The sequence below is a fragment of the Natrix helvetica genome (genome assembly GCF_964273705.1).
Source record: "Natrix helvetica genome assembly, chromosome: 1".
Taxonomy (NCBI): domain Eukaryota; kingdom Metazoa; phylum Chordata; class Lepidosauria; order Squamata; family Natricidae; genus Natrix; species Natrix helvetica.
In genome coordinates, this window is record NC_138548.1 from 144,810,411 (window position 1) to 145,963,843 (window position 1,153,433).

General features: G+C 38.0%; 1 protein-coding gene across 1 annotated transcript; it reads right to left on the reverse strand.

The window, feature by feature from the left end:
* Positions 1-41,524: 41,524 nt before the first annotated feature.
* On the reverse strand, positions 41,525-739,637 carry LRP1B (LDL receptor related protein 1B; the record flags this gene model as incomplete). The annotated part of the gene is made up of 92 exons (XM_081955361.1): positions 41,525-43,180; positions 47,248-47,346; positions 49,002-49,140; positions 50,092-50,182; positions 51,492-51,568; positions 61,885-61,998; positions 63,188-63,292; positions 66,756-66,930; positions 70,662-70,823; positions 73,803-73,967; positions 75,132-75,257; positions 76,464-76,637; positions 80,447-80,563; positions 83,367-83,473; positions 84,669-84,892; positions 88,734-88,975; positions 91,099-91,218; positions 92,233-92,367; positions 94,857-94,994; positions 96,206-96,328; positions 96,766-96,888; positions 99,161-99,293; positions 100,761-100,867; positions 103,260-103,389; positions 107,578-107,684; positions 110,523-110,639; positions 111,456-111,575; positions 114,820-114,939; positions 120,615-120,731; positions 125,169-125,262; positions 125,604-125,752; positions 126,728-126,916; positions 128,517-128,716; positions 130,902-131,083; positions 134,079-134,201; positions 140,528-140,613; positions 142,051-142,234; positions 144,519-144,706; positions 145,652-145,792; positions 152,670-152,792; positions 153,790-153,918; positions 154,528-154,647; positions 155,297-155,419; positions 155,547-155,696; positions 156,022-156,135; positions 156,593-156,712; positions 156,881-157,009; positions 161,429-161,554; positions 166,544-166,736; positions 168,339-168,543; positions 170,779-170,968; positions 184,781-185,152; positions 191,623-191,747; positions 192,052-192,203; positions 192,336-192,462; positions 196,822-196,951; positions 197,706-197,840; positions 198,192-198,323; positions 203,278-203,403; positions 204,703-204,843; positions 230,795-230,944; positions 235,299-235,393; positions 241,133-241,307; positions 242,817-243,044; positions 246,441-246,572; positions 250,844-251,088; positions 253,501-253,665; positions 258,190-258,394; positions 262,526-262,723; positions 265,130-265,375; positions 266,478-266,678; positions 269,766-269,948; positions 273,979-274,143; positions 278,314-278,394; positions 295,240-295,356; positions 301,644-301,769; positions 305,508-305,648; positions 309,145-309,267; positions 315,276-315,465; positions 318,177-318,396; positions 324,722-324,902; positions 329,090-329,326; positions 330,884-331,027; positions 346,399-346,570; positions 348,149-348,371; positions 431,413-431,575; positions 460,393-460,650; positions 469,137-469,265; positions 471,414-471,533; positions 580,076-580,213; positions 739,300-739,413; positions 739,496-739,637. 92 exons carry the CDS (start codon positions 739,635-739,637, stop codon positions 43,040-43,042), a joined length of 13,953 nt encoding a protein of 4,650 aa, XP_081811487.1. The 3' UTR covers positions 41,525-43,039.
* Between the last annotated feature and the right edge of the window lie 413,796 nt (positions 739,638-1,153,433).

The window sequence follows — 1,153,433 nt, forward strand, 5'->3', positions numbered from 1 at the left end:
CTGCCATGGCTCAGTGGTTAAAATGCAGTATTGCAAGCTACTTCTGCTGACTGCCAGCTACCAGCAATTCAGCAGTTTGAATCCCACCAGGCTAAAGGTAGACTCAGCCATCCATCCTTCTGAGGTGGGTAAAATGAGGACCCAGATTGTTGGGGAAAATAGGCTGACTCTGTAAAACTGCTTAGAGAAGGCTGTAAAGCACTGTGAAGTGGTATATAAGTCAAAGTGCTATTGTATGTTTCAACAGTTTTAAAATGGCATGTTTTATGCCGTTAGAGGGCCATGGTGCAACGACATGTGGAATTCTGTAGATACCTGGAATAAGATACTGTGCAAGTGCCAAAAATACAAAAAAATGAAATTACTCATTGCGGGTTTTTTTTCCCACTATAAGGAAACATTATGCAGGATGCTAAGAAGATAGGAATGACATTGTCAGAAAATTCTAGGTCAAGAATGTGGCAAAGATAAGCCCACCTTAGCCTTGTTTCCAAAAGATCATTATTGAAGCAAGACAGTGCCTGAAATGTAAGTATTATCTTGTTTCCACACTAATGCTTAGTCAGTATTCTGAGTAACGTATTGCGGCTTTGCGGCTTGGTTAGTTCAAAAAATTGATTTTCCCCCCCCCCCAGAATATCCAAGAGGTGAGTCCATTCAGCTTACTTTGTAAAACACTGTGTGCTTAGTCAATTTTTGTTATTGATTGCACTATGTTTAGTTTAATGTGTCAGGCTTTTGAGTATTACAACTTACTTCACGGTTCATTCTTTGTGCCTGTGGAAAACCTTCTTTTTTTAATTACAAAACATTTTTTTAAAAACCTGCTTTATAGAACAGCATGAATAGAGGTGGATACTAGCTACAAACGGGGGATACAAATCTGAATTTATACTCCAATGCAATTCTTATAAATTCAGTGATGCCTCAAATAGGTAGAGGTTGAGTCTGTTTGTATGCGTAATATTTTGTCACGGTTTTTGAAAGAGTGCAAAAATGTTGTTAACGATCCTTTGCAAAGATACAGTTGTCTGTCTACTGGAATTAATGTAATAAAAATAGGTTGAATGCCTTGTGCGCAGTTACTATTGGATTTTGACTTATTACAGTAAGGTAAAGGTTCCCCTCACACATAAGTGCTAATCGTTCCCGGCTCTAATGGGTGGTTCTCATCTCCGTTTCTAAGCCAAAGAGCCAGCGCTGTCCAAAGTCATCTCTATGGTCATGTGGCCGGCATGACTAAATTCTGAAGGCGCATAGAGTGCTGTTACTTTCCCAACGAAGATGGTCCCTATTTTTCTACTTGCACTTTTTACGTGCTTTCAAACTGCTAGGTTGACGGAAGCTGGGACAAGTAACGGGAGCTCACTCCATTACATGGTGCTAGGGATTCGAACCACTGAACCGCTGACCTTTCTGATCAACAAGCTCAGCGTCTTAGCCACTGAGCCACCATGTCCCTTGTTACAGTAGCCAAACTCTAATAAAACATTTTTTTTAAATTTGCAATTGTAACACTTTATTTCGAGCAGTAGTCCTCAATCCCTGATCCGTGGACTGGCACCAGGCTGCAGAATGCCAGAAACCATGCTGCACAAGCAAGTGAAGCCCTATCTGTGGGATGCAGGCAGCACATGAAACCATGCCCCCACCATTCTGTGGAAAAGCCACTCTCCACAGAATTGTTCCTGGTGCCCAAAAGGTTGGGGGCCACTGATCTAGACTATACTCAGGGTGGGTTTCCATTTTTTTTACTACTGATTTGCTCGTGCACGCTCACATACATGTGTGATGCTTCTGTGCATGCACAGAAGTGTCTGGGTGGGTGGGTGGAGCCTCCTGCCACCACCACTACCTGTTCACCTGATCCAGGTTGAACCCGGAGCAATCCACCTCTGACTACACTATATACATTTTTTTTTTATTTGCTTGTTAATATTACTGGTAAAGAAATTCATAACTTGAAGTCGGATTTGAATTCTAGCCACAGTTTCTCTGGCCTTTGTCTTAAAGAAGATCCTTATGAGTTAGTTCTGATTCAGTGTGGAAAATATTTTTAATTTGAAATGTTTGAAGCTCAAAACATGCCATTGTTTCAGGTTTGAAATAGGTTGCTCTGGCTGTTCTGGAAGTATTTTGAAGCTGACAACAGAGCTTGAATTGTTTGGAAATCATCCAGTGATGTTCCATGGGTAAGTGAAGATTTGAATTTGGGTTGGTCTCTTTAGTCCTAGCCCGATATCTCAACCCCCCCCCCCCCAGTTATGCTGTCAAAGAAAATGCAATCTACCAAAAGGTATGTCAGTATGCTAACCATGCTAAGGTACAATTAATACATTCAAGTGGTGGAATTCAGGGGTAATGAAGTGTTTACTTAGGAGCTTAATATCTGATCAAATTACTGTTCAAAATTTGGTTAACATCTCTTCGATGTACTGTTAGTATAATCTCTTCAAAGTACTGTTAGTATAATCTCTTCTAAGTACTCTTAATATAATCTGTATGGCACCTTTCCACGGCTGTCAAACCCAGTGATTTTCCTGGCTGAAGTGCATTTTGTCACCTCACTATATCCAGTACAGACTTCTTCTTCCTTTTAAAGTACTTCATAACCTCTTTCATCATTGTTTTGTCATATATCTCTGCCCATGACCAGTTGCATCAATTCCTGATCCCTGGAAATCATAAAGAAATCTGCTTTTTTGCTTTTGCTACACTAGTGTTATTTCATAGAACATGATTCTTCTCACTGTTTCTTCAGATTCGTTCCCTCAAATCTACCACTTCTAGAAAGCTTTTGTGGGTGAAATCTTTATCTCCTATTGTCAGGACTTCCATCCTTTCACTCCAGCTTTGCTTTTCTAGATGCCAGTCTACCATGAACTATGAAGGGACGGAGCTGGGGGATAGGGGGAAACTGAACCAAGCACTGTGACATCCTGAGATGTCAGCCCACCCCTCCAAGACCACAGGCTGGGAAATTGAATGTAATGACTCGTGATCTAGCCCGCCTTTGCAGGGACAATTAGCAAAACACCTTCTTCAAATATAAGTGGACAATTAGCAAAACACCTTCAAATATAAGTGGACAATTGGGAGATAACAGGGGGAAGGAATGAAGGGGAAAGTTAACTGGGAAATTTTCATGCATAAAACCTCACTTCTGGCTTTGGTTTACTGTAACCATTTCGCTTTTTAGTAAAAGAATTATTTTCATTACACATGGAGTCGAGAGTATTTCTTTCCTAGAAGACCAAGCTGGGGCAGGCCTGACACTTATCCCCACTTCTGAAATTAAGCTGGAAAGAAACTGAGTGGAGTATTTATGACTCTCTATTACTCTCACAGTTATTTCTTACCTGAATTTGCATTTTGCAATTGTATTTCTACAGAGTAAATATTTTGTGGTTGATACAGTCCTTAACTTGCTAATAGGTTGCAAATTTAGAAGAGGTTTCAAATGAAGGACTGCAATTTATTTATTGAAAACATTATTTTATCCCACCCAATAACAACAAAAAAAGACTTAGGAAGTCCAAAACAAAGTTAAGCTTTGAGACCATCCAATGGTAATAGGGCTGCTGTTACCTCCTGCTTTGTCTGCGTTCTTTTTAATCCTACATTGCTTTACATTCCTTTGAATGGCCTCAGTGCTGCTTTCCTTTTAACTGGAAGAGTAACTATTCCATCCTCCAGCTGTTAAGCAATAAACACTAAGGGTATAAAATACAGTCTCTGAGGACTTCTAAGTGAGTGGATTTGCAGGCTCTGCCAAAATAGATTCTCCCATTGCACAAATGGAGTCTGGTAACAGAACGCAGTCACTAATATCTCTCTTTTTACACTAAGAAATGAGTATGAATGCAGAAAGGTCTATGACACAGCTACTTGAAAAATAATGTATACTTTAGGTGAAAAATGAATCTATCTCTGCACTGAAAAAAGTGTACAATAAAACAGGTTTTGCTTTATTTCTTTGTTGTTTTTAAAAGCTTATCTTAAGTCGAACATTGTCTTAAAACACCTGCATTGAGAAAAAAAGGCATTGGAGAAATTAGCAGGGCAAACCTATATAAATGAAATGTGCATTAGACATTTTCTTTAATTATTAAGGCAAAATTGTACCTCAAAAGATTCATCCAGACATTGATTTATTATTTATTTATTATTATTTACTATCAAGGTGGTATTAACTTTTAGCAATTGCATAGATGGAACTTTTCCAGATGAATGTAGGACTTCCAACGTGATAGTTTTCTTGTGACACATTCAAAATATGCAAGGTTTTGTCTATTTATTGAATTTATATGCCACTTGTCTTGCTTTTCAGAGCAACTCTGTGTGACGTACAATGCTTACTTGCCTTATAGGAGTATCAGTTTTTATTGTTTCCAAGACTTATGGATTGATAGTTCTTAAGTCCATCAGACTTTAAATAACCATCTTCTAATCAATAATTTAAAGCCGCCCCCACCCCCCATAAAACCAGCAACATCCTTTCTCTTATTTGACTTCACAGCCATACTGAAAGCCAAGTCTGGCTGTAGGTTCTGCCTCAGTTTACCTTCCCAATAAACAACTGAGTTGGTAGATCATTTAAAAGCAGTTTATTAGGGCACCCTGCTAAAGTGGAATCTCTCTATGAAAAAGGAGAGAGAGAACCCCATGTTTCACTCCTTTTTATAATTATAACTATAGTTATATTGTTATATATATCTAGTTTTTATAGTTAATACCAGTGGTGGGTTCCTACCAGTTCGGACCGGTTTGGCTGAACCAGTAGTGGTTTGGTGGCCTGGTTTGAGAGAACCGGCAGTGACCTAGGCCTGCCACACCCCCAAACCAGTTCTCCAGGCAGTGCCTACAGCGGCGCCATCTTGTTTTTTTGCTTCTAACAATTTTCATTGCACTGCACATGTGCGTGCAGCACGCATCAAGGGCACGGGCTCTGTACTCATCAAGGGCAGAGACTCTGCACTCTGCATGGCATGGCCAGGAGTGAACCGGTAGTAGCGACTGCTGGAACCCACCCCTGGTTAACACAACAAAGAAAATTCAAATTCATGAAAGTTGGAGAGGATAAAAGCAAGCTCCCCCTTTGCCTAGGCAATCAATTGCATGTAGTCAAACATGTTACATATTTGCATCCCATAATATCACACATGTTCATTAAAATGAGGTTCGACATCAGAAGGGGCTTAATTGTAAGGAAAAAAAGAGATAAACCAGACCCCAATTTGTACTAACAAACTTTTTCTTATCTGGAGCATTTCCAGCTTCTTTATCAGTTGAGGAATGTTAAAAGCTAATAATCCTGAACATCATTTTAGAAGAGAGAAAATAAATCAAATTAAAATACAAAGTAACAATGTTAGTTGACAAATTACAAAAGCCATGTTATTTTCCCCTCAATACATTACTACTATTTTTTAAAAAGTTGTGTGACTATTCTGATCTTGCTATTGATTATTGAATTCAAATTCTTCCTGATTTGGATTTGTGATTGCCTTCTTCTCGTGGATTGATCTTGTCTTTACTTCTTAAGTACACCATTCATGTTTATATTTTCTTGAGCCCTGAAAAACAAAACTATCTAGCAAATTTTTTCTCTTCAACTGTGCCTCCTGGCTGACATTATTTTTTTCTTAATATATAGAATTAACCTGAATGTTTTTATTATCCATTTTTATTTACATAATGTGCTTTTTTAAGCCCAGCCAACGAAGTGGCATCAGCACAACTCAAAATTCTTCGTGTTTTGATACCCAATTTTTATTCCAGCTGTCATCTCTTCCAATCATGCTGTTTCTATAATACATTCATTATACTGTACATGTTAGAAATATATGGGGCAAGATGCATCCCCATTTTAGTTTGAACACTTTATTTCTCCAGATTCAGTTGTTACTAAACTTTGTCATTGTAAAGACAAAGACAATACCTTAGAGGCATATTCATATGTTTTGGCATGCAAACTAACTTTAGACATTTATTTATCAATTTTTATTTTATTTGTTTATTGGTCAAATTTAGACACAGTCCATCTCACTATCCAAGTGACTCTGGATAGTTTCACATTCTGACATGTTCTACATAATTAAATGCCTATAAAAAAAAGGCTGTGTTTTCATTCAGTAAGGCACAGATTACCATTCTTTCTTTTTCTTTTCTTTTTCTTTCGTCTTACGTTTTTCCTCTTATTCTCTTTATTCTTATTCTCTTTACATTAGCTATCCAATATCTTGTTTCTATTTTTTTCTGGAAACTTGCCTGCTCATTAGCATTAACATTTCTCTCTTCATGTATAGATCTATTCTTTGTATGCCCTTAAGCAATTTTTTCCTTACATTAAAATTAATATAACAGTTCAGCAATTTGCAGGTTCTCTTGTATCTTCCTTTTCCTATCTCTAGGGACAGTCTTCTTCCTAGGGACTGTGACATATCACTCTTAGCATTTTAACTGCCTCTTCTCCTATAGTTTAATATTTTTTTCCCTGTTCCGAGTGCTTGAACCGCTAATATACTGTCTTTTATAATTAATTTTCTAAAAGAATCCCGGATTTATTCTAAGTCTGCAAATTATTCTGTCACTCTATATTTCCACTTGTAAAGTATATTCATGAAGATTTTTTCATTTTCTTTAAATGTTATTACCTTCTAGTAGCCTTGTATCAAGGCTTGTTGTTTATCTCTTGGAAAATATATTCAATGGTTACACTTGAATAATCCAACTTGGACTATAAATTTTCTTGTTATTTTTCTTCAGAAATATTTTTTTATTTTTTTATTTTATTTTCATGTATATGTTGACATCTTTGATTAAGATCTTTCCGTATCTTTTCTTCCTTGAAATTGAAAGTCTCCATTCATTCCTTATATTCTGTTGTTACTGTTGTTGAAAATTCTGTCCTTCTTTAAATTATCATCATTATCATCCTGCCCTTCCTTATCTTATTCTATCCTTCCTTATCCAAAGTTTGTTCTTCTTTAAATTATCATTATCCTTCTGTCCTTTCTTAAATTATCATGTTCTTGAATATTTGGTTCTTTTATTGTTTCATATCTGAGGGGTCCTTATTGTTCTCTGAGCTTGCTTGTTTTCTTGCAGACATTTCATTACCCAAACTAGGTAACATCATCAGTGCCAATTTGGGTAATTAAACATCTGCAAGAAAACAAGCAAGCTCAGAGAGCACCAAGGACCCCTCATGTCATCCCTGAGCTACAAATATTCTCCTGTGTTTCGTAACTCTACCAGAGGTGGGTTTCAAATCCCAGTGCTACTGGTTTGCTCATGCTCACGTGCGCCTGCGCGATGCAGAAGTGTCTGGGCGGGTGGGTGGAGCCTCCCGCCGCCACCACTACCAGTTCGGCTGATCCAGGCCGAACCTGGAGCCAGCTATCTCTGATCTCTACATAACTGCTCGTGTCTCTTTGACATAAGTTACCTCTTAACTTATCTTGACTTAAGTTACGATAAATCTATTATCTGTTCATTATTATCTGTTCAGTCCAAACTATGCTGGCAAATTCTATTTTCTTTGACTATTTAAATTTAAATTTTGTGCTTAAATTTAAGTCTAAAAATGTCCTGAATGACTTGCTTATTAATATCCATTTTTCTGTTATGTAATTAGTATATAACAGTATTGCCCACAGAATCCTTTCCTAGTTTAAAATATGTGTTTATGTTGCATGAAGCAAGCTCCTTTCTCCCATCTCCTTCATTAGTGCATTTATTTAATTCAATGTTTATGTAATTTCCTTATTTTTCCAACTTGTGTCTCCTAATGATTTGCTTCATTTCTAAATGTTGCATTTAGCATCTCTTGCAATTTGCCTTAAAATTCCTCAGTATTTTCCATCACACACTTGTAGTGCTTCAGAGATCATCATTGTATATCCATTAATTTTAGTAGAGAGGAGCCTGTTATTAATTAGATTATAGATAAAAACACACTCGGTAATTTATTTTCTGATTATCACTTCCACTCCAGTTCAGTATGTAGTCTCATGTAAACATCTGATTTAAAATGACCCACTACACACCATCCAAGTTTACTTCAGCACACTTCATTTCTTCTCTGACAATTTCGAGTTTCTCAGCATCAGTCATGCTTTGCACGCTTCATGTTCCTATTAGATCTATTAGATTCTATTTCTACCACTGGTGCTATCATTAACCAGACCTCCTAACCCTGGTTTAACCAAATCACCATAGAGCAGTAGTGTCAAACTCGATTTCATTGAGGGTTGCATCAGGGTTGTGTTTTACCTGGGGGTGGGGGACAGGGGGTATGGCCAACATGATGTCACTCGTGTCGGACGGGGTGCCTGTGGTGGCCCAAGCGCTCTGCCAGTGAAAACGGGCTCCCAAGCTTCGTTTTCGGCTGTGACTGTACCCTGCAACCCTCTATCAGTGAAAACAGAACTCAGGAGGATCATGCACGACCCTCACAAACTCTGTTTTTACTGGCAGAGGCACTGCGGGCCAGTCCTTTGCTGTTTCCAGGGTGGCCCCATGGGCCAGATCTAAGCACCCCGTGGGCTGAATCTGGCCTCCGGGCCTTGAGTTTGACACCCCTGCCATAGATGTATGAAAGAAAGCTTAATATTCTTCCACAGTTCTGACCTGAGGATCTTTTCATCTAGCATCCAATGTCATCTAAACATTCCAGCTTTAACCATACAGGTTATTTTGGCAACAACACAAAGATGATTTGCTATAATTTTCTTCTGGATTTGACTTTGGGCTACCTTTTCCTAGCTAAGACAGCTTTCTTCACAGATGCAAAGTCCTACCTGCTTTCATCCCCTCTGTGAATAGCTTTTATCTTCATTTCCCCATTTTTAGCTTTATTGGACAAGATGACCCTACCACTAACTCAAATGTCTGCCAGCATGATTCTTGAAGTAATTGAAGTTACTGTGCTCTTCCATTATGTCAAAAAGGCAATTTGCTAGGAGAGCCTGTGCACTTAGCATATTCTAATAAGCATATTTTAATAGGAATATTTTTAAAAATTCTTCTTCTGTAACTACAACTGTATAAATAGGTATCAACCCCTTACCATTGTGTCCCCATCTGTTGTAAGAGTAATTTACCTGTAGGAATACCCTACTTGCAACCTGTTCTTTATACTTTGTTGATTTCTTAATTTATAAACCAATCAGTCCTACACATATCCCCAGGAGGACCCAGAGTTGTCAGAATATATTTTAACAGTCTAAATTAGATTAGTAATATAGTCAGTAATAACAATCATGGCTCGGGTCATTTACCAAGGATTAATGACCAGCTGGGGGAAACTGATAGGGCCAGAAATTAAAGCAGAAGGGCACTTATCATTTTATTAGAGATTTGTTTGTTTGTTATTAATTACTGACAGAATATATGGCGCTTTGATACCTTGCAACATGGCTGTTATCTCAAAAAGAAATGGTCCCATTGCAGAACCAGAATGTTTCTGTATGCAGTTGTAGAACGGATGGTTTTTCAAGACTTATATGCTTGATTTAATGATAATGACACTTTCTTCCAGGTGACGGTACAGAAAATTGCAATCTAGAGAAAACCAAAGGGTCTTAAAACTGCATGACATGAGTGAATCAGTTGTCTCTTTCCAGTGACCTTATCTACAATTTCTTATTTTTCCTTTCCTTTCAACAACACGCCAACTTTAAACATTTACTGTCATATTCTTTTCTCCAACAAATTAGCCACATTATGCAAACCATCTAAAATGCAAATACGTGTATCTAGATATTTTAATCTATGCATAGATTTTTTAAAAAAGTATGCACGTAGAATAATATGTCTTGGGATATTTTTTTTAAGATTAAAGGTTGTATTTAGCTTGGAGAGGATGTTTCCTAAAAAAAAAATTCTAAAAAATCAGTACTAAAATTACAGCATTTGTACCGAGTCTTTGTTAACATATGCATACTCTGAATAATTCTGTGTTATCAGGGACAGTCCCTAGTTTCTAGAAGGAGTTAAAGGAAGACTACTGTCTTTGCATTCATTATTGCAGTTCTTCTTGTTATGTATCAGCTGTGTGAAACTAGTTTAACTGATAGGGCCCAGATTATGACGAACAGGAGGGGTCTACTGTACAAATTTGGCTTTGCAAGGAAAGGTGTCTTCCTTCCATTCTTATTTTGTGGGCTTCATCCCCAATTATGAATGAGCACTGCCTGAATCTCAGCTCCATGATTATATGAATCAGAGGTGGGTTGCCAATTTCTTTACTACCTGTTCGGGCACGCTCCCGCGTGTGACCCTTCTGCGGATGTACAGAAGCATCCAGGTGGGTGGGCGGAGCCTCCCTCTGCCACTACTAATGGTTTGGCTGGTCAGGGCTGAACTGGCAGCAGCCCATCTCTGATATGAAGGCAGGATCTTATATATCTTTAAATGTATCTTTTGAAAAATCTAAAAGCTCCACTTTCCTATCTCATGACTATAACCATTCACAGGGTCACATTTATACAGAAGACTGTATATAACAGTAAGGTTAGGGTAAAGATTCCCATCACATATATGTGCTAGTCATTCCCGACTCTAGCGGATGGTGCTCATCTCCGTTTCAAATCTGAAGAGCCAACGCTGTCAGAAGACATCTCCATGGCCATGTGGCTGGCATGACTAAATGCCGAAGGCACATGGAACACTGTTACCTTCTCGCCAAAGGTGGTTCCTATTTTTCTATTTGCATTCTTACATGCTTTTGAACTGCTAGGTTGGTAGAAGCTGGGACAAGTAACAGGAGCTCACTCCATTATGCGGTGCTAGGGATTTGAACTGCCAAACTGCTGTCCTTTCTGATTGACAAGCTCAGCGTCTTAGCCACTGAGCCACTACATCCCTTATATATAACAGTAGCCCTTGCTAAAGATGCCCAGCCATATTTTACAGACAAGATAAGATAACTTGAAGTATATCCAGCCAATGAAAAAGCACAAACTGATCATATTTTTTTAAAGAGGTAGAGTTATTTTTTAGACCAAAGATACTCTGTTCTTGACACACAAACCATATTACTACTGCAGAATTCTGATGACAACAGAATTGTGATGTGCCCAATGAATTGGGCTTGCTTTGTAAAAATCCACTATTGTGTCTCTTAAACATGAGACAGCAGCCCAAAGAAAGATACTCTGTTAGAAGGAGAGAGAAATGACTTTTGAGCTGGTTGGTATTATTTTCTGTCTTATCTATTGACATTATTTCTGTCTTATCAGATCAAGCTGCATAGGTTAGAAACATTGCATCTGAACATTTTTTCCCAAGCATTTTTATCTGTGAACCGATGTTAGTTGCTTCCTGGAACAGAACATGAGCAGCATGAGGTCCAAACTTTCTCAATAGATGACTGCTACTTCTGCTGTAAGTGTTTTTCTTACCAGCCATTTCTTGTTTGACTTGAATGGGGAACTGTGAAAATAGAAACTCTGTAATTATTATTGAACAGCAGACCTTCTGCCTCTCAAAAGCTCTCTTGCAACTGCTATTTTACTCATCATTGCCTTGAAATCCAAGCATTGGCTAGACAATTGGTAAGCTATGAGTTAGCTGAGAGAGGGGAGAGAAGATGGAAAGGGATTATAGAAGCCTTTGTATAGGAAATTGAATAATGGCATGAAATAATGCTCCAAATACAATGAAATGTGCACCATACTGTAATTTTTTTCAGGTATCTGTACCCAGTTACTGATGCACATGAGACTCCCACCAAATAACAATTCTCAGGCAGGTCCCAAGAGAGAATGGTGGTTGTTTTTTCCTGCAGGGTTTTTAACTGAGCTAGAGGACAAGTTTGTTCAGTTGAACTCAAAGCAGATGTAGCTATAAATACACCAGAGCAAAAGAAAGAGCACTTCTGGAAAAAAATCTGTAAGCCAAACCTAAATAAAGCATCTGTCCATCCATCCCTCTCTTAACCTTACTGAAATCCCATGCCAACATCTATATCCATTTTAAATTGTTTTTCCTGTTTTCATGACTTAACATTCTCTGTCTCTCTTTCTTTCAGTCTCCGTCTCTGTCTCTCTCTGTCTGTGTTTGTGTGTGTGTTTGTGTGTGTGTGTGTGTGTGTGTGTTTCTCTCTCTCTCTCTCTCTCTCTCTCTCTCTCTCTCCCTCTCCCTCTCCCTCTCCCTCTCCCTCTCCCTCTCTCCCTCCCTCCCTCCCTCCCTCTCTCCTTTCAATCATATTTGAATCTTGGAGACTGCCTGGACACATCCCTGCAGTTTTGTTTCCAAGATTTTATAGAAGTGGTTTGCTATTGCTTACTTCCTTGAGCTGAAAATGATCAGTGGGTTGAACTAGAAGACCTCCAAGGTCCCTTCCAACTCTTGTAATAGCTTTGTGCCAAAGATGGGATTAAAATCTTGTTTCTAGCCTGATGTTTGCTATTGCTTACTTCCTTGAGCTGAAAATGATCAGTGGGTTGAACTAGAAGACCTCCAAGGTCCCTTCCAACTCTTGTAATAGCTTTGTGCCAAAGATGGGATTAAAATCTTGTTTCTAGCCTGATGTTTGCTATTGCTTACTTCCTTGAGCTGAAAATGATCAGCCCAAGGTGTCCCAATTAGCTAAATAATTTGATGGCATTTTACTAGCAGGAAATGTAGGTTTGTCCCAAGTTTAAAGTGTCTCTTAGCAGGGCACTTTCAGACAAGGTATTCCAGTAGTGGTGGCAGCAGAAAGAGATCCTCTAAAAAGCTTTCATTTTAATGCTCCATCTATGTCTCCATTACAGAGGGGATTAAAGACACAGATCGCAAAACTCTTTTGCCTGGGTTAGGGGCACCAAAGCAGACATCTCTGAGGATTTCTGGGGACACTCTGGCATCTGTTTCATAGTGCTGGCTGCCAACGGTGGTCTATGAAGAAAAGAAGCTTCACACCTGAAATGTAATGAAAAAGAGGACTAGGGATAGCAGTGTTCCAATATCTCAGGGGCTGCACAAAGAAGAGGGGGCCAATCTATTCTCCAAGGCACCTGAAGGTGGAAGAAGAAGCAATGGATGGAAACTTGTCAAAGAGAGATCCAACCTACAACTAAGGAAAAATTTCCTGAGAGTTAAAACAATTCATCAATGGAACAACTTGCCTGCAGAAGTTGCTGCAGAAGTTCATCCACCACTGAAGGTTTTTAAGGAGAGATTTGACAGCAATTTGTTTGAGCAGTGGGTTGAACTAGAAGACCTCCAAGGTCCCTTCCAACTCTTGTAATAGCTTTGTGCCAAAGATGTGATTAAAATCTAGAACTCACATTCTCCTTGTTTCTAGCCTGATGTTTTAACCACTACACTAAATTGACTCTCCTATATACAATATGTACAGTATGTATGCATCTACATATATGTATGTATGTACATATACTACATGTACTTTCTAAGCCTGAATGCTTTTTCCTGTTATTCCAATGTTGACTTGAAAGAGACTTTCTTTGACCCCAAAACATTAACATGCACAATGTATAATTCCACTTTTAAATGAGAATGCAAAGTGCCTTAGAAGAAATGTAACAGAAAGCAGGAGGGATGGGGTTAAAAAAGAGAGTGAGGGTGATTTTGTGAGGCCATAATTACCTTCTGCCTTGTTTTTGAAGTTCCTAGACTGACATTGTCACTCAGCCTAACCTTCTCAGGGTTTGTGGTTGTGGGAAAGAAATGGGGAGAAGGACAGCTGTGCCTGCTGGCCTGAGTTCCTAAAAGGAAAAGTGAAATATACATCAAACAGTTAACTAAAGAAATAAATACTAAAAAAAAACATGGATTTTGTGTTTGTACGAGTCAGAAAACATCCCAAGAGTTAGTTCTCTAAATCATCTGCAATTTTTCACAGTCCCATCAAACTGGAGATAATATGGACATTTCTAAAGAAGAGAACTGTAAATTGGCAAGTAACTATCTGCCTGAGTGATGTCTTATAAAAATCCAATGTGCTACATGTGAGTGAGGCCAATTAAATCCAACTAAGTTCTTAAAGAAATTGTGTCAGAATTCAATTACTGGTAGAGATAGTTGCATTAATGAATTCAGGATCTTTCAGTTGGAAACTTAAAAAAAGAAAAGTAATTTCTCACATTTTTTTCCCCTCAAGACTAAACCTCCAAAGCAGAAGCATTTGAACAGATTTTTATGGAGAGCAAGGAAAAGTAACAAGTCTTAGCTGTCATTCTGAGAATCAGTGCTACAATGCCAATCATTTTCGATTCACCACAAAGCAGTTCTTTCATCTGAAAAACAGTTTTCCTATTTCACCTTGGACTCACCTAATATGCTTCTTTATCCGGTCCCAATATCAAATCCCAAAGACATTGCATACCTTTGGGTGTCATCTTCTAATTACACACTACATGCTTCCACAAAATTATATAATGAGTACAAAAATTTCCAGCCTTGTTCTGAAGCTAGCTCTATATAAATCATTGAGTGAAAAGTTATTGTGTTTTCTCACCTTGAATGTAACAGTAGCTAAGCAACATAATATGATGTCCAATCTCGAGGTTTCCAGATGAAGCTTATTCACATCTCTCAAATTAACTTCATGTACTTGAATTCTGAGCATCTTTGTTACACTCCACAAGAAGACATTTAAATATTCAGGAAGGGTTGGATACAGAAATACAGACTATTTAACACAGATTCACTGGCTAGACAAAGTTAGACAAGTCCATTAAGCATATTTTGAATGCAAACTATAGGGGAAGATAGGTCCTTACGGATAACACCATAGTCCTAGATTACATATAGTGGTACTTGAAGTAGTTCCAAAAATGGGATGTTCTGAGGATAGAAGCAAACTCTGATCTTCTTTATGCAAGCATTCAACTGGTTCCACCTTTATACACCAAAAGGGAAATGGTTACTAGTGTCCCAAACTATTAGGCCATGCAAAAAATATTAATCTGTTGGCACTTCTGAAATTTTGTTTCGTTTTCTAGTTGCATTTCCCCCTTTTTCCTTCTTTCATTCTTCCCTCCCTTCCTCCCTCCCTTCTTCCCTTATTGAGCTTCTGAAAACTAGGAATTTTTTATTGCTTTAGTTTACTGAACCTTTTTGGTTGGTTCTCTCATGCTGAGCTCCATTAAAAGTTAGAAAGAACTACCACCTTAAAATCAATAGTCAAAGGAATGCTTTTTGTTGTTGATGATGCTAATGTGAAGCAAATCACATTCTGGGTTACTTTTGCTGAATGTCTATGGCTCTTTGTGGAAGGAAGCTAGAATCATTAAAGTATGAATTTCTTACTTTATTCCTGTTTCATTTTTCCCTTTTATTCACTAGTTACCTGTAGGTTGGGTGTAGGTAGCAGCAGGGGTAGGCTGCTACAGTTTCACCTGGGTTTGGGAGAACCCATAGCTAATGTTATGGCTGGTTTGGAGAACCTCCAAATCCCACTCTGCTGCTCCCACCCCACCCCTCCCAGAAGTCTCCAGGCAGCCCGTTTTGGATGGAGGTAATTCCAGGGCCTGTATGGAGGCTTAGGGAGGGGGAAAATAGGCCTCCTGGAAGGCCTTTGGAGCCAGGGGGAGGCAGTTTTTGCCTTCCCAGAGGCCTGAGGAAAGCCTCTGGAACCTGGGGAAGGTGAAAACGACTCCCCCGCCACGGTGCAGGAGGCTGACTAGGCCATGCCCACCCAGCACTGAGCAGAGAACCCATTGCTAATTTTTTTGAAGCCCACCCCTGGGTTGCAATCAGCATGAACCACTATTCAGCAACTTTTGTAGCTCTGCAGAATAGACTACCCTCTCCTTTATTTTTGTAGTGAAAAATTTGAGAACAAAGCTAAAATACATGGAATGATGGAATTTGGTGCCGTGCAGAATATAGATTATTCAGATGCTCTTAGTTTTGGGAGTGTTTGGTAGACTATTCTGAGTAAGGCTGTTGTATTTGGCTTAAATCCCTTGCTGGGAGAGGGGGCGGTCTAAAAATCTAAGAAATAAATAAATAAAACAAAACACGTTTGAACCATTTTTCATTCATTTTAGTCGAGGTTTACAGTGGAATTCAATGTATTGGTAGCATATTTCTACTAACACAATCTAAAAGTACTTTTTTCCTTATCTCCTCTCTTTGCAGATCATCGTGCTACTTCAACTTCTACTAAAAGAGGAGACCGGATTTGGGAATTGCATGAGAGAAATGGTAGCATATGGTTGAATTCCATACCTATAATTTTTGGGCTAAAGGACCAAAAAAATCATCTACCTGAATTCCTCAACGATTCTATCAGAAAAATTGAGAAAGTAAAGAAAATGGAGGGTGGGAGGAAGAATCACAAACAATGTAGTTAACGACGAAATTTACCTGCCAATTTTGATAATATGAACAGAAAAAGGGTCCAAGGATGCAGGAGACTTTCAAAACAGCTCCGAATGGCATAGGTGCCATGAGTTCTCATGAAACACCCATAAGATAGATACACAAAAGTCAATACAATTTTAATCATGACCAATTGAGTTTCAAAAGAAAATTCTGAGGCCAATCTAATAATGGGTGGAATTATTTTTCTAGTGCTTTTGTGGCAGAAATTTGTACTGGTTGCCTTGATACCTAGTTCGTTGCTCAAGAATTGTTTTGCCTGGTTTGTCTGGTGTTTGCAAGTGCAGTTGCCTAAAAAAGATATGCATAGGGCACCTGCAAAAGGTACCAAGTGATCATAGATCTGATTTAGGATAGTAAGCAACACAGGCAGATCTGTTAACAGGCAGTTCAATCAGAATGGAGCTGGAAGGGACCTTGGAGGTTTTCTATTCCAGTCCCCTGCTCAAACAGGAGATCCTATACCATTTCAGTCAAGTGGCTGTCCAATCACTTTTTGAAAACCTCAAGTGATGAAGCACCTACAACTTCTGAAGGCAAGTTATTCCACTGGTTAATTCCCTTCACTGTTAGGATTTTTCTCCTTAATTCCAGGTTGTTTCTCTCCTTGATTAGCTTCCATCCATTGTTCCTTGTATTGTCTTCTGGCGCTTTGGAAAATAAGTTGACCCCCCCTCCTCTCTTCATTAGATATAAAGGTAACAATTTTATATTTTTGGACTTACTACTTTACAGAGAGAGAGGGAGGGAGGGAGGGGGAGAGAGAGGGAGAGAGAGAGAGGGAGAGACAGACAGACAGACACACACACACACACACAGATAGACAGACAGACAGACAACTCCATGAATGAGAACTAGACACGAGTTACTCAATATCTTTTGACTAGTAGTGGTAGGAAGCTCTCTAGCTTAATTTAATTAGAATCAGATGGTGAAGACTAGACCTTTTGGGGGTGAGGGGATCCCTATTGGGAAAGCAAGCCAATCATCTTCTAACTATTGATTTTCTGAAGCACAAAGTATCTTACCTCAGCATTTCTCACCTGCTAAACTAGCCCCTTTTGTGGTGCAAGCTTTGTGAATTTTGGCACCTCCATTTCCCATTAAATTCTCGACCTTAGAACTTCACTTTGAGAAATGCACCTTCTCTAAGTTCCTTTGCAATGACCTTTGACTCCGATGTCACTTAAAATGAAACCGTGATGGATATTATACAGTCCCTATAAAATCCCTTGCAATTACTACAGAAATTGTCCTGAGGGATAGATTAGATGAGGCTACAGAAATCACAGTTTGAGAAGCACAGGGGGAGAGAAATACTACAGAGGACAGAGATTCTGTTATTTCTCCAGACATTTTGCTCACAGGACTGTTGCCCAAGCTCAAAATGAAATAATTGGTTTCAAAGGTCGGGTCACACAAATGACTCTGCACATTTCTCTGAGGGATACTGAAATCAGTCACCGGTCAGAATCTGGCATCTTTCTACGGTCACTGTTCTCAAAACAACAGCAGAATTTAAGATTCTGTTTCACCCCAAATCCTCCTGTTTTTGTGACCATATGGGAAATATTTTAAAATAGCAGTTTAGCATTTAAAAAAAATCAGGAAGCAGGAGGAATGAAATCATCTGTACCCCATTTTTCATGTTTGGTCTAACCACTGTAAAACAAGTGAAGGGGAAAGTCAGATTTGAATATATTTTTATCTAGCCTATACATAAAGGTTCCCCTCTCACATATGTACTAGTTGTTCCTGACTCTAGGGGGTGGTGCTCATCTCTGTTTCAAAGCCGAAGAGCCAGCGCTGTCGGAAGACATCTCCGTGGCCATGACTAAATGCCGAAGATGCACGGAACATTGTTACCTTTCCACCAAAGGTGGTTTCTGGTTTTCTACTTGCATTTTTACGTGCTTTCGAACTGCTAGGTTGGCAGAAGCTGGGACAAGTAATGGAAGCTCACTCTGTTATGCAGCTCTAGGGATTTGAACCACCGAACTGCTGAGCTTTCTGATCGGCAAGCTCAGCATCTTAGCCACTGAGCTACCACATCCCTTATATAGCCTATAGGTCATATAATAAAAACAAAAGGATATATCTATTCCTAATTCCTTAAAATTTCCAGGTCTCATTTTTCAAAACGTAAAATGCTTTTATTTTAGTAGGAAAGCATTAAGTTAATGTTGTTAAAGTACATGTTGTTAAGCATGGAACTTATTTCTCATACTAGGCCCTAAAATGGACCTTTCATTTCATTATTTCATCTCACCTGTTTGTTTATTTATATCCCACCTTTATTGTTTTACAAATAACTCAAGGTGGGGAGCATATCCAGCACACATTCCTCCTATCCCCCCCCCCACAAAAACAAACCTGTGAGGTGAGTTGGGCTGGGAAAGAATAACTTGACAGTGTTTTGTTTTCTTCATTGCTCTCTTCACTCTTGATCGTATTCCTGTGCAACATTTTGTTTGGCATATTACAATATCTTCTTCTTCTTCTTCTTGGGCCACATCCATCATTGGACATCGACGATCATGTTGGCAATCCTATTTTTATTAACAGCCACATGAAGAAGTGCTGCTGAGTTTTGTCCAAACCAGTCCCTTAGATTTTGACACCATGGTGTTCTTCTTATGCCTAGACCTCATTTGCCTTCAATCTTTCCCTGGAGGATTAAGTGAAGTATGGTGTATTTTTCCGGGTGTCGCATCACTGGTCCGAAATATTCTTACTTTCACTTTTTAATGGTTTTGATGATCTCCCTTGGCTTTCCCAGGTGGAATCAGGGCCGGATTTAGATGAAAAGAGGCCCTAGGCTATTCCACTTATGGGGCCCTTTCACCTCCCATTTTTAAGTTTGTAAATTACATGAGAGATAATAAAATACATAATTACTGTGATATATATATATATATATCAATATATTAAATGAAACATGTTGTAATTGGTACTAACCTTTATAAAAAATGTGGCACGGATAAATAAAAGGCCCCTCTTGATCTTGAGGCCCTAGGCTGAAGCCTAGTTAGCCTATAGGAAAATCTGGCCCTGGGTGGAATGTTACCATATAGAGTGAACCAGAAACAGTGACCATTGTGATATTTACAATGGTTAATAGGATCTATAGTGTTGCATGAATATTCCACATAGCCTAATCCTGGTTTACAAAGCTATGAATCCAGTAAAAGAGAAGCAATGTGAATTCTGCAAAAGAGACACAATTTATCCCTCATGCTAAGCATCTAATCTCATATGGAATGTCTATGGAGAATCTCAGTCATCCAGGTCATGGTTGTCCCAAATATGCTTTTTCCAGAGACAACTGGACTTTCTTTGTTTTACCTTGAAGATGTTTCTCTTCTCACCCAAGAAGCTTCTTCAATTAATTTTCATATGGAATGTTTTTAATGGTACAACATTTAGAGAGAACTTTTCACACTAGAATCCTTTTGCAGCCCAATACATTTCACAGCATGAAAACTGCCTCAGCCGTCAATAGCTACAGTGAGTTTTGCATCTGTATATCATTTGCTCTTAACTTTTCACAATACGTTTTCACTATTAATTAGAAAGATCTAATTAATGTTTCCTGTTCCAGGCTTTCTTAACACAAATATTTATGTATCTTAGGAATTTCATAAAGGTTAGAGATGAACTGACTCGATGGACTCTCTCTTGAGATCAACCTATGAGGAAGAGGCTTTTGAAGGAAAACTACCTCCCCACATTGCCCCCAACAATTATTCACTGGGAACTAGGTGGCATATAAATTTAATCATTATGGTCAGTTGCATGCTCAGTCAAATGTTTAGACAGGGTTTGGCATTTTTGTCCACCTACCATATCCTTTGCAAGGACCTGGAATAGGCAGAAGTTGCTGTTTCATGCTGTTAAAGGTATTGTTGCAGGATGTAAGTTGTTCCAAATAAAGCTGCTTTTTGCAATGGACTGATGGCGATTTGTCAGTGCTGATGGTGTTCAAGTGGTACTCTAGATGCTTTGGGATTGCACCCAAGGTGCCCATTACTATTGGCACTATTTTTACTTTCTTTCGCCACAGTTGTTCTCTTTCTATTGCAGATCTTTGAATTGGATGATTTTCCTCATTCTTTCTCTTCTGTTCTGCTGTCTCCATATATTGCCACATCCACTCTCCAGACCTTTTAGTCTCTCTTATCAACAGTTGTTAAGTCTGGAGTGTTATGTCGCAGATGGGTTTGTCTGAATTCTAAAACCCCAGAGCAATTTAACTTCTTCATCTTCCATTACTTTGTCTATTTTGTGGTCCCACCAGTTCTTATTTGCAGGCACCTAGTATTTCTTGCAGATATTCCAGTGCACCATTGTTACTATTTTGTCATGCTATTGTTTGTAGCCAGTCTATATGATTCTTTTGCAGTAGGTAGCTAAAGTATTTTTCAGGGTATAAGACACACCTTCTCCCCCCTAAAAGTGTGTGGAAATGTTGGTGCATTTTATACACCGAATACAGCCATTTTTGGTCTCCTGAAAACCCCATACCGACATCCCATTTTTGTAAAAAATGGACCATTTTCCACCAAAACGGGACTGTTTTGGCCTTCCCCCACCCCCAGAAGCACTCTGCAGGCTTCAGAAGGACTGGGGGAAGGCAAAAATGCCCCCCATTTTGGTGAAAAACGGGGGGCGTTTTGCCTTACCACAGCCCTGCTAAAGCTTGCAGAGTGTTTCTGGGGGCCAGGAAAGTCAAAAACTTTTTTTATTACTTACCTGTTCGAAATCTTGGTGCGTCTTATACACTGGTGCATCTTATAGTCCGAAAAATATGGTAGGTGGTCCATTGTTTCTTTAGCTTCTTTCCAGCATCTGCTGTTGTTGCTGTCTTCCCAATTCTGGCTCTGTATGTATTTCTTCTTAAGATTTGGACTTGTGTTACCAGAATTAGCCTCTCTGTTTCTTTCTTCAATTATCCTGGTCTTAGCCATTACAAGATCTTGTTATCTGCTTTTCCTGCTATTTTTTATGTACTGGCCATGTGTTACTTAGCCTTACCATGCTTGTTTCTATACTTCATTTAGTCATTCTTGTAGGTCCTTTTGGTTTCTCTAGTATTTAATAAGCCTTCCTGAATAGGTTCAGTGCATCTTCTTTACTGTCCTTCAGATATTCTTCAATGTCCCTTTTCTTCTTCAGTGTCTGGTGTACTTGCAACATCCATGCTGTCCTGGACTCCTTGGTAAGTAAAGTCTGTCAATATTGCTTGGTGAATGAAGACTATGATTCATTGTCATTATTTTTCTGGTTTTCCTATCCAAGGCTTTTTGTTCTGCTTGAGTTCAGTCCATTATCCAGCTAGTTATCTAACATCTGGAATTGACTAAGTGTAAATTTCCTTGATGGCATTTCCTCCTCTAAATCTTTAAGAATGTTTTCACTCATGATATATTAATTTCTAAACTGATTTTTTACTTCAGTGTAATTGACGTTATTAGCTTGAAGGATGCCCAGGTAGCGATCTTCATCCAGCATCTTAATGTTTTCCCCCTAAAGGCTATCTTCAGTTTTCACTATTTTTCCCCTGTTGATGGTAAGGGTAGCACATTTGTCCACCAGATGTTTATTCCATTGCAACTTCTTGACTGTATATGTTGAGCGTTGATAAGTGATTCTTTTTCAGATGGTGTTTTTCATATAGCTTCAGATTGTCCATGTACTGCATCAGCTACAACATTAATTAGCAATTTAAAAGTTGTTGGTAAGGAGGTAATTGTCCTGTTGTTGCCTGGCGCTGCCCCTTTTGTTTAATCTTTCATTATGAGGCAGGTTTTGCCAGATGTTAGCTACTCTTCAATTTTATACCCATGCAATATGCTTTTAATCTACTTAGCTGCTTAGTGGATATAGACCAGTCAGATGTTTTAATCAAAAAGTATGTAATGCATCTTCACTCGGTGCTGACCAATTCTTGATCTTCCTTGTTATTTTCTCCAACATTTGTGCTGTTATTGCAAGTTTGTTCATTTCAGCTTCTTTTTTAATTCATATCCACCTTTTTCCAAACTGCATTCTTGTATTTTCTTTAGGTTGTCCCATACCTGTGACCAGAAGTGCATTGTTTCTTCTTTGTCAAATGTTGACTGATTCATTACAGTCTCTGTAGTAGAAATGTTTCTGATTTGATTGAAATTGAGGCTTTGGTCTGTAGTGTAGATTCAAGTTTCATATATGCTTATCTTCTTGGCTTTAGTTATTATTTGCAGCTTTATTTGTAGTGTTTCTTGATCTTCCTTGTTTCTAGATCATATATCTTAATCATGTATTCTTTGATCTTCTTCCTTTTATTTTTTCCAGCTTGCTTCCATCTGATCTTAGCATGCTCTTATTTTCCAATCTAATCTTACATTTTGGTGGTGCGCTATTTGGCTCTTTTTCTTCTTTGTTGATTTTGCATCCCAGATTTTTAGTTATAACTGCAGCTGTGCTATACATTAGTTGGTTTGTTTCCTGCAGTGAGGTGGCGCTTATATTTGATATCACAGTATTGGTGTCTTTTAATGCTTGTGCTAGCTGTTTCTTTGGAAAAAGTTTAAGCACAGGCAACCTTAATTTGTTGTTTTTATGCTGTTCTAAATATTCAGTAATTATTTGTTTCAATTCCTATTGCTAGTTGTTAGGATCTTGTTCTTTCTGAGGAAAAGGCAGAGAAGAGGGTGCCTGATTGGGGAATGAAAATAATTCAATAGCTAAGCTGGCTTCCTCTACTATCAAATCCTCCTTGTTTGCCTCTATACCCGGAGCTACTTCTAGCAAGACTTCATTTTTTTTTTTTGCCCTGGATAGACTTTTGAAGTTCTTCCAGTTCTGTTAATACTTTATTTTATATTATAAATCAGCACTGACCTGCCAGTCTTTGTTATGTTATTTCTGATTGTGGACATTGCTCTTTCCATAATTGGTGCGTTCTTTTTAGTTTTCTTCTTCTTGTTGAATTTCATTTGCAATAACAGGTCATTATTCTTTTGTTTACCATCTTCATTTATTTCTGACTTTTCCTCCAGTAGTTCTGCAGCTGCTTTCACCTAAAGTTCAGGAATTCCAACATCTAACACAATCCTTGTTGACCCAGATAGTTGAACGTCTGGCATAGCTCTCATACTCCTTGGAGCATGAAAACCCCACAACGTTGTCAAGGTAGTACCTAATTGAAGGATATGTTATGATTATGATGATGATTAGTGTAATTTTCAAATAGCCATAACAATCATGCTTTATTCTCTTTGCTGTGCCTACCTATGCGTGATGTATACACAAGACCATGTGTCAGTCACCTTCTATCTAATTAACAAATGTGAATAAATAATACTTATTTTAAGTTGATTTGATTTCATTTAAGTAAATAGGGCTTTGGAACTTAACATTTTGTCCCCCAGCTTTGTGATTACACCTTAAAAGTGTGACGTTTTATAACTTGTTAATTTGCAGATTTTTAGCATTCTTGCAACATGAAATATTGCTATAAACAACAATTATTAATATGCTGTTAAATTGCACTTTCAGCATCTGAGGATTACTTTTTTTAATGGACATGTTCATGAAGGTGATTTAAAGGTTCTGTCACATCATTCAGATATGACAGGTGCTCATTAATATCAATCTCTGCATCTACCTTTATTTCAGTAAATATGAGTGTATTACTGGAAACGAGCTTCTTTTTTCCCCTCAAATGTTCTTTGTCTTCTTGTTTTTTGTCTCACAATTCGCATGTTGTAATCTCAGTGACTCAATAATATCAAGGTAAGATGAAGGCCAAAATAGCACATGAATGCTTCTTTGTTTTCTTGACAGTGACTCACTTTTTAAACATCATCTAAGTCCTTTGCTTAAGAAGATTGTTTCATATTTTTTCCAGTTGAAAAATAAGTCATAATACCAAACTTCTTTTACCAAAAAAAAAAAATACAGACCCAGAGAGAAAATTAAGCTAGGGATATTTGAAGTCCTACACTTTTAATATATGCATTCAATATAGTTGTGCAACACAACTGTTATCTTGACTTTCACACACACACAACATACACACACACATGCACACAACACGCACACACTGCACACCCTACACCATGAATCCTATTGATTAGTAGCATACACTTGGTTATCAGAAATGGTTTCTGGAGTGATTATATCTTTCTTCTTGAAAATAAATAATCTCTCTGAGGAAAATAATGGGCCTAAAAGAGCTTGCTGCATGATATTGTGTTGTTATGCAATGTTATGCCACAATCTCTACAGATTTGGAACATGCATATCATATTGCAACACATGCAGGAAAGGGATATTCCTCATATCAGTCTCATTCCCCACATAGATGCTGTTGTAATGTTCATTTTAAAGTATAATATGTGACCTTTTAAGAATTCAGAAATTACATTTCTAAATAGTTTAACCCATTTCTTCCAGAAATCCAGATGTTATTCTGATTCATTATTATTTGAAAATTGTAAAGAGTCCTGCATCAGCTCTCTGTCCTCTCTTTCAAGACCTCAAACTTAAGGGAACATCCGAACAGGCCTTTAAAGCTTCCAAGATAAGAATATTCATTCATTCATTCATTCATTCATTCATTCATTCATTCATTCAGTCAGTCAGTCAGTCAGTCAGTCATCCATCCATCCATCCATCTTATCTATCCATCTATCCATCTGTCCATCTGTCCATCTATCCATCTATCCATCTATCCATCTATCCATCTATCCATCAATCCATCAATCCATCAATCCATCAATCTATCAATCTATCAATCTATCAATCTATCAATCTATCTATCATCTATCAGTCTTCTATCTACCATCTATCTATTCATTTGTTTTTTCTTTCCTGTTTGCCCTACTCTAACACCTTCTTCTCTCTCTTTTGTCAGAGAAAAAAATGACAATGAGCTGATCTCCCTTTTCTTGCTGCTCTGCTCCAATTAACTGAAGGAGCCACTTCCACCAGCTTCTAGATATTGACATTATTCCAGGCATTATCCCTCTCTGAGCCCACTGACTATGTTCCATTGGGAAAGCAATTGAACAGTAATGTCCAGGAATCCTCTTTCTCTAGTAGAGCAAGCCCTCAGGGGATCATTCCTCATGACAGAGCCCAAAGAAGAAAGAGAGAAGACAAAGTAACAAACCACAGTAAAGCCCCATGCAATAGTTAAAGGGCAGTACAAATTCTTGGTGCAAAATGGTGGAATGATGTACAAAGCTTCCATATCTTTGTAAAAAGGTTATTTCAGAGAGGCTCATGAAATGGGGAAGTTGATTTCCTTTGCAAATCTGGGAGGACTTGTCAGCAATGAAAGCAGGCAGAATGCAATTTGGCTCTTTTGATTTGGGAAGAGATTTAATACGAGGATCAATGAGGAAACCCACCACGGCAATATGTATTTTAATACATTACCATAGTTCATGTTTGTAAAAAATCAATTTCAATTATAGACTGGTTTACAAAGAGTGGTATACATTTGGAGAAGCCTATGGCCATCAAAGCTTCAATCAAAGCCCCACAAAGCCTCTCATAAAAAAGTGAACAGCCATGAGCCAATGGGTTATTGTCACTTTAATGTTAGTTGAATACCTATAATTCTTACCATGTCAGCCTTTATCATCAGCTTCTGATTACTTCCTCCCCTTGCAAACAGCTCATGCAGAAATAATCTGAGGGAATATTTTAAACTTCCAGGTTGGACTGGAAATCATGCAGAGAGAAGTTCCCATCTTTGAGAAAAGAAAAATATTGCCTCTTTTTAAAAATGATTCAGCTCTTGAACCATTTCTCCAAGCAAATATCCTACACCCTCCCAGAAGGCTCCTCCTCACCACAATAGAAGTAGTAGTTCCTGCTCTGGAAAGCGGAGAATTAAAAAATAAATAAATTACAGATTGTATCAATGAACCTGACCCTATACATTCAGAAAAATTGGGAAATGCATTCCTGTAGCAAACAGCTTCAGTGTCAACTCTGAAGTGAACCTGGCTGAAGCCATCTTGTGCTGCCTCAAAGTTGCCACAAAGCCTGAGAGAGGAGGGAAGTGGGGGAAGTAGATAGCTCAACTTACAGTCAAAATTAAAAGTTTTCCTGTGGGAACCAAGGTCATCATTATAGGTGGCTGGTGGAGGAGGGGAGAAGTTTTCCAGCTATATTCATTGGACCATGTGATTGATGACACTGGGAATGGGGGGGGTAGGTTTCATTCTTTTAATTAGATTAAAAACTGTGGGAACTTTCAAAATTGGTTTTCACCAGTTGTGCCGATAAGATGTAGCCAATAAACATATCCCTTCAGGAATCTTCCTGCCTCGGAGTTATGCTTTCAATGGGTGCATTACTTGGAATGCTGACTTTAGCTCACTCACTTGCAAAATAGGTTATCGTTGCTGCTAATCAATACACCTGAAAATTAAATGAGAAAATATATGTGATAATAGATATAGATGATAGTTAATGTTTAGGCGATGTTCCTTTGTTAGTCTGTGTGAAAACACCTGCCAGAAATGCATGCAGGAAAACACATGCCAGATCATCAGTTTAAAATCTTTGTGTTGGTACCTCTGAATTCTCGGGGGGGGGGGCTTCCCCACAGTAGTTTTTATTATGATGTGGAAAGAGGGGTTTCAACTTAAATGATGTATGACAGAAGGATGCTATTAATAAAAGTTCTATAATTCTGTAAGCTCTGGGCAATACATCAACAAATTTGATTGGTGATTAAAAGATTCAAAGGGAACCTTTTCATTAATGAAAGAAGACAACTTGAAGAGGACCCGTTATGGATTAAAACACTATGGATCACAGGTTCTGATCAGAGAAGGAAAAACAGACATTCGGGAATTGAATCAGTTGTCAGTTGAAAGAACTGAAAAGCAAAATGTGTAATTGAAACAGATGGTACTCCAACATCTAAAAGAAAAGAAAAGAAAGGTTTAAAGTATGAGAGACTGAAGCATGAGCAAAGATAAAACCAGAGCTTATCTACCCATAGCCCACTACATTGCAAAAGCAAGGAAAAGGAAAAGGCAGACATAATGGAAATTGCAGTGTGACACTGGAATGTTTTTGATAAACACATTTTGCTGACCTTCTTATTTATCCTTTCCTCATAGGTCAGCAGAGCAGAGCAGCTGAGATGCAGTCAGTGAATAGCAACTCTTTGGCCTACTGGACCACAACATCTGACTGAATTTTTCTCATTACCAGTCAGGGTTGATTCAGCTTGTTGTGAACATTTTCTTAAAAGGGTGCTCTAAGCAGTTCATGTTTGTGTGTGTGCATCAGGAGGGGGGGTGTCTCATAGGTAGTGATGCATCTCACGTGTATATGGAGAGGTACATTTTATCTCTACTACATTTATGCTAGAAAAAAAACTAATTACAGAATTCATACCATGTTTTACTGCAGAATTCACTGGGCATTTTTAAATTTGATTTTCTGGAATGGGGGAGCATGTATACAACACTGACATACATTTGTTTTATGGTGATTTATGCATTTCAAGCATGGAATTTTTCAACGGACCCTACATTTTCAAAACTTGAATCTAAGCAGCACTTTTGATGACGTGATGAAAATAGTTTGACAACCACTTTTGGTGGGGACTTGGGACTTGCCAAAAAGTCCTACATCCTAAACCCAAAAAGGGCAGAATCTACAGGATTGTTTTTAAGAAAAGCCAATATTGGCTAGATGCAGGATACAGCAGATGATGGCATAACCTAGCAAGCTAGAAAAATGCCTAACAGGTGTGTTACCAGGGAAAATATTTTTAAAGAAGATTCAGTCCAACAACACAATGGTATTCTGTCAGAATTGTTAAAGTAATGTCTGAAAAGCAATTTCCTCAAAAGTTGTTTCCCTGCAAAGGAGGCATCTTTTCTTTTGATACCGTCCTCAGAGTGTATTAGAATCTCAATCAGGGATGTTGTGAACTCGAATTATTTTTGCAAAGCGGCAGGGCATATTAAATTCTGCTCTGAGTCTCCTGTTCCATCAATCTTTGGCTAAGTTGTTGCCTGCTTGTGAAATTCTCATTTTTACAGCATTTCCCATCTCATCCTAGAAAATTAGCTTGGTGTGCAGAGGTTAAGGAACAAGGGAAGAAACTAGGAGATTAGGAGTTCTATTCCTGCTTTAGGCATGAAGCTAGCTCAGTGACCTTGAGCCAGTCACTCACTCTCAGTCCTAGAAAGCAAGCAGTGGTAACACTTCTGAAGCCTTGCCAAGAAAACTGCAGGGACCTGTCTAGGAAATCAGCAGGGTTCAATTTGGACTTGAAAGATAGATAGATGATAGGTAGGTAGGTAGGTACATAGATGTTGATGATAGATAGATGATAGCCAGCAATAGCAATAGCACTTAGACTTATATACTGCTTTACAGTGCTTTACAGCCCTCCCTAAGCATTTTACAGAGTCAGCCTATTGCCCCCAACAATCTGGGACCTCATTTTACCCACCTTGGAAGGATGGAAGGCTGAGTCAACCTGGAGTCTGGTGAGATTTGAACTGCCAAATTGCAGGCAGCTGGCAGTCAGCAGAAGTAGCCTGCAGTACTGCATTCTAACCACTGTGCCACTGCAGCTCAATAGATGATGATAGATAGATAGATAGATAGATAGATAGATAGATAGATAGATAGATAGATAGATAGATAGATAGATAGATAGATAGATGGATGATGGATGGATGGATTGATAGGCAAGCAGGCAGATGGATAATGATAGAGATAGAAAGATAGGAGAGGGAGGGAGGGAGGGAGGGAGGGAGGGAGGGAGAGAGAGAGAGAGAGAGAGAGAGAGAGAGAGAGAGAGAGAGAGAGAGAATGGCCCAGACCCATCAAATGTGTCTCATTATGCTATCCCAGAAACACCAGGATAGCTAAGCTTCCTATAGCTTAGCTATAGCACCTGGATAGCTAAGTTATAGGAAGATGCTCCGGGAAGCGATATCTGAGTATAATGATTCTGCTGGCCTTGACTCCTTTACCTGTTTCATAAAGTGGATGTTGCATAATTTAGATTGCCACTCTATTTCCTCATCTGAAAAAGTCCCAATGGAAAAGTTTCTTCTTGGCCTGTTCCTTAGAGATTTAATTGACATGAAAGAAGCCCAGGATACTGCAGGTAGATCAGAAAATCATTATACCACGGAAGTTAGTGATTCATATATTTTTTTCCGAAATGATGGCCGGCATCAAAATTTCCCACACTAGCCATGAGAATTTATTTAGAATGTATAAATTCCTTTCAGGAAAAAAAAATCAATTATCAGCTTTTCTTGACAAATTGAATACAAATGTGAACAAAACAAAATTTTCAGCAGTAGTTTAAAAAATGCACTTTCATCTGAGTAAGTATTTAAAAAGCAAATGAGTTCATTTCAAAGTTGTTATTCAGGGATAAACAATTCTAGTCCCCCATCTTGTCCCCCATCAGGATTTAGTTAACAATTACAGCCATTTTACATAATTAAATAGGATATGTCCAATTGACTCTTCATGTATTTGCAGAGTCAATGTTCATGAACCTGGGATTAGATTGACACTTCCTCTCTAGTCGCTGATCTGTGGCATTTTAAGCTTAAATTTTCATGAAAGTCATATAATGTTATAATAAGCAATTTGATATTTTCAAAAGATCCTCTATATACTTATAATTGATCATGTGATTGTCGATGAGATTGAAATGTGATTTTTTTTCACCTCTTAGTATGATTGCACCTGATTTTGCTGATAATGATTATAACCTTTTCCCACAGCTGTCAGATTAAGGCAGATTTACTGGTTACATCCCATTGTTAGGCTAGGTCTCTCCTATCAAGAAAAATGATGATTAAAATAAGGACAATTCTTTGAAATTGCATAAAGGTTTCCTCTGGCACCAGTCAATAGAAGTCCAAAAGGTGTCCAAGAGATGTATAGGGTAAATTGTGGCTCTGCAATGTTTACAAAGCTCTTGATCTTGAGTGTAGACCTCGACTCACAACCCTTAGGATGACAAGTTGTAATGGTCATTAAATGAAGAGGGGGCTGAAGCATCTTTGCAGGTGATCATAAGGATGAATGACTACAAGCGTGTTTTGATCTAAGCTTCCGCCAAACCATGAAGCAGACTCCTTGTCCCGACAAAAACCCCTTTTTGTTAAATTACTGTGAATTCCTCTCATTCATATCCAGCAAAGTCTTTCAATGGTGAGTTTGCAGTCACAGACCTTATCTGGCTTGGAGAGCTGCCAGGCTGATATCTTCAAAACTTGGCAAGAAGTCTTGGAGACTCACAAACCAATTAAGCAAACTAATTGTCTCATGCAAACTCCACTCCCCTTTCACTCCTCTTTTATTCCTTATGGGAGGGGCCATTCATTGTCCGCCTGTGACCTTAGTCCCAAGTCAACCCTTGTTCCTTAGCTGTCATCTGGCAACTCTGTGCATGCATACACTGAGAACAGGCTCCAGCTCTTTGTCTGCCTCACTGATGTCTGACTCCGAAGGCAGCCAATAACTGTCAGAAGGCCCTGGCCCCATCTCAGCCTCCAATGCAGAGCCCTCATTAGAACCTTCCCCAGACTCCAGGACTGGCCCATTTTCCTCCCCAACCTCCTCACTATCTGAATATGCTGCCAACTCTGTTGGCCATTAACGGGCCACAACAAAGGGTTCTTCATCAGCAGTAACTTTGAAACTGGGTTGTAAGTAGCTATTTTGGGGGGGGGGGGGCGGCAATCTGCCAAAACTTCAAATGGTTGCTAAGTGACTACTCAAAAGTTAAGGCTTACCTTTATTCTCAAATTGTTAGTATATTCAATCATGTTCCCAGTGGAATAGAGGTGCATTAATTATCTCCCACTGCAACCAGTTATAAAAAGAGAACAGATGCTCAATTGGGGCAGTATGGAATAAAACAAACCTTTCTTCTGCTTTCCTCTGGATACGGCCCTAAATCTACCTGCCCACTATCCAATACACTGAATATATGGTTGCTCTCTTAGAAGGACTGGCTTTGCTAGCATAGAAGGGATCTGTACACCTTGCAAAGGCCTAACAAGGAAGAATAGTAGCTAAGCTACCTTGATTAACTTATCTGGGCAACAATGGTCTCTTCAATTTCAACAGTAACTTGAATGATGGTGAGATCCAGAGGAAAAAAGAGTTACTGAACAGTGTAAGAACATAACTTAGGAACATCACTCCCTTCAGATACTTCCTTTTGACCCCACCAAAAGGCATCTGCATTTTCCCACATCATTATTCCAACATAAAGACTTCAATGTAAATGACAGCCCTGAAGAATCTTATATGGATTTAGGTCATTTTTTAAAAGGATTTAAGTTTCATTAGATAAGTATCTTGAAATAGCTATAATCCTCGTCTCATGCTTCAAAGGCCTCATAGGAACAGCCTACCCATTCCAAGAGGCTGACATTTCTACAGATAAGCAGTGCACTGCTAATCAGTGTGGGCTGCAATGCATAAAGCATACTGGCATATTGAAATTTCAGAGGCCAAGGAGAAGGAAAATGGATTTAGTTTTTAAACTTTTTTTTTATAAAGCTGAATAAGATTTGCTAGTATGAAATGTAAGTGCTAAAATTGAAAGCACCATGAAGCTTCACAAACACCATCAATTCAAAACATTACCCTTAAATGACATCTCCATTTATTAATCCAGCTGAACATGGTGAGCTCACAAGCTGGGCTATTTCTAAATAATTTATGGCAAAAACGAATAGACACATGAACGCAAAGTTTATATGTTTAGAACAGAACCAGAAATCCTGTTGGTTAATTGCATATAGAATGCAATGTTGCCTAACAGGAAGCTACACATGTTCTAGATTTGTTCTCCATGTCCTTTGCCTTGAAGCTAATCCACACAAAATCACATTTTACTTCAGAGAATTCAAGGAAATACGAGAGCAAATTTTGAGGGTTTATGTAGGGTTAGCCATACCGTTGGAGTTATGGTTATCTTTAGGTAAGACTTCCCTGATGGCATAGCCAAAATCCACATTAACATGGATCAGGTTGAGTTCATCAAGTTCCTGGGTGGAAAGGACAGTGAAAGCTTACAAGCACCAACTGATTCAAATGTTCTGTAATTGGCCTGATTTCCTTTGGGTGTGGTGTGCAGTGACTCAGTAGGACAGGATGGATGGGTGAGGGTAGTGTAGTGGCCCTTCAGTCAGCCATAAGGGTAAGTCTGCTACACCGTAATTTTGTAATCAAGTGATAAATAGCTTTTTTTGGGGGGGGGGTTATTATTTGAATGGTCACTAAGCTGAGGGCTATTTCTATCTATCCAAACCTGGTCTGAGCACTTCAACCATTTGAAACAAGTAATGAATAAATTGCAGGAGGCTGTGTTGATGGTAAGCCTTACAATTCCCCCACTTTTGAGTTCCAGATCTTAAAATATGCATCATTCCCCATTGACCTAGCAACAAATATTGCATATTTCTATCAAAAGCATCTTGCTTACTTTCTACACAAAATGTGCATTTTGAAGTAACTGTACATTTCAGCAGACAGGCTGATCAGCTTTTGCCATTGGAAATCCCAAGAAAACATTTGAAATTTCCTTTCCTCACTTTTAGGAACATAAAATCCAATTGTTAATATCCATATTCTTGCATCCTGTAGGAGCTAAACAGATGTCTCAGCCAGTAGAAAACCAGATCAAATCAAGTAGGCAGGGTCTGAGGTAGGAAGATTACAGTTCATGTAAGCTTTTGTACTGGGCTTATACTTAAACTAGTTTTGAAAAGGGGTTAGTATGCTTGGAGATTTGGTGTACTGACATTTGTATCTCCTAATCTTTTTTGAGTCCTCAGAATACTTTGTGACCTGCTGAACCTAATATTGCAGATCAAGCGGGACTATGGAAGCTTTTATAGGTGTCTCAAGTCAAAAGAAAACTTCCTTGACCTTCTCCGCTGTTCTCCTGATCTTCTCCTGATCTTCCTCCATGCATGTTGTTAATTTTGCTTGGAACAGTCAGAGTCAAAAGATAGCAGCTCTTTTGAGCTTTTGCCCTTATGAGCTATTTATCTTGGAACAAATTTAGAGTGACTAAATTTAGAGTGACTAAACACTTAGGGCTGGAATTTGAGAAAGATTTTGACCAAGTTTGTCACCAAATCTTGGTAGCTATGGCTTGAGAGGACAGGTACTCTTACAAAAAGTAATTGGCTAAAGAATTGGAAACCCAGAATAGGAACAGGATATTGCTTTTAGAAATAGGAGAATTATTGTGCTGATAGATTTGTTCTTTTGTTTTTGGGGTTGAAACAGGCAATTGCTTTCTAGAAGAGTTGAGGACCAAAAACAAGGGAAATAGCACTTCAAAAATAATTTTCCTCCCTCCCTCCCTCCCTCTCCCAAGGAAAGTGAGTTTCTATCTAAATACAAAGAATAGATTGTTTTAAAAATAAAAGTATTACGTATTCAGGGTACTCAATATGTTTCTTCTAAAAAGATCATAAGCTTTAATTCAAATTTTGAGCATTTCATTTTGAATAAACAGTTTTAACATCTGTAGGAATCCATCCACGAGCCATGGTGGCGCATTGGTTAGAATGTAGTACTGCAGGCTACTTCTGCTGACTGCTGCCTGCCCGCAGTTCAGCAGTTCAATTCTTACAGATTCAAGGTTGACTCAGCTTCCCATCCTTCCGAGGTCAATAAAATGAGGAACCAGATTGTTGGGGGCAATAGGCTGACTCTGTAAACCACTCATAGAGGGCTGTCAAGTACTGTGAAGTGGTACATAAGTCTAAGGCAGGGATCAGCAACCTGCAGCTCTGGAACCGCATGTGGTGCTTTCATCCCTCTGCTGCAGCTCCCTGTTGTCGGTCAGTTCCACATTGATAGGGCTTTCGGTTAGGACAGGTAGAGGAAAAAGGATGACGCACTAGAAGGAGATTCTATGGTGGGGGAACCGGACTTCCAGTTGGCTCCAAAATTGAATGGGGGGTTCCAGTTAGGACTTTTGTGGCTCTTTGAGTGTCTAATGTTGCCACCCCCTGGTCCAAGAGCTATTGCTATCTGCAGCTTTAACCTAGAACAGCATGCAGCAGAAAGGCTTTTAATCTGTGGTTGTACCCGCTAATTCCTTAAACTAATCTTGCTATGTAGATATCTAAAGAGGTGTGACACTTTTAATCTTCTGAGTTTTGGGATTCATGCTGAAACCTGTCCTTAGGAGTCAGAAAACTCAGAAGAGTAAACCTCTGGTCCCAGTGACCAACCCAGATTGGATCTTGCAATATTATCCTGGGATACATATATTTGCCTTTATCCATGAAGTGACACTGCCTGTATTTATTACCATGTAAATATGTAATTTCAGAGGTTTATCAACAAACACACTTCAGCCTCCTGACTTGCCAATGCTGTAATGCAGAAGCACTTGAAATTAACTATGCAAAAACTATGGTATTAGTTTTTGCTAAGTGCCCCAAAATTCATTCCTGGAAACTTAATTGAACTGAATTAAGATCTTCAATATTTATAGGATAGTGATTCACGCATTTGGTAAACACTAGGGGTTTAGGGACTACGTGGTCCAAAATGCACAGAAGCCAGCAATAGCCCTATAGTCCTTTTACTATACTTGAAGTATTTTATACCTGTTACATTGAAAATATTTTCATTTTAAGTATGGGGACAACATTTTTCTATAGTCCAGTTGGGAGCATGTAACACTTTCTTTATAGGGGGGATGCAATCTAAATGGTTAAGGAAAATACTTCAAGTACCATAATGTGTTCCTAATATGGTCTCACATTTGAAGCCTAATGCAACTGTCTTGTCTTGCCAATGGCACTAGAATCCAAAGCTCTATTTCTTAGCCTATTCTTTTTTTCTTGAAAACCGCCAGCAATGGAGTACCTGTAACTCCAGAAGGCAAGTTGTTCCGTTGATTAATTGTTCCCATTGACAGGAAATTCCTCCTTAGTTCCAGCTTGGATCTTTCCACAACAAGCTTTTACCCATTGCTTCTTGTCCTACCCTCGGATGCTTTGGAGAATTATGTTGCTGATAGCTTCATATAAAGCCTATCAATGAATCTATAATGGGGACTGTATGTATGAAAGAAATAAAAGTTAGACAGCATGACAATGCAGCTTTCCTTTGATGATTATACGACATCAGGACACACTTTATGGCTGGTCTAGTTACGTGGGGAATGTGATGCTTTGCAAATGCTTCTGTAAGCAGAGCTATACCTTCCAGATCACCATACAGATTGGAACCTATCCACAGACATCTATATTTCTTATTGTTCACCCTTCTTGACTTCTCCCATGATTAAAAAGAAGAAGAAGAAGCTTGCACTCACATTATGCCTCACATATACGTACATTCTGATGATTTGAAGACTTGTTGGTGACCTATGTACCAGTGTGGTTGATCTAATATGGGCCAAGATCAATTCATTTTTTCCAGGTATTAATTGTTGAGAGCATAATATTATGTAAAGATCCACCTGCCTGTTAATCATCTTGGTTCCATTGCAAAATCAAAAGTGAAAATGCAGAAAATTGAATTGATTCCAGTAAAACAAACACCTAATTATGCTGAAGGAATTTGGTTTTCTGGAGATTAAAGAAGGCAAGATAACTTTCTTTTTCTTTAAGGTAACTATGAAATACATTGGAGATCTATAGTCAGCCTTTTCCCGCTTGCCATAGAGGAATTAAAATTGAATTTCCTTTCTCTGTAGCAGCTTGTCAATTGAGCCTATTGGCAACCTGGGGGTGGGTAGGGACAACTTATAAAAGATGGAGCCACCCTGATTACAAAAGGGAGAAAAGCCCACTTTCCCCCCACAACCTGTTCAATTTAGCCGGCCTGGCCTAATTCAATTCAACCTGTTCAATTTAGCCGGCCTGGCCTAATTCCCAATTTTAGTCCCTCAAGCCTGCATTTTAGTCCCTCAAGCCTACATTTTTAAGTTTTTTAGGGGTATGCTTTTTAGTTGCTCTTAATTTTTACTTTTCTGTACAGCTGTATTATGTTTAATTTGTTTTTAAGGGTATAGGATATTTATCTTTTGTATTCGTTTTAATGAGACACCTGTATACCGCCCCGAGTCCCTTCGGGGAGAGGGGGCGGTCTATAAATCCTGAAAAATAAATACAAAAATAAATAAATAAAATAACCTGCATAGAACCCAAATAGTGGACAGTTAGGGCAATAAATTGGTCATCAAAGCTAATTAGTCTATGGCAGCCCATCTTCTCTTGATACACATTTGTTATCGTCATTCTTCACAGCAGTGCAAAGGTGACAGCAGCTGTAGTGATTTATTGATTTATTTATTTGTTCAGGCTTAATAAAGAGACAGAATGAAAAGGATGCAAGGAGCCCCATAAAAATGTTTCTTTGTGTATGTAGGGTCATTAGTGCCCAGAAACGTTGCTTTCATGATTTAAATTTTGGAAATGAAGATACGGTTCAGAAAGGACAGAAACACAATCGAGGTACAACTATTGTCTGTAAAAACAGGTTTTTTTTTTCCCTGGCAGATTTTACATTACCTTATACATAAAGCAACATTTCAAAAACGTGAGTACTCTGATGGCTTTCTACACATTTGGTCTAAAATAAAACTTTCTGCAATTTGGACATGGTTCAAATCTCTATATATCTGTGATTAAACTCAGAGATATTCCCCATCATCTGAATCAAATGAAATTTTGGAAATGATGGTGATGGTTTGGATGTGAGCTGATAAACCTCTGCCAAGGCTGAGATCTAGTGGTTGGATGGCTCTTAATACAGTATATTCAGACAAAGAAACTGGTATACCCAGAAGCTGGGTGTTTCTTTGACTTTTGATTTTTATCCTTAAACTTATTCTGTAGAGCAAAATACATCTCCTTGCCAAGTATGGTTAACTGACCTACAATGAATCAGTAAAAAAAAAAAGTTTGTGAATTAATAGGAAAACAGGGGGTTTGCTATGTTTTTCATCTGCCAATATTGTCTCATTAATTATTCCGGTATGGGTAAACATGAAAGACTAGTTGAAAAACTTTAATTAGTTCAAAATATATCTGCAACAACTTTAATGGATACAGCTTATTCAGAACACTCAACTAGTTCTGTACTGAGTGTGTAGCCCAACTCGAAGTACCAAAGAAATTGGAATTTATATTTCTACAGGAAATCCTACTACTTTCTACCTCCATGTTTCTGCCTCTTCAAAAGTAAGGCTTGTTTCTCATCCAAGCATTTTGAGCACTGCCCAATGACTCATGTGGCAGCAGATCCTCTCATAATCCATTCTGAAAATTATGCATTGGTGGAAATTAGTTGAAGGACCAACAATAGTTCTGTATTTGGAAAAAAATAACCCTAGCAGAATTGGAGGGTGAAAAAGATTGATTCGGGTCCAAAGGTAGCCCAGTTGTAGCTTCAAAGTAAATATGAATTTCACCTTTTCAGGTGCCTGAAATATGTATCACAATAATTAAAACTTAGCTTGAAGGTTATTTGACAATTATTAATTTTAATGAAAATATGTGGATTTACTACTAATTTTGAAGTAGGTTTGCCTTTAATTTAGCATTGACTCAGCACATATTCCATGTTAAAACAAGCAAAAAGGCTAGTCAATTACTGTTTCCAACAGTCCTTCACATTTAATATGGGGAAACCATGAACTATAATTTGTATTTCTCAGGCTATTCTTTCCAAAACATGGTAATACTTTTGAAGTGCCACTGAGTAACTCGGGCTCTGCTTCTGGCTCAGTTCTCATTGCGTTCTAATGACCTTGCATACTTAATCATAATTGAGAGTCAAGTGACTTTTATGAGACACGAATTTTAATTAGAGTTCACATTAGCAGGGAAAGTACTTTGTCTAGAATTCCTCCAATTGTGATAATTAATTGGCTGTGTGACTAAGCCTCCTGTCTTACTGAGTCTGTTGTGCAATGCCTTTTCAAACATTTATTAAGATATTTTAAAATATCTTTTGGAGAATCTACGTTGTTTTTAACCATAGATATCCGACTACTTCCTATTAGGATAAACACACAGTTTAATGGACTATATGGGAGAGGGGACTTTGTTAAAGAAGAATGCCATTAAATTATATATTGATAGTACACATATTTATGCATTATACATGTAAATACAATGGGATTTTATGCATGCATAATTTATATATTTCTTGCATGTATAATATGATAAATTGGATTTTAGGCATGTGCTGCACAAATAGGCAGATTTGGTCTGATGTTATCCAAAGGCTTTTAAATCAAGGAATCATTTAATTGAATAAATCTGAGAGAAGGCAAGACCAAATTTAGTAAATCCAAGTTTAATTACTTATGTAGTATTTCTCAATGCATTATGATTGTGGGGGTTTGTATCTCTTCTTCTTACAGTGCAAAATGTAGATTAAAATAATTTTATGTTTTTAGTAATAAAGAGAAAAGTGCTTGTTGCATCTGGGGAGGTAATTTATCCTTTGGCTACCAGATCTGGAGTGCAAAATTACTGTTTTGTATATTTCTTCCATCTAATGGCCTTGCAGATTTTGGCATCCCAGATCTTGTAAGCCTTTGTATCTAATGCTTATGTACTAATGAGAACTGATAGCACTGTCAAACATTTATTGAATAAGGTACCATGATGAAAATCTCCGAAAAAAAGTTTCACTTAAAAAATAAAACCAGGATTGCAGTGTTAAATATTGGATCTGTTCACCTTATGCAGAACTGCTGGGCAATGCATGGGTGCAAGTATTTTCTAGATCATTAAAGCAACCTTTCATTTCTACAGGGACATGAAACTGCTTTGGAAGTTGCCCCTGCTGTGTCCACACATCTGTGGATGAACAGCTACTTTAGTACATGGAGGGAAAACATGAAGCTAAGTTAGTGGAAACAGCCAATTGAAGCTTCTAAAGTAGAGGTGTCAAACTCAAGGCCCTCGGGCCAGATCCAGCCCACAGAATGCTCTGGCCCGTGGGACCACCCTGGAAACAGCAAATCACCAGCTCAAGGTGCCTTTGCCAGTGAAAACAGAGCTGGGGAGGGCCGCATATAGCCCTTCTGAGCTCCGTTTTCACTGGCAGAGCATTCGGGCTTCCACAGGTGAGGTGCTCCTGACACAAGTGACTTCGAGCTTTGAGACCATGCCCACTCCAGCCATCTGAGGTAAAACATAACCCTGATGTGGCCCTCAATGAAATCAAGTTCAACCCTGTTCTAAAGCACCAATGTGAGGCTGGGAAAAGAGGCAGCTACTGTAATAATTCACAGAAGGCTTATTTGAAACTGTTCATCTATGTTGGGGAGCACCTGTTTTGAAGAATTTGCACAGCTGTATTGTTACATTAATCTGAACGTGTTGGGAAATCACATTTGTACAAAACCATAAACTGCCAAAACCATAAGGCAATAATTTCCAGTCCACTCCAGTTCTCTCAAAACAATGTGAAGCTAATGCAGTGCTCATGAACTTCATGGCTGCCAACTACAAAATGCTGTGCAAGAAGAACACAACTTTTTGTCAACCCTCCCCAATTTTCATGGCTTGTTGTGGGCTGGTAATTCTGTGAAACAAAAAGGTGCAATTGTTATTTTTTTTTTGTGGGGGGGAGATAAAAAGATATTAAAACACCAATCCTTTGTTATATTGAAAAGCATCTTGTCAAGATGAAGGAGGAAAAGATAGCTTTTAGGGACAGAAGAGAGGTTATCCCTGAGCCAAGGGCCTATGTGAAGTGAGACCTTTTACTAATGAAAAGCTCTTGCACTCACAAGCTCTCTTGAGCTGCAGTGCATTAAAAGGAAAATCACTCCAAGAATCCTTTCCAATACAATAAAGACTAATTGGAAATATATTACCACGGAAGTCTATTGCTGGCTTTAAGATTTCACTTGCATGAACGCCAAGTCTACAAGCACATCCGGAGTATAGACTATGATTGAACAGGATTGGTATATTTAAAAGTAACCTCAAATCTCCCTAGCATGTCTCTGGTGTGAATGTTGAAAGAAAGATTATGACCTTTTATTTTCTATATCCAGAAAATATAATTCAGCCTTTAAATAATTAATGGTATAATTAGCAGTGGAAAGTTCAAGGCAAGATTAGAAAGGCTAAAATCACCTTAAGGTGTTTGAAATTATTTCAAAGCCAAACAGGAAATGATTAGATCCTAGGTATAGCAAATGGAAAGGACAAGTCGAAGTGACTTGCAGCATCGTTAAATAGGAGCATCAAAATCCATAAATATTAACGCAAATTAATAATATTTCCCAGGTAAGAATAAAAAGGAAGGAACCTGCATGTTGGCAAAGAAAGATAAAGCAGAAGAGGTTGAGAATCAATAAAGATAAAACATACCTCTTTTGGGTAAAGGGGCCTAACAGGATCTGCTTTTGAACATTGGCTGTTATGTTACATGTATGCAGATGTAATCCTCTCTTTTTGAGCCACATATTTATTTTCCATCAAGAATTCCATAACAAACTCAAGCAAATGTGTTAAAAATTAATCCCCCACCTCCACACACACAGTACTTTTAGGGAACAGCAACACTTCTGTTTAATAGACCACTTGTGGCCAGAGAGTTCCCCATCCCCCTATAGCAGAGATGTCAAACTGGCAGCCCTTGGGTCAGAATTATCATGCGTAGGCCACACCCACCCCTGTTCTGCAAAGGCAAAAAATGTCATGATACGCGATCAAGTTTGATACCCGTGTACTACAGTGTCATCAGGCAAACTATATCGTTTTCATTATTTCCTTCATTTGATGTCAAAATGTTGAATATACAACAGGAATTGCACTTGTTTCACTCAAAGTCTATAGCAAGAAGATCCACTAAACCGACATCCCACTGTAATGTGATTTTAGAATAATGCTCTTCATTTCATTTTTTATTTGTTTATAGTTTATGTTGCTTATGTAATATCTTTGTGTATTTAAAGTGTTCAGTCCAATAATGAAATGTATCATTTAATTAAAGGAAGCCAATGTTTTTATAGATATATAACATCTAGAAATATAGGGAGCATGACTCTTTTAACCAAATAAAATGAAATTAAGAATCAGTTAGTTTTAAACTGAAAAACTGAAAAGTTTTGCAAAATATGCATAATATTGCTCAAGCAAAACTGCACTTGTATTTACTTGAATCAAGTTTTTTTTAATAAAGGCCTCAACATGGCAAAGTTTAGAAATAGGTAGTATGCATGCACAGAATACAACAAAAATTCTCTTATAAAACAGCTGTTATTTTTGCAATGTTTTACAAAGGGAATAGAGCCACCACAAACGTATTTAATCTGTAAGATTAATAGATCATGACAGCTAAAATCAGCAACATGTAGCCGAGGAACGAAAAGCCCTCCAGTTCTCTGAATACCAGTGTGAGAAATATTTTGTGCCTTAAAGTGTTTGGAAAGATTCCATGGGTGGTTATCTTTTAACATCCTAAACAAATTGCATGATAGTTTTCTGCCATAATTAAAAAAAGGCAAATATTGTATTCATTTTGGTTTTTTTTTCCTTTTTATTCTTCATAACAACATAAAATAAGCTAATACCAGAGAAAGTGCTGGAAACTGATTACATTTTTACACTCTCCATAATTGAGAATGTGAGCTTGAGGTTTGTTGAAGAAGTTTTAAAATTTATCCACACTTGCTTTTAAATAAATGTGTTGAATGATACAAAAGAATGAAGATTTGTTTGCTGTAATGTTTCTGTGAAAGGGTTGAGTTTCCTCCCTCCTTCTAAGAATCTGGTTCTCCGTGTGTGTGCTTATGGCTTTTTGCTCTCCTGACAACATAGGAAAACTCATCATACACAAAGTGTGTCTGTGACTGATTAAAGAAACACATAAAGTTGTGTGCAGGCTTGACAACGCCTTCTTAGGATCCAAGTGTTCAGGACTGCAGAAGAGGCCTTCTCACACATGTTAAGGTCTCGCCACGTGCAAGTGGTATATCACTAAGTTCACTAAGATTTTACTAAATATGAAGAATTTTTACATGGTATATATGTTTAGTATAGCTTGGACAATCACTGAATCTCCAAAACGGAATAATCTGTGCTCATGCAGGCCATTAGATGTTTTCTATAGTACTCATAGCTTCTTTGCAACCTAAAGCTAATTGGAAAAGCAAGTTATGTTTGATTGTGAAATTAGCTCCTCTATAGTTTTAAGGTTCTGAAGTGAATTTCTAAAGAGCACGAAGAGAGTAAACAACCCAATCATACTTCCACTATCTGAAACAAAAACAAATTCACACACTGTACTACAGTCTTCAGACCATATAATGGAAAAGTGCAGATATTGTCTTCAGTAGATTAAGTAAAACCAAAGGAAAAAATTCATACAAAATAGATTGCCCATATTCACACTACAAAGGATTTCTTCAAATTTTTAACAAATTCAGTGTGTGTTATATCAGCAGCATTGTTGCAAATTGTACGGTAGTGCAGTTTTTTTTTTCTTCTTCATAAAAATACCATACAAATGGTCAGTCAAGTCATCAGCAAAAGAAAGACCCAGATAACCACCAACCAAATTGAAAAAAATATCCAGAGGTAATGCTGATGCCAAAACAATTATAATACTGTTGGTACATAGAAAAGTAATCCTTATATTTTATACATTTATACAGTATACAAAAGATTACAGTGGATTATGCCACAGTCTCCCTTATGCCAATATCTATTTTCTTTGGAAGAAGTTCTTTCCTTTCATCCATGCTTGCTAAGGAGTTTCGGCAATTCTGTCCATCCATGTACAACTTTGCATATACTGGATTCGAATAGTTTGTTGGCTGAAAATAGACAAACATATTAATTGTTATTTAGATTGCTGTAATCCCCTGAGTGAATGCTAATCAGAAAAGGAATATGACATGCATATATTTATCTAAATTTCATAAATAAATAAAAGTACATCACAAGACACTAAGGGAAGATTTTTAATCCACGGAATAGAGGCATAATATTTCATCTGAGACTCTTTGTACATCGATGATGACATACAACAAGGGAGAACTTAAATTTATCTGGAACAGAGGAGGGGGACATATTAAATGTCCCAGCTATTTATTTGCTTTGTTCCTTTATGGATCATGAATGACTGTTTATCCTTGACAAGTCCCAAAGAATTCTCATCTGGAATTTCATCTGGAAATTGATTAAAGAGGTTTATTCTATTACCTAGCAGAGATATTAATGAAACACCAGCTATGTAAAAATTAATAAAAGGGGAGGGATCTAGATGGGTTCCCTTCCCTGATCTAGATGTTGATTGAAGCTTTAAACAAGTTATTAAAACATAAATGACAATGTTTAATCTTTACCAAGCTGAAATAGTGATGATTTAACTTCCAATATACTTCCAATGGTTCATTTTAGACCCAAGTTCTGTTTTTAGCTAAATCTGGAATTAGCAATTATATCACCAAGCTACTGTTAAATAAAATAGAGAGACAGGAGCAAGTAACATCAACAGACATGTTCTGGCTATCTTTGGACTATTGTGTATATTTGTATCCATACATATTATGTGCAAAGTTTAAACTTAATACATTTAGACTTACAAGGGCACATAAAAAGGATGTTCAAATGGAGTTTTTCCCTTACAAGAGGGCTATTGTTAGAAGTATAGCAGAAAGGCAGTATCCAAGGCAATGTGCATGAAAGGGCCAAGTAGTGATGCAAAGAGCAGATGGAAAAGCTATTTTTATTTGAATTATGTTGGTAAAATCCAATATTGTGCAAAGAGCTTGAATAATTAAACTTTCTCCTTGCCTATATCTCCCTTCGGCTTGAGTACCACTAAAAATTTCTGTTTGGGGAATCAATAGAACTTATAGACTGTGCAACTATACTGCAGTGAGAAGGGAAACTGTAAATTCAAGAGTTTAATGTGACTGCTACAGCATTTCTCTGCGTAGTATGAAGTAATTTACCTTGTTTATTGCACCTTTGAAACTTATAACTTCAGCCTTCTCAAATAGATTTTCAGGAGAAACAAAGGGATTCATGGGGAAGAACATGAAAGATGTGAATTTATGTTTAATTTATGAAATGTTGCATTTTGTTCTAAATGTTTGTTTCTATGGACAATAATTTTATGAAGCATACGTAAGTATTGGTTCTGATAGCTACAGTTCCCCTACAGATACAGAGGCAATATAGCTCCTAATACAAGCTGATGGGGGAAAAAAAACTATATTCATGTTCTAATTTAGATTTCTTGTGTGATAAAATTGGCAACCAGAAACAAAATGGAAGAAATGATGGCTTTTGGCCTGGCCAGTTTAGCTATTTGTCTGCCCTTATTTTATTGTCTGATGGTCTAAGTGTACTGTTCAAAAGGATCTAGCTACAGGCATCGTTGAAATGATTCTGTTGTATGCTTTAGAATACAATATCTGATACCAGAAAAATTAAGATCTATTGAAATTGCACCTGGCCAAGTAAATGAATTGGCTTCTGAAAAGCATTTTGCTGATGTTCTCTTTTTTTCAGTTATAAACCTAGCCAGAATTTCAGACTACATGTCTGCCACAAATTGCTTCATATTCTCTATTGTGCTTAAATGATTTCACTTTTCTGGTGATCTTAAGAGAGAGAGAGAAAGCATGACTCAAGCACTGAGATAAACAAAGGTCATCCTGCTTTTAAGCCTACTGAGAACTATATTGGAAAGATACATAGCATGAATTCATGATTGATTTTTTTTAATAAATAGTTTTTATTAAACATTTTTACCTTTAAAGACTGAAAGAAAAACACAGCAAAAAAACAAGATAAACATAACAATATAAAGTAGTTAAACAGCCTTCTGTATCAGCATTCATGTTTAGCCTTTGTAGTTCTCCAGTCTACATTGCCTTCCTATCAATTTTAAAAGATGCATAGCATGAATTCATGATTGAAGTCATATTTTCAAACCCAATTATTGTCATTATTGCCATATGTAACCAGTCCTACTTTTCCATGCATCCATAATAAAGAATAAATATTATTAAATATGCACAGAATTAAGATGCATTCTTAATGGGTCTCATGCAGTATAAAATTGGATGGACTACAATAATTCATGATAAGAGAAGCTTAGCATAAAACCATAACAAAGTCCCTTACATTATTCCAATCACCCAATCTTTATTTTGTAAAAAAATTCCAGCATTTTTTTATGAAAAAGAGTCATTTTGCAGAATTGAATAAATAAAAAAATAATTTTCAGTTACAGAAATCATGTAACACACTAGAAAAACGAAGTATATAAATACATGCATCTTTGCCAATGAAGATGATTATTAACAATGCCACTCGTATTTAAAACAGTTCAAAGATTTTCAACATATTATTTAGAGATGATGGATGCAAATGAGTAAACTGAGAAATTAATGTTTCATTGCCTTATTTTAAAACATATTTTAATGTGATTTCAGTGCATCTATCTGTTTATAATTGGATATATTGTGCGCATGAAATTATTTCAAAACTAAGCACATATTTATGAAGATGTAAGGTTCAAATGCTTTCTCCCAGAGATGCCATCATATCATCTCTGGGACAACATCCAAGAAGTTCAAAGACTTTTCATATTTATTTCCCTGAAAGTAAAATGGAAGATAATCCTGCCAATGCAATATGTGTTCTTGCACCTGAAGTCTTTGGGAAAATTGAACCAGTAGTTCCCTAGTATTAGACAGAGTTAGAATCCAAAAAGGGTATTCGGGAGAATTGTCCATTAATCAAAAAACTGGGAGTTCTATGGCAACTATGGAGCCAACATTGTTTATTGTTCAGATGGGAAAATGGGTAGAGATGGAAAACCTGAAGAAGAAAGAGTTCTGCTCTTTTCTTCTTTTCATCTTACACAGTCTGATATCTTTTCAGAACTAAGTTTTGACATTGTTTGCCCTGAAGGAAGAATCTTTCTGTTAAGAAATGAAAAAGAAAAAAACTATATGAAACTAAATTCAGCACACCCTTCCAACACAGTATAATTTGTATTTATTCACTTTGGGTGAAAATCACTTCTAAAGCCACATAGCAAAATATCACCAAACTATAAACTGGTGTGCCATGGCATATTCTTGTTGCCTTTTGAGGAACAAAGTAGATGTGATGTTAATTATGGGAATACAATTAATGTGTAAGTTGAGTATGTTTGTGTTATGTAAAACAATAGGGGTATCATATCTGGGCTGCAAAAAATTGGGATGGCCTCTAGACTTTAGCAGAAATCTAGAGGCCGTCCCAATTTTTTTCCCAATCCAGATATGATATACTTATTATTTTACATAAAACAAACATACACAACTTACACTTAATTATATTCCTATAAATAATATTACTGTTACTGTGTTAATTGGTTTGCTAGCTGTGTTGAGATTTATTGTGCATGTCACAGTTCTTATCTGCAATGATTTACTGTGCAGGTCACACATTCTTTCTTAACTTTCACTTCTGATCTTTTGTTCGCCTGCCAAGGGAGGGAGGTACAGAACTCTGCCAAGATGTAATTAATTCAGTTAGCAAGTTTGTATTTTTACTTTCTTTTATTTTAAAATGTTTTTTATTAGATCATATCTCGGTTTTATTTTTGCTTATTCAAGAAGTATACTTCAAGGAGAAGCCACAATCCATCATCATTAATTGCAAAGGGTTTAAATTATATCCTTGTCAATCACAACTACTTTGTTCCTCAAAAGGCATCAAGAAAATGCTGCTTAAATTTGGTAAATCTAGTTAATAGGAAAAATTCATTATTCAGTCAATATTTCTGACATATATGTGAGAAAGCATAGAAACATTTGTAACTGTTGGAAGAGCACGGGGATAGAATGAAGATGGAAAATAAATGACTGTTTCTCACCCCTGCTGTTAGAGGTCCTTTCAGATCAGAGTTTAGGTAGATGGGTGGTGCTGTGTGGGGGAGCTTGAAGACTGTGGGACCTCCTCCTATGTATCTGCCCTGCATTGAATAAAACATGTTTCAAAGTTTATTTTCCAATTTTAAAATAATATATCACCCCCCTCCCCTCATTCCGAAATGTAAGTGAGCAAATAGTGTATGAAGACACATGTTGTAATCCCCCCCCCCTTACAGAAACAAATAAAATAAAAATGCTTTTTCTTAGATTATTTAGATCACATTCAGGAAGATATTCATACTGGAAACTAATTTTCATTTTGTGAAGGATGTAAGGAAGACCACAAAGTACAGTATATTGTCCATACCTGACTGATTAAAAAATACCATCATATCTAAGCCATTACTCAGCTACTGTTTTGGAATGGGATAACATAGCTTTATATTAGTGAAGGCCTATCTTTCAGGAATTCATACCGGTGATTATTATTTGGAAAAGTGGGAAGTCTTCTCTCTGCTTCCCCATCCCCCTGAAGCAGCACCACCAGTAGGATTTAAGGGTTTCCTTTTGCCTGTATATGTCTTGCTCTTGTCCAGCCATGTATGGAACCATGGAACACCTTGCCTACAGATGTTGTGGGTGCTTCATCACTGGAGGCTCTTAAAAAGAGACTGGACAGCCATTTGTCTGAAATGGTATGGGGGTCTCCTGCTTAATAAGGGGGTTGGACTAGAAGACCTCCAAGGTATGTTCCAACTCTGTTATTTTGATTACTTGTTTCCCTCAGTTTAGGAAAAAAAAAGTTTCTTTGATATTACACACACACAAAAAAGGAGGGATGGCAGGGAGGAAATTTCCAGCAATTGTGTCTGTCATCATCTTTCCCAGAGTTCTTTATTAAATGGAGACCCATAGAACCTATGGGACACCACATGCTTCCCATGATCAGGCCCTAATGATACAATTTCCCTTATCTGTAAGGATTATTTTATTAGAAAACAAAGTACTATTTTTTTAAAATAAGCATAGTTACAATACAGTGCTTATATATACCTGAAAATATATCACCTATGCAAATAGATTTTATTTTTATTGCTTTTAAAATAATAGAAAAAGAAAAGAAACATGGCACAATGATACATACAGCAGAAAAATATACTTCATACCACATGTGCAAAGGCAATTGCAGTAGTACCATTCAGATCACTGCATCAGAAAAATGGATACATTACAGAGAAGAAATGAACACAAGATCACCACATCTGCCACTGTTTCTGTTTTATAAGTGTACTGCCTACTTAGTTTAGAAAACCAAGCAATTATGGTATATTATGACATTTATAAGAAACCTTTTATTCTTTTGCATGCATAATAACAGAGGCAGGATTGCCCTTCCTATTTCGTAGACCCTGATTGTTGTCATTGAAGTATCTCTTTTTTTAGTGGATACTGTGAAACAAAATAACTTTCACTCATTGTTTGTGAATTTCCTACAGGGAACTCCGGGATTATGAAGTTAAATGCTGGACCATTATTAAATCTGGTCCAGGAAAGTAATGATAACACTGTACTACTACTTGTATCCTACCACTTCATATCCATTCTTACGTTTATATATTATGGTTCTGCCTACTTGCTGCCTTGCAACTATACTTGTGCTGTCATTGAAGAATCAATTGAGGATGGTATTCTGCTGTCCCTGTAAGTGGAGAACTAGAAGTATAATCCAGAGCAAAGTAACAGATATTTTATTTACCTTTTCTCGATTTAATGTGAACTCTGAAATATTCCTCTCACTGTGATTATGCCCCACTTCATACATGTTGTATGATGGGTTTCCAATTTCTACATTGATTCCTCCATTTATTATTGGTTGTCGTCGAATGGTTTTTGTCCTACAATATATAAGAGGAAAATAGGGAATAAAGCTGTATAAAATAACACATGTTAAAATGTTCTCCTAAATGCTCGCAAACTATGTCTGAAAGACTATACTGTGGGGGGAAATGCAAATATTTACATGCTACTTATACAAATGCTCATTCAATGATAATATGGCAGAAAATTGTCCCTTGGCATTCCCTTTCTCCATGGCAGTTCCTTGGAGTTTGGTTTTTAAGAACTTTTTTTTTTCCTATTTCACAAGTCTCCCTGAGTAACATCATTCCATTTCATAGATTTCATAACTCCCTTCATAATGATGATTCTGTTTTCAACTGCCTGTTTAATGTATTGATTAGATGTCTAACTGCCATATCAAACTGAAAGTTAACAAAATACTTTTCTTTTCTTTTTTAAAAAAAAACAAAACACCCTCTTTTTAATCTCTGTCCATAACCTTTTGCCAATATAATATTTTTCCTTACAGACAAGCTGTGCTTTATGTTCCCATTGCCTGAAAGATCTACTGTATAAAGGGAAGATAATTTTTCCAGATAGTCATATAAATTAAAATACATTTTCCTTTCAGTTGAGCATTATATCAATCAATCTGCCCACTGACCCACCCATCCTTCATATTTATATTGTTGCCCATCTCACAAAAATATAACTCTGGTTGGCATACAATAAAAAAAACCCTGTAAAACAGCAATATAAAAACTGTTAACACTAATATATATGTATAGTTCAGCAACTCGCAATTCCTTTGAGATTTCCAGTCCTGATGATAGAATCAAATTTTGGGGGAGTTACAGAAAATTAAGAGGGATGGAGACAATCTCACTTCAGGGAGAATGACTTCCATAAGGCAGGTGCCGATTTTTGGAAACTTCGTTGCCATATCTATGAAGGGATTTTTGCCAAAAACTTACCAAAGGCTTCATAATAAGAAGACAGATGCTTACCTTCGTTTTCTTTTACAGAGGAGCAAACCTATTGCCAAAGTAGTAATCAAAGTCACCAAAAGAACCAAAGGGACAATGATTGCAATGCTTCCTACAAGAGATAATAAAAACATCTCTGAGGCTCCGAAGCTAAAACTGGGAAGGCTAACTTTGAAAAATACATCATCAAACATACATTTGTATAGATCGCTTCATGTTTTAACAAACAGATGAGTTTATAGCATTACATACTGCACAATATCTGAAGAGTTGTATGACATATCAGGTTTCAATATATTAAATTATTTTACGGTATTGTTGGCACAGTTTGCCTGCCTACTATTTCTAAACACCACCTCAAGGCCCCTTCTTAATAAAACAAGTACTGAATACATAAAATGCATTGTGCTTATATCTGACAACCTTCTCGTCAACCTATCTCTGTGAATAAATCTGTCCATGAATCTTCTGTTTCATTAGTTTGTCATAGCAGGGCACAAGATTCCTGATTAGAGGAGAGTGGCCACGACGCTATATCAGTTTTAACACAGCATAAACAGAGAATAAAATATCCCATCTGTCAAGCATAAGATGTATTTTGATTTATAATCTAAAATAATTCTTAATTGGCTCTTGAAAGTTAATAAACCAGGCAATGCAGCACTTGGAATGTAAAGGCAAAAAGGTGCTTCAGAGGATACAGGGGCCCTCACATAAAGTCTATTTCCAATTACTTACATCAAATCATACCTTCCTAATAAGCAGCACTATGCCAGGAAAAGATGTATCTGTTTAGGAAACTGTAGAATACACTACTGTACATGAGCCCTCCCGTGCATTTGAATTCATGTTTTTGCTTTGATACATGAAATTATACAAAAGACGTATTTGACCATTGAAAATACTCTACATATCATACTGCCTTTGTGTGTGTGTTTGAAGGTTGCTTAATTGAGGCCATCAGACTCATTCCTTACTGATCCAAAAAGTATCTATGGAGCTAATTCAAATTGCCCAAGTTTGTATTACAGATGGTTGAACTCTGAAGTCAGAAGGATGATTTAGTCATAATTTAACTCATATTTATTAAAAGGGCAAATTCAAGTAATTAGATATAGATTTAGCCCATCTTAATTCTTTCATATAACCACAATATCCCTGATCCTCATATCCTCATTTTCAATTATATTCAAGTTGTCATCTTTGCTTCTCCAAATCTACAGCTATCATTCTTGTTTTCCTTATTATTAAATAATTATATTGCATAGTGAGCCTTTATTCCTTTTCTATCTCCAACACCCCCCCCCCGTTCTTCATAAGTGTACAAATTATAAAGACAGTGAGAGCTCAGCAATTTAAAATATATATTGCCTACAAGAAAAAAATGGTTTAAATGCTGGTATTAATTAAACACAACTTACTTGTACTGATATTATCAGATTTGCTACTCTTAGGAGCTGGCCTTTCACACTGTGTACCTGACCAGTTTGTAGGGCATCTAAAATAAATAAAAATAACACATTAATTCAGAGCAACAGTTTTCAGCATGAATTACTGTGTTTCGGAGTATCAGCTATTACATTAACTTTTTGATAGATAGACATAGATAAACATTTATTTTAATAATAAACATTTTGATTAATTATCATAAAATTAGAACAAAATCTAAGTACAAGCCATGATAAAGGTCTTTGTTAGTAGATGGTTCATATTTCAAAACCGAAGTAATCAGAGTTACCTAAATAATAATAGCTGGGTTTTACAATGTGTTCAAACTTAAAATGAATTTACTTTCAGTTAATAGCTGATCAAAATAGATTGTATTTATAGTCTGGATTATAATACCTTGTTTCCCCGAAAATAAGACAAGGTCTTTTTTTTTTAACCCCCGAAATAAGTTCTTGGGCTTATTTTTGAGGTGCAGGAGGCAGCGAGCATGGTCAACTCATGGCTGATGCTGTGTTGCAATATTTTCAAAGAGGGCTTATTTTTGAGGGAGGGCTTATTTTAGCGCATGCGCTCAAAAGTCCAATTGGGCTTATTATCCAGGGAGGTCTTCTTTTGGGGAAAACAGGGTAGTAACAATTACTTCTTGTTTGTAAATTAAAAATTAAAATTAAAAAGCCTTATTAAATGACAATTTTTGGATCATACTATCCTGAAATGAACATCTCGTTGTTTCACTTAACATACCCTAGTGCCATGATGGAGAATCTATGGCACACATGCCACAGGTGGCACACAGGACTCTCTCTGCAGGAAAACCAGCTGTCACCCCAGCCCAGCTCCATGGCGCATGTGCATGTGCCTCCCACTGACCAGCTGGTCTTCAGGTCTCTGCTGTGCATGCACTGGGGATGGGGCGCATGCAGGGGATATGCACATTGCATTTTGGGGGCTTGTGCAACCCCCCCTGCCCCATTTTAGCTTACAGATTGGTGCAGGAGGCTTTCCAGGCCCAAAATGTGCTACGGGGGCCCCACATGTGTGCGCCACCCTGTGCCCCGCTTTGAGCCTAGAAAGATTCCTGCACCAACCTGGAAGCAAAAAAAATGGGTGATGGGGGGCACATGGACATGTGGTCACTTTCATCTTTTATTTTCACTTTTGGCACACGGTGACAAAAAGGTTAGCCATCACTCCCTAGTGCTAGGTTTTAATTGATTAAATACTTTTATAAAGGCTTTGATTGAAAATTTATTTTATTGTTGAATTTACACTCAGTTCTTCTTTAGATTCTATCATTCAAGAGGCTTACAGTGATTAAAAATATAGTACAAAACATTAAAAATGCAGCTAAGCTAATGCTAAAAATCAATTATTAACATAGTTAACAATTACAGATTTGGCCACAGAGGTAATGATATCATTTCCCTAAACACTTAGAGAAAAAGAGACAGATCTCTTGATCTGCAGATGACACTGCATTCCAAATGCTGGGAGCCACACAGAAGCAAGTTATTTCTTGTTGTCAGCCCTTCAAGTTAAGCCAGGTCAGTAAATAGATTCCATCAGTTTGATGGGAACTATACTTTATTTACTGTTCAAAGACTATGGTAACAAAATCCTGAAAGCCTGGTTGCATTTTGTCTTCCTTCCTTATACATGTCTAAATTAGAATACTGCCACTTTTTCTTTTTCCTGGGCTTGTAGCATGCTTTTGGATTTGTAATTATTTCAGCATAGTTCCGATTACCATTACCCCAAATCATGTCTGTGGCTCTCTTGGTACCCAATAAGCCAAGTTTCCATCTTGCTGATATAGGTAAATATCAGAAGTCTACAAGACTGGGCGAGTTATCATTTAGTTTTAATATATTCATTTATTAAAAGCTGTAAAGCAGCACCTACTTACACTCTGCATTTGCTGCTTGCTCTTTTAAAATAATGCTTACTGAGAAACACATCTATCACTATGATTAAGTGACTTTTTCTTCAAATCTTTTCGTTTGTCTTCACTCACATTAATTATAACCCATACATATAATGGTCTGGAATGTTTTCAGTTAATTGAGTGGCAAACTATTTTCTTTGCATGCATTGTTTAACACTGTCAAAGGGATTAGGTCATCAAGAGTGAGGAATAATCACCAATAGTTGGACTGGTTGAAAGCAATTTCCTATGTTCTTAATGAGAGGATAGAAGTGCTATGCTGGTATGTCACAACCCTTCAGTTTCATTTTAAAACTTCAAATGCAATCGAATTCCTTTAAACTTAATGTAAAGCCTTTGAGATAAAATTTGATTGCTATTGCTGTTTTTATTAAATTTTCAAATAGGTGACAATTGATATGTAAGAAAAAAGATATAAAATAATTAGTGATACACATTTTCTCACTTTTATGGAAAAAAAATATGGTTCCTAAGAGTTGATACCTATTGGATGGCACACAATCAATTTTCATTTAAAATATGCATGAAACACCACAATTTTGAACATTAATGCTTAAAAGAACATTATGCAACTCTAGAAAAATATTGTCCGTTCTAACAATTATGTATCTAAAGGAGAACAAACTTCACAGAATCTTGCTTGTTTAAATTCCTATGTAATTAAAAACTTTCTTTAACCAGATTTTCTTCTAAGGTTTTTATATAGCATGACATGTAATAAGTAACCATTAAGTAGAAGGTTCATTATATGAAAAACAAAACAACAATAACACAATAATGTCCTGGAAGAATTTTGTTTAATAACAGTCTTATTTTCAATGACAAGAGAATATCACAAATTATTTCATAGGAAAAAAAAATCTGCCTTAATGGCAGAAAATGGAAAGCAAAACAAACAGTGTGTGTGGGAGGGAAGGAAAGAATTTACAGGCTATGAAACAACTATCAGAAATCATTAGAAAAATATGCTTAAAGTGACTGTTTACATTTTGATGACAACTTTGGGGCTTTTATTTGTCAAAAGTATATTTTCATAAGAAATGTCATATTAAGGATTTTTTCTAATTTCTGGACTATAGGAACATTTGTTATGTCGTGTGTGTGTGTGTGTGTGTGTGTGTGTGTGTGTGATGGATACAGAAAGAAAGAGACATTCACAAGATAATAAGTACATTGGCAGGTGTGACTAATAAATATATGGAAATGCTTTTATTACAAAAATAAGGTGGTATTAATTTCACAGTATGGAAGAACAGACCTATTGCTATTAGACAAGCTTGCCATCTGCTTGCTATATTTTATATACCTTATGAAATAGACTGAAATAATCTGTCCTTGCAGAATGAAAATAATCAAATGATTATAACTTACGAAATGGACAGGTTCACATAAAGTGAGAAATTATGTTTAAAACTACAATGTATAAACCTGTCCTAAATACAAATGGATAAATTCATCATTTATGAATTACATAAAATATTGTTTACGAATTATATAAATAATTATGTAAGTGTTAAATTCAATCACACTATCTGTTGAATGGTTTTAGTATAACTCTGTGTGATCGCAACCCTTCACAACTTTCCATTACTTGGGTGGATCCAATGGTTCTTTAGATCGTACTGCCTTGCAACTCTTAGTATACCTCATCATAGCCATGTTCAATACAGTTGCTGGGCCTTTTAATTCTGGATAGCTGCAATCCCAGATACAGTGCAGTTATTTTGTCATACTTATAGATAGTGTTATTCCTGCATTTCTACTAGAAGGGGGAAGAAATTGTTCAAAAAGGAGGGACTGCCATTACCTAATTTTGTACTATTACTCTGTGTGTGTGTGTGTGTGTGTGTGTGTGTGAGAGAGAGAGAGAGAGAGAGAGAGAGAGAGAGAGAGAGAGAGAGAGAGATGGAGAGAGAGAGAGATGGAGAGAAAGAGAGAGAGAAAGAGAGAGGGAGAGAGAGAGACAGAGAGAGAGACAGAGAGAATGACAATCCACTGAACTAACTCATCAATCATTTGATTAGGGTTGTAGCCTAGAAGAAGCATACCACTCAGAAAGCTACTTCATGAGCCTTTACCAATATGAAAGGAGACTAAATAGCTACAGAAGGAAACTGGAATAGAAACAATGATGCATGTCAATCCTTTAATAAATATTAATTCTTCCTATGTATGCATTTATCATATATAAAAAAGAGATATTCTTTTTGCAATGACCAGGCTATATTTTCAAAGATAAGTTACTTTATCTTAATAACATAAATAAAAGTCGATCAATGTGTAGCTTTTTGTAGAAATAGTCATTGCAAATTACTATTTAGTATGATTGTATCGATCTGTGGCTTTTATCATCATTAACATATTCATTTTATTCCTTGTTCAGTTTATGAAGGAAAACAAAATCTGCAACAGTCATTACTTTTCTTCTAATACAATTAAATTTACTTTTACTCTAATATAATTAAATGTACTAATTGTTTAATGCATTTTCTCAAGGTAACATGTTTTAGTTGTAATGAGGCATTATAAAATGTAATGTTCTAGGCAACTAGCCCTTTCTTAGCTTACTGTAAACCATGCCAATCAATTAAACATTAAAAGCATGTTAAGAACATGATCTGGTTTTTGTTTGTTCAAAAAGTTATCTCTAACATAATAAATTAAGTTTATCTTATAAACAGATAAATAAATAAAATCCAACAATCTCAACATATCTAAACCGCAAAGTCTCTATTTCAGTTATATTATATCCGTTGGCAATACTCAGCTAACCTGAGTGATCTTGAAAATATGAAGTGGGATCAGGCTTGATTACTACTTTTATGGGAGGCAACTAGAAAATCCCCAAATGGGGACATTGAAAACAACAATAACAAAAAGGTAATAGGAACAGACAGTAACAGAAGATGGTAACAGCTGACCTATTTCTTTATTGCTACTAGGAAAGCAGCATGGACATTCCATGTAATGATTAGGAATTGGGATTAACCCAAGGGTTAATAGTCTGTCTGCCTGCCTGCCTGCCTGCCTGTCTGCCTGCCTGTCTATCTGTCTGTCTATCTCATATTGTTTTAAAGATACAAATTATTATTGAAAGATAATATTAAAAATAAACTATAAATTATATTGCTACATATGATTATTGAACAAAACCACCTATAGTTCTCACTAGAGATATAAATGACTACACTCAAATTATCCTACATTATGCGAAGACCTGGCTCTCTGGAGAATGTTCTAAAGCTAGGGGAAGTAGAAGGAAAGAGAAGATGATGACAACCAGCAAAGTGAATGGATTCAGTTACAGTGGCAATGAATGCACTTTTGGAAAACCTGAAAGACCAGGTTGGGAGCTGTCATGGAGAAATTCTATTTATGTGGCTACTAAGAGTTGACAATAACTTGATGACACATAATCAATCAATCAATCAAGTTACTTAATTATAAAATATTTATTACTAACTTGGTAAGAGCATGAGAAGATAACTAATCTACAAAATACTGACGTTTTGTTCCCCATATTACAATACTTATAGAGTGATGACTAACAAGTGTTTTAAAGAAAACCAAAATCTATTCTTGAGAATCCATCATACATTAAATAAGGCAACAACAAGAGATTGTTTCTTAAGGTGAACTGAAGGACACCCAAAATTGCATGTGCCACTGCATCCTGGACCAGTTGCACCTTCTGGATGGTCTTCAAGAACAGCCCCATGCAGAACACAGTAGAGGTATTTGAGAAGGCATTACAAGCCACATATTGTAGCTCTCAACCACATTTGGTAGGAAAACTAGATCTAAGTTACTCACAAATATAAAGATTGTGAATAATTGTTTAATAAATTCCAGCACATAATTAAAATACATCTCTATATATTACAGAATTAGTATATCTCAGTACTATCTTAAATCTTATCTTTATGTTTACACAAAATCTTGTCTACATGTTTAAATGTAAGCTTTTGAGTCTCATTGTAGTGGCAGTTGTATATTTAATCGATTAATTAATGTAAAATTACAATGAGAGCTAATTTACTATTCTAATAAATGATGCAATAAATCAGACACATGCAGTGGAGCTGGCAGAAGCAAATTTCCCATTCTGCCTTTCACACAGTAGTTCTACCCAATAAACACACTATACAATATTTTGGTTGAAATGCAAACTGCATCATAAAATTAGGGAAAACATAAGGATTCGGCATATAACTACATTTGTATTCTTGCACAGATATGAACTAGTTAAGCTTTCATTAAAATGTAAATTAAAACTTGAATCTTGCCTCTACATTCCTGGGTTACAGAATAATTAGGATTAGGTGGCTATTTCCGTCATAGAGGAATCAGTGTATTGGTGACCTCTGGTGTATACAAGAAATGTTGTGGACACTAGTTTACCATTAATGTACTGATTATCCCAGAAATGATGATTCAAGGAATGGTTTTCTTTCCATTGAAAACAATGAATTTATTAAAGGCATAATGTATAGGTACATTACTCACGAATAAGCTGCATTGTTATATAGGCTTATATGAAAATAAACTGTATTAAATTCATTGGGATAATTTACAAATTGACATATATAGGAATGTGTGCTAAAATACATTATGTAGTTTTATATTGATTAAACATTACTTGCTTTTCCTTATCTTTTTTAACATTAGTTGTTTGATTACTTTAGCATGAAATGGCATAGGACTTAATGAAATGAGCTGGGTGATTATGATGATCATGTTATACAGGAAAAGAGAAAGAGAGAAATATTAAGTTTTTGTATTTACTGAACTATCTTGGGCATTCAGATATCCAGATGAAGTCAAACTCTGAAAGTATACAGTTTTACTTAATAGTGAATGTAACTAGCAATTACTATTCTACATATCCTATAAAGAAAAGAAACACAGAAAAAATGAGACACAGTAATAAACTCATTTAATCATATTAAGTGAGAATAGAGTTGTTTCAAAAATGATACAATTCTATTAATCTATATTTAGCCGCATGCTCCTAGAATGTAAACTAATAAATTCCCCTTATGGCATCTATGTACTCAGCCATGGCCTCTCATTGGCTCTGTGTATATAGGTAGTATTCACTTAATTACCATAGTTGGGACCAAAATCTTAGTCATTGACCCTGTTATTGCATTATTCAAGGATTGCAATTCTAGAATTTCCTGTTTGCAGTTGTTAAGTGATCTCTCAGATCATTAGGCAGAAAGAGTACAAGTGCTTCCTGCTGAAATCCTCCAGCAAGCAGACCTTTCACATTTAAATGTTCCTGCAGCCTACCAAAGGATTTGTACTATGCGTGGAGAGGACATTCTGCATGGCACTGCAGGAATAGAAATTGTCAGGATTTCACCTCTATTCCTATATGTCAATGGAGATTCTCAGTCATCCAGATCATGGTTGCCCCAAAAGTGCTTTACAAAAGGTAACTGAACTTTTTTTGCCTTTTCTTGAAGATGATTAACTTTTCATCCAAGAAACATCCTCACTTCTGACTGAATGCTGGGGAATGGAAGGATTTATATTCCTTGCAATCATCTGGTTGTTAGCACTTTGAGAGTGGGTCATTAGCTCTCTGAGAGTCATTGAAGTCCCTTGGGCACAGACAAACCAGAAAGGAAAGGAAAGAAAGGAAAGGAGACAGAGAAAGACAAAGGAGGATTTTTAGAGAAATATAGAAAGACTGTAGGAATTTTTTTGGGAGTGGGGATGACTGGCAACTTAAACGGCTAATATGGAACTGTTAGTTTGGTTAAAGATCTTAAAAGGCTTAGTTTATGAATTGTCCGAAGTTCATAAAGCACTTAAAATGTGATTCAAGGGAAGAGTACTGAAGAAGAGGACAGGAGCGAGATGTTATTTACCGATCGCAGCAACCACTCAAAGAGGTTGAAGACAAGTCAAAGGATTACTAGTTAGAACAAGACCACCTGTCACTTTATCTGATTTAACTAGAAAAGCAGAAACTCTTGTAACTAGTATCTGCAAACCTGTAAAAGTATGAATGATAGGTAAAGATAAAAAAATTGCATATACCCGCATGCTTGGAGTTGGATGTTCTCAGTTGTATTTATAAAACCATGTCTTACCAAAAGGGAGAAAAGCCTTGTTTGTATTTATATACAGTCAGAAGCAGCAAATTATAACTGTAAGCTTGAACCTGAAGAAACTAAATTATTTCTGATATGTATTTTATCAATACAGTAATTTAATGGTTTACATTCTTAAACAAGAATTGTGTAAAATCTCACTCTGGTTGCATTTTAAGTATTTTGCATTACCTCAGAACAGTGATGAAATTCAATTTTTTTTACTACCAGTTCTATGGGCATGGCTTGGTGAGTGTGGCTTGGTGGGCATGGCTTGGTGGGCATGGTGGGAGAAGAATACTGCAAAATCTCCATTCCTCCCCACTCCAGGGGAAGGATACTGCAAACTCTCCATTCCCACCCCACTCTGGGGCCAACCAGAGGCGGTATTTGCTGGTTCTGCGAACTACTCAACATTTCCACTACCGGTTCTCCAGAACCTGTCAAAACCTGCTGCATTTCACCCCTGCCTCAGAACATAAAAAATTATCTATATGCTAGAAATCCTAACTATAAAATATAAATAAAATTATTAACTATTGTAATCTTATATTGCAAATATATAAAATTACAATTCAATTATAAGTTTCACAGTATCAGTCACAAATATATTTTATCAAACCTTGAGTGATACCATATTTCCAACTTTACTGACTACATACTTAAATGTATTTCTTAAAATTGTTTTTAAATTATATTTTATCTCATTTTAAATTGTTTTAATGGTAGAAAAGTTATATAACAATATATAAGTAAATAAATTATGCAAAAGAGAGAAAGGGTACAAGTCTTATACTATTATTTGTAGGCATATGGAAATATAATAATGGATATAGTGGATATTATAGTGGATATAATAATGGAAATTATATATCCATTATAATGGAAAGGGTTATTTTTTGTGCTCTTTTCTGGCTTTCATCCAGACACAAAAAATAAGATAGAACACATATGCACTGAAAAAAATCTGATTTACATTTTGGTATGCATATAATGATGGATTACATTCATAGCAATTATAACAGATTTGTCAGATGGGTCATATTTTATTATTATTATATGAATAATATTTGTATTAAATGAACTACAGCTTGCATTATAGTTTGCATTGCTCACCCAGACCCTAAAAGATACTTTGAATAATTTCAACTTTAAATCTAAAATATATATTCTTCCATTTTTTTTCATTAATTGACTATGCGAAGTTAAAAAGAAGAACAATAGAATAGTTAAGAATAGAGAATAGAAAAGTTAGGAAATATAGAAGGATGGCAAGAAAAAGTGAACATATCTAAGACTGACTGGTGCTAGAAGTAATGATGTATTTGAAAACTGATAATGGATCAATTCACATTACATGGGATATGATTCTGTGCTGCAGTTTTTTCATATAGTATCTGCCACATTTTAAAATAGCAAGAAGATGAATTGGCGTAAACAGATGTAAATTTTTATGCTGATAGCAAGGAGAAAACTTAACAATCTGAATGGAGGTCAGCTTTTAGTTAGACAGCCAGTCTAGAACCCAATACAGGAATAATTCTGATGCCATGAACTTGGAATTTCTGAGTTATATTTATTAGCCAAAAGCTAATATATAGTTAAGTAAGTTTAAACTTAACAGAATGTGAATTCTCTATGAGACTATGCTCTGTCAGAAATAAACTAAGTATGAATTTTATTCATCTAACCTGAAGCTATAATTTATAAAAACGGAAAATTAATCAAGACAAATGTAGTTTATTTCTTGAGGAACATTGATAAAGGAAACCTGTTTCTTTCTTAAACAAAATGCAATGGTAAATAAATTATAGATAGTGAAAAGATTATGATAGCTCTGCTAAGTTGCTGTTATTGTAGTAATTGCTTTTTAAAATTATTTTCTTATTACTTTCACAAAGATATTTATCACTTCAACAGCTGACAAATTGTCTACTTGTTTTATTAACTAGCACATACTAGAATTAGGGTGTCAGGTTTTAGAATAGCATGTGATGAATTTGTGTATAATTTGCCTTTTTAAAATAAACATTGTTCTATTTAAAGGGTTATTTTCTAAATGTCCTGATGTCATATTTCTTTCATTGTATAGTAGCATAAAGTTTGACTTAATAATAAGGCAATGTTACATCCAACGTTGTACATTTTAATATAGTCATTAGCAAGACTTCAAACAACTACATTAAATTACACAAATGAAGCCTGAGATTAAGAAAAAGTTGCGAGATGATATGGATGTACATGATCTGAACCAATGAACTGTGGCCTGAAATGATGTAACAAAATGGGCAGCATTAAGTGGAAGGTTAAACCTACTTGCATCTCGGTTCATTAAACGCAGTTAAAGTGCAAATTCCCTCATTCTGACAGTAGTAATCACAAGGGTTCACTTTCTGGTCACAGCGCTGATTTTTAAACCCCACAGAGCATCTGCAGAATTTCAGTAAAATACAGCTAAATAAATAAATATTCTCCCTTTGTTTTTTGCTGAATATCTTTTAAATGCAAATACATAGCTGATAAAATGAACAATAAGCAAATATGCTCCACCTGATCATGGTAAGTCCAAACTATTAGTGTTCATTAAATCTTACTGATAGCTTGGAAAACCAAGCTAATGTGGGTGCAATTCTCTCAAACACAGGACAGAATCAACAGAATCAAGTTGATCCCTCTTCTATTGTGGCAGACAGCAAGCAAGCACTTTGTAGTGCCTGATAGTCTATCTCTAACCTTAAAGACATATGTATCCCTGGCTGAATGTTGCCTAAATTCTGAATTAAGTTTCGGACCAATTGAGTACACTGACATTCCATATGTAATAGTGCCCCAATTTATCAGGTTATTATCCAAGACAAAGGACGGAAGCTAATAATTCCATATGCTGTCACTGCACCCATATTAGAATTATGATCCTGCCCGAGGAAGGCAAATATAATCTGTTCTCATGGAAGCATGTGTTACATTCCTTAGTTTTTGAATAATTTGTAATAAATAAACACATTTGTTTATCACCCAGCAATGATGCATTCAGAAGAATATCATTACATCCAAATATCTGACAATCTTTTCTTATAACAAAACAATTATGGATTCTTTTAATGAGCATTCTAAGGGCAATGACATTGACATGTTTCACATACATTAAAATTAGGATACTTAGTTTAGACTTATTTCATACAGAACCATTTACAAGAGTGAAATGTACTTTTATAATTACCATAACACAATTGCAATATATGTTTAAAGACTACATATCAAAAGGTCACATCATTTGGATAACTGTGATTTAAGAATTAATTTAAAATTTGAGTTTTAAAGGCTTCCTTAGTACAATACTATTTCTGCAACATTGCAAGTGTTATTCATAAATATGTTGATAAAAATATATTTATCTTTGAACAATGCAATCTATATAATAATTAAACATAGAAATAGTATCATGTAGTTAGGTGTGCCATTCTCCTATCCTTACCATTGACAATTGTCAAAACCAAAGCCAAACCTGCAGCAAAATTTCATTATCACAGCATCACTCTGAAAGAAGAAATTATATTGGCAAAGTGGCATTAGGAATCATGTGGATATAAAGATGCCCAAATTATTTCATAATACTCACAGACAGACAGGTATATTTGTCTCTATATCCAACTGGCAAGTTGCACCATTGTAGCAATAGCCATCACATAATTGGCAGCTGGATGCAATTTTTCCATTTGTGCAGCTATGATTTGTGGGAGGAAAACATGTCACTGTTAACAATGCCATTGCTGATGAATGGGGTGCTTCATTCTATTTTTTTTAATAACATGTTAAATTACTTTCCTTGGTTAATGAAGAAAGCTATTACAGGCTGCTCATCTTAGCATGGTTACTCAATCAATTATATTTGCCATGTTCAACAAACTATGCAGCAAGATCAGAGGTCTTAGCTTGGGGAGTAGTTGTTATAATAGATGTTGACAATTTCGTTGTTTAGTACTAGATGAGTGATTCTAGTGACCAGAAACAATAACTTTACTTGCTTTTAATATCTTGATAACTTAAAGGCATATATATTTACATTTTATCTCACTAATAATTATTATCAAGGGAATAGAAGTATGAATGATTTCCATATCGGTTTCCAGTGATAGTTTAATAATGCAGAAGTAATGAAAATAATTGATTGTGCAAAACCCACCACAGAATATTGAGTATGTTGTGAGGAAGATTAAAATATTTGGATAAATGGTGGACTTAAAAATAAATAGATGACAATATTTACCAAGAATATGAACGTGGAAGATCAGAAGAAATTTGAAATTAAAACTGGTCCTAAAGTTGTGAAAAAGGTACAGTACTTGGGGCTGATTCTTACTGATAAAATTTCTAAGCTATATAAAAATAATTATGTTAAAATATGGAAGGAGATAAAATCAGATAGGAAAATATTCTCATCAATGACAATAGATTTGTCATTGATGAGAAGAATTCCAGTAATTAAAATTAATGTACTTCCTAGAATGTTGCTTCTATTCCAGAACTATACCGATATTGATTAAATATTTTTCTTTTAAACAGTGGCAGAAAGATATTATATATCAGGGATGTAAAACTGGCGGCTTGTGAGTTGGATGTATCATGCACAGACCAGGCCCACTCCAGCTCCACGAAGGGAAAAACGTCACAAAACATCATGTGATTGCAACATGACACCGTGAGTTTGACACCGGTGATGTATATCTAAATTTATTTGAAAAAAAAAGACTTAAATATTAGCTTTTACAGGATGCTAAAGTAAGAGGAAGTCTGGGTTAAATTATATTATGATGCTTGTTGTTTGGTATGTTTAAAAGATTGGATAATGTTGAAAAACGTAAGGTTGTTAAAAATTGAAGATTCTGATTTGAGATTTGGATGGTATGCTTACTTGTGATATGACAAAGTAAATGTTAACCTTGGTTTTAAGAATCATATCATTAGGCAATCAATTGGCCATGCACGGTGGAACTATAAAAGATTGGCTGACAAAGTGCCACTTTGAATATCACTCCATGAAGCATTACATAGAAAAGAGATGTTATTGGAATGTAAATGGATGATGTATCAGGATTTATTGGTATTTGAAAAAGGGGGACTTAAGATAACCAGAAAACAACTAGTAGATGAAGATTTGTTTGTGATTTGTGTAATTATTATATAATTTTTGAAAGATTTAAGCTTGATAAAAAGTTTTGTTTTTGAAGGAATTAAATCTGAATTAGATATCATGTTCTGGAGATGACCACTTGATTGCTAAAGCATATAAAAGTTACTTAAGATGAATTTGGAAGAATAATATGTCAAAGATTGTATGGTAAAATGGCCGATTTTTTTTACGTATAACATAACACTAGATAATGGGGAAACGTATGGACCAATGATTTAAAATTTACTTGGAATTAGAGTTTGAAACAAATTTTTTATTAAATGTTTCATTGGTATTTGACCCTAGAGAGAGGAGCAAAAATGTATAGAGGGATTTCTAACAAGTGTTGGAAATGTAATCAAAATCCAGGTACATTTTATCATATGTGATGGTCTTGTAAACATGTTAAAAAATACTAGATAAACATAGTAATGATAATAAAGAAAACATTGAAAATATAAATATGAATTAAATCCAAAGCTTTTCTTTTAGGTATTATTATCAAAAAACAGTTTGGGACACTTTTTTTACATGGTGACTGCTGTTAGGATTGCACTTGTGATTGTACATGGAATTGGAAATGAAAAGATATGCTAATTGTTGAGAGTTGGGAGGGGGTGGGGTGGAGATTCGGAGGGAGAAAAGGAATGGTTTTGTGTGCACGTGCACTTTCACAAATGCAGCTTTGCACATGTGTGCACATGCATGTGCTCACCTACCACTTCCCCGGCCTGGTTCTGAATGGATTGTAGCCTGGCACTGGGCCATGGATTGGGGGGTTGGGGACCCCTGGACTAGATAACTTTATAAGAGAAGACTGGAAGCCATGTGTGGACTTTCTATATGTTAAATATAATAACAGATGGTGAACAGAGAGATTTGATGATTGGTGTAATAGTTGGGCTAATCTGTTGACTTTTTTTTCTTTTTTTACATATATGTTATGATTAGATGTTGGATAGACTTGATTATTGGACAGAGACTTCCTCAACTGGAATATTTATTTAATAAAGTAGTTTTGTTAAAAAAAAGAGTAGGAAAGGTTACAACTATTTGTAGACACATTATATAAGGAGAGGAGAACCTATCAGGTTTTTTAAAATGTACTTTTCAGCATCTAGCCGGGGTGGATTTTTTAAAATCCAAATATTTTTTTTAAAATATTTAATGTTTTTATATTTATGTTTAATGATAATGTTTCTGTTTAATGATAATATTTGACATTTAAGGTTTTCTTTCTTTTTTGTACACAATAATATTTTTTTCTTAGTGTTGGATGTTCCTTTTTCTACTTTTCTGTTTTGTATTTTATTCTTGTTGATAAAAGAAAATAACTTTTTAAAAAAGGAAAAAATAATGAAAAATGTACTATCCAGGTATGTGATCTTCATATATTCTACAATAGCTAGTAGGGGCCAATAATTCTTCTAAAATTGGAAGTAATATTTGGTTTTTCAGTTTTATGGACACAAATCTGATATTAGCATGAATTTCCAAAAATGACATTAAATTAAATTTTAAATTCCTGGTAGATTTCTTAACAAATTCAAGAAGCAAAGTGCACTACATTTTAAATAATGCTCTTGTATAGATGTGTGTTTGGAATTATCATTTTGATTTTCTCTATCCTTTTAGTTTTCCATTCAGTTAAAACTGTCATATGCAGTATATATTTAATTAATTTTTCATGAAAGGCAAAACATAAATATTTTAATCTGCAAATTAATTACTATGGGACATTTACAATATGGAAAATGTATAATTAAAATATTTTCCCACAATAATAAGTCTATGCACATATTTTTTTATAACAGAGCAGATGGTTACTGAAAATTGTACATTAAGGTACACTATTCAGAGAACACCCAAAATTCCCTATCTAATTTCATTAAATCTACTGAATTAATTATCAATACTGAATGTAATAGATTTTTGATTACTTTTTTTTTTGCTGCAGTAAAAAAATATATACATTTCCAGCTATTCAATTACATGATTTATCACAGCTTTAACTTACTTGCACATTATGTCATCATTGTTCTTGTCTATGATGCATTGACCTCCATGACATTTTACACATTTGTCTATTTCACATTTTACACCTTCGTATTGTAGAGGACAGAAACATTCTATGCTGCCATCATCAGCAATGATGCAAGAGTCAGAATTAACACAATAATGGTGGCAAATATCTGCAATGAATACACACATATACATGCATAAGACATCACAATTATCTTATAAGCATACTATAAGCATATTAATAAATTGATTGAATCAATAACTATTTTAATAAGTTATCAAAGATTTTCTTTATAGGACACATATATAGCTGAACATATACACATATACACATCTATATTTATTCATTTCAAAGGCATAATCTAATAGATTATTTAAAAATATTCAAAATGAGACAAAAATTTGTCAACATTTTTTTAAAGACACTTTTCTTAAATCATAAGAATGTTCCTTTATGGATTTTTTTTTTGAACATTTGCCATCATTTTTCCCCTTCCCCAACCATCGAAGAATGATTTCAGATCTAAAGCAAGTGGATGCTAACACAATTCTTGTTCACAATTACAAAATAAAACAAAAAGGAAACAAACAAAAACAAACAATAGGTGCTGCAATTTATTTAGAAGGCTGAAGAAGGCAGGCAAGTGTAAACTATATTCTACAATCTCAGTTTCACTAAAGAGAGCGATTGAATTTCCACTTCCTGAATGATCTAAGTACCACCAAGTTTTCTGTGAAAGAAAAAGCTAAGCCTTTTATTTCTGTGATATAACATTTGCCTGAGGCTCATTTATTGTAGGTACAGTATGTCTATGTAAACCTTGGTGCTTTGTGCATGCATTCAGATATTCATGTATACATATACAAATGTGGATATGTAAGAACACTGCCTACTCCCCAAACTGTATTAATGAAGATGGAACTATAACATATTAAATATAAATAGGAGAGGAAGGAAAAGACGGGCAAAATATGGTTCAGTGAAAATAAGATTGGCAAGAAGAATGCTAAGGGATTTAAAGAACAAAATGCAATGTAGTAAGGGCAGTGTAAGTAAATATGTTTTGAAAGTACAGAAATATATGTAGTTTTTCTTATTTCCTGACATTATCTTCTCCTTACTTCTTTTTAAGGTTTTCTTGTACTTTGCATGATGTTGTTTACTTTGAAAGGCGATGGGATGATGAGGAAATGAATGTAGGCAGGTTTTTCTGGATGGACTGGACTTGCTACTTTTTCATTATGACACCAACTTATTCTTTGAACTGCATTCCAGGTGTGCTGTGTACCCTAATGCAGAATTAATGAGAATACACACATGGGCACACATGCACGCACCCACCCACACCCTTGTGTTTGGAAACTTTTATTATTCTCCGGACAATATATTATTAATATGTATTCACTTTTGAAAATTGGCAAAAACATGGCTGATGCATTTGTTCTTCCTAGTGGTTTGTTTTAAGTGCCTATTTTCGCATTTGGTATTTAAATCACCAGAGTTTGCAATATATATATCTACATACACACAAACATACATATATTCCAGAAGCTGACAATCTCCTTGTAATCCTGTTTTATGGTTTTTATTTAGAGCAGACACTATTGCAGTTAATGTTGCAACTATCTTGTATTTTATGAGATAGACATTATTGTGTGTAATAATGGCCAATAAGAAGGTTAGAGTTTGCTTCCCTCCTCCAAATATTTGTCTTTGTAAAAGAGAAGATAGGTTTGCAGACAAAAGGAAAGCTGCAGATATACTATACAAGAACTGGTTCTAAAATGTTTGGACCATTTTAGCCATTTAATGTTTTCTTATTCCTTTTTGTTAAAGAATGTTTTTTCCATACAGGTTTCAGGAGTTCTAGGGGTTCAAAATAAAAGCAATTTTTATACACAGAGAGAGAGATGGGCTGCCAGCGGTTCTCCTAAACCGGATGTTAATTTTCGGAGCAGTTCGGAGAACCGATTGTTGGAAGAAATCTTTTCCCACTTTACAGGGCTAATCCTACAAGGGAGGCAGGAAGGAAACATTCTGGTATTCCTGTATTTCTAGCCTAATCCTTATCTTAATTGCCCTGCTGCTTTCAGTGTTTTCAGAAACTGCCTCTAGGTTAAGCTTATTATGTTGTAAGCCTTAGCAGCCTTTCTATCTGTAGACCGAGCTTCTCTGGAGTCACTCCCGCCAGGAGTTTTTTTGTGATACTCTTATTCCTGGGGATTGACTTTCTTAAAGATTGTTAAAGGGTTGTTTTAAGCTTTTTGGAGTATGCTTCCAACACAGCTGAAACAGCTATTTAGAGAAGGGTTGGCATAGTCATAGAAGAAATGGCTGAGATGCAAACTTGGCATTTTGTCTAATTTTTTTACTGCCTTTGTGGGGGCATGTGATCTTTCCTTAAATCTGGATGATTACCTAAGGATATCTTGTGAGGTGAGTGAGAGCACTCTGGTATCTGTAAGTGGTGCAAATGGATCTAAGGATTGTTTGTCCTGGGTGGGAATAGGAAACTGTGCTTTGTCAGTTCACTGAGCACAGGAATCTCTTGTCTATGGGGATTCTTCAGTTATTCAGGTCATGGTTGTCCCAAAGGTGCTTTTTCCAAGTGGCAACTGGCCTTTCTTGGTTTCCAGAAAGTTCAGTTGCCTCTTGAAAAAGTACTTTTGGGACAGAAGTCTCTTGCATTGCTTCGGAGTGGGCAAGGCAGATGATTGCTCACTGATAATAAGTGGATCCTCCTTCCAATTTCTTTTAGTTTTCTCTCATGATAATATGGCATAGCAACATGGAACCAATTGTAGAAAGTTATCACCCACCCATCTCCGAGAAGAATGAAATATTTTAAGAAATATTAAAAAGGAAGAATATATTTCCATGAATGAGAAATGGAGAAACATGTTTTCTTAGAGGCAGAAAACAGCTCCCACCTTCCTTAATAGCCCACAGAAGATGTCAGCACTTAAGAGATAAAGAGATAGATAGCTATATTCATAGGCAAAACTTCCCTGCAGCAAGGTCTGAACAAAGACAGAATGGGATTAGCCCTCACTCAAGATCTTAATTTGTTAATTTGTCTCTTTAGCTCATTTTGTAGCCCAAATATGGCCACCCACTTTCTGGAGAGCTTAAATGACCTCTCTGCTAAAAGGTTTCATTTTATGAGCAATGGTAACTTGGCTGCTGATAGTTATCCTTGTATTTTAACTATTTTAATTCCTCAATCTGCTCTGGCAACCTGCCTGATTTGTAACTCCAGATTGCAGGTATTGCTGAGGAAAAAGAAGGTATTCAGACAGAATGGTTTAGGTTTCCATGACGGCTGTGACTAATTGATCTTCAGTGAGTATTCCCCCATTTTTAATCTAATGACTAGTATTTAGGGCAGCTTTTTGCAAGCAAAGAATCTTTTTGCAGTTTTTTACAGGTAATCCTTGACTTACAACAGTTAATTTAGTGACCATTCAAAGTTACAATCGCACTGAAAAAAGTGGCTTATGACTGTTGTTCAAACTTACAACTGTTGCAGCATCCCTACGGTCATGAGAGGGCGGGCAATGCGAAGTGCCCTTAGGCGTAAGTGACATCGAATTGGCCATGACCATCCAACCATGCCCACTCAGCCATTATGGCAGAGAACCAGTTGTTAAAAAATTTGCAGCCCACCACTGCACACACACAAACATTATTAAAGCATTATGATAAAAAAAAAATAATATGTCATGTCTGTTTTGTTATTATATTTGTCTGAGAAAAGGAACTTTTCTTGTGATTTTGCTCTTAATTATACAGTTTTGTTCTGGATGCACAGTATTTTGTCAAATGATTGCTTTTAAAAACTGAAAAATAGCAAGTCTGTTCTGATTTTTGCTAATTATACTCCAGTTATTTTGTACTTACAATCTTGACATCTGTTCCCTGTATGTTCAGGTTGACATTGACAGTGGGGCTGATTTCCAGCAGTGACACTGCAAGTTCCTCCATTCTGACAAAAGTGATCACAGACTGTTTTATTGCAATTTGGACCTGTAAACCCCAGTGTACAAATGCATGCAGGTCTTCCTAAAAGAAAAAATGAAATATCTGATAGGATAGCTCTAATTATGTACACCTTTCTTATTCATACTGATAATATGAATACTACAATTTAGAAAAATCAATCAGCATCATATGACATCTATAAATATATACATCTATAAATATTTTTAACACATATACTGGTAGTCCTTATTTAGTTACCATAATTTGGACTGGCAAATCGGTTGTTAAGCAAAGCAATTATTTCAATTTTCCTTTGTGTTAGAGATCTGTGAAGGTCATAATTGCAAGGATTGGTCATAAACTTACTTTTCCATCATCATCATACTGCAATTGGTTATTACATGAGGTAGCTGCTGAATGAGGACAATCTATAAATCAAAGCCCTTGATTATGCTTTTTATTTCTTTAAAATCCATTACAATAACTTATTTAGTTTGAAAATAGCTCAAATTATTTTGAGTTTTAATTACATTTTCCATATGTATGTTTTAATTAATTGATGACATTTCTTTGTTCAGATATTATTTTACTAAATCTGAAAAAATGCACACATTTTAATTAAAGCTATCCATATGATCCACACTAAAATATCCCAATACCATAAATTATAAGAAAACAATGATTAAATCTACAGTTTGCAGTGGAATTTATTCAACTAATTAATATTTGTGTAGACAATAATCTAAAAGTTAAAGTTTTTTTTATCTCCTTATGCAGCAAATAATGACTTACAGTGAATTTATTTTTTTCCTAAAAAAATAATTAGAAATACCAATACTAATAATATAATAGTATATTTATAGACCAATTTCCAACTTACAGAAAAATAAAGCACAGTGCAACTTAATTTAAGAAGAATATCATCCAATAAAATGTAAGCATTGAAAATGTATCAAGGCTGTAACATAAATGTACTAATTAAACAGATTTAACATTTGAACTTGTTCAGAAACAGGGCATAATAAAATTAAACAACATTTATTGTAATGATTGAGGATTGTACCACTAATAATTAGTTGAAATAATCATTCTGCAATTTAATTTACATTTAATTGGGAAAGTTATTAGTAGGAAAATAAGTAAATAGGCCATAAAATAAAAATTATCATTATCGGAATTATGTTTTTCAGCTATTTAGCTGTTTGGTATCTTAATCTAATCATTATTACTAGTCCCTGCCCCTTCCTTCTTAATCCCCATCCATTATCCAATTCAAAATGGGAAGATTTAGCGTATTGTAACTGGGTAGGAACTTAAAGCTGATATCCTTTTCTTTAAACTGATAATGGCTACCAAGAATACTTATGGATATAAAGCTGTAAAATAATTATATAAAACTCAATTATTTGAACTACAATTCAAATAATCTACAATCAAAAACATTTTGTGAAAACACAGGAGCAGCATTGGAATGTTTTAACTGAAGCTCTTGTATATTTTCTTCCAACATATTTACTTGATAAATTATAATAATTTACTTGATAAATTACTTGATAAACTGCTGTGGAGTAAGAAAAATATTAAGGCCTAAGCACCTATACCTGTAGCACCTACTATCAACAGTAGATGAAAAAGTATAGCTGTCAATGGATTGCATGTAATACTATCAGTACTTAAAGTTGGAAAATTCTTCAATATTGGAATAATGCCTCTTAACATGCCCAACTCAGTACAGCTTTAAATACAAATATTATACCCAAATCCTCCTTCAACCTTTATTGGCCAGCCAATACAGTTACAGGTTATTAATGAAAAATTGCTTTTGCAATCATTTAGTAAATGAAGGGGAAAACTCACTAGGATGACATGCATTTCAGCTCTCTTTTAAGATGATCTAAGGGTATAACCCAGTACATAAAACTACTGATGCAGGAATATTTTAGCTGTCAACTTTTGTCCTGTTCTACAAGCAGTGACTAGTAACTTTGGCAGTATGTTCTCTACCTAAAAGATTAAAAGTTACACCAAATGTGGATGGAACTTACAGTTTTTCACATCTCAACCATTTTTGAGGATCTTCATCCTATCTAAGAGACACTAATTCTTTGTTACAATTCTTTCCCAAAGCACTAATCTGATGTGAAGAACAATCTTTTCTATTTCTGTTATGAGAGGCTACAGAGCTGCCTTTGTTTTTTTCTTAATTAATGTTCACATCTCCTGACATAGATATCTGAATCCTGAAGTCAACTGTACATTAAAAAGAGCTGCAGCCTCGTGTTGTTTTAATGATTGTCTGAGCACATTCAGTTTATTATACAATCTCATTCTGGTTTTTTTGTCTGCACTGAGTTATTGAATATGCCAAATTAATCAGCTTCTAAGAAATCATTTCATGTGTCTTTAATATTATGAGACACTTCTGAAGAGAGGTAGAAACACCATATTGTTCTTCAAGTTCAATACCTCATTTTGTTACCTTACACAAGAATTCCTTTTAAATTATACTGGCCCCTCATGACCCATTTGGCATTAAAGCAGGCTAACATTTTCATCATGGAACACAGGACTATTAAATCAAATAAAAGTCTTTCTTACAGTCATTGACCACTGTAAAACAATGTAAAATTATCTAACTTATAACTTATGGAACAGGTAGCTAGATTGTAAAGATCTAATGATCAGAACTATGCATTTTTTAAAGGAATAACTGTAAATCTTTGGAAATTTCTCAGTATGCATATGGTTGGTAAGAGGAAAAATGGGTGCCTGAATTGAATTGCCTCTTCCAAACCTGCCATATAACCCTTAACACTAGATGTGGTTTCCACACTCTCACATTGCAAGGAAAACAAGGAAGCCATTCCTAGTAAATTTTCTACATATATCAGTATCATTTTTTTTAGAAGAAAACCAAAAATCAAATGGCTTTTAATGCTTTATACTTTAGTCGTAACAATCCCATGAAATTTTATGACTAATAGTAATAATTAACTATAGAATAACTGTTTTCCATTGTCTACAATAAATAAAGAAAATTAAATATATATATATATTTACCGAGAACCGAAGCTATGCATGTTCCTCCATTCTGACAATAATTGTTACAATGGTTAATTTCACATCTGTCCCCTGAATAACTTGGCCAACAATAACATCTTTGATCACCTTTTTCATTTATAACACATCTACCTCCATTTTCACAAGCCAGGTTGCAAGTCTCATCTGTAGGTAAGATATAAACACAAAGGTCATGACAGGAAATGATTATCATTATCATTGTTCATCCAGGAAATGAAAATAAAGAGCCAGAATAAACAAACTGTTAACACAGAAGAACATTAATGAATACAAAATCAGTTGCAGCCATTCAGTCCTGTTTGTTGCTCAGAATTCATATGAACAACATGTTTGACTGAATCATCTCAAGGCCTTGCTACTAGTAGAGTTCTGCAAAGCACTCAACTGAGTAAGTCATGCAGCACATTGGTATAAGCAAAACATCATTGTTGAAACACTGAAGTAGCACTAACCTTCAATAGCCTTGACATAGTTCATTTGAAGTCTCTCCTAAGTATTCTGAATTAACATTTTTCCTATACAGATAACACTTCAATTGGAATCAGTGGTAACGAGAATGATTATGGGGAACTGGCATGCTGAGCTGTGAAAGTCACCAAGTTTTGTAGAGGACCCTGATGTATTAAAGCTATGAATATAAGTGCCAGCTTCCTTTGTGAATTATTTTCGCAAATTTAATCTTAATGCAATTGGTACAGCAGATTTGTACACTGATGTTGAATTAGAATATTGTACCAGCATCATAACAAAAGTAGATATTTTTTTGCAAAATTGATAATGTCCAGATATATTAGATATGCAACTCTCAAATGTCATATTAGTAAACTGCAATCTTTATTTCTTTGCTAACTTTGTGTCTTTATATTTATATGTGGCAACTGATATGATTATTGTTATCATTGTTGTGATTCATTTGATTGGTTTTAACCTTGCTATGGATGTTTTGTTTATGTATCCTGTAAGCTGCTTTGAGGTTTTTCATTGTAGAACAGCAGAAGTATAGTATATAAATGACTAACAACATTGAGAGGTGCTGATGTCTTTTAAATTATGTAAATTTAGTGGGAGGGAATTTTAGATATTAGAATACAACTTTTAGGTAGATTTAACTTTAAAAGCCAAGGTTTTATAAGTCAAATACTAATCAAAATTAATACCATTCTGCATTTTTTTTAAAATATTCAAATGGATTCCTTTACTTAAATTTCTGATATTGAAAGAAATATAAAAATTGAAAATTTAGCATTATTCACTCACCCACAATTACTTCATGGAAAATTAAGTTCTTAAATAAATGTCAATACCCACCTAACATGTTCAAATCACTGCATTTTCCATTAAATATTGTCTTTCCTTCTGGACATATGCAAGCTGCACCTGAAGGGTTGAGTAAACACAGGAACTCACAGGTTAACTGCAGACAAGGATTGAGTGCTATTTGGAAGGAGAAGAGAAAGAAGCATAATATGAATTATTTTTCAAATAAATAATGAAATAAGAAACAAGGCCCTTATAGTATAGACATTAAGATTTAGCCCTGAGCCTGCCCCCCCAAGCCCATTAATACAAGAAAAAGGAACAACTTTAGACAAATCCTGATCCTCTGTTTTCAAGGGATCGCGTCCTGCCCCATACATCCCTACGACCAATTCGCTCGCACAGAGAGGGACTTCTCCAGGTGCCGTCCACCAAACAGTGTCGGAGGGCGGCGCCTAGGAGCAGAGCCTTCTCTGTGGCGGGCCCAGCCCTGTGGAATGACCTCCCCCCTGATATCAGGATTACCTCTGATCTCCGCTCCTTCCGTGTAAAGCTCAAGACCCACCTCTTCCAATTAGCTGGCCTGGCTCAACCATAGTTTTATCCTATTGCTCCTGACGGGTTTTTTAAATTTTGTAATTTTAACTGAGGGTGTTTTAAATAGTTATTTAATTTTATTTTTATATATATTTTATGAGTGTTACCTCCTCCAGGTACATGTATGTGTATGTGTTTATTTGTATTTGTATATGTATTGTATATATCTGTATATTGTATGTGTTTTATTGTACGCCGCCCCGAGTCCTTTCGGAGAGGGTGCGGCTAACAAATTAAATTTCATTTCATTTCATTTCATTTCATTTCAAGGACATGAGCAGATTCTCAGATAAGAAGTGGTAAGCAATTTGAGCAATAAACTCAAATACAAGAAACAGTTTCATGTAGTGGTTAAGACATCCGGTTAGAAACTGGGAAAATTATGAAGTCAGATTAGTGATCCTGCTTTCATTTTATTTATTTGTTTTTTATACCTATTTATCTGAGGTCTACTCCATAAATCATGATGAAAAAGAAAATATACCACATTTTGTGTCATTATCTACTTCATGATTTCTTTCCCAACAATTTGTCTCCAGCCTTCAGCAGTAAAGGTTCTACTACAAAATATTTTATTATTAAGCCCAGTAATTGATCTTTCTATAGTTTTTATTTTATTCCTAATACTATCCCAAGTTCCCCAAAATAGCTCATTTACTAAGTCCCTGAAGTCTAATGTATAATGCATGGGAAGGCGTGAATAAGTTATATATATATATTAGTATGCTATTTTGAATATTGAAATATTTTAAATTTTCCCGCCTGAAAGTAATAAAATGTACTCACAGTGTATTTGTTTGTAGCGATGTGAAATCAAGGCACTTTTTGTTTTATCAGTCTCCAAGTTCAAATATTCTACGGCACCATGGCCAAATTTTTGCACTCTAAATGCACCATTTTTAGGTCCAGCTCCATATATATAGTTTTCAAAAATATCAATTCTATGAGGATGTAGTAAGCCTTAAGTAAAAAGAAATACAAGGACATGAGCAGATTCTCAGATAAGAAGTGGTAAGCAATTTGAGCAATAAACTCAAATTTACATTTGGATGTGACATTTCTGTACCAACATATACTGTAAATTAATGTTGGTATTTTTGTAGTGATATTTTGGTTTTATGAACAGTATCTGGAGTTGATAAAGTTGACAAGAAAAATAAGGAATCCAGTGTGACTTCTCCACTGGAAATAAGTATCCTTCCTATCCAGCAAAAGTTTCAGATGAAGTTCCTTCAACTGATAATTATACTATAGAATTCATCATACACTATTTTAGGGTTCAACACAACGAAAAGGGCAACTCTTTTATATCTCTATTCATATTTATTTTCTTTCTTCTGAACAGGGAGTTCTTATCAGCATAATGCATGGAAAATCTGAATTAGCTTTTAACATTACAGAAAGTTTCCTCAGCTAAAATAATTTAAATAAAGAAGTTGTTAATTATTATCATTTTCTAATACATTTGCAGAAGTATCAAAAGCTGCCAAAGTACTTTATCATATAAACCCTAAAACATACTTTGTCGATTAGTTCACAGACTTCAAATTGGTTTCAATTTGGAAAAAATTAAAAAAACTCTAGGAGAAAATCAGATCTTGGGGATATGAATAGTATGCACATGCACGCGCGCGCGCACACACAAACACACACACACACACACACACACACATGCAGTGTATATAAAAACTCTACACACTTATTAAAATGCCAGGCATTTGAGATGTAAAGAAACCAGACCAAAATAACTCACTTCTGATTTTATTCCAGCTTTAGTACAACATATAAACTGTACAATTCAACTGAAAATGATCACACCTTACCAGTAGGGGTCCTTAGGCAAAGACTCCCTAGCTCTTCACCTGCCTACTTCAGATATGAGAGTCATAAACTAGGAGAATCATAATAGTTCAGATGATGCCTAGAAGCATCACAAGATCTGTATCACATGTTGTCAGGACAATCTGACAATAAATAGGCTATGGGAATAAACCATGCATAAACAAAACAAAAGAACCTGGAATTGACGGAATGCTACCAGAACAGCAGACGTAATGAGACATGATATATGAAGCATAAGAGGATTCTACACCCACACTAACTGAGAAACAGCCAATGACCCAATGTTTCAGCATAGTGAAGCGAAAGCTGCTCTCACAACCAGATAGGCTATTTATACATTACATCCTGGACTCAAGAAAACCCAGAAGAGCACGTAGATGTGCAGCCAACACCTGAAGTGGAATGAAATTGCCACTCCATACATTAAAAACACAGAAGTTTATATGAGGTATAAGATCGTGGATAAACTAACAGAATACCAGAGTTGGAAGAGACCTTGGAGGTCTTCTAGTCCAATCCCCTGCTCAGGCAAGAGCCCCTATGCCATTCTGGACAAAAAGCTGTCCAATCTCTCCTTAAAAATCTCTAGTGATTTTACTTTAATTTGTTTATTTGTAATTATTAAATTTGTAAACTAGCTAAACAGTCAACCCTCACGATCAATGCTCAATGTCAACCAATGCTTGGTGCAGAAGTATATATTCAGATAGTATATTAGAAGATGCTAATAGAGCCCTCACAGGAATCCTTACAAACACAAACCAATAAACTGAATACATTTACAGCCTCTGTAATCCTGGAGGTGGTTGATTACACAATCAAGATGAAAAGCAATACATATCTCCCCTCACTCCCACCGCCCCGGAAAATGAGGTTAGACGATAAGATCAAGGCAATTTGGAGAGAAGTTAATAAGCTGGTGGAACTACTTGGCCACTGAAAAAAAAAATCCAGCTGCTGTTTCCATGTAAAGCCCTAGAGACTGTTAATAGGGTCTCAGAGCACTGGCTACTAGGATAAGGAGATATATTAGAAAAGCAGAGATCAAGAAGTAAATGCCCTATTCTCCAAAGAACCAACTAAAGTATAATCCCAACTGCAATGCAACAATACAGTAACAGCAGAATCACACACAGTAGAAACTGAACAAAACTAGAAGAACATATAGGAAAAAGAGAAGATACATAATGCAAAGTGTCTGCTTTGAGAGCAGACCACAGTAAGATTCCAGAAAAAGAATTAGTCACTATCACACTACTAGACATCCAGTATTGAATCAAGAACATGAATTGCTGGACAGCATCTGTCCTGGGCCTTGTTCACACCTTCTGTCAAAAATACATGAACGCTTAGCAGCACAGAGGAAACACCTGCTAGGAGCAGACTCCTACCCAGACTGCTGAACACAAGGAAAGATGCTGGTTATGAAACAGCCTCATATCTCACTAGTGAACAATAACAACAACATGGAAAGTCCTATCAGGTACCAAAGCCACCAAGCTATAGGACCCATATGAGCCAGTATATGAGCACATCTCAGAATTGAGAACAATACCAGAGGCTCAAAACACCAGTTGCTCATAGATATGCCCAAGACCTAAAGCCTAGACAATCTGAAAATAATTGGAATTAACTACAGGAAATCCTATGACTCAAAGTCACAAACATGGATCTGTGGATACTGGCACTATACTGAGTCAACACAGCACTGGTTGCCATGTGACTGTGGGATACCAAGGTACTTATAGCTGGTCTGTAGAACTACCAGTAGGTCACATACCAGACATACAGACGAGCTATGAATACCTGGTATCCCACAGGCATAAGGCAACCAGAAAGACAAGGCAAGGAAGATAGCAACTTCTAAATATCATCAAAAGATAGAGACCTGAAGACCCAGCTCAATGAAAAGAGTAAGATCCACACCATCAACACGTATGCACTATACCTTGCTGGTATAGTGAATTGGCCCAAGAAGGACACGAAGGCTGCCAATGTGAAGACCTGGAAGTTTCTCATAATGTACGAAGACTTCCACCTTAAATCCAAAATCCAGAAATTGTATACCAGCCTGAAAATGGCCAGATGGAATCTGAGGAGTGTCAAAGCCACTGTCCTGAACAAACGTCAGGGTGTCCACATCAGTAACATGGCACCCATTGATATGCTGCTGAGAGAATGCCTCAGGCAGCAGCAGATGTGGAAGGAAGTTTAGACAAAGAAAGTACTACAGCAAGACAAGATCCTGCATTGGATGTACCATCAACAGATAATGGAAGATAATGATAAGCACTGAAGCACTGATCATAGCAGTACTAGAACAGACACTAAGTAGCTTTAGAGAGGCCTCTGAGACAGTTTTCAGAGACACATGGTGGCAGGATGTAAGATCCAGAAAGGAACAGCATATACTGAACAGCCCAAGCAAGTAACTGGCATTGTGTACAGGAACATCTGCATAATGTATGGACTAGACCCTCTCAAGTCCAAATGGGATATTCCACAGAAGGTCTGAGAATAACAGAGCTAAGAACCTGTGGGACTTCCAGATCCAGATGGACAGGTAGGTACTGGCCAATCAATACTATGACAGATATTGTGATAGTAGACAAGACAGAAAATAGTGATGGTCATAGATGTAGTGGTGCCAAGTGACAGCAAAATCAGCAAAAGGAGTTGGAGAAGTTGGAGAAGTACTAAGGACTTAGGTAGGATTTTGAAAAGCAAACGCCAAACTGGCTCAGTGGTGGTACAAGCACTCGGAGCTGTGACTGCTATGCTGAAGGAGGGTTTCCAAAAGATCCTGGGAATATTAGAGCTCTCTGTCCAGAAGAGTGCAATGCTGGGAACAGCTAAGATACTGAGCAGAACCCTCAAACACACACACACACACACACACACACACACACACACAAATATATACTTACCTTGCTTGCTGCTAACACATATAACTGAATCAGAGCCATCAAAACGAATACTGCCAATTACTGATAATTCAAAATCAGCCCAAAACAAGCGTTGACTGAAGTTATCAACCACTAGACCTGTAAATATATTAGTTAAGAATTTGAATGTAAATCACTGCATAAGAAAATAATCTCGCAGTCCTAGATTGTTTTTTACAGAACTGTACAAAATAATAGGTGGCATGTAATTTTAGAAGTGTGCTTCTAGAGTTGGATTTCTCCATAGGACACTGTAGTTAGTCCCAATCTACAAACAGTTATGTAACATCTGACATAATTAAAGCCATCCTTTCAAAAAGATGCACAAGAACAGTGGCTGCAACATTTGAGCATGCAGATGTTATACCTAACAATTGCTTGATGCAAAAGTCTCTGAAAGAGAATGCTGGTATAAATCAGGAACTGCCTGTATAGTAGTTTGCATTTGGATGTTACGATATTAATGGAATAAAAGAGGACCAAAATTAGGGGTAAAGTTAAATTTGAAGGAAACCCTGCAATCCTTCATACATCCTAGACTACATATGCAAACCAAAAGTCATGTTTCTAGACTTGATGCAGTTTCCAGTTGCAAAAAATACATCTATTAGAGAAAGGTATGCAGAAATACATGCCACTTTAGGAAAAAACTGCTTTCTGTCACATTAAGTATGAAAAGAAGGTAGAAAAATCAGATATTAATATAAAATGAATACAAAAAAATTAAGAGATGGTGGGTAGAAAATGCATCCTAAAAATTAAGCAAATTAAAATGTATGCTAAAAAGAACAAAACAAAAATGTAAATATTTTTAAATCATAAATATACAGTAAAAGACAAAAGAGATAAAAGTAGCATAAGGAAGAAAAATGTGTAATGAGAAAAATCAAACTTGTCACATTCACCTATTTAACTAAACTGGCTACAAATTTATATTATAAGGTTTCATAAAACCACTACAAGGTCTAAGCAACTAAATGAAGATATAGCCAGGATCAATGAATTGATCATAATAAATAAGTACTTCACTTTGCAATATTGATTTCATATTCAGCATTAATTATGGTGGAATCAATGTACATTTTCCAAAGTAAAAATTTGCTTATAATGAGTATTACTGAATTCTAATGCAGACTAAGATTGGCTACGCTTGACATCTTATTTTCACTTCAGAACAATTATAAACATTACAGTTATCTACTGTACTTTAAATTAACTCCAACTTTTCCCAAGATCAGTGCAGACATTTAATTTAGACTTTGTTCAATTTTTGACAAAAGGACATTTAAAAAACTCAGTAATACAGAGTTGTGTTCAGAGTTTGTAATCTGCCACTGTTTTGTTAACATTTTAAAGTACACTTGATTCATACACTCTAAATGATAGGTAAAACTTTTATGTCAATACTGAGAACACTTATGTATGCAAATAAGAATAATAATTGTTTCTAACAACTCTAGTACATAAGAACAAAAACAGAAATGATACAATATTGTATTAATCCTTCTTGATTCTTAGAAGGATTCAAAACATAATCTTCTTTAATTTCTTGCTCTCTATTTTTTCCTGATTCCCAAGATTTCATTCTATATTAAGAAAATGTATGTCTGTATAATATTCTATAGTAAAAATATCAGCTATATGTAGGATGCATAGATGTCTAATGTTACAATTCCTTGTAATGTATGTATAAACGTACTTAACAAAAAGCTGTAATTTGTTTCATGTTGTCACTTTTTCACTTTCTTAAACTTTATGTTTATATTCCTTGCATAACTTTTATACATTACATATAGATTTCTAAGATCAATATACAGATTGTTATGTCAACTCTGTTACACTGTTAAAAAATAAGGTTTCCTAGTAAAATTCCAGTTTAAGGAATGCTTTGATGGCTACATGCTTTATAAAAGTTAGGATTATATCTCCACTGAAGGACATTGTTTACTGTACAAATAAGAATGATGTCAATGCATTCTTTCCCACATTGTTCTTCAGTTTTCTTCTTTGTCATATGTGGACATAACATTATCAATGATTGAACAAAATATTAATATTAATTTTTCTGTACAACAAACTTTAACAATGTGGATATTATTGATTTATTTGTATGCTACTCATTGTAAAAGTCAGAAAGCAGCAATTGTGCAATCTGTCTTACAACCTGTAAGGTTAGTAAAAATATCGGACAAATTGGTTTGCTTACCATATTTATTTGAAAAGCTGTAGATAATAAATTATTTGAAATTTTAAAAAGATGTAATGGTCAAATTCAGCTGTAACTATTTGTCATTGTGTATGGAAACTTTTAAAATTGCTTCTTTTGCAATCACAACAGTCAGGTACAAATCACAATGATGGAAACAGGCTGAACTGCACATTGCCCAACCACTTATACTGGATCCCAACAGTGAAGAGTATGCAAGTCATGTACTATGTGTCACAACATTGTGGTGCATATTTCGTATCATATTGATTTAAAAGATTGATATAGCTACTTATCTTAAAATGCTAACTCTGGGTTGTTCATTATGTAATTTACTTAATCCCTCTTACAGATACCTATGACTGAATTAATAAATATAAAAAACAAGTACTACGTACATAGTTCTATATATTGTATATTGTCTATATATTGCAAGGATATGCTATCCTTAAAGTACAATCTGGATGTGACATTTGAACAACATAAAAATGATTCTCTGGAAAGTACATCCTTGCAACTTCAAGGGAGGAAAAAATAGAAAAAAGTCATTTTTGCAGGATATAGAAAACTATTGAACAATACAAAAACCACTGAATCAGGATTATTACTGAGTTGCAATATAGTGCAGAATAACATTTCAGAATAGCTGAAATGGAGTTCATTAATAAATAACATATTGTTAAATTTTAACTGTACCTGTTGGTCTTTGTAAATTTTTTTGTACTATTATCCTCCTCAAAGTACCATCCATCGCTGCTTCTTCTATATGAGAACGATCTCCAATTACAGTCCAATACATCATGCTGGAAATCCCAAACACAAATCACATAGTACTGTTCCATTATACTTAACACAAAGAGCCTGCTACTATATGTCAGTTTATTCATGTTCTTCTGATAATTCACAAAACTACCTATCTTTTACTTTGAAACTGAAGAAACTCTATTCCATGAACCCAAATGAAAAACTAATGAGAATAATGCCCAGACATAAACTCTAGACTATGTACATGGTACCTTGTCATGAGATATTTTAATATCTCTGGTTAATTGTGGATGGGCTGTAATGTTCTTACAAACATTCATTCTATGGTAACATCTGAAGATTATGACTTCCCATAGGCCCTGGTCAGACATATTCATATAGGACTGAGACGTGAAGTCAGGAATAATAAGCCTGGCTAGTTAGCATTGCTAGGGATGCAGGATAATAATCCAGTGCCATTCTTTCTCCATGTCACTTTGTAATATACTCTAAATAAAGGCCAAGGATTCCTTCTTCTAAAATTGTCAGTGAGTGGTGTACAGTATAGCACAGATTTATTTTTGTCTTGTTCCCTGAATTTAAACATTTATCTGCGAAATCTCACATATTTTCCCAAGGCATAGGGGACAATTTTATTGAGCTATGGTTTATTTTGTTTCTAAATAGCAGCTGCTAGCCATTGTCTGAACTGTAATAAGAAGTGGAAGTTCAAGGCAGTATAGATGTAATCAGGCTCAAGTGAAACGAGTACTGAAAACAGATATATATGAGAAAATATCAGTTTTGTGACAAAGCCAAATGCAGCTATTGCAGGCTCTGCAGTGGTCTTGACTCTGACTTTGATCACTGCCCTTTCAGAAAAGAGCTATGACTCTGGCCCCCAAGCAACTTTTCCTGCTCTTCTGCATGTTATTTTCTGCATTAAATATGTTTGTTTCAGTCCTCTACATATTCATATTTTTGCCCTTTACCAGGATCCTTCGGATTATTCAACTGGCTATTATTTAAATGAAAATATTAAAGTCATTCTTACTGATCTCATAGGGAATTTGCATTTTGAGTAATTTTTAATGAGAATTTGCTGACAAGTGAAGAAGCTGGCAAGAAAGGAGTAATTTTCTTCTCTGTGAAGAATAGGGCCAAGCAACATAGAAGCTATGTCATTCCAGAGGCACTTGCACTATACAATGGCTCACATAATGCCTATCATAAAAGTTCTTGTTAACAACGTACCCTTTAAGAGGATTCACAGCAATTGCATACGGTTCTCCTGCCATATTTGTAAGGAGTCTTGTGCAGTTTGGTCCATTTATTTGTCCCACATTGATGGAGTATCTTAAACTTGTCCAATGAGTTGTATAATAACTAAACCAATGCATTCTGGAATGATCAGTCCAGTAAATGTTTCCAGCTATCCAGTCAACTGCAATGTCTCTAGGGCGTTTGAATTCAGGACACTAGAAAGAAAGAAAAAAATAGATGTTTAAAATTGCTCTGCTATATACTTATTTGACCTGATTGGTCTATAAAGAAACCTACTATTTTAACATTGAGCTTGAAAGAACATTTTAAGTATAAACATCTGCATATTTTAATACCTTTTGTTGACTTCAAATTTATATTTCTCCAAAAATACTTAGATATCATTCTACTTTATGCTTCATAGATTGCTACAATTGCTTTGTGTATTATAGTTTTGCCTTTCATATAGCTTTTAAGCCATTAAGATTTTGCAATTGGCGTTTCATAATTTCTTCATGGGTATATATAAGAAAGGATAGCTCTAAAGGGACCATATAGTAGCAATGGTACTTTTCACTCAGAATTCAGGCTGGGATATGGGATTGATATAGCACTTGATGTCACTCTTGGATGACCTCTAGCAGAAGCAGTGTGTGTGTGTGTGGGGGGTAGTGCATCCATCCTTTCTCTTCTTGAACTCTCAGCAGCCTACTTTAGCATTTATCATGGTTTCCTTCTGGATCAGCTTGCGAATTGGGATTTGGCAGCACAATGTTGTGCCGCTTCTTCCCCTTCCTTTGCAGTTAGTTCCAGTTGGTTTTGATAGGAGGTCCAGCCCAGGCCACCCCACTTGAAATTTCAACAGTGCTAGACAAAGGGACTTACAACCAGTGCCTAACCTTCAGGTGTTGTTGAGCTCCATGGTCATGTAATTGCAATTTGGGCACTTGACAACCTGCTTGCACCAGTGATGGGTTGCCAAACACCCTGAAATCATGTGATTGCCATCTGCAATCTTTCCTTCTGGCTACCCCACAAAGTCAACAGGAAATTCAGCAGGGAACATAGCAGGCTGCAGTTGCCTGGTTGATACTTGGGAGTCGGTGAAAACAGTCCATCCTGAAATCCAAGCTTGGTTTTCTGCTTGAGTTTCAGGATGGGTCTTTTTCAGCCATTTTTGATAGCAAAAATACTGCATGGTTGATTTAGTCCCATACTGGGTTGAATCTCCTTTTTGTTGTCAATAAGGCTGGTTGAAAATGAACTCCAGTGAATCTCTCCATTAAGTAGCATTTTTTTGCTGTCAAAGAGTGGACTTTTTCACTCTGAGAACAAAAGCACTGCCTAACAGATTTATTTTGCCTTGCATTGGGCAGAGTGTCTCTCCAACAGAAGGAGGGGAAGGAAGGTCTGGCCTGGACAAAAGAAGCTTGGCTCATGCATAGAGAGGAGCTGTCTATCCCCCTTCAGCAAGCTGTTTTTTCTTTACTTTTTTCACTTTAATGGCTGTGCCTGGCAAAGCCAGGATGCAATCCTAAAATCAAATCAGAATACATGGTGACATTCTTTATAATTGCCATGACTTACAACCATGGTTTGAGCTCAATTATGGTCTTATATCAAGGATACCTATAGAGATACCCCAACTCCTGCAAAGAGTCTTCACTGTCTACAGAAATGCCAACGTGGAACAGAAGGAAGTCATCTGGGGCTTATCTGACTTAAATACTTTTAAACAGCAGAATATCTTTCTCCAGTTTTAAAATACAAATATGTACCATTCTTTATTTTTCTATTTTTAAATTTAAATGATTAGGAATACGGTATTTTTCGGAGTATGAGACGCACCCTTTTCCCTCAAAAACGACACTGAAAATCTGGGTGCATCTTATAGACTGAATACAGCATTTTTTTTGCCTCCCAAAAACCCGACCTCTTCACCAAAATAGCTGTGCAGAGCCTTTAGGAGGCTTTCAGAGTGCTCCTGGGGGGCTGGGAAGGACAGAAATGAGGGGAAAACAAGCCATGTTTTGCTCAATTGTGCCCCCCCCCAGCCCCAAGGAGCATTCTATAAAGTTCCTAAGGGCTATGCATGCCCTCTTTTTGACCAAAAGCAGGCCCGTTTTCGTGAAAAACTGGCCATTTTTTACTTGTTTTTGACCCCCACCCCCAGGAGCACTCTGCAAGCCTCCTAAAGGCTATTCATGCCCCCCCTTTTAAAGAAGAATGAGCCAATTTTCGTGAAAAACGGGCCATTTTTGGGAGGTCTACAGAGTGCAAAAACTTTTTTTTAATTTGCCTCTTCAAAATCTTGGTGCGTCTTATACTCCGAAAAGTATGGTATATGCACTGATAGACAAATAATGTATAAGAATGACTTTTGCTTCAATGTCTACCATTACTTTTTTGACTTTTGAAATTACAATTTAATTTATAAATATGCACCATAAATACAATATAGGATACATATTTCAAAACTGATGTTTTACTAGCTTCAGTTACATTCACTTAATATATTCTAGATTGCCCTAAATAGCAAACCTTATTAATTTGAACAATAATTTCTGTATGAATATTTATGAGTGTACATATGTTTACACATGTATTGTTTTTATTAATAACCATCAATAAATTAAAATAAAGTACAAAATATTTAAGCAATAAAATGTTAAATAATTATGCTATTCCAAAACATTAGTTTATTTTTAATATTATCAGAATCTATTTGAAACGAAAACAAAACAGAAAGTAAAGTGAAAAATACCAAATTTCAGAAAAATCCCTATAGGATAAAGAGAAAATAGGTTCATGCTTACCTTCTTAATTATACAAATATCTGAGAAAGTTCTGTGCGCGTGCACGCACGCGCGCGCGCACACACACACACACACACTGCATACACAGAACTTTCTCAGACAAGAACTCAGAATGCTCAAAAGATACCTACACTGTTGTGAGCATCAAAATAATTCTTCTAATATTTGAAAAAAAATGGTGCAACATAGACTAAGTGGCCTATCTACCACAGTTGTACCAATGACCCTTCCCTTAAAGGGAATGCATTCCAACAATCATTCTTTGTCATATATTCAGGACATGGATAATTGGCCAAATCAGGATATTGATAATTAGAAATAACATAATAAACCACATCAAAGTTGAGAAGTCTACTGTATTGCTTGTTGCAGCTTATATAGAAGATATTTTGATATACAAAGAAAGAAAAACATTGCTATTAAATACAGTTTTTGGCACACTCTGAGCTTGGTTGTTTGCTCTTGATTAGATAGCAATAGCAATTCCACTTTACACCCCTCTCTAAGTGTTTTACAGAGTCAGCATATTGCCCCCAACAATCTGGGTCCTCATTTTACCGACCTTGGAAGAATGGAAGGCTGAGTCAACCTTGAGTCTGTTGAGATTCGAACTGCCAAATTGCAGGCAGCCAACAGGCAGCCAAAGTAGCCTGTGGTACTGCACTCTAACCACTGCGCTACTGCAGCTCTACCTGTAGATAGGTAATGGCTTCAGCGCCACCACTGAACACCTTCATTTAGTACTGAGTGTTACCTAGTTGGGTAATGTAGTCTAGTCTGCAAGAAAACAACCAAGCTCAGAGAACATCAAGGACTCCGTAGTTCAATCCTGAGTTACATATATTCTCTTCTAATAGTATCTTTCTATTATAGCAACAAAGAAGTCTTCCCAGGATGGCACATTTTACAGATGCTAATTATATCTTTTATTTGTTCATCTATCAAATTCTAACAAGTGCAAATATTTTTTATTCTTAAAGTGACTATAATTACGAACTGGTTCACCATAAAGAAGACATTTTTTAAAAAAAATCATAGTAAAAATAAGTTCCAGGAACAAAACAACATATGCCTTTATATTTCTGTTAATATACACTGAGTTACTGTGGTTCACAAGGATAAAGAATTGGAATGCTAAGTTATCTGGAACTTTTTTTATTTATTTGGAAACTGTCACATTTAAGTGAAAAAACAATTCCAAAATAAAAACATGCAAAATATCTCAGCATTGTTGACTTACTATCACACCACTATTGCTCTGTCTTCTTTCTTCCCCATTGACCTTTTTATAGAAAATGCCTCCTGGATTAAATTGAGTACTCCAAATAATAATTTCCCCTTGATAATATAGATCCATTCCAGTTATTCTTGAGTTATGTTCAATGTGTGTAATCTGTTGATGAACATCACTGTAGTTGAATGGATATACAAAACCCAGGATATCAGTGTCATTAGAAATGTAGAGAACTTGATCTTCAGAGCCTGGAAATTATTGTAATGAAATACAAAAATAAAGTAAATTTCAACTATTAAAAAGGAGAGAAATTCATTTTTTTAATGTTGTATACTGATATGGGTTGCTTTTCTGTTGATTTCTATTGCGATCGACATCCTACTTATCTTCAAATATTTTTAAGTTTGACTGAATTCAAGTTCAAAGAGTTAAGTAACGTGTGAAAGGAAGACTTAGGATAATTTCTTATTTAACAGAATTTACTTAACTAACATATACATTGCTATTCTCATTTAAATAATAATATTATACTGCAATACATTATTTCCCTCTGTTTTAAATTATTCGTTCCTCTACCTGTTTTTGAAAGTACAGGACAAAGTTTCATTATTTTTCCTATTTTCAAATTTTCTTGAAATATTAGACTTATTATTAAAGTAGAAAGCCTTTGGTCTTGGTTCTTACAGCAAGTTTTGATATAGAAAGTTGTCTTGGCATGAGGTCTATAGGACTGCCTCTTGTCATTTATGCTTTTTGGCTAAATACAAAGCTATTTTATGATATTACTGGGAATTCTGAATGGAATTCAGGAATTTTATTTCACTCTATAATAGGAAGTTTGTTATTAAATTGATTAACTTGGATAATAGTCAATAAATTGAAGCTCAGCTAGTAAGCTTATGAATTTAAATGTTGTTGCTTCTTTGAGAGACAGACAATATACTGTTATCCATGCTTTGATAATTTCTGGTAACCATGTAATCAAAGTTTTCTTTGGAAATTTTCAGGAAACATAAATGAATAAAATTATAGTTATCAGGGCACCATATTTGCATCATTTTTTGCAAATTTAAAAGGAATTTTTAGATTTTTTTCTATATTTTTGAATAAATTATACGTATTAGTGTTCATTTTCAAATAGGACTACATCTTTCATTCTTCACTTCTTTTCAGAGAAGCATCTAGAAGAAAACAGTTTAATTTCAGATGACCTGCAAGGTTTTCCTAAGATGTTCATTTGATGCCAACATTTTTTTTTTCATATACCAGTCATTATATGTTACTTTTAGGCATATTTTTTAAAAGGTCAGTAGCTTTAAGTAAATAGCTGCTTGTTTTGTACCTTAAAGTTCCACTATTTCATTTGTATAAATTGCTGTGGAATATTTCATGATGAAAGGTGCTGCAAAATATTTTAAGAATAAATAATGGAAAGTACATGGAGGTTGTATAGTTTTATTCTATAAAATTGCAAGTCTTATGTGTAAACATTAGTAATCCAATGAAGTTTCCATTACCATCTAAATCTATGTGAAAGCAGAAATAAAAGGAAACTTGTTGATTCCTCACCAGGGGATATATTTGAGTGATTTTAAAGAATTTCAGTAATATTAGCAATATTTCAAATAGGCTTTATATGTCTCTGGAATCAGATATTAATGTATTTAAGGAAAGGATTGGGATTCTGATTTACTGTTCTGAGAAATGGCTATTTCTATTCACAGAAAATAGTCTAATATAATCGATGGAGACTCCCACTGACAGAGAAGGTAAGACAATTTTCCAAGCAGATCATATGGTATGAATTAAGAACTAAAAACAAATTACTTTTTAATTTATTGCTTTCAATAATGAAATGAATGTAATAAATACAAGATTTAATGTACATTAACAAAAATCAGATGCATGAACAATTATTCCCCTTAAAACAGAAACAGCATAATTACATTATATGTCTTTAAGGCTTGTACTCGCAAATAGAAACCTGAGGAAAAACTTTCTGTGTGCTTCTCTTTTGAGCAGAAGATGCACAGTGCATACTGATAAAATTTCATAATGCTTCATTTCCCCTCCTCAGTACCAGACAAGTATACTATGCAGTGAAACAAGGCATTAGCATGGTCTAAAAATGGTAGATCTGTTCATATTTTCCATCATATGCAGGATTGTGAAAAATTTCAAATCAGATTATAAATGAAATGGCTTGTAATCAAAATTACTATATTGCGTTGTGTCCAATCAAGGGGTAGGGACAGAAGAAAAAAAATACTTTTTCATTGTGTCCTGTTGTATCTTATTTACAGTACCATTGTGCATGAAAGGCTCATGACTGCCATGTGCACCAGCATCATGAATTATTTTGTCAGCTTACCTTTTGCAATGCAGCTACTGTTTCTCTCTTTATAGTTCTTTTCACAAGTACATTTATACGATCCTTTTACGTTGATACAGAGCTGGGAGCAGATGCCAAATATTAGACATTCATTGATATCTAGAAAAGAAAATTATTTATGATTTATTTCAAGTCACATGCAAGCTGTTGCAAAAAGATGGGTCAGATGGAAACCAATTTAACATTGTTCAACACAATTCGTAAACAATATTTTAATAGTATAAATCAGTAATAGAACAAGTACATCCAAAGAACCATTTCTGTAAAGCAGTTTTAAACATTGAAGTCCTGACCTAAATTTTGGGGAAGGCTATGGCCCTGGAGCTGTTCACTTCTAGAATGCAGTCCTTTTCATATATTACAAAGCCTAGGATGCCCTCTATCTAATATAAACTGTGGAAGCCTGGGGTAAAGTGTCATAGCCACAGGTATCCATAGGAACCAATGCATTTTTCAAAATGCTGAAAACAGTGTTGCATGTCATGATGCAAGCTCCATAGGTTTTCTACATTTTGCCTGTGTGACAGCATACACCACTGGTACTGCTTTTCCCCCTTTTAATACTCCATTTATGTGAAATGAATCCAAAGAACTCACAACATTTTCATACTTCAAAGTACAGTACATATCAAAAAGAGCAGTGTATATTTGGAAAAAACAGTTCTCCTTTTCCCAGACTTCTATGATTTAAGGAGCTATTGCATTATAATTAATAAAACTCTTAAAGCAGCCATACTTTTATTCAGAGTCCTATTTCTACTGATTTAAGAGGAACATTATTCCAAAATGTAAAAATATACATCATTATAATGAAGTAATATTAAATAATATTTAAATAGAATATATATTTAAATATGTCTCCAGGTTTTTCCTTAAATGAAGAAATAACCAAACCAAGTAAATTCTTAGTTTTACTGCTATTTAAAAAATGTTCATTATGTTTTGACTCCTTAACTTTCAGATTTTTTTTAAAAAAGAAAAGGATGCTTCCAATTGCCACAAATTAAATGACTTCTTTTATACTTTAACAATTATTAAAATCAAACTTCTAACCTCACCAAGTAATATCATGAAACATTTTTTGAATGGTTCAAAGCAGTGCTTCAGAAATACCTTCACATTGCCAGTTTCTCCTGTTCCTCTGAAATCCAGGCTTACATTGGCAGAAAATTGATGTTTTGGTTTTATTACAATATGCATCATCACCACAAGGATTCACATTATTTTCACAGTTGTGTTCAGTCAAACCTAAGAACAAAAATAAATATAAACGTTTGCAAAATAAAATTATTTAACATTTTTATCCTAACTATGCACAATCATAATTCTTTCTGCAAGCAAAATTTACACAAAGACATAATATTTCAAATTTGTTTTTCACAGAAGCTTTTTTTTTCCCTTAAGAAAAAAAACAGAGTATCACAGAAGTTATTTTTCACTGAAACAAGCTTGGAAATATTTCAGGTCTAACTCCATTTGTATGTTTCAACAGTTTGGAAAATCAACATGTATCATGAATCTCCTCCCAATTATTCCAAATTCATCTTAGAAATTTCTGAATGACTCATTGAATGCAACATGTTAAGTCGGTAAACATAGGTGATGGTGCAGTACTTTAACCTCAATTTGTAACAATAGCTTCTAAAAGATTAGCCCATTTTCACCATGATCCATTATCCCGTCCATATATAGACTAATGCCTAATTTATGATTAAGTAATTATCACTATTTCAGGTAAACAAGAAGGTGCTCCTGCAGTATCCCTACTGTTCCTGTTTTGTTTTTCAGCTCTCTGGGGGGAATTGGTTGATAAAACAAAGAAGCTGGGAAAGGATTAATCTTCTCTCAGTTTCTATTCACTGGCTCCAGTCCTCAGGTTTTTGAGTTTCTAAACAAAAACAGCAAAGGTTGTTTGGGGGTTCTGGGTAAAAGGAAATCAGTCTTTCAAAATAGGGGTGTTTGTGATTTCATTGCCTCTGGAAAGGACTTTACTGGATGAATTTCTTAACTATGTCTGACATTAAATCTGTTAAACTGGGATAGAGAGTAAAGAAGATGACCTCAATGGAGATATGCCAGAATTTACCTAAAAGACTGCTGTTAATCTAATAACCTTTTTTCTTATCCTTTCTACATTTTTCAAAATGTGTAAGAGTTAGTGTTTTGGTTTTTTAAGTTTTTTAAAATGTGTATCTCTCTGTGTGTGCATTTCTATAGATATGATTAGAAATAATTAAAATAAATTAAGAGAGGAGTACATGGAATATCTACAAGGAATCTAGTTTTAAATATGATTCAGCCCAAATTTGTATGTGAAGACCTGAGTACAAATCCAAAGAGGTCTGAACCAAAATAAATTGGATATTGGAAATAAACTCTAAAAATTCAAACATACACATTTTTATTAGATGGTTGGACTTTCCATGTATCAGATGGAATAATTTAAATTTAATATAATAATTTCTGTCTCACCTATATATCAAAGTGTCTAAAACATATATAGGAGATTCCAGCAAAATCTCTAGTATAATGTCTTTGCATGTTTTATTGGAACCTTAAACAGAGATCAACTCTGAACATAAATTAGTTAATTGAAATGCCTAGAGCAACTTGAGCAGTTTTTCCTGGAGAATATCAGCAGCTTCTTTTTCCTGTTTCTCTATTATCAGGATCCTATTATTTCTTCCTCCCCCATTAATTCTTATCAGGGTAAAGAGAACAAAATATCTAGGAAATAAGTCATTGGTGATAGTTGGTGGTAGTTCCTTATTTCCTACCATATTTTATTTTTTAAAAAAAGTATGATGAATTTTTTAAAATATATTGAGGTGACAATTTGGAAACATTCCCATAGACATTTGAGAAAGTTAATGATCTCTAAAAGTTCTATCATCCCTTTTTTCATTCATTCTTGTTGGGGAGAATACCCAAAGAAGCTACAATTATATTACTTTTTATTATAGCCTAGGAAAACTATCTTCTCGAATCATAAATAAATTCAAATTGAATAGTATTTCTCACTAGTCTTATATTTTAATTAAATAATACCCTGTTCAATTGCTGATCCCAATACTCTGCTCTATTTCACGGTCTTCATTTTCTTCTCCCTTTAAGGATTAACATTCTCTTTTGTCCCTTTTTCTTACCATTTTTCTCCATGTGACTACATGATTAGTGTATTTTTTCATTTTTTAGTGTTCAGGACTGAAGTAATAAAAAGTTTAAATAAAAAAGGCTCTTTTATATGCATTGAAAACTATTTCCGTCCTCTTGGTTCAAGAAATAGAGGACATTTGAGGCAAATGTTTGTAATGTACTGCATTCAGGTATTATAAACTATATAAATATTAATAGACAATTGTGACTTTTTAGCACAATATCATTTTTTTCAACTTCAAAGGAAGGTGTGAAAAATCCATTATACAACTAACACTGCAAGATGGAAACCGTGCCAAATGCAACAAAATAACTGTTTACATTATTGAAAGAGGACAAACAATGAGGTATCTAACATAATGATTGAAGCATTTTGATTCTGTAAACGAATCGATCCCATGAACATATATGTAAAATACCAGTAACTATAATATGGATTCCACTGGTCAGGTCTATCATAAAATAACTGTTGATAATTTTTATATTGTTGATATTAAGATCAATTAGATTATGCAGATTCTGTTCTGTATTTTTTTCTGTCCTTGAGCATGGAAATTTGGCCATCCCTTAATCAAACTTACTTGTTTTACAGCCTTGTTCATCTGAACCATCTCCACAGTCATCAAACTGATCACATTCTAGTGCCATAGGTATGCACTTCTTATTATTACAAGCAAACTCATCCTTTTTACAAGGTCTGGCTTTATATGTAGTTTTGTCTGCAAAAAGATACACAGGGGTAGTCAATTATTTTGAGCCTTTGATATTATTCATAAAATAAATGCAAACGGCTTTACAGAATGCTGATTCCTGGACGTAGGTGCCTGCCCTGTCAAAAGCATAAAATAATAAATATTTTTCTATTGCTTTTGGGGCAGAGAATATGAGACCCCAAATCTCAATATTGCAATTGCTTGAAGGAGAAATACATGACTCACAGAGTGATGTCTGCTCTATTCATAAATTCAAGACAGTAACAAATCAACACAGGCTGAATACACATTGAGGGGTAGAGAGCAGGATCACATTTATAGTTGCTTTTCACATACTGTAAAGGCAATGCCTATCTGAAGTGGAGTTCTGACACCATGTCAGCCTAAAGCAACTGAATGTCAAATGAAAGAGATGTTTAAAAAAAAGGAGGAGGAATGTGTTTTCTTTATCATGGAGAAAAATTACCTACCTGGCCACTAGGAACTGAAAACAACTTAATGACACATAATCAATGAAACAAAGTTATTTCTAACCTCTTGACATGCAGAAAAAGAATAAGTTTGAGATGGCTAGACATATGAATGTCCATGGGGGATGAATTAGAAAATGTGCTGTTGACATCATCAGGCAAATGTCAGAATTTACCTACTTACTGTTGACATCAGTATGTTCTTACGCAATAGCAACATTTACCCGATGGCATCATGATGTCTGTTTAGTCATTTTGGAGCTATTGAGATCTGCTGGTCAAACTGATTTTATACAATGTTTCACTGGCCTCAACATGACCAATAGATAAGTCTGTATCTTCTATAATGAATAGTTAGGAGTTCACGGTATTGAGCAAAAGCTTTCAATCCAACATTAACATTAATGCTAATCAATAAAGAAAAATCTTTCCACAAAATTAAGCAAGCTCAGAAGCACAATATTGAACTGATACCCAAGTTTCTGAAGAGCCATTTGGATACCACTTACTGCTGAGAATACCAATATGATTCTATACTAGAAATACAAATGACCACTATTACTCTACACCTACAGTATGATGAATTTATTACAATTATTGTACCACCATTAGGCTGGAATAAATTCTGCCCCACAAGCCACCTTTAGACATCTGTGAGTTATAGTCTTAGTTATTAAGACAAGCAAAGACCCCCCCCCCCAAAAAAAGACTGTTTCTTTCTTGTTTGTAAAACTAAGATTTATTTACCACAGTGATCTTCATCTGAATCATCACCACAGTCATCAATCCCATTACATATTTGCTCATGTCTCAAACAAACGTGATTATTTCTGCATCGGTATGGCCTGGTTGAAGGGCACGGAAAATTTACTGTGAAAAAATCCAAAGTGTGTATTATTTGGTTCTGCAGAGAATATGTCTTTTACATATTTATTTGCTTTCATCAAACAGGGAAAATGAAATTATACTGTTAGGTATACTTCTCCTTAATATCACTTTTAATTGAATGTAAATAATTTCTACTAGATAAGAGAAAATATGCTGGAAAGCTTTCAATTATGTTCCTCATGAGTCATAAAGAGAAACTTTCTGAACATATTGAGGATCTTCACAAAATGTTACCTGCTTCAAATATAATGCATACAACATGTACATAATCTCCAGACATAAATTTTCTTCTCATACAAATCAAAGACAAAAGAAAACAAGAGCAGCACTGAAGAAGAAGAAAAAGAGCTACAGAGACTTTGTCATTAATTGAATATATCATTGCTAATGCTTTTGTGGGCTGTAGTCCACAAACTTACAACATATTTCTGGAAATTCATCTGAGTTATCTCCACAATCATCTTCTCCATCACAAACCCAAAAATAGAGTTTACAGAGTGAATTGTTGCAAAGGAATTCATCAGCTCTACATATGTTCCTCCCTAAAAATACAAAATAGTAAAACTAAAATATGTACATCTTATAAATATTTATTTTTAAGTTTATATACGTTGGGATATCACAATATGCCACGTAGATTTCCATGATTTTATATCTTGCCTCAAATAACTGCTAGAGAGAAAATTTAAGACTGATAATGAAGAATAGTAGTAGACTCTGCTCCAGTGGAAAACAGATGTTTATGGGAAAATAAGAAGCTAACAATCAGGACACGTATGCTCATGTACTCTTTCAACTGAATTCACCAGCAACTAATATCAAACAGTCTTTTATCCCTGCAGCCTGAATACTTCCAATTTTTTTCTAATAATAGAGAAAATTGTTTTGAGAACTTTCATTGGGAAAATAATACTGGGACAGACAGGTCAATCCTTCCTCCACCATGACATAGAGGTTCTTTCTATTATCAGAAAATAGATATTTATTAAATTTGATGAATCTATAAATTTGATTGTGCATTCCAAAACTCTTAGCTATCTACGCTCTCCTAAAACAAGATATCTTATCTATTTCCTTTTTACCTTTTCATTGCCATCTGCTATAAGCAATATAAATTTTATATGACTTGACATGAAAGGAAATTTGATCAAAGTAAAATTTAGCTGTTTTTCTCCCTAAACCTCCTGATACAACTAACTTCTTGTAGATATGTAAATTTACCAAGAAAACATTGCTAAGGGGGAAAATATAATCAAATACATGAAATTAGTCATTGATCCACAGTTGCTGTCAGCATGCTGCTAGTGGTTGTAGTTGAATTGTAAAACTTGGTGCATTTTTTTTAAGTCTCACAAATATAGACACTGACCTTATTGCATTTTAAAACACATTTTGAATTAAAAGAAACCAGAATAACATTTATTTGTTCACTGCTCCCAAATTCTTGCCTAATTTCTTGCAGTGGAAGTAATTACCATTAAAAGAAATAAAGTTAGGAAATGGCAAGCATTCCTATAATAGATACTAGAAGGTAAGCTATTGGGCAGATAATACACATTAAGAACAATTCTTTGCCTGTTTCTACTTTAAACAATATCTTTTTTCTTAAAAGTTACAACTACCAAGGATCCTTTAAATCAGTGGCCCCCAACCTTTTGAGCACCAAGGACCAGTTCTGTGGAGAAAAGTTTTTTCATGGATTGGACGGGGCTTAGTTTAGCATATTACTTGCATCCCAAGAACGGGGCTTCATTTGTTTGTGTGGACTAGTTTTTGGCATGCTGCGGACCAGTGCCAGTCCACAGATCAGGTGTTGGGAACCCCTGCTCTAAATATATAAGGGTTAATAAATAGAAGGCATCATATGATCTGTACTTATGAATTATTGTTAAGCAATGGGTTGTAGCCAAGCTAACATTTATTAGCAAAACTGCAACTGCAAAGTGAGTCCTTTTCTTCTTACCTTCCCTTTCTATTATACCTCTATCTTCTGCAAAAAAAAACCCAACAACAACAACATCAAAGCAGAAGTTTCCATTTTTTTTATTTATGCAATTCAGGCATAATTGAAGGTTTAGCAAGGTGGTACACATCTCTTCCTTTGAAGATGTTGATGGCATAGAACTAAATAACAGGGGTTATTTAATTTATCTCATCTTTATTAGTTTTATAAGTAACTCAATATATCCAACACATCTTCTTCCTCCTATTCTTCCTATAATAATAACTTTGTGAGGTGGGTTTGGGCTGAGAGAAAGTGACTGGCCCAAAGTCTCCCAGTCAGCTTTTATGTCTAATGCGGGACTAGAACTCATAGTTTCCTCGTTTCTAACCCAGTGCCTTAACCACTTGACCAAATTGGCTCTCCATACATTAAAAAGTAGTGGGCAGAGTTTCATGAAATTACCAATGTTTTATTATTTACAGCCCCATGCTAATACATGTTAATGTTCCATTGCAAAATTCTACAACATTTTGAACAAAACTATTGAAATGTAGAAGATTATCTATTTAACTTAGTAGAATAGCTGATCTGTATAGACTTGCAAAAGAACATATGTTTTATCCTGACAGAATAATGTAATGTAATGCTTAATATGTTGGATTTGGGCTAGAGAAAAACAAGTGTATCAGCAGCTATAGAAAATTTTGCCGGGTAGCTTTATGCCAGTTACTTTTTCACAGAGTTGTAGGAGAAAAAAATGATGGGAAATCCCCATCTAACCTGGGTTAGACAAAAGATGAGATACACATTCAGCAAATAACTAACTATAAATATAGCCGTGAAAAGAGAAGAGGGGGGGGGAACCTTACCTCTGTCACAATTTACTTCATCACTGTTATCCACACAATCTTGAATTCCATCACAAAGCCATCTGATAGGTATACAGGATGCTTTATTTTTACATTGAAATTGGTCTTCTTTACATTCTGTTATACAGTGCATCTGTGTAAACATATATTCATATATAGCAGTGATTATTACCAATCAAGTAACAGAAGTATAACTGGAGCAAACAGAATTCAGCAAAACAAATTTAATAATTTAATCATTGGTATTTTTATTGATAAGACGTCATCACATTCACAATTTTTAACTGGAAATAATAATCAATTTTCAAAAGCTCCTTGGAAATAAACATACCTTATTCTTTTCCTTTCATCCACATCTCCATATACTCTTAATAAATACATTTTGAAGGTTTGGTATCTTTAAGGAAAATCCAGGGGATTATAATTAAACTTACCATATTTTTCGGAGTATAAAATGCATCTCCCCCCCCCTAAAAGAGGGTAAAATTTGGGTGGGTCTTATACACCCAATATAGCTCCACCCACCCACCTGCTCCCACCCTTTGGCCTCTGCCTCCCAGCAATTTACCTCCTTGCAGCAAATGGAGAAAATGGGTCTTGCGGAGGGGGCAATAGGCTATGGCAATCCCTGCAGCCTGAAACAGCTGATCATCGGGAGCCCCATGCTTAAACTGAAATTGAAAGTGAAACCTGTGTTTGCTGCAACAAGGAAAATTGCTGGGTGGCAGAGGCAGATTTTTTTTAAAAAAATTAATCAGGCTAAATGGAAACAGGCTGTTTGCTGCAAGGAGGTAAGTCAATAACTATAAATGCCTATAGAATGTTCAAATTATTAGACTTTATTTTTTAAAGACTGCTTTATTATTGTTCTAGACAACTTAACAAAATGAAGAAGCTTTTTAAAATAAATGTTTTATCTGACGAGGCCCAGTGCTATTGTATCTTCTTTTAAACAGCAGAGAATAATGTATGTTTTCAGAAAGCCACATCAATTTTAACAGCATCTGTACAAGTATAGTCTGAAATGTAACACCACAAACAGTGTATATATTCTATACTGTTTGCTGTTTGGGGCAAGGAGGCAAGTTTTTCCCTCCCCAAAAGGTGGGTGCATCTTATACTTCAGAGCATCTTATACTCCAAAAATATATATATGGTATATAGTGGTGCAATTCTCCTGCACCTCTGAGATAATGCCCACTAATTCTTATTCACAAAACAATCAGCCACACAGTTCTAAAAACTGTTCTTTATTTATTTATTAATGCATTATTTTGGGGAAACAAAATCATAACTGAAAACAACAATGAAAAATGAAATTATTTCAGTATAAAGATTTTTTTAAAAAGTAATAAAAACAAGAAAGGATTTATATACAGTTATAATAAAAATTAAATTTGCAACCCAGCCAACTAATTTTTATTGTAAACATTAATACTCATTAGTTTACTAACTGCAGAATTTTACTAACTATTGAATTTATGTTTTCTGGATAAATAGCTGAATCAACAGTTATTCTACAGGATTGTTTTTTTTTAATTCAAGTTTATAAACTTGTAAAAGAAAGCATTAGATCAGATTAAAATATTTAATGTCTTACTTCATCGGAACCATCAGGACAATCATATTCTCCATTGCATCTGAAAGATGCTGAGATACAGCCTCCATTGGCACAGACATATTCACTTGAAGAGCAGGTTGGAGATTCTTTTTAAGACATAAGATTGAGAACAGGCAGATGAAATAACATAATTTCATATAATAGATACCATATTTGGGTTTACTTTATCTTCAAAAACCTAGAATGCAATGGACCTTGACGTACAGAATGTGGTGAAGAATTTGGGTGAGTGATAATATGTTTATCTTTGTCCTCATACCATCACTCAACACTTTAACAATAGAATGGTAAAAATGTAGTCACAAATACTATTTGTGAATTATTTCTGTCATTGTGTACATTTGTAAGTGGTTTTAGGGCAATCAATGCTTCAGAAGACATCAAATTTATATCATTTTATACAGATTTATTTAACTTTGAAAACTGCATTCAGTGCAAATCTCATTCTTTGAACACTGAAGAAAGATAAAGCATATTGCTCAGATAGTATGTTGAACTGTTTTCATCTGTGGTCAATACATTATTATAATACTTTTTCTTCAAATTATTGTCTTGCATAATTATTGAACTTCTTAATTCCAAGTTGGCTTACCCCTTTGCACAAGCTTACTGACATGATGGGAAAGGTAGCCCAATGTATCAGAAAATCACTAGGTTAGGGAAGTATACTATAGAATCATCAAAAGTATATGAATTGCTAGTGTTTTTAAGATTTGTCAGTAACAATTTAAAAAGTAATTACAGGTCAGTTCATGTTTCAACACAACACATTTCTCTTCTCCTGAATGGAATAATATCCAAAACCCAACACTCTAATTTTAAAAAAAAACACTCAAAAGAGTATTAATTTTGAGGTCCCAAAATATATTGTACCTATTTTGATTTCCAAAAACTAATGCTACAATTCTATGAGAGCGTATTGTGCCATGTTTCCATATTAAGGCTGTATTTTATACAAAAACAATTTCTGAGAACTTTAGAACTCACACAGCTTCACATGCAAGATTTTAACTCACTAAAGTTAATGCAACACTTAAAGCAGTTATACTATTTTTTTTTTATTTTCACATGGAAATCTGAAAAAAAAATGGTCAAACTGCTTTCATGAGTAGAAGAATCATTGGAAGCTGAGCTGAATTCAAGAAAGACCTCAGCTTTTAATATATTTAATTTTTCCAGTGTTCTTGACTACTTCTTTGTCTTGGTCCACCGACTTTTAAGAAGGAATTAAAAGAAAAGTGTGATCCCCACCCTAGAAAAAGTTGTGCATTTATATGCACAAAAAGAAAATTATCATTTTTGGTAACTGTGGCTGTCTCAAAAATATTCAGCACATGATGAGAATACTTGGTTCTGTTATGATTAGGCAGGATGATCTGTGAAAGATCAAATAGACATGGCAGTCATATATATGTATATAGTCATATGCATGTAAGAAATATATTGATAAGGATCTCTGGTATAATTTTAAAAGTGCTCATGACAGAATAAACTGCAACATTAAGATGAAATTATGAAGAAAACATACATGGTATTATAGTAGTCCAGGTACCAAACTAGCACTAGATAAACTTAGATTCCCTATCAGCAATGGAGGCTTACACTTTCTTAATCCAAACTTCTTCATTTTTTTGTGACCATGGATAAATACTGGAAGAATGGGATATAAATCCAGCAAACAATTAAGTGACTAAAATTGCAATCATGAGGACTATATATGCCACCCAAATTATACAGGGATGCCCCAGTTGAGAAGGGCAGCACTGCCCAGTGTAGCACTACCAGCAGCAAAATTTCCAAGGGCTTTGCTTGCAATGGCATACATATCAAAAGAAGTGATGCAGTATTTTTTTTTAAATTACCAAAGCATATTAGTTTTTTAATGGCAGCAGTAGGCTTTAATGTAGGCTTGGAAGAGAATCACAAGTTAATGTATGGATTGGTTGGCTGTGTTTAAAGCAAGAAAGCCAACATTCCACACACTCCCACCTATATTTATAGAAAAATGGCAGCTCCGATTATGCTTTGCTCGCACAAGCACAAAGCCAAAGGCGCCAGCCTGAAGATGACGAGTGTGACCTCGTCGAAACGTCACCAAGATACTGTCAATCTTAGATGGGAAAAGACCCAAATACGCCAAGACCTGCATACCTATACCCGTGAAAATCTATGAAAACACACACACACACACACACACACACACACACACACACACTGTATATATATATATGAGAGAGAGAGAGAGAGAGAGAGAGAGAGAGAGAGAGAGAGAGAGAGAGAGAGAGAGGGGGAGAGAGATACTAGATTTGTACACCACTTAATAACCAAACAGAGACATTCCCCCATTATTTAAAGTTTCCAGAGAGTTTCCTAAATTTATGGTCATTTAATTTTGGATGTATATTCAGAAAGTTATATAATATTATTTTTCACATTATATGCTAAGTGTTCCTATCATTAAAATGGGTAAACATTTACCTGAATCACAATTCTTCTCATCCTCTCCCAGTATGCAGTCATCATATCCATCACATTTCCACTTTGCTGCTATGCAATGACCATTGGAGCACTGAAACTGGTCTTTTAAGCAGTCAGAGTCACAATATCTCTGATATAAAAACAGGACAACTAATTTAATTAATATAATACCAATCAAATGTATTTCAAGTAAAACCAGTCCTTAATCTATTTGAGAATTCTTTGATTTTATAACTAACAACTGCAATAGGAAGTCTCACAAGGGTCAATAGTTTAACTGTTATAAAAATAACTGTATTCATCTGTTAAAATAGACTGACATAAATAACATTTATTTTGCTCTTTATTTAAAAAAAAACATTCTGCCTTTTCTCCAGGCAGAGAGCAACAAGAGCAAAATAAGATATTCTATTATGTGTAACATTTTGAGTAGTGGAAATACATTTACCCTCAATTTCTATAGAGTTTCGACTGAATCGTATCTGTTAGTACTTTTCTTACAAAATTCACTAATTGATCACAACATGTCTTCTACTTTTCCAAAGCAGCCAGTGTGGGAGGTGGATCTATTTCTTGTTGTTTAGAATTACTAGAAAAGACATGTGAACATGACACAAATGTGACACAAATAAGAAATAGATAGATCCACCTCCTACATTGTTCAGAATATATACTGAAAATTCTGAAACGTATTATTCATGGGTCAAGTTCTGGAACTGCTGACATTTTCCAGCAATTAGGCTAAGGAAGGAATTTTTTTTTCTGTTAAAGGGTTGTCATAGCTAACAAACATTATTCCTCCTCCTTCTTCCTCCTCTCCCCCTGCCCCCCCTGTTATTTGGGCAAGATCAAATTTATTTGATCACAAATATACATATATTTAATTATAAACTGCTAAGAGTTATTTGGGTGAGATTAGCAGTGAAGAAATTTAATAAACAAAATAACAATAAATTGCCTACATTTTCTAAAATATTTTAGGCTAAAAAGTATTCCTTAAGGTTTTGCTGCCACAAAATGATTTTGCTGCCACAAAATGATTACACAGCATTTGTAGTGTGAAGTTGTATCTTCTCATTCTGATTCTATTTCTTAGCAATGAAGTGTCCTAGAGACCATTATAGCCCATTACTTTCTCACTGGATCAATCACTTATACATAAAAACAAAACAAAAAACCCATTTATTTAATTAATTGTTTAAACAGATATTATAGTTTCTTTTGAAAAGTGACAAATATTGTGCAGAGATACAGAATTACAGCATACTTTTGACCTTAATCAATGAAGAAGAAAAATAACAGCTCCCAAAAGAAACCAGCATGGCTGCATAAAGAATTCTCTGACAAATTGAAAGACAAAAAAGATAAATACAAAAAGTGGAAAGGGGGGGGGACATAACTAAGGCAGAATATCAGCAAATAGCCCGAGCATGTAAAGATGAAGTGAGGAAAGCTAAGGCTCACAATGAAGAAAGGCTTGCCACAAAAGTAAAAAATAACATAAAAAGCTTCTTCCAACATGTTAAAAACAAGAAAAGAGTTAAGGAAATAATTGGTCCATTGCTGGGAGAAAGTGGCAAGAAGGTGACAAGCAACAGGGAGAAAGCAGAACTATTTAACTCATGTTTTGCATCTGTCTTTACACAAAGGGATAAAACAGTCCAACCTATCAAAAACAGCACCACAAAAATCAGATTAGGAACACAAGTTGAAATAGGGAAGAAAGGGAGCATCTGTCTACCCTAGATGAGTTCAAATCATCAGGACCGGACAGATTATACCCCAGGGTTCTGAAGGAACTGGAAGACGAGATCTCAGAATCACTGAACTATATCTTTCAGAGATCCTGGAGTGCCGGGGAACTACCAGAGGACTAGAAAAGAGGTGATGTGGTTCCCATCTTCAAAAAAGGAAAAAAAAAACAGATCCAGGAAACTACAGACCTATCAGCCTGACCTCAATACCAGGAAAGATTCTGGAAAAGATAATCAAGCAACGAATTAGCGAACACCTAGAAGCAAACAAAGTAATAGCCAAAAGCCAATTTGGGTTTGTCAAAAACAGATCATGCCAGAGTAATCTTATTGCATTCTTTGACAAAGTGACAAAATTAGTGGACCAGAGGAATGCCATCGATATAGTTTACTTGGACTTCAGTAAGGCATTTGACAAGGTAGACCATAACCTACTACTAGATAAATTGGAAGAATGTGAGTTTTACAGCATCACCACTAGATGGATTCGTAACTGGCTGACCAACCACACTCAACATGTAGTCCTCAATGGAATTGCGTCTACTTGGAGGGAGGTATGCAGTGGAGTACTCCAAGGCTCTGTTTTGGGCCCAGTACTCTTCAACATCTTCATCAATGATTTGGATGAGGAATAAATGGGGAACTCATCAAACTTGCAGATGACACCAAGCTGGCAGGAATAGCCAACACTCCAGAAGATAGGCTAAAGATACAGAAGGATCTTGACAAACTTGAACATTGGGCACTATCTAACAAAACGAAATTCAATGGTGAAAAGAGTAAGGTACTACATTTAGGCAACAAAAACAAAATGCACAGGTACAGTATAGGTGGTACTTTGCTCAACAGTAGTAACTGTGAAAGGGATCTTGGAGTCCTAGTGGACAACCATTTAAATATGAGCCAGCAGTGTGCAGCAGCTGCCAAAAAAGCCAACACAGTTCTAGGCTGCATAAATAGAGGGATAGAATCAAGATCACGTGAAGTGTTAATACCACTTTATAATGCCTTGGTAAGGCCACACTTGGAATACTGCATTCAGTTTTGGTCACCATGGTGTAGAAAAGATGTGGAGACTCTAGAAAGAGTGCAGAGAAGAGCAACAAAGATGATTAGGGGACTGGAGACTAAAACGTATGAAGAACGGTTGCAGGAACTGGGTATGTCGAGTTTAATAGAAAGAAGGACTAGGGGAGACATGATAGCAGTGTTCCAATATCCCAGGGGTTGCCACAAAGACGAGGGAGTCAAACTATTTTCCAAGGCACCTGAGGGTAGAACAAGAATCAATGGTGGAAACTAATCAAGGAGAGAAGCAACTTAGAACTGAGGAGAAACTTCCTGACAGTTAGAACAATTAATCATTGGAACAACTTGCCTCCAGAAGTTGTGAATGCCCCAACACTGGAAGTCTTTAAGAAGATGTTGGATAGCCATTTGTCTGAAACGGTATAATATAGGCCTATAACGGCCTAGGCAGGGGGTTGGACTAGAAGACCTCCAAGGTCCCTTCCAACTCTGCCATTGTATGTATGTAATAATCCACCATTGTTTTCTTGTTATTTATATCCATTTTCTTTACTTTTTTCTCTATCACTTACTCATTCTCAATTATCACACACTCCACATTTTTTTCTCCCTAGTACACTTATAGGGAAGTATGCTACTGAAATACAGATAATCTCTCCTTTCATCATACAGTATTTCTCTTATTCATTTGGAAATAAAGCTACCTATCCTGTTTCCTTGAAAATAAGACCTCTCCGGATAATAAGCCTAATCAGGCTTTTGAGCGCATGTGCTAAAATAAACCCTCCCCTGAAAATAAGCCCTCCTCAAAAATATTGCAACACTGCAGCAGCCATGAGGTGACTATGGTCACTGTCTCCTGCACCTCAAAAATAATAAGACCTTCCTGAAAATAAGGCCAAGAGCTTATTTTGGGGATCAAAAGAAAATAAGACCCTATCTTATTTTCAGGGAAACACAGTATTTTTGTGCTTGGACAGAGTACAGAAAAGGAGAGGTATACTTCCTATTTTTCTTTTTTCTCAATTATTCATTTTTGTCTCTTAAAATGCAGCCTTTTCCTCCTCCAAGCATAAAAAAATCAAAATGCAGTCTCTTCACTTGCTGCCACAAGGCCATTCACACTACTCATGCATTATCCAGGTATCACGATGGAGCATGTCATCAAAGGCAACCTTTTCTCCACAGTTATTGTATGGAATGGATGTCAGTTTTTGATTTACTATCTATTGGCCATTATTTTCTCTGCTCCAAGAATAAGAAATAATTTTATTCAGGAATCATCCTTCTCAATTAATTGCCAATTTATAATAACTGATTTTTAAAGTTCAAAAACTTGTTATTGCGATTTCCCTAAATGAACTGCTCAAAATAAATGTATATTGTAGTCTTTTATACGTTGGTAGATGGTATTTTCCAGGTGGCCTATAGTCTTCCCTCTTGATTTCTTGCACTGTTATGACTACCTGATTCCTCATGATTTACCTTCAGTAAGTAACAAAATAGATGATTTGAAAAACTAAATGCTACTTTACCTCATCTGAACCATCTGGACAGTCATAATCACCATCGCACCAGAATCTTGCAGACATGCAGTCTCCATTTGAGCAGTGAAAATCCTTCTGAGTGCATGTTTGTGGTTCTGAAAAAAGAAAAAAAAATCTAAAGTCTAATCCTTTCAACTGCTTGTTTCTCTCAGTTCTTAAACAGGAAGATACTATGTGCTTGTTACTGAAATACAAACGATGAAAGGAGAAATAGGAAGCTGGTGTACTATGCAGGCTGCTTTGAACTTCTGATTGAACAGTTGGATATAAATAAAATATAGCAATAAATACTCTGCTTCCACTCTTGTTCCTCTACAACTGATATTTGCTGCTTAATGTTCCCAACTCAGATATCTCAATATTCAAAACTGATAGTCTTTGATAAATTTGTTTTCCCTTAATTATCCTATCACCTGTTAAAGCCAAGAAATTAATGGCCATCATCACATTTTATGATTAAATTCTACAGGTTACATATGGATTCTAGGCAAATAATTGCTTTCTTTTGCCTGCTTTAAATATGTCTCTAATCAGATTCACTTGATAGCTCCTGATCCGAGTGTTTTAAAAGAGGAACACTTTCTACTGTCACTTTCTACAGGTCATAGATGCCGTACTTCAGGGCTCTCAAACTCACAGCCCATGGGCCGGATGCATCACGTGCTGGCCAATCCCATGCCCAGTTTAGTGAAGGGGAAAAAAGTCCCGATGTGTCATGTGATGCTGCCGTGACGACATGTGTTTGACACTCCTGCCATATTTTAAAGTGAAGTGAACTAAAATTCTTACTTCTTAACAGCAGAAAGAAAAGGGGCTGAACACAATTCTTAGAGAATCATGGGTTTTCTACTAATTCCTCCCTGCTACTCCATGTGAGGTGAATTAGTCTGAAAGATGTTTACTTCAAGTTACCCCCTGAAATTTATAGTCAAGTGGGAACATCTGAATCACTGGTATCTAAGTTGAACACTTTAGCTATTATGTTCCTCTTCATATAATTATAATTAGGAAAAGAAAAACTGGAATTTATCCCCTGTAAAGCCGAAATAAAAAAAATGACTTGGGATGCCAAAAGCAGGAAAAAAATGCCTTAAAGCATTCTAATAATCTGCTGAAATCAAGAGACCTCGGTTATTTTTTATTATTTCATTTCTTTCTGTAATAAAATCCTGTTTTACAAAAAATTAAAATGTTATAAAACCACAATAATAAACACTATCCAATTATTAAAGTTGGATAGTGGATTACCTTAACCATAGTTTTATATAAGGGCATTGCAATGTTGGATTTAAAAAAAAAACTTCAGCCCAATTCCTATTGGTCTCTACTGTGAAATTTTCCTTGTTCCCAATTGCTACACAATGTTGTGTCATTTTCATTGAACAATTAACTATGATCCAATTGTGACATAAACTTTAGGTACTTTAAACCACATCAATTGATATTTGAATTAGCCCACCTCATCTTCCAATGTACATGTATTTATACTTCTTTAAACAATATTGCATTTGCCATTTGGTTCACCATTCACCCAATTTGAAGAGCTCCTTCTGGACTTTTTCACAACCATTTTTGTTGGTTGAATTGTTTGATATCCTCTACAAAGATCACTGTTTACTCCTAAATCAGGATAATTGATCAAAGTTCCTGAAGTTCCGGTTTGCCTGTAGGACCAGTTTTTTGCACTCCAGAGGCTTCAGGGAAGCTCCTGAAGCCTCTAAAGGTCCTCCGGGGCCCGGGGGAGACTGTTTTCGCCCTCCCCAGGCTCCTATAAAGCCTCTGGAGCCTGGGGAGGGCGAAAAATGGCCTCAAAAAAAGGCTGAAGTCAGTTGGCCAGCAGGCACATGCGTGTTGGCCAGCTGCCAGGGCAACGGATCACGTGCCCTGACAAATGGCTATGCGTCCCACTGTGGCACGCGTACCATAGGTTCACCATCCCGGTGATATGGGAAAAGATATTATATTGGACATACAAATGAAACAGTTTATGTGTATATAATTAAAAGGGACATCGAAGTAGCAAACCAGAAGAGTGAATTGGATACCTTTTATATACTGGATTTACAAAAGCAAATAAGAAATAAATTATTGGCTATTATTTGAAGGGTTTTAAACCCAAGATTGCTAAAATTACAGGTAAGGAATATAAAGATGATCATTCGCCCATTTATTACTCTTTAAGTTATTCAAGGTGGCAAACACACATAATATTCCTTCCTTCTCATATTTTCCCAATGAGCTGTGAGGTATGTTCAAGTGAGAGAAAGTAACTGGACCAAAGTCACCCAGCCTGTTTTCCATGCCTAAAGCAGGACTAAAATTCACTCTCCTGTTTTCTATGTTTCTACCTTGACCACTATACTAACAAAAAATTAGGCACAAAAAAACTGAAGTTGGTTTATTTCATCAAGGTTAAGATAGATATGCAGTTTTATCTGGTAACCTTTAATGGACTTTTGCTAGGATTGAATAATGTGGTTTTAATATTTTGTTTATAAGGAGATGAGATATGGGAAGAAGAGGTAATTTATTGTATTTTCAAAGAAGGTGATAAGTTATTAAAATTGTTTACTCTTGTGATGGGGGAAATTTTATACATATCTCTTCGGCACTTTCCAATTTTTTAATTTTTATTCTTACATCTTTTTCATTTATATTAGTTTTTAGGTTTTCAATTGTAATCTTTCATGAAATTATTATAAGATTGGGAATTATTTAAGCCCTCATAATATTTTAATAAGGCTAGAACCTTTTAAGAAAAAATAAATTATTAAAATAGAAAAGTTAATCAGCAGATCTGATCTTTAATATTATTAATCATTTATCTGAAGTATTAAGGTAACATAAATGTCTTTTAAAAATAGCAGAAATAGAGACTAAAGCAGTGTTTTTCTCTTTTTTGTAGAATGATTTACAAATATGACATTACTTACTGCAGTTTTCTTCATCAGAATTGTCACCACAATCATTTTGACTGTCACATCGCCAGTGATCTGGAATGCAGTTACTATTCTTGCATTGGTATTCATGGGGGCCACATGTCTTTTTATCTGTCACAAAAGTTTATACTATTTTTGTTAACATACTACTAGATATGCATGACTAGGAATAAGAAAAATGCATTGCAAATTACCAGTTATCACATTTTTAAACCACATTTCAATAGTAGAAGCAATAAAGTATTAAATAAAGAACCAGATTACAATGCAAACTTTATAAGGGGAAGGGGAGAGAAAGAAAGAGAAAAATTTTTTTTTGGATTGAATCTTTTGCTAAATAAACTAAATTTCTGGCTTGCATCAATATAAATTAGGTAAATTTTGGAATAAGCCAGTTTTGGTCCATTAAAACCCCTAGATAAAACAAACTCTGTTATTTTGGCATTGGAACGCACTAAGAAATAATACAGCAAAATGTGTCATCCTCAATCTTTCATGGAATTTATAAATCTACCTGACAGAATGTAAATAACGGAATGTTTAATGTATTAACATCATTATGGTATTACATTATAATCTGATATTCTACTGTTAGCAAAAGTAAGGAGAAGAAAGAACAGCAAGGTGCATGAATTCAGTTACAGTGGCAATGAGTGCACAGTTGGAAAATCTGAAGTTAGGGACAAATCATTAAGGGCAAAATCAGACTAGAAGTCCTCCAAGGTTCCTTTCAATCTGTTATTTTGCTATTCTGGTAAGAATCAATCTATGGGGTCATAATCAATCAACAAACAATCAATCTTCTGATTGATGGGTGGCTATATAAATTCTTCAGGTTGATAGCCAGTAATGTTACTTTTCCAAATATACTAATTTTGAATAAATAAGAAAAAACATAGGGAAACTGAAATTGTTTACAGAACTCACCACAATTTGCTTCATCAGACCCATCAGCACAGTCTGGATCCTCATCGCATACCCACAGTTTAGAAATACAGTGCTTTGTAGTTTTACACTGAAAATGGTCAGGAGAACAGCTGTTTTCCGCTTTAAAACAAAAGAAGCAAGGCATGTATTTATAAAATGAATTAAGATGATCAGTCAATATCAACAAGAGTTTTTAAATTCTATACATCTTTTTGAATGCCTTTTAATGCGGCTATTGGAAATAAACTATTACTTCAAAATAATTTATCAGGGTATATTCAGCAATATACTTTATTACAAGGTACAGTACTTTGAAGAAATATATTACATTTGATTAATATAAGAAAACACTAATACATCCTTTTCCAGTGAATTTGAATCTATTATTAACTGACTTTTTTTTCTGCCTGTCAGTCAGTTTTTGATTTAGGGTGACTGACCGGGACTAGTCCCTGCTGTTTTCACAGCAAGGTTTTTCTTCTTTGAAATTGCCATTCTAGTTTTCCTAGGGCAGAAACAAAGTTATTGGCCCAAGCTGGCTTTGTGCCTAAGGCAGGGCTAGGACTTACAGCCTCTTGGTTTCTCGCCTAATACCTTAACCACTATCCTAAACTTACTCTTATACATGTTTACTCAAAAGTAAATCAAATTGGATGGGTTTGTTGCCATGATATAGGATACTACATTACTTTAGAATAATTTAGTAATTTAATCTATTTTTAGAACTTGATTTTGATTAGACATGTGGAAAATAGCATTTATAGAATAAACTATATAAAACTTATTTTTCTCGAAAAACATTATTTTGAATGTTTCCTGCCATTGACATCAGTATTAGCTAGCATACTGCATAGACTTTTGTAAAATCCAGAAGTATTTGTCCAATATCTGCATTTTAACAGATTATGCCATATTTTGTTTCTTACCATAGATGATCCCATATAGTCAGCTGGATATTATTCCCTCTGTGCTAAATAAAACCATTATATTAAAAAAAAATATGTGTAAAGCTGTTGTTTGTTCCACACAACAGCCATTAAAATCCTTGCTTACTAGTATCTTTTACTATCTACTTATTTACATGAATTTAGAGACTAAAGTTCTCTAATTTAAAAGTATAATTGCATACAAAGAAGACTGATGATGCCAAACCCTGAATCAATAAATAACCTGACCTGGAAGTTTCATATAAAAGTTGGAAAAAAACAACAACAACAAAGAGGGCAAGTTCATTGGGATCCCATAGATAAAAGGATCTCAACCCCTCCATCAATATTGACTAGAACTGACTATAGAGAAAGGAAAGTAGCATCCAGAAATATACTCTTAATCCAAAACTGCTAAATTCAGATTTCATTGAGGCATACTGCCTTCTTGAGGAAGGGGCATAGTGTCACTTCCTTTATAAGCTGATACTACCACATGAAACCAGTGATGTGCGGTGAGGTTTATGACTGGTGAGGCACTGACACAGTGCTGGGTTTCAAATATTTTTAGACTTGTGGACTTCAACTCCCAGAATTCCACAGCCAGGCATGCTCAGTTCCAATTTAAAGCGACAGCATTTGTTTTTCTCCTTTGCTCCTTCTCTTTTTTTTTTCTTCTCCTTCCCCTCCTTCCTCCCTCTCTCCCTTCCTCCCCCCCTCTCTTTCTCTCACACACACACACACATGTTGGATTGGACTATCTCTCCTACCCCTTCCCTCTCTCACTCACTCTCAAACAAACCCCCCCACACACAAAAGTTGGATTGGATATCTTTTCCAGTGGCTTGAAAGCAGCTCCTCTGCCATCCCCCCCCCCCATTCCCCTGCTGCCTTTCCCAAACACCTCCACCATTGCAAATGCAGCCTGCTGTCTGGGTGGGAAATGCCTGGAACACAATAAAGCCCACCCACCACCTCCTGCTGGCAGGCTGGGGTGAGAGGAGAGGCAGAGAAGCCAGAGGGGAGCCGAGCCGAGCCTTCCAAAAGAAAGAGGCTGGGGGGAAGTGTGTGTACTACAGCATGGCTCTTTGCCTGGCTTCCTGCCTCCTCCTGTGGTCTCCTCAGTGCTCGCTTGTGCTCTCCCTCCCCAAGTGTAGTTTGATTGCAGGTGGAGCCACGTTGCCTTTTCAAACTGGCTTCCTGCCTCCTCCTGTGGTCTCCTCAGTGCTCGCTTGTGCTCTCCCTCCCCAAGTGTAGTTTGATTGCAGGTGGAGCCACGTTGCCTTTTCAAACTTGTAATCAGTGAAGCTGGGCTAGATTTTTATATAGTTTTATCCAGCTGTGTGTGTGAGAGAGACAAATGAATGGGGGCCTGGGGAGGAAGTCACTACACTTGGGGAGGGAGAACACCAGTGAGGTCATCCACGGTGAGGCAGCAACTAGCTCAGCTTTTTCCTTTTACATTTTTTTTCATGATGAGAGTGGTGAGGCTGTGCCTCACTTGCCTCACCTGACTGCACGTCACTGCATGAAACCAATTAGAGGTCACTTTGTGGATAGCTTTAGGATACAGGGGACCTGAGTTTAATAAACGGGTGATTAAAAGACTGGTTCTAATAAACAGAGGGCTGAGCTCAGAGTGTGAAATGTCCTGCTCACTTCATCAGGAGCAGGTAAATCCCATAATAACAAGCCTAGGCACCTGAACTGAACTTGCCTAGCAAGCTGAAAGCCAATCAGAGAGGGATTTAACCATGGTAATGGACTGATGTAAATATCCTTTATTAGCAAAAAAAAAAAAAAACATCACAGCTGCCCTAACTGCAAACACTAGTATGCATTGGTTGCTTGATGACTTGGCACAGGTTTGTAGCTGCTATACAGGCCATGAATTCTGATCTACCCCCTGGTTCAATGACATTTGGTAGCAAAATGAAATCCTCAAGGATTAACTAGTCATGGGGTCTCCTTATCCATCCTGGCAAAAGAATGTAAAAAAAATTAGATAGTATAGAGAATCAGGGAGATGATGGGAATCAGATGACAGTCATAGGTGGCTGCTTAGGTAACAAAGACTCTAAATTCAGAAGTCCCACACAGAGATTTCAATAGGCCAGTGCCCAGGGGTCAACATAAATGGCAGCTAGCTGAAGCCATTGGAAACATCCAAATAATTTAGGTAGGGCCTAGAAAAATCATCCGCCATCATTCTTTAATCACTCCAGCTCCCTCCTCCCCTACTACATGGCAATCCCTCAAATTTTCCTCTCCCTGGCAAAAAACCATCCTATGGGTCTGTATATATTTGTGCAAAATATATATGTTTCCTGGAATCATCTTTAGCTTTCTGTTTTATAAGCAATATGTTTTCTTAGGTGCCATGACTGTTATGTTTGACAAGATTTCTGAATTTTTACATACTAAAAAGAATGACTTACGACAATCTTGTTCATCTTCTTCATCACCACAGTTATCTTGTCCATTACACATGAGATTTATTGGGATACATTTCTGATTCTTGGTGCACTTAAATTGACCTGGTAGGCAAACATGAGTATCTGGAAGTTGGGGTGGGGAAAGGAAGAAAAGAAGGTAACTACATTAAACACAGGCACACAAATAATCCTCATATATTGTTTTTTCTTAATTAAGAATTACGTTTTTAATTTTATTAATCATTAATCAAGTTATCATAATTTAATCATTAACATTAAATTTTAACAAATTTAATAAAAAGGCAAATTTTGATAGAATATTTCTAATACAGCATTGTGCTAACCCTATTTTAAAAAGTACAAGATGGATTTGTTGCTATAACTTGTACAAGTACTAGTCAAATAATTAGTACAGGATCTAAATAGTAATGAATTATGAAAGCATTTGCAAAATGGTTGTACAAGTAGAATAAATAGAATAACATAGAATAACAGCATTGGAAGAGACCTTGGATGTCTTCTAGTTCAACCCCATGCTCAAACAGAGACCCTATACCCGTGATGGCGAACCTATGGCATGTGTGCCACAGGTGGCATGCAGAGCCCTCTCTGTGGGTACATGAGCCATGGCCCTAGGTCAGCTCCACCGTGCATGTGCGCCTCTCACCAGCCAGCTGGTTTTTGGGTCTCTGCCGTGAATGCGTGGGGCAGGGCACATGCGGGAGACACACATGCAGGCAGCGGGCAGGGGGAAAGGCGTGCATGCGTGGGGGTGGGGGCCATGGGGGAGAGGTAACGTGTTGTGTGCACAAATGCACACTTTCGGCATTCTTTGCTGAAAAGGTTAGCCATCACTGCCCTATACCATTCTGGACATACAGTTGTCCAATCTCTTCTTAAAAACTTCCAGTGATGGTGCACCCATAACTACTGGAGGCAAACTGTTCCACTAATTAATTGTTCTCACTGCCAGGAAATTGTTCCTTAGTTCTAGGTTGGATCACTTTTTCATGATCTTCCACCAATTACTTTTTGTCCTGCCTGACCCCCTCTTATCTTTGACAGGCCCTCTAGTACTTGAAGACTGCTAATATGTAACCCCTACTATCCCTCTGTTGGGGGTCCTGCCTTTCAATAGACTAGATATAGACTAGCTATTAGTAGTTCCCACAACTGATCATTGTATGGTTTAGTCTTGTCTTCTTTGTTGTTCTTCTCTGCACACTTTCAACAGAATAAGCATAATTTTTGTATCGTTGTAACTGAACTGGACATACTGTAGCATTCCAAGTGTGGTCTTACCAGTGGAATATAAACCGGTACTATCATTTCATGTGATTTTGATATTATCCCTCTGTTGAGGGATTAACTTTTTTGATAGCTGTACACACTGCTGGCTTATACTTAAGAGGTTGTCCATTAAGACATTTAACTCTGTCTCATAGTCACTACTGTTAAGCCAGGTACCATCTATTCTAAACCTGTACACTTGGCTTTTCTTTTCTTGCCTAAGTGTAATACCTTACTTTTCTCACCACTGAATTGCATTTTGTTAGATAGGGCTCATCTAAATCATTTGTGAAACTTTTTATTATTACTTTTGGCATTTGTTTCAAGTTTTAGTTCATTCTAACTCTTAGCTTTCCTGACTTTGTCCTTAGCTTTCCTGACTTTGTCCTTTGTATTTGTTGACATTCTTTTTGAAGTTATATATTTCTTTTTCCATTGGTTTACATATCCTTTTGTCTCCCAATGTACTAGAAAATTCTTTATGCAACCTTGCTAGTTTCATTTGGTGTGTGTGTATGTGGAGGTGTCTCTTGCTTTTCTTCTCTGTGGTATTGTGTTAGACTGGGCTTTTATAGTCTCATTTTTCAGAGCATCTTGTTTTTCTCTTTAGGATTTCTACCCATGAAATTCTTCCTAAATAAATTTGCAGAAATTGGCTTTCTGGATATCTAAGACACTACATTGTTGAATTATTTGTGCCTGCATTTGGTCAAATTCCAGTGTGACAAAGTCGTTCTCCCCCAAAGTTCAACCCCCTCTATCATTTCATTGTTGTTAGTAATGAAATGTTAAGTCTAGTATAGCTAACCCTCTAATTCATCTACCTTTTGGGTGACAAAGTTGTCTGTTAGATTCTTCAGCAACCTGTTTGACATCCCACTTGGTGCAGAGATTGTCTCCCAGATCATGTCAGGGTAGTTAAGGTCCCACCATTAGTACTGTGATGTTTTTTCCCAACACATTAGCTAAGTGATTAGCAAAAAGTTCATCTACTCCTTCTGCTTGGTTGGGTGGTTTGTGGTATACTCCTATAGCAATGTCATTCCTTTTTCCTTTTATATTAATCTAAATCCATTCAAGAAAGTTTTCAGCCACAATGCACAGGTTTTGTACATTTCTGTAGAAGTATAGTTATTTGCTGCAAATAATGCAACTCTACTTCCTCTTTTGTTAACTCTGTTTCTTTTGAATAATTTAAAGTCTTCTAGCAGTATATTCCAGTCTTGGGTTTCATCTCACCAAGATTTTATAATGGCAACAACGTTGAACCTGCCCTCATATACCAGCATCAAGTTTGCCCTGTTTGTTCCTTAGAGCATTAGTGTATAGATGTCTGAAATCCTCTTGACTGAATCTGCATTTTGCTTCCTACTTCTTTTGTTTTATATCAGAGTTCTCCTTCCTTTTCACCACTCCTTACCTGTTTGATTGGATTTCTTGAGGTTTGTGCTTGGAATTTGGTCCTAAAAATTGGTCTCCTGCCCATTCCAGTTTAAAACATTTCAGAAAAGCTGAACATGTTTCCTTGTTCTTGTGAGGTATAGCCCATTTCCTGCCAGAAGCCCTTCATGTAGGTAATGTAAACCATGGGCTAGAAATCCAAAGTTCTCTTAATGGCACAATTATTTAAGTCAGTCGTTTACTCCTAAAATCCTTTGTTCCCTAATTAGATGTTGACCTTCCATTGGAAATACCGATGAAAGCACCACCTCCTTTCTCTTTGGCTTTCATGCCAGTTGCTCATAGTATCTTAATATTGTTTTCAGGCTTTGTTGTATCATTCACCCCCACATGAAAGAGGAAAAAGGGACAATCTTTGGGCTTAATTATTTTAGTAAACCGCCCAAACACATCTTTGATCTTTGCTCCTGGAAGACCGCATATCTCCCTTGATAGATTATCTGGTCTGCAGATTGCTCATTCCATTCCTCTGAGAAATGAGTCTCCTATCACCAATTTACATCATTTTTTCCTTGGGTGAAAAAGCCTTTTCTTCTTGTCAGTAGTATGCTTGATGATGTTCCTTCACCAAATATCTGCACACTATCTTTTAGGAGGAGGAGATGAAATTGATTTCTAGGCTAGACTGCAGGGACATTGGTTACATTTTTTTTCTATGAGTGCCATTTTGCCATCAATCTATCTCTAAAGTTTCATTTTTCTGACAGTTGTTTGTTCTTTATAGTCTTCCTTTAGCTGGAGTTTCTCATGTTGATGTTTGAATCTCAGAGTAGCTAGACTTACCTCTAGATCCTTTACTTTTTCCTTGAGTAATTCATTTGGTTTATGTCTGGTAGAGATATACCGTGTTTTCCCCAAAATAAGACAGGGTCTTATTTTCTTTTGATCCCTGAAATAAGCACTTGGCCTTGTTTTCGGGGAGGTCTTATTATTTTTGAGGTGCAGGAAGCGGTAAGCGTGGTCACCTCATGGCTGCTGCTGTGTTGCAATATTTTTCGGGGAGGGCTTATTTTCAGGGAAGGGCTTATTTTACCACATGGGCTCAAAAGCCCAATTGTGCTTATTATACTGCGAGGTCTTATTTTCAGGGAAACAGGGTAATTTGTGTCTCCTATTGGCAAGAATACATACATGGCACATATTTTGAAAATCACATTGTTTTTTTTTTTTTTATGAATATGTGTTTTTCCATGACTGTTATTTTTCTTGCAAATGGTCCCAATAGTTCCAATGTCTTATTTCTTTTAAAATTTGGTTTATGTAGGGTTTTTAATTTTTTAAACATTTTTTTCCATATCCCTTTTGGTTTTTTTTTTTTAATTGGTCATTGCTTCCTCTTGTGGTTAATGTTGAAATAACACTTCAATGTTAGTCTTTTGCTCCCTCTTCTGGCTAGTGTTGAAGTAAACTTTAAAGCTAACACATCAAAGACAAATCAGATCACCTTCAAAATATAGTTTGTAATCTACAGATCACCTTCAGGATATAGTTTGTAATCCAGAGAAGGAATAAGCAAAAAGAATAAAGGGGAAAATAAGGCTCTTAGCTTGCAATTATTGTAAAAGTGTATAGAAAAATAGTGAATTCTTGCTCGCAGTAGTTACAAGTCAATGTCTTTTTTAAGCAGTATTTCTAATTTTGCCTAATTTGTCTTATTTAATAGTGTTTGGGTATCTTCTTTTTAATTTTAAAAATCTTAAAGATGTAGAATTAAAAAAATAATTAAAATAGTTTTATGAATTTAATTTTGACAATAAATTGTTCTAATTTTTAATCATTGTGTTCTTTTCTTTAATTTCTTTAAAAATTCAAAAAATTCAAAAACTGAAAAATTTTGCAATATTTAAAAATTGCATTAATTTTTTAAAAAATTGTATGCAGGGTTTTTAATTTTTTTTTAACAATCACTCTTGAGGTTAATGCTGAAATTATACTTAAAAGTGAATACTCTGCTCCCTCTTGTGGATAGTGTTTAATTTCCTCTTATGGCTAGTGTTGGAATAAAACATTTTGTTAATGTAAAAGTGTAAATTGTCCCTCTATTCCTCCTTCTTTTACTTCTGTGCAAAGCTTGGTGGTCGCTATTTTGACATGTTGCATTGCTGTTTCATATTTCATTGCACCAATGTGGTCACTGCTATTCTCAGCCATCATGCTGTATGTCACAATTATGTTTTGATACCATTTCTTCTTCTTTTGCTCCTCTTGCTCCTTTAACTTTCGTTTAACTTTGCTTTTCCTTTTTCTTCTCCTCCTTCTCTACACTAAGCACCTTCAGTTGTACATGCTGCCACTGCTGTTGCCTCTGCCAGTTGTGTCTGTGGGCTTTGCTACTGCTCAAGTGCAACTGACAGTTGTGTGGCTGCTGCTGCCACCACTGCCACTTGTTGCGCCCACCACCAATGCCACCGCTGCCACCTTTCCCCATCTTCCTATTTCCTTCTCTTGTTTTCCTTCTCCTTCCTTTCCGTCTTTAAGTTTTTAACTTTGTTTTAACTTTACTTCTTTTAAATGATTTAAATTATTAAATTATGTAGACCAAACTTTTCTAACACATATTGGCAGCCATTCCTATACTGGGAAAGGGGCATTCTGTCTTGACATTTACATAAATAATGTTTTGATTATTTGCCTTCTTGTGTAAGAGATTGAGAACTTTCAAATACAATTCTTTTCCAACTGTTAAATTTCTTAATAGACACTAGTAGTGGCAGTAACAAATAATTCAAGATTTTAGTTAATCAGAGTCAAAACTCCAAATGAGCCTTACTTAAAAAAAAATCAGATATTTTATTCTTGTTGAACCATTAGATAATATCATATCTGAGTAATACAATTCTTAAAATGTTATGCTGATATATTGTAGGACTGTATACATCTCAAATATTTCTGATCAAAATTTCTTCCACGCAAGCACAATTTTCCTGAAGGTTAAATTGTCGCTTGCATATTACATAAAGGGATGTTTTCAGCACATATACAGGAGAACAGTGAACAATATTTTCTCAGTTGTCCAAGATTTTTTCTCTCATATCAATCATACTCACCACAATTAAGTTCATCTGAGCTATCTCCACAATCATTTTCCCCATCACATATAAAAGCTGGTAAAACACAGAGACCAGTCCCACACTGAAAACGCCCTGGTTGACATTTAAATTCAGCTGAAAAAAAGGGGAGGCTTTGAATACTACATATGTTGGTAATAAAGTGCAATAGGGGCTTTTCTAACATTTGCAGAAAATTTATGCAATGAAGAAAGGCAATTAAATCATATATGGTAAGAATTGATAGAGATTCAAAAGTATCACTTTCCTCACCCTAATTAATCATAATGTTCTCTTCTAAGACACAGTCATTTTTAATCATATAGAAATACAGTATTAAAAAACATAGTGTAATATATTTACAATGTTGTATTTCTAGAAATTTTAATCAATCATCTCCTTACTATACTGAATAAAATGACTTTATCCATATTGTCCCTGATTATAAGTTACATTTACTGTATACCTTTTCCACCTGGCTGACGTTTGCTAATCTTAAAAAAAAACTAAGCTTGAACAAATTACTTTCCAAGGAAACAAGTATGAAATCCTAGAGGTATAAATTGAAGGGGAAATACAAAAAAAAAGCATAAATAAATGAATAAATTCCTAGGAGGGAAAAAAAAAACATAGCATAGTTTCCATACATGATTAGGAGGTGAGCATGACTCAAAAATATTTAATTTTTAAACACAATAAACTAAATCCAAATCATATCAAAAGCTCTATTTCTCATCCATAGCACATACGCTTTCTTTCATTTGATTTGCTATAAAGACTGTATGTAAAATGTATCAACAATCATAATTTCTACAGGTAGTCATTGACTAATAGTCATTTGCTTAATGAAGGCCTTGAAAAGGATGCTTCATAAAACACTTTTGATCATTGTGAAATATCACACATCCCACACCATCATGATCTGGGTAACTATGTACTATTCATAGTTACAGCTAGTTTCCAAGCACCTCATAAACCTGTGACTGCCATTTGGAATTTTCTCTGCCAACGAGATAGGTGCTGTCCTATCTCTCTCTCCCTTGTTTGAGAGAGGGCTGTTCAATTTCAACATAAATGGCCTTTTTGACTCTTCTTTCAATCCAATGGTCCTCTCTGTCCAGAATGTTCACATTTTGGTTTGAACCTGTCCCCTGTCTACAACATACTCCATTCAACAGCCTCAAGAAGGTTTCACACCCATTTGCACTCTGATTCAGATGACCTTGAGGGTACAGATAAATTTCCAAAGGATCTCATTGACTCTCAGAGTGCTAATGGCCACAAATAATATAAATCTTTCCATTCCCCCCATTCATAACCAAAGAAGTGAAACATTTTCAAAGAAAAAAAATCAAGAAAGTTCAGTTCCCTTTTGAAAAGCACTGGTGGGACTGGACTTTTAGCACTAGAACGGAGAGGCAGTATAGTAAGGTAAAGGGTATGGGGTGCCTTAGTGGGATGGGACTGGCTTTGGGAGGTCTAGTGCAGGATGTGCTCAAGTCTCTCTCCTTTCAGGGGCTGAAAATCTTGCTTGGATTTTATCAGGGCTTATTTTTAACTCCTAAGAAGAGAGACACTCATGTATGGTCTGCACTAAGCTTCCCGGAGTCTCACCTCCATACCCCCATGCTCCTTAGTTGGAATTATCTGCTTTACAACCCAGGTTGCTTAACAACTACAACCAGGTACCTCAGTCATGGAGCAAAGCAATCGTGTAATATCTCACTCAATGATCACTTTGTTCAATGATTGTGTTTGGGATCCCAATTATAGTAGAAAGTTGAGCACTATGTGCATATTTATTGATGTTTCTCCTCAGTAAAGTGCTTATAAGTCTATTGAATATAATTACACTGTACTACAGTTTTTACCTCTATGTGTATAATAATCAATATTTCAAAGAGCCACCTTTTGGGCTTATTATCCTTATTAGAGGATATAATCATATGCTTATTTACCCTGAAATTTTACTACTATGAACAAACGTTTCTAATATGTTTTAATATCATATAAAATCTAGGAATTCTGATTTATACTGAATTATTTTGAACTGTTAACAATTCCAAAACCACATAACATAAATAAACAATTTATAATTTATATACTAAAATTATACAGAATTTTTATTGCCATTTGTTATTGTTTTCCTGCAGAATGGATCTGTAGATCTTTTTCTAAACCAACTTAAGTTTATAAGTAGTCTCATAATAGTAATCTCATGACTAATATTTCTATCTAATTAAGAAGCATTCATTTATCATGACTTGAAACAGTTTTCCTTTTCAATACTTCTGAAGCATTAATTGCAAAAGGTAATTAAGAGCACCTAGTTTCTCCCTAGGCAATCTAGATTTGAATGAAGGAGACCACCTCTTACTTTGAATATAAATTATAGTAAAGAAGATGAATATTGAGATGCATTTTGTATCCGTTGCCTAAAAATACATTTTTCCTCTCTCGAGGATTGGTGTAATACACTTAGCTATATCTTAGAGTATAGTTTATTTTAGCAGGGGGAATTCCAATCCTCTTCAGTATCCTACCCACTTTACTGTTTTCAGGAAATAGGGAATGGGAGATCAGTAGAGTTGCTTAGTAATTGCCTAATTTGAAAAAGGATGTGACCTGAGACTATTGACTTTTTGCTGAGCAATATAAGACAGCTAGGTCTCAGGGAATGAGGGTATTGAATAAGTGAACAGGAAGAGCTAAGATGGACCTTCCAAGAGAGTGAAAAAACAACCTTAAGTAGTGTGTTCTAAATAGCTGCTTGCTCAACTGTGAGAGCTATAAAGTCAATGTCCTGTATAGTTCATAATTGCAGCAGGTACAATATATCTTGAAAGTTGCTGATTGTCCAATGTACTATATGTGGGGTAGTTGAAAGACTGCTTTGTGTCAAGAAAGTGTAAACTTTGAAAGGAATATAAGGCAGGCACGTTTGAGGAACTGAACAAATGTATATGGAGAATGAAAGATTTTAGGGGATATCTTTCTTAGTCAAGAGTTGGAAAAGAGAACAAGATAAGAAAAAGTATTTCTACTGATGTATTCTAAAAGGTAAAAAAGAAGAGGAATTAATAGGAGTCGGAGATGTGCAATGTTTATAGAATGTTTGTCTTTCTGCCTGAAAAGAACTTGCAAACCTGGTACAGTCCTGAAAACCCCCCAGAGAATTAGCCTACACTCAATGGCCACACTTCAACTGGTAAGAAAGGAGAAGGATTTATCAGTTCAAAGAAAGGAAGCATTACAATAGAACCTGATAGTGACAGAAACTCTCCATAAGGAAGACTATCAAATGGAGGAGTAAGCCCAAAGGATGAGAGTAAAGATCAAAAATAAGAGACGTAAATCATGTTCTGCCTCACTGGAACTCAGAAATAGTTTTCAGGTCCTTTCAAAAAAATGGGCTTTGAGTGTTCAAAAAAAAAGGGGGGGGGGAAGAAGCACTGTAAGAGAGTAAATCCCTAGCAGCATACATAATGCAACTGTTACTGTATAAGAAGACAAAGAGAAAAGTCAATGTAGCTGATAGCTAAACCTTTTTTTTTTATTATTTTTCCCAAAACATTTCTGCAATAAAATATAAAATAAAAGGTATCCTTGTTTTGGGTTCCTATTTTTTTGAGAACATTTTTACTTGCTTCAAAATAATCCATGAAATTCATCTATCTGGTGACAAAATGTAATCTCAATATATTTATTTATTTGGCTAATGTGCTGGACGATTCTGTTGAATAAGGGTGACTTACAGTCCTAGCAAATCTTCCTAATACAGTTAGTACAGCCTAATACTGCTTGAGCAGAACTAAAGATAGAAAATCTGAATTAAATTGTGATGCAATTGTTATATCTGGGGCTGATTTTGGACCTGTTAAACTGAAGAAGCTTCTTGGATGAGAAGCAAAATATCTTCAAGTCCAGTTGCCTTTTGGAAAAAGCATCTTTGGGAAAACTATGACCTGAATGACTGAGAATCTCCATAGACAGACATGTTAAGACCTGTCTTATGTTGTTGCTGTGTGAAAAAGTTTGGATGACAATATATCATTTTAGATGTAAATGAAACATCAATGTACAAATAAATAAAAATTATGAGAAACGTTACTTGTTGCTTTCTGACAGCATCATTTACTTCACACTTTCTGAATGCTGAAAGAATATTGTGAAATTATCAAATGGTCAGCTGATTTAATCATATTTCTACCACACTACAGAAGATGGATAGCAACCATCCATTGTACAAGTGATTGGCAAAAGCCTAATAAATCTGTTTTATATTATTAATCGCAGAATTGATACATATTAAGGGGTAGTAACAAATCTACTTTCTGAAGTTCAATTGAAACTCCTACACTTAGAAAAAAAGTATGATCATTGTAAGAATTAAGGTACTGCATTGTTTTATTATGCAGTAATATTCTTCATTTTCAAATGTAATATATAGCATGAAAAAATGATTTTCAGCACTTCTATCTTTATCACTTTTACAATATGATTGATAAGTCTGAAGAATAGTATTCCTAAATTATTATATTCATTTATACTTACGACATTCTTCAGGTTCATCTGATCCATCTCCACAATCATCAACAGTGTCACATTTCCACCAAAATGGAATACATTTGTCAGTCCTGCAGCGGAACTAAAAGAGAAAAGTGTAATTTAAAAAGTTTTAAAATAGATATACAAAGATCTGTGTGTCTGTCTATATATATTATAAGTAGAATAAAAAGTCAGTAACTGGAATCTGATATACTTTGAAATGTGATTTTAATTATTATAAGAAACTTTTAAAAGTCTCATTTTTTCATACATATAAATCTATTGTATTTACTACAATAATATACTTCAGAGAATTAAATATGTAGTATACTGTTACAATTTTTTTAGAAGTGACATATATCTCAAAAATATGTAAATATACTTAAAATGAAATAATTAAAGTATTTTTTTTAAATCTTCCATGCCAAACAATATACATACTTGACTGGCTGTGCAATTTGATAAGCAGGTCTTATTATCTGCTGCGAGGTAAAAATTGGTAGGACAGGCACAAGTGTGAGTTTTGTTTGGAGCAAGAAGGCACAGATGACTACAGCCACCATTATTTAATGTACATGTATGTTTAGCCACTAGAAATACAAATAAATAAAAATTAAAACATGCCCATAAAACTCAAGTGAAGACTAATTCTAAAGCTGTAATATTTTCCAGTTTAAAGATTCATCTAACATGTTTGATACATACATTTTAGAAATACTGTTTTAAAAGATAAGTAAGAATAATAAATTATGAAAATTGAATTGTTACTACTTTCCTATAAATATAGTTTTATGACATAAATTCATTTTATATTCTATAAAACTAATTCAGACAATTGACCAATAATAACAGCTGTGTTCAGATATAGTATCTTCCCACATAAACACAAAAAAGGAGCTAAGTGCACACTCTACTCGAATAAAGTAGAGTGTGTACACAGCTCCTCATTTGTGTTTATGTCCCACTGAAACATCCATGGAAATACTGAGAATTTCTACAGTGCAGACATTGTTACGTGTAAGCTTCCATCTCCCATGGAAGCTTATACACTGCATGCAAAGTCTCCCTGCTCTAGAAAATCTACTTTGAAGATTGGCTTTGCAATATTATTATTGGTATAATAAAAAGGGAAAGATAAAATTCATTACTCATGTTGAATTCTGCACAGAATATATTCTATAAATAGAGCTAAAGAAAGTTCTAAATTTGAGTTAAGGTGAATTCTAGTCCTCAGTCCACAGTAAAAGTGATTTAATGGAAGATGTTTCTGACCCAGGAAGAATCTGATCCTTACACCAATATTAAAAATGCTGTATTCATTTCTATCCACAAGAACCAGGGAGAATGGAAGAAGCTCACTAAGTTATTAAAAGCTATATCTGTGATTTATCCTGTTCAATTATAATAGGTATTTTGAAGAATAGCCAGTTGTCTAGTATCTATTTTACTTCTCTAACAATCTTAAACACTCTAAATAGTTTGTGGTTATTGCTAAGCAGAATTGGTAACAGAGGAAGAGGCATTTGCTTGAATTAATATGTGATTTTTAAAAAATCAGTTCTTACCTTTAGGTTGCCGTAATGAATGATAAACTTGAATATCAGTTATGGCATGCCATGAGTTAATCAGGGCTACTTTATCTGCTCCAGAGATTTTGTGGGCACGATTGACAGTTTTTGTTTTTCCATCTGTCCAGTATATATAGTCTTCAAATAATGTTAGAGCAATCACCCCTAGAACATGTTGATTAGGGACTGCAATAGAATATAGTAACATTAATATTGAGTTTTGAGAAAGACTTATAATTAAAATATTTTTATTGCAAAACCTACCCTAAAAGTATCTTCTTTGGAGGCCTGGCTGTTATGCCTGAAGTTGCTTCACAATCACTATTTATCTTGTTTAACAGGTTATATGTCTTTTAGTCTCTGCTTTCTATTGGAAAGCCTTTTAACAGTTGTTTCTCTTTCAGTTTTCTCTTCATCAAATACTTTGTGATATTTTCTCCATTTGCTGAATTATCATTCTAACCTAGTCAATCATCCTGCCTGCATTTCTTCTCTATATATTTTCAATCCATATATCCTTCTGCAATTCCTAAATTTCCTCTAAGTATCTTCTGAGGATAAAGAATTAGGCAAAATCTGACAATACTTTAAAACAGACACTCAAGTGATGTAATCTAAGAATAACTCTCACTAAGCTACTACAAAACCACAGGGCAAATATAAAAAGTCAAATTCAGCAAAATCTGTGGAGGATATATTTTAAAACAAGAGAGACAGAACAAAAATGGCAGAAATCAAAGCAGACAATCCTTGCAGCCAGGGGATAACAGCTACTCTATTGTGTTATTTTATGAATTGAATAATTTTTGTTGAAAATGCCCCCAATTTTAGATATCCCCATGAAAACAATAATCCCTCCAGTTTCCTAGACCAAGCAATTTAAAACTTTAAAAATCATTATCAAATTCAAACTCTGTCTAAAATTAAAGGCATTTTTTTCATAAGGATTTATGTTATGAATATACACACGTAAACAGGAGAGATTTTTTTTCCAGAAAAAATGAAATCAGTTGTTAAACCAGACAGCTGTCAACAGCTCATAAAACTTAGTAGTACAAGTACTCAGGATAAGATATTTGTAAACACAGAGGTGGAATTAATGTTAAAACTAAAGATTTATCTCATAAGATCATACCATGCGATTGGGACAACCGATGGTAATATGAATTGTAGGATGACCAGTCAATCACTGAATCCAATATTCCCCTTCATCCCACAGATCTCTATTACATAAATAATAAAAGCTTCCCACTCTTTCCCTTGTCCTTAACCTCAAAAGTTTAGACATTAATGGCTGTGTGTTGCATTATTTTGAGGGGACAGCACATTTACACTGTTATACAAGCTGTATACTCACTACTTTACATTGTAGCCAAGTGTCATTTCTTCAGTGTTGTCACATGAAAAGATATACAAATATTTACAAAATGTGAGGAGGTGTACTCACTTCTGTGATATACTGTATATATTGTCCTTAGCTTCTTCATATATAGTGTGTATCAAAAGTCAAGCCTCATAGGCCAAACACAATATGTGTTATTATTTTTCACACAAGATATTCATGTACGGGAATGTCCAAAAATCAAATAAGTAAGGAAGTGTTTAGAAGAAAATAACAAACAATTTGATATTTTAATATAATTTATGGAGTAAATTGTCTATGGGACCTGACTTTAGGTATTTATATTTTTTTAGAAAAATGTAGGTTATAAAAGAATACTTTTCTAATACAACAAATTTGGCAAAAAACAGGCTGTAATAGTTTGTTTCTTGGAATGTAACTAACCTTTATTTCTGCGGGTGCCATCCATATTAGCAAATTCAATATGATTTTCATCAGCCCAGTATAATCTTCTGTTGACATAGTCTATTGTAAGAGCCATGGGTCTAGATATCTGTGTTTCTATCACAACTGTCTGATTAGAGCCATCCATGCCAACTCGACCAATATGAGGATATTCACAGCAATCAATCCAATACAAATAACTAGGAAACAAAATTCATAAATATGGTGCTACTATGTAAATAATTATGCCATCAGTATAATTGGAAATGTTACATTTTACAAAGTTGTATGTATCACAATGTGATACTTTGTTTTTAGGTATCACATTGTTCATTATCGATGAATTAAATTGATAAATTCTGCTAATTCAGAACTCACGGACTCTATTCTATCTCAAAAGAATTGATAATTTATTTAATGTTGGTCAAAACATTAAGGTCTGTTATGTTTCTTTTACTGAATTGACTTCACATATTCTCCCATAAAGCAAGAGATATGATCTTACAATGGCAAAAAAGTGTACAATGGATTGAATTGTTTAAAATGTTCCATTTTCTCCTGTATCTTTTCTTATGAAAGTTCATGAAATCAAAATCTTTCTCTGTACAAATTAATTTACAATGTTCAGCACTGAATGGAAAAAAATATTTGGAGCTAAAAAAAATGGCATAGAATCTGCAATCCATAAGCCAATATATCCCTCATCCGTCATTTTTTTTTTCAATGAGCAAAACATTCTCAAATAATCCTACCCAGACCATTTTCTGTTGTGGCTCAATAATTAGTCATGCTTTGCCCTTTAAATATTAAATTTAAAGGTATGCCAACTTTCTACAATTCTTATAACATATATTAATTTCTCCCTACCCAAGAAAATGTTTTTATATTTATCATTATGTATATATTTGTATGTTTTGTTACATTGTAAGCCTTTCAGAATCACTTCAAATTGTGATATTGAGGGCATATAAATTTAATAAAATAAATATTTTTTTAAAAAAATGGTCACACACTTTCATTGTGTTCTGTGATATTGAAAATATTCTGCATCCTTTGGGGGCTACCCTAGGTTTAAGAGAAAAGAAGGTATAGGTGGAAATAGAAAATGTGATCTAATTCTCCCACATATTTTATTTATGTTAATATATATATTGTGTGTGTGTGTGTGTGTGTGTGTGTGTGTGTGTGTGTGTATGCTGGTCTTGTTGTATTCAGGTCTTTTCCCGTGTAAGATTGAGATTGCCTTGGCAACGTTTCAGCGAGGTCTCACTCACCATCTTCAGGCTGGGTTTTGAGCCCAAAATACCCCCCCACCCCACCCCCCAACATATAGGTTGAATTAATAGGGAGAGAAGATACAATTTCGTCTCTCTCCTTTGTCAACCTGGAGTTAGTCTGTTTCACTATGTTCTGTCCATACTGTGCTCCTGACTTGTATATAAATTTCTCATGAGTACTATTAGATGTTCCTGGGTTGCCAATTTTCTATGCACTTTCAATAATAGAATATTATGTATAGTTTCTGATTGCTATTAAGATATTAATAAAGTAATATTGGTCAGAAAAAAGGCATTCAACATGATTAAGAGATCACATGAACAAAATTATATTGGTCACAGGGCTTCAGTATATAACTGAGGGTCCAAAACAAAAGGATGTTCATTAAGGTTTTGCTGGTTCTTCCTCATCAAACATCTGGGGAGGGATCAAATGAATGAGGAACATTGATCAAGAATGTGTCTTGAGTTTAGATTTCAATCTTATGAAAGATGAATTCAATAAATATTTATAAGAACCACTTCTTTGAGGTGACTATTCTTGCATTCTCAAATTTCCAGGCTTTTCCCTGACATACTTCTATGGAACAGCTTATAAAATAATGGGTATCTAAAGGGCAAGGGATATCATATGCATCTTGGCATTATCAATATGAATTACGTACATATCATTTTGCATTACAATTATATTGTATATAATTTATGCCATTTGTATGATGTCATATAAATAGCATTATTTGACATGATTTCCATTGGATTCCTATATATAATCCAGTGACATGGAACCTCAGTGGAGATGTGTAGTAGTTAATGGCTTTTAAATAATATTTAAAAATCCATTCATCTGAATTAATTCACCTGTTATAAGTTGTTAGACATTATTGCTCAAATTTATACTGGACAAATTTGTCATTATATTATTATTAACCTGAAATTTTCAAATATTAAATATAACAATTATTTCCATTTTCTTTCATTTTAGCTACATTAACTCCAAAAATGTTTCCATTTAAATATTACTCTTGTTGAAAAGGATATACTTCCTTATAAACATTCTCCAAACGAGAAACAACCAATTGCACTAATAATTTGTATGATAACTCCATACCCAATTTGAGGATCTAAAGAGAGATCTCTAGGGAACTTCACCCTTTTGCTCACAAGAACAGTGGGATACAAGCCATTGATTTTCGAAACTTCAATCATCCTTTTTTCTGTGTCAGACCAATAGAGATTCTTTCCAACCCAGTCAACTGCTAATGCATTAGGAACAGCTGTGTTATGAACTACCTAGAGAAATAAAAACTGTATAAGTATCAGAACATACATAAAAATTGTGGAAAATCCAGTTTTGTTTCCCTGAGATGAGAGTAAATAATTATACTACACTGGCAAATACAATTATGTAATTGGAAGGTTCTTGATATTGAAAAAAATATTTAAGAGAAAATGTATTGATTCTTATAGCATACTACAATTAGCCAACAACATCAGAAGGCATTATATGGTAATTTTATTGCTGTTCCCCGCCCCCCAACCCCTGCACTTTCATTAAAAGTCCCTGCAAGTTTTCTTGATAACATTTTTCATTACCTCCTTCTCAGGGCTGAGAGAAAGTGACTGGCTCCAGGTCATCCAGCTGGCTTTGTGCCTAAGGCAGTATAAGATCTTAGAATTCCCTGGTTTCAGAACTTATGCCTTAACCACTACACCAAATTGTTTCTCACCACATAATTACTAAGGTGACCAACTTTTTTACAATGAAAAGGAGGACAAAGCACGTTCTATTGTCCAAAATGCTAAGGTGCCCAACTTTTTTACAATGAAAAGGAGGACAAATTCTTTCAACTGCTGCATTAGTTCCAGGGCAGCACAACGTAAATTGAACAAGTATAAATAAATGTTCACATGGAATATGTTCATTTTTGAAATGGCTGAAAATATCCACCCATCTTTTATTAATTTCAACATGTTGATTTTCCCATTGTATTAATTTTTCAGAATTTAAATATATATTCAGTCTTCTAATTTCTTCAAAGAGACAATTGTCGTCTATTTTAATGTCTAGCATTTCTTTAGATAAAAATTCAACACAAGATTCAATATCTGTTCAATATACTTGCGATGAAGTAAAAAAACCACCATTAAAACTGTTTAATAAAATATGTCACATAACGCGCAACAGATTAGCCTTCAAATATCAAAAAGGAGGACATGTAGGAGGACACTTTTCAAGGGAGGACAGAACTTACAAAAGAAGGACTGTCCTCCCTAAAGGAGGACGGTTGGTCACCTTAATAATTACTGCACTCTAAAGATTTACTTTAGGTATGTCTCAATGAGTTTTTTTCTCTGATGTGCAGAATCCCATCCCATCTCATATTCTTAGAGGTTTCCTCACATTCAAATGCACAACAATATATTTTCCTGTTTTTCTTCAACACATAACAGGAGTCAGCAATATGATTTACTAAGTGACACTGTCAAAGATAACTATTGGAAACTTCCAAGATTTACTTTTATAAACAGGAAAGAAATGGGTTGAGGTAGTGGTAACAAAAACTATCAGCCAAAGCAAGTGACAATTGCATCCAGGTGGCACTGGTGGTACTGTTTCTTCCATCTTTACCACCTTCAGTTACTAAAGGTTAAGGTGGGCAGCTCCATTTCAATCTATCAGTATGAAACTATTATGGACAGTTTTGTCAAGCAAATCACCTCATTGGCTACTGTTATAACTACAAATTCAACATATTCTTTGTGCATGGAAAAGTAGTCGTATAATCCTTCAGATGATAGGAAATATAAGAAAAAAATGAACCTGGATTAAGTATTTATCCGTCCATTCATCTAAATTATGGTCAATTATCTATTCTGAGATATTAAAAGTTCACTGTTCCCTAGGCAACATTGTCTATTATCAATGTTATTTATACGTACGGTAATCAGCTAACAAAAATGTTTCCATCATCATCTCTTGGAAAAGCCATGACAGACTAACAGTTTAGTGAATAAAACTAAAACTATTGTGCAAAAATAAGAAAATGGGTTTGGTATAGTTCCAAAATAAGAAAAGTATAGTTATGAATAGACACATAATGCTGATCTCAATTCTGGCATCCACTGAGAAACCTTGGCATGAGTTAGGTTTGCTGAGAACTCTCATCAACAAGTCTAACTTTGAGTAGGATGGGAGATCTGTAAAAACAACACAAATGGTTTTGAATGAAAAGTTGCATAAATATGAAGTATAAAAAGAAAATCCTGCATAAACAAATGAAATATGGTTGTTCTGTCCCATATTAGATATGGGAGTATTCCTCATTCATTCATTTATTTGTTGTTGTTGTTGTTTTCACTGTAATCACTATATTCTTCATTTAACTCAATCTGTCTGATACTTTAAATCAGAAAATAGATAGGTTTTGTATTTCATTTCAATTTCCACAATATGGTATTAATGTATATCCCTTTATTGTACATATAGGCACTAATTAAATCATAGTTCAAAAAGAATTATTTCAAATATGAATATATGAAATAGATATAAGTTTCTACTGTGACTAAAAAAAAAGCAAACTTCATATGTCAAACAATCAAAAAACTAAGTCCAGAAATAAAAAGCAAAAAAAAAAAAAAAAAAACTAGAAAATCATTACCAAGAATTCTTATATAAGGTAGAAGTTCAATTGGATCAAATTTAGCAGATATTATGCAATATCCTACATAAGCTATATGTTTTATAATCCTATCTATCAATTGTTTCATGTTTGATTATGAACATTAAAGAAAATATATATTGACTAAGCTAACCACACATGTATCTATAAAACCTGTTCAGTTGCCTCGAACTACGAGATACATAGCATATAAATTTAATAAATAGTGTAAGCAGCTGAAAATTCTTAAAGATTTACACTAGCACAAATACAACTAATATATATGCTTTTTAAGTAGTATTTGAACCTTAAGTATTTATCACCCAAGAAAAACAACTGCAGTTGTGCAACTCAATATCAATTGACCTGTCAAATAGGAAAAAAAACCAGTTTCATCTAGACTTAATTATACTCTATATAAATTGAGTTAAATTAATCATGGTTAATCTGCTCCATAGTTTCAATGTATGTATTCACAATAAAGCTAAGTCATGATCAGAATCGATTTTGCATGGGTAATAATTTTACTGGCTTAAGCTGTGCCAGTATCCAAATATCTTTCTACATAATGACATTAGCTTCTGATCCAAATAAGATTTATAAATCCATGATTACTTCCAAATCACCTTGACATCATTCCCATTCAGATTCATTCTGTTAATCCTACTTCCATTTGGTCTGCTGGAATCAATCCAATAGATGAACTCTTCTTTGTAATCAAAATCTACTGCAATCACATTATTTAGGCCCTGAAAGGGAAAAAATAACCTCAGCAGTTACCGTAAACAAATTAATAAAGTTAAGATAACTATTCCTATAAGATTAATTATTAAGTATTACAATATACAATAGCAATAGCAGAGTTGGAAGGGACCTTGGAGGTCTTCTAGTCCAACCCCCTGCCCAGGCAGGAAACCCTATACCGTTTCAGACAAATGGCTATCCAACATCTTCTTAAAGACTTCCAGTGTTGGGGCATTCACAACTTCTGGAGGCAAGCTGTTCCACTGATTCATTGTTCTAACTATCAGGAAATTTCTCCTCAGTTCTAAGTTGCTTCTCTCCTTGATTAGTTTCTACCCATTGCTTCTTGTTCTACACTCAGGTGCATTGGAGAATAGTTTGACTCCCTCTTCTTTGTGGAAACCCCTGAGATATTGGAACACTGCTATCATGTCTCCCCTAGTCCTTCTTTTCATTAAACTAGACATACCCAGTTCCTGCAACCGTTCTTCATATGTTTTAGTCTCCAGTCCCCTAATCATCTTTGTTGCTCTTCTCTGCACTCTTTCTAGAATCTCCACATCTTTTTTATATTGTGGCAACCAAAGCTGAATACAGTATTCCAAGTGTGGCCTTACCTAGGCATTATAAAGTGGTATTAACACTTCACGTGATCTTGATTCTATCCCTCTATTTATGTAGCCTACAATTGTGTTGGCTTTTTTGGCAGCTGCTGCACACTGCTGGCCCATAGTTAAATGGTTGTCCACTAGGACTCCAAGACCCTCTCACAGTTACTACTATTGAGCAAGGTACCACCTATATTGTACCTATGCATTTCATTTTTCTTGCCTAAATGTAGAACCTTATTCTTTTCACCATTGAATTTCATTTTATTAGATAGTGCCCAATGTTCAAGTTTGTCAAGATCCTTCTGTATCTTAAGCCTGTCTTCTGGAGTGTTGGCTATTCCTGCCAGCTTGGTGTCATCTGCAAATTTGATGAGTTCCCCATTTATTCCTCATCCAAATTATTGATGAAGATGTTGAAGAGTACTGGGCCCAAAACAGAGCCTTGGGGTACTCCACTGCATACTTCCCTCCATGTAGATGCAGTTCCATTGAGGACTACACATTGCATGTGGTTGGTCAGCCAGTATTAATTAAGGGAGATACTTAAAAGGGGGGATATATCTATTTTCCCCAAATTTTCATGTTTAATTTTTATCATTTAACAGAACTTGAAGGAGGAACACAGAAACAACTTGGGGTTAACCAACAAAAAATGCTGTCCCCTTCAAATATACTGTCAAATTTCTAATACCAGTTAATGGGAGAATATATAAGCAGATGTAAGTACTATTATCTATTATCCAACCACCTCAATTTTTGATAGGTAGGAGAAGACAGTCTGTAGGAGAATATTATTTAATGAGGAGTTAAAAACTGAAGGTCCTCTGGCTTCCATGAGGATGAGCTTCCCCTGTAGATCCCATTGTACATGGACTTTAGTTTCTTATATATGAGCCCTGGTAGTACAGTGGTTAGAATGCAGTATTACAGGCTAACTTTGCCCACAATCTATAATTCAATCCTTACGGTCTTGAGGTTAACTCAGCCTTTCATCCTTCCAAGGTCGGAAGTCAAGAGTGTTTCTCTTCTATAAATTTTTGATTAAATCTTACTTCTATTTTTAAGGTCTAGCTTTCAGGACAACCAGTCCACATGGATCAAGGCTGTTGAATTTAACCTTTTAAATCTAAATTACACTTTCCCTTCAGTTCTCAAGATGAAATACCATTAGGTGAAACAAACCCTGAAGCAAAGGAAAAAGGATACAGAGCAGCAGACAGATCTAGGGAAGGCCCTAGCTTTTTTTTATCATCAGTACAAAATGCAGTAGATATAATGTCACTGCAGCCAGCTGCCTTATACAGGTATAAATACCGACCCATTTGAAAGCTTTCTCTCTTGACTGATATAATGCTGTCCCTTCTGCAGTATTGGATGGGAAATTATATAAAAGTACCATTGGCTGAAAGGCTCTGCCCCTGTGATTCCAGAGAGGTATTAACTACAGAATATGTTCTTTCTTGCTCTTTTTATGGAGACATCCAAACCAAAATCATCGTACCTCTGATAATATCCTAGCAGTGGTGGGATTCAATTTTTTTTTACTATTGATTCTGTGGGCTTGGTGGGCATGGTGTGGCTTGATGGGCGTGGCAGGGGAAGGATACTGTAAAATCTCCATTCCCTCCCCACTCCAGGGAAAGGTTACTGCAAAATCTCCATTCCCTCTCGATCAGCTAGGACTTGGGAGACAGAGAATAGATGGGGGTGAGGCCAGTCAGAGATGGTATTTACCCGTTCTCCGAACTAGTCAAAATTTCCAACACCGGTTCTCCAGAACTGGTCAGAACCTGCTGAATTCCACCTCTGTATCCTAGGTACTCAGATTAAGCTATAACCAAATGATGATTTTACAGTGCATGTAGCTAGATTTTATGCATCAGCATGGAAGATCTGTGGTGGGCCAATTTTCCATCAGTCAAATTCTATTAATTGTAATGGTAGATATTATCACATTTTTGTAATTTTGGATGTTAGTGTACTTAATGTAATATTACTGTCTATATTATAATTTAATATAGGCTGCATTCTGAACCTCATTTATAAATATAAGCTTGGTTTAAAAATGTATTTTAACTTTGTCTTACACTTTATTATATTTATTATCTATTTAGATTCACAGAGTACTCTGCTCATACTGGTCTATCGCTTGGTCTAAACTGGTCTATGGTGAATTGAATATGCATAGATGAGGGATGTTCTTCCAAAAGGCACTATTTATTACCTTTAATTTAATTACTACATATGGCAGACTAAATATGGCTGACTTTTGAAAACATAAAACAGTAATTCTCAAGAGATAAAACCTTAGAAAAATGAATAAGGAGAGAGTAAGGGGCTATGAAAGCTAAACATGCTCAGAGATAAAAGAAAAATAAATCTAAAAATTCAGTGGAGTAAAACTAAAATTAATAGCTACTTTAAAATATATATCAAGCTTGCTTTAGCTATGATTTCATGAGTTCTGCTGTCTAATATGAAGAGGCTCCTGAAAATTATAAGTTCCTATTGTTGGAGTGAAAGTACTGCAGAGAACTTTATAGGACAATATAAATCCCCAGATTTAATATGACATTACAGTGCCTTCTTGTTCCACAATCTTCCTGGCTCACTCATGAAGTATCAAGATTTGAGGCCTTCTGACATATTTGTTTGTTTGTTTGTTTATTAGAATTTGTGAAACAAAAATGAGAACAAGAATACAAGAATAAAAATACAGTGACAGGGATGATAGGCATGTTAGTGCACTTATGCATGCCCCCTCTACTAACCACTTAAGTATGATGTAAGGTCCACGGAAGTCAATTTGTGATGGAAACTGTGAAAATTTGTAGCTGAATCAGGTAGAGCATTCCAGATTTTGACAATGCCATTACAGAAATCATATTTTTTACAGTCAAGTTTAGAATGATTTATATTAAGTTTATATAGTCATCTTCCATCTTCTACTGTTTTTCTCCTTCCCCCAAAAGAATTTTGAAAAGTATTCCTTGATTAATTGGTAGTACTCGGAAGCATTCCAAAATTGTAGGAAGGAAATATTGCTCAATTATTACTTCAATTTTATTTTTAAGGGTAAGTTAAAAGTTACAATATGATCTAAAATGCCTGCAAGTCATTTAATCCTAAAGCAATGTTGGTTTAGCTGACCTTAATTGAAATGATTTTAGATCACAAATATTTTTGACAGTGCAAATCTGTATTTCCTCACTACAGAAGATTGTCCAGCCTTAAATACAAAACATGCTATTGCTAAAATGATAGATTGCAGTAATTTGCTCACTCCATCCTTCCTGCCAAATTACTATATTATTCATTTTCAGGGGTGGGGGGGATTAAAAACTGTTTTTGTAGATAACACTACAAACTGCTAACTTATAAAAAAAAACCTTCTTGAGTATCATTGGATATAGATATCCTGAGCTGTGTTGAGATACTGATCTTCAAGTCAGGATGGAGCATCGACTCCAGCTGTTTTCAATATGATAAGGAGTCTTTAAAGGTCCATTCATGCTGTTTTTAATTCCCTGCAAAGTAGGCTACTATGGGGTTGGTAGATTGTGGCGATTCTGCATGAAATATACTCAGGGAGGAGTCATTTGTGGTCTTTGAGGAGTATATTAGTAATATATATTTATGATCCAACACATTTAATTTTGCAAGGATACAGTATACTTTAATGCTTGAACTATGGCCATATTAGGTGGGCTGTATAAAGTAACTGTATTTGCTTTAGAATTCTTCAATTTTCTGGAGGTAACATTAGGTACAAACAGCTCAAGCTGGGATCATTTCAAAACTGGCTTTCAGCAGTAATAGAGAGTACATGCATTTTTTTTTTTTACAATTGCACCCATTTTTTTTCACATTTTATATGATTTGAATAAAATTTCACCATCATTGTTCCAAATGATGGCTTAGCTACTGTGTAACAGTTTTAAAGAAAATAATAGTTTATGAGAGGCACTTGAATAATGAGAAATCATGAAAATAGTTTTTCTTGCTCCAAAGTATTACTACTGGACTCACAAAAGTCAGTATGATATTTTGTGGGAGGACACGAATAAGGATAAATAATGAAACATATTTTGTATTATGATGCAAATTCTTCTCTTTTGGTCTTTGCACTATGTTAGTCCTTCAAGGTAGACAAGGTTAGGAAACAAAGAAATACTTGGCCTCTATTTTACTAATATAGACTAAAATAAAGGATATTGAAAGCTTCTAAGAGTTTCTATTTCTTTTCCTTTTGTACCCAAGAAAATCAAAGTGAACCAATCTTCTTCATCCTTCCCTGTTGGCCCAGGCAAATAGATGTTTTTATTACATTTGCCATTTATTTTTGTCAAAACCATCTCCACACTCTTGTCCACATAATAACATGATGTGGAAGAGACAGAGCTTTGTTGAAACAACATGACATATATTTTGTCATTTTGAAGAAAAAAAAATCTCATCTTTCTGTGGATGTTTCTGAATGCAAATTCCATAAGAATTTTTTTATCAATTTGGAACAGTATTAGACTATAACCAAGCACATTATTTACTGCATGCTATGGTAGAAAGATTTGTAATGGAATCATCTTCTTTTAACGATCCCATAATCCCTTGCTGGGTGGAGTCTGGGCAACTGAATGGAGCTGTGTGTATACTGGCCAGATGCCCCTCCTGTCACCAATGTGGAGTTATATTCAGCAGATACATTTTTATCCTGCCTAGAGAGAGAAATATCTGCCTCTATCTAGGATCAAACTCATAGCCTCTTGATTTGTAATGGAAGACTTGTAACGAAATATTTGTTCTTTATTTAGGAAATACTTGGAGAAAAAGTCAGCTTTCCTCCATGAAATGTTGATACTTGGTCATGCAAAATTAATAATTAATTACAATAGAAGTTAGTTATAGTTGAGTATAGGGACTTAAGTGGTTAAATGTTCATTATTTCTGTTCTTCTCAATCTCTAAAACACAGTTGAGAATTAACAATACATTTCTGCATATAACTTTGATTAGATGATAAGATGCCCACCTAATCTAGTCTAGTTGCATATGTTACTTAAAATAGATTGATAGCATTTTCTTCACAAGAATGTGTTCAGAAACAATAACAGAGGAACCAATGATTTGAAACTCAAAATACTAATAAAAAACACTGAAGAGAACAGGTAGGTAAAGCAAAAGTAAATAAACACAGATCTGTTCAGTAAAAGAGAGTAAATGAGTATCGTGTTCTTGGTCAATATCATTATGTTATTTACTCAAAAATCCTTTCTCTTTAGTTCTGTATTAATTTAATCTTTAAAAAACCTGCAAAAAATTGCATTTAAATATTTATGTAAATATGTTTCAAAACCACAAATCACTAATTGCTTTATTTCCCTACATTCATAACACTTCTGCTTAGTAGAATAATATTTGTATATTAAAAACAGCATAATCATTTAAAGAAACTCCTATAAAGTTATACAAGCAACTAATTTTGTTGTAATATACATGAAGAATTGATTTCAGTGGTATATTCCATGTACATTCATCTGGTAAATATATAACCTTTGGGGGGAAAAGTTAATTCTGTTGCCCATCTAAAATGTTTTTATTCACTTCTGCATTGACATTTCCTTATGATGATGCTGTACTGTTTATGGCCACTGTACCTTTTAAAAAAGATTTATGATTTCTGTACACTGTCTAAGGATCCTTTATGTGACACTTAGAGTATACCTGTTTCATTGAAGTATAGTTGGATCCATCAGTACTAATTTTTCGTATTTCATGATGATCAGCTAGAATTAAGAATGGCTCTTCATCTATATGAAAAAAATAATAATGGTAGCTTTTTATTTAATTTATGAAACTTTGGAATATAAATATAAATAGTGAAAAATTAAATGCTGTATGCTTTGAACATTGGTATGGATTAAAAAAACATTAAAAGCATAATTTCAAACAAGATCAAATATTAGTCATAAGCTGAACAAGAGATTTAATTAGCACCTTTTAAAAGTACTTTAATATAGCCTTTGAAACACAAGAGAAGAATTAACACACTCTATTAAGTTTTACTTCCAAAATGAATTTATAAACACAGCTTGGTTTTCAAGGAACGAATAGATAATACGTAACGGTTGACATAAAAAAGTTAGAATCATTTGGTTCAAAATTAATGCATATTTTAATTTCCAACCATTAGTGAGCTCTATAATGGTACTGAAAAGAAAATATCAATTTTTAATGTTAATACACTTTGGAATGTATATGTAACAACTAGTTCTACCAGCTGTGTTCACCTTACTTTGTTCCTGTTCTTAGCTTCCCAAAGGGATGAATTAGAGATGGACAAAGACATAAATTGAAATTAGAAATAAATACATAAATAATGCAAATTTCTTTAATTTATTAATCTGCTTTATAATAAAAGAAAAAAAAACAAAAAGAAACATTCCCCTTCTCCATCTGTATCAGTAAACATAAGGGTAAATAAAGTAATAATATTATTGGAATTAGTCTTTATGCCTAATATTTATTTAGCAAACCAATGCTTTCATAAACAATTCAACGGAAACTAATGAATTTGTATCTAAAATTAATGTCACAACTTTTGCTGGATCAGGAACTTCTGAAATAATTGTTATACAATTTTGAGGAACTAACTTATTTTTTAATGATTTTAGACAAGATAGAGAGCAGGTGTGCAAATTAGTTAAGTAGTACCAACTCCTTAAAGAAGGACAAAGAATGTTACTTTATTTACAGTTGCTTATACTCCATTGCCTGAGACACGTTTTTACAGAACTTTGCTTTCAAATAAGCCAACAGCTTATTTGGATGGAAGATATAGAGGCTTACAGTACTTACTGTACTCTGGTTATGCATATGCAATAATGTACAGGTGGAATATCTGACCCATTACCTACTATATTGCAAACTCTATCAAGAACCTAGAACTAATTTATTATATCTTTGTCAATCCAATAGAACAAAAAAAAGTGTTGTCTAATGAAGACAAACATGCATTGAAACAATTGCATTGTTTGCCATGGTGGCAAGGGACATTCAAAAACATATCCTGACAATACTGTTAATATAAGAGGGGATGTACTGATTTCATTGCTGCATTTTATATACATGTATTTTGCTAAAACCTATAGTTGCAAATAAATGTTTTAATACTTTAAAAATTAAGTCCTATTCTTTATGCTTGATTTGACTGTGACTTTACTAGGTTTGTAGCTGAAAAGATTTACCTGAAAGGGATTTACATCCTTGCTGAGGATTAGGTTGCATTTGATAGCCATCCATACACAAGCATTTGTAGGTCCCATATGTATTGATGCATTGCTGACTGCACGGAAAGCCAGATAAACATTCATCAATATCTACACATGTTTTGCCATCTTCCTTCATATGGAAACCAGGCCAGCATTTACACTAAAAAGAAAAACAAAGCACACTGTGTGTTAATCATTTAAAGGCCAGGGCTATTTCCACCTCCTTATCTGCCTTGGTTAATGCAATATCAATTTTGTTGAAATTGCTTTTAAAACATATTATCCAAATCTCAGGATTCAAAGAAAAACCCATGGTTCATTTTGAGCTTTTTCACACACAAACATAGGCAATATTTCACAATTTTATAATTTGTCTAATTGTTTGGATTTTTGGAATATTTCATAGCAAAAAAGATCTATGTGTATATAAAAAAGTTGAAATGGGTTCTATTTCTCTTTTATAAAGTTGGACAGGAAAGTATGGTTTGTAGCATAGTTTTTAAGAAAAAATGCAGATGAAAAGAGAGCATTGAATCTTTTCCTCAGCTTGAATTTTTTTGTTTGTTCCATTTTTTTCTTAATCAGTTGTCCTTCTCTCTGGATTCATATATACATTTTGCCTAGTTCCATAAAGCTGCTTTTTTTTTAAAAAAACCTGTCCTTATTGTTTTCTAAAAGAGAAGAGGAAGAAAGGATTTAAAGTTGCACCTAATATCAGATAAATTTGTAGCTGCATTTCTTTTGCTGACATACAGTAACAGCTCTAGCCCAGGGGATAGTGTTTTAGAAGAAGAGGTTCTGCCTCATTAATAGTCCTAAAGATAGTAATATAAGTTGAGTTCTACCAAAAAAAAAAAAAGCAACAAGATTTAAACTCTTGAAGTGTTTTTCAAATTTCTCTTTAATGTGTTATTCTAAATGTTATTGTCTGAGATTACTTTGACTATAAATACATTAAATTAATATAAAATAGAATGTGCATGTTTCCGCAATGCAACAGTAATTACAAAAGGTCCTGGGGGAGAGGACTTACAGTGAACTTTTTGACATCTTCAAAGTTAAAGTTAGAAGACAGGGAGAATTAATAGAACATGATAAACTTATGAAACAGCAACAAAAATAGACAGATGAAATTCATTCATCTTTAATTTACCAGGTCAAGTTTTTTTAATCCTATTCAAAATGTTGTCATGCTAGAAAGGCACACCATTTAGTCAAAATTAGATAGACACTAAGTTAGCATTTATTCAAGGCTCTTAAAAGTCCAATAGCTTTGGGGTACAGTTACATTAGGCAGGTGATAGGAAAGCTACAGGTTATTTTGTGGAAATTTCTAAAAAAAACTGTATTGTTTTTACTGAATCAAAGAGAGGTAGGCATTACTTTTTTTTGTTTGTTTGTTTGTATCTTCACCTCCCGGTGTGAGAAGTGGAAAAGTTACAAGCATTAGAACATGAGGATTAATGGTGAGAAAGAAAATTAATGGGACAATAACCTCAACATTTGGAATTTCTTGTCATAAACCCAAATTAGCAAGTTGAATGTTTACTAGACATTCAATTAGAAGAATATTAAAATATTTATGTTATATTTGCTGGGGTATTTTTAATGCCTCAACTACTGACTGATTTGTGAATTTGTGTATATTATTTTGGATGTTTTCAATTTTTTATTGTTTTAAAATGGTTATAGTTTTAGTGTATTATATGTTTTGAATTGTAAGTCACCCACAATCATTGTCTGACATGAGCTGCTATAGAAATTGAATAAATAAATATATTTATTGTACATAATATCTTATTTCAGTAGTTCAACTGTAAAAATCCATCAAGTCTTTTGTTGTGAGATTAACATAAAAGAATACAGTAATGAACACATATTTTTAAATTATATATTAGACACATAAATTGGCATAGACACATACTTTAAAGCTACTTGTTATTTTCTCAATACCTCCAATTGATTACATTAGATTTTAAAACTAAACAGAAGTTTGCATGTTCTCCGGACTTGCATTAAGAATAGAGTAGAGTAGAGTAGAGTAGAGTAGAGTAGAGTAGAGTAGAGTAGAGTAGAGTAGAGTAGAGTAGAGTAGAGTAGAACGGAACAGAACAGAACAGAACAGAATTCTTTATTGGCCAAGTGTGATTGGACATACAAGGAATTCGTCTCCAGTGCATAAGATCTCAGTGTACCTCGGTTCTCTTTAAAAAAAAAAAAAATCTCTGCCTACAATTTTCAATTGATTTTTGTTCCACAAAACTATTTCCTTTTCCTAAGACACATAGAAAGTAAAATGAAGTATGGGCTATAAAGTTTTGCTACTTGTATTACTATTAACAAAATATACAAATACAAGCATCAAATAATTAGCATTTCTATGTCAGTTGGGGATTTCAAAGTCTTTTTTATAGTGTATTATTTTAAACTTCTAAACTACCAACCTTATATCCAACAGGAAGATCTTGACAGTCTTGAGAACAGCCACTAACTTTCTTACTCAAACATTCATTTATATGGCAATTTCTCTCATCAGACCCATCACCACAATCCTGTTTGGCATCACAGACGTCTTCTTGGGGGATGCACTTGCCGTTTTTACACATAAAAAATGAATTGTTGCATGACTGTTCTAAAAAAAAGAAATGAATGGGTAAAAGGAAACAGAATGCAAAAAGTATGGTCATCAGGGTTATAATCTATAGTTTCCTTTACAAACAAATTATACATTTGCATATACTGATACAGGTTATATATATATATATACATACATACACAATATGTATAAATTTTATATTTGTAAATTATTATAGCTTTTATAAATCAATAAACAGTACAATCTAGAAATATTAATGGTTATGGTACATAGGGCACTAATTTCAATAAACAATTGTTTTGGCAACTTTCTATATGTTTGCTAAATGCTTGATTATTTTAAATACAAAATTTTGTTTATGATGGATCTTTCTTCCTGTTGACTTAGGGCTGGCCTTAAAGTAGACCAGACCAGGGAATCAAATCCACAGAAGGAAAGAGTAAAAGAGAAGGAGTGGAGAAATACTTTCTATCTTGCAAGATTCTGTTAATGTAACCTTACAATAAAGATAAAGTTAGTATTCCTTGGTTTTTCTTATCTGAATTATCTTAAAGGACTAGCAACAGGTATCAATGCAGGAGATTATCAAGCTGAACCTGAGGTGGAGTCAAATGCATCATCAGTCTAGAGTCCCTACACTCCTGAAGGAGACCTAACTTTAGTTCTGTTGAGTCTGAATATTTTTCTATCTTTCAATCTTTCTTCCTTTGCACATGCCTTGGATCAAAGCATGCCAGTTTTCAAGTGATGAATTGAGGGAAAGAGAGAAGTCTCAAACACCATCTGGATTAAGAGATCTGCAGTATGGTGCTACAGAAAGGACATGTCAAATAATAATAAGAGGCAATTGATGAATTACCCAATCAGCATGCTTTGTCGGTAGTCTGCAAGTAGAAATACTTATTTTAGTAACACTGCCTAATTCTAGAAAATTATTTTGGATTTAAAAGCAAGATTGCACAAATATTTAAAAAGCTGAACCTGCACTTCTGCATTTTATATTAATAGGATCTTCATCTGAATGATCTGGACAATCAAAATCTCCATCACATTGCCACTGAGAATTTAAGAGGCATCTTCCATCAGCACAGCTGAATTCTCCAGGATTACAATGGCGATAGCCTAAAACCAGAGTGATTAAAAATTTTATTATAGTATCTCAAATGTTTAGAAATATATATTTCAATATATCTTTTAGATATTTATACCATTTATAGCCTTACAATTTATCTTTGCATGCAGGGTATCATCCACAAGGTAAGACAAGAAGATACTTTGCCTTTTTACTGATCCTAGCTAAAATGAAATTTCAAATTCTTTATTATCTCACCCATAAATTTGCCTGTTTGGGTAATGCCTGTGCATAATCAACAAATTCCAGTATAGGATTATAGCCCCATCAGACTCTTCCATGACAAAGAGATATTGCAATTAAATTGAATGGCAAAAAAAAAAAAAAAAAAAGATTTCAGCCAAGAAATATGACACAGTTTCTAACTATTAAAATCTAATTTCAGTGAAAAAATTTAGTGGGAAATTACAAAAGCAATAGCAGCAACAATTTTCTGGAACTCAAGGAATAGTGTATGTGCAATTGAGACCTGTCTCCAAAACACAGTAAATGTTGTACATTGGAACGTAAATTACTGGATTTCTATACTTCAGTAGACAGAAGAGGTTTCATAGAATATATCAAAACAGACTTCTGATTTTGCAACTCTTGTGTATTCTACTTTTGATTAAATTGAGGGACAATTATCAAATCCAAAACATGCAGCAAGCATTGTGGCTCATTGCATATCTGATCCTGAGCACTCTAATAATGTAGAATTGCTTGTTTACTACATAAGCCTTTCTCTATACATCTGTGATGCCTTGACTATATATTTCAAATATTATGGGTAAGGAAATATATGTTTTTTCACAATAAACTGCTAAAATAAATAATATAAATTACTTCACTGTTAACCATTAAAATTTTGTGGCCTAAATTCCGTTACAATGAACATGCTACATTATTAAAATCTAATTTCATCTGGTGGGAAATTACAAAAGGGATCAAAGAAATCAGTCTGTGGTATTGACAAATGTACAAGTAATTACATTTACTTTGAAAAAGTAGAAATATTACTGATATAAAAATATTAGGAGCTCAATTTAGACTTAGGAGAAATGTAAATTTCTTACTGTTAACTTACTGTTAACAGTAAATTCAGTTCCTTACTTTTACTGTTAACGTACTGTATGCAGTAAACTTTAAGTATATTCTTCTCTGCTAGAATATGAGGCAGAGAATCTCAATTTCGATGCAAAGACAGGTGTCTATGTCTAAAAGTAATGCTTACACTTATTTGAAATAAATTAATATATTAAAGCTTGAAACATACACACACACACACATACACACGCACACGCACACATACACATAATAAAAAAAATCCCAGAAGTAAAGCAAAATTAGAAAATTATGTTATGTAATTTTCTATAATCAGATTTTCTGGAAAAGAGAAGCTCACTACAGAACCCAAACACAGCAAAATAATAAATTTCTCTTTGTATAATTCTTGCATAATCTGGCATTTTTGTATAATCCAGTTATACGGAAGAGTTTCAGGATACTTAGATCCTGCTGAAGTCACTGTTGGATGTGCTAGTGGACTTGAACAGCATATAAGATCCAACAATTAAGTAAATAAAAAGATTGAGATAACAGTATGCAATAGTACACAGAGGAATTCATAAGGTTCATTATTTAATAATGAATTTCTGTCTCCTATCAAATTTAGTTTAGTTTAGTTTAGTTAGCTTATATACCGCCCCCTCTCCCCGAAGGGACTCGGGGCGGTGCACAGACAATAAATATACAAAATGAATAACAAAGCAACACACAAAACCAGACAAAACCGACTTAAACACACAGTCCGTACAAAACCAAACTATTTTACAATAATTAAAATAGTACCAATTAAAACCAATTTAAAACCCCAAAATTTAAAAATTTAAAATGCCATCCAGGAAGGTCAGGATTCAATTATACTATATTTCTGCTTTCGATTACAATTGAGCCAGGCCAGCTAATTTGAACAAGTGGGCCTTGAGTTTCTTACGGAAGGAGCGGAGATCAACAGTAGTTCTAATATCAGGGGGGGAGGTCGTTCCAGAGGGTTGAGCCCATCACAGAGAAGGCCCTACTCCTGGGCACCGCCCGCCCGCATTGCTTAGCGGAAGGTACCCGGAGGAGTCCCTCTCTGTGAGAGCGGATTGGCCGTAGGGATGTGTGGGGTAGGATGCGATCCCGCAGATAACTAGGTCCTGAGCCATGGAGCGCTTTAAAGATGATAATCAACACCTTGAAACGCACCCGAAAAGCCACAGGCAGCCAGTGCAGCTCGCGCAGGAGCGGTGTTACATGGGAGTACCTAGTACTCCCCATTATTGTCCGCGCGGCTGCATTCTGGACCAGCTGTAGCCTTCGGGTGCATCTCAAGGAGAGCCCCATGTAGAGAGCATTGCAGTAATCAAGGCGGGAAGTCACCAGGGCATGAGTGACTGTGCGTATTTAATTACAATACAATACAATAGCAGAGTTGGAAGGGACCTTTCTAGTCCAACCCCCTGCCTAGGCAGGAAACCCTGTACCGTTCCAGACAAATGGCTATCCAACATCTTCTTAGACTTCCAATGTTGGTGCATTCACAATTTCTGGAGGCAAGCTGTTCCACTGATTCATTGTTCTAACTGTTAGGAAATTTCTCCTCAGTTCTAAGTTGCTTCTCTCCTTGATTAGTTTCCACACATTGCTTCTTGTTCTACACTCAGGTGCCTTGGAAAATAGTTTGACTCCCTCTTCTTTGTGGAAACCCCTGAGATATTGGAACACTGCTATCATGTCTTCCCTGGTCCTTCTTTTCATTAAACTAGACATAACCAGTTCCTGCACCCGTTCTTCATATGTTTTAGTCTCCAGTCCCCTAATCATCTTTGTTGCTCTTCTCTGCACTCTTTCTAGAGTCTCCACATCTTTTCTACATTGTGGCGACCAAAACTGAATGCAGTATTCCAAGTGTGGCTTGCGAAGGCATTATAAAGTGGTATTAACACTTCACGTGATCTTGATTCTATCCCTCTATTTATGTAGCCTAGAACTGTGTTGGCTTTTTTGGCAGCTGCTGCACACTGCTGGCTCATATTTAAATGGTTGTCCACTAGGACACCAAGATCCCTCTCACAGTTACTACTATTGAGCAAGGTACCACTTATACTGTACCTGTGCATTTCATTTTTCTTGCCTAAATGTAGAACCTTACTCTTTTCACCACTGAATTTCATTTTATTAGATAGTGCCCAATATTCAAGTTTGGCAAGATCCTTCTATATCTTAAGCCTGTCTTCTGGAAGGTTGGCTAGTCTTGCCAGCTTGGTGTCATCTGCAAATTTGATGAGTTCCCCATTTATTCCCTCATCCAAATCATTGATGAAGTTGTTGAAGAATACTGGGCCTAAAACAGAGCCTTGGAGTACTCCACTGCATACTTCCCTCCATGTAGATGCAGTTCCATTGAGGACTACACACTGAGTACGGTTGGTCAGCCAGTTACGAATCCATCTGGTGGTGATGCTGTCCAACTCACATTCTTCTACTTTATCTAGTAGTAGGTTATGGTCTACCTTTTCAAATGCCTTACTGAAGTCCAAGTAAACTACATCGATGGCATTCCTCTGGTCCACTAATTTTGTCACTTTGTCAAAGAATGCAATAAGATTAGTCTGGCACGATCTGTTTTTGACAAACACATATTGGCTTTTGGCTATTACTTTGTTTACTTCTAGGTGTTCACTAATTCATTGCTTGATTATCTTTTTCAGAATCTTCCCTGGTATTGAGGTCAGGCTGATAGGTCTGTAGTTTCCTGGATCTATTTTTATTTTCCTTTTTTGAAGATTGGAACCACATCAGCTCTTTTCCAGTCCTCTGGTAGTTCCCTGGTGCTCCAGGATGTCTGGCAGATATAGTTCAGTAGTTCTGAGATCTCATGTGCCAGTTCCTTCAGAACCCTGGGGTGCAATCCGTCTGATCCTGGTGATTTGAACTCATCTAGGGTAGACAGGTGCTCACTTACCATTTTCTTCCCTATTTCAATTTGTGTTCATAATCTGATTTTTGTGGTGCTGTTTTTGATAGGTTGGACTGTTTTATCCCTTTGTGTAAAGACAGATGCAAAAAAAGAGTTAAATAGTTCTGCTTTCTCCCTGTTGCTTGTCACCTTCTTGCTACTTTCTCCAAGCAATGGATCAATTGTTCCCTTAACATTTTTCTTGTTTTTAACATGTTGGAAGAAGCTTTTTTTTTTGTTATTTTTTTATTTTTGTGGCAAGCATTTCTTCATTGTGAGCCTTAGCTTTCCTTATTTCATCTTTATAGGCTCGGGCTATTTGTTGATATTCTGCCTTAGTTATGTCCCCCTCTTTCCACCTTTTTATACTTAACTTTTTTGTCTTTCATTTTGTCATAAAGTTCTTTATGCAGCCATGCTGGTTTCTTTTGGGAGCTGTTATTTTTGTCCTTCATTGGTATTGTACTAGACTGGGCTTTTGTAATCTCATTTTTCAAAATTTCCCAAGCTTCTTGAGTTGTTTTCCCCTGGAGGATTCTCATCCATGGAATTCTTCCCAGCTCTCTCTAAGTTTTTTGAAATTAGCTCTCTTAAAATTCAAGACTCTAGTTTGACTTTGTTCTATTACTTGTGTTTGCATAATGTTGAATTCCAATATTGCATGGCCACTTGCCCCCAGGGTTCCTATGGCTTCAACACCTTCTATCATTTCCTCTCTGTTAGTGAGAATTAAGTCTAATATGGCCGATCTCCTTGTTCCCTTCTCTACTTTTGGGGAAACAAAGTTGTCTGCTAGGTTCATTAGGAACCTGTTGGATCTTCCACTTGGTGCAGAGTTTGTTTCCAAGCTGATGTCAGGGTAGTTAAAATCCCCCATTGCTATTGTGGTGTGCTTCCTACATACCTTAGTTAGCTGACTAGCAAAAAGTTCATCTACTTCCTCTGCTTGGTTGGTTGGTTGGCCTGTAGTATATACCTATGGCAATGTCATTCCCCCCCCCCCAACTTTTAATATTGACCCAAATGCATTCAGGATAGTTCTCATAATTGTTCTGCTCTATTTCTATAGAGATGTAGTTATTTCTTATATATAGTGCAACTCCACCTCCTCTTTTATTTGGTCTATTTCTTTTAAATAATTTAAATCCTTCAAGCTGTATGTTCCATTTGTGGGTTCTAGCTGTATGTTCCATTTGTGGGTTTCATCCCACCAAGTTTCTGTAATGGCAACAATATTGCATCTGCCCTCATTTACTTGAATTTCTAATTCGCCCTGTTTATTTCTCATACTCCGTGCATTGGTGTATAGACAATTGAGTCAATTTTGATTGATCCTGTGTTTACTGTCTACATAACCTGTGTTATGCCTGACTGCCCCTATTTTCTTGCCACTTGTATGATTTACCCAGACTTGCAGATTTACCCAGACCCATATAGATGATATAATTATGAAAGGTTGAGTTGATACACATCTTTTAACATATTAAACAAAGGTTAAATTCTGTCACTTTAACATATTGCTAATACAGAACTTGATATCCAGCAAATGAAAACAGAGTTTGAGAGAATGTCCTTTTATCTTAGATTTCAAAATGTTATAGAAGCAGATGGGGAAAATATAAGGGACATTATGACTAACATCTTGGCTGAATACATCCGCAAAGAAAAACAACAGATGGAATGGGAGATAGATCTGGTTTATAGAGTGAACTCTGCTTATGCCAGAACACACAATGTACCCAGGGAGGTCCATATTAAATTCCTTAGAAAAAGCACAAGAGATGAAATTCTGGGTGTACAAAGGGGGCAGGCACTAACATACCACGACAGGGAGATAACCATCCTGAAGCAGATCCCCAAGAAAATTAGGGAAAAAAGGAAAAGTTATTCGCAATTGGCGAATAAATTATACCAGAAGGGGGTGTGGTTTAGATGGTTGATGCCTGAAGGTATGCTGATATTCTGGGAGGAGACAAGAATTAGAATTAACACACCCATAGAGGCACAGGCCTTTATGGAAAAAAACAAAACAAACCTAGAAAAAACAGAAGATCCCACAACGGACATGCAGGACATGGGAGGGGCCGGAGCTCTGCCAGCGGGGGGAGAAGGGGCAATACCAAGAAAGCTCAGATCACAAAAATAAACAAGAAAATTTCATATCATAAACTGACCAAAAGTAGTAATGGAATTATGTGTGGAATATATACTACAATGTGTAAACTGATTGAAAATATTAATAGAACTAACATGCTGATTATATATGATTATGTATCAATGTTTTATACTTAGATGTATTCTATGAGTTTGGAGGGGGGGAGCGCCTGCCACACTTTGCAACTGCCAAAATTTGTATACCTTTCCATTTACCTTTTCCCTTATAAATGTTAAAAAAACCAATAAAATTCTTTTCAAAAAAAAAAAACATATTGCTAATACTGAAACAGCATAATTCAAGATGAATCTTGCTAGCCTGCTGTGGATTAATATGCTAGTTACACTGAATTCATACTTGAACAGATGAAAAAAAAATCCTTTATTAAATAAACGGAAAATAAATTATTCAATCATAAGTATTTTGTATCATATCCAGGATGGATCAAGGCACCTTATTGATTAAGTCTGCCAGGAGAAATATGTCCAGTCGAGAGTTAAATAATTCTTTAATTTAACGTTCAGGATTTCAACCATAGCTGGATTTTTTTCATTCAAACACATAGCTATTTTTCTTTAAAGCTTACAGTAAAAATAAGAAAAGTATAAAAATAGAGTAACAATTTTACCTTATTGAATTGTTTTATTCTTTTATAATTTACCTTCTTTTTACAAAATCTAGATAAAATTTAAGAACTCTTTTGTAGTGAATAATTGTCAAAGATACTTGCCACATTCTAGAGATTCGTCTGATCCATCCTCACAGTCATCATCGTGGTCACATACAAACAGTTTAGAAATGCAGACTTTATTGTGGCATGTGAAAGTGTTTTCATCACAAGTATTACTGGGTGCTAAGAAAAATCATAAAAGGGGAAGAATGAAGTTCCCTTAGCAAAAGGAAACATAACAATACTTTCCATATTGGACAATATTCAATCTTACAAAGAAAAAAAAAACTCAGATATTGGAATCCTTTAACTCCTCCCACCAAGCTTCCCTCAGAGGAACAGAAGAAAAAGTAAGCTGAAGTTAATACAACTTGGGCAAATATTTTAATTACACTCTTTAAAGGTTGTCTGCATAGAATATTTCATATGCTTCCTGAGTCCCATGTGGATTTTCATTGTATGATACAGGACTTTTGAAGTCTGATAATATGGTAGAAAAGGAGGAAAAGGAAAGGTAAATTAGGTCATGTTTGTACACACTTTCTGTAATGGGACAGATTGAACAAATGATTTAAGAAAGAGCTGTGCTATTAACTCCAGTTGCAATGGAACAGGGGGGAAAAGAGAACAGTCAACCAAAAAAAGTCGTGGAGATTTGAGTTATCTTCATTATTTGTATATAGCAAAGTGGTCAAATATTTTCTTTTCCCTTTATTTCACACTTTAAAAAAAGTCTCACCAGCCAATTATCACAACCAGTAACACTTATTTTACACTTAAAAGGCATAAACCACACTTCTGCCAGATGATAAAATTAAGAGGATTTATCACATTGTTGTCATTTTAATATAAATATTCTAATATTTTTTTCCCTTTCAATGGGTCATCTTACATTCAGAATCATCTTTCACTTGAACACATGATTGGAAGCAAGATTTTATTTCATACATGTGCCTTTCAACTTCTATTGATCACTATTGTAGGCAATTCCCTCTATTCTTTGGGTGCTTAAAAACCTACAGGTGGATTCATTGCAGATATTGAGAATCAGATCAATTTCTTTAGGTCTATTAAACCACAGTATTTTTGCCTTGCCAAAAACAAACAACAAACATTAACATGTCTCATTAGTCAAAACTGAATTGGAAAATGTTTTGTATATCTTGCAAAATGGCTTTACCACATCCCGCTGTAGCAAGTTCATCACTTCCATTTGGACAGTCTCTTTCACCATCACAAAGCCAGTGTAGAGGAACACAGGCATATGAATCTAAACAGCTGAACATGTCTGGAGCACAAGTTACTGAGCCTGTGAAACACATACAAAAGAATAGAAAACAAATAAGCTCCTGATGTTATGCTTCACACAATATATATTTTCAAATATTCTTTTAAAATAATCCAACTGATGAACATGGTGTACTACCAGAAATAAATCACTTTCACCTGGGCACAACACCTAAGGTGAAGTTTAGCCGTTTAGTCTAGTGGTTAAGACACCAGTCTAGAGAGTGAGAGACCATGAGTTCAAGTCCTGAACTCATGGTCTCTTTGACTTTGGGCCAGTCATTCTCTTTCAGCCCAAATCATCTCACAAGGTTGTACTTTCAAACAGTGCATCACTAATATCTGAAGACACTGAATTACACTAAAGTTTGGAACAGGCTATGTCAGATTTATTTATTGATTTGTCTGTTTAATTTGTATAGCTGCCCATTTCTCATATATGACTTTGGGCAGCTCATACAATTAAAAAAAACATACAAATACAAATAAGCCATAAACTCCTATCTTCTGAAAGGTATAACTATTTCACAGGCTCCATGCCATTGCCAAATCCAACAGTTTTCCCCTGATATGCTAATACATCTCTAGACAGTTTTGGAAATTTTAAAATTAGCATCATTACACAACTTACCACAAATAGCTTTACTTTCATCCAAACCATTTCCACAATCATCTTCCCCATCACAAGTCCATTGTTTGGAGATGCATTTTTGTTCAGAACAAGCAAACTGATTCCATGAACAGGAGGAATCTAAAATATGTAAATTGTAATGCATCAAATGGCAGCATTGTGAAAATATATATTTATGCTCTTTAAACTGGAGTGCTAAATATGAACAAAATATTTTCTGAACACAGAGTTTGGCTCATTTTTACATGCAATTTAATTTGATTTTTTTTAAAGTTTATGAATGTTTAAGCAGTTTTATAACTATTTGTGCTATAATGAAATCACATCTCTGAACAGAAAACTGAAAGTCTGCATGTAATATATGGGAATATTTTATCATTCAGTTTTATGGGATCCAGTTTTCATTAAAAAAATTGTTCTGAAGACAGAACAGTTGCATCCTTTTGGGTGGACACCATCATAAGACATATAATAAAAAGACAAAGATTCCATTGTGATGCCACAATGCTGCTTGTATCAGTTGGAACATTCTTCACTCCCAACTCATGGTCACCATTAAACTGTTCTCCTTGCCTGTGTCAGAAGAATTCAGATATGCTTACTTTCAACATTATTTTTGCTTTATTAACCCATATAAAATTGTCAGAATGTCATGATGTTAATTTAGCCTTTGATTTTAAAAATTAATTGTCCTGTAATGTGCTCTGAAAACTCGTTATCAACAGCTCTTTTGCAAGAAATGTTTATGGATTAATGATAAAATACTCACCACAGAGTAATTCGTCACTTCCATCTTCACAATCTTTCTGACCATCGCATACCCAGGAAATCAGTATACATTTACCACTAGGACAGCCAAAATAATTCTCTTCACATGTATGCTTATTTCGAACTTCAGTAAAATAAAAGAAACAATGTATTTCTAGTTATCATGGTATCTTGAATATAAATTGTTAAAACAAAATGGCAGTAATCAATAGCATTCATTATTATGAAGAAAAATATTTTCCCCCAATTACCTGGGCATTTTAATTCATCTGAATAATCTCCACAATCATTAGATCCATCACACAGCCATTCTGGTAGTATACAAAGTGAAGTAAAGTTACAGCTAATAAATCCTGAAGATCTCACTCCAAGTTTATAGAAATTATTGCAATCTGTGTTATCTGAGAACATAAAATGCAATTACCATACATTATAATATATTTTTTAAAGTTTGATGTCATTACTGGAATTTATCTTATGTTGTTCAATTTATTTCCCATAAACATTATATTGCCTGTCATTGATCAAACACAGGATGTATTCTTATCATGTTCAATGTACTCAAGTTCCACTGAGCTTATTGTTTGTGTAAACTCTGAGGTATTATATAAAACACAAATTAATTATACATGAATTACATATTGGTCTGAAGAGAGAAAAAGCAACAACAAAGTATTATAAAAATTGAATAAATAAATAAATAAATTAAAAAGCAGAATTCCTTACTACAGTTTTTCTCATCCAAAGCATCTAAACAATCCACAATCTGATTGCATTGAGCTGATTTCGGAATGCAGGTTCCATCTAAACAGCGGAATTCCATGGAAGAACATCCAGAAACTATAAAGAGGATATTTTTAGAGGTGGGAGAAAAGGGAAATACATTAAAAAAAAAAAAAAAAACCATCTTTGCACTGATGAGGATAGATAGATGATAGATAAAGAGACACTTCATCCCAATGTGTGTGTGTTTGTAGGTATGTACGCATGTTTCTAGACATCAAATGATTGCCGATCCCAACATTTTGTATTATGATAACCTTCTCAGATTACTAACTGGCCCTAAAGTGATAGTTACTGATCCAACATTATTTCATCCCATAAAGGTGAAGTTAATTATGTTTTTTTTTAAAAAAATATTTGACCAGATTTTTCATGTACGATAACTGCATTGAGTAAATAGTGAATTACAGTCCTTGGTTTCATCAAACACCCCATTCCAATGAACATTTTAATGATACTTAATTTTAAATTTGCATCAATATTCAAAGTATTATTCTGCAAAAAAAAAAAGTACCTTCACAGCCTCTTTCATCAGAATGGTCACCGCAATCATTGTTGCCATCACAAATTTGATTACTAGATATACAGCGCCGATTTAAGCAAGACTTAAATCCTTTCCGACAGTTTCTGTTTTCTTATAAATTAAAACAGAGAAATAGCTTTTGTCATTTACACAACATCATTATAGTTGAAATATTTAGGCATGCAGACATGAATCAGTAGCTAAAAGCATTACATAAAAACAAGATATGGCAAGAGAATCAAATTGGAAAAAAATTGGACACTTAGTGGACTGACTTACCACAATACAATAATTTCTCATCAGACTTGTCCTTACAGTGAGCTATGCCATCACAGGAAAGTTGGTAATCAATGCACTCACCATTTCCACATTCAAATTCAGAGTAGAAATTGCATGACATATTTTTAGCTAAAAAGAAGAAAAGGTATTCACTTCAAAGTTAATAGCATAAAAGCCAATTGCAGTCTTAAAAATTTAGCCTTCTGAAGTAGGAGATATGGTTGAACAAGAGGAGATATTCTTGTGCAAGAAACTGATGAGGCAGGAAAACCAGATGGTATCAATTTCACAAAGAAATTGAACTTTCCCTCTACCAACATGGGACCCAAAAATGAAGGAGAACTTGTGCTGATATAACAACTTAAATACATTGTAGCTATGTATTTGAATCATTTCACATTCTATTTATTTAAGACAGTCATTTGGGAACGTTATATGTGGAGATTTATGAACATAACGTTGTATGGAAAAAATACAACAGGTGGAATGTGGGAAGGATTTTGTTTTTAAAAAGTTAAAATGCTTTCATGATTACTTTGAGAAGAAAAAAGACATTACTTTTGCATCCAAAAAATGAATATGCAAAAATACTGTATTTGTCTTGAAATGTGTAAGTTCATGCATTTTAGTTAATTGTCTACGTATGCTTTCAGTTCGTTAGCTGAGCTAAATGATAGGTAAAATTTTCAACAAACATAATTCCTTGATTTTATGATAAAAGCATACTTCAAGTTAATCTGTGGCCCTATTCAGTGTCTTGGATACTCAACTCTGTATTTTGTGTAAATCAAGCTTTCTCATAGCAGCACAACTGTAGGCTAGATGGCACTGTGATTTGTGAGGGTAACATCATGCTATACACCAAACACCTATTGTATTGATCGCTACTCATGCTGGTTTTATTTTATCCATACTGATTTTACACAATACTGAAATGACTTTTTTTTTCAATAAGTGATCCATGAACAGGGTCCCATTTAAGCTGCATCTAAGTAATCTGACCATTTGAATTGTTGCCAGGGAATTAAAACTCTGGGCTTTTCATACACATACCAATTATATTTTTACTGGAATCGCCTAACAAAGGATTTATTCAAGAAAATCCAGTAGAATCAAAACTTGTGGTTTTCAGGATAGAGAAAAAAAACACAAAGTCGGTTACAGAAGAAGCAGAATCTAATGGTGGTATATTCTCTATTGAACAAATGCAGGGAATTGCTCCCAAAGAATTACAGATTTGTACAAATACTTACCCATTTCCAAATCATTGCCTAGCCAGCTAACTAATTTCCCAAATATCTTGGAGACAAAATGTCCCAATTCTTAAATGTTGCCAATACAGGATAGATCAGCTAACTATATAATGTTGTGCATAACAGGATCCACACTACTTCAATAGTATTTCTTTTCTGATTATTCAGATAGGTTTAATTCAGTCTAGCAGTTGGCTTCTTCCTCTTTGAAAGCGCTTTCATTTCTGAGAAATAATCTACTGATTCCTTTGTTAACAATCAATTGAATTGCTTTTATTCCAATTTAGATTGCTTTTATTCCAAAACCTATTATTATATTTTAGCATTGACAATGTTCATCTTTGCTTAGGCACCAAGAAATCTTATGGATATCAGCTTAACATGAAATTCAGTCTAAGATGAGCTTGACTTACAAAGCTTCATAATGCTTTCTAGGATGACCTCCCAATCTTTTATGTTGCCAGGATCACATTTACAGGATCAAAATCCTATTCTATGTGTCTCTTAAATTCTTTAGTTGCCATATTTTGCTATACAACTTTGAAACACCAGGAAGTATCTGATACTTGCACATTTTTTTGTTCAAAACTTGCTTTCTTTCTTAAAGTGATTTGTGCCCAATGAATTTCTGGTACTAGTTTTCCATTGAATGGTGGTGTTGAGCAAAGAACTGGGAACTGTGGGACCAATTATGAGTCAGTTCAAAGTACTCTATATTTAAATTATATTTTCTCCAACACTGACTACATCTCATTCTATTTTTTTAAACTTGCTATTACACTGTATCTGAGTGCAAAAGAATATATCATTCAAGTTACAGTTTTTATACCATAATATTTAGAAAGCCTTAACAAGCTTCTTTTGTCCCATTTTAAAATTCGTAACTATAAGCCATGAACCCACAGAAAAATTATGCCACAAGGTTTTCTACAAGTAACTTTAATCTATCAAAAAGTGAACACCTTTGTATTTTCCTTGCTCTGGAACAAGAAAAGGGCCTTGACACTCCATTATTAGTTTCCTTCCCTCCTCCAAATTATTAACACTCTGCTAATGTCACTAGAACTTGAATTTCCCAGTATAGGTATTTCCACAGCTTCTTCTCACACGTTTATTTTGCAAGTGTTATATTCCTGCCTCAATTATCTTCATGTAGTATGCTGCACAACTGTACATTCCATTTGTGTATGAAATGCTTTGGTATGATTCTATTAGCAGTGTTTCTATTAGCAAAAGCTGTTATGGTATACAATGGGAAACTGTCTCTCACTCTTCACAGGTTTACATTTCAGCCAGTCAAAGAGTACATTCAGAGTAGATTCAAAGGACATGCAGGAATTGTAGACCAAAACAGCCATTCCATTAATGGGCTTTGATTTATGCAAAGTTGGATTTTACTTAATAATTTTGGATTGCAATGATTGTTCAAGCAATTTCTTCCCATTTTTGAACTATCTGTTTTTCATCTTATGTTCAGAACATAAGTCTCTATAAACCATATTTCTATATAGATGCATCCCTTCTTTGGAAATAAGAATGCAATCATGCTCACTATGCAAAACACATCATGGGCTCTGTCCATACTAATGTCATATCAACACACACACACACACACACACACACACACACACAAATTGGTCAGTTAGCATTCAGTTAGCATTCAAGAGCCAATCTGAACATTGTACAATTAAATCAGACCTGGAAACTAAATGGATACTAATCTGATGAATCAATAGAGCAACATTTGTTTTCTAATTCCTTTCTTCACATAGACAATCAAATGCATGATTTGAAAACTTATATAATACAGGAATGTATATTTGTTTCCTAACAACCAGTATGTAAGAAATTTATGTCAAATAAGCATTTGAGTACCCTTGGGAAATATTAATGCCTGGCTATATTGCCAAGTTAATTACAGTTTTGAACTTGTAGCAAATCAACTACACAGGATTCTCTGCAGTGTGTTATTGGTCTAAGTGTGACAGTTTTAAGATTATATTTAAATAAAATGTTATTGTGAGATACTGATATTTTAATTAGATTCACTTGGAACTTGGAAATCAGGTATCTGTCCATACAAGATCAATTGATCTCTAAGGGTATAATTTTCACAGCCATTTTAAGACTCCACTGCACTACAACAATGTCTACAGCCTTAATTAACATGTTTCTTATCAGTATAAATCATCAGTATGTCTCATTCACTTTTAATTAATATTGCCAGAGAGGTGCATCTTTGTCATAAAAAACTGCAAATTATAGTATAGTGATTGTAAATTAATTTATTGATGAAAAGTTGCTTTAGAACAATTTACTACTCAAATATCAGGGTTTATAGCATTTAATTCCCAAAATCTTACTGTCGTAAAATAGATAAAGGCACTATGCACAATTGCTACAATAATTTATTAGAAGACGGGAACAAGAAATTGGAGGAACATAACTGGGAGGGAGATGAGAAGCAAAATATTTTCTTCTTCTTCAAGGGAAAAAAATGTTCTTTTTATGGATTGGGTTTTTTCTCGTGTATGTGTGTGATTTTGTACACTTCCCAAAGTCCATTAGAGTTGGGTGAATAATAAATTTAAATAAAAATAAGAACAATATGGAACAGTCACCCTATTGGGAAGATATGGAGGTATGCAACATATAAATTTAAAAAATGAATGAGTGAATAAATAAATGGAATACTGGATGTGATAAGCCTTTGGTCCTCTTCCAGTAACAGGCTTCTCATGTTTTTAATAATCGTCACTATTTACATTACTTCTTCCTTAACTAAATAAAAATTCAGTTTCATTCATAACTCAATAGTTATGACAACAATCATTCTGGATGTCCATATTTTTTATTGGGTTAGTAGATAAAACAGGTAGTATCATGCAAACTGGAATACAATCATTATTTTGCTGAAAATGTGTAAGTTGTATATCAAAATGCATATTAAAGAAAATATATGCAAACATGAGTACAAGTTTGTATTGATCTTTCCCTCCCCAAGTAAGCTTATAAGAAATGAAATATAACAAAACTTTTGTCTTTTAATTCTGTTTATGAATAAATTTGAATTTTGAAAACTTAAGAACACTTTAAAAATCTATTCCTACATAGGTGACCCTATCAGAGTTGTTTTCCCTATTATTTTTTAAAAAACTCACTTTAATTCTTTCTATTCTATTCATGAAGTAACCTGTGAAATTTTGGTTAGCTTGATTTTTGTTTTAGTCATCATTAATGCTAAAAGAAAGAGGGAGAGAGAGAGAGCGGATGGATCGATTACAATTGTACTTACACATACATCTGTTACCATCTGTAAGTATGCGGTCACCCCTACATGAACAATTAACATGCCCATCAGGTGTCAGGAGACACAAATCATGACAGCCTCCATTCATTTGGGCACAAGGGGATAATTCACCTGGTGAGGAAAAAAGATTGTATAACTAAAAACAAGTAATCAATTTGCATTGGAACAGCTTGTTTCAATATGTATGATCTTTTAACATAGCAAGGCCAATACATTACATGGTATGAATGCATTTTGGAAAAGTTGCAGTTTCCAGATAGTCTTCATGGATTATATATGTACAACACATTACACTAATTCACTCAGAAGTGAGCGATCATCAATAGTGGCTCCTGATCCAGGAATGGTGCAATTGTTACACAAAATGAAGTTTTGCAAAAGCTCTCTTGGTCACAGCCACAATCTACAAGTAGTCCTCAACTTAAACCAGTCGCTTAGTGACCATTCAAAGTTAAAATGGACATGTAAAAGGGCACTTGTGATCCCGATTGGAAGTTCTGATTATTTCCTCCTCTCCGTAGTCACATGAATGCAATTTGGATGCTCAGCAACATTGCTGCATTTCACTTAAGACTGTGGTGTTTATTTTACAACTGCTGTTTGCTTAACCACCATAAAAAGGTCATAAAATCAGGTCAATCACATGACTTTTATGACATATAACTGCAACGGGCAGGATCCATTATAGTTATAACTTGAGGACTATCTGTATTCTTTGAATAGGAGCCATGAATCCAGAAGAATACTCAGAATGTACACTGGTATTGTTTGTTACCATATTCAGAAGCAATGATGGACTAAACTGCATAGCTACTTAAACTTGCCAAGTTTAAATTGAAGCTTGTTCTTCCTTATCCACTTAGACTACTCCCACCAAGACAAAATTTCTACAGTAGCCCTTGGTCAGCCTTGTGAGGAGATATAGAGCTGTTTATTCTGATCATATTCATGATACTTCACCCCATGCTGGCAGATGATTTCACCTAGTGGCTTCATTAAGATATTAAATAAGAGATCATTGAACCTGGAGCCTCACCCCCCCCCCCCCAAAAAAAAAGGACTGTATGCTAGATATCTGTTTTTCTATAATTACAAACTAGAACTTGTCTTGGGGAAAGCAGAAGAACCAGTGCAAAATTGTGAGCTCCCCCTAATCTTTGGAGTGGTCCAGAAGGATAGGGTGACAGAAGCATTAAAAGCTACCAAGAATTAAGGAAAGCCAAGATGGATACAACATCCCCATCCCACTTCCATTAGAGGTAATCCATATATATATGATTAATGCAGGGGTGGGTTGCTGCTGGCATTACTGTCAGTTCAGTGCAGACACAGTTGCCCATAAATAGGTCTGTGCATGCACAGAACATTAAAAAATGGAGGGGAAAAAACCATGCCGCACCGACTGGGGAACAGGTTCGGAGATGTGGCAGTCCTGGGTCACTGCCGGTCCGGTGACCCAGGCCAGCAAAGCACTACCAGTTCAGCCAAACCAGTCCAAACTGGGAGGAACCCACCACTGGATCAATGCCATTTTGGTTCTGTGCCCAATCTCAAACCTGACTAAAAAGGGTCCAGATAATCAATTTTCTCCTGGATTCTTTGAAGCTGCAGTTGAACCACCTTCTCAACAGCCTGTTTGGAAGCCGTCGGGGTCTGGATGGGGGACAACAGACTCAAGCTCAACCCTCCAAGACTGAGTGGCTGTGGCTACTGGCACCCCGGTTCAGTCAGTTGATTCCATCACTGACCATAGGGGGCGAGCAATTGCCCCCTGTGGAACGGGCGCGCAATTTGGGCGTCCTCCTAGATGCCCGGCTGTCAATGGATGACCATGTGGCAGCCGTGGCAAGGGGGGCGTTCCACCAGGTTCGCCTGGTGCGCCAATTGCGCCCCCTACTGGACCGGGATGCCCTACGCACGGTCACTCATGCACTGGTGACGTCTCGGCTGGACTACTGCAATGCCCTCTACATGGGGCTTCCCTTGGGACGCGCTCGAAGACTGCAGCTAGTCCAGAACGCAGCCGCGGGGGCTATTATGGGGAGTACTAGGTACTCCCACGTAACACCGCTCCTGCACGAGCTGCACTGGCTGCCTGTGGTCTTTCGAGTGCGTTTCAAGGTGTTAATTACTATCTTTAAAGTGCTCCATGGCTCAGGACCTAGGTACTTGCGGGATCGCATCCTACCACACACTTCCCTGCGACCGATTCGCTCTCACAGGGAAGGACTCCTCCGGGTGCCGTCCACTAAGCAATGCCAACGGGCGGTGCCTAGGAGTAGAGCCTTCTCTGTGATGGGCCCAACCCTCTGGAATGACCTCCCCCCCGATATCAGAACCACCACTGACTTCCGCTCCTTTCGACAAAAACTGAAGACTCACCTGTTCCGTTTAGCCGGCCTGGCCCATTTATAGTTTTATTCTACCTCCTGGCAGATATTTTAATTGGGTATTTTTAGGGTATTTAAATATTGCTTTTAATTACTTTACTTCAGATATGTACAGTTTCTTATTGCCTCCTCTTTGTGTTTGTATTTTCTATTTATTGATGTATTTTTATTTGACTGTACACCGCCCCGAGTCCCTTTGGGGAGAGGGGGCGGTATAAAAATCTAAATAAAAGTAAAGTAAAGTAAAAGCCTACCCTATGAAAGAAAGAATGGAGTTGTTGTTCAAACAACAACTTCATAAAGACAGGGTAAATCACAGCCTCTTTAAACAGTAGTGGGAACTCCCCTCCCCCCAATCTTTCAAAATGAATTCACCACTGCAAAGAACATCAATGTCATTTCTTGGAAAACATTTACTAACCAGAAGGGCCATGAGTCCAACACACAAATGGCTGAGTTAACAATTCCAAGAATCCTGTCCACGTCATTAAAATCAACAACCTCGAGCTAAACCCAGATAACCAAATCAGCCTCGATGGGATCAGCATCAAAGGCAGAGTCAAGCTTGAAGCAGACCCAAGTGACTTTAGTTGACAAATATCAAAAATATTTTTCATAGTAGCCCTGAAGGAAAGTCTCCAATTCAACTTTTCTCAGGCAGAACTGTGTCACTTTAACTGGATCACTAAGCAGCTATGTGTGGATACAATAAGGAAGAGAAATACTCATGTTTTACTGCCTTACAGCTACAAGGTAGTCCCTAACAGCAACTCTAAGTTGTATTTGGTCAGGTTCACTCATTATTGACCTCCAAAAATGCTTCAAGTATTGTTCCAGAGTTTCTTGCACTTCATTTCCCCTAGTTCCTTTATAAAGCAAGGAACTAAAAATTTGAGATCCATTAGAAGAGGCCACATTGTGATGATTTGATCCAAAGTCCTAGCAGCCTCTTCATTCCAAGTAGTCGCTCAGAATGTGCAGAACAATCAAAAACTCACTCTGAAAACCAATGGGATCCATGAGTCACTTGGGACAGACCAGGTGAATAGGTTTAACCTCTCTCTAATTGGAGCAACAGCAGGGGATTCTAGGGCAAAGAGAATGTGTTCTAACTATGACATAGCCAAATAATAACCATTATATGTCAGTTCCACTGCCATCAGGGTGGGCATAAACTTCTGAACTATCTCAGACTTCACACGCCTAGACAAGGCAACTTGAAGTCTTCCAAGATCATAAGCTTAGCGAACGTGATTGTCAACTAAGCCACAGAATCAAGGAGCTTAAGCAGGGAGATAACAATGAAGCAGAAGTTTAGTAAGGAGCAATAATCATCTATCAGAAGAATAACTCTGAAAATAAAACACAAGGGAACGAGTTTGGTAAGATGAGGATAGATAGATAGATAGATAGATAGATAGATAGATAGATAGATAGATAGATAGATAGATAGATAGATAGATAGATAGATGATAGATAGATAGATAGATGATAGATAGATAGATAGATAGATAGATAGATAGATAGATAGATAGATAGATAGATAGATAGATAGATAGATAGATAGATAGATATTTTTGTATACCCATTTTTAGGTATGTTGATCCCTCAAATAATATGCTGATCAACATAAAATACCAATGTATTTCTGCATTACTATATACAAAATGAAAAAACCCACAAATGATATCTGAAGCAAAACTAGATTGCATTCTAAACAACAACTTACTATTCTGGTAACAAAGAAATAACCGACAGGCAACTGAACACTGTTTAGAGACTGAAGAGACAAAATATTATCTGTATCAAAGAGTAAATATCAGGAAATACTCCTTTTTTTTTCATCAGTGTAACCATGGTAATCTAAAGCTCTCTGTGAAATCTGCTAACTTCCACTACTGTAAAAATAAGGAGGCTTCTAATGTTAAGAGTATAGATTGTAATTATTTTAGCAGAATTCTCATCAATAAACAAATATGAAATAGATAGAAATTATATTGCAAATAAGAAGACATGGTTAAGTTCCAAACTTGAAACAGGGATGAAAGAATGATGAATTTATGTGATTTGCATGGTAACTGGATTTTTATATAACAACAACATTCACTAATTTAGAAAGGGGATTTGAATATGCGATGAAATGTCAGTTCATTAAGTGAAATGATTGATTAACTTGGACCATAGTTGGAAATAATGAAAGCATACCTAGTGAAAAATATGAAAAAAAAACATCTTAAATAATCTGATAAATGCTAATTATGGAAACAGTAAAGAAATCAGGTAACTTCAACCAGGTGGCAATTTTTAATTAAACACTTGCCCTTGTTACTATTATAACATGCTGAACACAGGGATAGAAATTATCTTGTTAGCCTTCTTGAGAGATAGGTAGAGGGGCTTTTCTCTTGGATTGCAACAGCACCAGCCAATGGATGGGTTTTTCAAATAGTTTTCATAAAATTTCCCACAGATTTCATATTTCAAGCAAGGGACAATTGTGAATATTTTTTCAAGAGAACTTGCTTTCTCATCCGGAAAAATAACAATTTGAAAACTGTTTCAAATTAAGATTGTTATTTCTGTGATAATTATCTTTTCTCTAGAATAAAAGCTATACATCTAAAAGAGAACAGCAAAAATAATACTTTTACTATTTTTTTAAAATATATCTACCATTAAAGAAATACTGATGTTGTACTCAGTAACTTACAGCTGTTAGTGTCATTAGCAACAGCTATGATGCCCATAGGTTGATGTGGGATATCAGATCTAAGAATTTTTGTATCTCCACCTGTATATTTATTGGATCGCAGTATAGCTCTTCTCACCCAGTCTGTCCAGAAGATCCAAGCATCGTATACAGCTAGACTGAGAAAAGTGCCAGGTCCAGATCTGACTATTACCTGATTAGAAAAATAAAGGGATTAATTAAATGTAAAATTATCTATTTTTCAGTATTTCTGTTTTATTTTTTAATTACCGTATTTTTCGGAGTATAAGACGCACTGGAGTATAAGACACACCAAACTCTTTCCCAAGTAGCTGACAGGAGCATGTGATTCATAGCGTTTGGAATATTTCAGCTTGGGGATGGCTTTGGCGGTCTCTTTTTGGCCTCCCCCACCCCTTTGAATGGGGCAAACTTGTTTGGGGAATGAAAATCTGGAGTGACTCCCCACTTCAAGGTCAAGGTTGAGGTCTGATCTTCTCCCATTAGGAGAGAGCCAAAGCCATCCCCGTTTTTGGTGCCAGGAGGCTTCACAGGGAGGCTTGCTAGCACCAAAACAAGGGTCGCACGTGTATGCCCGGGGGTGGGTTGGGATGGGGAAGCACCAAAAACTGGGCATGGGGGAGCTGTGCTGCACCCCCCCCAAATGCACGCTCTCCCCCCCACACGTGCACCTGCAACCTCCTCCTACTCACCACACATTCACATGTGTCTCCTGCCGACACCAGAAACCCAAAACATCAGCTGGCTGGCAGAAGGCACGGGCATGCGCAGTGGATCTGAGCTGGGCGACTGCTTGCGTGCCAGCAAATAGAGCTGTGCATGCCACCTGTGGCACGCGTGCCATAGGTTCACCATCATGGTCTAGAAAGTAGCACTTCTTTTGAGACTGTAGTGGGCTCTGTTTTTTTTAAGAAGGATCCATTTGTTTATGGAGTTTGGGGAGTCTCCTTAAAAAACAGAGCCCCGTATAGTCTCACAAGAAGTACTACTTGCTAGTAGAATAACATGAAGTTATCAAAAGGCTGGCAGCCTCCATAAAAAACTTGAGCTTCGTATTGCATGGCATTGAGAGTACGCTACAGCTTGGTGGAATCGTGAGAGGCATAGAGAGGTCTTGGTAGGCCCATCCAAGACCGGGAAGGATGAAAGATGGTGTGTGTGTGTCTGTGTGTGTCTGTGTGTGTGTGTGATCTGATGTATCCCTGCAGTTGGTTACTGCACGGGTGAAACATGGTAGGGAATTGCAGTGGCCATAACCATATCTTTGAATGGTTGCTAAGTGACCAGTTGTAGGTCAAAGGTCAAAGACTACCTGTGCCTGTTTTCTAGGATCACCTAGAAAGCATTACGGTACATACAGTTAATACAGTATGGCGTATACACAACTTTTGGATACATAAGAATGAAATTACATTGCGGTTTGTATGTTAAAATTCACAATAAAATTGTATTTCACATATTATATTTCTTTTTACACAGTCGCTCAACCTCAATTTGTAAGTCCCGGTATTTTGTGATTTTTTCTTGCTGTTTATCTTCAATTCGTGCATCACCAGGTATTGCAATGTCAATGAACAACAACAACAACAACAACAACAATAATAATAATAATAACAACAACAACAACAACAACAACTACTACTACTACTACTACTACTACTACTACTATTATTATTATTATTATTATTATTATTATTATGCAAAAATTAAATATTACAGTTATTTATTTATAGAAATATCAATACATTACTAAAAGTTAGTTTTATGATCTTACATTTCTGTGTGATCCATCATATTCACATCTTTCTATTTTTCCCAAACTACCATCGGAAAAATACAGTTTCTCAGCCCTGTGATCAATGGCAAGTCCATTTGGTGTTAAGATGTCATTGCTGATTACAACTTGTGCATTTTTGCCATTCAATGTAGCTCTCATGATGCTTGGATGCTGCTCATTCCAATTAGTCCAAAACATTAAACTAAAAGCAAAACATAATTTCCACATTAAAAATACATTTCACTTATAAATAGCGTAACATAATGTATATATAAATCACAGCTAACAATACATCAATAGGATGCAAACTAGTGTTTCATGGAGTAATACTAGTAAAAAATAAAAGTACCCTGGAAGACCATATTCTGTAATATTCATATGTTCTATAGAGCATCGATTGGCAAATACAAGGGAAAATTTGAGAGTGCATAAATTTGGTAAGTTTAAAGAAAAATAATTATTATGTTACATTAAAATGCTCAGTAATGATTTAACAGCTACTTTTGTGTGTGTGTGTGTGTGTGTGTGTGTGTGTGTGTGTAAAAAAAATAATGTCCAACTTTCAAGCACTATAGCAGGGGTGGCGAACAAGTTCGACAAAAAGAGCCAAAATTTTAAACTGTGAGAGTCAGAGAGCCACACCACGCAGTGACCTGCCAAAACAGACCCGGAAGCAATGTTCCGTCTAATTTTTTTCCGATGTGAGCAGAAAAGTATAGTGTTTGAGCGGCACATTTTCATGCCTGAGCACCCGAATTTTTTTCACAGATGTCACCTAAGACAACAACGAAATCAGTATTATTTGAAACTCAAAGTTATGTTTCTTCAAGGTACCCGCTTAATTCAAAGTGTTATATAATATCAGTATCACTTAACAACGCTCCTGCTTAGCAACCAAAATGTTGGCTCAGAAACTCTGGCATTTGAAGCACGCAACTCTTAAAGCTGTCAAGTTACAAGACCCTTGCACCCCTAACCCTTTAGGGAAAAAAAAAACCCCAGGGGTCTTCAAACCTGACAGCTTTAAGATTTGTGGACTTCAACTCCCAGAATTTCTCCTCCAGTCCTGTTGGCTCAGGAACTCTGGCATTTAAAGCATGGAAGTCTTAAAGCTGTCAAGTTACAAGACCCTTCCACCCCTAGAAAAAAAATGCAGAGGTCTTCAAACCTGACAACTTTAACACTTGTGGACTTCAACTCCCAGAATTCCTCCTCCAGTCATGTTGCAGCGACGTCATCTGCGTGGATCTGCTCCATCTTTGCTTTCTTCATTGTGGGCAGGGCTTCTGCTGAAGATGCCGACGAGTACGAGTTGCCACCAGAATAACTGCTGCTACCTCCTCCTCCTCCTCCTCCAACAGAATCACCAGATTTGCTCCTGAGCTCAGCGCTGGGTTACCTCTGCCCCCTCCCCCTCCTCCGTGCCATGAGGCTTTTTTTCCCCTGCTCCCCCCCCCGCCTTCCTACTGGCTCCTGCAGCCTCATGGCTCCTCAAAAGCACGGCGGAGGAGGAGGAGGGGGCAGGGGTAACCCAGCGCTGACTGAGCTCAGCTGCTCCGAGCGGAGGGGAGGCACTGCTGCCACGCGCGGAGATGCCGGCTGGAGCTTTGGTGGCTTCATCTCAGCCGCAGCGCCGGGCGGCAAATCCGGCAGTGCTGCCTGTTAGAGGAGGAGGAGGAGGAGGAGGTGGCAGCAGTTCTTCCGGTGGCGGTGGGGGCTTTGGGGCTTCACAACTAGCCTCAGTCACTCCGTGCTCCTCAAAGCAAGTCTGGGGAAGTCCTTTGCAGGCGCGGCCCGTTCTAGCTGCCTGCAAAGGACCTCCCCAGCTTCCGAAAGGGAGCGCGCGATCCGAGCCACAGTATACTAAATAATGATAAGAGGCAAAGAGCCTCATTTATTTTGGCCGGGAGCCGCATGCGGCTCGCGAGCCGCGTGTTCACCACCCCTGCACTATAGCAAACTGTAAGGTCTGCAGTTGCCATCACTCTTTGGAGAACTTTTGGGAATACAAAACCTTAGTGGATTGATCACACTGTACACAACACTTCAGTAAGAATTTAATTTTCACCTAGCATGATAATAGAATGAGATGAATGAATAAATAAAAAAATAAGACAAAAATGAAGTCAAAGCATGCTTAAGCATCATACATTAATGGACAACTCATTCCCTGACCAACATGATTGAATATTTTTATATGAAACAAACACTAATGAAACCAATAGAAAACTCCTGTTCTAATTATCAACAGAATGAAAGAAAACATTTTGACTATAATCCCAAGAGGTAAAGTATATCTTTTTATCTTATACTCTTGAATATAGTGGCTCAAGAAAGAAGAAAATAAGTCATTTGTTCACAATGCAATAACTGTGAACAAAATTATATTAGGAGGGAGGTATATAACCAGTAAAAAATGTAGGAACATGGTACCTACTTTTGACATTCATCAAGGGCTAATACATGTGGGTGATCGTCCTCAGACATCGTTATTACAGCTTCTCTGTTGAAAGCACCTCTTCGTTTCTGATCAACTGTGTGCCTTGTAATAGAAGATGTAGTAGAGCTGGTCCAGTACAAAGTATCCCAAGCCCTATGATATGCTAGACCCTCCACAGATCCAACATCTGTCACAGCAGATCATTAAATACATGTTTTAATTAAGAAAAATGTATGAATGGCACAATAAAAGTATAACTTTTAATATTTAGATGCATATTTTATACAATATAATGAAAATTTTATCCTAGAAATTGTTGGATAACATCATCTGACTATAGTGATACCTTGGTACTCAACTGCTTTGAAACTCATTGAATTTAGTACTGAACCTATTTTGACATGAACATGGTACTCATTGTTTGTTTGGTACTCAATGAACAAACTAGAACTAAGTGTTGGCTGCCTTAACACTCACTGTATTATTCCTTATGGGGAAAAATTGTTGGTACTCATCATTTTTGTTACTCATTGCATCTCCTGGAACCAATTAACAAGGAGTACCACTTTCACTGCATACTATTAGAATAAATGTGCTACATCTTAAAAAATCTGTGATTTATACCAATTAATACATGGAATAATAATTATAAATTTAGGTCTCAGAATGGCAATATTTATTCTTGGTACATAAAACAGAAAGAGGCAAGTGAGATATGCCATCAAGTTTTAGAGTCTCTGAGAAATCAATTTTGTAGGGTAACTATTTCCATCTAGGATCTGTGAACCTATTGTCATTGCTTTTCTTAACAGTGATGATGGAATTGTAATTTTATACAAAGTATTATGGGGATTTGGACTGGAGGGAGGAGAATGTTCTCTTGCAGAATATGTATACTAAATGCTGACTAAGGACAAAAGAGAAGTGTGGGAGAAAAATTAACACAAACCAAGAAATCTTCTAAATGCCATTAAATTAGAAACCTGCATGTGCACAAACACTCTTGGGTCAGAAGCAAAATCAAAACACTGAGGGCAATCACTCCATGCACACAACACTCTGCATATGCATTAGATCTTGTTCATGAAGCAATAGGATTTTCAATTTTCAAGTGACTAACATATTTAAATGAAATATGCACTAATAAAATATAATATACAAACACATTATTTGTCTCTTGCTTGACAATCTGAATTTAATCAGTAATACAGCATGTAACTGATTAAGTGTCTGCCCAACAGAAAGCAACAGCTTCTGATTTACAGAACTGGTGATAGAGTGATCGCATCATACATTGCCAAATGTCATATATCACTTATATTGAATTTAATGAAGATGGATTACATTGCACTAATAAGACACACCCTATAAACACTATGGTGATAGTCTTCAGTTGACTTCCCTGGAGAACAAAACAGTAAGACAAAAATCAATAGCTGGAGAAATCACATAGAAAAAAAATCATATGCTGCATACTGCAATATAAAATAACAGATGAATTCAAGTCAAGGCAACAGACCCTTTGACAGCTGGTTTATTTTTAGTGTTTCTTCTTTTTAAAGTTTCATCAAGATTTTTGGACTAAAAATTTAATTTTTTTCTCACTCTTTAACATTTGACATAACGTTATTTTATTATTTCATTAAATGATTAAGTAAAATTCATTACTATTGGAAAAATCACATACGTTTCAACTGAGTCATGGTGGTTTAAATGTTTATTGACCTTATCTTATTTAGGGGCTGGCTAAACCAGCTTAGGTTCAGAAAATCTATATATCCGAGTCAATTCCATTGCTTCAGTTTCAGCCATGAATTTTTGAAGAAAGGAGGGGAAATGACTTCACAATATTGCAGTACGAGCTTTACTTTTATACTTCGATCATGACATCTTACAGAATTATTAAGAATCAGACCTGGTTTCATATTAGTACAATGCACAAATTATCATATAAAGTTTTGCCAATGCACCTGCCTCTAGTACAAATATTTTTACAGGGCAATTTTGTTTTATGTTCCCAATTGTGGTGGGGAAGATGTGACATTATCAAACAAACATGTGTACAATAATATGTAGAATATTTGCTAATACTGAATATTAAATCTACTGGATTTAATGGATTAATAGAATATGTAATAGAATATGAAGCATACAGTGTACTGAATGGCGTGCCATCTATTTTTGAAAATGTTGCATCTTTGTTGAACACATACTTGATGTTCTGTTTACTGGGTTCATTCTCCATAGTTATCAAATTTATAATTTTACAATATGTCAAGTATTTTATTTGGCAGGACTCTGGAAATGAGGTTCTTTTCTAACAATCTATTTATATAAAATATGTGTAGCAGTTAACAGGTGGCAATTATTGGTAACTGGGATGCAAATGTTTTGAAAACTACAATCCACCTAAGGGTAAGTTTTAATAGCTCACTTATATTATAAATGGTACAATGAGGCCCTGATTAATTTTTAAAAAAACTTTTTCACAGAGTTCCTAAGGAAGAAGCATATCATTATTGACTAAGGAATATAACTGAATAAAACTGAATTATATTAGCTACCAAGTAGCTAACTTTTCATAAATCAAATTGCAGGTAGTTCTCATGTTATGACCACAATGGAGCCCATAATTTCAGCCATAAGTAACTATTCAATGAGTGGTTTTTTTGTCACTTTCTGTTGGAAAATAGCAACAAATGTTTCAAATTCTAATTACATGACTGCAGGCTGCTGCAACCTATCATGAATGTCATCTAGTTGCCAAGTTTATGAAATGTGTGATTAAATTATCACAAGGTGTGTGTGTGTGTGTGTGTGTGTGTGTGTGTGGTTGTGAGGCAGAGATTATTTCAAGAATGACTCATAAGTATATTTTTTGAAGTCCATTATAACTTCAGACAATTGTTTTGTGATTGGTTGTAACTTGAGGAGTTCCGCAGTTGCTTTTGCCTGTATCCCTGGATATAGGGGTTTAATTAAGCATCTTAATTTTTGTCCTCTACTTCACGAAGCACTTAACCAACTTGTTATTCATCTTATATTATAGAATCAATTTACCTGCTTTTCTTTTTAAAACTACCGGTATTAATCCATCACCTATCATATTTCAATTCCTTTTCTCCTTAACCCCCCCCCCCCTAATTAAATTTATTAGGTTTATCACCTAATACTCACCTCACTCTCTGTCTTTTTTCCCTTTACTTTTCCCCCTCTCCCTTTTGGAAAACCTTTTTGATTAACCTGTTAAGTTGTTGTTTCATTTAAGACCTTATATTATTTAAAGACAAAAAAAAACTTGTATGAAATATTTTCCTTTTAATTGGCCAATTCAGCTTCATTAACTTGCTGCCAAAAATGAAGGCCAAGCATAGAAAGGAGTTTTTCATTTTACTGGTGCATGTTCAAGCAGCTCAAAGTTCCCTAAGGTACAGGTTTTAAACCTCACAATCATAATATATCTGTAACTGCTGTGAAATCTAGAATACGGTTTGGGATTTTGCATTTTACATTTATTTTTTGTGGATTTTTGAAGAGTGTTTTAATGCTATAAATTGACCTAATTGCTTAATAGGAATAAAAAAAAATCCCATAAATTAAATTAAATAACAAATAGGTAAATAACTCTTCCTTGGTCTTCACTGTTTTCATCTCACATTCATCTTGTAGAAGTATTGAAAAGTGAAAGGTTCTTGAACAGGGGTTTGTGAATGTAATGATAATTATAAATATCCATAATAAAAATCCATAACATAAATCATTTAACTAAAAACATGATTATAAACAGTCTTCAATAAGTGTAGAGTTATGTTGAATGCCACTCTGTGTTAAGGATATAGTCCTGGTGGCACAGTGGTTAGAATGCAGTAATGCCGGCAAACTCTGCCCATAACCTGAAGTTCGATCCTGACAGGGTCAGGGTTATCTAAGCCTTCCATCCTTCCAAGGTCAGTAATATGAGGACTCAGATTGTTAAGGGCAATATCCTGATATTTTAAACTGCTCAGAGAGTACTATAAAAATCTATGGAGCAGCATAGAAGTGCTATACTTGCTATATATTTTTTTCCAATGTAGCTTTTATTTTTTTACATACAAGTAATATACTTTGACCACCAACAAAAGTAAACAAATAAAAGTAATGTGGAATATTTTTTTGTAGGTGGAAAAATGAAAAAAAAATATTCTCTTTTCCTTGTTGAAAATATTTTTCCCCCTTTGGATCACATTTCTTTAAAATTCTACATTTACTTCATGAATAATCATGAAGATGGCTTGGAAAGCAGAGTTAGCACACAAATGTTGCAGCCAGAGTATTAAGTGGAATTGTTAAAGAATAACAGTGATCCTTGAAGGCTTCATTAACTGCTTATGTTAACATTAATGTGTAAAGCCTTCAACAGCCACAGGAGTTAAGGGCTTCCGGTGAGGTGATTAGGGAAAAGATATTCAGATTATATCTATATTACCGTATAACATTCTTTATCAAGAGAAATACATCTGATCCTCAAAGTTCTGAATAACAAGGGTTCTAAGACTGCCTTTCAAATTAATTTTGCCTCAACTGTATGGATCTGAGTCTGAGTTAGGATGGGAGTTCCTCTTCTTTAGTACAATGAAATGGCTCCTCAAGGTATCCAGTTGGGGCAAACTGACTTGACCAGCTATTTATTTTGCAAAGCGAAACTTCTGGCCATATTGCTGATTCAAAATGGCTCCTTCATTTCAGTGAAATACTCTTTTAAAGATCTACAGGGGTCTGTAGATAACATTATATTTATATATTTTTTCATGCTTGCTGAATTACAAACTTTTTTTTATTATTTTAGTACACCATTCAGCAGTAGATGTGTGCATATCACCTAGATGTAATTCACATCAAATAATTAATCTGATCTGATTCAGTGACTCAAAAATTGTTTCAGTGCTTTAACTCAAAGTAGCCAAACTGATTGATTGAATCTGATTTTTATTTGGAAAAATAGATCTTGTACATCTACAGAAAGGCCTGGAAGCCATCTTTTGCATTGGGCCTTTAGGCCTGCCACATTTAATGCTGTGGGAAAATGGGAGGGGGGGTTATATGGAGTATGGGAGATATATAATCATAATGACATTCCTTTCTCATAGAGTCAAGGACATCTTGCCCTGCACCTGGAGGGATATGGCTGGGAGGCATCTCCAGTTGGGACAGTTCCTGATTGGGCCATGTGATGGACATGTGGGTGCTGGGCAGGGGTTTGGACTTTCATGTGGATGGGGAAAACCTGGAAGCCTTCAGATTCGGGTTTTCCAAGATGTGCCAATATGACATCTCTAATAAAATGGAACTTTGAGGAACTTCAAGCCTTGGAGTCTTCTTTCATTGGGGGTGCTACTTGGAACCCTGACAAAAGCCTTCTGAATCACTGGATTGATCTGATTCAAAATGATTCAATTTGAAGAGTTAATTTGATATAAACATTAAATATAATTAACCTTCATATAGTTTTATTTATCAGTACAAAAATAAATAATGACATAAACAACGATAGCAATAATGCCAATCATTGTGACAATAAATATCGCATATACGATACTTTGATCCACAAAGAACATAAATACATAAAGGAAAAGAATAGAAAAAATAAAACAAAATATTATACCTGATAAGCAGACAATAGACCATTAATGAATGGTCATTGTCTGCTTATCAGGTATAACATTTTAAATCAGGGATAAGTAAAAACAACTGAAAATTGAAAATTGTACGACTGTAATCATGAGTAAAATAATTTTAGAGTAGTGACGTGGTCTTACAAAATTATCAAGGCATAATTTACATATTTTACCCGAAATGTAGGATTCAGAACTCTACTTGCAAAATAGTCTTTTTTTTTTAAGTCTCTAGAACAGTAGCATACTTTTTTGACATTTTTAACTTTTTGTCTTATTTGGCCATTTCAGAAAATTACTGAAGCATAGAAATACAACATGTCAATAATTTCTGATGATAAAAATATCCAAAATAAATGAAAGACCACCATTTCCCCAAATATATAAGCCATGAAAAAAATGAACAGTATTATTTAACTATAAACTGTTATGTTCTAAAAATATTATGGATCAATATTAAGATTATATGGTTGTTAATATTTCATGGTCAAAATATATAAATAAATAAACCTTGTTCATTACTGAGTGATCTCACACTAATAATATACTGTTGCATTTAACTATAAAAGTGAACAGAGCATAAATCATATTTAATTATAAATGTGATAACTGTATATATGTATACAGTTATCCTTTTCCAGCACCTTAAAGCTACAGGACATAAAATTAATTTTGAAGGAACCAGGTTAATCTCCAAAACTGAACACTTCAACAAGAGAATAATTATGGAAGCTATCGAAATACAGAGCACCCCCACAACATGAATAAACGTGACGATACCTCCCACCTACCAGACATCTGGAAACCAGCCCTAAGCAACAAACAAGCCCCACCCACCACCCAGGCCATTACAACACGAAACAACAATAGACACACAGCCAGCACCAATCAGCACCAATCAGCACCAATCTACCAATCATGATACAACCACACAACCAATCATTCAACTTACTGAAACAAAGCCAGCACTCCACACACACACACCAAGATTTATAGAAAGACGGCAGCTCCGACCATGCTTTAAGCCCAAAACCCAGCCTGAAGATGGCGAGTGAGACCTTGCTGAAACGTTGCCAAAACAAACTCAATCTTACATGGGAAAAGACCCAAATACAACAACACCAGCATACCTATACCCGTGAAAATCTACGCGTGTGTGTGTGTGTGTGTGTGTGTGTGTGTGTGTGTGTGTATGTGTATATGTATGTGTATATATATATATATATATATATATATATATATATATATATATATATATATATATATATATATATATATATATAATGTTGTATTTGTACTGATATAAATAAAGGGAGGCTAGTATAGATCTATTTCGAGCTAATTAGCTCTCATCTGCTAGCCATACACTTACTGGGATTCGAACCTGAGAGGAGTCCCTCTCTGTGAGAGCGAATTGGTAGCAGGGATGTATAGGGCAGGATATCAAGACAGCCTTCACCACTGACCCAAAAATAGCCAACATCTTAAGAAACCCCAAAGACAAAATCCAGCTACAAAACCAAGGAATCTACGAAATACCATGCAAAATCTGCCCGGCAACATATATAGGACAAACAAACAGGAGAATAAATGCACGGATCACAGAACACAAGAACTCAGTAAGAAAAAAGAAAAAACTTCCTCCCTTGTCCAGCACCTTAAAGCTACAGGACATAAAATCAATTTTGGGATTCTCCAAAACTGAACACTTCAACAAGAGAATAATTATGGAAGCCATTGAAATAGAGAAACACCCCCACAATATGAATAAATGTGACGATACCTCCCGCCTACCAAACATCTGGAAACCAGCCCTAGTCAACAAATGAACCCCACCCACCACCCAGGCCGTTACAATACAAAACAATAATGCACACACAGCCAGCACAATTCAGCACCAATCTACCAATCATGATACAACCACACAACCAATCATTCCACTTACTGAAACAAAGCCAGCACTCCATCCCCTCCCACCAAGATTTACAAAAAGACAACAGCTCTGTTCGCACTTTAAGCCAAAAACAACAGCGTGAAGATGGCGAGTGAGACCTTGCTGAAACGTTGCCAAGAGAATCTCAATCTTACACAGGAAAAGACCTGAATACAACAAATATATATATGCTGGTTTTGTTGTATTCGGGTCTTTTCCCATGTAGGATTGAGATTGTCTTGGCAACATTTCGGCAAGATCTCACTTGCCATCTTGGCTTGGGCTTAATTTTTATTATTTTTTCTTAAAAATGTATATTTATGTGTGTGTGTGTGTGTGTGTGTGTGTGTGTGTGTATACATATTAGATAATACGTTGTTTATATATTGTAAATCTACTTTCAGTGAGTTGGAAGAAAATTTGTTGGATAATGGGTTGTTTATGAGTTACAAATCTGTTCAGTGAACTGAAAATTTGTCAGATAACGAATTGTTTATGAATTCTAAATCAATATTCAATGAATTGGAACTATGTTTGATAATATTTTGTATATTAGTAGTACATCTATTTCCATTGAACTAGAAACATGCTAGATAATGGGTTATTTCTAAGTAGTAAATCTGTGTCCAGTGAACTAAAACATGTTAAGCAGTGTGATGCTTGTGAGGTATAAATCTGTTCACTGAAGTGAAAAAACTGTTTAGCAAAAGGAAGCTTATTTGTCTCTAGGATCCCATACATCATATGTGCGATTAGATATATGCTTTAGATAAACATGTTTTGATCGTTATGTGGATTGTATGATTTTTTTTCCCTATGTGGTAAATGTCCAAATGAAATAGAAAGGTAGATAGATAGTATTCTATTTATCATTGATGGTAATTGCTTAGTTAGTGAGGATTTCAGTGAAGCTACTCATATGTTGTACTTCTTTCCCATGCTGCTTCCTGAAGTTGACTTTAAACATTGCACTCTGGACTGTAAGAGTCTGGCACCAAGGCAGATCTGAATTCACTCTGGATAATGGTCATTACAGGCTCTGACTGACTGTTTCCTTATGTTACATACTGACAGACAGTATGGTAGTTTCCACCAAGGTTCTGATCCGGTGGGAAAATACTCAAAGGTGATTGGTAAAGACGTCTGACAGCTCCCTATAAAAGGGCTGCCACCAGACAGTCTGGATTGTACATAATGTTCATTAATAAAGAACTGTTGTTACTTTAGCCTGAGTCTGCCTCTTCCATTCACCCGATCCAACACTGGCGACAAAGGTGGGATTGGAATGCAATTAGGCACAAAAAGAGCTGACTGACAATCCAGCAAACAATGCAGCCCGGAGATCAGTGCAGTAGCGAGCAGCCATCTTTAGCGGCAAATTCAAATCTGCCTTGACTGAACAAAATGACAATGCATGCCCCATCTACTCCATCCCACCCAACCACCGAGCACTGGGACTCATATGTGATGAGGTTCAAATACTACCTGGAAGCCAACAACCTCCTGGGCCTGTCTGAAGGCTGGAAAAAAGCTATTTTCCTGAGCTATTATAGGCCAGAGGTATTCAACACCGCCAAGGACCTATCTGAGCAAATGTTTGTACAGTCAGTCATTTGGTCAGTGCTTCAGCAGATGTTGAGGACACACTACACTCCCAAACCATCTAAATATATGCGGAGGCACGAATTCAACCACCGTAACCAAAGGGAAAGCTAAACGATCAACCAATACGTTGCCATGCTTCATAAGGCTGCAGCATATTGCAAGTTTCATGACTAAGATGAACTGTTGTTCGACAGAATCATTTGTGGTGTTCAAGGCATCAACCGGCAGTGAAGGTTGTTGGCAAAAACCAATCTCACACTCCAAATCGCATTAGATGAGGCCAGAATAATGGAGTCCTCGACCAAGTTGAAAGAAATGCTGCAGAGGCAGAACAGCCCCAAGAGCACACACAGAGCAGCCGAGGTGCATCGCGAGACTATGGAGCGAAACCTCTCTGACATTGAGGATGAGGTTTGCCGCATGCCAGAGAGAAGTGGAAAACAGTGCAAGAATTTGAACCCAGTTTCCCACCTTGCGCCAGTTGTGGAGACAACCACCAGCGATCTGCCTGCCATTTCCAAGATGCAATTTGCCAACACTGTGATCGCAAGAGGCACATCGCAAGAGTCTGTAGGAGCGAGTTTTTCCAGCCACAACACCACTGAAACCTCAAGCTTCACAGACTGCAAGACTACGTCCACCCCGGCGAGTGCAATGGAAGCCATGGCAGAGGGCAGAAAAAACAGATGCCAACCGCACGTTCCAGACAACCATTGGGCAAGCAAACATCCCGTGGAACAAAATACTGCAGATCTCCATCCTCCTTGAAGGGTCTCCATGCAGCATGGAGATAGATACTGATTCATCACTGACCATCATGTCCTGGGCCACATTGAAAAACGCCATCCCAAAATTGAGGAAGCACAAGCTGAGGGTTCCAGATCTATGCCTAAGTGACTACCAGGGGAACTGAATCCCCGTTTTGGGTCAATGCACCTTCCGGGTGCAATTTAAAAACTTTGATAGCTTGCTTCCTGTAACAGTGGTCGGCGGAACCCTGCAGAGTCTCCTAGGGTTAGACTGGTTTGAATCCCTGGGCTTGGGAGTGACCAGTATCAACGCCGTTCATGTAGCAATACCAAAAAACTGATGAGAGAGTTTGAGGATGTCTTCGGCACCAATCTAGGCAAGTATGTGGGGACTCCAATCACCTTTAATTTGGACACCAATGTTGCCCCCATTAGATTAAAGCCCCAGAGGGTCCCTTTCGTCCTCCGACCAAAGATTGACCTTGAATTGGACAAATTAATTGGCCAGGGGATTCTGGAGCCAATTGATCACACAAACTGGGAGACCCCTATAGTGACCCCAGTCAAGCATGATGAGTCTGTCCGCATCTGCATGGACTACAAGTGCACCATCAATAAAGCCCTACAACAGAGCATTTATCTGGTGCCCATTGTCCATCATTTACTTCATTCCCTTGGCCCGGGAAAAGTATTTGCTAAATTAAATATGGCACAGGCATACCAGCAATTGCCTGTAGACGGCACCACAGCAGAGGCCCAAACCATTGTGATGCATGGGGGGTGCATTTAAGTGTACCCGGCTACAATTCGGAGTTAGTATCGTCCCTGGATTGTTCCAGTGTCATGGAAAGGTTTTTGCAGGGGATACAAGGAATCATCCCCTATTTCAATGACGTCTTGATATCGGCTGCAAATAAGGAGCAACTTTTTAAAATATTATGAACCGTTTTGAGCAGAATTAGTGAAAAGGGTCTTGTTAAAAAGAGAAAAATATCAAATTAATGTACCAAGGGTGGAATTCCTGGGGTATTTGATTGACAGCTCTGGAATTCACCCAACAAATTAAAAAATTTAAGCAATCCAGGAAGCCCACACACCTCACAATCAGACCGAGCTGCAGACGTTCCTCGCACTTCTCAATTTTTATAGTGTGTTTCTCAAGCAGAAAACTACTATCGCTGAGCCTTTGCATCGGCTCCTTGGCAAGAACACCAGATGGACCTGGGGAAAAGCTGAAGCCACCACTTTTGCCATGGTTAAAAGACTGCTGTCAGCAGACACATTCCTGATACAATGTAACCAGACTTTGCCCCTTGTCCTGACTTGTGATGCCTCTCCTTTCATCATCAGTGTGGTCCTCAACCACTGCATGCCCAATGGAACTGAAGCCCCCATTACTGATTACTTGATGACCCTGTCAGCTGCCAAGCGCAACTACAGCCAACTGGACCATGAGGTATGAGGCTTTGGCTGGGGTTGCTGGGGTCAAGAGGTTCCATGAGTACTTGCGTGACTTTGAGGTCATTACAGACCATAAACCATTGCTGGGGCTCTTGGCTGGGGACCAATTATCTGTATTGCGGGTTGTCTTCTGTGGTGGGACCAGGTCGTTGTTCCACCCAAACTGCGAGTTGCAGTATTAGAGGTCTTGCACGTAGGGCATCTGGGTATTGTCTGGATGAAATCTTTGGCAAGGAGTTACATGTGGTGGCCTAAAATGGATGGGAAGATAGAAGAGTGGGTGGCTACCTGCACACCGTGCCAGGAGTTCAGATGAGCTCCCCCAGAGGAATGGGAAAGGCCTCAGTCACCCTGGTCGAGGGTGCACATTGACTTTGCTGGCCCGGTTCATGGCCAGGTTTTTATGGTAGTTGTGGATACCTACTTGAAGTGGTGAGATGACTGCTACCACAGCAGAGGCAGTCATCAAGGCACTAAGGATACTTTTCTTCACTCACAGCTTGCCTGACATCCTAGTTTCGGACAACGAGCCCCAATTCATGGCCATGCAATTTGAGACTTATTTAGCTACTCAGGGAATTAGACATGCCCTGGTTGCCCCCTTCCACCCGGCCAGTAATGGACAGGCAGAAAGAATGGTGCGGTCTGCAAAAGAAGCCCTATCCAGGATGGGGCTGGGAGATTGGCAAACATGGGTAGACCAATTACACCTTTACCAGCACATCACTCCATGTATATGTATATGTATATGTGTATGTGTATGTGTATGTGTATGTATATGTATATGTATATGTATATGGAGTGATGTGCTGGTAAAGGTGTAATTGGTCTACCCATGTTTGCCAATCTCCCAGCCCCATCCTGGATAGGGCTTCTTTTGCAGACCGCACCATTCATTCACTCTTTGTACTTTGGAATAGATTTAATAAATATTTATTAATCATTTATTTGTTAATAAAGTAGTAAGAGTCTGATTTTTCCCCTTATCACCTATTAATAGAACATAAAGTGCAATTACTATCAACCTATAGATTCATATTTCCTGCATGTCTAATATTTAGACAATACCATTTTATACTTTCTAACATTATTTTTATTTTTATTTTATTCATAGTTAACCTCAGAACTTCATTTCCTTGCATGAATTCATCATCTATCTGCCATACATTCAGATCATTTTCAGGGGGGAAAAAGTGACATCCTTTCACTTTCTATTAGTTTCAGTAACACAAATCATATTATTTTTCTTGCTTTCTTTAGCTTCATTCAATATTGCCTTTGCTGTTCATTCCAACTACATTTCAAATTGACATCTTTGATATGCCAAAGTCATCACCAGTGGCATTCAGAGCAAATTGCAGTTATGCCAACATGACAATATATACACTGTAATGTAACCATGTAAATGCTGTGATCAGGTATTTGTATTCTAATGTCTGATGCAAGTATGGAATAATGGAATTTGTATGATTGTTACATGATTTTATCATTTGCCTCTTTGTCCCCTGAAGTTATGCATGTTACCACTCAAAGGACTAACCAATATCTACCTCCACTCCTTATTATGGCTTTGGTCAACAAAGACTTTCACAGGATGCTTTCTAGTAAGATAAGGAAGTGCAGACTAAAGTATTAGCCTTAGTTATATCAGTATTTCTTTTTCTTCCTTTTTCCGTTTCTGCTATAATTTTGCACCAGTGAGGTTAAAATCAATTGTGTTGTATTTAAGTGCAATGACAATAAAGATTATACTTATTCCATGCAGACATCTGTCTTGAGGATGGAAATAGTATCACATAGCTTTCAAATATTTTAGCTGAAATACCAAGTTTTACCCCAAGTATTTGAAAAGATAAAAAGAGGCAGTTAAGAAAGATGATATAGTATTGAATGACAGATTGCATGAGGAAGAAAACAAAAGTAAAAGTGAGAATTAAAAATAACATAAAGTGTAAAAACAGTATGCAAAGGAGAGGATGGCCATTGTTTCACATGGTATTTCAACATTCTTAACATCAGATTTTCAAAACTGAAAATTCTTAAGCAAAATAACTAAACATATAATTTTATTTTTAATTTTTTCAAAAGAAAATTCTGGTAGATGCTGGATACAAAATATGTCCTGATGCCTATATATGGCATTTTTAAGCTAACTGATAGCCACAATTAATGGTACCAATAACTTATGACTGTTGCAAATCTTGAATTGCAAATCTATCAATAAATCAATTTATTATTACTACAATGTTTCAGTTAATTTTTGTGATCACTGATGTCTACCCAGTTCTAGAAGTTTTGTTTTCAGAACTTCCTCCCTCCTTCCCCTCCAATTCCCCTTATTCAGCAAAAACATTTCTAAAAGTTTTCATTTAAGGAAAAGAATAGGGAACTCATGATCTGCCAGCATGTTTACAAATGTTTATTTCTTTATCCAGGATATTTAGTTCAATGAAATAGAATAAATTTAATAAGCCTATATCTTCTTTTTAAATAAAAACTTATACGCCACCCAGAGTTGCAACCACTAGGCAATACACAATTGTTAGTAAGTAAATAAATATAAAGAAATGAACTTCATTGTTAGAAGGTATACTTACTTTCAAGTATAATTTTTCTACCCGTCCAATTATCTTTAATAAGTTGTATGTTTCCAAAATGTGCATCACTAAAGAAGATTCGATTAGTTTCTCTTCCTTTCTGTCTATAGTCAAAAGTCAATGCTATTACATTTTTGAAATATTCTTGATTTTCATAAGGTTGCACTGGTGAATTTAAGTTTGTCTCATCTGAAAGATGTATAGTTTTTAGTATTGTTCTTCCTGAATAAAGCAAGTAGCCATCATGTCTTAAGCATGTCACACCATCCTCTGCTAAATAACCATGTGCACAAGCACAAGTTCTCTGTGCATTTCCCCAATAGAGACAAAGTTGCTGACACCCACCATTGTTTTTGGCACAAACGTTGGTTCCTACAGGGAAAATAATAATAATAATAATAATAATAATAATAATAATAATAATAATAATAATAATAATAATAGTAGTAGTAGTAGTATATACATATACATATGCAGTATAAAAATAAAACACATTAACATAGTGTATTCATTTGTGGCATGCTTAATTTTCATGTTTAATTCAATTCATATGTCAAAAAAGAAAGCCAATTTAGTCTAGTAATTAAGGCACTAAGTTAGAAACCAGGAGACAGAGTTCTAATCCTGCGGTAGTCAAGAAAGCCAGCTGAATGAGTTTGGGTGAGTCACTCTCTCTCAGTCCAAATTACTTTAGAGTAGACCAGCACTGGTCTGCTGCATGCCAACAGCTGGTCCACACATTGGCACAAACTAGTGAAGCCCCATCTGCAGGATGCAGGCAACACACAAAATCATCTCCTTCCAGTCCACGGAGAAACCTTCTCCATGGAACCGGTTCCTGGTGCTTAAAAGATTTGGAACTGCTGCTTTAGAAGCCTATTGTTGTGAGGAACATAGGAAACTAAAGGAGTATTCGCTATGTTTGCACTTCTTTGAATGAAAATAATATAGGCAGGATTAAAAAAAAATCTAAATTTAAATCTAAAATGTTATTAAACTTACATCGATAGGAATAAGCTAATTTTAAGCATATTAAAGTACTGAATAGTTTTTTTAAAAATTTAGAACTAGATCAGCTTCTGTTCCCTGAATGATTTTTTTGTCAGCAGAAGCAGAAAGATAACTTTCTTAATATCCTGTTCCTGTATGTACATCTACTGTTCATAAATCTATTCTTTGAGAAAGTGGGAAGTCCAAGGAGGGAATGTGAGTGAAATACTAAAATTTCTCCCCATACTTTCTGCCAGCTTGTTCACTTGTTGGATCTAAATATTTGTGTGTGAAGGAACCCTGCTTTTCTGTATGTAAGAAGTAAAAGAACACACACACACACACACACACACACACACACTCATTGATAAAATTACAATTGAACAGCACAGATCATTTTGGCACTGATGATATTTGGTATGTGTTATATGGTGTACTGTTCAATACAGTTGCTTAATCTTCAACATTTTAAAAAAGCATGCAGGTTCATCGAAACAATTACCATTCAGTGAAAACAAAATGAACAAATTAGTTGTTGTTATTTGTGCTGTGGGATGGGAATATTTTAAAGGGGAGGAATTATAAACACATTTTTTGGGAAAACTCAAAACTGCAGTTTTTATTCCAGTGTTTGAAGGGAGCCAAGCAACAGCAGATTCCACACTAGTTTTAAACAGATATTAAGCCAATGCACTGTTGCCAAATGATTTTTGGTTTTTTGCCAAAATGAATTTCTTATGCATTTCAATTATGCAGAAATTAGCAGGTTAAAGTCTTTCATGACTTAAATTCATGGCTTACTGCTGCAAATTAGACAGTTGATAAAACAAAACTCTAATACCATTTCATGGCCATGGTGTGGTGTGACAGTGGTGTGTTTCTGATTCAGGGATTTTTCAATAACTTTATCACTAGTCTTTTAGTCAAGAATGGGAGAATTATATAATTTTGAAAGACCCAGAAAACACCTAACGAAGCATTGGACAAATTATGTCACTCATTTCAAAGGTGTACTATGTGGCAATGGGCAAGGCATAAAGCAACTGAGGAGGCCTTCATTTGGCAGTGAGTTGATTTAGACTGAAAATGGTGAACGACTGAATGAAAATATTAAGCATAAATAACCTTCTGAAGAATAAGCCAGCTATTTAAAATGTTTTAAATATCTCTAATACACTAATATTCTTATTTTATAAGAGCCTTTTACTGCCAAAATATAAACTGATGAAATCTGGCAACTATAAATAATAGTCTCAATATAAGAAAACAACTTGAGTTCAAAATAGAGTACAGATTTGACACAGAAGTAAAAAAGAATATTCTCATTTATATTTGCCCTGACAATTACGGTTGCATGAAGCTTCAAATAGGTGCTTTGTATCTGACAAAGTTTCAAAGAACTAATTTTGAAAAACCATATTAAGCTGCTTTGTACAGTCAACATAATCCCATGGTTTCTAGTAGTCTTAGTGATAATTTGCTTCGATTTTGTATGTTTCAGAGCCCCTCTTACCTTTCTGCAGAATCCTAACCCTAATCTTAACCCTAACCCTGCAGAATATATCCTATGAGAAAAAGATGATTCTTTATAAAGTGCAACAGAAGAAGGGTGAGAGAAATCTTATCTTACAACACCAGCCGGGATCATCCAGGTTGGGTACTGTGGTGATTGTGGTGATTGCTCATTGTGGGAAAATCCAAAAAGTTGAGAGAACGTTTCATGTACTAGTTATGCCTCTCAACCACTTTCTAGTGATGGGAGGAGGAAAACAGCAGGTATAGAGGGCTAATGCTGTAAACTGTGAAACGCAAAGCTAAATCTGGGAATCACATAGAAAAATATTTTCGTAACAATAACCACCATGCAGAACCTTATAAAACACAATCTTCATCACAACACAACTTTTTGTGAGCTGCTTATCTACTTGGGGGGAGGGGGTTCTGTGTTTATATCTTTATTGCCTCCCAATGTACACATTCTTATCTTCATTTCTTCCTTTTCCTCCTCAAACTATGCTTACTTTTTTCCTATCCATAAGAATGTTAAAAAATGCAATTCACTAGTTTATTAAAGATTCATGGATTCTATACTATATGCAATCAAAGTGATTTATTTTTAATTTAAAACTTTGACAGGTAGAAGAGGAATTGGTGCTAATTTTCAAATTTGGGGCAAGACTTTTGTGTGACATTAGCAACATTCTAGGCTTCAAAAGGGTAGTAGCTACACTAAATTGGTGTTTTCTTTTTTATATATATATAATAGTAAAAATATGTCATAAAATGATGCTCTGCAGGATATTCTGTCCTGGAAGTTTAGCAAACCTTTTGTTATATTCCCTTTTAGCCACTTGGAAAACTTTTGAAGACACTACTGCTACTTTTAAACATCTTTTAAACATTTTCAGATTTGTTCACCCCTCCTGAAAAAATGATTGAAAAGAGGAAACTTTTTACAAATCATATCTTCAATTAAACCAAATGTATACATTAATATGGAAATCTTATTATGACTTGTTTCCTGATAATTGACTATTTTAAGTGCTGTTGCAGGAATGTTCCACTCCTTTCTTAACAGCTTTTCATCACTCGTCTTAATAACAAATACTCAAGACAAATTTCAACTTTCTTTAACTGGATAAAAGATTGTTCATTATTCCTATATAGACTAACCTCAGAGTAAGTGTCACTGACTCTATTTCAGAATAAATATGCATAGATTATTGGCCAAAAACAATGCAGCATATTTTTATCAATATATTTTTCTGTCATGCTTGCAAGAAAGTTCATATTGTGAGTGTGCACATCAAGCATATCAGACACATACACATACACATACACACACACAGATACACGCATTTTATTAGATTGGGACTTTTCTTGCAAAATAGCCACACATTAATACTGACCAGTGGGAGTATAGTTTGAAAACTTTTTTTTTTTTTAAAAAATAAGGTTTTTCCCATTGATAGTAATCTTAGTTATAATGTACTATGGTTGTGATGAGGGTGAGGTTTAGTTAACACTAACCTTATCAATAAGTGTCTGTAATTTTCATGTACCACAGAGATCTCACAGGAAGGAACTGTAGAGGTTCTGTTGTTTAACACCCTTCCCAGGAATACTCAGATCATCTCAAAGAGCTGCCCAATCCTTGCTTGACAATTTCCAATAATGGCATACCCATAACTCTAGTAGACAGGCTTAATAGCCCTCAAAGTCAAAAAATATCTCCTTATTCCAGTTTTGAATCTCTCACAGTAAAGCTTCCACCCAATGGTTTTTGTTCTGTCTCCTGAGCACTATGGAAAATAAATCCACATCCTCTTCCTTCTAACAGTCATTTAAGTATTGGAAAACTACTGTGATATCTCCTCTTTTTCCTCTCTTATTTAGGCTCAGGATATTTAGTTCTTTTAACTATTATTTGTTAGATATAGCCTTCAGGCATACCATCATGTTTCATTCTTCATTGCACTCTTTCAAAATTCTCAATATCCTTTTCTATTGTAGAGGCAAAAAGGCATAATGTTCCAGTTGTGGTCCAACCAATGCAATAAAAGTACAGCTATGGGAAAAAGTCCTGCACACTTTATAGTTTATGACATTTTTTGGATAGGTCATTTATTTTATGATATTTTATGCTAACTGCTATGCAAATATTGTTATATTTAAATAAATACTGGTGGTTTTTAAGTGAAATGCATACGCTTTTTGCAATTTGGTGCTGTTTGGATGGGGATTGTGAACTTTCTTGCATGCTCACAATGCATGCTTACAATGACTATGAAAACAGATTAACTGATGCATACCCAGTGGCATGCATGTTGCAATTACTAAGGCCGATGCTAGTGTTTTGTTAACATTTTTATTGTTTGTGGCCCTGAAAAGGACCATTTAGGTAACCAAACATGGTTACTAATATGAAATTGGTCAGCCCTTATTGCTTATCACCAGGCAGCATCGCTTCTGCAGACACTGTATAAGCCTTTGCACATGATCTTTGGTGATAAGGTGGTGCCAGGCTGATAATGGATTCAATCAGCTCCTGCTTAGTCTTTGGATACTTCTTGCTTATTTTGTAACCAATCTTGGCCCACAAGTTCTCAGTTGGGTTCAAATCTGGGCTCTGAGCTGGCCAATCCAGGAGTTGAACACCATGCTTCTTCATCCACTGCTGGACGGACTTGGCTCGATGACAAGGAGTGTTGTCATCCTGAAAGTAAAAGTCCTTCCCTACAAGTTGCTGAGCTGAAGGAAGCATGGTCTTTTCCAGGACTTCAACATACTGCTTGGAATTCATGATTCCCTGCATGATTTGTATCCAAACAATACCAGAAGCAGCGATAGAGCCCCAGATCATCACATGCAATGGATGTTTCACAGATAGATTCAGGCAGTGTGGCCTAAATTCTTCAGCTGGAAATCTTTGGGCTTACTTATTGCACTGATTCCCAGTCAAGTAGAAATTGCTCTCGTCACTGAAGATGACCTTGGCCCACTGTTTGTTGGTCCATTTGGCATACTTCTTGGCCCATGCACGTCGACAAGAGTGGTGAATGTCTGTGAGCAAAGGTTTACTTTGAGCCCTGCAGCCTTTGAGGCCCCTGGCAAGCAGTCTGTGATGCACTGTGCTTGTGCACACTTTTACATCACATGTTTCACCCCAAATTCTTGTAACCTGAGATGAGGTGAGCTTCCTGTCAGCCATTGAAATGCATTGCAGAGCCCGATCTTGCTGTTTTGTCGACTTTCTTGGTCTTCCAGAAAGGAGCCTGTCATCAACTGAACCAATTATTTGGTATTTTTCAACCACTCTGCTCACTGTGGTGTGATGACATTTCACTCTCTTGGCTATTTCTGTACAGGAGTAACCCTCTTCATGAATCACAATGATGTGATGCCATTCCTCAGTACTGGTGAAAGCAAAGGCCTTCATCCTTGCCCACAGCCAGAGGTAAATTAAATTTTTCGATGCTTTTCATGCCTATTTATAGTCAGAGAGTATGACAACATTGATTAGCTCATAGATTTAGCCTCTGTGCATTTTGATTGGTCAGCCAAAGCTCTCTGCTGATTGGCTATTTTTGATCCTAACATTCTCAAAAATTCAAGTTGTGTTTGTTGTCGCACATAAACTCATTCAAAACCTTAAAAAGACTTTGGTTATATTAATAAAAATTATGCATCTCAATCCGACTACAGAAATTTTCATCAAAGTACTAATTTTGCATGATTTCTATGAGTGAAAAGTTGATTAAACATGTAAATACAGGTTATAACTGAAAGTGTGCAGGACTTTTTCACACAGCTGTAGAAAGATTACTTTCTGTGATCTCAGCATTATATCTACGTTGATGCAGCGCAAGATTACATTGTGTATTTTGATAACTACAGTGTACTGCTGATTCATGTTTAAACTATGGTCTAGTAGGACACCAAGATCCTTCTATTTCACAAGTACTACTGCTGAGCCTTGTTCTACCTATATCTGTGCATCTGATTTTTGTTTCCTACTAGTGCAAAACTGTACATTTCTTACAGTTGAATTTCATTTTGTTGGGAAAATCCTGTGTTTAAGATCCTTTTGAAACCTCCTCCTGTCTTCTGAGGTGTTGAGCAATCTCCTACAGCTTTGAGTCATTTTAAGTTTCTGTGTGTATTGTTTCAAATGTTTTGTTCCTAAAGGAATGGAACTCATCTGGATGTTTTATAAGCTAATGCCAATATCCACCATGGAAAATTTAAATCATTCATTTATTTCAGAATTCATTGTGGTAAATAATAGCATCATCACCACCACACTATCTTCACGTGTACAATCAAGCAGTTAAGTCTCCAATAAGAGTTACCTTTTTCACGATCTCTGTTGAAAACTTTTACTTCCTTCAAGTTTATGCCTAAGCCTGTCCTCATGGATACTGTCTCTGTGGCGTCAATTTTTTTGCTTCGTCTGATAGATCCATTTGCATGAGCTCTGCCAAAAAATGTTGAAGGTATCTGACCCATAGTTCTCAACTAATTAAAAGTGAAAGAGACATTAATATGCAAGGAACATATGGCCTAACAGAAAATGAAGAAACGTAGGTGTTTTGTTTTTAGTTTGCAATGTTGATATAGTTTAGCTATGTTGAATATTAAACTGCCTTTTAAAAAATCCCTATCACTATGTGAGATCCTTTTTGGTGATATTACTGAAGAATAGCTATTTCTATAGGGGTGAAATATCTGGCACAGAAGTAACATTTTGAAACACAAATACTTATAGAAAAATAAATTACCTGTCAGACCAGTAGATGTAAGCCCCAAAGACTGTGACTGAAAACACATCCACATTACTTCCTGACAGCACAATCTCCCGATTTCTTCCACTCTCAAGGTCAATTCTTTCTATCTTGTCCATTCGAGCATCACACCAATATAATTTATTTTCCTAAGAATCAATCAAAAAGTAAACTCCAAATATTGTATCCTATTTTTAATTAAGGCAATAAAATATATTGTGATATTCATATCTTAGCATAATGTAGCATGAATTATATGTAGAAAAAATAGAAAAATTCACCTCAAGATCAACAGAAACTCCATTAGGCCACATGGCACCAGTACCAACAAGAATAGTCTTCTCTGATCCATCTAAACGAGCCTTGCCTATACATGGTGCCTGTCCCCATTCTGTCCAGAATAAATAACTAGAACATGAAAAATATTATGATCAAAAATAAGTTTATTGAAACTAATGGGTTGGAATAGAAGAAAATTTGTGGAAGTTTCCTTCATCACCACCTTTCGCAGTGCAGTCCTTTTCCTTATATAGCTACTCAGAGATATAAGAAACTTCCTGAAATGGCTTAAAAGAGGAGAAATAATCCTATACAAAAATTTAAATAAGTGAAGTTCTAGAAGAGAAATCCTATAGTAAACATTACAACTTTATAAAGGTAGCAATTTTCAGAGATAAATAGGTAGACCTACAAAATATTTCCATTTTTTAAAAAAGAAAAATTGATGATGTCTATTCATTTTAGTTATTGGACTTTTTTCCTTCTTATATGTTAAGACATGCTTCCATATCTGCAAATATACTTTGTGATATTTTTTGTGGTTAAGCTAAAATGTGAAGTTCAGCTTGTAAGTTGTAAAACTTTCATACTCATGTATCCCTGGTCAATTCTAGATAATGTGGTTTTGAACCCTCATCTACTCCTGACAATTTATTAAAGAGGAAAGGCAGAGACATATCTGACATCAGGTTGCATTTCTGACAACCTAAAAAAAAGTTTTCTGTTTCTTCCATTCCTCCAATTAAGTATCATTTCATGTCCAACATCATTTTTCCTGATACCAGAACTGTAACCTGACTATGTTCAAAATTATGGAGACACTGTTGTTTCACCATCATTCCATTCCTCTCCAAGGGGGGAAATTTCCACTAGAGGTGGACATTCACCCTCTTGGACCACTCAATGGATTGGCCAAGAACTAATCATAATGGAATAGCCCTGATTTCTAGAGATGGGCATAGAAATTACCTTAGAGAGGATAGCCAGAAAGCATTAGAAAAATAACAGGTGCAGAAGAAACAAGTATAAGCTCAGATGTAAGAAAAAGAATGAGAGAGAGAGACTCAGACTGACTCCCACAACCTCTTTGGATATATGAGGAAGGGAAGGAAAAAACACAAACTTGAAAGATTGTTTTATTGCCACCTATCTCAAATAAAGTATAGTTCTAATTTTTCTGTGGTCAGTTTCTTGATCTGGTTTACCTCATAGGGTTGACAGTTTTCTGGATATTCTAGGATGAAAGAAAGTGGATGACTCCCTGCCTTTCTAGATTACTTTGTACTTATAGTCTAATTCTAGAGCAGGAAATCTGGTGCCAGGAGGAATTGACTCTAGGATTTTGTTGTACATTCCCTCAAAGCTACAACAGAAGATTCCAGACATTATATCTGAGGAAGCTTTTATGTGTGGATCTCACACAACCTTGATATCACAAACATCTAGCCTGCAACTTGTGAGAATGTAGCCTTAAATAGCAATAATTAATTTGTGTAGTCTATTTCACCCCTTGAAGGCTGGTTTCCTTGACTACTGCCCAATGGGATAAACTGGAAAATTACCTTTCAAAACCAACTTGGGATCATCCAAATGCAGCAATAATAATAGCAGTTTTCTTTCCCATTTTGACAGCTATTTTCCTATTCAAAAGGATATCCTTAAACAACATAAATCCAGGTTTCAATATAGCAGGCTATTACTACAACTACCAAGACTTTTCAGCTCTCTTTGCAGGCCCTTGAAATAGGACAGGGCACAAAATGAACATATTAATATTTTCCCAGCATATTTGCCTGTATTCCTGGAAACCATGATTTGAACAGCATGATATGTTTATTAGGGTAGGACTAAGGAAATATTTAAAATTTATAGATGGAACAATTAACAATGTGCCAGAAAATTAGTCAATTGCCCAGCAAAAAAAATAATAATGAAAGGGAGGGGGGATCCAAGCAGGAGTGACTTTTTCATGATCTGGAAGTTGAGAATACCTATTTAGGACACTAGTTACATGCTCATTACATGATGGCAAACGGTGCTTGGAGGCTAGATTCTAACAGCTAGATAGTAAGAGTTTTATAGTATACAATATAGATTTCCCTTTTCTATTCTCCAGTCTTCATTTGAGATGACACATAGCATTCCTCCTTAGCTCTTAGTTTTCCACTCAGAGATTCCTAAACTAATGAAATTAAAGAACTGAGACTTAATGTGATTATGAAGAGAAGTGCCAGTTGGCAGTCTTGTCTTGGTGCCACACTGTAACAATTCATTACAGATTTCTGGTGATTGGATGCAATCTATATGATTTTATATCTTTTTATATATATATTTGTACTGTATTTTGGTGGGGTTATTTGTGTTGATTTTGTTGTAAGCTTCCCTGAGTTGACTGGTAAGCCTCCCTAATTGATACAAGCATTAAAATAATGGGGGGGGGGAAACCCCACAAACATTTCCCATCTCTGAGAATGACAACAGCATAAACTTTTACATTACTATGTGGTTTGCGATTAAGCATATCTTGTAAAAATGTATTTTATTGGATTGGCTGGACCAGGAAAAAATTCTAGTTGAAGAGCAAGCAGGATTATAGAGATCAGATTTACAATAAATCAGTAGATCATCTTATACTTTTTTATAGAGAAATATTAATATTGGCAAAAACACTCCCTATATTTTGCTTTTGTTGAGTTAAAATCAGTTTTCAGTTCTATTCCAAGCAATAACTTTGGTGGAAAGAATTTTTCATATCTATTGATTGGTGGCTACTTTTCCTAATTTCAACCTGTATAAAAACATAGTAATTCAAGTCAGATGTGAAAGAGTTGGCCATCATTCAAGCCAGAGGTGGGGAACAATGGCCCTTTTATGACTTGTAGACTTCAACTCCGAGAATTCCTGAGCCAATCATACTGGTTCAGGAATTCTGGGAGTTGAAGTCCACACATCATAAGGGAGCCATTGTTCCTCACCCCTGATCCAAGTCATCAACTAGCGAAACAGAGTTGTATTCTAAGTCCTCTGCTGTTTAACCTCTATGTGAATTGTATGCTGTGTGCCTTCAACAAAAAGAACTCCATCCTCACAAACTTAGTAACAGACATTTGGCACTGTATGCCAGTGATGCAGCAATTTTTAAATTTACATTGGGGGGATTCAGAAAGAGTCCTTAGTGGAATTTTATAAGGGAAAAGTATTTGCAGTCATTCACTCTAAGATTCTAACGATGTTTTTTTTTTTTTTTTTAGAATGATCTAGTTACTCCTAATATTGATGACAAATTGGAAATAACACTGAACAAGCTCCTTTTTTTTCTCCCTCCTCCCCACCACTATTTAATCATATCTAATTCTGGGAGATGGCCCTGTAGTTTTCTTAGCAAGGTTTTTCAGATGTGATTTGCCCTAGTCTTCTTCCTAGGGCTGAGAGAAAGCAACTGACCCAATATCACCCAGCTGGCTTTGTGGCCCATGCAGGACTAGAACTCCCAATCTCCTAGTTTCTAGCCTGATACTTTAAGCACTACATCAAATTGACTCTCTAATTTTCAAATACCATGGCACAATTTTTTAAGCTTTTCAAGCTGGGAGACAAAAAAAAAAAGACTTATTTCTGCTTGAAGCTAACAATAGCACCAAAGCAATTGACCTCCCCCCCCCCAATTCAAATGGAGGTAAATGCATACATGTCACCATAAAGATTTTTTTAAACTTAAACTGTATCTAAAATGTATAGAGCAAAACACAGGTTTTACCAACACACTTGCATATCCCAACTAATTTTCAAACATTTTTAAAGTGGTATTTAAATGGAAACTGGTATGATTCCCTTGGAGGTGGAAATCCATGCTAACTGTTTTACTCTTTTCCAGGGGTGCACTGGTTCCGTTTATGGCTTTAAAAAAGGTAAGGAGATAAGTAGATTATCATAATCAAAAATGTCTCTAATACTCCCAGTGGCAAGCTTCTTTAAAAAAAAACATACTTATATCCTATTCTGTCTGTTCACATTATAGTATAGTATGTTATATTATATTATATTATATTATACATAATTAAAGTTTAAATGTTCATTATCAACTTATTGAGTACATGAAGCACAGGTCTACCTAATCATTTGAAAATGCTGAAATAAATCTAGGTGAAAAAATTCATTTCAGTATTAACTGTACTTCCTTTTTAACATAATCTTGTAATTGAAGATGCAACAAAATATACTATTTAAATTTATTTTTTCGTGAGTGCTAAAAGAAATTTGCATATATAAACAGCCCATAAAACAGCATGCTAAATTAGATCAACATGATTCCGTTTATGCTATTGTTGCAGCAGTATTTTAAAGCTTTAGTGGCTTGTAGACTAGTATTAAATTTACATTGTAGCTTCCTAGATCCATTTTACACACTATTCCTCATCAGCTTTTCAGTGTTTTAAGATGCTTTTTAAGAAATGTATTCACTTGCATGCATATCAATTATCAAATTACCCTTTTCCGGGGTGCACTGCTATAGACCTTGGCTGATCCAGACCTTGAGATATGACAACATAGCGAAAAGAGCCATTAAGCCTAGAAACTTCAATAAAATTGAAGCCATGATCTGTCCAATATATATTACCTGGAAGTAATAAGAAAATGCAATTATGGAGTTATAAAACTATCATTAAACATATCAGTTATGACTACAAACAAAATAAATAAATATTAATATCATTTTTTTGCAAATTAAATTACTAAAAAGCAAAATCATTGGGCATATTTATACTATTCTATTCAAATAATTTTTCTTCCTGCAATCTTCCTTATGTTAAAAATACATCTACAATATAGTGGAACAATTCATGGTCGGCCAAATCACATGACCCCTTTTTGTCAACCTAAAACCCAATTTTGTCAGAAGCATCTTCTCCCCTTATATTTAACTTGTTAAAATGTCAATCACCATTTTTGACAGTGCATTTTTTCATATTTGTGGGGACACAGGGTAAAAGTGATTAATCCATTGCAGCTTCAATGTACCTATTTTGAGTAAAAAAAAAAAAATATTCGTCCCACCATCACCATGCGATTGGCTATGTGTTTCATTTGTATTTCTTGGAGAATTTAAAATAGAGTACAATAAAATAAAAAGTACAGTTGTCAGAGGAAAAGCAACCCACATGCTATAGAGAGAAAAAAAGTGTCTGCTTTTTTTTTAAAGGATGTTTTTTTAAACTACTGAATAAAATTGTTGTTTTCTTATTTTATTTGTTAATTCTAGATGTAAAATAAATACATTTACTGTTGTAAAGAAAGCTGAAAGAATTGCTTGGTTATAAATCAGAAAGATAAAGTAAAATAATTATAAATAATAAAATAACAAGAAAACCTACCCGCTATCCAATCCACTGCAATGCCTTCCACTCTTCCCAAACCATTTGTAATGATATCTTCTTTCCATGTCTGATCTCTGCTAGCTCTGCTTATTTTATTGAATCCCATGTCAGTCCAGTAGATTGTATCATTTCCTATAGAATAAATATTAGGCAAATTCCTTGTGTGTCCAATCACACTTGGCCAATAAAGAATTATATTCTATTCTATTTTATTTATTGGGCATGCTCAGATCTTTTACTTTGAAGTACTTCTATGACATTTTTTTCTGCAATTCACCTTTGCTCTTTCCATTTGTAAATGTTTGGGTACAATACTTACTGAAAATCAGTATACATGTCGTATGCATTTCTCCCCCCTTTTACATTTCTGCACCTGTTTTTCTTAACGTAGATCTACGTAACTGAGAACGAAGAGTAGTGATCCTGTGTAACTTTGAGACTTCCAAAATTACAGGGCTTTTATAAGGTAAAACATTTATTTACCTGCATGAAAGTCTATACCAACAGCAAAAGATGTCCCTGTTATAGGCATTAGTGCATCTGTTTTATCATTTGGATCAAGAGGGATTCCCCTTATTCCTTCATGAATAGAATACAAGAGAAATGACTCTATACCTAAAGAAAAATAATATTATTTCAAAAATATTAACCATGATTATGACAATAAGCAGTTATAAAATTAGTCAGATATCTGAAGCCAAAAGACAAACTTAGTCAGTTATATTATATGAGGTGGGAGGAATCATCAAGAAAGAAAATAAAAAAAAATCAATGTAGAATAACCAGATTCTCATTAAAGGCTGGTACAGGTAGTCCTCAACTTATGACAACAACTGAGCCCAAAATTTCCACTGCTAAGCAAGGCCATTGTTAGGTTTTTGCCCCATTTTACAATATTTTTTCCCCATAGTTGTTAAGCCAGCCACATGGCCATTAAGAGAAACCAACTTCTCCCATTGACTTTAGTTGTCAGAAACCAGCTGTGAAGATTACAAATGATGATCACATGATTCACATGACACTTTATTACATCTTTTTGGAACTGTAACCTACATCTGTCTAAAGATGCTCTTAAGAAGCTTGATTCTACTGTCACATACATCTATTAAATTTGGACTTCAGTGAATGATCTGAGATTTTAAGCTTCTAACCATGATCACATCAACATTCTTTGCAAGTAGTCTGAAAGTTAATGTTCAAGTCATCAAGTTAAATTTAATTAAGAATTTGTCCTAGAGGAGATCACTTCCGGTTTCCGAAGGGGACGGACGTTGGTCTGCTCTTTGCTTCTCCGGTGGGCTCCTTTTAGGAGCACAGGCAGTCTTGGAGGGACCACCTGTTGTAGGGCGTCTTGCTGGAACCCCCCCGGATAGGCGGCAGCCATGGGGGGGTCTCCAGTTTCGCCTTAGGAGCCGGGGAGCGTAGAGGGTGCATAACAGCACCTTCGCTGAATGGATTCCGGAAGGAAAGAGTTAACTACATGCAGCGGCTGAAGTGCTGGAGGTGAGAAATTTGCTCCAATCTCCTTAATTGGTTTTAACTGACGAGTAGCGGCTTTTTTTACAAGTTGTGGATTCAATCTGTTTGAAGTAGGAAGATTGGAGGGGGGTTGCTTTTTTTCTTCTACCCCTCTCAGGCAAAGCGGCATTTGGACTGTCTCTCAATCTCAGAATGGAGATAGAGAGCAAAAAATTGAATTAGCCACTTGAACTAACTATGTGAAAAGATTTATATCATAACTGCAAGAGCTGATTGCTGAGTTGTTTTGAAAGCTTTATGAAAGTTTTTAATGTTCTGCTCCTGATCCCGAGGAGGACCCAAGATGGTCTGCTTCATTCTTCTTCTTCACACTTATAAATGAAGTCTGCCTTTTGAAGAAAGTCCTTTGACCTTTGAAGAAAGTCTGGTTTTATATTATCCCCCCTGAAGGACTCTTGGAGCCTCTCCTATTACATGGTCTTTCTGGATTTGGACTATTTGATTTATTTTCTTCTTTTTTTTGAGTGACTTCTTGGCTTGGAACTGTGACAGAGGGTTAATTTTCACTTTTGGATTTGCCTGTCTTCTCGGACTCGCTCGGCTGTGTGCTTCACAGACACCATTTCTTTTGCAAAAGATTTATACTCTTTCTGAACTTAGACAATGGGGCCCAGAAAACAACCTACAGGCAAAGCAGCCTCAGCACCGACTTCTACTGGATCCAGTCCAACGATTCAACAGACAAAAAATTAATCATTTTTACAAGAAAAGACTGGAGAGAGTTCAAAAGATTTATCTGTTACTCAAATGTTTCAAGCTATTATGCAGGGACAAAATGAGTTGAAAAAGGAGGTAGCAGATTTTAGAAATGAGCTTAAAAGCAACAAATAACAGAAAATAAACAGAGAATTGGTGTACTGGAGGAGGGTACGGCTGGGGTGGGGGAGGTGGTTAAGGCAGTCCAGAAGGGGAATATAGAATTGGAAAATTTTATGGCAAAGATAGAACTTGAAAGAATGTCCTTCTTTCTCAGATTCCAGAACCTACCGGAGACAGAACATGAAGATCTTAAGGATATTATGAGTACAATTTTAGCAGAATATATTAAAACAGATAAAGAACATTTGTGGTGGGATATGGATCTGGTTTATAGGATTACCGTATATACTTGAGTATAAGCCGACTCGAGTATAAGCCGAGAGCCCTAATTTTACCCCAAAAAACTGGAAAAAGTTATTGACTCGACTATAAGCCGAGGCTGGGAAATGCAGCAGCTCACGGTAAATTTCAAAAATAAAAATACAGGTAGATAACAATAAAATTGCTTTAATTGAGGCATGTGGAAAAGAGGCTCACTCACTATTCATGCATCCTCTCGTAATACAGATCATCAAATAAAAAGCTCTTCTCTCTTGAAGGGAGAAAGGCGGCGTGTTGAGGGATAACGAGAGGGAGACTACATTTCCCAGAACGCTTTGCCTAGGAGCTTGCTTTTGGATTGGCCGCCGCCCGGCCCAATTCGGGCCGGGAAAGTGGCGTGGATAACGGCCGCTAGCAGGTAGACGGGAGGTATTGAAGGGCGCTGTTGGGAAGCCAATGCATCGCTACGGCTCTTAAGGCTGCACCTGTCTGCGGGGAGCTGCCTCCTCTTCCTCCTTTGTTTCCAGTTCGGGGGAAGCCAGAAGAAGAAGGAGGTAGATCCCTCTTCACCTGCCCCATCTTTCCTTCTTCCCCGGGAGCACCGATAAGACCGGGCAGTTGTGTCCCCCACCCTTCCCTCCACGCTGCTGGCGCCCTTGCTTTATTTGAGTGCATCGCTGCTGCTTTCCTTTCTCGTCCCCACTTATGCCATTCTGAGTCCTCGCTTTCCTTACCCTGTGCGCGTTTTGTATTTTACGCCCGCCATTGCAACGCCACCGCGTCCTCCCGCTCCGCCTGGAGCTCCCCGGGAAGCCGGCGGCGCTGCGCTCCGTCTGCCCACAGCTGCAACGCCATCGCGTCCTCCCGCTCTGCCTGGAGCGCCCCGGGAAGCCGGCGGTGCTGCGCTCCGTCTGCCCACCGCTGCAACGCCACCGCGTCCTCCCGCTCCGCCTGGAGTGCCCCAGGAAGCCGGCGCCTTCCCGAAGCCCCCGGTGCGCCTCCCACCCCCGCGGCACCTGCTTCCCTTCAGTCGAGCCTTTTCCCGCTGCCCTTCGAGCTCCTCCTCGGGAGGAAGGCAGGAGGCCAGCATGGAGAGGGAAAAGGACCAGGCGGAGCGGGAGGACGCGGTGGCGTTGCAGCAGCGGGCAGACGGAGCGCAGCGCCGCCGGCTTCCCGGGGCGCTCCAGGCGGAGTGGGAGGACGCGGTGGCGTTGCAGCGGCAGGCAGACGGAGCACAGCGCCGCCGGCTTCCCGGGGCGCTCCAGGCGGAGCAGGACGACGCGGTGGCATTGCAGCGGCAGGCGTAAAATACAAAACGCGCACAGGGCAAGGAAAGCGAGGACTCAGAATGGCATAAGTGGGGACGAGAAAGGAAAGCAGCAGCGATGCACTCAAATAAAGCAAGGGCGCCAGCAGCGTGGAGGGAAGGGTGTGTTACCCCTGCCCCCTCCTTCTTCGCCGTGCTTTTGAGGAGCCATGAGGCCGTGGGAGCCAGTAGGAAGGTGGCGGAGGGGGTGGGAGCGATCCCGGAAACACCGAAGCCTCGGTGTTCTTTTTTTTTTTTTTTGTTCACTGGAGTATAAGCCAAAGTGGATTTTTCAGCCCAAAAAGTGGGCTGAAAAATTCGGCTTATACTCAAGTATATACGGTAATTCAGCATACGCCAGAACACATAATGTTCCAAGGGAAGTACATGTTAAATTTCTTAGGATGACCACCAGGCAGGGATGAGATTCTAGGGGCTCAGAGGGGGGGACCACTAAAATATAAAGATAAATAAATTGCCATTCTTAAGCAAATTCCGAAAAAAATAAGAGATAAGAGGAGGAGGTATTCCTCCTTATCAAAGAAATTATATAATAAGGGAATTTGGTTTAGATGGTTATTGCCAAAAGGAATGCTGATCTTCTGGGAGGGAAACAGAATTAGAATTAACGCAGTTATGGAGGCAGAGGCCTTCATTAAAAAACATAGTGCCCTCCTAGAGGACGGAAATATAAGAAGTAGTGAAAAAAGCGACAACACATGAAGGAGGGAGGGGCTGCGGCTCCACCTGGGGACAAGGGGGAGGGAACAATAATGGAAAGACTCAGGCCCAAAAATAAATATATCTGGAATATCATTCTAATTGTTGATATATTAGAAAGTGGCAAAAGAGATGATTGAACACATGGTTGATACAATGTATAATAAGATGCTGTTTCTGCTTATCTTTTATCTTTATTTTATTTTTTTCTGTAAAAAGTTGTGAGAATTGGAGAGATTCCTACCTCTAGCATGATGGAGCTGCCAAAATATTTTTTTTTGTATATCCACCTACCCTTTTCCCTAATTTTTTTTAAAAACCAATAAAATTCTTTTTTAAAAAAGAATTTGTCCTAGAAATATAATTTGAAAAATTGATTAATTTTTTATTTATTTTATCATCAATAAACTGAAATCAATGAATTGATTTTGCAACTATTTTAAATAATAATTTTAGCACCCACCAATGATTGTGCAAATACCCTGCTTTTACTTCTGTCAATATATCTCTGAATAAAATACAACACAGATAAACAAAATGTGTGTATGTGTTAAAGACACTTGTTTATCCCTATTTATGATGCTCAGAATGTTCACATTTGGTAAACATTTAGAGAATGTATAAATTACTAACTGTAGAATTATACAACCAAAGATTATATATATTTATTATATAAATTCAGCAACAAAATTAGTGAAGAATTGAATCTATTTTTTTAAAAAAAACCAACCAACCAACCAACCAACCAACCAACCAACCAACCAACCAACCAAACCCTAACCCACCCTCAGAAAACACAATCACAAAGACCCAAAGCATGATAATCCTTTTTTTTGCTACCGATAATAAAATTGACTTTGGGATTATTAAATTTGTATTTTAATTTGCTTTACTTAGTCCTTGAAAATAAATAAATGATTATACCTTGACATGTCATACGATTTTTCTGAAGATTATAACCTACAGTACACAAGCATGTTCGAGTGGATTCTGAAGTTGGTAAGCAAAGTTGGGAACATCCTCCATTATTGATCTGACAAGAATTGCTACCTATTAAAAATACAACAACAATGAAGTTTTACAAAATTGTATTGAAGATTATATTTATATCTTAGTAGGTAGAAGCAACTGATGAACCTTGTCTGGCCTTGAAAGCTAAGCAGGATTGTTATGATCAGTATTTGTGTGGAAGACCTCCATGGCATAGTTTAGCTGTAAGTATAGTTACGCAGTGAGCAGAAATCAAACTCAGTTTGAAGTTACCGTACTAATTAGTTTCATACTGCATTAATTAAAAAAAAGTCATCTGCCCTGTAACATAGAGTATGCCTGACATACCTTTCTGTTTTGAAGTAAAAATAGCAAATTACCACTAGCAAATTACCACTTGACCACTATTAGGAATTCAGAATTTGCTTTAAGTAATTGTCCAATAATAAAGTTAGCTCAAAAAAGTCTTGGTTTTTTTAAATGGGAAAAGAAAGTACGCATTTTGATTAACACGTTGAGCTAAAGCCTCCTAGGATCACTGTGTGAGATAGGCAGCTAAATAGATGAAATAACAAACAAAAATACTTGTCACTAGTTATTGAGTACTTACGAGTTTGCCTAATTGATTTTAGGCTCAACTTGTCAGCTGAAGCCTGAATGCAATTGCATTCAAGGTTTTAAGTTTTGATAATATGGAGAGATTTTAAAGCCTGCCTGATTCACTCATACAAAGTTTGGATGATGATGTAGACTCAATTTTTTCTTACCAATCAACATATAAAGCCATGAATAAATTAATATTATTTATAAGTTCAGTGCAAGAAGTTCTGACCTTATCAGGAAAACTGAGCAACAGGATTAAGTTATAAAGAATATATTACAAAGAATATATATTGAAGATAATTTAAGGTAGATAATAAACTAAGCAATGATGTCTTTGGTTTTAATTAAGACACTGGAAGTAACATCAACCAACATCATTCTACAAAGCAATATTAATAAAACACACTGTATCCATTTTCAGTTGCTCCAAAGCAAAATGTTCATGGATGCATAAAGAACTTTTATCAACAGAAACCCACAAGCTATAAAGATAATTATTATAGAAAGGTAGGCCATTATTTTGTTTTGTTTTGTTTTATCTTCCAGTAGTTCTCTGTCATTGCCACTTAATGTCTTAGGGTTTTCCAATAATTTGGAAATTTCGGGGAGGGCACAGATAACTATGGAAAAAGAAGGAAGTAGTAAAAAAAATCACTTTAGTTCATAGGAGGTAAAGTATATTATTCCATAAAGAGATTTTTTAAGGATTTCTGGATTTATGTATTTTATTATTCAAAATCTTAACGTATGATTTACCTTTCTGTCCTGCTTTGTCATACACTTTCATATGTACAACTCCTGAAGTTTTGTTTCGCAAAACTGTAGGATTCCTTCCATCTTTTTTATTGCAGGTGCCCAGTTGGCCTAAATTATGGTCTGCCCACCATAACTTTTTATCTGTAAAAATAAAGCATTTCCATTTAAAAATTAATAAACATACTATATACATACATACATACATACATACACACACATACACACACACACACATACATACATACATACAAAACAAGTTTGTAAAACTAGAAAAAAAAGCTAAAAAATGCAGTAATCTAATCAGCAGATGATTTAAGTCATAAATCATGACGCTATGTTGTCTTAGTCTATTATGGGCCTCCATGCTACAATGCCAACTATTCCCCTTACAACTTTGAATCAAGAACAAGTCTCAAACACAAATCTATTGGTTTGAAGAGTGTGCAATTTCAGTTACAAAAGTCTGTTCTTCTAATTCTCATGCTGAGAGCTACCTAAACACAGCATCACCATCTTATCTGTATTCAGTTTCAGTTTATTAGCTTTCCTTTAGTCCAGGGGTGTCAAATGATGACATAAGGACATGAGTTTGACACCCCTGCTTTTGTCCATTACTACTTCCATTTAACTATCAAATTCCTTAATTATGGGTCCTGATACAGATGGAAAGATGAAATAAAGTTACATGTTATGAGCACATTAATATAATTGAATTCCAAATCACTGAATGACTATTTCCAGGAATATCATGTAATTATTGAACACAAAGGAGAAAAAGAATAAAATAACCCATGGAATTAAAAATATAAACAACCTAAGGATCTCAGGCTTTTTCCCTAATAGTGACCTTGAGACAGTGTAGGACTGTGAATCCAATTCTCAATCATTAATATACTCTTAGCAATATTCTATGATTACCAAAATTCACTGAGAAATCCATAAAAAGTGACCAATGTCTTCTAAAAATATTTTTTAAAGGCAATTTATTATTTTAACCCATTTATTGTAAGTTGCTTTGGAGAATCTTCAGAGATACTATGTAAGGATAAGGCACAATTCTATTAAAGTGCTGCTGACAAGTAGTATGAAAGCATCCAGGTAGTATCTTGAAGCATTTTTCTTGTCTTAGTCTGAACACATGCATGTCCATATGTTGAATATGCATTGCACTAAGCCAAGCTTTGCTGTCACAGGAGGATGGGGTGGAATAGTAATTTGCTGTGATTCTACCTTTATTCACAGAAGGATGAGACATAAGGTCTGGAGGATTTGGTAGTGAGATTCAGGCACAGACATAATATTTTGCATCCGTGTACAAATCTGGAAACAGAAGGAACTACTGAGCTGATATTTGCTACAGCTGCAGTAATACCATTGCAGATAATGTAGCAAACTGTGATGCACCATGCACATATGCGGAAGCGCCAGAAGCTTTAAAACATGGTAAGGAGCTCAGGCGAGCGGGCGGGCCCTCCGGAGCACCGTACCGGAATGGTATCCTGTGCTCTGGGCAGGCTCCGGTATGGCCATACCAGGGCGTACTGCCTGCAACCCACCACTGATGTATATGTATATGTATATGTGGTATACTGCTGGTTCGCCCCGGTTCAGGTAAACCAGTGGTGGTGGCAGTGGGAGGCTCCTCCCACCTGCCCAGACATCATCACAGATGCTTGGCACATGTGCAGAAGGTTCTTCGCATGCCAGAAGTGCCACATACGAGCGCTCCCGGTTCCAAACCAGTAGCAAAGCTAAGAGGATTTCATGCCAGATATGTATATGTACACATGACAAAATCACACAAATGCCACATGACATACTTGCATTATTTATATGTCAGCTACATATTGTAGCATTTATGTGATGATGATGTCATGCATATGTTTCTATTTGATCTCTGTGTTCCTTTTGAGGACACATAACTGTGTGGTATTCCATGGAGTTCTTCATCAACTCACATTCCAATCTGCATCATAATGATGCAATACATCACAATCACTTTATCACTTTATGCAAATATGAAATCAGAGAAAGCCTGTTGGATTTCCTGTTGAAGTTTTATATATCTACTGGGGCATTTATATTGTTAGATGTCAATGTTGAATCAATCATTCAATATCTCAATATTTCCTTCATTGTTTTATGAAGACTGTATAGCACTAATATTAAAATCTGACAGAAAGAATCTAGAAGATATGGATGCTATAGACCAACATCTGTATGCTAAAGTATCTATATGCTATAGTATAGCAAGATCTATGCTAAAATATTAACTGCAACATGAGCAACAGAAAATAATACTACCTTCAAAGCATCTAGGTTAACTGGATTCAGAAAAAAATAAAATATTTTTAATAACAACTTTATTAAAATGTACAAATGCAAAGATAAAAGACTGATACAAACTAAGGGTAATATAACTTACTTTATTGGATTTGTCAACCGCTCCCTCTCCCCAAGGGGACTCGGGGCGGTGTACAGACAGAATAAAAACATTATATACAACAATTACAAAACCCCATAAAACAAATTAAAAACAAGTCTGTACAATAGTGCAAGAATTAATTAGTGATTAAAACCAGATTAAAATACCCCAATTTAAAATAACCGGCCAGGAAAGTCAAGGGATTAGATCATGATTGTGATTGGGCCTGGCCAGCTAATTGGAACAGGTGGGTCTTGAGTTTCTTACGGAAGGAGCGGAGAAAAAGAAAAAGAAAAGTCCAAAGAGACAGGGAAAAAGATATATGAAAGATAATTTCCTGCATCCTTCAGAGAAGTATAAACAGTTTCAACAACTGAACACCTTCTCTAACATTTCAATTTCAGAAAATCATCTTTTCTTCCTACACCTTATCTCTTATCAATTATCAAATTGTAAAAACTCATCATTTAATTCTAATTGGAAAAAGCCTATTCAGAGCTACTAGAAATAGTAACACACACACACACACACACACACACACACAGGCACACAAATACATATTTGCATTAGCTCAGGGGTGTCAAACTCAAGGCCCGGGAGCCAGATCCAGTCCACATGGTATTTAGATCTGCCCCATGGGGCCACCCTAGAAACAGTGAAGGACCGGCTCGGTCCTTCTGCCAGCTAAAATGAGCTCCTGAACTCCATTTTTGGCTGCCACGGCCTCCTGCAATCCTCTGCCGGTGAAAATGGAGCTTGGAATGAAACACACGAGCTCCATTTTCACTGGCAGAGGGTTGCAGGCTGTGGCAGCTGAAAACAGCTCGGGAGCCCTTCTTTCGCTGGCAGAATGCTTGGGCCACCACAGGTGCCCCCAACAGGAGTGACGTCAACCTGGCCACACCCACCCTGGCCACCCAAGATCAAACACAATGCTGATGCGGCCCTCAATGAAATCAAGTTTGACACCCAGCATTAGCCTTACTAAAAGAAAATCAGTTTCGTAATTCAACTATTCACTTTATCTAAGAAATAAAGCAAAAGAAATCTCTGCCCACTTACAAACAGATCTGCATCATTCTGTCCTGGTCAAAAAGAGACGTCTGAGCCTCAAGAAATCTCAGTATGTATATTTTAACACTGATTGAATAAGTTCACTTTGCAGACTTTCTGTCTGCTTTTAAAAAGTTTGATCTTTTTAAAATTAAATAATGTCCCACAAGATGATTTTTTAATCATTTTATCTTTGTCTTCTCTCAGAAACAATTTTGTTGGTTTCATAAATTCCTTTTGTAAATCCAAAATAGGAAGCTTTTCTGTATCACTCTTTTTGGTTTATTATTTGTATGTCCCCTTTAATTATCAAGAAATCTGTTTTCATTTGTAATTTTATTTTGGCATCTTTTTCCATATCACTTATGAACTGCCATTTTTAAATCAATTTTCTGATTCACATCATTTTTTTGCATATCCCTTTTGTAATCCAGCAGTTTTTTAAACTCCAAATCCACATTTAGAATAGTTGGCTTTATACAATAAAATCTGGTGTTCTTCTATATGTTCTATTATAGTTTCAAACAATCTTGTACTTTCTGAGTACATTGTTTTTAAACAGGCTTAACTTCTTTTGTAGTCAAATATTGTTCCATTATATTGAGGGGTCTCTTCTTATTAGAATAATGAAATATTTTTTCTTCTCTGAGCCATGTTCATTCTGCCATTGCTGCTCCCAGAAGTCAAAAAAACGATAAATTTTTACAAAATGTACCAGGTGGTTGATATTATTATGGATATAGCTGCAGATAAATTAGTATCACTTGCTCATGTTTGTTGGATGTAGAAAAGGTCTTTGAAATGGAACAGATTCAATTTACAAAGTGTATTTTCAGATAATCGCATATATATATATATATATATATATATATATATATATATATATATATATATGTGTGTGTGTGTGTGTGTGTGTGTGTGTGTGTGTGTGTGTGTATGTATGTATGTATGTATGTATGTATGTATGTATGTATGTATGTCTTTGGTTGTTCGGGTTTTCTCCCGCGTAGAATTGGAAGTATCTTCACGACGTTTCAATGAAGTCTCATTCATCATCTTCAGGCTGGTGCTTCCGGCTTGGTGCTTCCAGGAGCAATGTGAGATCTCAGCCGGTTCCTCCTTTTAACTGCCAGTGGGGGTTAAAACCTCAGAAAACATATACATATATAAAGAGGGAATAGTGACCTTCCTCCCATATTTAGTCATACCAGGGGTTGTAACATAAATACATACCTATTTCCCTGGCTCAACTGATAAGGAAGAGAACCCGTGGCTGAGTGGTTAAGACTCCTGCCTAAGATATATACAGCCCGGGTTCTAATCCCAGTAAGGGTATGGCTAGCTGATGAGAGCTAATTAGCTCGAAATAGATCTATCCTAGTCTCCCTTTATTTATTTATCAGTACAATTACAACACAAATATAAAAAAAAAAAGGCAACAGTAAAAATAAAAATATGGTTTTCTGCCTGCATGGTCTTTGTGATAAGCCGAGGAGCAGAAAGAGGGAGTAGTGACCTTCCTCCCATATTTAGTCATACCAGGGGTTGTAACATAAATACATACCTATTTCCCTGGCTCAACTGATAAGGAAGAGAACCCGTGGCTGAGTGGTTAAGACTCCTGCCTAAGATATATACAGCCCGGGTTCTAATCCCAGTAAGGGTATGGCTAGCTGATGAGAGCTAATTAGCTCGAAATAGATCTATCCTAGTCTCCCTTTATTTATTTATCAGTACAATTACAACACAAATATAAAAAAAAAAAGGCAACAGTAAAAATAAAAATATGGTTTTCTGCCTGCATGGTCTTTGTGATAAGCCGAGGAGCAGAAAGAGGGAGTAGTGACCTTCCTCCCATATTTAGTCATACCAGGGGTTGTAACATAAATACATACCTATTTCCCTGGCTCAACTGATAAGGAAGAGAACCCGTGGCTGAGTGGTTAAGACTCCTGCCTAAGATATATACAGCCCGGGTTCTAATCCCAGTAAGGGTATGGCTAGCTGATGAGAGCTAATTAGCTCGAAATAGATCTATCCTAGTCTCCCTTTATTTATTTATCAGTACAATTACAACACAAATATAAAAAAAAAAGGCAACAGTAAAAATAAAAATATGGTTTTCTGCCTGCATGGTCTTTGTGATAAGCCGAGGAGCAGAAAGAGGGAGTAGTGACCTTCCTCCCATATTTAGTCATACCAGGGGTTGTAACATAAATACATACCTATTTCCCTGGCTCAACTGATAAGGAAGAGAACCCGTGGCTGAGTGGTTAAGACTCCTGCCTAAGATATATAAAGCCCGGGTTCTAATCCCAGTAAGGGTATGGCTAGCTGATGAGAGCTAATTAGCTCGACATAGATCTATCCTAGTCTCCCTTTATTTATTTATCAAAGACCCGAATACAACAAAACCAGCATACCTACACCCGTGAAAATCTACGAAAACAAATATATATACATCTCACATCTCAACAGTCTACACCCCAAAATACAATTCACCATGGAAATAGAAGCAAACAACCAACTTCCCTTTCTGGATGTCCTAATCTACAAAAAACCTAATGGCTCCCTAGGACACACCATCTACCAGAAAAAAACACACCAACCGCTACTTAAATGCACAATCCCATCACCACCCTGCACAGATCAACTCTGTAGCCAAGACCCTCATCTCTAGAACCAAATGCCTAGCCGACAAAGACCACCTGAAAACTGAATTACACAAACTCACAAATGTATTAATCTCCAATGGATTCCAAAGAAAAACAATCACCAACCTAATCCAAAAAGCGACTCCCCCAAAAAACCAAGACACAGAACAGGACAATGGCATCGCCCTCCTCCCTTATATCAAAGGCACCACAGATAAAATCAGCAAAATTCTCCACAAGCACAATATCAGGACAGCCTTCACCACTGACCAAAAAATAGCCAACATCTTAAGAAACCCCAAAGACAAAATCCAACTAGAAAACCAAGGAGTCTACAAAATACCATGCAAAATCTGCCCAGCAATATACATAGGACAAACAAACAGAAGGATAAATGCACGCATCACAGAACACAAGAACGCAGTAAGAAAAAAAGAAAAAACTTCCTCCCTTTTCCAGCACCTTAAAGCTACAGGACATGAAATCAACTTTGAAGGAGCCAGGTTAATCTCCAAAACAGAACACCTCCACAAGAGAATAATCATGGAAGCTCCGTTCCCATTTTAAGCCCACATTGCTTGAAGATGGCAGGTGAGATCCTGCCGAAACGTTGCAAAGACAATCTCAACCTTACACGGGAAAAGACCCGAATACAACAAAACCAGCATATATATATATATATATATATATATATATATATATATATATATATATATATATATATATATATATATATATATATATATATATATATATATATATATATATATATGTAGATTATCTGAAAATACACTTTATATCCCTTTATTTATTTATCAGCACAAATACAACATATATATATATATATATATATATATGTGTGTGTGTGTGTGTGTGTGTGTGTGTGTGTGTGTGTACCTACACCCGTGAAAATCTACGAAAACACACACACACACACACATATATATGTTGTATTTGTACTGATAAATAAATAAAGGGAGACTAGTATAGATCTATTTCGAGCTAATTAGCTCTCATCAGCTAGCTATACCCTTACTGGGATTCTTACTTACTTACATACCCTTACTGGGATTCTTACTGGGCTAGCTGATGAGAGCTAATTAGCTCGAAATAGATCTATACTAGTCTCCCTTTATTTATTTATCAGTAGAAATACAACACGAATATAAAAAGGCAACATTAAAAAAAAAAATGGTTTTCTGCCTGCATGGTCTTCTGTGATAAGCCGAAGGACAGAAAGAGGGAGTAGTGACCTTCCTCCCATATTTAGGCATACCAGGGGTTGTAACACAAATTTTATTATTCATGCTTCTAGATATATATATATGTTTTGTAGATTTCCACGGGTGTAATTTAGGTCTTTTCCCAGATTGTCTTGCCATCTTTCTATAAATCTTGGTGGTGTTAGGGGGTTAGTCAACAAATGTGCCCCATCCACCACCCAGGCTGTTACAACACAAAACAACAACGGACACACAGTCAGCATCAATCGGCACCAATCGGCACCAATCTCCCAATCATGATACAACCACACAACCAATCATTCCACTTACTGAAACAAAGCCACCACTCCACCCCCACCCCCACCAAGGTTTGTAGAGGGATGGCAGTTCTGATCACGCTTTAAGCCCAAAACACCAGCCTCATCAAAGATGGCGAGTGAGACCTCGCTGAAACATTGGCAAGACAATCTCAATCTTACACGGAAAAAGACCCGAATACAAGACCAGGATACCTACACCCATGAAAATCTACGAAAACATGTATATATATTTCTTGTATGCCAATGACATTAAATATATTCTTGATAATTATAGAATGTTGTTAGCAAAGCTTATTCAAATTTTATAAATATGGTGTATATTTATATTCTGGTTATACTATTAACTGGGAGATATCTAATTTCTTGACTTTTGGATCAATGATATCTATTGATTTCTGTAAGAGATTAGGTTTTACCATTTGTACAGACTCCATAATGTCTGGGATGGGGTAGAATGAGGGTTATCCATGATAGAATACACCAGTGGTGGGTTTCAAATTTTTTAGAACCTCTTCTGTAGGTGTGGCCTGCTTTGTGGGAGTTGCTTGCCGGCCATGTGACCAGGTGGGAGTGGCTTTCCAGACATGTGACTGAGTGGGAGTGGCTTGGCAGTCATGTGACTGGGTGGGCATGGCCAACTTGTAAAATGTGAAACTCACCTAACAACGCTCTTGCTTAATAACCAAAATGTTGGCTCAGAAATTCTGGCATTTGAAGCACGCAAGTCTTAAAGCTGTCAAGTTACAAGACCCTTGCACTCCTAAACCTTAAAAAAAAAACCAGGGGTGTTCAAACGTGACAGCTTTAAGACTTGTGGACTTCAACTTCCAGAATTCCTCCTCCAGTCATGTGGCTCAGGAACTCTGGCATTGAAGTGTGCAAGTCTTAAAGCTGTCAAGTTACAACACCTTTGTACCCCTAACCCTTTAGGGAAAAAAAACAGGGATGTTCAAACTTGACAGCTTTAAGACTTTAAGGTTTAGATAGGATGCTTAGAGGTGGGCAGGGTGATTGGTGAGCCAGCCAATCAGTGAGTGATCGGCAGGGCAAGCGTGGTGCATACGACGGGGGGGGGGGGGGAGAGATTTATTTATTAAATTTAGAACCGGTTCTAAATGGCATGGTAGATTTGTGGAACCTCTTCTATACAAGAGGTTAGAACTGGCAGGAACTCACGCCTGGAATATACTGAACTTTTGCTGGCTCCATTGGTATGTCTTCTGGGAATATTCTATAACCTAAATAGTCCAGTTAAGTCAGATCAAAAATGAATTTTTCTAATATACCAAAAGCTCATAATTTTGTCTCATAATTTTTGCAATACATTTATGACATGGGTTACATGCAAGGTGGAAACTTCAAAACAAACCAAGTTGTCACAAAAATAGAATAACATATTTATCTAAAATGTCTGCAAATACATTCATAAATCTAGAAAAACAGTTTTACAATTACTAAGCCAAGGGTTGTATCCCACACATTTTCAACCGTTCCTCTGCCACCCTGACCCCTTTTAGTGGAAATAAATACATCAGATATAGTGATAGGACTAGGAAGATGAGTTGATTTACTTCCATGTGCATTGTATTCAAGAGCATTGTACCAAGCAGAGAGAAATTATGCTATTGGTAGCAAAAAATGCCTTACAACAATGGAGACGCTTGCTGGAAGGAGCAGTCCACCCATTCACTTACCATATACAAATCCACTCTGACCATAAACATTTACCCTGGCAAATCAGCTGCACATAATTTTATTTTATGTTTATATTTTATATATTGCAGGCTCCCAGGTTTTCACTCTCTAATGCAAGCCAGAGTATGAGATTTCCCAATCATGCCCCCCACCCATAGCATCGATATTGCAGCCAAACAACTTTCAATCCCACAGTAAGGCAGATTAACACAAAAGGCTGAAAGCAGAAAGCCAGGTAGATGTTCTTTTTTATTAGATTAAGGCATTGCAGAAGGAGGATGTATATGGCAGGATCTAGATGAATAAATTCAAGACTGACCCACAAGATAGTGTTAGACCTTTAATAAGGTGGGAAGGTGGGTGCTTTGTAGAATGGATGTATTAGTGGTGGGTTCCGGATCCCGTCGCAACCGGTACGCTGCAACAGGACTGGGAGTCCACCACTCTGCAATGCTTCAGCTGCTCGGCGGAGGTTGTGCAGGTGCCATACGCTGTGTGTGCATACGCAAATGGCCCAGTTGGCTTAAATACAGGTAAGAACACGGGTGGGCAGGTGGGCCCTCCAAAACACTGTTCTGGTTCTCTGGCTGCTGCTCCCAGCTGCCACCGGTACACCCCTACTGGGGCATACCTCCCGGAACCCACCACTGGGATGTGTACATGTGCCTCTTCTCCTAAGGGAGGAAGGAGTACAGCTGTGCCATGACAACAGACAGTAGGACACATGAGAATCATTAAAAGTCAATATAGACTTCTAAGAGAAGTCTTAGAAAAATCCCGCAGAGAGATATAGGAGTATAGTTTCTTCTAGCCATGTCTGTTAGAGAGCAAAATCAATTCCCGGTAAGCCGTTTGGCATGTTGCAACCACTAAAACACACACACACACACACACACACACACACATAGCCTTGACCCTGGGATGGTATTTTGCTAGATTTCATCACTCATTGTTATTACTACCATATGGTAGTAATGGATTTATTTACCAAATTGACCTATTTCATTCTTTTCAGGGGATCTTCCAACAGCTCAAGAATGCTTTTTTTTTTTTTTAATTTCATGTCTTTAGATATAGAGAGTTGGTCAATCATGTAATAAAAGACAGAGAAGTGGATGTTCTTCCAAAGTTTGGAGGACTCTTACAACTATTAAAAATTAAAATAGATGTGTCATTTGGTTATCATCTCCAATGGAGGTTAATCAACTACCGCAGCAATATTTAAGATGGTATATTTTTTACCAGCAAAACAATTGGACTTATTTCATACCTCTAGCTGAATTTGTTTACAGCAATGTGCACACTGTTCTCATGATATGTCTCCATTCTAAGCAACATATAGTTCCACCCATGGATCTTACCAACAATCAGATTAATGCTATTCCTGGTACCACAGATTTTCTCCATATGAAAACACAACTATTTTCCTGGGCTTTGGAGTAGCTTTGAGCCTCTGAATTAGTTTTGTTGGAATATTTATATTGCATCTATATTGGTTAAAATAAATTAGGGTGTGGGTTGTCCATTTATTTTGTATCTTTGGTTATGACTTTGCTTGCTTAATAATTAATGCTGCTCATTATGTAGAGTCACTTTATATTAAGCTTTATAGTTTCTAATCTTAGTTTGGCTCTTGATTATCCTCCTCTCTCCCACCTCCCCCAACAAAATGCCAAGCCATGCTTGTTAGATTTTTGGAAATTTTGGAACATCTCTACTGGGATTCATCATAAACTATTCATGACTCTTGCAATTTGCAAGCTGTTTATCTAAAATCAACATAACAAAACAAAGATTTTAGTTATACTCAGTGAAAAGTACTATTCTTTTTTTAAATTGCATAAAAGAAGCAGATAAGCCAAAAAAAAAAAAGTATGAAAAATGCCTACAAACTAATTTCCACTTGAATGACAATTTTCAATAATAATTTCAAGTTTTATTTCAAATTAAACCTGAAAGCTAGTTTGACCATGATCGGCATTTTTAAGAAATACGATTTTTATTCTAAAATAAAGTTAATTGAACCTTTGATTGACTGTTACCCCTGCCCTTCCAACCACCATATAATTCATTGCTCTGTTTTGCTAATTAACTTGACAATTCAAGTATTGATGACAAGAAAACTGAAACTCCCAGAACAAGAAGAAGGTAAAATCACTCCAATGATTTTTCCCACAGTGATATTGTTTCAGCATCTTGATATAGATGTGGGTGACATCACTGCTTGCAAAACATTATATTTATTTACTGCCATGTAATGGTTGCACTATACCCTGAAACTGGCTGCAGCACTTACAAAAGCCAACTTCCACCCTCAGCTTAGTGTTATCTATAGAGGAACTTAGACCTCAAGTTCCTCTATAGATAACACTGGACATGAAACAATTCACAATATTTTTGTATAAGACTGAAGGTTTCATTGACACAACACCCCCACCCCCCAATTTTTGCAGGCTTGAGAGTAGTCATATTTCTTCCTAGACACTATTTTACACCATGGAAAAAACTCAAAGGCCACAGTATTCTAAAAAGTCTAGAGTGTTCTGAATGAGAGGTAACCCTCCCAAATGTTTGTCTTTAAGTAATTCTTATATTAATTCATATTTTAAACTTGAAAAATCAACAATTTCATAATGTAATCGTGATTTTAAAAATCATAGAAAATAAAACATGTACGTATTTAATATTTAGTATACTTGTAAATAATATCAGTGAAATCTGAGTTTTGGGAGGAGAAAATAGCTGATCATTGGGAGGCCCAGTTCTGAAACTGAAATTGAAAGTGAAACGGGCTGTTTACTGTGTGCTGCAAAGAGGCAAATTTCTGGGAGGCAGAGGAAGATATTTTTTCTTCTATTAATCAATCTAAACTGAAACTGAACTAAACTATAAATGCCTATAGAATGTTCAAATTATTAGACTTGTTTTTTTTTAAAGACTGCTTTATTATTGTTCTAGACAACTTAACAAAATGAAGAAGGTTTTTTAAAATAAATGCTTGAACTGAAGAGGCACAGTGTATTGTATCTTCTTTTAAATAGCAGAGAATAACTATACTTCCAGAAAGCCACATCAATTTTAACAGCATCTGTACAAGTATAGTCTTAAATGAACAACACAGTGTATATCTTCTGTACTGTTTTCTGTTTGCTGTAAGGAGGCAAATTGCTGGAAAGCAGAGGCAGATTTTTTGCCCCTTGTTTTCCTCCCCAAAAGCTAGGTGTGTCTTATACTTCGGAGCGTCTCATACTCTGAAAAATATGGTACTAATTATTATTACTAATATATTTTCTCTCCCGTTAAGACATTTCACAAGGAATTTAATATACTGAATGCAAAAGTAATGTTTTCCATTCTAAAAATTAATAGTGGTAGCTTGTAATCCAATGATTCTGTGAAAAGATTTTTTTCCAGATATATGTAAATGCTTTTGAAGAGATAAGATATAATCTATATTTTACATTGACATGTTTATAAAACAAGGTAATAATAGCAATTTAGAAGAAAGTAAATCATCCTTAGAGGAAGCTTCTTTAATTGTAAATAAGTATTTTAGGGGCTGAATGCTTTAATTATGAATTAAGTTTTCAAATCAGCTATATTAAATGGATTCAGAAAATCAAAGATATAAAACACTTGCAAAAATAAATTCAAAGATTTTTATTTTATTTTTGCTTTGTAAAACTAATTCAGAATAAATTCACTAAATCAAAATAACTATGACAAATTTTATGTTTTGGTTTTGTCTACATTTGAAATATTAAAGATGATTAATTTTGTAAATCACACACTACTTATATATATACGCACACCTTTTTACATCACTTGACACTTGAAAAATAAGAGTGATAATCCATGCAACCAGAAATGGTTTGTCTGTCTGTCAATCTGAGGAATGCTATATATTGTTCTATATATTACTCATACATTCATTTTTCTAGCAAAAAGAAAACGAAAGCAATGAAAGTTAGAATGAAAACTAAAGGAAAGTAGGAGTCAAAATATAGAGCCAGAAACTAATGATCAGCCATGGCCCTGTCTCGTCAGGAGTGTGCAGTTACAGATTTCTCAAATAAATAAATCTCCCAATCTAGAAGTATTAAAACAATGTTCCTGATATAATCAGGAAATGGAATTTACCAAACACTGTTAACCTAGTACTTCTAAGAGACATACTAATGAACTTTCAAATGGAAAGGAAAATTCCATATGGTTCTGAATAACATGGCTTCTGCAATTGATCACACCCCAATGGAACATATAATGGTAAGAGTAATCTGCCTACTGTGCTACTAAAGATAGTTGCTGTTTGTATAAATAGTAAATAGTCTCTAGACCACCTACCTCTCCTGCTAATTCCAATCATGTAAATAGACAATCCTGTTATCTTTGTTCTCAGATCACAGAATCATTTTTCACAACAGATATTAGAATTAGAAGACAATTCAGCACAGGATAATATCATCACTAGCCCTTAGAGTATTGGCCTTCTTTGCTGTCTCCTGCACCTATACAATTGAAAAAATTCAAAAAATCAAAACAGAATTCTGAAAAATAGCCACATGCTGTTATCTTGTTTCAGTTCTGCATTGACAATGACCGAACTCTCAGACTTCTTATAATCCACTAAAATCCAGCTGTGTGCAGAATTGTACCCAAAGACATTTTCCTTTTGGAATGAATGAGTGAATGAATGAATGAAATCAATTTAAAAATTAATCTAGCCTTAGCAACAAAATTTATAATAATGACAGCTAGATAATTCACTACAATCAGCAAATTGGGAAACCTGACCCTTTAGTGTTTCCATTTAAGTAAAGAAATCGTTTAGTTATTCAAATTGACCTTTTTTTTATCAGCTTCATATAGCCTTAAGGTCAAGAACAGCATTTTTGTTGAATTAGGAAATTCATCAGAATATGGTTTAATCACCAAGTCAACTTTTCCAACATTGGTAATTAACTAAGTTGTATCTGGGAGTATTATTAGGTTTCCTGCATTTATGCCTAAGAGTTTACCTTTTCTTTTTTTGTACTATGGATTTAAATCTAAATAGTTTATTAGCTACAAAATATTAAACTTTATTGCTAAAAAACTCATAGCATAAAAAGAATAAAAATAGCTTCTTCTAGTATAAAAGTACTTAACATTATTTTAGTATTTAAGTAGTATTCAGCTTTTAAAAATAGCTAATCACTGTGTTGTGATAAGTAATTTTTTTATAATTATTATATATAACTTTAGTAAGTAATCAAGCATATAAATGCTTTTTATGCATATTATTCAGCAACAAAAATATAATATTGTTAAACAGAGATGGAAAATGTTCAAGCAGGGAGCTAAATATAATTTTTGATTGCCCATTATTTTCCATTATTGATAATTCACATATGAAAATATATCTTAAACTTAGAATTGAATGAATGTGACTAAATGTATAAATATTATAATAAATATAATTAAAATAATATGTCAAATAGACAATCTGTGATAGAAAAGTTTAATAGATATAATCAATAATTATTTAAGTAAATATTTACTTTTAATATATTCATGAGTTAAGATTTTTCAATTTGTAATACTTTGTACTGAAAATTAATTTTATATATACTTAACTTGCATAATTTATCTTTGAAATGTAACATTTTTTCTCTTTTCCCCATTCATGCATTATATCAAGAGGAAAAGAGGTGCTTAGATATCCAAAGCATTTATTATTTATTTACCTTAGATATATTGATATTTTAGCTCACAATTAACAGTGAATTAATTCAGTAGTTTCAGCTTCAGAAATATTGTTTATAAAACCATAAATCTCCTTATGTACATTTTATTAACACAATTTCCTGGGATATAAGTAAAAAATAGTTCCTTTTTATTATAAACCAAAATACCTTGAGTTGCATAAAAATCAAGCCTGAAAAATTGGGAAGAAAACTGGTATCAAAATGATGGCTTAAATCTTCAGTAAATCAGCCATGGTGTTCAATTATTTTGAATGGGATTACATTATCTAAGTGTGTCAAGTGTTTATTTATCACCAGTAAATATTAGAATGTTTCACTACTACAAATACATTAAAAAATCTAACATTCATGTTAATATTATATTTCATTAGTACTGAAAGGGCAATTGTTCACCAGTGACCTATTTCTATTTTAGAATCGCAATCAGCTACCTATCAATCACTTTCATGTTGATCCAAGTACTTAGAATGATGTTGCTGTAAGCAACCGAGCAACAAAAGCCTGAGTAGCAAATGCTCTACATGACATACTTCTTTCTCTTTGTTCTATAGTAGCAATATATATAAGGTATATATCACATTTTCTGAGAAGCATTTTGAACAAAAAATCACTCATATTTCCCCAGAACCTGATGCCTGTTGGTGGAGCCCAAAGAGTTGACTTGAGGGATGTCTTGTCAAATTATATGGGGTATAGTCTTCTGAATATCAGACAAAAAGATAGAAACTTTGTAATAAGTGTTTTTCCATATGTGAGTTGCACCCCTGTCCTTCCTAGTTTTATTTTTACTTATTTGCCAAGCAGGGGGCTAAGAGCTGATGTGGAAACAACTGCATTTAGTGTATCAGGTGAAGCTGTACAAAGGTTCTCCTATTTATGGCTTTTGTCTGCTTTCAGACCAGAGGTAAGTTCCTACTGGTTTGCACCGGTTCAGTAGAACCGGTTCGTCAAATCTACCGAACCGGTTAGAAGAGATTCCACCGGTGTACCCGGAAGTACATACCGGAACGCCTGTCCCGGCCCTGTTGCTCGCTCGCTCACCCCCGCCCGTCTAAAAGCCGCTCCATTGCTCGCTCCCCCAGTCCGTCCGCACTATCCCAGCTCCACCCACCACTCACTGATTGGCTGGCTCACCAATTGCCCTGCCCGCCTCTAAGAGCCCTATCTAAACCCACTTACCTTTTTTCCTGCATGGCTCTCTATTGCTGCCTGCCGACTCCGAGGAGGTAAGGAAGCTGCAACTAAGCGCAGGACGAGGGGGCAGCGGCAGGCCATCTGGAGCAGCCTGCTGTGGCCCTGCACTATAAGCGAGTCTGGTGACCTTTTGCGGCCTTGCAAAGATCCCGGGGTCGCTTATAGCGCAGGGCCGAAGGGCCACCAGAAAGCATGGGCGCGGGGGTGGGGACAGTGGCGGGAGCGTACACTGCGCGACTGGCATCTTTGAAAAGTTTGGGGACCTCGCAAGGCCTTTGCAAGGTCCCTGGACTTGCCTAAGATGTCTGGTTGCCAGAACGCAAAGAATGCAAAGGACTTAGCCGGGCTTCCTTTTCTGAGCACGGGGAGATGGGTGGTATTTTGCAGTGTCCGTTTTACCATGGTAAGAAAAGCAACTCTGGGAAGGTGCTTTGGTGGCGGCAGGCATCCTAGAACCTGCCTGCTAGCAAAGGACTTAGCCGGGCTTCCTTTTCTGAGCACGGCGAGATGGATGGTAGTTTTCTCCGGCCGCACAAACTACCGCCCATCGCCCCATGCTCAGAAAGCAAGTCCGGGCCCAACCTCATAAAGTGGCAAGGAAAGATCTGCATTTAAAGATAGGAGCCTTAACCGCTGCCCGATGCCTGGCGCTCGAAGAAGTGGGTGGAGGAAGCAATTGCTCCTTGTTCCAGGTCAGTTTGGCTGCAGTGCTTACACCATTTCCCACCCATTAGGCTTTCACCAGGCTCCTTTTTCATGATAAATCTGTCCCCCCTTCTTTTTTCAAGGCTGCAGAGTTGACTGGTTTCCACGTTCAGTGGTGGCCATGGCTCTTGGGGCTAACACGGAGGGGGAAGCGGCTTGGGAGGATTTTCCCCACAGGGTTCGGCAGAAATTCTCGCGGAACGGGGTTTTTGCAAAACAGGGAGTTTCCCTTTAAGACTCCACTGTGTTCCCACGTTCTATATCTGGATGGGTTCGCCGGTTTGCTTCTTGCCTTGGTGGGGCCTGTAGTGTACACACAATGGGTGAAAGGAGTGAGGGGGGAGGGATACTAGACAGGGAAGTCCATTGGAGTTGGCCCGCTAATAAATTCAAATAGGTAAATAATTAAAAAAGAAACTTTGGGGGCTACAGGACTTGGGATCCTGGGGTCAATCCACAGGTTGCAAATCATGTTTCAGGTACCCCAAATTGGGGTTTACTCAACCAGAATCTAATCAACCCTATTGTGGTTTAGTGGGACAGATGAAAACCAGGACTAATGCTAAGATTGTTTAGCTCTTGCATGACTTGTGCTCCTACAAGGGATCAACATCTTTTGCAAATTCAGAATAATAAAAGGGTTTTTATCAGAAGGAACCTATATGTATTTGCAACTAGAGCAAAAGCCAGATTATATGCAAAGACAACATCCTCACCAAAAATTTTTTTTTTAAAAAAAATAAATATTCTTGAAAGGGTAAAGAGGAATGACTTTGTGAGAATCACCAATTGTAATCCATCATTTAGAGACTTCTAATTTGTTCTGCATGTCCATAACTGAATTTGTCTAGTTGTTAAATTTATATACCTCCCATTCACTAGCTGAACTGATTCGGGACAGCTTACAATGCTATAAAAGCTAATAAACAAGCATTAAAATTAATTAAATGAAGGCTAAAAATCCATGAGGATGAAACACTGCAGGGTGGTCTTTTTATGTTTGTCTCTTAGGGACAGCACCACACCATTTTTTCTATCACCCCCTGCTTTGATTTATTTATTTGATCAAATTTTGAAACAAACCATTTCACTCACAAAGGGACTCCGGGCAATGTACAAATAAAACATTAAAACCTAAAAATAAAGACATAAAATTTGAAAAAAGGCAAAGATGATTAAAATGCTAAAACTAAATTAAAATTAAAACTTTCAGTTTTCCCTTGCATCAAGGCTCTCCAACAGAAGAGACTCTTGATAGCTCTTGATTGTAATGAGGGGTCCTGGATGCTCTCTGAGCTTGGTGATTTTCTTGCAGTGGATCACTTCTTCAAGCAGCTTCATATAGACTTTAAAATTGCAGAAAGCATCCTGAGGCATTCTATATGTGTGGCCAGGGTTGCATTCCCATTCCTACCCATGCATGAATCCAAATTGACAACTGTCAACTGCTTTTTTATATTTTTTAATGGCTGAAATGATATTTATATTGTTCCTTGCTAAAATTATTATCTAAAGGTTATCTGAGTAGACATATTCAGGTAGTCTTCAACTTACACACATTTGTTTAGTGAATGTTCAAAATTACAAAGGCACTGAAAAAAGTTACTTATGATCCACCCTTGCACTTCTAACCATTGAAGCATTTCCACAGTCATATGATCAAAATTTGAATGTTTTGCAATTGGTATATATTTACAATGATTGCAGTGTCCTGGGGTTATGTGATACCATTTGCCATCTTCCAGCTGGCTTCTGACAAACCAAATCAATGGGTAAAGCCAGATTCATTTAATGCTGTGATTCAGTTAATAACTGCAATGATTTAACAGAATAATATAACAGAATAACAGAGTTGGAAGGGACCTTGTCATCTAGTCCAACCTTAGATTAACAACTGTGTCAAGAAAAGTCCTAAAATTGGAAATGATTCACTTAATAACTGCCTTGGTTAGCAATATAAATTTTGGTCCCAAGTGCGGTTGCAAGTTGAGAACTACCTGTAATTATATTAGTGACCCACATACACAATTGCTTTCTCTAATGTAGGGCTATCACATGTAGCATGAAGCTGTGAGTTGATTACCTGAATTTATCTGGCTGCTATTTGAGGACTGCTTTTCTATTCCCTTTTTTGGGGGGAAGGGGAATTTTTATGTCAGCCTGGATTCCTGGCATGAATAAGTTGATGCAAATTTCTAGGCAACATTTTTAGAAGTTATTTTTATTACCTTCTTTCTAGGACTGAGAAAGCATGATTGGCTCAAAATCACCCATCTGGCATATCTAGTACTCAGATTTACCAACTCCTAATCCATAATGTTAGCCATTGGGCCAAACAGGTTCTTGAATACGATTATAATCATAATTTCTAAATATGGAAAACTAATTCATAAAGACTACCAGAATTCAAACTCAATAAATAATTGTCTCTCTTAGATTTTAGCCTCTGGTTTTCAAAACCATTCTGCTCTGTCCAAATAATTCCTTATTCCATTCAAGACCCTGGTTCTATTTTAGAAGAAAAAGTCAATCCCTACGATGTTCTGTTATAGCACAGCCATTCAAAATAGTATATCTGACTGTTACATTCATAATACGAACATATAAATTAGGATATAGTACTGTTAGGTCTCTCTCACACACACCTTTCTACTTTTATAACCCTCAAATTTCTACTGAGTACAGATATGGTACTTGCTGAGCTAGCAGTAAAACAGACTACTTCATCAATGTGTACAATTTTCAAATTTACTGAATGAAAACTGTTTTAAATACAAGTTAGAATGTGGTTATATTGACAACTATACCAGTATTATTCAAATTTTGGAGTAGACAAATCCTAGGATTCTGTAAAATTTTGGTGAACAATATTGAGATATGTTATTTACGCTTATTAAAGAAACACAGAAATATTCTGAGTAGCAGATTAAAAAAAATGTATACTATTATACAATTCTATGCAGAAACTACTGATAAAGATAGGCCATAGTATCTCAATTTCATTTTATGGTAAAGAGGTTTATGGTTACTCAAATGTTAAAAGAATCTTCTGTTTTGTTAATTTAAGCTAGTAGAGGGCTGTAAAACTCCCGGTCCGCACGCCGGATGCGTCACGGTCTGGCCAGGCCCATGACCGAACTCTGAATTTGGCTTATCAGAACCAGTTTTACAACATAATAAGCAATTAAAATTATCCAATAAAATTCTAATAACTAAGCTACATAATAAAAGAGAGTGATTAAATTATATGTTACTAAAATAAACAGTAAAAATAGAGATTAAAATAAAAAAATTGTCACACTAACTTTTTGGGGGTAAAAAATCCTAAAAAGTTTTTTTATATAGTTTGTGAAATATATTTTCCTGTGACTTCCTGCTAATTATCCTCTAAATTAACTATAATGTTTATAAGGCATCTGCTTGACCATAAATAAATACATACACATTGATTAAAAAGAGCATAAAACATTTTGTTTAAACCGGGGAAACCTATGCTAAATATGTCACTTTATGGATAGAAGTAGGGGGCTACTCTCTGATAGCTGGTTACTCCAAGTCTTCATGGGAAGGCATATGGAACAAAAGATAAAGGTAAATGCTTTCTGTGTCCAGTTGTGCCTGACTCTAAGATGCAGTGCTCAACTCTACTTCTTAGCTGAGGGAGTAGCATTGTCTGAAGGAATTTTCCATGATCATGTGGCCAGCATGACTGTATGCAAAGGTGCACGAACATTGTTATCTGCCTTCTGAAATGGTACCTGTTTATCTACTTGCATTTGCATGCTTTTGAACTTCTAGGTGGGCAGGAGCTGAGGCAAGTAATGAAAGCTCACCCTGTCACACAGTGTTTGAGTCTTAAACTCAGGCTGTCAGCTTTCCAACTGACATGTTAAACGTCTTTAACTGCTGAGTCAATGAGCCCGATATGTGGAACAATGTATGTCCAAAATAGAAGGTACAGAATGATTTGTTCTGGAACAGTGACCCAAGCCATTAAATGCTTTATAGGGTGATATTTTGTTTTCCCTTTTATTTTGATTTGTTTTTGCATTTATGTTAGTGTTGAAGTAATAGCTGACTGCCTGCAGTAACCCTACAGTTTTCTTGGTAAGTTTTTCAGAAGTGCTTTGCCATTTCCTTCTTCCTATGGCTGAAACAGAGAGATTGGCCCAAAATCACCCAGACAGTTTCATGCCAAAGGTGGGATTAGAACTCATGTTCTCTCAGTTTTTAGCCTGGTCCCTTTAACTACTATTTCAAACTAACTCATATATAGAATAATACCAGCATCTTAAATTGGGTCTGGAAACTGACAATTGGCAAATACTTCATAAAGTTGGTGGAATAAGACCTTAACACCAAGTGACAGTTAATGCTTTAGTAAGAGTTTTGCTTTGTAATTAAAATGTCCACATATAACATACCATATAACTCCACAAATGTAAAATAACACAATGTTTTACAATATTATGTCTTTCGAAATATAATTGTTGTTGTCCAGAGGAGGAACAGATAACTATGCACATTTTTAAAAAATGCAAGAGAGAATAGCAATCCATGTGTATCACATAACATTATTTCAATAGCAACTCTGAGATCATAAAAGGCAAGGCATTAGCAAATTGATTTTCAACCAGAAATCTCAATATTGTTCTAGTGATTTTTTTTTTAATATAAATGTATTGGATTTATAGTCTATTACAGTTTATCTTGGTCAACATTTTGAAGGGAATAATCACAAATTCAGAGGAGCATTAAAGAACAGGCTACACTGCTGCTAATACCTTACTATGCATAAACATTAGGGCAAAAATGGCAAGATGAATCACCAATAGCATAATCTCCCATGATATGCAATGGTATACCAATGCTACATGCAGGACTGCTATTTCCATTCTACCACAATTTTTGGAAGATTTGAGAATTATAAGTGATACAATACTCCCAGGTTTGTGAGGGTATTTAATTACAATCCTTAATAACTGATCAAGTTGGTATGAGATAAAGTAAAATATAAAATAATATAATATAGTTGTTTGGATTTATGTTCACAGTAAAAGCCATGCATAAGTATGTGATTACATACAATGAAGATTACTACAACTCATGATAGTGTACTTAAATGAACTATGGCTTATATTGGCATAAGCATATTGTATACTATTAGATGAATGCTGTATCAGACCAAAACTCCTTTTGTTCTCACATCCAGCCAATTAGATGTCACAAGGACACCAAAGACAGTATCACTGTTGCTTCCTGTTAGTTGGTTTTTAGCATTATGGAGCCTCTGAACCTAAAGGCTGTATATAAAGAGCTTTTAAATCCATATATTTGTATAAAATTGATATCTATTTGTTCTGTGTTAGGTACAGCACATTTAAATATCTATTTAAACATATTTTTCTTAGTATTTTTTTAAAATCACATATTTTTACCCATAAAGGAATTGTTCTAGGTCCATCATGAGTTTCTTTTTCTATATATTTTGCAGTACTTCAGCATTATTTTTGGTAAGCAATGATTGTATTCAGTATGCTCATATCAAATATTTGTCATAAATATATCAGGATACTGACAGCTTTGTTTTTTAAACTTGTCCTAATGATCACCAGCATCTAAAATAACTTCACAGTGTCTAACACTTTGATTCAAGCTATCCACTATGACCACCAGATACTTTCAATGACATCATTACCAAGTTAATTCAGCGTGCATATAGTTAGAATTTTCCCTGCAATTTACATCAACTACACTTACACTGAACTACTTCTAATGTTAATATATATTTCTTTGCTTGATATAAATTGTTTTTGATTGTATTATTATTTATTTATTAGATTTTTATCCTGCCTTTGTTATTTTTTATAAATAACTTTTAGTTTATAAATTCGAGTTTATAAATAACCCGAGGCTATGAATATACTTCACTTTTATTTAACAGCTTCCCCCACCCCTCAAATAATTCGGTGTTATCAGCAAACCTAATCAGCTTTTCTATAAACTTTACTTACATTCACATAAACCTTAAGAACTAATAGATGTTTTGAAACTCCTGCAAATCAGCTTTCTTACCTATCCCCAAATCTATTTTTCCATATTAAATCTAATGATATGTATTGCATCTTGTACTTGTAAATCAGAAAGTATTGAATGTTGTACCTTTCCTCGCAGGAAAACCATTTCAACACCCTAATGAATTTGGACAAGATGTTATGTATTGTTTCATGCTCTGAAATATCAATTTTAAGATTTTTAAAATTATATTATTACACATTATGTGGACCAGAGGAATGCCGTCGATATAGTTTACTTGGACTTCAGTAAGGCTTTTGATAAGGTAGACCATAACCTTCTACTAGATAAAGTAGAAGAATGTGGGTTAGACAGCATCACCACCAGATGGATTCGTAACTGGCTGACCAACCACACTCAACGTGTAGTTCTCAATGGAACTGCATCTACATGGAGGGAAGTATGCAGTGGAGTACCCCAAGGCTCTGTTTTAGGCCCAGTACTCTTCAACATCTTCATCAATGATTTGGATGAGGGAATAAATGGGGAACTCATCAAATTTGCAGATGATACCAAGCTGGCAGGAATAGCCAACACTCCAGAAGATAGGCTTAGGATACAGAAGGATCTTGACAAACTTGAACATTGGGCACTATCTAATAAAATGAAATTCAATGGTGAAAAGAGTAAGGTTCTACATTTAGGCAACAAAAATGGAATGCACAGGTACAGTATAGGTGATACCTTGCTCAGTAGTAGTAACTGTGAAAGGGATCTTGGAGTCCTAGTGGACAACCATTTAAATATGAGCAAGCAGTGTGCAGCAGCTGCCAAAAAAGCCAACACAGTTCTAGGCTGCATCAACAGAGGGATAGAATCAAGATCACGTGAAGTGTTAATACCACTTTATAATGCCTTGGTAAGGCCACACTTGGAATACTGCATTCAGTTCTGGTCGCCACGATGTAAAAAAGATGTGGAGACTCTAGAAAGAGTGCAGAGAAGAGCAACAAAGATGATTAGGAGACTGGAGACTAAAACATATGAAGAACGGTTGCAGGAACTGGGTATGTTTAGCTTAAGAGAAAGAAGGACTAGGGGAGACATGATAGCATTGTTCCAATATCTCAGAGGTTGCCACAAAGAAGAGGGAGTTAAACTATTCTCCAAAGCACCTGAGGGTAGAACAAGAAGCAATGGGTGGAAACTAATCAAGGAGAGAAGCAACTTAGAACTGAGGAGAAATTTCCTGACAGTGAGAACAATTAATCAGTGGAACAGCTTGCCTCCAGAAGTTGTGAATGCCCCAACACTGGAAGTCTTTAAGAAGATGTTGGATAGCTATTTGTCTGAAACGGTATAGGGTTTCCTGCCTAGGCAGGAGGTTGGACTAGAAGACCTCCAAGGTCCCTTCCAACTCTACTATTGTATTGTATTACACTGTACTTTCTTTTGATCCATTTCCTAGCAATCTTTATAATTGAATCTGCTTTTCTCAAAACCACTGTATATTGGGCAGTTTTCAGTGAACTATTCACTATGAATTTAAGATATCTCTCCTGTTTAGCTAGATTCCAGTTCATGGAATTAGGTTCATGTGTAAAATTGTATGTGGTTAATAATTTTGAATAAAAAGAATGCCGGCAGAATCTAGTGTCTGATTTGGTTTATATCATTCTAAATAATTTGTGTCAGCTGTAAAACCTGGCCAGTTAGTTGATATATAATTATAAATGTATTAGAATCACTACATAAACTGGATCAACTAATTTCTTGTTTCCTCAGGATTAGATCTATTTAAGTAACCATGTTCTCTGCTTTCTATTTTTAGCCATTTACTTGACCATAAAAATGGATTTTATTTCACATTAATCCAATTAACATGAAAGCAGAGTACAATAACAAGCAAAATTGGTTGAGGTAGTCCTTGATTTACAATCATTCATTTAGCAACTGTTTGAAGTTACAATGGTACTGAAAAAAGCTGACTTAAAACTGGTCGTTGTGTCCATGATTATCACAACATTGCAAAGGTCATGTGGTTCAAAATTTGAGCACTTGACAGCCAGCATGTTTTAGGATGGTTGCAGCAACCCGGGGTCATAGGATTATCATTTGTGAAGATCCTACCTTCCCAGCCAGCTTCTGAGAAGCAAATTCAATGGGGAAAGCTGAATCAATTAATGATCATGTGATTCACTTAAGAAGATCAGTGATTCCCTGATAACAACCATAGCAAAAAGGTAAACAAATTTGGTATGACTCACTTAACCGCCTTGCTTAATAACATAAATTCTGGTCCCAATTGTGGTCATAAGTCAAGGACTACTGCATTAAATGTATTCATTTAAGATATTCTTTTTAAATTGCTTCTAATGCAAAAAAGTAAATGCATATAGTTAGATATAAGATAACCTACTATTTAATCATTGCTAAAGGATTTCCTAGTCTTTTTCCATTTTCAGCAAGAATATCTTCCATCCTTCCAGTACCATCCATCAACCATAATTATTACATACTACTTTGAAATCATTTTAAGAATTATGCTATGCTATTATATTCTTCTTTTTTAATTATGCTTTTTTAACCTGTTCCTTTTGGTTTTTCATATCAATTTCGCATAAAATAACAAGTGATTATACTATTAATATTTAACTATGAATAATAGATGAGCCATAACTCTAGATCAGTTAATTATCTAAAAATGAATATCAGCCCTTTTATTTGCACAAAGATTTTTTAAAAGCTACAGAGCAATAAAGACAGCAATAGATACTGTAGAAGTACTGTATACGTATATGCATATGTATTGATACACATATTTCCATTGTGCAATAGAAAAAGTACATCCCTAACTGAATCATGCAATCTCCAAATCATACAATCTTCAAACTTTCTTTGTCCTACCTGACTGAGTAGAAATTCTGGCTTCAAAATTCATATTAAGAAAATATAGTAGTACATACTTTAATGGAAAAGTCTGATACATTTTTGATAATTAATGTGCATCAGGAGGGTTAATTATTGGATGTGAACCATGTTAACTTATATGTCCACTTACCCATTATGGTTAAGGCTGTAGCTTTCGTTAGCTCTTCTTTCATTGAATCTATTACTTCAAAATTGTCACCATCCAAGTTGCATCTGTTTATAGTTCCATTGCCTGAACTGATCCAATAAAGTTTATTCTCTGTATAATCTATGCACAGACCTGAAACACATTTTCAGATACAGGAATCATATTTGCAGAAATGTCAATGTATGAACTCTAATTTTTACATTTTCATATTTGCTTATACAACAGCAAAATGTATTTATGGATTCTAAATTATTTTTAAAAAATTGTACCCCAGTTTTTATATTTGTTTTATTTTCAACACAATATCTTGTAGTAAAAAGTAGGTTAGCAGCTCTGAAAGAAAACTTTGGAAATTGCTCATTCAACAACAAAAGGGAGAAAACAGGTTTATTGTTTTTTTATCTTGATTGTTTACCTTCTATTCAATCAGTTGTTACCTTTACTACAAATTGCCTAGCTATTGCATGAAAATAAGTAACAACTTTTCTGCCCCCATTGCCAGTTAATATATATATAACAGCTCTTAGGTTAAAACATCCATATCTTTTTCAAGCCTTGTAGACTTCTTCAAAAATTGCCATGTAAAAGCTCCCATTTGTTTCTATCACCATTTTTTAATGATTGCCCAGTCCTATCAGCCACTGATAGCCCAACTCTCCATTGATGTTCTATATAGTAATTAGGGAAATTATGAAAATAAAAATCAGGATTACATATTTTATTTTATTTTTAGTTAATAATTAAAAAAAAACTTGTATAGTTCTTGTTATATATTCTGAAGCTATACACTTGCCTTAAAAAGGTTCAAAGTTAATGTAGAATTATAATAAATAAAAGAAAATCCTAAGATGACATCTTGTGTTATGATAATTGAATTCTGTTTCGCAGAAAACTTATATGACAATGTAATATTAATTGCTGGTGCTATAGTTTAGTAGTTTATTGGAGTACTGTAGGAATGGGGATTAGAAATTTACTGAGCAGGGCATAATTCTACATTACATAAAACTATGATTTGTCAGCACTCATCTAATACTGTGACGAGATCACCAAAACTTCATAGTATTATCTATTGCTTTTTTATCTTAATTTTACAATTGTTTTATGCAAGCACAGATTTTGATACTGGGTGGATCCAGTAGGATTACCTATCTTCTTGCAAGTTTCTAATCAGTAAAGAACACTGGACATATATTTTATAGCCACAATTTAAAAATCACATAGATAATATTTATTTATTTACTTTACTTAGTTTTTAATTATTATTTTTTTTACAAAGATTTGTTATAATGGCATGATTTTTCTCCACTGTCTACTTTAATAAACCAATGTGCACAAATGAAACTATCTAAGCAAAAACAAAAAACTGGAGAAAGGATTGACAAATGTGAATGGAAATGGAACGCTTTTATTAGGAGATTGAATTCTAAATACATTGCTTACTAATTAATCCAATCCCATATTTTGTTTGATGTTCTTAATACCTCTGGTAACGAAGAATACAGCTAAATGAGCAATGTTTCAAAACAGATAAGCTTATCTCTTGTCTCTTTTTTCCTTTTTTTATTTTAAAGAAGCAAAATTTGTTGAGCCAAGCTGCTTGAAAATTACAATTTTTCATTGAAAAGCAGTACATACTAATAAATGCCAATCAGTTACTCTGACAAGATTGTAATATAATTATATTTCAGGTAAATGGATTTTAAAAGGCAATAGGCAAAATGCAAACAAACTCTACATTAATCAGTTGCTAAATATTTTCTTTATCAATACAAAGAACAATACAGTGAATTATGGTAAAACTATTCAGGGGAGACTTCAGATTACTGAAATGAATACTATTTTGCAGTACTCATTTTTTGAATAGGCAAATTATTTTCAAAAGTCACCCAAGTGACTTTTGATCAGCCAAGTCAAGTTATTTTAACAAATGTTCTCATAATTTAAGGCAAAGTTTTACGGCTGATTGAATGAATTATGCTAAGGCTTAATTCGACTTATTCCATAATGTGTTTTAACCCAATTACTGTTGGTTACAAACCATAATTATTCATTACTGAAATCTGTGAACTCAGTCAACTATTGTTTAGTCAACAAATCATGACTTAACATGTATGGAAAATGTCATAAGGGTACATTATGAAACCATGTACATAATCAAAATGCTTTGTGTGTAGCAGAAGTGAATAGCTCCTAAACTGTATTTTCTGCATCTTCTCCAATTGTAGCTCCTCAATCATGAAATTACAGCTAGTATCTGTAACCAGTGTAGCCAATTTTGATAAGATTTTTTTTTTCTTTTCCTTTAACCTAGCCAAAAAAAAAAAAAAGAGGTGAGAACTGGAAGTCATATAAGCACTTGGCCTTATTTTTGGGGAGGTCTTATTATTTTTGAGATGCAGGAGGCGGTGAGCATGATCCCCTCATGGCTGCTGCTGTGTTGCAATATTTTTGCGGAGGGATTATTTTTTTGGGGAGGGATTATTTTAACACATATGCTCAAAAGCCCGATTGGGCTTATTATCCGGGAAGATCTTATTTTGGGGAAAACAGGATACTAAAGATATTGCTACAGAATAAGATGGTCATCCCCAATCCTTTGAAATGTTAAGAAGATGAACTGTGGTTTATGATCCTTAAAACATTATTCATGCCTGGGGCCTATAGATCTGTCACAAATCTACCTTTAATTTGGAATAAGGCTTTTGAGATCAATTATAGAAGTGTTTCTGCCTCAACACATAATGCTGTTTTTTTTTTTTTTACAGAATTGGTCTACAAATTGTACTGCTTGCTACTCATAATTCAAAATTCCATAATTTTATGTAGGCAAATGATTTTGCAAAGTAACAACTAAAATGAAAGTAGAAATGAAGACAAGCTAAATTTCTAAAAAAAAAAGAGGAAAAAAAGACAAAAGACTTAATCATTAGTAGCCAGACATTGTGAACAGAAAGAAGAGAAATCAGAAATGCAAGGGAGAAATGTAAACAGAAGACTGAAATAATAAATCTAAATTATATATGTCCTAAACATATTTGTTATTTTTTTAGAATCTGTTGAAACAACAGCAAGAGTACTGTGTTAGAGTATGAAATGTACAGGGGTTTGTCAACTTTCCCTTCCAGTCTATCAATGAGGAACACTTAATTGTATGGCATACGCAAGTAATAAAAAGGCAGAGTTCTTTTGCCTGATCAGTTGGTTTTCTATATATGAACCCATCTTATATTTTGGCAATATTTTACAAGTTGAAACTATGAAGAATATGGTTTATCAATGTTATCTCCATAACATACTGATTTACTTCCAATTTGTTTATGTTCTTGACAGAAGCTTTATACTAATCTACATAGATGCCAGGCAAAACCAGCTTAAAATGCTTCTTCCTTGAAGTTAACTATTTTCCTGTTTTCCTTTTCTTCAAAAAAACACCATTCTTTTAAGTAATAGCCTTCTTGCCATGGTTAATTCCTCCATATACAAAATTCACAAATTTGAGGACTGTATTCTCCAAATCCAAACTGTAAGGTAACCCGAAACTACTACCAAAATACTTATATTAATAAAGAGAAAGAAATGTAGGAAAATATACACCTGCATGAAAGTCCATAACTATTTTCGCAAACCCACCTCACAAAGACTTCTATCACGTAAATTGCACCTCTTACAAACATATCAAGAAAAAACCTTCATAACCTCAAACATACATAAACGCAGAGAGCGAGAAAAAAAACCCATCATCTATTAAAAAGACAAAATTGAAGATAAAACACAGGCCATAATAATACCTACATAAGCAGCACAGGTTCAAAAAAAAATTCCAAGTCAATAAAGCCAAAAAACAAACAATATCGGTAGTATATTGTCTCATTTTTGGACGTATTATAATTAACTTATCTGTTTGCTTTGGTAGTATACTGACAAATATGGTATGCCTTATGCACACGCACACACACACACACACACATAATTTTATATGTGTTTGGTATATTATTTTCAATACATCAAACTTTTTTTATGTATCTATTTTATTATTTTATTTTTTAATTTCTTCTGCTCTATGATAATCATAAACTAAGCCAAGCCAAACAAAACCAAAACCACCCTTGCCTTGACACTTCCTCTACAAATGTCTGCTTGATTTGTACATTTCTAAAGAAACACAAACTTGAATTGACTGGTTCACAAGTTGTATTAAGCTATGGTTTGTTTAAAATCCTGGTTTATTAAATCTTACCCACAATCCACTGGTAATGAGAGGACTATAAAGTATATACTTGATACAACATGCTAAAATGAACAAATCAGATTTTGACTTAGTACAATGAATGAATTGAGTCATGAAAATTCCAGCATTCTACTACTTGCTATTGTACCCGAGGTATTTGCTATTGTCATGTCTATTTACTTTGTGCACATGCAGATATAATTTCTTGAGTTAAGCAAAACAACTTGACATGAAAGAGGTTATAGCTGTATTTACCAACTGGGTCTTTTTGATTCTGTAGTAGTATTTTACTGTTGCTGCCATCCATATTTGCCATGTTAATTGTGTTCCCATCAATCCAATAAAGCTTCCTTAATGAAAATAAATATAAATTACTGTTGCATTAAACATATTAAGACAGTAATCATATATTATTATAGAAAGGAAGACACTCCATTCTGAAAAAAAATAGCCACTTTTTGTAAGTTGTGGTAGGCGATACAAACTTATTTTTCCTTTTTTAAAAAAAATAGTTTTAAATTTTATTTACAAACATGTAAAATACACACACACAAAACTTAGACATACACCACATTTACACAATACAATACGAACAGGAGCTTCCTGTTCTTTCTAATAGCAATTGCCAATCGATATCGCTCACCTTATATTGTTTCTCCTTTTATTGTATTTCATTTGTATTTCTCCATTCTTAACCCTCTTATCTTACTCTTCTGTCTGCTATAAATATTGCTATTGCTATATTGGCTGATTACCTCTAGTAAGTTTAAACCACTTGGATACATATATATGTGTTAATTCTCCTTAACTACTATTTTTGGGCTTCGTTGTCTTCCTTCATTGATCCTTGTTTCTTTCCTCCAGCCACCTATGCCATTTATCCCATATCTGGTAGTATTCTGTTTCTTCTTTTCCCTGGATTTCTTTTGTTAATTTGTCCATTTCAGTCTATAACCTTTCATATTATTTCATCTTCACTTGGAATTAATTTGTTTTTCCATTTCTGGGCAAAGGCAATCCTTGCCGCCGTAATTATATGTAATATGAAATACTGAATTTCTTTTTTATATTTCACAGTCATTATTCCTAATAAAAAAAGCTTAAGGTTTCCATTCTATTTTAACACCTGTTATTACCTCTAGCCACTTTTTGATCCTTTTCCATAAATTTTTAGCCTCCTCACAGGTTCACCATAAGTGGTAGTATGTTCCATGTATTGATTCACATTTCCAGCATTTTGGGGAGATTTTAGCTAACCTTGTTGGTGCCAGGTGCCATCTGTAAAACATGTTGTACTGATTTTCCTTGTATGTAACTGATAGTGTCATTTTTAAGTTTGTTCCCCCAAATTTTTCCCATTTGTCCAATTCAATATTATAGCCAAAATTCTGTGCCCATTTTATCATTTGTTCTTTCACAATTTCCTCTTCCATTTTATGCTTCAGGAGAAATTTATATATTCCCCCTATGATCTTTCTATCCGAGCTATGATTTATTTTATCCAATTTGTGTGGTTCTGTTTTGATGTCATATATTTTAGTATCATTATTGTGTTTAGTTTTGATTTGCAAGTAGGTTAGCTAATCAACTTTCATGTTTTATTCTACCAATTCTTCAATTGTTTTTAAATTTCCCTGTCCGTCAATTATGTCTCTGTATCTTAGCATTTTATTCATATCTATAAAATTTCAATGGATCGTCCTTTCTGTCGGTGATATCCAATTCGGGATTTTCACATAGTGGATTTTTTTTTATTTTGAGTCAGTTTGGCAATAACTCTCTTCTAATTAAATGCTTTTGAAAGCATTTGTGTGTTTTATTTTTATCATCCCATAGGAATGTATGCCAACCTGCTTGCAAATCATGGCCTTCTAAGGTCAAAATTATTTTATTCTTTAGCTCTATCTAATTTTTCACCCATGTTATTGTTACTGCTAAAGTGTATAATTCCCAATTTGGTAATGCTAAACCTCCCCTCTCCTTGCTATCTTGCATTTACTTTAGTTTAATCCTCGCTTTTCATCCTTGCCAAATGAACCTAGCAGTTATTTTGTTTAATTCTTGAAAGAAAATTTTACCCGGGTTAATAGGTGTGGCTTGGAACAAGAATAAGATTCTTGGTAAAATATTCATTTTGACTGTGGCTATATGTCCCATTAGTGATAGCTGAATATTTTTTCAGCTTTCTAAATCTTTCTTTATTTGTGTCACTAGTTTATTATAATTATCCTCCTTCATTGTGGATCATTTTGCAGACACCCAGATCCCCAAGTATTTCACTTTCTTAATTATTTGCATATTCTAGTTCCTCTTCTTGCTTTTTTGTCATATTCTTGGTTATCATTTTTGTTTAGCCTTTATTGATTTTTAATCCTGCCACTTCACCATATTCTTCTAATTTTTTAATTAATTTCAGACTGGATTCTAATGGATCTTCTAGAACAAATACTAAGTCATCGGCATAAGCTTGGTCCTTATATTCTTCATTTTTGAATCTCAATCCTTTTATTCCCTGGTCCTTCTTAATTTCATTTAATAAAATTTCCAGGGATAATATAAACAGCAAAGGAGAGAGGGGGCATCCCTGTCTGACTCCTTTTTAAATTTCGATCTTCTCTGTTAGTTCTCCGTTCATCAGAACTTTGGCGGTCTGACTGTTTTTCTATTATTTTTGTAAATTTTCCTCCGAATTTCATCCTGTCTAATAGTGTTATAAATTTCCAAATTACGTTGTCGAATGCTTTTTGTGCATCAAGGAAAACCAGTACCATTTGTTTCTCTGGATGCACCTCATAATATTCTATTATGTCTAGGATGACTCTCGTATTATTTTTAATGTGTCTGTGAGGTAAAAATCAATTTTGGTCCCGGTGTATTCGTTCATTCAAAACCTGTTTAATTCTTCCTGCCATAATTGCTGCAAATATTTTTGCATCGGAATTTAGTAATGAAATTGGTCTGTAGTTTTGGATTTCTTGTAGATTGGTTTCTTCTTTCAGGATTAGCGATATTATTGCTTCTATCCATGATTCAGGCATCTTGGCTTTTCCTAAAACTTCGTTAAACATTTCCACTCCTAGTTCTTCCAATATTATTTTACTAGATTTGTATAGCTCCACCGGTCTGATCCTGGGGTTTTATTATTTTTCTGGGTTTTCAGGAATAATTCCACTTCGGCTAATGTTATTGGCCTGTTTATCACCTCCCTTTGTTCCTTTGAGATTGGTGTTATCTTTTCTGCATTTAAATATCTTGATTTCCTCCATACTATCTTGTGCATATTGTTTTGTGAAGTATTTATGAATAATATTCTTCTTTTCTTCTGCTTTGTATTGAATTCTTCCCTCAACATCTTTTAATTGATATATCATCCTTTTTTCTCTTTCATTTTTCAATCAGTATGCCAGCCATCGTCCAGGTTTGCTGGCTTGTTCAAAGTAATTTTGTCTGGCCACTTTAATTTTCTGTGCTAATTCCTTTTGAGTTATTAAGTTGATCTTATGTTTTATCATTTCTCTTTTTTCTTTTTTAATTTTATTCTTTGGGTTTTTCTGTAGTTCAGCTTCGGCTTCCATAAGTTCTTTTTGCATACATTCTTTTTGCTCTTTTTGTTTTCTAGTTTTTCTCGCCATGTAGGCAATTGTGAGGCCTCTTGTGTATGCTTTCATAGTGTCCCAGAGATTTTGAATTGAGGTGTCTTCTTTTTTATTTATTCTAAAAAATAGTTTTAATTCTTTCTCCAGATATTTGAGTGTATTCTATTTCATTTACAATATTTGAATTCATCATCCATCTTTTTCTTCTTCTTTGACCTTTCCATCTTAATTTTATTGGATTATGATCTGCCCACTCATTTGCTTCTATTTCAATTTCGTCTAATTGATTACATAGACCAGATGAAATCCAATCCAATTCTTGATAGGGACTGGTGGGGGTTCAAATAAAAGGTATATTGCTTTCTTGCTTTGTGCCTTTCTCTCCAAATATTATGTAGTTTATATTCCATTGCCATCTCAAAAAGGATTTGGGTAAAGTTTTTTTTTTTTGTTCTTTTTGCTTTCATAGTCCATTTTTTAAATCCACCATTGCATTATAATTCCCAATTAAGCAAATATTTTCATATACTAATTCGTTTATTTTGTTGTGTAATTTCCTATAGAATTCCTCTTGTTTCTCATTTGGTACATATATGACTATTAATAATATCGGCTTTTCTGTTGTCTCTAATTCAATCATTAGCATCCTGCCTTCTTCATCAAAATAGACTGCTTTGGAGTTTATTTTTTCCTTTATATAGATTGGTATCCCTCTTCTTTTTTTAACTGCCAGTGCTGTACATAATTTCCCTAGTTTTTTGTTTTCCAGTAAATTCCTATGTTCCCTTTTAATATGCACATCCTGTATACAGGTTATATCTACCTTCAGTTTCTTAAGTTTATTAAACATCTGCGCTCTTTCTTTTTGGTGCGTTCAGTCCATTCAAGTTTATCGAAATAATTGTTATTTCCTGGTTCATCTTTAGATGGGGTGTTTTTTGTTGCTTCTGGTTTGTATCCGACTTTTCCCTCTCGCGCCTTCCCTTTCTGCTCTCTTTCTTTCTTGCCTCTGTTCTTCTTTCCTGTTTCTTTCCTTGTCTTCTTATGTTTCTTCCTCTTGACTTCTACTTTGTAGGTCCTCTTTACTTCCTTGTTCTTCTTCCCATGTGCAGTATTTTTCATAGAATTCCTGCGCTTCTTCTATATTCTCTATCTTATATCTTTTTCCTTGCCAAGATACCAGTACCCCTTCTGGTACCAACCATCTGTACATTATTCTGTTTTTATTTAACTGATTTGTTAAAAATTGGTATTGTCTACGTTGTTCATGAATTCTCCATGGAATCTGTTTAAGCGTGATCAACTCTTTTCCCTGGAATGTAATCATCCCTTCTCTGGGTTTTTTTTTATACACTTCGTCTCTAGATTTTTCTTTTTTGGCAAATCTTACTTATTTTTCCTTTTATCATTATGGAAAGAAATTTATGACTCTAGCACCAGATTGGAAGTTATGTGGATGGGTGATATATGGGGAAAATATAGACCTTTAGAGCTGGTGAACTTTTATCTACTTCGCCAAACTATTAGGCAAACATAATATGATACAGCTTTACATTGGTTCTCTTCTACCATCCTGAAACCATTCCTCAATCAGAGATTGTGAAGAATTCTTATTGAATCTGATTTCTAAAACTAGTCAGAAAAAGAATCAGGAGTTGTCATGAATTGTGATTAACCACCATATCTGCACTACATCCTTTATAAAACTAAATAACTAAATAATAAGATGCATTAATGTACAAAATAATGCATTAAAATTATAGATATGAAGCTTTAACTTTAAAATATATTTACCAACTTCAGGTTTCCTAACTGGAAATTGGAATATATTATTTTAATTACATTTTTAAAAATGATAATACATATATCTTGTTTACTTTTAAATGTTATGCTGTATCAAAAATAAACTGCACTTTCTTATCCCAAAGATAGTAAGTGTAGGTCACATTATACAATGTTTTAATCTGTGTTTTTCTTTAGAGGGGTACAAACAGTATCACTACATCTTCCAGACTATGATTAATATTAGAATATCAAAAATATTTTTAATCATGCAATAACATGTATTTCTAATATTGATCATAAAAAATTACAATTTGTCCCACACATACAGAAGCAAAGTTCCTAAAATAAAATATCTATCTATACAAACATTGAATACACATAGGTCTAATTTATTATTTATTTTTTCTCCTGACACACATATATATCTTTTTTTTTTTTTTTTTTTTTTGAAAATGGAGTCTCCATACTAGTACTCCAGGGAGATTTCATCTTATAGGAAGATAGAATTTACTAAATTCTCCTTTTATGTATTTATATTTCTTCTATTTATATAGCTGCCCAATTGGCAAGTGACTCTGGGTGGCTAACAAAGGATTATACAATATTATACAAATAGTATTAAGCTTGACAAGCAAACACAAATTTATATCTCAAAAAATGCACATTGTTTACTATTTCAAAACTGTACTGATAGGAATAATACTTTACCCTTTAGCTGGATAAACTGCAAGAGATTGTGGTTTATCAATTCCATGTATAATTGAAGTTTTTAAGGAGCCATCTAAATGGGCTACATTAATTTGTGTTTCATCAAATTCTGAGCTAATCCAGTATAAATTACGTGATAACCAATCCACAGCCAGTCCACGAATACTTTGAATATCTACAAAATATAAAACAAAAAACTATTTACCCAAACTGTCCTACTAGTTAATTTTACTGCTGAAAATATTTAAATGCTGTGTGAACCCCAAGTAACTTGAGACCTGCCATACTTAAATTTTATTTAATTCAAATTAGCTTTTATACTAAAATATATAGGACTGAACAAATATATACATTAAAACATGAAGAGCAAAATGAAGATTGTGTATATTGGGTTGTCCAAAGCATCCAAATAGCACCAAGGTTTAGCATGACCACTTTAAGGCCTTTCCTAGATTCCATCTGTATGGATATGCATGCACTGACCACATAGTTTCTAAAACAGGACATCCCACAGGACATTTAACAAAACTTGTCAGAAAAGATTCATGTTTGATGAAAAGAGACAGTACTTCAACTGTACTTAGCAGAACTAAAGAGATGGAGATAGCTGTCATCTTAAATAGCACTAATAGTCTTTTTAAAAAAACAAATCAATGATTAATAATCTTGATGACTATATTCTACATGCAGACAACATCATTTGGTACATCAGATTCTGGAGAACAAAGATAAAAATGCTATACTGAACAATGGTACACTTTCGTAATTTCCCTGCAAGATTGTGTGGTACACATGATTAATGCTAAGCCAGATCAGGTTTTATGGTTCAAAGTCTCAGTAGATAAGACGCCATTGGGGTGTGTTTAAACAGCAGTTTCTTTTCCCTTTGTAGGTATCAGATTTCCCTGATAGACCAGACAAGAAACAGGGCCAGATGAGCTAATCCTACTTTATGTAAATCTGAAAGTACAAATCCCACACCATCTCTTTTTACATTCTAATAAATTATAGAGAATCCTTTCTGAGGTTTTTTTTTTCTGCCTGCAATGTACTGGGGTACCCTCCTTGTGATAATCCCTTATGCAGCCTCCGCCCCATCTCCCAAGGTCATTGCCACATAATATTACATCAGATGGACAGATTTGGATACAACCATATATAGTTACTATTTTCTTTTGAGTACTTCATGATGGCATTATAAAACAAGATGATCAAATTTTAAATGTTGCTTAAAAATCAAAGCCTTTTGAAAGTCACCTTATATTTAGAAAATGAATTTAGATTTATCAAATTTAAACAAAATATGATTGCCGAAAAACTGTATGTAACAAACACCTTTATTTCTTGGCCATCAAAGCATAACTTGGGATTTTTGAGAGAAAAACAAATAGAAAAATAAAAACAAATGAAATCTATTTATTACAGTCTATGACTGTAGGTAGAGGTGGGGGCGGGGGAATGAGAAAAATGCTACTTTCAAGCCAAAGAATTTTAATCCAGGATGTAGAAAGTTTAAATATGTAATACATAACTAAGATAATCTTTTTGTGTAATTAACAATGGCAAGCTTAATTCAATAGTATGTGGCCAGTTGATATGTTAATATATTAATTAGGAAGGCAAGCTAATTTATGCTTTGTTTCTTAAATATACACAATAGTGCTTTCTAAAGTACACACTTTACCTCTTGATATGACAGTTTCTAATCCAGTCCCATTAATAAAGGCCCGTTTTATAGTTTGTGTTTTCACATCAGTCCAGTATAAACGCTCTTCCACTGCATCAAAATCTACAACTGTTACATCATCAATATCAGGAACTGTAAACGCTGTTATATAATTGAAGTATGGATTCTCTATGGCAACACCTCTTATTTCTGAATGCCTTGCATAAAGAAGGAACTTTTTCATTTCTGTAAAAAAGAAAGATGTGATTTTCTTAGATACAGAGCAATGAAATGCAATTTTATGTATAACAATATATATATATATATATATATATATATATATATATATATATATATATATATATATATATATATATATATATATATATATATATATATATATATATATATATATATATATATATATATATATATATATATATATATATATATATATATATATATATACTATTTACATTTGTACACAGGTAGTCCTCACTTATGGCCATTCGTTTAGTGACCATTTGAAGTTGTAATGGCACTGAAAAAAGTGGTCGTTTTTCATACTTACAACCTTTGCAGCATCCCCAGGGTCACATGATCAAGATTCAGACACTTGGCAACTGGTTTATATTTTATAAGGGGTTGCAGTGTCCTGGAGATTGTGATCACCTTTTGTGACCTTCTAACAACCAAACAATGAAAAAGCAAGATTCACTTAACAACCATGAGACTAACTTAACAACTGCAGTGATTCACTTAACAACTATGGCAAGAAAGACATAAAATGGGGTAAAACTCACTTAACATCAGAAATGTTGGGTTCAGTTGTGATCATAAGTCAAGTATTAAAAAATACAACATACAAATGCATAACATTTGGTATTATTATGTGTGGACAAAACTTTATGTAGAATAGAAGAAAAATATTGGATATTCTACTATGAATAAAATTCACATATTTTTTTGGTATTAAATAAATACTTTTAAAATCTAATACCGACTGAAACAAAATGTGGTTCAGAGATATGAAAGCTGATCTTGATTGATTCAACTGAGGTTTTTTATCTCTACAATTAATTCTGCATTCCCCTATGCCCAAAAAGTTTTTTTAGAGAAATTAACAAATCAAAAGATTTGTTCAACAATGTAGTGAAATGCTGAGATTTGCAGTAGGTCCCAAGTGTCATTTCCTAAATTGCCCTCTGGTTCTTCAGTCCCAAATTTCACCTTGTTTATAGGTGTAGTAGTAGCTTATAGTTTTTGTTGCTAATGTCTATCTTCGTTGGAGCTCTTTACCTGGCCTCACCCTATGATCTTCTTGTGTATATGTGATGGAGAGAATTTTCTTCCTTCTTCAAAAAAGAAGCCAATCTCCTCACCTTTATATTGAAAGGATGTAAGAAGAAAAACCTAGGACATTTCCTACTCTAATATACATACATACATACATACATACATACATACATACATACATACATACATAACCAGTGATGGGTTCCGGATCCCGTTCCTGGCATCATCCACATGAATGCACGCAGCACATGCACGCACACAGTGATGTGCACATGTGCACAACACTTGCATGCATCTTACCATCCAGCAACTCCTCTGCGAGCCTCCGCAATGCTCCAGTTACTCGGCAGAGCATCGCGCAGGTGCTATATGTGCCGTGCACGGAAGTGCTGAAGAGTTTAAAGACAGGTAAGGAGTGCAAGCGGGTGGGTGGGCCCTCTGGAGCACCGTACCGGAACGGTACCCGGTGCTCCGGGCAGGCACTGGTACTCCCGTACCAGGACGTACCACCTGCAACCCACCACTGATACATACATTTCTCATATGAAAGTAGTATATGAAATGTTCCTATTGCTTCTGTTAGCTGCTCCTTGTACTGAATGCAATGGAATCTTCCAAATATAGTTCCCCAGCCCTACAAAATCCATGGCCTTGCTCTAAAAGGATGGAGAAAAGCTGCCTTGAGGAGTCAATTTGATGTGGTGCTTTTTTGAAAAGGAAGTTTTTGGTTTTTTTTTAAATTAGGCCTTTATTCTTTATACCAATGACATCAAACCCAAATAAAAATGGGGGGGCACTAAATTGGATTCCTGCAGGCTGCATGTTGACTTAGAAAATCACATGTGTTTATACATTTCTTAATCAACAAATTAAAATCAAATAGGAACCAGATATAATTAATAAGTAAAGTGTCATTATGTTTTCTTTTGAGCTACCACCAAATTATCATGAAAACTATCTCCTCATCTCCTACTGCCACTTATCACTTCCCTGCAATGTTCCTTCTAATTCCTGGTCTCATGTATGGAAAATCTGCTTTGTATACTTTTTCTCAAACAAAGTCTAAATTTCTGCATGAAGTACAAGAATATGAGTAAATTGCAAATGGATGTAATAGTGTAAAATATTTACTTATTTCTTAGCTGAAGTATAGAAACAGGTTATTTTGAACTCATGACAAATGCCTCCTGAAATTTTATTGGTAGCATTTTTCAGGAATGACTGAATATGTGATAAGAGAATTGACTGCTCCAAGGTTACTCAGCTGACTTAGTTTGTAGGTTTCATGTTTTTTACAACATTTAGTTATGTATAACTTAATGTACTCTGAATTGTGTGGAATTGCTTTACTTTATCAGTACTTATAGTACTAAAATATATGGTGTTTTTTAAAAAAAGAAACAAGCTAAAGTATAAGAAAGAAACCCAAATGAGCTTTTTCAAGAGGCAACTGGGCTTTCTGGTTTTTCTTTGAAGTTCTTTTGTGTCTCATACAAGAAACTTCTTCAGCTCTGAAGAATGGATGAGAAATGAAACATCTTCAAAAAAGTGCTTTGGGACAACCATGACCTGGATGACTGAGGATCTCCATAGACATGTAAAGAACTATATGGAAAATGGGGGGGGGGGGAATGTAAGACTAATTTTCGGCTGAAAAGAATCAACAACAGTGAAGGGAAGGTTAGTGTTCTGCTACAAAAACAAATATAAAAGCATGTGTATAATGAGCTCCTGTCTCCAAGATGAGTGGAAAAGTTTTTGTGGAAAGTTGTCCATTCTGAAGTTGGAAATTTTATATCAAAGATCAATACTGCTTTTATCCAATTGTTTATATCTCAAACACAATATATTTGTTAACATATCATGTTGCCCTGGTATAACTTGATAATGAAGCATTATACAATTTTCTTTTATTTTTCTCCCGAAACGTCAAGTATGTGAGGTTTAATTCACATTTCTGTCTTTATTATAGTTTTACATATTTTTAGTAGCTTCTGCATTATAAGACTCCCAGAATGATACTGAGTTCAAAAGAAGAAAGTAGAGATTAAACTAATGAGACATTTTTCATTATATAGTTTACCTGCATCATTATTGTCTGATATTTTCCCATTTAGAAATTTCCCTGTTTTGGAAAGATAACTTCCAATCACACTATTTATATTCATAGTGAAAAGGGGGGAAAACCCAAGATAATAAATCTTCACAAGCTAAATACAAAAAAGCAATCCATTCATTAACATGAAGCAAGAGTTTACCATCAAGATTATCAGTAAATGGCACCTCAGAGGCTCTGTATCCTCTCTTTTAAGCAGTTGTTAGGAAAATAAACTGTACAAAACTTACCAAAACATGCCTTTTTATCTTCAGCCAGTTTCATTAGATGAGGACAGGCACAAGCAGCACTCCTGTTATGATTTATCAGGCACATATGGGAGCAAGGACCTCTGCCACTATTAGCAGCACAAGGATTAGGAGCTAAAATTAAAAATGCAATACTGAGTTTGGTTTATAATACACATTTGCTTATATTCATATATTGTATTGTTTCCTATTCCTCAGGATTTCATATTAATTGACTGATCATAAGAATGTAATTGGAGTAGGGGGGGGGGGGCAAAGGTATATAACCTGCAGAGAAGTGAGATGTATTAGTATTCAATTATTATTATCCAATGATCATTCCAAAGGAAAAGATGCTGAGTTGGATCTTGCCCATGGAAACATATAAATCATTGCTCTTTAACATAAAGTGACAGATATTTCTGCTTTTTATGCAGGCTGGAAAAGAATTTCTAGGGGTGGAAAACAGGGAACAACATTTGCTTTACCATAAAAAAGGCTCAGAGATATGTATATTTTCAATTTTATTTTTGTTTTTGTTTTAAAGGGGGGGTGAGCCTTGCATGCTCATGGTAGCATGAAGGCTTTCTTCCATTTTCTTCTTCAGAGGACTTAAGTACTGTGTTCTTGATGCACTACTAGGTTCTCTGAGCTATTGGTACATTCTTAGAAGGGAATAAATTTCATTGGAAGGGTTTGAGTGGAATCTTTTCTATTGTACTGAGTCCAATACAGATGATCATCTGGCTTTGAAGTCTGGTATTACGAGATCTGGTCAGCTGGATTTTTGAACTGAATTCCACTGAGAATAATACTTTTTCTCTGCGTTCAGGATTGTGCCCAGAAGTTGGTTGATGGATTTGGTAATGGAAGAGATGTTCTCAGTGGCTATTGACACCACTACATATTTTCTGTTTCTTGACCTATTCAACAAAATTCTTATAACTGGGCTTCTGATCAGGATTCATGTCCAACTAGATCAATGATGGCTAACCTTTTTGTTGTTGTGTGCCAAAAGTGTGTGTACATGCACCCATAATGCAATGTGCATGCGCCCCTCCATGCGATCCAACCCATGTACATGTGTGCACCTCCTGTATGTGCTCCACACATACATGCAAATCCTCCACACTTCCCCCACCCGCCATGCATGTGTGTGACACCCTTGTACCTCGCTTCCCCTGGCATTTGCGTGTGATCCCACACATGCACCCCATGCACTTCATATTCACTCCATCCCCATGTGTGCATGTGTGTCACTTGCATGTGCCCCCCCACGCATTCGCGGCAGAGACCCGAAAACCAGCTGGCCGGCAGGAGGCGCACATGCATGCACGGTGGGGCTGAGCTGGGGCAATGGCTTGTGTGCCTGTAGAGAGGGCTCTGCGTGCCACCTCTGACATACATGCCATAGGTTTGCAATCACGGAACTAGATGTTTCTGAAGGAAACATGTCAGCAATGCAGTTGAAATTGGCAGTCGAAGGAGAATTCTGACTGGTGAAGTCTCACCAGAAAAGAAGAAATCATGAGATTGCCTACTTGTAATCTGAACAGCTGTTTCTCATGAGTAGAAGGAACTGAAGTTTTTGTGGTCAGCTACTAATTGAATGTCTGGGAATTGTGTGGTTTTGTTCAAACTCACAAACATAATGTAACCTTTATGAAAAAGCCTCATTTCTTTTCTTTTTCTCTCTTTCTTCATCATTTTCAAAGACTGCTTTTTGACTGTTATTCAGCTATCAAGAATATTTGGATTGACATTTATTATAGTATTGGTGAGATTCCTTAAATTCTTAGCAAAAGCAGGTTTAAATACAAGTTTACGGACTTTTTACATAACTTGTTTAATGTCTAGCAATAATGTCTGGTAGCTGCAGATCAGGGACGTGCGGTCAGCGGAGGCAGGGGAGGCAGAGCCTCACCTCTCTTCATGAAATAATATAATATAATATAATATAATATAATATAATATAATATAATATAATATAATATAATATAATATAATATAATATAATATAATATAATATAATATAATATAATATAATATAATATAATATAATTATTATAATTATAATTATAATTATAATTATAATTATAATTATAATTATAATTATAATTATAATTATAATTATAATTAATTATAATTATAATTATAATTATAATTAATTATAATTATAATTATAATTATAATTATAATTATAATTATAATTATTATAATATTATAATATTATAATATTATATACATCCGGCCGGCCGCACCCGGGAACTGCGGAGGCAGAAATGTTGTCGGCGCTCCCGGATGACGAAGCCACGAAAGCGACTGGGTCATTCCCCAGTCGCTTTCGTGCCTTCGTCATCCGGGAGCGCAGACAACATTTCTGCCTCTGCAGTTCCCGGGCACGGCCGGACAGAGGTAGCCAGAGTGGTGCCGAGGCAGTCCGGCAGGCGAGCGACTGAGGATCAGGCTGCCTCGCTCACTCTTTTGTCCACCTGGACCGCCTCGGCGTCGCTCTGGCTACATCCGTCCGGCCGTGCCCGGTAGCTGCAGAGGCAGAAATGTTGTCGGCGCTCCCAGATGACGAAGCCACGAAAGCGACTGGGTCGTTCCCCAGTCGCTTTCGTGCCTTCGTCATTCGGGAACGCCGACAACATTTCTGCCTCTACAGCTCCCGGGCACGGACGGACAGAGGTAGCCAGAGTGGCGCCGAGGCAGGCTGGCAGGCGAGTGACCGAGGATCAGGCTGCCTCGCTCGGTCTTTCATCCACCCGGACCAATATGCAGTCGCGAGGAGCGCACAAAGTCCAGCAGAGGCAGGAAGGTTCTCGTCGTCCCCCAGTCGCTTTCGAGGACTGCAGAGCGCGAGCTGGCGGAGCACGCTCTGGAAGGCGGGGAATGGGATCACGTGTGCTGGAGGCTGAGGCAGCCTCAGCCTCCATCACACTTGGTCCCATTCCCCGCCTTCCTGATGACGTCACCAGCCTCACCAGCCATAAACCCCACCGCACATCACTGCTGCAGATACTAAGACTAAAATAAATGAAATATGATAGACATACATTTAAGTTGTTCTGTACTTTACTGCTTACTTATAGTTTAATGGAGGATAACACATTACAGATATATATCTGTATATATATCTAGTCTAATGATTGCAAACATATTTTCATAAAGCCGATGAAAACAAATGCAGTTATAACAGAAATATATCATAAATTTGGTTGCTTGTGAAAAGATTTCTCTAAAAATAAACATTGATTTTTTTTGTATTGTTTTCAAAGTATTGCAAAGCTTAGATGGAATTAACTAAAAACTATTTATTATATTGATATAAATCTAATCTATTTGACACAGAAACTAATTGAATTTTAGTCCAATAGCATACCCTGTATTTAACCAGAGACATATACAGGTTATTACTAACAAGTTAAGGTTTGGATTCCTGAAAATGAAATATTAAGGTCAATATTTTTTTTTTCTTTTGCAGTTCAGAGTTTCATTTTTTTTAATGTTTAACCCATATTGCCATTCTATTTTTTTTTTATAGTTGAAAAAAGACAAACGTGAAAGTTGCACAAAGAGGATTTCTGAAGCGCACTGTTATTATTCAACACAGTGTCAACTTTCACAGTATTGAATATATGCATAATATTCATCAATGTGAGGAGGAACCGATAAAGATTATCTTGAGTGATAATGAAGAAAAGTGTGATTTCTACTAATGTCCCAATACTTGGTTCCAGATGCTACTAATTCAGTGAAAATGCTAGGGTATAACTTTGCAGGACTGCAATTATGCTACTTAAAGCATCAGCAGGGTAAAAAATGGAGAAAGGTCTTTGTAATTTTCCCTATTAGAATCCTCCAAAATAAGATAATATTTTTCAACAATCCTAGATCTATCTCCCCATGAAGTAGTGATGGTGGAGGGAACAGCTGTTAATCATCAATCTGACTACAATACTTATTAAAAATAGTACCCTCACAGAATGGTTAAAAATCGGTGCAGTGTATGATACACAAACATAATATTTATTATTATCTTTTAATATTAAAGTATCTCCTTAACATCTAATGGCTAGTACTTCTTTCCAGAAGCATATACAAAAGGCAATTAATTTTATGCTTTGTGTAGGAATCTTAAAAATGAACCACAGTGTTCAAAAATATCAATTTATCTGTATTAGCACCATAGAAAATATAAACTGATATTTAGAGGAATATTTACTGATAAATTAAAAAATGTCAGATTTCTCAGTTGCACATGCACACACACCCACACACAGAAAAGTCTTTCACGTATACATATACACATATTCCCATTTATATTTGCTACCTAACAAGAAAGTTGAATAAGAATACAAAGGCTGCAATTAACATTTTTATAAAAAAAAATATTACTTTACCTTGGGGTTGACGACTTGGATGATAAATTTGAAGATCAAAAGGCTGTGCACTGGTTTTTTGTATCACACTAACATTTTGGCCTGTCCATTTATTTGCTTTAGATAATGTGTTTGTCCTCCAGTCTGTCCAATATACCTCACTCCCAAAAAGGGAGACAGCAAAAGGGTGAGAAAGGTATTCATGACCTCGTATAATTTCAATCATGCCAGTCCCATCGTATAGTGCTGAATAAATAGCATCTGACCTGAAAAACAGTTGGAAAACTATCTTGAAATAGTGCTTATTACAGCTATGATCTATTTCTTGGAAAATTAAACAAATAAAAAAGTAATTTTATATTGCTCCCCAAAGAGAGGCTTAACTGAATCAGTCTCGCAATATACTAGAAAAGTGATAAGCAAATGTTTAATACCACTCAATTTATTTTTAACAGTTAGAAAACTCTATAGCCAATTTTTACACCATTTTTTTTTTTAGATTGAATGTATTCAGTAAATATCCTGTCTTTTAACCATTGTGTGGCAGATCAGGATATTTTACGATGGATCAATGCTCTGTTTTATATATTTGGTAGAAAAAAACTCTCTAAATTCCCAAAGACAGCCTTTATGTTGCCTTTCTTGATTTAAGGGCAACCTTAGATTCAGTTTGAACAGAGGGAACTATAATGGATAGTACAATATCCATTGATCATCACTTTCTCAGATTGGCAATTTTATTCATCAAAATATTACAGTGCAGATTAGAGGCAACTATAATGGTGATGTAACCATCTCCCTGTCCTCAAAGGAGCAAAATGAGGTGATATTATTGGTTTTTTTATTCTTCAACTTCTATATAAGTGACATTGTAGCCCTTTCTAAATTATAATTTCACCCTCCAATACTTGCCCACCATACTGTTTTAAGTGAGCCTTCAAACATTTCTATCTCCGCTAGTGTCTTACTGTTCTGTGGAAACTTTTGAAAATTACTCAAAAAATTAAGTTCTGGAATGGCCTTTAATTCCCTTGTAAAGTGGGAATTTAACAAAAAACTAATTGATCAGATTAAGTACATTATATACCTAGGCCACTCACAACCCCCTATCTACTAGAATAGTCAACTGTTTCTCACAGATTTAAACTATCCTAGTCATCAAGGCAATAATTACAGTCCTGCAGAAATCCCAATTTAATATAATTTATATATTTAATTATATTAATATTTAATATAATTAAGGGGTTTGGGTTATTGCTGTTAAGTGCACAACTTTGTGTTTATAAGGATGCCCCTATTTTAGAAGCTGTTCAGGCTAACTTTCTGAAAGTCATACATGTCCCTTGCTTAGTTTCAAGTGCCCTTGTTTGGTTGGAACCTGGTTCATTTGCCTTGGGGCTCACCTGTCAGTTTTTGCACAAACCAAATCTTTGAGATAAGTCTTTAGTTCACCTTATCCTATTGGATAGGTTTTCTTCTTCCCTAAGGAGGCATTTCTGATCTGGCATATTATGTTCTCTCATTCCTGGCAATATTGTCATAAATAAAACTTTAATCAAACATAGGATTTGGGATTGAGATCTACAAACTGAGAGGGCTAAAATTATTCACCCTGATTTGATTATGGCACAATTACATATTCTTCATGGACATTTCCTAGCCATTTTTATAATATCTTCCATGTTCTGCCTATTATGGCATTATAATGTAATATAATATTATTCTCCAATAGAATAATTGCATGTAGGCCAGTAATCCATGTATTGTTGCACTGCCAATAGTATCAATGGTGTCTGGCACACATAAATTTAATTCATACATTTATGATCTTTCTGATCAACTAAGTGCAATCTTCCTTCTGTAAGACAGATGTGGACATCCACTATAAAGGCTGCCATGTTTCCAGCAACAGCTATGACTAGCAGATGGGTACTGTCTTCTCATTATTAATTGCTTCAGGTTCATTCTTTTTTCTTTTCAAATTAAATTTTGTAGTTGTGTTCAATTTTTCTCCTGTATTTATAGTCTGAGACCATAAAATAGTTTGAACTTCAATTTGACTTAATATCCAAAGTCTGACCAAGCCTTTTTATCACTTAAACATTTCCCTATCAGTATAAAATTTCTTTCTATTGAGAATCAGTTTATTTTTCTTGCTTTTAACATTTAAATCCCATTTTACTGAATTGTCAGCCACAAGATTCTTTGAATGAAATGGCCTTAATATTTTTAAAAAAACAAAAAATATAAACAAATCTAGAACCATTATTTGTGCATTTAAATTGTTCCTTAATATTGACCACTTTCCATGACAATCAACAGATCTTGCGCCTTTTTAAAAATCAATATTGTCCTTCTCATTCTTTATGGAAATAAAAATTTGGATCAATATTTTCCAGAATATCAAACATGGTTGTTCTGGTCATTTTATGTGGTTATATTTTTCTAATATTTTCCTATATCATTGTTCAGATTTATTTAAGTTCTACATAAACTATACAAAAATGTCCATGTGTACTTCCCCAACCACATGCATTTAAGAAGATTATATAAGTTCCTAATTTACATGTTCTTTTGTTAATAAAAATTGTAGACATTAAATAGGAATAAAATAATAGTTTATACACATTTAATGTATTCCAAAAACAGATTATAGGAGACATATTCATATATTTTACCTGGCATCTGTCCAAACTATCCGTTTTTCAAAATGATCAACTGTAAGACCATTAGGCCATGCTCCACTATCCATGTCTTTATATATTATCTTTCTTCCTGCTCCACTCATGGAAGCAGATTCAATGCGAGGAAAATTAGCATCCCAGTCTGTCCAAAATAAAATTCTGAATGATACAAAAAGAAATATATTAAGGGGATCAAATAAAATAATCAATATTTTAGAACAAAACATCATTATTAGCCACCAATCACTATTAGCCCAGATTCCCCCCCCCCAAGATAGTCATGATAGATAGATAGATAGATAGATAGATAGATAGATAGATAGATAGATAGACAGACAGACAGACAGATAGATAGATAGATAGATAGATAGATAGATAGATAGATAGATGATGGATGGATTTTGAAATAAATAAGTAAATAAGTGATTAGATAAATGATAGGATCTATACCCTGGCATTGGAAAAAATGGTGATTTTATTAATTTATTACCATAATTTCTGATACAGTGAAACTATACTGATTGCAAATATAACTTTACTTCATTTACTTTAAAAATAAATTTTAAAAAGTTTAAAATTATTTTTAATTTGCAAGAATGAAGTTAATCTGAATATAATACAATTTGAAGAAAAACAGCACTATTATGGAGAAAGTAATTGGTTTTAGATTTAAATTTACAAGTTTCCTTATCTTCTAGGGAAAGTATTAAATTGGTCTATTCCAACAATTCTTAAATATTTTGAGGGATTTTCTACAACTAGAATTTATTATCATAATTGATTTATGGAATGATCAGACCATTCTGCTCAACATAGAATGATAGTTTCTTGGTGAGGAAATTTAGTTAAGCATCATAAACTAAATAATTTGGAGGGGGAAAAAAAACCATCAATGTGAATCTAAATACACATTAACATCCCTGTGAGATCTACTCTGTAGCAAGGAAGAAATCCTTTTTCTCTGTCTTTATTACATTACCACAAAGTCATGCAGTAGACTTATTTCAGGTTATTTACTGGGTATTACATCTTCTTCTATAGTGTAGTTAAAAGGGACTATCTGGAGGTTGCTGTGAGTAGTTTGCAAAACATTGCTGATAACATCAGTTGCATGTACTCTGCTTGAACTTTAGGTTAAAATGAATGCTTACTTAAACCATGTCCCTAGTGCCAATAGATGAATTTTAGTTTGTTTTGCCTTGTAGAAGTGGATTTTATACTTGCATTTTATATTCACACGCACTTGCATTTTATACTGACTCACTGTTGGCTCATAAAAGCTGCTAGGGGAAGGTTAATTGATTGGCTATTAGGAAAAATAATTTTATCCAAGAAAAATGCCTATGATCTGTCTTTTCCAAAGGTGTTGCGTTAAGATCTTAATTAGCATTTAAAAAGAAGCACCCACTATCTTTAATAATAATAGCTATTCCATGGTTTTAATTCCCTTCCCCCAACAGAAATATAGTGATTGTCTACACACTTTTCAGTCTTTTAAGTTTTGTGAGTAAAATAGCCATTGTGGTTTATTCTGCCATGTAGAATGCATTTCATAATGGTATTTCTTCTATACACACTAACTTGTCCCATGCAAAATTTAGAGGCTCTGGTATGTTCCAGTAGCTTGTACTTCTCTAAAATTTGTTCCAAAGCTTTGTATTGCTATGCTTTCATATTTGTCCAGTTTAATGCAATTCAGGGGGGGGGGGAAGCAATGTTGAAGAGTTTGATCCCTATTGGAGGAAGCTATTACCTCATCTTGTTTCCCATATACCCAAATACCAAGAGTTAGCTCTTATTGCATTGAAAGGGGAAATATTACTTGCTGACTTCACAGTACCGTTTCACAGATATTTCAGCATACAACTTCAGATGTTTTAGCACACAACTAATTCAAGATGCATAGCTCCCTGCTGATAGCAATTTAAAATTCAGTATGAATTCGATTTGGACTCTTGAACATGCTTGCAATAGATCCCTTTATTCAGTGGTGGGATTCAAATAATTTAACAACCGGTTTGCCCAGGGTCAGATTGGCTACCGTGGGAGGGGTGGCCAATCCTTGTCCTCCAGCTTTGCCGCACTTGTGGGATAAGCCTCCCGTGATGGCCAACCTGACCTTGGGCAAACCAGTTGTTAAATTATATCCCTGCCGTCAAAGTGGATCCTGGGCACTGTGCTGCAATGGAGAAATGGGAAATGGAGTGGCCAGCACGAGGGAAGGAGAAGGCAATTTTCTCTTTCTTATCTCTGCTCCTTATCCTTCCCTCGTGCTGGATGCTCTGTTTCCCATTTCTCCATTGCAGCGTCATGCCACAAAGCTTGCCCCACCCACCACTGCCCAGATGCACTCGCTTCCCCCAAGCATTTCTTTGCTAACCTGATTTCCAGCTCTGTTGCATTTCTCCATCGCATTTCTCATCGTCGTGTGCAGGGAAACAAAAGTTTGTGGGACTAAAAAAAGTTCAATCAATCAATTCCGACTTCACAAGATCTTTTTTCTTTTCATGAGAAGTTGGAATTGATTGCCTGAACTTTTCTTTAGTCCCACAAACTTTTGTTTCCCTGCACATGACGGTGAGAAATGCAACAAAGAAACATGACAGAGCTGGAAATCAGGTTAGCAAAGACATGCTTGGGGGAAGCAAGGACATCTGGATGCCAGACTCTGAAGTTGACCCGTCTCTCTTCAGCACCTGCCCAGGCCCATTGGAGGGAAGACCAGCATCTTCCAGCACTTAAATGCGGTGGTATTCCAGATCTGGCCGGGAAGGGACAACCAGCATGGGGGATGCAGGCAGAATGCCTGCTCGCTTGATGACTCTCCCTAACCCTCTGGCATTTTGACGCCGCTTTGACCCGAGGCTGCTGCCTTATACGTAATCACAGGCGCTGCATCTCCATTTGGTTTCCATCGCTCCTTTCTTTTTGGGGAGGGTTTTTTGCTTGTTTTTTTCTGCCGGGAAGGAAGTTGAACAAAAACCAGACATCTTCCAGAAAACAAAGATTTTCCGCAACATGTTCAACCGGTTTGCCAAACTCAGCAAAAAAATAGGTATCAATTCTGCCAAACTGGGGCGAACCAGCTGAATGTCACCACTGCCTTTGTCATAATGACCCAGGTGAAGGGAAGAAGGTGACATTGAGAAGGTTTTTGCTTTTCTTCAATAGTGAGTATCTAAAAGTTAAAACTACTTTACACATAGTGGTGACATGAATACAAAATATTAACAATTTCTCTCGTGTGTTTATGAATGTGAGGAAATATTTGTTGTGCCAGAATTATTTCAACACATCTCTGACATTGGTAACTATCATCATCCTATTTTGGGTACATTTACTTCAAAGATATTACACCACTCCATCTTTTATTTCTGATGCTACTGTAACTTTCCCATAAGGCTCTGGTTACACACTCTCCATAACTGTCCATAGAATTTTCAATACAGATGAACTGACAACTTGGCAGCTCAATAGCTTTACTGATTGCAGACAGATATTTAAAACATGACTAGACAAAAGCATTTAATATGCAGTGAAAATGTGGATGGGCTGCTAACAGTTTATTTCTTTTTTGCATGTACACCGTGTATGTATGAAAAATTATTTGTTTCTTCTAGCAATTTGGGACAAAACACTGATTGAATTACTTTTCCTGCATTCTTTGAAGGCTAGGACTGATTGGCATGCAATATTTTCACCCTTTTCCATGAAGTGAATTCTGCAGGAGTGAAGGCGGTTGTGTGAATGGTTTAAAATGGTTTAGAGGGCCTCAAGAGCAGAAATAGTCCCAAGTACTCTGAACATTTTGAGGTATGTCTTCAAGGATAACTATTCAACATACTAGTCTTTGCCATGCTTTAAGCTCTGAACAATTATTGTACATATGCTATTTACCATTTAGGCAAAGCTGTTATGAGATGTTATTTCATTTAGCCACTGACTCTCATTATACATCAATAATACTCAGCTACATGTCTCTTTTTCAGCTGATGTCAGAATCAGTGTAACGTTTTAACTGTTCTCATAGGTTAAAAAAACTCAGTGTGAAGTAGATTAGGATTAATGAAATAGGTATTTCAAAGGAAAATGCAGAAATGTTTAATAAGCAAAGGAATTTCACAATATTAAATAATGACAATATATGTGTTGACTTGCTAGACCCAGGTAGAGATTCTGTTGAGGCACCTCTGAATATTTATCATTTCTTCAGAAATCAGATTCATCCCAGGCCCATTCCAAGTTTTAATTTTTAGTTTTACTCAGTTTTAATTATTTTAGTTTTACTCAATGTTTTGGTCTTTAATTTTAAAATGTAAACATACCTTTGAATTATATAGTTAAAATGCAGTTTATCACAACATAAAAAAATATGAATTTATTAAGGTTGGGAACTAACAAAAAAGAAAAATCATCCAGTTTGGAAAATGTACAGCCCCAGATTTAATGTCATTAAAGTCTATGCTTGATTACTATTAAGAATAAATAAGCAATAAATAGACTGAACTCAGTTATTTTGTATGGCCAAGGTTTAATTATGTGTTTAAAAGTTGCATGATTTTCTTTCAAATAAGTTTTGCATGTTTCCCTCTTTTTGCTGCGTTTTCTATTCCTTTTTTATATTAAAGCAATTCTGCATGATTTTTTTTAAAAAAATTGTAAAATAACATAAAGAATAATTACCCATATCTGGGATCTAAAGCAATAGCTCTAGGATGTTCCATTGCACCGGCAATTAGGGTTGTCCTCAGTGTACCATCTAATTTAGCTACTTCAATTTGATCCAGATTGCTGTCGATCCAATATATATTTTCAGCAATCCAGTCCACAGTAAGACCTTCTGGAGTAGCTAAGCCATGTTGGACCACAATTTCAACGGAGCTTACACCTGTGAAAATTTTGAATTTTAGAAATTTATACAAAAAGCAAAAATTATGTACTTCTTAAAAAACAAAGCAAGCACTCCCTGGTCATTTGTAGTTCCATTTTCCATAGATTTACATATTTGCAATTGACAAAAATATTGCCGGATTGAACTGTGACGTCCTTGGTGCTCTCTGATCTTAATTGCTTTCTTGCAGACGTTTCATTACCAAACTAGGTAACATCATGAGATGTTGAGTACTTTCAGATATTTCTTTATTTTTGTTTGCTATTTTACACATGAACAAAGTGGCGTACATGCTTTTGAACATGTACATAGTAGCTTTGTTTTTTAAGGTCTCTTTATGTACAGTTCCATTATCTATGGTCAAGAGGTGAAAATATAACCTTTCTAAATAGCATAAATATTTTAATATGAATATATCATAAACAAAGGTTTTGTTCCAATTATAACATTCAAACATTTGTATAATTATAACAAAGGTGATAAACATAGTAATTCAAAACTATAAAATAGCTCTCATATAAATTTTGAAATGAATTTGAATTCTGAGATGTCTATTATGAAAAAGGATCACCATCATTAATATTTAAATTGTTAATACTATATTATCCATTACATTTATTTCTATCTCATTTTAAGCCTGAAAGTCTCTAAAGGCAATTAGATTCAATAATATTTATTCTTTTATATTTTTACATAACATATATTTTTGGAATGGATCGCAAAAGGATAGCACTATTGCAAATGAGTTGTTTCTAATCCCTCAGGGCTAATTAGTCACAATTCTGCAAACGTAGCATGCAGAACATGGTATGAAAACTGTACTGCTATCATTTTCCTCTTCTGCAGAGTTTATGCATAATTTATTGATATTTTAAACACTACTGGTAATCTTTGCTTACTAACGTTAATGGGACTGGCAAATCCATTGCTAAGTGGCATGATTGAAAAGTAAAATATCACATCATTCAACCTGACTTACGTCAATTCCAGTTTCAGTTGTTAAGCATGACATCATGTGTCTGCCACTTCTTGCCATTGGTTTTGCTTGGCATATGTTGGCTCTGAAGGTCACAAATGGAGATCATGTATGTGATCAGAGGATGTTAGAACTGTCATAAATGTATGCTGGCTGCCAACATGGTCATAGGAACGTGTGACAGTTGCAAGTTTGAGGACCAGTCATAAATCTTTTATTTCAGTGCCAACATAACTTCCAATGGTCCCAGAATGAGCTGTCAGTAAGAAAGGACTACCTATATTTGATTACTCAACAGGACCATCTACCTGCACAGAAATCCTCCAATATTTTATCTTTAAGAATTTGCAGACTGCTTTTCTCTAAGTTTATGGTGTGCAGGTTACTCGTAGTAGACCAGGAGGGGAGATAGTGTAGGGACTTGATGGGGGAGGTTATATTAGAACCTTAGGAGAAAGATTTCATAGCACTGTTATCTATGCATTTGTATATAAAAAAGTTTAAATACTCAAAATAAAAATATTCAAGAAAAAGAAGAAATATTTGCTCCAAAACTGCCAATGCTCATTTAATTTCTGCAATTTCCATGGTTGGTATAACAATTCATTGAAGACTAATAAAACAATTCTAAAGGCATTTTAAGAAATAAACTGCACTGAATTCTATAGAGGTATTGTGAATATTTTGAGAAACATAAAAGAAAAATAAGCCTTTGGCTTGAAATGGAATATGATGTATGAAACACACAGAGTCCCAAATGAACTTTGTTGGATCCATCTGAGAAGAACATTATGGCTATAATTTTGCCACACATCTTGCGGATTCAATTAACCTCAGAAGTAACATATATCTTCTGTTACAAACCTTTATTGGTGTTTTGTATTTATCTCCTATGCATTTCATCATTCTGAATTCAAGTTTTACTAGAAGAACTAAAAAATAAAATAAAACTGTAGAATGCATCCTTTACATTCTTCCTATTTAATGTTTGGTAGAAAGAATAAGGGAAGCACAGCAGGGTAAAACTGTCCTCAATGGTCTAAGATGAAGCAACTGAAGGAGCTGAATGATGAGCCCACTACTTTATACATTTGAGGAGGGAAGGGATAAAGGCTTAAGAGAAAGCATTTGGACACAGGTTTTCTGGAACTTTTTCATGTGACAGCACAGGAAAAAAAATCACAAGATTAGAGAAATGAAAAAACACAAAAAAACCTTCTTTTTAACTCTCAAAAATCTTATCTAGACATCAACTGACTTTTCAAAAAGTAATAGGCAACTTTACAACAAAGTATGAGAAATAAAAAGGTATTGCATTGTTTCCCTTTCTGATATACCTAGCTTTTAATATAAAATTATACCAAAAAAGAAGCACCCAAAGAAAGAACTTGTGTAGGAAACATGCTGTGCTTAATAATAAGTATTCTAATACAAGTTCCTCCTCTTTTTATCTTTTCCTTTTTGTTTGCATATTTCTTATGTGAAAATGTGATACTTCAAAGAAAATATAAATAGAATAGTAGACAATATAAGCTGAAAGACAGCAAGCAATCATTTAACTCCTGGTTAATAGGTATTTTGTGATTATCCATGACTAGCAAGGTAGCAATTTTTGAATCTACAAATTAACCTATAGTAATCATTTTGGGTATATGACTACAGAACACTCAAAATTATAAATCTGCCAATGGATCCTAAAGATTACCTTTAGCTGCTATGATCAAAGCTATGATCTAAGCAGAAAGATATTTGGATTGTATTTTTGAATCTATAAGGATACAGAGTACATTTGTCATCTTTACCCATATCACAGCTAAGGCAAGATTTTACGAACAGGTGGTTTAAATACCTTTTTGTTGTATGTATATTGAATCAATTTTCATCTCAGTCCTGTTGATACCATTTTAACATTTTTAAGAATGTGAATAAATTGATAGGGCATTATTGGAAATTTCAGTTCTTTAGTCCATGTTTGAAATTTCCCAGAAATTTCCACTTTAAAATTATTCTTCAACCTTTGATAGAGGTATGCTATAACTTTTGATCTTGTCATGAATTTCATCAAAGAAAAATATCTCAAATGCTCAATCATTTGTTAGTATCTAAAAATATAGTTACAATGAGCCGTGGTGATGCAGTAGTTTGAGTTCAGAACTGCTGGCTACTTTTGCTGACTGCCGGCTGCCAGCAGTTTGGCAGTTCAATTCTCATTGGCTCAAGGTTGACTCAGCCTTCCAGTCTTCCGAGATCGGTAAAATGAGGACCCAGATTGTTGGGGGCAATATCCTGACTGTGTATTGAGAGGGCTGTAAAACACTGTGAAGTGGTATACAAGTCTAAGTGCTATTGCTATTGCATTATTCATCCTATATTTCAGATAATGTAAATTGATCTACAATGGGAAGAAAGTTTAAAATGGGTTGCTTGGATTGCATTCTCCTTATGAACTCAGTCACTTTACTTTATTGCATACACACACACACACACACACACACACAGGTAAATGCAGTATCTGTAAATGTATGCACCACATAAGTGACACATGTTTGAAAAATCCAGGTTACTTTTTAGATATTGAACAGAAAGACAAAAAAGCTTTGAAGAAAATATTGGATCACCAAACCCCAAACCTCAAAAGTATTTATTTATTTAGCAAATTTATTTAGCTGTCCAACTTACAATGCTGATCCCAAGCAGCTTGCAATGTTAAAAATCCACAATATAAAACCCCTAAATCTCTCACCAATGCTACTCCTGCATGCAGCAACAAGCATAACCAACTCACTTCATCGGCTTCATATGAACCTGAGGTCCTCAGATCTACTGAAATAATTATTCTTCAGGTCTTTCTCAGAAAATATCAAGATGGGGACAATCTTATTTCTGGAGGAATTATATTGCATAGGGAGGGAGCAACCATTGAGAATGCCCTTTTTCTTGGCCCCACCTTATATAAGTTTCCTTATTTAACTCATTTATAGTATGTATTGATGTACAGGTTTACCATTTAAATAATAAAATGTATTTATACATATTTATAATTTATGAAATAAAAAACCTTCCAATTATAACTCATTCATCATGTTTCCTAAACTAAGTCCTTTACCACTTAATTAAAAAAAATAAAATAAAATCTAAGCTCCATTTCATACCTCCAGTTTCAGAAAGCTTGCCTCTGTAAATTTTATCTTCTACTACATCTGTCCAGTATAGTAAGCTTTGATTGAAGTGAAAATCAAGTGCTATTGTATTTCTTAAACCAGGAACTAATAGGCTGTAGTCTCGTTTCTGCAGATCAATCCTTCTGATCTCATGACGAATAGAAAAAATGATGAATGCTTCAAAAGGATCTGGGAACACAACAGTACATTTTGTGGTTAAACCTAATCAGTAGTAGATTATTACAGTGAATGTAATAAAAGACATTCATCTGATTAATATTTGTAGAATATTCTGATTGTAGAATAGGGAGTGAATAACCTATTTTAAGAAAGCAAATGTCAGACTTATCCCTAGCAGAGTAGATTGGAGTCTATTAAACAGGTACACAAAAAACCAGGAACTTTCAATATGGAATTTTATTTTAAGAAAGCTAAGCAGCCATTATGAAAGAATCCCAGTCACTATTGTCTATCAAAATAAGATATGCATATATAATTAGTTCAATATTCAATTATGTTTGTTTTATTTTATTGGACAGTCCTCTCTTTTGAATGGCCTGATTTTGATCCCTTCATTTGGTAACAGCTAGATATATTCAGATTATTCTCCTCTGACCTTGAGAGGTATGGAGAGGTATGATGGGTGACAGGGGGTGGGGTCATCTTGAACTCAATCCCAGTGCCTTCATCTAGTTCTGTGTTCCTGCCCGCTTGGGCAGTGTTGGACTCTACAGGCAGGAACTCCCATTTCTTGGTCAACAGATTCTCAGAGGTCTAAATTTCTAGTTGTCGCTGCTAAAGGCAAGGTCAGCCTTTAATAAGAAATGAAAAGGCTGAATTGACATGTATTACCTAAACCTTGTGCACCTGAAAGGCGTAGTTCCCTCTTGGTAGTCCCCCCCCCCCAGCCAGGTTTTGGGTAAGGATGCAGAAGTGACAACCTTCATCTGAGAATCTCTAATGACTACCAATGATGCTGCTCTCAGATAATATTTTAGGTTACTGGATATGAGATAATGTTCATTACATTGGGCTCCAGAGATCATTTGGAATTGTTGCTATTGCAACAGTCTCCCCTCTGCATAGTAAGGAGCTCCTTGACTCCATTTCTAGGTTGGTGGAGATCCTTAGGCTGATTAACTAAGATCCAGGAGATTTCAATCTGTCTTCCCTAGAAGTGGGGTTCGAGGTTACTCAGGAGGTCATGGCCACTATGATAGCTGCCATGGGTCTATTGGATTTGGGGAACTCCAGGACCTGGGAATTTACTACCACAGGTAGTGGATAAGCTGGCATTGCCCAAACAGTCCCTTTGTACAACGTGGAACTCCTTCTCGACTCATGATTCACTTGGCAAGGCAAATTATGCTAGCATATTTTCTGTCAAGGACTGGATCAACACACTTTAAATTGACCATGAGAAGAAGTTTCTGGGACTAAGGATGATTTTGAACTTGGGTCCCCCAATTCTAGGCCAGTACTTTAACTATTACATTATAATCATCAGAATTATCTGCCAGGACCAAGCCAGAGAATTTTACTGATGTATTTCTTGCTTGCTTTCTCTATATGCTGGAGATATAGAGAAGAATTGGGAAAACCAAATATTGAAATACTGCCTCTGATCAGTGAGATTGAATCAAGAGCATTTTAAAATTGTTATAAAAAATGTTGTCATAACACAGCGATTTTGCGATTTTTTTGGCTCCTGTGCCAAAAGCAGGGGTGGGAGGGAGGTTGTGCGCAGGCATGCCACACTCATAATGCAATGTGCGACTCCCAGTGTGCATGACCAGTGCGGCACACCATGGGAAGCCTCCGGAAGGCCCATGAAGGCTCCGGAGAGCTTAAACTGGCCCTACAAGCAAAACCAACTTCTGGTTTGCCCATAGTGACAGTTTTTTGTGCTCCGGAGACTCCAAAGGGCCTCCGGGGGGAGCGGGGGAGGCTGTTTTCACCCTCCCCAGGCTCCTATAATGCCTCTGGAGCCTGGGGAGAGCAAAAAATGGCCTCAAAAAAGACTAAAGTCATCTGGCCAAGGTGCGCATGCGCGCTGGCCAGCTGACAGGGCAATGCCTCGCATGCCCTGACAAATGGCTCCGCGTGCCTCCTGTGCCATGCGTGACATAGGTTTGTCATCCCGGTCATAACAAATGCACTTTCAGAAAAAGGTATTAATTTGTTGCCATCTGTTTTCTTTATTTGGCGTCTACAAACACTTTCATACCTAAATCACTATATTTTTAATTCAAATTTTAGAAAAATATTTTCTAAATTTGTCATTCAACAGCATTTATCTTACATAAGAAACAATATCTGATGGTATAGATTAATTTTTTATTAAGTGAAACATGTTTGTATAAAATTAAGTTCAGTATCAGCAAGTTCTACTTTGCATATAATATCTTATACAACATACCAGTATATAAGGCTTCTAAATAGAAACAAATTGTGAAGCATTTGTATCAGAAGAGTCAAAGCTAAAACAATTAAGGACTCCTCCTGCTTCTCTAAAGCAAATGGGTCATTTTGACACATGAAATCTTCATAAGAGATACTTAGTAATAATGAATAGATAAGCAAATGTCAACTTACCAATATTAGCACAACTTTCGCCATCTTTACTAAGTTCCCAACCTTCATAACAGGAGCACTTAACATCATTTTTATGCTGTTCACATACTTGGCTGCATTTCTGATGTTTGGTGCAATAATCTATATAGCCACAGGTCTTATTGTCTGAATTTAAGTGCAATCCTGGGGGGCATGAACAGACAATTCTGCCTCCAGGAACTACTGAACACTGATGGCTGCACCCACCATTGTTAAGTGAACATTCTTCTGAAATAAGTAGAGTAATTATTATTATTATTATTATTTAAATAAAAACAGGTGAAAATGTGTTTCTCAGACATAAATGTAAATTTAATCTATCACCACAGATGTATTTTATAAGGTTAGATCTAATAACTTCAGAATAAAAGGTACATTTCAGAACCATAGAATTATGTGGCATTCATTCACATATTTAATAATATAGTCTGTAGGTTTAAAAATAGGGTAATAAAAGGCAAACTGGATGGTTTCACAAACTGGAATAACAGAAATTAAATTTATTAGGGATAAGTAAACAATATATTGCATAAAATGTAGACCACGATGGCCTTTGCATACAAATACTATATAACAATCTTCTACGTGTCAGAGTAGAGAACTAACACCTGCTGCCCTGCCATGCTCTGTTTATTTTGTGTTCACTTTATGCTTTTCATTTGTATGAAAAATAATAATAATATGGGAATTCATTATAGTCAGAGCATGAATCTGTTTCAACATCTAATACAGGAAAGAGGAAAAGTATATAATTTAAATTAATTTTATAATTTTTCAATTAATACCAGATAAATTAGAGCTCCATTGTTAGGGGACAGGAGGGGGGGGGGAGAAGAGAAAACTGTTGGCCACCTGAAACATAAAATGATTTCTTCCATTCTTTGAATTATATTCAGAATTTGGTATATAAACATTTAGATTTTTTCTCCTTTGAATTTTCTTTATTTCAAAAATACTGTGTTTCCCCCCAAATAAGGCAAGGTCTTATTTTTTTTTGACCCCCAAAATAAGCACTTGGCCTTATTTTCGGAGAGATCTTATTATTTTTGAGATGCAGGAAGAGGCAAGCGTGGTCACCTCATGGCTGCTACTGTGTTGCAATATTTTCGGTGGAGGGCTTATTTTCGGGAAAACAGGGTAGACAAAATGAAAAAAGAGTAATTTTTCAGCATGGCATTAATTTCAACCATATATGATGAGAACAGTTCAATTATCAAACATTAACATTTACATAAGGGATGTGACTGGGGTGGGAAAATACGGGTATATAATCTAGGGACCATTATTTCTTTCTTTTTTTGTACATCTGCATTTGATCAAATATAATTACCACAAAGATCATCTTCATCAGATCCATCAGGGCAATCTCTTATTCCATTGCAAAGCTTTTCAGGCTGCAGACAGATGGAAGTGTCATTAGCACATGGGTATTTTGGTGATCCACACATATAGCCTTCACAATTATCTTCATCAGACTGATCCTCACAATCAATGTCTCCATCACATAGCCAAGCTTTGCTAATACATCTCCCTTAAAGAAAAGAGAAAGTAAACATATTGATTCTTTTCTTAACAAGGCTGATTATTCTTTCATATATTATTTTTACTGCCACTATTTTATAGAAAAATAATTTCAAGTGATGGCCCATATTTTTTTAAATCCCTTTCCAAAACTCACCACCGATCTTTTCTAAAAATGAAGCAATGTTAGCCATTTCCCAATCTTATATTTCAGAGAGAAGCTGCATAAATTTGAAAAGCTATATGGAACTGTAAATAAAAGTCATTTCAAATGGGAATCTTCTGAAAGTTTTGTGAGATTTTTATTCTGGGTATGGAAAACTGTCTTTTCTTTGAGAAAACTAAAAAAAAAAAACCTAAAAAAATAAAGTACTTAAAATTTAATTTAAAACAAAATATAAAATAAAATTATTTCTTTCATTGTATACACATTATGTGATAAGATAGCTAAATAGTTAAGGATTTTGATTTCTTCTTTTTTAAAATAAATATATTACAAGCCATTTTATGGGGAAATTTATAGACTTTGGTAAATGCTTATTTAAAAAAGAACAATATTTTCTATCTGAGTTAACAAATGCAATAAGCGTAACTATTTTCCACCAAATTAAACTGGGTTCAGTTAACAGAGAACCTAGTTAATTGACATATATTGCATTTGATCTAATCATGAGATTCTAGTTTAAGGATGTGTATTACTGGTTTTTTTGTTTCTAGAAAGAGCTAGTGAAAGAAAAGAAAGCAGTTGCCAAATGGCCAATTATTGATGTATTATAAACTCTAACTTTCTCAGAGCCTTTTTTCAAAATGTTCTTATTCAAGTTCTAAAAAATATGTCCAAATTGTTCTCTAGGACTAGGTATAAGAGTATTTTTTTTCTTTTTTCTTCATTCTACTAATTAAGAGCAATATAGGTAAAAGCTGGGATGTGTAATTCTATTTTTTATTAATGATTATCACATTTGCTAAAGTATCATCAAACATTGTGCAATATTGGTAAAAGTATATTATGTAATTTGTTTCTAGTCATGTATTGTGGTTGGAAAGAAAGGAACATGACTGCTCTGAAAATTTATTTATTTATATCTCTTTAATATGCCAAAATGTGATCCTTGCTTGTTGATAGAAGCTTGAAATCCACAAAAAAAAAGAGGTCTGTTTTCCGCCAAGTAAATCCTCAGACAAAGCTTTGATCAAGTTTTCATGTCCAATGTCAATTAATGGTTAGTGTACTAGCTATAACGTTCTATATTTTATTGTATTTGGTAGCTACATGTGGAGAATTATCATGATCAACATCCACATCAATTTATTACAAGTTTGGCAGACACTATGTTTTTTTTTTGTAAATTAAGGAATATTGTATTAAGTTTTATTTATAGCTCTAAAAATGAACAATAAATATACATGTACTGTATATGTGCTGATATAATCAATTTTCAATTCATTAAATAATATGCATTTATTACATTCATTTTTCTAACAGGATATATCCAAGATGAATCATGACAACAGTTCAGTTACTGGTTACTAATAATTATATAAATATTATTTCTCATTTTAGAGTGGTCAATTGATCTAGAAGTTTATTTTGCTATTGACATTTCCCAACACAGACCAAACATGGTTCCTAATGTCTCAATATAACATAATCTACTTCTAGAGGTTAGTTTTAATTAATGGGTTTCTTTACGATAGTAATCATTTAACATACATTCTTGTAGAATGTTAGGCTTAATACATATTTATATTCCTTTGCAATGGCAATTAAGCAGAATTTTGCAATTCTTTAGAAATTACCCATTTACCAAAGAGATAAAAGGAGTTCCATAAAGTCTTTTTAAAAATTCCATAGCAGTTTGTTAATACAGTATTTCCCCAAAAATAAAACCCAGTCTTAATATTTTTGAGGGCTCCAAAGTAAGCATTAGGACTTATTTTCAGGGAAATATGATATCAGGGTGATCAGCCCAGCTGGGTGCCCCACCCCCTAGCAAGGCACAAAAGGTGGCAAGGAGGCAGGGGCCAACATTGTCTGCCAGCAGCTGCAACCTGTTGCCCCCTTGGTTGGTGCACTCTATGGCTCAACAGCTTACACAGAGCAGGTGAGTTGATTACCTGTCCAAGCAGCAGGAAGAGGGAGAGGTGGGGGGAGGCACACAATCTAGATGTGCCACACAGGTCAGTGGGACAGAGCAGGTGGGCAGCTGTGGGAGGCTTGTCTTCATGCTGCAACACTGGCAGTAAATAGACAGAGGTCTGTGGGGAAAGCAGGAGATCCCAACATGTCGCATGGGCTGCAGGCAAGCTGAGAGATGATTGGATGGAGTGGTCAGCCATCCATGGGAGGATCATCTTCACGTCTCTTGACTTGCCTGCAGCTCACACAGCTCATCAGGATTGCCTGCCTTTCCTCCCGAACCTCTCCCTCTATCTGTGCTAGTGCCGCTGTGCAAAAATGAGTCTCTGGTGGCCGGCTGCTCCGGCCTACTGACTCTCGGCTTTTCCATGGTCCATGTGTCCTATATCTGCCTTTGCCTGCTGGTTGGACAGGTAATCAATTTACCTGCTCTGAACAGGCTGTGGCTGCTGCTGGACACCATTACCCCTCATGCCCTCACTGACTCCAGTGCTGGCCACATCCCCCAGCTGACATAACCTTAACTAGGGCTTATTTTGGGGTAGGGTTTATTTCCAGGGAAACATGGTATAATTATAAATTGTAATTATAAATGTATAATTAAGGCATGGGCCAAATAAACAATGTATTAAAGCAGGACATGAACAATTGATACAATTTCTTTCAGCAGATGGGGCAGAGACTGAAAAATCTGATGAAACTAACACATATGACCAAACTAAAGAAAGAGTTATTCTATGGTTAGGCAAAGAATGATGGTAAGCTAGGAAGATTCTAAACAATGTTTTCTAAACAATCTTAAATTATAAACTTTGGGCTATAACTTAATTCTTTCCATAAGAAGCAAAAAACCCCACACTATTTAAACTATAACAAGGCTGTTTCAAAGCCAAATGAGGTAAATGCTAACAATAAAATCATAGTTTTAACTTTGCATAAACTGTTACCCTTTAATACCTGTAGCTTTGCAGGAAAACTTTGTTTTGGCATCACATGATCTTATAGTTCCATTACAACTCTTTTCATCACTGCCATCTTCACAGTCCTTTTCTCCATCACAGCGCCAAAACTCAGGAATGCAGTTTCCATCTGGGTAGCATTGAAATTCTTTCCCACTGCATCTCCCAAGAGAAGCTATCTCTAATATTTTTAAAAAAATGATAATACAAAATTAGTTAACAATATTTTTTGATAATTTGTATCATTTTCAATATTTTTCCATGACTGCTTGTTTACAATCAAGGAAGTGGTATATGGTATTGTAGTCTTCTTTGTATAGAGAAAAGAAGAATCATGCTGTTCTAACGCAGAACCATATTTTTACAAAACATTGATATACAAGGAAATAAGTGTGGTTATTATATTTCTACAAAATAGATTATTAAAATTATCACTTTCATTTTAATCAGCTTTCCAGTTATTGATTTTTCCCATTAAATACATATATGTCTATTCAATTCAATCATGTGAGCAGAGTCAATGCATACCTCAGGTTACATAAGGATTATGCTGGAGAAAAGTACATATTTCTCTGTTATAATGGATAAGGTTGTTTTATATATTGTTCATAGTTTTACACTAGTGTGAATTTCACTGGAGAAATATAATTGGAATTATTGAAAAGATACAGTGGTGATATCCATTTTAACCATTTGAACTATCATATTATTAATTGTTCTTTGGACAAAGAGACATTGACAGAATGAGAACATTTCTATGCAATATGTGTAGAAGAATGGGAGTTTTTTTCCCCCAATAACAAAATCACAGATAATCAAAGACAGAACCTTAGCCTATGGAAAAGAAAGAAAAATAATAATAAAATAACTTTCCTGATAAGAGAAGCAGGCCAAGATCACAGATATATTGATTTATCTTGATCCAACCCCAAATTATAAATGTGTTAAAATTCAATTTCCATTCTCTGTTTGTAGAAAAGATTTTAAAAATTCTGAAATGGACTTAGAATTTGAAAGTCATTAATGTGAAAATCCATTGTAAAGATAGCTTTATTTTTATTGCAAACTGAAACCATGCCCACGAAAGCAGAACCAACAATTGTGGCAAAGATCAAAGAACCAGTGTGTATACCAGTTCTTTGGAATCTTTCCAGACAAGAACATGGGAGATCACATATATTATCTAATAAATGTAGAACTTAAGTAATACCTCTTTTGAGGAATTTGCATTCAATAATGTTTGAAGGATCATGCATCTAATCCTGCTGTAGTCCAAAGTTCCAAATATTACTCATTTGTCTCTTTTATGGATATGGTACATTTCCATTTAAAATGAAAAAAAAGGATGCAAATAATTCTCTCCTAGGTATCTAACATTATAGAGCGTATGGAATTATTTGAAAGTATTTATTGAAACATTATTTTTAGAGTTGTAAAACTGAGTCCAAATAAGATATGTATGGCAGTTTAACATCATGTAAAAATGTTGTCTGTAGATAAATACCTATTGACCAACAATTTATGTTGTTTTTAGTAATATCTAAAGAGACATATCACTATGAGATAAAGCTACAATGCAAAAAAAATGTTATATTTTAAGCCTATCTGGTGTTTTCTCCTACAGAAAACACAATGGGAAAAATATCTCTGGCTCTACACTATAATAATAGAAAAAGTGGTTTCATTTAAATAAAAGGATTTTCATTTTTGAAAACTTTCAGTTATTGGAAATTGCTGTAAATACATATTATCCTCAATGAAACTGAAACTACTGAATTAGGATTGCATTGCATTGTGCAATGACTGTTTACATTTCTGAACTGAAATAGCAAAATAATTACTGAAATCTCTTTATGCATACGAGAGTGTAAATGGAACTGAAAATAATAGGATTTACAGTACTTCCAAGCAAAAAAGCGCACAATTGTATTTTTTATTTTTTCTAAAGCAATTGATTATTGGAAATTACACAATAGGTTTGGAAATCTTTCTGTTTGTATGAGCATAGGAAAAATAGCTCTCGGAAAACAATCAAAACAAATATAAGTTGATGTACTGTAGAAAAACCTGCAGGTTTAAAACAGAACTGAATCCAGTTAGAACAAAAAGTGGTCAATGCCTGGGACACTCTACCTGATTCAGTTGTTATTTTCTGAAACCCCCATATCTTTAACCTTAATCCAAGGTGGACGTCACATGTTTCCGAAGAGGTCCCTAAGGGGGCATGCATAAGCGCACCAGGGTATCTACCATCCCTGTCCTACTGTCCCCATTGATATGTATTTTATGTGTTCATGGCTTTGTTATACTTACCGTATATACTTGAGTATAAGCCGAATTTTTCAGCCCACTTTTTGGGCTGAAAAATCCACTTCGGCTTATACTCCAGTGAACAAAAAATCCGCGCGACCACCGGCTGCCCACTCCTCGGCTCCCCCGAACCGTCTCACTAAAGCTTCGCAAAACGAACCGGAAACCGACGGACACACATGACCCCGCTAGAGTGAAACGCCGCCCACGCTTTCCCTTCCTAGCGTTTTTCCCCCCTCCTGTAGCTCTCGCAATCCGTGACGGAACTGATCGCCAAAACCAGGTTTTGCAAGCGGAGGAGGAGGAGGAGTGCCTCGGGAGCGGGTGTCCTGGTCAGCGGGGGAGGATCCGAGGGTGCTGGTAGGGGGTTTACAGCAAAGAAGCGGGATGGAGTGTCAGGGGAGCCAAGTCGGCAGAGGGGAGGGTGGCGCTGGAAGTGCGTTGTGTATCGCGGTGATCGCGGTAAATATATATATAGATAGATGTATGTAAAAAAAGTACTGGTTTTCTATTCGTGTTTATGTGTATACAGTCCCATCGCACTTCTCTTTTCCACATGCCTCAATTAAAGCAATTTTATTGTTATCTAGCTGCTGCATTTCCCAGCCTCGGGTTATACTCAAGTCAATAACTTTTTCCAGTTTTTTTGGGTAAAATTAGGGGTCTCGGCTTATACTCGAGTCGGCTTATACTAAAGTATATACGGTAAGTATTACTGAAGTTACTGAAAACATTTTGAGGTTCCTTTCAATGTAAGCAATGCCATTCAAAAATTTAACAAAAGTGGCTAAGCATCAAATACTACCAACAAAAGAACAGGAAGAGACTTCTATGTTTTTTCCAGAGGTTGCACTTATTCCTATGAATCATAAACATATTATTTTTCAATAAAAGTGTTGAAAAGTATTAAGCAGGATAAAATGTTCATTTATCAGATTTCAGAGTGCTGAAACCATTGTTGAAATAGATCTGATAACTTGTCTGGCCAAAAAAAGTATGATTAAAACATCCAATTTTCATAATTCAAATTTTCCTTGAACAAATTATTGCAAATTTCTTATAATTGGAATCATCATCAATACAGTGACTGTTATATAAAATATGCAGTATGTTTTTTTTTATAAATTGATAATTCATTCCACTACCTAGACCTAGACTATCCTTCAATATGCACATTCCATCCAAGCAGACTAAAAGGAACTATAGTGTACTGATATAAACTGAATTCTTCACCTTGCCTCTTAGACTGCAGCATATTATTGTTTTTGCCCTTGGTGAGCAAAATTTAAAATACTGTAGCAGAATTTTTAACATAACATTCTTTTCCTCTGCTTCTTATTTAATAATAAATGTTCAAATTACATCTTTGAAACTTTGCACTGCTATATTGTTTTAGTGAGCTAAAGCAAAGTCATAATAAAATCAGGACTGGCTCAAATGATTTATCCGTATTCCTTGCGTCATCATGCACAGTACAAAAATATTTTTCTTCTCCTAGACAGTAAAATATAATATCTAATTTTAAAACATGAAAATACTACCATGCTTCTCTTTTATCAGTACAAAAAACAGCTGTGTTTAGTGTAGCAATTTTTTTTTTACTATGGTCCAAAGTTATGTCTTAAAAGATATTCCTGATGTGTTTTATATATGTATGACACATGCGCACACAGAGGCCCAGACCTAGACACACAGACAGACACCCACACACACAAAGATACATATACCTACCTACACCATTTATTGATATATACATATTTTATACAATTGCCATAATTCAGTAGGAATAAAATCTTATATTAATCATCTTTCTCAGCTAAAATCATGATCCTGATTATTATTTCTTTTGACAAAGGTAAGCATTTTATTGGAAGTCGGGGGGGGGGATATAAAACACTGACCTTTGGTGCAATTTGGTTTAGTTTCATCACTGAAGTCTCCACAGTCATTGTCTCCATCACAAGCCCAGTGACCTGGGATGCACCGGCCAGTAGAGCACCTGAACTGGTTGTCAAAACATGAATGAAGACAGTCCAGTTCATCAGACCCATCACCACAGTCATTATCTGTAAAAATGTGTGAGTATTTTATTCATGCCCAATTTATTCTTGTATTCAATAACTAAGCAGAAAACAGTAGATTCAGCTTTTTATTTTATTTTTTCAGTTTTGTAAAGCCAAAAATAGAGTTAATGTATAGAGTTAGAATAGAGCAACTTCAGCAAGATTTGTCTGATGGGGAAGGTATAGAGAGTATATAGATTTTAAATGTAATTGTAACAGTAAGCTCTGATTTACCAAAAATAATTAATTTTTTAAGCTTTAAAGACTAAAACCAGCATCTTAAATTGAGCCCAACATTTCCATTGCTAAGCAACACAGCTTTCATGGATTTTGCTACTTTTTATGATCTTTGTTATTAAGTGAATCATTCCACTTGTTAATATAACAACACTATTGTTAAGTAAAATTTGTTTCCACATTAATTTTGCCCTGTCAGAAGGTCACAAACGGTGATCATATGACTGGGACACTGCAACCGCCCTAAATACATGCCAGTTGCCAAGCATCTGAATTTTGATCATGTGGCCATGGGGATGTCGCAACAGTCATAAGTGTGAAAAAATGTTCATAAGTTGTTTTTTTCAGCACCATTGTTAATTTTGAATGGTCTCTAAATGAATTGTTGTAAGTTGAGGACTACATGTATATTAATATTATATATTAATATAATTATAATAATTTGAGAACTTAGTACCTGTGCAGCAAAACAGAATCTTAAATAGTGTTACACAAGATATAAAGGACATTATATAGAAGTTCTTCACCTGTGCTTCCTGAACTTGTCTAATATTCAGGATGTAGGTGGGAGTTCATTTATGAACATGCCAATATATTTGCCTCATTTTCTTTTAAATTTAGCCTTTATTTCCAAAGGGTCAATGAGCTCAGCTTAGAAAGTAACAAAGGACTACTTGTCTGTTATTGTCGTTTTTTTAGGTGTTTACAAATGTTCATTCAATTACAATTTTGCAGATCATCTTCGTAAAACATGAAAGCTGAGTGTTGAGGAAGTTTCCTATTGTGCATTGTGTTCTGAAAAAAGTGCATGTACCAGCACTATTTCAGCATTTACACAGCATCTCAGAGAAAAACAGATCAGCTTAGTGGGGATTGTAAGCAAAGATATGTAAAGATAGAGATGGCCATTCTCTATCTCAAATACAGTTCGTCTGCCTGGAATCCACACTATTTATTGGACATTAATACAATTGAACGGGTCCAGAAGTATTTCATGAGAAGAGTACTTCACTCCTCTGCTCATAATAGAATCCCTTACACCACCAGGCTCAAAACTTTGGGCTCAGATAACCTGGAACTACGCCGCTTAGGGTCTGACCTAAGCATAGTACACAAAATTGTCTGCTACAGTGTCTTACCTGTCAATGACTACTTCAGCTTCAACCTCAATAATACACGGGCAAACAATAGATACAAATTCAAGGTAAATTGCTCCAAACTCGATTGCAGAAAATATAACTTCAGCAACAGAGTGGTCAGTGCTTGGAATGTTCTACCTGACTCTATTGTTACATCCTCAAACCCCCACAGCATCTACCGTAGACCTCACCCCATTCCTAAGAGGTCCGTAAAGGGGAAGTGCATAAGCGTACCAGCATGCCTACTGTCCCTGTCCTACTGTCCCCATTTATTAGTACTCATTTTCTTTGCTCATGTCCATGTTTATACTTATACCTATTATCTTGTACATGTTTGACAAACAAAACCAAAACAAAATAAATAAAATAAATTTGAAAATCCAAATTACCTAGAAGCATAAGGGGAGAAGTGGATGGGTTCCAAGGCAATGCTTCTTGGTAATGGCCTCCCAACTATGAAAATGCTGCCCCCAGAGGTGCATCTGTCCCCAACCCTCACTAAATTTTGAATGATCCTGCTAATCCTGCTATTTCCCTAAAACTTTGGCTTCTAGCGAATTTTTGGATCAAATGACCATTGATTACTATTGTTGTGTTTTTATGGAATTGATCATATGTTGATTTTCTCCTTGAATCTTTTTGATGGGGGTAGATTTCAAATATTGTAAAATAAGTTAAATAACAATAAATATTGTCACCCACATATGAGAGAATAGCAAGCAATAGGAAGCTTATTTCATGGAATTGACATCTGGCTCAGACCCCAAAGGCCAAGTATAATATAACATTCACAGCTTTTGTATTATGCTGCATGATTGGGCGAGGACACCATTTGTCACTCCTTCCCAGGCAGTCAAATCATTCGTGCCCAGTCTGACTTTTAGTATGACTTTGTTTTAATTAAAAACAATTATATATCTGTCAGTGTCACTAGTTTTCTTTCTTTCTTTCTTTCTATTATGTTCGGTGACTAGCTTTAGACAAAAGAATGAGTGCAAAGTAAAAGTTTGGGATCTCACCTACAGTTTCAAACATGAGGTGAGTTTGATGCTTAAAGAATATAATTAAGGTGGCCTGAAGACCTTGCAAGGAACAAAAGGTTGCAGATTTTGCTAGCAGGCCTGGAGAACCCAGAGCGGGATGGAGCCCATTAAATGGCTCGTGTGAGGTGCTTTCTCTGGGGCGGGTGGTGGTGGTGATTTTAGTATATTAATTTATTATATGACTTCTTTCATTAGTTTTATTAGTTTTATATGAGATTTTATATTTTGTAAGCCACCTTGAGTCTCCAGGTATGAATATGCAGCAATATCAAATAAATAAATAAATAAATACATAAATAAATAAACAAACAAACAAACAGACAGACAGACAAACAAACTGTGATTTGTGTAGCAATAACCAAAACAACAGAGTGGTAAAAGGTCTAGGAGATCCATCCAATATCCTAGACATGTGCTGATTCTTACAATATTTTAAGGTTTATATGCTTACCAATATCTGAGGTAACAAAGGTGCAGTACACTTTACTGGATGCTGCTATTGTGGTGAGAGAAGAATTATGGTCCTAGCATATTGCACACAGGAGGCCTGGTCCTGACAAAATTCTGAATATGGGAGTGTCCTACAATATTTTTCTTCAGTGATGCAAACCCATGTATGCATGATGCAACAATAGGCATTTCAGTTAGTATTTTTATGTACCCATTTATATATTATGTGCCACTCCCGATTTTGTTAAATAAAATAAATACTGTTTTACTTTGTGGTTTAGGGCATTCGTTCAATATATTTTAAGCTATAGGATAGTAATAAAGGGGGGGGCACTAACCAGAATAGGTCAATCAAGCTCTACCATCAATTTCTTTTTTGACTAAGTATAAAAGCATAAAGAAATAAGTGATCTAAGAAATAATTAAATCAGGCTTATAGATAGATAGATAGATAGATAGATAGATAGATAGATAGATAGATAGATAGATAGATAGATAGATAGATAGATAGATAGATAGATAGATAGATGATGGGTGGGTGGGTGGGTGGGTGGGTGGGTTGGGTTGGGTTGGGATGGGGTGGATGGATGGATGGATGGATGGATGGATGGATGGATGGATAGATAGATGATAGATAGATAGATAGATGATAGATAGATAGATAGATAGATAGATAGATAGATAGATATGCAAATAGCATACACAATATCACAAATATTTAATTAACAGGAGACATAATGGCTTAAATAGTATTCTGTCACTTTCCATTCTCAAGCAGAAGTGAAAGGTCAGAAATCAACAATAATCCTATGTATTATATTTATATGATTAATCGGTAAATTATTTAGTACATATTAATCTTCAAAATATTGGATCACTTTTATAAGATTTAATGAAATCAATTTTTGTCATGCCTAGTGTATAAATAGTGGATTGGATGCCAACATGGAACCAGTGGTGGGATTCATTTTTTTTAAATTACCGGTTCTGTGGGCGTGGCTTTGTGGGCATGGCAGGGGAAGGATACTGCAAAATCCCCATTCCCTCCTCATTGTCAAAATTTCTGCTACCGGTTCTCTAGAACTTGTCAGGACTGGCTAAATACCACTTCTGCATGGAACCTATTATTACATGAGCTTAACAGGTAACATGTAACATGAAAGCTAATTTCCACCACTATCACATGAAACTTTCAGTCTTAGCCACTTCAGGATTGGCTATGATATAGGGAAGCTGAATAAGATTCCTGAAAGTTAGACAGAAACATTATTTGTGATTAGGGTTGAACTAGAGTTGATTCTTACCTGTATCACAATGCCACTTGCTACTAATACATCTTCCATTATTACATATAAAATGAATCAGTGGGTCACAGGTTGGGAACTCTAAAGAGAAAAGAAGAAAGGAGGGGAGGGAAGGGGAAGGGGAAGGGGAAGGGGAAGAGAAGAGAAGAGAAGAGAAGAGAAGAGAAGAGAAGAGAAGAGAAGGAGGTTTAATATCATATTTACTACAATATACGGGCATCTATTATTTCATAATTTTTAAAAACAACTGTTACACTGTTACACTGCTAGCTGTGTCAACTCGATATTATCTGAAACAGAAAAAAGGTGTTTGTATGAATATAACATAATGTGTATATCAATACAGCATAAGAGAGTCCTCAGTTTATGACTGTACCTGGAATCAGAAATCTGTTTGTAAGTCATTAGGGTCATATTTTCTAGGCACCCACATGCAAAAAGTGATTTTGAAACTTTTTTTTTGCAATGGTTGTTAAATGGAGCAGATGTTAAGCAAATATAGTGGTTGTAAGTGCAAATCCATTTATCTGAATTGTCATTTTTTGCTGGAAGCTGGTAAAAACAGTGCAAATTACGATCACATGACTACAGAATGCAACAACTGGTCAGAAACCATGGAGGAATGTCTGACTATTTACAATGACTGGGGATGATGTCTTTATGGGTTGTAAAGCACCTCTTCCATGGCCATTGTAAAAGAAAACGGTTGTTAAGTGACTAGTCATAAATAGAGGGCTACCTGTATATTAAAAGAAAATGAGTACAGTATTTTGCTAAAGTGTTAAGCACAAACGTTTCTGATTGCACAAATTCCCAAATTGTCCCTTTAAAGAAATTTCAGGTATTTCTGGTCGGAATTGTCTTCCTTAGTATATTAAAGGTATACAGAAGCCTAAAACATAAAAACATCACAGGAATTGTAACTGCTTCACAGCCTGTAGTGATTTTGTGCCCCTCTGGGGCAATGGTGTAATTCTCAAAGAATGTTTTATAGCTATCACAACAATAATAGTTTGGTGTTTATGCTAAACAACTGTGATCTTATGTATTAAAAACAAAATAAATATAGTATTAAGAGGAAAATAAGAACAAAAATAGCATCATAACAAAGAAGTCATGTCACCACTGTTGGATCATGATGCTTTTATGTTATGTTCAGAATGAAAGTAGAAGCAAGAAATATTTACCAAGTTGTGCGGGGGGGGGGGGGCTTTACTGTGGTGCTGTTTTTGCCATGAGAAACAACTGACCTATAATTATCTAGCAGTATGGTAGTGCAGAGTTCAGATTTAACTGATTTGGAAAGAGCAGAACAGAGGTGGGTTTCGGCCAGTCCGCACCGGTACGTACAGACCTGTTCAAAGAATTTAGCATGCCTTCCCGTACTGGGGCTTCCAGAGGCCCCATAACAGAACAGTCCCTCCCCTGGCCTGCCCCCCCACTTGCTCCCGGTCACCACTCACTTGCTCGCCCCGCCCGTCTGCACCATGCTTTCCCCGCCCACCCATTTCCTTTGCCTGCCCAGCCAGCGGGAGCAGCAGTGCTGCTGCATGGATTGTGGTGGCTAGAAAGGAGACATTTGGCTTTTGGGGCTGCCACAGCTTAGCTCTCAGGAGGGCTTAGGCAGTGGCGGCTCCTCACATTGCTGGGGAGTGAAGTCATTGTGGCTGAGTGGCTGAGGCATCTAAGAGGTAGGTGAGCAGGTGCTGTGTGAGAGGTGTACAGCGCAGTGATCTCAGCCACTGGAACTGCCTGAGAAGGGGCAGGTGAAGCGGGCACTATGTGAGAGGTGTAAGGCAAGTTGCTGCTCGGTCCCCCTTCTCCAGACAACCCAGGCAGAAGTCAGTCGGCTTCTGCTCTTGGCCTGGGAGACAGATCTGGCCAGAAGGAAAGAGAAGGTGAAGGAGGAGAAGGGTGTGGTCTTTTTCCTCCCTATTCCAAAACTGGGGCATGCAGAATCAGCCTACAACCAAGGCAGCAAAGGTGCAGGGGCTTGCTGGGAATGGGAGATGGATCCAGCCTGGAGGAATGCACACCCCATTTTTTCAATCAGGGAGGAAAAAGAGCATTTCAGGTGATGCGTGGTTCCAAGCTGCGGAGATTGTGGTGCAGCCTGGAACCTCCTGCAACCTGAAACACTCTTTTTCCTCCCCAATTGCAAAAATGGGGTGTGTATTTTTCCTGGTCAGATCCATCTCCTGGGCCAGGAGCAGAAGCTGACTGTCCTCCACCTGGGTTGCCCGGAGAAGCAGGAGGCTGAGCAGCAAGCCACCTTGCCTTATGGCTCCTCAGCACGGAGGGTGAAAGTTCCAGCCTGAAGCAGCAGGAAGCCTAGGCTGCCTGCACAAATGTGGCATGAAGGGAGCAACAGGGTTGCTTCGCTCCTGTACTAAGGCTCTGGTAACACTCCTCCTCCCCCCTCCTCCTCTGGGCAGAAGGGGGCTGAGGAATAACAAGGCAAGGCAATGGCTGGAGCCTTAGTGCAGGAGAGAAACATCCTCCTTTAGCAAGCAGCAGCCACTTGCCCGACGTGTGCCTTTGCTGCACTTTGGCAGTCGTTTGAGGGGTATACACAAAGCAGCTAGAAGGGAAGGGAAGTGTGGAGATGCTTGCTTGCCCCTGGCATTTGGCTCTGGTGCATCCCTGGCATAATGAACATTTCCCCTCTAGTTGTCAAAACCGAGGGTGTCCTTTTATGTGGGTGTGTTTCTTCGTCTGCATAATTAAGCCTTTGTTGGAAGGGGGAAGGAAGCATTTTGTTTGTTGTGGCTCCTGCAGTGACAGAACGAGGAGCGCTAGAGTCCCCCAAATGCTCGATGTCACAGGCCAGCAGCCTAATCCTGCTGCACCGTCACACCACTTGAGTGAAAAGGAGGGCAGAAAACAAAGCTGAGGGGAGGGGGAGGTTGCACTATGCACATGTGGGCTTTGCCTGTAAACTCTGCCTATAAATTTTTTAAAAAAAGTGAGGCAAGGGGAGAAAAAAAGGCGATCTGTCAGGGCAAGCCAAAAGCTGCTGTTTGGATGCTTTTGCTTCCCCTCTGCTAAAGCCCGTGGCTCAGGAAAGAGAAGAGGGGAAAGTCTCAAGCCCTGCAGGTGCCACAAGGGGAATGGCAAACTTGTGGGGGAGGGGGAAGAAGAGAACGTGACCGCAACAAGAAGAGGGGAAAAGAGGAAGGGGCAGTTGTGATGTTGGCGCTCAGGATCATGATCTCAAGCCCCTTCCTGTGCCGGGGAAGTGGATGGCTCTGTCCTCTATTAGGCTTGCACCTTCACACGCACACACGGCTGGCACAGGGTCATACCAAATTACTTTGAGTTTCTTTTAATTGAAATTGCAATTGATGCTGGAAGCAAGCTGTGCGGGAGTATCAGTTTACCTATTGCTAAATGGTTCAAGTTGTTGGTAGGCTATTAGCGATCAGATAGATCCTCCCCCCACTCTGTCACACATTCTGTGTGTTGCTTCTTTCCCTTTCCACTCAAAGGGAGAGGGAGGGGAGAGAGAGAGAGAGAGCCAGACAGACAGACAGACTGCGCTGAATCAGAGCAAAGAGCAAATTAGCTGGAGAGAGAGCAGAAAAAGGCACATCAAACATGACAGCGCTGCAAAACGTTCCTTCTTTAAAGAGCGGGAGAGAGACAGAGAAAAGATAGAAGCAGAAGAAGAGGTGGGGGAGGGGGGAATGGGGGAGATGAGGGAGAATTGCACCAGTCAATCTCAGGCAATGCCTCTTTAAGTTGCAGGTGAAAATGCCGGTGCTCCAGCTCTTGCGAGGAACGCCTGAGCTTCAAGGCTGTGGGCAGACTCAATAAGAGCTTTCAGCACCTCCCCTTGGAAACACAAAAAGAAAGTCTGATTACAAACCTTTGGCTCTGTCGGAGAGAGAATTTTTTAAAAATGGCACATGATAGCCCTGTATATAAAGCCTTAACAAGCCCAGTGCCTTTTGGAGAACCCGCATGCTGGGCATGGGCTTGTTAAGGCTTTATAAAGAGAAACAGAGAAAGAAAGAAAAAGAGAAAAAAAGAAAGAAAAAGGTAGAGAAAGGAAGAGAAAGGAAGGAAGGGAGAGAGAAAAAAGAGAGACAAAGATAGAAAGAGAAAGAGAAAGAAAAAGAAGGAAACTTCTTTCGAAAAGGAGAAAAATAAATGCTGTCACTTTAAATCGGAACTAAACATGCCTGGCTGTGGAATTCTAGGAGTTGAAGTTCACAAGTCTTAATGCTTATAACTTTAAATGGAAAAGGTGCAGGGAATAACAAATTGGTTATATGGTTATATGTTATATGGTTTTATGTTTTTGAAGTTTTGGGGTTTGTGCAATATGGGCTTTGTGTTTCTAAAAGGGTTGGAATGGAGCCAAACTTTATCTAGGGTCATTACCTAATTATCTCTATCTGGCAGGAATGTGGAATGAGCCTCAGGCAGGTTTCTTTGTTAGCAGAAAGAAAAAAAAACACAGCAATTTAGGGCTAAAAGGCTACTCTAGACTAGAGGTCATCTAGTCCAAACTCCTGCTGCAGCAGGAAACCTTATATTGTATGGATTATTTTGGTCCCTCTAACATAGAGGAGAATTTCCAGAAAGGAGAAGGAGTTTACTAGGACAAGGCTGCCATGCAGAGGAAGAAAGAGATAGTGCTTGACTTATGACTACAATTGAGCCCAAAATTTTGGTTGCTAACAAGAGCATTGTTAAATGAGCTTCACTGCATTTTACCCAATCCATGACATCTCCTGGTGAGTGACATCAAGTTGGCCATTCCCACCTGGTCACATGACTGCCAAGCCACTCCCACAAAACAGGCCACACCTACAGAATAGGTTCTAAAAAGTTTTGAAACCCACCCCTGGAGCAAAATATCCTTGTAACAATTGACAGAAATGTTTAAATAATAAAATAACTGGATTCAACTGTTTCGCAATCCAGGGAAATTACATACTTAATACAACGTCAACTACTGCTATTTGTATGCCCATGCACAGTTCAAATCCAGTTTCATCTTTGGGATTTGGATTTCTGCACCATGTTAACTGGTTACAGTTAGTTTTTAAATTATGTAAGAATCAAACTTATTTTCCCATACCAGTTTATACACTGAGAAGTATTGATTAAAAAAACCAACTGCAATGTAATCAGTATAATTAGGAACAGTCACCTATAGAAATGTCCTGAGGTCCCAAGGGCCAGCAAATCCTTCCTTTGGTATATGTCAAGATCACATTCCACTTTGAATTTTTATCATTTTTTACATACATACATACATACATACATACATACATACATACATACATACATACATACATTATATATATATATATATATATATATATATATGTATGTATGTATGTATGTATGTATGTATGTATGTATGTATGTATTTTGCATACATATATACATACATGAAGCCGCTAGCTTCCATCATATCTTTTATTCCCAAGATTGTCTCTGAGCATCATATAAGACCTTTAAATATTCTTAGAAAATAAAAGGGTGAGTAGCTGCCAATTCCCTACACAAAGATAAAATGAGGAAGCTAAAGTCTTTGGGAAGTAAGGGTTAGAGTGAGGTATGGTAAATGAAACAAACAAAATGTAAAAAGTAATGATATTTATTTATTTACTTTCCAAGCACATCTAAATTATATTAAAGTGACCAAAAATATATTTACAATCTCTAAGGTATGTCACAACATTTGAGCACCTCTAAGGTTGGAAACTGAAAGTTGAAAAATTTGACACGCCCAAAAATAACTTCTCTGCTTTATAACTGGTTACATATCACGCTAGTGACTTTTTGGTAAATGCCCAATGGTAACATGCTGTCAACATTCCAGATATACCCACCAAAACAAAAATGGTGCTTAGTCCAGCCTAAAAGCAGACTGTAATGTATATTTGTCTAAAATAAGATTAATGTGGCAAATATGGTATTTTTCAGGAAAACAGACAATGGAAAAAAGAATATGTTTGGAGTTTCTGCATTGATTTAGCTATAATTGAAAAACAAAACAGGAAACAATATCCAGTGTCAATTATTAAAACTGCTTAAAGGTCGCATTCTACAGAAAAACTATTAATTTTCAAATACATTTATGGTAGACTGATTTAATATATGAAGTATTTATGTAATCAAAATTTATTATATTTGGAAATGTCACAACTGTTGACCTTAGTTACCAAATATATTCAAAAATATGCTTTTAGAATTAAAATGCATTTGACAAAATGTCAATTTTGAAATTTGGGGGCAGGGACGGACTTTTATTTTACAAAAGGAAAGCTTACAGACATACACACAGAGAGAGAGATTGTTGTATATGGCAGTTCTCCTTGTGGTCCGCCCCACTAGGAGGTGCCATACTCTGTTCTGATTTATTACCTGTTTGACAGCCTGCATATATAAAGGGCTGCCAAACAGTGTCTCAGCGGTTGCCGTTAGCTGCGACGTGTGCATAGTAGAGTGCCGCATTGGCAACCTGTTAGCAATAAACTGTTAGCATTGTAAGACCTGGCTCGCCTCACTCCTTTCCCTCCACCCAAGTTCTCCCAGCTAGAACATTGGTGATGAGGGTGAGATTACGGAGCTAAGGACGAGACCAGAAGAGAGCTGGCATAAGTCACTGTCACAGAGCATAGTCACTGAGAGCTGATGACCCTCGCTGAGGGATTTACTCGAAGAGAGGTCAAAACAAAAGCGAACGGAAGGGAAAACATTTTTTTTTCCACAGAAGGCAACCGGTTACAGTTTTAGTAGTCAAGGCATCTATGAACACACTCACAGAGTTTAACGCTGCCTCAGAAACCTGGGACTCTTATATCACCAGGTTTGAATGTTTTTGGGAGGCTAATGATTATACAGTACTGTCAGAAAGTAGGAGGAGAGTGTGTTTTTTAAACCTGTGTGGATGTGAAATGTTTAACATTACAGGGACTTTAGTGGCACCGCAATCCATTCACACAGTGCCATGGGAGGTGTTGATGGTGAAGTTAAAATATCACTATGCCCCAACTCCATCCCCGTAGCCCGCCATCATGCGTTCCACAGGAGGAACCAACATGAAGGGGAGTCAATTAATGAATATATGGCAGCTTTGAGAGCAGCTGCACTCTTCTGCAATTTCTATGATCTTGATGATGCCCTTCTGGACCAACTTATTGCTGGTGTTTTGAAGAAGTGTGGGGAAAGATGAGGCTTGACAACTGAGGAACGTCCAACTCTATTTTATTTGTAATAACAGCAAGTAGTCATACAGGAGAGAATCGCCCGTTCCTTAGCCTGACAGCTATTTAAGGGAGAGCTGTCAGGCCGAGGAACCAATCAGGAGATCAGATCAGCCCGCCTTCAGCCATGCCGCGCCTGATTGGCTAAGGCGCAGCATGGCTGTTGCTGGCTGACAACAGGGGGAATTCCCCGGTCGTAAGTCGGGGAGGGAAGAATACAATACTCCTTCCCCCCTAGCGAGGACGCATGCGTAGCAGTGGAGCATGCGTAGTCGCTAAGATAGGCTGGGCGGCGACGGACACGCCCAGAACGCCTCAGAACTGGGCAGACCGTCGGAGAAGGAGGTGGTGTCCGTGGGAGCTCCTCCCTGAAGGGAGTGGAGCTCCGGGCGCCATCTTGAAGGCCTACCCCAGCCGGAGGAGGAGGCGGAGACTCGGGAGCAGGTAGGCAGGGCCGGGGTGGCGCGGCCGCTGGCGGGTTTGAGTCAGGGAAGTTCGAATTGTTGCGAGGGACAGGCTGGCCTGATTGAGGGAAGGCCAAAGTCGGTTGCAATGGCGGAGCTGGTAGCCCAACGGGGGCTGGAACGATGGAGGGCTGTGGAAGGCAGAAGGCGCCTGGAACAGTCTCTGCCGAAACTTCTTGCGGCCTGGGCAACTGCCACGGCGGGGGAATCGGGTGCGGCGCCAACCCCAGGGCCTCGGGTGGAATTGGCGAGGCCGACCCTGCGGGGATGTTGTGTGGATCCAAAGGTTCGCGACGCCTTAATTGATCCACGTGGCGGCGCCAGTCTGCACCGTCGGCGGTCCGGACCCTGTAAGAGCAGGGGCCGGTTACAAAAGTGACGGTGGCAGGCACCCACTTAAAATCCCCGGAGAAAGCCCTTGCCCATACTGGATCGCCCTCGCGAAAGGAACGAGGAGGGGGTCCCAGGTTGCTCGGCTGTGCCTCAGAATAGGTTGGGTGCAACCTATCTAAGGTGGTCCGCAGGCGCCGGCCCATCAGCAGCTCAGCGGGGGTTTTTCCGGACAATGGACACGGGGTGGAATGCTGAACCAGGAGGTAAGCAGCCACCCTCGTGGGCCAGTCGCCCTTGTCCATTCGTCCAAGGGCGTCTTTGGCCGAGCGGACAGCGCGTTCCGCCCGGCCATTGCTGGCCGGATGATAGGGAGCAACGAGGGCATGCCTGATGCCTTGGGTGGCCAGGAAACCCTGGAACACGGTGGACGCAAACTGAGGACCATTGTCCGACACAACGACGTCCGGCAAGCCGTGGGTGGCAAACAGGCGCGTTAGTGCTCGGACAGTGGCCTCGGCTGTGGTGGAGGTCATGAGGATGAGCTCCACACAGCGCGAGTAAGCGTCCACCACAACCAGGAAAACCTGACCTCGGAAAGGCCCGGCGAAATCCAGGTGGAGGCGTGACCACGGGCCGCGGGGAATCTCCCACTCCCGCAGCGGGGCCTCCGGAGGCGCTGGACGGAAGACCTGGCAGGTCGAGCACCTGGCAACCCAGGTAGCTATCTCGTCGTCCAGACGGGGCCACCAGACATAGCTGCGCGCCAATGCCTTCATGCGCGCTATGCCAGGGTGGCCCTCATGGAGGCGAGACAGCACCTGGTCACGCAGAGTGGGTGGAATGATCACCCTGTCCCCCCACAGGAGGCACCCACTGTGAAGGGACAGCTCTAACTGCCTGGCCTTGTAGGGGCGGTGGCCGTCGGGCACCGGCCCCCCAGGCCACCCCCGCAAAACCCAGGTCATCACCTGGGAGAGGGTGGGGTCGGCCAGAGACGCTGCCGCCACATCGCCCGCAGAGAGCGGCAAGGCCAGGTCTGCAATGGCCAAAACAGACAGGCAAGGCACTGTCTGAGGGTCGGAGACGGGCAAGGGGCAGCGGCTGAGGGCATCAGCGTGCCCCAGCTGCTTGCCAGGGCGGTAGACTAGGGCATACGAGTATGCCGCTAGGAACTCCACCCAACGTGTCATCCGGGGTGACAGAATGGGAGGGGTCGGACGGTCACCGGCCAGAAGCCCAAGGAGCGGCTTGTGGTCAGTGAAGAGCGTGAAATGCCGTCCGTAGAGGTATTCGTGGAACTTTTTAACCCCGGACACAGCAGCCAGAGCCTCCTTGTCGATCTGGCTGTAGTTTCTCTCCGCTGGAGAGAGTGTCCGGGAATAAAAAGCTATGGGGGCTTCCGAGCCGTTGGGGAGGACGTGGCTCAGGACCGCCCCCAAACCCACGGGGGAGGCGTCACACGCCAGAGTCAGGGGCATCCTGTCACTATATTGGACTAGGACTGCCTCTGACGTCAGCATGTCTTTGACAGCCGCGAACGCATGCGCTTCGCCGCTGCCCCAGCGCCAGGCTGCCGATCGGTCGAGCAACCGATGCAGCGGCTCGGCTAGTGACGCCTTGTGCGGCAAAAATGGCGCGTAGAAATTTAAAAGCCCCAAGAACGACTGCAGCTCCGCCTTAGAGGCGGGGGTGGGGGCGTTCTTGATGGCTGCGACTTTAGTAGGGGTGGGGTGGATTCCGTGGGCATCAATGGAGAAGCCGAGGAAATCCACTTTAGGCACAGCAAATGAACATTTGCTGCGCTTTAATTTGAGACCCGCGCCCCTAAAACGGTCGAGGACCTTCCCCAGTACTTCGAGGAGTCCTGAGCGGCTGGATGCAGCGATCAGGACATCGTCGAAATAGGGTACAACGCCAGGGAGCCCATGGAGCAAACGCTCCATGAGGCTCTGGAAGATCCCCGGGGCCACGGAAACGCCAAATTGGAGGCGGCGGCAACGGAAAGCCCCACGGTGGGTGACGATAGTCTGCGCAGCCGCCGCTTCGTCATCCACCGGGAGCTGCTGGTAGGCCTGCGCCATATCCAGTTTCGCAAAAATACAGCCCTGCCCCAGGGAGTGGAGCAGGTGCTGTACGACAGGGACTGGATAGGGGTTTGCCTGAAGGGCCAAATTGATGGTTGACTTAAAATCGGCGCAGAGGCGTATGGAACCGTCGGCCTTCACAGGGACCACTATTGGGGTCTCCCAATGCGAGTAGTCAACAGGCTCCAATACGCCCTGCGCCAACAAGCGGTCAATCTCCTCATCAACTTTGGCCCTTAAGGCAAAAGGCACCCTGCGGGCCTTCAGCCTAATGGGAGCAACCTGGGGATCTAAATTAAGAGAGATGGGGGTGCCCTTGTATAGTCCCAGCTGGCCGTCAAAGACGTCCGCGTAGGCGGAGATGACAGCAGCTACGTCAGGGGGCGTGTCTGAGATGGAGTGCACCCCCTGCACGGAGAGACCAAGGGCGGGGAACCAATCTAGCCCCAGTAATGCGGGGAGGGGCTTCTCAACCACTAGGATTGGCAGGCACCCCGAAAACCCCCCGTATTCAACCCTGACTGTGTGACAGCCCAGGGTTGGGATAAGTGACCCCTGATAGTCTCTTAAAGCCACGGGGCTAGCAGACAACTGGCGTTTAAGGACGCCAGGGCAAAGTTTCTGAAAGTCTGCCCAGGCAATCAAGGAGCGGGACGAGCCGGAGTCCACCTCCATTACGCAAGGCGCGCCCTCAATGAGGACTGACGCCTTGATTCTGTCCGCACCTGCGGAGGCCTGGTAGATCGCCTCAGCAGGGGCGGCTGCTGGGCCTGGCTCCACGATGTAACAGCTGGCTTTCGATCGCGGCTGGCGACGGGGCTGCTGCTGCGGTCCGGCTGTCATCTGCTGGCCTGTGGCTCCCTGGGATGGTGGTGGTGGTAGCACAGCTCGGCAAACTTGGGCCAGGTGCCCTTTCTTCGAACACCGGCGGCAGATGGATGCCCGGAATGGGCAGGCGGACCGGTCGTGGCTGCCTCCGCAGCCAAGGCAGGCTGTCACAGTCTGGCGCGGAGGTCGCGGATTGCGGCGGCTCCGCAGCTCTGCCAGGCGAGCCACGAGTTCTTCCTCTTCCTCAGCCGGGCTCGGAATGGGCACCAGCTGATCAATGAGGCAGGTCTGCGCTGGGGAAGATTGAAACGGGTGGCGGTCCATCTCAGCGACGGATTGCTCCGACAACTCCGCCGCCCGTGCCTCAGCGACCGCTTCTGACAGGGTGATTTCTGGCCGAGCCAGGAGACGCCTCCTCAGCCGGCGGTCCCTGATGCCGCTCACGAATTGTTCCACCAAGTTGTCCTCCAAGTCTGGGAACTCGCAGGGTATGGCTGTGGTCCGCAAGGACTGGAGGAACTGGCTGACGTCTTCGTGCGGCTTCTGAACGCACTGACGGAAAGCGTACCGCCTGGTGATTTTCGATGGGGTCGGGGCGTAATGTCCCTTCAGCTTGGCCATCAGCGTGTCCCAGTCGAGGTCGTGGACTGGCACTGGGGCTGCCAACGCCCGGGCGGCGTTGAACATCGGGGTTCCGCAGCTACTGAGGAAGAAGCTGCACTTCTCCTCCATCGGGATACCCCGTTTCCCGTTGGCTCGCAGGAAACACTCAAAACGCTCCAAAAATCCCGTCCATCCCTCTCCCTCGGTTCCGAAGGGAGCGAACGGGGGAAGCGAAGACATTGCGGCTTGAAGTTGTGCGGCTCGGGGAGCTAAACTCAAGCGGCTGTGTAAAGAGGTCGGGTTCCGTCAGGGTCGTCGCCTCAGGAGGATCCCACCCTCGTCGCCAGTGAAGAAGTGTGGGGAAAGATGAGGCTTGACAACTGAGGAACGTCCAACTCTATTTTATTTGTAATAACAGCAAGTAGTCATACAGGAGAGAATCGCCCGTTCCTTAGCCTGACAGCTATTTAAGGGAGAGCTGTCAGGCCGAGGAACCAATCAGGAGATCAGATCAGCCCGCCTTCAGCCATGCCGCGCCTGATTGGCTAAGGCGCAGCATGGCTGTTGCTGGCTGACAACAGGGGGAATTCCCCGGTCGTAAGTCGGGGAGGGAAGAATACAATATGTTTGAGACCTCCGAGTGCACTGCCGCCTTCTGGCCAAACATGATCTGAACTTACAGACTGCATTAGATGAGACCCGAGCAATTGAGTTGTCTATTAAGTCTGCAGAACAGATCCAGGGAAAATCAAATTCTCAAACTGCAGGAAAGCACTTGACATACATCATGGAGATGCCAGCCCTAACAACATGGTGGATGATGACGATGAGATCCATTGGGTTAAGACTGGTCAAGCAAGAGGTCAGCAGGGTAAGCCCCAGTCAGTTCAGCCCAAATGCCCAGGGTGCCAGAGTAAGCATAGCATAGCAGACTACTGGTTTAAATCCACAGTTTGCCTTAGATGTGGGAATAGAGGGATCTGGCCAGAATATGCGGAACTGCCTTTACTGCCAATAGCTCTCCAGCTATCTCCCCGATAAGGACCAGTTCCTATGCGAACAAGCTTTCAAAATTCCAACCTCAGAGGAGAGAAATGTGTTTCTCTGTTCATGAGGAAGGTAGGGAAACAACAATTGATCAAATTGTCCACAAGGCAAAGGGCAAGATTTTGTCACTGTAGAGTTAGAGGGAATTCCGTGCCCCATGGAAGTTGACACAGGTTCAGCTGTCTCCATCGTTTTATGGAGTACAGTAAAAGGTGTCTGCATAAATTGTCCAAGGCTCAGCTGCAACCGTGCTTGTTGCGACTCAGGGATTTTCAGGGAAATCCTATTCTGTCAATAGGCAGTTATAGCTGCAGGGTTGCCCTTAAGCAGTTTTGCACAACATACATACATACATACTACATACATACATGCATACATACATACATACATACATACATACATACATCTTTCCACTAATTCAGAAATTAATCTTAATTACAGAAATAATTTAGCTATCTTCTGTAAGCTCTTTATCTACACTACATTCTTGAAAGTCCAGTTTTACAAAATTCTCATATCTTTGTCTTCTATATTGTTCTATCTGGGAGAACTCGGGTGGAGAGAAGGACTGAGGCAAGCCAGATCTCTTAATACTAACAGTTTATTGCTAACAGGTTGCCAATGTGGCATTTCACTATGCGCATGTCTCAGATAATGACAACACTGAGACCTTGCTTGACAGCTCTTTATATATGCCGGCTGTCAAGCAGGAACAAATCAGAACCGAGTATGGCACCCCTAGTGGAACCAGGAAACTTCCATACACAACATATATCTTTATTTTTTATTTCTATATTTCTGTAATCTCAATTACTTTATTTCACTATTGTCATTCTTTACAGAGCCAAACTCTTTTTTCTACAGATTTAAATCCATCTCCCTCAGATGGGTTCCTCTTTTCTACTTCTGTGCTGTCACAATCTTCACTTTTTTGTATGCCTTTTCTACTTGCTCCCTCTGAGGTAAATAGCTCACAATTTTTTTCCCCTCATGCCTGGTCTGAGGAAAGGAAATAAACACCTTTTTCCTCTCTCCCTCCCTCCTAGTTTTCTCAGATGCTGCCCTTTCTGGTTGCTTTTTTTTTTCTCTTCAGGATTATCTTCTGTTTGTCTCTTGACTTTGACCTCTGCTTTGACTCCATTTAGTCAGCCTCTCCTCTGTGAGGCCTAGGGCTGCAGAACTCCCAAGCAGCCATATTGTCTTCCCTCCTGCTCCTTGCCCCCTCCCCCATTCCCCCCTCCCCCGCTCTTTTTTGGTTTTTGTAACAAAAAAGAATTTCTGTTCTCTTAACTGGAAACCAGAAGCATTCTTGGAAAAATTATATCATGCCTGAGCTTGGTGGTTTGCTTTGGTATATGCTGGTCTGCTTTATTGTTTGCTGTTTAATTAAAGTGCCTTTAAGGGATCCTTGGTGTTCTCTGAGCTTGCTTGTTTTCTTGCAGAGGTTTCATTACCCAAACTAGACAGCATCATCAGTGCTAGTGTTATAAAAAACCCTCATTTCAGTCCTGAGCTACAAATATTCCCTTTAAAGTATATTTGAAATATTCTGTGGATATTTATACAGATTAATAAGCCCCAAAGGAAATACCTCGGCAACCAGGGAAAGAAAGCTAGGCTGTATTGTGTGCAACAGAGAGGGGAGAAAAATAAGATTATTAGATTAGAAAATTTAAAAAAAAACCTTAAGAGGGGAAAGGATTAATACAATCCAACAGCAGGCCACGAAAAGCAATACTTTCACTTTTGACAATTTTCATTTAAAAATATGTTGAAAGCATAGCTATCACTTTTGCATGTATTGCATTTAGATTTTTCTGTTCTATTGATAAAACAGGGCTAATTTGGTAATGCATAATGTATATAGTGATGGTGATGGTTCCCTAAGACCTCCAAAATGTGAAGAAGCAGATAGAGAAGGAGGCAGCATAAGCATTAATGACATATCAGCTTTGCAAGCTGCATTGGCTGCCACTTTGCTTCTGGCTGCAATTCAAGGTGCTGGTTGTTACCTATAAATCTATACATGGTGCAGGGTCACTTTACTTGAGTTTCTCCTATCTCCCATAGCATCTGTCTGGCCAATTTGCTCCTGCTAGCTTGGGCTGCTCCAGGTTCCTTTGGTTAAGCAATATTAACTATAGGGACCCCAGAAACGTGCTTTGTCTGTAGCCATGCCTGATTTATGAAATAAAGTTCCCTCCAAGCTCTGGATGGCTCTACCCTTGTTTAGAAGACAGCTCTTCACCCAGGCCTTTAGCAAGATAGAGTGGCTTGCTATTGTTTAATGTTTTATTTATTGTAATTTCTTTCATTGCTGTGAGCCACCCAGAGTCGTTAAGAGTCAGGTGCCAGACAAGTATAATAAAATTACATGTATATATGTGCATGTGTGTGTATGTGTATTTATGTATATACTTACATATACATATATGAGAGAAGAGAGAATTCTTAGCTTTTAACAGAAGGAGACTCAAACAGAAGGTGCATCAGAACAATTGCATGATTTTCAAAATGTATAAAGAGCATGTGGCTTAATTGCCGCTTTTCACAAGGTTTGATGCAATGTAGCTGATAAAAGCCAGAATATCAACTTAAAAAAGATAAAATACCATTTAACAGTGGTTTTAATCCTTTTAATCCTGTTGTTTTTCTCTTCCTAAATTAGAGGTATAGATAGGTTTTATGGGCACAGTAACATTCTTTTTTCATTTTTATGGCGTGTGAACTCTATATGTTAAGATATATTTAACTCAGTAACTTTATACCACCTTATTAAGCTTAGATTTTTTTAGGATAAAAGACAAATATGAAGGGGACTTAAGTTAGATTGTCATTAATTAATAGTTGATCATTTTCCCATAATAAAGCTAAGAAGCAGAGTTTCTGCTAATCTTATAGATCCCAAGAGATAAACTACACTAGCTTTTCTACCATAAGAGCTAAACCAATATCATACCTCTGTTGTCAGCACTGTGCCTGTAAGAGACCAGATGGGGTGGGACAAAGGAAGAACTTAAAAGAGTGTAGACCTGAGTATCAAAATAGCAATCATAATAATTGAATTAATATAAGGTTTCATTGCAGTAGAGTGGCCACGCATATATGATTTATGAAACACCTTAGCTATTTTGAGGCCATAAAGTTAAGGAAGATGAGTTGCATTCCACACATATTTTACTTCATATCAATTTTTCTTTCCTAGTGAAGTCAGTGCAGCTGAGCTTGCTAAAGAGAGAAGATTAACAAACCCCATCTGTGGCCAGTGACTACAAAGTGGTCACATTGTAGAAGCCAAAGTAGTCTAGTTTTCATGCCAAAGGCAGTTACAGTCACCAAAATTTATAGAAGCATATTGATTTCCAGCAAGATCTACATGCAGTACAAGTTTATATAGTACAGAAATCATAACATAACATCATAATTCCTTAGCTTTAGAGACATAAGCTCTTTCTAGGATTTGGCAGCAGCAAAAATTTCCAGATTTGGCTTTTTCTATACATCACTAGCCATTTTATTTAGTATTATTATTTTATTTAGCTTTATTTTACAAACTTCTTATAACATTTATTGGCAGTAATAGATTTATAATCTTTTAAATATTAAATTTCTAATCTTTTTCTTTTCTTTACCCTTCTCTTCCTGTCTGCAACTGTAACTCTTTATTCTTGTCAAATGAAATTCTTCCTAACAATAGAAGACAAGTTTTCATTGTGTTTCTGAAATGTTCCTGTGCTTCTAAATTCATTTTAGGACACTTTATTCCTTCTTCCCTAATTCCAAAGCACTATCATTTGCTAAAATGAATTATTTCTAATAATTCCCATTCCCCGCTTATTTTATTTTATTTATTATTTTGCTAAACTATCATAATTAATGAAAGGAAGATATACGTGCATGTGGAAGAAGAGACGTTATCCTTTTTGTTTTTGTTTTAAAAGTCCCTGAAAGGGAGAAATAGAAAGTTTTCTGAATTGTTTCTTCTCAATAATATAAAATTACATTTTAATCTATTTTGAATAAAATCTTTTTATATCTCAAGTGTTTGGTTTATATAGTTTGTCAAGTACTTGGTGTGTCCCAGAAACAAAAAAATAATAATTCTGAATTATAGACAGGAAAGTAGTATAATTTATTTTATGAAAGAATTTATGTAACCTAATTATCTAATCATCTGTTGCCTAAATACTGGGAGCATGATACTCATTCCTAGAGGAGTTTAATATGTAAGACAACAGAAGACCTAGGCAATACATGGCCTTTCATGAGTGCTATCAAATTACAAATTAATTTCTTATACAAATAAAATATTCTATTTATAAAGTCTGTGATTCAACTTACCACAAGTTGCTGTTTCATCTGACTGATCACCACAATCATCCTCTTGATCACACAACCATGAACGTGGAATACAACGTCCATTCCCACAGGAAAACTGATCTACTTGACATACTCTTGCTTGAATGATAAATTGATATTAAAATTACAGATCGGAGGTCAAATAAAATCTCCTTGAGTCATTCATATTCCTATATACTATATTTGCCATGCACTGTACATTTTGTTGCAATTTTATATGCTAGAAGCTTTTTTTAAATGCCATATGTATAAAATTCATATACCAAATAAGACAATTGTAATTTTTTTAGAAGATTTATTAAAATGTCAACATTAAAATGTCACTTCAATCTAATCTCTTCCTCTTCCTTTCTTCCTCTTTCTCAATGTCTCTATATGGGGAGCCAATTTGATGTATTAGTCACCTTCTCTGAGACCTAAGAAGGAGGCAATGACAAACCATATACATATGCATGTATATGTATATACATACATACAATATTATAAATATACTAAAGAAATAGAAGTAAATTAGAAATAAAGAAGGATATAGAAACATCAGCTAGACATTTTTCCTACTGAAAAAGGAAAGACTTTCAGATGGTACAAAAATGGGGGGGGGGATTAACTACATTAGAATATCTTTTTTTTAAACTTTATATCCTTTAGACACTCTTTAAATAATTGTCATGTCTCTATTGAGAATGTCTGCCTTACAGGTTAGTACTGAATATCAAACTGGAACAATGAGCAAAAACTATGAAATATATTTTAAGAGGGAAAAAAATGTAAAGCCCTTCACTTGGGTAAGAAAAATCACAGATATGAGTATAGGATGAAATGAACTACACTGGACAACAGTGGAGCACAAGTTGAATTATGAGGCAACAATGAGTGTAACTGCAAAAAAAGCAAATGCAATTTTGTACTGAATCAACAGAAATATATTGTTAAAACCAAGAAACGTAATGTTCCTGTCTTGCTGTTGCTCATGCAGTGCCTAGTAGATTGCATCCACTTCTTGATATCATAATTTAGGAAGGATATTGATAAACTGGAGCTGGTATAGTGGAAAGCAACCAAGAAGATAAAGAAGGAAAAGCTTATAAACTAAAGTTTCATATATATGTAGCCTACAGAAGAAAAAAAAAGACTGCAGAACGATATGATGATTGCTTTCAAAAATAGGAACTGCCAGAACAGAATTGTTCAGTTGTTCCAGAATGCATGACAAGAAACAATGGATTTCATTTTTGGTGGTAAATCATGAAGCTTTTTACAATAGTTAGAATTATTCAACAAGGGAAGAACCTGCCTCAGACACAAAAGAATCTACTTCATTGAAAATATTTAAAGAAAGGTACATGGCTATCTGGTGGATATCTCTAGAGTAGTGGGTTGGACTAGATACTTTCCAAGATCCAATTTTACAATTTATAATTATATGATAATTAGAAGAAACTAAAAAAAATCTTAATTAACAAGCCTAATTCTCTTATTTCTTGAGTAAAAAAGCAAGAGGAAGTTTAAGATTATATCCTAATAGAGAGCTGACATCACAATGACACGACATGCAATCTCGGAGCTCTGAGATCGTAGTCGACACTTTTGCTGCTGGACGGTCCATTTGCACCTAAACCATCCCGAAGAGACAGTGACAGGGAAGAGTATGTCTTGCTGATCTCAGGGACACCGCAAAGTCCCTGATTGATCCAAGAGAATATCTTCTTGCCGGCGACATAAGCACAGCCCCAAGCTGCTGAAGTTGGGACAGCTCCGCAACAGGAGGAAAGCGGAAAGAGAAAGTGTGTTCATCTGGTGAGGAAATCTTATTTTTATAAAAGACTGCCCAAAAAAGATTGAAGCTAAACTAAACTGGTAAAGAAAAGAAAAGAAACAGCAAAATTAAGCATTATTGGACCGTGTGTTATCCTTTTTTATTTTTTTATTTTTCTATGGATGGAAGTTTTGTAAACATTTGCTACTTTTTAAAGTGAAAGTATCAGTTTTTCTTCTTCTATTCCTTTTTTTTAACTTATGGATTAAATCTTTTCCTTTATTTCTACAATACTGGTTGCGATGGATTTTTTTTTTTCATTTAAGAATTTTGTTTCTTCTAAGCCTGAAACATAAAGAAGATATAAAAGGAATATAAAGGTGGTAGTAACCTTAGAGGGAAAAGAAGTTACACTGCCACTTGGAGGTGGAGGTTGAGTCCTGGAAACATTGTTTTTTTTCTTTTTTCTCTTTGATTATTTTGACCTTGCACTTCAAAAACTTCAGTTTGTTTATAGAAGAAATAAGGAGAAGAACATGGGTTGTTTATACAGTAGCTCTTTGGATGCTCTTTGGTAGCTGGAAAGAAGTGAAAACAAAACCTTGTTTTTAAACTAGAGTGGCAGTGTTTACTAACTGGAAGGATGGCACAAACACCAAAAAGTAACCATAACATTACAACAGATTATGTTTGAAATTCAAAAATTATTACAAACAACAGAGAGAGTTGACAAGAGATTGGAAAATATTGAAAATATAAATTGTAATGTGGTAAAACCTGATGGAAAAATGGAAGATATCCAGCAAATGGAAAAAGTGGAGGTTGGAGTTCTAAAAACCCAAGGGAAAAATGAACAAAGAGGCAAGATAATTGTGGATATTGACAGTGAACTGGGTGGGGTTGGAGATGGAAAGAGTGGAACATGGAAAGGGAAGATAGATGGAAAGGCACTCTACTCCAGATTTCAAGATATAGAAGAAGAAAAACTAATAATTGATGGACTTAAGGAGAGAAACTTTGACAGAAGCACTACTGATAACCAAAGATAAGCTGATTAAAGAAGCTGATGGAGGGTCTCGAGATTTTACAAGATATTTAACAAGCAACAAGTTGCGAAGAGAAGTCCACACAAATTTGATTAAGGAAATAACCAGAAGACTAATTCCACAAATGGCAAAAGAAATAGGATTACACTATTATTGGAAAGACACAGGTTGAGATATGAAAACTAATAACAAAACACTAGTTAAAGTTAGTTAAAATTAGAGCATTGTGTTAAAAATGAAGTGATAATGGATAAAGTTAGATAAATAATTGATAATGATAATGATGTATACATATGTATTGGTTTGATAAGAGGAAATTTGGTATAAATTTTAAATGGTGAAAAAAGGGGAAAAAGTAAGTTAAACTTAGTCAGACTATTGTTAAATAAATGACTGATAATGATAATAATGTAATATTTGTATTGACATGATAAAAGGGAAATGGGATATAAATTGTAAACAGTGATTAAGAAAAGAGGTCCAAAAATTTTGTTATCAAACATAATTAATTTTTATTTTGAATGTGTTATAAAGATATAATGTTGGATGATATTGAAAATAGACAATGGAATGCCATTATGTGGTTTTGTTTTAAACTTTGGAATATTTGTTATAAAGGGATGTTAAAACAACTATAGTCATATGAAGGATGAGGTATGATGATAGTAATATATATATATAAATATATCTGATGTAAAATATATAACTTGATATGAATAATAGGTGATGATGGTGGAAGGGATGCACGAAAGTTCTTTGTAACCAATTGGCACACTTTTTACAATTTGTAATGGAAGATGTTTTATGGTGTTCGTTGTGTCTTGTTTGTTTGTGTTTATTCAAAAATAAAAATCATTAAAAAATATTATATCCTAATTATCTAGTCTTAATAAGCTTGGGAATTCTTATCTTTTTAACAAAAAATAATAATCCTCTCATCAAAATGAAGATGCTAAATGATGGTGAGAAAGGAATTCAGGAAATAGTGAGAGAAACTGCCTGAGAGCAAATCCAATAAAAAAAATTGAATAGACACCATCAGAGTTCTTCATTTACTGACTGACAGACTGATTGACTGACTGACTGACTTACTCTTATCTATCTATTTATCTATCTATCTATCTATCTATCTATCTATCTATCTATCTATCTATCTATCTATCTATCATCTATATCTATCTATCATCTATATCTATCTATTATCTGTCTGTCTGTCTGTCTGTCTGTCTGTCTGTCTACCATATGTCATACAATCTTAGGGAAATTTACAAATGCTAGACACAATGCAGTCCTAAATTGCTAGTTCATTCTGTTCAGCCCTTGCATGCCTATCCTAGGTGCACTACGGGGGGCAAACTAGCTTATACCATTTGACTAGTGGCACTCAGGTTGCTGACTCTTCTGGGCTCATCCAAGAGTTTCACTTCGTATTGTGTTGCATTTCCTTATGTCTGGCCAGGTCCAGTGCCAGCTTCCCCTCCCTGCACACATGAATGCAGCTAAGTTTTCTCCACTGAAGTGGTACTCATTTATCTACTTGCAATATTGCATGCTTTCGAACTGCTGGACAGACAGGAGCTGACCTCGTCTCACAGAGCTGGACTCAAATTGCTGGAATAGACACCAGTTCTTGCCAGCAGTTCTAGTATCATTAAGCCACTGTGCCATAAGGACACAATGAGCAGTGCCATCTCATTGACACTGATTAGGAAGTAAAATCTCCTGATTTTATACAGTTCAATTTAGCTCTTGGGTAAGACTTGACAGATTTGTCATGGCCACAGTTCAGCTAGATAAGAATCTTAATTGCAACAAAAAATGAAGCCAAATGAAACATTCAGCTTTCCATTCCATTTCCCCTCTTTTAAAATAATAATAACAATGCCTTTAAATCAGTTTTGACTCCTAGAAACTACATGAACTAGTCCTTGCAGTTTTCTTGCCAAGGTTTTTCAGAAATGGTTTTGCCATTGCCTCTTCCAAGGGCTAAGAGTGACTGGCCCAATGTCACCCAGCTAGCTTGGTACCTAAGGAAGGACTAGAACTCTCATTCTCCCAGTTTCTAGCCTCATACCTTAACCAAACTGTCTTTCTCTTAAAATTACATTTTGTTAAATCCATAGATTTTTATTTCCATCCTTCCCATGAGTCCAACCAATTACTGAGTGTTTCCATAACTACCATCTTTAGCCTGGAAGTCTCTTGTGCATGTTATTCTGCAGAGCTGCCAAGATTGAAATGTGTTATACAGAGAGAATACGGTTAATAATTATTAGGTCTTTTCATTACCAAATGCTTACATGGCAATTAATCTATGGCCTGACTCATAACAGTATCTCACAACCAGTGACGTGCAGTCAGGTGAGGCAAGTGAGGCACAGCCTCACCATTCTCATCATGAAAAAAAAAAGTAAAAGGAAAAAGCTGAGCTAGTTGCTGCCTCACCGTGGATGACTCTGCTTAACCTCACTGGTGCTCTCCATCCCCAAGTGTAGTGACTTCCTCCCCAGGCCCCCATTCATTTATCTCTCTCACACACACAGCTGGATAAAAATATATAAAAATCTAGCCCAGCTTCACTGATTACAAGTTTGAAAAGGCAACGTGGCTGCAATCAAACTACACTTGGGGAGGGAGAGCACAAGCGAGCACTGAGGAGACCACAGGAGGAGGCAGGAAGCCAGGCAAAGAGCCATGCTGTAGTACACACACTTCCCCCCAGCCTCTTTCTTTTGGAAGGCTTGGCTCGGCTCCCCTCCGGCTTCTCTGCCTCTCCTCTCACCCCAGCCTGCCAGCAGGAGGTGGTGGGTGGGCTTTATTGTGTTCCAGGCATTTCCCACCCAGACAGCAGGCTGCATTTGCAATGGTGGAGGTGTTTGGGAAAGGCAGCAGGGGAATGGGGGGGATGGCAGAGGAGTTGCTTTCAAGCCTCTGGAAAAGATATCCAATCCAACTTTTGTGTGTGTGGGCGGGCTTTGTTTGAGAGTGAGTGAGAGAGGGAAGGGGTAGGAGAGATAGTCCAATCCAACTTGTGTGTGTGTGTGTGTGTGTTTGAGAGAGGGGAAGGAAGGGAGAGAGGGAGGAAGGAGGGGAAGGAGAAGAAAAAGAAAAAGAAAGAAGGAGCAAAGGAGAAAAACAAATGCTGTCACTTTAAATTGGAACTGAGCATGCCTGGCTGTGGAATTCTGGGAGTTGAAGTCCACAAGTCTAAAAATATTTGAAACCCAGCACTGTGTCAGTGCCTCACCAGTCAAAAACCTCACCGCACGTCACTGCTCACAACATACCTGCTAAATGTCAAACTCCAGAAGGGAGTGTGCAAGGGAGAAAAACATATGCTTCTACTAGACCAATAATGAGTTAGTCCATATGGACAGGTGAAATTACTTAGTAAAGTAGAGACAATTAACAAGATTAGGTAAAACAGCACCCATGTTAGAAATTTTATTTAAAATTGATGGTAACCAGTAATGGCTTGGCTTACTTCAAAGCAAAATTTTAGATCCGAGCATATTCAACAGAGGCTTAAAATCAAACATAATCAACAGGAAATATGCTTGATTTGTTTTATCATTTCTCTTTACCTGCACAAGTCTCATTTGATTCATCTTCATTGTTACCACAATCATTTGCTCCGTCACAAAGCCATCTCTTAGGGATGCATCGGTTATTATGGCATTTAAATTGATTGTCAGGACAACTATGATTAACTGGAAGACATAATGATACCTTTTATATTCAGCAACAACCATTACAATCCACTGTAAATATGTCTTATATTAAATTGTGTACACTGAAAAAAGAGACAATAAATGTTTAGCATTTTAATTTTTTAAAAAAATCTTAAAGCAAGCTATGAAACCAGTGATAAAAAAAATATCCCCTACTATAAGGAGACCAGAAAACAAATAAATCAAAGGACACAAGCTTTAAGTTAATATGGAGGAGATACAACATTTTAAGTCCACAAAGGGCTTAATTATACTTAACCTTGTGTTGGATGGTATTGATCCTCTATGGATGATTTCTATTTTTGATCTCTTTCTCTGGTCATGCTAATCTAATTTTTCACTAATGCTTTCATTCTTCATTTAAATGCTTTACTTTCTTCCAATCAAAACTTCTCTCTCTCTCTCTCTCTCTCTCTCTCTCTCTCTCTCTCTCTCTCTCTCTCTCCCTCCCTCCCTCCCTCCCTCCCTCCCTCCCTCTTTAGATATAGATAGATAGATAGATAGATAGATAGATAGATAGATAGATAGATACACACATACACATACACAGAGAGAGAGATACATGCATACATACATATACACATACATATATACAGCATCTGCTAAGTAGAGACGTACCATCAAATAGTATGCTAGAATTAAGTATAAGTATTAAGTATAATCTTTATTGTCATTGTACTTAAATACAACGAAATTGGTTTTAACCTCACTGGTGCAAAATTATAACAGAAACGAAAAAAGAAAGAAAAAAAAAACTATCGTGTGCATTGAATGATTGTGGTTGTATTTAAAAGTCTCACAGCCCAAGGATAGAAACTATCTTTAAACCTGTTTGTCCGGCTGGCTATACTTTGATGACCAGGGTGTGAATCATCTCTGAGTATCTTCCTTACTCTTCTAAAGCAGCGAGATCTGGCAATGTCATCCAGTTGTGTCAGAGGGCAACCAATGGTTTCTTGTGCCAAATTGATCACTCTCTGTAGTGCCTTCCTGTCTGCAGCTGTTAAACCAGCATACCATACCGTAATACAATATGTGAGGACACTTTCTATGGTGGACCGATAGAAAGAGGTCATCAGCCGTTGTTCCACCTGATTTTTTCGCAGGACTCTACGGAAATGAAGTCTCTGTTGGGCCTTTCCAATCACCCGAGATGTGTTGTTTTTCCAGGTGAGATCTTTAAATTCCAAGAATTTAAAAGAGGAAACCCTCTCCACACAGCCCCCCTCGATATACAGTGGGGCAGGCTCCTCTCTGTGCTTCTGGAAATCTAGCACCATCTCCTTTGTCTTACTAGTATTTAGATGTAAGTTGTTTCTTGAGCATCATGCAGATACCTTCTGGACTTCTTCCCTGTATGCTGATTCACCCCCTCCAGTTATGAGACCCAGCACTGTTGTGTCATCTGCAAACTTTATTATGATGTTGGATGGATCAGAGGAGATGCAGTCATATGTATACAGCGAGTACAGGTATTGGCTGAGCACAGAGTCCTGAAGGGAGCCTGTGCTGAGCTTCAGTGTGGAAGATGTAAAGGACCCAACCCTTACTGTTTGTGGATGATCTGTCAGGAAGTCTTTGATCCATTCACAAGTGTGGAGAGAGAAATTCAGGTCAGTCAACTTTTCAATGAGAATTCCTGGTAAGATGGTGTTAAAGGCCGAACTATAGTCTATAAAAAGCATTGACATAATTCCCAGATTTCTCAAGGTGGCTCAGTGCAATATGTAGAGCAATGGTGATGGCATCCACTGTCGACTTGTTGCTTCTATAAGCAAACTGGTGTTGATCAAAATTTGGTGGAAGACAGGACCTGAGGTGTTGTAGGACCAGTCTCTCAAAGCACTTCATCACTATAGATATCAGTGCAATGGATCTATAGTCATTTAAGCTTTTTATGGCTGCTTTCTTCGGAACTGGGAAAATTGTGGCTGCTTTCAAGCATGATGGGACTCTAGCCTGTTGCAGGGAGAGGTTAAAAATCCTTGTCAGGACCCCTGTTAATTGGTCAGCAGAGGTTTTTACCACTTTCCCCAACACCCCATTTGGACCTGCAGCTTTGTTGGGATTTACAGCCTTCAGTTCAGCTCTCACTTGATCTTCATCCAGGGTGAGTGGCTGGAGGTCAGAGGGCCTTTGAGCTAGTGCCACAGAGACTGATCTTTTGACCTCAAAGCGGGTGAAGAAGCTATTTTGCTCCTCTACTAGCAGGGCATTAGCATTGACTATTTTTTCGTATTGCCCTTATAGTTGGTTAGGTGTTGTAGCCCCTGCCACACCTGTCTTGAGTTATTCTCTTCCAGATACTTCTCTACCTTTTGTTTGTATTTCTGTTTAGCCGCCTTAATGCCTTCTCAAGTTTGCCCTGGCTTCATTGTATTTGTCTTCGTTTCCTGCCTTGAAGGTGGAGTTTCGGGCTCTCAGAAGTGATTGTACCTCTGCTGACACCCAGGGTTTACAATTACTGTAAACTCTGATGTGCTTATTCACTGTTACATTGTCTGTGCATGTTTTAATATATGAGAGTACAGTGTCAATGAATTCTTGCAGCTCCAAATGTTCAAATATACTCCACTCGGTAGTCTCAAACAGTCCTGCAACTGGCAGAGTGCTCCCTCCGGCCAGATTTTGACAGTTTTCAAGACTGGTTGTATCCTTTTCCTAAGGGGGATATACTTTGGGCACAGTAGCAGAGAGATGTGGTCAGACATACCCAGATGGGAGAGGGGGATTGCTCTATATGCCTGTCTTAAGTTTGAGTACATATGGTCTAGAGCAGTGTTTCTCAAACTTGGCGACTTTAAGTCCTGTGGACTTCAACTCCCAGAATCCCCCAGCCAGCATAGCTGGCTGGGGAATTCTGGGAGTTGAAGTCCACAGGACTTAAAGTCGCCAAGTTTGAGAAACACTGCTCTAGAGTATTCTTACGTCTGGTGGTACACTGTACATACTGCACAAACTTAGGGAGAACAGACTTTAGACTGGCTTGATTAAAATCCCCAGCCACAATAAAAGCGCCCTCACAACAATCCCTATAGATGGCTTAAAAAGGCTCAGCATTGATATAGGTCTGATACATAACACTATGGAACTGCACTATCTCATCTCATTATAACTTTTTTAAAAGTTGGAAAAAGTTTAAAACTTCATGGAAACAAAGGTGCTGCACACTGGTGCTGTCATATATTACGTAAGTAATTGCCATTTCTGAAACACCTGAAAAAATACAATACTATTGTTTGTGTTGTGATTTCCTTTGGCTTATTTAACATGTTATAAAAGTGTAAAAAAATATCCTTTTCCAAACCTATGTCTATTTTTCAGACTCCTTAAAATATTACCAAGAAGCATTGAAATATTTAGCATTTTTCTGCAAGTAATTCTATCCTCAATATATTTAAATTGATTATCTTTATTTGTAAGCAGAGTTTGCATCTGGCCCAGCAACAAAACAAGGTCAGAGGGCATTTGATCAAAGCAAACACATTAGATTTTTAAATCAGTGGCATTATTCATGTTCTGTAGCAGTGCTCTTCCAGTAGAATATAAAGCCAATGTACGCCTACGCAGCCCAATAATTACATGATTTATTTTCATGTTTATTTTATTTTCATTCCCTTTAGATGTTTACATTTTTTGAATACATTATATCTAAACTCTCATAACAGCAGCTGAAACAAATAGGAACTAGAGATCATATTATTCACAGATACTTACAACATATGTCTGAATGCTCATCAGAGCCGTCCAGGCAATCATCATCACCATCACATCGCCAACCATCTTGGATGCAGCGTTTGTTCCTGCACTGAAATTCACCCTCTTTGCATAACTTAGGTAATACTTCTTCAGAATTAACTAAAGGGACAAAGATACTATTATGTTCCGGGTGAAGTTACATAACAGATACAAATAGGACACATTATTGTTAATAGAAGCCTATTATTATTATTATTATTATTATTATTATTATTATTATTATTATTATTATTATTATTATTATTATTATTATTATTATTATTGCAATGAAGATTTTTAAATGTTTCAATTCTTAGCAAAGATTTCAAATTCAAAATAATTCTACTTGGTGGTCCCTAGAAGCACATATAGCTGACTTATTTAATTGTTTTCAGCTACATCTATAACAGCTATATCTGTTTTGCTTTTAATTATTTGTTTATTTACAGGTAGTCTTCGACTTACAACAGTTTGCTTAGTGACCATTCAAAGTTACAAATGGCACTTTAAAAAGTGACTTGTAACCATTTTTCACACCTAAGACCATGGCAGTATCCCGATGGTCACATGATTTACATTTGGATGCTTCAATCACATTTATGACTGTTGCAGTGTCCCAGGGTCACATGATCACCTTTTGCAAGCTTCTGACAATCAAAGTCAATGGGGAAGCCAGACTCACTTAACAATTGTGTTACTAAGTTAACAACTGCAGTGATTCACTTGACAAATGTGGCAAGAAAAGTCATAAAATGGGGCAAAACTCAACAAACTTTTCATTCACATACATTTTGGGCTCAGTTGTGGTCATAAGTTGAAGACTATCTGTACTTGGTAACATTTTCCTATGAGGTTAAGCTTTTGTCAAACTATTGCTATTTTCTTAAAGGGTTACACAGAATTACTTCAGTACATCACATCGATAAACCTACGGTGGCCTTAACAACTCGCTAAAAGAATGCAAATGATCAGCTGTCTGCAAGGAGTGTAAATCCTTTCATTCTTCACCATCCAGTCAGAGTTGAAGAAACTTCTTGGATGAGAAGTGGAATATCTTCAAAGAAAAACAAAACATCCATTTTCCTCTTGAAAAAAAGCACTTTTGGGACAACCATGACCTGAGAATCTCCATAGACATACTTCAGGACATGCTTTGAGACTCTCAAAAGCATTATCAGGGCTGCTAATTTGTGCTCTTCCCCTTTGCACTGAGACCAGAATATTAGTGATATTATATGCCCACACCAGTGGAAGCTCCAGTGTGAGTATAAGTGATTGGTGATTGTGGCCATTGTATTACACCTCACTTTGCTTTGTTTTTGTTTGGTTTTAATGAAACATTCGCTTTTATTGTTGGCAGTGATGGTCCACCAGAAGGGTTTTTTTTTTAAGGCCATATAAATTGGATCAATCAATCTGCTATTCAAGAACTTGGGAAATATTAATACTATAATTACTTGTACACTGAAGAACAAGATATATGTTCCTCAAGCTAAAAATAAATATTTTGACTAAAACATGTATCTGTTATTTCATCTTCAATTTAGTTTGGATTTAAAATAGCTTAGGGGGAAACATATCATTAAGTTTGTTTCATGTTAGCAAACAAATCTGTAATTGCATTACAAAGATATTAAAGGGAATACCTTTTCCTTTAATTATGTTACCATTTGTGTCATTTTACATACATCACAAAATTTGTTGATCTTAGATACATACTGATTCATCCAATAACTAACACATATGATAAAAGTAAAGATGCTCTCATGTTGAGCTCTTCTAGTAACTACATCACTGTAGTTTTGTGGACAATAATATAAACATGGTTTATTATTATTTTCAACAGGATTTTTAGAAGTACTTATTTATTCCAGTACGTTATGATATCCCAGGTTCTTGGAATAAATGTGATGTATATGAAGACCAATACCAGCTAAAGAACTGGCAGCGATGACTTCACATTATGTATAAAATAAGGATTTGTTAGTATTGGATAGACAATTAGGTCAATTTGTGTTTAGCTGTATAGGTCAGCTGAACATAAAATCAAAAAGGCTAAAATTATACGTATGTCTATTATTTATTTTACATATGCACAAATTTCATGGAACTTTTAAGATATTGGGAAGATTGTGTCCCAAATAAATCACCTTTAATGACCCTGTAATCCCTGGGTGTCAAACTCGTGCTGTCATGTTGCCGTCACATGACATATTATGATGTTTTTTCCCTTTGCGGAACTGGGGTGTGTGGCCTGCGCATGATGCATCCAGCCCATGGGCTTGAAACCCTTGCTGTAGTCCCTTAATTTGGGGTAGAGTCAATGAGATTGGATGGAACTAAGCATTTACCAGCCAGATGCCTGTAAGATTGCATCCAAAGCGAAGGGAGGACACTTCAACTATCTATTTAAAATACATAGGAAGAAAATCCTTAAGAAACTTTTAAAAATCATATTTATAATGCTATTTTTGGATCTCACTGAGTCCTGCTAATGATAACTGAAAAACGTACACCGCGAAGAGGAGTTAGCAAGTATCAATGAAATAATGAGTGTGTCAACTTTTAGATATTATTATCTTATTTTCTTTGCAACATACTTCTAAGCCAAGAGAGAAACAATCTCAATAAGGCCACACTCTTGTGTAAAAAATAAGGAAAGGAGAAAGAGAAACAGGATTCCTTCAACTTATTTTTCACTCCAGGCAGCTGCCTGGACAGATTCCTACAGTTTGGCTTGTTATTGCTTCCTTCCTAGAGCTGGAGATTTACTTGCCCAAAATGACTTTGATTTTGAGGTAGGAGTAAGAACTCACTATATTTCACTTTCTAGCCTGATCCTTTCATAATTAATCCTGTGTCCAGCTCTGGAGGACACACTGGCAACTTTAGCTTTTCAAAGGAAAGGGAAGGGAAGGGAAGGGAAGGGAAAGGGAAATGAAAAAAAAATACTGCTTTTCACTTTTTAAAGTCAAATTATCTAACTTAAATTACAACTGAGGTAATTTAATCTTCATTAAATACTAGATACAGTAGTAAGGTGCGATTCACCCTTCACAGTTTTGTGCTTCTGCTGTGCCTTTCTGCATTTGGCTTTTAAAGCAAGTGGTTCACAACTTGGGGAGTCTCCTAGTTTAATTGCTATTAATGGGAAGATAGAGGCAGTGTCCAGGATGTCTTTACACAACTCTGGCTGGTGCTCCAGTTGCATCTCTATGTCAATCCTTTTTACCTTCTCATTATGAGCAGAAGAATGCTGGAGGTGAGCAGAAGGATTGTGGGTGATGTTATAAGTAGAGGAAGAAAGCTTTTTCAGCCTTCCGCTATTTAAAAAAAAAGATTCTTTGTAAAAAAAAAAGTTTTATCCACATGTGAATTTCTCATAGATGAGAAATAAGTAATTAAGCAATTGTCATTCTGAATTTCTATTCCATTTCTCAGAAGAATTTCCTTTACATCACATGATTTCCCGAGAGAATGAAAGCTGCTTAATGCAAAATGCTGGGCTTCTTATCTGATTGATGTTCATGAATCCTGTTCTTTTTATACTGTATCGTTATTACTCTGACTATCTTTCCTACAGGAGGAATACAAAATTTTCTCATGAAGATCATACACATGCAGGTTGTACTGTTTTCTTCCAAATGATGATTATCAGCACAAGCACACATTCTGCCTCCAGGTATCGCTAAACACAGGGTACTGCAGCCTCCATTATTAATACGGCATGCGTTGTCACCTGGAATTTAAAAAAGAAAAAAGCAACCTTAAATAAAAATATCCGAAAGCAACATGATGAAAAGCTGGGTACAAAAACATGAGAAAATTCTCTACAGGCATAACTGTTTGGATCAATGCACTTTCCTACAGTCTTATCTTTTACACTTGTAATCCACAGGGAAACACTCTGAATCAAACTTATTTGTTTTATTTGCCCCTCAACCTTCCTCTTTGTCCATGATCAGAAAGACTATCATATTTTGTACGAAAGTATTTCTTTTTTAAAAACAGACAAACAAATTTAACTAATTTTTGTTATTAGAACAAATAGGACAGGTCAAGAGGGTTAGTTTACACCTCATGGAGATTTCAGTGGAATCACTAACAGGATGATTAAGCAAGAAGATTAAATTCTCAGACTCTCAATATATCACCCCCTCCTGCCTGCAGCTGTTGAGACATTTCCAAAGATGAATTGATGCAAGAATGCCACCATATAGCATTCATAAATAAATAAATAAACAAACGTATCAAGGAAAATGAAATACATTGCTGGTTCATTTACATTCTTTTTTTATCACTTTAAGTATGATAGAATATTTGAAAAATGAATGGGGAAGAATTGACTTCTTAAATATGTAGTGAAACAGGGAAAATGCAATGTATTATTGCCTATCTTAGTTGAGAGTTATAGTACAGAAATATACACAGAAATGGCATCAACATCTATGGCTTTTTTAAAAAAATGTATTATATGTTGTTAGTGTTTTCACTAAATTCTACCTGAATCTAGTTTGGAGATTAAAATTGACATTTCTGTTCTGTTCTTAGAACATCTAAGAAATTTGAAGAACAATGTGTCATACATCCAAGTCACAACATTCAGGCCAAATTCAATAATGTTTTTCTTTTTTGTCCCCTGAGGAAGAACATTTCAAGAGCATCCGTGAAAGTTCAGAAGAATGTCTAGCATTAGTTTGACAAAATAGCTAAACCTGACTGAAAGCCTTTCTCATTGTTTGGAACTTGCCCAATTAATTGCACAAACCAAATGTTAGAGAGTCCTTAGATATTTACAAGCTCCATAATACTATTTAGCTTAACTATTTAGCTAATCAGCACTGTGTCAATAAGGCTTAATTTAGATTGTTCTATTCACTATTGACTATTAGTGTGAAGCACAGCTGCTAGGTATATCCATATTGATTCAACTTTATTACTTAGCCTTAAAATCAATATGACTATCAGAAGCTTCATAATAGTTGTTAGGCAACACTGATTGCATTTTCATATTCATTTATGTACCACTACCATTGCCTCAGACATGATCAGTGTGAGACACAAGTACATGTATGTATACTTGCTTATATGCATCTCTTGTTAATTTTGCCTTACCTTTATATCTATCTTTCTGCCATCCCAATAATATTTCCCATGTTCTATCTAAATTTAAATTATATGTTCATTGAATGAGGGTCCTGTATCACATTCATTATTTACAAAATCAACAGCATTGTTGGGTTTGGGTTGTTTTGTTTTGAGTCTTAGACAAGATGCCCTCCAAGCTTTTAATGTTATGTGTGTCTGTAGACCTTCCTTCTCACACATATTCACATACAAAAACAATAACCTTCCTGGGGATTTCAGGAAAAGAAGGAAATAAATGAAGTCAATCATCCTACCAAATGGGGACCAAAGGCATTGTGTAAAAATTCTTCATGACCGTAACGAACTAAATTCCAGTCTATTTTTTAAAGAATTACTGATAGTCAATGAATTCTCCAGGTCTTACATTCTACTCAGACCTTTGTTCAATTATTCATATTATTCAGACTACTGATGCTCTATTATTTAGAAAAGCTTTGTGTACAATAGATCTGGGAATGTACTGTATATTTATAGTGTTAATAATTGTATGCAATTGGGATATTTTTTCTAAGGAAGAGAGTAGTGTTTCATATAAAATTCTCAATATGGGGAAAACAATGAATTGCAGTAGACCCTTATGAAAACAGAGGTTAATTTATTATACCATAATTGGAGGTTGTTTTTTTTTTTCACTAGGAAATGCCTGATATCAAAAGGAAGAGTAGTACATAACTTCTACTCCTTAACATCAAACATCATTCATAACATTTTTTTATAAAAGTTTAAAAAAAAATTTCAAAACAAACACAACACATAAAATCCTCCTTCTTTACATACTGTAGAAAGTGTATCAGTTGGTTACAAAAGACTTTCGTGCAGCTCTTCCACAGTCATCAACCATAATTCATATTAACTCAAGTATTTTAACTCAGGTATATTTATACATGTTACCAGCATCATACCTCCTTTTTCATGTGACTATAATTGTTTAAATGCCCTTCATCATAAAATATACCAAGATTTAAAACATAACCACATACTGGCATTTCATTTGCTATTTCTAATATCCTCCAATAACACTGAATCCTTATGGCCTATTCTAGCTAAACATCCATAATATTTAATAGCAAAATTTTCTAATCCTTCTTTCCAAATCACTGTTTATAATTTACATCCCGTTTCCTTATGTTGTACACATACATACATACATACATACATACATACATACATACATATATTATTATTATCATTATCCCTCCTTTGTTTGACTATATCCTGCATCATATCATTTCCCCCCTAATAATCAAGACTAAACTGAATCTAACTTAATTCTTTTTTTTAATTAACATTTATATATAATCCAAAAGGGTTTCTAATCTTCCTTTCATGGGTACCATTCAATATTCATATCCAGTTATTGCTTATTATAACACTACACATTGTATACATTATTATAATTATCAATTATTTATTTAACTATACCTATTGTCACTAAATTTCACTAAGTTTAGCTAGTTTTAAATTATACTCTTCCATCTATCAACTTGTATCTTTCCAGTAGCAAAACAGTCTCATATCTTCTGCCATTTGTGGTGTCAGTCCTCTAATCATCTCCTTAATCAACTTTGTATGGACTCCTCTTAGCAACTCTTTGCTTATAAAATCTCTCATGTAATTTTGATGCCCTTCTTCTGTTTCCTTAATAAGCTTATCTTTGATTGCCGGTAGTGTTATCAATGATATTGCTAATAAAATTTTTCTCTTTAAATACATAAATTATTTTGTTTTCTCTTCTTCTGTATCTTGCCATCTGGGGTAGATTTCCCCTCCATTTAATTCCTCTTTCAGTATTCCACTCTTTCACTTTTCAGAGACAAACCAATCACTATAAATATCAGCCATTTTAATTTCTTTATATTCATTTTCCTCTTCGATTTTTAGGATTTTAACTACCACTTTTTCTATTTGATTAGCATCTTCTTCATCATATTTTGCTGTTAGGTGCACTAAGACTTCCAACTTCTTCTCTATCCTCTCACGTGTATCTGATAATTTCTGTATTTCTGAGTGTATCTTTTGCAGACTTAAAACTTCTTTCTGCTGTTGAAATTGTGCCATTATCTTCAGCTAACAAACACTTCTGCTCTATCTTAGAAGGTTTTAACAGGATTAAGCATAGATTCACAATAACATTTCATCTTTCTCTGGTTAAAAATATACTTCAAAGGAACATCTGTGTGTTTTTTCTTTTTATCACTCTTTATAAACAAGCTGTGACACCTTGAAGTACCAAGCCAGGTTAATCAGTGAAAAAAGTGTTTCGTTTCCAATACACAAACCTCCAGCCTCCGAGTAGCAATGTTACAATGTTACAATTTCTTTGTTTCTTTTTGTATCTTTTTTGTATTTCAAGTTTTAAAAAAAAGTCTGATTCTTAAATGAGTTAGAAAAACACCTACAGTAATGAAAGAGGAGAATTTTAGTCCATAGATTACAAAGAATTGTAAAAGAAAAAAAATAGAAGGAAACTTAATCCATTCGCTTTAAAAGGCTTGCATAAATTCCATCCGTGAAGATAGCGTTTAAAAAGTAAGATAACCCATGTCCAAAACCAGTGCAAATTTACTTCCGCCACTTATTTCCTCTGTTCTCCAATTTAATTTTTTTTTTTTTTTGGTAGGCAGTCACTTTTAAAGCAGTAAAAATTCATCACCGGCTGGAAACACTTTCTCTTTCCATATCCTTCTGTTTTGGAGCCTCCCCGACTTCATCAGACAAATGGCTGGATTTTTTGTCACCGGCTTGAAGAACTTCTCTTGGATCAATCAGGTACTTTGCGATGTTCCTGAGATCAGCAAGACATATTCTACTTGTTCACCGTCTCTGCGGGACGGTTTAGGTCTGTTTGGACCACCCAAAAGTATCGACTAATCAGAGCATTGAGATTGCATGTCGTGTTGTCGTGACTTTGGTTCCTCCCACCCATCATTCATAACATTTTGTATATTGGTTTAATGCATCTTAATTTCTAAAACCTGGAATCATTATATTGCAGATCATAGAAATACAATGCTTACTACTGCTGCCACAGTACAAACCATATTTTTATTTTTATTTTTAATGTTGCCTTTTAACACAAATGTTTTTAATGTTGCCTTTTAACACAAATATAAAAAGGCAACATTAAAAATAAAAATATGGTTTTCTGCCTGCATGGTCTTCTGTGATGAGCCGAAGGACAGAAAGAGGGAGTAGTGACCTTCCTCCCATATTTAGGCATACCAGGGGTTGTAACACAAATACATACCTATTTCCCCGGCTCAACTGATAAGGAGGCGAGCCTGTGGCTTAGTGGCTAAGACTCCTGCCTAAGATATAATACAGCCCAGGTTCAAATCCCAGTAAGGGTATGGCTAGCTGATGAGAGCTAATTAGCTCGAAATAGATCTATACTAGTCTCCCTTTATTTATTTATCAGTACAAATACAACATATATATAAAAAGGCAACATTAAAAATAAAAATATGGTTTTTCTGCCTGCATGGTCTTTGTGATAAGCCGAAGGACAGAAAGAGGGAGTAGTGACCTTCCTCCCATATTTAGTCATACCAGGGGTTGTAACACAAATACATACCTATTTCCCTGGCTCAACTGATAAGGAACAGAGCCCGTGGCTTAGTGGCTAAAACTCCTGCCTAAGATATATACAGCCTGGGTTCTAATCCCAGTAAGGGTATGGCTAGCTGATGAGAGCTAATTAGCTCGAAATAGATCTATACTAGTCTCCCTTTATTTATTTATCAGTACAAATACAACATATATATAAAAAGGCAACATTAAAAATAAAAATATGGTTTTCTGCCTGCATGGTCTTTGTGATAAGCCGAAGGACAGAAAGAGGGAGTAGTGACCTTCCTCCCATATTTAGTCATACCAGGGGTTGTAACACAAATACATATATATGTGTGTGTGTGTGTGTGTGAATATACACCTTATATACTATATTATATACTAATGATATACCTTATTGATAATAAGGTACTTGGTTGATACGTAGGACGCTGGCAGCAACCGTATCAACCATTAGCACCAGTCAATGATATTTGTGATGCATTTTTGAATGTTCATTTGACTGAGTTTCATGTTTAATGAAATCATCATCATCATCATCATCATCATCATATAATCATACTATAATCATAATTAATGGTCAAATTCTATACAATTAGTTTTATGAAATTTCTGTTGAAAACAATATAATACATGATGTTGAGGATTAACTCAAAAGTTCACACATGTAGGGGCAGCTAGAGGTAACTTCCAAAGCAGTAGCAACAGCAGAAGATGTGGAACATATACTTGTTTTATGATTTTAAGAGATGATTTGTATGCATCACTATAACAACGGAACTGCAAAATCTCTTTCAAAACTAACCCATGTTTATTTCAGTGATGACAAGTGGCAATTATCTTTCACTAAATATATCTTACACATCTGCATTGACTTAGTACATAGAATTAATTTCACATTTAATGGATTAGTGTGTTCACAGCAGATTGAGGGAAATGTCTGAAGCAATGTTGAATGTTTACTTCTTCTATAACTACAATTATTTCAGTGTTGCATGGTGTGAATGCAGAAAATGTTATTTTCAATACCTTGTTGCTTCTGGGGATCATAAATCTGCAACCCAAAGAGAGGGGATCTCTCACTTTTCAGAAGTGTCACATTTCTAGATATCAAATCCAGTTGGAAAATAGAGCCATTCATATAATCTGTCCAGAAAATATAATTTCTGTGATATGATAGTCCAAATGGATGATTCAATTCTTTCCCACTGTAGACAACCTGCAATTGATTGACATTAAATAGTTGTAGCATTCAATATATCCCTACATGACTTAACATTTAATCAGAAATTAAGAAATTTGTGAATATTTGATTTTACATGTGTGCAAATATATTTAGAGTTTTCTTCACAGAAAAAAAATCTATTCCAATCTCTAAAGCACCAATTTAAATATCTTCAGATAATAAACCTATTTCCTAATTTTATTTGTCAAATTTATAAAGGTTGGGGAGGAAGAGAAAATGTTCCTCCATTTCATCCTGCTAGAAAGGAATTTAATGGATCTACCTCTAAGGATGGTACTCTGTAGAGATTCTCAGTTATTCAGGTCATGGTTGTCCCAAAGGTGATTATTTTTATCATGTTTCCCCAAAAATAAGAGAGGGTATTATTTTCTTTTGACCCCCAAAATAAGTGCTTGGCCTTATTTTTTGGGAGGTCTTATTATTTTTGAGATGCAGGACGCAACGAGCATGGTTACCTTATGGCTGCTGCTGTGTTGCAATATTTCTGGGGAGGGCTTATTTTTTTTGGGAGGGCTTATTTTAGCACATGTGCTCAAAAGCCCGATTGGGCTTATTATCCAGGGAGATCTTATTTTCAGGGAAACAAGGTAGGAGGCAACTAGACTTTCTTGTTTTTTTCTTTGAGGATGTTTCACTTCTTATCCAAGAAGCTTCTTCAGCTTTTCTCCACTATTCTGTCAGAGCTGACAAACTTTCTTGGATGAGAAGCGAAACATCCTCAAAGAAAAAAAACAAGAAAAGTCCAATTGCCTCTTTAAAAAGCACCTTTGGGACTCTAAGGCTGCTACATTCCTTACAAATATCTTATTAATTATTATGATTTCTCTATTCTTTCTAATTACATTTTTCTAATAAAAATCCACATCAACATAGTATGCATATAGGCATAGATTACTAATAGGTACTAACATTGTTATACCTTAGAAAAATGTACTGGAAAACCATTTGTACAAATTCAATGGATTAGTTGACCATAAAGATACAAACCATTGCTTAATTTCATCCAAGGGTATAAATTGTGTTCAGAGATTAACTGATTAATTTAAAGGAAACTGCAATATGTAGAAAACTCATGCATTTTCTTTTTAGACAAATTCCTTATATTGACCTTCCAAAAACTAGGGCTTCAGGTTGATTAGCTCAAAGCTGACATTGTCTTCCATTACTTTGAGTAAGGATGTTCAATCACTGGCAGTCCTATTCACAGGGGTGTGTGTGGGTGTGTGTGTGTGTGTGTGTGGAAAGAGAGAGAGAGAGAGAGAGGGGGGGGGGGGAGAGGGAGAGGGAGAGAGAGAGAGAGATCTATGGCTAGCATTAATCCTACAAAATAAAAAATAATAAGTGATGCCTTAGACCTTGAGGTACATGATTAATTAATTATCTGTTATTGGTAACCCTAGAAACAAGCTCTAATGATTTGGTAATTATTTGGATCACCAATTCTAGAAGGAAGGCACTGATAACTGATGACCAAGCTGGGTTTTGGGTACAATGTAGTAAAATCAGTTTTTTCACAAGTTATTGCAACTATCATTCTAACAGATCTATCTGTATCTAAATTCAGTACACAGAAATTGGACAGATAAAATCACTGAACTTTGGCAATTATATAGAGCATATCTATGCAATGCACATAATTAAAGATAGACTAAATACAAAACAAACATCATAAAATATATTTCAGCACAGACCATTAGCTGTGTAAAAATAGCACCATCAATGTTATAGGAATTGTTAAATTCCAGGCCAAATAAAACTGACACCTGAGACTAGGTTTTCTTCTGTATAACAAGAATTGGCCACACAGATAGAGACTTGGTCCAATATGAAATAAAAATAGTACCTCTACTCATCATATGAAAACAACAAAAAGCGTAAGACATTTGAAATACAGAAAGCCCAAGTGATATCTCATATACCATTTTTTTCTATCTAATCATATGGATAGTATTTTTTTTTAAAGTTCATACATAAATTGTATGATAGTACATGTATATTTGTGTGTGCATACATGTCAACCCTACTGAATAAATCAGACCAGGAATCATCATCTGAATTAAAAACTGATTATTTTATTGAGAATGGCTATAATAGCAGAATCTTGCAAGGTTGATTGTGCTGTACCTCTTCCCCTTCTTATTCCTAAGTGAATTAGGAAGGTGTTTATTTAAATTTCTTCCACACATTGTCTCATTCTTATGGGCCTAAGTTCCCCATCATTGCTTTAGTAATGGCTTTTGCCTATCTTTTTCAGGACCACCAACTTACACTCTACTGAATGAGTGCGTATATTCATGTGTGACATTTTTTTACGGAATATCTAAAAATGCTGATATATGGTATCATGTACTATTATGGGCAGATACATTAAAATAATTAGTAAGGAGTCATATTAGACTTAACATGAATTTTCGTGTCTTGATCTCATAGTAGAATAAGGATTACAAAAACTTTTTACCTTCTGAAATAAACAAATAGTTTCCTTCCTTCTTTCCTCCTTCCCTCCCTTCCTCCCTCTCTTTCTTCCTTCCTTCCCCCACAAGACAACCCAATAGTCCTTAGACTGGATTTTGCACAAGATAATCAATAGGCAGCCTTAAAGAGAAAAGAGAATAAAGAAAGTGGCACGGTAATTCACTAAACAGGGAATCTAGGGGGGGGGGGAGTATTATATTTTCTTTTACCTTGCGGTCACTTCCATTCAGATATATTCTTTCAATATGATCATAATAGGCATCACACCAATACAATATATTACTTTGATAATCCAGAGTTAATCCATTTGGCCACAACATCTTTAATGTCACAAATATTTGACGGTTGTTACCATCCATCCATGCTTTCTCAATTCTTCCCATACTATCATCTATTTCATCTTCTTCCCAATCTGTCCAATACATCCAGCTGTGAAATGACAAATTAAAAACATTAATTGAATCATTTATTTTTTTTAGTTGTAGAACTTTAATCATAAACAACCTAAAATCCCTTCATATTTTTTGTGTAAGGTTTCTGTTTTCTCTCTTCTGAGATTAATAATAATAGTAATAGTAATGATATAATAGTAATTGTTGGAGCCCTCAGAGCGATATCTAAATGACTTCCTCAGTATCTGGAAATATTGACTTTATCAGACCTGAACACCCTAATTTTACAAAAAGCTGTGCTTGGAACTGCCTATATTGTTCAACTCTATTTTAATAATTTTAGGTTCTTACTGGCACTTTTAATTGTTAAGTTTCTTCCACTCTTAGATTGTGAATTCAACTGTAGATTACCCACACGTAATATTATTATCCCAAATCCCAAAACATCTGGCGCAGCACTTGAACAGCATCAACGTTGACAAAATTATCATCCGTCAATTGAAAAAGACAGCTTTACTTGGAACAGCTTACTGTGATGACTATTTTACACCGTCAAACAATCACATCTGCCTATCTCCTGGGGAAGCACTTGATCGGTGATAAAAAGACAAAATCCAGTCTCCAAATCTGGGTAATTGTGAAACTTCACCTTTCACTAAGTGGATACACACACACACACCACCACCACCACCACCATCACCACCATCATTAATTTTAATATCTTTCTAATATGCAGTGCTTGAAACCCTGGCATCATTTTTAAAGCACTGGGAATAGGACACCGACCTATCAAAAAATTAAAATTAAATACCATATCCCCACCAACACTGGCAGGGCATACTACTGTGTATAAACCCCACACCCATTAATAAATGATGTTACTTAGTCAGATAATGAAATGTCTGCAAGGAAACAACTAAGCTCAGAGACCACAAAGGACTCCAAAAATTAAATTAGGTTGGACATGCACCTATACATTCTTGTAACATCATTTTGCAAGTATGTTGAATAATAATGCAATAGTAAATATATATTTAAGAGGTACCATGGCTTTACCTATTGTAAATACTGCCTAGCAGATAATCCTTTATTTATTATATATGGTACTGAGCTGTACAAATTACAGCTTCAGATACAGCCAAGGCTCATTTGAGATTGCCTTTAATGAAATCTTTATGTCAGCTGTCTAGAACTGAAGTAAATAACCTAATCAATATACTCTTTACTCTCTCCAAATGTACAATGAATCAATAGACCTTGAAAACATTTATTTGACTTGTTAAAAGGATATTACTTAAAACATTGTCCTAAGTGTTTTGCAGTTTATATCTGTCACATCCAAAACCAGGCTCAAATTATGTGGTAATGATTTAGCATAAGAAATTAATTAAAATATAGGCAAAATTCCAGCAATATTCATTTGTAGTATGGAATTGCAATTTGGCAGTTACACTTCTTATTGTAAAGTTATACACACGGTCCTACAAAATGAGCAGCATATTTATATCCATCTAGTCATATAAAAGGGACTTCTAGTTTGCTAAACCTGTTTTGATAAAATCTAACAGAAATACAACAATGATGGTGCGAGAGAGTGGACCAGTATGTTTCTATATGCTTAGATTTAGTAATAACTTAAAAACTGAGCCTGTTTTACATTTATCATATATGAATCTTTTTTTTTCTTTTTAAATTTTATTTTAATCACCATTATCTGTAACTTTTACACTATTGCGATTATATTTCAGAATAGGACATGAGACAAATGCCAAACATAATTTGGTATTTCTCCCAAGTGCTGGAATAGAGTGAAGTCAGAGTTTGAAGACAGTGTTGTTGGTTGCATTGAAGGAGTTTGGTTGTGGCACCAGGTATTTCTGCTTCTTAGTTATAAGCCCAGCAGAATTTTAGATGGAGCTCATACAAGTAACAAAAGTATTTTAAATAAAGAAATAAATGGGGGATTTAATAAAAAATGGAAAAGTGGTGAATAGCAGAAATAGCAAATGAATTCTTAATTAAGATCCTTAATCATTAAGGTGCCAGGCTAGAAAATGAGTTCTAATTCCATCTTAAGCATGAAAGCCAACTGGGTGTCTTTGGGCCAGTCATTCTTTCTCATATCACAGGGTTGTTCATGTGGCAGTGGTGTGATTCAAAAATGTTTACTACTGGTTCTGTGGATGTGGCTTGGTGGATGTGGTGTGGCTTAGTGGGCATGGTGTGGCTTGTTGGGCATGGCTTAGTGGGTGTGGCAGGGGAAGGATACTGTAAAATCTCCATTCTCTCCCCACCCCATTTCCTCCCAATCAGGTCAGGAGGCAGAGAAAGATGGGGTGGGGCCAGTCAGAGGTGGTATTTTCCATTCTCTGAACTACTCAAAATTTCTGCTACCGGTTCTCCAGAAGTGGTCAGAACCTGCTGAATACCATCTATATCTTGTGGGGAAAATAGGAGAAGATAGGTGTGGATGTGTTAGCTGCCTTAATTTATTTGTAAATAAATCAAATAAATAAATAAATAAATAAATTTGGGGTACAAATGAATAAATAAGGCAAAGGTCTAGAAACCAGGATACTATGAGTTCTAGTCCTGCCTTGCAAATCTGGGTGACTTTGGATCAGTCAGACTTTCTTATGGCAAATCATTTTTGAAAATATTGCCAAGAAAATTGCAGGGATTTTTCCAGACAGTCACCACAAATAAGCACTGATTTAATAATAATAATCAAACAAATGCCATGTGAATTTGGTCTTTCCCCCAAACTTTGAAAGTGAAATTTGAATTGGAGTACCAGAGACCTCCTGCCTGGAAGAGAACATGTTTGGCTGGGATACTGTCAGAATCCTGGCATGTTGCACATAAAGGTGTTTTAGGGTGTGAGTTAGTAGGGAAAAAAATGCAAAGCTATTGATAGCAGCTTGTGATGGAGACAGCTGCCAAGAAAAGGTAAAGGAAAAAGAGATACTGAGAAGTATATTGCAGTTTGTTGGTTGCATATGAAACGCTTGAATTCAAAAGGTGGAGCAAAAGATGGGTGGATGTTGCACAGATCATGCATAGGAGGAGGGTCCTAAAGCACTAGTCATGTACTACTAATCTATAAGAAGCCCCCTGGGTTTTACTGAAGTAAATTACAAAACTATGTAATCCGTTTAAATAGTCTTGGATATTTAGGAGATGACCAGCCAGAGCTCGAAGGTGGGGTCAAACTCATCGGAATCCCTACACCCCTGAAAAAGACCTAAATCAAGCCTCCCCCCCTGATGTCCATTGACTCTTATCTGGAGTCCATTTGCTTTGATTGTTACTAGATCAGATTCGTGGTTAGAGATAGCATGGAAAAAACTTGCAGTGCTTTTGAATTCGATTTTGGCCCCTGGTTTCTTGCATCTATCACAATGCTTAATAGTGCTTGCTCATTTCACTCAGCTTTTCCAAACAAATATTGTGTGTGCGTGTGTGGGGACTTTCTGGGTATATATGTATAGGTTAACAATCGATGTTATGGAAAGTGATATATTTAATTGCAACTTGATTTTGTCAAACTTCCAATTTCTTGCTTTTGGCTGCATTGCACAAATGTTAAACTAGACACTGAAACTTGTGAAAGCAGAAAGAAAGCTAGTGTTATAAAGTGCATTTATGATGTCATCTGATATTTTAATCTTGAGGTTATTATTCTGAGTAAATGTTCTGCCATATCCCAAGCTGACTTTTATTCAAGCCAAAGCAGAGCAAATATCGTTTTAATTAGCAGAATACCATAGCTGGTCAACAAATATATCATTTCTTGGTTTTTAAAACTATAATCACACTATTTTGCAATAAGGAAAATAGTTATTTGTATGTAGTTATACTAATTGGTTTACTTGATTTCCCCAGGCAGATTTTCTTTTTCTAGCTTTATCCTGAGAAAATTTACTACCAACTGTTGTAGTATTTTGCTACGCCAAAAATTCTTGTCCTATCAAGGTAGGGAGAGAAATAGCCAGAATGTATAGTTGTTTGCTTCTTTGTACTGTATTTAATCATTTGTAATATGATAGTTAATAATATGAGTTAGTATTATTTTCAGTTAATTGCTTTGAGTGGTACAAGAAAATAAAGCTATTAAGGAAATGGGACGTGGAAGTAACTTTTAAAAGAGGGTGATAGTGAAGTTGATTTTAAAAAGTATGCCATGATTTGATTTAGGCTTTAAAGGGGGTTACAAATAGTCCTTGAATTACAGCCACTCATTCAGCAACTGTTTGAAGTTACAGCAGTGCTAAAAAATGGTAATTCTGCCTTGTCTCCAAAGTTAGGGCCATTGAAGAGTATAAAGAGTGCTGTCTTAAGCCCCATCCAGCATCACAGCACAAAGCTGCAGCCATCTTGCTACCCTGTGCTCCGCAGGTGTTGCCATGCCCAGCCGACCTTTGCCATCTTCCTATTGCTGAGGAGGAACATCCTATGTGAAACAGCTTCTGGCTGTGCCAGACCTTCTCCCACGCTGCTCTCAAATAGGACATTGAGGCCACCAGGGCAGGAAGGCCAGCAGGGTAAACACCATTGGATGACACGTTCAACAAAAATGGCAGAGCGCAAGGCAGCAAAAGGGAAGAGAGACGGGGAGATAGGCAGCTGAGATAGGTAGTCAAAGAGAAGGTTTAACTTACCAAGGCTTGGGTTTAGGGCTGGGAGACACCAGGTTGAAAGTGGATTGGGATAGTTCCTCACCTAATGCCTTCTTTAATCTGTTTAGCAAAAGCAACGGGAGTGCAAAGTTTGGCATCACTAAGCAATGAAGTCACATGATGTTGCACTTTAAGTCCACATCACTTAGTGATGGAAATTCCAGTCCCAATTTCTGTTGTAACTTAATGATTACCTGAACTATATGCTGGCCTTTCCTAAACTTTTCTCCTGAAAAATATATGAAAAGTGAAGTTAAAGTGATTTTTTATAAATTATTTTGAGACAATTTAGGTTCATTCATTCATTCATTCATTCATTCATTCATTCATTTCTTTGCTACCCATCTCACAGTCCAAGGCAACTCTGGGCACCTACGGTATTTGCTTTGCTATTATTTAGAAGCAAAACTTTTTTAGCAAAATATAGCTGATCCACTTTTTGGTGAACAGATGAACAAAACTTTCATTCAGCAAAATGATTCTGATGGAGAAAGATTGGGAAGTGAATTTTGCAAGTGACCTCTCTCTCTAGAGCTCTAGAACATATATGAAGTCCCTTTGAGCGGGACAAGGAATTCCAAGGGCATTGAAGAAAAAAGTTCCCTTACCTCATTCTGTTAATGATCCTATTTTTAGGGTTAAATCTGTTCAGACAAGTAAGGATCCAATTCAAAAAAGTGATGCATCTCAATGAACATTGGCATAAATACAATTTTAATGTATTATTTTGGTTCATACAACTGATACTTTTCTGGGTTACCTTGATTACATGACCCATATGAACTGAAAGCTCAATAATCATCTCTAAATAACCCATAATGTACAAGCACTACATAAAATCCCATGTACTATTTCTCCAGTCCTATGCTTATGCATTTGATTTTCTATCAATTACAACAATTACAATGTACTTCAAATGAGTCAACTAACAAAATGCATCCAAAATCTAAACCCATGAGTCCTGTAGGATTGATATTTGACAAAGTTGCTTCAATGCTGCCTTGCTGCCATGGTTAGCATAGTCACATGGTCATCACTTCAATGTTTTCTGACTTCCTACCAAGGAAATCAATGGGGAAGCAGACAGGAAGTCAAAAGTCATTCCTGCTGCCACTGCTTTTTTGTATGCCCATAGCAGGGGTGGATTCTTGTCAGTTCTAACCTCTTCTATAGAAGAGGTTCCACAAATCTACAGTGCCATTTACAATCAGTTCCAGAGCGAGAGGAGGAATTCTGGGAGTTGAAGCCCACAAGTGTTAAAGCTGTCAAGTTTGAACCCCCCTGGGATTTTTTTCTAAAGGTTTAGGGGTGCAAGGGTCTTGTAACTCCCACCCAGTCACATGGCCAGCAAGCCACTCCCACAAAGCAAGCCACACCTACAGAAGAGGTTCTAAAATTTTTTGAAACCCACCACTGGCCCACAGTCATTCCGTTTCTCTGTTTGGGTATGGAAATATCTCAAAAATGATGACACAATAGGTCAGAGGTTGTCTAGCTATAACTACAAATTTAATCCTTTCTATTTCATTTCATTACGTACACACACAATATTGAGTCAAATCTGCTGTGTAGACAAATGAGAAATGATAATGACCTTAGCTGACCTTTTGTAAATAATTTGTGAATCTTCCTAGTGCATTTTCAAATAGATAAACTGTTATTTAAGATAGAAAGTTTTCATACCCATTAACAGGATCCACCACAATTCCTCGTGGGTGAGACATGCCACCTTCCAGTAGAATTTTACGGCTCTGAGAAGCTTTTTCTAGCCTGGCAACATTAATTGTTTTCCTGTAACCATCATTTGTCCAAAACAAATTATTTCCAATCCAGTCTATTGCAATGCCTTCTACATTATCGAGATCTGTATAAACAAGCAATATAAATATAAATATATATGTATATGTATATAATTTTCGGTGCCTGTGTGTGCACGTGAGTGTGTATAATATTAGGTACACTAGTATTCTCAATATAATTCAAGTTATTTATATAATCATAAATAATCATAGTTATTTATAATTATAATTGCTGTCACATTTCACAAAACGATCAATAACAAGATAAAGCTAATACGTCCTTTATAAAAGCCTAAGCAAATAGTGGCCATAATCGTAATCTGACTATAATCATAATCTGACTATAATCATAATCTGACTATAATCATAATATTCATGATACTGAATATTTAAAGTGACCAGTTGTAAGGTACAAATAGCATTGAACTTATTGTCTGCCTTCGAAGCAAGAAATATATGGAAGTGAAAGAGGTTAATGACAGCAATGCCGAATCTAGAACAGTTCCTTATAATGGAATCAAGTTGTATTGTTGATAATTTTCTGGAATGGTGTGAATTGCAATGCTATGTATGGATTGCAATGATATGTTTTTTCAACATTTATTTATTTGATTTATATCCAACCTTTTCTTTGAGGAGTTTAAAGTAGCACGAAGAATGATTCAAATACTTTTCTGGCACAGTCTATCTAAAGGCAATGGAGTATCATTAATTATCTCTTACTAGTTTCTTTTATCATGATATAAAATATCCTGGCAATAAAATAATAACAGTGACAGAACATATGCATAATAAATGAATAAAAGCTATGGTAAGTAAATTAACAGTCTTTGATGGATAATACCGTGTTAGTGCAAATAATTACATTGAACATATCACTTGGGGAATAAACCTATGTTTAGCTTATCTAAAATAACTATTACATGTATGTGTATGTGTATGCATATGTATATTGTGTGTATGTTTGTGCGTGCATGTATCTATATTTTAAAAAATAAGCAAGATAGGGAGTACATTAAGATCATTAGAACAGCAGCTTTTTAGAATATATAACAGTTCATCAAACATTTCCAATTAAAATATTCTATTTTCATTTGTTTCTATATATTTTTTTTATTGAGTAGCAGCAAAGATGACATTTTCAAGAGTAATTAAACATGTTAGGTACTGCAATATTTTAGCAGAAAACCAGCTCACTTTCCAACATGGATGATTAATTTGTTGTTTTGCTTTTGAACTTTCAAAGAAAATTGTAATATAGACTGTGCAACAACCGAATTACATATTGAAACTTCATATTCCTCACTCATTGCACATAATTGCTTTTCTAGTATTTCATCATAGCGAAGGACACACTCCTATAGGTTTTAAAGAAGGAAAGAAGTGATGCATTGTAACATTACAATTAAAAACTAAGGAAACTTCTTAGATCTACTAAGAGAATATAAATGATGTAAGAAGTACTGCAGAAAGAGGAATAATTATTATTCTCCATATGAAATCACAATTAATATTAAGGAATATAGAAGAAAATTTCTCTTGACAAAGTTTTTGAATGTGAATTGGGAGTGCAAAGTTCCCCAAAATGTTAAGTGCACCAGCATGCCTAATTCCCTGTCCTACTGTCCCCATTTAGTTGTGACCATTTTCTGTGTTCTTATACATGTTTATTCTTATTCCTTTTATCTTGAACATGGGTGACAAACTAAATAAACAAATAAATAAGAAATATTACAAGGGAAGGGTGGAAACCACATGCACAGAAAAAAATGCAACAGCTATTCCTGTCCCTAGGTATTTGGTAAAGTATTCCCAAATGATTACACAGCCAATTACTAGATCATAAAGAGTTTAGAATGACTTGCAATTTAGTTTGCAATAAAAGAAACTAAGAAATAAAAGTAAGTTTAAACAAAGCAGAAGTAAAATAGAACAATAAAACAACCAGGGGGGGAGGGGGAACCACACACATATACAATCAGTAAAAAAAAAAGATGAGAAAGTGGGGAGCAAAGAACAGGTCTATCAATCTAGCATCCATCTCCAATGTAGAACTCCCCATCGGGTGCCCAAGCCAGTTTGCAAAGAGAAGTCTTACAGAATGATAGGAGGTTGGAAGCAGATCTTATCCCAGAAGGCATGATGTCTATGGATATTCTCCGTCACCCAGGTCATGGTTGTCCCAAAGGTGTTTTTTCCAAGAGGCAATTGGATTTTGTTTTTTCTTTGAAGATGTTTTGCTTCTCATCCAAGAAGCTTCTTCAGCTCTGAATGGTTGGTGGGGAATGGAAGGATTTATACTCCTTAAAGACAGCTGGTCATTTGCATTCTTTTAGAAAGTTGTTTAGGCCACCTGGAGGTTTATCTGTGTCCTCAGGGTCACCTGAGTGGTGTAAATTGGTACAGCACCTTCTTGGAACTGTTGAAAGGACTATGTTGTACATTCGAGATAGACAATGTTGTATCCCTCCCTCTCTGTTGAGAGGGGGTTGTTCAATTTTGCCATATAGTAGATGGACTCTTTCACCCCTCTTTCAAACCAGCAATCCTCTATCCAAAATATGGACATTGTTGTCTTCAAAAGTGTGGCCTGTGTCTTTTACATGCAGTCGGACTGCTGAATCTAGTCCTGATGTGTTTGTTCTCCTATGTTGTGCCATGCATTTATGAAGTGATTGTTTCATTTTCCCAATGTACAGATCTGCACATGGCCCACTGCATTGTACTGCATATACCATCTTGCCCAGTTTCTTTCTGGGTGTTTCTCCCCAAGGATTAATGCCCTGACATCTGTTGCCCAACTTGTTCTGCAGCCGCTTGCAGTTGGACGTCATGTGGCACATTGTGCCGATGCTGGCACTTGTGGCAGGATGCTGCATGGTGAATTGTGCCAGTGGTGCTGCTTGCAACATCTCATGCCAGTGCCATCACTTGTTGCAGGATGTCATGTGCATGCCGCACCAGTGCCACCGCTTGTATGTGCAATGGCACACCACACCACATGGCCTCCTGCTATGAGCAGTGGCACTGGCACAACATGCCATGTGGCCCCCTGATGCAAGCACTGGCACCAGCCTGACGAGCCACATAGCAGACTGCCACAAGTGGTATCACAGGGCAATACGGCACATAGCCTTCTGGCACAAGTGGCAGCACCATCAGAAAGCAGCATGAGGCATCCTGCCACAAGTGGCAGCACTAGCATGAGACATCACATGGTCTCCTACCGCAAGCAGCCACAGAAGAAGTCAGGCAGAAGAACAACAAGTGTCAGGGCCTAAGCAGCCTGGCTGCAGTGATTCTAAAGTATATAAAGACCTGGTGCCTCTTTTGTAGGGAAAAAAAAAAAGTATAAGACTGTCTTATTTTCGGGGAAACAACAGTAGGGGTATTAAATCTGGTACTACTCGCTGTTGAATCAGAAGTATTCCAATTTCCATTAAATATTGATTTTCCTTGCTTTATGATAGTTTTGTAATATTTCTTCAGCACAATTGAGAAATTATTTTATGATAAATGCAATGAAAGGGGTAATAAAACAGAAATATTGAGAAATAACATTAGTACTGTACTTCCTCTTCTCGGCTAAGCTATGAATGTCCAAATTCAACTATAGACGGGGTCAATTGGCTTGAATATGGCAGAAACCTGACATAGCAAGGCTAAATTAAATTATTTATCTTAAACTAGAGTGGCACAGTTAACTGTTTGAAAGTTCTAGTTCTCCTGTAAACCCATATCATTTCTGCTTCCTCCTGTCCTTGTCAGGTTCCAAAAGCTTTTTTGTCCTGTGCTTCATGCACTGAACCTGAGCAGATGCTGGTTGTTGGTATAACTGATAGCCCTGCCCTTTGAATTGCTGGCCTCTGGCTTTTCTTTCACAGCTGGGAAAGAAGGAAGAAAACTTGATGGTATCATGTAGACTTTGAAATTTCTTCTGAAATTGGTGAAGATGCTTAAATAATTTATTGACTTAGTACCAAGATATCATTTCTCCTAAGAATATCCTGAAATTATCTCCATTGGTAGTGTATGTTAAAAAATACAGACTATTTTAAATCCCAGCTACCGAGTAATATATAATCAAAACATTCTGGACAACAATGATCCTGCAGTCATGAAATCTGAAATCTTAAACTTTCAGAGTTTTAAAATAAATAAGCAAACTTAACTTGATGCCTATTCTTGAAAATGCTTGAGTGAAATTTTCAGTTTCCAATATTCCATTGAAATTTTTCCATGTATTACTTACCATCCTTCAGGATTGTTTCACGGCCAGAGCCATCAACTTTCTGACGTCCTATCAAGAAACTAGTAGTGTCTGCAAAGTATATGTAATTGGTTTCAGCATGATAATCCAAAGCTCGAGGATTGACCAAATTTTCTATAGGGATCATATGTTCATCAGCTATTTTGGTATTTAGATCCATTCCTTGAATGATGCCTGGACGTCCTTTCCCATAAAACAGGAACAATTCATTCTTTAGTCCTACATAAAAGAGTATTAAAAACTTAAATCACTAATATTTCATAATTTATTTAGACTAAAAATGAACGCTGCTTTATTTAACACTAAAACTTTTTGTTTACAATTAAGATTTTATATATTCTGAAGTCATCTAAGCTAAGAATGATTGGTCAATTAAGCCAATTAAATTTGTTAAATTTAATTAAAACAGTTGTTTCTGTTACATCTAATTGATCACTGCTTTTTATACCAATATTTCAAAAGTCCAAAAGAACATCAGACTAGTGTTAGTGCAAAATTGATTTGCATAATGTATTAAATGGATCTATTGTTTGCTACTAACATGTAATAATACTGTAAAGTTCAGCAAAGACACAATTTATTTTTTATTTTTAAATTCAAAAACTAAAGCAGAAAATCACAAAGTAATAGACTATACTTTTTATCTGAATATATATATATATATATATATATATATATATATATATATATATATATATATATATATATATATATATATATATATATATATATATATATATAAATACTTATATATTCAATTACTGTCTTCTTAAACATATTGCAACCTGTAATCAATATTGAAAATAGAAGCACCCAGAGCAACTAGTATTTAAATTTTTTTTTTAAAAAAATATTTGGATTCAGTTAAAAATTGTAAGTTAAATTTTGGCTATATAACTTGCATTATGGTAGTTTTTGTAAAGGTTCACATAGGTTATCAGGATACAAAATGCAAACTTATGATAGGACTCAACAAACATACTATCCTGTAGGAGACAAGAATAACAAGAAATAATGAAATATGTTTCTGCTACTACAAGGTCCAGTCCATACATACATACATACGGATTAACAGAGTTGGAAGGACTCTTTAGGTCATCTAGTCCAACCTCCCCCCATCCAAGCAGGAGACCCTACACTATTTCTGACAGATGGCAGTCCAGTCTCTTCTTGAAAGCTTCCAGTAATGAAGCTCCCACAACTTCTCAAGGCAAGCTGTTCCATTGATTGATTGTTCTCAGTATCAGAAAATGTATCCTTATTTCCAGGTTGAATTTCTTTGTTCAGTTTCCATCCATTATTCCTTGTCTGGCCTTCGGGTGGTTTGGAAAATAGCTTGATCCCCATCTCTCTGTGGCAGCCCCTCAAACATTAGAACATTGCTATCATGACATTCCTGGTCCTCCCCTTCACTAGACTAGCCATGTGCAGTTCCTGCAACTGTTCATCATATGTTTTAGCCTCCATGCCCCTAATCCCCTTGGTTGCTTTTCTCTGCACTCTTTCTAGAGTCTCAACATCTTTTTTTACAGTGTGGTGACAAAAACTGAATGTAGTATTCTAGGTTGGTCTTACTAAGGCTTTATAGAGTGGTATTAGTACCACACTTGATCTTGACTGTATTGCTTTAATATGGTAAGAACATACTGCTGAATACTTCCACCACCTAACATTTAGCTCATGCAACTGGTATTATTAATTATTTTATTTAATATAAAGAATTCTACTCCAAACACAAATTCTTTCTGGTAAAGTGTTTGATATCAGAAAACATACTTTTGCATGATCTGCCATCACTTGCCAAGACAAAGCCCATCCGGCAGCGACAAGTCCTGCTTTTATAGCTGCTGCTGAGCAAACAGATGTGTGAACATCTACCTGGTCTTCCATGCTGGTCTAGTTCACACGCATGGCTTCTTACTGGAATAGATAAAAAGAACAAATTGGAGATTCTTTTTTTAAAAAAAAACAATGATCAAACTCCATAAGGCAAAATATAAACCTGAATGTTTTAATGTCTTACAGGTGAAACTCAAAAAAAATTAGAATATCGTGCAAAAGTTCATTTATTTCAGTAATGCAACTTAAAACGTGAAACTAATATATGAGATAGACTCATTACACGCAAAGCAAGATAGTTCAAGCTGTGATTTGTCATAATTGTGATGATTATGGCGTACAGCTCATGAAAACCCCAAATCCACCATCTTAGAAAATTAGAATATTACATGCAATCAATAAAACAAGGATTGTACATAGAACAATATTGGACCTCTGAAAAGTATAAGCAAGCATATGTACTCAGTACTTGGTTTGGGCCCCTTTTGCACCAATTACTGCCTCAATGGAAGCTATCAGCCTGTGGCACTGCTGAGGTGTTATGGAAGACCAGGATGCTTCAATAGCGGCCTTCAGCCCTTCTGCATTGTTCGGTCTCATGTCTCTCATCTTTCTCTTGGCAATGCCCCATAGATTCTTTATGGGGTTCAGGTCAGACAAGTTTGCTGGCCAATCAAGCACAGGAATCCCACGGTCATTGAACCAGATTTTTGTGCTTTTGGCAGTGTGGGCAGGTGCCAAGTCCGGCTGGAAAATGAATTCAGCATCCCCATAAAGCTCGTCTGCAGAAGGAAGCATGAAGTGCTCCGAAATCTCCTGGTAGACAGCTGTGTTGACCCTGGACTTAATGAAGCACAGTGGACCAAAACCAGCAAAAGACATGGCTTCTCAAATCAACACAGACTGTGGAAACTTCACACTGGACTTCAAGTATCTTGCAGTGTGTGCCTCTCCATTCTTCCTCCATACTCTGGGTCCTTGGTTTCCAAATGAGATGCAAAAGTTGCTCTCATCAGAAAAGAGGACTTTGGACCATGGAGCAACAGACCCATGTCCAGGATCCATCTGCGTGTGGTGGCTCTTGATGCACTGACTCCAGCCTCAGTCCACTCCCTGTGAAAGTCCCCAACACTTTTGAATGGCCTTTTCCTGACAATCCTCTCCAAGCTGCGGTCATTCCTGCGGCTTGTGCACCTTTTTCTTCCACATGTTTCCCTTCCACATACTGTAATTTTCTATTAATGTGCTTTGATACAAAACTTTGGGAACATCCAACTTCTTTTGCAATTACCTTTTGAGGCTTTCCCTCCTTATGGAGGGTATAAATGATGGTTTTCTGCACAACTGTCAGGTCACCTGTCTTTTCTATGATTGTGATTCCTACTGAACCAGACTGAGAGACCATTTAAAGGCTCAGGAACCCTTTGCAGGTGTTAGGGTTTAATTAGCTGATTAGAGTGGGACACTGTGAGCCTAGAATATTGCACCTTTTCACAATATTCTAATTTTCTGAGATTGTGGATTTGGGGTTTTCATGAACTGTAAGCCATAATCATCACAATTATGACAAATCATGGCTTGAACTATCTTGCTTTGCCTGTAATGAGTCTATCTAATATATTAGTTTCACCTTTTAAGTTGCATTACTGGAATAAATGAACTTTTGCATGATATTCTAATATTTTGAATTTCACCTGTATTCATACTCGATACGAAGTGTTTAAACAGTTATTATTTTAAAAAAAATACTACAGAACAATGTTTATTTTATAGGAGGACACAGATATAATTTTTTATTTTAAACATACAAAAAGGGAATGCATAAAAATATTAATAAACTCTGACATTTAGCTTCTATTCTTAACCGCATTTCTTCATTTATTTCCATGATAGTTTGTATTAAATGAGGTCCTACTTTCTGTTTATCAACCATATAACCGCTATGTTTTAAATCAGAAAGAGCTTGGGAGATTGGGCTGTGTAGGTAAGATACTGTTTAGGGAATGGTCAGATTAGAGAGGGCATCACCTCCAGCTACATAATGGACAAAGAAAGAGATTCAGAACCTTCTCAGGCTTAAAAGAGACCCTGGGAGATTTGCAAGATTCTGTTAAGATAACTTTACAATAAAGTACTGTTAGCCATCTGGTATGCTTGGGAAAACTAACAATATACATGTATTATAATTTCCGTGTGGTTACTGTTGTTAAGTCACTTGATTTTTCATGAGCCTAAGCATACTTCAAAAATGCTTCAGAATTATTTGGAAGAAGTGACTGGGATCATACACAAATGCAAATTCTGCAACTTCTGTAAAAATCTGGAAAAAAAGATGTTACTGCTTTAAGGAACCATCACATTCAAGCAATTATTCAAGCAGCAGTGCTATTTTTTCTGGGATAAAAGGAATATGGGAAAAAAAAGTAATATGCATTTTAGTGAACAGTAAAAAAAGATACATGTCTGCAAGTTCAAGATCTAGATCCTTTGTTTAGAAACCTTTCCAAAAAGGTGTGTAGCCCTAACATATACATATCTCAGGGTTTTTTAAATTGTTGCATTAATGCAAAAGAAGAGACTATTGTTTTAATTGTTTAACAATAGTCATAACAATATTAAACGAATATTAAAAAGACGATAGCAATGATAATAGTTAAAATAGTACATGAAGTCAAAAATTACATCTACACTATGATCTGAGAGAAAGGAGGAAGGGGAAAAAAACATAAAAGGGTCAGAAAATTCTTCCTAAAAAGAATTGTAAATTTAGAATTTAGTTATTGATACCAGCCAAACTTTTGGGATAACTTGGAGTGGAGCAGCTGTCCAAGCAAAGCCCGCCATTGCTATTGAGTAGCAAATTGCTATCCTTTTGCTTCAGGGGGAAAAAATAACCCTACTTTTCTGCAGCTTTTATCAGTTCTTGTGCCCATCTAGAATTAGGGTAATCTGAAGAAAGTGAATAAATTGGAAAGTAGTTGGAAGGTTGCAGATTACAGATTAGGAACAACTGAAGATATCTGCTGCATTCTTAATCATGTCAAGACACTCATTAAAAAAACATTAAAAAGACACTGAGAAATTCTATTATATGTCATAGAGAGATCACGTTACATGATTAGACCTTGCACTCCATCCAATTTAAAAAGGGGAATGAATTCTAATGAAAAACCAACACTGAGATTTGGTAGCACAGATCCTTGCACGATTTCTCAATCTTTCACATCAGAAAATGAAGTTTGCACACTTTGATATCTGATGTAAGTCTCATCCTAAGCCCAAATTTAAACCTTTTAGTAGCCGAATTTGACTTGGCTGGAAGTAGGCCAGTTTTCGAATGGAGAAGGAGAGCATGATTCTTAGTAGCTCAAGACATGAAATTAATATATTATGATGAATATACATTACAAATCTGGTTCTAAAAAAGAAGACAAGGAATCAATTTTGCTTTTACTAACTGGAAAAAAATGGCTGAATTTGTTAACTTTTCGTGCAACATTTTATGCACCAACAATTTATAATCCCATTATTTTTTTTTAAATTAGGACCAGACACTTCTAATAAGGAAATCAACTTTGAAGTGAAGAAGTTAGTTAATTGAGAAGTTAGTTAATTAGTTAGTTAGTTAACCTAAATGTCACCTCAACAACATCTTTGTTTTTTCCAACAAAAATTTTGATTTGTTTTTTTACAGATGCTCTGATAATCCATCAAACTGACCAGTTAATGGCAGATCCACCAAAGCAGGTGAAATTATTTAAAAAGATTAGTACTCAATTTCAATCCTCATTTGCTGGTGGTGTTGTGAATCGCTTTTTGTTAGATAGGTAGCTATACGTACAAATATGCAAAATACATAAATTAAAAAAAAAAAGAAATCAGGTCTATAATTACCATAATAGAAAGAAATGTATTAAAAGTCTATGCAGACTTTAGAAAGTTAAAACTGATACAATAGAGAAAGATAATGAGAGCAAATAGATAAAAATAAAAATCAAGGTCTGCAAAGGGATTTTAAAATAATAAAGTTCAAGTATAAAGTATAAAATGCACCGGAGTGTAAGATACCCCTTACTTTGGGGGGAGGAAAATAGGGGAATAAATCTGCCTACCAGGTATTCATCTGGCTAGCATCCTTAGTCTGATCAGCTTCAGCCTATACATTTGCTTGTTTTGAGCACGCGCTTGCAGGCTTTCTATCCCCTGGTTGGGGGATAAAAAACAGCTTCTAAAGCACAGCTGATTGTCGGAGAGAGAAGCAATGAGAAACGCAGGGGAAGCCTGAAAGATCGCTTCATTCGCTAGCACCTCATTAGGGCTAAAAAAAAGCTTCTAAACCACACTTGATTGTAAGAGGGAGGAACAATGAGAAAAGCAGGCAAAGCATGGAAGATCACTTCACTCCTTAGCGCCTCACTAGGGCTGAAAAAAAGCTTCGAAAAAGCTACATTCGGAGTACAGTATAAGACGCACCTAAATTTTAAGGCTCTTTTAGGGGGAGGGAAGTGCATCATATGCTCTGAAAAATACGGTATCCTGTCAATATAGTCACAACAAAGATGTGCGTATAAATGAAGCATAAATCTGACCAAGGAAAAGTTAATTTAGGAAAAGTAAAAATAGCAATATTAAAAACAAGGGCTGATAAATCATAATAAAAGTGGGTATTTAATATTCCAAGAAGCATATGCCTGAATGTAATGCAAATTACAGTAATCTATGTGATTTTATGCAACACAATTGTAAATGTTTGCTAAAAATGGACCTTCCACCATTACAAAAGAGTATCATTTAATATTAAAAGGAAAGAACAATGCAGCTAAATTGCTGGAACTTATGCAACTTAGAGCAAACAAGATGCATGCTAATAATAATAATAATAAAACAATCCTGCAAAATGGTTTGGACATATAGATGTTCTCTGAATAAAAAAAAAATGACGAGGATTTAACAATTAGATTGAAATTTGTTACCACAAGAAACAAATAGAATTGCAGTGTAACTCTTTTCTCAAACGAAACATTTTTCTAAGGATTGAATTAAAACAGCCCTTAGAGCTTTTTTTTGACCTTTGTTTTCCCATGCCACTAAAAGAAGAACAGTAAAAGCTACTTGGTTTAACATGAATAGACTGTCACTCAAAGTATATACTTGCATCTATTTCTTCACAAATAAAACTATACTATTTGAGAAATTCAGACTATGAATTTACTTATGCAAAAAAAGCAACTCTGACTGAAAAATGAAGAGATTTAGGTGTGAGTGGAAGAGAAATTTGCAACCAGGAGTTTGAAAAATACATGAATAATAAGGCATAAAACATGAAGATGCACACATTAAGTTATATTCCTGAGCAAAAAAAAAAAAATGGTTGCAGAAAGAAAGCATCAAAGCCTACTAAGGTTAGCTGATACAGAGTTATTGGACTATTGGGGAGAGGGGGAGAGAAAAGGAAAAAAAAATTAATACAGATACAGCTCTGCAAACTGTCTACCAATGCAAACTAGAAATAAATCTACATGAGTTATAGAATGGGGGAGCAACTCGAATCTATCACACCTAAAATTATTTGGATGGAAAGCTAAACATATATTCCTAAAAAAGAAAGCAAATTGTAGAACCCAATTAGAAATGGACCTGGACTGTCAAATAGAAACAAGCAGGTGCAAGGTTTTGGATTTAAAAACCGAAGTAGCTTTTAACAAATAAAACAGGATATCCCCAGAGACTAGTAGTATTTAAATACAAACAAAAGCTTAATTTTACCAGAAGCATCTAAGGAGGAGGAGAACACTCATTGGGTTACTGAAAAAAAAAATGAGAAAACTAAAAGAAAAAAAATAGTGTCTGATTCAGAACTGGCTGGTGACACATAGTTAGATCTAGCTCTAGAATTAACATTTCAAAAATCTAAGAAAAGAATCTATGTTCTGCTTCTCAGTTACAGAGAGGAGATAATATAAAACAATCTGCTACTCAGCTACAGTGAGGAATATTATTCCAATTATGGAAAGAAGTATAGGGGCGGTCAACAGCAAAGGTGCAGACATAGAGGGAAGCTGCATGACAAGAAATAAAATCCTTGCAAAAAAACAACAACCACCCACCCCCAAAATATGGATACTAAATGAACTACCAAAGGGTAAGAAAATCACAGGGTCTAAAGTGGGTTTTCAAAACAAAGCCTGATGCCTATGCAAATGTCAATCCCACAAAACTAGATCAGGACTGTCCCAAAGGTGCTTTTTCAAGAGGCAGCTGGACTTTCTGTTGTTTTTTTTTTAAGACATTTTGCTTCTCATCCAATAAGCTTTTTTAGCTCTGAAGCTTCTTGGATGAGAAGCAAAAAACCTTCAAGTAAAAACCAGAATGTCCAGTTGCCGCTTGAAAAAGCACCTTTGGGACAACCATGATCTGGATAACTGAGAATCTCCATAGACATTTAGATTAGGACTTCACACAAAAATCTAAACTGGCAACAAGTGTCAACCACCCAGTTTCAAAAAGCTAGAGAAAACTGGAGTGTATATTACAGAAATTCAAATATCAGTTAAATCTAGCAGCTGAAATATGATCCGATAAACTAAATCAAATGGTGCAGAACATGGATTTTTGAACAGGGAAATTTAAAGCCCTTTAGGCCATGGGTCCAGGTTATCTAAGAAACTGTCTCGCTCCTATGGGATTGGCCCATCCCACTCACTGGCAGAAGGGAATACTCTACATCCCATTGGCCAAGGAATGGCAGCTTGCAGCGTCCAGGAGAAGAGCCTTTTCTGCTGCGGCTCCTGCCCTTTGGAATATCATGCCGCTCAAGGTGAGATCATGCCCCCAAAGAGCCTGAAAACTTAGTTTTGCCAAGTGGTTTGGTGTCCCGATGGAGGCAACTCAGTCTAGTAGATCAGTAGAAGAATCTACCTATACTCCATCTATGAATTGCTTCTTTTTAGCTAATATTAATGTAATGTTTTAACTTTTAATGTTCAATGTTTTGATGTTTAATCCTGTAAACACATTATTCCATTATTTATGATATTGTAAGGCACCCAGATTCACTTGATAGTGAGATAGGTGACATGCAAAATAAATAAATAAATTATGGACTTCAATTTAAAAGTGTCTATCACCAATCTTCCAAAGTTTATTGAATATAAAGATTTGGGCTAGGCTGGATATAAATTTTACAGGAAATGAACTACAAGATATAGATAGATAGATAGATAGATAGATAGATAGATAGATAGATAGATAGATAGATAGATAGATAGATAGATAGGCAGGCAGGCAGGCAGGCAGGCAGGCAGGCAGGCAGGCAGGCAGGCAGGCAGGCAGGCAGGCAGGCAGGCAGGCAGGCAGGCAGGCAGGCAGGCAGGCAGGCAGGCAGACTTATCTGACAAACTATTTATATATAGATTAAGGTAAAGGTTCCCCTCGCACATATGTGCTAGTCATTCTTGACTCTAGGGGGCGGTGCGCATCTTCGTTTCAAAGCCGAAGAGTCAGCACTATCCAAAGATGTCTCTGTGGTTGTGTGGCCAGCATGACTAAATGCCGAAGGTGCACTGAACACTGTTACCTTCCCACCAAAGGTGGTCCCTATTTTTCTACTTGTATTTTTTACATGCTTTCGAACTGCTAGGTTGGCAGAAGCTGGGACAAGTAACAGGAGCTTACTCCATTATGCAGCACTAGGGATTTGAACCGCAGAACTGCAGACTTTTCTTTATATATATATAAACTAGTGTTTCTTTCATCCATTTCGTATGTATGTATGTATGTATGTATGTATGTATGTATGTATGTATGTATGTGTGAAATGGATGAAATAAACACTTTTTTTCTCCCTGCTACGACTAAAAATAATTTGATCATTTGAAACTATACCGTTCTATCCATGACGCTTTTTAAAAGAAAGGGAAAACAGTAGAGATTAACAAGATGTTTGAGCAAACATTAATACACTAAGGATTAGGAAAATCTTTCCTTTTTATGGTTGTTATAAAGCAGGGATATACAAAAGGTTAATCAGGATCTGTGGGTTGATTGCCCAGTGATTTGTGATATAGATTGGCAAAGGTTTCCAATTCCCAATTGCCACATAACAACACCAGTTAAAAACAAAGACTGATTTTTTTTTTTATGTAAAAGGGCCTGAGATCTCGCTTCTAGCACTGATCACTATTTGTGCCCAGAAGTATTCTGTACAGGTACCTTAATTCTCAGTGTATGACTGCCTGTCTAAATCAATATTTTTCATCTGTTTGATAGATTTTGTAATTCTACTAAAATCAAGGAAGACTTGCAACACTGAAACCTGCACAATCCTGTTGTAATGGAATATTTATATTTCAGGAATATTCTGTGTAATACAGTAAAGTTGTTTAATAAGCAAATTATTTTATTTTAATGTGATAATGTATAAAGTTATATATGAAATTGTTTCCCCTCCTGGAAATAATCATAATATCTAGTACAAGACATTTTTTTCTAAAATAAACATATTTTAACTAAATATAATAACATCAAAACACATACACACCAAGTTTAAGGATAATATAACTGACTGCTGATAGTCTAGAATAGAATTCTTTATTGGCCAAGTGTGATTGCACACACAAAGAATTTGTCTTTGGTGCATATGCTCTCAGTGTACGTAAATAAATATAAATGCATTCATCAAGAATCATAAGATATAAAGATGTTAAGTAACATGTTTATAATCATAAGTGGGAAGCAATAGGTATTAGGGAGACAGAGAAGAATAATAGTAATACAGTCTTAGTAAATAATTTGAAAGTGTTGTAGGAATGAGTTGTTTAGCAGAGTGATAGCATTTGGGGGGGGGGGAGGGATGTCCTTATGTCTAGTTGTAGTGCACTGCCCTATAACATCGTTTTGAGGGTAGAAGTTGAAACAATTTATGTCCAGGATGTGAGAGGTCTGTAGATATTGTCACAGCCCTCTTTGACTCGTGAAGTATTCAGGTCATCAATGGAAGGCAAGTTGGTAACAATTGTTTTTTATGCAGTTCAAACCAGACAGTTATAGAGGTGCAGGTGACAGACTCAATAATTCCTCTGTAGAACTGAATCAGCAGCTCCTTGAGCAGTTTGAGCTTTCTGAGTTGGCACAGAAAGAACATTCTTCGTTGTGCTTTTTTGATGACTTTTTTGCTATTAGGTTAAGTCTTGAGATATGATAGAACATAGGAGCATGAAGGTTCCTACTGTTGGTACTGTGTGTCTAGTATTGTAAGAGGTGGTAGTATAGGAGGGTTTCTCCTAAAGTCTGCCACCATTTATATGATTTTAAGTGTATTTAGTTCAAGATGGTTGTACCATAAGGCTAGTTGTTCAACCGCCCGCGGTCTGTATGCAGATTCATCGTCATCTTGAATGAGACCACTCTCAGAATGAGTCTGGCTGAAAATCTAGCTATTATTCTTGACAAATCTTGGAATATCAGAAAATTAGGGTTCACAAAGATTTCTTAAAAAGAGAAGAGAAGGATACCAAGGAAGAATAGACCAGTCAATGTGCATAGAAGATTCTAGAGGAGATGATAAAATAATCAGTCCTAAGTAATATTTCTTAAAGGTTAGCATGGATTTAGAAATAATGAGTTGTATCATTTTTTTAAAAAAATGCCTAATAGATTAAGGGAATACTATGGATATAATATAACTTGAATTACATTGTTAAAACATGTGACCAAAAATCTATAAGTGTTGCTTCCCAAAGTGGCAAAGAGAAACAATCTGATGTAAGAATAGCTATTATATACACAAGGGACAAGTGTAAACTGGATCTTCAATTTAAAACAGGGGGGGAGGGGTTTCAGTCCATTCTTTGCATAGAATTGGTGGAAAAAAAGAAATATAGAGGTTAGAACTTTGAATATCATACACAACATTTGTTTTGGAAAAAGAAAAGCAATGCTCTTTGGAATCCTTGGTAGTGAAATTGCAATTCTTGGCTTCTACTATGGTCATATAATTGATTTCCCTGCACTTTGTGGGTAATGTCTAGAAATACCATGGCTCAATACTATGCAAATGCTTTGAATCAGGGCCATGTTGTTAAAGTCATTGAAGCACCTGTGGCTTTCTCAAAGTTGCAGGAATGCTTTGCAAGGTGGTCCCAGTTGTCCTCATCAGTGAAATTAGTCATTATGTCTGCTGCTTATAGAGCAACTTCATGAATCTTGAAAAAGAAGCAAAGCGTCTCTGAGTAACAAAGCATCTCATTTGAAGGATGTGCCCAACCTTACCATATAACATTTGCATGTTAATTAAGTATGTGCTGGATGTCAAGTACTAAAGTAGACTGGCTTGAAAACAATGCTCAATAACCCTCACCAAACTACAATGAGAGATACCAAGTGAGATATAATGGAATTTGGCACCAGACTTGGTACTCATCAAGTTTTTGTTTAATTAGTTCAATTCAACAAGCCGAGAGAATGTTGATCTCAGATATACAAAATTAGAGGGGATAGTTAATACGTCTAGAAGATAGAAAGAAAATTCAGATATGATATTGATAAACTATGGAAGCAGGCTAAAATGATGAAGGCAATTGACATGTTCTTCATAAGAAAGACGTATCAAATGCTTGGAAAATAGGAGTGGAAACATCTGATTAATCCATGTGAAAAGAAACCTGGAGTTCTAATTATTCACAAAGTTATTATGATTGATCAGTGTGGTGTAACTACTAAAAAAAATCAAATACAATTTTAGAATGTATTAACTGAAGTGTAATTTCCAAGTCAAATAAAATATTAAAAAATTGGTTCCAACCAATTGTACATTCTTTGTTCTCGGTGAATTAAGCGACACTGTGGTAACCCCATGCAGATATCTGAGAGCTGTGAGCATCTTGATGTGGAACAATTCAACTAAAACCTTGCAACACCAAATGGTTTTGGGTGTGTTTTTTTGGGGGGGGGGGGGGCTGGTTCTAAGATACACCATCTCTGGTGGTTTATAGGATTCCACTGGCCCACACAGACCACGTGCACAATCTGGGGGTGGGGAATGAGTGGACTCATAACTCCTGCTGGAGGAGCAGACAGCATCTATGGTTAGAGAGCCTTTGCATAACTTTGCATTCTGTGGCAGTTGTGCCCATTTGTGGATCAAGGAGCTCTACTAAAAGTCACCTATGCCCTGTTCACCTCCTGATTGGACTACTACAATGTGCTTTACATAGGGCTGCCTTAGAGTGTATTGAGAAACTTCAACTGGTGCAAAAGTGCAGCAGCATGAACAATTATGTATGTCTGTAATGGTTGCCAGTGTGTTTATGTCAGGGTGGAATTTCAGCCCTGTTCCCCTCCTGGGGTAATTGTATTAATTGTATTTAATGAGGGATGAACCATGGTTTTTCCTTGAACTTTACTTCAAAATAAACCCGAGATATATTCTAAGAAACACATTTTATTGTAAAGAAAATGAAAACAAAACTTACTAGCTAATGATTACATTTTGGCAGTGTTCCTGCCTGCCTTCTTGGCGGGCTAACAAAGAAGCAATGTGGAAAAGAATGTGGACATGCGTAGTGAGCTTAGTGATAAGAGTCAGATCAGTCTACCGTATGTCTTAGAGTTTAAGCACAGCTGGCAAACAAAAAAATGTAGTGACAGTTTATGGGTCCAATTCAAGGTGCTGGTATTGACCTTTAAAGTCCTACAGAGCTTGGGACTTTGGCCAGTTCTTCTTTCTCAGCCTAACCCAAACCACAGGGCAGTTGTTGTGGGGAAAATAGAAAGGTTGTGGATATGTTCACTACCTTGAGCTATTTGTAAAAATAATAAAGGCAGGAAATAAATATAGATAGATAGATGATAGATGATAGATGATAGAGAGAGAGAGAGAGAGAGAGAGAGAGAGAGAGAGAGAGAGAGAGAGAGAGAGAGAGAGAGAGAGACAGAGACAGGCAGACTCTTTCAGATTTCATCTGCCTGTTCTACCAGATCCAACAGAATGGATATGTTACAGGTTCCTTCATCGAGGGAGCTACATTTGGTGAGCTTTATGTGGCAGGACATTTCCCCCATTGCCCACACTGTGGAATCTTCTCCCCTCATAGCTTCATTGCTCAGGCCTGGGGACCCCAAGGGACAGGTGAACTTGTGAGATGGCTCTGTTATTATTATCATCCAGCCATCTATTATTCTCTTTTGTTATTTCTGCTTTTATAATTATTATTTTTTAAATAATTACATAATGGTTTCAGTTAATGATTGGGTTTTTTTTATTTATTACTTTAGAAGATTGTTGTAGGTTTCCCAGAGTCACTTTCTGTCAAATGGGTGACCATATAAATTTATAAATTTTGAATGAATGAATGGAGTGAAAGAATGAATGATGAATGTAAGGATAGTTCAGAATTTATATACCCCCAAAAAATAGAGAGAACAAGTTTCTTAGATCTTAATTTCTAAAGCATAATTTCTAAAGAAATATAACAAATGGGGATGAATGCATAGCCTATTCCATGGGTTTCAGACATGAAAGAATCAAAGAAAATGTCAGTTTCATCTGTCATCAACTGTAACCTGTCAATTTAGATGATAGGCTGTGACAATTCAAGCCTGGAAAATGACTTTCTGAGCAGCCAATCAAGAGTGGGAAGATTTATCCCTTAGGTAGGTTTTTAAAAAAGAAGGGGGCACTTCCTTGTCTTTTTGTCTTTACTTTTCATGGAAAAAGTGGATGCGTAAATTTCCAAACTGGCTCCAAACAGGTGAGCAGAGCCTTGAGTCTTACTGAGTTGGAGGTCTAGGTAAAGTACAATAATCTTGGGATTCATGAAAGCTAGAAGTATGTTAAAGGTTCAGCTCTGTTCTAGGCAAAATTATTTAAATGTGGTGTCTTTTATTCTTCCTTTGTTCCATATAACTATGAATACATAACTGACAGCGCTAATACCTCAGAAGACATAGTTATTTTATTTTTGATTCTCTCTGTCCTTCTGTCTTCTTGACATCTCTTTAATTCTACAATTGTGTATACATAATAAAAGACTTGCATTCTTACTGCGACAGAGACTCATATTCTGAAAGGAATGCAGCCCCAGTACGTATAAACAAGTTCTCCTTGGGAGATGTGAAACAGCAAATGAGGATTATGAGGTAAGGCTTAGGAATCCTCAGAAGGGCTAACAAATCATGTCCAGATGAGTGTGTATTTGCAAATATCTTGCAAATCCAAATGATTTATTTTGAAACAGGCAAAGTCGGTGTATTTTCTTCTCTCCTGTTTTCATTTAGATGTTGGTTCCATAATCAAAACACAATAAAAATTAAGCAATACTGGTCAAATATTTCATAGCTATCTAAATGTTAAATGTAATTTTAAATGAATTTGTAATTATGCCACAAGATTTCCCTCCTCTTCTATGCTCAGCAAGTGCCCCGTGTTGTTAAAACATGCATCCAGCCCCTTTGAAATAAATGTTTCAATAAATCTTATCTCATCTCATCTCATATTGTCTCTTAGCCAAGTCTAGCCTAGCCTAGTTTACCTATGTGCACGTACATATGTGCATATGCATATTTCTCACTGCTCACTTGTTTTTTCTCTGATTTGATAATGTAATGCTTTGTAACAAAACCACTTTCTGCATAAAAATGGCATATTTACCAGTCATTCATCATTCTTGTGCAATTATTCACATCTAATTATTCACAGCAATTCTTTTTATGTGTGTGTGTGTGTGTACATTTCTTTGTGTTTTCTTATTGAAAGTTACACAACATACAGCCCTTTCAAGGTTAGTAAGTTATAGTAAATGTGTCACGAAAATAACAGTACATTTATTCTCCACTTCTTTATGATCAGTGAAACTTATTTCTGTTCTGACATTTTCTCCATTTCTGCTCAAAATTATTGAGCATTGATGTGGCAGGAGGCAGGAGTGAAAAGATCTAGTGGTCATTGAAGAGGTAACTTTTGAAAAGCTACATGTTTATCCTTAGCAGCATGCTGTGTTTGCAAACTTGTAACCATGGAAAATATAATTATAAGCTATGTAAGTGTCTCATTATTGCTATTAATTTAATTTCAACTATTGTGGATATTCTAATATGAAGAGATTCTGAGTCAGTCATCTTAGTGGATATATTTATGTCCCATTATTAATCAATTTGCCGAATTTGCCAAAATGTAAGTAGTATCAAATTATATAATACTAGTATAATGGAAATTGAATTATTAAATAAAAATTGTAGATGAGTTCTGTGTTGTATACACCACTTCGTGGTACAAAAACTGTTATGCAAAATCACTCATAACTCTGCCAGATGAAATCAGTGACACTTTTCTTTAACTTTTTGTAATGTTAGTATTCCTAAAAAAAAAAAAAAGGGTGAAAGCCCCATTATTTACTTTCTCACTTCAAAGTATCTCCCCTTAAGAAATTGCTATATAGATTACATTCAGAAATATAATACCTAGCCAGAATTAACAAGATAGCAACAGGCAGCAAATATCACCTCCACAAAGAATCTGAAGAAATAGTAGACGTAGTTAGCTGCTGCAAGAAGATCTGACTACAAGCAACAGTATGACAAAATAACAACAATAGTACATTCAATATCTGCAAGAAATACTACCTGCCTCCAAACTAGAACTGGTGGGACCACAAAATAGATAAAATAATAGAACATGAAGAAGCTAAAGTGCCCTGGGACTTTAGGATTCAAAGAGACAAACATTTGCCACATCACATTCCAGACTTAACAACTGTCGATAAGAAAGACAAAGAAGTGAATAGTGGGTACAGCAGTGCCTGGAGATAGCAGAATAGAAAAGAAAGAACTGGAGAAAATAAATCAAAAAATACAAAAAATAGAATAGAATGACTGTGGCAAAAGAAAGCAAAGGTAGCACCAATAATAATAGGTGCCTTGGGGACAGTCCTAAAATGGAACACCACACAAATACCATTGGTACCAACAAAATCATTATCACTCAATTTCAAAAAGCTTTATTTAGAATGACTTACATCCTGTGATGATAACTTTAACACTATCAAACAACATTTGCCTACCCCAGGTACTTGGGAAAGGCTAAGTTAGTGGATAAAAATACCAATCCAAGTCTAAATATCTGGATGATTATATGGCCAACCATAATAATAAATATCTAGTTTGAAACTCAAATCTTTGTTTCAATTGTAATGTATATGAACATATGAAGTTAAAGGCTTGTTGAAGAAATGAAAGAATCTGTAATTCACTCACTCAGTCACCAAGACATACGTAATATTATGAAAATAAAATTGGATGAACCACTGTGATTTAATCCTTTCATTAAACCCTGTAAAAATTAATATCTACGCTAAAGAGCAAATATGTTGAACTTCATTAAACCCAAGGTTAACATCCTAATCTTAAATAGCAAATAGAGCACTAAATGATTACAATTAAGATTTGTGGTTGTCTACCTGTTGTCTGTATTCTCTTGTGGTAAACAAGGATATCTTTAGCATTTTCAAGTCTCATTAAGAACTTTGTATCTCTGCTATTAAATCTGTTAATTTGTATGACACTGAAGTTGTCTGAATTTGTTGCATACAAATAGTCTTCAAATACTGCTAAACCATATAGATGAGTAACCTGAGGGGAAAAAATACAGATATTTATACAGGCATGAATGTGTGCGTTTGAGAGAGTAATTATGCAATTTTATCAGTTTCTTTTACTTGAATAGTAATGCAAGACTGTACAGAGAGATAAATAATGAAAGTCGTAAGTAGAATGTAACTATTGGCTAATGAGAAACTCATTAAGACAGAAAGCAGAAATGAATTTTGCTTTCTTTTCATTTGAACAATGTACATTTATTTTAAGAAGCTTTGGACTGAGAAATAGCATTTGCCATTCTTATAATAAATACTACTAGCCAGAAATCTTGGATTCTCATTTTTTGTTCTAAGTGTTTCCAATCCAGACTGCAAGAATGCAAATCTGACAATTATGTTTTGAAAAGAGTGGAAAAGTAGCAATATTCTGATTGAAAGTATATAGAGATACAATGAGCTAAATTTGAGAAGTATTGCACAATTTAATGCCAATTAGGGGTATACGGATTGGATCTTTATTCGTCAGAAGATCATTGAGAACTTTATGAATGTAAGAATAGAAATGTGTTCTATGTCCACTGATTTACAAAAAAAGTATGATGAAGTGAATAGTTTTAATTAGGGAATATTTTGTGTGACTATGATATTGAAGTTTAGTTACTGAATGGCTGGCAACTAGCAGTATAAGTGGAAATAAAGGGATGCATAATAATAAATGAAATGTTTAGTGAATGTTTCACTATTGAGCAGGAAGCAAATAAGGATGTCTACTGTCCCTTTCATTGTTTCATGTATTTATGAACAAATGTGTAAGAAGTGCTTGTGTTAATGCAAGAGTTATGTGGGTTAAGGGGTATAGATATGTGTATAGTTCTGCATGGGAATTTTAGAATGTGATGCTTAAGAGCAATAATGTGAATGTCCAAGTACTTTTGTCAATATTGTTGGCTAAAAATCCAAATGATCTAAGTGAATGTGGGATACTTTTTCTTATTCTGCTCATATGAAGTGAGAGTTGATGTAACAAGAGAAAAATACACGGAAGTTAAATGCAGTTGGAAGCAATTACTTAAGAAGTGGAGATGGTAATACAAGAAAAAAGATCAATAATTAATGGGTAATGGTGAATATAGATAAGATATAATAGCAAATAATCAGAATGAAGGGTAGGAGAGGCTTCTGTGGGCCAAGCCTGAGGGAGAGAAGGGGAATAGGATTGGAGATGCTTCTGTGGGCAAGGTTGAGGGAGAGAAGGGGAGAGGAGAGGATTCTGTGGGGCAAGCCTGAGGAGAGAAGGGGAGAGGAGAGGATTTTGTGGGGCAAGCCTGAAGAGGGAAGGGGAGAGGAGAGGCTGATGCATTTGCAGGTGTATATGGGTGTATATGTACATGCATTCACATATACAATATATTTATATACTAAATATAGTGTGTGTGTGTGTGTGTATGCACACATATATACAGCATATATACACAACACCTGCACTTAAATATACACAAACTAACATATACATCACACACAAATATACCCAAATGCATACATTTCAGATGGTAATGATTTTAGGCACATTATTTATGACATTATTTATAAAATAAATACCTATGATACTTACCAGTTGGCCTTCAATTATAATTTGCCTGTTACGTCCTTGATAGTCAACCACTCCTATAAAGTCAAGATAGTCATCTACCCAATACACATATTTGCTGACAAGGTCAAGTGTAAGAGCAGTCGGTTGCTCTATTTTAGATATTACTATCCTTGTTCTGTTCATGCCATCCATGTCACACCTCTCAATTTTAGCCACATTTCCATAGTCTGTAAAGAAGAGCTTTCTGTAACGAGAAATTTCAGACACATTTTAATAATTATGTGCATTTAACCACAAGGACATAAAATGCAATCTGTAACAGAAAAGTTGTGTTTTTCACTTACGTTAACATCTTACACATTAGCATCCAGAAGAAAATCATTCTCAGTTTATTATAGAAAAACATAGCAATATCTTATAGTACCTGAACACTAACGAATATATTCATAAGTTTATCTCATTATACATGTTCTAGTCTTTAATATACTACTCATTGTTTTAAAACATTTGAAGTTCATAAGTTGTTGTTTTTTTTTTTTCAACATAGAACTAATTAGCTAAAATGGTTTCATTCACACATCTGTCTATTCTTAGTTGCTGGATTTTGTTAAAAAGCTGAAAAAATAAATAATAATAATAAAAAGTATAAATATGTGAAACAGGAATTTGATCCTTTATCCAGACACTTCCAGCTTATTGAGGTCTTTGGTACTCTCTGAGTTTGGTGGTTTTCTTGCAGACATTTCACTGCCAAACTAGATGACAAAATCATCATTGATGCATCATGTCCTGTGCACTGATGGTGTTACCTGGCTTGGTAATGAAATGGCTGCAAGAAAACTGCCAAGTTCAGAGAGCACAAAGGACCCCACCATTCAACCTTGGGCTACAAATAGTCTCTTTTATCTGAAATTTCATCTTCATCTAATAACTGTAAGGAAAACTTTTATCTATAAATAAGAGCAGTGTAAGTATTAAATACAGGTAATAATATTTTTTTAAATGAACAATAGTAATAGTAAGAAGGAAGAATAAAATTAGTTACATATACAAAAAACACGTTTCAGACCATGATGCTTCATTTGGGGAGGGGGATATCAAATGCCTATTTTTCTCCCTTTTATCAAGGATATCAAGAACATAATAATCCATGTATGCCTTTGTGAAGATAGTTTCCAATAGCCTGAAGCAACACATTAGAGAAATAATTAAGCAGATGGAAAGTAAATGTGAGGTATTGACAAATAACACATAGAAGTAATCCAGACTTCATGACTAACTCATTTATCCCAAAGCGTATCATCTTATGGAAGGTAAATTATTGACAGATGAGTGTTATCCATTTTAAAAAGAGAGCAGTGCATTTATCTGTCCATATATTTGACTCGCTGATTACATTTAGTGTAAAACTAATAGGAATCTCTGAAACCACCAAAGCTTCTAAGCCTGATATTTGATTAGCAAATACTGTGTTTAGTAAATCACAAATCAATTTCAATTAACCTGACAATATTTTAACAAGATTAATTTCCCATGAGATTAAATTACATTTGTAAATGGAAGCCCATCCCATTGTGGCTCTAGTGCTAGAGGAAAAGGCGTCTGTTTTCTGGAGACTAAATGTTTAAATATTGCTTAGAAAACTAATAAGATTATTTTCTGGGCTTAGTAAAAAAATAATAGCATTAGAAGAAAAAGGTTGTGTTGGTTATTATTTAAGTCTCTCTCCCTCTCTCCCTCTCTCCCTCCCTCCCTCTGTGTGTGTGTGTGGGGGGGTAGCACAGAGAAACCAAGACCAATATACAAATGTGTAAGATTTGGCTACTTTAATTGGTGGTTGGGTTTATCCATCACACTAAGTCATATAGAATTTAAACAAGGACATTGGCCATTAAACTATTGGCTGAATTCCTAAAACATGTTAAGCATAAGCTGTGGTTTATATATGAACATTGCTCTAAGCCAATTAAGTTACAAACACCTTGTTTGCTCATTAATGGTAAGAAACTGATAAATCTAAACATTTTTTTCTACTGCTATATCAGTTAGAGAGTACATCATTGTATTTAGGGTCAAGAAATTCTCTGGCACAGATTATCTCTGGGATAATCACTCACTCATGAGATCAGAACTAATCAGAAAATCAGTCAATATTTTCTTCTTTTCCCTTGCATTCTATAGTTACCCAGCAATTAAATCCTTCTGAGGAAAGCTGCTGAGAATTTGTCCAGAGATATAGCATGGGAAAGAGGATTTTCCTCTTCTCTTGGTTCAAGGCTATGCAATGTACACTCTTGGGAATTGACCCATTCTCATTCTACTTTTAATATATTTTTTCTGCCAGGACTTTAAAGAGCTTATATTTGTGTTTTAATTTATTGGGGCTTTTTTTTTTTACTGCATTTATTTTTAGTTTACGCCCATGGTTTTTTTGTGTGTTTATTCCACAAGCTGCTTTGAATACTTTTCTCTCAAAATAGAGCCGCATTATAAATCTAATTTATAAAATAAAATAAATATAACATATGTCCAGTTTGGTTTAGTGGATATCAGGCTATACACCTGTGAGGAAAGTAGGTGGAGTATTAGCTGTGTTCACTGACTTGAGTTATTATAAAGGTTGGATAAAAATCAAATAAATAATTTGTTATTTATTTGGTAAAGGTAAAGGTTCCCCTTGCACATATGTGCTAGACTCTAGGGGGGTGGTGCTCATCTCCGTTTCAAAGCCGAAGAGCAAGCACTGTCCAAAGACATCTCTGTGGTCACCTGGCCGTCATGATTAAATGCTGAAGGTGTATGGAACATTGTTACCTTCCCACCAAAGGTGGTCCCTATTTTTCTGCTTGCCGTTTTACATGCTTTCAAACTGGTAGGTTGGCAGAAGCTGGGACAAGTAATGGGAGCTCACACCATTACGTGGCACTAAGGATTCGAACCACTGAATTGCTAACCTTTCTGATCGACAAGCTCAGTGTCTTAGCCACTGAGCCACTGTGTCCCACTAATTTGTTACTTAATGTATGGCAAAGCCAAGGACAGTGTTGCTCATGTTCCAGATGAATTAATTATGAAAAGCAGGGTGCTTTGCAGTGTTCTTTGTAGAAACTGAGATCCCAGCAAATAAGTATAAAGGGCCCTTGCTTTTTCTTTTCTTTTTTTAAACTGTTAGTGGGATAGGATAGGATAGGATAGAGCATTGGTATCAAACTTGAAATGTCACATTTTCATCAAGTGACATATCATGATTGCCCCCCCCCACCTTTGCTAAACCGGGGGTGGGCATGGCCAGCATGTGACGCATCTGAGCCACGAGTTTGACACCCCTGGAATAGGGGAAAGAGCAGAGCAGAAAATAGTGACAGAATGGAAGCAGGATAGCATATTGCCTTTACATCCTATGAACTGGGGAAGGGTTGAGGCAACAGTTCCAGCCCTTATGGAGCCACCTGCCTCAGGCCTTGCAGGAATTCAGCAAGGGAAACTTCATTGCATTTCCTTTGGAATAGGAGCAAAACTGATGAACTTCACTGGCTCAACAATATAAAGTTGGCTAGAAAGCACCATTGCATTGTGGGGAGAGGCAGGGATGCCACCAATCAACACAGCTATTATGTCGGACAAGTACTTTGATGAACTTCAAATGCATACAGTTTTGCATTTGAAAAGTTAGAACACAAGAAATATCATCGATCTATTCTGTGATGTGAAAAGCGCAGAGAAGCTTCTATAGTTTCAGTAGCAGGCATATTCTTGTCTTGCAGGTTTAAATACTACTAGTGTTAAACTTATTTCCTAAATCAGTTCAGCCATCATCTCATCTTAATGGTCTAACACTGGCATCTATGAAAGATTGTTTTCTCTCATATGAAATATTGATCTCCGTAAGATATATTTCTGTAATTTATTCTATGATAATGGCAGCAGTGGAGATATTATATTTCACCATCACTACCTGTAGAAAAACCCCTACCAATCTCAGAAATGTCAGTTCACTCATCTCTGTGGCATAGAAAAGGGGAATGAAGTCCAATTAATCTAAACTTCATCAATGCAAAACAACGGTTATGATAAAATATTTTTGATCTTCGTAATAGTACTGAAACATTCTTTTGAATCTACCTTTTAAATTCTATAGTAGAAATATATTGCACTTAAGGAAAAAAGTAAGAAAGAAACATTGGGATAAAAAAATGGGACTGGAATAAAGCTAACATTATTCTGCAATAATTAAGATATCATTAATTTAAATAGAATATCAGTTGGAAAACTAATAAGTAGAAAACGTGTTCCCTCATAAAACACATACATTTTCTTTTTTCTTGGTTATCAAAATATATTTCAATAAAGCAGGGAGAGTAAGAACTATTGCTTAGAATATCCCTGTCTGAATGCCCATCAAAATCCTCATGTTTTGACAAAATAACACTGCATTATACAAGGGGCTGCCCTTGAAGTATCAAGAAGCTTATATTTGTGTAATATATAGCAGTCCTCTAGCCAACAAAGGAGAGCCTTTATAGCAGGAGTGGGCAAGTATGGCTGCTTTACATACTGGCTCAGGAATTCTGGAAGTTGAAGTCTGCAAGTAGTAAAGGAGCCATAGTTGCCCACCTGTGCTTTATAGCCACATACCATCAATATTGTGGGCACTGCACTGGCTCCCAATTAGCTTCTCAGGACAATTTAAAATGTTGATTTTAATGTATAAAGCCTCTTTGTGTTTCAGTACCCACGAGTGTCCAGGTCTGCTTTCTCCATATAGTCTTCTGTGTCACAGTACAGAAATATAGGGTTCCCCTTACATGAGATTTGGTCTGGGGGAGACAGAAGACTTTTTTTTGTCATGGCTCCATTCCTATAGCATAGTTTGTCCCCAGAGACTAAGACAATGCCTTCTTCAATGGTGTTTTGGAAATAATGTTTCTGCAAAGCTTTAATTTTATTTGATGGAATAGGTTTGGATAACAGATACCAAAGTGGGTTATAATTTTCAGTGCCATGTTCTGATTTAACTGATTTTAATTTGGTTATATTGTAAACCTCTGAGAGTTAGGAGGAACAATACATAAATATAAATACATAATAAATTCAAATTTATCTGATGGCTATTCTGTTTGTCAAGTGACTTAATTAAACTTTCAGTTTTCCCTATTTCTTCGAGCAATATATGCATATAATTCAAGTCAAGTAAATGTATGCAATTCCATACCTAATGTTTAGGAGCAAATAAATTAATCTCAATGGGTTTTGCTTTTGAAGAAGCTGAATAGCTCTGTACGACTGATCTAAAATTCCCCCAACTCATGTTTTCTTTTTTTCAATTACTTTGAATATCATATTGAAAATACATATTCATCTATTATAAGCAGTGTGACACTATAAGCCATTCTGAAAGCATAATTGTTTTCATATTGTCATGGGGGAAGGGAGTGTCTTTTCCCAAAGCGGATAAGTATTATGTCTTCTACAGAAAATTATGCAGCCCCCTTCCCTCAAAGATAATATTGTCCAGTCTCCTCTGAAACAATGCCCAAGCTTTGTACAGGTTCTTAGCTTTTCTTCTACCATGTACCAAAGAGGACAAGAAAGCTACACTCTTTTGGGGAATTATACAAAATTTGGACCACTTAATTATGATATTTAGTACTCAAATCTCTCAATCTGGTATAATTCAAATAGCTGTCTATGTGAAGGTAAAAAGGAATGGGTACTAGGAACACTGTTCAAATTCCTGTTTTAAAAATAAAAATCTGAATATAATTATATAGTAGACAACCTGTGATCTGTTGGGTTTGTTTGTTTATTGGACTTATTGGATTTATTTATTGGGTCATCCTTTCAGAGGTATTTCCTTATCAGATTCCTCAATGCCTTCAACAATGACAGAGCTTGTAGTGTTCTGCTTCCATTGGAAAAATTGGAAATACATTCAGGGATGCATCTCCCTTGAAAATGGCCCATGTTGAACTGTGCAGCCCAAATATCAGTATAGGAAAATACTTTATGACATTTTGTTTTATGTCATAAACTGTTTTATGATCATTTTTATGTCATCAAATGTTTTATAAAATTTTCCAAGTTTCAGTAGGACAGGAGTCATGGAGCCCAGATTTTGGATGTATTCTGTAAGTTACCTCATAATAAGCTAGCCATACGTAAATGAAGCTAAAAACATGAAATGTGTAAAAGGGAAACCTAGTTACATTTAATTTATATCACTATCAACCTGCACACCTTTCCATACTTTTCTATCCATGTAAATCATCCATACCACATTTGTAAATCATCTTGTAAATCATCTTCTACCACATCCATATACTAATATACTGTGTATGTATAAATTTCCTTTTGTTCTTAAACTTGCCATATGATTGATTTCTTAGTATTCTCAATCTGTTCCCTCTTCTTTTTTATATTTCTTTCTCTTTTTTAATGCAGACTTAGTAAAAAAAAATAGCTGCACTTGATTATCACATACATTACATTTCTGCTTGTATTTGATGTCTTAAAATTGCTCCTCCTATTTCCCTTTTAGTAAACATTCACAGAGAGCATGTCACCCAGCAGGCTTTCATGGCTAAGGCAGGACTAGAAGTCACCATCTCCTGGTTTCTAAGCCAGCACCTTTACCACTACAACAAATTCCCTCTTATTTGTTTATAACCTACAGTTTTGGTCCATCTCAAATTCATCTATCTTGGTTATTAATACATTAATTTTCAGATCTCTATACCTCATTGCATCATAAATCTATCTCACAATTGTTGCAGAACATTTGGCTTCTCAGTCAACACCATAACTGAGCCTGCATAAAACAGGACCTACCCATTCATATCCCAAAGCAGCAGACCTGTAAGATCCTCCAAAGCAAGCCCCCCCCATTCCACTGTCATTCAAAATTACTTTACCCACATCCACTGCTAAAAGCTTCTTGCTTAGCCCTTTTCACCCTCTTCCAAACATTTTTTTAAAAAATTCCATTAAAATTCCTCTGCATTTTACTTTGCCTCATTAAACAGCCATAATTAGTGCACCTATTTTTCTTCTTCTTGTGCCATATCCATCCTTGAATGTTGGCAATCATGTTGCTGACCCTATTTTTACCAACAGCTACATGGAAAAGTGTTGCTGAGTTTTGTCTAAATCAGTCCCTTAGATTTTGAACTATTATAAATTATAAATTTTGAACGATAGTAACTAGGGTAACTATTCACTGTATAAATAAGATATTCGCTTCTAATGTAGAATAAACTGTCACCTTTCCCTCCCTTGTCCCATGCATATCTTTAGGAGACTGGAAAAGCAATGAGATGACTTTAGAGAAAGTCATTCAGAAGCTCTGTAATTCTTCATCCATGTCATTCATAATAATATATGTGAGGCTAGAGGTTGGGTGTCCTGGGCACGAGCTAAGTCTGCCTACTTGGCAATGACTGCAAATACAAACAGTGTTTCCATAAAATGAATGACCCTCTGGCTCATTTTCAAATCAGTTCTGGGAATTGGCAGTCAGAGTGGGGGAAAGAAATGTGAATTTGATTTGATAACCCATTAAAATGCACACACATTCTCCTAAATGTATCAGAGAATGGAGGCATGCAGGATCAAGCTTTCTATCAATATTTCTCACATACAAAAAAAAACCACAGTTACACCAAAATAATTCTAATAAATGGGGAAGCAGCAACAGATTAACCACATAACCATTCCTGTGCTGCTTAGAACAATCATGGCATCTGAAGTATTCCAATTTTCAGATTCTAACATTAACCAGTGAAAACTCGAATGAATCCACATGTTGTGAAAAACCCCAGTTTGCTTAGATGTGGTTTGTAAAAAGCCATGGGTGGCTGGGTTCAAACAATAGAATAAATTACCAATCTTAACATATAAACACATATGACAGTCTGCACAGCTTGATAAGCTGAAGTGAAACCAGCCAGTTAAGTAATAATTCTCGGTTTTCTTCTAGATCATGTGATTTCAGATCTTCAAATATATAAACTGGGAAAATGCTAGCAGATGGCAAAGTTACTGCAGCATTAGAACAATGGTTCCTGCCACCCATATGAGCAATTGCTTCTATGTAATCTAGTTTCACATTAACTCACATTTCAGATGGCTGCTGTACTTTTAAAAGTGGGGAGGGGGTGTTTATGCCATACTGCTCTACCTTCAGCACTCTGTCTGCCTCGGCACTTGTACTAATTACTATTCCACTGTCACAGATAGCTAATAAAACAAAACAAATTGCACAAAAGCATGGTGTGTTGCTGATGCTGGAGGCTAAAAGCATAAACGAAACAAAATAGCAGCCTAGCATTTTCTTACTATAATAGATAAATCTACTTGTCTTCTGTTTGCTGGAAGAGGATTAAGTATAGGTCATAATCCTGAAATACTGTATTTCTTTGCCTTACCAGTGTTCGGATTTATTCTCACTTAATCTGCTACTCTCTGAATATGTAAATAAATCCTGTTTAAACCTAAGCAATTATAATTAGCTTCAGCAGTTCCTGGTTTAATTCCCCTATGTTTTCGTAAACTTTGATCAATTCTGAATAAAAGAGAAAAGTGAAATATATTTTGCAAGAATTATTTTTAAATTTTACTTTGTAATCATAATATGTCTAACTTTCAGAAAAGAAAATGATATTATATTATTGATAATATATAGCCTAGTTTCCTTAGCAAGTAATATAGTTCATAAGTCACAAATAAAACTTTTTCAAAAGAATATAAATTCACATTTTTTTACTATACCATGATAACCAGTCTCCTATATTCATATTAGAATAGAATAGAAAGAATAGAATAAAATAAAATAAAATAAAATAAAATTCTTTATTGGCCAAGTGTGATTGGACACGCAAGGTATTTGTCTTCGGTGCATAAGCTCTCAGTATGCATAAAAGCTATGTGAGAAATCATGATCAGTCATTATAAAATACATTCATCATAAATCATAAGATAATTCACTTAGTGATAGTCATAGAATACTAAATAAGCAATCAACATAAATCATACTAGGAAACTAAAAAAAAAACCAATATAAATCGTAAAGATACAAGCAACAAAGTTATACTCATAAGTAGAAAAGGAGATAGAGTAGGTAAAAGGAAAGATGAGAATAATAATAATAATAAGAATACTAATTCTATGAGCCACATTAGTGGTTAGAGTGCAGTACTGCAGGCTACTTCTGCCACCTGCTGGCTGCTTGCAATTTGGCAGTTCAAATCTCACCAGGCTCAAGGTTGACTCAGCCTTCCATCCTTCGAAAATGGGTAAAATGAGGACCCAAATTGTTGGGGGCGATATGCTGATTCTGTAAACTGCTTAGAGAGGGCTACAAAGCACTGTAAAGCGGTATCTAAGTCTGAGTGCTATTGCTACAGCCTTACTAAATAGTTGACAATGTTGAAGGAATTAGTTGTTTAGCAGAGTGATGGCTAGGGAAAAAACTGTCCTTGTGTCGTGTCTAGTTGTTCTGGTATACAGTGCCTTATAGCATGATTTTGAGGGTAGAAGTTGAAAACAAAATATGTCCAGGATGTGAGGGGTTTGTAGATATTTTCACAGCCCCCTTTCTGACTCATGCAGTATACGTGCCCTCAGTGGAAGGCAATATATGCCCCCTTTGTTAAATACTGATTATTTCAGTATTTTGTTTATTCCAAGTAGAATCAATTCACCTTAGCTACTTTTGTAAATTTGTCCTGTGATCCACAAGAAAAAAAAAACCATTCAATACTGCAAACACCAGCAGGTTTATATATATAAAGAAGCTGAGTCCACCTTCATTATTTCCTTCAGTATTGGTAAAAAAATTAATAAATGTTCTATTCCCATGTTAAACCCCACAAGTCTTACCATGCTGTCTTTTCATGGTGACAGAATTTTCCTGAGGATAAAAAAAGAATGCTGGGATTGTGCACAAAGAATATATTGTCCTAGCTAGGAGTGACACAAAGTGTATAGTGCCAACCAGTGGTGGGATTCAATTTTGTTTACTACTGGTTCTGTGGGTGTGGCTTGGTGGGTGTGGCAAGGGAAGGATACTGTAAAATCTTCATTCCCTCTCCACTTCAGGGGACCATTGCTGCAAAATCCCCATTTCCTCCTGATCAGCTGGGACTCAGGAGCAGAGAATAGATGGGGCAGGACCAGTCAGATGTGATATTTACCGGTTCTCTGAACTACTCAAAATTTCCGCTACCGGTTCTCCAGAATGGGTCAGAACTTGCTGAATACCACCTCTGCTGCCAACCCTTATAACGTTTAGGAAGTTGTTAGAGACCTGGTTGTTCCTCCAGCAATAAAATGATGATGGAACCCTATTTGCTTACAAGTGATCTACAGCTGGTGTAATGTTCTTCTGCTCATTTGTGACAAACATTTGTTTATGCTCCCCCCCTCTTTTTATTTATAAGTTGCTCCAAAATCATGAACAAGTTGTGCAGTCTCAGAACCTATTAGGTAAATAAATAAATATTTCCTCCAAACAGACACACTCAATGTTATATGGCTAGAAGCCAAGTCCTCTATAATCTGCTGTTAATTAGAGTTTGGGGAAAAGAAGACAATTAGTATTGAAAGAAATTGTGTATGAATACCTCAATTTCTGCCAGGCTTGCTGAATCCTCTTTCCTAGTTCTCAATGGTTCTATTTGGGCTGTTGGCATTAATCTCTTGACTTGATTATTGAAAGGAATAAGAAAGTGGGAAATCATTTCTCTATTACTTTCTCCACACTAATTCAACAATAATTCTATAATTAGAATGTAACATATTTCATCTTACTTTTTGTCAAAAATAAAAGTCCTCCAATTCTTCATCTAATTAGGGAAAGATTTTTTTTCATAATACAGTTATTAAGACCCTTGCACTGCAGAGAATAAAGAAATTTATATATTACGGACTTCTTTTTGGATGATAATTGGACTGGAAAGCTATCAAAAAATGCAATGAAAAGCTATCACAAAATGATACAAGATTGCATCAAATTTTACAACCCAAGTGGCAACAAGACATTTAATTAATGCCACTTTTTAAACCAGAAACAAGAACAGACCAACATATTTTAGTTTGGAAAGGTTCGATTTATGTAAGCGTACATTTGTAAATGTGTATACATCAGGTAATTAGGACATAACAGTATGACAAGACAACACACTGCCTTGTTAACTTGCAAAGCAAATCTTCCATTCATTTACTTTTGTTCAATGTCCAAATGACAAAACAGAATCAGTCAGGCTTAAAAAATATCTGACAGGAACCAAACAGTCACATTTATATTTAGGAAACAGTGAGGTATCATCAACAGTCTAAAAAATTATTGCTGGAAAACTAGTACAAGTTGCACTAACTTGTCTGCATGTTTTACATCAGTGGTTCTCAACCTGTGGGTTGGGACCCCTTTGGGGGTTGAATGACCCTTTCACAGGGGTAGCCTAAGACCTTTGGAAAACACATATTTTCAAAAAAATACAGAAAATATAAAATAATTTTATGGTTGGGGGTCACCACAACATGAGGAACTGTATTAAAGGGTTGCGGCATTAGGAAGGTTGAGAACCACTGATTTACATGCTTGTCCCAACACAAATAATTTTGATTAGAGTGAAGAGCCAACGTCACGATGTGACAACGTGCGGTCTCGACTGTCCGAGACTGCCATTGATACTTTTATTGCCACACGGTCTAAGCCGTCCCGAAGAGACAGTGAACAGGGAGACAAAGCCTTGTTGGTCTCAGGGACATCGCAAAGTCCCTGAGTGACCCAAGGGAAGCGCTCCAAGCTGGCGATAAACAGACAGCCCCATGCTGACAAAGTCAGAGATGGCTCTGGAAAGAAGGCAGCTGAAAGTGAGTCCATCTGGTGAGGCTTTTTTCCTTGAGAATGATTGCCCAAAGGGATTTTTTTAAAAAGATAAATTAGTCCTTTAAGCAAAGAATAAAGAGGTGGAATTTATCTGTATTGGACTGCCTTGGAAATTTTTTATTTCTTTTTTCCCCCCATTTATGATGTTTTGTGGATTGAAGTGACTGTAACATTTTTTTTTTGTTTCTCTTCGTAAGTGAACAAACTGTTTTTTTCCCCTCCTATTTTCTGTTGCCTTATCTGTTGGCTGGAACTAAAACCTTTTTTTTTTTTATTCTAATAATTCTTCTTACTACTTCTCATTAATTTTCATTAAATACTTTTAAAGATTGTTTTCCATAAGCTTGAGATAAATAGGAGAAGAATTGAATAGAGTTGGAGTCCCAAAAAATAAAGAAATGAATGAAGATGAAGAAGATAAGGATAAGATAACAGATGAATTTAATGATGGAGCAAACCTAGGTGAAAATGGAAAGAAGGGAATATGGAAAAGTGAATTTGATATGCAGGAGCTATATTCCTTTCTTCAAGACACAGAGGGGGGAAAAAGTGATGATGATGAAACTAAGAAGAGAAACTGTTTCAGAAATATGTTTAATCAAAGACATGCTAATTTTAATACCAGTTCAAGGGCAATGAGGTTTTTTGAGAGATCTTTCAAGCAAAAAAGTGCGGCGAGAAGTTTATAAAAACCTTATAAAAGAATTAATAAGAAGATTGACACAACTGGCAAAAGAGACAAGATTCTTTTTTTACTGGAAAGATACAGGCTGATAATGAATGTGATGATAAAAAATTTAATTAATTTTGGTGATTAATGGATAGGAACCTTAATATTTTATAGTTTTTTAAGATTATTTTTAAATGTTTATTTGTTAAAAAGTAATACATTATGACAATAACAATGAAATAATAACTCTAATAGTTAAAACAACTTGGATATAAATAGCAAATTGAGCCCTGGGGGAATTTTTTTTAAAATGAATGTTAACAATAAACTTTGTTTAGATTTTGTTATAAAGAAGTAATTTTTTTGTGGGTCTAACGAGAGGAGAGGTGACATAAACAGTAACTAATCCTTAGTTACCTATAATAATAATGATAATAGTAATGAAATAATGATTTTGACTAGTAAAAGCCATCTGGATATAAATTGCAAATTGGGACCTGGGAAAAAGACATAAATCTTATTAACAAATCCTTGTTTATTACGTATAAAAATGTAAGTCTTCTTGGGCCGGATGAGAGGAGATGTGATATACATAATAAATAATTCTTAATTAGTTACAATAATAACCAAAGAAATGTTAACAGATAATGTTTAATGATATTTATATGTGTTGGCATTGGTAAAAGCAATTGTATAAAAGCTTTAAATGGTGAATTGGGATAGGAAAAGTGGGAGGAATGCTTAGATATTTTATTAATTGATTTTTTTTCTTTTAGAATATGTTATAAGATGTAATGTTACAGGAGGTTTGTTGAGATTGCCAATGAATGCCAGTAGGTGGTTGTGTTTTTGAATGCAAATGATATCAGATAAAAGCATGTTTAAATAATTTAAGCTAAATGAGAATGGTGGTGTATTGACAGTAAAATACATGAAGATTTTTTATGTAAAAAGTACTATTCAATGGGAAGGGAATATATGTAACAATTATGATAGAAACACATGAAAACTGTTTGTAACCAATCGACACGCTTTTGACAGGATGTAATGAAGGATGATTCTTTTTTTGGGTGTTTTTGTTTATTTAAAACAATAAAAACATTTAAAAAACAAATAATTTTGATTAGAAAAGAATTCAGTGCAAATCAAGAACTGTTCAGCTGACTCTACATTGGTGATCGCTAGTTACAGAATAAAGGTAACAAAATATTATAATCACATTTCTAGACATTTGTCACCTCCATTTCTCCTGATATGTTTTCCAAGCTCTGATAGAAAACATGATTTTATTGAAAATACATTTTTAATATTCTCTTGCCTACTAGCATGCTTAAACATAGTTTCAAATATTACTAGATTTAGTGATGGTTTAAGATTAATAGCTGTTAATTCACTTCAAGTTCATATTTTCAAGGAAGCTGGGTCTAGTTTCTACTGCAGTATCTCTAGAGACTAAAATATTTGGATACACTTACTAAATAAATGACTTAAAATCAATTATATATGAACATATTATGCAGTAAGCCCTGGGAAAAAATGTTTTTTAAAAAAATGCCATTAATGTTGAACTATCACTGAGTCTAAATAAGAAGTGGAGATTTTATTCAGAAACTCCTGCTTATGGCAATTTGCTCTAGTTTTTTGTGAATTTGTATCAGCATTCAGTGTGGTATGATAGATCATGGAGTCAGTGAGTCCCAAAAGGCTTGCTATATGCAGTGGTTTACTTCTTTTATATTAAGCTGTGTTGTTGTTTTTATAGCACTGTACTATAAAGAGGCAAAAAACTGATTTTTTAAAAAACCTGATACTGGTAAGTTACAAAAGTGGCAAGTGAAATCACCGGAAGATAAGGACCTTTTGACCAGTTGGCTGAGAAATATATGAAGTCTTGACCCTTGCTAGGGAATTCTAGGAGTTGAAGCCAACGCATCTTAAAGTTGTCAAAACTTTAGAAAAATTCTGGTTAAACTATTTTCGCTTAAGATGCTTTCTAACAAGTTGTTCTATGACAATTAAAAATGGCAGTAACAAAAACACAGCAGCCTTCAAGTCAGACTTCACTTCTGGCAACTTCTGGCAACAATACAGCTGCGGTGGTGTAGTGGTTAAAATGCAGTACTGCAGGTTACTCTGCTGACTGCTGGATGCCTGCAATTTGGCAGATCGAATCTCACTTGGCTCAAGGTTGACTCAGGCTTCCATCCTTCCCAGGGGTGTAAACTGAGAACCCAGATTGTTGAGGGAAATAGGCTGACTCTGTAAACTGCTTAGAGAGGGTTGTGAAGCACTGTGAAGCAGCATATAAGTCTAAGTGCCATTGCTATCTGGACAAGTCACTGCAATTTTCTTGGCAATATTTTTCAGAGATTGTTTGCCATTGCCTGCTTCTTAGGGCTGAGAAAGAGTGACTGGTCACCCAGCTGAGTTTATGCCTAAAACAGGACTAGGACTCACAGCCTCTGGTTTCTAGCTTTATCCCTTATCTACTATACCAGGGGTGGGGAACTGTGGCTCTTTTGCGACTTGTGGACTTCAACTCCCAGAATTCCAGAACCAACATAGCTGCCTCAGGAATTCTGGGAGTTGACGTCCACAAGTCGCAAAAGAGCCACAGTTCCCCACCCCTGTACTATACTAACAATAAAATGCAGAGTCAAACTCTTAATAGAAAATATCCTACCCTATTAACATAAAAAATATGTTTAATGATAGCTTTGTTACTTTAAAATGCCTGATCTAATACAGGTACTGCAACCCTTGTTTAACACCCATAACTGAGATCAACAACTTGGTTTTCAAGTGGTCACAAAGTGAAACCACAACCGTGCTTCTTACTTCACCTTTCCTTTTCTTAACAGACTACACCAATGAAAGGATTGGCATAACTTTCCTTTTTTTTTATCACTGTATAATTGCAAACAGTCACTAGGGAGTCTCTAAATGAGAACCACCTATACCAGTAACTTGATCTGAAAAGTTTTATACCTAAATTTCCTTGGAGAAGATTCCACCCCGCCAAACACACAGACATATACACACAATCACCCCCCTCCCCATTGCATGAATTAACAATTCTTAGAAAATAGGCTACTGATAGATTGCAATCCTTGGAAAAGTTGAGAGGGGAGGTTCTCCTACAGATATTTGGGTTACTCAAGTTTTTTTTAAAAAATACAAGCCACTAACATAATTGAGTACAGTAATTAATGAATAGGCAGAATACTTATTTTGACATTTAATATAGTTCCACATATCTAGCAAGCGATTTCTGAACTAATGGAAATTTCCAATTGCCTTTAATAACAATGCAATAATCTGGATAGGAGATGATGATACAATTGATCATAGCACAATGATCCATATTCCCCAACTTGGATTCTTCCCAGATGTGGGGACTATTTTGTAGCTAGCCTGCCCATTCCTGAAAATTATGAAAGTCGAAATTCACATACTTGGATGGCAGACACAGATGGGAAGCCGAAAATAATAAGGATAAATTAACTTGTGGTAAACTAAGGAATTAGAAAACTATCATTTGAGAAGCAACCACATATAAAGTATCTATTATTACTGGAATTTAGCTACAATAAAACTAAACCGAAGAGAATTACTGGATGGATAACTTGAAATCATAATATTTCTTCAAATATTTTACCACACTTTTTATGTATTAATTTAAATATTTATCCAATTTATGTAGCTGCCCATTTCACCAAAGGCAACTCTCAATTGTATACAATAATAAATAACCCAAAAAATATATACACAGCAAATACAGATACAATAAACATAATAATCAATATCCTAAAATTCCCAAAATATCATCTTAAATAGAAGCATTAATGGAGAGAGAGTAAAAATGTCCCCTTCAACAATGGAGCCATTGAGACAAGCCATCGAGATGTATCCATTCTGATCAAATAACCAGGTCTTGAAAACCTTTTAGAAAAGGGATTGGGGCAATCTAATTTTGGGAGGAAGAATATTCAATAGCAATAGCACTTAGACTTATATACCGCTTCACAGTGCTTTACAGCCCTCTCTAAGAAGTTTACAGAGTCAGCCTATTGCCCCCAACAATCTGGGTCCTCATTTTACCAAAGATGGAAGGATGGAAGGCTGTCCACTATGAGCCAATCAAAATCAAATGTCTGGCTGTGGACATAGTTAACCTGGAATACTGCAATTTAACCACTGTGCCACCATGGTTCTTACAAGGTGGGTGCTACAACAGAGAAGGCATATTTCCAGGGACCACAAAATATGGATCAATAGTTGATGGTGCCATGGCTCTGTAAGTTCTGATAGTATGGGCTGATATAATTTGGGAGAGGCAGTCCCTCAGATGGTATTATTTGGCCCAATATAAATGAATTAAGAGAAAACTCTAATATAACTAAAGAAGGCTGGAAAGATAATTAAAAAAAACTTTTAACACCTTTTTTTTTGCATATTTTGGTGAGTTTCTTACATGTTGGGTTTCCCCTACCTCCATCTGTTTGTTCATTTATATAAAAGGAATTCTATGACCTGTTATTAATGGGAGTCATGAAACATAATGAATGTGATGAGAGCATGGTAATTTATAGGCACACAGCTCTGTGATAATTCTCATTTTCTAGATGTTTCCTAATCCATTTCTGCTGATTTTCCTCCCTCCATATTCAAGAGACTTGGGGGATTATAAAGAAAATTATACATGCTGTAATTTCATCAAGATATTTTGTATTCTTTGAAAGACGTTTATTATTATCCTAAGACTTCTAATAATTCTTTCGGCAGTAAAAATCAGACATCCAGACAAATAATTACATGTTATTGCTTTTAGTGACTTACAAGAGAAAAATGAAACTTTTTTTTTCTAATTTTCTGGCATTAATAGTAGAATAGCAAAATTATTCCTAAACTGCATGGTGTAATTCAAAACTGTCATATCTACCATGTCACCATATTTTTAGAGCTTAAAAGTCTTGGACATTGTTGCCTTACTTTATTGAAAGGATAATTAGGTATTTGAAAAGGTAACCCCACTTTCAATCCTGACTACAACAATATGGAGATGGTTCCTGTTGTCTTTTTGATGTTTACAAGTCACTTGTTTAATAGTGCTCCAAGAAAGTACAAATTGCTTCATTTCAACATACTACAAGCACAAAATTTGTGGAAACTACAGAATGATTCAGGTAAAGATGTTTGATAGTTTCTCTGTAAAATAGAAGTTAAGAATGATGCAACTTACACATAACAACCATTATTTCCATTATGGTATATTTTCTACATAGAAATTGCTCAGTGCTAGGTAAAAAAAGCTGCTAAAAGCATTGAGAACACTTTCCCAGGGAAAAAAATCATTTTATTGTTTTTAATTAGTTTTATGGGATAAAGTGCTGACCCCGCCCTCATAACAGAATAGTAGCAAGCACAAAACACTGCTGAAGGAGCAAATATGCTAAAATATACTTGAGAGCAAATATTTTCTCCTGTCCTAACTTTTAATACATTTGCATAGTAGTTTCCAGACTGCCCAATGCTTTGTATAATGTCAGGATTCCATGCTGTCTGTCTGTTTGCATGCATGCATGCCAGTTTGTCTATCTTATGGTCAATGGATGTTTATTTAGATGACATTTTTCAAGCATATTTGCCATTGTGATAAAATCAAATCTGTCAACCTTCAGATAAATAGGTTCAGATAAATTGACTTTCCAGAAATGGATATTGGAAGAGAGGCTTCAATTGTACTGATTTCAGAGCACTTTACAGCCTGCTGACTACAAAAGATTGTGAGAGATAGATGAAGAGTTAGGGATTTCTTTGGATTCCCTGTGTCTCTCAGTCCGTGAGCTTTTGGACAATGAGGCTGATGATCTGAGGATGCTACCTTCCTATATTTGTCTTTTGAGCTCAGTTGCTCTCTTCTAGGATATAGGGAACTAGGCTTTGTCCCTCCCATCTCCGTATTTCCCATAGTACTTAAAGAAAGTTATAACAGTTTCTTGAATTCTTTGCTCAACGCCCATTCCTCTCTTCAAGAACACAAATTGCTTTGTTTGACATCTTAACAATGTGTTTGGTTTGGTTTCTAGTGGATAAATTACTACATTTCAGAAGGATAGACATGACAGTTTTTGACACTGCCCTGGCAATACGCAGCAGCATTCCTTTTTAACATGGTAGTGAAATGAGTCATCTGTTGGAACAGTAAGCCTCAAATAAAAACTATGACTTAATCACGTTTTCTCATTGACCTGTTCTGTCTCTAGTAACAATGTAAAATATATGTAGGATTTTAATTGTACTTTTTGAATACTGGGAATCAATCCGGCTTCTACTTTAAGGGTAGAAATAGCCACGAGAACCTATTATGGGGGAAAGACAGCACAAATATGTTCATCCTGCTTGATCTTTCAGGAGCTTTTGATAAAGTTAAATCCTGGTGAGTTCTGGGGTGTGAAAACTATGTTACAGTGGTTCCACTTCTACTTGCAAAGACCATGCCAGGGATTAATAATAGATCACTGCTCATCTGCACTTGTTAGCTCTGGTGTCAGTGCCAAAAACACAGTATTTTGTCTCTATTTATATGAAACTTCTTAGGATATTTGTCAGGAGTGTTTGGGCTTGGTGTCATCAATATTGTGTTGACATTCAGCTCCACTTTCTGTAACAATTGAACCAGGAAAGAGTTTGAATATTCTGAACTAGGTCTGGGTAGCATCATTTTTTTGATTGGTGCTCAGATATTGGGAAGTTTGCATGAGGTTCCTCTTCACCTTCTAAAAGAGTGGGAAGGTAATTTGGGCCTCATCCAGTCAGCACTGGGAACCATCTATGGTTTAAATGGGTTAATTTGCAGTAGACTAGTGTTTCTAATTTGTTGTTCCTTCCTCTGCTGTTGAGGATATCCAAGAAGGATAGTATATTGTTTTCTTCTTCCCTTGTCTATTTTATTTACTTGAAGATGATGTTGGTTGTTTCATGTGTTTTTTCTAGTTCTTCCTTTTCTAAGTATCCTGAAGGTGTTGTGCACATACCAGAGCCATACTTTCAGTTATATGTGTGGGAGTGCTATAGCAATAGCCCTTAGATTTATAAACTGCTTCACAGTGTTTTTACAGCCCTCTGTAAGCTGTTTACAGAGTCAGCCTATTGCCCCCAACAATCTAGGTCCTCATTTTACCCATGTCGGAAGGATGGAAGGCTGAGTCAACCTTCAGCCCAGTGGGATTTGAACTGCTAAATTGCAGTCAGTCAGCAGTCAGCAGAAGTAGACTGCAGTACTGCACTCTAACCACTGTGCCACCGAGACTCTTATGAAAGTAGGTAATGAGGCAAAGCTTAATGAAGTCCATGATATTGAGTATTTTGATTTTAGTGTATTTGGCTATGCCAGGTGTGTTGTACTGCTGCCATGATTGTTTCACTTATTCTGGATCCCTGGACATAAATAACATGTGATATTTAATCAAACCATAATTTCATCTTCATAATTTATATTTTTAGGTCTTTGATTTTCTGAAGGCACTGTAGTGCAGAGTTGATAGAATATTTTCTCCCCTGTTAAATATTCTATATTTTTGTAATATGCTCCTTATTGGAATCCCTGATAACAAGACATTTGGATAAGGAGATTATTTATTTTGCAATGTCAAAAAAAAAAAAAACATGGATGAGTTTGTCCACTATTGATCATCCACCACTGTTAATTTCTCATCCAATAATTCTTTAACTTTTTGTATATATTGTTTTCTTTCAATGTTAATGCTGGTTTGGCCTTTGCTGAAAGGATAGTGATGGATAGGTCCTTGTTTAGGTTTTTGAGAGGAATTAGTGTAGAACAAAGAAACCTACATCCCAGTAAACCAACACAACAAACTGGACAACCTGATCAAGAGAACCCTCAATAACCTCACCAAGAAAGAACAGTCACACATCTGCAATAATTAATTTATCAAAGCAAAGGTACTCAAGTGTAACTCATTTCTCAGTAGCAAAAGATTGCAAAGAACTGACTGAGGGAGAAAAAATTCATGCACAACACAATAAATCATTTTTATTATATTTTGTGTGCTTTATTTTTTTTAAAAAAATCAACACATACAAACCAATGCCAAGAATAGGCTTGTTGTTGCTCTAGAGCTTTCTTTTCAAATACTTTATATAACTTTTATATATCTCTGCAAACTATGTAATATTGTAACAATAGCATGAAAAGGATTTTTGTCATTTATCAGGAGCTGCTGCAGAGGTAAATGCTAGGCCAGACTCATATGTTGCATTGTTGCATTGTATTGTCATTTCCACCTATGTTGAAAAGGCCAAATGTTCATGCAATCTCAACCACAGAAGCAATTCTTTTTCACATATTTGAAAATACACACAACAGGCTAACACTCCAAAAATTCTAGTATGTTTATTATTATAGATAGAATTTATTTCTGGTACAAAACATATTTTTCAGTGGAAGACAAGCTCACCTGCATATTAGATAAGCTTGATAGCTTGGAAAACAAAGGAAAGGTGTATAACTGGAAGCATGAATAAACAAAACCTAAGTGATGGACCTTTTCTCAAAATTGTATTTTAACAAATATTTCTAGCAAGATTTCCAGTAATTAGCAATCTATAACCTCCACTGTATTGAGGTGAAATGCTGGTTGTCACCTTTAAAGCCCTACATGATTCAGAACCTGGTTGTCTGCAATATCCTCTTGCCCTTTAAGAGTTTTTGCTGGTCCAGTAACAGCATCCTTTGTGATCCATCCATGAGGAACTACTGCCACCAGAGACCACAAGGTCTCCATGCCTTTTCTGTAGCTTCACCCAGAAATAAGTCAGCACTGATGGAACTTAGGGAAGTTTCCCACATTCCAGCTCACCCAGAAAGTTTTTGGAATTGATAATATAGTAGACCCCCTCTTCTTGTTAGGGTGAAATTTTGATCATTACTATTTTTTTTTCAATTCAATCAATTTTAGTTTTTCTCTTTTGAAAGTTGATCGTAGTAATTCCTGGAATTGAATAGGACATAAGTAGCAAAAATATGAATCCATTTTTTTCTAAAAACATTTTCATTTTTTTTTTACCAAAGTGAAAAGCCACTGCAGTATTACATTTTGGTCTATAAACAATATCAAACCCAGATGACTCAGTCTTCTTAATATCCCCTTCTTATTGAACTTTTAGAAGAGGTGAATCTAACAAAATTGCCATTTTTGTCAATGCTTTTAGTGAAATAGACATACAAAACTGAATACACACACCCACACCTATGCTTTGTAACAGTGTGGCTAAAGGAGAGAGAAATTATTAGAAGTGTTTGGAAGCTAGTTCTGAGATGGGAGAATAGGTCAGGCAGTAATATTAACTAATACCTAGAACAGGGGTGTCAAACTCAATTTCATTGAGAGCCGCATCAACGTTGCATTTACCTCAGGAGGTGGGGTGGAGGTAGCCAGCTATATGTCACTCATGTCAGGGGTGCCTGTGGTGGCCCGAGAGCTCTGCCAGTGAAAATGGGCTGTTTCCAGGGTGGCCCTGCAGGTCAGATCGAAGCACCCTGTGGGCCAGATCCGGCCCCTGGGTCTTAAGTTTGACACCCCCCGATTCCTAGCATTGGAATCTATGGCAGAACTAGCAATAGCAACTGTGCCCAAAATTGTTAATCCTAAAATTAGTATCAATAATGACATGTGTAGTATTATAGGAGCGTAACTGAATAAAATGTCAAATTCCTTCATAGAGATGTGATCGACATTATTCAACTCACTTTCCGCTAAATCCATCCATGACCACTCTCCCCTGCACCTTACTTTAGTGCAATTGGAATTAGAATATCCTAAAAGCAAGGGATTTATAACTCTACCGGTATAAACTAAAACTGCAGCATGAAAGTATCATTGCATTATAGTTAGGGAGACAACCATTGTTCCTAATCTTGAATTAACTTTGTGATTTAGGTAAGCTGCAGTCTCTGAAGCTCAAAGGATTCTACAGTGTGTACTTGTGTACCATGGTGATAATGACACTCAATGAAAAGAAATTGAACAAACTAAATACATTTATAAAGATAGTTCAGTCATGGTGATCAGTTGAGATAAAGTACAGATTCAGAGCTCTGAAAGATGCTTATCATGTTTCATGTTCTTTTGACTATATTCATCTAAAATAAAGCTGTATTTGTCTCTGAAAAGGTTTTTTCCCTATTGAATGTATAACAGTCTTGTTATTTAATCTACCAGCCTTCTTTCATCAAATCCACAATTCAAAATAGCCAATACTGTGATTTGTTAGTTATTTTTATGGTCCAAGGTAAATATAAAAATGAGGAACTTTTTCTCATTGATAATATATTTTAATATTTTAAAATAAATTATAAAAACATTATTTTGCAGTAATATTTTATGACCTATGCTTGACAAAATGCCAGAAAAAGTTGGTATTTGAAAGTTTGTATCGTGTGTTTTCTTCAGGAAATGCTACAATGAACATCACCATAATGAATTAGATTAGATTACTGTATTTTTCAGAGTATAAAATGCACCGGAGATTAAGACGCACCAAGATTTTGAAGAGGCAAATTTTAAAAAGTAGGTAGGTAGGTAGGTAGAGGGAGAGAGAGGGAGAGAAAGAGAGATAAATTACGGTAGGTAGGTAGGTAGGTAGGTAGGTAGGTAGGTAGGTAGGGAGAGAGAGAGAGAGAGAGAGAGAGAGAGAGAGAGAGAGAGAGAGAGACAGTAGATAGGTAGGGAGGGAGAGAGAGTAGGTAGGTAGGTAGGTAGGTAAAGAGAGAGAGAGAGAGAGAAATACAGTAGGTAGGTAGGAAGAGAGAGTGTGTGTAGATAGGTAGGTAGGTAGAGGGCTAGAGAGAGAGAGAAATAGAGAGAGAGAGAGAGAGAGAGAGAGAGAGAGAGAGAGAGAGAGAGAGAGAGAGAGAGATACACAGATAGGTAGGTGTTTCTGCTGGCACAGCACTTGATCAATGTAATTCTCATCAATCAGTTAAAGAGCTTTCCAAAAGGGAAAAAAAAGTTTTTGCACTCTGCAAACCTCCCCAAAACGGCCCGTTTTTCACAAAAGCGGGCCCTTTTTTAAAAGGCATGAATAGCCTTGGGAGGGCTTGCAGAGTGCTCCTGGGGTGTGGGCCCCCCAAAATGAGCAAAAAACAGCTCTTTTTTTGCAAAAACAGGCACATTTTTTTGTCAAAAAAAAAAAAAATACATGCATAGCCTTATGGAGGCTTATAGAGTGTTGCTGGGGGTTGGAGGGGCAAAAAAACAGCCATTTTTTTGCTCATTTCTGTCCTCCCCAGACCCCAGGAACTCTCTGAAAGCCTCCATAAGGGTATGCATGGCCATTTAGGTGAAGGGGTGGGACTTTGGGAGGCAAAAAATGCTGTCTTCGGTGCATAAGACGCACCCAGATTTTCAGCCTCTTTTTTGAGGAAAAAAGGTGCATCTTATACTCCGAAAAATACGGTACTCACAAATTTGAAATTTGCTACTGCTTTGAATGTCACATGTACCACAGGACCAATTAAAAGTGCAATATATACATAAACATACACATATAAATACACATACATACATAAATATACACATTGCCAGTTACATTTACAGCTTGTTTAAAGTATATTTATGTGTGTATGTATTTGCTTATACATCCAATAGAACTGTAAGTTGTTTACATTCCTTTTCTAAAGTAAAAGGGTTAAAAATAAGGAAAAAAATCATATCAGAATATATTAGCATGGAGTTTGGAACATAATCAAAAAGCCTTATTTTTTTGTTCAATGAATGGGATCCAGACAGAGTAATGCTTTGAGTCAGTGGAAATTAACTCAGTCTTCATTAAAAAAATGTCCAATTTATTCCAAATAGGATGAAGTTTAAACCAAATCCAGAATTTTCTAGACACAAGACTGTGCTGATGATAACAAAATGGTTTAAAGGCCCTTCGGAAACAATCTGTGGTAATTTTATATAATCGCTATATGATGCATTCTCTTTCTATTATGTGATTCTATATAAAAACTCATTCATAATGTTTAGGTTGCATTCATAAAACCAACAAAACAAAAACTTTTGCCATGGAGATCAGACTGGGGTGAATAGGGACAAATCCCTCTAATTATATTTACTTGTTTTCATTGTAAAAATGGGCAAAACACAATGTAAAACACAGATAATATACAGTACTCTTTCTGTCCTTAAGTAGCTGTACTTGTTTTATCATTAATTAAATTCACACTTGTCTGATGAATCTGTCACATGATACATTTAATAAAGCTAGGCTACAAAAGGATGCTTCATTTATTGCTGACAGAGTTTGGCTACTACAACTAATTTCATTATGAAAGAAAACGTGTTAGTTTTCCCAATGGCAGACATTTTACAAAATAAATATTTCCTGCAGGTTTGCTGGGATTTACTTGATATACCAAAAGGAAGGTCATTTTAAGCAACAAGTGGTAGTACTGGGCTCATAGTTAACTCCAAAAATGAATTACCTGTAAATTATTCCACAAAATCAAATGGAACAAATAAAAAGTTGGGATGAAGTATAGCCTCCATCCTTGGAAAGTGAATTGCATACAAAAGTAACTTAGCAACCCAGTAACTAAATAGAGACATGACTAATGCCCTTTTATGTTCATCAGCAAGCCAGAACAAAATAATAGCCCTAAAGATAGAAGTACTGGAAAGTAAGTGATTTAAAATGAAATAAAGAAAACCAGATATAGAAAAAAGAATGTTACTTCAGTAGTCTTTCACTGAAGAAATTATCAAGTCTTAGTTTTCTAACCATCAGCAATTGTTATTTGTACACTGCAACATCTGTAGTATCACTGAAGTAAGAAAATTTGGGCATAGGAAATCTATTGCTAGAACACAATATTGCAAGATTAATTTTCTCTGCAATATTTAATGGATGCTACTTTTAGTATGTGTTGTATAATAGTAAAATAAAGTTTCCCTGTCAGTCGTGTCTGACTCTGCTCATCTCTGTTTCTTGGCCGAGAGAGCCAGCATTGTCCAAAGACAATTTCTTTGGTCATGGAACCAGCATAGCTATAGGCCAAAGGTGCAGAGAATGCTGTCACCAAAATGGTGCATATCAATCTATTTGCATTTGAATACTTATGGGCTGCTAGGTAAGCAGGAGCTGGAGGAAGTAATGGGAGCTCATCCCCTTGCGCAGCGCTCGGGTCTTAAACCTGGCTGTCAGCTCTCCAGCTGACAAGCTTAGCATCTTTAACCATTGACTCATCGTCCATTATATAATAATAATAAATTAAAACAGGAGATGTAGTCTTTATTTTGAAAAAAATGAATCTCTTATAGCTGAATCGAAAAGCCTGGAAAGATTGTAGGAATTCATTTATTACATTTCAGCGTTGTTACTGCTGTTGTCCCCAGCCAGTGCTTTCCACTCAGATTGGTGTTCCTTAAATGAATATAGAAATGAAATAGTTGTGAAAGTAACAGGTTGCATCCAATTATGATTGCCTATTTATTGGTGGAACAGGATTCATCAGCACATAGCTTTCATCCTCATTCTCATCCTTCATTTTCTTTCAAAAACTAATTTAAAATAGAACATGGTCCTGAATTTAAATGCAACAGGATATATCAGAATAAGATATCCAAAGCTTCCATATTAAACAATGAATAGCAACAGCACCAATTCAATAAACCTTTTCTAGATCAAAAAGGGAAATAATGTCTTCTTTCATGTTATCATTATTATTTGTTAGAAGTTGAGAAGGTATTATTAAAATCTACTAATGCCTCTTTTAACAAATAAATATAATAATTAGGCAAAGTATAAAGGACAGTGTAAAACCACATGTAAAAATATTTCAATTTTTCCTTCCAGAGCAAGACAGAGAGGTTCCTACACAGGAGAGTTACTAAGTGTTTCTGCCAGAGTGCAGAGCTTTAAGTTTGGGAAGTAAAGAAAGTTGTTTATAACACTGACATGAAATGTTAGCTAAATTCAATCAACTTTCCCTGAAAGGACTTGTGCTTAGGTCTCTCTGGAGATTATTACGGAAGATTCATTGTTTCAGCTCCAGTGAAATTTCTTGAATCAAATCCTAAACAGGTTCCCCGCCAAATTCTAAGTTTTCATATTTGTCTTTCTTCTCTATTAGTAAGCAATTCTCATGGTGGATCAGGAATTCAAGAACTTAATTGCATCAATAAATTAGAAATTCAGACTAAATACATGAAATTCAATCTTTCAATCTTTTATTATTAAAATACGGCTATTCTAATAAAACAATTATGTAGGGTGCTGGTAGAGATGTAGGGAGGTCACTAAAATAGTTTTTTTTAGCATTAAAAACATTTTTTTTCACTACCTGTAGCAATGATGGAATTTCAGAATTGTTCAATACTAGTGGAGTATAAATTGTAACAGAAGTAGACAACTTGCCAAAACAAGAATAGCAGAATATTCTGCAGCAATATGGCTGTATCATAGGGGACGAAGCCAGGATCTCAGCAAGTTTCCATTGGTTTTTCACAGCAAATATATATTTTCCCTAAACTTTATGGTGGATCTGTTCACAAAGCCATTGTTAAGTCACTGACCTGTCTTTAGTTAATGGAAAAAGATATTGTGTATATAAAATGATAACTTATTTTACTTGTCCTTGCAATGTGTTATGATGCCTTCCTTTATTGTTGAAAAATATTATTTCAATAATATTTTTTTCTGCATTATTTAGTAAAGGCCTATACATCTAAAAACAGAAAATGCTTAGCTTCAGATCAAGTACATTAGCTCAGCATATATTTATGTCTATGTACACAGTGCAATTGTGGACATTTCTTCTTCTTCTAAATATTAGATTAATTCATGAATTTCCTATGAAATTAACTTTGTAGAGTAATGTAAGATCGCCTATTTCCAGGAGTATGACAAATTCTGATTATACATATTTATTAATTAGAAACATTATCACTCAATCACAAGAAACTCAGATGATGAAATATATATTTACCAACATTTTTTTCTGTCAAATCTAGTCTCTTGTTTTTCATTCACTGGTAAACACATAAATTGATTGTGACATCTATGAAATTGTTACCTCTGATTGTTTCATGGCTCATTTGTATAATCAAGATTTTGTATAAGTATTATCTAGAAGTCAGTCACAAATAGGAATTGCTGTTCATGCTACAATTCACTTATATATAAATATGTCCCACCCTGAGAAAAAAAAATCCCTTTCTTCTTCTCAGCTGCCCAGAATTCTTTGCAATTATCAGAATAAATTACTGCCTGCATTAAAAAAATTTTTTTGGTAAGCTTATTATCAATGTGAAGGTAAATGTGCTGATCTAATCATTTAAGTTGATTGTAGGCCAATTACCTTCCAACTTATTTTGACTTCTAGCCAGCACTCAGTATAATAACTGAAGTTTTCTCCTAAAATTATATTTTAAAAAATCCCAAAGGAAGTTTGCTGATTTTCAGATGTCCACAATTCACATACTTAGAAATCCCTTTACCAATTTACTTCTTCTATCTCTCAGGATATATGCATGTATTGCCTGATTGTTCTGTCACCAGAATGGACCAAGAAGCCATTCTTTGAGGACTCTTTAACTTCTCTTTAACTTCTAGATTTACTGTTTATTTCTAGATATAATTTTATTGAGAATTTTAATTACAATAGTGTAAACTAATACAAACTAAGAAAAAGAGAAGCAAAAGGAAATAAAGAATAAGAAGTGTAGGGAAAGAAGAAAAGAAAAGAAGAAAAAAATATAATAAAGAAAAAAGCACAAGACAAAACAGTTTACTTCCTTGCAGGATAACCATAAGTGTTTACTGGCCAGTTTATAGAGGAAGAAATACCTCCTCATTTTCAAAACATTTATTGAATAAGATCTTTAGCTGCTTTTCTCTTAATATATTAATAGTTGGAATGAATGCTTCATGAGGAAAGAACTCCTACATTCAAGCATATATAAAGGTAAAGGTTTCCCTCACACATGCATGCTAGTCATTTCCAACTCTGGGGGGTGATGCTCATCTCCATTTCAAAGCCGAAGAGCCAGCACTGTCCAAAGATATGATCATGTGGCCGGCATGACTAAATGCCGAAGGCGCACGGAATGCTGTTACCTTCCCACCAAAGGTGGTCCCTATTTTTCTACTTGCATTTTTACATGCTTTCGAACTGCTAAGTTGGCAGAAGCTGGGACAAGTAATGGGAGTTCACTCTGTTACACAGCGCTAGGGATTTGAACCACCAAACTGCTGATCTTTCTGATTGACAAGCTCAACCTCTTAGCCACTGAGCCACCAAGTCCCTATCAAGCAAACATACTTAAGTTCAAAATTGTGTAGGTTAACATAAGTAGAACTCAGTGAGTAAATAAAACCAGTCAATCAATCAATCCTCTATCAGAAGCTTCAGAAAAATATGAATTACAAAGAAAGATATTGGGAGAGCCAGCATGATGTAATGGTGAAAGTGTTGCTATGATGTAACAGTCAAGGTGTTGGTCAAGGAGCAGAGATACTCAGTTTATAGTCCTTTGTTAGACTCAAAAGTCAGGTGGGAGATTTGGGGCCAACAGCCCTTTTACAGCCCTAGATTTGGGAAGTAAATGGGAAAAAAAATCAACGTACATTGGAACAGTATGTTAGATGATAATTCAGAGCTTTAAATGAAAAGTCCTTTCTTCTGAAGTGGATTGACTATTAGTTTTATCTTTCATTGTGCAACAGCCGAAGAGGATAAGCATGAAATCCATAAAAGAAACACAAAATGGGCTGTCTATGGATGTTATATAATACCCTTTTCATCTTAATCTGTGGTGTTTCAGAGATGGACAGGACAAGGACAATTTAATTACAGCAAAGTCTATATCCTATCTTCAATCCACAGTCCCTAGGCATGTGGAAAAAGTTTTTCTATTCTTCACTGCTGAGCTTCATAGCAGTTTGTTATTGTAGACTTTAAAGGGATTATTTTAATGTCATTTTTCAAACTTGTATTAATTGTTAAACACTTTGTCAACCCACCTCCGCTGAAGCCTGCAGAGAAGATGGTAGATAGATTTGTTTTTAATAATGTTGCATTAATCTAACGTAAATAGCAGACATTAATTTGAGGGAAATTAAAAACATTTCTTCACTATGGCTTTTCCCCTCTCTTAGTTTAATTTTACACCACAAAATATCATAGTTTGTCAGAAAATATTCATTGTCCTTTTTATTATTATTATTGCTTTGTTTTTTGTCTCTGAAATATTGATGCTACAAGTTAGGGAGATAATTGTAATGTTCAGAATAACCTGATACTGGAGATTGATCTAAATGTGTTAAAAGCAATGTGTTTCTGAAATTTACTGCAGGATACTCATCAAATATTTTGGCCATCCAGAAATGTGATGCCATAATTTGTACTGCCTGAATTCTAATTATACATCATTATTCAGAAATCTCTAGACTTTGTTCAATTCGTGAAGTCATCTAAGATAACCAAGCAATTGCTCTTAAACTTCCATGATGTTTCTGTGAGATTAGACATCGTGAAGAAAGGCTAGCTGGTAGATAATGTATTGCTCATAGAGTTTGGCTAGTACACCTAATTTCAGTATGAAACAATCTCAAGGATATTATATACTCATCTTCAGAAAAGATTCCTGGTTTTAATTAGAAAAAATATATACTTCATGTATGCTGAACACATGATACAGTGAAGTAATATATACTGAAGGAATATATTAATAGCCTACATTTCCATGAAAAACACAAATACCAAAATTAAGGTCTCACTTTTCTTCCTTCAAATCTGACATTTGTCCAGCTAATTTCAGGATTAGATCGGTGTTGCTTTACTTGCTCTTTTTATTAACATTCTTATATACCTTGGATGATAGCATATTTGATTCTCAAAATCACTTTTCTGCTTCAACTGTGTATATGTATATATATACACACACACAAACACCAGAATAACAGAATAACAGAGTTGGAAGGACCTTGGAGGTCTTCTAGTGGTGCAGGAAGCTCTTTACCACTTCAGACAAATGGTTATCTAATATCTTCTTAAAAACGTCCAGTGTTGGACATTCACAACTTCTGGAAGCACTGATGAATTGTTCCACTGATTAATTGTTCTGTCAGCAAAGTTGTTCTTAGTTCTAGGTTGCTTCTCTCCTTGATTAGTTTCCACCCATTGCTTCTTGTGTCCTGCCTCAAGTGATTCGGAGAATAGCTTGACTTCCTCTTCTTTGTGGCAACCCCTGAGATATTGGAAAACTGCTATCATGTCATCCCTAGTTCTTCTTTTCATTAAACAAGACACACCCAATTCCTGCAACCGATCTTCATGTTTTAGCCTCCTGCCCCCCCCCCTTTTTTTTTGCTTTTCTCTGCACTCTTTCTAGAGTCTCCACATCTTTTTTACGTCGTGGCGACCAAAACTGAATACAGTATTCCAAGTGTGGCCTTACCAAGGCATTATAAGGTGGTATTAACATTTCATGTGATCTTGATTTTATCCCTCTGTTTATGCAGCCTAAAACTGTGTTGGCTTTTTTGGCAGCTGCTGCACACTGCTGGCTCACATTTAAATGGTTGTCCACTAGGACTCCAAAATCCCTTTCACAGTTATTACTATTGAGCGAGATACCTCATATACTGTACCTATGCATTGTGTTTTTCTTGCCTAAATATAGAACCTTACTTTTTTCACCATTGAATTTCATTTTGTTAGATAGCACTCAATGTTCAAGTCTGTCAAGATCCTTCTATATCTTAAGCCTATCTTCCGGAGTGTTGGCTATTCCTGCTAGCTTGGTGTCGTACGGTTGGTCAGCCAGTGATGAATCCATCTGGTAGTGATGCTGTCTAACCCACATTTTTCTATTTTATCTAGTAGTAGGTTATGGTCTACTTTATCAAATGCCTTACTGAAGTCCACATAAATTATACTGACAGCATTCCTCTGCTCCATTAATTTTGTCGCTTTGTCAAAGAATGCATTAAGATTAAACACACATACATGCCAGAAGCTTCACTATAATGAATAGGACAAAGTAAACTAACCAAATTATCACTGAATAACACAGAGTTAAATCTTGTTCACTTCTTTAAGAACTTTGGGTACTTTCTAATGATCATCAACCAAGCCTCTAAGTTGTCTCAGCCAATGTGCATTTAATACTTCATGTCCATTTTATCTTTTGCTTTCTTTTGATGTCTAATGTTAGTGCCAACTAATGTTAGCTTTACATTACATTACAAGATTACTTGTAATGCAGTTGCTTTGTAGATTGGAGGTAGTAGTATAACATCAATGCGGATACTTAAATTATTCTCTGATGCCAGTGGCTGACTGCCCCTGTAAAATTTGGTTGTACTTGAAATAATGATCTCTTTGCAAAAGGTTCTGACCTTCATTTATCAGGCCTCTCCACTTTGACACAAGCATATGTAATCTAGGAAAGAAGGTGATGATAATGATAATCATTAATTTTAGTTAAAATGTATTAAGTATGATATAGTTCATGCACTTTTGATGTCAACCTGCTTCTTACTTTAAGGAAACTTATAGAGAAGCATTTTGCATTAAAGGAAATAGGTATGTATACTTTTAAGTGTGCAGAGGGTTTTTTTTTTGGGGGGGGGGGGAGTGCAAAATTTAAAATATGTCTAAATTTGACCAGCACACATTGGACAAGGATTTTTACATTTATCTAAAGATCTAATTCTGTCTAGATGAATTTTTAGAGGTAATGACTGGAATTATAGGAAATAGAACTGTGAAATTAATATATACACTTACACAAATATATAAACACACATAATTTAAATGTATCATCTCATTTAATTTGAGTATGCCATGTATTTTCCAACTATCTTTATGAAATAATAAATACAAGTTTTATAAAGTTATATATAAATGTTTGAATTGAACGGGCAGTTTTGCTTCTTCTAGAAAGGATTAGCTAATCTTTATTCATAATTAGTTTTTTTGTCTTTTAATGACCCTGTAATCCCTTGCAATGGGGTGGAGTCGGAGCAACTGAATGGAACTGAGTGTTTACTGTCCGGATGCCCTTCCTGTTGCCAACGCAGAGTTTGCAGCAGATAAATTCTCATTGTGCCCAAAGAGAGAAATATATGCTGCTACCTAGGATTGAACTCACAGACTCCTGATTTTGAGGTGAGAGCTCCACCTCTAGGCCACTCAATCTTTACTCATAATCCTTCCCCTCATATCTGCACTGAAGGTGTTTTTTTTCTCTTCTTCCTGTAGCATAAATGAAAAGAGTCATTAATAAATCATGTGAAGCTCTATCATACCACATGGGGCCATGGTGGTAGGGAAGAGCATAATATTCTGGGAAAATGTGCTCAGATCTTGCCCAAGACATTTCTAGTCTTGGCTAAAATCATGCCCATTGAGAATGCACATGGCAAACAGCAATTTTAATGTAGCTTTATAGGTTATCAAATGCAGTTCTACACCATGGCAAAACTTACAATTGGGATTGTACAGGAAGAGACACAGGAAAAATAAATTGAAGATGTCACAGAACTAATACAGGCCTGAAATAGATAATGCTTGAACAAATGTATGATTTCTATCATAGCAGACAGAAGAAATAATACTTAGACTACGCAATTGGCAACCTACCACCTGAAACTTCTTCATTTAACTCAATTCAGCCAACTGGAAAAATGCAAATGTTAGCCCCTTTATTCAGAATTCTGAATACAGAAAATGTTATTACTGAATTCATGGTACTTTTGTATGTGAAAAGAACAGGACTCAGTTCCCCCTCCCCCATTTATTCTCTGTGTAAAACCATTCTTCTCAAGCATTCTTGCACAAAGGATACTTTTAGAAGAAAGGATTCTAGTTTAAAAGACAGATAATACAGCTTGGCAGACTAGGCTTCCCCTTTTTTATGTGAGTGAATGAATGTAATTCAAAAAGTAGGCTTAGAAAAGTGACACTGCTCATCCTTGGGTGGTTTCATATTGATTATTTAAAAGGAAAAACAGTGTTAAGAATTTTAGCTATAGAAAACTGCCCATTTGTTAAAGCCATAATGGAAGACTAGTCTGTAGCTTTACAAATACACAAAATATCTTCCCTCCCCTTGTTTCTCTCTAACTATCCTAGACTAGATCCATGTTATATGCTATAGAAATAAATTTATCAGCCACCTTTGCATTCTTTCTATTCCCAAATCATGGCAACATACCTTAAAATGAATAAATGATACCCCACTTAGTCTTCATCATTGGCAGATCCCCAATACATTCAGAATGTGTTTCATTTGCAAGGAGTCATTGTTCACCTTAAGTTATCAATAGCTGACATCTAGTTAGACCAGCCAAAAAATATTTAGTCTCTTTGCTTTAAACTTGGCAATCATTATTGACTCCCACCTCCCTAAAAGCTTTTCCTGCTCCATGAACAAGGAGAATCAAAAAAAAGGTTCAGTGTAACATGATGCTATCCTTCAGTCCTTTGGAGTCTCACACCAGCAAATCTTGGAAAGATAAATTTGGAGGCTGATCCCTGGGCTGACTGAAAATGGAAAGAGGATAGCAATTGGTCTCTCCAATAAGAAAGAAAATTCTGACAAACATAGAATGACTTCACTGAAATTCATCTGAGTTTCATCTATTACAAGAGGGAAATATATTTTCCAAAGGGTGACAAAGAAAACTCAATCATTAGTCACAGTGTCAGATAAAAACTCCTTCAAGGGGAGACCCAAGGTGATTTCAACAATGCTCACAGACCTAGCATGAGGTGACTCTAAAATGGCAATTGTCAAATTCCTTACTGTAAGATAATGCCATTAAAGTTAATGATATTACTATGAAAGAAGCTATCTGGCATATGTAGTTGGACTATTGTACAGAAGTTATATCCCCTCCGATAGTACTGAAAAGTTCTGAAGAACAAGACATTCTTAATGTAAACCATATTTCACCATCGTTAAAAAATATAATCTTAACACAATCATTCAATTTACTATATCTTGTGTATGGAACATCTGCCAGCCAACAAATATTTTGTCCTGTTTTCTTTTCAGGCAAAGAGATAATTATCTATGTGCTCAGAATTTTGCTCCACACTTTTCTAGCCTGCTTCAGAATATTTTCACATATAGGCAGAAGGAATCTAGGAGCCATTCATTTCCTCCTTCAATTCATGCAAATGTAAATCAACCAAAAATTGATTGCCGTTTCATTTATAATCCACTTGAGCCTGCAATTCAGGCAGCTAAATCTATGGCAGCCATTTAACAAAAATGGGAGCTAACACGGAACCATATAATGCTTGCAATAGATCAGTGGACATTAATGAGATACCTACTAATCCTTATTCAATTTGAATGGGAATGAGTTTTGATGATGGCCCATAAATGAAAACAGTGGCTCTAATAATATGCATTTGTTTTATCATTGCACAGCAGTTGTTCCTGGTATACACTTTTCGCTTCTACAAGTAATAAAGATGGAAATGCATTGTTGTTCTAGGGGCCTTTATTGATTTGGGGGGGGGAATAGTCACGAAACATTTCAAACCAGCTAAGTGTCAATTGCAGATCCTAAAGGGTTTTTTTTTAATTAATAAAGTTAAAGGTAAACTGTTTTCTTTAAGGTCCTTCCTGTCCTGAGGTCTTCTATTCCTTGTCCTCCATGGGTTTAAATCAGGTAGATATGAAGCTGACTTAAGAACTCCTTTCCCAGGTTCCAGCCCTTTCCAGGCTCCACCTAGATGGCAGTAAACTCAGCCCATAATTGGTGGGTTCTCCTTTCTACAAGAAAACAACCATGCTCAGAGAGCATCAAAGACCTCTCATTTCAACTCTGAGCTACAAATATTCTCCTTTATCACTTCCTATCTGTTAGATATTAACATATATCGCGGCAAGTCTCCTCTCAGGTCCGCCGCTACGGTGGGAAACAGGTATCGCTCTGATTGGTCGAGAGGCGTACCTGATCCCTATAAAAGGGGAACCCTCAGACCACAGAGCAAGCTGGATCACTACTACTACTAATAAAGAGCTGTTAAGTCAATATGTGTCCGGAGTCTGTTCTCTCGTTGCCCGAATCTAACATTGGCGACGAGGATGGGATCGAGAGACAGATAGGACGAAGAACGCACCTCCAGAATCCCAGGATTCGATCCAGCCCAGGAATTCGGCAGAAATTCCGGCAGCCATCTCAGGCCATCGCAGCGCGGCAAATTCAACGCAGAGAAATGGCGATGCACACTCCTCCCGCTCCATTCGACCCAATGAACGACCAATGGGAAACCTACATGATTCGTTTCGAGTGTTTTCTTGAAGCGAACGAATACACGGGGATAACCAACTCCCGAAAGAAGAACATCTTCCTCAGCTACTGTGGGCGAGAGGTTTTCAACACGGCCAGAGACCTCTCCGAACCTACACCGATACAAGCAGTATCATGGATGGCGCTACAACAGACCTTGCAGACCCATTACGCGCCAAAACCTTCCCACCACGTTTGCCGCCAGGAATTCAACATGCAGAACCAGAAGGCGGGAGAATCAATCAACCAATATGTTGCAGCGCTACGAAAAGCAGCGAATCACTGCGAGTTCAGGGATCTGGACGAGCAAATCCTGGCAAGACTTGTTTGTGGGTTAAAGGACATTTCGCTACAGAAGAGGCTGTTGGCCAATCCAAATTTAACCCTACAAATAGCGCTAAACGAAGCAAGGGCGTCCAAGTCAGCGGAAAGATCGTCGGAAACCATACAACGAGGGTTCAACGCGAGCCAACCAACACCCAGACACGCCAGAGTCCACTACGAGGACACCAATCCAGAATTCGAGGATCCCGAGTTCGAGAACAGTCACCTGATGCGGAGCAGTCACATGAGGCCAGGGGGTAGACCCGGATTCCATTTGCCACCCTGCGCAAGCTGCGGAGGGAACCACCCCCGGTCTACCTGTCGGTTCAGGAACGTGGTTTGTTCGCACTGCGACAAACTTGGGCACATCGCACAAGTGTGCCGGAGCGAAGTCCCTGCCTCCTCACGGCAGCCTCCACTATACCGCCAACAGAAGCCCAACCCAGGGGCTTGGCGAAATCAAAAAGGGCGCCCAGAGAGAAACCAATGAGAATTTACCCAGAGAGACAATTCCCAAAGAGCTGAAAGGGCGTATTCCCAGAGAGAGTACACACAAAGAGCTGAGAGGGCGTTCTACCAAGACGCTCAACGAGAGTATTACCAGGATACAGATGCTGAGATAGAGTTGACCCAGAGAGAGGAGTTGCGAACCTATCTCACTAAAATAAGTCAGGTCCGCACTAAGCGGCATAAAAAGCTGAAAGTCACAGTCCTCTTGGAGGGCTCTCCTTGTGAGCTGGAAGTTGACACAGGATCGTCCCTGACGATCATTTCATGGGCCTCCATGAAAAAGGCTATACCTAGCCTCAAAAAGAGCCAACTACGTGCACCAGACATCTTGCTACGAGACTACCAGGGAAACCGAGTCCCCATCGTGGGCCAAGGCACGTTCCAAATTCGTTTCAAGGACATCGTAGCCCAGCTGCCCGTGACCATCGCCAGCGCGCCGTTACAGAACCTTCTAGGACTAGATTGGTTTGAAGCCCTGGGGTTAGAAGTCACCGGAATCAACGCCGTGGAGAACAGCAGCGCTGAACAAATTTTTAAGGAGTTCGAGGATGTGTTCAGCCCCGGTCTTGGTAAGTATGTGGGTAAACCTATCTCATTCAATTTAGACCCAAAAGTGGCGCCAATCCGACTTAAACCGAGACGAGTGCCTTTCGCACTCCGCCCAAAAATAGATAAAGAAATCGATAAGTTAGTAGAGCAAGGAATCCTTGAGCCGGTGGATCACGCGCGCTGGGAAACTCCCATTGTGACCCCAGTTAAACCAGACGGGTCAGTCCACATCTGTGCGGACTATAAATGCACAATTAATGTCGCGCTACAACAAAGCGCATATCCTGTGCCAGTAGTACAACATTTATTGCACTCGTTGGGGCCAGGAAAGATATTTCCTAAACTAGACATGGCACAAGCTTACCAGCAATTGCCCATGGACAGCGCCACAGCGGAGGCCCAAACTATAGTGACGCACAGAGGAGCATTCAAATGCAACCGGCTACAATTCGGTGTGAGTATTGCCCCAGGTCTGTTCCAAAGCGTCATGGAACGGCTTTTGCAAGGGATACCGGGAGTCGTCCCTTATTTCGGCGACATCTTGGTGTCCGCTGCAAACGAGGAGCAACTATTAAAAAGAGTCAGAACTGTTTTGGCCAGAATCAGAGAGAAGGGCCTCCGCCTCAAAAAAGAGAAATGCCAAATTAACGTGCCTAGTGTAGAATTCCTGGGATATAGAATCGATGGTCAGGGTATCCACCCCACTTCAAAGAAAATTAAGGCGATCCAGGACGCCCCCACACCATGAAATCAGACCGAGTTGCAGGCCTTCCTCGGACTACTTAACTTCTACACCGTTTTTCTGAGACAGAAGGCGACCGTTGCTGAGTCATTACATCGACTCCTTCAAAAGAATGCAACATGGAGATGGGGACGTTCCGAAGCAGCAGCTTTTGCCGCAGTCAAGCGCCTGCTCACCACCGACTCGCTGCTAGTACAATACAGCCAGACGCTACCACTGGTATTGACCTGCGATGCATCCCCATTCGGCGTAGGCGCAGTACTCAGCCACAGAATGCCAAACGGAAACGAAGCACCCATTGCTTTCTACTCCAGGACTCTTTTGTCGGCTGAGAGGAATTACAGCCAGATGGACAGGGAAGCGTTAGCCGCTGTGGCTGGAGTTAAACGTTTCCATGAATACCTCTACGGCCGCGATTTCGAACTAATTACAGATCATAAACCGCTGTTGGGACTTTTGGCGGGAAACCGCCCCACACCAGTCTCCCTTTCTCCACGCATGACCAGGTGGACTGTTTTCCTGGCCGCGTACTCATACAAGCTGATACATTGACCGGGATCCACTCTAGGACATGCAGACGCACTCAGCCGTTGCCCACTCCCGGATCTCTTGCCAGACCCCACTCCCAAGGTACCGGTGCTGTTAATTGACTGTTTGGACTCAGGACCGGTTTCCTCCTGCGACGTTGCCCGATTCTCCTCTAGGGACAATGTAATAAAGCAAGTTCAAACTTGGGTTTGGAGGGGGTGGCCGAAAGGAAACGTGGGCCCGGAATTCAAACTGTTTTGGGCAAAGCGGGACGAACCTTCAGTGTTACAAGGTTGTTTATTATGGGGGGATCGTGTTGTTATTCCTTATGCATTACGTAAAAATGTGTTAGAAGCGTTACATGTTGGGCATCCGGGGATCGTTAGAATGAAGGCGTTAGCAAGGAGTTATGTTTGGTGGCCTAACATGGACAAAGAAATAGAGGAATGGGTGGCCACTTGTGATCCGTGCCAAGAATCTAGACCAGCACCCCCTGAAGCACCCGCCACAGAATGGGAGAAGCCTAAAGCACCCTGGTCGCGAATACACATCGACTTCGCAGGGCCAGTCCAAGGTCAGACTTTTCTTATAGTTGTGGATGCATACTCCAAATGGCTAGAAGTAATCCTAATGACTTCAACCACGGCAGAGGCAGTCATTAAGGTATTACGGTGAATTTTCGCCACTCATGGCCTGCCCGACCTCCTGGTCAAGTCACCAGTCGAAGCCAAGATAAACTGAGAACCGAACTGAAAGCAGCCCTCCAGACAGACCCATGGTTCAACAACAACAAAGACATCCTAACGATTAATGATGGCGTAGCCTGGAAGGGATCCAAACTGTACGTCCCTGCAGAAATGAGATTGCAAGTGCTACAGCGGAGTCATGATGCGAAACTAGGAGGTCATTTCGGATTCCTGAAAACTCTCCACCTCGCTAGATGTCAATTTTGGTGGCCAAAGATGAGGTCGGAGGTGGAAGATTATGTAAGAAGCTGTGCTACTTGTGCAACAATGAAAACCCGTCTGGGAAAGCCCCCTGGACTACTACAACAAGTGGCCAACCCTAGCCGACCATGGGAAGAGATAGCAATGGACTTCATTGTCAAACTTCCAGATAGCAGTGGTAATAAAGTAATCTGGACAGTTATTGATTTGTTTTCCAAGCAAGCACACTTTATTGCTTGTTCAAGCCTACCATCCGCAAAGAAATTAGTGAAAATGTTTGTGAAACACATTTATTGCCTACATGGAGTTCCAAAAAGGATCATTTCAGATCGCGGAGTTCAATTCACCGCCAAGTTCTGGAGAGAATTCCTAAAATCGATCGGGTCCACGCAGGGACTCAGCTCAGCATTTCATCCCAGCACAAATGGGGCAGCAGAGAGGGCCAATGCGATGGTGGAACAGTATATCCGGTGTTATGTGGACTATCAGCAAGACAATTGGTCGGACTTGCTACCTTTCGCTGAAGTAGCATATAATAATGCGGTTCACAGCAGTACCGGATTAACTCCTTTCCAGATTACCAGTGGCATGGAATTCGTTCCCATGCCTGAACTACCTAAGGAACCTTCCTCATCCATGTCCCTGAATGAATGGCTGGAGGCACTAAAGAAGGGATGGGAGAATACCAAAAAGGCACTAACAGATGCGGCAGAAGCCTACAAGAAGCAAGCTGATAAACATCGTTCCCTACAACCCCCCTTTCGAGTGGGGGACAAAGTTTTTTTGTCTACTAAATACATAAGATTAAAGATGCCTAGTAAGAAATTAGGTCCAAAATTTCTAGGTCCTTTCCCAATAGAAAAGATAATTAACCCAGTTACAGTTCGACTCAGCCTACCCAGACTCTTAGGGAAAATTTACCCGGTATTCCATTGTAGCTTATTGAAGCCGGTAAGGGAGTCTAGCACGAGACCATCCACCCAAACTCCACCTCCTCCCGTAGTGGTAGAAGGGGAAACACATTATGAAGTGAAAAAAATATTAGATTCCAGGCTGTATAGAGGTCGTTTACAATATTTAGTGCATTGGAAGGGATACCCTTTGTCAGAAGCTACGTGGGTGAAAAGTTGGGATCTGAAAGCAGATAAATTAGTGAAGCAATTCCATGAGAAATTCCCTGATAAGCCAAAGGGTCCCCCTGGGGGAGGAAGAGGTGGTTAAAATTTGATGGTTAACATTTATGTTATTCTCTTTTCAGGAAACGTTTTTCTCTTGAGGAGAGGCCGCCTGTCAGGCCTGTTGGTATAGTAGTTGGGAGGGGGGAATAGAAAGGAGTAGGATTGTGGAATGTATTGTTATGAATTTCTTAGAAGCTCAAGGTCGTCTTTTGTCTCCGCACCTCGACACCTGGCGGGAAGAAGAGGGGTTTACATGCCAGCGTGGAAGATGAAGATTGGACCATGTGATGAATTAGGAGGTGTGGGGAAAAATGATGAACTTTTAACTGGGTGAATTCACCGGATGTACATTAGAGTTGAAATTCACCAGCTTAATGCCAACATGCCTGTCTTATTAAATTGGAGTTTTAAGGACTACTTTGCCTTGGACAATGATTTAATTCTGCATGATATTTGGAACGCTGACACCCACACACAGAAGAGCACGATACCCTAGAGCCCAGGATGGAACAAAGGGTAGTTTGCGAACCAGAACTGCGCCAAAGCAACGAAAGCCTGCAAACCCCCGAACGCGAAGCAGAAAGAGCAGACGGAACCGATCCTGAAACCACTCCAGCGCAACCTGAACTACGGTGTTCTACACGTGTAAGACAAACACCCACTTATTTGAAGGACTATGTAACTAACCGGAATGCTCCATCTAAGAGGGGAGGGGTGTTAGATATTAACATATATCGCGGCAAGTCTCCTCTCAGGTCCGCCGCTACGGCGGGAAACAGGTATCGCTCTGATTGGTCGAGAGGCGTACCCGATCCCTATAAAAGGGGAACCCTCAGACCACAGAGCAAGCTGGATCACTACTACTACTAATAAAGAGCTGTTAAGTCACTACGTGTCCGGAGTCTGTTCTCTCGTTGCCCGAATCTAACACTATCCATTTAAAAAAAAAAAAACCAACTGCTTTCTCTTGAGGGTTGATTTTGCTTTTTTTAAAGGGGCAGATTTTACAATTATGTTTGTCACTTGGGTTAGAATGAGAACTTGGCAGAACTTTCAATTTAACAAACAAAAGGATGGCTAATAGTGCAGGATTTCTCTGCTGAACAAGTTAAAAGAAACAAAGGTCTAACCTCTCATGGCAGGCAGCCCAGCAATCCAGTAAGAAATGGCCTCCTCCAGGACTAGCCAGACTCTGCTTGCCAGACAACACACAAACCATCTGCTAGGGATGCATTTTGTAACATGGTATGAAATGAAGCAGATGTGCTGGATGTGCCTCTTTGCAACAACAGAAGCAGCAGGGACAAGAGGGAGCAAGAAAAAGGGCGTTGGTACTTACCTGAGACGCCTCTTCTCCTAGGGTGGAGGCAGCATCCAGACTGGGGTTAACCTTCATCCAATCATATTGAGGACTGGGTCTTGTAACAAATTTCAAACTCCGCCCCTTGTTGCTAGGTAGACCCAGCTTTTGACGAAGAAATGTAATAGACCCAGTGCGTTATCGCCTTTAAATAGCACATACCTGTACCCTTTCCACCATGACTTGCCGACTCCATAGGGCACACCCATTCCTTGACAGAACCAACACAACATTTTTTTTTAATTCAACATGTAACAACCAGAACAACATGGAATAACCAGAAAGAAACCATGACACGTATTAAAAAGTAAGGAACCACATATTCCTACCAGGGAGGGGCTGGATGCTGCCTCCACCCTAGGAGAAGAGGCGTCTCAGGTAAGTACCAATGCCCTTTCTCCCTAGTGGTGGAGGCAGCATCCAGACTGGGACGTACCAAAGCCTAGGTGTCCCAGGGTGGGTCTAGGACTGTGATAAGGAAGCATCAGCCCCGACCACCGATTGCAGCACCCTGCAACCAAATGCCGCCTCCGCTGATGCAAACGAATCCATTTTGTAATGTTTAATAAATGCATTGGGTGTAGCCCAAGTGGCTGCTCTGCAGATTTCCTGCAGGGACGCCTGAGCTGCCCATGCAGCTGATGTTGAAGCGCTTCTGATAGAATGCGCTGTGACCCTGGCAGGCGCTGGAAGAGATTGAGACTGGTAGGCCGTTGAGATGCAGGCCTTTAACCACCTGCCTATGGTAGGGGCCGAGACCTTGTTGCCCAGCGAAGTGGGCTGAAATGAGACAAACAGAGCATCGGATTTCCGAGTTGCAGCTGTACGTTGTAAGTAGATCTCGAGGGCCCTCCTGACGTCCAAAGTGTGCCACTTGTGTTCCAGAGGGTGGGTCGGATGGGGACAGAAGTCGGGAAGAACAATCTCCTGAGTCCTATGGAAGCAGGAGCACACCTTTGGGACGAAGGAGGGGTCCAGGCGCAAGACCACCCGGTCTGTATGGAAAACGCACAGTTCTTTCCTGGACGAAAGAGCCTGCAACTCCGAAATGTGACGAGCTGAAGTTATGGCCACCAGAAAGGATACCTTTAGAGATAGAAACCTGAGTGACACCTCCTGCAGGGGTTCAAAGGGAGCCTTGGTCAAGGCTTCAAGGACCTTGGTCAAATCCCAGGAAGGGTATCTATGGACTGCAGGGGGCTTAAGATTGGATGCCCCCCCTGAGGAAACTACGTACCATGGGCAGCTGAGCCAGGGAAGGGGACCCCTTGCAAGCGAAAACTGATGAAATGGCTGCCACTTGTCTTCGGATGGTGTTTGGTGCCAGCCCCTTATCCAACCCTTCCTGTAGGAACTCTAATAGCTGTGGTATCGTGACCTTGATTGGGTCCAAGGCCTTACCCGCACACCAAGAACAGAAAATTCTCCAGGTAGCATTGTATATTCTATCTGTGGACGGGCGCCTGGCAGCCTGAATAGTTGCAATAACCTTGGGAGAGAAATTGTCACTCCTCAGGATGCCCCGCTCAAACGCCAGGCGGTCAACTGGAACCACTGTGGGTCTGGATGTTCCAGTGACCCCTGACGGAGCGATATCCTGTCCCGAGGTATTCTCCAGGGCCTGTCCACTGAAAGAGTTCGCAGATCGGCGAACCAAGTCCTGCGAGGCCAGTATGGAGCTACCAACACCACCTCGGCCTTCTCCCTCAGGACCTTCTGAATGACCCTGGGCAAAAGGGGTAGAGGCGGGAAGGCATATAGGAGGCCCGTAGGCCATGAGCACCTCAGGGCATCCACCCCCTCTGACCGATACGCCGGGTACCGGGAGAAAAACCTGGGAAGGTGGCTGTTCTGTGGGGTGGCAAAGAGGTCTATCACAGGCACGCCAAACCTGTCCACAATGTCCTGGAAAATTGAGGGGTGGAGTTGCCACTCGGCATTGTCCAGAGTCTCGCGACTGAGCCAGTCTGCCTGTACATTGTCCACCCCAGAGATGTGTTCCGCGGTGAGGGACAACAAGTGTTTTTCTGCCCAAAGGCCCAGTCTCATGGCTTCGTCCATGAGGGCTCGAGATTTGGTGCCCCCCTGACGGTTTATGTGAGCCTTTGCTGATACGTTGTCCGTGAGCACCAACACATGTTTTCCCGTCACCCCTGGGAGGAACTGACGGAGTGCCAGATGGACCGCCCTCAACTCTAGCCAGTTGATATTGTGTGTTCTGGCTTCCTGGTCCCACTGGCCCTGTGCTACCTGCGTTTGGAAGGTCGCACCCCAGCCGAAGAGGCTGGCATCCGTGGTAACAGTTAGGAAGTCCTGATCCTTGAAAAGAAGACCTTTTGAAAGTGCTGGAGACATCCACCAACCGAGCGAACGCTTGACCTCCGCCGGGACCAGGACCTTGGCCAGGGAGCAGCTCACGAGTTTCCTCTGAAACGGCAAGAGGAACCATTGTAGGCGTCGTGAGTGTAACCGAGCCCACGGGACAATTCCAATGGCTGACACCATGGTACCCAGCAATTTAGATAGAGAAGCCAAGGAGCACCTGTGTGCTATGGCCGCCTGGCCTGCTAAGGCTCTAATATTGTCCTGCCTCTCACGAGACAAGTACACCTGGCATACCTCTGTATCAATCAACGCTCCCAAGTGCACCAATCTGGTGGACGGATGTAGATTACTCTTGGGTACATTGATGGAAAAACCGTGTTCCTGAAGTGCCTGCATAGTGGACGCAAGGTCCCTTCGTGCCTGACGTGGGGATGAAGACTGGATAAGTATATCATCCAGGTAGGCCTGGAGGCGAATAGGAACTTCCCTGAGAGCCGCAATCAAGGCAGCCAGGATCTTTGTAAAGACCCGAGGAGCTGAGGATAGACCAAAGGGGAGGGCAGTGTATTGAAAATGATGACCTGAATACTCAAAACGAAGGAACTGCCTATGCTGTGGTAAAATAGGGACATGGAGGTAGGCCTCCGTTAAGTCAATGGAACACAACCAGTCTCCCTGTCTGATGGAGTTCAGAATAGTATGTAAGGAATGCATTTTAAAACGCTTGTAACAAATAAACCGGTTTAATCTTTTAAGATCCAAAATAGCTCTCCAGCCCCCCGAGGCCTTTGGAATGACAAAGAGGATGGAATAAAACCTCAGCCCGCGTTCATCGGTTGGAACCGGTTGTATGGCCGAAATGTCAAGTAGATGTTGGATGGCCTCCAACATGAGACGCCTGCGAGCTGGGTTGGAGGAAACTGGGCAGGCCCTGTAGGAACTGGGGGGGTTGGAGATAAACTCAAGGGCAAGCCCTTGCCTAACTGTGGTTCTGACCCATTCGTCAGAGGTAGTAGCCTCCCAAACGTGGGCAAACCTGGCTAACCTACCTCCGATGGGGCAACTGGATGCGGGGGGTCTAGGTGCTACGATAGTAGCGACCCCCCCCTCCTTGAAAGGGCCGCCTGGCAGATTTTCCCCGTTGGAAACGGTCAGGTTGAGACCTCTGCCTGGGGGCATAGCCTCCCCTATACCCTTGGGTCCCATAGTCCGCCCCCCGAAAGAAGGAACCATATTCCTGGTTCCGAAATGACGAACCGGGTTCCTGGCTCCGAAAGGAGGAGCGCCTGTAATAAGGTGACTGGCAGTTGAAGCCCTTCTTTGGGGCAGAGGGAAGGACCTTCCTTTTTTCTTTATTTTCGATCAGGAAGGGCTCCAAGGCGTCCCCGAAAAGAGACCCCCCCTTGAAGGGGGCAGAAGCCAGCTTCCACTTGTGGCGAGCATCGGCCTGCCACTGACGAAGCCACAGCAATCTCCTGGAAGCCACAGATGAGGCCATGGCCCTGGCCGCGAACCTGGTGGAGGTTAGGGTAGCATCAGACGCAAATTGAATTGCAGCCACCAGCTTGGCAACGTCCTGGTGGGCCCTGACATCAGAGACAGGGATGTGCTGCTGCAGTTCTTGGAGCCACAGTAGACAAGGGTGGATAAAGAAGGAAGCTGTAGTGGCAGCTTTTACCGCCCAGGCAGCCGCCTGATGACCCCTTTGTAGGGTCAGGTCTGCTTTCTTCTCCTCTGGTTTGAGGACGTCTTCCGGAGCCCCTGGCATGTGTGCCGGTGTGTATAGGGCGATCACCGGAGCGTCAATAGGAGGAACCGCAAGGAACTGGGCTAGCTCGTTGGCAACATTAAAGAATTTCCTATCAGTGGCCGATGGGTTAGGCCCTGAGGTAGGGGTAGCCCACTGTTTCTGGATTGTGTCCACGAAAACTTTAGGCATTGGAATGGTGTCAGTCGGGGGCGCTTGTTCTGCATACAACGACTCTGCAGACACGGTCGTAAGTCGAGGCGCGGTCACTGTGGGTTGAGGACCTATCTTGGAGGCCGCCTTGGTCTTGTAGAGTAGAGAAGGGAACAAGGCAGGAGGGAAAAGGCCAGAGAAGGATTTCTGATCAGATTCCCTGCCCTCATCTTCAGATAACTCTGCCTCCCATAGTTCACCATCCTCAGACTCTGAGGATTGGTTCATGTCCTCCAAATCAGACGCCACAGCCTCAGTAGAGAGAGGAGCCTGGGCTGGAACAGGTGGAATAGTGGAGGAGGTAGGCATTTGCCTGAGCGCAAAGTTCTGTTGCTGCTGGAAGCTGGCCGAGATGCCTTGAGAAATAGCAGAGGCAATAATCTCTTGAAAGTTTGGCAAGAGCATGGGAGCATAGCCTCCTTGTGGCTGATTTAAAGGATTGGAGGTGGAGGGTAAAGAATCCATCCTCTGTACCATTGGTGGTAATTCAACCCCACTGCCAGCCATGGGAGTTAGTGGTGTTTGAGCTGATCCCCAAATGTTAGAAACGTCTATGGGGAATATAGGGTTAACAGGGTTGTCCCTATACAGTCTGTCCCCAGGGGAGAGCAGGAGAGATAATTGACCCTGATTCTGGATTGGCTTGTCAAAAGCCTTGGGAGAAGAATTCTTTTTATGGGCTTTCTTTTCTTTTTGTTTCTCATTGCTGGCTGGCTTTTTTGATTTTTTAACATTGTCTGCCTTAACAGACTTCTTTTTGTTGCCAGTGCTGGAACCCTTGTCTCCAACAGTGACTGGCTGAGGAGGAGAATTTGGTTTAGAAGCTGTCTCTCCTGTCAGTGAAGCCTGAGGTTCAGCTGCAGCTTCTGCTGTCAAATTGAGCGGTTGCGAGCTGACGGTAGCCATTTTGAAGTCACTGACAGCTGTTCAAAAATGGCGCTTTGCGCTCTTTTTAAACTGCCACTATCCCCCTTGTCTTCTGCCTGGTAACAGGCTTACAAGCAGCTTTCTCTGGCTCTTTAAGCACTGTTTAAGCTGTTCTTTAATCTCTTTAGTCCCCCGGGTCGCTCCGCGGTTGATTTAAAGGCTTCAAAGTCAATTAGGAAGCTAAAAATAGCCGCAGTTCACCGCTCAACTGTTAAAGGAGCAGCGGAGCATTTCCCGGCTTTTACAAGGGCTGGCTTTAAAGTTACAGTCTCAGTTTGACGCGCAGCCTTTGAGGTGAAAGGGAAGGGCTTCCACAAACCTTGCAGGTTCCACGGTGTTACAGGGGAGCCAGGATCTTGTCAGCAATTCAGTCCCCTTTGACAGCTGTCAGCCTACACGCCCTGACAGGGCTTAGAGGCTCTGACCATACAGCCCGGTCGCAAGGACCTTTAGCCCGGTCGTTCTGCTCAGCCAAGCAGGTGCTAGTAGACCAATTTTCACCAATTTAGATTCTGACAGGTGTAGATGTTGATTTTAACACAGATCAAAGCGATAACGCAGCTGTCCTCTTGATTAGACTGAGTCAAAAGTTGGGTCTACCTAGCAACAAGGGGCGGAGTTTGAAATTTGTTACAAGACCCAGTCCTCAATATGATTGGATGAAGGTTAACCCCAGTCTGGATGCTGCCTCCACCACTAGGGAGAACCTAGATGGATAGATTCCCAATTGCCAAGGGAGGTATCTTACCTATCTCCCAAAATGGTAGGTAGCAGGTTCTTAGCTAGGGCAAGCAAGAAGTGTGATTCAGCGTAAGTTTTTGTTAGCCTGAACATATTTAAATTATCACTACTAACCTGTGGGAACTGATAGGAATGTTTATAATTTGGCAAAAGTATTCTGAATGCAACAAACATCCATTTGGCTCCCAAACACATATATAACAGAATGATGAGGCTAAACAAGAAATAATATGCCACCAACCAAGTGAAATAAAAGATTGGGGCTGAACCACCTAACAGACCTGCTTCTTAAAACCACTATTTATTGCCTAATAAAGGATCATAACAGTAAATTTTGTTTTTAGCTTTATACAAATTTGCAGAACTCATATTCCCAGCATACAAAATTTACAATTCATACTTTTTTGTCCCAAAGGTGCTTTTTCAAGAGGGAACTGGACTTTCTGTTTTTTAAAAAAGATGTTTCACTTCTCATTCAAGAAGCTTTTTCAGCTGGTGGGATTCATGAGGAGGGTCTTCTCTGCTGTTGCTCTTGCCCTCCAAAATATCTTGATGCCCCCCCTCCCGCATGTGAGGTTGGCCCCAAATCTCCTAACTTTTTGTAAGTGCCTAAAAATGTGGCTTTGCCAGTCAATGTGGGGGCATAGTTGGGGAACAGCGTAATGGAGGTGATTGATTGAGTAATACAAACAGATCCCACCTCTCCCCATGCTGCCCCTGCCCTCCCCATGTGTCATTAGGTTTTAATATTTGTTTGTAACTCTTTATGTTTTAGCTTACATCTAACTGTAGGCTGCCCAGATTTACCCCATGGTAAGATGGCTGGCACGCATGTGCAGGAGGAACCTTTACCTTTTAAAATGGGTGGTCAACACATTTTGTAAATCAATAAATGGCCAATTCATAAATGCTTCCATTCTCCATTTCCTTATTAGAAACTTCTATATAGATGATTCCTATTGCACTTAGTGACAAATATGGCCCAGGCTTACTTTTAATAACCCCACCAAGAAATAAATAAATGGTCTATCAGACCTTGCACTATCCGATTTTAACTAAAAACTTGTGGACTATAACTTTAGGCTGGGTATTTATTTCTAATCCTTCTACCAGAGTTTAATTAAGAAGAGATCTGAGGGATAAAATTTAAGCTTTATTCCTAAACAGTACACTGATTTTGGGTTTCCCAGAGTCTCCTGGCAGAATGGCAAATGTCAGAAACTAATCATATGTGTTAAGCTAAAATGATAAAAATACTGATTTAAAGCAATATTTCATGCCTTTTAAATTATAGACATCTCATTAAGCAACTCCGTGTTCTTTAAAATTATCAATAGAGCAGGCCTTGCAACAGATCTTGAATCAGATAATTAAGAGATGACCTTTTCTCTTGATTAAGCATCTCAAGGCAGCACACAATTCAAATAGAATTAACTTCAGCAAATATAATAATAATAATGTGATGCGGTGAAGGTTAAATATCACCACAGGTTTGTGATTTAAACAAAATTAAATCTCTATTTAAAGCTTAGCACATAATATAGCAATTTTTGCAACTAGATGATGAGGATGGTGAGGATTCCTATGGCACTTAATGACAATTATGGACCAGCCTTACTTTTAATAATCCCACCAATAAATAAATAAATAAATAAATACTATTTAAAGGATGAAAGAAAGGGAGCATCACTTTCAGAACTAAAAGGCCATCACATATATTAAACAAACAAATCTATGACTGCCATCAAGCTTCAATCTGTGACAGGTTCAGCCCAAGGACAACATAGAACAATTGAGCCAATGTTCAATTATGTATTTGCTCACACCATATAGACATCTTGCCAGACGAAACTTCTACCACTTTATTTACTCACACCATCTTGCCAGACTAAACCTATACCACTCTAACACTAACAGTTATAACTGGGAAATTTAGGGAGTGGCTAGCCAAAATATCTTCCTCAGATTGCAATCCAATTCAAGGCTGTGTAGTGTCTTGTCTCACTCACTATTTTGGAATATGTTTTCCCCTTCCTGAAAAACTGATGCTCCAGTGTGGTACATCACACACACACACACACCACTCCTTTCATGGATGTCATCTATAAAATTTGACAGAAGCCCGAGCCAACCTCTATTTTCTGATGAGTATACAAAAGTTATTTATGTGTTTCTGAATATTAGAAGCAACATCCACCTCAAGCAGAAGATATGTGTGAGTGAGAAATGATAAAATACTGGAAAATGTTTCTATGTACCATAAGCCCATTGTAAGGTTTTCTAAAGTTTTCTCAGCCTTCTTGTGCAGAACATACTGTCCAGTTATTACTGATGAAAATTCATCTAGGCAGAATTAGCTCTTTAGATAAATGGAAAAATCCTTGTCCAATATGTGATTGTCAAATTTAGACCTATATTTTAAATTTTGCACTTAAACATTTTAGAAAAAAACCATGTACACTTAAAAATATGTATCTAACGAACCTAAGTTCCAAGAATAATGTAATTTTCTTGATCCTCAGGTTAGAAACTGTTGTCCTCAATTTTGATTGAAAGTTTTTACATAATTAAAAAATAAACAAGAAAGAGTACATAAAGAAAAAGTAGAAAAAGAAAAAAGAAACATGCTAAAAGCAATAGAGAAAAAAATAAAAAAATAAAAGAAGCAGTTTAAATTTAGAAGCTAGAATTTGATTTTCTGAAAATACAAACATTTACTTCTTTTTCTCCCTTTGACTTTAAAAAAGCATGTAGCACAATCTAACATTTGATAAGAGCATAATCCAGCTTGATAAGATATGTATTGAAACAGATCCCCAAATATATACAAATCATAACATTTATCAGGAGCCCAGAAAGATAGAGATAGCATCTATTGTTAAAATAAAACAACTCTCTCTAAAGCCACTTTTGACTTCACTCATCCCTGCTAAACAGCTCAAAGTTGATACCTAAAAAGCAAACAGCTATTTTCTCTTAGTAACCAGACCTTGCCTACTTTTCCTGATAGCCTCTCAAATAGACATGGTCCACTGGAATGGGATCTACAAGCAGAGATAGAGGGCTTCCGGCTTTTAGAACTTTCTACCTCTATGACAGAGAAAGTTTCTCCTTCTCATATTCCAGCTATTTGTTTAGCTGCTACAAAGTTTATACAACAAGGCAATGAAGTCTTTAAAAAAACAAAAATGAAACTGACTCCATAATCAGACTATGTCTATTGGTGGCACAAACAGTATTTTTGAGCTTCTGGTCACATTTAACAACAAAATAAACCTTTAAAAGAGCCTTAGTGTTAGATTGGGTAATGGATAGGCACACACAGGCTTAACGGTAACAACAGCTCTTTATTAAGTACAACAAGTAAAACAATCCAGCGAAGGTTGAGTCTGACAGCAGCTCTTTTATAGGGAGCAGTCAGACCCTTCCACCAATAGGATTAAACCTCTGTTCCCACCGGAATAGAGGACCTTGGTGGAAACCACTGTAGTTAGAGCAAGTATCTAACACTTAGATTAACCTTAAACATAATCATCCAAATACTACTGCCACGTCAGTTAAAACAAGGTCATGCAGAGACAACTGTGATTCAAAAGCAGATAATAGTGGCAAAATCTAATTTGGAATCTAAACAGAGAATGAGGAATCCGCTAAAACCTACATCCAGAAAAGCATACAAATCAACTTCCACCCTCCTAGGGAAGCACTGGGTGGAAAGCAAGCAAATCATATTTTTTTACTTACAGCCAAATCAGATTACAATAGTCTATAAATCTAAAATAACAAAGGAAATAAAGGAAAGGGGGATCCAGAAGAGCAGCCATTTCCTCCCTCAGTCAGCTTCTACATCATGAAAGAGAATTAATTGATTTGCAAAAGAGTGAATGGATCCCCTGCAGGAAAGATTCTAAATGAATCTTTCTCTCTCTGCTATCCCCAGTAAGTTGTTCAAAATGAAACCTTTTTTGAGCTAGTTTGAGATACGTGTTTCACAGCAAGGACATTAGCCCATTAATAACTTGGCATTTGGAGTACTTTTACTTCAAAGTTTAATTGTAGCAATATAAAAGAAGGCAACTCCAACAATGTTCTCTCACCACTGTCCCCGAGAAGAGACAACCTGGGTAATCGGTCTGTATCTCCCAAACTAGGTCAGTTTCCTGAAGAAACAAACTCAATTAACTCTTTCATTACCCTGCCACATACCAAACAAATGGATATTATTAAAAATAATGGACAATCTGATGGAATTACTGACAGCGACACATACAGCTACTGAAGTTGTATTAGAGCTGGTCATCCCAACTGCCTAAGAAATCATCTTCTGGTTTGTCACATGACATCTAGACATGGAAAAGACCAAGAAAGACCTTGGAAGTATACTCCCCATCAGGGATGGATTGCTGCTGGCATTACTGCCAGTTTGGTGCATGCAGTGGCAGATAACATTTACTGTGTTGAACTATCCCACATGGAATTGTCCCATGCAAGTTGTCCTGTGGCAAGATGGCTTTGGCCAGTTGTCTTGTGGCAAGTTGGCCACAGTGAGATGGCCATGGCAAGATGGCCATGGCAAGTAGTCTAATACCATCCTAGGGCTAAGTGATAATCCTATTCCAGCTGCAGTTTGGAGGGTTTTTGTGCAAATTTACTTAGCAATTCTTTGAATACAAAATGGAAGGTAATGGAAAAAAATATCTGTTAGTGTAGGAACAAGTGGGATTTAGACCAGAGTGCTCCACAATAGATAATTGTTTTATTGTACACTATCTGATAGCAAAACAACTAATTATTGGCAATAAACTGTTTTACACCTTTATAGATAAAATAGCTGCCTAAAGTAGCACATGGCAAGAGAGGAGGCAAATAAATTTAACAAATAAATAAAGAGATCTTAGAACAGAAACATTTAGTTGGAGAAATTGGCCAACTTAAACATATAACCCAGACTCTTACTCCTGTCTATATCAGCGTAAATCGTTCTCCAACTAAACGTATATCTATACCCTTAACGGTATTAGGCAGTGTTGTATTCTAGCCCCAGTTCTCTTTAATCACTATATCAAAGAGATGCGTGTTTTATTACTATATTTTAAATCAGTTTTACCTCAGGATTAGATGCTGCATTTGTTTTATTATCTTTGATACAGTTGTAAGATTAATCAATTAATAAACTACTACTACTATTTAAAAAAAATCACCTTATACAGTATTTTTCAGCAGAACAATTTTAAAATGAATACAGAGAAAAACCAAATTCTGAAAGTTCTTGTTCCAGCCAGTCACCAAAGCTAAACTAAGTTTTGAAAAACAAGTTAGAAAAGGGATTGGATCTAACTTTTGCTTCTCATTGATGGAACAGCTCTATCTGACCAAGGCTTAATTATTCCTCCTTGTGCAATGGTGAAGAAAGCAATTTTAATCCATTCACTGAACACTCTACTTGCTTTTCCTCCCAAAACACCCCATCCAGAAGTTTGAGAAAATAAGAACGAAGATTGAAAAATATTGAAATTGATCCCTCTCTCCCTTCCCCTCCTCCTTTGTAAGCCACTAGAAGTATACTATGTAAAGGTTTTAATGAATATTCTCATTGGTATAATTATATGAATATAAATATAAATGCCAGATCAAAGTAAAGAAAGTCATATGCCAGTTTCAAGGGAAAAAATGGCTTAAAGAATATTCAACATCTTTCTTTTCCTTTTCCTTTCTTTTCTGTATACTTTGTCACTGAATAAAAGATATTCGTGTATAGCTGAGGTTAGTAGCTGAGAAAATCTCTAGTGAATAGGTGGTTTCACCATTCAAACTAATCAACACCAATTATTTGGGTGAGAAGAAGGCAGTTCATAATAGTGATAATCTACTCAATAGGTGCCAAGGAAAACTGTTAAAGGTAGTCCTAACTATTATGTGAATAGTTCCTCTTCAGTAAAACACCTTGAAATACTTGCTATTTTGATACATAAACAGACTTAGTTTGTACTTTTACTTTTTCCTTAATTTAGGACAGGACCGCTGTACACCATGAGAGAAAGAAGAGAGTTGTAAGCTAAAATGTATTCAGGCTATTTGTGTTCCCTTTAAATATTATAAGTATTATAAATTGATCTGATCTGTTTCGGACAGGTTTATGTTATGAACCCCCCTCCCCCTTTCCCCCTGAATTTAGCATACATTTTTGATTCCCTTTGGGGGCCCAACATCTACCCAGCATTTAAGAAAAAAAATGAACTGGCATTATAAAAAATGATTAAAATAATAAACTTCACCAACAAAAAGAGCCCATATGGAACAGGAGATTATGAGTTCTAGTCCTACCATACATATGAAAAACTGGCCCTGTCACTTTCTCTCAGCCCAATTCACCTCACAGGGTTGTTATTGGGGGGGGGGGAACAGGAGGAGAAAGGAGTATTAAGCATGTTTGCTGCCTTGAGGCACAAAGTAATAAAGGCAGGTTAAAAATCCAACATATACATAAAATTTCCAAATATATGTATATTGTTAGAATAATCATTTCATTCATAGGACAGAAAGTGTTATCGATGATTATACAACTTTTTTTAAATGCACTATTAATACTAAATAATGTTAATAGTGGCATTAATATTATTTACTTTGTAATAACATATTATTTATAAAATAAAAAGAAAACAAATATTGTACCAGAGATTCTCTGAGATTCAGTGTTGCAATCTTGACTTGATATAAAATGCATACTGAGATCCACATTTTAAAAGATGTATATATCTCTAATACATGTTGTGCTAAAAATGTAGCCAAGTGTTAGGGCTAAGCAGGGCATGGCAATTGAATTCTGTCCACATTCTGCATTGCCAAAAGACATAAAAAGTAGATGAACAGATTCATAGAAAAGAATTAAGGAGCTAAACGTATGACACATATGCTGATTCTAATAGCATTCCAGAATCTTGTCCTTTATACATATTTGTCTTGTGTATCTTAAATCTTGGATCTCTTTTTCCACCCTTTTTGAGGGTTTTTTTTTGGGGGGGGAAGGGGTCATCAACATACAGCTGTTTATTTCATAACCTTGTGAATTGCTTCTATCTGTCCCGTTTAGAAAAAAAAGCTGTGTCTGTAATGAGAAACAAAACTCCCACCTGACTAGCTTCAGTCTTTATACCAGGAGTGTTTCATATGATCAGTAGTCAGGTTTAGGTGTCCTGAAAGATCACCCACAGTTGGAAAATCTGAAGAGCCAAATTGGGAATACATTGTTCTGGAGAATATCTATGTAGTCACTAGGAGTTAACCCTATTTTTTATAACATGTAATCAATCAATTAATCAGGGGATCATAATTCTTTGGTTTTACAGTGGTAAGCTACCAATGGGAAAAATAAACAGAAACAAAAAAAAAATGGCAAGACACTGTTTTACCAGCAAAAATAGACTGCAACTACATGGAGAAGTTTATTGAAGTTTGTTTATTACGAAAATTTTTATTGCCACCTACTTGCTCATGGCAACTCAAGGTGGCTTACAGGAAATAAAAACACAACATAAAAGAAATAAAAAATAAATAAAATAGTAATAAATTGATCATCAAGGGACTAATCCAAACAGCAGATTGAAATTAATATATTACCCAAATAAACATTTGTGTAATATCAATAGTCTTTTGAAAGTGGCTTGTATATGAGAGGTGATTTATCTTATTTGCTATATATCATATGCATTTGTGCAGTTGACAAATACTAAATCTCCATGTGTCAGAGAATCAGCTTTTATTAACAGTAACAAACCTTTATATGAAAAAGATAGCAGGTCCTCTAGTTTTGTATTTTTTTCCCTTCAGACATAGACATTTACCATAAATTAATACATGCATGAGTATCAATAATGCAGTTTTCTGAGGGTGTAAATCCAGCAGAAGGGAATTATGTTCTAGTCGTTTTAAAAAAATCCTGCAAGACAAGTAACCAACTGGGAAGAAGTAGAACATAGAAAGTCTATTTGAAAAAAAATGCTTCTATGCTAATTTTTTAGCATATTTTGTTTAAAATTGGTATCAAATTTCAAGACCAAATTATACCACAACTGTCTTAAGAATATTAAAAATATGTTAAATATTTGGAGGTCATTATCTCCTTTTTTAACCTTTGACAACTTACCTACATTTTCATGCACTTTGACAATTGCCCATATGTGTTAGGTGGAGGATAATACATAGAATAAAAAGATACATAGGAAGCAGTTTTCTAGTATCAGTACATTGATCGACCTAATTAAATTCAGCCTACAAAGATTGGCAGCAGCAGTTCAGAGTTTTAAACCTTAAGCTTTTCCTTTTCCTATATGGGGAGCCAGAAATAAAATCTGGATTTTCTATGTGTAAAGAAAGGCTGTAATAGAATGTTACATTCTTCCTTTCATTTTTGACACCCTGGTAAATATTCTACAGATGAATAATCTTAAACTTTGTACTACAGTCATAGAATTCACTTTGTACTACTGTCTTCAATTTATTATCACAATTGAGCCGAAAATTTATGTTGCTAAGCAAGAAAGTTAACTGCAATTTGACCATCTTGCAACTGTTCTTGCCACAATTATTAACTCAGTCATTACACTTGTTAAGTTGTTATGTGAATCTGGCTTTCCCATTGACATTGCTTGTCAGAAATTAGCAAAAGTCACTTCCGGTTCCGGCGGCTGACGGCGACGGGCAAGCTTTGCTTGCCCCGCGCTTTCCCGGTGGGCTCCCCACTCCTTGGGGGGCACAGGACGCTCCGTAAAGGCTCCTGCTGAAGGAGCAGCACCGCGGGGGATCCCCTGGATCGGCGGTGGCCGGGGGGAACCCCCACCTCGCTCTAGGCATCGGGGAGCATGATGGGGGACGCTCCGGCGTCTTCGCTGCGAGGCTGACGGAAAGAAAAAGACGAGCTGAAGGACGCGGCTGCGGTGCGGTGAGGCGACAACTCCCTCCTACCCCTTTTATCAACTTAGAAAAATTACCAGCAGTTTAAACTTGAATTTCAGCTTGGCTGAAGAAGCGCGACTGGAGGGAGGGGGATTTCCCCCCCCCTCGGACTGGTGGCTAGAAACAATTCTGCTCTCAGCCCCAAGGGAAGGAGGAGGGGGGAGAGCCAACTAAGGATGCCACACTCCTAATAAAGGTGAATTTCCTGAACTTAAAGCTACAATGGAAGGATGATCTGAAAAGTTATTGGGAACTTTGAAAACTTTATTATGCCTCTAAACCCAAAGCTGGCAGGGCAAGATGGCACACTTCCGTTGTCTTCATGAGCTTTGAAATTTGACTCCACCTTTGAAACTTCAGGCTTCCGGTCTTTGTCTCCGTGCTACTCAGACAAATCTCTTGTTGATTGCTACTCTTTGATCTCCCTGGAGTGGAAAACTTGACTCTGCTGCCAGGCTGATTAGAAAAATCCTCTTCTGCCTGGACCTTCTGTCTCCTAGACTCTCTTGGCTGTTTCACTTCTCTGACTGATCACTCCCTGTACTGACTGATTCGCTTACTCTACAAACAATGCCTCATAAAAAACCACCTCCTGGCAAGCCTGGCTTTGCTGCCTCTGCTCCGACATCTGCAACATCTAGTCCCAGTACACAATCAACGATAACAGCTTTAATGCAATCTAAATCTACAGAGACTGACTTTCAACAAATGTTTCAACAACTTCTACAGGGACAAGAGGAAATTAAAAAACAACTGAAAGAGATGAAAGAAGAAATCAAAGAGAACCAGGCCCAAATTAATAAAAACTCACAGAGACTGGATCTTTTGGAGGGTGGGACGGCTGAGATGAGGGAGGGGATGGAGGTGATGCAGAAGGGAAACAAAGATCTTGATACCCAGCAGATGAAAACAGAATTTGAGAGAATGTCCTTTTATCTTAGATTTCAAAACGTGGTGGAAGCAGATGATGAAGACATAAGGGACATTATGACAAGTATTTTGGCTGAATACATTCACAGAGAGAAACAACAGATGGGGTGGGAAATAGACCTGGTCTATAGAGTTAACTCAGCGTATACTAGAACACATAATGTACCCATGGAGGTACATATTAAATTTCTCAGAAAAAGTACAAGAGATGAGATTCTGAGTGCACAAAGGGGGCAAGAATTGAAATATCAGGACAGGCATATAACCATTCTAAAACAGATCCCCAAGAAAGTAAGGGAAAAAAGGAAAAGTTACTCGCAGTTAGTGAAGAAACTATACCAGAAGGGGGTGTGGTTTATATGGCAGATGCCTGAAGGTATGTTAGTATTCTGGGAGGACACAAGAGTTAGAATTAATACACCCACAGAAGCACAGGCCTTTATGGACAAAAACAAAACACTCTTAGAAAAACCAGATGATCCTACACCAGATACACAGGACACGGGAGGGTCCGGAGCGCTGCCAGTGGGGGGAGATGGAGCGACATTGAGAAAACTCAGATCACAAAAATGAACAAGAAAACCTACTTGATATAAGTTGACCAAATTTATTAATTGAATTTATATGCTGACTATATGTAACTATTTAATAATGAAATTTTTTGCAAATGTATACCTTGAGTATGGAGGGAGGGGACACCTACTGCACATTGCAACCGTCAAAATTTGTATCTACCCACTACCTTTTTCCTTGTAATTTTTTTTTAAAAAACAATAAAACGTTGTTTAAAAAAAAAGAAATTAGCAAAAGTCAATCACATGACCCCAGGATACTGCAACCATCATAAATACAAGCCAGTTGCCAAGCAACTGAATTTTGAACATATGACCATGGGGATGCTGCAACCATCGCAAGTGTGAAAAACAGTCATCAATCACTTTTTTGAGTGTTATTGTAACTTTGAATAGTCACTAAATAAACGGTTGTAGTGGTACTGTAATTTTATTTCAGTCACAGACCATCATTAGCAAATGGTCAAAGACTACCTATTCTATAACGGACCATTACAGGCATGCACAAGCAAAGGGCGAGTGAGTTTTGATGGGGCTTCCATTTTATCCTCAGAAATCTGATAATTTTTTTTAAAGTGACCCTCCTCAGACTGTTGACCCTATAACCAGTGGTGGGTTTCTACCATTTTGGACTGGTTCAGCCAAACTGGTAGTGGTTTGGCAGCCTGGGTCACTGAAACCGACAGCAACCCAGACCTGTGACACCCCTGAACTGGTTCTCCGGGCAACGCCGTAGGCACCACCATCTTATTTTTCAAGTTTAATTGCACTGTGCATGCATGCACGCAGTGTGCACACAAGCAAACCAGCAGTAGTGCCTGCCGGAACCCATCCCTGCCTATAACTCTTATTAAAGGGCACATGACTGAGCTCTTAGCGATAATATTTTGCAGTTTGGATATAAAGATATAAATAAACTTGGCCAGGGTTTAGAGACCATTTTATTTTCTTATTGAATTGCACATGATCACTACATCTGCCTTATACTGTTCCCGACCTTACTCCAGACAACTTTGTATTCTATGGAGTCCAGGTTTATACCTGGAGGAACAAAGAAGCAAGCTTGGTATTATGATTCTCAGATGAAAAGTATTTGATAAGTAAGTTGGCTTAAATAAGAGACACATCAAAGCAATTTTTGATTTAATGTGATATCAGGAAAACTATCACATAAATCACTAAATCAGAATTGCTGCTAAGAGTTGTCCTTTGTTGCAAAAGGAAGTAATAGATATTTGGGCAATTGGGAGACTGTACAAGACATATATGGTAGATATATTCTATCATTAATGTTGAAATAAATCTGAATCTTTGTACATCTGTGTCAACTTCCTCATTCATTCCTCGCATCCTTTGCACTTAATGCATTGCAAAATTGCAGCAGTATCACACTTTAAGGATGACAGGATTTAATGGTATTGAATTGATATCATACATTCATATAACAACTTGACTGGTAAAAAGTGAGTTACAATTCTAATAAGCAAATTAGCTAAAATATAGTGGATACAATTTAGTCACATTAGCCGTTTACGTTTATAGTGAATTCAGTAGTTGAAACATATGCTTAAACTTTTCTATTAATATCATTGTTTGGATTACACCAGGAACAATTACTGAATTTAAAACTTCATTTCAGTGGTTTGAGTTTATCTGAGAGCATTAGCCTCACAGGTTTTTATTCTCATTATGATTTAAATGATATTATAGCAAGATTTCATGGAAATAACACCTATCTTTTCTAAAAGTATAAGTATATAAACAGGAAAATAACCTACGAATTAAAATATTTTATTATTCTTATCCATACTAAGAGCATTTGCAAATTTTCTGTGACTCTGAATGCCCTCTGAATTGCCTGCATCTGTTAGAAGTATATTTTTCTCAGCCATGCTTAAAATTCAAGTCAATAAAAAACTTTCCAGAACTATGATGCTACTTAAAAAAAATACTAACTGGGAAAGAAAATATTAAAAGCACTATGAAGCATTAAAGATGCCATCTGGCATAACTTGAATTACCAGCAAACATAGTGTTCAAATTGATGGGTACATGATTTACTGCATTAGTTAGTTGACCACTTAAAAGACACAGTCACAACTGCATTTTCATTGAAATTCTCCTGAAAAGTTGTAGAGTTTTATGGCCTGAATGGTCATATGAGTATGATTTCAATTAATTAATGGGAAATTCCATAGAAAATAAATTAAGTTTAAAGCATAGACAATTGGCAATGAGAAGTCATGTCTACTTTGCTGAAGCCCAACTTAACTTAAGGATGCTTACTACTGAAAAACCTCTTAGTGGTAAAATTATTTTCAAATATAGTAATTTAAATATTTCAAATAAATAATTATGACCATACACCTCAGTACTGCAGCATATCTATAATAGATACAGTAATAATATATTTCTGTAAGCTTCATTCATTTTCTTCTAATAATGTGCACATACTTTCATATCAAAAGGTAAGTGAGCTGCAAATTGCTCCACGAAAAAAATATATATGGGGTATTAGAATGCCCAAATGCCTTTCAAAGACTTGTGTATGAACATTAGAACTTAAAAGTTCATTTGTACTATGAAATCCATATGCCTGAGTACTTTCACTACTGATTAGTAGGAAAGTTTCAGATATAGATTCTTCAAACAAAGCCTTATTTTAGTGTGTTCAAAGTTATATTGTCTCACAAGGGCATTTGAGAATTGTCCTGCAAAATTAGTTAAATGGCACATTTTTACATTAAAGCTTGAAGAAAAGTGTGTCATGCATACTGTCAGCCTCTGCTTTGCTCTTTGCTTTCGGCATGCCTGACACATACACGCATAGATACGCAAAGTTCATACACAGTTGAGAATTAAGATCATATTTTCAATGGCTTATATCAAAGTTTCCTACATCTGTTAGGAAAGCTCAAGTCTAAATGAGAGGCACGAGGGATCCAAGACCAATAGCCTTTCTAGTCACGTACAGAAAGCTGACTGATTGCCAATATATTTTCTTCATCTTCCTTCCTTCCTTCCTTCCTTCCTTCCCTCCTTCCTCCCTCCCTCCCTCCCTCCTTCTTGAGATGTTAGTGATTCATCCCATTTTAAGTGTCCTTGATCTTTCAGCAGCTTTTGATACCGTCAATCACAGTATCCTTCTGAGTCAGCTGCAGGGGTTGGGATTGGGAGGCGCTATGTTGCAGTGGAGGGGGAGTGCCTCAGGGTCAACTCTCTCTCCTCTTCTGTTTAACATCTATGTGAAACCATTGAGTGAGGTGATTGGTCAGTTCATGGTTTGATATCAGTGCACTGATGATAGCCAGCTTTAGAACTCCACCATGGACTGATTGCACAGGTAAAGCTGTTGATTTACAGACCCAGTGTCTGTAAATGGAGATACAACAGACTTCATCTCAATTCTGCCAAGACTGAGTGGCTGTTTGGTCCCCTGGGTCAGGGGCCAAACTGGTGTGCAACTTTCTGGACTCACAGCTATTGTTGAAAGAGCAGATGGAGCTACAACTAAGAGGGCCTTTGCACACATTCATCAAGTGCCCCAGTTGTTCCCTTTCCTTGATCAGGAAGCACTTCCAATAGTTACTGATGTCTTGTTCACCTCACATATTCCAATATGCTCTAAATGGGGCCAGCTCTTGTACAGAAGCTACAGCTGATAGAAAATGCAACTGCATGAACAGTCATGGACATCTTCTGATGTGCCCATATGTCAGCACTGCTACATATAGACAAATAGACTTTTGAGGGCAATATTTTATGTTGACATTTTTCACTGGTTTGGAGCAAAAAGGTTTTTAGAGTTTATATTACATATTAGAGCTTATATTACATATTATATGAGTTTCCCCAAACAAAATAATGTGAAACCATGCTGATGATTTTTCAACAATCACATTGTGATATTTTGCCACACTCTCAGGTGGTTGCCCTCCTTTGGTCATTATTCTGAAGGAGTTTTGCAACCAAACCTGAATGGAATAACTTTGGATAAAGCAAAATTGCATACCTGTTAGCTACACAATAGAAAAACTCCAAATAAGTAGAGTCAGCATGATGAGTAAAGGCTCTCACACAAAAGATAAGATAAACAGTGTGGGTGTTACCTACATACCCTTCCCCTGCAATGAAGTACATTTTGCACTACAAATAAGAACGAGCCCTAAATCAGTATGTTAATAAATAGCAAAAAGCTAACTGTGCAAATAATAATAATAATCTTACCATTGGTTATATCAGCATTTTGCAAATGAAAATGGATTTTAAGCAGCAAGTCCTTTTTTCAAGTGTACAGTAAAAGCTTAAGAAGTACAGCTAATTTATTCTCAAGTGCATCTATTCATTGCTCTGCCATTCATTCGGCAGGTTCAAATCATATTGCATAAGCAAAAGTTTTCAGATACAAAATGAATTGCCACCTCCTCTTTTTCTCTATAGCTTTACATTTCAGGTATCAAGCATTCAAAGATGCCACTGTCACATATCTGCCAATTCCCCACTCCAACACAGCCCCTCCTACGATATCCTATGTCTTTGTTAACTCTAAGAAAATGTACTGCAGGGACAACGCAGGGATACAAGATGCTGGAGGAGTGAGTCTTCTGGTGTATTTCATAGGTGTTGTACACAATCCCAATCTATAGGATTGTGGGAAGAGAAAACAACAAATAAGCTTCTTGCTCCAATTACCCACTGTCATTTGAAGTTCTGAACATGAAGACTGGAGACAGGTCCTCCTCAACTCTTCCCAAAAGAATTTAGTCCAATGGTGGGGATTTTTTTTTTTTTTTACTTAGACATTTGTACATTAATAGTACTTTGAAATTTTGCTGGATCTTACTGCTGGTTTTTCAGGATTCTATCATTTGTATCACAACAAAAAAGCTATATATGATTTTAAACTAACACAATACAAAAATGGAATTGTTATTGTCAATATTGAATAAAGGAAAATAATGTATTTAAAATAATGCAGCAAAGTCAAATTGTACAGATTCATGACAAAATTATAGGAACAAGGTTTTGACTGATTTATTTTATAGTATGTATCCCCAAATAAATGGGTTGGCATCACTGTTACAAAAATAGCAGCTGCTAAATTCCAATGGAGTTCCTTAGTCATCCATGTCATGGTTGTCTCAAAGATGCTTTTTCAAAAGGCAACTGGACTTCCTTGCTTTTCTTTGAAGACATTTTGCTTCTCATCCAAGAAGCTTCTCCAGAATTGAAGAAGCTTCTTGGATGAGAAGTAAAATATCTTCAAAGATAACAAAGTAAGTCAAGTTGCCTTTTGAAAAAAGCAACTTTGAGATAGGTGTCAAATTGCTCAGAATACCCTCAGGTTATTTGAGGTTAAAATAAATTTTACATTAAGAACCCCCCTCTCCCCCCAAAAAAACAGAATTCCAGATGTGGGATTCCCATCTTCTTAGAAATGGAGACTACATCAGAACTGTTTCTTTGGCACCATTTTCTTCAAATTATGTGGCCAAAAATAATAGGCTGATTTGTTCCTATTTGCAGAAATGAATGATTGATTAAGAAAAGGAAAGAACCTGTAGACTAGATGATATAATGCACCGTATTGCTTGTAAAGAAGAATGCAGCATGGGCAAAAAATGTCTATTGCTTGCCTTACGTAATTGTGGAAGACAATACAAAGAGTGAAATTTGAACAGATGGGAAAAATTCATATGGGAGTGTGCAATGAACAGTGATGAAGGCATATGCTTTTATAAACTCCGTAAAATTTAAATCAGGAAAAAGCGCAGATGTACTTATGTTTCTTAAGAAGATGCTAAGGGGAAATCTGATAATTTCCCCCCCTAGGTAATCAAAAAATCAAAAAAATCAAATAAAAAGTAGCTTTACAGAAGTAACATCTATCTACTGATCAACGCAAGTCATGCATGTATATATTTATATTTTATTAATGAAAAAAGTACGTAAAACTTTATTGTGGTCATTAACCAGTACAAATTTCATTTAAATATTCATAAGAAAATAAAACCATACATCAATACTGAATTTTTAGGTATATAGTATTTTATAGCTATATGGGATATAGCACATTAGTTGTGAGATGCTCTTTTCTTCATAGTAATTACATAGTTTTTTTACACTAAAAGCTTGAGATGTATCTTACAATTATCGTCCCACTATACAAATTCCTGGGACAACATATAATTGAGCAAAATTATACACTTTCTTCTAGTTCCATTACGCTATTTGAAAGGTGGTGCTTGTTGCTGCTTATTGCTTCATGAGTCTCTGTGTGTGTCTGTGTTTGTGTGGGTATGACTTTCAAGGTTGCCCAAACTTTAAAAAACATACTTTTGTCTCAATTTTTAAAAATGGTATGAAAATTCAAAAACTGTGAGTTTTTTTTTATTTATACAGTGCTTACATCATATTTCTACATTTCTGAAACCAGTACCTAAAATTCCTGTATTCACCAACATGAATTCGAAAGCTAGGAATGTGACATTACAGTGTTTAGATGTAGGCAGTTTCCAAATGTTAATATCATGTTCCGACAGAAGAAATACAATATTTTAATGCTGTTTACTGCCAATTTTTCCTCAATATGTTCAAAATTTATTCAGATTCCTCCCAGAGAAGTAATATATTCCTGTTCACTGTTTATTTGTTTTTGTATACTCAGTAAATAAGGAATGCACATACCATTTATACTAATCTGATCCTATGGATAGCTATGAATAGGTTAAAGAAAAATATGATGGTCAATATTTATTAATCCTGCGTGAATTGGCAACTCTGGAGATGACCGAACAATTTCGGAAGTCAGAAAATAAAACAAGTTCAAAAAGTAAGAGATCTCCAACTGAAGCACCAGAGTGACATCTTTTATGCTGCCTGGCAGCAATGTTCCCTCTAATTTTTTTTTCAATGTGAGCAGAAAAGTATAGTGTTTGAGCGGCACATTTTCATGCCTGAGCACCTGAATTTTTTTCACAGATGTCACCTAAGACAACAATGAAATCAGTATTATTTGAAACTCAGTTATGTTTCTTCAAGGTACCCGCTTAATTAAAAGTGTTATATAATATCAGTATCACTTAACAACGCTCCTGCTTAGCAACCAAAATGTTGGTTCAGAAACTCTGGCATTTGAAGCACGCAACTCTTAAAGCTGTCAAGTTACAAGACCCTTGCACCCCTAACCCTTTAGAAAAAAACCTCAAAGGTCTTCAAACCTGACAGCTTTCAGACTTGTGGACTTCAATTCCCAGAATTCCTCCTCCAGTCATGTTTCAGTGATGTCATCTGCGTGGATCTGCTCCATCTTTGGTTTCATCATCATGGGCAGGGCTGCTGCTGAAGATGCCGACGAGCTGCCACCAGAATAACTGCTGCTACCTCCTCCTCCTCCAACAGCACCACCAGATTTGCACCTGAGCTCAGCGCCGCGTTACCCCTGCCCCCTCCTCCTCCGCCGCCGTGCTTTTGAGGAGCCATGAGGCTTTTTTTTCCCTGCTCCCCCCCGCATTCCTACTGGCTCCCGCAGTCTCATGGCTCCTCAAAAGCACGGCGGAGGGGGAGGGGGCAGGGGTAACATGGCGCTGAGCTCAGGTGCTCTGAGCGGAGGGGAGGCGCCGCTGCCACGCGCGGAGAGGCCGGCTGGAGCTTTGGTGGCAAATCCGGCAGTGCTGTTAGAGGAGGAGGAGGTGGCAGCAGTTATTCTGATGGCGGTGGGGGCTTTGGGGCTTCACAACTACCCTCAGTCGCCCCGTGCTCATCAAAGCAAGTCTGGGGAAGTCCTTTGCAGGTGGCCCGTTCTAGCTGCCTGCAAAGGACCTCCCCAGCTTCTGGAGCCTTTGGCAATAGAAATCACTGCGCGGCAGTTGAAAACTGCTGCACGGTGTTTTCTTGCCAAGTGCGCGGCCGCGCAGCCGTGCACCTTAGAGGGAACATTGCCTGGCAGCTAATAATGCTGCATGTGAAAATGTTCTCTGTTCAATAGCTCAAAGACATAATCTTTTTCTGAAGTTTTCTTCTTGGTCTTCTGTGCACCTTCAGAATAGGTCCTGAAGCACTGGGGAGAAGGGCAGTAACATATGACCAGAATTTAATTTTGGTAACATTGCTGTCACTGTCTGAGGGTTCTTATATTATAAACATGTATTAAAAGAGTAAATTCCCCTCCCTTTGGGGCTGTCCATGCTAATTAGTATTGTTTACAGTGGCTTTGAAGATTCAATGTCATTAATAGATGTAGATTGTCATACAGAAAATGTAACTTGTTGTCTGTTGTTTACTTCTCTCTTTTTCCTTCCCGCTTTGGTCTGCCTTTGGTCTCATTTTCCCCCCAGTTTATTGCTTTTGATGCTTGCTGTATGTTACATAAACATGAATCTATAATTTTTGTTAGCTGCATTGAGTGGAATGAGTGCTTTCTCTGCTCTTGTTATTTAGATTGACTGGAAGTGAGATGGGTGCAAATTAAACTGGAAATTATCCATACTAATTTTCAAACATTTTCTAGAGCCCAATCCTCCCTCCCTCCCTCCCTCCCTCCCTCCCTCCCTCTCTCCCATACATACTTACCTACCTACCTACCTACCTACCTACCTACCTACCTACCTACCTATATACATACATACATACATACATACATACATACATACATACATACATACATACCAAAATCATGTCAAAAACTATGGCTGGATAAATATAACAAATTCAAATATGTGGGGAAGGAAGTTATACAATAAATAAAATAATCTAGAATATGTAAATGGATGAAGGTTAGTATGAGTATACTGGTTTTCATTTTCAAGTCATTGTGATGCTCAGATTAATTGACTACATTAATATTCTGCATTTAGCAAAGAAGTCTTACATTTATGTACAACAGATGATTTAGCTCTTTTGGGACTTTTTAATCTTAGTATAGAGAACTCTTATTGTTAGCCAGTTCTCCGATTTTCCCTGACTTTCACAGCAGCTTATGCATGTCTTCTTATGTTTGTATAACAAAAAAATGCTTATTAGGGTAATTTCTAAGCAGATTTCCTTCATACATTGCTCTATCTGCATTTTAAATGGCTCTAGACAATTGCTGAGAGAATGATGATGATAATTACAACACTTCTTGCATGCTCCTTTGGTGATATTGGCTATATAGTCAAAGCAGCTTCTGTTTGTTACTAAGCTGTTATAAAACTTTCTGACACAATTGAAAATACTGTAACAACAAACAGAAGTGGAAGTAATTTAAACTCTGTCTCACAGAGATGTGAAGGTCAAATAAGAATATTAGTTGTTGGCATTATTTCTGGAGGAAAATGGCAGGTTAATATCAACAGATGAAAATTTACAGTTTTAAATAAAGTACTTTTAAATATTATATTATGAATCAGATGCTCTAAAATAGATACAATGATCTGCTAACAAAAGATACTCAGAATAACAGAGTTGGAAGGATGTCTTCTAGTCCAACCTTCTACTCAAACACTTACCTGCTTTTTTTATATTTGTTACATGGCACCAGAAGTGGCCTGGTCGCAGAACTGGTAATGACCCAGGCTGGCTACACCCCTGAATTGTTTTTCCGGTCTCTTATGCCATTCCTAGTATGTATCTGCACATGTGCAGAATAATTTTCAGTCAACTTAGCATGTGTGAACAATTTGTGGTGTGTACGAAGTGAACCAATCAGTACAGGAACCCACCCCTGTATGGCACCATAAACAAACAAAGTAAGTAGACTTCTAATCTGGGCTAGGTAGAAAGAAAATTCCAAAAGCAGGGCTCACAAAACATAAAATGTTTTCTTGCTTCCCCACTTAAGTGCCATTCCAAGTCTAAGGATGTTCAGGAGGGTTCCCTATATTTGCAATAATAATTTGGACAAGTTCATAGTAGGGAAGATATTTCTTTAAAAAATCTAGATCCCAATTGTTGATGATTAATAATGTCATTGTTAGACCCTGAAAATCTGACGGGTAAACAGGTCAATCTTTTTTGGATCTATTTCATGATCTCTGAAGGTAATCTGGAAGCTTGCTAAATCATAGTGCTTTACAGATTCTGAGCTGACTCCATTGGTATATACTTATATACAGTATAAATTGATGTAATCTACTTGTTCATTAGATAATTTTTCACAGCTTCTTTTAATGTACTAAATCAATTTACACTGCAATATATGGAATATATTTTGCCACTTCTTTACACATCCCAACTGAGTTACTGGAAGTATCAAGGAAAGTCTTAGGTAAGTTTGCTGTGAACAAACTGTTCTTCATTTCCTTGCTTATTAGAATTGTTCTTCTATTTTCATACCGAATGTGGGTTTATTGGTAATCTGGTATACTTTAAATATATGCAGTTGGCAAATGACTCATAAATCTACTTCACATAAATTCAGAAATACAATATTATCGTTGAAATAGTCTCATTGCTGATTTACTTTTTACATTCTTACATTCAATTCATCATCACTACCATTCTTGTTATCAAGATTTTCAGGGTTCAGATGAGACTACAACTATCATATAAAAGAATCTAAGCTTATGACTAAATTAAAAACAGTCCAGTTTGATTTTATAAAAGCTATGCAAACATCCGTAGTAACAGTTGAAGTACAAAGTTAACTACAAATGAATTTCATACTGTCAATGTAATCAATTTAACCATTGATTAAATACTAGGATACCAAGTTCTCTTGGTACTACACTAAATCCCCAAAATATACTTATATTATGATATTCATTTGAGTGTCTATGGATACCTGAAAATGTTTTAGACTAAGGCTTTTATCATCTCTGCCTGGGATTGTTGGAAGTATCTGGAAAATAACAAGTGGTCTATTTCTGATCTAAAGGGACATTTGGAAGATCAGGGTTGCACTGGGATATGCTAGTGAGCTAAGTTAAATTCAAACTTGGGAAGAATTCAAAATTATTTCCTTTTAATTTTTGAACCTTGGCCCCTTATTGTTCTTTGAAGAAAACCTCACTGATAATTTTATAAGAACAAAGCCATGGTCTTCTCTAAGCATGCAATGAAGTGTCCTTGGCAGATTAATGGACATAAAGTGTAGAAAGTGTACAAATACTTGGTTGTTGCTTCTGTCAAAGTTCCTAGAAAGCTCAGATTGTATGTTATGGAGTCTGCCTATGAATGTGTGGTCACAATTTTTAGGAGTTGTTCCTCCAATCTCAAGTGGGGTTATACAGCTAATCTTATTGAGCCCAAAATTTATGTTGCCAAGTAAGATATTTGGTAGATGAATTTGGCTTTCCCATTGACCTTGCTTACCCAGAAGGTCACAAAACGTGATCATATAACCCCAGGGCACTCCAACTCTTGTAAATATGAGTCAATTGCCAAGCATCCGAATTTTTATCATGTGACCTTGGGGATGCTGCAATGTTCATAAATGTGAAAAATGGTCATAAGTCACTTTTTTGAAGCTGTTGTAACTTCAAATGGTCATTAAATGAACTATTGTAAGTCGAGGACTACCTGTATTCCAGGGCAAGGCCATTGTCAAAATTAAGGCCCACTGTAATGTCCTGGCATGAAGGTGCACCCAGGGCACTATCCCAATGCACGATATCATTGTGTCTAATAGACATGAAAGGTCTACTATGGGTACTACCTGCCTGGACCGCACCATTCGGACTATTTTTTTTTGCAGATTGGATTGATGGTCCTGAGACAGAAAAACCAACCCTGCCCCTGAGTCTATTATAACTCATAGGTGCAATATTTTCATGGTGGGAGTGAGGTGGCTTTTTGAAAAATTGACCAAGAACCCCACCTGTTGAAGGGTGGTAATAGTGAGGTGAAGGTCCTGAACTGCCTGATCATAAGAATGGGCCTGTACTAAGACATCATCAAGGTAGCATTGGAGTGTTACCAGGCTGGAATGAAGATAAGCTGCCAATGCTGCCAGGACCTTGGTGAATGACCTCGGGGCTGAGGCCAGGCCAAAGGGCAATGCCCTGTATAGATAATGAGACCCCTTCTGAGCAAACCTGAGGTACCTGTGGTGAGAAGGTAAAATTGGGATGTGCAGATACACTTCAGTGAGGTCTATGGAAACCAGATAGTCTCCCTGTCTGATCCCTTGTAATATGGACCTCAATGAGGCCATTTTAAAATGCCTGTAGACAATGTATCAGTTCAGACATTTCAGATCAAGGATCGCTCTCCAGCTTGCCCCCCTGAACTCTTCAGCACTGTAAAGAGGTTGGAATAAAACCCAAACCCTCGCTCTTCCAACAGAACTGACTCTATTGCTCAAATTTCCAGTAAGTGTCAAATTGTGAGCCTTACAAAATGACGTTGTAAAGGGTTCCGAGAAGAAGAGAAGGACCTGAATAGGTTTGGAGGGAGAGTAGAGGAATTATAATCTGACTCCCTGTTGTATGGTAGCAAGGACCCAAGCGTCCGTCATTATGCATTCCCATTGTGGCACAAAGTGATACAGGAAGCTGCCTATGGGAAGAATATGATTAGATTCATTTCCCTCTGTGGAAGGGGCGACCGCCTCCCTCACAAAAGGGCCGTTTGGACTGGCCCTGGGCTCTATTCTTGTCAGAGAAATAGTTCTTGCTTTGGAATTGATCCGCCATGGGATCATAGTACCTGTTCTGATGGAAGTCATGTTGATTGGGGCAGAAAGAGGGGCGTCAGCAGTAAGGAGCATGTTGGCTCTCCTGTCGCTTGGTCGAAGTGGGAAGCACCTTCTTTTTGTCCTTGTTTTCAATTAAAATAGGTTCCAAGGAGTCGCCAAAGAGGGACCCTCCTGCATATGGTGTGGATGCCAAGTGGAACTTTGACTTGTTGTCTGCCTGACAGATCTTAAGCCAGAGAAGTTGTCTGGATGCCACAGAAACAGATAAAGCTCAAGAGGCAAACTATACAGAATCAAGAGTAGCATCTGCCGAATATTGGGTTGCAGCAATAATTTTACTAATGTCCTTCATCATGCGAGCATCCTCAGGTGGAATGTACTCCTGCAATTGCTGCAACCACAATAACATAGTCCTATTAAAGAAAGAAGCAGCAGCTGCCAATGTTATGCCCAAGCTGAAGCTTGGAACCCTTTCTGTAAGATGAGTTCTGCTTTTTTATCTTCAGGCTTCAGCTTGTCTATTATGTCTCCTAACACAACAGTGGCTGAAGATGATAGAGCTGCAACAGGAGTGTTGACAGAAGGTTCCTGAAGTGCCTGGGAAAGCCCCCAATCTAAATTGTAAAGGCGCCTATAATTCACCCCTAGGTTCAGGAAAGTCCCTGGACAAGCCTACTGGTTTTTCACTACCTCTAGAAAAAGGTGGAGCTGGTACCTCCTCCTTATCCATGGCAGTTTTGGCAAACATTGTCTGTGGCAAGTCCTTTTGGGGGTCTGAGGTAGGAGCAGTAGTGCTTCCGCCCAGTTTGGTTGTGGTTTTGGCCTTGCTTAGGAGCTGTTTGAAGAGTGAAGGTGGGAAGATGCCAGCAAAAACCGAGGAATCTGGCTTCCCTGAATCCTTATCTTTGGACAACTCCAACCCACGTGGAGGTTCCTCACCTGCCACTGAACCTTCTCTGGCCAGAGAAGTTGACCCAGGCCTATCATCACCCCCGCCTGACTCTTTACATTGGTACTTATGACCGGTTGAACCTGAGATTTTTTGGGGGGCCTGACCTTGTCTCTCTTGTGCTTCAGTCCTCAAGCTATACCATGTAAGATTGCTGAGGCAAATATTTTTTGTAAACTACGAGGAAGGTGTTGTAGTGCCTCAAATTCCTCCTCTGGGTTCTCCACCTCCGGGAGTTCCATTTGAGATGCCAATGTAGTCTTGGGAATGAGAAAATCCCTTGAGGGCACCTCCCATAATGTCTCTGATGGCCCTGGGAGATACTGAGGGAGAAGGGGAGGTGTCCATCCTGAATCTCCTAGCCCCCATGACTGGGGATAGAGCTGGGGAAGACACAGGGCTAGAGGCCCTGGAAGGAGACCTATTCTCTTGTTGAGCCCGTAACAGGTGTTCAGCTTGGGCCACACATTTTTCCAAGGCTCACTCTCTAAGTTGAGCCCTGAAAGATCGCTGTGCTGCTGAGGCCATTGTGGTCTTAGCCCTGGTGATAGGTCTAGAGGAAGCCTCCTCCTCCCCCTGGGCTTCAGTGGGAGCCTCATCCTTGGCCACCATTTTAGATTTCTGCCCCTTTGTGCTCGGTCTAATTGCATACCCTCATGGAGCTAAGCCGCTCTTGGGGCTCTCCTTCCTTTTTCGCTAATCACTACTGTCCAATATAAAGAAAAATGCCGTTTGTATTGCTTCTGGAAGCAGACTCTGTCTGCCAACTTAAATCAGGCTTTTTTTTCAAAACCCGCTGAGCCTCGTGGTTTTAAACAAAATGGCCACTGTTCATCTTTGTGACCAAAATGGCTGCCTGGCTCTTCTAATGGCCACCCACTTTCGTTATAATTGACGGGAGGCCACGCATTCGAACTGGGCAAGTGACGACTCAAGGGGCACCCGGGGCTAACTACTGTAAAAGACATTGCATGCAAGGCAACAGCGTTGCAGTTAGAGGGGACCGGCAAGTTGCAATGTTGTGGAGCGGCAGCTGACCCACTGACTTCAAGGGAAGGCGAAACACCTGCCAGATAAGTTTAAATTAAAAGCGGCTTTCCCCGATACACAGGGCTACAGCCACATGAGCCATTCTAACGATCTGCAAAGCCAGCCTCCCTCTTACCTTAAACCTCTCCACGTGGAATTTTCCGGCTGCCAGATCAAAGGGCCGAATCGGCAATCTGGCGCCTCCATGAGGCGGCTGAGGTATCCAACACCGCCTTTGCTTGCAGCTATAGTCAATTTGGTAATTTGGAATTTAGAGAAATAGTTGAATTAATCTGATTATTCTGTAGCAATTAGTTGATTTTTTACAAATGCTACACTGGCTAAGTAACTATCAGCCTAATTGGACCATAGACTGAGAGGAACTGGGCAAACGAAGTAGAGGCATGGCTGCAACACTTTCTCTCAGTCTATGTATCAGTCTAGTCCAGCTGTAGCAACTTCCATCCTCTGTCATGGAGAACAAGCTAAAATCCATAAAACATGGATATATGTCATTACTCTTGTTCTAGGTCTTTTGTTACAATTTATTGGATATTACTTCATAACCTATTATTTGTTCACAATTATTTCCTGTAAAAGCTCTTTTTTCAAATATGTGACAAGGTAAACCTAAGTGTCTAATAAAAAGTAACATGTCTGCACCAAAGTGAGAATAATAATAAATTGCAAGATAGAACAATATAAGGACTGGGGGTGGCAGTTCTAATTTTGTGTCTAGAAACACAAGAATCATTTAACATTGTTTATTAGATTAAGAGAATCAAAAGGAAAGCAATTACAGATCTTATTCTGATGAAGTGAAACAGACAATGCATTATTATACAAAATAGATTAAGGTGAATATTTGATTTTTCATTACTGTTAATATATTTTCTAGACTTTCCCCCCAATATATCTATAATAATTGTATTTGAACCACAATAGTTCTGTGTCATTTCATTTTCTTTATCACAACTTGTTCTTTATTAGAAATTAACTGGAAACAAAGTTAACTCAAAAGATGAAAACCCGCCCCCCCATTTTTGAACTATTTTTGCTTTGCTTCTTTTGGATATTCCTACACAAGCATTACACCCCTTTTCTTTTGAAGAAATATAACATTAGTTTCCATATAAAGAAATATTTTTAAAAATGCACAGATGAATAGGATGCATATTTTCTGAAAATAAATGTGCACTTAAAAATAATATAAAAATTCTAATTGTTATATATACTTATCTCCTAGAACCCTGATGGCAAAACTTTGGCACATGGAGACATATTTGCTGGTACGCCAGTTGTCAGCTCTGGTGCAAGCCAGCTGATTTTTGCCCTTTCGGAAGGCGGGGGGGGGGGCGTTTTCCATCCTCCCCAGGCTTCAGGAAAGCATCCAGAGCTTGGGGAAGGATCAAGTGCAGGGGGAGGGGGTCATGCATACATGCGCAGGTGGCCGGGTAGGATTGAATTGGTGTGCGCACAATTTTGGCACACCGTAAGAAAAAGATTAGCCATCACTGTCCAAGAAAGTAAGAAATATTTCATATATTTAATTTTATATAACCAAACGTAGATTTGGGACATTCTAATATTTCTATCATATCAATTTTTCATAAAAATGATTATATTTGAATGCTTTCATAATTAAATTGAAAAGGAAATTCTTGCTAATATGAAAAATATTCATAAAATATATTATTGATACCATCACCATAATTATAGAGCCAATTTAGCGCGTGTACGTATATGCAGAGTTAGACTTCATTAAAAAATAACTTTATGAATAAATGCATTCAATATCTAAATTCTAGATACTGTACTTACATTCTGGTTATCTAGATGCTCCAGCTCTCTTTTATGAAAGTTATTTTTTTAAAAACAAAAAATATTTCAAAGTTTAAAAAAATAAAAGAAATTAGTACATACATGGAAAAACAACCAGCAGGAAAAGACATAATGATGGAAAATAAAATATGAGTAAAAGAACAGAATCTGCAATTGTTATAAAGTATATAAGTCATTAATATACTACATCATTATTTCACTGATTAATTTAAATTATAAATCTAAACTCATTACACCTTGAGAAATCATTGTAAATCACTGTAAAATTCCAAGAATAAATATTGATATTGACACTGCCATTTGTCATTATGTCACATGATGGTCATTTTGAAAAAAAGAAAAGAAAAAGAAAAGCAGTAAGTTCTAGGTTCCATCCCATTGTACCCACTGGTGGGACTTGAATAACTTAACAACCAGTTCTCTGACTGTGTAGGCATGATTGATTGGTCATGTGGGTGGGTGACATTACTCATCACACCCAGTCTTGCCTCCTGGCCACTAGCCTCAAAGGCAGAGATAGGATTCAGCTGGTTGAGGCTAATCCCACCACTGGCTGGTCCCACCTCCACCTGTTTTCCGGCCTGGTTTCTGAGCCATTTTTCAGACATTTTGGGCCATTTTTTGGACAAAAAACAGCACAAAAACCAACCTGAAAATGGCCCCAAAGCCAGCCATAAACCAGCCATAAACCAGCCAAGAATGGCCAGATAAATGGCCAAAAACCAGGCTGTGTTTTTGGGCCACTTTAGGCCATTTTGGGGCCATTTGTTTTTGGGTGCTTTATGGCTGTTTTCTAGGCCCTTTTCCAGGCCATTTTTGGCCCAATAATTGGACCAAATGGCTGAAAAATGGCCCGGAAAACAGGCCAGAAAATGAATGGGGGTGGGGCCAGCCAGTGGTAGGATTTGCCAGTTCGCCAAACTGCACAGAATCTTAACTACCGATTTGGCTGAACTGATGCGAACAGGCAGCTGTCCACCTCTGATTGTATCTGACTTGTGATCACATCTAATTATTTATAAACAATAAAACTGCTTCTGCTTACTACATTTACATCAAATATTTTCACTTTATCTGAGTTTGCCTCATTGTATCATATGTGTTATATAGGTAAGCTATTCTTGTTTAAAGGTATATAGGCTGTTAGTTTTGTCATTGCTGCCATTGGCAAATATCATTTTATAGGACTTTCTTACTGTCCTTTCTGTCCTATAGATAGCATCCACACCCCAGATGCTCTTGACTCTGTTAACCTTTCACAAGACACTAAACACCTGGCTGTTTGCCCAGGTATTTGGGTCAGGAAGTTAGATAAACTCTGTTGCTGTCAATGTGTTTTTCTATTAATAGGGTCACTGCTTTATCCTTGGGTGCCATGTATGCCATGGTTAGTGAGTTAATCCTCATATACAGGCCAGAGTCACTGCTGTGAGGTGGGCAGCCATATAAATCATGTAAATAAATAAAGACATACTCGATTCATGAGTTATTATGTTTCTGATTCCTACTGTGTATATTTACAATAATAAATGCATACCAATTCAAACTTCACCACAGAATTCATTCACTAATCCTATAAACCTAAAAAGAACCCCAGTGTATTCTTACAATAAGGTGTCAAAGCTCAAATTTACTTGAAAGGAATATCTTCTAACTTGAAAGAATGCCCTTAAAGGCAAATGCTATTTGTACATATTGCTTACATAATATACATATATTATGTAAGTAATTCTTTATTATTCCATTATATTGCATTTGTAAGCCATTAGTAGGTTATGGGTGGCATCCTTTGCTCAGTTACTAAAACTTGTTTCTAAATAGGATTGAAATAGTTTAATGAAGGCTGATGTTAAAGTAATGACATTGGAAAGTTAATCACTGGGAGCTTTATCTGTTTTTGAGCATACTACATCTAACATGTATCTATTTTCTCAACAATTGCTTTAGCATGAAAAGAACAAAACTCAATTATCAAAATGCATAAGAAAATAGCTCAAAAGTAAATACATGAAACAATAGGTAACAAGCTTCTCATTGATGGAAATGGATGAGAACAATTACTCCAATACAATACACAAAAATGATACATAGTAATTTATTCATGATAAACTATTTTCTATGATTTCTATACAATACAGCACTCTGACAATAAATTCTAAGGCAAAAATAAACTTAAAAGAAATAAAATATTTTAGATGACTACCATAAAAATATCAAACACATGTATGAATCACTGGACTAGCTTTTTTTTTTTTTAAAGTAAAGCTAATGGCCTTTCAAAATGCCATAATTAATCCAAAAGTTTAACCAAGGAGACTTATTTCAGAAAACATTTCATTTCTGGGCAATTTTCATTTTCTCTTCAATATTGCTTAAACATCACCCTGAATGACTAGGAGACAACAATTCAACTGCAGTTGTTACATATGGTTCGGTAGCAAATTTGCACAGGGGGTAGCAATTTAGTAATGCCTGTAATATCACTGTTACTACTTCCCTATCTGTATCAACCATTTTGCCTTCCTTTCCCTTACCTTCTCACCTTTCTCTTTATTTCTTCCAACAGCTGACAGCCTACTTCCCATCTACCTCACATAATTTTTCCGACAACTGTATACAGGAATTGAGATAGTAATTGCCAGAAAAGGTTAATGGTAAAAAACAGTGAGAAAAGTCTTGATGCCAAGGAGTCTGGAGAATAAATGTTCACTTCAAAGTTGGAATAACACCCACCCACCCTTCATTGTGACAGTGTGGCTTCAAATGTTATAGACATGTAATTCGATAACATCATTTCATGCACAGAAAGAAATATTTATGCATTGGCTGATTTCCAGATTTCTCAAGGGTTGACTCAGATGTTTTTTCCACAGTTCAGCACATCTCTGCTTTAATGTATTTGCTGTATGTCTATAGCCTACTTTCTTTATTGGTTTTTAGTTTTCCCCTTTTAAGATTGGCTGGGTTTATCATGCTCTTTCAGATGTTTTTTTTTTCAAAAAGTTCAAAAAATTGTATGAATCATTAGCTGTAGAAGGCTGCCCTCTTAGAAACTATTTATTTCTAAATACATACATCCTGGGACGGAACTTGAAAGAGGAAGAGAAGTGACTCCAAGTTAAGTACTTCAGGGAACTTTACATATATATAGTCATTTTCTATATGACATTATTTATTTGTTGGTTGGTTGGTTGGTTGGTTGGTTTATCTATCTATCTATCTGTTTGTTTATTTATTTAATTTGTATCCCATCTTTACTATTTTTACAAATAATTCTAGGCAGTGAACATATCCACCACACCTTCCTCCTCCTATTTTCTCCACAATAACCACCATGTGAGGTGGAATGGGCTGAGAGAGCGTGACTGGACCAAAGGCAGCCAGTCAGCTTTCATGGCTAAGGCAGGATTTAATTCCCATCCCTTTAAGGCCAAACAATGCTCATGTGGTCAGCTGTGTATTCTTTGCTGCCATCCTCTTTTATTTTGAAATCAATTTATTTTCAGGCAAATAAAGTAAGGGAATGACAATATTATACAAAAATACAAGATTTAAGAGTAAAATCTTGTTTGTTCCAGATGAATGGAATATTTACATTGTATTCACCCTAGGACAATCAGATTATGATCCATATTGTGTAAGGTTCCCTTTTTCATATATACAGTATTGCTTCCATTATTGTACACAGAGCGTATCACATTATACTTTGTCCCTTATTCATTTGAAATTTCTCATGATATAACAGTACAATTGGAAGATGCCTTGGGGTAACTTACAATGCTTTTATAATAATTCTGTTTTACAATAATTCCATCAGACCATTAGAATCATTTTCAACTTTATTTTCGATTTATCTTCAATATCAACAGCTTCAGTATTCTATTCTTTTGCCCAACCTCCCATTCCATTGATCTATCAGCTGTTTAAAAAAAAATCTGAGCATTTATTTGCAACTGTTTGGGTGCTTGTTTTAAAACGGTCATTATTCAATTTATTAAGTGTGCAATAAAAATTATAGTGTGGAATGTTTTCAGTTCAATGGCTTAATCTCTATCAGAAGTTTTGAGGAGCCAGAAGGCAGGTGAAGCGGAAATTCTTTGCAAATTTGCCTTGCAAAATTCCACTGGAAAATTGGATTTAGTATATTTGCTAATGAACTACAGCTGAATTGGAATCAATTGGTCCAGATGCTAAAGGTGACATTGTGAGATTGCAGGGCATGTAGATGATCCAGAATTGGTAAAACTATTAACGGTGTTAAGAGCATGTATTCAACCACTGGTTACTAAATTTCAACAGCCCTCCACTCTGTCACTATTATTTGAGATAGTATTCAATGTAAAACTAAACAGCTTTGTTTTCTTTAAATCTTTAAAACCCTGTACAGATTAATTTTAAAATACTGCATTTTTTGTATATAGAGAAATATCGGAAATGTAGGGGAAAACATTAAGATAAATGTTCCATGCAGCATTTTTTTTTCTTAAATTGTTCTGCATCACATTTTTCTTATATTTACAGACAGAGTATTTTCTTAAATTCTACCAGGGAAAGTTTGCTTACAAAAAAAAAAAAAGAAACACTTCAACATCCTTTGAGAAATGAATCATTTAGAATTCATCAAACAAAATCCAAATGCATCATGCAAGCAAAAGAATTTGAAAAAGCTGGTGGATGATTTGAAAATTGTTGTTCTTTGTTAAGGGAATTACTAAACAAATCATCTTAAATATAACTTATACTAATTTCTTTAGGAACATCACTCCAGTCAGATCAAGTCGAGTTTACCATCTGTTGTTCTGCTCGGAAATTATATTATACAGCTTCCTTTGCATGGTTTGCACACAAGCTGTTCTTGTCACAGCTAAGCCTATTGTGATGATTCATCTTAATATTCAATCAGAGGTTTAAAAAGAGTGACAAAAGTCCACATATGGATAACAAGCTGTTTCTCCAGTAAATATTTTGCTGTTTATTAAAGGCATTCTTATGGCATACAGCTGCTACAACCGTATTACAAAACAATGTAAACATAGATGAAATAGCTACTTCAAAATCCTCACCTCTTTCATTAAGCACCTGTTCATATTTAATGTAGTAAACTAATCATTATTAACATATCTATCTGGTAGTTATCAGGGTGATCAGATAATGAAACAACATTGCCCCTTTTCAAAATTTTCTATTTTTAAAAAGGAATATGCATACCTATCTAATTATTTATTAAGTAAATATTTTTTAAATACCAGTACAATTTTTTAAACTAATGCTTTAACAGATTGGGATGGCTATTTTAATACTGTTTATTCTTTCATTGTCTTAGTTTTCCCATAAACAAAAGTTGGCAATGAATTTTCTCCCTTGTCTATTGTACCACAACAACAACCCTATAATACCTGAAATATGGAAATATTGTTCAGAAGCATTAGGATGCTCCCAACAGGAGTTCCAAGTGGCAACTTAATCCAAAAACTACTTCGTTTGCATCATTGTCTTTCAAACTTGGTAGATTTAAGTTCTGTGGACTCCAACTTCCAAAATTCACTAGGCAGTGGGCTGGCTGGAGAATTCTGGGAGTTGAAGTTCATACACCTTAAATTTATCAAGTTTCAAAGACACTGATTTACAGATTTATTGAATATAAAATTCAACTGACATATAAAGTGGCCTATATATTTTGGACAAATGGCAGTAAATATTCTGGGTTTTGATCTGAAGTATGGGATGGAAGGCAGGGAAGGAAACCAAAATTCTATTTTCTGCTTATTTGGAGAAAATCAGCAGGTCTAAGGATGACTTAACACAGTGTTTCTCAAGCTCTGCAAGTTGAAGATGTGTGGACTTCAACTCCTAGAATTCCCTAGCCCATCATGCAGACTGGGGAATTCTGGGAACTGAAGTCCACATATCTTAAAGTTGCTGCGGTTGAGAAACATTGACTTAACAGATCTCATTGTTCCAATATCTCAGGGGTTGCCACAAAGAAGAGGGAGTCAAACAATTCTCCAAGGCACCTGAGGGTAGAACAAGAAGCAATGGTGGAAACTAATCAAGGAGAGAAGCAATTTAGAACTGAGGAGAAATTTCCTGATAGTTAGAACAATGAATCAGTGGAACAGCCTGCCTCCAGAAGTTGTGAATGCCCCAACACTGGAAGTCTTTAAGAAGATGTTGGATAGCTATTTGTCTGAAACGGTATAGGGTTTCCTGCCTAGGCAGGGGGTTGGACTAGAAGACCTCCAAGGTCCCTTCTAACTCTACTATTGTATTGTATTGTATTGTATTGTATTGTATTGTATTGTATTGTATTAATTTATAGCTCCCATCTCTTCTTGTGCCATATATTTTTGCATATTGCATATCAAAATGAAATAACAGAAGAACCAAATAATTATTTTTCAAATTCTACTGCTATTCTGAAATTTTTAATTATTCTAAACCAAAATCAATTATGGATGCATCTCTGAATAATATTTTATATCAGGGTCTCCTATAAGAATTAGGGGCAATTTGGTCTAGTGATTTTAGCATCAGGCTAGAAATCAGAAGATTGCGAGATTGAGTTCTACCTTAGCTATGAAAACTAGCTGGGTGACTTTGGGCCAGTTGCTCTCTCTTAGATCAATTTGTTCTTGAGGGGAAAATAAGAGGTGGAAGGAGTTGTTCGCTGCCTTGAGTTATATATAAAAATAATAAAGTCAGGATAAAGAAAATCTAAAAATCTAAAGCAATCCATTGCGAACCCAAGAAGGTTGAATGTGTCAGACCTGGAAGCCATCTTTTACCTTTGGGACTTCAGGCCTGCCACATTTTCTACTGTGGGAAAATGGTGTGGGTGATATCTAGCCATAACAACATTCTTTCTCAGAAAGTTGAGGTTATCTTGCCCTGCAACTGTGATGAGGTGACTGGGAGGCATCTCCAGTTTTGTATGGTGCCTGATTGGCTCATGTGATGGACATGTGGGTGCTGGGCAGGAACTTGAACTTTCATTTGGGTGGGGAAAACCTGGAAACTTTCAGATTCAGGTTTTCGCAGAGGGGCCAATATGACATCTCTAATAAAATGGAACTTTGAGTAAACTCAAGCCTTGGAGTCTTCTTTCACTTGGAACGTTTTTCATCGTTTAAATTAACACTTCCATATCCTAGTTGCAATACAATGTCCAGTGGTGATCCTAAGAATGTCTGTGCATTTCTCCAATAAAATAACATCTAATGCAAGCATTTAGTATTAAGACAGTGGAAGGAAGTTCCATCTCGTTATTTCTGTAACTATAGTGGCTCTGTAATTTAAGCATGTTTTAAATCACTATAGCTCATATCCAAAATAATGTCTCCCCCCCCACCCAATCACAGCTAAGAAGACAACTTTCTTCTTCTTTATTGTATTAAGAACATGCAAGCAGTTGTAAACCACACAATAGCAATAGGGATAGAAATAAATATTAGTTGGGGATTTCATAAATGAAGGTAAGATACACTCCTTACCAACCTTTATAGTCATACACAGCTGGAAACACCTGCAAATAGATCCCACCAATTTCACTGGTGCTTATTGTTAAGTAAATGTATAGCAGATAGAACAGCAGATATCTTATATCCAGCAACCAAAGATGAACTGAGTTAAAATAATGCATTTGTTTTTTTCCCCTACTTGCTCCTGTAAGGTTTAAAAATCACAGTATACTAGCAAAATAGCTGCCATACTTTACCTAAGGTTAAAAAAAATATATCCAACAGCTTAGTCATATTATTATATATTTTTTAAAAATAAAGAAACCTGAACAAAAAGTTTATTCCCTAATATCATATACAATATATTTCTTTCAACATCATATTTCAAAACCAGATTTTTTGTGTGGCAAAGAAAGATAACTTGTATATAAAACAATAAGCTTGTACCTTTTTTTGAAAGTAATAAATCTAACTCACCAGTGTCAAACTTACGGCGCCATATTGCTGTCACATGATGTATTGCGACATGTTTTTCGTTTACGGAAATGGGGTGGATGTGGCCTGCGTGTGACACATCCGGTACATGGGCTGCCACTTTGACACCCTTGATCTAAGTGCTTCCTCCTTTAGATATGGTCTGATAAATATTCTACCATACCACCTCTTTCTATTGTATTGTATATTAAAGAATAGATAGACAGAGAGACAGATAGATAAATAGATGATAGATAGATAGATAGATAGATAGATAGATAGATAGATAGATAGATAGATAGATGATAGATAGATAGATTTTTTTGTTCAAATCAGTATAAATTTTATTTAATTTTAAAGAGCAACTATTCTTTCCAAATGAGAAATAACCACAATAGTCAATTATTTCTTTTCTTTTTCACATGGACATACAAATATTATATTAAATAAATAGCTTATAATTCTAAGCATCTTACCCCAAAGTAGGATCCACAGCAACTGCCATGGGATTATGAAGATCAAGATCAATCAGAGTAACACACACAGTTCCATTGAAGTTGCATACAAAGATTGTGTCACTGGTATGATCCACAAAGTAGAAGTTGCCCGTGAGCCAGTCAACTGCCATATGCCGGATATCTGTCAGAGTGAAAAGAATATTAAATTAGTTATTACTTCAACATAACAAATGATTGAAATACTAGCTGAGTAGTACTATACATCTGAAAGAGTTGGTGCTATTAATTCTATGAGAATTACACAATACACATAACAAACTAATTTTAGTCAAACTCAAATGGATTTTCGTTTTTTAAAAAATGTTATTAAGTTCTGCAGAATGTTTGGTGCTCTCTGAGCTCGGTAGTTTGGTTGCTGATGTGTCATTATCCAACAACTTGTTTATATGTAGTAGTATATGTAAATATGTACTATATGTAGTAGCTTGCTCTGTCAGTTTTAATGGCATGTGGTTTCTTGCCTTTCAGTTCATTTCTTGGAAGTTGGGGGAAATTCAGATTAAAATATCCTACTGTAATAGAGGTAATAATGCTACACTTTTAAAATGTTTCATAGTAATAGTATTAGTAATTATGACTTTTCCATCACATATTTTCACAAAGAAAGATGTGAATCTGATCATAAGGGTGAATTACGTTGTAAGCGATAAGAATAACGAACACTTGTAAGAAATTCATAGATACTATGCTTACATAGTTTTTTTAAACATTTTTTTGTAAAATTATACATTTAAAAATATAAAAAAAAGTACTGCAGTCTTTCCAGTGTTACGCTACAGTAAAAAGAAAAAAAAGACATCAGATTTTTAAACTATAATCCAATTATTGTTGCTTATCATTAAGAGTTTATATTTAAACAAGGATTATTTTGTTATGGAGGACACATAGACTAAAACACACACACATATAATTCCCCTCATGGTTTACCTCAACATGGTCAGCTTAAAAATAGAAGCAAGTAATGGAAAAGAAAAATGTCACAAATCCTTGAATTACAATTATGAATAGTCAATGTGGAGCATTATGGAATGACAGCATAAGAAAGTTTCTGCCCATAAACAAGATCTTCACACTGCATGCAGTTAAACTGCATGAAGAGTTAAAAGAAAAAACATGAAGGAAAACTGATTCATTGACTACCAATAATTCCATAAGTGCAATACATTGATAGATACAGAAAAGATCTATTTAAGCAAAAGGTAAACTGAACCTATCACTCAGGGAAATAGACATAAGATAAGTCAGTCTTACAACAAGACTGGGAATCTACTTAGATGTTTCCCTTTCTTGATCCATTTTATTCTGCCATTTTATTATTTATTTATTAAAGTTATATGCCATTCATCGGGCCATTGGGCTACTCTAGGTAACTTATAACAAGGAAAAAACAATTTTAAAAAATTGAGATATTAAAATAATATATATTAACATTAAAATTTAAAAGATGATTAAGGAAGGAAGCAAAATACAAATGGAGTGGACATAGAATCTCAATCTCAATCTCTCAGTCTAATAATTTCTAGTGTAAAGAAAGAACCAGCCTAGAACTAAGGAGAAATTTCAGCGGGAACATTCAATCAGTGGGACAACTTGCCTTCAGATGTTGCGGATGCTTCAACACTGGTTTTTTAGAAGAGATTGGACAGCCATTAGTCCGAAATGATATAGGGTTTCCTGCTTGAGCACAGGGTTGGACAAGAGGATCTCCAAGGTCCCTTCCAACTCTGTTATTCTGTAATAGTCCTAGCAAGTATAATGTATGCCATTTTTCAACAATTTGCCCTTAATTGTATATAGCAATTAACAGTATTGATGTAGTTAAAGAAGTTAAATTACATATTTACTAACGAAGCACATGCCAAAGTATCTGTCAAATCCAAACATGAAGGTTCTAATTTATGGATTCATTGTTAAAGTCTATGCACATGACTCTTCTCAGGCTAATAGGTTCTACCTGGACAGAACTAGATAAGAGTCAATGACGTTCAAGGGGGATTGGACTCCATTTTTTTGTGACTATGTAACAATACTAAACTGATTCCTCATTTAAATCATCCCTTGGCTCTGCCAATCTCTCTCTTACAGTACCAGAAAAGTGGGGAAAAAAACAAGTTGACAATATAATAATTATTGGATATTGAATCATAACCATATATAAATTGCAAAAATCTAAAAACTGCAATATAATAGCAAAGGCATTCCAGAAATATTACCATATTGTTGTCATTTGGAATCCAAGATGTAATTTCCCTAATTGTGCCAAATAGTCAACCAACATTTTTTCCCTGCTTTTTCATATTGCTTTGATGAACAAGCAAATACATAGGAGGCTGTAGCTCTGCTGTAAGGATGATCATTGATAATTCCCCTTTATAATATGCGTGGTATAATATACTATTCACAACTTTCAGTTTTCTTCATAAACTTTCATCCTACTCTCACATTATTCCTTTTAATTCAGAGGCAGTATTTTGATCTTTCCTCAACTGATTGATTGATTGATTGATTGATTGATTGATTGATGATTGATATGACTGTCCATGTCAGCAACTGACATTGGGCAGCATACAAAAGCTAAAACCTAAATATCACGAAGTAATAAACCATTAAAATAACCAACATTTAGGATCCAGCAAAAACACTAGGCAACAACACATCAACAATTTCTAAACCAGGAGGACTTCTGGTTGATGATGTGATGAGAACAGTTGGAAAATAGTGAGCTCCATCGAGCCCCGCGAAATCCAGCCGGTAACTGCTATCAGGAGACCCTACAAGGTTAAAGCCACCTTGTAGGGGTGGTGAAGAAAGAAAAGGTGCTTCATGGACCACCAGGAACTTGCAATTTTCTCATTAAGTCTTAAGCAAGCTCTCCTGAGCAGCAGCAGCAGCAGCAGGTACAACAGCCATTTTTGGCAAATCACAAGCTGGAACCATAAGATTTGTGCTGGAGTGGTCCATGGACAAAGCATTGACACTAGGTGCGATAACGTCCAACTCTTACTCTAAAGACTTAAGTACAACGATTTCAAAATATAACCTCCAAGTGTTAAGGAAATGACTATTAGACACATGGAGAAGATTAGAAATGCCCAAAGGAAGCCTTAAAATATAGAAAGCCTGGAAAAAATCTTAAACTTAAAGTCTTACTCTCCCAGTCTAATCTAATACTTTCAGGTGTATTAGATATGTTCTCCCCCTTGAGTTATTTGTGAAAATAATAGGTGGAACATACAATAAATCAAATGAGATTAAAAAATAAACAAGTACCAGATAAATACTCCAATAGATAGTGCTAAGTTTGAAGTTATCACTATGAAATAGCAATGAAGCTGCTTTCCTTAAAATATGTATAATACGTTAGTAAGAGATTACATATTCTATGTTAACAGTGAGCGGGAGATGAATAGGAGAGGCAAGGTAGAAATTTTCTTTTATAGCCAAATAGTAATTCTGAGGGTAGAGCACTTTTCCCCATTGAAGCTCAGTTGGATTCTGCTCTTACTACCTATTTATGCCATTGTTGCATCTGGTGTGGGTGGGTGGGTGCATGTGTGCGTGCGTGTGTGCGTGCACGCATACACACACACACACACACACACACACACACACACACACACACAAGATCAATCCTGACTGAGACTTTGAGACTTCAGTGCTGATACACTGAAGAAGAGGGATGGGGGGGGGGGAATGGAGATAGTTGGGACATTGTAGTCAAAACAAAATACTTTCCTTGGAAACCAAGGACATTCCTGCAGGTACTCAAAAGGAGGGGACCGGAGTCACCTAGCAACTGAACAGTATGCTAATTGGACCATGTGACTGATTGTTTTGAGAAATTGACAAAAAGTTTACTTTTAATTAGGTGAAAACTGCAGGAAGAATCAAAGTCAGTTTTAACCAGCCTATGCCAATCTGACATATTCAATAAACCTGTTCTTTGAGGAATTTGCCTGCCTCAGAGTTTTGTTTGCTATGGGTATGTTACTTGAAAACCTGACAAACAGGTGACTAAGAAGCATAAGGTGGGTAGCAAAAGTTTTCCTCTTGCTCATATAAACAAGGGGAGTGGCTTACAGCAGAATAATCAACTACCTCCTGAGATGTAATCCAAGTGTCTCTTCTATAGAACGAATTTTTGCACCATTCACTGGATTGGGACCATTTTCAAAATCATATTTTCTTTTGTCATCCTTTATCTCCACTTACCAAAATTCATTTTGATCTATTTTTAGTGTTATCCTTATGATAGGCAGACATATACACAGATAATCAAAAATCCCTTTACAGAATGTAATTTATTTACAATATTCCATTGCATTGGAAGAAATAAAAAGGAGAAGTAATATGACTTACAAAATAGTTCATTGAATAATATATTATATGGTTATATGTTTGCGGCATTTTAGCACTGCATTAATTCAGTATTCTTTAATAAATGTAATAAAGTTCTGATAAATTACCAAATTTTCTCTTTTGCTAAAAACCATATTTTATACTTTCCAAAGTGTAATTATCAACCATAACAACAACCCTACTTAACTGGTAGATGCATTTTTAATGAATAAGGCATTTAATTTCTGTACTATTTTTGCTGAACAAACAAACAGGATTTCTTTGAATTTTATAACCAAATTACTGCTCGGCAAGTTGATTATAATACTAATGCTTCCTTTTAAATTCCCACTGTTCTGGCTCCCTGGTAATTCAACTACATCTCGGAACCAACCACTAAAAACCCTACATTGCATTTTAGACCCTATGCGGCAATATCTAATTTAGAGGCATATTATGTACAGACTAATTAGCCTGTATCTTAAAATGTTATTAAGAACATTTTAACACTGCTTTTGTTGTCCCTGGCTGAAATATCAAATTATATTTCCTAACGCGTAAATTAAATCCACTTAAACTTGCAGAGCCTTATTCAACACTGTTTAGATGTGATATTCATTTTGCTCATTAAATGCTGGAAATTGCCTAGGAATTACAAATAATACAGATTAACAATCAATCATATTTAGCTAAACAGCTGTTGTCCCTTGCACTTTATTCTGCTGGGTGTCAGAGTTAGCTTAATGTCAGGGTTCCAAGTAACATACCCATAGTAAACAAAACTCTGAGGCAGGTAGATTCCTGAAAGAATATGGTAAAGTTTTTTTGATATGTCATATTAGAACAGGCTAGTGAAAACTGATTTTGAAGATTCCCACGGTTTTCACCTAAAGTAAAAGTTTCTTTTCTCCCCAAACAATCAGTCACATGGTCCAATCAAGGCACTATCTGGTTCCCTGGCGACATCACCACTCCTTCCTCTGATCAGGTGTGAGCATGTCCTTGGTTCCCAAGAGAAAGTATTTTATTTTGGCTACAAAACCCAAGTTATCTCTAAACTCCCCCTTCCTATCTCTCAGCTCTAGTGTGTCAACACTGAAGTTCCAAGATGGCTTCGGTCAGGTGAGCTTCAGGGTTGATACTGAGTTTATAAGCTGCTCCACTCAGAACAAACTTTAACATTATCTAAACTTTTTTCCCCCAGAGCTTAAATCTCAGCCCGGAAATAGACATATTTGGAGGGTATTCAAAATTGTGGTATTTTAAGATGTAACAAACAATTAAAGTATGAATTCTAATAGCTATGCTTGTTATTCAGCTATTAATTAAAATAACTATAGTTATAATTATTACATTTTAATGAAAATTGAATTTTTGATTGATTGGAAGCAGGAGGCACAAAGATACCTCATCTTGGCTATTGGCAGATACAGTATGATTCTCTCTGTCATAATAGATCATCAGTTATTTTCCAGATCATAACACTTAATTTGATGCAGGAGACTTTTATCTCCTGAGATTTGACAAAGGGACACATTTTGCTTCTTAACTCCATCCCTCAATAGAAAAAAGGGATATAAAGGAGAGTTTAGGTACTTTAAACTTCTACAATGCCTAAGACACCATTTTAAATTAACTGTTCTAATCAAAGAAAAGAATATATCCAACTTTGTTTCTACTTGGAAAACATTACTGAACTTTGTTCTTTAGATGAAAAAAAGGAGAAAACTCTGGTTTATGCTGATTAGATGAGTTTGTTATAGAATTGGCTATTACATGATAATAGGGATGGGTTCCTGGCAGTTCTAACAAATCTACAGTACCATTTAGAACCGGTTCCAGCTCCCTCCCCCCACCCGTCCGCACATCATCAAGATGAAGAGTGAGGGGAGGAATTCTGGGAGTTGAAGTCCACACGTTTTAAAGCTGTCAAGTTTGAACACCCCTGGGTTTTTTTCTAAAGGGTTAGGGGTGCAAGGGTGTTGTAACTTGACAGCTTTAAGACTTGCGTGCTTCAAATGCCAGAGTTTCTGAGCCAACATTTTGGTTGCTAAGCAAAAGCATTGATAAGTGGGTTTCACCACATTTTACAAATTGGCCATGCCCACCCAGTCACATGGCTGGCAAGCCACTCCCACCCGGTCACATGGGTGGCAAGCCACTCCCACAAAGCAGTCCACACCTACAGAATAGGTTCTAAAAAAGTTTGAAACCAACCACTGCATGATAAGTATATAAAAATAAAAAGTAAAAAGTTGTGGCTGTGCTATTTTATTCTACCAGGTTAAAAAGAATCAAAAGGCTATACTTTTCTTTCTTTTTTCCCATTTCCCGTTATATTTTCCCACTATTTCATTTTCATTTCTATTTTATATTTTGATAAACACTATAAAAATAATTAAAAATATAAAAGACCTAAGAACATTTTACCTTTACATAAACACAGACACACAAACACAAACAAGCACGCATAAACACAAGGAGAGAGAGGGAAAGAGGGAGAGAGAGGGGAAGATGGGGGGGAGAGGGAGGGTGGGAGAGAGACTGAGATCGAGACCCTGTCTTAGAAGGCTGCATTTTTAAGCTGGAAGGGTGGATTAACATTTTACTTTCTCTTTTGATTCCAACTTCCTCATGGACCCCTAATAATTATTCTGCAATATTGGATGAGCTAATGGACCATAGAAAACCAAGACCAAAATTTACCTTATAAGTTTACATGTATTTTTGTATGCATGACAATGGAGCAGTAAATGAAAAGTCAAATGAAAAAGGGGAGGAGCTTCCCGGGGAAATGGCGGACCTTCCCAGAGCTCCGTAAACGATGGGGCGCTCTGGCGGGGATAGCAGGCATTATTGGCCCCCGTTGGTCATCCTGGGGGCCTAGAATTATGTAGTGGCAACCCTGGTTTGTTTGATGTACAGCTGGGATCCGGATGGACCCGCTAACCAGGAGAACGGGAGACGGAGGACAGCTTAGGGATAGGAACACAGAGGCCGAGCTGCGGCAGCTACGGCAGCTGCGGCAGCAAAATGAATAAAAGAACTGACAGAGCAGAAAGGAGACGTTTTGGACATTTTGGGCGGCTGCCAGGCGGCGTAACAGCGCGACAGCTAAGGAGCGAGCCAGAAAGAGAGAACAACGTACAGGGAGACCTCATCTTACCGGCGATGGCGACGGAGCGGCTGAGACGGCGCTGGAATATCGGGCGCCATATTTCTTTTCAACTGCCAGGTGGAGAGGCCATTGGGGGCTGGAGGTCGGGAAAGAAGCTGCAGGGATCGAAGAGGGAAGCCGGGGGGGTCGCCGAAGGCTCGGGGCGACCCCTGAAGAGCAATAGGTCGAGCAGCTGGCCTTGGCACCTCGTCTACCCCCCCCCCCCGCTGAGGTGCGATTCCTTCATACTCCAAGAACTGCTTTCGGGCCTCTGGGCCTAAAGAACTGCCTAAAGAACTGCCCTAGGCCTCTGGGCCTAAAGAACTGCCTAAAGAACTGCCCTAGGCCTCTGGGCCTAAAGAACTGCCTAAAGAACTGCCCTAGGCCTCTGGGCCTAAAGAACTGCCTAAAGAACTGCCCTAGGCCTCTGGGCCTAAAGAACTGCCTAAAGAACTGCCCTAGGCCTCTGGGCCTAAAGAACTGCCTAAAGAACTGCCCTAGGCCTCTGGGCCTAAAGAACTGCCTAAAGAACTGCCCTAGGCCTCTGGGCCTAAAGAACTGCCTAAAGAACTGCCCTGGGCCTCACTGGTGGAACGTAGATTATTGTGGACTGTGAGGTCTGTCCCCTCCCATCTTATTATTTGCCTTTTAAATATCTCTCTACTTCATTCTTTGTTAATCTTACATCCTAGACCTGCTACAAAGAGAGACCCTGCCATAGCCATAATCATAGATTGGTCATCATCCCAACTTATTCAAGGTCTGACATCCTTCGACTGCGAGGTTCCCCCCTCTCGCAGGCGTGCCCCCCTGCCCTGACGAAGGCCCACCTCAATGAGGGGTTTATTAACCCAGAGAGGTGGAGGAAGCGGGGGATTAGGGGTTTTTTAGTAAAATGTTTTGTAAAGCTTTTAAGGGGTTCCAGGGAGCGGGGAGGGTTGGTTTGGCCCTGGGGTATGGATACAACCAGGCCAACATGTAGGGTCAAGACGGAAGGGAGGGTCAAGACGGAAGGTAGCGAAGCGGAGCGGGTGGCAGGAAATAACATCCCTATAACATTCCTATAAGGGGAATTCCAATCACGACGGTCGTAGGGAGGGGCAGGCGCGAGGACACCAGAAGAACGTATAGTCGGTTGGCAGACCGGGGCCACTGGATACGCCCGGTCGCTTGCACCAACCCCCGCAGACTAGGTGGACAGGATCAGCAGAGCCTGGGCCTTAGGCTGATGTTATGTAACGCGAGGTCCGTGGTTAACAAGGCCCCTCTCATCAGTGACTTGATCACAGAGGGGGAGCCGGACCTCGCAGGAATAGCGGAAACCTGGTTGGGCCCAGAGGGGGGGTTACCCCTCAGGGAAATGTGTCCTCCAGGTTACCGTGTATTCCACCAGCCACGGGCCCAAGGTAGGGGTGGGGGGGTAGCAATTATCATCCGGGACGATCTGGCACCGAGAGAATTCACTGTGTCGCAGACATCTGGTTGTGAGTCTCTGGGCGTAAAGTGGGGTCCAGGGAGTCAGTTGGGCCTGTTGATAGTATACCTGGCTCCCCGCCATACATCAACGGCCCTGCCCGAGCTCCTCGAGCGGATCGCGGAGATGGCGGTTGAGACCCCCAAACTACTAGTGATGGGGGATTTCAACCTGCCGTCAACGGGAAAGGCATCCGAGGTAGCCCGGGAATTCATGGCTTCCATGACAGCCATGGGTCTGACTCAAGTAATTCAGGACCCCACTCACGAGCGAGGCCACATTCTGGATCTTGTGTTTGTCTCCGACCAGTGGACGAGTGATCTGGGAAGAGGGCATTTAGTCATCACGCCCCTGTCATGGTCAGATCACTCACTTCTCCAGCTTGACTTCCCTGGCGCTACTCCCCACCGCGGGGAGGCGGAACCAGACTATCCCAGATGGTTCCGCCCCAAGCGCCTGATGGAACCGGATAGGTTCCAGGCTGAGCTTGGGCCATTTCCTGCTGACCTGTCCCGCTCCCGGGCTGAGGACCTGGTAGCCGCATGGAATAGTGCGGCTGCCGGTGCCTTGGACCGGGTGGCGCCTTTGCGGCCTCTCCGACGGCCACGATCGACCCGGGCCCCCTGGTTTAACGGGGAGCTAAGGGCGATGAAACGCCTTAGGAGACGCCTGGAGAGTAAGTGGAGATCCTCCCGCTCCGAAGCTGACCGAACACAGGTAAGAGCCTACATAAGGACCTACCTTGTGGCAATAAGAGTGGCCAAACGTCAGTATTGTGCCACTCTTATAGCGTCCGCAGAGAACCGCCCTGCTGCCCTGTTTCGGGTGACCCGCTCCCTTCTGTCACAGGAGCAGCGGGACCCCCCATTGCAGGGCAGGGCAGAGGAATTTGGAGAGTTCCTGCAGGATAAAATCGATCATATCTGGAGAGGTTGGACCCACTCCAGTGCTCCAGTGGGGACGTCCGGGACTAGTCTTGAGAGACCATGCTGGGAGGAGTTTGACCCTGTTGTCATCAAAGATTTGGACAGGTTGCGCGGGCGACTGCGGGCCACCACATGTTTACTGGACCCGTGTCCCTCCTGGTTGGTGCTGGCCTCCTGGGAGGGCTCACGAGGCTGGCTACTGGGGCTGGTGAACGCTTCGTTGGGGGAGGGCCGGATGCCGGCCGCCCTGAAAGAGGCGGTGGTCAGGCCCCTGCTCAAGAAGCCTTCTCTGGACCCAAAGGAACTAGCAAATTATCGTCCTGTCTCCAACCTTCCTTTTTTAGCAAAGGTTGTTGAGAGTGTGGTGGCTCAGCAGTTTCCGCGTCACCTGGAGGAAGATGATTATCTAGACCCGCGCCAGTCCGGCTTCCGACTCGGTCACAGCACGGAGACGGCCTTGGTCGCGTTGGTGGATGATCTCTGGAGGGCAAAGGATGAGGGTTGTTCCTCCATCCTTGTTCTATTAGATCTCTCGGCGGCCTTCGATACCATCGACCATGGTATCCTATTGCGCCGGCTGGAGGGGTTGGGGATTGGAGGCACCGTGCTACGGTGGTTCCACTCCTACCTCTCTGGCCGGACGCAATGTGTGTTGACGGGGGAGCAGAGGTCGACCGCAAGGCCCCTCATTTGTGGGGTCCCACAGGGGTCGATTCTCTCGCCTCTCTTGTTCAACATATATATGAAGCCGCTGGGCGAGATCAACCGTAGTTTTGGGGTGAGTTACCATCTGTACGCTGATGATACTCAGTTGTACATTTCCACCCCAAACCACCCCAACAAGGCTGTCGAAGTGATGACCCGATGTCTGGAAGCCGTACGGGTCTGGATGGATGACAGCAGGCTCAGGCTCAACCCCTCCAAGACAGAGTGGCTGTGGTTCCCGGCTTCCCGATTCAATCAGCATATTCCATCGCTGACCATCGGGGATGAGCAATTAGCCCCGGTGGAAGGGGCGCGCAACTTGGGCGTCCTCCTTGACGATCGGCTGACCTTAGAAGATCACGTGGCGACCGTGGCAAGGGGGGCGTTCCTCCAGGTTCGCCTCGTGCGCCAGTTGCGGCCCCTTTTGGACCGGGAGGCCTTGCGCACAGTCACTCACGCGCTGGTGACGTCCCGCCTGGACTACTGTAACGCTCTCTACATGGGGCTCCCCTTGAGGTGCGCCCGGAGACTGCAGTTGGTCTAGAATGCAGCCGCGCGGGTTATTATGGGGAGATCGAGATTCTCCCATATAACACCTATCCTGCGCGAGCTGCACTGGCTTCCTGTGGCCTACCGGGTGCGCTTCAAGGTACTGGTTACCATCTTCAAAGCGCTCCATGGCACAGGGCCTAGTTACCTGCGGGATCGCGTCCTGCCCCATACATCCCTGCGACCCACTCGCTCACACAGGGAGGGGCTACTCCGGGTGCCGTCCTCTAGAGAGTGCCTGGGGACGGTGCCCAGGAGTAGGGCCTTCTCTGTGGTGGGCCCTACCCTTTGGAATGACCTCCCCCCAGACATCCGGACAACAACCGATCTTCGCTCCTTCCGTATGAAGCTGAAGACCTACCTGTTTTGTCAAGCCGGCCTGGCATAACGTTACTATCTTGCCACCCCAGGTCATTTTACAATGGGAAATTTTGTTTTTAATATTTTTGGGGTTTTAACTTTGTAAGTATGCTTATTTATGGACTTATTTTTACCTCCTCTGCACGATTTTATGGTGCTATCTTGATTATTGCTCTGTACGTCGCCCCGAGTCCCTGTGGGGAGAGGGGGCGACTAATAAGTTCAATAAAATAAATAAATAATAAATAAATGAAAGGAGGAAGTTTAGGCCAGGATAATAGATAACATCTACTTTTCCTTTCCTTCCACTTACCAATCATTAAGAAACACTGTGAATAAAATGTCAACTAATAGTAAACACTTTTCCCTATACATGTTTGCTCCCCACATATATTTTTATTTTCACATAGTAACTATCCATCCATCCATCCATCCATCCATCCATCCATCCATCCATCCATCCATTCATCCACCCATCCACCCAACCAACCAACCAACCAACCAACCAACCAACCAACCAACCAATCACCAAGGCCTTCGTAGCATTTCAAAGTGTTCTTAAAAGCCTCTAAGGGAGGAAGCCCACACATGTCTGAAATGAGGTTAACTTTGAGATTCAGGATTTCCACCCTACTGGGATTTTTAAAAGCCTTAAAAGTCTTGGCTCTTTGTCCAGGGATTTGGAGAGGATGATTGATGCCCTTTTCTCATCTTCTCTCCTCCCACAGTTTGTTTGTTTTTAATCATTCTTCTTTTATGCTATTTTTGAATTTTTCTTTGTTTTAAATGCTTTGACAATTGTAAACTGCCCGGAGTTAAATTCATGTTGATCATACAATCAGTCAGATGTTTAGGATGGATTTGGCATTTTTGTCCACCTATCAAGTCTTTCCCAAGGATCTGGGATAGGCAGATGTTGTTTGATTCATTATTATGGTTGGTTGCTCAGTTAGCTAGATGGTTTAGACCAGCGGTGTAAAACTCACATCGTCAGGTTGTCATCACGTGATGTATCATGACTTTTCCCCCTTTGCTAAAATCGGATAGGCATGACCAGCAAGTGATGCATCCGGCATGCAGGCCACGAGTTTGACACCCCTGGTTTAGATTATTTAGATATTATTATTAGCACTACATACACAAAAATGTGAAATCACAGCTACAGTAAAATTAAGCATTTAGTTTCTTTCTTTTTAAAAAAAAATGTTTTGGTTCTAAGCCATTGCCAGGCTTTATCTTGATCCACTTTTCTCTCGATATGTGTACAAAAATAGCCATGTAATGATTTTCCTTGCCAACATTCTTTTTGTCTTTTTATTACCTTACTGTCTTTTACATCAGACAATGTTTTCAACAGTTTGTTTGACTTGTAATAAACTCCATTTCTGCAGAACACAAAATGGCCATGCACGTCCCACTGACTCCATATGACCCAGGCACCGAACAGTGGGACTCGTACATGCTATGATTGTTTCCTCGAGGCAAACACCCTCCTTTCTGAAGGCCGCAAGAAGAACATGTTCCTCAGGTACTGTGCCCGGCAAGTGTTTGAGATGGTGACTTCTCTGAGCCGACACCGCTGCAATCAGTTGCCAGATCCGTGCTCCAGCAAATGCTGAGGACCCATTATGTCCCCAAGCCATCCAAGTACGTTTGCCAGCATGAGTTTAACATCAGGAACCAGAAAGAGGGCAAGTTGATTAATGAGTACTTTGTGGCACTTCGCAAGGCCGCAGCATACTGCAAATTCTGAGATCTGGACAAGCTGATTCTGGACCGCATAATTTGCGGCATGCAGGACATTACCTTACAGAGGAGGTTACTGGCTAAATCTAACCTCACTCTGCAGATCGCCTTGGATGAGGCCAGGGCATCCGAATCAGCCGTCAAATTTACCGAGACTCTCCAGTGCCAAAGCGTTCCACAAGACACATGAAAGAGTACACACATACATCTGAGCCCGAGAGCTCAGAAGGCATGAGCAGTAGCCACGCCCAGCCGACACGCAAATTCAAACCACATCTCCCGCCGTGCGCTAGCTGCGGAGGAGACTATGTCACATCAGCTTGCCATTTCCGTGACGCAACCTGCCAGTGCTGCGAGCGAAAGGGGCACATCACCAAGGTGTGCCGGAGCGAATTCCCTGCCATTGCCTGGCAGCCTAGAAGCACACCAAACCGCCAACTGATGCCCAACCAAGGGACCTGGCAGAAGCCACAACGGCGCTCAGAGGGTGACAATAGAGTCACCTACCACACGTCAATTGGTCAAGTCCGCATCAGGTGGTCCAAAAAGCTGAAGGTCATAGTCCTCATCGAGGACTCTCCATGTGAGATGTAGACTAACACCAGATCATCACTGACCATCATGCCATGGTCTACCCTAAAGCAGGCTATCCCTAGCCTAAAGAAGCAGCATCTTCGCACACCTGACATCCGCCTACGTGATTAGCAGGGAAACCAGGTCCCCATCATGGGCCAAGGCACCTTCCAGGTGAAGTTCAAGCAGTTCAGTGGGAAACTACCAGTGACAGTGGTCAGCGGCAACCTGCAGAGGCTCCTAGGGCTAGATTGGTTCCAAGCCCTGGGCCTAGAAGGGACCGGTATCAACGCCTTGAAAGATGATGGTGCTGAAGCCATCTTTAAGGAGTTCGAGGATGTCTTCAGCACCAGCCTGGGTAAGTATGTGGGGACTCCAATTTCCTTTAGTTTGCACCCCAACATAGCCCCATTAAGGCTAAAACCCAGGAAAGTAACTTTTCCTCTCTGCCCCAAAATCGACAGTGAAATTGACAAGCTTGTAGGCCAGGGAATCCTAGAGCCAGTCTATCACACACGCTGGGAGACCCCTATAGTGACACCTGTCAAATCTGATGAGTCTGTCCACATCTGAGCAGACTACAAATGCACAATTAATAAAGCGCTACAACAAACGCCTACCCTGTACCCATTGTACAGCACCTCCTTCATTCATTAGGCCCCAGAAAATTTATCGCTAAATTGGATATGGCGCAGGCATACCAACAATTTCCTGTAGGGGTGCTATGGTGGACACACAGGGGTGCATTCAAATGTCACCACCTGCAATTCGGCATTAGTATCGCCCCTGGACTGTTCCAAAGCGTCATGGAATGGCTTTTGCAGGGGATTCCAGGAGTCGTCCCCTATTTTGACGACATCTTGGTATCGGCTGCAAATGAGGCACAATTTTTCAAACGTGTATGAACAGTTTTGGCTCAAATTAGAGACAAAGGCCTCCATCTCAAAAAAGAGAAATGCCAAATTAACGTGCCAAGGGTTGAATTCCTAGGGTACCTAATGGATGGTTCTGGGATTCACCCAACCACACAAAAAATTAAAGCTATTCAGGACGCCCCCACACCTTGCAATCAAACAGAGGTGCAGGAGTTCCTCGGGTTCCTTAATTTCTACAGCATCTGTTTCAAACAGAAAGCCACCATTGCTGAACCCTTACACCGTCTCCTGGCTAAGAATGGCAAAGTGATCCTGGGGCAGAGCCGAGACTGCCACATTTGCTGTGGTAAAATGACTCCTGTCGGCGGACTCCTTTCTAGTACAATACAGCCAGACCTGCTGTTCGGTGTCAGCACCGTCCTCAGCCACCGCATGCCCAATGGAACCGAAGCCCCTATTGCATTTTACTTCAGGACCTTGTCCGCCGCAGAGCGGAACTACAGCCAGCTGGACCGTGATGCTTTGGCTGCAGTTGCCGGAGTCAAGAGGTTCCATGAGTATGCATATAGCTGGAACTTTGAACTGGTTACAGACCACAAGCCGTTTTGGGGCTTACTGGCTGGGGACCGACCTACCCCAGTGTCATTATCACCTCGCATGACCAGGTGGACTATCTTCTTAGCTGCCTACACCCACCGCCTCATCCACGAACCAGGTTTCACATTGGGGCTTGCTGACGCGTTAAGCTGTGCCCACTGCCAGAGACACCAGTCCTCCTCATTGACTGCCTTAAGACTGGGCTTGTCTCGTCCAGTGACGTTGCCCGTCACTCTGTAAAGGACTCCTCCATCAAGCAAATTATGAACTGGGGGTGGAGGGGATGGCCCAAGGGGCCTGTTGGGGTTGATTTCAAAATGTATTTTACCAAATATGAGTTATTAGTGGCTGTTTACTGTGGGGGGATCGGGTCGTTGCTCCACCCAAACTGCGCATTGCAGTATTGGAGGCTTTACACATAGAGCATCCTGGAATTGTCAGGATGAAGTCTTTGGTTAGGAGTTACGTTTGGTGGCCTAACATGGACAGGGAGATCAAAGAATGGGTGGCTACCTGCACACCGTGCCAGGAGTCCAGACCAGCTCCCCCAGGGGCACACGCTAAAGAGTGGGAGCGACCTCAAGCACCATGGTCTAGGATGCACATTGACTTTGCTGGCCCAGTTCATGGCCAGACATTTCTCGTAGTTGTGGATGCTTACTCGAAATGGTTAGAGGTAGTCCTGATGACCTCCACTATGGCAGAAGCAGTCATCAAGGTGATATGGAGACTTTTCTCCATGCACGGCCTGCCCAATGTCTTGGTCTCGGACAACTCACGGCCATGCAATTTGAGACCTTCCTAGCAGCTCAGGGAATCAGGTATGCCCTGGTCGCGCCATTCCATCTGGCGTCCAATGGTCAGGTGGAAAGAATGGTGAGATCTGCAAGAGAGGCACTCTCTAGGATGGGCCCAGGTGATTGGCAAACATGGGTTGACCACTATTTGCTAATTCAGCACATCACACCCAGTGCCACTACAGGGAGAAGACCCTCCGAGCTTCTCATGGGTCGCCGGCTAAGGTCCCACTTAGACCAGCTACACCCCAATTATTCTGCCTCATTGCCCCCAGACTCCACAAGCAAGATTCGGACATTTAGCATAGGGGATTCGGTATACGCCCACAACTACGCTGGGGGAACTATGTGGATTCCTGCCACAGTGATAGGCATCACCAGCCCTTGCTCTTTCCTCCTAGAGATCGAGGATGGTAGGAATTATAGAAGGCATATTGACCAACTCCGTGACTACCTCTCCAACTCCACTCTTAGACAACCAGAGGTAACTCCTGCAGAGTTAGCCAAAGCCCTATCCAAACGGAGCAAACACTCACTCCTTCCATGGCCAGCTTAAGCCCTAGGGTACCAGGAAACTTATCTGGTTATGTTGCAGGCCCGCAGCGAGCTGTGGAGCAAACAGGTCTGTTTGACCTGTCCAAGGAAACCCCTCCTACTGAACTGAGCAGGTCAGGCAGAGCTACCCAAAAGCCCGCCTACTTGCGTGACTACATAACAAGTAGGATTGTTCCATCCAAGAAGGGAGGGGTGTTAGATACTTATTCTAACTACAGTGGTTTCCACCAAGGTCCTCTGTTCCAGTAGGAACAGAGTTTTAATCCTATTGGTCGAAGGGTCTGACAGCTCCCTATAAAAGGGCTGCTTTCAGACTCAGCCTTCGCTGGATTGTTCTCATTTGTTGTACTTAATAAAGAGCTGTTGTTACTGTTAAGCCTGTGTGTGCCTATCCATTACCCACTCTAACATGTTATATTATACTTGGGAATGAATCTGTATCCTTTGTAAAGATTTCAAAGTGAGTATAACATGATTTCTGCATGGTAAAGCAACTGGTTTATCTGTTACCCCTCTATTAACAAAATAAGCAACCCTCTATATAATTTTTAATCAGAACAGGAAACTAAGTTTCTTATTGCTATACACATAGACACAGACATGTGTGTGTGTGTGTGTGTGTGTGTGCATGTGCGTCTCTGTGTGTGTATCAACTCTCTCAGTTGCCAAAGGAAACAATCCATTACAGACTGAATGAAATGGAAAATTAATGGCAATCATCAAGGGAAATATAGTTATAATGATTTGAAATGCTGGCAGATCTTATACCATTCAAAAAGATTCATATCAGTCCTTGTGAAATTGCTTCATATTGGCAAGGGAACTGTGAATTTTCTTTTCACTTTCCTATTGAGCTGAAGATGAGCTACCGACTAGCAACTTTCTTTGCACAGAACACAGAATAATATTTACAGCTCTCTTGTCAACATAAAATATATATTTCATCCCATCTAACCTGTCATCTGTTTAGGTTTGTCTGCATAAATTTCATCTTGAAAATGTTTTCAGGTAAATACTTGGCTAGTTAAACATATCGCAGAACTCACTTAGGAACAATATGCTCCTGCTTTTGCACAACCTGACTGGATTCTTTTAGGGAATATTTGCTCTGAATTCTTTTTTTTTCTTCCCAGCATTTTCCTGCAAGTGCAGGACCTGCTTTTTCTTCTGGATCAGCTGAGTATGAATCCATTGATTGTGATTCTCTCTGAAATTTTGTTTGCCCTAATAATACAATCGCTAAATGATTGCATATAACCCATAAACAATGCATATGGATTATAAACAAGTTATATTCAACAGTATACTGCCATTAATTAGTGAATGGTAAGAAACCATCATGGGTAGCAAATTTGTGAGGAGACCAAAAAAACCAAACCAAACCAAACCAAACAAGAACAAAACAGCAAGAACAAAACCCATACAGACTGACATTTCGTCTACATCAGAGGCACATGGCTTCAAGCCAGATTCCAACTTTGTGGAAGGCTGCAGGAGGTCAACCCAGGATGAAATATTATAGGAGGGACATTTCTGGATTACTTTAACCCCCAACCTACCACAACTGGGGAGAGAGAAACCTCCTAAAATACAACATACTGCTGATAAATTCTGAGCATGTTGAATTTGCTGAATTTGGTAAAACGTGGATTTACAAAATTTCCCTTTGCTTCAAATTTACACACACACACTGTGTCAGTATCAATATTCACACATGGACATATTTAAAGAGAAGACAGTTCCCTTCCATAATCAATGTTGGTGCATCTATCATGTCTGTAATTCCCTTTTTGAAAATTGGTAATCGGAGCTATAGGCAATAATCTACCCATGGTAGCCTCGCTGATTTTAGAAAGGCATTATGTAGTGCCAATTTTATTGTTCTTTCCTAGTGATTTTTTTTTCATTGACATACATTATTCAATGAACTCTAGCAATTAATTTATAAAACATGTTTTTTTATAAAACATAACCTCTGACATTTGGGCCAGGAAGGAATTGAAAAGAAACAATTCCATATTAAGTGAATAATAGAGAATTAAGATGTGATCATTCTATATTTTTTCTTACTTTATGCATTTTAAAGTTTTGTCAGTGATGAATATTTTGATTTGAGATAATGCATGCCATGTATTATTTATTTATTTAATTTATTTAATTAAATTTTTAAACCGCGCCCTTTCCTAAACAGGACTCGGGGCGGTGTACAGTCATGTTAAAACAGTATAATACAAAATATAGATATACATTCAATATACAAATATACAAATAGGTACGCGGAGGAGGTAGGATGTAGACTGTACAATATGTAAAATAAAATACAAATAAACATTAAAAACTGCCCAATAAGATGTTTGCCAGGAGGTAAATGGGACTATGAATCGGTTAAGCCAGCTAACTGGAACAGGTGGGTCTTAAGCTTCTGTCGGAAGGAGCGGAGGTCTGTGGTAGTTTTATATCAGGGGGGAGGTCATTCTAGAGGGTTGGGCCCATCACAGAGAAGGCTCTGTTCCTGGGCGCTGCCCGTTGACACTGCTTAGTGGACGGCACCCGGAGGAGTCCCTCCCTGTGAGAGCGGATTGGTCGCAGGGATGTATGAGGTGAGATGCGATCCCGCAGGTAACTAGGTCCCGTGCCATGGAGCGCTTTGAAGATAGTAACCAACACCTTGAAACGCACCCGAAAAACCACAGGCAGCCAGTGCAGCTCGCGCAGGAGTGGTGTTATATGGGAGTATCTTGTCCCTCCCATGATGGCCCGCGCGGCCGCATTCTGAACTAGCTGTAGTCTTCGGGTGCATCTCAAGGGGAGCAGCATGTAGAGAGCATTGCAGTAGTCCAGGCGAGACGTCACCAGCGCATGAGTGACCGTGCGTAAGGCGTCCCGATCCAATAGGGGGCGCAATTGGCACACCAGGCGAACCTGGTGGAACGCCCCCCTTGCCACGGCTGCCACATGGTCATCCATCGACAGCCGGGCATCAAGGAGGATGCCCAAATTGCGTGCCCGTTCCACAGGGGGCAGTTGTTCGCCCCCTATGGCCAGCGATGGAATCCACTGGTTGAACCGGGGCGCCTGAAGCCACAGCCACTCAGTCTTGGAGGGGTTGAGTCTGAGTCTGTTGTCCCCCATCCAGACCCGAACGGCTTCCAAGCACCGGGACATCATTTCGACGGCCTCGTTGGGGTGGTTTGGGGTGGAAATGTACAGCTGTGTGTCATCAGCATACAGATGGTATCCAACCCCAAAACCACGAATGATCTCACCCAGCGGCTTCATGTATGTGTTGAACAGGAGGGGCGAGAGGACCGACCCCTGCGGCACCCCACAAGTGAGTGACCTCAGGGTCGACCTCTGCTCCCCTGCCGTGTTTAAACCTGACATATTATTCATTCATTTTCATTATATTCATTTGTTCATTCATTCATTTTCATTTTTTTCATTCATCTTCATTATTTTCATTCATCTTCATTATTTTCATTTGTTCATTCATTCATTCATTCATTCATTCATTCATTCATTCAATAGCTGACATCTTCACCACCATACTTAGGCCAGATCCAAAGAAAAAGAATTATATATCTCAGTTAAACTTTGCATTTGGCTGATGGTACTTCCAAATGATTGCAAATTTGTAGTAGACTAGACAGCTCATGAAGACCAGTTGGTCATTTCAGAGATATTGGTCATTGGACATTGGTCATTTCAGAGATATTTCCTTAGCAGATTCCTCAATACCTTCAACAATGACAGAGCTTCTAATATACTGCCTTCTTTGGAAAAGTTGGAATACATTCAGGGATATATCTGCCTTGAAAATAGCCCATGTAGAACTATGTAGTACATTCAAACATTAGCACAATAATTCTTTTATGACATTTTGTATTATGTCATAGACTATTGTATGCCAATTTTAATTCCACAGGAGTCATGAGTTCTGCATTTTGGACACCTTCTGTAAATTTGAGGTACTTTGTCCTATGATATACTTTCACCTAGTGAAAGATTACAGGAAGAAGAGTTTTAGTAGCATTTTGATAGATTCCTACTTGTTTGGTATGTAGGCTGAATAATAAATGCAGTTTTATAGAGATATATTTTGTATGATGCATTCAAAAAGCAATGCTTACATCTGTGTAGCTGGTAAATCAAAACTGGCTATTTACTTCAAACAAGTAATCTGTTAAACTAAAGGATAATTTAGCATCAATAAATGTATTATGAAATACCCAGTATTTGATGAACTACATTATTGAAGGAACTATATGTAATGGTTATATTAACCTATGATATTTGAACTGTTCATGTAATTTTTCTCCACTTTCCTTCCCATTGTACTTCATATTTGCTTTTTTGCTGCATCATAATTGAAGGGCAAAGTGGACGATGGAAATCTAAATTCTGTCCCACAGAGTTAATAAATATTATAAATATTTTATATATTATACACTATTTTAATAATAGTTTACTATTATCGCATGAAGATGATAAGCAATAATCAATTAACATTTTAAAGTTGTGTATACTATTTTCATAAAGTATGGATTTATTTTCTGGTGAAAAGTTATTAAAGAAATGACTTTGAGAAAAGATAGAACGTGTATTTTAATTTTGTGACTCCAGGTCCTCAGTTCAGCTTCCTCAAGGATCATTAAAAATATCATTATAGTATTTTAAATTTTTCTCTTTCTCTCTGTCTTAAGTTTTATTGTACCAGACCAGATGGGGCTAAGCAAACAAGATTCCCCCCCCCCATTTGAAACTTGATATTGAAACCCATTTTCCAATATAAAATGTCATGTTGAAAGTATCCGCTGTCCCTAAAATCATACATTAGTTGAAAAAAATAATGAGCAAACCACTCAATTGTTAAGCAGGAATAGAATTACACCAGATGAGATTGGCAATTACAACACCATTAAGAAGACATCTGTTGCTTCATTTCCCATACTTTCTGAACATAGTCCAAACTGCACCAACTATCAAGGAAAAAAGTCACTGCAGCCAAAGCAATATGAATACTTGTGAGAGTTATTTATGCCCTCTTCAAAGTTCTTACTGAAAAAGAAAGAAGCAGCAAAAAAGCAAAGCACCACTTCTAAATTAAATATCAAGTCTCCTATATACTCTAGAGGCAACATTAGACTTACTTCTGCTTTCTTGGAAAAATAAGGTTTTAGAAGAATGTCACCTACATTTTACTAATTAAGTAAAGTTTCAGTTCAAAAATCAGTATTCCAATATGAAATTTAGAAAAAAATAGAATTCAAAGGGCTCAATTAATGAGATAGGACTGCACACATATGTATTTATAATTCACTTTTATTCACACACATTCAGTTATTAAAACCATTATTAGAATTGAGTAAATATTCAACCTCTTCCACACATCATTAGATTACCTATTCATTCTATTTCAACATATTTTTATTTACTCCCCCCCTCCCCCCGAAACGTAACAACAAAGATCTGTGCTTCTTCATTCTTTAATTTGGGATAAGAAGGCAAGAAATGAAGAGACTAAACATTTACATACATTGCTCCATTGTTCCATCACCAACATTTCTGGACAGCAAAAATAAACCCTATTAATCCTCCACTCATTTTTGGAAAGACAAGAGTGTCCATACTTCATTATTTGAGAGCTGAGGAGGTAACCCTTCTACTTCAGATGACTGGAGAAAACAATGAAAAGATACAATGCTGGACTAATTAAAAACAAAAACGGGGACAAATAAGAAGCTCAAGGAAAGAGGTAAGGTAATTTAAAAAATGCTTGATTTCAAATCAGCAAACTTCTAATTTCAAGGCAAGGCTTACAACCATTATGCTTTTACAGCATTTATGGCAAAGGTAACCCTAAAACACATTAGAAAACTGCAGCAAAGAAAGACAATATTTATTTTAATAATCTGCTTCGTGTGCATGCATGCAGATGGATCCTGATGCTTTCATTAACTAACTAACTAAATATATGCATATATTTCATTTAACTGTTTATATAGAAACATACTGTACATATGGATGCACAGACATACATGTGAATATATGTTTAGGAAGACCTGCCAACATAAAAGAAAATAGCAGTTAATAATGTGGAATAGAAAGTTAGGAAAACTGAGCAACTAGGGTCACTATGAGTGTTGGCATTATATACAAAGGTTAAGAATAACTGGCCTATAGAAAATGGATCTGAATTAACAATGGTTGAAATTACGTACCATTCAAACTTGGCTTCAGTTGAAGACACTTACAAATCCCTTCCCGAAAAACACAAAATTAGTATGAATTACTCATGAAGGTAGAAAGAAAAAAGAAAATGAGAAACAATTTCTAAGTCTCTCCTGCTCCCTCATGCATGCATAGGCACAATCACCGCTTTGCCATTATGTTGCCCAATTCCCCTCCATACACACATTAAAACAAATGAATTGTATATGTATATGCTTGCAGAAACAATTAAGAGCAGCTTCGGAAACAGACTTATGAATCTGGAAAACAACATGGCTACTTTAATGTCCTGAAAATAGATTCCAAGAATCTCTTTGAAAAGGAGAGTCCTAATTATAAATATTCAAAGTATTCTGGCCTGCTGTTTTCTTAGAGATATGAGACTTAGAAAGATTCTGTAATTTAGCAGTACCAGTTCTTTAGTAGTAGTCTAATACCATGGATCTGGAAAGCTAAAGGATCTCGAGAGAAAGATATCTATAAGATGTCTACTCCTGACATCTTGTTGACATATACCTAACAGTTCATTTAATTCACATCTACGTGCTATGTTACCTTTGGAAATTAGGTTGGTAACAACAACAACAACAATTTTATTTGAAAAACAACTGTGTTTAAGAACCAGAGCTGAAGAAGCTTCTTGGATGAGAAGCGAAAAGTCTTCAAAAAAATATCAGAAAGTCCAGTTGCCTCTTGAAAAAAGCACCTTTGGGTTTAAGAGTTAAAGTGACTATTAAAAAGAACTTGTGTATAATATAATTATATAACTGGATGTATTAAATTCTGGTATGCATAGTTTTCCAATTAACCCTATATTATTTTTAGTTTCCATCCATTTCCAGAAAAGAATACATTTTATAGAGCTTGAATACATATAATTTACCAAATATTGAGAAAGTTTCAGGATAAAAAATGAACAAAATTTACATTCATTTTAGCTTTGCTTTACACGTCTGAGCTTTCCTTGCTTTATTAAACATTTTCAGATGTCACTTAATGAATTATATAGTTAATCTCTAAGATTCTTTAAAAAAAGAGTCATAGAGAAGGAAACAAATACACATATTCAATTTCTACTGGGAATGTGGAAAACCTAAAATTATATTAAGGGGAAAGGCACATTTTGCTTGGTTTATCTTCTATTTCTATTGATACAAGATAGAAACAAATACTGAACTTTTAATTTTAATGAGGGACTGAAAGAAATTCCAGTGTATGGTATGGAAACAAATGCAGTGGCAGATATTTAAAACACTTTCCAATTATCTCATTACTTTGGCTTATATGCCTTGACAGGTTTATATAATGATGTCTACAAAAAATGACATCTTATGATCAACTTCAGAACCATCAGACTGAGTGCAGGGAACATCACATGGTGCCCCAGATGTTCTGTGACATATTGATAAACTGAAGAGCTTACACATGCTGACAGAATAGCCCAGCCTTTTCACACATTATTGTTGCTCTCACTCTTTTTATATTTCTTTCAAATAGTAAATGACTTTGCTCCTAAAATGATTCAGGGGGAAAAAAAATCACATACTGGGAATCTGACTATGCCAAAAATGATTCTTCTCCATTTTTAAATTAACTTTTCATTTTGCAAGAACATGCCCTAACTCAGTGGCTCCATTAAAAAAACACCAAACAAAAACCCTTCACAATGCAAAATGTCAAGTTGAAGTAGTTCTATATTTATCTTCCTTTTAAAAAAAGGTTATTTGGAAAAATGCAAAAACTATAGCATTACTTTACACTATATTATGGAAAGCATACAGAAAGGCTAAATGTCTAAAAACAGTCATAAAACTGGCTATGTAGTGCTTAAATTCTCTAATCACAATCGCATTTATTTTGGGGGGAAATGGTCAAATTTCTAAAAATTCAGCCTTCTATGGTCCTTTTGTTAATGAAGCCTGATACAGTTAATACAGTGAGCATAACTGTTACTTCTTTGTTTATCCTAATGATTATAAACAAGAATTATTATAAACAAGGCACAAAGTATGTATCCATTTAGATCTATTAAAGTTAAAACACTATTCAGAATCTTCAGAATCTTCTGTGTTATACTGCTAAAAGGCCAAACCCAGTCAAGTGTTACTACAGGTAGTCCTCCACTTATGACCATGACTGAGCCTGGAATTATTATGATAAGTTGTACTGGTTGTTAAATGGGTCATTACATGACTGCACTTGATTTATTTTTTGTGGTCATTAAGCAAATTTGCTGGCTGCAATAGAAATTCCCCCCCCCCCCCCAGAAAACTGGAAGTAATCATGCCAATGGAGATAAATTCCGACCAGTTGCCAAGTCCCCAAAATGTTATCATGTGATCACGGGAGCCTGGCCATCATAACTTCAAATCCTGGTTTTAAATAGCCTTCTGAATAAACTTTGAATGGTTGCTAAGCAACCAGTTGTAAATTAAGGATTACCTGCATTACCACTCAGGAACAGGGATTTTCTATCATCTGAGTCAGTGGTAAGATTCAATTTTTTTTTACTACTGGTTCTGTGGGCATGGCTTGGTGGGCATGGCATGGCTTAGTGGGTGTGGCTTGGTGGGCGTGGCAGGGAAGGTTACTGCAAAATCCCCATTCCCTCCCGATCATCTGGGACTCGGGAGGCAGGGAATAGATGGGGGTGGGGCCAGTCTAGAGGTGGTATTTACCGGTTTGCCAAACTACTCAAAATTTCTGCTAGCGGTTCTCCAGAACTGGTCAGGACCTCTGAATATCACCTCTGATCTGAGTGCTGTCTCCCATCTTCTGACTTCTTCCCAAACCTATATTCTCACTTTGTGCATAATAATTTCCTTAGTTCTTAACCATTTTATTGGCTGAAATGATGAAGAAGGGTAAGGAAAATGTCATGGATCCCCTTGTTCTCCTTTCTCAGAATGTAGCAGAGAACAGAACCAGACATAGGCCTTGCAGGTAGATCTGAACAGCCACTCTTGCCTGAGTTTAACAACACTTAACAAAGAGAGAAGGGACTGGCACAAGACACAGGTGCTTCTTAGACCTTCTGTGTGCCATATTTACACCTGGTTTCTACCCCATAATCCTGCATCAATAAATCTGAAGCGGGTCTCTAATCATTTTGATTTCTACTGGCCTTGAAATATCAGAAGATGCTGAGCAGATTTTTTTTTTAAAAAAATAAAATGAATTCAGTCTCCTACCCAGAAGTGGTATTCAGTAGGTTCTGACCAGTTCTGGAGAACCAGTAGAAGAAATTTTGAGTAGTTCGGAGAACTGGTAAATACCACCTCTGTCTGACCCCATCTCCATCTATTCTCTGCCTCCCTAGTCCCAGCTGATCAGAAGGAAATGGGGATTTTGCAGTAACCTTCCCCTGCCACACTCACCAAACCACACCCACCAAGCCATGCCATGCCCACAGAACTGGTAATAAAAAAAATGAATCCCACCACTGTTCCTACCCATTGAGCAGTTTCTTTGTTTGCTTATTATCTTCTCTCTCTCTCTCTCTCTCTCTCTCCCTCTCTCTCCCCCCTCTCTCTCCCTATCTACCTACCTACCTTTCAGTTCCCCTCATCGCTACTCTCTACAGAATAACAAGAAAGTTAACTTACCAACCACAAGTGTGTGAATGCATAGACTCACACACACTCACACACAATCCCCACATCATTGTATGTCATTGTCTACTTTTGTGCGTGTGTTTATAATGCATTCAAATAAAGGTATCTTTCTTTCTCCTTTATTAAAATGTTTCTGCAGGTTGCAACGCTGGAAGCATGTAGCATAGCAACCCTTTTTGCAAGTGATTATGACTCTACCCATGGCTGAGCTTCTCTATGTACATGTGGGATGGAGACAAATAGTTTATTTGAGCCCAAAGACTGAAAAGTCCTGTGAGGCCAACATTCATTGCCCTATACAAAGAAAGAAAAGAAAGTCAAGCAGCTTACAGAAATTTAGATACTGCCGTGAAGGGTGTAGATCAGGTTCACTGCTACTTCAAAAATTATCTTGATACTTTGCAGTTTTTTTCAACCTCTGCAACTTTAAGCTGTGCAAAGCTCCACTCCCAGAATTCCTCCAGCCTGCTGGCTGGTGCAATTTTGGGAGCTGAAATCTGTGCAGCTTAAAATTGTGGAGATAAGAGAAATACTGGCTTAGAGATAAGGGTTGACAGTAACAAAATAACATTGAACAGACAGAAAGGTGATACTACAGTAAGTACCTAAGATCAAGAATGCAATTGAAAAGTAGAGCAGGACTGTCAACCTAGCGGCCGAGATGTGTCATGCACCGGCCACGCCCACACCCAGTTTAGCAAAGGAGAAAAAACTCCCAATACGTCACATGACAGCCCTGTGACTCTGCGAGTTTGATACCCCTGAAGTAGAGGATAGGGATATTTAACTAGACTAGTACTTGTGCTTTTACTTTACTTTATTGATTAGCCCTTGGGCCATATCAAAGTGCAGAGCTCCAGACACAAATTATTACTAAATAAAAAAAATTAATATATAAAACAAATTTAAAATGAAAAAAAAAACAATTTAATTGTTTTTAATTAAAACTGATAAAAACAATTTATAATTGAATTGGATAAAATACATTTTAAAATGAAATTGGAATAAAATGCAGTTTAAAATGAAATTAGAATAAAATACAATAATGTAATATATAGATATAAAGTATTTTAAAATTATATTTTGGTGTCACGCCTACAATCTAACCCCATCAGTCCCACATATGCCGATCTCAACCGAACCATTTTGCTTAAGAACTGTGTTGTGTTAAATGTTATTTTCAGATTCTGGCCGTACATAAGGTAAGTTGTTTTGATGTGGGAACTTGTAAAAGAAATCCAGAGTAGCTGTTTGTAAATATTACTGAATATTAATCAGTGCTACTGTACTGTGGGGCTGTAAAAAAGATGTATGTGTAGACTTCATCAAAATGAAATTATAATTTCCAAATTGAGCAAGGGATTCATGCAATCCTTCTGGAGAACTCGTCACACTTCAGTGTATATGGACATCTCTTTTTGCTGGCATTAATGCCCTTGGATTCTGCAAATATATTTTATTCCATTCATTTTTAACCAATATGACACACACGAATATCCAACCACTCTGGCTGCTACTGTCCTTGCTAATTTTCATCATTAATCAATGTAAGTCAGGGGTGGGTTGCTCCCAGCGTTACTGCCAGTTCACAACTCATGCATAACATGCGTGCTACACAGGTGTGTGCTGTTCAATGTAAATTGTTTTGCAGCATGCACAGAACAATTTACAGTGAACTGTGCATGTACAGTCACTGAAATCCAAAATAGCGGAGGCCAAGCGGCAGCGAGGGAACCTGTTTGGGGGCATAGCAGACCTGGGTCACTGCTGGTTCTGCAACCCAGGCCTGAATTCCACTACCGGTTCGGCCGAACTGGGCCGAACCAGCAGCAACCCACCTCTGATGTAAGTGCTGTACATATATGTGTGCATGATGTTAACATAAGGCAAACTGACTGCGGAAAAGTTGCTTTAGATGGACAGCATCCTCAGGCTTAAATTAATAAATAAAAATCCTCTTCATTGTCTCTTTAGGTTTGTCTTTCTGTTACTAATATATAAATTTCTATTGTGTTCACTTAAATAAGTAAAGCTGTGTAATACAAAAATTAGACTTGGCACTGAAAAGAAAACCTACAGTGAAGTCCCTTTTCAACTATGGAAACACACTTGGGCCTGTCAATCTATCTCAGCCAAATCTACCTTATAGGGTTGTTGCTTCAAGGAAAAATGAGAGCAGGAGGCATTACAGATGCTGCCTCAAGGTCCTGAACAAAAGTCAGGATCTAAATCTAACGATAAATGAGACAGAATATTTAAAGCTTTTCAAAAAAAATATGTACCTTCAAAAGCAACATAAACAGAATCAGCTAAGAATTTACTTCATTATATGTTTAAAAATGTGCTATTTTATTCATGTATTAATAAACTATCATTAATCTATAAAACATTCTTATAATTTTGCTAAAAAAATATCACCTTTTCAGACTTCCAATACTTACTATGAAGATTAGGAATGGTGCTAATTATCCATTCGTCAGTCAGCTTTCCAGTTTTTGATGTCTCAATGCATTTTAACTGAGTTGAAGATTCTCTTGTTTCCATCCAACACATTGTGTTCTTATTGTATATATAGTCCAGCGTCTGAATTCCACTTCCTCTCAACAATCCAAAGGTGGATGTTTTGGTCCCATTTACATATAGGACATCAATAGTGTCCGAGTTTGCAATCAACAGTAGAGGTGGAAGATCGTTAGGTTCTAAAAACAAAAGGAGAGGCCAAAGAAAGAAAGAAAGGTTAATTAACAAATAAAAATAATCTACCCACTTTTGCAACATAAATCAGTTAAAACAACTTGCTCCCTTAATAAAGACTTCTATACTTGTGTTTGATGAGGGTTCTATTAAATGCTTAAAAGAAGAAAAGAAAAGAATGTGTTATAGTAAAATACCAACGCTAAAATAAACCAACACTAAAATAAAGGTCAGTAGACAAAATAACATCCTCGGGAAATTAATGAGCTCTACCTGGGGTGCCAAACCAAGGGCCCTTAAGACAACAACTCTAGCTCTTTGTTACTCATCAAGCAAATACACTTGCCCAGTCTGGTATAAATCAGCACATGCCTGGAAAATAGATGTTGCTCTCAATGAAGCTAGCAGAATTATTACCAGATGCCTTAAACCTACCCCTTTAGATAAGGTCTATCACCTAGCTAGCATTGCCAAGCCTCCTATTTGCAGAGAAAAAACAGCAGCAGACAGAGAGAAGCTCAAATCATCAATATCTAGTTGAAAAGGAATTATAAATACCATCAACATAAAATGGAGCTCACTCAGAAGCTGAAATACACCAAGTAAATGAGATGAAGAGTGTGAAGTAGAGGAGAGAGGTAGGAAAGAAGAGAGGGATAGGAGAGAGGGTGGGGGGGAGGAGAGGGTGGGGGGAGAGGAGGAGAGAAAGAAGGAGTGGAAGGAGAGAGGAGAAGGAGACAGGAAGGGGAAGTAGAGAAGAGAAGGACGACAGAGGGAAGAAAGGAGGTAGAGAGGGGGAGGAGAGAGGGAGAAGTAAGTGATGGATAAGGTACAAATATGGTATATGGAGAGCAGAAGAGTCAATAATTGTTTTGATGGTAAGATGAATTGATGTAAACATTTAATAATACAATACAATGTTGGCTATGTAATAGTATACATGTGATTATATGTTATGAAAATGAAAAAATTGAAAAAATCTTTATACATAAAAAATAATAATCAATATCTAGACAACACCCTCTCTATGGCCTACAACCAGGGATGGGATTCAGCCGATTTGGACCGGTTTGCACGAACCAGTAGTTCCAGCAATCAGTTGGCCCTATGCTAGTCTGTCCTATATTTCCTTTGTTTGAAGCCTAGCTGATAGGTGCAGCAGAGTGGATTGTTGAGCCTCAGCTGTTTTACTCACCGGGGCTGCAGTAGAAGCCCCGGTGAGTTTTAGAGCTATTTTGAAATGACCTGCACACGTGCAGAGTGTGTGTTTGGTACAAAGTGCACACTCAGTGAACCGGTTGTTACATCAGTTGAATCCCACCACTGCCTACAACTACTTCATCAGAGATTAAAATCCAGAGGAAACTTCCTAGGTCAATGGAAGACTTTGAAGAATTTGAAAGCAGAGTAGACCTATGGAAAGCTACAAAGAACCAACACTGGATGGAACCAGTGGAGGAGCAGGATCTGACAAAAGCTGGGAAGTATGGAAATCATTGAATAGGCTGCATATGGATACAATAATATCCAGAGACATTCTGAACAAATGGGTCTATCCAGTGATTTCTGTTTTGTTACAATTGTGGTGACGTGCAGAAAACAACACATATGTACATCTTCCCTTTTATGCCGTGAACAGTGTACACTTGAAGACTTCATGGCAGCGCAACAGAACACAATTAATGTTGCTACTTTCTGTGCAAGATCTGTTTAATTTGTACATGTTTTAATCTTGTACTTTATATTTTAAATTTATGTCAACATAGTGTACCTTATTTTAACTGTGATGCTTCTGACATGAATAAATAAACAAACAACATGCTACACAGAGGATCTGTCAGAATATGAAATCATGGCCTCACATATTCCAGAAAAACCATTTTCAAACTCTGGTTGCTGTGTCTTGGAGAAAGTTCTTATTTCATATTATAATTGGTGATCTTACTTAATTTATTCAGTATCCCAAGTATCCTCAACATTTCATAAAGAGTTTCTGAAGATTCCACTGCACAAAAAGTCCATTGAAACTGCAACAGACAGCATAGTTCTGCTAGGTGCATGTTGCTATTTTCTAATCACTGAATAATTATGTATTTTTCACGGATTCTGCCAAGGAAAGAAGGTTTATAGGCATCTTTTAAACTGTTTTAATTGCTTTTGGCAATGCTGAATGAATGAATATGAATATCCAGATTGTTGCTGATCTAGAGGTGATAAATTTAGCTAATTGACCTAATCGGAACCTTGACCTAACACTAGTCATATATGAACCCAGTCAAGTAAATTATTTTCAGATTTGTCATTTGAACTGTATTTATTCTTCACTTTCCCCCTATATTTACAAGATAATTCATGTTGGAAAATTACTGTAATTTCCAATTTAACTCCCAGTGCACTTTCAATCAACCCCTGTGTCCACATCAGAGTAAGCAAACAATTAATTAGAGCTAAAAAAAACCCAAGCTGGATGTTTATTTGGTAAACTTTAGCAAGCTTACAAGTATTTGACTTGCAAAACTTGACACAAACAGGAAGCACAAACAGAGACCTGAACAAGAGGGAAGAAGCACTGCAATATAATTTATATATCTATCTATCAAAGACACAGAACTTTCCAGAGCCACTAAATAGATTAGTGTGGATAATTAGCATGACAAATCCCAAAGGAAGTAGTTAATCCAGCAGTAACTCTTTTATGTACATAAGAACAACAGAATAGAGAGGGAAAGTAGGAAACAAGTGATCCTTTCTCTATTCTGCACCCTCAAGAGAAGAACTACTCTTTTCTCCACATTCAGAAATAAATTTCAAGAATTTTCAGGAATAGGATGTAGTTTTATTTAGATGGTCTAAAATCAATACATTTTTTTTTACTCTGTGGCTCTTACAAAGTGATTTCCAGGATTTATGCTGGTTCCTTAAAAGACAATTTAGTGTCCTTTGCCCTCAAAAAAATATTTTAAAAAATGGAGAAAACTAGTTTTTAACAGAATGTTAATTTTGTGCCATATCGTTCAGTTTAAATCAGGATTGAAATAAGATTCTTCCAACTCTGTTGTAGGTTCTGTCACTACTGTTTTTCCATTGCTTCTGCCAACAAGAACAGTCTCTCTTATTGTTTCTATTAGGTTTTGGGGAGGTGGAGGAGAAGTGCCATTTTGCATATTCTGCTTGTGATCCGTGGACTAGTTCCAGGTGCTGTTGGCTTTGAGGACACAACTGGATTCACTGCCAGAATTGGAATCCCTTTACAGCAGTATTTAAAGATAGAATTTGCTCAACTTACTCCACCCCCACCCCAGCCATCATACCTGCAACCTCTTAGCCTCTCTGTTCTTGAATGTGGGCTTTGTTTGCTTGGCAGATCACAGAGAAAGAACATCTCCATGTCTACAATGGAAGAGGTAACTAAGAGCTGCGGTGGCACAGTGATTACATGTAGTATTGCAGGCTACTTCTGCCGATCACTGGCTGCTAGCAGTTTAGCAAACTGAATCTCACCAAGCCCAAGGTTGACCCATCCTTCCGAGGTTGGTAAAATGAGGATCCAAATTGTTGGGGGAAATATACTGACTCTGTAAACCACTTAGAGAGGACTGTAATGCACTGTGAAGCGGTATATAAGTCTAAGTGCTATTGCTAACTTGACAGCTAGCTAAAAATTCTGATTCAATCAGCCTATATCCCCAGCACTATCTTCTGAAATTAAATCCCCTACCTGGTCAAAGTTGGTCTCTTCTCCTCCCTCTCCTATGTATCACAAATGCTGTTGCTTAGGCAGTTGCACAAGTATGCAATTGTGACATTTTCCCAATGACATCATCACATTGTGTCATCATTTGAACATCACTTCAGTTTATTATGGATACCTTGGCATGCATTTAAGACATATTATATACATCATTTATTAAGGGTTTCAGTAAAACAGTGACTCAATTATTCTGAGTATCGAGGGAAGGAATGGCTGTACTCAGGTACTACTATAAAAAAGGAGCCACAGAGAAGAGAAATGGGCTTTCTTTCTGAATACTGAAAACAAAATTCAGTTTGGTAAGTTCTTTATGAAATCCTGCTAGTTAACCTCCCAAAAACAATTATGATAGTCAAGAAATGAACCCAGGCTTCTCCAAGCATCCCTGGCAAACTCCCATGAAAGCACAGAAATTGGCTGGGTTGCTGGCTGCTATGCTATTTCTGGCTGAGGCAAAATTTGCCTCAAATAGCAATAGCCCTTAGACTTGTATACTGCTTCAGAGTGCTTTGCAGCCCTCTCTAAGCAGTTTACAGAGTCAGCCTATTGCCCCCAACAATTTGGGTGCTCATTTTTCTGACCTTGGAAGGATGGAAAGCTGAGTCAACCTTGAGCCAGTCAGGATCGAACTGCTGGCAGCCTGCATAAGTAGCCTGCAGTACTCATTCTAACCACTGCACCACCACAGTTCATGCTGCTTTAATTGGACTCTAGGATTGGGTAGATTTGTTTTCATAAATCTTCTTGATGGCGATGTTGTAATAATGTTTCAGCAAGCTGTTCAATGTACAGTAGGGTGTTCTGAGGATCAGATGCCATCTTCTCGATCAGAAGCAAGGTCCCCTGCCTCTCCAAATAGGAAGCCGGCAAGCTTCAGGATTGATACCATCCTTTTGAGGTTGACCAAATCAGGAAACAGACACCACAGGAAATTCGAGACATTTACTTTATTGATCTATGCTACAATATGCGACTGCTGAAAGCCTGTTGTATTTCTCCTTTCTTCCCTCTTTGAACAAAGACAGTAAAGATAGGCCAAACTTAAGGGTTTTGGGGTTTTGGGGGTCTCATTCCTTGGTGTTCCTTGGGTTAAGTTCATGTTTACAGATTAGTCAGTTAGTGATACATATTTTCTTCAAGCAAACCTCCTGTACAAGTACATATCAGAGCAATCACTCTAAGTAATTCAGACTCTTGATAGATCTAAAGTTTTATGAGGGCATAATTGAATAACATGCTGGATTATAGCCACATTCTTTTTGCTCACAGTTACAGAACAATGCTGCATGGTTCAAATACCACACTTGGGATTATATATGTTATTTTGTATGGGGGAGCCAGCTGCTCAAACTGAATATTTTCCCCTAGCCCTTTATGAATTATGCAGAAATGCCTACAAACCCTAAATTTAACTGCTTGCCATCATATTTTCCTGTCTCTATTTCAATGACATCTTAACTATGAAATATTTGATTTGGGAGCCTCTTCCCTTATTTATTTCTCCTACTGACATTTTGCTGCTAGCCTAGTATGAGTAGCCACACAATCTTATATATGCCTACTCAGAAATAAATCTCAGCTACATTTGTATTACTATTGTTGCTGTCTTCATTAAATAACACTGGGTTAAATGCATTAAGAGCATTGCCACTTCTCTATTATTAATTACTAATTGTGAATTATTCATTATAGTCCAAGAAATGACATCAGTAAAATGCCATGTGTGTATGACAGGAAGAAAAATGAAATTGATTTTTGGTGTATAGCTTTCTCTCAGATTTATTCAAAACTATTGCTATGCTTTGGGGATCAATATGAATTTTAAACAAGCCCTAATTTCCTGGGATAATCAATATCTTTAATCATATTCTACCCTTCACATTTTGCTAATACCATATTCACTGTAATTTCCCAAATATAACACAGTAAATTCCTATAACACTGGAAAATTCAACCAAGCTGCATTCATTCTCTGGGATAAAAAATAGGTAAGTAAAGTAAGATAGTAATTTGGTTTTAATTAAGCACAGTTTCCACTGTGTTATTTTAGTATTATTTCTACTTCTTAGAAATATTATTAGAGCTACTGGTTTAGTTTCCTTTGAGAGGGGCAGGGGAGCAAGCGGGCATAATTATAATTAGTCCTAGACTTTTGACCAGAGTTGGCATGAGATGAAACTTAGCTGGCAGGAATAGCCAACACTCCAGAAGATAGGCTCATGATTCAGAAGGATCTTAACAGACTTGAACATTGGGCGCTATCTAACAACATGAAATTCAATGGTGAAAAAAGTAAGGTTCTACATTTAGGCAAGAAAAATAAAATGCACAGGTACAGTATAGGTGGTACCTTGCTCAATAGTGGTGACTGTGAGAGGGATCTTGGAGTCCTAGTGGATAATCATTTAAGTATGAGCCAGCAGTGTGCTGCAGTTGCCAAAAAAGCCAACCCAGTTCTAGGTTCCATTAACAGAGGGATAGAATCAAGATTATGTGAAGTAATAGTACCGCTTTATAAAGCCTTAATAAGACCATTCTTGGAATAGTGCATTTAATTTTGGTAACCATTGTATAAAAAAGATATTGAGATTCTGGAAAGAGTGCAAAGAAGAGCAACAGTGGTCTGAAGACTAAAATATATGAAAACTGTGGTCATAAATTGCAGGAATTAGGTATGGCTAGTTTAGTAAAAAGAAGGACTAGGGGAGACATGGTAGCAGTGTTTCAATATTTGAGGGGCTACCAAAAGGAAGAGAGGGTCAACCTATTTTTCAATGCAGCTGAAAGCCAGACAAGAAACCAGAGATGGAAATTAAAGAAAGAGAGAAGCAATCTAGACCTAAAGAAAATTCTCTAACAGTAAGAACAATTAAAAATGAATTCCCTTGCTTTCAGAAGTTGTAGGTGTTTCATCACTGGAGGCTTTGAAAAGGAGATAGGTCATCCACTTGTCTGGAATGGGATAGGGTCTCCTGCTTGAGCAGGGGGTTGGACTAGAAGACCTCCAAGGTCCCTTCCAACTCTATTATTCTATGTTCTATGTTGTTAAAAAGAGGCAGTTGTTAAGTGAGTTGTGCTCAATTTTATGATCCCCCCATTGTTGTTAAGTGAATAACTGCAATTGCTAAGGGAATCTTGTGGTTAAGTGAACCTGGCTTCCTTCATTGGTTTGCTGGGAAAATTTCAAATAATAATCAAATCACCCCTGGATGTTGCAACCATAGTACATGCCAGTGGCTGAATTTTGATCATGTGATCATGAAGATGCTGTGCTGCATTGTGAATGTGAGGACTGGTCATAAGTTATTTTTTCAGTGCTGTTGTAACTTTGCATGGTCTCTTAAGCAAGCAGTTATAAGTTGAAGACTACCTGTATTACAAACATTGCATAGGTGTATTTCATGCATGCCGATTATGAATACTTCACAAGAAAAAACATTAATCTGTTGTATTGATTAGGAATATTCTATCTTTCCCTTCAGCTTTGTTAAAGCAAGCTTACCAATTCCTTTAAATGTTTAATTTATGACTACTAATGAAAATATAAACATAACCCTCATTGAATGCTACCAGGAGCAAAAAGGGTGACACATCTGACACCTGAAGCAAAAAAAACTCATTCTGTTTACTTTAAAGTAATTGTTATAAACAGTCATCTATGTGTAGGAGTTAGAAGGAGGCTTTCAGACTATCAGATTTTATGATAAGGAATAACCTTCCGTGAACTGTAGCTCATTTCACCAGATGCATAGAATAGTTAAACTGATGAAGAATTGAAATTGGATGAGGTGTGTGAAGGCGAAAGCATGTTCAGGCATCTGTAGGTTACATGTGATACAGATTACAGGTATTTTGTTAATCAGCAATTGTAATGCCTTAAACATCCTTAAGACTACACGGGTACCTGTGTCATCCTAAACTGTAACTTTGTAAAGGTTCTGAAAAGTCTTTTCTGATTTTTATTCACCATAGGTAAGATACAAGAAGAAACATCACAGAATAAGGTCCAGGAGAGTAGAACTGAAAATTGTATAAACCTTAACCAGTAAAACTGTTTACTGTCTTAGTTAATCTTTCACAAATTGTTTCAGATTACGCTAAAGCCAACCTTAAAATAATATAGGAAAGGCTCTATGCATCTATTTGTTGTTGTGATGATTTTCTCCTTTCAAGAACTGTTATATCTATGACAACTCCAAAATGCTGTTCATGTTTTCTAAATATAGATCAAGGCAATTAGAGAAGGGGTGTCAAACTGGATTTCTTCAAGGGCTGGCGCAGCATTAGTTCTCAGTGAGCTGGATGCGGGGGAGGGAGGGGCAGACAGGACAGATGCCTTCTGCACCACCCTGCTAACTGAAAGCGGGCCATGGGGGGACCATGAGTGCCCCCCGTACCTTGTTTTTGGCTAGCAGAGTACTGTAGGAGGCCATGGAGGCCGAGGGTGGGGGGATGGCCCATTTTGGCTAGCAGATGTAGCCCAGGCCGATCCTTTGATATTTCTAGGCTGGTCCTGCAGGCCAGATGTAAGCACCCAGCAGGCCAGATCTGGCCCACAGGCCTTGAGTTTGACACCCTTGAATTAGAGTAAAGAGAATGGACTTACAATTTTTTTTTTAAAAAAAAGCACACAGCCTAGTGCTGATTTAGAGATCATTCAGCATATTGTTCCTCTGGTGGTCAGCCAGATATTTAATGGAGAATCACAACAAATAAATCTAGAAATATATTGCTGCTTACCTTTTTTCACTTTGCAAGATTTTTTGTTCGGCTGAAGGAGATATCCTTCCATACAGCTGCAAATGTATGATCCATCAGTATTTTGACATGTCTGGCTACAGAGTCCATACAAATTACATTCATTAAAATCTGAAAAGAAAAAGAAAAATGGTTAACTTATACTCAGAAATCAATCCTGCATTTATCACTACTTTATCTCCTTGGCAGGAGGAAGACAGTATGTTGGTGCTGTAATAAGGTAATTGTAGCAGTCCAATCCCCTTCTAGTCCAATCTCCTACTCAAGCTTACAATACAGGGATCGCATCTCTCCACACACATCCCTGCGGCCAATTCGCTCTCACAGGGAGGGACTTCTCCTAGTGCCGTCCACTAGGCAATGCCAATGGGCGGCGCCAAGGAGTAGGGCCTTCTCTGTGATGGGCCCAACCCTCTGGAATGACCTCCCCCCCCCAACATTAGAACCACCACAGACTTCCGCTCCTTCTGACAAAAATTGAAGACACACCTGTTCTGATTGGCTGGCCTGGCATAATCATAACTGCTACCTCCTGGCAAACATATTTCTTTACTGGTTATTTTAGGGGAATTGTTTTTTAACTTTAATTTTAATTTTATGGGACATTTGTTGGGGTTTTAAACTATTTACTCAGCCGTACAGTTCTTTAAACCTTTTTATCCTCCTTCATATCTATTTATCTATTTAATAATTTAATTGTTTAATTTTATAGTTATTTATATGATGTATTTCTGATATGGACTGTACACCGCCCCGAGTCCCTTTTGGGAGAGGGGGCGGTCTATAAGCGCTCAGTAAATAAAATAAATAAAATAAATAAGCAGGAAACCCTATACCATTTCAGACAAATGATTGTCCAATCTCTTCTTTAAAACCTTGAGATTTCCAGCATCCACAACTTCTGGAGGCAAGTCATTCCACTGATTAATTGTCCTAACTGCCAGAAAATTTCTCCTTAATTCTAGGTTGGTTCTGTCCTTGATTAGTTTCCACCCATTGCTTCTGGTCCTGCCTTCAGGTGCTTTGGAGACTAGGTTGACTCCCTCTTCTTTGTGGCAACCCCTGAGATATTGGAACACTGCTATCATGTCTCCCCTAGTCTTTCTTTTCATTAAACTAGACCTACCTGCAACTGTTCTTCATATGTTTTAGCTTCTAGTCCCCTAATCATCTTTGTTGTTCTTCTCTGCATTTTTTATTAGATTAGAGATATTAATTTGAATAGAATAGTATGGGGCCAAGGTAGTGTCAGTGATGAAACTATACAAATATTGACAGGTTGCAAAGGTCTATAGGAGAGCCTCAGATGGGACAACTGGCATGTAGAAGAAGTGGGAATGGAATAGAAAGCATTTCAGAAGTAACTCTCTCTAGTTTTCTGGAAAGTAGTAGGAAAGGAATGGAGAAATACTTTCAATCTTGCAAGATTGATGTTTGCCCTCCAAGGTAGCTGTGACCAGTAGCACAACAATGAAAATCTCTGGAGATCTCAGGTCATCTTCAGGTGAGAACTGAAGTAGTTTCTTGTGATGAGAAGGGAAATGTCTTCAAGCAAAAACAAAGAAAGTCCAGTTGCCTTTTGAAAAGGCATCTTTGGGACACAGCAATTAATACTAACTCTATCTGTATTGTAAACTTATATTAACAGAATATTGCAAAACTGAAAAACTGAAGACTGAAACTAATGATAACAGAAATAATGTATGTTTGTATTTTTTTTAAAGGAAAAGGCTGTAATAGAAATAAGTAAAGTAAATGCAGATTGTTTATTGCAATTTTAAAAGTGTATATATATGTGTGTGTGTGTGTGTGTGTGTGTGTGTGTGTGTGTGTATGCATGCATATATGTATATTGTGGAGATGATAAATAACTGACAGAAAAGACATAGCTCTAGTTAAGAATAAAAAGGCTAATAGTGCAAATTAGACTGTGTCAACTGATATAATCTAAATGGTTGTGATGTGGGGAAAATGCAGGAATATCAGTTGCATGTTACATGCCAGTAAACATTTACGATGAAAGAACTAGGATTTGTTCTGGTGAAAAATGTGCAGCATTCTGAATGAGCTCCCAGGGAAGAAATGGATGGGTGGGTAGGAACAAGACAAGAGAATATAGAAAAAGCAAGGGGCATGTTCTCCAGATATCAGGTTTAAATACCACAACCATCTCCAATCTGTATAGCTCACTAAATGCAGATTTTCCTACAATTTCTCCTGAGCAAAATATTTTGGAATAATATAACATGGTTACCGTACCTTGGCAGGTTTTCCCACCTCTGCCAACTTCGTATCCTTCCTCACAATAACATCTAGTTTCATTCATGGACATGGCACACTTGTATTGGCACTGCATTTGTTCACATTTTGGTAGCAATTCTGCAAGAGAAAACAATACATAGAGATATATTATGACAGAAAAAGTCAGAAGTAAAGTGTACTTCACTTATATACTTGTATGTAATTAATTTCCTTGTTTGCAAGCCTTACGAAAATACTGTTACCAAGCACTAAACATTTGGTTTACAGCTTCTTCAGTAGTGCTGTTGTAGCTTAAAAACTCTTTCTTACTGTATACATTTAAAAATAATAAGGTGACACATTTATTCCTTTCCTTTCCTTCCTTCCTTCCTTCTTTCTTTTTTCCTTCCTTCCCTCCCTCCCTCCTTTCTGTTTGAAGTTAAATTACGTTATGTATTTTAGAGCTGTATAAGCTGAATTGTGGCAGGAGAATGCTGCAAAAGAAGGGAACTTTCAGTTGAACTAATTTGTGGCAGCTCAACTGTTCCCAAAATGGAAGGACGGCAGTAAATCAAATCAAAGTGAAGATCTTCCTGCCAAGTTATCCATTTAACCTGTGATAAATAGTAAATCTTTCTCTTCAGCCTCATTTTGAGAACAGCCACTCAGTTTCCATGAGGATGTTCTGCTGGTGGTGGAGACTTACATCAGTTCACTCTTGCTTGTAGAAAAGGCTGCAATTTCTGCCATAATCCTTTCACTTTGTCAGTTTCTTTAAGCGTTGCCTTTCTGTTTTATGTATCTGATTTTTGTAACTCTCCTCCTCCTCCTCCCCCTTCTCAGTAGTTGTCAACTACCTTTCCCTTATATTCATATTTTTTTCCTTGATATTTTGTAACCTAGCCTTTCTCTAAGTGAACAGTTGGTATTCTCACAGGATAATCTTTCAGGACAAAAAAAAATCATTACTTATTCAGTTTTGCTTTGTTTTTGCAAGTGTTAGGAAGGTGCTTGTATACAGTACGAGATTTCATATCACAAAACAGTTTTGAAAATGGTTTATCCTAGATGAAGAAATCATAAATCTGTTGTCTGTTGCAAAGGAAGCTTATCCTGGAATGTTTTCAGACAGATAAATCAAAGCTTCGGTAATTTCCATCCTGCTTCTCAGACTTTTTTTTTTTTTTTTTTTGCAGATAAGGAGGTTGAATACAGCTGAATTTTTCAAGATAGATCACTAAAGCTCCATATAGATAATTAGCTCGATTATGGAAAGTCTCAATTTTCTATTCTCTATTTTAGGACCACTAAGCCAATTTTCTGTTAATAATCTTCAATAAGCACAGTCTAAAGTTATAGAATAGAAACAAACTGCATTCTTCTAATATATAGTAGTAAGAACTTCATGTGTCTAACCAACATAGTCTGGCCCCGATCTTCACTAGGATAGCTTTGTCACAGTCTGCACCATCAATGGCACCCAATGGAGACAGTCACATTGATCACAAACGTGACCAGGGATCCAAGTTGTGTTGGCCTAAGAGATTGGAGCCTAAATTGGTCCAGTCTCCTCTGGAAATCCAGTTCTGGAAACTTGGTCAGTCCCAGCATATCTAGTTTATAGCCAATCCATCTCTAACCTTTTCAACATACCAAAGAAAACATTCACACATACAGTAAGCCTGAACTACATAACACTCACTCTTGAAACTATTTTTTTTTAAAAAGAAAGGTTAATTACGTAGTCGAAAGTCAATTACTTGGCTATTAGTACAAAGAATCTCCAAATAAAATTAATTGCTAAAATATTATTTCATAATTGCCCACAGAATCAGAAAAAAGGATATCCAGTAGTTTAGACAGCTTTCAAAGGGAAACAGGTAACCAATTGGCAGTTCTTTAAATGATTATTAGCCATCATTGTTGAAGGAAACATCCAGGCTGAAAATTTGTGTGAAGAAGAGGAGAACATAGGGAAGATTACGGAACTTGTGGACTGCTTATTACTTAACCAGTTACTTTGTTCATGAAAAGTCTGTACAACAATCCCCAGGTTCACAAATTTGCCTGTTTAAAATGTCTTCTTGATAAAAAAATGTGAACAAAAAGAAGACAGAAAAGTTAAATTGCTAAATGCAATTTGCTATTTAATTGATTCTTTTCTTTAGTGATGACTATTGTACTTAAAAATGTTTTAACAAAGGTTATAAAACATGTATTATTTTTTTCAGAGAAAAGAAAGGAATATTAGCTAATTTTTATCCTTTAATAGTCATTCCAATAATAAAAGACAAGGGGAATAAATTTTTATTTTTTGTATATGGTTTGCCTGAAATAAACATAATTTACTGATTTGATGTACATTACCTTTTAATATATCTCAAGTCGACTATTCAAAACTTGTGAGTCAAGGAGAGTTTAAATGAATTTTGTGTCATAATATGATGCAAATAACATGAGCAACATATTCACATCAGGCATTGTGACCAAAGTATTAAGTTATGCCTGGCATGTTAGAGAGGGCTGTGAAGCAATGTGAAGTGGTATGTAAGTAAGTGCTATTGCTATGTTATCACTTTGACATCAGTTGCAGCTTGCTATGGATTCTCTATCACTATCACAACGTTCCTGATGACAATGAGAAGAAATAAGTTAAATTAAGAGCACACTAAAGCAAAGTGGGGCCAATAAATCAACCATGAAAAGACTTTTGTAATAACTAGTGTTTTTTTTAAAACTAATTCTCAGAAGGTTATGAGAGAAGAAGCCATCCTTGCTTTATGGGGCAAGCAGTTTCATGCAAGCGGAGCTCCCACAGAACATTTTTTTGGAAATGGATTTAATCTTTTTTAACTTTTGGGATTTGTGTTTTTAATGTTGTACGCTGCCCTGAGTCCTTTTGGAGAAGGGCGGCATATAAATCCAAATAAACCAAACCAAACCAAACCTGGAGTGAACAGAGCTAATAATCAAGTGAATGTATTTTCTCACATCAAAAGTAAAATGAAATACCATAAATATAAGTACAAATAATCATGGAATCTAAAGGCAACCAGTTGAAGGAAGTTGCAATAGCTGCCTTAGTCTTCAGAAAAAAAGGGAGCTTCCCAAGCAAAACAGACACCAATGGAAAAATGAAATTGTTGAGGAAGCAAAGCCAAAAAAATAAATAAATCAGAATGTCTTCTTCCATTACTCCACTCTGGAAAGGGTGCCTCATTTTCAGCTCAGGTTTTTCAAGGTAGAAGGTCCACTTACCAACTACACTAACATAACTCCACATTAGCCAACGGGTAGATTGAACTAATTTCAATTTCAATTTATTTCAATTTATTTGTGCTTCTAGACCGCCCCCTCTCCCAGAAGGGACTCGGGGCGGTGTACAGTCCATAGAGAATATCACAAAAATACAATAAAAAATTAAATATGTACAGTTTGGAGGAGGTTAAAATGCAATTAAAAGAACTGTACAAAGCTAAATAAATATAATTTTTTTAAAATCCCTAAAACAGACACAACAGATTAAAAAACCCTAAGATAACCAGATAATAATACATTTGCCAGGAGGGACAGTTGTAATTATGCCAGGCCTGCTAATCGGAACAGGTGAGTCTTCAATTTTTGCCGGAAGGAGCGGAGGTCAGAAGTGGTTCTAATGTTGGGGGGGAGGTCATTCCAGAGGGTTGGGCCCATCACAGAGAAGGCCCTACTCCTTGGTGTCGCCCGTTGGCATTGCCTAGTGGACGGCACCAGGAGAAGTCCCTCCCTGTGTGAGCGAATTGGCCACAGGGATGTATGTGGGAGGATGCGATCCCGCAAGTAACTAGGTCCCGTGCCAATGCCAACTAATGGGGCTTTGGGATGTGCCTGCCTACCCATTAGCTAATGTAGCTCCATGTTACCAACAGGTAGATTGGGACACCTGGATTTTCGATTGGCTAACATAGCTTCATATTAGTTAACAAGTGGATTGAGCCAACAGGATCATTCTGTTTTGCTGTATATTGAGTTTTGCACCCAATATTTTTTTCTAGATGAAGTACTTTTAAGTTTAGGTCCTGTGCTGTTCCATTTTGATTATATGAATTAAGATCTCATTTTTCAGGAATTCATCTGCAATGAATCTATGATGAGATAAGTGAAGGCTCCAAGTCTGATGTTGTAGCAGGCCTCCACATTTTTTAAACCAGCTCCGAATCTGAACTTATGACTTTTTATTGTTGACAGTTCAGTTAGTCTTATGTAGGTGTGGTGTAACCTTGAACAGTCATTAAATAATCAGTCATAAGTTAAGGACTACTAGTGCCACATGAATCTTAATGTTTGAGCTTTAACACCCAATCCCAATCCAATGGGTTCAGTAGCTAATTTAATATTTCAGCTGTAGCACCAAAATGCATTATAGAGATAGTTCTGTTTGCTTAATGGCTGATGTGTATTGTTCTTCCTGGATCTCTTTTACTCATAATACATACATACATACATATTTTTTCTTGTTGACATGTAATTCATCCAGAGTTATTGAGGAGTTTGGTGGCTCAAAATTGATAAATATTTAACTAACAAAAGAAACTGGAACTACGGGAGATGACAGGAAGTGTTCCAGCTAGACAGACATAGGAGATGTGGGCTCTTAAGAGTCTCACCTGAATCCTGTCTAACAAACATCTCCAAAAATTCTTTTGAATCTGAACCCTCACAGAAGGTGGAGGCAAAGAAGGGCAGAGTCTCATCAGAACCTGAGAGAAGCAACTGATCTCTCATGTGTTAGAGATTTGCCTATGAATCGGAGTCGGGCGGCAACCTTCATGGCTGACAAGATGCTGGACTTTTTGTCAAAATAAGTTTGGAACAGGCAGAGACCGGGAGAGATAATAGACCTGGTAAGAGAACTTATCTTACCAACTATAAATTAAAACTGGAAAAGGCAAATTTGGAGAACATAAATAATACTGATTGTCAGATTGGGACTTTTTTTTCTTAAAAGAAAAGCAAGAAAGGAAGGAAGGGAGAGGGTTGTAACCAATGTTCCCTCTAATTTTTTTTCAGTGTGTGCGGAAAAGTATAGTGTTTGAGCGGCACATTTTCATGCCTGAGCACCTGATTTTTTTAGCCATAATTGCCATCAGAGCAGACGTTGGGGGGGGGGCAAGGAGGTAAAGGGTCTCCTCCCTCTCCCTCAGACCCCCAGGAAGGAAGGAAGGGAAGGGAGGGAAAGGAAAGGAAATGGGAAAGAAGAAAAAGAAAGAAAAAGAGAAAGGAAAGGAAAAGGAAAAGCAAAGGAAGATAGAAGAAGGACAGAAAGGGAAAAGGAAAGAGTGGAATGGTACTGATCCAAAACCAAGTCTCAAGATCCTGTGGACCCCTTTGGCTCAGGCAGTCCAATTGCCCGCTGCTTTCCTCTCTCTGTAAAGCGAAGGGATCTCAGAAAGGCTGCCTAGCTCAGAACGGGGCTTCAGACGCAATGCCTGAGAAACCCGGGATGTGCAGGGAAACGAAGGCTACAACCAGTAAATCGCATTTTCCCAGGAACCAATGAAGCCCCAGAGGACCAATGAGAATTCTCCCTTCTGCAGCGTCATCGGTCTCCGGGTAGAGTCTTCCTTGATTTGACCAATCACCAGATGGAGGGGAGAGTTCGGTGCAGAGAGGGGAGGGGGGATATTTTCAGTAATATTTTAAGACGTTAAAAAACACTGCGCGCATTTTGAACTTTCTGCGCGGTGTTTTCTTGTTATGTGCGCAGCTGCGCAGGCGCGCAGCTTAGAGGGAACAGTGGTTGTAACACCCCCCCCAAGTTCTTTGTCTGTGCTTTCAAACAGAAGAACACAGAGCAGAGCAGCTACAAACCCATATAATTATAAATGTTAAATTTGGTTTTGGATCTTACACAAGAACCAATATTTTTACTTTGTTTGAATTCCTTCCAGCTAAAATAATCAAGAAAAAAAGCATGTCTTCTTTTGAACCCACTCAATATAAACTCTAATTTGGTCTCGGATATCAAATAGAAATCAAATATCTTGATCTCTTTTTCTCTCATAACGGATAATCTAACCTTGACTGTGTAGGAAGTTTTAATTAACCAACTACCATATATCAGAAGCTGCAAGAGCAGGAGACAAAAGAGACACGTACCCAAAACTAGCTCTTTATAAGTTTGCTCTAATTGATATGTTTTAACCAGCTGTGGTTGATCAGAAACAGAAGGTAACAGGGGGAAGAATTATTACAGAGATAAGAACTGGACACATGCTAAGGTTTTTTCTTCTTCTCTCTTTTTTCTTCCCTCCTTTGTCTTTTTATTTTACTGCAAAGATTAAGATGCCCCCAGCTTCATTTCCGGTCCCACAGTAGCTAAAATTTAAGGTGGACCAGAACCTCAAAATAAGACTTTGTATAACTAACTGCAATCTTGGAACTTGATATTAAGGAAGAACAAAAGACCAAGATGGCTCCCATCATTCTCCCCTATAGCAGTTGATGTGAACAAATTTAAGGTAGACCAGAACTTTCAACTGTATAGCTAATTCTAACTTTGGAAGTGGGCATCCTTGAAAGCTGGGAATGTGAAGAATTGTGTGAAATTATAAAAAAAATATGCATAAATCACTAAAAGCACTAAAATCAAGCCTAAATAGAATTCTGAACCAAGAGAAGCAACTAAAGAGGAATTCAAAGAAGAAGAGGGGCAAGAGGGGACAATGGGGGAAGGGGGGAAGGGGTGGCAAGGGGAGCAAGATAATGAAGGAGTAGAAACAGAGGGAAACAAAATGCAGAAAAAAGAGGTTGAGGCTGTTAGTAGTATAAGGGAAGTTGAAGGGGGAGGCTTTGCCCCAACAAAGAGAAATAAAAAACATCCTTTTGGTGGTGGCCTAGGGAAAACTGGGGAGAGTGGATGTGCCAAAGCAAAGAGAAGGGAGAAAGCAGGAGCAGAGAAGTGGGACAAAAGACTTACTAGGAAAATATGAGATTACCAGGAATTTTTATCTGGGAAACTATAAAACTAAGATAAGGGTTTTATTTCTAAATATGACAACAAAATGGAGCTGCTAATTGATTGAATGTAATAATGGAAAGATAATTAAGCAAAAGTTGAAATATATGGAATATGGATAAATATGATATTGATATTGATGTGGGGAGCTTATGAAAAACATGACAATAAAATGGAGTTGCTAACTGGCTGAATATAATAATGGAAAGAAAACTAAACAAAGACCAAAATATATGGAAGTGGACAAATATGAAACCAACATGGGGAGGTTGTAAAACAGAGGTTTGCTATTCACTTTTATACATGATAATTAAACTGAGTGGCAAATTGACTGGAAATGAAAACAGAAGAACAACGAAGCATGGGTTAAAATATATGAAATATGGATACACATAGTACTTTTTTTAAGATGATGAAATAAAGTGAGATGTTTACTGTTTGCTATAGTATACAATAGATTAAAGGAGTTGAAATGAATATTGAACAGCGAGGTTTGCCATTCAGAGACAACTAAAGGTAACCTAATCCAAGACATGGAAAAATTGGAGAGGAAACATGAAATACAGTTATAATGGGAAACTATTGAGACTTAGAGACAGAATCACAAACTGGGGGCACGTAAGGATGTATAATTATAAAAAGATAACGATGAGAATAGCTGGGAACTGTAACCAGATCTATATCTCGACCAAAATTAGGCTGGGGGGGGTGGTTTAAAAGTACAACGACTATATATGTATACTTCTTTGTTCTATTTTTAGTTTATATGTTTAAAATTCAATATGTATATTGAAAAGAAACTATAAATACCATCAACATAAAATGGAGCTTGTTCAGAAGCTGAAATACACCAAGCAAATGAGATGAAGAGTGGGAAGAAAAGGAGAGAGGTAAGGGAAGGAGAGAGGGATAGGAGATAGGGTAGGAGGGGGAAAGAGGAGGAGAGAAATGAGGGGTGGAAAGGTGTGAGAGGAGTAGGAGAGAGGAAGGGGAAGTAGAGAAGGGAAGGAGGATGGAGAGAAGAAAGGAGGTAGGGAGGGGGATGAGAGAGGGAGAAGAAAGTGAACGCATAAATATAGTGTATGGAGAGCAGAAGAGCCAATAACTGTTTATTTTTCTTTTTCTTTTGGGGAGTTGATGGTAAGACAAATTGATATAAACATGTAATAATACAATAGAATGTTGGCTATGTAATAGTATACATATGATTATATGTTGTGAAAATGAAAAATAAAAAAACTTTATGAAAAAAAGAAAGAAAGAAACTGGAACTACATTCACACATAGCATTAACTGAAGAAACTTTCTCTGGGTGGGCTCACACAAGTAGTTGTGCCCAACTGAAGGTTAGAACAAATGTTCCATGATTTTATACGTCAAGCAGAGAAAACAATAGAGGCTAACTTGAAGAAGGAACAGGTGGTGGTAACCCTTTTCCTCAGGTGAAACCAAGACAACTCTTCGTCTAGCTTTCTTCCTCATACATAATGTAACATAGATTCAATTAAGGAGTCCCCAGCTGACAATATCCCAGCTACAACTTCTGTAATTGGGTTTCAAGTTCTTAGAGAAAATGTTACCTTAACAGGGAAGGTAATGGATTAACAAGTAAAACAGTGGGAGATTTGCATCTCATTCCTATGCATCCCATGCCTAAGGTCCTCTGGCCCTTCCTTCTATATATCACCCCCTTCATTTAAAGTGACTACAGCTAGAATTGTATAGTTCTTCTGGGAGCTGATTAATGTATCAGCTTTCCCACAATACTGCAAAAGTTTCTCACATCCATTTTACAAAAATAGCTAGATCTGAACAGTGCCTTTCCTTTCCTTTCCTTTCCTCTCCTCTCCTTTCCCAATTGCCTTCTCCGAAGTGCATTACTCAACCATTTGTTGCTCTGCTAAAGTGCTTCAATGAGCAAAATGCTACTTTAGACAGCTGGTTGGGTTTGTCTGTTGGTAGCTCCAGCACCGACACTGTTATTTCAAAGAATTCTCCTAGGTAAAATTACCCATTCTTTATACTTTGCTGAATTAAGACTGCAATCCCAACAGAAGACTTGGGGGGGGGGGGATCTGCATTTATACTGAGTGTGTTTCTATAATTCCTATATTTCATTGCAGCCTAAGATACTCTTGATTACCATGTATTGTTATTCTTTCAACTCTGTCCTACAATGTAGTTAAACATTACAGTTAATAAAGTATGTTGGTGCCTTACACTGCAGCATAAGAATATGACAATTTTCATAATTTTAATAGACTGCATTACCTTCAATGTATAAATTCATATTTTCCTTTTCTAGGTAATATATGCTTACACCCTTTGCGACAAAAAGAGAACTGAAAAGAATTAGATGTATATTTCTAAATATAGTCTTAAGCAATGCACCAGAAATTATATGTTGTATGCCACAAATGTATATATGGAATAAAGTAAGCCACAATTTCACCCAATAAATCTCGTAAAGTACAGCATACTATCAATCTACTTCGGATGACAGGTGATGGATGGATAGCTATGACTTACATTCATTGCATCCCATTTCTCATGCAAATATGTATATTTTTTGTTTATAGTTGTTAGTGGTATTAGGGGAATTTAAATTATGAGTAATGTAATACACTGAATTCGGGATGAAATTTCTATTAACAGTGCAGTGTTATACAAATTCAGTAAGCTTACTGCATGTGCTTTGGCCAAATTCTCAGGTAGATGCATATAGCAGAAGTCTCCAACCTTGGCAAATTTAAGATTTGTGAAGTTCAACTCTCAGAATTTCCCAGCCAGTGAAGATCGGGCTCCCGGGGTTGGAGACCTGTGGCATATAGGATGGCCTTTTAAATCTGGATCTAATATACTTGAAAGGTATGCAGTGGCTCAGTGGCTAAGACACTGAGCTTGTCGATCAGAAAGGTTGGCAATTAAGCAATTTGAATCCCTAGCTCCACGTAACGGAGTGAGCTCACGTTACTTGTCCCAGCTTCTGCCAACCTAGCAGTTCGAAAGCATGTAAAAAATGCAAGTAGAAAAATAGGGACCACCTTGGTGGGAAGATAACAATGTTCCGTGCACCTTTGACATTTAATCATGCCGGCCACATGACCACGGAGACATCTTGAGACAGCGCTGGCTCTTTGGCTTTGAAATGGAGATGAGCACTGCCCCCTAGAGTTAGGAACGACTAGCACATATGTGCAAGGGGAACCTTTGCCTTTAATATACTGGAAAGGGGAAAAAAAACTATAACAGACCGAATTTAATCCTTTTTGGTCCTTTGAAAGAATGTTCATTGAACATAAAATTAATATTGAATTGAGTACAAAATTAATGTTGACATTCTGCATAATATTTTTGCGCAGCTACAGTTGCCTGTACTAAATACCATTTGGATGAACTTAGTTTGGTCATTGTTAAGATGCTGCTTTGAACTGTGCTTCTCTTGCTGTTCTACTTACTTTTAAAGTCTATTGTGAGGCCTGCTGGACAAGTAAGAATTTTATTGCAGCACTTTTCTTCTGTTTTAAAATAACTGAGGCATCATTTTTCACTATACAAGGCAATCATTCACTCAGCTCCTGCCCTTGAAGCATTCCAAAGGATAAGTGACTTTCAGGCAGGTTGCTAATACAGGTTTCCACAGCAATCATATTATAACAGTGCACCATACATACCCTAATATCATTTGTATATTCAGAATTGCAGTTCTATGGATCTGAAATTGATTGCATCTATTCACTTACTTTTTATTATTCCGCCGTCATACACTGATGTCTAGACTCTAGAGGTAGCTTCTCCCACACATTATATATTTTCTATTTTCCAGGTATATTTCTTTTGCAGATTAGGCGGTATAATTTAATTTGCCCTGAAGCTTTTTTCTTTTTTCTTTTTACTTCTTTCTACAATATAAGCCTGTCTTGTTTGGTTTCTTGACAGCAAAGGATACTATGATTGATAGAATTCAATTGCTGGTTTGAAATAAATGCAGGCAGTTGTTATTTTATGTTTGTCGGCCTTCTTTATGAGATTTACCTATTGTTCCATGAAAAAAAAATTTGAAAAAGCTGTAATGATCTCTGGTCTCACACCTGATCCCATAACTCTGTCACGACAAACATACCATGCAGGCCAGAAACGGAGAAGCGAATTGAGATTCATATGCTTGCTTAGCAGCCATAGTTGTGCAGAGTCAAAGGCCAATGCGGTAGCAAATGATTCAAATTTCAGATAATGTGAAATACATGAACAAGACAGATGTGCTCTATTATTGTCTGAATAAGTTATAAACTTAGGCTAGCAGGGTAATTACTTTGCTCATTTCCACTTTCTCCCCAATGTTTCCAGATGCAATCAGTTTACAGTGCTATCTCTTCCTTGCATATAAATGAAATAAGCTTCCATCCATTAGTTGTTCTGGTGTTTATTCTCTATCCTGTAGCCACAGCAGTTGTGAGATATGACCGGTACGCCCCAGTACGGGCGTACCGGTACCTGCTGGGAGCACCAGGTACTGTTCTGGTACAGTTCTCCGGAGGCCTCACCCGCCCGCCCTCCTTACCTGTATTTGAGCCAATCGGGCCTTACGCGCAAGGAGCGTATGGCGCCTGCATGACACTCTGCCGAGCAGCTGGAGCATCTCAGAGTATAGCGGGGGGTAAGTACACATGTGTGTGCTGCGCACATGCATGTGGTGGAAGCAGGGTCCCGTTTCACCGCATTGGTTACAATGGGATCCGGAACCCACCACTGGGCCACAGACAGGTCTTCCAGAGAAAAGTTGAGACATCTGCTATTTTTTTCCTTTTTAAATTCAGTTCTGGATTTAAATTAGCTTACTGGTACACCTCTACATTTTAAACTGCTCCGTGTATGCAGGACAGGTAGTCCTTGACTTACAACAGTTTGCCTAGTGACCATTTGACTGATGACTTGCCTTTTGAAGGTGGCCGCATCCCCATGGTCATGTGAACAAGATTCAGATGCTTTGCAACTGATTCATATTTATGACAGTTGTGGTGTCCTGGGTGACATGATCCCCTTTCAAGACTTTCTAACAGACAAAAATCAATGGGGAGCCCAGATTCACTTAACAACTGGGACAAGGTAGTTTGTAAAATGGGGCAAAACTCACTTAATAACTGTTTCCCTTAGCAACATAAATGCTGGACTCAGATCATTTGTAGTGAAGGACTACCTTTATTTGTCTTTTTCCCATGACTATCCCAATTATGTAGCACACATTGTCAAATAATCAGTACATCAACAATACAAATAACAAAGGAAAGGAAAGGAGCCAGCTTGATTGGAAGAAACAAAGGAAGAGCAGGAAAAGAAGACTGTGCTGTGGGCACTGTCAGAAGCTTAAAGCTATTTCCCAAACTCTCATAAGTTTATGAATGAACCAGAGTAACACTAATTAATAAATTAATTCTCAAATACTGGTTCAGTTTTGGATGAACTTGCTTCTTTCAGCAACTTGCCTTTTTACTTTCCTACTCAAGTTGTCAGCTGAGATGTTCTCATATGTATCCTCTTTGAGGAAAGAGCAATATAGATATGGAAATATCGGATCTAAACTTTTCACGAGAAACTATTATATTCAAGCTTCCGCATCTTATGAGATATTAACAATTCAGAAGTGGAAAACTGTCCTTATATGCAGAAAGTCAGCACCATTAAAAACTTTAGAAGGGAACATTTATAGCTCAGGGTTGAATTGTGGAATCCTTGGTGCTTTGTGAGTTTGGTTGTTTGCTAAATGACATTTCTTTACCCAAATCGGTAACATCATCTATGTTAGAAAGGAGTGGTGTTTGCTGTCTATTTATATACTGTACGTGGCTTGCCATGGCCATATTAATAATAATAATAATAAATTTGGATTTATTAGCCGCTCCCTTTCCAAGTAGGACTCGGGGCGGCGTACAATGGAGCATAAAACATAAAAAATATATAACAACACCAAACGTACATATATACACAACACACATACATACACGGAGGAGGAAACAAATTACATCAATAGACAGTTAAAAATCAGCTTTAAAATACCCCAATTGTAAAAACCCAAAAAATTAATATTTAAGGACAATTTAAAAACAGTTTGGAGGAATGGGAAAATTACGATTGCGATTGAGCCAGGCCGGATAATTGAAAAAGGTGGGTCTTCAGCTGTACACGGAAGGAGCGGAGATCGGAAGTAATCCTGATGTCGCGGGGGAGGTCATTCCACAGGGCTGGGCCCATCACAGAGAAGGCTCTGCTCCTGGGTGTCGCCCCCCGACACTGTTTGGCGGACGGCACCCGGAGAAGTCCCTCTCTGTGTGCGCGAATTGGTCGTAGGGATGTGTGGGGCAGGATGCGATCCTGCATATAACTAGGCCCTGTGCCATGGAGCGCTTTAAAGATCATAATCAAAACCTTGAAACGCACTCGGTAGACCACAGGCAGCCAGTGCAGCTCGCGCAGGAGAGGTGTTACAGGGGAGTATCTAGTCCTCCCCATAATCACCCGCGCGGCCGCGTTCTGGACCAACTGTAGTCTCCGAGTGCATCTCAAGGGAAGCCCCATGTAGAGAGCATTGCAGTAATCCAGGCGAGACGTCACTAGCGCATGGGTGACTGTGCGTAGGGCATCCCGGTCCAATAAGGGGCGCAATTGGCGCATCAGGCGGACCTGATGGAACGCCCCCCTTGCCACGGCTGTTACATGGTTGTCCATGGACAGCCGGGCATCCAGGAGGACGCCCAAATTGCGCACCTGTTCCATGGGGGCTAGTTGGACGCCCCCGATGGCCAGAGATGGAAGCACCTGGTTGAACCGGGAGGCCGGAAGCCACAGCCACTCCGTCTTGGAAGGGTTGAGTTTTAGTCGGTTGCCATCCATCCAGACCCGTACGGCCTCCAGACACCGGGACATCATTTCGACGGCCTCATTGGGGTGGTTCGGAGTGGAAATGTATAGCTGAGTGTCATCAGCATACAGATGATATCCCACTCCAAAACCACGGATGATCTCGCCCAGCGGTTTTATATATGTGTTGAACAGGAGAGGCGAGAGCACCGATCCCTGTGGCACTCCACATGTGAGTGGCCTCCGGGTCGAACTCTGCTCCCCTGTCAATACACGTTGCGTCCGACCAGAGAGGTAGGAGCCAAACCACCGTAAAACGGTGCCCCTGACTCCCAGCCCCTCTAGCCGGTGCAACAGGATACCATGGTCGATGGTATCGAACGCCGCCGAGAGATCTAATAGGACCAGGATAGAGGAACAACCCCTATCTCTGGCCCTCCAGAGATCATCAACCAATGCGACCAAGGCCGTCTCCGTGCTGTGCCCGGGTCGGAAGCCGGACTGGCGCGGGTCTAGATAATCATTTTCCTCCAGGTGACGTGGGAACTGCTGTGCTACCACACTCTCTACAACCTTCGCTAAAAAAGGAAGGTTGGAGACTGGACGATAATTGACTAGGTCCGTTGGGTCCAGGGAAGGCTTCTTGAGCAGGGGCCTCACCACCGCCTCTTTCAAGGCGGCCGGTAGAGACCCCTCACCCAACGAGGCGTTCACCAGGCCCAGGAGCCAGTCGCGCGTAACCTCCCAGGATGCCAGTACAAGCCAGGAGGGACACGGGTCCAATAAACATGTGGTGGGTCGCAGACGTCCACGCAACCTGTCCAAATCCTCGATGGCAACCGAGTCAAACTCCTCCCAAAGCGGTCCCTCAAGACTCGCAACGGGCGTCTCTACTGAACCACTGAAAGAGGTCCATCCCATCCGGATTTGAGCGACTTTGTCCTGTAGATAATTCCCAAACTCCTCTGCTCTGCCCTGTAGTGGGGCTTCCCGTGGTCTCTCAAACAAGAGGGAACGGGTCACCCGAAACAGGGCGGCAGGGCGGTTATCTGCAGACGCAATAAGAGCGGCGCAATGTTGACATTTGGCCGCTCTTAATGCCACAAGGTACGTCTTCAAATAGGCTCGTGCCTGTGCTCGGTCAAATTCGGAGCGGGAGGATCTCCAACGACTCTCTAGGCGTCTCTTGTGGCGTTTCATCACCCTTAGCTCCTCGGTAAACCAAGGTGCCAGGGTGGTTCGTCGCCGCAGGAGAGGCCGCAAAGGCGCCACCCGGTCTAGGGCCCCGGTAGTCGCACTATTCCATGCGACTACCAGGTCCTCCACTCGGGGGCGGGTCAGGTCCACAGGAGGTGGCCCAAGTTCCGTCTGGAACCTATCCGGTTCCATCAGGCGCTTGGGGCGGAACCATCTAATACCTTCCAGTTCCGCCTCCTCGCGGCGGGGGGTAGCACCAGGGAAGTCCAGCCGGAGAAGTGAGTGATCCGACCATGACAGGGGAATAGTATCTAGATCCCCTATTCCCAGATCACTCGTCCACTGGCCCGAGACAAAAACAAGGTCCAGGGTGTGGCCTCCCTCGTGAGTAGGGCCCTGAATTAACTGGGTCAGGTCCATGGCTGTCATGGAAGCCATGAACTCCCGAACCCCCTCAGACGCTTCTCCCATCGACGGCAAATTAAAATCCCCCATCACTAAAAGTTTGGGTGGCAGTTGTCTTGATAGCCTTAATTAGGCTGTTAATTTGTTTGTCTGAGTTGGTGTTCTTTTATGGGGGTATTGTTTACTTCTTGATTGTTGGCCTAGTGTTGATCTCAGCTCGTCTGGGTGTTGATTCTAGTGAGGAGGTATTTTGATCATTTGTTTCCTTTTTGGCTGTTTGACTGTGTCTTTTGAATCATATGTAGATGTTGTTTATTTCTATGTGCGTGTTGACAGCGGAACATTATAGTGAATTTTACTTCTGAATAAATATATAATAGGCCAGGACTAGATACTTCTATTAGCAAAGTGAGAGCAAAATGTTTGTTTTATTCTATTTTTTTAAAATGGAGTGATTTTTTAATTAAGATTATAACATATTCTTAGATAAACTAATTCAATAGCCTTGCACTAGTATTAATAGTGTTTTAAAGTTTTTTTTTTATTCTGAATAATGCTGGAGTTTTATGAGCAGGTACTCAACTCAAACTTGTCTGGTAGTATTAATTATTAAATAAATTATCCCCATAGTTAATTAACATATTAAGTAATTTATCCAAGGTCATAATCAAACTCTTGGTATGTACTCAAAGAAAACTAGCTTAATCCTTTTTTGTTAACCATTAGATAGCTCTACTTGATATAATTGTTATACTATTTGTAAATATCCAGTCATTTGCTTACCAGCATGGGGGCATGCATTTGGAATAAGGATTGTTTTTGTAAGAATTGTGCTAATAGTAACGTTGGCAAAGTATAAGGAATTAAGTTTCACACTGTATTTTCTTTCAAAGGATAATATATTCATTTCCTACTCTCTTTCACAAAACATGTTTTGACTATGTTGTAATGTCATAAGGCTCACGAACAAATTCCTGAGTAAAGCTAATTAGTACTTTTTCATGGATGCAGAATATTAAAAATGTTCTCCTCATTTTACCATTATAAAATCTACACATTTATTTTCTTTGTACTTGCACTGCCCACAGAATTATAAATGACAAAAACAAACATTTTCCTCTGAATACCTTAATACTGGAGCCCTTAAAGGTTTCTGCTCCATCCAATAAGAACATCTTTTAAATGTCTTCTTGGTGTTATCCAGCGGTGGACTTCAAAATTTTTAGCAAGGGTTTCTTTGGCTGGTTGCTGGGTGGGCTTGGTCATGGTGGGTGTGGTCTAGTTGGCCTCCTGCATCATGGCTTTGGGAGGACACTTTTGCCCTCCCTGGGCTCTGGGAGCTTTCCTTGAGCCTCCGGAATGGGGAAAACAGCCTTCCCAGGCTTTGTATGCCCTCTGGAAGCTGGAAACGGGCCCATTTCTGGCTTTCCTGAACTTCCATTAGGCCATTTTTTCACCCTCCCTGAGCCTCCATGGGCGCCCTGCACTTACCTGCATCCAAAACAGGCCACATGGGGACTCCGGGGAGAGAAGGGGTGAGGTGTGCAGGGCGGAGCCAGGCAAGAGTAGGATTTGGGGGTTCTCTGAACTGCACAGAATCTTAGCTAGAGGTTCTCCTGAACCCCTGCGAAGCCACAGCAGCCCACCCAAGGTGTTATCAGCAAGACTGGGATAAGAGATTTTGGAATCCAATGTGTGATACCCCTCACCCTAAAGTTATAATCAACCATTAATTGAATTTTCCTGATTTTGTTTAAAAAAGAAGTGTATTTTCATCAGTGAATACCAATTCCAGCCTCTTCCTCATGACTTAAAAAAAAAATCAGTTTCATCATTTCATTCTAAAGGCAACATTCCCTTTGAGAAGGGCATATATCACAAACAAACAATAAATGCAGGCAAATGTACTAATCATTAAACAAATCAAATAATAATAGAAGAAAAATTGTTGGGAATAATCAAAATATGAAATTTAAGAAAGATTTTGAAGGCTTATTTGTGCAGATTTATAGTAAGAACTCTACAATTATTTATCATGTCTCTTTTCCACATGTTATTATTAAGGACTGGATCACAAGTTACTGCATATTCTGAATTACAGAAGACCAGACTTCAAGAAATGAAATGTATTTATATAATGCTAGTGAGAAATAATCTAATTTCTCACTATTTTCTAACTTTATCTAGTCTTGCACGTAATGCATCCAGATGCCAACATCTGTCACTCTTTGATCCCAAAGCTGCAAATTGGTCCTCCTAGGCCTTTTTCTAATCGATGTTTACTTTTTACTTCATCAATAATTCTACATCCTCCAAGAATCAGTTTATGAAAGAGCAGTGTTGTGAGGGATGGGGGATAAAAAGTCAGTGCTAAAGCATCTGGGATCTGGGAAGTTCCCAAAGTTAGGTATTTTCCCTCTTTGTCTCTGAATAGAGTAGCAGTCTCCCACCTATAACTGGTGCACATTTTGGGGATCTTCCTATAATATTGATATCAGACATTCAGCTTTGTTCAAGAAATGGATAGTAACAATAGCTTGAAAGGCCTTTGCAAAGCTCCATTTTGTGCATTAGTTGTGCATATTTCTATAATGGGTAGCCCTTGTCTTTATTATTAATGCTTTGATCACTTCCTGTTTAGACTACTGCAATGCCAGCTATTTGGGGCTGCTCTTGAAAACCACTCAGAAATTGCTGCTGGCAATTCAACAAAATTCAACAAAATTCAACAGAATAATTAATTATATATACATTTTACATAACACCTCTATACCATGTCCTGCTCTGGCTCTTAGTAGACTTCCCAATATAATTCATGGTATTGGTTATTCCCTACAAATGCCATCATGGTTGGTTGTCATTTGCTTCCAATTGTTTCTATTCACCTACAAGGTTTGATGCAGTAGACATACTCTGGGTCCCCTTTATGAATGGTACTACCAATCGTAATAGATGCAATTCCTAAACAACTGGAGTGTCACAGGAACATCACTGGCATTGACAAATTCACCATCAGTAAACTGCAAAAGGCAGCTATACTTCTAACAGCTTACATCCTGCAATAGTATCTCTGACACCACCAAACATCAACATCTGCCTATACCAGTGCCTTGGAAAGGACTGGATAGATCAATGAAAGTGTCAAATCCAGCCTGCATATCCTGCTGATTGTGCAACGAATCATAATAAAAGATATATTACAATAATGTCATCAAGGCTCCACCAGTTTCAATGTGTATGCAATTTAATATACATACAAAAGAGCTAAAGTTTCCTAAAAGTTCATAGTATTTTTGGAACTGGGCAGCTTCAAGATTCATTAAAAATTAAATAATTAAATTAAATTAATCTTTTTAAAAAGATTATATTTCAAGAATCTTGCATGTGATGGCCTGTAAATAATATATTAGTACGCTTTCCCAAAATTTGATTTAAGATATGGCATGTTTCTCTGAGGAAGGATAAAGATAATATATTTCCCTATTACTTGGCTATAACTATGGCAATTTTTATCACATTAGTTTGAAATTGAGCCAAGCTATAGATTTTGTCAAACGAACTATGAAATTTAACATATTGACTGAGAAAGTGTCATTTTTAAAAGTAACAGAATGCTGTAGTGTATTTGTTTGCAACAACGTATCACATACAAGTATCCTTTTAAAAATATTTAGAAGTTCTCATTTCCAAAGTTGCCAAATGGCATTGAAATTCTATATAATCGTTCTTAATCCAAACAGAAAAAAAAAAAACCTTGGATATTAGAATCCTGCCTGGACAAGCCAGCTTTAAAAAATGCAGAAATCAATTTAATATCAAGAATGCATCGATTTGCACAAGCTTCAAAACAGTGTGTTATCTCTGAAGTCTTTCATTACATACTCTGTTTAAGATACTTTCAAAATTAAATTCTTTTAAGTTTTTGGTTCATCTCTCTTTGAACTTGTAGTGGAGAAAATGGCGTCAGTAATGGTCACAAATGCCCTATTGATTGCCACTAACTCAGGTAAGGTTAATTGGCTATAGCTCCTTGGTATCTGTTTAGCATTGACTCCATTGATCATAAACTCCATCTTGATCAGCTGAAGCTTGAAATTCAACAAGACAGTGGCGGATTGGTTACTTTTTATTTCAGAGACATGCAGTTAATAGAATCAGAAAGATTGTGCCACCTTTCATCTAAGATTCACTTTGGAAAGGACAAGGGTATATTGGTTAAATCAAGGGTTAAATCAAGGGCTTAAATCAAGGGTGTTATTACGATCTTTCTGATCTTTGCATTTGGGCTCCAAGTATACACCTGTTTAGACTACTTACCTCTCTTTACTTCTTAATGGCTGAAAAGGAGCTATCACTTTAGCAAGCTTTATTACAACTCATATGCATAATTATAATAACATGAAGCTGGTCACAAAACTATTGCATATGTAATGTGCTTTGGTTTCATCACATGAAAGGAGGGCTGAACTTGGAATACATTTGTATTCTTCTTGTATCACAAACAAATCATATGCCATTGTTTGGCTTCAATTACAAAAAAAATATGATAAAAATAAAATAAAGAACTGAAATTCCTTTATGCTTGTACACTTTTTCATTCCCTTCTGTTTCAGACTTGTACAACTAATTAAGTCCGCTAGGATATATTGATCATGGGTGTGATTGAAGTAAGACTGCATATCCCTTGGACATAAGTTCCACTGAACTCATATAGACTTTCAAATCAACATGAGTAGGATTAGATGATAAAAGGACTATGCAATTTATTAATAGCCAGAAATGCTGGAAGGAAGAAGACACTTTTTACTTCTGAAGATTCTCTTACATTTTAAGGTTTTTGACAGTCTCATTGCAGAGTCCCTGATTTCTCCAGAAGTTGCCACAAAGAGAAAGAGAGGAGAAAGAGAAGACAGGGAAAGGACACACACACGGGGGGACGGGGGAGGAGAGAAACAGAAATAGAATCAGAATCAGAGAGAAACTCTGCTCAACAGCCCTACTGTAGAAAATTTCATTCTTGTCTCTTGTATTTTTAGACTAAGGCAGCAATCATTTGTCTCTCTCTTTTTATGTGTATGTGTTACTGTGAAAGACAGAAATCTGGTGAATGTCGACATTCACCGGTGAATGTCAACATTCATATAGTCGCTTGGTGTATGTCCGAAATATTTGCTAAATACCCTTATTGATGACTTACACTAAATACCTAACCCTAACCCTAACCCTAACCCTAACCCTAACCCTACGTATTTGGTATGTGTTGACATTCACCGGTGAATGTCGACATTCACCAGTTTCTGTCTTTCACAGTAACATATGTATAAATACACACAGACACACAGACACACAAAAATGAACAAACAAATGAATGAACAAACAATCGAATGAATGAATGAATGAATGAATGAATGAATGAAAAAATGAGTGAAAAGGATATTACTAACAGTTTTATTATGGTCCTGACCATCTCTCTCTCTCTCTTCAGAGGTACAGGCTAAAAATTTGAAACGAACTGTAGTACGTATCTCATTCCTTTTTTCAGTTTAGCAAACATTCAGTTGTCAAAGAAGTCTTAAAGGAAGTGGTAATGAGGGTCAGATATCCATAATTTCTCAAAGAAATCAAATCATTCCAGGCTATATCAAAATGAAATAGTGAATTATTCTCCCTGCTGTGAGAGATAATTGTTCCTTGTCATTTTTCTTTGGTGGTGCAACCCAGAAGTATAATACAGAAATCAGTGATGCAATGGAGAAAGTAGAATTATGGTCTGCCATCTTGTCACATGATTTCTCAAACATACACTCTTCTTGCACTGTGATAACAACAGGCTGGGAAACTGGCCAGATAAAGTGGTGAGATGAGGTGATAAAAACCTGTCCGTCCATCCATCCATCCATCCATCCATCCATCCATCCATCCATCTATCTATCTATCATCTCCCCTCCCCCCGTGTAAATGTAGAAATAGCTGCACAGATATACATATCTTAATACAGGTACAAATAAACATTTTTCAGACAGGAAAATAGCTAATAGAGAAACCCAAAAGAAGTTATTGCTTTTTAATTAGATATCAGTCACCTCTGCTGCAACACAGCAGGAGAAAAATTGCATGTTTTAACCACTGTATGATTAAACCTTCATAGCTAAAAGTGAAAGTAAGACTTTCCAAACTAGGATATCATTAAGAAATTAAAAAAAACATTATTAAGAAATAATAACATGTTATTATAATGTTATTATAAAAATAAAAAATCCACCAAAGGTTTTTTTTTTTGTCCTAGAATTTTCTAATCATTTCTCAAGAACCCAAAGTTTCATGACAAAGTAGCCAGGAGGGGTGGGAAAATGAATTTGGGTGCTAAAGATAAGTTTGTACAGGTAGTCCTCGACTTACCACAATTGAGCCCACATTTTTGTTGCTAAGTGAGACAGCTGTTAAGGGAATTTTGCCCCATTTTATGATCTTTCTTGTCACATTTGTAAAGTGAATCACTTCAGTTGTTAAATTAGTAACATGGCTGAGAAGTGAATCTCGCTTCCCCATTGACATTGCTTGTCAGAAAATTGCAAAAAGTCATCATGTGACCCCGGGACACTGCAAATGTCATAAAATATGAGTCAGTTTCCAAGTGTCTGAATTTTGATCATATGACCTTTGGAGTGCTGCAATGGTTGTAAGTGTGAAAAATGGTGATAAGTCACTTTTTTCACTGCTGTTGTAACTTTGACTGGTCATTAAATGTACTGTTGTAAATCAAGGACTACCTGTACAGCAAAGTGATACAAAGCTTCTGTTAAACAGCCTGAATCAAGAAGAAAAATGAGAACTAAGAGGTCTCTGAAAAGGAAGGAGATTGTCCCGAAGAGTAGAAAGGGAAGAAATGAAACTTGGAAGTATTAAAGTGATATAAAGTTATGGAGCCATAATGCACATAAAAACAAAGATAGAGACACAAGCGCAAGGGGAAAGGAGTAGAAAAAAGTTAGCCTAAACCAGGGGTGTCAAACTTATGTTGTCAAATTGTCATCATGTGATGTATTGTGACTTTTCCTCCCTTCTTTAAACTGGGGTGGCGTGGCCGATGCATCCAGCCTGCGGACCGCGAGTTTCAAATCCCTTGCCTAGACAGATTGACTAAAGGAAACAGGTAAAGGAAGAGCTTTGCCTAAAATGAAGCCTTCTAAGATAAGGAAAATAACACTTCAGGAAGTGAAGATTAATTACGAGTAATCAAAAGTGAAGAGAGAAAACTCCTGTCTTTCATGGCTTCCACTGTCATGCTCCAGTCAGCCTGAATCCATGGGGGAGGATGAGCCGGAGCTGTAGCTGATGGAGACTGAGGGGGTGACTGTTGGCTTCAGAGAAATGGGTGGGGGACAAGACATCCCCAGACCCCTCAGGCTTGGGATGACTTGCCAGTATGCAGGAATGAGGGCAGGATGACCAAGAGAGGGCAGGCAGTGGACATGAAGAGCTATGAAGCTCAGGAGATGAGCATGGTCCACCCCCTCCTGATCCCTGAGCAAGGAGAGTGGAGAGGAGGTGGGAACAGCACAGGCTGACCCAATGACTTGGGAAGAGAGCACCCCGCCTCTCTTCACAAGGCACACCTGGGGGACTAAGACTTATGGGATGCTGTGGGGAGAGGTGTTTGTTGGGAACAAATGCTGAATTTGCCGAGTTTTGTGTGCCATTGCTTCCTGGACTCATTACTTATTCCTTGTTTTGTGGATTCATTTCTCTGTTCCTTTGCCTTGCTGGACTTCTTTGAAGCCATTGTACTAACAGAATTCACTGGACTGCTCACAGCCAGAGGCTGCTGTGTGTGCGTGTGCGAGCACTTTGCTCGGGAATTTGCATAATGTGGGAACGTCTGAGGGAAACTTTGGAGCATTAAAGAGAAGTTTGAACTCTCAACTGGCTGTGTGGCTTCTCTGCCTTGCCCCGGGTCATCACATCCACTCTCTGCAGCTAACAAAGGAAGAGAGAGACAAAAAGGGGTGCTAAGGATTCAGGAATGGGGAGAGAAAGGTTTGTGGTTTCATCAAGAGGAAATTGCTAGATGATTCAGCCAGGGGAGAACTGACCTTTGAATGGTTGAGCTAATAAAGTGCCAATTCAAGTGGGCCAGGTTGAAAGGCAGCACCTTGTCCATGAAGTGGGATCAAGCAGCCAGCCAGAGTGGTATGGGGGACTGTTCCATTACAGTTTTGCACTGGGCATATTGCAAGGTGTGTGCCTGACAAGAGGATTGGATTGTCATAAATATTGACCAAAGTTTTGAATGGAATGGCACCCATTATTTACTGATCATAATATAATACTATCCATCACAAGGCACCAAAGTTTCTATGGGTAGTCCTCCATTTTCAACCCTTTGTTTAGTGACCATTCAAAATTGCAACAGTGCTGAGAAAAGTGACCTTGGACTGTTTTTTCCCATGACCATTGCAGCATCCCTGTGGTCTCATAAATAAAATCTGGACGCTTGGCAACTGGATGTCTTTAGGTTGTGTCCCGAGATCCTATGATGACCTTTTGCAACCTTCTGACAAGCAAAATTGATAGGGAAAGTGACTTTCTTACTAACTTCATAACTGCAGAAATTCACTTAACAACTGTGGCAAGAAAGGTTGTAAAACGGGGCAAACACATACGTAACCACTGTCTTGCTTAGCAATGGAAATGTTGGTCTCAATTGTGGTCGTAAGAACTTAATAAACAACTTAATGTATTGGTTTATTTTGTTGTAAAGAGTACAAAAACTAAAGAGAGTCACCAGTTGGATGACAACATTATATCCCTTCCTCCCCAGAGTAAATATGTGAGAATGAGAAAGAGCAATCTCTTCAGGAAGTACAATGCTTTGGAACTGCCTGTCAATAGATGGGCACCTGGACAGCACACCAAGGTCATTTGGTCAAAGCTTTTCCCAGGGTGAGCTTTTTTATTTCTAATATTTTAAAGTAAATCTCTCTAAATTTCCACATATACCTACTGTATATACAGTGTGTAAATTTTAATCTCTGTTTAGTAGGGTCTAAAAGCGATGGCTCAATGGCTAAGACACTGAGCTTGTCGATCAGAAAGGTTGCCTTCAGCAGTTCAAATCCCTTGCATCAATTAACGGGGTGAGCTCCTGTTACTTGTCCCAGCTTCTGCCAACCTAGCAGTTTGAAAGCATGTAAAAGTGTAAGTAAAAAAATAGGGACCACTTTGATGGTGAAGGTAACAGCCTTTGGCGTTTAGTCATGCCGGCCACATGACCACGGAGATGTCTTCGGACAGTGCTGGCTCTTCAGCTTTGAAATGGAGACGAACACCGCCCCCTAGAGTTGGGAATGACTAGCACATATGTACGAGAGGAATATTTACCTTTACTTAAAAGCAATGCATTTTCTAAGCTATACATTTAGAAATAAAGTCCCCCAAAGTGGATTTTGGGTTGAAATTTGAATGATAGACACACGGGTTTTTGGAGGACTGGCTATTCCATTGAGTTCAAAAGTTTATCATTTTAAAGCTTATTTTTATATAAGTATGATAGTGTCTGGGTATTAGTATGGATCTGTTTTTTCTTTCTCTAGAGGTAGTAATAAAGCTTGATTGATTGAAAACATTTTAATGCTATCGGGTTCACCTTATAAACTCTTATTGTCTGTTTGTAACAAGAAGCTGGTTGTCCCAAGAGGGAGGAGAAAATAATTCCTTAGAGCCCCCTGCTTTTTACTGATTGAAAATTTTACAGCAGGCCTTTTTTCAAATGAATTCGATAGACATGGGAAGGATCCTGTTTGGGAATTTTCTGAGGAAAATAGCTCCTCAAAATCCAAATAGTTTTTTTTTTGTTAAAGAAAGACCTGCACTGATTTGCATTTTAATATTCAGAAGTCTATTTTATCGAGCCTGGCTTTCTAGTCCAAACTTCAGTCTGATGAAGGAAAAAGATATTCCTGCTATATAGATATGAATGGTAGCATTCTTCCCTATCTCTGGAAGATGCTCAGATTTTTCTCTGCTCTTGAAGGACTATATGCAGTATGATGCTCAGAACTAAAAGTGCTTCCTCACAGCAATTTCATCCACCAGTGATCCATGTCAATTGTGTCTAATACCAGGCTGAGAAATCTCACTAGAAACTGTTTTCAATTCCTGTAGTGAAATGTACTATGTATAATATATTAATGTTGAGAGCCTTTTTTGGATTATAAAAGACATTGGCAACCAAATTAAAACAGCTCAGGTATGTTTGTTTCTTTTTTTAAAAAAAATGTATCTGCATAACTGTCCTATTGGTCATTGCATGTCGGTCTTTTTTTCATTTCTTCTGATGATTGACCTGAGTTCAAAAATGTGTTTTATATGACAAATATACAATGATTGGCTGTAAGTAATGTCGATCATTTTAATTGTTAATTAAGGAGTTAATTAACAATGAATCGGTAGAACAGCTTGCCTCCAGAAGTTGTGAATGCCCCAACGCTGGAAGTCTTTAAGAAGATGTTGGATAGCCATTTGTCTGAAATGGTATAGGGTTTCCTCCCTAGGCAAGGGGTTGGACTAGAAGACCTCCAAGGTCCCTTCCAACTCTGCTATTGTATTGAGTCATCTAGCCCAGAGTTCGTCAATCTTTTGGGCTTTTTGGACCTGCGGGGAGGGGGGAGGAAAGGAGGAACACGTCCCCACTGCTCATGCAAATGGAGAGCATGTGCGAGCACTCACCCACTGCTTGCATAAGTGAGGATGTGCACATATGCACACCAGTGGTGGGTTCTGGATCCTGTTGCAACCGGTGTGCTGCAATGGGGCCAGGCATCCACCATGTGCACGTGCACAGGATGCGCACAGTGTGCGCAGGCGTACTTACCATCTGTGATGATCCAGCTGCTCGGAGCATCATACCGTATGCTCCATGCGCATGCGCAAAAGCCCCGATCAGCTCAAATACAGGTAAGGAGGGCGGGCAGGTGAGCCCTCCAGAGCATCATACTGGGACGGTACCTGGTGCTCCCAGCAGTCACCGATTCACCTGTACTGGGGCGTACTGGTCGTATCCCACCATTGATGCACCACTCACCCTCCATTTCTGTGTCCTGGTTCTAAATGGGCCTCAGCCTGGGAGTTGGGGAACCTTGATTTAGATTGTCATGAAATGGCTGGATGAGCACTTCAGTAACCCTAGAGCAGCGGTTCTCAACCTGTGGGTAGTGACCCCTTTTGGGGTCGAACGACTGTTTCACAGGAGTCGCTGAGACCAGCGTAACTCTAAAGTTTAGACCCCACCTCGTGTTCCTTGAAATCCCCGCGGATGTTCTCCGGAATGGCTGCACAGAGCATCGCCGCAGCTCCACACCGTAAAAAACATAGGTGCGTGCACACACCCCATACAACTAGCCTCAGAGACTTCGTAATGGAGGGAAAGTGTTCCTGCGAGGGAGGAAGAGGCTTAGGTCCTGCTCCGGACTGTAATTGTGCGGGGCATGCATGCGGCTATGTTTTCCATGCTGCTACCAGGTACTTTTAACTATATCTAAATCCACAACCAGACCTGTCATCAAGAGCCAAGCTCAAGAGCCCGAATTGGCCCCATTCACACAATGAAAACCTGCTTGCTAAAAGTACCATAAACCATGCACAAAGGAAAAGGGGGAAAATGCAATGCAAGATAACAATTTTTAAAATGATACATGTGGAATTATTATTAGAAATAAAATGTAACAGAGAAAATGATATGTATGAAAATATAAAGTTGGGTTTCCTGAAATGTCACCCCGAGAACCCATCAGCGAAAGTAAATAAGCAAGGGCAACAATGGAAAGGAGGAAAGATGAGGAGGGAAAGGAAGAAAGGGTAACAAGCAGAGGAAGTAAAGGAGGGGAATCAAGAGTAGGAGAGAGAGTAAGAGGGAGGAGAAGAGAGGGGGATGGGAGGAAAGAGATGGGAAGAAGAAGGAAGGAGAGGAGGAAAGAAGAAGGCAGAGAAGGGAGGTAGAGGGGTGGCAAGAAAGTGACCCAAACTGTATTCTATATATTTGTAAGAAAATAATGATTAATGATTAATGATAATGATATAATTAATGATAATTATAAGAGTGTATATTTGTGAATGAACCTGAAAGAGAAAATTAAAAAAAAAAACTTTTAAAAAACTTAAAAATAAACAATGCATGACGTTTGCCCAATAAATTAAGGTTAAGCTTACCACCACCACCAAGGTTAAGAGCACTCCTGCAAACAACCCCAAACCAGGTTGAAGATCCATCCAGGCAGGGTAAGCAAGTTTGTGAATGCAGCTGGAGGCAACTTAGTTAAGGAGGCTGTGGGAATAAAGCCACTGTGCGTCTCTGTGTATGTGTGTGTATGATTGTATAGCAGCCGAGGTTGTCCAACCTCCAGGATGTGATTCTTTTCAGACCCAAAATTTATGAGCAGACAAAATGTTGGCGGCCTCTATAAAAGAGTTGTGGAGACTCTAGTCTAGAAAAAGTGCAAAGAAGAGCAACCAAGAGGATTAGGGGACTGGAAGCTCAAACATATGAAGAACAGTTGCAGGAACTGTTGGTTGAATGAAAAGAAGCACTTAAGGGTGATAGGATAGCAGTCTTCCAATATCAATATCTACATTACGATTCATAACAGTAGCAAAAGTACAGTTATAGAGTAGCAATGAAAAAAAAATTATGGTTGGGGTCACCACAACATGAGGAACTGTATTAAAGAGTCGAGGCATTAGGAAGGTTGAGAACCACTGCCCTAGAGGAATGTAAAAGGAATCTGGATAGAGCCAGTTTGATCTAGTGGTTAAGGCCTCAAGCTAGAAACCAGAACCATGAAAGACTTTGGATCAGTCACGCTCTCTCAGACCAGCTCCTCTCAAAGGGTTGTTTTTGTGTGGAAAATAAGGAGGAGGGAGGTGTTTTCTATATGTTTGCTACCTTGAGTTATTTGTAAAAAATAATAAAAGTTGGACTCAAATAAATAAACATGGAGTTTTCTTACGAATGAATAGCAATTCATTTTTGTCAGTCCTCATAGCCAATTGCAAAGGAAAGATGCAGGACAGATAACTTCAGGTTCCTTCGTTCATCTTCAAGAACTGTGTGTTATAGCAACCCTGTTAGCACATTCTAGATACAAATAGGCTCAGGAAGTGGCTGAGATGCTAATATGTGAGTTCCAGAACGCTGGTAACAGGTGTGTGGGTGGGTGGGAGGGAGGGATTTTGCCTTCCCTTGGCCTTATGCTCTGAATATTTTTTCCCTTCCAATTGATTACCTGGTGAATTATTATACCTTCTCAAACTACCTTAATTTCTGCTTTACAAAAAGCAAGGAGAAAGCTTCCTCCCCTCACTTTTTCTTCCAACCGTGATATGATTCTGTTCACTTCTTATCACCTTCCTCATCAGGAGGAAGACATCTCATAACTGGAGAAAAAGAGGCAATAAGACAAAACCTGAAAACTTCATACATCTTTTCTGCCTTGTTTGAGTTTTCAGCTTCACAGGAAGCCAGCAAAACTCCCACCCCAAATCTCAAAATTTTCCTGTCCTGGATGTTTCTTGCAAAGCAGCAATAAAGGAAATGGAGTGATTGGTGGGCAATGGTAGCAACTACTTCAGTTTGCTGAACTGGAGTCAATATCTGGAGAAAAGAAAACCTACTGTTGAATATACAAATATAGAGTCAGAGTCTCCACTCCGGTCCGCGATTCAAGCAGGAAAATACTTTGAACTGATTGGTCAATGGCTGACAGGCTCCTTTAAAAGGAGCGCACCAGCCAGCATTGTTTACTACATTGTTTACTATAAGCTGAATAAAGGTTACTTATTATTGTGTTGCCTCCATTCTTACCCACAAACTAATACATGTAATTATGTAATTTTAATGTTAGTAAAATTAATTGGAGAGGCAGGAGAAGGTTGTATGGGAAAGGGGATGCATTTTTTTTAAAAAAATTACCATTTAATTATAAATATTGATTTTAGTTCCAGAATGCTGTAAGCAAGTGCATGGGTTTCCTTGCAAAATTAGCCATTCTCATCTTGATAGTACTAAGGCTTTTGATATAGAGATGGCAAATTTTAAGATATGGAAAAGTAAGAATTCAGGACTATAGGAAGACATGCTAGATAGGAATGGACAAAGGATTCTAATCTTGGAACTGAAGACCAACAGCAGCAAAAACAACAATAAAAGTGAAAGCAAAAATTGGCACAATGATGTGAAATCCTCCAATGTGATAATAATGCTGATTGCACACAAATATAAACCTTGTTTGTGGATTGCACAAACTTCTACAGTGCGAAATTTTATAGGCTTCTACCTATATGAAACAGCAATTACAGGTTCAGGAGGTTGCTTAAAATATGCATCAATTGAAAAACATAGGATATTTTCCTGATGGTTTATTACATGGGAGCTATAGAATTGGACTCACAGAAGTAATAAACTACATTCAGGAAATGCTAGCATAAAATTAATGGCATGGCCAAGGCCTTTCTAAAGGGCTTTGATTACCATAGTATTGTTCTCAAAAAGCAACTGCTGAGACCTGCCACCTTTTTTTCAGCTGATTAACAATAACATACCTTGCTGCTTGCTTTTTTTTTTTTTTACTTCACATCCCAGTTCATTTCTAACTGAAACGAGACTCTGTTTTCAGCAGCTCCATGGAAACTCAAGATAGCATCCATAGGATTATATTTAAATGATTTAAACCTGGTTTTTTTTTTTTTTGCATTGTTTTGTGCTAAAGATATAGCTCTTTTGTTAAAGGAAACCTTTTCTCCCTTAATATCAGCTACATTCTTTTTTCTATTCTACTCTATTCTACTCCTAATATTATTACTACTGTTTTTTTCCTGAAATTAAGGCAGGATCTTATTTTCTTTTGACCCCCGAAATAAGTGTTTGGCCTTATTTTCAGGGTGGTCACCTCATGGCTGCTACTGTGTTGCAATATTTTCAGGGAGGGCTTATTTTCGGGAGAGGGCTTATTTTAGCGCATGCGCTCAAAAGCCCGATTGGGCTTATTATCCGGGGAAGTCTTATTTTCAGGGAACAGGGTTACCATTCTACTTTCTCCTCTCTTCTCTATTGTTACTAAATAGTAGTACTACTACTACTAGTAACAGCAGTAGAAGTACAGAATCTTAGTTCGATTACATAGAAATATTATTTTTTAAAAAAGCATGGGCTTTTGGAATTTATGTTGGTGCACAGAGTTGTATTTAGGCTTTGGTTAAGCATGAGAAAGAAAACAACAGCTCCACTCTAATGGAATAAACTTTTTTATATAATTATAGAAATTAAAAAGATGTATTTATTTAATTAATTTCCATAGCCTCCCATCACAATGAAATGACTTTGGGTGGTAAACAATTCTAAAATGATGGAAAACAGTACAAATTAAATATATAGGGCAGCCAAGAAGATTGTCACAATAATTGGCAGTCTAAACAAGAAATGGGGTGCCTAAAGTCATCAGGCTCAGGTGCATAGCCAGGTTTTAAAACTCTTATGATAGGATCATCCTAGAAATACTATTTAGAATGGAACTATACAGTTTGCTAGGTAAATTTTATTAACCTATCTTTTTTTTTAACCTATGGGCTGTTTTCATTATTAAACTTGTGAATGAAAATTGTGTGGAATTACAATTCTCAGCAATTATGTTTCTCCCACTTTCCTTCTTCCTGATATACACACAGTTTGAATATAAACCTTTAAATGTTTGATTTCCCCCAGGAGGCATTTCTCTAAAAACTTATAATTCATAGTCACTTGACTAATAAAAAATAACAACATTTAAACAGATTGTGAGTTAACATATATTAAACCAAATACAGTTTCAGGAATTGAAATAAATTATTTTATAAACAGAAACAGAAATATACATTGTGTTCCTCTCAAACAGCTGTTTTTAAGATGACCAAAGTATTTTATGAAATGATTTGTGGCAAACTATGTACTTTTCCCTTGTTTCCAGGATTTACAACCCTTTAAAAAATAAACCAGAACAATAAAGTATTATTCTATACAGGTATTTTATTTTGCTTTGTAATGATCAGCACAAATAGTAGAAGATGCAAGGTATTTTAGAAATTTTTTTTTTCATAATAATAAGAAATTCCATATTCAAAATGATCTCTTCAAGACTATTATTCTATACCATCTGGATTGTGAATGAGGACATATGCATGTTACTTTTTTCACATCAATATATGCATTTATTGCATTTGTGTGTGTGTGTGTGTGTGTGTGTGTGTGTGTTCATAAAGCAGCGGTTCTCAAATAGTGGGGCGCGCCCCCCTGGGGGGCGCGAGGCTCCGTAAAGGGGGGCGCGAAGGCTCCCTTTCCATCTGGGTGCAACGGCAGCGGCGTGGGCGAGGCATAATATATCCCGGCTTGAAGTGGCAGCGCTGGGGACTGCTCAGAGACTCATCAGAGCCGCGGGCTGGATCTGTGCAAGAAGCCTGCTCGGGCGGGGGTGGGAGGGAGGGAAGCATGGCTGTCCCAGGCTTCCCTCCCTCCCCCCCCCAGCCCAAGCAGACTTTTTGCACAGCTCCAGCCCGCGGCTCTGATGAGTCTCTGAGCAGTCCCCAGCGCTGCCACTTCAAGCCGGGATATATTCTGCCATGCCCTCGGCGGCGTCTTTATGCAGGTAGCTCGCCTCCCCGCCAGCAGCTCCACCGCCAACATTCCGTCTGGAAGCGGAAGCGCAACAGCCGCTGTTGGGGAAGGGACAAAGGGGCGGCGGTCGCCCGATCTTGCCACCCCCACCCCTTCGCCCCTGGTAACAGCGACTGTTGTGCTGCTGCTTCCAGCTGGGATGCTGGAGGAGCTGCTGGCAGGGAGGGAGGGAAGAAAGGGAGGAGGGAGTAAGGATAGACAAGCAAGAGGGAAAGAGGAAAGAAGGCAAGCAGGCAGGAAGGAGGCAGAAGGAAGGAGGGAAGAATGGAACTGGAAGGGAGGCAGGGAAGGAGGGAGGGAGAAAGGAAGGATAGGAGGATAGGGAAAGAGGAAAGAAGGCAGGCAGGCAGGGGGAAAGAGGAAGGAGGGAACTGGAAGGGAGGCAGGAAGGAAGGGAAGGAGGAAGGGAGGGTGGAAGGAAGGATAGACAAGCAAGAGAGAAAGAGGAAAGAAGGCAAGCAGGCAGGAAGGAGGCAGAAGGAAGGAGGGAAGAATGGAACTGGAAGGGAGGCAGGGAAGGAGGGAGGGAGAAAGGAAGGATAGGAGGATAGGGAAAGAGGAAAGAAGGCAGGCAGGCAGGGGGAAAGAGGAAGGAGGGAACTGGAAGGGAGGCAGGAAGGAAGGGAAGGAGGAAGGGAGGGTGGAAGGAAGGATAGACAAGTAAGAGGGAAAGAGGAAAGAAAGCATGTGACTACGGTGGGAGTCGAGGAAAGACCGGTGTGCTATGTTATGCAGAGGTGTACTTATAACAATTTTATAGACAAATTAGACTATTTACAGTCGCGCGGGGGGGGGGGCGAAATGTTTTCTTCTTCCTAGGGGGGGCATGACAGAAAATAATTGAGAAGCACTGTCATAAAGTATGTATGTATTTAAGTTTTATATTTTTAATGTAACTATAAGACACATCTCAAATAATTTAAACGATAAAAAGAAAATATACTCCTCTGTATTGTTCATGGATTTCTCCTAAGAAAATGATAATTACGAAAACAGAACTGTAGTATATATAAAATAACTACTGCATTTAAACACTTTTCTGAATTATACCACTAAAATAAAATGTTGTTATATATTGCAAAATCAAAAGAAGAATTCAGTATTGGCATTTAATTATTTGTGATTGTCTGAACTATTCAAAACTCATGATCCCCCCCTAAATGTTTCAATGAAATTTGCAATAAACTGAGACAATGGTCACAGAAAATTATAAAACATTCTGCAATATATTTTCCCCAAGAAATGTGTTTGAATGGTTTTATGAAAAATATTTGATAGGAACTACATTTAATAAAAATTCAGTGCAGTACCTGCTTTCCAAAACAATTAATCAAGAAAGGAAGCATACAACCATTTATCTTATTTGGCTACATATGCTTTTCTTCTAGCTTCTGAATATTTATTTGTCATGTGTTCTTTTTGATTATTTTTGCTAGGCTGAATAAAATTCACTTAATTTAAGATATATCAATATAGTTTATGTTTAACTTTCAGAGTTTTGCTTGATATTGATCCTAAATATATACCTGATATTGATCCTAAATATATACATGTTATTTGAAGCATGTCAAGAACTTAGTTTCTATCTGTTAAATGTTTTTGGAAATGTCCAAAGGATTACAACCAATTTCGTTGTATTTAAGTACAATGACAATAAAGATTATATTTATTATAAAGAGCATACATGCGGGTACCCTTAAAATTTTGTGCTGAAACATCATTGCCATAAATAGCCTAAGGAAGGTGACACTTCTAAGAATATCACAAAGCTTCCTGAAAACAATAGGACCATGCCCATTAATCTCAAGGATTTTTGCTAACATCTACTAATAGTGAAAAGGTAAGCTGTCCATCATACTGTATATGAAAAATGTTCAACTTCTACTAATCCACTGGAGTTTCTTTGAATGAAAAATGTTTAATGAAACTATAGTTTGGGGTGGGGTGGGGGGAAGCACAATGAGAACTTTAAATAGAGGAGTGTGTTAGATATTAACATATATCGCAGCAAGTCTCCACTCAGGTCCGCCGCTAGGGCGGGAACCAAGTATCATTCTGATTGGTCGAGAGGCGTACCCGATCCCTATAAAAGGGGAACCCTCAGACCACAGAGGAAGCTGGATCACTACTACTACTAATAAAGAGCTGTTAAGTCACTACGTGTCCGGAGTCTGTTCTCTCGTTCCCCCAATCTAACATTGGCGACGAGGATGGGATTGAGAGACAGATAGGACGAAGCTACCTCCAGAATCCCAGGATTCGATCCAGCCCAGGAATTCGGCAGAAATTCCAGCAGCCATCTCACGCTATCGCAGCGCGGGAAATTCAACGCAGAGAAGATGGCAATGCACACTCCTCCTGCTCCATTCGACCATTGGGAGTCCTACATGATCCGTTTCGAGTGTTTTCTCGAAGCGAACGAATACACGGGAATACCAGACTCCCGTAAGACGAACATTTTCCTCAGCTACTGTGGGCGAGAGGTTTTCAAGACGGCCAGAGACCTCTCTGAGCCGACACCGATACAAGCGGTATCATGGGCGGCGCTACAACAGACTTTGCAAACACACTACGCACCAAAACCTTCCCGCCATGTTTGCCGACAAGAGTTCAACACGAGGAACCAGAAGGCGGGAGAATCAATCAACCAATATGTTGCAGCACTACGGAAAGCAGCGACTCACTGCGAGTTCAGGGATCTGGACGAGCAAATCCTGGCAAGACTCGTTTGTGGGTTAAAGGACATTTCTCTACAAAAACGGCTGTTGGCAAATCCCAATTTAACCCTACAAATAGCACTAAATGAAGCAAGGGCGTCCGAGTCAGCAGATAGATCTTCCGAGACTATACAACACAGTTTCAGCGCGATCCAATCTGGATCCAGACACGCCAGAGTTCACTATGAGGACACCGATCCAGATTTCGAGGATCCCGAAGTAGAGGACAGTCACCTGATGAGGAGCAGTCACATGAGACCTGGGGGTAAACCCGGATTCCACTTGCCACCCTGCACAAGCTGCGGAGGGAACCACCCCCAGTCTACCTGTCGGTTCAGGAACGTTGTTTGCTCGCACTGCGACAAACGTGGGCACATCGCAAGAGTGTGCCGGAGCGAAGTCCCTGCCTCACAATGGCAGCCTCCCATGTACCGCCAACAGAAGCCCAACCCAGGGGCTTGACGAAAGCAAAAAGGGCTCCCAGAGAGAAACCCAAGAGAGTTCACCCAGAGAGATTATTCACAAAGAGCTGAAGGCGGATATTTCCAGAGAGATTACACACAAAGAGCTGAGCGAGCGTATTACCAGAACGCTGAGCGAGAGTATTCCTAGGTTACCGATGCTGAGATAGAGTTGACCCAGAGAGAGCAATTGCAAACCTATCTCACCATGATAGGTCAGGTCCGCACCAAGCGGCCTAAAAAGCTGAAAGTCACAGTCCTCCTGGAGGACTCTCCTTGCGAGCTGGAAGTTGACACAGGATCGTCCCTAACGATCATTTCATGGTCCGCCATGAAAAAGGCTATCCCTAGCCTCAAAAAGAGCCAACTACGCACACCAGACATCCTGCTACGAGACTACCAGGGTAACAGGGTTCCCATCGTGGGCCAAGGCACGTTCCGGATACAGTTCAAGGACATCGTAGCCCAGCTGCCAGTAACCGTCGCCAGCGCGCCATTACAGAACCTTCTAGGATTGGATTGGTTTGGAGCCCTGGGTTTGGAAGTCACCGGAATCAACGCCGTGGAGAACAGCAGCGCTGAACAGATTTTTAAGGAGTTCGAGGATGTGTTCAGCCCCGGTCTTGGTAAGTATGTGGGTAAACCTATCTCATTCAATCTAGACCCAAACGTGGCACCAATCCGACTTAAACCAAAAAGAGTGCCTTTTGCGCTCCGCCCCAAAATAGACAAAGAAATCGACAAACTAGTAGAGCAAGGGATCCTTGAACCGGTGGATCACGCGCGCTGGGAAACCCCAATCGTGACCCCAGTTAAACCAGACGGGTCAGTCCACATCTGCGTGGACTATAAATGCACAATTAATGTCGCGCTACAACAAAGCACATATCCTGTGCCAGTAGTCCAACACTTATTGCACTCGTTGGGGCCAGGAAAGATATTTGCAAAACTAGACATGGCACAAGCGTATCAGCAGCTGCCTGTGGATAGCGCCACGGCGGAGGCCCAAACTATAGTGACGCACAGAGGCGCATTCAAATGTAACCGGTTACAATTTGGTGTGAGTATTGCCCCCGGTCTGTTCCAGAGCGTCATGGAGCGGTTATTGCAAGGGATACCAGGAGTCGTCACATATTTTGATGACATTTTGGTGTCCGCTGCAAACGAGGAGCAACTATTAAAAAGAGTCAGAACTGTTTTGGCCAGAATCAGAGAGAAGGGTCTCCGCCTCAAAAAAGAGAAATGCCAAATTAACGTGCCTAGCGTAGAATCGATGGTCTGGGCATACACCCAACATCAAAGAAAATTAAGGCGATCCAGGATGCCCCCACACCACGAAATCAGACCGAGTTGCAGGCCTTCCTCAGACTACTTAACTTCTACAGCGTTTTTCTGAGACAGAAAGCAACCGTTGCTGAACCACTACATCGACTCCTCACCAAGAACGCAACATGGAGATGGGAACGTTCCGAGGCAGATGCTTTTGCCGCAGTCAAGCACCTGCTCACCACCGACTCGCTGCTAGTACAATACAGCAAGATGCTACCACTGGTATTGACCTGTGATGCATCACCATTCGGCGTCGGCGCAGTTCTCAGCCACCGCATGCCAAACGGGAACGAAGCACCCATCGCCTTCTATTCAAGGACTCTTTCATCGGCCGAGAGAAACTACAGCCAGATGGACAGAGAAGTGTTAGCCGCTGTGGCTGGAGTCAAACGTTTCCACGAGTACCTCTACGGCCGCGATTTCAAACTCATTACGGACTATAAACCGCTGTTGGGACTTTTGGCGGGAAACCGCCCCATACCAGTCTCACTCTCTCCACGCATGACCAGGTGGACTGTTTTCCTGGCTACGTATTCCTACAAACTGAAACATCGACCGGGCTCCACTCTAGGGCACGCAGACGCACTCAGCCGTTGCCCACTTCCAGAACTTTTGCCAGACCCCACTCCCGAGGTACCGGTTTTATTAATTGACTGTTTGGACTCAGGACCTGTTTCTTCCTGCGATGTTGCCAGATTCTCTTCTAGGGACAATGTAATAAAACAAGTTCAAACTTGGGTCTGGAGGGGGTGGCCAAAGGGAAACGTGGGGCCGGAATTTAAACTGTTTTGGGTGAAACGTGATGAGCTATCAGTGTTACAGGGTTGTTTGTTGTGGGGGGATCGAGTTGTTATTCCATATGCTTTGAGAAGAAATGTTTTAGAAGCGTTACATGTTGGGCATCCGGGAATCGTTAGAATGAAGGCGTTAGCAAGGAGTTACGTTTGGTGGCCGAATATGGACAAAGAAATAGAGGAATGGGTGGCCACTTGTGATCCGTGCAACCGCCACAGAATGGGAGAAGCCAAAGCACCCTGGTCGCGAATACACATTGATTTCGCAGGGCCAGTCCAGGGACAAACATTTCTTATAGTTGTGGATGCATACTCCAAATGGTTAGAAGTAGTCCTAATGACTTCAATCACGGCAGAGGCAGTCATTAAGGTACTACGGTGACTTTTAACCACTCATGGCCTGCCCGACCTCCTGGTTTCCGATAACGGGCCTCAGTTCACGGCCATGCAATTTGAAACATATTTAGCAAGTCAGGGAATTCAGCATGCCCTCGTCGCGCCATTCCATCCGGCATCAAACGGACAGGCGGAGAGAATGGTGCGATCTGCAAAAGAGGCCCTCGCTAGGATGGGTCCAGGTGATTGGCAAACACGCATCGATCATTACCTCCTAATTCAGCACATTACCCCCAGCGCAACGACGGGTAGGAGCCCCGCTGAATTACTCATGGGCCGCCGTCTACGGTCTCACCTGGACCGTCTTCACCCAAATTACTCTGCCACATCGCCCCCAGACTCTACAAGCAAAATTCGGAGTTTTAGCATAGGGGATTCGGTATACGCCCACAACTATGCAGGGGGAACATTGTGGATGCCGGCAACGGTAATTGGTATCACGGGTCCACGATCATATTTGCTGGAGCTAAAAGATGGAAGGAACTGGAAAAGGCACATAGATCAACTCCGGGGTCGCATTGCACACTCGGAACTGCGATCCGCAAACGAGGACTATTTGCCAGCACAAAGTCAGCAACCCGAGAGCCCAAACACAGAAGAGCAAAACACCTTGGAACCCAGGTTTGAACCAGCAGTCGTTGGTGAATCGGAACAGCGCCCGAACGGGGAAAGCCTTCAGACCCCCGACTGTGAAACAGGGAGAGCAGAACAAGCCGATTCCAAAACCACTCCAGTTCAACCCGAACTACGACGATCCACCCGTGTAAGACAAAAACCAACATACTTAAAAGACTTTGTTACTAACAGGAACACTCCATCTAAGAAGGGAGGGGTGTTAGATATTAACATATATCTCAGCAAGTCTCCACTCAGGTCCGCCGCTAGGGCGGGAACCAGGTATCATTCTGATTGGTCGAGAGGCGTACCCGATCCCTATAAAAGGGGAACCCTCAGACCACAGAGGAAGCTGGATCACTACTACTACTAATAAAGAGCTGTTAAGTCACTACGTGTCCGGAGTCTGTTCTCTCATTCCCCCAATCTAACAGAGTGCATAATGTAATATGACAGAGCAGAAGATATAATATACAGCAATTTGATTATTTATCATGTTATGCAATTAAGTGGAGCAAGTCTCACACACATTATGTTTGTATGAAAATTGATAAAATTGGGGTTTTCTGTGTTGCTTGAATTATTTTCATTCTTTTGGAATAAGTATGCCAAAAACATGTTCATTTTTTGGGGGAAGTAAATATATCAAATATTTTTATTTATTTATTTTATATATCACATTTCCCCACTGCCGATCTCACCTGGGTAACTCTGGGCAGTTTTCAATAAAAGCATACAAAGTTAGTAAGAATAGAGTTCAAACAGAGTTAAAAACAAATTAATTAAGAATTTAAAATGTTACAAGCATCCTCACAAATATTTTAATTCAGATCAAGATGGCAGCAAATGGATGGCAAAATCCTATCAGGTTAATGCAAAAAGATAAAAAGGAAAATGAACATCACTTGTGTATGTTCTTTAAGGCATTCCTACATTATCACTCATACCTATGAGATAATTCAGGCATTAAATTCACTGATATTTTAGTCTTAGATAAACTATTCTATGACAAAAACAAGCCCCTAAATTGTAGCTACCATGGTGAAGGAGGTTTTAACTTTCCTGAATTTCAGCTTCATCGTTTGGCATCTACTTCTCTCTTGAGACCACCAAGTCAAAAGAACACGGTGGGCTTAATTAAAGAATGAGCATATGTGACTTCTGACACGATGTCTGGGGTCGATTTTCAGGAATGCTTGCCTCTGCTTCCACGCTAAACACCTCAAGGCACATTTGGTTGATTTTCAGATGGAAGTATATATTTTAAACCTTTGTTTGTAATGAGAAATAGAAAAGCTGAGACAACCCCATTTGAAAGCTCCAAGCAAATATTTTTCTTTCTGTGTGTGTTGGTTTGTGTGTATGTGTGCAATCAGGGACAAGGATATTAATACTAGAACTAGCTTTTTGCCAATTTAATATTTAAATCATTACATCGAAGGGAAAATCAATTTCCCAGTTTGACCCAGATACATTAATAGCAACCTGATTTATGAACAGCCCTGGAAATATTTAAGATGATTCTATTTGAATATCATATATGCACTATTATATGTTTGTCTGAATTGCAGAACCACAATTGTATATAACACTGACAGCCATCCAATCCAGGGGTGGATTCTGGCAGGCACCACTGCCGGTTCACTTGTGTGTGTGCTGTGTGCATGCACTTGATGCGTGCTATGCATGCAAGCACAGTCCAATAAAAAATGTTCTGCTATGCGCAGAAGCAAAAAAACAAGAGGACAGCATGTATGGCGCCACCCGTAGAACTGGTTCGGGGGCATGGCAGGCCAGAGTCCCTACTGGTTCCAGAGACCCAGGCAGCCAAACCACTACCGGTTCAGCCGAACTGGTACAAATCGGTAGGAACCCACCACTAATCCAATCTGAAACTGATTCTCACTAACAACAAGAAACAACACAACATTGATGCTAAATTGGGAATCAAAGCCTGCAAAAAGTCTAGCTTACTCCCACATATACACCAACATCACAATTACAGACCCCAACAACCACACACAGGATTAATGGTGTCTTCATATATTCTTCCTGCAAATGTGATATGCTGTATATTCCACAGATTGCCAGCAATGCCTTTCAGGATTGTATGTTGGGCAAATAGGCTAAACTTTCTGCAAACTAAATAACGAATACCCCATTGACGTCAGAATTCAGAACAAATCAAAGTATAATGCACTCATTTTAATCTTCCAACACTTTAAATTACAGAGTTCAAGATTTTTTTTTTTACTTGTAAAGGCAATTTTACTTGCAAAATGTAATTTGGAAGGCCTTTGGGGTGGGGGGGAAGCTAAGTATTTTTAATTTTGGATAATGGGCATCAAAAGTATGTCTCTCTGTGTCTAGGTATGTCTATGTACCTATACAAACAAGCAATTATTTGGTCTAACAAAAATGATAACCTTGTCAAATATACTCCCCCCCCCCTCAAAAAAAGTTAATGATACTAGAGGAGAAACCAGCAACTAATGGGCTAGAGGACAGATTTGATCTGCTATTCAAACTAACCCAGATCATAATCCCCCAAAGCAATATATCAATCTAGTTTGGAAAGTGAGAGTGAGAGAGTGACATCTATTTGATTTTTCTTGACCGGGTGGGAGTGGCTTGCCAAACTCATGATCATTCCTCAATATTCCCAGATTCCATCTGTATAATAACCTAATACTGTTATGCATTAGTTAAATGATCAACGGGAGAATCTTCAGTATAAAGAAACCAACTTAAACAATAAATGTGGTAATATACAAATGAGAGAGAGGACTCTGATTCATGAATTAGGGAAGAAGTAGCAAAAAATAGAAGTGATACACTGAATCTTTTACCTTTTTTACATTTGAATAAAACACTTCATGTTTTTTCCAGCTAATATCAGTATCTTTCTGACACATCTTACTTTTGTGTTTGTTTGTTTGTTCATTCAATGTATTAATGGGGGTATAGGCATCTAAATATTTAGCATGAGGGTTCAGCACAAAGTAATGCCCCCACTGCCCCAACTGCAGTGATATCCTGAACAACCATTACAAAAGAGGTTGTAAAATCCAGCAAAACACACTTAACAATCACCTTGATTAGCACTGGAGATTTTGGTCTCATTTGTGGTTGTAAGTTGAGTGCTACCTGTAATCACTATAGGCATCCAATTCACAAATAATGCCAGCCCAACCTTTTCTGGCAGGCACAGTTCTGCAATGGTTTTCTTCCACCTGGTGGCGGGATGAGGAGAGATTGGACCGTAAATCCTCTGCTTTATGGAATGCCTCAAGTCTTTCCACTCTACGGGAAGTCACTGAATGTAGGCAGAGGGTGAAATAACATCAATCTGCTAATGATACCTAGTTGTACATCTCTACCCTCGGTTGAACAAGTTATGTTATAGAGGTGTTTATCTATTGCCTAGAGGTTGTGAAGGTTTATATGGGGTGTAAAGGAGGCTATGACTCAATGCTAATAAGGTCGAACAGCTTCCTGGTTCTGGATCTGTTCTTCTAGAGCAGGGGTGTCAAACTTGATTTCATTGAGGGTCCCATTAGGGTTGTGTTTGACCTTGGTGCGATGGAGTGGGTGTGGCCAGTGTGGGCATTGCCTGCTTGATGCCACTCATGTTGGGGGCACCTGTGGCAGCCCAAGTGCTCTGCCAGCGAAAACAGGCTCCCAAACTCAGTTTCAACTGTGATGGCCTCCTGCAACCCTCTGCCAGCCAGCAAAAATGGAGCTTGGGAGTGCTGCCCACAGCCTTTGTGAGTCCATTTTTAGTTATGATGGCTTCCTGCAACCCTCTGTCAGTGAAAACATAGCTCAAGAGAGCCACATGCAACCCTCCTGAGCTCTATTTTCATTGGCAGAGGCACTGCAGGCTGGTCCTTTGCTGTTTCCAGGGCAGCTCAACAGGCCAGATCTAACCATCCCATGGGCCAGATCCAGGCCCCGGCCTTGCGTTTGACACCCCTGCTATAGAGCAGAGGTGGGTTGATCCCAGTTCAGCCCGGATTGGGCGAGCCAGAAGTAGTGGTGGTGGTAGGCTCTGCCCACCCTCCCAGATGCTTCTGCGCATGCAGAAGCGGTGGTAAAAAACTGGTAGTAAAAAAATGAGCAACCCACCACTGCTGTAGAGGGTAAGAAAGATAACCTTGATGGAGATACTGTATGTTTTCTAGCCAAACAGTCTGAACCACTTTTTTAAAAATCCAGAACTACAAGGTAACATTTGGAAGCAATTCAGGCAGATGTATCCCTAAATCATTGACCTATAAGAAAGATAAGGAAATATACTACAATCAAACTTGTAACATTTTGCCATTAAAGGCAATTACCATGAAAATCATATGGAGTTGATTACCTGGCCTTGTCTACCTAATCAATTTAGGGAGGGAGAGATTATTTGCGGAGTCTGCTTTAGATAAGTCTGCAGGTAAGCATAATGTGTGAGATGTTTTATATTTTGTAACCTCTATTTATTATATATGTTCTAACTATATTTTTGTTGTTATTGGCTTATATTGGTCGCCACCCAAACTTTTTTGCTTTGGACAGACATAAATATTTTCCAAATGAATAAATATATGAGAGATTTGCAAAAAAACCAAAAGTTTGACATTATTTTATCCTAAGCAGGAAAATCGTAATTATTACACAACACGACCTTTCTGTCCCAAAACCATTAACCACTTTTATAACAACTATTATTTGCAGCTGAAATATCAACAAGCCAAAACCAGGTATTGAGTAATCTGTTTCTGGTCAAAACTACAAATGAATTTGAGGTTTATCATTTTTCTTGGTTTGCAAATGGTTTTCCATATTTATTCTATTCTTATTTTACATACCACATTATTCTTAAGAACTACTATGTACAAAGATATAAATTGTTTTTATAAGCTTACTGTTAAAAGGAATAAGCAAGACAATTATGTTAATGTGGAAATAATACAGGGGGAGGGTGATAGAAAGACACATACAATTAAAAACTTGAAGAAACACATTGGAAATGCAAAACGCTGAAAGCCTCAGATTACAATATATGATAATAAAGTAGCAAAAAACAATCATGAAATAAAAGCCATAATTTGTTACAACAGTGATTGTAGCATCCAGAGATAAAATCTTTTTTTTTTCATTTCTATTGAATGAAACAAATAATCTAAAAGACCTTTTAGTGGAGACAGGGAGCAGCAGCTGTTGCATTCTTCTTTTGATCTTCAGAAAAAAAGTGGAAATGTGACCAGATTGGGAAATGTAACTCATCAGAAATAACTCTGAACCATCCCTTGTTCACTTTCAATAGAAGTGAAGTGTACCCTAACTGAGAAAATAATGGTTAGAAAGCACATTCTCACAATTTCTCTGAGAAACTGCAATTCACAGTCACCAATGCAATTCTCTATTTGCTCTATTTCAAGGAGTAACAAGTGGACTTTTTAATGACAAAAATTAGATCTGGCCATCTCCTTCCTGACAGTGAATTGAGAAAAAAAATGCTATAAAACTGACCCTGGAAGCCAAGAACTTTATACCATAGGAACCATAGACTACAGCAGTGTTTATAAATTCTGATTTTCCTTCCTTCCTTCCTTCCTTCCTAATCTGTACAGTGTGACTATTTTAAGACAACCCATGAGCAAAATACAGTAAACAAATAGTGGTTTATCTACAAGGAATATAAACATACATGTACTAGGCAAAGCCAGGCAATCAATCATCAACTATAGCATGGAAGCACCCCCCCCCCCAGAGAGAGAGAGAGTGACCCTCACAGGGCCTCTCTTATATAGACAGCCTCTTAAAGAGATAACCCTACTGACTCATTGTCATTGAATCATCATTTCAGTTTACAGCTTTACAGCAGCTGGCCCACTATTAAATCATTACCCTGACTCCTTCCTCCCCCACCCTCTTTTTTTAGCCCTGGAAGGAAGCATCTCAGGGATGAATTTAACCAAAGACTATATCATCAGAAAATTCATCAGATCTTATTTTTGAGCATTCTATTTCATCTTCATGTTTTGAAGCTATGGGACTATTATAGGTACCCAGGAAAGTTAGATATAGGAAAGATGGTTGCTGAATCATATGAATTACCGCTAACAGGAACCAACATTAATATTAATTATTCAAGATCTTGTTTTGGTCAAAAAGACTCATCCACGTTAAAAAAGGCTGTTTGCAGAAATGCAGGAAACATTCATTTTCTTTAACTAAAACAAACTATTGCAAGTTTCATAACTGACATGGTGTAGAATGAAAAGGAGAAAAAAAGAAAGAAAAAAGTACTGTACAAATTTCACTCCTAATATACTGTAGGTTCTCTTTGGAATAGTGCACCTCAGGGTTTGGCTTATTGATTATATTTTAATTCAATTTTGCTTTTGCTTTATTGCAAACCACTCAGAACCCTTTTAAAGGGTTAGGATGCATATAAATTGCAAAGCAAAACAGAAAGGTTGCATGGTTACAATGTTAACATTCCAACCAAAACAAAATATAGAGGTTTTCAACCTTTAAAAGGCTTTTATTTTATGATATAAAATGATAGCGAGGACATGAAATGTAAAGGCATTGCTATTGTTCTTGAACTTTTCAAACTTCTCTCTTAAGAATATGTTCTTTTCAAAAAGATTATTCAGGAAGAAGTGAACAAAATTTAATGTCTCAAACCACAGATTATCTCATAATTCTCTACTATTATGAATATAAGATCCAAAAGAGAACATAAGTCTCTCTGCATCCACTGCCTTGATTTTTTCCCTCTCTTTCTCTTTCTCTCTTTTAGAAATCTTCAGGATTTGTATTGTTCAAAGAATTGATTTTTTGCACATAGGGACTAAGATTTGTTACTTTAAAAAGGGTTTTAACAGAGTCGGCATTTTCATTTGTCCCCATTCAGCTGTGCTTGCCAGATCTATTAATAATGAAACATATAAAAGTCTGATTTAATCCGATTGATATTATAGAAATATACATAAATGCTCCACTGGTATGATGATGGAATACTTTTGTTTTTTACCCTTTTCAAATCATGCTTGATACAATTCTCATGGGTTACGACAGGAACTATTAAAACTGCAAGTAACTATTTTGCATTGCAGTGGTCCAGAGATAAGCAGTACAATAATTTTTAATCACTATGGTTCTAGCATTAGTGTTATTTATTTTATTATAAAGTTCCATCAGTTTCATGGATAGTGTTTTTTTTAATCTTTTTTTTTTTTTTTTGCCCAAAGCAGTGAACATGCATAGAAAACAACCAAAATAAAAGCCAAACACACAGTTTGTGGGCTACCTACAAGCATACTAGTAAATTGAATACTGATATGCCTGGATCAAAAACATATCCCTTATTCTTTGTTTCCTAAAAAAAAGAAAGAAAGAAAAAAAGAAATGAAAAAGAAAGATATGGGAGGGAGGGAGAATCAGATATGCTCTCTTTATGTCTCTAGCGCTGTTTCTAAGCAACTGATTTATTTATTTTTGGTCTTTTATAAGATTTCTTCTTGGAGCTATGTATGCCTGAGGCATATCTACTACCACCAGAAAAAGGCCTTTAAGCTTTTGGGAAGCCTGGAACAAAAATCAATGCTCTCTTCAGTCATTAAAGGCTACTTGAGTGCTTAAGTTCCTTCAGGTTCCCTTCTACGCCAATTAGCCTGAAACCCCTCTTTGTCCCTTGAAAAGCATAAACAGGCTGTGCCTTGGAACAGTGGGAGGACAGGGAGAGAGAAAAAATCACCATCTAGTTTTGTGTAACACAGAGAACTTTATAAGCAGACCGCCAAGACAGAAAACCTATGGGAAAATTACAAAATGATAAGTCTTTGGTACTATAAGTGGAAAAGGGGTGGGTGGGAATTATATCTAAAAAGTTTCCAAAGTTTATTTTATTCTATCATGCTTTCATGTTTGAGCATCAAAAAAAAAAAAAAAAAAACGTGGTAGCTTAGGAGAGGTTGTTTGTTATCCTTCATTTCTTTCATTTGGGTTTAAGCCGCTCAAGTAATACAAGTGAGAATCTTGTTTCCAAAGCTGTACAAGCAAATAATTAGACTTGGGTCCAGTCACTAGCTAATCTTAGATTTTAAAAACACAATCTGAACAAATGGTATGGCTATGAATAATAGGGAATGTATCTTATTTCAGAACAATTATATTAAGACATGGATTGAAATTGAAAAGGACATGCTAAGATAAGAGACATCTGTCATTCAGAGAATGTCTGTGATTTAAAAAAAATGAATGCATTGCTTGGAATGATTTTTTTTTTAAAATGCAAACAATATTCATTGTCCCAGGCCACGAAGGGCTTTTAAATGTTAAAATAAGCAATTTGAATTGGACCCTGATGCTTGCTTGTGGAGCAGAGATATAACCTTCACCGTGATGGCACAGTGGTTAGAATGCAGTACTATAGGCTATTTCTGCTGACAGATGGCTGCTTGCAATTTGCCAGTTCAAATCTCACCAGGCTCAAGGTTGACTCAGCCTTCCATCCTTCCAAGGTCAGTAAAATGAGGATCCAGATTGCTGGGGGCAATATGCTGGCTCTGTAAACTGCTTAGAGAGGGCTGTAAAACACTGTAAAGCAATATATAAATCTAAGTGCTATTGCTATCCCAGAAGCAGATAAAACTATTCTTCCTGCTTCATTCTGCACTCACTGAGCCTTCCAAATACTCTTATGGGCAGCCCCAAGTACAGCAAATTACAGTAGTCCAATCTGGAGGTGACTAGGGCATAAGTAATTGTGAGCAGAGCCTGACTCTTTATTTAGAATATTCATAAAAGAACTATTGTTATGCAAATAACATATATCTTTCTTTGAGCGTTTGCTAATCAATATTTTATCCATTATCACTACAAGATGCTTGCATCCAAGTTGCAAAAGTGAGCATTCAGCACCCCGTTGGAAAACATAAAGCACTATGGGAAAAATATATTCCATATTCTCCTACATAGCAAGATATTACTTCGTAAAATGCATGCAATTGGAAAATTTAAAGTTGACCAAAAAACTATACAAACCTTCAACTCTTACATTTCAGCATATGTAAGCAGAGAGCATGGTGCTATTAATGAAACTTGATCCATAGGTGTCTCATGGAGAACAACTGAAAAAATTCCATACCCAGTACAATACATCCTGGAAGAACTTTTATATGAATACAATCCAAAGCCCTTAGCATCCCCAGTGTAATTTTCATAGTACTTTTATGAATTTTTGGTTTAACAATTCCCTGTTTTTATGTGGGAGCAGAAATTGAGACATTTATTCAGAGCACAGCTCTGCCTCTTACTCCACTATCATCATTTGAATGATTGCTTCCTTTCTAACTCTGGGGTATGACAAAAATAAGTGTGTTCCCATTGTGTAAAGGATACACAATGTCTCCTACTAGCAAAGAATTCGATAATGCCATATACTGTCCTTGTAGTGTGGAGGTGTGCGGAGACAGGGAAATCAGCTTCTTCTTTATTTCATCTGTGAGGAGACTGATCAATCTCACAAAAGATTAATATTATTATTTTAAATTTATTAGCTGTTCAAATCCAGTGGACTCTATTTTGGGCCTGAACTCTTAGCAGTAATCATCTGAATTATTGATTCCCTTCTTTTAGACATTATTTCCTTCTTATAACAGCTTTGGTAAGCATTAGTTTGTTTTCTTCTAGAATTCAAGGTATTGATTATGACCCCCTACAGCTCTACAAATCTTGGGCTTAGATGTTCTAAAGGTTATATGTTCTTTTTTTAAAAAAATGTCATTCCTCCTATTTTGGCAGTAGTGTGTGAGCGTGTGTGTTTTGCGGGAAGATGAGGGCCTTTCTGGTTCTGTTCATAAATTCTGAATCTACCTTTTACCAATTTCTGAAGGTTAACAAAATAACACATGTCACAAAGAAAATGACGCATGTGAAGATGATTCACATTAGCATGTGAAACAAAGTCACATCTTTTACAACACTGGGATGATTCTGATAAAGGAAAATATTTGTATCTCATGGTTGAAATGAGGGTCCTTGCTGCTCTCTGAGCTTGATCTCTCTGAGATCAGACAATCAATCAAGAAGCAAACAATATCCCAATCAAGAAATTGCTAATCAAACTATGAATGCATGTCCCATCCAACTACCTTTGAAGCAGTAGAACCTACAAGAACACTCCCATTAACACTGATAGAGCAAGCCACTAGAATATAAACTGAGAGCAAACTCCACCCCTTACTAGCACTGACGATGTTACCTAGTTTGGTAATGGAATGTCTGCATAAAAAACTGCTAACACCAGAGAGTACTAAGGCCCCCTCACTGGGATGATAGTTTGAAAAGTTGATCCTGTCTTCGTTCCAGTGGTGGGTTTCATACTTTTTTAGAACCTCTTTTTTTTTTTTTTTTTACAAAAATTTTTATTGGTTTTTCAACATTTATAGGGAAAAGGGTAAATGGACAGGTATACAAATTATGGCAGTTGCAGAGTGTGACAGGCGCCCCCCTCTCCATACTCATAGTATACATTTATATATAATGCATTGGTGTATAATTGATTACAATCAGCATATTAGTACTGTTACTAAATTCAATCAGATTAGACATTACAATATAAAATCCAGATATAATTCCATTATCACTTTCGGACAGTTTATAATAATAAGATTTTCTTATTTATTTTTGTGATCTGAGTCTTCTTGCTATTGCCCCATCTCCCTCCACTGGCAGAGCTCTGGCCCCTCCCGTGTCCTGCGTGTCCGCTGTAGTATCTCGTGTTTTTTCTAGGAGTGTTCTGTTTTTTTCCATAAAGGCCTGCGCCTCTATGGGTGAATTGATTCTAATTCTTGTCTCCTCCCAGAATATCAGCATACCTTCAGGCATCAACCATCTAAACCACACCCCTTTCTGGTATAATTTATTCGCTAATTGCGAATAATTCTTCCTTTTTTCTCTAATCTTCTTAGGGATCTGCTTCAGAATGGTTATCTCCATATCATGGTATGTCAATGCTTGCCCCCTTTGTACACCCAGAATTTCATCTCTTGTGCTTTTTCTAAGAAATTTAATGTGAACCTCCCTGGGTACATTGTGAGTTCTAGCATAAGCTGAGTTCACTCTATAAACCAGATCTATATCCCACCCCATCTGTTGTTTTTCCTTATGTGTGTAGTCAGCCAGGATGTTTATCATGATGTCCCTTATGTTTTCCCCATCTTCTTCTATAACATTTTGAAATCTAAGGTAATAGGACATTCTCTCAAATTCTATTTTCATCTGTTGGATGTCAAGATCTTTGTTCCCTTTCTGCACAGCTTCTACCCCCCTTCACCTCCTCCACCCCCCCTTCCACAAGATTCAGTCTTTGTGAGTTCTTATATATTTGGGCTTGATTTTCTTTAATTTCATCTTTCATTTCCCTTAGCTGTTTCTTGATTTCCTCCTGGCCCTGTAAAATTTGTTGAAGCATTTGTTGAAAGTCCATCTCTGTAGTCTTATGTTGCATCAGTTCTGTTATCTTTGACTGTGTGGCTGGACTGGATGTTGCAGATGTTGGAGCAGAAGTGGCAAAGCCAGGTTTTCCAGGAGGGGGTCTTTTGGATGCCATCCTTTATAACGTTAGAAGTTCAGTCCAAATATGAAGTAAACAGTTAGAAAAGAAGGGTAGTCAGGTGAATCCGGGAGCAGAAGAACCAGGCAGAAGAGAGTCTCTCCAATAAGTCTGGCAATAGATAGAAAATTTCCCCTAGAAGGTTTAAAAAATACCAATCCACAAGAGATTCCTCTGGGAGACACGGAGACAAAGACCGGAAGCCTGAATTTTAAAGGTGGAGTCAGGTTTCAGAGTTCATAAAGACAACGGAAGTGTGCCATCTTGCCCTGCCAGTTTTGGGCACAGAGGCATAACAAAGTTTTAAAAAGTTCCAAAAGTCCTCAAATCATTGTAATATGTAAGATTAAATTGAAAAGAAAATCATCTCAGCCTAAGTGAGGCTTCATTCGTTGGCTCTCCCCCCTCCTCCTTCCCCGGGGGCTGAGAGCAAAATTGTTTCTCGCCGCTTGTCCAAGGGGGGGGGGGAAACCCCTCCCTCCAGCCGCACCTCCAAAATGCTCCGAAAGTTATTTTAAAGTTTTAAAGGCTGAATAAATCTTCATGCAAAATAAGGGATGATAAGGAGAAGCAACCTCACCGCACCGCAGCTGCTTCCTTCAATTGTAGCATTCTCCAGTCGGCTTATAGCGAGGCGCGAGGCGTAGAAACGCGAAGCGCCCTCCGAGCTTGCTCCCCGGTGCCTTGGGCGCGCGAGAGACCTCCCGCCGGCCGCCGCCGCTGCAGGAGTCCTCCGCGATGCCGCCCCTCCGGCAGGACCCCTCTGCGGGGTGTCCTGTGCCCCCCAAGGAGTGGGGAAGCCTACCGGGGAGCCGGAGCGGGCAAAGAGTTGCCCGTCGCCACCGCCGCCGGAACCGGAACTCCTAGAACCTCTTCTGTAGGTGTTGCCTGCTTTGTGGGAGTGGCTTGCCGGCCATGTGACCAGGTAGGAGTGGCTTGCCAGCCATATGACCGGGTGGGAGTGGCTTGCCTGCCATGTGACTGGGTGGGCATGGCCAACTTGTAAAATGTGGTGAAACTCACTTAACAACACTATTGCTTAGAACCAAAATGTTGGCTAAGAAACTCTTGGCATTTGAAACATGCAAGTCTTAAAGCAGTCAAGTTACAAGACCCTTGCACCCCTAACCCTTTAGAAAAACCCCCCCCAGGAGTGCTCAAACTTGACAGCTTTAAGACATGTGGACTTCAACTCCCAGAATTCCTCTTCCAGTCATGTTGACTCAGGAACTCTGGCATTGAAGTGTGCAAGTCTTAAAGCTGTCAAGTTACAAGACCCTTGTGTAAAAGATTGAAGGATGGACGAGACGTGAGGCGTCTGAGGTAAGTTAGAACAGTGTTTATTCCAAACGGAGAGCGAGAACTAAGTACAAGCAGGAAAGAATCACTCCTCGCCCTGCTTGACAGCTATTTATACGGAGCTGTGAAACAGGTGCCCAATAGGAGTGCTTCTGGCAGCCCGTGCTCAGCCAGCCGCGCTTTAGCCAATCAGGCGCGGCTTGGCTGTTGCCGGCTGCCAGTCATAAGTTGAGGACCCGCGGCTGGTCATAAGTCGAGGACTTTAGGACCGGTCGCAGGTCGAGGACTTAGCACTTTGCACCCCTAACCCTTTAGGAAAAAAAACCCAGGAGTGCTCAAACCTGACAACTTTAAGACTTGTGGACTCCCAGAATTCCTCCTCCAGTCATATTGATTCAGGAACTCTGGCATTGAAGTGTGCAAGTCTTAAAGCTGTCAAGTTACAAGACCCTTGCACCCCTAACCCTTTAGAAAAAAAACCCCAGGGGCGTTCAAACTTGACAGCTTTAAGACTTGTGGACTTCAACTCCCAGAATTCCTCCTCTCGCTCTTCATCTTTTTTTTTTCAAACAAAATTTTTATTAGTTTTACAAAAAATAATGAGGAAAAGGGATGGTGGATAAGGTTACAAATTTTGACAGCTACATTATGCAGGAAATGGCCTTCCCCCCATTCTCATAACTTTCATTTATTAATACATCAAGTTGTTACTACTTAATAATATTTTTTCAGCATATTTTAACCTTTTATCTTAAAATGATTTCAATCATTTTATATCAAACAGATTTTCTAGTTCATTTTTGTGATCTAAGTTTTCTCGATGTTGCCTCTTCTCCCCCCACCAGCAAGGCTCCAGCACCTCCCGTGTCCTGTATGTCTCGTGTAGTGTCATCAGATTTATCCAGGAGGACTTTGGTTTTTTCCATGAAGGCCTCAGCCTCCATAGTTGTGTTAATTCTAACTCTAGTGTCCTCTCAAAATATTAGCATACCTTCTGGCATGAGCCATCTGAACCACACCCCTTTCTGGTATAATTTCTTTGCTAGAAGCGAATATTTTTTTCTTTTATCTCTAACCTTCTTTGGGATTTGTTTCAGGATGGCTATTTCTCTATCCTTGTATTTTAATACTTGCCCCCTTTGTGCACTCAGAATCTCATCTCTTGTAGTCTTTCTGAGAAATTTGATGTGGACCTCCCTTGGAACATTATGTGTTCTGGCATATGCTGAGTTTACTCTATAGACCAGGTCAATATCCCACCCCAACTGTTGTCTGTCTTTTTTGATGTATTCAGCCAATATTTTTGTCATAATGTCCCTCAAGTCTTCATCATCAGCCTCAATTACATTTTGAAATCTAAGGAAAAAAGACATCCTTTCAAATTCCATTTTTATCTGGTGGTTCTCAAGTTCTTGATTTCCTCTCTGGACCCCCCTCACCTCCCCCTTCATCTCAGCCGTCCCCTCCTCCAAAAGTTCCAGTCTCTGTGAATGTTGAGCCGTTCGGTTTTGGTTCTCTCTGAGCTGTTCATTCATTTCTTTCAGTTGATTTTTCAAGTCCTCCTGCCCCTTTAAGAGCTTTTGAAACATCTCTTGGGTTAGGTCCACCTCAAGGGGCTTAGGCTGGAGCAAAGATGTTAGTGTCTGTTGTCCACTGGGGCTGGACGCTGAAGATGTTGGGGCAGAGCCAGCAAAACCTGGTTTCCCCGGTGGTGGTTTTTTTGGTGGCATTGTGGTAAGAAGAGCTCAGAAATGTCAGTGTCAATACAGGGAAAAAGTGATTGTAAAAGTGGATAGCCGAGAGAGTTCACAAGGCAGGCAGTCCAGACAAATATAGACCTTTTCTAAAGTCTAAATCCAAGCAGTAAAGTCCATTGTTCCAAGTCCAGGATAAAATGTATCAAGAGATATCTCTGAGTGTCATGGAGACAAAGACAAAATGCCAGCAATTTCTGTGGGTGGAGTCAAATTTCAAAGTACATGAAGACCACGGAAGTGTGCCATCTTGCCTTGCCAGCTCTGGGATCAGAAGGCAACAAACCAAAAGTTTTCAAAATTTTCAAAAACTCAGATCATCACCTCATTTTCACAATTGCAGTAAAATAAATCTGCTGCTTGCTATGAGTGTGACTTCATTCCAGAGCTCACCCCCTCCTCCTCCTCTGGGGGCAGAGAGCAGTTTAGAGCTGCATATCCAAGGGGGGGAAATCCCCCTCCCTCCAGTCACACTTCCCAGGAATGGGTTGAATGTTTTTTTTTTTTAAAAGCTGTCAGTCCTTTTTTTCCCTTCAGTCGAGAAAAGGAACGGGGGGAAATTCCACCTCACCGCATTGCAGCTGCAGCCTTCAAATCGTCAATGTCGCCCAGCTGCCTCGGCGCAAAAGTGCAGGAGAGCGCCTCCCCTTTTGCCTCCTAGTGCCTAGGGCGATGCAGGGAGCCCCCCTGGCCACCGCCGACACAGGGGACCCCCCGCTAAGCCGCCCCCTCGGCAGGGGCCCCTACAAGGCTCCCTGTGCCCCCCCGATCAGGGGGGAGCCAACCAAGAGCACGCGGGGCGAGCAAAGCATGCCTGTCGCGATCCGCAGCCGGAACCGGAAGTCTCTCACTCTTCATCTTGATGATGTGCGGACGGGCAGGGGGAGGGAGTTGGAACCGGTTCTAAATGGCACTGTAGATTTGTGGAACCTCTTCTATAGAACCCACCCCTGCTACCTTCCCACAAATTAGTATCTACACCTACATTGTAAATGATCTCAGTGGAAGCACTGACCATGGATAGGCAGCATCAACAAGTGGAGACAAATTTCAAAGCACCTATATGAGAATACCAAGGACACAGCTGATTTAACTTTTCCAAAGAAATGTGCTTTGCTTAGATTAATACACTTTACAAAGTGCTTCTTTGGAATGCTTTGTGCAGCCTCAGAGTGCAGGTCATCAGCAAGATCGGAGAATAAAAGTTTGTGAATTAATCTGAGGCTTTGTTGAAATATCATTCAATTTGCTGTCTTTACATCTAATCCATTATTAATCTAGCAATTTAAAAGTTGTCCGTCATCCTATCACTGTGTTCATGATTATTGTTCTCTTTTTATGATGATTGCTTTTGCAAATTTCAAAAATAAACTTTTCTCACACAGTAATCTTTCTTTGATTAAAAATAAAAGATAAAAATCCATGAGATGTGGGATCAGCCTTAGCAAAACATAACATTCCAACGAGTGGAAAAAGCTGCTCAAATCATTACATATGCATCGATTAATCTGAAGTATCTTATTCATGAATACCTCTCAGGATTTCTGCAGCAAAAGTATAAAAATGTTTTTACAGTAATAAATAAAATCTATCCCATAGGACTATAATATACATTTCCTGCATTTATTTAACAGGACTGGTCCAAGTCTTTCAACCACTTTTTTTTTTTGCCAGCCTATAGAAGTTGTTGCTTTCTTACTTTCAGTCTGCTTCAAGACACCTTTTCTCTGAACTCCTGTTTATGTAGAATCTTGTTGCCAAGGCCATAGTTAGGGCTAGTCTCCATCTGCACTTAAATATAATATGAATGTGCCAAGGAATCATCTCCTTTTTTCTGTCTCACATGAGGTTGCCTTCATTTCATCCTTCAAAGGAACCAATATTACACCAGCTTCCTAAGTTAATTCAGAGGTTCCTTTTCGCTTATGCCTAGAGTTGCATGAATAAAGTTTTAGCTTTATTTCCTTGCAAAACTGTTGATGATGCTGTTATACCATAGCAAAGTTGCTCTTTCCATTTTTTAAAAAAAATATATGAAATTTAGAATAATTTAGAATATGGTTAAAATACTGTATTTTTCGGACTATAAGAGGCTCCGTACTATAAGGTACACCTAGCTTTTGGGGAGGAAAACAAGAAAAATGGCTTCCCAACAATTTGCCTCCTTGCAGCAAACAGCAAACACCCTGATCAGTTTCAGCACAGCCTGATTTAGAGTGAGCAGCTGATTGGCAATTGAATTAACCTCCTGAAATACCACCAATCATCTGTTCCAGGCTGCGAAGATCGCCATTGCCCATTGGCGCCAATGCTGCCTATCACCACTGCCATCAATATCTTCCTCCACATGCTCTATTGTCGGCCTCCGCACATCCTGGTATCGGCCTCTGCAAACCCCATTTTTGGCCCATTCCAGGCAGTGGGGATAGGCAGTGGCGGCAATCCCCACTGCCTGCAACGGGCCGAAAATGGGACACATGGGGGTGAAAAATGGGATGGCAGAGGCCAAAAATATGAATTTATAAGTGGAAACAGATTATATTGTGAAAGATAGATTCTATGGTTGTAAGAGTCTGTATAGAAGAAGTAAGAATGGAGGAGGAGGAGGAGGAGGAGGAGGAGGAGGAGGAGGATGGTAGACTTTTCAGGCAGGTGAAGGTGGTAATTCTGTGTAATCAACAGATGGTTAGGTCAGCAATGAACAGTAACACTGAGACAACAAATGGTTAGAATGGTTCAACATTCACTGCTGAACAAGGCATTAATCATACCTGTTGGAATCTGTTTATAACTGAGAAAAATGTGTGCAAGAATTAGTGCTAAATTTAGCAAAATATTTTGCTTTGTCAGAAATTGAACACTTCCCTATTGCTTTTTCTAAATTTTATTCAGTCTTGCGTTGACAGACACATACATTATAGTCACTCTTTGTAAATGCATTTAAAGAAATCACAGACCTTTCTTGAGACAATCTATTTTTTTAAAAAAAAAGTCACTGATTTCTCTAATTAGGTTTCCATTAGAATCCTAGTTAATAAATGAGAGGAACTGAAGAGAATGTGGAGAAATGTGCTGGAGAATAAGAAATAAATAAGCAAGAAATAAATCATAACAGATAGTTCATTAATTTCTGGCTCCTGTAATATACTAATTCCAGTGCCTTGGTATGCATAAAGAAAGGAAGTAAAGCTCAGGAGTTTTTCACGAATTCACTAGACATCTGGCAAAGGAAGAAACATTGCACTGCAACATCACATAGCAACCCTATGACTCATGGATTTCAACCTGATAGTGGGATGCAAATAGAAAAGGCCAGTTTGCATCATTATATGAGGCACCTTTCTTCATTTTTTTTCACCATTATGTATTGTGGAAGGGAATCTGAAGAAATCAGTTCTCAAGGGTTTTAAAAAAGTTTGGAGGTATAATTATTCACTGCTCTTTGCTTTCCAGTAAAATGAAGAGAAGTCAGTTGAATATCTCCTATGGGTTAACCCATTTCTCAGAAGTTTCATTTATGGGATTCATGGCAGTGGTGGGTTTTGGGGTGCTCCTGCCTCCTGCTGCCGCTACTACCGGTTCGGCTGAACCGAGAGCAACCCACCACTGATTCAAGGGTAACCAAAGCTTCTCCATAGGAGTTTCCATTGCTACGGGCTCTCTTCATCCATCCTTAAGACGTTTTAGGCAGTTATTAAAAACTGAACTTTTTCAAACATCTTTCAGTAACGTTACCTCATCTTTTCCTCTTCTTACTTTTTTTCTTTCTCCTCCTTTGGTTTCCTTTTTGTGCTTTTAAGTGTATTTTGTTTCAATCCTGTTGTTTTCACTCTGAGATACTGTGACTATGGGTACTGAGATTGAGGCAAGATACAAATAAAAAATGCTTCCAAAAACATGCCTCAAGATCAAGTGTACTCCTTCACTAAGAGCCATGAAGGCTTCCTAGCTTGAAAGTTCATGTAAGGAAAGAAAACCACTTTTCTAATTACCAAAAGGTGACAAATGTGGTTTCATTGAGGGCCGCATCAGGGTGGTGTTTGACCTTGGAGGGGGAGGGGTGTGGGCAGGGTGGGTGCGGCCAGCTCAATGCCATGCGTGTGGAGGCTGCCTGGGGTGGCCCAAGCACTCTGCCAGTGAAAAGCGGTTCCCGAGCTCCAGCATCCTGCAACCCTCTGCCAGTAAAACAGAGCTTCATGCAGCCTCCTGAGCTCCATTTTGGCTGGCAGAGGCACTGCGGGACAGTTCTTTGCTGTTTTCAGGGAGGCCCTGCAGCCCAGATCTAAGCATCCTGTGGGCTGGATCTGGCCCCCAGGCCTTGAGTTGGATAACCCTGACTTAAACCATCATAAATCATCCTCATCACTATTTTTTGTAATAGTAGCAGGGATTCCCTTCTTTAGAGTAGTTGCCACCAAAGGTCTTCAAAGTGAATGCATTAGGGCACTAAAATTGATTGCAAATAAACTGAAAGACAGAGAATGTGAGGTAAAAGATAAACTGTTAGTCTGAGGACACCCAAATTCAAATCTACCTTCAGCCTTGAAAGCTCAGTGGGCGACTTTGGGCAGTCATTCAATCTTAGACCAATCTAACTCACAAGACGATGCTTAGAGGGAAAATGGAGGAAACATTGGTATGTGTGCTTGAGGAGAGATGAGATACTCTAACTGATCATTAATATTAATAATTAGATATAAACTAGATAATTACAGATTAACAGAGTTGGAAGGAACCTTGTAGGTGATCTAGTCCAATTCCCCCATCCAAGCACATCCAAGCACACCGTTCACCATTTTTGACAGATGACAGTCTCTTCTTAAAAGTGTCTGGTGATGAAACGGCCACAACTTCTGAAGGCAAACTCTTCCATTGGTTGATTGCTCACATTGTCAGGAAATTTCTCCTTATTTCTAGGTTGAATCTCCCCATGTTCTAATTAATTAATGCATCTAATCTAATTAATCTAACTAATCAATAATTTTGCATCTCATTCTACCAGAAATCATCAAGTGTGCCTTAAATAAACTATTTCCAATCTACCTTTGTATATCATTTTTTAAAAGAAAAAACAAAATAAATATTAAAAATATTTAAAATTAATTTTAAGATGTTAATATCAATTTTATATCTCATTTGCATACATGTAGGGGTGTTATTTTCTCAGGGTTTGGGATTTAGAAGCATACTAAAAAAATCCCTCTCTTAATTTGGGAAAATGTGGTGCAAAAAGAAAGAGTGTCCCAATCTCTCAGAAGTTGCACAATGGGGTGGGGGGCAAAGGAAAGATGCAGATCAAAATGTAAAGAGGTTGTGTGAGTCCATCTACTGCTTTGAATCCCTTCAAGTCACTGGAGCTGGATGGATTACATACCAGGATCATAAAGGAACTGATGGGTGTGATGTCAGAATCATATTGACTGTAATCTCTGAGAATTTCTGGATTATAGGGGAAGTGCCAGAACATTGGAGAAAATCTAACATTTCTCCAATTTTAAAAGAGGAGGAAAAAGTGGACTCATAAAACTATAGATAGACCAATCTAGATAGGATTATTAAGCTTGAAAACACCAAGGGAAGAACAAAGTAATTACTAGAGGCAATACATGGATTTGTTAAAAATAGGTCATGACAAAAATTGTATATTTTTTTTATAAAATAACTAAATTAATAGAACAAGGGACTGCTGTGGATGTAGCACATTTAGGCTTTGATAAGACATTTGAGAAAGTTGACCTTGGCATCATTCTTGATAAAATAGAATGTTGTGGAATGGATGCATGCATTACCGGATGGCTTTGCAATTAACAACAATGCTCCATATATACTCCTTAGTTAAACTCTGTGTATATGAAAAGTAAATCAGTGGAGCATCTCAGGGTTTTATCCTAAACCAGCCACCTGGTCTTCCGGTTTCTGGCACACATGTGTGCTCAAAGTCCAATTGTCTGGTGTGCATGTGCCAGTCTGCCTTGTTTTTCGAGGTCCTTGTGCCTCCCTGCTTGCCCCCCTGGTCCCCATCGGGGTGGCGGGGCCTCCCCACTGACAAACTGGTTCCGCAGTCCTGAACAGGAAGAGAAAGTTGGGTTGTGAATGCTGCCTCCTTCCACTGGAAAGCCAGAGCCCCTTCCCAGGCTCCGAGGTAAGGCATTCCTGGGGCTTGGCTTGGGAGAGCATTAGGCAGGAGAGCTAGTGCAGCCCCCTCTCTTATCCCTTGGCAGTGTGTTCCCACTTCGTTGCTGGCTTGGCATACCCTTACCCCTCGGTGGCATCTCCATGCTGCACTCTCCTCTGGCCCTCCTGGGGCAGCTCTCCACCCTAACAGCGGCTCTTCTGGTGGCAGGAGCAGTGGGCAGGACAACTTGCCACCTAGCCAGCAAATGCTGCCCCATGCAACCAAGCTGGCTAGGCACCAGACCATGGATGCACATCGGTTGGAGCATACAAGAAGCCCACTCGGGCAGGAGGGAGGAAAGCCCCAGCCCACCCGTCCTGGCTGGCAGCTCTGCTCCCCTTTCTCTTTCAGGTTCTGGTGTGCCAGCCAGCTGATCTTCACACTCTCGGGAGTGTCAGTAAGATGATCTTCCAGTTTCCGGTGCATGCTTGCACACCGGCTACCTGATCTTCTGGTTTCTGGCATGCATATGCATGAAGACCAGATGGCCAATGTGCATGCATGTACCAGAAACTGGAAGATCATCTTCCCGGCATATGCATGGGCACCGGGCGGCTGCTCTTTCGGTTTCTGGAATTCCCGTGCACATGAAAACCAGCTGTCCAGCGCACCGGAACCTGGAAGAGCAACGGGCGCAGGTCACATGCCTGGAGATACGGCTCCGCTCGCCATTTCCAGCATGCATGCCATAGATTCACAATCATGGCAGTAGAGTCTCAGCATAGTGTCTGGAAAATCATATCTGCAGTTCTCACTTTGTTCAAATATACGTTATGCAGCATGTCTCACTGAACTAATCCAGGAATGATATCAGATTATTAATTCTATATTCCATCACATTAATGACAGACAGAAGACATTTGTTATGTTATTGCAGTGGTTAGAGGAGGTAGAATCGAAACTTGATTTTACTTTTTTCCAATTTCTTGGCCTCTACATATATCAGACATTTCACCTCTGTGTGACAGTGGACCTAATTGGAAACTAGCATTAATTCAGACAGCAGATACCCTATTTGCATTTCTATTGGAAATTGGCATGATGAAAATCCGAGAACAGTGCTTTAGTTTAACGCCTCTTTTTGCTGCTGATCTTGTTTCCTCACCTTAGTCTTTCATATTTTTTTAAAAATGGGCCATCTATCTACAGACAAAATATGGGCCTCACATTTTGCTTTTTTATTAAGTAAATAGGGCATGTCAAAAATGTAATCATGGATCTATAGAATACAAATAATCTCTATTGTATATTGTAAGACCAAAACACCCAAAATTTTATAAAAAGATCTCAAGATGAATTATCGTGTTCTTTTTAAAAAGGTTTTCTAAGTGGAGGCCACAGGTGAATTGGAGTCCTTGAATCATTAGAAAATATTACAATGGATTTTTAAGGAACATGTTATTATAATAAAAGCTTTTTAATATATGATTCTTCAAATCAAGTAGATTCCAAGCAATCACAACTGCCTTTGTCCTAGCTATGGCATACTGTGAGAAGGTGCAGTTGCAAAGAATCCTATGTTTCATATATATGGTCTTCTTTGTTATCAAGCCAATTGGTGTCTAATTCATTGATGTGAACATATATCCACAGATGTCTTATACATTTTTCTTAAACTTGCTAATCATTTCTTAAACGGAAACTAAAGGAATCAGATCTGATCCTTTATGTGTGGGTGTCCAGTGTACTGATACTACTGAGCAAAGTCTCTCAAAAATATACAATTCTCCCTGTTAACTAAACCAAGTGATTCAAATAATTTTGAATAGGAAAAAATTCTGTCCTGTTTATTTAAATATTGTGGCTTTATTGGATTTGCTAACTGGAATACAGTCCTACAGAGATCAAGGAATAGCATTAAAACCTGCTTAAATATCACCCCTTTTGTTTATCTAGAACCTATCTAGTCTAAGCTGCAAGGCAGAGATATTTCATTTTACCAAGGATTAACATTTAGGACTATGTGCAGAATTTATTTCTGGATTGCAAAGAACCCTGGAGCAAAAGATTGGGATATGCCAGTCTTCTACAATCACTAAACTATTTAATCCGCTTACCTGGATTTATAGTGAAGATCAAAATAAATAGGAATGATATATTTGTTTTTGGGTTTATTTTTAAATGCAACTATCTAGGAGATTTCTTACAAAGCAGCAAAATACCAGTGCTACCAAGCCTGTTATATCTTTGCTAAACTCACCTAATACAATGGTGTGCCAGACTGAGCTAAAAAGAGGAAATGTTATATGTACTGTACATTGAGGAAAATAAAGCTGAATCTGGACCTCTCTTTCTCTGTTCCATTGTCTCTCTGTTCATAAAAAGTGTGCTAATTAATGTGGATGCATTGGATAACATCTTGTGTAGGAGGAATAGCTGTGTTTATGGATAATCCATGTTTTTCATGGGCAATCCATATATTTTACTAAGACTGCTGCTCAACTATTTTTATACCTCTGAAAATAATGAGCTTCCATGAAAATATAGAGAATGTTATTGCAAAATATATTTTACGTACATAAGTGAGTAATGTTCCATTAGATGCTTAACAATGTGAATCTTTTGCACTTTCAACATGCGGGGGGACGATGATTGTATATTTAACATGCTTCTGTTTCCTCTAAATGCAGCTGTACCCCTCCCCTCGCTTAATTCTTAGTTTTGATTAATGTGTGGATCTGAAAGGAAACAGTCTTCATAGTTTTGGACCTAACACATATATTGAAGAATCATATGAAAAAGACACTGGTCAATCTTTGTTAAGCTTCATCAATGCCTATTATGCTATGAATAGTATATACACATTGCAGGCCCTTAATATGTCTTAAAGATTTTTGTATGGAACAGTTTAATTTCTCAAATCAATGTCCCCTGCATGGGTTACTTATGTGAAGGACCTCACAAGTAGAAACAAAAGCATACCTTCATCTTCTAAGGTCGCTCCCCAGCCTTGTCTCACTGAACAAAGGTCTGATCAGAGAGCTGGTCTTACCGATAGAGGTAAGGTTCTTCCTTGTAATCAGATAGATAGATAGATAGATAGATAGATAGATAGATAGATAGATAGATAGATAGATAGATAGATAGATAGATAGATAGATAGATAGATAGATAGATATAGATAGATAGATAGATAGATATATGATATAAATATTTATTTATATCTTATAATACAATATAAGATATAAATAAATAAGTGAGTGTGTGTGTGTCTGTGTGTGTGTTGCAACATAACTCTGGAACACCTCGAGCAATTTCAACCAAAATTGGTACACAGATGACTTACTCTCTTGAAAAAATACTGTGGAGGTGAGACACTCCTAAAACCACTCGGGTGTTTGTGTTCTGTTAAGATACAGCCTGTTGTGCTTTAAAATGGCTTCTGTTGTGAATGAAATCAGGTGATCATTTTACTTTATTCTATCATTCACTTAGGCAAAACTCACCAAGTTTTTATTCTCTATCTGAATAATTTAGTTTTAATTCATTAAATATGAGACAAACATTTAAGAATAACAATTATGATAAGATAAGCCTACAAGTGCTTCAATGACCCTCTAAAAGGATGCAAATGGCCAGCTGTCTGCAAGGAATATAAATCCTAGGCCTGGATGACTGAAAATCACTACAGAATTATCATAAGGTTATACATAAAACAATTACCTAATAAGGTTATACATACCACAATAGCATAAACAAATAAGAGTTGTCTCCATTTTTATATATTATGAAAATTTGACACCAAATGACTGAAGTCTACCAGGTTTACTAATTGCCAGATTACATTCAAGTAATAATCAGCAGGGCTCTGCTTTATCACAATTGTGTTTGTGATCACATTTGTATCACCAGCGTAACCATCAGTCACTTTGGCCAGATCTTGAACCATAAAAGCCAATGCATCTACTGGATCCAGTATGTAATTTCACATAGCTGAAAATGCAAAGGCATGCCTCCTTCCCCTTAGATGTATAGTCATATACATTTGTCCACTTTGAATTATTTTGGTTGAGTTATACTTAAAGCATGTTAAGTTTTGTGTTCTTATTATTTTTTGTACAGTCCACTTTTATTCCTCTGTAGGGATATTACTTCTGACCTTTATCAGCCCACTGTAGTTCTTTCACATACTATTAATTCAAGCATTGTTGAATGGAGATTCTGCATATAAAAGATAATTAAAACCGCTTGGTGTTCATAACGATTCTGAAGCTTTTGGGTTTCATTTTCAGAATACCTGAACAACTAGAGCAGCTGGCGGTTTCATTCAAGCCGTGAAGACACATAGAACTGACACAAAGAAGGCCCAGTCAAAGGCTGATAGGCTCCACTAATTGATTCAATTTATTCTAGGCCTTATCCAGGTAATTGAAGCCACCAGGAGACATTCAGTTGACTTTGAAAGTGACTGAATGCGATACTTTCTACTTACTCAAAGCAGTCCTTTTTAATAAAATAAATCTAATTATTTTAGGCTCCTGTAATTATTCATTACTTAAGAAATTGTGCCTGGTCCTTAATACAATAATAGAATAGGTACATCTGGCTACTATGCTTAATTTATTAATGCCCTAAAAGTTCACAGGAATAGTGAGATGAATGAAGAATTGGGGTCCAGGATAGGTATGGGATGGAAATGGCATTGGTCATGCCTTTTGAGGATCTCTGGCAGGAGTAGGATGGGGTAGTGCATCTGTGTTCTCCTCTGCTTGATCTCTTGGCGGCTTTCAACACCATCAACCATACCTATGAATACTCTTCTTCTTTTTTGTTCAAATTTTTATTGGTTTTTTTTAAAAAAAAATTCAAGGAAAGGGTTACAGGGTTATAAAAACATTTTGGCAGCTACATCGTGCGGGGGGGGAGAGAAGCCCCCCCCCCAGGTCTTGCAACTTCTACAAACAATGATAAGGAAAAATATCAACAATTACCTAAATATTAGCAGTTTTAAATTTAACACAAAAACATCAGTATGTTTCAACCATTTGTTTTGTATCACTTCCATGAAAGTACATTGTAGCAACAATTGCAATAGTGTTCCAAGTCACTTTTGTGATCTGAGTCTTCTAGCTGTTGCATCCTCTCTCCCATCCAAGGGCTGGGCCTCAGCCCCTCCCTCCTTTGTTTCTTGTGTAACATCTCCCATTTCACCTAAAAGAGCACTGTGTTTTTTAGCGAAAGCCTCTGCTTCCACTGGTGTGTGAATTCTGATTCTGGTGCCCTCCCAAAAAATCAACATGCCTTCTGGAAATATTAATGAATACTCTTACTGGACAAATAATTCAATTGCAACTGCAAGGATCACAATGACTCAAAGACCAGGTAAATGACCTAGAAATCAATTCTTTAACATTGCCAGTTTTAATGATCATCCCAAATGAGCAATGATCAGAAAAACTAATACATGCATTTAATTGATCCTGGGTTGCTCACCTTTGCTGAAAAATTCAAATGGAGCTTCTCTTCTGAGGAAACTTTTTTTAAAAAATGGTCAAGGTAGGAAGCAAAACTGTGCAAGTTCAGAAAATGCAAGCTTTGAACTGTCAGATACACCAATTTTGTTTCATCAGATTTCACTGCTTAATATTTTAGGGAGAAGTTTATGGAAAAAACTTCAAACCACTATTTTTTACAGTAAGCATGGAACTTATATTGAAATGCTCTTATATTGTATGGCAAAATTGGCTTTGGTAAGGCAAACAGATGAATATCAAGTTCCTTTAGATTTACAGGATACCTTATGGGGAACCAGTGAGACTAATACCTTGGAATAGAATGGCAATACATATGGACTCAATTGCCATAGTGGTAGGTAGAATCATTAACTCTTTTTCCTTAAATACTGAAACAAGATCTTTAGCCTGACCAGCAAAAGAGGAGGATAAAAGGATACCAAATATTTCTTCATCTAGCAGAGAAAGGCTACAAGATTATACCATCTAAACCAGGGGTGGCCTACTCACATCATCACGGCGGCTTCATGTGACATATCAGGACTCCCCCCCTTTGCTAAACTGTGTATGGACATGGCCGGTGCGTGACACATCTGGGGCCAGGAGTTTGATAGCCCTAATCTAAACTATAATATGGTAAGCAAAAAGTTCATTATTTACAGAGGTGGTATTCAGCCGGTTCTCTCTGGTTCGGGCAAACCGGTAGTGATGGCTGCAGGAGGTTCTGCCCACCCACCCCGACATAACGCACAAGCGCTGTGCATGTGCAGAATGTGTGCTCATATTTGCAAACTGGTAGGGAAGGGAAGTCAATCCCACCACTGATTATTTGGCATATGTTTTGAATAAAAGAACTTGAGAACTGACTCAAAAAAGGGGGAAAAAAAACCCACGACCTTATAGTAACCAGTCAGATCAGTCAACAATCAAGAGGTATGGGTGATGCTGGGCACGGCAGGATTTTGCTGATAATGCCAGCATTTGGAGAATTGACATCTGGCATACTTCCAAAGAAATACAGAACCAGTACCCTAAAGTTCTGAACAGAAAAGGATTTTGTTGAATAAAAACAAACCCTGATGGATGTCCCTATCTTAGGCCTGTCTTAACTATTCAAAGTCATTCCACTTGTGTGTGCATGACTGGGGTGTGGACACAAAGCTTTGAACGTAAGCCCTGACTGGTAAGGTATTATCAAACCCAACTGAATGTGCTCTATGAGGGTTGCCCGTTGCCTGAGAACAATAGTGACAACTCTTATGACAATTAAGAAAACTGGTGATGTGGTATTGGTATTTACGTGGAATCTGCTTATGCCCCATGAAGTTGAGGCCTTGTGACATAGAACCTGACACAAACGTTTACCAACCAGAGGCTTACTAAATATGAGACTACCTTCTTAGCAGCAGGGAAAAAAAAGACAAATCCACAGCTATACAGTAATACCTTAATCCTAGTCACTCTGTTGCCCTTACCTAATGAGGGAGAAAGATATGATTGTTTTAAAGTAATAATACTTACGAAAACTGTATAGATGTTCTAATTGATGTTATGTTGCTAGATGTAAGCCTAACATTTTTAGACATGAATTGTTCTGACCCAGCCTTAGCAGAAGCAAGAAACAGACTCCTTGTCACAAAAATAAACCCTCTTTATTTACCTCTTGTGAATTAATTGCATTCACCCACCAAAACGTCTAGGTGAGAGTCCTGCAAGGAGCTAACTGCAGCAACAGATGTTATCAGTTCCTTGCGATAATTGCAAGGCCGTGAGCTCCAGCCAAATGGCTGCAAATTAAGTTCTGGCAAGCAGTCTTTGATGCATAAAACACAATGAGCAAAATCTCCAGAAATCTGAGCTGTTGTCTCCTACGACAACCATTCCCCTTTCCTTCTATTTATTCCCCAGCCAGGGAGGGGTCAGTGTCAACGTGTGCTTTGCTTTCCGAGTCGACTCTTTGTCCTCCATTGTTCACCTCTCCTAACTGCTCTGTGCATATGTGCATCTGAAACAGGCCCCAGCTGTTCTTCCTCTTCACTCATATAAGCCACCAAAGGCAGCTGCCTCTCCAGTAGCTGGGAAATGTCGGATGGCCCTGGCTCTATCTCTGCATCTGATGCAGAGCATCCATCAGAGCCTTCTCTAGACTCCAGAACTGACCCAAGTTCCTCCCAACCTCCTCATCATTTGAGTCTGGTGGGCAACAACACAAATATAAAGGCTCAGAAAAGATCTATAGCAGGGCTGTCAAACTCCCAGCCTGCAGGCCGGATGCATCATGTGCTGGCCACGCCCACACCTGGTTTAGCAAAACAGAAAAAAAGTCCTGATATGTCATGTGACGCCACCGTGACAATGTGAGTTTGACACCTCTGATCTATAGGATACACTATCATCACCAAGGCAGAGGTGTTAAAGGCAGGACTTTTGCCTAAAAGCCTAAGTGCAACAAGCTGCCAAATGGATTGATCTGCTACGGGCTTCGGAATCATCAAACATTTAAGAGTTAATATTTCCACTCATTCTAAGAATGCCTTCAGAATCTGCTATGCAACAGGTGCTCTGTGGAAGCACAAGAGATTTGTTACCTCTGCAGGGAGAAAGCTTTCCAGTGTAGAGCCAATCTAAGAGAGCTTGAGGGCAATTATGCTTGCTCAGCAGGTGGAATGTCCCAAAAGGGAAATTAAACTTCTGTTAGGAAAATTGTATATGTAAATCCAATTAAAATGGCTTGAAGTACTGCTCGTTGCTTTGTTTAAGTTAAGAAACACGCTGCTAACTAATATTCATGTTTCACTCTATGCAATGTTTTTTGGCCATTCATCACTCTGATGAAAAAGTACTTGCTATGCTCTAATTTGTTGTTTGAACAATTGTGCCAATGAAACTATATAACAAGAGGAAAATGTGAAAAAAAAAGATTTTTAACATCAAATGTGATAAAGCGAAAAGCAGAGGTGGTATTCAGCAGGTTCTGAGCAGTTCTGGAGAACCGGTAGCAGAAATTTTTGAGTAGTTTGGAGAACCGGTAAATACCATTTCTAACTGGCCCTGCCTCCATTCACTCTCTGCCTCCTGAGTCCCAGCTGTTTGGGAGGGAATGGGGATTTTGCAGTAACCTTCCCCTGGAGTGAGGTGGGAATGGAGATTTTATAGTATCCTTCCCCTGTCATGCCCACCAAGCCACGCCCACAGAACTGGTAGTACAAAAAATTGAATCCCACCACTGGTGAAAAGGCAGTGTTTGTGAAGGCAAACATCTCTGTGCAAATATCTGAAAAGCCGAGGAAGGCCTGGGACAGATGAGAAGGGAATATTTTCTAAAAGGGAAAGGGAAAACACTGATAGATCAGCTCTTATGAAGTCCAGCAAGAATTGGAAAGGCAAGAAAATATTATGGTAGCTATAGAGGAGACCAAGCATCCTATGGACCTTATTGCCAAACTACTTTAATTTGAACTGGAATTTCTGAATTTGGTTTCAGAAACAGCTGGGAACATTCTACAACAAGAATACCTTAAGCTGCAGAGCACTGCCTTTAGAATGCAGAGCCCAAAATTGCATTCAGACTGATGCAGAATTTTCAGGTGTAAGTGCCTAAAGAATAAATGAAATGGGCTATTTAAGGCAAAGATGTTAATTCAGAAGTACAACAAGTATAAAAATATCGATATAATAAATCTGCCATGTGCACATAAGAAAGATTGAATCGGAAACCAAAGATACAGATAAAACAACGGTTCAATGTAAATGTACCCATTTACAAATGCATGCATATAAACATATCCAAAAGAATTTCCTTTCAATGTTTCTCTATTCAAGTGATAGTAAAGAAATGTCTACCCAAAATGCTGTTTGCTCAAAAATGGAATGCTATGATCTTTTACTCCGGAGATCCATTATAGCAGTATAATTGATACAAGAGCAGCTTTCTTTTACTTGATATGTAATACATCATACACTTTTTCAGAGTGAAGCAACAATACAAAAAGACAGGGAGGTATATAAGCCCTCCTATTTTCTTTAAAATGATAAACAGTGTAGTTTATCACCTGAATAGACTAAGAAGAGATATAAGAAGACAAGATTTCTGTGGGAGTGCAACTAATAAACAAACATCAGACAGTAAACTGTCAAAGGATTTCAGTCTTTCCATTAGAGTTTGGTACTTTATTTTTTTAATTAAAGGGGGGTGGGAGACAGTTTTTAAAAGTTATCATTAATCCCAGTTCAATCTATGCTGATTTTTCTAATGTTTCAATTAAAATTGCGTCCATGTAATCAATGTGGACAAATTATTTAATCAGTGATAATCTACCACAAATTATCTGCAATTCAGACCTGCATCATTTATAATTGATCTAATATAATGCAACCCAGCAACCTTCCCTGAACTTTACAATTCCCCAAAAGCCCACAAAAAGGGGTTTTAATGAATCTTTCATGCAAGCTTACCAAATCAGAACTTAACAAGAAAGTCATCTCTATGGCTCTGATGAAATGGATAAAAGAATATTTGTTTTCTTTATTTAATTGAGAATTCAAAAGGAATTCTTCTGACCTTTCCAGAAATGTTCTGACTTCCAGTTTGAAATAGATACTCTAAGTTTGAAATGGGCTCATTTCAAGTTTGATTTTTTTTCTAGAATAGTGAAAGCAACCAGTTATAAACTACAGGTAGTCCTTGACTTCCAACAGTTCATTTAGTGGCCGTCCAAAGTTACAATGGCACTGAAAAAAAGTGACTTATGACTATTTTTTACACTTACAAGTTACAACCATTGCAGCATCCCATCATCATGTGATCAAAATTCAGATGATTGGCAACTGACATGTATTGGCGATGTTTGCAGTGTTCTGGGTCATGTGATCACCTTTTGCGACCTTCTGATAAGAAAGTCAAAGGGCAAGCCAGATTCACTTTACAAACCTATTACTAATGTAACAATTGCAGTGAGTCACTTAACAACTGTGGCAAGAAAGGTCATAAAATGGGGCAAAATTGACTTAACTGTCTCACCCAGCAACATAAATTTTGAGCTCAACTGTGATTGTATCTATCTGTATTGTTTCAAGCTACAAATATGCTTATGAAGGAAGCATTTTCCAGTCCGAGCTTCACTTATGCAGAGACACCCTGTCACAAATAATGATATCACCTCCGAAAAGGTTGATAGACAACAACTGAGCATCACAACTTTGTGCTTTCCCAAATTGAAGAGAAAGGAAAACTTCCACAAATGTCATGATTAACCCATATAAACCTCTTTACAGCTGCTTTTTTCCTTGTATACTGTTACTTGGGAAAACAAAACAGTATTCTTATCTATTGAGATTATTTTAGTGGGCAAGAAAATTGCCATTTTATTTGGCGACTATATGATTCTACCCATGGGTGCATCTAGTTAGATGGTGGACTGTATTACCATAAGGACTATGCAGTTCCTTAGATTAAATCTCCAAGAGGTGTTTTGAACCACAGGAGAGTACGAATATAATAAATGTCATACAGCTGCAGCAATATTCTGGGGAAAGGCACTTCCTCTATGAGACATTGCCAACAGATGTTACATTAATACTCCAGGCTGCCAGGAGTCTCCAATAACAAGATATTCTCAGAGAGGGTAAGCAGGCGGCTGTCATTAATGACTAAGTGCAAAGCATATAAGGTAGGAAGTTCATTACTCAAAGGGAAACATGGGAAAAGTGAGGACTAATTTAGAGAAGATACTTGTCTGATTTAGACTTGTGACTTAGTGACTGCCATACACTTATAATGGCTGTCGTCCCAGAGTTACATTAAAATTTAGCCCTACGTGTGTTATTTCAAGTCATTTGGAAGCTTCAACTAAATTCACACCTGCCTTGAGAGGAAAGTTGATGAAGCTTGTTTTGGATTTGAATTGGGAGTCTTGCACAGCCTTAATTACTGGATTGTGCCTATGTACGATCAAATTCTCAGTAGCTTGTGGAAGGATGATGCAGATAATCAGGTTAGAAGTAGTTACACACACAATGTTTTTGATTATTACCGCCTGTTAAATATGAGTTATTGCAGCAAATGCTCTGCAATTATGGAATACAGATATATTTTTGAACTGTAACAAAACTAGCATCATATTGCTTTGGTGAACATTACACATACTCAGCTTCAGTCTTTTGAGGTGTGATGATATTAATACAACCTTTTGGGTGGTTTCCTTATCTGTTGTTTTAATTGAATGTTTCTAGGGTGGGGTGCAGGATTAAGGTAGAATATTTAATTAGGCATTGTGATGTTACCCTTATTTTGTAGTTTGGTATGGCCATAAATGGGTTTTGGATAGCAAGTTTGGAAAGGCCAGATAAAGGAAAACCAGATTTCATGAGAAAATTAGAAAAGAAATACAAATCGGGGTCTGGATGGGGGACAACAGACTTAAACTCAACCCCTCCAAGACCGAGTGGCTGTGGTTACCGGCGCCTCGGTTCAGCCAGCTGACTCCATCGCTGGCCATAGGGGGCGAACAATTGTCCCCTGTGGAGCGGGCGCGCAATTTGGGCGTCCTCCTTGATGCCCGGCTGTCAATGGAGGACCATGTGGCAGCCGTGGCAAGGGGGGCGTTCCACCAGGTTCGCCTGGTGCGCCAATTGCGCCCCCTACTGGACCGGAGTGCCCTGCGCACGGTCACTCATGCGCTGGTGACGTCTCGCCTGGACTACTGCAATGCTCTCTACATGGGGCTTCCCTTGGGACGCGTCCGGAGACTGCAGCTAGTTCAGAACGCAGCCGCGCGGGTTATTATGGGAAGTACACGTTACTCCCACGTAACACCTCTCCTGCGCGAGCTGCACTGGCTACCTGTGGCCTTTCGGGTGCGTTTCAAGGTATTGATCACCATCTTTAAAGCGCTCCATGGCAGTGGACCTAGTTACCTGCAGGATCGCATCCTACCACACACGTCCCTGCGACCTATCCGCTCACACAGAGAGGGGCTCCTCCTGGTGCCGTCTGCTAGTCAATGCCAGCGGGCGACACCTAGGAGTAGATCCTTCTCTGTGATGGGCCCAACCCTCTGGAATGACCTCCCCCCTGACATTCGAACTACCACCGACCTCCGTTCCTTCCGGCAAAAGTTAAAGACTCACCTATTTCAATCAGCTGGCCTGGCACTTTCTTAGTTCTACCTCCCGGGGATTTATTCATTTTAATTGGGTTTGGGGTTTTAAAAAGTTTTTAATACACTATATACTATATTTAATATTTATTATTCTATGTACAGTCTTGCAACCTCCTCCACCTACGTATTTAATTATTTAACTGTTTTGTGTGTATTTTATAACGTATTTTAGTGACTGTACACCGCCCCGAGTCCCTTTCGGGAGAGGGGGCGGTCTATAAATATGAATAATAAATAAATAAATAAAATAAATTGTGTGGATATATGTTCCTTTCAAGAAACATCACAAAAAAGAGAAAGCCTCTCAACTTACAAACATTTGTTTAGTAACCGTTTGAAATTACAACAGCACTGGAAAAAGCAATTTATGACTATTTTTCATACTTATGACCATTGCAGCATCCCATGGTCACATGATCAAAATTTGCTTGGCAACGATTCATATTTTATGACCATTGCAGTGTCCTGGGGGGGGGGGTTGTGATTACCTTTTGCCACCTTCTGACAAGCAAAGTCAATGAGGAAGCCAGATTCACTTAACAATGCTGTTTCTAGCTTAACAATTGCAGTGATTCAGTTAACAGCAGTGGCAAGAAAGGTATAAAATGGGCAACACTCACTTAACAACTGTCTCACTTACCAATTGTGGTTGTAAGTCAAGCACTACTTGAGCAAAAATTCCTATTGCTACTGTAAGGGTAGCTGGCAATTTAAAGGTTATTGACAGTTTGGGGGAAACAATTATGCAATCTTGAGCTGTGTTTAAGGAAAAGTTTAATATAACCAAATTTGAGTTTTGTTAGCATACCTCCTATCTTAAGAATCTAGTTTTAATTTTTAAAAACTACAATAGCCTGAATTGTTCCTGCCATAGGAAGTTATCTAATAACAACACTTTTGCTCTGGACCTGTTCTCTGAACTTTTTCCCATATTAGATATACAAAACATGAATGCTGCACATCAGTGGTGGATTCCGGATCCCGTTCCAACCGGTACGGTTGGAACGGCCCTGGCGTCACCCACATGCACGTGCACGATGTGCGCATGCATCCTACCTGTCAGAGAGGCTTCCACAAGCCTCCATGATGCTCCAGCTGCTCAGTGGAGTGTCGCATAGGCGCTGTATGCACTATGCACATGCGCGGAAGCACAGAAGCCTTAAAAGACAGATAAGGAGCTCAGACGGGCTGGTGGGCCCTCTGGAGCACTGTACCGGAATGGTATCTGGTGCTCCGGGCTGGCTCTGGTACTTCCGTACTGGAGCGTACTACCTTCAACCCATCACTGCTGCACATCCAATTTTGTGGCAGCCAGAAATTGGGAAAAAACAACAACACCAAGAGGTTGTGAAATTGTGGACAGCAAATACCTCTTCATTCTAACCAATTTTCTCAGGCTCTTGTTATTCCTTTTAAGCTAGGATTTGACTGACAATCTGATGCTTTCATAAATTAATTTGCTTTCCAGGAGCAAAACAAATAACTTTGATAGGTAATATGTATCCATCAAAAAAGAGGCATTGGAAATATGACCACCATCTTGGCCAGCTTTACAAACAGGATCGTTGTGTCTATATAATTTCTATTGTAAGTTTACATAAATGGATTGTGGATGTTTTAATTATGTATTTTAATTGTTTGTTGTGTGTTTTTCACCTTGGAAACCACTGAGAATCCTTTGGGATTGCAGAAACCTATGAATGTAACAGATAAATAAATAATTTAAAATCTTTCAGCTTAATATCTTATACCATTGCTTTAAGGTAAATTTAAACTTTGTGGTAATTGTTTTATGGTATGGTAATTGTTTTGTGGTATGGTTTTATGGTTTTCATAAAGAAGCATGGGAAATTTACTAGGAAGAAGGTTTTGTACAGTCTGCACCAAATGCTCTCTTCCTTTCAGCACCAGGTAAATATGTAGCTTTTTTATCTCACATCTGAGATTTGCAAGTTTATCTTGGCTATGCTTTTTCTCCCTTAGGTAGCTCTTGCTTAGTGTTGCTTATTTATTATTAAATTTTGTGTGCACCTCTCTCTCTCTCTCTCTCTCTCTCTCTCAGAAAGAGAGAAAGAAAGAAAGAGAGAAAATACTAATCTTTAAGATCACCAATTATTTTTCAATTACTGTTTAGCTTCCATTCTTCCAGAATGGAAGAAAAATGGGAGCAGGACCAATATTTCAGTCACTTATATGGTGTAATTTTATGGGTACCTTGATGGCAATTTTAATAATTAATTCATAAAGCTAGCAAATAAAATGTCTTTGCCATCCTTTATAGATGACCTTAATACAATATGGCTATTGCGGTTTTATAGTTTGGACAAGCCAGCAAAACTAAATTTGGAATTAACCTAACAATTAATTGCATTACTATCTGCAGCAGGGGCACTATCAAACGTGCTAAGAGTACAAAATACTCAGGCAATTCAGAAAAAGAAATATTCCTTCTTTCTAACCATATTGGCTACTTGATTCATTTGCATTTCTATTTATTTAGGAATAACGTGATTCTTTGGGTTGCCTTTCAGGATCATGCATGGTATTACTCTGAAAGACCTTAGAAAAGGCATAGTTTTATATTTCCATATAGGAAACTGAATTTCAAGCATTGTTGGAAGGAGAAAATTTATCATAGTGTGCACAGATCGATCATGTGTATCAACCCAGGAACAAGTATATCCAACAGTGGTTTGTATCAAATAGTGGTTTTTTATCTACAATAGGAATATAGGAATACTATACATACACATGCTACAAGCAGTATCTCAACAAACAGCAATTACAGCAGAAAATCAATGAACCAATGAACAGTCTAGCAGGGCCTTCTTTCATTACACAGGCTCTTAAAAGGATAACAGCCAAAGACCCTGGTGACTCATTCCCCTCATTGCAGCAACTGGTCAGCTCTTAAATTAACACGTTGACAGAATTGATCTTCAGTGACAATACATCTAAAGTAGTTTGAAGCTTTTTTGTAACTTCAATGTAGACTTATAAATCAGCTGCAGACCACCACCTCTTTTTTAAGTAGAAAAGAGGTTAGGATAACTCAAACGGTACACAAGGGATTTTGGCTGTTTGTTGCAGGATGAAGCAACTTAATTTTCTTTTTCTGACTGTAATTAAGTATAACAGCACCATGGAAACCATTGTAATAACAATACTTTATATAAATTCTTGCGAAATTTCTGGAAAAATGAATATTAATCAGGTTGTTCAAAGTATTATCTCATTCCATTTTTTTGCAAATTATGAGATTAGTAAAAATTATTTACAATTAGTTTTAGTTGTGGTAATCAAAAACCAAACATTTTAAAAGAGATACTCATGAATTCAGGACAATAATTATAAATCTTGAAAGAGGCTCTATCTATAATATAAGGGCCCTGGTGAAACAGTGGTTAGAATGCAGTATTGCAGGCTAACTCTGCCCACAGATACAAGTTCAATCCTGACTGGCTCAAAGTTGAGTCAGCCTTCCATCCTTCCAAGGTCAGCAAAATTGTTGGGGGCAATGGGCTGACTTGTGACTGCCCAGAGAGTACTGCAAAACACTATGGAGTTGTATATAAGTCTAAGTGCTATTGCTAAGTGCTCCTAAAGTAGGAAAATGTGTGTATATGTGTAATCAACCTAGAAAATAAGGAGAAATTTCTTGAGAGTGAGAACAATTAATTAATAAACAGCTTGCCTTCAGAAACTCTATCACTGGAGGTTCTTAAGAAGAAATTTGACAAACATTTATCTGGAATGGTACAGGAGATTGAGCTAGAAGACCTCCAGGTCTCTTCCAACTCAATTTTTCTGTTTGTTCTGTCTCTCTCTCTATATATGGGCTGCATGTGTTTGTGCTTTTTTGTGTGTATCTCTGCATATACACAGACACACAGAGACTTATCTGATGCACGATTAGGTTAACAGAAACATACAGAAAATGAGTTTTCTCCAACTTTACTCCTTCTGCAGCTTCCAGAATCACCCGTTCTGTTGCTCCATAAAGTCTCCCAACCTCTTGAGAAAATATTTTCTATGGATCCAGTGGTAAAATATCAAACTTTTCTTGTGAAAGGGGGTGGGGAGGGAGTGGGGAAATTGTATTAAACTAATCGACTTTCATATAAAGGAAAAAAAAAACATTCTATGCAAGCTGCCTGGTTGGCTTGCAGCCATATCCAGTCAATCTTGGCATATCTCAAGAAACTAAGAAGGATGAGACCTGATCCTAGGGTCTCATTGAATGGCAGGCCATTGCTGTGCTGGTTGGGGAATTCATGAAGTCCATGAATCTTAAAGTTGCTGAGTTCGAGAAACACTAGTCGAGACTCTGAGGTTGAAAAAACATCCTGGAAAAAGGCAATAGTGAATAACTTTCGTACTGTTACCAACAACAATATATATCCATGAAAAGGCCAGGACTGAACCTTACCTAATCCATACATATTGTGTTTAAATGTTGTAATGATTAGGATACAACAAGGAGCTGTAAAAATACATTTTAATGGACTAATGGAATGTGAATTGCTGATATACCATGTGATTCAGAATGTGTTGGGTGGAAAGCCAATTTGAAGGAACACAAAGTAGGCTATTGTCATTTAATGCATCGGCATACGTTAACTTATCCTTTAAGTTTGCAGAGCAGTTGTATACAGTGATTTATTTATGTCTGATTATATAAAGGACTGATAAGTTATGAATGTCATTTTTTTTTTGTATTAGGGCTAGTTCCTTTGTAACTCATAAAAGTACACACAAAAGGCCTCTGTCCAGATATTGAAAGCAAATGATCTTTTTCAGGTTCATCACCACCCCACCCCTCCATGTTCTTTAAGCTGTTTCTGGCTGTCACTTCTTATTTGTGCACTTTCTTTTGAGGTCACTTTCTCAGCCAGCCATGGGGAAAAGGTGGAGTAACTTTAATTATTTGAAAAGAATGTTTTGTATGTACTTGGTAGGTTCTCTTTCAAAGAATTTGTGCAGCCACCATATGTAGTAGAAGCCATGTGAAATGATTTATTAGGTCTATGTAAAAAAAAAATACAACCTATTCTATGCAGATAAATTCAGCTGAAATTTATGTTCAGTGGAGCTTTTCCCCCAAATAAATGTGCATAAATTGCACCCACTGGCAACTAAATTAAAAGATGAAGGCTACAATATTATGTACACTTTACTGGAAGGAAATTATACTAAAAGCAACTTCCCTGGTAGTGGGAGGATATGCAATTATTATTCTGACTTTCTTGTGCATATAACATAATCACGGTAAAATAATCTAAATCATAATGTGAGAGATTGACCTGCTTCTTATGTTCAGACTTGATTCTTTCTGAATCACTGAACAAATAGTTCTCATTTAGCGACCAAAATTAGTACTGGTAACTTGGTTGTTAAGGTGCAGCAGCTGCTAAATGAAACACCATACTTTTACAATTTCACTTTTCCTTGGCCTTACAGACCACAAAGGATGTAAATGTGAAAATTGATTTCAGAGTTACTTTCTCATCTCTTAGGGACCAGTTGTGGTCTGCCGGCGGTCTGCAGAGTTAGCTTCAGAATTGGACAGCGAGGAGGTTGGGGAGGAACATGGGCCACTCCTAGAGTCTGGGAAGGCTCAGACGAGGGCTCTGCATCAGAGGCAGAGAGGGAGCCACGGCCATCTGGGGGTTATGTGCTGCCTCCAGAGTAGGACATCAGCGAGGCAGAGGGATAGGCTCACCCTGATCCCAGTGCGGGCATGCACAGAGCTGCCAGAAGGCAAGAACAGTTAATACAGAAAGGACAACTTGGGAGTAAGTCTTGGAGGTGATTGGGCCCTCCCATAGGACATGAAGGAGGAGCAAAGGCACGTGAGCCTTTGCAGGAAGCAACTTGGTTCATGCTGGTCAACTTACCTTCTGAAGCTCCATTTTGACTTTTTGCTTTGTGTGGCCTTACCAAGCTAATTGCCAATTAAGTCTTTGGCAGCATTTCAAAGAAGACAAAGGTGGGTGCTTATCAGCCTTATCCCGAAAGACTTTGGCAGCCTACTGTAGGACTCTTTACAATCATTTGTGATTTATTATGGGCTGTGAATGAACATAATTCAGAGCCTCTAAAATAAAAAGAGGGGACTAAGCATGTGCTTTTATTGTATCATAAACCCTAGGTCAGAACAGAACCCATGAATGCTTGCTAAATGTGGCAGTCACTAAACGAGGACTACCGGTAAGTCTGTTCTGGTATCATTGTAAATGAAGTGTCAGATTATAAAAGTTATTATAAAAGTTAACTTTAAAAATTGAGCAGTGCTTAGCCCTTGGTTTGTATGCATCATTACTGTTCAACTGTTATCACAATTTTTTTAGTGCACTGGGCAAAACATTTCACTTGGCCGATTCGTGCCACTAGGAGGTCTGTATCTATTGTCTGCTCAGTTCTTTTCTCTTCAGTGTCTTAAGGATACGACTTTAGCTACCCATATGACATAGAATAGAATCTGTATCTCTTGGCTCAGGCATGGTGTCCAAGGTATTTATCCTCAGCTATTTCTTTTCAACTTTCGCTTAAGTAACAGAAGAAGAAGAATCAAATCCTAACCTCTAAAGATTTCATATAGAATACACCACCACCACCACAGTTAAAGACTGTGACCACCAGATTACATTCAACTTGGGAAGCTTCTAAATGGTGGATGTTCACAAAAGAAGTGGCGGGGGGGGGGGAATGGAACTAACATGCCTATACAAGGTGCTTGTCATTGTTTTGTCACTCACTCTTTATCCTCTATGGTGTTTATTTACTAGGCTTTGATGTTTTTGTGAGATTCCTCCAGGCATCCAATACCTGCTAGCGCATTCAAAGGAGATAAACTGCAAGCGACTCAAGTATTAAGAGATTAGCCTCTTTCGCATAGAGATTATGTACAGGGAAGTCATTCATAGCAAGGGACTCTATCGCTCTGTGGCTCAGATTAAATGTCCCTAATGGAATCCACCCTGAAATCCTGGCACTGGGCATGGCTATTTGCAAGAGACAGTGTGCAATTTCTATAAAGGACTTTGTGTGTCTTAGAATTTTAACTAGGTATCATCCTGATATATCTTAAAATATCTACCAGGCTTGAAATTTTAGGCCTGGATAACCTTGAACTATGCTGTCTACGTTCTGACCTGAGTTTAGTACACAAGGTAATCTGCCATAATGTCCTACCTGTTAATGACTACTTTTACTTCAACTGCAATAATACAAGGGATCTCAAAAGATGCAAACTAAATGCAATCCGTTCTAATCTTGATTGCAGGAAAAACAATTTCAGCAATGGAGTAGTAAGTGTGTGGAACACCCTACCTGATCCTGTTCTTGGTTACTCTAACCCCCATACCTTTTGCCTTAAACTGTCTACCATGGACCTTACACATTTCTTAAGAGGTCCCTAAGAGGGCGTGCATAAGCGTACCAGTGTGCCTACTTTCCCTGTCCTACTGTCCCATTTATAGTATGTACTCTTTTTATGTTTATTGCTATGTTTTGCTTATTTATATCCATTTATTTGTGCCATTTTTTCATGTGTTTTGATATTTGTTTCCTTGTACTTGTTGACAAATTAAATAAATAACTAAATACATAAATAAATAAATGTTGAGCTACCTATGCGTGTGTGGCCCTAACAATAACACTGCATTTGTGATTTGTTTTACACAGTTGACAGGATTATCATCATAGACAAGAAAGAGAATCTAATCTATAGCACCTCTGCAAGGATATTACTTTGGCAAGAGAAAATAAATAAATAGGTGTGTAAGTAAAATGGCAAAATCTTTCAATTGATTATAAATGCACAGAGAGTGCTGCAACAGGAATTGTCCAAGTATTCTTTTTCCCATACGGAAAATTACATTGAACTGAGTAGTCTGCAAAGTCATGATTTTGTTCCCATAACTCTTTGAATTGAAGGCCCCTGGCCTTTATGAAGAAATTCTATTTCCTTTTTTAATCTGTTGTTCTAGCAAATATTACTCCTTTTGTAACAAAGCAAGCAAGCATGGACTTAGTCCCTCCCGGAGTTGCATCCAATGATTTGCAATAAAGGCAAGTATCACTTTATTCAATATAGGTGATAATGTTGACCTCTAATGGTCCATAGTATATTTTGGAGCAATAAACTGTCTTCAGAAAATGCATTACCCTGCCCTGCACAATCATTTCCTCTGTAACATACTGTGAGGTAAAGATCCACAGGAGGCCGGGCGATCAGATATTCAGGTTCTCAGCTAGTGGCCATTCTTTCCAAATCCAAAGAGCCAGCTGCTACAGCTTATATGTTGACATCACACAATATTGTTAAGTGGTACCTCCTTTTCCAGTGGAGATATTGAAAATAGGATTTGAGCAGTCAAGTAATTTTATGCTTTTGTGAGGTTACCGAATGCTCCTGCAGACAGAGAATCTGTACAAAAATAATATAGCAGATATACATACTTATATTATGCCAGGAGTGGGTTCTGGCAGCTTTACTACTGGTTCACTTGTGCTTGTTTGCTGGATGTGTGCTATGCGCGCATGCAGATACACACCAATTGTTCCAGGCCCTTTAAGGATAAGAATTGTGCACAGTATCACCCCCCCCCCGCAAAAAGGAATATGCAAAATAAATTAAAGATATGAGATAAAGGAAGAGGCACATGATTAAAAACAGCCTACACAGAACCATTCACTAGATTTCTGTCCTTGCAAATCATCCATGCTTCCATTACATCCACATACTACTTCATGCAGTACATTACATTTTACTAATCCATCATATATAATAAACTGAAGCATTTGGCTCACCAATAAGAGACACTGAACTTTAGTTATTGCTAAAATTGCTAAAAACTCTCTGGGTGGTTTACAATGTCATCATATTTCCCCCAACAAGCTGAGTCCTCATTTTATTGACCTTGGAAGAATGGAAGGTTGAGTTAACCTTGAGCCCTGTCAGGATCAAATTCCAGGCTGTGGGCAGTTTGCCTGCAATACTGCATTCTAAACAAATGCTGCTAGGAGCAAACTTTTAAGAGTGTGTTTCTTCCTTTCTTGCTTTGTCATATTTTCCCTTTTAAGAGGTGGATGCAGACACTAGAAAACCTAATATGACACCGAAGAGGGACAATTTAATCAAATTTGAAAGAAGCAGGAAGGTCACCATGCCATCCTGGAAGGTTTTCAAAAAAATATTTCATTTAAGGAAAAATAAAACTTAATGTAATGCAAACAATATATCTTGTTCTTTAAAATATTTTAATTAACACAAAGGGATAATAAATAAACTTCTATAACAAAAGAAGTATTGAGAATGTCAGGGGAAAAATGCCCTGGGGAAATCTGAGATCAATGGACCGTGGCTGATTCCCTTCCGCATATCTTTTGAGATATTGAGAAAAATAAAAGTCTTTAAAAGTATTCTAATTAATAAACAAACTTTAATAATAAAATAAAAAGTAAATGAAACAGAAATAACTAATGGTTACATTTTGATAAAGAAAGCTACATCTGCCAAGCTGGCAGCCAAACAAAGAAGAAAGGAATTTTTGGAATGTGTAACGCGTGCGCAATAAATCACTTTCAGATAACATTTTGTTTTATGACCTGCGCAATAAAGCTTTCTTAGTTTAACTCTTGAATGTCAGTTTAGGCAGTTCAGGCCTAGCAAACCTTTTAACATCGTGACACCCCTTCTTTTGCTAGTCTGGGCTGACGTCATCAAATCATCAATTAAGGCACATCTTCTTTTGCAGATATTCGTGTTGATTTGCGGCGAGTGGTTTGTTAAGCATGTCTGCGATCTGATCATGTGTAGAAACATATTGCAATTTAACAAAACCTTGCTTAACTAATTGCTTTGTGTTTTGATAACGAATGTCAATGTGTCTGGACCTAGAACCTGTAAAATGTGACTCAGAAATATAAACCACAGATACATTATCTTCCATCACGGTGATTGGTCGAATCGGACGTGTCCAGATATCTGTGATCAAAGCATCAAACCACGTTAGAGAATTACAAGCATCTGAAACACAAGCATATTCAGCTTCAGTAGATGAACATGAAACAAAACTCTGTTTTCTCACTTGCCAGTAAACAGGACAACCATTTAGGAACATCATGTAACCAGAAGTGCTTTTGCGTGACTTCTTGTCGCTCGCCCAGTCGGAATCAGAAAAACAAATCAGCTTTGGTTGATCAGTGTGTGTTGGTTCTAGCAATAACTTCATGTGTTTAGTGTGTTTTAGGTATTTCAATAACTTCTTAATGCATGACCAATGAAATTGTGTTGCCTTACCTACGTGTCGTGATAAAAGATTAACACTAAGTGCGATGTCAGGTCTGGTCCAACTACTAATGTATAATAGTGAACCAATGACTGAACGATAAAGTGTTTGATCCTCGAACTCAGGACTTGGTTCATGTGTTAAGTTGTGAAAATCTGTTTGCATGGGTGTCTTTGTTGTGCTAGCATCTTTCATGTTGCAATGATGTAGAATGTGGTCAATTTTCTCTTCTTGTGAAAGACTAAACCCCTTCTGTGTCTTTTCAATTTGAACACCTAAATAAGTGCTAATGTGTCCTAAAGATTTTAGTGTGAAGTATCTCTGCAAACTTTTAGCAAAAATCTCACTCATTTTCTTATTTGGACCAATATAAACAATATCATCAACATAAACAAGAATTATCTCATATGCATTGTTAGATCTTTTTGTGAACACGCATTCATCAGTTTCGGACTTAATAAAGCCCATTGAATTTAGTTTGTCAGTAAGACATAAATACCACATTAAACCTGACTGTTTCAGACCATAAAGACTTTTGTTCAGGAACCAGGTATCCCCTTCTTGCTTTCGGAATCCTGGAGGGCTTCTCACGTAGATCTCTTCATCTAGGTCTGCATGTAGATAAGCTGTGTCCACATCAAATTGAAAAACTTCTAAACCAAGAATAGTTGCAGTGGTTAAAGCAATTTTTACACTTTCAGTTCTGACTGTTGGTGAGTAAGTGTTTGTGTAGTCCTCAGGATAACGTTGAGCGAAACCCTGAGCTACAAGTCTGGCTTTGTATAAAGACTCACCATTTGGTTTCTTCTTGATTCTGTAGACCCATCGGGTGCCAATGACTTTCTTGTTTGCTGGAGGTTTTGCAGGTGTGAATACATTAAGTTTCTTTAAACTGTCCATTTCATCCTGCATTGCATCATACCACTTGTCTTGTTCTGAATCAGGAAGCTGTTTGATTTGTGTGAATGTCTCTGGAGGAAGAGTAACGTTGCAAATCAAAGGTAATGGTGACTTTGTCAGTTGCCATGAATAACGTTGTGGAGGGATTCCTTTTGTGGCCCTCTTGGAGCGTCTAGGAGCAACAGACCAGTCTTCTTCTTCTTCATCATCATCCTCGTCCTCACGTTCGTCGCTAGCATCAGCATCTGCGGCTTGCGAAGACGGAACATCAGGTTGTGAAGAACTGGTAGAAGGAATATCTGCCTGTGAATTATCATCAGGCTGCGTGGCATCTGGAACACCATCTCTAGGAAAATAAACTTCAGGATCATTGGAATGAATCCTGGACCAGTCAATGTCTTCCTCAAAATTAGCAGATTGTGAAATGACAATCACATGTTTAGTATCAATGAATTTGTACCATTTTGAATTATCATCAATACCCATAAATCTTAGTCTCTTTGCTACTATACCTCCCTTTCTTCTTTGACTTAAGGGAGTGTTCACCATAGCATATGAACCAAAAATGTGGAGGTTCTTGAGATCAGGCTTGTAGCCATACAGCATGTAGAAAGGAGTTTGATTGATTACACTGCTCCAAGTACGGTTGACAATGTAATTTGCATATTTGATTGCTTCACCCCAGTATGCGTTACTGAGATTGGCATCTTCTAGAAGACAACGTATCATGGTTTGTAGAACCCCTTGTCTTCTTTCTACGACTCCGTTATGAGCCGGTGTATATGGAGCAGATGTCTGATGAAGAATTCCATTCTTACGCATCCAGTCCTGGAAACGCTGAGACATGAATTCTGCACCACGGTCACACTGGATTCTGGCGATGCGAACTTGGTATTGTGTAGAAACAAACGCTGCAAAGTCTTTAAAGATCTGAAAGGTCTCAGATTTCTCTCTCATAGGATATACAAATCCATATCTAGAATGATTATCTACAATTGTTAAAAAATACTTTCTGCCACCAAGTGTTGGTGGGAAAGGACCCACTATGTCAGTGTGTACCAAATCAAAAATGCGTGTTGACCGGCGTGTAGCGTGTTTGGGAATTGCAGCCGCCTTGGATTTAGCCTTTTTGCAAACCGCACAATCCAAAAACACCTTACACCCCTTTAGATCCAAACCTTTTGCGAACTCCAGCATCTTTCTAAGAACACGGAAACTGGCATGCCCCAATCTTCTGTGCCACTTGTGAATACACATGGAATGCAAAGGTTTACCAGTTAGTGAATTCTCAACATTAACAGTTTCATGAGGACCCTCAGGCTTGCTCTGAGCAATCTGTTTCTGTTTTCTTTGTTTGTTGGCTTTAGGAGCCTTTGGCACAGTAACGCTTTCTCTCTCTGGGACAACTCTCTCTGGGTTTGCGTTGTGCCTTTTTGGAGTTTGCATACTTGCCTGTGCTTGCCCTTTAGGCTTTGGCTTTAAGTAATAAACACCACCAATCAGCATGGTTTCAGCAACAATATCTCCATCTTTAACTAAGTAACTTGCTTTTTCGAGGTGGTGAACCTGGAACTTTAAATCTCTAGACAAGTGACTTTGACTAAGCAAATTACTGGTTGCTGAAGGTATGTAATAAACATCAGGGATGTGTGTATCGAGTTCTTCAATGTAAACAGTTCCTTTTCCCATAACCTTGCAAGTGTGGTTGGTGAAGGAATACAGTTCTCGATACTCGGGCTCTGGTTCGCCCATCTCTGTGAAAAGTTCCCTTCTGTGGGTAACGTGCACAGCTGCTCCACTATCTAAAGTCCACAAAAGACGTCTGTCGAACTTTGGATCAGGTTGTGGAACGTTGGTTATGGCCAGTGTCACAAATGGAGCTTGTGAATCACGCCTTGGACCACGACGGCCTTGTCTTCCGCCTCTACCTCTGCCTCTGGAATCTGTTCCTCTGGGCTGGTACGTGACGGGAGCTGGAACTCGTTGGGGACAATCCCGGGTGTCATGTCCCACACGGTTGCAGGTGTAGCATTTTGGCATCCTTGGAGCGTAGCCTCTTCCTCGGAAGGGACGTCTGGCTGGAGCCTTTGATGCTGGAGGCCGTTGCAGATGTGGTGTAGCTAACCTGATAGCTTCGTCTTCCACTAAAAGTCTGCAAACGTGGTTAACTGTGCGTTGAGCAATAGGCACGTAGTTAATCTTTGCAACAGCATCTTTCCATTCATAATTCAATGAGTTAATGATGATGCTAATCATTTGGATATCATCGATTACATGGCCATTTTGTCTCAATTCACTTCTCATTCTTTTCAGTTTGGTCAAATGTCCACCAATTCGTTCACCAGGTTTCAACTTCGAACCATGGAACACAGACATGAGCAAACATGAAGATTCAATTGAAACGGGCCTGTAGCAATCTTCCAAAATAGCCCATATTTCTTGGGCAGTTGCATCAAGTGGAAAGGTACCTTGGATCTCATTTTCCATTGACATGAGTAAAGTCGTGATTGCTCTGTTTTCGAGGTCTCTTATCGCAGGTGTCCAGGGTTGACGGGGAGGATTAAAAACCATGGAATATGTGCCTTCTCTTTGAAGCAAGAGCACAATTTCACTGACCCAGGCTTTATAATTCTCTCCTGACTCCTTTAATTTGGACTCACCAGTCAAGGGGGTGACTGTGAATACCTGCTGAGGAACAATTTGTTGCTCTGGTTGCAAATCTGGTTGTTGAACCAGGGGATGCTGGGGTTGCATCATTGGCCTTTGCGTGGCAACATCAAATTGGCTTCCTCGAATTCGCCTTTCGCTTTGCCTTTTTCCATCTAGGGAGGATTCGACACCGCCAGGGGGTGGGGGCAAAGTTTGGGCTTCTGTAAAACTCATAGACAGATCTCTAAAAATCTGGTCCAACTGCTTCATCTTTTGCTGTAATAATTTTTCTCCGCCAGCAGATGGCAGTGCAGCTTCACTTTTTGGCTGCCTCACCTTTCTATACGTATGCGGAAGTTCAGTTGACTCAAAGGGACCACGTGACCTCGGTGACGTGTACATGTCTCTTTGTTCTGATTGACCAATGAACTCTGTGGGGTGTGTCTTAGGCTGTTGTTTTGAAGACAAGATGGCATCCTCAGACATTTTGGGAATGGGGGAGCTTCTCGTACTTCGCCTTATCTCTTCAAAACACACTCTCGCCTCCCTAGCATATCTTTCGAAACGTTCTATTTGATCAAGATAGCTTTGCATTTCTTGCTCATCATCTGGGGGGATTTCATAAACTTTGCTTTCTGCGTGGGAGGATTTTTTCTCTGCCGGCAGTTGCCGTTTAGACTTTTGCCGTTCATTAATTGTATCTTGATAATGAGGAAGATTTACTGACCTCAGTCCGTAGATCTTGCCTTCTGTAACTCCTTCCCCCACATCTGGCTCGGCACCTGAAGAATCTTGCTCCTCTGTGTCTGAGGGAATGGATTCTTTCGAGCGCTTTCCATGTCCGTGTTTTTTTCTTTTCTTTCTCTTCTTTGACATGGCTAATTAGCCTTAGTCGGTTATCTTTAGATAGCATGAAGGGAAAATACAGCCATAAATTGTAGCCATCTCAGCTACAGCCAAACTCTGCTACCAAGTTGTCAGGGGAAAAATGCCCTGGGGAAATCTGAGATCAATGGACCGTGGCTGATTCCCTTCCGCATATCTTTTGAGATATTGAGAAAAATAAAAGTCTTTAAAAGTATTCTAATTAATAAACAAACTTTAATAATAAAATAAAAAGTAAATGAAACAGAAATAACTAATGGTTACATTTTGATAATGAAAGCTACGTCTGCCAAGCTGGCAGCCAAACAAAGAAGAAAGGAATTTTTGGAATGTGTAACGCGTGCGCAATAAATCACTTTCAGATAACATTTTGTTTTATGACCTGCGCAATAAAGCTTTCTTAGTTTAACTCTTGAATGTCAGTTTAGGCAGTTCAGGCCTAACAAACCTTTTAACATCGTGACAGAGAAAAAAAGAGTATATTGGTTAGAATAATGGGATGTGAAAAGCTGAATTGTGAAAAGTGGGGAGGGGGTGAGAAAGAGGGAGTAGAAGATGCCAGAAGTTCTGGTTAAAATAAAAAAGCATAACTCTACAAATAGAAGGTGTAAAAAGTAATAACTCACCTAGAGAGTGATAAATATAAATAGACTGGAGCTGGTACAAGGAAAACTAACAAGTTTTTCCCTACAATTGGCAAGGAATGCTAAGAATCACAAAAGAGTCTTTTCAGAGACTTTCAAAAGAAAAGGAAGGGAAGAGAATTAGTGTACCAGCTGCTCAATGAAGACGGCAAAATGTTAATAGGTAATAAAGAAACAACTCAGCTTCTCGGTTCCCGTTTTAGTCATCCAACTGTGATGAGCAAAGAGAACAGGAAGGATTGAAGTCTGAGACTGATAGAAACATACTTGGAGAATACTAATTGCTTTAAATGAGTTTAATTTCCAGGATCAGGTAAATTTCATAGTGGAATACTGAAGCAATTTGTTGATTGCTTGGCCAAAACTTTCTATATCATCTGACAAAACTGGTGAAATGCTATAAGATGGCAACTGTGTATCTTCAGTAAGAAGGACCCAGAAAAATATAGATTAGTCGATCTGACATTGATACTTGGGAATTAGGTAGAGAAAATGATTAAGAGATTGATCTGAAGGCACCTTGGAAACAATGAATTAACTATCAAAAGTCAGCACAGATTTGTTAAGAACAACTCTTGTTCTTATCTCAATTTTTTTATTGAGCTTTCTTAACAGATTGCAGGGATGCTGAAGATAATCTATCTTCATTGCAGAAAAGATTTGACAAAATACCCCGTGACATTTTGATTAGCAAACTAATTAAGCATGGGCTGGATGGCATGACAATTAACTAAATAGCTGGTATGAAAATTGTAGTCAAGGAATGCTCATCAACAGCACTTCATCAAACTGGAGTGAAGTGGTGAGTGAAATGCCAACATGTTCAGTCTTGTGGAATCTGCTGTTCAACATTTTTATTAATCATTTGGATATATGTGTATGTATGTGTATGTATATATGTATGTATGTATGTGTGTATATGTGTGTGCGTGTGTGTGTGTGTGCGCGCGCGCTGGTCTTGTTGTATTCAGGTCTTTTCCCGTGTAAGATTGAGATTGTCTTGGCAACGTTTCGGCGAGGTCTCACTCACCATCTTCAGGCTGGTGTTTTGGGCTTAAAGTATGGTCAGAGCTGCTGTCTTTCTATAAGTCTTGGTGTGGGGTGGTGGTGGAGTGCTGGCTTTGTTTCAGTAAGTGGATTGATTAGATGTGTGGCTGTATCATGATTGGTAGATTGGTGCTGATTGGTGCTGGCTGTGTGTCTGTTGTTGTTTTGTGTTGCAACGGCCTGGGTGGTGGGTGGGGCTTGTTTGTTGACTAGGGCTGGTTTTCAGATGTCTGATAGGTGGGAGGTATCATCATATTTTATATATATATAAATACACACACACACACACACACACACACACACGACAAAAACAATGATTAGATCAGTGAAGGCCACAAAATGGGGGTGGATAGCTAATGTTCTACAACTGTCAAATAAAATTATTTTGAACAGCTAAAAATATGCTGAAAGTAAAAGAAAGAAATTTACTAGACACAAATCCAGCATTTAAAACTTATTCTCAAAGTTGTTCAGCTTTGAAAGTATGATGTTCAGTTTGGGTACCACACTTCAAGGAATTACAGAAGTATAGAATTATAGAATTGAAAGGGAATTTTGAGATCTGTCCCCCTGCTCAAGCAGGAGACCCTATAGCATTCTGGATAAATAAGTATCCAATTTCTTCTTAAAAGCCTCCAGTGATGAAGCACCGATAATTTCTGGAGGCAAGCTATTCCACTGATTAATTGTTCTCACTGTCAGGAAATTTCTCCTTCTTCTAGGTTGGATCTTTCTTTGATAAGCTTCCATCCATTGCTTCTTGTCCTGCCTTCAGTAGCTTTGGAGAATAGGTTGACCTACTCTTCTTTGTATCAGCTCCTCAAATATTTGAAAACTGCTATCATGACATCCCTAATCCTTCTCTTCATTAAACTAGGCATACCCAACTTCAAGAAACTAGAACAGAATCAGAGAAGGGCAATGACAATAATCAGGGATGAGATTGTGTACTGTTGCTCATGTTTAACCTTGAAAAGGAAGGGTGAGGGGAGCCATGATAGCAAGTTTCAAATATGTATTTATTTAATGTATTTGCCATGGACCTTACTATCCAAAGCCATCCCAATACCTGAAAACATGTAACTCAGAAGAAGGCCTGCCTGCTTTATGTTGTTCTAAGATTATAGGGCCCCCAATAATGGATTTAAAGATACAGGCAGGCAGATTCAGATGGAATATTATGGAAAGAAACAAAAAACAACAATTGTTACTAGTAAAACCAGTTCAATAATGAAATGAACCACCTAAACTGGGATACTGCATTCCAGTGGAGACTACTGCTCCCCCCACCCCACTATTATTAATGTTATAGTTATAGAAGGGAGGGTCAAGACGGAAGGAAGCGAAGCGGAGCGGGTGGGAGGAAATAACATTCCTATAAGGGGAATTCCAATCACGACGGTCGTAGGGAGGGGCAGGCGCAAGGACACCAGAAGAACGTATAGTCGGTTGGGAGACCGGGGCCACTGGATACGCCCGGTCGCTTGTACCAACCCCCGCAGACTAGGTGGACAGGATCAGCAGAGCCTGGGCCTTAGGCTGATGTTATGTAACGCGAGGTCCGTGGTTAACAAGGCCCCCCTCATCAGTGACTTGATCACAGAGGGGGAGCCGGACCTCGCAGGAATAGCGGAAACCTGGTTGGGCCCAGAGGGGGGGTTGCCCCTCAGGGAAATGTGCCCTCCAGGTTACCGTGTATTCCACCAGCCACGGGCCCAAGGCAGGGGTGGGGGGGTAGCAATTATCATCCGGGACGATCTGGCGCCGAGAGAATTCACTGTGTCGCAGACATCTGGTTGTGAGTCTCTGGGCGTAAAGTGGGGCCCAGGGAGTCAGTTGGGCCTGTTGATAGTATACCTGGCTCCCCGCCATACATCAACGGCCCTGCCCGAGCTCCTCGAGCGGATCGCGGAGATGGCGGTTGAGACCCCCAAACTACTAGTGATGGGGGATTTCAACTTGCCGTCAACGGGAAAGGCATCCGAGGTAGCCCGGGAATTCATGGCTTCCATGACAGCCATGGGTCTGACTCAAGTAATTCAGGACCCCACTCACGAGCGAGGCCACATTCTGGATCTTGTGTTTGTCTCCGACCAGTGGACGAGTGATCTGGGAATAGGGCATTTAGTCATCACGCCCCTGTCATGGTCAGATCACTCACTTCTCCAGCTGGACTTCCCTGGCGCTACTCCCCACCGCGGGGAGGCGGAACCAGATTATCCCAGATGGTTCCGCCCCAGGCGCCTGATGGAACCGGATAGGTTCCAGGCGGAGCTTGGGCCATTTCCTGCTGACCTGTCCCGCCCCCGGGCTGAGGACCTGGTAGCTGCATGGAATAGTGCGGCTGCCGGTGCCTTGGACCGGGTGGCGCCTTTGCGGCCTCTCCGACGGCCACGATCGACCCGGGCCCCCTGGTTTAACGGGGAGCTAAGGGCGATGAAACGCCTTAGGAGACGCCTGGAGAGTAAGTGGAGATCCTCCCGCTCCGAAGCTGACCGAACACAGGTAAGAGCCTACATAAGGACCTACCTTGTGGCAATAAGAGTGGCCAAACGTCAGTATTGTGCCACTCTTATAGCGTCCGCAGAGAACCGCCCTGCTGCCCTGTTTCGGGTGACCCGCTCCCTTCTGTCACAGGAGCAGCGGGACCCCCCATTGCAGGGCAGGGCAGAGGAATTTGGAGAGTTCCTGCAGGATAAAATCGATCATATCCGGAGAGGTTGGACCCACTCCAGTGCTCCAGTGGGGACGTCCGAGACTAGTCTTGAGAGACCATGCTGGGAGGAGTTTGACCCTGTTGTCATCGAAGATTTGGACAGGTTGCGCGGGCGACTGCGGGCCACCACATGTTTACTGGACCCGTGTCCCTCCTGGTTGGTGCTGGCCTCCTGGGAGGGCTCACGAGGCTGGCTACTGGGACTGGTGAACGCTTCGTTGGGGGAGGGCCGGATGCCGGCCGCCTTGAAAGAGGCGGTGGTCAGGCCCCTGCTCAAGAAGCCTTCTCTGGACCCAAAGGAGCTAGCAAATTATCGTCCTGTCTCCAACCTTCCTTTTTTAGCAAAGGTTGTTGAGAGTGTGGTGGCTCAGCAGTTTCCGCGTCACCTGGAGGAAGCTGATTATCTAGACCCGCGCCAGTCCGGCTTCCGACCCGGTCACAGCACGGAGACGGCCTTGGTCGCGTTGGTGGATGATCTCTGGAGGGCAAAGGATGGAGGTTGTTCCTCCATCCTTGTCCTATTAGATCTCTCGGCGGCCTTCGATACCATCGACCATGGTATCCTATTGCGCCGGCTGGAGGGGTTGGGGGTTGGAGGCACCGTGCTACGGTGGTTCCACTCCTACCTCTCTGGCCGGACGCAATGTGTGTTGACGGGGGAGCAGAGGTCGACCGCAAGGCCCCTCATTTGTGGTGTCCCACAGGGGTCGATCCTCTCGCCTCTCCTGTTCAACATATATATGAAGCCACTGGGCGAGATCATCCGTGGTTTTGGGGTGAGTTGCCATCTGTACGCTGATGATACTCAGTTGTACATTTCCACCCCAAACCACCCCAACGAGGCTGTCGAAGTGATGACCCGATGTCTGGAAGCCGTACGGGTCTGGATGGATGACAGCAGGCTCAGGCTCAACCCCTCCAAGACTGAGTGGCTGTGGTTCCCGGCTTCCCGATTCAATCAGCATACTCCATCGCTGACCATTGCGGATGAGCAATTAGCCCCGGTGGAAGGGGCGCGCAACTTGGGCGTCCTCCTTGACGATCGGCTGACCTTAGAAGATCACGTGGCGACCGTGGCAAGGGGGGCGTTCCACCAGGTTCGCCTCGTGCGCCAGTTGCGGCCCCTTTTGGACCGGGAGGTCTTGCGCACAGTCACTCACGCGCTGGTGACGTCCCGCCTGGACTACTGTAACGCTCTCTACATGGGGCTCCCCTTGAGGTGCGCCCGGAGACTGCAGTTGGTCCAGAATGCAGCCGCGCGGGTTATTATGGGGAGATCGAGATTCTCCCATATAACACCTATCCTGCGCGAGCTGCACTGGCTTCCTGTGGCCTACCGGGTGCGCTTCAAGGTACTGGTTACCATCTTCAAAGCGCTCCATGGCACAGGGCCTAGTTACCTGCGGGATCGCGTCCTGCCCCATACATCCCTGCGACCCACCCGCTCACACAGGGAGGGGTTGCTCCGGGTGCCGTCCTCTAGAGAGTGCCAGGGGGCGGTGCCCAGGAGTAGGGCCTTCTCTGTGGTTGGCCCTACCCTTTGGAATGACCTCCCCCCAGACATCCGGACAACAACCGATCTTCGCTCCTTCCGTATGAAGCTGAAGACCTACCTGTTTTGTCAAGCCGGCCTGGCATAACGTTACAATCTTGCCACCCCAGGTCATTTTATAATGGGAAATATTGTTTTTAATATTTTTGGGTTTTAAACTTTGTAAGTATGCTTATTTATGGACTTATTTTTACCTCCTCTGCACGATATATGGTGCTATCTTGATTATTGCTCTGTACGTCGCCCCGAGTCCCTGTGGGGAGAGGGGGCGACTAATAAGTTCAATAAAATAAAATAAATAAATAAATAAATATAGTTGAAGAACACAGATCGATAAATTATATTTATTGCATCAACTGGGAAAACTATTAAAGAAGAAATACATCTCTACATGTAAAATGCAACACAATGAAATGAGACCTCAAATTTTTCAACAGCAGGAGCTATTGCTGCATATGCAACATTATCATAAAGAACCAGACTGTTTGTTGATGATTTGAAAATGTAGCACTTGAAAAATAAACTTACACACACAAATATCAACCTGAATGAGCATACATTAGCATTTTTTAAAAAAAATTCTACCACTACAACAAATTAAAAGCTAAACTGGAAAATGTAAACTTACCATCATAATTAGCCCAACTGAATAAAACTATTTTTTTAAAATAATAGTAATAATAATAAATTATTAAATTTGTAAGCACTATAAGGTAATTAACATTTAAAATCCGACAACAGCTTGTTTTCTGTGTTCTATGCAGTGATTTGCCTAGTGATGTTTTGTTCTTTTTGTCAATCAAAATACTCTCAGCTTTATTATGATCAAGCTGCTCATTAAAAAGACTGAATGGCGATTCAAGTCATATGTTTATTCTATTGCTGTCTCTCTGAGAAAGAATTATAAATGGGAAATAGAGTATCTAGTAATTTAATGTTTCTTTTCTAGATGACTGTCTTCTGTAGAATACATCCCTATTAATGAACAATGGCATAATTTTAGCTAACTTTTATGATAGCTAAAGGGACGTGGTGGCTCATTGTCTAAGACGTTGAGCTTGTCGATCAGAAAAGTTGGCAATTCGGTGGTTTGAATCCCTAGCACTGCATAATGGAGTGAGTTCCCATTACTTGTCCCAGCTTCTGCCAATCTAGCAGTTCAAAAGCATGTAAAAATGCAAGTAGAAAAAATAGAGACCACCATTGGTGGGAAGATAACAGTGTTCCATATGCCTTTGGCATTTAGTCATGCTGGCCACATGACTACGGAGACGTCTTGGGACAACGCTGGCTCTTCAGCTTTGAAATGGAGATGAGCACCGCCCCCTAGAGTCAGGAATGACCAACACATATGTGCGAAGGGAACCTTTACCGTTTATGATAGCTAATGGAAGATCATCTCATGTAATGTAACAATAACATACAACAATTACAGAGCAGGTTTTAATCCAGATTCAGATTAAGGGGATAGCCAAAGTTGGATTTCTTCACTTAGTTATGAAAACCCCCAAGGATTATATAATACATACTGTCCCTTTGAAGGCAAAGTTATTTTTCATGAATTGTAACAAGAAGGTTCCATATAGATTGGAATTTTAATAGAAGAGAAAGAGTTAAAAAGTTTGCATAGAATAAGTTAAAATAATTTTAATTGTGCTGCAATTCCTATATGAATCTCGGCTTCCCAAGTCTACAACCTGCATTGCCAAATATTATTCCCCAAAAGCTTTTTTTTTTTTTTTGTCAATACAGATCACATCCTTGAAGAATGCAGCCTGGGTTGTGAGTGGAATGGAAGAGAGGAATGAAAAGATAATGTAGCTCCATGCTGTGTTTTGATCCAACTCTGGATATGGTGAATGGGAAAATCCCTGCACATCAGAATAGCTCTATATGGATAATACCCTGCAACAAATCTGACCCAGAGTTTGAAGTTATGAATTGACTATTGGTAGAGCACTAAACTGAAAGCTTTGTTCTGGAAACTTAAAACAATTCTTTTAAAGATTTGCAGCTTGCCTAGAAATATGATATGTTCAAATTTCACTATAATCTTGTTGACTTCAAATGCCTGTACAGCAATTGCTTTCACTCCCTCTTCAAAGTGATTGTGTTCCCAGAGTGGAATGCCACTACTTTAACATAATGCAGTTAGACAGTAGCCCTTTAAAGTCCCCGCCAATAAAATGATCATATGGCAGTAATCACTGCTTTCTTGTGACTGACATTTCCTCTCCAAAGTTTACTTTATGACTAGGGGGAAAAAGAAATGCCACTTTGCCATGGTAGAAAGATAGATGGGAAAGAAGTTACTCATAAACTATGGCAAATTGTCTATGGCTCTTTATCAGCCTAAGTGGACAAAGCATTTCAGTTGACAATACCTCATTCTTGTGGAAGAAGTTGTCATGAGAACCTTAAAAGGTGAACATTAATTCTTGTTAACATGAATTGATCAAACAATGAAATGTAGCAAATGTTACTCATCCTTTGAGTGGATTTGTTGCTAAGCTGCCCATATATCTTACAGAATGCTCAAATGAGCTCTGTTATGCTTACTTTGGAGTCAATCTAAAGATACACGTTATGCTATTTTTTTCCTGGCTTCTCTTGTAAAATGTACAATAATTTTCTTTAACGTCATTAAGCTGTACTACTTGAACAAGATAAGCAACATTATATTTGCATATAATATTTTACTTAGGATAAGGTTATTAAGTTGCCTTTTTTTTAGGGCTGATCAACTTCTCATTCTAAGCAACAGGCAGGGCTCCAACTATGATACCAGCTCATCCTTTCTTGCTTGCTTCTTTCTCCTTTCCAAGATCTGAAATCATAAGCTCACAAAGTCCCAGAAGCAGGGGGAAGAAGAAGGACTCCGAATCTCTCCCCCCCCACACTTCGTTCTGCCCCCAAACATGAACTAGTAAAAAATATAATTCCCATTTTTTTTTTTGTTCAGTGATAAGATTATTTTTTTAAAAATCCATAGAATACTATGGAAAGATTAGTATGAGTTATTTATAAAATGTATTGGCTGCCCATTTTATCATAAAGTAATTCTGGATGGCTAACAGTCAAAAAGTTATACTGTACACATTAAAACAGAAATAAATTAAAAGCAAACATTAAAAACTAGTTCAGTAACAAGCCTGAGAAACAACGGTTCTCACAACTGGACATTGGTCAAAACCCATGGATTCGCAAATTCCCTGAATGCATTTTCCCTTCCTCAGCATTGGGAAAGATACCACTGATTTCACCCATAAGCCTTCTCCTTCTTCTGTGACTGTCAGTAGGGCTAACACAGGAAAGAAACTCACCCCAGCAACCTTCCATTTCCCACCTGAATTGTGCTCAAAGCAGGGATGCTGCTGAGTCTCACAGCACCCAGAAGTAGCCTGTAGAGTAGGGAAAATGGCACTCTACTTAAATAAAAAATGGAATAGAAAGTACGGCCATCTAAAATTGCTTCTCAGAAGATCTAGATCAACTACTAGAGTAGTATTCTCTCCAATCTTGGTTTTAGTTCATTCTCATTCTCTTCCCTCCCCCTCTCTCAATATATAATTAGGGTTTTTTAATCTGTTGTGTCTGTTTTAGGGATTTTAAAAAAATTATATTTATTCAGCTTTGTACAGTTCTTTTAATTGCATTTTAACCTCCTCCAAACTGTACATATTAAAATTTTTATTGTATTTTTGTGATATTCTCTATGGACTGTACACCGCCCCGAGTCCCTTCTGGGAGAGGGGGCGGTCTAGAAGCACAAATAAATTGAAATTGAATTGAATTGAAATAATAACAGCACAGTGGTTACAATGCAATACTGCAGGCTACTTTGCTGACTGCCAACTGCCTGCAATTTGGCAGTTCAAATCTCACCAGGCTCAAGTTTGACTCAGTCTTCCATCCTTCTGAGGTGGGTAAAATGAGGACCCAGATAGTTGGGGAAAATATGATGACTCTGTAAACCACTTAAAGAGGGCTGTAAAGCAGTATATAAGTCTAAGTACTATTGCTATTACCTTTCCTGGTAGCTAATCTTATTAGCCTTCATAGTAAAATCAGACAAGAGTCATCAGAATTAGTTAGAGGTCTGGATATATAGAGCAGGAGTGTAATAAGAATAGTGTAAGAGGATGATCTGACAATTGTTCCATGGCTAAAAAAAAATCACCAGTGGCATTTTGAAAACCTTTCTTCTCACAGTTGTAGTGGCATTTACACCTAGACAACACAACATTTCCTTTGGGTAAGAATATCCTCAATTTTTCTTGCATCAAAGATGATGGGCAGCAGCTTTCTTTCAGCATAAAGAAATAATATAACTATTTCCCCTCAGATTTGCAAATCCTAAAGAAACTACATGACATTTTCTTTTGTTACTTCGAGTGATTTAGAGAAAGCAGGTATGACTCCATCTCCAAAAGGGATATGAAATAAAACAACCAAACAAGATAGTGACTGTTATATTACAAGTATATTGTAACAAAAAACCATTTACAGAGAATCTGTACAGTAGAGTTGACATTTTTAAGGATGCTTAATTTATCACTAAGCCTTCATTTAAATTGCTGGGAAATGTTCAACATTTAGCAGCATCCCAGAAAAAATAAATTTGAGTCCTTTTATCTATGCTGCAGAAAACAAGTGGGGAACTGAACGAACTTCAGTTTGTCTTCATTCTTTCTTGCAACTCTAAAACAAAATATGTCAGAATGATTTATAATTATCATCAGAAACATGACAAGAAAATTAGAGGTGTTGTGGAAAAGTTTTTAAAAGTTATTAAAAGTACAAGGTTTTAATTTAAAAAAAATATTTAGAAACAACTGAAGTTATAAAAAGTCAAGTTACTATGGCTGGGTTTGTTTTCAATAAGCATGCACAAACATTGTCTGTGGGGGGGAATCTTTCGTAAGCTCGTGTACAATAATGTTGAAAAGCTTTATGAAAATGGATGAATTTTATATCAGAAATTTCTCTTTGAGTGCTTTGAGAGATTGGTCCTACAACACCTCAGGTCCTGTCTTCCACCAAATTTTGATCAACACTAGTTTGCTTATAGAAGCAACAGGTCGACAGGGGACGGCATCACCACTGCTCTACATATTGCGCTGAGCCACCTTGAGAAATCTGGGAATTATGTCAGAATGCTTTTTATAGACTATAACTTGGCCTTTAACACCATCTTACCAGGAATTCTCATTGAAAAGCTATTTCCCTCCCCTCACTTGTGAATGGATCAAAGATTTCCTGACGGATTGTCCACACACATTAAGGGTTGGGTCCTTTACATCTTCCACGCTGAAGCTCAGCACAGGCTCCCCTCAGGGCTGTGTGCTCAGTCCACACCTGTACTCACTGTATACATATGACTGCATCTCCTCTGATCCATCCAACATCATAATAAAGTTTGCAGATGACACAACAGTGTTGGGTCTCATAACTGGAGGGGACGAATCAGCATACAGGGAAGAAGTCCAGAAGGTATCCGCATGGTTCTCAAGAAACAACTTACATCTAAATACTAGTAAGACAAAGGAGATGGTGCTAGATTTCCAGAAGCACAGAGTGGAGCCTGCCCCACTGTATATCGAGGGGGGGACGGGTAGAGAGGGTTTCCTCTTTTAAATCCTTTGGAGTGCTTATTAGTCAAGATCTCACCTGGAAAAACAACACATCTTTGGTGATTGGAAAGGCCCAACAGAGACTTCATTTCCTTAGAGTCCTGCAAAAAATCAGGTGGAACAACGGCTGATGACCTCTTTCTATCGGTCCACCATAGAAAGTGTCCTCACATATTGTATTACAGTATGGTATGCTGGTTTAACAGCTGCGGACAAGAAGGCACTACAGATAGTGATCAATTTGGCACAAGAAACCATTGGTTGCCCTCTGACACCACTGGATGACATCGCCAGATCTCGCTGCTTTAACAGTGTAAGGAAGATACTCAGAGATTATTCACATCCTGGTCAGTGTCTCTTTGCACTTCTACCATCAGGCAGAAGGCATCAAAGTATAGCCAGCCGAACAAATAGGTTTAAATATAGTTTCTATCCTTGGGCTGTGAGACATTTAAATACAACCACAATCACTCCATGCACACAATAGTTTTTTTCTTTTTCTTTCTTTTTTCGTTTATGTTATAATTTTGCACCAGTGAGGTTAAAACCAATTTTGTTGTATTAAAGTACAATGACAATAAAGATTATACTTATACTTCTCATTCAACATTATAAAAGCTTGTCTTTTGAGAAAACATAAGGCATCAACATATTATCATTGTTGGTCTTTTGCAAGTTTGAAGCATTATACAAACTGCTCATGACTTGCATGGAAGAGTTTATGACTCCTTCAACATAACCTGCTATTATACTTAATTTTGTACTGAATATGAATTAACAGGTCGCATACAGTTCCAGTAGGATACATCATTGGAAGCAGCACTGATCCATTAAGTATAAAATGAAGGAATATACGATGTAGCATGTAGGCATAATGTTTTCCTCTGTAGAGTATAAAATCCACTGGATAGATGTGGTGTACATTTGCCACTGTCACCCTTCTTCTTGACAGCCAAATATCCAAAAACCTGAACTGTGGCTCATTTCCATAATGTTCTTATTCTTACTGTCAACAACAGTGAGACTGCAACAGTTTCCTTATGAATTTCTTTTTTTAAAAAATATATAATTTCCAAAAGTAAATAAAATATCCTGTGGAGGCACACTCAAGCTTCGGAAAATTCCTCTGATGTATTTTTGTTGTACAGTATTAGTGGTGAACATGGTAGAATCCTGATGTTGTTCACACTTCACATAAAATACACTTCTCCAGTAACAAAAATAGGTGCATCATATAAAGTCACAGATGCTGCATGCATGTTTGAATGGAGGCACATTGTTATGAGGTCCTCTGAAGGGGATCAATAAGCATTTTTTAAAATAAAAAAAAACCTATGCAATAATGCTAATTGATTTAATTTCATTGATTTCTCTCTTTTAAACCATACAAACTTGGGAAATATATATGTTTACGGACAATATAGAGAATGGAGAAAGCAGCTGGATGGTGGGTACATTGCACAATGACTATTTGCATTTACGATGAAAATGAAAAAGTAACTTTGCAACTAATTCTCACCCTTGCGAAGCCAAGCCGAAAAAAGATAATAAAACAAATGCAGTTTAGTAACCACATAGATTTAGTTGTTGGTGCTTTAGATAAACTGCCAGTCCCAGTGGATTTTGCTACTGAATAAAATGTTCTTGCAACCTATTTATTTCTTTGCTGGTTAATTAGCTAAAAAGTGTCTAAATTACCTTTCAGGACTTATGGTCCTCTAAATGTAAATAAAGCATTAAAAAATCCCACAGATTCTTTTTGAATTAACAATAGAGTATGTAGACTGAAATGAAAGTGTTTTGAGAGATGGTGAAAAACTGATGAAAAAAAAATATATTTTCAGATGAAGCAGATAAATGTAGTAGCATCGGGTGTGTGTGTGTGTGTGTGTGTGTGTGTAACTATAATATATAACATTGGGTCCCCATATTCTGAATAAGATTTGAAACCTACTTGTAAGAAATCATATCAGCTTAACCAGAGTGGAGATGTTTTTAGCGAGTTGCGATGAACTAAAAAACAGTTCAAGGTTACAGCACAGTCAGAATGAATAGTAAAAACCCAGACTCCAGGAAGCAATATTCGATGCTTGAATACTACAAAGGATACACAGTTTCTATAACACTGGTGTTTCGGCATTGATTCAGAACAAACTGAGATCTTAAAACACTGAGCTTGCATGTTCTTAAGCCTTAGGGGCTTACAATATATCTTTAACATCAAATTCTGATTAAACTGGGGCTGGGTAGTTATAGATAAATTCTGGAATGTGCCATTTTCTGGAGCTCCTTAACTTCTAAAATGTTATATCTGGGACATTAACATTTTCCCTTTCCTGGCAAGTGCTCGCTCTTATGCTGTGTGTGTTTGTGTGTTTGTGTGTGTGTGTGTGTGTGTGCGTGTGTGTGTGTTGGAGGAGGGTGTAAAATGTTCCACCAATCATTACACATCATTTTTTTCATCATTATCATTATTTTTTTCTATTCCTCATATATCTCATATATTTCAGCCTAAATTTTTCACTAAAGGTAAGTGGTGTATTTTATATAGACATGAGAGCATTTATCTCTATTACTGAGAAATTGGCTTCCTGCCAGGCAGCTAAGAAAAACTATAAGGCTTCTAGAATTTTACCTGTTGATTTAAAACAATTTCTCAAGCAATTTAGCATGTATGATATGCTTGCTTGTTTATTTATTCAATTTTTAAAGCCACTTATCTCAGTCAGTGACTCTGGGTGGCTTCCAATTCAAAAATATATATCGCAATTAGAACACTAAAACATTTTAAAACAACAACCGCAACAAAATAAAAGCCTCCAGATTAAATATACATAGCTGCCGAGACACAGGTAGCCCTCAATTTATGACCACAATTGAGCTTAAAATTTCTACTGCTAAGTGAGACATTTGTTAAGTGAATTTTGCCACATTTTATTACTTTTCTTGCCATGGTTGTTAAGTAATTCACTGCAGTGGTGTGAAGTTAGCAACACAGTTGTTAAGTGAATCTGGCTTCCCCATTGACTTTGCTTGTCAAATGGGCGCAAAAGGGGATCGCATGACTTTGGGGGCACTGCAACCATCATAAACATGAACCAGTTGCTAAGCATCCAAATTTTCATCATGTGACCTTGGGTGTGTGTGTGCTGCAATGGTCGTAAGTGTGAAAAACGGTCATAAGTCATTTTCTCAGTGCCATTGTAATTTTCAATGGTCACTAAATGAACTGTTGTAAGTCAAGGACTACCTGTACATGGCTAGTTTAGCAACACAGCCAGGAAACAGGGCCCTTAACACATTCAGCACCTCAGGCTCAGCAACATAGGCAGGTTTTTAGAGTCTTATGAAAGCCGAGCAGGGTTGGAGCCATTCTAATCCCCTGAAAGGAGGATTTTCCATACAGCAGAGGCCACTGTAGAAAAAGCCCATTGCTTTGTATGGAGAATTAGGCTGGCAGGAACTCAGGGGAGGCAAGTTGCAGTAACAAACAATCTTTATTGTAACAGCTAACAGTGCAAAGTGCAATGCAACTCCCTAACCGGCAACAACATTGGCAGTCTGACAACTGATTATATAGTAGCTGTCAGACGGCTGAACCAATCAGAAGGCTGTGTTTTCCCGCTGAAAGGCTGCTTGTGTCTTAGCCAATCAGGGGAGTCCTGCAGCCAGCAATGCTTTTGACAGCATCGTAAGTCCGAGAACTTAACACCCATCTACTCGTTCCCGCCAGCCGAAATTTAGAGATTTATGCAAAATCTAACCTAAACACAAGTATAAAAGCATGATCTATTTCATTGCCTCTCCCAAGTTCAATTCCTTCCATTTGTGTACTCTGTGAACCTTCTACCTAAGATTATTATGAGGGCAGGAAAGCGGGGGAACAGTTTCTTTTCTACCACTTAATTAATGCAACTCCCCCAAATAATCTACCTCTAGAAATCTATGATGAAAAGTTATTTCCAACCTTCTCCAATTTTTCTTTTTCTTTTTTAGTTCTGTTGAAATTCTATAGGAGACTTCTAATACTGCTTATAATTTGATGAATTAATCTCCCTACTTGTCTGCATGAAAGCCACTTAAGCTTAACTTGGAGAACTATGTTTCAGGAACCAATTTCAGTGTTTAAATCCAACTCTCTCATAATTAATCACTCAAAATTTCCCCTGTGTATTTCCACCTTCCTATCTTTCTTTAATTGTTTCTCTTTTCTGTAAGTTTTACTTAATTTTTTCATCCAATTTTATCTTGCTAATCACTAACATTACCAATTTTGTAGATTACCTTCACAGTCTATTTTGCCCTTGTGTTGCACTCAGACATAAGAATTAATAATTCCCCTTTCTTTTTCTTTGTTTTGTATTTTTTCACAGGGAAAAGATTGATATCTTCAGACATAATGAATTCTGCAAGTAATTTCAAAGAATTAGCCATGCTACATCACTTCAGACTGTGGCCACAAAGGTTTTATGTTCTGCAAACATCAAACATGAATATGTGAATCTGTGTGTTTGAAGAATGCCCTTGACAAAACCAATGTCTATTGTAATGTGCAAAGGTTTAACTATAAAAGAGAATTTTTGCAGACTATTGTTGAACTTTCATTAGCATTTTTATGTTATTTAGGAAAATAATAGAGAGACATTACATTTTTCATGACATTTGTATCTCACTTTTCGGCAAGAGAAGGATTTAATTAAAATTACCCCTGTGGAAGTTATAAAACTAACCATACTGGAATGAAGGGAATAAGTGATAGACAGAATGTTCCCATCAGGAAAAGTTTGCTGGTCTATAGGAGCTCACTTTTCATGTGACACTTTATGAGGGGAAAGAAAGAATATATTAATTAGGACACTATCCAATCTGCATCTCCAGTTTAAAACACACTTGAGAGATGGCATGCCTCTTCAGTATCTCAATTTCCCCTTCTGTGAAAGATAAGAGTATCAGGGAAAAATAATTTAACATGCATGTTTGACACGCAACTTCCTTCTGTATAAAGAGCTTGTGGGAAGCATTTAGCTATGCAGTATTCCAAAGAGCTTAACTTATAGTACACCTCCCAACTGTTTCCTGTGACAGTTCATTATCCGCTTAATGCTGAGACATGAAAAGCATTACAGCAGCTGATTTTGATGATAAGTGAAGGAAATATTACCTCCTCCAAAATTTCTATCTGATTTGGCTTGAAACGTGAGGAGTTTCATGGGAGCTCAAATATGTTTTGGGAGTATTTTTTTAAAATCGCTTCATACATTTTTATTATGTCATTATAAAAATGGAATCATAAAAAAATTACTTTAGTCTTCTCAGCTTCACTTGATATAGCATAATAAATATAATGTGATAGATGTAGTGTAATAAACAGAAATTATACTGAACTATACTATATTATACTATTACTATACTATGTCACACTATAGATCAGGGGTGTCCAAACTTGGGAACTTTAAGACTTGTGGACTTCAACTCCCAGCATGGCTGGCTGGGGAATTCTGGGAGTTGAAGTCCACAAGTCTTAAAGTTCCCAAGTTTGGACACCCCTGCTATAGATTATATTATATTGGTTGTTTTTTTTAGGGCAAGATCAGAGGTGGGTTGCTGCTAGTTCGGCCTGGATCAGGCAAACCAGTAGTAGCGGCAGCAGGAGGCTCCATCGACATGCCCAGATGCTTCTGCGCATGCGCAGAAGCGGTGCGTGCTCCCAAACCAATAGTAAAAAAAAAATAGCAACCCACCTCTGGGCAGGATGCATAGCACACTGTATTCCAATTTTTCCATGCAACAACATTCTTCTCAAGTAGGTCGCACCAAGTAAGAATATCTGGATCAAGATCACTCATTGAGCTTCCGGGCTGAGGGTGAACTTAAGACCACATCTTCCTGATCCTAGCCCAACATCTTAATCACTTCACCACTCCAGCCATAGTTAGTACCTGGCAGAATCTCTGCCGTTAATCAAGAACAATATTGTTTCTTCAAGCAATGTTGTTCATTGCAACCATCAGAAAGATTTCTCAGCAATCCCTAGTCTGTACAGTATTTATAAACTTACTTTCTTTAACTGATGTGAAGTATATTCAACTTTGTTGATCGATAACAGGGAACTTTTTGGAATGCAGGCCAGACTTGTGATGAATTAAATTTTAAAAGGAGCGGGCACTAAAAGTTACAGTAATCTTAGAGACCACGTCCCAACTTTCTTTTGAATCTTTGAACCTTTTGAAGTTTTCTTTTCTCTCCACTGACACTTTAAAGAACAATGACCGATCACATTTCTATCGGGCTCCCTTAGGACAAAGAGAGTTTCTTTTAATGTGTAGCTTGACAGATCTTAAAAAGATATTGGGATTTTTGTTATTGTGTTTCTTTGTCTTAGACTTCCTTCAACATCCCAATATTTCTTTGTTTCAGTGTTTGGTTTATAACAATTTCTTTCAAACTTTTAAAGTTTGATTTAGAATGAAACAGTCAATATAAACCTGAACAAATAGCAAATTATTCCATAGATTTACTTCCCCCACAATGGATGATTTAGAAAAGACATAGAGGGGGGAAAATGGAAAAAAAATGAAATTGAAGACAATGAACTATTTAACTCTGTAGTATTTTCAGAAAAATGTTCTACCAGGTTCAGGGAAGTTAATCTCTCAGGGAAGGGTAATTAGGACTGTGACCTAAAAATCATACTTGGGATCCAAAGGTAGTTTAAGTTTCTCAAGCAATAGTGCTTCATACTGCCTTGTAAACTATGTCTGAATCAAAGGAGACTTTCAGTTGTTCTTGATCTGGCATAGTTTTCTTTAAGGTGTTGAAAAAAAAAAGAAGTTCCCCTTATCTCAAACTTGATTTTATTGAGGGCCACATCAGGGTTGTGTTTGATCTTGGGTGGCTGGGGTGGGAGTGGGCAAGGTGGGGGTAGCCACCTTGATGTAACGCATGTTGGGGACTCCTGCAGTGACCTGAGTGCTCTGTCAGCAAGAATGGGCTCCCAAGCTTTTATTTTTTTTGGCTGTGCTGGCCTCCTGCAATCCTCTGCTAGCAAAACAAAGAGCTCCAGAGAGCCTCCTACTGGCAGAGCCACCTTGAGCCAGTCCTTTTCTCTTTCCAGGATAGCCCTGTGCGCCAGTTCTAAGCACCCGCAGGCTGGATCCGGCCCCTGGGCTTTGAGTTTGACACCCCTGTTCTAGATGTTAACTTTTCCTATTTGAAGTATTATTTATATACAGAAAGAACTGAAATACTGTACCATCCTTTAATCACTCTCTTGAAACACAAGTGGAATTAATATAGATGAAGAAGTGTTGTTGTGCACCTATAGATGCCTGCATTTAAATGTTTTCTATCTGATAATGGGAAATAAGTATTTAGTTGAAATTGTTTTCTATAATATTTTTGTGCCCTCAACTATATAGGGGTGACTGCTATTACAATTACAATGACTGTTGCAGTATCATTTTATAGCTAAGTTCATCTTCAAATTATTGATTACTTGTTTAAAGCATTTCATGAACAAAGCTAAGGTTAAAATACTTGCCTGGGTGAACATTCCCCTTACAGTGCAAGAGATGAATTTGTAATTGTAATTTGGCAAACAGAATGTAAAACTGTGAATAAATGCATGGTTGGCATTTGGTTTTATATCTCTGTGCTTCTGTAAAATAGTTTTATAAGACAGTGTGCATGTGCTTCTTTTTAAATATAAACTTTCTAAATATTATCAGATTTTTTAAAATAACTTCTGAATTTCCCATTTTGAATACACATTTCATTTTTTCCTCTTCTGCCTAAACTTAAATGTCTAGCTATTTCATCTCTAGCTAAATTACATAGAAAGTGTCAATTTAATAAGGTAATCAATTATGTTGCATTATATTCATCATAGTTTCCTGTGCTTGGTGAATTCAAAGCAGTCATCAATTCTGATCCATTAGCTTGAATATATTCAGTAAGAACTAGGAATAATGGTTCAATAATGATTAAACTAAAAAATAAAGAAATAACTCAGCTCATTATATCACTTGCTATTTAAAAAGAAAAAGCTAATATGCAGTTCAACAATGAAAAGTAAATATGAGCAAGTTACAAATATTTTATAGGCAATGTCCAACACATACAAATATACACATTAATATAATCAGGTACCAAGACTGAAGAGCTCTAATAAAATAAAATAACATTTTTAAAAAAAATTAAGATGAAAGGGATGGATGTCCTTGATTCATCAATAACACACACACACACACACACACACACACACACATTCAACAATAATGAAGAAAATAGCAGTTTCATTATAATGTCCCTTATTTCAAAAAAGAAAGAAAAGAGAAGAAAAGAGAAGAGAAGGGAAGAGAAGAACAGGAAAGGGAGGGAGGGAGGGGGAGAGGGAAGAAAGGACGGAGGGAGAGAAAAGGGAGGGAGGGAGGCAGGTAAGAATAAATACATCTAAGCACAAAAACAGAATTTAGGAATATATTATACAGTAAGAAGAGATCTTGCATAAAGTTGTATTGTACAAAACTTTCCTTTTAATCTTTATTTTTTTTCTTTTGCTTTCTCCTCCCCTCCCTTCTAAATGATAATTTACCTACACTTTATATTCTATAACAACATTTATCTCCTTGACTTTTAAGTTTAGTACAACAAATAAACATCATTATCTACTGTTGTAATGAGGTTTTAGCTTCTTTTACCCCTTAGTACCTTTGCAGCTACAAATATTAATAAAAGGAACAGTTCATTTTTACAGTAATAACAACAAATACTGGTAAACTGGATGTTGCAAAGGATAGGAAAGTGGGAGCCTGTTTCATGTGGCTTTCTGAGGAAAATTGACCCTCCCCCCTTAAAACCATGGTAAGAAGGCAGTAATCTTGTTTCTGATGTTTTATACATTCTATAACATTATTTTCAAAATAATTTCAGGATCTTATTCAAAGAAGATGGGCAATAGCTTACAGATTGAAATATTATATTGCTACCACTATAAAATAGTACAGGGTACAGTTATTCCCATATCTAACATGTTTTATGTTTAAACTTGTAAGACTGATAATACAATTCATTCTGTCATATCATATTAGGCTAACCTTCCAGGTATGGAAGGTCATCTGAAAAATATGATTTCAATACATTTTCCAACATTGGATATAGTACTGAATATTTGATCATGATAGCCAATTACAATTGCAATGATATTGCTTCTTTTTTTTTAAAGTACTCATGTTGAGGTGAGAGATAGAGACTTGACAAATGAATTTGACACATGAATAAGAAACACAAAAATGGTAATTTAATACACACGTGCTGAATAAAAGAATGTTGAGCAGGAAGAAATACACTGATTAATATAGAAGGGAAGGCACAGAAAAGGGGCAGAGCTGACTCCAGTACACAGGAAAATGAGAGATGATAAAGTAACTTGGAGAAGGACTTTAGTAGAACAGATGATGAGATAATAAGATGTAGAACATGTTTACACAAATGTGTAAATGTAGTGTACAACTTTTATATGTGTGTATTTTGTATGCTTGTAATTAGATATAGATATAGATATAGATATAGATATAGATATAGATATAGATATAGATATAGATAGATATAGATATAGATATAGATAGAGATAGAGATAGAGATAGAGATAGAGTTAGAATTAGAGATAGAGATAGAGATAGAGATAGAGATAGAGATGATAGATAGATGATAGATAGATAGATAGATAGATAGATAGATAGATAGATAGATAGATAGATAGAACATGATAACTTCAGAAGTCTCATAGCAAGATGGAGTCAATACAAAGGATATTGTTTATGGATCGAAGAAGGAAGCAATTACAGGAAAAGCAATAACCAAAAATACTGTGATTGGATTAGCCTGGACAACTGCTATTGAAATAAAAAGAAAATACAAATTTCAGATTTGCTGGAATGAGAAAGCTATATTGATATGTAATACTACACGCCCAAAAATCAGGATAGATATGTAGGGATGCTTCTAAGCTGAGTTCTTTATTGTTCCACATTTATAGACAGAATCTTGCCAAATTGAAGCACTCTACTATCTGCAACTACCATGTACTCTGAGAACTATTGTGGAGGGACTCTCTTCAATCTCTTTCTCTCACACAAAATAACTGTACTGAGCTGTCTTTTACTACTCTGTAATGTATCTCTCCTTCCTCCTGGGAATCCAGCCTACTACACTCCATTACATACACTCATATATTGGTATTATGAAATGTGATATGACAAGGAAAGCACTTAACTAGTGGTACAAAGAAAAGTAGGCAAAGGAGAGTTTCTAGCTTGCTGTAGATATATATAGATATAGATATAGATATAGATATATAGATATATGTTATATTTGTACTGATAAACATTCTTTCGTAAAATATCCAGGCATTTTCTTTGCATATCCCCAAAGTCACTTACCCCGACAATGCACTCCTTCATCATACTCATCAGGACAATCATAAACGCCATTGCAGAGTTGAGACAGATGAATACATCTGTTTGAGCCAATACATTTGATATGATTCAGGGGACACTTGAATTCTATTTTTTCAGGACCTAAAAATAATAGAAAAGGGTAATTAATAAGCAGTTTAATTCTGTTCAGATACATAAGGATTACTAATGCACAGAAAATACTCTACAATCATGTATTTGCATAATATTTCCACTTTTATGCTAGCTACAAGCTTTTTTATGCATTAGTCCGCTATGCAGCTTTTCTATGCATTACTAGCAGAATTATAGTTTCTTAATAAGGATTAACATAATTAAAGGAAAATCAACTGCTTAAAGAGGATTATTTTAAAACTACGCAATTTATCACTTTTGTGGCAGATTTACTTTCCCCAAAAGTTTAAAGAAGCTGAAATTTATATCTGGCAAAATTAAGGACAGTGATTAAATTGTGGCAAACTTTATTTAATTATTATTTTTCAGTGTAATTACAGCAAGAGCTTAGGATTCTAATATTAGCCAGTGTGAGTCAACAATTCAAAGAGAAAAAAATCCATCTAAAGAAACAAACACCACACACAAACAAACATAGCTGCTGATGTTTTAAAAATATTTAAAAGTTATTATTTAAGAACTTTATAAAACTATTGCTTTAATTCTATTTTTCCCAGACAATGATTGAGATTTAGAATGGGTGTGAATGAGCTTTGGGTACCCGTACAATGAACTGTGTATTGTTTTGTTTTTTTAGACAAATCCTGGCAAGTAGCATACATTATTATAGAATAGAATAAAATAACAGAGTTGAAAGAGACCTTAGGGTTTTCTGCTTAGGCAGGAAACCCTACACCACTTTAGACAAATGGTTATCCAACATCTTCTTAAAAACTTCCAGTGTTGTGGCATTCACAACTTCAGGAGGCAAGCTGTTCCATTGATTAATTGTTCTAACCGTTAGGAAATTTCTCTTCAGTTCTAAATTGCTTCTCTCCTTGTTTAGTTTCCATCCGTTGCTTCTTGTTTTACTCTAAGGTGCTTTGGAGAATAGTCTGACTCCCTCTTCTTTGTTATTATGAAGATTTTTTTTCCTAGACCACTTCTCATGCTCTCTGTTCATATGTAAAGTGTGTACTGAAAACTACATTAATATTTATATCTATCTACAGTATATCTATAATATTTATATCACCCATATCTATATCCGTCTATAAACATTAATCTAAGTCATCTCCAAGAGCAAAGATGATGCTGTTATGTAGACTAATGTTTGGGAATGTGCCTGGGTCAACAGTGCCTCTCCAGAGATTGCCCACATGCTCCGGACACTTGCTCCTTGCAAGGAGAACACAGGATTATGATTGATTTGTGGGTTTGAAAGGTGCAGGAACAATGACAGGTTCCAGTTGCAGTAGAGCCTATAATGACATGGAGTTTGCTAAACCTTATTTTCTATAACAGTTTTCTATTAAAACTATTCTAATGCTAATAAAGATCTTTGGAACAGCAAGTCATAATAAATTGATGGTGAGTGATCCTCCCTTTCAGTTCAAAGCAAAGAGTTATATAGCAATTTAAGGAATTTACGATTAATGGCAAAATACTTGATAGAATTTCAATTAAGAAAGGTTTAAACAGAGTAAAGAATCCATTAAATTTAAAATCATATGACTTCTGGTAAAGTTTTTTTTTAATTAACAACTTTTTAGACTGTCAATGAGGACACAATTGGTTAATTTGAAAAATGAAGACATAAAAGAAATTTGAAACAGACCATGTGATCAGAGAAATACAGAGTTTTAGAGGAGACCAAAGTCATAAAACTAGAGAGGGTGGAAAAGAAAAAAAAATATTTTCTTTTTGTTCTTGATGTAATGATATTACTAGAAAAACAATGAAAGGACAGCAAAATCATGCTTTGAAGTTGACACTTACAGGATGACAGAAAACGTATTATATCTGAAAGATTTCAAAGGATCATGGAATCAGGAAAGAAATTCACAGCTACAACAACAGCAACAATATCGGCTTATGTGAACAAATTGCTTAAAAGAGATTTCAACAAAGAGAAAAATGTTGAGATTGAAAATAAGTTGGAAGAATCTTTAAGGATGACTGAATGGACTAGTAAACAAAATTAAAGTCAAAGTGGATGTCTTGCAAAACAAAATAGAGGTGGAAAATAAGAGAGATGTAAAGTAGAGAGGAAATACAGTTATTACGTCAAGAGATGAAAAACAACGAAGTAGGCTGTTGAAACTTTCAAAAAATTTCTACAATAGGAAGAAGAAAATACGGATGGCAACCACATCCTACAATAGCACCTTAAGGTCAAATTAAGGATTAAGAATTGCACAAAAGAAAATAATATCAAATGATCTTGTTTGAGTAGAGTTAAGATAATAAATATTCTTATAAAATCCTGAAAATCCTTTAAGGACCTTTTGGTGAAGTTGGATAGAACCATTACTGTTTTTGCTGATGGAATCAGCAGATAAGAGATATGGGAAGAAGTGATCTATGTAATGTAACTATAAAGGGGAAGAGAAATATTAAGTTTACTTGTAATTGGTGTAAAGAAGATCAAAAATAATCTTTATGTTTTTCTTTCTGGTTTTCTCTCTTTCAATCTCTCTCTTTTTAAAATTTTCTGCACTTCCTACACCTTTTACTTTTTCTTTCTTTTCTTATTTCATTTTGTATTATCTTTTATTACTGCTAAAAATTCATTAAAAGTATTGTTATAAAAGGAAGACATGCCATTAATATTCTGTGCAAGATTATTATGCAAATAGTAAAGAAATACTGAAGCAAAGCGTATTTACGGAGAGTAAAAAAGTCATTCTTTCATAGAAGAAATAAACCTAGTATAATCTGAGCTGGAGTGAATGGGAATGAACAGCATTCTGAGAGTTACCATATTTAGCTTCGATTCATATACTTTTCAATACCCATGGTAGTCAGGGGGGCAAAAGTAAGGAACTAGCATCAACCTAATGGGAAAGGCAGGGTTGTGAGTTTTGTTAGGTAAGCTGATAGTTTGCAAAAATTTTGAAAGGGCTGAAAATGCTTTTTTAGCCCAGACACTGGGTGAATACTTAGTGTTTCCAGATTCATGAATATACTTTATATAATGCAATGTCTTCTTCTTGCTAACCTTTTCTTTCTAAAAACCCTCTTCTCTCTTTCCCAAACAGCAAGTTGGCAGCAGAGGAATTGAATTGAATTGAATTTATTGAATTTATAGACCGCCCCCTCTCCCCAAGGGGACTCAGGACGGTGTACAGACAGCAAGCTAAAAACCATGTACAAAAAAAATAATCTTAAATACCCCTAAAATCAGATTAAATGTTAGGCTGTACAGTAATAAAAATTAAAAAGCAACCTAAAAAGACTACCCCTAAAAATATAAAATACAGGCTAGAAAGATTAAAACTACGGTTAGGCCAGGCCAGCTAAGTTGAACAGGTGGGTCTTAAGTTTCTTGGGGAAGGAGCGGAGATCGGTGGTTATTCTGATGTCAGGGGGGAGGTCATTCCAGAGGGTTGGGCCCATCACAGAGAAGGCCCTACTCCTGGGCATCGCCCGCTGGCGCTGCCTAGTGGACGGCACCCGGAAGAGTCCCTCTCTGTGAGAGCAAATCGGCCGCAGGGATGTATGGGGTAGGATGCGATCCCGCAGATACCTAGATCCTGTGCCATGGAGCGCTTTAAAGATGATAGTCAACACCTTGGCGGAAGAGTTAGCTCCCAGCAGATGTCCAAACCAACAAGGCTGGATCAGCTTTTACACACACACACACACACACACACACACAGAGAGAGAGAGAGAGAGAGAGAGAGAGAGAGAGAGAGAGAAGAGAGAGAGAGAGAGAGAGAGAGAGAGAGAAGTAGACTTCAGTAGCACTGCTGTGAATATCAGCTTCTCATTGCTTGCCCCAGTCAAGAGTTACAGTATATACAGAAACCAACCTGCTAACCCCTACAGGACATAGCTACCTCAGTTATGCTTCAGGATAGAGCACAGCATGAGTAAAGCTTTTAGAGCTACTTGCAATTTGAAGAAAGCTAACCCATCACAAGATACCCGACAAAATATCTAAAAGCAACCAGAATCCAAACAAAAACATTTCATAAGCAATTTCATAACATCAACACCCGTGGTGTCTCTTTGCAATGTTATATAATGATGTTTGATTAATGACTGTAATTAAGGCAAAGTAGCAGCACCATACTTAAGCTAGAAAGATTAATCCACACAAATACCATTAAACCCATGTTTTATACATATAGGCTGAAATGAACATACTACAGTATATTCCCAAAGAATAGAGTATTTGGGCAATACATTTAAACCTATAAAGAAGCAATGAAAGGAGACTTTTTTTTAAATGGATACAAACATAATTTCCATGCACTTTACAGAGCAAAGAAGTTTTAATTTATTATCATTACGCCTTTTACTAAAATGTAAATATCAGTTTATAAATCAGTTCAAACTACCAGTACTTTCTTATTTTTCTCTTTACAGAAATATATATCAATATGTTAAACAGCTAAGAGACAGTAGACATCAAAATAGCTGAATGAGTGGTTGGCCAAAGATTATCTGTGGTAGCCAGAATGTTCATCTAAGTCAAGAAATTTCATTTTTCATCTGATCCAGGCATCAATTCCTAGAGATTTAAGTTTAGAGTTGTTGTGCCCTTTCATTAAATTTTCTTAGTTATTTTGTGGCACATCTTTGTGACAATTGTCTACTTGCTATTAGTCTACCCATTTTATTGGTCCTTAAATAAATCAAAATTATTATTTATTTAGCTTATGGCAAATAATCAAGAGAAGACTGCAGTTTTCTGGGACATTTTTCCATAGGCAAAACATGACACATCTTCGAATCTCAGCAGTTATATCAACTATTACCATATTTTTCGGAGTATAAGATGCACCCTTTTCCTCAAAAAAGAGGCTGAAAATCTGGGTGCATCTTATACAACGAATACAGCATTTTTTGCCTCCCGAAGCCCGGCCCCTTCACAAAAATGGCTGTGCATACCCTTATGGAGGCTTTCAGAGAGCTTCTGGGGGCTGGGGAGGGCAGAAATGAGCAAACAATGGACTGTTTTTGCCCCCCCAGCCCCCAGCAGCACTCCATAAGGCTATGCATGCAATTTTTTTGACAAAAAACGGGCGCTTTTTTGCAAAAAAAGGGCCTTTTTTTCTCATTTTTGCCCTCCCCCCCAGGAACACTCTGCAAGCCCCCCAAGGCTATTCATGCCTTTTTTAAAAAAAAGAAAATGGGAGGTTTGCAGAATGCAAAAACTTTTTTCCCCCTTTCGGAAAGCACTTTAGTTAGAGTGATTGATGAGAATTAGATTGATCAAGTGCTGTGCCAGCAGAAACAAGTCTTAGGTGCTGCAGATTGTCAGTGATTTCCTTCTCCAGCACATGGATAAATACACCTGGAAACATCTACCTACCTACCCACTCTCCCTCTCTCCCTACCTACCTACTGTATTACTCTCTCTCTTTCTCTCCCTCTATCTACCTACCTACTCCCTCTCTCCCTACCTATCTACTGTATTTCTCTCTCTCTCTCTCTCTCTCTCTCTCTCTCTCTCTCTCTCCATCTGCCTACCTACCTACCTTCTCTCTCTCTCTCCCTACCTATCTACTGCATTTGTCTATTTCTCTATTTCTCTATTTCTCTCTCTCTCTCTCTCTCTCCCTTTATCTACCTACCTACCTACCTACCTACCTACCTACCTACTTACTCTCTCTCTCTCCCTCCCTACTGTATTTCTCGCTCTTTCTCTCCCTCTCTATCCCTCTATTTCTTTACCTACTTTTTTAAAAAATTGCCTCTTCAAAACCTTGATGTGTCTTATACTCTGGTGCGTCTTATATTCCGAAAAATATGGTATATTCAAATTTCAACATCTCTCAGTGATAGAGATTTATCATCAACTATCTAATATACATAGGGGATGCATTGGGTCAGTGGCTAAGATGCTGAGCTTGTCAATCAAAAGATTGGCAGTTTGGCAGTTTGAATCCCTAGTGCAGTGTAACAGAGTGAGCTCCCATTACTTGTCCCAGCTTCTGCCAACCCAGCTGTTCAAAAGGATGTAAAAATACAAGTAGAAAAATAGGGACCACCTTTGGTGGGAAGGTAACAGTGTTCCATGCGCCTTCGGCGTTTAGTCATGCTGGCTGCATGTCCACGGAGACATCTTCAGACAGCGCTGGCTCTTTGGCTTTGAAACAGAGATGAGCACTGCCCCTTAGATTCAGGAATGACTAGCACATATGTGTGAGGGGAAGCTTTACCTTTTACCATCTAATATATAGGTTACATCAAAAGTCGGTCAAATCACAATATTTTTATTAATATTTTTTACGGAAAAAGGTTACTGTACATCAAAGATCTACATCAAACATGTAAAAAAGAAAATGGCAACCAATCTGAATGCAATTTATATGAATTGTCTATGGGGCCTGACTTTTGATACAACTATATATTGTATTTGGCCTTTCACAAAGTTACAATAAAACATTCTTATTGTTAAGGTGACCAACCGTCCTCCTTTAGGGAGGACAGTCCTTCTTTTGTAAGTTCTGTCCTCCCTCGAAAAGTGTCCTCCTACATGTCCTCCTTTTTTATATTTGAAGACTAATCTGTTGCGCGTTATGTGACGTATTTGTATTTGACATGACAATTCGTCAAGACTCGGTATAGTGCAGTATGCGCTCCGAACGGGAGACCTTGAGAGAGAGTGCCGCGTGCAAGTGGCTTTGTTTACTTCTTACCGAAACACAACACGGCACATACGCACGCAGTAGACTCATGGCACGTCGGCAATTGAATGACTCACGGTAATTATTTCTTTCTCAGTGAATATTCAATTACACAGAGGTAAGTACAATTCATGTTTTATTAAACAGTTTTTAATGGTGTTTTTTTACTTCATCGCAAGTATATTGAACAGATATTGAATCTTGTGTTGAATTTTTATCTAAAGAAATGCTAGACATTAAAATAGATGACAATTGTCGTCTATTTTAAGAAATTGGAAGAAATTTCTCTTTGAAGAAATTAGAAGACTGAATGTATATTTAAATTCTGAAAAATTAATACAATGGGAAAATCAGCATGTTGAAATTGATAAAAGATGGGTGGATATTTTCAGCCATTTCAAAAATGAACATATTCCATGTGAACATTTATTTATACTTGTTCAAATTACGTTGTGCTACTCTGGAACTAATGCAGCAGTTGAAAGAGTTTTTTTTCAATTGCCAATGATTTTTCGACAAGTGAGAAATCGAGATTGAATGTTGATACTCTAGCTGCAGCACTTGCTGTAAAATTCAATATGAAGGATATTTCTTGTTCAGATATTTCCAATATATTGTTAGAAGATGATACATTGACAAAAAATATTAATTCAATGGAAAAGTACTCATTTAAATAATAATTAACAGGCATGTAAGCATAATTACAATATAAAATGTTGCAAATGTTTTTATTATGCAGATATCATATTTTAGTGTATTATTGTTGCAATGAATAAAATATTTCTTTTATTTACGATATATTTTTTCCAATTTATTTGTCCTCCTTTTCATTGTAAAAAAGTTGGTCACCTTATTATTGTAAACAAATAGTAACTCTATAGAGATCAAGCAAAACTGAGGTGACCATGTCCTTAGAATATTAAACTTGTAAGGTTAAATTTTCTGTTGAAAAAAAAAATCCTTATTTTACAATAAGAGGGGATAAAAAAAACAGAAGAAAATGAATATTGTTTATAATGCCCTATTCCTGTCACTGCCTTCATAAGCCATATCTTCTTATAAAATTTTTATTTGGTTTTGTGTCATATATTGCGGTTTATAACATTATTCTTCTTTAACTAGCTTCTGATAATTTCAGTACTGTAATTACAATAATAAGTCACAAATCCTTTGAATAAAATAATTCTCTACTGTGTGATATTGCAACTGATTATTTTTATCAACAACCCTGGCTATAAATAAAAGTGGATAATGATGTTGGCTGTAACTGTAACAAATAACAACTTTACAGTTAAGAGTCAAAGAGCAGCTCTATTGTCTGCAAAGTTAAAAACATGTCTGCAGTTCTATCATTAGGTTTGTATGTTGTCCCATCATCTGCATGAAGATAAATCTCAAGGTAAAAAAACATTTATTTGCAACTCTTTGCAACAAGACAAAGAAATAGCTTCATGTATACATTTTCAGAAGGAAGAAATCTTTTGGCTCAAAGTGGACTTTTTTGTTTGGCTGCATTTCAGTACAACTAAACGTTTCCAAAGTCCAATCAAGAGAGTGCCATTCATTCAGGCCTCTTGCTTTTAAGTGCTGGTGTAATTAGCGGCTTCAGAGTTTTGCTTAAGTGACTAATTCAAATTATCTTGAAAAGAGTGTTTATGTTGCGATCAGCACCTGAATGGTTAGAAAACAGCTAAGCCTACATTATACAGTAAGGACTCAATGAGATCTGAGTGAAAAATACGTAATCTCTTACTTCTTCCTTTGTATCTGCAGTGCTATTCATAGCTTAATTACCAAGATTGCATTCCCTTTCAAAGTCCTTGTCTTGTAAACTGGACATATTAATCTAGTCCTCCTGTTGCAATTTTTCCCACTCATTGTCTAAAAATAAACTTGTAGAAGTACAGTATATATAACACACATATGTACAGCCCTGAAATTAAGGCCTATATTTGCGAAATCTCTCTCAGAAGTGTACAATGAAAGGCTCCCACTAACTCATCAAACAAGAGAAAAAACAAGGAAAAATGGGTGTTAAAATGGCAAAAATGTTCAATAAAAGTAAAAGCAAGATAATATAAATTGAGACCCAAAATAAAACACCCCTAAATTTAATCTCCAATATAGAGCTTCACTGGTGAAGATCATAGAGAAAGGGATCTTGGAAAACTGGTGAACAGACCACTGAAAGTGTTGGCTATTTTGAAAATTGCAACTTTTATCTTTAGGTTATTAAGAAAGAAATTGAAAATTAATGGTTAATCTCAGACACCATTAAATAATATCTGATAGAATCATACCTGTATCACTATTTACACTTCAGAAATAATGTTGCAGAGTGTGTGGATTACCTCAATGATGAAAGAGCTTTCCACCATTTAATTGAACAAAATGGCAACTAACGTGTAATATGGAAGGTCTCCTTGGGGTTAAACCAGCTCTCCCTTCTGTAGTGAAAATGGCAGGCCTGAGTGATTTTAAATTGCTTGATACCAGAAGTGTGTGACTTCCAGTTAGATAGGATTTCAATTAATAATTACCAGTTTAAGTACTATTTTTTTCTCTCTTCTAAGTCTCACGAGGCCTACTCATTTTTTTAACAATAGTCACACATTAGGTTAGCATTTTCATTCACCTATACACCATAACTTCAAGATCCCTGGCAATACCATAAATATCTTACATTGTAAAAACTTTGAGTTTTTACATGAATATGCATGAATTCATACCCCAACTTGTCTTTTATTGGGCCATTCACTCAGTATGTAGAGATTATTTAGAAATGCTGTTTGATAGTTTGACTCCTAGGGTTTTGTATGACTAAAAGATTAGTTTTCTCACCACTCACCGCTAACTCCTTCTTTCTCTCTGTCTCATAAATGTCAAATGCAAAGCAACTAGCAAGAATATATATATACCGGTAATATAAATAAAATGATAAAACAATTAAAGCAGTGGTGTACCTAGTATATTTGAAACCAAGAGGGAATAATTTTTAACAGTCTCCTTTTTTATTGTCAGAGCCAGTTTGTTGAAGTGGTTAAGATAACAGGCTGGGAACCAGGAGATTGTGAAAAGAGACTCTAATGAGAAACAAATGTTCAAATATATAACTTACAAAATCCATTTGTGTCAAAATTCTAGAGATCATGGTGTGTTCCATCATATTTTCTCACTACTGACAAATATTTACTTTTTGTTACTTTTTTTCTGATTAATGGACTTAATTCTTTTACACAGATTTGATGATGGTGATGATAATGAAGATGATAATGCCAACTGTTATGACTACAAACAGCTAAAGTGAAGATTGCTTAGAACAGGGGTGTCAAACTCATGCCATCACAATAGTGTCAGGTGATGTATTGGGACTCCCCCCCTTTATTAAATGGGGCATGGGCATGGGCAGCACGTGAGGCATCCAGCCCATGGGCCTGGAGTTTAACAGCTCTGCTTAGAAGATCAATATTAGAAACTATTCATAAAAATTCTTTGACAATCTATTTTGAACGATTGAATTAATTTTTTTAAAAAAAATGTCCCTCAAACTATAAGAGAACCAAATACTTCCAATTCACTTCCAAAAATTATCTGCCACAAAATGAAAATTTGCAATATGCCAGTCTTATTATTCCATATGAAATGACAAATTGTCTCATTGGCATGAATGAAGCTTAGCTAATAATAAGCAATATCAAACTGTACCTTCGTTAGTAAAAAAAAAAAAAAAGCTGCTTGGCATTTGGAAAGGTACAAATAAGCAATCACAAGAGGATGCATTTTGCCTTACTGAGTAAATTCAGGGCTTTTAAAAATTCTGAATGCATTTTATGCATTATTTTAGGTACACTAGTTGCAAAATTAGAATGCACCACTTAACTTTGGTTGCAAAACACTTTCAAATGTTTTTAATTAAGTCAAAGATATTGAGATCACTTCCAGTTCCTGCTGGCGACGGACGTGCTGTCCGCCGCTCGTCTCCTTGGTTGGCTCCGTAAGGAGCACAGAGGGCCTTGGAGGGGTCTCTTGCCGAAGGGCGGCTCGTTGAAACCCCCTGGCAACTGGTGGGGGTGTTTTCAGCCTCGCCTAGGAGCCGGGGAGCGGGGGGGGGGGGTTGGGACAGCTTCGGGCTGTCCGCCCTTTCGCCGAATGGGCTCCGGGAGGAAGGAGTTTATCCAACGAAGAGCGGCTGAATGCTGGTGGTGGGGGAGCCATCCTGATCTCCTTAATCGTCATTAAAGGATAAGCAGCAGACTACTGTAAGTTCATGTTCAACTTATTTGAAACTGAAGATTAGAGGGGGGTATTGGAATGGAGAGAGAACAAAGGCTGACTCGTCACTTGAACGAACTATGTGAGAAAGATCGCTATCACAATTGCAAGAGATGATTGGTGAGCTGTCATTAAAAAAAAACTTTATGGAGATCTCCGTTCTTCTCCCTGTGAAAGGAGGAGCCAAGATGGCTCCCTTCCATCTTTGTTTTTGCACTTACAAATTAAGTCTGCCTTTTTGAAACTACCTTCGAAAAAAAAACCTCTGGTATTGTTTTATTACCCTCTCTGAGGGAGACCGGGAAACCCCCCCCCCCCCCCCGTTACATGGTCTTTCTGGACTTTGATTATTCGACTTTCCCCTTTCTGGTGTGCCTCGGTGCCTTGGAACTGTGAAGGAGAATTAACTCTTCACCTTTGAATTTGCCTGCCTCCTTGGACCGGCACAGCTGCACAATCCACTGATGCCATTTTCTTTGTAAAAGACTTATATACATCTCTGAACTTAGACAAATGGGGCCTAAGAAACCACCAACGAGCAAGTCATTTTCGGCTCCTGTGTCTGTCACCTCCAGTCCAAGCATGCAACAAATGAAAATTACTTCATTGTTACAACAAGAAGGGTCTGGAGAGAGCCCAAGAGAGCTATCTGTCACCCAAATCTTTCAAGAAATTAAGAGGGGTCAAAATGAGTTGAAAAAAGGGGTGACAGATCTCAAAGATGAACTCAGAGATGTTAAACATCATATTTCAGAAAACAAACAGAGAATTGTGGTGTTGGAGGAGGGAGCGGCTGGGCTGGGGGAGGAGGTTAAGGCAATCCAGAAGGGAAATGTAGACCTGGAAAACTTTATGGCAAAAATAGAATTTGAAAGAATGTCCTTTTTTCTCAGATTTCAGAACCTGCCAGAGACAGAAAATGAAGACCTTAAGGATATTATGAGTACAATTTTAGCAGAATACATTAAGAGAGACAAAGAACAGCTGTGGTGGGATATGGATCTGGTTTACAGGATTAATTCAGCATATACTAGAAATCATAATGTTCCAAGGGAGGTACATGTTAAATTTCTCAGGAGGACCACAAGGGATGAGGTACTTGGGGCCCAAAGGGAGGGACCACTAAAATATAAAGATGAAGAAATCACCATTCTTAAGCAAATTCCGAAAAAGATAAGAGAAAGAAGAAGGAAGTATTCCTCCTTATCAAAGAAATTATACAACAAAGGACTTTGGTTTAGATGGTTATTGCCAGAGGGAATGTTGATCTTTTGGGAGGGAAATAGAATGAGAATTAATACAGTGCAGGAGGCTGTAGCCTTCATTAAAAAACATTTCTCTCTCCTAGAAGACAAACACAGGGAAAGTAGTGAAAAGGGTAGCAAGGTACAAGATATGAAGGAGGGGGGGCTGTGGCTTCACCTGGGGACAGGGAGGAAGGAGCAATATCAAAAAGGCTCAGGTCACAAAAATAAAAGTATTTGAAATATTTGTAATTGTTGATATACTAGAAAGTGACAAAGGAAAAATGATTGAACACATGGTTGATACAATGTAGAATAAGATTCTGTTTTTTTGCTTATCTTTTATACGTTGTTTTTAATATTGTAAAAATTGTGAGATTTGGAGGGATTTCTACCACTAGCGTGGGAGCTGCCAAAATTTTCTATGTACCCCTTTACCTTTTCCCATAAATGTTTAAAAACCAATAAAATTCTTTAAAAAAAATTAAGTCAAAGATATTCTGCACATTTTAATTGTATATGTTTTTCATCACCCCTTTTCTAAAAACTGTCTTTGTCTAACCTGAAGCTTATATACTTTATTTCAATGCGGTAAAACCTTAACAGTTCCCCATTTACAGATTACAGATAACACCAATCAATTTTTCATCCAGTCAGCACCTTGAAATAATGAAGTGTATTGCATCCAAAATACTTCAGGGGTTACTTTGACAGTTTCCACTATTTGTATCATGACCTTATGAACTGAACTTTTGCTAGACCAATTCTTGAATACAGCTCATCTGTCTGGAATCCGCACTGCATATCAGACATAAATACAATTGAATGAGTCCAGAGATATTTCATGAGAAGAGTCCTCCACTCCTCTGCTCGCAACAGAATACCTTATGCCAGACTTGAAATTTTGGGCTTAGACAATTTAGAATGTTGCCGTCTTCGATCCGACCTAAGTGTAGTACATAAAATTATCTGCTATGATGTCCTACCTGTCAATTAATACTTCAGCTTCAACCACAACACATGAGCTCACAATAGATACAAACTTATGTGAAACTGCTCCAAACGTGATTGCAGAAAATATGACATCAGTAACAGGGTTGTCAATGCCTGGAATGTACTACCTGACACTGTGGTTTCTTCCCCAAACCCCCAAAATCTCCACCTTAAACTGTCCACTGTCGACCTCATACCATTCCCAAGAGATATTTAAGGAGTGTGCATAAGCACACCAGCATGCCTACTGTCCCTATCTTAATATCCCCTTGCATTCATATTTGTTTCATGTATTCATAATCATGTCTATCAGTGACGTGCAGTCAGGGGAGGCACAGCCTCACCACTGTCATCATGAAAAGAAAAAAAAATGTAAAAGGAAAAAGGCGAGAGCTGAGGTCAGGCTGAGCTAGTTGCTGCCTCACCGTGGATGACTCTGCTTAATTGTTTAAAAAAGCCTCTAAAAAGTGCCCTCTACTATGAGCCAGGAGAACTGCATGCCTCATCTAGTCTGACTTTAGGCATTTTATGATCACTCGAGCAGAGTTAAGCAAGGGTTAAAAACCTAAAAATTCCTGACGTAGGTGAGGCACGCAGTTCTCCTGCCACATAGTAGAGGGTGCTCGTTTGGGCGGGGCTTCTTCAGAGGACATGAGGCAAGAACAGAGTTGAAATCCTCTCTGGAACAGCTGGAAAAGGTACGTGTTGGAGGGAGGGGGAGGAATTCAAACTTTATCCTCCTGGTGCGGGGCTTTGGGCAAAGGCTGGAGGGAAGGACCCTGGCTCACTTGTGCTCTCTCTCCCCAAGTGTAGTTTGATTGCAGGCAGAGCCACGTTGCCTTTTCAAACCTGTAATCAGTGAAGCTGGGCTGGATCCTTCCTGGACTGGGGGAAAGTGTGTGTAGTCCAATCCAACATGTGTGTGTGTGTGTGTGTGTGTGTTTGAGAGAGGGAGAGGGAGGGAGAGAGGGAGGAAGGAGGGGAAGGAAGAAGAAAAAGGAAAAGAAAGAAGGAAACTTCTTTCGCAAAGGAGAAAAACAAATGCTGTCGCTTTAAATCGGAACTGAGAATGCCTGGCTGTGGAATTCTGGGAGTTGAAGTCCACAAGTCTAAAAAAATTTGAAAACCACCACTGGGTCAGTGCCTCACCAGCCATAAACCTCACTGCATGTCACTGATGTCTATACTTATATCTGTTATCTAATTTATTTTTATTTATTTATTTATTTATTTATTTATTTATTTATTTATTTAATTAGCGCTTCTAGACAGCCCCCTCTCCCAAAAGGGACTCAGGGCGGTGTACAGTCCATATAAAAACATCATAAATAAAATCTAAACAATTAAAATTATTAAATGGATAAATACATAAATAAATAAGAGGAGGATAAAAATAGACAGAACTGTAATTGCTAAATAAATAATTTAAAATATACAGAATTTAAAACCCCAGTGTCCTATAAAATTAAGTCCCCTAAAAAACCAGTAGGAAATATATATGCCAGGAGGTAGAGGTTAAAAATTATGCCAGACCAGCCAGTCGGAACAGGTGTGTCTTCAGTTTCTGCCGGAAGGAGCGGAAGTCAGTGGTGGTTCTAATGTCGGGGGGGAGGTCATTCCAGAGGGTTGGGCCCATCACAGAGAAGGCCCTACTCCTTGGTGTCACCCGTTGGCATTGCCTAGTGGATGGCACCAGGAGAAGCCCCTCCCTGTGAGAGCGAATTGGCCGCAGGGATGTGTGTGGGAGGATGCGATCCCGCAGGTAACTAGGCCCTATGCCTAGTTCATGTTATATACTTGCAAATCACATTACTTGCATCATAATGTCATGATGGAAATGCGGGCAATTGATAGAACTAATATAAATTTGGATGTAATAATCGCTTTACCCCTGAACAGTCTAATAAGCTGAAGTTGTACTGTAAACATTTGTACTGTAAGGAAGATCCATATATTCAACAGCTTTGCCTATCTATCCTTTGTTGAAGCTTTGGGACACTGGATAAGGGTCTCCACCCATGAGTTATGGGCTCCCATAATGCCAGCTTGCTCACTCTGCAAATGCCCAATGTCAATGTTAAAAAATGCCCCCTGACCGTTGCTCTGCTGTTTCTTTCCTTTTATGATTGAATCCCAAATCAAAGGAAATGTATCCCCATCTCCTTCCCAACCTCCTAAAACATAAACTTGCAGAGTGCTTAAATAATTAATATTTTTAAGTGCTTTTCAACAGTGACTTTAAAATAAAATTAATTGGCTTTTCTTCTGATTTCACATAACACACTAAAAGCAGGATTTTACATCTATTGTAAGACATGCTTGTTGACCAGAGGTGGTGTTCAGCGGGTTCTGACCAGTTCTAGAGAACCAGTAGTGGAAACTTTGAATAGTTCAGAGAACCGGTAAATACCACCGCTGTCTGGCCCCATCCCATCTATTCTCTGCCTCCTGAGTCCCAGCTGATCTGGAGGAAATGGAGATTTTGCAGTAACCTTCCCCTGGAATGGGGTGGGAATGGAGATTTTATAATATCCTTCCCCTGCCACGCCCACCAAGCCACACCCATAGAACCGATAGTAAAAAAAAAATGAATCCCACCACTGATGTTGATTCATGTAAATGGTCATTCCTTAACTTTAAGAAACCCATTATTTTCTTGAAAAGATGATGATGAAACTAATGCAAATATTAACAGAAATGTAATAATTTATAAGTATAAGTTATACGTATATATATTTGCATGCAATACAGGATTTATTTAATTTCATGAAGGGAGTTTCATGTCCTTTGATGAACCAGGAGCCATTCTAGACTTTCCCAACTGAAGTAAATTGCACACTGGCACATAGTTAATATATTCAGACAACAGACCATTTGAGTATCTTCAAAAGGCTACTTACTTGTACATCCTTGTACACATAATGTAGAATATGCTGAAACTGTCATTCTCATAAAAGTGCTCATGTACAGTTTTCTATAAATACCACCTATATTTCTTTTTTCTACCTTAATTACAGAAGCTCTGCAGATATTTTCACACCAGGTTTTATAGCATTATAAATGATATAGAAGTTGAGATCTGCTTTAGAGCTAATGTACACATGAATAATTTATTATAAGTTTAGAAGCACTGGACAAAAGAACCTGGTTTCAGCATTTCATGGATAGAGATAGCTAAAAAAAAGGTCATTGAGCTTTTAAAAAAACAAGAAGAGAGTAGTGAAGGCAGAGAGAATTAGCATCTCTCCCTCTTCTTCCAAGCACTAATTTTTTGTTTTGTTTTGTTTTGCTTTTCCTTCTAAGCCCAGCAAGATTTTTACATTTCACATTTTCACAGAGCCTGAAATAATCTTACACATCTCATTTTGTCTTTTGGGCTTCTTGAGTTGAGCCCTTTGCTCAGAAGACACTCAAAGCTGAAAGATGGGTTCAATACTATCAGAGCCTAAGGTCAACTGGCAGAGCCAAGATTTTAGGCTCCACCAAAAGGCCAGGAGTGTGGAGGTGGGAAAACACTCCAAAAGATGAGGGCCACAGCAGAAGACGCTCTTCTTCTGGACCACACCAGGTGAAATTCTTTAGCAGGAGGATTCAAAATAGGCCTCTTCAAGTGGAGCAAATGGGTCTGGCCAATCCCATTGAGGTGAGATGGCTTTTTATAGGAGCCTTGGTGGCACAGTGGTTAGAATGCAGGATTGCAGGATAATTTTGCCGACTACCAACAGTTCGATTCTCAGGAGCTCAAGGTTGATCAGCCTTCCATCCTTCTGAAGTTGGTAAAATGAAGACCCAGATTGTTGGGGAAATATTATGACTCTGTAAACCACTTAGAGAGTGCTGCAAAGCACTGTGGAGTAGTATATATATCTAAGTGCTATTGATATATACATTGGACTCATCCCAGAAAGGCCTTTATAGGTAATAATAAACACCTTGATTGGATCCAGAAGCAAACTTGCAACCAGTATAGCTCCTGCAACAGTGATGTAACATGGGCCCCCCGACGGGCCTCCAGAACTGTCCATGCCAGTACCAGTTGTAGCTTCCAAAGCTCCTCAAGGGTTACACATTACACATGGAGAATACATTGCAGTAATTTAAGAGATTTAGTCAGGAGGGCATCTATATTTCCCTTCACCTGATGTTTCCTTCTGCAGTTCCTCCTGCTGTTTAAAAAAAAAGTCTAGTTAATAATTATAGAGGTCTGAGCTTTAATGGAGAAGTGCTGTGGCCCAGATAGGACTGCATGTTTTGGAGTAGCAGTTGCCAATGAATGCTGAAATCAGGTGTCATAAAAGATTGATTTTAAAGGAATATTTTATTTTCAGAAACAGAAAGTTTTGCTCCTGATGTCTACAACTAAATATACATTTTCATCATTGACAGTATACTCCTTGAACAATGATGTAGTCAAAGCAGACACTTAGAATTTGCTGGAAAATACTGTTTTAGATTAAGTCTCCTGTCAAGAGATGAAAATAGAAATTTCTGCAGGCACAAACACTCATTTTATTGAAAGCAATCCATCTCTTTCGTGTACTCATATTCCTAGCAGTTGAAAGATATTTGAGTTAATCATAATGTAAAGTGTGTTCAGCTGAATTTATGATTGAGATTAAGAACATCTGCCCCCATATTAAAGTGAAAATTCACTGCTAAATGTCAAGACTCTAAAACATATTCCGATGAAATGCTGCTGTGTGTGAAAATTTGAAATCCAAGAATCTGTCAGGACCATTTATGGGAAATGTTGTAAACTCCAGTGTTTTATTAAAGAAACATATAATCTCTCAGTAAGATATTGTAGCTGCCAGATGGCCAGAACGAGCCCACAGCTAATATTTTGGAGTTTCATTATAAAAATTGTGTTGGCTCCCCACTGTTGTTTAAGGGTCCCAACTAATTAGCAGTTGCTATTCAAATTGTATTATCTTCAAATGGGATGCATTTATTTGAACAATGGTTTCTGATTAAATAATGGCTTCTAATAAGGATTCTGTTGGTTTCTTTATCAATGGAGTCCTGCTTGCATCAATATGTGAGTTCCTTCTTCTGGGCTGTACCTGCTTAGTGTGTGTAGAGGCAAAACTCACCATCCATCATTTGTCATTTCTCTGTCGATTGGTAGCAAAATGTGCCAATGCTCACCAGGTTTTATCCAAGGCATCTGCTTCGAATGCCCTTCAGCACATAAAGTAGGAAATGATATGAGGGCCCTGAACAAGATGCAAAGTATATTATCATCATAAAGTTGAGGAGTGCTCATGAACTAGCGATAAAAGAAAATCAGATTCCTGATCAGGGAATGGTATTTCCAGATAGATCAGAACTTTCACAGGATAATAGTCTGATTTTATCTCTGCCAATTTATGAATCAATGTCAACAAGGTTAATTGGACACAGATAATGGTAGGCCTATTTTTTTCCCTGTCATCCAATGCAACAGATGCCACTGGAGGAATGTTACTTGTGAAACATGTGGTTCACTCCTACTGGAGACAAATACTTGGGAAATCATTTGAAATAGATCAGGACCTCATAGAGAAGGGAGAAATAAAACTGGTGTGAGTAGAAGTTCATTGGCCAGCAATCAACACTCAGATAAGCAGAGATTAACACCAAGATTAACACTAGACCAACAATCAGGAAGTAAATAATACCCCAATCAATGAACTACCAAAGCTAACAGCCTAATCAAAACAACCTAATCAAGGAACTACCCAAAAATATTCCCATAAACACTAGTCACTAGTATATAATCAGAAAGCAAACACCACTCCCTTCTATCATTGATGATGTTACCTAGTTGGATAATGAGAGGTCTGAAAGAAAACAACCAAGGTTAGAGCATCAAGGACTTCACATTTCAACCCTGAAATATTTTCTTCTATTGTTACTGAACTGCAGTGACACAGTGGTTATAGTGCAGTACTGCAGGCTACTTTCGCTGGCTGCTGGCTGCCTGCAATTTGGCAGTTCAAATCTCGCCAGGCTCAAGCTTGACTCAGCCTTCCATCCTTCCGAGGTGGGTAAAATGAGGACCTAAATTGTTGGAGGCAATATGCTGACTCTGTAAACTGCTTAGAGAGGGCTGTAAAGCATGTTAAAGCGGTATATAAGTCTAAGTGTTATTGCTACTGCAATGCTCTCTTTTGTACTTATTTATATTTTTTCTTAAAGGTGTCCAGTAAAAGAAGAGGGGGAAAATGGGTATAAAACATACAAAGATTGGCAAAAGAATGTTGTAGAAGTCTATAATGCTGGGAAATATGAAAGGAATGAGGAAAAAGAGGACAACCAGCAGCAAGAAGGATGAACTGTTACACTGGCAGTAGATATAATATTGAAAGGTCTAAGGGATAAGTTGGGTAGCTTGTCCTGGAGAAAATGTGGTCTCTAAGAGCAGACATTGACAGTGTCACATAATCAACCAATTTATATTTTTCTTTTATTGAACTACAATTTCTCCTTTTAAAAAAGAGGTTGTAGGAAAGAAACAAACATAAAGAATTAGCAACCAAACCTCCAAATTCTAGCAACCTTGATACTAATTGCTGTACACTCAGAGTCACATATACAGATGAATATACATGCATGTACCTGCATAGATGCATTCACAACTCCAGTATCTTCATAAACATGTTTTTGCATAAGAGACTTATGGAGAAATTGTATGGTTTCATCCTCAATGTCTCTCAAAAAGTTGTTGATAATTTCCCTAAACAAAATGCAGTATAGCTTTCTGCTTAAAACTGACTTAACATTATATGGAATTGCTATTTAGTTGAATAAAATGTTATATAGACCCCCTTCCCTCTTTCCTTCCTTCCTTCCTTCCTTCCTTCCTTCCTTCCTTCCTTCCTTCCTTCCTTCCTTCCTTCCTTCCTTCCTTCCTTCCTTTCTTCCTGGAGTGGGTTGCTCCCAGCATTACTGGCGGTTCAATGTGCGAGTGCGCATTTCCACAAAAATAGGTCTGTGCATGTGCAAAATGTTAAAAAAAAGAAAAAAAAGAAAGTTGTGCAATTACAATTGTTCTGCGCATGCACAGAACTGAAAATCAAGATGGCAGCCCTGTAGGAGAACCAGTTCAGGAGTGTGGAAGGTCTGGGTCACTGCCAGTTCCAGCAGCCTAGGCCACCAAACCACTACCAGTTTGCCTGAACCGGTCCAAACCGGTAGGAACCCACCTCCCTCCCCTCCCTCCCTCCCTCTCTGATAACCTTCAGGAAGCTATTAAAAAGCAACTAGTCTCCTAGGATGTAATGTTGACTCACTCTTGTTTGTTTCTTGTCTGGTTTGTTGCCTGGTGAGTTGGTTAATAAATTTGTCTTAGGGCTGTTTATGATCTCTTTTTTATCTTTTGTCTCTTTCACTGAACTGTCCAGAGTCACTATAAATAGTACATAAAAATAATTAAATAATGTTTCTTTCATCACATACATTCAAGATATTTTTTTAAAAAACCCATCTGCAATAAGTACCGTAGATAGAATTATTTGTGGTTCAGTATGACTAATCATAGCATTATGGATAAAAGTATACATTCTTTAAATAAGGGCATACGTGTTTTCAGCTAGCAACTGAATACCCACCCCTGTAGAATAGTAACCGGGTATAAATATAATGCATGAATGCAGTTAGATTTAATTCTCAGTTATTGCAAAACTCTTGGCAATGCAAAGCAATGCAGATATATAAAAAATATGGCAGAGAATTATGGCACGTTGTCACATCCACACAGAAAATTCCAACTGGATAGTTTGATTTCATGTGTTTACTTCAAAACCAAACTCACAAAGTGGTAACTTACTGGTAAAGCTAGAGGTTCACAGTCTGAGAGTGCAAAATTCTATGCATATTTTTTTTTTCAGAAATGAAACCTAGGTACCCTATTGAGAATAGAGTGCATTGACTTAGAGTCACCTTCACAGTAAGTACCTTCCAGCATATCAATTGTTTCTGACTTGACTGAGCAGTTTATTAGTCACAAGAGATATTTATTTCAATAACAGACTGATTCTCTTGCTTTCTGATGTTCTACTTAAGCTGCAATAAAATCCGTGGCTTAGGGATTTGTGTTGCTTTTTTTTTTTTAAAAAAAAAATCTAAGTCAGTAGCTGCTATGGCAGGGGAATAATATGAGCAGACATCCCAATTTTGCAGTTCAATGCATGCAATTACGCAAATGATTTTATATTTAATTCAATGGGGCTTCAAGTGAGCTCGACTTCTAACCCATATGTTTTAGACTTTGAGAGTTAAGAGAGTGCCATTTAAAAGAAAAGCACCATTTTTTCCCACCCCTCTCAGTTCCATATTTGTTTATTCCATGATCAGTCAATGCGAACAGCTTGCTGCCCTTATTAAGATCATCGGTGACTTCCTGGGAGCACTGCTGAGGCGTACAACTGCATTCCTGTATTTCTGTTAAAGGCTGAACAAACAGGACACTTGCTTTCTCCTTCGTGTGCACGTTGTATTCATTAAACCTGATTGAAATCATTATGTTTGGATGAGCAACAGTAAAGCATGAGGATCTCGCAAGTAAAGGAAGTTATTATTTAATTATTAAACATATATGCTGTCCATCTCACCAAAGGCAATTCTCAGTGGGTTACAATTAATCAATGAAAATGCAATATAAAACACAAAAAACAAACAGACCAAACAGAGACATTGAATTGAAATTAAAATTGATCAGGATGTAGAGGAAGGGAGCACGGGGTGAGAGTCTTATCGAATCTTATCTAAAGAGTCTTATCTAAAAGACAAATTCCTTGTGTATCCAATCACACTCGGCCAATAAAGAATTCTATTCTATTCTAATCCATTAGCCACAGTGGTGGGTTTCAATTTTTTTTAGAACCTGTTCTGTAGGTGTGGCTTGCTTTGTGGGAGTGGCTTGCCGGCCATGTGACCGGGTGGGAGTGGCTTGCCAACCATGTGACCGAGTGGGAGTGGCTTGGCAGTCATGTGACTGGGTGGGTGTGGCCAACTTGCAAAATGTGGTGAAACTCACTTAACGCCGCTGTTGCTTAGCAACCAAAATGTTGGCTCAGAAACTCTGGCATTTGAAGCACACAAGTCTTAAAGCTGTCAAGTTACAAGACCCTTCCACCCCTAACCCTTTTGAGAAAAACCCCCAGGGGTGTTCAAACTTGACAGCTTTAAGACTTGTGGACTTCAACTCCCAGAATTCCTCCTCTCGCTCTTCATCTTGATGATGTGCGGACGGGCAGGGGGAGGGAGCTGGAACTGGTTCTAAACGGCACTGTAGATTTGTGGAACTTCTTCTATAGAAGAGGTTAGAACTGGCAGGAACCCACCCCTGATTAGCCACCTCCAGAATGATACACTCCTATTGGGTCCCAGGCCAAATGACAAAGTGATGTCTTCAGGCCCTTTCAGAAGGCCAAAAGGGTGGGTACTGATCTTATCTTGAGGGGAGTCACAATCTCACCTCAGTAGGACCCACATAAAAGATATATTGGAGTCCACCAGCCAGATGGAGTCTGCAACATGTTCCTGATACACATGGGGCAGGTTAATCCCATTGGGATGAGACGGTTCCTTGGGTATCTATTTCTGTGATTGACACTCTATTCTATAACCTATGATAGTGACATAGATGATGACCCCATCTCATAGAATTACTCAAACCTGCTCAGTTTGAAGCAAAATTCTATAGTATTCTTTTATATAACTTAAAAGTAAGGGTAATGTCAGGTGCAAGAAACCAGGAACCAGGATAGAGTTTAAAAGTACTATGAGTATTTCATGCTACCTATACACAAGAATATGAACCACTATTCATCATTGAGGCAAATTGGTGCTAGATACTAGTCAATGGACTGCAAGAGGGGCTGGACTTAGGTTTCTTGTGACTCCAAACTGATGATGCATTTGACTCCACCCTCAGGCACAGCCTGGTCATCTGCTACAGATATTTCAAATCTAGAATCAATGTATAGATATTTAAAGTATGGGAATTCTCAGTCATCCAGGTCATAGTTGTCTCAAAGGTGCTTTTTCAAAAGGCAACAGGACTTCTTTTTTTGAGGAGGAAGAAGAGGAAAAACTAGGTAGTCCTCATTTACCAACTACCTCATTTAGTGACCATCCACAGTTATGACAGTGATGAACAGTAACTTTATGACCAATCCTCACATTTATGACTTTTGCAGGTCTGCAAAGCAAAGGAAAGCTGAAGTAAGGTCATAAGTGCAGTCACAGTTTCACTTAATGACTGCTTTGTTTCAAATAATTTGTACAAGGATCTATAGCAGCGATGGCGAACCACAAGTGGGGGGAGCGCAGGGGTGTCGTGTGCGGGCGTGCTGCACCCATAATGCAATGCGCGACCCCCCCAGTACGCATGCGCGCACAACGCGTGACCCCCCATTTTTACATGCTTTTTTCGCCCTCCCCAGGCTCCAGACGCTTTATAGGAGCCTGGGGAGGGCGAAAAGAGCCTCCCCCGCCCCCCGGAGGCCCTCCAGAGGTTTGCCCGGAGGGTCGTTTTAAGTGTTCCGAAGGCTTCAGGGAAGCCTCCGGACGGTCCCTGAAGCCTCCAGGGGGGCGGGGGAGGCTCTTTTCGCCTTCCCCAGGCTCCTATAAAGCCTCTGGAGCCTGGGGAAGGCAAAAAATAGCTTTTAAAAAGGTGAACTCAGCTGGCCAGCGCGCGCATGCACGCTGGCCAGCTGACAGGGCAGCGCTTCGCGTGCCCTGACAAATGGCTCCGCGTGCCACTTGTGGCACGCGTGCCATAGGTTCGCCATCACTGATCTATAAAAATCCCCAAAACTTGAAAGTGTGGCAAACTGGGTTTACTTCAAATGAAGAACTGCTACAGAAGATCTTTAAAAAGAGTTAACGAGTAGAAAAGTGAATATAAATAGAGTAGAAGAACAAAGGGTTATTGAAGAGTTATCAGCTTTCCTTAAACATAAGGTACAGTTAATTGGTGAATCAATTTGGAAATATTTTTAACAGAAGGTTACTAGGCATGCTTTTTGACAGACAGAATACTTGACAAGTATTTTCACAGGGGAAAAAAAAACCTTAAGAAAAATGTTGTTTACATCAGCTAGATCAGGGGTGTCAAACTCAACGCCTGGGGGCCAGATCCAGCCTGCAAGGTGCTTAGATCTGGCCCACAGGGACACCCTGGAAACAGCGAAGGACCAGCCCATATTGCTTCTGCCAGTGAAAACAGAGCTTGGGAAGGCTGCACATGGCCCCCCAAGCTCCATTTTTGCTTGCAGAGGGCTGCAAGAGACTGTTGCAGCAAAAAAATGGAGCTTGGAAGCCCATTTTCGCTAGCAGAGTGCTCAGGCCACCACAGCCCCCCCCTGACATGTGTGACATTGATCTGGCCACGCCCACCCTGGCCATGCCTGCCCCCCCCTGTCCTGATGTCAATCACAACCCTGATGCAGCCCTCAATGAGAGCGAGTTTGACACCCCTGAGCTAGATTCTTGAAAAACATCACCTTTATTTGACATGGCTTATATTCTTTATTCTGAACAGACCCAAATTTAATTATCAGCATTCAGCCAAGTAAAATAAATCATTCTAATTAGGATTTGAATCCTAAGCATTTGTAGAGGAGGAAGTAATGATGCCCTTTATTTTTACATGATCATCATCTGATGATTCGCAACAGATGATTCCTAAACAGAATTATCAGTTGCATGCTATTTATTGGGGCTGCAGAAAGGAAAATGGAAATGAATTTGAGGAAGGAGAAGCCTCTAAAGGGTATATTTGTTATGTATTTATTTTTTTAATCCATGTTTATTTTCTGGCTTGCTGTGTGTTATAGATATTAGGGTAGTTAGAGAACACCAGTCAGCTAAAACTGCAAAGTATGAATTAAAAAAATTAGGAAAGCCCAATAAGCACATTTTTTCATAATTGGGTTATAAGATTTATCGCAGTTGAGATTCTTGTTCTGCTTTATTTTTAACAGCAGGACATTGAAAAACTGTTAGATCAGGGCAATGAGAGGACAGACTCCAGACTGAAGGTAACAACAGCTCTTTATTATCAGACAAGTATGTACAATCCAACAACTGTGAGGTCTGACAGCTCCCCTTTTATAGGGAGCTGTCAGGCCTCTCAACCAATCAGATCAAACCTAGGCTCCCGCCTAAATGGAGGACTGGAGTGGAAACCACTGTAGCTTGTGTGGATATCTAACAAAAACTATCATGCAGATGCTTATACAATGGAATATATATCTCAAGCTGCTTATTTATTTATTTTCATTAAGATACCCCAAGGAGAACAAAGATGAATAGGACGAAAAAGAGAATGATTTGATAAAGACTTGAAATGCCAGGCTAGAAACATATAAATACCATCTATATAAATTCTGTAAAGAAATTCTGCATCCAAACTCTTAGTGGGACTTATTCTGGTGCCCCCCCCCCCCAATTATTAAAGACTAGTTCCTATTATACTATTAAGTAACCTGCAGGACTAAATTTGTTCATTGGAGAACAGGAAAGTAATGTCTTTATTTTAAAGTAAAACTTTCTTGACTGAATTATTAAGGCATAATAACTCAAAGGAAAAATCATTTTAAAGCATTCTAACTTTGTTTTGCTTTTACCCTTTCCCCCTCATTCTGAGTTGTATTACATTATAAAGAAGAAAACAAGAAAAAAGGTATTTCCAGATCCTCTGAAATACTTTATACAGCAAACACTGTTAGATGGCATTTGGAGGATTGCTGTTTCTTGTCTATTGTCCATAAAAAGCTTTCCCAAAGAAAGAAATTCACATACCCAAAGAAAGAAATTCACGTATTGTTAGGGAAAGGGGGCTCCTTCCATTTTTCTTTATTTTAGTCTCTTGGGTAACCTTTCTTCATTGTATGATTTAAAAAAAAAAAAGACAGAATACTTTAAAGAATTCTTTAATGCTCAATTCATTTGCTCCACCTCATTTTCTTTCTGCTATCTCTGAAAGTAATTCATCTTATCCTTGACAGCTATAACTCAGTGCCTTTTTAAAAAGTTACTAATATAATCATTTTATTTTTAATACAGTAATACTCACCTGTAGGAACATGAAGTTTACTTCTCAATATTAGGAGGAATCCTAAAGATTATGGTTTTCTTTATGTACCTCATTTCTATGGTTATACCACCCATCCATAAAAGCCGAAAAAACAGAACTCCCATTTTTCTGACCTTGGAATTACATCTCTAAATATATGTCAAAGCAAACTTGGAGCTTTTTTTCTTCTTCTTAAATAGTGGGGAGGAAAACAGATTTAAAAATTATTCCGCTTCTAAAAGTCTGATCCAGAAAGTACACATTTAGTTTGACCTAAGGAGATCAAAATGCAATTAATAGTAATGCTGCCTAATTATGGACAAATATAGTAGATGGCATTATCTTGGTATACCGGCAAAAATCCAGATCTGAGGTAAAAAGCTCAGATTTTGGGCAGGGAGGCTGCAAGATTTGCAAATCTTTATTGACTTATTATTGTTCAATGCTGCATAGGAATGAGAAAAATGGCAGTAAAAACTTTAAAAGCGGGAAAACTGGAGATTAGCTTTAAGAATGTAGCAGTTTCCTAGTGAGAAGCCTGGCAGGTTTAAATATGCATCTGTGCTGAAAGGAGATCAAGGAAGATTAGACTAATTCACTACTACTACTTGAAACCAAGCCAAAAAAAAATGAAATAGTTGGGATTTCTGAAGAAAACAACATGATTTTAATAAACTATTTAAGGAATAGTTTGATACTAATTGCTTTGGTACCAATCTCCCTCTATTTTTGTCATTCAGTTAACGAGTATGAGAGCTTTTCATCAGAATTCAGACAAAATGTTACTGACATTAAGTACAACTTCATATGATTTTTCCTCTTCACCAGCCTCTTTATTTGGAATAAACCAGGATCTAGATCAAGATCACAGCATATATCTATGGAGATTTTCAGTCATCCAGGTCATGGTTGTCCAAAGGTGCTTTTTTTTCAAGAGCAACTGGACATTCTGGGTTGTTGTTGTTTTTGAACATGTTTCGCTCCTCATCCAAAAAGCTTCTTCATCCAAGAGCTGAAGAAGCTTCTTGGATGAGAAGCAAAACATCTTCAGAGTAAAAACTAGAAAGTCCAGTTGCCTCTTGAAAAAAAGCACCTTTGGAATCACAGCACATAAGAAGAGAAAGTTTAATTCATCAGTAAACTACCCAGTGCATTTCAGTTGTTACTGGATTGTGCTCATTGCAAGACATTGAAGTGACCCAAAACATCCTAGAGCTTTGTAGATCTTCTCCCCGCTTGTTTAATTCATACTCTTTAATCTAAAATCTCCCAGGTGTACCATCACCATCATCACGGCCATCACCATCATCATTCTCACCTTGGAGAATCAGTATAGGACAATTCTAAGAAGCTGCATCGAGACAGAAAAGACTTTTCTGGAGATTTTCTATGGAGAAAGAGCCATGGTGACGTAGTGGTTAGAATGCAATACCGCAGTCTACTTCTGCTGCCTGCTGGCTGCCTGCAATTTGACAGTTCGAATCTCACCAGGCTCAAGGTTGACTCAGCCTTCCATCTTTCCGAGGTTGGTAAAATGAGGATGCAGATTGTTGGAGGCAATATTTAGAGAGGGCTAGCGGCAGTGACGTGCGGTGAGGTTTATGGCTGGTGAGGCTGGTGACATCATCAGCGCGAGCCGCGGTCCCCTTCATGTTGACTCAGGAAGGCGGGAAATGGGACCACGTGTGCAGGAGGTTGAAGCTGCCTCAGCCTCCTGCACACATGGTCCCATTCCCCGCCTTCCTGAGTCAACATGAAGGGGACCGCAGCTCACGCTCCGCAGTCCTGTGGCTTGCACTCCACGGTCCCCTTCGTGTTGACTCAGGAAGGCGGGGAATGGGACCACATGTGCAGGAGGCTGAAGCTGCCTCAGCCTCCTGCGCACATGGTCCCATTCCCCTCCTTCCTGACTCAGGAAGGCAGGGAATGGGACCACGTGTGCAGGAGGGAGGCTGAGGCTAGAGGAGCCTCCTGCACATGTAGTCCCATTCCCGGACCACGTGTGCAGAAGGCTCCTCAGTGCCTTTTCCCTTTTCCCTTTTTTTATTTTCATGATGAGAGCGGTGAGGCTCTGCCTCCCCTGCCTCCCCTGACCGCACGTCCCTGGCTAGCGGTATATAAGTCTAAGTCTGGAATGACCTCCCCCCCCCCGACATTAGAACCACTTCTGACCTCCGCTCCTTCCGGCAAAAATTGAAGACTCACCTGTTCCGATTAGCAGGCTTGGCATAATTACAACTGTCCCTCCTAGCAAATGTATTATTATCTGGTTATCTTAGGGGTTTTTTAATTCGTTGTGTCTGTTTTAGGGATTTAAAACTTGTATTTATATAGCTTTGTACAGTTCTTTTAATTGCATTTTAACCTCCTCCAAACTGTACATATTTAACTTTTTTATTGTATTTTGTGATATTTTCTATGGACTGTACACCGCCCCGAGTCCCTTTTGGGAGAGGGGGCGGTCTAGAAGCACCAAATATAAATAAATAAATAAATAAATAAATAAATAAATAAATAAATAAATAAATAAATAAATAAATAAATAAATAAATAAATAAATAAATAAATAAATAAATAAATAAATAAATAAATAAATAAATAAATAAATAAATAAATAAATAAATAAATAAATAAATAAATAAATAAATAAATAAATAAATAAATAAATAATAAGTGCTATTACTATTCTCACTCATCCAGGTCACAGTTGTCTCAAAGGTGCTTTTGCAAGAGGCAATTGGACTTTCTGGTTTTTCTTTGAAGATGTTTCACTTCTCATCCAAGAAGCTTTTTGAAGTGAAATGTCTTCAAATAAAAATCAGAAAGTACAGTTGCCTCTTGAAAAAGCACCTTTGAATGGCGTTTTCCATGTTCTCCATGATGATTTTGGACATACTGTAGTTATATGCATATCGATCACAGTTCTTCTTTCCAAATTAAATTGCTTTTGTTTTCTAGATGTGACGAGCCACCAGATAAAGTACGAAATGGCACTGTATTATATTATTAATATTATTATTACCTATTATTCTTAACAGCAGGAAAGAGCTTTACATTAGATTTTGTACTGCAGTGGTTTCCTGTAAGGTATATCATGCTGCTGCTTCCATTCTGGAGATAAAACAAGATTTGAGACACACACATAGGCAGTTGCCAGGGTTAGATAGAGAAGATATGTGGCATCTAAATCCAGGCTGGGCAATGTCCTGCTCTTCTGTCCTGGAAACAAATTCTAAAAAGCTAAGTGAGTTCCCAAGCTTTTGTACTGGGACTTCCCTAATGCTAGTAGCAAGCTCAGCATTACATGTCCTACAATCCTACATGTGGCAATGATTGCTAGGAATTCCAGGTTTTCTTTCTTTTCTTTTTAAAAGTCATAATGAAAATGTAGCTGAGAAACTATAGCAAAGTCAAGCTGGCCTTCGTTTCATCTGCTACGAATTTCAAGGACATTTTGTTATCTGTGCTCAACATAGCCCAACAACTTTCTTACAGCACACACTTATATTACAGTTTTCTCTTGCTTAACTGTCTTTCCTTGAAAATAGCAATCCTTATTTGGTCTGCTGTACAGACATTTCTGTCCTCCTACTTAATGATACGGATTGGTGGATACTCATAGAGCATTATTATGACTGTACTGGAAAAATCCTGCATCTGTTCAGACCTGGCAGACTTACGTAATTTCCACTCTGAAATATATATATATTTGCTTTCTTCAATTTAGTTCCTACTATTTCATGTGGGCAAAAAAAATAATAATCTCTCTCTTAAACCTTTTCCCCTTCATTACCTTGAGTCAAGCTCATTTTCTCCCTTGCACAAATGCATTTCAATCATATTCTGGCTATGCTATTTGGTCCACGCAATCTCCAAACGACGCTGTGTCTCGAGCACTCAGGAGGAATGACAGGAAATGTCACATATATTTTTGTGCCACTGTCCTCAAGCCAAGTGGTTTTGGAGCTTCCCCAAAGTAGAAAGTATTTATATGGAAATACTGGTACTTTTGTAACATACATGTATATATTTCACCAGTACCATTTCATAGCTCTATATTAGCAGGGATAGGAAGCAGGCATCCTTTGTGGGCTATGTCCCTTTTGAAGTGGACAACATGGGCATTCTCTGGTTACCCACAAGGATAGTCATATTGTAAGTGTGTGTGTGTGTGTGTGTGTATGTGTGTGTGTGTTTTGTGAATTGGATACTCCATCCAACTACCTGTCCCACTCAAGAAGGCCAACTAAAGCATTGCGATGCAGTTTCCCCTCATTAAGAATGTCTCTAAATCAAAATGCTATGTAGAAAATGCTGGCCCATTTCACTTTGCTTTGCCAACTTCCCTGTCTCTTGGTTAATAATGCAACATGTTTCTGAATTAATAGATCCCTAATAACAATAGATCCAATATTTATGCAATCAGACAAATGTACAGCTTCCTATAGCTTCCATCTAAGTTTAATGTGGATTGATTGGCTTTTTGTAAACTTTTACAAGTTTCCTGCATAGACAAGGGAAAATGGATGAAATTCGGGAAGTTCTATTTTCCCTTTCTCTTTTATGAAGGACTAGACTGCATGTGAGTTTCAGGATTTTTAAGAAGCTTCAGTCAGAACTCAATGAGCTTCTTGGATGAGAAGCGAAACATCTTCAAGGAAAAACAAAGTCCAATTGGTTTTTGAAAAAGTACCTTTGGGACAACCATAACTGGATGACTGAGAATCTCCATAGACACCAATATGCTTAAGTTAAGGGATAATTTTCTGCCCCTAGCACACTCCATTCTCTCTCCTTCTAGACTCCCATTGAGGCAGTCAACTCTCTGCATCCTGTTCCTCTGCAGAAATATCTTTAGAATGTATCTTCCACCTTCTTCCCTAGCCCTGCCATTACCATAGCCTGCCAACATGATTACAATTTTGGGGGAAATGCCAGCAGGCTATATTCTTTTACCATCTTTTTCCTCTAGCTGTTCAGTGTAGAATATCTGGAGTTTTATGCCACAACAATCACCATGTGAAAAAAAGCATGGCCGAACCAGAAGAAGGAGATGGTGATACCCCAATGTCTTGCCTTTGTAAAAATTATCAGATTAAATGCAAAATGCAGAATGAATTGATTGCTTAAAGCAATAGTGCCCAAACTTTTTGCATCACCACAGAAGTGTAAAGAGTGTCAAGAGAACAACCTTTCATTGTGCAGAGAAACTCACAGACATTTATTGCTTAAGTTCATGCAATTTCTATTCTTTGTCAGTTTGGCTCATTTACATTAGTTCATCAAAACGAACAAACTGTAAAGAAAGTGATTTAAAAGTTACCTGGTCTCAGAATATCAGAAAGAAAAAACAAATCCGATTAGATTAACTCCAAGCTAATGAAATATGATTGTAGATTTTCAGAAACTGTAAAAGTCAGCTCCATATTGAAAACAGATCACCACTTAATTTCCACTTAGGCTTTCCATTAAAGATATTCTGTGACACTTTTATAGTGTCTAGTTCTTGTTTTAGCAGTCTATAGGCACAGATATCACCCATTCAGAGTACAATTTTCATCTCAGTGATTTGCGCAAGTGTTCCTGCTACAAAGGAAAGCGAAGGTGGGAAGAATGTTTAAAAAAATCACAATTCCTTAGACTTCTGTGAGTGGAAGGAACAAAGTATAAAAAAAAAGAAAACAATTATTTTTGAAATGTTAGTAGAGAGATCTTCATGGCAAGCTGACATAAGATAAAAATGCTTGTGCACCCAACTCTAATGGGAGTAACATAGAATGGAAGATGGGGAATGTCGACTCACTTTCTACTGTTCTGAAGGGCTTGTTAAATGTCTTTGTATCAATTACTTTGTATTACTCCCTTTGGGAAAGTTGAAGTAACAAGTTATGAATGACACCCTGATGGTATCATACAACCAGAGGCCTATAATTGGGAGCAGTCCCAAGATCTCGTAGCTGTTTTCTTTAGGAGAGAAATGTTCTTCCAAGCAGTAAGTGGGAGAAGATGCCATATAAGTTGTTGGACCATAGCCAGATGTTGTTGTTTCTTGATATACATAGAACATCCACCCTCCAATTTGGAGATTTGTAAGTATTGGTATTTATATTTAACAATAGTTTCTATCTGGAAAGTACAAGCATATAAGCCATGGCGGGCACAGTGGTTAGAGTGCAGTACCGCAGGCTACCTCTGCTGATTGCTGGCTGACTGCAATTTGGAAGTTCAACTCTCAGCAGGCTCAAGGTGAACTCATCCTTCCATCCTCCCAAGGTCAGTAAAATAAGGCCCCAGATTGTTGGGGGCAATAGGCTGACTCTGTAAACTTCTTAGAAGGGGCTGTAAAGCACTGTAAAGCAGTATAATATGTCTAGGTGCTAGCTATTTATTTATTTATTTACTTACTTACTTACTTACTTACTTACTTACTTACTTACTTACTTACTTATTACTTACTTATTACTTACTTACTTACTTACTTACTTACTTACTTATTATTTTCTCTTTTACCACTTTGGGTGTCAAGTGAGATACAAAGTTCTGGTTCATGTATTTCTGGCAGCCTCAACCATTATTATTTGATGTTTTTGTAGTGTGTCTTTGACAATCTTCTTTTGGGTCTGCCTTGTGTTCTTTGGCCTTCTCCTTTTTTTGCACATGCCTTCTATGGTTGAGGTGGGTTCCTACTGGTTCGGACTGGTTCATAGAAGTAGGTAGTAACTCGGCCTGCCACACCCCCAAACAGGTTCTATGGGTGGTACCGTAGGTGCCACCATCTTGTTTTTCGTTTCAGCACATGCATAGAAGCATTTTTTTTACTACTGTGCATGCACGCATAGTGCGTCCCTGAGCGAACCGGCAGTAGCAGAAGCCGGAACCCACCCATATTCTATGGTGTATGATTATTCATTTATTGGGCTTATATTCCACCTCTGGGCTGCTTACGCATTCCCCCACAGAGTAATTGAGTGAAAAAGCACAAGCATATTTTTTTTTAATTTAAAAAATTACAAATTATTGCTCATTACTTAGGACATTTGTGTTCTTATCCGCCTATGTCTCAAATATGCTTTGAAACAAGCCTTGGAATAATTGCCTGGAATAAACTGGAGAGATATTATACTAGTATCTATGTGCATTCAAGGAGGAGTGGAAATGAGTTGTTTTGAAAGCACTGGACATTTAAAGTACCAAAGCAAAACATTAACAAAGTCTATTAGATCTGAAGTTGTCAGGAAGAAACTTGTAAAGCACAAGTGGCTAAATTGCAGAGGACTCAAAATGGAAGAAAGCACAATAAAATATGCAGAACCCCAGAGTATCTCTTAGGAAGAATCAGAAATGGGTAATATTCCTGAACAATATTGGTTTTAAAATGGCTGCCTCTTGAGATAATGTGATGCAACCAGAATGGCACTTCAGTCAAGTCTGTGCCTGTAATTCTAGGATGAAAGTATCTGTAGAAAGTCCATGTGCAATGTTTACAGCATATGTGGGGCAACTTTTAAGAAGACTGAGAAATTATCAAAAGGATATTAAAACAATTACATTTGCTAAAATAATATATTTTCTCATGATAGGCACACTTACATTTATTAGAATATATATATATATATATAAAAGCAGTATTTTTTGCAAGCTCCCAGGTTATTGAAATACTATTCATTTTTCAGACTAATAAGAAGGTTGACATGATACGAGAATAACAAAGCTGAAAAGGAACTAGGCAAGGAATGAAAAACAAAAATAAATAAATAAATATTCTGATGCCCTGCAAATATGCCAAAATAGCTTTTGACAAAGACTTTGGTAAACTATTTGTAATATCGTGCAATTTGAGTAGGCATCCAGAAAGCAGTGAAAATAATTCCTGTCTATTAGAGCTATTAGCAAGTCCACAGCATACAATGATATAGCAATCTGGATTGAATAATTCTTTTTTTAAAGGAAAATTTTAACCTTCCTGGACATAACCATTATTAAAATTAAATGAAGCTTGGATTAAATAATCTGAACACTAGCTGCTGCCTATAATGCTCTAAAGTATTAGATTAAAAAACCGATTTAATTTCATTTTCTTGATCATCAACTGCAGAATAATAATAAAATTCAGAATAAGCAAAACTGTTCGAGCAGGTTGACAGTGAAAAATATCTCTGATTAAAGATAAGACTATGACTAATGAAGGCATGCATATAGAGTGTATGTGTATCTTTATCTACATCTATAAATGATGTAGGTGATAACTCAGTTGACAAGGGATGGTTGACACTGAACAAAAATCCAGACTCTCACATTCTTGGGTAGCAGTAAAACTTTCCTGTATATTTCTGAAAAGGTTACTGATAAATATAGCATTTTCTTCTATCTGGATTTCTTTGAGAATTCTTTTGTTTTTGAATCTGGTCCTTATGAAATGTTCCGTTTCTTGTAGCTATATTACTTTTTTCCCTCTATTTATAGCTAGCTTTTATGGCTGCATCTCTCTTATCTACCTGGAGATATTTATATCTATAAAGTGCATCTATAAATGTAGAGAGTTGAATGTCAGCATAGACTGTCCAGCCATATTACTATTTTCACACTGAAATGAATCTAAGGTAAAGCATTCATTTTGGCTAAAGTTTTGCAGAAGCCAGGAAATGCATGTTTTTCTTATATGAATAAAAAAAAACTGAAGGAGAGCATTGAAATAAATTATAATATTTTATATTTCCCCTCAATTAGGAAATAAGTACATTGAATTGGAGATGGGTAATTTTATTATTTATGCCCAACCTCTCATGTTATCAATTGCTTATTCATTTAAGTTAAACCGCACCTTTATGCTCAAGGCAGAAACACTTGATTAATCAAGGTAGTTAAGAAGGCAAAACAACAAAGTTTAAAAATGATGTTAATACCATGTTTTCCCCAAAATAAGACAGAGTCTTCCTTATTTTTGGGGAGGTCTAATTATTTTTGAGGTGCAGGAGGCAGCATGGTCACCTCATGGCTGCTGCTGTGTTGCAAGATTTTGGGGGGAGGGCTTATTTTAGTGCTCAAAAGCCCAATTTGGCTTATTATCTGGGAGGTCTTATTTTCAAGGAAACAGGGTATTAAAATCAGTTAAAAGCCTGCTAAAAGATATGTGCACCGATTAAAATTTCTGGACATTTGTCAAGATTATCCTATTAAACAGCACCTATTAAAGCAGGATATAACCAGAAATTACTAAATTTGATCAACTCAGGTATGGTTACAGATACTAGACAAGCTGTAACTGAATAAACATATATCCTTCCATTTATGTCAGACCATTACACCACTGTCTTTACTCACTGTGAGTAATTACTATCCCTTTCCATTGATTTAAAATCACTCTGCCACCATTTTAACCAAAATGGATCTGAAAATACTGATGCCTGCTATGGCCAGTGCTAGTAAAGGTTTGGAGTAAATTTCAAAAGGTATGTTTTGTATGCTTTCCTATGTATTTATTTTAAGCAGTTCTTTCCTATGTATTTATTTGCAATTGTCTCTGGAGCATCATTTATTTTTTGAAGAAAACTGAATGTTTGCAGTGGGCCTATAATTGCACAGTTGTCCAAGGTAAAGGAGATTTTTCTAGAATAGTCATCTAATAACTGCCTAATTTAAGAATGAGGAAGTATACAGTACTTCCTACTAACAAGGAAGCACTGATCACATCTTCAACAAGGCTTTAATGAGCCAATAGGAGAAAGCAAGCCAGTGATAGCACCCATCTTTCCATATTCTTCAGATCTAGAAGCCAAACATGAATCATCACCTTCAAGATGAAGAGCTGTTCAAATTACATGCCCATGATCTGCCCCAACATTAATCAAAGTTGAAAGTGAACAAATAAACTTTATTTGCATAAAATAAAATAAGTCACCATTTTATGACTTATGATTCCCCCCCTTCTGATCTCTCCGATAAAGTGATTATAATGTCTCCTCCTGCCCCCCCCCAATAAAAAGACAATCCTACAGAAATAACTGAATGAAATATTACTGGAAAGATATATAACATGGTAGTGGCACAAGGTACCTGTCCACACACTTACAAGCTGCATTCACGATCAACCGTATGAGATAGGGCTGTCAAACTCATGTCATCATGGTGTCATCATGTGACATATCATGACTTCCCCCCCTTTTCTAAACCGGGCGTGGGCGTGGCCAGTGCATGATGCTTCTGGCTTGAAGGCTGTAAGTTTGACACCCTTGGTATAAAATGTCAGCTCCATACATAGAAACTGGTGAAAATGCTATTGTAATAAAGCATTCATAGCAAGCTGAATTCACCCAGGGTGGCAGGCAACATGGAGAGGAATGAAGAAGACCCGGTGATCCAATAAACCAAATAGTTTGTATTCAACGAACACATTTAAGAAGTAGTATAATTAGCAGGCTGACATAGTAGGAAGAAATAAATAATAATAAGGTAACCCAGATGGCTTTACCAGAAGCATTCCAAAGCCATGTTGTAATTTGCATTGCATTTACGTTTTTTCTTTGTTATGTCCTTGAAATATTGTGGGCTAAGGGTATATAAGCTATAGGTCAGCTTTTGTTCAGAGCTGCTCAGCAAGCTGCCCGTGCTTTGCTAGAAGGCTGCAGTACATCGTAGTTGTTTGCATGCCTAATTAATGTGCATTGTATCTTCAAAGTGATTTGGTTGTTTTAAGTAAGCTGGGTTTTGGCAACAACAATGTGCTTCAGTTTTACACTTCTTGTGTGATGTCCTACGCTTGCTTTGTTCTGTGCTCCTAAATTGTCTTTTACTGATAAGCAATTTGGCTACATATAATTTAGATTTATTACTCAGATGGCAAAGAAAAACAAATAAAATCTGATACAATTTTATACACAATTACATCTTGACAGTTCTATTGATATGCATAAAGACATAAATACAATAAAAGCCAAAGAAAGAGTCAGATTAATTTATGTGATGTCATGCAGACGCTCTGTAAAAGCTTGGAAATTAATAAATTAACGCAAGGAAATTCCTAGCTGGAATCCCAATGGGAAACTTAACACATATCTAGTGGTACACAATAAAAGTGCCCAGTATACAATAAATAGTTAAATTTATGCCTAAAACATTAAAAAAATATGAAACCTAAATTACTTTCATTAGTAATGTTATACATGCTCTTTCAAAGAACTTGTAAGATTCTAATACATTTAAGAAAAGTAGAGTTCATCTGAAATTAATCTCTGTTTTCTGCTGGAAAGAAATGTGTCTAAAGAAAAACAAAATTTTGTTTTTAATCTGAATGTCTTGCATAGAAAACATAAGTTAAAGCACAAAAACTGTAATACAGATCTCCTATTGTAAGTCATAAATCTTACACTAAGTTAGCATTTGGTCTATGGAAACAGTTATCTCTTGACTGAATTGTTGGGTCCCCCCCCCCCCGCCGCCAACAACATAAAATAAGTAAAACTTCATGGTTCATCACTGTCTCACAAAAACTTCAGTCATAATTTGTTACCAACTTCTCCATTAGTTTTTTTTTTCCCCACATGCCATAATTCATATACTGTAAATACTTTATAGGATCTGGTCTTGCCCTCTTCTTTCAGAAAGAAATGTTTAAAGGGAAAAGAAGAAAAAAATGACTACTTTTGTAGTCATTTTATTTGGAAAACACATTGGTAATAAAATTGTAGTGCTTAAACAGCAGGCTAGAAGCCTGGAGACCATGAGTTCAAGCATGCCTTAGGTATTAAACCAAATTAGTGACTTCACACCAGTCATTCCCTTTCAGACCTTTGGAAGCAGGCAAGGACAAATCACTGTCAAAATCTTGTCAAGAAAACTTCAGGGGCTGTCAACGGTAATTCAAAAGGACAAAAAAAGGGGGAGGGAGAGATTAAGTGTCATGAAAAAGAGGTAGCTTTGTAGGGTTTGCAACATAATTCAATGTTCACCCACCTCATTTTTTTAATTCAAATATTAGGATATGGTTCTTATCTGGTGTGTTTATCCCAGTTATTTTGGTTTTGCCCATTTTCTTTTTCCTGCTGGTCATCCTGATAGATTTGAGCAAGTGGATAGTGAAAAGAGAACTTCTCTTGCACCATATCACTCGATGTAATAGATTATAACTCTATGTAATACTATAACACAGTGATGGCGAACCTTTTTTGGCTCGTGTGCCACAAGTGGCACGCGGAGCCATTTGTCAGGGCACGCGAGGCGCTGCCCTGTCAGCTGGCCAGCACGCATGCGCCCGCTGGCCAGCTGAGTTCACGTTTTTAAAAGCTATTTTTCGCCTTCCCCAGGCTCCAGAGGCTTTATTAGGAGCATGGGGAGGGCAAAAAGAGCCTCCCCCTCAGGGACCGTCCCTGAAGCCTTTGGAGTGCTTAAAACCACCCTCCGAGCAAACCGGAAGTCACTTCCGGTTTGCTCGGAGGGTGGTTTTAAGCAATCCGAAGGCTTCAGGGACGGTCCATGAGGGGGAGGCTCTTTTTGCCCTCCCCATGCTCCTAATAAAGCCTCTGGAGCCTGGGGAAGGCGAAAAATAGCTTTTAAAAACGTGAACTCAGCTGGCCAGCGGGCGCATGCGTGCTGGCCAGCTGACAGGGCAGCGCCTCGCGTGCCCTGACAAATGGCTCCGCGTGCCACTTGTGGCACGCATGCCATAGGTTCGCCATCACGGCTATAACATATTCATCACACATCCTATCCTTTTGTACTGTGAATTTAAGGCCGTTTCAAGAAAGTCACTGTATCAGATGCTGCAGCCTGCTGCATGCAGGAAAAATGAGTTACATGGTGTTTGACGCACTCAAATGTTTTTATGCTTCAATCCAGTCAGGAATCAAATCTCAGCAAATGTAAATATCAGCAGCAAACAATAGAAGAGAATGAAAAAGTTGCATGGAATGAAAAGAGACATAAAATATGACACTCTGCTATAAATCTTTAATTATGAGATAGTTCTGCCATATTTACAAGAAAAAAATGTCAATTGATCAATAATGATATGGGACATCCAATGAAGAGAGATGAAAGGCATCAGAGTGTGATAAGAATGATTGGAGAAGTCATATGTGTGTTCTGATCTTTAAAAACAAACAGAAATGAAGGCATTTGAAGAATGTTGCTTGATGGAGTTAATATGGGTCTGACAAATAGGCCATGGCAAGGTAGTTCAGCTCTTGCAATTAACCCAAGACTCAGCATTGGCTGCTGAACAGATGGATATCTCCTGTCAAGATAATCAAGATGCACTGAAAACCATCTAAAAAATGAGCCACTTCCATGCTCACAATCATACAGAACCAACTACAGCACTTTTGTTTCACATATGTTCATAACAGGAGAAATTAAACATGACCCCGGTTTCCAGGAGGCTGATATTGGGTAAAGAGGAAAAATAGCATCTGTTTTGCCACATGCTTGCAGAAGATCTAACTTTATTTTCATCAAGTATGAATTAGATAACAGATATAAGTATAAACATGATTATGAATACATGAAATGGATATGAATAAAAAGAAACATTAATACTAAATAGTGGGCGATTAAGACAGGTAAGCACACTGGTGTGCTTATGCATGCCCCTAAAAGACCTCTTAGGAATGGGGTGAGGTCCATAGTACACAGTCTAAAGTTAAAATTTTGGGCAATAAACCATAGTGTCAGGTACTTCCTATATGGTGAGATGCAGTCAACAATATCAAGTGTAGGTTTCTGCCAGTGTTACTGCTGGTTCTGTGTGTGTGAAATTCGAGTGCATGCACTTGTTTGCTCTTGTGCGCGCATGATGCACGCTCCACGCACATGCACATTTGCCTGTAAATAGGACTGTGCATGAGCAGAACAAAAATGTCAAAAAAAACAACAACAACACCATGCTGTGGCAATCAGAGAACCGGTTCAGGGGCATGGGAAACCTGCCATCCCTACTGGTTCAGCAACTCAGTCACAATTTCCACTACTGGTTCACCCAAACTGGTGAGAACCGGTAGCAACTCACCTCTGAACAGTATGTTGACTGGAAAAGTAGTGTCTAAGTTTGCTTGCCTAACAATATGAACATGCTGCAGATAAAATTGAACTTTGATTGTGTTTGGGGCACACTGGACAAAGTATGCCCCCAAACAATGGGAATAGTGGTTGTACTAGTAATAGGAATTATTGCATGTGGCATGAGAGTGATTAAGGCTGGTCACTTAGCTCAATCTTGATTTTTTTTTAGTATCCTACTTACAAATATCCTACTTATTTATTTATAAACTGCCTCTGAAATGAGGCAGTTTATAAATAAATAAAAGTAAACAAATAATGATAATGAAATTCTTAACTGATTAATGCCACAGTAGGTGGCAGAGGTCAGTATATCTGAACCTGTCTCATGATAACTGAAGAATATGCAAGACCATAACTTTTAAGGTCAGAGGAACAAGTGATAAAGAACATGAATGAAAAGAGTGAAAACAAATATATTATTCTTCTGTGAAACTAAAGGGGAAAAATCTGAAGTAGAAGTTGTGATGTGCAGTTGATAAATTCATGGAAGAAAGTAAGGTGTGGTGGTTATTATTATTATTATTATTATTATTATTATTATTATTATTATTATTATTATTATTATTATACGATTGTATCACAGCGGCCAGTTGATTCGCCGGATTTGGCATTGATTACTAGTCGGGCCCCACCCAGGGGCCTAGGACGTCGTAACGTATTTTCGTAATATACATGCAGATCCAAGCAGTGCAGCTTTTTGCATTTGACTGATGGTGATTTTGTCAAGCTTTAACTGTTTTAAATGTAATTCCAGTGCTGTTGGAATAGCACCCAGTGTGCCGATTACCACTGGAATTACCACTGCTGGTTTGTGCCATAATCGTTGGATTTCAATTTTTAAGTCCTGGTATTTCGCGACTTTTTCATGTTCCTTCTCCTCAATCCTGCTATCACCGGGTATTGCGATGTCTATGATTGTAACCTTCTTTTTCTCAACCAGTGTGATGTCTGGTGTGTTATGCGCTAGTATTTTGTCTGTTTGTATACGAAAATCCCACAGGATCTTGACCATCTGATTTTCGGTGACTTTTTCAGGCTTATGTTCCCACCAGTTTGTTGTTGTTTTAATATTATAATTTTTGCACAAATTCCAGTGGATCATTTGTGCTACTGAATTGTGCCACAATTTATAATCAGTCTGCGCGATTTTTTTTACAGCAGCTGAGTATGTGGTCAACAGTTTCATCAATTTCTTTGCAGAGTCTGCATTTGGCATCATCAGAGGATTTTTCGATTTTGGCCTTAATGGCATTTGTTCGGATAGCTTGTTCTTGCGCAGCCAGGATTAGTGACTCTGTTTCTTTCTTTAATGTACCTGTTGTTAACCATAACCAAGTTTTTTCACTGTCCACTTTATCTTTTATTTTTTCCAGAAATTGACCATGTAAGGCTTTGTTCTGCCAACTCTCCATTCTTGATTTTATCACATCTTTTCTGTATTCTTGTTTCGTCTGTTGGGCCTTCAGTAGATTTTTGTTCTTTACTTCGATTAATAGATGTTCTTGACTTTCTTTTAAATAATCAGCCAGTGCATGTTTTTCTTCTTCAACTATTTGCTTCACTTGTAATAATCCTCTGCCACCTGATTTTCGGGGCAGGTATAGTCTATCAGTGTCACCGCGTGGATGTAAACTGTAGTGCATTGTCATTAGTTTCCTTGTTTTTTGGTCCAAAATGTCCAAATCAGCTTGTGTCCAGTTAACTATACCAGCTGTGTATCTTATAACTGGTATTGCCCAGGTATTTATGGCCTTGATTGTATTTCCACCATTTAATTTAGATTTCAAAATTTTCCTAACTCTGTTGGTGTACTCTCTCCTGACAATAGTTTTTACTTCTCCATGTTTGATGTTATCCAACTGCAAAATGCCTAAGTATTTGTAGGCTTCATTTTCATTGCATTTAATTAGTTGGCCATTGGGCATTTCAATTCCCTCACATGTAGTGATTTTGCCCCTTTTTATGGATACAGTGGCGCATTTTTCCATGCCAAACTGCATTGAAATATCGGTGCTGAATACTCGGACTGTCAGTGATTGGATTTCTATTTCTGACTTTCCATAGAGTTTCAAATCATCCATATATTATTATTATTATTATTATTATTATTATTATTATTATTATTATTATTATTATTAATAATAATAATAATAATAATAATAATAATATCATCTACACAGAATGTCATAAAGTAATTTAGATTATGTAATCTAGGCTACAGATTTTTGAAAACAAAAATCCTTGCATTTGTGACTGCATGTGACTGGTGTGATAATAGAGGAATCAATCAATCAATCATCAAGAATCAAATTTGCAGATAATATGAAACTGGCACCAATAGCTCACACCCTAGATAGGCTCAAGATCCAGATGGATTTCAGCAGACTTGAACACTGGGCCCTATCCAACAAAATGAAATGCAATGTAGAGATAAATAAGGTCTTATTCTTAGGCAAGAAAAACAAAATGTACAGGTTCAGATTAGGTGAAAATGGATCAATATCAGTTTCTTTAAGTGGGATCTTGGAGTCTGAATGGACAATCACTTAAATATGAGTCAACAGTGCAAGGTAGCAGCCAAAAAAGCCAATGCACCAGAAGGCAAGATGAGGAATAATGGATGAAAACTAATCAAGAAGAGAAGCAATCTAGAAATAAGGAGAAATTTCCTAACCATAAGAACAATTAACCAATGGAACAGTTTGCATTCAGAAGTTGTGAGTGCTCCATCATTGGAGGCTTTTAAGAACAGCATGGGCACCCACCTGTCTGGAATGGCCTAGGGAAGGAGTCCCCAACCCCAGGGCTGCGTTCCACTACCAGGTCATGGCCTATTTGGAATCGGACTACATGAGTAGCTAGCTGGAGCATGTGGGTGCACACAGCTCAACTTGTGCAAACAGTGAACTGGTGGGCACTCACACATGTGTATGGTGGCCTGTTGCTCATGTAAGTTGAGATATGTGCATATGTGCTGGCTTGCCATTCACATATCCAATTCCCCTCTTCTCCCCAGCCATGGTGCCAAGCCACAAAGTTTGGGAACCGCTGGCGTAGGGTCTCCTACTTCTGCAGGGGTTGAACTAGAAGACTTCCAAGGTCCCTTCCAACTCTGTCATTCTGAACCAGGGAAATAGTCCCTTTGGGAACATTTTTCAGTATTCTGAATAAAATCCAGGGGGAGAAAATGTTCTGTTGCATAGAAATGAAATGACAGCTGAAAAAAAAGTGATAGGTCTTTTTGGAGCCTAAAAAAGGAATAAGAATAGCAACTGTTTAGTGAATATCTACTTAGAGAAAATGCTTTTTAAAACACATAATTTAAACATGTCTATCCATTCATACCAGCATAATAGAAAAAGAATAGATAAAATTCTTAAATAATTACCTTCCAAAATGAATGGAGAGTGGATGTAAGGTAAAAAGGGGTGGAAGCTACCTGGAACAAAGTAAAAGGAATTACATTACAAAGAGCCTTGGCAAAGTGGGGACTTAACATAATTCAGACTATAAAAATGTGTTTAGTGGAATGAAAATATGAAATAGGCTATATATGAATTAAAAGGCATGTGTAGGAGAATGATTGCTGCAAAAAAAAAAAAAAAATTGAAGGCTTTATGCCAGGCATGGGGTGCATTGATCAATTTTTTGCTCTTCAGCAGGTCATTAAGAAATGTATGAATGTGAGAAAGAAGGTTAATTGTGCATTTGGTGGTTTAGAGAAAACATATGATCAAGTGAGTAGACTTGAATAATGGAATATTTTATGTAAATATGGAGATGCTGCATGCAGCCAAAGCACTATATGTGTAATAACATGCAGCATATATTGTGAATGAGTCAACACCGAGGTAAAAAGTGTGTGATATTCTCTTGTTGGTTTAATGTATTTTTGCAAAAATGTATCAAAAATGCTCATGGTGATGATGGAGATATGCTGAGCAGGGATATGAATGCATGGGTGGATGGATGGATGGATGGATGGATGGATGGATGGATGGATGGATGGATGGATGGATAGACAGACAGACAGACAGACAGACAGACAGACAGACAGACAGACAGACAGACAGACAGACAGACAAATATAGATATAGATATAGATATAGATATATAGATATAGATGTGCACGCATGCGCACACTCACACACTCACACACACACACACACTCACACATGTTTATATGGAAAGGATGCTTTTCTATTGACTGATAGCTGAAATAATCTATAGGAAATGTTAGACTGACTGTATGACACAATGAATAATAGACACAGAAAATTAACATACTGAAGAACAAGGGAGTTGTATTTAATAGAGAAAATGGAACTAACAATTGCAAGTCATAAGGAAATGTCAAAAACAAAGAAACAAAAATGCAGCAAGTAAATGGTTTCCTTGGCAACCCATTTATTAAAGATGGGGAAAAGGATGGAAAATTTTTAAAATGTGCAATGCTGAGAAAGGGAGTGGATTATGTGATTGGATGCAAGGAATGAATGTTTGTCAAACATAGTTAAGAGTGCTCTTCTGCCAACTTTGTTATATTGAAATGAGCACTAGGTACGTATGTCAGGAGGAACATAAAAATAACTTGCATGAAGTGGGTAGTTAAGTGCTTGTAGTAAAAATACAAGAGATAGATATATGTTCATTTCTCCATGACTCCTGAATGTAATCATTGAGTAACCAGTGTATAGAAGCATATTGAGGTGGCTGACCTTTCTCTTATTGGAGAGAATGACTAACCATCAAACTGCAAAACAGATATATTGTATATAGGATATATTTATGAAAGGATTTCAAGGAAGAGGAAATCGAAGAAAGTTGTGGCTGGATGAAGTTGATGAGAGCTTAAGAAGATATGGTAATATATGAATTGAAGCATGGATATGGTCAAGTAACAATAACTTGCAAAGATAGAAGGACATGGAGATATTAAAGAACTAGGCACAAATTAGATATATCAATCTTTTTTTACTCTTATTTAATGCCTTTAATTTCCTGCTCACCACTTCTTACTCTTTTTTGTTGCTTATCCTAAAAAGAAAACATGTTCTGGTATGTAGGAATATATATATATACATACATACATACACACACACACACACACACACACACACACACACACACACACACACATTTGGTAGGCTTAATCTTAAAATATAAGAACTGGTTATATTTTTAATATATGTAGGATATATGAAAGGGTTCAGACGAAGGGGAAGTTCAAGCAACTTGGGCCTGGCTTGATTTGATGAGATCTTAAAAAGGAGAGCTTAAGAACACATGTCAACAATAAATCGGTGTGTAGATATTATCATTTTTTTTTACATCCCAACTTTATTATTTTTAAAAATAGCTCAAGGCAGCAAATATGTCCAACAAGCCCTCCTCCTCCTATTTTCCCCACAACAACCCTCTGAGGTGAGTTGGGTTGAAAGAGATGGCCAAGGTCACCCGGCCAACCTTCATGTCTAAGAACTCACAGTCTCCTGGTTTCTAGGGCAGCATCTTCACCACTACATCAGACTGGCTCTGTGGTGCAAGTAACAATTTGCCCAGATAGAAGAATATGGACAGAGTTAAATGGAGCAGGTGTAAATTGGATTTATTGACCTTTCTTTTACTGATAATTCATGTTTTTAATGTCTTGCTCACCATTTCTTAACTTTTTTTCTGCACTTTAAATAATGGTGTTTATCCCAAAAGGAAAACGTGATGATATGTAGATACAAACACATCTTTCTCTATTTCTATCTCTCTATCTCTTTGTCTTAATGATGAAATTCATACATTTTCTCTATCGGTTCTGTGGGCGTGGCTTGGTGGGCATGGCTTGGTGGGTGTCATATGACTGGGTGGGTGTGGCCAACTTTAAAAAAATCGTTTGAAGCATTTTTTAACTACCAGTTCTCCCGAACCAGTAGTTTAAAAATACTTTAAAAAGTAAAATACAAATCTAACGATTGGGCGGCACAGCTGATTGTCACACAGATGATTGTCGGAACTTTAAAAAAACTTTTTAAAGCATTTTTTAACTACCGGTTCCGGCGAACCAGCCCAAACCGGTAGAATTTCACCCCAATCTGTCTGTATGTCTGCCTTTGTCTCTGTCTATCTCCCTGTCTCTATCTATCAATCATCTATCTATCTATCATCTATCTATCTATCTATCTATCTATCTATCTATCTATCTATCTATCATCTATCTATCTATCTATCTATCTATCTATCTATCTATCTATCTATCTATCTATCTATCTAGTAAAGTAGTTTCATGTCTTTTAAAATAAAGAACTGGTTATAATTTTAATATAATAAAAAGTGAGCCACCTGCCGACTTACTTATTTTCATGAAAAAAATAACAACGCTTCATGTTTCCTGGCTAGGATTCTATTGGAAAAAAACAGAGGACGTAGGAAGAGATTATTTCGATTCTGAGCCATGCAAAGCATGCAACCCATATCCTGACAACAGGGATCTAAATGCAACCTTGTCTTCCAGCCTCATTACACAGAAAGTAACATTCTATTTGTGTTTATATAAAAGTCCCATCAAGGTCTCATTTGTACATGCCGCGTCTTCTTAACCCAAATTATGCACCAAGATAGGGAGCTTTTTGCCTGGAGCTGGCAGCTGCCCAAGGTCTTCAAACAGCAAACAAAAAGCAGGAGACATTGGGTTGCATTTTAATTTCTACCCAATTGCAAAACAGGATATTGCCTGTTGTCCGGACAGTCAGTTCAGAAGGCGGGTTTAATATGTAAGTCCTGAGTTTCTTATTTTACATAAAGGACATCATTGTTTTTATCTTGCACTTTTTAGTTCCTATTTTTAAAAGCCTTTATTTTTCATTTGTGTTTTCATTTAATTTGCCCCAACAGTATAATTACATGTTGTATTAATTGATTTCTTTTAATATTAAGTTTATGCATTTTTCTAATATCCAATTCTACATTTTTGCATTATGGAAGCCCAGTAATTTTTTTTTTAATAAATAAAATCACAGTATGTAATATTTATGTTGACCAAAGCTCATTCTGTATTTCCTGGATCCATTTTTATTCAGAAATATTGTTTCCCAGCACTGCAATGTTATCTTCAGTGGTTTAGGATTGGTGAGGGAAGAAGATGAAAAGGAAGATGAGTCTTTGATATATTAAAGGCTCAGCTCCTTTTCTGAGGTGACCACTTTCGCATAAAAGTTTCTTAGTTACAAAAAGAAAACTACTAGTGACCCAAAATGGAATTTACTGCCACGTATAGGGCAATCTCCATTAGGCCTATATTGGGATCCATGCTTTGTGAATTCTAAAATAAAAGTTTACCCATGTTATATTCATCTCATATTAAAGACAAAGGATGGATAATCACTGTCCCTCTAATATCTATTTGCAGACATTTGGCAAACAAATCAATGCCACTTAAATTGGGTGGCAAAATTGTAGAATTTGAACAGCATTTTTCTATTTTTTTTTTCCTTTTTATGGAAACATTTGGGGATGAGAATAGTAGGCTATGTCAGATTTAATTATATATAATTCTCACAATCCTTCCACCCTTGGCATATAAATCACATTTTTTAATCTTTGCTCTCTTTTTTTGTTTTTAAAGAGAGATAAAGAAGGTCTTAAGGATAATAAGAGATGTGTGGAAAGCAAACTTTCCACCTCAATGTCAAAAATATTTATTTTTGGCCCCAAATAGAATTAGTGAAAATTGGAGTTTGAAGAAGTATGATGGAAACTGTTTTGGCAGTTTTGAATTTTGGTGCCGGAGAAGGTCCTTGAGAATTCAGTGTATCATCACAAAAACAAATGGATCATCAGTCAAACCAATCAATCCAGTCTTCTCTCTCAAGGCCCCAAATGACCAGGGTCAAATTATCATATTTTGGGAACATTATGTGAAAATCTAGCTCGGTCTCGGAAACCTATGGAAAGTCTATAATGCTGGGAAAGGTGGAAGGAAGAAGAAGAAATCCAATAACAATAATAATAGACAATTACAGAAGTAGTGAATATACTGTTGGAAGCCTTGAAGGACTAGTTAACATTCTGTTGATCCAAGAGAATGTTTAGCTATATGGTCCATAAGAATCAGTACCAACTTTATGGTATATAATCAAAACTCAAAATGCATTTAACATTGTTTACAAAATAAAGTTTTAAAAAATCCCCTTTTCAAAACCAGGAATACTTAGAAATCTGTGTCACTAATACATTGAGGAACAAAGAAATTTGATCCTAGTGCAGTGATGGCTAACCTTCTTGCTGTTGGGTGCCAAAAATGTGAGCGTGCATGCGCAATAGCATGCATGAGTGCCGGCACCCATATTGCAAAGTGTGTCCACACATGTATATGCGCACACAACCCCCCCCCCCCATGTGTACTGCACTCCAAGCTGAGCTTGATCTTTCCTCGGGGTGGGGGGGATGTGGCAGGAAAGCCTCTGGAGCCTGAGGAGGGTGAAAAACAACCCCAACAGGCCTACTGGAAGTTCATGGGGAGCTGACAGCTCATGTGCCGGCAGATATGGCTACGCATGCCATAGGTTCGCCATCACAGGCCTATTGAATAACAAGAGTCTTATCTGATTCTACGATCTGTTCACTAGAAATTCTAATTATTATGAACAAAATGTGACAGATACTAAATAACATTTTTGTACCCAAGATAATATATAGGCAATGCCCAGGAATTAAAGAAGGTTAAACGTATCTACAGATTATAGATCAAATCCATTTTTGGGGTCCCCCCCAAAAAAAAAATATTTCAATTAATGTGTCTTTCCAAATTACACAGGTTTCTATCCCCTTGAAAATATTTTGAATAAGAAAGTATTCTGATATAAACATTGTGAAATCTTCATAAGACAAACCTTAAGATACCTAGTAACTATAGCCATGAAAGTTATTTCCTTTTGGAGCTACAGAAATCCAAGCATTGTAGCCAATCAGTTCCACTGAGCATTAGCTGGCTTAAATTGTCTAGAAGACATTTCGGACGTCTTTGGGATTCAAGCACCCTCTTCAGCATAGAAGAAGACAAGGAGAAAGCATACATGAAGTAAACGGTTCATTGCCAGGCCCTCCCACTCAACTGTTGCCTTGAACCCAAACAGCCTCTGAACCAAACCAATGATTTTCTTCACTTAGCCTTCCTGAATGCAGAATAATTTAAAGATCAACCGAACGTAGAGAGCCAGAGAGCTTGGCTGTGCTGAGAGCCATTCAGAACTGGTAGAATAATTATGTTGTAGCATGTTGAAGTAAATGGCAGAGGATCAGCTGTATTCAGAAGTGGCTGGTATTAAAGGAGTAAATGGAAAAACTTGACTACAGCTTCTCAAAAGCTTTCTTGGGGTTGGACTTGGTTTGTTTTCAAACTCTATATCTTGATGTTTCTCTGGATGGTCTCTTTCTAATGAGTCTTCTCATGCATGTATTAAACTTGAAAAAAGTTTATAACTTTGAGATAAACATATTTATTACACCATTAAACCAGTTAGCTATTGCAAACCATACAGAAGTGTTAATTTAGAAACAGTTGGTCTGAGGAAGGCATTAAATATGACATGAAAATTAACTCTAAAGAGGTGGAATTTTTTTTTTGCTTTTTCAAAGTATTATCAGATATGCTTGCCTGTGGCAATATCAAGAATTTTACCAACTGCCTTCATAGTAAAACCAGCTGGCAAAAAAAAAAAAAAAAAACCACAAACATACACAAATATACAGAGGAAGAAAATAAAAACAGAATCCATAATTTTCATCACTGTGAAAACAAATGAAGAGTAAAAATGTCAGGAATCTAAATAAGATCCATTACCAACTGTTATGTTATCAAGAATTCTAACTATACATTTTTGATGTACCCCGAAAGCACAAAGATTTGGACATCTGTAGATTCAAATATCCAGGCACTAAAGCTTTGGGGATAGCAATTCATAGACAAGAACAAACAGAAAGCACAGCTTATCCTTCTGTACATACATACATACATACATGAAGAGAATGACCAAGGCAGACAAAATAGCAGTGCAGCAGAGGTGGATTGCCAATTTCTTTACTACTGGTTCGGACATGTTTGTGTGATGCTTTGTGCACATGTGTAGAAGTGTCCAGGCGGGTGGGCAGAGCCTCCCGCCACCACTACTACCAGTTTGGCCGATCTGGGCCAAACTGGCAGCAACCCACCTCTGCAGTGGAGAGTGATTTGTGACTTCCTGCCAGTTTCCCAACAGACATTGTGAAAAGTTTGCAGGAAAAAACTCAATGGAGAACTCATCAGGGAGGATCAAAAGTCTCTCTCACCTGTGCATCCTCCCCCAGTTCCTCTGTGCTTACAATATACACACACACACACACACACACACTTTTCCCAACCCACATAATACCCTTAGGCACCCTCCCTAATATGTGCTATATTCTCAGACACCTTTCCTGTCCCATGTCATATCTTTAAGCGAACCCTTCACACCCCTGCACATTTTTCCCCACCTTGCACCAAAGCCTGCCTGCTGGCCTTGGATTTGCAAATTCCTGCAGGCTTCCCCACTGATTTCTCTGGTTGGAAGCTATCAGACAGCATTGGAAATGGTGATCATGTAACTGCAACTGACCAAGACAGTGTAGCAGTACTGAAGTGGCAAAGGGTTTTTCAAATGTATTCCTCTAGAGGTAATGGGTTTTGGATTTTGGATGCATTCCGTAGTTTTGCCCATTTGAAGTACTTGGTTCAAAAATTGTTGCTTTATGACCGTGATGGCGAACCTATGGCACGTGTGCCACAGGTGGCACGTGGAGCCATTTCTTAGAGCACATGAGATGTTGCTCTGTTAGTTCCAGTGTGCATGTCCGTATTGGACAGCTGATTTCAGCCTTCATTCCGGAACGGACTTCCGGGTTCCCCTTAGGGCTGTTTTTCTCTCTCCAGCGGCTTCGGGGAAGCCTACTGAAGCCTCCAGAGGGCAAAAAAATGCCCCAACACACAAACTGGATTTTGGGAATGGACTTCCAGGTTGCCCATAGGTCTGTTTCTAGTGCCCGGGGAGGGCAGAGAAAGCCTCTGGAGCCTGGGGATGGAGAAAAACGGGTGCACTGTGCCAAAAGCAGGGGGGCAGTGGGTCACACACACATGGGAGGTCATGCGCACATGCACAGGGGATTGCATGCATGCGCAGGGGGAGGGTGCATAGAATTATGGATTTGGGCACACGTGTGCACAACCCCCCCTGTGCCCCCACTTTTGGCATGCAATCGCAAAAAGGTTAGTCATCACTATCTTATGATGTACTGTTCTGCCCAATTGAAGGTTACGAACAGACATGAGACTTTTAGTATACAAATTTATTCAAATAGCTTTGTATCCTGCCTTTCCTCAAGGAGCAGCCCACATGGCATTCTTTCCTCATTCTTCCCTCACAATAATATTGTGAAATAGCTTGGGCTGAGAAAGACTGACAGATTGACCCTAATTCTTTGTCTATGAGGGCATTTCCTGACCTATATAATTCATCATAAAAGGTGGCTTGGGGCTGAAATTGTTTATCAGACTTGTTAAAGCAACTTTTTTTTTAATCTTAAAGGATACCTTAAAGGACAGCTGACCTGAAACCTTACAGAGCAACCCCATTATTCTATTTCAAAATCTCAAATTCATATTTTTCACCAGAAATAAAGATAGAGCTGAAGTTCAGATAAGTACATATTTTCCTTTGATCTTGAACTAGTCTAATTATAATGCTTCCATCTTCCATCCTCCTATATTGGGTTTTTTTGAAAATAGAGTAATGAGGATTCCTCTCATCTCCTAGCCCACCCACAATTCACCCTTGACATGCTTCATTTGTGAGTCTCTGGAGCTAAAATATTGGTAAAAAGTGGGAGGGGAGGTCCAATGTCAGATTTCTTCTTTTCAAGTCAGTCACAACCTTGAGAGGGAAAATCTGAGGAAGCTAAATCCCTCTGGGCAGCGTATTCAGGTCAATGAATTTATCCTATTAATATTTTAAGGTGGTGGTAGGGGGGAATAAGATACTTATGTAGAAGAAATAGAAAATGCAATTGTCATATAAATGTAAACTTTTTATATATTATAGTAATTGTGTAGGACACAAATATTGTTTTCTCTTTTCAATTCTCATGAAAATAGCTTCTCAACAGATCGGATCACTTTGGTGACTTGGTCTGGGCTTGGAAGCTAAGCAGAGTTGGGTCTTTGGATAGGGGATGGCTTATAGATAATTCTGGGAAGATAAAAATATTGGAAGAAAATCTCTGGAGTTTCTCCATATAGATATTGGAAGAAAGCAATGACCAAAGACTTCCATACTGCTGTTCTGACCCAGCCATCACGAGCCTCACTCAGCAGCCTACACTTCTGAGAGAAAGGGGCTAATGTTGTGATGGCACTACATGCGACCTTGGTGCTCTGAGATCGCAGTCGATATTTCTGCCACTGGATGGTCCATTCGGACCTACACCATCCCGCAGAGATGGTGATTGAGAAGGGCACCTCCTGCTGATCTCAGGGACACCACAAAGTCACTGAAAGATCTAGGAATAGTCCTTTTCCCGGTGACAGAAACACAGCTAATGAAGCTGCTGAAGTTGGGACAGCTCCAGAATGGGAAGAAAGTGAAAAGAGAAAGTGTGTCGAATTGGTGAGGAAATTTTATTATTAGAAAAAGAGACTACTGAAATAAATTAAGTTAAATTAAAACTGAAGATAGAAGACTGTAAGCGGCGAAATTAATCTACATTAAACTTAGTGTGTTATCCTGTTTCTATTTTTTTTTCATGGTTGGAATTTTTGCAAAGTCTCCCTATTTTTTAAGCTGAATGGATTAATTTTTCTTCTTTTTTCACTTTTGCTTATACCTATGGATTAAATAAAATATTCCTTCTTTTTTTATAATGCTTGATTGGATTGATTGGATTGTTTTTGATCTCCATTTAAAGTTTTTCTTTCTTTCTTAAGCTTAGAATATAAAGAAGATAAGAAGAAGGATTATAAAGAGGGTTGTAACAACAGGAGGAAAAGCAGTTACACTACCACTTAGAGGCTGGAGGCTGGATACATTGTTTTTTCTTCTTTCTCTTTGATCACTTGAGATTCAAGGTTCTTTCAGTTTGTTTACTGACAGTGATAGTAGGAAGAGCACAAGTTGTTTATACAGGTGTTTTTTGGGAGTTCAATCACTAGCTATTGGAGGGAAGACAACATTTTGACTTGAAAGATAATAAATGAACCTGTTTGAAGTTTATTAAAATAGCCTTGAATCCTATGGTGGCAGTACCTGCAAAATTGGAAGAATGGCCCAACAGGAAAAACTGTAACATTGCAAATGATTATGTTTGAAATTCAAAATCTATTATTTGTGACAGAGAGAATTGAAAAGAGATTGGAGAATATAGAATACAAAACAGAAAAATTTGACGGAAAAACTGAGGATGTTTATCAAATGAAGAATGTGGAGGACAAAGTTCAAAAAATGGAAGAAAAAAATGAGCAAAGAGATAAGAAAACTGTGGATACTGACAACAAAGTGAGTGTGGTTGGTAGTGCCAAGAGCGGAATATGGAAAGGGGAGATGGATGGATTGGAACTCTACCCCAGACTTCAAAGCACAGAAGAAGAAAAGAGAAAAAAAATGATGGAGATAAGGAGAGAAATCTTGACAGAAGCACCAGTGATAAGCAAAGATAAACTGATGGAAAGAGCAGATGCTGGGTTTCGAGCTTTTATGAGATATGAAAGGAACAACATGTTGCGAAGAGAAGTTCATACAAGATTTATTAAGAAAGTAGCTAGAATATTAATGCTACAAATGGCAAGAGATATAAGACTGCAGTATTACTGGAAAGATACAGGTTGATGCAATGAAAATGTATAATAAAAGCTAAGCTAAATTTAGTTTACTAGTAGTATGTATAAAATGAAGTGACAAAAGCTAGAGTTAAATAAGGATTAATAATGATAACAATACATATAGATATATTAGTTTGATAATATGAAATTTTATATAAACAACACATGGAGAATACGAGAGGAGGTTTAAAAGCTTTATCTACAATATGTTATAAAGATGTATTGTGATTGGATGATTTTAGGATGATTTAATGGAATGTTATCATATAATCCTAGATTTTGAATATTATATATAAAAGGATGTAAAAACAATTATAGTCAAATTAAGGTTGAGATATCATAATCATGATATACATGAATATATGTGAATTTAAAATATGCAATTTGATATGAAAAGCAGGTGATGACTATGGAAGAGATGCATGGAAATACTGTAACCAACTGACACACTTTCTACAATTTGTAATGGAAGATAGGTTTTTTTATTTTTATGTTTGTTTGTCTTTGTTCAAAAAATAAATAAAAATTGTTTAAAAATAAATAAATAAAAAGGAATCATTTCTAGCTCCATTTTATTCATCATTACCTGAAATGTAATTGGTGACCTACACTCATGCCACAAAGTTCAGTATATTCAGACCTAATAAATTCAAGCCAACCTGAGTATATTAAATACTGGGACATAAGTGGAGGATACCAATAACATTTCTTTTAAGTAATGATATCTTATTTAATATATTTAAGACTCCCTTCTAATGGCATCTTATAGTACAGCCCTCCATCAAAATCAATGGAAAGGTATGTAGAATACAATTGTGCTGACATTGTCCTCAGAATTTTGTCAAAACACAATAAAGGATTAGTTTGCGTTGCCTATCATAAACAAGTATGAGAATTCATTGGTAGATGAGTTCTCTTTTTAACTTTCTAATTTGGGCTGAGAATGAATTATTGGCTCAAAGTTACCAAGATATTTGTTTGTTTGTTTGTTTGTTTATATGTTTGTATCCCACCTTTATTATTTTTTGCAAATAACTCAAGGCAGCAAACATGTCCAACAAAACCTCCACCTCCTATCGTCCCCACAACAATCCTGTGAGATGGATTGGACTGAAAGAGAATAACAGTCACCCAGCTAGCTTTCATGAATACATCAGGATTTGAACTGATGGTCTTCCACTTTCTAGCCTGGTGTCTTAACCACTAGACCAAGATCAAACTGGCTCTCAAACTGGCTGAAAAAGGACCAGAATTCAGATTCCCTACTTCTAGTTCACATCTTGAGCTTTTACACCAAATTGGCTTTCTCAAATACACAACACACGAACAAATACACACACACACACACACACACACACACACACACACACAGAATTTAAGTTTTGTGATTAGATAGCTAGACTAGATACATAGATCTCATAAGACTTTAATATAGTTTCTCAGTCCCTTTCACAAAACCCCATGTTCTTGAAATGGAACATTTCCTTTAAGGAACATTTCCTTTAAGTTGCAATAATTATTGGAAATGCACCGGCCGCACTGTCCATTTAACAAAACCTTTCACGTTTCTTCTTTTCTTATGAGGATTCATTTTTCACTACAAAATAACATTTCATTTATTTACACTATCACTTAATGCTTTGGGAATTGTTCTCAAATCACTTTTTAATCCCGCTCTCTTTTAAGGGTTATCAAGGAAAATCACAACCAGGGAGCTGTTAATACTTAACAGAATCACCCTACACTCGTAAGTTTCATTGAATGGAATAGAATCTATTGCAAATACTACCCTCAAAATTGCAGGCACTCTGTGGGTTGTGATCTCCTGAATATGTTTTTTTCCCTCTGTCTCATCCATTCTAATTTCCCACTCTCCATGGAGCATACACCAAGGAAAATAAGAAGGGGAAAAAAAGAGAACAACACTATTCGGTGAGTTTGTGAATTTATACTAATTTTAGACGAGGGTGCTTTTAGCTACGAAAAACAAGATAAAAAAGATCAAGATTCGCATATCAAGTCCTTTATTTACCTGGAAACTATCAATCTGACACTATCACAAATATTCTAATGGTATGTAACACTTTCACTCTAAATCTGCAACAATATTCCTCAACACTGTTATTCTCTTCAAAGGTGATGGCTTTAGTTGATACTGAAAACTTATAAATGTTGAACATCTAACATCAGACAGAAACTGGTTAATCAAGGCTTCGGACAGTATAAGATTGGCTCATGGAGTTTACATGAGAATAACTACATTTTTGGTCTAACATCTGTCCTACTATTTTCTTTTTGTGCAATGTAGTGAGCTCTGTGTCTTCTGCTAAATGGTGGTGGGTTCATACTATTAGGTCCTGAAGGGTCATGTCCTATTCTTCTTAATCCCTTCATCCTGGAGCGGAATGTGTTTTGTTTTGTAGGTAGGATGGCCTACCTTTCTAAATGGGCACAAAATATCTGCTGGGGGAGGCGCTATTAAGATAGACTGAGTTTGCTTTCTGTCTTTAAGAGCATGTTTCTCCATTTCTCTCTTTGGAGAAATATAATATTCTGCCTTTTCAATATTTCCGAAAATATTTCATTCTACTAGAAGGGGGGGGGGTTCCCCACACCACATATACATTGAAAGAATTATTCAAGGTAATGCAAATAGGCAGTGTCTTTCTGTACAGTATTAAGTCCTGTCCCTAATATGACACATCTTAATTCTCCTAATTTTGTTTGATTTCTTAAAATGAAACACACATATAGATCGCGCAAGAATGAAAAGCTTGGCCTTGCTTGTATAACCTGCTTCTTTACCTAAGTGCAAGCAGAAAGAAAATGCTAGATTTTTTTTCAAAGAAATGGTGGCTGATCAATGAATGTATGAGCAAGCAGAAATAGCCATCAAAGAGACATAATTTGTGAAGGGCCTTGATGAGGTTCCATTTCCTGAGAGTTTTGCAGTCGATAATAGACCGGTTCCTTCTTTTTCCCTTTAATTGCATGGATATTGGTCTCAGTAGATGGGAGAAATAACATCTTCAGCAGCTAATTAGCCAGAGGCCTTTGCCATTTTTAGCCATACTTGAAAGTTCTTCAGATAGTTTTATGTGTGTGAGTGTGTCAGATGGTTGCTCCAGTAGCAACAAATTCCTGGATTTTACATTTTCTGAAATAGGAAGAACTCATCTCTATAGATGTAACCTGAAGCTTGCTTGATGCTTGGTATAAAAAACACAATCCGTTTAAACCAGTAAGTCTTTCCAGGTATCGCTTTAATGATCTGCAGAATGCATGATTTGAGCATCTACATTTCACCCCATTTTCCCTTTCCAATCGGGCACCAACACCTGCCTTTTTTTTACATTCCTCTTAATGATGCAATCATTTTTTTTTTTAAAAGCTTATTCAGAGACTATTTATTTTGGAGTAGACTTTTGATAGTTTTACCATACTTCAAAGTCAGTTGCAAAAATGGGCTTCAGAGCATGCAATGCAAGGAAAGCATGGAATCAATGACAATAGTGGAGGATAGGTACCACATTTTTGAACTGCCAGGTAGCTTTGATATGGCTGATCCTGCTCAATCTTTTATCTCCAACAAGTTTCACAGAACAGCCATGACATGTGACTCAGTGGTGGGATTCATTTTTTTTTTATTACTGGCTTGGTGGGCGTGGCAGGGGAAAGTTACTGCAAAATCCCCATTTCCTCCAGATCAGCAGGGACTTAAGAGGCAGAGAATAGATGTGAGCAGGGCCAGTCAGAGGTGGTATTTGCCGGTTCTTCAAACTACTTAAAATTTCCACTACTGGTTCTCCAGAACTGGTCAGAACCTGCTGAATACCACCTCTGATGTGACTGAGGGAGCATTTATTTATTTAATTTTTTGGCTGCCGGTCTTCCCACAGGTTTACTGTGGAGGGCATCATGCAATCCTTCAGACTGTATTGAGACGTAATGCAATTCTTCAGATTGTATTCATATTTCTGCAATGATTAATCATTTATGTTTATGAGCTACTTAGTAATATTACCGTGACTACTGAAGAACATATTTAGGCTCATGATATTAATATTCTTTTTAGTTAGCTGCTCGTAAAATAAATGCATTATTTATTAAAATATATTTCAGTTTCCGACAGTAATATTTTACCAACCCAAGACAATTATTTGAGTGATAGCTAAACTTCCATTTGATAGAACTTAATCACGTGAGTACTTCCTGTGTTTTCTACTAATGTCTGTAATCTTGTGCTTCTTCTTGAGAAATGGTTTGTCCATTACTATCTGAAAATTTATTTAATAAAGGCAATTGTCCTCTGTTGGCATCTGAACATCACATGCATATTTTGTCTTGATGCGAAAACATTCTCTTTTGCAGAATGTGATGATCCTGTCCCTGAAGATGGCTTTTAAGCCTTTATCAACAACAGAATAAACTCTGCAGAATCAACATTTCCCAAACTGTGTTCCTACACAGGAAAATTAAGTATAGCTCTAACATCTAAAATGAAGCTTTACATAGCATTCAAACAAATTTATTTCTATTTTCTTAAGCACAGAACTAGCAATATTTGCAAATCAACTTATTATACTCCTCTATATTTAGGGCAATCATTGCTAACACATGCAATCTTCTACCTCAAAGTCACTCAGCAGTTGGGTTTTATTTGTTTGTTTGTTTGTTGTACCAATTCTCTTTTATGTCATAGTGGCTCTGATGTGTGTTTCTGTTTGTACTGTTTCCTGGCCTGCTTTGTGTAGTTCATCATCACTACTAGGGACTTGTCAACTCAATCAGATTAAGGCACTGGTATTCAATGAATTACTTGAAAGCACTAAGACAAATGTTGAGGTAATGCCTCTATGACATAATAGGATTACGTCAGAAATGATGAGCAATAGACTCTGTCAATAGCTTGTAATGAAAAAGTTGCTACACCAACCACCCACCCACCCACACACACACACACACGCACACACAAATGTGATGTAAATCTTCCTAGTTATTCCTGATTCCTGAGGTAATAAGGCCATTGGATTGGTTTAATAATTCTCAATTTTAAACTCAATATTTATTGAGCAGATATTTTGAATAATTTCTACATTGAAATGGCACTATCTTGCTTCTAATAGCTTTCTCTGTTTTTTTCTGCTCCTTTCTGGGGGCAGATAATATGGTTAGCCTTGAACAAAGGCCAAATCTAGATAATGTTGGGGGGGGAGAGTAGTTTTGCTTTTAATTAGTAAGTTGGATATACCAATTTTCCCCTAAATAAAAAAGGACCTAATTCCATTGTGTACTATCTCTAGTCACTACATGTGCATGCTATATAACTGTTTTACCACTTCAGCAATCACTTAAGGTTTTTTTCTTTCTTTCTTCCATCAACCTTCAGATCAACTTCAACCACTAATTCAGGAAATGCTTAATTTGTTCATGTACCAACTTAACATTCAATATGGGGATCATCTCTCTCTGGAGAAAGGAATGAGATAAAAGCTGTTTTCCTCTTCAGAAGCTCTTGCTTTAATTCCACCTGTCTTGTTTCTTTATATCATCACTTGGAGAAGTAACAAATTTAAATTTTCTGAATTCTGAGTTCGGGAAAAAAAAGTAAAAATTCAGGAGGTTAAATGCCATCACTTTTTGCTTGCTTGGTTGGGGTGGCAAGCACATCTGTTTCCACACGCACAAACTTTAAGGCCTGATGTTAAATTAATCAGGATTAACCAGTCTTGTCATATTGGTGTCTTTTTGGAGTGGTAGAAATGTAAACCCAGAGGGTGAATTCATCACAAACTTCTAGTTCACTTTTCTCTCCTGTCTATCTCCCATAAATGTCTGCAAAAGGCTATGCTTGCTCTCGTCCTACATAACTTAGTATAATGCAATCATTAATGGAAATTATATTCAAAGCATTTAAAAATATGTTAAAATAACATTTAACTGACAGTAATTATTTTAAATTTTATGAAGTGTCTCTTATACATGTCTTAAGCTTTTGGAAAAGAACATTTATGTTGTCAGGAGAACATTAATTTGCATATTTCATATTGTGTTAATAATTTGGGGGAGGGGTTCTGTTATATGCAGTTAAATTGACCTTTAAAAATGGTTAGATTTCTTGAGTTATTCAAATTTCTGGGAAACATTTTAACTCCTTTCTCACCATTGAGTCAACAAAGAGTTGTATATTAAGTGAAACACGCAGAATTTTAAATCCAGAACAAAAGTTGTGTTGCCTATCGATCTCCTTCTTCTATATTCATTCAATAGTACCACATCAGACAAGAGTTTTCACAAACAAGCTTACTGTAATCGCACAAGATATGGGATAGCAGTATAGATGGAGCAGGAATGCTGAATCCTTACAAGCACCACACACATTTCTTCCTTTACAACCTGAGCATTTTTTGGTATACACATGTGACTTTTTCTGAAAATGTACATAGACAAGGATGCCTCAATCATTTTTAAATGATTGCACCATCATCATGCATTTAATCTCAGTTACTTTTTAAAAGCTGCTTATGATCAGAAGGCAGGAATCCTCTATCACAAAGAAATCAAAAGAAAGCTTCCAGTGATAGCTATAAGACTAAGACTCTCATGAATAGAATTATGCCTTTATGTAAAAGCAGTTTTATAAAAGTATGTGTTTATACTCAGTTTAGGCAGATAAATTTTCCATTATTTCCAAACTGGGTAAACCCCCTCTCTACCCAAACATTTTAAACTGGCCAATAATTTCAAATCCTGTCTTAGCTTGAGGTTTCACATTCCTGCTTGTTCTCCTCTTCTCCATCCAAGTCAACATACCAGTGGTGGGTATAAATTTTTTTTACTACTAGTTCTGTGGGTATGGCTTGGTGGGCATGGCATGGCTTGGTGGGCGTGGCATGGTAGGCATGGCAGGGAAGGATAGTGTAACATCTTCATTCCCTCCCCACTCCATGGAAAGGTTACTGCAAAATCCCCATTTCCTTCCGATCAGCTGGGACTTGGAAGGAAGAGAATAGATGTGGGCGGGGCCAGTCAGAGGTGGTATTTGCTGATTCTCTGAACTACTCAGAATTTCCACTACCGGTTCTCCAGAACTGGTCAGAGCCTGCTGAATACCATCTCTACAACACACATATTCAGACATGCACAACTCTAATGAACACACAATTAAGTCTCAACAAACCACCCTGCCCAGGGGACCGAACCGCTTTCAATTTGCAGCTGTCCAATCATCCATGGGCCTCAGGTTAGCTAAATCCCTCAAGAGACAAAAATGCCTAAATCTTCCTCAAATACTCACTCCTTTTGTCTTTGATCACAACAAAGACAAAGAGGAGTATTGCTACTACATGCCATTCAGTAGTATGAAGCTGAAAATTCCAAGATGTTCTTTTATTCAGCTATGGTTGAAAATAATAGGTCAATAATTATTTAACTCTACAGATACTAAGTTTAATGGTCATTTGAGCTGCAAAACCTCAGCTTTATTGTATCACTATTTTAATGTTAATCAGCCAAAAGATTAAAATTATTATTAATAGCAAGATTCTGCCTCCGATTGGTTTCACAGATAATGGAAACATTTCATTTTTTTTAAATGCCACTTAAAATAAGCTCCCTGCAACCTCTATGCAACTTTCTACAAACTTCTCACGTGTATTTTCTGACCCTTTATGTACTTGTCGTATTGCCAAGAGAGAAATCATCAGTGAAAGCAAATCTCTGACAATGATTTAATGTTTTGGAGAGACTGAATCAATGCTTGTTACTAAAAACGTCTTTCAGTTTAAAGAATAAACAAAATTTAATCAGGTTTGAACTGCAAAAAACATGGATATAGAGAATTATAATTTGTTGCTGCCATCTGCTGGTTTTCCAGATTTTTTCTACCCACATTTTTTTTTTGGGGGGGGGGGGTTGCTACAGAGATGTTTTGTTTGCTATATTTGAAGATAAACACATCATTAAAAGGTAGGACTACAAAGGAGTTGGATAGAAATATGAGTATGATCAAAATAAAGCTAAGTGCTTTAAAGTCCTATTGGTTTGAAAGAAAATAATTTGACATTTGATTCGTTCTCTTATTTAAGCAGCTGGCACACTGCCGCATTTCTACCTTCAAATCCATCAAAGGACTTTGAAACTAACCTGTGATCATCTTTGTTATTTTCAGATTTATGCTGACATGAAAATGTGCTGAATACTATCATGTGTTTGCAAGTTTATTTCTTGCAGGAAAACACCATGAACAAATCAGTGTTCACTTTCTCATCCTCCTGCTGCTTTGAGAATTTAATTGGATTTGCAACATCACTCTTTACAATTCTATACCGTCTTAGCTTTGTATTCATTGCATTAATCACTTTATTCAGACTGATTAAATGAGTCTGAATTTAATAAACAAACCATGAACTAGGCTCCAGCCAGTTTCAAATAAATTTCATAACCAACCAATCAATTAATTAACAATCTAGAAGGAGAAATGTGAGAATGATGCATTTAGAAAAAGGATATTAGAAAATTTAAGAATGCAGGATAAAGCTTAATGGATGCCTTAAGGCCAGGAACTGGGTCTCAAAAAGAAGCAGGAACTCAACAAAAATCAGGCTGGCCAGAAGCACCACAAAAATTCAAGGAAGACTCAGCAGGGACGTGCGGTCAGGGGAGGCAGAGCCTCACCGCTCTCATCATGAAAAGAAAAAAAAGGGAAAAGGCACACGTGGTCTGATTCCCTACCTTCCTGAGTCAACATGAAGGGGACCGTGCAGCGCGCTCCGCGGTCCCGCGGCTCGCGCTCCGCGGTCCCCTTCATGTTGACTCAGGAAGGCGGGGAATGGGATCACGTGTGCAGGAGGCTGAGGCTGCCTCAGCCTCTTGCACACCTGGTCCCATTCCCCGCCTTCCTGATGATGTCACCAGCCTCACCAGCCATAAACCTCACCGCACGTCACTGAGACTCAGAAATAAATTTGGCAGTTCCTTTAACCCCAAATGATGTAAAACACTAGCATGAAAGTTCCTATATGGATGTAAAAGTTGTGGAGAACCAAACCAAATCTTATTCTAAGCTATAAGCCATGCATTTACCTTAGCTTAGTTTCATATTGTGTTATGGTACATGGTAAAATTTTGATGTCCTCAGTTTTATCATTCCAGTTCCTCTGTAGCATAATCATCAGTTCCTAGCACTAACCATTGATAATATACCACAGAGATAAGGAATCCCAAAATGGCATGGCTTTAGAACAGGGGTGTCAAACATGCATCATCATAGCAGCATCACGCGATGTATCAGGACTTTCCCCACCTTTGCTAAAGTGGGTGGGGGCGTGGCCAACGTGTGACACATCCAGCGAGTTTGACAATCCTGCTTTAGAACACAAGTAAACTCTGTTAAATTACATGGAGTAGGAGGGAAATGTATGAACGCTATTGATATCATAAAACCATCTTTAGTAGAATGTTATATATATATATAGATCTGCATAAACTCTACTCCAAATAAGAACTACAGGGTCATAAAAAGAGAGTTTGTTATATATGGATCTTCCTTACAATTGGAGAAATCTCCTGATTTCTGAAAATTGCTCTATAGAAACTCTCTTATGAAAAAAACTCCTAGCATTTCATTAAGTGTGCCACTGCAATATCACTGTAAACCTAATATGCTATGAAACTTCCTTTCTTGAAGCATTTTTTAACTAAGCAACTTCAAATCTGTTATGGCTAACCTTAATAATTATACAATATTTATAAGCCACACTGATTGACTAGCCCCCAAGTTGTTAGGGCACCAACAACACAATCATTTACAGGTTGACACAGGCATATGGCTCACTTAATTCAGGGGAGATTGTTCCCAGGCATCCATTTGCATGAAATTAAATGCTACAGAACTCAGTGGGGCTTATTTCTGAATGGAGATATACTTAGTTTATAAATTATAATATCTGGCTTGGAAATATTGTGCAATACACTTGAACTTCAACAGCTAGATAGATACAATTTTCTAGGCTGAAATCCAGAAAACCACATTACAGATGCAGCGTAGAAAAAATAAATAGTAATATGCCCAATAATTGAAGGCAAATCATTGTTTCACCATTTTAGATAATAAGATTTTAACATTCAGATTATTAGATGGGAGGGGGAGGGGGGAAATGTATATATGCACATGTACTTAAGCCTAAAGGGTTTTTCTCTTTGACATATATGGTATTGCAGAAACATAAGTATCTGGTTGCTTTGTCTATATTTTGTAAAGAAATAAATAATAAAATAATATCAACCTTCCAATCCAAAAATGCAATTAAGCAAATAGGAGAAGGTTTTTTTTAAAGGTTGAGAATCTTGGTTTCAGTTCATGCATTACCTGAAATATTAATGATCGTTAGTTTAATATTATTTATCATTAGTGAAAAAAGCATATAGTTTATTTCAATTTAAGATTATTTACAGTATATCTATAGTCTGGACAAAATTCAGTTCACCCTAAAGGGTAGCAAAAGCTTCTAACCTATCTTTGTAGATGAAGAATCCCAACTGAAATAAAGTTTTCATTAATCAAAGAACATTTCTCCCTACATGTTATATTTCTTAAATATAGCAATATTTGATTGGAACAGCCATAAAGGAAGGGTGATTGGTCTCAGGTTTGCACTGATGGAAACTCCTTGTTAAAATTTCCTCCTTCCTAATAATAATAATAATAAAAAAAACCCAGAAATTTGGGGAATAGAAGCCAGCCATGTCCACATACATTTCCACCTTTGTAAGCTTCCAATTTCAGTGGTCTGTTTCCCAGATTCCAAGGTATTTAAAAACTGAGTGATTTATCAGGAGGTGCAAATAGTTATACCAGTGGAGCAACTGCATTGGTCCTCCAAAGCCTGAGTAATTATCTCTGGAGAGATAATTTCTTTCCTAAAATTACCATTGAACTAAAATTGTTAATGTAGAAAAATATGGAAATTATCAATTTTAAGATGAATTTTATCTATTTCTTTATTTGATCCTGTTCAGCCAAAGTCAAAAGTCTCATAGAATATTTTTTTAAAAAAACCTAAAACATCCACAGCACAAATTCTTATAACACAATACAAACATCAACTAAAAATGAAACTAGGATCTCTGAATCTACTCCATCTTTATATGTCTTAGGAGATTCTCCATATGGAGAACCTTTACATCTTGGTCATCCAGATCATAGTTGTGCCAAAAATGCTTTTTCAAGAGGCAACTGGACTTTCTGATTTTTTTCTTTGAAGATGTTTTACTTCTCATCCAAGAAGCTTCTTCAGCTCTGACCAGATGGAAGGGAATGGAAGGATTTATACTCCTTGCAAGCAGCTGGTCATTGGCATCCTTTTTAGCTAAAAAGAAAAACGAACAATGATTCCCTGTTCTTGGATGAGAAGCGAAACGTCTTCAAAGAAAACTAAAAAGTCCAGTTGCCTCTTTAAAATGCACCTTTGGGACACTCCATCTTTCGTTCCTTATGAAACATGGTTTAACCTGAACTCTACTGGGAGCCTGTTCTTCCACTGCAAGGCAGAACCTTTTTGCTTCACCCCCTCCCCCCAAAAAAAACCCATTGAAAATACAGACTCAGCAACAGTTTTATCTCTGTTTGGACTGATGGCTCAGGGCACCAGTAGCTGAAGGAGATGGTTCTGCCAATATCTATTGTAGGCATTTTGAAATGGAAGGATATTCTCTCTATTTAGGATTATTTTCTTTCCATTTCTACCCATCATTTCTTCTCCCTATGGAGCTAAAGATTTGGCATTTGTAATGTGTGTTCTTCCCTCTGTTTAAAATTAAACTTTAAATTTTATCCTTGTTTTTTTCCTAATAAACTTTTATTTTACTTCCCAAGTTAAAATACTAGCATCAACAAAAAGAGAGAAACAACAACAAGCAAAGTGAAAACTAAACAAGACAAAAATGTGCAAGGAAAAAGCAAGGATACAGATATGTTGTTCCCCCTAGTCAAAACTGACTAATATATTTCAACAACAATCGTTTCCTCCCCCTTGCAAAACAGGTCTACCATTGACAAACTTCTACAGCTGTATTTATTCAGCTAATTTAACCTATCATATACTTACTGTTAACACACACACACACACACACACACACACACACACAAACACACTGTTAACAGGTGAGACCAACACCAAAACTAAACTTCAAAGCCCTGTTGTGTTAACAATCTATTATTGTCTATGGAGATTCTCAGTCATCCGGGTCGTAGTTGTCCCAAAGATGCATTTTCAAGAGGCAACTGGACTTTCTGGTTCCCATTCAGAAATCCACAACGGTTTCTAATCTACTTTAAATCTCATTCTGTTTTATTCCAATTTCCTCAACTTTTTCAAACAGATGTGCTATCCTAAAACATAGAGCCAGTTTAAAGTAGCTGTTAAGGCATCAGGTTAAAAATGGGCAGACTGTGAGTTCTAATTTGGCCATAGGCACAAAAACGGTGAGTGACCCTGGCCCGGTCATTCCCTTTTATCCCTAGAAAGAAGGAGTTGTCAAACCACTTCCAAAATCTTGCCACAAAAACCTGTTGCCATTTGCCAAACACTGACTGAAAGACATGAAACAAAAACCCTAAAGCATATTTTAAAAATTAAGCATGTTTCATGAGATTCAGAATTGTATGACCACAGGAAAAATAAAAATACTGATGGAACTGTGTATAACATGAGAATGTAGCCATTTCAGTAAACACTACTCCTATGCTCAATTTTTTTTTTTTTTTTAGCATTTATTAAGTAAATTATGTAGATGAAATCTTCTTTTCCTGGTTACAAAATGAAAAGCATCATTAGAAACCTGTCTTTTGTCATTATTGTTATGTTGTTAGAATGTTGTGACTAGCAATCCTGAAGTCTCTTTGTCACCCCGATAGCCTCCACTCTTTAACTCTTGAGAGGAAACTTCACACATCACAGTATGAGTGTGACTTGGCACACTTTCCAATCAGATTAATGAAAATGTGCAAATTGGCATTGTGACCTGCTGGCAAAAGGCACACTTTCCCTTCTGACAGAGAAGATGCACAGCTTGTCAAATTCATTTTCAGAGATGCAACTACGGAAATGGAGAAACAATGGTACTGGTTGGATAGGTGGCAACTGATATACCCACATAGCACTGATAATATAAAGGACATGGCAATATTGCTATGAGGCCACTCTGTTTATTTGGATGTTTATATAGCATGCCGTCACATCTCCTCTTTGCACTTCAGAATGTGTAATTTAGAAATCATTGCATTGTATAAGCCTGAGAAAGTAAATATAGTGCCTTCCACTTGTGACCAAGGTAAGTCTGAAGAAGGAGAAAGACATATGACAATGAACAATTATTCCCTGTTCCAAATGACTTTATGTACAATTAGTTAAGATTGAAGTGTGCCTCTGAGACCCCATGTACCCAATGACATTCTTAATAATGATAAAATAGAGCTTTGGCAATCCTTTGACCAATTATAAGAGAGCTTTTTTCAGTGCCTGAATCCACAGGATTCACTTCAAAGGAAGCCTCAAATCGGTAAAACTACAATAATCAAACTGAGATAAATCAAGTATGCAGAGTCATGAAAAGATTGGCAAACGGACAGTTCTGTTGGATATTACAAGGAATTCATACAAGGAATTCATAAAGGAAGGAAGGAAGGAAGGAAGGAAGGAAGGAAGGAAGGAAGGAAGGAAGATAATAAATGATACAATTAACTGAGATTCATTAAAAAATATTTCCTAACACCCAAATTAAACAGTTCTTTCTGATGGTGTTTGGAATAGAATAGGATTTGGCCACTTTTGTTGAGCTGTTCCTAGACCAGTCTTCATCTTCTAGGTGACCTAAACTTCCAGTGAGAAAGGAGTTATTAGTTCAGAGCAGCACCTATTTAAAAGCATCAGTATATAAACACTTTTCAGAAGCTTCATTCAGGCCTGGAATAAATATCCAAAATTGTTACACTATAGAGCTTCCATCCAGCACCCTGAAAGTTTTGACGTTGGGCCTTACTTGTGTTAAAATTGCAAGGTAAAACATTATTAGAATCTACTCTACTCTACTCTACTCTACTCTACTCTACTCTACTCTACTCTACTCTACTCTACTCTACTCTACTGATCTGATCTAATCCCATCCAGTCCCATCCAGTCCCATCCAATCCAATATTTAACCCGTAAAGAAAAGCCTGTCAAAAATGTCTCTCTTGCAATGGTTCAAGATCTTACATCATTTTGCCAGCATGTTTAAATCAAGGTTTCTCTGGCTTTTGCATAGATTTTGTCAAAACCAAACAAGATCAGAGTTTTGGTTAAAGGAGAATTGACATAAGCAGCTCCAAATCACAGGATTTACATGAAATGAAACAATAAGAGATCCTTCTGAGCTGACACCCTGATCTTGAGGTTGTAGAACTTGATTTAATACCTTCTTTTAATACATCCAATAGGAGTAGTGATAAGCCATTGACTGAAATTCTATATATTAAATTGACTTTACAGATCGATAAAAAGACTAAATGGTAGAGAACTCAAAATCTTACTTTCTGAAGAATATGTAAGAGGGCTCCAAGAATTTGATCTCTTTAAAGGGGAAAAAAAGGAAAATAAAGTCATCCCAATATTAACACAATACACTTTGAATAGAATAGAATAGAATAGAATAAAATAGAATAGAATAATAGTGTTGGAAGGGATCTTGGAGGTCTTCTAGTCCAACTCCCTTCCTATGCAGGAAACCCTACACCACTTCAGACAAATGGTTAGTCAACATCTTCTTAAAAGCTTCCAGTGTTGGAACATTTACAACTTCTGGAGGCAAGTTGTTCCACTGATTAAGTGTTCTAATTGTCAGGAAATCTCTCTTAAGTTGCTTCTCTCCTTGATTAGTTTCCACCCATTGCTTCTTGTCCTATCCTCGGGTGCTTTGCAGATAGTCCTCAATTTACAACAATTCAATTGGTGACTGTTCAAAGTTATAATGCGACTGGAAAAAAAAGTGATTTTTCACACTTACAACCATCATAGTATCCCCATGGCCATGGGATCAAAATTCTGAAGTTTGGCAACCAGCTCATATTTATGACAGTTGCAGTGTCCCAGGGTCATGGGACTCACCTTTTGCAATCTTTTGACGTGCCAAGCCAATGGGAAAGCCAGAGTCACCTAACAACAGTACTCCTAATTGAACAACTACAGTGAATCACTTAACTGTGGCAAGAAATGTTGTAAAATAGGACAAAGTTCACAACAACTGTCTTGCTTAGCAATAGAAATTTTGGGCTCAGGTGAGGTCATACATTGAGGACTACCTGGATATCTATCTTACTTAGGGAGTCCTAACTAGCCCACTCACAACACTGTCTCTATTTTAAGTTGTGCTAATTGAACTTTCTTGGAAAGTTCACAAATGCCCAGAGACATTCTAAAGGCAGGGGATCACAATAGTAAAGTCTTTTAATAGCAGATAGAATCAGAACTGGTGCTGTATGCATTGGAGGCCGTCTTCGTGTAATAGCAAAAGGACAAGATGTTTCTTTTGACTGGTGCTTATATTATAGCCTTAAAATATTCTATATTCTTAAAATAGACCCTCTCTTTCAGCATCTCATTACAGCAAATCATAAGACTGACAGTAGCATTATATTATCCTGACCCTAAATCAACATAGGCAGGGAAGTTCCTTTGATTAATGCACACAATATTCTGAAATATGTCACCTTGGAACCACAGAAAATTTGAGTTAAGCTGGATGCCCCAGGAATGAAAAGAAGAGGCACTTATTTTGCAGCCAATGTAAAATTTCAAGAGCGCAAACACAATTTCTCATACAACGTTCAATTCTAGAATGTGGCTTTCATCAGCAACCCCCCACCCCCCAACACCTGCCATTGTCACAATTTTCATGTACAATAGGTAGCTAAGTGACTGAAACTAGACACTGTATAGCCATTAATCTGGATACAAATAATGCCAAGTGTATAAATGACTCGGGTTACTTTACTGCACAGTATTTTGACTCAACAGAGAATGACTGGGTGTCAAAAGCCGTTATCTTTCACTCACCTCTATAACAAATGGATATAAATCACACACAATAAAAACTCACGCTATCCAGACACTCTGCCGCAAACAGTGTGATAAATGCCTTTTTATGATAAATGTTTACCGTGGAATGAAATGGTCAATTTCTCTAGAAGGCGTCTGACAATGCATCTTTTCATATCCCTAAAATGGGGAGATATCTCAAAGTGAAAAGGAAAGCAATTTAGTCTAGAGAGACAGCAATACTTTCCAGATGAAAGCAATAGAGATTTATTATTATTATAGCTGGTCGCACAGAGGTTTTGACGTTTTTGCCCACCTATCGGATCCTTCCCAAGGACCTCAGATAAACAGATGGTGATGTTTAATAATATTAAATATATTGCAATCGGTGAGCTGTTCCAAGTAAAGCTCCCTTTTGCAATTTCAATTTTACAAGAAGATTCAAGTGGTGCAAACAGGGTTCCTGTTACTATTGGTACTATTTTGCTTTCTTTTGCCATAGTCATTCTATATCTATTTGCAGGTCTTTATATTTTGTGATTTTCTCTAGTTTTTTCTCATCTCTTCTGCAGTCTCCAGGTATTGCATCATCCATTATCTCGACTCATTTTATCTTTCTTATGAACAATTGTTAAGGCTGGAGTGTTGTGCTATTATCAGCCAGATGCCTAGACTGGATTTGGCATTTTTATCCACCCATCCCAAGGCCCCGAGATAGACAGATGGTGTTGTTTGGTGGTGTTAATGTATTTGAAGGATGTAAGCAAGTAACGCTGCCTTTTGCAATTGACTGATGGCGAATTTGTCAATGTTGATGGTGTTCAAATGGTGATCCAGATGTTTTGGGATTGCACACAAGATGCCTCTGTTCTGACCTAGGCTTCCTGAGAAAGCATAAATCACAATCTTAGTTCCCAAAACCCACTTTTATTTAGATGGCTGTGAATTATGGTCATTCACAGCTCATAATGATTCACAAACAGTCTGTGAAGATTCCGATAGATGTCTGCTCAGGTTGACAGAGTCTTTCAGGGTAATATTGATAAGTACCCACCTTTATCTCCCTTGAAACACTGCCAGGCCAAACGTAGCATAGAGTCAAACAGGACTTCTCAGAGCTTGAACTGACTATATGAACTAATTGCTTCCTGTAAAGGCTCACATCCGTTTGCTCCTCTTTTATGTCTTATGGGAGGGGCCAGTCATCTCCAAGCCTTACTCCTGAGTCACCCTTTTTTTCTTAATTGTTCTTACCTTCTGGCAGCTCTGCGCATGCACACACTGGGAACAGGCTCAGACTGTTCTGCCTCGCTGATGTCAGACTCTGAAGGCTCCGGAGGCAGCACATAGCTACTAGATGGCCCTGGCCCGCTCTCTGCCTCCGACACAGAGCCCTTTCCCAGACTCCAGGACTGGCCCATGTTCCTCCCACACCTCCTCACTGTCTGACTCTGCTGCCAGCTACCCAGGCTGTCAGCGGATCACAACAGCCTATTACTACTGGTACTACCTTGGCTTGCTTTTATCACAGTTGTTCTATTTGCAAGTCTTTACACCCCCCCCCCCCAGATCTTTTTCACCTGTTTTGTTCTCTTCAGGTACTGTTGATTTGGTTGGTTGCATAGTCAGCTGAATGTTTGGATTGGTTTTGCATTTTTATCAACCTATCAAGTCTTTCCCAAGGACCTAGGATAGGCAAATGATGTTCGATTATTATTAATTAGTAATTATTAGTACTATTGTACTAATAAAATAAAATGTACTACTACTAGTAGTTAGGACTGTTATTAAATAGTAATTATTATCACTACTGTTATTTATCTATTTACAACAATGTGAAATCATAGCTGCCAGTTCTTCAGCTGGTATTGGCTTTCATATGCAGAATTCTTCTCAAGAGCCTAGCATGTCATAATGTACTAATGCAATATATGTGTGCATCCAAGCTTTTGCAATTGACTGCTGGAAATTTTGTCAATGAGCAGATTTCTAAGTGCCATCCAATATTTTTGGGTACAGTAATCAGTGTACAGATAACTGGTGCCACCATGGCTTGTTGTTATACCATAATCTTTCAGCTTTCAGATCTTGATACTTTTGTGATACTCTTCAATTCTTTGTTTTTCTAATATCTCTACTATCTCTTGGTATTACCACATCATATTGTTTTTCTTTTCAAACACAATTATATGCAGTGTGACTTTACCAGTCTATCTTTGAAAATCCCACATATTTTAACCTGCTTATTTTCATCTACTTTTTTTTCATCTTCATTCTACTTCCCGCCATTTTTTCATAACTGGTACATGATATTTTTTTCCAGATATTACATTAATCATTTTAGTGAATTTACTATGTCATTCTTTAAAATCAATTTGTGTGATTTTACACAAGCGGAGCATATGATTTATTGTTTCTTCCACCTTTTTGCTCAATCTGCACTTTGAATCATTTGACAATTTTTAAATTCTGGATTTCATTGCATTAGTCTGAATAGCTTGCTCTTGAGAGCCAAAATCAAGCCTTCAGTTTCGTAAACTATTGGCAGATTTTGTTTTTGTTCTTTTTTCTACTTTCATTTTTGTAGCTATTGACTGTGTAATGCTTTTCCTTGTCCAGAATTCTGTTCTTGTTTCTATTACATTATTATTTTAATGGGAAAATGCCAGAGAAAGATTCCATTAAAAGATTCTAGTGCATTATTAAAAGGCAAGTACATCTTCTCTATTAAATGCAAAGAACAATAACAGAATAGTGCAGTGGAAGTGTAGCTATTTCATTTTAGCCATGTATGGATTTGATAGGAATACTGGAATCCACCACAATTCACTTCATTCACATTTTCTGTATTTAATAGTTATCTATCAGACATAACATGCACGTATTTCTAATCTTCGTACAAATTATAGTATATATGCTAAATTCACCTGTGTAAAATTTGTAATATGTAGTAATATTTACACATAGTAAAATCTGGATTTTTTAAAAAAAATAATAGTCTTACATGAAATTCTGTACATGGAATGAGTGATATAACTGTTAAAATCACATTTGTACTACATTCCAGGTCAGTGACGTGCAGTCAGGTGAGACAAGTGAGACACAGCCTCACTGCTCTCATCATGAAAAGAAAAAAAATGTAAAAGGAAAAACCTGAGCTAGTTGCTGCCTCACCGTGGATAACTCTGCTTAACTGTTAAAAAAGCCTCTAAAAAGTACCCTCTACTATGAGGCAGGAGAACTGCATGCCTCATCTAGTCTGACTTTAGACGTTTTATGATCACTCGAGCAGTTAAGCAAGGGTTAAAAGCCTAAAAATTCCTGACATAGGTGAGGCACGCAGTTCTCCTGCCTCATAGTAGAGGGCGCTTTTTTAGAGGCTTTTTAAAACAGTTAAGCAGAGTCATCCACGGAAGCCAGGCAAAAAGCCATGCTGTAGCACACACACTTTCCCCCAGCCTCTTTCTTTTAGAAGGCTCGGATCGGCTCCCCTCTGGCTTCTCTGCCTCTCCTCTCACCCCAGCCTGCCAGCAGGAGGTGAGTGGGTGGGCTTTATTGCATTCCAGGCATTTCCCACGCAGACAGCAGGCTGCATTTGCAATGGTGGAGGTGTTTGGGGAAGGCAGCAGGGGAATGGGGGGGATGGCAGAGGAGCTACTTTCAAGCCACTGGAAAAGATATCCAATCCAACCTGTGTTTGTGTGTGTGTGTGTGTGTGTGTGTGTCTGTGTGTCTGTGTGTTTGAGAGTGAGTGAGAGAGGGAAGGGGGTTGGAGAGATAGTCCAATCCAACGTGTGTGTGTGTGTGTGTGTGTGTTTGAGAGAGGGGGAGGAAGGGAGAGAGGGAGGAAGGAGGGGAAGGGAGAAGAAAAAGAAAAGGAAAAAAGGAAACTTATTTCACAAAGGAGAAAAACAAACGCGGTCATTTTAAATCAGAACTGAGCATGCCTGGCTGTGGAATTTTGGGAGTTGAAGTCCACAAGTCTAAAAATATTTGAAACCCACCACTGTGTCAGTACCTCATCAGCCATAAACCTCACCGCATGTCACTGTTCCAGGTAGTCTGAGTCCTCTCGGCTCCCAACTAACTGTATGTTTCCATCCATCCATTGATAGAAAAAGATTGTTCAATTGGTAAGCTTCTAAGTGTAATCAGATTGTTTTTCTGGGTATGCCTCAGTGGTGGGTTGCAATTTATTTTACTACTGGTTCGCTTGCACGTGCACATGTGCTCACGGATCGGCGCAGCCTCCTGCCACCGCCACCTGATCCAGGGTGAAGTGGCAGCAACCCACCTCTGGTATGCCTGTTTAAATCTAGAATGTTTCTTTTAGTGTGAATTTTAAAACTGCTGTAAAATGATTCAAAAGCATTCAAGAGCTTCATTAACAAATCAATTTCTCCTAAAATGGAGGGCAGCTAATGTAATTATATATATATAATTATATATATATATACACAAAGAAATTAAAAATGGAACGCTGACAGGCCTGACTATGACTGATAAGGAGAGCTGAAATACAGCTTGATGTATTTTGAACATCTTTCCCCGTGCACTCACCTTTTTTTTCTTCTGAGGCATAAAAGTACCTCTGTTCAAGGACAAAGAGTTCAGAGTTTTCTCAGTTCATGAATTTGGAATAGACAAGTATAGTCTAGTTAAATGCATCTTGCTTGAGGCAGAGCTGGCCCTGTCTGAACATTCACATTTCCTACGATTTCATAGACAACTCGGCTAAACTGCATCTGCTTTACAAGGACAGCTCTGGGCTTCGATAAATAAGTACTACTGAGGCCTAGTGATGGGACAATCTTTTCACAATTTGCTAGATTAAAACAAACACAACAATGCTTTCATTTAATTGCACTAGGTTCCTGCAACGTAAACGAGAGAGCCAGAAATTGATCTGATAGAATTGTTTACTTAGAAAATCCTGGACAACTCTAGATAAAGCTGATGAGTTTTCCCCAAGCCAGATGCTTCTTATTTCTCTATAACTGAGGAATGCAAAATCATTGAGATGGCCAAGGGTTCATTCCACCACCCCATTTTGGCTCACCAATTTCATAGTCTCATCAGTCCTGAAATGACCAAGAAGATAGATACTTTTGTCACTTCTTGTACTAACGCTGTGTGTTCCTCACTCACAAGAACCCATAAGTCACAACTTAAAATGGAAGCTAATTGGTTGCACTTGTGTCCATTTGCTGATGGAATAGTATCTATCAGTAGAAAAGATTAAGGAATCATTAATTTCCTATACCAGTGATGCCTAACCTTTTCCTTTTCATGTGCTGAAATTGTGTGCACATGCACTATCACATGTACGTGCATGCCCACACCCACAATGCAATGCACTTGCCCACCCTGAACATGTGTGTCCCCTGCAGCCTACTTGGCCTTCTGCACCGCAGCGGGGTGGGGGGGAGTTTTCACCCTCTCCAGGCTCCGGAGGCTTTCCTCGAGCCTCCAGCAGGGCAAAAACAACCTCCCCCAAGCTCTGGAGGCCCTCCCTGAAGCCTCCTGGCACCAAAAACAGAGCATGGGGGGGGGGGGTGTCGCAACACCCTGTGCTTCCCTGATGCATGTGCATGACTCGTGTACATGCATGCATGTCGCCCGCATGTGTGTCAGAGACCCAAAAATCAGCTGGCCGACAGGGGACACCTGTGCATGCACGGTGGAGCTGAGCTGGGCAATGGCTCCCATGCCCGCAAAGAGGAGTTCATGTGCCACCTGTGGAATGCCTGCCATTGGTTCGACATCATGGTCCATTATTGTTACTCTCAAACTTCCATCTGCTGCAAAGGACTTGACGGAGTTTGGAGACTGAAGCTGTTGATATAATGACTCAGTCCCTAGAGACTGTTCAGGTATGGATGTGGAGAAAAAGTCTTTGGCTCAATCCTAACAGGCTGTGGATGTTTGGGATCTCTGGTTTGGGGATGTTTCCACCATTGGACTTGAATGAGGTTGTACTTTCTCATTCAAGATTGGAGCATAATCTGGGCTCCATCTTAGACTTGCAGCTACTACTCAAAGAGCAGATGATAGTTGTGGCCAGGAAGTTCTTTGTATGGTATGTCTTGTGCCCTGGAATATTAGTCACTGTTCCACTTTTGGACCTGTTTTTTTATTTCAATCCTACACAGTTTGATATGTAGCTGACATTTGGGAATTACAAGCAACTTCATTTCAGCTTTAACAGCCTCTGGAAACCAACTTGGACAGACTGCATGTTATGACATGCTTCCTAAATGTAGATTTCACTTGTTAATCCCATAAATGAGCAAGTTTTTATAAAATATTTTGATGAAATGAGATAGGGAATGCCAAGAAAAATCCAGTAAATGATATGAGTCACCATTTACACAAAACTTTTGAAATGTCTACTAGTTTTAGAGCAGATGGATTGAAAAGCAAAATAATTTCCAGATTCAAATGTTTCAAAAGTACATAAAAAATTGAGAATGTGGAACTTATGCATCAATCTCTGTCTTTTTTATTTGGCATGAAGAAATCTGCAATACTGAAGATAAAGCAAAGAAACCAAAGATTGATTGCAATCTTTAGTTCCTTTTAGTACCCTCTTGTGTTCAATATTTAAGTGTTATATGCTTTTTAGAAATAATTCAAAATAAAAGCATTTTGTCATAGAAAGGATTCCTTATAATTAATTCCAAATATTCATATTTCAATTTTACCTATAGTCTATTTGTAACTTTTTAAACACAGAATTTTAATCATTTTTTGCTGTTCTTTTTTTTTAAAAAAAATAGTTCTTAAATTTATATTTATTACTTCTTTCACTAAGAATTGAAGAAACTGTTCTGTGGTTTCAGACATGGTGAACCAAAGATATCTAATAAATTAAGAGCAGTTAACAAGCAATTTGCAAAAGTGATCAGAAAAGCAAATATGCAAACCCAGAGTGTTTTTGAAGGCACTGACCATGATTTGAACAAAAAGACGGCTATTCACTCAGCTACCAGAGCAATAAACCCACCACAAACCATTGTCTTATGATGTACTCATAAGAAGCAACTGTCTGAAGCAATTGTGGGCAATCTCAAGTTCCCTCCTTGTCCATAGAGGAGTTATGAAGAGCTAGTTTACTCACCAGCTCTTCATTCTACTGCAGTTCTGCTCTGATTTTTGTGGTGTTCAGTCTACCATTTCTTCACCTGAAGTCAATAAATGCCAATTCTTGAATATGTTTGGTATCTTGATGTGAAAAAGTTAGAGTCCCTAGCTTCTGGACTTTTTGGTCTTCAGGCATCCATCAAAGCCAATAGATCTATAAACTGAAAAAAAAAATATCCTGGGAGCTTTTGTCCTTTTTATCTCCTGGTAAGATTTGTTTAAATTTGGGAGCAATATTCCATTCATATCTTCAATAACATTATTTTACCATTTGTAATTTATATCAGTTTTTTGAAAAATTATTTTGGAAAAATTGTCCCTTGTTCCTATCTGAGGCATAAATGAAAGCTGATATTCAAGTTTTCCCTTGTTTGAATTTCAGAATTAAATTCTGTTCCAATAAGGAATTTATATAGTGCAATAGGTTATTTTTAACTGTTATTTATGGAGTTCTGTGGATTTTTTAAAAAATACCAGGTGCAAAATCCTTAATAGTGCCACCCCAAAAATGAAGAATCTCTGAGATACTGAATTATATACCTATTGACCTGCAGAAATCATTACTATCCTGGTCAGGCAAACCCAAGTCATTCCATTCCAGCAAGAATAAAAAAGCAGATTCCCATTTGTCTGAGACATAAACTAGACATCATAGAGAAAGTGTGCCTACTGTAATCTTATATTTTATGCATTGAGTAGTGACATCAGAACATATGGCCCTACTCTATGCCTTGAACTACTAGGATGAGAAGCAAAATACATAATGCCATGATGGTACCAAACATTATCAGAATCAAACAAATCTGCCTGTATGCCATTAAATGCCTTTCTGTTCTTCGGCATGACACTGATTTACACATGTTTTCTAAATAAGAATCATTAAATTGGTCCCATTGACTGATTTCTGGCTTTAGCTTATAACTACAGATATGCTGCAGCATCTGAATGTTGATGCTTTTATTCCCTCAATTAAAAAAAAACAAAAAACATTTGTTCTATTAATCTTTTTTCCCCTTCTCATGCCTGTAGAATTTTTTTTCTTGTGAATTTCCACAAGAAAAACAAGTTTGTTCTATTAATCTTTTCCTACTCTTTCAATATAGCTATCATGGATGTCAGTTTTAAAATATTTTTTAAAAAAGTTGAGGAATCAATTAAACTGTTCTCTGCTTAAGATTTTGTAGACATTTCTTCTCTAACATGAAATCTTTTAGAGGGACATGGCAAAATAAATCATGAAATTATCAACTACTGCTTTCACTTAGCTTTTTCTTGGGGTGTGGAGGGAAAGGAAGATTAACACAAATAATTCCATCAGCTATTTATAAAGGTACATACCATCGTTTTAGTACTTACCCACGACTGAATTCATTATAAACATTAGGATTTAAATTATTCAGTTTATTCATGTTTTCTTTTACTACACTTACAGATTATCTATAAAAACCATTTGGGTAATCATAAATTAATACAAGAGATGAAAGAGCATGCAACCAACTATATGTCTCTCCACATATTTTGTTGAATAGAACTAAGCATTTGACATACAAAAGCGTATTGGATGCATCCATAAATTGTGCTAAAACACACTATTAAGGTCTGGTATTTATGAATCAGATGCTTTGATTAGTAAATTATAGATTATGCTTCCCTGTTATATCTGATCACAGCCACAGCCACTTTCAATACACTTTGCCCAATATAAACGTTAATGTTTCCCATAAAATAATAATAACCACAAAAATTGTAATTATACTTTAGGGCAAGGGGGAAAAACCCCCCAACATTCTTTGTTTTTACATTCATCCTGATGCGAAGGCAAATAAATAGTTTAGCTTCTGGCAAGATATTATCTTGCCAGAAGCTGGACTATATACACACATTCTGACAGAGAGAAGTTCCCAGAGGATGGCCTCCAACATGAGTCTGAAAGCTGAGAAGGCTAAACCTCTGGTCCCGGTGACTGATCCAGATTGGATTCTACAACATTATCCTGGGACACATATATTTCCCTTCATTTGTAAGACGGTTCCTGTTTAAAATCCTTATTTTATTATATAAATCCGTCTCTCTCTCTCTTTCTCTCTCCCTCTCCCTCTTGTTTAAATCCACTCTATTTCACAAATACTTTATGAAGTATAGTTCTTTATGAAGACAATAACTATAAATGTTCCCAATGAATATGATTGCATACCTACATACCTTTACCATAGTGTGGAGGCATGGATAAATAATAAAGTTTTCTTCTACTATTACAATATTAGAAACTAGGATCACCCAATAAACTATACTGGGATGCACACATACATATAAACATAAGCAAATTCTTTTCATGATAGACAAGATGCCTCTAGTTACCAATCACGGAAAAATAACAGTAAAAAGGTTAGTGTTCTCTTTCTGATTTATAAATATCTCAGAAACATTTGTTTCCCCAAAAATGTGGCGGAGAACATTGGAACAACTAGCCAGATGAGTTCTTCACATGTGTTTGGCATAAGGGGTCTTATAACATGAAGTCTAATGTAGATTCACTTCAATACAAGAATGGCTAAGGAATGATTGAGTTGGTCTTTTGATATCATTCATCCACTCACTCACCAAAATCCAAATGTTGTTGCCTTCCTTATAGACAAATCCTATCAATATTTACTTAAAACTTGTCTATTCTATAGCCCACTGATAGCTAAACTTTTTTGGCTCCCGTGCCAAAAGTGGGGGGAGCACAAGGATGTCATCCATGGGCATGCCGCACCCATAATGCTATGCATGCGACCCAACATGCATGTGTTCATGACCCCCCATATGCATGCACGCACGACCAGCAACCCCCCTCCACTTTTGGCACAGTTTTTTTTCTCCCTCCCCAGGGTCCAAGGGCTTTCTAGGAGCCTGGGGAGGGCAAAAACAGCCTCCGCCCCCCCTGGAGGCCCTCTGGAGGGAAGGTCCTGAAGCCTCCAGAGGGCAAAAAATCTCCCTAAGGGAAACCCGGAAATTTGGGAATGGTGACTTCCAGGTTATCTCAGAGGTTACCACAAAGGTTGTCCAATATCTCAGAGGTTGCCACAAAGAAGAGGGAGTCAAACTATTCTCCAAAGCACCTGAGGGTAGAACAAGAAGCAATGGGTGGAAACTAATCAAGGAGAGAAGCAACTTAGAACTGAGGAGAAATTTCCTGACAGTGAGAACAATTAATCAGTGGAACAGCTTGCCTCCAGAAGTTGTGAATGCCCCAACACTGGAAGTCTTTAAGAAGATGTTGGATAGCTATTTGTCTGAAATGGTATAGGGTTTCCTGCCTAGGCAGGGGGTTGGACTAGAAGACCTCCAAGGTCCCTTCCAACTCTACTATTGTATCGTATTGTATTGTTATCTGTAGGGCCAATATTTGACCTCCAGAGTCTTCAGGAGGCTTCCCTGCAGGCTCCGGGGGGGGGGGGGGTAATGGCCCTATGGCCAAACCAGAAGTCACTTCCAGTTTGCTTGTAGGGCCAGTTTTTGCCCTCCAGAGCCTTCAGGGAAGACCATATGGCCAAACCGGAAGTCACCATTCCTAAACTTCTGGGTTCCCCATAGGGATGAAAAATTCCTCAAAAGAAGGCCAAAGGCGCTGACAGAGCAATGCCTTGCATGCCCTAACAAATGGCACCGCATGCCACCTGTGGCACTCGTGCCATAGGTTCGCCATCATGACTGTAACTCTTATTACTTGCCAGTCTCCATTGGTTTTGCCAATGGCTGCTTCCTTTTCACTTGCTTAGCTCTCTTCAATGAGATGGGGAGAAGGAAGAAGCAAGCAACAGAAGCAGTAGAAGAAGCGACAGCCAAGAATTTACCTCAGGATTTGATCTAAGGATGTATTTAAACATTCAGGTCGGTTATAGAAACTGCCTGACAAGCATCACATCAATATCTCCTCGGTTTTACAATTGTGCCAACATCTCCATGATGTTGAAATAGCTTTTGAAGACATTGAACAATTTATATTAATCCTTGACCTCAATACCAAATTCACTCTGAATTGAGCCATTAAAGAGTTTGCCCAATAGAGATAACTACATTAGGCCTCCTACTGTTTTCATATAGCCTTAGTGGGTTTTTTTTCCTACTGAAACCAATCTCAGTCAGAGAGGCTATTTTCTTGATATCAGTTCTTTGATCAGAGGAAGCCAGTACTTATAATCTTCTAAGAAATATGTTCTTGTTAGATTTCCAAGCACATTTTGAACTCCCAAGAGTTTTGGATAGTTGAGATAAAGTTTTAATAAGAATCAACATGGCTGGTATGGGTGCCTATTGGAAAAGAGATGGGTCACAGGACCCTTTGATGCTTTCGAATTTTATGTGAAGGGGTAAAAAAAGAAAATGTTGCAGTTTTCTTTGCTTTTTTTGTGACAGATACCATAAGAACTTTGTATGAGATTGTTAATTATGATCCAAGTTCTCTTCTAAGTCTGCAAGTAGGCTTTCTGATACATTTCTGCATTAGATTTTCTACATAAATCATCATGTAAGCCAACCAATTTTTTTTTTCAATTTTGCCTTTTCTCCTCATTATTTTTTCCATCCTTAACTGTACCATGAACGACAGCTTACAGGACAAATTAGAAAAAAGCTTCATTCTGGGGCATATTGAAATGTTCAGATATCACTATCAATGTGATGGATATTAACTGGAAAAAAAATCACAAGCACTGAACCTATAAGGGCATTGTAATACAGCATAGGTTTTCATACAAAAAGTCTTTAGTTCTATCATGGGTAGCTCCAATAGGACTGAAAAAAGCTCTTTCTAAAATCCTGATTAAGAATACTTTTTAAAGTTTATTCCAATTATAAGCTTAACAACAGGAAGTTATAAGGAGTTTCATTTTGAGCAAGAAAAAGAGATTCAATTGTAAAAAGTCCCCAAAATAGAACATTTAGATCATTGCTTTTTTTTAAAAAAATGTGGCACATAGAAGAAAAAGTCAGCAGAAAGTTGTTGGAAATGCTTTAGGCTTCTCTTTGTGTGTGGGTGTTGGTAAGCTTCAAAATGTCTAGAAATACATTGAGCCTTAGGATTTCTCTCCGCCCAAGGCCTACACTTTCAGATGCTTTGTTCAAGCATAAATCTAAGCAGAAAGTCAACTGTTAGATCGGGTAAAGGAAAGGCACACTCAGGCTTAGGCAGCAACAGCTCTTTATTTACTCTGAAACAACTATGTACAATCCAGGTTCAGTCTGACAGCAGCCCTTTTATAGGGAGCTGTCAGACCCTTCGACCAATCAGGTTGAATCTCTGTTCCAGGTTCAGTCTGACAGCAGCCCTTTTATAGGGAGCTGTCAGACCCTTCGACCAATCAGGTTGAATCTCTGTTCCAGCTGGAACAGAGAACCTTGGTGAAAACCATTAGTACTGTTTCTGATATCTAACACCCCTCCCCTCTTAGATGGGATCAACCGACTTATGACATAGTCACGCAGGTAGGCGGGCTTTCTGGTGGCTCGCCCAGACCTGCACAGTTCAGTTGGTGGGTGTTCTTTGGTCAGGTCGGATGGACCTGTTGTCTCTGCGGTTTCGCCTGGTGGAAGCTCCTGGAACTTTTCCCAGGCCGCAACTGGAGCTTCTAGAACCGGTTGACTCAGAGCTCGCTGCGGGACTGCAACACTAACAGATAAGTGCCCTGATACCTTCGGGCTTGAGTTGTCTGTGGAAGGAGTGACTTCGTGCTCCTTTTGGGTAGGGCTTTGCCTAACACGTGCAGGAGTTACCTCTGGTTGCCTAAGATTGGAGTTGGGGAGGTGGCCATGGAGTTGGTCAATGTGCCATCTCCAATTCCGTCCGTCCTTGAGCTCTACTAGGTAAGAGCGAGGTCTGATGCCTATTACTGTGGCAGGAATCCAAAGAGTTCCCCCAGCGTAGTTGTGGACATAAACTGACTCCCCTACGCTAAAGTTCTTTATTTTGCTTGATGAATCTGGAGGCGATGCGGCAGAGTAATTTGGGTGTAGCCGGTCTAAGTGGGATTTTAACCGACGACCCATTAGAAGCTCGGAAGGGCTTCTCCCAGTGGTAGCACTTGGTGTGATGTGCTGTATGAGGAGGAATTGATCAAGCCGTGTTTGCCAATCTCCCGGGCACAGCCTGGATAGGGCTTCTTTTGCAGATCTTACCATTCTCTCCGCCTGACCATTGGAGGCCGGATGAAATGGAGCGACCAGGGCATGTCTGATTCCCTACGCTGCTAAGTAGGTCTTGAACTGCATGGCCGTAAATTAGGGGCCATTGTCAGAGGCCAGACATCAGGCAGGCCATGAGTGGAGAAAAGTCTCTGTAGTGCCTTGATGACCGCTTCTGCTGTGGTAGAGGTCATGAGGACTACTTCTAGCCATTTCGAGTAGGCGTCCACAACTACCATGAAAGTCTGGCTATGAACTGGGCCAATGAAATCTATGTGTACCATAGACCATGGTGCTTGAGGTCGCTCTACTCCTTATTGGGTGGCTCTGGGGGAGCTGGTCTGGACTCCTGGCATGGTGTGCAGGTAGCCACCCATTCTTCTATCTCCCTGTCCATGTTAGGCCACCACACGTAACTCCTGGCCAAAGAATTCACCCTGACAATTCCAGAATGCCCTACGTGCAAAGTCTCTAATACTGCAATGCACAGTTTGGGGAGAACAACGACCTGATCCACAGTAAACAACAATTTATTACAGACAGTTCATCACATTTGCAGTAAAATATTTTAAATTCAGACCCGATAGGCCCCTTGGGCCATGTTTTCCACACCCAGTTCAAAACCTATTTGAGTGTAGAGTCTTTAGCAGAGTGGTGGACAACCTCACTAGATGAGACAGGACCAGTCTCTAGGCAATCAGTGAGGAGGACGGGCATCTCGGGGGTAGGGTCTGCAAGCAGTTCAGGCAGTGGGCTCTTTATTAACTCTGAAACAACTATGTACAATCCAGAGAAGGTTCAGTCTGACAACAGACCTTTTATAGGGAGCTGTCAGACCCTTCGACCAATCAGGTTGAATCTCTGTTCCCACTGGAACAGAGGACCTTGTTGAAAACCATTAGTACTTTTTCTGATATCTAACATCAACATTATGAGAGTTCATTGTTTCGGCATAAATATCACATTTATAATCAGTTTCTTTTTTAATTAAAAAACATTTTACAATATTTTGCAATATTTCTGATGTAGGAAAGACTGACTAGGGCTAGCTTAGATTTAAACACAGGTTTACCTTGCCTAAGTCTTTTGACTCAGAGCATTGTCTCCCTTACATTTTAGTGTTTATATTTGTTCTATAGTGTTCTCCACTTACTTCTTTAAATGGGCAGATAGCAATACCCTGTTTCCCTGAAAATAAGACCTCCCCGGATAATAACCCCAATCGGGCTTTTGCGCTCATGCGCTAAAATAAGCCCTTCCCTGAAAATAAGCCCTCCCCGAAAATATTGCAACACAGCAGCAGCCACGAGGTGACCATGCTTGCCACCTCCTGAACCTCAAAAATAATAAGACCTCCCTGAAAATAAGGCCAAGTGTTTATTTCAGGGGTCAAAAGAAAATAGGACCCTGTCTTATTTTTGGGGAAACAAGGTATATAATTTTCTTCAGGCATTAAAAAGAAACCTGATAATTTTATTCCATAATAAGGGAATGTTGACTGTTAAGAAGTCATTATTTCCTAGAATTCAACAAAATGTTATATGATCAAAAATGCTATATGAATTCTCAATTGGGGGATGTCCAGAACTAGAGTTGGGTTGCTCCCGGTTCGGCCCAGATCGGGCAAACCGGTAGTGGAGTTGGCGGGAGCGTGCGAGCACAAGTGAACCGGTAGCGCCACGATTTGCAACCAACCTTTGTCCAGAACATTTGATCTTGAAGACAATAAAAGACTTGAAATTATGAAACAAAGGCAGGAAAAGCTTTCTGAACTTGACTTAGTGTTTAATGTGAGTTTGCTCCCACAGTGGCTCCCTGTAACACTCAGTGTAACAGATTTAAAAACAGGAGGTCTCTAGTTAAACAATTAAGGATAATAAAACCCCAGGTAATGACTGTATTTCCATTGAAGTTATTTAGAGCAATTTGGATTGGTGGACCCCTGTGATGGTCTCCCTACTTATATTTATAGATATTAAAGCCCTGATTGCGAAGCAGTGGGGCCTAACTCTGATAGTTACAATCAGTAAAAAAAGCAACTGGGATTAGCCTGCTAATTACAAGCCCATTAGCCTCCTTAGCATAATTTGCATATTGTCAGCTAGGCAATATATATAAATATAAATAACATATTTGGCTCTAGAAACAAAATAAACCCATCAGAGAGGCTGAAGAAACAAAACAAACCCATCAGAGAGATAGCAAGAACATTAGGTGTGGTGAAAACAACTGTTTGGAACATTCTCAAAAAGAAGGAACACACCGGTGTGCTCAGCAACACCAAAAGACCCGGGAGACCACGGAAAACAACTGTGGTGGATGACCAAAGAATTCTTTCCCTGGTGAAGAAAACACCCTTCACAACAGTTGGCCAGATCAAGAACACTCTCCAGGAGGTAGGTATATGTGTGTCAAAGTCAACAATCAAGAGAAGACTTCACCAGAATATATATATATAGGCAATTCGTTTTAGATCACACTTTTATTAGCATCTTGTCAGAAAATATACATTAGGCCAGGGATGTCAAACTGGCGGCCTGTGGGCCAGATGCGCCATACACAGGCCACACCCACTCCAGCTCCGCAAATGGGAAAAACGTCATGAAATGTCACATGATGGCAACATGACACCACAAGGTTGACACCCATGCTTTAGGCCAAAATCTCATTACATGTGGCTTTTATTAATTTTAAATTTGCTTTGGTCTTTATTTCTAGACATATACTATGGCATGAACTTAAGGCAGGGGTGTCCAAACTTGGCAACTTTAAGACTTGTGGACTTCAACTCCCAGAATTCCCCAGCCAGGAGTTGAAGTCCACAAGTCTTAAAGTTGCCAAGTTTGGACACCCCTGATAAGGACTCTACAGACTCTGCTTTTTCCAAGCTGGCTAAATATTAGAGCCAAATAATGGTTCCAAAACTCAGAAAAGCCCTATCATTTAGGATAAGCATCCCTCTTGGAAGAGAGATTCCTCTCTACCTAGATCCCTCATGAACATTGGGAACTCACGTAACTTCTACAAATGCTGCATTTGACTTTTGATCACTGTTGACAACAAGTGATGTAGCCTTCTGAGTTTAAGGTAGACTTTCCCAGCCCTTTCGGGGTTTGGTGAATAGGCAAAATAAACATTTGTCATTCAGCTACACCTCTGACAAGTCATTTCCAACCTACGTATTTCACAAGTGAATCTCAGTATCAAACCAAACAATACAGTAATTAAACAAAGTTATCTAATAGATCTCTATAAATGAGGTCTTGTTTTTAACTCTTCCAGTAGTGTTTCCATCCATTAAAACTTAATTATTATCGTTGTAATCTTTTCTACTCTTAAAGGTAAAGGTAAAGGTTCCCCTTGCACATATGTGCTAATTGTTCCCAACTCTAGGGGGGAGGGCTCATATCCATTTCAAAGCCGAAGAGCCAGTGCTGTCCGAAGACGTCTCCGTGGTGATATGACCAGCATGGCTAAATTCCAAAGGTGCATGGAACGCTGTTACCTTCCCACAAAAGGTGGTTCCTATTTTTCTACTTGCATTTTTTACGTGTTTTTGAACTGCTAGGTTGGCAGAAGCTGGGACAAGTAATGGGAGCTCACTCTGTTAGGAAACACTAGGGATTCGGACTGTCGAACTGCTGACCTTTCTGATCAACAAGCTCAGCATCTTAGCCACATTCTACTCTTTCCCATTTTCTACTCTTAGATGGGCATAAAATCCCAGTTATTTCTGCGTGATTTACCTTCAAGATAATACAGGGGGAAAAATCATTCCCACCTCAGTTAATAGGCATTATAATTTGTAAAATGTGTGAAGAAAAAAACCTGATTTTATTTTAAGGGAAAAGCACACTTCATTCACATAGCTGCATTCCAATACTGAAGATATGCATACCTATCTGAATGCTGCAGAAATTAAATACTGTCGTTATTTAAATTAAATTAATATTTAATTCAGTTAATATTTATTCTAATGAAAAATTAAATTTGACTTAAATAAATAATCATATCCATGTATTCTCTTTGCCTCTGCAATATTCCACTCATCCTTTGCTTTCCACCACAATGTAGACTTTTCTGCTGATAAAACTTTTAAACTCAAGATGTAAAGAGGAGGACTAAAATTAGTGTTTGGCCTGACTTAATAGTCCCTGTTATACAATGCAAAATAGCAATTTGCAATTACACTTTCAAAATGCACATAATTAATGTTGTGTATTTTAAAACAGCTTTCATTTTTTCCATTCTTCTACCAGATGAAGAAATAAGAATGTTATAATCATATCTGAGACAGCCTTCTTCTTCATTCAGTGCTCTCTTTCTTTCTCTCCCTCTTTCTCCTGTTTTGCATTTGTGCAAAATACTTCTGATAATTCTGCATATTTCCTTGTGTATTCCCTTCACGAACAAGTCATCAAAGAGACAGAGGTGAATGTTCTACCATAAATGAAGAGCTATAAACATGTGTATGAATTCAGAATTTAAACATCCTGTTGAGGACTTCATACCCTTGGGAAAGACACTAAATCCAGTTCATTATCTTTCCTTTGACAATGGCATTATTAGGAATGTAGTAAAATTAGTCTGTCATGCTCCTCATATCTGTCATTAAGTAAATGTTAAAGCCCATCTTTGTTAAAGAAATTGTTCTGTTAAAAATACCCCTCTGAAAATAAAATTGTCCTTCTTCCATCATGACGGAATCTGAATCCCAATGAAACATACTATTAAAATGCTAAGTATATTTAAAATACCATATAGCAAACCATTGTGGTAATCTACTTGTTAAAGAAAAATAGGGATACTGTTTACTTGAAGTCTAATGGTACAATTTGACTATTATTGTTGCAATTGATAAGGTCTCCTTTCTTTTACAAGCAGACATGTTCCCTGTTAGAATAGATGGAATAAATAGGTCTGCCTTTTCTTGTTCATAATGTTCAAAAAGAGTCCTATATTGTTTTAATGCACTTTTGTTTATAGCCTTCTTCTGCATGACATAGTTATGAATAAGAAGTCTGCAGTGCTATGATGTCAAGAAACAGGTAACTTTTCTTAAGTGTTGGTGAGAAAAGGTGAAAACCGGGTAAGTGTGTGTGTTTTTTCTGGCAGCTAGCCACTGTTTAATATGTGAAGTCCCGAGTGCTTTCTGAGCTTGGTTGTTTGTTTGAAGACATTTTATTATTCAACTAGGTAACATAGCCAGTGAGAGTGTGGGATTTTCTTCCTGTTTATATATAGTAGCTTGCCTTGGCAGTTTTGATGGATTTTCTCCTTGATTAGGATATAGTTTACTATTTGTTTGATTGTTTGCCTGGTGTTGGATTGTTTGCCTGGTGTTAATCCTTGATTGTCTGGATATTGGCTGCTGGAAAGGATATATTCTAGTGTATTTGTTTCTGTCTTAGCATTTTATTGTCTCTTCAATGGTGTGCAAATATGATTTATTTCTACATGTCTACCGATGGCTGATTTGTTTGAGTGCCAAACTTCCAGGAATTCCCTAATATTTTTGGATTAACCTTGGTGTAGGATCCTAACAATTTTCCAGTGTAATCCTCAATTCCGATAATGAAGAGAATGTGAGGTTTGGAAGGGGGAAGCTGAATGGGATGTTGGTGGCATTTAAGCAGCTACACAACCATTTCACTGATCCAGGATGATTTAATTTGGATTTCTGCGCTGTGAAAGGGAATTGGATTCAGTGGCCTAAAAGGTGCCTTTCAACTCTAGGTACAAAAAACAGCATACACCACCAGAAGTGAAAATTGAAGAATGGCTCAGTTAGCTTTTTAACCATTCTACCTTTGTTGTCAGCTAGATATCAACAAAGCCAATGCTGAAAGCTTGCAGGGATTGTACAATATCTTGAACATTCACAAAAGGTCTGAAATAAAGCAATTCCATTTTAGGGCAGACTCTTAACCCTAAGCAAATCCTTTCATGTCAAATAAAAGTTAGATGAAACTCATAATAAAACATTATGGCTTATGGCAGAATTAATTAGAATTTGAGGTGAAGAGCTCTCTTATTAGAAACAATTAAAAAAAGGTGAGAAATGTTCAGCAATACATTCAGTAATATGGAAAAGAATGAGCAAAATATAAATATGCCTAATTATTTATCTGGGAATTAAATATACAAGTAAACACCAGAAATGATTATCACTCAACCACAAAATATCATTATATCTATTAATCACAAAATGTATTCATAAATATAAATATATATACCACATACAGTGCTGTGTCACATCTTGAGGTCTAATTTGTGGGAACTGTGGGAACTGTTCAGTAACACTTCAATGATTGTTACCCACATTCACAAATTAAATTCCAATAACTATTAAAAAAAAAAAAAAACTACAGTGATCAGTGCACATTTTCCCAACCAGTAGATGGGGGATTATGTATCCAGCACCATGTGCCATAAAAATGCTGCCCTATTGCGGTTTCTGTTTATACCTGCATGACCTACTATATATGAGGTGAACACATCTGTTTATTATTATATGCTTAGGAAATGGTTTTAATAAAACTGTTTTAATACCTGTTAGTTTTCAGTAGGGATTGTCTGAAGGAGAGTGTCAAATGGACATGGCAGTTAAAACCCTGTACCTACAAAAGGATTATGCACACCATTGTTTTTGGAGTTAGAATATTACACTATTGTTGTTACTACCCATTGTTTTGTTTTATTTTTAATTCGGACTTCCCATTGTGCATTCTTATTTCTTTGGATTCTTTCTTACATTCAACTAGTAAGTGCAATCATGTATTCTCTCACCAACAATCTGGAATCCTGATACCATCCATATTTTCTTAGATATGTCTCTGTAGGTTTTCTTGATCTGCTTCTCCCATACCCATCTTGCTTTCTCTATCACCTTCCAAATTGCTTGATTTAGGTTTTGAATTCTTGCCCATTCTCCATACTCCTGCAGTGATCCATCATGGCTCAATAACTGTAATTTTTCTCAGGTTTGCCGTATTCTACTTTAGTTTAGATTTTAGTTTATTCTAGTTTAGTTTTTCTGGACTTCCTTAATTAGGACTCACTTTTATTAGTTCATCATCTTGCAGTCTAGGTTAATACAGTAGATTTTTATATAAAGATCAGTATTTAATACATTGAGAAAATAGGATAATGAAACAAAGATTATCTACTTCAAGAACAACTTTCCTGGGTAAGCACATGTATCCATTTTTAGCAAACTTACACTAGTGAGAAGTTTAGTCATTTGAAATTTCTGAACTTCCGTATGGAAATGTATACTATAGAAACCAAATACCAGATCTTCTACCAGGAGATGAACATACCGACAGGTGGCTGGGAATATGGTGGAATTCAGCTATTTCACTCCCAAAGTTGTCTGTGTGGTTTACATTTTATAAACACAGAGGAAGAGAATAGTATTCATCTTAAATAGCCATTTTTATATGTAAAATTCAAGCAGATTATGAGTAAATGAGGAAGTGCTGTAGTGAAAGTAACTTCATTAAAATATGATGGCCTTACTTTCAGACTTAATTTGTTTAAAAAGTCTTAAAAATAAATGTAATCTCAAAAAGTGAGTGAGAAAATGCAATGCAGTTTCATGAAACTCAACTGAAGTCATTCACTGAATATTATGGTAGAAGCTGGAGCACCTTGTGGGTTAATCAGACAGTGAAAATAACATGTTGACAGAAATGTTCCTTCAGATTTATAAAGAAGATGCATGTCAGGAAATGACAATAGTAGAAGGTTGTAGAGCTATACCATGTCCTTCACTGATGCAGTTATCAGCTTTAATTTCTGCCACCATTGTCAATGATTGTGACATATTGTAAAGGGAAGTGGAAATGGCCTCAAAGGACGGTAGGAAGAACTACTACCAAGGTAAGATAAGTGAGGATTGAGCCCTGGCCAAGAAAATAATTTGAGAAAACATTTCAGACAAGCCTCCCCCTAGTTCACACAAAGTTAACTTGAAGGACAGGAAAGTACATTCAGACTTGCAAGATTGGGTTACTATAGCTGTCACAATAAAAACAGTCCTGAACCATATGGCATTGATTTCAGATATGATACTTTATTGTTGCAAGGCAACATAACAGAATCTTAAAAGCAGTCCAGGACGTTCTCTATCCCATCTAACAAAATCAAGACTGGGATATTTTGAATGTCTTTCTAGTTTTCCCTTCAATCTATGGACTGTAATTTTTTTTCTCTCTAAGTCCCTCCTTTCTGGCTCTTTACACAGTGTATATGATGATTTTTTTTCTGTTAAGGGGACATTAAACCATTACTGTTCCTCTCTGTGTTAAGCTCTAAGTACAATATCAGCATTGGCTTCATGTCAACCTTCTTTTATAATACATTTCAAGCAAAATAAGTTTAGGTGGTCAGGAACATCATCAGTAGGAGATAAGAGGACATGTGAAAGAAAAATGTCTTCTCTTATCCTGTAGGCATTATCCTCACAACAGGTTAAAAGAATCTAGGACAAGTACTATAATGCAGAAAAATCTATATCTATATATAGAAATCTAATACAGGATATTAAGCGATAAGAAAGAAGGTATTGCATATATAAACTTTCCCTTTAATTAACCTGGGGGAAAAAAACCTTCCAGATATTGCATGCATTGTTCAGGATAGTATCAAGGGAACAATATTTATCCTGAAGAAGAGTAAAGTTTGAAAAAATATTTCCAAAAAGTTCTAAGACTTAGACCAGGGGTGTCCAAACTTGGGAACTTTAAGACTTGTGGACTTCAACTCCCAGAATTCCCCAGCCAGCCTGGGGAATTCTGGGAATTGAAGTCCACAAGTCTTAAAGTTCCCAAGTTTGGACACCCCTGACTTAGACATATGATTACCACCTCATGCAACCAAATGCTCTGCAAATCACTTTGCAGGGAGAATGTGGCAGCAGTCAAGGCAATTCTCCAAAGTAAGTTAAAAAGGATAAAGAAAGCTGACTCTTCACATTCTCCGTTTTGATACTGCAATTTGTTAGGCAACAGCTCTACTTGATTGCTTGATTGCATCTCACCTCACACATCTCTACGACCTATCCGCTCTCACAGGGAGGGACTCCTCCAGGTGCCATCCGCCAAGCAGTGCCAGCGGGTGACGCCTAGGAGTAGAGCCTTCTCTGTGATGGGCCCAACCCTCTGGAATGACCTCCCCCCCGATATTAGAACTACTAACGACCTCCGCTCCTTCCAACAGAAGCTCAAGCCCCACCTGTTCCAATTAGCTGGCTTAGTCGATTTATAGCTCCATCTTCCACCTCCTGGCAAACATTTTATTGGGGAATTTTTTAAGGAAATTTTAATTTTATTTGTATTTTAACTAAATATTGTACAGTATATTTTCTACCTCCTCCGTCTACATCTATGTCTATGTCTATGTATTTGTATATGGTTTTAATAATGACTGTACACCGCCCCGAATCTTGCTTAGGAAAGGGTGCGGTCTAGAAATAAAAGCTTATTATTATTATTATTATTATTATTATTATTATTATTATTAATTGAAACATAATAGGGATAATAATAGAGACTTTCTGTGGTTTCTTCTAAGCCTTAACAATGATGACCGATGTGCAGTTTTATGGCTAAGAGATGACCAGTGGTCATGATTTAGACCATGATAGCTCCTTATGAGTTGCTTTTAATGTGTTTCAAATTGTTATTCTAAGCATTACTTTCTATATACAATTCAGTGATTCAATTTTCTGTAGATGAACATTTTCTATTTATGACATGAAGAAGAAATATGGTTTGTGGTTGTTTTAATCTAACTAATTTTTGACTCTTATTGAGATACAAGCTAAAATTGATGTCCATAGACAATTCCAATTCTATCTATTTGTCTGTCTGTCTGTCTGTCTGTCTGTCTGTCTGTCTGTCTGTCTATCTATCTATCTATCTATCTATCTATCTATCTATCTATCTATCTATCCATCCATCCATCTGGATGAGAGGAAGAAAATGAAGATTGGCTTACCTGTTCTATGATCTTCTACTCTGAGAGCCCATACTGTATTTCACAACCTTATTCACCATTTAAGGAGAAAGCTTCCTCTGAATATCAGTATGTAGACACAATGTAGAGAGCAAGTTGTGTTGTTTGTTTCAGATAATTGACTTACTTTTCGGAAATGGCTTTCTTTTGTAGCCCTAACAAATTAAGGCCGAAGCCCAGACAGGTTCTGCTATTAAGTCTTAAGAGGAGAAAAATGACTATAAAACTATAAAGCATAACACTAAAATTGGCAGAAAGAGACAGGAACAGGAGAAATGTTCAGAGATATAATGCTATGTGGGAAGGACAAGTCATACAGTCATCAATAGACAATAATCCAGCTGATGTAGCCTTAAGTAATTTCTTGAATGCTACCCTGCAACAATTTTATATATCCTGCTCAGTTCTGTTTCTGTGTCTCAACAGAATATTTTCCAGATTTTACAAGTTAGAGACTGAGATTTAAACAACTGTGAGATGCTGTAGTCTTTCCAAAAAAAGTAGTCCCTTCTGCCTAGTTGGACAAGTTAAAGCTAATCCTAATTCAGAACTGGCTTCCAGTGGAGATATGATTAGGATAAACAAATAAGACAGATTGATGCACATGCAGAATCTAAAGGGTACTTTCACAAATAACTGTAAAAGGGAAAATCTATGTGAAGGCATTTGGAAATGAATTCTGTAGCATTAATTTATCACCATCATGTGCATACTATGCAAATCTACTTTATCCTCCTGGTGACCCACAAAAAGAAAATCCTTATACCAAAATGCATATATATTCAATAATCTATTTCTTTTCTCAGTAAGCAACAACATGCAAAGTGCAGAAAGAGAGGAGAAAATGGCAAGCAAAAGAAATTAAAGACATAAGTAGACAAGAAGATACTGTATATCCAAAACGAATTGTCACTAAGACAATCTCTCCTTACTTTTCTATCCTTACAAAATCTTCAGCCATCTATATACTGCTTTAGATTTGCCTTTCGTTCTTTAAACATCCTATAGTCTCTTTCTCAGAGCCTTATCAATGGCATCCAACTATGCTTTGCTCAGTCTTTCTCTTTTCTTGATCCCTTTGCCTTTTTTCATATATTATTTTGTCATTCAATTCCTATTCATACTCTCTACATGACCACTTTGATATGCTGCTTTCATACCAATCACTCACTTCTGTACTCAATTCACTTTTGTTCGTCTCCCATTCACTTTGAGTCTACCTCCATATCCACTACATTCAACTTATTACGGTTTCTCTTGACAATCATTGTTGATTTGAAAATCCTTTTTTGACTGACATTTCAACAAATATCCATTTCTCAGAATAAAACTCAAACTGTTCACCTTTTTTCTACCATAATTTGCCATTTCTTTCTACTCATTGTCCAATTTTAATAAATGTTCATCAAGAGTAAAAAAAAACAAATCAACCACTTACTCTAGATATTAACTATGTGGTATGATTTGCAATTGTTCATTTATTTTCCCTTTGAAACACAACTAATTTGGTCTCTGATCTCTTAATTTTCAGAGCCATATCCACTTCATAATGCAATCTATATGATATTCAATATTTGGTTCCCAGCCAACAACATGACATCATCTTCATAAAAAATACATATGCATTTATTTCTCCAATCAACAAAGTTCTAATGTTACCACTAACACTTTTAATATAAATGTATCCATACATACATTAAACAAGCATGAGGACATCAAACATTGTTATTCTACTCCCTGTCTCATGTTCAGCCATTTCGTAAGCATTTTATTTATTCTCACACATTTTAGTCCCATTATATGTCACTCTTATCACCATCAGCTACCAACCTTCAACTTTATAGTCACAAAAAATATGTCTATTCATGTCATCCAACACTTTCTATGAGCCAACAAATATACAAATAGCTTTCTTTCTCACATTTATATATTTTTCAACTTCAAAAATATTTTTTTCTTTATTACATGTTATAAATTGGGGAGCTGTAGAAATACTTTAGAGGGACACGATGGCTCAGTGGCTAAGATGCTGGATTTTTTGTCGCCAGCTAGAAGAATTTCTCTTGCATCGATCAGGGACTTTGTGATGTCCCTGAGATCAGCAAGACATATTCTTCCTGTTCACCATCTCTGCGGGATGGTTTAGGTCCATTGGACCACCCAGCAGCAAACGTGGTCTCAGAGCTTCGAGACCGCACGTCCGTATTGTCGCAATGTTGGCTCCTCCTCCCGTAACTTTCAGTTTCTTGAGACTACTTTGTGGAGTAATCTGATCCATGAATGCAAACATCTTTGTTCAAATAAAATGATCATTATTTTCTACATGGAACTTTTAATCTTCTACTCAGTGATATTTAGATTCTTCAGTGATATCATCATTAAATTAGCTACATTAATAGACTGATAAACAGAAGAATAATCAGCTGAAATTACATTTTAATCAAAGGACAAAAGATGAAAAATCCTATTAGGAGCATCTAATAGCATTCTATTTTTTATATATAATAGAAGTACTACTATGGTAACTGTAAATTGACAACTATTAAAATATAATTTTGCAAAGTAACCTTACCCTTATATAATTGACAGGGATTAAAGTACACTCCATAGAGGGAAGAAGTCCTAATTTATTTCACTTACAAGTATATTTCTTCAAACTAAATATAATTATGAAAATGCTGGTTCATTCTATCTCAGTTTCTTGCTGTTGCACACAGCAAAACCAGTGTTTTGTATTTATGCTTATCTTAGTCTTTACTTTACACAAGTAAAAGTGTAGCTGCTAATTCCTTCTGGCCTATCATTTATTCTATATAATAGACACCAAATCTTTTTCAGACACACTAATACTATTGTCTGAATGCTGACCTTATGATATCATCAGATAAACATGAATTACTGACATGTTCTGGAAAATAAATGGATTACGATTCCTAATAACACAGTGTGGTAACCCTACACAGCAATCTATACTGTCTATAATGCAAATGTGACTATCACTTTAAATTGCTTTTTGGCACATTGACTCCACAAGCTTTAGGGAATTGTGTACATGATGGAAGAAGTTCACTTCCACTGTCATTTCAACATTTCCCCTATAAGGATAAAGACAGAAGGCAGAGGCTGATATTCTTTAGAACTGGGACTCAGTATCTGCATCTTGTTCTTTGGGTATTTTGTTGACCTATGTTATAATGATCAGTTAGTAGCTATTTTTAGCTAACATCATTGCAGGATTTTAATCTGTGGTGCATGAAAACCAAGAGAAAAACACTCTGGTCCCATTGAAGAAAAAGGTATGTCATCAGAGGTGTCCCATATAAAGAGGGATGTCACAAAAATGAGGAAATGAGCATCATGATGAATTTTACTGAAAATAAGGGCTAGGGGAGACATGACAGCAGTGTTCTAATATCTAAGGGGCTGCCACAAAGAAGAGGAGGGTCAATCTCTTCTCCAAAGCATGTGAAGGCAGGACAAGAAGCAATGTGTGGAAACTAATCAAGGAGAGAACCACCATAGAACTAAGGAGACATTTCCTGACAATGAGAACAATTAATCAGTGGAAAGATTTGCCTCCAGTAGTTGTGAATACTGCAACACTGAAAGTTTTAAAGAAGAGATTGGACAACCATTTGTCTGAAATGTTATAGGGTTTCCTACCTGAGCAGGGAGATGGACTAGAAGACCTCCAAGGTCCCTTCCAACTCTGTTATTTTGTTATGATGTCACATTTCAATCCCCAAAATTGGTGCTTGTTTTATGACATTAGATAGAAATATATATCATGTGAAGTACATAAAGCATGTTTGGTGGCATTACAATGCACATTTTCAGATGTCTTCATTTCCTTTTCTCTGTTCATTTCCTGTTCATCATGGATTCCTGTACTGAAAATAACTTAAGAGTCTTGGGGTTAAATTAGTCTCCCTATTCTGTTTTTGAGTACTTCCTTCCTCTTATAAGGCTCAGTACCGTGCAATATTGTTGCTACAAACTACTCAAAAAGAAATATGAACAAAATGAGATAATCACTGGAAAAGGAGGAGCCGATGTCATGACGAGACGATGTGCGATCTTAATGCTCTGAGATCGCCACCGATACTTTTGCCACTGGGTGGTCCAAACGGACCTAAACTGTCCTGCAGAGAGGGTGAACAGGAAGAATAGGTCCTGCTGATATCAGGGACATCGCAAAGTCCCTGATCGATCTAAGAGAAGTTCTTCTAGATGGCGACAAAAGCACAATCCCTAGGCTGATGAAGTTGAGGCGGCTCCGAAACGGAAGGATACGGAAAGAGAAAGTGTTTTCAGCTGGTGAGGAATTTTTACCGTTTTAAAAGAGACTGCCTATAAAAAAAATAATTTAAATTGGAGAACAGAAGAAATAAGCAGCAGAATTATGGTTTTAATTGTTTTGGACAGTGGGTTATCTTACTTTCTAAATGCTATTTTCATGGATGGAATTTATGCAAGCTTTTTAAAATGAATTGATTAAATTTTCTTCTTTTTTATTTTTTGCAACCTATGGACTAAAATTCTCCTTCTTCATTACTGCGTGTGTTTTTCCCTTTTTCTTCTCTATTTCATTCAAGAATTTGACTTTTTTTTTTTAACTTGGAATAAAAAAGATATGAAAGGCAACAATAATCAGTGAGGAAAGTAAAAGTGTTTCATTTCCAATACACAAACCTCCAGCTTCCGAGTAGCAGTGTCGTCTTTCCCTCTGTTGTTACAATTTTCTTTGTTGCCTTTCATATCTTTTTTATTCCAAGTTAAAAAAGTTTTGATTATTAGGGGGGAAATGTTATGATAAAGGATACAGTCAAACAAAGGAGGGATAATGATAACAACGTATATATATGTATGGGTACAACATAAGGAAATTGGATGTAAATTGTAAACAGTGATTTGGAAAGGAGGATTAGAAATTTTTGTTACTAAATATTATGGATGTTTAGCCAGAGTAGGCCATAAGGATTCAGTGTTTTTGGAGGATTTTAGAAATAGTAAATGAAATGCCAGTATGTGGTTATGTTTTAAATCTTGATATATTTTATGATGAAGGACGTTTAAACAATTATAGTCAAATGAAAATGGAGGTATGATGATGGTAATATGCATAAACATATCTGAGTTAAAATACTTGAGTTAATATGAATTATGGTTGATGACTGTGGAACAGATGCACAAAAGTCTTTTGTAACCAACTGATACACTTTCTACAGTATGTAAAGAAGGAGGATTCTTTGTGTTGTGTCTGTTTTGAAAATTATATATATATATATATATATATATATATATATATATATATATATATATATATATATATATATATATATATATATATATATATATATATATATATATGTTTTCTGAGGTTTTCGCGGGTGTTTGTATGTATGTCTTTGGTTGTTCGGGTTTTCTCCCGCGTAGAATTGGAAGTATCTTCACATACTGCTACTTCCAATTCTACGCGGGAGAAAACCCGAACAACCAAAGACATACATACGTATGTATGTATGTATGTATGTATGTATGTATGTATGTATGTATGTATGTATGTATATATATATATATATATATATATATATATATATATATATATATATATATATATATATATATATATATATATATAGGATAATCACCAAAAACAAGCCATTTCCATGCCTGCATGTAAGCAAATGCTCAGCTGCCCTCTTTCCAATCCTTCTTCTCCTACTATAAGAAGAACTTCCTTTTAAACCTGTTTTCTTGCACAGAAACAAGGATAATGGCATATCATAAACATTATTTAATAATTCTAAAATAAGTTGGCTTGTTTTGAAACTGAATAGGGTAGTCATATAAAACAAGGTTACATTTGGGTTGGGGTGGGGAGGGTGAAACTCTGTATTACCTAAGGCTTTCTGACACTTGAGTTCGTCCCAAGATGCTATGTCTACTGAAAAATAATAATTGTTCTGGGGAGCTAAATCCATGTTTGAGAACATACCATCCTTTATTTCTCACTCCATCTTAATTACCTTGCCCATGTATCACAAAGCAATATGTAGTTTGTCTTCTGCCCACGGAATATACTTGATGCTGTCTACACCAATATTTAGCAAACATTCAAGATAATTTATTTAGGGCACTGGTTATGAAACCAGCAGCGTATGGAGTTCCTGGATCAGGTTTTAAATATTCAATTTTAGAATTATGAGAATAGATGACAGGTGAGCAATTGAAACTACAAGCAGATGTTCAGGTGGTTAATCAATTATTTCAATAAGGAGCAATGCTAGTTGGAAATGCTCTAAGCTTTCTACAATATTTACCAGAAAAAGATGGAAAGCCCTGTAGAAGATCACAAATATTGGCTAGTCAAGAGGAGGGCTTTAACATTCTAAAATTAAAAATACCTATAAAAAGTGCCTTTTAAAATCTGTCCAAGGCAGGTGTTTGGATTTTGGACCTTCCTATTTTCAAACTGACTGAAAATAAAGAGAGATACATTATTCCCCTTCTACAGCTCATTAGCTTTTGAAACATACATCTGCATCACAATAGGGAAAAAACAATAGAGCCTGTAGCTGAACTGCATTCAGTGAGGTTTGAAGAATTAAAATCTAGCAGGCAGTCCTGAATGCCATACATTTTAAAAATTACAGATTCACAAAGGATTAATGACAGAATCAAAGAGATTTCTTGATAAACTAGCACTTCGGTCTATATGACATTCTGTCTTGTGTGAAGCAACCAGTCAATCAGGAAGTTTCAGGTGAAGGCAGTGACTTCAACAACAATGCATTCTAAAGTAAAAAAAGAAAAAAAATCCAAACAGATTGAATAGGATTAAAGAAAAGAATAGCATTTTATTTGCATAAACTATAAATCACGTGCTAAGAACATACACTGAAGTACTAATGGATTAATTCTCCTAAATGCAGACTTGCATAGAGCATGTAGGCCATTAAGAGTGGGTCACCGATGTATGGACATCAGTTGATTTCTTTTCACTTCATTACTGTATACCCCATGGCTGAATATAACTCTAGGCCAGGGGCTCCCAATCTTGGTAACTTTAAGACCTGTGAACTCCCAGAATTTCCAGTCAGCCATGTTGGATGGGGAATTCTGGGAGTTGAAGTCCACACTACTTAAAGTTGTCAAGATTGGGAACAGCTGCTCCATGCAATGCTTTGATTTGAAAACCCTAAGTTGTGACATGGTTTTAAAGTATATTCCATGATTAAATATAAATAATAATTCATTCATCTCTACCATTGATACTAATCAAGAGACTTATATGAACCAAGCTTGGGGAAAGTTATTTATCCTCCTCCTTTAAAGATATCTAGTAAAACATGAAGTGTGATTAAGTACAGAGTAAGTTCTAATTGGGTGTGTTGCAAAGGATGTGCACTTGATACCCTTTAAAAAATATAGGTTTGAAAAATGAAATTAATGAGATTATTGATTCTGTTTACAATGGTACAAACTCAAATACACAAGACAGCCAGTTTGGGGTAGTGGTTAAGGCATGAGGCTAGAAACCATGAATTCTAGTCCTGCATTTGCCATGAAGCCAACTGGGAGATCCTGGGCTAGGCACTCTTTCTCTCAGCTCTAAGCAGAATGAGCCAATGGCAAACTACTTCTGAAATCTTGCTAAGCAAACTGCAGAGACTTGTCCTGGCAGCTATTCAGGACCCCACACTCACTGGAAGGCATTGACAAAAACTTAATTAATCTCTTTAATCATCTTCTATTGACCAAGGAATTACCACATATTTTTGGTGAAAGGCTACAGCTACTGTTCTTTTCTCTCTCCATACAACCTGTTGCAAACATGTACAATATTTTCACAGATAACATACTCATCGGATAACATGCAGAAGATCATTTCTACTGGATCTCCCATTATCTATTTCTCTTCATAATAACTTCTGAACAAAAACCATCTTGGACCAAAGACACTGGCGGGATTTCATCAGGACTGGAATCCTCATTACATTGATGTTGATTATGTGCCATCAAGTCACAGTCAACTCTTAGCCACCACTTAGCTCCCCCCACCATGACAATCTGTCCCTAACTTGAATCCTTCAGGTTTCATCTCATTACATATCTATTTATTCATATATTCATGCATTGAACAGGATCATAGCAAAAATCTCTACTCCCAAGCTATGTGCATTTATTTTAAAATCGAAAGCTCTAATTCTCCTCTCCCTCCAATGTCTTTTCAATGCATCTATTGTGAATGTGTGAAGAGAGGTACTGTAGTACTACAATCCTCTAAAATGGCTTGACATCGCAAAATTGATGCCCTAAATAGAGATATGGGTATAGCTTGCCTCTGAGTGACAGGGTGATAATGTAGATAAAATTTCATGTGGAAAAGTGAGTGTGAATATCAATATGTTTCTCATAAATGGAGAGTGTTCACCGAAACTCAGTTCTTCCTGAGGGCTATAAGAACAAATCTGAGCACTTACAAATCACAGATAAATTACACCCTTGCCCTCTGTGATACGTTAACCTTGATTTGCCACCATTCTTCCATTTTGTACATTGCCTAATAAGTATGCATCGAAAAACAGGGGGAAAAATGAGTATGGCTCTAGCTAAATGACAGTGAATATTAACTGAAAGCCTGCTATAAACAAAGCTGTGACAGCTGTACTGTCATCATGTCAATTAAGTCTGCTGAAGCAAATCTGAGTTTTAGCCACAGGAGAATTGTTTGTTGCTGAGTCAGCTGTAGCCTGATAAATATTTCCAGATCAATTCTCTATTGCAGAACCAACCTAATCCTAGAGGTCAGGTGTCACATTTAGCCATTGTCCAAGTTAGAAAGGGTGTGTGTAAAAGATCACCTTCTAACAGACTCATTTACCATTATTTGTCATTGAACTAAAGCAGGGGTGTCAAACTTGCGTTGTCACATTGGTGTCATGTGATGTATCACGACTTCCCCCCCTCCCCCCTTCGCTAAACTGGGTGTGGACAGCACGTGATGCATCCAGCCTATGGGCCATGAGTTCCACACCCCTGAACTAGAGTAATATATGAAATACAGTAATGGTTGCAAGGTTTTTATCAGCGAGATCAAAAAAAGGACTTTCTCTTGTAAAATTAGGCTAAATGAAAATCAGAGTGATCAACACTTGTAGCTAAATGTTGATCAGATATTGGTCGGACCACTGTATATTTTATCTTGGGCATCTCCTAATTTATGATTAAAGATGTGCATTTTTCAGAGAGCTACAAAAGTGTGCCAGATTAGAAAGAAACAGCTAAATTTGCATTTTTTAAGGAAATACTTAGAGATGCTATGACAATCATGTCAAAGGGTCTAGACTAGAGCATCTGGCCACACCATAATTTTTGAATGACCATTCTTATGTGGTCAAAATACTAACATTCAGAGCAGTGCTTCCACTTTATAAAAGCCTAACAAATAGAATTCCCATTACGTAACATAGGTCTGGTATGGCTCCCCACTTGTTTAGGCTTAAAATGCAGTAAAGCACCGTAATGTAGCAGATTCCTGGACTCCTGTTTTATGCATGTTTCACAGAGGATCTTAGTTTGACTAATTTGCATGTTTAAGTGCAATGCCTCACATTAAATAAAAAATAATTTATTTTTTAAAGATTAAATCCTGCAACTAAATCCTGCAAAATGGCCAAGTCTCATGAGATTTTAGTCTTCCTAGCCAAAGTCCTGTAGAAATTGTGTGGCTATGTTGAAGTGTTGTGCTATTTGGTAAAGATATTGTCATCATCATAACCTTTGGAATGACTTGATCGGTAGATAAAAATACCAAATCCATTCTAAACATCTGTTCTGGACCCTCTCTGCCTCTCTGTCCCTGTATCTGTCTATGCCTCTCTCTTCCTCTCCCTCTCCCTCTCCCCCATCCATCCATCCATCCATCTTCTTTAAGTAGGAGAAAAACACTAGTATTTTAGGGAATTCCATTTTTGCACACAGAAATTCCCTTCTCACTTAAAGCTTTTTCTAATGGATTCACCTTGTATTGCTTAAAATCCCTATTATTAATTTTTAAACAAAATGAGAATGAACTTGTTATTCAACTTTTCCCTTATTTTTCCCCCTTCTGTATTTTCCAGCTTCTGTTACAGTAAATCTATTGGCATTTCTCTTCTTCTCTTTGCTTAGACTTCTGGCAAGCCTTGACATTTTATTTTTAGAAGCCTCTCACAGCTGACCAATTAATTATTTGTGCATCATATTTTCTAAATGTGTATAATTTTTGATCTAGTCTCTGTCCATCCACATTTTGCCTACCTCGCACATGCAACGTGCTTTGGGAATTAAATCAAGAAAGCAATCACCATGCAAGTTGTAACCTTTTTATAACCTTTTGGGTTTAGTTTAGTTTCATTGTGTAGATTGGCTCATCCTTAGGAGATACTCAAAATAAAGCAAACTCTGGTGGAGAAACAGCTCCTTTGGTTGCTAACTAATCTCTAAATTAAACTTTCCACAGTCACTGGAGAAGGGCCCACATCTTGAAGCAATAAATTATAAGCTTGATTGAAAACACCTTGAGAAGAGACTTTTTTTCATCTATGGTGGACATGTGATAAAGCAAAAAAAAAAGAATATGATTCATATTTTAATACAGAAAAGTCTGAAAACGGAGATAAAAATGAAACTAGAACTTTTCCTTTTGGGCCTAATGGAAAAAGAACTGGAGAAAAAAATTGGAGCTTTGTTACTATATATGTTGACAGCAGCAAGACTATTGTATGTGCAAAAATGGAAGGATACTTCGATTCCTACTATCGACGAATGGTTGCAGAAGTTGATGTAGTTGGCCGAAATGGCAAAACTGATCACTTTGATTAAAGAAAAGAGGATAAGTATTTTTGTTTCCACATAGAAACCACTTCTGAACTTTGTGCTTGATGTGGAAAAGAATGAAACTCTTGTCTTTGGGTTTTACAGATTAGACTGATAGATCTTTATAGAAATGGAAAAGCAAAAAGTTGTGATTTGATGTTAATGCAGAGATGGTATTCAGCTGGTTCAGGCCAGTTCAGCTGAACCGGTAGCAGAAAATCTTGGCTCTATGCCATCCTATTTAGGCACATTTTTGAGCCCAGGTGCATGCACGGAAGCCTGGGAATATGAGTGGACCAGTGGTAACAAAATGTGAAACCCACCATTGTGTTAATGCCTTATTTTACTATAACAGAGAGATAGAAGTCAATGCTTCTTTTTCTCCTTCTCCCATTTTTCTCACTTTTCTTCCCCCTTTCCCCTTCCCCCCCTCACTGCTCTTCTATTTTGTATTTTACAATGCTATGTAAGTTGATAAAAAAAAATTCTTATGGAAAACAACCCTCCTGAGAAAGAACCCCATAACAATAGAAATAGTCCTTGACTTACAACTATTTATTTAACAACTGTTCAAAGTCATGAGCCTGCTGAAAAAGTGACTTGGCATTATCAAAATTCAAGTGCTTGGCAATTGGCATGTATTTACAGTTGCACTATCCTGGGGTCATGTGATTGCCATTTGTGATCTTCCCAGGAAGTTTCCAACAAGAAAAGCCAACTGGGTTCACTTAACGACCACAGCAAATAAAAGGTTATAAAACTAGATGGCTCATATAATGACTATATTGCTTAGTGATTCAGGTTCCCATCCCAATGGTGGTCATAGGTTTAGGACTACCTGTACTTTCATTGCACGCTATTAAGGCAGAACTATTGATAAAATTCAGTGAATGTAAAATCAGTTTTGATTTATATGTCCACAACCCTTGGTCATTATTTCTGAAGATAAATATTTCAGCATTTTAATCTGAGCAAAAGATCTTTGGGGAAAAAAGTTTTTTGTATTAATCAAACCTTGATGCTTTTATCTTTCTATGATTTTGATACAGATTTGTGTTTCTTTGTTTAATTGTTCCTCTCTTTGTCTGGTTTTTACAATATATTTCAATTGTAATTTCTTGCATATTATCTTCTGCACTTAGTAAGTGAAGGCTGTAATCTATAAATTTAGTAATATGAATGAACAAAATGACAAACTATTGCTGTTAAACTTATCATCAGTGGAATTGCCTCCTTATTCAAATGGATAGCTCTGGATAAAAAGCTACACTTGCCACAAAAAATTATTCAACCAAAACGATAAAACAGTACTGGCTTCTAAGATAGTATTTTTGAAGTATTTTTTCCCCGGATTGAAGCATTTTGAGGCTGTCCAAATTACATCGGCATTGGAAATGGAGCATATGCCTTTTCTACAGATAGGATGCCTATAATAATAATAGCATACATTTTAGGAATAATAATCTACATTTTAGGAACAGAGACAAAAAAGGAAAGAATGTATTTTGACATCAGGAAATCGTTCCACCTCTCTTTTTTGGCTCAGCAAAACTGTATATATTTTCAGGCTTGCTAAGTCTTTTGTTACCTACTGTTTCCAAGAGGTTCGCATAAAAACCTCCCCCTTATCACTTTATTATGGACAATTCCAGCTCCATGTAAGTAAGAAAGAATCATAATCTCATGGGAGGTCATGGCTAGAAAGGACCTAATGCTTCTGAAACATAGCTAGGAGATGGCTGAGCAGGGATATAAGTTTTCTCTACTCATCTGAGCAAAATCAAAGGGTTTATTCAGAGGTAACCTACAAAATTAGAAAAAAACCTTGAAATAACATTTTTGCAGGGGGACATTCTATTTTTTTCAGCCAAAATAGCTTTTTCTCTCCCCCCCACAAATTGCCAAATCACTGTTTTGTTTAGTACTTTCATTATTTTTTTCCAGGGGAAAATCAGGTAGTGCACAATTGAAACAATATAATGGATATCTTCTGTCTCCCCCTTTTTGCTAAGTGTTTAAAACTGTTTTCTAGATACATTGTCTGAAATTTAGAACCAGAATTTTATTTTGCTTTTTATTAGAAACTGGCAAAATGCCCAGCACTATTGTGGCTCATTCAATCTCAGTAGATTCTGACAAGTGGTGGGTTCCAGATCCCGTTCCAACCGGTACGCCATGCGCGTAAGCGCCAAAGACTTAAAAGACTGGTAAAGAGCTTGGGCGGGCGAGTGGGCTCTCTGGAGCACCATACCAGAATGCTACCCGGTGCTCCAGGCAGGCTCCGGTACACTCGTACTGGGGCATACTGCCTGCAACCCACCACTGATTCTGGCCAGAGATAGGTTCCTACCGGTTCGAACTGGTTTGGCCAAGTAGCTAGTAACTTAAACCAGTTCCATTGATGGCTCCACATGTGCCGCCATCTTGTTTTTTGCTTCTGAGCATGTGCAGAAGCAATTTTTTTTACTATTGTGCATGCACTCATAGTGTGCATCCAGCTTGTGCATCCAAAGTGCGTCCCTGAGCAAACCGGCAGTAACAGAAGCTGGAACCCACCCCTGATTCTGGATGGCCATAAGTTGCCCATAGCTGCTTTCCTGCACAGAGTACAGTTAGTTTTCAATTTGCAATCATTCTTTTAGTGATCGTTCCGATACAACAGCAATGAAAAAAGTAACTTACAACTGTTTTTCATGCTTATGACCTTTTCAGCATCCCCATGGTCAAATGATCAAAATTTGGGTGCTTGGCAACTGCAACTTGTATTTTTGATGTGTCCTGTGGTCATATTTTGCGACCTTCTGACAAGCAATGTCAATGGGGAAGCCAGATTCACTTAACAACCGTTGCAAGAAAGGTCGTAAAATGAGGCAAAACTTACTTAACAACTGTCTTGTTTAGCAGTGGAAATTGTGGGATCAATTGTGGTCGTAAGTCGAGAATACATATATGGTGCACCAGTTGGGCCACACTTTTAATATAATTTAACATGTATAAGGCAAAACAAATCTATAATTGAGTATATTAAAAACATAAATAATGTATTGATGACTAGAATGATACCTTTTGATCCTGTGTTAGTACAATCATTAACTCCCTCGGCAAATTAGCAATTCATAAAATCTCCATCATTTCCTATAGGCAATTATGAGGCAATCAAATTGTTCAGAATGTGCTGCTTTTTCCATTTTTGAATATGGTAACAAAAAAGAAGTATTTGGAAAGAAATTAAGTCATCAGCATGACTACCTGTAGAACTTGTAACTGTGGAGAAAAAAGGTTACTGCGCAGTTCATTCCTAATTGAAACATGAAATGGAGTTCAACTTATAAATAAAAGCTAATGAAATAGACGTGTCCCCTTTTCAGGTAAGCGTAAAACCTGATTGAAATGTAAATTTAAAACAAAATGTCCAAGTGTCATAGTAAATAATAAAAATTATAGCCGAGTGAAAAGTCATTCACAGACTTTGCATACTTATAAAGCAGCCTTTTCAAATAAGTGAAATGAAAAATGATGTGTTTTTCTTCCTAATGGTAAGAAAATGCGAACAGCATAAAAGGTCTTAATATTTGAGATGGCTTTTCTCTGTTGGGTTTCTGCATATTTTAATTTTTGCATATTGTTTTCTTCAATGAAGTCTTTAAAATGTTGCCTCAGATACAAAAAGTTTGAAATCAAGGCGTCGCCACCGCCACTGTTGCTGCTATCCTCTTCTTTGTCTTTCAGACACTCAAAACATAAGTTAGGTAAAAATGATTATCATGGATTTTACTAGGCTTGTAGAAACCTGCTGTTTTGTGGTGTCCCAATTAATTATGTCCCCTTGAATTTTTATATAGCACACTGCGGTACAAATACTCCATATGTTCTAATTAATTGTACTTAGAAAGGGGAAAGTGCTAACTCAAGAAAATAATTTACATTCACAAAACTAAGAAACAGAAGGACTGAAATATCATGGTGAGAATTTTGATCATTGTTAGAACAATTTTCTATAATTGATTTCGCCGATAAAGATCTTAGTTTTTAAAATAAATTAGTTCACTCGTGTCATCAAAATTCACTATTAGCCAATTCTCATGAGGCATTTGGAAAGTTTGCCATAAGGAGCTTCTTTTTATATGACTTTCTCAAAGCAAAAAATAAAAGATTTAATTTCTTATAAATGCATATTGATATAATAAATGGCAGCTAGTACCATATGGAACACACTCTCAAGTTATTTATTTTATATCATAGCAAATTTTCCTAGGGAATTGGACTGGTTCTCTGTTTTTAGTCTAATATTCATTTGCCCATAGTTGTAAAATATTGCCCAATACTCCTCTTATTTCAGATATTATTATTTCGACTCCAGATTGAAAAATGTCAGCCATGGAATCAGTCACAATATTAAAGTCTGAGCCTAGCAGGACTGGAATATTCACAAATGTTAACCTTCTTGCTTGTTGCAGTTTCCTAGGATTTTCTGTTGTCCTCAAAAGTCCAGGTAAAATGACATACTTTCCCCTGTTAATCTGTGTTTATCCCTGTGTTAATATGGCTTTTTATCTACCTGTTAATTTAAAATATGATCAACTGCTTGCCGTTTCAAATTTTGTTTATTCTCAGAAAATCTTTGAGTCAGCAATGAATAAACACTTGGGATATCTGGTGATTAAGGTGCCATATTAGAAAACAGGAGACTGTGACTTCTAGTCTTCTTTAGCCATGAAAGACAATTGGGTGATTTTGGGTCAACCACTTGTCTCTCAGCCCAACTTACTTCACAGGGTTGTGGTGGTAACAACATGAGGAGGAAGTGCATTGGGTATGTTTATCCCATCCTTAATATTCTACAGTGCCATTAATTTTCAGAAAGATGGAAAGAAGAAAGCTGATTCATATTCTCTACTGTTTTATTGTTGCTGCTGTTTTCTAATAGCAAGAACAGAAATGGATTCATTTACTTTTTGGTGAAAAACAGTGGGGTGGGGGTGGAAATAGATAAATGTTTGCCTCCTTTCTTTTTCTGATGCTGACCATATAAGAATGACAGATACCTTGCACCTTTAAAGAATTAGACGCCTGTTTTATAAAGATAACTTAGCTTTAAGGAGAAGGTGTAGACATTTAATTCAATAATCTTTCCTAGCTGTAAGAACTGGCAAGAACTGGTGAACTATCCACCATCAATCATAGTGCAAGGTTTTTCTGTTAACTTAACTTAGAAAACAAGGTAACAGTCAATGGGTCTTTTAACTAAGAAAGACCAAAAAAAATATTTGAGGGATAATAATGTTTTCTGTCAGCACTGTCGATTAAAACAAATGGCTTTGACTAATTGATTAAGTATGTGGAAATGGCAGCATAAATTTAGATTCCATATGTGTACCTGATAAGGTTGGTAGAAATTCAGTTGACATATTTTCTCACTTTTCGACATTTTTAGTTCACAGGAACCCATTCAAGGAGAGATTTTCCAAAGCACTGATTATTAGCCTCACATTTTTTTAACAGCAACACCAAACCAGAGAAGTTCAACTATATTGTCTCAATAGGAATAAAAATACTTAAAATATATACTCTGAGCTAACACCATTGATGAGTAGATCAATAAGAAATAAGTGTCAACTGTTTATCCAAAGTTAATGGATTTTGCTTCAGGTTATAACTACAATGTAGATTTGACCATGTTGAAATTGTTCATCCTGTAATAGATACACTTCTACATTATGAAGTTAAAAACATCATGTTTCAGCTTATTGGTGTGTTTTGAAGAATACGGACATCCATGTCAAGAAACTGAAAGAATGTCAGCAGAGATTCACTAAAACAAATTGTCTACAAATACTGAACAAATCTGGGAGTCATGTTAGCTTTAAAAAAGAGACCAAAACCCAAACTGCCTTCTATAGGTAGTACTCGACTTACAACCCTTTGTTTAAGGACCATTCAAAAATACAACAGCTCTGAAAAAAGTGACATGACCATTTTTCATACTCATTGTAGCATCTCTCCATTGTCATGTGATCAAAATTTGAATGCTTGAAACTGGCATATGTTTATTATGATGGTTACAGTGTCCCAGAGTCATGTGATCACTTTTTATGACCTTCTGATAAACAAAGCAATGGGGAAGCCAGAGTTACTTAGTAACCGTGTTACTATCTTAACTGCAGTGATTCACTTAACAAGTCTGGCAAGAAAGGTCATAAAATGGGGAAAATTCACTTTGCTTGCTTAGCAATGCAAATTTTGGGCTCTCAGTTGTGGTCGTAAGTCGAGGACTACCTGTCTTGTATCACTATAAAGTGCTATTTCTCTGGAAGATAGAAGCAAAATGAAAAGTAAAAATCATCCGACGCTCATTGAACCAAAGAAGGGTCCAGGGCTATTCCAGGTGATATTTGTGTTAAAAGCGGGGGTGAAATCAACTTACCTTTGTGTTCTGAACCCCCCCCCCCTTCGTCCACACCAAAACACTCTGAGCCAAAGATACTTTACAAGATTTATTGACAGACAGACAGGTCCTTGGCAGTAAACCAACACAGATAAGCCTTAGCAACAACCCGGCACTGATAAGCATTAGCAGCAATCCAGCCTGCCACACTCACAAGACTGTTCTCCCACATTAATTCATGCGTTGACTTCTGCAAAAGGGGCGTGTGCACAAGCAGTCCTTTTATTGTCTGGAGAGGAGCCTAATTACCACCAGCTGAGTACAATTACCTCCTGCAACTGCACAACTGTTCCTTATGCCTATTAGCTCTCCGGTAATGAGCATCCAGAAACAACTCACTGCTGATGTCCAGATCACACTCCCTTGTCTCCTCCCCTCTGGTCCAAGGCTCAGGTGCCTCCTGGTGGCCAACCTGGCTCTTGGCGCCCTGTTCAGAGTCGGAACCCTGCCCAGGGTCCTCCACCTCCTCCTGAGCCGACTCATAGGGACCCTTGCTGTCGTAGTCTGATGGCAGCTCCAACGGCTCCTGCTGGGCCACAACACCTTTGCTATCGATTTGTAAATGTGAGTGTGCGCACCCACCTATATGCATGCTATGGACCTTCTGCACATGCGCAGAGCATCAAAAATGGGGTGTGATAATGTTTGGGTGGGTGGGTGGAGCCTCCCACCGGCACCGCTACCAGTTTGTCTGAAACGGATAGAATCAGTCAAATTTCACTCCTGGTTAAAAGTCTCATTCTAAAGATTCATTAATAATCCAGATGAAACCCATGATGTGAACTGAATGTTATATGAATCTAAATCAGAGAGCACTGCTCACAAACCTCAGTAAACCCATCTGTGCTGATGATGATAAACATCCAAGCGACGAAAATCTTGTTCAGAAAAGAATGTTTTTTAAACAGAAATATGGTTGCTATCCTAAAAGAATTTATTTTTGGCAGTGATATTTTCTGAAGATGATTCTCAAGGTATATATATATATATATATATATATATAAAAAAACACCTTAAAAAAAGTGGCTGTATAGATAAAGAGCATAAGTTCCTGATTTTCAACCCTAATTTGCCAGAGTCAAAGATTCCCAGAGTCCCAAAAGAGAATTCAATTTCCTCATGCTATCCGGGGCATTGAGATCATTACATATCTTATTTTTGCCATACAGAATGATGAGTATGTATGCCATTTATCCGGATCTGTTCATTAGAATAAAGTCATCTATTCCTAACTAAACTTTAGCCCCCTGTGCAATGAGTACCATCAAAAACAACATTTATTTTGATTATATAGAGTACTATGCAATGGCTATTTAACATCTGTGTTAATGAATCTTCAATAGATGTTCTAAACACCATCAAGGACAACTGACTTTCATGGAAAGCCGATAATAGTATGAAGAATTATGCCATTGACCCCACTTTCCACTTTAAATACAGTTCCAACTGCAGCATGAACTGAATTTTTAAAACTAAAAGTGATAATTATTCAACATAATTAAGAGCTGTACAAGACATAATTACTACGCTTTTTTCCCCTTTTTTCCGCTATGAAACTCACAGGTATATACAGAACATTTCCCAAGAAGAGACTGTGCCTCCTAAACTAAATCATAGCACCTAGATCAGTGTTTCTCAACCTCGGCGACTTTAAGTCCTATGGACTTCAACTCCCAGAATTCCCCAGCTGGCTGGGAGTTGAAGTCCATGGGACTTAAAAGTGGCCAAGGTTGAGAAACACTGACCTAGATGATCATCTAATCCACGGGAGGTCAAACTGGCGGCCCACAGGTCAGATGTATCACGTGCAGGCCATGCCCACCCCAATGCACGAATTGGAAAAGCGTTATGAAATTTCATGCGACAGCAACATGATGCAGCAAGTGTGACACCCATGATCTAATCTAAGGGCCATGGTGGCACAGTGGTTAGAATGCAGTACTGCAGGCTACTTCTCTTGCCTGCCGGCTGCCTGCAATTTGGCAATTCAAATCTCACCAGGCTCATGGTTGGCTCATGGTTGACTCAGCCTTCTATCCTTCCGAGGTTGGTCAAATGAGGACCCAATTTGTTGGGGGCAATAGGCTGACTCTGTAAACCACTTAGGGAGGGCTGTAAAAGTACTGTGAAGTTGTTTATAAGTCTAAGTGCTATTACTATTGCTAAACTGTTTTTGAATGAGTGGTGTTGCTTCTTTAAACACTAGGATTAATGTTTTAATAAACATTATCCACTCCTAAATATTCATATGGACTTTCTGGTTGAACTGAAGTAAATACAGAAGACTTCCTATCTTTTTATTTTCCAGTTACTCATAGGTTAGAAAGAGTTTTTAACTCAACTGGAATAGTAACAAGTAGTTAAAACATGAATCTATATGCATAAAATAATCTCAAGTATAGTATTAGTCAAATATGAATGCAAATTTATTAGTGCAGAAAGGGCCAGAAGTTGTATTCAGACTTAAATGCAAATGTTTAAAAATCCAGTTTTCAGATCCCAGCAATGCAGGAGAATTGAGAGAAAATTCATCAGAAAAAAAATTGAAAGTATTTGCTGGAAGAACTTTAAACAAGATTTGAGTAGTATTGATCCCAAAATTGCAACTAAATGATGGAAAGCTCCTTGTGCTTTTTTAGTTGCCAATTTACTGAAGGAGTTTTATGGTGGGAGAATTATTCATTTTTAAGTCCTTTTATCCATCTCCCACAGTGTCTTGAGCTTTTGAAATGAAGCCCAGTATCAGCAAAATCTATTCAAATTGTTCCCCCCCACCCCCTCTAATCATGCGAGCTATATTTAGGAATGAACAAAATATGCCTGCTAGATTGAAAAGTAACTCAATGGGGAGAAGGAGAGGAGTTTAAAAAGTTGCCTGAATTTGTCAGGCTGATTTTCAAATGATTTTGTCCTCTTTGACAGTACTCTTGAAAACCCCAACTCCAGTGAAACTCCGAGACAAGTATTTTCTTAAAGCTCCCATTTATTAGAGTACATATACAGGCACATCTGGGAAAACCTGAATCTGAGAGTTCTGGGTTTTCCCTCATTAAGTCAAAAGTTCAAACTCATCCCATGCACCCATCAGTCCATCACATGATCCAGTCCCAATCCATCCCAACTCGAGACATCACTCCAACCACTCTTTCTCCACATGCAGGAATACCCTGACCTTGACCGAAAAGAAGAACTCTATTTTATCTAACTACACCCCCTCTACTAATTCCCCCCTCCTACTTTCCCAGGAAGTGTGGAAGCATCCGATGTTAATATGGCTTCCAAAGTTGACACTCTTATTTGTGGAAGTCATTGGTTCTCTGATAACATTTGTCTTTACCTTTACCTTCTTTGTATGCCTTTTAATGAAGTCCTGAGATGTAAGCCCAAATCAAGTCATCCTTTGTCACCACTTGTTGCCAAAGTGGCTACTCAAGGAGGTAGTAGAGACTGTTTTCCTCTATCTGTTGGGCCAGGTAAATGAGCTAAATTTTCATTTATTTATTTTTTTCACATTTTTGAAACTCCATCTCCCTCAAAGAGGTACTTTGGGTGATGTTCAAAGAATAAAATATAAATATGTACATAAGCCATGTCTTGTCTCTTTTTTGGAAGGCCAGGAGAGTGGGGAAGCCTTCCTCAACTCTAGGGGGAGAATATTCCACAGGGTGGGGACAGCAGCAGAAAAGGCACACTTCTTTGATCCTGCCAGTCTTTTTTTTTTGTTTGATAGAGCCTGCAACATACTTTCCCATCTGACCAGGAGGAAGGGGCCAACATAACAGGACAAAGACTGCTCCATAGGTAACATGGCTCCATGCCATGAATTATTTTGGGTGACAGATCACATCCACCTGCAGAGAGTAGGTTGGTGACCCTTTCTTAAAGAATCCTTATAGGAATGAGAAAGTCCCCTTGTTTTGAAGTAGTAGTAGTCTATGTCTTTTGTGGTTGTCCTCTACAGACCTGTTCTGTTTTACTCTTTGCTGTGTATTGTTTTTTGTACTGTGCTGTGCTTTTAGTTTGTGAAGCTGCCCACAGGGTCACCTGGGAATGGATGACTGAACACCTAACCCTAACCCTAACCCTAACCCTAACCCTATCTATCTATCTATCTATCTATCTATCTATCTATCTATCTATCTATCTATCTATCATCTATCTATCTTTCTTTCTTTCTTTCTTTCTTTCTTTCTTTCTTTCTATCTATCTTTCTATCTATCATCTATTTATCTGTCATCTGTCATCTTGTCTGTCATCTTGTCTATCGTCTATCATCTGTCTATCTATCTATCTATCTATCTATCTATCTATCTATCTATCGTCTTTCTTTCTTTCTTTCTTTCTTTCTATCTATCTTTCTATCTATCATCTATTTATCTGTCATCTGTCATCTTGTCTGTCGTCTTGTCTATCGTCTATCATCTGTCTATCTATCATCTATCTATCTATCTATCTATCTATCTATCTATCTATCTATCTATCATCTATCAGCTACCTATCATCTATCTTTTATCTATCATCTATCTTTCAAATATCTATCTATCTATCTATCTATCTATCTATCTATCTATCTATCTATCTATCATCTATCTATCATCTATCTATCATCTATCTATCTATCTATCTATCTATCTATCTATCTATCTAATCATCTATCATCTATCATCTATCTATCATCTACCTATCATCTATCATTTATCTTCCATTCATCCATCTATCATCTATCTATCTATCTATCTATCTATCTATCTATCTATCTATCTATCTATCTATCTATCTATCTATCATCTATCATCACCCATTCTTTATAAAACCTGCTTGTTTTAATTCTGCACTTTCTATATTTCTTATACACAATTTATTTTAAGTTATTTATCCTCGGCTCACTGCCAGTTATTTCAGAAGCTGTTGACAGCTTTAAATTTCGGTGGGTCTAGATTTTACTGAAACATGACAGATTGCTTCACCAAAGTCAAATTCATGGTATACAACCTAATCACTGCAGAATTATTCTGATAGACTGATGCTCTTTCTTTAGTCTGAAAGATGCTTTTAGGTATTACAGTCAGGCGTAGATAGCAGCTACTTGTTAAAAGTTTATATATTTAGCAGAATGCTTAGTCATTAGAGGAGTTTTTGGCCTGGGTGAGTGTACCATGTAGGAAGAGATGCCATGATTAGAACCCCTTCCTTCTTATTTATCTTATTTTTCTCTCAAATTAGAGAGATGCATGAGACCTACCTGTGCCCGATCCGTCCTGGGGTCACTAGAGAGTATAAGCACTGTCATATAAATTCTAAAGCCCCCTTAAAGGGAAGGCTTTCAGGCTGAGACCCATATAAATCAATGATGCAAAAAATAGAAAAAAATAGCTGTGGAAGGCTGATATTAATAATAATAATAATAATAATATATTTATTTCTTAGCCGCGCCCTCTCCCGAAGGTTCAGACCTCCCAATATCATAACTGCTAGAGAACATATTAACTATTAAGATATATGAAAAGACTTTCAAGCATTAAAAACCTGAATTATTGCATTTCCTCCAAGTTTATTGCACTGCATTCTTGTTCTGAATTGATTCTTAAATTTAAGAGAAGTGCCAAACTTTGAACTAAAGTCATTATGTTACACTGATATAGCACATTTGCTCTATACAAATGTTAAAATCCTATAAAACCAATATGCTTTGATATTATGAGCTATCTCAGAAATCACGCTGTGCTAAATTTTGCACAGTGACTAACAATCGCAGCATTATGATTTTAGACTGACATATCTGGTTTGGACATTGATTACAAATTATACTGTGAGTAAAAGACAGAAATCTATCTTACATATTTTTGATGATGTTTCAAAGCAGGCATTTTGAAGAGGTTCTCTCTCTTTTACACCTCCATTAAACACTAATGGTGTTTAATGGAGGTGTAAAAGGTGCACCCCCCCCCACATCTATATGCCTTGTAAGCTAAGCTGAGCTTCTGTTTGCTTCCGTTTAATTTGGAGTTCGTTTTTTTTTCACAGTTCTTTTTGCTCTGAGCAATATTTTCTCATTTGTAACTGTCTGTCCTGATTTTGTTTCCATATTTTCCCCTAAATCTCAGAGGGAAGTTATAAATGTCAATAAAAATTAAACTTCAGCCAACATAAATCTCTATATTTTCTTAAACCTCCCACCTACATGGTTCCTATGTTTTTTTTAAAGCAGTACATTATGCTATGTTTCTAATTTGAAAATAGAGTAAATTATAAACAATTTAAAGAGTGGGTTAAAAAAATACAGTGGTACCTCAGTACTTGTACCTCAGTACCTCAGTACTCAGTACTCTCAGTACTTGAGAGGTGTGATTGGTACTAAAATGAATGAGTTCCAAACAAACCCCATGACTTGCCATATAACCCTTTGTTTTAGCCAGAAGAAATTTATGTCTTTCCATTTTCCTATGTTAGTGAACTTTTCAGCATGGCCGACTTCCTGTCCTTCCTCTGTGGCTATCCCCTCCTTTTGCAGCTACTTTCCCAGCATGGCTGACTTCCTGTATCTTCCCCACAGCCTTCCCCCTCTTCCTACAGCTGTGTGTTAAGTACTAAACAAGGCTGAGTACTGGAACAACATTTTCATGTCCAAACGCATTGGGAACCAAATTTGATGAGTTTTAAAGGAGTCACGTACCAAGCTACCACTGTAGAAAATATCAGTACTGATGCACTGCTGTTCAGTTTGGGTTTAGCAATAGCAATAACACTTAGACTTATTTACTGCTTCATAGTGCTTTATAGCCCTCTCTAAATGGTTTGCACAGCCAGCATATCGCTCCTAACAACCTGGATTCACATTTTACTGATCTTACAAGGATGGAGAGCTGAGTCAACCTCGAGCTGGTCAGAATCAAACTCCTGCCAGTCAAGAGAAATAGCCTGTAATACTAGTTTCTAACCATTGCGCCACCACAGTGGCTTTAGCTTGGTTTGGTTTGTAAACAATATTCTAACCAACTATTTCCTCTTTCCTTATGCACTTCCTAAATACGTCAGACAGTTCTATGGGTAAACCATGGATGCTTGAAAGCAATAGTTTTTAGTATGATGCTAAAGATGCAAAATTTTCAAATCCTTGGAACAGCCGCCTAATTTGACTTAAAAAAAACCTAGTACTTTAAGGAAATGGCTATCAGGCAACCGAGTTCAGCTATATATGCTTCAATTATTATGCAAGAAGTTTCAATAGAAGAGAATATTTGTAGCTCAGGCTTAAACTGTGGGATCCTTAATACTCTCTGAGGTTAGATGTTTTCTTGCAGACAATTATTTATTATTATTATTATTATTATTATTATTATTATTATTATTATTATTATTATTATTTATTAGACTTGTTAGCCGCTCCCTCTCCACGAAGGGACTCGGGGATGCGTACAATAAATAAATCACATGTTACACGATTAGACATTACATTACACGGAGGAGGTATAAAGTCACAACAATTGTTATAATACAAAAACAACAATAATAATAAGGTTAAAAATTAAAATACCCCAATTTAAAATTTTAAAGTGTAGAAAATTTAAAATTGCCAGGAGGATTAGAGATAGAACTATAGTTGAGCCAGGCCAGCTAGTTGGAAAAGGTGGGTCTTGAGTTTTGTACGGAAGGAGCGGAGGTCGGTAGTAGTCCTAATGTCGGGGGGGAGGTCATTCCAGAGGGCTGGGCCGATCACAGAGAAGCCAGTTAGGTAATATCATCAGTGCTTCAGAAAGCAAACCCCACTCTCTTCTAGCACTGCTGATCTTATGTAGTCTATGACTGAGCAACAATGGTGTAGTGGTTAGAGTGCAGTACTGCAGGCTACTTCTGCCGTCTGCGGATTGCCTGCAGTTTAGCAGTTCGAGTCTCATTGGCTCAAGGTTGACTCAGCCTTCCATACTTCCGAGGTCGGTAAAAGTTTCTATCTTGATGTATTAGTATTTACACCAAGCTGGCTCTCTCTGAGTACGATACCAACATTGTGTTTAAGAGTTTTTGTTTGTTTATGTTTAATTTACCCACCATATCACACTTCCTATAGGAAAGCAGGATTTGTCCTATAACAAATAAATGCCTTGAAGAAACAGCAGGTATAAGATGGAGCGAGAGAAACATTTTTCTTCTTAATGTTATGTCTTTTAAACAGCTAACTGAAGTACAGATATTCTTCAGAATTTGGCATGTCCAATCAATGATACATTCAGTTCTTTTTATATTAGCACAAAAGCAAGCAAAAGCATATATTTGTGAAAATAACTCCATATATGCTTTATTTTAAGGGACACGGTGGCTCAGTGGCTAAGAGCTTGTCCATCAGAAGGTCGGCAGTTCGGCGGTTTGAATCTCTAGTGCCACGTAATGGAGTGAGCTCCTGTTACTTGTCCCAGCTTCTGCCAACTTAGCAGTACAAAAGCATGTAAAAGTGCAAGTAGAAAAATAGGGACCACTTTGATGGGAAAGTAACAGCATTCTGTGCGCCTTTGGCATTTAGTCATGCCAGCCACATGACCATGGTCAGCCACATGACCATGGAGATGTCTTTGGACAGTGCTGGTGCTTCGACTTTGAAATGGAAATAAGTACCATCCCCTAGAGTCAGGAACGACTATCACATATGGGTGAGGGGACCTTTACCTTTATGCTTTATTTTAAAGAAAATGTACAAGGTATAAAAACCAGGAGGATGAAACTTCACAGAAATTTATACATATTTTTAAATGAACCTTTAAACAGACTTGTCCTCATCTTTATTTGAGCTCTGTATAATCATTCTAATCTGTTATGGACTTTGATAAGGCAGAGAGTCTAATAACATCAAAGCTTCTCTTTTCATTACATGATTATGGGTAGAATTTGTGAAGGACTGAGCTCATGAATTCAAGCGTGCAGAGAACTGAGAAAGTGTCTTGAGTTCCTCAACAGGTATGTGAGAAATCAACACAGGCAGGTTTAGCCATCTCTATTTCAAGGATATTGTTGTGAGAAGTAAATTGGAGGCTGATGTACACTTCAATTAGGGTTATGCAATGATAACTCAGATCTTATCAAGCTGTGGAAATGGAGATATGTGTTTTGCAATGGAGAATGTGATTTTTTTTACTTGCAATGAAACAGAATCCTATATTTGGCAAGAATTCTTCAGACTGGCATTGCAAAATCCATGGACCAAAAGCAAAGATATGTTTTTCAATGCAAACATGTTTTAATAATAACAAGAAGAAAAGAGAAAGATGTCATACTTATTACTATATTCCTACCAACCAGAAAGTAAATCCGGTAGTATATACACATTTTTATTTAGGTTTAGATTTGAACATTTTATCTAGGTTTCACTTTGACCTTTTAGAAATGATAAATAATTCCATTCAAGTGGCATTTAATGATCTTGTATACTTTTAAGGTTACTGTAACTATATTTCATATTTATGGGGTTTCTATCACATTTCTGTGAATATGCTATCAGGATCACAGGCAATAACTGTCTAAAGTAATAAATTTTACAAAAAAACGTGCTGCTCAAGTACGTGTACCGATGATCTCTTCATAGGATCAAAGAAAAGATTCATACTTCCTGTTTGGCCCATTGCCAATACAGATCACACACTGCTTCTTGAGTGCAGAAATGGTTGAAATTATCCTGCTCCCATCCCAACCCATTTCAGATGTGCATGCTTCCCAATTTTGATTTAAAACTGTTGGATTCAAGCTAAGCAATCTTAAAACCTCTAGGGCAGATGGCCTTCAGTGCTTCATTCCATTCTAATAGCAGACCCAGCTCTGATTAGCTGTAGTACCTTCACACACCCCTCACATCCAGTGGCTGTTCATTTCCCCGAGCAGCTATTTCATCCTGACCTGGCTTGCTGATATGTTATCTGATGGTCGTAAATTTTAAAATCCTGAAGTTGATCCAGTAATGGCCCATTAAGTCAGTGAACTATCCTCAACTCAAGAAGTTCATGATGCGGTTCACCCCTTACAACTCCCAGTAGGCTCTTTCTTTCTTTCTTGCCCAGGATGCGTGAAGCATGTTCCTGTTGTTTTCTCACAGTTGTGCAAAACTTCCCTTCTCTTTCCTAATTTTTTAACATCTTTAATTTGAAAGGTAATAACATCTCTACTTACTGTTTTTCGGAATCTGGGTTATTAGTTTTTCCTTGCCACTAAGTTTCCATGGTCTTACAAAGGAATGTTTTAACAAAACAACAACCTGTTCTCCTATTGTTTTGATTACTCGTGCAACAATGGTGCCAGAAAGAAAGAAAAAGAAACGAAAGGTCTACTGAAGGCATTCATGTGTGCAAATAGCTGGGATACCAAATAAAGGCACAAAGATTAATAGGGAAAGAATGGCCTCTACAAGGAAAACACAATCACTGGAATATTCTTCACAGAACTCAGGTTACCCTATCCTGGAACTGAAGTGTAAAATATCAGGAAAGAACCAGTGGTATCAGTTCATAAATGTTTAAGGATGTGCCCTACCAGAGACTTTTAGTGAGAACATGGACAGCTAGACATCCCTGAAGGAACAAATATTTCAGGGGTGGCATTATGGTGAAGATCAGTGGGCAGGGATAAAACCTGGATGATGATATCTCTCTGGAGCAAGTAGAGAGTGTGGAATTGCTCACATGTAATCTGGAGAGCTGCTCCTCTGAAATAGACCATGGGAACTAAGATTTTTGTGATTGGCTGATGAGTGGAATCGAAGAAAGTCAAATTATCCATTCTAGCCCACAACTGTAATATTGTCCAAATGAACACAAAACTCTCCAAGTCTCCTTTCTTAAACACTTTTGTAATTGCTGTTGAATTACTGGCAGTCACTAGATGAATTTCCTTCAGTACTTAGTAAAATAAATTGGAAGTGTGATTTTAAGGGCTTAGCAATATGGGAAAATAAACAGCAAAAAGGTTATTAGAGAGTTGCTTGTGGGCAGTTTTAAATAGATAAAGGGTTTTAAATAGATAAAGATAAATAGATAAATAGATCAGGAGTGTCAAACAGGCGGCTCATCAGCTGCATGTGTCACATGTAGGCCAAACCCACCCCAGTTCAGCGAATGGGAAAAATGATGTAAAACATCACATGACACTGTAGGTTTGAGACCAATGGTTTAGATGGTCTTAAAATGGGAATTTGAGTTTCAATAAATGAATCTTTCCTGTGGGAAAATATTGTGCTTTGAATCCTGAGAAAAAAATGTGAAAGGCTGGAATATGAAGGTTGGACACTACAGATCAATAAAAGGAAGTAAAAAAATACAATTAAAGGATAAAAACACCTTATTAATATAGAATAGAACAAAATATGACATTTGATAATTAAAAGGGACATATAACCAACCAGGAGTGTGATTTGAATAATTTCCCTCTGTTAGATTTACAAAGGACACCTGCCAAAGTTTTGAAAGATATGGTTGGAAGGGACAGAAAATAAAAAGTCAAATAATTCAACTTTTAGGACATTATTTGAAAGGATTAAAGATTAAGATTGGTAAAAGTAAAGGGAAGGAATATAAAGTTGATCTATCTGACCAAGGTTAAAATGTTGCTGTTATTTCTAGTAAACCTTAATGGACTTTTGCTGACCAAGACTGAATGATGAGCTTTTAAAGATTTACCTATAGATAAGAGATGTGATAAGGAAAGAAGAAATGATTATATTTTAAGAGAAATTGATACATTGTTAAAATTGTTTATACTTATTGAGACTAAGTGGGAAGTTACTTCTTTACATTTCTTTTTTCTTTTTATGTTCTTTCTTTATATTATGCTGTTTTCTTTCTTTTTAAATTTCTATTCCTTTATTTTTTGTAGTTTGTCACTTTTATTTGTACAATTTTAATATTTAATGCAATTATTTGAAAAAAAAAAAAACAGGCAATGAAGAAACTTGCCATGTCTCCTCCATTGCTGCTGGCATACTACTAGCCTGCAGAACAGCTAATTGGTATGCTAGGTATTGAAGCTCACCTCTTCTGTCAATCAACTTGCAAAATTCCAGAAAAGTTAACACTCAGTTGTCATAAGGCTGTGCAAATTGGTTCCAGCTACCCACTGGGAAGAACCGATGTGGTCTTATGATGGCCGCAATCCAGACCAAATGCTAGCATTGTCCTATTGTCAACCCACTGCCATCGAGAAATTTATTTGTTTCTGAGATTGGCTTAAAAACAGCCAAAGGCAGCAAAGGAGGAAAAAAGTCTAAACTGCAGCATGGAATTGCCCCCCAAAGGATAAATGATGGGCAGAAAATACTTATAAAAAGTCCTCTTAAAAGGAAAGGAGCTGCATATTATTTATGAAATGAAGAATAAGTATAGGAGGCAAGGAGAGAGAGAGAGAGAGAGAGAGAGAGAGAGAGAGAGAGAGAGAGAGAGAGAGAGAGAGAGAGAGAGAGAGAGAGAGAGAGAGAGAGAGAGAGAGATGTCTGTTATCATAATCATTTGGCTCTTTATTATTAAGCTATATATTCATTTATAGAGAACGTATCTATTTGTAAGTAAAAAGTAAATTCTGTAAAATTCCATAAAACTCCAGGTTTCTGTCTCCAAAGGGAACCAAACTTAAATAAATAATGCACCTCAGAAATTTCACACTACACAAGTAGGTGCGAAGTTGACAATGTATGCTATTTTCCTTTTCTTTTAAAGAAAAGAACTATTGATGTACTTTTTTGAAGGAACAGAACTGGTTACATACATTTAATAAAATCAGGTTTGAAGATAAATTCCACTAAGTTCGTTTGGACAACTGGGACTCTTTTGACATACCAGAATGTTGAGGAAAGTTCAATCAGTTTTGTTAAAAAAATATATTACTCTATTTTTCCTTTGAGACAATATTGAAATCATGATTTAAATATTTGATTGGTATATCCTTGTTATGATGTCCCAAGATGGGCTCTGATCTCTCCAATCATTTCCAAATACAAAGGCCACACTGATCAATTTTATGTTTATTAACTTTTAAGGGACACTACCTCAACATTCACATATTTGGTGGCCAAATATTTTCACCACAATTATACAACTGCACAAAGCTTGTAATTAGATATATCATTTTATTGTCCTATTTTTTTCCCTTTCCTAATAATGAAATGTTGCATCAAACTATTTCTCTGTTTTCTTGTACAGGGCGGCTGGCCAAACATGCAATAAAGATATTTGATTTGATTTTGATTTAATTTGATTTGTTATATAGATTGATAATATTAAATAATGTATATGTTCAAAAGTTGTTTTCCTGTGAATAACATTATTTCCCTCTCCCCCAATATCTATATATTTCATTTCTCAAACAGAGAGCGAGAATGAGAGAGAAGGCATTGACTTGGGAAATTTCAAATGACATTTACATAAATCCAGTACAAAGGATTATGCATTTTCAAGTAAATTATGTTGATGCCTATGAAGAAAGGCATATAGGTTAGTTAGTTATTTCCCCAGAACCTAAAAATGCTAAGCAGCACTTTGAAGAAATCATATCTAATTAAAATCAGGGGATTTGTCTTAAGATCAGCCACATTAACTCCATATTAATCCATTGATTTGCCATATAACTTGGAAGAAGTCTTGCAAACATACATAACTTTCTTCTTCTACCTGTGATCCCTTCATTTTCCTGGATTTTTAGGAAACCTGGCACTCATACTGTTATTTAAAATCTCTGGGACAGGAATCTAATTGCATGGACTGTAATGCTTCCATTGAGAAGCAGAACTGGTAGATGATAAAACAGAAACCTAAGAAAGCAAGATTGGAAGAAAATTTGATCAAGGAAATAAGGGGAAATTTGAAGAGCACTATTAGAGGGAAAACTGGAGGAGAAAAGAGGAAGGTAATTATTGTAGCCTCTAGTTCAGAGATATCTGATGGGGGAGTAAAATCAAAAAATCAAAATGGAAGGTGCAATTGTGTGATTGAATCCTTTTAATGTGTGTTATCCTATGGATCTAAAAAAATGTGGCAGGGTTTGATCACTCAGGTGTCTCCACCATCTTGGTTTTTTTTTAAACCACCCTTTTGGACACCCCTGATGGAGACCAATAAAAAGTAATATTTTTTTTATAAATGCTTTTATTAATTTTCTGATTGATAACAATTCGTTTTGAGAATTGCAGAGAGGCTACGACTTACCCTAGCTTTATCCTTCATCATCCTGGCTTTGCCTCCCCTATCCTGCCAGCATTTACTTCCTAGCATGGCATTTTGTATAAAGATATTGCCAGTTCTACTTCAGGATAACTTAAGGCATCTATGTATTATAGGTACTGCTCCTCTTATTCCTTTTCCATGCAATCTCCATATCTGCCCTAGGTAATACCACAAGTTTCCAAAGTAGATTTTGAGCTTCCACTCCAATAAAAAGCCTATATAAGTAAAAAGAAAAAAAATGGCACCTTGCTATGGTTTTATCCATACCCCACTCAATGTGTAGTCCTCAATGGAATTGCATCTACATGGAGTGAAGTATGCAGTGGAGTACCCCAAGTACTCAATATCTTCATCAATGATTTGGATCAGGGGATAAATAGGGAACTCATCAAATTTGCAGATGACACCAAGCTGGCAGGAATAGCCAACACTCCAGAAGGTAGGCTTAAGATACAGAAGGATCTTGACAAACTTGAACATTGGGCACTATCTATCAAAATGAAATTCAATGACGAAAATAGTAAGGTTCTACATTTAGGCAAGAAAAACAAAATGTCCAGGTACAGTATATGTGGTACCTCGCTCAATAGTAGTAACTGTGAGAGGGATCTTGGAATCCTAGTGGACAACCATTTAAATATGAGCCAGCAGTATGCAGCAGCTGCCAAAAAAGCCAACACAGTTCTAGGCTACATAAACAGAGGGATAGAATCAATATCACGTGAAGTGTTAATACCACTTTATAACACCTTGGTAAGGCCACACTTGGAATACTGCATTCAGTTTTGGTCACCACGATGTAGAAAAGATGTGGAGACTCTCGAAAGAGTGCAGAGAAGAGCAACAAAGATGATTAGGGGCCTGGAGACTAAAACATATGAAGAACAGTTGCAGGAACTGGGTATGTCTAGTTTAATGAAAATAAGGACTAGGGGAGACATGATAGCAGTGTTCCGATATCTCAGGGGTTGCCACAAAGAAGAGGGAGTCGAACTATTCTCCAAAGCACCTGAGGGTAGAACAAGAAGCAATGGGTGGAAACTAATCAAGGAGAGAAGCAACCTAAAGCTGAAGAGAAATTTCCTGACAGAACAATTAATCAGTGGAACAGCTTGCCTCCAGAAGGTGTGAATGCCCCAACACTGGAAGTCTTTAAGAAGATATTGGATAGCCATTTGTCTGAAATGGTATAGGGCTTCCTGTCTAGGCAGAGGGTTGGACTAGAAGACCTCCAAGGTCCTTCCAACTCTGTTATTCTATTCTTTTATATCTGAACTGGCTCTAGTAAATGAACTTTAAAATAACATGCCATATTCATAACATGCAACAGTTCCAGTAAAAAAAAATTTCAGAGATACAAAAGCTACTTTATATATAGACATCATTTGATATATATACACACACACACACACACACACACACACACACACACACACACACACACACACACACATATATATATATATATATATATATATATATATATATATATATATATATGTTTTCGTAGATTTTCATGGGTGTAGGTATGCTGGTTTTGTTGTATTCCCTGGTATGCCTAAATATGGGAGGAAGGTCACACTCCCTCTTTCTGTCCTTCGGCTTCATCACAGAAGACCATGCAGGCAGAAAACCATATTTTTATTTTTAATGTTGCCTTTTATATTATCAGTACAAATACAACACACACACACACACACACACACACACACACACATATATATATATATATTTCAAATGATGTCTTTTTAACTGTTGGGAAGGGGGGAGGTGCACCATACAAATCTCTGTGAAATTAGTCATTATCTTCATAGCTTTTCATAATTCTTGGAATTGAAATCTCAGCACATCTGAAGACCGTCAAGGTGAGAAAGGAAATTGATCTTTAGAACCACCAAGTCAACCTAATATGAAATGATTCTTCAAGAGGAAGTCAAGAGTTTCAGGCTTAGACTGAAGTATGTTAGTTCCCTGCTTATCCTTTCGAGGGCTTAGCACTTCTTATAAAAACCAAGTTCAGTTATGTTAAAGGTCTACAACTTCTTTTGAATACCTATTAGCTCCTAAAGAGAATTAGCACAACTATGCAGCAGATGGCTTGAAAACAGCAACAACAGCAACAGTAGAGCACCTTGACTGACATGGCCTACATATAAGCTGGTTTGGGAGGAGAATTATAGAAGCAGAAATAGAGGAGACTTTCATATATTCTTTGGGAAAAATAGCAATGGGCTGCCAAGCTTGAATCATCTTAACTGAAGATAGTGGGGATTTTTGCTAGGGAGCGACCCGGAAGGTTTAGCCTCTTTATTGTTTGACTAAAAGGACAATTAATCAAAGGCAAGCCTCTGTGATAGCAGCGTAAATGGGCTTTTCTTGCTTAATAGACCCCTATGCACAGGCGGCTAGTTTGAGGGCAGCAACTGAACAAGACTGATAGTCCAGAAAGAGGAAGGTCAACCAAGGTAGGCGAAGGATTCATGCAGCGGATCAAAACCAACAGAAAATAAACAAGAACAAAAATATTGGTTTCATGGAGGAAGAAAGGTTTAACAAAGAAGCAAAAGCGTTTAAGATTGCAGAAGAATCTATTGACCCTAAAATGAGATTCGCCGAGGACCGATGCTATTGTAGGAAATTTCATGAGAGGCATGATGGTAAAGTTCAGAATTAAACTTATTAGTGGGATTCAGAGATTACAAGGCAAGGCGTTGAAAGAAATGAGGTTGGGTATTAGAAGATTATGCATATAGCAGTAATATAGCTTTAGCATTTGACCTTTGATTTTAGCTGGTGCTAGCTTTCCATTTTCTCATTAGTGCATTTAGTTTGCCACATAATTCATGGCCCAGCACATTCCTGTGACATAGATACTTGACTTTTCAGTTGCTTAGCGTTCGATCATGTCAGGATTCCATTTGTCCTTTTAAGCTTTTCATTTCTTGGTAGGAATCAGGAGGGTAAGCTTCTGCCTGTTTATTTATTATTTATTTGTCATCCAAGACCAGTCACAGAATTTAAAAATACAGCATATCATTAATGCACACAGATGTAACCATATATGGATTTATAAAAGGAAGAAACTTTATAAAATTAGCATGTTACCAAATGACTTTTCTAAGCTAAGGCTGTAAATTAAAAAATAAAAAATGTTGCTGCCTTTGTAGAGCCTGGATAGTGATCATTTCATAAGAATATCTCAAACTATTCCTTTTCCCACCACTAGTCTCAGCCACAGTCTTACAGTTCTTCCAGTGGTGGGTTTCAAATTTTTTTAGAACCTCTTCTGTAGGCGTGGCTTGCTTTGTGAGAGCTGCTTGCCGGCCATGTGACTGGGTGGGAGTGGCTTGCCAGCCATGTGACTGAGTGGGAGTGGCTTGGCAGTCATGTGACTTCGTGGACGTGGCCAACTTGTAAAATGTGGTGAAACTCCCTTAACAATGCTCTTGCTGAGCAACCAAAATGTTGGTTCAGAAACTCTGGCATTTGAAGCACACAAGTCTTAAAGCTGTCAAGTTACCAGACCCTTGTACCCCTAACCCTTTAGAAAAAAACCCCCAGAGGTGTTCAAAATTGAGAGCTTTAAGACTTGTGGACTTCAACTCCCAGAATTCCTCCTCCAGTCATGTTGGCTCAGGAACTCTGGCATTGAAGTGTGCAAGTCTTAAAGCTGTCAAGTTACAAGACCCTTGCACCACTAACCCTTTAGGAAAAAAACCCAGGGATCTTCAAACTTGACAGCTTTAAGACTTTAAGGTTTAGATAGGACTCTTAGGGGCGGGCGGGGCAATTGGTGAGCCAGTCAATCAGTGAGCGGTGGGTGGGGCAGCATGGTGCAGACGGGTGGGGGGAGGGAGCTGGAACCAGTTCTAAATGGCACAGTAGATTTGTGGAACCTCTTCTATAGAAGAGGTTAGAACTAGCAGGAACCCACTCCTGAGTTCTTCCCTACACTTACATAATTCTGCAGAGAAAAAAAAAACATGCTAACAATTCTTTCTATTGAAATTGTTGAGATTTAAATATTGCAGGAGACTTTTTAAAATAAAGTAAAAATAAAAATAGTTCTAAAATACCCTTTCCATGTTTCTAAATTTCTGTAGATAGACTAGCAGTGACCATTGGAATGAATTAATGATCATTGTCCATGAACATTCTCAGTCGTCCAGGTCATGGTTGTCCCAAAGGTGCTTTTTTAAAAGGCAACTGGACTTTGTTTTTGTTTTTCCAAACAAAACCAGTTCCCTTTTGAAAAAAAGCACCTTTCGGACTATTAATGGTAGTGCTCTTCAGCTGCTTCAGAAAAGTATGTTTTAGTTAATATGTTAAATCAATGCTTATTTATTCACTTTTTAGGAGCAATGAGAGAGAGAGAGAGAGAGAGAGAGAGAGAGAGAGAGATGGCAGTCTAGGAAGTTAGACTGTAATAGGTTTCCTCTTGTACCACTTAAAACAATTCTAAATGTCAATACTCCCTGAAAAATATATTCAGTGAACCCAAAAGTAAACCAAAAAAAGAACTATTATATTTGAAGGAGTTCACTGAAAAACAATTCTGAAAAAAAAAAGATTTTTCCTATTCACCTTTATAGAGCTAAAAGATAGTATCATATAATTATTAAATTCTATAATGCCTATTCACATGAAGATTCAATAATGGGGGGGGGGGGTTGATTATTTTTAGCACATGATTCACAGTACTGCTTCCTAACCTTAGATAATAAGTTGATAATAGAAAGTTGAAAAAAAATACCCAATGTGATAATACTCTTGAGTGGTTTGAAATGGCAGTACAGTTTCTCAAGTAATCTGGGAACTGATAATCTAATGGAAACTATATTAAAAGGTCTTTATTTATATGGATATGAAACAGTACATTATACATCACACATAATCCTGGAAGACAAGTTGTATCATGATTTAATTTAATTCTGCAACACATGTCTAGATTGCAAAACTATCAAATCTTCTTCAACAGGCCAGAAATTCATATGCAAAAAATTCTATACATTATCATCAGAAATATGTCCCACATTATTCCATGGAGTTAATTCTCAAAGAAGCTTATTTTTTGAGAATGTGACTAAAAAAAAAAAACTTTAGAAGACCTTAACATTTGCTGGACTTCTGGAGAAGGTATGGTGAACTGAAGATTGCGAATCAAGGCACTAGTGAGTACACCAATTCAAGGAACCTGGAAACCACAGAAAGCAGTTTTCTGTGGTTTGAATACTGGGTGATGATAGCCATTTTGCCTGTGACCACAGCAGAATCATTTAAAGGATACTAAGTTTTCAAACCTCACTTTCTAATCACTTTTGGGAATTGCCTATTGATCATCTTAAAGTTATTAGAGACCTTCAGACCAACAAGTCTTAAGTCTTCATTTGATGAGTTTATCTTCAGCTGTGGAAAACCAGAAAAATAGATTAAGAAAATAAGGAATTTGAAGTAAACATCAAAGAGCTATATAAAATTTTAATCTAAAAATTGTAAATGGATTAAGAATCCAGATAAATTGCAATTTGACTTTAAGATTTTGGAATTAACAATAAAAATAATGGCTTCTCATTGGAAATAGAATTATTTTGGCTATCTTGGTTACTGAAAGTAATAATAAAAGATAAGTGATGACATTAAACTGGATACAAGAGGAAAGATTTTAAGGAGAAGAAAAATATATATAAGCCTGTTCTTTATTGTCAGTTAATTTTGGGACTTACAGAATAATAAAAACATGATAACATTGGAAATATTAAAGGAAACCATATGAAGAATGGAACCACAAATTAATATAAATACTGTCAGTAGTGATATCTGCTTTTATGGATACAATATATCTCAAAATGTTAATGGAAGAAGGACAGATATGAAACAAGACAGAGAAAGAACCAAAAGTGAAACTCCAAATGACAGGCCAAGAATAATTTGGAAAACGGAGGTTTAGTGGACGCACAGAATAAACTGGGATAAAGAAGAATTGAAGAGAAATCAAATCTTGTGACAATATTTGATTGAATTAAAGATTAAGTAAAAAGAAGGAATGTAAAGTTGGTTTAATTGATTAAGGCTAAAATACTAACCCTTTAAGGACTCTTAGTTCTGACACAAGGATTGAAAAGTTGAGGTTTTATAGTTTTCCCTATCAATAAGGGGTAGAATATGGGGTGAAGAGGTATCTGTATAATAAAGGATGGAGAGTTATTAAATTGGTTTATACTTTATAGTTGGGACTTTTTTATATATTTCTTTTCTTTTTCTTTGTTATATTCTCTTTTTTCTTTTGTTTCCTTTTCCTGAAATTTTCATTATTTCTTTTAATCTTTTTTCTAAGTTTAGTTTCTATTAATTTTTACTATTGTAAATAAAATTCTTAATAAAATTATACTAAACAGGAAGACAACATATTGACTTCACACTATATAGCACCATAATCTGAATCAATGTTACCATATAACAGAAAGAAGAAATATATGAACACCTGTATAATTATTGCAAGTAAAGTGCAACATCAATGAAGAATAATTAATTAACATACTTTGTGGGATCAAACTGGCTTCATCTTCATCATCTTATCCTTTGCTCCTCATTTCAAGTTTCAGGGCCTTGAGTAATGGGTCTCCCCAGTCATAAGACATCCATTAGACCAAATCAATGACGGATTCTCTTTGAAACTTTCAATGGGAAAAAGATCTATTTTCTGCTATTTCACCAGGCTGAGCTTGTGGGAGTGGTCAAACATGTGATCAATGTTGAGTCACGTCCATCTTGAATTCCATTGATTTTTATCTACTGCCAACTGAACCATTAGTAGTTCAGATTCTCGTAGAGAGCTTAAGCTCACAATAAATCCCATTTACCCATTTGAACTGCCTGCCTGGGCCTTCTGATTTCTCTGGCACTTGATTTATTTCCATTTAATGAATATTTACAGGCTCTACCACTTCCTTGCTATAGAGTTAGTCAAGCTATCATCCTCCAGATGTCTGATTCTCAAGCTACTGTAGCAACCTTTGATGTGAGGTTACCACCTTGGGTTTTCACTTTCCTAGACATGCCAGTAATTGGCATGTCCATATTCTTAATTTTTATGTAGACATAATTTGCATAATTTGCAAATGGTACATTTTCAGGTTGATTTCTCTTTTCATTTTTTTGTCTTTAAATCTTCATTTTCTTTCAGCACTTTCCATTGGAATTGTTAGTTTATGGATTAAAAGGACAACACTTCAAGGTGTAAAGTACCTCCCAGGCATTTCATCTAGCAAATAGCTGATGTGATAATAGGATGTGCCTTGTGTAAAAGCTGAAAACTACACTCAAGGAAAAGCAGGCATTTTAAGCTAAATACATTTTTAAAATCTTAAATTTCTTGAGAAACAGACATTGTGGAAACGTTAGATGATGTTTTAAGGTTCTTTCTCTAGGTAAGGAGACTTCCAGGGTCATCTAAAATAGTTGTATTCTTCTGTGAATAGAGAAGAGAAAGAGTCTTAGGTTCTGCTTTTATTCCAATGTGTTATTTTCTTCAAGGCTAAAGAAATTAAAATGCGTCACAATAGGAAGACAAAATTCTGCCTCTATTCATCCTTGCAAATAAGGGCTTTTGTAGTCTGCTGGAATATTTTTTGAGTATTAATCTGCAGCATGTCTTTTTTTTAAGGATGTGCTTGGCAAAACAATTGTACCAATGGAATATAGCAGTGATGGTGAACCTTTTTTGGCTCGCGTGCCATAAGTGGGGGGAGCGCAGGGGGGTCATGTGCAGGCGTGCCGCAGCGATAATGCAATGTGCGAACCCCAGTGCGCATGCGTGTGACCCCCCATTTTTACATGCTTTTTTCACCCTCCCCAGGCTCCAGAGGCTTTATAGGAGCCTGGTGAGGGCGAAAACAGCCTCCCAGCCCCCCTGGACACCCTCCGGAGGCGTCAGGGAAGCCTCCGGACGGTCCCTGGAGCCTTCGGAGTGATCAAAATGATCCTCCGAGCAAACTGGAAGTGACTTCTGGTTTGCTCGGAGGGTCTTTTTAAGTGCTCCAAAGGCTTCAGGGACCGTCCGGAGGCTTCCCTGACGCCTCCGGAGGGCATCCGGGGGGGTAGGGATGCTGTTTTCTGCCTCCCCAGGCTCCTATCAAGCCTCTGGAGCCTGGGGAGGGTGAAAAATGGCTTTTAAAAAGGGTGAACTCAGCTGGCCAGCGCGCACATGTGCACTGGCCAGCTGACAGGGCAGCGCCTTGCGTGCCCTGACAAATGGCTCCACGTGTTACCTGTGGCACGCATGCCATAAGTTCACCATCACTGGAATATAGGCTGCATTGTGACAACATCACTTTCACCATCACTTATACTATATGTTTTTCTAACATTAACATTGTGATCTTAGATTTACTCATTATGACATCTCAAACAGTTACAATTGCTAGTACAATGCACGAGTTTGTGCTTTTTGTGTGTGTGTGTGGATATCTTCATTAGGGTTGATGTACTTCAGATCATAATATTTCCCTGTGATGAAAGGATACACTTCTCCCATTTCAGAAAGAGAGCATTATGCATGAACAAAGCCTCCCAGGCATGCATTGAATGAAGATTCAAATGAAGATACTAATACACATAGAAATAAGGGAGGAGCCATCCAGGCACATCAGGCAGTATTTCCATGACAAAAATTTAAAAAGTGAGCTTTCATCTCCTCTGTTGATTCCTGCAAATTATCCAGCGCTGTGCATAATGAACATTTTAGCCACATTATTGACAGAGTTTCAATTTGTGCTATTCTGCATCCAGGAAGAGGCTCTTCGGGTTTCAAAAGGATAAATGCTAGCAAAGAATACTGGGTTTTTAAAGGAGAAAAAAGAATGGATGTTTATCGTTGTTTTCTCTTTTTTTTGCTTCAGAATAATAAGGGGAGAGTGATGATCCTGGCTCTGGTCAGTATTCTCTGTTGGAAAGAAACCAAAGTTGATAATTTTCTTCAGCCTTTAATTATCGTAGAAAATTAATTATAATTCAATAGCACTTATGTGATACGAGAGGCTGGCAAATTACAGAAAAATTCTCTGTGTCTGTCTGAAAGTTCCAAGATGAAAGTCTTCAGATGTTTCTAGAATGTTCCTGTTATGAATTATGAAGGGCACTTTGGGATCTGGTATTTTTTAAAAAAAAAAACACTTTCTTCTCATTCTATGGAACATACGAGAATTCAGTGAAACTAAACAATTAAAGGGAATCATTTAGGTAATAGTGTTGATCTCAAAAAGCAGGGTTCGTTGCATGGATCCAATACATGGATGGGGCACCACCAGGAAATATCATAATAGTGGTATAGCCTAGGAAGAGGGGGGAAAAAAACCAGGGGCAAGTTATTTCTGTATTGAGTCAAAAACTCAATGTGCTCCTGAAATCCCTTGCAGTGGAGTTGAACTTGAGGAGAAAAATAACTTTATAAAGAAACTGTGGAAATAATTGCTTGGTTTCTAGCACATGCCAGAAGGCTAACAAGGTTTCATATTCATAATCACACCTATTCCCACCCAGCTAATTGGCATCTTTACACCCAGTTTTTGGACTTTCTGAGTTTAACATTTTTCAACATGGAAAATAATCAGTGCCAGAAGCAGGAAAATAAAAGGAAGAAACATATGTTGGCATGGAGACCTGGCTTGAAAATTGAAATGAGAATCTTACCACCTCATGGAGCCTAAAATGCTGTCCTAGAGCTCTCATTGGTTCAATCAAGCATGAAAAAAAATTGCTGGATAACATTGCACAAATATGCTGGAAACGCTTCTAGACACGATAGGAAAATATTCTAATATTTTCTGAGGAACAAAAATATTAGTGACTTAAAACAACAGTACTAAGAAGAAAGTCTGCAGTCTCCTGGCCTGCATAAAAATATAATTGCAGCAAAATTGTTCAATAGGCACAGATGTTTGCCATACTGCTTCTTATTATCCTGAATCCTTATCCTGATGTTCTGCAAGAATCCGAGAGGACATAAAAGCAATACCCAAAGTTCAAACCTCTTTCATTTTTATTCACCCATTTTTTATTAATAAAAATTGAGTTATTTTTCTCATATGCTATTCATTGGAAATCAGCTTTTGTGTGTGTAACTATTGAAATAAATCACAACATCCTTATAAAATGTACGTTTTGAATGTAGAGAATTAAAAGAAAAACTCAGATAGGTAGTTTAGGATAACACAGAATTAACCTCTTTGTTGATTCTAGTCCATTTTATCTTTTTCACCCAGTTCTTTACTGTGGCTTAACATCATTTGAAGGGGGCACAAAAGCAGCACCAACATGGTAGCCTGGGGCAACACAATCAAAGCTCTATCTCTTGTCTGCCATGGTAAACATGTACAGAAGAGGCAGGACTTCAAACATATCACCGCAACCACCATTTTGTGGTTCTTTTTTTTTTTTTTGCATGCTACTCCCCACTTTCAAAGGCCAGCAGCATTGCCTAGGGAAGAAAGGAGGGGTTGAGGTCAGATTGATGTATATTTCTACTCGATGTACATTGTGATCCGGTATTCATGGCCCAAAAGGGGTGGGGGACAAAGCTTGTGATTTGATATATCCCAGGCTGTGTCTCTCTGGCTACAAAGTGGTGATGGTGGTGGTGATAGTGGTGGTGATGATGATGATGATGATGATGATGATGATGATGATGATGATGATGGTTAAAATTTATATGATCACCTAACTCACTCTCAATGATTCTGATCATCAAACAAGGATCAAATTGCAATACAAAAAACAATAGTTAAGACAGGCAACTTGATAAACCTAAGCATAGCAAACCCATGGCTGGCTTTATAGTAACTTAGGGTAACTACCGAGAACCCTCCCACCAACAAAGACAGGAAAAGCCACTAGTATATAAACAGAGAGCAAATCCTGCTCCCTTCTAACACTGATGATGTTACCTGGTAGAGTCATGAAATGTCTGCAAGAACCAACCAATTTCAGAAAGCACCAAGAATTCCACAAGGATAATTTATGGCAATCATAGTACACTTTGTATTTTTCTCCCAGACCTATATTCTGCAGTGAGCTGCCTGATATAAAAGAAGATATGTCTGAACAATAAATTGCAAAGCAGAGCCAATGTCAATCATATCCGCTCTGGGGTGGGTGAAATCAAGAACTTGTGAACAATAAACTATGCAGAGATGACAGAGGTAGCTGCATCAGCTGCAAAGAACATGGGCAGATTAAGTTAATCAGCAGTTATTCTATTAGCGGGTTAGTCCCCAACCATATTTAATCCACAGTTGCTGTGATTTCTCAATCTCATTATGTTAGGCAGATTTCCTGGGAATAGGCATGCTATATACACGGGCTGTTTACCTCAACCATCTGACAGCTTCTTTGCCTCTGCATTGTTCTAGCATTCCTCTATGGAAATGTTCAGTGGAATAATTTTTATGATAATTGAAGATGCTCTTTCATGTGGTGATCTTGTCTAATTAACACCTTTCAGAATTGGTGAAATCTACATTGCTTTCCGTTCTGAATCTAACACTTATTCAAGATGGAACGATAATTGGAACATTCCCCAATGAGTTTTTTTAAAAAAAATCATTGTCCACTTTTTGGCATCTTGAAAAACATTATACTTCCACAGAACATTCATTCTGTGACCACTTATTCTGCATTCAAGGAACTACACTTTGCATTGGAAATTGGTGTAAATCCCCAGTTATTTGGACTGCTAGTAAGGCACATAACATGAATAAATGATATTTTTTTTAAAAAAAAACCAACGGTTAAAATACTTCTAATTTGTATTATTCCCAGTTCTGTTGTATATAAGTCTTTATTTTATGCACATTTTATTTACACTGCTTAAGATTCTTCATTCTTAAACAAATGCATTGATGTAAATGGCTGTATAGCTATATGCATGTATATACTATATTATATACACATATACACATGTTTATGTAAATATCTATGTCTGTCTATATCTATGTCTGTGTCCATGTTTATGTCTGTCTGTCTGTCTGTCTGTCTGTCTCTCTCTCTCTCTCTCTTCATGCTTCATTCTTAAACAAATGCATTGATGTAAATGACTGTTTCATATTTTCGATGCTCCATCAATATTGATCCCTAGTCATATATGGCACAGCCAGTACAAAGAGATTACATTCAGGCTTATAGAATTGTCTGTCTACATTTGATTGTGCGTTTGCTTTCTATCCTATCTTTTCTTCAGATGCTCAAGCAAGTGTACAAACCCTCCTTGTACTTTTCCCCACCACAATGACCCTGCAAGCTCAGATAGGCTGAGAGATACTTACTGGCTCAGAAGCATCCAGAGAGCTTCTGGGACTGAGGTTGGACATCTCTCCTGTCCAGTGCCTTCATTTCTATACCATGATGGCTATCATGGGTCACTACAGAAGATCGGATGTACAGATTTTCCTCTACATGAGATCACTTCTGAAGATTGAGAGTCCAAAAGTTGTAAGAACTGAGGCATCCCTTTGAGCTCCTTGTGATAATATTGCTGGCTTTTTTTTTCTTTTGACAACTTAATGGAACTCTAATATGAAAGGACCTCCCCACTAATTAGGGAGACTTATATGTTCACAGCAGGGAAAACTTGTACAACTGAACTGACTTCCTCCTTTATTAAAATATCTAGGAAACCTTTCAAAGGAATGCCTTTGAAACTGAAGACTGCACACAATATGCAATTGGATCAAAGATTGGCATTCATATGCAAGATGTCATTCTGTGGTAATTTCTACTCTAGTGATTTATGGTATCTTCTAGAGTCATCCAACCACTATAGTGCCAAAATAACTAGCGCGGACAAAGGTTTTCAGTAAAGTTTAGATGATGCTATGAATCTAACAGTGTCAGTATATAACAATAACAGCAACAACTTGATCCTGCTCAGAAAAATCAAAATGCCCAGTAGTTTGATATGATATATTGACCATATCATTTCTGTTTTACAATCCCAAATTGATGGGAATTTACTTATTTGCTTGAGAATTTGTTTAACTCTTGCTTGCTTAAATCCTAATGCTAATAAATAATAAATAATTTTGTTTCCATCAGATTCCAGCTTTCCACATTGTCATATCCTTGGTCTTGTGTTTGTCATATTGCTTTAAACTAAAATATTATTCTTACTTGGGTTTGTTTTTGCTACTGTATCTCCCCCCTCAATGTAAATAACATCTTTGATACAGATGATGCATTTTAATGAAGACCTGCTTATGCTTTTAAGGAATTTCTATCATAGTCCCTGGCACTTTAGACATTCTGTTGAGCGTGGACATTCATCTTTGTCCCCGAGCATATTCCTTGTTCTTTGATATGAACCAGTGTGTAATCTCTCTTAGCTGAAAAGCTGTTACTGAGGTACATTTATCAAAATGAAAAATGGAACTGCAAGAAGACCATGCTTCAACAGAATGGCCTGAAGTAGGAGGTACATTCATACCAGCTCTAAGGATATATGATTATATCCAGATCTATAAGACACAGTGGTATATCAAGGGTAGGGAGGCTTTATTATTACAGGACTTATATTTGAAAATATGAAGTAGTTATAAAAGGCAGTGTAATTTCAAACCACCTCAGAAAGCATGTTTTGCTACAGATTGCATTTGTAGTATGTGTGGTAGCAACTAAATAAAATGAGCATTTTTCCGGTTAGTTCTAAGTTATTTTCTATTTTCATAGAAAATGGCATAACTCAATAGTTTTTAAAATTCTCCACGAGATTTTTCCCTAAACTCACTGGAAATTCAGTGAAATAATTGGTAAGGACTATAGGATAAATGATAAATGATAAAGAAGATGGCCGGACAGGAAATTTTGACAAAACTCCAACTCGGGTCTCAGTCACAACAAAAAACTATATTGTTTTCTCTGTTTATTCTGTGATAAGAGTTGCCTTAAAGTTATGATTGTTCAAGCATTTTTAGGAATCTACAACCCACCAATTATCCTGGTTGTCTATATATGCGTCAGTAGCAGTGAATTCAGGTAAGTTGAACTAAATACAATTGTTTGCTATGAGGAAGGAAGAAAAAAATGAACAGGAGAGGGTAAAACTTAATTCAAGATGACAGCCACATAAGTGTGATTCATGTGGCATACATAAAGGTGGATGGACCTTCAATTATACTATTATGGACACAGTCTTGACTTTTTTTTAACCACAGCATTCAATCAAGGAAGGAAAGAAGGAAAGAAGGAAGGAAGGAAGGAAGGAAGGAAGGAAGGAAGGAAGGAAGGAAGGAAGGAAGGAAGGCTGTGCGCTTCAGTTATGTTTATGTTTATCTGTTACAATGCTGAATCCACCATTAAGAATCAAGAACTTAACAGCAGCAGGCCACTCATCTTGAAGAAGCATGACCTTCAAATCTTTTCTTTATATATTTATATATAAACCTATATTTTCATTATAGTTCATTAGCAGTGAGGAATACTAAAACGATACATTTATCATTTTGTTCGGAATAAAATTTCTTTTTAGGCATTTGAACACACAAAACACAGGTTTCACTGGTGAATAATTTTCATACTTTCCCCTCTTGCAGCAACTGCTTAAATATTTATTAAACAAAGCCCAATTTTTCTATTCCTTGACATAATCCGAAGCTGAAGTACTACTTATATCTTTAGTCTTTAGACACATTATCTTAATGAGCCAGTTAGAACTCCTCCATTAGACTAGGCCACCAGTCTTTTCGCATTGCATTTTTTTTATTTGTAGCATAAGCCAGGAGAAATGTGAAACTGGAGTGAATATGTCTTTCACCCAGGGGCGAAATCCTCCCAATTCGGCCTGGTTTGGCCAAAACTGTAGGGTTGATTGTCCTTGGTGCTGCAAACCGGTAATAAAAAAAAAAGCTTCTGAGGATCACGCGGCTCAGCTGTGAGCTGCACGATTATCGGAAGATTTTTTTTCTGCTTTAAAAAGCTTTAAAAATAGCTTCTGATGATTGCGCGGCTCACAGCTGAGTCACGCGATCGTCGGAAGCTTTCCCCCCCCTCCCCAAGCTTTTAAAAGCATTTTGTCATGGGAACCGGCAGGGAATATTTTTTTTTTTAAAGCTAAAAAAAAAAGAATAGCTGAAAGTGAAAAAAAAAAGTTGGCCACACCCACACAGTCACATGACACCCCCACCCACCAAGCCATGCCCACAGAACCAGTGGGGGGTAATTAGATTTCACCACTGCTTCTACCCCTGAGCCAACCCCTACCTTCCCAAAACCCTGAGCACTGTCTTCCTGGGCCATTCTGCTTTTGGCAACTGGGTGGTCCATTTCGCCCCACACTTTTTTTTCAAATCAGACCTCCCCATACCTATCAGGTTTCAAAGTTGATCTCTGAACAACTGCTGATGAGCAAGGGAGTTCTACAATGAAATGGAAGACGCCAAGATGGCTCTCTGTTGCTTTATAATGCTGTTCTTTCCACATGATGTGTTTTAGGGCTGCTTTTGAAGTTGGATTTAGCACTTCCATGTTCAACTGATATTTGGCTTCCTTTGATGTACCTGCAGAAAGTCTCAGAGCAGTGGTCCCCAGGCCACAGGCCACAGCCCATTCAGAACTGGGTTGTGGAAGCAGCAGGTGGCCCCTTGTGTGCACTCAATTCCATTGGCACATGCAATGGGTGGCTGAGCACAATTTGTGCAAGTGGTGGGTGTGTGCCTACCACGTGCCCAAATGGAGATGTGTGCATTTGCCTGCTGCTCACATGGAACCATCCCCTCCCCCCTGCTCCCCACCAGTCTGCAAATCTGGAAAGATTGGAGACCACTGTCATAGAGTTAAACTCTAGAGTGAGTTTTGACAGGTGGCTACACCTACTGGTTTAGCCATCTGTCAAGATTTACTTACTCCTCTTTCTTCTTCTCCAGCCTCTGGAAAATGAGTATTGGATATTTTTCTAACCATTGATGACATCTGATAGAAGGTGATGAACACAAAGCTTCCAGAATCCACCTATCTTTAGCACATCTATAAATAAGAATAGCACCATTTGACAGCATTATGCATCTTGCCAGATAAGGGTGGGCAGCATATTTCATACTATTTTCTGTTTCTGCCAATTGAAAGACTTAACACTTTAGCTCAGCCATGAGGGTGGATTGTAAACTCATGGAGTATGCTAAGTATATCTAGGTTGCAAATGTATGGAGTTGTCTCCAACTCTTTGCAGCCATCTATTGATCAACCAAGCCAATTTTTTTTCCAGGGCAGATCTCATAGACCTAATAAAACAGAAATATTTCCTGTTTCATATGTAGTACAAAGTCCCAATTTTAAAGGCATCTTCTCTACTTAACTTTGAAATCATCTCAGAAAGAATAGCAAACTTTTCTCCTTATTACTTGATCATTACAACTTAGCTTTAAACAGCAGGAAACAAATAAATTATTTTCTACGTCTGAAACTTTCCCCCCCACAATAAACTAGTTATGTAGTATATATTTGCTCTTCACATACTGTGAAATATTGCTTGTATTTATAAGTTGTATTTATAAGGAATTTAATTTCAGGATTTAAAGCAACACTGCTATCTCAACTTCCATTTTTGTGTGTGTGTTCACACAGCAAAATAACATAACTGAAACTCTAGCATCATTTTATCAAGATATCTGATTGTGTTTTATATTTAAAGCAATGAATAATTGTGCTCAGAGGAAACTATTCTCGGCCCAAAAGAACAATCCTTATGAAATCAGGAAATCAAGACTTGCTATTTTCCATTCCACTTAAGTGAGGAGTTTGGGGGGGGGGGGGGAATGTTCAAGGCTTCTTCCTCCTCTGATAAAAATGTTTGAAAGAAATGACTGGGATGAATTTGTGTCATTTAATTCTGGTAAAATTTTATTCTTATTACATTATGATGAAACGGGCAGCAAGAGGTTCTGAATAATTTTTTCTGGAGGGTACTAAAAGTCTGCAAAGTGGACCTGTGACAAGGTTTTGTGAGACAGGGCAAATATATGGGATGTTTAATTCAGCAGCACGTGTTTTTTTTGTTAGAAAATTGTGGTCCAGGAAGATAAGTGGCATCATGGCCTTCACTGAAACTGGATGTTCCTAACAGCAATGTAGAAGTATGCTGCTGAGGTGCAATGTGTTCAACACTATTCAAACACACACTGTGTTGGCAATGGCATTTGGCAGTTGGAGATAGTAAAGAGTACACAGTGGGTGTTTGGCAATACATATTGGTGGCCATCCATAAATGATCTCAAAATTGGCTGCTACTAAGATAGAGAAGGCATAATGGTTCAGTGATTAAAGACACTGAACTGGTCAGCTGGAAAGCTGACAACCCAGCTTCAGGACCCAAGGGCTGTGCAATGGGGTGAGCTCCCATTCCTTGCCCCAGCTCCTGCCCACCTAGCAGTTCGAAAGCATGCAAATATGAGTAGATAAATAGGTACCACTTACCTTTCTAAGATAGAGACTAAGGCTACCAAGTCATCCTCAGATTTTGACTTCTGATTGAATCCAATCTAATTCTTGCAAGCAATGATTTCAGTTATATGGATCTTAAAACAGAGCCTGGCTACAACAGAGACAGTTAAAAGTTGCAGCCCATTAACTACAGACTTGGCTTGTCTCTTGCAATGTATTATTGCAATGTATTGCTGATTTCTCTTGTGTGACACTGACTTCCAATCCTAATTGAAGTCTTGTTGTATACGTTAATGTGGTCTACTTTGATAGGCCATTTGGATTGAGTGGCAGGGAGTGTCAGATGCCAGCAGTTGAATATAATTTATAATTTAGTCCTTAGGCAGTTGTACCAGCAGCTATGGCATGTATCACCCCTACCCAGACTTAAACTTACTGAATTATATAGGGCCCCATAAAAAAAATTCTTAGAAGTCTTAATCCTTACTTTTTGAGCTGTGAAATTTGACTTGTAAACATGAGACTACAGAGCCTGATACAGATATAAGTTAGCAGAAAACTGCCACAGTTGAGAAATACTATTTTAAGGACTATTTCAAACTTTTTCTTTTGATTGCTCCTCAGGTACATTAATGAACATACCAAATTATGTTTTGCCTGCTGGATAGAATGAGGCACGAATGGTTTTTACATAATACGTTGTGCAGATGTCCTTTCAGCTTGTATTATTCTCCCCCCACCCCCAGTCAAAACCTTTTCATTGGTTAATACCAATTTGCAGTGTATGCCTAATAAAACATCCAAATCTTCATTTTTAAATTGAGCCACACAGCTTTTAGATAAGCAATTTCACATTTCTTTGGAACAGCCATCTGCTTCTGAATCACAATGGTTTTCATCAGTAATTTCGAGAGGAAAAACAGTCATTACACTTTAACACATCTCCAAGTACTGAATAAAGAAGAACATCAAACCACTATTTAAATAAACCACATTCTTTACAGTGCAATGTCTAAGGGCCAAATGTGTCATTGTTATCATAAGAGTATTTATACCGGGTTACACTGTAACTGAGGCCCAAGGGGAAGTGACATTATCTTGAACCACAGCCTTTCAACTGCATAGTTTAGCTCAAAATATTATTGCCGGTTGTAAATCTATCTGCTACAAATACAATAATTATGCGTTTGTGCCAACAAAGTCAAAACAGACCCTAGAAAGAACTTTTTTTTATTTCTACCATGTTTCAAAATGTTATTGTAGCAAAATAAACCCTGCTAAGTCAACACTTGCCAGCAACAATGCAATACATCAGTGCTGAAATATTGCACTACCAGGTCCCTCCGCCAGGAACTTTTAGATTCAAACATAGCTTGTTATGGCAATACCAATAGTATTTAGACTTATATACTGCTTCACAATGCTTTCCAGCCCTCTCTAAGCGGTTTACAGAGTCAGCATATTGCCCCCAGCAATCTTTGTCCTCATTTTACCCACCCCAGAAAGATGGAAGGCTGAGTCAACCTTGAGCCTGGTGAGATTCGATTTGCCAAACTGCTGGCAGCTGGTGATTAGCAGAAGTACCCTTCAGTACTGGACCCTAACCACTGCACCACCACGGCTCTTATATATGTAACTTATAGTTATATTCATAACTTGAAACACTTCGATTTATTATAATGTTTCATATGTATTCTGTGCTGTGCTGTAAAGTGCTTAGACTCATATGAGTGAAGTAACAACAAACAAAAAAAAGCATTTGTAATAAATAAATAATTCAACAACCCCCAAATTCCATTTGGCGGATCAGATAGAGTAAGATTTTCCATCTGACAGCTATTTAAATACATGTGTTCATAACTAGATATAATCATAAATTGTCATAAATTAAATGTTCAGCTATTTGCGACTATATATAAAGCAGAAACTAATTATTTTATTATTTGCATGTTAAAACAAGTGAATTCTCAAACCCCATTACATCTCTTATTGCCCATTTCCTTATTTCAATGTTTCTCAATCCTTGTTGGGGAATTTTGGCAGTTGAAGTCTGCACATCATAAAGTTGCCAAGGTTAAAAAAAAAACACTGCCTTATTTGATAACCACCCTGAATATTGGATTGTTTTAGGGTTGTCCGGGGTGTGTTTGTGCTTTTGTTTTTTGCGTTATTCAAATTATTGACATCTACAGTCAGAAACCTGTGTGGGGTTTTAGAAATTTGACCTTAAATATTATCACATGGACCATTGATGATTCTTGTTGATGTGGTAGGAAATGGTGTCTCTGAAATGACACAGGTTCACCACTTTGATATGCTATCAATTCATTATGGATTGATAATCTCTGAGGAGGCTGTAATACTGGGAAAAGTGGAGAGAAAGAGAAGGAGAGGATGACCAGCAATAAGGTGGCAACAGTGGCAATGACTGCACTGTTGAAGGGCCAGATTAGGGACAGATCATCATGGAGAGAATATATCTGTGTGGATGCTAAGAGTCAACAATGACTCAATGTCATATAAGCAATCAAATCAAACCAACAAACTGCCTTAATACAATATTTTAAAGGGAATTATAAGTTGATCACATTTATAATTGCAAGATATTTCCCTTACTGTGTGCAGATGTGCATGTAAATGTATTATTTACTTCAGCAAATTAGCAAAAATTCCCAATAATATAAATTGGCTAAAAGTATCTAAAACTACACTACTCATTGATTTGCATATGAATAGTACTTCACTGCAAGTATTTATTTACTTATCAAAAGAATTATACATTCCATCTCATGAGGAAATGAAGAAAAGGGGGAAAATGTTTGAGTGAATTGAAGAACTGAAGACCATATCAAACTCTACATTCATATTGGTCTGTACAATATAAATTTAGACAATGGAGAATCCCTAATACTTTTAGGTTCTTTAACTTAGAACTTCCAAATTGGACAAGACAATTATGGAACTATTCCCATCTTCAAAAAAAAAAAAAGACTCATTGTGGTAACAGTAAAGTATATTAACTCTAAGGGTAATTTGTATTTTGCAGCTTTAATTTGGGCTGGGGTAGGACAGTGATTTAAACCAGTTGGGGCTACATACTTCAGTAATTATCTGTTATTGTGCAGCTTCATGAAAGAATTATATTCCTGTGTAAGATTATGGAAGGAGGAGGAGAAGCAGATATCAGAAAAAAAGAAATGTACCTAAAGGAGCAATGAGCAGAGGCACCAGAGATGTATTTTCTGGAAATGGTGTGCAGATGTCACACAGAGGCAACTGATGTGGAATTCTTCTTCCTTTCTTCTCTGTGGGTGATCTAACTGGAATTTGAAGAACAATACTCCCTTTGGAACAATTTAAGTGGAATAGTGTGAGGGAAAAGAATACCTCCAGCAATCATAACGGACCTTAACTATCAACAAGAACAAGTCTTTGGAGATTCCTAAATGTTCTAAAATGCTCTGTTAGCTTGTAGAAACTATGGAGGCTTTAGTATAGTTGCCTCCATGCTGTTCCTTTTTCTTCTCCAATGCACTTTAAACTAGCTTTTGGGACAGAAGCCTGAATAGAAAGCTGGGGCAATGATTATTTAGTTATACTCAGTCTATTTGCCTTTAAATCAATTTTAAAGAAGGAGAAACCCAAACAACTGTCAGGGGGACCCATATAGTTTAGTTTGAATAAAATGCCTTGTAGAATAAGTTGGTTTAGAAAATGCTGCAAGCAAAAATGGTTTGGCATTTAATGAATGTCTATACTAAAGTTGCCAGAATCAATACCAACAATAGCAATAATAATAATAATTTTTAAAAAATCAAATGCATGGTTATGATGCATATTTTCTTTTCTTTGCATTTTTTCTATTTTTATTTGCTTCTCCCATGAACTGAATGTTTTCTCTTGAAGAAGATAGAAGCCAAAAATCAATATGGCTATTTCCATTAATGGGATGTTTTGCCATTTTAAATCAGATCCACAGAAAGTCATCCTATCCCTGACAAGATTATTCCAAGGGCTTCCAGGGCACTAGGAACACATCATAAGTCCCCTCCAATATTTTGCTTATAAGGAACTTTATATAAACATGGTCCTGGGAAAGGGCATTTCCTGCATTTTTTAAACTTTTCCAACTTTTTTGAGTTAAAGGATATTTTAGATCAGGGCTGTCAAACTCCCAGCCCGCACCCACGCCTGATTTAGAGAAGGGGAAAAAAGTCCCAATATATCACGTGACAACGCCGTGACAACATGAGTTTGACACCCCTGATTTAGATAATCTCTGGGCTATTCTTCTTTTCAAAATTCCATCTCTCCAAAATAGCTGCTCTGAAATCCCAAGGCACAACTTGCACATTCAGAAAGAAAAGCTTTAGGGGATGATTTTGGTTGGAAAATATGTATCAGAAAAAGAGTTATTTCCCTCACATCTCTTCTCCCTTTCCATTGCCCCAAACTATCTCTTCCCTTAAAAGAAGCATACCAACACACATACACACACACACACACTTACACACACGAGGAGGGTGGGGAAGAAATCATTGTTGATAGATTTGATGTGCTCCTAACTTTCAAACTTTCCATGTTCTAGATCAGAATCTTAACTTTAATGTTTTTTTTTAAATCTAGGTATTACATTGGCCGGCACTGCTATAACAGTCCTGTCAGATGTCCCTCATTTAGGCCACCATTCAGCTCCCTTTTACTGTTTCATTTTATTTATATTCCCAGAGCAGGGGTCCTCATCACCAGGCCACAGGCCAGCACTGGTCCACGGCATGCCAGAAACCGATCCACAAAGCCCCATCTGTGCACATGTGGGATGCTGGAAGCCCACAAAACATGCCCCCTCCAGTCCATGGAAAAACCTCTCACCAAAGAACCAGTCCTTGGCACCCAAAAGGTTGAGAGCAACTGCCCTAGAGCATTTCTCAGGAAAGAAGAAGAAAGACTGCAAAAACAGAGGAACTGGCCATTCTTACAAACAAACAAACAACAACAAAAAACCCAGTGCATATAGGAGCCCAGTGTAATACTATATCAGTATAGAACAAAAAAAAAGAAATTTAAGATGGACATAGTAGAAGAAGTAGGACAATTTGGAATCAATTTGTTTTCTGTAAATGGAACTTCTGGCATCAAGGAGATCTGATTCCATCAAATGGTCATTAAAAAAAATTAATCCCACCTGTATTATATTTATGAATAAATCAAGGTGGTGGACATATGTGATACCTTTTACTTCCTGTTTCTCCACAACAACCATTTTGTGATAATGCATTAAATACTTTGACAATGGAAGTCTTTAACACTGGAAATATTTAAGAAGATGTTGGATAGCCATTTGTCTGAAACGGTATAGGGTTTCCTGCCTAGGCAGTGGGTTGGATTAGAAGACCTCCAAGGTCCCTTCCAACTCTGCTATTGTATTTTGTATTGTAATGTTCAGACAATGTTCTCTAGTCTGACAATGTTCCATTTCATTGTTAGTTTTTTTTTTAATTCAATCTGCATAGCTGCCCATCTCAAATTTATGTTTCTGGTTGGCATGCACAATTAACCAAATAACAAATTAACTGACCATTTTTAAAAATAATCCAGTAAACAAACTAAAGATCAATAAAATCTTATGGTTCTGGGGTTAGGTACCATCAGGACCTATAAAAGAAATTAACTTGTCTCAACAGAAGCTAAATGTTAAGAGGATGATTCTTGAAACAAAAATGCAGGCCCTCAGAAAATGAGCCCCCTTAATTCAGTAAGAGGAATGGCAAAAATTAAATGTACAAATTTCCTCCCTCCCTCCCTCCCTCCCTCCCTCCCTCCCTCCCTCCCTCCCTATGAGTTAAAAACAAAACTATAGCTGGGGTAATAGATTTGATACCTATAGGAACACTTAAATTATTTTAGAACAAATCTATTTGCAAATAAGCAAAATATTTTTAGTCGCTAGTGATCTCATCTTCTCCCAAAAAACCAATCCAAAGTAAATGATGTGTGTGGAGTAATTCACCATTTTGTGAATACTTTTTATGAGAATGATTAGTGATACTGCTTCTCGTTGAGTATATCACTTATCCACAGTTGCACTGGGCAGTATTAAATGAAAATAAAAGCAATGGAGATGGGCCTCCACCCTCCTGGTGACAGGCACAAGAAATCAGGAACCAAGGCTGTTCCAATGAGTACAAGTTTAATCCATGCTAGCTCTGGACAAAAATCTGAACTACTAACAGTTAAGGCAAATTGGCAGTAAATAAAAGTCAGTGGAATCTATTGTGAAGGGACTCCAAACTGATGATGTGCTTGACCCCTCCAGTTGGGCTCAGGCTGGTCATCTACATCTGACTTCCATATCCTCAACTGTCATTTCTTTTTAAAAGCAGATGTTAGTAAAAAGTTGGCATCAGTTTGCCAGGGAGGTCAATAACCAGTATTGATTATTGGGAAGCAATAAAGCAATGGAAGCAACAACAGTTCCAAATGGACAACAGCTCAAGGAATGCCTCTATTCAAATATTCATTTATAATCTGGGAATAAATGTGCCAAAAGTGCTTTTTCCAAGAGGCATCTGGATTTCCTTGTTGTTGTTGTTTTTGAAAATATTTGAAAATGTTTCACTTCTCACAAACTGAAGAAGCTTCTTTGATGAGAAGCAAAATGTTTTCAAACAACAACAACAAAACCCCCAGAAAGTCCAGTTGCCTTTTGGAAAAAAGCACCTTTGGGACAATTATGACCTGGATGATTGAGAATGTCCATAGATATCTGAGAAGAAATTAAAAAGAGTGAAGGTTTCCCCTAAGGATGCATGAAAGTTTGTTTGTTTTTTAATATCTGTTGCATCCCTGCAGTGATCTGAAAGTGCCAAAGGATGAACCCATATTTCCAGTGTAAATCTCCGTATTGTTGGAAATGGGTAGCTGAGCCATGAAAGTCAGACAGCTGCTGGCTGAAATAAAAACAAAATAAAAAAGCCAGGAGTGCTGTGGGTCTTGCTATGAATTATTTGTGTATGTGTCCCTTAAAAAAAGATTAATTTGCCACTCTGTTTCTAAACTTAAACAAGCCTCATTTTGCTTCTTGGAGCAGACACACTTTTTCGAAACCTAGAGAAAGTGCAATTTAGCTGGCAATTAATCCTTAATGTGATCTAATTATTCCTGACATTTGGGCATCAGGCACAAGACTTCAGGGGCCATATTATCCTCCAGCACTGTTGTAAGCGTTTGCATGGAATTCAAGGGAGCGAACCGCTGCCATCAGCTTTCAGTTAAATTAACTTCTCTGCAAACCTGATCGGGAAACAAAAGAGGCATCAGATAATTAACCGTGACTAAAGTGGAAGAAAAGCTGACGGTCCCCTATGACCGCACTGTGCTGGTGATAGCAGAATAAGGTGCAGTCTAAATCCTTTCCAAATGTGCAGCTGTGCATTTTATTCCCAAAGATAGATAAATTGTAGGGAATAAGCAAGTCTCTGACAAGTCACAGAGACCTGTATCGGCACAATTCCCGACTTGGTTTAGGGAATTGGATGTTCTCATTTCTACTTGCCATCCTTGCATTTTGAGGGACTGGGGTGTGTGTGGGGGTGACCTCCCCAGCTCTCCCTCTCACCAAAGATAGGGAAGAGGACATTTTCAAAGCTTGATTTATTTCCAGCTGTAAAGCACTTTGACACCCTAGGGTGAAATTCACCTTCTTAAGAAAGGCCAGCACAAAGTTTATGACTAAGTGTACCTGAGTGGATCGTAATACTTTTGCTGAGTATCCACAGTGAAAATAATTTTGGCCTCGGTGCCGTTTGCTTTATACACATTTATAAAGTAGACAAACAGTTGAAAAGAAATACACCTCTATTGATGAAAGTCACACTACCTTTCCAGGTGAACATGAACAGGAAGACAAATGTGAGCTTAAGAAACAAGCTTTATTTATAACACAAATATTTTGGTCTGACGTTCGGTATCTCACCTGAAGAGGTGAATAATCACACTTGGTATTTTTGCACTGTTTTTATCAAAACAGGCAAGTCGCAATCCAGCCTGAGAGAATTCTGGAACTTTCCAATAAATTACAAGTCAGATCAGAGTTTATTCTGTAACAGCTTTAAGCTAATGTGTTAAATCTGGAACCCTAAGGACTGGAGACCTAAGACTTCAAAGGTCAACTGCCAGGGTTTTTTCTATCAAGGGATGAGGGTTTAAGAACATCAAAGAATTCAAGAATCCCTTGCCAAGTCCCATCCTTTCTTTTTTCTATTCCACTAGCATCATTTAATGACAGGAAAATAAAATCTTAAAACAAAACCAACAATTACAGCAATCTTATATACAGTCTTATTGCAATCTCACAATAAGACACCCCCCATTTTGGTGTGTTTATTAACTTTGAGTAATATATTAATTTGGATTTTTTTGTTTTTTTACACACAACATTTTGACATAGCAATGATGGAATTAGTGATTAAAGCATTTATAGCATAATTTACAATCATCTGGTTTTTTTTTCCAGATCCACTGTTTTCCAATCAAGTAAGAGCATAAAAAAACTCTTTCTATAGTTTCAAGATCTAGTGGTATAATAGGAATACCTAGCACAGCTTTGCCTATACTAACTCTAAACAGTAAACCAAACAATAGTTTTCAATGCACTCAATATAATTACTGCTGATCTTATGACCGAGTACAAAATACTCTTGTTTATCTCTTGTTTTTTCTCCTTATATACTGTATATTGGAGCTGGGAGCTTCACATTCAGGTTGGATGAAGCTGGTAGCGATTCTTAAGAGGTCACATCATTAGCAGTTTCTTTTTCCTGATGACCAAATGATCTAAATTGAAATTATATTGGATTCCAAAAAGCACATGCAACCAGTGCTGAGTTTATCATAAAATCAGAAGATGATAGAATTTGAAAGGGCCTCAAAGGTCATTTAGCCCAACATTCTATTCTCTGCAGGATTTGTTGAAGCATTTCGCTTTAACCAACCTTTCCAATAAAGCAGAAAATAGAATCTCCCGAGGCAAACTATTCCACTGCTGGACAGCTCCTAATGTTAGGATATTTGTACTAATACTTAACCTCTATCTACTTCCCTACAATTTCAACCTATTGATTCTGGTTCTGTCCTTTGGAGCAACCTTAAAAAAAAATTCACTCCTTCCTCTATAGGTCACTCCTTAGCTATCTGAAGATTGCTTTTAAACCTCTCCTCATTCTTCTCTTTTATAAATTAAACATAGACCGTTTCTTCAACTATCCTTCATAGAACTTGGTTTCCAGTCTCTTCATCATCTCGGTACCACTTCTCTGAATTTTATTGCATTTTGTTGATGTCAATTTTGGACTGTGGTGCCCAGAACTAGACACAATATTCCAAGGGGAGCCTAACAAAGGCAGAATAGAGTGGACAATTGCATCTTCTGATCTGGAATCTGTTAATGGATCCTAAAAGATGCACTACTTTTTCACAAGCTGGATGGCATGGCTGGCTCATGCCAAGACCCCCAGATCAGAGGTGGGTTTCTACTGGTTTGGCCTGGTTCAGCCGAACCAGTAGTGGTATGGCGGCCTGGGTCACCGGAACCGGCAGCGACCCAGGCCTGCCATGCCCCTGAACCAGTTCTCTGATCACTGCTGTCACCACCACCATCTTGTTTTTGAGTTCTGCCTAGAATAATTTTAAATGAACTGTACATGCACACACAGTGCAATCCAGCGCATGCACAGCAAACTGACAGTAAAGCCGGCCAGAACCCACCCCTGCCCCAGATCTTTTTCATATGCATTATTACTAACCCATGTCTACCCACCTTATATTTGGGGCTTTCACTTTTTATTATGGTTTCTCATCCCAGTTTCCCATAGTGATCGGTCACTCTAGCAGCATCTCCTACATATTAGAGGCCATCCTCAAAACCTCTTTTTCTTGAAATGTACTGTTATTCTTCCTCACCAGACAGAAAATGAAATAGCTAAACAATAGTTAAAAAAATTAAAAAGCACATCTATATAGAGAGCTTTGGTATTAATTGTGAAGCAGTGGTAGCATTCTGTCCTCCCTGTTAGTGTCCATCATAAGAAGCAAAACCATTCAATTTCTGACTCAGTTGTCATTCAGGAGTCACTGTGAAATAGTTTTGAAGCTGTTCTGTTTGGTCTGTTCCTAGCCTTGGGGTTCTTGCTCTTTCTCTCTCAAGCTAAAGGCACCATGGTGAGCAAGCAAGCAGAATTGAATACTTAGTGTTGATGTTTTCTCTAGCTGGTTTCCTCTCTGAGTGTCTCAGGAAGGACAGTAAAGAGGACAAGGATAGATGGCGTTATGATAAATGTATCCTCTGGGTGTTGTGCCCCCAACTTCCCCCTAACTGCCAAACAGTTGATTGATATGTTAGGGATTGTTGCTCAGCTCTGCTCTCTCAACCAAAATTCCAGAAAATCTAATAATTGGCTGTCATGAGCCAGATGTGGAAAGTCTATTTTTGTCTTCCTATTGGAAAGTTGGAGGAAATATTGACACCAGCTTCTCTGAAATAGTCAGCATTTCAGGATCCGCTAGGGTAAAAAAGCTCACAAGATGCTTGGAAATATTTCTAAAGATTTGTGGTTGAAAATGTAGTGGTGTGGAAACACCAGAAATATATTACTAATCTTGAATTGATTCTAATTGGCATGTTGGCCTCTACATGTTCCTGTTCTATTTCCAAACTGTTGTTTAGGAAATATTTATTCTCAGATGCAATGGAAAAGAACCTTTGACATGGTGCTGGTATATATCCATGGATATATATCTTTGAATTCCAAGGCTGAATGTATTTTATTTTTAATGCTATTGTGACAATAGCATGAGACAATATTCCAAATGTGTATGTGTGTGTATGTATGTGTGTGTGTGTGTGTGTGTATAGATAGATAGATAGATAGATAGATGGATGGATGGATGGATGGATGGATGGATGGATAGATAGATATTTGAATTCCAAGGCTGAATGTATTTTATTTTTAATGTTTTTGTGACAATAGCAGGAGACAATATTCCAAATGGAATAGTTTAATAAAAGTACCAGTTTGGTGGTGGTGGTGGGGATAAGACTGACAATCTTTTGTAGGTAGAAAATAACCATTCTAACCAGATACTTGGCAATTTACTACAGAGATTTCAAATTCAGAAGTGACAGCATCTATCCAGAAAGGAAAATATCTGCCATTCAACAATCTCCAATATTCCAAGCCGGGAAGTTAATAAAGCAAGCATGACTACTAAATGTTACCTCGACTGAAAATGCAGTCTGTAAAGAGATTCACATTAAGCAGTACAGATACAGTTACATAACTGTTTCCCGTAATATATTCTACCTAGAACACAGAAGGATAATCACATTACTTGAGGGACAGTATGTTTTCTCCTTCAATCTGGAATCAACATTTGTTTATTTTCTAAAATAATTAGTAACCGACAAGAATTTATGTAAATAGATGTTATGAAATTGTACTTCAGTACATGGAAATGATGGGCCTTGTGAAGCATATTGCAGTAATCCAAGGCATGTTTGGCTGTAAGCAATGCCTCCCAATTTAGGAATGGGGATCAGTGGCATATAGAACTGTGTGAAGGTTGTACTGGCCACAGCTAACCCCTGCTACTCAAGCTGTGATTCCAGCTGGACCACCAGATTGTGCACCAACTCTGTCTAGAAAATTGTTACCTCATCATGTTGGAGAATCATTAAATGCAGATGCCCTAAAATCCACAGCTGCTCAGTCTTATCAAGGTTGAGTTCTTCCCCATCCACGCCCACATAGCTTCCCAGCACTATAGTCTGTGAACATGCATGTTTAAAGTGAAGTGTTAAAACTACAGTGAAACAGTAAAATATCATTTTAGCATCACAATATCTATGGGCAATATAGCAGATGTCCCTTCTTTTCATAATAGCTCCCCAATCAAGCTGGTTGAGCCTATATGTGAGAAAACTTACCTGAACTTTAAATTTAAACATGAGCTGGGCATTTATTATGTTAGTGGATCACTACAAATACCAAATATATCAAAAACATTTCCTTTTTTTCCAGCACCAATTAGCAACTGTTTGCTAATTAGCAATTGCCCAATTGTTTATTGCAATATAAGTGAGTGGTCAGACATGGAGACCTGAACATACTGGTAGCTTCACATTGCAATAAACAAGGACATGCATTCAATTTTACAACTATTAAGATTGTTGGACGAGCAGGAAATAAAACAGCCAGGGAAGTTATTGAAGCCTGGAAAATGTGCCCTTGTCAATCAACAGGAGTGCTGATTTACCACCAGCTTATCAAATTCAATTTCAATTTTTTAATTTGTTAGCCGCTCCCTCTCCACAGGGGACTCGGGGCAGCTTACAATAAAAATATACATGCATACATGCATACATATAGACATACAGGTACACACATATACATACATATACATACATGTACATACATGGAGGAGGTAGTAATCAAACATATATCACATTAATAATAATAATAATAGAAAATTAAAAATTAGCCATTAAAATCCCATGATAAAATACAATTTAAAAGGACTGTCAGGAGGAGGATAAACTACGGTTGAGCCAGGCCAGATAATTGAAAGAGGTGGGTCTTGAGCTTTACACGGAAGGAGCGGAGATCGGAAGTAATCCTGATGTCATATCAAGTATTTAAGAAGCAAGGACTTGGCAGAACAAGGAACAGCCAATGACTTAATAGCCAACCATTAACACCTCAATCAACATCTAAAAAGTCACCCATGACAGGCACCATATAAATACTACACAGCCCAAAACACACACTCTGCTAGAGAGAAGTTCCCTGAGGATGGGCTCCAGCACCTCCAATCCCAGTGACAACCCAGATTGGTACCTGTAGCAACTATCAGCAAGGAACGTTCTTAGTTCATTATGAAAAAGGAAACCATCTCTTGTCCAGCTCATATTCAACAGTAGCAACCCAAAATAAATAATATTAACAATTACTTAAGTAGCTCAACTGGGTAGAAGTAATTTGGATGGATCCATTTAGTGTTGCATTTAAATTCAATAGCTTGTAAATTCACAAAATCTGTCGAAGAACAACAGCTGATAGGTTTTTCCTCTGCTGATAAAAGGCAAGGTAACAGATTGCATATTTGTTGTGAACATTGAAGGTGCTGGTTGAAACTCTCAGCTAAGCGAACAGAGTTATCATGAATTCTCAATTACCATATAGCATAGTGTATGTGAGTGTCTCTCTCTCTGTGTCTGTGTATGTCACTGTGAGTGTGTCCATATAAATTTTGCTTGTTTTTGCCTGCCATCTGTAGACACTGCCTTTATTGTTTTATCTCCTGGGTGGTGATGACATGGAATATTCAAGAGCTTAGGTGAATGTGTCAGCAGTATAGCTTATATGGCAGTGGTGAAAGATGGATGTGATTATGGAAAACCTCAAGCTTAGAAACAAAAAGACTAGAAGCAAAGCAGTTGTAGGTTGAAGGGTTAGAAACTGACATGAGAAGCTGATTGGGAAGATTTGTTAAGAGCCATGAAAGGAAGCAAGGTAAAGGAGGGGGGAAAATAATGAAAGATGAAGGAAGAGATGGAAAAGGAAAGATGAAAGCATCATAAGGCAAAACTGAAAGGATGATGTATTCTAGCAGAATAGAAAAAAGATGATGACTGATAAGCTGATATATGTCTCAAAAAGGGGTGAATGATAAGTGGGAAGGATTATAGCAGATAACAAATACGGGAAGAAAACATGCGGCTACAAGAGGAATTTTGAGAGAAACAGAAGTCAAAGAGAGGATTAAGGGGGAAAGAAATCAAAGGGACAAAGAATTAAGAGAAAATGTTGGCTCTTGACAAAAAGGGATAAGTAATGGATCTTTTGGAGGGATAGAGACTAGGAACTAGGAAATGAGAAGGATGTTGCAAATCACCTATGTATGTAATCATGGCCAAAGTTTATTAAACTGAGACATTTTGTTACTCATTCAAGTAACTTCTTCAATCAAAATGTTTTTGTTTTTTTTTGGTTAGGCATAGAGTCAGAGAGTTGTTGGAATGTACTAACTCTTGCCATACTGACTGTAGGGGATTCTCCCCATAAGGAAACACAATATGTAAATGAAGACTCAATCTCCAGGCCCAAAAATATCTAAAAAGGTTAAATAATCATGGCAGCTGGACCATAGTTCACCAAGATGAGTAACAAAATGTCTCAATCTAATAAATGTTGGTCCAGTTGCCATGGACAAAAGCCTTTTTAAATATCTACATCAAGTAGCACATTTGCCTCAAGGTCACATGATAGAAAATGCTAATACAAGGTGTGGCAGAGCCCAATGGAGCTGGGAAACATGCTTCTCCTTTCTTTCTGAAATCCCTTCTTTATTTTACAAGTATGGATATTGATTTCTGGAGATCAAAATTTATCCCTCAGCTTTTTCAAGCTTATAAGCTGAAGGCCACATGAAATTAAAAGTCATGTGGATTCCTGAGTTCAGGTTGCCTTCCTCTACTCAAGACTGTTAACTTCCTTGTTCTTTTTAGCCTTCTTTAGCCTTTTTCCTTTTGGTTAATAAGATCTATTCTACAAAGAGAACAGTTCTTTGCCTGTCATCTGTAACAGTGAAAGTCTTGCTCTAGAGTGACTCAGTTATGGTTGGTTGTCTTTTGCACATATAATTACAGGAAACATATTCAAGTGAAATAAATGCTCAAAATACTAATACTATGCACATCTGTGTTCGGGGAAGAATATGGATGTAGGGGATTTTTAAATTTGCTCTTTAAATGTAACCTGAAATAGATATCCCATGAAGACTGCATTATGATATTCAGAATTGACAAAGCAAGTGATTTACTTATTTGTAAATTTCATGAACTTCTCTAAAAGTATTTTACCCTTCATGCTCTGACTGGGATAAGTGAAGTAAAATGAAAGATAATGCTTAATGTTCCTACGACTAGGAAAGTTTTGTAAAAACTCCTATTTTTTGCAATTATGTTAGTATTGTAGAAGCCCTTGAATGAAATGGCCTCTTATATGCCATTGCATTTATTGATATCAACATGTAGGATAATGATGAAGAATGCAGAGAAACAGGAAAATAGCTGCTTTTTTTTACAACTTAAAGTGTTGCTACAACAGGTTCCATTTCTGTGACAAATAGTAAGGGAAAGGGTATGTACTTCAACCCTGAGGTGGCTTTGGCAATGGCAAGAGACAAATTGAGACAGGCATTTGATTTCAAACTCCTGGGGCTTACAAAACTTACCAAAACATTTATTCTCAGTTATCTGCACTTAAAGGAAAACTAGTTGTCTGTCCTGAATTATGGTGCCAAATAATTTCAAGTATGTACTATTAACCAAAATAGTCCAAGCTAGATTGGAAGTATGACAAGATACCTCGAGATGACAAGATCTAGTTCCTATTAAACAAATACATTAAAGCTGCTACAAAACAAAATGCAATTACCATTATTCTATAATTGCAAATTAATTGGCATTCATTATTGTTTTAATTGCTGTCCCTTGGTACATGACATACCTTGTATACAAATAAATGAAGGTTTTAAACAGTCAATGCCAAATTGGATTTGTGGAGAGGGAATCACACTGTAAAATACTGTCACTTAAACAGCATCGTTCATTCTTACTTCATTGTCTGTGTTTATTTTTAATCTCTCCTTCATGTGACGTAAGAAAGGTGCTCCATGTTTTCCAGTCTTCAGCACTGTCTTTCTTCTCTTACCTTGCATTTCACCTGCAAACTTTCTCAGATTCATTACTAGCTCCTATTACACAAAATGATTGTCCTGCGGACATGAAATAGAACTCCTCATTTTGTACTTTGCTGAGGAAACTAGGAAATATGAAGATTTAATCTAATCTAATCAGTAGACCACAGTGTTGGGAAGAAACCTATAGGGTTCTGTTCTCTTCTCTTCTATAATAGCTCTCAGTCACAGAAAAAACAAGGTTTTTTCCATTATTATTATAATGATTAAGTATGTTTTATTAAAGCTTTTTCCTAACATTTTTCAAACACTGCTTCTTTCACCTGTTACTTTCTATGCCTCTCATTTTTTTCTGTTCTGCTTTTGTTCAAGGTCTCTGTGTTCTCCTTACTTTTATTGCAAATGACATCTGGTATGCTATTATTATTTTGTTCCTTCCTTTGCTTTTGCTTTGCTGCCTCTTCTAGGTCAGAAAAGAAATTTGGTACACATGCTTGGTTGATATTGTTCATTATGTTCATTATGTTCTATCATAATGTGATAGATAGATAGATAGATAGATAGATAGATAGATAGATAGATGATAGATAGATAGATAGATAGATAGATAGATAGATAGATAGATAGACAGACAGACAGACAGACAGATAGACAGATAGACCGACACCTTTAAAAAGCATCTCTTCATTCTGAAGGAGTTTTTTTTTCAAGAGTTTTAACCCATAACATCATTAAGAATCTGCTTAGGGCATTAAAAGAAAAGTAAGCCCAACTTTTGCAGCTGGAACAGTTCAAAGGAAACCAGGATAACTTTTTACTTACATGAAGCCTCATCTGATTCATCAGGACAGTCCGGGTCTCCATCACAAAGCCAATTCTGAGACACGCAGGTCACACGATCATGACAAAGAAACTCGCCTACCTCACATATGTGGTCTGTAAACACAAGCAGAATTCAAAAATGGACATGGTTAATGGGTAACTAAAAATAAGCAGGGCAATCAAGGAAGCAAGAAACATGCAATATAGTCTTTTCCATCCATGAAGTCCAAAACAACAGCATGGAAACAGCTGCATTTCTGATTTGACACAGGTGTACGACACACCCTCAGAAGCATCCTGTATATTTGCTCAAATTGTCCTATTTCACTGGATAGCATGCTCACTAATGCACAAATCAAAGGTATGCTACAGAGGAGAAAATACCCAACTGCATCCCACAGTGCTTGCCCTCTGCTGCTAATTTTGCCCATTTTATTGAAGTCTTAGCAAAGGTTTCCAAACCACTTGAGATTATGGTCCTCCAAGGGGATCTTCAGGCCCCCAAATAATTCACAAATGGTTCTGTATCAGTAGGAAAATATCCCTGTAGGTTTTGCTGCAACACCCTGTAGTTTGCCAACTACAAAGCCCTATAATTGTCAGTAAAATACCATAGGTGCTAATAACTTGGTATATGGATTCTCCAAATCTTTCTCCATTTCAGAAGCAGACATAGGGATAGATAGTTGCAGGGCATGCCAAATGTTTTGATCCCCTTTCTTCCATGCCATTTATTTTGTCACAAAAGCACCCTGGGCAGGACATCTCTATAGAATCTATGTTTACTGTAAGAATAGACATCTATTTGCAGTACAAAAAGGAATGTGATGCCCACATTCTAGGTTTGATATGGCCAAAATTAAAATATAGCCCAAGCAGGCATCCTAAAAAGAAAGAGCATCAGTTGCATACATCCTTACCCTTCAGGCCTACTGAAAAGCAAGCATGGGCATCAGTGCATCAATTGAAATAGAAGCAATTCATATTTAAGAAAGGGCAATTTAAATTGCAGCCACAGGCCTTTTAGGAGGAAGACATTCTACCACTTGGGAATATTAATGTAAACTGATGCGATTGAACCAGGCACCTATAAAGACCAACATCTGGCCTTGCAATCTAAACTTGTAAAAAACAACAAAAGCAGCATGTCCTTTACAAAGTCAGGAAGGCTTTGATTTATTATGCCTTCTCTGTTATGTTGCCTGCCCTGTGGAATAATCTCACCCCTGCAATGTGGCTAGCCTGACCCCATTAGCCTTTGGGAAGGCTTTGAGGACCTGGATGTTCTCTTGAGCTTTGGGGCCAAGAAAGTGAGAGAATTAAATCCTGAGAGAATTAAAATATGGAAGGCATACTGGGTGTATGTGTCTTGTGTGTGTGTTTGTTCTGGTTATTTTAATGAGTTTATTATATTATGTGGGGTTTTTTGGTCATACACCACCAGGAGTCACATTTTTGAACTATACAAATCCTTTTGATTATGATGGTAAATCCCATTGTCAACCAGATGTTTAGACTGCATTTGGCATGTGTGTCTACCTATTGGGTCCTTCCCTAGGGGCAAGGATAGGCACATGGGGTAGTCTGATGGTGTCATAGATCTCATTGCAAGAGGTAACCTGTTCCAAATAAAGCTGCCTTTTGCATTTGGTTGATGGCAATTTTGTCAAGGTGGTTCATCGCACAGTCAAACAGATGTTCAGACTATATTTGACCTTTTATCCACCTATCAAGTCTTTCCCAAGGACCTAGGATGGGCAGATGTCAATGTTTGTTGGTTTTAAAGATATCCTTGTAGGATGTAAGCTGTATTCAATGTTATTAGTATCAATATTATTATTATTTACTTTGCCACAAATTCTACTGGTGACAGGGTTTCACCCCCCACCCCTCCCCAAAGATTTATCAGTTTTAAAAAAAGCTCCTTTGGGATATTGAACATACTCTGGAGCTCATATATGTGACAAATTATATGCGATATAAGTTTAATTTCCTCCTAAATGTCCCTCAGTAGATTTCTGAGTCATCCGTTTGAGTTCAGTGGGGCTTGCTCCCAGGGAAATGAGTTTAGGATTTTTACCAGAGAAAGTTAAACAGTTTAATAAACAGTCGTGAAATACATTGAAATTAATTGGCATCGGCAGCAACACTGTAGAATTGCTATAATTGCAATAAATATTCCTGGAATATATACTAAAAAAATGATCCAGTTTAAAGAACAACTTTTATCTATCTAGCCCAGGACTGTCAAACTCCCACACCTGGTTTAACAAAGGGGGTGGGGGAAGTCCCATTATGTCATGTGATGCCACTTGACAAGGTGAGTTTTAAACCCCTGATCTAGCCTATCTGGATTGTTGTTTAAAAAAAATGTAAAATGTAATATTATAACTGTGGCAGCACCTTCATGAATAATGCTTGTCCTATTACCATGAGCACCAATATTATTCTCTCCTCATGCAGATACATCCTTTCCAGAAGGAACAAGCACATTTCTAAAAAAATATGTTTCAAAAGCACAGACAAATAATTTCAAGAAAAAATTATGATCTCGTGTAGTTGAATAGAGAAATAATTAATTTTAATTAATGTGAAATAGGCAAAATCGTGATCTACATTGGCGTTCACAAATTTGCTTTTGTTTGCCTTATTTATAACAGTGGATTTTAAAATTAGCATCCCTTGTCGATTATAATTTACAGTCTATTCTAAAATGTCATCTTTCATATCAACTGCATACTGATGCACTCTTAGGATCTCTTCACAAGGGGCCCAAATTTAGTTTCCCTCATATCTCTAATGCATCTACTGGCTTCAGCTCTGCATACAGATAGGTTGCTTATGTTCTATTGATTTTAGTGGAATTGATGCATCCAAAGCGTGGGATTTCGTCTGCTATTTTTCATCAACACCTGTTGGTTCCCAGTCTCTGGTCATCCTTCAGCAATCTTTATGGTCCTTAGTTTAAGAGTTAGTTCTCAGAAATCAGTATTAAACAAGATCAAAACAAATCTGACCTTTATAAAAACAAAGGACAGATGAAAGTGGGCAAACTGCTCAAAAGAAGAGGCCAAATAGTTCATTATGCTTTTAGAAATAGAGTTAGCCCTTGAATCACAGCAGTTGCTGAACTTATTCTAATTATCTTCAATAACTATTTCTTATCCTGGGAGTGGTGCGGTGGCCTAGAGGTGGAGCTCTCACCTCACAATCAGGAAGTTGTGAGTTCAATCCTAGGTAGAGGCAGATATTTTTCTCTCTTGGCACACTGAGAACATATCTGCTGAACAAAACTCTGCATTGGTGACAGGAGGGGCATCCGGCCATTAAAACACTCTGCTAGCTCCATTCAGTTGACCAGACTCCACCCCACAAGGGATTATGTTGTTGTTAAATGAAGATTAACTACTTGGTAGCCTAACTTCTTGGATTTTCTTGTAGTGGTTCTAGACCTACTTAAAAGGTAGGACATAGCTACATTAACAGGTTTGCATCCAATAGAAGATAATATTTGTAGTTCAAATTGTGGGGTGCTTGATGCTCTCTGAATCTGGTTGATTTCTTGCAGATATTTCGTTATCCAAACTAGGTAACGTCTTCAGTGCCTTCAGCATGAAAACAACCAAGCTCAGAGTGCACCAAGGTCCCCACAGTTCCGTATTCAGACAGTACATCCATCAGAAGCTGTGATTATATATAAAGGATGACGTGCAACATTTCATTCTGCAAAGTTATATCATGAAATCTGACACAAGTGCATTAATTACATCATTTATGCCACATCATCCTTATCCCCTATGTGTAGATGCCCATGCTTATATTCTAGCAATGCATCATGAAGCAGAATGGAGTAATTGGATCAAAATTATGTAATTGCTGATCAACCAGAACCTACAACTGTAACTCTATATTATGGTCAAGTGGAAATAGGTGAAATCTAGAAGGACATTAAGATAATTGTACTTTTGCAATCTCTGGATTACTTACATCCCTTCATCCATATATTTCTTCTTTTTTCTTAGTCTATTCTGCCTAAATTAGTGTTAACCTTTGCAAATAATTAGGATTCCCTAAACCAAGAAGGGCTTGCAAATGTTACCCATTTTTTTTTAATTTTCCAAATGTACTTTTCTCTATTCAGAAAATGTCTGTTAAGAGGAAAATAAGGGCACTGTTAGAAGACAGGTGGCAGCCATTGTCTGCTTACAAATGTGAAAATTATCCTTTGAAGACATCCAGTTAAACCCCAAATGAACCTAAAGCTTAATGGTTGTTTGTCTTTGGTCTGTTTGAGGTCAAAGCTATGCCCTGAGTTTGTCAGTTGGATGAATGTAAATTAAGAAAAGAAGGTCAACAGGTCATTTTAATGGACAAAAAAAGAGAAATTTTAACTAAATACTTTTTTTCAGAATTCACATATGCTTATGCTAACTTGCAATTTTAATATAACTGTTGCAATAGTTGGAATAAGCTGGAGATGTTATTCTAGACTTTTAAAACTGCCCATTCTCTGTTTTACTGCACACTCCATTTTCCATGCCAAGGACCAGAGGTCCAGCTAATTTTTAAATTGTATCCTCTGCATTTTCAAAAGCTTTCATCCTTATTCCATCAGGTCCTCTAGATCAAGGGTGTCCAACCTTGGCAACCTTGTGGACTTCATCTCTCAGAATTCCCCAGTCATCCATGGCTGGAGAATTCTGGAAGTTAAACTCCACAAATCTTAAAGTTGTCAAGGTTGGACATCCCTGATCTGAATAATTTGATTAATGCCTTCATTAATGCTCAAAGAGCCCAGAGACATCCCCCCAAAAAATCAAATTTCCCATATTCTAATTGTTTGTAAAGTAAACAAAACATACATAGTGTGACCCTTTATCTCTTCATCATAGGGTGAACTGTATTTATGAATCTCTCTTTGGAAATCTTAAAAAGGATGATCATCCCACTGAGAGTTAGCAAGGAAGGCTGCCTGGCCCTCACATTCCATATTACTCTGGGGAGCAACTGGGGAAGGAAGAGTTAAAAACTATTAGATGAATTAGATCTGTACTATGATCAGTATGGGAGGGACGCAGTGTCTCAGTGGCTAAGACTGCGCTTGTCAATCAGAAGTTCAGCAGTTCAGCGGTAATGGAGTGAGCTCCCATTACTTGCCCCATCTTCTGAAAACTTTTCAGGCGCTCCGCTCCGCTGAGGAAACATCTCCGTTTCCAGCCGAGCTGGTGGAGCGCAGGCAGGCGTCGTCGCTTCGCCAGGGGCGGGGCAAGACCGTACTTCCGGTTTTAGCGCCAGAAGGGAGCGCGCGAGCCAGGTGGAGCGCTGAAAGGGAGCGCGCGAGCCAGGTGGAGCGCTGAAAGGGAGCGCGCGAGCCAGGTGGAGCGCTGAAAGGGAGCGCGCGAGCCAGGTGGAGCACTGAAAGGGAGCGCGCGCGATCCGGTGCGATCCGGCAGGAACCCACCACTGGGCTATAGGATGGGAAGGAGTTTGATTTCAGCTGGACAATTAGATTGATGGTTCTTGAACCTTTTCTTTCTGCTCTTTTCCCTGGTTACATTTTTTCATTGTTCCCCAGATCTTTTTCCCATATCTAAGGCTGAGAAGGATAATTAAAAAGTGAAAAAGAAAAGTTGAACAGGCCTTATCTGTGCTATCACTTGACTATCACTAACAGTAAACCTAACTGGCCACATTTCACTTTATTAATGGCAGCTGAGAGACCGATGGTGCACCAGATATATATGTAGATATATATGTAGTGATATATATGTAGATATATATGCAGTGAGCTCCCTCCCATATTTGGGCATACCAGGGGTTGTAACACAAATACACACACACACACACACACACACAATATAATATATATATATTATCAAACAAACTGTACCATAAACCTCATGGAAACTGTGCATTTTACTTTTAGATACATTTTCATCCATACAATAATTTATCTTCTATATCCTTATGGATTATCTGCAATGACCTTGTCCCATTTTTTTTTCATAACCAAGATTGATTAATACCATTATAACTTCTTAGAGAATATATGTTTCTTAAAAATGCTTTTTTTCCCCAGTCCTCAAAAGATTTTTTGTTAAAAAATAAATAACAATTAGCAAGAACAGCATTTGAAAAGAGAAAAAGTAATGCATTCTTCCTTTTACAGTATCAAATATACTTTTGGGGAGAGAGGTTCGACCATAAATCAGATACTCTAATATGCTCATTTTTCTGCTATTTGTGATATACCAGCATCTCAACATTCCTCCAAACATAGCATACACTTTGTGTTTTTAAACAATCCAAATCTACAACCCAATCCAAAGAAAGTGCTGCTGTTTGAAGGAAGAGCCTAATGTGATTTTTTGAAAAGGATTCTAGACACAGTTTTATTTCACAGAGTATTACCTAAGCATATGCGGTGAAAGGGAGAAAAATAAAACCCTAAGCAATGTAGATTTGCAATGATCTGAAGAGAGGCGGGGAAGGAGCAACTTTATATATCCAACCATTTTTCAGAAGTGTAGATCTTAGCAAGGACATAATGGTTTTATTCATCTAAATGCATTCCAAATATATCTCAGTGATGGTTCAGATTTTTCCAATACAGTGTGTAGGGCTTTTCTGAAAAGGTCCAACAAGAGTTCAAGAGTTCACATGAATTTTCTTATTTGAGACAGTAAAACTAAAGAGTTGTTGGATGCATAAGCAGGTAGTCCTTGATTTACGACAACATTGAGCCCAGTTGTTAAGTGAGTTTTGCCCCATTTTATGACCTTCCTTGCGATAATTGTTAATAATAATAATAATAATAATAATAATAATAATAATAATAATAATAATAATAATAATAATTTTATTTGATTAGCCGCAACCCTCTCCCGAAGGACTCGGGGCGGCGTACAATCAAAACGAATAAAAATACACATAAGACAAACATATATACAAAAAGAACAGAGACATATACATATGTGCATGGAGGAGAGTTGACTTATAAGTGAAAGACAATTAAAAACACAATTTAAAATCCCCTTAAATAAAATTACTAAATTAAAAAACCCATCAGGAGCGATACGAAGTTATGGTTGAGCCAGGCCAGCTATTTGGAAAAGGTGGGTCTTGAGCTTGACACGGAAGGAGCGGAGGTCAGTAGTAGTCCTAATATCTGGGGGGAGGTCATTCCACAGGGCTGGGCCCGTCACAGAGAAGGCTCTGCTCCTAGGCGCCGCCCCATGGCACTGTCTGGTGGACGGCACCTGGAGAAGTCCCTCTCTGTGCGAGCGGATGGGTCGTAGGGATGTATGGGGCAGAATACGATCCTGCAGGTAACTAGGTCCTGAGCCATGGAGCGCTTTAAAGATCGTAATCAAGACCTTGAAACGCACTCGATAGACCACAGGAAGCCAGTGCAGCTCGCGCAGGAGAGGTTAAGTGAGACACTGCATTGGTTACCTTAGGTCAGTGATGGCGAACCTATGGCACGCGTGCCACAAGTGGCACGCGGAGCCATTTGTCAGGGCACGCGAGGCGCTGCCCTGTCAGCTGAGTTCACCTTTTTAAAAGCTATTTTTCGCCTTCCCCAGGCTCCAGAGGCTTTATAGCGTGACTTCCGGTTTGCTCGGAGGGTGGCTTTAAGGGTTCCGAAGGCTTCAGGGACCGTCTGAGGCTTCCCTGATGCCTCTGGGGGGTCGCGGGAGGCTCTTTTCGCCCTCCCCAGGCTCCTATAAAGCCCCTGGAGCCTGGGGAGGGCGAAAAAAGCATGTAGAAATGGGGGGGGTGTCGCACATTGTGCGTGCATGCGCACTGGGGGGGTTGCGTGGTGCATTATGGGTGCGGCACACCCGCACTCAACCCCCCTGCGCTCCCTCCACTTGTGGCACGTGAGCCAAAAAAGGTTCGCCATCACTGCCTTAGGTGGTTAAGTGAATCTGCCTTCCCCATTGACTTTGCCTGCCAGAAGGTTGCAAAATGTGATTCCCATAACCTTGGGACATTGCAACCGTCATTAACGTCAGCCAGTTGTCTGAATTTTGATCATGGGACTATGAGGATGCTGTTACGGTCATAAGAATGAAAAATGGTCATAAGTCACTTTTTTCAGTGCTGCTGAAAAAAAGCGGTCACTAAACAAATGATTGTAATTCGAGGACCACCTGTATATATGTGTACCAGTTGCTCAGATTTAATATCGCTTTTTTATCTTGGTCGTTATGCAAAGCAGTTGCTAAGTGAGACCACAAGTGTGCTTACGATTTCACTTCAGCTTTCTCGGGCCTTTACAGACATGTGAACTTATTTATTCATCACTGTTATAACTGGTTGCTAAACAAGGCAGTTTCTAAACAAGGACTAGGCTATTTCTATGAGCTATTAGTGTGAAGGCTCTCCAGTGCCTTGAAAATGAGGCTGTCATGGTTCTTAATAATGCTCCCAGCCCATTCAAGACTCTGAGGCCTTGGCTTCCTCAAAAATCTGGTTTATTGGGTACATCATATTGGCATGGTCAAAGGCAGGGGTCAGCAACCCATGGCCAAAGAGCTGCATGTGGCCTTTTCATCCCTCTGCTGTGGCTCCCTGTTGCTGGTCGGATACACAATTGATAGAGCTTTCGGTTAGAACAGGTAGAGGAAAAAGGTTGCCGCACTAGGAGGAGACTCTATGGTGGGGAACCAACTTCTGGTCAGCAGAGGAAAAAGGATGCCGTGCTAGTCCTAGCACGGCATTCCCCTCTATGATGGGGGAATCGGACTTCCGGTTGGCTCCAAAATTGAATGGGGGGCTTCCAGTTAGGACCTTTGTGGCTCTTTGAGTGTTTAAGGTTGCTGACTCCTGGTCAAAGATGAAACCAACACTGAATAACTCCCGCATTTTTGGTATAATTAAAGAATAGATACTGTCCACCCCCCTTCGTCATAGGTCACATTAGCCAACCAATCAGATGATGAACTTCTCAGCACTCCCTCCTGCCATTGCCAGGGCATGCTGATTTGGCCTTGGTACTCAGGAGCCTTAACATTGTTATGTCTGGCACATTGGAGGAAATCTTTATACATTCCATAAGTCCCTCCCCCCACCCCCCAAGTATGGCAACTAAGAAACAAAGCAAGAAAAATATGGCATTGCAGAAGGCAAGTGAAACACCTCTCCTCAGAATGTTAAAGCAGCTGCATCCTTTGCAGGCACATACATGGATAGAAAAACAGCCCTGCTGGGACTGCTAACAAGCAGAGTACTGTGTATGAGGATGCAGATTGTGACAGTTTGAGCCAGCTTTCAAAGCAGCCATATAAGCATTTCAAAGGATGCGGCTGATTGTAATACTTGGGAGAGAAGTGTTCTGTTCCTGTTAATACACTTTGCAGAACATCATTTTCAAATGCTTGGTGGGACCCTCCTTATTATAAATCATTTATATAACATTTTAAAGTGCAATCATTTTTATGCCCTCTCTTTTTCACGTGTTACTTTAAAAAAAAAAAAAAAACCCAGAAAAGTTGGTCAAGTAGGTCAACATTGTTTCCAGTTTGGAAATGAGATCACCGGGCAAGCAGAGAACAGCTAAGCAAAAATGAGTTCTATCTAGACGAGTTCAAATCACCAGGACCAGATGGATTACACCCCAGGGTTCTGAAGGAACTGGCAGACGAGATCTCAGAACCACTGAATTATATCTTTCAGAGATCCTGTAGCACCAGGGAACTATCAGAGGACTGGAAAAGAGCTGATGTGGTTCCCATCTTCAAAAAAGGGAAAAAAGCAGATCCAGGAAACTACAGACCTATCAGCCTGACCTCAATACCAGGAAAGATTCTGGAAAAGATAATCAAGCAATGAATTAGCAAACACCTAAAAGCAAACACAGTAATAGCCAAAAGCCAACATGGGTTTGTCAAAAACAGATCATGGCAGACTAATCTTATTGCATTCTTTGATAATGTGACAAAATTAGTGGGCCAGAGGAATGCTGTCAATATAGTTTACTTGGACTTCAGTAAGGCATTTGATAAAGTAGACCATAATCTACTACTAGATAAAGTAGAAGAATGTGGGTTAGACAGCATCACCACCAGATGGATTCGTAACTGGCTAACCAACCGCACTCAATGTGTAGTCCTCAATGGAACTGCATCTTCATGGAGGGAAGTATGCAGTGGAGTACCCCAAGGCTCTGTATTGGGCCCAGTCTCTTCAACATCTTCATCAATGATTTGGATGAGGGAATAAATGGGGAATTCATCAAATTTGCAGATGACACCAAGCTGGCAGGAATAGCCAACACTCTAGAAGATAGGCTAAAGATACAGAAGGATCTTGACAAACTTGAACATTGGGCACTATCTAATAAAATGAAATTCAATGGTGAAAAGAGTAAGGTTCTACATTTAGGCAACAAAAACAAAATGCACAGGTACAGTATAGGTGGTACCTTGCTCAACAGTAGTAACTATGAGAGGGATCTTGGAGTCCTAGTGGACAACCATTTAAATATGAGCCAGCAGTGTGCAGCAACTGCCAAAAAAGCCAACACAGTCCTAGGCTGCATAAACAGAGGGATAGAATCAAGATCACATGAAATGTAATACCACTTTATAATGCCTTGGTAAGGCCACACTTGTAATATTGCATTCAGTTTTGGTTGCCATGATGTAGAAAAGATGTGGAGACTCTAGAAAGAGTGCAGAGAAGAGCAACAAAGATGATTAGGGGACTGGAGGCTAAAACATATGAGGAATGGTTCCAGGAACTGGGTATGTCTCATTTAATAGAAAGAAGGACTAGGGGAGACATGATAGCAGTGTTCCAATATCTCAGGGGTTGCCGCAAAGAAGAGGGAGTCAAACTATTGTCCAAGGCACCTGAGGGTAGAACAAGAAACTAATCAAGGAGAGAAGCAACTTAGAACTGAGGATAAATTTCCTGACAGTTAGAACAATTAATCAGTGGAACAGCTTATACCTGCAGAAGGTGTGAATGTTGCAACACTGGAAGTCTTTAAGAAGATGTTGGATAACCATTTGTCTGAAACAGTATAGGGTTTCCTGCCTAGGCAGGGGGTTGGACTAGAAGACCTCCAAGATCCCTTCCAACTCTGCTATTATATTGTATTGCATTGTATTTATTTTAAGTTTCTTTCTCAGCACGAGGCCTGAGCATTTGTTCTGTTCCCTGGGTTGCCATGAAATAAATATTCTGTCTTGGATTTTGGGATTTAGGAACTGCAGTAATCACTGCTATCTGCAAAATTGGACTTTTGTGCGATGTAATCTCTGGTGCTGCTAATCATTGTAGATTTGCTGTCCCTCCTAATAGAGTGTCATGTGTTGCAATGTCCATTGTGCAACCAATTTAGACTTTGGCTTGTTGTTGACTTCAGCTGTAGAAATATATCTATTGTTGTTCCATTTCCTCCAATGTGTTGTTAAGTCATTAACTCTGCTCATTGTCAAGCTGTAACAGAGCTGTTGATCTCAGTGACACAGTTGTGCGATTCAGATCAACAACTCTGTTATGGCTTAACAATGAGCCCAAAATAATAATAGAAAAAGGTTATTGTACATTACTTTATATACATTTTGCAAAATTTACTGTAAATATTTTAAATATTTATTGACCTCACCACCTGCAGCCAGTTCTTGGCATATGTTGATTACATACTGCAATTATCTTACCATCTCAATTTCTGTTCTTCATTTTGGACAGGGTACAGAAACAATAGTTTTTTATGAGCATAGAACACACCAATTATATAATTGGTATACATTTTTTTGTGTGTTTGACCAATCATGCCATTTTCTCTCACGGTCAGTCCCCCCAAATATCTATTCTAGTCCATTCATTTACTTCAAATATAAATGAAATTTTATTTTATTTATATTTGAACCAATCCACTGCCTCTCCTACTTTGGGAATCTTTGATTCTCTTAGTCTTCATATTTATGAGAGCTGTTTTCTCTTAAGATGGCAAGCAAACTTTTTTTTTAAAAGTAAGGTTTTACTTAAAACAAATCTTATTGACATGTGTTGCTTTCCTTCCATTTAAGTAATAATTACCTTCTTCCATTTTCTCCCCCCCAAAAAACTTCTTAAAATAGCCAACAGCTCTGGGATTTTCAGGTGATTTCCCATTCAAGTGCTAGCTAAGTCTAACCCTGCTTAGCTTTTCCGAAATGAGTTGTGCTACTGCCTATCTAGCTAGTAGGTCTTGCTTTCTCTACCAGGGGCTCCCAATCGTGGCAAGTTTAAGACCTGTGGACTTTAACTCCCAGAATTCTCCAGCCAGCATGAAGTCTACGGGTTTTAAAGTTTCCAAAATTGGCAACCCCTGGCCTAGACCATGCTATAAAATGGAGCAGGCTGTCTCAGATGTGGAACATCACACATCATCAGTATTCCGTTCCTTGGTATGCAGCAATGATCCCGTATATCAAATCTGCAAAGCTTACAGCTGGGCCCCAAGGGGATATAACTGGGATCAGATGAGCCATAGCCATTTTCCACTAAGCTTGCCCAATAAGCAGTTTACTGTCTTTGTTACAAACAAATGAAGCCCTGGGCAGCTTCTCTTGGGAATGGGAATGCATTATGCAAATGTACTCTTGATATTTTTGTATCTTTCTTCCTCCACCCTGGTTATTTATAAATTAGCTGTTCTGGCCAAAGAGATACATTCCCCCCCTCCAAACCTCATCAATATAGTGCAATCTCTGATGTAAATAGTGCTGTTTATTGCCATTAAGAGTTGACTCCAATGTGAAGTGGACTGTATGCCAAGATTCTGCTGTCAAGCATCTGTCATTTGTATTTTTTAATGAAAGCATCATAACTAGTAATGGCATGCAATGGCAACTACATGTCACAGAGAAAATATGCCTTCCTACTTTTCTCTGGCAACAGAAGCTCCCGAGAATCCATCTATAATTGCTGCAAGATTGCTTTTAACAATTTGAAACAGGTTGTCAGGCAGGTTCATACTGTCTACCTTGTTTCTCATGCTGCCTAACCAAGTTTCCCCACCAGTCAAAATCAGCCATCGCCTTTGCTGACAGATAACATTCTTTTTTTTTTTCATTTGCTATAGACCCTGAGCAATACACATAGCCATCCTGGTTGGAAGTTATGCAACACACTTGGTTCTCTGATTCAGCAAGCAATTCGGTAATAAAACAATGTAATACTGTTTTAAAATATTTAGGGGAGGGATGCACTATTTATATGTTGACATACTTAAATCACAAAAATGCTAACTAGTGTTAGTGGTTCTACTTAGGTTAATAAGAATTTAAAAATGAGTCTGTGCATGGCAGAGATATAATGTAACATGTTTTGGTATTATTATATTGCTGTGTTTCCCCAAAAATATGACCTATCCCAAAAACAAGTCCTAGCCCAGTGATTGCTAACCTTTTTACCATTGCTTGCCAAAAGGAGGTCATGCACATGCGTGCCCTGCACATCGTGCATGAGCACATGACCCCCCCCCGCTTTTGGTGCAAGATGGGATGGTGGACTAGGCTCCAGAGGCTTTCTCCCTCCCCTGCCCCCCTTTGGCCCTCTGGAGGCCATAAATGGCCTCCCGAAGGTCCCTGAAGCCTCCGGAGGGCTTAAACCAACCCTATGACCTGAACTTCCGGTTTGGCCATAGGGCTGTTTTTTTGTGCTCTGGAGGCTTCAGGGAAGCTCCTGAAGCCTCCGGAGGGCCTCCGGGGAACAGGGGAGGCTCTTTTCACTCTCCCCAGGCTCCTATAAAGCCTCTGGAGCCTGGGGAGGGCGAAAAATGCATGCTGGCCAGCTGACAGGGCAACGCCTCGCGTGCCCTGACAAATGGCTCCGCGTGCCACCTGTGGCACTCGTGCCATAGGTTTGCCATCCTGAGCATAGATAGATCTCCTCCATGATGGTTTGCCACCAACCTGATCTTTCAGGTCTTCTAGCTGAATTTCAGCACATGGTACTCTAATTTTTGTTATTATTTCTATTCACCTGGAACTGTAGTTGTGATCTAATAAGCAATCCAGAAATATTCCTCATTTGATGCAGAATGGCCTCAGTGGGAAAGTCATTTGCTACTATCATTCTCAGGAGCTACATGGTTAAGCACCAATGAATGCCATTAAAAAGCAACTTTTGTAGCTGTTGGGAAGGAGAACTAAACAGAAACCCCTCTGTCATTCCATCTTCTAAAGTTTAGTTAAGTGGCTGATTCAAAATTAATATATTTGACCTTCCTCTCATTCTCTTAAAAAAACCTGAAAATCAACCTGTTATGTTCACTGCATTGCATATTAGTGTTCAATTTTCCATCATCAATGAAGGGTAAATTTTAGTGGGTGGTGTAACTTCAGAAGAGATGTTACTAATAGGTTAAAAAATCCAATTTAGTGACAATTAAGTGGCATCAAAATTGTATGGAACATTCTAGACAATAACCTCAAACCATTCTGCCATGTTTCTTTCCTAAAATTTTACAAATGGGTCAGAGGATTGTTATTGTGTTTACCTTCTAAAACACTGAGCAAATGACTTCCCACAATTTGGCCAAAGTGGTGTCTCTGCCTAATGGCAGCTTCTCTTTCTTTCTTTTTTTTGAAAAGGCTCGAAAAAAAAGGACACTCTGGAGTCTACCCAATGTTCTTCTTCCTCTTACTTCATCATTTGTCATTTCTAAACTGCTTAGCAGTTAAAAACAGAGGAGTGGGTGGAGAAAGGAGAAAGGTTTCTACTAAAAGGGTGGCTATGATGAATGCTTCTGTCTCAAGAAAAAAACACAAATCTCTCTTCCACCCCACTGCAAAAGTAGCCTTGAACAAAATAGTCTTTAAGTGTGGTCTCCCATTAACAAGTCCATCAGAGAATTTAGCTGAAACATTCATTTATTGTATTTTACTTCTTTTCAATGCAGTTGCATGGAAGTTTTTTTACAATTAGTTTGCTAATGTAATTTGAATTGACAATTACCAACTGATGATGCATATGGCATATTACTGTACCACAATTGCTGGCAGGAACCAGACTTGTCACTTCTAAAAGTCTGACTGAAATACTTCAAGTTTTAATGCCTTATAGCTGGGTTTGAATACTAAAATCTCTAAGGTGAATTCAGGTGGGAATGTGACAATTGCCTTGTAGTGAATATGGTGGAACAAACCCATTGTAAATCATATTTTCCATCTCTCTCCATCTGTTAGGGGCAAAAAAAGACATCTGGAAGTAATATATTCCTGGCTCACTCAATATTTTTTGAAGTGGAAATTGTGGTGCTTCACTACTCAATTATGCTTGAGGAATATGCACCTGTAGGAGTAGTGGAGAAGACTTCTGGCTTTCCCAGAGAGTGGCCCATATTAAGAGGGTATTCAATCCTGAACTGGATGGAAGAGAGGGAAACAGATTCAGGATAGCCTCACCCTAGAATTTGTCAGGATAGATCTGGCAGGTGAGAAGGCTATAGCTTTAGTCTGGCAAGATTCTGTCCATTGAACTTGATTGGATTTCCCTGTGTTGTTTTGGGGGTTGGACCTGACAGTGTGCTAATAAATCACGAGGAAGTAATAAGAATCTGACCCTAATGTCATGTATCACTGCCACCCAGCTTCAGGTCAGTTTGAAGCACTAAACACAACCTCTTCATATGGAAGCTGCTATTGTGTGTGTAATGAATGTTGAGTATCCCTTCTCAAGCCAATAGGACTTTGCTGCTAGCGATAGAGTAGCAAAATGCTCCTTTTGCCAGGCAAGATCTGGCTGTGATGAAACTGGATCCAAGGAGGATCAAGTGCAGGTGGATAACCTGACTAGTTTGCCAAAATAGTACGGAAAGATGAGACGAAAAGGCTCCTATCTAGGTTTGCTGGATGGTTTGCTGGCAGAGCTGATGCACAAAGTTTTAATTCTTGTTAAAGTTGCTTCAAATCTGTGACGTTGCTCTTTTTTCTAAGTTCCCAAAAGATCCCACAGGCTGAAGAGCTAAAGGCTTGTCATATCCTCATGCCTAAGTTTCTAAGTTTAAAGCCGGCTTATTAAATTTATATTATTACCAATATAAAACATTGAATAGTGACATGGTTAGTAAAAAGTTTCAGTGAAAATTTCTAGGCATGCTAAACCTACCCTACCTTAAAGTCAATGGACTGATAGCTGAATACAGATACAGTATGTCGATTCAAGCTTTTGCTGTCATTTTTACTCTTATTTATGTGTATCCCACTTTTATTTTACAAATAATGCAAAGCTTTGAACATATCCAACACACCTTCCTCCTCCTATTTTCCCCACAACAACAACCCTTTCAGGTGAGTACCTGGCCCAAGGCCATCCATCTGGCTTTCATGGCTAAGGAGAGACTTGAACTCATGGTCTTCTGCTTTCTAACCTTGTGCCTTAACCAGACTGGCTTTTTTTGTTAAGTTACAAACACAGGGAGAAAGGGACCAGCCCAACTAAAACCAACATATAATTAAAGGCAACTTATATTGAAAATGCTTAGTGCAGGGGTGTCAAACTCAAGGCTCAGGGGATGGATGTGCTCCATGGGGTGCTTAGATCTGACCCACAAGGCCAACCTGAAAACAGCTCATTTTTGCTGGCAGAGCTCTCGGGCCACCACAGGCCCCCTTGACATGAGTGACATATAGCTGGCCACCCCCCACCCCGCCTCCCAAGATCAAACACAACACTGATGTGGCCCTCAATGCAATTGAGTTTGACACCCCTGGCTTAGGGCAACCCACACCTTGACATTGACATTCATGATGTATATACTGTTTCTTTAAAAATCAGAATTATACCAAAAACATGGATATAGTGCATTGAATGCCCTAATATGCAACTTTCATTTAGCTAAAAGAAATCATTCCTATAAAATCATGCAATTGAATAAAACACCAATAAAATGGGGCAATCCAGTTAATCCAGAAAAAACAAACAAAAAGGAAAATAAAATGCTTTGGTTACAGTTAGTATACTTCACATTCCATTATCGTAAATTGTAACTATAACTTTTAAATAAACATCTATGAAATATAACTACATATACTTTAGATAACTGTCTTGGTAATAGCCAATGATTCATGATGGTTTTATTACAATAACAAAATTTGGGTACTTTGGAAACCACATGGACTATAATTGATATAACTCATTTCATATGTACATTACTTTTCCGACTTACAAAGCAAAAGATCAATTAGGCCAAGGAACAAAGCTGCTATGGTTATCCTAATTAAAAATTTGTTATTTATGGAATTACACAAGGAAATTACATTCATTATCCCATAAACTATGCAACAAACCATTAAATGCAGTAATAAAACCTGTCACACAGAGACATGCAAAGCCCAATTATAATACATTTATGTAAATCATTTTGTGCCATAAATTCAAAGTAGCACTTGTCATTGCTTCTTTGCTCAAACATGGGAGAGCCATTTGTGCATGCTTGAATCTGTCAACATATCATATTGCAAGCGGAATGGATTTAGACTGGTCCGTGATGAATCAAATAGTCTGCATATTTTGCTTCAATATCTGGCTACTTTTTTTTATTTTTATTATACTAACTGTAGATAAGAAATCCAAGAGATGTGAAATTCTCCCTCTCTCTCCCTCTTTAAAAAAAGAATACTAAATTGTTTCATCACCTTTTCAAAAGGTGTTGATTTATTCCTAATTAAGAATTGATGAAGCAGCATTTGGTAATCTTTCTATCAACACAACACACATGATTAACTCGGGGGTAATCAAGGCATTACAGGAAAATTAGAAGTTGGATTGTCATAGTGCTGATGATCCACACCTGCAATCCACATCTGTTAGAGTTTAATTTGGGGTATGAAAAAAAACAACCCTGCTTTGTTCCAGGCTTTAACTTTTCTACCCATTGTTCATTTTTTTATTGGGATCGCTCTAGAGATGAAGGACGGGTTACGTTTCAGATGGAATGTTATTTTTCATTCAAAGTCTTCTAAAGAAAAAAAATAAGGTTTATTGCTGAATTTCTCAGCTGGCTTTTTCCAGAGTTCCTAACCAGCTTGGCACTAAGTGGGAGAAGATTGATCTGTTCTCTGTTGGCATTAAGATATCATATGCTTATAATATAAGATATAATAAGAGTATGGAAATTATGAAAATAAAGCAAATTTATGAATAAAGGATGCAATGTCCAAATATAGATTTAGGTTCTTCTACAATTTTCCTTGCTCTTGCTCTGGATTAAAATGCTATTGAGAAATAAAAACATATGTTGTGCCAAAATTCAGAGTCACCTTTTAGAAGAGATGGGTGGCATAGAAATTTGACAAATAAATCAGTTCAATTTTTTTCTCATTTAAATCGACCTATGACATTACAAGCAATGGGAAATAAGTTTTCATGTTTGCCAAAAAAATTTTTTTAAAAAATTATCCATGCTGGTGCTGTTCTCCTTATCAACAAGCCAGTACTATCATAAATCAACTGGTTTGAGTTGATGAAAATGTAGTGGCCTGTTTTGATACCTAAATGATATAGTCCAGAGGAGTGTGGACCCACTAAAATCAGTGGAACATTGTGATAAGGTTGGATTTACCAGTACTTTTTTTCTACTAGTTGATAACCTGGCTTAGCTCAGGTATGTATTTATCCAAATCCTGTATTAGACGGATTCCCCTTGTGGAATACTGCAAAGCTGTTACCATGGCAACTCTACTGTGATGTACAGTAGAAGCCATTTTAAGACACAACAGCTGTATATTAACAGAACTTGAATCCAAAATGCACACTATCACTATCAAAAGTACTGTGACTCGACACTATAGATATAATTAAGTCCTTTTCATTTCTTAAAAAAAAAAGATTTTTATTAAAGTTTTTTTAAAAAAGACAAAAAAATATTTGTTTTGCAATTTTCTTCTGTACAACTTTTCCACCTCAGTATGCATCCATTGTAAATGTACTTCTCCCCCCCTTATTTCAGTTTCACTTTGTCTATACATATGGTGTATTATATACGTTCCTTAATTTACAATACTTCATTCCATTTATACATGTTTGTTCATCTCTACCTATACATTGCTAATTTCTAACTCCTGTGCCTTCTTCATTTAGTCTTTCCTTAAGATTTACATTTCAGGCTTTCTGGAGTTATGCTGCAGCACACAGACACACAAAGACACACAGAGACACACACACACTGAGGTGTGTTAGGGGTGTCTTAAACCCACAGTATTTGTTTCCAGAGAATAAGTCATCTGTGCACCAAGTTTGGTTGAAATTGCTCGAGACGTTTAGAGCTATGCTGGTATATATATATATAAACACACACACAGCCATTTATATAATTTCATTGTCATATCTTTATAAATCCAGTAACAGACATTGCAACCAGTTAAACTCCTAGACTAGGCATTTTACAGTATCAAATCCTGCTATATAAGGAAAACAAATCTAATTCTCTATTGCAATTTTAAAACTTCATGTTTGATGTACACTCCTTTGATCGAACTCAAAGAGACACAATTGGAGCCTCTATAAAAAGGAAGCATTAGTGAGATTTGCATATTTAGTGATCAAATCTTTTTAAGGCATCAAAGCACTAGAAAGATTGGAAGTTCATGAGTCATGAAAGAAACAAAGAGTTCCCAAATACCCTACACCAAAGAAAGCAAGGAAATGTTGCACTTAATTGTGCATTTAGTACTTCTTTGCCCTTCTGCAGTGCCACTTTATTTAGAATAAAGGGCAAAGCTATTGTTCTCTCCTTATTTGAGATGAACTGCATAAGCGAATACCAGGAGGTAAAGCAAATGTATTGTCCACATTCTCTTTGGCATTCTGTCACATTTGGAAAATGTTCTCCCTCCCAACTTGCTTATCACTAGATGTTAAGGCAGGGGTGGGAAATTTATTATCCCAAGGGGTCACATGAGAAACTGGGATTGTTGTGGAGGACCAAAGCAACAGAGCTGTGAAGTCGTGTAGGCATACATGTTTGCACATACGTAAATTAGGAGGAAGAAAGCATCCACGTTCAAAATAAAAGAAATGCAGTTGTATTGCATTCGTGGTTTATACTTACACTATATACATTTGATTTCTAATTTCTGATGGACATCACAAGGGCAGGAGAGGGACATCCAAAGGGCCAGATATGGCCCAGGGGTCATAAAATGTCCAGGTCTGCATTAAGGAGTATCAATAGAAGCAGGGGTGGGTGCTGCTGGTTTTACTACTGATTCGCACCCACCCACCCACCCCCGTATGCTCTGTTTATTGTAAATTGTTCTTCGCACATACGCAGAACAATTTACAGTGAACTGTGCACGTACAGTCACTAGAAAACAGCATGGCAGCAGCCCGGCAGTGGTGAGAGAACTGGTTCGGGGGCATGGCAGGTCTGGGTCGCTGCCGGTTCTGCGACCCAGGCCCGAATTACACTACCGGTTTGGCCAAACCAGACCGAACCAGGAGCAACCCATCTCTAAATAGAAGAGAATATTTGTAGTTTAGGGTCAAACTGTTCTCTGCGTTTGGCTGTTGTCTTGCAGACATTTCATTATCCAGCTAAATAGTACTAAAACTATTTAGTAATAGTACTAAAACTTATATTCCACTTCATGTTGCTTCACAACATTCTCTAAGCGGTTTACACAGTCAGCATATTGCCCCCAACAATCTGGGTCCTCATTTTACTCTATCCAACTCCGAAGGATGAAAGGCTGAGTCAACCTTGAGCTGGTCAGGTTTGAACTTCTAGTTGTGGGCAGAGATAGCCTGTAATACTGCAGACTACCCAATGATTTGAGCTCTAGCACTGCATGGTAAGATGAGCTCCTTCAGTTGTTTCAGCATCTGCCTACCTTGGAGATCAAAAGCATGTTCTATGTAAATGGCTAAATAGCTAGTACTTTGGTGGAGAGATGAGTTGGTGCTTTGTGCAGACAGTTAGAATTATGCTGGCTGTGAACCTTCCTGGTTGCAATGCCTGTTTGTGAGGCAGCTTCCGTAGAGGGAGAAGGCCTTAAATACTGCTGCAGGAAAGCAGGTCATCATTTTTCTGGGGTGGAACTAACTCACCCTCTTGTGTGCTTTAGGAAGGCCACAAGCATGTAGCAAAACAGAGCTAGTAAATTGGCAGCCAAACTATTACATTGCTTTAGTAATATAATTTCCTAGCTAATGTAACATCTCTAAACAAATAAATTATCTAAGAAGATAATATCAGCATTAGAAGGGAATGGGGTTTATTTATATACAAGTGGCTTGCCCTGTCAGAGGAACTGTTCTTAGTGGTTCTTTGATTAGGTCATTTCAAATACATTAAGGAACATGCTCACATGGAAAATGATTCAGAAAAATGGATTTGTACTCCTCACAGTCATAACTCTTCAATGCTCATTAAAGCAGACCCTCTTTTAAAAGCTTTTGTGCCATCCAGGAGGGCAAAAATATACCACTGCTGGAAGAGAGACACATTAATTTAAATCAATTAACTTTCTTAAGACAGCCTTTAGTCTTACTCTTGTGGAAGTCTAGAAAAAGAAAAGAGAGGGGCTGCATTAAATAAAGACCAGAAAAGGATGGTGTGCTTGTGTAAAATCTGACCCAGTTTCTTTCCTCCAAACCACTATTGAAGGATGTATGGCCCTAAGAAATTCTACATGCAACGATCTCTATTGGCGGAAATTAAAAACTTATCCTGATAGGGATCACCTGAGGAAATGGACATGAAAGATGAGATACCTAACAGAATAGAATAGAATAGAATAGAATAACAGAGTTGGGAGGGATCTTGGAGGTCTTCTAGTCCAACACCCTGCTTAGTCAGGAAATCCTACACCACTTCAGACAAATGGTTACCAACATCTTCTTAAAATCTTCTGGTGTTGGAGCATTCACAACTTCTGGAGGCAAGTTATTCCACTGACTAATTGTTATAACTGTCAGGAAATTTCTCCTTAGTTGATTAGTTTCTACCCATTGCTTCTTGTCCTGCCCTCAGGTGTTTTGGGGAATAGCTTGATTCCCTCTTCTTTGTGGCAACCCCTGAAATATTGGAACACTGTTATCATGTCTCCCCTAGTCCTTCTTTCCATTAAACTGGACATACCCAGTTCCTGCAACCATTCCTCATATGTTTTAGCCTCCGGTCCCCTAATCATCTTTGTCGCTCTTCTCGGCCCTCTTTCTAGAGTCTCCACATCTTTTTTACATTGTGGCAACCAAAACTGAATGCAGTATTCCAAGTGTGGCCTTACCAAGGCTTTATAAAGTAGTATTAACACTTCACGTGATCTTGATTCTATCCCTCTGTTTATGCAACCTAGAACTGTGTTGGCTTTTTTGGCAGCTGTTGCACACTGCTGGCTCATATTTAAATGGTTGTCCACTAGGACTCCAAGATCCCTCTCACAGTTACTACTATTGAACAACTACTGTACCTGTGTATTTTGCTTTTCTTGCCTAAATATAGAACCTTACTTTTTTCACTATTGAATTTCATTTTGTTAGATAGTGCCCAATGCTAGCGCCATTGTTAGTGCCAATGATCATGCAACGTTAGCGCATTTTGTTGGATAGTGCCCAAATACTACCTTCCATTAACAAAACAAATAGGATTGATGATGTAGAAGAAGCAAATGGAGCAGATCTTACACTAAAGCAATAAAGTGGAAAGGAATGTATATATGTATGTTTTTTTTTAAAAAAATTATTCAATGCAGTTCCCACACTGACTATAACAGAGAGACTCAATGCTTAAAAGGAGGGCTGAAGAGAGGATTTTGCAACTCAGCAGCAACAGTCACAGCCACCATAGCTAGAATTTATTTTGAGGTTTACAAATCCTGAAATATTGCAACCCTATGCAAATCTTATTAAGCAATTATTTTTACCTAAAGGTCTGTGCAACTACTTTAATATTCTTTCTAGGTTATTCTTTTTTTAAAAAGGTGGTCAGTGCTGCTCTGTCCTCATTTCTCTCTTTGAACTCTTGGAAACCTGTTTGCAACCAAGACCAAATTGGCAAAAGAAAGCTCAAGACTGTTTTGGTTGGAAACATGCAGAAGAAGCCTTCATCCTGCAGCAGATAGAAAATAGCTAAAATGATGATAATGATACCTGTATAGTGAAATTCTATAAATCTGTCATTGTACAAGGACTCCATATTCTGCCAAGGGTTTCAGATTCTTTGTATGAGACAGAAATTCATCAGGATATCTGTAAGAGGTACGTAATTAAGGATAGATCATGGATTTGCTGTTTTTGACTGATACTTATTAAAATATGTGAAACCTTGGGGAAGGATTATGCAACAGGCAGCAATGTCCTTAGGTCATTTCTACAACAATATTGCAAAACTTTACAAAATAATCTAGACAATTCAACCACAGCCTTTGAACGTATACAACTTAGCATGGAAAGTCAATATAAACTAGTGAAAATTTAACATCTTACCTCTCATATTCAGCTAAAAGATTTGCGGGGGTTTAAAAAAAATAAGGCAGTCCTTGACTTAGACAATTGAGCTAAAGTTTCAATTGCTAAACAAGACAGTTGTTAAGTGAGCTTTGCCTCTATTTTGCAACTTTGCTTGCCACAGTTGTTAAGTGAATCCCTGCAGTTGTTAGTAACATGGTGGTTAAGTGAATCTGGCTTCCCCATTGACTTTGCTTGTCAGAAGGTTGCAAAAGGAGATCACATGACCCAGGACAATGCAATGGCCATAAATACATGACAGTTGCCAAGCATCCAAATGTTGCTCATGTGACCACAGGGATGTATGGTGATCATAAGTGTAAAAAACAGGTATAAGACACTTTTTCAGTGCTGCTCTAACTTCAGATGGTCACTAAACTTGTAAGTCAATAATTACCTGTATAAACCTTTGGACACTTTAAGGTATTACTTCATTCTGGGCCATTCAAGCAATTTAATTCAAGGCAAAACCTTAATTCAGAAAACTGCTAGTCAGTCTTGCTATCCATGGGTGAGTATCTGCTGGCATTACTGCTGGTTTGGTGCATGTGCGATTTGCATGCACGCTCCTGCATTGCTTGCATGCACACCTGACACATGCTCCGTGTGTGTGTGCAGGTCCTGTAAATAGGTCTGTGCATGTGCAGTACATTAAAAATGTTAAAAACAAAAAAACATGCTGCAGCAACTGGGGAATCAGTTTGGGGGCTTGGCGAGCCTGCTGTCCCTACCAGTTCAGTGACCCAGTCACAATTTCCACTACGGGTTGCCTGAACCAGTGCAAACTGGTAGCAACCCACCTCTGTTGCTATCCAGAGTTGAAGTACTAATGCAACAAGCCAACGCTGCTTTATCTGTTGGGCATCGGCCTCTGAGCATGCAAAGATGCCCCTTTTAGCATTTAGACTTCTGAAAATTCAGAAGGAAATGCTATTTCAGTCAATACTTCACCTCCAAGGGGTATTTCAATCAAAGCTTTGTCAAGTCAAACTTTTTCAATCTCTGCCCAGCTCTGGAATTGTATTTAAATGAATAATTACATGAGGATTCTTTTGGTGTGGTTTTTTTTTTAATCAATGTGCCTACACTCATATACATTAAAAAAAAATATTGCAGCATGAAAGTAACTTGAAGTCACTTTTTCTGGGTGAAACATTTTAGAAAGCAGATAATTCTGATGAAAGGTTGTGTAGCTCCTTTATAGGCTAGTAAGAAAAGATTTTTTAAAATCCAATCTACCTTTTTGAAGAACTTGGCAAGATTGCAAGAACATTGGTTTTGAATATAATCCTATTAAATGTTTAAAACTGTCACCAAGTCAGGAAAAACATGAGAATTGGACCCTAAAATTACAAATTAATGCTGTCATAATATTTCCTGCAACTTATTATTTCACAATGTGTTCATCTGTTTCTTATCATCTAGCCACACTGACAGAGCTATTAATCTTGGCTACAGAGAAAACAAGCCAATTAAAATATTAGCTTCTTTCTTAAGCCTTTTGGAAGTTTTAAGCTCTGTCATTTCACACAGAAAAGGAAAGCAATTTAACCTTACTAGGAATCACTCCTACTAATAGCAAACTGCCTGCATGTAAATCTGTTTGGTAAGTGAAATCAGTGCATTTTTAAAAAGGTATTTTACATGCTTTGGGCATTAAGAAAAAGGAGAAAATATAAGCCAATCAATCATTTAATGCAGCTTTGTGCATTTGGGAATGACACAAATACATGCACTCATCACCAATTATTTTTTAAAAAGGTGTGATGAAGCTTTAACTTTAACATATTATGGGATTTTTGTCAATTTTTTGGATATTTACTTTCAATCTCACTGTTCTGACCCAAATTATCTTTATTTGCCCTTTATATTTCCCACTGTAATCAGCATGAACTATCAAGATTATGTTTGGAACTGGATTTTTTATTATGCCAGGTGTGCCCCTAAATACGGAAAACTGTTCTTTATAAAACCCATTTTTCTACTTGCATTTTTACATGCTTTCAAATTGCTAGGTTGGCAGAGGTTGGGACAAGTAACATGAGCTCACTCTGTTATTAGGGATTTGAACCACTGAACTGTCAACCTTTCTGATTGACATCTCAGCATCTTAGCCACTGAACCACCACGTCCCATAATTTTTTCTAAAGAAGCAGCCAATTCCTTATTTTAGTTTACTTTCCTCCTAATATCCAAATATTAGTGACCCTTGTTCTGTCTGCATATTAGTTAGCTCTCCTAGGTCTAAGATTTGGCTTTAAAGTTTAGCTGTGGTCAGAAACCTACTAATGTCCTATCAAAATATACCTGAAGGTTTGCTAGTCTCCAATCATATCTTCTTGCTGGTAGTCTAATGGAGGACCCAATCCAGATCCATTAAGGAATATATCTTATAAGACCCAGAGAGCATACCTACCCCATTGCAATTGCTGCTCTATGGAATAATCTGCCTCCAGAGGTTGTTGCACCCTTAGTCACAGTTCACACACACCCATGTTAAATAACATCAAAATACTTCAAACACACTCATAAAATCACCAGCAACAATAATCAAACCAACCAAAAAAACAAAAGTGCGTACATTGTTGCTTTCAACATTGTGAACTACAACTAGTTGCATTCTTGGCCAACATGGGCCAAGAGTCAGCTACCATTTAATACGTTTATGTTAATGTTAGCATACTTTTATGCTAATAAGAAGAAATTAGGAAGCTTTTATTATAAATGACACCACTTTTGAAAAAAAATGCCTGTGCCTGCTAAGTTAGTTTTTATGTGTTGGCTAAAACAACTTCTAATTATTATTGTGCTGCTGATGCTTTATTACCATGTTTTTTGCAGGGAGGTTCTGAGGAAGAATTCAGTGAGAAAACATCTTCACACAAAACTGCAGCTGCTTCATAGTTTAAATTTTACAAGAAAAACATACATTGTGGTGATAAGCAATTAAGCTAGATGCAGAAAAGGGAAAGCAAAGCTCTATTCCCTTTCTTTTTATTCCTGCTTTCTACACATTTTTTTCGTGAAAAGTTGAAAGCCCTCAGGAAGCTTCAGAGCGATAAAAAAAAGTTGTTCATTTCTATTTTAAGTTGAACACAGATCACAAATTTCTAGAAGATACTAATATTCAGAGAATAGTAAGCTTTTAAACATGTACTGAACCGTGACTAGAATGTGCATTGAGCAATAGATGATATCAAGGTCTCCTGCCGAAAAATTGAGATCACAATCCCAGTAGCAAAATACTTAATTGACACTAATACAACATTCTCTTTCTTCAGACTATGGTCCCCTTTGTCAAAGATGATAGTATGTTTTTGCTTGGGAGCTGTCCAGAATTGGTTATAAAATGGGCGATTATGTTTATGTATTAAATAAATGTCTTAGTTTTTATCAAAGTTAAAGGTTTTCCTGTTATGTCTGACAGGAAAATGGTGCTCATCTCTGTTTTGTAGCTGAGGGAGTCAGGATTGTCGGAAGACAATTTCTGTGGTCATGTGGCCAGCATGACTATATGCCAAAGGTGCAGGGAATGCTGTTATCTTCCCATCAAAGTGGTACCTATTTGTCTACTCACATTTGCATGCTTTCCAACTGCTAGGTGGGCAGATGCTGAGGCAAGAATGGGAGCTCATCCTATTGCGTGAAGCTCTGGTCTCAAACCTGGGCTATGTCAGATCTCCATCTTGGGCCCCCTTCATGAAAGTAGTGCATACATATTCCTACTTACAAGTTTGTAATTTGAAATAATAAAGAAGGAATAGGCCATGGTTGGCCATTCTCTCCTACACAATTGTTTATCTGTCTCTGCTCTCTCTCTCTCTGTGTGTCTCTCTCTCTCTCTTTCTCTCTCTCTGTCTCTCTGTCTCTCTCTCTCTCTCACAAACACACACACTGACCTAGGTAGTGATGAAATAATTGGCCTTATCCAGCATTGAGTAATCAGCAATTTCCATAGTTACAATTCACCACAGATTGAAAAATAATTTGCTTTCACTTCTTACCACCAACAATCAAATCTATTTACGAAGGCACATTAATTTCATGTACTCCTTGATGTATGATCAGTGGTCCAAATGATGTATCATTCGGTGCCCAGAAGAGAAAAAAAACACTCCTGTTATATTTAAGAAAATATCATTTTTGTAAAACCAGTACTAGTTATTAAAAGTGATAAATATTCTGTTCTAGGAGGGAAATAAAATTAAGTTAGTGTTTGAGTCTAGAAAAATTCCCATAAACAAGCATGTGAATGGCTTTTATCCTTCTACAAAGGGACAGAGGAGACTCTTTGGGAATAATTAACAGTTCTATCTTGCTAATATTTTGACTGCTATTGAGGAGAGTTCTTAATCACAACTTGAAAGTGATAGCTATAGCACTTACAAGTATGTACCACTTCATAGTGCTTTATAGCATTCTCTAAGAAGTTTATAGAGTCAGCATATTGTCCTCAACAAACTGAGTCCTCGTTTTACCGACCTCAGAAGGATGGAAGGCTGAATCAGAATTCCCTGGCAGTCGGCAGAGTCAGCCTGCAATAGTACTTTCAGATACTGTTTGAAAGCAGATGTCAGCATGTTGCTATGCTCACAAAATTTTCTAGAAGCACTTGCTTGGAAGATTTGGCTTATTGATATTTTTAATTATGCATTAATGTGTTTTCCCCTATTAATGACATTTTAAAAAATTCTACTACATTTATTTGCAGATATCCTACGAATGGTTAAAGGATTTTAATGATATACATATAAGCCATAGGCATTCAAAGACGATTCTCCTGCATGGTTAAATGGATAGTTGCAATTTTTAATCCTAATCTAAGGAATGCAATTGTGGCTTATATCTGTGAATAATACTATTTTTATTTACTCTCCATTTTGCTTTTTTTTTAAACTCCTAAACCTGAACAGCAACCATATAATTTAAATTTAATGTAGGTGCAGCAGTTAGGATACAATATTCAGCATTCCCTATCAAAGAACCTGCTTCACTTGGTGATATAGATAATTCATTTATATTACATTAAAATCCAACATCTGCTTATTTTGTTTGTAGAATTGAAACTAACATAATTACATTACTTTATTTGCAGACTAGGAGTTTCAGATGATGATAAATCTTCAGAAACACATTAATCAGATATTGTTTTTCAACAATAAATAGAAAGAATGAATGCATCGCTGTCATTTAACATGTTTTTTTTTTTTAATTTGGTCTGGAGGATAGTAAAAGCTTTCCTTGTGGAGCTGGCAATGCTTTTTGGTGAAAACTGAGCAGGTTTGCTATAGTGCAAGGGTCGGCAACCTTAAATACTCAAAGAGCCATTTGGATCCATTTCCCACAGAAAAGAAAAGGCCGTGAGCCACAAAACCTACTAGGGGGTCAAAAAGCTCAATAAGTCACGTGCCGGCGGGTGTTGCACATTGGCGGTTGTGACACACATTTTGAGCAACAGGAAGCCACAGTAGAGGGATGAAAGAGCCACGTGCAGCACCAGAGCCATGGGTTGCTGACCCCTGGTCTAGTGGTTAAAGCACTGGGCTAGAAACCAGGGGACGGTGAGTTACAGTCTCACCTTGGAAACAACAAATGAATGAAAAAGTGCTGCTGTTCTTCTACCTCTGCACTATAGAGAGGATGTTAACTTACTGCACCATGTTAACTTACTGCACCTAGGTATGGTTTGCCATTGCACAGTGGCAGATATGACAGTGTTCCAGAGGGCTAACACCATTGCTCAGAGGATCATTGGCTGTCCTCTCCCCTCTTTGGAAGAGCTTTATAGTTCCCGCTGCTTTACAAAAATTCTAAATATTGTTAAAGATTCATCTCACCCTGGGCTCCATTATTTTGAACTATTACCAACTGGCAGATGGTACAGGGTAATGAAAACAAGGAAAAATAGACTGAAAAACAGCTTCCATCCCAGAGCAGTAACTATATGGAATTCTACTGTATAGTGCAATATTAATGCAATATCAGAGGTTTTCAATTCAATTGTATAGAATGTTAAGGATGCGTATTTGTGTTTTACTTTTTATAGTTTACTTATGTATAATGTACACTGAAGATGGCATTTAATTTCATTCTACTACTACTACTACTACTACTACTACTTACTACTACTACTACTTACTACTACTTCTACTATGGCATGAAAGCCAGCTGGGTGACTCCCTCTCAAGCCATCCCACCTCATAGCTTGTTGTGGTGGGGAAAATAGGAGGAGGAAGGAGTATTAGGTATGTTCACCACTTTGAGCTATTTATAAAAATAATAAAAGTGGGATTTAAAAAGTCTTTAAAAAGTGTCATAGCTGTTACTTAGCAATATGAGAGCTTTGGCTACAGACAGATGATAACAGTTCAAAAATGCCAATTAAATGTGTGGCTGCAATTGGTTTCTACATGATTGCAGTCAAATATGCCATCTATCAAGAATTGGAAGCAAGTTTTCATTTCACAAAGGCTGTCCACGCATTATGGATACCAAATTTGTCAAAAAGCAATTGATAGCCAAAGGCTCTAAGGCTCTGCATGCAAGCTATTCTTATTATAGGGAGACAAATGTCTATGTTGACTTCAGCATGACTTACTGTTTAACTCTTAGTCAAGCAAAATAGCACCTCATTTTGGTTTTGAAATAAGCATATGCATTGCTTTTGAGCATGCTGATGTCTTCAACTAATCAGAACTTTTCCATTTGATCACTCTTAACACCTGCAAATCTAAGCAATTTCCTGATATACTTATTTTATGCTTTTTTTAAAAATCCCCTTGTGCTGCTTCTGATTAGTGTTTAAGATAAAGTTGATCTCTGAACATAACAGACAGCAGTTGGAGGTTAAGAAGACGGTTCTTCAAGAATATAGTCGGGAAAAACATCCTCAGTAAAAATAAACAAACAATCTTTCCATCCTTTAAGGCTTCATCCATAGAATAATTCAACACTTAAAATATATATTTTCTGAGGAGAAATGTGCAAGATATAATTTTACACCCTGGTGACTGGCATTCGGCAATCAGCATTTTACTTCAGAGTATGGACTATTTGTGAAAACTTCAGGTTGGCAGAATAACTATCTTGGATATATTTTGTTAGAGGAAGGTGCATTTTATGTTGTTGAACACATAGATGAGCTCTTTGTAGGTGAAATTCAGAGAGGAAAAATATTGGAGAAATAGAGTAACAGAAGCAGGATGCCAAATTCAATTTAGGAAAAAAAATATAATACAAAAGACAGTTTTTCTGAAATCTGTGGTTCCAACAACTATTTACCTTCATGTTTTATAAAAATATGTTTGCTTGTTTTTTAAAAAAATAGCCATTCTGTGGAAATCAAATGATCTTTTGCCTCAAAAGCTGAAGGCCAGATGCAAAATGCAGCTTTACTGTTTGAATTAGCATCTGGAATGGCTTTTCGGAGATATAAATGGATTTGTGTATGTATTTAAAATGTTCTTCAACCCATTTCAGAAGCATCTGACATTCAGAAAGGTCAGGATTCCAAATACAATAACCGTGGCATGAATTTTGTGTATTAGCAATGGCTGTTTCTTCATTCTAACAACAGCCTTCAGCTACATGACTTAAAATTTAAGCTATACGGATATTCAAGAAAGTCAAGATGGTGGCCACAACAGTATGGCCATGCCCATGTGACCCATATAAAAAAAAAACCAGGCAGAGTTTTGCATAGGATCATTGTGACAGCCACCGTGACTTTTTCTTTCAGCTTTTTTCTGCAACTACTAAAGCTTATTATACGAAGTAGCAGTAACAAGACAAGGAGGTTAAAATTCATCTAAGAAAAAGGAAAGAAAATAATATTTGAATCCACTGAAGTTCATTGAATGATCTTCAGCTATTATTTCTTATCCAAAAGAGGAAAAAATGAAGCAAATACCCCAGCGGTTTTAGTTCAATCTCATGACATTCCTATAACTAAGGTTATGGCATAGGGAGACCCCTCAACCAGACAAAAGTTGAATGACTCATTTTTAAATGAATAGATAAACATGAGTGGGGTGTGTGTGTGTGTGTGTGTGTGTGAGAGAGAGAGAGAGAGAGAGAGAGAGAGAGAGAGAGAGAGAGAGAGAGAGAGAGAGAGAGAGATTTTGATTGTGTATGTTTATATTGAAAGCAATCATATTATCAGATACGTATATTTCATTTGGTCCTGCACTTTTGTGTTTCAGATGAGAAACAGAATTTTTCAGAATCCATCCTGTAGGAGTTCATCTCAGTGGGCATATGTAACCGTAAGGATACCCCGTCACTTTTTGGGTCCATCTACCGTCAGGTAAAAATACAATGTGTCCTGCCCATTTACATTTTGATTCTATTTACATGTCCTCTTTAACATTACCTTGTTGTCAAGTGTCCTTGCCTCTGATTCCATCTGAGTGAGAAATTGAGCATTTGTCTTTCTATTGAAGAGCTTTTCTGCCTCTCTTTCTATGGGGTGAAGTCTGCTTCTTTACTGCAGCTGTTGCCTTTTGCCGCTAATTTAATTAAAGGGATTGTCCTCCCCCCCCACTACAAAATCTAGCAAGCATAGAATCTAATCCTATGACATCTCTACTAAGTGGGCCCTCTACTCACTAGGCTTTCAAAAGAGCAAAAAGCTTTCATGATTGCCTATACTCTACAGCTAAAACAGCTGCAATATTGTTCAGGCAGAAGTGCACCAAACAATGGGTTGCAAGTCTCTCCTTCCATTGAGAACAGAATATGTGTTTTTCCCCTGTAGGTACACCATTTAATAGTTTTGAAGGTTATGGACTCCTTGACATGCCAGCCAGGATTTCAAATATCCCTAATTTGCTGCATTCAATTCTCCAAACGTCTGGACTGGGGTTTAACTGGGACTATGTAGGCAAGCATCTCAGAAGTGGTTTTTAAAAAGAACTCCACCATGGAAAATATAGTATGTATTATACATTTTCCATGGCAAAGTTGTTTTTTAAAACCTTAGTCACTAACTCCAGAGATTTCCTATGATCCAAGCACATCTAATATTGGCTGGCGAGCACTGAGCATCACTGAATCAGTTGCCTTAAACTCTCTGAAAACGAGGCCCCAAGGTCTCTCTTGTTTTGGCTTCGCTAATGAGGTCAAAACCCCTATAAATGTCACACTCATGAGTAACATGGTGCTGGGGTCACAATACACATGGAAGTGAGTCAAGGGGGTTGCAGTTATAACCCTTACTAATACTACTAGAAGAGGTCAAAGCCATATGTTAAGCAAAATTGGAGGACCAAAGACATTAATATGTTAAAAATGCTGTAGTTATTATTGTTTTCCCCAACAAGTGGTAACATTACAGGGTTACACTTTTTATTCTTTTCATGGCAAAATCTCTTTGAATTCAGTGAGACATATTTCCTGATCAGGAGGTAAGCATTTATATCATAAGCTCTCAAATATAAGGAAGAAATCAAACCGAATATTCTTAGAGGTAAATTCATTCCCTGGCACATTCTTACCCGTGAGGATGCTATTATTGATTTATTAATGTACACAAGGTAGTAGTCATGTTGTAGGGTTAAAGCAAAGCCCTGTTTCTGCCACTACACAAACAGTGATTTGATTATAGATTTGTTCTCAAGCAAGAGGGAGTCAAACTATTCTCCAAGGCACCTGAGGGTAGAACAAGAAGCAATGAGTGGAAACTAATCAAGGAGAGAAGCAACTTCAAACTGAGGAGAAATTTCCTGACAGTTAGAACAATTAATCAGTGGAACAGCTTGCCTTCAGAAGTTGTGAATGCTCCAACACTGGAAGTCTTTAAGAAGATGTTGGATAGCTATCTGTCTGAAATGGTATAGGGTTTCCTGCCTAAGCAGGGGGTTGGACTAGAAGACCTCCAAGGTCCCTTCCAATTCTTCTATTGTATTATTGTATTAAGATCAAATAATAAATTGATACATCACAATTCAGCCATTTGCTTGTGAATTTGGCTAATGTTTCCAAGTACAATATGTTCTATAGATGGCATCTTCCCCCAGCACAGCTCTCCAAAATGTTTAAAAATTTCACCCCAAATTGTTGGAAGTGCAAAAAACCACCAGGCACCTTTTTCCACATGTGGTGGACATGCAATGAGGCAAAAAGATATTGGAAAATGATACAATCATGGCTGGAACAAATGGTGGGAGATCAAATTCTGTTCAAACTAGAACTTTTTCCTCCTAGGCATAATACCGGAGGGGTATAAGGAAGGTGTGCTCTATCTAATTATACATGTATTAACTGCAGCATGAATAACCTATGCGCAGTATTGGAAAAAAGAAAATATCCCAACAGTTAGACATAATTAGGAAAATTTTGGCCTGTGCGGAAGTAGATAGGCTCACCCTATGAATTAAAAAATAAAGGGGAATCGGAATATTATGAAGTTTGGAATAGATTTTATTATTGGTATAAGACAAGGTGACAAGACTGGAACAATTTGTAAATAATGTGATTGGACAGAAGAATAGATAATGTATTAAGCAGGCTGACAGCTAATGGATGAGATTATGTGTATATACTGTGATTGCATGGCCATAACGGCTTCACTGTGCTGCACTATTTTAAATGTAAAAACAATTAAAAATATATTAAAAACAAAAGCAAATAATAAATTGATTCGTCACAATTCAGCCATTCCTTCATATATGATCCTAAGACATGAAGTTTGCAGAGCAGTGGGGGACATGACTACCTTCTCCATTGCAAGTGTATATATCATGAATGTTGTGAAACCAGACCAGATGATCTCCCAGCAGTGTTGCCTTTTGGGGAGAGCCCTTGTTTGGTCTTGCTAAAAGTGTTATTCGACTCCAAGTCCCTAGCGAAAATCGTCATTTGGAGCGATAGTGTTTAACTCTAGAGAAGCAGTGCTCCCTTCCTTCATGCTCGTCAAGGAAGCCACATTAGTCATCAAATGCCAGCATGAATCTGCTAACAAGATCTAATTCTGAGAGCAGCCCAGTGCATATTTTGTTGCCTCTCTTTTTAGCTGAGTGCTCAATTTAGCAAGCAATATGTTTTCCCTGGTGTTTCTTATCACAGGTCTGCAGTGCAGATTTCCCATCCTGGATAATGTGCAAAGATGTAAGTCATCCAAACTGAAGAAAACGCTTTGGAGATACAGAGGCATGAAAAAAGTTTAATGCAACATGTCAGAGTGTTAATGTGACATCTCTCTTAAAAGGTCAACAACGAGAGGCCAATTTATCTGTCAGAAATGCGGGACACAGGAAATGGCACACAACATCCATATTTCAGGGTTTACTGGGTAGAACATTCATGATGCATTTGGTTTGAGAATACACCCAAAAATATCTCCTATTCTTGAAACGATTGCAAGAGAATTTATTTTACCATCAGCTGGTTTAGAAAGCTTCCTTCTTCACCTCCATCCAAAATCTATTGAAGTGAAAAAGGGTCATTTGAAAGCAGCTGTTAAGAGAGGAAATGTCTTTTCTTCCCTGGCTTTAAAACACAATTTTATTTCATGTTTGTTAGAAGATTTGTGTCAGAGTTTTAAGAGAAACTACTTTTTGTCCTGGTTTTCTTAACTGGAAAAGAATCTGAACATGCTTTTCCATAAGCTTCCGAATCTTTATACCATTAGTAAAAAAAATGACTCATAGCCAGATCTTTAGATAAGTAAATAAATAAAATTTATAAATAATATCAGGAGAAAAAATAGAATAACCTTAGCAGAGGTTAAAGTTGTCTCCTCAAAATTAGTGAAGGTTAAAGCTGGTTTAGAAAGAAATCTAATCAGTAGGTTATTTCTGGAGAAAAGGAACATGAAATGTCTTTTGTTTTCTAACAATTGACCAAATTTAACAAAGCTGGCTGAGATTTCAAAAAAGCAATATATGAGGATTTTTTTATGAAGTACAACTAAAATGAAATTTTGACTGCAAGGAAAATGTTTCCTTTATATCTTGGCTTGAAGCCATTCATTCTTGGAAACATTGACCAAATTCACACTTATTAAGGGCTTGCTCTATTTTCCTACTTCTACAAATTTTGTAAAACAGACTGGATTTCAGGAGAATGAAGAGAACAGGTGATTTTCTGTGGAATCATGCTAAGGGAAGATCATTGGTGCTTTCTGGGCTTAGTTGTTTTCTTCCAGAAATTTCATTATCCATCCACGTAACATCATCAATGCTAACAGTGATGATGTTATCTAATTTGGTAATGAAACACCTGCAAGAAAACAACGAAGCCCAGAGAGCAACAAGGATGCCACAGTTCAACCTGAGCTACGATATAATATCTTCTATTGATAATCCAATTACGTTAAATTTATGCAAGAGAATGGCTAATTTTGTTCAATTCCCAGTGTCATTTCCGCTACATAGACAAATCTTTTGTAGTGGAAAAGCAGGGCTTTTCAAATGGAGTTCCATGGAACCCCACAATTCTATAAGACCTAGATGGCATTTCAGAAGAGAATAAGGCCACAAAAAGTTTATTCAGATGCAGCCAGTTTTCTGTCAGTCAACCTCTGCTCCTTGATCATGAATTCTCTTCCACAGTCATCAAGCATAATACATATTAACTCAAGTATTTTAACTCAGATATTTATACATGTTACCATCATCATACCTCCATTTTCATTTGACTATAATTGTTTAAACGTCCTTCATCATAAAATATACCAAGATTTAATACATAACCACATGCTGGCATTTCATTTACTATTTCAAAACTCTTCCACTATTTCAAAAATCCTTATGGCCTATTCTAGCTAAACATCCATAATATTTAGTAACAAATTTTCCAATCCTTCTTTCCAAATCACTGTTTACAATTTACATCCAGTTTCCTTATGTTGTACCCATGCCTGTATATATGTTGTTATCATTATCCCTCCTTTATTTAACTATATCCTGTATCATAACATTTCCCCCCCTAATAATCAAGGCTTAACTGAATCTAACTTAATTCTTTTTTATTAACCTTTATATATAATCCAAAAGGATTTATAGTCTTCCTTTAAATGGGTACCATTCAATATTCATATCCAATTATTACTTATCATAATACTACAGATTGTATACATTATTATCATTATCAATTATTTATTTAACTATATCTATTGTCACTAAATTTCACAAAGTTTAACTAGTTTTAAATTATACACTTCCATCTATCAACCTGTATCTTTCCAGTAGCAAAACAGTCTCATGTCTTCTGCCATTTGTGGTGTCAGTCCTCTAATCATCTCCTTAATCAAATTTGTATGGACTCCTCTTAGCAACTCCTTGCTTATAAAATCTCTTTAAATCCATAACTTCTTTTGTTTTTTCTTCTTCTGTATCTTGCCATCTGGGGTAGAGTTCCCCTCCATTTAATTCCTCTTTCAGCATTCCACTCTTTCCATTTCCAGAAACAAACCAATCACCCTAAATATCAGCAAATTTAATTTCTTTATGGTCATCTTCCTCTTCAGTTTTTAGGATTCTAACCTCCACTTTTTCCACTTGATAAACATCTCCAACTTCTTCATCATATTTTACTGTTACATGATCTAAGTCTTCCAACCTCTTCTCCATCCTCTCAAATGTGTTTGATAATTTCTGAATTTCTAAGAATATCTTTTGCAGGCGTAAAGTTTCTTTCTGCTGTTGAAATTGTGCCATCATCTCCAGCTAACAAACACTGCTGCTCTAGCTTGGAAGGTTTTTACAAGATTAAGCATAGATTCACAATAAAGTTTTATTTTCACTTTTCTCTGGTTAAAGATATACTTCAAAGGGACATCTTCTTATCACTCTCTATAAACAAGCAGTGAGACCTTGGAGTGCCAAGCCAGGATAATCAGTAAGAAAAGTAAAAGTGTTTCGTTTCCAATACACAAACCTCCAGCCTCTGAGTAGCAGTGTTATTGTTACAATTTTCTTTGTTTCTTTTTGTATCTTTTTTGTATTTCAAGTTAAAACAAGGTCCGATTCTTGAATGAGTTAGAAAAACACCCACAGTAATGAAAGAGGAGAATTTTAGTTCATATGTTACAAAGAATAATAAAAAAAAATAGAAGGAAACTTAATCCATTCATTTTAAAAGGCTTGCATAAATTCCATCCATGAACATAGCATTTAAAAGTAAGATAAACCACTGTCCAAAACCATTCCAAACTTAATTCCGCCGCTTATTTCTTCTGTTCTCCAATTTAAATTAATTTTAAGTTTTTTATAGACAGTCTCTTTTAAAATGGTAAAAATTCCTCACCAGCTGTAAACACTTTCTCTTTTCATATCTTTCCATTTTGGATCCTAATTTTTTTTTTTTGCCAGCTTGAAGAACTTGTCTTGCATCGATCAGTGACTTTGCAATGTTCCTGAGATCAGCAAGATGTACTCTTCCTGTTCACTGTCTCTGCGGGATGGTTTAGGTCTGATTGGACCACCCAGCAGCAAAAGTATCAGCTGCGGTCTCGGAGCATCAAGACCGCACGTCCATATCATTGCGGCATTGGCTCCTCCTCCTTAATCCTCCTTTTTGTGCTGCATGGTAGCACCTGCAATGTGCATGTGTGCATGTGCGCAAAGCACACATGTGCACGCAAAGCAAACCAGTAGCAGATTTCAGAGCATTTCACCCCTGTTTGAAACCCCCTGATATTGATCTTATAAGCTTTTATTGCTAAAAAAAAATCAAGGCTTGCAATTCAAGAGTATAAATGCCTAATGTTTTCGTTTTCTCAATGTCCTTTTACACGCAGGCCACCAATCATCACAATTAACACAATGAAGCTGGAGTACCTCAGTGTCATTAGCGACATGGATGTTTGAAATGTGACCTTATGGAAATTGCTGAAAGGTGCTGTCTCTTTATTCACTTTGCTCTCATCAAAGCCCAAAGTAAGGAACACCTCTCGGCTCTCTTTCAAAACTCATCACAGCTATACATTCATAGAAAAATAAACAAGCATTTTTCAATGTATTATTAAGTAGTGTTTAAATTGGGTTGTTGGAAACAAAACTAGTGTTTTAGTGAACAGCATCTTTGTGACTTGGAAGTCCTATTTACTGAAGATGAGAAGGATGGAAAACAGCCTCTTCTCTCTTGGAACATAATACAAGCAATGTACACTGCCTTTACTAAGTGCTAAAAGCCAGTATTATCATCAGTCTCTTTATTCATGAAAGGTTGCACCTTATTCTGTGGCTGAGTACTCATTTTCCTGAAAGGGGATGTCAAAAGCTGAAAATTACTGGATCAGGTAAAAGCAACAATTTTCTTGCCAAAGAGATAAAGGCAAAGGCTATTCTGTAAGCTATAAAATTCGGGGCCAAGAATGATGTTGTGACTTTGTTGCATGAAATCAAATCAACGCTCACCCAAAAGTATGCATAGTGTCCTAAATGAAATCTGCACAATGACAGATCCCTGTCTGCAGTACCACATCCTTCATCACAACCATTTCTCAAGGCCAGTATAATTGTTAGATTTAATGGTTCCCCATGGCTACAATTGTTCTGAGGTAGGTTAGGTGGAGGGAAAGTGACTCAGTTGCCATGTGTGTGTGCATGTGTGTGACTGAAAGTGAATTACAGCCAGGATCTAATGGTTGCGAGATCTGAAACATTACTGTATCATGCTGGCTCTCTTAATAAAATATGCCAATGCTTTATTGACTCCAAAACATCAAAAAGAACATATCCCATAATGCAATGATGAGGGGGGATGGGGATGAGGGGAATTATACAATGGTTTGCACTGAAGTCCCTGTCAATCTCCTTTTAGCAGGACATAGGCATGGAAGGAAAGTTTGTTCATTCATTCATGTAAGAATAAGGCATCTAATTTCTCACAGTTTTTTAAAAAAATATTTATTTAGCAAACTTAGAAACCACCCATCTCCCAAAGGTGCTTTCTCAGGAGGCAACTGGGCTTTCTTGTTTTTCTCTGAAGACATTTCGCTTCTCATCCAAAAAGCTTCTTCAGCTCTGAGAGGGATGGCAGACCACAGGAGCACTACTCATGTGACCCTGAAGACAGATAAACCTCCAAGTGCTTCAACAACCCTCTAAAAGAATGGAAATGACCAGCTTCCTCAAAGGAATATAAAACCTTCCATTCCACACCATCCAGTCAGAGCTGAAGAAGCTTCTTGGATGAGAAGTGAAATGACTTCAAAAGAAAGAAAAATAAGACAGTCCAGTTGCCTCCTGAAAAAGCACCTTTGAGACAACCATGACCTGGATGACTGAGAATCTCTACAGAATTTCACCCATCTCGCTCACAGTGGGACTCTGGGTGGTATACAAATAATATTAATTTTGCCCTCCCAATTGTGTATGACAATGTAGTAAAGGAACTTCAGTCTTCACTTGAAAAATGAAAGCTATTTACACTAGTGTTGCATATAGTGGCATGTATTTAGTCAGATATATCTCTAGATAGCCATTACTTTCTAGGAATCAATTGCATGTAATTATTAGAATGAGAATCCTGTAAATTTCATCAAAATTAGTTGTGGTTTGGTGCTGACATAGTTAAAACATTTTTTGGAAAAAAAAATCTCATGAAGCAGCTCTGGGATACGGAGTTCAATTGCCAATCACTTAGCTAAACAGATCGTGGACTGACTCAATAAACTGTAGCTTCATTTTCCATAAAATGCAAATATATTTTTCTGAGTGTCTTTAGGGAAATAGCTTAGGCCGCATTCAAAACACACAAGATCAATCTCTCTCTCTCTCTCTCTCTCTCTCTCTCTCTCTCTCTCTCTCTCTCTCTCTCTCTCTCTCTGTGTGTGTGTGTGTGTGTGAGTTTGTAACTAAGGACAACTTATTTATTTATTTAGAGGCTGCTGCGATCAATAGACTCAGAGCAATGTACCATTCCCCAGTCCCTAATTTGAGATTAAAACAGAAAAATCTACAAACTTTAAAATTAAAACCATGCATTATGAGTAGCCATATAAAAAACAGAAATCACATTTTATCTGGAAGACAGAGAACAATACGTATATGTTCATCATATAAAAACTGAAAGAGGCCAGCATTTTTGTCTGCATAGGAACCAGTTATGGTCTATAAGAAACTAAAGAGAAGAGATGGTTGCATTTGAAATACCAACAGAAATGCAGACTTGCAATGATGATATAAAACTCTTTTCAGCTGTAACAATGATGATAATGCATTGATTTTTCCTGCTAGGGCATCTGAAAAAGATAGAAAGGTTGGAACTAGACCTTAAAAGAGACATGCCCAGAGGAGGATACAATCACATATTGTATCACTGGAGAAGGCCAAAAGAACTGACATTGACTCTACACCTTCCCCTCAATCTAATATATCTACCCATCATGCTCTAATTTCACAAAAGGGCATCTTCCCAACATCAGTTCAAGGTCAAAGTGGCAGCTATCTCTTGTAATCATTTGAGAAACAGGTCATGGAAAAGTCTGCTAATCTTCAATAAGTGGAAAGGTAACACATTTAGCTACAAGCTAAAAATAGAAATCACTCTTAAAAAAACACCTCAAGATTTTAAGCTTTCTCCCCCCCCCACAGTTCTTTCCCCCTCCCCTCCCTCAAAATCACACCACACGCACACACATACACACCTGGAAGTAGAAATAAAAATAAATCAGAAAGACATGAAAGGTAAGTGCATGTTTTTCGTAGCTATCCCACTGAGGGGGGGGGGGGGAAGCAACAAGGATCAGTACTGAAATTAAGTTTTTGTGACTTCAGATTATTCATGTGAGCTTGCTGTCGTTATAATAATGATGGATAGTTGAAAAATTAGTTTTGCCCACATGTCTAATTTGCATTTTCTGAATCTATATGCAAACCGGAATGCAATTATTCATCAAGGAGTGGATCCAGCTTCATAAAGGAAAATGCATGTATTAAAAGAAGACATGCATAAAATGCATACATTAATATAAAGGTGCTTTCTATGACATTTTTTTTAAAAAAATGCCTGTGCGCATTAAATAGAGTATGGTGACTTGTTTAAAGACATGCATAAATGGGAGAGAGCAAAATTAGGCTTGGAAGATAAGAAATTGAGTATAATCACCCTTGGCAGATTTCCTGTTTCAAAATATATTAGGGGAAGAGAGATCAGAGCTGGCCTTCCCTTGTTTAGGCTCAGATCCCAGAATTTCCAGGCAGTATGAAATATTTAGTAAATTTATATGCCACCTATCTCACTGTCCATTGACTCTGAAATACTATTCAGCTAAAAATGTTGGAGTCCCAACAACTCTAGGAAGTGGCAAGATAAGGCATGTTCTATTATGAAAGATGAACCCATTGCATTGGTTCCAGATACCATTGATGGGCTGGATGCTAAAGCAAGGTCATGGCACACACTTGAAAGTAAATCAGGAAGACTGTAATTGGGATGTGTCTGTCTGTCTGGCAAGAACAAAGAATGCAATATGCATGTGTAAAGCTTGTAGCAATTATGGGTAGTTGGAAAGTTGATAAAAGTAACAAGAATTAGACAACTTGCAGACCTCAGCTAAAAGTTAGCAATAGAGATGGCAGCAAATGAAATGTGTATTAGATAATTCTTGGGGCATTCATTAGCCAAGGCTTAGGAATGGGACAGCTATAGACCAATAGAACAAATTGTAGAATTATTGCTAAAATGTTCATTAGAGGGTATTTCTTATTATTTCACCTTGTCCCGCCTTCTCCTTTAGTGAAAATGTATAAAGCTTTCTTAATCCTTTGTTCTTGGTTCTTGGCCTTTTGACCAGGAACTCTTTTCCTTGGAGTACTCCAATAAAAGGCAATCAGAAAACCTGCACCTTGTGTCTGGCTTCCATCATTGGCTTCGGCACCAGGCTCAGACCCAAATTGGGGACATCACTATCTCAAGAGAATGGTCTTGAAGGGCAGAAGGGAAAAATACTACCATGGCAATGATCGGGCAAGTGCAGCTTGAGTCCTTTCCAATAAATTAAAGTAACACCCCCCCCCCAACTTGCATGATGATAAAGCAAGGGAGAAAGCATATTAAACTTGACAGATTCTGTTACTGTAGCTGTTCCAATGAAAGTAGTTTTGGACCCAGATTGTAAAAAAAAAATGGAAAACATCCAGTATTATGCCAGGCCCCATATCTGCTCTGATGGGTTTGCAAAACTTTGCAAGAAAATTTGGATGGTAAAGGTTGTTGAAAACAATGGGAATTAGTAGATTTTCATATACATTCTTTGGCAGTATGAACAGTAATTCCTCCAGGATTAAATATTGTTTATTGCATAAAAATTATATTATGTTATAAATAAGCATGACACATGCAACATGTCTCTGAATTACAAAATATTATTCACATAACAGAATTGCATGCAGAGCTATTCAGACATAAGCCCAGTAGAATTCAAAGAAACCAAAGTCAATCCCCACTTTAAAATCTTTTGATTGTTCAGTTTCTATAGACCCTGGTTATTCAATCTTTTTCTTCATAGTATTTGTAGCTTTTAAGTTGGTATTTGTTTTATGGAGAGCCACTCATTTTCTCCCGAGATGTCACCATAAGCTGTTTCTGGTAGGATAGTCTTTATCCAAATTATGATATCCAGCAAACTTTAAATGTCTCAATATATGGCAAACTCCAATTACAACTGGCATGCCAATTGATTTTTTTCCCATCAATCTTTCAACCTCAATTTATAAATTAAGACATTTTGTTAAATTTTCCAGTTGTTTTTCATCAATTTGATGAAATTCTGCATGAATTGCTACCTCAAAGAACCTCTTGATGTATTATGTTATAAGTGTCTATCAGTATGAATACTGCAATCCTTCCAATGTTGATCTCATATGGCAAACCTTTTTTCAGATACATAGTTTTTTGGCAAACAGTAAAGCTGGATTTTCTACATCAATTCCTCTGAACATTATTGGCAATACTGCTATAGGGTGGTTTATTGGAGAAAATAGTTTTTCTTTTCTTTGAGGCCCTTTAGTTAATTAATAGCTGGTCTTTTAAATTTCTGCCACCCCCCTTTTAGGCGTCTATAGTTTTGTTCTGCGTTTTCTTTCTGAACTAATGTATATAAGATTTGCAGGATCCCAGTAAGTAGTAACTACTATTGAACTCTGATATTCAATATTAGTAACTGTGAGAGGGATCTTGGAGTCCTAGTGGACAACCATTTAAATACCAGCCAGCAGTGTGCAACAGGCTGCATAAACAGAGGGATAGAATCAAGATCACATGAAGTGTTAATACCACTTTAAAATGCCTTGGTAAGGCCACACTAGGAATATTGCATCCAGTTTTGGTTGCCATAATGTAAAAAAGATGTTGAGATTCTAGAAAGAGTGCAGAGAAGAGCAACAAAGATGATTAGGGGACTGGAGGCTAAAATATATGAAGAACGGTTGCAGGAACTGGTTATGTCTAGTTTAATGAAATGAAGAACAGGAGGAGACATGATAGCAGTGCTCCGATATCTTAGGGGCTGCCACAAAGAAGAGGGAGTCAAACTGTTCTCCAAGGCACCTGAGGGTAGAACAAGAAGCAATGGGTGGAAACTAATCAAGGAGAGAAGCAACTTAGAAGAAATTTCCTGACAGTTAGAACAATTAATCAGTGGAACAACTTTCCTCCAGAATTTGTGAATGCTCCAACACTGGACATTTTAAAGAAGATGTTGGGTAACCATTTGCCTGAAGTGGTGTTGGGTTTCCTCCCTAAGCATGGATTGGACTAAAAGACCTCCAAGGTCCCTTCCAAGTCTGTTGTTCTAAGTTCATATGAATGGTAGGTAAAATGTAGGACTGTAGGTATCAGAGAAAGTTTCTTTTTCCTTGCTTTCCTCTACTAGGGATGTTCTTCAGTTCTCATCCACTCTTCATTTTTGCTGTTTGCAGAAGGTCATTTAGCTGAAATGAAGGCTTGTCAGATGTTTGAGCCAAAAGCCATACAGTTCATCTCTTCCTGGCAAAAAGCCATGGAGTTCATCTCTTCCTGGGGCACTGCTGGTTTTGATCTTTTTGATGTGTGTTTGAACCATTTGTGTTGTTATCAGCACATCTTCCCTTTGTTTTCCATCAAATTCTTTCTCAACTTTACTGATGCATTGAGGGGTGGGTTTTTTCTGTTCTATTTATCATTTTACCACAAAGTTTTTCATATTTAACTTTCAACTCTTCAATAGAAAGACAGGTAGGATCTCAACAGGGTAGTTCTCAACATCACATATTTTTACAAGACCCTCCACCACAACAAGGTGGCATTCCATATGCTATCCATAGAGGATGATAATAATAATAATAATAATGATAATTACTGCAGGAATTACACCTAATTTCCACAGCACTGTCCTGTGTCTAAGGATATTTACCCTGTAATAGGTGTGTATTATATTATCCATTTCATCTTTCCTACTACCTTCTCCTATTGTAACGTAAGTTTATATTACTTTTGTTTTTTGTATGCACACTGAAAGCTTACACACCAAAGACAAATTTCTTGTGTGTCCAATCACACCTGGCCAATAAAGTAGAATAGAATAAAGAATATTCTATTCTATTCTACTACTGCTGTAGTTGTTTTCTCTTGAGAGCAATATGAATACAACTTCAGAGTTATAATTTCCTTCCCACTCAACTTTATGATTGTTCCAGGAAAACAATACTTTTAATCAAAGTCTAAATGAAAAGTTCTGGCTGTGCCACCCAAGTAGAACTGATTCAAAGATATCAAAAGTATATTGTTATATAGCAGATGTTCTTGAGTAAACATCTTTCATTATGCTCCATAACAAATTAAGATGATTTAAAAAAAAAAACAATTAGCCCAAATGTTCAGTTTTTTGTTGTTCACTATGCTATTTAACACATTTAGAATCTTAAATATTTAATATCGTATTATCTCAGTTAAAGATGTAAGAAATCCAACCTAGTTTATGAAATAAATCATAAACTTATATGTAAACACAGACAGAGAGATATAAGGCAAAGAATAAATAAAACAGAGATCACACCACATTATTGCTCCTATTTAACAATTACTATTGTTATTAAATATTCATAACTGATCATCAGTCTCTTAAAGCAATATTTAAAAGATAAAACTATGTAATATCACACACAATTGCAGATAATTATTCAATGTATTTTTGCATATGTGTGTTGCCATCAATGACTTCCATAAGAAATTAATATTTGAGCATAGGTGAGAGTTATAGAAATAATTTCTGCATCAATTTATCTCATATAATTTAATTATATAGATAGTTTTAATGTAGATTATTTATATATTATAGTGACAAAACCTCTCCCTTCTAGAAAATAATTTGTAGCACCGAATTAGAATAAATATAATGTAGTAACTGTGGGGTCCTTGGTGCTCTCTGAGCATGAAGCATCTTACCAATAGGTAACATCATTAGGGCTGTTATATAATGTAGCATATGTAAAGTCTTCAGTTATATGCATACCTGAAGAATTTAGGAATTAATAATGTATTCTCCAATATGACCTCAGTCTGTATCTCTCCAAACACTATGCTAATGTGGAAAAGTGGCATATATTGGAGAGCAGCTGCCTTTAACCCCTTATTCAGTCTATAAATAAAAATAGAGACCTGAGACCAAATATAGATGGTACATTCAGAAAATATCATCCCCTTTTGTATTTTGAAAAGGAATGCCTATTCATTCAGATCAAATGCAGACAATGATTTTGTTACCACACATATGTCTATACTTTTGAACCTATTTAGCAATAGTTATTATTGTACATCTGGTTCTTTCAAACTGCAGTAGATTATTTCGACTACCTAAAAGTATTGGAAATATGACTTGAATGCAGGATTCTAATTTCCATACAATGATATGAAACAGAATGCTTTTTATTCTTTCTGTTTTAAACTTAAATATCAACTTGGAATGATTGTAAAGGATTATTCCTGAAATAATGCTACTGCTGCTATTTTGGAGGCATAAAGCTATACATTTGGTGTATAGCTCAAATATATTAAAAAAAGATCTTAAATATATTTTAAAAAGAAAAAGGTCTCTGTTGCTATCCATTTTTTAAACTCAATGTGGCTAGAAGAGAGGGCCTAGCAAGGGTAGGTATGAAGAATTACATTCCACAATCTTAATCTGGAAGATGCTGATAAATCTATTATTGTGAAGTTCAGAAGCAACATATTTATAATCAAACATTTCTCTCATTGCTTCTATGATAAATGATATCCTTATTGTTCCAGAAACAACATTGGAATTTGACAGTTTATTGACCAAATGTGATATGGCTGTTGTTTTTAAATCAAATAAACATCACATTCTAAAAGCAACAAGAGCTGGTAAAAACTGAGGAATAAATACAAGTGAACAATAAACACTTTTGGGTGCCATTTTATCCTAATTAAAATCCAGAATGTTGTTTATTGCATAATGTTTATTTAATTGGGGCTTGAGAGGCACAAGTAACCATTTATTTTTATTGTTCGGTAATTCTGCTCAGCTTCATTTTGATCACACACACACAAGAAGATTTTTCACATAGAGGAACTGTGCAATCCCCCTAGAATTCTCCACCAAGATTTCTTTCTAATGGATTAACCATTTCAGTTCAAACTTTGATGTTCTTATGGTTCCACCTCATATACAACCTATCACATCAAATGAGGGACTAAAATTAACAGAAACAGACACATCCATACAAAACCTATGGGATACAACTAAGGAATTTATAAGAGGGGTCATGATATCAGCTACAGCTAGGAAGAAACAATTTGAGAATCAAAAAAATAAGAGAGTTGAAATAAGTTATAGAAACTTAGAGAGTGAACTTCAAAAGAAACCACAAAATTGAAGTATAAAAGGAAGTATGGAACTGATTAAACATGAATTGGCTATATTTGAAAAAGCAAAATTGGCACAGTCTATAAAAAAAGCAAAACAAAATTTCTTTGAGAATGCAAATAAACTGGGGTGGTGGCTATCCTATAGGCTGAGGAAGCAGAAGCAAGAGGATTGTATTAATAAACTATAAGATGAAAAAGGCGAGATCTGCTATCAACTAGAGGAAAAGAAAAGGATTACCAAGAGTTCTATGAAAAATTATATAGAGAAAACCGAGACTATACAAAGGAAGGAATACTACAATATCTGGTAAAGTCAGATCTGCCAAAGATTCCAGAGGAAATAAAAGATATGCTCAATGAAGAAATTAAAATATCAGAGATAATTGAGGACATACAAAGACAAAAGACTAATAAAGCTGCAGGGCCAGATGGACTGCCAGTGAAAATATATAAAGAATTCCAGGATATGCTTGTTCCAATACTGTTGGAAGTTTATAATGCTGTGTTGAAAGAGGCGAAGACAACGCTATCATGGACGGAGGCTAACATTGTATTATTACCGACGGTGGACACAGATCAGATGTTCATACAAAATTACAGACCAATCTCACTGCTAAATGCAGATTACAAAATTTTTGCTCTGATAATAGCAGAACGGTTGAAAAAAATCCTCACATCATTTATCCACACAGATCAAAATGTATTCCTCCCCAGAAGACAAATTAAAAACAATATGAGAATTATGCTGGACATTCTCGAATATTATGAAGTACATAATGAAAAAATGATTGCACTATTTTTTCTCGATGCCCAAAAGGCATTTGACAATGTGAACTGGGAATTCTTGCATCAACAATTGGAACACATGGAATTTGGGGATAAATTTATAAACACAATTAGAGCAATATATACAAATCAAAAAGCCAAAGTAATAATTAATGGTGAAGTAACGCAAAGTATAGCAATCCAGAAAAGTACAAGACAAAGTTGTCCCCTATCCCTGCTGCTGTTTATATTAACCTTAGAAGTTTTAGCCAGGAATGTACGTAAAGAGGAACAGATAAAGGGACTAGAAATTAAAAAGGAACAATTCAAGTTACAGGCTTTTGCGGATGATCTCGTGTTTTTGTTAGAGGATCCTATAAAGTCTGGTATGAAACTTATCAAGATATTGACAGAATATGGGAAAGTAGTGGGTTTAAAGATAAATATGACAAAGAATAAAATGCTGGTTAAAAATATGACATCCAAATTGAAACAGGAGTTAATGAAGAAATTGGGTATCCAAATTGTTAAAAAAGTGAAATATCTAGGTATACACTTATCTGGAAGGTGTCCATCAAAGAAGACAACTATACTAATCTGATCAACAAAACTAAGAAAGACCTAGAAAGATGGAAAAACCTACAATTGTCCCTGATGGGTAGGATCGCAGTCGTAAAAATGAATGTACTACCAAAATTTCTTTTCCTATTTCAGAATATTCCAATTAAATTAGAAAAAAAGGTTTTTTAAGGATTTGAATCAATTGGTTTCAAAATTTATTTTGGAGGGAAGAAAAACAAAAATAAAACTCAAAGCCATGCAAGATACTAAGGAAAAATGAGGATTTGGTGTACCAGATTGGGAACTTTATTATATTGCAGCCACCTTAACATGGTTAAAAGAATGGATAATGTTGAGAAATAAAAGATTTCTCAAATTGGAAGGTCATGACCTCCAAGCAGGATGGCATGCCTTTCTTTGGTATGAAAAGAATCTGCACACAAATATTTCAATAGACACTACATTAGACCATCCCTGTTATTAATATGGAACAAAATTATACATTACCACTATTCTGAAACACCCATTTGACTATTTACGATGGAAGCATATATGCACCCAAATTTAATTAATATGGAAAATATTGTTAAATATAAAGAGTTATTGAACAGACAGGGGGAGATTAAAACTAGATTAGAATTGGCATCACAAGGGGTACAAGTAGAATGGTGGTCTTATTTACAGATACAATCAAGGTTTGCACAGGACAGGAAGAAGGAAAATATTGCTAAAGATTACACAATATTAGATAAACTTTTGATAGACACAGAAAACAAGTTGATCAAAGTGGTGTATAGATTTTTATTGGAATATAAACTTGAGGAAGAACATGTCAAAGAAACTATGGTCGCCTGGGCAAAATTTTTTGGTTAGAGTGTGGAATTGGCTAAGTGGGAAAAACTTTGGATACTTAATCAGATACTAACATTAGTTATGGTGTATAAAGAAAATCTTTATAAGATTTTCTACAGATAGCATCTCCCCCCAGCACGGCTCTCCAAAATTTTTAAAAATCTGGCCCCAAATTGTTGGAGGTGTAAAAAAACACCAGGCACTTTTTATTATATGTGGTGGACATGCAATGAGGCCAAAAGATATTGGGAAATGATTCAATCATTTGGAACAAATGGTGGGAGACCAAATTTTGTTTAAACCAGATTTTTTTCTCCTAGGCATAATACCGGAGGGGTTTAAGAAAAATGTACTCTATCTAATTATACATGTACTAACTGCAGCATGCATAACTTTTGCGCAGTATTGGAAAAAAGAAAATACACCATCAGAGCTAGATATAATCAAAAAAGTGTTGGCCTGTGCGGAAGCAGATAGGCTCACTCTTGAACTTAAAAATAAAGGGGAATCAGAATATTTTGAAGTCTGGAACAGATTTTATGATTGGTATAAGACAAGGTGACAAGACTGGAACAAACTGTATATATTGTGATTGGACAGAAGGATAGATAATGCACTAAGTAGGCTAATAGTTAATAGTTGAGACTGTGTATAATGTGAATGTATGGTCACTTCGACTCTGCAGTATTGCATTGTTTTAAATGTAAAAATGATAAAAATATATTTCAACAAAAAAAAAAAAAAAACCCAGAAGGAACATATTTATAATCAATCATTTCTCTCATTGCTTCTATGATAAATGATATCCTTATTGTTCCAGAAACAATGTTGGAATTTGACAGTTCATTGACCAAATGTGATGTGGTTGTTGTTGTTTTTTTAAATAAAATAAACATCACATTCTAAAAGCAACAAGATCTGGTAAAAACTGAGGAACAAATACAAATGAACAGTAAACACTTTTGGGTGCCATTTTATCCTAATTAAAATCCAGAATGTTGTTTACTGCATAATGTTTATTTAATTGGGGCTTGAGAGGCACAAGTAACAATTTACTTTTATTGTTCAGTAATTCTGCTCAGCTTCATTTTGATCACACACACAAAAGAAGAATTTTCACATAGAGGAGCTCCGCAGTCCCCCTAGAATTCCCCACCAGGATTTCTTTCTAATGGATTAACCATTTCAGTTCAAACTTTGACGCTCTTACGGTTCCACCTCATATTCAACCTATCACATCAAACGAGGGATTAAAATTAACAGAAACAGTGGACAATTTAGCTCCTTCAAATTATATTTGCTCTCAGGAAGACAGCCTATTATATTTTAAGGAAAGGCAGAATGAGAAATTTTATGAGCTGATGGTTCACATCAAGAAGAGGGCATGCAAAGAATGGAGATTTGATTAAGGTTCACCTGGAACCTTACGCTTCAGCATATCCAATGGGAAACAAGTTTAAAAACAAAAAATGAAAACAGTTCCTTACATAGTAGGAAAATTAAATGCAAGCCTGAGACACAGAGAAAATTGTTTTGTTTTTAGATTTGTGGGCAACAGGATATTTGGAATAAATCAATGTTAGAACTAGCCATGTTAGAGAAAGACAAACATTTAATTATAGGTCTCTATTTGAACATTAGAAAATGATTGCTCTGTTATCCCTTTGGAGAGCTCAAAGGAACAAAGCAAGGTTGCTTGAGTGTAGATATGGGATGAAATATGTGATCCCAATAATATACCCAAAGGCCTCTTTAACTAAAGGAATTTCATTCGAAACTAAAATCCTCATTCCCACCACACTCCTGGGGGATGGATTCTGCAAAATCCCCATTCCCTCCCCTCTCCTGGGGGATGGATTCTGCAAAATCTCCATTCCTACCCAACTCTGGGGCCAGCCAGAGTTGTATTTTCTAGTTCTCCAAACTACTTGAAATTTCCACTATCGGTTCTCCAGAACCTGTTAGAATCTCCTGAATTTCACCCCAGACGATGGGTGTGGAAAAGGCAATTGTATCATTGCAATGAATACATCCCATTCCTCCACCCCACCCCATATAGGAGCTGCTGAGTCGAAGCGTAGATACCCCCTTTTCTCCTGCAGATGCAATTCACCCCAAAGAATAAAATTGGAGGTGGAAATACAAGCAAATTTAAAATAGATCATGTTCTATAAAACCCCAGGGGGATACTCTTCCATGGGGGCATATTAAATATTTCAGGGTAATAAACTCAGTTCCAGCAAACAAAGACAAAATCCTCTATTTGGCTCCCTTACAGCTTAATATCAAAATGTTTTTCTTGAGCATTTTTTGTGTGGAATGTCTTGTTATTCATTTAGCCTAGAATGTAAAGAATGCTATTTTCCAGGAAAATTGCATTAGCCAGATTTCCAATTCCTCCATACCATGACCGGCTATCTTTCATTTACTTCTTGCGTGTATTCACCACTCTGAATTAGTGAGCAGTCAAACAGAGGCTGATGATTCCTCCTGAACATCTGTAAATCACTGTGTAGACATTAGTAGTAAAGTTCAGGAAAATATGAATTAACTCTTTTTTATGTTATGTAGGTTTAAATAGACTGCTTTCCCATTGTCCAGATGTTGGACCATGCTGATAACAATGTCACTACTGAAATGCAGGTTATATATTTATTTTAATTAAATTTTATTCATAAACACCTTTTTGAAAAACAGTGTTTGTCAGGGTATACCATTTACAAATAAAAAGACCAAAAAAGAAAAGTGGTTAAACATTGACATACAAGCTAATAACAGTAATAATGATATAGTAACAATAGTAATAATATAACCAAAAAGCTTTTAGCTGGAAATTATAATCAAACAGAATATTGAGTTGAAACCAGAAACAGATACCTATGTCTCCTAGGTATACTACCAGAGGGCTATGATAAAGGGACCAAATATTTAGTTTTGCACATAGTGATAGCAGCAAGGATCATATATGCTAAATATTGGAAAAATATGAATATCCCACAAGAGGACGCTGTAATTCTAAAAAAAAATTCACTGTGCCGAAATGATTAGATGAACCTTTAAAATTAAAGATCAAGAAGATGCAGAATATTATATGATTTGGAAAAAAAGTCTATGAATAGATAGAAGAGATAGGAATTAAAGAAAAGTAAGATCATAAATGTTAGTACTGAAAATAAGAAGGTAAATAATTACAATGCACCAATGTAAGAAGAAAGCTAGCTAAAAGGTTACATTTTTAAATAAGCAGGAAAAAGAAAACTCCCAGAATGCTTTCCAGAGACTTCACTTTGTATCCTTCGAGTATCAATCAACTCTGTTCAATTTGTTCTTCAAATTTTTAAGGGCAGAAATATCAATAGAAGAGAATATTTGCGGTACAGGGCTGAACTTTAGATAATACAATACAATACAATAGTAGAGTTGGAAGGGACCTTGGAGGTCTTCTAGTCCAACCCCCTGCCTAGGCAGGAAACCCTATACCGTTTCAGACAAATAGCTTGCTGCTCTAAGATCCTTGCTGCTCTCTGAGTTTAGTTGCATTTCCTGCAGATGTTTCATTATCTAACTAGGTAACATCATGAGTGCTAGAAGGGAGTGGGGGTTTGATGTATGTTTGTATCCTAGGGGCTTGCCCTGTCACTGTTGGTATTGGTTCTTGGTGGTTATTTGATTCACTGTTGTTTATTGTTCATTGTAGAAGTGTACTTACTCTAATCTAAGCCACTGGCAGGGTTGTGCTCTCCTTCTTTAAAACTTTTTTAAAAAACTTTTTTTTTATTTTCAAAACAAACACAACACATCCTTCTTTACATACTGTAGAAAGTGTATCAGTTGGTTACAAAAAGGCTTTCATGAATCTCTTCCACAGTCAACAAACATAATTCATATTAACTCAAGTATTTTAACACAGATATTTATACATGTTACCATCATCATACCTCCATTTTCATTTAACTATAATTGTTTAAACGTCCTTCATCATAAAATATACCAAGATTTAATACATAATCACATACTGGCATTTCATTTACTACTTCTAAAATCCTCCAATAGCACTGAATCCTTATGTCCTATTCTAGCTAAACATCCATAATATTTAATAACAAAGTTTTCTAATCCTTTCCAAATCACTGTTTACAATTTACATCCAGTTTCCTTATGTTGTACCCATACCTGTATGTATGTTGTTATCATTATCCTTCCTTTATTTAACTATATCCTGCATCATAACATTTTCCCCCTAATAATCAAGACTTAACTGTATCTAACTTAATTCTTTTTTATTAACTTTTATATATAATCCAAAAGGATTTCTAATCTTCCTTTCATGGGTACCATATAATATTCATATCCAATTATTACTTATCATAACACTACACATTGTATACATTATTATCACTATCAATTATTTATTTAGCTATATCTTAAATTTCACTAAGTTTAACTTGTTTTAAATTATATTCTTCCATCTATCAACCCGTATCTTTCCAGTAGCAAAACAGTCTCATATCTTCTGCCATTTGTGGTGTCAGTCCTCTAATCATCTCTTTAATCAACTTTGTATGGACTCCTTTTAGCAACTCCTTGCTTATAAAATCTCTCATGCAATTTCTATGCCCTTCTTCTGTTTCCTTAATCAGTTTATCTTTGATTGTCGGTAGTGTTATCAATGATATTGCTAATAAAATTTCTCTCTTTAAATCCATAAATTCTTTTGTTTTTTCTTCTTCTGTATCTTGCCATCTGGGGTAGATTTCCCCTCCATTTAATTCCTCTTTCAATATTCCACTCTTTCCATTTTCAGAGACAAACCAATCACCATAAATATCAACAATTTTAATTTCTTTATATTCATTTTCCTCTTTGATTTTTAGGATTTTAACCACCACTTTTTCCATTTGATAAACATCTCAACTTCTTCTCTATCCTCTCATATGTGTTTGATAATGTCTGTATTTCTGAGAATATCTTTTGCAGACTTAAAATTTATTTCTGCTGTTGAAATTGTGCCATTATCTCCAGCTAACACACACTGCTGCTCTAGCTTGGAAGGTTTTAACAAGATTAAGCATAGATTCACAATAAGGTTTTATTTTCACCTTTCTCTGGTTAAAGATATACTTCAAAGGGACATCTGTATCGTTTTCTTCTTACTCTCTATAAACAAGCAGTGAGACCTTGGAGTGCCAAGCCAGGATAATCAGTGAGAAAAGTAAGAGTGCTTTGTTTCCAATACACAAACCACCAGCCTCCGAGTAGCAGTGTTATTGTTACAATCTTCTTTCTTTCTTTTGTATCTTTTTTTGTATTTCAAGTTTTAAAAAAGTCCGATTCTTGAATGAGTTAAAAGAACACCCACAGTAATGAAAGAGGAGAATTTTAGTTAATAGGTTACAAAGAATAATAAAAAATAGAAGAAGAAAACTTAATCCATTCGTTTTAAAAGGCTTGCATAAATTCCATCTGTGAAGATAACATTTAAAAAGTAAGATAACCCGCTGCCCAAAACCATTCCAAATTTAATTCTGCCACTTATTTCTTCTGTTCTCCAATTTAAATTAGTTTTTTATAGGCAGTCTCTTTTAAAATGGTAAAAATTCCTCACCAGCTGGAAATCAGGAGACCATGACATCTAGTCCGCCTTTCAATATGAAACCTGCTGCATGACCTTGGGCTAGTCTCTCTCTCTCTCTCTCTCTCTCTCTTTCTCTCTCTCTCTCTCTCTCTCTCTCTCTCTCAGCTCTTCTTCTTGCCAAGAAAATGATAGAGACTTGTCCAGACAGTCTCCGGGAATCCACACTGGCACAAGGCACACACCAAGGGTTGCTGTTGGTTTTATTACTGGTTCACAACCCGCACCCAACCCGTATGCGCTATTCAATGTAAATTGTTCTTTACACATGCACAGAACAATTTGCAGTGAACTGCGCATGTGCAGTCACTAACAGCCCAGCAGCAGCGAGGGAACCAGTTTGGTGGTGGTGGTGGGTGGCAGGCCTGGGTTGCTGCAGGTTCTGTGACCCAGGCCTGAATCTCACTACTGGTTCAGCTGAACTGGGCTGAACTGAGAGCAACTCACCTTTGGCGCACGCGCGCGCGCACACACACACACACACAAACACGCTTCTGGCATACCCAGCTTCTCAACTCAGGGGTTGTTGCATAAACAGGAGAGTGAATGAGCATCTGGGAACCAATATAGGTTAGAGACATGGATTGACAGGGCAATAAATATGTACCAGTTTGCTGTTTTAATATGTAGACTACAGGCAAGATCCTGACTTAACAAAGTTAAATAGCAAAGGGCAGTTTGGCATAGCAGTTAAGTTGCTGGTCTAGATACCAGCAGATGGGGAGTTCTAGTCCTTACAAGGTCTGGGTGACTTTGCGCCAGTTACTGTCTCAGCCCGACTGTATTGTTCTGTCTCCAGCACATCAACTTTGAGTGACAGTTTTGTGGCCTGAACAGGAGAGTGAATAAGTACCTGGATGACCATATGACTATGACTACTTAAGACTTAAGTAGACTATTTAATTCAAGGCAGTACAAGAAAAGAACCTTCTCCTGCCAAGAATGAGACAATTGAGGTTCACGTGTAAGGATTTCTGGCAAGAAAGGTAGCATCAAAGTTAAGGAGTATTTGTCTATAGCAGATGGCAATGAGATCATCTCAAGGTTAAGGGGTATTTGTTTACAAGATGAAGATGAGAGAGATGATGCCACTTTATATATTGTAGCTGTCTCACAAAGACAAAGTGCAACCAAAGTATAACCCTTTAATGACTGAAATAAGTCTTTGCTTAAATCTGTATTATAAGTCTAGCCATTTCCAGAAATATAAATCTCTAAGTATCATTTACCTAAAAGAAAGATATTCCGTTCCTCCTTGCCAATCTTAGACTAATTCTATCCTAACTACCCTAACTTATCTTGGTCACCACAATGTAAACAAGATGTTGAAATTCTAGAAAGAATGCAGAGAAGAGCAACAAAGATGATTAGGAGACTGGAGGCTAAAACATAAAGAATAGTTCTTCGAAGAACCTGAGGGTAGGACAAGAAACAATGGGTGGAAACTAATCAAGGAGAGAAGCAACCTAGAACTAAGGATAAATTTCCTGATAGTTAGAACAATTAATCAGTGGAACAACTGGCCTCCAGAGGTTGTGAATGCACCAACACTGGAAGTTTTTAAGAAGAGATTGGATAACCATTGGTCTGAAATGGTATAAGGTTTCCTGTCTAAGCGGGGGTTGGACTAGAAGACCTCCAAGGTCCTTTCCAACTCTGTTATTCTATTTCATCTCACAAGGTTTTTTCCTCTTGGGAAAATAAAGATGGGAGCATTAGGTATACATGCTGCCTTGACCAAAAATAAAAGGCAAGATAAAAATAAATCAAATAAAAGAATGATTAGGCTTAAAGCACGGTGCACCTACATTTATCCAGTGTTTTAAAAAAATATGTTTTGAAAAAGATAGAAGCCAGCAACTTCTAATCCAATCACCTTACATTAGCCTTGGCAACAGTATTCCATTCTGTACACATTTAAGTGCAACAGTACTCAGAATATATTATTAAAGCTGGCCTCAGAATAAAGTTTAATGAATTGATACATCCGCATTGAGTGCCAATGTAGAAGTCATGGGACTAGAATTCTTGGATCTTTCTGTTACCTCTAGATCTTCAGTGGCTTTTGCCTTCCCAAAAAATAAATTGGTGATCCTAATTTGAGAATTAACATTAAGGCAGTTAATAAAGCAGGGTCCCTTCCTCCTTGGTTAAGATCAATATAAACCAGCCAAATAATCCAAGCTATTTCTATGTTTCCAACATTTTTTTTCTACTGTAGAAAGTCCTGACTCAAGCAGTTCTGATTTAACAGCCAGCCACATATCATAGAAGTAAAGAAAAATTGCTTGTTTTGGTGCTATTTATCTCTTAATGTTCTCCTTTGAAAACTTGTCATGCTGTGGCACCCACACACTCGTACCCTAGGATTAGTTTCCAGAACCACAGAGATCCTAGCTCCTGCTGCTGAAAGATTGGTAGATCACTCCTCTAATGAGATTGCCAGCCTTCTCCTCGTTAAGAATCTGCCTCCCTATCTCATCCTCAAAGGAATAATCTGTCACAGTCCCTGTACTTGTATTAACTAAATTAACCTTTATCAGCAAGTTTGTTTTTATGCCTTCAAGACAGTTTTTGAGTCTTGATGACAGCCTGGACAAATCCCGGCATTTTTCTTGGCAAGGTTTTTCAGAAGTGGTTTGCTCTTGCCTGCTTCCAAGGGCTGAGAGAGAGGGGCTGGCCCAAAGTTATGTGACTGAAAGAACTAGAACTCCTGTTCTCTTCGGTTTCTAGCCCGATGCCTTCATTGCTATATGAAGCTGGCTCTCTTATATCTAAATTGCATACAGTTTATTCTTGGTGGCATTATTTTCCTGTGGCACCCACACATTGACTTATGCTGATGATCTTAATTCTGCAACATATGTTGGTCGTTGCTTGATGTAAAAGTGTGGAGGAATTGCTGAGAATGGGTACACATATAACATGGAAGCATGGTGTTCATCGCTCACAATCAGAGCAATAATTTTGGGAGCTCAGAATTTGGCAGTCATCCCCTTATTAGCAATTTCAGGAAGCTGGTACGTATCATAATAGCATACTTTAATTCTACATACTGAAGATTAGAGCTTGTAGTAATCTAACAAGACTTTGAGGTATAACTGTATAATCAATAACATTGTCCAAATCAGAGTTAATGGATTGTGAAGTTTTATGATGGGTCAATTAACATAGCCTTTTTTTTTTACAGGGAAGTCTCTATATGGCTTAGGACTGAAATTCCCAGAATCCCCAGCAAGTGTATTTTCAGAGACAGTGATGCAGGGAAAGGTGATGCAATCTATGGGTTATAAAGAAGTGAGCTGCTCTGGAATGAAGGAATCTGATCCCACCTAGCAGTAGCACTGGAACTTCAACCCAAGACTATAGCTTTCACAGAGCACTCACAATCACAAGGCACTCACACCATTTTGTAGAGAAAAGGAGTTCTTCCCTGCCTATCATTTTCCTATTTGTCTGTGATTTCTATTTCTAAGTTCCAGAAATTGGCATAACTGTGACTACAGTGGCTGTAACTGGGCACCCCCAAGGAATACACATAACAAATTCATAGAATAATAGACTGAGTCTGAAACAGGAGAAGGCAGAATTTGTCTCAGTGTGACTGAAATATGCGAGGACCTTTATCATTTTTTTACAGGAATTCAATGGATGAATTAGATATGCATAATAAACCTTAATGGAACGTTGACAAGCCAGGATAAAATCCGAACTAGTTACATGATACTGAATGGAGTTATATATAGGAGTTAACATTAACATTTTAATTATCCTTATTAAGTAACTTTCATTTCTGTCAATTCAACCACATTTTGTTGAAAAAAACCCACACAAGTGGATGTTTTAAAACAATAATGAATAATGCATGGTTTACAAATAATTACCCCCTCCAAATAAATAAATAAATAAATAAATAATACATTCTAAGAAGACTTAGCATGCTGTCAAAATTTCTTTTAACCAAATTCAAATTTCTTCCTGAGATTAAATGAATCTCATAACTGAACATAAATTTATGAAAGCACACTAATGTGTTGAGAACGTGAGCATTTCCTGTAGAATAGAGAATGTGAAGCATATTCTTATCTATCCTGTATCACATACACTTATCGCTCTTAAGTTATCTATACTTTCACCAAAAGTGTGAAATAATTAGGAAGGCACAAAGACATCTATTCCCTGTCACAGTTATTCACATTGTAAAAGGGACACAGTGCCAAATGCTCGGCAGATACATGCAAACCGATACTTGATAGGATTTGTCGGAGATAGATTTTGTACATGGAAATGGTTAATTCAGAAATCTGAATGGCAGAACATTACAGTACTGTGGCAGCAATAAGTCCATTTGGTAAAAAATTATTAAGAGACACAGGTGCCTGTAGGTTGACAGATCAGCTACAGATCCTCAAAGTCATGCTCTAATTAATGGGAAGACTGAACAAGTAAGTCTCAGGGTTTAAGTTAAAGACAGTACCAAGATGAAGAAATGGAGGAAGATAAATGCTGATTATCCTTCACTTGGATAGGTCATGGCAAAACTACATGTTGTGCTTCCTTATATTCTCAAGACCATTCTTTTTGGAACTGTCTTCCAGTATTTAGCAGCAATAACTTTGAAGGAGAATTGCATCCATTGCAAAAGCAATAGATTAAATGCACCATTTTAAAGGAACTGCAATACTTCCTACTTATTACCCAGCCAAGCCAACACAATATTTACAGTATATTTTCACTTGCACAGCAGCAATAAAAGGAAACGTGGTGCAGTGTTTTTTCCAAGTTTAAACACCAAGGTCAATTAGGCAACTCATTTGAAAATAAACGGCTATGTAGAACAGATTCTTTTAGAGATCAAGAAGATTCTGTGTTATTTAGAAATACTGGTTTAAACTGCTTAATATCTGGTGTGTGAGCTTCAATAAGAAATTATGTTTAATTCTAAGAGTGTGCATCTTGCAATTATTAGACATACAAACAGAATATGATCCAGTAATTTCAAAGACACAAACAGAATGTGAAAAATTCAATGTATTGGCATAATTAGTAATTAAGGTCATTATGTTACAGCAAGATTTTTTTAAAGCTCTGCAGACACCGACCAGAATTTATCAATTGTAGGTAATATAGTTTTAAATTAAGCTAGGCTAAGCTAAACTTTTAAATACAGGAAGAATTAAACTTTCACTAAATGCATCAGTTCACAATTTGGGGGTTCTGCTGGACTCATGGTTCCTCCCAGGGCAGCAGATGGAAACCATGCCCAGTTGCATGTCTATGGAGATTCTCAGGCATCCAGGTCATGAATGTCCCAAAGGTACTTTTTCAAAAGGCAACTGGACTTTCTTTGCTTTCGCTTGAAGATGTTTCACTTCTGGAGAGCAGAACTGAAGAAGCTTCTTGGATAAGAAATGAAACATCTTCAAGCAAAATCAAGGAAAGTCCAGTTGCCTTTTGAAAAAGCATCTTTGGGACATGCCCAGTGGCTTAGTAGGACCACCAGCTGCATCATGTCCTGGACCAGGAGAGTCTGAAGGCAGTAATTAGTTATCTCTCACTTAGACTACTACAGTTTGCTTTACATATGAATTTTGAAGATGATTTGGAAACTGCAGATGGCACAGAACACAATAGTATGTTTGCTGGAAGGGGTTAATGCCATTCTTCAAGAGTTGCATTAACTACCCAGAGGCCTTAACCAAGGTTCTAGCAATTACTATAAAAACCTTTGAAGTTTGGGCCCTGGTTACATCAGGGGCCATCTTCTTTCAGTAGAATCTGTCCATTTCAGACTATTTGGATGGGAGAGCATATTACCAGTCCCTGCCCTAAGAGAAATCAGAAGGAATCCAGAAAATAACATTCTCATCAAGAGTGAAGCTGCCCAAATCAGATATGCTTCTATGGCAATTACGTTTTTTATTAATAGTGACATAGATGGCATCAGGGCCTCCATGTTTCCCCAGTATGACTGCTTAGAACTGTTTTCTAAAGTCATGTTGGGAAGGATGGGCCAAAACTACTTTTAAATCCTAACCTTGTCCATTTGTTCTCCAAAGTGACAATACTGTTGCTAGCGCAATACAGTGTGTTTGGAACTGTTTGCATTGATTTATATAATTTCATAATAATTTACCACAGCTTCCTTTAACCAAATACCCTTTGGGGAAAGAGAATTATGCCTCTTCCAGAATTTCAATTGGCTGATGGCAGGGAATTCATGGAGGGATTGGGTCCAGAGACTTCAAATTAACTTCATTAGTGTTTCTGGAAGCTTTCTAAATGGCTCACTTGCTGATAACAGATAATATAACATCTTGGGTCTCCTTCACAATTCTCCTTCCTTTTTATATATTCCAGCCATTCCCTTACTTCTCTTTTCTAATTCTGTTCTGTGTCAAGCATTCATTCAAATCATCCCATATTGATTCTATTCCATATTTCTAAATACAACATTGATTTTTTTAAAAAATCCTCCCAAGGCCATTTCTGTATGTGTGTTCAGCTCATTAGCCATCATGATCTACCATCAGTAGCTGTATTGCAAAAGCAGAGTTCCACTCATGCAACAGGACTTTTTTTTCCAGACAGCACTCTCAGTTTTGAAATCTGAACAAGGGTATTTATTTTATTTATTTGTTAAATTTATTTGCTGCCCATCTCACCGTGGGGCTTCTCTGGGTGGCTTACAACAAGAAAACAAAAGAAGCAAATATTAAAGGCTGTAAAAATAATAATAGTAAAGAAATAAAACAATATAGATAAATGAGGGAAGTACAATAATATAAAATTAAGAAGATGAGAGGACGGAGTGTAGGCGGGGGAGGTGGGGTAAGATATTCCAGTAGCTGCCGCCAGTGATGTATTCCCATATTTGGTCCCCAGGCCAACTGGCAGAGCCAGGTCTTCAAACTCTTGTGGAAGGACAGGAGGGTGTTGCAAAACCTTCAAAGTAAATTCAATCATATATTATACAGTAGAAACCATGAGGAGGAAATCTGCTTTGCCAATGAATGCAGTTCTTAAGACTGAAGCCCATAATTCCTTTGAACTTTATTTTATTCTTATTTCTGGAACCATAACCAGTTCTGCACAATTTTTGAAGGTCCTGTACATTACTAGACTGGAACATTCCCAGAAAACAATAAACCTCCACCTCTTCCTCGTCCTCCTCCTCCCCTCCCTTCCCTCTTTTTTTCCTTTCTCTGTACTATTTGATTCTGCATATTCCAAAGAATTTCCTCTGGTTTTAATTGTGATAAAAGCCACAGTTTTATCATAAGCTCAAACCTGTTTCTTTCCTTAGCCAAAGCCATGTACGTAACTCTCAAACATGCCTAAATCTACTCTGAGTAGCTTCTGGTAGCTCAAATGAGTTGTGTGTTCTGTGAGAATGTATATTGACAAAGGAATAGAGATAACTTATTGGGGAAAACATCAATTCACATTTTTATGTTCACTTATTTTTTTTATTTATTTTTTTTACAATAATTTTAAAATAATATAAATGCTTAGGTACCTTTGCTAGCATATAAGCCATATCATAATAAGGCAAAGGTTCCCCTTGCACATATGTGCTAGTTGATCCCAACTCAAGGGGATAATGCTCATCTCTGTTTCAAAGCCAAAGATCCAACGCTGTCCAAAGACGTCTCCATGGTCATGTGACTGGCATTACTGAATGCCAAAGGTGCACGGAATGCTGTTACCTCTTCACCAAAGGTGGTTCCTATTTTTCTACTTGCATTTTTACATGCTTTCAAACTCTAGGTTGGCAGAAGCTGGGACAAGTAACAGGTGCTCACTTCGAATTGCCAAACTGTCGACCTGTCTAATTGACAAGCTCATCATCTTAGCCACTGAGCCACCACGTCCCCCATATCATAACAGAGGAACAATAAACATTAACTCAGATTGAAAATCCATCCCAACCCAATGCCATAGTAAATTCAGATGTCAGTTCTAATATTATGAGAAGGAAAGGAAGGGGGAAGGAAAGTTCAAAAATTGTTTACACTCTGCAAATTTCCTATGCTAAGCATCATGCATTGTTTAGTATAATGAAATGTATGAGAATAAGAGAATGAGTGAGGGTGGGAGTATATTAAACAGTCCTCCCTCTCTCTCTCTCTCTCTTTCCTTTTTAAATCAGTGATCACAAGATCATTGACGATATAATTATTTTTTCCAAAATTAGCCATTAAAGTATTCATTGTTTTGGGCAGTGGTGGTGGGGGAGTGGAGAATCAGTCGATAATAGGGTTATTGTTCATAAGGGAAGCAATCACCAGAAAACATTTTCAAGCACCAGCTAATTAGCAGGCATTTATCATATATCATTAATGCTAATAATGAGTGTGACTAAGTGGATAGGATCCTGAAATTTGAATTGCGAACACTTGGCCTTAACAAAAACGAACAGGGCATGCAACTGCAAGTTCTAAATTTGGAACTGTTAGATATTCAGATGGCAGAGCTGTTTACAGAATATTGCCTGGAGATCCTTTGCCAGGAGTATTACACAGTTGCAAATAAGCTACCTAGGCAATACGATCTTTTCAGCTTTGGATTGAGCAATTCCAGAATTTACCCAATTGGCAGTGGGTTTTTTCTTTCTTTTTTAAAGGGAATTGTAGGATCAAAGTGGTGCTAAATTTAAATAATCATATTCATAATCAGGATGAGTTCTGAGCATTAAATTTGGGTCAGACCCCCCCCCCAATATTGAGGTTAAATCAGAAATTAAGTATTAAAATCAAAAGCTTTCATTTCCCGATATCTTTGGAAATAAACTGTTACTGTATTTGTTTGACAGACCTGAATTAAATTTGCAGTCATAGCAAATAGAATAGAATAGAATAGAATAGAATAGAATAGAATAGAATAGAATAGCAGAGTTGGAAGGGACCTTGGAGGTCTTCTAATCCAACCCCCTGCCTAGGCAGGAAACCCTATACCATTTCAGAAAAATGGTTATCCAACATCTTCTTAAAGACTTCCAGTGTTTTCAAGTCCACAACTTCTGGAGGCGAGTTGTTCCACTGATTAATTGTTCTGTCAGGAAATTTCTCCTTAGTTCTAAGTTGCTTCTCTCCTTGATTAGTTTCCCCCCTTCTTGTTCTATCTACCCTCAAATGCTTTGGAGAATAGTTTGACTCCAAAGTCAAACTTTGACTGGAACAACGATGGCACAGTGGTTAGAATGCTGTACTGCAAGCAAACTCTGCCCACACCTGGAGTTCAATCCTGATGGGTATCAAGGTTGACTCAGCCTTCCATCCTTCCGAGGTCACTAAAATGAGGACCCAGATTGTTGAGTGCCAGATGCTGACATTATAAACTGCTCAGAGAGTGCTATAAAGCACTATGGGGCATTACATAAGTGGTATTGCTATTGCTAAATGTTCAAAGCATGAAGTCTGCCATTTAAAATAAATAAGTCAAAGGGTTTTTGTTAGTGTTCAATATGCCTTGAAAAATTTGTTTACTTAAAGGACTTGCAGGGACTATTTTTCTTGGCAAAATGGGTTGACATTTGCAGATATAATGTCTTTTCTGGAGAAGCAAAGATTTTAAAGTTTCAAATGAATGTAATGATATATTTTCCTATAAAAATAATGTATTATTTTGTAATTTCAAAAAAAAAAAACAACCCTCTGATTAGTCTATATCTTAGGGTCCATCTGTTCTACAATTAGGTTTATGGCTTTGTGTTGTACCAAAGTCTAGAAAGTAAGGACACAAGGTAAAAGTTGAGTACATAGTAACAGAGGCAGAAGCATATGCAGGATTAACCATATTCCTTTCTATTCCCAAATTGGGGAACTTCACCAAAATTATTGTAATTATTCCTGCTTCTGGGAGAGAAAACTAAAAATATTCAGAAAACAGCTCCAGTAGGTATATTCCTGATCATTATAGATGCCACATAAACATATTTACTGAAGTTATAAAAACTTTGTAAAACTATACTTGCTTTTCATCTCCCTGTTATGGTAATTTCTTTATCATGGAAAACATGTGGGATGGGAGTGTAGTGTCAACTCATTTTTGTAATAAACATAATTATTATTTTGATCTTAATGACATGTTTAAAAAGTTTGTAGGGAGGAGGTTCCAGTTGAGATTGAAGATCAGCTTCCTACGATGGAAAATTAGTTTTTTCCAAATTAGATTGAAAGAATGAAATGGAAAGGAAACGAATGGAATGGAATAGAATAGAACAGAACAGAACAGAACATAATAGGAGTAGAATAGCAGAGTTGGAAGGGGCTTTGGAGGTCTTCAAGTCCAACCTCCTGCTCAGGCAGGAAACTCTACACCATTTCAGACAAGTGGTTGTCCAATCTCTTCTTAACAACTTCCAGTGTTGGAGCATTCACAATCTCTGGAGGCAAGTTGTTCCACTGATTACATCTGTTTTAAATACACATCCATCATCATCATAAATAGCATCATCATCACTCTTATCAGCTTACTTGGAAATTGATCCCCTTTAAATAAATGTATGGATAAAAACAAAATTTTTAAGAAACATACTGTATATTTATTAAAGTTTCTTGACGACTCTTTGAATACAACCATGCCTCATTCCTTCTGAGAACCCGGATGCCATTATCTTGACCGCAGGATAGATGTGTTTTGCCACTCTTTCCTTCAGGATGTTTTTGGACCTTTCAGGTTGCCCTCCAGCATTGTATTGCCTGGTAGCATCCCACCCAAGTACTGATTGTTTCTGACCCCATTTAATTTCCATGCTTAGAGAGGTTTGGTCAGGTCCTTCTGCATATTGACATGGATGAAGAATAAAAACTGAAGTAAACATTTCCTGTATTGAAAAGGTGAGGAAAACCACATTCGTGTCCTCCACAGTGTCCTCAGAATTTAATTTCCACTCAAATCTACAGTCTGATCTTTAATTGTCACATGGTAATGCTTTAAGCAGATAATTCTTGATACCAAAAAACTTAGTTTAATGGACCCTTGGTGGGAAAGGGGTGTCCATTAAATCAAACTACCCATCATAGCTGAAGATCTGTCATTTGTCTACATTTACGTCAGCTGCATAATTATCACATTATGCCATCTGTGTATGGACTTAGTGGGTTTTGTTCACTAAATGGGAGTGAAGTCAAACTCAAATGTTGTCCATTAAATCCAAAGTCTGTTAAGTCAAGGCCCATTAAATTGAAAGTTTTGCTGCACTAACTTTCGGCACATTTTATTAGAGCAGCACGTCTGGCTGAGATGCTTTTTTACTCTCATGTTTCACAAGGAATTTCAACTGGCTTACACTTTAAGGGCTGAAATCGTAAATAAATGCATGCACCATCCCTTAGTGAAGGGGACACAGGCAGTATCCAGATGCTGTATCTAATGGCTGCTGTGCTAATAGGGCAATTATCACACAAGTGGCAGAGTTTTCTGTGAGTTCCTCATTAGCACAGCCATCAATGGCATATTAATTCTGTGGATTCTTTGCTTTGACTAAGACAGTATGGTATGTGTGGGGGTGTGGGTGCGCACGTGCGTGCTCAAACACACACACAGACACACACACACACACACTCTTTAACTTGACTGCCATTTGCTCTTCCCACGTCTACACCTAGCAGTTAATTCATTCCTGCTTTTGTTATTTTTATTTTCCCCCACCATATTTGAAGCAAAGGGGTGTCATGGTGGAAAAGAAACTGTGAAATGCTAAAGCAAAAATTTAAGAACCACATTATTCTGTTCTAAATTAAATTTTACAGGATGTGTTCACATTTGTACAAGGACTTGATTAAGGTAACAATATCCTTAATCCTATTTTCTCCCCCCACACATATACACACCTTACTCACAGATGCTGCTGACAGCTTGCTAAATAGCACGCACAACTATGAAGAGCACATTTATTTCATAGACCCTCATGCTGCAATCAATCATTAGAACAGCCTCCATTTGTCTTGGTGTTGGTTGTTTTTGAGACTAACTGCCATGCAGGGGTGGCATTTTTAAAGAATTGCACTGCTGAAGAAGAAAGAGCTGGAGGCGTCATCTAAGAATGCTATCCATACTGCAATCAGACTCTGAATGACCAATTACTCTGAAGGAGAAGACTTGGAGGAGGAAAGACTTAGGGCTTCCAAACAAATCCATTGAAAGGCAGCCTGACACAGCAAATATGCCATATTAGTTCTATTATGAGCTTCCCCTGACCATCTTTCAAGCCTATTACCCTCTTTTCCCCCAAATAAGACCTCCCCAGATTATAAACCCAATTAGGCTTTTGAGTGCATGTGCTAAAATAACCCCCCCCCAATAACCCCTCCCCCAAAATATTGCAACACAGCAGCAGCCATGAGGTGACCACATTCGCCAGCTCCTGCACCTCAAAAATAATAAGACCTCCCTGAAGAGAAGGCCAAGTGCTTATTTTGGGGAGGTCAAAAGAAAATAAGACCCTTTTCGGGGGAAAATGGTATGTAGTTTAATGTGGGGAATATTATTGGATAATAGAGCGATCAATGAAGGCAGGAAGAAAGCTTTCATAGCCCAGGTATTTCTATATGGGTCTAGGAAGGTAACCTGAATGAATAGTTAATACTTTCCAGGCTTGATCTAATCTATATGTTTTGGGGAAATGGGAGAACTGATTTTATTTATTTTTATTTATTACATTTATATGCCCCCCTCACCTCTACTAGAGGCAATACTAGGCTGCTTACAATTATCAAAATCAACACAATGAAACATTAGAACAAATATTAACTTTAAACTTGACTTTAAAAATAACAAAGATGGGAGGGAAGAATTCAAGATGCACACAGGGAGAAGATGGGATCTTATCTTAGTCCATTTACTACTTCCAAAATGGGGTGCCCCCATTGGTACCCCAAACCTTTTGGCAGAGCAAGGTCTTCTGGCCCTTTCAGAAGGCCAAAAAGATAGAAGGTACAATATTCCAGAGGGTGGGAGCCAAGGTTCTCCAAACCCGCCATCAATTGGAATTCCTTGCTCAACGAGGTTCACAGCATCTGCCAATACAGATTGGGTGGGCCAATCTCATTGAGGTGAGATGGTTTCTCAGATAACATGGATCCATGACATGAAAGGCTTTAAAGGTCAGAAGCAACACCTTTAATTTAATAAGAACAAACAGTTTATGGTAAATGACCAAGTGACTAATCCAACAGAATTATTATTTTTCCAATGAAAGTTACATGGTCCCAGAAGTATGGCTTAGAGTGATGCTGTATATAAAGTTGTCAGCAATAAGAATTTGACTGTTGGCTAAAAGCCAAACATCTATTATTAGTTGTACTTAAAGGATTTATGCATATCCAGTAAGAGTTTTGATACCCCTGCTCCTCCAAAACATCTCATTAATAACATTTATAGCTTCCTGAAAGTCTTTTAAACTTCCTGAAATCAATTTATCATAGGACATAGAACACAGTGATTTGAGAAATGTTGAAATCTCCATAGGTTATATTTACATGGTTAGATTAATCTAAAGCAATGGTCAGATTCTTAATGTGTTTGTGCTTTAGGCCTACCCAACTCTCTGCAAATACTTCTGAAAACACAGGGGTATAGATCAGCTCTAGTTTCTGAAGGAATAAATATGCTTCAATATCAATGGTATTTCAATGCTACGTCTGTTGTTACATGTGCATTTTACATTGTTATGGAAATAATGTTCCTACAGTATTCTTGCAACTAATTGACCTGAGTCCTTTTGGTGCCACAACATCAATTAACAAAATGAAGTAGAAATTAAAATGCATATACATTGAACATATAGCATGCACTATTACAATAGCTATACTAATTAGGGAAATGTTACTGAAGTTTCTTAATCAGTTTTCACTGTTTTAAAATAGAAGCTAAATGGAAGGAAGATTCAGTGGCGAATGTAAAGTAATTAAATCCAAATTATGGATGCTTCCTTATGCTCAGCAGCTAAGTTTGCTGTTTGTTCTTCTTGTCTTCTTCTTGCCTGGTGCTGTTAAATGACACCTCTTACAACACAGCATTATTTGTCCTCTGAGGTATAAACTATGTAATTCTAAAAGGGAATGTATCTTACGTTAACATTTGCATGGTCTTTGCTAGTAATACCCAGCTCCAGTCTAAATGAGAATCAGTTAGTTGTATCCTTTGGTTTAGTAATGTTAGAGGAAAATTGATTCAGGTCTTAAGCTTGATCCAAAGTCTATTAGCTTATGGTTTATCAATGATACATTCTTTAATTGGTACTTTCATCTTCTATACAAGAAAGGGTACCTAGGAAAGGCAGTCCAATGCCTGAAAAGAGGAAAGAAGGAATCATTTGTACTCAAGATGCTTTTCTGATGCCCAGTGATCTATCCATGGTACTGCAAGCTATTCTGAATTGCACGTCTTTTTTGCTACAATGGATATTAGATCTTATACAGTATAAGAGATGAAAGGGACCTTGGAGGTCTTCTAGTTCAGTCCCCTGCTCAAGCAGGAAACCCTATGCCATTCTGGGCAAATGGCTGTACAGTCTCTTCCTAAAAACCTCCAGTGATGGAACACCCATAAGTTCTGGAGGTAAACTGCTCTACTGATTAATTGTTCTCACTGACAAGAAGTTTCTCCTTAATTCTAGGTTGGCTCTCTCTTTGATAAATTTCCATCCCTACCTTCCAAGTCACCACTGGTGTCTGTGTACCTGCCCCCCCCCCATGTGTGTGTGTCTCTCTCTCTATGTGTGTGTGTGTGTGTGTGTGTGTGTGTGTGTGTCTATGAGCTCTGAATGTAGCTGTTGGAAACTTAAACCAAGTAACATTTGGCCCAGCCCCTAACAAATCATTTTTCTTCTATTTTCACAATAGAATATTCATTATGCAACCATGCAATCTTTGTTATTAGATCAATATTTTGGCATATAGCCTAATAATGTTGACAACTTCTTCTTTCACAGCACAATTGTTTAAGTCTCACTATTTCTCTATACTGAATGAGAGAGGGGGGAGAGAGAGGGAGGGAGGGAGGGGGAGAGAGAGAGAGGGAGAGAGAGAGAGAGAGAGAGAGAGAGAGAGAGAGAGAGAGAGAGAGAGAGAGAGAGAGATCTTGTGTGTTTTGAATGCTGCCTAAGCTATTTCCCTAAAGTGTTGAAAGAAAAGAAATGAAACATGGGCAGAAGCCATGAACCAGCAGATTTTTTTTTAAAAAAATAATAATGTAAATTTCCACAACATGGCTTTAAAAGTAATTAAAACTTCCAATTGATATTGAATGTTTACCATCACAGATAATCATAATAACTTGAATAACTTATAACCAGTCTGTTAGACATGTGTATGTGTGCGCATGTGTATATCTACAAGTGTTTTCACATAGACATTACAATTCTGTTGATTCTAGATTTTCTATGGCCCGTTTAATAGTATATTATATTCATAAAACATTTACTTTGTCAAAATTTCAATACAATGGATGTTAAATATCCTAGTCTACTCTGATAAGCGTAGGAATGCACCTATTATAATTGGTACATTTGTTATTAATATGGCCTGAATGGATAAGCAGCTGATCTCCAGACTGACAGCAATGTACAGATGGAAATGACATTTTTAAAAAACCTATAGGTCTTTCTCAGCTAAGGTGCATCTGGAATGAAATATGCTCCAATATTTGGCTTGTTTACTTACTGGACTGAAAGCACTTCCTATCTCATTTCCCCAAAGACAGATTCCTAGATTGGTTTCCATTCACTTAGTGAAAGCAAGATTGTTGCTTCCTGATATAATCTAAAAGGCATATCACAAAAGAAAGAGACAAGTAAGAAAAAGAAAAACCGCACACCTGGGCACCAGTCCCTCATGCTACATATTAGCTCTTCTATGTTCCAGGTGAAACAGTTTTGAAAAATGAAAGTAAGCAAAAGTAGTGACAAGCCAGATGGAATGGCCATCACTTCTTGCGTGGCTGCAACTCAGTTCAATTTATAAGAAAATGATAAGGAAGAATTGCTCAGAGATTTGCAAAGGCAATAGCCAAAAATTTGAACCTAGGAAATAAAATATATAAACTTAGGTGCAGAGATATTTTGATATACTTCTATTTCAGGAAATTGATATTTCTATCCAGTTCTAGACAGCTTTTCTATTTTCTTTCTTATTCGCTTAAGGTAGCTTACTACAAACACAAATGCAGAGCATAAAACATAACAATTGAAAACTTCAAAAGTGATCATAGTTATAACTAAAATTATTAACTATTATAAGGTCAGTACCTAACTTGTTCATAGAAAACATCTAGTTGCTAGCCCAAATCTTTCAGTGTAGAGAAGGGCTGTCAAACTCCTACCCCATGCATTATGCTGGCCACGCCCACACCAGTTTAGCAAAGGGGGAAAAGTCCCAATACGTCATGTGACATTGCCGTGACAATGTGCGTTTGACACCTCTGATGTAGGAGATGACACCTCCAGCTGCTTCATTTTGAGCTAAATTGCAGAATTGAAAAATTTTACTTGTTGCAAAAGCAGTTGTAATTAAGGTAAGGATTGGTGGATCAGGAACAGCCAACATTGCTGCTGTAATCATACTGTAATAGTGAAAATGTGTTCCTCACCACAGTCACCATCTACAAATCTAATATTCTTTGTGAGTCAAGGAGCATTCTCAAAACTGGGAATCCTTTTGAGGGATTAAAACTCCATCCAATGAATGCCAATGAATGCCTAGGGACATTTTCAGTCATCCAGGTCATGGTTGTCCCAAAGGTGCCTTTTCAAGAGGCAACTGGACTTTCTGGTTTTTCTCTGAAGACATTTCACTTCTCATTCCAAGAAGCTTCTTCAGAGCTGAAGAAATTTCTTGGTTGAGAAATGTCTTCAGAGAAAAACCAGAAAGTCCAGTTGCCTCTTGAAAAATCCATCCAATGAAGATGTTTCATTGAAGGCTTAGAATCCAACTTTCTTATTACCATTCATTCCACCATTTTTCTGGATTTACTTACTAGTTCACAACCACAAGAAAAATTGATTTGCTTGTCTTGTCCCACTCTTCCTTATTTGGACCATTATAGGCAGTGCACTTACACCTTGAAGTAATCTCCCCCCACCTCTAAAAAAGAGATTTGCCTTTCCATTTTGATCTTTCAATTAAATTATTGGCAGGACAATTATGGGAATGTACGATACTTGGGATGTAGGGTATTCCTACATCTTTGGCTTTTATGATTTTATAATTTTGCAATTTCAATATTTTACCACAATTTTTATACAGTTTATATAGGTTTTATTATTGTGAACTGGGTATGTCTAGTTTAATGAAAAGAAGGACTAGGGGAGACATGATAGCAGTGTCCCAATATCTCAGGGGTTGCCACAAAGAAGACGGAGTCAAACTATTCTCCAGGGCACCTGAGGGTAGAACAAGGAGAAATGGGTGGAAACTAATCAAGGAGAGAAGCAACTTAGAACTGACAAGAAATTTCCTGACAGTTAGAACAATTAATCAGTGGAACAGAAGTTGCCTCCAGAAGTTGTGAAGGCCCCAACACTGGAAGTCTTTAAGAAGATGTTGGATAGCGATTTGTCTGAAACGGTATAGGGTTTCCTGCCTAGGTAGGGGTTTGGACTAGAAGACCTCCAAGGTCCCTTCCAACTCTGCTATTGTATTGTATTGAACCACCAACAATATTGCGATTATAATGAAAAACAAAGCTAAAGAAATAAATAATTAACATTAGCTAAGTGTTCACTAGTATTGATTGCTTCCTTGGTGTGATGAAATATGGGGTTGAGTCAGGGGTGGGTTTCTCCTGGTTCTAACCTCTTCGGTAGAAGAAGTTCCAGAAATCTACCGAACCGGTTAGAAGACGTTCATCGTGGAGCGCGTGCCCTGCCCCCTCGCTTACTTTCCCCGCCCGTTCCATCACCACTTGCAGCCGGTAGCTTGTGGGGTGCGAATGGCCTCCTAAGACCTCCCTGAACTTCCCTAGGAGGCGTGGCCACCAGCAAACCATGGGGGCATTCCAGGCCATCCACACCCCCACTGGTTCCCTGCCCTGGCGTAGTTTTCCTCCCATCCTTTGTGCCTGGCTCCTGCTGAGCTCCAGTTAGGAGGAGAATAGCCTTTGGGGAGTGAAGAGGAAGAGGAGGGAGGAGGAGGAGACGTGCATAGGGTCATGCCAGCTGGACAACTGGCAACCAGCGGAGGCAGGAAGGTTCTCTGGAGCGCCGAGAACCTTCCTGCTTCCGCTGGACTTCACGCTCTTCTCTGCATGCTCCTCGCGACTCCAATAGATGTCCAGAAGCAAGTTTTGGGGCTAATGGGGCTTGGGTTTCCAGCCCCTCAGCCCCCACTGCTTCTGGACGTCCATTGCAGTCTCAAGAAGCCATAGAGAGTGCGGAGTAAAGTGCAAAGTGAGTGAAGACCTTTTCCGGATTGCTGGTGGTGGAGGTGCAGGCCGCACATTGCCCTGTGCTCAGCAAAGCAACTCTGGGGAAGTCCTTTGTGCTGGCCAGAAAAGGTATTCACTCCCTCCCTCTTGCAGCATGTCCTGATGCAGAAAACGCCGAGATTGGTGCACTTGGGGATGCTGCTGCCATGTCCAGGGAGGCTAAATCAAGCCGCGTGCCTCTCCCAGCCACTTTCACAGCTTCCCAGAGTGCCGAGAACCTTCGCGCTCTCCTCGGCTCCTTGCAACTGCAATAGACGTCCAGAAGCGACAGGGCTGTCGGGCTGGAAACCCAAGCCCCACAGCTCCACTGAGAAGACATTTCTGAGAAGAGAAACTTCTCCGATCTGGCTGCACCCGAGCTAGTGGAGCACCTGCAACCACCTGTCTGTCGCCAGGGAGACAGCCAGTGCAGGTGAGCCGCTTGGTTGCTCCGATCACATGGGCGCTCCACCCACTTGGGTGCAGCCGCACCCAAGAAGTTTCTCTTTTCAGAAATGTCTTCTCAGTGAAGCTGTGGCAGCCTGCCTCTCCCTTTCAGATGATTTGACTCCCGGGAGGGAGGGGCCCAGGGGGAGCATAAAGGGAGCCACAGCTCCTTTGCGAATGGAGGGAGAGGAAAAAAGTTGGGACTCTCCCTGCTGCAGCCTTTAAATGGCAGAGAGAAGCCGAACTCCCCCCCCCCCATTCATAGAGGAGTTGCTGCTCCCTTTATGTGGATGTAATGTGATATTTTGCAAGGACTGGGAAATCTCTCATGCAGTCTCTGAACAAGAAAAATGTATTTGCATGTTAATGGGGGAAACAGGTGGGTTAATTATAATCTTAAACTGTTTTTCGCTTACTATACAGATAATTTAGTGCAAAGCCATGCACAACAATATTAGATTTCTGTAGTTTTATCTTCCTTGGTTGGTTTTGGGGAGAGCTATGGAAAGCTAAAACAAATGCTGTGTAACAAGGAAGTGTGAAACATTCCTTTTGATTCATTGGAGAATTAAAACCAAACATTTTTTTAAAGGAGAGAAGTTTCATATCATGCAACTTTCATCAAAACTGTTTCACATGCCCTTAATGGGGGGAGGGGGACAATTGTGAACATCTAGGAAGTAGGGTAGTAGTGGAAAATATCTTAGAATAATATTGTGATGCAACTATTATAAATTGTTCAGCAATAATTTAAGTAAAAGAATTGTGCATACTATATATAAATTGTTACTTCTTAGCAGGAAGTCCAATATTTTTTTCTTTGCATTTTCCCATTTGGCTGAGTTTTTCAGTACTCCAACATGCTATTCTTTTTTATTAGGGATATATTTATTGGGTTTCAGTCTCCCATCAGTTAAGAAGACAAGAACTGCAAAGCAGGTGGTTGTGTGCAAATATCATAAATATTTTTGGAATGTATGTGTGATGCTACCATTGTGAATTTCTTGTTAAGAACACTTATCAAGTTTTAATATTATGACTGTCTAACTTATTTAGAGGGTGAGTACTTGCTTGTTGCAGTAAAGTACAAAAGCCATAAGCAAAATACCTATTTACTCAGAGGTATATTCCTCCTTAAATTGCTTGATAGCTGTGTGCAGAAACTTTAAATTGTATAGCTCACAGCACTAAAGAAACATTATATAGCAGTGACTACTCTTGAGGGTCCACATTGGCTGTTTCTGCTTCCAAGTGATGCTTTTGAAATCTACTGGAACATATTAGGGATTTCTGCACTGAGAAGCAGAAGGATGAACTCTCCTTTATGATGGGCTTTTGAGACACCGGAAAGCAGTAGGAATTTTTGCTACTACTAAGTACTTCCAAATCCAATAAGAAATTGATTATCTTTCCTTGAGCCTCTTTATGCAGGGACAGGTGCTGAAAAATCCTTCAAAGAAATTGAAACTGTGTGTGTGTGTGTGTGTGTGTGTGTGTGTGTGTGTGTGTTTGGAGGGGGGTTGTTTCTGTTGTGTAGGATTGGAATATAACTTATTGGCCCTGGATTTTGAGGGTGGAGGAAAGTTGCAGAAGTTGAAATGCGGTTGGGACAGACTGGGGAGTCCTATGTTTTCTCTCTTTTATATTTTCAGAGATTATATACAGTATAAAGAGTTTTTGCTTCTGTAGTCTTCTATGCAATACTGTAGTTCTGTTGACATTTCTGCCTGCAATCATTTTTGCATGGAACAATTACTTACTCAATGTTTGTCATAAAAAATCATAATAAAAAAGAGGCAATGAAGGCATTATTCAGATTTTATTAATACTTCCTCTTCAATGATTTTAATACCTCTTCAGAAACTTGAAAATAAATTTCTCTACCATTTGGTCTTTTCCTATTTAGTTGGTATTGTACCTAATGGAGCTTGAAATTAACACAACTTCTTTATTTACTTCCTGGTTTTGCATAGGCAATATCATGGATGTAGATCTAGCTTATTAGTTAAATGCCACTACAACAGAGTCCCAAATCAAAGCATCTCGCTTCTCACTAATTTCTCAAACTTCAGAGGATAACTGCAATTTGTCAAAGTGCAAAACGGACAGTAAATGGCGATGGCTGAGCCTTGATACTGTTTTGTTTTCTTTTTAAACATATACATATTCCCAAATCTATCTGAAGATTTCTTAGCAAAAATTGCTGACTTCATTTCAATCAGTAGGAATGCCAACCTACCCCATAACATATGCTGAGCAGCCTGTTTTCATAATCTTCATATACTGTATGCATTGAAATATTGTCCTAAACTATTTCCAGTGTCGTGCGGTGAGGTTTATGGCTGGTGAGGCAGCAATTTTTTTTGACTTGTGGACTTCAACTCCTAGAATTCCACAGCCAGGCATGCTCAGTTCTGGTTTAAAGTGACAGCATTTGTTTTCCTTCTTTTCCTTCTCCCTTCCCCTCCTTCTTCCCTCTCTCCCTCCCTACCCCTCTCTCAAACACACACACACAGATGGGTCGACGGGAGCTGTGAGGGAGCGCCGTGCTCGGCGGAAGGGCTCCCGGGGCTCTGAGCATCCACCTGCCGCCACCCGCCTTTCGGTCCGCAGGGAAGACCGTGCTCTCGGCACCTGAGCCCTCCAGTCCAGCTCAGGGGAGGCCAGCCACCACGTGAAGAGTCCGGCCTGGCCTCCCTGCCACCCTCCACCCCGGGTTTTGGCCACAGCACCGCCCGCCAGAGCTGTGCGGCATCCGGGGTGCACTTGTCGGGTGAGGGCAGTGCATGTGGGGTGCGGACAGAGCAGAGGAAGCATCTCTCCCCCCCCGCTTCCCCCGCCCAAAAGAACAAAGGGTACCTCTGCCGCCACCCGGGCAACCTGGCCGGCCTATCTCGTGGCAACTCTGCAGCGCCAAGCCTGGGAGTCCCTGGAGGAGCTGGCGGGGGCTGCAAGTGCCGCAGGCTGGACTGGAGCTGGAGGTGACACCCCTCCGGCCAGGTAAGGCGGGCTGCCCTCCCTGCCTCTCTACCCCCTTCTTTCTCTCACTCAAACACTCTCTCAAACACACATACACACACACACACACACACAGAGCTTCTCTGAAGAAACCCCCCCCAAACGAGCGCCCTCTACTAGGAGGCAGGAGAACTGCAAGCCTCCCTTACCTCAGGATTTTTTAGGCTTTTAACTCTCGCTCGTTAAGATTTGGTTAAGCGAGGGTTAAAAGCCTAAAAAATCCTGAGGTAGGGGAGGCATGCAGTTCTCCTGCCTCCTAGTAGAGGGCACTTTTATAGAGGCTTTTTAAAGGCTCACCTCAGCACTCGCCTTTTCCCTTTTATATATATTTTTCTTTTCATGATGAGAGCAGTGAGGCTCTACCTCCCCTGCCTCCCCTGACTGCACGTCACTGACTATTTCTGAAAAAGCTACAGTGTTTTTTGAAAATACAAATTGTATATGCTGATGATATGATATTGTCATATCAGCTAAAATTATTTTTTTTGGGTAGGGATCATTCATTGGTCTAAAATGCTTTGTAACAAATCAGAACCAGCTGTCTCTTTCTCCTCCTCCTCTTCCTTTTACAACAGTAACATAGATATTTCTGCCAAAGAGGCAAAAGCAAAACCATAAGGTAAGCAATCTCAAAGTGTGATTTGGTGGAGTGGAATTGGGAGGGGAAAAATAATTCCCACAATGATTATCATTTTCTTGCCAGTTGCATATACCTAAGTGTCCAGGAATGAACAGAGGTCATATGCTACTTTTAAGTTAATATTTCTAACAAAATTGAGGAGCCTCCAGTTAGCAAATTCACACTGTCCTCTGACTTTCCACTTTTCTAACCTATCTGTGCAGCAATCATTTATTATTTTAAAAAAATAAATATTTTTTCCAGCAGCTAAAATCCATATTTTCAGCCATATGCTTCTCTTTGGATACATGCATCGAAAACAATCTAATTCCCTGTTTATTTTTAAAATATTTTTCTGACTTGATATCTTTAATTATCTATTTTTACCTATCCTGGATTTTTATTTCAGTATTATGGGCAATCTATGAATGCCAGCTAGGCTAACTTACAGAACTCAGAAAGGAAATCTTATTTTCATTTGATTGTTTGTATGTTTTTAAATTTATTCCTGTACACCGCCCCGAGTCCCCCCGGGGAGAGGGGGCGGTCTAGAAATTTAATAAATTATTATTATTCATACTCGGTAACAGTGACGTGCGGTGAGGTTTATGACTGGTGAGGCACTGACACAGTGCTGAGTTTCAAATATTTTTAGACTTGTGGACTTCAGCTCCCAGAATTCCACAGCCAGGCATGCTCAGTTCCAATTTAAAGCGACAGCATTTGTTTTTCTCCTTTGCTCCTTCTTTCTTTTTCTTTTTCTTCTCCTTCCCCTCCTTCCTCCCTCTCTCCCTTCCTCCCCCTCTCTCAAACACACACACACACACACACACACACACACACAGAAGTTGGATTGGACTATCTCTTCTACCCCTTCCCTCTCTCACTCACTCTCAAACAAACCCCCCCACACACAAAAGTTGGATTGGATATCTTTTCCAGTGGCTTGAAGAGTCTTTGCCTGGCTTCCTGCCTCCTCCTGTGGTCTCCTCAGTGCTCGCTTGTGCTCTCCCTCCCCAAGTGTAGTTTGATTGCAGGTGGAGCCACGTTGCCTTTTCAAACTTGTAATCAGTGAAGCTGGGCTAGATTTTTATATAGTTTTATCCAGCTGTGTGTGTGAGAGAGAGAAATGAATGGGGGCCTGGGGAGGAAGTCACTACACTTGGGGAGGGAGAGCACCAGTGAGGTTAAGCAGAGTCATCCACGGTGAGGCAGCAACTAGCTCAGCTTTTTCCTTTTACTTTTTTTTTTTCATGATGAGAGTGGTGAGGCTGTGCCTCACTTGCCTCACCTGACTGCACGTCACTGCTCGGTAATTGATTGTCAGCTACAACGTCCATGCAATTCTGAAGCTGGCATGGCATTCAAACAATATATGTGTACTTTTTTCTCCAGATTTCTCAAACAATTACACTAATAAATAAGCAGGAGTTGTGAAACCATTAAGACATACAGAAGCTAGTTAATCGAATCAGTGCTGATCCAAAAGTAACCAAAGATGCAATGGAACCTTGGTACTCAACAGTTTAAAAACTTATTGAATTTGCTACTCAACACATTTTGATGTGGAAATTTGTCCCAGTATTTATCATTTGTTTGGTACTCAATGCACAAGCTAGAACTTGTTGGTGTTGACTACCTTGTGACTCACTACCATACTTTTCATGGGAAAAATTTGTTAGATATTCATCGTTTCTGGTATTCATCGTGTCTCCCGGAACCAATTAACAATGAGTACCAAGATACTTCTCTAATCCCAACCTGATGCACTCCAGATTCATTTTTGAACTGTAGTTCTCACAATTTCCAGCCAATATTGACACCAATTTGAGTAAGACTTTAGCAGAAATTCTCAATGATCCATTGAAATTTCTACAATGCAGTATTTTTCTTTCAGTGCATCTATGTGTAAAATTGGATTTTTCTTCATAATAGTCTTCTTTTCTTTATAAAAAGAATATATTGTAGTCTTCACCACTTTTGTTGACTCAGAGAAACATTAGCTACTTTACTGTGCACCTATTAATGTTTAGGTCCTAGTAAAAATGGATATGATATGATAGGAAGGGATAGGATATGCTTAGAGTACAGTAATTTAGATGATTTCAACTTTGTTTAACATTGTTCATAATTGAAACCCAGCAAGATATAATAAAATAATAAAATAAAAAACCTGTATCAGAAATTGATTTTTTGCATTTTCTGACCGGATATTATTGGCAACCTCCTATCCTCAGGTAAAAATCTTTTATTGACTGAATTTGTTCTACTGGATGGAATCACTGGCTGGGATCACATACAACAATAAGCCAAAATCAAACAAATCACAATAATGCTTAATCTGATCTCTGGTTTAATTACAGAAAGAAAACCTATCACGTCATTATTGTTTTTATACTTCTGAGATTTTCTTTCAGAAATTGTTTAGCTCTATGCTGGTTATAACTAAGGTTATGCAGCACTTTGTATCTAAAAAGGAGCAGGTGGATATATAATATGTATATGTTAGCAACTACAGGAAGTTCTCAAATTGTGACCACAATTGAGCCCAAAATTTCTATTGCTAAACAAGATAGTTGTTAAGTGAGTTTTCCCCCTTTTTATGACTTTTCTTACCAGAGAACATGACATTGCAACCATCACAACTATGAGTTGGTTTCCAAGTGTCTGAATTTTGATCATGTGACATGGAAATGCTGGAATGGTTGTAAGCATAAAACACAGTCATAAATCTCTTTTTTTTGTGCTGTTGTCACTTTGAATGGTCTCTAAATGGGTAATTGTAAGTCAAGGACTATCTGTATTTAAATGTCATTCCTCGGTGCACACTGCAACTGTGTAATCCAAGAACAAAAAAAAATCACATTTTAAGTGGTTGTAGATGGATCACCCCTCAATATTCCAAAACATCTTTTTCTTTCAAAAGCATAATACATTGGAAACAGAGAGATACAATTTAAGAAACAACGTTTGTAACAAATTTAAAGGTGCATTAACTGACATTCTTAGTCTTATCATCCATTGTTACAGAACATTCAGATATCTCTTCTGACATTTTAGATCCCTTGCATTCCATCTGAACTTGCACTGAATGCCAAATAGTCAGATACACACTAAATCATTTTGGAAAATGAGCCAGTATGGAGGGAATAAGGAATTACCTTGCAGGAGAGGAAAGAAATACCACTACCAAGGCAATGGTGAGATATGTTTGAACCCATTCCAAGAAATCAACTTGAAAAAAAATATATCTCAGACATATCCATCCCTGGTTCATATAGATAAAGTGAAGTTTGGAGGGGAGATACATTCAGACCTGAAATATTCTGTTACTATAAGAGAGGGCCAGTTTGGTGCAGTGATGAAAGTGCTGGCCTACAAACCAGGAGACTGAGAGTTCTAGCTCAGCCTTAAATATGAAAGCCACTTGGGTGACTTTGGGCTAGTCTTTCACTCCAACTCATCTCAAACAGGATGCTGTTGTGAGGCAAATAGGAGAAAAAAAAGACCATTAGGTCTATTCTTTATTTGTTATTTACTTATAAAATAATAAAGGTGGGATGAAAATCCAATAAATAAATAAATAACTGTTACAATCAAAGTAGCCTTGACATGGCACTGATTAATCTAGTTGAGGGGGTCTCCAAACCTGGAAACTTTAAGACTTTTGGACTTCAACTCCCAGAATTCCCCAGTCAGCATGGCTGGTTGATGAATTCTGGGAGTTAAAGTCTACTAGTCTTAGCGGCACCAGGTTGGAGACTGCTGCCTGATCTAGTAAATCAGATTCTTTGGTTCCCAGTCAAATATCTTATCATGAAATGTACATGTCAATGTGATTGTTTTCTTTTGCACTAATAATAGCTTCAAGTTTTTGTTTTGTTTTGTTTTTTTAGAAAAAACAATTATATCCTATGGCAGTGATGGCAAATCTATGGCACGCGTGCCACAGGTGGCACGCGGAGCCATTTGTCAGGGCACGCCAGGCGCTGCCCTGGCAGCTGGCAGCCTGCATGTGCGTGATGGCCAGCTGAGTTCACCCTTTTTTAAAGCCATTTTTCGCCCACAGCCTTTATAGGACCCTGGGGAGGGTGAAAAAAGCCTCCCCATCCCCCCACTTATGGCATGCAAAAAACTGACCCTACGGGCAAACCGGAAGTTTGGGAACTGACTTCCGGTTTGCTCAGAGGTTCGTTTTGACTGCTCCGGAGGCTTCAGGGAAGCATCCTGAAGGTCCCTCAAGCCTCCAGAGGGCTTCTGGGGGAGCGGGGGAGGCTGTTTTCACCCTCCCCAGGCTCCTCTAAAGCCTCTGGAGCCTGGGGAGGGCAAAAAAAGCATGGGAAAAATGGGGGGAGGGCCTGTAGTGCGTGCATGTACACTGGGGGGTCGTGCATTGCATTATGGGTGTGGCACGCCTGCACACTACCCCCCTGCACTCCCCCCACTTATGGCACGCGAGCAAAAAATGGTTCGCCATTGCTGTCCTATGGGATATGGATGGCATTATTTATTTATTTATTTATTTATTTATTTATTTATTTATTTATTTCTTGTCACCTTTTTGTACCACCCCTCTACCCCACAGAGGGACTCTGGGCATCCTATGAGTTTGGATGGCATCTGTAGGCTGGAGAGTACAAAAAATGTGCATATGACAGTAGAATTTGCATACAATTATCCTTGTTATAAATCTCTTTTCTTCTTCATTATAAATCATTCTTGCATTGTAATTACTGAGATGTTGCTAGATTGTTCTTTTACAAAGATGTGATTGTCCAAAAGTAAGATGTGTGACACCCATCTTCAAAGATTTGTGCAATTTTACACATTATTCTGATGGGCATTTTAAAAAAAATATAAATCCTCGTTATTATTATTTTTTGATTTTGCTAAGAATGAGGCAATTTACCAAACAGTTCATCCAGAAAATAAAGAACAAAAGAGTTTGTTTAGCTTTCGTCAGAAGAAAATGTTCAGGAGAAGTAAAAAAAAAAGACCATCTTGTAACAGATTTCAGGTTTTAGAAAAGCCATTTAGCGGATGTAAGGTAGCAACAATTGAACAAAATATGATAGAATAGATGTATCATACGCTGGCTACATGCAGAGATATGAAAAAGATAAAATTGAACAGTGACCATCTAAGAGTGAACGGATACTCAGCAAATCATGCAGATTCTGCCTTCCTCCTGCAGCCTTTCCTAGTTTACTTTAAATTAAAAATGTGGATGCTGAGAAGAGAAGAAGAAATAGAAGTGCACCATACAAGTGAATGTTGTTTTGTACAATAATGTGTCACATTCCAAAGACATGAGAAAATTCCCTAGCATAACTTTGATACTGAGATTTAGACATCAGTATCTAGCAAAAGGCAATTATTAGGGAGCAATTGGAATTTCATGAAATCCGGTTTTAAATTCTTTGTTGTTAAATACTTGTCATGTTCAAAGTTGACTTAAGGTTGCATATACCCTACTGTACTTTGCCTACTATATTATTACTTTAATATGTACTGTCACTGACACTACACGAGTGATGTTAATTTAGTTCCCTGGCAAACCTTGCCTATTTTAAAACATCTACAATGTTGCCATCTATCTGGGTCTAATTTGAAACAACACCCCTCCCCCCCCCATGAACTAGAAGGGAAAACAAGTTGATATTTCTTAGCTATTGTTCTGTTAGTTCGCAAAGGTTTTTAGCATATTTATCTTGCTTAGCTGAGTTGAAAAATGTAAAAAAAAGAGAGAGACTGTGCTATCAATCCATTGTACCAATGTTGACTCTTGCATCAAATAGGGCAAATAATAACAATAACAATAATAGTAAGGAAGTGGTGGGATTTAATCTATTTGTAGTCAGATCACAAATACAGGTAGTTCTCAGCTTACAATCACAATTGAGCTCAACATTTCTGTTGCTAAGCGAAACATTTGTCAAGTGAGTTTTGCCCCGTTTTGCAAGCTTTCTTGCCACAATTGTTACCTTATTTTTTGGAGTATAAGACGCACCAGAGTATAAAACGCAGCAAGATTTTGAAGAGGGGAAAAAAAGTTTTTGCACTCTGCAATCCTCCCAAAAACGGCCCATTTTTCACAAAAATGGGTCCATTTCCCCCCCCCCCCAAAAAGGCATGAATAGCCTTTAGGGAGCTTGCAGAGTGCTGGGGGGGTGGGACCAAAAATGAGCAAAAAACACGAAATGGGCCCTTTTTTTGTTAAAAAAAAATAGGGGCATGGATAGCCTTTAGGAAGCTTATAGAGCGCTCCTGGGGGCTGGGTGGGGGGTTAAATTGAGCAAAAAACAGGCCACTTTTTGCTCATTTCTGCCCTCCGCAGTCGCCAGGAGCTCTCTAAATGCTTTCTACCAGCCATGCACGGCCATTTTGGTGAAGGGGGCGGCATTTCAGGAGGCAAAAAATGCTGTATTCAGTGTATAAGATGCACCCAGATTTTCAGCCTCTTTCTTGAGGTAAAAAGGTGCGTCTTATACTCTGAAAAATACGGTAAGTGAATCCCCACAGTTGTTAGGTTAGTAACATGGCTGTTAAGTGAATCTGGCTTCCTCATTGACTTTGCTTGTCAGAAGGTTAAAAATGGTGCTCACATGACCCCAGGACACTGCAACCATCATAAATATGAGAAAGTTACCAAGTGTCTGGATTTTGATCATATGATCATGGGGATGCCGCAATGGTCATAAGTATGAAAAACTGTCATAAATCACTTTGTTCAGTGCTGTTGTAACTTTGGAGGGTCACTAAATGAATGGTTGTAAATCGAGGACTATTAGTGGAGTACACACCCACAGCAGTGATGAGAAATTGCATACATTCAATGGTCAGATTATCCTCAGTGCCAATCTGATAAATCCTGAAGCATGAAAGGAGGAGTTTCTGGAATGGAATCTCTGTTCTCTTATGCCAGTCAAAACTCTTTTCTTCATATGTTGAGAAAGAAAATGAGAAATCATGCCTGCTTCTTTCACCACAGAACTTTGCATGTTTAAGAGTTGTGGTGGTGCAGTGGTTAGAATGCAGTATTTCAGACTACTTCTGCTGACTGCCGACAGTTTGGCAGTTCAATTCTCACCGGCTCAAGGTTAATTCAGCCTTCCATCCTTCCGAGGTGGGTAAAATGAGAACCCAGACTGTGGAGGGCAATATGCTGACTCTGTAAACCATTTAGAGAGGGCTGTAAATCACTGTAAAGCGGTATATATGTCTAAGTGCTATTGCTAAAAAAAAAAAAAAAGAACTTTGTATCTTTGACTGATTCATTGACTGATTCATAGGGTAAACTATTATAGTTTACCCAAACACTTTTGTTTTCTACTGGTATCCTATCTGAGTGCTCAGAGACAATTGCCAGAGGGTTTATTGTACCAGGTTCAAACTCTCTGTATTATTTTTCTTCGGTCTTTTTAAAAAAATATTTAGTTATGTACAGAAAATAATAAAAGAAGAGGAGGGGAAGCTAAAAAAAAGAACCAAAATATACCCAACATATATTTGCAGACATATCAATAAATTGAAGGCATGGTTCATTAGCTATTGCTGATTTATATTAATTCTGCAAACCACTGAATAGTTGGAGCCATACGTTTGTCTTTCCGATGCTGAATAGTAAAGTCATTTGGCTATAAGTCAATTTCAGTGTGATAGAGATAAACTTCCAAAAATGTAAACATCTGAAAATATTAAATCTGAGAGTTGACTTAATGCATGCTATTACTTCTTACCAAAATGCAACAATGCAGTATATTTAATAAAGCATCAGTTTCACAATGTAAATGCAATGAGGTTATATTATTTTTGTTGTTGTTTCTTATTGAAAAAGGATGTAATCTGAAAATTTATTGACATTATTTGGGCTTCTTTAACATTTTTTTAATTGGTCAAGTAAAAAAAAAAACATGGAAGCAAAAAAGAAAAGAAAAGAAAAGCTAAATGTATATATTATTACTTAAGGGATTTGGGTGAGAAAAACAAACCTACGAGAGAGGGGGGAGGGAGAGACTCATTCTCCCTCCCTCTCTCCTTCCTTTCTTTCTTTCTTTCTTTCTTTCTTTCTTTCTTTCTTTCTTTCTTTCCTTCCTTCCTTCCTTCCTTCCTTCCTTCCTTCCTTCTCATTCATTCCTATGTCTTTGTTAGACCTTCTAATATTTCAGCTAACTCAAAAGCCAGGGAAAAAATGAAAAGGGGAAAATCACAAGAACAGGTGAATCCTAATTATAAAATAGGAGATCAAAATTTTCAACTGCTCCTGTAAATAATATCTTAGTAGGATGAATTATATCAGCAGTTATGGCCATCACAGTGGTGGGTTCCGGATCCTGTTCCAACTGGTACGGTTGGACGGGCCCAGCATCACCCACATGGACCTGCCAGCGACGCCTCTGCAAGCCTCCACGACGCTCCAGCTGCTCGGCGGAGCGTCACACAGGTGCCATGCTCGTGCGCGGAAGAGCCGAAGGCTTTAAAGGACAGGTTAGGAGCTTGGGAAGCGGGTGGGCCCACCAGAGCACTGTACCGGAAAAGTACCCGGTGCTCCAGGCGGGCTTCCGATATGCCCATACCGAGGCATACCATCTGCAAACCACCACTGGGCCATCATCTAACTCTTTCAGCACACCTAGGAAATTTTCACAAACCAAACCATCTTAAAGGCATTTGCTTTTTGAAATCAAGCTGCTGTATTAGACATTTAGAACTGTTCTAGAGATGCATCTCTCTACTTGACAGTGAGTGGATTGGTTTGATTTAGAATGCACAGATATTTGGCTTTATGTATGGTCGCATTGTGAGCTATTATTTTAGCTTTAAGTTTGATGTTCTTATTGATATTGTGTTTATTGTTATTGTTAACTCAAATAGCAGATCTATAGGACTGCATACCACCCATTGTTAGATAGGCAGGTTTTCTTAGGAATAGTCTGGCACACAGTACAATTCCTTGGTTTTGGGATCTATAGACCTAATGAAATTAATATTGAGTCACTATGGTTTAACTTGAACTATCTATTAAGCTACAGAAGGAGGATGAGGAGGAGGAGGAGGAGGAGGAGGAGGAGGAGGAGGAGGAGGAGGAGGAGGAGGAGGAAAGGAGGAAAAGAAGAAGAGGAGGAGGAAGAAGATCACAAGAGACAAAAATAAACAACAGATTTATAGTAGCAAGGCACTTCAGAACTACAACTATTCTAATATACAGTCTGCTAAGTTTTGGCTAGCAACAAAACCTGCTTGGGAATATGTGAAACACATTGAGTGAAATGTCAATATTACTTGGGTGTGGTAAGGAGACATCTTCAAGGAAATGTATATCTTTGTTTGGGCCAAAGTTGTTGTTGTTGTTGTTTTGCTAAATATTATATTTTTTTGGAGCCTGCAATTTGAAATTAACATCCTTCATTGATTCCTCCACATCTTTCCTTTCATGGAGATGGAAGTGACATAACTATGTCATTCTCTCTATCTGTTGAGCATATGACTAGGTAAGACAAAGATGAAAGGTACCACAATAAGAAATAGATTCCCCAGGGTGCACTATGTGCACTATGTGTGAGTGTAGAGAGATCAGAATAAATAAATTCCACAGAAATCAAACTTCATTTTTATTTCTTGAGAAGTTAACTGTATGGCTCTCAACAAGTCTCCTTTCCAGGATTTTCTCTCATCAGGTAATCCTCAGTCTAATTTTACTTGAAAATATCTCATGGTTTCTCCTTACTTTGGAATTGATGGTAAATTTAGATGAGATATATATCTGTAGCTGTCATTCAAGTGCATTCAATTATCATATCACAGTTTCATGATACGCATAAAGAACTACTAAGCCATACAGCCTGATCTTTGATAAAGGCAGGATATAGAAAAGTTTACCTGGTACAAAATGAGCATTTTTTTTTCAAAATGATTTCTACAAGCAGTGTGATTTTCAGGTATCCCTGGTTAATATTGCTGATAGCAAACAGGAACATCCTTTCAAGAGCTGGCTTTAGGCTTTATGAGTCAGTATTGTTATGTTTCCTAACAGAAGAAGGCAAACCTTACTTCCTAAAAGCCCACAAAAATTATTTACAGAAAAGGAAATCTGGGAGAACCCTTCCAAGCACCTAGAAAGTTCCCCAAATTAAGCACCATTTATTGGAATGAAAATGGCTTTTGAAACTGGAACTGTTCAGTGCAGTTGTTTTCATTCTGCTTCTTCCCTTTCAATAAATCTGGTTAAAGAAGCTTCTGTAAGAATCTTGCTTTTAGGAGTAATCACCTGCCAAGAGGCTGACATTAATCTCAATGACTGGATTATTTTCACTTTCAGAAGCCATTTTATTTCTTAGCTTGCTAAAGCAGAAATGTTCTCAGCCACTTAATCAAGATCTCTGTGTGGACTGGTAAAGAAGTCATTCTTTTGACTGATAACAGAAGAAAGTCTCCACATTCAGAATGGGACATCTTTTTTCCAGCTGTGAACATACCATTCCAAAAAATATCATTTACCTATTTCTTTAGTTTTGCCAAGATAAGAGATGATTATCTCATTGGAAGTTATTTCTTTCCTTTTGTCATCATTTTAGCACAACATGTGGAATGTGTTGATATAAAAATGAAGATAAACACAATATTTGCCATTTTACATATGCAACTGTGATATTCTTGTCAGCCTAAACAACTCATTAATCAAAATAATATCTTGCTGGTCTAATCCATATCTGTTATACTATAAGTGCCTACTATATATATATATATATATATATATATATATATATATATATATATATATATATATATATATATATATATATATATATATATATATATATATATATATATATATATATATATATATAATGTTTTCCTCACAATAAAGTATGTTAAAAGGAAAAAAAATGGATGTCCTAGAGAATTCAGTTACCCTGCTCATTCATGCCACTATGAAACGTAACATAAATATATACCGAACTGCAGAACCACATAGAGAAATCTGGGGCATGAAATGAATTTTAATTCCCACAGAAATCAATAGGATTAAATATGTATCTCTATATGTCATCCAGTGAGTGAAATTTATTTGGCATCTAGTAAAACAGAGTTCATTAACAGGCCCAACAATATGGCGCCTATTGAATTCCAATATTAGATTCCAGCAGTCAGATTTTTCCATTATGCCATATTCCTACAAAACGAAAATATTTATTAGAAATTACAGACGTGAATAGCAAACAAAAGAAGAATTTGTAATGAAACTTGGTCATTTTTAGTTAAATAATCGCCAAAGCTAAGTTGTAATTTATTTAGTTCCTTGCCTACAAACATGAATTCTTTTAAAGAACATTTTGAATTGTTATAAACAGATTGCTTTTGCGATCATTTCAATATTTAGGAATAAAATTTTTATCATTTGTATTCAATACAGGCATATAGTAGAACTCTATCAAACCAAGCCAATCCATAATAGAGATTTCTGCCCTTTAGAAAAGAGAGATAAAAAAAAAAACCATGAGAATGAAGACAGAACTTTACACTCTATTAATGTTACCACTAAGATAAATAGGATAAGATTGAATTGCTTGTTCTCTCAAAATAGGATAGCTATGTATGTTTCAAAAAAGGTTCAGGAGTGTTTTAAACTTTGAAAATACAAGCAGAGCACCTCTTTGTATTCATTAAACCAAGGTTACATTTTGCATCAGACTGAGAAAAGATCCCATTGTTTAAAGGAACTGATTCATTAAAGTTAATACAACTTTCAAAGTAAATGCAACTTGTACTTTTTTTAAAAAAAAATGATGAAATGCTGATATGAAATAATCAACAACACCAGGAGTTTAATATGACTATTTCAGTTCTCCAAATAATATTTTTATATTGAGCATAATGTCAATAAATCAGTGACGTGCGGTGAGGTTTATGGCTGGTAAGGCTGGTGACGTCATTGGGAAGGTGGGGAATGGGACCACGTATGCAAGAGGCTGAGGCTGCCTCAGCCTCCTGCACACATGGTCCCATTTCCCGCCTTCCTGTGTCAACATGAAGGGGACCGCGGAGCGCGAGCCACAGGACTGCAGAGCGCGCTCCTCCTGCACATGTGGTCCCATTCCTCACCTTCCTGAGTCAAGATGAAGGGGACCGTGGAGTGCAAGCCGACGGAGCGTGAGCCGGTGGAGTGCGCTCCGCGGTCCCCTTCATGTTGACTCAGGAAGGCAGGGAATCGGACCACGTGTGCCTTTTCCCTTTCCCCCTTTTTTTTCTTTTCATGATGAGAGCGGTGAGGCTCTGCCTCCCCTGTCTCCCCTGACCGCACGTCCCTGCAATAAATAACTCATTCTGTTGCAGAGAATGTAACAAAGATTATAATATCTGAACAGTCAAATCTAAATTTATAAGTTATTTTAATACTGCCTATATAAAAGCCTTTTGTGCTGTCTCACAAAAGAGTGTACTGGTTTTTTTCAAAGATGCTGCTATATAACTCCCATTTTTAAGCATGATAAACAAAAAGATGTAGCTTGTGAAGAATTTTCTAATAGTTTGGAATGTTATATCGCAATAGCTTTTGAAAAACTGAATTATTTTCTATTGGTTGAATTTACATATCATCCCACTGGAAAAAATGCAAGTTCTAGGACATTATTTGAAGGGACTAAAATTCAAGATTGTTAAAAATAAAAGGAAGGAATATAAAATGACTTTATATGCTCTTATTTTGGGCAACCCTTAATGAACTTTTGTTGATCAGAACTAAATGATGAGATTTTAAGGATTTATTTATAGATAAAATATTATGTATAAGAAGAGATCATTTGTTGCATTTTAAGAGAAGGTAACAAATTACTAAGATTGTTTATATTTGTTGTGATGAAAAAAGGAAGTCATTTCTTTATATGCTCCTTTCCTTTTTCTTTTCTATATTCTTATGTTTTCTTTCTTTTCTCTTTTCATTTTTTGCTTTTCTGCACTTTTGATTTTTTTTCTTTTTTTCCTTTTATTTCTTTCAGTTTGCATTTTTAAAAATCTTTTTAATTGTAAGTTTTAATAAAATTACTGTAAAAAGAAATCCTCCATTAGTGTTCTTTTCAAATTGTTGTAGTCAGTTAGATATAACTACTGTATAATGGTAGATAGAGAATTTAATAACCTTGTTTCCTGGGAAGTTTTCAGAAAAGATTAACACATTATAAACAAAGTATCTGTAACAGAACGAAGTAAACATAAAATGAATGGTGAGAAAATTATATTTAAATCAAAGTCAATGGGATGTAAATAGCAAATAAAACTCTGGAGAAAACAGTCTGTAGTCAGGAAGATGGCAAGATCCATTGTCTTCTTGTCCTTTCTCTTATGTCCTTTCACTTGGAAGATATATTTGGAGGAAGTCTTCAGAAGACAATTACAGTGTCCACAAAGATATGGAAAGAGACATATTTCTTCCATTTTTCACTCAGTTGAATGTTACAAGGACACTGATGAAATACTAAACAAAACCCCAATCCATATGATTGCACTCGGATTTTTTTTTCTTTTATTGCAAAAAAATCCTTACCTCCCAAAAACCCCACTGTTTTGTCATTTAGGCAATGGGTGATCATTTTCTTTTGCAGTTTCTAATCCCAAATGTGCACACACAACTACCAAATTGCAATAAAATGAAGTTCATTACTGAACCTCAAGGTTCATTTTCTTCCCTTCAAAGAAGAAAGTTAGAAGAAAAAACAGAAGCATTGCAACTCTTTTGAAAAATGTTATGTCTGGAAGGAAAAATGCAAGAAGTAAAAACTCCGTGATTGGTGCTATATCCTATCTCACTGCCTCGATCTGGAAAACGTTATTTGACTGCTTTGATGGCTTCAGGGCCTTTGAATGTGGCTCAATGATCGGGAATAGAATGCTCACTTATAGGAAAGGACAGTTATTATTATTATTTTTTAATGTTCAGGGTACTTTGACATGTTTTGTACATAACTGAAGTTTTGGAAAGGGGGATGTGCAAAAGAGCAAAAGAGCCACTGTGGTGTGATAAGCAGCATTTTGTACTTATCTTGCAAACAAAGTGAAATGCATAGAACTTCGTATCAGCATGCGGTGTCTATTCCAGAAGCATTCTTGCTGTATTAGCAGAGGCAGCTGGGTGGCATGGTAAATGTGTCATTTGCTATTTGCCTTATCTGTGACCTGGATTTAAATTCACAGAGGTTCAGAATGAGACTTCAGTTCTCTCACAAAGCTATTAAGCTCTACCACACAGACAGAGCTTGTGAGGGATTGAAAATTAACCATACCCTTTCCCGTCATTGGTTGTCTTGTATATCCCAGCATTGATGTGTGTGTGTCAGGAAGGGGGTGGGTCCACACATGCACACACAGGGACACACTCACACACTAGAAAGCTTTGAGAGGGAAAAGAAATGATTTCTTATTAAAAGGATTCTTTCTCTGGAAAAGCAAAGTGCCATGAATAAATCTTCTGTTCATTCTGAGAAGCCCTGCAGAATAGTCTAAACGGTAAGCAAGCAACATGAACCAGTATCCATTTCAATATACGCTATCTATTCACCATGCTTGCCAAGTTCAATGTTTTTAAAGCAATGGTAGAAAGGAACACCAATGGGGAAAAAAAGAGATGCAGTTTTCTACTGTTCTGCACTGTAGCCTGCTCAGTTATGCTAAAGTCTATTTTAAAAGATTCACTTGTAACTGTTCTGTAGGGAGAACAAGGCAGACAGGAACTGAGGCAAGGCAGGTTGAAGCTAACACAACCTTTATTAATAGTTTAACAAGGCAAAATGTAAGGCAAACCTCGAACCCGGCAAACAGCAGCATTTGACAGCTGACAGCCCTTTTATACTAGAGCTGTCAGACGCTGAACCAATAGAATGGCTGCATTCTCCCGCCAGCTGGCTCCCAATCAGGGGCCGGCAATGATAGTCAATGGCGTCGTAGCCTCGAAGACAACAGTAACCACAGTCTCCCAAGTTAAAAAGGTAATAAATTTATCTTTACAATAAACCCTCATGCTTATTGTACCACTCTTTCACAGCATATGATGTGATATGTCCTCACTGGCAGAAGCATAAATAGGATGAGCCAAGCCTCTTCTGTTCTGTATGTATGCATTTTGTCCAAAAGATAATGCAGAAAAATCATTTTGTACCACTACGTTTTATTGAGGATATTTGGTAAAAATGGGGATAGAAAAGAACATTGGGAACAGTCAGTACCTGGGAATACATAGGGCAGTGATGACTAAGCTTTTTGTCATTGTGTGCCGAAAGTGCAATGCAATGTGTGTGCAACCCCCCATGTGCCTTGCCACCCATGCTTGCGCACATAACCCCCCCCTCTCCCTCGTGCATGTGCACATGCCCCCATGCCCTGTTTTGGACCTAGCAGGTATCGCTGAAGTCTCCTGGGGCCAAAAATGGGCCACCGGGGGAGCGCACTGCCCCCCGCTGCCCCCGCCACCTGCACATGCATGGCAGAGACCCAGAAATTAGCTGGCTGGCAGGAGCCGTGCACGCATGCATGGTGGAAGTGAACTGGGGTGACGGCTTGCATCCCAGCAGAGAAGGCTCTGCGGGCCACGTCTGGCACACATGCCATAGGTTTACCATCACGGACATAGAGCATCACAGTACATTAGAATTCCTAGCAAAAAAATGACAAAAGAAACCACCATTACACAAATGTTGGCTTAGAGTATAATTTGTGTTCAATGTGTGGTATGGCGATGTATCTAAAAAGCTTGGGAAGTTTTTAGGAGGTTAAAGAATAAAACTCTTGAAGCTTGGATGTTCCTCTACCATGCATTATGGTTGGAAATTGTTAATAGTGCAGGTATATGCAAAATTATTTTTTCAATAGTTAATTTAAGTGTGAAGAAGAACTGCATATCTTTCCCAGAAGGGAGGAAAATTATTAATAGTAAAGCGGTGATAACTGTCCACCCACAACACACAATACATTTGATATGGTACCTCACACTGCAAGCAAAGACCAATCTTTACATGAGAATTCCCCCCAAAGGATGACACATTTGTGAGGAAATAATAACAATGAAAAATAGTTACTGTTCTACTCCTGCTTGTTTTTAATCTTCATTTATAAATCAAGCTTTTTAAAAAAAAATCATTTGAGAATGAGTGCTATATATAATGTCAGTAGCTAATGATTTACCATTTAATTGCAAGCTATAAGAACTTAAAAATAGTGCAACAAATTCATTTCTTATGTCATTTTAGCCTTTGACTGAATGATGTATAGTCAATGCTGAGAGCTTTTAGATGCTTGAGCCATGGCATCTAATCTATTTTAACATCCTTTTATTCCAAAATCAATGTCTGAATATCACAATTTAAAATGTGTTTTTTTTCAACAATTACATAAAGATATTATAATCTTACAAGCTGTGTTGAACTACTTTCATAAGTAAACTTATGATGGCCCAACACATGCTTGTCTATGATCTGCGACTACTGATAAATGTTTTTTTTTTACCCCTCTCATCAGTGAAAAAATGGTGCTGTGTGTGTAACTTATGTCAGCATGCTTTAAACATGGTCTTTTCAGGTGTATCAGATGACAATTTCTAGGTAGCACATGATGGACTAACTGGGAATTATGGGTCCTGTAGTCAAATACATCTGGTACAATTGATTGAAGAAGATTGATTTATACTATTACCCATAGGACTAGACAAGGACCATAAACCAACACCATACATTGGCTATTTGTACAATTGTTGACATCATACGATGCCAAACTCCTGCCATACAGTTTTATTAGCAGCATCTTTGTTTAATATAATTGTTCATCAATTCCTCTTGAAATGTGAACGACCAAATAAAAGAAATAACCTACGCCTGGGTAAATAGTGGCTGCATAAACTTACAATACATCTTCCTAAATGCCCTGATAAAGTACAGAGAAGATGAGAACAAAGGATCCTGCAGCTTAATGCAACCAAACCTCCTTTTCTGTTCCCATTTTAAGAGAAATTACTTAGGAGGAAAAAGTCTGCACCCAGCTTGGTCAATTTTGAAGTAAGAGAATTAAGCACCTCTGGCCTTTCAGCCCAGCCATGCCTACTGAAGAGAAGGAATTAAATGAAATGTGTAATTAGATCTGCTCCCCCCCACACATATGCACCAATTCAGCCATTAGCCTATGTAAGACAATGTGATATGTTTGGAGGACATCCACTGAAGTATCACAGCAGGTTCATTCTCATTTTTCTTTAATAGGAACGCTGGTCAGCTTACACTAAATTGCCATTACATTTTGCCTGCACTCATCACAGATTTGCTCTGTGGAGTATCGATATTATCCTACAGTTAAAAAAATAATAATAATAAGTACACAACAGTAAAATCCTTTGCATAAACAACTTTCCCCAATACAATACAATCTTTTTTTTTTTTTTGCATGCAATAAGAAATGCTCATAAAATCCCACAACGAGTAGAGTACGGAAGGTAACTGTGTCCTAATCAGCATGGCAATTCGGCAAACATGAATTAGGTTAGTTAAATCCATGGATTTAATTTTAATTTTAATTTAATCCGTGGATTTAACAAAATTCCCTAATATTGTTTTTGTGCTGTGCTTTGAATACGGCTTTTTACGATTATGAATGTAGCATCTGCTATGCTAGTGAGTGATTGTTCCTACATGCATGCAATCAGGAACTTTCTTTTTCTTCTTCCTCTGTTAAAACAGCTGAAAAAGCCAAATAAAAGCAACATAAGAAAAACAATTTGTACTTTTCTCTGATAAATAACTCCTTAAAATAATAAGTTCATGATTTAGGAGTGGAATTGCTCAGTAGAGAAACAGAATTAAAACACGACCCGAGCTTGATTCATGAAGATGTATTGTTGGCATTTCATTCTTACAGATGGCATTTCATGTGGTCCAGAGAAAAAGGACATACACATAGAACCTAGGCATGGGCATATGCCATATAGGATGAAGTAGTGTACTTTGGACATTGATGACATGAGACAATTGTAATAAATAAATACATCTCTTTTCACATACATGAAAATCCAAGCAAAACATAATGTTATAGAGTAAAGGAAGTCAATGTCCAGCAAGGATGTTCCATGGTGTAAGAATTATGGCATTTAACAACACACCCCTTCTTTAAACCTGTAAAATCCAGGAGCATGGGAGTCATTTTTATAGCAATAGCACTTAGACTTATATACTGTATTGTTAGACTTATATACTTCATATGCTTCACAGCCCTCTCTAAGCAGTTCCCAGAGTCAGCATATTGCCCCCAACAATCTGGGTCTTCATTTAGAATCAACCTTGAGCCGATCAGGATCAAATTCCTGGCAGTTGGCAAAATTAGCCTGCAATACTACATTCTACCGACTGCACCACCATGGCTCTTTATCCTTCTGTAGTGAAACAATATTACCAGAAATATGTGGTATTAAATCTATTGCCCTTTTCCCAAGTTCAGAATCTGTCCTGCTACACCCCTATGTGTGGTTAAATAATCTTTCTAAATTTCCCATGCACTTCAGATGAGATTTATGCCAAGATTCATACAGTCACAAATAAAGCCGCAAAGCCAAATGATCTAGGAGTCTGTAGGCTTATTAAAATAAGTAGGTGCATTACACTGCAATGTCAATGTCCCCAAAGACTTCTCATCAGTTTCAGTGGAAATGCTGAAAACACATCCAAGCCCAGGAGATACGAAAAGTGATAGGATAACTAATGGCACTTGGAAATTAATGTGAATATCACATTGCACTGCTATTCTTTGATATATGAAGCAAATCCTTTTGCTATTAACAACAGCCTCTGCCTTTATAGAAGAATCACAACCTTAGTTAAGGCGCCCCTGTATCGAACGCTCAATATCTGTTCTGTGATATTTGAGGCAGCAGCTTAAGCCAAATAAAGAAGGAAAATCATCAGACGGATCTACCAAAATCAGCAATAAAAGAATGAGGATACAATAATATAGCAGAAATTGCACACATATTTCAGTAAGATAAAAATATGCAAATAGCATACAGTTGCTTGGAAATGAAAAATGATGCCAACCTGTGAAAATATTATAAATCTATGGTATCTTTGAATTCCCAAGATATGTATGCTTCATGCTAATCAGATGATTCAGCTTGGCGCTGCAATAAGCATAGGCATATAAACTAGGATAACTTTGATGTTACATTTATAGTCAGAGTTAAAAAAATATTAATAAATCGCACTACAGATATCTTCATTGACTCACCTCAAAATTGTCCTGTGAACATTTCCCCTCCCCCCAAGTCTACTATAATGTCCACTGATGACACGCAGGTCCTTTAAAAATGCACCATATGAACTTTTGTAAAGTCTTTACCTAATCTTTTGATGTACCCAATTCAATGCTGTTAGTTGCCTTTCCTGAAATCATATGGCATGAATAATCAAATCTGTATTACTTTCCCTAAAAATCTTGTGTGCAGACCTCAATGTCCCTCCAAAGGTTGTGACTAAATTTGAATTATTGCTCTCTTAGAACAAAAAAACTCCATTAACTTGGGAATCATTTCATCAATTGAATAAATTGCATATTATTTAATTAACAGGATTATTCCAAAGTTAATGATTTTGCCCACCACATGCCTTGGCCAAGACCTTTTATTCTCTATTAATGATATAGATTGAAGGATTCATCCAGCATACATTACCAGATTATGAAGCATACCTGGGAATTTTTACCATAGTCTTTAAAAAAAATATATTGCAGGAGACCACATCTGGCTGAACTTAGCTGATCTTAAAGTTACCATGGATCAAATCTGATTGATGTTTAGATATAAGACAATAAGGATATCTTAGTGCTATGGCCTTGGCTAGAAGAAGACAAGGGCAAACCAGTTTTGTATTATTGTCAGGATCAAAATATGGATTCTCCAGTCATCATCACAAGTTTAACTCTTCTTGAAGGAATTTTTATTTTGCTTTTTTTCTGTAAGGTCCTCTTCTAGAACATGATTCCTGTGAAATTCAGACATTAAAATAATTCCAATGCATGGAAGAAAAATTTGGATAGGATTGTCCTGAAGGTGCATGTTTCAAAAGGCAACTGGACTTTTTTTTTTTCTTGAAGACCTTTCATTTCTCAGTTCTGAAGAACTGAAGAAGCTTCTTGGATGACAAGTGAAACATCTTCAAGGAAAAACAAAGTCCAGTTGACTTTTGAAAAAAAAAAGCATCTCTGGGACAACCATGACCTGGATGACTGAGAATCTCCATCCATAGACATTGGGATGGGATTACTTATTTTTAATATGATTGTTTTCTTTAAAAAAAAAAGTAAAGAATTCTCATGAGGACGGCTGTTTCCTCCACCATTTCATTTCTACAAAGTATAAAAATAATATTATATCACATGGAGAATGATGTTCTCGATGTTGTTCTAAAGTAAGTTGGAAATAGACAAAAACTGAATTTGGCAGATCATCCCAAAGGTAAAAAGAAAAGAAAGAAATAGTTTGGTAACTTTGAGAAGAAGTCAAAGGAAGTTTGTAGTACTTTTTTTTACATCTTCATTGGATAAAAGAAGCTTGGTGAATGAAGCATCACAGCCTGATTTTACACTAGCAGTTTTCCCAGCAAGAGGAATGGATTTCCTCAGCCATTGAGAAAGTTGATATAAATTTCTGATATGGGGTGAAGGCTAAAAGCCTTTTCCAGTCAAGCGCAAAGAGCCCAAGATCAGAAAGTGTGCCATAATTACAGCACAAAGACGTCAACTGCTTCTCTTGCTTAAGAAATAACCAGCTTTCAGTCCATTAGGATACCCAGGTGAGTGACAGAAATATCAGATTGCAACTTGGGGATGGATGGATGGATAGACAGAGATAATTATAGTTGTCATTTCCTGGTTTTCTATTTTAATTATGTCTTTTTCTAGTATTTGTAATAAAACATAATTAAGATTGGCCATAGGAATCTTCCACTTATGAGCAGAGCCAGAGGCAGGGGAATGACCACAAGTTTAGGGCAATTGCCTAAAGAACATATCTCTATTTGCCTAGCTTTCCTTCCCTTCATTTAGATGCCTGTGTACTGTGCACTCCCACTCATAAATCAGTTCCCTCCAACAAAAACACAATCACAATTGGCCATGGCCTTTGCCATTTCTATTCCAGATGTAAATGTTTTCTACTGCTTTATAAAATGAATACATTAGTAGAATGTACTGTATTACTCTTCTGGCTTTTGCAAGAGATCCAAGACCATCACACAAATGCAAATCCACTTGCCGTATCATCTATTTCTCTGGTAACAATTGTTCCTATCATGGGAAATGTCTTCAAGAGTCACTGAACATTATTATTCTACTTTTGTGCTTCCTAGTTTTCCATACAGTAAGCCACATGATCAATACTATGAACCAGTGGTGGGTTGCTAATTGTTTTACTACCGGTTCGGGTGCGCTCCCGCGTGTGCTCGTTATGCTTCTGTGCATGCGCAGAAGCATCCAAGCAGGTGGGTGGAGCCTCCCACTGCTGCTACTATCAGTTCGCCTGATCCAGGCCAAACCGGTAGCAACCCACCTCTGATATTAACCACAAGTTCTTACACATTTCCTTCCATGCACCTCTCCTTAATTATTTTTTGTCAGGGCAACCTGGTCTACCCAATTATGGGACGGAGCATACTGCTTTTTATCTATACTAGTCTCCCTTTATTTCTTTATCAGTAAACATTAATTCAACACAAAATTAATTTGTCATGAAAGCGACTGCTTGTGATGGCTCCTGGATTGGGACTGAAAGGAGAAAAACGGAAGCAGTATGTTCCGTCCCATAATTGGGTAGACCAGGCTGTCCTGACCAAAAAAGCAATCTTCCCCCTGGTATAGCTGACAAAGGGAGGAGCGCCCATGGCTTAGAGGTTAATACATCTAGCTAATATGCAAGTAGCTCTTGTTTGAATCCCAGAAGAGTATGGCTAGCTGATGAGAGCTAAATAGCTTGAAATAGATCTATACCAGTCTCCCTTTATTTCTTTGTTGGTAAAACATAAATTCAACATCTCTCCTTAATAAACCATTATGTCTGACCTATGTTTGAAAGTCTGAATAGGAACATACACTTTACCAGGTTCATTTGTAATTATGTAAATTAGCACGCCATCCCTGTAAGACTCCAGTGTGTTCGTTATTCCATTGAAGCAGAGGCCTTGCTATGCAGCCTATCAACAAGATCTCTTAAGCTGACAGAAAGCCGAAAAGGACTTTTTCTATGGCGACAATATTCCTGAAGAGAATTGACTTACTTGTCTTTGTTCTGTTGGAACCAGACCACAAAAAAGCTTCTGTTCCATGCAAGATTTAGATATAATTACCCTTGTACTTTGTCTTTAAAGATGATGAGTTCCCGTTTCTAACATCTACATCCATTATAGCATTAAAGTCTACATTCCTTTGAAAACTCAGCAAAGCATCCATTATTTCAACATTAAAAAAAGAAAAGAGAACGAGGGAGAGATACCTGACTCACATACACACAAATGCTTATAATGTTGTTGTGTGGTAGAGCACATGGGCCATGTGATGGAAAATATGTCAAAGAGGTCATCTGTCTACAATGTGTCCCCACCAATGTGTCCCCAACCAGTCCAACTGAAAAGTAAATGTCTTTGTAGGAACTCAGTTGTAGACAATTCTACAGGTAATAATAATAATAATAATAAATATTTATTTCTTAACTGCACCCTCTCCCGAAGGACTCGGGGCGGCGTACAATAAAACATATGAAATAAATATATAGACAAGACATACATATTACAAAAACATATATCAAGACATGTACAAGGAGGAGGTCGGCTAATGAATAAAAACAATAAAATACAATGTTTAGAAACCCCTAAATAATTGAATGCAATTAAAATACCCAAATAAAAACCCGTCAGGAGCGATATAGTTAGATCAAAGTTGAGCCAGGCCAGCTACTTGGAATAGGTGGGTCTTGAGCTTTATACGAAAGGAGCGGAGGTAGTCATTGACTTATAACAATTTGTTTAGAGACCATTCAAAGTTATAATGGCACTATGACTGTTTTCCTGACTATAGCAGTATCCCCATGGTCATGTGATCAAAATTGGCAACTGAATCATATGTATGTGAGTGCATGGTCCCGGGGCCATGCAATCACCTTTTGCGACCAGTTGACAAGCAAAATCAACAGGGAAGCTAGATTCACTAACAACCATGTTACTAACTTAACAACTAAGTGATTCACTTGACAACTGTGGCAAAAAAGGTCATCAAAGGGGGGGGGGACCTCACCTAACAACTGTCTCACTGAGCAAAAGAAATTTTGTGCTCAATCTTGGTCGTAAGTCAAGGATTACCTAATTATATAGCCATACATAACAGCACAGTCACAGTTCGGTGCTGAGAATCAGAATTTCTTATCCTGCCCTTCCTACTTCCAACTCTTTTACTACAACTAGTATATAATATAAGCTCTCAGGTTCAACAAAGTGGTCAAATGTTTCTATTCTGTGTTGAACTACTTTCTTTGCTGGAAGAAGGCAAACACTGTCTATTAGGCACAAAGAGTCAAATGAAAGACAACTCAGATGTCACCCATTTCTCTAGCTTAGTAACAATTAGCAATTGGCTTACAGCCCAGACCATAATCTCTAAATAATTCTGGTCCTTGTATGGTTTCCAAAGATCTAGGAAGAGAGGGGTGAGTGGAAGACTGCTATTTACCACAAAATGCAAGATGTAAATTGTTATTTGTAAATGTTCTTTTTATAGAAATAATCCAGAAATGTATAAATAAAATCATTAAAGTACTCCTTCCTATAGTTTATTCCCGTATAGCTTATACATGATTATATTTTCATAGTAATTAAGTTCTTATGCACACTAGTCCTCATATTTGGCCGAATAATTTTCCGACGGTTTCACTATAATGATTAATGTCGTAATTAGATTCTGGTTATTAGAAAAAGAGAGGTTAAACAGGGGTTGTTGTTTTTTCTGTCATTACAAAAACAAAAAGGTTGAAGGACCAAAAAGCTTTCCAATAAAGGAGAATATTTGTAGCTCAGGGTTGAAATGAAGGGTACTTGGTCCAATCTGAGTTTGGTTGTTTTCTTGCAGACATTTCATTACCCAAACTAGGTAACTTCATCAAGCAAGCTCAGAGAACACTAAGGACTCCTCAAAAAGCTTTTCTCCAAACACACAAAGCTATCATTCATGTTGGGGGTGGGGGGGCAGGGGATTACTGATAGGAATTCTCAGCAAAAAGAAAGAAAAAAGAACTAGTGAGCATAACAATATAAAATATGGTCACATTATTTTTAACAAATTGGAGAAAAATTTGTGTCTATAGAATTCTACCCAACTTGTTAAAAATAATGTTATTTCACTTATTTGCCAAGGAGCTTTTTTATTTTATTTTTAACTATCACAAGAGCTGCAGTAATTGAATTACAAAAGATCACCAGGAATATTTATAAGGGTGAGAAGGTTCTGGAACAGAGGAAGAATAAAACCTAATGCTTATCCAAAGTCAGAGAATAGGATAAACTTTTTGAATCACAGCCAAAGGGTCTTTGCCAAAGTCACGGTAAATGCGATTGAGAAAATAGTGACTCTATTAATAGACTAGTGGCTTCTTGGGGAAATAATGTTTATGTACGAAGTATTTGTGGTCTAACAAGATAATGGTGGAGCTTTCGTCAAACAATTCAGAAAGATTAACTGACTAGTAAAACATAGTTCAACATCCAAGAAGTTGTTTACAGTGTCGTTAAAAAGCTGCTCCCTTGTTCGAAAGTTTCATAAAACAGCTTGGGAAAAGAGACAAATCATAAAATAGTAGAAAATAACAAGAGAAGGGGAAGGCATTGCATTTGAGAAGAAATAGGTCTTTGCATTTTAAAATGATCTGGTAACTGGATATTATCACAAGATAAAATCCTGCCGAAGAGAAAAATATTCATCAGTCTTCCTCAGGTACCTACCAATAATTTATTTAGAATAAACAACAGTCTGTACTGGATTTGACTGTAAAAATTACAGCCTCTCATATTTCATACGGGCCCGTGGAAAAACCATACATCAATGAAAATAAGAAATGCCATTATAGCGGGGGGGGGGGGAAATCTGTAAAAAATAAGCTTTATGAATTTGTTGGTATTTATCGTATGTGTGCCTCTAATTTGTTAAACAGAGGGTGTTAGCCTGTCGGTTTGATTTATTCTAATATTTCTCTCTTATTTGGAAAGCTTTTTATGTTTTATCTGCCATGAGAACCAGTTACATATAGCACTTAAGACACCGGACTAGAAATCAGGGGAGGTGAATTCCAGTCCTGCCTTAGGTACTGTAGAAAGTTAGCATCCACCCCTCTCCTAAAAGAATAACATATTTTAGGAAATATTAAAAAGGCATAATATTATATTTCCCTAAAGGGAGAAATGGAGAAACATGCTCTTGGAAAACAGCCCCCCCCCACCTTTCTTAACATCCCTCAGCAGATGTCAGCACTTAAGAGATAAAGAGATAGATAGCTCTATTCATAAGCAAATACCCACACCCAAGATCCAACAAAGGTAGGATTATCCACAATAGGAATTGCCCAACACCCCTTCATTGCATCAGCAATCCAAACTTCAACCAAACATAGCTCAGACAACCTACAGAGCCAGCTATGACCCCTACAACAGCCAATAGAATATCTGTTCTTGCACAGGAACAGGAAGCTCAAGGGCAAAGCCCAAGAGAAGGTATAAAAACCCCTCACTTTCAACTCTATGTGGTCAGCTGTCAAGACCCCTGTGGTTCTATTCTTCAATAAATGGAACTTCTTTCCAATCAGTCTCTAGCCTCCATTTTTTCTCCAGTGCCTTTCTCCCAGACACTGGAAGTCTTTAAGAAGATGTTGGATAGCCATCTGTCTGAAACGGTATAGGGTTTCCTGCCTAGGCAGGGGGTTGGACTAGAAGGCCTCCAAGGTCCCTTCCAACTCTACTATTGTATTGTATTATAAATTGAAACTGAACTAGATGGATATTTCTTCCCACAGTACAACTCTAAGTGGGTGACTTTGGGCCAGCCACTCTCTGTCAACCCTCAGAAGAAGGCAAGGGCAAAGCATTGCTGAAAAATCTTGAAGGAAAATGCAGGGACTTGTCCAGGCAGCCATTAGGAATAAAACGCTGAGGAGATTTCCAGGCAATTGCTAGGAGTCATCACTAACTTAAAAGCACATAAATAAATAAATAAATCAGCCCATATCTGCATGCACAGCTGCTCTACTTTTGTGATTGCTAAATTTTAATAAATGCTGTTGGATAAATTATCTGTTTCTATAAATGTTTCAAATGCAGGCTGAGCCCAAGTGCTTCGAATATTCTAACTGCAAGATAATCATAATATCCCAGGCTGCAAATATGGAGAATAGCATGAAAATCCAGCAACACTTCTATCATCATAGCAATAGGACTGTATTAACCCTGTTAGCATGAAGGCATTTCAAGTGATCTGAAGAATAATTTAATACTACGGTACAGATTAGATGGGTGTGAAAGGGGAATTTATATTAAACTAATTCCATTTGTTTTGATTATTATCAACTTCCTGATCATTTTCACGAGCTGTTGGAATTTTAAGGAACATAAACATTCCTGATTCATTCCTTCATTCCTTCATTACATTTCCTTCCGCCAGTTTCCAGAACAGCTATAAATTCTACCATTAGCTTGATTTAAAAATAATTTTTAAACAATCCACTTAACAGCTTAACATAAAGCAGTGAATTATCTGGGCAGAATAAAGTGGTCTGACCTCTAAGGGAAAAAAAGCCACTTAATTTTACTAACAAAAGTGCAATTTAGAATGGTATCATTTCCATTGCTTTGCCATTGCATTCCCATTTCCCTGTAGTTTGCAAGCAGCCTTATTCAGTTGAGTGAACTTCAAGCTCTCAAAAGTACTTGGAGACCCAGAGGACTCAACCCTTCCCCTCAACCTAAATTCTGAGGGCAAAGGTACATACTCCTTAAAACACAAGACTAGCTCTGCTTGTTCTTAGCGCTGCAATAATTACAAGAAACTCAGCCTGGTGCTACAGGGTGAAGGTGCAAAGGATGTCAAGTAAAATCATCTTTATTTCTTCACATGACCAGCACATTTCAAGAGATAAGAGCGCAAACGTTTTGCATTCCTTCACAGGGACTATGCCCCTTAAGTTCATGGATCACACTTGGTAATGCAAATTATGAGCATTGACAATAAATGCCACCCTTGGGAATGTTCAATTTGAAAATATTGTAGAACAATTGCATCGAATGCGGTATTTAATTTCATTGTTCCATACTGAAAACCCAATTATTTTGCCTTCAGACAATATGTGTTTGTATGTACAAATACATACATACACACACAGACACACACACACACAATTTTTTGGACTATAAGGCACACTCCCCCCCCCCCAAAAAAAAGAAGTGGGTGGAAATGTCTATGCATCTTATAGAGCAAATATTATGGCAGTGGGGAGGGGGGTTGGTGTGACACTGATCAGCTGTTCTAGGTGGTGCAGGTCACCACCACCACCACCACCACCGCCACCTATCACCGCCTATTGCTGCTGCCGCCCATTCGTGGAGAACAGTTGCAAATGGGCGGCAGTGAATGGGCCAACTGGCTGTGACAGTGGCAAATGGGCAGTGGTGAACAGGCCACGGTGAACAGGCTGTAACGAATGGGCAGTGCCAGCAGCAAACGGGTGCCAGAGGCAGATTTTTTTTTGTTTTCTTCCTGTAAAGATAATGTGCATCTTATAGTCCAGAACATCTTATAGTCTGAAAAATACTACACGTATGTATGTATGTATGTATGTATGTATGTATGTGTATGTATGTATGTGTGTGTGTGTGTGTGTGTGTGTGTGTGTGTGTATGTATGTATTAATCTAATTGAATTCTGGTTAAGCTTCTGACTAATTTTTATAAACTCCTGATATAAGTGATTCCAAAGTAAAAACATTACTCCCAAAATATGTGAGCCATGTAGTAGTAGTCATAGTTGTAATAATAATAATAATGATGATAACAACAACAACACAATCAAACATGACCGTATGTCTGCAAACCACTGCTTCAGAGCAGAGTACACTAGCACAGAATATTATTTATTGCAGTATAAAAGAATAACAAAGTTGGATGGGACTTTGGAGGTCTTCTATTCCAACCCCCTGCTCAAGCAGGAGACCCTATACCATTTCAGACAAACTGTCCAGTCTCTTGTTAAAACATTCAAGTGATGAAGTACCCACAACTTCTAAAGGCAAGTCATTCCACTGATTTATTATCATTACCATTACTTTTTACTATATTCTTCATTACTTATTTCAGTCATTTTTAAAATTCCTTGGTATGTTTTATTTATGAACATAAAGCAGTTTCTCTATAACAAAAAAGTAATGTTATATATATATTTAAGAATGTATTAGTAAGCCATGCAGGCTGTATTTTGTTTGTTTCTTTGTAACATAAAACATAGCCATGTAATACCTCATATATGAGGCATGACATAATTAACATCTGTATCTTTCTGGTCTGAAAGCTAAAGAACAGGGAACTAGACTGTATCCATCCATCCATCCATCCATCCATCCATCCATCCATCCATCCATGATTTAAGACACTGATGCTGTGTTTGTATGTGTACAGACAATTAAATCTAAGAAATCACCTGGGAATAGTCCAATTTTTCATACTATGTCACACACATGAAACCTCACAGATAAAAATTTCTCATCTTTATTTATCAGAAAACTTGGAGTTGTCTTAAAAAGCTCAGTGAAAATATTGACAAAGGCACACAGCAGGATTTGCCACAAATAAAGGGATGTAGATTGGCTGTTCAAGCATGAACCAAGTGCCCGATAAAGCATCTCCAATAGCTATTATTTCTCCTATTTGGAGTTTGGGATTCAGCAGGCTGGATGGGAAAAGCATTATAGACTGAAGCTGGCTGGGAGGCTGCAAGTTTTCCACCCCAGGCTTTTGAGGAAAAAAAAAAGGAAATTCCCATTGTTTTAGAAACATAAAGGCAATATCAATTGAAGAAGTAATTTATTACACGTAGCAGGTGCTTGTGTTTCGGCATACATCTCTCTGGGTGAGAGCGAAACAGAAAGCAGCTTGTATTTCACAGTAAACAGAAGCACTATTTTGGGTCTTTGCGTGTGAGAGACAGAAACAGACCGACAGACAGATAGACAAAGCATATTGTGCCTGTCAAATTGTGTCTGGCGGTTTTGATGCAGATAAGTACTTCTGCAACTTTATATGATGGCCAGATGATTCTTTCTAGGTGGTGCTGATAAATAAATAAGGATTACCTAAATTCCCAATGCACTTAACATGTTCTGTCATTCTGCCCATCCCTACTTCCACCTCCAATAAAATATAGGTGGCTCTTCCATCATAACATCGTACTGCTTAATAGAATCATAGAATTGTAGAGCTTCAAGAGCCTTGGAGGTCTTCTAGTCTACCCCCCGGCTCAAGGCAGGAGATTTATACTATCCCAGTCAAATGATTGTCCAGTTTATAGTTGAAAAGCTCCAGTCATGGAGCATCTACAACCTCACGTGGAAAGCTATTTCATTGATTAATTGCTCTCACAAAATGTCTTCTTACTTCTAAGTTGGATCTCTGGCATTGTGAGAACTTTATGTCAGGTGAAAATCAGCACTGAGACTAGTAGAAAACCATGGCAAGGTGATTCTTTAACAGAGCATTTAAACATTCTCACCGCATTAAAAGAAACATACTGGTAAGCAAAGGAAAATTTCTATTTTTTGGATAATATACTGCCCCTTTCCATATTTATTTACAGGCTCAATTCCTGATGCTAATCAATTGTTAGAAAGGAAGAATACTTATTGAGTTAAAATTCTTAATTCTTCCCCATGCCTCCTGCTTTGAGATTGTGCCAAACTTTCATTTAAAATTCTGCAGACATCCTTTTTATGAGGAGCAATGTAGAAAATCAGACTCGCGTTGTTAATAAAAGATAGTATTACAGAAAGCCTGGATCAGCCTCTTGTAGTACTTCAGTAATTTGATTTTTCAGCTATAGAATATTGCAAAGCTAACAGACACATTAGGGGGGAAATGTATTTTAGCTCCAGATAAAGATATCTATATTAAGAATGGCTCTGCCTATTCCATATAAAGGGTTCAAACATGATTTCAAATAACAGTGTTTCCAGCATGGGTAGCTGGGGAATTCTGGATTTAATATTGGCATATCTTAAAGTTATCAAGATTGAGAAACACTGATCCCATTTTATCCCATGTTGGAATAGTAAGGTTCAATGAGAAGAGTTGCTACGTTATTGAGTTGTACACTTGGAAATGCATTTTATGTGTGTTCTTGCTGCACTCCGTTCAGATTTTAATCTGGAACTTCAACTATTTTATTCTTGTCTTTAATTGTCTTTATTATGATATTTCTATGTAGTTTTCATGTTTCCATGTCTATTTGCATACTGCCCAGAGTTGCTCTATGAGAGAAATGGGCAGTTTTTAAATACAATATATCAATATCTATCTATATAAAAATGGTGTAGTGTGTGTATGTTCCAGTATAACTCAGGAACGCCAAGAGCAATTTCAACCAAACGTGGTACACAGATGACTTACTCTATGGAAACAAATACTGTGGGGGTATGACACCCCTAAAACCTCTTGGGGTGTGTGTTCTATTAAGATACAGCCTCTTGTGTCTTAAAATGGCTTCTGCTGTATTGCTGTAAAATGGCTTCTATTGTACAGCACAGTGGAGTTGTCATGGTAACAGCTTCATAGTACTCCACAAGGGGGCTCCATCTGATTAGGGGGGAAAATCCAACATTAGAAATTATGTTTGGTCCGGACATTTTCCCCCTATAAATAAATACCCGGACAACGCCAGGTTATTGGTTAGTATAAAATAAATCCCTGGTCATGGAAAGAAAGCACCCTGTATTCACATATTTTCATATTCACATTAGAGGTCAATGGCCCAGATGTTTCACAGAGCCTCAGATATTAGGTTCACAAATAAGACTGCAGCTAACAGAGATGAAATGATAGAGGTGATTGAAAATGCAGGAACTTCGGGGAAGAGTGATCATGTCATACTGGGATTCAATATAATGCAGAAATAAGCAATCGAACAAAATCAAACTACTATCCTTCATCCCTACAATACTTGTCAAAGAAGATATCTGTATTACTATAGTATGATAGTTCTAGGATTTTTCAAATAACAAAAATATCTAGTTGATTTGCACTTAGTTTTACCAAGTTCTACAAAATGCTTGGCTTCAACAAAATGTTGAAGATTCACAGGCTGATGTCTCATGCATGTCCTCAGGCCTTTTGGCTAGTTCGGAGCATCCAGGATGAAAATTGCTACTCCTACATCATGCCAAGTCAGACAAATAGTTGACATCAAGAAGGGCTTCAATTTTAACTTCAAGTATTTACTCATTTTCAATGTCTCTTCGCCAAAGTCAATCTGCCCTGAAATTCTTGCTTCAGGAGTTCCAGATATCTGTCATTAAGGACAGTGCTGCACAACCCTAAATGGCCCAAATCTAGAGAACCATCTGCAATGCAGACTTTTACACAATGATAGGATCTGTCTCCTGTGTTCAAAATGATGCCCATTATATTATGAATGTTCAAGATATTCAGTGCCGTTTCTACCTTTCATTCATGCATAACCTGCAATTAAGAAACTAATTTATATTTCCACTTTTCAGAGTGTGTTGGCTGACAATAATGGCATCACTTCTTGCTAGAATGTGCTACATGAGATAATGTTTTGAAAACGTGTATCATATGCCTTCCTTCCCTACAGATGCTGTATGGAATGCCACTATAACAATCAATTAGACTGGCTGGGTAAAGCTATTATTACTGATACAAACCCATTAGGACCAGATTCAGCAGTCCATCTGCATTTGAAAGACAAAGGTCCTTCTTTTGTAGGCAGCAAACGCCACATTTGGGACCCAGAGGACCGCTGATTTGAAGGAGGGATCAAAGAGGCCATCTATGTCAAAATTGAACAGCCCTCTCCCAACAGAAAGGGAGGGATACAACATCATCTATCTCCTGTTTACAACAGGAGACCTTTCAGCAGTTCCAAGAAGGCTCCAGGCCCATTTGCACTTCTCAGGTGACCCTGAGGACACCTGAGATAACCCTCCAAGTGACCTCAACAACTCTCTAAAAGAATGCAAGTGACCAACTGCCTGCAAGGAGTATAAATCCTTCCGTTTTCCACCATCCAGTCAGAGCTGAAGAAGCTTCTTGGATGAGAAGCAAAATGTCTTCAAGTAAAAACCAGAAAGTCCTGTTGCCTTTTGAAAAAAGCACCTTTGAGACAATCGTGACCTGATTGAGAATCACCATAGACATATTGATACAGTATACATTTACAAAAATACATTACAGGTGATATCAGTGCCCAAATCTAATTTATAGAAGTAATAGAGGCAGATGCCATGTGATTAAAAACCACAAATGTGCTAGAGTTTTCCTCTGGCATTTAAGCACTATGCTTACCAGCTTATGTTCCTTTTACTTTTCCCAAAAACATTGACATTTGTCTTTCTCTGCCCAAATCCTAAGGGTTCAATTATTTATCAAATAATTGTTGCCTATTGGCTTATTTAGAGACAAAGAAACCTTCTGCTTCTTCTGTCCCGACAGGCCCATCCCTTGAGCTGGAAGCTATTTATTAATGGAAGGTAACCTCAAGCCAGACTGATCTACATGGTAAAGAGAAATCACAGGTTAGATTGGCCTAGTTTTTGTATTGCTGTTGACTTATCTTTTTTCCTTAGTGAACAAATCCTTGTGTTATGGTTCCTTCAATCTCATGTGACAGAAGTGGCATGTAAAAGGAACTGAAAAATCTTTGTACAAGCATTTTAATTTTACTGACTTTTCATTCCTTTCTTTTTGGATACTTGTTTTAGGTATCAGCCTGACATTCCATGAAAAGAAGGATCAATAGTGATTCCATTTCAGGATGATGGCGTACTGATTATGTTCATACAATTTCAAAGAATATTCTTGACATTAATCAGATTTTGGTGTGATTTTATACTTCTAAGCAAGGTATATGGATTGTCTCATTTGTAAGAATACACTTAACCAATCTGGTTTAGGACCTTACTTGATCTCTTGAAAGCAATGTTACATTTGTATTGCCCACCTTGGAAAATCGGTGATGTCTGTTCTGATTCCTTCTATACAACTTTATTTAGTTGACATAGGTCTAGGTCTAAATTGTATGTTTTATGCTAAGGTATTTATTTATTTTTGTTATGATATGAATTCTAAATGTCATGAACAATTTCCCCCCAGGCCAGGCTCCATCAAACTGTTGCAGTGCTATAAAAGGAGGAAAAACACACGCATGCTCCCTCCCCAATATATAGCATACAGTATATGGTACGTCATATGTGAATATAAGCTGGAACATTCAAATCCCACCTGTTTTGAAGTTATTTAGAGTCCAGTGGAAATATGAAAGATTTACATAAGGAAAAAAGAAAAGAAAACATTAAAAACACTACCAATCAACTTTTTAAAAAAAGAAACCGAGGAAGTCTGAATTCAAGTCCATCATTCTTTTCCTGGGGAATGGGGGAACCAAGTACTCACACAGATTTTTATATATATATATATATATATATATATATATATATATATATATATATATATATATATATATATATATATATATATATATATATATATATATATATATATATATATATATATATATATATATATATATATCTGTGAATATATAATGTATGAATTTCCAGTGCTAGAATTGGTCAAGGATTTTTTTTTAATCTAATTTTCTTTGTGTGTGCTTGGATATGTAATTCTTCATTCAGGTTAGAATACAGTCCTGCAGTGGTTAGTTCCACAGTCTATTGAGGCATTCAAATTTCAAAGACTTAAAGGTCTGATTTTATTGCTTTCTTTGTGCTGAATAGAATTTTATTTTAGCGTTGTCATTTATGAAAAGATGTAAGCCCTAACATTCATGGTACTTGTAAATTCATACAAGTTCATACCTTTAATATTATCCTTTTAATGTTACCATTCTATTTGTCTTATCTCGTTAGGCGCTCCAACCCTATTTCTTTGGACTGATTTTTTTTAAAAAAATAGCAACCTCTGACTTGAATTAAATAACTTATCTTCATCTCTTTCTTCTCCAAGTACATTCATCGCTCCATAATATAACTCTGTAATTGACTCACCAGGTATTTTTAAATGCAAGGATCCCTGGAAAATTAAGTTTCATTTTAGGGCTATATTTTGAACTGAAGAAAGACAAATTCTAACAAGTCAATTTGTGGCTTAACACGGAATGAAGACAGGGAAAAAAGTTATTATTCAATCATATGTTTGGCCTACTTTTCTGAAAAGTAAAATTGCCAGTACTTTCCTCATAATATTGTAAAATTTACATTATTCTCATGCTGCTTTTTTATTCAGAGTACATTTTACAGAATAACTTTAAACTACAATTATTCTGTGAGTTAGAAAATGGATGCCAGCTTGGTGCAGCCACCATCTTATATGAACTTATAAGTAGTGCTGGAAACAAGAAAAACTGTCCACCTTGAAAAATCCCCGAACAGTGCAAAAATGTTACCTGACAATTCTCCCATACCACGTTCTTGGGAACACAAAGCAAAGCTGAACAAATACTGTGCCATCAACATATGATAGGCAACCCATAAGCTTATATTGGTGGGGATAGCATTCAACAATCTGTAGCATGCAGAATGATCCCAAAGCATCTCTAATTAGTTAACTCCAAGGCAATGGTCACCCTGGAACAGCATCTCTACAAACAGTGTTGATGGGCTGACTTCTAAAATAAATCAAGGACATGGCGCACACTTGAAAGTAAATCAGGAAGACTGTAATTGTGGGGTCTGTCTGGCAAGACCAAAGAATGTTTATCAACAGGAAATATGCATGTGCAAAGCTTGTAGCAATTATGGGTAGTTAGTAAGCAGTGGTGGGTTCCAGACTCCGTCACAGCCTGTAGCTCGGAAAGGAACCTTCCTAATATAGTACAACTCCTTCTCTCCTGACAATTGACTGCTTTATATAATCTCATAGAAATTGACCAAGAAACATAGAGTATAGTCACCACTTTAAAGATCTTTGCTTGCTTTAAATTTTTGAAACTAAAAAAAGAAGAAGAGAGAATTAATTTATTCATATACTGGGCATATGAATATATAGTTTCATGTCAACCCACAAGGCAATGAGTATGAGTAAATATATTGATACAAAGGAAATACAATACATTCTCATATGCAATAATGCAATAAAACAGTACAAGTTCAATTCTTGTTAATTCTAGGCCATTATGTATATATGAGATTTAGTAAATGTCAACATTATTCACACGTTCCGGAATTAAGTCAAAAGTTATTTTTTTTTATCTTGGGTTGAGGAAGGTACTGAACTTCCTTTGTCACGTATCTCTCTACTTGGAGAGCTTTCCAAATAGAGGTAGATATGTAGATATATCATCTAGCAACTCCAGAATCTAAATGTGTTGTACAAGACACTGCACATACTATCTGATGGCATTTAGCTCCTTCCCCCCCAAAAAAATGTATACCACAAATAGTCAACAATTATAGGCCTAATCATTTGTTTAATATTATTGTTACCAATCATCCGGTTAGCACCCTTAAGAGTAAACAGTTGATTAGCTCTCAGTGATTTTTAGTTCAATGTCAATGATTCCCATTGAGACTTTGATTCCAACATTAATCTGATATCTGCTAGTAGCACAGGGGCATTATATTCAATTATATTTGATATTATCCAGTATAATATAGTGATGATAGCTGGCACATTATATTTAAATTATTATAATACAGAGCAATTTTCTAAGATGGTTTTCTCTGAAAGACTTAAATGGGCATTCCACTTATTTTTGATACCTCTTATTGTTATGATTAGGTAAAAGCAGATTCTGCATTCTCTGGAACAAAGTATGTACTGTGAAGTAATTGAGGTGTTGGAATAAGACCAGGGAACGCCAAATGGAACTCCACCATCCACTATGGTCACTCTTTTTCAGCCCACCCTACTTCACAATTAGTGAAAAGTGCGTTGCATGCACCTTAAGTTCTTTCTGCAAATGTGAGATAGTCATCTAACCAGGTGTTGCAATTAAAACTGAAATATGAATAGGTAGTTATTTGAATCATGAGTACGATGCGAATTAAGAGAATATAGGTAGTCCTTAATTTATGACTAGAATTGAGCCCAAAATTGCTGCTGCTATGAGGCAATTGTGAAGTGAACTATGCCCCCATTTTATGGCCTCTCTTGCCCCAGTTGTTAAGTGAATCACTGCAGTTAAATTAGTAACCCAGTTGTTAAGAGAATCTGGCTTCCCCATTGACTTTGCTTGTCGAAAGGTTGCAAAAGGTGATCAAAGGTTGCAAAAGGACACTGCAACAGTCATAAATATGAGTTAGTTACCAAGTGCCTGAATTTTGATCGCATGACCATGGTGATGCTGCAATGGTCATAAGGGTGAAAAATGGTCATAAGTCTTTTTCAGTGCCATTGTAACTTCAAATGGTCACTAAAACAACTGTTGTAATTCAAGGACTACCTGCTACCTGCTACCAGCAATCAGAGTTAGGAGAAAGTATTTAGAATAGAAAGCAATTGCTAACAATAGTCAAAAGCAAATACTAACTGAGAGATTGTAGGTCAGGGGTGTCAAACTGGCGGCTTGAGTGCCAGATGCATCATGCACAGGCCATGCCCACCCCAGCTCTGCCAATGGGAAAAATGTCACGAAACATCACATGACAGCAATGTGATGTGGTGAGTTTTACACCTGTGCTCTAGGTAGTTAAGGTTCATTTATTCATTGATTGATTTTATATGTCACTCCTCTCACCATTAGATCAACTCTGGGCAATTTACAAAGTGACAAAAAAAACCCCGCGTTTATACTGTTGTAGCCTATTGGCCACTGGCCCCTCCAGCAGTTGAATCAGAGGTGTGGAAGTCAGGATCAACATCAGGGCAACCTGGGAGCTCCAAGGAGGAAGAGGGAATGGAGCTGGCAGGGAGAGAGAGGGGGCGGAGCCAGGGCCATCCATCAGCCCTCAGATGGAGAGTCAACAGCTCCCAGGTGTGGAGGTGGCTGATGAAGAAGAAGAAGAGGAACATCTGGGTCAAGTGCCTGATGTGCAGTTGCCCAGAAACTAGAAAAGGGGAGAACAGTGGAAAGCCATGGGCTGAGCCTGGGGAAGGAAGAGCCACTGCTGCTAATGAAGCTCTGGGGATGAAAGGCAAAGGGTGGAGATGAATATGTGTGGCAGACAACTATTCATCTTCCGGCCAGATGGACTCGTTAGCCTGTGAGAGAAACTTTTTGCCGGGCCTGCTGGCATTCCTAACAAAGGAATCTTTGGAGTTCACGTCTGAGGGTTTGTTTGGGGAGCTGGGTCAGAACAAATACAAAGTAATTAGGATTAAGGAGATTAAATAAGAAATTTAAAAAACAAGAGGAGAAGCAACATGGGGATTGGGATCGTCTCTCTACCCTGTCAGACACATCCAGCATAGTAAACCCCTATTGGTTTTAAGGCTCTTCCACAAGTCCAGGAAAGTAAGAGGATATTTTATAGGGTGGGAAGGGGGCACAGTAGAAAAGACTCATCTCCGGGACCCTGCCAGGGAAAAATATTTGGAAGACTGGGTCTGAAGTAGGCCTCTTCCACTGGAGTGAGAGGGATGGGCCTATTCCATGGCTCCTCAGATACTCTGGACCCAGGGTATTGTTTGCTAGGAAACTGGCAATAACAATTCCCACTGGTTTCTCCAGATGTCAAAGAGCAAAAGCTAAAGGATGATGTAATTGGTGGTATCTCTTCTTTTTCACATTTCCAGAGCACTTTCTGGTGAACAGGATATTGGAGCAGCATTTTACCCCAAGGATGATGATGATGATGATGATGACGACGACGACATTCAGTTGTGTCTGAATCTTGCTGATTCTATGGGCCAGGTCTTTCAACATTTTCTCATCTTGCACTACTTCTTTGAGTTGTTCTATGCTCTGACTAGTGTCAGCTTTGTTGATGGTCTCCTCTCTGTGTCCTTTAACAGCCTGGCTTCCTTTTACTGCTAACTCTTGCAAACACAATTGCTTTCTCCAGCAAATTCCCCCACATGACATGGCCAAAATAAGTGTGACTTTGCAGTTTTGTCTTCCAGTGACGTGTCTGGTGTCTTGTGCTTCACTACTTGCTTGTTGGTCACTTTTGCTGTCCAAGGAATAAGCAGGAACGTTCTCCAACACCACTGCTTATTACCATGATCAATATCTATCTCTAGGTTACACCCGGTCAGTCTCATTGGGATGCAGATCCTTCCCTGGAGAGACTTTCCTTTTGTAAAGCCAGACATTTCATTTGGCCAGAACATCCAACTTGATCCTATCTCTGAATACTAAATTGTCAGCAGTGCATCTCTGAAACTTGCAGGGCTTTTAAATGATTTCTGCTCTATTGCTATCTCTTTTTTCCCCAATAATGGATTGGATTATATTTTTAAACCTTGGTGGGTCTCACCGTTCCACTTGATCTCCCCGAACACGGCAAAATGAAAGGCGATCTTTATGAACAATCCTGGCTTCATGTCCAGGCTGAGAATGAAAATGAAAATGAAAAATGAAAGGCCTAGCAGTTGTGTCATCCTTGCAACATGCACTGGGCTGGAAAGGAAGGTGACAAACTGGCTTTGTTTCCCCTAAAGCAATTTCTGAACTCTTTTTTTCCAGCTGCTAACTCCTCCGAACCATTCCCAGCCTATGGATCTATAAATAAGCCATTCAAGAGTGACCGCAACAATTTGAAGCTGAATGGCTGCACCACAGTGAAGGGGAATGCAGGCAATTGCCTACACGGCTTCAGTGAATTCTGAAACAGCCACTTATGGAGGCGAAAGGAAAAAAAAGTCAATAACTATCCTCTCAGGAGTCTCACTTTTCTGCACAACTCACGAGGCTCTTATCAGAATCAGGGTCTTTCCACAGAATGTCTTCTAATTTTATTTGCTTTCTGAAGGAGAGCTAAGAGAGGCCACTAATTTCACTTACAGCAAGGGTGGGTAACTATGGCCCCTGTATGAGCTGTGGACTTCAACTCACATAATTCCTGAACCAGCAAAAAAAAAAATCTATGTAGTTGAGAGTCAACGCCAGTTTGATACCACATAATCAGTTGATCAGCCAACCAATCTATCAATCAATCAATCAGCCAATCAATATTTACTCTTTACTTCTTTGAACTGCATGGATTTTTCTTATTTCCAGAGGTTGCATTGACTTGGAGTACCCAAATCAGTAACTGGGAAATAGTTTCAAAACCTTAGCATTTATTACTACTGCTTCTGTGTCTCCCTTGGCCCTGGCTGGTTTGTTCGTTTTTTGACAACCTTATATAGTTAACAAAGGAAATTCCCATAGATACCCCAGATTGTCAATTCTGTCACATATCACATAGGGACGCAATATTATATTAAATAGTTGTTATTGGGGCTCTGCCTAATTGTAAGTGGTTTTTGAAATAAGCTAGAAACAGCTAACTCATTCTTCTAATTCCATTTCAGGATAGGAATGGCATAGCACGCTTCCTCTCTCTTCTAGGGAAGCTTTGATGCTTCTGTACTTACCCACAATGCACAATTGGGAGTAGAAGAAATACCATACAAATGGAATGTTTTATTCCAAGTTGAAACATTGCTGCTCATGATAATAGTCTGTGCCTTTTTTCATCTCAGTATCTGAAATGGGAGTTCCAGTTGGGTATATGGTCATGGGATCAAACTAGAAACCAGCAGACCATACATTCCAGTCCTATTTAGGACTAGTGACTATGACACAAAGCCAGCTGGGTGATCTTGGGCCAACCACTCTCTGTCAACCTTAGGAAGGAAGCAATGGCAAGTGACTTCTGAAACTCTTGTCAAAAAAACTGCAGGGAATTATCCAGGCAGTCACCAGGAATCAACACTGATTCAAAGGCCCAAAACAAAGCATCAAGTGGACTTCTGGAGACTTAAAACACTCTTTAAATCACCCTGTGCTGAACAATGTGGAATGTTAAATTCAAGAATTTATTGCTAATGTCTTTCTTTTTTAAAGTCGGGGCTCTGGTGGTTTTGCTTGTTCTGGATATGAAAGGAGGAGGAAGACTCTATAAACCACATTGTACTTCATCCCTATGCTTTTATATACTCTATCCCATGTTGACTGGCTTTAGAAGTTAGGCAAGACTGTCCCACATTAGGACTTGGATGGGAAAACGTCAAGCAAATGGGAAAGTTGAAAAAAAATCCTAGATGAAGGCAATGACAAATCACCTCTATCTACGCATGAAGTGACTTAATCCCAGCATTGAACAGTTTTCTACTGTCACTCAGTGACTGGATCTATGCAGAATATTAAGTCATACTCTGAGTTTGTTGGTTTGGTTTACTTTAATCTGAAACCTATTCCCTAGAAAAATGTTGTATACCATTGTGGGTTGCTCAATCAATTGCTTCCTGCTTTGAGGTTGTTCAAAAGCTACAAAAAATATGGGATATATGAGTGTTAAATTCATATGATTTAAAATACCCTTCGTTCAACATTAGAAGTGAAGTAGAACCCATTTAAATGAAGTCTTTTTAAAAATGATGCTGTAGAGAAATCTGATTTTGTTCTGTGAAAAATACAGATAGTGTATTCATTTGAGAAATACTCTTACACATTTAATGAAAGAATAAAAAGCACTGTGCAATGTGTAAATTGAGGATGAAGACTAATAAATCTAATAACAAAAAAAATGGGAAAAATTGGGGTGGAGATGGTTAAGAAAAAACAGCATATTAAATCTAGTTATTTGGGAGGTTGTTGAAAGATAAATCATGTAGGCAGACTCAATTAAAATTCTTAATGCACAAGTGTTACTGTTTCCATTCCACTTGATTTCTTTAAACCAACTTCCCTGGAATGTCCACAAAATTATAAACACAGACTGAAGAAGTAACACCTCTCTAAAATAGTATATGGAATCTAACACCCTTGGATGGCAGCTGCTAATGAAATGGCTGGGCCAATATGCAATTTCTAAATTTTAATTAATTAATGTGATTCTTTTTACATAGTCGTCTGCCAGCCCACGTATAGCATTTTAATCCATATTGTTGTCAGTTATGGCAGGCTGACAACCTGAAAGAAGGTAGAAGGGCCAACTCACACATAATTGATTTCATTATTAAGTTATTTATAATTTGCAATTATTTATATCTTGTATTTTCCCCGCACAGTCTCCAATCAAGCAGAATGAAGAACCATTTAAAGCATATGCCAGAGTCTAGTTTCTCAATATTGCAATTTTGAATATTTCCCTTAATACTTATCAGATCTATTACTTATTTGATTTTTAATTTGTTTTTTTAGGTTGGTTTTTTTTTAATTAAAAAATTGGTACCTTGGAGTCACTCAACTTTTAGCAACTGCCAGGACAAGTCTCTATAGTTTTTTTGGCATGGATTTTCAGAAGTGTTTTGTCCTTGCCTATTTCCTAAGGCTGAAAGAGAATGACCAGCTGAAGGTCATTCTGGCTTTGTGTCAGTACTTAGAAGTGGTCTCTGGGTTTCTAGCTTGGCCACTAACTTTTTTTATTTTAAAAATCTTTGAAATTTAAAAAAGAGCAAATGTCATATTCACACATACATTTTATCACCAAAAATGCTTTCGGACTTCATGTAAAGCCCAGATAACCCAAAGATCATTTGAGATGGTAGCAGCCAGAGATGCTAGTTGTGGGGAAAACTTCATTAGTTTTATAGAAGGCCATATTTATCTTGACAATTATTTTGACAGTGAATCCAGAACTTGTATTAAATTATGTCCACTGACCCAAGATCTACTTTTACATTTCCTAAAAGTCAGAGGATCCTTGGTCTCCATGGTGATAAAGAAAAGGAATTACATCAGTGGCCCATCTTACCTTGCCTTCCATAGCAAGATAAGAGGCTCACTTGCAACTTTCTCTAATATCATCTTTAATCCAATAATTTTAGCTCCAAAGTGTCATTACGTCTTACAGTATAAAATCCACTATTTTCTTAACTCTCCTATACTTAGTCTTTTTTTTTCTCTTTGCTTTGTCAGAGCAGGGCATATTTCTGTGTAATCTCCATGGTGATAAGTTTGCTTGCATTCCAATTATTAGCCCATTTTTTTTTCTCTTGTACAGGATTATGCTACAAACAAGTTATTAATTTATCCACTATCTACTGATTTGTATGATTAGAAATATTTAGCTTAATCCTTCTTTCAATATGAAGGAGTACCTGCAGTACAAAAATTGAAGAATCATCAGTTAATCTTCTTTGATTAATTTATAGCTAACGGGATACTGGGATCCAATCATGGTGATGATAAAAGTAAACTACCTTCCAACTGGATTACAGAAGTACCAACTATCAAGTAATTTAATCACAAATGTGAGATAACATGCATGGAACTTCATTCTTATTTAACTCCTTGATTTTATCCTAAGGAGTATTTAATAATTTATATATATTTTTATAATTGACATATTTCTATAAACTTATAATATGGTTTAAATAAATAAAAAAATTTATTAGTATCAATTCCAATTTCTAGATTACTCTTACAAAATAACATTTTCCGCTTTGTTTAAATTGTGCTGAATTTTTTCTTTTTTCGTAATCTTATGCTATAAAACCATGTATTGTTTTTAATATATACAAGTCTCCTTCAAAAAAGCTACATACCTTTTTAATATGAGTTTTCCTCTTTTTTTATTAAATCATTCAAACACAAAAGGTTGTGCTTGTTGCTTTGAAAATTAACTGCATCATAATAGTATGAGGAATTGCTAAGAAAAATATTAAAAATCATCTCAGTGCAATCTACCTAAGTACATTTATTTTGTTAGGAAGAAGTTTTCCAGCAGCATTTTAATACAAAATTGAAAGTGGATAATAGTTATATAATTATTTTGAAAGACATCCCCATTAGAATTTTGCATAACAGAAAATAATATTCCTTTTAACTGAATACTGAAAAGGTCTAATTTAAATCAGGTCAATCAGAAAGGAGGATTTTTACTTTTAAACAGCAAAGATTAGCCTCAATTCTGCCTAGAAAGTAAGAGATTGTTTAGAAAATGATAAAGGAAAATGGGAAGAGGGAACTTCACAACAGATGCAATGAGAATTGGAAAAAAAGATGACAATATACAAATGGACATTGGAAAAAATATGTGGTTGAAAGTGTTCGAATTTACATTATGTTCTAGCCTTAAAAATGATAAAACGATAAAATGATGTGTTGTCACCAAAGAAATTGTCTAGAATGTATGAATGTGTGTGTGTGTGTGTGTGTGTGCATGTGTGATAACTACACTGAGACTATTACACTCTCAAAAGTGGAAAGGATTGATGCTTACCTACAATGGAGGAATGATTGTTGAAGATGATGGAACTTGAGGAGATGGGTAAATTAACTCTTTGATTAGAGAAAAATACGATATCTACATTTATGATTGACTGGAAACTCCTATATAGATGATTTGCATGAAACAGAAATATGATTTGTGAATTTGATGACTAGCAAAAAAAAATTGGATAATACAAATGAGTGAGTAAGAAATAATTATATTTCTTTGTAATTATATTTATATTTGCTGCAAAGGAAATCAATATCTTTCTCTTTCTTTCTTTCTTTCTTTCTTTCTTTCTTTCTTTCTTTCTTTCTTTCTTTCTTCTTTCTTAGTGTTGTGTTAGTTTTTATGTGCTTTGTAAAACTTTGGTGTATACACACACATGTATGTATGTATGTATCTTTATATGTATGTATTATGTATGTATGTATGTTATGTATGTATGTATGTATGTATGTATGTATGGACTATCCTCTCAGATGACTTATTCCAACTTTTATTTATGTGTTAATGTATTTTTTTAAAAAAAAATCCTGTTTTTCCGTTCTAAATCAAAATGTATTTTAATAACCTCTTTAGATTTCAAACTAATTTCTATGAATAAATAATCTATGCTACTTTTCTTATATTAGTTTAATTTGTTTTGCATCTTTTCTTACTCCAGAATTGATTTTACACTTCTATATTTATTGTTAGCTTCAAGCTAATGGTTGATTTAGAAGAGTTTCTTCATATTTTACAGATTTTTCTTCTAGCTAACCCATTTAATATTTTAACTTCTTTCACTTTTGAAGTGTCATTGTGAACAAAAGAGAAAAAAGAAATCTATGGAAAATGTCTTAGGCAATATTGTGAAGGAATCAGTCCTTGGTATTGTTCCATGAGCATAATTGCAATACTTTCAGAGCTACATAAAACTATTGTTTTCCTCTTTCTGTAACATTGCAGAGGAAAATAAATCTTTTAGCAGTGCACAAAGGTTACAGCCTAGAAGCAACCAAAGTTAGAATAGAGTCACCACATCTGGGCAATAAAAATCCAGATGACTTCTAGATGCCAGAAATGACTTAAAATGTCTCTATTCTTTTGCTGCTGTCTGGTGGCTATCTGGAAATACGCAGTTCAAATATGATCATCTTATTCATTAGCAGCATATCAAAAGTGCACATCAATTATCACTTTAGTATTGAAGCCAATCTATTCCTGGAGCTTTAAAATGAAAAATGGCAGATTTATATAGTACCAGCTGAGCACTACATGCTGGTAAACATTCCTCTGATAATAAAATGTTAGTTAAATGATAGTCAATTATGGAGGGCACTCTTCTTAGTCTCTGTGTCTTTTGTTAATATTTTAGCTGACAAATTCTTTCCCCACCTTCATCACGTTGGATCCATATTAGATCCATTCCAATTTCAGCAGAAATTATATGCTGTAATGAATTGATACAGTTGTACCGAGCAGCTGAATAAACAAAATTTGACTTATGAATATGGAAGGAATTCACCCTTTCTCTTCAGCCTTTTCAGAGAAAGACACCTCTGCATTTGGGGGGGGGGGAGAAATAATATGTGCAGAACAGGAGACAAGATTACTACATTACTACAGTCCAAGAAACTATAACTGCAGACTTTGACCTTGTGATCCTAGATATTGTATTGAATTTTTTTTAAAAAAATATTATGCAGGGTGTGAGTCTGAGAGAGATGGTATTTATCTGACTGACAACAGAGGAGACATTGGTATGTGTGATATGTGACCTTGAAATAATGTGTAGATAAGGTGAGAGGAAAGGAAAAGAGATTTCAAGATAGCGTTAAAAAGCCCATCTGAGATTTTTCTGGTAAGATTTACCACACAAATTTCAGGCAAAGGAGGTTTCCTTGCTATGGTCCATTGCTTTTAAAAAAAAAAACCTTGGGAAGAAACTTTGTTTTACTTTCACTGGAAATATGTTTAACATTGTTTTCTCTGTATCAAGCAAAATAACTTTTCTCCCCTCTAAAAATTGACATTTTAATGTGAAAACCTATGTTTAAAATGTTCCTGTTACCCCAAGTGATTTCACACACACACATACACACACACACACAAACTCCTGCAAATGCTGCTACTGTTGGTACAATAGCAATCATTATGTAAATACTAGAAGTAGCACTACAGGGAATGGACAATATCGTGTACTTACCAGAAATATCAATAGGGAGCAAAGAAATACTATATAAAGCCAGGCTGGGTATTGAAATTTATGTAAAGAGCCCTTTATAAAGTAAAAAAAAAATCAAATGTAAAAAAAAAAATGGAGAGATGTTATAAGACAGGTAGTCCTCAACTTACAACTATTTGTTTAGTTACTACTCAAAGTATAACAGCCAGTGGTGGGATTCAGCCAGTTTGCACCACTTTGGGAGAACTGGTTGTTAACTTTCTGAACAGTTTGGTGAACTGGTTGTTGGAAGAAATCATTAGGACAGAGAACCGGTTGTTAAATTATTTGAATCCCACGACTGACAACAACCCAAACTTTTAAAAAGTGACTTATGATCATTTTTCACACTGACCATTGCAGCTTCCCCGTGGTCATGTGATCAAAATTTAGATGCAACTGGCATTGGCATGTATTTATGACAGCTGCAGTATCCCGTGATCATGTGACCATTGTTTCTGGCAAGTAAGGTCAATGGGGAAGCCAGATTCACTTAACTTTAAAGTGTTACTGACTTTAAAAACTGCAGTGATTCACTTAACAAAGTTGGCAAGAAGGTATACAAAATAGGGCAAAACTCAATTAACTGTCTTGCTTAGCATAGAAATTTTGGGCTCAACTGTTGATGTACATATTTACGAGAGAAGATCTATATTAGGTACATGATGGGCCAGGTTTTAATCTTCCCTCATGAAGATCCATGAATGTTTATTACAACTTTATTGAATTAATTCAGACAAATTTCTTTTGATTGTCATATACGAAAGGCAGCAAGCATTTCCATCGGAAATATAAATTAAAGGCTTAGGAGCATCCACTCCAGTGGTGGGTTTCAAATTTTTTTAGAACCTCTTCTGTAGGTGTGGCTTGCTTTGTGGGAGTGGCTTGCTGGCCATGTGACTGGGTGGGAGTGGCTTGCCAGCCATGTGACTTGGTGGGAGTGGTCAACTTGTAAAATGTGGTGAAACTCACTTAACAACGCTCTTGCTTAGCAACCAAAATGTTGGCTCAGGAACTCTGGCATTGAAGTGTGCAAGTCTTAAAGCTGTCAAGTTACAAGACCCTTGCACCCCTAACCCTTTAGAAAAAAAACCAGGGGTGTTCAAACTTGACAGCTTTAAGACTTGTGGACTTCAACTCCCAGATTTCCTCCTCTCGCTCTTCATCTTGATGATGTGTGGACAGGCAGGGGGAGGGAGCTGGAACTGGTTCTAAACGGCACTGTAGATTTGTGCAACCTCTTCTATAGAAGAGATTAGAACTGGCAGGAACCCACCCCTGATCCACTCAATAATACTATGTGATTCCATCCTGTAAATAACCAAATAAAGGAAAGCAGCGCAAACTATGTGCCAAGATATATTTCAAGTTTGCCATGTCAAGATTAAAAGCAAGCAAAAAAAGCCCACTCAGGTCATACTTAGAGCCTTCTTGAAGTTGTCTCTGATGGGATAAATAGCCTATGAGCTAACACAACAAATCACCTGAATCCAAATACATTATCTTTAAACTGCAGTGAACATTCAAACAATGGACAGGTGTTTGTTTACCTTTTACTTTTCTCTCTGTGACACTGCGATGGAATGATTCCCACCGAGAAATACATGCTCATTATATGTTGTCACAATATATTATCCAAGACAGGCATCAAAGGCTCAAGACCAAGATCCTATATTTATTACTACTAAGGCATATTTCCTAAAAACAACAATAAAACTACTGTATATACATTTATTTTCAGAATTGTGTTTCCTTCGTGTTACTGTAATAGCCAAGACTGTGCAAAACATTTGAATGAGGTGTTGCTCAATGCACAGGATTGCAAGCCGCAACCCCTTTTAAAAAAATAACCTTAAGGTGCTGGGGTTGTTTTGAAAGTTCCCTTGCACACAGAGGCATCAGAAAAACTTCTGTGGCAGCTTGGTGAACCTTTCAAAAGACACAGATGCTTTAACAATTCAATCAGAGGAGCTTCAATTTGCAGTCCTGAAAGCTGCAGATGCTTTATACTGTCCTAATAATAGGCACAATAAGGGAATGAAAAGAATGTTTACATAAAGTCAGAAAGGATTGGATAGCAGATCCACAAGAGACTAAGGGGAAAAAAACACCTTCTCTTTATTTATCACCTGCAATCTATTCCAGTAACTTTTTCATTAAATGACTTTGGCCACTAAGTAAACAAGAGAGATGGGGGAAGAAGGGAGTGGGGAGGGAGGAAAAGGAGAGGGGGTGGTGAGAGGGAGAGGCAGAAGGAGAAGGAGAGGGAGAGAAGAGAGAGAGAGAATTACTGTTTTCTGCCATCAACATTAGAACAAAATACCTTTTTGTTCATATTGTGAATGTGTGGATGAGGGTTTACAGATTCAAGCAAAAAAAAGATGTAAATGAACTTCCAGTCAGAAAAAGAGGAAACAAGTAAACACTAAAGAAATAGAAGTAGAATAATGGAGTTGGAAGGGACCTTGGAGGTCTTCTAGTCTAACCACCTACTTAGGCAGGAAACCACTTCAGACAAATAGTTATCCAATCTCTTCTTAAAAACATTCAGTATTGGAGCATTCACAACTTCTGGAGGCAAGTTGTTCCACTGATTAATTGTTCTGTCTCCTTAAGGAAATTTCTCCTTAGTTCTAAGTTGCTTCTCTCCTTGGTTAGTTTCCACCCATTGCTTCTTGTCCTACCTTCAGGTGCTTTGGAGCAGTGATGTGCAGTCAGGGAAGGCAGGGGAGGCAGAGCCTCACTGCTCTCATCATGAAAATAAAAATACTCCGGGAAGCCGCAAAAGTGGCTGGGAGAGGCGCGCGGCTTGGCTTAGCCTCCCTGGACATCGCAGCAGCAGCCCCAAGTGCACTGATCTCACTATTTTTTGCATCAGGCGAGCCTGGAATCCTTGCAAGGGGAATGGGACCACATGTGCAGGAGGCTCCTCAGCTCCACCCTCAGATCAGCGCAGCCGCAGTCCCCTTCATGTTGTCTCAGAAAGGAGGAGAATAGGACCACGTGTGCAGGGGAAGGGTACCACGGCTGTGCTGATTTGAGGCTGGCGCTGAGGAGCCTCCTGCACACGTGGTCCCATTCCCCTTGCAAGGATCCCGGGCTCGCCCAATGCAAAAAATGCCTAGTTAACATCATCAGTGCTAGAAGGGAGTGGGGGTGGGGGAAGGAGGAGAAAGGAGAAGTTTCTCTTCTCAGAAATGTCTTCTCAGTGAAGCTGTGGCAGCCTGCCTGTCCCTTTCTGACATTTCTGAGAAGAGAAACTTCTCTGGTTGGGCTGTGCCCGTGCGATCGGAGCAACCACGCAGTTTGACGATGTCACCAGCCTCACCAGCCATAAACCTCACTGCACGTCACTGCTTTGGAGAATACCTTGAGTCCCTCTTCTTTGTGTCAGCCCCTGAGATATTGGAACACTGCTATCATGTCTCCCCCTAGTCCTTCTTTCTATTAAACTAGACATACCCAGTTCCTGCAAGCGTTCTTCATATGGTTTAGTCTCCAGTCCCCTAATCATCTTTGTTGCTCTTCTCTGCACTCTTTCTAGAGTCTCCACATCTTTTCTACATTGGGGGGACCAAAACTGGATGCAGTATTCCAAGTGTGATCTTACCAAGGCATTATAAAGTGATACTAACACTTCACTTCTTTATTCTATCCCTCTGACAGATTGTGACCTGTCCCAGCCACACAGATATAAACATCAGTTACTTTCTCAAAAAATTCCCAAACTGGGAAAATCAACACAGTGATTCCTGTTGGGATTGACTATCATTGTGACTTTTAAATTAATGCAACACAACAATTTGATTAATTGTAATATCCTTTATTATCATAAAAACCCTTAAATTCCATTTTCTTCTAGATCGCTGTGACATTTCTTTAGTTTAAAAAAAACTCTTTGAAAAAATTCTACAACTAAGGCTAAATTGATTCAGACCAATTTTCCATTGCTTGGCTTATTAAAAAGTCATTTTCTTATTATATTGCCGATTAGAAATATTAAAAAATAATATTTACAATATTTGCATTGTAACTCCTTCAAATTGTGTATCTGTTTTTTTATAAATAAGAATGAGCATAAGGGATGTGGTGGCTCAGTGGCTAAGATGCTGAGCTTGTCGATCAGAAAGTTTAGCAGTTCGGCGGTTCAAATCCCTATCGCTGCATAATGGAGTGAGTTCCCGTTATTTGTCCCAGCTTCTGCCAACCTAGCAGTTTGAAAGCACATAAAAATGCAAGCAGAAAAATAGGGACCAGCTTTGGTGGGAAGGTAACAGTGTTTTATGTGCCTTTGGCCACATGACGATGGAGACGTCTTCGGACAGCGCTAGCTCTTTCGCTTTGAAACGGAAATGAGCACCGCCCCCTAGAGTCAGGAACGACTAGCACATATGTGTGACGGGAACATTTACCTTTAAGAATGAGCATGCTTTTGTTTATTTAAAACAATAAAAAAAATTTAAAAAAAGAATGAGCATGCATATTCCATAGACAAACATTTCTATACGCTTATTGATTTTATTTTCCTTTCTACCTCTATATTATTACATGATTTATGTTATTTATTGATAGGAATTGGAATGATGTCTACTCCAAAAAGAAATTGCCTGGGCGTTTTATTTCTTTGTAAAGAAAAAAACTGGGCCTGTCTATAGAATGTTTTTCAATCCATAAGTAAGTGACTAATCTACTTGCTCTCTGATCTCAGTTTCCCATCTTCCTACTCCCTTGGAATCTCATCGCTAGCCCACTGATCCCACTAGCTTTTTCTTGCTTTATAGAGTTGACAGATAAAGATACTGCAACCAACAGGAAATGAGGAGATATAACCCGAATGTGTTGGAACATGAAAGGCAGATGGATGAGACGGAGCTGAATGGAAATTACAAAACAGACAACTAAAGGAGCATGCTGAAGGCAAAGGATGGCTGATCAGCCTGTCAGCCTCTTGCTTTTGATGTGGCTTCTAACTGAATCTGCTAGAAGGCCAGTACTAGCCTAAAATGACAAGGTAGGACCTTTTCTGCTAACAGGCTGTCAAGTAATCATTGCAAGAACCTAAGCAGCTTTAATCACACCCAATTTTTCAATCACATCTGACAGGTAAGCCCTAAGGCATGAATTTTTGTTAGGAACATCTCTATAGCATTTATTCAATAGTCCATTACTAGTAAATCTGGCACTGGTAGTAAATCTACAATGTATGATTTTTTTTATTCATTAAATGTTTTGCACAATATTATGATTAAAACATTGGAGGGGAGGAAGCCAGATGCATAAAGGGAGGGAGGTGGGATCTACTATTAGCCCAACAGCCACTTCCAATATATAATATTGGCTTAAATTTAGCTAATTGGGTGTTTTTTATCTGAAATATATATATATATATATATATATATATATATATATATATATATATATATATATATATATATATATATATATATATATATATATATATATATATATATATATATATATATATATATATATATATATTCTATTACTACATTTTGTAACAGTACACAAAAATTGTAACAGAGGTAACATCTCTTTGAATCGCAGAAAGACAAACTGAGGCAGAGGAAAGATGGTTAAGCTACATTTTTCTTAAATGCTTGCCAAGTGGCTTAAGCACTTAAATAAGAAGGATTATCCTGTGTCTCACCACAAACCATTACTTCAGTGCAGACTGGGATTCAACAGGATGGTTAGTTCACCACTCAACGAGCGAGCAAGTCACAATGCATTCAATATTTTCACCGGGATGTAAAATTGCTGTAATCCCGCAGGCTTGTGTAGACTGTTTAATTCCATATTAGGGTAAAGTCAAACAAAGATCTTCCACCTGCTCACTTTGAGTATTGTACATGGCACTTTGTGACAGAATCACTCACAATTACCAGAATATTGAATGCTCATTGATAGTCTTTGGTGACTTAGAAATTTTACATAGGACTCTTCAGGCTCATGAACTCCAAGGAAGTGGATAAAATGATCTCTTAATCATCTTATGTCAGTGTCTCCAAATCTGTAAATCAGGAGTTCGGGCATTACAAATGAATATTTGTGTATTGTGTGTTAATGTTGTCTACTACAAGAATCTGAACTACCAATGGTCAAGAAAATTGGTGGTAGATAAAAAATCAATGGAATTCAAGGTGGGCTGGATTTAGATTTCTTGTGGACCTGAAGGGATTTGAACCCTCCAGCTCAGCCTGGTCATCTCCAACAGTAGGGGGAGAACTGTTTCAGACTTGCAAGACTGTCAGTCTTATGGGACGAACTAGATAGGATACACAACCAGGTGAGCTAATTCTACTTATTGTACAGCTACATTTACCTGCAAATCTGAAATCCCCCCCATCTCCTTTATAGCCCAAGAAACTAGGGAGGATCTCTTCTGAGCCTCCTGCCAAACCCTCTATCAAGCTGTGGGCTATGCTGTCTCCAATCTGCCCATTCCCTTGGCAGTGACACTTTGCACAGTCTCCCAAAGTCATTTACACATACCATTATATGGGGTTGGGAATTAGAGGGTCTGTTTTTAGTGGTTCCATTCTGTTCTCCGTAGAGAAGTTACAGTGGGGAAGTCAGTTATAGTGGGGAAATAAATTATTCCACTGACACTATGGGTTCTTCTTAACATAACCAACTCTGCATTGCTACGCCACGCTGAATGGGGGATGCCATTAATGTCTTATCCCAGTGCCTAGAAGCTATAAAAGTTGAATGGGACAGAGCAAGCTAAAGCTGAGCCCAGATAAGAGCTGTACACAGTTTGCCCATCAATCAATGAGCTGTGGGGCACAGTTAGAATGCAGTATTGCAGCCCATTGCCAGGGATTAGATCCTGATGGTGCTCAAGATTGACTCAACTGTCCATCCTTCCGAGGTCAATAAAATGAGGATCCAGATTATTGGGGGCAATATGCTGACTCTGTAAACCACTTAGAGAGGGCTGTAAAGCACTGTGAAGCAATATATAAGTCTAAGTTCTATTGTTTATCAATACCTCCAATGATTCCAGGCATTATTCCTAAAGGAACAAAATTATGATTTAGGGGCTCCTTCTAGGCTTATACCAGTTGATTCTGTTGGTCCACCAAATGGAAGCTATAGATAGAATGCTTTTATCCAGTTTCGGCTGGTATACCAGTTGTCATCTTGCTTGATTCAAGAGGAACTTGCTACATCAAATCATATCCTTGCTATGACCCATTTAGATTAATGCAATACTCTTTATATGGGGGACTGCCTTTAAAAACCACTCAGAAGCTGCAATTAGTCCAAAATACAGTGGCCCATGTGATAACTGGTTCTTGTAATTGAAAACATATTACACCTATAATGCAGGCCCTACACTGGCTCCTAATCAGATTCTGGACGATTTCTACCTATAAAGCCCTTTATGCCTTGGCACCTGAATACCCATTAGACTGATTGAACAAAATTATTAGATCATCTAGAGAATAATTACTCCCTTACCAGTGGGAAGCAAAAGAAGCTAAAGTAATGAGGCTCTGATGCCAATTGTTTGCAACTATCTCCCTACGTAGAGCAGGCTGTTGCCAGCTCTGAGCATATTCAGGCAGATGTTGACGAAGGACCTGTTCCAGGCAGAATTTTAACCTGCTCAGAGAAATAGTTTATTTAACAAATTTTGTTTTGTTCTTACTTCACTATTATGGATTTTTGTTTTTAACTTTTAAGGTTAATATAGATGTTTTAAATTTGTTTTATGCTATGTAAGCCACTGAAGGAATAAATAAGTCATATAGGCCAGTGCGAGGCATATTTACTAATCAATCATCCACACTAAGATTGAAACACCCTGTTATATATATATATATATATATATATATATATATATATATATATAGATAGATAGATAGATAGATAGATAGATAGATAGATAGATAGATAGATAGATAGATAGATATATAGATATATAGATATATAGATATATAGATATATAGATATATAGATATATAGATATATAGATATATAGATATAGATATAGATATAGATATAGATATAGATATAGATATAGATATATATATATATATATATATATATATATATATATATATATATATATATATATAGATATATATATATATATATAGATATAGATATATATATAGATATATATATAGATATAGATATAGATATATTCGTAGATTTTCACGGGTGTAGGTATGCTGGTTTTGTTGTATTCGGGTCTTTTCCCGTGTAAGGTTGAGATTGTCTTTGCAACGTTTTGGCAGGATCACACCTGCCATCTTCAAGCTGTGGGCTTTTCAAACTTTTTAAGCCCACAGCTTGAAGATGGCAGGTGTGATCCTGCCGAAACGTTGCAAAGACAATCTCAATCTTACACGGGAAAAGACCCGAATACAACAAAACCAGCATACCTACACCCGTGAAAATCTACGAATATATATATATATATATATATATATATATATATATATATATATATATATATATATATATATATATATATATATATATATATATATATATATATATATATATATATATATATATATATATATATATGTATATATATATATATATATATACACACACATACAGAGAGAGAGAGAGAGAGAGAGAGAGAGAGAGAGAGAGAGAGAGAGAGAGTTGGTCTTGCTGTATTCGGGTCTTTTCCCGTGTAAGATTGAGATTGTCTGAGTTGTAACATCCTGAGCCTTTGTGTTGTACATCACAGAACTCAGGAGGTTACAACGCAAAGTCTCAGGATGTTACAACACAGCCAACCCCCAAGGACGCTGCAGCACAGGACTCAGGATATCACTACAATAGAGCTCAGGATGTCATCACACAGCCCATTACCCAGGTCGTTACAACACAAAAGAACAATAGGCACACAGCCAGTACGTCAGCCACACAGGATGTTACGAAACAACTGACTAATCTGAAAATATCAACTCCATCAACTAATCAAGATGTTAGAACACAGCCAACCAATCTGCTTACAGCAACAAAGCCAGCACTCCACACATACACATCAATATTTATAGAAAAACGGAAGCTCCGATCATGCCTTGCTCGCACAAGCACGAAGCCGAAGGCACCAGCCTGAATATATATTGTCACAAGCCCTGGTATGCCCAAATATGGGAGGGAGCATACTGCTTCCCTTTTCTGTCTTTCGGCTCACCCTAGGAGCCATCCAGGCAGAAAGCCAGTAGAACTCTAATCAAGAAAAGAGGCTTTATATAATATGATTTGATCAAAGCCCAAATCAATTTTTTTTCTCTACAAATTCTGCCACAAAGCATCTAAATTACACTCTATGGCCTCTTTCTGTCTAATTCACACAAAGAAGAAATTATTTGGCTTAAGCTTCTTAAGAACATATTATAACACTTTTGCATAGCATGTCTGTATAAAAAGCACAGCTAGACCTGGTAAGATTGTATAGCTCCTTTTGAATTTTCATCTACTGAGGTTACCAGTAACAGTGTCTTATTGGTTATACTGGCTTTCTAATGAGTTTGACTGCTTATAAATACGTATCTAACTTCAAAGGAAAAAAAATAAATATAATATCATCAAATTCAAAACTGATTTTTCTATTGCTCCTATTTATTTCACAATTACAGTCAAAGTTGTCATTCTACAATGTCTCACAAATAATAGCAGTTAATTAACCTCAAAAGGGAAATGTATGGTGGTCATTGCTTTACAGGCCTGTAGATAATTACTTTCATTTTAAAAGGGGAACTCGAAAAGAACTTAGGTTTGGGAAGATGGTTGCAAACTGGGGACTGTCCTGAGACAATTGTAAAAAAAAGGAGAAAAGATACATCACCTTAAACTTTTAACTTCTGCTTCAGCTTCTTTGTTCACTTTTATAACTGACAGCTGTTAAGAGTCTTTAGGATGACCTCCAGATTTCTAGAGACTACAGCTTCCTTGACAAATTGTGCACTCAGGGGAGTGAGGGCACGGATTTTTAAAAGTCAGTGCCATTTCCACAAATTGTACTGCACTGCAGAGCAGAACTTTGGGCCATGGGATGACTAACTAGCTAAGCTCGGCACAGGGAGATTCCCCAGGAGCACACGGAGTGAAATTGTCTTCAGAGATGTGCAGACATCCTGTCAGTGGCATCTTGCCCTTGAGTTGCTCTGTTTTGCTCCATGGGGACCAATGTCTGTTGCATGTAGATCTTCTATCAATACCGCTCTATCCAAATATTGCCCGTGGGAATCCTGTGGAGTCCTGAAGAGCATCATTGCCCAGCATGCTGCAAGGGCAAATTTACACATGTGGATTCTGGCACTCCATTACAAATGGAGCTTCATTTATAGTGCTTCCCCCTGAAGATTTATGATAAGGTGCCATTATTAACAGAACACTCCCTTTAACTCTTTAGGAACATAGTAAAGGACAGCTGGGAAAGGAGTGAACAGATTCCAGAAAACCAACGGCACATTTTAGCACTGATAGGTCTATTACATATGCATGGGCTTGCCAGTTTTAATAGGGAGCTTGAGCCTTTAAAGACCTAAAATCTAAAAGATGTGCATTAGCTTTAGAAGATGTGGTTCCTTAACAAGAAGGGCAATTAGCAATTGCTATTTTTTTTCTCCAGCAGGGAACAGATTTTCCAGCAAATCAGCACAACGTAGATAACATTATTCCAACGGAGACATGCACTAACCAAAATTAAGTTAATTTATCCAATGTTTATCTACCACGAGTGTGTTCTGCAGTTTCAGAAAAGCAGCAAAAATTGCTTCGAAACATCTGTTGAACTGCTGTTTTTAAAAAAAAGGTAGCATTCACTTTGATGAGACAAACAACTTTGTTCTAATCAAAGTTACTTAGTCATCTGTCAAGAAAGTAAGAACATTAAACCACCAGTGTAGTTATTATTCTTTAGAACATTTACACATTATCAGTATAGCATCTGCACTATCTATGTATTTATCACATTTTTCGATCTGCCTTTCACGATACGAGGTCTCCTCAAGGGGATTTAGGTACGGTATCTAAAATCACATAGGTAACACATTCATCTAGGGCAAAGCAGAACATGCATGTCAACGATCCAGTATTACAAATTAAAAGCCTCTTTAAAAACACTGTTCTTCTTATCCAGAAGTAAGCAAGGTTAACCAATTTCCCTTGGAAAGAATTTCTGTCATTTTGATGCCATTACCATAAAGATTGTTTCCTGACCTTGGCCATTTCCTGCATGGACAGCAAGTCCCAGAATAGTTACCTATCTTTACAGATAGGAGCATAGGCAAGAAACTAACTATTGTTGGATGCTCATCAAAAATTGCATCCAATGGAGGGTAATGGCTTAATAGCCAGCCATCAATGCCCCAATCTACATCTAAAAAGCTACAAACAACAGCCATTATATAAATACCACTCACAGAACACCCTAGAGTGGGGTCACCAACTTTGTGGACCACTAAATTCATAATTTTAAATCCTGTAATATGAATGAGTGATGGGATGTGGTCCTTCAGGCACTTAGCTTGGTCGCCTGTTAGCAGAGAGAAGTCCTGTCCATTGCAGCTAGGACTCTCAAATATGGCCAAGAATAAATGTTTGTCTTGTAGCCAGCCTGGACAATAGACCATCCCCCTGAAAACTCTGTCTTACAAGGAGCCCGGCCAAAGTTTCACACATGGCTCACTGAAGTGCCTGGACTCTCAGGGAGGGAGGGAGGGAGGGAAGGGCTGGAGCTACTAAACAGTCAGCCAAGGTAAGTGCCTGAAGGATCCCATCACATCAATGAGTGGGAATAATTGCTTTGGCGGACTGTATCCAGCCCAGGGGTCGTAGTTTGAGGATCTCTGATTTAGTGTAATATAACAAATGCTAAGATATTTCTGTGGACCACCAGAATTTTCTCGCAGATCACCAGTGATCCACGGACCACCAGTTGGTGAACGCTGTCCTAGAGCACCCGAAGAAGTTCCCTGAGGATGATCTCCAGCATATGTCTCAAAGCTTGGAAGACAAAACCTCTTGTCCTGGTGTCTGACCCAGATTGGATCCTGCAACATTATCCTGAGACATGTATATTTGCCTTCATTCGTGAGAGGGTACATTATCAATTCCTGGGACCTTTTGGTTCATCTTCTTTGCTGCCTATCACAAGGTGTGATCATAGTAAGAGATACAATGAAATCTCCTTGCCTTTGACAATAGATTTGTACACAAAGAAAGAGGACAACTAAATGGAGACTGAAAGTGGCAATGAGACTCAATCAAGGAGTGAGAGAGCATCAAAGAGAATTCTCATAAGCCTTTGAAAATACACCCAGGAGTAGAATTTGTTATGGGCTCCAAGAAACAAACACTTGAGAACACGATATACTGTGGATTCAAAATTAAAATGTAGGAGTTCAATGTTTTTCAAGAATTATAAAGAAAAATGGGAAGTGGGAAATAACCAACTGTATTAATTTTATATGTTGTAAGCATAGAAAAAAGAAATTTTAAAGCATCTAGTTTTTGTGGGTTTATTGTTCACTTATCAAAGCATTCTGTGCTACTCATGAATGGGCATTTTCTGTGCAAGATAAGGTACATCATACCTGAGGCTGGAGGATTGATGCAATTAATGCAAAATCAGTTATTATATTCAGAAATAGTATTTTTTTTGCCCAGATATAACACAACCAAAGATACAGATATTAGGACCTTTACTGCTGATTTTTATGATTTGACATGCATTTATCTCTAATGGACATGGCATTGTTTTGTTTGTTTTTAGAAAAGACATTAACTTTTGTAGAAAGGACATTAACAAGGACATACATCCCTTGTTAAACTAATTTGCTAATAGCTGGAAAATCATGATATCTTTTTATTGTGTTTCCCGTAATATCATCCTGAATTGTAGTAGTACATTCTTCTTTGAAGTTTCCTGGTGTTTTCTATGTGAGCTAGAACAAAATTATTTGAACATTGATTTTGGAATTTAATTTGCTAGGAAGCAGCTCTTTTTGGAGATGCTATGGGTGGTGGAAAAAATCTAATACTCCATTACACGGAACGCTGGCTTGTCAGAGTAGTTCTATTTCTCACAACTTGCATTTCTTGTTGAATTGTGAGAAAGAAACACATTAAGATGTGCTAAAATAGATAGGTATACGGTATATATTTAAAAAGTACTAATGAGCCTACCAAATTTTTAAATACAATATTCTCTAATAATAGTTATAAAGCTGTAATTTTTTACACCCATAAAAAGAAATGAAGAAAGTCATTTTTTCAAAGGACAGTGACACAGATTGTGAGGGACTCAAATACCAAGCTGAACAACCCCATTTTTTTAAAAAAAATAATTGAATATGTTTTCTTTAGACACATCCAGGTATAGTTACAAGACAACATGGCAGATGCCTTCAAACAAAATCTGTGTCACATAAAGTGATCGAGCAGATTCGTTTTCTATTAAGAAAATAGAAAACGAACTAATGATTCTAAGTACAAGAAAATGAATTTAGATTAAACATGAGTAATTCCTATGAGAGCAACTTGGAAAATGGGGAGGGGGAGGTCTATTCATGAATATATTTTTAATTAAGGTTTGAGTGCCTATTACTAATTTTAGAAGACCTCTAATATTATTAAAACTTGTAGTTTAAACAAAAAAAAGGTCTATTTTTTTTCAGAACAGCAGAGCAATAGTAGTAGTAGTTTTTTTTTTCTTGTTAACATCTGTGTTCAGCATCATGGGGCCATCTACTTTTAAATCCTTGTGGGGGGGATTGAATGTTTTTGATTTCTATACAAAACTTGCAAGTGTGTTCAAAGTACACAATGAGGCTTCCTAGCTCTTTCCTTCCATGCCCTTGGTATGAAAACAGAGGAAATGAATCAATCAAGATTTCAGCACCTCTTTACAAGTTTCATTTGCTTATAAAGTTTTTATTTACTTTAAAAGATCTTAAAATAATGGAATACATTTAATACTACAAAATTCCTTCCATCGGTGGCGTAAATAAGTCACTCAGAGATACCTATTTGAGATGGGCAGCTAGAGGAATCAAATGACTGAATGAAAAAAAAAAAGAATGAATATAAGCAAGCCAAAAGTGCAAATATTAGGTATCTCTTTGTTCATTTATAATTCTGTAGCTCAAGGAAAGAAAATGCTGCTTGCCCTTATGATGCTCCCATCTCCTCTTCCACTTTGCTTCTATTTTCCATAAATTGCATTTCTCACTACTCTAGGGTTCTTTTTTCGTTTTCTCCTATTTTTCTCATCCTGATGATAGGCAAGGACACTTATCTTTCAGAGAAACCATACAGAATCATATCTCCATCTCCATCCCTATCATCTCTATCTACGTCTGTCTGTCTGTCTGTCTGTCTGTCTGTCTGTCTATCTATCTATCTATCTATCTATCTATCTATCTATCTATCTATCTATCTATCTATCTATCTATCATCTATCTATCTATCTATCTATCTATCTATCTATCTATCATCTATCTATCATCATGTAATGATAAGAGAGGATTCATGGAAAAGACCCTGATGTTGGAAAAGATTGAAGGAAAAGGGAGATGATGATGGCAGAGGATGAGATGATTAGATAGTGTCACTGACTCAAACAACATGAATTTAGGCAAACTCTGAGAGACAATGGAGGATAGGAGAACCTGGCATGCTATGGTCCATGGAATCAGGGAAAGCAACTGAATGAAGGTTCTCTAGCTTTAGACTTTTATCCTGCCTACTGGATACAGGTTGAAGAACCTCTATAAACACAGCAGTTTATTATGAGATTAATGCTTGCTTCAGCTCACCAGATTTTGGCTACACTGCTGTTCAAAGCAAAAAAAATACCTGCCAGGGGAAGCATTAATTATAGAGCTCATTGGCTTTCCATTTCTTATCATAGGGGGGAGTTCATTAGCAGCCTTCAAGCACAAAGAAGAGAGGAACCTTTGCCCAGTTCTCACTGGAGTGGTAAATCTGTGTTTAGACTAAATCTTTTCCAATGATGGATATGGATTCCTAAGACTAAAAGCTCCCCAACTGGATGTCGGGCAGTGCATATTTCCTGGGTAGGCATTTTTTTTTAAAGGCATGTAGTAAATGTGAGTTCAGTCAAGTGAGCCTTCACCTGACGTTTCAGACAGTAAAGCCAGATGACATTTACTGCCTCAGTGGAAACAGTTCCCAGTAGATTTGTAGTACAAAGCTTTAAAGTTATGCTAAATAGTTTTCTGTGGCACAGTCACAGAAGTAGGTTTAAGACGATCCACAATCCTAATTGTTGCTTCAGCTGGCAAATAGACTGAATGTCATAATTTCAGGAGAGATTTCTGCACTAAGTCTTCTGGTATCACCCATGCTATACAGTTGGGATAGGAAAAATACATGTTACTAACATAATTTCCTTACATTGCACTCAAATATGTGGCTATCAGACCAAATGGATCCCAGCCTTGAAATGTTTATTTCTGCTTCATTGCAAAGGCTTAGACTATTTATTTCAGGTATGTCTAAATGTATTAATATCTCTTTGCGGTGTGTGTATGTGTGTGTGTGCTCACACTTGTATGCATCCCCGAATGCTGCATTTGGAATGTTTACTTCTAAAGTGAGTACTTAGAGCAAATAATTGTATATATGAAGATCTCAGAGATATTTGAGAGAGGACTGCGTTATATTCTTTATTTTGTTCTCCTGCTCCAAATAAATAAATAAATAACCACAGTAACAATAAAAGTGAAACTGCTCTAATAAATTATCTGCCTGACTCCTAAGCCCATATCTGAATGCATTTAATAGCAGAACATTTTTTTACCAAGATAAACTATAATTTTACACAATCAGCATAACTATACTTAGAGCTCAGTCATTCAGATAAATATGATTTTTTCAAAGCAATGTTTCAGAAGGACACTTGCAGGCTCAAAGCTGTCTTTTGGCTTTTTTTAAAAAAAAAAGTTGGCATAATTACCATACTAAACCTAAGGTAAAATCATTTGGCTATCATTTTCATAATGAAGATTTGTGATGATGAAGCTCTTTACTTGTATCTGTGGTGTTTATTTGCCTCAGCGGTATCGTACATTACTTACCCATAAAATCCATTTATTTTGTTAGTCCCACTCCTGCTACCCTCTTAATTTCCAGAAATCCCCCAAAATATGGTAGCATAAGTTTGAGAAACAAAGTTTTAAATTAAAAGGATGTGTCCCAAATGGGCTTTTTCAAGAAGCAACTGGATTTTCTTGTTTTTCTTTGAAGACGTTTCACTTCTTATCCAAGAAGCTTCTTGGATGAGAAGTGAAACACCTTCAAAGAAAAACAAGAAAGTCCAGTTGCCTCTTGAAAAAGCACCTTTGGAACATTCAAGAAGCTTCTTCAGTTCTGCCTGAAGAAGCTTCTTGGATGAGAAGTGAAATGTCTTCAAAGAAAAACAAGAAAGTCCAGTTGCCTTCTGAAAAAAGCACCTTTGAGGCAACTATGATCTGGATGACTAAGAAACCCCATAGACATAAAAGAATGTAGTTTCTCCCAAAAGCACATAATAACGAGGGAAGAAAAAGACAATGATAACAGCTCATAGATTTATCAGTCATGTTATCAAAGCGGCAATAATGGAATTGCTTGGGACTTACTGTACTATTTTTATTTTATATTTTAACAAATGGCACTGGAAGATCTGAATTGGCTCCATCTCTTTTCCAGCTGTTAATGTAAGTTAGTGCAGCAAGGCAGTCTGGGAGATCACATTCCTAGGCAAAATTCCATTCTGGAAGACTTGAAACATTCAACAAATATTTAGTAGAAACAAAAGACTAATAGCCAAGTCAGGAAACAAATGAATATAATAATTCAAAAGCATAGAAGCTTTCTATTTTCCACCTGTACCCAGCATTATACATCAATTTTCTTTGCGGGCCCTCTAGCTTGGATCTAATAAATTATTGCAATAAAATATCTAGCAATGCTTTCTAATAACTACCCAATACTTCAATAATGCTCTGGGCGCTCTTTAGATAAAATGTCTTTGCCATAAATGATGGTTTATCACTAGTGAAAAATAAACCCCTGTCTGAGACCTGACAAGAGCAGTCACTTTCATTTTGAGGAACAATGCCTACCTGAAGCCTACAATAAAATCTCTTGCAACTTCTATTAGAATTTAGATAATCTTTTCCTTTTTCTTTTTTTGAAGAAGAGAAAAGAAGAAGTAGTAGCAATACTCTGTTTTCCCCAAAATAAGACCTCCCCGGATAATAAACCCAATCAGGCTTTTGAGCGCATGCACTAAAATAAGCCCTTCCCCAAAAATAAGTCCTCCCAGAAAATATTGCAACACAGCAGCAGTCATGAGGTGACCACATTCACCGCCTCCTGCATCTCAGAAATAACAAGATCTCCCCGAAAATAAGGCCAAGCGCTTATTTTGGGAGTCAAAAGAAAATAGAACCCTGTCTTATTTTTGGGGAAGCACAGTAGTAGTACTAAGTACTAATAGTAGGGCACAAGTCAGTAAAAAAAGTTTGCTAAAGCTGAGATTCCTTTTTCATTCTTTCCCTCTTACCGATTCCAAGCACTTGGATCTGACATTTATATTGGTAGTCCTTGTCTTATAGCCACAATTGAGCCCAAAGTTACGTTGCTAAGCAAGACATTTGTTAAGGGCATTTTCTCTCATTTTACAACCTTTCTTGCCACAGTTGTTAAGGGAATCACTGGAGTGGTTAAGTTAATAACACGATTAAGTGAATCTGGCTTTCCCATTGACCATGTTTGTCAGAAGGTCACAGAAGTTGATCATTGGAATCCAGGACACGTAACTATCATAAATATGAGCCAGTTGTCAAGCCTCTGAATTTTGATCACATGATTATGGGGATGTTGCAATGGTTGTAAGGGTGAAAAACGGTCATAAGTCACTTTCTTCAATGTTGTTGTAATTTTGAGCAGTCGCTGAATGAAGTGTTGTACGCCAAGGACTACCTGTATAGAATTTTAGGATGATCTAAAACAACATTGACTGCTTCAAAACACATCATTCGGCTGCAATGATAGCGATCCTTTTGAGCTTGGCATGTGAAAAATGCCTAACTTGAGTGTTGGTGCATCGCCTCACCCCAAACAAAAATGGAAAAAAATGTCTAACTTCCTCACATTTAGGCCACCCTGAACAGTGGCACTCAGTGGCAGCCCCAAGGCTGGGTCTGAAGACAAGGTCTGGGCCTCAACTTCACTGCATTGCTACTGCAGCCACTCAAAAATGTCACCTCATGGTGTTCCCCAACTATAGCCTATTCTCACACTGCTTCTGCAATCTCCGAAAATCATGCAAGAATGGAACATGCTTTCAAGAATAGTTATTGTTGAGCATTGGTGAATGTTGATGTGTCACCCAAAACATTGTGGTATACTGATACCTGTGTCATAGGTTTTCTATCACTGATCTAGCTGGATTCCTGGTATCTTCAGCTAAGGAAGAAATTCTACTTGCATCTTTAGACAGTAGTAACTTGTCAGAACTGAGAATAGTAGAGAATAGTTAGAGCAATGTTTTGATTTGGTACAGGTAATTTCCAATGTTCTTCTAATTTTAGTAGCTTCAATGATAGAAAATCCAGTTTCATTTTTTTAAAAAAAGTACCACTCCCATTTCTTCTACTACTACTCTCTCTCTCCCTCCTAGCCATTTCATTCTTTGAACAACTTGGAGAAGCAAGTATGTCTTTTTTTAAAAAAAAAGTTGTACACTTCATAGCAAATGGTGCCTTGCATCTTGCCCCAGATACACCTTAATTTTCTAACCCCAAACCACATGGCACGCTACACAAGTCATGCCCTATATTGAATTTCAAAATGACATGAAAGATAGCCAAGAACATCAAGGAATTATTGCCAGTATGAAGAGCTGAATCTTAGCAGAGGTGTAAAGACTACAGGTTGCCCTGTTCTTATTAATGTTCTTGACAGAGGGGGTGGTTTTGGTTTTTTTCTAGAAAACATGCATTCATGGGGCCTGTGAATACATGAAGGAGGTGATTGCTATTCACCTCCTTCATGCATTCACAGGCCCTATGAAATAGTGTGTGAATACCACTCAGCTATTTCAGTATTATAAAAACCCAATTGCAAAATACAAGTGGCAAACTTGCATTCTTCTCCTCCTCCTCCTCCTCCTTTTCCTTTTCCTCCTCCTCAACCAGGTGGAGATTGCATTCAATTTTAGATAAAACAGTAGCTACTGTTCTATCAGGCTGAAATGGAACTTCTTTCCTTCAGCTGCTCCTTCTCTGACAGAGAGTTGAGATCAGAATGGCATCCACTGCCGGATTAAGAACCAGCGTACTGAAATAGGAAGTCCTATATTCTAAAATAATTGCAACTACCAAGTTATTAGACAGCTATGTATAATCCATACTCTCCTAAGATCTCCTCTCTTCTAATAAGACAATAAAATATTGTCAACATTCTGAAAGTATTGGGCCAATGAATAAAGTAATATCGCTCTAATAAGCTAGATTGAAGATGTGTTATATATTATGAGGTAGATTTAGTCCAAGGTCTCTGTGCAAGATTCCCCTTCTCTGTCCTTTCCTTTTCCTAAGGCATCCTTTACATTTCCTCAAAAAATGCTACAGAGGACCATAAGGAATAGAGGAAGTTTATATTGCAAGGGAAAAGTCATGCCTATCCCTAAAGACTGGATTCAATTCTATATTTATATAAATGGGATGTGGTGGCTCAGTGGCTAAGACACTGAGCTTGTCGATCAGAAAGTCAGCAGTTCGGTTGTTTGAATCCTTAGTGCCACTGTGCTCCCGTTACTTGTCCCAATTTCTGCTAATCTAGCAGTTCAAAAGCACATAAATATGCAAGTAGAATATAGGGACCACGTGTGGTGGGAAGGTAACAGCATTCCGTGCACCTTCGGGATTTAGTCATGCCGGCCACATGACCACGGAGATGTCTTCGGACAGCACTGGCTCTTTGGCTTTGAAATAGAGATGAGCACCGCCCCCTAGAGTCGGGAATGACTAGCACATATGGGAGAAGGGAACCTTTACCTTTACCTATATTTATATAAATTCTTACATTAATAATAAATACGCTCTAACAGAACTGTAAGTATGCTTTATTTCTTAGCAGAGGACATATCAATTATTGTCCAATTTTAATACCGACTTTTAAATTAGTATGTTTCATTCATTCAATGAAATGACAGCTGTTTGATGCTTTTAATTCCTCTTTGGTACTAAGCTTCAGAGCTTCTGCTTCCTTCTTTCTTTCCTATTCCTGTTCTCAGGTCCATCCACCTAGATCATTGCTTAATTCAGTTTGCTGTGGCAATTTATCTAATTTGGTTTATAGAATTACATGAGCTCCTTATTTTAGATATAGCCTTGTGATGTCACCATATCACATGGGTTGCAGGCCAATTATATTACATGACAGTGATGGAAGATGAAACAGACAGTCATGATAAAGAAGAAAAATAACACTGGCACAAGCTGCATTGTGATATCATCAGTGGATTTGGAACTAATGATTGGGTCGGTCGCTTTCGGAAATCCTCAAAACTTTACATCATTCAGAAAAGCAAACATAAAATTTACTGATTAGATTCAGCTCTGTCCTAATAGATGAAAATATGTTTGGAAACCAGATAATTCTATTCAAGAGCATTTTTATTATCCAGTCATTTTGCATTAGCAAAATGCAAATTAAACGATATCAGTACAGTGCTACTCTTTTATCCAAAATAGAATGCAAGTTCAACCTGGTTTATACTTGCCTTAAGAAGGCGTTGACTACCTCTTTTTTTTTCCATTTGTATTTTGCAGTTGATTTTTTATAATACTGAAATAGCAGAGTGATATTTGCACACAGTATTGAGCTATTGGATTGGTTGCAGACAATTCAATACTTGTTTGTGACAGGAATAATTTTAAAAAAGGGTGGGGGGCGACTGTATACATTAAAAAATGAGATACTCTGTTTGAAAGAAAGCCTAGTATTTGTCCTATTTTGTCTAAAATGTCCTTCAGAATGATCTATCATTCTTCTTTCCCAGGAATCTATGCTGTCTCTTGAAGTTTGTGGGTAGGCGAAAAACATCAAATATGTATTACTAATCTTATTTGGGGGATGGATTCTTTGTTTTATTTTCTCCACCACCACCCAAACATGCAAATAATATGGTAGTAAGACAAATATAGCTCCAGTTTGCTCTAGAGCAGGGGGGTGTCAAATTCACGATGACACCTTATTGTCACGTGACATATCACAACTTTTTTCCCTTTCACTAAACCAGGGGTAGGCGTGGCCAGCACATGATGCATCCAGCCTGCAGGCTATGACACCCCTGTGCTAGAGGTTAAGGCACAAGACCAGAACCCAGGAGACTGTGAGTTCTAGTACCACCTTGGGTGTGAAAGCCAGATGCATGACCATGGGCCAGTCATGATCCCTCAGCCTAACCCATCTCACACTGTTGCTGTTGTGGGGGAAATGGGGGGGGGGGGAGTAGGAGTGCATGTTCACCATCTTGTTTATAAAAAAATAATAAAGATGGGAGGTAGACAGGGGTGGGCTTCAAAATTTTTAGCAATGGGTTCTCTGCCCAGTTGCTGGGTGGGTGTGGGCATGGTGGGCATGGCCTAGTCATCCTCCTGCACCACAGCATGGGGGGGGGGAGTTTTTGCCCCTGGGCTCCGGAGGTTTTCCTCGAGCCTCCGGGAGGGCAAAAACAGCCTCCCCCTGGCTCCAGAGGCCCTCCAGAGGTCAGAAAAGTTTCCAGGAGGCCTATTTTTCACCCTCCCCAAGCTTCTGAGTGGGACCTGTACTTACCTGGCATCCCAAACGGCCTGCGTGGGAACTCCTGGGAGGGGTGAGGTGGGGTTGGAAGGGCAGGGCAGGGTGGGAGAGGCCAGCCAGAGGTGGGATTTGTGGGTTCTCTGAACTAGGCAGATTCTTAGCTAGAGGTTCGCTTGAATCCATGCAAACCTGCAGCAGCCCACCTCTGGAGGTAGATAGGTAAATAGATAGGCAGATAGGTAAATAGATAGGTAGACAGACCAACTTGCTCCAACTTGCTTTCTCTGGAAAAGCTTCTCTATGCACACACTTCTCTACTTGATTTGCCACATCATCATTACAGCAGAAACTAACTGTGCATCTTTCTAAACTAAGATGCTTCCCTTATAATTAAACAAACTGCAGCACTGAATCTCAGAGGAGAAAGAGAATGGTGGCTGATGCAATAATCCCAAAGCTGCTGCATACTGCAAAGTGGAGCAAAATTTTGTGTGACCTATCCTGCAACTGCAGTAGCAAACTCAATGCCAGATTTGGTTTGCAATTTTCTCAGAAGACATAGAATCCTGGTTATTTCCTCAACATTAACCACAAAAGGTATGACAGACAGTTCTTTGTTCTTTGCATCTCAGAAACATAATATGATCATTACTTACTAGAAAATGTTTCAAGTATTCTGTAGGTTCAGAACTCACTCATGTTCCTTCCACATTAGCACTGCCATTAATTAGACTATCACCTATTTATTTATTTAGGAACTTTATATGACAGTCAAACTAATGTATTGAGGAGATTTCACTAATGTATATGGCTCATTTGACAATATGTATTCAAAAAGGATATTCATGTCTTCAGTAATGACAGTCAAAATTCAATCCTGAATTGGTACAACATAAAGGCAAAATAAAGCAAACCATGGAATGCCTTAATGTGATGTGTGAATCAAGCCATTGGCCCTATTTGCACTTCTTCAATCAGATCGGTGGGGAGAATTAGTGTGATATGCAAGCGCCCAAAAAAAATTGTAATTGATTTGGTCAATTAACCAGAGATTAAACGTAATCCCAAACAGAACCAGTCATGCAGGACTAAACAACCCCCTCCCCCATTAAATCATACAATGGAAACACCTAAATTGGATAAATGATTGAATGAAGCAGAGTTCACAGCTGCCTGCTTGGCCAAGAGAAAAGGGGCTAGTGTTGTAAAACTTTTTTTAGTATTTTCCTGCCACAAACATTATTTTCATTGCTAATTTTATAGTCACCTTTCCCCCAGGAGCTCAAGTAGGTATTTATATAATTGCTCTTATTTTTCCTCACATAACCACCCTTGTGAGAGATGTTGGGGTGAGAGAAAATGACTGTCTAAAGTTACCCTCTTGAACTTCCATGGCTGAAGGTGAACCTCAGTCTTCTCCCCCTTCTAAGCCCAAACCACTAACCACTAAACCACACTGACATACACTACAATCCCACATAATAGGCCCCCATGGAGCGGGCGCGCAATTTGGGCATCCTCCTAGATGCCCGGCTGTCTATGGATGACCATGTGGCAGCCGTGGCGAGGGGGGCATTCCACCAGGTTTGCCTGGTGCGCCAATTGCGCCCCCTATTGGACCGGGATGCCCTACGCACAGTCACTCATGCGCTGGTGACGTCCCGCCTGGACTACTGCAATGCTCTCTACATGGGGCTTCCCTTGAGATGCACCCGAAGACTACAGCTGGTCCAGAATGCGGCCGCGCGGGTGATTATGGGGAGTACGAGATATTCCCATATAACACCTCTCCTGCGCGAGCTGCACTGGCTCCCTGTGGTCTATCGGGTGCGTTTCAAGGTGCTGATCACCATCTTTAAAGCGCTCCATGGCACAGGACCTAGTTACCTGCGGGACTGCATCCTGCCCCATACATCCCTACGACCAATCCGCTCTCACAGAGAGGGACTCCTCCGGGTGCTGTCCACTAAGCAGTGCCAAAGGGCGGCGCTCATGAGCAGGGCCTTCTCTGTGATGGGCCCAGCCCTCTGGAATGACCTCCCCCCGACATTAGGATTACTACCGACCTCCGCTCCTTCCGTACAAAACTCAAGACCCACCTTTTCCAACTAGCTGGCCTGGCTCAACTATAGTTCTATCTCTAATCCTCCTGGCAATTATAAACTTTTTACATTTTAAAATTTTAAATCGGGGTATTTTAATTTTTAACCTTATTATTAGTGTTGTTTTATGTATTGTAACAATTGTTGTGATTTTATACCTCCTCCGTGTAATGTCTAACCGTGTAATGTCTAATCGTGTAACATGTGATTTATTTATTGTACGCCGCCCCGAGTCCCTTCGTGGAGACTAACAAGTCTAATAAATAAAATAAAATAAAATAAAATAAAATAGGTAGACCAGGGATGTCCAACCTTGGCACCTTTAAGACTTGTGAACTTCAACTCCCAGAATTCCCCAGCCAGCCAGGCTTGTGGATTTCAACTCCCAGAATTCTGGGAGTTGAAGTCCACAGGTCTTAAAGTTGCCAAGGCTGGACACCCCTGAGGTAGAACATAGTTCAGAGAAAAGATGAAGTCACACACAGGTTTTTTTTTTTTTTAGATTCTAGGTATTGTAGAAAATGGAATTTGACAGGATTGTGGGAATAGTGTTGTGAGAATAAAATTACATGCCATGTAGTTTATGATCTAGAACTCAGGTAACTCTGGTTTATGGGCCAAATTTATGGCTCATTTGCATCCAGCCCTTTGTACCTCATTCAGCAAACCATAATTATATAAACAATGGCTTAGTGCGTATAAAGAAGACACTGTAAAAAGCATAGTTAGGTACATTAATTTCTATAGCTTTACCAGCAGGACTAATTCCTCACAAGTCTGCATCTCTCTTTTTATTAAAGAAGACAAGAAATCAGTTACTGCAATACTTAAAACATCTGTTGGTCATAAACTATGTTGGACGTCTACCGACTTGGTCAAAACTCATTCACATCACAGATGAAAAGAAATTAATCTACAAATGCTTTCCAAAACAGGTAGGAATACTGTGTCAGAGCTAACGATTCATAAAATCATTTGCAGCTATCAGTCTAGATAGAAGAAGAGATGTTCTTAGTGCATTTATTCTGGTGCTTAGCACAATTTAAATTCACAATCCGCCAATTTAAATTCTATTTGGAACAATATAATGGATTTACGGAACTTCCTGAGGTCTGTCAGAATCTTCAGGTTCAGATTGCTGTATAGAATTACAAGTGTCATAATAGGAAATAGCAAGTGAAATCAGTTACAGAAGAAAGAAAAGATGGAGTGGGGGAAAATCTTGCTTTTGGGGCCTAAGAAGAAGGCAACATATTCTGTAATCATATTCCCATTACATACAATTTGATAAAAGCAATGCATTCTTTTTATGTCGGTAGTCATAAGGTCACTTTCTGAGGACAGGCCTGCATAATTCTGAAAACCCAGAAGAAAGATGATGTGGAGCAGATGGCAGAAGTGGGAATATATTAACAGGCAAATGTCACCACCTAAAGCATTTCACCAGCTGTCAATTGTAAAAATCTCTTTTGGTTGGATAGCTTTTTCAAAAAAGAAAAAAGAAAATCTCTGCTTAAAATACCTTAATGAGCAACTCTTTCTCTTCCAAAGCTTTGCCTGACAGGGATAAAAGGACCTCTGCTCTTAGGATAAAAGTGGATACATGGACCCAGGCTTAGAATATTAGGTGATGATGGAAAAGATTCACGCTGAGAGCAAAGTCTGCCCTGGCCAGTGAAGCAGCTGAAAGGTTGAAAGATCAAGCCTTATCTTATTCTATCTTTCCGTTAAATCCAGCCAGGGGATCAGGGAGAGAAAAATAAATAAATAGCTGGGTTCTTTCTCGGCTGCTTAGGAAACAGGGATTAGAACTCTGAACCTGTCTCCCAGGGAAGGCGTTCAAAGGATATCATGTTAATACTATGAGCCTCCTGTTATTTCTGTAGCGCCAGTTGCAGTGTTTCAGAGAGCCATTAAGCAAAAAGATGTGGCTTATAAAATAATATAAGCCACAATTGAAAGGAAAGTTAAGCGGGAGCAAATGATGAAATGTGAATCATTACGGACTTGCATTTAATTATTGGGGGTGCAAGGACAAAAGGCAATGCAGAGAATCTACCCAGTTCTTTCACCATCAGTTTATATTACATGTAGACAGTGGTGGGTTCAAAATTTTTTAGAACTTCTTCTGTGGGTGTGGCATGCTTTGTGGGAGTGGTTTGCTGGCCATGTGACTGGGTGGGAGTGGCTTGCCATCCATGTGACTGGCTGGGCGTGGCCAACTTGTAAAATGTGGTGAAACTCACTTAACAATGCTCTTGCTTAGCAACCAAAATGTTGGCTCAGAAACTCTGGCATTTGAAGCCTTAAAGCTGTCTTAAAGCTGTCAGGTTACAAGACCCTTGCACCCCTAACCCTTTAGAAAAAAAACCCAGGGGTGTTCAAACTTGAAAGCTTTAAGACTTGTGGACTTCAACTCCCAGAATTCCTCCTCTCGCTCTTCATCTTGATGATGATGTGTGGATGGGCGGGGGGAGGAAGCTGGAACCGGTTCTAAACAGCACTGTAAATTTGTGAAACCTCTTCTATAGAAGAGGTTAGAACTGGCAGGAACCCACCCCTGCATATAGACCTTATCTTACAACCATAAATGAGTCCAGAATTACAGTTGTAAGTCATTAAGTGGATCATCAGGTGATCAACACAATTTTATGGCTTTTTTTGTTATGGTCATTAAGAAAACCTGTTGTCTCCAATGGGTGTTCTTTACTGGAAACTGGAAGTAAATGCCAGTTTTTTTGGGGGGGAAACTTCATAAATTGTAGCCATGGGACTATGGGATATTGTAAATGGCTGTAAATATGGGCCATCTGCTGAGCACCCAAAGTGGAGGAGTGGTGATCAAAATTTTCTTATTTGCTTATTTGGAGGAGCCATTGTAACTCCAAACAGCAACAAGTCATAAGATGAGGACTACTTGTAGATGCTTTTGCTGATGTGGGAGGGAAAGAGGGAAATGGGCACAGGAAGCTGTGTGTATATACATACATACATACATACATACATACATACATACATACATACATACATACATACATATATATATATATATATATATATATATATATATATATACACACACACCAATAAAGGACAATATTTGTAGTTCAGGGTTGAAATGAGGAATTCTTACTGCTCTCTGAGCTTGGTTGATTTTCTGCAGATGTTTCATTACCCAACTAGGTAACAACATCAGTGGCTGAAGTATCTTGTTCATTTGTATATGTTCTGGGTGGTTGGTTGGTCTTGTAACTGATTAGATCACAAGGCTGATTGAATCACAAGGCTGACTGAATCACAAGACTGGAATCACCAGACAAGAATCACACAACATCATTATCTTTTTTCCCATTCACCAGGTGGGCAGTCAAATCAGTGTACTGAAGATGTACCAGTATGTGTTCTGTTCAGCCTGTTCAGTGAATTTCATTATGGAAGATTTCATTTTCCCCAGCTTTAGTTGTCAGAGGGTTATGTTGGCAAAAAGGTTTGCTTGTTTGTTTTAAATTGGAGTTTCTGTTCCCCAAACACAGCAATGTTTAATACTATGTGAAACATAGTAGCTTGGGGCTAAATCAAATCCTTGGGAATTGTTTGACAATGTCGCTTGACCTCTCTTTTTCTTCTAACCCAAACCGCTCCCTTTATTTGCTTATTCCTAAATAGACAAAATCTTGCCAGGGTAAAGCTACAGGTACTCCTCAATTTACAACCACAATTGAGTCCAAAATTTCTGTTGCTAAGCGAGACATTTGCTAAGTGATTTGTGCCCCACTTTATGATTTTTCTTACCACAGTTATTAAGTGAATCACTGCAGTTGATAAGTTAGCAACACAGTTGTTAAGTGAATCTGGCTTCCCCATTGACTTTGTTTGCCAGAAGGTCACAAAAAGGGATCACATATTCCTGGGACACTACAACTGTCATAAATATGAGCCAGTTGCCACATGCCTGAATTTTGATCACGTGACCTTGGGGATGCTGCAATGGCCGTAAGTGTGAAAACCAATTATAAGCCACTTTTTTTCAGTGCTGTTGTAACTTTGAATGGTCACTAAACAAATGGTTGCAAGCCCAGAACCACCTAGTAGAACTCTCTAATCTACTAGATCTATCTTGAGAGATCTTGGGTACTCTGAATTTTTTCCACTTTCCCCTATCCAAGTTGGGACTGCATAGTTTCTTAATCTGGGCAGTCTCTGGGAAGACTTTGGGTTGCCAAAAACTTCCCTCCACAGTTCCTCCAGGTGCACATTCCATCCCGCTTTTCTGGCATTGTTTAGAAATCTCAGCTTTTTCACATGAAATAATATTGTGCTGATGCCTTTGTTCCTTCTATCCCAAATGAATTTATTCAGAGATGTTCTTCTTCTTCTTCTCACATGTTCTTTCAGATGGTTTACCTCAGGGGTGTCAAATTCATGACATCACATTGTCGTCATGTGATGTATCACAACTTTCCCCCCCTTCGCTAAACTGGGGGTGCACATGGCCAGTGCATGACATAACTTTGACACCCCTGGTTTACCTAGTTCTAATTTTCCAAACCTTCCCTATTCATAGCTTCAGGAGATATTAGGTGACACCTTTTTTTTCCTTTTTTTAGATTCTTGTTCTTAAAATCTGTTGCACTTATTTGGGGGCCTGCACGCATTGCAGTACAGCAAAGCTTATCACTGATTAAACACAAGGTTTTCTTTATCAGTCGTCTTGTTGTAAGACTGTCTCAAATCAAGTCATTAGAAGCCAAGTTTCTCTATTCCTAGTTTATCCCTTAAGCATTGTCACTCAGTGCCTCTCATTTTTCCTTGTTCCTGAAATAATTATAACATTTAGTTACTTACCCTTTCTCTGTTCCCATAAAGAGCCATGTTTTAAAAATAATTATATTCAGATAACATTAAAGATTACAATGTCTTTCGCATTGATGCCTTTGCTCTCATTTTAACAAGATTTTGTTTCCTCTGGTATTGTCAGTTCAATATTCTATTGCCGAGGCAACAACCAACTGTTAACTAAATCATTTTAGGGAATATTTATACCTCTTTTTCTCCTACAAATACTTTTGTCATTTTTTTGACCAAGTTCATAAATAATGGCTTTGCGAGGAAGTGGGAGAATCAAGTTAATAGCATATTAGAAGGGGTTTTTCCCCTTTCATGTACAAATTAATTGTACCCTTTTGCAATTTGCTTCACTGTGCCTTGGCTTTGAATTTTAAGGCTTATTAAAGGTTTATATGGTACTGAGGCATCCTCTGATTTGTTGTGCACACAATCTCAATTATCCTTTTTCTACAAATTGAAAGCAAAGACTCACTGCTGGCTACATGCCACTAAAATGTTGGCAGATTATGTCTGTTTCAGGTAGCACCCACAAAGAAAAGGCTACATCTTAAATATGAGCTGCCTGTTGCAGCTTTAAATTTACAAGCAATCTGATCTCATACTACTAATTGTTGGGAAGTAAAGTACCCATTGCACATCCTGTGGCAAAACGACACAACTCTCTGCTGTAGACATTGTATTACGTAGCAAGAGACAAGATGTTTCCTGCTACGTATGGCAGTGTCATCTTAGACAAGAGTGTTGTTCAACACAAATACAGCATGTCTACAACAGATTGTTGAGTACATCATGTTTTTGGCAGGTTTCTACGAGGGATATAATGGCACCTTCATCGTCCTCAGCACTTACATGTATGGCGAGTGTATATGTGTGACAGGGAAGCAATTAAATATCATGCACAGCTTTGAATGCTGAGAAGACAATTCTATTTATGGTGTTTATCACTCTCTATCTATACAGTCTCATAAGAACCAAACAAAAGGAAGCAGCGTTTTAAACTGAGGATCCTTATTTGCATTTTCTCAGAGGCATACAACAACAAAATACTAAAAAATATACTTAATCTAAGATCCATTGAGACGGAATGAATTTATCCAACGTGTCCTTGGCTTCTCACTTCCCAAGAAAATAAGATTTAGCAAGCATTGAATGCAATGATTTTGGAATAAAACCTATTTCCATATCATTTCTGGCATATAGATAAAAAAAAAAACAAGCTCTTGATATGGGTTAGCTGAACACAGTATGTCCAGTTTTACCAGTCAGAAGAAGAAGCGTAACACTGAGATGTTCCCAGTCAAACCACAACAAGGAACCCTGCTTTTACCTGGTAAATCCACAAAAAAATATTTTCTAATTTTTAGTTAAGAATACAGTGAGAACTTTAAAAAAGGATAACGTTGTCTTTTCACAGTGGTATACAATTACAATGCATTTAGAAGTAAAAGCTTATTTACTTATCAGATGTTTTGCAGGGATGTGGAGTAGAGCCGAGAACACTATTTGTATCAGAGAACCTCTCTCAGGAAAATATGACCTTTGGTATGTGACAGTATGTGCATCTATACTTTCCAACCATCATTTTGACCCAAGATGATACTGTATGAAACAGATGAAACAGACTTCACAGTGGAAATGCAGGACTGACAAAAATGTGTTCCTTTTTTTCTGTAGAAAGAAAATATGATTGACAGTTTCTTGTTGTGAGGCTTCCTGCCTAACAACAGAGATCTGTGCATCCCCATCACAGTCAGGATCACTTAAACACGCAGTGTCCAGAAATGGGGGGGGGGGGGGAAGTACAGTGGCTCTTAGATGAATTCATTACAGCAAAAGCTTTGATGATCCACATTCTGTTTCTGTTGTGTGATGTTGTTACATTGAGACCAAAGGATGTATGTACACATCCCACCACAGCCCTGTACTCTAGATATCTTATGAAACGAGCAGTAATCCAGGGAAGTTTAGTAAATTACTATTGCTTCAACAGACTAACAAGCTACTCTGATAAACATATAGAAAGAGTATGAAAATATTTCTACAGGGGATATGTATTTCTTTTCTTTTTTTCAAATTTGACTGCATAAAAATAGCCTGAAGACCTCATTACAATCCCTAACATATAAATCCATTTAAACAAATGCAGTTAAATATTATTTGAATAAGGAAAGCTGGAACAGAATAGTGGTTAATGTGCTAGGCTAGAATTGCATGGTGGGAAAAAATGTGGTTTTGTTGAATAACACTGAAGTTTTGTTTCTTAATCAGTAGAATATTCTGAAAGTCGTATTTTACTTTTTGTTGCTTGTGGGAATATTTGCATATTCACCAAGACAATTGCTTGCTGGAAGATTCGTAGTGGAGAGTAGTTGTAATGGGATTATAGCAATCTGGCTTGGGGTCAACTCATTTTGCATTCTCTGGGAGAAGAGAGGGGGAATCTTATGAAGACCAACATTTCAACGATGTCTCTATATAGCAGTCATAAAAATTTAAGAGGAAAAAAAATTCAGAGGGAAAGAACGCTTGGAGGAGAAAAATTAACGCTTTTTCAAGGCTTTTCTTTCCTTTTAGTGGCTCATATTTTTCTGCTCTTTGAGAGCATCCATGACTAGATTTAATACCCAATCATTTTCCCAAATCCAATTTGACTGCCTAACGGGGTTTAATTTACATGATGATACAATTTCTCACACCAGAAAGCATAGTAACCCTTCTTCTTCATAGGTTAATGGTGATCTAGCTTAAAGCCTAAAAGATAATTACAAGGAATGTGCTTCAGGTGACAAAGTACTTTTGAAAAATCCCAGATTGTTGATAGCTTTTTAATTATAACACTGTCCATCATTTTAAAAAAAGTGATCTGTCTCCCAAAGAATTTCAAATCATTTTTATTGTATTTGTATACTTTATTTTCATTTTTATTTTTTTTAGAAAACTGCACTTTATGGTAATCAATACTTCCAATGAATGTGTTCCCTAAGGCTTATTTCTGTCTCTCTCCATCCTACCCTCCCTTTTGTTTCAAAATGAAGATGAAGTGCTGGGTTAATTCTCCCCTCCTTCTCCTGTAAAATGAAATAAAAAAGAACATCAAGTCCAGAATATAAACATTTATTGACTTGCTGCTTTTCTTTCATACTCTGCTGATATTTTGTGACATTTTAAAACTGGAAACTTTGTGATGTTTTGAGGAAAGAGGCCTGGAATTAAAGAATTGAGACCAGAAGATTATTCATTAGTATTCCAGATGAGCGAATACTGGGGGGGAGGGGGGGGAGAGAAATCCTCTTGTAGAGAGGTGGGCATCTATGGCCTCTTTACAACCTGTGGACCTTAACTCCCAGAATTCCTGAGCCTGTTCATACAGTATATGTTTTAACTATTTTAACTATGATTTATCCCCCTTTTTAGTTTTCTATATTAAGTACAGTACTGTACACTATACATAGAGGGATAAGGACATTGGTGAAATTCAAATTTCTTTACTACCAGTTCTCTGGGCTTGGCTTGGTGGGCATGGCAGGGGAAGGATACTGCAAAATCTACATTCCCACCCCACTGCAGGAGAAGGATATTGCAAAATCTCCATTCCCTCCCCACTTTGGGACTAGCCAGAGTTGGTATTTGCCGGTTCTCCAAACTACTCAAAATTTCCGCTACCATTTCTCCAGAACTTGTCAGAACTTGCTGAATTTCACCCCTGGATAAGAACCATTTCCTGGTTGGCAGAACTCTAAATCAATCTTGGTTTTTTTGACTCATACAGACATCAGACATTTTGAAGATACATGCATTCTCTGATTTTAACATTTCTTGTGGCTTCTTAAGGATTGTTTGCTTGGTCTTATGTCTTTCAATGTAGATTTGAGTACATTTGCTAATGTATTTAACTTGCTGTTTTTCTTTACCAGGGATGTCAAACTTGCATCATCATGGCTGTGTCACGTGACACATCACAACATTTTTTCCCCCTTCACTAAACCAGGGTGGGTGTGGCCAGTGTGTGACGCAGCTGGCCTGCGGGCCATGAGTTTGACTGCCCTGTTCTATACTAAGCCAATAAGGAAAACTTTCTGTTTGAAAAACAAAACAAAACCAAGCAACACGTAAATAAAGCACCACGAAACTTTTATTAAAAAAAAAAAAAACAGAATCAAGCCACTAAATAAAATCAATGGCCAATAACAAGAAAACAAGAAGAGGTAATAACATATTAAAAAATAGTGACGTCTAAAATTTAGAATAAAAAAGGTTTCATAAACTTTGGAAAAAGACTATAATGCTAGCAGCCCTGTCCTTCACCATAGTCCTTGGAACTAGCTAATACAAATATTAGTACAATCCCTATTAAGAATTCATATCTCCCATTTTGGATGGAGTGGTTTCCAGAAGAGTTTCAGTATTTCAGTATTTAAATAGATAAGGTAGGATATAACTACATAATCATCTTAGTTTAACTTTATAAGCAGAACTCTAGGCTAACTGACAAGTTAGAAACCCTGTCAGCTGAATAATATTGAAGCCTTTTCCATTTCATTTAAATTTTGAATAAAACCAATCCTGAAGTTCCACAAAATCTTTTAATTAGAGTTGTACTTTACATTTCAATATTCTTCATTGGATGTCCTAATTAGATTTCAATTTTCTTCATTAGATTTCAGGATATTGGTCCTTGCTAAGCTCTAGTAGAAGGGGTGGGAAGGGGGTGATTGTACTACAAAATCATTTTGTACCTAGAATAGTCAGCATTTTCATACACAGCGATAAAATGATGATCATTATTTTTCTCTAGTTGTTTTATTTTTTATAAAAATAACACTGAAAGTTCAAAAAAGAACTGGTTTTTTCCCGTTCCTTAATTGATCTTATCTCAACTATAGTTGAAAAGAAAAGTGAAAGTCAGGAAATTATGGTTAAGAAAAAACAGTAAAATATTATGATCCTAAAATTTTTCTAACTTAATTCTTAATTCGCTAGAGATTTGAGGGATGTCTCTCTCTGTATAAGTATGCTTATTGCATATCATCTCATTTCCACAGTGAAATTGGAAGGAGGAAGTTTCTACTAATTCACCTTCATAGACATTTCCTGGAAGTCATTTTCTGTTGTTTTCATTTCTTCTTAGTCCCAACCCACATCAGTATTATTTTCTCTCCATATTTTATTCATTTTCAAAAGAATTTGCTGAGAGACCCAGCATTTTTGCCTCCCCAAATAACTGCATTCTATGAGAAGATCCAGGTGCATCTTATTGCCAAGGGGTCTCAGGGAGCATGGCTGTAGAAGGCCATGAATGATGTCCTTGGAGTGGGCAGGAGAAACATTCTGCCCCATGAAGAGTGCAAATCACCCATTTTCCTCTCCTGAATAGAAAAAAAAAATTGACCAGAGTTTTGAGTGGCTGGAGTTTTCTAAAAAGTGAAATGGGTGCCTTAAATCTTGCAGGTTACCAGCTTGCTTTTAACATGTTTGCTACCTGCTTAAAATCCCATAAAATGGGTCCATAGCTTTACTTCCTCCTGCTGCAAAGACCTCCATTCTCTGGGGTTTTAGAAGAGTATCTGAAGTGATAATTATGCCAGCTGTGGCTTGAGATGAACAGTGATCCACGGGAACCTTTGAATTATAGCAAAGATGGTGGCCAAAATATTATTGAAATTCCATCATCTGCCCCTATCAAGACCACACTATATTCAGTATTTAACAATATTGTACTCTCAGGCATATGTGGTTGGATTCCTGATGTCCATGAATCTTTTTCAGAAAAGAAAATGGAATATTGATTTGTGCAATCAGTGCTACATATGCAATGCAACGATGGTTTAATTGCAGAGTAAACGGTCATAATGCAAGCAATGTTGCTGCAAGTAAATAAATAATCATATATTATATGCCTGTGCTTGTGTATGATGCATATACATGCATATATATATACACACTGTGGGTGTGTTGGATTTTAATATTCATAGCCTGCAAATAAGCTGGAATTTCTGAAAATACACATAATAAGTCATGTAGGAGTCACTGCTTTGGAAATGCTAATCTGCTTATGGTCCTTCCCCATCTGCCTAAGGTTCTATTTTGTCTTTTATCCTTCAAGAATAGCTTGAAGCAACTCTGATTATGCAAGTATAGGCAAGTCCTTGATTTATGACAACAGAGCCTAACATTTATGTCGCTAAGTAAGACAGTTAAGTGAGTTTGGCCCCCATTTTACCACCTTTCTTGCCCCAACTGTTAAGTGCATATGGCTTAACTTATGTTGCTAAGTTAGTAACAAGATTGTAAAGTGAATCTGGTTTCCCCATTGACTTGCGTTTGTCAAAAGATGGCAAAGGTGATCGCACAACTTGAGACACTGCAACCATCATAAATACATGCCGGTTGCCAAGCGTCGTTTCACTAAAGAATGGCTTTAAGTCGAGGACTATCTGTATGTAGATAGAGATGGTCTGGTTTTAAACCAATTTAAACCAGTTCTTTGCTGTTTTTGCATTACCAGCATTCTCCAAACAGTGCCTTTGCTCATCAGCTTTTAATAAGAAACCACCCAGAGTCGCTTTGCAGAGTGAGATGGGTAGCATATAAGTTACATAAATAAATAATCAAGGATGGCAAAGTCAATAGGAATCGTCCACTTTGCAAACCTAAGCTGATCAATAAGTCTCTTTTAATTTACATTATGCTCAAGAGGATAGTGATGAGAATTTCTGGTCAGCCATTCCATATTTTGTTTCATTTACCTCCAGCAGCTTTTTCTTCCAAATCTTACATATCTCATGGGTAGGAAGCCACCACCCTCCCAAAAGAATGAAATATTTTGAGGAATATTTTAAAAAGGCAGTAAAAATATTTCCCCTAAAAGAGAAATAAAAAATCTTAAGGGAGATAGAAGTTCAAAGCCCCAGCTGCCTGCCCCCAGCAGATATTTTGTGCCCATTAAGAAAGACTGGGCCAGCCTATCTACAAAACAAATGACCTTCAGCTCCAGTATGATGGGATTAAGACATGATCCTTCAGGATATGACAGGATAAACCCACTACCATTTAGCAGCAGAGCTCGCTACATTGCCCAATCTCCTAAGGGCATTGCATCACCCTCCAAACTTCAACCAAGCCTAGCTCAGGCAACCTATAAAACCAGCTCTAACTGCTACATAACCCTTACATGGCCCCATGGGAGTCTGACAACAGCCAATAGAATGCAGGTTCTTGTACAGGAATAGGAAGCTCAAGTGCAAACCCCAAGAGAAGGTGTAAAAAATCCCTATTTTATCGGACTGCTCTCACTTTATCACCATCTCCTTGACATATGATCTCACTCACGTCTTCTCCCTAAATTAATCCGATTGTAAGCTATTTGAATTGAGATGGTTCTGCTGCCTCCCCAGCCTTGAAATATAAGCCGAGGCTTCCCTTGAACAGCTTGAAAATAATTTCTCCCTCTCAAGGCAGGTGTGGCTGTACTTTTAGAAAATCCATTTCAGCAATCTGAGCAGCCACTTAAATCCCAGGGACAGGAAATACGTAATTAATTACAGCACACGGATTAAATGTATGACAGCAGTGTTGCTTTCAATGATGGGTGGCTAGTCGGTGCATCAGTCACAGAAACAGCCTGAGCGCTGAAGCAAAAAACCTTTAAGATGTATTCATCTGTCCAAGGACCAGCTGCAACTTCCATTTGAAATGTTATGAAAAAGGCCAATTTGATAGGCTCCAAATTTGGTGAGAACCTCTGAGTATTGCAAGGAATAATATTCACAGCAATTTTCTCAGAATAAGTTGCCATGCTTACACTCTTAGTCTAAGCATTCACATGAGTTTTATCATCCTGCCAGGATGGGAGAATGATTTTTCCCTCTATAGTAACGAACTGAAGAAATGCATCAACCTCCTCTTTCATGTCCCGAAGCTGTTACCTTTAAATTTTGACTGATATTGAACCATTTTTTGATGCCAACATAGAATAGGGGCGGTCCAGCCAGCTCTCTGTCTGCACTTAACAAATCACAGTGCCAGCAATCCATAAATCATTGATCTGAATATTTTGTAGGACTATGTGAAAGTCTATAGCTGCAAATAAAACATTCTGTACCTTTTGTTAGATTTCTCTGTGTGATTGTATGTGTGTGATCTGTGATTACGAAAGGTTTGAGCCTATTTTCTCTATTGCTCACACTGCACCGTAGGATGGGAAACAAGGTTTTACCAAATACTTATCAGCTCATCAAGACTACTTCACACTAAACGAGAGATAAAGCTGCTCCTGAAGGATAACTCATGATTTATGGGGTGATGAGACTTCATCAGTCAGGCAGCAAACCCCAGGATGGTTATTAGAACAGCTGCAGCAAGATTCCATGCAATGTCTTAACAGCCCAATTTGATGCAAGTTTACTCAGAAGTAAATCATCATTAGGGCAAATTGCTTGAGAGGATTGTTACAGTCAAAGAGCTCCAACTTGACATTCTGGTTATGACTTTTGTGTGACTTCTCTGGGTTCAGAATGTATGCTGCAATTACGGATCAGATTGCTAAACTTTGGGGGGCATAATTATTTCCCCTTTAGACGCTGATGTAAGATAGCAAATAACTGCAAAGCCCAAGTTTCAGGCTACAAGGAAATAACTGTAACTACTGATTTGTTGAGGTGATACAGCTCAGCAGTAGAGCATATACACAGCACTTCCAGAGTTGAAATGAAGTGTCAGGATTATGGTGCTACAGGGAAATTTCATCGTGCCCAAAGGATCCTTACATCAGCACAACATGCAATCATCTTGTAGCAAATCAGCTGCTGCAGCATGCATTTACTAACTGCAAAGCCATTTTGCATTGCACAATAGATGGGATGGCAGTTGGGAATATCTGATATGAATAAATAGGAATAAAAATTGCCCTCGTCACTGCACTGTTGTTTGCAAGGCAGTAAAAAAATAGTACATGAATTAATGAAAATATAATCTAAACTGAAACCACAAAGTTAGGAAGGGAAGCAAGATTTACGATTTTGTACCAGGCACCTTTGCGAGGAACCTGATTCCGACTATCTACAGGTACAAGCAAATCCATCACATTCAAATTATTTTTTGATATCGGTGATGTTTTGTGGCAGGGAGACAAGAATCAGTCTGCATATTTTATGGTTACTATTAGGAAATGGAATAAGTTCAAAACTTTTCTACTAAATTAAGGTAGATGTGAAAGGGGAAAAAAAAACCCAGCCCTATATTTTCTGTAGTTTAGCTATTTTTGTTTCTTTTCCCCCTCTGGAGAAATTCTTCAATAGAGCATGTAAGGAAGACAGGAGAAAAAAATAGGATGCTTGTTTCAGTCCATAACCTTGAAGGAGTTATCCTTCACATTTTCAGCCACCCGTTCGGATGACAGTGGCCTGACTGAATTATCACTCATGCCACCCAACAAGTGACCAGGTGTGAAGTTGACTGCTACTTTAATTACTTATCAGGAATTAGTAATCAGGACTTCACAGTAAATCACAGCTCTCCAGAAACTTTGTGGCTTAGCTCAGCTCTTGCACTAGGCTTGGCAGAAGACTCCCAGACATGGCTCAGCTTGATTAAAATCTTCACAAGAATGAAGCCACACCAGCTGATTGCCCCATTGTCAGTGAGAATATGTAAAGGACTTCTGTGGCTCTGGGTTTAAATCCATGGCTTCTCCCTCCCACCTTTTTCAATTAACAGATACCTGCCGTGATGTTATGCAGAGCTTGAATTTTTATGCTTGCAAAATGACCATTTCTGTCCTGGAAACTGCTGCTACAATCAGCCCTGAAAGTTCAAGCTAACTGCACTATGGAGACCCATTACTATCGGTAGCACCACTGCTATCTTTTTCTAATAAAATTTATAGCTCATTTTATAATACTGTATTTCATCTTTCCTGTTACCCTGGGTATATTGACATCTATCTGAAAAAAAAAACTATAATTGCCAATTAAGAAATCACATTTGACACATTACCTTCCCCATTCTTAATATTTGATTGTTTTATAATTTTAATCCTAAAGGCAATTTTAATTTGCAGTGTGCCTTGAACTAATGATCACACTGTATATACTCCATTTGCAGCTTCAAATATATGGTGCATTGATCTGGGGGGAGAATTTTTTTTTTTCACTTTGTCCACAAGCATTCCAGCTTTCTAAAGCTTGGTATAGGAAGTAGGAAACTAGGAAATTTATTAACAAATCTTTGACTGGCTATTATCCAAATAAGTCTGTATCCCTAGCATGTCTTGACTCACAGTAATGACATATGGGAATGAATAGTAATATGTACTAGAAAAACTATGAAACCAAGGCAAGTAGGTAAATCAGGGCTTCCTCAAAAACAAATAAAAGATTTCAATTAAAAAAATAGACAAGTGACTGACAAGACCTTTCTGAATAGGCAGCATTACCTGGATGCAGTCCCGCCAATCTGAAACAACACCTTTGATATAATTGTTTATCGTGTAGTTTAGATGTCTATCATATCATAACAAATCAGTGACTTTGGAATGCTCATTGAACTCAACTGATATGGGCAGTACTTAATGTGTCTCGATGCAATGAAGCAAAATGTGAGCTATGTAAACTCACATTCTCTCCAAATGCAGTACTACGGAAACTGTAGGGTTATTCTTTCAGAGGGATGGCTTTGTTAAGCTCTGGGGTTTCTCAATGCGCTTGACTAAGATGCCACATGTTATCACAGAACTCCTTTTAATGCTGCAGTCTCAGCAGAAGCAAACACCCTTAAGCGAGCATACATTTCTTCATTTAGCAACATCAATCAATCAATCAACTTTTATCAACTTTTATTTATATGAACATCATTTAGTATATTTATTTGTAGGAATAGGCTGAGTTCCATAAGGAGCTCACTGAAAGGGGACAAATCTGAGGATGGGAGGGAGAGCCATTGGCCATTTGTCAAATGGGTGTGGCCAGGGGTGTGCTTCAAAAATTTCAGCAATGGGTACTCTCCTTAGTTGCTGGTTGGTCATGGCCTATGGCAGGGGGGGATGTTTTCGCCTTTCCCAGCTCCAGAGGCTTTCCTCAAGCCTCTGTGAGGGAGAAAACTGCCTCCCCCAGGCTCTGGGATTTTTGGGAGGCCTGTTTCCCCCCTCCCTGAGCCTTCATGTGGGCCCTACACTTACGTCACATCCAAAATGGGCTGTGTGGAGACCTCTGCAGAGCGTGGGGTGGGATGGGAAGGGAGGGCAGGGTGGGTTGGTGGGAAGCCAGAAGTGGGATTTGGAGGTTCTCCAAACCAGCCATAACGCTAGCTATGGGTTCTCCCAAGCCCAGGCGAACCTATAGCAGCCCACCCCTGGGTGTGGATGCCATTTTGTAAGCACATTCCTCATGTGATCTCAATGGTCCTCCTAGTCTCCAAAATGTGTCTGTCCCTGAGAAAATATAAACGCAACACATAGAAATCTCATTCAGTAATTAAGTCTTACATGCTCATTGTTTTATGCTAATAAAAGTTATGAAATGAAAGATTCTTTCATAGAACAACTAAATCCCAAAACATACTAATTTAAACCAGTAATATTTCTTTTTGCCTGATCGCTTCTAATTTCTCCATGTCTGGGAACGAAAATTGACAGCCTGGAGCCTAGAGCTGCATCCGGGTACTTCATTTTTCAAGTGGAAAAAACAAACACTTCTAGCATGAGTCCCCCAAGAGGATTAATACAGTATAAAAAAGAAAACTAAATGTACATAAGTTCCTCCACACCAGACCAAACACAACCCCCACACAACCTTCACCTTGCCAACGTGCCCGACAGTCTATCTTGTTGTGATTTGTTTCCTTGCAAATGTGGTAGACCACGTTTGAAAGCCTATTTTTAGACACTCTGAAGCAGAAAGCAGTCAGCCTTATGGCCGACATTGTGTACAGGTACACCAAAGCAGCCTTTTCTTTCTCCTCATTGCCACCCAGAAGAGAGAAAGAAAGAGATGTACAGGTCAATTCCTTGTGCACCCATCCAACTGATAGCATCGATCGGAGAGAGCTCAGAACTACTTAGTTCATCACTTTGTGGTGAGACGTTTGCTCCAAGAGTCATTTGATAAAGCTGTTTGTCTTGTTAAAATCCAGTAACGTGCTCGGTAGAAAGAGCATACAAGGAAAGGATTCATCAAGGGCAACTCTGTTAAGTGTCAGAAACTTCAAAGTAAAGAGCCACATTTTTTGTTTTGTTTTGATCTCCACTGTTTGGCTCCATGAATCTGCTTGCTATCATAGCCTTTGGTGTGCAATTGGTTGTTTCAACTACATCCTGACCATCTCTTGTTTGGCTTGCAAAGATAGGTTGAATTAATTTTATTTTCACTTATACATAACGGGTCAGGTTCCTGAGAGAAAAATGACATCGGCCCACTGCACATAGAGGAAAAAAATAATGTTTCTTTCCATTACAAAAATGTCAAGTTCTCTTCATGTGTAATGACCTAAGTTATGTTCAGGTGACAGATTCTGTGTCCTGCTCACAGGAAGCATCTTATGCAGCTACTTTAGAAGAGGGCAAAACTGCAAAACAAATATGACTTCAATTTTTAAAATCAAATCGGAGATGGAAATCAGTCTTCACTGTTTCCTGTTTTTATTATATGTTACCTCTTTATTAAAAATAATAATCTGGTACCGTAATCGCTTTATCTGAAAAAGTAAAAGAGGGATCTCATTGATTTCAGTAGAGATGCTGAAGCTTAAATGACTGGCTGGGACAGCAAATTATCAAAAGAGATTGCAGCCACCTTTGTACTTTTTCTGAATCTGCTTGCCTAGTTTGACATGTGCAAATAGAAAGGAAAGCAAAATCAGATGCAAGTAAAGCAAGCTGTATTTTCTTTCTCTAACTCCATGTCCCTGCAATAAAAAGAGGGAGTAAGGAACATGAAATATTTGTGGCAGTACATTTATGGAGATTCGCAATCATCCAGGTCATGGTTGTCCAAAAGGTGCTTTTTCCAAAAGGCAAACTGGACTTTCTTGGCAGGGGGTGGAAGGTGGGGTTTGCCTTGAAAATGTTTCACTTCTCATCCAAGAAGCATCTTAGAACTGAATTGGAGAAGCTTCTTGGATGAGAAGCGAAATGTTTTCAAAGAAAAAAACCAAGGAAGTCCAGGTGCCTTTTAGAAAAAGCACTTTTTGGACATTTGTGGTAGTACCCAGCTTGGTGAACACACTACTTTTAAGCTGCCATTCTTCTTTTCTTATACAGGCATGTAATTCTTCATCTATTTATTGTGCTGATTGTCAGAAGATAATCATTGCAAGTAGAGCACCATCATCAAAACTTGTGAGCACTAGCCAAAGGTTATGGATGTTTGCAGCTACACAATAGTCTAGTTCTGGGCTTGGATTTTACTGCTGTGGTTGTTTTGATTACCTTTGTTTTTATAAACATAGTCAATAGAATCTCCAAGGTTAACATAATAAAAACACTCCATTCAGTTGCAGGATATTGTCCAATGTGATCAACAACCCTATTTTAAACAGCTCACACTTTTAAATTAATACAATAATAATCTATCTCTTTGGCCTTTAGTATGAACACTGCAATTTTTCAGCCTAAATGTGGCCACCCTGTGCCATTTTTTCTTGTGATTCTAAAGCAAACGCTGTTCCAAAATCACATGTGCTACAATAAATAAGTGGGAACCACGTGCCTGTAATTTATTGTGTTTCTCAGCGTTGTTTGCTTTGTAGGAACACCTGGGTAACCCTCCACAGTCTATCTAAATGATGTTGGGAATTATAATTCAGCAACCTTTGAAGGAAAATAGGCTCCGTTCTCCTAAACTAAAGAGAGCAGTGTGCTCTCTCAACTTATCCTGACCTTGAAGTACTAACCTTCCAATTGTGGTCTTTTTTCACACACCTGCCACAGCAAAGAAAGCCATAGCAATGCAACCCACATTATTGAATAAGACCCGGTGGTTGTTCCCATTGGCAAGGGGCTGGAATATTTGACACGGACAATGTCAGTAAGTCATTTCTTCCCTTCGTGTGGCAACATTTCCCTTTGATAGCCTAAACTAGAATGCAAAGGCCAGTCACCGCTATATTAGATTGGTGCCGAGGATAAAAGTCGCAACACAATAAAAGTCAATGGGCCTGACTTACACAAGGCTGTCACCAGCTTCATCTCGAAGGGCTCGTGATTGACCGAGGCAATCTGAGGCTCTGATAGCACAAACCTATATAGTCCACTAGGAATATTTGCTCTCTATTTCATATCTGCCACAAAAAGCTTTAAACTTGTTTGCTGAATGTCATTGTTTCAGTTCATCACCCCACAACGCAAAACCCAAACTCTGTTCTGCAGGGACAAATTCTCCACTTCTTCTACCCAGCTGCCTTTGAACAAGCACAAACAGAGTGTGCTAACAGACTGTGAAATTACTACCCCAGGGTTTGATTTTTTTTTTATTTTAGAAAAAGAAGAAAAATATCTCACATTAGATCTTTAGAGCATCAAAGCCCGATGCAAATAATTACATAAACTGATCCTTTGTTGCCCCAGAATGGTTACAATCATCCCTTTTTGCTCTTATTCTTTTTTCTAGTAGATCACAAAAATCACTAAAAAATAATATACAGCACATTGTACTGACAGCTGCCAAAGCAGCTGCAGAAAAGAAATGTTTCCCCAATTCCTGCTTAGGAATGCTTAGGTTAACAATGGAAAATCCCTATGATGGAATAAAGAAACTATCAAAATATCACATTAGGGATGTACTTAGTTTGCAAGCAGGTGATTACAAGGAGACGATTCTGCTAAGAAACAAAGAAAATAGGTAATTATTTAAGGAATAAACAAAACAATTGACATTTATTGATGTTCTTGTGTTTCCACCAGGTAGAACAATTTGTCCTAGGTACATAAACATCCTAGGATCCTTATTAGATCATATTTGTCATTTTAGGGTGGTCATAGACTCCTTGGATACAAGATTTGCGAAACTATCAGAGTTGTGAAAATAAGGACCATGAGAGAACATGAATATTTTTTATTAAAACAGAGAAACTGTTTTAAAAAGAATAGCCTACAGTTATAAACCTGCATCAGATATTAAAGTTGTGAGATAGGAAGAGGTTTGCTGCAGAGCAATTATGCATCTCACTAAACTATAAAACTATCTGCTACAATAAATACTATTTTTTAGAATGCTTTGAAACAAAGGCAGAAAGTTGTAGACAATGTTCCTCTACATGCAAGGTCAACTTATATAGCACAGTTAGTCCTCAGTGTACCACCATTCATTTAGTGACTGTTCAAAGTTACAACAGCACTGTAAAAATGACTTATGACCATTTTTCCACTTATGATCTATGCAGCATCCCCACATGGTCAGGTGATCAAAATTTAGATGCTTGGCAAATGACATGTATTTTTGATGGTTGCAGTGTCCCAGAGTCATGTGATCACCTTTTGTGCAGTAATGATCGTAAAATGGGGCGAAACCCATTTAGTAACATAATTTTTCGGCTCAATTGTGGTTGTAAATTGAGAACTACCTGTACAGTATATGGCAGTTATTCCCAAATTGGTCTGACGGATGATACTAATTCCCTTGCCAATGGGAATTCTTGGATCCCCAGGAAGTATTAAGGAGAGACATGGTCTCCTGATGTTGTAAGCATTGCATAATTGTCATATTATGTGCCAATATACCAGCCATTAATTTGTCACTCTTTAAAATCAGTATCCACCATCAAATTTTGTATTAGAAAATTCCTGTATAATTTGGACCTACTGCTATTCAGCTGCATGATTCTTTATTCTAGCAAAAGGGCAGGGACACTTTGTGTTACTTGGACTTCATTTCAATGCATTCTTTTCTAGACAGTATATGCCTGAGGACTTCAAAAAACATCATGGGGAGTGGCTGAAATGTTCAGCCCTGGCAGGGGACTTTAATTTTTTTAATCTTGGAAAACAAATTACAAAACAGGTAATTTAATTTTCACTGAAATTTATATTATTGAACCTAGAGGTCTTTGCAGCTTGCAAAAACACACTGGTGTCACAGACAACCTACAGGCTGGCCATCTTTTTAATATTATGAGCAGTGGTGGGATTCACTTACCTTTGCTACCAGTTCATAAAAGTGAGTGTGCATGCGCAGAACGTCCACATTATTTTGGGGCAGGTAGGTGGAGCCTCCAGCAGTAGCCGCTACCCAAACTGGTAAGAATCAGCAGAATGCCACCACTGATTGTGAGGGAAAGACAATGCTTCCTCTCGAATCTCTTTTCCCACATTCTATATCCTTACTGATTTCTATGGTGTCTCTGCCACCTATTATTTCCCCCTTTTTCTGTTAAAGAAATATTTCAGCCTTTCTTACTCATGTTACAATATACTTTTGTGAGATATGTCAACAATATCATTTGTACCCATGGCTTAGCTCCATGACACTATTATTTCAGCTGTTCTGATTTAAAAGCGTATAGACCTCCCTTCCATTTATATTTTTGAAAAATGCTTGGTTTCCAGGTACAGGTATATAATATAACTACTTAAGGAAGACATCTCCAAGTATCTATTCAGCTGGCCGAACAGAAACGCTGTTAGTTTTATCCACCAGGCATCACACAGAAAGCAATCAATGTTTCTACTTTTTTTTCCTGGCACAGACTTTCCCCTCTAGCTTCTAAATGGCAGATGATGATGATTAATGTTAGATTTAAGGGTGATCTTAAGGTGAATTGATGCAGCAACCAAGATTCAATGTATACTTACTCTCTTTTGATTGTTTGATTGATTGATTGATTGCCAGAATTTTGGAGATGCCCACCCACCCCGACACCCCAGTGGGAATTCATGGATGTCTAGTATAGTCTAGGTCAGTAACTCTCTTGATAAGAATTCTTAAATGGAAAAAAATAATAATCCAGAGGCGACATGGGAATTGTTTTTCTTTGTAAACCAATAAGCCATCAAATAAGTGATCACATCCTTTTTGCCAATGACTGAAAGAAATTTGGGGACAACTTTTTAACATTTACAATGAGTTTAGCCAGCTGTTAAAAAGTGATAAATAAATAATACCATTCAATTAGCAGAAAGGCTAGAGAAACCATCACCTCCGTAACTATAATATTTGGCACTGTCCATAATTTTGTTTTCAGCTTTCTTTTCTGTTTTGTTATCAAAGAAACATGCAAATGAGTTGTGTTTTTGTAGAATGTTGTGCTTGTTAAATGGGTTTGTGTAGAATGTTGTGTTTGTTGACAATACATGGAATTCGTGGTACATTGCTTCTTAAATGCAAATTTTCTCTAGATTCCATCCATGTCTCTCCCCCCCACCTCTCTCATCAGAAGAGCCTCTCTGTTGGAAAATAGCCAATGACTTCTAAAGAGCTTAAATAGAATGGCGCTACCTGAATAAAATCCACTGCAAGCATACAAAGCACACATTTAAGACCCGGGTGCAATTTTCTTTGATAAGAAAACTAGAGTGAGCTGCGTAGCAATGTATGCATTTGGTCCAAGGTTGTTTTAAAATATAGACACAGGAGAGATCTGATCGGAAGCGCATTTCAGTTAAGTTTTCAAGCATACTGGAAAATGTAATTGAAATAAAGAAATGAAAAATTACAGAAAACGCACGTGGGGACATTAGCTAAAGTATCCATAAATCAAAATGTGTTACCAGTGAGTTCTTCCAAGTAACTATGTTTTGAATGAAAGAATAGTTCTTCCAAGGATTTCCATGATTCGATTATGTGTTTCAGTTCAAGGTTCTTTTGGAAGTTGTGGCAGTATTTCCAGACAATGGAACAGCTATTAAAATTCTTGTTTTCTCTGCCTCTCTGGCTACAGAACGGGAGACAATATGTCAATGCTATAGTTTTCCCTCTGAATTTCTGGTATTTTCTTCTGTGAATGTAGATAATTACTACCATTTCCTACCTACTTAATACCCCATACACATGCATACCTGGAAAAGAAAAGCATCTATTCAGTTCAAGTTCACTGTTGAAATGATGACCTGAGTTCCTGTCTGTTATACACTATTAAAACTCTTGGGTCTGTTCCAATGATGGGTTCCAGATTCTGTTCCAACCAGTATGGTTGGAATGGCCCTGGAGTTCCCACATGCACGTGTGCGGTGCGTGCATACACATGCGTGACACGCACATGCGTTCTAGCATCATATGATGCTTCTGCAAGCCTCCGCAATGCTCCAGCTGCTCCGCGGAGCATCGCGCAGGCGCCATATGCACCATGTGTGTGTGCAGAAGCACCAACAGCATAAAGCATCGGTAAGGAGTGTGGGCAGGTGGGTGGCCCCTCCAGAGCACTGTACCGGAATGGTATCTAGGGCTCTGGGCAGGATCCAGTACGCCCGTAACAGGGCGTACCGCCTGCAACCCACCACTGGTCTGTTAGATCCTTTGCCTCATTCATTTCAATGAAATGCTGCATCACAGGGCAAAACTGTCAAAAAGGCATCTCATATGGACTAATGTCCAGAATGATAGGCTCCATTACTCCAAGAGAATGAAATTTGGAGGAATCTTTGCAATTTTAGTGCCACTGCCTTGTTGCTACATGTCACTGTTATGTTCCACCACAGTCACATGATCATCATTTCCAACATTCCCTGATGGGTTTCCACAAGTTGATGGGGAACTAATATATTTGCCAATGCTTTTCTCCCACCACCCCATTAGCAAATCTTTGCTTGTGGAAAGCTTGTAAGGACAAAATCAATTGAAAAATGGTGCACCCTCCACTATACTCCTTTGCTCTTTCCTCTACTTACTTGCCTGCTGAAAAGGAAGGAAAGAGGAGGGGAGGGAGGTAGGGATGAAGGAAGGAAGGAAGAAAGGAAGGAAGGAAGATTGCTGATACTCACTGCCATATGCTCACAAGGAAATTTAATGGGGAAGACAACAGGAAGTCAAATGTTACTTCCACTTAGACTGATCTTTACATATCCATGGTCATTCTGTTTCTCTGTTAGGTAAGGAGATATCTCTAAAATAACGACCGAATGGGTCACAGGCAATGTTCCCTCTAAGCTGCACGGCTGCACAGCCGCGCACTTGACAAGAAAGTGCCGCGCAGCAGTTTCCAACTGCCATGCAGTTATTTTTAATGTCACAGCGTATCGGAGGATCTGGATTGGAGACAGGAGGAGTTTTCCTCAAACATCAGCATTAGGAGTGTCCAGAAGGATCCCTCCCCACGATTCTCACCCAGTCTCCCTTTCTCTGTGCACCTGGAGGGTGAACTAGATGCCCTTTTAGTTCCCACAGTGCACAGAGGGATCCCAGGCTGGAGCTGCCAAAACTCCAGAAGGTCAAAGTGGATCCAGAGATTGAGAGGTCTGGCTGGGATTCCCCCCCCCCCACTCAGTATGGAAAGAGGGAGCCCCCAGCAGCTGACAAGGGGGGAGGTGCAGCCCCACAGCCAGCCAGGAATTGGGGATCACACTCTCACCCCAAGCCAAAGAGAAGCCAGGAAAACCCTCAGCTGACAGTCCATGCAGGAAGAGACGGAGAGAATCTGCAGGGATCCCTTCTGATCCAGCCAGATCTTCTTCTACCAGCCCCCACACACTTCACAGGGGAATCTCCATAGGGATCTCGTAGCTTCACAAGAGAAAATGGGTTTCCGTTCCTTCAAACACGCATCTCCCTTGCTCGTGTGTGTGTGTGTGTGTGTGTGTGTGTGTGTGTGTATCAACCTCAGGTGCTCAGGCATGAAAATGTGCCATTCAAACACTATACTTTTTACTTTTCCACACAAACTGAAAAAAAAATTAGAGGGAACATTGGTCACAGGTTGTCTAGTTTCTTATAAAACCTCGCACACATTTTTGTAATGAAATATCTTGTTTTTAGCACAATTCTAGTGTAATCCAAGTATAACAAAAGTAAGTCCTGATGTCCATTCCTTCGCATTACCAGCATTGCACAAAGCTGAAGATTAGGTGTTAATCCACCTCAATTTGAGGAGAACAAGTTTCCTTGAAATTTTTTGATGTACTGATGACACTTTAGATGTATTGCACAAAATTACTTCCCCTGCTACACCATAAACTGTATTTTCCCTGTTAATGTTCTCAGTGTCCCAGCACATTGCAGGCTTCATTGATGTAAAAAAAATAAAAATCTAAGGACGACAGATTTCCAGTGTCTGAGGATCAACAGGAAATCCCACAACTGAAGACTACTTTGGAAAGCACCTTGTGAAAAAGATATTCAAACCAATTCTGTATTGTTTGAAAGAAAGCTATATACCTAATTATAGCCACATACTCTCCCTGAGTCAAGCTCCTACCATTGGCAGGAGATATAGAAGCATGGCCAATTAAACAAGTAGGGTGAAAAAAGCTTTTATTCCTGGGCCGCCAGACTTCTGAAAGCAACATAACACCACAGATTTAATATGATAGACTTGCAGGGCCATCACAACGTGCAACATGTGTATACCAGAGGTGGTATTCTGCCAGTTTGCATCAGTTCAGGTGAACAGGTAGTGGCGGTGATGCGAGGCTCCGCTCACCCACCAAGACATCATCATAAACCTTCTGCACATGTGCAGAAGGTTTTGCGCATGCCCAGACATTTTGTGTGCAAGCGAAGTGAGCATGTGAGCGTGTGTGCTCACGTTACCAAACCAGTAGTGAAGAAAAGAGGATACCATTACTGGTCTATACGGTGTAATATAATGTATATATGCATGTGGGAATATGTGCTAGTTATTATTTATTTGGGTCTGGGGTTTTCTTTTTTCTCGTTTATTTATTGAATTATTGAGATGTATTTTGTGTTTCGGGATGGGGGCGCTGCACCAAGGGAGGTTCATTCAATTTTAGTGTACATATGTTGTGCATTGAAAATAAAGGTTTGATTTGATTTGGTTTGAAGCTCAAAGTTACAAAACTTGCCAGAGTGTCAGATTTGTGAAAATATGCAGAAAACATACCGTGTTTCCCCGAAAATACAACCTGTCCTGCGTGGGCAAAAATATAAGCCCACCCCAAAAAATAAACCCCCTGGACAACCCCCCCCCTCCAGCCAGGCAGAGCACCGCTCACTGACATAGCGGTATTCTGAAGGCGCAAAGCCACAGGAGCCAAGGGGAGAGGAGAAAGGCGCTTACATTGCTCGGCGCCTTCGGGATACTGCTAGGTTGAGGAGTGGCATTCTGCCTGGCCAGAGGGGGGAGTTGCCGGGCGGCTCCTCCCTTGCCTCAACATGTCCGGGCCCAGTTCTCCCTGCAGCAGCAGCCGCCACCGCCGGGGCTCCGAGCATAATGTCTTCTCCGGTTCCAAACTTCCAAACTCGGCTGCTGAGTCTTCCAGCAGCGGCCGCTCTAGGAGTGCGCTGTATGGTTGTAGGCTGGCTGCTGGAACTCTCTGTAAGGGAGTCTTCTGGACAGAGAGTCTTCCAGCAGCCAGCCCACAACCACAGAACGCACTCCTAGAGTGGCCGCTGCTGGAAGACTCGGCAGCCGAGTTTGGGAGTTTGGAACCGGAGAAGACGTTATGCTCGGAGCCCCACGGTGGCGGCAGCTGCAGGGAGAGCTGGGCCCAGACATGTTGAGGCTAGGAGGCATGCCTGCTGGGGGAGGAACAGGCGCTCGTGCAACCCCCCTCTCCAGCCAGGCAGATCTCCTTGCACTGACCTAGGGGGGTATCCTGAATGTGCCAAGCCGCAGGAGCTGGGGAGCGGGCAGAGCACCACGTGGCTTGGTGCCTTAGGGATACCCCCTAGGTCAGTGAATGGTGCTCTGCCCAGCTGGAGAGGGGGTTTGCCAGGCAGCTGCTCGTGAGTTTGGTCACCTCATGGCTGCTTCGCCCCTGAGGCTGTGCCCGGCTCTTTGAGAGCCAGTTCGCAAGGGAGCAGCCACCTGGCAACCCCAAAACAATAAGCCCTCCCCTATAATAAGCCCAGGGCCATATTTTATAAGTAAAAAGAAAATAAGACCCTGTCGTATTTTTGGGGAAACACAGTATTCAACTCAAGTGGCAGAATTATGTGTTGAATATTTTTCAATAAAACCATTTTTGAAACAATAAAGTTCTGAGATATAAAAATATTTGCTGCAGACTAATTATATAACAAACACGAGAAAAAAATCTGCGAAGGTAGATACAGGCACTCCTCAACTTATGACCACAATCGAGCCCAAAATGTATGTTGCAAACTGAGGAATTTGTTAAATGAGCTTTGCCCTATTTTACTCTTTTCTTGCCACATTTGTTAAGTGAATCACTGCAGTTGTTAAATTAGTAACATGGTTCTTAAATGAATCTGACTTCCCCATTGACTTTGCTTGTCAGAAGGTTGCAAAAGGGGATCACTTGAACCCGGCACACTGCAACCATCATAAATGTGAGCCAGTTGTCAAGCATGCAAATGTAAATTACATACGTATGTGCAATAGTCATAAATGTCAAAAATGGTCATAAGTCACTTTTTTCAGTGCCATTGTAACTTCAAATGGTCATTAAGCACACTGTTGTAAGTCGAGGATGACCTATACTATTTTTTTTAGAATGCTCTGAAAGAATGGCGGGCAGTTACAGTCAATGGGCTCCTGTACATGCAAAGATCACCTTCTCCAAGGGCAAGGATGTTCAATTTGTATAACAAAGAGAAAGGAAAGTACGCATGTCTCATTTTTCTCCACCTTTGTACTTTTTCTAGTTATGTGAGAAAAGAATAAGCAGAATATTTATGTAGTACTGATACTCCCCCCCCCCCCCAAACTGGGTGCATCCTTCTGTTGTCTTTTTCTCTACTACTGAAATCAAGAGGGAAAGTAAAGAAACAAGGCCGCACTTATTGTGGCTCTTTCAAGTATGGTTCTTTCATCAATCTTAAAGGCTAAAGTTCTTTGGTAGACCCCCATGCAATTTAAAATTGGACTAAAGCTGTTTGAGGAGGTAGCCTTACCCCAAAGTAATGAAATGGGCAAATATTAAAGGAATATTAACTTACAGTGCCCAGAGATGGTAGAACTCTGGCTTATTTGATTCTGTTTTAAAATCACAGATTACTCACAGGAAGCCATTAAATTTTTTTCACTTTTTAAACAGGAAGCATTGGCCATCTACAGTATGCTGACTAGGGGTGGGTTCTGACTTCTGTTACTGCCAGGATGCGCAGAAGCAAAAAACAAAATGGTGGTATCTATGGTCGCACCGATAGAACCGCTTTGGGGGCGTGGCCAGCTGAATTACTACGTACTCAGCCAAACCGTTCGAAACCAGTAGGAACCCACCTCTGCTGCTGATTTTGTAAATGGATTAGAGAGGGCTGTAAAGCACTGTGAAGTGGTATATAAGTCTAACTGCTATTGGTATTGCTGTCTTGTGCACATGTACACAAAGCCTCTTCTGAAAGCAAATCAATATCTTCTCCCGCTGCCAAAAGAGCCCCATACCCAAGCTCCAAGAAACAATCTTTGCTTCACCCTGTATTAGGTGGAAAGAACAGTTCTTTGAATGTTGAGGAGGTCATTCTTCACCCTAATTCAGGAACTTGATTGCTTCTAGAAAGAGCAGCAGGGAAACATCCCTGGCTCTTCCCTCCAGGTAACAGAGACAAGAAAAAAGGCCTGATGCGGTTAGAAGTTTCCCAATTTTAATTAGGTAGCTACACTTTTCTGTTCTTTCTCTAGGGCACGGGTGTCAAACTCGCGGTGTCATGTAGCTGTCACATGATGCATCATGTCGTTTTTCGCTTCAAGGAGCTGGAGTAGGCATGGCCTGTGTGTAACACATCTGGCTCATGGGCCACCAATTTGACACCCCTGCTCTAGGGCTTCCATAAAAAAAGCCAGCATCTCTTTAGATTCAAAGGATGGAACTGTGTAAATCACCGTAACTTGACATAAGCCAATACCTGGAAAAAGTAGTTATGTGGTTTTGGCCATACTAATGGACTTTTTGCTCCTTTAAAGAGACGGGCCATCTGTGTTACCACTTGTAGCCTGCAAAGTAAAAAGCAGATGCAAGGGCAACCTGAAGAGGAATTTTCTTTCTTTTCTAGTTTCTCCCTGTTCCCTCTGTCTGCCTCTCTGTCTGTCCTGTGTATCCAGATTCTGAAAATAATAACATGAGTGTTTTTTTTTTAAATATCCATGTGGAATTAAATGCATTGTTCTAGGTAAAAAGAAGTAGGGCAAAAGAATCATGTTTTTTCTTTACTCATGATTTTTATGATATATGAACTGCAGCCTACTGATAAAAACCCTCACCATTCTTCTGCTCCTAATCTAAGACTATATCTTCTTTTAGACAATTATTTGCTTCTGCTTGCTATGCAAAAGTCAATATTAATTGATCCATTTAGGCACTCAAACACTGTTTTCAATGGGAGGTAAAATATGTTGAACACGGTTAGGATTAAAGAATAAATTAGGAGTCCTGCCTAATGGCAGAGTTAGCTTTTAAAATTTGGCTGCTGTTGAATGCTCTCAATAGCTATTTTAAAAATGCATGGACAAAAATACCACTAGCCTAATGATCACCGCTTTTGGAAGGGTTTTAATGTAATGCTGTGAGTTAACATCAATATAAAGTTAAAGTTGTACAGAACTTTCGAAAATTGGTGTTTCAGTGAATATGTAGATGCTCAGACCTTGTCAAAAACAATTAACATAATATTGACAGTTCCGTGTGTTCACAACAGGCAAATAGTTAAGATTTAGTACATTATAAAATACAACTACAAAAAAGCAAATAAAGCTTTTCTTTATTTATTACTTGAAACCCAAGATCATGAGAGTCTATTATAACGAGGCAAACATTATTAAAATAATAAGTATTTTCTCTAATAAAGAGATTCTGATAAAATACCTATACATTCAAAGCCAATCCAGTGAGTGTCTTCATATACCTTCACATTCATACATCACATAACCAAATTTTGTGGAATATCCATAATTATCTTATTTCTCCCAATGCATTAAATATGATTTATAAATAGTAATGGCTGAGTTAACATTATACGCTAACTGGTGTTTGCCTTCACATGATGCCTGAACTTAATGTAAGCATTCTACATTTATTCCACAGACAAAGACAACGAAGACCCCAAATTTTTCATATCCCTCTATAAAATCCTAGGCTCTCCCCACCAAAATGCATCCATGAGATAGATATATTCAATACATGACTTGATATTGAGGCTTGCCAACATGAAATGGATCTGGATTTGATGAGAAATCAAACCCAAAAAGTCATGAGCTTTCTGATAACAAGAAGCTATAAAAATAAACTGAAATGTTTTCATCGAGTATGTTCACCTACATAGTAGGCCAAAATAGCATTTCAGCAACTGGATATATATTTGTAAAAATCATGAAGTGGCAAAGTCACCACAGGTGAATATTATACTTCACAGGAGTTTGATTATTGGTAGGTGCCATTTTGTCTGAAGAAAAGGAAGATGTGACTGCCCTAGAGTGTCTTCTCCTTGAAGTAAAAACAACACAAAAACTAAACAAACATACAAAAAGTGAAGCCTGGGTGGCAGCAATTTTCATCAAACATTACATCCTAACTACATCCTTATTTCAAGCTACAATGTATTTATAGTAGAGAATATTTGTAGCTCAGGGTTGACCTGTGGGGTCCTTTCTGAGGTTGGTGATTTTCTTGCAGACATTTCATTACCTAACTAGGTAACAACACCATCAGCAATCCTGTTGATGTTACCTAGTTTGGTAATGAAATGTCTGCAAAAAAACCACCAACCTCAGAGAGCACCAAGGACCCTACGAAGTATTTAAATGAGCATCCAATTCAGTATTCAATATACTGAATATATTTTAAGCAGGGCACATCCGTGTACCACATGCAAAAGGTTTCAAATCTGAACTTCTTTTAAGCTCAAAGCATCCTGTTTTGAATTTGAAACACCCTGTTTTTAATGCAAAACAGCTTCACAGGGCATGAGATATGCTGCTCTCAAGATGTTTGATGGATTTCCAGGTCAACAGAGCTCTCTTTTAAGTTTGAAACATCATACTAAGCTGAAAACATTGTTTAAAAGTTCTTGGAACTGCTGCTTAGGGTTTAAAGAGGGACATTGTAATAGGCATAAATGTTGAAATATTTTGCATACTCCTAAATGCAAGTTCTATTTTTTTCAAACAATGCAATTTATGAACTAGGCCATATTGATTATAGGTTTTAGCTTAGCAAATTTGATCCATGGCACTTTACTAAAGTAGAGGATGCAAAAGCATTAAGATACTTGGAAATGTTCACAAACCTAAACTTTAGCTTGGACAGGTAATGTGATACAGATAAAATAAACTTTCCTAACAGAAGTAGGAACTTCAGTAATTTTCAATATGGACAACTTATACTGTCAGGTGAAGGGGATTCAGTAAAAACTCACAGTCTCTTGGTTTCTAGCCTGATGCCTTAATTGTTGCACCAAATGGCTCTCTTCCAGCTGGCCAATTATAAATATAGTATCACTGTGATTTATAATATTAGAGCTTCCAATTCATGGGAGAAACCCCTCTCCCCACTTCTAATAGTTGAGTAACTATCTGGGAGTTTTAAATGGCAATTTTCCTGAATCTCATTTTTAGATGTCTCAGAGACTATGACATTTGTGGCTAGTTTATACATTGTACTCTGACTTGCAAATTGTTTGGAGTTTAAAACACCTAAAATCAGTGGAGTTAGTACATACAAATGAACAACAGCAACCATATCAGTTTTTTTTTTTACTACCGGTTCTGTGGGTATGGCATGGCTTGGTGGGTGTGGCTTGGTGGGTGTGGCAGGGGAAAGATACTGTAAAATCTCCTTTCCCTCCCCACTCCAGGGGAAGGTTACTGCAAAATCCCCATTTCCTCCTGATCAACTGGGACTCAGGAGGCAGAGAATAGATGGGGCAGGGCCAGTCAGAGGTGGTATTTACCGGTTCTCTGAACTACTCAAATCTTCTGCTACCGGTTCTCCCAGAATTAGTCAGAACCTGCTGAATACAACCTCAAAACCATATCTATCTATCTATCATCTATCTATCTATCTATCTATCTATCTATCTATCTATCTATCTATCTATCTATCTATCTATCTATCATCTATCATATATCTATCTACTATCTAGCTAGCTAGCTAGCTATCATCTAGCTATCTACCTAGCTTTTTAAATATCAAGATATCATCTAGCTATCTACTCATCCATACATCTCTCCATCTACCTATTCACCTATCTATCTATCTATCTACCTCTTTTATAGTTTTAATTAAAAATCACTTTTTAAAAATATAATAATACCCTTCAACCTGGGCAGTATATTGAACAATATTTATGAGTGTTGACAAAGAATGACAAAGGTGAGAGTCATATTATTTGCTAAACCCGTGGATATAAAAATGCATTTGCAAATAGAACGCAAAGAAAACAGATGCCCCCTAGGCACCATAATAAAAATAGTTGAGGACTACGAAGGCAGAAACTATTCTTTTCTGTCATTTCATAATTAGTTCTAGTTTTGACCCGATGCTGCATCAAATAAAGCATTGCATGGATGAAGGCTATTGTCTAGAGACTGCTATATTTCTGGTTCTTAACCTTGCTGCCCCAATTTCTTAGACCGCTCTAAAACATCTTCATTTATCATATATTGGGCCCTGGCACTAAAAACAGATTTTGTTTTGACTCGAGAAGAGAGGTCAGACCATTGTATACCATAATGGTTTGACACTCAAGCTCCTGTATTACTTAAAATGTCTGTTCTATGTTTAGTTTTCCCAAATAATGCCCTTAAGAAGCTCTGTCAGTGAAGATGCTGGTCTGATGACATTTTCAGATGCCTTCACATATACTCGAGGGGAACCAGAAATGCTGTTACTTTTTCTATGATGGCTCCTTTCAGGAGAATGTTGGAATTTTTATGCTCAATTATTGTACCCTCTTCAATTTCTCTCCTGCCCTATATCAAAGAATAACAATCTCGCATTCATTCATTCAAAAAAGAAAAAAGAAGATCCCAGTAATTATCAACCAGTGTGTATACCATTAATACATAGAAAAATGTTAGAACTGATAATAAAGCAGACCATGTGTAAGGATCTTGAACATGGCTAAGAGTCAGCATGGTTTTCGTATAAGAAAAAAAAACTCCCTTCTTTGTTTGACAAGGTAACTACCTTAGTGGGCAAGGGAGCTGCTGTGAATAATCTACTGTGATTTCAACAAAGCTTTGGAGAAGATTCCAGATGACATTCTCATTGAACAAGCTGTTAAAGTTTGGCTTGGATAGTGCTACAATAAAGTGAATTGTAACAGCACACATAGACACAGAATTAATGGCTCTACAACAAGTAGGAAAGCAGTAACCAGTGGCCCCCTGCAGAGATCCAAGTTGAGGCCAGAATTATTTAACAGTTTTATTAATGAGCTTGATAATGAAGTCAAGGGGCTGTTTACCAAATCTGGAAAGGACAGAAACTGCAGGTGTCAGTTTTCAAACAGATGGAACAAGACTGCGATTGAAAATGGAAAAGTTAGAAGACTGAACGAGAAGAATTAGGTGTCATTCTTACAGAGAGAAATGTAAAGTGTAACATTTCAGGAGGAAAACTACAGAGCAAAAATGTAAGCTGGCTTGAAAACTCTATATTGGGTGAAGTCATTGTCAAAATACTGAACATTAACCAGTTATGTGAGTCAACAGCTGAAGAGCTAACACAGTTCTGGATTATATTAGAAGAAGTCCTGTAGCAAAGACATATGAAGTTTTTATATTCTTCTACTCTGCACTGATTCCATACCTGGAAAATGTTCTAATATTCTGAGTACATTTCCAGAAGGATATTAATAGGTTAGATCATATAAAGCAAAGGTGATAGGGATAATACAGGGAGGTGAGGACATATTCTAAGAGAACAGGCTAAAGAAATTTTGGATGCTGGATATGGAGAAAAAAGATTGAGGAAAACCATGGTACTCCCTCTTGGAAAAAATAATCAAGCCAGACTTTGGCATTTAGTATGCAACCATCTTTCTAGAGTCACAAGACAATAATTTGGCAAATGTTTAAGTATAGAAAAATCTTAATTTCTTCCTAAATACCATGTTTGCCTGAAAATAAGATAGAGTCTTGTTTTCTTTTCACCTCCACAATAAGCACTTGGCCATATTTTCAAGGAGGTCATTATTTTTGAGATGCAGGAGGCGGTGAGCGTGGTCACCTCATGGCTTCTACTGTGTTGCAATATTTTCAGGGCGGCTTATTTCCAGGGGAGGGCTTATTTTAGTGCATGCGCTCAAAATCACAATTGGGCTTACTATCCAGGGAGGTCTTATTTTGGGGAAAACAGGGTAGACAAATTCCAACATTTTTTAAAGTATTTAGCATTACACTAACATCTTTAAACAGTGATCTCCTTTCAATAACTGTGTTCATCATTTTAAGACTACTTAACTAATAATAGCCAAAAGCCATAAGGATTCAGTCAAAGTATATTTCCAACACTAGAAGGTAGAGATAATCAGTCTTCTGAAAACATCTACTAATGAGCCCAACAGAGCCTAAAATAATTAATTGTATTTAAGGATTATAAGGACTTTTTCAAAACCTGATCATTGATTTTGTACAATACAAAACTTTAATTCTGTGTATTAAATTGGTAGTGTGTTGTAAATATCTACCTTAGTAAATATTTTAGAGGTCACTAGAACTGAATTATTGCTTTGACCTATAAAGAGTTTTGCTGATACATTCAAAACTGTAGGAGTTTCCAGGACATCTAATTAATATGGTCTAAAGAGCATTAACCAATGTTTCACCTGAATTTATGCCATTCAGCTGTTTAGTAATTAGTTGATTGAGGATATATATTGTCTCGTCAGAATATAGTTTTTTAAAAAAGTTTTACTCACCATTTTCATATGATTATTCCAAAGAGGTAGTTATCACAGCAGGAGTTAAATTATATTTTCTTACCTAATATTGGCCAGCCATGTCTAGCTGTCTTGAATGATGAAAAAACATCTTACTGTACTTTAGAACTTGCCATGATTTCAAAGATACCAAATTTATATGTGTGTGTGTGTGTGTGTGTGTGTGTGTGTGTGTAATTATGTCAGCTCTGCAGTTGTAATATATTGTGATACAAAACGAATATAGTCATTCCAATACAGTTCCAATTATACCCTAACAAGAAAGAAAGAAAGAAAGAAAGAAAGAAAGAAAGAAAGAAAGAAGGGAGGGAGGGAGGGAGGGAGGGAGGGAGGGAGGAAGGAAGGAAGGAAGGAAGGCTAGATTAAGAATTTTTTGTCACATGTTTGTAGTGTATGCTTGTGCCTTGGGGTGCTGAACACACACACACAAACACATATGTGTATGTATGTATGTATGTATGTATGTATGTGTGTGTGTAAGTGTGTGTGTGTGTGTTTGCGCGCGCACAGACACACACACACACACACACACACACACATGTGCAGGTTTGTATGCCAGAGAAGGGACACATAAAATACCCTATTTTTCAGAGTATAAGACGCACCGGAGTATAAGACGCACCAAGGTTTTGAAGACACAAATAGGTGCAAACCTCTCTTTTGTACTCTGCAAACCTCCCAAAAATGGACTGTTTTTTTTTTGTTTTTGTTTTGCGAAAATGGCTCCATTTGTTTTTTTTTAAAAAAGGGCATGAATAGCTCTTAGGAGGCGGGTAGAGTGTTCCTGGGGAGGGGGGGAATGAACAAAAAACAGCCCGTTTGGTCAAAAAAAGGGCATTGGGAAGCTTATAGAGTGCTCCTGGGGACTGGAGGGGGGAATCAAGCAAAAAATGCCCCATTTTTTGCTCATTTCTGCCCTAATCAGCCCCCAGGAGCTCTCTGAAAGCTTCTACAAGCTATACATGGCCATTTTGGTGAAGGGGGCAGAGTTTCAGGAGGCAAAAAATGCTGTATTCAGTGTATACGACGCACCTAGACGTACGCCTCTTTTTTGAGGAAAAAAGGTGTGTCTTATACTCCAAAATACGGTATATACAGCAGATTAAACTATTTGCCACTGTGGCTCAATAAACTATTTTATATTTGTAAGCCATATAGTGGTTTAAATGTTCCACATAAAATATTTGATAAACACAAGCTAATAGTTCTGCAATTCCAAAATTATTTGACAACTGCTCTACAGCATATATAGGGTATAACTCACAGAGCAGCAATTTTTAGTTATTTAATTTTGGTGGCATTGTTGTAATTTTGCAACGGAAGTAAAATAAACACATGCAGCAATGACACTCAATATTCTGAACTAAGAAGGGGGAACAATTTCTAATTTGGAGGGCTTTGCTTCTCCAGTAATATTCGAGGGGATAGGGAGAAACTTTTCCAGAGGACTGAGAAGACCAGTCTAGGTAGTTTCATGTCTTTTTCTGTCCTTAGACTTCAGCAGTGATAGCAAAAGTCCATTGAGACGCCTTTTGGAATGCCTTTCATCCTTAAATCAGTCTTTTTTTCAAGCAGCCAAGCCACTCAGATCCTTGAAGAATGCACCCAGGTTAGGAATTGTGGGATTTGTAAAACAGTACAGCCCAAAGTCCACAAGGTGAAGTCTGAAGAACCTGAACAGCTATGAAAAGGCTGAAGGTTCCATATCATCCCTAACATTAAAGGAAACATGAAGAGTCCCGCTGGATTCTCCAGAGTTATATTGAGTCCAATGTCAGTTTTATTGAATACTCCAAATGCTTTCAGGAAGCTCGTCAAAAAGTGTTGGGGGAAAACAGATTTCTTCTGCTGTTATTCTCATCGCCTCAAAACTATACATTACACCACTGAGATTCCTGTCAGGAATGTTTTAGGTATATGATCAGCCATGGAGCTACACTATATATTCTTGTTAAGTACCTTCCAAATCTAAGATTCCGTAAATCTGCAGCAGGCAATCTAGTTTAAAAGGGGAGGAAATGTTTTATAGTGGTTTCAGTTGAATGATTTAAGCAATAGCCTTTCAGAAAATACACTTAAAGACATTCTTCAAAACATGACATGGACAAGAGATGACATGACATAATCAGTAAAGTATGTTTTGTGGGACATGGGCAAGAAGGAATCTGCTAACACCTTTTCTGGATAATCAATATTATTAAAAGGCATATGCTTTTATAAGCTACAGGCCACTTCATCAGATTCATTGAGTAACTAAACTAATACAACATTTAATGAGGGTGTGAGGGAAAAAAGGGAGGGAACAACACAGTGGTTTTACAGATGCAAATTACATGTAAAATTACTTACAAGTATCTTATCCATTAACAAAGCCCACTGAGTTTGTTAAAACCTTTTGAAATAGCCTGAAACGATTCATTGTATGTGAGATCAGCAATCTCTCAATTGTGCTAGTGAACTCTCTCCCCACCACCCCGAATGGTTAATTTGAGACCTGTAAGAGAATATCCTTTGAGGCTGAGATCCTCTGATATTATTTTGTCCTTGTTTGAGTCCTGAAGTCAAACTTGTATCCATTAATTCTTTTGCATAAATTTGGGCTTGTTTCTTCTCCATGGCATCAGGACTGGCATTGCTCACAAGTGATTGCATGCACCCCATTAGAGGAAGATGATGTGCAGTAAACACAAACCATGTGTATTAAGGTGAGATGGTGCTATTATAGATGTGCCAATTGCAAGGTGTAGTTCCTATATTATTATCATTCATCTATTGTTGTTTGTTTTTGTGAAAATTTGCTTTGGGCTGGTTGGCTTTAGGCAACCATGGTATATCCACAAATAACTACAGCTTCTAGAATTCCTGACAGAATTTCCAATGGATGGAAAGCCATAATTTGGGGACAGAAGAGTTGGTTGGTAGTCTCACTACTCTAATTATTGAAAAATATACGTGGACTTGAAGCATGGGGCATAATTCATTCAGTCCTCAAATTTGGGCAGCTTATAGCTCATTATTAAAGGACCATCAGATCAGCAATATTCTTTTCTGGATGATATCCCAAGGCATAATCAGTCCAGTACCATAAGGCTACCAGAGTTAATAGCTTTAAAGTAGCTAATGCATTTCAGTCAAGTTTCTTATCCAGTCCTTGAGTTCATAATTTGTTGACATTTGTGTTTTCAAAGATAAGGCAGTTCATAAAAGGAAGAGCACCAAGACTGGCAAACTAAGGAAACATTCTCAAACTTGCAACTGTCCAAGAAGAACAGTATTTATTTATGGGATTTAAAGATTTTTACTGACAGTGGTTTGAAAATGGCTTTGTACTTAAAAAAGAAAAAGAACAAAGAACAAAGTGAGTAGTATTGGCTCCAACCAACATATTTCACAAAAGGAATTTACTTTTTTTCTCTGCTCCAATTCTCCACAATAGACTTAGGCTATGCAGGGAGGAAGGGTGGAAAGGAATAGCGAGAAAAAAAGTATACATTTATCCTACCAGCAGTTTCCATTCCTTAGTCAAACACACAACATTAAATCCAACTCTATATTAGTTTTATTTAAATGTTAATTTTTGCTATGAAGGTAAAGTTGAGTCAATGTTACTGGCTATGTCTTTGCTCATACTTTCCCTCAAAGTGGAGGGTGACTCTCTGCAGAAGGAATCAGAAACTTGAGGTCCACTAAATGTTGGTGAATGACAGTTTTGGTAATTTTGGTATTGTAGGACCACAGATTCCTTTGCCTGCCTTAAAACTACAAGTCTACATTATTCTTGATGTTTTTCTCTTGCAATTTCTAATCCTAGAAAACTAGCATTCTGAATTTGCTGGAAAGATACACAAATCAAGTTGATTTTCTGCAGGTCATGGAAGATAATGGAGATGGAAACATACATGTTTTCCCCTCCTAGGAAAACATAGAGGAGTTTAGAATGCCTAATCATCTAGCAGCAAATATTGATATTGTTATGGTATATTTCCATTAGTAATCTATGTTTTGAAAATACATTTCATTCTGCATTCTACTTTGATAGAGCTCATCTAGAATCTTGAAGCAACTTCTAGAGACTACAATTTAAAAATACCACCTTGACTGGAAAAGACCCAACAGGGGTTTGGAAACTAGATGCTGTGGGGAAGGGCTAGAAGATTTAGGTTTATCTCCAAAGAGGATAGAAAAAAAACCAATAAGAGAATTGTCTTCTAATATCTGAGCAGCTGCCATGGAGTTTGATGGACCAAATTTGGTCTCTATTGCTTCTGAATACTGGATTCAAAGAACAAGAAAAAATTAAATTATATACAAAGATTTTAATAAAACTCTGGAAGAATCCCTAGGTGCTAAGATCCATTTGATAATAGATCAGATTGCCTAAGTGGTCTTTTGCTTTGTGTGTGTTTGTGAGAGAGAAAGACTTTGTGAGGTAAGTTATTTGAAACATCTTAAAGAATGGTGTTGCAATACATTTCCTTATTAGTAGAAGTTTGGAGCAGATGACTTTTTAGCTACATTTCAGCTCTATTATTCTATGATATTTACTCAACATGACATTAATTTTGAAAGCTTGTAAGAAATGAATATTGATCTAACATGTTTATTTTTCTCCTCTATAATGGGAGACTTGGGACTAAATTTGAAAGAAAAATACATAAAAAAATATTAAATGAAGCAATGCATAGTAAACAGACATCTAAATAAAGTCACCACATAATTTCTCTAATTGTTATATCACTCTTAATCTGCCATATATCAATTCAGGTTTTTTTTTTCTGTTCAGCAAACAGCCTGTTTGTTATCCATCTGTTCATAATCAGAATTGGACCCTGTTGAGCATGGAAATAATCTTATTGCATTAAAGTTCTATTTTAAGCTCAGTATAACAGGGTTTTTCAGAGGAGATAATGGCTCATAAAAGTGGAGAGATGCCTACTGTAAGGCATCCATGACTTGCTAAAATTGGAATCTAATACTACTTTGGCAACAGAATATTCATGCTATGTCTTTTTGTTGATTAGAGAAGATCTTGTGTCCAACATCCAGGGAAGAATGTTAGAAAAGAGAATTGTCTCTGATGAACATGCCCTGACAATCTGCCCAAATTTTCAAGTCATTTTTAGAGAAGCTTGAACATGAAAAAATCAGCCTCGGGTGATATTCCTTTTCCATTAAACATGTGCAAAAAGTATGAATATTGTATAGTGTACTTTATATTATTACTGTTTCACATGCAGATGCAGATATACGGATATAATACACACACCAGCATGCTTAGCTTACTTTAAGGGTTTGACTACATGTCCTTGTGCTAAATAACGGAATCCTCTATGTGCACAAATCCCAAATGAATTAGGAGGTGCCAAAAAATCAGTAGCCCAGGAGAAGAAGCAACCGTATTTTGCTTTCTTGTGCTGATGCTGTAGCTCCTATATCTTCCTCTGGGTTATTCCTGATTTACACACCCAATTTACTTTACATTAATTGTTGAAAGAACCAGGCCTTAAGGGAGAAGTAACAAAATTATCTTCCTTTCCAATTCAGAATTAGAAACAATAAGAGTCAATCTGCTAAATCCCACGGAGATTCAGCAGTGAAAAACACCAGGGGTCAAATTTTAAACTAAAGAAAGCCCTGTAGCTGCTATTCTTTCTGCTTAAAAGGATTAGTTGATGTTTCAGTATTGTAAATCAAAGCTGGCCCTTCATTGTATTCAAGCCATTGTGTCCTAGAACATGCATTCATCCTAATTTTGTTTTCATACAGTGTTGGCTATATTCTTGGATACATGCACTCCTTACAGGTATATAAAGTATGCCTTTGCTATTAAACAAAACCCTCAGCATTAGTTCATAACATTTTGACATCTGTCATAAACAGATAAGTACGTTTTATTTCATATCACTGTAGAAAGACAGGTCCTTTTACAAAGAAAAATAATATTTACTAAGCTGTCAGCACATAAAAGGGGGCGCTTTGTGGGGGAGAAACTCATGATCCCTCATATCTAAGTCATTCCTTAAGATTTGAAACACTGCACCCCAGCTTCCTTATAAAACATTCAATTATTTCTTGAAGCCCAAGCAATACATACAGCTGTATATTTAAAGTCACTTCAAGGAAAGTAAGTTCTCTTCCAGTAATTCACAGGGATGGGGAAAGTCTGCATTTATGGCATTGTTACCGCTAAGTGCAATGCATAGGGATTCCAGGGCAGTAGCTATTTTGTATGAAGTATGTCTTAAAGGATTCAGCAACTTTTAATCTTGAAAGCACAGCTGCCTAGATTTCATAACACATTCAAAATACAGAGACTTTATCGGAAACAGCCTAGCATAACAGTCTAGACAAGTTAGAAATGTCACCCAAATTGAACAGATGTACTGACATTGATTTTGGCTGAGTAGTGTCAGCTTTCAGAGTGGTGGTTCTTAATGTCTGAAGGAAAACCAGTGATTTTACCTTAGGAGAGAAAGAAGGAAGGAAGGAAGCTCCAGATCCAAGCTGAAATATGCTGTATATTTTAAAAATTGCATGAAAAGCCAGAAAGTCTGTGCAGTCTGCCTATGTCATTATGCTCATCAGGAGTCTGTGTTTTTTGCATAGCCTGATCCTATTCCTGGTGATTGGGGAGGCTTGGAGAGTCAGCACACTTATCAAAAAGTAAGCTCCACTAAAATTAACAGGAGCTGTTTCTAAGAAACTAGGCACAGGTTTGTTTATATGTATGCAATGAGCCATATTGGATGCAATTTAATAGCTTTAGACAGGAGATAACAAGCTAAGTAGAATGAACCACAGATTTGCAATTAAAGAAAGATCAGCAATATCATAGTGGATTTTCTAAACTGGCAAGCTTATCTAAGAACTCGCATGCATACTGTATACTGTTTGTTCATTTCATGTAAATTATATATCTTCTTAATATAGACCTGGCAGCTAACTATGCCTGAAGATGTGTTATAAATATCTGTCTCATACCTCTACTCTCATTGACTGTAATTAGTGCTCCCACAACTGTATGCAGCCCCAGTCAGTATTGAACATCTGGATGCTGATGAAAAAAAATATGCATATTTTATCAAGATGTTCCAATTATTCCCCAGGAGAAATGAGGTAAGCATTTAGAAGCCTTCTAAATGTTTATCTGCGCTCTGAAGGGACCAATTTATCTGTAATGCATATTTCCTTAGACTTTCCACCAGATCTTACAAATTCAACTAGGAGTTCCATATTCAGCTGCTTTTACATTTGACTAGGAGGTCTTGCAAAATACTGCTTAATTAGTGGTAGGTCACAGAGGCTTAAAAACAGCAAAAAAAAATGAATTTACTTAATTACATTGTTAAAACACAGTCCTTGTAATAGCCAATGTACAGATTTATGCTCCCTGAATTTTTAAGCAGTGTAATTATCTGGCGTGAATAAGGATACAGTGATTCAAGTGGGCAATTTGCCTTAGATGTCAATTTATTTAAATAATGCCATATGACTGTCCCAGAGAAATCTTCAAGTTCCGATTATTCTCATTCCTAATTATGTGCAAGAAAAAAACAACAACCCTTTGTTTTACACATTTTCCCCCTTCCTTAAGTCTTAGCCTTAGCTCCTGAGGTCACAAATTACAACTTTGTGCCATTGAGATTGTCACTCTCCAGGTCCAACCTACTTGATCTGATATCTATAAGGGTCGGCATAAGCTTTGCCCTTTGTGATGATGATCTGAAAGATAGCCAAGGTTTTCTAGATTAAAAACCAATGCTTTGAATTAAACCCAGAAGCATATTGACAACCAGAACAGCTTCTATATGGTGGGCGTTATTCTGCTGAACTACCTCATGCCAGTCACATACGTCCAACTAGATTGCTCCTTTAGTTACCAGCTAAAGTATTGTGTAATTGCTGTTGAGTAATTTTTATTCTAGTTGATTCAGTCTCATTCCTTTATATTTGTAGGCATGAAAGAGGCAGACTACTACACTTGATCTTAGCCAAAAGGCCGAGAAGTGAGGCAGACATTCTTTGAAATTTGCATTATCTATAATATTTATGTCATTCATTAGTCTTCTGCAACCTGGTGTTTTCACCATGAATTGCAATTTCAACTCGCAGAATACAGAGTCAGTGCCCTGAACAGTCTTGCATTACTCTTTGGGAATTTTGACACTTGCCTTTCAACCACCCATGAAGAAGGTACCCAATGTGGAGAAACTGAAGATATTGAACTGCATTGGCAAACAGAAAAGATTACCCATCAGCTCTTGTGGCATCTATTGATTACCACAGATTACACTGGGGACATAATTGGTGACTTATGGGTGACATGCAAGGGGGGGAAATGCAGCTTTTTCTATATTTGCAAACCGTAATATCAAGCAGCTCATGTATTAGATGGAATAAGAACAGCTGACATTGCAATATCTCGGTAAGAAGTCTGCAGTATGATTTATAGCAGATTGGGCAAACTTTCTCACAGCAGGGGCTGCATTCAACTTTAAAAATTATGCCACCATCGTTGCTAGCAGTATGTCATCATTATTAGTACTATCATCATCATTAGTGCTGTCATCATTATTAACACTAACTTTAAATCTGCCAGCTCTGAGCATCTCTACATCTTTCTGCCAGCAACTAGATCAGCTGTAGCTCTGTTGCATTCTGGGAAGAATCAGAATCAGAAGACTGAAGCAACTTATTGTAAATATAACACATTCTGAGGGTATGAAGTCACAAAGGTGCTTTTTCAAAAGATAACTGGACTTCCTTTGTTTTTCGTTGAAAACATTTTGCTTCTCATCCAAAAAGCTTCTTCAATTATACTTTATGAACTGAAGAAGCTTCTTGGATGAGAAGCAAAACGTCTTCAAAGAAAAACAAAGGAAGTCCAGTTGCTTTTTGAAAAAGCACCTTTGGGACAACCATGACCTGGATGACTGAGAATCTCCACTGACATTTAAGGGTCTGGGGACCTTTGAGGACTTTATTGTATTGGAGGAGGGGATTTCTTTTAAATCTGAATGTTGGCCTTGAAGCTATGAGGGGCAAACTGCTTTATGCCCACTGTAACAGGAAGGGGAGAAGGTAGAAAGGAACATACAGGGTTGATCCTCCAGTCCCACAATTTTTTCCCTTTCTGTGAAAAAAATAATTTCTAGGCAGCAGTTTAAGAAATTAGCCTTCTTTCTTTTGTCAATTATCTACAGAAAAACATTAGTTACAAAATAACTTGGAAGAAAATATGAGCCAATGATTTATTTTTTTTAAGTAATGCAATGCATGTGACCATTTCAGGGCATCAACCTAACTGGGTCTAAGGCATTTATTTCACACTTGGTGTTTCACTTGGCTTTTAAAAAGTGCTAAAATCTCTTAAAAATGAAAAGTTCAAGAAAGGGCAGCAAAAAGAAAAGACGTGTAACTGTAATCTTAAAAGCACATAATAACTTTCGGTACCTGAATAGGACTGTGGCCAGGCCATCATAAAAATCTTACTATTTCCAATCGGATTTAGACACTGTTACAAATGAGCCATGAGATATTAGAACTCACAGTCTTTGAAAGACATGAAAAATGTTATTTAATAATTACATGCTACCTTTGATCTCTGGAAAGATCTCTCTGGTATGGGATGAAAGAAAGAATAAAGTCCTCAATGCAAAGTCTTCCATCAACCACTTCAACATTTAATTTACAATGCCTCCAGGAAATTGGAAGTGGAATTCGACTGCAATCTTCAGGCATTAGCAATGTGCTTATAAATTACCTCACATTATATATGTCCCATCAGTTCACATACTTGAGTTTTTATCAACAGGCAAACCTCCAGACTATATCTATATCACTTTGGTACATTTTCTGCAATAATATTAATAAAAAATGTCTGGATAGTGGACGTGGCAGTACCTGGAGAGAGTGGAATAGGAAAGAAAGAACTGAAGAAGATAACAAAATGTAAAGATCTACAAATAGAGGTAGTACAATTGTTTCAAAAGGGAACAAAGATACTATCATTTGTAATGATAGGGACCTTGGGTGCAATCCCAGAATAACTGGAGCATCACTTGAACACCATCAGCATTGACAAAATGACCATCAATTAATTGCAAAAGGCAGCTTTACTCTGAATAGCCTACATCCTGCAAAGATGTCTTTAACAGCATAAAACATCAACATCTGCCTATCCTGAGTCCTTGGGAAGGACTTGATAGGTGGATAAAAATGCCAAATTCAGTCTAAACATCTACATCTGTCTGACTGTGTGACAAACCATAACAATATTCAATATTCAGATCTAGATTTACAGTGTAATGTCATACAGTTCCACTCTACAAATCTACAGATAGTTCTCAATTTACAACCACAACTGAGCCCAAAATCTATGTTGCAAAGTCAGAAATTTGTTGAGTTTTGCCCCAATTTATGGCTTTTCTTGTCACGTTTGTTAAGTGAACTACTGCAGCTGTGAAGTTAGTAACATGGTTGTTGAGCGAATCTGGCTTCTCCATTGACTTTGTTGGCCAGAAGGCTGCAGAGTGGGATTGCATAATATATATTTATTCCTTAATGATAAAGCTCTTTTAAGGGCTTCCTTTTTTTCTCTGGAAGGGGAAAAGTGGAACATAATAAGATTTATCTGATGGGAAATGGGACATTAAGAATGCCCTGATTTGGCAGTTTTAAACAAATTGTGTTTCAGTTAGGTAAAGTCACAGAGGTTGCTCTAGCTTTATAAGTCATGTATAGCAAGCAGTAACCATTCATAAACTTGCTAAGTGGAGAAATGTGTACTTACCACTTTTATTATTAATAAAAATATTTTTGTTAATAATATAATTATCTTTATAAAATGCCTCAATGACAGACTTCTTTAATTAAAATATTTTTTTTTCTTTTCCCTCCCTTCCTCTTTCTTTGCTTTCACTCCAAAGCCATTATGATAAATTTGAATGGCAAGAGAAATTTCTTCATCATCATAAAGAAAAACAGCTAAATAAAATTTGAATGCTGTCAGAATGGACCTGAGTGACAACTTAAAACGTTTAGCTTTGGATGGCAGCCATGCAATTATGTTTAACATTTGCGTTTACCATTAGGATAATCTCCTATTTAGATGCTTCAAATGGCATTTTATAACAACACGAGGTCATTATAAACTTCATGATTACTGGGTGAATATGTCTTAAGAGAAGAGCCGTCCATCATGATTCCTCTGAAAACTCTTCTGGTGATCCTTTTTTATTTAATTTTAGGAACATTCCAGGTAACTCACAAAACACACACACACAATTTAGCATAATACGAACTCAGTTTTCCAGCATAATTTTTTACAGCTGAACTTATTACTGGCACATCATAAGAGAAAAACAAGTAAAGCAAGACTGCTGGACTATTTTGTGAAAGCACAATCTATTTCTCCCAGTTTTTTTTCTCTTTCTGTTGTTACTCACTGAATATCCATCCACAACTTGATTTTAAATGCTCTGTTTGCCTATGCCTGATCAAAGCATGGGAGTTAGATGCAATCATTCAAGGCCATTGAATTCCACCTTTGATCTGCATAGCCTCTGCTTCAATATAGCCAGTAAAAAGACACCCCCCCCCCAAATCTCTCTCTCTTCCACTGATGAACTGCTTTCACTCTGTGAGCTGAGTTGATGTTCCATTAGAACATGTCATTTAAATCCATTCTTTTGTGTTTTGCATTCTGGAACAAAAGTTCTGACTTTCTATGTGACCTTTTTCAATTGTTTGAAGGTTGTAGTCATATTCCCACCCACCCACCCCCACTCCCAGTCTTTTTTGAGGCTAAACTTCAATCTTTCTCTTTACAGTTTTGTTTCTAGAATCTTCAGTGACTTTCTCTGGACCTGCTGTAATTTCTCTGAATCCTCTTTAAAATGTGGTGCCCCAAAGTGGATGCCTAAAGATGGATTCTGACCAAGCGCAGAAGAGAATGAAGCAATTACTTCCTGTGATTTGAAAATTTTATACCCACTGGTGCAGACTAAAGTTGCAATTGCTTCTTTCCATACATGCGCCAATGCTGATTCATGCTTTATCCTTGCCCCTCTTAAGTTTTATTCTGTTATTTGCAGCCCACTTCTTCAACGTATCAAGATCACTTTGAATTTCATCTTCATCTTCTTGGGTATTAGGGACATCACACAATTTCAAAACAGCTGCAAATCCGATCAGCCGCCTCCCCCACCTCTTTTGTCCCCAAAGCTGGTGAAAATATTAAATAGGGCAGGGTTCAGAACTGATCTTCATAGCATCCCATTTGATAACACTCTTTAGTCTGTTGAGGAACGATCAATTAACACATATGGAATATGATTTTTGAGCCAGCTACGAATCTAGTTAAGTGTCAGGGGACCCAGGCCACACTTGTTAATAACATGGAACGAAAGTGATGGAGGAGGTAATAGTGGGATCTTCAGGTCCTACTGAACTGCTGATTTCAGCATTTGACCATGACCTGAAATAGTGCTGAGCTGAAATAAAGTTTCATGATATAGAAGTTTTTTTTTTTTAAAAAAAAAAAACCTCTTCTGGGTCAAGTCAAAGTTTTATTATATCATATTAAGAATAAAGATTTCTAAGTAATCTAGTAATCTGTGTACAAATTTAAATGAGTAACATGCCCAAATTCCTTTTGTTATCACACCTGAAAAATCTAAGCATCTCAATAAAAAATGTTTTTTTTTAATTGTTAACTACCCAGGTGAGATGGGCCAGGTAGAAATTTGATAAATACATAAATAAAAGCATTTTTGTTGATCAATGACAACATTTTAGTTATAAGATATCATATTCAAATATATTAAAATAGTATGATGAAGTAAAGGTAAAGGTTCCCCTCCCACATATGTGCTAGTCGTTTCCGACTCTAGGAAGAGCCAGCACTGTCCGAAGACGTCTCCGTGATCATGTGGCTAGCATGACTAGATGCCGAAGACCTACGGAATGCTGTTACCTTCCCACCAAAGGTGGTCCCTATTTTTCTACTTGCATTATTTCATGCTTTCGAACTGCTAGGTTGGCAGAAGCTGGGACAAATAACAGGAGCTCACTCCATTATGTGGTGCTAGGGATTCAAACCTCCAACCTGCCAACCTTTCTGCTTGACAAGCTCATCTTAGCCACTGAGTCACTGTGTCCCCTAAAATCTAATAAATAAATCTAATATAGCAACTCTGTAATATAGTCTCAAAAACTGAGGAAAATAAAATATTGTCCCTAAAACGTTACTGCAGGTTCCAATCTGAATCGGTCACTAGGACCAGAGGTTTGTTCTTTCAAGCTATTGGATTTGTGCAAAAGCCCATCCTTGGGAAAAATCTCAAATGGAGAGCTTGGAAGAACAAACCTCTGGTCCCAGTGACTGCCTCAGATTGGCTCCTACAACATTATCCTGGGACATGCATATTTGCCTTCATTTGCAAAGATTTTACTGCCTAAAATGCAGAGATTTCAAAACTCTGAAGGCTGGTCATTGAGAAAGATGCTCGGTAATAAATAAACAAAATAAAAAGTGGAAGGAATTGGAATAAGTTGCAGATAATAACATAACAACTATGTAAAGCAGTGGTGGGATTTTTTTTACTATTGTTTCTGTGGGTGTGGCTTTGTGGGCATAGCAGAGGAAGGATACTGTAAAGTCTCCATTCCCTCCCCACTCCAGGGGAAGATTACTGTAAAATCCCCATTCCCTCCCTATCAGCTGGGACTTGAGAGGCAGAGAATAGATGGGGGTAGAGCCAGTCAGAGGTGGTACTTACCGGTTCTCTGAACTACTCAAAATTTCTGCTACCGGTTCTCCAGAACTGGTCAGAACCTGCTGAATACCACCTCTGATGCAAAGATTGGAAAGCCAAATCTCAAATCAATGTAGTGCAGAACAGGAAAGGGAAGGAAATTGAAATGAGCATGAAAAATACCAATAGTATGAATAAGTAGCTCCATTTCGACAATGCAATCTACATTTTATATAACTAAAGTATACTTTAAAGAATACATAATTCTTTTCCCCAGTAACGGAGATACTGATAAAGTATGTATTTATGTAAGATATTATAACTAAATGCTTGATAGACAAAGCAAGTAGAAAACCCGTTATATATAAAATGATGGCTTAATCGAGTAGCATACAGAGTATGATTCATTCATTGTGCAATTGCGCTTTTAGAGGGCACACATCTGCAAGCCTGCATAGATGGAATTCATACATCTCAACCCTGCTCAATATCCAGCAGTGCCTTTTATATTTGATTCACTTTTAAAAACCAGATTGCTAATGCAAGTTACTCAAATCAGATCAGATCCAAGTTCTTTGTAAAAGCTTGGCAGTTTCCAGTGTTCCATATGCCAACCATAAAGTAATCCAAAATATTTTTTTTCTCTTTTCCCTGGTTTAGAACCAAACTAGGCATTTGGGAGTTAGGAAATAAATGGATAGATTTAGCCATTTTATGAAAACCATTTTTTCCCAGCTCATCAGAGAAAAGCAAAGAAGTCCCAGGTTGCATTTAGCAATGTGCCAATAGCTTGAGAGCAATTTCATAACAAAGCTGTCTCTCTCTTACTCCAAAATCTAAGAATTATTATGGTCCAGGCCAGTTTACAAAAATGATCCCTAGGGTAGAAAAGCAGGCTCTAACTATTTGATTCTTATTAGCCATCAGAATCCCTGTTTCTCATACTTAACACTCATTATTCTTTCTTCTTCTGAGGGATGCGATGACTCACTGGCTAAGATGCTGTGCTTGTTGGTCAGAAAAGGTTGGCAGGTCAGCGGTTTGAATCCCTAGCACCACGTAACAGAGTGTGTTCTCGTTACCTGTCCCAGCTTCTGCCAACCTAGCAGTTCAAAAGCATGTAAAAATGCAAGTAGAAAAATAGGAGCCACCTTGAAAAAAGGAGGAGCCAACGTTGCTACGATATGGATGTGCGGTCTCAATGCTCCGAGACCGCTGCTGATAGTTTTGCTGCTGGGTGGTCGAATCGGACCTAAACCATCCAGTAGAGATGGTGAACAGGAAGAATATGTCTTGCTGATCTCAGTGACACAGCAACGTCCCTGATCGATCCAAGAGAAGTTCTTCAAGCCGGCGACAAAACGTCCAGCCCCAGGCTGATGAAGTTGGGTCGGCTCCAGAACAGAAGAGAAGCGGAAAGAGAAAGTGTGTCCATTTGGTGAGGAAACTTTACTGTTTTGGAAAAACTGCCCCCCCCCCATTTAAAAAAAAAACTTAAATTAAATCCGAAGGCAATAGAAAATAAGTGGCAAAATTAACCTATATTGGATTGCTTTGGATAGTGTGTTTCTTTTTCTTTGTAATTTTACTTTGTGGATTGAAGTGCTCGCAACTTTTTTTTTTTAAGAGAATGGATCAGTTTTTCTTCTTCTATTTTTGTATTTTTAAACCTATGAATTAAAGTCTTATTCATTTCAACAAGAACTTTTATTACATGCTATTAATTCTATTTAAGAACTCTGTTTTTTTTAAAGTTTGAAATAACATTAGAGAGTGGGAAGCAATACTGCCACTTGGAGGCTGAAGGCTTGAGTTTTTGAAACAACGCACTTTCCCTTTTCCTTTTGATCTCACTGATGTTGTAACTCGAGGCTTGGCAACTTGTTTATAGAAAGTGATAAGAAGCAAGGGCACAAATTCTTTTTACAGGTGCATTTTGAGAGTTACTGGCAGTGGGAGAGAAAAAGAAACAGAACCTTCCTTTTTTTGAAGATCATAAATGAACTGGTGTTTAAGCTAATTTAATATAAGAAGTCTGGAAAGTCAGAGTGGCAGTATCTACCAGCTTGCCAAAATGGCACAATATTCAAAAGAAACAATAACTTTGCAAAATATCTTGGCCGGAATTCAAAATTTATTAGAAAAAACAGAGAGAATTGAGAAGAAGATGGAAAAAATACAGTTTATAACAGCAAAAAATGTTGGGATCAGAGTCCCAAAAATTGAAGGGGAAAATGATTATAAAGACAAGACAATTGATTACTTTACCAGTGGACTTAACGTGGTTGAAAGTGGCAAAAGGGGAGTATGGAAAAGAGAATTAGATCGACAGGAACTATACTCCGGATTTCAAGGCATGGAAGAAGAAAAAAAGAGGAAAAATGATGGATTTAAGAAGAGAGAACTTCTCAGAAGCAAGACTGACAACCAAAGATAAGATGATTGAAGTAGCAGATGGAGGGCATCGAGATTACTTAAGTGATGCTATAAGCAACAAGCTGTGGAGAGAAGTCCAAAAATAAATTATTAAGGAAATAAATAGAAGATCAATTCCACAAATGACAAAAGAAATAAGACTGTATTATTACTGGAAGGATACAGGCTGATATATGAAAGTTGATCATAAAAGATAATTTTAGTAATTAGTGATAAGTAATTTAGTAATTTCTAGAGTGCTATGTTAAATAAATAATTGACATACATGTGTTGGTTTGATGAGAGGAAATTTGATATAATTAGCAAATGAATTTTTGTTAATAAATAATATTTATAACAATAACAATGAAATGACTATATCTATCTATATATATATATGGTTTAATAAAAGGAATTGGGATATAAATTGTAAACAGCGATTTGGAAAGGAGGATTAGAAAACTTGTTATCAAATATAGCTAATTTTTACTTAGAATATGCTATAAAGGGGTAATGTTATCAGATGATATTAGAAATAATTAATGAAATGCTACGATATGCTTGTGTTTTTTTTAATTTTGGACTATTTCATGCAAAAGGATGTTAAAGCAACCACAGTCAAATCAGAAGTGTGGTATGTTGATAGTAAGATATATAAAGATTTTTGATTCAAAATACATAATGTGATTTGAATTATAAGTAATGACTGTGGAAGAGATGCATGAAAGTTATTTGTAACCAACCGACACACTTCTACAATATGATTAGTGATTAGTAATTTAGTAATCTTTAGAGTGATATGTTAAATAAATAATTGATAAAGATAACAAGGTACACCCATGTGGTGGTTTGAAGAGTGGAAACCTGATATAATTAGCAAATGAATTTCTATTAATAAATAACAATTATAATAATAATGAAATGACAAGGGATATACTTAACAATATATATATGTACTGGCTCAATAAAAGGTATTGGGATACAAATAGTAAACAGAGACTTGAAAAGAGGATTAGATATTTTGTTATCAATCATAATTAATTCTTACTTAGAACATGTTATAAAGGTGTAATGTTATTGGATGACATTAGAAATAATTAATGAAATGTCATTATGTGGTGGTGTTTTCAATTTTGGATTATTTCATGCAAAAGGACATTAAAACAATTATAGTCAAATGAGAATTGTGGGATGTTGATAGTAAGATATATAAAAATTTTTGATTTAAAATATACAATGTGATATGAACTATAAGTAATGACTGTGGAAGAGATACACAAAAGTTATTTGTAACCAATCGACACACTTCTACAATATGTAACAAAGATTTTTTTTTGATGTTGTGTTTGTTTAACCAAAAATAAAAAAAAATCAAACAAAAAATAGGAACCACCTTTGGTGGGAAGGTAACAGCATTCCGTGTGCCTTCAGCGTTTAGTTATACCGGCCACATGACCACGGAGATGTCTTCGGACAGTGCTGGCTCTTTGGCTTTGAAACGGAAATGAGAACACCCCCCCTGGAGTTGGGAATGACTAGCACATATGTGTGAGGGGAGCATTTACTTTTTATGCTTTCTTTCTCTATAACTCCGAATCAAACAAGGGAGAGGTTGGCCTAGTGGTTAAGGCTCCATGCTAGAAAATGGGAAACTGTGAGTTCATGTCCCATGTTAGCCATATAGGTTATCTGTGTGACTTTGGGCCAGTCACTCTTTTTCAGCCCAACTCACCTCACAGAATTGTTGTTGTGTGGGAAATAGGAGGAGGAAGTTGTGGTGCATATATGTTCACTGCCTTGACTTATTTGTAAAAATAGTACAAGACAGATAAATAAATAAAAAGCTTTCCTTTCACACTGTTCTTCATTATACCCTTATCTTAAGGCCAGTGTGGACAGCTTGTCACCACATTGGAGATCTACAGGCATTAGCATTATGCTTTGGAGCTTTCAAAATGACTCTAGCATCCCACAAAGCAGAGCTATGAGGAATTTCTTTTATCAGCATCTCTAGAATAGTGCACTCACTATTGCTAATAGGCAAGTAGAAAAAGGAAGGAAGGAAGGAAGGAAGGAAGGAAGGAAGGAAGGAAGGAAGGAAGGAAGGAAGGAAGAAAGGGAAAGGAAAGGAAAAAAGAAAAGAAAAGATGAAAAAAAGACAGTATCTCCATTCTCTGGCAGTCTTCTTCTCCCTCTTCCTTGAGCCCAAGGCTGTTTTACAAAAGACCCATACAATTATGTTGTCCCAGGCAATGTTTGAAAGCCGCGAATGCCAGAGCAATAAAATCAGGCACTCGTTTCAGCTCAACTGTTCGCAGGATGCTGAAGCAAGTTATGAATAGATGCCACCTTCGAAAAATGAATGTGAAGGTCATTTTCAATAAAATAGCCGAGAGAACTGGTAGAGCATGGAAGGGGGAACCTGGCCCTGCTGATTTCCCAGAACAATCTAGCTGTGAGAATTAGTTCTCACACAGTCAGAGAAAAGCACACTGATAGTAAAACTGCCCCTTCCCAGAATGACAGATGGAAACCAGGCCTCCTGTCCAAAACAAAAGGTCATCTAATGTAATGGTATGTGTGAATGACCTTGGGAAACAGGGAGAAGAGCTGAAGGCTAGACAAATGGCTGTGCCAAATGCATCTCAACTCACTGAAGGAAAAGGGGTGTGAGATACATCTCAAAAGAGACCTTTCCTAGTTCTCTACAAAGTGGAAGTCCAGGAGAGGAGAAATGCTTTCAGATTTTCAAGATTCTATTAATTGCTTTTTCTATAATTGATTCAGTGGTGGGTTCCTACTGGTTCAGACCCAGGCCTGCCACACCCCCAAGCTGGTTTTCCGGGAAGCGCCGTAGGCACCGCCATCTTGTTTTTTGCTTCTGTGCATGAGCAGAACAAATTTTATTGCAATGCGCGTGTGCATGCAGTACGCATCAAGCATGCATGCGGTGCACCCACGAGTGAACCAGCAGTAGTGACTGCTGGACCCCACCCCTTAATTGATTATTTGTCAGAAGTTCTTAGATTCTTCTGCCCCTGTTTAATTTCTTTCAGGTTTATTAAGGGGAAGCTTGACACCATCAGGCATAACAGTGAGAGAGAGCATGTAACAGTTATTTGGGGACATTTAGAGGGTTATGAGGTCCCACTTCTGTGATGTAGGATGACCTAGTAAAAACTACAATTAAAATACTATATTACAGTCAGGATTTGAACTTCTGTATGCTGTGCATTGATTATTTGCCTATTCCGTTTACTTTTCTGATACCTTTTATCAGTTGTACAGACGCCAGAACTGTTTATGCCAAATCAACTTAAACAACTCCCAGACTCACAGTTTTTGCATATATTAGAAAATGTTATTGCAGTAATAGTACAGTAACTTTATTACAGTTCTTATTACAGTAACATTTCAAAGCGAGAGCCAATTTGGTACAGTGGTTAAGGCAACAGGCTAAAAATCAGGAGACTGGGAGTTCAAGAACTGTCTTGGACACAAAACCAACTGGGAAAACTTGTGTCAGTCACTCTCTTTCAGCCCTAAGAAAGAGGCAATGGCAACCCACTTCTGAAAAACTTTGCCAAGAAAACTGCAGAGACTTATCCAGGTAATCACCAGTAGTTAACACTACAAGAATTAAAAAGCAGGGGCTGGTGTGTGTGTGTGTGTGTGTATGTGGAGAGAGCCAGTTTGGTGTAGTGCAGTGGTGGGATTCAAAACTTTTTATTACTGGTTCTGTAGGCGTGGCTTGGTGGAAGTGGCACAGCTTGGTGGGTGTGGCTTGGTGGAAGTGGCAGGGGAAGGATACTGTAAAATCTCCATTCCCTCCCCACTCCACGGGAAGGATACTGCAAAATCCCCATTTCCTCCTGATCAGCTGGGACTTGGGAGGCAGAGAATAGATGGGGACGGGGCCAGTCAGAGGTGGTATTTACTGGTTCTCCGAACTACTCAAAATTTCCGCTACCGGTTCTCCAGAACTGGTCAGAACCTCCTGAATACCACCTCTGGTGTAGTGGTAAAGGTGCTAGCCTAGAAACCAGGAGACCATGAATTCTAATCATGGCATGAAAGCTGGTTGAGTGACTTTGAACTGGTCACATCTTTTTCAGCCCAACCCACCTCACAGGGTTGTGGTTATGGGGGGAAATAGGAGGAAGGAGTAATTATATATGTTCACTGTCTTGAGTTATCAATAAAAGGTGGCATAAAGATCATGTAAATAAAATTATAAGATAAAATAAATGAAACTGTTCTAAGTCCTTCAATAATTCTTAGAATAACATAGCCTGAATATAAATACAATACAAATGAAACTGGATCTCAGCCACTCAATAGAGGTGGCTGTGTAGATCGGCTATCTGGGATAGAGGGTACAAAATTTGAACAGCTCTTCCTCCAATTTGGAATCTGCTTTAAAGTTTAATATTTTAAAGTGCTAGTTATAAGTCATTAATTAACACAACTTGCACAAGCAGGTTAGCCTCCTAAATTGTACTCTGTAATGGTTCTCTCCTCCTCATTATTCAGCAACTCTTCATTGATCACTCAATGTAGCATAGTAATTTTTCATTCTATTTTCTTCTCCTCATATTTTAAATGGGAACTGCATATGCTGAAGTTACATGAAGTCCAGAAATGACATAAATTATCTTTACTTCACTGGACTGTAGGAAAATGAGTTCAAGTTGATTAACCAAGGCTGCTTGGTCTTGAGGGAACTGCAAGAGTGTTATTTGTGTCTTTGCAGTTTATTTGAATGGAGAGGACAGATGGAAAGAGAATGATTAGAAATTGTAATTTTTAGCAATTTTATTATGTAGTTTTGATGTGAAGGGGGGCAGAGAAGGAAGATAACAAGCCAAATTTCACATTTATTTGTTAAGAGATTTGTGTTGTTATACATCATATAATAGGGACATGGTGGCTCAGTGGTTAAGACACTGAGATTTTCGATCAGAAAGGTTGGCAGTTCGGCAGTTCAAATCCCTAGTGCCGCGTAGCGGAGTGATATACTGTTACTTGTCCCAGCTTCTGCCAACCTAGCAGTTCAAAAGCATGTAAAAAAGGAAGTAAAAAAAAATAGAAACCACCTTTGGTGGGAAGGTAATAGTGTTTAGCATTTAGTCATGCCGGCCACATGACCACAGAGATGTCTTCGAACAGCGCTGGCTCTTCGGCTTTGAAACAGAGATGAGCACCACCCTCTAGAATCGGGAACGACTAGCAGATACAATATATGCGAGGGGAACCTTTCTCTTTCCCTTTATACATCAGATAGTTTCTTATGTACACAATCAATTGCCATGGATTTCAGAATCAGGCATATGAAGCTAAGAAATTCTGTAGAAATAAGAACTGCATAGTTAAGAATATTATATTAGCTTAATTCTAATCCACAAAATGCAAAAGAAAGAATAAAGAATTTCATGAATGGCATTGTATGCATGGGTTTTTTACATGTTCAATCTGGATATGGAGATAAATAGTATTTAAGAACATTCTGGTATTGGAAAAACAGCAAAGCACACACATTTCATCTTAGTCTAACATTTATCATCAATGCCATAAAAAAGAACTGAACAAAGAATTAACTGAGCAGAATTAGAATGAAAGTGTATACTATGTTAAATGTCAATCTGCATAAGTATGTGTGTTTAAAACAGCAACTGTCAGATGGAACTAATAGGCTTCAGCATTGTCTGGACACCAATGACAAACATTCCTGAAATATTAGACAAAAATAAAACAAGTCATGATTAAAACTACACCATGGTTGGCTTTGAGTGCAGATATCATCTACCTGAGTTCAGCATCTTTTACCCGGTGATTTTGTAATTTGTGTTTATTTAGTGTGACACTTGTGGGTACTAATGAGTGTGTGGAAACCTTCCTTAGGTAAAAGGTTTTATTCCAAGTACGGTGATTAAGATTCTCAACTCCCCATTCAAAGGCAGGCAGGCAGAATGTTAGATAAATAGATGGTTTGCATAAAATTAGGAAGCCATTGAAGAAATAGTGAATATTAGAATTTCTTCACCCAGAAATCCTTCCCTACATAAACAGCCAGGCCTCTTCCACATTTTTGAGACTATTGCCCTTTAACTGATGTTTCTGGTTGGGGGGGGTTCTCCCCCCCAGAAGTGGTATTCAGCAGGTTCTGACCACTTCTGGAGAACCAGTAGCAGAAATTTTGAGTAGTTCAGAGAACCAGTAAATACCATCTCTGACTGGCCTTGTCCCCATCTATTCTCTGCCTCCTGAGTCCCAGCTGATCTGGAGGAAATGGGGATTTTGCAGTAACCTTCCCCTGGAGTGGGGAGGGAAAGGAGATTTTACAGTATCTTTCTCCTGCCATGCCCACCAAGCCACAGCCACAGAACCAGTAGGAAAAAAAATTGAATCCCAACATTGGTTTCTCCCATCTGCCCATTGTTTATAAAAAATTTTCCTCTGTATAAGATACGTACATGCTTCCATTTGCTTTGATCCTCACACCTGCTGTCCTTTTTTTCTCTTGATTTCTTTTAAAAAATGATTAAAATTATTTCACTTGGAGGCTAGCATAATTAAAAGCAAAGTGCCAGCTTGCTATATCACCTTTATTACCACAACTGTCCTTAGGCACCAGCAATGTACTGATAATTAAAAGTGGCAGGTATCTCCAGTCCAGGGCTCTCTTTAAAAATATGTTCAGCCAACTCAGAAATAATAAAAGATGACACTATTGGAAAAGAACAGCTGTGTGTGTGTGTGTGTGTGTAAGAGAGAGAGGGGGGAGGGAGGGAGAGAAAGAGCACAGTTTATAGAATGGGTTGAGGGGTTGATTTTCTTTTGGTACATGGTTTACTTCTGAAAATGACATAAGAATTAAATAACTTGGCTTGTTTTCATGAGCTATGAAGGGTTTGCCTTACACTGCCATGGGAGGTATTGATAGATGGTTGTTTTGCCTCAGTATAGTTTCCTAAGTGTTAATTTCCTTTCTGTGAAGTGGATATTTTGTGAGAGTAAATATGCAGTTGCAGGAAGTACTGTTTTTATGGCTTTCCAAGGTCATCAAGGTAGACATTTTTTAAATGTGCAATCTTTTTTTAACAACAGCCATTTTGTAACATCACCTGTAGCATTCAGCAAAAATCTTGGAGTCCCTGCTTTAGCTCAGATGCCCATATTTTGACTACTCTGTGATTTTCTAACCTATGTTTCTATTCACTTAATTACATCTGTGAAAATTACACATAAGGAACTTGCTCCCAGCCAACTCTGGGCCATCAGGGTGTGATCCTATGCCCCAGAGTCCCAGAGTGAACTGCACTATCTATGTCAAGGGATGGCTTTAAGAGGTCCACAGAGATGCAAGCAAAGACTTTGTCAATCCTCTTCTGAGCCAGTTCACGCTACTTTTTAAAATTTATTTCCCTATGGAGTCCCAGAGTAGATGGGAAAGTGGAATCTATTAAGGCTCTATGTACCAAAATTACTTGCTACCCTTTCACAAGTTGGGGGGGGGATTACTCAATTGTTGTGGTTATTTTTCATCTCCATATTTATTCTACCAAAGGTGTTTCTCAACCTCAGAGACTTCAAAATGTGTCGACTTCAACCCCCAGAATTCCACCAGTTGCCTTGGCAGCTGGTGGAATTCTGGGAGTTGAAGTCTACACATCAGAGGTGGTATTCTGCCAGTTTGCCCCGGTTCAGGTGAATCAGTAGTGGCAGCAGCAGGAGGCTCCTCCCATTTGCTGACATCATCACGGACACTCTGTGCATGCACAGAAGGTTCTGCACATGTGCAGGAGCACTGCACACGAGCGCTCCCAGTTCCGAACCAGTAGCAAAGGTAAGAGGATTTAATGCCTACTACACATCTTAAGGTCACTGTGGTTGAAGAACAGTTCCAATAACCTCTGAAACAAATGCCAGCTACCTGTGTGGTAAGCCAGCTCTTTGGGACCACTTACCCTTAATTCCATTGTTGGAGTTTCTTTTTTTGCCCTTGTTTTTCCTATCTGTATCAAAATGTTTACAGGATCAAATGTTTTCAGAGCAAAGTTTGTAAAGTGCAGCTGATACTGGAAGGGTAGGCAGCTAAACCGTATAATCACAATTAGTAACATTAGCAAGCAAACGCGGATCTCATTGAGATGAGACACCTGGTTGCTCTCCATTTTTTTCTAAACAGTGCTTTATATTCTCTTGATTGCTCTTGATTGCCCTTGAGAATCTACTGTTTGTGTCTTCCTCATTCTGATTAATTACCTTTCTATAATATATTACGTATCTTTTAGCCAAGAACCAATTGCTGTTGCACCTATATTTCCTCCTGAGCATTCTCGCTTTCTCCTTCCTCCTCAGAACATTAACCTCTTTTTTGATATTTTACTTATATTCAGCAGCACAGATACGCAGTGCCTATGTTTTGGGGTGACCTCCCTCTAATAATGCCGCATTCTGCCTGCTGACAGGAGTCTCATTGGAGCTAAAGTAATCACAAGAAGCCGCTTTCTGACCATTTCTCTGTCATTACCTTGAGATTAAAGCTTCAAGAGAAACATAAGGGATTTCTCTAGACTTTGGCCTACTTCAGACATCACGCCTCACCGTGAAGTTAGTGCTACAAAAACACTCCCTCTGGGCCTTGCACTTATTTCTCCTCCCCCCTCCCCGCTTTCTCTTTTGCTTCTCCACCAAGAGACTACGAGCACCGACTCCCATTTTTAAACCAATTACACTTTGTCAGTGATCTTTCCAGGACAAAGTAGAGTTAGTTTCAACCACATTTTCCTAAAGCCAATCCAAAATCAATTAGTTTGCATGTTTTAGCACATCAAAGTGCCTCGGGGACCGAGGTCCATCCAAAGTATAAGAAGCGACTCAAGTTCTTTTTAAAAAAAATGCAATATAAAAACTTTTAAACAAGAAGATAAAAATGCAAACTAATATAAAATAAGAAAAAGGGAAAAAATTAAAGCTCAAAGTTCAAGAAAAGAAAACTAGAAAGAAAGAAAAAAGATCAAAGAAATGGCTTCTGATATTCTTCACAGCAGTTATGAGTACAAATACGTTTTAACCTCTCTCTTTAAAGTGGCATCATATTGCTCTTCTTTCTATAATCTACAAGTTCCTTCAAATTGAAAAGAAGAAAAGGAAACTGAAAAATAAAGGGATCGAAGAGCAGTAGGCTATTGCAAGCCATTCCTCTAATGCAAGCCATTTTTAGTTAGCTTGAGATTATGATTAATAGTTTGAGGAAAAGTGCAGGCAAGGGCCACAATAAGCACATTGAGCATGTAAATTAGGTTCACACATTATGCGCAGCTTGCAACTGTAGATGAAGGGCTGTTGTTTTTTTAATTACAGTATATTAAAATCTCTTTTAAGTTTACATTGACATTTCAATGTGTTCTCCAATTAATTAAACTAAGCATCATTATGGTAGTGTAGGGGGTTCTAATGACCCTTAAAATAAGGGTGGGCATATCTGGCCTACTCATTCTCCAGTGCTACAGCATGGATGTCACACTTGCCACGTCACGTTGCCATCACGTGACATTTCACCATGTTTTTCTCCTTGGTGGAGCTGGAGTGGGTGTGGCCTATGTGTTACACATCCAGCCCGTGGACTACCATTTGACACCCCTGTACTAAAGGGTATTTCAGCGTAGAACTGATAACCTAAAGCTGGCACATATTGCCTTGTCCCATTGTTGGGGACAAGTCTTCCACATTGCACAAGCACACATAATTGTGGGTCCAAAAGGAAGTGGTAGCACAATAGCCTGATAATTGGCTCTGCAACACAACCATTGGTCATCCATCCTGTGTAGCTTCAATAGAGCTTGGTTGGTTTTCTCTAAGGAGACCTTGAACTAATATCTGATGAAGTTGTAATATGTGAAGCCATCGCAGACTCATTTTCTCTCTTGATATTCAACGCTGGGAATTAAATTGGGGGCCATAACCCCTTTCATATGTTGTTAACCTCTTGCAGCAGGTAAGAGAAAGCAAGCAGACGCGGCACAGAAAACCTGCTGCCAATACTGCAATTCTGAGTCCTCCCTTCTGCCCCTATTTTGGCTGCAAAACCGATTATTCTGCTGTAGCCAGCAAATAACCTCAATTTTTTAAAAAAGAACTTACATGATCTCCTATAACACGGACTATTTCTCCCCTTGGCTAACATGACCTTTGCAAAATTAAAGTAAAACTTTTAATTAAAAAAGTGGAATGGTTTCCTCAGCTTGCTTCTAAAGCTGAAATTTTTGCCTCCTGTTCCATTGTAAAAAGGCTACGATTGTTCTATTCAGGAATCCATATAGATTTACATAGAGGTTTATTCTAGAAGTCCCATTTCTGATTCAGCATAGGTGGACATGAAAGTACACTTTTTATCACTGAAATAGCTGGTGCATAAAATGAATGATGGCTGTGTAAGTTAAAGTTTCCCCCCGTACATATGTGCTAGTCATTCCCAACTCTAGGGGCAGTGTTCATCTCTGTTTCAAAACCAAAGAGCCAACGCTGTCGGAAAACGTCTCCGTGGTCATGTGGCCGCCATGACTAAATGCTGAAGGCACATGGAGCGCTCTTACCTTCCCACCAAAGGTAGTCCCTATTTTTCTACTTGCATTTTAACATGCTTTTGAACTGCTAAATTGGCCGAAGCTGGGACAAGTAACAGGAGCTCACTCCATTACGTGGCACTAAAGATTCGAACCGCCAAACTGCTGACTTTCTGATCGACAAGCTCAGTGTCTTAGCCACTAAGCCACTGCGTCCCTTTTGTGTATGAAACCCTTTATTACAGTACATCAATTAACAAGAGACATGCAATATCGTCTCCTGTTGGAGAACTCAAGAATAAATCATTCCTTTACTTATGAACAGCACTATAATGAAATTAAAATAATGTTGAAGCTAAATAAATGTGGTCACATCTTTTGGTTTGTGAATCATTGTGCATTACCCCCCAAAGAAGTTAATAACTTTTCTGAGTGAGGATAGCCTCTTTCATTCTGCAAGTATGAATTATAGAAATCAAAAATAGCCAAGGGGTATTTATGCAGGTACTTTAGAAGAGCAGTAGCTGCTTGTTCTCATTTCAAGACATGTTTTCCCTGCTTCTTAAGGTATGCTGATTATTTCACTGCACCTACAAAATTAAGTTTTGCTTTGTATTTATTTCTAGTATTCATGTGTAACTCCTCTTGTAGACTAAATCCCTATTAGAACATTTCAGCTTCAACTGTAGTTTATATAACATATCAGGTGCAGGAGGCACCTGAGGATATATATATATATATATATATATATATATATATATATATATATATATATATATATATATATATATATATATATATATATATATATATATATATATATATATAGGGAGGGAGGGAGGGAGGGAGGGAGGGAGGGAGGGAGGGAGGGAGGGAGGGAGGGAGGGAGAGAGAGAGAGAGAGAGAGAGAGAGAGAGAGAGAGAGAGAGAGCTAATTTTCCGATGACTCTTTCTAAGTCACCTGGTCAGTGCTATGATAATTTATTTGACAGACTTTTGCATATATTTAGTTAGATTAGCAATAGTATGGGATTGTACATTATGCTGATGTATATGCCACATCAAATTGAGTCCACTTTATTCAGTATTTACTGTTCTGAATGTCATCAAGTCTCCGTGGATTTCTTCCTAACCTTTGAATTTCTGCTGCTAAATCATTTCTTAGGGTGTGAATTGAAACCTGTCCAATGCAAAGAGTATGCTTTACGAGTCAATGATTGCCATTCCAGAATTCCCAGCCTATTAAAAATATGAGGGGTGAATGAAAAATAATTCCTCCATTCCACAGCTTTACTTCTCATAGAGAGATGAAGTAAGAAAATAATCTTCAAAATGAGCTTTTTTGTTTCTTATATGTAGTTATCTATCTAATTGCTACTGTTCACCACAATATTTTTGCCATTAATGGATAAGTTTCTTAAAGCTGTTGTGAAAGAACACTGCACATGTCCCTTTAGCCAGGTGAGGTGTGTGCTTTCCAACATTTGAGTCAAAGACCTGCTCATAAAGATATGCCTTCAGTTCTGGCAAAATTACCCAGGGGCAAATTTGGATTGCATAGCAAATGTGTAAAATAGTTGATTCATATTTACAGTTGTCTTCAGATGGTTCATGACATGGCCTAGTACCGTGATGGCGAACCTATGGCACGCGTGCCACAGGCTGCACGCGGAGCCATTTCTGAGGGCATGCGAGGCATTGCCCTGTCAGCTCCAGTGTGCATGCACCTGCTGGCCAGCTGATTTTCGATAGTTTTTTTTTTAATCTCAGGAGGATTCCCTGAAGCCTCCAAAGGGCGAAAAACAGCCCTATGCAAACCAGAAATGAGGAGAGAGCTGCCGGAACGGGGGAAAGACAAGCGGCAAGAAAAGAGGCTTCTTTCACTCGTGCTGGCTGCTCTGTTCCCCCCTCCCCCCTGCTACTAAAAAGGATAACATTTCCACTTGTGCCTCCAAATTCTGCTTAATTGTTGTTTCAAAGTTCTAAGTGTTGCCATGTAATGTTTAGTGTTGACAGTGGTATCAAATTTAAGGTTAAAGACGTTGAGCGTGTCTGCTGGAGACCTGAGCGCTGTGTGGCAGGATGAGCCTCTGCTCCTGCCAACCTAGCAGTTTAAAAGCATGCAAATCTGAGTACATAAATAGGTACCATTTTGGTGGAATGTTAACGGCTTTCTACGCACCTTGGCATACAGTCATGCTGGCCACAGGACCACAGAAATGTCTTCAGAAAATGCAGGTTCCCTCAGCTAAGAATCGGAGATGAGCACTGGCCCTTAACATAAAGGTAAAGGGTGGAAATCCTTGATCTTTATGTCAATGACACTATCTGTATCCCCAGAAATCTATATCCATTTTTTTCTGCTAAAGCCTGGGTTTGGAATTCCTTTTTTATAGGTAAAACTTTAAGATGATACTCCAATGGATTGAACATCCCATTTCTGAGTCATAGCGATAGGCCAATGTTTTGCTGCTGCCCAAGTTGTGTTGAAGTTCCTTATATTCATTCTCACAAAAGACAATTGCTGACAAATTTAACCTCTTCACTCTATCATCTCTGCCATCAATATTCAAGGAACCTATCTTGAGGAAGCCTTCTGATACTGAAGAACATCAATAATGTGACCCACACGTTCCTATTAAATGGCAAGCTTGACAGCAATTTCCCTTTGAGTGATCTTTCAGCGGTCTTTAATCAGTTCATCAACCTTTCTCATGTGACACTGGGCAGCTGATGTCACAGTGTTCTGTAGGGAGAACGAGGCAGACAGGAACCGAGGTAAGGCAAGTTGAAGCTAACACAACCTTTATTAACAATATAACACAGCAAAATGCAAGGCAAACCTCAACCCGGCAAACAGCAACATTTGACAGCTGACAGCCCTTTTTATACTAGAGCTGGCGACGCTGAACCAATAGAATGGCTGCATTCTCCCGCCAGCTGGCTGCTCGCGTCTCAACCAGTCAGGGGACGGCAATGATAGTCAATGGCATCATAGCCTCGAGGATTTAACAACCCTCTCTTCCCAGTTAGCACATGTGTAGTCTGCCAAATACACTGGCCAGCATCGGTTCCACCCAGATCGCCTTAGTTCATGGGTGGTGGCCAAAGGAGGAGCCACTGGTGGAGAGTCCTGTGGAACATCAGGAGACTGCGGAGCTGAGTCGGCAGGAAACTTGACCGCCGTGGGACTGACCGGATTCTCAGGTAAGCCTGGTGACAAGAACGCATTGGTGGGGGGTGTTGCGTGCGGCTCTGTCTGCGCTGGAGCAGCCTCTGTTGATATTAGTTCCCCGTGGCAGGATTGGGCCTGCACTGGGCGTTGGACTGCTGCGCTGGTGGCTCACTGTCTGAGCTGATTGATGTGTCGGCGCCACATTTGCCCATCACTAAGCTGGACCTTATAAGAGTAGGGTCCAGTTAGTTGCATGATTTGTCTGGGAAGCCACCTTGGTTTGGCCCCATAGTTTTGGGCGTAGACTGGGTCTCCTACATTAAAGGCCCGTGAGGAGTTGCCTGTGAGGGGCCTTTTCTCTGCTGCATAACCGGGGTATACCTGCATAACCGGGGTGTAGCGGGTGCAGGGTTGTCCAGAGCCGACGACCCATAAGCCGTTCTGCGGGATTTTGCTTGGTGATTGGGCACGGGGTTGTATGTTGTGCCAGGAGGTATTGGGACAGTTTGTCGTGCTAATTCCCTGGTCCCAGGTGGCCCAAAGCCTCCTAAGCTGACCGGACAGTTCGTTCTACCAGGCCATTTCTGGCCGGGTGGAATGGGGCCGTCAGGGCGTGTTGTATGCCATGCTAGCCTAAAAATATTTGGAAGGGTGCCGACATGAACTGGGGCCCATTGTCAGTCACCACCACATCAGGCAACCCATGGGTCATGAATAGCCTCCCTAGCACTCTAATTATGGCCTCAAAAGTGGTGGATGGCATGAGTGCCAGCTCCACTCACTTCGAGTAGGCATCTACGAGGACCAAGAAGTTCTGCCCTAAGAATGGATCAGCAAAATCCAAATGGACTTGTGCCCATGGAGCCTGGGGCGTGTCCCATTCCCTGATGGGCACAGAAGAGGGAGCCAGTCTAGATTGCTGCCACTGCTATCAGGTGGCTACCCAGTTTTCTATTTCCCGGTCAATCTTGGGCCACTACATGTAGCTTCGGCCCAAAGCCTTCATGCACACAATGCCCGGATGAGCAGTGTACAGGCAACTAACCTGACCTAAGCTTTGGGGGAGCTACCTCCCTATTGCCCCATAACAAGCACCCATTAAGGACGGACAGCTCATGCTGCTGTATATAATAGGGGTGAAACTCAGGATGTACTGGCCCCTGTGGCCACCCCCTGCGCATCCAGTCCAAAACCTGAGCCAATATGGGGTCTGTGGCAGAGAGCCTGACAATATCCCAGGTGGATAATGGCCTGGCCAATTCTTCAATTAAGAGGACCAAAACTGTAGGAGCAGGGTCCAAAACAGGCACTGGCAGAGGGCAGCAATTGAGAGCATCAGCGTGCCCCAAGTTTTTTCCTGGCCTATATTGTAGCTAATAATTATACGCCGCTAGAAAGACTGTCCATCTGGACATTCTTGGAGACAAAATCTGAGGAGTCTGGCGATCCCCCACCAGAAGACCCAAGAGGGTTTATGGCCGGTCACTAAGTGAAAAAACTGACCATAAATGTAATCGTGAAACTGCTTTACCCCTGCAACAGCACCTAGGGCCTCCTTATCTAGCTGACTGTAATTTCTTTCAGCTGCTGAGAGCGTGCGCGAATAATAGGCAATTGGGGCTTCTGAGCCATTAGGTAGGATATGACTCAGAATGGCCCCAATGCCATAAGGTGATGCATCACAAGCCAAAGTTAATGGGAGGCTATCACTGTACTGCACTAATAAAGATTTGGATGTAAGGACGTCCTTAACTGCCCTAAAGGCTTGGGCTTCCTTAGACCCCCAATGCCAGGTCGTCTTGGAGTCCAGGAGCCTATGAAGAGGTTCTGCCAAAGACGCCTTATGGGGTAAAAAAATGGAGTAAAAATTAAGCAGCCCCAGAAAGGCTTGCAGTTCAGCCTTAAAGGAGAGCATGGGAGCTTTCTTAATTGCCTCTACCTTGGACGGAGTAGGGTCGTTGCCTTTGGAATCAAAAATTCTACACTAGGGACCCCTATCCTACACTTTTCTTGTTTGAGTTTCAGCCCCGCTTGGTGGAAATGGGTCAGGACTGCTCTTAATTTATCGACGAGCTCAGCTTGGTCCAAAGCGGATATAAGCACGTCATCGAAATAGGGTACCACCCCTGGCAGCCCCTGGAGCATCCACTCCATTAGGCTCTGGAAAATACCTGGGGCTACACTGACCCCAAATTGCAAGTGTTTACATTTGAAAGCTCCCCGGTGCATTGCAATGGTTTGAGCCATGGCAGTGGCTTTGTCCACCGGGAGCTGCTGGTATGCTTGTGCCAAGTCTAACCTGGCAAAAATGTTTCCCTAGCCCAAGGGATGGACAAATGTTAAACCACTGGCACTGGGTAAGGGTTGGCTTGCAACCCTTTATTAATGGTGCATTTAAAATCCCTGAAAATTCTAATACTACCATCCTGCTTGATAGGTATTAATATGGGGGTCTCCCAGGGGAAGTGGTCTACTGCTTTGAGCACTCCTTGTGCTATTAATTTATCTAGCTCTAAATCTACTTTGGGCTGAAGAACAAAAGGCACTCTCCTGGGTTTTAGATGTATTGGCACCACCTGGGGGTCCAAGTTAAAAGAAATGGGGGTCCCATTATATTTACCAAGCTTGTTGTCAAATACCTCCACGAACTCACTGGCCAGTGCGGCGAAGGAATCTGAAACAATGGAGTGGATGCCGGAGACGTTGAGTCCCAATGCGGACAACCAGTCAAGCCCCAGGAGGCTGGGCAGATGGCCATCTACAATGATAAGGGGAAGAGGCCCCTGGAAGTTATTGCTGGCTATGGTGAATGTGCTGCAACCCACAATGGGTATTGGCTGTCCTTGATAGTCTCTGAGGCGGTGGGCACTGCCTGAGTTGAGCTTTGGTCAGGCTGGGCACTATCCGTTTGATAGTAGCCCAAGAGACCAGGGATTTGGAAGAGCCAGTGTCCACTTCCATCTTGCAGAGATCTCCCTCTATGTGCACAGTCAGGTATATCTTATGGGTAGGCTTAGTCATGGACACATGGCTGATAGCCCAATCAGGGTGCTGCTGGTCACCGGCAATGGCAAAGCAGTCTTCGTGGTGTTTGGGAAGTATTTTTATGAATTGTCTAGACCAGTGGTCGGCAAGCCGCGGCTCGCGAGCCAAATGCGGCTCTTTACACATTTTAATGCGGCTCTTCAGTGTGCCGGGCGCCCGCTCCGCTCCCTCCTCTCGGGCTTCGGAGGGAAGCTTCTGCAAAAGCCGAGTGACAAGTCTCCCAGGCTGTAATTTGCCGAGCTGTATGCGCGCGCCTGTTTTCCACGGCGTGGAGCAGCGGTGAGATTCTGCGCGGTGAGCGATGATTCCGGGGGCCATCAGTTGGGGGGTAGGGTCTCCCCTCGCGTTCCTCATCTTCCCGGCTGGCCCCTGGAATCATCGCTCGCCACGCAGAATCTCGCCGCTGCTCCACGCCGTGGAAAACAGGCGCGTGCGCACAGCTCGGAAAATTACAGCCTGGGAGACTTGTCACTCGGCTTTTGCAGAAGCTTCCCTCCGAAGCCCGAGAGGAGGGAGGGGAGCTGCGCTTCGGAGGGAAGCTTCTGCAAAAGCCGAGTGAGAAGTCTCCCAGGCTGTAATTTTCCGAGCTGTGCGCACGCGCTTGTTTTCCACAGCGTGGAGCAGCGGTGAGATTCTGCGTGGCGAGCGATGATTCCAGGGTCCATCCGGGAAGATGAGGAACGCGAGGGGAGACCCTGCCCCCCCACTGATGGCCCCCTGAATCATCGCTCGCCGCACAGAATCTCGCCGCTGCTCCACGCTGTGGAAAACAGGCGCGCGCATACAGCTCTGTCAGTCTCTCTCTGATTCCCTCTCTCACTCCCTCTCTCTGTTCCTCTCTCTGTCTGTCTGTCTCACTCACACACACACACACACACACACATACACACACACACTGTGGTCACCTTGTTGAGTGTTCCAATCACATTTGAAACACTCAAGAACTGGCCTGCATTTATGGTATTTTGCAGCATAAATGCAGGCCAGTTGTTGAGTGTTTCAAATGTGATTGGAACACTCAACAAGGTGACCACAGTGTGTGTGTGTGAATGAGACAGACAGACAGAGAGAGGAACAGAGAGAGGGAGTGAGGGAGGGAATCAGAGAGAGACTGACACACACACACACACACACAGACAGACAGACAGAGAGGGGGAGGGAGGGAGAGAAAGATAGACAGACAGAGAGAGACACACACACAGAGTGAGTGATTAAGTGAATGAGTGAGAGACAGAAACATCCACATACACAGAGTGACAGAGAGAGAGGAAGGGAGGGGAGAGAGACAGAGGGAGAGACAGAGACACACACACAGAGAGAGAGAGTGAGTGAGAGACAGACAGACACACACACACACACAGAGTGACAGAGATGGGGGAAGGAGGAGAGAGAGACAGAGATACAGAGACAGACAGACAAATAGACACCCAGAGAAAATGACAGAGGGAGACAGAGAGGGAGGGAGGGAGGGAGGGAGAGAGAGTCAAAGAGCCAGAGAGAGAGAGAAAGAAAAAGAAAGAAAGTGGGAGAGAGAGATGAAATGAAAAACAACAACATACAAACCTAACTTACTCAAACTATCTAAGGAAATGCAAGGCCAATGTTCACATTAGTGGTTGTGACTTTGTCAGTCATTGTCAGGATGTAATTTTCTCTACATTATAAGGCAAATTTTATGGAATTTAACGTTATCGATAAATAATATCGTTCTAAAGTTTTTGTTTTATTAGTTGTGTTATTTGTATCCTCCCGACCTATGTGGATACTTGTGGATACTTGCATGCAGAATATTCTCAATAAAAACTTATTGAAACTAAAAACAGTGTACCATCCTATGTATTTTCGGTTTTAAAAATGCGGCTCTCAAAATAAATTTCAATCGTGGTTTCGGCGAGATTTGGCTCAGTTGAAAAAAAAGGTTGCCCACCACTGGTCTAGACAGGGTGCGCTCCAGAGGTGGGTCAGCAATTGGCATGGCCGCTCTGCAGAACTTGGCTAAATGTCCTTTCCTCTCACCCTGATGGCATATTGCGGTTTTAAACCTGCAGAGTGACCTTGCATGGTTCCCGCCACAACTCAGGCAACCCACCTGAGGTAAAAAATCAGCCTGAGTCCATTTTTTCCGGGTGGCCAGTTTGAGGCGGCTAATCTTTTCTTCCTCGTCTGAGAAGTCTTCTTTGTCTTCTTCTTCATGGTGGACAGCATGGCCCCTGCTGGCATGGGTGGCCAGTGGCAGAAATCTCTGAATTTCTGTGGTGGATTTGTCCGACATTTCATATGCCGTGGCTTCATCCATGGCTGCCTGAAGGCTCAGCTCTTTTCATGACAGCAAGCGTCACTGAAGTCTGAGGTCTTTGATACCACAGACCAGCTGTTCTAACAGGGCATTATCCAGCACAGGAAACTCAAAGTGCAGGGCTGCTGTTCTGAGGGAAGCCATGTAGTCGCTCACAGATTCCCCTTCTCTCTGGGTCCTCTGCCTAAACGTATAATGTCTGGTATGCGCAGGGGAGTTGGAGAGTAATGATTTTTAAGTTTCTCCAAAGGAGTCTCCCAAGGCATCGAATGGATGGATTGAGGGGCTGCTAAAGCCCTGGCTGTTCCAAAAATCTCGTGGCCACATGCGCTGATAAAATATCCTCTTTTATGGCCACTGGACAAACTGGTGAAGTCGTTTGCCTCCAGGAAGCACTCAAATTGCTTGAGGTATCATGTTTCAGTGACTGGGCCGAATGCCGTGAATGCTGTTAGATTAGCCATCCTTAGAAGGATGGAACTTGAGGAATTACCCTTGGAGCGACGTCTCGTCGCCTGTGACTTGAGGCAGTTTTTATTAGTGACTTCGCTTTTCCTTTACCTCAGTCCTTATCCCACCTTCATCACCAGTGTTCTGTAGGGAGAACGAGGCAGACAGGAACTGAGGCAAGGCAGGTTGAAGTTAACACAACCTTTATTAACAGTATAACACGGCAAAAGGTAAGGCAATCCTCGACCTGGCAAACAGCAACATTTTACAACTGACAGCCATTTTTATACTAGAGCTGTCAGACACTGAACCAATAGAATGGCTGCATTCTCCCACTAGCTGGCTGCTCGTGCCTCAACCAATCAGGGGCCGGCAATGATAGTCAATGGCATCATATCCTCGAGGACTTAACACAGAGATTATCCGTTTCATTCATCATCACAGTTTCAATTCTTTCCAGTTCACCATCTACATTTTTTTGACCCAGCGATGCATAATATGCATATCAGCATAGTCATCACTATAAACAACTTGCATTCAGTGGTGAATTTCTTATGCAGGGATTCTTTTGGTAGCCAAATCTATCTCAGCACATTGCTTAAAGTGTGCTGACAAGTATTCATTTTTCTCACAGAAACGTTCCACTGGTTGAAGTGAAAGAACGGATACTAAAAAAACATGTCAGAGCTTCTAGCCTCTCAATTCCACCATCTGTTGGTGACTTATAACATAGGCATTGTTTTTCCTTCAACCTTTATACATAGACAGTTAGTGTGACTCTCCAGTTCTTGTTGATCTGCAACTTCTGTTACCATTAGCCATGTATCCTGTGGCCACTGGGGATTTCAATTCAATAACTTTTGAAAAACCACAAATTCTTCATTCTTCACAATAACTTGTCTGGTTTTCCATCTCCTTCTGCCTCCTCTGCCCACCCTCAAGCTGCTAGTCAAGGATTTAAACAAATAGCTGATTTGATTTTAAGCTTATCCCTTAGATATTCCTGAAAGATCTCTGTATATTTGGGGAACAGTTTCACTATTTGATGGAGAAAGGTTTCAGTTAACATATGTTTAAAGCTGGAAAGATAATCTATAAATATAAAATATGTTTATATCCTTTGAACAAAGTTTCTTCCTTCCACTTTTATTATCTTTGCCTGCTTTCTTAGTCTGTCACGGGCACAGCTAAGCTGTGGAGCTAGCTGTTGAGCTAGCAAATCTATAAGTACAGTATTGCAGAAAGCTAGGAACTTTAATTGGTCTAGAAACCAAGCCAAGTTTCAAGTAGGAAAGAGAAACAAATCAAGTTCCAAAAGAAGAATCCAGGCTCTCTCCGCTCCTCAGACCCAGATTTCAAAGATCAGTGATATATCAGGAGGGAAAGGTAAGGACAGAAGTTGATAGTGAACTACAATAGATTGCTTTGGCAAATGACTTCACTCTTTAGTGTTCCAACATCTCCTTCCAGCAAAGATGAGGGACCTGTAAAGTTCTGAGCCTGGAGAGAAGAGAAGATCTGCAAGACATTCTTTATGAAGAGTCCCATTTCTTCTTCTTCAGCAGACTTGACAATTTCCCACTCCTTTTTGACATTAAAGAACTGAACATTCCAGTGTATATGATTGATGATGAAATATGCAGAGAGTTATCTCTCAAAAGTATCTGGAATGCTATAGTTCCTATTCTACAAGTTTCCATTAACTCGACTTTCACAAGTTTTTTTTCTTTCCTTAATAAGGCAAAAATGCCTTCAAATTGAGCTTGATGTCTAGTTACTTGCATGGAGATATCATTTCTTGACATGATAACAGAACAGTTTGTTACTAGAACATTTTCCTCAAGTTCTCCATCTTGTCTACTGGGTTGGGGGAGGGAAGTGATATCTGCTCTCATACACTACCCTATTTCCCTGAAATAAGACCTCCCTGGATAATAAGCCCAATCGGGCTTTTGAGCACATGCACTAAAATAATCCCTCCCCCATAAATAATCCCTCCCCCAAAAAATTTCAAGACACCAGCAGCCATGAGGTGACCATGCTTGCCACCTCCTGCACCTCCAAAATCATAAGACCTCCCTGAAAATAAGGTCAAGTGTTTATTTCGGGGGTCAAAAGAAAATAAGACCCTGTCTTATTTTTGGGGAGACACGGTAGTATGAAACATTACAATGCAAACCCCAAAATGCCATGATGTAGTTTTGACATTTTGATGGATACCAATACAACTAAACCTGATCTTGTTTGGTATTCTATGTCAGGCAAGAAAGCTAGGTGCTATCACCTAGCAGAGGTAATAATTCTAACCCTAACCCCCATTTTGTATTTCACCTCTTTTTTCACTGAATAGGGAGATCTTCCATATTTCAGAAAATGGACTAGATAGTGCTATTATTCTTGAAACTGGATCACACTAATTCTTTTGTTCTCCTTTGAACGTCAAAAATTTCCATAACCTTCAAAGCAGGTACATTAGAAATATCCTAGCCTAAATATCACATGTCAGGAGAGAAGAGAAGCATTCAAATATTATTATTCTAGTTCCACCCACTTTCATTTGTGGTGCAGTGCTTAAAGTGTCTGCTTGAGTCCAGGGAAGACTCGGCTTCAAGTCTATGCCTAACTACAGAAATTCATTTGGTGACTTTTAGTCTTCCTCCCTAAAGTTGTAAGGCATATTCCATATTGCCTGTTAATATTGAGAGACAGAATGCAGATGGAATAAAGTGGCATATTACTCTGAAAACTGGATTTATATTAAGGACACAAGTTGTTAAAACTGCTTTTTATATTTACGGAATGGTCACTGCCCTTCCTATGTTGCAAACAGCTTTCTCTTTCAGTGTGCAAAAATTATGAAGGGCACCCCAGTTCAAATCCAGTTGAAATATAAAGTTTAAAAAGGGAGAACTGAGGTTTTAAATTGCTTGCCAACTGTTAACATCTGGCATCATCAGAAGATGTACCTATCATGAAACCATAGGCCTTTTCTATGAGATATGGCAGACTGTACTTCCATTTAAATTATTGTAGTTTAATTTATGCATGGAAACCAATATATGTAATTTATAGCAACTGTTAAATGACTACATAGTGATGATTTTTATTTTGGCCAGAATTGCTAGCTATTATTACAAAATGCAGAATATATCTTTGCATGACTAGTTCTGTTCAAGAACTAGTAATTCACACGTAGGTATCTGTCACCTTGAAAATGCAGTTTAAAACAATTGTCTTATATTTCCTTTGTGGATCTGTGGAGAAAACGAAGGGGAGAAATACAATAATGTAGAGATCCAGAGCATTGAGTTATGATTTTATATGCATTGTAAATGAACTCTCTTGATCTGAAAGAGATACAATCATACCAGATCCTATTCAAACCATCAGTTTCCCCCCAACGCAGGCTGTACCCTAGGGAAATCGAAAAGGTTAATAGCAGCACTCACAAAATGCTGATGTAGATTTTCAGAAAATGAACAAGGTAGTGCTATTATTCTTGAAACTGGATCACACTAATTCTTTCGTTCTCCCTTGAATGTCAAAAATTTCCATAACCTTCAAAGCAGGTACATTAGAAATATCCTAGCCTAAATATCACATGTCAGGAGAGAAGAGAAGCATTCAAATATTATTATTCTAGTTCCACCCACTTTCATTTGTGGTATAGTGATTAAAGTATCTCCTTGAGTCCAGGGGAGACTCAGTTTCAAGTCTATACCCAGTTACAGAAATTCACTTGGTGACTTTTAGTCTCCCTCCCTAAAGTTGTAAGGACATGATAGTGGACATATAAAATACCATCACACATTTGGAGGTCTTTGCTTTGAAATTACTTTCCATATCAACCTACCTGCCTGCCTGATCACTTTTGTTCCAAAACAACTGGCAACAGATTACAGGACACCCCAATACTCTTGTCTTTTGTAAATCTTCGTAATCCTAGATGATCTCTCTCCAGAATATGCACTATTTCCATTGTTTCCTGCAAACATTAGTAATGGCTAAAATGCCATTACTATCTACCATTACTTATCTAGCATTTTGCCCCTTCACTGAGATATCCATTCTATTCATCCTGGGAACACTGTAAAAAAAAGGCTGATCTTTTCTAACTTCAAAACTAGACAACCTTCATGCAAATATCTCTTCAGATGTGGTGGAATTTCCAGCTAGATTTGAAGGGAGTTGTTAAGAGGGGGGGGGGGAGTTTAGTGTCTTTGCACTGCAGAAAGTGGAACAGGCCTGACTTCCCCAGAATCTTTGAAGTCTTATCTTATCATTCTCATGCAGTCAATTTGGTGGGAGTCTTGTAGTTGACTAGCAGTCAAATTTCTGTTTGAGACTATCCATGAGTGGTTTGGTTGCTTTCTCCAGACACCAGCTTTCCCTATGCCAGGGGTGTCAAACCAGAATTCATTGAGAGTCGCATCGGAGTTGTGTTTGACCTCAGGGGGGGGGCAGGTCATGGCCAGGGGGAGTGGTCAGGTAGACATCACTCATGTTCGGGGCAGCTGTGATTGCTGGGGCCCTCTGCCATGAAAATGGGCTCTCGAGCTCTATTTTCGGCTGCGACGGCCTCCTGCAACCCTCTGCCAGTGAAAACATTTTCAGTTGTGATAGCCTCCTACAACCCTCTGCCAGTGAAAACAGAGCTCAGGAGGGCCATATGGGCCCTCCCGAGCTCTGTTTTCACTGAAAGAGGCACCATGGCCCAGTCCTTCACTGTTTACAGGGTGGCCCTCCTGGCCAGATCTAAGCATCCCATGGGCTGGATTTAGCTCATGAGCCTTGAGTTTGGCACCCCTGCCCCTATGCTGTCAAAACTACAATGTGGCACACACTAAGGTAAAGGTTCCCTTCTCACTTGTGTGCTAGTCGTTCCCGACTCTAGGGAGCAGTGCTCATCTCTGTTTCAAAGCCAAAGAGCCAGCGCTGTCCAGAGATGTCACTGTGACTAAACACTGAACTAGACAACCTTCATGCAAATATCTCTTCAGATGTGGTGGAATCTCCAGCTAGACTTGAAGGGAGTTGTTAAGAGGGGGGGGGATGTTACCTTCCCACCAAAGGTGGTTCCTATTTTTCTACTTGCATTTTTACATGCTTTCAAACTGCTAGGTTGGCAGAATCTGGGACAAGTAACAGGAGCTCACTCCATTACGCAGCGCTCGAGGTTCAAACCGCAAAACTGCTGACCTTTCTGATCGACAAGTTCAGCATCTTAGCCACTGAGCCACTGCGTCCCTTGTATGACACACACTACTATAGCATAAATAGATTGGAAAGGACAATGAATGTTTTCATGGATTAAGTGGTTGTCCCAGATTTGAAAATTGAATATATTTCATCCTTCATCCTAGGTATATTTAGTTTGAAGTAAATATATCTAATTTGAATGGAAAGTACATCTGAGCCAACATCTAAAACTGCAGCCTGAGGTGAATTGCTAAACATTGTTCAGAAGAAATTTACTACTCAACAGTACACTCCTGAGAAGTAGCAGTGGGAGATAGTTGCTAGCCGGAGAGATTGGTTTGTTCACTCTGGCAAGATGAATCTTTGGGCAATCCTATAGAGCTCTTCCCATTATGGAATGAAATATTTTAATAAAACAAATGGTTTTCTCATACCAAGGAAGCATGTGGATTTCAATTTCCCTGTTAGCCATTTTTTAAAAAGGATGGGTACAATAAAAATCATACTGGTAGTGAATCATACATTGTTGACGCTCAAATGATGAAAAGTAAAATTACAAATGAAAAACTCCCTTGCACTCTCGATTATTTCAACTGTCATGTTGAAAAGCAAATCTACCCCACCCACTTTTATGAACCAATATTGGTGAGAGCCAATAATAATAATAATAATAATAAAGTTCACTTTTTGCATTTCATTTCCCAAGCTTTCTCAGTTTGATCCAGCAGAGAAGACCTGTGCACAGAAGCAGGTTTCAATAAAAGAGAATATTTGTAGCTCAAGATTTAACTGTTGGGGTGCTTAATGCTCTGTGAAGTTGGTTATTTTTACAGATGTTTCATTGCCCAAACTAGGTAACATCATGAGAGTATATGTTCTCTTACAGATGTTTCATTGCCCAAACTAGATAACATCACCAGTAGATCTAGCACGGATGATGTTACCTAGGTTGGATGACGAAACACCTGCAAGAAAACAACCAAACTCCGAGAGACCAAGGAGCTCTAGGAAAGAGAAATCTCCAAGCAAATTTCCTTCATTGAAATAAAAGCAAATAAAGACTGAATGAGCATTTAAATCAGACCAGATAATACATAGTCCTTCTGGAATTGCATATCTCCTCCGCCTCCTTTATGTCATCATTGCCTATGTGGACTATGGGTGAAGAAATTAAGAGTTTTAATAACATTTGGAATCTCTCTCTCTCTCTCTCTCTCTCTCTCTCTCTCTCTCTCTCTCTCTCTCTCTCTCTCTCTCTCTCTCTCTCTCTCTCTCGTGGGCTGGGACTTAATTAAAGGCTCTTTTATAGAGATCCAATGGTATGTAGCGTTGACCCTTTATCAGTTTCACAAAGGAGTTTGGTTCTCTAAAAAGGAAACAGCAAAGTTTTTTTTAAATTCTTAGTTTGGTGATTTTTCCATTTGCACTCAAACTGGTGCACACGGGTCTGGATGGGCTTCAGCCTCAAGAGGCTTAGTGTCTCAAATTCCCCCCAGTGGGTCAAAATTCACTCAGTCTTGACCATAAGGCTATTGTGCTAGCCAGCACCACTATACACATAACAATCCCTTGATGGGGAAGTGATTACAAATTAATGCCTTCAGTTGCTCAATGACATGTTTAATAATCTACTGCAGCTTTGGAAATAATGAAATTTGTGGTTCAGACAAAATTACAGATTTTAAAATGCCAGGCTGATTATCACCTATTTAACATCTTTAAACGAGGCATTTTTCTTTCTTTCTACAAGTGCAGAACATTGTTTGCAATATTGATAAAACTATTGTTCAATCCAACAATTTCCTATTAGAACCAGTCATTTTATCCAGAAGCCAAAATAGTTCAATGAGACTCATTTATTTTTTCTTACAAAGAACAATCAAACTATATCTGACACATTATGCTATATTATTAAAACCAATGGACTGTACCCCTCACCCATTCCCTCCCCACCCCCCAAGCCAATCCAGTTTTACTATAGTCATATGAAAGCCATTGGGGTGAATTGAAAACCTGCTATGAAAGAAATTCTGTTAGTGATACTTATTGCATCATACAGCTTCGGGTCACAATTAGATAGAAATATGAAATGATTTGTACAACGTAAATCTCCGAAAGTAAGCAACAGCTCTCGCTTATTTAGATGGCATCATTTTGTGTAATTGGATTATATTTCTTTCAAGAAAGAAAGAAAAACCCTGCTAGATCACCACATAAGTCTATGTATGTCAACATTTTATTCAGAATAAATTGAGATGAAGAGTATCTCAGTAAGATAATGACTGACTTTGGATGATCATCTCCCTGTTTACTCTGTTGAAATATTCACAACTATTTTGTTCACACAGAGAATCCTCTCCCATTAAACATCATTAAATACAGTAAGTGTTGAGTCCATCTATCCTCCAAACCAGGAAATGGCAGTTGCAGTTTTAAATTGATTTAATATTCTTGCTCATCTGAAGCCATTAGGCCTCATTTTCTGATGGACAAAATGGGAAACAATACTTAATGTACCACTATGGCCTACATAAAGGGCTCACACTTATCTTGATTTAATGTGCCAAGGTATTATTATCCAAATTAAACAAATCACTGTTACTATTTTAGTACTGTAGGACAAAACAGATGTTCTCGTCAAATATCCAATGTAATTTCAATAAGATAAAGCTGGAGTGGTCATGTAACACCTGAGCTCTGCCAGCTGAATTTCTACATTACTTGGAAATCAAAAAGAAAAAGAAATGATAATGGAAATTGTTTTTTTTTGTGTTTAGTCCTTTACATTCAGGTCTACAAAAGACATTAAGCAAGAAGCTGAACAATATTTATGGTAAATAAAAATAAATCTGTTGGTTTTGAGAGTCATGGGTAAAATTGTAAATAAAAACAGAAATATGGAGAAAACTATTATTATTATTATTATGGATGGTCACATAATCAACCAGACCTTTTAGACTGGATTGCCTTCTGCAATTGACTGATAGTGTTTAAGATGTTTGGGGATTGCACCCAAGGCACCTATCACTATTGGTACCACCTTACCTTTCCTTTGCCAAAATCATTCTTCCTCTATTTGCAGGTATTTGTGATTTTCTCCAGTTCTTTCTCCTCTATCTGCTGACTCCAAATACTGTGATGCCCATGCTCCAATTTCTTTTTCTTTTCTTTCTTTTCTTGCCAATAATTGTTAAGTCTGGGGTGTCATGTAGCAGATGATTGTCCCAGAGTACTTTAGGTTTTTAATTTGCTATTACTTTGACAATTTTATGGTCCCACTAGTTCTTGCTTACACGAGACAGTGTATTTTTTGCTGATGCACCTTGTTGTATTTTCATGCCATTGTTTATATTCAGTCTGTGTGATCTTCAATTTCACTTTATATAATATATAAAAGGAAATGAAATTTTTACATTTAAAACAATGCAGTACCGCGAAGTCGAAATGACCATGCATTCACTTTATATACAACTAGTCTCAACCATTAACTATTAGCCGACTTAATACATTATTTATCCTTCTATCCATTCACAATATATACAGTTTGTTCCAGTCTTGTCACCTTGTCTTACACCAATCATAAAATCTGTTCCAGACTTCAAAATATTCTGATTCCCCTTTATTTTTAAGTTCAAGAGAGAGCCTATCTGCTTCCGCAAGGCCAACACTTTTCTGATTATATCTAGATCTGATGGTGTATTTTCTTTTTTCCAATATTGTGCATAAGTTATGCACGCCACAGTTAGTACATGTATAATTAGATAAAGTGGTTTCTGATTAAGTATCCAAAGTTTTTCCCACTTAGCCAATTCCACATTATAACCGAAATTTTTCGCCCAGGCGACCATAGTTTCTTTCACATGTTCCTCCTCTAGCTTATGTTCCCAAAAAAAATCTATACAACACTTTGATCACTGTTTTCTGTCTGTATCAAAAGTTTATCTAATATTGTGTAAGCTTTGGCAATACCTTCCTTCTTCCTATCCTGTGCAAACTTTGATTGTATTTGTAAATAGGACCACCATTCTACCTTGTGATACCAATTCAAATCTAGTTTGATCTCCCCCTGTCTGTTCAATAATTCTTTATATGTAACTATATTTTCCATATTAATTAAATTTGGGTGTATGTATGCTTCCATCATAGATAGCCAAATGGATATTTTGGTATAGTGGTTGTGTTTAATTTTGTTCCATATTAATAACAGGGACTGTCTAATGTAGTGTCTATTGAAATATTTGTGTGCAGATTCTTTTCATACCAAAGAAAGGCATGCCAACCTGCTTGGAGGTCATGATCTTCCAATTTGAGTAATCTTTTATTTCTCAACATTATGCATTCTTTTGACCATGTTAGGGTGGCCGCAGTATAATAAAGTTCCCAATCTGGTACGCCAAATCCTCCTTTTTCCTTAGTATCTTGCATGGCTTTGAGTTTTATTTTTGGTTTTCTTCCCTGCCAAATAAATTTCAAAACCAATTGATTCAAATCCTTAAAAAAACCCTTTTCTAATTTAATGGGAATATTCTGAAATAGGAAAAGAAATTTTGGTAATACATTCATTTTTATGACTGCGATCCTACCCATCACGGACAGTTGTAGGTCTTTTCACTTTTCTAAGTCTTTCTTAGTTTTATTGATCAAATTAGTATAGTTGTCTTCTTTGATGGACACACACCTTGCAGATAAATGTATACCTAGGTATTTGACTTTTGACAGTTTGGATACGCAATTTCTTCGTTAACTCCTCTTTCAATTTGGATGTCATATTTTTAACCAGCATTTTAGTCTTTGTCATATTTATCTTTAAACCCACTACTTTCCCATACTCTGTCAATACAATACAATACAATACAATACAATAGTAGAGTTGGAAGGGACCTTGGAGGTCTTCTAGTCCAACCCCCTGCCTAGGCAGGAAACCCTATACCGTTTCAGACAGATGGCTAGCCAACATCTTCTTAAAGACTTCCAGAGTTGGGGCATTCACAACTTCTGGAGGCAAGCTGTTCCACTGATTAATTGTTCTAACTGTCAGGAAGTTTCTCCTCAGTTCTAAATTGCTTCTCTCCTTGATTAGTTTCCACCCATTGCTTCTTGTCCTACCTTCAGGTGCTTTGGAGAATACCTTGAGTCCCTCTTCTTTGTGTCAGCCCCTGAGATATTGGAACACTGCTATCATGTCTCCCCTAGTCCTTCTTTCTCTTAAGCTAGACATACCTACTTCCTGCAACCGTTCTTCATATGTTTTAGTCTCCAGTCCCCTAATCATCTTTGTTGCTCTTCTCTGCACTCTTTCTAGAGTCTCCACATCTTTTTACATCGTGGCAACCAGAACTGAATGCAGTATTCCAAGTGTGGCCTTACCAATGCATTATAAATTCCTCAATGAGTTTCATACTAGACTTTATAGGATCCTCTAACATGAAAACTAGATCATCTGCAAAAGCCTGTAGCTTAAATTGTTCCTTTTTGATTTCTAGTCCCTTTATCTGTTCCTCTTTACGTACATTCCTAGCTAGAACTTCCAAGGTTAATATAAGCAGCAGTGGAGATAGAGCACAACCTTGTCTTGTACCTTTCTGAATTACTATACTTTGAGTTAATTCACCATTAATTATTACTTTGGCTTTTTTATTTGTATATATTGCTCTATTTGTGTTTATAAATTTATCCCCAAATTCCATGTGTTCCAATTGTTGATGCAAAAATTCCCAGTTCACATTATTGAATGCCTTTTGGGCATGGAGAAAAAAATAGTGCAACCTGTTTTTCATTATGCACTTCATAATATTTGAGAATGTCCAGCATAATTCTCATATTGTTTTTAATTTGTCTTCTGGGGAGGAATCCATTTTGATCTGTGTAGATGAACGGTGTACGGAATTTTTTCCACCGTTCTGCTATTATCAGAGCAAAAATCTTGTAATCTGCATTTAGCAGTGAGATTGGTCTGTAATTTTGTATAAACATCTGATCTGTGTCCACCATAGGTAATAATACAATGTTAGCCTCCGTCCATGTTAACGGTATCTTCGCCTCTTTCAACACAGCATTATGAACTTCCAACAGTGTTGGAACAAACATATCCTGGAATTCTTTATATATTTCCACTGGCAGTCCATCCAGCCCTGCAGCTTTATTATTCTTTTGTCTTTGTATGGCCTCAATTATCTCTGATGTTTTAATTTCTTCATTGAGCATATCTTTTATTTCCTCTGGTATCTTTGGCAGATCTGCCTTTTCCAAATATTGTAGTATTCCTTCCTTTGTATAGTCTGAGTTTTCTCTATATAATTGTTCATAGAACTCTTGGATAATCCTTTTCTTTTCCTCTAGTTGATAGCAGATCTCGCCTTCTTCATCTTGTAATTTATTGATCCAATTCTCTTGCTTCTGCTTCCTTAGCCTATGGGATAGCCACTGCCCCGGTTTATTTGCATTCTCAAAGAAATTTTGTTTTGCTTTTTTTATAGACTGTGCCAATTTTGCTATTTCAAATATAACCAATTCATGTTTAATCAATTCCATACTTCATTTTATACTTCTATTTTGTGGTTTCTTTTGAACTTCACTCTCTAATTTCTATACCTTTCTTTCAACTCTCTTATTTTTTGATTCTTAATTTTTTTCTTCCTAGCTGTAGCTGATATCGTGACCCCTCTTATGAATGCCTTAATTGTATCCCATGGGTTTTGTATGTATGTGACTGCTGGCCAGTTTTCTTTGAAGAAAAATCTTAATTCCTGATCAACTCTTTTAATATATTCCTGATCCTTTAGGATTGTTCAATTGAATAACCAATGATAACTGCCCTTTTGTTTTTTCCATATAATCCTCAAGGGATTGTGGTTGGCCCATAAATTGGGTTCTATCTCCTTCACTTACAAAATTAGCTCCATCGACATCCAGACCATATCTATCCTTGACCAGGATTCATGTCTATTCGAGTAGAAGGTATATTGCTTTCCCTCTGGACATCTTTCTCACCATACATCATAGATATTTAATTCTTTGGCCATTTGGAAGAATTATCTGGGCAAAATTCTCATAGCTCCTTTTCTCTTCTTTTCACTTTTATAGTCCCATTTCTGGTCAACTATAGCACTGAAATCACCCATTAAACAGACATTTTCATTTCCCATCTCTCGAATAATGCTATGTAATCTATAATAAAAAAATTCCTTCCTTGAAGTATGTTGTTAAACTACTTGGCAATGAGTAGGTGTAAACTATTCAGATGTTTCAACCAAAAACCATGTAGTACATTTTTCCTTGGGGTGACCTATTCTTGATCTTCCTTGCCCATTTCTCCACCATTTCTGCTCTTATTACATGTTCTTTTATTTCAGCTTTAAAAAAAATTCTTATCCACCTCCTTTATCCAAGCTACATTCTTGTTGTATTGTATTTGGTTTGTCCCAGAGCTTCTCACCAAATGCACTTTTTCTTCTTTGTCAGGTGTTGACTGGTTCATGACAGTCTCCCCATTGATAAATTAGTAGAAACATTTCTGATTCAATTGAAATTGGAGATTCTACCTATAGTATGCAATTTAAACTTCATATTTACTTATCTTCTTGGGTATAGATGTATTTGCTGATTTATTATTTCCAGTGTTTTCTTGAACTTCTTTGTCTTGATGATGTTTGTTAATTAAATATCCTTTGGTTTTCTTGTTCTTCAGCTTTTTTTCTCCTTTCATCGGTTCTAGATTGCTTGCATCTGATCCTAGCATGCTAATCTTATTTTCCATGCTGGTCTTCCATTTTTGTGCTACACCTGTCTGGGTTTTTTTCTTATTTGTTGATTTTTCATTCAGTTATAACTGTAGCCATGCTGTTCATTAGTTTTGTTTTTGCAATGAGCTGGTGTTTATATTTGATATTACATTGTTGACATTCCTGAATACGTTTGCTAGCTGTTTGCAACAAACTTCCCTGAGGCAACCTTATTCTGTTGTTTTTGTTACAGTTTTCACACAGCAGATGTTTAGATTGGATTTGGCATTTTATTTACCCATCATGTCCTTCCCAAAAATCTGGGATAAGCAGATGGTGTTTGATGGTTTCAATGGCATTGTCATAGGATATTATTATTATTATTATTATTATTATTATTATTATTATTATTATTATTATTATTATTATTATTATTATTATATACACAAAAATATGATATCACAATTTATTTATTTATGTATTTATTTATTACATTTATAAACCGCTCCCTCTCCCCGAAGGGACTCGGGGCAGTGTACATAAACACAGCTAAAAACCACATACAAAATACAATATTGGATACCCATAAAAACAAAACAATATAAAACCGTTCTAAAACAAAAATTAAAAGCAATCTAAAAAATCTATCCCCAGGGATTAAAAAACCGGCCAGAAGTGTTGGAAATTAAAACTACGGTTAGGCCAGGCCGGCTAAGTGGAACAGGTGGGTCTTTAATTTCTTGCGGAAGGAGCAGAGATCGGTAGTTGTTCTAATATCGGGGGGGAGGTCATTCCATAGGGTCGGGCCCATCACAGAGAAGGACCTAATCCTGGGTGCCGCCCACTGGCATGGCCTGGTGGACGGCACCTGGAGGAGCCCCTCTCTGTGAGAGCGAATTGGTCGCAGGGATGTATGGGGTAGGATGCGCTCCCGCAGATAACTAGGTCCTGTGCCATGGAGCGCTTTGAAGATGATAGTCAGCACCTTGAAATGCACCCGAAAAACCACAGGTAGCCAGTGCAGCCCACGCAGGAGAGGTGTTACATGGGAGTACCTAGTACATCCCATAATTGCTCGCGGGGCCGCGTTCTGGACCAACTGCAGTCTTCGGGTGCATCTCAAGGGAAGCCCCATGTAGAGAGCATTGCAATAGTCCAGACGGGACATCACCGTCGCATGAGTGACTGTGCGAAGGGCGTCCCGATCCAGTAGGGGATGCAATTGGCGCACCAGGTGAACCTGGTGTAACGCCCACCCTAGCCATGGCTGTCACATGGTCATCCATCGACAGCCGGGCATCCAGGAGGACACCCAAATTGTGTGCCCGCTCCACGGGGGCCAGTTGTTTGCCCCCAATGGCCAGTGATGGAACCCACTGGTTGAATCGGGGTGCCGGTAACCACAGCCACTCCGTCTTGGAGGGGTTGAGTTTGAGTCTGTTACTTCCCATCCAGACCCATACGGCCTCCAGGCACCGAGACATCACTTTGACGGCCTCGTTGGGGTGGTTCGGGGTGGAGATGTACAGCTGAGTATCATCAGCGTACAGATGGTATCCCACCCCAAAACCACGAATGATCTCACCCAGCGGCTTCATATACATGTTGAACAGGAGAGGCGAGAGGACCGACCCCTGTGGCACCCCACAAGTGAGTGGCCTCAGGGTCGACCTCTGCTCCCCTGCCAGCACGCACTGCATCTGGTCAGAGAGGTAGGAGGAGAACCACCGCAAAACGGTGCCCCTCACCCCCAGCCCCTCCAGACGGCGCAGTAGGATACCATGGTCGATGGTATCAAAAGCCGCTGAGAGGTCTAATAGGACCAGGATGGAGGAACAACCCCTATCCCTGGCCCTCCAGAGATCATCCACCAACGCGACCAAGGCCGTCTCCGTGCTGTGACCGGGCTGGAAACCGGACTGGGCAGGGCCTAGATAGTCAATTTCCTCCAGGTGGCGTGGGAGCTGTTGCGCCACTACACTCTCTACAACCTTCATGAGAAAGGGAAGGTTGGAGACAGGACAGTAATTAGCTAACTCAGTTGGATCCAGAGAAGGCTTCCTGAGTAAGGGCCTCACCACCACCTCTTTCAAGACGGCCGGCAAGGACCCCTCACTCAATGAAGTGTTCACTAGCTCCTGGAGCCAGCCTCGTGTAACCTCCCAGGATGCCAGTATAAGCCAGGAGGGACACGGGTCCTGTAAACATGTAGTGGCTCGCAGTCGCCCACGCAACCTGTCCATATCATCGGCGGCAACAGAGTCAAACTCCAATTCCCTTATCTGGTTTTGGCCTTCATATAGCAATAGTACTTAGACTTATATACCACTTCACAGTGCTTTACAGCCCTCTCTAAGCGGTTTACAGTGTCAGCCTATTGCCCCCAACAATTTGGGTCCTCATTTTACCCACCTTGGAAGGATGGAAGGCTGAGTCAACCTTGAGCCTGGTGAGATTTGAACTGCCAAATTGCAGTCAATGGAAGTAGCCTGCAGTACTGCACTCTAACCACTGTGCCACTGGGGTTCCTCTTTCATAGGTATAAATAAAATATTTCAAATTCATCCCTAAGAATCTAGGATTTTGTAATGTATTATGTAGCTTGGTATATGTGTGAATACAACAATATGGCCTTTTGTAATTAATAGATGGAAAGTTTGGTATGCATACATTTCCATTTTGGTATTATCATTTTGTCTGTCTGTCTGTCTGTCTGTCTGTCTGTCTGTCTGTCTATAACATCTGGGCTGTTAGGGTTATACCATTCCAGGCAGATATTGCACATTTTCGTCTGAAGGACATGTTTCAGCTTAAAAGGAAGGCTTAACAGGCAGCTCTGAGATACTGATGATGAAACTGTAACATCTAATCAGTGACTGAAATAAGGGTCAGCCCAAATTTCATGCCATTCTTCTTGATATTACTTTTTTAATATATGCCATTATCTTCCAAAATGAATAATTCCTCCCCAGGTTATCCTTTAGTCAGTGTCCTTCCTTATTTTTTTTTATTATTTTTTTATGTTCATGTCCTTCTTACTACTAATGAACATTCGGAAGCGAAAGAAAAAATTCAAAGAAGCATAATGACTTTATTTATAGAACTGAATATATTATGGTTCCCCTTTTCCCACAAAAGCCGCAAAAGATAAAGTGTGTTTGTATAGATGACTTGCCACAAAGTTCTGATGGTCTAATTTAGCCACTGAATCTTTATCTTTTAAATGAACTGTTTCTAGGGAAAGTTTTGAAAGTACTCAAGCAATGGCCTTTAACAATTATCTACAACCAGAATTCAAAGAATATGTATCCCAATATAGACACACATAACCAAAACTACCCTTTCCCATTCTCCAGAGCTTTTTATAATATAATCTCAAAAATTATTGAACAATATACTCACTGAGCAGGGCTATTTTGGATCTGATTTCCAAAATGTCTATTCAAAGTGTGCATCAATAGAAATGGAGCCAGGGTGTGGGAGAAGGAATGGCCGAACCGGGGACAGGGTGAAAAGAGAGATCAGCCTAGAGTCCCTTATGCAGCCATAAGCAAAATAAGTCCAACCCTCCTTAAGTGCTGTTGACCCTTACTTAACTCTAAGCAGGTACTGACTATCAGTTGAGAAGATTCCTGTACAAAAACTTTGAGCAACCAATCAGTTTAATAGAAAGTTCGTGTGTAGACTTGGTCTTTTGCACCTGACACTATATCTTACAGAACTTCGAATGAACTCCATCCAGGGGTGGGCTGCACTTACCTTAACAGCTGGTTCTCTGGTTGTGAGCATGTGCATTCTGACCTAGGCTTCCCAAGAGCATGAAGCAAACTGCTTGTCCCGACAAAAAAACCTTTTTATTAATTTACTGTGAATTCTGCTCATTCACATCCAGCAAAGTCTTTCGAGGGAGGATTTACAGTCACAGACCTTATCTGGCTTGGAGAGCTGACAGGCTGATATCTGCAAAACTTGGCAAGGAGTCTTGGAGTGTCACGAACCAATTAAACGAACGAATTGTCTCCTGCAAACTCCACTCCCCTTTCGCTCCTCATTTATTTCTTCTGGGAGGGGCCATTCACCGTCCACCTGTGGCCTTACTCCCAAGTCAACCCCTGTTCTTTAGCTGTTCCCTTTATCTGGCAACTCTGCCCATGCACTCACTGGGAACAGTCTCCAACTGTTCATTTGCCTCACTGATGTCTGACCCTGAAGCCAGCTGATAACTGGCATACAGCCCTGGACCCCTCTCTGCCTCTGACACAGAGCCCTCATCAGAGCCTTTCCCAGACTCCAGGACTGGCCCATGTTCCTCCCCAACCTCCTCACTGTCCAAATCTGCTGCCAGCTCTGCTGGCAGGTCACAACAGTGTCTGCCTTGTGCACATGAGTGCGACATCAAAAACAAGGCTAAGACAGCAAGGCACCAGAGCGGGTGGGTGGGTCCAACCCACACGCAGATCGCAACTAGCGATTCACCTGAACCAGTCTGAACCAGCAGCAGCCCACCACTGACTCCATCTTTTACTTGATGTACGTAAGATAAATACCCTACTCAGGTGCTGTCCAATCCAGGGGAAAGCTACTGTTACTTTAAAATGCTGCAGGCAGGTGCTACTTTTATTCTCTCGTGTGCTGTGAAGCATCTTATGAGGATGGAGTTCTAAAGGCTATCCGGTCCTACTCTGAGCATCATGCTTTGCCCATTCATGTGCCCCCTGCTCCCTTTTCTCCTGCCCAGATGCAATGGGATGAGAAGCACCCAGCCCACATTCAAGTTTTCTTTCTTTTATTGCCACAAGAAAGAAAGAAAAATATGGCTATGTCAGACAATATATTACACTCCAGACAGTCCAATAACAATAATACAATACTTGTTAAAGCCTTAACTTCCATTTCATTAAAACAGAGCGGTTAGCCCAAGCAAATCATTTACTTCTTCAAGCCTTATAACCAAGCCACCGGGCATATATTATTTAAATTCATATCACATATGCTGCATTTATATTTATATTCTCTGCTGATTGACTTTGAATGGAGTTTAAAACCAGCATGGAATTTGATTTTATGACTTTAATTTATATTGTTTAATTGGTTAGTCTGTGCAGTGGGTTGCTGCTGGCCAGGGACCATGAGTAAACAAAGAGGCCAGCTTAATGAGGTTATCATGAAAAATTATCGTTAAGAAATCAGCAGACACTTATAAATGAGGAAAGGGTTTCAAAGTGAATAGGAAATATCACATTGAAGGGAACTGCGGATGAATAATTTCTAACAGTTGCTACAAAGTTACATTTATCAGAAAGCGGAGAAGGGCAGTAAATCCTTTCAGGTGAAGTGGAATAGGATAAGGAAGATACAACTTGGGGTAAATGACATGTTTTAAGTGCAAGTGATCTTTTTTTCCCCACAAGGATGTCTGGAAACTCTCTACCAGACATTAGAAAGTACTTCCAGTCAGTGATACCAATAAACAAAGCAATGGTTTGACTCTGGATAAAGCATTATTTTATACAATTAGTCCTCAACTTACAACAGTTCATTTAGTGACCATCCACACTAGCACTGGAAAAAGGGACTTATGACAAATTTTCACACTTATGACCATTGCAGCACCCCAATAGTCACGTGATCAAAATTCAGACACTTTGCAACTGACTCATATTTATGACTGCTGCTGTGTCCCGGGGTCATGTGATCACCCTTTTCAACCTTCTGACAAACAGTCAATAGAGAAGCCAGATTCACTTAACAACCGTATTACTAACTTAACAACTGTGATGATTCACTTAACAACTTTGGCAAGCAAAGTCATACAATGAGGCAAAACTCCCTTAACAAGGGAGTTCTGTTGCTTCATTTAGCAAGAGAAATTTTGGGCTCAATTGTGATCATACCTCTCAGACATGTTAACAGAATATCAGAGTTGGAAGAGACCTTGGAGGTCTTCTAGTCCAACCCCTTGCTCAGTAGGATGGTGAACCACAGGTGGCACGCGGAGCCCACTCTGCAAGCACGCAAGCTGTTGCCCTGGCTCAGCTCCACCGAAAATGTGTGTGTGCCTCCCACCAGTCAGCTGATTTTTGGGTGTCTGCTATGCATGTGTGGGGAGCGGGGCACATATGGGAGGTGCGTGCACATGCATGAGGGTTGGGGGGGTCATGTGTGCATGCATGGGAAGGAGCGGGTGGGGGGGTTCAATGTTCCCTCAATGCACCCCATTTTTGGTCCCAGGAGGTTTCAGGGAGGCATGCTAGGCTCAAAATGGGGCACAGAGGGAGCATGGGGGGGTCGCATGTGCATGCACAGGGGCCAGGGCACACAGGCTGTGTGTAGCACATGCATTGCATTATGGGTGTGGGCACGCGACGACAAAAAGGTTAGCCATCACTGGCCTATATCATTCTAGACAAATACATCTGGTAAACCTGAGTAATAAATCACCAAAAGTTTCTGACTTTCAACTGCCTTCAATGAGAAACATGCAATTTATATCTTTCAATTTCTTCTGTTCATTCAAAAGAATGGAAGAATATTTGGAGACGGGGAGGGTTAATAACTTGTGCTATTCAGAGGCACCCTTGTTCCTTGTTGCATGGATTATCTCCAGCCGTCTACAATATTTTTGTGCCTAGCTTCTGCTGAAGGAGCTTAGGCTTTTATATTTGGTTTTGTCTGTTCTAAATAATAAACTAAACTAGAATAGATAGCACAAGCTCTGAAATTAGCTTACCTTTGTCATAAAATGTTCTTTGCTACAAGATAATATAAAATTGTAGTCCCAACTCTCCTCTAGCTTTATCCTGTTAAAGAATATAAAATCATGACCTTGACTTCTCAAGTAATTAAAAAAAAATTAATATTGTCATATCTAGGCCAAGCAACAACTAGATGGCAGCAAAGAGACACAGAAAAAAATCTAAATCTTTGCTGTCTCCTGGTGATCAACTGTATTTATGCAGCTCAAAAATGGCACTTCTGCCAAATATCTGCTCTAAGATAATATACCAGTACTCCTTTCTTTTTCCACTTAATTTTATGTTTGCCACTAAATTATCACCCAATATCTTGAGCTATATACTTTCTCGGCTTTCATTCACAGCTTTGCTTACTTAAAGCCATCATTGAAGAAGAGGTAGTGAATTGTTGTGCTAACATGAATATAAACCAGGAATATTTCGACAAGGAACCAATTTGTCCTACTTTTCCCACCTTTGTCACATCATTAAATATCCCTTGTCTGAAAATTGCTTGCACCCCCATAGGTCAATCAATCATAAGAAACAAGGAACATTCACTTCCTGAAGGCAAAGAGAGGAAAAAAATTATTTGTCTAGAGAGCTGATGGTTATATAATTCCTTCATTTACCATCTTATTCAGTGAATAATGACTTTGAGAATATCTGGCAAAGATCAGTTTTACATCTATATTAGTTCCTACACCCTTGCTAATTTGGAAACTCATCAATCACACTATCCCTTACAGACAAAATCTGCATAATAGCAGATTTAACTGCAGATTGCTGTATCCAAGGCCACAATGCAAATAGGAGCAAATTAATCCTGGAAAAAAAAATTGGATGCTGAAAAGCATTGAGAAGACCACCGGAGATCTTAAAATATATTATACATTAATAAGCAATGCACAATAAGTGAAAAAAAATAGTTTCTATCGTTTTTATGAAGATTGTGTGATGCTTCTTCTTCACTCCAAGGATGGACAGAAATCATCAGTGGAAATTTTTCTTATTCACTAGTATTAGCCCTGCCTTCCCAGCTGTCTTTATGACAAGTCATTCAAATCCCACTTCTCACCAATCCATTATTCTGTCAAATAGGAAGTACCAATTTCCCCTTTGTCGTTTTCTATACAGACAACCCAACTTCCAAACCCTTTCTAGATGGCACACCATGATGCATCTACAATGCTATCAAATCTAAAACCTATTTTGAGATCTCCTGTGGATCAGTCTACTTCCTCCCATGCAGTCTACACCTTACATTGCATCATATACAAAACCAGAGTTGGAATAAGCTTTGATATTCACCATGCAAGGATAAGGATAAGGATCTGAGTTGTCAAATCTTGCTGTCCAATTCATAAAGGCTCTTCCTTGAATTGTCAAATTGGAAAACTGAGAAGACACAGGATTTTTCTTTTTTGTTTTAGATAGCTGCTATCTTTGATACAACCAAGCAAACCTGGATAAAATAATGGGCTTTAAAAAAAAAATTATCCAGATTTCACTGGGAAAGTTGCTACTAGAAGATGATAGAAACCCAAGAAGTGTGGATTAGCTGGTGCTTTCTGAAGTTGGATGTTTGCTTGTAGATTTTTTTTATTATCCAACTAAATAATGTCATAAATGAAAATGAATGTGGGATTTGTTCTCTGTTTAGATAGAGTAGCTTTGTTTGCCAGTGTTGGTGGGGATGTAATTTTTTGTTTGGTAGTTCCTTGATTAGGGTATTCTTCTCCACTTGTTGTTTATCTGGTGTTATTCCCTTCTTACCTAGGTGTAGATTGCTAGAGAGGGTGTGTTCTGTTCTTTTTGTTCCCTTTTCAGCTTTTTTATTGTATTGTCTCTTTCGAAAATGTATAGTGATAAAGCACACTTATACGTCATTCAAGCTTGTCAGCTGCTACACCATGGGTTGTCATAGGGTATTTTCTGTCCCCTGCTAATGGGAGAACCATTTTCTTTAGGTGGCAATATGCATGACCTCAATTGCTTCAAAATGTGAAAAGTCTGCCTGCTATATTTAGGGGTACAGTCTGTTCATTCTGCTGTAGGATCTTAGACATCTTACTCCAAAGTCTGAGCATAACATTTAGATGGTGGTCCATTTGGGAGCATTTGAGGATTATTTCTACAGATGCAGAAAAGTGTTAGTCTATTCCTGACAAAAGACTATATAGATATAGAAATAGATAAACTGCACCTAGAATACATTATTTTAAGGAATGTTACATTTTGCAACAATACCATGCCAAATATGCTTAATACAAAAACACACAATGGCTTTTTAAAAAGAACAATTTATATATTGAAATATAGAAGTATTTCAGCACTTCCAGGTAGCCAACATTTCACTCCCAAGTCTTACAAAACCAGTTTTAATCTGATCTTCAATCACAGTCAGTGCTGCCAACCTCAAAACACACAAAAAACCCCAACCGTATAATGCCAGAATTTATCCTGCAGCTGAGGAGAGTGCAAAGAATGACAGTCAATCAATGGTGTCCACCAGATTTTTAATTCATGCGGTGTGCATGGAGGAAGAGATGCAAAATTGTCTTGAATTGACAGGGACAAGTGAAGATGCTGGGGCATTATCATTCAGTTCACTTTAAAGATACATAATGATTAACCCTCTATGAGGTGTGGGGAAAAGCTGGCTTTAACCCAAGGTTTGAGAGGTAAGTAGAAACAAATTCCCAGCCATGGGATATGACTTGCTTACAAAGTCTGCAGTTCTTCAGCATTGCAAAGCAAAAGCTAGAGTTCTGTGTGACTTGAAGTGGGCTATTAACTGATCCATAAATAAATCAGCTCAACTACCAGCACAAAGAATTACCTGATATCTAACCAATGGGTGTTGATCCTGGAGAAAGTAATCCATAGAGATGCCCTTTATCTCTGTGAATTACATCCATAACATCTAGTTTTATTTTTTGCTTAGTATGGAATTAAGGGAACCATTAGGTCCACCTGTTCCAATTAGCTGGCTTAGCTGATTTATAGTCCCACTTTCAACCTCCTGGCAAACATCTTATTTTGGGGTAGTTTTTAAGGGTATTTTTAATTTTTTTTATTCGAATCTTAATCTATTATTGTACAGTGCATATCCTACCTCCTCCGTCTATTTATCTATGTATATCTATATTTTTGTATTCACATTGTTTTTAATATGACTGTACACCGCCCCGAGTCCTGTTTAGGAAAGGGTGCGGTCTATAAATTAAAGTATTATTATTATTATTATTATTATTATTATTATTATTATTATTATTATTATTATTATTATTATTGAGGCAATCTGGGAATGGTACATAATTGTCAGCCAGGTCAAAAGTATCTTGGACCAACAAAGAAAGTTGAAATTACACAAGATGCAGTAAGTCTTGTGGGTGTTACTCCTAACTCCTTTGGACTAAACTGAGCAGAAAATAGCAAGGACTACTGAATGCAGTAAATAAGTAAGTAAATAAGTAGAACTATTGATTTGCCAATTGGCCATATCAAAGCAATGAGCATCAATCACAATAAAACATTGAGATAAGGTATCATGTGCACCACTTCATAATGGTTCCACTAATCCAGCAGGTGCATGGGAACTAACAATTGGTGTGCCCTGGTAGTATGGTACCATCTCATAGAAATCTTCTTGTCCAGGTGTTCCATGGAACCAGAAGGATGCCTTATTGGCTGAGGCTAACATTTTCTTCTTATGGTTTTCCCCTTCAGTCCTCTCATTTCAAATACAAAGAGGAAGCATGTCTCACTTACCATGATCTGATAAATTTGAAAGTAGCTATGAGAATATGTCTAAGCAAGCTTCTTTCTTGATGGCCAAGCAGGGGTCAGATCCTACCAGCTTAACAACTGGTTCGTTTCATGTGCATGTTCAGTTTTGAGAATACTTACCTTCCACTTTGCTGCTTGGGAGGAAAACAGCTGAGGCGTGGTAATCCACTCTGCCGCTTGACTCAGCTGAGAAGATAAAGATCAGGAAAGCACAAGGGCGGGCGGGCGGGCAGGCTCACTTGATCATCGGAGTGAACCGGTTCACCTGAACGGGTTTGAATCGGTAGAATCCCACCCCTTTGGCCAAATAATGCTTAGTGAAGTTGTCAATCTCCAACCCCAGGTGGACATTTTAGTGGCCTCCCAGCATTTTGGATTAGAACTTGCAAAGCTCCTTGTTAAGCCTAAGGATCTGATGGTAACACTGATGAAAGTATTTGGAGATGGTTGGTACAAACTTGTTGTGACCTTCTGCTAATGGCCATGACAATTAGCTCGAACAAAGGTAGGATGCATGCACAGCTTCACTTCCTGTAGACCTGTATGGAATTTTTGTATATATTAACTATGTATAATAATGTAGAAAGAAATGAATTAACCTGGGCTGTTTTTTTCATCACTGTGACCATTGGGTGATCATTCATATGCTAACAATATGGCATATGATTTCAGTTGTATTCACTTTTGAAATATTGTACATTACTTGACATCAGTGTACAGAATCTACAGTTGGAACCAATACTTTCACAAAACATGATTTAACTGTATTAAGTCAAACATGGCTTAACTTAACTTAAAAGAGAGTACAATAAGTTAATTTATAGATATATCTATTTTGAGTTTAATTGGGCTAACCAAATAAAATGTTTCTAATAATAATTTGGTCAGTCCAATTAAACTCAAAACAGATATATCTATAAATTAACTTATTGTATTCTCTTTTTTTGCAAGAAAACAAAGTTTTACAACCCTGAATGCTCAAGCAATTTACTAGTATAACCAAAAAATGTTGAACACATATAATACCTAAGATGTTTTGTAATAGAGCAAATTAAACATAAAATTACTTCATTTAAAGCTGTGACTATAAATGTTAAAATAGATGTTGCCTATGCTCTGTTTTAATTTAGCAATGGAGGAGAACAGTGTTCAAATACAAATCATATAACTTACTATATTATCATAGTATCAATACTCATTAGTTTGCTATGGAGATTAATCACAATAACATGCAAACTATAGAAAATAAATGTTGGGTTTATCTTGTTAAATGTTAGATGTTAAAGTTTATATTTCTAATATGTTTCGATGAAGGGATTTATAAATTCTTTTTTTCTTCAGTAATATTACTCGATAATCAATTAGAGATTCTGATGACCCATAGAATCAAACAGAAAAATATTTATTCATCTACTTACTTTCTAAATTGAAAAGAAAACCTACATAAAAATGCCAAATCCAGTTTAATAATAATAAAAGATTTCCATAAGTTATTTTTCTGTCTGTTCTGGCAAATATAGGGATCTTCTAGAGCAGCCTTAAAGGGACACGGGGGCTCAGTGGCTGAGATATTGAGCTTGTTGCTCAGAAAGGTCAGCAGCTCAGTAGTTTGAATCTCTAGCGCCGCATCACGGAGTGAGCTCCTGTTACTTGTCCCAGCTTCTGACAACCTAGCAGTTCAAAAGCAGATAAAAAATGCAAGTAGAAAAATGGGGACTGTCTTTGGTGGGAAGGTAACAGCGTTCCGTGCACTTTTAGCATTTAGTTATGCCGGTCACATGACCATGGAAGCATCTTCGGACAGCACTGGCTCTTTGGCTTTGAAATGGAGATGAGCACCAACCCCCTAGAGTCAGGAACAACTAGCACATATGTGCAAGGGGAACCTTTACCTTTACCTTTTAGAACAGCCTGAGAAACATCATAGAGAAGATAGGTCCCATTTTCTTGCAAAATCTTCCACTTGACCTTGGTCTTCTTCAGCATGAGTCATTCTTCAATTCATGGAAACCAGATTCTTACTTCAATTTAGTACAGGTAGTCCTCAACTTACAATAGTTTGTTTAGCCACCATCCAAAGTTAAAATGGCCCAGAATAAGTGACTTATGACCAATGTTCACATGTTTGACCGTTGTAGCATGCCCATGATCATGTGATCAAAATTCAGATGCTTGGCATATTTATGATGGTGTCCTGAGGTCACGTGATCACCTTTTGTGACCTTCTGTCAAGCAAAGTCAATGGGGAAACCAGATTTACTTAACAACAATTTGACTAATTTCACAACTACAATGATTCACTGAACAACTGTGGCAAGAAAGTTTGTAAGATGTGGCAAGCTCACTTAAGTGTTTCACTTAGCAACATAAATGTTGGGCTCAATTATGGTCGTAAGTTGAGGACTACCTGTATAGAATAAGGACTCATTAAAGTATAGACCAGTTTTATCCAACTTGTTCGTGCAAGCAGACTTCAGTCCAATGTCAATGAGCCCCATCTAATTATCCAGACATATGACATTCTTAGTCGTATTTCTAAAACTTTAAACTTTAGAAGAGGTGCAAACTCTTAATCAAATGCTATACAACTTTTTTATTTTAGCATTAGTCATTTTAACAGAATTGAAAGCTTACTTTTCTTCTGTTTATATTTCCTTAAATCTAAATCTAGAGAAATTATTTGTACAGTTGGACAAACGTGATGAAAGTATTGCCTGTTATATTGTAACTATTGCATCCCATGCAGAAATATCGTATAAGGAGAAGTGTAAAATCCTGGTTTTTAAGGGGAAAAACATGAAACAGCATCTCATAGTTATATTTTGGCAAGGTACATCTGTGTAGAAGAAGTCACATATGGTGTCATCTGTAGCAAGTTGCTATAGTGACAATCTCATTAAAGCACCACAAATGGGGAAGCTCACCTGCATTGTTAGAAATACGTCATTTATAATAATGTTCCATGCAGAAAAAAAAGCCAATGTACAGAAAGTGTCTGTTAATTTAAATTATGAGGAAAAAAATGAAAGATTGTTTCATACATTGCTAGGTTATCATCTATATAAAATCTACTGTAACTAAAAATTGTCATCATATGTCTCTTTGACCTTTGAATGCTATCTGGCATTTGATTGTTATAAAATTTCACATATTTGAGCTCTTGCTGTATTTTATAACAAGTCAAACCAGCATCTTCATCTTTTATTATCACATTTTTTTTTACTTCCATAATACCTCAAGCTTTGCTTTTGGTAGATGTCTAAAAAAATAAGGCTTTGTAGCTTTTCATTCCAGTCTCTTCTAATGAGCCTCAACAGGTGGTAATATCTACTTGACATTCTTGATCTTGGAAGCTAAATAAAATTGATTACCATAAGGATGAGAGACCATCAAGGAGCACAGTTTTATAGGATAGGTTAGTGAGTCAAAAAGCATTTCAGAAGGAAGGAATGGGCAACCAATTCCATATAATGCTCAAAAAAATTACATGGAGCCACCAAGAGAAAATTGGAAGACTGTTTCTAATTGGCTACCATCTGGTTTGGTAGCTATCTTCTGGTCATATCAGCTCTCCTTTACATCCATACACTTCCTCTTTGTATTCTTAAAATATAACTTCAGTCTTTCCACAAAAAGATGCAAATAATATATTTTGTTCCTCATCCATAAACACTCCTTAATAGTTCTGAAAAATAAAGTCATTTCATCTCTGTGATTTGGTACATGAGTGTTTATATAATGTGTATAATTTATCACCATCTGACTAATTTGTCTTCAAAGATGAGTTTCTTTTTGAATTTTCATCCTCTCATAATCATATCCTCTAAAAACACCCTTAAAACTTTCATTTTATGATGCAGCCTACTTGCAAACATGCACAATTTTATTAAGAAGCATAACGCAGCTCCATGCATGATCATTTTTACAGTTGGATAGTGTCATTGTTAATAACTTTTAAAAGAAAACTCTGGGCAGGAGAAATGAATATTCTATACATGAAATATAGCTTATAACTCTACTTTGGTGGTGACTAAGTATTCACTGACTAATAAATGTATAACCTTTTCTTTGTACATAACCAGCTCATTGCTGTTGCAATACCAAATCTACTGCTACAGAACAATATTTCATTTTTTTTAAATTTTCCATCTGTGAAAACCCTAGTAAGAAATGCATTAAATGCAGAATACCGGCCCAATATCCACATCTATCTTCCCAAAGGAACATCTATTGAATAGCCAAGGAAAGGCTCAGCTGCTGTTGAAATCAGATTGGTCACATTCATAATGCAGAACAGTAGGCATTCATTGACAGAACTATATTTGGATTTCATTATTTAAACGCTAGGATTTAATAACTTTAATTGACAGGCATGAGTACAATGCATTCTGGAAGTAGCTGTAGGGTTTATAACGAGTGGAGATAATCGTAAAAGAAAAATGAAAGAAAATGGCATTGCTTAGTAAATGAGTAATTAACCTTTCAACTGTACAAGTGCAGATAGAATCCTGACCAGACTTACTGAAACAGCTCTAATGATTATTGAACAATGCAATAAAATTAATTGTTTAGGGCTGATTTATTTTCCTTCTCTTTCAAAATCTCTTCTTGGAGTTCTAGTTACAAGAACATTCCACCTTGCTTATCAATCCTTTTGTGAATAATGTATCTTCAAAAGAAATGTTCTTCCCCCCCCCTCCCTTAAAGACTTCAATTACCATCTCATTGGCACTTATAACATTTTAAGGCGTAAGGATTTTAATTGATATACCCATATGGCTATTATAGCTTGAAGAAGATAAAAGTATTTGAATTGCCAGGTATACATTTTAGTCACTTCTAATTATGTTGCCATAGTAGTCTGGATACTAAAACAATTCGAATATGTTGAAGATGAATTGTTCCAGATGAATAGCTCCAAATGCTACTTATCAACAGCATTCTTCAATTATTCTTTTCTCTCTGTGTCTTTAGTTCATTTCTCTCCATAAGAATTAGAGGGGGGGGAGAGTAAACATAAGAGGGCTGCAATTGAAGACAATGCCATCAAAACTCCAATAAAATTCATGTTCAGGGCAAGGCAGCTTCATATTAAAAGCCTTATTTGGAAGTATCCAAAATCCAAAGAAATCTGAATAAAATAGTTAAACCTAACAAATATTTTTACCATGATTCCATAAGCATGATTTTCATGTATGCCTATTAATTTTAGTCTGATAGAGGATTTCCTTACATGGGTTTATATTCTGGATGGAGGCAACCAGGAGACAGATTTATGCATCAAAAAATACCTTACTGATACCAGCATCTAGAATCACCAAAAAGTGTGTAAATCTGAAATCTGTGACTTTATTACTGTTAGATTTGAGTGTGCATGTTTTATTCTTCTGCATGAGAGACAAACACTAAGCAATGGCAGATGTTATTCTATTTACAAGCTTTGTTTTTCAGACCTTCTCTTCTCAAAATGATAGGCTACTTTCTTTCTGTAAAAAGCTATAAATGAATGGAGTATTTCCAATGGTGGAACACTATAAGAAGCCACTTTATGGACCCATCTCCTCCTGCAGCCTGTCATATTTCCCAAATATTTTTCGCAGAGCTGTGCAACCTTCAGAAAGAACAAGGGAAAAGATTCTGTCAGATATATAAAGACGGGATAATAGGAGAACAGTCTCTCCTTTCTCCTTGCCAATGGAAGAGTTTGATTATTATTTAAAATAGGAATGGGCATCAGATTTAAGAAGTCCAGAATCTAAAACAGAAAATCAAGCTATTGTTTAGGGGACCATCCAATTGGACTTCAATCTGAATCTAGACTCCACGTGGTTTTAATCATGATCGTATGTATATCTTCGGGGCTTTAGAGTAGCACTCTTAAGAAAGAAATAGATGATCTCGACAAGTTGCAAGGCAGGGACAGAGTATCATGTCCTTCAATTCTCTAATGATCAAGCATTACAAAGTCTTCAACCCAATCTATGGAATGAGTTTAATTTAATTATAATTGACAGTACTCTATGCTGCTTTGCTCATGTTTAATCATACAGAATGGTCCCTGCTACGAGCAGCTGGCTGCTATATGTGATTTTACATTGGCTGAACTTCTCCAAATGAGAGTTCAGATGTGGTATTCAGCCAGTTCTGATAGGTTCTGAAGAACCGGTAGCAGAAAAATTGAATAATTCAGAGAACTGGCAAATAGGCTGACACTGCCCCCTCTGCCTCGCAGCTGATCATCTTTTGTTGCTCTGAACAGGGAACACATCTGGAAAGCAAACCAAAGTGGGGGGGGGGGGAATGGGGATTTTGCAGTATCCTTCTCCTGCCATGCCCACAAAGCCACACCCACAAAGCCACACCCTCAGAACTGGTATTAAAAAACTTTGAATCCCACCACTGAGCAGGTTGACTCTGATGCCTTCCACATCCTAGAGCCGTGATGGTGAACCTATGGCACGCGTGCCACAGGGGGCATGCGTAGACATTTCTGAGGGCACGCGAGGCATTGCCCTGTCAGCTCCAGTGCGCATGCACCCACTGGCCAGCTGATTTTCAATAGGTTTTTTTTTAATCTCCGGAGGATTCCCTGAAGCCTCCAAAGGGTGAGAAACAGCCCAATGCAAACCAGAAATGAGGAGAGAGCTGCCAGCACGGGGGAAAGACAAGCAGCAAGGAAAGAGGCTTCTTTCACTCGTGCTGGCTGCTCTGTTCCCCCCTCCCCCCGCTACTAAAAAGGATCCTGCCTGATCGCTGGAATCCAAAGGGAAATGAGGAGAGAGCTGCCAGCATGGGGAAAGACAAGCGGCAAGGAAAGAAGAAAAGAGGCTTCTTTCACTCAACGTGGCTGCTGTTGCCCTTTGTAGTGCCCAGGATCTGGACTCACACCTGCCATAGTAAAAAGGGCCCAATCTTTACACAGGAGAATGATCGGGGAAGGTTTTTTGACACAGGAGCACACTTGAGCATCCCCCACCCCCACCCCAATCTCTGCCGTTTGTGGCAGAGCAACTTCTCCCCTCACTGGGTGTTAGCCAAGGGAAAGCAGCCAGAGCAGGGAGTGGCAAGGAAGCCTTGCGCAAAAATGTGTGGTCCACACAAGTGAGGGTGGGGGCATTAAGTTATGTGGGTGGGCACTTGAGTTCGTGTGATAGCGCACACGCATGTGCTTTTGGCACCCGAGGCGAAAAAAGTTCGCCATCACTGTTCTAGAGCCTTTGGCTCTATGACACTAAGATTAAAGGTCTTATTTTCAATTTTATCACTTGGTGTTTATTGCTGCATTTCTCCCACGTATTTATTTATTGTTTCTTAACACAGCACTACTGCTGGTTTTGTGCATTAGAGAAGGAGGACAAGAATGTTTCCACTTGTTAATGGTTTCTAATATTAGTCATATTTCATGATAGTATCTTTTGTAACATAAAATGTTAAAGGCTTAGCGCATCCTCTTAAGTGACGATACGTGCTTAAAAAGATGAGAGCTGAGATTGCTTTCTTTGCAGGATATTCATATCCTGCAAATTATAAGCAGGCAGCAAATGTTGCAATTTTGATTACCTAAGATGTCCTAAGCTTCACAAAGAAATATCAGATGGAGAGAGATATTTTTAATACTTATTACCAAACTGGCTGATGAACACCAAGCAATTCTAAAAAAAAATTAGCTGTTTCATAGCATATAGTAATAATAGGATCAGAGGTGGTATGCTGCCTGTTCGAATCGGTTCAGGTGAACTGGTAGTGGTGGTGGCACAAGCCTTTGCCCACCCACCCGACGTCATTACAGACTTCTGTGCAAATGCAGAAGGTTATGTGCTTGCCCAGACAGGCACGCGTGCTCCCTCTACTGAACCGGTAGTGAAGATAATAGGATACCATTACTGAATAGGATGTAATCTGAATCAAATTCTAGAACTGTTTTTAAATCATCCCCACTTCGTCTTGCTGTATTCTCACTTACACTTATTTAAATTAAATGCATATTTAAACACTTTCATTTCTTTTTTCAGTTGATAAATATTTTGTTAAGATGGAAAGGAATTGGTATGTGGTTGAAGTTCTTTCATTCATATTGATAGGCACTGCCAAAGCATTTACTTGAGATTGAATGTTTCTTGCAAAAACAGGCAATGATAGCTAAAGTTAATCCCTGGGTAAGAAAATTCGGATATGTTTAAAGTTCATCAATTCCATCTATTCCTGACCAACAAGGTCCCTAGGCTCAGTTAAATATGAACTTAACAAGCTTTATGCTTCTGAAACATTTGTTTTAATAGTGCACCTGACAACAATATCGAGAAAGGGAGAGAAACCTAATAAGTATTGCCTTTTAGATTTAAACCAATTAAGCAATGTAATATTGAATCTTTTTCTGGCAGGATACTAGTGGGGAAGTGTATCCAGGTACCGTGTCTATTAATTAACTATTTTTTTGAATTTTATTCTAAATTGTATAGAATAGCAGATAATGAGATTACAACAGTGATCACACAATTGGATTATTAATCTCAGTTTACCTGTTTCTCTTTTTCAAAAAAGGCCTTATAATTAAATGTATGAAACAAGGAGAGCAGCTGTAGCCTGATGATGATTGATACAACAGTTTGTATTTTTAATTTTATTGGAAATTTAGGGTGAATCTCTTCCAAATATATCTATGGTACTATATCCTTTAATTTTAATCAGACATTATTTGCTTTTATTTATTTAGGAATCCGTTTGGTTTGGTATCCTGGAGGATTTTAGGCTATTGAATTATCCAAGCTTTCTCAAAATTGCATACTTTAGATAGAAATGGTGTATTTGATCTGTAAATTATGAACATAGATTTCGAGGAAGTGCAAATCTGAGCAAAAGTGATAAAACTTGGATTATGATATCATAATCTCTCTCTTGTCTACTAACATCCAAATATCTGATAAAAGTATCTACAGTAAAGGTGGGATTTGCATCATGGTGCTACTGTAATCCAGTTGGCATTTTGGTGTAATCTGCTTTCGATATCTACGGGTTATTGTTAATGGCAATTCTCTTTGTACGTGTTAAGAATGCCTTATTTCCCTCTTTTCTTTTTAATCTTTTCTGTATTATTACAGAACTTTTAGCATTAGTACTGTGTTAGCTTTTTTTTTTTTTGCTTATTTATTTTTTATTTCCGTTTCAGGGCTATCTAACTCCACTGTCACTTTAGACCACTTGCAATTTAAAGTATATATTACAAATATTACAGCTGACTGTAGGGGAAAAAAAAACACAAAGTGGGCCAAATCATCCTCCAGGGCCTGGAAGAGAATCTTGTTCTTTAACCATTTTTTTTTAATTTAAAGGATGGGAGCAGTTGGTATCTCTTGGTGGATATTGTTCCACAAACAGAAGCCATCATATAGAAGATACACTTCCTCGGTTTCTAGAAGGTGACACTATTTAATTAACAGGAATCTCAGCATGACCCTTCCTAACTGTCCTAACCAGATTGGTAGAAACACAAGCAGTTTCTCAAGTAGTGAAGCCCTATGCCGTGAAGGGCTTCTGTGAAATTCATCCATTGTTCACCTGGGGAGTGACCCAAACTGTTGTAGCTTTGAATGAGGAGACGGAGACGTGTGTAAGGCAACAGATTTATTGTTACCGGTATACAACACAAACCTCCTCCTGTGAAGTTCATACATTAGTCACCTCGGAAGGACCAATTTCATAGGTTCAACCTCCACAAAACCCCAAAGCAACCTGACAGTGATTTGATCATGACAAAAGACTGTGGGTAAAATGACCATCTTCAGAAGATATTATAGCTGCCCTAAAATAAACACCAAGTTTAACATGTGAGCAACTTCATGACCTGAATTAGGAGAGGGAGAGAGAGGTGGGGGTTAAGCATGGAAAACAATACTTTTGAAGTAGAAATGGATAGGTGGAAGATACAAATGTTGGAAATAGTTGGAAGACAGCATTGTGCATTCCCACATTTAAGAAATGGGTGGTGGTCCACAATGGAATAAGCAGAAAATGATCTATCATTATATTGGTGCTTGATGTAGCCCATCTGAAAATACTTTAAGATATTTATGAAATTTCAGCACTGTTCTCCTACTCTTTTAAATAGGTGCAAGAGGGAGGGAGGGAGAGAGAATCCTTTTCAGTCATTCAGCCTCCAGAATTGTAACTCAATAGTATCTAAAGACAAATCATGAAACTTCTGATAAAAATAATATGAACTGTCTGCTTGCTATGCTATTTTGCTACATTTAAATATGGTATAACATTTATTTTCTTCATTCATTCATCAAAAGCTACACTGCCCATATAACCTAAGTCACTGTTGGTGATTTTTTTAAAGAAATAGAATACTTAATCCAATACATTACTTAATCCCAATGGATGTCTTATATGTCTGGTCTCAAACTATGATGGTTGAAGATTGAACTATAGTGTCTACCCTCAGTAACCATTTGATGTGGACCAATACAGTAAAGCTTAATGTTGAACAGGTGGAAGAGCTGTCAGCAAGCGGTTAGGCAGACTGCAGAAGGATAGATAGGTTTATATTTCCCTAAGGTTCTTATTCAGGAATTGTTAATAGATCCAATCTTGTAACTGGAGATCTAAGTGGAAGCACAGATATGAAATAAGTTACCTGCAATCCTCCAGACCAGAAAGAGGCCATAGTAATTTATGTTGCAATGACCTCCAGGTTAAACTTCTGTAATATAAGTCAGTTTTGCATTTGAAGCCTTCACAGAAAATTCACTAGTTCTCATGTGCAGCTGATAGATTGCTCCAAGAAATCCACCAAAGGACACATCAGTCCTTAAACAAATGATATACCTGCTCTATTTGTATTGTATCACACAGAAATTGGAATTCTGGTACCTGAGAACTGGTTGTTTCTTGAACAACCTCCACCCTACACATTCCTTTCTGTCTTAAATGTAAGATGATAATGAAGCCTTCTTACTGTTCTACCATTTTTTTCCCATGGCTGCCATCTTGATATTTTGTAATATATCCTGCTGACTCATTTATAGATGTGTGCATGGAATTCCTGTCCAGCTCAGATAATGGCCAGAAAATTTCAGTTGGACTTGGTAGTCTTGTCTGAAGAGGATTAAATGTGGGTCTTCTCTTATGAGAAACAGTGCTGTGGGGATGTGATAAGGATATGAGATCTCTGCATTCTGACTACCCTTCCTGATCATCACTCAGACCCTGGCTATTTTACATGGCGATCATTTCCTGGAATATGATAAAGACACCATTTCTAACCATGTACATCCTTGTCTGTGTGAGAGCCCAACAATTCCACAACCTGATGGGGATTTTGGATTGGACTGAAATTCTACTTTTGTATAGAAATGGATGTAGCTAGCTTTCATTTTCACTGCAAAGATACTACTGATAGCAGATATGGTTTGCCAAATTTGCCAAAATTGGCAGCGATAAGCAACATGGTTCTCTAACCTTTCTTGAATCGGATATCATGTAAAGACTGAGCAGCAGTATGTACTCTATACTGCGATTCATTAATGTGCACCAGAATAATGACTCACTTAAGGAATATTTCATTTAATCTCTTCAGTGTTAAATAGGATATGATAGTATCATTAGCAGGACATGCGATTTGATATGTTTGTATTCAGTATAACCTTCACCTATAATTTGAAAGGAAATCACGTATCTGTGTTTCTTTTCCTTAACCTTTTCTACATAATCATAAACTTGGAGGATACCTCAGAATAACTACAATCAAAATTTTAATGGAATTGTCAAGCAATTCAGGGTCTCCTGATGGGGTCCAGTAGAAGACCCTACTCTGCCATGTCCCTGGCCCTTTAGAACATTCCCCCCCACTGGGTGTAACCTGCCCTCATCCTGTTGACCTTCCATAAAGATTAGAAGACCTGGCTTTTCCAATTGGCCTGGGGTCCCAATGGGGGAATTTCACATTAGAAGGGGTTGATCAATTAATAGCAGTTCCCACCTCCATCCCCTGAGCATTCTCTTCCCTACCTCTCTATCTTTATTAATAGCTTGTACTTTATTGTAATTTTAACGTGATTTGATATACTTAAGGTTTCATTTTAATGTTATAAGCCTCCTGGAGTCGCTTTGCAGTGAATGCACAGCAAAATAAATAAATAATAAATAAATAAATATAATACATACATATAATACATGCATAAAATAATATTTTTAAAAGGCCAATTCAACTAGGATTTTCATATAAATCTATGAATTTTATTATTTCAAAAGGATTTTAAAAAAAGAGTGAACAAAAGACAAAATAGTGTGAAAAATAACAATCCAAAGTTTTTATTGATGATAGAAATCGGAACCAGGAATCAACATGGAAAGAGGGCCTTTCCATCTGTAATATTTGATATTACATGCATTTTGCTATTATTATTATCTTATTCTCTCTGTATCCAAGGTATGCAGACATTACAATGAATATATTCTTGACCAAAGACAAAGTTCAATAGATATGACCATTTGGCAGTGAATGGAGTACATAGGCTGAAAGAGATGCTGTATTATGTCACCATATGAGATTATACACTTTCACCCATGAGGAAGTCTATTGATATTTGTGAGACTTACCTTCAAATAAACGTTCATGGATGCAGACTGATTCGCCTAAATGTCTTTGAAGCAACTGGATGCAGAATACACTTTTGGTTATGGTTTTCCTTTAATCTGAGCCTCCAGAGATCTCAGTTCAGGATTAATGTCATTTAACCACCAATACTTTAGCTTTCAAATAACCCAGCTGGTGGGGAGCAGATGTTCCAGAGCTTGCAAAGAAGCGCATGTAACTTGCCATTGCTAAATGGATGCTAAATAGGTTACTCACACAAAAGACCCCCAATCACAACCATCTCATCCTAAGTAATGAAAAGAGAAGTTTAGCCAAGGTTTCTTATGTACTATTTACTAGTTAATGGATTTTATTTAAAACTAATTTGTTTTTAATAAAGAAATACAGATGGTGCTTTCTGAAAAGGAGAAGGATTGCAATATGTAATAGGCATTCAAGATATTTTTGAAAAATCTTTCATCAAGATGTGGTGGGAAGCTTGACCTTACGAATGATATAAGCTCTGAAGGATGTTTTAAAGAGTAAATATTTTAAGTAGCACATGGAAGAAAATGTTCCCATGAATCTTGTTACTGGCTAATGAAATTCGAAAATTGCTTATTTCTGAGATGTGCCTCTCTGAAAGATGCAGCTGCTTATCAAGGTTTGCAAGTACTTATGGGACTTCATGAGATTCTTTGTGCTCCTGTAGCTCTTAGTATATCTGTCATCAGCTAACAGCAATATTTCAATGCACTTTATAAACACTGCAAAAGAGACCTAACATAGTCTTTCACATTTGCTTGACTATAACAGCATCCATTGGAAAAAGAGTAGTCTAATTCTGTTCATCTCCACATCAGGCAAGAAATTCGGAATTGTTTTTTTTTCCCTTCCTTCCTTCTTCCTTCCTCTTTCTTTCTCTCTCTCTCTTTCTTTCCCTCCTTCCCTCCTTTCTTTCTTTCTCTTTTTTCTCTCTTTCCCTTCTTCCTTCCCTCCCTCCTTTCTTTCTCTTTCTTTCTTTTTTCTTTCTTTTTTCTTTCTTCCTTTCTTCCCTCTTTTCACATAAAGCCATGAGATTGTGAGGCAAGTTGTTGGCTCTATGCCATGCATCTCTAACATGATACCTATGTGTTCTGACCCCCCTCTTTGTACACCAAAGCACTCCAAGACAAGAATACTGAAGAGAGTAAATTAACACACTGACTAGACCTTGGTAGCAATCCAGACTTCCAAGATAAGAAACAGACACAAGAGCTTCTCCAGCATTGGTAATTAAGTTGAATCCTGCAACCAGCCTCCTCACAAAGTCTCTCCTTATATACTATCTTGAAAGGAGCCTAATTACAACCACCTGGGTCCAATTATCTTCTATATCTGCATAGTTGTTCTCTACATCTATCAGCCCTCTGTTCCCGGGCATCCAGGACCAATTCCCTTGTCTCCTCCCCACTGCTCCAAGGCATGACGTCAGGAGCACACTCCCTTTGGCTTTCACCACTGCTCCATGCCTCAGGTGCCTCCTGGTGGCCAACCAGCCTCTCTGATCCCTGCTTGGAGTCAGAACCCTGTCCAGGGTCCTCCACATCTTCCAGAGCCAACTCATAGGACCCCATGCTGTCAGAGTCTGTTTGCAGCTCCAATAGCTCCTGCTGGGCCACAACACCTATGAATGCCAATTAGGCTGCAAAACCTTCCTTAGTAGTAGCTAAGCTTCTAGTTTATGTTGTTTGAGAGAGAGGGAGAAGGAGAGGTCTTGTAAGAATTGTGGGATAGTAGAAAGCATCCTGAAACAAAAAGCATTTTTGTATATCTTCAGATATATAAGTAGATTCCATGCCCATCACAGGAACTATTTCATGAGAATGCCCAAGATATATTCTCAAAATGACAGAAATGTCAACTGGAGTGGGGTCCCTGCTGTAGATGTAGATCACCAACAGATATCATAAGCTTAAACTTGGTAACGGAATGAAATTCAATTAAAATAAAATTATACCATAGAGGTGGACAGTAGAGGACACTACTGAGTAGGATGGAAGAAAATGGAAATTCACCAGCATCTGAATAGTTACAGTACAGATTACATTAGGAAATGTCAGAGTGTTTTCTTAACTGGAATGTAAAAATATTAGAGAAATGATTTTGTAATTGACAAAAAATATCAGGGGTCAAGTTATTAGGCACCTTCGCATTGTACCTTTTTCAAGCACTATAACCTGAATACCAGGAACTTCTTATTCCCTATTTAAAAAGGAAAAAGGGTTGTTTTAACTTTTGTACTTCCCTCCCTTTTTTTCTTCCAATATATCATCTAAATATAGAGTGGTACCTTGGTACTCATCGTTAATTGGTTCCAGGAGGTGCAATGAGTATCAAAAACAATGATTAACAAACAATTTTTCCTGATAAGGAATAATGTAGTGAGTGACAAGACAGCCAACACCGACAAGTTGTAATTTGTGCATTGAGTACCAAACAAATGATGAGTACTGGGGCCAAATTTCTAGCTTGTGCATTGAGTATGTGGGAACAAAAATAGCTGCATTGAGTGCTTGGCTTTGATTTTATACTTTGAAGTCAGTTTTTGACTGGCAACTGACAAGACTAGTCCCCGCCGTTTCCTTGGCAATAATTTTCCGAAGTGGTTTGCCATTGCTTGCTTCATAGAGCTGAGAGAAAGTGACTGGCTCAAGGTCACCCAGCTGGCTTCGTGCCTAAGGCAGGACTAGAATTCTCAGTCTCCCAGTTTCTAGCCTAGTGTCTTTAAGCACTACAGCGAACTGGAACTGGCATAGTGTTTATAATTTAGTGTTCTAGGAGACTATAGTCTAAATAGAAAACAAAAATACAATATAAGCATTCTGACATTCTATGACAATTGCAGCCTAGAAGTAATGAGGAAAGGGAGGGAAATGTAGTTGAGTTGGTACAAATGGCTGTTAGTTTTGTATTTAAGTATTATTAAGAGCCAATCAAAAAGGCAATTTGTAACACGTATATTTGAAAAAATAAAACGCTTACCAAACATTCCACTTTATCCTATTAAAACTAATTGTATACACCACTGATTTCAGGGAGCCTGAATATACATGTATATGTCCCTGGTATATATTAATATAATGAATTTTTATGATTACTTTTAATTAAAAGTAGAAAGTAGTATATTGTTATAGTTTAAGGTTAAATGGTTGTAGATCTTTGGCCATTAATATAATTGTTTTAATAAATCTGCACACTGAGAGAGTAAAAGCATAATCAGGTACTTCAATGGTGGGCATATTTTTTTCATACTTCAAGGCTGCTCTTTCGTGTGCAGTGGCAAAAGTTAAAAAAACATCACACAAGTTAAATATATTTAAAATGTTCATAATTAGTAGTATGTATTATAGGATAGAGAAAGAATAGCTTTTGTAAGATGTAAAGGCATAACAACAAAAGCAGAGTATTGTACGTTATGACAGAGAACTATCATCAGCCTATAGGCCAAAAGAGAAACAAAAATATTAATTGCTCAAATTATGCACTGAGTCTAAAAACATTGCTGGCTGAAAGAAAACAGTGTTGGTGTTGATTTGTTAGTTTGTACAACTTACCACAAGCTGTTATACAACCCAAGTGAGCAGTTTTCATGTTAATCCTACTAGTTAGCTAAATTCTGTGGTCCTGAAAGAATGCAACTGAATTGAGCCACATTTGCCAAATACAGTTGGTGCAAGGCAGACAGTACAAATTCAAGGATCAGAAGACATCAGTTATAGATGTATAGGCATTACCAATTCTAATCCAAAGAGATCTTTCCAAAAAGCTAATAACAGGCCAATCCACACAGCCTCCTTGAGCCAGCCCAAGGAATCCACTAGAGTTTCCAAGATCAATACCCACTAGTGAGCATCTCACTTCCACCCACAAGTAAAGCAGCTGGGGGATGGCATAAGGTACCACCTTCTGGAAGTGGCATTTTCTTCTTTATTCCAGTTCTAGACACTGCACACAGGAATTGTAGTGCATGCGGGGGAACTGGTGAGATGGTTTTTGTGGCAATAAAGAGGGGCTCCAAATTATTCTACCTCGTAGAATAATGAGGGATTCAAGAAACTCAACCTTTTCAACAGCTTTTTCTTTTAAGTGGATTGGTCAACCACTTGACTGGCCAATGTAAAATGTGTAAAGTTCTGAAATGACTAGCCTGCCCTGGGACATCTGGTGGGGGGGTTGGTTTTGTTGCTTCAAACACTGTTTTCATCCCACAACCATACCCACCATTAACTCTCCCTTATAAATCGGTAGTTTGTCTGGCACAATATTCCCTTTCTAATTAGCTTTTGCCAAGAATGCTGTGTTCTTCCTTCCTCTTCTCCTTTAATATTCTTTGGGTAGTTTACAGTTCCCAGTCCACACAGCTAGACTCCTTCCTCTAATTCTTGCTTTTCAACTGTACATGCTCACCATCTACATAAATCTGGAAAACCATTAAATAGTAGCCAAGAGATACATACCCACTCACCCAACAATTGATTGCACTCTCATGGTCAATAGGTCCAACTGGGTGATCCACAATTTTAAGTAATGATATTTTTTTAAATACCCTTCCATCAAAGGTACCACAGGATAGAAAAAATAAAATAAAAGAGTTGCAGAGCATTAAGTAACCAACATGTTATGCAATGTCAGTTAGAGGTTCTCCATCCTCTAATGCAGGATGTCTCCAAATTTGGCAACCTGAAGACACCAACTCCCAGAATTCCCTAGTTAGTATGGCTGGCTGAGGAATTCTGGACCTTGAAATCTACAAGTCTGAAGTTCCCAAGTTTGGAGAGCCCTGCTCTCATGAATGTTGAGCAGGGCTGGAATTTTATTTTATTTTTTTATCAGAGGGAATCACCATACACAGTCTTTGAAATGTTGGGCATTGAAAATGGATGGATAGAAAGGTGGCACAGAATTTTTCTGGCTAGTTCTGAGGAACCCACAAGATTTCCATCATTTCTGATATGGGGTGGGGGGAGTGACCCAGTGGTGGGTTCCAAATCCAGTTGCAACCAGTACAGTTGCAACGGGGCCCGGCGTCCAGCACATGAATGCATGAGTGTGCACATGCATCCTTCCCTCTTGCAACACTTCTGCGAGCCTCCACAAGGATCCTGCTGCTCGGTGGAGCATCGCAAAGGCATCATGCGCTACATGCGCGAAAGCGCCGAAGAGCTCAAATACAGGTAAGGAGCTCGGGCAGGCGGATGGGCACTCCAGAGCACCGTACCGGAATGGTACTCAGTGCTCTGGGCAGGCACCGGTATGCCCGTACTGGGGCATACCGCCTGCAACCCACCACTGGAGTGACGATGTCAAAGCAGATGTATAGATATAGCTACAGGAACTCTTTTTTGAAATGAAGAAAGTTGTTACCTTCTTAAAACGTAATAGGCGCATATTTTGGGGGTATGTTTTATGGAGCGATACCTTTGTTCCATGGACTGTTTGAACATTTCTATAAGCGCGCGCACACACACGCACACACACACACACACACACACAGAGTTTATTTTTTTCTTCTCTTCTCCTAAATTTTACTTTTCAAAATTATTCAAAGGAAGAGAATGTTCTGTTGTGTAGAAGTGCATAGAAAAGTTATCTTTTGTTATCTTTGTTCATTGCAAGGAGAGAGACTGAAGCTTTTCAACCTGTGGTTAGATAAAAACTCAGTAGTGGTAAAATGATTAGATTTTTACATATTTGCTTATTTATTAAAAGTTTTATTCTGTTGGCCCTACCCTGTTCAGCTTCCCAGTCATCGGAGACCCTGCAGTGTGTAGAGAAGTTTTGAAGTAACCTTCTTCTGATAAGAAGAACAAGACAAGATACATTCCTGGGTGCTTTTATCTTTGCAGGGAAGAGGGGGGTGACACGTGCCCTTCTTTCTGTAGTGAACATGTAGCTCAAAACTATCCAGCGCTGTCAGAACATCAAATCTTTCCAGAGGAAGAATTATATGAAAAGATATTTAGTGGCATCGTGCTGGCAATAAGAATATGTTACAGTAATATGCATGCAATAGCAGTAACTTTTCAAACAATATTTAAACATTAAAAGTAAATCAAATCATTCTATGTAGTAAAGTTTTGTTTGAATAAAAAGGAAAATATTTTTCCCCTTCATTTTCCAAAGTGGTGTGTCTGCATATTAAATGCCTTATTTGCACGCGCGCGCACACACACACACACACACACACACATCACCAGGCTTCTGACTTTTGAGAGGGGAATCACTTAATGAGAAACCTTCTTTATGAACCCTTGCATTTCTATAAAATGCCAAGGCCAAACCATCTTATGTGCATTAAATAAATGTGGAGCATTTATTTAGATGTAATCATCTAAAATCACACCAAACTGACTAATGAAGATGACAGTTAGGTCTTCACAAACTTTGCTCATACTCTTGTTTGGGTTATAAATATTTCCTAAATTGATCCAATATGTGGCTGAAAACACAAGATTCCAGTTTCAAATCACTCAAGTATTCCCTTGTTGGTTTCGTCAAATTAGAATTTTGAAATTCCCCCATCTGCAAAATGATCCATTAATCTATTAATGGATCATACAGTTTGCAGTACTGAATTTGTAATGCTACTTCAGTTTCAGTGATATGCTTTTTTTTGGTGCTGTTTTCTAATACGTTTCTGTCAAACGTGTCATAATCTTTCATTTAGTCAATCAGAAAATCAATCTTGCCGCAAATATCCTTAGAAATAAAATGGATCTTGCTGTAGTGCATCATACCAATGGGAGAATGATGTTGTGTAAGATGGGGGCCTCCAACATTTTGGGTACCAGGGACCGGTTCCGTGGAGAGAGGTATTTCTGTGGACCAAAGGGGGGGGGGTTTCATGTGCTGCCTGCATCCTGCGGATGGAGCTTTGCTTGTTTGTGTGGCCCGGTTTCTGGCATGCCTCAGACTGGTGCCAGTACATGGACTGGGAGTTGGGGACCCCTGATGGTGTAGATCTAGGAATGGCTGGATCATTAGGCCAAATGTTGTGGTCGTCTTGGATGGCAAATTGCTCTGAGTATACAAGTAGCTCTTTATTTTTCCTTCTGAATTCCTTAGCAGTTGCTCATCCAGTTTGATTATATACAGTACATGGAAAGAACAAGATGTCCTTTTCTCTTTTATCATAGGTCTAACACAAAAAGTTTTAGCCTTGGCCAAATTGATCTTGCGAATGAGAAATGACCACTGAGACAATGGACTTATTTTGGGGAAAGGGCTTATTTTAGTGCATATGATCAAAAGCCCAATTGGGCTTATTATCCAGGGAGGTCTTATTTTCAGGGAAATGGGGTAGCTTCCCTACAGATATAGATATACTCAAAAGCAAGTTGTTGGTTTCTAGGTTGATAATTCTAATATATTGAGTGTTGATCATTAAAGCCCAATTCTCAGCTGTTGATAATATGAATCTGACATGACTTTTGCCTTCTAGTGAATCATAAGGTACGAACATCTAATCCGCATCATCCATGAGACACATTTAGTAAAAGGTGACTGATTCATAGATATAATAAAATATCCAGCCTCTGGACAAGTAGAAACATTATACATACAAATTCTGGAGATCAGAAATTGAAAGGAATCAATGATGAGACAGAGTACTTTGGATGTATACATGATACACTTTTATTTACAGTGTAATATGAAATATCACTAAAACACATTCTGACAATTTTTCTTCCCAGGAGATATGTGTTGGCTTTTTTTAAAAAAAATCCTATTAAATCATTTAAAAAAAAACACAGTTACATAAACTGAAGACCTGCAGTCCAAGAACCATTAAAAGGATGTTTTCTGTGTCTAAAGTTAGACTTTAAAAAATCCAGTTATGTGTTTAAATCATGACTTTGTGCCTTTAGGTCCAACTATTGCTTTGCATTTTGTTATTCATATAAATTTATTTATCTCTGAGCACCATCTACTGAGAAATATCTAAGTAAATGTATCTGCTACTGCATTCTGCTGTGTGTTGTTGTTTCAACACCTGAGAAAAAAACTGCTTTTAATTATGTCTCCTAAAATAGGGCTAATGGCCTCATCCTCATTACAAAATCCATCAAATAATTCACCAAGGAAATGTAGGGACAAAGGTAAAGCTAGGGATGATAGAGATAGTAATGGTGATATAGAGATAGACATGAGAGAATGTGAGAGAAAGAAATGATAGAGATGGAGATATAAATAGAGATAGAGATTATAGAGACAGAAGTTGAGGCAGAAATAAAGGTAGAGTTAGAAAGAGATGGAGATAATAAAAGTAGATAGAGATGAAATGGAGATGATAGATAGAGGTGATAGAGAAAGGGAGTTTGATTACTAACAGTTAGTAAGAATTACAGAAATGTGTGTGTGTGTGTTTGCATTGATCTGAGAAAAGATCTCTTTCCTAACCCTACATAGATACCAATTTATTTAACAGCTTTTGTAGAAGTAATTAGCCCTAGAAATTTCCCATCACATCTACAGGATTAGCTTTATGTTGTTCTTCTTTGTCCAAAATGTCCATGCATGCAATCTATGAATTCCTCTACATAAAGCATGCCCTCGATCAATATTAATATTAGCTTAACGCAAAGGTGAGCAACTTGCTACCTTCAGTGCCTCATATGTTGTCTGAGTAACATATTTTGAGGAATCCTCATTTAGGACTTGGTTTGTGATTGTTGGAAACTAGGAGCAGTTTCCCACTTGCATGGGAAAAACATAAGAACTCTAATGTTAGCCACAAAATAAACATACCTCATTGTTTTAAAAAAGAGAGAGAAATGGGGGAGGGGGGAAGATAAGGTAAAAAAACCAATTTCCTTGGAAAAAACTCTATGCAGATATGATGTCACCACATTCATTTTGTAGTCTTCATCACTACCGCTCTATCCAAATATTCTATCTGGTGTTTCACTACTAAATGGATTCCTATTTTGAGTTTAGCTTGTCAACTGGATTGAAAACTTAGCTTTTTCTCCCCTTTATAAGTCACAATCAAGATGATAAGCCAAGGCTTGTTCCTGATTTATGAATCCCAGCTCATAAAAGACAGCACAAATCTGGATTTCAATGGCAGATCTAACTAATCATTTTTGATTTGTTTGTTCCTAACATTAGTAAGTAGAATCAAATAAAAGGGAACAGGCAACATGCACCAAGCCTCTTGTTCACAACACAAGACCTGTCTGTGTGAGAATGTGTGCCATTTCAGAAATCCATGTTATACATGCCAGAGGCACAACATTTTTGACACTTTGTTATTTCTTCCTCTGCTTTCTTTATACAAAAACCCCTAAATGCTACCCATAATGTAGTGGGGTGAACAGTGTCTGTGAAAGCTGAATATCAGTTTGAAGTTTTACGTCAATGCTGTCTAATATACTTCGAAACTTAATCCATGATCAAGATGGGCAATTGTTCAGATCAGTTTTGATTTGTTTATTTATTTTTATTTATTTAGTTTGTCACTCATGTACAAGATAACAGGAATGAGAATAAATGTGAATAAGAACACAGGAAATGGATACAAATAAATGGGGACAGTAGGACAGGGAGGTTAGGCATGCTGGTGCACTTATGCACGCCCCTACTGACCTCTTATGAATGGGGTGAGGTCAACAGTTTAAGGTTAAATTTATGGGATTTGAGGTTGTAACAACAGAGTCAAGGAGATCTGAAATCTTCTTAGGTGGGAGGACTCATTACACTGAGATTTTAATATAACCATATCCTCTAAAGAGTAAGCACTCTTCCATTATATGGCAACTAGAATCAAAATCATTTTAACTGAGCTTGCTCAAATATAAGAGATCTGAGGTTTTACATATGTATGATGGAGTATAGAATAGATCACCGGACTCATCCATGGAAATCCTCTGAAAGTTATGGCCAAACATAAATGCTCACACAAGGCAGGCACTCAGCAGGAACCAAAGAGATGGAGAAATCTTCATAAAAATAACAGTGTGAGTAGAATGCATTCTCTTTTAATTCTTTATTCCTAATTCTACAATTTAGTATACATTTGTTTCAGGGTAGAATCTGTATATGAATGAACTACGGTTCAATAGTGGCATTGTGCAATTCAGGATACCAGGTGTATTTGAAATACCACTGGGCATTTTGAAAAGTACGCTCATCTAGGCAAGGTTGTCTCTTGTAAAAATAATTGAATAATGACCTTCAAAGGATGGAGCAGAAATGTAGAAGGGAAAAGAATAATGAGATCACAGTCTGCTACCTCGATGCCAGCATTCACACAGAGTTGCATTTAAATTTTTCTATACGGAAAGACAGAGAAGTTGTAGCCTGTAAGCTTGTCTACCTCATGTGGTCCCCAAGCTCATATTTGTGGTTCCCATAGCCTCACACCTAAAGCTCATATTCAATGGCCAGTTGCCAGCAGTGATGCATTTTCCCACAGCATGTCTGTAAAGTGAAATAAGAAATAAATCCTTTGCTACACTTCAATATGTTCAGCCTACATATTTTACTTTAAATGTTAAAAAAATGGAAGGGGGGGTGATATGCGCTACCCACACTGGGTATGTTTTCGTATTACCAGCATGATTCCTTCAAGCCTAGCCATCACTTCTGTACTAAGAAAAAGAGCTCTCTTAACTTGAAGAGGATAGTTAACTCTTCTTCAATAGTAGTCTAGTTGATCTTCTCTGTTGTCCCCCAGGCTAGTAAGGTAAAACTAAAGGTTCCCCTCGCACATACGTGCTAGTGGTTCCCAACTCTAGGGAGCTCATCTCCGTTTCTAAGCCAGTACTGTCTGATGACAATTCCATGGTCATGTGGCCAGCATGACTAAATGCCAAAGGTGCATGGAACGCTGTTACCTTCCCACCAAGGTGGTTCCTATTTTTCTACTTGCATTTTTTATGCTTTCAAACTGTTTGGTTGGCAGAAACTGGGACAAGTAATGGGAGCTCATTCCATTACACGGCACTAGGGATTCGAACTGCCGAACTGCCGATCTTTCTGATAGACAAGCTCAATGTCTTAGCCACTGAACCACCATGTCCCTAGGCTAGTAGTTCCCTAATAATAAAATGTGTGTGTGTGTGTGGGGGGGAAACAACCTCATTACATTTGGGGAAGGTTGTCATCTCATTTCTTTGGCTGAGCAGAAGCTTGGGAATGTTCTAGTTGTCCACCCCTGTTTGTTGTATCCATAAAAACTAGAACCTATAAAAATCAGAATCCTAAGAGATTGTGCAAACAACGGAACACAATCGAATGCAACCATTTGAGGCCATCTATAGCAGAGTGAAATAGTCTCCTTTAGGTGATACCCAGAGAGAGGGTTAGAGATAAGAAGGCAGGGGGTCTGACCATTTTTTTTTCAATGTTGGGTGTAGCAAAGTAGAGATGAAAGTCATCTGGATTCTTTTATCAGGCCAACGAAGGTGACCTATTGACAGCTAACTACATCATAGTCAAAACGATTGTTAAAGTTTGAGTGTTACAGCACGTGTCAGCATCAAAAATGTTAGGCAGAATTAAGCCTGATTAACACTTGCAGGCATAATACTGAAGCTGAAAAACCATTTCAGGAGGAGACAATAGGTCAACTTCTATCCTCTTGTCAGAAGCCTACACAGATGTCCATACGCTTAAGAGGAGTCAAGCTCAACTCACAGGAGACATTCTTTTTTTTTAATAGTCCAAATATGGTGTATCTTATATAGGTTTTGTGGGCTGCGTCATGGGGCCCCAATGTTCTTTGTTGATCAAAGCCCTTTCAAAGGATAACTAATTCCACTCGCTCACAGAGGACCTTGAAATGAAACAAGGAAAGTGATACAAGTTTTAAATTTTTTTGGAAAACTGCATGCATTTTGAACTGAACACATTGCCATTTGAGATTAAAAACAGAATGTGTAATTAAGGCTCCTAATGTGCTCTGCACATTCCATCAGTAAGTAGTCCCTGTAATTATAAGAATACTCAGATGTGTTAGCATTAAGTCTTTTCAAATTTATATATTCTGGCTGAACTGTTCATTTAAGGTGTTTCAGAGGTATTCTAATTATGTAAGAAATGGAATGTGGGAGAGAATTATTTGTCCTGCACATATTACATTTCATATATATAAAGGGCTGTTTCTAAAATCAAGGGGGGAAATTGCATGCCCTTTCTATTATTTTAATCAAATGATGCTACCAAATCCAAAAACACCCTAATTGGTTCATATGATGGTTAACGGCTTCATTGAAGTTTATCAGATAAGCCACAATTGACGGTTTGCCGCTCCCTCCTATGATAGCTTATAAACTACCCTACCTGGATTCCCACTGCAATGCATCCTAACCCAAAACCAGACAAATCGCAAAGTGACTCAACATGATATATGAGTCCACTATTTGGGTTGACACCTGGTTAGGATTCTGCATATGTGCTGCTTGTTTTCCAATTGTATTACCAAACTGCCTTATTTCCTATATGGTGTCGTCTGCTTAAAAGCAAATCTTCTCCAGTCTGCTGAGCTCTAAGTGGACGGATCTGACTTCAGTAACCTCCAGAGCCTGTGCTAGAGATTTTGAAATGTGAAATCTCATCCCTCTGAAAGACAGCTGGACAGCTTTACGTCTCATCCTCCTCTCAAGATTGAGGACTGTCACAATTCATTTAACTTAATAGTGGACAAGGCAATCCTGGCAACGTCCCTCTCTACAGCCAGCTCTAAAAAGTGAAGGAGAAACGGAGATGTCAATATGGACGACATATTAAATGCATCCTATTTAATTGTCTAAAGTCTTAAGGAATATTCAGTCCAAGAAAATTGGAGTGCTGTCTATCATCAAAAGAAAACAAAGAGGTTTCTATAATGTGCTATGGGCTTCTGGGAAAGAGTAAATATGCACAGTGTTCCAGGGTGAATATATTAATTCAACAACAAATCTGCGTTCATAGGAGCTTACTAGTCCCTAGTGAGAGTGCTTAACACCAAACTATTTTAAAAATGTAATTGCTCACAATGGGGTGAATTTAGATTCATGCAAAATTGTTCGAAATAGTGCAGAGGTGGGTTGCTTCCAGTTTGACCCAGATCAGGCGAACCAGTAGTGGCAGTGACGGGAGGCTCCGCCCACCCACCCGGGTGCTTCTGCGGATGTGCAGAAGTGTTGCACACACACGTGTGAGCATGAATGAACCTGTAGCACCAGGACTTGCAACCCACCTCTGACATAGCGCATTTGTCAACTCAAATGCTGAATCTTTTCAGCAGTAGTGTCATCCTTCCTACCCACCCCTTAAGTATTTTCTCTGTGACCAACCAGTTTGGGGTAGTGGTTTAAGGCGCTAGGCTGGAAACCAGGAGACTATGAGTTCTAGTCGCATCCTCGGTACAAAGCCAGTCACTTCCCTTCAGCTCTAGAAACGAGGCAGTGGCAAAGCGCCTCTGACAATCTTGCCAGAAAACTGCAGGAACTTGTCCAAGCAATTACCTGCAATCAGGAGTGACTTGAATGCACAATAAAATGGAATAAAATTCAGTGCATTTCCTTAAGTACGGAGGTGCATGTTTGGTAACCCAGATTCTGAGAAGCTTTGAACTTTGTGGAGAGCTTTTTGACATTCTTCATTTCTCAAAGGGTTCTCTGATTCCCATCTCCCTGTTCTAATTTTGCTAAGCGTTTACTTGACCAGTTTTGATTTCTGCACTCTCAGACTGACAAATGTGAAACAGAATGCAGGTAATGCAGTATGAGCAAGGAAAAAAATCGGCTGGTCTGTATTGCTATATTTTGCCTCTTTCCTAAACTTTATACTTTTCTTGGCACACGCAGGCATTTTAAGTTGTGATGTAATAAGCAGGAAGCTGAACTTTGGCAAGATCTTAGTATCTTAGTTCCTCTTCCATAGTTTTTCAACCTTCACGGGGCTGATTTAACAGTAAAAAAGACAATGATAGAGGATACTCAAAGATGCTAGTGGAAAAATCACACAACCCTTGAATTATCCCACTTTAAATCTACACAGATATTGTTCCTTGGGGGATAGTCTTTTAGTCAAACATGCACACAACACTGCTGTACAAGTAGTCCTCAACGTTCGACCAAAATTCAGTCTCAAATTTCCATTGTTAAGCATGACAGCAGTTAAGTGATTTTTGTCCCGGTTTACGACTTTTCTTACCATGGTTATTAAATGAATGACTGCAGTGTTAAATTACTAACTGGTTGTTAAATGAATCTGGCTCCCTTTGCTTGTCAGATGATCACAAAGGGTGATTACATGGCCCCGAGATACTGCAACTGTCACAAATACATGCCAGTTGCCAAGCAATTCTGAATTCTGATCACGGGGAGGCTGTAATAGTTGTAAGTGTGAAAAACAGTCATAGGTCACTTTTTTCAATGCCCTTACAACTTTGAATGGTCACTAAATGAAGCTTTGTAAGTCTAGGGTATCCTGCAAACAGAATAAGAGAACAACCATGTGCTCCCATCTTGAATGCTTTTGAGGGACAATGGGTAGGACAATTATTTATTATTCATTGTATACAATATTGAGATGCTCATGTAATCTGCCAGTATAAAGCCCTTCTCCCATGCTTTTCTCCCACGATGCATCCATGTACAACAACCAATGGGGGAAAAATGAGATTTAGGCATTTGTTCTAGAATGTTTGACTTGAAGCTGGAAAAGAAAATAGAAGTCTTTAATAGAGGGAAATCTGCTGCTCATATATAATATTTTTGCAAAGAATCAAAGCCGGTAACATTACCATGTCCTTCCACATCTTTCCTCTGCAAATCATCTTCCATGTATTTATAATATATATTAATGAAGGAATGGGGAGATTTGCAAAGATAAGAGTGAAAAACTCTCTCTTGAAACCCTAGAAGAGCTTTATTTGAACTTCCCATCTTACAGCTGCTGAGAATGCTTTTTATCAGATCGACAAGGAGGAGTTTCATGTAAAAACAGCACAGTAGAACTAGGGTTTTCCCCCCTAAATGTTCTGCTTCTACTTCTAAAGTATTAATAATAAGATTAAAGCAAAGCCTAAAAACATACTCAGTAAGACCCTTTGCAAGCCAAAGAGAGATACGACCAAAAAGAAAAAAGAAAGTTCTAAAATAAGGATTAAAAGAAAAATAGTTCAGTTATTAAATCTTTAGTTCATCAGTGCAAAGTAATTCCTTTTCAGTTCACATTCACTGTCTGATAAACAGATCCTTTCTGTTTTAAGTTGCTCCAGTTTCTACTTACATATAGTTAGCAGATAAAACGAGCAGTCCTTTCAGATGTAAGTCTTCAAAAGTGACATATGGTTGGCCATTGGATACAGGAGGCAAAAAAAAATAGTTTTTATTCACGGCATCTTCCTTAGGTAAAATCAAACTAGCTTTGTATGAAACCTTTGTTAAGTCAACAATATATGAAAGAGCTTATAGAGCAAGGACATCTTGCTGGTGTAACATCTGTCTGATCCACTGCACAGTGTGCTTTCATGTCTGACAATGTAATACTTCTCATAAATACCAATATGCTCTTTGCAAGGTTGATGTCGGCTGTGAACTTCGTTGGTTAAAAAATACACAACCACAAACAGGTCTCTGTCGGAAAAAACAAGCAAGTCACTGTCTTTGAGCGTCTCTAACCAGAAAGAATCCTTTTATTTTTCTCAAATAGAGATGAATCTGATTTGGGTTTAAAACAGACTTCACTGTGTATACATTTTGTAAATATTGTTTGCACAATGGGAGGATCCTGGAATCTGTAATAAGATTACATGTAAGGAGGATTCAGAAAATCTGAAGCTACACCAGGCTTCATTCTCCGCTCTTCAGAGACAAGTATGACCCTTGGTTTGGCCCATTAAGCCTTGAAGTGTTGAAGCTTTTTTCTTTGCAATTGAAATTGTACCCAAAATGCAAAAAACTGTAAAATTACATAAGCAGCTTAGCAATGCACAAACTGCCAATTTGCAGCTTCTATTTCTAAGCATATTTCATGACATCACCCACCCATGGCTGGCTGGATTTGGATCTCAAAGTGCCATTCCAAAATATGAACGCTAAGGAAAAGTTGGCATCTCTCAGCTATTGGTATTCCAAAATGACCTTCTGCAAATATTTTGAGAAAAGCCTTGTTATAAAAATTCAACTTTGAAAAATGACGTTTGCTTGAACGTAATGTATACATTCTGTCATTGATGCTACTTTGTACCACAGTACAAATGGGGATGCGTTGTCATTGGGGGGGGGGGGGGGAGGAACCATCCTGAAGTTCAAGCAATTCCTCCTGAAAGTTAGTTTTAGTATTATCCTGAGGTTTATAACGCCAATACCTAGATCTCTCTATCAAGATAATTCCCTTGGCATTTAACAAAATGTTGCTTTCCATAAGAAATTATGTCAAGAAAATAAATTGTGCATCCAACATTACAAAAATAACCTTCTGGTAGATGTTTTCCTCATTCTCTTTTCCATGGTACCAATCTTCTCATTCATCTTTTACCATGTGTTTCTATTATATGACCTACAAGACATTCTCAAATGTAACCTGCAATTGTATTTTTGGGAAGGTATGGTGCAATTTATAACAGAAAAGTAGCATTAAACTGTAATTTAGAAGGGATTTTCCCCCTAATCACTTTAGGTGATCTTAGTGATATGTCCCCCATTTTATCTGATGGAAAAATGTCTCTTCCTAAGCGTTCCCATATTCTGTTACATTTCTTTAAAGTTTGGAATAGTCAACACATTTAAACACAACCTCCAGATCTTTCTAAAAAAATTCATTGAGCTTCTCTCTGATCTGATATGCCATAGTGGTATGATAAGATTGTTGGCTCTAGGTGAATAAGATTTGGTGAGTATAACATACAGGACGTTGCATTTTCACAATGGATTGATTCAAACTTACATTGACATAGTATTTTTAGCCCATAATCCTAGAATGTTACAAGGCATGGAACTGGGGGGGGAGGGGGAAGCACACCAAATCAAATCAGAAAGCATTATCTGGACTTTCTAAATAAACTGATACCGGCCAATCTCCATACCAAGTGGAGGCAACCACCTTAGTTTCTAGGGATCATTGTAAATATCATTTCTACAGCAAATGTAATGGTAATTGCAAGTATTCAGCTTTGATCAAAGTTTGTAAAGTTCTAGAATGCATGCTGGAAAGAATGACACATTGAAGAGCCCCAATTGGCTCAGGATGAAGTATCTAGGGAAGAAATTTCATACAGATAACGAAGAAGCCAGGATTTTCAAGGACTTACCTCATAGTCCTTCCTTTATCTTCATTCAAACACTTCTCAACTCAAATCTTTCCCAAGGCTAAAGCATTATTTTTTTTACTTTTTTGAGACTCTGCCAAGAAATGATTTTTGTTCTTGTCACTTGTAGTGTGCAACACCTATTTAATTTTTTATAACCAGCTGGGAAATTGATCTAACAGGTTCAGTAGTTCAATTACAGGAGAAACAAGGGCCCCGAACAGCATATCTAAAGCCATTTGTATTTCTTCAAATTAGTTTTAAACAGACAGCAAACACTTTGCTACCAAGCTTGTAGGGAGCAAAAAGAGAGCAATAGAAAGATTCTCCAGTGCGAGTATGATTTCCCATACAACTATAAGATTCAATAAGAATCTATATTTTTTTTCTCCTCTTGTCAGCTATAGATCATAATATTTATTGTATTCTTGCCCTTATTTGGTTTGTGGTTTTCACACCTTGAACAACTATCCGAGTTTGTGCTTTGCTTCACATTTAATCCGAAAAAAGGTATACCATTTGAGTTAGGAAAATCACTAATCTTTCTGAATTTAGTACCAATAAAGGGGGAAAGTACATATCTTACTTTGATGTGTGTTTCGAGCTACAATACATAAACAAAGGAACAAATAAATAAATCTAACTCATTTCTCTTTAATAAATTAGATGATTAGATAATAAATTTTAGGCACATAACACAAAACATAGAAAAATAACCTTCGTTTAAGCCAGTACTTTTCTTCAGTGAGCAATAAAACAATTGATGCCAGGAATTAGTGTGATCCACAACCTAGTGAAATAGGCAATATGCTGATATCCTGCCCACAGTTTTAATCCTCCATTTATTTGTAAGTGATTTGTGTCTCAGATTTGGAAGATAGTAGGGCATGATCCAAAAGTAGGACATCTCACTGGATTTTGAGCCCATTTATATGGGGAAAAACATGCTCTCTTTTTAGAATTGATGCTTTATGCAGGAACATCTACATGAGCCCATGTGTTGGACTTCTTTCACAGTAGCTGTCACTTTTGAAAGCAACATAATGAGCAGACATGCAACATGTGGGAATTCTAGTGTGCGAAATGCAGGGATACACGCACCTTGCTGCAACAGGGATATTTTTCTCATATATTGTTTGCCTGTTTGCAGAGGGGGGAGGGCTGTTATCCAGCTGAAAACTGCTTTGTTGATCAGGTAATAAAATTCAAATAGACCTGCCAAATATCCCTTTGCTGCCATTTTAATGAAACTTAGTTCCAAACAATTTCCCAAAATGTCCCACTGGAATCAATGTAAGTTATTCTCTTAAATATGTAACCAACAGGAAAGGTTGTATGTTTAGCAAACTAGTAAAAGACAGCCAAAGATTATAATCGGATGTCTACTTACTGGGGACCAAGCCCATTGAACTTAATGGAAGTTGCTTTTGAACAGACATCTAGATGTTTATATTGTCAATATCATAAAGGCTAGATTCTAGGGGCCTTTTTACAAAAGAAAGAAGAAAAGAAAAGCTTGTGGGTTTTGTTTTGTTTTTAATGTTGCTGGATAGTTTAATGCAGTCTTGCCTGAACACCAGACTATTTAAATGAATATCAATAGATAAGAGTGAGATAAAAAGAAAAGCCGAAGAAAGCATATTTTAGAAGCTCTTTTCAAAGCAGTGAAGAGTCAATACTGCAAAATTATACCGAGCTGCAAAATTATACCGAGAACATGCACCCACACTAAACCTTAGTATAACAGTTTCACATGTGTATCAGTGCCAATAATATTAGGGAGATACATTACCCGCACCATTCCTGCCTATTATTTGTTGCCCGATAATAAATCTATATAACCTTATATCAATGCAGAACCGCTGTCCTATGATGGAGGAGCCTAGCCTGTTTACCTAGCATTGCTCTGACAGCACAATTCTGTATCATTCTCCAGACTTTAGCGGCTTCCTGCATCCTGAAGTGCATCTAGAGATAATTTGCCCCATCATCTTGGTAGCACTATAGCTCATTCTAATCAGAGGATTCCAGAAGACTCAAGTTTTCCTAGCATAGCTTGTTCTGTTTAATCCCTGAGGTGTGGGAATTATAATTAAATTCTTCATGTTTTCTTTTTGGGGGGGGGCACCAACCAGGATGTGACTACAGTTTAGAGATTTTAACCATCACATTCCATAATAAATATTTTTTAAAGGATCACACCTGATCTTGGATTCTGGTTGGGGTCCCCTCTCCCCGTTAAAAACTGAACCCAAATAAATTCACCCCAAAGCAAATCTGGAGGTTTGCAACAGCCAGGCACATTCAAGTCTGCTTAGGCTACGGTGTTTAACCCAGGGGATAAGTCTTATCCAAGCCATGAAGGATGACTTTTGAGAAGACATAGGATGGTGCTTCATCTAAACGCGCTCTTACTTTAGAGTAAATCCCACAAATAAGACTTAAATTCCAAGTAAGCATGGGTGGCATCTAAGCCTAGGACAACCCACCCAGAAGAGATCCCATCTCAAGAGAAGTCCCGTGGAGGATTGCAATTCGAAACCGTCTTGATGTGGAAGTAAATTTCACAAGTAATCCCCAGGGATTACTTCATTCTTTAGGATCCTCTCTTATGTTCAGGATAACAGACTGTTTATCGCCAACAGATGGTGGTTTAAGTCCCGCAGCATTTATTACCAAGGAAGCCTGTGGAGGACCGAGATTGGGGGGGGGCGAGGGAGGAGGAATCGTGTGTGGTACCCATCTCAAGCCTCGCTTGACTTCAGACTTCAGACTTCAGCCTGGTTCTGGAAAGGCTTGGCCAGCCTAGCCAAGCGAGAAGAAGCGAGCGAAGTTTGTAGCCCACGGTCACTTTCGCAGCACAGAGCGGCGCGCTCGGGTCCTCTCTATCTGCCCCCCCGCCCCCCCAAAAAAAAACCCTAGAAGGGGGATAAGGAAGAAGGCGGTAAGGAATAAGGGGGGAATGGCAGTTCCCTTCATACTACTGGGGGGTGGGTGGGTTAATGTGTGTGTGTGTGGGGGGGAGAAGACAGGAGGAGAAAGAAGAAGAAAAGTTGCAGGTTTTCAAAAGCTGGAGCATGGGAAGGGAGCCGAGCCCCGCGGAAAGGCAACACGCCACCCTCTGCAGAGGCACAGCGAAGTCGGCACGGTTGCTGGCAAGAGGAGTGGATTTCGCTGGCTCGACGGGGCAGGCAGGATCGGGCTTCTTCCCCAGCCGATCCCAGCCCCAACGGAGATTCTTCGAACCCCGGCGGGCGAAGGCAAGCGCTTCTCCACCACAGGCGGGACTTGCAAGAGTTGGCCCTAAGTTTGAGACCTAGCCAATAATAATAATTAATAATAATAATAATTTTTAAAAAATGGGACGCAGAGCGCGTTGGACCCGAACTACTCCGAGCCAGACGCCTGACTTACCTGGGTGGGTTCCCACCGTCAGGATCGGAGCGATCGGAAATAATCCCGAAAGGAGGGCGAAGCGGCAGGCGAAAAGGAGACACGCGGGCATGGCTGGAGCGCTTGGCCACTTGGCGTCCGCTGGAGACGGCGCCCTCCGGGAAGTCGCGCAGAAACGGGCCCCTTTGCGGGACAGAGGCGGGATTGGCAAACCTGCCCGGGAAATTCTGCTCCAGGAGCCTCGGCTCCCCCTCCCCGTCCCCCCCCAGTCCCCCGTTCCGTTCGTCCGTCCGTCCGTCCGCTGGCTGCCTCGCTTGCTTTCAGCCGGCTGCCGAGGTGGCTGTGAGCGGGAGCAGCTGGTGTGCCTCGACTCCGCGATGCAGAGAGCGTCTGATCTTACATCACGCAAAGAGGGGCAGTCAGGAAGAGCGGCGGCGAACGATGCCAGAGGAGGCGAATTTTACTGATTAATCACGGGAGCTGCTGCTGCCGCCGACACCGTCCGTTACCTCCCCCCCCCTTCCGCGCTCCCTCCGCCCCCGCTTGTGTGTCCCCCATAAATCACAGCTATTACTTGGGAAGAGGCGGCACCAGAAAACCCAAGAAATCGCCCTGTAACCATCCAGGAGGAGGGAAAAGACTTACACGAGAAAGGACGTCAACCCTCCCATGTCCCTTCCATCCAAGTTTAGACCCCGGAGTGAGCCACTGGCATCCCACCTCTTGTCCCGGGCCCTTTTTTTTGGAGGAGGGGTAAGAGATAGAGGGGAAGTCAATGGAGTCACACTGGTAATTCTAGGAGTTAGCCCATGAGCCTTGTCGGTCAGAAGCTGGAGAGGACAACTAGAGAGAGCAAGGGCAAGCCTTGAGGGGGAGGGAGGGCATTTCGAACGGAGAGGTTTTCAAGGGAAGGGTCCTTTGAACTGAAAGCTGTCAAGGAGGCTTTGGGTCAAATTGAATGAGTCGGCAAAATCCGGTCCTTCACAGACCTGGTGCCTTTGGAGAGTGGCAGCTGCCTCTTGGGGGGGGGGGGAATGGGGGGACGACGACGAAGACGACGGCTGAGAAGTACCTTCTGGACAGAAGATTGTTCTCTTTTGGGATTCATCTGAGAACTGAGAATCTGAGAAAATATGACTTCAGCAACAGAGTGGTCAATGCCTGGAATGCACTACCTGCCTCTGTTGTAACATCCCCAAACCCCCATAACTTTAACCTTAAACTGTCTACAGTGGACCTCACCCCTTTCCTAAGAGGTCCTTAAAGGAGACGTGCATAAGTGCACCAGCATGCCTACCCTCCCTGTCCTATTGTCCCCGTTTATTCATACACATTTCTTATGTCCACGTTTATACTTACACCTGTTATCTCATGCATGTTTGACAAACTAAGTAAATAAATAAAATAAAATAAATAATAGTGCTGCAGGGAAAGACAAGAGTGGAATTGAGGCAAAACCAGGAGGACCCAAACTATCTGTGAACTAGGGTTATCTGGGAGCCTCCCTGGGTAAGCCAGCTGGCTTGATATAAAGCAAGACAGAAAAAAGAATAAACTTTTCACCAAAGAACTCTATGGCATATCTAGATTTGGGATTGGAGTGAGCAATTGGAGGTGCAGCAAGGGACCATTTTGGATTGATCTTGCACTACCCTTTGCTAGTGGTTGGATAGGGGCTGTTAGTGTGGTTGGATGCCCAGGCCACATGGCAGCATTCCAGGGTGGTCGAGTGTCTAAAAGCAGGAAGAGCTGGAGGTAGCAATGGGTTGTAAGGGTTATAGGTGGATCGCCTGGCCAGGAAGGAGGAGGGGAGGGAATGGGGTATGGCTGGAATAGGATGAGAAGTAAGAACAGGCAATGCCATCAGGATGGGTGATAAGGGGACTCCAAGGATAGGATGCTCAAAGGGAAGGCATTGTCAGTGGTTGAAGGTGATTGATCCCATCTTCCAACTCCTAGTGTCAATCTTCAATACTATTTTATGGTTGTTCATGCCTTGGTCATGTTGCAGGTGAGTTATTGCAATGTGGACTAGCTGAGGCTGCACTTGAGGCTCACTTGGAAATAATAGCTAACCCAGAAGGTGTAGAGGTGAGCAGCAATGGGTACACTTTGGTGTGCTCTTGTAACATCCTTGCTTCACAAGCTGCCAGGAAGCTTCTCGGTGCAATTCAAGATGGACTTATGAAGCCCTGCATCAGTATCTACATTAAGAAGACTCTGATTGCTTGACCTTCCAGCAAGTCACAACAGATGAAACACTAGTAAATTAGGAGACCAGCTAGAAGAGGAAGGGGCTTCTCTTCCCTTACAAATCTCAACTACATACAGAGGTTTCTCCCCCCTCCCTCCCCAGTTCTTTGGTGGGGTTTGACTATCAATACCGTGACAAGATGCCCAAGTCATTAGTGCCTCGCTGTATATGTTCTTTGATTTTTCACCCCAGGAAAATCATTATGGTTGCCTCCTATGTTTATAGGCAAGGAGATAGGAAAGACAGGAAGAGCTGAATTGGACCCATTAATCACAATCTATTGCATTGTCTGCCCATTTAACTGTTTGGATTCTGAGGCTATAAAATGCATCCTAGATGCAATTTAGAAGAGGACTGCATGACCAATAGGACCAGAAGGACATCCTCAGTTTATGGCCAGTCAATGAGCAGACTTGAATAAATACCATGTATGAATGTGTATGTCTTTCAATCCACTGTGTGTTGTCATGTATTCTTCTTCACAACCAAAAGTAGGTTTTTCCCTTGTCATCGATCTTTTATAGATTTTTCTATTTGAACTGGCTAAACACTACTAGTTGATGGGGAGGTTAACACTACCTGTAAGTTAAACAATATTTTAATGTCAGAAGCAGGGCAACTTCAGTAAACCCAGGCTATTTCTTAGTTTAGAAAGTCTAAGAACATTTTCTTCCGTTTGGATTTCTTTGGGAATTGGTAAAACAATAACAACCTGCACCTTTGCCCACTGGTGATTTTGCCTGCTGCAATTTCTCCAGGCAAGGGGAAAAAATGAATTGGGAATGCATTATTTCTACATGTTGCCATCACTGGTTTATACAACAAGCTCATTGTTTGTTTTTTTAAAATGGACTAAATAATTTCATTAAAAAACCTTAATTTTTTAGGAAAAGCACTCCTATAGGCACACACTGTCTCTCTTTTTTAAAAAAATATATTTTTTATTGTTTTTACATTTAAAACAATGCAATGCTGCGGGGTCAGGGTGATCATATATTCACATTATGTACAGCTGGTTTCAACCATTAACAGTTATTCTACTTAATACATTGTCTGTCCTTCTGTTCGATCGCCATATATACGTTTGTTCCAGTCTTGTCATCTTAACTTATACCAGTCATAAAATCTATTCCATACCTCAAAATATTCTGATTCCCCTTTATTTTTAAGTTCCAAAGTGAGCCTATCTGCTTCTGCACAGGCCAACACTTTTCTGATTATATCTAGCTCTGATGGTGTATTTTCTTTTTTCCAATGCTGTGCATAGGTTATGCGCGCTGCAGTCAGTATATGTATAATTAGATAGAGTGTATCTTTCTTAAACCCCTCCGGTATTATGCCTAGGAGAAAAGTTTCTGGTTTAAACATAATTTGTTCTCCCACCATTTGTTCTAACCATGATTGGATCATTTTCCAATATTTTTTTGCCTCATTGCACGTCCACCACATATGGTAGAAAGTGCCTGTAGGCACACACTGTCTCTCAAAGCAGTATGTATTTTGGCCCTGTTTTGATGCATTTGTGCAGTTGCCTTCAGGTCATTGCATGCTTCTTGAATAGAGTTTATTTTTAGTCATGAATGATCCCCAAGCAATGATGCTTAGAACTGGAGTTTGCTCCTAATCAGAATTAGATACACTAAACCAGTGGTGGGATTCAATTTTTTTTACTACTGGTCCTGTGGGTGTGGCATGGCTTGGTGGGTGTGGCTTGGTGGGTGTGGCTTGGTGGGTGTGACAGGGGAAGGATACTGCAAAATCCCCATTTCCTCCTGATCAGCTGAGGCAGAGAATAGATGGGGGCAGGGCCAGTCAGAGGTGGTATTTACTGGTATTTACTGGTATTTACCAGTTTTCCGAACTACTCAAAATTTCCACTACCGGTTCTCCAGAACTGGTCAGAACCTGCTGAATACCATCTCTGCACTAAACTATGGATGTCAATGGCCATCAGCACTTCCAACACTCCATAGTGTTTGAATGCAATTCTAAAATTATTTTCTAGGAACAAAGCATTTGGGAATCAACGGAATTAACTTCTGAGAAAATGTCTGTTGAATGGGAATCTTCTTTATGCCATTCACATTCTTGAAGAAGTGGGTTCCTCTGTAGTCTAGATATAACTGCAAGACACTTAAATTATGGATGAGAATGCAGTCATTTTTCTAACTAAAAAGGAATGTAATTCAATAGGGCTGCCATGGATTAGATAAGAAAGATCAGAACATTAACATTTATTCCTCATAAGATAAAAAAGAGAGAAACCTTAACCAAACCAAAGGTTGACAATGTGCCAAGCTTCTTCTGCCCTTAGCCTCCAAATTAAGAAGGAAGTGGAAATTCCAAAAGAGCTTTTTGCAAAAGGCAACTGGATTTTCTTGGTTTTTTTTTTCTTTGAAAAGTTTTGCTTCTCATCCAAAAAGCTTCTTCAGTTCTTCTTCAAAGAACTGAAGCTTCTTGAATGGGAAGAGAAATGTTTTCAGAGATAAAAACCAAAAAAGTCTTGTTGCCTTCAGAAAAAGCACCTTTGGGACAAACATGACCTGGATGATTGAGAATCTCTACAGAAAAAAAAACTGCTTTGTTGCAAAGCAAAGCAACAATCTCTACATCAATTTGTTTGCCTAAACACAGGTAGTCCTCAACTTATAACCACAGCTGTATGTTTTATGTTGCTAAGTGAGAAATTTGTTAAGTGGGTTTTGCCACATTTTATTTGCCACATTTGTTAAGTGAATCACTGGTGTTAAATTACTAACACTGATGTTAAGTGAATCTGGCTTCCCCACTGACTTTGCTTTGAAAGTCATCAAAGCTGATCGTTTGACCCCGGGACACTGCAACCGTCATAAAGATGAACCAGTTATCAAGCATCCAAATGTAAATAATGTGACCATAGGGATGCTGCAAAGGTCATAAGTGTGAAAAATTGTCAGAAGTCCCCTTTTGTAATGCCATTATAACTTCGGTCACTAAATGAGCTGTTGTAAATTAAGAACTACCTGTATTTCTGATCCCCAAAAGAGGCACTGTAATCTTGTCTTTCTTACAAAGAAAAATCCCTTACCAAGAAATAGGCAAAGTTGAACTAGGTGATAAGGAGCATCCTATTAGTCTTAAGGATGTGGCAAAGAGTGAACTGACCAGCTTGGTTTACCTAAGTAGAAGTTTTGTAAGTGAGCTTACTCAAAGATTGCCACTATTTAGGACTACCAGATCAGAGCTCAGAGAACAGACAGTCATTAGAGGGCAGCAAAGAAATACAGAAATCCACAACTGTTGCCACCATCTAGAGCCATGATGGCGAACCTAGGGCACCTGTGCCAGAAGTGGCACGCAGAGCCATCTCTCTGGGCACGTGAGCTGTTGCCCATTGCTCTTCTGAGTTCCGGCGCACCAGCCAGCTTGTCTTCACACTCATGGGAGTGCTGGAAACTGGAAAAGCAGACACCCAGTGTGCATGCATGCTCCAGAAAGATGATTTTCCGGTTTCCGGCACACAATACCTGGTCTTCCAGTTTCTGGTGTGCATGTGTGAGCAAATACCAGCTGTCCAGTGCGCATGCATGCACTGAAAAATGGAAGATCATCTTCCTAGCACATGCATGTGCACTGAAAAGGTGCTGAAAAGGTTCTCTAACAATGATCTAGAGCCCTGATGGCAAACCTATGGCACAGATGCCAGAGGTGGCACACAAAGCCCTCTCTGTGGGCACATCTGCCAGCGTCAGCTGTTCTTCTGTTTTCCGGCCAGCTGGTCTTCATGGGTGCCTGAGTGCCAGAAAATGGCCCGAAATACAGCCAAAAAACAGGATGTTTTGGGGACTGTTTTCCAAGCAGAAGTTTGGGCCATTTTTGCACACCAGCCAGCTGGTCTTCATGGGCACCGGAGCTCCAGAAAACAGCCTTAAAAATGGCTAAAAAACAGGCCGTTTTGGAGTCATTTCCAAGCCATGTTTTGGGCCGTGTTCAGGCCATTTTTTGGACCAGAAAATGGTCTGAAAACAACTTAAAAACGGTCTGAAAACGGCCAAAAAACAGGAATGTGTGCACCGTCCGGATGGTCTTTGGATTTTCAGCAAACGCATGCATGCATGTTCCGGTTTGGGCACTCGGTGCTGAAAAGGTTCGCCACCACTGATCTAGAGGTTGTTCAGATTATTGCCTCCCAGGTCTGATACCCCTATCACTAACTCTAAAGCAGGGGTTATCCCATTCTCCAGAAAGAGTACAACAACTATATTTGTTCTTTAGTGTGATTTGTTTAATGTCACCATTTATTGGTACTTTTACCTTTTAATAATTACCATCAAATATAATGAGTTAGAGTCATGACAGAAGCAGGGCTTTGTCTGCACCATTAACTTAAATAGGAATTTAACTGGTTCATTTGATCAACTTCTGAATTGTACAGCAGTAATTCTGTTCCGTCAAATGGATTGAGTCCATAGTAGTCCTGAAGGAACAACTCCTAGAGATTTTTGATTTCCCTTACAAAAAGGATCAAGGATCCTTAAATTGATGCAGACAAGAAAAATATTTTTAAAGTTTTATGAAATTAGAAAATGGAATAGTCATCCAGAGGATATTTATACAAAGGACAAATTGTGTATTAGAACAAAGAATAATATTGATATATAAAAGAGACAAGAAAGAGAAAGGGGAAGACAAGAAGTTTCAGAAATGAAGGGTGTATCCTCTTCCAATCACATTCATAAATTTGAAGCCTGGGTAAAACGTTGGGTTAATTCATATACTGCATTATCTTGGGCAAATGAAAGAGTGTTTCTTAATATATAGTAGTACCCTCCTATATGATTTTCATTCAGAAATGGTTTTCGTTAAGGTATGTAGAAGATACCACTTGAACGGGATGTGCCAATTAGAAATAGTTACACTCTTGGGTGACCTCATTATACCCCAAGGGTTGATTTGTAAGAGATAGGCAAGTAACTCCACAAAACTCAATTCCTACACACAGAAGAAACTTTAAGAGAAGTTTTGCAACAGCTGGAGGGAAACCAACACATTGTCCCACCATTCCAGAATCAAAGGGCCATGGCATTTTGCCAGCTTTTGAAGGCACTCTCAGTGAGGAAATGAAACATTTGCGTGGTGGCCTCACTTACATGACAAACCAGCAGAAAAATACCATAGATGGAGTCAATTACAGCAGTGATGGGCGTAACTGAGCATTACTGTGACCATTGGAAGATTGGGAGAAAATCAGTCTAAGAGTTAACACTGATTGGTGAGCCATAATGAACTAAATGAAAACAACAAGGTGAATTTGGGTCAGGTTCAGTGGTGGGATATGACCGGTATGCCTCAGGTACAGGCGTACCAGTGCCTGCTGAGAGCACCAGCTACCGTTCCAGTATGGTGCTCCGGAGGGCCCACCCGCACTCCTTACCTGTATTTTAGCTGTTCGGGGCTTCCGCGCACGTAGTGTACAGCGCCTGTGCGATGCTCCGCCGAGCAGCTGGAGCGTCATGGAGGCATCACAGAACATCGCGGGCAGTAAGTACGCATGCATGCACTGCGCGAGTGTGCGTGCATGCTGTGCATGTTCATGTGGTGGACGCCCGGCCCCATTGCACCGTACCGGTTGCAACGAGATCTGGAACCCACCACTGGTCAAATTCTATGTGTGAAAGTGTTCTGTGTTTAATACCAGGATTATTGCCAGCCCACATACCTAAGATTTAAGTTGTAGTCTCCTCTGTGGCGGAACAACACAGTAATTCATGCTAGCTGTAGTTTAGTAATGATATCCTTGGAGGTTGTTTTTCTTCAAAAATACATATTGTGATGGTATGAAGAAGAACGTGGGGGAGGGATATCAGCAGTAGCACCACATCTTCCCAGGATTAGGGGTATGGTTAGGTTAGGCAGCACATTCCAAAGAAGGGCCCCAGACAAGAGATTGGGCAGTCCTGAATTGGATAGTAGTAGGAGGAAAAGGTTTAGGATAACCACGCCCTAGAAACCTCCCAGGATATATTTGTTAGATTAGATGTTTATGGATTTAATCTGGCAACAGTCTGTCTATTGATGTAAACAAATAAAGAAGTGGACTCAAGACAATCTCACTAGGTCACCTTTAGGGCTTGGCCCTGACAATATTATCTTCCAAATTATATCTATCCAACTGATTACAGGGAAGAACTAAGAGAATTACATTCATTTTATTTTCTTTGACAACAAATAAGTACTGATTACTTAATATCTTCTCTTTTCGGGAAAGGACGGTCCAATGTATATATATATATATATATATATATATATATATATATATATATATATATATATATATATATATATATATATATATATATATATATATATATATATATATATATATATATATATATATATATATATATATATATATATATATATATATATATATATATATATATATATATATATATATATATATATATATATATATATATATAATCCTTCAAGACAAATACATTAATCTCTGTTAATCTCTACATTTTTAAAACTCCAAGAACATATTTCATTAGATGCTGATGATCACAGGATACAATTTAAAATCATTTTATAATTTCTTTTTCATACTCTTAACAATAAAATTAAACAGTTATAAACATACTGTGCACTTACATTCCTGAAAAGATCATATGATAAATAATTTTATTCTATTAATTAATTTATATCATTTGGTAATATTTCAAACGTATTGAACGTAACCTTGTTGTTTTATTACCGAGTTATTTTTGTGATGGGAGTTTAATAAAAACGGGCAAAACTATAATGAGAAGTATTACTGATTCTGTCTGAGTGATGATTCAACCATAGGATTAAGAATACAATCTTATATATACTTATGTGGGTGTAAATTTCCCTGAACTCAGTAGAACTGACATCTGAAGAGACAGAAATAGGATTGTGGTGTCAATTATGTTAAATACAGCTACAGGTTCATGAATCAAGGGAGAGAAAGAAGCAATGGTCTTGATACCTGCAGTAGTGCCATCTTCTAAGACCTTTATACAGAGCACACATAATCACAATTATTATCTATGATGTAAACAAAAAGAAGACAGATTGACCTTACAAACAAGAAATGCCTACAGTTATTTCAAGTAGTTAGGTGCCATCAGGTTCAGCTTGACTTCCAATGATTGCATAAACAAATGTTTATCAACATTACCTGCATCCAGCAATCTCCTACAGCTGTTCTATTGTTTTTTATCCCACCTATGCTCCAAAACTCAACCTTTGAGAATTTTTGTTTACTGATAATTATCTCAAGGAAGCCAATACTCTTTATTCAGGCCGGAGGAACTGAGTGGTTCTTCTAGCAATATTTCACTATTACTAATCATCTCCAAATCTAATGTGAAAGCAGCTGTTTCTTTGTCCTTTTCTTGCTTAATGTCCAGCTTTTGCAGCCATACATATACTGCTACTTTAAAATCTATTACTTTAATTTTTATTATCTTTGTTGTTACAAAAATATTCTTCTCTTTGGAGCTTCTGATGAGGGTCAACCTGAACTAGAGGCCTCTGAAAGAGCAGGAATTCATATTACAGGGAAAAACAGCAACCAGAGTGTGAATGCTGGCTTGAAAATCTCTCTGGACAAAGGAGAGATCATGAGTTCACCCACTTGCACTCCAGACAACTGTTTCTCATGAGAAAGCTTCAGGGATGGCACTTTTTGCAGTTGGCTCAATGGTTGTGAGTCAAGGGATTGTATCTACTGTAAGTTCACAACCATAGATATGATGGATTCTATCTGCTAAGAGAGAGGTGGCATGAGGGACACAATGAAGTGGTAGTTTCCCAGCTAGCATATTCCAAGAAAAGAAATGAGACAAGAGACAATATAGCCAGGTGCTGGATCAGAACCTGGGCAAGAAATTTAGGAGAGTAACTCCCTAGAATCTTCCAGGGTTTATCTGTTAGGGTTAGAGTAGGATAGATTTAAATCTGGCAATATATATGGTATGAGCAAAGAAAAAACTGAAGTGTGGCTAGATTTTTCTATGTCATTCTTGGGCTGAGCCTGACAGTACAACAACTTATATGGACATAAAGTTCAGCCAAACCTCATTTCTTAATCTGGGTCTAATTAATCTACAACTAGAGAGACATCTCCTTTGTGGCAGAATAAGATTGCACTTGGGAAGTTATCATTCTTTTTGGGATTATAAATCAATACATTAAAAATAGTTTTTAAAAACTTAAGAACTTTGAGCAAACAGATTAACAAAAATTGATATAAAATATGGAAATAGATAAAGGGGATTGTTATTTTGAATGATAACAAAATGATTTTTATAATACTGTGCCGAGGTGGCACAGTGGTTAGAGTACAGTACTGCAGGTTACTTCAGCTGACCTGTAGCTGAAGTTTGGCAGTTTGAATCTCACCAGGCTCAAGGTTGACTCAGCCTTCCATCCTTCCGAGGTGGGTAAAATGAGGACCCAGATTGCTGGGGGCAATATGCTGACTCTGTAATCTGCTTAAAGAGGGCTGTAAAGCACTGTGAAGCAATATATAAGTCTAAGTGCTATTGCTATTACTATTTAATGAAAGTGTTTTTGGATAAATAGCAATTTAATTAGACAAATGAAGTGGACCTCAGTGGAAATGTTTTTTTTTTTGTTTGTTTATTATTAAACAGTGCAGAAACTGATGTATTTTACAAAACAAAAGATACATATAATAAAAGACAGATTGTAAATATGGAGATGTTGGCTGTGATCTTGCCAGTAACTAGGGAATGCCATTTGAGACAAAAGTATAAAAGACACAGGAAAAAGGAGAAGAACCTTGCTTTGTCCCTTGTTTGAGTTAAATATAAGGTATTACAGAATGGATAGGAAAGAGAAAGATTGGTTTTAACTAATTTGAAATTGTATTTTGCAGCTTACTGTTTGGTTCGGGTGAAAGGCTGGGTGCTTGTGGGAAATAAAAGGCTTCTGGAGTTAGAAGAGCATGACTAGAGGTTTGGGTGGCATGGATATTTGTGCTATGATAAAGTCAAAGTTAATATTGATTTTAAAAATTATGCTGGATATGCTATATTGATAACATGGAATATATATAAACCAAGGTTGTGCTCCAAAACTCCTTTGCGGCTTTCAGCACACAAAGCATTTTGTAGTTGAGAAATATTAAGCAAACACAAATGGCTAATGTGTTGTGAGATACTAGAATTTTGTCAAGAATGTAAAATAAAATCAGGAGAAGATCTATATTGGAACATTCAGTTTCTCTAAATTCCTGTTTTCAGGAGTTTTTGGTTCATTGTAAAGTTTTCTTCAACTGTTCAAGCACAAGGGTCTCCAAGACCTGGGCCACAGCCCATTGGGAACCAGGCCACTAAAACAGTGGATGAGCATGGAAAGCTTCATTAGTGCATATGTGGGATTTAGGTTGTGTATGTGAAACCATTTCCACCATCACCACCATCACCATCACTGAAGCCTTTGTCACCAGTCCAGAGAGCCAAAAAGGTTGGGGACCCCTATTCAAACATTTATATTAGCCATAATATAGTCTACACTGGCAGGATTTATTATTTATTATTTATTATTTATTATTTATTATTTATTATTTATTATTTATTATTTATTATTTATTATTTATTATTTATTATTTATTATTTATTATTTATTATTTATTATTTATTATTTATTATTTATTATTTATTATTTATTATTTATTATTTATTATTTATTATTTATTATAGATCACACAAGCCATTAAATGGGTTCCATCCCACTCTGGGTTCCCTAGGCCCACTGGCAGAACCAGGTCTTCAGCGCCTTCTGGAAGAGTATTAGAGTGGGGGCCATTCTAATCTCTGGGGGAATAATGTTCAAGAGAGAGGGAGCCACCCCGGAGAAGGCCCTTCTTCTGGGTCCCACTACATGTATCTCCTTCGGGGATGGGACCCACAACATTCCCTGCCTCCCCGCTCTGATGGGTCAGGTAGACATACAGCTGAGTATCATCAGCATATTTACACCATCATATGCTTTGATGCAGCCAGTAAAGTAAAGTAAAGATAAAGCTTAATCTGATTTTTCTTACTCTCTCATTATCTATTTTACAAAGCTAACTGGTCTCAGGTCCATTCACATTTTCTGAAACCTGCCTATTAATTAGGCACTTTTGTAATTTACTTGTGTATAAATTTAGTCTAACACTGAATCTGTTTTATGGAATTACATCTATTAAACAATGTTCCCAATCATCGCAAGTCTTTTTTTACTTATTTGTTCTGTTTCTCTTTATTCCCAAGAAATACTATTATAATGAAAAGAGTTTGAATTTTAAAATTACCATTGAGAAGATTCTTTGAAGAAGATACTGGCTCTGAATCATTATTAGATATCATACGGGCATTTACATGCATTATAAAATAAAAATTATAATTTTAAGTTTTTAGTATTTCTAAATTCAATTGGAGAATTTATAGGATATAACAATACATAATACGCTCCAATTATTATAAATAAAAATTCAATTATCTTTAAGGAATCTCATATTAACCACTTCCATAAATGAAATTTGGCTTAAAGGGAATTATCATGGATAATTTTAAAAGATATATCACAGAATAAATATTTTTCACTTTTATTAAATTATTTTCTCTCTCAGTTTCATTTCCATTAAGCATTGTCCATTATGAAATCAAATTTATGTACTGAAACTACAAATGTGGGACAGAAGTGCAAATATATATTTAAAATAAATATTATTTACTTTCTACCATTTTAAAAAAAAAAACATTTTTTTTAATTCACCAATATACCCAGATAACATAATGCACTGATTGGACCCCCATTGTTTAATATACACTTTATTTTAACAAAGATGATAATAAATATAACATGAGAATATTTATTTTTGGTTGATTGGAACAGCCTATAAGTCCTAAAAATGAATCAGTAAATAATAAACCCATTTAAAATTTAAAAAATATTCCCGATATGTATTTCAGGAAAAGACTATTATAGCCCTTTATAAAGAGAAAGATCACTTTTAAAATTTATTTTTAAGAATTGCACATTTTAATCATTTGTTCTAAAAGTAGTGCTGGCAATTACATTGAGAAGTCCCTTCTTTTATTGCCAAAACACTGTTAAGTCAAATTTGAGCCACAGAGAATTGCTGCAAGAAATATAGGTAATCCCGCAATCTTTTTGTCATTAGAAGGGGCCGAATACTTCGTGGGGAATCAAAGTCCTTCCCACAATCTTTTTTTTTTTTCTGAAAACTTACGGTGGGTGGCACCCGGCTAGGCCAAAGTGAGCCCTGCATGTAAAGGGTCATGGGAAGTGTTAGCTCGTGGGTGGCCAGAAGTGCCCTCGGAGATTTCCTTAGATGCCAAGATTTTGGCTGAGAGCAAGGAAATTGTGTGAGAAATGGGCTTTGCTGAAAGATGACACAGGAAAACTAATTTGGCTACATAAAGGTACTTAAAAGAAAAGGGAAATGTTGAAATGTTTCTTTTTTTTTCTTGTCTGTCTCTTTCTCTGTCTTTTATGTAACCACGTGGTTTTGTTTGTTAAGATTTGTGCCTCCCCCAATTTAACTGAGATCCATGGCGGGAATGATTTTGTCTGTGAAACTCATCCCCTCGTTGTCTGTGAGTGTGTATGTCTAAGTCTTTGTGTGCCCTCGAGGTAATTGCAACTGTAAAATGTCTCCCATCCCCCACCCCACCCCTAAGAAAAAAGAACCTTTGGTCTGTCTGTTTGGCCAACACACAGAGTAAAGAGAAATATATATGCTTTCTTCCTTCCCTCTCAGTACCTTAAAGTAACAAACCAGGGAATGTTTTAAGTTCATTTACAAGAAAAGTTTTTGTTCTTGCATTTATTGTGTGCTTAAATGATTTTACCTATTCATCTCTTTCCTGAAGCATGAGAATCCAGCTCCCTTTTCTCATCTGTGATATACCAGTTTATCTGTTTGGTAACTGCAATACTCTTTTTTATTTTTCAAACTCTGCCTGCAAGCTATCTACCCCGCCCCCACGCCCCTCCCTTACCTCTAATCCTCCAACAATGCCTTTTCTGTGGGGGAGGGAACCTTGTTCTCATGTCTTTCAGCCCTAGAAGATTGTACTCTTCAGGTGAGTATAGATTTTTTTTCCCCTTTTGGGGGGAGGAGGAGAGTGCTGCGTTGTGTGTGCATGTATGAAATGAAGGAAATTCCTACTAAAGGTTTGCCTTCAACCTGAGTAAAAAAAGAACCTCTGCACATTTATCTGGCCAACCTACTCTATTGGTCCTAAAGTAAAAACCTGGCTTCCAGAAGACAGTTTTGATTTAGATTTTGTCAACGAAATTGCTGATTTCTGGCCACCATCCGATGAATCAAGGGCCCCACCCAGATGCAAATGATGTGTTAATGAAAGTCTCCATACATCTTGGTCTTTAAAACTATGCCAGAAATTGCTGGGAGATCAAGATAGGGTTTGGATCTTTAAAAATATGCCAGCGTGTGCTGGGAGCGCCAACCTAGAACCCTGGCTGAATGCAAACAATGTGTGGACAAACATCTCTGTACATTGTTTCTGTACATCTTGATATTTAAAGATGCCAGCGCCTGCTGGGATATCAAGATAGAATTTGGATCTTTAAAAAATTAGCCAGCACAGCTGGCAGGTCCAAATTAGAAACGAACACCCCAGGGCAGAGACAGGTATTAACAATCTAGTGCTTAAGGAGATAGAACAGCCGGGTCACTTCAAGCAAAAGTAAGAAATTTAGCAGGTAACAAAAAGGTAAAGCCTGTCTGAATGGAAGACCTAGGTAATTGGACTTGATTAATTTGATGTAATGTCTGTTAAGAAATTCTTAGGTGTGCATCTATACACTGCTCTCTGAGTTTTCACATGCTTGGAGAACGAGCCACGTGTTCCCCAAGGAAAGATAGCCATCTGTCTGTCTGAAAGAAAATTGAAGATTTAAAGGGACAGGACCTCCCCCAGGCCTGAAAGTGTTGTTTCATGGTATTTGTGCATGTATGTGTGTGTGTGTGTGATCATTTCCAGACCTGGAGGGAAGTTGAGATCCTTTAATTGTAATAACTGCCTTGCATGAAGAAAGAATGAAATGGGATTTTTGTATGTGAAATTAATGATTGCAGTGCAAATGTGAGTATGTTGATGGTAAAAGTTGGTATGAATGTAGTTTGATTCCCTTTCATATAAAGAAACAGTAAGTTACAAGGTTGTTTAATGGTATGTGTGTGTATGCATGTGTGTTATCATTTCCAAACCTGAAGGGAGGGTGAGATCCTCTAATAAAAGAAAATGAAACTTGGTGGCTTGTGAAAAAAAAAAAAGCTTCCTGAAATACCTATGATTGTTTGGCATGAGCAAGCATGAAGGTCTGATTGCATTATGAATGTGAGTATGTGTCCCCCATGCCCCAGGGAGTGATAAGTGAATGGATCCAGAGATCCACGTGATTGCCTGTGTGAATTTCCCCCTCCCCCCACTCTTCCTTCTGGGTAATTCTTTGGAGGGAAGCAGGAAAAGCAGGGAGAATGAGTGTCTGCTCATTTTACCATGAGTGTGTGTATGAAACGCCCCAGTGATACCTGTGAATGCCTCTGGGCATTCCCCCCCTCCTTCTTTCCCTCCTTCCTTTTGGGTCAGTAAAGGAGGCTAAAAATTTTCTCCTCACTTTAACCACTTTTTTTCCTCTCTCTTCTGAGAAATTTGGAGTAAAAGGGTGATCTGCTCCCGCTTACCTTTCACTATTGTGATCTTTTATCTGCATATAAAAATTATGCAGTTACATTTCTTTGCTCTGAATACAATTTTTTTTTCTTCTGGAAATTTTTGAGGTTTAAAATGCTTAATTAAACCTATAAAAAGAAATGATTTTGAGATATTTTGCTTACATTTGTAAATGTTTTAACATACTTAATGAGAATTTGCTTCCATCTGAATGGAATTTGATATTTTGGAGTGTTGACTCAAAGTACCTTTTTTTAAATTGCAATTTTTTTTAAAAGCTGTTCTTCTTACCTCCCTCTTTTACACCTGTGCATTTTTAAATGTTTATGAGTCAAGGTGCTCTACCCTATGATATTTTATTTGCTTGTTTGTTTGTTTGCAACACAAGTTGTTGTCCCTCTTGGAAATTTACTCATCTTACTGCAAAAGTGTTTCAATCATACAGGCAGTGGGAATGTCATGTTCCATGAAATTTACATCGTCTGCCTCCTGAAATAATGTTTGGATTTCCACACTTGGACAGAATGGGTGAGATTCCACAACATGAGACTAAAGATATATCTGTAAAGAACTGTATTCTTGGCCTCTTCTTTTTTTTTTACCTCAGAAACAAAGGACTGCTAGCTCAAACCATAACTCTCGAATTTGCTGCTGGTGATTGCGTGCTGATAAAACCTGACATGAGGAAAAAAAACTTAGCCAAACCTGGGACAGACTACCAAGACTGACTGACCACTCTTACCAGCCTTACCACCAAACCAAGCATGCCACCCTAGCAGACATGAAAGAACCCTGAAGGAGATGAAGAAGTAAAGACCAAAAGACTCTCTTCTATCCCCAGAAGACAGCTGTAAAGACTATGGGGGAGGGTGGAAACTGATTGTAAAGTTTTGTTTCTTTGCCTCCTTCACAGAAATTGTAAGGTCTTCTTTCCTGTCTCATTTATATTGTAATCAGTTTAATGTATTCATGTAAGAATTGTATTTGAGAATGGCTAGCACAGCAAGTTCTGAACACCTTAGATTTCTGGCTGGTGGGAGGGAAATTTTGTCCAAAATGTCTGTATTGTAGAAGCAGACACACACACACACACACACACACACACACACAAAAGAAAGAGAGAGGGAGAGAGAGAGGGGCTCCATTCAGAATTAGATTGAAACTATCTCCTTGACCCAACTCCACAAAGCTTTTCCTAGGTTGATTTTTGCCTTTGCACAAAAGCCTAAACAGTGATATCTCCCTTTTAATCCCATGGGGGAAGGGAAGTTCCCCTCAGGCAATTCCCCCACTTGAAGAGCTAGCAGAGAGGATCTCCAAAAACCCCAAGCTCTCACACGGTGATGAAGAAAAAAACCACACTGCCCAGTAAAGCAGGATATGTTGCACTGGTGGTCTCAGGAGGAGGAATCCCAGGGCTCATTGTGTGTAGTTTTAAAAATACTAAATAGTCTGGATTGCACACTAGCTAATCTCAATTTGGCCTCACTAAAATAAGAGCTAGGGCAGATTAAAGAACCATCCCCTGAAAATGGGTAGCCTGTACTTCTTTAAAAGGCAGAACCATGGCTGTGAAGGATTTTTGGGATTTGTGGTTGCTTGTAACCTGTCTGGAAGCTCACAGAAAGTGATATCAACCATCTGAAAATAATTGGCATGGTAAATTGGATATTGTAAATTTCTTTCCAGAAATTGTGCCCTGGTTGCTAAGACCTTCATGGTTGAAAGCTCTCTGGGAGCCAACTGAAGGGATCCTTCTGCTGTCTCTTTCAATGCCTTTCCATCAGAAAAATTAAGTTTCCCTGATCTGACCAATTTTATCTTTTGTCAAAAACATGTGCGTTCCACTCACATGTTTTGAAAAAAAAAGGAAGGATTGTAGGAAGTTATCACCTAGCCCTCTCCCAGAAAAACGAAATATCCTAGGAAATATTGATAAGGAAGAATATTATATTTTCCTGGATGTGAAAAAGGAAGAAACACATTTTAAACAAAGTAAATTCCTACAGCTTCCAGCCCATCCCCACTTTGTCAATGGGCCATTAAGAAGACCAAGCTAGTCCACTTTACATAATAAAGAGTTCTCTTCAACTCCAGAGTGATGGGATAAGGCAAGATAATATAAGCCTTCATTCAACTGACCACATGGCATCTGAACTCAATCAAACCTGAATTCAAAACAGCCTATAGAGGGTTGCCCTTGCACGGGCCCATGGGAGTCTGGCAACCAATCAGAATACATTTCTTACACAGGAACAGGAAACAGATAGGTGGGACTGAACAGGTTATAAAAAGCCTAGCAAGCCCCTCCATTTGCCCTTCTCTTCCCTTCTCTTCTTCTCCACCAACATTGAAGCATGTGATCACCTTTTCTGTTCAGGGCTCAAGCCATGTGGTCCTGTCCACCATTAAACCATCTTTCCAAGCAGCCTCCATGTCTCCAGTGTCTTTTTCCCCACTTGGAGCCGAACCCAGAAGGACATTTCTTTCAACACTCCAATATAACAACTGATTGTAAAACAAACTTTAATGCTATTCTGCTCAGAAGGAACAAGAAAGAATAGTCATACTTGAGGCAAACTCAATAATTAGTTTTTTAGAATCCCTGTCACTTCATTTTTAAAAAAAAATAAAGTATGCTTATAAAGCATTTATTCTAGAATAGTTCTGTTGAGGAGTGTTCTAGATTTACTTTAGAAAAAGAATATTCCAGAGCAAGGTGAGACACAGCCACAAACCCAGTTCTGAAGCTCATGGGGCCTTCAATAAGAAAAAATTGCTGAAAACTGACAACACAATTGTCCAAATACTTTCTCAGCTTCCTTTAGGTATATATCCCAATGCAATTGTATTTAGAAGAAGAAATATCTTGTAGATATACCCAAGAATATATGTAGAGGTTTCCTCTAAATGTCTTTATGAAGTGGATAAATGCTACTGAACATCTTGATTGACAGTAATCTTCAACACTAAAAGTAAATTAAGATTTTCTTTTTCTTTTTTCTTCTCTTTTTCTATTTCTTGTTTTTTATGCAGTTTATCCTTCTTAATACCCTGTATTAGTTTTTCTCTTTTTCACGGTAATTTTTAATAAAATTGCTACAAAACCAGGAGATTGACAAAGAGAACTAACAGAGAGATCAAAGCTACAAATACTATTCAAAACCAGTTTGTTCCTACAGTGTATTATAACTTCTTCTTTAATTGGCATTATTAATACTGACAAGTTAAATAAATGAATTCATCAAGCTATAGAATATTATGAAATAGCTTATTGAGATAAATTAACAAAGCTGAACCAATCATTCTTTACTCTACTACTTTAAAGCCACAGAAGAATATTAATTATCACCCTGAGTGAATTCTACTTTCACAATTATGGGACTTGTTTTGATTAGCGTATTGAGAAATCAGTTTTCTTCTTCTACTGAATGTGTCAACGGCTATGTTGCACGGCTGACGGCCACAACTGGAGATTCACCTACTTCCTGCCAGTCCCACGTTGAGAGAAAAGATGGTGATTATACGAATCAAAGGTACTGGACTGTGTCAAGGGGCTGATCTATGCAGCTTCTGACAAGGAGAAGTTTCTCTCTAACCAAGTTGCTAGGGAATTGGATTGGCAACATTTCAGGATATAGCCCAGTGTCCTGCTCTGTCCTTCCAGATATTAAAAAAAGTTGCTAGGCAGCAGCTGACACAGAACAAGCAGTATAAGAACAACAGTGAGAAGGAGAGGGGAAAAAAGGATTCGGGGAGGAGATCAGGATAGAAAAGAAGCCTCCCTTGGATTTAAGGAATCCGTTTCATAAAGAAACATTCAGCACAGTTGTAAGAAAGGCATTTCGAAATTAGGCAGCCCCTCCCCCACTTTTAACAAGAGTGTACTTGCTAACGTTATCATCCTATAAACGGAAGGCAACTTTTTGGCACTGAAATCCATTTTGCACATTTAAAAGTAAAAATCTTTGTAGGCATTGGCATTTTACTAATAAGGAATGAATCTGCAGTAGGGATTGCGTTTTACAGATTTTGATATGTATTGTCTGCAGAGATGAAGTGTGAAGATGTGTGAAGGCAAGGGCTGGGCACCTATTTGCAATATCCAAATAATCTTGGATGCAGAAAAATGAGCTGATCCTTACAACTGGCTAACTATGGTACAAAAAACCCTCACTAACGGCGTTAGAGGGCAAATAATCCCCTTTTCTCTGAATCTTACTCCATGAGACAGGCAATTTAATGCTTATGTTTAGCTATTCTGGTTTCAGAATAGCCATTCTCCTCATCTACCAAACAGATTAGAGAAATGAAAAAGGTCAGGCATTCATTTAAATATCTAAAGCAGTAAACTATCTCCTGCTGTATTGTTGATAGCTGCAGACAAACACTCTTCGTAATTTAATTGTAATTTGTAAGAAAGAAATAATTAGCGGCGGAAAAGTCAAAAACAAATCTTTAAAATAAAGGTAGAGGCTAACCCACATTGTTGCCAAGGAAACAACATGGACCTGTTCGTGTGGTCAGCAGGAGTCAACTTAACACGAAAGGAGACTTAACAATCAAATCACAGCACCAATTTGCTGACTATTTTTGCAATTTTAAATCATTAGATCTAGTCATTTCTGCCTATTTAGGAATTCTGGAAACTTTTCAGCAGGAATTCAATCATAGCCATTTAATAGTCACAGAAGGGATGTAAGCGCTCTAAGAATATGCGTATATGCTTTAAGTCTTCCATATTCCAGCCAACTGAAGGAATTTCATCTCCCAATCATGTATGAATTTTCAGGACCCCCAAAAGGAGTTTGGAATCAGCCAACAATTGTCTTCACCACTTGCTAATTTCTGCCAACGTTGTACAGGTAGTCCCTGACTTACAACAGTACATTTAGTGACCATTCAAAGTTACATCAGCACTGAAAAAAGGGACTTATGACCGTTTTTCACAGTTACGACCTTTGCAGTAGCATCCCCATGATCATGTGATCAAAATTCAGACGCTTGGCAACGGGTTCATATTTATGACCGCTGCTGTGTCTCAAGGTCATGTGACCTTTTGACAAGCAAACTCCATAGGGAAGCCAGATTCACTTAACAACCTGGTTACTAACTGATCAACTGCAGTGATTCACTTAACAACTGAGGCAAGAAAAGTCGTAAAATGGGGCAAAACTCACTTGACCAGCATCTCACTTAACAACAGAAATTTTGGCCTCCATTGTGGTCATAAGTCGAGGACTACCTGTATTGCATTATGCTGTTTTATTATGCTAGCAGAGCATGCCACGATGGGTCAATCAATACTTTGCAATATTTACCGTATTTTTTGGAGTATAAGACGCACCTTATAAGAAGGCATTCCAAATGGTGGAGATCACGGCAACTGCCTTACGCCACCTGTGCAGTGCCCATTTCAGCAACCAAATCCCGACCCCCCATGCTTCCCAGGGCCTCTTTGGGAAGCAACAAAGGTGTACAGGACTTGCTGGGAAGCCCAGCAATGTGTTTATGAAATGGCAGCGTCCAGAAGGACTAAAGAGCTACATCTCTATCAGGCTTGCTGCAAGAAAGCCAGGCTTTCAATGCCTACAGTTATAGGTAGGAAGATGGGGCGTCTCAGAAGTGGAGCCTTCAGTGCCAAGTCCTTCTCCTGCCCCCATGAAAATCATACCCCACCCTACCCCAGCCCCTCCAGTTAAATAGCATAGGGTGATAGGGTTTGTTTTAAATGGATAAAAAGATTGTTGTCAAAAACTGAGTGGAAGTGAGGATCCCCACCACCCGAAAATGCGAGGCACAGAGGCAGCGATGGTGTGTGGCAATCCCTGCAGCCTGGAGCAGCTGATTGGGGGTATTCCACCCACAGTTTGCTGTTTGCTGCAAGGACGCTAGCCAGATTAATACTGATGGATGCTGGTAGGCAGAGGCAGAAACTTTTTTTCTTGTTTTACTCCCCCCAAATTAAGATGTGTCTTATACTCCGGTGCATCTTATATTCCGAAAAATACGGTAAGCCCATCCTCATTGCAAATAAAACACGGAATGAAATGAAATATAAATTGCAACACATCTACACAAACATACCCAAACCCACATATATGTTAAGTATTTGGGGTTATCTGTTTGTCTGGATTGCCAAAACCAAATGTAGATAGAAGCTACTATGATGCTACTCAAGGAAAGAGTGATACTTTTTAAAAAGAATAATAATGTCTTTGAACAACTCCTAAGCCTATTCAACATGGTGCCGTCTTCTATCGCCTAATACAGCATCCTGTGGAAATGGCATGCAAAAAATGCCACCAATGTTAAAATTGTGTGATCTTGGTGGTCTGTTGTTGAATCAGCTGGAATGGAGATAAAAAAGAGCAAAGGAAGATTTTTAACAAAGTGTACCAGGATAATCATTGGAAGTGCTGGATGCTGAACCACTCTGGGTGATGAGGAGAAGAAATTACAGCTCTTACTCAAGAGCCAGAACTCTGAGAAAAGCAGTCCTTCCTATGGGACAATTGACCATTCATGAGAGCTGTAGAACCGCAGCAGAAGCCTCCTCACAAAGGGAGGGATTTTATTTCTTTCAAAAGAAAAGTGTGACCAAACCCATATTTTGCTGTGGATTCCAATATCCTGGAACAATGTGAACAATCAATCCAATGGCAAATATAGCATCCTGAAAACAACCATATGCTGTAGTGGCCCAGATTACTGAGAAAATCTATCTAGGTGATAGCTAGGAGTCGAAAACAACTTGCTGGCAAATGAAAATAAATATATGTATCCCAGGATAATGTTGCAAGATCCAAACTGGGTCAGTCATTGGGACCAGAGGTTTTGTCTTCCAAGCTTTTGGACTCGTGCTGGGGTCCATCCTCAGGGAACTTCTCTCTAGTAGAGTGTGTGTGTTCTGTGTGTGATATTTGTATGGCACCTGTTGTGTTCTGACCTTGGCTTCCTGAGAAAGCATAAATCACAAACATAGTCCCCAAAACCCTCTTTTATTTAGACAGCTGTGAATTATGGTCACTCACAGCCCATAATGATTTACAAACAGTTTGTGAAGATTTTGACAGACGTCTGCTCGAGTTGCCACATTCTTTCAGGGTAATGTTGATAAGCACCCACCTTTATCTCCCTTGAAATGTTGCCAATTAGTTTTGCAAGGCCAAACGTAACACAGTCAAACAGGACTTCTCAAAGCTTGAACCGACTAGATGAACTAATTGCTTTCTGCAAAGCCTCACTTCCGTTTGCTCCGATTTTATATCTCATGGGAGGGCCCAATCATTTCCAAGTCTTACTCCCAAATCACCTTTTTTCTTAATTGTTTTTGCCTTCTGTCAGCTCTGCACACGCGCACACTGAGAACAGGCTCACACTGTTCTTCTGCCTTGCTGATGTCAGACTCCGGAGGCTTCGGAGGCAGCATATAATTACTAGATAGTCCTGGCCTCCTCTTGGCCTCCGACAAGAGCCTCATCCGAGCCTTCCCCAGACTCCAGGACTGGCCCATGTGCCTCCCCAACCTCCTCACTGTCCAATTCTGCTGCCAATTCCGCAGACTGCACAGCGGACCACAACATACTGTATGTGGCTTTTTAGATGTAGATTGGGGTGTTGATGGGTGGCTATTAAGTCATTGGCTGTTGTTTGCTTGTGCTGCCAAGTCCTCACCTCCTAAGTACTAGGTAAGCTGGTGATAAATCAGAGCTCCTTTCTCAAGCCTCAATCACTTCCCTGGCTGTTTTTGTACCTGCCTTGTCCAACAATCTTAGTAGCTACAAAATTGAATGTGTGTTTTTGTTTATTGCAATGCAAAGCTACCAATGAGTTTGGATCTCCTCGTCTGACCATTCACTTGTATTCTTGAAATCTGGTCATTAGCTTCCTCCCAATTTGTCTTACCTAGTAACAGGCACACTCCATGCAAGGGACTCGGTAAATTACATTGGAAGTATCCCCCACCTCCAAGCAATCTTTACAATGCATAATTTGTCCTCGTATGGTAGTCTGTGGGTGGTGTACATTGCCCGCTTGCAGATCTTGGATTGCAAACATTTAATCCATCCCTCAACCATTGATCTAGAAGTAATAGAAAACCCTAATCTAGAAATGTATGAATAACCCCAAATACAGGAAAGATCACTACAGATTTTGAAAACTTTGACTTGGCCCTTAGTTTTCAATCACAGGAAGGTACCTTTGTGCTTTCTGCTTTAAGCTCCTTTTAACACCCTAGCATACAATGGCATGCAATCAGGAAAGATACAATTTCTACTATAAAATATCTGGCTTTTAAGGACCAATCAGTTAATCACACACAAAGCCACACACAATATCTTGCACCCTAACAGTATGTTCTTTCACGTACTAACTCCATGTACAAGTTTCAGAATAACTATATTATCAGCCATTCAAAGCACAAGAGGGTCATTTAGGGAGACTACAAACTTGTAAACGTCCTCAAAAGAAATGAAAACATCCATTGATTCCCAGATTTGGTAGATTCATAGTTGTTGAAAGTGCAAATCCCAAATGTTAACGGAAGCTCCATGGACTCCGAATATAATTAAAATAATTGTCATGTCCCAACTTCTGAAGCCAGAGGTTCATGGGACATTTGCTCCACCATCATCAGTCCCAAGTCTGTATTATGCCTAATTTTATGCACAAAAACAAAATTAACATTAGATGCACCTCTGGGTTTGTCTAACAATTCATTGGAAGCAGATCTACTTTAGGCGGCTCTTGTAAGCAGGATGCAACAGGGATCTACTTAATACTCTCCTTTAATTCCCACTTAAAATTTCACCCTTCCCTCTAAAAACAAAACAAAACAGCGCAGTTGGTCCTTTAATGCAACCCAGGGGAAATGGTTTGTATTAAATGATGCATCTTTAATCATGGATGTGCCAAAAACTGTGCCAGGAAAAGAAGGAAAACTCTATTATGAGACTGGAGCAAGTGAATATGGCTTTAAACTGCCTCAACTATGGGTTAGAGAAGAGGCAAAGGCTATCATGGGAACATGTCCAAAATAATGGTTACCAAAGAAAGTAAGTGCCACAGAGAGATTAATGGGAGGAATAAGTCCATATATAGAAGAAACTCTAAGAAGAAAAATGATAAAAAGCTATATTTCTTCATGGGGCTAACATAACCATAGTTTACTCAACTCATTTTATGACATTCAAACCATGCTCTGAATCACAGATTAACTATATACGCTGGAATTAAATATTTGAAAACATTTAGAGGTTATGCATTTGCCTACCCTTAGCATTTAAAAAATAATAAAGTGAGCTGCACGCACATCTATACAAGATATATTGTGGCACATCAGTATGTGCTTTCAGTGCTGCACACCTTCAAAATGGCCAATGAGGAATATGCTAACCCTAACCATAAATGTATACTTAGCAATAGCACTTAGACTTATATACCGCTTCACAGTGCTTTTCAGCCCTCTCTAAACAGTTTACAGAGTCAGCATATTGCCCCCAGCAATCTGGGTCCTCATTTTACCACCTCGGAAGGATAGAAGGCTGAGTCAACTATGAGCCTGTCAGGATTGAACTGTTGGCAATGGGCAGAATTATCCTGCAATACTGAATTCTAACCACTTCGCCACCACAGCTCTATACTACCTTCACATAAATAATAGCACCCTTTCCTTGATTTTAAAGTAGATAAAGATGACACAGAAAATCAAAATGTTTTGCCTTAAAATTTTGTTATTTCCATATGTTAATTATTCTAGTAAATATATAGTTAAGTTAATTTCCTTTAAACGCTGGCACCCAATCATAATTTCGAATACAAGTCAGTGGAAAAAATATGAAATATATGGAGCATAAGAATATAAAAAATATTTAATGAAATACAATGCTCATTAAATGAAAGTGAACTTAAAAGCAAATTTAATTATTGTTCCTACTTGTCCTGTTTAGTTGTCCAGATTCTACTTACTTTTAGAAGCTGAATGATAGATCATTCAAAAGTTAAGTATTATTCTTGATCTGAAAGAAAAAAAAAGATTGGATAATCTTGGTTTAAATCATTAGCTGTAGCCTATTGGCACACTGAACAAATTTGCTTAAAGTGTTGATTAATGCTAAATAAGCCACATGCATTCATACCTGAATGTACCCATATGCAAAAGGGAAGTGAATTAATCCTTTACTGATGTTTATGTAAATAAATACATGTAGTCCTCAACTTATTTCAGTTTATTTAGCAATCGTTCAAAGTTACAACAGCACTGGCAAGAGTGAGTTATGACCATTTTTCACACAACTGTTGCAGCATCCCCATGTGGTCAGGATCACAGCCATGTGATCAAGATTTAGATGCTTAGCAACTGACTCATATTTATGATGGTTGCAGTGTGATAGGCTCATGTGATCATCTTTTAGAAGAATAACAGAATAGCAGAGTTGGGAGGGACCTTGGAGGTCTACTAGTCCAATCCCCTGCTTAGGCAGGAAACCCTATGCCATTTCAAACAAATGGTTGTCCAATTTCTTCTTAAAAACTTCCAGTGTTGGGGCATTCACAACTTCTGGAGGCAAGTTATCCCACTGATTAATTATTCTCACTCTTAGGAAGTTTCTCCTTAGTTCCAGGTTCCTTCTCTCCTTGATTAGTTTCCACCCATTGCTTCTTATCCTACCCTCAGGTTCTTTGGAGAATATCTTGACTCCCTCTTTCTTGTGGCAGCTGCTGAGATATTGGAACACTGCTATCATGTCACACCTAGTCCTTTTTTTTCATTAAACTAGACATTTTGCGACCTTCTGACAATCAAAGTCATTGGGGAAGCCAGATTCACTTAACAACTGTGTCACTACCTTAACAACTGCAAGGGTTCGCTTAACAAATGTGGCAAGAAAGGTCGTAAAATGGGTGAAAATTCACTTAATAGATGTCTCACTTAGTGACAGAGATATTGGGCTCAACTGTGGTCATAAGTCAAGAACTACCTGTATATTTATTTTACAGTTTGTTGCGCTTGTCACGCAAGGGGAATTGCTTAGGTTTTAGCATTAGCATAGCTCTCACTAAGAGAGTAACTAAAATCAACTGTAAGGAAGATATGTTTGATAACATAGGGGATGTTAGAGTTGGTAGACCTAGAAGGTGTGACCCAAAAATATGGGAGAAAAGAGGTATATAAAGATCATAACATTCATAGCAATAAGGAATTTGAATTGTCATCTAGTATATTATTTTCCAAACATTTCCTCAGTTCCACTCATTTCCCTTAGTTCAGCTTGTATGCTAACTTCAGAGTATAAAGAAGTGTGAATAGTTGTTTACTATCTCAGCATTTTCAACTGGGAGAACATTTTATGGCAGCTTTTAAATCACAATGCCCATGATGGGGGTGGGGTGGGGGGAGAATGAAAAGGGGATATTAGGGAATTAAATAGGGACAAAACTTGTTTAAGATGAGTTTGATGCTGGGCAGCAACAACAGGGACTAAAAACTACATGCTATGGGAATGCAAATGTTCTGTTGGATAGCGGGCATCTCCTTTCTTGACCACATCACAAACCATTCGACAACCTTTTTGTGTGGCACCAATTATAGAGAAGATGAGAGAAGGCTGACTCTGCTGGTATGGATATGTCCAGAGAACAGCACCTTACACCATGGTCAAGACTGCCTACCAACTAGAAGTCAATGGCGGGTGACCTCGTGGGCATCCAAAACAGAGATGGCAAGATACCATCAACAAAGATATGCAAACCACAGGCCTGTGCCCTGGAGACGTAGCTGACCATGCAAAGTGGCATTCAATGATCCGAACAGTGAACCCTGTACCTGTGGGAATCCTCTAGGAAGAAGAAGAAAACTCATCTTGTTTAAAACTAATTTTACCAACTGAAATGTACATATTAAAATGAATAAAGTGTAACTTTTAAGAGAGAGAGAGAGAGAGAGAGAGAGAGAGAGAGAGAGAGAGAGAGAGAGAGAGAGAGCGAGCAAGACGGAAGGAAAAGGTAGAAAACAGGAAACTCAGGATTATTTTCTCCCAGACTGACAAATTGAATTTACCAAATCCAAAACAGCTCTCTGATTTAGTGAGATTAGGAAACCACTGACCGATTCCTGCTGGGAGAAATTTGAGAGTACAGGTCGTCTTCGACTTATGACCATAATTGACCTCAAAATTTCTATTGCTCAATGGGTCATTTGTTAAGTGCGTTTTGCTCCATTTCATGACCTTTCTTGCCGCAGTTGTTAAGTGAATCACTGCAGTTGTTAAGTTAGTAACACGGTTGTTGAGTGAATCTGGTTTCTCTCTTGATTTTCCTTGTCAGAAAGTTACAGAAGGGGATCATATGACTCCAGGACATTGCAAGCATCATAAATACCAGAATGAGCCAATGGCCAAGCATCTGAATTTTGACCATGTGACCATGGGGATACTGCAATGGCCATATGTGAAAATTGGTCATAAATCACTTTTTTTCAGTGCTGTCATAACTTTGAATAGTTACTAAACAAACTGTTGTAAGTTGAGGACTGCCTGTATAAGAGAGAGAGAGAGAGGGAGGGAGGGAGGGAGGAGAGCGGAAGGCGGAGGAGGAGGAGGAGGAGGAGGAGGAGGAGGAGGAGGAGGAGGAGGAGGAGGAGGAGGAGGAGGAGGAGGAGGACGACAGACAGAGTATACCTGGAGCTGACAGACAAAGAGACCCATTGATGTATCTGACTCAGTATTTTAAGGAAAAGCTCAATTCCAAATTGAAGACTATGTCTGAGGATCAATTAATCATTTTAGAGTGGATGTATGGATGGTTGAAGGGATGATAGATTCATAATAGATACCAATGTTTTCATTAAAGTGACAAAAGCAATATTATAATGCCCCTTTCCTAAGTATGTGTGATGTCACGACATACTTTATATACAAAAGGGGTGAGGTTTTCACCACAGAAACATGCTGCTGTTTCAGACACTTGTGGACACACACACACACAGCCATCCCCTCTGCAATGGATGGGACACGCTCCTACAGTACAGTATGTCAACTGTTGACATAGGTTATTCCATGACCAGGAACCCTTCAATTAATCATAAAAGCCTAGCTACGTGATGTAGTGAATATAATTTTCTGTTTTGACCTGGGGAGGCTGTGAGCTGGTCAGGTGAGAAATCAGAAGCCCAATCCAGGACCATTTCTTAAGTGCCATCAACAATTGGCACAAGGAATGAGCGGAAAGCTCTCCATTACAACAAGATAGAAGAAAGTCATTCAAGATTGAAACCTTTGGACATACATAGAGAAAGACCTAGATTTTTAAACCCTACAGAAACTGAAAATATTGTAATTGGGGTTGCTTGGTAAAAGGACTACTGCAGCCAACCTCATCCTTGAATTTTCTATGAAACTTATGGGCATTGTTCTGGTTCTTGAGAGATTTATTGCAGGGCCTAAACAGCAGCTCCTGGCAAAGACCAGCATTCAATCCCAGCCAGGTTTGCCCTATTCGTCTACAAAATAGGTACCCCTGGAGTTTTAAGGTGGCAGGATACAAATAGGGTGGTAGGAGAACTTTTCTCATTCAATTCTGTTATCTGGTGTCCTCATTAAGATAAATGGCAAGGTGAAGTAGATTAGAACACTAGGAAATTTCGCCATCAAAATATGGGTATATCTAGTCCAAAATGTTGCTTCCCAATATAAGTTAATTTGATATAAATACAAAACCCACCCATTGATATAAATATAATAATCCAAAGGATATTAAAGGTAAATAGTCTGGTTTTTTTTCCTGTTCTTAATGGCACAACATCAATATTTTATGGGAGACATGGTTTGCCTGGATTTTTTTTCTCCTGCAAAATGAGTGGATGGATGGATGGATGCTGCATATTTGGTAGGGAATCTAACATTAAACTAAAATTGGTTCCTTCCTGGTCTATATCTGGTCTATATAGAAACCTACAGTATATACATTTTCCCTCAGCAATTTATACAGGACCTTGGATAATTAATGGCTATGAATGGTCTTACCCTCCAAAAATTAGTTCGTCGATTTCAGTTTTTGGGTAGGAAAAAAATCAATTCACGAGACAGTTTTGATGACACTCTCTGGATACTATTATAATGAGAGTCAGACAAGACCATGCAATGATAACTTACTACTCAATGGTGGCCGTGTTGTCATCTATTCCTAATTTTTCCTAAATTAAGAATATTCCTAAATACAGGTAGCCCTAGATTTACCATAGTTCATTTACGACTGCACTGAAAAAAGTGATATAATCACTTTTCACACTTTGTGACCATTGTGACATCTCCATTGTCACATGATTACAATTCAGACGCTTTACAACTGGTTCATATTTATGACAGCCGCAGTGTCCAGGGGTCCCGTGATCTTCTTTTGTGACCTTCAGACAAGCAAAGTCAATGGGGAAGCCAGATTCACTTAACAACCGTATTACTAACTTAACAATCGTAGTAATTAACAACTGTGGCAAGAAAGGTCATAAAATGGGGCAAAACTCACTTAACAACTGTCTCCCTTAGAACAGAATTTTGAGTTCAATTACGGTCATAAGTTGAGGACTCCATGTATCATCTTTTCTCCAAAGGAAAAGTGTTCAATCCCACAAATTATCTTCTTTCTTTTTTTGACATTTTTCAGCTCTACACTATTCCTTTGGAGAAGAAATAGTACATAGCTCTACACTATTAGAAAGCTTTGCAACCCTAAGTAAGGACCTTTCTAAATGTGAACATGGGCAACTCAAGACAGTTTTATTTTAATCTCACCATTTTAGTTGGGATCCCTTTTCTCGCGATCCCAAGCGTGGGCTTTATCTTTTTCGGAGCTGTCATCCACTGATTGACATTTCCAATTACTTATCAGGATGTAGAAAAGAAGGTATTGCCCCCAAGGAGAAAATTGCAAAGGAAAATTAGTTTATCACCTGGAGGTGAGCAAAAAAGTCTTCTGTCTTCTCCCACTACAGTCATTTAAATTCACTTCTCTTCGGCCCACATTTCTAAAATATAGGAGGTGGCTGTTTTTACATGAACAAAGACAGATCCAGCTAGAAAATATGTAATTTAAAAGCTTGCCAAATGTGCATGTTCATTTCTAGGATTAGAATTCTCTTATTGTATCCATAGCCTCCTTTTGTTAGAGATCTGTCAAAACCATTGTGCCGTCTGCAAAGAAACTTAAGCGGTAATCTTACACTGTCTGAAGATAATTTAGGTTCGTTTCTTTCTCATCCTTGTGCCCCGTTGAATTCCTCCTTCAAAGCAAGAGGGAAAGAGGCTTTCATATCTTTCTGTGGGGTTTGTACACCTGGTTTTTTTTATTCTCCTCTACTCTACACCTGGCTTATTTTGAACACAGATTATTCTGCTACTTTGCCCGAGACACTGGTCTCTTAGAGGAAATTAGCCATGCAGTTCAATGCTACTGACTATCAATACAATCCTGTGTCAATGCAAAAATAAATATTCCACAGGGCTTGCTTCCAGGAAATTAGGTCCAAGGATCTTTTTTTTTTTTTAAATCATAGAAAATTATAAGGCAGTTAGAAAACTGAAGATTGTTGCTAGGCATGGATGCTTACGATTGGCACAAGCAAAAGGCCCAGCTAGATTTGGTGCATTTTTTAAAAAAAAAGTGGCTTGGGAGATTGTGCTTTGAATGAAGCAGTAGGGTATGAGAAGATCTATGTGGGGCATGGATAAATTATATAGGTTTGTGTATAAACCAAATTGAGGGAGCTAGTTTTAGTTTAATGTTGGATTCCCTACCAATATCATTCATTCATTCATTCATTCATTCATTCATTCATTCATTCATTCATTCATTTTGCATGAGAAAACAATCCAAAGTAACCATTCCCCCCTAAAATTCTGATGTTATGGTTTTTATCTATATGTCTGTTTGTCTGTCTGTCTATCCGTCATCTATCTAATTTTCTATTCTAAACTGTCATTCATCTGTCTATCCATCCATCCATCCATCATATATCTAATTTTCTATTTCTAAACTATTTACTATCATCTATCTATCTATCATCTATCTATCTATCTATCTATCTATCTATCCATCCATCCATCCATCCATCCATCCATCCATCCATCTATCCATCCACTCTTTTTCTCTCATTTACCATCTATCACAGGAGTCCCCAACCCCCGAGCTGCTGTCCATCACTTGGCTGTGGCCTATTCAGAACTGGACCACGCAAGCAGTGGTGTGCATACACACAGCTCCGCTCATGCGGGGCACCAACACACACATGCAGTTCTTCTTGCAGTAGAGCTGGGGACCCACTGCTTGCATGAATGGAGCTGCACATGCACACATCAGCCCACTGTTCACATGGCCTGTTCCCCCCCACTTCCCCAACTGGGCCATTAAGCCACAAAGGTTGGGGACCTCTGATCTATCAGGTTTGTGAGTAGGCTTTTGCTTTCCTTCCCTCAGTATTTCCTGTGTTGCAAATCCTGGACTTAAAAATTATCGTTATGTCCCAGTGCCTTTTGTAAATATCTTCATGCAGCTTTTTTGATAACAGAATGGCAGCAGGTTCCCACTGTCTTCTTCTAGAATGCTTTTTTGACATTTCCGTCATGCCTACAGTCCTGGGATTTCCTAGTAGCCTCCCATCCAAGTTCTAATTTTTACACAGCTTTTTCTCTCTCTCAATAAGTTTTGCTTTGTAAGCTCCTTATTATTATTAACATTGGTTGCAGAGTCAGCCAGATGTTTAGACTCATCACCAAGAATTCATCTTTTCAATTGATATCTTTCTTCAAAAAATTTTTTGATCCCTTTGAGTCAGTGTTGTCTCTTGTGACTGTCTGGACAAATCCCTGCAGTTTCCTTGGTAAAGTTTTTCAGAAGTGATTTGTTTCTTCCAAGCGTCGAGAGTCACTTTGTGCTTCAGACAGAACTAGAACTCACAATGTCCTGGTTTCTAGCCTGATGCCTTAACCACTACAACAAACCAGGTCTCTTTATTTAGATGGCTTATGCCAGAAGGTATGCTGATATTCTGGGAGGACACTAGAGTTAGAATTAATACAACTATGGAGGCTGAAGCCTTCATGGAAAAAAACAAAGTCCTCCTGGATAAAGCTGATGATACCATACGGGACATACAGGACACGGGAGGTGCTGGAGCCTTGCTGGTGGGGGGAGAAGAGGCAACACCGAGAAAACTTAGATCACAAAAGTGAATTAGAAAAACAATGCAATTGCTAATACAGAGAACTTTTTCTGTTTGATATAAGATAGATTGAAATCATTTGAAGATAAAAGGTTAAAATATGCTGTCAAAATATTGCTAAGTAGTAACAACTTAATGTATTAATAAGTGAAAGTTATGAGAATTGGGGGGAGTGCCATTTCCTGCATAATGTAGCTGTCAAAATTTGTAACTGTATCCACTATCCCTTTTCCTGAATTTTTTTGTAAAACCAATAAAAATTTTGTTGGAAAAAAAAACCCAGGTCTCTTTATTTAATAATGGTATAATTTGATGTAGATATTGGGCTGGCACCAAGGAGATCCAGGCTGTAGCTCAGCTTCAGCCATCGGGTGATTCATGGCATCAATCACTCTTTCTCAGTCCAACCTACCTTACAGGGTTGTTATGGGGAATTTCAGTGGGAAGGGAATGGAGTGCTGTAGATCCCACCTTGAGCTTACGAATACAAGGTGGAAAGTTTATAAGAACAGATAAATAAAACATAAACGCAGGCATGTTACAGTGAGAAGGGGAAGAATCCCAAGATTTTGTTGACTGTGTGAAAGAATAAATTTGGATGCTAGCACTTTGCTAGGTGAGCAAAAAGGCTGTAATCACACTTTTTAACACACCTATACAATCCCCCCTCCCCCGACTTCAGCATCTTGTTCAGCTCAGACCCTGCTTCTGGTTGCAAACATTTGTCAACTAAGCTCACCTTGCCTTTCAGATGGGACCCATGGTCCCCCAACCTTCTCTCTTTTGGGGGTGGGTGGGTGGAGAGAGAAGGAGAGGGGGAGGGAGGGGGAGGGAGAGGGAGGTTGGAGGAGAGAGAGAGAGAGAAATGTCAGCAATACATCAAGAAGGAGTAGGAAACAAAAGAACCTCCTGTTACAGTAATGGAATTGGGTGTTTTTCAATGGATTTAAGTTTATCTAGAAGACGGGAATTAGTGTAGATAGTGTGATCTACTTTTTGGGTAAGCATTTTACGAGCTCTCCTATATTGCTTTGTAGAGTCCCTTTTTTCCATTTAGGCAAATCAATAGGATTATGTAGTGACTCAAAGGACAGCTGTCCAGCTCTTCTGATTTTATACAAGCAATATTCAAGAACTTTCATAGGAATAAGTGGGGCAGAAGTCCCTGTTGATTTTCTGGGTTAGAATTAAGACAGTGGACGAGGCAGAGGCCTTTATTAAAAAACATTTCTCCTTCCCAGAAGATGAAGATAGCAGAGGTGGGGAAAAAAGCAGCAAAGTTCAAGATATGGAGGGGGGGCATGGCCCCACCCAGGAGCAGAGAGGAGGCGGCAATATCGAAAAGGCTCAGGTCACAAAACATCTGAAATATTACTGTAATTGTTGATATACTAGAAAGGGACAAAGAAAGAGTTGATTGAACATGTTGACACAAAGTAAGAATTCTGTTTATGCTATCATTTACATGTTATTTTTAAAATTGTAAAAGTGTGAGATTGGGGGGGATTTTTACTGCCAGCATGGAAGCTACTAAATTTTTTTATGTACCGTACTACCCTTTTTCCATAAATGTTTTTTTAAAACCAATAAAACTTTTTACAAAAAAAAAAAAAAAAAAGAGGGGCAGAAGTCCCCAGGGCAGAAACCAGGAGACTGTGAGTTCTAGTTCCGTTTTAGGCATGAAATCCAACTGGGTGACTTTGGGTCAGTCACTCTAGCTCAGTGGACCCTCCCACCCCAACAGGAGGTTGTTGGGGGAAAAATAGGAGGTGTATTAGGTATGCTCCGCTACCTTGAGTTATTTATTAAAAAAAGAATAAAAGCAGGACAATAAATAAATACAATATAAATATACATATCATCTTTGCCACATTTCTGTAACCTGACAGTGTACCATTCTAATATACAGTAAAGAATACTTCAGTGGGCAGCCCAACAACAAGGTGTTTTTCTCTCTTTTCCGAGTTGAAAGTAAATGTTCTTTCTGGTAAGATGCTAAAGCCATGTTAAAAAAAACCAAATCATTTTCAAAGAAGGGTAAACCAAATGCGATGCGTAGTATCGTCGGGGTGGCAACTGAGGCTTGCAATAAAACCAGGGAACCTATTGAAAGCTCAGGGTCGCGGGGGTGGGGGTGGGGGGTGGGGAAGCAATAAATGCACCAGTCGGTGAAATACAGCGAGCTCGAAACAGGATTACACGTACGTGTGTGTGGTGTGTGTGTGTGTGTGTGTGTGTGTGTGTGTGTGTGTGTGTGTGTGTGTTTAAACGAGTACGTGTCTCCTCTCTGCCTCTGCATTTCATCCGATTCCAAAGGTCCTTTTGAAACAGCGCTGGGGTCTTTGGAAGATTCTTCTGAGCAAGAAGCATTTACTTAGTCGCGGCTCCGTCCCCGTACGCGAAGTAGTATCTCGCTCCGCCTCAAGCAAAGCTATTCCGTTTGTGATACTAGAGCGACCCCTATAGGATCGATCTAGAATATAACTTCGTATGGATCGCCTAAGCGAGGAAAGTGGGGGTGGATTCGTTCACCCCGAAACAAGCGGGTAAGGATTTTTATACTACTTACTTTCCGAAGAAATAATCCACTATGTATGCTAGTGGATTCCTTCCTACAAACGAGGATTTAGCAGCCTAAATATAAGAGGAAGCCGTTCAGGCTGCATAACGTCCGTATGCTCTCATTTATTTGAGGGAATCAACCTCATTGAATTTCGAGAGAAATATTTCTGGTTAAAACGTGCAACTCTTTTTCACCTTTTCTGCACACCAGCAGCGCCGTCGCAACCCAGGGTAAAGATGTGGTTCCTTCCTTTTTCCTGATCTTCATGCCTAGATTTGTTTAATTCGTACGGTTTGTGGATTCTGAAAAGAAAGTAAACCAAGCTTGCTTCTTGCCCTGTTCATTCTGCTAAATGCTTTCAGCGTGAAGTTGAAGAAACCGCTGGGCGAGATCATCCGTGGCTTTGGGGTGGGATATCATCTGTATGCTGATGATACTCAGCTATACATTTCCACCCCGAACCACCCCAATGAGGCCGTCGAAATGATGTCCCGGTGTTTGGAGGCCGTACGGGTCTGGATGGATGACAACCGACTAAAACTCAACCCTTCCAAGACTGAGTGGCTGTGGCTTCCGGCCTCCCGGTTCAACCAGTTGCTTCCATCTCTGGCCATCGGGGGCGTGCAACTGGCCCCCATGGAACAGGTGCGCAATTTGGGCGTCCTCCTAGATGCCCGGCTGTCCATGGATGACCATGTAACAGCCGTGGCAAGGGGGGCGTTCCATCAGGTTCGCCTGATGCGCCAATTGCGCCCCTTATTGGACCGGGATGCCCTACGCACAGTCACCCATGCGCTAGTGACGTCTCGCCTGGACTACTGCAATGCTCTCTACATGGGGCTTCCCTTGAGATGCACTCGGAGACTGCAGTTGGTCCAGAACGCGGCCGCGCGGGTGATTATGGGGAGGACTAGATACTCCCCTGTAACACCTCTCCTGCGCGAGCTGCACTGGCTTCCTGTAGTCTACCGAGTGCGTTTCAAGGTTTTGATTATGATCTTTAAAGCGCTTCATGGCACAGGGCCTAGTTACATGCAGGATCGCATCCTGCCCCATACATCCCTACGACCAATCCGCTCACACAGAGAGGGACTTCTTCGGGTGCCGTCCGCCAAACAGTGTCGGGGGGTGACACCCAGGAGCAGAGCCTTCTCTGTGGTAACAATAAACAGGGGCCACTGTTTAGAGAGGATGTTGAAGATAGGTTATTTCTGATAGAGATGAGTGGCATAGGAATATAAAAAATAAGCAGAAATAAATACATGCCCAAAGTTACCTTTGCAGCTACATATTCTGCAGTGAGGCAAAGTGTCCATTAATGAACAAAGCACAGGGGTTGGTTAGTAGTCTAGCATTGTTGTATGTGCTTCTCCACATATCACTACATCTGCTTTGAAGGATCTAGGGACAGGGGTCTCCAAAGCTGGCAACTTTAAGACGTGTGAACTTCAACTCCCATGCTTGTTGGGGAATTCTGGGAGTTGAAGTCCACAAGTTTTAAAAGTTGCCACATTTGGAGCCCCCCTGTTCTAGGGCCCTTTGGAAGAGATTTGGAGGAGCAGGCGCAAAAAGGCAGGGAGAAAGGTCCCACAGGTGCTGTCAAGTCCCCATAGATCCCTATCAGGATGCTGCCATTCTGGCGGGGAGGACTTGAATGCCACTTTATAACCTTTTCTTTTTTCTGGTCTTTCCTCTGATGTACCTTCCTAGGAATGGGAGGGGGGGTTAATAGCTTGGGGCCATCTTTTTTCTCTCCACTCAAGGAACCAAGCAAACAGCGCCTGAGAACAACTCCTTATCACCTTCTCAGCTGGAGGTTCTCATAACAATTTCACACCTGTGGATGCCTGTTCTGTTTTCTTGAGGATAGAGGAGAGGCAAGTCTTTACAGGTGCTTTTTCAAAAGGCAACTGGACTTTGTTTTAAAACAAAGCACTTTGGGGACAACCCTGACTGAGAATCTCCATAGACACGCAGGGAGAAAGGCAGAAGGTTGTTTGCACAACAGTTGAGTTGATAATAACAAATATAGATGGACATTCAAATCTATCAAACAGTGACTTGCTGTGGAATGACCTCCCCCTTGACATCAGGATTACCTCCGATCTCCGCTCCTTCCGTGTAAAGCTCAAGACCCACCTTTTCCAATTAGCTGGCCTGGCTCAACCATAGTTTTATCCCATTGCTCCTGACAATCTTTTTAAATTTGTAATTTTAACTGAGGGTATTTTAATTGTTAATTTTAATTCTATTATTACTATTGTATGCTTTTAACGAGTGTTACCTCCTCCGGATACATGTATGTGTTTGTATGTATGTGTATATGTATTGTATGTATATGTATATATGTATGGGTTTTTTATTGTACGCCGCCCCGAGTCCTTTTGGAGAGGGAGCGGCTAACAAATTAAATTTATTTATTATTATTATTATTATTATTATTATTATTATTATTATTATTATTATTATTATTATTATTATTATTATTATTATTATTATTATTATTAAACATTGGTCTACACTAAACAATCAAATGTGCCCAGAATCATGTGGAAAAATCTTGTTTGTAATCTTTGTACACAGAAATATTTTAGAGAACAGCATCCATTCCCTACAGAGCATCTTAGGGACAAAGCTCTTGTTATAGTTTGTAGGGTTCAGTAGCATAGCTTGAAGCCATAGGGTGAAAAAAGAAGAGACATGTCAATTCTCCTCTTCCAGAAGCTTTTTGAGTTTGATGTCCTTTGGCTCTACCTTGCCTTGATGTAGCTGCTCCTGCCACCAGCTGTCTTGCAGAGAGAAAAAATCCTTGAACTGGTATCCTCCCCTTTAACTCAGCTGGGTGAGAGACCTGTGGGCCTTAACTGGCAAATGCAAAGGAACAAAAAGTTTTCAAAAAATGAAATAAATTCTGTGTGACTTGGCAAAGCAGCCTCACCCCTATTAGGAGACAGATTGATAGATATTGTGGATAGATAAATATCAATGATAGGCAGACACAGAATAATAAAAAAATATTTTTTTAAAAAGAAGAGAGAGAAAATAAGATATAAACATTCCTTTCTTAAGTAGCCATGTGTAATAGAAAAATAGAAGCTATGACAATAGAGAGCACTTCAAAACACAGAAAGTAATTGTTAAGTAAGTACGTTCTCCGTTAGGAGACCGAGTATGCAGAGAAGCATAATGAGAGTGGTATGGAAGAACATGCACAAACCAGCATACAGGGACACCAAATAGTATAAAATATAGTAGTTTACTATGTGGAAATGTAGAGGTATTCAGAGTTCAATATACAGTCCAAGTCATACACGGTTCAGTCAGTCAGTTATCAATGTTCTCAGTTAAGGAATGATCCTTCAAACACAGTCCAGTATCAAATACTCAGTTAAGCACACAAAACAGCTAACAGTAGCAAAAACACAGTACCTCACGATACATCCACCGATCAGCGTCTAACAAACAGAGAGCTAACAGTCATTCTGGCTCCCTCTTATGGCTGCTTGAGGTAACAGCAACCAATCACATTACAGCAGTACTTAAAGCTACAGTACTACCATCCTGGTTTATATATTGCTAACCCGACTGTTAGCTTACATTCCTAACAGTAATATCCAAAGGAAAAAGATAAACAATAGAAACTAAGGCTCTGAGATGGCGGGATGATCTATTATCTAAGTTTCTAGGTCACACTTTGCCACAAGAAATATGCAGTCAATGTCAGACACTAGATCTATCTCAACTAGCACATATAAATAGGCATACATAAAAAGTTCTGGCTAAATGTTTAATCATACTTTACAATAGTGTTTCTCAATCTCAGGACATTTTTTACATGCATAAATTTTAAATTAAAGGTATTACAAAGAACATAAACATTAAGATAGACAAAAGATTTTAAAAAAACAAAGGAAGAAAGAAAAAAGAAAAAGTGCAGAAGAAGAAAATCGAAAGGGATAGAAAGAAGAAACTTCCGATTCTTTGGCAATAAGTGCAGGCACAATTACAATATTGGCTCTTACTCTGTGTTTACAGAAAAAGCTCACTTATTTTATTATAGATAATATTTTGTTTAATCATCAAAATGACAAATTATAGTGGTTGGGTATTCTGGGAGTTGAAATCCATAGATCTTAAAAGTTCCTAAGGTTGGGGAAAAAAATCTGTTTTAAAGACAAAGGATCACCACAGCAACCTTGAAACAGGCTTAGGAACAGTATCACCTTGTTCCTTTCCCTGTCCCGTCATCCAAATTCTAGCTTAGATCTTGAAAGACATAAGATTTCAAAGGTGCCAAAACAAACAACCTTCCTCAGGAAGCCATAGTTTCAAGCAGGCAGATACGTGTTCCCTGCACAGGGAGCAGCTGTCAATCTTGTGAATATCAGGTGACAGGCATCACGATACCTAAGCTGCAGCGTCTCTCAGCTTGAAAATATGAGATTATATGGAGAATGGTAAATATAGAACATACAGAGGTGGGGAAAAGAGGCCCAATTACTCACATGAGTTTCTTTTCATGTAAAAGTGATCAATATCACATTGTTTTAAATGTCAGTCTGGTTTGTGGCAGTTTTTAATTGCTGACAACTTTTCAGACAAGATTAGCAGTGATGGAAATGCAAATATAGTTTGCCAGTTTCTGCTGTAACCCAAAGGCCTTGTCCTGGCTTTGGAAACTTTGCACTTCAGAAAGCAGTACAGGCCTGGCCTCTCCCAGAATCCTTGAAGCTTTTTCTTGCTGTTCCCAAGAGAATGCAGTCATACAACAACTTGTGACTGTTGTTGACTAGCAATAAAACTTCTGCTTGAGACTATTCACGAGTGATTCTGGCTGCTTTTGCCTGATATGGATTGACAAACTTTTTCAATGTGAAAATCAGAAGCCTTTCCACTGTCACTACTATCACCAGTTCCAGAGGATTGTTCTGCTCACACCGAAGCAGTTGGTGAAGACATCATCAAAATGGTGAATGATTTATCCCTTTCCCACACAGGGTGTTACATTTGTTCTTAGAACCATACACCATATGATTTAGGTAGTGGATCACAGGCCATAGGCTGCTAACCCCTTCTCTAGTTATTTTGCTAAGTAAAATCTCTTCCAGCTCCTATAGTATTTTCATGAAGTCTGCAATCAATTTGTCTATCTATGGGGAAGGTCTAAGGGACTTTTTCCCTTCTCAAACCATTATCTTTCCATTTCCTTTTGTTTGCCTAGACTTCTCTTTTCCCATTTCTGTTTCTGGTAAATTACAAACTCTAGATCTCTCAAATTCTGATCACCCATATTATGCCCTTGCTTCTCATGGCAACCTCCTATCAGTTTCTATGCCTCTGGATCAGTCTTTGTTCATAGCCACTGTCTGGATTAGTCCCTGTAGTTTTCTTGGCAAGATTTCAAGAGTTGCTTTGCCATTGTCTCCTTCCTAGGGCTGAGAGCAGAGGTGGTATTCAGCAGGTTCTGACCAGTTCTAGAGAACCGGTAGTGGAAATGTTGGGTAGTTTGGAGAACTAGTAAATACCACCAATGGCTGGCCCTGCCCCCATCTATTCTCTGCCTCCCAAGTCCCAGCTGATTGGGAGGAAATGGGGATTTTGTAGTAACTTTCCCCTGGAGTGGGGTGGGAATGGAGATTTTACAGTATCCTTCCCCTGCAAGCCACGCTCACCGAGCCATGCCCACCAAGTCATGCCACGCCCACCGAGCCACGCCCATAGAACTGGTAGTAAAAAAAAATGAATCCCACCACTGGCTGAGAAGGAGTGACTGGCTTAAAGTCACCCTGCAGGACTAGAACTCACAGTCCCCTGGTTTCTAGCCTGCTTGCTGCCTTAGCCATTAGCCAAATTGTCTCTCTTTGGTTAAACAAATGAGGTCTTTAACTGATAGATGCTCACACACAACCCATGGCAGGCACAATAAATGCCAGCACTAGAATTGCTGGCTTCCAAGTGGAGAATTTACAGTGAAAAGAAATTAGGATAGCAAGAGAAAGAGGGTGAGAGAAAGCTCTATAGGTCCCTAAGAAAAATGCCGGAATCCACATTCAGGGAATATTTTGTTTAGAAAAACATGTAGATTTTGTGACTTCAGTGGTAAAGAATTTCCCTTTCCCCTTTGCTTCACCTCCATTTAATGAAGAGTGCTTAAGAAATAATTCTCGTGATCTTTTTTATAGTTTGGATAGCCCTAAAATGGTATTGGCCACCTGTGGTTTCAAGAAATGTAGGAGATTGAGATAGATAGTTCAGAGGCCCCCAGGAGATACTGCAATATCAGTGTAACAGAGAAAGAAGCCCAGTGAGCCAAACATACTGAAAATGCTTTGTCTAATGCAATCCAGCCTGCAAACACAGACAACACAGACAAGGGAAGAAAGCAAAGTAGACCAAGCTTCAGATATTTCAAAGCATTGCCCCTAGAGCGTATTCTTGCTAGCCGTGAACTCAGCAGCAGCAACAACAATGAGATCTAAACATGAAGCAAACAGAAGGAGTTTTGTTTTAAGTTCATGACTTCCTAATCATGATACAAAGTCAGATTTCTTCTTAATAAGAGAAGATGTTGCAACGGTTTATTATCTAGCTTTGTATTCCTTCTGAGCTAGGAAAGCAGAGCTGCATTATCTAGGCTGCAAAAATCCAGCTATCCGTATTTATTTATTTATTTATTTTGCAAGCCAGCCCGTGGCAGCCCTAATATAAAAGTTAATTCTCTAGAGATTTCCCCCCCCCCCTCTCCTGAAATCTGCTAGTTCTATGTCAAGGTGGAAGGAGAATCAAACACTGGTTTTATTGGGAGTCAAGCACATTTGTATAGTTGCTGTCATTAAGGTAAGTAAGAGCCGCAGTGGCACAGAGGTTAGAGTGCAGTACTGCAGGCTACTTCTGCTGATCACTGGCTGCCTGCAATTTGGCAGTTCGAATCTCAGCAGGCTCAAGGTTGACTCAGCCTTCCATTCTTCCGAGGTGGGTAAAATGAGGGTCCAAATTGTTGGGGGGCAATAGGCTGACTCTGTGAACCACTTAGAGAGGCTGTAAAACACTATCAGTCTAAGTGCTATTGCTAAGTATTCAAAGCATCTCTACACTTGATAAGATAGAGCCAGTTAGGTTAAAATACCAGGCCAGAAACCAGGAGACTGTGAGTTCTAGTTCTTCCTTAGCCATGGAAGCCAACTGGGTGATTTTGGTCCAGTCACTCTTTCTCAGCCCAACTCACCTCATTGTATTGTTGTTGTGGGAAAAATAAGAGGAGGAAAGTAGGGATATGTTCACTTTGTTGAGTTACGTATAAAAATAATAGAATTTGATTTTTTTTAAAAAAAATCTAAATAGGATAACTAAATAAAACTACATTTACTAGTTTCAAAACTAATGACCCTTCTACTTAATCTCATGTTCCATTTATTTTGTTCATGAGGTAAACATCAAACATTTTTCTCAGTTCCACTTTTTTCTTTTTTTTTCTTTTTCTTTTTGCTTTGTCGTCTTGCTGGATGAGGAATTAACTGGACATTATTTGGTAGCTTTCGATTGGCCTAAATGAGAAGAAATCTAAAACTATGTATACCTTATATTAAAGGTATATTATATTAAATATTCATATAACTTATTATTATGTCTTAAATCTTTTTAAATATTTTTTCTCAGAGTGACAGGACATTATGCCATCAGATTTCAACAAAAAGGGGCTCTTGAACAAAACATTGTAGGAGGCATATGTCTGTGATGGCGAACCTATGGCACACATGCCACAGGTGTCACGCAGCACCCCCTCTGTGGGCACGCGAGTCATCGCCATAGTTCAGCCCCTCCACGTATGTGTGTGCGCCTCCCACCAGCCAGCTGGTCATTAGGTATCTACCATGTATGTGGGGAGATGCACACACATGTGGGGGGACATGCATGTGGGGGGTGGGGGCGCATGTGGGGGGTGCGCACTCATGCAAGGGGGTGGGGCACATGTAGGGGTGCATGTGGGGCAGTTTGCATACATGTGTGGATGGGTGCATGCAGGGTGCACACGCATGCATTGCATTTTGGGGGTTGTAGCGCGCGCAGACGCATTCATGCGAGTGCTGGGCATTCGGTCCAGAAAAGGTTAGTCATCACTGCCATATGTGATTCTGAGATTACAGGTTGTCCACCACTGGTTTAAGGCAAGGATTAGTGAAGATTGACTTATTCAGCTTTCTGGCAGCTTAGTTTGACTGACTTTCTTTAAATGCATGAGACACTTCATCCTTCTTCAGACTAGTGGTTTCCCTGCTACCATATCTAAAAGTCCTATGCTGTTTTCTCATCTTTCTGCAGCCTATCTGTCTCTTTTCATTCCAAGAACTACCACCATTGCTGGCAAATGTATGAGCTGGGATTATTTCAAATATACTTTTGATAATAGAGGAACAAGAAGTATAAACAAGAAGTGTGTTTAATTAGAAGTATGAATAATTAGAGTAGAATAATGTATTAAGTTTGGTAAACCTACATTCAGAGGTGCTTCGGGATAGAGCTAATTGCCTGGAGAGTAACAGTAGCTAGCGGAAGATTTTCTGTTCCCTCTGATGTTAGAATGTGAGATTCTGTTCTCTATTGAAAGTTTCCATTCCTTGTTGGGCTGCACCGCCTGTGAATACTTTTCTGCCTATGTAATAAATTGAATTTATTTTGTTTGGCTTTACTAATTCAGTCCTTTTGCTTTCTGCCTCTCTTATATATTCAGATCCACAACTCTATTGCCCATCAAAGGAAGACAAACATATGTGTCTAAGGATAATGTTGCAAGATACAATCTGGGTCGGTCACTGGGACCAAAGGTTTAGTTTTCCGAGCTTTCGCACTCATGCTGGAGCCCATCTTCAGGGAATGTCTTTATAACGGAGTGTGGGCCCACCCTTTTCTAAGACAAAACCTCCCATGGGATGTGACTCCGATAAAAGGGGAATCTTCCCTTTGAGTAAACAGCTGGGATTTGAGTTTGGTTGGAAGGCCCATAATAAACACTCCACTTTTCTTCATTCAAAATCTCCATGAGAACAGAGAAGAATGATTACAGAGGTTAATTGGTGGAGAGACTGAGGAGGTAGTTGAATGGATGATTGAGATGGGGATATGCTGATCCTGCTAATCCTAAAGTAAAGGTAGTCTGCAACCATATTGTAACAGTTACATAAAGAAATCTAATTGAAAACAATAGCAGTGATGTATAGGAACGTTATTTCACTGACCTGAGCTGATTCTTTGTAAAGTAAAATCCCTTTCATCCCTGGGTAAAATCCCATAGGATATCAATATCATTTGATTGAAGATTTTCCATTAAACCTGCAGGGCAGATGTTAGCTGAAATCTAGAATACATTCCATTTGTGAAAGATGTCATGTAGCTGTGTATAATGGACTTGAGGAGCTCTGGAGTATGGCAAAAATGTATCTCCCAGTATCTGAGCACCTCCTTCTCTCTGGTACTCTAGCACTTTTGTACCCTTCTACAATTTGGCACTTCCACAAGTCCACCGAACAAGAGGAGAGGGAGGAACATACCAATAAACCACAGACTAGTAGTAGATAGAGTTACTATACATTGGGATTAAACTTGATTGTGCTTTCCAAAACATATGACACTTCTAAAAGGTTGTATTATTATGGTTGGCTGCACAATCAGCCAGATATTTAAACTGGATTTGGCTTTGTCCACTTATCCTGGTCCACATAATTTTTCAGTTTTGACTTTCAGATGTTGATACTTTGTGATCTTCTTCACTTCTCTGTCCTCTGTTGTACTTTCTCCTGGTATTGCTATCTCTTCATCAATCATCCACACTTCCTCCTTTTCATTTGTCCACTTATCCGGGCCTTTTCAGGGACCAGCAATAGTCATCTATTATTGGTTAATAATATCAAAGCTATTGTCGCAGGGTATAAGTTTTCTAAGTAAAGCTGTTTTGGCAATTGACTAGTTTTTGTCTGTGTGGATGATCTTCAAGTGATGCTCCAATAGGTTTGGGATTGCACAGAGGTGCCTATTACTATTTGGTACTGTTTTTTTCTTTATTTCCCACGGTCATTCTATTACTATTTGTGAGTCTTGGTGATTTTTCTCCAATTCTTTCTCTTCTGTTTCTGTTTCCAGGTATGGAGGGTCCACTATCCAGACTTGTTTGACTTTCTTTGCATATTTGTGACTATTGGGAGAAAAGCAACTTTTCTTCCAGTAGTCCTGCAACTGCTGCCCTGGTTGCATGTTACTATTTGTAGTAATAATCTACAGTTAGATTCACAGTCTAAGACTAATGAAAACTTACTAATTCAAATCCTAAACAGGCACCCAAACATTATTAAGATAGAATTCAAGAATATAAGCACTTCCAAGCAGGGTGCTATTTTGTAAAATTAGGGTGCTCAGATCCAACATATTCAATATTTCACGCATCAAGGGAGTCACTCTGGTATTGCTCTGTGGACTCTAAACATAATTGGTGTAAGAGTGGATTCCCCGCCCCCCATAAGCGTTCACCTTCTATCTGCAAGTCCCAATATCATATATTTTCCCCCCATTATTTTTCCTTAATCCTATATAGCAATATTAATGGAACCAGACTTTCTTCATTTCAATAACTGCTATATGAGGCATATTATGAACAAGATGCCTGCTTGTCTGTTTGGATCTTAAAGTCCTATACCAGTGATGGCTAACCTTTTTGTCGTCGCGTGTTGAAAATGTGTGTGGCAGCACACATGTGCGCTGACACCCATAATGCAATGCATGCACCCCATGCCCCTGCCTCCCTGTGCATGTGCGCACAACCTCCCCCATGCCACTCCACCCCCCATGCATGTGCCCCCCCATTTTTGGCTTCCAGGCTGGTGCAGGAGACCTTCCAGGACCGAAATGGGGTACGGGGGTGCTGCTCAAGGCCTTAGAATGCAATGTGAGCACCTCCGTGCATGCACCCCACCACCATGCATGTGCAGCAGAGACACGAAGACCAGCTTGCCAGCAGGGGGCATGTGCACATATGTGTAGTGGAGCTGGACTGGGGTGACGGCTAGCGTGCCCGCAGAGAGGGCTCTGCTTTCCACCTGTGACATGTGTGCCATAGGTTCGCCATCTCGGTCCTATACAATCTTAAGCCTCTCGTTTTTTAAAAAAAGCCTTCTCAATTTGATAGTTTCAAGAGTCTTTACTATATTCAGATCCAAACCTCTGGCAAAGTTTCCAATGAATAATTTTAGCAACTCGGTCATGCCACTGTTTGTAATCAGTTTGCAAATTTTTTTCTGTAGCCATTGATCAAATGGTCAATTGTTTCATTATTTTCACTACAAGTCTGTGTAACTTTTCAGTTGTGATTTTCAGATACTTTGTCATCTTCTCCAATTCTTTGTCCCTCTGTTCTATTGTCTCCTGGTATCACCATCTTCTCATCAATCATCCACACTTTCTTCTTTTCAACCATGGTTAAATCTGGTGTGCTATGAGCCGAGACTTTATCAGTCTGTATTCAGAAACACTGCAATATTTTAACCTGCTAGTTTTAAACAGCTTTTTCAACTCTATTGTTATTATTACTTAACCAGGCAGGCAGAAAAAAATTGGAGATAGGTGATCCTTCAAATAACAAGGCTATATGTCATTAAAATGGCATAGGTGACAACTGGCATCTTCAATGTACCTGGAAATTGACTGGCAACTAAGGCAGCTCACATAGCAGTAGAAATACATTGGCATGATAAAAAGTACCTGTTACTGCTTGCACCAATGAATTTTGAACCAGCTGTATGGTCTTGATGGTCTTCAAGAGCAGTCACACCTAAAGAGCATTGCAGTAGTCCAATAATGAGATGACCACTGCATGAGTAACCATCCAAAGGGCCTTCCCAGTTGAGGAAAGGGCACACTTGAAACACATGAGAAACAAGAGATGAAAGTCCTCCTACAACTGCTACCTACTACTCAAGCTACAGCTGGAAGTTCAGGAGGAACCCCAAGCTATCCTATCCAAGATCAATGGTGAAAATGTCCCAACCTGTGGGTCAAAACAGCTACAGCTACTGAGACTTATCAGGATTGAGCTTAAATCTATTCAACTCCATCCAGATTTGACCAGCCTCCAGACACTGAGTCAATCCATCAAGAATTTCATGCAGCCAGTATTGAGATGTAAAAATGGTATCGTCATCATACCAAACTGACAGATGACCTCCCCCAAAGTTTTCAGGGACACATATTAATCAAGAGAGAGAGAGTCTGTGTGTGTTGAACTATGAGGCATAGTAAGTGAGGTGCCATGAATGCAATTTCTCCTTCTCTCCTCCTCACATTAGCCACCAACTGGGAATGACCATGGGGGGGATGGGACCATTACTTTCCACTCCCAACCTCCATTGCCTGTCCAGAGGCATATCATAACCAGCAGTATCAAAAGTTGCTGAGAGATCAAAGAATGCAAGGATCGATTCACTTCTATCAAAGGTCATCAGCAAGCACAATCAACTCTTCCCCTGGTCTGAAACCCAACTGAGTTACCAAATCCATTTCCTTAACTGGAAAAGAATAATATCTTCCCTAAAATGTTGGATTACAATTTCCAGAAACTGTAGTCAGCTTGCATGTTTGTGGGAATTCAAACTGTCCTACAGTAAACTGGGGGGGGGGATGGGGAGAAGTTCCGAAATGGTTGATTTCAGGAAGCTGCAAGTTCCAGAACCCATCACCTGGATGAAAGGAAAGTGTCTCCGATGGCACTAAAAGACTTCAAAGAATCAAAAGATAAGACAAGTAAAGAAGCATAAGTAAAAGTGGACATCTAACAGTACTTTCAATAAAGAGAATTCTGTAGCTCAGGGATGAACTTTGGAGTCCTTGGTGCCCTCTACGTTTGGTGGATGGCAAACATTCCATACTACTGCTAAGTAACATCATCACTTCTAGTCAGTATGGGGTTTTCCTTTGAACTCTCTCAACTTTGTTATTTTGCCTTTGCCTTTGCTTCAAATATAAATATTTCAAGCAGACAAGGGGAAAAGGTTTATAGAGATATGACACAAAACTCAAAATGATATTCAGGGATTCAAGCAATGCCTTAATTAGACAGTTTTATAGATCTGTCTTAAAGATAAGATGATTGGATAAGACTTAAGATCCAAGCAAGGCTCGTCTATTCATTAAGACTTGGGACTGATATACTGTACTGTATATAGCTTACTGTGCAGTCAAGTCAATCTACTTCCAAGTACCAGTAGATCTTCTTTTAAAATAAGTTTAAAAGGAGTTGAGAGCCAGTTTGGTGTAATGAAGGTACCAGGCTCAAAATCAGCAGACTGGGAGATCTAGTCCTGCCGTGGCACAAAACCAACTAGGTGGCTTTGGGGCAGTCGTACTCTCAGTCTGAAGAAGCAGACTGCGGCAAGCCGCTTCTGAATATTTGCCAAGAAAACTAGATGGATAGTCTGGCAGTTGCCAGGAATCAACACTAATTCAAAGGAGTATGTGTCTGCGCGCACACACACACACACACACACACACACACATACACACACACGTTTTGTTCTAAAAAAAGAAGAGGAACGAACAATGTACTCTTTTTGAAAAATGAAATGCAATACTTCCAGTTCACAAAGTTATGGCATTACCTTAACAGGTATTTTGAACCTCACCCTCCTTTTTCTATAGTCTCCATAACTCTAATTTCCCTTTTTTTTCTTCCTCTTCCATTACAAGCATTTGGAATATGTGACTTTGAATAAACTGTAAATGTATAAATGAGGTCAATTTGGGCTTACACATGATCAGTTTTATCAGGACATGGTCGCATTTCTAATCTGACCAGTCATATCCCATAGATAATGACAATATGAATGTATCAATCAAAAGGAAGATAACTAACTTAAGGACCTATCTCATACTTGTCTCAAAGATTATAAATACTGTTTACAGTTCTTTTCCTATTATCCTGCTTGCTGCATCTTTCTGAAAAGGACATGTTTCTCCCAAAAGGATATACTGGATTTTATGAATTGAAGCCTGTAGTTCTGTCTTGATAAGATACTTTTCAAATAAATTGAGATCAATGGCACATGACAAATGATCAGACTTTGTACTTAACAACGAAGTATATAGCTTAGTTCCTTAAAATCACTTTAACAGAAGTATCTCTTTAAGCTTTGAACAAAGTCAAATGCCTGAGGTGGGCAGATGATTACCTTAAAGTAGATGGCATATGAGGGCAGAAGGAAAGGTATGATCATTGGTGACCTCAAACCACAAAGGTGCCCCTAAATGATAGGATGAGAACCGAGCAGAGAAAATGTCTTCTGCCTCCTTTCTATAGCCTAAAGAAATCAGTCCAATATGTGCTCACTGTGTGAAGCTGCAGGTTGAGGAAATGGCCCTGTGACCGAAAGCAGCACATTTTCATCGAGAATACATTGCACAAATGGTATGCGTAGTAATCAGCTTCTAATGTAAGGAAGAGATATTCCTCAGAGCAGAAGCATTTGAATTGTACAGAGAAGATGGCTAGGGGTGGGGGTGGGGAGGGGTGTTTGTATGAGAGACAGTGAGGATCTGCTGCGTAACCCTCAAGCCGGAGACCCTCTCCTCTTAAAATCCTTCAGTTCTGGAGCACTACAATTTCTGAAGACAAGCTGTTCCACTGATTAATTACTCTAATTGTCAGGAAATTTCTCTTCATTTCCAGGCTGGATTTGCTGCATAACCATCATGAGAAATTAGAAAAATAGAGTAAGAGTTAAGAGGTTAGAGTTAGAGTCAGAATAGAAGCTGGAAGAGACCTTGGAGGTTTTACTAGTCCAGCCAAGCAGGAGACCCTATACCATTTCATAAAAGTGGCTATCCAGTCACAAAGCCTCCAGTGATGAAGCACCCACAATTTCTGAAGACAGTTTATTCCTCTGGTTAATTGTTCTCACTGCTAGGAAGTTACTCCTTAATTCCAGGTTGCTTCTCTTCTTGATTAGTTTCCATCCATTGCAGTGGTGGGTTGCAGGCGGTACACCTTGGTACAGGTGTACCGGAGCCTGTCTGGGCCCACCCACCCGCCCGAGCTACTTACCTGTCTTTTAAGACTTCCGTGCTTCTGCGCATGCACATGGTGCGTACAGCACCTGCACGACGCTCTGTGGAGCAGCTGGAGCATCGTGGAGGCTCGCAGAGGCGCTTAAATGCATGCACATGTTGCTCAGGTGTGTGCAGGTGCTGCACACATGCGCACCATGTGGACGCCACCGGGCCCGTTCCAACCGTACCGTTTGGAACGGGATCCAGAACCCACCACTGATCCATTGCTTCTTGTTATGGCTTCAGGTGCTTTGGAGAATGGGTTGACACTCTCTATTTTGTGGCAGCCCCTCAAATACTTGAATACTGCTGTCATTTCACCCCTAGTCCTTTTCATTAAACTAGACATTCCTAATTCCTGCAAGTGTTCTTCATAAGGTTTAGCCTTCAGACCCTTAATTAGCCTCAGAATGAATGATTTGAAGATTGTATGCATTCTGGCTTCAAAAGAAGGATAACGATATTGTCAAACTTTCTACTGTTAATTGGTTTTACTGTACAAACAAACATACAAACCAGACCTATGCTACTGTTTGGCCCTATTCATTTTTAAACGATGCCTCTTGTCCTCCATTGGATATCCAAAAGAAGTCATGAGAAATACTCATCTCCCCATAGAATGCTTCTTCTCATTGGAAAGGGTGTGGGAAATGTGGAGATGTTGCATGCTTTTAGCAGTGAATTGAAGTCTCCTGTTTACTTATTCTTTAATTACTTGATGGGTCTTAAGAATTTACTCAGGAGAGAGTTGTTGGGATGTACCAATTTCTAAAATTTGTAGGGATATTTCGGCATCAAATTCAGATTTTCTTCCCCGGAGTGCATGGCAATATTTATTTTATTTATTTGTTTGTTTATTTAGTCAAAGTATGAATTAGATAACAGATATAAGTATAGACATGATTATTAATACATGAAATGAATACGAATATAAGGGAACATTAGGACAGATATTGTATGGTAGGCACTCTTTGAGAAGCAGTTTGCAAAGTGCTGGTTTTGCAAAGCCTTGTCAAAGAGAAGTAAGCACGGGCTTCTTCCCACAGCTGAGTCCTCTGCTCTGGCAAAGAAGGTGGGTGGGGCAAGAGTGAAAGAGAGTGGCGACCGGGCAGGGCGGTAGGAGCAAGCGGAAGGGGGGGGGACAGGACAGGAGAGGGACCGTTCCAGTACAGAGCCTCCAGATTTCTGGCACACCAGACCAGACCAGCTGAAACCCACCTCTGATGTATGGTCCACTTCTTTCATGGCCCCTCAGCCTTTCCATAATGAATAAGGCAAAACTTAGGAACGATCCTTGCATTGGAGCTTTAAAGGGAAACATGAGTAACTTGACATTTGCAGTTTCTCAAGGTTGAAGCCCAAATTTCCTCAAACCTTCTTCCAAATCGGCTCAGGACCACGCATTTTTTAAATGAACCATGCCCCACCTAGCCTATTGCAACCACCCTACAGGCAATTCCTACAGGCAATTCCTGGGCTATATTCTACTCATCATGAAGCATTTTTTTCTCACATCATAAGTAACCTTGGCAGGGTACACATAGTCGTATGACCACAATGGAGCCCAAAATTTGTATCGTTAAGTGAGGCAGATATTAAGTGAGTTTTGCCCTATTTTATAATCTTTCTTGCCACTGTTGTTAAGTGAATCACTGCAGTTGTTAAATTAGTAACACGGTTGCAAAGTAAATCTGGCTTCTCCATTGACTTTGCTTGTCAGAAGGTCGCAAAAGATGATCATATAGTTCGAGGAGTACCTGTATAGGGAAATTAATGCAAAATAGCTTCACTCCCATAAGGATAAGTAAGGGGAAAACAACAAGGAGTATTTCACTTCACATTTCTCCTTGTTTGGAGATGTGTATCACATCTCAGCTGATAGCAGCTTGGAGAAACAAGGAAGCCATGTGTGTGAAAACCAAAATCTAGAGATGCAATTTGCACACTGCTTAGTTAGGAGAAGCTTTTCAAGACAGTCAATGAAATTGGAAGTGGGAGTCAATTTATTTTCCAAAGCACTAGAGGGCAGGACAAGAAACAATGGATGGAAGCTAATCAAGGAGAGAAGCAACCTGGAATTAAGGAGAAACCTCCTAACGGCGAGGACAATTAGCCAGTGGAATAGCTTGCCTTCAGATGTTGTGAGTGCTTCATCACTGAGATTTTTTTAAGAAGAGACTGGACAGTCATTTGTCTGAAATGATAGAGGTTCTCCTGCCTGAGCAGGGAGCTGGACTAGAACACCTCCAAGGTCCCTTCCAGCTCTATTCTGTTTCTGAAATCTATGAGAATGTGCAACAGAAACCCCATTTACACTATGTGCTTTGTGTATGGCTCCTCCAGCGCTTGTTTACCATATTGCCATGGCTTATTACTCATTTGGGTCTAATATTAAGAATGAGGCAGACTACGTCATTCCTTCTCCCCTCTGAAATTGTGATGTGCCATGATGACTGATAGCAACTGTTGTGAACTGGACAATCCAATAGTTGCTTTCCTGTATCTCTGGGAATGTCCCAGGGTAATAGCCTCTCTCTTTTTCCTACTTTTAGAACACTTCAAAGCCCAGTGTTAAGCTTCATCATCTAAACATAGCGCAATGAAAAGGTGATGATTTTCTTTTGACTGCTCTTGCTTTAAGTGGTTTTATATTGTTGTCATTGGCTTTCAGGAGGATAGTTAGCTTGAAGGGGGGGATCCCAAGTGGTGCACTAGCAGGCTTTCTATTCACAAGCAAGCAGGGATAGCACTGAATGGCTTGATGAATAAATGTAGCAATAAATAAAGATCCGCTTACATTATTTTAGACAAAAGTCAGTCTCCATTATGATAGAGTACTCATCCATGGTTCCAATTTGTATAAACAATATCAAAATAAATAAATGAGAAATAAAAGGAGGATATGCATTACTGAAACTGTGATGAATATAACTTTGTTATTGTTCAGAAAGCAAAATGGAATTCTAATCTAAGATCCGATGCTAAATGGGACCAGCTTAAGATGGAAATCAACACACAGATTCCCTTCTCCCCTGAAGATGAATAATTCCATTCTTCTAGTAATCAAATCAGACACACATATTCCACCCTGGAAGACTCGATTCGGCACAATTTCCACACGTCGAACTCCCATTGTCTGCCATCAGGGTCATGCAGAAACAATGCCAGATATCCTGTCAGTCTGCCCACAGGCAAAACACATGGAGAATGAGATCTATTTAGCTAATTTCTGGCAACCCAATGAACTAAATCAGATTCATAGGAAAGGATTGGCATTCATCCTAAGGCTACAGAATGTCAGCATTGGCAGCCTGTGCCATGGTTCTCTTTCAGCAGGTTGCCAGATATATGTGGGGTTGGTTTTTTTCCCCTCCACAAAAGGCTACATGCTCATTTTAATATGTATTCCTGTATATACATACACCCAGAAAAGATAGGTGACTCCCCCTCTTCCCTGCATACATTAGTTTTAATGTAACAACTGCTCTTTTCGTTTATTGCATTTCTAGATAACCAACAGCAGCAAGTAAATGAATTGAAACCAACTGGAACAACAATCCTGGATGAAGATGGGACCTGTTCCATCAGAGAAAGAATGTCAGGAATGAAAGATCAGGTCCTCATGTGAATGTTCAATCTGCTGGGAGTTAGATACAGGCCAATGAAATTCAATGTGTGTGTGTGTGTGTGTGTGTGTGTGTGTGTGTGTGTGTACTCAGTCCATAGAGATTCTAGGCTGATCACTCTTTTAATTCTGCCCCCAGTTTTTGGCACTCCTTCCCCTACATCAAATCCTTTTAGATCCTGGCATTCTTCCACAGCCCCTTTCTATTAAGATCCTACAAAAGCATAGCATGTCTACTCCTTAATTTATTGTCATGGGTGGTGTTGTTTTTTTAAACTTAAAACAACATCCCAAATCCAGTGGTGGGTTTCGGATCCCGTTCCAACCGTGCCAGTTGGAATGGGCCCGGCGTTGCCCACATAGACGCACACAGTGCACGTGCATGCGTCGTGGCTGCCAGCAATGCTTCTGCAAGCCTCTGCGACACTCCAACTGATCAGCGGAGCATCGCGCAGGTGCTGTACACACCATGTGTGTGTGTGAAAGCTCTGAAGGCTTTAAAGGACAGGTAAGGAGCTCGGGCGGGTGAGTGGGCCCTCCACTCCTGTACCGGGACGCACCGGCTACAACCCATCACTGCCCAAATCTCTATGGAGATTCTTAGTCATCCAGGCCATGGTTATCCCAAAGGGATTTTTTCAAGAGGCAAGTGGACTTTCTGGTTTTTCTTAGAAAACGTTTTGCTTCTCATCCAAGAAGCTTCTTCAGCTGTGACTGGATGGTGGGGAATTGAAGTATTTATATTCCTTGCAGACAGCTGGTGAATTGCATTATTTTTAGCGAGTCGTAAAGGCCACTTGGAGTTTATCTGTGTCGTCAGGGTGACCTGAATGTTGCAAATGGATTTGGAACCTTCTTGGAACTGTTGAAAGGATTGTGTTGTAGACTGGACTAGACTCCTTTGGGATAACCATCCCAAATCTTTACAGAGAAGCATTTAATGACAAAGCATGTTGTCTCCTTTAGGCCAATGGGCATAGCAATAGCAATAGCACTGCTTTACAGTGCTTTTACAGCCCTTTCTAAGCGATTTACAGAGTCAGCCTATTGCCCCCAACAATTTGGACCCTCATTTTACCCACCTCGGAAGGATGGAAGGCTGAGTCAACCTTGAGCCTGGTGAGATTCAATCTGCCAAATTGCAGGTGGCTGACAGTCAGCAGATGTAGCCTGCAGTACTGCACTCTAACGACTGCGTCACCGAGGCTCTTGGACATTTTAAAAGGTTGTGTGGGAGAAAGAACATATATTTCTATATCTGATATTACTTAAGAAGCATAAAGGCAATGGCTCGATTAAAACATAATAGATAAACATTGCTGGTTTTTTCCCCCTTTTGACAAAACATATTCAGATTTCACTGTTAAGATGCAATCTCAAAATACACTTATTGGAGAGCAAGCCCAAGTGAACATGTGGGATTTCTTTTACAATAGGCATGCATTATGGGGTTTTTTTTAAAGGGCTGGTCCTCAAATCCAGGGAGAAAGATAGAATCTCTCCTGAAAAATGTGACATGATCATTTTTTCACAGTTATAGCCATCCCCATGGTCATGTGATTTACAGTCAAATGCTTGATAACTGACTCTCATTTATTACGGTTACAATGTCCTGGGGTCATCTGATCCCCTTTTGTAACTTTTTGACAAGCATGTCAATGGGGAAAGATTCACTTAACAACCATGTCACTAATTTAACAACTGCAGGGATTCCCTTAACAAATGGGGCATGGAAAGTCATAAAATGAGGCAAAACTCACTTCATAAATTTCTCGCAGCAATTCATACATTTTAAGCTCAATTGTAGTTGTACGTTGAGGAGTGCCTGCAGTTTAGAGGTGGTATTCACCCACTTTCCGGTTTGGACGAACTGGCAGAAGCGGCTGTGGGAGGCTCCACCCACCCATCACCCCAACATCATGTGCGAGCACTTCATATGTGCAGACGAGGTGCTCGCATTTGTGAACCGGTAGGGAAGGTAAGTGAATCCCACCTCTGCTGCAGTTGTTGCCCCAAATGTGTTCATGGATTGCTTACATTTTATTTTATTTTATTGATCACGTTTATCTAGTTGCTCATCTCACAAAAAGTGATTTTGCACTCTCAATTGTTGAGAATGCTCAACAGAAAAGGTCTGTCTGAGAACTTAAACAAGGACCTTTTGGAACAAGAGGCTGAAATTCCTGCTACTTTTTCGGTAGCAACTTCTAGTACTGTACCAAACTCTTTGTACTTAGGATAAAGAGATGGCCAATAGGAAAATTAAGCTACCATAATAATTACAGAAACTAATTCTGAAGAACAATGAATGACCTTGATGCTGGTGAAGTGAGATAGGCTTGAGAAAGATCTGTTCTAGAATGGAGTCTAAAAAAATAACTTTGAATCATTTTAAAAAGGGAGCAGAAAATAAATATCCAGAAAGAATAAGTTAGTTTACTATTTATTTTGTTATTTACATTGTCTCTGATCACAGAAATTAGCTAACAAGTATTCAGCACTGAGTTTTATAAGATGCTTCCTACACAGTTCATGGAGTCTTCTTAAACCATCTGGTTTAGAAAACAATCTTTATACTGATAGGGGGGAAAATAGCAAGCAGACATATACCAAATTTGCCAGATCATCAACTAAACATACATTTGTATAAGTTTCTTTGATTTGGAGTTGAGATGCTTTTCTTAGGGTAATTCATGATGCTCACTGTCAGAGATGCAGTACAAGAGCTTTAGAAGTCACCGACAATGTATCATTTATTCATGGATTCCAGTTCACATCCAGCTTAACTAGTGGTGTGAAACCTTGCAAAAAAATAAAAAATAAGGAACAATGATTGGTTTTTTAAAAAAAGCTGATTCAACCTCTGCAACGAATATGATGTTTGGGAAGCTTAATAAAATGGTTTACGTGCTGATGAAATTATTCGCTTGACATGGGATTTCAGAGTTGATAAAAACATTTCCCCTTTTCTTATTTTGGGTGCTGAAAATGAAATGTGGCAAAGCATTTCTGGGATATGTTGTGAATTTAAGTTCTGGAACAATTACCTCTCTTAGGGCAGAAGCACAAATTATGCATGCTCAGGTTTTGCGACAATCCAGAATATGTTCACACGTGCCAGTTAGGCTACCCCTATCCTGTGGTCATGCTAGCTTGATTCTAACCTGGTTTAAGAAAATCCTGGCTTAAATAGACAGGAGTAGTCTATAGACTCAGTAAATTAAGTATGAGATTGGAAAGTTGCTTGCCAAGAAAAATCAGTTTCTCATGCCCTATTTTCCTGAGTCACATGTCTTTCTTTCAAGGAGACCCATAGAATCGAGTCAAGTCGAATAGATTAGAATTAGAATAGAATAGAATAGAATAGAATAGAATAGAATAGAATAGAATAGAATAATATTGGCCAAAAGTGATTTGGCCCAGGCAGGAAAAATTATATCATTTCAAATGGTTGTCCAATCTCTTCTTTAAAACATTAAGTGTGGTTCCACTTATTAATTATTCTAACTGTCAGAGAATTTCTCCTCAGTTCTAAGTTGCTTCTCTCCTTGATTAGCTTCCACCCATTGCTTCTTGTTCTACCCTCAGGTGGCTTGGAGAATAGATTGATCCATTCTTCTTTGTGGCAACCCCTGAGATATTGGAACACTGCTATCATGTCTCCCCTAGTCCTTCTTTTCATTAAATTAGATATATCCATCAATCTTTGGTCACCTTACTGCATCTTTCCTGCATAGGTTCTAGGTGATGTGATTTGGCTTACTGCTGTGTTTCCATGGCAGGTATCTGATGATCTGACTATTCCATGATTGAAGGCTTTCCTTTCAACAGGTCCTGGTCTTTGTGAGCCTCATCTGCAAATATGTAACCCCTGAATTGTGAAGTCAAAACATGACAAGCCCTTTTCTTTGACGCAGAGTCATCAGATACCATAATCTTCCTCTTTCAAGAAAGAACTTGTCAATTGCTTTCCTTCCAGCATATAGGTCCTCCTTGGTATGTGTGTCTTACCTATTTGTCTTCAGTTGTATCAGTAGTTCTTTTCTAATGTTGCTGCGCACATGCTAAGGTAGCAATCATATTCCTCTGGGTAGCTTGGTTTCCCATTAGTAGATATAATCTGGAACTTCAGCCGATCACCAAAAATGTTTGAGAATGAAGGAACCTCTTAAATCTGGTTAGGAGTTGGAAGCTACAGAAAAAAAAACCAACAACGTAGGCTAAGAGAGTTGAGCCAAGTAGGACCGAGATATATCAAAGGTTGCTTTGTCAAATGTTCTGACAGCAATCAGTGAGGGTTTTGCTAAAAACTGTCACTTCAAACAGAACAACTAGCTGTATAAGCTTGCTGTTCCGACCGTACCTCCATTCCCTTTTATAGTCCATTTGTACTCTACTGATACGTAACTATACAAAAAGAAGAAAATATTATATTGACTCTGAATAATCTTGGTATTCCTCAAAGTACAAGTGTTTTCTTAGCCCATCAATCCTCTTTCCATTCACACTATTATTGTCCACTTTTTTTCCCCTTTTCATTTACAGTTAAGCAGAATGTAATTGGGGGGAGGGGGGGAAGAAACAGGTGTAAAGAGGAGCAAGAAGATATGGCATTTAAATGAGAAGGGAGCCATAAGAACAACTCATATTGGATGCCAATTTGTAAGGCCCATAGGGACAAAAAGAACCCTCATACATATAAATCTTAATAAGCAATCCAGATTGCTTATTAATATGTCTAAATAAGTGTCTATATTACTATTAGGTTTCTTATATGGAACAGAAAGTTATACCTTCAGTTCATTGGATAATTGGTGGTGGGACCTTGTCCTTCCAATTCTCAAATCTAAGTCTCTGCACAAAGATGATTGCTTTTATGTTCATTGAGTAGATCCTAAACACACACACACAAACACACACATACTTATGCCCATATATATTTTAGAGACTTTGTTCTATAGCTTCCACTTCCTATGTAGTGTTATATTTAAGAAAAGGTCTAAAAACAACAAAATATCATTTGAGAAAAGTCAAAGGAGGATGCTTGATTTCCCTGACTTTCCTTTAATCAACATCGTTTTGTGATTTTGCATAATGCAGCTCACCTGTTTAATAAATTATCTTGTTTTCTGGGTGTATACAATAAACCGAATCATTAATTAATGGTATGGATTTTGCTTGCACAGCACGTCAAGCTAAACCAAGTCAGACAACACGTAAGCAAGAGAAAGAATGATTGAGTTTACGAGCTAACCAAGTTTGGTTTGTGGGCGTCATGTATACACTAGGCCTTTAATAGGCCTGATTAAAGATGCTGCGTGAACACAGCCATGGAGTTTTTAGCTTGGAAATGTATCTCCTTTTGGGGGTGCAAAATAAGTGCCATCACATTGCCAACACTATCCTTTTGGCTGTTAATTAAAAATTCTAAGCATATGTCAATCAACTTTAATTTTAAATAAAAAAAGATAGGATTAGCACATCCAGGTTCCAAAAATCCAATTGACCCCCCAAATAATATCATAGTATTAAGAGTTTTGTGTATCTCTGTTCTTCCAACTAGAGGTCATTCTCACTTTTTTCCAGCATGGTTTAGGCAGTCTTGAAAGAAGCAGAACTAAGGGCTGTAGAAGCAATTTTATGTTTTTGTTTTACCTGTCCTCTTATTAATAAATGAAATTATTAATTAATTTACAATATACATATATAAAACATTATATGCAAAACAATGTAACTGAAAGGCCCACACACATACCTCTTTTCTGTATAAACAAAAGGAGTTCTGCATCTCTATGTATGCCATGTTACACAATGAAAGTATTAACATTTAAGTCAGTGTTCTTAACATCAAATGTATATTTTAAAGCAATATATGTAGATCAAGTTTCTAAATAGTCTTTTAACAGAAGTTCTAGCAGTGACATGCTGGTTCAAATATAGAAAAGGAGAGCTTTTCAGATCACTACATAATTGCTACAGACTTGGTGTTTATTCAGCCTTGTAGCATCAATCTCTTCGAAATCATTAAAGTGTGTCCTATCCATTTCCATTATCCTTCTGTTGGTATCTAAAATCTTGGCATATCATTTAAAAGAACATAAGCATTAACAAAAACCAACGGTCCTGTTCACCCAACCCCACTTCACTTGATTGTGTTGAGGGTTTAGTGAGACATGCAAATAGGAAAGTGGGATTAATTGATGCAGCCGCTTAACCCCTTACAAGCATATGTATCCCCAAAACTCCCATTTGGTTGAAGACTAAAATAATCCCTTCCAGTCAGCCATGTCATGTGGAAACCTGTCCTTGCAGGATTAAGATGCCATCCTACAGAGGTTCCAAAAAAATTAGGCTGCTTTTAGAATATGGTTGCTGTCACCATTTTAATCCTCACCTTCTGTGACTGTTATGAAGAGGGTAGTGGGAAACAATCAAAAATGGGAACGAACGCATAGGACTCACCAAACCATCTGACACTAGCAATTTTTTTCCCTATCTTACTGTCGTTCTGGGGTGGAGTAGCAGGGAAGAGTTACCACCTCTAATTCTCTTTTGTACCAGCTGAAGGGCAGTAAAAATACTGTCTAACACATTAAAGATACAACCATACCAAACACCTCCAGAAGCTGAATTAGCTATCAGAAAGATTTTGGCAAAGTTTAACAAATCTTCCAAGAGAAAATTAATTGGTGAAATAGTTTCTGTCCAGATAGGAGATTCTATAGGAGATGAAGATAACATCATAACCACCAGTGTTTCATTGGAAGCGTATAATAATTAGTTTTGTCCACACCTGCTTTTCTAAAAAGATAAAGAGCAATGTGAATTAATAATCATAATTTTAAATTTACAAAAATCTATAATGGCCAAAATGGTCTTCCACTGACATTTAGGGAATGCTGCCCCAATGCCTCTCCATAATGTATAAGTATGAAAATTATCCACGTAGACTATCCAGCAACAATTTAAACATAAGCTTAATATTAGTATTAAATCCTTTAATGGTAGATGTGGTTTTAAAGCATTTAGAGCTACTGGCCTGTATCTGAATGCCAAAAGAGTTTTATTTAAATAAAGTAAATAACATCTTCCTTAAGCTAAGTTTAAATCCTGATGCCTCTGTAGATAACCCATGGAATAGTTCTCTCAATAATACAGAAGTGGTTTATCATTGCCTTCTTCGAGGGTGTCTATGGAGATTCTCAAACATCCAGGTCATGTTGTCCTAAATGTGCTTTTCGAAAAGGCAAATGGACTTTCTTGGTTTTTTTCCTTGAAAATTTTTCACTTCTCATCCCTCACTTCACAGAACTGAAGAAGCTTCTTGGATGAGAAGAGAAACGTTTTCAAGGGGAAAAAAAACAAGACAGTGAGAACAATTAATCAGTGGAACAGAAATTGCCTCCAGAAGTTGTGAATGCCCCAACACTGGAAGTCTTTAAGAAGATGTTGGATAGCTATTTGTCTGAAACGGTATAGGGTTTCCTGCCTAGGCAGGGGGTTGGACTAGAAGACCTCCAAGTTCCCTTCCAAAGTCCCTTCCAACTCTACTATTGTATTGTATTGTATTGTATTGTATTGTATTGTATTGTATTGTATTGTATTGTATTGTATTGTATTGTAAGACAGTCCAGTTGTCTTCTTCCAAGGTATTTTTTTCGACTCCCCAATATAACTTATAGACATAGGATTCCTTGGTTGTTTCTCATCCTGTTCCCATCAGACAGCTTTCTGGTACTTCCAAGGTTCAGGTGTTCACTTAGCTTTAACTAATGAGTTTGAGTAAAGGAATGGCCATAGTTGAGTTATGGGGGGGGGGTTGATAAAAGAAATCTCTATTGCAACACTTCATGTACCTATTATCCCTCTGTTTCTATTGTGTATACCTGTTGTTAAAGTAGAGATTCTACTCTCCAGCCAGGTTCTCCAAAAAATGATCATCTTGCTATTTTCCGGCTAAGACTCCTCCATATTGTCAACTTGATTGTAAGGAGCCCATAGGATTTTGCCTGCTGTCCAAACCCATGATCTTGGGTAGCTAATATGATACAAGGGAAACACCAGACTTTTTTTTTTTTCATGTGCAGTTTGCAACATTAACAGGTATCTTGAAATGAGCCAATGCTTCTTGTGAAACCCTTGCTAAACAACCCACCAGTGGATTTGGCAATTTCAAAAATTGATAAGTAATCATCACATTCACATTACAGGCCAATACTTTTAAGACGCAAAATCACAGGATAGCAATAGTGTAAGGCTCATTCAAGAATACATTTTACCTATTTCCTTGTTTGCCACCATCCCACAATTATTTCGTAACCTGAGGGATCCCAATTTCCATTGTTGATACCGGTACTAATTTTCAAGCATTTTGCTTCTCTTATGAGATTTTCAAATATAATTAGCAACAACCTGTCTGACGGAAATATCTTTTTTCCCCTCAACCTGTCTGACTGAAATATCTTTATTTTTTTTCCTTGAATGAAGCAAAAATAATATTTAAAATTCTGAGATTTTTTAAAACTTACTGAACATAGCTATTAATGTGCAATTAAAATGTATTTATTCATTTACTTACTTTAATTTGATCTATACTTGGGAAATAAAAGCAGAAATAAATCTGCTTCTTTTCAGGAATAACTTTTTTTTTCTAAACCACATTTTGAATCATAAATATTAGTCTCCATTCTCAGATTGGACAGCTTCTCCTTCTTACACTGTATTTGTCGCATTCGCTATGAGATTTTAAGCACATTATGCTATTTTATTTTTGCAGTGAATATATGTCAGTGTTCATGGAATGGTTTTAAAATATATGTGGGACATTTGAAGTTAAATGCCATTTACTTTATATTAATATCATTGCTTCATTATAAAACCCACAAGTTCTCAAGCTAAAACACTGGGTTTTTTACCAATTCAAAAATTTACCCTGGGGATTTTAATAGTATCATAAAGAAGAATTGTACTGCTTTATGTATACAGAATATAGCAATAGTGCTCAACTGCGGTTTTTATAAGCACGTATATTCTTTTTTCTTGACAGTGGTCCACATCGTCTATTACTCATTATATATTAATAACTATTTAAGAATTGTACGTGTTTTCATTATATTTATTGCTGAACTGTAAAGCATGAATTCTACACTTTATATTAGGTTCAGAATCACTATTTCAGATACTAAGCTAAATGCTGGTTCAAATGCAAAATTATATTATGCCTCAATCCCTACCAAAGATTTTAGAGCATACATACGGCATGTTACTACCCTGCTCAGATAAATGATAAGAACTGTTGTCTGTTTCATGAAGGAAATAAGCTGTTCAATTCAGTTCTCTCAGTCACCCAGCTGGAAGACAATCTTTTATTAGCTCCTGATTAGTACAGTGGCATCAGCCAACAAACTCATGTGCCATCTTGCTCCACAGCCATGATACCACCTCTGTTTCTCCTTTTTAATCTGCCAATGATTCTGTCTTTTTTTGTCTTCTGCCCAACTCACTGCATGGAATAGCCATTACTCATTCACCCACCTGACAATTGGATTTTACTTAATTTTTAACATATAATTATAATTTATAATTATATACACACAGACACATATGCATGCATATACACGGATCTATACATATGTATTCATCATCATTTTAACCATTTTTCTATCCACTGCAGGATGAACGCCTCTTCCACATGTTTTCAACCAAGTACAGTCCCGAGCTTCCTTTTTCCAATTGGACTGCACATGGATTAGAGAACAAACGAAAATATATGATACTATCAAGAGCATCAAAGAATTGAAATGGAAATGGGCTGGTCACATAGCAAAAAAAAAAAACTGATGGCAAGTGGACAAAGACAGTCATAGAATGGATCCCACTTGATAAAAAGCATCCATGAAAGAGAACTAAAATATATACATAAACACATGTGTGTGTGTGTGTGTGTGAGAGAGAGAGAGAGACAGACAGACAGACAGACAGACAGACAGACAGACAGACAGACAGACTGACTGACTAGATATATAGTACTATAGATACTAGATATATACTTCATTACTGTAAAACAAATGATTGATAGATGATAGATAGATAGATAGATGGATGGATGGATGGATGGATGGATAGATAGATAGATAGATGATAGATAGATAGATAGATAGATAGATAGATAGATAGATAGATGATAGACAGACAGACAGACAGACAGATGAAAGATAAACATGAAATTATATAGAATGACCTTTTAAAAGAAAATAAATACAGAAAAAAATCAAATTTCCTTACATCAGTTACAATTAAGTACACTATCTCATTTTCCTTTTTAAAATTACAACACGATTCTCTTCTTGCCATATTCTATCCTTTTTAATCAGAAAATCCATAAAACACTAATTCATTTTTTCTTCATTTTCATGAAAAGTTCATATGAGATTTCCAGTCTTTTATAAAAGTACTTATTGTCTTATCCCTGATTAAACCGGTCAACTTTGTTATTTCCACAAGAGATTTTTACGTAAATCCCGAATGTTCCAAATCCTACTAAAAATCAGCAATTCTAATTTTAAAAGGCTAGTGCTTGTGTTATTCCTGTGAAGAGAATAATATCTTTAAGGATTAGTGCCTTTGTCCTCTTTTATGAATCTATATGATATTAGAAGAATGCATAGTTTAGATGAAAGAAAAGACCTTCACATCATGTCCTACAAATCCATATTATAGTCCATCCTCTGTGTAGCACTCTGGATTCAATTTGGAGGTATACATTTTGAAAGTATATTCAAATAGTTTCCATGCACAAAATTCCCATTCAAAACAATTTGAAATTAAAGGGAAAAAATGCTCTTAAACTATTGCATATCACCCTCAGGATATCATAAGGAAATGAATTAAAATACCTGCAATGATTTAAGGTCAACAAAACGGATAAAGCTTACTCTAGATCAGTACAACTATTTACATCAAAACTACAGAGAGGAGAAAAAGAAAAGGAAGGAAGGAAGGAAAGAAAGAAAAGGAAAAGAAAGAAAGAAAGAAATAGTCCGATTTATTTTGTTATGATTGTATTTTTTTATTTTGCAGCCATTCTTCAGGTTTTTTTTTTCTTATTCTGCAAGAAATGCATACACTCATGAAACATGTAACCTTCAATAGAAGATGAAGCAGGATTTTAAGGAATTGAGATGAGGAAAGTTTATGCATATTTTATTAGAAGGTTTTTAAAAAGGAGATACTCTTTCATCCAAGAGCATTCTTCAGATTTCTCTCTTTAATTATTATTTTTTTGTGTGGAAATTTATTATCCTTTCCTACTACTAATTCCATGTGGGGACAAATGACAGTCCAAATGTCAACTCTAACAATATTGCTACAAGAGTTTAAAGACTGAGGAAAGAAAATGGAGAACCAATAGGTTCAGGTAATCTTTTCATCCATTTTTCCAGGTTTGGAAATGGACAAGAAAGGAAAAGAAGACTAATACTAATGGAAGGTTGACCACATACATTTTGTCACCATGGAACATGTACGTTTCACCAACCATGACTTGAGCATAAGGTGTTACATTTTCTAAAGACTGGTAAATGCATTTAGCCAAACCATGATCAAACTAGATCAGGAGGGTAGTGTGAGTGTTGGTGATGAAACCTGTGAAATAAGAGTTAGGTTAAAGATTACCTCATTGTAGAAGAATATGGAAGAATTTCTTTTTAAACTACATAATGGAAATTGGAAAGAACATTAGTTGATGAAATTAACTGCATTTATTGTCTATGCATCGTTGAGTGGCAGAGTGGCCTAGAAGTGGAGCTCGCACCTCATAATCGGATAGTTGGCAGATATTTCTGTCTTTGGGCACAATGAGTAAACTACTGTGAACTCTGCATAGGTGTCAGGAAGGTATTTGGCCAGTAAACTCTTGAGGTATATTTAGTTGCCTTGACTCCACCCCAATGCAAGGGATTGCAGGATTGTTAAAAGAAAAAAAATGTCAATGCCCTATTGAGAAATAAATAAAGTATGCCTGAACAGTACAGGAAACCAAGTAGGTATTAAAGGAGTCCCCTGAAATGACTCTGAAATCATCTCATATTATCATATCAATGATAATATTTGATTTTAAAAACAAAGGAGTTTGATTAAAAAAAACAGGATCAATAGAAAGGGAAAAGTTATTACCACACACTACTCATAAATCCAAATGCTTGACTTTAGCAATATTGCAGACATCATCTGGGTTAATATAAGAGAAATAATGCATTAGAGCACTAATGTTTGTTTATTGCCATCCCACATTGAAGAAGTTCTAGTTTATGCTTTCCTAAAGCAAATTGGAGATTTTCCATGGACATGAAGTAGGAGAAATGGAGAATTTTAATTAGGTTAACATCATCTGGGAATTAAACAGTGCCAAACATGGTACTTCTGAGAAATCTCTACTTCGTTTTGCTTACAACATTCTCTTTTAGAATGTTACCACATTTGAGGAAACCATGAGATAAGAAAATTTTGTAGCACAAACTGCAAATAAGACTGAAAAGAAGGGAAAAAACCCCAATGTGATTGACCTATTATTTTAATTCCAGTTTACAATTTATTGATAGGCAGAGAAGGGATTATCTTATTCAAATTACCTAATATGTAATTGTCAGTTAGACATTTAGGAACATGAAGCATGAAGATGGTTTCAAAGGAGAATGGTTAAAATATAGATTAAGGAAAAAGTAGATGTCAGGAGACCTAGCAGAGAAGTGAATCAAATAAGTAAGAGGATTTCTATTGGGTGGGTTCCTGCCAGTTCTAACCTCGTCTATAGAAGAGGTTCCACAAATCTACAGTGCCGTTTAGAACTGGTTCCAGCTCCCTCCCCCCGCCCATCTGCACATCATCAAGATGAAGAGCGAGAGGAGGAATTCTGGGAGTTGAAGTCCACAAGTCTTAAAGCTGTCAACTTTGAACACCCCTGGGTTTTTTTTCTAAAGGGTTAGGGGTTCAAGGGTCTTGTAACTTGATAGCTTTAAGACTTGCATGCTTCAAATGCCAGAGTTTTTGAGCCAACATGACTGGAGGAGGAATTCTGGGAGTTGAAGTCCACAAGTGTTAAAGCTGTCATGTTTGAACACCCCTGGTTTTTTTCTAAAGGGTTAGGGATGCAAGGGTCTTGTAACTTGATAGCTTTAAGACTTGCATGCTTCAAATGTCAGAGTTTCTGAGTCAACATTTTGGTTGCTAAGCAAGAGAGTTGTTAAGTGAATTTCACCACATTTTACAAGTTGGCCACGCCCACCCAATCACAAGGCCAGCAAGCCACTCCCACCTGGTTACATGGCCGGCAAGCCAAAGCAGGCCATTCCTACAGAAGAGGTTCTAAATTTTTTTGAAACCCACTACTGATTTCTATACTTTGAGGTACAATGCAGTGTTCTTTCCCAACTATAGAGGGTTTCTCAGTATCATCTTAATGCTACACATTTGTAGCGGCGGAGTTTTTGGGGAAAAAGTGATCAAGCATTTCTTAGTTTGCTATCAAATTTGATTACATGAATTCTTCAATTTCCCATTAATTCTATACTGCAGCAAGGATGTTTAATAGGCTGTTGGTTTCTATGTTGATCAAAGAGTTTTATGTGGACTATTAGGCTAGCAATTCTGTCTTTATGTTTGGTATGAATTGGAATACTTAAGTACTTAGCACCACACTACAGAAAGATAAACTACTTTCTCCCCATTGAAAGAATAGACTTCCCTATAAATAGGGAGAACATTCCTACTCTCCCCATATATAGGAACATTCAGATTAAACATTCACTATGCAAACCATTGAGCCATATTAGACTTTCCCCATCAGAGAAGTTAAGTCTTAGTAATATTAATCATAATGGGAATAATAATAAGGGCATTGGAAGAATAGCTGAAGGCCAGTGAAAGAAGATGCACTGAAGGTTTAATGAATATTGGAGAAACCAAATGAACCTACAAGAAAAACCAAATGCAGAATAGAAAAGAGATATAGCAAGGCAAATTATTATATAGCCAGTACAAAAAAGACTAGCAGACAAAACAAGTAACAACTAGAGTTGGCAATGGTAAGATTATATGAGCTTAAAAAAGAAACAGAGGAGGTATTCTGGTGACACAACACAAAGCCTTAAAAAGAAAGTCATACAAAGCCAGAGTTGAGAAGACAGCAACAGGAGTAGAATTCATATTCTGTTAGATCAGGTAATGGAAAGGCACACACAGGCTAACGGTAACAATAGCTCTTTATTAACTCAGTAGCAACTATGTACAATCCAGCGAAGGTTGATTCTGACAGCAGCCCTTTTATAGGGAGCTGTCAGACCCTTCGACCAATGAGATTAAACCTCTGATCCCACCGGAACAGAGGACCTTGGTGGAACCATTATAAGTGATGCTAGTATCTAACACCCCTCCCCTCTTAGATGGAGTAATCTGATTGGTTATGTAGTGACGCAGGTAGGCGGTTTTTTTGGCAACTCTGCCTGACCTGCACAGTTCAGTTGGAGGGTATTCTTTGAACAGGTCGGACGGACATGTTTGCTCCACAGTTCCGCTTGGTGGAAGCTCTTGGAACCTTTCACAGGCCGTGGCTGGAACTACTAGAGCCGGTTCACTTGGAGCTCGCTGCGGGTCCTGCAACACAACCAGATAAGTTCGCTAGTACCCTTGGGCTTGAGCTGCCTGTGGATGGAGTGAGTTCTTGCCACGGAGTTGTTCAATGTGCCTTCTCCAACTCCAACCCTCCTCGAGCTCTACAAGATAAGAGTGAGGCCCAGTGATGCCTATTGCTGTGGCAGGAATTCACAGAGTTCCCCTGGAGTAGTTGTGGGCATAAACTGAATCCCCTACGCTAAAGTTCCGAATTTTGCTTGTGGAGTCAGGGGGCGATGAGGCAGAATAGTTTGTGTGCAGCCGGTCTAAGTGGGACCTTAGCCGGCGACCCATGAGAAGCTCGGAGGGGCTTCTCCCTGTAGTGGCACTGGATGTGATGTGCTGAATTAGCAAATAGTGGTCAACCTATGTTTGCCAATCTCCCGGGCCCATCCTAGATAGGGCCTCTTTTGCAGATCTCACCATTCTCCGCCTGACCATTGGAGGCAGGATGGAATGGCGCGACGAGGGCATGTCTGATTCCCTGTGCTGCTAAGAAGGTCTCGAATTGCATGGCCGTGAATTGGGGCCTGTTGTCAGAGATCAGAATGTCGGGCAGGCCATGTGTGGAGAAAAGTCTCTGTAGCTTACTTACTTCCTCGGCAGGCAGCAATAGGGAGCCAAGGGCTATCTTTAGGGGTCTTAGAGGCGTGGTGCGGATGAGCAGGGGGAGCGAGCAGACCAGCAGCGACCGGATGGGTGAAGCCCGGGGGTTAGCAAGCAAGGGGGCATTCCACTGCTGGAACCGGTTCTAAATGGCATGCTAGATTTGTGGAACCGGTTCTAGCAAACCGGTTAGAACCGGCAGAAAACCACCCTTGGTTTGATGTTATTACCCTATTCTACTGCATCAAAGGGAGTCAGAAGTCAATGCTTTTTCTTTCTTTCCCCCGTCCCTTTTCCACACTTTTCCCTTCCCTATTTTTCCTACTATTTGCTTTTGTATTTGTGTATGTGTGTTATATCAGAAACCAATAAAATTGTTAAAAGAGAGAGAGAGAGAGAGAGAGAGAGAGAGAGACAGAGACAGAGACAGAGACAGAGAGAGAGAAGACAGCAAATGCTGCCTCTGCAGAAAAACTGAAGAAACAGTGGACCACTTAGTTAGCTGCTGCAAGAAAATCACACGGACAGTGCCATGACAAAGTAGCAACAATGATGGATTGGAAGATCTGCAAGAAACACTGTTTCCTTGCAAGCAAGAATTGGTGAAATCACAACATAGATGAAACAATAGCAGAAGAAACTAAAGTGGTCAGAGACTTTATAATTCAAACAGACAAGCCTCTGCCACACAATGCCTTAAATTTAATAATTGTTGATAAGAAAGACAAAAGTCTGGATAGTGAGAAGAGAAAAAACTGGAGAAAATCAGAAAATATAATGACCTGCAAATAAAAATAGAAAGCAAAAAAATAGTACCAATAGAATAGGTGCCTTGGGTGCAGTCCCAAAACAATTGGAGCACTCGACCACCATCAAGCATTGACAAATTCACCATCTATCAATTGCAAAAGGCAGCTTTACTTGGAACAGCTTAAAAGCTGTGAGTATAGCTTTAATATTACTAAGCAACATCTCCCTATCCTAGATCCTTGGGATGGCTTCAATAGTTAAACAAAAATGCCAGAAGCAGTCTAGATACTATATCTAGCTGAATGTGCAATCAACCATAACCATAATAATACCAACTTAAATATGGCAATAACTGACTCTGGACATGCTGCTTCCTATTTTCTTTAGAATAGCAGGTTGGTATTTCGTAACAAAATATGTTCAAAGAGGAGCAACTAAGATTATTAAGAGCCTTGAGATAAAACATACAAAAAACGGTTGCAGGAATTGGGTATGGCCAACCTTGAGAAAAGAAGAACTAGGAGTGACATGATAGCAGTATTCCAATATTTGGGGCGCTGCCATAAAGAAGAGAGGGGTCAACCTATTCTTCAAACCAACAAGGCAAGGCAAGAAACAATGGATGGCAAGTAATCAAGAAAAGAAGCAACCTGGAATTAAGGAGAAACTTCCTAACAATGAGGACAATTAACCAATTAACCAGTGGAACAGCTTGCCTTCAGAAGTTGTAGGTGCTTCATTTTGGAGGGGGGGGGGGTAAGAAAAGATTTGACAGCCACCTATCAGAAATGGTATAGGGCAGCGATGGATAACCTTTTTTGGCTTGCATACCATACGGGGGGAGTGCAGGGGGTTGTGCACGGGCGTGCCACACCCATAATGCAATGCGACCCCCCAGTGCACATGCACGCATGAGAGGTGCTCCCCCCCATTTCTTGCATGCTTTTTTCACCCTTCCCAGGCTCCAGAGTCTTTATAGGAGCCTGGGGAGGGTAAAAAAAGCCTCCTGGCCCCCTGGAGGCCCTCCGGAGGCTTCAGGGACCTTCAGGAGGCTTCCCTGAAGCCTCCAAAGGGCAAAAAATGACCAGTTTGCTCGTAGGGCCAGTTTAAGCCCTCTGGAGGTTTCAGGGATCTTCAGGAGACTAAAAACGACTTTGCAAGCAAATCGGAAGTGACTTCTGGTTTGCTCATAGGGCCAGTTTAAGTCCTCTGGAGGCTTCAGGGAAGCCTCCTGAAGGTCCCTGAAGCCTCCAGAGGGCTTAAACCAACCCTATGAGCAAACCGGAAGTCCATTCCCGAACTTCCGGTTTGCCCATAGGACCGTTTTTTTGTGCTCCGGAGGCTTCAGGGAAGCTCCTGAAGGGCATGGGGGGGGGGCTCTTTTGCGATCCGAAGGCTTCAGGGAAGCTCCTGAAGGACTTCAAGGGGGGCAGGGGAGGCTCTTTTCGCCCTCCCCAGGCTCCTATAAAGCCTCTGGAGCTTGGGGAGAGCAAAAAATTGTATGTTAATTTGGCCATTGGCTTGTGAGCATTCTCTGCCAATCCCTGCCTCTTTCATTAGCTAAAAGCTTCTATCCATTATCACTGTTTCACAACTGTTAAACTAAGGAGAAGGGATATTTTCCAGGAAAGCTTTTTTTCCTCTCTTTTCTTTTTGCTGAGTTCTTCTATCCCTTGCAATGAATGTTAAAGGTCTTGCTTTGCCATGAAGTTCATAGGTCAACAAAATTCATCTTTGAGACTTTGAAAGGATTCTTTTCCCCATTAAATTAATTCCTGATCCAGACTCAGCCTCGAGTAAAGTACTCATTACTTTGACAAGGTTATTATTTGAAATATAAAAATATCAGTCATCACCTTTACTGGTTTTGCGAATTTTCTTTAGAAAGATTGTCTTCTGCAACTAATCATGGTAGAAAAAACTTTCCCCTCACTTCTTGTTTGTTGTTTGGACTGGAAATATTCTTTGTGCCATGATAAGTGTTTCTTTCATCTGAAATTGTAGTTATATCATTCCTTTCTCTGAACTCTAAAGGAAACACATCTCTTAAAGTATATGTTTTATTCTCTGTGACGGATGGCGATCTTTTTAACTCAAAGGAAGCCTTTGATCATCCGTCATTCCTTTATAAAACATTTACTTAATGCCAATATTTTAACCAGTGTAGCATATAGTTAGAGCACGAAATGCTTAGTAGTTTGAGAGCAATTTTGGGAAGAAACTTTGACACTTATTTTGAGGAAGCTGGGAAATGAAACGATGAAGTCATTGGGGTAGAAAAAAAACAATACAATAATACATCATTGGTATCTGTATCACAGAAACACAAGCCGCAGTGAGGATGCAGAGATACTGTGTGCATGCAAGCAAAAACTGAAATGAGGAAAGTAGGGACGCCATTGCATTTTCAAATCTCAATTTCTGTATGTCTGGCCTTTTAATGAATTGATCTTTAGGTGTAAGTATTTATTTAAAGTGGCATGTTTCATATATGTGGAATAAATCAGCTCAGTGGTAGGTGGTCTCCAACTTTTGGAAGTATGATGATAGAAAGGTGTTTTTTTTTCCGGTGAGACCAGTCTATCAGAGGAACCTGGTCTACCCAAATGTGGGATGGAGCATACTGCTTCCACTTTCACCTTTCAGCCCCAAACCAGTAGTCTTCACATGCAGTCCTTTCCCCTAAAACTATTTTGTGTTAAATTTAAATGTATTTCTTTCTCAGTAAATTTAAATTTAACACGATGATAGAAAAGGTATGGATGAGCCTACTCTGGTCTGTTTTTCATAAGCAACTTATTTTTTTCTGTTTGAATGTGCTTTCAGCCCTTAGTTGTTTTTAGTTGCTATTCTTTTAATTTTATCCTTTTTATATTGTCTATTTCATTTTATTATTGCTAGTCCAGAGTCCACAAGGAATTAGAGCTGGGTATAAATATTGTTAAATATATAAATGTAAAATTCCACTACATAAAATCATTGGCAATCATCATTGGCATCCTTCAGTCTCAAAAGACTATGGTATCGTGCTCTGGAAAGAGGTCCTAAAACAGCATCTGGTGTGGCTAAAAAGGCCAATTCGGGAGTGGCATTCCCTTCCACACTGAGGGCAGATACATTCTGTCCCCTTCCCAGCCTCCAGATTTCGCTGGTTCTGGGACTCCCTCTTTGCCTCAGCCTGCCGAACAAGTGTCTCTTCGAATTGGAGAAGGCCATGTTGCATCTTTAGCCTCCAAACTGAATGATCAGAGGTCAAGGTTTCCCAGCTGTCCATTCCCAAGGCCTTTAGATCCTTCTTGCAGATATCCTTGTATCATGGCTGTACATAAAGTACAAAAAAGAAAAAAAAAAACCAACAAGCCACTTCAGATAGTCCTCGACTTACAACAGTTCATTTAGTGACTGTTCAAAGTTGCAACGGCACTGAAAAAAGTGACTTATTACTGTTGTTCACAGTTATAACCATTGCAGCATTCCCATGGTCACAAGATCAAAATTCAGACGATTCATATTTATGATGGTTGCGGTGTCTTGAGGTCATGGGATCACCTTTTGTAACCTTCCGATAAGCAAAATGAATGGAGAAGCCCGTTTCACTTAACAACTGTGTTACTAATTTAACAACTGCAGTGATTCACTTAACAACAAAGGTAAATAGTACCATACTCTTGATTTTGTCCCATAGCAAGAAAGATCATAAAATGAGGCAAAACCCACTTAACAAATGTCTCACTTAGCAACAGGTATTTTGGGCACAATTGTGATCATAAGTCAACGACTACCTGCAATAATGTTATAACTTACCATAGCAAAAGTAATTGATTATTTGGAAGCGAAGAATCAGAGTATGGTACTATTTATCTTTGGTGAAAGCACACAAACACAGAGACAAGCACTATTCCTCTTTTAATGTTTGGAATGTGGCATAGAAAGAAACATACGTTGTCGATATTACTACATGGATGTTTTACAAATATGTCACAACATACCGTATTTTTCGGAGTATGAGACAAACCTTTTTACCTCAAAAAAGAGGGTGAAAATCCGGGTGCGTCTTATATGCTGAATACAGCATTTTTGGCCTCCCGAAACCCCACCCTCTTTGCAAAAATGGAGGTGCAGAGGGTTTGGGAGGCTTGCAGAGTGCTCCTGAGGACTGGGGAGGGCAAAAAAGGGCCATTTTTGCCCCTCCCAAGAGCACTCCACAAGCCTCCCAAAGACTTTGCATGCCATTTCCCCCTTCCCCCCAAAACGGCCCTTTTTGCGAAAAATGGGCCATGTTTTGCTCATTTCCCCCCCAGCCCCCAGGAGCACTCTACAAGCCCTCCAGAGCTCTGCATGCTTTTGAACACTTGTTTTCTAGACCTCCTTGATAATTGTCCATCTTAAGTCTGGGAGTGTTTATTCTTACCAACCCAGAGGTGGTATTCAGCAGGTTCTGACCAGCTCTGGAGAACTGGTAGTGGAAAATTTGAGTAGTTCAGTGAACTGGTAAATACCACCTCTGACTGGCCCTGCCCCCATCTATCGAGTCCCAGCTGATCTGGAGGAAATGGGGATTTTGCAGTAACCTTCCCCTGGAATGGGGAGGGAATGGAGATTTTTCAGTATCCTTCCCCTGCCACGCCCACCAAGCCATGCCATGCCCACCAAGCCACACCTACAGAACCAGTAGTAAAAGAAAAATGAATCCCACCACTGGGATGAAAATATTATGTCCAATAACTGTGTACCTAGGGCAATTTGCCAATAAGTAAATAGCCATTATTCTGGGAGGATCAGATTAGATTTGATGTATGCAGGCCAGGCTTTGCCCTCACTTACCTAAGGGGCAGATCTCTTGAACCTAAATGTAATTCGGCAAGCTTTGGGAGAAAATAAAATTCACTTATTAAAAAGGGAAAAAACACTGAATGTAGTCTAAGCTATACTTTGAGAACATCCATTGAAATCAAAGGGATTAAAGTTAATCATGACTAACTTCAATCTTGCTAATTTTATTGGGACAACTTTATGTACGATTAAGGCTTGAATTAAGCAATATGTTTTGTAACATTACGCATTTCACAAGGTATTAAGTCCCTTAGTGCTTCCTATACACTTCTGCCCTTTAAACAACTGGCAGCAAAGTCATTTCTACTCAAAACCAGATTGCTTTTGTTCCACTATTGTGCTATATTGTAGCTGCAATCCTATAGAAGCTTTCCAAAAATTAAGTCCTATGTAATGAAATTTGTATCTGAATAAGAACATGCTGTTAATATTTCTTTTTATTTGAAACCTCCCATTACAAAGATTTGTTTAGGATCAAGGCTATATTACAGTGATATATATACATGTAGCTATTTATATATATCACACTAACCCATACATCCTATAATAGCAATGTCACTAGCTAGTGTGATAGTGTACCATAGTCAACTATTTATTCATGTGGAAGGAGACACAAAAAGTATGAAATAAGCTGAAACAAGGCCAGAATGAGGCTGATGAAAAACAGAAAGTATGTGAAATCAAGGACGATGGATGTGAAGATGAGGAAATAATCATTTAGAATGGAATTTCTTTTGAAAGCATGCAAAAATACAGTAAGAATAGTTAAGGCATACTTTGGAGAACTGACCAAACTCCGAAAATCTGTGACACCTGGATGCAAGCAGTAGTTTCTACTTCTGTCCTTCATCAGCTTTGCTCTGAGCTAGCTACTCAATAAATGATGCTGTGAGACTGATGAATTAAAAGGAGCGGATCACCATTGAAGAGTAATTTTTGCTCAAGCTCCATATTATGTAACACCCAATTCATTTATGAGTGTAATATGTACAGACAGACAGACACAAATTATTTTATTACAGTTATTATCTCAGAACAGTTTGGAGTACATTGGATTATTGTGTGTGTACGTGTACATATATACATAAACACACACCCACAATTTATATATCACATAATCTCGTTTATATATACTGCATAATCTCATTTAATGGAGGGATTCTTTTAAAACACAATACTTGATTGAAAAACAACAACACAGCAGGATGAGAGGGGGAACGGTGGTAAAAATGATTGAAATTCCAAATTATTTGAGTCTTCTTTCATTGTATAAATGAAGTCAACTTTGGTTTGATAGCTGGCTCAAAATTAACCTAGTAACAATATATATCTTTCAGCGAGACTCATTTAAATAAAACAAATGAATTTATGATCAAAACTAGATCCTGGAACAGTACTTTGTGTTATTATACCTGGGGAGATGACCCTGTTTCATATCTAACTTTACATGACTGATTTGTGGGAATTGCTAATACAAAATTACCATTTTTACATGCTGTTTCAAGAAGACAAATCCTGTTGGTGCTAAACAAAGGGAAACTGCCTCCAGTTTGACACTTTATGAGAAGCCTGCAATATTAACACATTTCAGAGAGCTGTGAGTGGGGTGGGGGGAAGACTTCATCAACATAACCATTTGAAATTCAGTTTGTTAAGCCTTTCTGATTCTCAACAGATTCTGGGGCTTTGTAAAGAAAATCTGTCTCGAGCCAAAACATAAAAAATGTGACATTCATAGCCATCACATTATCCCAGTGCTTAGGTAAATTCTGATGACCTCAAAATGTATTGATTGTATCTTCACACTGGTCTTGTTGCTTCTATGCCTCTCAAAGAAATGTCCAACACTAGGAACAAAACAGAAGATTAGGCAGATCATCCAATCCTCAGTTTTAATCATTGGTCTGATAAGTCAATTTGATTCAAATTTTCAGTTGGATTTGAATGATCGTTCAATGATCTGAATTATTGAGATGGTCAAGATTGCTGAATTTAGACACTCTGTTTGAGAACTGTTTATTCAGTTTCAGAAAAGGGCTGAGAACATGCACAAAAATCCATGAAATTTAATTTATTTAAACTTCATTCCATGCAATAACTGATTAAGGAATGGGATTAGATCCACTCATCTTTATTCTGAAACTTGCATGGCCCTTAAAAAAAATGAAAGGAAAAGCTCGGTTTGTCTGCCAGCGTTCCTTTGTTTTTAACTGATATTATTTGGAAGTTTACAAGTAGATGCTGGGAGTACCTCCTGCATTTCAACATGATTATTTGCACTTTAAGCCTTTGCTGAAGAACAGAAAAAAGTTCTATTTGCACATGTCTGAATACAAGCAGAAGATTCCTTTGTGACTGCAAATCCTCAAGAAAGCTTCATTCCCAACTGTGAGATGTACATCTGTTTATATCTGTGATTTTCTTCTGCAGATTTAAGTGGGAAAATATAAAAATGAGTGAGAAGAGAGTGTGCAAGAAGATCATCAACAGTGGAGACAACAGGCACCAATTTGTACTTAAACCAAATTTGAAACTTCTTCACATGCTGTATATAATTCCTAGAGGATTAGATGCCATTAAATATCTACATCAATGTCCATTAAGGCAAAAATTACTAGTTTGGAGCCATCATCCAATTTAAGTGGCAGGGGGTTTGATACCTGAATATTACGGATTTCTTCTGGCTTACTGCTAGGGCAGTGATGGCGAACCTTTTTTGGCTCGCGTGCCACAAGTGGGGGGAGCGCAGGGGGTCGTGTGCGGGCGTGCCGCACCCATAATGCAATGCGCGACCCCCCCAGTGCGTATCGCACACAAAAGGCACTCCCCCCCATTTTTACATGCTTTTTTCGCCCTCCCCAGGCTCCAGAGGCTTTATAGGAGCCTGGGGAGGGCGAAAAGAGCCCCCCGCCCCCCCGGAGGCCCTTCCGGTTTGCTCGGAGGGTCGTTTTAAGTGCTCCAAAGGCTTCAGGGAAGTCTCCGGATGGTCTCTGAAGCCTCCGGAGGGCCGCGGGGGGGGGGCTCTTTCCGCCCTCTCCAGGCTCCTATAAAGCCTCTGGAGCCTGGAGAGGGTGAAAAATGGCTTTTAAAAATGGTGAACTCAGCTGGCCAGCGCGCACATGCGCGCTGGCCAGCTGACAGGGCAGCACATCGCATGCCCTGACAAATGGCTCCGCGTGCCACCTGTGGCACGCGTGCCATAGGTTCGCCATCACTGTGCTAGGGTCTGTCAGTTTTATCTTCTGTCACAAGTGAGATAGCATCCAAATTATTTTTGAGGCAAAGAGGAGCCCAAGAAATTTATAATAAGTGATCTCCATTTGACATAGAAATATATGGATTATATAACTTCTAAACAAAACATTCAGCATTTAAAACACTATATTGTAAGATCATAGTCCATTTATTTGGTAGTGGTGCTGCAGTGGTTAGAATGCAATATTTCATTTATTGTAATACATTTTGCCAATAACCATATTCCCAAATATTTAATTTTCTTGGCCCTCAAAATTCCCAATTTCTCCTCCAGTTTTTCATTTTGTCTTTCGGTTAAATTCTTAGTTAATATTTTAGTTTTCTCTTTATTTATTTTAAACCCTGCCACTTTACCAAATTGGTTTATGTCTTGTAATAATATTAGTCCAGTTTCTAGGGATTCATTTATGATAAATACTAGATCGTCCGCAAAGGCCTTCACTTTGTATTCCTGTGTTCTAATTTTCAATCCCTTTATGTCCTTGTTTGTCTAATTTGTAACATCCATGTTTCTATTGAGAGGATAAATAACAAGGGGGATAGAGGGCATCCCTGTTTTAACCCTTTGGTTATGCTGAAATTTTCTGTTGCTTCCCCATTTAGTATTAGTAACTACAATAAATTGCTACGACAAATACAAAAATATTTGGATAATTGGATTAAACTACAGATATCACAAATTGGCAGAATATCAAAAATTAAAATGAATGTATTACCGAAAATACTTTATTTTTTTCCAAACAATACCAATTACATTAGAGAACATTTTTTTTCAAACAACTAAATAAAATGGTATCCAAGTTTATCTGGTCAGGGGAAAAAAAAACACCTATTAAATACAAACTTCTACAAGATAGTAGAAACAAAGGGGGCTTTGGCCTCCCAGACTGGGAACTTTACTATCAGGCAGCAGCCCTGAAATGGCTCAAAGACTGGATTCAACTAAAAAATAAAAGAATTTTTATGCTAGAAGGCCATGATCTCCAACTAGTCTGGCATGGCTTTCTCTAGCGGAAAAGAATAAATCTCATTCCTACTTCCAAAGACACATAGTAAGGGATGCCCTGTTTAAGGTCTGGGCGAAAAAAAAAACATTATGTGAAAATCGCAATCTGGCTATCAACCATGGAGGCAATGACATATCCAAATACTATAGATCTCAGCAAAATGGTAAGTTATGCAGAACTCTTAGATGAAAAAGGAGAACTAAAATCAGTACAAGATCTGAAAATACAAGGAATAAAGATAGAATGGTGGCCCTATTTACAAATTAAAACAAGATTCAAAAAAGATCAGGAACAATACGGAATACATGGGAAACAAATAGAATTAGATAAAATATTATTAGGAATGGGAGGAAAATTGATTACTAGACTGTATAATTTTCTTTTAAGATATAGAATGGAGGACGGACGGTAAAGGAGACAATGATTAGCTGGGGAAGAAATTTTGGGCATAATATAGAGTTAGAAAAATGGGATAAATTATGGGAAATAAATTATAAATTTACAACAGCAGTAGCTTACAAAGAAAACCTCTATAAAATGTTTTATAGATGGCATTTGCCTCCAGCGAAATTGGCCAAAATGTATCCAAATTTATCCCCCAAATGTTGGAGATGTAGCCACAAGTCTGGAACTTTTACCATATGGGGTGGACGTGCCCCATCAAAAGGAAATACTGGTGCAAAATTCGGAAATGGTTGGAAGAAATTACAGAGCGAAAAATACAACTGAAACCAGAAGTATTCTTATTATGACCACTAGACCAAAATACGGATAAACAATCTCAATACATAATACTACATATACTCACTGCAGCCAGGATTGCTTTCGTACAAAACTGGGAAAAAATCAATATACTTGCAGATGAAATAATAATTAGCAAAGTACTTGAATGTGCTGAAATGGATGAAATAACAATAGAACTAAAAGAAAGAGAAGAATCGGATTTCCCAGTACAAAACTGGGGAAAAATCAATACACTTGCAGATGAAATAATAATTAGCAAAGTACTTGAATGTGCTGAAATGGATGAAATAACAATAGAACTAAAAGAAAGAGAAGAATCGGATTTTTATAAAATATGGAATAAAATTTATAAATGGCTAGAAAACAGAAGCCAAAAGTTTTGTGTTTTGTTTGCTTTTGCGGTGTTTTTCTTTCTGTTTTTAAAAATTAAAACAATAAAAATAAAATTTAAAATAAAAATTATTTAAAAAAAATAGAATGCAGTATTTCAGGTTGACTCTACCCACTTCTAGGAGTTTGATCCTGATGGGACTCAAGGTTGCTTCAGCCTTCCATTCTTGCAATGTCGGTAAAATGAGGACCCAGATTGTTGAGGGCAATCTGCTGACTCTGTAAACCGCTTAGAGAGGGCTGTAAAGCACTGTGAAGTGGTATATAAGTCTAAGTGCTATTGCTATTAGTTAGAGCATTGAGGCAAAATTGCTTTTCATATGGAAGAAAATTGAAATAAAGATTAAGGACACAAGTTCATAAATCTAGTTTTCTGAATGAATGGTACCTCAGTCTAAGTGCTATTGCTAGTGCTTTTACTTAGAAAATTGTGACCAAAGAATTTGCTGTGAAAAAGAAAAAGGAACGATAATATCATAAATACCATTTTAATAAGATATTTTATGCCTTGAAATATCTCCTCTCCTCATGGCTGGAACACTTTGAATTAATTTAACATTATTAGATTTAAGTATTCTACAGAGTCTCCAAGACTTAATGCACATTCTATATTAGGTATACATTTTTCTGCCTGAACCAATATGAGATTTTGCTGCTTTAATGATTGTTAGGTGAACTTGAGAGTTTACAGAAGATGAGATTAGAAAAAGATTGAAATGTTATGATCAAGGGCAGATTGAAGAATTAGTTTGGAGCTCAGGAGAGATCTAACTATATGCTTTGACATATTGGGAAGAAAGTACTGATTCCCAGAACATGACCTCATTCTCCAGAAAACCATAATAGGAGCATAGACCCTTGCATAAGCAAACAGATTTATCCACCATGATATTCATTCTGGAGCAGAGGCAGACCAAGAAGTTATCTGCAGTATCGGAAAAGAGTGTTGTCATAAAAACTCACCCTCCTATCGAGCCTCAGGGCATCATCCATAAAAGATAGCTTGAAACAGAATATTCAAAAAGTGAAGGAAGTCTTCCAGAATGAAAGTGATTCTATGAAAAGAGCCAACCATGGCAGAACCAATGAGCTGTCTTGACGCAGAGGCTGGGGGAAAAAACGAAATTGTTCTATCTTTTATGACAAGTCAGCTGTAGCCGTTTCACTATAATCTAGGCCATCAGATTTCTGATTCAACACCTTGAGGCTTTATTATTACAGCAGTACATTCCTATGCAAATTGATATGTTGAAGTCAGTTATCCTCAGCTAATCATTTCATTACTCGGTCAAAAAGAGTGACGGAGCAGCAGGCTGCAAAAAGGAAAGAAAATGTAAATAAGGATCTTTGGCAATGGGTTTCAGTTATGCCATAGGAGGGATGGATCCTTAGATTCTGATATAAAAGTCCTCGACATGCTCACAAAGCTTTGGAAGTGTGTCATTGTAGACGTACACAGAAACTGACTTTGGTTCAGATTGTTGGTTTTTCTGTGAGCCAACATTAATAGTATAATGCATTTTTAGAAAGTAGGTGTGAAACTCTATTCTCTTAAGGAGGAGAAAAAAAACCATACCAATGATGTTTGCATCACCCTTTGATAGGAAATGAATCCCTTCTGTCTGCCCTTCTAATTCCTGGTTATGTGAATCACAGTGTGTGTGTGTGTGTGTGTGTGTGTGTGTATTTGTGTGTAAGAGAGAGGGGGGAACTCTCTATATGTGGGAAATCATTATGGCATTATGTCCTCTATCAGCCCCATATATAATTTTCACAAATATGTTAAACAAGTTGCAAAGATAGTCAGTTAGCAAACCACATCTCTATTTTTTTCCGGTCACATTTATATCTTCTGTCCTACTATTTTTCAATGTTCTCTCAGCATTCATGACTTCCTTTTCATTGGTTCTTTTTTGGACATTAATATTTATAGCATTCAAGATCTGTTCCCTCAGAAGGCTCAGAATACTACTGGATATAGAACAGTTTTTATGAAAAGCTAGAGACAATGGGTGGGAATTAAGAGGAAAAAAGATTATGAATGTCTGCATTAAAATAGAGGGAGTTTCAACTATAAGTATGATAATCTACAAAATGTAAGTAAGCCAAGATATAAGAAAACCCAGTTTAAACTATTTGGCTATACTATTACAATTATAGTTAATACAAATGTTATCATATTATAGTTACTGTTATGAGTTCATGTGTTAATATTTACCATGTTTTTTTATTCTGGTCTTTGTCTGTATAACTGACATACCAGGGGTGAAATTCAGCAGGTTCTGATAGGTTCTGGAGAACCAGTAGCGGAAATTTTGAGTAGTTCAGAGAACCAGCAAATACCACCGCTGGGCCCAGAGGGGGGTGGGAATGTAGATCTTGCAATATCCTTCCCCTGCCACGCCCACCAAACCACATCCCCCAAGCCACGCTCACAGAACTGGTATTAAAAAAATTGAATTTCACCACTGTATGTATATGTATATGTATATGTATATGTATATGTGTGTATGTATATATATATATGTGTGTGTGTGTGTGTGTGTGTGTGTGTGTGTTGTATTTGTGCTGATAAATAAATAAAGGCAACATTAAAAATAAAAATATGGTTTTCTGCCTGGATGGTCCTCTGTAATGAGTCGAAGGACAGAAAGGGGGAGTAGTGAGCTCCCTCCCATATTTGGGCATACCAGGGGTTGTAAAACACACACACACACACACACATATATATATACATATATACATACATACACATGCACACACACATATATAAATATGTATGTATGCATGTATGCATGTATGTATGTATGTATAGGTATAGGTATAGGTATAGATATATGTATACACACACACACACACACACACACATATATATATATACACACACACATACAAACATATATATGTATATACACATACATACACACATACACACACACATACATACACATACATACATACATACACATACATACATACATACATACATACATACATACATACATACATATACACTCTGCACAGATCAACTCTGTAGCCAAGACCCTAATCTCCAGAGGACGCCTAGCTGACAAAGACCATCTGAAAACTGAATTACACACACTCACAACTGTATTAATCTGCAACAGATTCCAAAGAAAAACAATTACCAACCTAATCCAAAGGGAGACTCCCCCAAAAAACCAAGACACAGAACAGGACAACGGCATCGCCCTCCTCCCTTACATCAAAGACACCACAGATAAAATCAGCAAAATGCTCCACAAGCACAATATCAAGACAGCCTTCACTACTGACCAAAAAATAGCCAACATCTTAAGAAACCCCAAATACAAGATCCAGCTAGAAAACCAAGGAGTCTACGAAATATAATGCAAAATCTGCCCAGCAACATATATAGGACAAACAAACAGGAGAATAAATGCACGCATCACAGAACACAAGAACGCAGTAAGACAAAAAGAAAAAAACTTCCTCCCTTTTCCAGCACCATAAAAGCTACAGGACATGAAATCAATTTTGAACCAGGTTAATCTCCAAAACAGAACACTAGAAAATAATTATGGAAGCCATCGAAATAGAGAAACACCCCCACAACATGAATAAACGTGATGATACTTCCCACCTACCAGACATCTGGAAACCAGCCCTAGTCAACAAATGAGCCCCACCCACCATCCAGGCCATTACAATACAAAACAACAACACACACCAATCTACCAAACAGCACCAATCTACCAATCATGATACAACCACACAACCAATCATTCCACTTACTGAAACAAAGCCAGCACTCCATACCCCCCACCAAGATTTACAGAAAGATGGCAGCTCCATTCACACTTTAAGCCCAAAACACCAGCCTGAAGATGGCGAGTGAGACCTCGCTGAAACGTTGCCAAGACAATCTCAATCTTACACGGGAAAAGACCCAAATACAACAAAACCAGCATACCTACACCCGTGAAAATCTATGAAAACAAATACACACACACACACAAACACACACATTATATTGCCAAAAGTATTCGCTCACCCATCCAAATAATCAGAATTAGGTGTTCCAATCACTTCCATGGCCATAGGTGTATAAAATCAAGTACCTAGGCATGCAGACTGTTTTTACAAACATTTGTGAAAGAATGGGTCGCTCTCAGGAACTCAGTGAATTCCAGCGTGGAACTGTGATAGGATGTCACCTGTGCAACAAATTCAGTTGTGAAATTTCCTCGCTCCTAAATATTCCACAGTCAACTGTCAGCTGTATTATAAAAACATGGAAGTGTTTGGGAATGACAGCAACTCAGCCACGAAGTGATAGGCCATGTAAACTCATCCAACATCAGTGTGTGACCTCACAAATGCGCTTCTGGAGGAATGGTCAAAAATTCCCATAAACACACTCCTAAACCTTGTGGACAGCCTTCTCAGAAGAGCTGAAGCTGTTATAACTGCAAAGGGTGGACCGACGTTATATTGAAACCTATGGATTAGGAATGGGATGTTACTTACAGTAAGTTCATATGCGAGTAAAGGCAGGTGAGTGAATACTTTTGGCAATATAGTGTATATATATAAACACACACACACACACACACACACAAACACACACAGAGAGAAAGAGAGAGAGAGAGAGAGAGAGAGGGAGGGAGGGAGGGAGGGAGGGAGAGAGAGAGAGAGAGAGAGAGAGAGAGGGAGAGAGAGAGAGTTTTCTCAATGTAGTGTGGACTTTACTAATTATTCTGGTACATTTTAGCCAGGATGCTATAAGTACAAAGCCAAGCATGTTCACAGTGTTGCTAAGAGCTCTACATTAGACCCTACCAACCAGTACAAATTGCAATATATTGGTCCATGCTCAGGCACAAATGATTCAGAACAATGCTTTAATGGAAAAATTCTTTAAAACTCAACATGGCCAGCTAGATCGAAGCAAAGATTCAACAAATTATGCAGCAGGAGGCTTCCTTCTTCCTCTTTCACACTCAGTAAGATTGGGACAATTTTCTCTGCTATGCTAAGCTTTCGAGAGGTTGCTCTTATCTCTCTTTGGGGTCCACAGACACTTGAAGAAACCACTCATGTGCCACATGCTGAAATAGGGACAAATACAAAACATTTTCATTGCTATTTCCCAGAATTCTATCAGCAATATTTCTACCTCAAAACTTTGGAGCACAGGTTTGACCCAAAAAAAACCCGACACCAAATAAAGCCAAATTGAGTCACAAAGAAATGTAGAAGAGCAGCTACTTTCAAGAAGAGGCTGAAAAATATCCTCTCAACCTATAGCATTACACACTCGTAAATATACCCCCAAAAGATCCCATTTCAGGGAGTAAATCCAATCACATTATATGGAGCACTGGAAAACAAAAACAAAACAAAGCTGTGAGATGAAGTACAGAATAAACACATTTTTAAAATGCTTTAAATTCCACGTTCTCTGTATGGAAGAACTTGGGTTTTTTTTCTCCAGAAGCGGAGCATGTACCAGAGCATCTCCAGGAGACTGCCTTATACTGGCTCAAATCATTTGTCTATCTAGCTGAGCCAATATTGATTAATATAGCTGACAACAACTTCCCTCCATCTGTGGTACTCATCTTTTCCATCTGCTGATTTTCTTCTTTTTTAAAAAAAATAATAAAAATGCTTAGAACTTGTATGTGTGTGCAAAGCATATGCTTTACCACCAAATCACGCTTCATTCCTTCCTTCTGATTTGGTGGAAAGTATCCAACAATTTATGTGGTTAGTAAACTTCAAACGTTATCTTGATGACAGCCTTGATTCGGAGCTCTTTCTAGTGCCTGTTTCAAAATAAGCCTCCAAGTGGCCTGGAAATATGAACAATATTTGCAGTTCTTAAGTTTCTGTAGTGAACTTTCGGTCAAGGCAGATGGCTCCAGGATTTCACGTATATGAAATATATTTAATCAAAGACTAGAAAGCAGAATAAGTCTAGCTATTTAATAGGTAAAATACAGTATATGTCTATGTGGCTGTATTTGTCTGTTGCCTCCTTTTACCACAACAGAAACCACTGTCATCCTATTATGCCTGGAAACAAACACAATGCTGCCTTTGTTAAAATATTAGTATTGTACCTGCCACCTATCTAAAAACCCTTTTGTTTTCATATTCGTTATCTTCTCTGCTAGATAATTACACTTTTCTCTTGCTTCACAAAACAAGCCACTGATTAGCACATGAATTCATTTCAATAAATGCCAAGCTGAATTCAACCAGCATGGCATAATCTTGATAACGACAATAGGTGTTATTAACAATATCTTGGAAAGACCATAATCGCCATCCAGACTGTGTGTTCTGCATAGAGGGAAAGTACAGCCCAGATTGCTCTTACACTTCTGCCATCAGCTTGGTATGCGTTGCAGGTGTTTCACAATTTTTCACACTGCATGGATACATTATCACCTGGTAATGTCAGGCTGATGCAGAAAGGATAAAGGACAGAATCCAGTATCAAAAAGTAGCAAGTGGATTTGAAAAGCAGAAAAGGTTATGTGGTTTGGCTTCATTTAGAACCAGCACACAATTTTTCTTCTGTTATCATTGTACGCATGACGCTTTGAGAACAGCTTCTTTCTTAAGAATACACCTAGCTGTCAATCACGTGCCCCAAGTTAGGCCAATATCATTTTATTCCATCTGAAGTTCAAGAATCCCATCTATTTCATTTGCTCCAGAGATTTCAATGTTTTGCACACTTCATGGGGGACTAGAATCTGGGGGTTAATCTGGCAAATCTGGAGCCCCGATATAGCATGTCAGAATCACAAGGACTGTCTTCAAGAGATAACTTGAAAGCTTTTAATGAGGCCATTGGTGGTGACCAGGAGTTTATTCAAGGTTGTTTTACTTTTCCCTGAAATCATGTGCCTTTTTATATAGAGCCAGCCATAAACTGTGTGAACCTAACAAATTAGACCAGATTAACAGATCAAAGCTATATATGTCAGGACTTATTTTTATTAACTGTTGCAGTTATAATAAACTTGTGAATCCGAATGCACTTTATCTTGCTGTAAATTATTAAGGAGCTTATCTGAGCTGTTCCCTCAACTTAGTTTCTTGGTCTGGGCACAAGCCTCTCTTATCTGACCATTGCCTTTTTGGTAACTCATCCTCCTGTGGGTTCAAGGTCATTCCCTGTGCCTTCTATAGTGACATTAAATATATCCACAAACACAAGAATGTCTTCTGCAAAGGGAGGATACATCTTCAGTCATTTTAAACTGTTTGTTTGTTTATGCCTTTTATTTTCATTGGTTTATGCCTTTCATTTAGTAGCTCAAAAGGATGTAGATAGCACTTCTACCCTGCCCCATACATCCCTTCGGCCGATCTGCTCTCACAGGGAGGGACTCCTCTGGGTGCCGTCCACTAGGCAGTGCCAGCGGGCGGCGCCCAGGAGCAGGGCCGTCTCTGTCATGGGCCCGACCCTCTGGAATGACCTCCCCCCCAATATCAGAATAACCACCGATCTCTGCACCTTCCGTAAGAAGCTTAAGACCCACCTGTTCAATTTAGCTGGCCTGGCCTAATCGCAGTTTAGTCCCTCAAGTCTGTATTTTAAATTTTTAGGGGTGAGTTTTTAGGTTGTTTTTAATTTTTATCACTTTGTACAGCCTATTGTTTAATTCGATTTTATGGGAATTTAAGGGTATTTATTTTTGTATACGGTTTTTTATTGAGATGTCTGTACACCGCCCCGAGTCCCTTCGGGGAGAGGGGGCAGTCTATAAATCTAATAAAACTTAAACTTAAACTTCATCCAGTGGTGGGTTCCTACTGGTTTGGACCTGTTCAGCTGAACCGGTAGTGGTTTGGTTGCCTGGGTTGCTGGAACCGGCAGTGACCCAGGCCTGCCACACCCCCGAACTGGTTCTTCCGGCGGTGCTGTAGGTGTCACCATCGTGTTTTTTGGTTCTGCGCAATGCGCAGAGCAATTTTAATCGCACTGTGCATGCGCATGCAGCATGCATCAAGCAAGCATGCAGGGGCACACACGAGCCAAATGGCAGTAGTGCTTGCTGGAACCCACCCCTGAATTCATCCTTCATTTTTTCATCACCACCATCACCCTGTGAGACAACATGAGCTGAGAGAGAATGACTGACCACAAATCACCCAATGAAGTTTTGTAATTAAGGGTGTCCAAGGCGACCCTAATAGTAGCCTAATATCATAAACATCCCATCAAATTAGCCATTATATATGACAATATTTGCAGAAAAGAGATGCCTTGGAATGATATCAGTGAAAATCAGGGCTAAATTGTGATTCTAATTCATGGGCCAGGGCTTGCTTCCTGTTGGAGAACTTACTTCAAAATGATTAATGCAGGTTCTAGTTTTTCAAAGCAGACTCTGTCAGGAATTTTACTTCCTTTAAAGGCTCTTTCAATACTTGCCACATAATACATCCCCTTTCTATTTTTTTAACAAGTACAAATGCTGATTATTTCATTTATCTTGGTTACTTCTGAAAAGTCTACTGTATCCCATCATTATCTTTTATCTAAACATAATTGCTAATGTTTATAATATACACAAGAAAAAAACACAAAACTTTTGAGAGAGTGTGATAGATATAAATATGTGACATTAACTTAGATGTAGGAGATGACCAGGCTGAGCGCGAGGGAGGGGTCAAATGCATCATAAGTCCCTCTATGCCCGCAAGATATTTAAAGCATTTCCCTTAACAACCAGTTGGCCACTTTCTTGTGGAAACCTTAAACTTGTAATAAATCTTTATATTATTTTAACTGCCTAAATCTCCTGATTTCACAGTGCTTGGCATTATTGTTTAAACCACAGAGAAAATCTTGACCATCTAAGCAAATTATTTTTTAGACTTTCCTCAATATTGTTACAAAGCAAACTCATAGATGGAAAGCAAACACATTTTACAATCCATGTTTTATAATTAGATTCTTTCCACTGAAGTAGTACACACAGTCCACATACGTTAAAACCAAAAATTATTTGGATATCATTAAATTCTAGCATTTTGGTGCATAACAACATTTATAAGATCTCTGAATCTTTTTTTTGTATGTGTGTGTGTATTTTCTCTGATTTTTTTTTTTTTTGTATTTTCTCAATACAAAAAATACAGTATCTACATACCTATGAATATCAAACCACAATGGAACAATCACGGAACAAAATCTATGCCTTCCACTCTTTGTACTTCCACATTAGTGTTAATATATGATATGTCTAACACATTAGCATTTTTTGTTGAATTGTCTAGTTCTAAATAACAAGAGTTGCCAACTTTACAAGCCTGCATATCCTCAGATTAAATTCAAATATCAGCATTTTGAAATCAAGCTTTTAAGTTAACTGTGACTTAGAATCAATCTGTAAAACAGGGACGTGCGGTCAGGGGAGGCAGGGGAGGCAGAGCCTCACCGCTCTCATCATGAAAAGAAAAAAAAGGGAAAAGGCACACATGGTCCGATTCCCTGCCTTCCTGAGTCAACATGAAGGGGACCGCAGAGCGCTAGCCACAGGACCGCAGAGCACGCTCCATGGTCCCCTTCATGTTGACTCAGGAAGGCGTGGAATGGGACCATGTGTGCAGGAGGCTGAGGCAGCCTCAGCCTCCTGCACACCTGATCCCATTCCCCACCTTCCTGATGATGTCACCAGCCTCACCAGTCATAAACCTCACCGCACGTCACTGCTGTAAAAGCTACAAGCATGAAAAGAGACCATGTTCAGGATGTGTTCTTAGAGTGACTGTAAAGAACTTAGTACCCTGATGCCTAAGGCCTTAATAAAGAATTTAAGACTCAGCTCTGAAATGTCATCCATTTCAGATACACAATTACAAGAAAACATTGAAACTAGTAAGGTGTCTATTTTACAAGCCACTAGAGACAAGGAGCTTGATAGGGATTTAATTTCATATGCTTTTCAATGGGCAGTGATCTTTTAAATTAGGAGATTGGATGGCTGTTTGTCCATAATTGTATAGGTCTCCTGTTCGATTGGACTAGAAGCCCCCCAAGGTCGCTTCCAACTATGTTATTCTGTTGAATAATGCTACAAGATCACACCGTTCATGAGGGTTATTCTAGTCACTTGGGGATGCTTTGTGAAAATTGGTGGTACATTGTACATGGTAGACTGAAATGAAGACTGAACCAAAAAAGTTACGTTAAAGGGTGCTTAAATAGTGGATGACTCTATTGGTGGACAGAATTCCTTACAACCTGAATCTGAATCAGGTTAACTCAGGGCTAAAAAGGATTCCCTGAAGCCATGGCTTGGACTAAATATCACTTTAAATGGACCTAAAAGTCTCCCTTCAAGGATTTACAGTACAAGCCCAACATTGTCTTAATGGAACAATTTAAAAAATCGGTCTCTGTTCAACCCTGCATCTAAAGACAAACACAGGAAGAAAAAAAGTTGCCCTGCAACTTATATTCATGGAAAGATTCAGTAGTCACACAGTAAATCACAACAATATTTAACATGGTTGAAAACTACTGTGAAATCCAAGAGAATAAAGATAATGCACCTGCATTTCCTCATATTTAAAAGGAGTAATTAACACTAATGAAACTTGCCTTTGTTTATATCACTCCCATTTAATCATGGTGGAATTTAACTTGCTAGAACTTATAGAGCTTAGCTTTCCCTGTGAGAAACAATTTTCACTGCTGATTATTGCGATATTCTTCCTTTTTTGAAAAAAAAAAGATCCCTGTTGTAATATAGTATTCTAATGTAGTATTAATATAGTATTCTAAATGAAACAAATGTCATTTAAATAAAACATAAGTGTCACAAGTATGAACTGAGATACATAACTTCAATAAATTTTCAAAATACTGTTAGCTTTGATTAGTTTTGCAATGTATCAGTGGGAATCAATGTTTATTTAGCTGATAATAGGTTGACATTTTCCTTATTCTGTGTCTTATAGAATTATAATTAATTTCATTTCTTTTATTTTTAAAGAGGGGGTTTTAGAGACTCTAGATGAATGATATATGATCTAGGCAATCCAATTATGGGTATTTAGAAAAAGCAAATATATTACTTGGTTTGCTAATAGAAGAGTCCAGAGAGAGAGCCAATTAAGAAAAAAACATAATCAAACTAATAAGTAATGCTTTTTTCCCCCTAATCCATTAATTTAGTATTCATTTTAATTGACAGGATATAACTAACAACCAATGAGAATCCAAAGCAATTGTAATCAATGACATTTGAGAGAAGAAATGTATGGGTCAATCAGATTATATAGTGTGATATAGCATCACTAAGAGATACAAGAGTCTATAAAAATGTTGACACAGATAAAAGAAGAGATCCTTTTGGATCCAAAGAAGAATGCTGCTGAATTTCATCAAACTCTAACTTCTACAATAAGGAGCAGCAGGTTGTTCTACTTCTCAAATTTTCCCAGTTAATAATATAAATAGGAATCTTCTTCAACCCCGGATGACAGGGTCTGCTGATTAAACCATCCATGTTACATGTGTATATTGCTCAGTGTCACAAGCCTGGGCACCATCTTTGATCAAGTTCAACCAGTGACTTGAATTCCATCCAAATTCGGCTCATCACAGAAAACCATCCAGACAGTAAGAGGGAGTAGTGAGCTCCCTCCCATATTTGGGCATACCAGGGGTTGTAACACAAATACATACCTATTTCCCTGGCTTAGCTGATAAAGGAGGAGAGCCTGTGGCTTAGTGGCAATTACATCAGCCTAATATGCAATACAGCCCTGGTTTGAATCCCAGTAAGGGTATGGCTAGCTGATGAGAGCTAAATAGCTTGAAATGGATCCATACTAGTCTCCCTTTATTTATTTATCAGCACAAATACAACATATATAGATACATACATACATACATACATACATACATACATACATACATACATACATACATATTTGTGTTACAACCCCTGGTATGCCCAAATATGGGAGGAAGCTCACTATTCCCCCTTTCTGTCCTTCGGCTCATTACAGAAAACCATCCAGGCAGAAAACCATATTTTTTTATTTTTAATGTTGCCTTTTTATATTTGTGTTGTGTTTGTGCTGATAAATAAATAAAGGGAGACTAGTATAGATCTATTTCAAGCTATTTAGCTCTCATCAGCTAGCCATACCCTTACTGGGATTTGAACCTGGGCTGTACCTATTTCCCTGGCTCAGCTGATATGGAGGAGAGCCTGTGGCTTAGTGGCTAAGACTTCTGCCTTATATGTAATACAGCCCAGGTTCAAATATATATAATATATATATATATATATATATATATATATATATATATATATATATATATATATATATATATATATATATATATATATATATATATATATATATATATATATATATATATATATATTACACACACACACACACACACATGTATTTGTGTTACAACCCCTGGTATGCCTAAATATGGGAGGAAGGTCACTACTCCCTCTTTCTGTCCTTCGGCTCATCACAGAAGACCATGCTTTGTGGCTAAGACTCCTGCCTAAGATATAATACAGCCGAGGTTCAAATCCCAGTAAGGGTATGGCTAGCTGATGAGAACTAATTAGCTCGAAATAGATCTATACTAGTCTCCCTTTATTTATTTATCAGTACAAATACAACACAAATATATATAAAAAAGGCAACATTAAAAATAAAATATGGTTTTCTGCCTGCATGGTCTTCTGTGATGAGCCGAAGGACAGAAAGAGGGAGTAGTGACTTTCCTCCCATATTTAGGCATACCAGGGGTTGTAACACAAATACATACCTATTTCCCTGGCTCAACTGATAAGGAGGCGAGCCTGTGGCTTAGTGGCTAAGACTCCTGACTGAGATATAATACAGCCCAGGTTCAAATCCCAGTAAGGCTATGGCTAGCTGATGAGAGCTAATTAGCTCGAATACTAGTCTCCCTTTATTTATTTATCAGTACAAATACAACACACACACATATATACACACACACACACATATGGAAAAAAAGGAAAATGCAATGCCGCCTTTAGTAAAACTCAATGACAAGGCATAGGTTTCTATCATAAAAAGTTGCCCAATTGTCTTGCTTTTTTTTAAAAAAGAAACATTTTAAGTAATGATATGAATGACAACTGTGGTTGACAAGTCTCTTGTATTTCTTGATCAGAATTCCTCAACTGTGTATAAGTTCTCATCTGTGCTGATATCAGGGTGATAGCTCTAGGACATAAAATATGGAGACTGTTTTTATTCAGGCTTGCAAATGTATGTCTTATTTGAAAGATTTCAATGTTTCTCATTATGAAAAACACACTCAGTCTGAAATTATCCTCTGAAGATGTTTGTCTTTGACTCTAAGAAAGGTCCTCATGAAATGTCTTCAGCCATCACACATATCAATTTTGAAATTCCTGAACTGTATCGCAAGACGTGATCATTGTTGGTAGGGTCTATCACATATGATGTAATTTTGGCATCTTGGAATTAATTGATGGAGGTGTGGAGAAGCCCTGCAGTTTTGTTTTGATTAACTTGTAATGATTGTAACAGCTTTGAAAAGCAACTGACAAGCTGCATTTATTTTTTGGTGAATCGTATATTAAAAAAGGCAAACTGAAACTTCTCCATTTCAGATTTCAGAGTTCTAATATATTTTGTTTCCCCTTCACAGAAAAATGAAGTCAGCCAGCATCATGTATCTTAGTACTGAAGAAGAAATGAACAGGAATGAGAGCTCAGGGCCTTCAACATAATTGTAGATTGATTCATAGGAAGAATGAATACAATTGTTTAATACTGTGTGCAAAGTAATTGTACAGACATTCTACAATTCCAGGGTTGTTTCTCACTGCTGGAACAGCTAACATAAAATCATTCAAGGACTAAATTGAGGCTTTGGGCAGCCCAGAAGTTATAGAACAACAGCAACAAATCTTTATTTTGGTGAAAGACAAGCATAAAGTGGCATAAAATTACTAGAGTAGAAGGACTGTGGCTGTTTCAGCAGTAAATAAAACTTTCTATTTACTTACTCTTTTCTGTTTACTAGCATAAGATTGTAAGGCTAACACAGAAGTTAGAAGCATGCTTCATGGTTTTTCTGCTTTGAATATTGGAATAATACAAAAATAGATTAGCAAATAGAAAAAAAGATTAGAAGGCACCATTTAAGGATGGTACAGTAGGAGATCACTTCCAGTTTCCGAAGGCGATGAATGTTGGTCCACTGTTTGCTTCTCCGATGGGCTCCTTTTAGGAGCACAGGCAGTCTTGGAGGGACCACCTGCCATAGTGCGGCTTGCTAGAACCCCCCGGATAGGCAGCAACCATGGGGGGGTCTCCAGTTTCGCCTCAGGAGCCGGGGAGCATAAGGGGTGCATAACAGCACCTTCGCTGAATGGATTCTGGAAGGAAAGAGTTAACTACATGCAGTGGCTGAAGTGCTGGAGGTGAGAAATTTGCTCCAATCTCCTTAATTGTTTTCAATTGATGAGCAGCAGCTTTTTTATAAGTTGTGGATTCAATCTGTTTGAAGTAGGAAGATTGGAGGGGGGTTGCTTTTTTTCTTCTACCCCTCTCAGGCAAAGCGGCATTTGGACTGTCTCTTAATCTTGGAATGGAGATAGAGAGCAAAAAGTTGAATTAGCCACTTGAACTAACTATGTGAAAAGATTTATATCATAACTGCAAGAGCTGATTGCTGAGTTGTTTTGAAAGCTTTATGGAAGCTTTTAATGTTCTACTCCTGATTCTGAGGAGGAGCCAAGATGGCCTGCTTCCTTCTTCTTCTTCACACTTATAATGAATCCTGCCTTTTGAAACTACCTTTAAAGAAAGTCTGGCTTTATATTATCCCCCCTGAAGGACTCTTGGAGCCTCTCCTGTTACGTGGTCTTTCTGGATTTGGATTATTTGATTTCTTTTGTGTGTGTGTGTGTGTGACTTCTTGGCTTGGAACTGTGACACAGGGTTAATTTTCACTTTTGGATTTGCCTGTCTTCTTGGACTTGCTCGGCTGTGTGCTTCACAGACACCATTTCTTTTGCAAAAGATTTATACTCTTTCTGAACTTAGACAATGGGGCCTAGAAAACCACCTACAGGCAAAGCAGCCTCAGCACTGACTTCTACTGCATCCAGTCCAACGATTCAACAGACAAAAATTTCATCACTTTCACAAGAAAGGACTGGAGAGAGTTCAAAAGATTTATCTGTTACTCAAATGTTTCAAGCTCTTATGCAGGGACAAAATGAGTTGAAAAAGGAGGTGTCAGATTTTAGGGAAGAGCTTTAAAATATGCAGCAACAAATAACAGAAAATAAACAGAGAATTGGTGTGCTGGAGGAGGGTGTGGCTGGGCTGGGGGAGGAGATTAAGGCAGTCCAGAAGGGGAATATAGAATTGGAAAATTTTATGGCAAAGATAGAACTTGAAAGAATATCCTTCTTTCTCAGATTCCAGAACCTACTGGAGACAGAATATGAAGATCTTAAGGATATTATGAGTACAATTTTGGCAGAATATATTAAAAGAGATAAAGAACAGTTGTGGTGGGATATGGATCTGGTTTATAGGATTAATTCAGCATATGCCAGAACACATAATGTTCCAAGGGAAGTACATGTTAAATTTCTTAGGAAGCCCACGAGGGATGAGATTCTAGGGGCTCAGAGGGGGGGACCACTAAAATATAAAGATAAAGAAATTGCCATTCTTAAGCAAATTCCGAAAAAAAAGAGATAAGAGTAGGAAGTATTCCTCCTTATCAAAGAAATTATATAATAAGGGAATTTGTTTTAGATGGTTATTGCCAGAAGGAATGCTGATCTTCTGGGAGGGAAACAGAATTAGAATTAACACAGTTGTGGAGGCAGAGGCCTTCATTAAAAAAACATAGTGCCCTCCTAGAGGACGGAAATATAAGAAGTAGTGAAAAAAGCGACAACACATGAAGGAGGGAGGGGCTGTGGCTCCGCCTGGGGACAGTGGGGAAGGAACAATAATGGAAAGACCCAGATCACAAAAATAAAGATATCTGGAATATCATTCTAATTGTTGATATATTAGAAAGTGGCAAAAGAGATGATTGAACACATGGTTGATACGATGTATAATAAGATGCTGTTTCTGCTTATCTTTTATCTTCTGTTTTTTTTTTCCTGTAAAAAGTTGTGAGAATTGGAGAGATTCCTACCTCTAGCACAATGGAGCTGCCAAAAATTTTTTTTGTTTATCCACCTACCCTTTTCCCATAAATTTTAAAAACCAATAAAATTCTTTTAAAACAAAGGATGGTACAGTAGATGTATAGAACCAAGACTCTTGGTTGTGCTCAGAAACTTATAAGGAACCCACTCATACTTGCAGCTCCATCATAACCAGTATTCACATTTTTGGTATGGGTTCTTTCGAACAAAATGCAACTTTATCAAAAAGTGCATCACCACTCGGCCACCTGCAGCACAACAAACACAGACTGTGAAAAGGATAACCCTGCCATAGATCAAAAGCATCTCAGAAACAGACTAGGGCTGTGATGGCAAACCTATGGCATATGTGCCAGAGGTGACATGCAGAGCCCTCTCTGTGGGCACACACGCTAACCCCTGCTGCTCTTCTGGTTCCTGGCACATACATGTGTGCTGGCCAGCTGCTCTTCATGGGCACCGGAGCACGAGAAAATGCCCCCAAACCAGGCTGTTGTCCGGACCTTTTCTGGGCTGTTTTCCGGTACTCCAGCACCCACAAAGACCAGCTTGCGCCTGCGAAGATCATTACAAAAACGCCCCCAAAAGGACCTGTAAAAGGTATGAAAAATGCCCCCCAAACGGCCCCAAAAAACCAGCAAAAAACAGGCATGTGTGCATCGGCCAGCTGGTCTTCAGGTTTTTGGTACTTTGGTGTGCGCACATGCACACACATACAGGGACGTTCCAGTTTGGGCACTCAGTGCCCAAAAGGTTTGCCATCATTGGACTAGTGCAATCCTATGGCATCACTCTCAAAAGGTCTTTTTGATCTGTAGAGATCAAAGTAACATCCTATGAATATTATCCTCAGTTTTGACTTTTTACATTTTCCCTACAGTGTTTTTTTTTTTTTTTTTGCAAAGAAAAATAAATTAATCTGATCTTTGAATAATGTGCCATTTTCTTTTCTGCTGTTTACTCAGCCATCGCTTCTATGTCCACACCAACATTTTGTCGTCTTCTCACCATTCCTGACTGGGACTGTCAGTTAAGAGTGATTTTAAAACGAATTCCTTAGAAGAGGAGATTTATTCATATCTCAAAACTCTGAAGAAGTTTTAAGGTATGCTTCTCTTTATCAGTATTCAATAAAGCATGCATTGTGAATAATGCATTGTGCAATCCTAACTCCGTTCCATCTTATTCAATAAACCATGGCTAAAAGATATAATATGCTATTATTTTACAATAAAATAAAATAATAACTACCATAAAGCTTAGTGTAATATGAGGATTTTAGGGCCCTTCTTGGCATTTTTGTCAGATGTAACTAAAATAGCCAAATCATTGCAAAGTCCATTTGAGTATTCATCTATCTATTGGGGGGAATGTTCATCCTCCATCAACTTGACACAGCAACTTATATTAGGATAAAAGAGCTCATTTTTTTCAAAAACAAGTCTTCAAAATTCACAACGGGGGTGGGGGGATTAATATCCACTTGGACTTTTTGAAGCAACTAAAGTGATTTGGGCCATTGGAAGCAACCAGATTCATTTCACAAAAAGAAGACAGGACCACTTGGCCCCTGATGAAGTGATAAGGGAGCTCCAAGCCACTTTGGCCCATGCTACAGGAGAAGAGTCTTTCAGTCTTCTCCCCCAAATTCAAGTAAGTATTTCCAGGTTGGGTGGCTTTGAGAGTCATCACAAGATGTTCTGAAATGACAGGTTTCAGACTGGAAGACCCTTGTTATTTACTATGGTAGTGTTTGCTGCAGCCACCTAACCTGAAGTCCTCCTGAATTGCACTAAAGTTTTCCATGTTGTCCATCTTCACTGAGTATTGCAATAATATCTGCAGCATGAATAGAAGTTAATCAACCAGGAAGTATTTTAGCATTCTAGCTGTCTCTACTTTTGCATCAAATAATCAAAGATCTTAACCAGTAAATCCCAGGACAGGAGAGTAGATGGAACATTCTGGCCAGCAGCAACCTTGGGATATTTATGGTCATGACCATTGCCTCCTTGAACCCTCTAGTATGTCTTGGGGAAGTAAGCTAGCAGGCAAGGACAATTAAAGTTTCTGGGTTAGAGCTTCAGCTAGTCAGAATAAACAGGCAGGATACGTTAGCCAGAGCATCCTTCTGTGCTGCTCTCCTACCAACTAGCCAGAAGCTTTGGCCAATGGATTGGAAGTAAGCAACTTGTCAGGCCCAAGCCCAAGGACAACACAGTGAAATCCAAACCAATCCAATCCAATGCTTTTATTTGCTTATACTAATGGACAGAATCTTGCCAAACTAACACTATAACCTACTAAATATATCCTGATAGATTTTAGGGTGTGTCTTTTCTGGATCTCTTCCCCTCTTTCCATCCAGTTCAAAACTGCATAGTCTCTTAATCTGGGACTACAAAAGGAAAGCTCTGGGTTGCCAAAACTCCTATCTACTGATTCTCCAGATGCACATTCCATCAGATAAGTAGGTGTTACTGCGTTACTTCTTGTGGAGGTAGCAGCCAGGTGCTTTAATTGATTGGTGGAGAAAGAAAGAAAAAGAAAGAAAGAAAGAAAGAAAGAAAGAAGGAAGGAAGGAAGGAAGGAAGGAAGGAAGGAAAGAAAGAAGGAAGGAAGGAAAGAAAGAAGACAGCTGATGATTTTAGTCTAGCTGGCTTAAGTATACATTGCAAGATTCCCCCAGCACCTCTTGGTGCCATCCATTTTGGGAGATCCCCAATCCAGCAATCAGCAACGCAGAATAAATACTTTCAATCTCCTCACAAACCATTTGCTGAAGGCTTCTCTCAGCTTTCTTTCACAGAGGGAGATCAATGGAAAAAAATTGAGAGAGCAGATCCCATTTAATGGCCCTATCCTGGCCTTTCAGTTTTTCAAGTGAACCACCAATGCTTTGTAAAGCAGCTGCAGATGATCACTTTGTTCAAAGCTTCAACAAAGCCAAGTATTCCTTTGAATTTCTTCCCAGCCCCAAAATTTCACCGCCAAAACTGCACTGGAGAAGTAAGCTTTAATAGCAACTAGTAATGCACCATCAATAGGTGGGCAACACACTATTTCAATACAAATTGGAAAGGGAACATGTTTTCCCCTCTTTCCTTGAGCTGCCACTCAACAGATAATTTGCAGAAATGTAATATGATTTCACCATGAAAGTACTCCCTGTATTAGAATTATTAATTCAATTTGTACAAAGGCCAAATAGCACTGATGCTTCAAGAATCTCATGAGCTCCCTAAGACTTGTCAACCTATTCTCCAAAGTACGTGAAGGCGGAACAAGAAGTGATGGATGGAAACTAATCACGGAGAGAAATAAACTAGAACTAAGGAGGAATTTTCTGACAGAACAGTTAATCAGTGGAACAGCTTGCCTCCAGAAGTTGTGGGAGCTCCATTACTGGAAGTTTTAAAGAAGAGATTGGACAGGCATTTGTCTGGAATGGTATAGGGTTTCCTTCCTGAGCAGGTTGGACTAGAAGACCTCCAAGGTCCCATCAAACTCTGTTATTCTATTCTGTTAAGTGATTCCTACCATACCTATTTGATGCTTGGGACCTGGATTTAGATCAGTTTTCATCTGAGTATGACTGGGCAAATCTTTCTTTTACAGGGCTGGTCTAAGAACTGGGAAAGAAGCCTCGATCCACGGTATGAAGGGAAAGTGATGAAAATTGCTTACATCATTAGCAAAGAGATGACTTTCAACTCCAAACATATCCCACTGGTACAGCAAGTGAAGAAATGCAAAATGTGGCATTTTTCTTCACTAAGGAAATAAAATTGCTATTTGTCTCTTCGACACAGAGAAATACAATAATCATCTGACTAGGCTTGGCCAAGAGTATAATGACAGATTTAATTATTTTGAGCATTCATAACCCCGCAGGATGGTTACTTCAATCCCTTTTCCAAAAGTAAATGTTAGTGACATTTTTTTAGATAAATTAATGTGCTGTTAAACTTTGATTATGTCAGTATGGAACTAGAGATTACCAGATTTCAAAATGACATTTAAGGCAATCTGCTGCTAATTTTTTAAAAAATCCTTATAGATACCAAAATATACAGTAATGTCTGCAAAGTAGCAATGAAAATGATCCCACCAACTACTATGAATTTGATTTGTTTGGTGATGAATATATATGTTTGGAATGCTTCTGACTGTCAAGGATCAGAATGATTTCATCAGCTAACTGGTCACGTTATATCCCAATTTACACAGTATCAATAGGCTCCATGTAGTTTCAAGCTGTGATAGGAATCTTTGTTGTTCTGGGTGGCTCTACTTCCAGAAGTTAGTTGAAAATCGTTCTTAGTAAAATAAATGAGTCTGATTTTCAACCAAACATACATAAAATTTCTCTAGTAGATTGCTTTCCAAAAGTTCAGGAAGTCATTTCACGTGAATTTCTGCAAGAAACTCAAAAAGTCCACATAATTCTTTTGCCAAAATTAACATCATCTAAGTTCTATAAGATAAGTCAGGTGCAGGCTCACCCTGAAGTTTTCATTATTGGAGAGGAATCTATAAGTGGGTTCTTCCTTGTCCTGTTCCAGCACACTTTAACCATTTAAATCAATTTAGAAAATGGGCTGGATATAGATGTGGTCATGTTCCTACCAGCGTTGGTACCGGTTCGCTTCATGCATGCACACGAAGCGTAAATTGTTCTGCGCATGCATGAAGACAAAGAAAAGCTAATAAAAACATGCTGGCAACAGCAGCGGAGACCGGGCAAGCCATTTGGGGGAGTGGCCAGCCTCGGTCACTGCTGGTTCTGCAACTCAGCCAAATTACCACTACTGGTTCACCCGAACCGATGTGAACATTAGAAACCCACCTCTGGTTCACAATATAGCTATTGAAATTAATGATCCAAAACTAAAAACTACTTCTATTATTACTACAATAAATATTGCTAATAATATATTAGTAACAATAGCAGTAATCTGAATTTAGCATGTGATTGAGTCCCAGCAATGATTAATACTTCCTTGTGAGATGGGTGCCCTGAAGGAGACAATGATATGACACTTTCTCAAGAGGACATTCTTGGACCCAAGAGTTTTGGATAACTTTCAACCTTCCCTTTTTTTATAGAAAGTTGTTGGGACAATGAAGCAGATCATCTACATCCTTTTCAGCCAGAGTTCAGGTCAAGTTAGAGAACTGAGACAATATTTGAATTTATGGGCGAATTATGAAAGGGTTAGTATGAGGGTAGTGCAACTGTTGTAGTCCACCTGGATCTCATGGCAGGTTTTGATGCCATTGGCTATGGATTGGTTTTGGGAGTTACAGTGGGAACCTAGTTCTACAGTGATTCTCCTTCCTTTGTGGCCATTTCGTTGGTGCTTGGGGAAAAGGAGAGGAGCCAGCCCCAGGTCCCTTCAGCATAGGGTGGCTCAGGTCTTTTGTTGCTTCTTTTTAATATCTATTTGAACATGATGGGAGAGATTATTCACTGGCCTAACAGATGATGCTGTCAAGATGTTGACTCAATGCTTAAAGGCTATGAAGACCTGGATAGAGACAAAGCAGCCTTGACTCAACACTATTAAGACAGCGTAGCTTTCATCCCTCCCCCTGCACCCACCTGAGATTCAGAGAGATGCTATAGTTGACTCTTGATGGTAATATTTTCCTAGATAAGCTGGTGCACATTCTGGGGGACCTCTTAAGACTCATGGCTCCTACTTGAGGAGCAGATGGCAGCCGTGCCTAGGAGGTCTTTGCACAGATCCATCCTGTGTGCTAATTGCACCCATTTCTAGAATGGGAGACCACACCTGCAGTCATGTATGCCACGGTCACTTCTTGATTGGACTGCCATACCTTGCTTTAGAGTCCATATGGAAATTGCAACTGATCCAGAATGCAGAGATGTGTATAGTTTGTATATACTGTGACATTGATACACAAGATGCACTGGCTTCCTCTTTTTTCCTAGGTTCAATTCAAGATAGTTATCACTCTTAAAGTCCTAAATAGCATGGGGCCAAGTTATCCATGGTTCCACTTTTCCAGAGAGTATTGCTCATTTCACCTGGTCAGGTGGAATGGGACGGCTCCTGGTCCCTTCCCTTAAAGGTTGTCATCTAATAGATCTTAAGAAATGTGCCTTCTGTAGCAGTCCGTGACCTGTGGAACATCCTCCCACTGGGATCTGATCCCTTCTAGCCTTTGGAAGGACTTTAAAAAGCTGACTCTTTTCCCCATGCATTGAGATGGGGTGAAGCTGTAGCCTACTGATTATCTGTTATTGGCGAGTGTTGCTTGAGGAGTCAGGGTTTTTTAATGTTGTTTTTCTTTAAATTATTTTTATATACTGTTGCTACAAGCTGCTCAGAGCTATGGTATATAAGGTGAGCAGCCATATCAATTTTGTAAACAAAATGAATTTACATTGCCTGAATATGAAAGTATATGAAATAAGCTTATATATTGTCATTCATTTTATAAATGTATTTTGCAATGCAGCTAGCTCTTTTAAAAAGTGCAAAAAATGCAACAATTAGGCAAAGTGAACAAATGATGTATATGAATTTACATTAAGATTTTGCAAATTTGCAAAGATAACTCTGCTAGGATTTGCTTTAAAATAGAAAAAGGATGCATTTGTCAGCCCCTATGTAATAACCTGGATTTTAATTCTTTCTGCAATTGAATAATAAACATCCTATCCAATAGATTAGTTGGCTTAGATGACTAAAATGCAATTACATATTGCATAGGTAATAAAATACAATTAAATATTGCATAGATAATACCGGTAATAATAAGATAATAGCCAACTTTTTTTTTCCATTTTGGCATGTTCCTCTTTGGTGAAAGGATGCTTATGTGAATGTAATCCTTCCTTGGTTTGTTTGTTTGTTTGTTTTTTATTGGATTTATATGCCGCCCTTCTCCCAAAGGACTCAGGGCAGCGTACAACATTAAAAAACACACATCCCAAAAGTTAAAAAGAAATTAAATACGTATCCAAAAGAAACAAACCGAATTTATAAGACAATACATTTAAAAATGAGTTAAAATTAACAGGCCAGGCCGGCTTGCTGGAAAAGCCAACTTTTTAGGGCGCGTTGGAAGGACTGGAGGTCAGGGATTATGCAAAGCTCCGGGGGCAGCTCATTCCAGAGGGAAGGCGCTCCCACAGAGAAGGTTCTCTCCCTGGGGGTCACCAGCCGACACAGTCTGGCCGACGGCACCCTGAGGAGGCCAACTCTGTGGGATCGTACTGGATGGTGGGAGGCTAGTGGTGGCAGTAGGTGGTCTCGCAGCTACCCTGGGCCTAAGCCATAGAGCACTTTAAAGGTCATAATTAATACCTTGAATCGCACCCAGAAAACAACCGGCAACCAGTGCAGGCCGCCTAAAAGGGGTGTAACATGGGAGCACCTAGGTACCCCCATGACAACCCGCGCGGCCACATTCTGGACCAGCTGAAGCCTCTGGGTGCTCTTCAAGGGCAGCCCCATGTAGAGAGCGTTGCAGTAGTCCAGGCGAGAAAGGACGAGGGCATGAGTGACTGTGCACAGAGCATCCCGATCCAGGAAGGGGCGCAACTGATGTACCAGGCGAACCTGGTAAAAGGGTGGTAAATGGAACTGGAATGACTTCTCGTCCCTCCAAATCCAATGACTACATAACAGTGAGAAAGAGCTTGGGCTTTCTGGCTAATATAAATTTGGACAAAGCTTCAGATGGAGCTGGAAAGCTCTGAGCAACATTAAATCTGTCTTTTCCAATAGCTTTTGGAAAAGCAAACCAATTACTTAGCATTTAATCCTATAAAAACTGGCACTGCAGGGAGGATGATTTAGATTTTGCCTTTTTTCCACCATCTAGAATTACCGGATAGGATCTCATTATTGGAAAGATCGATAATAGTGTTACTAAGGAACAAGTCAATTGCTCACAATTTATCCCATATTCCAACTGTATCACTTTGCTCAGTACAGCTTCCACTGTGCTCTAGCCCTCCTGCTGACAATTTTCAGAAGTTATATTTGGCAGATGAACTTTGTAGTACGAGCACCACTAGTGTCTAAAACAATTCTGAATCAGAAACGTTGCTATCTCATTAGAGTATCCAAAATAGTTTGACCTATGATGCTTAGATAAAGACCACTATCTCATTAGAGTAGTCAAAACACTTTGACTTATGATGTTTATAGGAGCAGCAAAAATATATATATTTTTCATTCACTAGCCTGTAAGTAAAGTTTGAAGCCTAGTATAACTATATGTCTAACAAAAACTAACTTCCTTGAGGTGATAAATGCTGCAACAATGGAGAATTGCCTGCAAGGGAGATAAATAACCCAGCTGACATATGACTACATTGGTATAACATCTATGACAGATCAGTATGATTTATGTCAGCATTCACAGAGTTAAACAGCATCAATAAATAAGAGACACAGAATAAAAAAAATGAAGTCAGAATACAAAACATAATGTTTGTTCGCCCTTTCCTTTAATCAGTCAACATCAAAGCCATGAAAAATCCCATTAAGTTGAGAATGCAGCTTTATGTGAGCCCGGTCAGGAAGCATTAAGCCTTAATTCACAATTATGAGAAAGCATATTTCATTGTGGACATCTAATCCTTGGGAATTGGAGTGAACAATCCAGATTCATGTCGCAGCTCCATCACCCAGAGAAAAGAGAGAAGGCTATGGGCTAATAGCATTGAATCCCTTCTCTCCATTCCTTCTCATTGGGTGGTGGATGGATTTCCCCAAGATAGCTAAGTTAATTACCTACTGGTCTACACCTTCAAGTGCTGAAGTGACATGCCCTTCCATCACTCACTCCCAGATGTTCTGTCTTTGCTTAAGTAACTTAAGCAAAATTTTCTAGTGAAGAGCCTGAAAGAAGTAAATCTGAAGAAGTCATTTTTCATTTTTAAAGGCGCTTCAGAGAGGCTATTATAGTACTATATAAGCGTTAAACCCACTCTCCATCTACTTAGTCTCCATAGAGAGTAGCAGCCTCACTAGTAACTTCTTCAGCAGATCAGTATAATAAAGGCAAAACTTTGCCAAACATGTTCAGTAAATCTAGACCATGGGATAAAACAATAGCATATCTATTTTTTTTTAAAAAAATATGACTTTGTAATCCCTTGTTTTGGGGTGGGGTCAGGGCGACTGAATGGAGCTGAGCATTTACTGGCTGGATGCCCTTCCTGAAGCCTACGCAGAGTTCGCAGCAGATATTTTCTCTTTGTGCCCTGATAGAGAAACATCTGTCACTACCTAGGATTGAATTCTCAACCTTCTGAGTAGGAAGTGAGCATCTTTACCTCTAAACCACTGAACCACTCATAAAACAACATTAAATGTCATAAAACTGGCAGCCAGAGCATTCCACATTCTGACTATAGGTTGATGGGCAAGTCAGATATTGACATAGAGGAGAGAAACACATGCTTTGAAATGTGTGACTCTATTACGTCTGCCCCCAACATATCAGTTTTATTCTGGATACTGTATTGAAACTGGTTAGGTTACTGCATCACTGATGGAATGGCTTCCATATCTTGTATGTACTCAACTCAGAAGTGGCAAAGAAAAATATAGGCATACATACAGCATGGCATTACTGTGATTGAAATACACATACAGTCTCTACAAAATAACTGTAACACTACAGGTAGTTCTTGATTTATGGCCACAATTGAACCCCAAATTCTTTTTGGTAAGCAAGACAGCTGTTAAGTGAGTTTTGCCCCAATTTATGGCCTTTATTGCCATACGTTGTTAAATGAATCACTGCAGTTGTTAAGTTAGTAACACAATTGTTAAATGAATCTGGCTTCCCCATTGACTTTGCTTTGTCAGAAGGGTGCAAAAAGTGATCACATGACCTTGGAGCACTGCATCCATCATAAATCTTAGGCAGTTGCCAAGCATCTGTGTTGAATCCGTAGTGAGGAGACTGAGGCAGTGGTCAGCTCAATGTAGTTTATTAGGAACAGGCTAACTGACAACGGACAAAACGCGATCCGGCTGACAGCTATTTATACTTACAGCTGTCAGCCGGTAGAACCAATAGGAAACCTTAAATTCTCCCGCCGGCTGGAGCGCGCGCCTTGGCCAATCAGAGGGCTTCCTCCGAACGCCCTCTGCTGGCCAGGCTCCTCAGTACTCAACACCCCTTTCCCCCGGATTGCGCATGCGTAATCTTCCAAATATCTTGGTCGTCTGCGCACGCGCTGGGAACGCCTTGGCATAGTTGGTGTGGCGTTCGAGGAGGAAGGAGTGTCGGCTCCGCCCGTGTGACGAGGCCCTGGAGGAGCGGCCGCTACAGGCCCAACCCTAGGAGATGGATGCGTCAGAACAGGTAAGGAACCAAACGCACCGGGGGCAACCTGCGCCGACTCGGAGCTAGAGTTTTTTGTGCAGTTGGGCCGGCAGGCGGCGTTGTTAGGGCCTGGCTGTTTCTGTCCGCTGGTTGCAATTCCGGGAACTTCTGCCGGTCGTCGCCGCAACAGGTCTACATGGCGCCTCCAAGATCTCCCATCGTTGAGGAGGACCCTGTAAGAGCAGGGCCCTGTTACATCTGAGATCTTTCCAGGCACCCATTTGGGTTCCCCCGCATAATTCCGGGCGAAAACTTCCTCCCCCACTAGAAAAGATCTCGGGGAGGTGGGAGGGTGAAAGGGGGGGGAAGAACAGAGGGGATGCAGACGGTCTAAAGTAGACCTGAGGCGGCGACCCATGAGTAGCTCGGAGGGGGCTTTGCCCGTGGATGAACAAGGGGTGGTGTGTTGGGTACGGAGATACGTGTGAATGCGGTCTGGCCAAGGTAGTGCTGCCATACGGGCAAAGGCATCTTTTGCAGAACGGACCGCACGTTCCGCCAGGCCATTGCTGGCCGGGTGATATGGTGATATTGGGGCATGGCGGATGCCCAGGGAGGTGAGGAAAGAAAAGAATTCGGAGGAGGCGAATTGGGGCCCGTTATCGGAAACGATAACATCGGGCAGCCCATGGGTTGTAAACAGGGAATTGAGAACGCGGATAGTGGCCGCGGAGGTGGTAGAGGTCATGGGGAATAGCTCAACCCATTTGGACCATGCATCTACCACAACTAGGAAGGAATGGCCATCAATGGGACCCATGAAGTCGACGTGCAATCAACTCCATGGGCCTAAAGGTTGTTCCCACTCGCGGGGAGGTGCAGTGGGGGGGGCAGCCTGCACTCGCTGGCAGGCAGAACAAACTTGGACGTAGGAAGCGATGTCCGCATCCATAGACGGCCACCAGACATATCCGCGGCCAAGGGCCTTCATTCGGACAATGCCTGGGTGGCCGTCATGGAGGCGAGACAGCACAGAGGCGCGCATGGACGAGGGAATTACAACGCGGGTGCCCCAGAGGAGGCAATCCTGCATTACTGAAAGTTCGTAACGGCGGCGGAAAAACGGTAGGAGGAGGGGGTCTGTAGAGTAAGCTGCCCATCCTCGAGTTACGGCGGCCATAACTCGGATAATGACAGGGTCGGTAGCAGACACCGCAGCTATGTCCGAGACGGACATAGGAAGGGACAAGTCATCAATTAGGGAGACTTGAATAGTAGGAGCCGGGTCAAGAATGGGCACTGGCAAGGGGCAGCGGCTCAAAGCGTCTGCGTGGGATATATGGCCGCCAGGGCGATAGGCAAGAGTATAGGAATAGGCAGAAAGGAATTCAAGCCACCTTAACATGCGCGGGGAGAGGATGGGAGGAGTGGGGCGATCCCCGGCAATGATACCTAGAAGGGGCTTGTGATCCGTAATGAGGGAGAAGTGACGTCCGTATAGGTAGTGATGGAAGCGCTTTACTCCCGCAACGGCAGCCAGCGCCTCCTTATCAAGCTGGCTGTAATTGCGCTCAGGCCTTGATAAGGTGCGGGAGTAAAACACTATGGGACGCTCCGAGCCATCAGGAAAGGAATGGCTAAGAACAGCCCCCACCCCAAAAGGAGAGGCGTCACAAACTAAAGTTAATGGAAGGGACTCGTCATACTGGGCGAGGACTGGAGGAGTGGTGAGGGATTGCTTGACAGCCGCGAGCGCCTGCGCTTCGCGGCTGCTCCAGCTCCAAGGGACTTTGGAGTCCAAGAGGCGGTGAAGGGGTTCGGCTAGGGAAGCTTTGTGGGGAATGAAAGAAGCATAAAAATTTAGAAGCCCCAGGAAAGCCTGTAGCTCTGCTTTAGATTGGGGTGGGGGGGCAGCTAGGATGGCGTTAAGTTTATGTGGATCGGGGTGGATGCCCGCGGCATCGATGCGGTAACCTAGGAAGGTTACAGCAGAGATCCCCAGTTGGCATTTTTCGGGCTTTAAGTGGAGTCCCGCAGCGCGGAAGCGCTGGAGGACAACGCGCAGCGTCTGAACGAGGCTCGCAGTGTCGGGGGCTGCAATCAAGACATCATCGAAGTACGGGGTGACTCCGGGAATGGCATGGAGCAGGCGCTCCATTAATCCTTGGAAAATTCCCGGGGCCACGCTGACTCCGAATTGCAGCCTTCGACATTTGAAAGCCCCGCGGTGGGTTACTATGGTTTGCGCAAGCGCGGTGGGCTCGTCAACGGGCAGCTGCTGATACGCCTGCGCGAGGTCTAATTTTGCGAAAATGCGCCCATTGCCTAGTGTGTGCAGAACATGCTGCACCACGGGCACAGGATAGGGATGCGCTTGTAGGGCTTTATTTAATGTAGATTTAAAGTCCGCGCAGATCCTCACGGATCCGTCGGACTTAAGGGGGACTACTATTGGAGTTTCCCATGGAGAAAAATCCACGGGTTCCAATATGCCTTGGCGGAGAAGCTTATCTAGTTCCGCGTCCACCTTGGCTTTAAGAGCCAGCGGCAGACGGCGAGCCTTCAAGCGTATGGGGGCTACAGAAGGGTCGAGGTTCAGGGAAATGGGGGAACCTGTATAGCAACCCAGGGAGGGGCTGAAAACGTCAGCGAATTCAGTTAGGAGAGAAGAGGGAGAATTAGAAGAGGGAAGAGGAGAGGGAAGTAAGGAATGCACCCCCGCTATAGAGAGCCCTAGTGCCCTAAACAAATCTAAGCCTAGCAAAGAGGATAGAGGGTTTTTTACTATGAGGAGCGGGAGCCTGGCGTGGCGGGAACCATAGGCAACTTTAAATCTGCCACAACCCAGCAATTCAATGGAGTTCCCCTGGTAGTCACGTAAGCGACAGTCTGGGGGCGATAGGCTAGATCGTTGGATTTTAGGTAGCAAAGAGTGAAATGTGTCCCATGACATTATGGACCTAGCCGATCCCGTGTCCACCTCCATGGATGTTGTCACTCCCTCTAAGGTAATTGGAATGTGCAGCTTACCTCGGCCCTCCGCAGAGGAAGAGGCCGAGTCCACCAGCCATTCAGGGAAAGCAGCGGCCGGGTCGCCAACGGTGAGGGAGTTTTGGCGACGGCCAGGGAAATTGGCTGGATTTCGGGGAGTGTGAGGGGGTTGTTGCGCGGGTCTTCTGTCAGGAGGCGCGGAGCGGCACACGGCAGCCAGGTGGCCCTTTCGGCCGCAATTGTGGCAAAGAGCTTGACGGAATCGGCATTGTGATCGTTGGTGGCGGCCGCCACAACTCAGGCATTGACGTCCGTCTCTGGTGGTGAGCGACTGGAGTCGGTCGACGGCCTGATCGACTTCATTTTGAAAAGTAGATGCTGTCGAATGCGCGTATGAGGCGGTGGAAGGCGCGTATGGGGAAGGCGGTACATAGGCAGCGTGAGGGTGCTGGCTGAGGTGGCTGAAATCTGGGGTGGATTGGTCAGCCATTTCATAGGCTCTGGCATCATCGACCGCGATTTTTAGAGTCAGTTCTGGTCGTGCGAGAATGCGGCGATGTAGTTTTACATCGCGGAGCCCATAGATAAACTGCTCCAGCAGCGCCTCTTCTAGGTCGCTGAACTCGCACAGACTCGCCTCAGCCCGAAGAGCAGCGACGTACTGGGCAATGGTTTGGCCCTCTTTCTGGATGCAACGTCGAAAGTACTGTCGGCGGGCGAAACGGGACGGCGCGGGCTCGTAATGATGCTTGAGGCGAGTCATCAGGTCTTCCCACGGCAGCGAATTCGCTGGTTCTGGGGCAGCTAGAGCCCTAGCAGTGGCGAACATCTCCGCGCCGCAGTAGTTTAGGAAGATGCCGCGTTTTCTCTCCTGAGAGAGGTTTATGAGGTCATGGGCTATGAGGAAGCAGTCGAATCTCTCTAGAAACGCTTCCCAAGCCTCAGCCTCTGGCCTGAAAGGCGAAAAAGCGGCAGAGGTAGCCATTGGTGGCACGACGAAGGGGTCCGTGTCGCCCGTCCTCGTCGCCAGTGTTGAATCCGTAGTGAGGAGACTGAGGCAGTGGTCAGCTCAACGTAGTTTATTAGGAACAGGCTAACTGACAACGGACAAAACGCGATCCGGCTGACAGCTATTTATACTTACAGCTGTCAGCCGGTAGAACCAATAGGAAACCTTAAATTCTCCCGCCGGCTGGAGCGCGCGCCTTGGCCAATCAGAGGGCTTCCTCCGAACGCCCTCTGCTGGCCAGGCTCCTCAGTACTCAACAATCTGAATTTTGATCAATGAATAATTTTTAAATGTAATATAAAATTATATTGAGAGGCTAAGTGCCAATAGAATATTCATTTCTATGCAATTATTCTGATCATTCGAGATATTGCCCCAAAGATCTTTGCCTAATTACTAATCAAATTTCATTGTATCTTTCTGAAATAAGACAGACGTCTACTTCCCATTTGTCAAAATCCAGTTATTACAAGTATGATATATTAATAAAGCATCCAGATAATAAACCATTCTAAGAGTAAGCATCTGATCAAGTGAGTTTCAGTCTTTTAATATAATGTATTGGTCAGAAAAAGCTACTCCTGATTATGGCTAAGAAGGATGTGTTTGTGTCAGAGGTGGGTTCCTACCGGTAGTAACTTGGCCTGCCACGCCTCCGAACCGGTTCTCTTGGCAGCACCATCTTGGTTTTTGCTTCTGCGCATGTGCAGAAGATTTTTTTTTTAGTACTGTGCATGCATGCGCACCCCATCCCTTAATGAACCGGCATTAGCAGCAGCCAGAATCCACCCCTGGTGTGTGTGTGTGTGTGTGTGTGTGTGTGTGAGAGAGAGAGAGAGAGAGAGACAGAGACAGAGACAGAGACAGAGACAGAGACAGAGAGGTATACAATTTTATGTATTAAAATTGGTCCTTAGACTATCAAATATATATGTAATAAAGCTGAAGGGATTGAAAATGATCACTTGGGATTCAACCTTTTGGTATTCCTGCTAAAAATTAAAGAATTGAGGGATAACATGGCCCTGTTGCTGATTCTCCTGGTAACCAGAGAGCACTAAATCAGAAAATCTCCTGAGGGGAATTTGTACTTTTATAGCAGCTAATCTCAAGCATTTTACAATCCAGCATTTTATCCAGCCTTGATAAAGCACCGAAAAGATGAGAAATGTTGTACAAATTCTAAGGATGATCACTGAGACATGGGGGAAAAAAAGATCTAAAATTATCAGAACAAATGTGTATTGCCCTACATCAAATCTCTGACACTGTTATCAAAGAAGTCCAAGTGATTCTTTGATGTATTTGCTGTTTATATTCTCTTTTGAATAATAAATTGCTATTCCACCTACAGTTTTTAAGGATTGTAAGTACAAAAATCTCTCTGAAAAGACTTTTTTCGTCCTCAGCATAATTATCATTTATTCTTGTAACATATACTGTTATCTGACAAAAATCTAGGCTGGGGAAATGAATACATTCCAAGGAAATAAATAATACCTTTGTTCGTAAAGATCATCTGTCTGAGCTGCATTCCTAGACCAGTAATCAAAATAGGCTGTCAGTCAAACAAGTCTCCCAGCTCTACACAAATAGATAAGTTCTCCCTGCACCAATTTTCTATGTTTGCAGTTTATTCTGTCAACCTTCCCCAAACAGATGGACAACTATAACTCTTGTCTGCCAGGGCAGCCTACTACCGTAGTCGGAGATAAGAAGAATTTCTGCGCAATACATCCAGGAACTATGAGTGTGAAAGGCTATAGTGCAGTGTATTAAAAAGTTTTTAACATAAGAAAAAAAGCCTGAATACGCAAGATGAATGCAGAGTTGATTTGTGATCTGTGGGTCTGTGTGTAGGTGCTATCTATTTCAGATATAGAGATATTTGTTTTCATCTTTCTTAGCAATTTATGCACCCAGCATTTAGATTTTCCCTGAATATTGTAGAGGCTGCACAGCTAACCCTATGAGGCATCCAAGTATGCCCCAATGCAAATATTGACTGCCTGCCTTGAACAAAATCATTAAGGAAGGAAAATGTGAGGTATGGATTTCAAACGTCAAGTTTAATTTGGTGTGATGATGAATAAAAAGATGAGGGAAAGGAAGGGAAGGAGAAGGGGAAGGAAGAGACATGAAAGCAAAATTTTAAAAAAGCTTACTTTAAAATGTTTTTTAAGTGTTTAATATACAGTCTAAACCAATGCTTCCCAAACTTTTTCCTTTATTGCCCAAAACCACTTATCAGAAAGTTACAACATAGAATAACAGTGTTGGAACTTGGAAGGGACCTTGGAGGTCTTCTAGTCCAAGCCCCTGCTCTAGTAGGAAAGTCTATACAGTTTCAGACAAGTGGCTATCCAACATCTTCTTAAAGACTTCCAGTGTTGGGGCATTCACAACTTCTGGAGGCAAGCTGTTCCACTGATTAATTGTTCTAACTGTTAGGAAATTTCTCCATAGTTCTAGGTTGCTTCTCTCCTTGATTAGTTTCCATCCATTGTTTCTTGTCCTGACTTCAGGTGCTTTGGACAATAGGTCGACCCCCTCTTCTTTGTGGCAGCCCATCAAATATTGGAACATTGCTATCATGTCTCCCCTAGTCCTCCTTTTCATTAAACTAGACATGCCCAATTCCTGCAACTATTCTCCGTATGTTTTAGCCTCAAGCTCCTTAATTATCATTGGTGCTCTTCTCTGTTGTTACTTAAATGTCCCTATAGTGAAGCAGTAATGGGTTTGTGTTTCAATTCTCAAAGAAAAACTAATTTTACCCAATTTAGGGTAATTTATCCAGGATGGGATGCTGTAGCCTAAACCAAATCTACAATATGGACTCCTTATTACTTCAGCAATTAATATTAACTGATAAAATATATGGCAGAATTTTAGCTATCTGTTTTAATGTCTTCTGCTTACTTCATGAAAAATTAACCTTCTTCAGATGACTATGACAATTGTGAAGAAAATTATAAAACAAAAGCAGTATAAATAACAGTTAAAACATGCCATGTAAGTTCTTCTGAATGAACAGGTGTGTGAAGGAAGAAGGTATATATTTAAAACATACCTCACCTTCTCATTGGGATCCAAGGAGTTAGGAAGGTAATTAAAATTAAGCCTACATGGTCCTTGTATTGGTTAAAGTCACCCATGATGTTTTCTATAAGCGTAACATAAGCCACAATTTCTAAAAGTATCCCACACCCTTTTTTAAATTGAAATTCATTCTTAGAGCTAAATGGACTCACTGAACTACGTATTTAGGAGAAGATGACTACTATTTGAATATACATAATATTCATTGGCACTTGTTCAATCTAGACAATGCAACATTTTTAGAATTGTAGTATACCCAGAGTCACTTGGCTAAGTTGGGAGGCTGTCATAATTGAATAAATAAATAATAAAACCAGTTAGAATACCAATTCACTGGGAAACTATTGAGATTTAAAGACAGAATCACTAACTGGGAGCATGTAAGGATTTATAATTATATAAAGATAATGATGAGAATAGCTGGAAATGGTAACCAGGTTTACATCTGTGCCAAAACTAGGCGGGGGGGGGGGGGAGGGTTTTAAAAGTACAATGGCTATATATGTATACTTTTTTGTTCTTTTTTTTTAAAAGGAGGAGAATACATGTTAAAATTAAATATGTATATTGAATAGGAATTATAAACACCATCAACATAAAATGGAGCTTGCTCAGAAGCTGAAATACACCAAGTAAATGAAATGAAGAGTAGGAAATAGAGGAGAGAGAGGGAAGAAGAGAGGGATAGGAGAGAGGGCAAGGGGGGAAGAGGAGTAGAGAAATGAGGAGTGGAAAGGGGAGAGAGGAGAAGGAGAGAGGAAGGGGAAGTTGAGAAGGGAGGACAGAGGGAAGAAAGGAGGTAGGGAGGGTTTTATGTTCTGAGGTAATAAGGACGAGGAGGCTGCTGAACCATTAACTATTTATTAACACAACTCCTGACAGGAACAAAACAGCAACAACCCAGCTGACAGCTATTTATACTGTCAGCTGTCAGATCGGTAACCAATAGAATAACAGGGATTATCCCGCCGAGAAGTTAGACCAACTGGGCCAATCAGAAGGGAGCGGGACAGCGCCACCTGCTGGTGGACGCTCTTGGTACATAACAGAGGGGGAGGAGAAAGGGAGAAGAAAGTGATGGATAAGGTACAAATATGGTGTATGGAGAGCAGAAGCCAATAATTGTTTTTGGGAGCTGATGGTAAGATGAATTGATGTAAACATTTGGTAATACAGTATGATGTTGGCTATGTAATAGTATACATGTGATTATATGTTATGAAAATGAAAATAATAATAAAAAAACTTTATAACAGAATACCAATTCACTCTCCTAATCTATGACCTTCAAATACTGCTACTAAGAAACCCATCTGTCATGCTATACTCAAAATGTCTATCATGTCAGCATGAATTAAGAAATTACTTAAATATTATACAAAAGAATCAAATCTTATAGATATAAAGTATTTTTTCTAGTCAGGCCATTATTCCTCTATTATTCAGTCTAATAAATGTTTATTGAACATTTTTAGTGTTTGTCTCTTTCTTTGTGTTTAGACAGATAGATGATAGAAAGAGAGAGAGAGAGAGAGAGATGGTAGATGATAGATAGATGATAGATAGATAGATAGATAGATAGATAGATAGATAGATAGATAGATGATTGATAGATGGATGGATGGATGGATGGATAGATAGATAGATGATAGATAGATAGATAGATAGATAGATAGATAGATAGATAGATAGATAGACAGACAGACAGACAGACAGACAGACAGACAGACAGATGTACCAATTCTTTTAATATTACATTAAATGGCAGCTCTGCTTTAGTGGCAAACTACAGTTTGATTTTTTTAACCATTATTGTATCACATTTTGCTCTAAACAGTAGTGCAATTTATCAAAAGAGATGAAATATCTCATCAAACCTCACTGTCATTTATTGAGCTGGAACACTGTTTGCTCTCAACTGCCAATCTGAGTTATGTCTCTTAGATTTAGAGAGTTGTGGTTTTTTTCATGACAGACCACCTTATTTACAGAAATGGACCGGGCAGAAATTCAACAGATGAGGCTTCCCATTTTCTATATTTTCAAGAAGGGTAATTGCAATCTGTTGAATTTGATTCACGTTGATTCTGAAATATGATTGCTAGGTTATCACTTATTCTGTAAATTTTAAAAGAGAAAAATAAACTTATGAGACACTTGACTAATAAGAGTTATTCTGCTTTGAATACAGGAATTTGGGAATTGTTCACTCCCCTCCTCCCAATAATGGAAGATCAAAGCCAAAATCAGAAGGTAGAAAAATCCCTATTTGAAATTTGAAATTATTTATGTGATGTATGTGGAAAGAATAAAAAAAAACATTATTCAGCTGTTATACTTCACCAGCTACACAGTTTATTATCCATGGGCTATCTGATTTCTTATAACAGAGTAAAAGGATATATAAATAAAGTTGTTAGCATGAATTTCTTTCTACAGTTAGAAGAGAATTGATCTTTTTAACCTTCATTTCTGTAACAGTGTTTCCCTAAGGAATCTCTCCTTATTCAAGCAATTTCCGCCCAAAATGAACAATTTAGTATTTTAATATATACATTTTATTCTTATAGAATGAAAATAGTGAAAGTAATCCATAGTGAAACAACATGAGAATATAAAAACAAGGCCAACATTTAAATTTTAACCATGAATACAATTCTTCCAATAGCTTTAATAAGACACAAAGAAAAAGAAATCTTGAAGGCATTTCTAATTACTTTGGTTTAAATAGAACAAATCCAAGAAATAACGAGACTGCTATTTTAAAATAAATGAAATTAATTCCTTAATTTGGCACAGATTATATTTCCCACCCGCTGTTAACCGTATGAGAAACAGAATTGTACAATTTTTCACCTTCATACATTTTCTCCCTTTCCTGTTTGCAACAAACTTTACGACTAGGGGAAATCAACATCCAAAATCTATCAAGCTTTACAAGGGCAGCTTTCAAATCTTCCAACACAAAATCGCACTTTTGTGCAAAGAGCAGGTAAAATTGGCTGGTTTGTTTCAAGGTCTCTAATACCTGCTTTCTGATAATAAGTGCTAATAAGTGCTAACAAGGAAATGTTAATTTGATTTCTTTGGAGAAACACGAAGACCCTGAACCACGTAGTACAACAGTGAGATTCTTACAATATGCTATTGTGGTCAGCTTATAATTTCACTCAGGCAGCATTTTATACAGAAAGAAATATGTAGCCGGTTGAAAAATACATTTGTACTTTGGTGTTGTGCAACCATGACAAAATTGACTCGGCTGTGGTTTTCTTACAGAAAGGCGTTCTTTATTGTTATAACACTCTTAGTTTAGCTATCAATGAATTAGACAATGCCTTGCCCATTATCCTTTCAACAGGGTGCTTATTTAAATTAAAATCACTATTAAAGGGAAGCCATTTAGAGAAAAAGAGGAGAATGAAACCTGGACTATGATCAGCATTTTCAAGGATTTATTTTTGACTTTTTGGCTTTTGATTGCAACTTTAGAATTAAAGTAGTTTGGAATCAGGACTGCAGTAATGTACTTAAAGGCTATAAAATAGCAAAATATAGGGGCACAACATGTTTACCTCTTAAGTAAATTCTTGTTTAAACATTTTATTCTTTTGAATACACAAAGGGCAAAGAATGTAAACTTCTCCTGTTGTTTTTGAAGCACATTTCCACACAGTCCCAGTTACACAGACATTAGTGAGGAATGCTGGGAATTATAGTTCAAGAACTTCTGGATGGCTAAAGGTTCTTCATCAATGCTATCAACTTACCCATTTTTTAAAAAAAAATGATATCTAGTATACTGACACTAGGTATCCTTTAAGAAAGAATAATTTGTAAATACCAATTTACACTCTATGCCAATAGAGTGGCATATTTTGAATAAATTACTTTAGCTTGTGCTACAATACGTTTCAGCTCGTGTGGCGGGCAGGATTATAAGCTTGTAATGCAATAGATAGAACGGAGTGGCTCAGTGGCTAAGACGCTGAGCTTGTTGATCAGGAAGGTCGGCAGTTCGGTGGTTTGAATCCCTAGTGCCATGTAGTGGAGAGAGCTCTCGTTACTTATCCCCAGCTTGTGCCAACCTAGCAGTTCGAAAGCATGTAAAAATGCAAGTAGAAAAAATAGGAACCACCTTTGGTGGGAAGGTAACAGCATTCCGTGCACCTTCGGCATTTAGTCATGCTGGCTACATGACCATGGAGACGTCTTCGGACAGCACTGGCTCTTTGGCTTTGAAACTGCGATGAGCACCGCCCCCTAGAGTCAGGAACAACTAGCACATGTGCAAGGGGAACCTTTACCTTTACCTAATGTGACAGATAAGGTGCACAAATATTGGCAAATAAAATGATGTGTTGTTATCCACCAGACATGGCCAATTGTATATTAACATGTTTTGCAATTATAATCTTTGAATAGGGCCTTAGAAAAAGCCTGTGTAATTCCTGTTTATACTCTGTCTGCCAAAAGGGAGCACATGCCAGTTTTCATGATTTAGTAAAATATTATCTATTCCTCCAAGGACAGGTTTTGATTACGAAAGTCTTTAAAAAAGGGTTCGTAATTGAAATTTGCTGATAGTGTTAAATTGAACAGTCAAACTGTTACTTGGCAATTGTCTGTTCTAGGCAACTCACAATTTCATTTCCATTAGGCTTGACTTGCTGACTCGCTTAGAGATGAACTGAAATATTGTGAAAATGTCATTGCAGTGTCTCCTATTCTGAATTTTAGCAATGTTGAAATGCCAGAAAAAGAAAAATCTCAAGACAAGCCAGGAAAGATGTAAAGATGAAGACATGCTACTATACATATGGGATATGAGTGGAATCAATAGTATACTAAAGGAATCAAAACCATGGAAGAAACATGAAGACAATACCTCTGTATGTGTATATATGTGTGTGTGTATGTATGTATGTATGTATGTATGTATGTATGTATGTATGTATGTATGTATGTATGTATGTATATGGGGGAAAAGATGTATGCATTTAGAGACAGAATTGCTTCTTCCAGCAATGACTGGAAAAACAGAACAACAAAACAATGCAAAGCAAAAATGTATATGATTTTAATGACCCACAGCCATTGTGCAGAAATGAATAAGGTGCAAATAAAGGTAAGAATGAGAAATCAGAAACTTAATTACTGAAGCAACGTAACATTGGGATGAGTTTCTAAGACAAACTAAGAGTAGATGAGGAAGAGGCAGCTAAACCCAGATCAAGGTAAAGGGCCCTCCATCAAACAATTGAATTCAAAAAGTAAAATCCCCTTTCAAATAAAAAGACTCAAATGTAAATTTTGCAAAACCCTTTATTTGCCTTTGTTTAAACAACAATTTAATCTAGGATGTTGTTGAATTTTCGGGAATGTCAAGATTGAAAAAGAGAATAAGAACAACTTCAAAAGACTCACACCAGGTACTGCAATCTCAAAGTGTCTATGTAGGAGTCCCTTGGCTCACAACTCTCTCTCTCTTTTTCCCCTTCCTTCCTTCCTTCCTTCCTTCCTTCCTTCCTTCCTTCCTTCCTTCCTTCCCCTTCTCTTCTCTTCTCTTCTGTTCCTTCCTTATTTCCCCTCCCTCTCCCTCTCTCTCTCTCTCTTTCCTTCATTCTAGCTCTCATTTTCTCATACTCCTCTATCAGAACAAACTGAGTGTTATTGGCTTTCAGAGGAAGGTGATTGAGTGACACCTGAACATGTGGACATGTGATTTCAGGCCCTTAACTTCGGACCTGGCCAGCTCAGGCTTTCACATTTCCTTGACATTCACACAGTTTAGTAGACCTTTCATCTCCTTAGAGAAGTCCACATCACTCTGAGTTTTTGAAGTGAGTGAGTACTTCAAAACACATTAATCATGGTTCCCCCCTCCCCTGGAGCTTACCTTCTTCTTTCAGTTTCCATTCTCATTTGTGTAACTCTATTGCTTGGATATACTCCAATAAGGCAGGAGAATGAGTGTGTTTCCAGGATCCTATTCTGGGCAGATGGTATCAGCAGGGCAAAAAAGGATTGAATCATGCAGCAGCAGCAGCAGCAAGCTGAGTTAGCTACAGTACTGAAACTTACTTTGGCTTTCCCCATGCACTGTGTCAGCATGACAACTTGGATTAGAGCAGTGTTTCTCAATCTTGGCAACTTGAAGATGTCCGGACTTCAACTCCCAGAATTCCCCAGCCAGCTGGCTGGGGAATTCTGGGAGTTGAAGTCCAGAAATCTTCAAGTTGCCAAGGTTGAGAAACACTGGATTAGAGTGAGTGATGGCAATATGGAATCAATAGATGGGGAATCAAGTGGTTGACATCTCTGGTTTCCAGTTATATAATGCATTACTTGCTCTACAAGTGGGGAATAAATGGGTTTGTACATGATGAAAAACAAGCAAGAGCAAAAGTGAACCAAAGTTGTAGGCTGAAGTTTTGGAGCCTAAACAGCCAAAAGGTTATACAAATTTATATTCAAATTATTCAGATTAACAGTGTTGGAAGAGACCTTAGAGGTCTTCTAGTTCAATCCCCTGCTCAAGCAGGTGATCCTATACCATTTCAGACAAACGGCTGTTCAATCTCTTCTTAAAAACCTCAAGTATTGGAGCACCCACAACTTCTGGAGGCTAGCCATCCCACTAATTAATTGTTCTAACTGCCAGAAAATGTATCCTTATTTCTAGGTTGGATCTCTCCTTCATAGGTTTCTAACTGTTGCTTCTTGAGGCTTCAGTGTTGCCAATCCATCCATCTGTTGCTTCTTGTCCTGCCTTCAGGTGCTTTGGAGAATAGGTTGACCCCCTCTTCTTTGTGGGAGTCCCTTAGATATAGGAGGGCTGTTGTCATGACATCCCTAGTCCTTCTTTTCATTAAATTAGGCTTACTCAATTCTTGCAACCCTTCTTCATATGTTTTAGCCTATGCCAGTACCTTGATAACAAATAATGTTGTTTAACAGAGGGCACTTGAAGATGGACCGGAGAAGAAATGGCATTTCTGTTTCCTTGACGACTTCAACATTTTTATTTTTTAAAAAAACAGAGCCAAAGTAAATCAGGGTTAATGTACTATTTTTATATATATATTTAGTTCCACAGTGCATTGGAATGGCATCATTATTTTGAGAAAGTAATATAATTCAATTAATTGTTTTGATTTAAAAATGTTTTCTTAGGGAGGTCTCTGAATTTTTAGGCAGCAATTATGAAAGCTCTTTCTTGACTACTTCAAGAAAAAAATATTTTTAAAGACATGCCTTGCTAACACGTTCGTGTTGCTGTTACAAAACTAATATAATATCTGAGAGTGGAGTTGCATTTCCATTCGCATTTCATAACATTTATATGTAATAAAAGTTTTACAACTCACTACAAGGCAAAAGAACATTATCTGGTGACAGGAATCTGTCTCCATGATTTACTTACAGTAATTCTTTTCTCCCTTCACAATAAATTATCTTTTGATAATAGAAATCACTTTTTTTCGTGTATCTTTATGATTTGTACCTTAAATACAAAAGCCTAAGAAAAGAAGTGAGAAGGAAAAGCTCAAATGAAATCTATTTACCACTTTAACATACAGGTATATCAACTCACATAATAACATTTAGCAGGTCATAAAGAATTGTCCATCTTGTCATTCGAGGTGACGACAACAACAACAACAACAAATAATTTATATTTCTTGGTGATTTGTGTACAATGGTGGATAGTGGATAGAGCAGTGTGGATAAAATGATGGGCTAGTTCAAGATAATTCACAGAGCTTTGCTGGTGCCTAGTACCTTAGAGAAACTGGCATCCTTAAGTAACAAAAGTTTTCAACTGAGACAGTAGATTATGGAGAGAGGAAAGGATTCACAGAAAGCTGTGATGGCCACATAAGGCAGGTGTGGGGAAAAGGCAAAATGCCCTTTTCAATTCCACTGAATTCTTGCCTCTTTTGAACATTCTCACCAAAAACTATGGGGTTTCATCTACACTTCAATTCCCAGCTTTTCTCCTTTGGATATTATCTCAGAAGTATATCTAAATCAAAGCCAGTGGTCAAGTTGGATAGTAATTTTGATAGTTGGTAATTATGGGTATTTGTTTGTTTTTCTGTTTCTGTTTATTTGGATTTATTTGGATATTATGTCAGAAGTATATCTAAAACAAGGCCAGGGGTCAAGTTCTAAATCACTAAGGTTGAATGAATGCAGGAAAGGCAAATTCTAAATCTAAATCCAGATGGGAGGAAAGTGTGCTTCGTTGTTACAAAGCCAACTTGACAAATAATATTCAACTTTGAAAACAAATATTTACAGTTTCCAGTTTGGAGATTAGTTTTGGTGCCCTTGGGCAGTACCTATCCAAATTTAGCTTAAAGCTGGCCTAGCTTGCAAGATATTGACTAACATGGAGACAGTTGTGTATCCCCAGAGCTTTGCCTCTTAAGAAAGTTTTCTGGAATGTTTTCCTGTTATTATTATTTTTTTCAACTTTTCTGGGTTTCAGAAAAAAAGTTTGAAAACACCTAGTCTACTTCAGGAGAAAAAAATAACTGGAACATTTGAATTCTGCTGCTGTATTCTGCTTCTAATCTCTTGCTAGTCACTCTCGTGAATGCAAGCCATTCTCAATCAAGGCAATTTCTTCCCTTTCACCCATGCTGTGATAACTTCACACATGCCACAATAACTTTTACAGTGAATTTTTACCTTGTGAAGCTGAATATGTGAGAGAACATAAATGCTAAGAGCGAGACTGAGCCTTTAGGCAATGCCCTAAGCTAACAAGAGTGTTGTGGTTCCTAAATATAGCATTCAATCACAATGCCTTTTTTATTTTACCTGCTTCCTAAAATGGTAATCATCTTTGACACATGATAGCTGCAAATTAATACATCAAATGCTTATATTGAACTTGCAAAATGGGCCGGTGAATATTAAAATAGTTCTTTGAAATCATAAGAAATATCTGTTCACTATTCCATGGAAGGGAAGAATGTTGTGAGTTTAAATCCACTGGTGTAATCCACCTGCAACCTCATTTTTTTTTTCTAGAGGGATCCTCCAGAGCAGATTCAAGATCCCATTAACCCTGCTTGGTGCAGGGTGAAGAACAAATTAAACTCAGTTCCCCCCCCCCCAAAAAAAAAGGAAGGAAGGAAGGAAGGAAGGAAGGAAGGAAGGAAAGAAGGGAGGGAGGGAGGGAGGGAGGGAGGTGATCTGTAAGGGAAAAATAGACATTCCATCAGATTTAACCCTCTGTAAAGCTTGTTATTAGAAGTCACAATTTTTGTCACTTGGAAAACTGAGGGGTCCTCGGTGCTCTATAAGCTCGCTTGTTTTCTTGCAGATATTTTATTACCCAAACTAGGTAACATTATCAGTGCTGATGATGAACATCCTTAGCACTGATGATGTTACCTAGTTTGGGTAATGAAACGTCTGCAGGGAAACAAGCGAGCTCAGAGCTCATCAAGGACCCCTCATTTCAACCCTAAGCCACAAATATCCTCCTTTATTGGTAGTTGAATAACTACCAAAAAAACCTCTATTTATTTGGCACATGTGCAGTTTTGAAATGGAAATGGAAGGCAGAAAGCACAACGCTTAGTCCCTTGTAGCTTTGCTCTTGGCCTATCTGTACTCATTTATAGATGTGAAACAAGCACGTTTTTATGTCTCTCCCGTACGCTCATAATTTAGGGAAACCAAATATAGATGGGAGAAACATCTCATTATTTGCCCTGGGGAACCCCAAAAGAAAAGATGGCTGCAGCCTGACACCTCCCTCAACTTGCCTCATCCCTGATATCCTTCTGGAAATCCCTGAAAACATGGTTGGGTCAACAAGCTGGGGGATCTCAAAGAAGTGGTCAACTAGTGAGGTAGTTACACAGCCTACTGCCAAATTAGTAGTCACCAGCTATTGGCAGGTAGTAATCGATTTGCAACAATTTGTTTAGTGACATTCAAAGAAAAAAAGTGACTTGTGACCATTTTTCATACTTACAAATGTTGAAGTCATGTGACCATAATTTGGTCAACTGGCATGTATTCTACGATGGTTGCAGTGTCTTGGGTTAATATCAGGGATGGGTTCCTGCCAGAAGAAGTTCCACAAATCTACAGTGCCATTTAGAATGGGTTCCAGCTCCCTTCCCCCTGCCTGTCTGCCCACCATCAAGATGAAGAGTGAGAGAAGGAATTCTGGGAGTTGAAGTGCACAAGTCTTAAAGCTGTCAAGTTTTTTTTTTCTAAAGGGTTAGGGGTGCAAGGGTCTTGTAACTTGTCAGCTTTAAGACATGCGTGCTTCAATGCCAGAGTTCCTGAGCCAACATTACTGGAGGAGGAATTCTGGGAGTTGAAGTCCACAAGCTTAAAGATGTCAAGTTTGAACACCCTTGGTTTTTTTCCCTAAAGGGTTAGGAGTGCAAGGGTCTTGTAACTTGACAGCTTTAAGACTTGCCTGCTTCAAATGCCAGAGTTTCTGAGCCAACATTTTGGTTGCTAAGCAAAAGCGTTGTTAAGTGAGTTTCACCACATTTTACAAGTTGACCACGCCCACCCAGTAACATGACTGCCAAGCCACTCCCACCCAGTCACATGGCTGGCAAGCCACTCCCACAAAGCAGGCCACACCTACAGAAGAGGTTCTAAAAAATTTGAAACCCACCACTGGTTAATATGATCCACTGGTGGGATTCAAAATTTTTTACTGCCAGTTCTGTGGATGTAGCTTGGTGGGCGTGGCATGACTTGGTGGGCGTGGCTTGGTGTGCTTGACAGGGGAAGGATACTGCAAATTCTCCATTCCCTCCCCACTCCAGGGGAAGCTTACTGCAAAATCCAAACTACTCAAAATTTCCGCTACCGGTTCTCCAAAACTAGTCAGAACCTGCTGATGTGATCCCCTTTTGCAACTATCTGACAAGTAAAGTCAATGGGGAAGCCAGATTCACTTAACAATCATGTTACTAACTTAACAACTGCAGAAATTCACTTAACAACTGTGTCAAGAAAGGTTGTAAAATGGGGAAAAAATCACTGTCTTGCTTAGCAACAAAAATTTTGGGGTCAATTGTGGTCGTAAACACTGAATCCTCTCTCCTAGTCTTTTAATAATAACATTGAAATACTTTTTTTAAAAAGTGGCATGTTTTCAATATGTTTTTCTTCCATGATCGTTTTTTTATAGCATGCTGGCCAGAGTTCTGTTTTGTAAGGTGGGTGGGTACATAAGTATGATTAAATAAATAAATAAATAAATTGTCAGGGTTCCAAGTAACACCCCCAATGAAAGAAGACTCCAAGGCTTGAGTTTCCTCAAAGTTCCATTTTATTAGAGATGTCATATTGGCACATCTGGGAAAATCCGGATCTGAAAGTTTCCAGGTTTTCCCCACCCAAATCAAAGTCCAAGCCCCTGCCCAGCACCCACATGTCCATCACATGGTCCAATCAGGCACCGCCCAATTTGAGATGCCTCTCAGTCACACCATCGCAGCTGCAGGGCAAGGTGTTCTTGACTCTCTGAGAAAGGAATGTTAGACTATATATCTCCCATACTCCATATAATCCCCCCCTCCTGTTTTCCCACAGCAGAAAATGTGGCAGGCCTGAAGGCCCAATGTAAAAGATGCCTTCCAGGTCTGACATCTTATTTATTTACTGTATATTCATTTATTAGATTTGCCTGCAGTCTTTCCTCCTGGAGTTCAAGGCCATTTCCACAATTCTCTTTCCTCCAAGTATCCTGTAGAAACATTTCTATTTTGTGAGGAGAGGTGTTAATAGCTTTCTTTATAATGAGCAGATCAGGGGTGAAATCCAGCAGGTTCTGGAGAACCAGTAGTGGAAATTTTGAGTAGCTCAGAGAACCGGCAAATGCCACCTCTGGCTGGCCCCAGAGTAGGGTGGGAATGGAGATTTTGCAGTGTCCATTCCCTAGCGTGGGGTGAGAATGGAGATTTTGCAGTATGCCCACAGAACCAGTAGTAAAAAAAAATGAATTTCACCACTGGAACAAATATTGGGTCAACTTGATTGACAGACAACAGATTTGGATATTTGGGGTAGTTGTTAAAAAAATGTGATATAAAATACTAATTTGGCAACAAGCATTGATGGAAAATGTATAGCTATTTAAAGAACCATAATGCAAGGGGAAGGGAACTTATTCAATTTGTTTGAGAATTAGGCATCAGCATTCAACCAGGGTGGAGGTTATACTGTATGTTTACTGTTGATTTTATATTTGTTACATACACTTTTTTTTCTTTATTGCTTCTTGTAATACTTCTTTAGTTGTTGTTTTTTTAATTCTGTATTTTGTATTTTATCTTTGGCAAAAAAAAACAAAAAACAAAAAAGGAAAAAGAAAAGTTTCTCAGTGAGACGAAAGCCAGAAATTTTTGGGCAACTAATGAACAGTAAAGGAAAATGACACTGTCTCTTCCATATAATGAAGCAAAGTTTCCTGAAGAAAGCCATACAGTTGACTGTTTTCATCTTGCTACTGAGATGTTCCACACCAAGTGGAGCACCTTAATTGATACCCAATCAATTACTGAGAGATCAACCATTAGGGGGCATCAAATTCCCACATTTAAAACAAAAACACAAACACAAAGTTTTCACCAAACAAAAATGGGTTGCATGAATTAGGAATAATGAATACATTTTGCTAAGTTTGGGATCAGCTTACTGACATTCTGTGAAAAGCGAAAAAGCTTTAATTTGCCCGATGTGTTCTTCACTGTGAATTGTTTGGGTTTTTTTTCTGCTTACTTTTATACAAAGATAAGTTGGATATGACAATATTTTTGCTCTTTGTTCATCTTTGTTATAGGAAGGGGGGAGGGGGAAACACGCAAAATGAATGTGATAACAGAAAATGGTATGTTTAGACAGCAAATTCTCTGATAATGACAGGAAAAAAATGGCTAACCTCTGTATTTGTCCACTGAAAAGATAATGATGTTTTGTTTTAATGTTTTCTTTTAAAAATAGTAACTAATAATTAGACTCCTTGCATGTTCTGAAGTATTGTCTTTGCCTGCAACACGATTTATGCTCTGAATAAAATCCTTTCAATAAAAGGCATTTCAACTTTTGTTCCAGAACTTATGAAAAAGGATCCTTGCCACCCTATCTTATAAATTAGAGCTGCCATCGTAAAATATCTCCCTCACTCTTGTGGAAAATTGGCACATAAAGGAATGCCCCAGTGCAATGGTGGCTAACCTTTTTCTAAAAGTGTGGCAAAACAGTGTGTGCGCACGCTATTCAGGAAAGTCTCCGGAGGGCTGGGGGAGGGCAAAAAACAGGCCCAACAAGCCAACTGGAAGTTCATTCCCAAACTTCCGGTTGGGCCTTTGGGCCTGTTTTTCAACCTCTCTAGGCTCCAGAGGCTTTCCTGAAGCCTGGGGAGGGTGAAAACAGCCTCCCCCAGCTCTCTGGAAGGCCAAAAATCAGCTGGCCAGTGCACACCTGCGTGCCAGAGCTGAGGACTGCCGAGGGCTGCTATGCTATCAAATATGGCTCTCTTTTTTTCGGTACAGCTACATTAAAAAAAAAAACATACTGCTGTCATTTCAGCTCTTCATAATGCTTATATAACAATTGATATGAATTATTTGCAGTTCCTTCTGTTAAGGGTTTCATTCCTTGGTGGGAATTAGTTACAAGCTGTTTGAAGCAAATAGTAGGTAAAGTCATTATTTTATTCTCTTTCTGATATTCATCTATTTCTGTGCCAAACAGAAAGCAATAGGGAAGGAGAAGATAGATCTTAAAACTGAAGGTTTAAAATTAGGGTGTTGATCACAAATAATTAGGAGTATTACTTAAAGACCTATAATCATCTAGGCTAAACAATGGTAGCCTAACTGTTAATTACAATCTGACTGATAATATTATTCTAAATTGAGATTAGAGAATGATCCCCAACGTTGAAAAGGTTAAACCTTCTGAGTAGTATTTCTTTTTCTGATTCATAAAAATTAGAGCTACAAAGAGATGTCACATGAAGTCTCCAGTGATGTTGCTTCACACGTTCTCATATCTTTATATGACATAATAATAACCTTTTTTAAACCAGATAAATAAACACATCTTATTTCCTCTATACAGACAAAGCAGCAGTACTCTCAAGAATATCTATTAGCCTTAAAAAGCACTGAGAGCACTAGCATAGCATTGCAAGGAAGACTAGCTAGAGCTCAATTATTAGAATACCCAAATCCTGACCTTCACCAAAGGCCCATGAGCCATTTCTGGAGTATAGATGGCCACAAGGCTTAGCAGGTCTCCTATTTCAAATACCTAGGAGTAGTCCTACATTCAGCCACCAGTAGGAATCCCCATGGGGACTATTTTGCTGAAAATGCTCAGAGTAGTTCATCTGCTATCCTTAAATTCCTCAAGACAAGACGTCGTCACTCAGTGGCGGATTAAGACTCACTGGTTGCCCTAAGCACCAACAAATCTTGGTGCCCCCCTCCTTTGTACAGACTGTACAAATCTTCATTGTTTTATTTTTTCTTTTTTTTCAACTTTGTGGTGCCCCCTTGGGCCTGATGCCCTAAGCGTATGCTTAGTCTGCTTAATGGTCACTACATTCCTGCAGTGCTCAAATTATTTGTCTTAGCATCTAGAAGCACGAAGAGCAAGAGTCTCAAACCTACATAGACCTTATTTAGTAAGTTGACAGGAGTTTGTGCATTTCTACATAGTAGCAGTAGATTCAATAAAATTGCTTTATAAGTGAAAAGGAAGCAAAATAAACACAAGCATAAATTATCCTTTATGGCAGGAAGACATTGCAGACACATTCCTAGAAATACGATATATCATTTTGGTGTATAAGTTGAGCTAAAGCTCTGATTTTTATTCTAACAAAGTAATCTGCATTTATAGATGGAAGAAAGCATGACAGCATATCTTTGAATCTTTCCTTGTTGTGGGAAAAGTTTCCCAAACTACTTTTTAACTTCTACTTCTGGCACTTCTCAAGGCATAAACTGTGATCTTTAGTCCCTATTATGCATAAAGGTAAATGATTCTCCTGTCCAGGCATGTATGACACTAGGAGATGGTGCTCATCTCTGTTTCTTAGTTGAGGGAGCCAGCATTGTCCAAAAAGACTTCCATGGTTATACAGCCAATCTGACTATGTGCCAAGGTGCACAGAACTCTGTTACTTTTCTACCAAAGTGGTACCTATTTATCTACTTGCATTTGCTTGCTTTCGAACTACTAAGTGGGCAGAAGCTGGGGCAGGTAACGGAGCTCACTCTATTGTGCAGTACTTAGGTCTTGAACCCTGGATTTCAGCTCTCCGGCTAACAAGCTTGGTGTCTTTAACCGCTGAGCCATTGTGCCCCCTATCATGTATAGAAGGGAACAAAATAAAATAAAAAAATCCATCCCTAAGTATGTTACATGAGAGTTACTGAGAAGGATACCCTTGAACTTAAAAAAAAACCTATATAACAAGGAAGAGATTGAATAGCTAAAAAAAATCCCTTTTCTTTTAAAATGTAAATTAAGGAAATCTTACCATTTTTTAAAAATAAGAAAGGATTTTAGAACTCAGGAGGTAGTAAGAGCCACAAAAGAAATATTCTTACACATGCCAAAGACAAAAAAATGCACCTGTTTTCAGCTTCAGAGTAAAATAGATTGAAGTAAACAGGATTGGACTTGAAGGCCCCAAAATGATTGTGCAAGATGTTTTCTCTTCTTCTCACTGTCTTCTTAATTGTGCAGGAGCCTTATAAATCCTTTGTTGTGGATAATTGAGACTCAGGGGAAGATATGCCCTCTGTTGTTACACAGTCTAAGTAGTGGAAGTCTTACTGGCAAATTGGAGAATGTTTCTTGAGCTGTCATATAAGAGTTGTGTTTCTAACAACTGCCCGTTGTCAGGAGTTCGATCCTCACTGGCTCAAGGTTGACTCATCCTTCCATCCTTCCAAGGTTGATAAAATGAGGACCCAGAATGTTGGGGCAATATTCTAACTCTGTCAAACCATTTAGAGAGGGCTGTAAAGCACTTTGAAGTGGTATATATAGGTAAGCCTAACTGCTATTGCTATTTAACAGATATATATATATTTAAACCTAAGGTAATGGGTGTTTCATTATAGATATTTCAATGTAAAAACATTTAATAATAACTATATTTTTTGGAATTGTTATGATTTCCCTACTGTTATTATTTGACTCTTTGCCATGTATATTTTTTTTATATTTTAGTTTTGTAACTTTTTCTTAAACTAAAACAAGAGAGTATTTTATTCTACAATTATATTCATATTGAAATTCTTAAACTTCCCATATTGTCCTTATTTTCTGCTTTCAGTGTCATTTTGAATTTTAACTTTTCACTTTTGAAAACTAATTTTAAAAGTATTAAAATAAGATATTCCAGGGCTTGAAATGGTACAGAAATGAGTGAACTATGTCCAAGAAATTTGAGTCCCCAGCCTATAAAGAAACGCTAAACTCTTTGGGGATTTGTAGTTTATAAATAACAAAAGACAAATAAATATTTTGTAGTTTGCAGGAAAGACAAATAAGACTGCTGTTCTCTACATGGTTGTAAAATTCCACCTAATGTGGATGAAAGAAATTTGTCTTCCTTAACATTAGGTACTGTGTTGTTGAATCATTGCTTTCTATTGGCAGATTAATATTTTTGATGTTTCTTAATACTGATATTTTCAGTCATTTTTCTGGAATCTTACAGAAAGTGTCTATACTCAGCTTGGATATGTAAACCATTATTGATACTGTTAAAGATCAATCCACCATTAATAAAAAGCATCCTGTTGACAATCCGGTTATTGCTTCATTTAAATGACTTTTATTTTTTTGTATAAAAATAATAAGGAAAGAAAAAGAGAATAAGGAAAACTGTTCTAAGAACAGAATCCACCTCATAATAATGATGAACAAAGATAGATTATCCATGTGATTATTAGAAGATTATATAGAAGCAATCTATCAACAATGCCTAATAGATAGATAGATATATGAATTAGCCAGCAAATAGCAATAGCACTTAGACTTGTATTAAGGTGACCAACTTTTTTACAATGAAAAGGAGGACAAATAAATTGGAAAAAATATATCGTAAATAAAAGAAATATTTTATTCATTGCAACAATAATACACTAAAATATGATATATGCATAATAAAAACATTTGCAACATTTTATATTGTAATTATGCTTACATGCCTGTTAATTATTATTTAAATGAGTACTTTTCCATTGAATTAATATTTTTTGTCAATGTATCATCTTCTAACAATATATTGGAAATATCTGAACAAGAAATATCCTTCATATTGAATTTTACGGCAAGTGCTGCAGCTAGAGTATCAACATTCAATCTCGATTTCTCACTTGTCCAAAAATCATTGGCAATTGAAAAAAACTCTTTCAACTGCTGCATTAGTTCCAGGGCAGCACAACGTAAATTGAACAAGTATAAATAAATGTTCACATGGAATATGTTCATTTTTGAAATGGCTGAAAATATCCACCCATCTTTTATCAATTTCAACATGTTGATTTTCCCATTGTATTAATTTTTCAGAATTTAAATATACATTCAGTCTTCTAATTTCTTCAAAGAGACAATTGTCGTCTATTTTAATGTCTAGCATTTCTTTAGATAAAAATTCAACACAAGATTCAATATCTGTTCAATATACTTGCGATGAAGTAAAAAAAACACCATTAAAAACTGTTTAATAAAATATGTCACATAACGCGCAACAGATTAGCCTTCAAATATCAAAAAGGAGGACATGTAGGAGGACACTTTTCGAGGGAGGACAGAACTTACAAAAGAAGGACTGTCCTCCCTAAAGGAGGACAGTTGGTCACCTTATTGTATACCACTTCATAGTGTTTCACAGCCTCTCTAAGCGGTTTGCAGTCGGCAAATTGTCCTCAGCAATGTGGATCCTCATTTGACCAATCTCAGAAGGATAGAAGCAGGGGTGGGATTTAAAAAAATTAGCAACCGGTTTTCTGCCCGGTTGCTAGGTGGGCGTGGCCATGGTGGGCGTGGCCTACTTGGCCTCTTGCACTATGATGGGAGGGGAGTGTTTTCACCCTTCCCAGACTCCATAGACTTTCCTCGAGCCTCCAGGAGGGTCTACCTTGGGCTCCTGAGGCCCTCTGGAGGCTGGAAATGGTCCCCTTTCTGGACTTCTGGAACTTCCAGGAGGCCCATTTTTGCTCTCTCCAAGCTTTCCTTGAGCCTCTGGAAGGGCAAAAATGTTCTCCGCTGGGATCCAGAGGCCCTCCAGAGGCTGGAATTTCCAGGAGGCCCGTTTTTCACCACCACCCCCAGAACCTCCGTGAAGGCCCTGCACTTATCTTGCATCCAAAATGGGCTGTATGGAGACTCCTGGGAGGGGCGTGGCAGGCAGGGCCAGCCAGTCCTTGCAACTACTGGTTCTGTGAATCAGATGTAAAACCTGAACCAGTCTGAATCGGCTGAATCCCACCCCTGGATGGAAGGCTGAGTCAACTTTGAGCCAGTCAGGATTGCACTTCTAGCTGTGGGCAGAGTCAGCTTACAGTCCTGCATTCTAATCACTGTGCCACCACAGCCTTTGTGTTATCAGCACTGCAAAAACTTTGCTGGTTGTGAAGTCATAACACTCAATGTCATTGAGGGCTGCATCATGGTTGTATTTGACCTTGGGGGGATGGGGAGAGCCTGGCCAGGGTGGGCATGGCCAGCTCAATGTCACTCATTGAGGCTCTGTTTTCATCCATGATGGCCCCTCCATTCCTCAGCAAAAATGAAGCCCTGGAGGCCATGCGCAACCTGCCTGAGCTCCGTTTTCACCTGCAACAGCCTCCTGCAGCCCTTTGCCAGTGAAAACAGAGCTTGGGGAGGCCACACAGGTCTACAGATCTAAGCATGCCATGGGCCAGATCTGGCCCCCGGGCCTTGGGTTTGACACTCCTGTCATAACAGATGGCATTATGTAGCCATTCTTGGCTGAGTTCAGGAAAGCTAACCATAGCTGGACTTGGTTAATAACTGGGTGGGAGACAGGTAAGAAATGCCAGGGATGTAAACCAGCGATGGGATTCAAAGTTTTTACAACTGATTCTGTGGATGTGGCATGGCTTGGTAGGCGTGGCTTGGTGGGCGTGGCAGGGGAAGGATACTGTAAAATCTCCATTCCCACCCCACTCCAGGGAAAGGTTATTGCAAAATCCCCATTTCCTCCAGATCAACTGAGACTTGGGAGGCAGAGAACAGATGGAGGCAGGGCCAGTCAGAGGTGGTATTTACAGAACTACTCAAAAATTTCCACTACTGGTTCTCCAGAACTGGTCAGAACCTGCTGAATACCACCTCTGATGTAAACTAACCAGGAAGATTTCTGGAATAAGGCAACAACCAGCCATTTCCATGTTACTGTCAAGAAAGCAGCATGAATGAGTTCCTGAAACATGATAGCAGGATATTGCTGTGAGGAAAAGCATTGATGAACTAGGCATCCTTTTTTAATTCTTCCCTTTTAATTCCAGGTAATTGCAAAAAAAAAAAAAAAAAAGAGAGAGCACCTCTTCCCAAGCTATGCTCCAGGGCTATGGAAGAGAAACAGCAGAGAACAGCAACTGTAGCAGGCTGATGTTTTCCACACATGAAATTTCACATTTTCTTTCCATTGCTCCTTTATTACCCTGACATATTCATTATCATCAGTCATGTTTTAGAGAACAGAATTTTGCCCAAAGTCCTAATGCAAACAACACTGAAGTCAGCAGTTTGGAAAGGCATAGTTTGCATGTTGCAATAATTAACTAGCAGGTAGCTAAAAGAATGGCAGAAAGCAGATTGCTGTCAGGCATATTTAATGGCTTTTTTTAAAAAAAGGTGATCCCTGAAGCCTATTTACTTAAATAAAGGAGGTTTTAAAAAATAGATTCAGAATATAAAGTTTTATCTCATCAAATCAAAATCTAAATATGTGTTCATCTTATTGGAGCATGAAAAGGCTGCTTCAGTAATTCCCCAACTGAACCCATTTTATATCTCTTTCTGGTGTTCAAATCTCCCAGATAATTTGCATACCTGTATAAATAATTTTAAAAATCAAATAAGCATCTTATACACTATACCTTTTTGATTTTTGTACAAGAAGAAATTATAAGGAGAAAGAGATGAATTCCTCTCTTACCTATTAAATACAAACTAGATCTATGACTTAATATCATTTTATGTAATCAGCTTATTAACTTTTAAGGCAGTTCTCTTAGCAATATGAAAAATAGGAAATGAAGCATATAGATTTTGCAGTTCAAATTTCTAAATAATCCTCCAGCAGAATTCCCAGCAGTACAGTGCTTGTTCTGATGTAGAAAGAGAGGTTGTAGAACTGACAGAGATAATATATAATTGACAATGAAGTAATATTTTCCCAGCATCAATCTCTGTGTGTCCATAAAACTGTGCAATATCCATTTCCATTGTCCTCCTGTTTCAAACTATTGGTATATAATTCAAAAGAACACAGCAGTCCAACAAAATAAATGTGTCTTCCAGAGCAAAACTGATATATATGAAATAACTTATGTTTAAAAGGAAATCATTATGGTGTGTATTCAAATTATAAGAAACAATGTTGCAATTTGAACATCCAATTACTTTCTGACTTATATAAGACACTTTCATCAGGTTCCAAATCTGAGACACAGCACAAAAGGAAGGAGGGGAAGAGAGGGAAGAGAGAAATAAGCAAACATAGGCAAGAGTTCTTAAGTCTTTAGCACCAAAAACAGTCAGGAATCTGGTAACACCTTTTTCAACTGACAAATATTATTAAAGATTTTGTGAAGTGCAATTTACTTATATAATATTGCCACGTGCTGCCTTGAAGAGGATGGGAGGATGGGAGGAAGGAAAGGAGGGAGGAGAGGAAGAGTAGGAGAGGGAGGGGGCAAGGGGAAGGGAGAGGGGGAGCGAGAGAGGGAGAGAAGTAGGGGAGAAAGGAAGGAAGGAAGGAAGGAGCAGGGATGGATGGATGGAGGGGAGGGAGAAAGGAAGGAAGGAAAGAAAGAAAGAAGGAAAGAAGGAAAGACAGAAAGAAAGAAAAGAAAGAAGGAAAGGCAGAAAGAAGAAAAGAAGGGAAGGGAGGAAGAGTAGGGGAGGGAGCAAGGGAATGGAGGGGGGAAAGGAAGGAAGCAGGGATGGATGGATGGAGGGATGGGGGGGAGGGAGGGAGGAAAGAAGGAAGGAAGGAAAGAAAATAGGGGCGGGAGTAGGGGTTAAAATGGGGAACATAATTAGAAAAAAAGGAAGAGGTTGATGACATTTTCCCCCCAGGCAAAGCCAATGTATAAGCCCCAATAGTTCCATTTGTTCTCTGTTTTAGCTCTGACCAGCAGTCAGAGACCCAGCAAAGTTTGTGATAACCCATCGCTGTTATCGTTCCCTATTAAATCCTTATCATGGACTTTGGAATTCGAGTGTGTAATCCCTTGTCTTTGTTTCAGCCAGTGGTACAAAAGGCCTTCAATTCTGGAAGTTCTGTCAATTCCCTACAGTAATTGTGCGCAGCAAAAGCAGACCAAGAAGAGCTGTTGCTGTGTAGTTCCACCATGTGAAATAGGAAGAGCAAAGCCCAGAGGAAAACAGTGGTACAGCAACCCAAGGAAAGGAATCCTGGAAACCTGTCATCTTCATAGTTGCACAAAGCCAGTGATGACATTTTAATAACATAGCTGCTCAGAGCTCAGAGTTTGCAAAGAAGAACCCCCTTCTATCCGGGGGTTAAAATATAAGAGGCCCTGTTAATCTTAGTATCTAATCATCTAACCACTTTGCTATGGGGCACTGAGGAAGAAGCATTCTTCTGCTTTGAATAAAAATAAAATAAAAACCAGCAGATTCAGGAAGCTTCTTTTCCCTCTATTAGAAGAAACATAATTTCTGGCTAATGTCAGACCTTCGAACTGTGTTTGGGACAAAGCCACCGAGAGCCGTTTTAAGAATGAACAATGTTAGCCTTGATGGCTAATATTTTACAAGAACGCACTAGCCTGTTATTTGAGGAGCTGAGTCTTCCTGATTCCATCTGTCCATCCCATCCGGCAGATGACGTATGTTGCAGGTCCTGTCTGCTAAAGAGCCATACCTGATAGGTCCCTTTTCTGTTGTGCACCTGTCTCATCCAAGGTGAGATTTGCTTGATCCATGCCAAATTTCTGGAAGTCCTTCAAAATGTGGCTGTTTCAATAGGTTTGGGGGTGGGAGAGTAACTCAAGGGAATGGTGAAATAATGAGGTGGCTCCATTTTGTGTAAAATCTCATGTTCTTTCCTAGTCTTTGAATTATAATATATATATTAATTGTTTTTATATATATTTAATTGTGCATCACCCAGAGTCATAGAATCATAGGACTGGAAAGAATGTTGGAAGTCTTCTAGTCCAACGCCTGCCCAAAGCAGGACTCCTTACACCATCCCAGACAAATGGATAGCCAATATTTTCTTGAAAACCTCCAGTAATGGACGTCCCACAGCTCCATGAGGAAAGCTATTCCTTTGACCAATTGTTCTTACTATCAGGAAATTCCTTCTTATTTCCATATTGCATGTTCTCCAATGAGCTTCCACCCATTGCTTTGTGTCCTGTCCTCAGATACTGTGGGAAATAAATCATTGGCTTAAGGTCGACTCAGCCTTTCATCCTTCCTAGTCAGTAAAATGAGGACCCAGATTGTTGGGGGCAATAGGCTGACTCTGTAAACCACATAGAGAAGGCTGTAAAGCACTATGAAATGGCATATAAGTCTATTGCTATTGCTTAAATATGGACCAAAGTTTACACGATAATAATACCTAATATATCTTATTAAAAGACACTTTTATTTCTATGGAACCTATGGTAAATCTCCATTGACTTTGATGGCCTTGAACAGAGGGCAGTAATTGAGAGAAATGATGCAAGTTTTTTGATTGAGTTGAAATGGAGGTATGTGTTTGTGTGCCTTGTAGATTTCTCAGGAAATCCTAAAAGGTCTTTCCTGATTTTTATGAGAACTGAAGTCCTGCAGTCTAGGAGGCCTTTTTAATGAATCTCCAAGCAGGAGGAGAACTGCAGTATTCCTCTAGTTTGCACAATTGTCTTTTCCAATTATTCTGTCAAGGCAACAGACAGACTCAGTGGTATTGCTTTAAAGATTTAATAGCGGGGGAAGAGAGAGAAAAGACTAGAATGTCAGAAATTGTTTCCCTCTCATACTAAAAGCACCAAAGTTTAAACCTGGCCCCCAGAGAGTCCAAAATATGAATCTCATCTTGCATTGCTAAAAACAATCTTTTTTTTAAAGTAAATTTCTTCCACCCTAATAACACGGTTGATCCAAATAATTGAACTGAAAAAGTAAAGCTGCAAATATCACATGTGCCATTTCACAGGTGATGAGGGAGGGGGCAGGTGGAGATGTTTGCAGGCAATTCAAAATGGAACGCACATCCTGCTGTCAGGTGAAAATACGTGATATTCATAGCACCTCTAGGAATGCACTATCCAAGGTATTCTGGGAGCTTCAAGTGATTTCTTAAGAGCACTTTCAAAGCAAGTTGCTTGTTGCTTGCAAATAGTCAAACTCTTTAATTTAGAGGTTAATTACAAATATCAGATGAAAATATTTAAGTAAATGTAAACAACCACCTCCAACATTTCCAAATAAAAAGACAAATACAAGTAGTGACTAGTGTCTAGAGACAATGGAAAGAAAGGGAATAATTAGTTAGTGAAAGTTCCTCCTTTAAGAATATTTTTTTAAATAAAACTTTTTACTTTGAGGAAGAAGATGTTGGATATTATTGTCATGTATTTGTAAAAAATAAAATAAAGGTAAACAGGTGCACAACAGAAAAGGGACCTATCAGGTATGGCTCTTTAGCAGACAGGACCTGCAACATACCTCATCTGCCAGATGGGATGGACAGATGGAATCAGGTGGTGCTGGAGAAGACTCCTGCAAGTCCCTTGGACTGCAGGGTGACCAAACCGGACAGTCCTAGAGGAGATCAACCCTGACTGTTCTTTAGAAGACCAGATCCTGAAGATGAAACTTAAATACTTTGACCACCTAATGAGAAGGAAGGAATCATGGGAGAAGAGCCTAATGCTGAGAAAGATTGAGGGCAAAAGAAAAAGGGGATGACAGAGAATGAGGTGGCTGGATGGAGTCACTGGGCATGAGCTTAAATGGACTCCAGAGGAGGGTAGAGGACAGGAAGGCATGGAGGACCGTTGTCCATGGGATTGCAATGGATCGGACATGACTTCGCAAAGGTGGGATACAAAAAAACAAATAAACATACACTTTCCCCTATTTATGTATTATGTTTGATTGTCAGGTGCAAAGAATCAGGACCATAGGTTGCAGCATAGAATATTTAATTAAGTGTATACACAAGAATCTGGCCAAATAAAGTTCACCACTAAATTGGCACCAAATAAGGGCTAACAGAATTCAGGAGAGGTTGGACTTGGAGCCCTTGTGGAAACATAATGACTCTAAGCTGATGATGCCTTTATCTCTGCCCTCAGCTCTGCTTGCTCCTCTCCTACATTGAAGAATTTAAAGTGACTATATGTTTATGAAAGAGAGGGGAGGGGATATATGATAGGCATAGATTGGGAAAAGCAGCTGTGACCAGGCAAAAATGCTTCCTAACCCAATGCCTGTGGGTAAACCTTGAGTGGGGAATGAATGAATGTGTCCATTGCCTCTCATGCTTCTGTGGATGTAAATATTCAGTTCATCCCTTCTCCTAAAGGTAAAGATTTCCCTCGCATATATGTGCTAGTCATTTCCGACTCTATCATCTCCATTTGAAAGCTGAAGAGTCAGCGCTGTCTGAAGACGTCTCCATGATCATGTGAGTGGCATGATTAAACGCCAAAGGAATGCTGTTACCTTCCCACCAAAGGTGGTCCCTATTTTTCTACTTGCATTTTTTACGTGCTTTCGAACTGCTAGGTTGGCAGAAACTGGGACAAGTAATGGAAGATCACTCCATTATGCAGCGCTAGGGATTTGAACTGCCGACCTTTCTGATCTGGGTCAGTAAGTAAGTATAAGTATAATCTTTATTTCCATTGTTCTTAAATACAACGGAATTGGTAAATATTTACAGCCCCAGAAATATGAGAGGAGATGGATTTATTCATTTATTCCCTACTCCAGGATTACTCAC